The sequence below is a fragment of the Cricetulus griseus genome (assembly GCF_003668045.3).
Source record: "Cricetulus griseus strain 17A/GY chromosome 1 unlocalized genomic scaffold, alternate assembly CriGri-PICRH-1.0 chr1_0, whole genome shotgun sequence".
NCBI lineage: Eukaryota > Metazoa > Chordata > Mammalia > Rodentia > Cricetidae > Cricetulus > Cricetulus griseus.
In genome coordinates, this window is record NW_023276806.1 from 76947667 (window position 1) to 78101099 (window position 1153433).

The following is a 1153433-nucleotide window of genomic DNA, read 5'->3' on the forward strand; positions in this document are numbered from 1 at the left end:
TGTCTGCTTCTGATTCTTTCAGCTACTGGATAAAGGCTCAAGGATGGCATATAAGGTAGTCATCCTTGTTGTCTTTCTTTAAGGAATTAATTCATTTCCTTTTTGTTTGCCACCCTTTTGGGGTGTTTTTAAAGAGATTTATTGCTTTTCTCCAATTGTTTGTTGTTATTTTCTTAGATTTCTTTAAGGTTTTATTTTTTTGTTTACTCTTTATAAACCTCCATCATCTGCATATAAATTGTTTTAAGATCTTTTTCTTGTTCTTCAAGTATGTTAGAATATACAGGGCCTGTTGTTTTAGCATACCTGCTGTAGTGGAGATGTATTGCCTTGGATGCTGTTGATTATGTTTTTATGATGTTATCTTGGCATCTGGATTTTTGATGACTTGAAGTTTAATTAATTGTTTCTGAATTTGTATGTGTTGGATAGATCATTTGGTCCTTGACTTCTGTTTTCTTCTCTGGATTTTTAGTGTGATGTCTCTGTGTTGTCTGTTTTACTGCCTACTCAACTGTGTGTTTATAAGTAATGCCTGCTAGTATTGGAGGTTGGGTGACTTGAGGAGTTGGGAGAAGGAAGTTTAGAGGAGAAGGTCTTTATGACCTTTTGGGGATGGGGTCAGAGAAAAGAAGTTTGTAGTAGTTTTCTACCAATAGAACTAGGAATGAGACTGGGGGATTATATCTCAGGAGCAGTAGGAGAAGTGTTGGTCTGCCTTCAGCCTACTTTCCATGGGTCTGCCAAATCCACCAGAGATATATGGAAGAGTATGGGAAGGCCGAAATTCATATTCTGTTGAAGCACTAGGGACAGGACTAAAGGATTGGGTCTGGAGGAACAGAGAGTTCCTTGCAAGATTTTAAACTATATCCTCACACCCAGAGATAAGTGTAACCACCACCTTTCAACAAAAACTGCTTTTTTTTTTTTACAATAAATGGAAACCATTGCAAAAAAAATTACAACAGTACAGAATGAAAAGTTCAACACATTAACACATTATGCAAATCCCCATCCTATAGAATACATCTAGATCATAGCTCCAGCATTTGTGGCTCAAGAAACATCAACACAAAAGGGGAAGGGAGAGTGCAAGAACTAGAACATCAAGAAGCTGGTTGTAAAACAGCTGTATACATAAGACCAGAACAATGACAATATTAATGGACATACTAACATGAAAGGAGGGAAATTACATGGAGCCATAGCTCTAGACAAAAAAACAGGTAACTAATGGCTACAAGGATGAGACCCCATATTGGTATTTCAGTATGAAATAGTCATCTCTGGAAACATACACACCTAAGCAAAAAATTAGATTTACCAGGGAGGATTTATAATTTCTGCATGCACACACATTTTGTGTGTGTGTGTGTGTGTGTGTGTGTGTGTGTGTGTGTGTGTGTGTGTATCTGTATGCAACAAATGTAATCAAAGAAACAATCTGCTCTCAGTTTGAGAGTGAACAGGCATGAGAGGCTACCTGGGGTTTGGAGAAAGTGAAGGAGAAATTGTAGTGGATGGTGGGTGGAAAGGGGAGAAGATGCAGGGGGGGGAGTTGGAGGATGGGAGAGAGAACTGGGATTGGTATGTAAAATAAGATTGTTTTAAAAATAAAATGAAAATTTCAATGACATCATAGAGTTGCTGATGTTTCTAGAAAAGTAATGTGTGCCGAATTAGCACTCATAATCCTTGTTTTCTTCTTCTCTTCAGTTATTTATTTGATCATTTTGTTTATGTATTTGTGTATGTAACATTTAAAAGGTAGAGCTGTATGTTATATATTTCTGGGGAATCTGCATTAAGGATAGATAGATGTTTATAAATAGCATCAGGTAAAAGTTTAGAAAATTAGAAATGTGTTGTTTCAGAGATTTGCTAGTATTTTTGCAGAAAAACAAGGTTAGATGTATTTGGCATGGCAAATGTTTTTCATTCACCCAATTTAAATCAGTGAAAAATAATTGTAAAAGTAGAGATTAATTTGGATTTCATGTAAATTAATTGTTGATCATAAATTAAATATTTGAATGTTTCTCTTTGCTTTGAAAGGTTTATATTGCTGCAACATAGACTGTTTTTGGAGACAGGGTCTCAGGTAATCCAGACTACCCTGAAACTCATGATGTAGCTAACAATTCACTAAAGATGACCTTGAGCTTCTGATTCCTAAGATCTGGTATCATGTTTGTGCCTACACCCAGGTTCGATTATGTGGTGCTAGAATCTAATCCAGAGTTCTCATATGCTTGGCGATGACTCTATAATTGAAGGTATTTCCTTAGTTTTAGGAAGACTGATACAGTATAGTAAAATGACTTTTTTACATAGAAATAATTTTGAATGTACATTAGGCAATGTCTTCTTTAATATATTTCAAGGTTCAATTTGTTCTAGCCTTTCTTTCTTTCTGCTTCATCTACTTAATCAGTTCCTGCTCCTTTCACTCTTTGACAATTTCCTCTTCTCTGACTTTCTCTTTTTAGTGTTTTTCCCCTCCCTTTTCTTCTTTGTCAGCTGATATCTCTTCTCCATTCCAACTCCATTCCATTTATTAGTGAGTTTCATTATGATCTTTGGACAAAGATTGATGACAAGCTTTCAGAAAGATTTCCAAAGAATACTAATGTATATCTTAAATTCCAAGCTTTTCTTCAATCACCTGTGGACAAATGCAGTAATAAATCGTTTTGAAAACACTACACTGAACTAAAAACAAATAAAAACACAGCTACTAGGATCAGTATCCTGTGGTTCCTGGCTTGTGTAATAATTGACAATTTTATATAACTCCCATTCCATCTAAAATTGCTTACCCAAAGGAAACAAAACAATGACATATTACATATCATTAAAATTTACACAAATCTGTTTGTCAAACCTAAAAAGTGTGTGACACCTACGTTACAAAGTTGGTCACTACTTGAACTCCAACTTGGAAGTTTCACAGGGGTAAAGCAGAGCCAGGAATTGTCTGACAACCTACAATCATCGCTGGGATTCTGTCCTACCTGATTAGCAGAAATAGCTCATTTTTCTCTTTCATTTGGCTTCTGCACACTGATTATTTCTACATTAAAAATTGTGCATTGCTTTTATTTAAATTTATGGATGACTTGTTATTTTAATTTTCACTGGCAGTTTTTTTCATTATACCACAGAATTTCAACATTTACTGGCTACATTTGTTTTCAATCTCATATGACAATAATTGATACTAGTATTATTAACTGATTTCCCCCAAATCATTAAAATTTAATTTTTGTGTTCAGATTTTTGAATATCTATTAAATACTTTCAGAAAGATACATTCTAATAAAAGGATACCATTTAATAAGTTGCTGATATATTATATTATATTACCATAATTGGTAACATAAATGCATATGTCTTTAATCACATATAAAAAACATAATGCTGATACAGTCTGTCAAGTAACAAATAATTACACATTACATACCACTACAAGTACAGAATAAAGGGGCCACGTTATTTGCAGTTCAGAACTGTCTGCTACTTTCTTAATATTATGCCATTTAACTCCCAGAAGAAGCAACTCTCCCAGATTAGCAACCTAACAACAACAACAAAGGTTTATTTTCTTACATTCGAACTTTCATTCTGAGGACCAGGAATGCAATTCAGTGCTAGATTGTTTGCTGAGAATACATAAAGTGTAAGCAGAGACAAGTAAATTGGAAAGAAAAAAGAAAGGAATAGGAAAATTCTGTCAGTGTTGAATAGTAAATATTTGGATATTGCTATAATGACTCCTAAATTTTTAACCATATGACATGTTTAAACCTATTCTAATTCAGACATGTGAAGATCTCTGATGTCCATCTTACTATCACCATTTTAAGTGAGGAAATTAGTTGAGGTAATTAACTGATATCAGAGAAGTGGTATGTTTGTTATAGGCAGAATGATCCTAAACGCATCAATGAGACCTTTCGAAAAATCTCCTTTTAAAAATAGATCACATGTGACTTGTGGTGCAGGAAATAATGTGAGGTGTTAGATAAACAACCAAATGTGGAGCTGAATTGAAGGAAAGCATGGAAAGCCACAGACAGACTAGTGAGAATGTGGAGAGGTCAGTTATGATTAACTCAATGTGCCTAAAGACAAAATGTCCAGTTTCATGTTTCTTTTTTATTTTTAGTCACCAAAAGCACAGGAACTAAGAAGAACAATCAATAACAGGGGAACTACATGATACTGAAAGGTCATCATCATTTAGACAAAATGGCAGGATACAAAATGAAAAGAAATTACCACCACCTTCAGGACTGATAGAGGGTAATATCTAAAATGTATCAAAGAACACACACACACACACACACACACACACACATGCACACACACACACACACACACACACACACACACACACACACACACAAAACTGGAAATTAAGAGAACAAGTAACTAAATTTAAAATGGGGTACAGATCTAAAAGAGGAAATTAATAGTTGAAAATACTTAGAGAACTGTCCAGCATCCTATGTCATTTATGGAATATTGAAATAAAATATCCTTCAGATTTCATCTTATATGATCAGAATGACCAAGATCAATAAACTAAGTAAGAGCTCAGGCTGGCATGGATATGGAGTAAGAGGAAACTTCATATATTGCTAGTGGAAGTACAATCTTGTACAGCCATTATGAAAATTGTGTGTCAGTTCCTCTGGATGCTTGGGACTGAATCTACCTCAACAGCTAGGTACCTCATTCATGAGCTTATACCCTAAAGATTCTACATCATATTACACAAACACTTGCTCAAACTTGTTCATTGCTGCTCTCTCTCTAACAGCCAGAAATTAGAAACAGCCTAGACTCACATCAACGAATGAATGCAGAAAGAAAATATGATACATTTACATTATGGGAAATTGATCAGCTGTTAAAAAAGAAAAATCATGAAATCCATAGGCAAATAGACATAGCTAGATAGTGAGGAGACCTCAGAAATCTATGGGGCCTCCTGTAGTAAATCAATACTTATCCCTAGCATAGGTGTGGATTTTGGGAGTCCATGCCATATAGAGGGATACTCCCTGAGCCAAGACACAAAGGGGTGAGCCTAGGCCCTATCCCAAAGGATATGACAGACCCCAAAGACCCCCTATGGAAGGCCTCATCCTCCCTGGGGAGCAGAAAGGATATGTGATAGGTAGGGTTTTAGTTGGGGAGGGGGTAGGGGAAGAAGGGAGGGAGAAGGACCTGGGATTGTCATGTAAAACAATCTTGTTTCTAATTCAAATTATAAAAAAGAAAAAAATAGAATGCAATAGTCCATTGAGAAATTGGAAAATAATCATCTATAGTGAGGTAAGCAGACATAAAAAGACAAATTTGTTATATACTCACTTAACATGTCAATGTTAGATGTTAAGTCTTTGATAAGCAATCTACAGTTAAGCAATCTGCAGCTCATATAACCACAGATGCTAAATATAGAATAAGTGACAATAGGAAAGGGAAGACTCTTCCTAGGAAGGGGAAGTAGAATAGATAGTTGTGGATGTAGGGGGAGCAGGAGAATACAGGATACAAGGAGCAAATGAAGAGGGGAATTCACCCAGGAATAAGGAAGGGAATACAGTGAAGGACAGCCATTCAAGGGTGAAATTGAAACCTAGTAAAACAGAAGCTTCTTAAAATGTATGTATGAAAGCAATATAAAGTGAATCACCAAGTAACAGAGGATACAAGCCTCAACTACACGTATTAGGTTACATCTAGTTGAGTTGTTAGCCAAAGGAGCTCCATGGAAACACCAAAACAACCCAAGCTATTGTCAAAGCTAGTTGTTGCTCTCCTTAAAATGGTAGCAAGTTCCATTGCTGGAAAAAATTAAAAAACACCTGCATAACTTAGTGAACATGGAGAAGTAAAGCTGATGCCTACTTAGAGCCTACACCCCTACTGACTACTCTTTGTTGTGGAAGGTAATCTGAACACTCCCAAGGTAGTTTGATCTACAGTGATGACATGCCTAGAAGATACCCTGATGTGATACTGGCACAAAAGTTGTAGGTGTAACTAACTACAATCTGATCAGATTTAAGGTCTATTCCATGAGATGCAAACCATGTTCAAAGATGTTCTGAAAATGATAGGTTATTGACCCAAGGTAAAACAAAATACTATTGTTCTACTAAAGGAACATACTAATATAATGTCTCCTACAATGTTGTTATAATCATAGATCATAGTTTTGTACGACCATCAGAGAAGCTTCCTCTTACAGTAGATGGGAACAAATATAAAGACTAACAATTGAACTATATGCCAACTCAGAGACATCATAACACTCAGTCGAAATGAAATGGTCCATCAAATCCCTCTCCTACAGTACCAGGGACTTTACAAAAGATGATGCAGAAAGATTGTAAGAGCCAGTAATAATGGAACACACAAACACACAGACACAGGCACACACAGACACACACAGAAACACACAGAAACACACACACACACACACACACACACACACACACACCAAAAAACAAACAAAAACATAGATGCCATAGGATTGATGTCCATATGAACTCACAACATGCATGGGCACTGTAGAGGTGTAAGCCAGGTGGGGATCCCAGCACTGACAGGTGAAGTAGATACAAGCCCCATTGAAAAACAAGGAGCTGTCTCCAATTGACATCTGCTCACAAAGAAAAAAATTAGCTTTCTCACATGAAGTATCACTGGGAATACAAACAAAAATAAGGGACAGGTACCATGTCCATCAGTAGATGGCCAACACAAAGCAAACTCACCTGTACTTAAGAGAGCTTTATTTTCTCTTAATGCTTTGTCTGAGTATCTTCCTGTCTTCCTTCCTTCCTTATTTCTTTCTTTCCTTCCCTCCTTCCTTCCCTCCTTCCTTCCTTCCCTCCTTCCTTCCTTCTCTCTCTCTCTCTCTCTCATCTGTTGATTATCTATTATGGTTTCAAAATTTCAATTTTTTTTATAGAGTGTGTGTGTGTGTTACTTTTACTCTTTCTTTTTATTTTCTGGTTTGTTTTAGTTTTGTCCTGCTCAAATTAGCTTATATTTTATTTTATTATTATTTCTCATTTGTTAAAGATGCTTGCTTGTTTTCTCATGATTGAGCAGGAAAAGATGTAGATTTGGGTTGGAGGGGAGGTGGGGATGTGGGGAAACAATAAGGTTGGGAATTGAGGAAGAGGGGAGATGGGAAAGATCTGAATGGGGTGGGGAGGGGAAACTGTAATAAGAATCTAGAGTATGAAAAATCTTTATTTTCAGTATGTCAGGAAAGCTGGGAATGAACTACACTACTTAATAACCTAAGGTCAGCATTTCATTTTTTTCAATACATATGTACTTTTCAACACCTCAAATGGGTATATTCAAATAGATGTTATAAGATTAAAATTAGCAAAACATAAAATATGGGAGTAAAGATAAAAATCCTAAATTGCAGTGAGAAATGAAAACAAGAGTATATCCTGATATACAAGAGATAAGATACAACTAATACTTTGATGCACATAGACACTTCAGGACCGAAGCCACCACATTGATAGATGAAACAGACAATACAAACCAGTCATTTTCTTCTTTAAGCTTGTATGAGTACATTTGATCCTTTATATCGGGAATAACAAAGAGTAGAACAAATAGTACTAAGAATTGTGATACAGAAGTTCCCAGGAAGAATGATTGCTAAGTGAGCACTCCCACAGATGGTCAACAGATCAGAGTCACAATCGTGTGGATGTCACATTCCCTGAGAATTTTCTGGTTTCTATTTCACTGTCCAAAACATCTAAGTTTATAACAAAGCTTCAAATTTAAATATTTGCAATGTGTCAGTCCTTAACATTTTTAGGATGTTGCGAATACTTTTAACTCCAGAAAAACACAGAAAGAAAATATGTTTGTGGACAGTTTACAGACCATGATTCCATGGTTTTCTGTGTCAGTGTGTGAAGCAATATCAGTTCTAAGAATGAAGAAGACAAAATCTTGAAAATAAAGTGAAGGCTATTAATGATGAAGGTAAATTTGTCCAAAAGCTTATAGATATCAGAGACAACATCATAAACCTCTACATAGAAGTTATAAACATTCTACTGAAGAATCAATGGTATAAAAATGTATAGCAGAAACCTGTTTTTGATGGATCTGATTAATACTGATTGGATAAAGTAACATAAATCTTTCTCCCAGACTAAGTTTGATGACAGGTTAGCAGGTGGATGTTAGCCATGGTAGCCTGTTTTTATCACAAAACTTTCGAACATTATACACTAACCTGTAAACAGAGTTCTTAATTGGTCTAATTAATAAAAACCCAGAGTCAGATATAAAGGAAAATGCTGAGAGGTCAGAGAGAAGAAGAAAGCCTCAGCCGTATCTTACCTCCTTACCATTTCAGCAGAAAAGAGTGAGACCCTGTTTCTCCCTGCTTATATCCTATTTCCATCCAGCTATCTCATTTCCTGTCTCTTTGTACAGACCTCCAGACCTCTATAGTTAGCTAGTGGTAATCTCCATTCTCTGATCTTCAGACAGGCTCTAGTTATATAAGCAAGATATGACCACACTAACCCACCATTACCTCTGCATGTTGTATATCAGGAATTAAGTTTTGAAATGTTATTTTTTGTTTGTAATATTTTGTAATTCTTAAATATTTCTAATTTTCTCATTTGTGTTGTTCCCTTGATACAGAAAAGGGAATGATATTGATTGGTAACAAAAAATTTTAGAATTGCTGGAATTAAAATACTTTATAATTTATAATTGTGTCATGTGTATAAAATAATAGTTTCAAGAAAAGAGGAGAAAGAAGTAAAGACAGAGGTAGGAAGAATCTCAGCTCATATATTACAGCAATAAATATGTTCCTGATTTGGAAAATTCAACAAATCAATAACTTTAATTTACTTAAGCAGTGTTTATTAGGTGAAAAATAGTGGAGGTCCTTTTTGGCTAAACAGGTGAAGGTACTGAAAATCAGCCCCCACCTCTCCCTGTCTCTTTTTTCCCCCCAACTATTCCTGTATGATAAATTGTATATAGGGGTACATACACATATGTAAAATGCTCAAAATCCTTAAATAAGCAATGTATCAGTCCCATGCTACAGAGGTTATCTATTCCCAACTGATGGCTTTGGGGCTGCGATCAAAGCCAGCCGAATGACTCAGGATCCATCCCTGAGTCGGGGAGTGCTGGATTGGGAAACTCCTAGCTACCCAAAGTGATACAGATGAGACACAGTCATCTTGTCATTTCAGGAGGGCTCTCAGTCCATGCTGGAGTCTGTAGTCTTCGGTTTATTCATGCATCCTCTTAAATAGCTTTCCAAAAGTGGGGGTGATTGCAGAATACATCTACTATCATGTATAAAGCTGATATCAAATATTTCATTTTTTCCTAGAGGTACCTAAACAATCCCTCAGAACAGGTGCATCTGCACCCAACACCTAGTTCTGTTGTTATGGAAATTAGGAGACATTCTCCACTGAGGACAAGACAATGAGAGATTCCAGCTCCGGGGATAGAGTTTGAGGCCTGTATTTGAAATACCATAATTAATAATTTTGGGGCCCAGACATACATAGAAACAAAAAATATGTAGGTACTTACATTTATATTTATGTGAGAGTTTACACATGAATGTGAAAATGTGTGTGTGAGGGGGTGGGGACAGACAGACAGACAGACAGACAGAGTATGTCATTTGTATAAACTTGAGGATAAACTGCAGTGTTGATTTTTATTCAGGTGCAAGTTCCTTATAGCACAATAGTTTGAATGATTGGTAGTAGATTGATTCGGAATGCTTATTTGGCAAAAGGCTTGAAAATATCTGAAAGGTGAGAAACAAAAGAGGAAGAAAGCTTTACATAATTTGAAAGATCAGGTAGAAATATATAAGATAAAACACTTTCAGGGTGGGGGTGGAAATGGGTGAGGCTGAGGTAACAGATAAAGATAAGATTTAAGAACTTGAATTAGCTGGAAGTTGTGAGCAGTGCTAACCAATTATTAATCCACTGGTTTTAAAGTAAGCAATATGTACTTTTGTTTTAATAGTGTTGTTTTTTTATTCATAAAAGAGTGCATAAGATGTCAAGACTTTAAAATTCGAACTCCTGGAATCCAGTTGCAGAGAGGGAGTGGTGATGAACAAATGGGTCAAGACCAGGCTGGAGAAACCCACAGAAACAGCTGACCTGAACTAGAGGTTGCTCATGGATCCCAGACTGATAGCTGGAAAACCATCATAGGACTGACCCAGACCACCTGAAAGTGGGTGTCATTTAGGAGACCTGGGCAGTCTATGTGGTTTCTGGTAGTGGATCAGTATTTATCTCTAGTGTACAAATGGACTTTGGGAGTCCATTACACATAGAAAGATACTCTTTCAGCCTAGACACACAGTGTATTGCCTAGGCCCTGCTGGAAATGATGTGACAGACTTTAAATGTTCTCCATGGAATGCCTCACCCTCCCTGGGGAGGAGAAAGAGGATAGGATAGGGGGTCTTGTGTGGCAGGGGAGAAAGGGAGGGAGAACTAGGACTGACAACTAAATTTAAATAAAAAGAAAGAAAAAATTCAATAAGCTTTATTTAATTGCATTGGCGAAAGTTTTAATGCACTTAAAAATTTATGTCTTCTGGTGGCATTTTGTAAAGAACTATTGCTTCAGTTTATTTGACTGTATTTTCAATGTACTAATATTCTTAGTTTTTCATCAAGTATTGAAGAATTCTATAATTTATTATGTGATTTATTAATTTGTTTACCTCCTTTTTATTTCATGTATTCTAGAGCTCCATTATCAGGTGCTTGCTTATTTAAACTTTGTTTTTTCATAAAATATAATAATATTAAGTTCATGTTTGGTACTACTCTCTGATCTGAAATCTGTCTAACTGATATCAATAAAACCACCTCACTCATTTAATGTTGAAGGTATATTTGGGTCATTTTATTCTGTTTAAAATTTTTGATGACAGTTCCTGGACAATGTCATGCTTGTACATAATGCATTCTGGCTACTTCCCTCCTTAAGTCCATCTTGTCCCCCTAACATCAATTTAAATATCCGTTCTTCCCCACCTGTCCCTTTCTTAAATGCATAACTTTAGATTATGTTTCATGGCCCACTTACAATAAACAGAGACATCTATCTAAGCACTGGACTGGGACTGGAGGCCATGACTTTCTTTCTCCCTGAATTTGTCTATAGAAACTAGTACAGCAGTGAATATTAGGGCCCTTTAGGTCCCTTCTCCATCTTTTCCTGACTAGTCATGGACTTATGCTTGGACAGACCCAGTGCCGTCATCCTTAGTAGCTGAGAGGTTTTTGATGTATGACCCAGAAAGGGTCATTTCACAGATCTTATTTTATCTTCCTGTTTTTTATAGTCTTTCTAAACTGTCTTCTTGAATGTACCTCTAACCAAGTAGAGGATTGTGTATATGTTGTATGTAGGACTAAGTAACTACACATCACATATTGCCATTAGTTTTGGCAATCTTTCATTCAGTGTAGCTCATTAGAAAGAGGCTTCATTGATCAAACCAGAGAGTGCTGATTCTCTCTCTCTCTCTCTCTCTCTCTCTCTCTCTCTCTCTCTCTCTCTGTGTGTGTGTGTGTGTGTGTGTGTGTTGTGTGTGTGTGTGTGTGCACGTGTGTGTGTAGCATTGATGTTGTCTCAATTTACATAAATAATAGTATTAAGTTCCACTCCAGGGCCTATGATTCCCTTCTTGGTGCTTTTGAATGAGGTTACAGTACTAAGTAGGAATTTCTACTTGTGGAGTTGTCCTCAAATCCAATCACTGAGCTGGTGGTAAACAATTAAAACTTGTATGACTTTGTACAGGTGGGAACATCTTAGCTAACAGGTTGATATCATAGTTCATAGAGTTCAGGTTTAAGTAAAACCAGAGTTCTGAATAGCCTGAATAGAGTCTTCTGTTTCCTCTGTGGAAAAAAGTCCATCTAAGTTTAATTTCTCTATATCATGCAAAAAGTTATGTGGTGACTTCACCAGTGAAGTCTATCATACAGTTCTGGTGGACAACCAAAAGAAATACTGAGAACCAAAATTAACTGTTTTTAGTGGCATGTAGAAGCTCCCTGAACAAGAGCACATAGATATTCCACAATGGAAAAGGAGTTTTTGTTAATAACTCATGGCTTCAAGGAGCACTTTTGCCAGTCGTGTGGAATCTCTCCCACTTAGTTTTTAGTTCAGTTTCTGTATGCTTTGTCTTCATACACACTTCATTTTACTTGAATCACTCACAACCTGTTGTTATCTCCATTATACCTGTGCCCTTTCTCTTACATTAGCATTTCTATTCTCATTCTTGTACTCTACTTCATATTATCATCAATACCCATGAACACCTTTTTATACTCCATTCTGTTATGACTGACAACAGAGAACAAATGTCATAGACTATATTTGTTTTGGTGCCTCTTGGCACACATGAATAAGTAATTCATAGGGAGGCATCCTATGCTTGGCAATGAAATTTTCATTTAATTATACATCTTCAGAGAGCAGCACCATTTGTCCATGCTGAGATCACAACATTTCTTGTTTTCTTTTGTTTGTTTGTTTTGTTTTATTGATTTGTTGATTTAGTCATTTCCACTTTCATTTCATTTTAGATTTTTTCAGCATTGCTATCTATTTATTGAATTCAGTTTTCATTTCTTTCATTTTCTTCATTAGTTTGAATACTTAGCCCTTTGGGCTAGGCATCCATCTATGAGGATAGCAAAATATCATTAGGCACTATTATACTGACACTTTTTTCCTCCAGTCATGTTTGGTTCTGTCTTAGGTCTCTGGGCCATGGAAACTCTGGATCCTGACACTCCAGGTAGTGGCACGGGTGGGCTGACACTGGTAGCAGGGTTCTCAGGCTAGACTAGTCATTGCTTTTCCACTCCCACAATCTCCAGCACATTCCATTGACAGGATAGCCTGTACATTGAAGGTTATTTGACCCAGTTGGTGTCCCAATCCATCCCCTGTAAGATTTTCCTGATTACAGGAGAGTAAAACTTCAGGCTACATATCTGCAATTGTTAGCATTCTTAGCCCACTCTTATAGATTACTGGGCACTCCTCTTACTTCATGAATGCCCCCCTTTTTCTAGGTGGATATTTCCTCCCACCCCACCTCTAGTTCTCATGTTCTCACCCCCAACTGCCCCCAGTCCACCAATAATATTTCTTATATTTCCCCTTTACAAGGACATCTGAGTGTTACCATCAGGCCCTCTTTGTTAGTTTACCTCTCTGGGGCTGTGGATTGTAGCATGGTTATCCTTTAATTCACAACTCATATCAACTTATGATTGAGTACATACCTTGTTTGTCTGTCTGGGTCTGGGTTACCTCACTTAAGGTAATGTTTCCTAGTTCCATTCATTTTACTTCAAATTTCCTGACATCATTGTTTTTAACAACTGAGTAATACTCCATTGCATAAAAGTATCACTCATTGTTTGTCCTTCAGTATAGGGATATCTGGACTGTTTCTAGATTATGGTTATTGTGAATAACTCTGCTAGAAACAGTTGAGCAAATGTCCTTGTGGCTTGTGGTATGATTGAGTGTCCTTTGGGTATATGCCCAAGAGTAGTATAGCTGGGTCTTGAGGTAGTTTGACTCCCAATTTTCTGAGAAACTACCTTACTATTTTCCATAGTTGCTGTACAAGTTTGCACTCCCATGATAATTGGAGGAACATTCTCTTTGCTCCACATCCTCTCCTCATGATTTGTCACTCCTGTTTCTAATTTTAGCCATTCTGACAAGTGTAAATTTGAATCTCAGAGTTGTTTTGATTTGCATTTTACTGATGGCAAAGGAAGTTGAACATTTCTTTAAATGTGTCAACCATTTGAAATTCTTCTGTTGAGAATCTTCTGTCTCTATCTGTACCCTATTTTTAAATTGGATTATTTGGTTTTATGATGTTTAGTTTTTTACTTGAGTTCTTTATACATTTTGGAAATTAGCTCTTTATTAGATATGATGTTTGTGAAGACATTTTTCCCATTCCATAGGCTGTAGTTTTGTCTTACCAATGGTGTCTTTTGCTTTACTGAACATTTTCAGGTTCATGAAGTCTCATTTTTAATTGTTGTTCTTAGTGTTTGTGTTATTAGGGTATCACCTGTAGTTGGAAATTTTTATCTCTCCTGCCAGTTCCCAAATAAAAACTCTAAGGATTAACATTAATTACAATTGTTTAGCCAATGGCTCAGGCATATGTCTAACTAGGTCTCACAAATTAAGCCATTTCTAATTTTAAAGAAATTGCCATGAAGCTTTTGGCTTGTTACCTCACATCTTGTTTCCCACGCAGCTACATGGAGTCTCCCTGAGTCTGCCTTCTTTCTTTCACTATCTATGTTTGTATTTCCCACCTAGCTGTATTCTGCCCATTCATAGGCCAAAACAACTTTATTCATCAACCAATAAAAGCAACAAATATACAGAGCATACAGAAGTATATCCCATATCAGTTCTATTTAGGAAGTTGCCCCCTGTGCCAATGTGCTCAAGGCTATTTCCCACTTTCCCTTCTATCAGGTTTGGTGCAATAGAATTTATGTTGAGGTGTTTTATCCACCTGGACTTGAATATTGTTCAGGGTGATACATAGGGATCTATTTGCATTCTTCTATAAAAGCACAATTTGTTGAAAATGCTTTGTTCCATTGTATAATTTTGGATTATTTTTTAAAAATCATGTGTCCATAGGTATATAGATTTATGTCTATGTCTTGAATTCAACTATGTCTTCAATTCAATTCCATTGATTCAATTGTCTGTTTTTATGCCAACACTGTGAAGGTTTTATTAATATAGTCCTGTAGTAGAGCTTGAAATTTGGGATGATGATCCTTCTGGAATTTATTTTATTTTACAGGATTTTTTTTTCTGTCCTGAGTTTCCCACTCCCCACAATCTTTGAGAAAGAATTTGGAAGTTAGTTAATCTTGATGGGTTTTACTTAGTAAATGTTAGGGAGTGGAAAGTCCAACACGAGACTAGCAGGTTAGATTTTCTGACACAGTCAATTCTGTATGTAAATGTTTTCTCAAGACAGAGCTTACTCTTAGACCAAAAATCTAAAGTAGTTTGAACAGATCACTCGGTGGTGTATATTCATTTCATTTTATTTTTAAGTGTTTAACTTATGTACAGAATTGAAAGATTTTTTGTTGACTTTTTAGAAATATAGAGAGGTGTATTTTTCTCTCAGCTATTTAATTCTAATTTTTCCTGTGTTTTCTTTGAATCAATTATATAACTACATCTTAAGTTCAATGGTGTTATCTTCTTTGGCATTTTGTTGATGAGATTATTAAGTTACTCTAAAGTTTCTTTCTTAACATTGCAATTTCTTTTTATAGTTTCACTTGGCTTTGTGAAGTGTCTTTCAAGTCTTTCCTCATATGTTGTCTCTGTTACATTCCTATTCATATTCATAGCTCACTTAAATTCACTAATTCTATCATTTCCATTATGTATTAATTTACTTATAGTCACCATTTGTCATCAAGTAAATTTCCTGCTTCATAGAAGTCTGCAGTATTTTTATTGTATATCAGGCTGAATGAAAGTAAGTGACTTCTTAGATTTTTTCAATTTGTAATTATTTGTCAGTATATTGATTGTATAGAATAAGGACTTTGAACATGACATTTCAGTATATACATAGAGACTTCTTCTTACCCATCCCTCTATTTTCCCTATCTACAGTAATCAGTATGCTATATTTAACTTAATATTTTTTAAACATCTACATATTTGCAATAAGATTCATTGCCTATATTAATTTGAAGATTGTTGTGTGTATTTTATGATTGATTTAAACTATTTTCAGATTGGTTTGATACTCTACTTGGGGTGTATGTGTAGGTTTAACCTATTTCTTATTCTCATGGACATAGCATCTATGTACCTAGGATGTCTATGTATCTACAGCAGCACTGTGAATATCTTAAATGAACTAGTAACAGAATCTGCCCACATTTGCTGAAGATGTTTTTATATCTTCCTAACCTAGATTAAAATATGTTAAATGACACTTATAATATAGCTTCCAAACTGTTTTACCCCAGCATCTTTGTTTTCCCATGCTTGCATGTGAGCTGACATAGCAAAGCAAGAAGTCAGGAGTAGCACACATTTCCTACATTTGTGTCTTATCTCTTTAGCTTGGGAACAAAATGCTGTCATCCTCTTGTTCAGTATCATAACATACATATTTCTGATATCTTTTCTAGTTTTAACTCTATTTTTCATGGGAATATGAGTGTCATTCTGGTTACTGTCTTATTAAAATATGCCACCATTTACAGACCTTCTATATACATTATGTTTTGAGAGATTCCAGTTGTAAAATTTATTAACCTGAAAATAACTTTAACCTTGTGAGTCATAAACATAATATTTCTTCACAGCTTCCATGTTCCTTGATGAATATTAAAACTTGATACTAAAGAAATATGTAAAAATGATCTAATTTAAAGGTCCCCATTTTTAGAGGGGCCTAACTATACCTAGTTGAGACTAAAATCCTTTTATTTAGCATAAATTTAAATACACACATGTGAGAGTATCTGGTACTTAATAATGTTTTTAATAAAAAATAAAGTACATTAATACTAATGCTTAATAAAATGAAGTAATAGATAATGATAGCAACACTAATGTACTGATATAATTTAAACATAAGATAAAGCACAATCAGACTATTTATTCACATAGAAAGTTTTTATATATTTGATGTCTAACAAATAATAAGAAAATTTTTATGCAAATTTAACAGGCAGTCTTTCTTTTCTTCTTCTTTGTCTCCTTTATTTCACCTGTCTCTTTGTGCCTTCTATGTAATTTTTTTCAGGTTAAATCAATCTAACTGAAATAAATTTCAAAATATACTGTTACACTGCAGTGTTCTCTAGAACTGTTGCTTGTCAATGATGCTGATTGCACTGTATCTTGAAAAACATAGCTGAAGAAGGAAATGCCTTAGTTCCAAATAACCCAAGCTTCCTGCTTTAAAATTGATGTTAACAACCTGTCAATCACCACTATTTATATGAATGTGAAATTAAAGTGCTGCTAATGAGGTGAACTCAGCTTGGGCGTTTTTCAGGTTAATGGAGACACATGGAAGAACAATTTTGTGACAAGAGTAGTAGAAATGATTGCCTGAATCAGTGGGGAACAATATAGAACTACACAATGTAGACATATGAACCAGGCAACAGTCAATAGTCAGTTTCATTAGTAAATGTGTTATTATTTCAAGATTTTTCTCTAGCCTGGCTGATCAATATATTCATTATTCTAGTAGGAATGTATGTCAATGAATAAGATATATTGAGCAAACAAATCACTTCAAATATCTGTACAACTAAAGGAGAAGAAGAGACATTCAGGTTATTCAAGAATTTTCAAATTTTATTTCTAATGTTATCAACAAGTAGGCTAGATATTAATTTTTTTAAAAATCCAGAGCTATAACACAGTACTTGAAATATGTCTCAGCAATTAAGAATACTTGCTACTTATTCTTCCAGAGATCAGTGATGGATTCTCAGAACTCAGATGGTGAGTCATAAACATCTCTAACACTAATTGCAAGAGATCTGTCTCTACTGTCCATAAACACCAGGAAGACATAGTGTACATAGATGCATATGCAGGCAATACACTCATACACACAAAATCAAAATATTTTAAACTATCAAAGAAGAACTATACCCAATATATCTTCATAATTGTTCTACTGTATGATATAGTCTTGCTCATCTTCCTTAGTGTGGCAATAGATGTAGACAGACTCTATAAGTTCCTCCAGAGTTTAAATATTCTGGCAATATAGTTTTGAAAAGGATAATAGATTTGATTTTGTCTTCTGTGTGTATGCCACTTCGTTACTGAGCTAGAGGTTTCCATACCCCAAACTATGTTTTCTTTGTTATCATTCCTTCCATACTGTGCTATCTTACTCAGGTTGCCTCCCACTTCTGCTGCTGTGGGGTCACCTGAGTACCTGTTAAACTCAAGTATTGTGCTGAGGAATTTTTGTGATCTCAGAGCTGCTACTGGAAAACACTTTCTTATTCTAGTAAGAAATTCTTAACTTGTGGCTCGCCACCACTTTGGCAAATCTCTTTTGCCAAAAATATTTGCATTATAATTCATAGCAGTAACGAAATTATAGTCATGTGGTTGTAGTGAAAATAATTTTATGGTTGGGGTCACCACTACATAAGGAGGTCATAAAGGTTCACAGCATTATGAAGGTTGAGAATCACTTATGTACATATTTAATTTCCTTCCATTTCCCCTCAGGGTCAACATTAATTCATAAATTTAGTAGAAAAAGTTCAACTTTTAAAAAAGTGCATCTTTTTATAGAGTGACTAAAAGAGCTCCTCTGAATAGATCCCACTAAAGAAGAGTCTAAAAGCATGTTCTGAGCTAGACAAGAAAATTAAAAGACACACTAAACCAAAGTCATGACACAGAAACATCAATGTTGTTTTAGTGAGCAACAGGAATTGGCCTCATTCTTTACCCTGACAAGCATGTTGTATGAAATATTTCCTTCACTAAGCCTCTTAAATCATTAGCTGGTGCACCTTCATACTGTGCACTGTCTGTATATGTATGGGTGATACATTTTTCTACAAAGAATGAAATTTGTGCTTGCCTGAATTAAAATAGCTAAAGTTATGTGAAATGTTTAAATCTGATGAATTACAGTATTCCAGTGCTATAACAGACAGGCCCTGACATCACTGTGTCTTGGGTTCCTTGACTAAGAAAGTTGGCTTAAACTTGTCACACAGGGTTTATTGTGACTACAGTTCTGGTAGAAACAATTAGTCAGATACCCATCCTGAGGGAGCTTCTACTTCTCTTACATTTGACTTCTCATATCACCTCAAATGAGATATAGAGGGAGGGAGAGAAAGAGATAATATATCTGTGTATGCTATTTGGAAACTTAAAACATTTACTAGAGTCATGACCTAGGAGTACTTTTCAAAATTCACACATATGGCCCAATAATTGGAAGAAATATTGATAAATGTTTGCTCAAAACAGGAAGCCAAATTAAAAAAACATCTATGTAATCTCCATGTCATTGAGTCACTTTTGGAATTTCTATTAAAGCACAATTTGGATTTTTCTGAAACTAACAATATTTTTCAAGGTAGAATATGTAATAAACAATTTTATGGGTTCCTCCAGATTTTGTATTTACTATTGAATGCTATTCAATATCTCTATTAGAAAATTTTAAAATAAAATATTTATCCTAAGTAAAATTAAACTGAATATAATTTTATAATTTTAACTGATTAATAGAGCCTATCTTTTGTTATTGTAATCAAGCTTCTTAAATATTGCTGTGTAAGTGTGTCTTTATCAAATTAAATGGAGTGGATGCAATAGCACATATCCCTGACTTTGAAGTTTATCACAACCCTTCTCAGTCATGCTGTGTTTCTATTGGGGGTTACTGGAAACACTCTGCTGCAATAGACACTCAGAGTCTCTGCATCAAATAAAGCTTCTTTGCTCAATAGGTAAAAACAGGTTGCATGTATGTAGACTACATATAATTTGTAGACCTTTTAAAGAGCAAGATAACAGCCCCTGCCCAATCCTAAAGTTCACCCAAAATTAAGTATTTAATGACATACATTTTAAATAACACAGATTTTTAAAAATCCTATATAAAATATTTTTTGTAAAGTTTGACACATAAGGAACATTTAAGAAAATCTTTATATTTAAAATTCATCTGTAAGAAATACCATAGTTCAAGCATTAGACTCTATGAAGACATCTCATAACATTCCTAATTCTCTGCCTATGGCTGTGGAAAATGTACATCCTTCCCATAAAAAACTGGCACCTATGTAAAGCCATTGTACTATTAGAAAGTGGTCAGTTGTAAGATTAAAAGGTTGAGTATTTTACAAAATCTTGAAATTCTGTTTACCTATTCATTCATCATATTCTTTTTTCAGATTTTTTATTTGAATTAGAAACAAGATTGTTTTACATTCCAAACCTAGTTCCCTCTCCCTCTCCTCCCCCCTACCTCGTCCCGCAACTAAAACCATACCTATCACATATCCTTTCTGCTCCCCAGGGAGGGTGAGGCCTTCAATGGGGGGGGTCATCAGAATCTATCATATCCTTTGGGATAGGGCCGAGGCCCATCCCCATGTGCCTTGGCTCAGGGAGTATCCCTCTATGTGGAATGGGCACCCAAAGTCCACACCTAAGCTAGGGATAAGTACTGAACTACTACAGTAGGTTCCATAGATTTCCGAGGTCTCCTCACTGAAACCCACGTTCATGGTGTCTGGATCTGGCCATTGCTGGTATCCCATATCAGTCTGGGGACCAAGAGCTCCCTGTTGTTCAGGTCAGCTGTTTCTGTGAATTTCGCCAGGTTGGTCCGGAACCCTTAGCTCATCACTCCTCCTTCTCTGCAACTGGATTCCAGTTCACTTCATTGATTGGTGTTGGGTGTCAGCTTCTACTTCTACCAGCTGCTGGATGAAGGCTATAGGATGGCATATAAGTCAGTCGTCAATCTCATTATCAGGGGAGGGCATTTAAGGTAGCCTCTCCTCTGTTGCTTAGATTGTAGTTGGTGTCAGCTTTGTAGATCTCCAGACATTTCACTAGTGCCTGATTTCTCTGTAAACCTAAAATGTCTCTCTCTATTATGGTATCTCCTTTCTTGTTTTCTTCTATTCTTCCCCCAACTCAACTTTTCTGCTCTGTCATGTCCTCCTCACCCCTCCTCTTCTCCCCTTCTCATTCTTCTAGCTCCCTCCCCCTCCTCCCTTGCTCCCAATTTTCTCAGGAGATCTTGTCCCTTACCCCTTCTCCAGTGGATCATGTATGTCTCTCTTAGGGTCCTCTTTGTGTACTAGCTTCTCTGAGAGTGTGCATTATGGGCTGGTAATCTTTTGCTCTATGTCTAAAATCCACATATGAGTGAGTACATACCATGTTTGTATTTTTGTGATTGGGTTTCCTCGCTCAGAATTGTTTCTTTCAGTTCTATCCATTTTCCTGCAAATTCCATGTTTCCATTGTTTTTTTACGCTGAGTAGTACTCCATTGTGTAAATGTATCAGATTTTCTCTATCCATTCTTCAGTTGAGGGGCTTCTAGCGTCTTTCCAGGTGCTGGCTATTAAAAATAGTGCTTCTATGAACATCATGGAACATTTGTCCTTGTTGTATGAATGTGCTTCGTTCGGGTATATGCCTAAGAGTGCAATTGCTGGATCTTTTGGTAGACTGATTCCCATTTTCCTGAGCAGTCATCATAGTGATTTCTAAAGTGGCTGTACGAGTTGGCACTCCCACCATCAGTGGAAGATTGTTCTCCTTTCTCCACATCCTCTCCAGCATAAACTGTCATTGGTGTTTTGGATTTTAGCCATTCTGACATGTGTAAGATGGTATATTAGATTTGTTTTTATTTGCATTTCCCTGACTCATCATATTCTTATACGGCTGGATCATCCATTTTTATGTTTTACTATAAGAGTTTAGTAGAAACTGAGTCACTCTTTCTCATTGGTTAAAATTTATATAGCTAAATACTGTTTCATCATTTCCAAGATCTGTCTTTCACAAAACACTAGGACAGCCAGATTTAAGGAGGGCTTTTGTTGTTGTTGTTGCTTTTTGGGGTGGGGCGCTTTTTGTTTGTTTGTTAGTTTGCTACAGGATTTCTCTGTGTAGCCCGGGCTGTTCTGGAACTCACTCTTGTAGTTCAGGCTTTACTAGAACTCACAAAGGGCATCCTGGCTCTGCCTCCTCATTGCTGGTATTAAAGAAATATACTGCCACAACTTAGAGTCTCATTTAAACCACAGTGTTCTTAGGAATATCATCAATTTTGCACTTTTTAATAAAATGTTCATTTTTCTGTGGAACCCCATCAAAACCACCAAATTCCTAATAATATTCATTTGAATACATTTGTTTTTATTAAGAGGTTGATAATTTTCAGGAAAATGGATGGAGCTTGAAGAAACCATTCTGAAAAAGGTAACTCAATCACAAAAAGCCAAACATGATATGTACTCACTCATATGTGGACCTGCTTTATGATACATAGTAGTTACTGTGCTTTATCAGAGCTGTTTTTAATGATGTTGCTCAGAATGGTTTCCTTCCAGATGATAATTGAGAAGCTAATTTAAAATAAATGGTGCCAGGTACCACAAGAGTAACAGAACTGTGCTGTTTTTCTGGGATTTTGTTTTTTACTTTTTTTTTTAAATGGAGAGTGCTGGATGTCTCTACAATTTTGTTCAAATGACTGCAGAACTTAGAAAAGTTGTTGCTGCTATAGATGCATAACATACTGCCATTATTGGTTTTTTATATAAATATAAATATATATATATATATATATATATATATACATATATAATTTGAATTTTTGGAAACTTTAGCTGTGCTGTCAACTTTGGAAAAAAGTATCCCAGTTTACCATTTTGAGTTGGCATTGTACAAAAATTAACAGCCATATTGGTCTAGAAATGTTGAACTTAATTTTTTCCATTTGAGAAGACCCATTAATGAATGTTTGCATTTTTCTGTTATGAATTTCAATTATCATCCAGCTTCTATCCTTTGCCCAATTTCTATGACATTCCACAAACGTAGTTATTTATAAAGGTAATAGATGGGTGACTTTGTTAGTAGGTTTGACTGTTGTAATTATATAACATATATTAAGTGGTTCAAACAAGAGATATATATTCCTCAGAGTTCCAAAGATTGGAAGGAAATTCCATGAGCTAATACTGACAGATATTATGTTTAATGCAGGTTCTATTTCTGACTTAGGGGGAGATTCTCGTGGAAATGAATGAGACGGGTAGTCTAGAGAAATAGAGAAAGGAGTTTGGGGTATGGTAGGATGTGAAGATGTGAAGGACAATAAAAGGAGATGAGAACACATTATGATATATTTCTTATAAGGACGAAACACCTATTTTATGCACATCACAGTCACCTAACTTTAATTATATTCTAAAGGCCACACTTAAAACTGGACAATTTTGATATGGAAGGCTTCAAAACAGGAATTTGAGAAGACACAAATTTTCATTCTATAATATTCAAAAGATAAAGCCCATAAAATGGAATGATATGGAGAGATCAGCTTAAGATTGCTGCAGTTGCTAGGACACAAAGCAATGCAGCACATTCCCAAGAATCCTGAGAAACCATAGGGGTTCCATAGGGGAGACTCAGTATCCCCAGAACAACTATTCCCTGATGAGAAGATGGGAGCACAAAGCTTTGGCACTACTCATAGGCTGCAAGTACAACATTTGTACCGGTTGAGCTTTGGGGCAGCAGGCAGTGAGGGCATGAAGGTGTGCAGTATCCTGATGCTCATGGAGATCCTGCATCTTGATGTTCACCTAGCAGTTGTGGGAGAAGACTGCTGTGGCCAGGAGGGTATGTCAGTGAGGAATAGGTCAACCAAGATGGTGTGTAGCAGCCTGGTCCTCATGCAGGCTCTGCCTCTGAATATGCTGCCCATCTGGGTGTTAGTATTGGTTAAGAGAAATTAGAGGATGTCTGAGATGGAGAATTGTTCATTTTCTTGATTGGGCCTGGTCAAAGACCTCCATGATTCTCTGGCTACTGGAGGCCATATTGATGCCCTTGGTCATTGCTGCAACCTCAGGACAAGTTGATACCTTTGTTCTCTGCTGACTGCTGAAACCATATTGATGTCCATAGGTCATGTTACCACTGAAGAGTATATGAATGTCTGTGGTCCATGCAGTCACCAGAAACCACATGAAAGTTCATGGTGCATGCCTACTTCTTTTGAAGCAATATCAATGGCTATGAGACAAATAGAAGGCTTCTGTGATAACCTTTCTCCCCACAGCTACCATCCCTTGACCTCAAAAAACAACAACAACAACAACAACAACAACAAAACAATCAGGAAAGGAAGCCTTCGAAGAGAACTCTTAAAATTTGTGTTAGGGTTGCTGCAATGTAGCTCTTCACACTTGATAGCTACAGGTGAGGATGGGCAAGACTCAGGCTTTTCTTTTTTGTTTTTTAAGGGACTGGCCACTGGGAGTTTCACTGTGCTCCAGTGAATATATTAGGAACATGAATTGGATTTAATACATATATTTTCTTTCTTTTTTATTGGAGGTCGCAAGGGTGTAGGGATAGACCTGGGAGGAAAAGGAAGTGAGTGTGATAGGAGAGAATTATGAAAAATTCTCAAGTAATCAATAAAGTATTATGCTGGAAGAAAATGAATACTTCAACATTCAGAAAAAAATTTTTACAATCTTAAAAGTCTCTACCCACTGAAAAGTCTCTTTAAAAGTTATGTGGACTATTTAAGACAAAATTCATAGCTTTCTACTAGAAAAATATTTAAATTGAAATTTTCAAATAGATGGAAATGATAGGTGACACACACAGTATTCACAAAAAGGTTGATATAAATAACAAAAGGTGGCAAATATCAAATATTGATTGAAGCTAAGGAAGAAAGTCATATCACAAAACCAAACACCATTATTTAGAAGGTTTTCAGATTTTTCTTTCAACTTTAGTAGCTAGGAATATGTTTGTGTGGCACTGTACACATACTTTCCATACATATACAAAAAGGAGACAGGGTTTCTCTGTGTAGTTTTGGAGCCTATCCTGGCACTTGCTCTGGAGACTAGGCTGGCCTCGAACTCACTGAAATCTGCCTGCCTCTGCCTCTGCTTTCCAAGTGCTGGGATTAAAGGCATGTGCCATCAATGTCCGGCCATAATTCCCATATTTTGAAATAAATATTATAAAATGTATATCATGTCCTTCTTGGAAATTATTGATTGTTATAATTTCAGGTTCTAAGGATAAATATTCTTCAGTAGTTTTGTATATACTTTGGAGAAGTATGAGAGGATGTCTAAGTACAGATACTGATATAGTATAATCAATAAAACTTGAAGGAAGGTACTTTCCTCCAGAAAAAGAATATGTTTAAGGAGCATCCAGAACTGTGGCCTCCCTTTCTTCCCTGTGCATAGGAAGTAATTTGGTGTATATAGAGATCTTCATGGAGTAGCTATACTGGCATGCTATGTTTATAAATTGTCTTGGAAAGAACATATGCAGTCCACATAGCATTTCTTTTGCAAAATGCTAAGCTTATTTTATGATCCAATTGTGAGTGGATTGCCTGTGATCACTATGTGGCTTTACTTGTCTTATTGACAGGATAAAGTACATAGTAATAAGAAAGAAAATAGAATAATTGGCATGAGTTGTTTTTCTCCCAACTCATTGAGTATATCTCACTAGAGTAATTTTGTTTCTTAAATTTGGTTACAGGTTAATTATTTTATGCAGATTAGTATTTGTTTTCATGTATGTATGTGCACTGTATTTATACAGAGAACAGAAGCGGATTTCAGATCCCCTGGAACTGAAGTTACAGATGGGTCATGAATGGCTGTGTGTGTTTTAGGAACAAAACACAGGTCCTCTACAAAACATCAATTTCTATGAACTGCTGAGACCTCTGTTAAGTTCCTAGATTAACATTTTTAATTTAAAGAAAAATGCCACTCTCGAAAACATTTCAAATCTACAAGCAAGGTAGAAACAACTAGTTGTTTTCTGACATTATGTCCAGGAGACACTCAGGCAGTGGTTTCCTCTTTCTTCATGGTGCCATAAATAGTGCTAGTCTGGTTTCCAGTGAAGTGTGAGACATTCTTAGGCAGTATATTTAATTATATTTATTTATAGAAGCTAATGTGCAATTAGCATGTCCACAGGAGATACCCTAGGTGTTGGCTTGAGCCTATTAAGTGTCATCTAGTCAAATTCAAGAATTAATGCTCCCAGAAAGCAGAGTCTCATGAAGATGTATTGGCTAAGGTGTGAAATGGAGAGGCAGACAAATTGAAAATCATTTCCATACCAGATAATAGGCTTTCAGGTTGCTTCTTAGTGTAGATCAGCCTAAAGGTACTTTGTATAATAAAAACTAAAGAAATGGTAAATGCACAGCCTTCTTGATCTGATTTACAAAATCTAATAATGCCCATTTTCACAATTATGACCAGCCTTCAATTGTGTCCCACATGTGGATAATCACATTACTTGATTTTGAAAATTCTATTTATTATGCATGTGATTATTTATTTTGTAACATCTATGATTACTAATCTCTGCCACTAGTCATTGTAACCCTATAAATACAGTTCATCTTTAAGCTTCTGGGAGTATTCTTTCTTAGTTAGACCTGTATAGTGAGGGAATAGTAACATGAAGCATTGCATTGAAAATGTCATTAAATGACGAAATTCATAATCAAGCTTAACTGACTCTATAATAGCATGCCCATGATCACTAAGATCTACTATTAATAGAATAAAACAGAAAATACATAGTTAAAATAAATTGTCCCTTGACTTGGAGCACTGGAACCTTATGAGACTGAAGGTCATTTATTTTTTTCCCTGTCTTACATAATAGCAGGTTAGCTTAGTTTGATCTTCAGTAGAAGCCTTTATTCAGTGAGACAAATTGAGCAGTTAGAAATCTATATGGTAAAAAAAAATCTATATGGTAAAGATAATTACAAACTATAGAGTTTTCAGAAAATTCTAAGACAGGTATTTGTATAAGTTTATGGCAACCACTAATCAAGAATAGAGTTTTCTTCATAATGCTGTTTTTGTTTGAATAGGCAACACCCCATTAGACTCATGTGTTTGAATGCTTTGCCCATGGGGAGTGGCACTATTAGGAATTGTGGCCTTGTTGGACTAGGTGTGGACTTGTTTGGAGGAAGTGTGTCACTGTGGGGGCAGGCTTTGTGGTCTCAGATATGCTAAAGCTATGCCAAGTACACAGTCTCTCCAGATGCCTGCGAATCAAGATCTTGAATTCCAACTCCTTTTCCAACACCATGGCTGCCTGCATGCTGTCATGTCCCATCATGATTACAATGGAATTAAACCTCTAAATCTGTAAGCCAGACTCCATTTAATGGTTTCCTTATAAGAATTGTGGCTATGGTGTCTCTTCACAGCAACAAAAACCCTGACTAAGATGTATGTATAAGAAAATGATATCCATAACTTATAATCAGGGCAAAATTGTTTTTAATGCATTTGAATTTTTTGTACCTAAATGTTAAAGAAGTTAGTAGCAATAACTTCAACCCAGGTAAATGTAGTGTTTTAGTTTGCTTCAATATTTTTCATGCAGTAATTCGTGTGTCTTTATTGTGACTAAACTTACCTGTTCTGGCATTTTAGTGATTATTTTAAATGATACATATGATTATACATCACTGGAACTAGACAATATTATGCATATAAAACTATAACATTCATACTATGTCCTCTGGTAGTATCAGACTTCTCAAGTAAAATCCAGATCCAGGAACATATTACAGGTGTCTGCTCCCATACCTATATTGAAGTGTCATTCTATAAGTTGTTATCATATTTTATATTCCTGTATGAGTTAGAAATATTACACTATAGCTTAATAACTTTCAATTAAAATCTAAGCCTATGGTTTTAAAAATCAAACAAGACTATATGCATCCTCTTTTATCAGTTCGTATTTTCTGTCTCTTCCTCCTAAACATACTTGCTATGTTTGTTTTTATGACATCTTACCATTAAAATATTCATGAGCATTTCTTATGATCCACATTTTCAAACCACTAAATGATTTTTATAGTTTTTCAAAGATAATTTTTCATGAATTTAGAACCTGGAGTTTATAAAACATACTCTTATTTTATCTATATTTGTTTCTACAAGCCCTACAAAATGTCATTTTTATTTCTGGATTCTCCATTATTTTGGGTAAGTAGGTGGAAAGCCATGGTACTGATTCCTGGTATAAAGCATTCTCTTTTCTCAGAATTTTTCAAATTATATTTGATTTCCTGTTGAATTTACTTGAATATGTGTTTTGATTCATTTCTCTCATACTTAGCAAATTATTTTCAATTTACTTCTCAGAATGTTTGTACCTATCCATAGGTTCCTATTCTGGAACTCTTGTTCAACACATACTAAATGGGTTGTTTTATCCCTCAATTGCTAGCTGTTTTGTACATTTTTATTTCAATCTTATTTTTCTCTAGTATTTAGCTAGTATAATTTCTGAAAGCAGAAAAACACAAAATTTTATTTCCGTTATTGTAACTGTCATTTCTAGAAATTTCTGTTTCATAGATGCTATTTCCCTGACAATATTTCATATACTTGTATTTACTATTATCTCCTGTAATAAAATGCACTAGTAATTTTCAAGTGTTGGAAACCCCCTTTATTTCTATGAACTGATAAATAAGCTTAAACTGGTTTTCAGCTATACCTGGATGCAAGCTATTTTTGGTTTTATTTCTACTGATTTTACTTGATTATCTGTAGTCACAGTGTCCAATGTCTTTACACAGATAACCCTTTAAATTATTTTGTGATAAAAATTACTTATGTGTCATTGTAGAGATTTGCTGAATACTGAAGCGCAGACATTTCTTCCTGAAGAGCTTAATTACTGTATGGGTACCTCATCTTCATAGAGACTTTGTTAGCATACTTTGGGATGGATTATGAAAACATAAAATGTGTTTTAGTCTTTATCCCTCCAAATTTTGTTTTGTGGACTTTTCAGGGACTGATTCATGATCTGCTAGGGGTGGAGGAAATAGGGTAGTATGAGTAACTTGTAACTATTACACCGATTTTTTTTCTAGTGTCTCGACTGGTTAAAATACAAGTAAGATGGTATTGATGATATGAATCCACTGTATCTGTGTTTTACTATTTGGATGCTTATATTTCTGCTCCACCCCAAACTCTACTGTCATTGCTGTATGTGAATCTTGCAATTTTGTCTTATGCATGTGAATCTAAATTCATAGACTTGGGGCTCTGAGGTAACCTCACTCTTGTTTCTGTGAGTATCCTGTGTAAAATTCTGTGGTGGCTTTTCCCATAGACTGTAACTGCTTGAGAAATTGCAATTCAGTGTTCCCCTCCATACCCTGCTTCTTCCCTATAGTTCTGCTTAGAAATCAGCTTATGTAGTCAGACTGTTTGTCCTGACAGAGAGATAGGTGTCAGTGGATATCATCATTTCAATTTCCACAAATGTCAAAGTTTAGATTTTTGTTCTGGATAATGGATACTCAGGTCATGTAATGATAATATGTTTTGGCCTCTTATTAGTTATATGGTGTAAATGATGTAAGATACTGTCATTTTATCATTTGTAAAAATGAATCTCAGTGTTGATATGTAATAATATCTCTAATAAAGTACAGGAGCCTCAATTCTGACTATAAAAGAATACAAAATTGTTTCCAACATTGGCAATATATATTTATATCTCACAGAAGAACAGGGAATGAAGAACATATATGCTTGTGCCTGTTTTCATAAAGAAATATATCAATAAATAATGCTTAAATTTGTGTAAAATGGATTATATTAATTCAAACTCATCTGAGGATTTTAAAATGCTATGCTTATTTATCACTGATTAAAATAAAATAAAAATAGACATGAGCACAGTAATGCCAATGAGGTAAATCATCATCTTTTATGACAGAAAGTTTCTAGGTCCTATCTAACACTGAAAAATATCACATTAAATTAGGAATTTAACCCTATACATGAATCAAAAATTGTAGAACACCACCACAGAGGAAAGTGTTGTTCTCCCTTCTAATCTGCTTTCAAATTCCATAAAGATATATGTAAAGTACGTTTTCTGTATACACACACACACACACACACACACACACACACACACACATATATATATATATATGTATATACATACAAGCATATGCAACATAGTATACAATAATATACAATAAATCAGAATATCTTTTCTGTCTTCTACTCATCATTATTATTGATCAATTTTAGATTACCTCTTTAAAATATCCCTTTTTGTTTCTTATTAATGGTTTTATATACTCTTAAATGATTTAAATGAATACCACATTTTTATGTTCATAATGTTAACAAAATCAGAATAACATTTAACAGACTACTTGACTTCTATTTTTATCTGAATTTTGTTCAGTAAATATTTGAAAGGAGTGTGTGTATCAGTTTATGGTCTTCTTCATATTTCTTATGTGGAATTAAGAAACTTGCAAGTCATAGTCCCAGAATTACTCAAGGCATACAACTGATCCACGAGTTGTGAGACAATTTTTTTCCAAAACAACTCTATGTGAAGTAATTAATATTCTACCTTAGAATGATACTCAACATATTTGTAGAGCTACCTATTTTATTTGCTCCAATGCATAATTGGTCATCTTATTAATAGGATCACCGAGGATCTGCACATAATAAATCAAGAGGTTGGTATAATTTTTATTTCATATTGTTCATCACCATGAGGTGGATGTGATACATGAAGCTCAGTGGTCTCCTTGGGGTACTTAGGTTCTCAACTATTGGATGAGGTAGTCTGAGTCTGAAAAGGAAGCAATCAAGGAATCTTAAGAGAAGGTGGCTTATGACATCATTTGTAAGATGGCAAGCTGACACATGCATCAGAATAGTATTCAGAGATAGTGACAAGTGCCCTGAGTATACTTATCCTTCAATGTGCTGTACTTATCTTTATATAGTACATCACTGAATTTTGCCAAAGGTCATTGTGCTTGCTAGTTTTATGTCAACTGAAACAAACTTCAGTCATAGGAATATAAGTAGGCTAAATTGGGGGGGGGAGACCTTCATAATATCAGACTGTGGGCAAGGCTGCAGGACATTTTCTTAAGTAGTAATTGATGTTGGAACGCCTAGCCAATTGTGGATAGCGTCACCCTTTTGGTGGCAGTCATAAGTTTTATAAGAAATCTCTGGGTAACCTGGCGGTAGGGAAAGGGGAATAAAGATGAGGGAATGGGGGACGGGAACATGGCGGAGCAGGATGTTAGACTTGGGGATGGTAGGAGGATATCTTGATAGAGAGGGGCAATGCGGAGTTAGGGAGAAATCTAGTGCCAGGGAAACCCTCAGGAACCTACAAGGATGATCCCAGCTAAGACTCCTTCCAATGGTGGAAAGAGTGCCTGAGCTGGTCTTCCCCTGTAATCAGATTGCTGTCTACCCTAATTGTCATCATAGAACCGTTATCAAGCACCTGATGGAAGCAGACGCAGAGAGCCTCAGCCAAGCACTGGGCGAAACTCTAGGAATCCAGTTGAAGAGAGAGTGGAAGGATTATATGAGCAAGGGGGTGTCAAAATCATGACTGGGAAACCCACAGGGACAGCTGACCTGAGCTTGTGAGAGTTGATGGACTCTGGATGGACAACTAGGGGGCCTCATGGGAATGACCTAGACCCTCTGCAACTGGATGACAATTGTGTAGTTTGGTCCTTTGTGGGGCCTCTAGCAAGGGGCCAGAACCTGTCTGAGATGGCTCTTTGGAACCTACTCCCTATGGAGAAATGTCTTGTTGAGCCTTGATACGGGGGAGGAGGGAGCTTGGTCCTGCCTCAATTTGATACACCATATTTGTTGATTCCCATGGGAGGCATTACCACATCTGAAAGGAAAGGAAGGAGGAATGGATGGGGAGGTATAGAAGGGAGGTGGGAGGAGGGCATGGGAGGAGAGGAGGGACCAGAAACTATGGTTGGTCAGTAAAATAAATTTAAAGGCTAATGACCTAAAAAAAGAAAGACACCAGCTGATCAAGCCATAGGAAGCAAGTCAGTAAGCATCATTCCTCTATGCCCATTGCATCAGCTCCTACCCCAAGGTCCCTGCCCTGCTTGAGTTCCTGACTTCACTGCTCTTGATTGTGACCTGTTTTATGGAACTGAGTGCTATAAACCTTTTCCTGCCAAGTTGCTTTCAGTCATGATATTTTGTCACAGAAATAGTAACTGTAAGACAATCATAAACACTCTATTATAAAAAAAATGAGCCTGTATTTTTAGCATTCTGCTCTTTGCTATGCATTGTGCTTTCTAAAGTTCATCTTTGCAGACTTGCTGATGCTGTATATTATTCATAAAGTTTTAGCATCAAAATTTAAGTAGAAAGGTTCATTTTCCAAAGATGATTCTTGCTTAGCTTTATTTCACACCACTCCACATTTTATGGCACAATATAAAATATCATAGGATGGCAGAATCCATGAATCATTTAGTGTCCTAGAATATACCAACATAATTGTGATCTAAGACAATAGAAAATACATAAAAGAAACTCTCAGAACTCAATGAGCATATCTTAAATCCCCAAAATATTTCTTGCTCATTGAAATCTTTATTATGGAGTAATGAGCAAGAGAATGTCGATTGTGTAATTCAGTAATCATGTGCATAAAAAAGGAAGAACTCACACCAAGGTGGTTACTTAATAGAGGAATAACTCCTATTCTTAATATGCAGAATGCCTTGATATATTATGCAAGTTAGCCCTGTGTATTCCTCTGTGGTAAGATCCATTTTGCTTTAAAATTTGTCTGAGTTCATCTACAAGAGATAGGTAATTAAAAGTAAAGATGCAATGCTTGTTCCAATCATGAATCATAACTCATTGCAATGTACACTTTTACATACATATTTAAAGTGTATCCATCATAAATTTTTATGTTGTACATGAAGAAAAATGGCTAATATTGCAAGTAGGTAATAACTTTACAAATTATATGGAAATGAAAGGCACAAATGCACTGGCATCCTTTTTATTTCAGAAATACACAGCAGTTCAAGTCATCAAACACTCATCAGGTCACAAATCCTCCTCCCCAATTCCTCAGTGACTTTTATTAATAAGTAAAAAGATGGAAAACAATGTCTAACAATTAGGCAGCTTTCTGCATTTTTTAAAGTCTAGAGACAATCCTTATAGCAACTGTTTCTTGTAACAAACAGAACTTCTTTTTCCTTATATTTTGGTCTTTGCATGTTTGCATTTGTTGTTTGTTTTATTGCTTTTCCTCTTCTAGAGTCTTAGTATGTATAGGTTAGCCAGGAATAAGGACTCCACAGGGGGACTACAGAAGAAACTGGGAGTTTGGAGTGTGAAGCACTGTTGTGGGTCAGACTAAATACTACAAGTGTTCATTAACTAATGATCCCTATTTCCAGATACATTTTTTATAAACAGGCTCAAAATGCATCTCACTGGCTTTGAGCAATGCCTAAATGGATTCTTTACCATTCACACTTTCCATCCTCGTGTCTCAGCCATTTCTGAGTATCATATTTACAACACAGGGCTCAATATTTTTCATTTGGAAATTGCTGAAGAGCAACTGGAAATGGATGTGATGACACATTAAAAAATAAAATTTGATCAGTAATTGTTACAGAAAGTTATGAGCATTGCTTTATTTATATGCTTAAATTTAATCCTAGCACTTTAATATGAAGATAAGAAAGGCCATTATCTAAGGTTATAATGAAATTTTAATGATGAACGAATTTTAAATGTCTTTTATTGGCTCTTAAAATAAGTTCAAAATGAATGTTAGTTTTCTTTCTCTTAGATTCACTAACATAACTAAATGAGCCTGATGTAATTGTGGGGGATTACAAACAATAAGACAAACACTGGAAATTACACAGCCAGAAAAGAATTCTTTAGTAAAAACAAAAGAATGAGCACTCTGTCACCTTAAATATAGTGGTTTGGATGAGAATACCTTGCCCCACAGGCTCCTTCATGTAAGTGCTGGGTCCCCACTTGGTGGAACCTTTTTAGAAGTTTTAGGATATGGGACATTGTTGGAGGAGATGCATCATTGGGGTAGAGTTTGAGTCTTCAGAAGCTCACCCCCAGCTCTCTCTCTCTCTCTCTCTCTCTCTCTCTCTCTCTCTCTCTCTCTCTCTCTCTCTCTCTCTCTTTCTCTCTTTTCTCCCCATCTCTCTCTGTCTTTGTCTCTGTCTCTCTCTCCCTGTCTCTCTCTCTCCCTGCTTCTTGCTTATAGATAAGACATCAGCTTTTAGCTTTTGCTACAGCACTATATCTGCTTGCTTGCTATCATTCCTTCAGCAAGATAAGTCCTCTCTAGAAGATTTTATTTTATTTTCTCTTTACTAGAATTAATCTTTCTGCACACAATATAATTAATGGATGTTTCTTCCTGTTTTCACTCAAATGGATACCAGTCACTTGTAAAATCACTAGGTCTGTAAAACCATACATGCTTACAAATAAGCCTTCCCTCTCTTTTCACTCATCCTTTTTTCTTCTTTGCTGAAAGACATTTGGAAAATTTACCTTAGTGTGTTCATTGAAAATCTTCAGGGTGGATTTCTGACTTCAAAGCTTGCTCATCTCCATTTTTCCTATACAACAGTAGTAATACACACTGAAGTGGCTTTGCTGCATGTCATTTCACTGGTTTAATGGAAAATCTTAGAAAAATTAAAATTTTCAGAGTGGGAAAAATATAAGAAGGAAACAGAGATGAATCTAAAAGTTTAGAAGGAAAGTATATTAATCACCAGTCCATAAAGTAGAGTTCATCTATCAATTGGGATATTTTAGGAAATTCCAAGGATGAATAAAGCAAAGAAAACAAGAAAACTCAATGTGTGGGGATTGTTTAAAAATGTCCTACATGTCTGGTATTTGCCATAATTGCCTATGATCAAGACAACTGAATCATAAGTATATTTTAGTAAGTATATTTATACATATTTGCTCAAATAGAGGGAATACTATGTTACTTGTAATCATGTCCACTTTAAAAACAAGATCAAATTATGAAAAACACTAGACATTCATATTCCTGATCCACATAGCACTCAAAAAGTACACTTTTAGCATTGTATTATTGTATTTAAAATAAGTTTCTCTATGGCTGTGACCATTGAATCTAAACTACTTTACCCACCACAGTGTAAAGGTCACAAAGCAACCCTTTTTTGATTTCCCTCCAATTTCTCTAGAATCTAGCAGGATATTTTCATACCAAGGATATATTATGCATCTGTTTGTATACTACAATACACTAGAGAATATAGTATAGTGTTTTATCTAGGACACAATTGTCACAAACAGACAAGTTTCACTCTGTTTGAGGTGATTTCATTCCTTTATTTAAAAATACATGTCTTAAATAAATCCTCTGAAGATAAAGATAATATAATTTCCATGAAGCTGCTCCATAATAATATTACTGTAAATCACTATTTTCTACAAGTAGCTTTTATATGTAATATATAAACTTCACAGCTGCTGATTCAATTTAAATGATTTTACTTTACTGGGATCAGTCAAAAGGCAAATGGGAGGTAGATGTTGAGGAAGGATTAGTTTACAAAAACTTTTCATTAGCACATCAATTTGCATGCTTTTGTAAGAGTGCCCATAATAAAAACAGTTAAATTATCTGAAAAAATACTGTAGTAATAATTAATTCCCCAAAGAAGCTGTTTCTTTGCTTTCATTGTTGTCTCTACTCACATCTGTTTCAATGTATTTAAATATGCCTTTTATGCGATGTAAAGAAAACAGAAATTTCCTGCTCACCCTGGAGAGTCCCTCTGCTTGTCAATAATTTTTTTCTGAGATCTTAATGAGGAGCTTTAAATTTCAGTAAAGAATGTGTTTCCTTTTGGGAGCTCATGAAGAGCTTAGAGCAATTCACTCACAGACAGTATTTCAGAGCACCACTGTGGCAGAATTCCCACTGAGTAATTTTACTAAAGAAGTCTGTAAGGACAAATAGCTGGAAAGTAATATCAGTCTTCAAAGATATTAGCATAATACTACTATATTGTTGAGTCCCAGATGCTACTTTTGATAATTTCACTTTATCAATACTTCCTTAAGTAATTAAGCTAAAAAGCCCATTAATTTTATTTGTAAACAATATCTTGATATACAATTTAATATTTATATTTATTTTTATTGCTACTAATTTAACAAACTTAAAGCCAAATCAATATTGGTGTGAAACATTAACTATCTAGAGCCTAGCTAGATATTTACAAGTATATAACTATTTATCTATCAATGAGACCTTTGCTTTCCCTGTTTAAGCATTTAGATGATTGCATTATGTCTGTATTCCCTTTGTATACAACAAATAATGCTAAAGTAATACAAGAAGACTGACTTGATCCTAAAGTTTTCTCTTTTAATAAGTACATTTGGTATTGCAACTCAAACATAAAGCCTTTGATAAATATTTTGTTGATAAACTTAAGTATATGGAGTTGTAAATAAGTGCACATTCAGCCCAGCACTTATGAACATGAATTCTTGAATAAAGTTACGAAATTCTACTCAGATATATGACGGATGTCCTTGACTCGGCTTTTAACAGTTAGTCACTACTCATTTAGTAACTTTATGCCACCTATCATTTTGTGAGGAAAATTTCAATAGTATTTTCTTCAGAAAGAAGCCCTAGGTTACATAGCATAACTCTAATTATATACACAATAATTTTTTGAGACTTGCTTTTATGCAGTCTAGGCTGGTCTTCAAATTGCTGTGTAAGTGAGAATGTCCACAAATCCTTCTGTACCTTCCACCTCCTGGGATTATATTTGTGCAGTGCTATTTGTCAACTGAGGGCCCTGTTCATGGTAGACAAGCATTCTACAGACTTAGTTACAACAGTAAACTGTTTATATAAGTTTTGAAGTAGAGAAAACAAACACAAACACATGATACACTCAGAATAGATGGCTGTAATGATAATCTCTGCCTCTGAATAAAGAGTTTGAGGTTTCAGTGGTAAATAAACATGTATCTCATATGTTTACAACTGGATCATGATACATAGGTGAGCAATACGGTGTATTCATTAGTAAAAATTCATCACTTTTTCATGATATGTGTTAGTTCTTTATCTGTCAATTTTCAATAAATATTTTTACATATGATGTCAAAATATTCATTTATCTTATTAAGCATAGAGTAAATGTATCATAAAATTCAAGCACTGGAGTAATCATGGTTTGATCTTGACACTCCTCAGTTTGCTGTGTCTGGTGACCACTGGATTTTCTCTCTTTCCTTCATCATAAAGTTCTTCTCCTGCCTTCATTTGCACACAAAAGTGGGGGTCCTGCCTTAGAGGAACTGAAATTAGAGCTCTCAGTGAGCTGGTTTAATTTGCCTTTTCATCTATAAATAGAGAATTAGAATCTGCTAACACCTCCATAAAGATTAGGGTATGTGGGGAATTCATTTTTCCTGACATAGAAACTTAGTGCAGTCTGACTTTAGATACAACTCCATCTGGAGAGTAAAATTGTGACATTTAGAATAATACTTTCCTTTTCCATCTTCCAATTATGTTTTCATTGCATTTTGTTCTTTTTTTTTTTTTCTGCTATCCAGGGGACTCATTTATCATTCGAGGAAAGCAGTCGACAATCTAGTTCCTGGAACATGTATTTATGTTAAAAACAAAAAACTTCACCTGCCCATGCCCAATCACCTGGATATCTGGAGTGGGAAACCTCTATATTCATTTCATTGGCTGATGAGAGAAAATTTTCAGAGAAAGAGTTGAACAAGATCTCAATTACAGGGAACACAGGAGCCTACTCCAGAAAGCAGATGATGAAGGCTATTAATAAGCTTTATATATTCACCATGAAGAAGGGAAGGGGATTTGGCACTGTAAGTATGTTTAACATGATTTAAACACACACACACACACACACACACACACACACACACACACACACACACACACACCAGTTAAATTTCTTAGAAAATTTTCAATCAAATTACACATTTCATTTCTCTGTGGTTTTATAAATCTACTTAATCTTGTGGTGCTTCTGTATTATATTTTATACTTATATGAATATTACAATTAATTACAATAAGTGTTTTTTCATATTTGGCCTAATAGACTATAAACTTTAAACATTTTGAAATCTAGGCTGGGTGGTAGTGGTGCACACCTTTAATCCCAGCACTCGGGAGGAAGAGGCAGGCAGATCTCTGAGTTCGAGACCAGCCTGGTCTACAAGAGCTAGTTCCAGGACAGCCTCCAAAGCCACAGAGAAGCCCTGTCTCAAAAAACAAACAAACAAACAAACAAAAAAAAACATTTTGAAATCTAGAAGTGAATCCTAAAATCACAATATTAAAATATTTCTAAATATCTATCATTTGAAACAAACCTTACTTCTTGGCAGTTTACCTTTTTAATGATATAAAAATAGGATATGATATCCACCTAAAGATGCCAGTTTGAGACTATATATATATATATTATATTCAAACTAAATAATCAAAATCACAGTACACTCTAAATACATACTGTGACCCTATAGATACAAAATAGTTAATTGCTTGTGACTGTCAAAGAGAAAGTCGACCAGTTAAAATTGCAATGATTAAGTTCATCATCTCAAATGTCAGATATTGCATTTTAACTAAAGCTTGCCAGATACAGCCTATCAGGGTTTTAGACTTCTGAGATTTCACTGGAGTCGTTTTCATTCCACTGTAGAGCATGATTACTTATCCAGAACAATTTGAAAATCTAGTGACCACAGTAAAACCCTTTCTCTTTGGTCTCTTTATAAAGTTGCATATAAATACAGAGGCACTGTGGTATTTTGTTTTATGTTGTATTAGCTTTGGATCAAACAGCTGCATCCCACTGAGCTCTTCGATTACATCTTGATAAAAACTAAGAGTTCTTCACCACTACACTTCAGGCCACAGGTAATTTCCTCTGAATCCTTACAGAGTCCAGCAATTTTACACTCTTCACTTGAGGGAGCCACTTCTGTTGTTAAAACAAAACAAAAATAAAGTACTAAAAAAGGATTCAATATCTGCCTTATTTTTCAAAATTACTTCTATCTGCAGCCTGCTCTAATCGAACACAGAGCAGTGGCAAAGTCTAAAGGCAAGGCAGCAACCAAATATTGTCCAAAGTCCTTTTTCAATACTCCTGGGTATTTATCAGAGTTTGTCCTATGTCACTACAAATAGAGAAAAAATAAACAAACAAAAATCAAATTAGATTGACTATATTACTGTAGCTATGAAAGATGGTGTTTATTGAAAAAGAACATGAACAATTGTTTCTATTTGCTTCTAGAAGCATGCTTAAATAATACTCATGCATTTATCTGTGAATGAATCTAAAATGTGTACAGAATACTCTACTTTATTGTGGCATCTTACAATGTGAGGCATGATGGGTAAACATGCTTATTGTAAAATATTGCTTGCTATGTGGCTTTCTTATGATAGAGAAATAACAGTAGCCAAATTGTTGAACAACTGTGCTTTCTTGTCCTCCAGAGGATTTTGCAATTTTTTTCTTGGCTTTTAGGGCCAAGGTCCTTTGTATTCAACAATTGACTTATGACCAGTTAAGATTTAAAACAAACCTATTTGTTTTTATGGAGAAGAAATAATTGCTGTTTAAAGTTTTGCTTTGGATTCATGCCTTTCTTTATGTTTACATACCAGGGTAGTGATTAAAACAATGTTTATCCAACCAAATAGAAATGTTCTATTGTGTATCCTTTTTGCAAAATAATCAAAGATTAATTCTGTTCCAACCAGATCAAGAGAGTTGGTTTCTTATTTCTGAGCAAAAACTTAATCAAAAGGGAAAATTAATAATAATTGATGTTTACCAAATGTTGATCAGACATCAAATATAATATCAAAATATCTGTGGAATGTTCACATAGAGATGTATGTTGGTGTCAGGCAGCACTCAGATAGGATCTAATATGTGTGGTGGCCTTAGGCAAATAACCTCCATTGAGCAATTTATATGAAAACAGCAAATAACATAAGTGACATTGAGTGAGTTTTGTAACAGTAAGTTAAATAAATTTGTAATTGTTAAGCACATTAAATATACTCAGTAAAATACATGCTGTCAATACACTGTTACTTTGTTTACTCTCAAAAAAATTTTTATCATTCAGCCACAGACAATATGCTAGTATTTTGTTTTGTTTTTAATTTTTTATTTATTTAAATTTTTCTCATTTTACATACCAACTACAATTTCCCCCCCACCACTCTTCCCAATCTCCCACCCAACCTGTATTTTGATGATGATGATGAAGATGGTGATGATGATGATGATGATGATGATGATGATGATGATGATGATAAAAACTGTATTCATCCAGGTGATCTTAGTACCAGGGAACTAGATGCCCTCTTTTGCAAGATCTCAGTCTCACAAATAAAAATCACCTCAGAAGGAAGCTTGAGGTCAACTTTTGCTTTAGAGTTTGAGAGACAAACAACAGAATGAGAAAGTTTTAATTTCAAAAACTAACATGACAAGGAATGTGGACAGAGGAGAAGGAAAGCCAGATATTTGGGATTGGACAGCAGGAAAATAGGCAATCTTAGCAACTTCCTCAGCAACTATAGTGAGGAAGGGGCTTCTGGGGTCATGTTGACAAAAAAATTTAGTCATCCCAAAGCAAGTAAGAGATAGTTTATTCTGGAGCCAAATATGAGTGACCATGCCATGGGAACACATATCTAAATTACCGGAATGACATCTTCCAAGGTGGTTTTATTTTCACTAAGGTTTCATACTGAAAGAACTAAAAGGAATCACAAATCAACACACACACACACACACACACACACACACACCATATAAGAGATTTACAGGAAATCATTTTTATAGGGCTCAGACTTTATTTTACTCTATTCTTAGCATTTGAGTTGGTTGAAGCTAGCAGGTGGTCGGTACTTTTACAAGCTAAAGGTTACCAAGAACTTAGGTCAAACATAAGGTGGACAATGAATAGCAATTACATGGAATAAGATAGTCAAGACAAATTGACTTCCAACTTGTAACATTCTCTTTTTCTAAAATCAAAGGAGTTGTGGTAAATTAATTAGTCATGTAAACTGCTTAGCAAAAAACGTGCCTTTTTTCAGATAAATTCAGTTCACACCGAATATGCACATGTCTCTTTTAAGGGGATAGTTATTCCTCCCATCTTCTTCAGCATTTCTTCAGGTAAATCAGATTTCATGAGGGATTTCTGCTATCCCAGTGATTGAAAGGTAAAGTGGCAAATTACCAATATGGAGCCAAGTAGAAATATAAGGGTATTTAATAGGGAAAAGCCTTCCTTACAGAGCGACCTGGCCAGCCGGCGTGGCAGCAGTCTGTACAGCAAGTCAAAAAGGTAAAATGAAAGTGAAAGTCAGCCACCTGAAACTCTTACTCTATGTCAGAAAGGCATATTTAGAATAACTTTTTTTCTTTGTTTTGAGGCTGGATCTCTGAGGCCTAGGGTGTCCTAAAGCCTTCTATTCTTAACTTAAAAACCTTAATCTCACAATGACTTCTGCTTCAGCCTACAGGATTACAGGATCGCAAGCTGGAAACACCCCATGACCACCTTCCATCTGGATTAAGTTGGAGAGTAGGCACAATAATAGGAATTTGTGATTTTTTAAACTCCTTGCTTGGTAGCTTTAAAATGCCATGTTTCCATTCAGAGCTGGAGATACAACTCAAGCCTTATTCTTTTGTCACCAAAGCAAATAACAATCAGACTGAAGATAATTAAAGAAAAAGGTCTACTGTCCTAGAAAGAAATGCTTTCTCTAAGTGGGCTTCAGCACTGCCCTGCTATCTCCACCTTCCTCCAGTTCATATGATTGTGGTCTTAAAGAAAGATGCTGCCTCTTTCCGTCTATATTTCAAATTACTAGGAGAATCATGGTGATATTTTTAATTTCTTGAAGTTACAGAATTATTATTATTAGGGAAATTGGATCTACAATCGATTTTGAGGGCTGGAGGTAAGAGTCAAGTCTATTTCCAATGTTTGGCAAATCTCTGATTTGTGTAACTAGGCACTTGTTTCCTAAAACGCTATTGCCATTGACACTGTAGTCACTTAAGTCTATCTCTGTTTCCTCTCTTTTGATGTGCTTTCATAGATACTAGGACCTTTTGGACTCTATATCTAAAGAAAATATGAATGCTCTGTTACTGCAGCAAGTGTTGGTCAAAATATAAATTAGGAGATGGGGCAAATGACCTAAACAAAGGGATGATGTTTTGAGTGTGAAATAATAAAATGTTTCAAAATGTATTACCTAAACCAGAAGTACCTGGACTCTATTCTAATTGTCAATAGAACCACTGCACACTTGACTATCTCTAGGGCTGAAGGTCCAGAGGGAGAAGAAGCAAGCTCATTCTGGTCTAGCAAGAATAGAACTCAAGGGGCACAGGGTCGTCCTAAAATACCTGTACTCATATCTTTACATGAAAGCAGGTAATCCTGACAATGAAGGAATGAGCTAAGACTATCCAAGGGTCTTTCTACTTTTCTGTATTGAACTCTGTTCTTCTTCCCAATAGTACAAACCTGGGAATAGTCCCAGTAAAGCTAATGACATGCTACCCCAATGTGATACTTTGAATGAAAGTATTCTCTATGATCTCCTGTATTTGGATCTTGGCCCTAGTTGGTGACATTGTTTGGGATAGTTATGGTTGTCTTCAGATATGTAGTTTTGTTTGCTGTAGGAAGTATGTTCATCGAGCAGGCTTTGAGTTTTCATGATCTTGTTCCACTTTCTGTTCTCTCCAGAAGAAAGAAATTTCTGTTTCATTGTCAAATATCATTAGCCATCCTCGTGGATCTGATGCCATGTTTTTCCTGAGTGATAACAGATATTACTTCTATGATAGACTCTATCCATTTGAAACTTTAACATAAAATATGCCATTTTTTAGATTGTTTTATCATAGCAACAGAAAACTAAATACTACATAAATTAGTACTTAGAGTAGAATAATTGCTGTAGTAAATCTATCTTGATTTTCAGTCTTTGTTTGCTTGGAAGAATGTGCATGATTTTTGGACTTTCTAGACTTCAAAAGGCATTAATGAACAATTCTGGTAGAAGCATGGGCTACAGAACTGCAGAGAGAAATTCAAAGTGTGGAGGTCCAGTTCATAAGAGAGGAGTCTATTGGATAAAGGGTAAAAAAAAATTCATGTGATACTTAGTCAAACAAGCTGGTTGCATTCTGCCCATTCTCTGAGAATTTTCCTGAGGTAAAGTTAGAAGGCAATTGAGTAGTTTCTTTGCTGAAAAGACTTTTAAGGGAACATGCCATTGAGTCCATGGCATGACTAACACACTTATGCAGGTCTACTATGAGAAAGAGCAATAAATAGGGCAGAAACAAATAAAAACGTGCAGTTTAGAAAGGAAAAGGGCACTTGGAAATTTAGGATTTCTGTCTAATCATGTGCTAGAAAGAAAGTATCATTGTAAGAGTTTACCTCCATTAAGCCTTCTGCTTTGCACTGGGTCCAAAGGAACCATGAGAAAATAAACCACTCAGCTAAGTCTCTAACTTGCCAAAGGAAAAAGATTAAAGGGTTTTGTTACTATAAAACATCTATCTAGGGAGGTTTTTATTTTGTTCTGTTTTGATTTTCCCAGTAAGAGCACACAGAAGCTGCTAGAACTGTGGTCCAAGATTAACAAACTTCTTATCATGCCAGCTACAGATCTTAGCAGTGTTGTTCAATTGGTAGTGAATTTGGAGATAAAAAAACATGTAAGAGTAGAAGAGTCATGGAATTTTCCTAACAGGTTTCAGAGATACACTGATTCAAGACAGTATCTGACAGTGTCAGAGTCCTTGCAGGAAGACCCTGAGAAGTCATTCTGCAGAGCTCTGAATGAAGGATGTGGTAGAGACCTCAAGATACTATTGATGGCATGGATGTTAGACTGTGCCAGACAGAGATGCTACATACAGATTGTGGAACCCCTTAAGAGAGACTGAAACAAACCAAACAAAACCCCATAAAACAAACAAAGAACAAAGTAAGAAACATTCCAGGCCTGAAAGGAGTGTGGTAAAGAATTCACTGCCCACAAAACTCTTGATTCTTTTTTCTTTCAAAAGAAAGCAGATCTGCCTGGCCACTAAAGTTGAAGGGCAAGAAAAATGAGGTTATGATTTTTGTGAACAGTTCACACACAGGTCCCTCATTAAGTACACAACAGTGTCTTTCTTAAAGCCAATTATCATTTATAACAGAACAGAGGATGTTATTCGTGAAGTTCTGTACTTGCCAATCTAGAATAGCAATGCAAACCATTTTATGAATCCCACAGCGCACCAGTGTGGACAAGTATATAGTGCATGTTACTATGAATAGTCTTTATGATCTTTCAAACAACAATGATTTTCCCTAAATGTGCCTATTTTTAAATGATGTATGATTTGCACTGGAATCATTATTATAGCATAGGGAATTATAAAATTATGAGAAATACAATAATTTGCCTAAAGTTATGCATGTAATTAAAGTAATCTGAACCCAATTCTGTAAAGCAAGTTTTTGTTTTATTGGGGTAATACTCTCACCTACTTTGCGTTTTCTGATGTCTGCTAGATAACAGTTGTTCTTCTCTTGCTATGCATTTCATTTTCTGCATGCAGAATATAGACTTTAAGTTTAACACATATTGTAATAAAATTCTCATTTAATGGTTACTACCAGTACTTGCAGTTTAGAGAATATAAATGAAAAATTATTCCAATTAGTTTTCAGGAAATCTGTAAACACAGTTAGTACTATATTTTTTAAACTAAGAAATACACAGAGGTTAAAGGCTTTATTATGATCAGGCAAGCAATGTGAGGAAATCATTATTCAAAATCATGTCTATCATACTGTAAATCTTTTGATATGAACACCAAGCAATACTGTCTTCCAATTTTGGTCTGATACATATATAATATGTCTTTTTTCTAGACAGGGTTTTTCTGTAACTTTGGATCCTCTCCTGAAACTTGCTCTGTAGACCAGATATCTACCTGCCTCTGCCTCCTGAGTGCTGGGATTAAAGGCATGCACCACTACCATCCAGCTGTTAATTTTGTGTCTTAAAGCATTATTTCTGCAAGGATGAGATGTCACTTACTCAAAAAAATTCCTAGTTATACAACATATAATTATGGCCTCTCATTTTCATAGTTAGATTAGTAACATTAGAGATTTGAGAAGCTGAAAAGGCAAGTCATCTTCTTTTTGTTCTTGTTTCTTCACAATAGCATAGGGTGCTAAAATTGTCTAATTTTTGATAACTTTGAAGTAACATAATCTGATGGTCTAGAAATCTAGGTGGATTTTTAGATTTCTTTCAATTTGATTCATAGAGGCAAAAAGATAGGCACATACTTGAGCATAATGTCATCTACAAAGATGGGACAAAAATTCCTAACCATAAATACTATCCCTATAAATTCTCAATATAATTGGTCATATTTCACAATTTACACATCCTAAAGACTTGAAATAAATCAACATGAAGTTGTACACTTCAGTAATTAATATACTAAATGCTTGTTTGTATAGAACTAGAAGGTGATTTCTTGTCAATAAAATAGTTATTTTTACTCAGTTGAGAAATCATTTTTACTAAAGGATAGAAGATAGTCCTTGCAACTTAGAATACATGTGGTCTGAAATAGTTATTATTTTAACAAGTTAATGGTTAGCACAGCAGTAGGCTTCTAGAGTCATCTTAGTATTGTGATGTTCACGTTTCAACAGTTGGTATTTGAATATTTATTGATTTCTGAATCAGTGAACTTTACCAACAAGGGGCCTGCAAATACAGAGATATTTCATAGTTAAATGCATCAAACCGTGTTCTATTTATATCCTACTTCTTCATTTTATCTCTTTCTACTTGTAGCTTTCAGATAATGTCATCAACACTGTAGGAAGAAACAGAATGGTTCATAAAAATCACTTAGATATAATTTACAGACAAGTGACTATGAAAAATTTTCAGATAACAAACATGGAACATGTTTCATTTTCCTCCTTAGATTTTGTCTTTAGCAAAGCTTACAGGTGAATGTAAGACATATTTTTGATAGGTTTTTTGTCTATTATTTCTTTTTGTAATACACATAAAATGGTATAAATAAGTCGTACATACACAAGCTGTGTTGGTGCATATATTGTGTGACTATCTAATTACATCAGTATACCCACAATTTCTCTATGTTGAATTGGTTTTCTATTTAACTATTTAGCTGTAGTTAATTAGATCAACTTTACAATGATATGGAAACTGATCTCTAAAAAATGAATACCATTGAGCACTGGATATCAGTACCCTTTAACAGGTACTTGGCTTTTTCACATCTGTGACTTGCCAGTGGCTTGCCTTATGAAGGGAACAAATGGGCTTGAAAAGCTATAATCAGAAGGAAAGGATTAATGTAAGTTTCTGGTATGACCTTTCAGTTGGACAGATCCATTTAGGAGACTACTGGTCACCATGGATGTGTGACACTGAGGAAGGAAGAGAATTGTATAGAAAACTGAAAAAAGAGGTAGACATTTTGGAAGACTAGAGCAGATCATTGCAGTAATAGATAGTTTTTATGAGAAGCTGGGCAACCAGAAGGCAGTCCTCTGGGTGGGAATGCCTCCTAAGTTCAAAACTACTAGCTGTCACTTATTTAGTAATGACAGACTTAGCCACACAGATATCCATAAGACAGAATGGTGACTCTTTCATTGTCTCAGAGTGAAAATGACAATACAGGAGTGAGAAATAAATGCTGTCTTCTTTACTTTTCACTTCCAAAGAGTAGCTATTTCACACTAGAATAATGATATAAACATCCACCAAGGAAAGAAATGAATGTTTAAACATCAGCCTCGAAAGAATTAAAACCTAGCAATTTTTGGAAGCAAGAATCTTGAATAAGCCAACCTCCTGCTTTGAATCATTACTGATGCCTATAGGGTCTTTGCTTTTCCCTAGTTGACTCCCTGGTGTTTGGTCTATGGTGCTACATCTAAAAAACTCTTTGTACTTTGCCTTCTGACCTCTTCTCTTTCTCATACCCCTGCAATTATATAAGTTGTCTAATATTTAATGGAAAAGTTAGAGCTTCTCATTCAGTTTCCATCTGAGTGTAGTCATAAGCACACATGCACCTCTTGTGATATTAGCTTAAAATTATCTTGTCTCCAATAACCTTCTATAAATAGATACAACACTAATTCTGTGAATAGGCAATTGTTTTATAACACAATAAAACTCAGGTGAAAATTCCTTTTTATGTATTGAAATAGGCTCACATTGATCATAATTAAAAATATGTATATTTAAAAGAGCTTGTTGTGATTTGTTAATTGCCTGTCCAAACTCCAGGAAATGAGTAACTTAATTACACCTGCAAGTACTTTTCACTCTTTTCTATAAGTAGTTTTCCTCCTGTACATTACTCCATTCACAGCCTGCCTGAAATACAAGAAATAAGCAAAATAAAACACCTATATTTCTTTTGAGTATTTCTGAAGCATCTGAAAGTAATCCAAGTAGATTTTCCTTTCTTCATATTCTAGGATGTTCTGTCCTTTTGGGAACTGATGTTATCATAAACCCCTTTTCTATTATTTTTCTCTTTTTTAATGTCTATTAGCACTCCTGAGTTTAGATTTCTTTTTATTCACCCTGTTTTTAAATTTCAATGAATCCTCTATTTGTCATTTTCAAGAGATTTTAGAAAAATCATTTATTTTAATTGACAAATAATTATGTATATTTTCATAGTGATACCCAAAGATGTTTGCTTTGCTACAGGTGCACATTGTTCAAATTCTGAATCATATAACTAATTTTGCTTGTCACTGCATGTATTATTTGTCTCTCGGTACAATCATTTCAAGTTTATTCTCTTAGCTATTTTTAAATACATTAAATTACCTGTAGTAACTATGCTATCCAAACAGTTTTCAGAGCTTGCTACTTCTGAACACCTGACCCCACTTAACCAGCACTTCATAATGGCTAAGCATCCCTCAGAAAATGTTAGTTACCACTCTGCTTTCAACTTCAAAAAGTTCTACTTTATATTCAACCACTAAATGGGATATGAATATGTTCCTTTCTCCAGCATATATCCCTGGCCCCTCACAAGTTTGAAAATGGAATTTCTTCATCTTTTTTGCCTATCAGTTGCCACTCTTTCAGATGTGATGGGATCGGAGAGAATGAAGCTAACAACTGAGGCTGACTAAAGCCTCATCAATAACAAACTTTATTCAGCCTCAATTTATACTCTGAAGGTTTGAGAAAGTCACATGAGTAAAGTACTCATGCGTTCAACCAAAAAGAAAACACATGGCAAACATATGTTTCCATAGAGGCATGTAAAGAATAGTTTAAAAAGTTAATTGAGTAACAACAGCAAACAATGATGAGTGATCTCAAATGAACTCACTCCTATCTGCTGAACATGGGAGGAGCATGAAAACACAATCCAAGAACAATTCTGTGTTTTGAAGAAACTGAGTTTACTAGTTCTTATTTTTGTGGAGTGTTTCCACAGCACATAGAATTCTCCTCACACAACTTCATTCCTGGGCCATGTTCTGACATCAGTCACAATGGCAGTGGTTTCTGTATCTTGGCTGTCACCACCTAACTCTACAAGGAACTTCAGAGTTCAGCTACCTCCTTAAAATAGTGCACAAACATTCCTTGGAAACATAGTTAGGATTTCTTTACAAATATTCATCATCACAGATTAGATGTTTATATTTAAAATATACTTTTACTCTGGAGCTGTTAGGAGTTATAGTTTATATGTAAAGTTTCCAGTGAATTATTTTATATTGCAGATACATTTTAAACATGTCATGTAAAGAGAAGAAACCTAGACAAGAATCAAAAAAATATCTTTTTAAATGATGTTCATGGATTATTATTTAATATATTTTGTAAGTCAAGTGTTACATTATTCATAGTGAGAGAAGTTTTGGTATCATATTATTAAATAATTTCAAAGCTCAATGTCTTGAGACAGATAAATGCCATTAGTTTGATATTTAGAATAATCAGAGCTCAGTGTATGCAGATTTACAAATAAAAAGGACAAAATAAATGAAAAAATTAGTGTTTGTTCAGAATTGGCGAAAAAGACATAAAGTACAACAAAGAAGGCACAGAGGGGGATATTTCAGTTCCAGTCTATTGTTTCTTATGAGAAAAAATGTTTCTCAGTAAATCATTCATCATGCATTGTCATGCATTGTAATTACACTTCCAACATTTCTAATATAACAGGTTATTAATTATTGCTCGTATTTTATTAGCTACATCTTATACTTTTACTACCATGCACTTAAACCAAGACTTTATAAACCATTTGTTCTTATATATATCCATTTTTTCATTTCATTTAATATTATATATAAGAAAAACATTTGTTGGTAAGACATTGTGATCACAACTAAAAATCTTTCATTCTATATGTCTCTTCAGCCGATTTTATTGCTATTTTCTGATTCAATCTTATGTTGAAATTTGAGAGAAAATAATCTACAAAAAGTTCATGAAATCCATGCCATACAACAATGGCTTTCTGGTAGTGTTTCATTCACCACAATCCCCTTTGATGAATTGATGGCTTCCACAATGAGTTCTGAAGATGCACAGGATATTTCCAAAGGGCCAGATCTAACCTATCACGTGGTTTACAACTATGATATTCCACATAAAATCCATTATTGTTTAACTTTAAGATGAGCCGATTTCCCTTGTAAGACCCCCAAAAAAGTTAAATTGGAAGAAGAATGAATAAAAATGGAAGTGTTTTAACTCTTTCAGAGAGTAGGCTTGACTACAAATCACACAAGTGTGCTCATTCTCACTAATGCACATCAGTTCTCACTCCCTTAACAGCACAGAAAATTCACAGGAATCAGTGAGCATCTTGACTTCAGGAAGTACTAACTTCTGATTAGGGACTCAAGCTCCTGTCAGGATAATCCATTAGCACCTGGAAATGAATAAAGCTAATCTTCTGTGTTCCACAATTTACATATGTCTTTCATGCAAATATGACTTATAGTCTCACACTTCTGCTCTTTTGACTTCATTCAGTTATTCATGATAGCAGCTTTTCACAGAAAATTATCCCCATGCTCTAGTAGATTAAATAAGACATATTCCAGGCAGCCATTGTTTAGATGTGTCAAAAACTACAAAAGAAATACAGTGAGTGATAGTTGTATGAAAAGTTTTGATGCTAAAATGGACCTAAGATATACATTGTCTTTCTTGTTAGAATATGTGGCACATGAAAAAAAATCAAGAAAATACAGAAATTAAAGTTACTTCTATGCTTTTACCATCTCACTCACAAACATGATATAGATGACCCTTTATCATGTTTTTTTAGGTTTATACCTATTTACTGTCATTTTGTTTTGGCCTTAGGTAGAGTGAGAACAAACATGTAATAAGGAGAATGATAGGATTCTTATGGGATTATTTAAGCTATATTTACTACAATGATAATACAGTCAGAAGGTTAGGAGTGGCCAGGTATCTCAAAATAAAACAAAGCATATAAATATTTAAAATTAGACCATTAGGAAGTCCAGAAGTGCAACCCTGTCTGAGAATCTGATGTCTGTAAAGTACTGACAACTGCCTAGGCCAGCATTAGCAATTGGGCCATCCAAAGAGAGACTCAAAGGTGACAACAGGACAACCAACCACAAAGGGCACCCAAGTACAACACAGGAACCTTTAAGCTGGAGAAGTTGCGTGAGAGAGTCTGAATGGCAGGGAACAGTCAAACTTGTCCATATAACCTATCCCTTCTAAACCTCTAGAAATGTACAATGTCATCTTCGCAGTTTAACTATGCCTACCCAGTCATGTTCCATATTGCTTTCTTTATTTAAAAAATATATAATATTGATCTGTTGTGGGTTTGTGCCTTTACCAATGTCAACTACACAAAGAAACTCCTCTGATGAGGTCTGATAGCTTCACTAATCGATAGAAAATCGAATCTAGAGGGCAGGTTTATGCTATCTCCATTTGGAAGATTAATATTAGTAAACTCAACCCTGGGGCTTATGAGTGCACAATTTTTGACAGTTTGTAGTACTAGGCATGTGTTTCCTCCTGCAGTAGAGTAGATTGTGATACTTGAAGATACCATGACCCAACAAACAGCACAAGAACCAGCATTACAGAATAAAATTGGTTAGACATCCCATACTAATGACTAAAATTATATCAATATAGTCCTGTTAATATCACTGATGCTGTAATGCTAAAGCTTTCTGACGAGCTGTGCAAGCCCTACCACCACATGGGCACTTTCCACCAGGCCGCCTGAGTTCTGCCTGCCACCACGTTAAGGTCCCAAGTAACACACAGAGACTTTTTTTTTGTTTTTTTTGAGACAGGGTTGTTCTGAGCCTATCCTGGCACTCACTCTGTAGACCAGGCTGGCCTTTAATTAACAGAGATCTGCCTGCCTCAGCTTCTCAAGTGTTGGGATTAAAGGCATATACTACCAATGCCCAGCTAACACAGAGACTTATATTAGATACAAATGTTGCTTGCTCAATGACTAGGATTTCTCATCTGCTAGCTCAGTCTTAATTATCAACCATAATCATAAACTTCTGGTGGAAGCAGGCAGAATGCATCCTGTCTCCTCCACAGAGAGAAGTAGGAAGAGGAAGAGCAATAGCAAGAGTAAGAAGGATCAACTTCCTGCTCATATATGTGTCTTGCTGCTATGTCACTTCCTGCCTGACTTCTTTTTACTACATTTCCCAGAATCTTCCTCGACTCCTAGTCCCACCTAACTTGTTGCCTCATTGGCCAAAGAGTGTTTTAAAAGTGCTCAGACATAAGTGAGTCATCTATTATCACTCTTCCAGCAAGGCTGAGGGACCATCACAGAAGAGGGGAGAAGACTGTAACATATACAGGTTGAGTAAGACTGGAGTGAAGCAATGTCTTCTGTATACAACAGGACTGCTATACCCAAGAAATGTTCCAAAGTACAGCCAAGTATCACTGAGAATTCATGAAGGCACGAGTTTGAGGACGCTGGTTACAATGAGTTCCCAATCAGAAAGCAGAGACCTCTGTGAAATGTTCTTGGAGTTGAGGAGAGTGGAAAAGATAAAGCTCATAACAAAGATCTGCAGTGCCATTAGTAGAAATGAAAGCTGAATTCCAGGATAATAGTGCAATTTCAAGTGATGATTTGGTGAAGTATGGAGAAAACAGGCATTTAATGGTTGGTGGTGAATGATGTACAAAGACAAATTGATTAGTCATGAAAATGAGAAAAAAAAAGAAGAAACATTGTGGGATCATGTAGTCTAAGAAGAAAAAAATGAGAAAGGAAAGTCAGCGAAGAGGAGAAAATGTTTTCAGAAGGGCATGAAGAATACTTATGGAATTTTATCATTTAGTATCATCATATAACCTGGCAGAAACACAGTCCTCAGCCAGGAAACATGAGACTCCACATATGTTCCATGACCTTGGTGCCTTTGCCTCCCATGAACCACATTGAGACTTTCCTGCAGATGTTTGTCTTTTCTCATTCTCTGTCAAGTACACCTGTACTGTAAACATCCCCTGAAGTCATCAGAGGATTTATTGTTTCCTGTACACTTAATGTCTGCATCCTCGATCAACACGTATCATTGACAGACTAATATTATTATCTTTTTTGTATATACCAAGTCTTCTGGCTCAAAAGTTGAATGCTTTTTGTTCTCCATCTGGCTGCCATTCTAGATTTACTCTTAATATATAAAAGATACCATGCATAGAAGAAACAGCAAATTAAAGAGTATTCAGGGCTGGGCCAACAAGAATAATTGACCTAAACTGCTGGGAGTCCCAGTGCCCTCCAAATCCTTATCTTACTATTGCTTCATTTTGAAACCAGTTTTTGTCCACTGTTGCTCTCCAGGGTCTTTCCTGTTGTATAACAGTACAACCCTCATTTATTCAGTCAGAGAGGTAGTAATATTTAGAAGGCTACAAAAATGAATCTTCAATGCATTCTGCATACTACAAATTGTAATTTATAGTCATGTTTTTGTGTCTACTTCCCATGCTTAAATGTAAGCCCTTGAGGTAAGACCTTATCAATATTAATGTCTTTAAAATTTTTGATACATTTATTTATTAATTTATTTTGAGTATGAACCGGTGTACATGCCAGAGGACATGCTAGAATGTTTGTAAGTCAGATTTCTCCTTGTACTATGTGAGTTTCATGGATTGAAGGCAGATTACCAGCCTTGGTGACAGTGTCATTATCTGTTGAATCATCCTTTCAGGTCCTCAGTATTTGCATTCTTAATACCAGAAGGTTCTTGACATTTGGTAGGCTGTCAACTCATATTGCTTACTGAATGTATAAATGGAAGTGTGAATTCAATAAAAATTATTAGCATATGTTAGTTGTATGAAATAATGGATCCTCTAATAACTTTTATCATTTCAAAATCCTGTTTTGAAAAGGGTGTTCAGATAACCTTTTAGTGAGAACAAAAATATGCTCCCAAATAACTAGAGGACAAATAAAAAATGTATAGGGGCAAAGAACTCATAAAAACATTTTAGGGGTTCCTGAAGAAATGAAATATTCCCCATAGAGGGATGGAGAAAGCTGGGTAGAATATCAAGATTAAAGTGACATTGTTTTTTCCTCAAGGAAAATGTGACTATTTGATATATCAGAAGACTCAGCTTTATTTATAATCATTAACAAGAAACACTAATTTTCCATGTATGTTTAGTTTTTATTTGCCTTCCTGTCTGCAGAGGTTTTATTTCCCCAATTAAAAAATTCTTACAATATGAACAAAAATATCATATTGAGTAGTCAGGGTAGATGGCTTAGAGGATACAACACCTAAATACTGCCAGTAATTTCAGCTTTCAGGGATCCAAGATGTGGGTGTCCATGGACCACTTATAAAGTCAATATCTTTGGAATAACACTGGATTTTTCATGAGAAACTTTCCAAAAACAGAACAATATTTGTTTTGATTGATATAATACAAGTTCTGAAGGACCACAGCTGCCTAAACAAACTACAACACCCAGCAAAACTTCTTATTCAATGGAGAAATTAACGAGTATATTAAAAGTAGATTAAGGGAACAATTAAATAGCTCTTACAGATGATACTCAAATTTTTCGGACTAGAGAGAATGATTAACATTAACAATGGTCTAGAGGGAAATAAAAAATATTAGATCAGTAGTTAAACAAGTAAGATTTAGGAAAAAACTGAGCAAAAACAGAAATCTGAGATATCCTCAGATACCAATTGATGGCCCCCAGAATTTGGCTAGTTAATATGGAATTACTTTGCAAATTACAAAGGATTTATCTAGCAATAACAAAACTGTTTGGTGTGGTTCGGAGGAGGGTAATAAATGGACATTAGTAACTGAAGGTGGCCCATGATAATTTGGCTCTGGATTTCCAACATTCCAACCTCACTACATCATTGAAGTTCTAATCAGACAATCACCTTTTTTTTTTTTACTCAGAGCCTCTTTCCAGGTACTCTTGTTTTCATAACAATTCTATCCCCATTAATAAGTCACAGAAAGCAGAAACACACACACACACACACACACACACACACACACACACACACACAGAGAGAGAGAGAGAGAGAGAGAGAGAGAGAGAGAGAGAGAGAGAGAGAGAGAGGAAGGGAGCAGAGACAGAGAAATACAGAAAGACAGAGAGACAAAAACCAGGACAGAAAGCAGGAAATGAGTGAAGCTAGGCTGTAAAACCTCAAAGCCCACACTCAGGGTCATATTTCTCCAGCAAGGCTCCACCTCCTACAGATTCAATAAACTTCCACCAAATGAGCTTGTGGGCACCATCTATCCTTCAAACCACTAAACTTTGCAAATAATTAAGTAATAAAGCCTGAAGCCAATTGTTTTTTTCAGTCATTTCAATGCACCCTAAATTATGTATTTTATTTTTCTTCTATTTCTAGACATGCCTACTAAAAATATTATCATATGTGGCGAACATGTTTCTTCATGTATATATTAAAACACTACAAGAACCATATTTATAAATTAATGTGAACATACTTTCTCAAGAAATTAACATAGCATCTTTGGTCTATTCAAAGTTACATAAGACCATAAAATATTATTGCTTAACATAAAACTATTGATTGTTTTCATAAGATACAAATGTTATTAACCTATGTAATTTAATATTAATTATGTGGATCTGGGTAACAATTTCAATACAAAACAGAATCTAGAAAAAATTCTGTTTCATTTTTCAAATAGGCATTTGTATAGAGAGCTGTATAGGAGGTGAAATGTTTTATGATAATCAAACACCTACAAGTAATTTACATTAAAATATCTCCTTTTGGACTAATAGATTTCTCAGAAACATTCTTAATATGTGAGTGCCAAATCCAATATTTGTATTAAGGCTATGATACATTTAAATTTATGGCTGTATATGTTTGTCAAAGATTTTTCCATTAAATTTCCTTCAACAATGGTAAACTTAAAGTCTATATAATCTTATTCTGTGTATAATTGAAGAATTTATGTTATAAAATCTTAAGATAATAACTGATTCCTAAAATTTGCAAGATAAATTTTAATGCATTACAAATCTGCTGCCCATCTTCATGCAATTCTCTCTTTCAAAAACAGGTTTTTCAAGGTTGTTTTCTACCTTTATTTAATTGTTGGGTTTAAATATTATTTTAAAACTAATGTTTATATTAGATTAGCCTACCTAAAAGTATACATTAAATCAGGCTAGTCTCTGTGAGTTTGAAATCTACTATCTTCTATTTTGCTTATGTGTAAAGTCATGTATTTGAAAGTAAAGATTTTTAGATTAAGAATCACTGCTATAATAAAGTCAAGCAATCTAAATATAAAGCACTGACAGGCTAATGACATGCATAAATCTATAAAATATTAAGCATATATGACTATTTATTTGAATAACAGGACTATTTATATGAATTCATATGTGTGCATATTCCCCATGTGCTTATAGTAAATGACCACATGTTTTAGTACTGTGAAGCTACCCAACATTCCTTTGAGACAACTATAGAACTAACTAAGTATAGAACAGAAAACAAAACAAAAAGTACACATGATTTAATATCCTTCAGTAGATGTTATTTCATTTAATGTCACCTTAGATATGATTATGAATGTAGTCAGAGCAAATTTGTATTCCTTTGAATATTGCACTGACGATTATGGTTCCTACTTCAGAGTAAAGTAATTGGGGCATGGGCCTCTAAGTGAGCCAGAATCCAAAGACTGTGAGAATTACTTATCTCTGTGCTTTCAGCTTTTCTTGACTAATTAATATGTTTAAAGAACAAAGATTTTATTCTATCAAGACAATTGCTTATAATTTCTGATGAATGTATTAAGCATCTAATTAAAAAATAAGTATAAAGAGAGTCAGAATTCATTTAAAATTCCGTTACTGTGAAGTTTTGTATTATACAAGAGCTAAATTTTAAATCTGATCTTAGTAACTGGGAAATTTATCTTCTGGGTTTTCCTCCCTCTCTGCAACTGGATTCCAGGAGTTCACTTCACTGTTTATATGTGTGTGTCTGCTTCTGCTTCTGCTTCCATCAGCTAATGGATGAAGGCTTTAGGATGGCATATAAGGTAATCATCAATCTCATTATCAGAGAAGGGCATTGAAGGTCGCCTCTCCACTATTGCTTAGATTGATATTTGGTGCTATCATTGTAGATCTCTGGACATTTCCCTAGTGCCAGATTTCTCTTTAAACCTATAAAGGCTCCCTCTATTATGGTAACTCATGACTTGCTCTCCTCTATTCTTCCCCTGATTCAACCTTCCTGCTCCCTCATGTCCATCTTTCACCTCCTCTTCTCCCTTCCTTTTTCTCCTAACTACCTCTCCCTTCTCCCCATGTTCTCAAATTGTTGAGGAGATATTGTCCATTTCCCCATCTCTAGGCTACCATGCATGTCCCACTTAGGTTCCTCCTTGTTTCCTAGCTTCTCTGGCAGTGTGGATTGTAGGCTAGTAATCTGTTGCTCTACATCTAAAATCCATATATGACTGAGTACATACAATGTTTGTCTTTTTGTGACTGGGTTACCTTCCTCAGAATTGTTTCTTCTAGATCCATCCATTTGCCTGTGAATTTCAAGATTCCATTGGTTTTTTTGCTTTTTGTTTTTTTTTCCTTACAGAGTAGTACTACATTGTGTAAATGTACCACATTTTCACAATCATTTCTTCAGTTGAGGGGCATCTAGGTTACTTACAGGTTCTGGATATTACAAATAATGCTGCTATGAACATAGTTGAATAGATGTCCTTGTTGTATGAATGTGCATCTTTGGGTATGTGCCTAAGTATAGAATTGCTGGATCTTGTGGTAGACTGATTTCCAAAGTGGCTGTACAAGTTGGCACTCCCACCAGCAGTGGAGGAGTGTTTGCCCTTCTCCACATCCTCTGCAGCATAAGCTATCATTGATGTTTTTGATTTTAGCCATTCTGACAGTAAGATGGTATCTCAGAGTTGTTTTGATTTGCATTTTCCTGATGGATAAGGATGTTGAGCACTTTCTTAAGTGTCTATCAGGCATTTTAGACTTCTCTATTGAGAATTCTCTATTTAATTCTGCACCCCAATTTTAATTGGATTATTTGGTGTTTTGGAGACTAGCTTCATGAGTTCTTTATAAATTTTATAGATCATGTCTCTGTCAGATGTCAGGTTGGTGCATATCTTTTCCTTTTCTGTGTTCTGCCATTTTGTCTTGTTGACTGTGTCCTTTGCCTTACAGAACCTTCTCTGTTACAACAGGTACCATTCTTAATTGTAGATCTCAGTGTCTGTGCTACTGGTGTTGTGTTCAGGAAGAGGTTTCCTGTACCAATTTGTTCAAGGGTACATCCCACTTTCTCTCCTATGAGGTTCAGTGTAGCTGGTCTTTGATCCACTTGGACTTAAGTTTTATTCATGGCAATAGACAAGGATCTATCTGCAGTCTCCTACATGCTAGCATCCAGTTACACCAGCACCATTTGTTGAAGATGCTTTCCTTTTTCCATTGCATAATTTTAGCTTATTTGTCAAAAATCAGGTGTTCGTATGTATGTGGGTTAATATCAGGGTTTTAATTTCGATTCCATTGGTCTACCTGTCTATTTTTGTGTCAATACCAATCTGTTTTCAGGACTATGGTTCTATAATAGAGCTTGAAGTCAGGAATGGTGATGCCTCTGGAAATTCTCTTATTGTACAGGGTTATTTTGGCTATCCTGGAACTTCTGTTTTTCCATATAATTTTGAGTATTTTTCTTTGAAGGTCTGTGAAGAATTGTGCCGGTATTTTGATGGGGATTGCATTGAATCTGTAGATTGCTTTTTATAAGATTTCCATTTTTACTATGTTAATACTACCTGTCCAAGAGCATGGGAGATCTTTCCATTTTCTGATTATTCTTTAATTTCTTTCCTTAAAGACTCAAAATTCTTGCTATACAGGTCTTTTACCTGTTGGGTTAGCATTACCCCAAGATATTTTTGTTGTTTGGGGCTATTGTAAAGGGTGATATTCCTCTGATTTTTTTCTCAGCACATTTATACTTGGTATATAGTAGGGCTACTGATTTTTTGAGTTAATCTTGTATTCTGCCACTTTGCTGAAGTTGTTTGTCAGCAGTAGGAGTTCCCTCATAGAGGTTTTTGGGTAACTTATGTAAACTATCTTATCATCTGCAAATAGTGAAAGTTTCACTTCTGCCTTTCCAATTTTTATCCCCTTGATCTCCTTTTCTTGTCTTATTGCTCTAGATAGAACACAAGCCCAATTTTGAAGAGACATGGAGAGAGTGGACAGCCTGGTCTTGTTCCCAATTTTAGAGGAATTGCCTTGAGTTTCTCTCCATTTATTTTGATGTTGGCTGTTGGTTTGCTGTATATTGCTTTTATCATGTTTAGGTATGTTCATGTTATCCCTAATCTTCCCATGACCTTTATTATGAAGGGGTATTGGATTTTGTCAAAGGCTTTTTCAGCATCTAGTGAGATGATTATGAGGTTTTTCTTTTGTAGTTTGTTTATAAGGTTGATTACCTTGATAGATTTTTGTATGTTGAACCATCCCTGCATCCCTGGGATGAAGCCCACTTGATCATGCTGGATGATTATTTTGATGTGTTCTTGCTTTAGATTTGCCAGTATTTTATTGAGTATTTTTTGCATCAATGTTCATGAGGGATATTGGTGTGTAGTTCTCTTCCTTAGTTGTGTCTTTTTGTGGGTTGGGTACCATGGTAATTGTAGCCTCAAAACAATAGTTTGGCAATGAATCTTCTGCTTCAATTGAGTGGGACAATTTGAGGAGTATTAGCTCTTCTTTCAATTTCTGGGAAAAATCTGCAATGAAGCCATCTGGCCCTGACCTTTGTTTATTTGGGAGAATTTTGGTGACTGCTTCTATTTCATTAGGTGTGATAAGTCTATTTAAATTGCCTATCTGTTCTTGGCTTAATTTTGGTAAGTGATATCTATTTAGAAAATTGTCCATTTTCATACATTTTTGAATTTTGTGGAGTACAGGTTTTCAAAGTATGACCTGAAGATTCCCTGGATTTCCTTAGTTTCCTTTGTCATATCCCTCTTTTCACTTTTGATTTTGTTAATTTGCATGTTCTCTCTCTGCCTTCTAGTTAGTTTGGATAAAGGATGGTCTATCTTGTTGATTTTCTCAAAGAACCAACTCTTTGTTACATTGATTCTTAATATTGTTTTCTTTGTTTCTTCTTTGTTGATTTCAGCTCTCAGTTTGATTATTTCCTGGAGTCTATTCCTCTGCGGTGAGTTTGCTTTTAGTTGTGTTTTTATTTCTCTAGTGTGACTATTCTCCACTTTTCATGTGGGCGCTTAGTGCTATGAATTTTCCTGTGAGTTCTGCTTTCAAAGTGTCCCATAAATTTGGGTATTTTGTATCTTCATTGTCATTGAATTCTAGGAAGTCTTTAATTTGTTTCTTTATTTCTTTCTTGACCCAGGAATGGTTCAATTACACATTGTTCGATTTCCATGAGTTGGTAGGGTTTCTGCAATTTGTGTTGTTGTTGAATTCTAACTTTAAAGCATGGTGGTCTGATAAGACACAGGGGGTTTTTCCAATTTTTGGATCTGTTAAAATTTAGTATGTTGCCTAGTATGTGGTTGATTTACACTCTAGACACTGGTGGTGTCATATTGGTTTTTCTTTTGTTGAGTGTGTTCTTATATTGTTGTCTTCCCATAGCTATTTCCAGTGGATACAGGTGGGATATCTTCCTATCCTGGTGTGTATGTTTCCAATGTTCTCTTCTGGTGGATGCTAATATGTCCAATACTCTGATGGGTCTCACAGTGTGTGCAGATGGATCTGAGACACTCCCTCTCCTAGTGGGTGAGATTGGGACTAGTACAGCAATGCCAACAAACTCATGGTTGCTTGGTCCTCACGGGGTGAGTTGACCTGCCTGCAGCCCCCAGGCAAGGAGAGCCCCATTTCCACACCTTTTAAACATATTTCTCTTGTTCTAAAATTTTGTGATCTCTCTTTTGAGGTGTGGTCAATGTTCATAGAGCATAAAGTTTTTGAGCAATTAAAAATGTAACAACAAAATATATTTTTAATGTAGATTTTTCTTAAATTGTTGGAATTGATTCAAATTTAGCTTTGACTTTGTTTATATAAATATTTTTGCTATATTCCTTCCAATATATTTTATAGTTATGATCTTATATATTAATAATATTTTGTGTAAAGTTATTTTCTGTTTCTGAATAAATCAACTGAAAAAATTATCTATTATATTTCATGAAATATAATAAGGTATTCCAGAAAATGATTCATCCAATTTCCATGTGTTGATACAACAATAATTATGGTATATTTTAAAAATTAATAAAATTAGATAATATTAATTACTGATACATAACCATTCTAAATCTGTACTGATAGAAAAATTATACCTAAATAAATATATTTAAGCTTGTTCCACCACATAATACATCAGCCAGAATGTAGTTTTAGAACATTTCTAAATGAGTAAAGATGAATTATTCATACATATGACAAAGAATAAGAAAATAATATGAAATATAACCAGCATAGTCTCACATCATTTTTTTAAAGAACATAGAAAGTAAGGCCACTTTTTAAACTAAAAACCCCTAAAATCTCAGATGACAAAGAACTTACTTCATAGCTGTTAGTTGCAGGAAGTAAAGAATGAAAAATGAAAACTTTCTTATCTATCAAAATAATTATGCTCATAATGAAGACAGAATATGAAAGCAAAGATGTTTATAGCATCAACCTTGATACAATGGGTGCACAAAAAGCTTTAAGTAAACATTATCTTCATGCTTTGCACAAATACTGATTTATCCAAACATTGTAGCTCTACAAAAGCAGCACATACTTGAAGGCCACTGTCAATTACAACACAGTGCACTTGAGGAATATGTACAGAATGATCTGTCCTATTTTTAATGCAGCATTAAACCCAAAAGTAAAAATAAATAACCAACAAGGTGATTTTAATGTTGTGTGAATTTTATATGCTTTGTATTAAATGCTTATACAGATAAAATAACCATAAGGTATAACATGTGCTGATAAATGTAAAATATCTTAATGCCGATGGCATACCTAAAATAATGTGTCTTTTATTTGTAGACTCAAAACTATACATATTTATATGTCAGTTTTAATTGGTCATGTGTTTGTGGGTTTTATTTGGGGAGAGGCAATTAAGTAACTTTATTTGATATTTTTCAGTTATTTCTCATCCACATTGACTGTCTATAGATATTTGAATGTAGTAACATGGACATAAGTCACCAAAATATAGCTCCTGTTTGATGAATTCACATTCTTATTAAATTTTCTGGTAAGTGTGCATAGTTAATGTCTGGAGCATTCCTTATTCCTTTGGCACAGATAGCTTTGTTAAGCCTGGTATCAATGTACACACCATGAGTTCTGACCTATTTTATGGAAAATTTATGGATTTCCTTAGGTGCCTGAAGAGCATGCTTCTTAAAGCCCACTCCAGGAAGTGTTTTGGTGGTAGACAGGCCTTGCTTCTCCTAGATGCCATTCTTTGTGCGATTTAATTTGGCTTGGCCCAATTTGGAAAGACTGGTCATATAGAATTAATACTTTGGTTCTAAAGGTAAACAAATAATTGTAAAGAATTATCCCACAGAAAATTGAATTTATTAAATTCTCTATCCTCAGTGAGGCTTTCAATACATTGATGGCTTTTCTGCAACTTTTTCCTTTTAAATTCTAAATCATAAGAAAATTATAAATAATACATAGTATTTGTTTTAAGATACCTATTTTATGACATCTCCTATGCTATTTCAGATACATATGAAGTTAAAGACAGGTGGGCAGTCAGGAGACATAGACAAATTTGTCAATGTTTACAAAAGAACAATATATGCAGGGTCCTGTGAGTTCACACTCTTCTGTGTGTTCAGGAGGGGGGATAGTATAAAGAATGTCAGCCTTTATCAGGGTGTCATAGTAGATGAAATGCTTATACTCAAACTGAAAATGAAATTTGGGTTCCATAAGATGAAGAAAAGGAATGTCAATCTAGCAAAGAAGACATTTGTGATGCCAGATCACATCAGACGGACATATGCATGTTGTAATGAAAAATGTAAAAGAGAAGTAAAGAATGAGTCATGGCACAAAAATTTCTGACACAGGCCTAAATACAAGCTCTAGAAAGTCTGAGGCAAGTGGCCCCTGAGTTCATGGATACCTGGGATTACATAAGTAAAGATAAAAGAAGAAAAGAAAAGGAAAGAAAAGAATGGGTATATGTCAAGTAGACTTGCCCTAGCAATAACAAAAACATCTTTATGCTCTAAGGTAACCACTTTAAGATTGAAGACTACAGATTGCCGTTGGAATATTTATCATGTATTTAGATTTCAGGCAAGGTTGTGTTGCTCTAGGTAGAGTTGATGAACATGCAAGAAGTACAAAATATGAAATATGTCTAGATGTTTAAAAAGGATCAACAAATAAATAAATCAGTATGTCAGAACCAGCCAGGGAGGTGAAGACTGCAGAGAGAAACAGTGAAGAAAATGAGAAATTGGAGGGTTAGGATTCAGAAGATATATAAGAGGGGAACAAGGCTCCTATGTGACTAGGCTAGTTAGTGGGCAGAGGCAGGACACTCATGAACATGGTAAATACAGGAACGGGGGTATTTGGGAAACAGATCATTTGACATGGAAATGCATTCTGTTTTAGTTGTCAACATGACATTTCAGTGCAAAGGCCAGGTGTACTTTTCCCCAAAAGCACAGAGTTGGAATTGAGTTTAGATTTATCAGTTCTTATATCTCTTGATAGTTTGCTTTCTGTGACTAAGACAGATATCTGAGATGACTGAAAATGAAGTAAAACATGTCTTAATTAACCATTTTAGAAGTTTCACTTCATGACTGGTTGGTAGCCTTTGTTGCTTTTGGCCTGAGGTCAAACAAAACTGTTCCTTTTACCCTAACGAAGCAAAAGAGAAGAAAAGGAAGAGGCTGGAGTTTCACTGTCTGCTGGGGTGGCACATGCACTTTTCCTAAGTACCTCCTTCTTAGCCCTAACTTTTCACTCTATAACATTTACTGTGAGTTAGCACTAGCTAGAGACTATGATATAACATTACTTTGAAGACACCAAGGTCCTAAATACAGCAATATCGTAATCAACCACATATAACTCAGCAAGTAATTCTTACTGTACTTCATCCCCACACTGTGGGTATTTGAGATGATGTTATTCTGGGTAGAAATATGAAGAAAGAATAGCTGTGGGAACAATAATAGAGAGGAAACAGATAAAAACAACCATACACATTTTCTGTGATAATTAATAAAAATGAGTTTATATAGCTCCAAATGATACAAACATTCATTACTTGTCATAGGTAAAGCTAAGACATGATTATGTAAAATATAGTAAATATTGATACTGTATAGGAATGAATAGATGATATGTATATAGGTATGTATGTACATATATTTATATATTCCTAAACTAGGTTGTTTCAAGTATATAAAATAGCTATAAGGGAAGACAGTTCTACAAGTCATAAACATATTTGTGTCTATATAATATATAAGAGAATATATTATGAGATTTTAAAATTTACTTATTATGAGTGATAGAAAAATAACTTTAAAAAAAGATAGCATATTTGAATAAATCAGATGGGTATTTCATTTCTTCAGCTCATTTTAAACATTGTTCTATCCTACAGATAGAACTCCAACCTACAGACTAAATTGCTGAATTCTCCTTTTAAAGAAATTCTTTGTTCTCCTGTTGACTTCACCTAATCCATATATCTTTGAAACATACACTGACATAAAATCTCAATCAACTGACACAAGTATCAAACCTCTTGTGAGTTCCTCTTCTAGAAAATAAAGAGGTAACTTACATAAAGAGAAGTTAACGTATTATAATTTACATTTGGCTTATTTTTGTAAAAGGAAATTGTGTTTCTCAGGTGTTACACAATACTTTTTATAATGTATGCAGAATGAATAGAATAAGAGCTCTATACCTCTGTATAAGAGCCTTTCATATGTCCTGAATGAAGATTTGCTCTCTTATAAACAACAGATGATTATTTTATGAACTAATAGCTATAGCCATCTGAACACACAGCTTCATAGCTGATAAAATCAGGCTGTTTGTAGTCTTCAATCAAGAAAAAACTCAGAGTCCTCAGGTCATAAAAAGTGCACTGCAATTAGGGTTTCCACTGGAGAAAATAGCTTAATCTAATTCCATTTACAAATAACAAATTGAACACTGAGAGCAATTTATCATCACTCAATGCTAAGGAAATACATAGAAGGCACTGAGCAGAAATACTAATGCTTGAAGGCTTGTGTGCTGGGCTACTAAACCACTGTCGGTTTAGATCTTCAAATACGCTTGCACTGAGTTTATTATTGAAAAATAAAAAAAATAAAATCCCAGCTTTATTTGTGTGCAACTAATGGAACTACACACATTTGTGATATCTAATTTTTGACATTTGTGTATATTATGAAGCTATATCAATATTCAGCAGGCTACCATATGCAGTGCTTCATCTGTATGCCTACTGTGTACTTGTGTAACTTCTGCCATGGGTCCTATATGTGGGTGCCAGCTAGGAGGGCAGGGCAGTCTATGGGACCTTGACCAGTGGAGACAATGTTTATCACTAGAGCACAAATGGACTTTGGAAGCCCATTCCTTATGGAGGGGTACTATTGCAGCCCAGATACAAGAAAGAGGACCTAGGCCTTTCCCCAGATGATGTGACAGACTTTGATGGTTCCCCATGGATGCCCTCAATATCCTTGGGGAGTGTGTGGGGGTGGATTAGGGGGGTCAGTGGGGAGCATGGAAGGATGGCAGGTCGAGGGAATTGGGGGATTGTTGTGAAAATAAGAGTGCTTCTAAAATAAAATTAAATAAAAAATAAATGAAGTACATAGATGACAAGCTCAATGGCAACCTGCTTAGAACTCATTTGCTTTTTCCATTCTCTTTCCTTGGTTTTTGCTTTTTAAAAAGTTACTTTTAAGCCTCATAACACTGCACAAGGATAAACTTATATTGAGTCAATCAGACAAGTGAAAATCTTGAAGAGAGTTGATATCTTGAAAACCATTCTTTCCCTTGAGGGAGTTTGAAAATTTGGAGACATATAAAAACACAGACAGACATAGAAACAAACAAATAAACAAATACCCCCCAAAAAGAAGAATTTGGCTTGACTTGCGTTGCCCATTCTGGACAGTGTAGATACTGGAGCATTTAGTTGTTGGTTTGACTTCACAAAACAAGATAGTGAAGTTTGTGTCATCAGAGTTATAGGATGATTCCCCTAAGACATGCTGAGATTTAGACTGCACAAGCCAGAACCTCTGGAAAACACACTGAAGAAGGAAAACAGCTAACAAATGAGCATGCACAAATGAATGCCAGCTCATGGAACATATTACAATGATCTCACTACACAGCTTTAGAATGGCCAAAGCCCAGAAAACTGACATTACCAAATTCAACAGGAAGTAAAGCAAAAGGACCTACCTCCTCATTTATGGATAGACCTATTTCAGTCATGTTAAAAGGCCCGCTACTACTTCCTGAAAGGATGTGATTCATGAATCACACTTTTTGTTGACTACCCAACAGATTACAAAATGTTTCTTCACACAAGCCTGTTCACGTACTTACAGACACTTCATTTATAACTGCTAATGTGTTTAAGCAACCAAGATGTCCGTTAGTGGATAAATGACAAAACTGGACACAGTCAATGGTGTGCTATTCAGTGCTTGACACAAATGAGGTATATTGTAAAAGTGATAACAAAAACATAAAACCAGTTATTTTGAACTGAAGCAGGAAGATTAAAACTTCAATACCAGACCAGAGTTCAGTACAAGTTCAGGAAAAGTTTGAGTATTATTAAGACACTGTCTTAAAGAAAATTAAACAATACTAATATATATTATATATATATATATATATATATATATATAGAGAGAGAGAGAGAGAGAGAGAGAGATAGGTGTGTGTGTGTGTGTGTGTTGTGTTCAAAAATATTAAAGTTATCTCTTTTCTTGGTTTCCTTCTCTGTTCTTCCCCCAACTTGACATTCCTGATACCTCATGTTCTCCTCTTCCTCCCTCTCTACCCTCCTCTTTCTCCTGCCTCCGTCCCCCTACATGCTCCCAATTTTCTCAGGAAATCTTGCCTATTTCCCCTTCTTATGGGGGTCCATGGATGTCTCCCTTAGGGTCCTCCTCATTTCCTAGCTGCTCTGGGGTTGTGGATTGTAGGCTAGTTATCCTTTGTTCTATGTCAAATATCCACTTATGAGTGAGCACTTACGATGTTTTTCTTTCTGTGTCTGGGTTACCTCACTCGGGATGGTTTTTCTAGTTCCATTTAGTTGCCTGAGGATTCCAATATTTCATTGTTATTTTTCCACTGAGTAGTACTCCATTGTGTAAATGTACCACATTTTGATTATCTATTCTTCTATTGAGTGGCATCTAGGTTGCTTCAAGTTCTTACTATTACAAGGATTGCTGCTATGAACATAGTTGAACAGATGCTGTTGTGATATGAATGCACATGAATCGAGGAGAGCATGAGGTATCAGGAAGGTTGAGTTGTGTGAAGAACAGAGGAGAGCAGGGAAATGGTTACCTTAATAGGGAGTCATTATGGGCTTAATGAAGAAATCTGGAATTAGAGAAATCTCCAGGGACCCACAAGAATGAACCCAACTAAGAATCTAAACAATAGTGGAGATGAGACCTTAAATGTCCTTCCTCTATAGTGAGATTGACAACTACCTTATATGGAATCCTGGAACCTTCATCCAGTAGCTGATGGAAGCATAAGCAGAGATTCACATGCAAGCACTGAGCTGAAACCCTGGAATCCAGTTGTAAAGAGGGGGGAGTGATGAGCAAAGGGGTCAAGACCATGCTGGGGAAATCCACTGAAACAGCTGACATGAGCAAGTGGGAGCTCATGGACCCCAGTGTGACAGCTGGGGAACTAGCATAGGACCAAACCAGGAACCCCTGAACATGGGTGTTAGTTGGGGGACCTGAAAGATCTATGAAGCCTCTGGCCGCATCATCCCTAGTGCACAAATGGGTTTTGGGGGCACATTCCCTATGGAGGGATACTCTCTCAGCCTAGATACATGGGGTAGGGCCAAGGCCCTGCCCCCAGTGATGTGATGGACTTTGATGTTCCCCCATGGGAGGCCTCACCCTCCCTAGGGAGTAGATAGGGGATGGGAGAGGGTGTTGGTGGGGGCAATGGGAGAATGGGAGGGAGACAGAACTGAGATTGTTATGTAAAATAAGATTTTTATTGTGCATAAATAATATAATCCTGTTTTATTGTGAATGACAAACCCTGTGTGTGAGAAAGATAGGCATTTATCCCTTTGACAAAGTCATGAGGAAAAATCATACAAGAGTAAAGATTTATAAAAAGATTAAACATTTTGTTTGTTTTACTGATTCTTTGAGAAATTCACATCCTGCATCTCAATGTCACTCATCTTCCAGTTCCTCCATATCTACCCCTCACTGTTGTAGTGGCTCGTAAAGGAAAACTCAAAAGCAAATAATAAAACTAATGCAAAGATAAAACTAAAATAAGCCTAGCAGTGTTAGTTCTTGCCTTTAATCCCAGCACTCAAGGAGGTAGAGGCAGGTGGATATCTGTGAATTTGAGACCAGCCTGGTCTACACAGTGAGTTTCAGGACAGCCAGTGACAAAGAAACTCTTTCCAGGACAAAGAAACTCTGTCTTGGAAAAAAATTAAAATAAATGAGAAAATAAAAATAATAAATAATAAAAATACAAATAAGAATATCAGAATCAATTAAAATGTAAAATAAAGCAAAATATCAAACAACAAGCAAATAAAACAACACAAAATCAAGAAATAAAACAAAAGCAAAAAGCAGACAGTTCCCTCCTCTGTCTTTGCTTCCTTTTCTCTCTACCACCTCTTCATTTGTCTTAGTGGCATTGGGAGCTGAGGTGTATTGTCCAGTGTACCCTTTTGTCCAAACAGCTTTACTTGCAAATGTTCATTGCATAAAGTGTTGGTCAGGTTCAAGGACTGTATCTTCTGGTATGCCATTAATACAGGACCCAAAAGAAAACAACTTGGATATATTGCTCTTGCCCTAGTCATGGAGATCATGGACTTCAGCAGGTCATATATGGAGTAGATGTTAGGGTGTGTCAACTAAAGCAAAACAATGAGGTGGAGAGGGCAGCTTGGTTTCTTCCCACCCACCGAGGGCAAACTGCACCAGGTGTGCCTGTGTGAGTCCGTCTTTGACTGGCGGGCCTCTGTTTCATTTATCTTAAGCAGCAATCTCCCAATGTATAATAAAATTCTCTCTAAAATCTCAACCTTATGGAGTTTACATGATGAATCCAGAAGATACTTGTTCACAGTGATTTTGGTGATCTGTGGTTTTCAGGGCCCCCAGTGCCCCAAATCATGGTTCACCAGAGGCACGAAAACCTCTGTCACTATTAAATATCCTCTTTTCCCTCTATATCAGAAGATAATATAGACAGTCTTAGAAGGATTATTTTCCAAACTCTGAAGCACAGTCTGTCTTGAAAGTCACTATGTAGACCAAGCTAGACTTGAACAGATCCTCCAGTCTCAGTGTCCTTAGCGTTGTGCTTAATATAGACAGGAGACATCACTCCAGGAACTAGCCTCTTATTTTAACAATTTTGATACTAACTGGGAAAATCCTTATAGTTAGTTACATGAAAAACTATGACAGATACTAGTATTATTCTTTAAGCAAGTGATAAATATGAGGGTACTTCAAAACCATAACTTTCTGCTACATTTTAAGTAGGGAAATACTTAAAATATTTAAAATATCGAAATGTTACCTAATTCTGTTAATTTATACAAGTGAGAATTTTGCATATATATTATTTGTTTTTTGAAGCCACTTTGCTACTCCTCAGGCAATTATACCCGCCCTTTCTTTTTGACTGTCAAAGTTTGCTAGGAAAGCACATGAGATAAACACAAATACTATCTAGTGCATTTAAATGAAAGAATCTAGGTCATTGAGATGCTTATAATATGCAACTTCACAGAGATAAATGAAATCCTTGCAGCAGTACAAACAGTACGTACTACATGAACCCATGGATGCTAGTTTTAGTATGAAGAATTCACAACCATTCTCTCAAATCATGTATGTAGTTGTCTATCAATCAATCCATACACGTTTTTATCTGGCACATTAGCAAAGCTGAATTACACACACTCTTAGACAGCAAGATACACCCATTCAATCTCTGTCAACATAACAATTGATTCACACAGAGAATAGTTTTTAAATATAATAGTTTTTAAATATCCTGCACCCCATTTCATGCCCACCCCAAAACTATGCATATAATTCTAGTGCCTGGTGCGGTAGATCAGATTGTAAGATGCTTACTCTTTGGGCCCCTTATTTACATACAGGGTGAATCAGCACAGTGGAGAGCAATTACTATAATAAGTATTGTCAGACATATTTGGAATCCTTAAGATGCTTCTATTGCATCAAAAGTAAAAATAAAATATTGAAATTGGAATTTTATAATAAACTGGCAGACTGTAATTAAGAAAATATTGCATTTAAAATTGTTTATTGAAAAACACAAAAAATATCAGTGTATCAAAATTTCCTAGCACCTTTCCTCAGCTTTGGAAGAAACTGGTGAAAACAAACTTGTTTTCCTGCAAATGTATTGTGCCATATGCTGTATATAGTTGGGTCAGAAATTCACTAACTCAAGAGAGAAATTCCTAATGACACAAACAATGTTAAGAATTTCCATTGTTATCTTTGTATAGTGCATAGCAACCTGCAGAGGATTAAAAAAATATGCCATATTTTCCCACTGGTACACTGCAGAGCAAATGATCTTCCTACAACTACAGCTGTTTTGAAATATTAATTAGTAAAATTTCACTTTTCTCATCTGTTTAATTTAGAAGGTTCTGAAGAGGAACATAATGCTATGGAAGCTAAATATTTTAAGTAAAATGTCATTGAAGTATACCAAATAGAAAAGCATTGTAAAAGAGCATTTTCCCCTAACCACCTCTAGGCATAAAGCTGTTTTGTCTGGCATACAGGAATATTGAATGTTCTATTCAGGCACAATGTCAGAGTTGTTGTCTAGCATTAAAAAGACCCTAGTTGTAATCCTCAATAACAATACCCTACCGCTCTCTGTAACCCTGGAAAAGAGGAATAACAGAAACATTACTGGACCAATAAGATGGTCAAGCAGGTAAATATTCTTCCCACAGAGCCTCAGGACCTAAGTTCTTTCCCCAGGACTGACTTAGTGGAAGAGTGTTCTGACTCCCAAAATCTGCCTTTTGCTTTTCCTCCACTCACATATGTTTGCCACTAATCCAAAACTCCCACAATAACTAACTAAATGAATAAATAAATAAATGAATACATAAATAAATTAATTAAAGTTAAAGGATACTATCCAGATTAAATCTTTACTTTTTATATTGTCTTCCATATTTCCTTATTGTAAGAGTTCTGTTCATTTTTCCATCATCTTTCTTTTCTCTGCAATGTTCCACTCCTTTTTTTTTATTTTCTGATCAAAGTGACTCTTCCCTTCATTAACTAGCATTTTAGTGGAACATTATCTCTGTCTGTAGTATTTCCATTTCTCCTTTTAATGTCAAGGAATTTATACCTCTACAATTAGCTCAACTACACTATTACTGCAAATTCATAAAAATAAAGGCCTTGTATGTTAATTCTTATGCCCACATTCTATCTTCCCAGTGGTGTGAAAAATGTCTAGTTCATGATTATTTATTCAACAAAGCAAAACTATATACATTAATAAAAACAGCATGGTTAATTATAACTTTTACCCTCTGTGAATCATTTCTGGGCTACATCTATTCTACAAAATAGTATCTTTTCTCTCTCCCTAACAATTTCTCTAGTTAAATGGGCCAGTTTATACATTTGAAGGTTATTTCTCTGTAATAAAAAAATAATGTACATTCAGTAATTATTTAGTGTTATACACATTATTTTCATTTTTTTTATGGTTTTATCTCAGTAGACTGACCTAGTTATTCTGATTCAGTATTGAATAACCTTAAAAATACTTCTTACTCAGAGTTGTTTGAGTATGAATGAATTATACAGCATGAATGGGAATGCCTGGTTCTCTCATAAATTGTCATAAATCATAAGCACTAGTCATGTTTAATGAAACACTATGACAGAGGCTGCAAGGAGGCTAAATAAGGCCCTGACAGCTTCAGATTTCAGTGACAGGAGACAGAAAACTGGAATGTGATGGAGACAGCCACCCTGTAAAAAACAATAACTGTCTTTTGTTTAGTGAAATGGTAGCTTAGTCTACAGTTAGACATACGCTTTCTTGGAAAGATGCACCATGAAGGAGTAACTGAGAAAGCTAGAGTTAATGATAATCTCTTAAAGGTACTGCAACTATGTGTTGGTTGGTAAGCGTGGTTACAGGAATATTATGAGGATCCCTGTATTTGCAGATATCTAACAACACTGAGTAGTTACTTATACTTTATCTATGATGTCAGAGACTCTGCATGAGCCTGTGTATTTTCCTCTAGCAAATTCTAAATTACAAGTCATACAATAAAATCAAAGATTCATTTAGAATTATTTCTACAGAAATAATGAACAAATTCATGGTTTTATGTATGGTAAATATGGTAAAAATATGTATGGTAAACACATCCTGGTGTTCCTGGATGCCATTTGTTGGATAAAAGTTGTCTTTTATCCGATGTCTGAGCTTGACACTTTGTCAAAAAAGTGGAAGTATCCTTGTGGATTTATTTTTGGGGTATATATTCTGTTCTATTTATCTACACATTTTTTCTCTACCAGTACAATGAAATTCATATTAATATGATTCTATAATGGAATTGAATTTAGATTAGAATTACTTTGGCTATTTAAGGCCTTTATGTGCTTCCCTGGAAATTTTAGACATTTTTTTGTAATTCCCATCAGACTATAATTGAAACGTTGATGTATCTAACTTTTATATCACTTCCAATAATATATTCATTTTGATAATACTAAGTCTGTTCTGATCCATAATAATAGAATGTCTTTCCAACTTCTAGTATCTTCTTGAGTTTCTTTGGAATATGATGTTTTTGTGAAAGAGGCCTTTCCTTTATTTTGTAGATACATTTCTAGAAAGCTTATTGTTGTTGTTGTCTCAAAGTTAATGATAATGAATTTTTGGTTTCTTTCTGAGTAATTTTGTTGTTGGTATGTGTAGAAAAACTATTCTTTTTATGTGGATTCCATGTGCTGCTCATTTTATTGGCACACTCTTCATAACAGTAAGGAAATAGAACCTAGATTTCCATCAACATGTGATTGAGTAGAGAAACTAAGTACACACACTTAGTGGAAATTAATTCATCAATAAAGAAAATTAAATCATTATTCTTTAGAAAAATGGATGGAAGTAGAAATTGTGTTAAATTCAATAATCCAAAATTAGAAAGACAAACACTTCATGTTTTCTCTTGTGAATGAAAGTTCCCAGAAAGAAACTACAGCTTCAGCTGGACCTACTGCATGACTAATTACTGATTAGAACTTAAATGGCTATTGAGAGACTTGAAAGTGGAAGCACCTGAGACTAATTACAATTTATCTTGTGCTATCTTTAGCCACCAAAATAGCCATTCCTTGCTTACCTCTGTGTGGGACCTAACTTCTCTGACTCACACGTAAAACCATTTAAAATGTATTAACAGAACCATATATTCTACCACCCCAATGTCTAATGATACCACTATGTCACATTTGAGACTTCTGGAAGAGTTTTCCTGGGTTTTCTTCAACCTACATACTAACGTTTCCACCACTGTATTTAAAAATTGACTTAATTTATGATTTTCTTTGCTTAGCTACTACAGAAACTTCAAACTGTTACCACGCTAGATCATGGAATATGAGGTAACCAAAATCTGTGCTCCCATGCTAATTTTTACACACAATTGACTCTTGAGTAAATCATCTTTTCACCCTTTTGATGTGGAAGTGGTATTTTCTGCAAAGACATTCTCTAGTATTGCCTCTAGGTAAAGTGGTTCTCTCTCTCTCTCTCTCTCTCTCTCTCTCTCTCTCTCTCTCTCTGTGTGTGTGTGTGTGTGTGTGTGTGTGTGTGTACACAAAAAGGGGACCATGAGAGAAGAAGATGCAATATTGAGGAAAGGACTTGAATAAGAAGATAATGGAATATATAACATATGTAGCCAGAAACAGGATGCATTTGGGCATAGAAAGAGGGATGGGAGATAAAGGGAAGTGAATGCAGGAGGAGATGAATGGGGAATATATATATATATATATATATATATATATGATATCAAAATTAAGCTCATTATTTTGTTCACTAAGTTAAATATTTTATTAAGAAAAGAAAAAGTGATTAGTATTCAGAGTAGGGGAAGTGAAAGCATTAATGATCCATTCAAAACAGATTATTTTTCCTGAGAAGTAATTCAGTCATGGAATCAGTTGGAAATGTTATGTGGAAGATTTATTACTGAGACAAGTGAATAGAAAGTTATGCTGGAAAGAATACCAGAAATTAACATTTGAAAGGTTATAGCCATGCAAAGACTGACAGTCCTTACTTTACCTTAGCTTAATTTAATCAACCAATCAAGCTCTGAAAAATTAGAATGCCTTACAAGAAATTGATATCGGCACATATTATGTTAATGACCATAAGAACTCACTGAAGACCTCTCACCACAGAACTTTTCTCCTCTTTTCTTTCATGGAGATTGGCCAGAGGCAAGCTATGGCACACCTCAGGATTCCTTGTTCTTTCTACAAGAACCAAGTATCTCTATTCCTGTAACTCTCCATATATCCACAGCATTTATTGTGAAAAGGCAGCAGAACATGGTAGCTTTCTGATTTTGCAATCTGAGTTTTGTTCCATGCTGGTTAGATTTTAAAAATGGTGTCAATACAATGAGACCCTATATCAACAGGTTGGCGGTTAATAACTGTACTGGATGACTTTGTGTGTAAACTCTACACAAGCAGGAGACATCAGAGAAGAAGCCCCAGTTGAGGAAATGTCTCCATGAGATCCAGTTATAAGGCATTTTCTCAATTAGTGATCAATAGAGGAGGGAAGGCCCAGCCCATGGTGGGTGGTACTATCTCTGAGCCAGTCTTCCTGTGTTCCATAAGAAAGCAGGCTGAGCAAGCCAAAGGAAGCAAGTCAGTAAACAGCATCCCTCCATGGCCTCTGCATCAGTTCCTATTACCAGTTTCCTGCCCTGCTTGAATTCCTGTCCTGACTTCCTTTGGTTATGTATGGCAATATGAAAAATAAGATGAATAAGCCCTTTACTCCACAACTTCTTTTGTTTATAGTGTTTCATTACAGCAATAGAAACACTAAGGCAATGACTGATAGAGTAGAAAGTCTAGAACAAATCTAAAGGAAACCAAAGTACCATCAGGAAACTTTTATCCAGTGAAAGCAGGATAAAGCATAGTTTATTACTCTAGCTTTGTGTACTATGTGTGTAAATGTCTCTTTTCTGTTTGTGTGCCTCTGTGTGTGTTTCCATGTTTTCTAATTAAAGAGCTCTAGGAAGTTTAGTGGACAAATAAAAAAAAATGTAAGCAATCACATGAATTGGAATAAAAACTGCCATTTAATAATGCTATTTGGAAAAAACTGGTTACAAAAGTGAGCACCCCTCTAACCCAGTTACTTAAATAAATAAGATGCTGGAATAATTATCTTTAATAGATTTTGAATAGTCTGTTATTTGTCACAATGTATGTAGTATGAGGTGATTTCACATGATCATTTGAGTGGGCAAAATGTTATTGAAGGAATTATATGCATAGTATATTTATTCTACTGTGTTTTGTTTCCATGGCCTATGCACAGAGGGCATAGCCTTTGAAATCTATTAAAGGAAATCCATGTTCTTCAAACCTTATTGAACTAATAAGGATTTGTATGAAGAAACCAAGAGTAGGATATAGAGATACCTGGTTTTTTTTTTTTGTTGTTTTTTTTGTTTTGTTTTGTTTTGTTTTGTTTTTCACTAACTGCTTCAGAGTCACTGGTGATGGCGGTAATGACAACAGTGGTAACTAATTTGTGATCCTATAAGTAACTTCTCCCAAAGTGGTTTTATTTCTCTTAATCCTCCTTCACCAGTTTTAATCTATGTATTTACTATGAATTCCTCAAACTGCAAGACTATCACCTCTGTTTCTTTATTTGCTCATCTTATCCTCCCAACATTGCAGTCGCTAATGAATGTTACATAATGCTTTGCTTATGTCTATATTCATCAAATTCATAGCATGAAATTATGAATTTCATTGTGGATGTTTTATTAATGGAGGATAATTCATACAGCAGTAACATTTTCAGATTGCTTTTTGTCATTTGTGAGCCCTTCTTTATTTTATCTTTCCCTTTTATTGAATACAGATTCCCTTGTCATATAATATATTTTGATTATAATTGCCCCTCCATTTACTCTTTCCAGTTCATACCCCCACTCTCCCATCCAGATCCACTCATTTTTTGTCTGTCATTAGAATAAAACAAGCTTCTATGACATAACAAAATAAAACATAACACATTAACTTTGGAGAAGTTAAATCAACAGAAGGAAAAGAGACCAAGAGAAGGCACAAGAAACCAACTTACTCCCAAACTCAGAAATCCCATAAAACTCTAAACTTGAAGCCTTAATGTTTATACACAGGGGATCTGCTGCCCTGCAACACAGGCTCTGTGCTTGCTGTTTCAGCCCTGTGAATTCTTATGAGATTTAGAAAGACTTCCCATGGTGTCCCTCATCACCTCTGGCTCTTACCTATTTCTGCTACCTCTCCCATATAGATCCCTGAGCTCCAAGGGAGTATTTTGGAGGGTGTATAATGGAGATAACTAAGTCACTTTTTAATGATTATAGCAGGATATAATTAAAAATCATTTTATCACTACTGTGATTGTTTGTTTTAGTCTACTGAGATTTGGCTTTATCCTCTGATTCTGAGCTATCTAGTCACCGTGTCTTTGTTACTTAAGCTGTATCAAGTGTGAGTCTCTTCTAGTGGAGTGGGACTTAAGTCAAATCAGACATTAGTTGAATACTCAGACAACTTTTCTGACACCATTAACCAAGCATATTTTTTCAGGTAAGTCAGCATTGTAGATCAAAGGTTTTGTGGCTGGGTTGGTGTATATTATTACAGCACAAATCATACATAAAACCACACACACTTATAGTGAGAGACTTCAATACCCCACTCTCACCACTGGACAGGTACACCAGACAGAATCTTAACAAAGAAACAAAGGAACGAATAGAAGTTATGGCCCAATTAGGCTTAACAGACATCTATAAAACATTCCATCCAAGTTCAAAACAATATACCTTCTGCTAAGCACCACGTAGAACTTTCTCTAAAATTGACCACATAGTTGGCAACATAGTAAATGTCAACAGGTACAAAAAAATTAAAATAACCCCCTGTATCTTATCAGACCACAATGCTTTAAAGTTAGAATTCAACAACAATATGAATTGCAGAAAACCTACAACTGCATGGAAATTAAGTAATGCCCAATTGCACAATTCCTGGGTCGAGGAAGAAATAAAAAAGAAATTAAAGATTTCCTAGAATTCAATGAGAATGCAGACACAACATACCCAAACTTATGAGACACTTTGAAAGCAGTGCTAAGAGGAAAGTTCATAGCTATAAGTGCCCACATGGAGAAACAGGAGAATAATCGCACTAGAGAATTAACTGCACAACTGAAAGCTTTAGAACACAAAGATGCCAATACACCCCAGAGGAGTAGACACCAGGAAATAATCAAATTGAGGGCTGAAATCAATAAAGTGGAAACTAGGAAAACAATACAAAAAATCAATGAAACAAAGAGTTGGTTCTTTGAGAAGATCAACAAGATAGACAAACCTTTATCCAAACTTAGAAAATGGCAGAGAGTTAACATGCAAATTAATAAAATCAGGAATGAAAAGGGGACATAACAACAGATACAGAGGAAATTCAGAGAATCAGCAGGACATACTTCGAAAAGCTGTATTCCTCAAAATTCGAAAATCAAAAGGAAATGGACAATTTTCTGGACAGATTTCAATTACCAAAATTAAATCAAGAACAGATAAGCAACTTAAATAGACCTATAACCCCTAAGAAAATAGAAGAAGTCATCAAAAGTCTCCCAACCAAAAAATCCCAGGACCAGATGGCTTCAGTGAAGAATTCTACTAGAAATTCAAGGAAGAGCTAACACCAATTCTCCACAAAGTATTCCACACAATAGAAGCAATAGTGTCATTGCCAAACTCTTTTTATGAGGCTTCAATAACCTTGATACCCAAGACACACAAAGACACAATGAAGAAAGAGAACTACAGACCACTATCCCTCATGAACTTTGATGCAAAGATAGTCAATAGAATACTGGCAAATAGAATCCAAGAACATATCAGAGAAACCATCCACCATGATCAAGTAGGCTTCATCCCAGGGATGCAAGCAAGGCTCAACATACAAAATCCATCAATGTAATCTACAATATAAACAGACTGAAGAAAAAGAACCACATGATCATCTCACTAGCTGCCAAAAAAGCCTTTGACAAAACCCAACACCACTTCATGATAAAGGTCTTGGAGAGATCATGGATAACAGAAACATACATAATAAAAGCAATATACAGAAGCCCACATCCAACATCAAATTAAATCGAGAGAAACTCAATGCAATTCCTCTAAAATTGGGGACAAGACAATGCTGCCCACTCTCTCCATACCTCTTCAATATTGTCCTTGAATTTCCGATAAAGCAATATGACAACAAAAGGAGATCAAGGGTATACAAATTGCAAAGGAAGAAGTCAAACTTTCACTATTTGCAGATGATATGATAGTCTACATAAATGACTCAAAAAACTCTACCAGGGAACTCCTACATCCGATAAACACCTTCAGCAAAGTGGCAGGATGCAAGATTAACTAAAAAATAATCTGTAGCCCTACTATATACAGATGATAAATGCATGGAGAAAGAAATCAGATAAACATCACACTTTACAATTGCCAAAAACAACATAAAATACCTTGGGGTAATGCTAATCAAAACAGTGAAAGACCTGTACTGTAAGAATATTGAGTCTATAAAGAAAGAAATTAAAGAAGATACTAGAAAATGGAAGGATCTCCCATGTTCTTAGATAGGTAGGATCAACATAGTAAAAATGGCAATCTTGCCAAAAGCAATCTACAGATTCAATGCAGTCCCCATCAAAATCCCAACACAATTCTTCACAGACCTTGAAAGAACAATTCTCAAACACATATGGAAAAACAAAAGACCCAGAATAGCCAAAACAATTTGTACAATAAAGGATCTCCAGGAGGCATCACCATCCCTGACTTCAAGCTGTATTACAGAGCTATAGTCCTGAAACAGCTTGGGATTGCCACAAAAATAGACAGGTAGAAAATGAAAACTGGTTGAAAACCTCAATATTAATCCACACACCTACAAACCAAACACCTGATTTTTGAAAAATAAGCTAAATTTATATGTAGGAATAAAGAAAGCATCTTCAACAATTGGTGCTGGCATAACTGGATGCTGGCATGTAGAAGACTGAATATGGATCCATATCTATCACCATGCACAAAACTTAAGTTCAAGTGGATCAAAGACCTCAAGATAAATCCAGCCACACTGAACCTATTAGAATACAGAAGTGGAAAATACTATTGAATTAATTGGTATATGAGACCACTTCCTGAACATTACACCAATAGCACAGACACTGAGATCAACAACTGATAAATGGCACCTCCTGAAATTGAGAAGCCTATGTAAGTCTAAGGACACAGTCAATAAGACAAAACGGCAGGACACAGACTAGGAAAAGATATTCACCAACCCCACATCTGACAGAGAGCTTATCTCCAAAATATACAAAGAACTCAAGAAGCCAGTCTCCAAAACACAAAACAATCCAATTAAAAAGTGGGGCACAGAACTAAATAGACAATTCTCAATAGAAGAATCTAAAATGGCTGAAAGGCCCATAGAAAGTGTACAACATCCTCAGCCATCAGGGAAATTCAAATCAAAACAACTCTGAGATACCATCTTATACATGTTAAAATGGCTAAAATCAAAATCACCAATGATAGTTTATGCTAGAGAGGATATGGAGAAAGGGAAATACTCCTCCACTGGTGGTGGGATTGCCAACTTGTACAGCCACCTGGAAATCAGTATGGCAACTCCTCAGGAAAATGGGAATGAATCTACCACAAGATCCAGCAATTCCACTTTTAGGCATATACCCAAAAGATGCACATTCCTACAACGAGGACATCTGTTCATCGATGTTCATAGCAGCATTATTTGTTATAGCCAGAACATGGAAGAAACCTGGATTCCCCTCAACTGAAGAATGGATAGAGAAAATGTGGTACATTTACACAATGGAGTACTACTCAGTAGAAAAAACAATGGAATTTTGAAATTTGCAGTAAAATGGATAGAACTAGAAGAAACCATTCTGAGCAAGATAACCCAATGACTAAAAGACAAACATGGTATGTACTCGTTAATATGTGGGTTTTAGACATAGAACAAAGAATTTCAGCCTACAATCTACACTGTCAGAGAAGGTAGTAAACAAGGAGGACACTGAGAGAGACATACATGGTCCCCTGGAGAAGGTAAAAGGGACAAGATCTCCTGAGCAAATTGGGAGCAAGGGGTGAGGAAGGAGTGAACTAGGAGGATGAGAAGGGAAAAAGAAGTGGAATGAGGAGGACAAGAGGGAGCAGAAAGGTTGAGTCGAGGGAAGAACAGAAGAAAACAAGAAAGGAGATACCATAATACAGGGAGACATTTTAGGTTTATAGAGAAATCAGGCACTAGGGAAAGGTCTGGAGAGCCACAAAGATGATACCGACTAACAATCTAAGCAACAGAGGAGAGGCTACCTTAAATGCCCTCCTCTGATAATGAGATCGATGACTGACTTATATGCCATCCTATAGCCTTCATCCAGCAGCTGGTGTAAGTAGAAGCAGACACCCACAGCTAAACACAGAACTGAACTGGAATCCAGTTGCAGAAAAGAATGAGTGATGGGCAAAGAGGTCCAGACCAGGCTGGTAAAACCCACAGAAACAGCTGACCTGAACAACGGGGAGCTCTTGGTCCTTAGACTGATAGCTAGGATACCAGCATGGGACTGATCCAGAAATCAGGAACGTTGGTTTCAGTAAGGAGACCATTGAAATCTTCGGGACCTCCTGTAGTAGTTCAGTACTTATCCCTACCATAAGTTTGGACTTTGGGAGCCCAAATCACATACAAGGATACTCCCTGAGCCAAGACATACAGGGATGGGCCTAGGCCCTATACCAAAGAATATCATAGAGTCTGATGACCCCCTATTGAAGGCCAAACCCTTCCTGCAGAGCAGAAACGATATGTGATAGTTGGGTTTAGTAAGGGGGCTGGTAGGGGAGGAGGGGAGAGAGGGACCTGGGATTGACATGTAAAACAATCTTGGTTCTAATTCAAATTTGAAAAGTTGGAATTTTTATATTGTAATATTGGTATTCCGTATGATCCTAAAGGTCAACAAGAAAGTAAAGATTATGGCTTAATAGTGACATATTTGTGTGTCAAGTTGACAAGGCCTCAATTATGCTGGTTACTTTTATGTCAACTTGACACAAGCTAGATTTATGTAAAGGAGGGAACCTCAACTGTGAAAATGCCTCCATAAGGTAGGACTTCAGGGCATTTTCTTAATTAGTGATTGATGGGGTGGGCCAAGCCCATTATGGGTGGTGCCATACCTGGGCTGGTGGTCCTGGGTTCTATATGAAAATCAGACTAAGCACCCTAGTAAGCAACACCCCTCTGTGGACTCTGAATCCTCTCCTGTCTCCAGGTTCCAGCCCTGCTTGAGTTCTTCTTATCCTGACTTCCTTCAGTGATGGACTGTGATTTTGGAAGGTATTTTTTTTTCTTTTTTAATTTTTTATTAGATCAAATTAGGAACAAGCAATGGAGAAGTGTTCCTTTTTTTCCACATCCTCTCCAGCTTAGATTGTTATTGGCGTTTTTGATTTTAGCTATTCTGGCCAGTATAAGATGGTATCTCAGAGTTGTGTTGCGTTGCATTTCTATGATGGCCAAGGATTTTGAGCACTTTCTTAATTGTCTTTCAGCCATTTCAGATTCCTCTGTTGAGAATTCTCTATTTAGTTCTGCACCCCAATTTTTAATTTCATTGTTTGGTGTTTTGGTGTCTAGCTTCTTGAGTTATTTCTGTATTTTGGAGATCAGCCCTCTGTCAGATGTGGTGTTGATGAAGATCTTTTCCCATTCTGTGGGCTGACATTTTGTCTTACCAACTGTGTCCTTTGCCTTACAGAAGCTTCTCAGTTTCAGGAGGTCCCATTTATTAATTGAAGATCTCAATGTCTGTGCTACTGCCATAATGTTCAGGAAGCCGTCTCCTGTGCCTATTCGTACAAGGGTATCTCCCATTTTCTCTTCTAGAAGATTCAGTGTGGCTGGATTTATGGTGAGAACTTTGATCCATTTGCACTTAAGTTTTGTGCATGGTGACAAATATGGATCTATCTGCAAGCTTCTGCATGTAGAAATCCAGTTGTGATGGCACCGTTTGTTGAAAATGCTATTTCTTCCATTGTATAGATTTAGCACCTTTGTCAAAAACTAAGGTGTTCATAGGTGTGTGGGTTAATATCAGGGTTTTCAATTCGATTCCATTGGTCTGTCTGTCTATTTTTGTGCTAACACCAAGCTTTTTTTCAAAACTCTGGGTCTATAATAGAGCTTGAAGTCAGGCATGGTGATGCCACCAGAAGATACTTTATTGTACAGTGTTGTTTTGTCTATATGGGTTTTTTGTTTTTCCATATAAATTTGAGTATTGTTTTTACAAGGAGTGAGGAACTGTGTTGGGATTTTGATGGGGATTGTGTTGAATCTGTAGATTACTTTTGGCAAGATTGCTATTTTTACTATGTTGATTCTTCCTATCCAAGAGCATGGGAGATCTATCCATTTTCTTGTAACTTCTTTAATTTCAATCTTTAGAGAGTCAAAATTCTTATAGTACAGGTTATTTAATTTCTGATTAGCATTACCACAAGATATTTTATGTTGCCTGTGGATATTGTGAAGGGTGGTGATGTTTCTCTGATTTCTTTCACATTGCATTTATCATCTGTATATAATAGGGCTATTGTTTTTTTTTTTTTAAGTAAATTTGTATCTGACTACTTTGCTGAAGGTGTTTTTCAGCTGTCGGAGTTCCCTGGTAGAGTTTTTGATCACTTATGTAGACTATCATATCATGTGCAAATAGTGAGAGTTTGACTTCTTCCTTTCCAAATTGTATCCCTTTGATCTCCTTTTCTTGTCTTATTGCTCTACCTAGAACTTCAAGTACAATCTTGAAGAGATATGGAGAGAGTGGACAGCCTTGTCTTGTTCATGATTTTAGAGGAATCGCTTTGAGTTTCTCTCCCTTTAGATTGATGTTGTCTGTTGTTTTGGTGTATATTGGTTTTATACTGTTTAGTTATGTTTCTGTTTCTCCTGTTCTCTCCAAGATCTTTATCAGGAAGGGATGTTGGATTTTGTCAAAGGCTTTTTCAGCATCTAGTGAGATGATGATGTGGTTTTGCTATTTCAGTTTGTTTATATGGTGGATTACATTGATGGATTTTCATATGTTGCACCATCCTTGCATTCCTGGAATGAAGCATACTTCATCATAGTGGATGATTTATCTGCTGTGTTCTTGGATTCGATTCGCCAATATTTTGTTGAGTATTTTTGCATGGATGTTCATGAGGGATATTGGTCTGTAGTTCCCTTTTTTAGTTGTATCTTTGTGTGGCTTGGGTATGAATGTTATTGTAGCCTCGTAAAAAGAGTTTGGCAATATCCCTTCTACTTCTATTGTGTGGAACAATTTTTGCAGTACTGGTATTATGTCTTGTTTGAATTTTTGATAGAATTCTGCCATGAAGCCATCTTGCCCTGGGATTTTTTTGGTTGGAAGGCTTTTGATGTCTGCTTCTATTTCATTAGTGTTTATAAATCGATTTAAATTGCTTATGTGTTCTTGGTTTAATTTTGGTAAGTGATATCTATCCAGAAAACTGTCCATTTCCTTTAGATTTTCAAATTTCGTGGAGTACAGGTTTTCAAAGTATGACCTGATGATTCTCTGGATTTCCTTAGTGTCCATTGTTATATCCCCCTTTTCATTTCTAATTTTGTAAATTAGCATGCTCTCTCTCTGCCTTTTGGTTAGTTTGGATAGAGGTTTGTCTATCTTGTTGATCTTCTCAAAAAACCAATGATTTGTTGCATTGATTCTTTGTAATATTTTCCTAGTTTCTACTTTATTGATTTCAGCTCTCAGGTTGATTATTTCCTGGCATCTACTCCTCTGTGTTTAGTTTGCTTCTTTTTGCTCTAAAGCTTTCAGTTGTTCTGTCTATTCTCACATGGGACTATTCTCCAGTTTCTTCATGTTTGCAGTTAGTGCTATGAACTTTCCTCTTAGCACTGCTTTCAAAGTGTCTCATAAGTTTGGGTATGTTGTGTCTACAGTCTCATTAAATTCTAAGAAATCTTTAATTTCTTTTTTATTTCTTCCTTGACCCAGGAATTGTGCAATTGGGCATTACTTAAATTCCATGCAGTTGTAGGTTTTCTGCAATTTGTATTCCTGTTGAATTCTAACTTTAAAGCATAGTAATCTGATAAGATACAGGGGGTTATTTCAATTCTTTTGTATCTGTGGAGGTTTGCTATGTTGCCAACTATGTGGTCAATTTTAGAGAAGGTGCTGAAAGAATGTATATTCTATTGTGTTTGGATGGAATGCTCTAAAGATATCTGTTAAACCCAGTTGGGTTATAACTTCTGTCAGATCCTTTGTTTCTTTGTTAACTTTCTGTCTGGTGGTCTTGTTTAGTTCTGAAATTGGGGTGTTGAAGTCTCCTACTATAAGTGTGTGTGTCATCTTATGTGTGGTTTGAGCTTTAATAATGTTTCTTTTACAAATGTGGGTGCCTTCATATTTGGGGCATAGATGTTCAGGATTGAGACTTCATCTTGATGGACTTTTCCTGTGATGAGTCTGAATGTCCTTCTTCATCTCTTTGGATTTATTTTACTTTGAAGTCTAATTTGTTAGATATTAGGATTGCTATACCAGCTTGTTTCTTGGGCCCATTTGATTGAAAAATCTTTTCCCAACCCTTTACTCTGAGGAAACTCCTGTCTTTGAAGTTGAGGTGTGTTTCTTGTATACAGCAGAAGGATGGATTCTGTCTTTGTATCCATTCTGTTATTCTGTGTGTTTTTATGGGTGAGTTAAGACCATTGACATTGAGGGATATTAATGTCCATTGATTGTTTGATCTTGTTTGTTTTGGATTTATTGGTGGTGGTGTCATTGTGTGTGGTTTTAAACCTCCTGTTTCTTCTCATGTTTGGTAGAATTGGATTACCTATTGCCTATGTTTTTTTGAGTGTAGTTATCTTCATTGCATTGGGGTTTTCCTTCTAGAACTTTCTGTAGTGCTGGATTTGTGGTTATGTATTGTTTAAATCTGTTTTTTGCCATGGAATATCTTGTTTTCTCCATCTATAGTGATTGAAAGTTTTGCTGAGTACAGTAGTCTGGGTTGTCCTCCATGCTCCCTTAGTGTTTGTAGTATATCTATCCAGGACCTTCTGGCTTTCAAAGTTTCCATTGAGAAGTCTGGTATGATTCTGATAACTCTGCCTTTATATGTTACTTGGCCTTTTTCCTTTGCTTCTCTTAATATTTTCTCTTTATTCTGAAGGTTTGGTGTTTTGATTATTATGTTTCCAGGGGACTTCTTTTTGTGGTCCAGTCTGTTTGGTGTTCTGTAAGCTTCTTTTACTTTCATAGGCATGTCCTTCTGTAGGTTGGATAAGTTTTCTTCTATGATTTTGTAAAATATGTTTTCTGTACCATTGAACTGTGTTTCTTCACCTTCTTCTATACCTATTATTCTTAGGTTCGGCCTGTTCACGGTGTCCCATATTTCCTAGATATTTTGTGTTAAGTATTTGTTGGACTTGAGCTTTTCTTTGTTTGATGACTGTATATCTTCTAGAGAGTCTTCAACAGCTGAGATTCTCTCTTCCATCTCTTGAATTCTATTGGTTATATATACTCACATCTTTAGTTCCTGATCATTTATTCAGCCTTTCTATTTCCAGCATCGCCTCATTCTGTGTTTTCTTTATTGTTTCTATTTCAGCTTTCATCATTTGAACCATTTCGAATGCTTCCTTCACTTGTACAGTTGGTTTTTCTTAGCTTTCTTTAGATTCTTTAAGAGGTTTGTTTACTTCTTGAATTCTTTGGTTTCTCTTTTCCCCCGTCTCATGTAATTTTTTGCTTGTTATTTTCTTCTATTTCTTTAAGGGGTTTTCTTGTTTACTCTTTAAAGGACTCTATCATCTTCCTAAGATAATTTTTGAGGTCCTTCTCTTCTTCGTGCTCTGTGTTGGGCTTTTCAGATCTTGCTGGTATGGAGTCCCTAGATTATGGTGGTGTCATATTGTTTTTTCTGTTGTTGAGTGTGTTCTTACTCTGTCTTCTTCCCATTCCTTCTTCCAGTGAGTGAAGATGGGGGTCTCTCCCTCTCTCAGGTGGCTAGTGGAGGTCTCAGCCTCTGGCGGGAGCAGGATGGCAGAGAGTGGTAGATGGACAACGATGTGGTGTGTCCGGACTCAGGGTGGGACTTCCGTCCTGGGCAGGTCCACTCTTGTCTGTGTGGTCTCAGGCAGAAGCAAGAAGGGGTTGATCTGAGGCTAGGCAACTGCCACAGGACAGAAAGCAGAGTGTAGATAGGGGTGAGTTGTGTCCTGGACTCAGGGTGGGCATTCAGGTCTGAGCAGGTCCATTTTTGTCCGGGGGAAGGGGGTTGTTTCAGGCAGAAACAAGCAGGGGTTGATCGGAGAGGTTGGGAAACAGAGCAGCACCCAGACTCACCTGAGGCTAGGGCACCTGTCGCAGGACAGAGGGAAGGGTATAGACCATGATTTGGAAGTTTAAGTCAAATAAATCCCTTCTACCTCCATCCCCAAAAAAAACTTTCTCTGTTGGTAACCTGCAGAGTATCTTCTCATACCAAAGATACTAGTACATAAAAATTAAGGTTCTACATATTGAACTCGAGTTGGAAGAGGCAAGTCTGGTCTCAAAATGGAGGTAAAATTGCAGCCCGCTCACTCCCAGGCTGATTCCACCTGTCACTGCCACCGCGAGGGTGGGGGGGCAGAACCAGAACAGTTGAAGAAGCTGTTTATTGGTGGTCTGAAACCATAGATGATAGCTTAAGAGAACATTTTGAGAAATGGGGCACACTTACAGTGTGTGGTAAAACCCGCAAACAAAACGTTCCAGGTGGCTTTGTGACCTACTCTTGTGTTGAAGAGGTGGATGCTGCAATATGTGCTCGGTCACACAAGGTTGATGGGCGTGTGGTGGAACCAAAGAGAGCTGTTTCCAGAGAGGATTCTGTAAAGCGGACAACCATTTAACAGTGAAGAAAATTTTTTGTTGATGGTATTAAAGAAGATACAGAAGAATATAATCTGAGAAACTACTTTGGAAAGTATGGCAAGATTGAAACCATAGAAGTTATGGAAGACATACAGAGTGGCAAAAAGAGAGGATTTGCTTTTGTAACTTTTGATGATCATGACACCATTGATAAAATTGTTGTTCAGAAATACCACACTATTAGTGGACATAATTATGAAGTGAAAAGGCCCTTTCTAAATAGATGCAATCTGCTGGATCACAGAGAGGTCCTGGAGGTGGATCTGGCAACTTTATGGGTTGTGGAGGAAACTTTGGAGGTGGTGGAGGTAATTTTGGTCCTGGTGGAAACTTTGTTGGATGAGGAGGCTATGATGGTGGAGGTGGTGGCAGCAGTAGTTATGGAGGTGGTAATGGTGGATATAATGGATTTGGAGGTGATGGTGGCAACTATGGTAGTGGTCCTGGTTACAGTAGTAGAGGAGGCTATGGTGGAGGTGGACCATGATATGGAAACCAAGGTGGTAGATATGGTGGTGGTGGAGGAGGATATGATGGTTACTATGAAGGAGGAAATTTTGGTGGAGGTAGCTATGGTGGTGATGGGAATTGTAATGACTTTGGAAATTATAGTGGACAACAGCAATCAAATTATGGACCAATGAAAGGGGGCAGTTTTGCTGGAAGAAGCTCAGACAGTCCCTATGATGGTGGAAGTGGTAGATATGGTAGCAGAAGGTTTTAAAAATACAGCAGAAAAGGGCTACAGTTCTTAGCAGGAGAGAGAGCTAGGAGTTGTCAGGAAAACTGCAGGTTACTTTGAGACAGTCGTCCTAAATGCATTAGAGGAACTGTAAAAATCTGCCACAGGAGGAACGATGATCCATAGTCAGAAAAGTTAATGCAGCTTAAACAGAAAACCCTTCTTGTTCAGGACTGTCATAGCCAAAATTTGCAAAGAGGGCAGCTATAGATTAATGCAATGTAGTGTCAATTAGATGTACATTCCTGAGGTCTTTTATCTGTTGTAGCTTTGTCTTTTTCTTTTTATTTTCATTACATCAGGTATATTGCCCTGTAAATTGTGGTAGTGGTCCCAGGAATAAAAAATTAAGAAATTTTTAACTTCTCAAAAAATAGTGAAGGTTCTGTCTATACACTAACCATTTCCCCTGTATAGTATGAGTCTTAGAAAATATATTCTATGAATACTTTTCTATGTACTTGCTTAGAATGCCTCACTACTGTTTCCACAGGATGGAAGGATATGGTCACCTTTAAAAGTTAAACCTCAAATCCCCAAATTTAATTCAAACAAACTATGCTATCATCAAAATACCAGCCAAAGTGATGGACATCCTTTGTCCCATAGAACTTTAATCTTCTGAACTCTAATCTCTGAAAATGGCATGCTTTGAAGTATGATTATTTACGTTTGTTTCATTAAATTTCACAATCTGTTTATCAGTCAATTTATTATAATTTGTATGTGTGTGAGTCAGCTCTGATATTTTTAATTCAAAGTAAATACATTGCTACCAGAATTCAGTTTTCAATCATAAATATGAATTTGTGATAAGTATTCATCGACCATTACAAATCTCAAAGATCAGTATATGCCAGTACAAAGAAAAGTCATGTCCCAATCCATGATTCCCATTCTCTCTTTAAATATCAACAATGCAGAGTTTATGATGAATGATGTCCTCACCCAGCCTTAACAAAAAAGTATCTCCATGGGTTTTAAACTTAATGTAAAGCAAATTTTCTCTCTCATAAAAAGAATGTGATTGGAAGTTCAAAGGACACTGTGAAAATAAATGTCCATACTTCCTGGAACTTCTATTCCATAGGGAGTAAAGATTTTGTGTAGATAACTATGCCTTCAACTGTCTAACATTAATAAAACGCTGTACATAAAATGATGTGCTAAAGAGCATATAATGGAAATTAGAGGGGGTGTGGGCATTTGTGCTTATTAATCCAAGAAAGAGCATGAGAGAAGAGCAGAGGATGTGAATCAGCTGAAATACAATTTGTGGCATTAGGAGAAAGGAAGAGTAAGTTTTTAAAAAGCTCACAATTCTATTAAGCACTACAAGTAATTATTTCAGGCAATGGATCTTTTACTGGCAAATCTATTCCAAGTTTCTTTTGAAATGCTCACTTTTAAGTATTGTCAAGAATGTATTGAGATACAGGATTCAGTACACACTCATTATTGTCACAGTACCATGACTTTTCCTCAATCATACCTATTAAGGCTCACTATAGTAATAGGAAAAAAGGACAAGATTGAACATTTTCCTGTGCTTTAAAAATGGTCTCTCAGTTATGAGTTTATTTGCATATGAATCTTTCATAGCAGGCTCTAGGGAACTTTAAATGCTTCTGCTCTTTGTCTTTCACAGGTGAGAAGCCTCAACTGTTTCCAAAATAATTTTACTTGAGCCCTTGCTAGTCTTTCAAGCAGGTAAAAGGGATTTGAAGAGCTATTTATCATTTAGCAAGAGTTTAATGTATGTAACATTGGAAAAAACATGCAAAATTAACTCTAGGTTGCTGTAAAAAATCTTAAGAGGTTTTGTCATAGCTCTGCAATTTACCCAATGCAGACTATTTTATTGACAAATTTATTATCCCTTCTTTGATTTCAAGTAATTTTAGTTAAATTCATAGTCATGTGCATTTGGAAAAATTTCCCTAAACTCCGAACAAACAAGAAAAGTAACATCTAAGGAAAAAAAAACAACCAGTATTTTCTCAATTATGAGAAATATACTTTCAATGGCACAAAAAATATCCATAGACTTCTATGACTGAAAAACAACAAAATTTCAATTCCATATAGGGAATGTGGAGAGTCAGCAAGAGTTGCTGAAAGTGTTACTGCACACTGAAGTTTGTCCACACAGTGTATTGATTGCTGCAGTGTAAGCTGAGTGCTTACATGGCAATGGAGGGAAGTCTATTTAAGAATTATTGTTCAAGAAGGGTGGTGGTGCATGCCTTTAATCCCAGCACTTGGAAGTCAGAGGCAGGGTGGATCTCTGTGAGTTTGAAACCAGCCTGGTCTACAGGTTCCAAAGCAATACAGAGAAACCCTGTCTCAAAAACAAAAAATATATTATTGTTCCATTCTGAAGCTCAACCATCATAAATTAACCAGATCTCATCCACAGGTCACATCATCTAATTCCATTAATCTGAGCGTCAAGATTCCAACATGAATTGAAAGTAGACACATTAAAATTGCACACAGCAGGACAGTGATATCAGTGACTCAAACACAATTGCTTTGTATTAGTTACTATCAGTGATGTATAGAATTTATGTCACAAAAAAGACAACACTTAAGCATTACCATTGTGTTTGTATCTATGTAAAAGCACTATGAAAGAATGAGAGATTACTTTGCGTACAGGATTATAGTTATGAAATTTCTGAATTTGGGTGAGATCTGAATCATTTTTACTAAATGGATCTGTGTATTTACTGAACAATTAGTTTCAGGGATTTTCTTAGGGAGCTCAAAAGCTGGTACGCTTTGAATAATCCATTGGCTTTATGTATCAGTCAAATCACTCTTACAGATATTCCTAGACAATAATTAATGTTACTAAATGCATATGCAATGCGACCTATTTACAAGGACAAGGAATAATTTGGTAAACTGTGTTTGCAGAGAAAATCAATCTTTTATTCACCTAACAACATCCTTGAATTTTTTCTGAATTTCAAACAAAAACTTAATATTTTTCTTGTTCAATTACCAAGGCCTCTTTCCTATAATTGCATTTTTAAGATATATTCCATTAATAAGATTGCTAGTTGACAATTTTCAGTGAACATTTTGTCTTTTTATGGGCTCTAGAAATTTTTTATTAAAGAACATCAGCGAAGAGATGGAAGGCTGTTTCAATAGAGAAGAATATACTGTAGAATTGAGAGGGAGTGTTTTGCTTTATAATTATGTATATTTTTCTACCTCCTATTTGCTTATAATTCAAGGTCAAAAAGCTGCAAAGGTCCCATTTAGTACATAAGCATTTATATGACATGTGTTGTCCACTCTATCCAGAGATAAAATGTAAATCCCATCTTGGTGGGCTAAATCCATTACCTATACTAGATGGCACTTTCTGGAGCTTAATTGTCCTTTGGAAGCATTTACTTCCAATCAAGAGATTACACATTTCACTTTGAAATGTTATCTTAACCCTCACTTGAAAGTAAGATTCAAAGAAAAAATTGTTAGGAAATGTTTCCTTACCAAAGGTTTATGTTGCATGGAAGTCACTATACAGGATTCAGCTTAACATGTACCACATTGTATTCAAATTGAAAAATGTCTGGATTATTGATAATTCAGTGTTTATTAAAAATGCAGATTACCATGAGGCTGAAAAATATCTTGAAACTCTGAGCTTCTACATATAAAATTGGAAACTGTTTGACATATGATCAAGCTGAATCTTAAGACAACTGTGTAACAAATACCTAACTTTTAGAATGTCTAGGTTTTAGCCAACCATGATGGGTAAGCAAATCATCATACTGCATCCTAAGGCACCTGTCACTGGATGGCTGGAGTCACATGCTCCTCTACTCTCCCTTTCTCCTTACATTTCAGCTGTGAAAACCCCTGTACCCAAAGTTGAGCAGATTCATCATTCATTGTGTGTGTGTGTGTGTGTGTGTGTGTGTGTGTGTGTGTGTGTGTGTGTGTGTGTGTGTAGTCTCTATCCCTACATCACTATTACAAAGTCACAAGTTAAATATTTCTCTTTTCCTATTTTCTCGCTACCTGTTTAGCATACATGTTCCTTTATCTGGAAGATTTGAACACATACCTGTTCAACAGAATGTTGGGAAAGGAAGGGATTTTCCTCAATCCCCTGTCCCATTGAGAAGAATTCAGGTACAAGCAGAGAAAGACAAAAAAAAGGAAGAGTTATATTAAAGGATTAAAGGGCAAGAGCAATCTTTTCAGGGAAGACCAGCACAGGTGGCTTACTTAGATTTCCACTTTTCCTCTACTCCATTCACTCTTGCCTAGATCACCCTTGTTTGTCCTGATCTCCACATTTAAAATATGCTTCCTCCCTTTGTTTGTATAGATCTGCTCTAAATTAGAAGTTTCTTACTTCTTTCATATGTCATTGGACATCTTCTGGATTACCTAATGATTCCATGTGGCTTAGGAAATATTGTTTTGAAGTCACTGTACACAGCTGTTTTTAAAGTGATGATCCAGTAAAGCTAGAGGGCAGAGTGTTTTAATAACTTTGTCAGGGCACACACACACACAAACACACACACACACACAAACACAAACACACACAAACACACACACACACACACACACACACACACACACACACACACCGCTTAGATTGTCTTGTAGGACTTCTTTCTCCCAGCTCCACCACTCATGTCTGTATTCTACCTAGCAGTAGCAGGGCATATGAGTTTTACAGTGTGTTTCTTCACAAGGTATGATGATTACTGTCCAAATCTGAGAAATTCTGCTTCAAATATTTATTGCCAGCAGTAGCTAAACAAAATTACTTCTGGTTACTATGCCTTAGTGGTTTTTGCTTTTCAGGTAGTGATTTTATATTTTTAGTTATCTTAACAAGCCAACAGTACAGCATGCTAAATCACAAAACACAAATCCAAAGCAGCTACTAAGGTACAATGCTTTGGCAGATAGATACAGTTCTCTTTAATAAAATAAAACTTGACTATTGCTGTGCTGGGCTTGAGCCCCACTTATTGCAAGTATGATTGGGTTATTGTGCACTAACCCTACTCAGAAGGGAGGAGACAGGGCCGAGCAAGGCTGGAACTGGAAGAAAATCCAGAGCAGTGAAGAGTATAACAGGAGAAAACCAGGGAGACTGTGCCAAAGGACAGTTCCTTTTTTAGTGGTGAGGGGAAGGGACAGTTGTACCCTAGGAATAATGGCTGGTTGGATTCATGTGGTGGTGTATCATTGGACAAGAACCCTGACGATTCTTCATTGCATACTCAGAGGCAAAAGAGCCAGGGGAAGGAATTTATAAAGTTATATAGGAAGTCCAGACTGGAAAGTTTAGCCTATCAGATAAGCAGCAACCAGTCCCTGTAGTCCTGGGGATACATGAGTTAATCATGTGCTACCTGTGCTGGGCATGTCTGCCTTCAGAGAAGCCTAACTGCTGGGGTCTGCTGGTATCTGAGCAAGGCCCAGGCAGCAGACAAAGTACTGCCATTCTAAGTATGACAAAATTTGGAGTTTTAGGCATCCTTTGTCCCCCTTCTTAGTTTCTGGCCAGACCCAAATTGTATATCACCTGTGTGCTAATATTCACTACAAAGAAAAATGTTATTTTAAGTAACAAATCCAAGCATTGTCATTTTCAGAATAGCAATTTATTTAAGAGAATTTAAAATAATTTGAAACTATGTGGTTCCCCATTTTAAAGTGAATCCCTCACACACATACACCACTCTGGTTCAAAGACAGACAACTGTGTAGTTCTCATTGGACAAAGAGTGGGTAGTGTTCCAATGTCTGAAGCACTTCAGGAATCTACCTTGGTCAACAGCTGCATGAGTTTCTTCTAAGTAATTAAAAGTAGCCAACTAATAGCAGAAACATCAGATCCTCACAATCAGTCATTTCAAAACTTCAGGTCACTCTTTAGATTTAGAATCCCTGGACCTTTTGTTTTGATCAAACATCACACTCCTTCCAGCTTAAAAAAATTCTATTTAAAATAGTTGTAGTTAAATAGCAAATCACTGGATTATAAGTAACTTGTTCACCTACTGAAACTGTAGTTGTGAATAAAGCATTAATACATTTGAAAACTAGTATCTTCTTGAAAGGATGAGCTAGAGAATGATCTCAGACATGTGTTTTGGTTATTGCCACACAATAAGGCATGTTACATTAAAATGCTGTTCCTACTAGATGCTGAGGAGTTCGTGGCTGTGCAGCTTTCTAGGGGGATCAAGCCATCTATGCTGTCTCTGTAGGCCAACCATTCTTTCATTCATAAGATTTCAATATTCCTACACAGAACCTGTTGTAACCGTTCCCCAGGGTTCTTCAATGCTGTGTTCTGATGCCTAGGTGATCATAGTATGGGGCACCTGCCTACAGTCACATGGTCCACTACAATGAGGCACACAGGTTAAACTACCCAGCACAGTTGCATATGGACACTCATCCTCAAACCACACAGGTGCTATCAGACAGGATCAGGAATATTTGTGAATATATTCTGTGTCTAGGGTACAATTTGAATACCAACGTTGATACTATTTTGTTTTTGAATACATGATCATTAATTTTGTAATGGCAAGCAATTTTTGCATAACATAAAAACACATTAAATAATGTGCCAAATCTTGTAAACTGTAGATTAGCATAGCAAAAAATTAAATAAAAAATAAAATCCTTTGGCTTTAGTTAACCCAACCTAACCAAATTCTCCAAGTTTTATAACCCTATAAAAATCATGAGTGCTTTACACTCTATGTTAATTTATATGAACCAGAACTTCAAAATGTTAAGACATTCATGCATATGATTAGCAGTGTGTACAAAAGGCAGTTTTTGGAAATTTCAGGTTTACATTCTTTTCATGCCAGAAGACAATCATTTCTGCTCTATATTTGAGATTTTAGAGATTTTATGGCAGAAATCTTTTTTCCAATGAATTTCCTGGTATGATTTTCAAATGAGAACTACTGTCCTACATTTATCATGCAGAATTAGTAAGATTTATTTTGTAGTTCAGTTATACATTTCACTCATCTAATTATATTTTTTTGGAAATATGAACATGTTCTTGAATGTAACAAAATAATTACATGGCCAGCAAGTGTAATGAAATATAGTAGGGTACTTAGGAAAAATTTAAATACTGTTGACTTTTGTTTCAGCTAATTTGCAAGCAGGGTCAATGAATATTTATCATTATTTTGTGAAGTGCTAATTTAAGTGTTTTCCCTGAATATGTTTAGTTCATAAGCATCAATAACCATTCTAGTAATAAAGCTTTATCCAATTATAAGTTAGTTAGAAAGCAATCTCATGCAAATAATTGTTTCTTTCCTTTGTGAGTCCTTAGAGTACAATACTCATGGGCAGAATATGAAATGTAAAACATAAAAGGTAATTTCCATATATTCATTAATATAAAAATGTACAAGTGTATTTAGCCATTTATTCTTAGATAATTAATACTGGTTTTTCTCATTCTTGAATTGAACAGTCTATATTCATGATATTTTCAAGTGTAATAAAGAAATATGGGAAGACTTTCAGTAACAGCTGACAGAATTCAATTGCTAGAATGATATAATTTTGGACTAGTTAGCTTCTGTGGATATCAGAGTGAGGAGGGGAGTTCAATATTCTAATGTTGTAAGAATTTCATAATGAAAGAAGTGGTTAACAATAAAGATGCTTGGGTGACTTTTAAGTAGGATAATAATAAACTATGGATATGTATTTAAACAATGAAATGAAATCAAGCTACCAAGATATGAATTGTTGCTAGATATTGCATACAAACCCATGGAATAATTACTGTTTAATCTATTGTCAATTTGCTCCTTTATTTTAAAACATCCCCATAAAAACATATGAAAATTAAGGGAGAGTAAGACAGTAAATGTGTATATATCATTCAATTAAATTTTCTCAATTTAGGGATATCTTATATCCTTAAGGATTTACTCTGCCTTTTCTTTACATATGACCTAATAGATTGTCTTCATAATGAAGAATCAAGACAACCCTGCGATAAATTAGCAGAGGACACACAAAAAATGGCATCAGTGTTAACCGCTGAACATGGAAAGCATTTCCTTTGCAAAAAGTAGACATCCTAATTCTATTGTGCATAGGAAATGTTTACATTCCACGTTTTACCTATTATAACTTTGATTTTATGTTATGATTCCATCAAAATAAACTCATATATTTTCATGTGGTTAGGGTAAAATAGAAAATCGGGTTTTATTGAAAGGTCACAGCTATACAGATCCAGTTAAATATTAACATTCTAATAAAACAGTATGTCTATTCTGTATGTACATGTACATAGTAAAACTGTTTATTGTTCCATATGTATAGATTGTTACCTCATTATAAATGATTGGGTGATTTTTTTTAGTCAAATTGTCGTGCAGCATTGGATGCTGCTGAGAACAGAAACACACAGGATCAGTTTTCTCTCTTTCACTTGTGGTATCCTAAGTTGATCCATGCTAACATGAACACACACAAAACAATAATATCAGCATCATAGAGATATGGCAAAGGCAGCTGACTGGTGACATGATGAGGTGCCTCTTAAGTTGAAATGAACTCATAGAATTGTCAGTGAAACAACTGGATCTTGTCACCATTTAACACATATATTTTTTTGTTCTGAAGATGTTTCTCAATACATGTGTTAATACAGGATGATTTTTCCCTCACCTAAAACTGATTAAGTACTCAGATTCCTGGTCCATGTACTGCTTCTGTAACACTAGACATGAATTTTAAAGTAAGATTACTATTATTGACTGAGTATTATGTTCCAGAATTCCAGAAGTCATCACTATAAATGATTGTTATGAATTCTCATACAGTTTTGGGTTATTTTTCCATTTCAACCTGGTTTGATACAAATCTCATTAGTGCTGTCTACTATGCAAACACCTAATTGAAAGCCAATTGTATTGATCAATTTACACTTGCAAAATTGTGTTGAATTTACATAAAGTTCTTAGTCACATTGAATTAAAATTCATGCTACCTTTCTGACACAGATTTTACTATTAAGTGAGAATATTATAAAAAGTATATCAAAGAAAGAAGACAAAATTTTAGCTGCCTTTCTACTTTCATTTTCTAATTGAAAAGTGGTTAGCAGCCTTGATTTTGGAGGTATTTGTATTCAACATACACTCATATAACAGTCACAGCTAATAATTCCATTATGTAATTTAGCATTTAGTCTGAATTTTATTTTTGTATTATTTTATTATGCATTGTTTTAGGTAAAGTCTTAGAGTTATTTAATACACTAACATTTCTGCTGTTGATGAAACTGTCTCATACATAGTGTTTAAAGCTCAACACTACAACATACAATACTAAGGCCAGAGGTATTCATTGGCATATAACATAATATTTTGATCAGATACTGCTAAATTTATCATGTAGCTTTGCCACATACATTTTGAGTGGGTGTTTGGCTTGCCCATTTTTCCTGCTATAGCAATGAGTACTCTTAGCAGGAGTTAGTGAATGAGACCTTATAAAGCTTTCATGCCTAGTGAAGCCTCCATAGTATTCTCCCTGCTGTCCAAGTAAAATTTCCATAATAGGTTAAATTTTCAAAATCAGTACCATGAAGAACTTATATCCTCCCTTTGACTGACAAATCTCAACATGAAAAATTTGAAGTAGACTGCTTTTACAGACATCTGCCTCTCAGTCGACCTTCTAGCAGGAACTTCCTTTCATCAAATCTTCAGCCCATTAAATTAAATTAAATGGCTAATTGGGATTTTCTTAGCACAGTTCTGCAAATATTAAATTTTTACTTCTATTTTCATGAAGTCCATAACTGTCACTTTAACCTTTTCAAAGTGCCATGATCTTTAAGACACGATATCATTCAATAGTTTATATCTTGTCTACTAGAGAAAACTTCCAGACTAATGGTGAAAGTATAGTCAAGTGAGATACCCAAATAGCTTATCATAGGAAGTAGTGCTTGCTAGGACTTTGCTATAAGAAAGAAAAGGGGGCTGTTTTAAAATGAAATCAAAGGGTACATGAAACTAATTTCTTTGTATATAATGAATTAATTAGCATTAATTAAGACAAATCATATTTTGACAGAAAATGTATCGTGTTTATGCTTTTCTTTTTATGACTAAAAACACAATTGCATGAAATAATAAATCTAAAGCTAAATTGATGATATACAGTAGACAAAGATGAAATTTACATGATACAATTTGCAGAGAATGGTGGTAGGAAAGACATATTCATTAGATGTAATTGTATACTTGCCCCTGTCACTGAAGCACCACACAGAGACCAGGAAAGGATGGTCATGTGGACAGAGACACAGGACGTTCAATCAACTGAAATAAGGGGAAAAGAGCAGCATTTAGTGCAGCACTGGTATCAGCAGGAGATGCCACAAACAAAAACAGCAAAGCAAACAAACACAAAACCCTCTCTTTGTGCCACAGGATGCCATTTCACAAAGAACTAGGTTATAAGGTTGGCAGGCTGTCCCAGTCCCTCTCTGAACATCACTCTCAGGAAACTGAAAATAAGTGTAATGCATGAGACTATTATCGGACTCTTTCTGGAATAAGCACTCAACACCAAGGAAAGTGAAGGCAGAAGATGTTTCCAGTAGACTGAAGCCAGGAGAGGTCCTGCAAGGCTTCAATCCCTTGTCTGTTTTATATTTTCATCTTCTACTCTAAAGCTAAAAGGTGGAGTGTAAAACAGATGAGACTGTACAAAAGCAAATGTGAAAAACAGCGGCTTGTTGACCCATTGTTTCATCTATTTCTCCAGGCCATTCATTGTGTTTCAGGTAGTAAGTGAAGTCATGCTAGGCAAATAGGCAGTACAAGCAGTGTTTTAAGTACAACTAAACAAATTAGTATCTCATAATTGGTGTTTTCTACCTTATTCTACTTCCAGACCACATGCTGAAACATGGTCAGCAGAATAATGTTAGAGTGTGGGAAAAGGTGTAATCAGTGTTCCAAAGACCAGTGAGGTAGAAGCCTGCAGGAGGCAACATGCACAGGAGAGTTTGAATATATAGTAAGGATCAAAGACAGACTCAGAACTGGCAACAGGCACTTTAGGTCTTCTTTTATGGCTTGGTTGGTACTATCTTTATGTCTCTGCTTCCTGAGAATTGCAAATGTGCTCAAATGCATAGTTATATTAATCATATTTCTTTTCATTTTTCTTTCTGTTTTCCCTATAGTTGCCTTCTATATTGTTTCTCTCTTCAACATTTTCTCTGTAATCTATTATTAATTATTAGTGTACCTCCTCTATTTGTCTTTTCCACTTGTATCTACAATAACAAATATATGCTACACACTGTACAATCTGCCCCTTTGCTTCCTAAAATGATTGACACTTGATGGACAGATGTTTCATATCTAGGCATTACTGTATAGTGTTTCTACAGTTAGAAAGTGATTATTGTTGGAAACAATTTCCTACTCTCAAAGGAGTCCTGGGGATGGAACCTACAACTCTGAACACCCTTCTAATATAGGTGTAAGTTTCATAGTTCTTATATCAAACCCAGTAACTGCTCAGTATATGGCAGCCATTTTTACTACTATTATGACTATTTACTCAATAGTGTAGAGACAAGGAAAGTACAGGATCAGAAAAATGAAGTAGAGATGTTTTTCAACTACTTTCAATTGCATTACCAGAGCTTTCTTGCATCTTTTTAATAGTCTTGATTCATGAACTTGCAAATGATCAAAAATTACAAAAGAGTGAGTTTGATGGGGGAAAGAATCAAATACCTGAAAAATCCAAGAGAACAACACTGAACTGATGAAGAATACAAAAAAAAACTGAGATATTTAAATGCTTCTGCATCTTCTATTAATATTTTACACATTTTAGTAGTTTAACAATGAAAGATATCTTGTTCTAATGATAACAAATATTCTAAGGCAAAGCTTGATTTAGCATAATATTTAATTTGACTTAAAAATCTACGATTCCATTGTTTGAGATTGTCTTATGGTAGTTTGAGATCGATCAAAAATAACATTTCCCAATTTTACTTTTTAAATTCATTCACCTGCACAATAAAGGAATTTCCAGAGGCAACATGCTCCCTACTTCAAGCTCTAGTATAGAGCTCTAGTAATGAAAATAGGTTGATATTGGCACAAAAACTGAGAGGTGGACCAAGTGAATTGAATCGAAGACCTGATATTAATCCACACAACTATGACACCTAAGTTTTGACAAAGAAGCTAAATTATATACAATGGAAACAAGAAAGCATCTTCAAAGAATGGTGCTGGCATAACTGGTTGTGTACATGTAGAAGACTGCAGATAGATCCATATCTATTGCCAAGCACAAAATTTAAGTCCAAATGGACCAAAGACCTCAACATAAATCCAGCTACATTGAACCTCTTAGAAGAGAAATTGGGAAGTACCCTTGAATGCATTGGCACCGGAGACCACTTCCTGTACATGCCTCATATAGCACGTACACTGAGATCAACAAATAATATATGAGACCTCCTGAAATTAAGAAGCTTATATAAGTCAAACGAAACATTCAACAAGACAAATTGGCAGTCTACAGAATTGGAAAAGATCTTCTTCAATCCCACATCTGACAGATGACTAATCTCCAAAATATACACACAACTTAAGAAACTAGTCACCAAAACACCAAATAATCCAATTTAAAAGTGGGGTACAGATCCAAAAAGAGAATTCTCAACAGAGGAATTTCAAATGGTCAAAAGATACTTAAGGAATTGCTCAACATCCTTAGTCACTAGGAAAATGCAAATCAAAACAATTCTGAGATACCATCTCACACAGCTGTTGGTATGACTAAAATAAAAAACACCAATGACAGCTTATGCTAGAGAGGATGTGGAGAATGGGGAACATGCCTCCATTACCCATGGGAATAAAATCTTGTACAGCTACTTTGCAAATCAGTATGGTGATTTTTCAGGAAAATTGTAATCATTCTACCTCAAGACCAAGCACTCTTAGGCATATACCCAAAAGATGTACATCCATATGATAAGGATATCTGTTCAACTATGTTCATAGCAGCATTATTTCTAAGAGCAAGAACCTTGAGGCAACTTAGATGTCCCTCAACCAAAGAATGGATAAAGAAAATGTGGTACATATACACAATGGAGTACTACTCAGCAGTAAAAAACAATAACATCTCGAAATTCCAAGGCAAATGGATAGAACTAGAAGAAACCATCCTGAGTGAGGTAACCCAGACACAGAAAGAAAAAAAAAACATAGTATGTATGACTCATAAGTGGATATTAGACATAGAACAAAGGATTACTAGACTGCAATCCACAACCCCCTGAGAAGCTAGGAAACAAGGAGTACCCCAAGAGACACATACATGGACCCCCCCAAAGAAAGAGAAAAGGACAAGATCTTCTGAGTAACTTGGGAACAAGGGGGAGAAGGGGAGCAAGATAGGAGAGAGTGGAGAGGAGAAAGGAAGCGGGGTGGAGAACATGAGGGACCAGGAAGATTGAGTTGGGGAAAGACAGAGAAGGAGAGCAAGGAAAGAGATACCTTGATAGAGGGAAGAATTATAAATGCTTAATGAGAAACCCGGCACCAGGAAAATTTCCAGGAATCTGAAAGTATGACCCAACTAAGATGCTAAGCAATAGTGGACAGGCTACCTTAAATGTTCTTCATAGAGCCTTCATCCAGTACCTGATGGAAGCAGAAGCAGAGATTCACAGCTAACCACTGAGCTGAACATCTGGAATCCAGTTGTAGAGAGGGAAGAGTGATGTGGAAAGAGGTCAAGACCATGTTGGAAAAACCCACAGAAACAGCTGACCTAAGCAAGTGGGAGCTCAGGTACTCCAGACTGACAGCTGAGGAATTTGCATAAGAACTAGCCAGGCCCCATGAACATTTGAGCAAGAGTGTCATATGGGGGACTTGCAAAGTCTATAGGGCCCACTGAAAGGGGAACCAGTATTTATCCCTATTGCATAAACTGGCTTTTTAGAGCCCATTCCCTATGTATGGATACTCTCTCAACTTAGGTACAGCAGGGAGGACCTCAGTCCTGTGCCCAAATAATGTGATAGATTTGATGATTCCCCCATGGGAGGCCTCACCCTCTCTGAGGAGTAGAAAGGGTGTGGGATGGGGAGATAGTAAGGGGAGTGGGAGGGAAGGTGGGTGGGAGGGAGGGAGATAGAACTGGGATTAGTATGTAAAATAAGATTGTTTTTATTTAAATAAAAAATTAAAAATTCATTCATCTTTGCAATTTAAAATATATAGTTTTCAGTATCAAAAAAAAAAAAAAGGGAAAATGATGATATCCATCTGAAACCTCATACAAACTCATACAACATACTTTGTGAAAACTTATGCTTTCAGTACATGGACTCTCAGACATCTGTGAGTCGTGTGTGCTTTGCTGTTTAGCAGGAAAGTTGTGTACAGCCTGATCCAGCTGGAAGACAACAGCGCTATAGTTTATATGCCTGATTCCACTTCATGCTTACATAGAAATCTATTCCACTTCATGCTTACATAGAAATCTCTGCAAAGGCAAAGTGGAGAGAAAAAGGAAAGGAAAAAATGGTAGGAAAGACCTGTAGGGGAAACTGTAGCCATGCCTGCAAGGGGCTGGCTACAGATGTGCCTGACCACGAGGGCATGGTCAGGGTGACATAGGGAAGGTCACTCACGTGGTGGCCCATCTTCTGTTTCTTCAGCTTGCTGTAGTTACTGCTGCCCCACTGGCTGGTTAGGTCAGTCTGTAAGGCTTCTCCCTAATAAATTCCCTTTTATTTTTACCTGATTCAGTATCCGTAATTCCTACAGTAAAGACCCATTTTTCTTAGCACCGTTTTACCAAAATACAAAACAATCTAGTTTCTAATTCAAATAAAAAAAATCTGCAAAAACCAAGATTCAGAATCTATAGTAGCTACCTTTATCCTCACAGACAAAAGTTGAAGAATAAAGTTCCAAAGCTGCTTTTACTATACTATATAGACTCAAGATAAGGGCAAGACTTCCTCCAAATCCTTTCTGAAAAATTAATGATCAGCATGATAATGAGTCCATTTCGTCTGCAAGCCAAGTCAGGAAGTCATTCTCTTTCACAACAGAAGTGTACTAAACCCTCAAAATTCAGATAGAAGTTTTAAATGCCAAACAATGTTATCTTTTTTTTTCACTGTAATTTTGAAACAAACAAAACAACAGAATATTTTCCTCCTTTGATGCATTGACGGACATCTTGCATATTGAATGACACACTTCCATTTTAACTTGGGTCTGGCAGGTTTTTTTTTTAAGGTTTAAATGGAAATAAGATCGTTTTTACATAGAATTTGTAATCAGTGGTGAGAAGCTAAATATTTACATTTCTTAAGATATAATATAATAAATGAGATTGAGTAACATTTACAAAATTTGGCGGGAATTTGGAAATCATCTTCTATTCTTAAATCTGTAAGAATTTGAAATTTGAGAAACCATTTTTTTTGGAATTGCTTCATCAATGAGCAATGTAATACATATTTTCTACTCCAAAACCTTTGTCCGTATATCTCTCAAAAATCATATGATATCTTCCTTATAAATTAGACTGCAGCATTAGTTTCCATTCTATATTTTCCCTTTGCTGTGGCCCATTTCATTAAAATGTTTCTCCTTTAGCTACTTTGGGCATAACAGTGGTCAGGATTAGTAACACCTTTTAATTTGAACAAAATAACAATTCTTTCTATTGTAGTTAAATTCTGATGTGTCTGGTACACATTATTGAGATACATGAGCTTGGAATCTGTGTAAAAATTGACATATAGGTACATACTCATCCTCCCACCTGCAACATATGTGCATTCATGCTACAAGGTAGTCATCAAGGGCCCTCTCCTTTTGTTGTTACTGTCTCTATGCAAGAACAGAAGCTATGCTGTTTGAAATACTTCCTTGATCTTTACATAGTTTTGAAAAACAATTCTCTCTTTAGATCAAATATATGAACATAAAGCTAAATGTAGACTTAATGCCCAAATATTGATTATTGTCAGTGGGCTTTGTTGCATAGAATTCACAAATTTGTTCATATCTGTAAATCAATATAAGATCTACATATAAGTAACATTGACTCATGGTGTTGGCTCTTAAAAACTGTAATAGCAAGAACCTGGAAGCAGCCTAGTTGCCCCTCAACTGAAGAATGGATAGAAAAAAATGTGGTAAATTTACACAATGGAGTAGTACTCAGCAATAATAATAATAATAATAATAATAATAATAATAATAATAATAATAATGGAATCTTGAAATTTGCAGTCAGAATGATGGAACTAGAAGAAACAATCATGAGGTAACCCAGTCACAAAAAAGATAAACAGTGGAGCCAGTGTTTATCTGTAGAGCACAAAAGGACTTTGGAAGCCCATTCCCTATGGAGGGATATTATTGAAGCCCAGATACAACAAGGCGGGCCTAGGCCCTCCCCTGAATGACATGATGGACTTTGAAGGTCCCCCATGGAGGGCCTCACTATCCCTGGGGAAGCGTTTCGAGATGGGTTGAGGGGGTTGGTGGGGAACATGGGAGGGTGGAAAGGTGAAAGAATGGGGGGATGGATCTGTAAATATGAGTAGTAATTTAAAAAGTTAAAAAACACATTTTTAAATCTACAAATATTTTAAATGTGAGATTGCAACCCAGGAACATTAGCTTAGAAGTGATTTAAAAAAAAAAAAAAAACAAAGAAAAGAAAACTGGTTTTGGTAGCTGCATCTGCTACCCTTCTTTTTTCTTTTCCTGTTATTTTTTTTAATGTTTATAACAATCTTATTTTATATACCAATCCCAGTTCCCTCTCTCTCCCCTCATCCGGCCTTTCCCACTCCAATCTGGCCCCCTCCCCCATCCACTCCTCAGAAAGGGTAAAGCCTCCCATGGAGAATCAACAAATTCTGACATCACTTGGGGCAGGAACAAAGCCCTCCCTTCTGTATCTAGACTGAGCAAAATATCTTTCCCTAGGGAATAGACACCAAAAAGACAGTTAATGCACTAGAGATAAATGCTAGTTTCTCTGCTAGGTACCATTCTTAAGTCAGACAAAGATGTTGTCATCTTTGGTCCTATATTCTCTCTCCTGCTTCACATTGTCTTCAATAACAAATGAAGAATAAGATTTGGTTTGATAAAAAGTATCTTAATAATTAGGAAGACAAGAAATTAGGCCAAAAGATATAATTCTCAGCTCCTGTACATCTTGATCTTTATATAGTATATGCTATTTAAAGATTGGACAGAAAGGATAACTCTTTTATTCCTCTGATTTAGACTCTTCTAAGACATTATTCACAGTAGATGATAAAGATAGATGGTGAGAACATACCTTCCTTAACCTCTGTCAGTTGCTTTGCCCTGCACACAAGTCTTCGCAGAATTATGTTGCATCAGTAAGTGAGCATAAACAAAGACTAGCCATTCCATTTTACAGTGGTTGGTGAAACATGTTATAAAATTACAACTTAGGGCTCTGATTTGTTGTTTTCTATTCACTGAGTAGAGAATGAAGTTGGTTGTATGCTTCATTGCAAATTAAATATTACTAAATTCTTGGAAAATAAATCATGGCTGTATCTTTTCTGCTCTTTCTGACTTAGAAAACAGATAATGTCTGGATCAAATGAATCCAGAGGTTGTATTTATTATTAGTATACATGACTGTGTACAACACACATATTGTTAGGACAAAATGAACATAGACATGCATTTGCTCTGTCATTAACAGTGTTTGTTTAGAAAGACTTCAGGCAGTAAGCTTTGGAAGAGCTACATGCTTTTGTTGACAAAACATTCTGGGCCGTGTAAACAACTGCTGGTAAAGTTACATATATAAAGAAATAAAAAGTCCTTTAGTGAGAATTTAATGTGTTCCTATTTATCAAGATACATTCACATGTAATTCTCTCTTTTTTTGGTTCTGCAAGTTTTGGTAATATCTTAGTTATTGCTCTATTGCTGTAAAGATACACCATGATAAAGGCAACTCTTATTAAAGAAAGTATTTAATTAGGGTCATAATTATTGTTTCAAAGGCTTACTCTATTATCATCATGGCAGGAAGCATGGTAGTAGGGAAGTGTGTGCTGGAGAAATAGCTGAGACATTGGTTTGATAAAAATAAGCAAGCACAAAGAGTGTATCTAGGTTTGGGATGGACCTCTGAAACCTCAAAGCCTACCATCAGTGATAGACTTCCTCCAAGGTTACCCCACCTACACCACCTACGCCTCCTAGTACTTCTAATTCTTTCAAAAAATTCCACTCTCAGGTGGCTAATCATTCTAATCATTCTAATGTATGAGCCTAAGGGGGCTGTTATTTTTCAAAAAGGTGGATAAATTTAGGAAAGATGTAAAAGTAAGGCATGGAGGTAAGGAGCAGATAGAAGTGAGAGAGAGAGAGAGAGAGAGAGAGAGAGAGAGAGAGAGAGAGAGAGAGAGAGAGAGAGAGAGAGAGAGAGAGAGAAAACCATAATACATAAGAGACAGGATTTAGTGTTTCCATAGTGACTTTTACTGTTGCACATTTTTTTCCATTTCCATCCACGGCATCAGGATGGGCTGCTTTTTTGAACACTTTAAATCAAAAAATGAAACAGGCCAGTGAGTGATTCTAAGCAACTTATTTTTTTTTTTTTTTTGCAAGACAGCTTATGGAATAGTGGAAATGTGGAATCCTTAGACTGAGTTTTTAAACAGGGATGTATTACTTAGCATAGCATAGGTTAGGTACATGCTTAAGGGAGTTATGGTAAGCCTTTAAAACTTTGTTTTTTTCATCCAGAATTCAATCAGTGCCGGAGAATTATATGGTTTTCTCTTGACAACAGATTTATGGGGCAAGCTTTTTAAACTTATGGGGCAAGCTGAGACAGCAAAGATTCGGAGGGGAATTAGAAGAACAAAATGATACTGTGTTTTCAACTTGAAAAAAAGAAGCATGCCCAGGCCAATTTATAGAGAAGGAGTAAGGCATAGATGAAATGAGCTTTAGGAAGTGGCTGACTCTGATTCGCATTTCTCTAGGTCCATGGTTAAAATGGTACCAGGCCTGCTGTCAGTGGGCTCAACAGCTGGAAGGAGAGCTTTGATTAAGGAATGCTTTTAATATTACACACCTCAAAATGTATTCATTGAAACTTCATTTTTCCCAAATATCACACCCAATGACTTTGACCAAGTAAAATCTCTTATTTACAGAGCAAGGGATTATAGAAAACAGAGTCCAAACTAACTTATACCAGTAAAGCACAAACGTCTAGACACTAAAAATAGTTAACTTACCTAAAATTGCCTGTCAAGTGGAAATCAACCTGACAGAATGAATATATTTTAGGAAACAAGGAAATGAAGAATGACACATGGGTAGTAGAGAAGCACTGCATTTGAACTCAAGTGAAGAGCTTACGCTCCAAAAAAAAACTGAAGAGTTTGTATAGGGATAGCTTTTTATTATGACTTTGAATGACTGCCCCATAAAAACTGACTTTTCAAGAAAAAAAAATCAATGCCAAGAAAAGAAGATAAAAATGATTAAAGAAGAACTTTTACCCTGCACACATGGAGAAGAGCCTTTCACTGAGCATTAAAAACACTTAAACAAGAAAGTAGATGTTATAACAACAACAAAAACTACCCCAAGTGTGGCAAGAGCAATGAAGCTGAAGGAAAGAGGCAGCAACTGGAGGTTAAGGACACCAATAAACAGGCGAACTTGGGCCTGACACAATTTTAAATATCATTGACTAGTATGGGAAACAAGGCAAACTCTATGGGCTGAATAGCAAAACAAAATCCTGGGACAGCAGGGACCCTTGCCCAAAGAGAGTTATTTTTCGCAAACCTTTGAGTAATTGTTGATGAAGAAGTAACAAATAAATAACATGTTGTTTATGAATAGAAAAACAATGTACATATGTGATATATATATTCTTCACCATTTCATTCTTGACCATTTCCTTATTGTGTTGTTATAGACTATTTCAGAACTTGCCCTTATTATCTAAAGTAAATCCATTTGTTGCCAAATTATGAACCCTACTGATACCGTTAGAAACAATTAATAACAATTTGATGTACTTAGCAATGATGAATAGCAGCATTTGTTTATCAATGCATGAACTGGTCACAATGGGTGCCTGTTCTAAAAACAACTTTACATATGGTGCTGTATAAAGTTGGAAGCTGTCATATATTTCCAAATCTTCTATTGCCTTCTTTTACCATCATGGCTGCAAGGTAAAGTGCTGTCTGTACTTATAATTAAAGATCCTCACACATGAGGTTTGAATTCATTTTGAAACTTATAAATAAATATTGCTTTCATGAGGTTCAAACAATTTTTTTGCATTCTCAGTGAGTGCACACAAGATTTCCCTATGTGTGGATATTTCTAGTTAGATATTCACTTTTTAATTTGCCTAAAGTTTCATGGATGTAAGCCTTAAAACAGAGGCACTTACCATATTAGTATTCTGCCTTTCAACCAGTATTACCACCCCTAAACTTCCTTATTAAATTCTTCATTGAAAGAATTGGCATGGATTCTTACACTGGCTTCTTAAGCTATGGCACATATACATGTGCCTCTCGGAATCATTGTATGCTCACACATACACTAACTAAAATCTTAAGAAACAACTATCAAAGAAAGTAAATTATAATGATTTTATATGATCTTTGCTTGGTTGGAGAGGACCTTTCCTAGATAGACATTACACACATACACTTACCCCAGAACAAAATGACCATACCACTTAAATGGAATTTGATGATTGAATTTATTACAGCTAGCTAATGGGGAAAAATTGATTGGTTACTTCCAGGATCAGCAATGACTAAAAAAACTTTGTTATCACTGAAAGGCCCACACCAACATGGGCAAAGTAACACAAGCTGGAACCTGGAGCTAGTTCTCTGCAGCAATTGGAGGCAGCTTTGCAGGTCCAACATTCCCCTTTCAGCAACTTGACAGGTACACTTCTTTCTCAGGAGTTTGTTTCCAGTGACTAGAGAAGAGCTCTTCTGAGTCTTGAAATTTCAACTTTCCCAGAAATGAAGTGTGTTTACTTCTTGAGTCTCAAAAGACTCCTCTCACCTCCTTCCTGGAGGGAACACTATGCAGTAGAGTGATTTATAGTAATACATTTCAAAGTGCTTAGAAACTTAAGAAACTACATACATGGGCTTGCTGAAAACTTTATTTGATTTTGACTCAAATTTCCCAATTCTTATTTGCCTGAATTTACAATGATAAGGCATATGTGTAATTTATGAAACACTGATAAACAATGATTATTGGTTTCACTCAATAATTATGTTTGTAGTTACATAAAGATAATTTCTTGATGACAATGATGCAGATTTTTGACTTCAAAAATTTGAGCAAGGAACAAATTGAGAGAATAGGACTTAATTATGTGTATTTCCCACTCATTATAAATCATTTATGTTTATATTAATGACATAAAAATATCATGTTATTGCTGTAAGTCACCCATATTTCTGTTCAGATGATAGTGTTCACATTTGCCTGCCTTTCCTCGACTAAAACTAACAATGTTTTTCAAGTACACATTCCATCTGCCTTTGTCCTCTACAAAGTAGTGGACACATTAGCAATCTCATAGATAGCAGCTGTATGGTTCTGAGCTAGCCTTGCTGAAACAGCAGTATTCAACATGGATAAAAGACTTTATTATAGAGAAACTGTCTTTTTCTGCTTTCAAACTCCTTTGCCCATTCCAGTACTATACCTACATGTGTGAAAGGAAGATTCAGCTATCCTTGAATTCCTTCCCAGCCTAAATACTGAACTCCAAGCAATAAATTAAAAATGGGAGCTTATAGCATTCCTGCTGTTTACCTCCCTTTTCAGAGGCCTGCCTCCTGATTGTGGCCTGCAGCAGTGGCATCCCACAAGCCAACATTGCTATTACTTGTATGTTTCCAAGAGTTGTTGATCACTGAGCTGTCACTGTCTCACGTCTCACTGGACAGAGTAAGTATTTCAGTCACTGAATGCATGAGGAGCCAAACTAGAAATACACTTGCTTCTTGCAAGAAGATTGCTGTGCCATGCTTTCCTGCAAAGTACATCTTTCTTAGTCCAGTTACCTCTTCGGTCCTTGCACTGTTCCACCACACCTGGTTTCCTTGCTGTTCTCAAAATGGAGCATTCTTATCCCGAGAATTTCGTACAGGCATAACATGAGAAATGATCAATTTTAGTACATCATTTCCTCTCTCCAACTCCTCCCAAGACTGTGATCTTAAAGGAAGGTTTTCCCTTTGGGAACAGACAGGTACAAGCTTTCAGATGTCCTCTTCTGTTAAATCCCATACATCTCCTAAATGTTACTCTCTGGAAACAAGATAAGCGACCTTTTTTTTAGAAACATATTTAAATGTGATGTTGTGAGGTGCATCTTGTTATTTTGAACAATAGGAGGTGGAAGCTTATGGGCAGCTAAAAAATGGTGAGCAGATGGTGTCAGATGATTTCACCTTCTAGAAAGAAAGAAACGCTGATTACAAGGCCTCCTTACACTGCTTCATGCACACACGATTTGAAAGTGTTAATTTCTCATCTAATCTTCCTGACCTGCTATTTCAATCAACACGTTTCTCTGGAAGTTTACACAGATCAAAAATGAGACAGAGATGCGTTTGATGATCTTTTGTGTGTGATACCTGCTTCTTTCATGTGATTTCCTTCTGAAAGAAAAATGCTTTCATGAGGTTTGGAGTGCAATCAATTATAATGAGTATGATTTGTGCTTACATTTTGGCTTGATTTTGCAAGATAGGAACTGGTTCTGTTGGAATAGCAACAGGTAATTTAAAATTTTGAAAAAGAAAACATATGTTTAAGAAGATATGCAAAATAAATGTGTATAGTTAAATAAAAATATTTAATCATCTTACATGTATTTGCATAATTAAAAATAATCAGGTATAAATCCTATTTTCCTGATTCCATTACTATTTTTTAAAATTTGACTACCTTCATCATTAAATTTTGTTGTACATAATGGAAGCATTAAAAAGTTGAGTACAGCACAGCATTCTCTAAGTATGATATGTAATTTTAGGTGGTTACAAACATGTTTTTTTCTGCTTTTTCATATAAAAAGGTTTAGCATCTGTGTTCAAGCATAAGCATTACATCTCTCTTCAGGTATGTTTAGAAGCACACTTTGGGGGACATAGCATTCTTAAATACATTTTCCTACCATTATTATTAAACTCAAAAATGTTTATAAGACCACTGGAAGACATCACATATATAAATCATAGGGTCTAAACATCAAAGTATTGAATGTGACCATTACAGAAAAGAAATGAAAACCTACTATTACAGACCCTAAAACAAGGTCTTTGTTATATCATCACATTTATCGGAAAAATAACTACACCTAAATCTCTCGTAATGAATGCAAACTATCAGGTATAAGATCATTAATTGTAACATACCTTGTGGTCTCCAAAATACTGATGAAGACTCCGTATGTAATTATTTGAAAGAAAAAGAATCTGATAAAGGATATAGTATTATATATAGTACATATTGAGCTAGATATTGAGTAAGGTGTTTTACAATAACACTCTAAAACGTCACACATTTAAAAATTTATGGGCACCACAAATCAGAATTGATAGGTTAAAAGAACAGAGTGTGTGTGTGTGTGTGTGTGTGTGTGTGTGTGTGTGTGTGTGTATTGACTGAGTAGAAAAGGGGTGGTAGATCTCATAGGAATTGGCAGGAATGAGACTGTGATCCAAATCCAGAGAAGAAAATACTCAAGTAACTAAATTTAAAACCCAATAAAGTACTATAGCTCTGGACAACAAAATTTGAGAAATCAATACTTCAGAAATCAGTAGATTTCTAATGGTCATCACTTATGATTTCTCATATAAAAAGGAGCAAAAGAAATACTGTCTTTATCAAAAATTATGGAATATGTAGGTGGAATTGACCACTTTATATGGAAATCGGATATAAAATAGGCAAGCTACCCTAACAAATGTTAAATCATTGTGCTTTGCTACTGTGAAAAATATTGATCTGAAATAAGGCAAAATCATGAAAATTCTTGATCTCCATTTCTAGTTCATAAAAACTGAAATTACAATGATTGAATAAATAAATTACATTTTTACTTTGTATAGCCTATATTTCACTGAGAGGAAAAAACACCCGAGACTGAGAAGAAATATTTGCTCTGGATTAGATAATATAAATGTATCCCACCATCTAATTTGATTTGGCTATATGTGCTTATAAATGTGTAAAATAGGAATTTTGAAAACAAATGTAAATAAAGTAATTCATTAATAAATACATATTTTTAAATTAAAAAATATTTTCATCAGATTGTGAAAATTTATGTGGATTTGCAAAACCTAGCATCCTCTATATCCAAGTGCTATTTTTATTATTTACTCCAAAATAAAACATTTACTGGAAGAAAGGGGAAGCTATAGGATTTAGGATGTGTCAAATATTACAGTGGTCACAGGTTGGCTTATAAAACTTTCCCCAGCAAGTTTTTGGTGATATATCTATCATTGATCATGCATGGTCCTGTAGGTAACCAATCACATATGTTCCTATAAGTGATTCTTCACATAAGCTCCTATAAACAAACATGATGAATTTATTAGGATGAGAAACTAGACATGGGTGAAACTATTCCTTTATGTCATCAGTGCCATATCTTGTGTGAATATATTTTTAATGTAACATGCATTAAAATACATCACTACAAGCCAAGAGTTCATATTCTTAATACTATGTATCTCAATATATCCTGTACAATTGGATTAAAAAGATGATGTTTTTGAACTCAACCATAACAGAAAATTCTCACAGATTTCAAATATGCTAAATTAAATGCCAAATAGCTTAAAGAAAAAATCCTAAAACTAGTTATAATACAGTAATATGTCCTGAAATATATATATTCAGTTATGATAATCATATTTGGAGCCTCAGACATGCGAGGAAATCATTCTATTGCATAGATGAATTCCTGTAGCTATTCTTTCTTTGGACTGCCAACTCTCAAATAATGACAAGGAGACTTTTTATGAATTACTAAAGTTTGGAATTAGCTTAGGCTTGCTCCCCAAATAGCACTTAACTCTTAAATTAACTCATTTATTTTCATCTAAATTCTGCCACACGGCTTCCTACTTCTCCTCTGTACCTTATGTCTGACACCCTCTGCATCTCACTGGCAAATACCCAGCCTCTCAGATTCTTTTTCTAAATTTCTCTCTCTCCCTGGAAGTTCTCCCTATTCTCTTCTCCCTAGTTATAGGTTTTATTAACCCAAACAGAGGGTGCTTTATGCTGATGAGTTAAAACAGACACATCTACTTTAAAGAGAATGATGGATTTTGTTTTCTTTATGGAAAAACCTAGCCATGTGGGCAAAGAAACTGCCGTTGCCTCAATTGCTGAAAGTTACTGTCCATGAAGGACCAGCAAGACATGAAGAAAGGTGATTGGCAAACTTTGGCAATACGAAGTAGGAAAGTCCTTCAAAATTCCCTGCTTCAAAGGATGGTGTCAGATATGTTAGGCCTGGAGGCCAAAGTTGGATGCCCCAACATTACAGAGGAACTTTGGGTGACTGTCCAGGCAGCCTGATGTCCCTGTAATTAAGTAACATTTCATTCTTCTGTGATTTTTTTTTTTAACTGGTGCTGCCAGGAGCAGATATGTCTCACTGTCAAGAGAAGTCTAAGTTCTTACAACATTTTAAATGTCGTAATCTGTAGGTCTTTGAAGTGTTTGAAAATTACCTATCTATCTGAAATATATCTTTGTATGACCTTGAAAACCTAACTAACATGACTATAAGTTTACTGTTACAATTGACTCTTAATCTGTATTTATTAATTATATAGAATATTTTAAAATGAGATACATAAAACTAATATCATAAACAAGAGTAGAAATATGCATACAATATAACAAAATTAACTTTAAATTTGTATCAGTAAACAAAATTCATACCAATGTAAAATATGTAAGATTAATAGTTGTATTTTAGATTAACGTAGCTTCAATAATGTAAAAAGAACAAAAACAGACACATCTTCACAGTGTACAAAACCACTATCCCACCACATATCCTTCCCCCAGAAAAATACGCTTGAACAGGGGTTTTTTACTAAAATTAAACTTAGTTTAAACTTGAATTTTAATCAGGAATGCATGTTTATTTTTAACATGGCATTATGACTAAAGTACTATATAATGTATCTCTTTAATACATCTAAAGTCAAGTAAAGAAAATCTACTGTAAATGTGTTTATATAGTAATTAATGTGGTAAAAATGAAAATGTTACTACAGCATAATCCAAATCTTAATATTAATTATGAACAAGAGAGATTTATTTGGACACATTTGACATGTGGGGAAGTAAGACAGAACTATTATGTGAAATCTGAACACATATATCCCACTGAATATGGGGGTGAATTTAAACATACATTTGTCTTCTTTTTATGTCCCAATCCTAAGTAAGTCTAAGCCCTATAGTGAATTTGTAATGATTTTCTAAACAAAATATTATGGATGTGTGGTCTCAGGATGAAATTCCATACTCACATTTGAAGGAAGTAGTGGAAATGGTTTTGAAATGCTGAATTGATGTGTGTAGGGAAGTGAAAACACTCAGCCTGGAGCACATAGTGTTTTAGCTTCATTTCCCAATCTCCACACACTGGCACTGGAGTGATTTCCTACGGGCTTTCTGATGGAGTGAAGGTACTGCCACATCAATCCTCCATAAAAGACACTGTCAGACTTGTTCCAATTTACATCTACTAGTTCCTAATCTGCCTGACATCATCCTGTTCTTCCATACTGTTATCTAGCTTTGATATTTAGTTTTAAATATCTATGTGAATTTACATTTTACAACAGTCATGCTCCAAGGATAACAGAGTATCGTTTTTGCTGACCAAAATCAGTAGTACTGGGAGATTTGGCTACTAAGAAAGACCCTGGAAGGATACAAAGCACCTGAGCAAAGTAGAAAATTTTGAAATATAACTTGTAGCCACTTTGGGAATATTATTCAAAACAAGCCTTCCTTTCCTTTGCACATACTAAAGCAGTGGAATGAGAATAAGTGGTAGCATAAATGTTTGGAAATGCATGACAAGGACATATTTTTATTATTTTCAAAGACTAGTTGCTCTGATGTACTGTTCCCCATTTTCAACATTTAATCCCCCTTCCACAAACTTGCTTCAAATACAGAAGCTGTATAATGCATCTCCATGATTCATTTACAAATGAGATGCATTGTAACCCAAAAATGACCATGTTTCTAAGGCCCCAGTTTTTGAGCTTGGTGAAGTTGGAAATGTGGCATTCTAGGTATTTGAATCTGATACATAGAAGAAGGCAACAGTTTTATGTGTCAATAGTTCAGACCCTTGTCACAGGCATTCATAAAAGCAAAATGTGGTATTCATATAATGCATAATGATGGGAATAGATTTTGAAAGTACAGTGTGTTTTTGTCATTTTGATTATCATAGGGTCACATTTTTAAAGCATATCATTCACATGGTACCATTGCCAAATGCAGTATGTGTGTTGACTAAGATTTTATGTAGGGCCTCAAGACAATTCAGGCTATTCAATTAATTAAGTTTTTTAAACTATTTTTTTCATGGAAAAAATCATTGCAATAATTTAAGAGATACACCTAGAACAACATTTATATGATACATTATAAATATTATTTTAATTTAAAGAGAATATTGTCTTATCGATGACAATGAAAATAATTTCATGACTATGGAATTGAATGGGATATTGTGTGTAGCAAAGACACAGACCCGACTCCGTAGAAAGTGACGAGACATTTGATTCAAGACTAGAAGGTCATGCAGCCATTTAGCACTACTGAGTTTCATTTGCTGTCAAAATTCACAAAATAAATCACTTCCTCCAAACCATGAATTTTTAACCACTATGTCCATAAAATGGATTAATATAAAGCACACAAAATAAAACTGGTATGATTAATATTCTGAACTCTAAAGCACTTGGACCACAAATATTAGGGAAATAAATATTTTAAAAAGATGATACTAAAGAAGACAAATTACCCCAAAACTTTTATGACAGAGAAAACACTAGGTACAGACTGCTCCTGTGACTCAGGATGGATTAGTAATTTTCTGACAGGAAAACTATTCCAAGCATGGTGCACAGAATTGTGTATCTTAGAAAGAGAATATTTTACTCTGGGTGTCTTTTTCCTATCTACTAGATATCAGTAGTAAAACCTAAAACAATGTGTTAATGTCTGGTCTTCGTACATACAAAGTTAACTATTAGACCAACTCATTTACTATTACTAAGTGACTGCTGTATGAAGCAACCGACAAGACTGGTATGTAAATTCAAATTCAGAGACTTCTTCCACTTATAGATCTATTATAATTAGCTTATTTGTTTTGTTTCACTTTATAATTTTGGAAGTCATGAACAACATAAAGTCTTTTTACAAAATCCCACAGCATAGATTATAGATCACATGCTAATGTAAACATTAAACAATTCAGCCAAATAACACCTACAATTTTAGAACTTTATATGCCTATTAAACACATTTATTTTAAAATTTCAAAAGATTTCATGCTTTAGAATAGCTTTAGACTTGCAAGAATATTGAGGTTTAATATAATGACTCAACTGAGACTGTGAGATATTTCATAAACTCTTAAGATTAGTGTGAGAATAGCATCACTCTAACAATATTGTCTTCCAATCCATGATTATAAAATGTTACTTCATTTGCATACAAGTTTATTTCTTAAATTGTTTTTCTAGTTTTCACTAATGGTTTATTTCCATTTGATGAAATTTTAGGCTTAAATGCTCAAACTTTTCAACTATTATAAACTGATTTTTTTCTCAATAATTGAATTTACATTGTGAAAGTATACAGTAAGCTCCTTTTTTGCACTTGGGTTAATTATTTTTATTTTTTTAATTTATAAACAATCTTATTTTACTTATCATATCAGTTTCCTCTCCCTCGATCCCTAAGTTTGGTTTTTAATTTATTGATTTTGTGTTCCTCAATCTTACTGAAACTTTTATACCAAAATGTTTTGTAGATTTTTGGAATCCTCTGTATATAAGATTATTACTTACAAATATATTCTCACCTTTAATTCCTATGGATATTCCTTTTATTTCTTTTTCTTGCATAATTTCCCTAGTATAAACAAGTCTTATATCTGTCAAGTGTCTCAATTTCCCCTGAGTCTCAGCTGTATAGCAAAGTTTCCATGAGGTTAAGCCTTCTTAAGACAAGTGGAAAACCTGACTATTCGATCTTCAAGCAGAAAGTTATCTTCCCTATAAACACAAATTTGGTTTACACAATACTTGGAAAGTAAACTTTGAAGTAGCCACACCTGCTGGGAATCAATTAGGCAGTGCCACTCTGTGGGTAGTTGCTGAACCTTGTGGTAGACCCATTTTTCCTTACTGCCTGCTAACTCTATCAGTCTTCCCTTTCTAGCTCATCATCATTCCTTCCTGTCCACCCCAAATTCGTAGGAACACGTTTTACCCAGGTCCCAAGCAGCCACACCTGGCAGGAACTCAACCTTTTCTCCTAGAAATCTCTACTCTTCTCTGTCCCCCATGAATGTAGACCATACTTGGAGGAGAAAGAAATAAAGTGGTAAAGGCAGAAATATAGGAGGTATAGCTAAAAGAAAGATTCATTTATCGGGTCCAATAGAAACATATAGTAGAAACATTTAAACGTTTTTAGATATATGATAAAAGATATCTAAATTGAATCACCAAATAACAGAAGAGAGAAAGTACCAACTAAACATCTCTCATCGCCAAATGGGAACTCAAATGCTAGGGATAGGTTATACCTAATTGAGCCAGTGGCCAAACCCATGGAAATCCCCAAATAATCCATACTATTTACAAAGGTTTTAGTTCCTCTTGAGAAAGAGATGATAAAATCCTATTCCTAAAGACAACTTCATAATTTATAGAACATGGAGAAGTTGAGCTGTTCCTTCCTAGAACCATAACCCCACCACCACCACCACCACCACCTAGTGTTCATTGTTCTAGAATCTCTGATGGCTACCAAAGGAGAAATGTAAACACCAAGTTACAAACCCTTCGGTCTACTCTTATGAACTGCCTCTAAGATACACTGGTGAAATAGTTTCACAAATGTTTGTGGAGTAACCCACCACTCAATTGTACTGTTGGTGATTTTTTTTCATACAGCTTTGTTTTAGTATTTTAAAAAAATCTTACTGGCCTTTTGTTTGTATTATTAACATTAACATTTCCTATCTGTTTTCTGATTTTATAGGCTTTGTGTATGAATGCATGTTGTGTTTAACTCTGTATGTTTTTCCTCTTTTCTTCTCTGTTTGATTATGTGCTTTTTTCCTTTTCCTTTTTGCTTATTTGTTTTGTATGGAGAGAATAATCATGTAAAGTTAGGTGGGTTGAAAGCATCTAGAAGGAGATAAGACATGGGAAACTGTGACCAGAATATATTGTTAAAAAAGAAAGAAAATTTATTTTCAATAAAAAATTTGACAAACTAATAAAGTTGTGTGGCCTTACAAATTTAAACATTTTTAAATCAATTTCATAAAAACAAAACAAAAAATGTCAATCTCTTTTAAAATCCAAATTCTCTACAAAACCCCAAAATATCCTTTAAAAATGTTTCAATTGTCTCGATTGTTGGCTCCTAAAGATCAAAATTAAAGTACTTTCTTACTTTGAGAGGAAAGAAGCAGTGCACAATAGCAATCAAACTTCAAAAGTAAACATCACAGTGTTCAACATCTGGAATCTACTTACAATCTGGTCTCCTTTAAAGGGATTGTTGGGTCATTTCTTCTGGGCCGTCCAAAATTTTACTAGCCAGGCCTCCATCATCATTAATGCTCTAAATATTCTTTTCATCAAAGTACTGACATAACATCGCACTGAACTATCAATACTCCATGGCTCATCTAGCCCAAAGTACCAAAGTCCTTCCTTGGTTCTTCCTAAAACATTTTCAGGTTGATCACAGCAATATTCCATCATCATGGTACCAACTTGTATTGCAGTTATTAGTGCTATAATGAAACTCTATGACCTTTGGCATACAGTTCTAGAGGTGTCAGTCTATGATCAAATGATGATTGCTTTGCATGAGAAACATCTGATGGGAGAAGTCCTTCTTTCTATATGTTTCTCTTTGTGGTTAGTGAATAAAACACTGATTGTCTGATTGGCCAGGCAGGAAGTGACACAGCTGGGCAGAATCAGAAGATAAGTAGAGAAAAAGTGGTAATTGTTCTTCTCTTCTCTTTTTTCTTCTCTGCTGAGATGCTGAGCCAGCTACCATCATGTAGCAGGCAAAAGAGGTGCAGGTCTGGTAATCCAAGACCATGTGGAAATACATGGATTAGTAGTTATGGGTTAGTAATTAAGTCAGAGCAAGCCAATAAGAAACCATAGCCAACGGCCAACAGCTTTATAATTAATATAGTGTCTCACTTGTTATTTGGGGGCTGAAGCGTCTGAGGGACCCAAGTGACTGTTGGAAAAGAGCACACATTACAAAATGGCACTCTCAACGTGCAGCAAGAATTTCAGCCTGACAAAAGCTTAAAAGAGATTTTAGAAACAAAAGAATAAAGTCAAACACAGCTTCTTGGTAGCAACATTTTCTGAGGTGGTCTGTTTTTCTAGACAAAAGCAGAGACTTGCACAGCTCCTTTAAAGGAGACTTTCCTGACTCAGCATAAATGGAAAAAACTTCAAAGCTCTTTTGAGAGGCCCAGCTAACAATTGAATGGTGTGTACAAACAGCTGGCAGTGCAGTGACCACATCTCCAAGTTGGCAGCATGCTGCTTGAGGGTGACATAGACCAAGGCAGTGAGAACAGCTCCCAGTACTGGTGGTAAACTTATGCCTACCATGTTGGAAATCCAGAAGCTACAACAGCTGCCACTTTAATTTTAACAATGTTGTTTAGCAGATAAAAACTTGTGGTCAGAAAAAGATAAAGATATACAGTAAAGACAGATTCAGAGGGGAAAAGTATAACCATTAAAGGTTTACAATATGTTTAAAAATACTCATTGGCTTTGCAGAGAAAAAGAAACATTATAGTGTTTATAAAAAGAAAAAGAAGTAGAGTAGTTGGGTGTGGCTGCACATGCTTTTAATCCCAGAGCTTTCACGGCAGAGGCAAGCAGATCTCTGTGATTTCAAAAGAAAAAAAAAACAATAGAGTAATAAAAAGAACCATGTAAAGATGGAAAATATACAGAGAGTCTGTTTTCTGAATGCTATTTTGTTGTCTTTGAATTGTTTGACTGCTGAGGAAATAACAACAACTGCTAAAAAAAATGCTGCCGGATTAATCCAATTTATATATTTTAAGGATACCTTGACTTCAAAATTTATGTATAAAGATATATTAGTTTAGAAAAGATTTCATTTGTGTTTCCACAGAAAATGAAAAGCCATGGATTCCTTCCAGACTAATATAATTTGATCAAGCAAGACCCCCCTGAAGCAGTAGCCCAATTGATCCAACATCCAAAAACAACTGAGATGATGAAGTCACAGACCACTACAGTCAGGATTTCTAGGTCTTCTTGGGATACCCAATACAGTGTCCCCAAACATCAGGAAGCAGTTTGGAGAGAACAATGCCCACATTACAAAATATTGTTTATAAATACTTGTTTTTATTTAAAAGGGGTTGATTATAAATGGCAATGATCACAATTAATCTCTTTAAGGGGAAAAAGAGGAAATGATATAGAAATGAATACTTAGCTTTGATATGGATTTTCATTTATTGATACAAATTTAAGAACAATTTTGTTATGTGTATTTTTCTCCTCTTGTTTAGGTATTGTGTTTATGCAGATATTTTAAAATGTAATGCACAATTAAATACAGATTGTATGTACTCACCTATAATAGTAAAAACTTAGTTAGGTTTTCTAGATCTACAGAGATATACTTGAGATGGATATTCTTCAAACATTTCAAAGCCCTTCAGAATATGACATTTAAAATGCTTTAGAAATTTTTTTTTGACAGTGAGACACAACTGTTCCTGGCAATACCAATTATGCTTGAGAGAAGATAGGCATTGAAGAAACTCGTTATGGAGTTTGCTTTCAATATGTCAAGACAAGCCATTTGGGCAAGAAACTGCTATTGCCTAGACTGTATGACTGTTGCTTTATAAACTAGACATGCAGGACCCACAGGAAAGTGACTTCTGAACTTGCAAAACAAGATGAGCAGTCCTGAAGGGTTGCTTCTTCATGGAAGAGTATGCCAGACATTCTGCAGGACACACACACACACAAAAAATGACTGACAAACTACCAATCCAGGTGGACTGTTTAAAAGTTCCTGCTTTGCTGAGAAGTCTGCCAGGCACAATGTGGCCTCTAGGCTGCAGATGGATGTCACAATGTTACTTTGTGTGACTATCTAGGTAGTGGGATGTCTCTGTCAATTCTAGAGTTTATATATGATCCTCCTGTGGTCTTTGATGGAGTTGAAGATAGATGGTTATGGTTACAATTTTCCTTAGTTAGGGTAAAAGGTAACTTACATATAAGACTTTAGACTCACAAAGATAGGATAGATGATATTTTCTTTGAATCTTGCTAAATGTTAATGGACTAAATATTGTAACTATAGTTCTTATTTGATAACTGTTTTGTTATACATAATTTTACTATGTTAAAGTTAAAACACTTCTTTTTATTTAGACAGAAAAGAGATGATGGGAGAAGTCCTTCTGCATATATGTTTCCTTTATTGGTTAATGAATAAAACACTGAATGTCTGATTGTCCAGGAAGGAAGTGACATAGCTGGGTAGAATCAGAATATAAGCAGGGACAAACAGGAAAGCATTATCTTCCCTGTGGAGACACTGAACAGACTCAATCAAGGCCCTAAAGGAATAAGAGGCCTGGACCTTTTCTCCAGTAATAGAAGGCTACAAGGAAATATATAGATTAGTAGAGTAGTTATTGGTTAAGAATAACAAACCCAAGTCCCCAGCCAACAGATTTATACTAATATAAAGTCTGTGTGTTTTCTATTGGGCAAAGAAGGGAAGTGGGACCTGGCCAGGCCAGAAACATTCATGTTACAAATATCATGGCATGTGTAGTTGCCAACCTCATGACTAGTAAGGGAAAGAAGAGACAACAGCATGTCTAGAATGGCCTAAAAATTACCCACATGTTCCACCTCCTCCTCCAATCACCAACTTAGGGATCAAGCACTATCCCATTTGTTTACAAAAATACAATATTAGCCACATAAGATAATGCCTTTTTAACAGTGTCCAGCTTCCCAGATCATCATTCACTATAACATAGCTAAAAGGAAGCATTATATTAATTATTACAGACCACCCTACATGCATCATGCATGTAGTCTACCTCAATTTTACCACCCTAAAAATGGATATCACCTTTGTTTGAATACCATCCTATCTCCAGCATATTGACACTTCTGTACTTATTTGCTTTAATTTCCCCTTACTTTCCATCCCCTGAATCTTTCAATGTCAGTTGCTTCCTAGGTGTTTTGACTTCTTAAGTCATATACTTTGAAGTATGTGTTTATAACTGTATAACTACACACTTTAAATAAAATTAAAAATATAGCTTTCTATACTAGATTGTTGTGAAAGTAATCAACCTCTGTTCACTAACAAAAAAAAGAAAATTTCATGTTATACTGAGAAAAGTAATTGTGACATATTTGCCAACATAATTGCCTTCAAAATTCCTGTTGTTATACATTTCCAATAATGTTTCTACATTGAGAAGAATAGTTGTCACTTCCAAGCAGGTCCTGTATTATAACGCTCCCTCTTCTCAGACATTGCCATTGTCCTGCTAGTAGATTCATTGCTCCTATGTTTCTTCTTGAGAACACCATTTATTTCTTTTAAAAGTGTGGGATATAATTCCTATTCATTACAAGGTGAGTGAAAGTGATACTCTGTCAAATTCTACCATTATAGATAAGCTACCTTTGTCTAAATTATAATTATAATTTAATTGTAATTCTTTTAAAATAAACATGGCCACTTTGAGACTTCCAGTCAGATCTCCGATAACCCCTCTCCCATTGGCAGAGAATGATCCTGAGTAATTTTCCTCTACTTTATTTTATTATTCATCTGTGTTCATTTAGATTAAGATTTCAAGAACAACTGCAAATATGATCAGATGAAATGTTCAAATGTATGAATTGTGTTTTATAAAATCTTAATACTTTGGTGGTGGCTTTAACATATCACATCAGCTTGAAGATAAAGCCAGTAACCACTGGACAAATATTGAAACTTCAATTTGATTTGCGTTTTTACTGAATTGAATGTTACACATACATTATCACAACATATTGAACGTAAATAAAGTTGAAGTTGCTGAACACAGAAGAAAGTTTGAAGTGTAAAATTTCATGAGATCACATGCAATATTTTTCTTAAATACATTTTCTTAAATATTTCTCAGTTTCAAGGCTAAAACTTCATATTCACAACTATAGATAATATGAGAGCACTCATTAACAGCAGTTCCTTTTGATTCAAACAAGATTTTAATAGAGCAAACGTGATATTAGATTTATGCATTTCTATCATTGTCTCACCCTAAAGATTTTCAACAGCATATTTCTATGTGCAAAATCAACTGATAATTTAAAAATCCATTTCTGTGCTTAAAAGTTAAAGATTATCTATTCATGCTTATTGAATAACAATGTATCATTCTTCATCTGACAAAAATCTATATTCTGTGCATTTTCATGACCCAGGAATTGAATGTAGACATGCATGAAATTGATATATGCATGCATATATACATATATAAACAACCTTTACAAGTATCTGAATGTTATAGTTCACTTATGACTTAAAGTGAGCAATAAAACACTTATAGACAAATTCCATGTGACTGACAATCAACCAGGTGTATAATATCTCCTATTCATCTTCTTCATTTCTGCCTGTTTACCTCAACACTTGCCTTCTTACAAATAGAGTTCCTGCTAAAACTACTCATCCATCTATGAAAATGAAATGTCATTCTTTGCTCTATAATAAAAAGAACAAGTACAAACTTGTTTTTATGTGATACAGAATTAAGAATCTTTCTCAGACAGATACAAAATCATATATAATTATATGAAATTTATACTCTACATATGTCAAGCTATGTGTAGAGCAATTATTTCCTATTAACCTTCCCTCTAAACATTAATGCAACCAAATTATATTCTATAAATTAATATTCTCAGATGTAGTATTTGTTGATTTGGAGCACCTCCGATATAGGTATGCAAACCATAGTAAGTACCATAAAATCTCTAAAAGAAGAGCATCTATTTAAATTTTGCTATCTTAACCACAGGAAGATTTTTAACCTATCATTACACTTCTGAAATTACAAGTAGTTGAAAATTTCTGACTCTGAATCAGGCTTAAGAAAATTTAATCAGCCTAACACTTTCATATTAGGAAGTCTACTGACTCTATCTTTTTAGGTCTTGTCCAGGCACCCACAACTGTTGTGAAATTGTCATTCCTGACATCTGACTCTCACAATCTTTCTGCTCACTCCTCCACAAAGGTTCATGAGCCATGATTGGAGGAGCATCTGAAACCTCTATTCAATGGAACTTGATTTGGTTATACAAAAGATAAAATTATGAAATTTGAAGTCAAAACTGACTGTGACAGAAAACACCATACTGAGTGAGGTAACAGAGATAAAGATATGCAAACACTTCATATCCCCAGTCATGAGTACATTTTGACTGCAAATCTTTTATGGATTTGTTGAACTTTGCATACTTGTAGAATACAGGAAACTAGAAAGAGACCAAGAATTAAGAGAATAAAGAAAAATCTTAAAATAATAGTAGAGCATAGGTGATATAAAAAGGAAATGGGAATAAATGTAATGTCAATGAGAAGTTATATGGGAAAATACTATGTGGAACAACTAATATTAAGCATATTTTAAAAAGATATGCAAACCTGCTATTTTCTGTTTCTTAAATATAGTTAAATACTGGCAATTATGCTCATTCAAGTGACAAAATGTTGATTAAGTAAAAGCCTTTCCATGAAACCATCATAGTCATAGTCCAAAAACATATAAAAGATTCTGCTCAAATAAATGTTACAAAAACATATCCAACAATTCAAGAAAATTATACTACATAGCCAAATAAAGATAGTTCATACATCAATGTTTGGTCCAATGATTGAAAATCTATTAAATCATTATGTCAAAGAATTACAGAAGAAAATAGCCACATGTTTATATGAATAAATGTGAAAACACACTTGAAAACAATTTATAGTCATAATAAAAAAGAACCAGAATTGAGCTTCCTCAATGCTATGGAGATCAGCTGTAAGAAATATGGGTGTGGCAACACATTTACTGCCTAGAAATGTGACAAAAACCAGGAAAGGACAAAGGTGTCCCTCTCACTGCTTACAGCCCCATAACAGTCTTAATTAATGTATTACAAGAGGAAATTAAAAGTCTATTGAAATGAAAAGAAAAACCTAAAATTTTAGATAAAAAACAATCTTGAATTTAGTAAATGATTCCAGTGAATTTGCAGATTACTAGGTTGGCTAATAAACAAAAGCCACTCTTGGGGGTTGGAGATATGCCAAGTTAGCTAAGAATACTCAAGGGTCTTGCAGATATCTGGAGTTCAGTTCCCAAAAACCACAGTAGGCAGTTCAAAAATAAGTGTAACTATATCTCTATGGGAGTCTTCTGAATTTTTATTGACTCTATAATCACTTACAGGCATGTCCTTATAGATACATACATATGTACATCCATCCATATAATAAATTATAAAATAATCTTTACTTATAAAAGTCATTCCCTTACTAATCAACAATTACACTAAAATTCCAAAACCATTTGAAATAGGACCTTCCTCAAAAATTAAACATATATGGTATATATATACACAGACACATGAATAAAATTTAAAAATGTTTAAATAACTCTTTAACATATACTTAGGCATGAGTCTTGTAAATTGATACCTCATCTATAATGGAAAATATAAAAAAATTCTGATGCATGAAATCAACTATATAAATGGGCAATATATTCTACTGCACTCATAGGAAAGCACAACAATTTCAAAATCCCACTCATTACCAATTTATTTATGGCTTCATTGTAATCCCAGTCAAAACATTCACTTAATTTTTTTTATTTATTGCTAAACTTACCTTTAAGTTATACTGCAAGCTTGAAATGCAGCAGTGGTTCTTGATCTTCCTAATGCTAGAACTATATATATATATATATATATATATATATATATATATATCATATATATAAATGAGTTTTTATATATAATATATATATGAATATTTATATTTATAAATAAATATAAATATTTATAAATAAATATATATTTATATATAAATATATATATGATTTTTTATTAATTAAACTAAAATTCATTTTATATTCATTTTATATCCTAACTATGGTTTCCCCTTCTTCCTCTTATCCCATCCTACCATCCTCTCCTCTACCCTCCCCCAACCACTCCTCCTCCCTCTCCACTAATAAAGGGGCAGACCTACCATGGGAGTCAACAAAGCATGAAACATCAAGTTGAGGAGGACCAACTTCCTCCTCCTCCTATATCAAGGCTGGGAGAGTCAACCTATCATAGGTAATAGGCTCCTAAAACCCAATTTAATAGGCTCCTAAAACCCAATTTAAGAGCTGGAGACATCCCATTTCTAGGATCCCCACAAATAGATCAAGCTACACAACTATCACACACACACGCAGAGGGCCTAGGTCAATCCCATGCAGGCTCCCTGAGTGTTAGTCCAGAGTCAGTTAGCTGCTATAAGCTTAGGTCAGCTGTCTCTGTGGGTTTGCCCATCATGACCTTGACCACCCTGGATCATACAAGCCCTCCTCTTGCTTTTCAACAGGACTCCTAGAGCTCAGGTCAGTGATTGGCTATGGCTCTCTATATCTACTACCATTAGTTACTGGATGAAGGTTCTGTGATGACAATTAAGATAGTCACCAATCTGTTTGTAGTAGATGGATAGTTCAGGCATCCTCTCCACTATTGCTAGGACTCTTATCTGGATACATCTTTGTGAATTCCTTTGAGTTTCCTCCCTAACCCCAAAATGCAACCCACTCCCATTAAGGCATCTGTTACATTACTCTTTTCCTCCATCCAGCCACCAATCCACCCAACTCATTCCCTCATATTCCCATACCCCTCATACTTCCCCATCCAGCCCTGGCCCCCAGGTTACCCAGGAGATCTCTTTTCTTTCTCCTTCCTGATGAAATCCATATGTCCCTCTTTGGGCCATCATTGCTATGAAACCTCTCTGGGGCTGGGGCTTGTAGCCTTTACTTTACACCTAATATCTAGGTATGAATGAGGATATATCATGTTTATCTTTCTGGCTCTGGGTTACATCACTCAGGATAATTTTTTCTAAGTCCAGCCATTTGTCAGTAGAGTTTGTAATACTATGGTTTTACAGATGAGTAATACTCTATTCTGTTAATGTGCCACATTTTCTTTAGCCACACTTCCATTGAGGGATATCTAGGTTATTTCTAAGTTCTGACTAATAATATAACACTGCTATGAACAGAGCTGAGCAGGTGTCCTTGTGGTAAGCTTGCCACAAAGTGGTAACTGGGTCTTGAGGTAGATTCATTTAAACTATACTAAGATACTTCCATATCAGTTTTCACAGTGACTGTGCAAGTTTGTACTCCCACCAGCTTTGGAGGAGTGTTCCCCTTACTACACCTTCTCTCCAACATAAACTGTCTTTAGTGTTTTTGATCTTATCTGTTCTGACAGGTGTAAGATGGAATCTCAGTGTCATTTTGATTTGCATTTCCCTGATGACCCAGTATGTTAAACAACTCTTTAAGTGTATCACTGCCATTTGAGATTCTTCCATTGAGAATTATCTGTTCAGATATTTATCCCATTATTTAATTGGATTTTTTAGTATTTTGATGTCTAGTTTCTTGAGTTATTAATATGTTTTGAACATCAGCCCTCTATCAGATGAGGGATTGTTGAAGATCTTTTCCCATTCTGCATGCTGCCATTCTGTCTTAATGACAGTGTCCTTTGCCTTACAGAAGCTTTTCTGTTTCAGGAGATTGCATTTACTAACTCTTGATCTCAGTGTCTGTGCTACTGGTGTTATATTCAGGAACTTGTCTCCAATGTCAAGGAGTTCATCAAGGCTACTTCCCAATTTCTGTTCTATCAGGTTCAGTGTATCAGTGTTTATGTTGAGGTCTTTGATCCACATGGACTTGAGTTTTGTCCGGGGTGATGGATATGGACCTATTTGCATTCTTCTACATGTTGTTATCCAGTTATGCCATTTGTAAAAGATGCTTTCTTCTTTCCTTTGTATAATTTTTTGCTTCTTTGTAAAAAGTCATGTGTTCATAGCTGTGCAGACTTACGTCAGTGTCTTTGCAATTCCATTGATTCACCCTTCTGTTTTACTATGCTCTTCTTATTAGTACATCTCTATAATAGAGCTTGAAGTCAGGGGTGGTAACACCTTTTGAAGTTCCCTTATTTTACAGGATGTTTTAGTTATGTATATACATGATTTAATATTTAGTCATTTGTTATTGGAAATAAGTTATGAATTCATAAAATTGTTGCCTATAGTTCTTTGCCTGCCACCATGAGATTTATTGCTTCCAAGTTGGCATGTCTACAGAGAAGCTTTACAGCAGATTGGGACCATCACAGGAAAATACAAGTGGCCAAAGTATAGAGGAGAACTGATTATAGGATGTTGACCCCAATGGATACATCTTCAGTACAACTCCTATGTTTATGAGGCAGGGTCCATTGAGAATGTGGGGTGGAACAGATTGTATGTGGCAGAGGAAAAGGAAATCTACTATAAGCTCTCCAAGGAGAGACATGGAAGCTGTACCCATGGTATGTCAATGATAGGGCTGCCTAACAAGGCATAAACAAGCACAATACAGTCATGCATTTATTTTTATGAGAGGAAATAAATACTCACCTATGCTTCTGAGGGCACATTCGCAATCTTCTGGCCAACACCAATATTCAGGAAGCTGAGAGGCCTAAGCAAGTCATTTTATGGGGTTTTTGTCTAAAACTAAAACTCAGGAAATGTTTCTAAAAAGTAATTGACCAGCTGGAAGGACTTAAATCAAAATCTAACATGCAAGTGTAGGCTAGTATGATGCTTCATTACTTATAGAATGCTACAATGCATTCAATCAATATGCACATTAATACTGGTGAATTCAAGTAACAGAATATTCTCCTGATTAATCAGGGATATATATAAAGCCTGGAATCCTGGGATTAAAAACATTTAAATGGTTTTTCATTTCCTAAATGGTTTCCTTAAATACTTAGCACATATTCTAGAAGAAAGATCATGTTATGAATCTAAAGCATTTATTTGGGGAACACATTGACACTTTATTCACCAGGGTGTTAAGGTTTCCTGTTTTGTTGCAATTGAATTGTGTATGGGGATGGGGGTGTATATATATATGCTCTGTGAGCGCATGTGTGGCAAATGTAAGACAACTCAAATTCTGCCTTTTCATACTCTACCAAATTCCCTTGAGATAGTCTCTCTCTAAACCAGAAGCTAAACTGGAAGCCAGCACATCTCAGTGATGTTTCTGTCTCCCGCCTCCATGACACTAGGTTTCCAGGTGCATGCTTCCATGCTCTATATGGGCTCTGAGGATTTGAACTCAGGTTCCTCATGCTTTCAAAGCAAATACTCTTAGTTTCTGAGCCATCCTTCCAGACTCTAGAATAAGAAATTTTTAACATTTTAAATTATGTCAATAAAACATTAGAATTGAATGAAACTCACTGCAGTGTTTCATTTGGAGGTTGGGCAGGAGGGGTTGACAACACTGAACAATTGAAAAGATTCAAACACCATTGAAAGCCAGGAGATTTACCAGTGATAAATTTTGACCTTGGATAATCTTATTTCTCTCTGCTGTCATTTTATCAGATATGAGAACAAGACTTTATAATGAGATTAACCTTGAAGTGTGTTGTTTATGCTGAGATGCTTCAGAAGACACTATTAATACTCAGACCTCTAGTGACAGTGTCTCTGTGTGCTGATATACCTACATTTCCATGTTATTTTGACAACTGTGACTTTCATCTTATTTGAGAGAACCTTATTTTATAATAACATAAGCAATAAAGACTGCAGGTCACTATACTGATAATCTACATTGTTTCTTATTTTCTCCATACATGTAAAATAGCATTTTACTATTGTTTTGCAGTTAGCATTATAGCTGAATCCATGAAATTCATTGATATTGATTACAAATATCAATGCTATTATGGAAAAATTAAGAAGCAAATAGGAAAACTATTTAGCATAGATCTCTATAGGTATAGGGCTTTGAATTTGTGTTGCATATAGTCTTGAGACCATTTCCATCACAGCAGAAGTACAAGAAAACATATTAATACAAGCTAACTTTTGACAACAAGCATTTTGTCTGTTCAGTAGTACTCCGTGGATTTGGTACTATTATTTGCAAGAAGAAACACATAGTTTTTGTAGCATGAAGAAGTAGCTATTTTTAAAAGCTTTTTATGAAACAGAGTTGTCTATTGACTTCAATGCTTAGAAAGTATTACTGAAACAAAAACAAAATGCCATACAACCCATTCCATTGAGTAGAAAGACCATCAATCACTGGAACCAGTAAGAATTAGGCATGAGCAAGGAAAGGCAATCTTTCACACAGACTTTAGAATAACAAGAAGCAGCACTCTAAGAAGCCATACTGAGCTCTCCTAAAGGGCTTTTGTCTAGCTCCCCAATAACAGCCCAAAGCAGCATTCCTCTGTTCTATCAGTCAAATTTAATATCACTCTTCCAAAGAAACCTTAAAAGTGAATTTACTGTAGAGCAGAGGATACTAGCATATACTATCAGAACATCCAAAGATTTTCTTGGGTCTTTTCAGTCTTTTGAAGATGGGAGAAATAACATTAACAAACAACAAGGAGAAAAAAATACTAATGAGGACCAGGTGCAAGACCGATGCCTTGATCTATGTTTGTCCAGGAAGAAACTGTGGGAATAAAATATATCTGTGATGTAGGAAATATTACAGTAACCATCATGGAGCAATAGGTGGTTCTTTTAAAGATACACTTGAAATGTTTTCTGAAAAAATATTCTGGAAACTATTTTGATTTTACATTTTATTCCTCAGTGACACAATTTTTAATCTGCCTCTGTATAAGTTTATTTCCTTGTGTTTGGGTTGTACCTGGCCACTAAATGATATAATATTGATAGCATTCAAATAGATTTGGAAAAATATTTTCCATTGAGATTTATGAATTTAGGAGGAAATAAAAACAAATCTGTACTAAATAATTAAATAATAATAAAAGGCATATAATATATATTATATTAGCACACGATTGCATTTAAGTACAAAATGTTTGAAGAGCAAAATTGCATATATAAATTTATGTAAAATTTGAAAGCTACAAAAATTTATAATTATGTTGATTAACATATAATGTTGAAATGTGTTTAAGCAGCCACATTGGTGTATTTCTTTTATCTCATTTTTTCTCCGTTTTTTATTTTAATTAAAAACAAGATTGTTTTACATGTCAATCCCAGTTCTCTCTTCCTCCACTCCTCCCCTGCCGCCCACAAACACCCCACCTATCCCATACCATTTCTGCTCCCCAGGGAGAGTGAAGTGTTCCATGGGAGGTCTTCAAAGTCTGTCATATCCTTTGGGATAGGGCCTAGGCTTTGCCCCGTGTGTCTAGGCTGAGGGAATATTCCTCTATGTGAAATTGGTTCCCAAAATCCATTCTTTGCTAGGGATAAGTACTGATCTACTACAAGAGCCCTGCCCCTAGATTTCCGAGGTCTCCTCACTGACACCCACATTCCTGGGATCTGGATAAGTTACATGCTGGCTTCCCAGTGGTCAGTCTGTTGTTTCTGTGAGTTTCACCAGCCTGGTCTCATCTAATTTGCTCATCACTCCTCCTTCTCTGCAACTGGATTCCAGTTCAGTTCAGTGTTTAGCTGGGGGTATCTGCTTCTACTTCCATCAGATGCTCGATGAAGGCTCTAGGATGGGATATAAGTTAGTCATCCATCTCATTATCAGGGGAGGGAATTTAAGGTAGCCTCTTCTCTGTTGCTTAGATCTTTAGTTGTGTCATCCTTGTAGATCTCTGGACATTTCCCTAGTGCCTGATTTCTCTTTAAACCTATACTGGCTCCCTCTCTGATGCTATCTCTTATTTTGTTCTCTTCTTTTCTTCCCACTACCCAACCTTCCTGCTCCTGTATGTCTTCCTCACCCCTCCTCTTCTCCCCTTCTCATTCTCCTAGTTCCCTCTCCCCTTCCCCCATGCTCCCAAATTGTTCAGGAGATCTTGTCCCTTTCCCCTTCTCCAGGGGACAATATATGTCTCTCTTAGGGTGCTTCGTGTTGCTTAACTTCTCTAGTTATCTCATTTTTATAAGAAAGAAGATGGCTTTGAGGAATAGAGGTTTGAAATGATCATGGTAAAACTGTGTATGACTAACAGCTTCTGAGATTACAGTTTACTATGAGGTAAATGCTTTTCTTTTTGGTGTATTTGTTTTTTAATTTTTTAATTTAAATTAGAAACAAGATTGTTTTACATGTCAATCCGTGTTACCTCTCCCTCCCTTCCTCCCTTGACCCCCACTAATACCCTACCTATCCCATACTATTTCTGCTCCCCTGGGAGAGTGAGGCCTTCCATGGGGGGTTTCAGAGTCTGTCATCCTTTGGGATAGGGCCTTGGCCCCTCCCCATGTGTCTAGGCTGAGGGAATGTCCCTCTATGTGAAATGGAGTACTACTCACCAGAAAAAATAAACAATGGAATATAGAAATTCAGAGGCAAATGGATGGAACTAGAAGAAACCATTCTGAGTGAGGTAACCCAAACACAAAAAGACAAACACGGTATGCACTCACTCATATATGGATTTTACACATAGAGCAAAGTATTACCAGCCTATAATCCCCACCACCAGAGAAGCTAGGCAACAAGGAGGACTCTATAAGAGACATACATTGTCCCTCAGAAAAGGGAAAAGGGACAAGAACTCCTCAGCAAATTGGGAGCAAGGGTGAGGGGAAAGGAAGTTAGGAGAATAAGAAGGGGATAATAGAAGGAGTGTGGAGGACATAAAGGAGCAGGAAGTGTGTGTAGGGTCAAGAATAGAGGAGAGAAAATAAGAGATAGTATCAGAGTGTGAGCCAGTATAGGTTTAAGAGAAATCAGGCACTAGGGAAATGTCCACAGTTCTATAAGGATGACACCACCTAACTATCTAAGCAACAGTGGAGATGCTACTTTAAATGCCCTCCCCTGATAATGAGATTGATGACTGACTTAGATGCCATCCTAGACCCTTCATCAAGCAGCTGATGGAAGCAGAAGCAGTTATCCACAGCTAAACAGTGAACTGAACTGGTAAATACTTTTCTAAATAGTACTTAAAGTGAAAGTAAATTATACAAAAGCACTTAAAAACAGTCGTTGGTGGAATATTCCTTCAATACCAGCTCTTGGGAGGCAGAGGCAGGAGGATCTCTTTGATATCCTGGCCAGCCTGGTCTACAGAGAGAGTGCCAGGATAGGCTCCAAAGCGACACAGAGAAACCCTGTCTCAAAAAAAACCAAAAAAAATTTTACTTATATAAAATGAAGTATTCATGTAAGTCTCTCAGTAACCAAGGAGTTTGCAATGTAAATACCAGCATCTATATAAACTTTGAAATCTCTTGTAGAAATGGACTTGAACATGTAAGACCATTTCCTTCCAGCTTGTTAGCAATGTGTTCTGGACCTCTCCCTGGGTACTTTCATTTATGGCACTGTGGAGCCTGTCCACTTCTATGAGTTACTCAGTAAAGCATAATAGCCCTACTCCCCACCCCATATCCTTTTCTTTCAGATACAGCCCATGCATATTTTGTACATATCTTCCATGGTGCTTTTGGCTTTCTCATATATATTTGGAGCTGCACATACCTTCCCACCGCCACCAAATAACACCATTCTGCATTTGCCTGTTCACCATGTGTGGTTACTGACAAATGCAGCTTTGCATTTTGAAACTCCTTTGCTCTGTTCTTTTTCATTCCTGCTCTAATAAAATTGTTTTTCTTAGTTAGGGTTTCTATTACTGTGAAGTGATACCATAATCAAGGCAACTGTTTTCTTTTTAATTTTTTTATTTGAATTAGTAACAAGATTGTTTTACATGTCAATCCCAGTTCCCTCTCCTGCCCCTACCACCATCCCCCCAACTAAAACATCCTTTCTGCTCCCCAGGGAGGGTGAGGCCTTCCACAGGGGGTAATCAAGAATTTCGTATCCTTTGGGATAGGGCCTAGGCCCACCCCCATGTTTATTGGTTCTGGGAGTATCCCTCTATGTGGAATGGGCTCCCAAAGTCCACACCTATACTATGGATAAGTACTGATTTACTACAGGAGGCCACATATATTTCTGAGGTCTTCTCACTAACACCCACATTCCTGGGGTCTGGATCAGTCCCATGCTGGATTCCCAGTGATCAATCTGGGGACCGAGAGCTCCCTGTTGTTCAGGTCAGCTGTTTCTGTGGATTTCACCAGCCTCGTATGTACCCCCTTGCTCACCACTCCTCCTTCTCTGCAACTGGATTCCAGTTCAGTTCAGTGATTAGTTGTGGGTGTATGCTTCTACTTCCACCAGCTTCTGGATGAAGGCTATAGGATGGCATATAAGTCAGTCATCAATCTCATTAACAGGGTAGGGCATTTAAGGTAGCCTCTCCTCTGTTGCTTAGATGGTTAGTTGGTGTCATCTTTGTAGATCTCTAGACATTTCCCTAGTGCCTGATTTCTCTTTAAATCTAAAATGTCTCCCCCTATTATGGCATCTCCTCTCTTGTTTTCTTCTATTCTTCCTCCAACTCAAACTTTCTACTCCCTCATGTCCTCTTCACCCCTCCTCTTCTCCCCTTCTCATTCTCCTAGCTCCCTCTCCCCTCCCCCATACTCCCAATTTGCTCTTTTCCCTTTCCCTTTCTCCAGGGAACCAAAGAAAGATGTTCACCAACCCAACATCTGACAGAGGGCTGATTTCCAAAATATACAAAGAACTCAAGAAGCTAGTATCCAAAACACCAAACAATCCAATTAAAACGTGGGGTACAGAACTAAATAGACCATTCCCAATAGAGGAATCTATAATGGCTGAAAGACACATAAGAAAGTGTTCAACAACCTTAGCCATCAGGGAAATGCAAATCAAAACAACTTTGAGACACCATCTTATTCCTGTCAGAATGGCTAAAATCAAAAACACCAATGACAGCTTATGCTGGAAAGGATGTGAAGAAAGAGGAACACTCCTCCACTGCTGGTGGGTGTGACAACTTGTACAGCCACTTTGGAAACCAGTAAGGAAACTGGAAACTCCTCAGGAAAATGGGAATCAGTCTACCTCAAGATCCAGAAATTCCACTCTTAGGCATATACCCAAAAGAACCACATTCCTACAACAAGGACATCTTTTCAACAATGTTCATAGCAGCATTATTTATAATAGCCAGAAACTGGAAGCAACCTAGATGCCCCTCAACTGAAGAATGGATACAGAAAATGTGGTACATTTATACAATGGAGTACTACTCAGTCGAGAAAACAATGGAATATTGAAATTTGAAAGCAAATGAATGGAACTAAAAGAAACCATTCTGAGGGAGGTAATCCAGTCACAAAAAGACAAACTCACTTATATGTGAATTTTAGACATAGAGTAAATATGGATTACCAGCCTGCAATCCACACTGCCAGAGAAGCTAGTAAACAAGGAGAACCATAAGAGAGACATACAAGGCAACTCTTAAAAGAAAAACTTCTAATTGTTGCTAGCTTACAGTTTAGAGGTTTAGTCCACTATCATCATGGCAGGTGACATGCGGGCAGACATGGTGATGAAGAAGGAGCAGAGAGGAAACAGGACAGTAACTGTGTGGTACATTTCAAATAGCTTGAGCAAAGGAGATATTGAAGACCCAGTGTCACACTTCCTCTAACAAGGGCACACCTCCTTCAGAAAATCCATACCTCCAAATAGTGCCACTTCCTATGGGGGGCACTTCTTTTAAACCACCACACTGTTCTTAAGTTCCCTTCAAAATCTCTTTCTAAATTCTTTTTATTAAGAAAACAAACAACACAAAAAATGCTAATTCCTCTAGTAAGAAGAACCCTAGGAAAATTTCAATATTTTAAGGTATATCAGTTTAATAGTCTAATAGTCAAAGGGGAAAAAAAGGACAAGTCTGTCTGTACAGATTCTTCATCCCTCAATGATGGTTACAATTTATTCACCATTAATTGAGATGTTAGTTCTGAGAGTTTCAGAGTATAATTTTTTTGTCAGAAACACATCTATGCATCAAATAGATAAAAGAAACAATATATATTTTTGGTGGTGAGTCTTTTTGTTGACACCTATGGGAGGACTGCCCCTTTACAAACAGAAACAGAGGAGTATATTGGGGAGGTTAGGAGAGGGGAGGGGGAAGGGGAGATGGGAGGAATTCAGGGAAGAGAAAATGTGGTTAGAGTGTAAAATAAATGATTAAAATTAACTAATAAAAATAAGTAAGTAAATAAAAAGAAACATTATATATATTGTAGCCAAAGTTTAAAGAAATTCATTAGTATTGGATAACCTTGGCAAAAACAATTTCTCCATAACCTTTTGGGTTTAGTTATTTTTAGAAAGTCTGAGATAAGTGACTCCACTTTTGTTGTAAGCTTTGAAACAGTTTCACTATGAGAATAAAATATTTGGGGGTGTCTTCAGTTTGAAGAATATATTGGTTCTTGGTGAGCTTACGTTGGGTACTAGAATACTGAAAGACATGGTAACCACCAAACTGATTCAAATCAGTAGCTTTCATCTTGTATCACAAAGAATTTGCTCCTCAAATGACCATTGTCTAATCTCTTTTAATTGTGGGGTACACAATGTTAAAGCATGTCCAATTCTCTCATTCATTAAAGAAAATAGCCATGATCCAGTTAGGGACAAATAGACGCAGGTTGGGGCTGGGGAAAGTTAATACAACAAATAGTTTTTATTTCACTGTCAAGTAAGTAAAGTGCTGTTCTAGACTTTGTATCTGAGAGAAAATATATATTACATTTAAAGGAGCAAATGATATTTATTAATTACAAGGAACCACACAAGAGTTCTTCACAAACTAATTTTGCTTAAACTTCTCAATCACAGATTAGAATCTTTGGTTCATTAAGACTTTAGGTCCACAATGCTGGCAAAATAGTCCTTTATATTTTTAAATAATGGTGCTATTGGTCATAAAGAGACTGATGTTTAGATGTAAAAGTGCACCTCATATATAAATAAAAAAATGTTTCCTTCATCAAGGCAAGTCAGTGTAGACCTTATGAAAGGCAAGATTGTACAAGTGACTTTTCTTTTACTATTTTGTCACTTGTATAATAATGATTAAGAATAGCTGAAAGAAAGAAAGAATCCATTGATCATTTTATACATTGACAGTCAATGTATAATACATATTGTAAAAATAAGTAAATTCCAAGATTGGTACACATTTTTAACCCCTGTACTTGAGGCAGTCTCAGGTGGATCTTTTTGATTTGTATATGTTCTAGGTCAACAATGCTGCTAGAGAACCTGTCTCAAAACTAAAAGAAAATATAATATATAACCTATCAGGTACTTTGAATGTATTAAATATGCATGTCTTTAACTGAATATTTTTGAATGATACATAAAATTCAAACACAGATCTATGTGTCTCTATTCACCAAAATATAGGATTTTGGATACATCACCTAAGGTTTTTCTTGTAAGTAGCCATTTAAAAGACATTAATATAAGTACTTTTGGATGTTACATCAATCTTGGAAGGATTTGAGCTCATCTCACAGTTTGAATGAGAGTGTGAAGGATACATGTATGTCAGTCTATCATCACTAATAAGTTGAGTGGATATGACATACTGATCTAAATCAATGATTCTTTGTAGTTTTATCAAAAAACAAAAGATAAACACAGTTGCATTCTTGGTCTACAAATTATGGATATAAGGACATACTCCTGGTTCCATTATCTTGACAAAACTTAGAATGTGAATATAGCCCAAAATTCAAAATATTACAAGCAGGTTTCAGGAGGATGAATGTTGACAAAGTAATTCCTGTGGATAAATGAATAAAATAATAATTCAAGAGAACTTTGAATTTCTTCAGTTCTTCAAGGAATTTTCTGATGAAAACTATAATGATAAAAAATACAAATGACACATCCATTTCCAGACCCGTGCTCCCAAGGCTCAGAGATTACAGAAGTACAGAGTGTGTGTAATTGCTAGACAGCCCAGAAATAGTAAACAACTACAGAGAAACAATTCTGCACAGACAGAACAGGACAGTCATACATAGGAACTCCCATCACTCTACAATTCCCAGACAAGTTTGAAAAACCGAGCAACTCCTTCTCCTGAAGATTGCGGTCTTAATAAGCCAATGAATCCTCTCAGCCCTGCCAGTGCAGAATCATTTCAAAACAGTGAGCTATTGCCATTCCTAGGCATGGCCCAGAAACAGTGAAGAAGAATACTGTTATGGGCAACTGGGCAGCTTAATTGCCACAGCAGGCAAGCACTGAAGCTTGCACATAGGGATTAGAGAAAGAAATTTCTGTTTGGAAAGCTGAATATCATGAAAGGTAAAGCAATCTTATATTGTAGAATATTATATATATTCTATGACACCAATGGGAATATTGTGGTACCTGATGAAGAGGCCCCAAAGGAATAGCAAGAGTATTGATGGGCCTGGACCAGCAGAGCTACATCTGGATTCTTAACATCTAAGTATGTCCTTAACTGTTAAATACTTTCTGTTATTATTCTTAGAGTATTTACTGGTTTCTTTTCATAAGCAAAGTTTAGCTCTTCTTAAATGTGAACTCTGCTAATTGCCATGTACCTCAAACAGAAGCTTCTCTGATAAGGCAAAAAAAGAAAACAGAAAAAAAAAGCCAACATGCACAAATCGTTAATATACATTGAATAAGAGACCATGGAGTGCTCAAGCCTAGATTAGACATCTACAACATCCATGTCATAACCTCTCCTTCCAAGGCACAGCGATCTTTGTAGGAGGTGTGTGTGTGTGTGTGTGTGTGTGTGTGTGTGTGTGTGTGTGTAAGAGACTGATAGCCAGTCATAGTGAAGAGCTGTAGTAAAACAGCTTTTCCCAGATAGAACAGGACAGTCATACACAAAAACTCACAGTAACTATGACTGAATGTACAAGACCTGCAGATGGAGAGTCAGTCTAAATACATTTCTAGCATGGATAGGGGAGGAGATCATGAATTCTGACATCTAGCTGATAAATTATTGGCAATTTTTGGTTACTGGAAGAGGAAGAGTAACTCCTCCTCGGGTATGTGGCCTCTAAGGAACCATGCATGCTCCAGTAGATAGCCCTACACACCTATTACATATACATGCAGCACAAAGTGAACACAGTGGCTTTAAAAGGGCCCCTGGGCCTGAGCTGATGCTGAGGGGCATATCTGGGTCTGGGTTTCTGTGGTTCTGCAGCAGCTGGAGCCTGTGGTGATATCTATGGCAGGGGGTCATTGGAACTATGCTATGCTGAGATGGCCCTGCCCTTCATTGGCTCTGGAATGGCTTCTTCTGCCCCTATTTGTATTCTATAGTAGACAAGAGGGCCCTAAATCTAGCCCTACCCTATTATTTTTTAGTCCTGTTCTTCCACCCTGATGATTCTCTTCTTCTATTTCCTTATGACTTCTTTCTAATTGTATTTTTTCTCTTACAGCTTTATACATCCAAGCAGAAATCTTTCAAGAAATATACAAATTAAAATGTAGTTACATTTTACTTTAAGTGAAAGATTTACAAGTAATGCAAATAAAAAAGCAGCATGTTTTCTATATCCTTCACTTGATTAAATGTTTTGTGTATTATAGGTGAAAAACAAATTATCCCCAAGAACCCACATACATTTATGTCCAAGCAACTTGTTATAGATTAACAAACTGTAAGCTAGCAAGGTATTTTTTTCTCAGCAAGTTCTCTTACTGGCAGTTTGCATTTTACAGTTTCAAAGAAAAGATCAATCATATTATGTAAGTCAAGAGGTAATCTCATAAAAAAATCTTATAAGAATCACAAATCTAACCCTTTATATATCAAAACAATCAGTCATTTCTATTTTAAATCCTCAGGGTGCATACCCACTCATCAACATTTTTTTATTAAATCTAATCAGGAAGCTGAGGTTAGAAATCAGTACAAGGAATTAATCATCACCCTTGATCACCAACCCATCTTAGCAAGAAAGATACCCCAGCCTACAATATATAGGCTGCCATTGTATTTGTTCCCTACACTCAACGAGTCCCGTGCTCAACTATTGTTTCCTTTTAAAATTTAAATTGTTCCCCAAGATTTTTCTACCTTAAAAAAATCTTAAACCAAACTTAAATCATTATTTAAAACTTTTTTTTTAGTTATGATACACACCAAAACTGATGAACACATCTCCTGACATTAAGATTCTGGGACTTTTCATTAACCTAAGGCACAATCCTTAATCATTAACCTAAGCCACAGCCTATATGGCTCCTCAATGGAAACCTGTAAGTCCTAGCTTTGAGATACTTTCTTGTTCCTATTTTCTATCCTTGGTGGCCCCTGCTTTATCAGGGGTGGGAACAACACTATATCTCACTTTTATCTATATGAATTTTCCCACTGAGCTAACTTCTACCATAATCCCTTACTTTAGTTGTGAAATACTTAATCATCAAAATTCTATTTAAACTAGCATTATTATTGTACAGCTTAAAAGGAAATCATCCTCATAATGTTTCACAGGTAAAAATGCCCAGTAGAACAGGATATTTCTATGAGATAATCACACTATTTTAAATGCAGTGGGAATCCCCTCATAGCCATTCAGGTACATGCCAGATACCAGAGTAAAATGGTAGTGGAAAATATGTAAAGACACAGCAGTATCAGGAAACATTCTAGATACCAAGACTTTGGGGTCTTGCTTATCCAAAATTCACTCATTGTGCCTTGCATTTTGGTGGGCCAAACTCCTGACTCAAGTGCCACCTACTGATCCTCTGACATGGCCACTGGCATGCACTCCAACATACACTTAATCTGTGAACTGCAATAGCATGTGAAGGGAAGGAACCTCCAGATCCAAAATAAAAGGATCTCCATGACACAGGAAAGCAACAGGATAACCACAAGCACTCCCATTAAGACTTCCCATGGTATAGCAGAAACCAGAGGCCTTGAGCCAGACCAATGACTTGTAAATAAATGAACACTTGCAAGTAAAGATGCATGGACTGAAGAGTAAAATGTGTGTCTCAGTAGGCTACACTATAGTTTACAGAACAAGATTCTTCTTTCTTTGTTGTTTGTTTGTTTCATTTCTTTGTTTGGTTTGGGGTTTTTCTTTTAAATTGGTTTTGATTTAGAGAATAGGTTGCAATGGCAGAGGTCAGATATGAGGAGATGGGGAGATAGGCAGGATTAGAATGGACGATGTGAAATCCACAAAGAATCAATAAAAGTAAAAGAAAAAAAAGTGAAGGCTAGAAATATTGTCTTGTTTTGTCATTTAGTCAGAAACACCATGGCTTTGTGGGGTAAAGAATAAAAGGAGCAATCGTTGGTTAAAAAATTGAAAACAACACAAACAAAGGAACAAATGTAATTGAAAGAGAACAATGAGCTGGCTTATGGTGGTATACACCTTTAATCCCAGCACTAGGGAGACAAAGGCAGGTCAAGCTCTGTGAGCTTAAGAGCAACTTGAACTAGTTCCAGGACAGGCTCCAAAGCTAGAGAGAAACCCTGTCTTGAAAAAACAAACAAAAAAGTATAAAAATAAAGTGAACAATTGTGTACTAGAGTCTATTTTGTTCACCAGGAAACAAAGAAAATGACTATAAGGTGATTCATGTGGAAGTTGATCAAATTAACTGAGAAGATGTTTTCATGAAAAAAATTAAACATGGGTATGAGAGAGAGAGAGAGAGAGAGAGAGAGAGAGAGAGAGAGAGAGAGAGAGAGTTTATGAACATATAAACTCACTCCTCAATCTCTTCCTGCCTCTACCACCCTAATGCTTGCATTAAAGATGTATGCAACCACCACTGCCTTACTGGTTTATTACTATTTTTTTAGATTTAGTTTATGTGTATGAGTGTTTCATCAAAGATAAATAGCTCAGTGAAAATTTAGCATTATTCTGATGTTTTTTCCTCCCAACTATTGTCAAAATTCTTATGTGATATGCTTTTGGAACAATGAGATTCATACAGTTTTCGTTTGTTTGTTTATATACATGACCTTTTATGGAACTTTTCCATATCTCTGTGATCTGAATGGGTATCAAGTTTCACTTTGATATGTTTTAAATTACACACAATATATCTCTGCTCAAGGCTCTTTAACCTCTGGGTACACTCCTCTGTCATCTTCAATTTTCTGCTGGGAGTTAGAAATACAGCATGAAGGTAACCATGCTGCCATATCATGCTGGACCTCTAGTGAAGGCAGTGATCAATGAAGTCCTGAATTACCTTTAGATCTACAAAGCAGTTCATAGCTCTCCTTTGGTATCTGAATATTTTTCCAGTGTTCTCACCTCCTTGAAGATGAAATGCAGTATTTAAGTGACTGGTTCTTTTTTTTTTTTTTTTTTTTTTTTTTTTTTTGGTTTTTCAAGACAGTGTTTCTCTGTGGCTTTGGAGGCTGTCCTGGAACTAGCTCTTGTAGCCCAGGCTGGTCTCGAACTCACAGAGATCTGACTGCCTCTGCCTCCCGAGTGCTGGGATTAAAGGTGTGGTGTATGCCACCAACACCCAGCTAAGTGGCTGGTTCTTTAAGTCTTCCTAATTTACTTTGCAAAGAACCCATCTATGTTGGTAGAATTCTGCAAAATGTGTTATCCACAAGTGAGATTGCTCAGCACTTGATGTATTTAAATGGATTTGTGTTAAGTGGTAGCTTATAGCATAATGTATGTACAACATAGGTATTTTGTGACAGATGGTTCTGCAGTCATGCTCTTTGTGGAATTCAAAGGAAACCCCACATGAGTGATTAAGAAGCCAAAAGGAAGCAATTTACTAGCCATTGATTATGCATATACATACATTTTAAAATAGAGAAGCTGACAAGAGTAATTATAGCACTCAGTAGTTCAAAAAAGAAATGCAAAATTATATGAAAAGTGCGATGTGTGAGAAACAGCACTACCCACTCTGAAACAACATATTCAAGAGATCAGTAAAAGATGAGGTGGTTTACTTTACCATCCTTCAGAATTTGGAGTAAGCCTAGATAAAGGCAAAATACTAGTAGTATAGGTATGTTTGTGTCACCTGCATGTATTTATGGGGAGCATATGTGTTCCTTTAGCCATGGGGATCAAAAGAGTATGTCAGATCATGGTTGTGAACTAACAGGTGAATGCTGGGAAATGAACCAAGATCATCTACAAGAGCAAAAACTGTTTTTAATTGCTGAGCTGCCCTATGCATGTATATTACAAATATATATATCATCATTATTAATTGTTATTACATACACTCTTAAACAGCAATTTTTATATTCTTGTTTTCAAAATAAACATCCCCTCTTCCCCCTGGGCAAAGTACTTCAGAGACTTACAGTATACAATCGTATACAACTTGTCTCGCGTAGGCTCTACTTCTCAATCCTTATCCTTCCTGAGTGGAGATCCCCTCACTTTCCAGATTAGGCTCAGTCTTGTACCAGAATGTTTTTAACTTTTCAACCTTAAGGTAAACTGAGAGCCCATAAACAAGTAGGCACCCGCTGCCAACAAGGAAGTCAAAAGGCTCATGCCTCTGTGTTACTCTCATTCTCTGATGAATTCTAAACACAATCCATTCAGAAAACAGATAACAATTACTTTTGTCTTATCACTTTTTTATTACTCAGTTATTTTGCAGAACTCTAGAGAAAGATTAAAATTTACACCTCATTGTCTTAGATACTATCATGAAGTTTAATAAACAGAGAGGAACCAGACAAATAGGAAGATAGTACAGAAATAATGTATTCTGGGGTTAAACAAAAAGCATAGTAAAAAAAAGAAAAAGCTGGTATCTGATATTTCAGTATCTTTGTTTCCATGTCAAAAAAACATTCAACAAAATTGCACTGGTTCAAAACCTCAAAAATAAACATATAACCTTCCCTGTCATTCAACAGATGCCCAAATGCTTGAATAAAACAACATACTTGCTCAACAGAGCTTCCAAATTGGCAAAGTCTGAAGATGGCTCAGAGATTCCAAAAGATTAAACCAATCACAAAATGGCAGTTGCCAACTGTCTGATAAAGTCCAAAAATATAAAAAGTGTCCCCCAACGCACAATGCAAAGGCACCAACAGAGAGAAACCCACCAAAGAGAAGAATTTGTTGAGAGCCTGGCACAAAAAAACAAATACTGATTTCCTCATAGGTAAACTATAGTTGATGCTGAGTTAAGTATGAAGATAGAAAATCCTTGGAATGAACTGATTGTAGCAGTTGTATGAGAATGGTAAGGCCCCTCCACCAGTGTCCAACTGCTGCAAGTGGCTGACATCCAAAATGTGTTTTCTTCTGTGCATGCCTTATAAAACCATTCTTTCAGCATGAGATTATTGGGAGAAATTTCAATGTCTTGGGAATCATGGTTTAGATAGCCTGATATTGAAACAGAATGAGTGATTCAGAGAATTGTCTTAATTCATAGGCAGGCTGATTACCAGATCAAGGGATACAATGAAGATACTGTTGGATTGCTGCACAGTGTATCATACTGACTAACTATTAAAAAAGTCTCAGGATGCTTTGGGGCTATGGAGTCATCTGGCTTTACTATTAAATGGCATTTAATTTCGTTGTTGATGTTGTCCTGTGAGTTCTCATTTTAAACAAGGGAGGTGTCTATGAATTTAGGACCCATTCTTGAGAATGATGAGTTAAATGTGATATTTTTAAAAAACAACTGAAACATGTGCCTTTTAATGTAAAATGTTTCCATTCTTCTTGAAGAATAAGATTGTGAACATTTTGACAGGGAATGATGATCTTTATGTAAATAGGGGGTTATTAGCTCAGAAAGACTAACAGTTTATCTAGAAATGACTCCTGTGGATTTCCAGATCTGATATATAGCTGGTGACTGGTATTATTTATAATGGCTTCCAGAAGTTAATATGCTTTAATACGTTTCTGGCCATGTGGTGGTGGCACATGCCTTTAATTCCAGTACTCAGGAGGCAGAGGCAGGCAGATCTCTGTGAGTTCAAGACCAGCCTGGTCTACAAGAGCTAGTTCCAGGACAGCCTCCAGAGCTACAGAGAAACCCTGTCTTGGTAAACAAAAAAAAAAAAATTATGATTCATTCTCAATGAAATTAAATAAGATTGCTACAAAGGTATAGATAGATAAGAAATTTGAATTTTTCTATTTTTCTCAAATTTAATTTTTTTTATTATTTAATTTCTTCAATTACCACTCATATTTATATATCCATCCCTTCATCCTCCCATGTTCCCCACCAAACCCCATCCCATCCCCCAAATCCTCCCCAGGGACAGTGAGGCCCTCCACCAGGACCTTCAATTTTTAAGCAAATTTCCAAATCTGTGTTAATTTCTTATTGATATTATGCAAAGTTCCTGTAAGTTTAGTAGCTGTCTTAGAGACTGTCCTATTGCCATGAAGAAACTGTAGGACCAAGACAACTTTATAAAAGGAAGCATTAAATTGGGGCACTTGCTTACAATTTCAGAGGGCTATTCTGTGATTACAATGTAGGGAATATGGTATCAAGCAGGGAGGTGCTGGATCAGTATCTGAGAGCTTACATCCTGTAGAGTTAGGTTGCATTGGAATGTTCTAAGAAAGTATCCTATTTTTTGTCCAGCTCTCCAAAAGAAGAAGAAAGAAGAAGGAGGAGGAGGAGGAGGAGGAGGAGGAGGAGGAGAAGAAGAAGAAGAAGAAGAAGAAGAAGAAGAAGAAGAAGAAGAAGAAGAAGAAGAAGAAGAATCTACTGCCATAATTAACTGTTAACTGTACCATTTAATTATATTGTTGTCATTTACTCTGAATTTAAATTTTAATTGAGATACTATCTATTGGTGGCAGTTCAGAATTGTCCTCCAACATTGCAAAGTCTGTCTGAAAATGCCAGTGTTTAAGTGTCAATTACTTTATTTATTTGTTTATTTCACCAGGAAAATTTGTTTTGTTTGCATACTTGTTAGATATACATATATACATTTTAAAATACTCCCCACAAGAGTAATTAAATTGGATATCTGAAATAAAAATCAAGAAATGCTTTTCCTATTTGTGGCTCATGTTTACAGAGTTTATTCTTCTATATAGAATCAGTTACTGTTACCTTTGTATTATATTTCCCATGATGCTGTGAAATGATAAAGGGTCATTTTACATTTACACAGAAAACTCTAAGTGTAAATTTCATATAAGCAGCATTTAGAGTAATGCATATAAAGTTTAATGTAAATGTGAAGTGTGTCAAGAAACTACATTTCCATTAATTTGGGTTTCTTAAAATTAGCTATGTGTAACTCACTCTCTTACTCTGTTTGTTTTTCTTCTTGGAATGTGGATTCTTTATTTATAGAATAACAAATTAAATAAATACTGTAATTTTTCTGGGCTTGTTAAAACATGATTTAAAATATAATATTTTATATGGAACTTATTTGTCGTCCATGCATACACAAAGAAGAAGGAAAACAATAAAAGATGTAGAATTTTTGGTGTGAGCTCTTAATCTTTTTGGTGTTGTTGTATTAGGGAGGAAGTAGTTGTTGAAACTTGACAGTCACTGTTGATAATTGACTTCTCAGCATCATTTAGCAGAGATGAAGATATAAGATGTTCTAACTCAAAATTTTACATAGCATCCTCATTTAGATATATTTATCCCTAGAGCACAAATGGAGTTTGGGAGTCCATTCCCTATGGAGGGATACTATTGCAGCCCAAATACAGCAAGGAGGGTCTAGGCCTACCCCCAAACGATATGACAGACATTGAAGGTCCCTGGTGGGAGGCCTCACTATCCCTGGGGAGGAGTTGAGGGGTGGGTTAGGGGGCTTAGTGGGGAACATGGGAGTATGGGAGGGTGAGGGAATGGGGAATGGATATGTGAATACAAGTAGTAATTAAAGAATTTAAATAAAAAAATTAAAAATGGAATTAGAAAAAATTATGGTAACTAATATAGACTCAATAGTGTCATTGAATTCGTACGTGCTAAGAGTGTAGTTGGGTGAATATTGTTTATTGACCTGACCATTCTGAACAATTCAAGAATCAATTCTGATAACAGAAGTTCCCTAAAGAAAATTAGCAACAACAGTCTCTGTAATCTTGCAATATGAGAAACAAAGATATATTGCATTGGATTCTCAAAAATGATAGGAATCACCAGTTATACTGAGCATGTAAAAACCTGTGGAGTGCAAATAGTAGAAACTACATTTTAAAATAAGAATAAAATCTCTGTGGGGAGAGAATAATACATTCCAGGTCAGTTGGTTTTTTGTGCCTAGCTGACAAAATTTGTATTGTTATTGCAAATTTATAAGATTACATTCACTCTACTTATTTCTCTTTAAAAAATAATAAAAGAGTAAGTTTTGGGAAACATGTTTTATATACAAAATTCAACTTAAACTAGTTTTTTTTCCAGTTCACAAAATAGCATGCCATGCCTTTTCAAAATAATTTCAGATTTTCAAATGTAGAATTACTAACATTATTATCTCTAAGGTGACCAATAATTGCATTACACCTTTATGTTTGTAGATTTGTTGGCCTTCAAATCACATGAGTCTTTATAATGGGAATCTCCATGCTCTGTTCTCAGACAACTGTGACCTCTCTTGTTGCCTTCACATGCTCTAGGCTTCATAGGGCTGCATTTATGACTTTAATTTTCACTGTCATGTTCTTTTCAAATGGAATGAAAACTAACCTTTACAGTACAGTAGTAGCAGGAGTCATTGACTATGTTACCTTAATTGGCTTACCCAAAACAGAAATAAACAACTTACCAGTAACTGCTTATTTTTAACACAGCAATAAGAGAAATGGTTATAATACAGGCTTTTGATTACCATTATGCCTCCCATTAAAATTCAAATCATACTTTAATTTCAAATGTGTCTGAAGGGAATTTGAACTTTGAAAACATTAGCTATACAACAATCTTGTTTATTAAAATATAAATTCCCTGGATAAAAATGAATGCAAACTACATGTGAATGTGTGTGTGTGTGTGTGTGTGTGTGTGTGTGTGTGTGTGTGTGTGTGTGTGTGTGTGTTTATTCCATAATATATTTCTAGGGGATTTAAGCAAAGACCATTACCTACTGAGCCATCTTATTAATCCCACTTTTTCTTATTTAAAAAATACCTGTGAAATGATATGATTTGAAAAATAAGAGTAAAGAGAATGTTAAGTAGAATACCTGGAGCATAAAAATATCTAAATTTTATATCCATTCATTCATGACATCTGTGTTCCAGTCTGTTTTATGTTTATGTGATTAAACATTCTGACTAACAGTGTGTTGGTTTATTTCATCTGATAGGTTATAATCCATCATTAAGAAAAGTCCAAATAGGAAATCAAGGCCAGAGCTTGAAGTAGATATTACAGAGCTGCAGAGGAAATTTGTTTACTGGCTTGCTCAGCTACCTTCTTATACTAATCAGAACCACCTAGGCAAGGATGCAAATATCTACAGTATTCTAGGCCCTTCTCTACAAATTATCAGTCAAGAAAATGTCCCACAGATACAACAGGCCAATATGATGGAGGCCATTCCTCAATTTGGGTTCTCTCTCCCCAGTATTTTGAGTTGACAACCAAGATTAGTTATCATGATTACCCAAGTTTAGAATTAGAATATGGAAGGATGTAGCTCAGAAATAAGAGAATATAATTTACTGTCTTTGCTTGGAAAATAATTTTCAAACCCATCCCTCAATGCACACCAAGTGATGTGATCACTGATCTTAGCATTTGGGGCATAGTTGCAGCTGGAAAAGGAATTTTGAAAGCCATTCTGTCCTACATCTTGAGTTTGGGGCCAGCAATCCTTTCTATGTCATGCTACCTTGAATTCTGGACAAATGAGTAAAACTTACATACTTTGCATAATGTTATTAATGCCTGATTTTTATTCAAAATAAAATATAAAAGTTTCTTAGAGAAAAATATACATTCTCTGGAGCTCTTTCTTGCTGAAAGTTGTAATTTGTCCAACATAACATTGCCTATTTCATACTTTCTCCTCAGGCTGAAACACTACATAAATGGATCAATTTTATACATAAAACATATTCCCAAACTCAAGCAGTTGTCCCCAAAATATTTTGGCCTAGAAAAATAGAATTGCCTCCCTGAGGAAATAGAAAATATATTATCAAGAGACTGCATGAACCATGGTTACAACCCCATTTCTTCTCCTTCCTACTTGAACAGAGATCACACTTGAGTGCCAGGCAGGTATAGTCACACACTGTGACTGATCCCCAGAATGTGAGTGGATTCATTGAATGTGACTCTTCAACTTCACTCATGAAACAACAAAAGAGATTTCTTTATGCTGTTACAGTTTGTCAGGAATGATCCATTGCATATGTAAGCATAGGAATTGAAAATTCAGAGGTTCAGCATGAAAAACATACCTACAACAAGAGCATAAAATTACAGGTGTCTAAATGTGTGCCCTTAGTGCCATGGTCAGACAATAAGTAGTAGGACAAGTTGCTTTGCTAGTTGTACATCTGAAGAAAAGTGTTCTTATTTACCTTACAGCTACATGTGCGATGGAGCTGTTATATAGAAAGAAGGAATCTGTGCATCTGATAAACCTGCATTAGGGACAAGAAATAAAACACCGTTGTGTATTAGCTACCATTATCTTCTTTTACTGAGTTACTTAAGAGATTAGATGAGGTAAGAAAGGACTTCTATTTTGTCTTGAAAAAATTCACATTTATTTACTATCAAACCATGTTAAATTTTACACTGGATATTAGTGATCATTTTTTCATTTTTTATTTGAATTACAAACAAGATTGAATTACATGACAATCTGAGTTCCTTCTCCCTCTCTTCCTCCCCTACCACCCCCCAACTAAAACCCTACCTATCACATATCCTTTCTTCTAATCTAACCTGTCTCAAACTTTCTGCTCCCTCATGACCTCTGTATCTTTCCTCTTCTTCCCTTCTCATTCTCATAGCTCCCTCCTCCCTCTTCCCATGCTCTCAATTTACTCAGGGGATCAGGACCCTTTCTCCTTCTCCAGGGGACAAAGTTTGTCTCTGTTAGGGTCCTCCTTGTTACTAGTTTCTCTGGCAGTGTGGATTGTAGGCTGGTACTCCATTACTCTATGTCTAAAATCCACATATGAGTGAGTACATACCATGTTTGTCTTTTTGTGATTGGGTAACCTCACTCAGAATGGTTTCTTAGAGTTCTATCCATTTTCCTGAAAATTTCAACAACTATTGTTTTTTTTTTCTGCTGACTAGAACTCCATTGTTTAAATGTACCACATTTTCTCTATCCATTCTTCAGCTGAGGGGCATCTAGGCTGCTTCCAGTTTCTGGCTATTACAAATAATGCTGCTATGAACATCATTGAACAGATGTCTTTGTTGTATAAGTGTGCTTATTTTGGGTATATGCCTAGGAGTGTAATTGCTGAATCTTGTGGTGGACTGATTCCCATTTTCTTTAAGAGTCACCATACTGATTTCCAAAGTGGTTGTACAAGTGGGCACTCCCACCAGCAGTGAAGAAGTGTTCCCATTTCTCCACATCCTCTCCAGCATAAACTGTCATTGGTGTTTTTGACTTTAGCCATTCTGACAGGAGTAAGATGGTATCTCAGAGTTGTTTTGATTTGCATTTCCCTGATGACTAAGGATGTTGAACAATTTCTTAAGTGTCTTTCAGCCATTTAGATTCCTCTATTGAGAATTGTCTATTTAGTTCTATGCACCATTGTTTAATTGGATTTTTGGTGTTTTGGAGACTAGCTTCTTGAGTTCTTTGTATAATTTGGAGATCAGCCATCTGTCAGAAGTGGGGTTGGTGAATATCTTTTCCCAGTCTGTGGGCTGCTGTTTTGTCTTGCTGACAATGTCCTTTGCCTTACAGAATCTTCTCAGTATTGGGAGGTCCCATTTATTAATTGTTGATCTCAGTGTCTGTGCTACTGGTGTTATGTTCAGGAAGTGGTCTTCTGTACCAATTAATTAAAGGGTATTTCCCACTTTATTTTCTAATAGGTTCAGTGTGTCTGGGCTTACGTTGAGTTCTTTGATCCATTTTGACTTACGTTTTGTGCAGGGCAAAAGGCTTGGGTCTAACTGTGCTCTTCTACATATTTGCAATCCAGTTATGTCATCACCATTTGTTGGAAAAGTTCTCTTTGTTCCAGCATATATATTTGGATTGTTTGTCAAAAAGCAGGTGTTCCTAGGTGTGTGGGTTAATATCAGGGTTTTCAACTCTATTCCATTGGTCTACTTGTCTATTTTTGTGCTAATACCAAGCTGTTTTCAGAACTATAGCTCTTAATAGAGCTTGAACTCAGGAAAGGTGATGTCTCCATAAGTACCTCGATTGTACAGGGTTGTTTTGGCTACCCTAGGTCTTTGGTTTCTCCATAAGAAGTTGAGAATTGTTCTTTCAAGGTCAGTGAAGATTGTGTTGGGATTTTGAGGGGGATTGCATTGAATCTGTAGATTGCTTTTGGCAAGATTGCCATTTTTACTATGTTGACCCTGCCTATCCAAGAGCATGGGAGATCTTTCCATTTTCTGGTATCTTCTTTAATTTCTTTCCTTAGAAACTCAAAATTCTTACAGTACAGGTCTTTCACTTTTTTAGTTAGTGTTAACCCAAGATATTTTATGTTGTTTGTGGCAATTGTAAAGGGTGATGTTTGTCTAGATTCTTTCTCCACCAATGTGTTATTGGTATATAGTAGGGCTACAGATTTTTTTTGAGTTAATCTTGTATCCTGACACTTTGCTGAAGGTATTTATCAGCAAAGTTCCCTGGTAGAGGTTTTCTGGTCACTTATGTGTTCTATCATATCATCTGCAAATAGTGAGAGTTTGACTTCTTCCTTTCTGATTTGTATTCACTTGATCTCCTTTTGTTGTCTTATTGCTCTAGCTAGAACTTCAAAGACGATATTGAAGAGGTATGGAGAGAGTGGACAGTCTTGTCTTGTTCCTGATTTTAGAGGAATTGCATTGAGTTTCTCTCCATTTAATTTCATGTTGGTTGTTGGCTTGCTGTATATTGCTTTTATTATGTTGAGGTATGTTTCTGTTATCCCTGATTTCTCCAAGACCTTTATCATGAAGAGATGTTGAATTTGTCAAAGGCTTTTTTGTCATCTAGTGAGATGATCATGGGGGTTTTTCCTCAGTCTGTTTATATGGTGGATTACATTGATGGATTTTCGTATGTTGAACTATCCTTGCATCCTTGGGATGAAGCCTCCTTGATCATGGTGGATGATTTCTCTAATGTGTTCTTGGATATGATTTGCCAGTATTTTATTGAGAATTTTTGCATCAATGTTCATGAGAGATATTGGTCTTAGTTGTGTCTTTGTTTGGCTTGGGTATCAAGGTTATTGAAACCTCATAAAAAGAGTTTGGTAATGACCCTTCTGCTTCTATTTTGTGGAATAATTTGAGAAGAATTGGTATTAGCTGTACCTTGAATTTCCGGTAGAATTTTGCACTGAAGCCATCTGGCCCTGGGCTTTTTCTTGTTGGGAGACTTCTGATGACTGCTTCAATTTCATTAGCGGTTATAGGTCTATGTAAGTTGCTTGTCTGTTCTTGATTTAATTTTGGTGAGTGAAATCTGTCCAGAAAACTGTCCATTTCCTTTAGATTTTGGAATTTTGCGGAATATACGCTTTTAAAGTATGTCCTGCTGATTCTCTGAATTTCCTCTGTGTCTGTTGTTATGTCCCTGTTTTCATTACTGATTTTATTAATTTGCATGTTCACTCTCTGCCATTTGGTAAGTTTAGATAAAGGTTTGTCTATCTTGTTGCTCTTCTTGAAGAACCAACTCTTTGTTATGTTGATTCTTTGTATTGTTCTCCTAGTTTCCATTTTATTCATTTCAGCCCTCAATTTGATTATTGCCTGATGTCTGCTCCTCCAGGATGTATTAGTTTCTTTGTTTTCTAAAGCTTTCAATTGTGCTGTTAATTCTCTAGTGTGATTATTCTCCTGTTTCTTCATGTGGACACTTAGCGGTATGAACTTTCCTCTTAGCACTGCTTTCAAAGTATCCCATAAGTTTGGATATATTGTGTCCACATTGTCATTGAATTCTAGGAAATCTTTAATTTCTTTTTTTATTTCTTCCTGACCCATGAATTGTGCAATTGGGTGTTACTTAACTTCCATGAGTTTGTAGGTTTTCTGTAATTTGTGTTGATGTTGAATTCTAACTTTAAAGCATTGTGGTCTGATAAGATACAGGGGGTTATTTCAATTTTTTGTACCTGTTGAGGTTTGCTATGTTGCCAACTATGTGGTCTATTTTAGAGAAAGTTCCATGTGGCGCTGAGAAGAAGGTAAATTGTTTTATATTTGGATGGAATGTTCTATAGATATCTGTTAAGTCCAATTGCACCATAACTTCTATTAGTTCTTTTGTTTCTTTGTTAAGTTTCTGTCTGGTGTTCCTGTCCATTGATGAGAGTGGGGTGTTGAAGTCTCCCACTATATGTGTGTGGAATTTTATGTGTGATTTGAGTTTTAGTAATGTTTCTTTTACAAATGTCGATGCCTTTGAATTTGGGGCATAAATGTTCAGAATTGAGCCTTCATCCTGATGGATTTCTCCTGTAATGAGTAGGAAGTGACCTTCTTCATGTCTTTTGATTGATTTTAGTTTAAAGTCCAATTTGTTGGATATTTGGGTTACTACCCCAGCTTGTTTCTTGGGTCCATTTTATTGGAAAATCTTTCCCCAATGTTTAATTCTTAGGTACCATCTGTCTTTGAAGTTGAGGTGTGTTTCTTGTATGCAGCAGAAGGAAGGATTCTGTCTTATCCATTGTGCTCATCTCTGTATTTTTATGAGGGAATTTAGACCATTAATGTTGATGGATATTAATGACCATTGATTGTTCATTCTTGTTTGTTTTTGATTTGGTGATGGTGTTGATATTATGTTTGGAATTCTTTCCCATTTTCCTTTCGGCTGTTGGTAAAGTGGAGTTATCTATTACCTATATTTTTCTGGTTGTAGTTAACTTCCTTGGGTTGAAGTTTTCCTTCCAGATCTTTCTGTAGGGCTGGATTTGTGGATATGTATTGTTTGAATCTGGTTTTGTCATGGAATATCTTGGTTTCTCCATCTATATTGATTGAAAGCTTTGCTGGGTATAGTAGTTTGGGCTGGAATCCATAGTCTCTTAGTGTAAGTAGAATACCTGTCCAGGACCTTCTGGATTTCAGATTTTGTCCATGCAAAAGTCAGGTGTGATTCTGATAGGTTTGCCTTTATAAGTTACTTGGCCTTTTTCCTTTGCTACTCTTAATATTTTCTCTTTGTTCTGTACGTTTTGTGTTTTGATTATTATGTTGCGAGGAGACCTTTTGTTTTTGTCCAGTCTATTTGTTGTTCTGTAGGCTTCTTGTATTTTCGTTGGCATGTCTTTCTTTAGGTTGGGAAAGATTTCTAGTATGATTTTGTTGAATATGTTTTCTGCACCATTGAGTTGGATTTCTTCACCTTCTTCTATACCTATTATTCTTAGATTTGGTCTTTTCACGGTATCCCATATTTCCTGGATATTTTGTGATAGAGATTTGTTGGACTTAAGATTTTCTTTGGTTGATGAATCTATTTCCACTAGTGTGTCTTCAACTCCTGAGACTCTTCCATGTCTTGTACTCTGTTGGTTATGTTTATATCTGTAGTTCCTGATCATTTACCCAGCTTTTCTATTTCCAGCATTCCCTCAGATTGTGCTTTCTTTATTGTCTCTATTTCAGTTTTTAGGTCTTGAACTGTTTCCTTGTGAGATTTATTGATATCTTGTATTTTTTTTGTTTGTTTTTTCTTCCATTTCTTTAAGGGATTTTCTCATGTTTTCTTTGAGGTTCTCTTTGAGGTCCTGTATCATTTTCCTGTAGATGTTTTTAAGGTCATTCTCTTCTGGTTCATCTGCATTGTGATGTTCAGGTCTTGCTGATGTATATGGTTCCTAGTCTCCAGTGGTGTCATCATATTGAGTTTTCTGTTACTGAATGTGCTTTTACCTTGTCTTCTTCTCATCTTTTCTTCTCGTGGCTGTATTGGGGGTTTCTTGCTCTCCTGGTGGGTATGGGACCAAGATTCTCTTATGGTAGATGCAAACAGATCCAATACTCTAATGTTTGCCCTCTTCTTGTGGATGGAGGTTGCACTGTTACCGGGTCCTCGGCAGTGTTCTGGTGTGTTGGGTCCTGCTGGGCCAGTGGATGGAGACATAACTGTCACAGGGGGCTCGGTGTGTTGGATCCTGCTGCAGAATTCGGATCCAGTGAGCAGATCGCTGGTGTCAGATGACTCTCTATTGATCATTATTGACAGGTTTAAACAAAGGGCTGGAGAAAAGAGCAGAGCTCAGCTGAAACAATGTACATGTCATTAGAACTTTAACATAAAATAAATTAATCGCTAAAGGAAGAGTAATAAAGAAATGACTCATTTTTATAAATTAATATTGAAATAAAGAAATCCAAGAATTTTGATAAGTCAACAGTCAATTCTATGAACCAATAAAGGAATAAAGAACTGGAGAAAACTTGATGTTAAATAGTCAACAGCACTTCAAAGTCAAGCAAATACCTTCACGTTGAGATAAGCATCATATGGTCCAAAATTCATGTGGCTTTTTGATGTACAATTCTGATGTGACATTTACATTCATACTGGGTATGTTACATTCCAAAGCAACGTCCAAAATATCCCAGAAAAACAATAAGAATATAACTTACACCCCTAGAATATTTTGAGGAAGAGATAACATTTCAACTACAACTCATGCCGCACATTAATTTTGAATAAATCACTAGAAAAATGTTTTGGTGAAAGGCAGAGTCTTAGTTCCTTCTTTGATGGTGTAACATAATGTCTGAGGCTGGGTCCTTCATTAAAAACAGAAATTTATTGACTTTTCAATTAGAGATGGGAAGTCACAGATCCATAGCCTGAATCTGTGCTGAATCTCGGCTTATTGCACCATGGCAAAGTCCAAGACTGGATTGGCGTGTGTTTGGGGTGCGCAGGCAAATGGGGTTGAGGTTTTTCTCATATTATCTTGCCTCTGTCACAGTTAATTATGTTAATGTGTTCAAGGAGGGGCTCTTGAAGGATTCCCATGATATCTGACTTATCTTCAACAAATAATTGAACAGACATAGGGAAATGTTAATGGATGTATGGATTTATTGGAACTGAAAAGAAAAGTATAACTACATTGTACAAAGGTTGGCTTGAACAGCATTTTGCTCAAAAGCTCAGTTTTTCAGCTCCAACAATTTTAGCTTACACATGGAACAGAGAAGATCTCTACAGGGTGGACCTTTATTTGGCTGTCATAGGTGATTGATTTTTTTATTTGTTTATTGGAAGGTTTGTAAAATCCTTGGGGCAGGCTGGGACTGACCAAAGAGTTTTTTTTTTTTTTTTTTTTTTTTTTTTTTTTTTTTTTTTTTTTGCTCTGGTTACTGTGTTTCACAGTTAACTTTCCAGTGACCCAGTCATGTGTGTCTGACTCTCCCTTCCTGACTCACTTTGACTTTGCCTTCATAGCATACTTGCTCAGTAAGCCCCATCTCCTGCTTTTGTTAAGAATTAAATTTCCAGTGCAGGCTTTTTGACAGACACATTCAAACCTTAGCTTCAATGACTCATGTGGTCTTTATTTGCTTTGCGAGTTCTAAAAATATAGTGTCTAGGCCCATAGGGAAAAGCTTAGAAAGATTTTGTATTTTTTATATTCTTTGTTTGATATGGCAATGATAAGTTTGCAATTCTATATTGAGGTCTAATAAGCTATACCTGAATGCTCACATGTTATCAAGTAATTTTTAACTCAAGAATTTAAAATTAATTTTCCATAGGTTAACTAATTCTGAAGTGGAAGGTTGAACTATTAAAAATTTTCAAATTAAGGAAATCTTTTCTGCAATAGCTTTTCTAAGCCACTATAGATATTTGTTAGAAATGTAGCAACATAATTTTCATTTAAATTTCCTCTTTAAGCACAAGAGTTGTACAAAGATTAACACAGAAGCATGAGAATGATATTTCTTGTGATGTATCCAAATAGGAGATTTTAAACAAGTTTCTGAATTATTATTCAGTACAGAAAAAAAAAAAAAACAAAAACAGTGGAAACTTTGACCTTTCATGCTGATGTTATGCTTGTCTCAGATCTGCCCAGGTGTTTATACCTGATATTGCTTCCTTAGTCTTTTGTTCACCATCTGTATTATTTATATGTGTCCCCAAGGCAAGTAATACCTGTAAATATTAGGGTATGACCATAACAATGTGAGACAATAATGTTTTATGAGGTCCTCCTTTACTTGAATCTTAAATATGATATATACACAGCCTGAAGGTCCGTCTTTGTTGAGGGACAAATTTTTGAAATGAAAGTGTCTATATTGTGAAAGTGTTCCTTACTGAAAGGTGAAGCACTCCAACACAGTAGTCAAACCCCAGTAGCAATCATAGAGGTAACTAATATGAACATAACTTGGAACAAAAGTCATCCTCCATAAAACCTCAGTCTTTAAATCTCACTGCTCAAAGTGTTTATCATGGTTTTCTAGATGTTTCTTATAATGTGTCAAATGTTCTTGGAATGTGCTTTTTGTGGTTACTGTTTCAAAATAGAATCTTAAGGATGCACAGATCTACCTTTGCTAAAGTTAGAAAGGTTTTTTGAGGAACCCCAGTCATATCATGATTAAGTGACATAATGATGACAGTGGAAATAAAATCACTGTAAAGTGCTCAAGCTGAATGAATTATTCGGGTTTCAATAAACACAGAATGAAGAACCAAAGAGGTACAATCCTAATATTTTGAGGTTTATGATGTGATCATCTCTGTAATGTTTCCATGTCCAATAAACATCTAAAAGAATTGGAGGGAATAGGTTTATTTTTTAATCTATAAGAAAACAAACAAACAAACAACAAAGACAGCATAAAGATATCCAGTCGGTTCATATGTTATTAACGCAGTAAACACAAATCCTTTGCTATTCTATGTTCATTTTCTATGTTGTTTTCTCTAGGCTAGATGTGACCATGGGTCTGTTCCATCAGAGAAGCTGGGATTGCCTGCACCAGGGGCCCTGTTATTTCAGATTGTCCTATTAGAATTGTTCATGGGTGCTCATAGATACTCTTCAGTAGGGCTGTTGCCTATATGTTGTACATGGCATTTTCTAGTGGTAAATCTTCCTTTGAATGAACCAAATAACCCAAACAAATTCACTGATTAACCAAAATGGGACATATAGGGAATCCTTTCTTTGGTATGTTGGTAGTCTTTCCATGACAGGTAACATTGGCTGTTTTTGCATCTCTCCAGGGCAAATCCTAACATATTTATGTGTGTGGGAAATATTTTAATGGACTGAAATATATTTAATAGTAGAAGATATCAGATTTGAACTTATTACTAGATTTTTAAATTTTATATTTTTTAGTATTTAAGTTTCTAGTCAGTAATGTAATTATTTTAGGACTCAGATTTCTCTTTTATAAATAGGAAACCATTCCCCTTGAATCTTTTGCTCTCTGAAGGAATAAACTATATGTTATATGAAGAGTTCTGGCACAACAGTTAAATTAAAGAAAAAAAATTCACTGAAAATTAATCCCAATGAGCTTAAAGAACTATTTTTCTTCATCATAATACTTACTGTAATTGGAGCAGCAGAATTTTTTACCAATGAAAATTCATTTAAAAATATACCAGTGGGATGGCGCATGCACTCAGGAGGCAGAGGCAGGGGGATCTCTGTTATTTCGAGGTCAGCCTGGTCTTCAGAGCCAGTGGCAGGATAGGCTCCAAAGCTATGCAGAGAAACCCTGTCTTGAAAGACCAAAGAAATATATATCAGTGGGAGTGGATGCAATAGTCAGGATTCATGGAAGAGTAAAGCATGTAATAATTTCTTTGTTCTGTTTATCACATTAGAGGACATTCCCTATGAAGAAGATTCTATTACATGAAGGATGACAGGTTACATATAACATGGCTTGGTTGGCAGAGAGATGGGACTTACCTGGAGTCTACAAAAGAATTCCATGTCAGCACAGATTGTCATCCATGAATACCTCTGAAATACTGACTTATCTGCCAACTAGAGATTCCAACAGTGGACTCACTATACTTCACCTCTCCTATGAAGGAATGATACTGTGATCACTACATAATTGCAGGTATTACTACACCTCCTTTTCCCTCAGAGTTTCTTGCAACATTACGATATCCTTTATTCTGTCAAAAGTCGAATTCACTATTTTCCTAAAGCCTTTAGTGTGTGGCAGAGGGAAGTAGCAGCAACCTTATGTTGTTTGACCCATTTGTCCACCAGGATCAACAGCTTTGCTGTTGTCAATCAGGTTTCAAATTTAATGTCAGCTTATTTAATTATTCTTTATACATTTAACTTAATCTTTTTAGCCAAATGAGAGGCTGCAACAGGATCACCAGCATACCTAATACCTTTACCCCTATGTGTCCTTCTGCCACATATCCTCTCTTATGTCAACCCTTCCATTAAGGTGAGAATCTAACAGATTCCCTCCTTTATTCTAGCTATCTCCTACTGCATAGGCAATTCAGCTATCACTTATGTGTTTTCACATGGTCTGGCTCAAGGAGCCAAAAACAACAAAACTTCCCTGGAACCAAGAAATATGCCTTTTTCCTAGCCAAGAGCTTTCATTTTCCTGATCTGCATAAGAATAAAATAATTCCTCCTAGCTTCTATTTCAGGATCCTACAATCTTTGCCTCAGGAAGATTTGCTGATCTTCCAGGCTCAAGCTGAATTTCTGTGCTTCACTAGAGGTGACTGCCTCCTCTTCCTCTGTGTTGTTGTCAATGTGTGTGTGTGTGTGTGTGTGTGTGTGTGTGTGTGTGTGTGTGTGTGTGTCTGAGTGTGTGTGTGTGTGTGTGTGTGTGTGTGTGTGTGTGTGTGTGTGTGTGTGCCTCTGTGGCACTTAGGAACCAACACAAGATTTGAGTACGTGCAACTTTTATCCTGGATTTTAAATTGTATTTCTTCTGCCCTGGGCTTCTCAGATTTTCTTAGCTATAGCTAAGAGGTCTGAAACTCAGTTGCTACATAGTAGTTGGGAATAATGAGGACCTGACTGGAAGTTATTGAATTGACAACTTCAGCTTCATGCTAAACAAAAGAAATTGTTTCTCATTATTTTCCTGTATGTGGAAGTTCGGATCGTTTGCTCACTCTTTTCAAAAGCAACCAACCTAGTAGAGTCAGCACTTCTCATGTAGTTAGATACTCAGCAACAGACTTTGCAGTTTGTTTCTTTGGGTCCCTCTGATCTACATCTAATGGAATTAGTGTTCCCTTTGAACTGTTGACTTTTTCTCCCAACAAGGTCTTTATAATTCTGGCTCTTTCAATTTCACAAACATGCTCTATCGGCTATCTCATCATGATGCTTATGAGGTTTGTTCCATTGTACATCTCCTGATTTGGCCAGAATCCTTTGTTCAAACTTAAGAATACCTGTTTAATTACATGGATGTAGAGCTATAAATCTCATATCTTTCATAGCATTTTATGAAACCCACTCCTTCCAGAGACTTCCAGACCTTTTCAACCAAAGTCTTAAGCTTTGGATGTTCTCTGGGCTTTTGTTCCTTAGCTCTTGTATGCAAATTAAATGTCTCTTCATTATTATTTTTAGAACAATCCCATGGAATCTCTTTGTTTTATCAATCTAAATGATAGCAAGATTATATAAATGAAAAAATTACACATACCTCTACCTGTTCCAAATTATCACTTTATTATTAAAATATGCTGTCTAATTATGTGATATCAAAATAAATTTAAAATATTTCATCACAAATTGAAAGGTTTTTTTTTGAAAAATACATTGCATTTGACTTTTCTTTGAGTTTTGAGCATCCCATTATCTTCTTCGTTTATAGGTAATATTTTCCCTTCATTCATTCAAAATAGTCAACAAGCAGAGTTTTGTGTTTAGTAACAATTTTTTCTAAGCATCACATCTACTGAACCTTCTATTAAGTTAGAGTTAATATTTGTCCTCCTAGTAAACATTTCAGATGCAGTTGTAATGTGCAGCTGGCTACCAGACTCCAACATTTTATTTATTTTCTAAGCAGGTAATACATTTTTCTAATGTTTAAATTTTATGTACTGCTTATACTAGTTTTTAACTTGTGCTGTGAATAAAAATCCTCTTATAAACAAATGTGCTACTGTGAAACAGGTTGAATGAGGTGCCTAGAAGGAATATTGTAATATTTATTGACTTTAAATATTTTCATTGTAAAATGTGACCATTAGAGTCACTGTATATATCATCAAGCTTGTCATTATTCTCCTAGTGGAAGTACACATTAGGAGTCAAAGTTTCTGAAGAAATCATTATCTGTCCATATGTGTAACATAACTCATCTCTCAAAATGCTTCTTTTTTGTTTTATTTTAAATGGAAACATGTTTTGTATGTGTGGCTTCCTGCTGTTTAGAATAGACCACTTAAATAAAAAATAGAAGCTATTATAAATATAATGGATAAAAGAACTTGGAACTTCATTCCATCTGCTTTCCTAACCACTGGATATCAATATTCCTGGGTCAGGACTACCCACTCAGAAGCCTGCTTATGGAATCCCTGAGTGTGATTCTGGTTCTGCCCATTTAAGATGTTGGCCATTCTGAAAGACCATATCCACAACATGGAGAAATCAGGAAATGTTTGCTTACAGCAATATTATTCTCTCTGGGAAAGAGTGTTAACAAACTATGTTGTGCAGTGGATTCATGGCACCTAAAAATTCCCTAACTTTCAGAAAACATTGATTGTTAACTTGACAAGATGTAGACTCAGAAAATAGATAAACCTCTTGGAATATCTGTCCAGGATTATCTAGATTTGATTAACAGAGTCCATAAGTTTTATCCTATAAGTGTACAACACAATCTATTGGATGGATTTTGCAGATTATACAGAAAGGAGAAAGCTAGCTCTACCCCAGAATTAACTTGTCTCTGCTTCCCAACTATAAATTCAATGTGACTAGCAGCCTGGAGATCCTGTCACCATGTCTTCTCATGATGCAATGCTCCTTCAGACTGTGAACTCAAGTAGATCATCTCTTTTATGATTGGCCATTGGGTATTTTGCCCTCACAAGACAGGTAACAAATACTACAGCTGAAGACTATTCATTGATTAGGAAAATATAAAATATTTTTACATATGGACTATAAATGAAACAAGATAGCAAACTAAAAATCTATCTTTTGGTGTAAATATTTCTTTTACTGAACAATAACATTGGACCAAGAGTTGCTCATGTCTGTAATCCCACAACTCAAGAAGTACCTCCTACCAACATGAGGCAAAGCAAGGCACAGCCTCTCAAGACAAATAATAATTACAATGGAATTTCCCACATTTTATACTAACTTGAAAATACAATTACACTTAGATAGTAAATGTTTGAAATACATGTGTCCTAATGTGTTTAATGAAAATATTTGACTGATATGGGCATATCATATTTTAGGTTATATCTTAGTCAAAGAAATCTGTTTATTACAATTTTTGGTAGTTGGATAAGATGTTCTGTTTTCTTTTATTTTTCTCTCTTAACTAAGAGGAGACAATTACTGAAAAAAACAACAAAAATATTATTTTCTTAATACTTATGGCAGTTCTTGAAAACAATATTGAGATTAAGCATAAAATTTTTGCCCATATTATGTGTTTTAAATATGTCAGTTCCTATATTTAATGTTTTAAGATACAAGTGTGAGTATGCAGCTGCGTGTAGTTATGTGTATGTGTATGTGAGTACATTTAATGAAAGCAATCAATAGAAAGCATCCGATCCACTGGAGCTACAGTTGCAGGAGCTTGTGAGCTAGTCAACATGAGTACTGGGAAGCTAGCTAAGGTTGTCTGTGACAGCATTTTACCCTCTTAGCTTCTGAGATGTCTCTCCAGCCTCCACTTAAATTTTAATAAACAGGAATATGTAAAGTCTTATGCTGATGTATTACCACTTCTGTACACATTCTTCCTAGAATTTAAGGGGAATCAGTAGTTGCTTAAAGCAATCTCCTCAAAAGAATTCACATTGTGCAATTTGTCTGCCAGCATGGTTCACCACTAATACACAGAAGCTGCCTCATAGCCAATATGGGCATTGTATTTTTTCAGAGTAGCTCTGTGAATTTATTGGAGTTTTAGCATTTATATGATATTCTTCCTATAATTAGAAGATTATCTCCTTTTTACTTTAGAGAGGGAATTTCACTGTATAGCCCTGGCTGTGGGGCAACTTACTCTGTAGACTAGGTTAGCCTTAAACTCATAAATCTTCCTGCCTCATCCTCCTGAATGCTGGAATTTAAGTCCTGTGTCACCACACAGGACTTGATTCTCTTCTTAAAATTTCATACATTTATCTTAGAATCTATAGAAAGAATAAATTTTAGTAGCTTACTTGGATTTCAAGCACATCAACAGCATGACTAAGCCTTAATGTGCTCACAAGCCACTAACCCACTTCCATGATCACAAGTCTACACTGCTGGTTTTTATTTTATGATCCTAGTTTTTGTTTTATGATCCTCAACCACAACCACTGAAGATGGTATTTGTTGGTATATCAGTCTTTTTGCTCTATCTAAACAACAGGATCAATAAAAGAAAGGAAGTCTACAGGGAACACAGCCTTCACGGACTGCTATTGTCATGTATTCAGTAGCAGCTCAGCAGCAGCAGCAGTGGTTGGTTCCAGCTTCTACAAGTATGTTCTCTCCTGGCACCAGCATCACTGAGACCACCTGGTGCCACTAGGCTGCCCCAACCCCACTCCTTGGAGCCTGAGCTCCTTTTCTGGAGGCCAGTTTCAAACTGTTTTCATAACGGTAATTCCAACATTTCCCCATTGTTCCCTGAGGCTTAGAGGATGGGTTCTTCTTGAAGTTGTGTCCTGCAGCTTATTTCACTGCTGTTGTTTTTATTTGTTTTGCTCATTCAGTTACTGTGTAACAACTTTTATGTTCAATTACTTCATTGCAAACACATAACATGATTCCTATTCTCCCTGTCAGGTTTGTCATTTACTAGTTTTAGGATTTTGAATAAGTCTGTATAAATCCCATGCCTGCTTGATCTCCAAATTGGAGACATTAAATGCAATGCAAGTAAAAATCATTGTAAAACCAGCTATTAAAAATAGACTACTTAGTAGTATGGCATTATAATATGGAAATTGCTGTCAGGTAATTCTATAGCTATTATTTGTACTGTTCAGTGGAGTTACACAACGATGATTTTTTATAAGCAAAAATGTATCCTGCAGCATACATATAAAAACCTTATAGAAACTAGAAATAACTACCTGTTAAATTGAAGTATCAATGTTTCTGATGACCTCTCCTTTTGTCTTGGCTTGTTAATTGAATGGCAAGAGCCTATGAATTATCATTTCACACCTCTGGGGAACAGAACACAGGGAAAAGAAACTTGTGAAAATCTTTCAGCTTTATTTCCCTTTTCTCATATGTCCTTATAAAATGTGAAGTTGTATGTTAAAGGGATGCAAGATTTTAATAACACTTCTACAAAGTACCTGGACATTAATTTAAGGTGCTCTTTGTTAAATTTAGACAAAGTTTCTCAATCCCTTAGGAATAAATCCCCATATTTTTTTTTTTCATTTTCAACATCTTTAATAGTGTTTCTGTTTGGCTGAGATTCTGAGGAGGACAGGATGGTGATTAAGTTGAAAACACAAATGCTTATGATTTTTTGGTGTGACCCTAAACATCAAACATTCAACTTTTACCAACTGAGTCAAATTACAAAAAATACTTTCTTAAGCAAAGTATAATTTTAGAAAAAAGTGAATATGCTACATTTTCTATGGATAAAAGTAACTGAAGGAAAACAGGACACACATGGTTAGCAGAACATGAAGAAATGTCCACAATAGAGGTACCTGATTCTTACCATATCCTACAAAACTGTAGGACACAGAAAAAGGAGTAGAATGTATATACATAAGTAGTATGAGAATGTTTTAATATTTGTGTGAGGTATAATTAAATCTTGACTTTTTATCCTGGGTAAAATATAATCCTCACTGGAATCAACGGACCACTCCTCTTTACTGAGAAAGATCAGCTACTATGGTTTAAGCCTTTCTTTGTGATTTTCTCTGTCTATATCATTCACTTTTCTTTCTGGTCCCTTTTTCTACTTATTAAATTGTTATGCTAAGTTCATGAGACCCCCTTAAAAGACCACCAAGGTGCCAACTCACTAAGGCAAATGCATAAGATTTAATCTTAAATTACAAGCCTCAGCAGGGAACCTGACCAGCAAACTGGCACAGCAGCTGAAGGAAAATGATGCCTGTCCTCAATTGTAAGGGGTTTAAAAAAAAAAAAAAAGGGTGGAATGTGCCTTGGCTGTTCAGGATAGGGTAAGAGAAGGTGAATTTTGGATTCATTGACATGGAGGTTGGGGGAATTTCAAAATTGTTACTAACAATTGCATACAAGGATAGTTGTGACAATGTTATTTACCAAAATTAGTCATTGTCTGACCATCAGGATGGGGTCACTTTGACTGGCATGGGCAGTTTTGGTGCTCCTTGCAACTGTTTACTTGGCTGGAGCTGAATCAGCCTTGTGAAATGCAGAGAATTTCTCTAGGTGGTTTTTTCTGAGGATAGAGTTAACTCCATCCTCTCCAGTTTACCTTGCTCTTAAAAAATTAGTCTATTAATTTCTTTATTTATCTATTTTTTGGTAGGCTGGGTCTCTTGAAATTGTCTCTATATTCCTGGAGCTCTACAGAGTGGACTGTTATTGATCTCACAGATATCTGCCTAGCTCTGCTCCCAGAGTTTGGGGATTAAAGGTATATAGTACCACCCAGCTAAATTTTCTATATTTTAAAAAAGATTTTCTTTCAACATGGTGTATACTCACTCATATGTGGATTTTAGACATAGAGTAAAGGATTACCAGCCTACAATCTACACTGCCAGAGAAGACAGTAAACAAGGAGGACTCTAAGAGAGACATACATGGTCCCCTGGACAAGGGGAAAGGGACAAGATCTTCTGAGCAAATTGGGAGCATGGGGTAGGGGAGTGGGAAGTAGGAAAAGAAGAATGGGAGAAGAGGAGGGGTGAGGAAGTCATGACGGGGCAGGGAGTTTGAGTTGGGGGAAAACCAGAAGAGAGCAAGATAAGCTATAATACAGGGAGACATTATAGGTTTAAAGAGAAATCAGGCACCAGTGAATTGTCTGGAGAGTTTCCAAGATGACACCAACTAACAATCTAAGCAACAGAGGGGAGGCAACCTTAAATGCCCTTCCCTAGTAATGATATTAATGACTAATACATATGCCATCATATAGCCTACATCCAGCAGCTTATGGAAGAAGAAGCAGACACCCAAAGCTAAACCTTGAACTGAACTGAAATCCAGTTGCAGAGAAGGAGTACTGATGTTTCATGAAATTTAAATGTATTTAAACTGTCAAAAAATATGCTCTCAAGATATACAGTTTTTAAATAGGTAGGTATTTCCTGACTATGCCCCAAATATAAAGGCACCTACATTTGTAAAAGAAACATTACTAAAGCTCAAATCACAAATAAAACCCCACACACTTATAGTAGGAGACTTCAATACCTACTTTCAATACCCCACTTTCACCACTAGACAGGACCACCAGACAGAAACTTAAGAAAGAAACAAAGGATCTAACCAAAGTTAAGACTCAATTGGGATTAACAGACATCTATAGAACATTCCACCCAAACACAAAAGAATATACTTTCTTCTCAGCACCACATGGAACCTTCTCTGCAACTGACCACATTCTTAGGAACATAGCAAACTTCCACAGATACAAAAAAACTGACATAACCCCCTGTATCTTATCAGACCACCACGCTTTAAAGTTAGGATTCAACAATACAAATCGCATAAAACCTACAAACTCATGGAAATTGAATAATGCACAATTGCACCATTCCAGGGTCAAGGGAAAAATTTTTAAAAAATTATTAAAGACATCTTGGAATTTAATGAGAATGAAGATACAACATAACATAACTTATAGGACACTTTTAAAGCACTGCTAAGAGGAAAGTTCAGAGCACTGTTTCACATGAAGAAACTGGAGAATAGTCAAACAATGGAATTGACAGAACAACTGAAAGCTTTAGAACAAAAATATGAAAACTCAACACGGAGTAGTAGATGCCAAAATAATCAAACTGAGTGCTGAAATCAATAAAGTAAAAACTAGAAAAACATTACAAAGTATCAATGAAACAAAGAGTTTGTTCTTTGAGAAGATCAATATAGACAAATCTCTATCAAAACTAACCAAAAGACAGAGAGAGAGCATGCTAATTAATAAAATCAAAAATAAAAACAGGAAATAAAACAGACACTGGGGAAATCTAGAGAATCATCAGGCCAAGTTTTGAAAACCTATACTCCACAAAATTCAAAGTCCAAAGGAAATGTACAATTTTCTGGATAGATATCACTTACCAAAATTAAATTAAGAACAGATAAGCAGTTTAAATCAACCTATAACCCCTAATCAAATAGAAGCAGTCATCAAAAATCTCCCAACCAAAAAAAGCCCAGGGCCAGAAGGTATCACTGAAGAATTCTACCAGAAATTCAAAGAAGAGCTAATAGCAGTACTCCTCAAATTGTTCCACAAAATGGCAACAGAAGGGACATTGCCAAACTCTTTCTACCAGGAGACAATTACTTTGATAACCAAGCCACACAGAGATACAACTAAAAAAGAAAACTACAGCCCAATAGCCCTCATGAACACTGATGCACAAATACTCAACAAAATATTGGCAAATCAAATCCTGAAGCACATCAGAAAAATCATCTACCAAGATCAGGTAGGCATCATCCCAGGGATGCAAAAATGGTTAAAAATACAAAAATCTATGTAATCCACTATATAAACAAATTGAAAAAGACAAACCACATGATAATCTTGTTAGATGCTGAAAAAGCCTTTGACAAAATCCAACATCACTTCATGATAAAGATCTTGGAGAGAACAAGAATAAAAGGAACATATCTAAACATGATAAAAGCAATATATAGCAAACCAACAGACAACAAAAAACTAAATGGAGAGAAACTCAAAGTGATTCTTCTAAAATCAGGAACAAGACAAGGCTGTCCACTTTCTCCATATCTCTTCAATATTGTACTTGAAGTTCTAGCTAGAGCAATAAGATAAGAAAAGGATATTAAGGGAATACAATTTGGAAAGGAAGAAGTCAAACATTTACTCTTTGCAGATGATTTGATAGTCTACCTGAAAAATTCTACCAGGGATTTCCTACAGCCGATAAACACCTTCAGCAAAGTAGCAGGATACAAAATTAAATAAAAAAAATCAGTAGCTCTACTACAAACAGATGGCAAATGCAATGAGAAAGAAATCAGGGAAACATCAGCTTTCACAATATCCACAAACAACATAAAATATTTTGGAGTAATGTTAACCAAAAAAGTGAAAGACTTGTACAGTAATAACTTTGAGTCTTTAAAGAAAGAAATTAAAGAAGATACCAGAATATGGAACGATTTCCCATAATCCTGGATAGGTAGGATCAATAGAGTAAAAATGGTAGTCTTGCCAAAAGCAGTCTACATATTCAATGCAATCCCCATCAAAATCCCAACACAGTTCTTAATAGACCTTGAAAGAACAATACTCAAGTTTATATGGGATAAAAGGAGGATAGCCAAAAGAAACCTGTACAATAAAGAAACTTCTGGAAGCATCACCATCTCTAACTTCAACTTCTATTATAGAGCCATATTCCTGAAAATAGCTTGGTATTGACACAAAAATAGAGAGATATATCAATGGAATTGAAATGAAAACCATGATCTTAACCCACACACCTATGAATAACTGATTTTTGACAAAGAAGCTAAATCTATACAATGGGAAAAAGAAAGCATCTTCAACAAATGGTGCTGGTAGAACTGGATTCAGACATGCAGACGATTGTAGATAGACACCTATCTATCAACATGCACAAAACTTAAGATCAAATGGATCAAACATCTCAACATAAATCCAGCCACACTGAACCTTCTAGAAGAGAAAGTGGGTGATAACCTTGAACGAGTGGGTACAGGAGACTGCTTCCCGAGCATAACACCAGTAGCACAGACAATGAGATCTACAATTAATAAATGGGACCTCCTGAAACTGAGAAGATTCTGTAAAGCAAGTACACAGCCAGTAAGACAAAATGACAGGACACAGAATGAGAAAACATCTTCACCAACCCCACATCTGACAGACGGCTGATCACCAAAATATAAAATGAACTCAAGAAGCTAGCCACCAAAACACCAATCAATGAAATTAAAAAGTGATGTGCAGAATTAGAGAATTCTCAATAGAGGAATTTAAAATGGCTGAAAGACACTTAAGAAAGTGCTCAAAATTCTTAGCCATCAGAGAAATGCAACTCAAAACAACTCTGAGATACCATCTTACACCTGCCAAAATGTCTAAAATAAAAACAAAACAAAACAAAACAATAACAGTCTATGCTGGAGAGGATGTGGAGAAATAGGAACACTCCTCCATTGCTGGTGGGACTGCAAACTTGGAAGATCACTTTGGAAATCAGTTGCTCAGGAAAATGAGAATCAGTCTACCTCAAGATCCAGCATCTGGTCTCTTGGGCATATACCCAAAAAAATGCACATTCACACAACAAGGACATATGTACAACCATGTTCATAGCAGCATTGTTTTTAATAGCCAGAACCTGGAAGAAACCTAGATGTCCCACAACTGAAGACTGCATAGAGAAAACATGTTACATTTACACAATGGAGTACTCTCAGAAGAAAAAGGCAATGGAATCTTGAAATTCCCAGGCAAATGGATGGAACTAGAAGAAAACATCCTGAGTGAGATAACTCAGTCACAAAAAGACAAACATCGTATGTACTCACTCAGATATGAATTTTAGACATAGAGCAAAGGATTACCAGCCTACAATCCTCATCACCAAATAAACTAGGAAATAAGAAGGACTCTAAGAAAAAAATGCAAGGACCCTGGAGAATGGGAATGGGCAGCATCTCCTGAGATATTTGGGAGCATGGGGGTAGGGGAGAAGGAGCTGGCAGAAAGAGAGGAAGGGAAGAGGAGGAGAGAGGAGGAAATGGAGTAGCAGAAAATTTGAGTCCAGTGAAGAATAGAGGAGAGGAGGAGGAGAGATACCTTATTAGCGGGAGCACTTATAGGTCTGAGGAGAGATCTGGCACTAGGGAAATTTCCAGAGATCTACAAGGATGACACCAATCTAGGAAATGGTGGAGAGGCTACCCTAAATGTCCTTCCCCTATAATGAGACTGGTGACTACTTTATATGCCATCCTAGAGCCCTCATCCAGTGGCTGATGGAAGCAAAGTTAGATACCCACAGCTATACACTGAACTGACCTCTGGAACGCAGTTGCAGAGAGGGAGGAATGAAGATCAAAGGGATAGGGACCAGGCTGTTGAAACCCACAGAAACAGCTGGCCTGAACAAGGAGGAGCATATGGACCCCTGACTGCTGTCTGGGAGGCCAGCAAGGGACTGATCCCTGAAAGTAGATATCAATGAGGAGGCCTTGGCACTCTATGGGGACCTTGGTAGTGGATCAGTAATTTTCCCTGGTGTAAGAAGGGACTTTGAGAGCCCATCCCACGTGAAAGGATGCTCTCTCAGCGTGGAAACTTGGGGGAGGGCCTAAGCCTGGACTAGGATGATGTAGTGGACTTTGGGGAGCCCCATGGAGAGCCTAACTCTCACTGGGGAGTGGAGGGTAATGAGGTTGGGACTTGTGTGGGGTCAGGAAAGAGGGGGAAAGGAAGGAGGGAGTGATATGTGAAACAAGCTTGTCCTAATTTGAACAAAAATAAATAAATAAACCAAAGAACCATTAAGTGTTAAGTCTGTAAAAGTAACAGGAAAAGTTGTCCTGCTTCATTCTACTGTGTTTCTTGTATTTTTTAACCAAAGGTCAATTTATCAATTCGAGAGAGTGAAGAACATAAAAGTAAAGGACGCTGCCATAAAAGTTGGTAATATGTCTTCAATAACAGCTTCTGGGGCCAATCTGCATAGCAAGCTCTTGGGTGTTTATCCTACATAAAAGCTAATAAATCTATTTGTGATAACTCCTAAAAGGAGATCATTTTCAGAAAAACAAATTCAGGCAATTGCTATTGTTTCAACAAATCCAAATGACAAGTGCTGTAATCTGGCAACATTTGCAGTTTGAGGGATATAACGTATTTTGGATTCATAAAAGTTGTGTCACATTCTGTGTGGTAAAACACACTCTTATGAAATCTGTACTGCTGCACTGTGATATTCAGGGCTACGAACAATGTTTTAAGGGGAGGAAGATAACAGATTATAAATGTTCAAAGATCTAGTCATTCTGTAAGGAAATCTGTCTTGTACTGTTTAGCTTTTCATGCACGTGTTTAGGTTATACACACTCTCCACATTCACTTAGGAAATCTGTTGGCAGACAGCTCACTGATGTTTTTCTAGTTTTGTTTTATGGTATGTGTATCAAATGTTTAAATAAAAATTTCTACTCTGTTAATAATTGAAATAAAAGATAGTTCTAATTAAACCACATTTTACTTTTGTTATGTGCAAGGTAATTCTGTATGTTGCCTTGTGATGTGGAAATAATTTAGTATTTTTCTTCAGTTTCTCTTTTGTGCTTGTTTCTGTGATACAGGACTCTGAACAATGTAGAAAATGAGAAGTTGATAGGCTTTCCACTGAAGCTTACCTTCTGAGAATAAAAATCCCAGACAAGCAGATTCAAAAGAGCTGTAGCAAAACAATATTAAGTTCCTTAAAATTTAAGGCAATGTGAAAGGGTAACAGTGTATTGTAAACAGAACCTGTGACAAAGGTTATATCAGTTTGAGACCAGAGAGCTGTGTGCTGATAGATAATCACTAGCAGTTATATAGGTTCAGATTCTTTTCCTGGTGTGGTTGTAGACATAGCTTTTAATCATCCCTGCAATGTCCACCTCAACTCATACTGTACACTATCTAGAGACAAACTCAAATCTTTGAGGCATTCCATCACTGTAACTCATACGTCTGATTTCTATCACATTCCCTAACTCCACAGCCCTATCCTTTCATCAAACTTTTAAGTGCTCTATCACATAATCTACCACAACTTTTCTGCTGAAGCTAAGTTTCCCATGTCCTTCTCCTTGCTTAAGTCATTCATCTTCCTTTCCCTAACTCTAAAAGCTAAAGTCCTAATGAATACTCATCTCTTCCAAGATACTGAACTGGACAATTATTAAGTTACATGAAGTCTGCCTATGAGATCACTATGTCTATTTCTGTTGCTCCCTTAAATTTAGAATTCTCTGAGTGTGGAAATCTAGCTGTATTAAGTAGACTAAATAGTCACCTTTTTCAGACTGCCCTGATTAGAATATACTCATGCTTGATATCCAATATCATTCCACTGAGGTTAAGAAAAAACATAATTATGTTGCTTATACAAGTTTTTCTTTAATACATATGCTATTAACACACTTATTACATTAAGTTAAAAATACTAACACATTTAATGATGCATGGGATGGTTAAGTATGATTAACATTAATACTTTAATTCCTACTTTTTGCTTTTTCTGTTAAATATTAGTATTTTGAGAATTTCATACAATTAATTTTAATCATGTTCACAATTCTCCTCTTAAACCCTTTCAGACATACCCCACATTTCTACTACCCCAATGTCCTGTCCTCTTTATTTTGATTTTGGTTAATATCTCAACAAGTCCAATTTGTGTTTCCTGTATACTCTTGGGAGAGGGGCCACTCATTGGAGTTTACTTTGATTTTGGTTAATATCTCAACAAGTCCAATTTGTGTTTCCTGTATACTCTTGGGAGAGGGGCCACTCATTGGAGTTTACTTTGATTTTGGTTAATATCTCAACAAGTCCAATTTGTGTTTCCTGTATACTCTTGGGAGAGGGGCCACTCATTGGAGTATACGAGATATACTAGGTGCAACATCATTAAATTAAACTGACTTCCTGTCACTCAAAAGCCATCAACTGACCTCTACCCTGAGAAAAATTGGTCCAGAATTGTGAGTTGTAGAGGAGGAGAACTGTGGATGACAAAATAAAAGAAGGCATTGGTTGGGACCAGGATGTGCTACGTAAGTTGATAACTTATGATGAAGGAACCGGCTTCCCTTTTGGCAGCCATAACAGCCGAACACGTGCTTGCCATAAACCTGCCTTGGTCACGTAGAGGTCAGATGCCTGTCTTGTGACAAGGAACCTTAGTCACTTAGAGGTCAGATGCCTGTCTTGTGACAAGGAACCAATCAGAAGTTAGCTGGTGGCGCTATGCTTTACGACCCTGGGTGTGCTTTACGGACAAGCACACGACAATGACGTAGAGAGCATAGCAACCACCCTGGGAGGGCCTAGGGGCCATAACAACCAGCCGACCAATCAACACAGGGCAAGCCCTCCAAGCCTGGAAGCACACCAATCGTAAGCCTGTGCGTACCCCTAGACACTCCCCTTACACTGCCCTATAAGATCTTTTGAGAGCCCATAGGAGCCGTCTTTCTAGCCGTCCGCCATGGCAGGTGGGTGAAAGTCCCGAGCTAACATAGGGTTAGCTCGTTAAATTACAATAAAGCCTCGTGCAGTTTGCAGCAAGCTCTCGAATCCGCCTGGTGATTGGGGTGACCGAGAACGTGGCCTGGGACCCCGAATACTTGAGTTTTCGGGGGTCTAACAATGAAAAGCAAGTTTATTAAGTAATAGGTTTTTATATATTATTTACAGGGTGTTATGGGGCAGAATTGATAGAGATCTAATTAAGCAATGGATTCAAGGAGAACAAAGGATACATCAGACACAGCTGCCTTAAGAAAAATAAATATATTCTATTGGGAAGAATCAGGTCCCCAGAGACAATAACCTTAATTTCTTCAAAACCCTGGCCTCTACCCCAGAACAGATCTTGTTCTGCCCTTTAGAGGGAGACTTTCTTTGTCTATCCCAGTCCTACTGGACAGGTTTCTCTCTAGCCACTCGGTCTGTTCAGCCACTATGAAATAACTTCTCAGTGAATTAATATATATTTATAAGTGTTTGGCTAATGTCTTAGGTTTCTTATTGCCTAGCTAAATCTTAATTATTAACCCATTTCCATTAATCAGTTAATCACCAGCTGGCCTTGGCTTACAGGTGATGTGCAGATCTCTTGACCTCCTGGTGGCTACTGTCATGGCCTGGCTTGTCTCAGCTTTAACCCACGACAGCCATGAGGTTCTACCTGAGTGGGGGTGTGTGAACCTGGAAGCTTCTTGGAACGCAACAACGATAAAGACCAAACACAAGCAGCTTGTCATCTTTAGAGAGCTCTCAGTTCCATGTTTTGGAACTAGAGCTATTTTTTTTTTATTAGCCATCTTTCCTGGTGTCCCTTAACCATCCTGCTAGTACCAGGAGGCAACCATTTCTCCTTTGTTCTCCCTCTCTGCTCGCTCGCAGTCCTAACTCCCATACCACCAGCACCTCCTCCCAGGTGAGGGCCTATTCAGATGCTTAGGCATATACAGATGCAAATAAGAGGCCTATTACCCTCAGGCCAGGTAAACAGTTACAACCTGGTGTTAATTAACAATACAATGGTGACTCAGAGCTCCCTGGTATCACCGATGTTTATGTGGCCAGGGCCTGGAACCCAGAATATTCCATAACAGGGACATTCCTTCCCCCACAGGCTACATGGCATCTCTTTGCTCTGTCTTCCTTCTCCCTGCCTCTTTGTTCAGAATTCCTGCTTAGCTAAATTCTAACTGTCCATTGACTGAAACAGATTTATTCATCAATCAATAAGAGATACATATAGTTACAGCATACAGAGGACATACCCCCATCACTGCCTCTGGAAAAAAAAATGAGTTAATATACCTTTACTCTTTCACCAGGGCTGTTGAGAAAGTTTTGGATTGGCCTGTCTCTCAACAATGAACCATTTATAGTTCCTCATTGACCTGATTGGTCTTGTGTTTGTCATGTGCAGCTGTGCAAATTCACCACTACAGTGCCTGTGTCTGCCATTCAAGTTCTTCCTGATTTCTGGTCTCAATCTTTCCACCCACTTTTCTGAAATGGTCCCTGGGTATGGAGAGAGTCACATTTGTGGTTGGGCACTCCAATAAAATATTTTCTACACTTGACCCTTTGTGTGTTTCTGTATTAATCAACCTCCATTTCACAATGAAACAACTCTGATAAAGGCTGACAGCTAGAAGCTGTACCAATATCTGCATAGAGAAATACAGATTTGGAGAGTAGTTTGCTACAATGTCCATTTAACAAAGTAATAGTAGTAGGTTCATCTTTGATGCCCATGAGTCCCAGAGGTTTCTGTACAGATTTACAAAATAGACATATTTATTTGTATTCTTCACAGGGTTCATGAATGGGTATGATTGCTGATTACTTGTTTCTAACAGAAGCCTGCATAGTATCTTCCAGTACCAGGAAAACAAGATAGGAAGCTTCCTGTACATCGTTAACATGATGATATTTTTTCTAACAGTGATGAAGTATGAGGTTTCTTTAGCAACAGGTTCATATTAACAATAGAAATCTCCTCTATGTTTTGGGGTTCTCTGGGGTAGTTCTGACCAACAATACCAGAGAAGTGTCCAACACCTGGCATTAGACATTTTAATTGCAACCTATTGACTCTGGGACAAGAAAATAGTCCCTTGTACAGGGTAACCTAAAATTAAACTCTTTTATAGAAAATATAGGATGTAAAACACATTGACTTCTTAAACATTCTCAGTGTTATTTATGTATATATCCCAACTATCTATTGAATCTCACCTCCCTATCTCTCTTTCCACATAAACCCTGCACCACATTCTCCTTTTCTCCTTATATCACTTGTGTTCTATTATCTTTCCATGTAAGATCTTTCTTCTCTTTCATAAAAAGTAGTCTTTCTAGTTTCCTGTATTCTACAAATTTTAAAGGTCAGATATGCGTGAGAACATGTGATATTTGCTTTTTGGGATCTGAGTATATTACTCAGTGCATTTTCCAGCTCTATTCTTATTTGAAAATTTTATAATTTCATTTTTCTTTACAGAAAATAAAATGCATTATATACAGGCACCACATTTTCATTATACATTCATCAGTTGATGGGCATCTAGGATCTTCCCATGACTAACTGTAAATAGAGTACATATGAACATTTATGTGCATATGTCTTTGTAGAAGGAATAGAGTTCTTTGGATATATGCTCAAGAGTGGTTATCAGGAAATGCGGCAGACCTATTTTTATTTTCCTAATGAAACACCATATTGATTTCTATAGAAAATGCACCAGTTTGCCCTCATTTCTCTTGATGCAAACAAGCAAACAAACAGAAAACCCTTGATAAACCCCACCATTCCATCATATAAAACTCTCGTGTCAATAGCAATGGATAAAATATGTGTCAACATAGTAAAGTCTTACCTATGAGAAATCCACAGCCATCTTCATGGTATACTGAGAAAAACAGAAGTGTCCTGAGATCAGAAATAAGAAAAAGATGCCCACATTCACCTTTTCTTTTCAATACAGTGCTTGAAGTCCTAGTTCTGGCAGGAATTCATTATAGAGCTTTAAGACTTAGAAGAGAAGGAAATAAAAAGGTATAGATGCAGTAAAAGATAATATAAAAGCAATGCTACCTGCTGGAAACATTACTCTCTGTGAGACACCCTAAGGATTCTACTGAAAAATGCCTAGTGTTTATAAAAAACATTTAACAAAGTGGCGGTTACAAAAGAGACTGGAATTGAAATCAGGGAAATTATCCCACTGACAATATTCATATGATATGAAGTATTTTGGAATAAACCTAACCAAGAAAATGAAAAAGCTACACAGTGAGAACTTTAAAGCATTCAAAAAGCAAGTTGAGTATGACACAGAAGATTGGTAGGTCTCCTCTTTACATAGATTAGTAGGATTAATGTTATGAAAATGGACATCCTATCAAAATCAATCTATAGGTCCAATGCAATCTCATTAAAATCCCAATGTAATTCTTATCAAAAATTGAAAAAAAATTAAAATTCATTTAGAAACATTTAAAATAAGCCAAAAAGTCTTGAAAGTCAAAATAAAAATGCTGGTAGATGTATTACCATTCCAGACTTCAAATTAATACTTACAGAACTACAAAAATTGCCTGATATTGGCAAAGAAACAGCTACTTTCATTAATGGGCTATAATGAAGTGTGTAGACATAACTCTACCTACACACAGCCACCTGAATTTTGGCAAAGAAGCTAAAAACACACCTTGGAGAAAAATCATTATCTTTAACAAATGGTAATGAGAAAAGTGGATAGCTACACGTAGGAGAGTGAATTATTTTTCCTTTTCTCTCAACTTTCACCAAACACTATTCCAAATGAATTCCAAAGCACAGTGTTAGATCTGAAGTTCTAAAGCACCTACAAGAGTAATGTCTCCATATTGCTTCTGGATATAGGCTCAGATTAGGACTTTCTGAATGAAGCATCCAGAAAATAAGACCAACAATCAACAAGTGTGGGTGTACAAAATTTAAAAGATCTGCATTCAAAGGAATCTGATAATGACTGAAGAAGAATCATAGAGAACAAAGTGTCTATTTTTTTAATTATAGATCTGTTCAATCCATTTCCTAAAATAATTGAGCTAGAAATGAAGATTAACTCCTCCAATTTTAACATATGGATGATTGAGACAGTAGTATTGCCATGACTTAAAGGATCAGCCTGAGATAAAACATAATTTCCAGTATTTGTTACCATAACTCTGAAAATAAAATAATAAATAAATTTTGTATTGTTTATTTGGATTTTAGGTGGCTTTTCATTGAAATAGTTTTCCAAATTTCCAAGATTTTATTATTAAGTATTTAAAGAGGGAAGAATGTATTCTTTTTATGATTTCCAGTTGATATGATTGATACAAGGTGGAATACAAACATATCATTTGCCATATTAAGATTAAGATGTTGACCTTGCATAGCACTGTCCACAGCCTTCATTCCTCCCTCCAAGATATTGGCAGGCACCCCACCAAGGGCTGTGTCTGTAAATCTCCAGCTAACAGACTTGCAGGTGGATGGGTTCCTCAATGGGTAGGAGAAGGGAACTGAGTTTATATCATGGTCTGAACCCAAACTCTTCCTCCTGTATGGGAAACAGGAGAACCTTACTGCAGGCTTCTCCTTTAAGAGGAACCTTCACCCGCAGTGGACTATAAAGGCCAAGTAACATATAAAGGCAGACTTATCCAAATTAAACCCAACTTCTCAATGGAAACTTTTTGAAAGCCAGAAAATCCTGGATAGATGTTCTACAAACATTAAGGTAACATGGATTCCAGCCCAGACTATTGTAACCAACAAAATTTCAATCACTATAGATGGATAAAACAAGATATTCCATGACAAAACCAGATTTAAGCAATACATATCCACAAATCCAGCCCTGCAGAAATTACTGGAAGAAAAACTCCAATGCAACCAAGATAACTACACTCAAAAAACCATAGACAATAGATAATCCTATTTACCTAACAGCAAAAAAGTGGGGAAATCCACACACAATAATACCACCACCAACAAATCCAAAACAAGCAAGAATCAACAATCAATGATCATTAATATCCCTCAATGTCACTGGTCTTAGCTTGCCTATAAAAAGATCAGGCAAACAGAATGGATACAAAGATAGAATCTATCCTTCTGCTACAAGAAACACATCTCAATGTCAAAGACAGACTCCCTCAGAGTAAAGGGTGGGGAAAAGATTTTCCAATCAAATGGACCCAAGAAACTAGATGGTGTAGCAATCCTAATATCTAACAAATTAGACTTCAAATTAAAATCAATCAAAAGAGATGAAGAATGGCATTTCATACTTATCACAGGAAAAGTCCATCAAGATGAAGTCTCAATCCTGAATATCTATGCCCCAAATATGAAGTCACCCACATTTGTAAAAGAAACATTACTAAAGCTCAGATCACACATAAAACTCACACACTTATAGCAGAAGACTTCAACACTCCGCTTTCACCACTTGACAGGACCACCAGACAGAAACTTAACAAAGAAACAAAGGATCTAACAGAAGATATGACCCAACTGGATTTAACAGTTATCTATAGTACATTCCTTCCAAACACAAAAGAAGTTCTCTCCTTCTCAGCACCGCATGGAACCTTCTCTAAAATTGACTATATACTCAGCAACATAGCAAACCTAAACAGAGACAAAAAAATTGGAATAACCCCCAGTATCTTATCAGACCACCACACTATAAAGTTAGAATTCAACAACAACACAAATTACAGAAACCCTACAAACTCATGGAAATTGTATAATGAGCAATTGAACCATTCTTGAGTCAAGGATGAAATAAAAAGAAGAAATTAAAGACTTTGTAGAATTTAACTAGAATGAAGACTCTACATACCAAAGCCTTTGGGACACTTTGAAAGCACTGCTAAGAGGAAAGTTCATAGCACTAAATGCCCACATGAAGAAACTGGAGAATAGTCACACTAGAGAATTAACAGAACAACTGAAAGCTCTAGAACAAAAGGAAGCAAACTCTACCCAGAGGAGTATACACCAAGAAATAATCAAACTGAGGACTGAAATCAATATAGTAAAAAGTAGGAAAACACAACAAAGACCCAATGAAACAAAGACTTGGCTCTTCGAGAAAGTCTACAAGATAGACAAACCTTTATCTAAACCAACCAAAAGGCAGAGAGAGAGTATGCTAATTAATAAAATGAATGAAAAGGGGGCATAACAACAGACACTGAGGAAATCCAGAGAATCATCAGGTCATACTTTGAAAACCTGTACTCCACAAAATTCAAAAATCTAAAAGAAATGGGCAATTTTCTGGATAGATATCACTTACCAAAATTAAATCAAGAGCAGATAAGCAAGTTAAACAGACCTATAACCCCTAATGAAATAGAAGCAGTCATCAAAAGTCTACCAACCAAATAAAGCCCAAGGCCAGATGGTTTCAGTACATCATTCTACCAGAAATTCAAAGAAGAGCTAATACCAATTCTCTTCAAATTGTTCCACACATTAGCAGTAGAAGGGACATTGCCAAGCTCTTTCTATGAGGCTACAATTACCTTGGTACCCAAGCCATGCAAACACAAGGAAAAAAAGAGAATTACAGACCAATATCCCTCATGAACATCCTTCATCCAATTGCTGTTTGAAGCAGAAACAGACACACACAGCTAAGCACTGAACCATACTACTAGAATTCAGTTGTGGAAAGGGAGGAGGGATGAGCAAAGGAACCAAGACCGGGCTGGAGACATCTGCAGAAACAGTGAACCTGATCTACTGATAGCATGGAGACCCTAGTCATAAACCTGGGGAAACAGCATTGGACCAAACCAAGTGCTCTGAATGTGGATGCCAGCTAGGAGGCCAAGACAGTCTATGGGACCTCTAGTCTCTATCCCTAGAGCACAAATGTATTTTGGGAGCCCATTCCCTATGGAGGGATACTATTGGAGCCCAGATACTGCAAGAAGGGCCTAGGCCCTCCCCCAAACGATATGACAGATGTTGAAGGTCCCTGGTGAAGGACCTCATCATCCCTTAGAGGATAGTGGGGCTGGGTTGGGATGGGTGGTGGGCAACATGGGAAGATGGATATGTAAATATGAGTAGTAATTAAAGAAATTAAATAAAAAACACCTCCTGTTGCTCCTGATAAGCCTTTTCCAAGCCCCTCCCCTCTTGTCAGTCTCAGGTTCTGGGCTGTGATGCAGACTGATATTTCTTCTTGCCACCATCTTAAAAAAAATGAAACCAAGACTTATTATTAATTATGAAAGCTTGTCTTATAGCTTATGTTTGTTCATAACTACCCCTTTTTTAAACTTTTTAAAAGATTTATTTATTATGTATAGTGTTCTGCCTGCCATAACTACCTCTTATAACTTAAATTGACCCATATATTTTAATCAACATTCTTTTATGAGGCTTGGTTACCTTACTTTGTAGTGTCCATACTGCTTGCTGTGTGACTCCTGGTGTCTCCTCCATTCTTCTCAGAATCCTCTATGCCTGGAAATCCTCGCCAATTATTGGCATTTCAACAATTTTATAAAACCAATCAGAATGACACATCTTCACAGTGTACAAAAGATTATTCCACACCAATCTGAACTTGTTTTAAAACCCCCTTGGAGATTTTAACTGTCTGTTTGTTCCTGATGTTAATAATTATTCTAATATCCTTCTTAGCTATAGCTGTCCATCTTAGTATCCTTCATCCTGGACATTTCAATAGTCATATTTTCTGTGAACTTATACTACTTGAGGAGATTTTCAATTAATTTTGTCTTAAGTGCTGTAATATTTTCCCAGAGTGACTCTCTATTCTTGTCTTCTTGAAAGAAGATAGACAAGAGACACAGTTTGAGCAGAAGTTTATTTAGCAAAGCAAAGCAAATATTCCTAACAGTGATTGAATGGAGCTTTCCCAAAGTGTGGCAGCAGTCCAACGGATCCTATTTTGGGGATTTTTAAGGACTTCTTACATTGATCTAAAGGCTCTATATAGTCTTTGCACCACATCACTGAAATATTCTGCCAAGTCCAAGTCTTGTGTATTTTCAAAAGCAGAAATATTTTCAGTGTCTACTTCACTTTAAATGAGACTACTACTCTTAGTGTCTACCAGGCATTCTCTCCAGTGAACCCTGCTTTGATTATTTCTTATATTATTTCATTAAACCTTTATAACAATAAACACATGCATGCATTCATGCATATAACTTTTTATTAATATTTATATGATGAGTGCCAGATTCTCAAATAACTTGGACCAGATCTTCCTTTAGGGTACTTTTTTCTATGATCCTCCCAAAAAACCCACAGTGGCAGAGGAAACAGAATGAGAGTATAAACAAGTTTATAACAAAATAAAGGCAATTTTAGAATGCATACCATTGGTGTTTCTGTGAGTAAATCCCCTGGCTTCTCATTTTTGTATGCAGTGGGAAAAATCTGCCTAATGCTCAAGGATATTTAGTGACAAAGCGACATTCTGGCCTTCTGGACAAACATGATATAGATGTGGGTTTCCTGCTTCCCTTATACCTAACTCCTTTTGGAGACTTCTTTTGTTCTCATAATTGATTTTATGACTACAAATGAAATCAATTTGAAGTCCTCAGGTTAGGAGACTTTGTTTTTTGTTTTTTTAATTGAAGTTTACATGGAAGGCTGAGGCTAGGGGTTTTGCAGTTAGATTATGAGTACACAAATAGGAAATAAGAATTAAGATGCTTTTAGGAAGCAAATCACCCAGATCTACATTTCATGTATGCCTTTTACAAAGTTGCATGTCTTAGTAAACTACGATATAAATTAGTGATTCACTGAAGTCATTATTACACTAACATCAGTGGCATTACCAACATCAACATTAGTCTTGTAATGCCAAAGGAAAGATCATGCCTTGAGAAAAAGTTTTGTGAAATGAGAATCAAAGCCTGAACTTGCCTCTTATGCACATTTATTTTCTCTACTTTCTCATCTAATCTGACGCTTTCGTGGCTCAGAATGGTAAGGGAGATACATTGGAATATGTAAGAATTTGTACACAAACAAACATATGCAGATCTCTTTTCTTTATAAGACTAGAAGGAAGCTAAACAATGGATAATAATTTTTATCTATGATCAAATTATGGTAAATACATTTTATGTGAGCATATTAAACTTATTCCTATCTGAAATATATTACTATGATAGTTGTCATATTTCACAAAGATAATGCCTCAAATCCTTAGCTGCCTTTTATACTATTTTCCTATTGCCCTGCTTAGGAAACCTGTAATAAACCTTATTCAGTATTTAGCAGTTTAAACTATGACCTGAGCTTTCTTGTCAGTCTCCCCACCTGTGCTCCTGCTGCCTGTGATTCTGGTCATTTTTCGCTTGCCCTCAAGGTTCTTCTTAAGAGGCCCCCATAGAAGCTGCCATGACATACTCCCTTGCTCAATCTGGTTTCCCTCTCTTCATCTGCCCTTTGTAGTGGCACTTCATAGTTATGAGGTGCATCTGAGAGGGACTTTTGTTGTCTCTGTGAGCTAAGAATCAAATGTAGCAGCTGAAAGACAAGGTGCATTCAGATGAACACTGCCACTATTGTTGAAAGCAAAGCTACTTCACATGTTGTAGGAAAAAATAGAGCTCTAGAGTTTGAAAAGCTTCCATTTTCACAAATATGAGCTTGTGAAACATCCTCTGAAATATTTGTGGTGACTAATTGTGGAAGTTTGGAGAAATACAACCTGAACTTAGAACAGCTGCTGTCAGGGAAATCAAAGAAACAAGGAAGTGCTAACTTGCCCTGTGTTGGTGTTTGAGATGTTTATGATTTTTGGTGTCTATGAAATCTTATAGTTCAAGTCTTGTGATGAGATTAATGAACTACTAAGAATACAGAGAGCTCATTCTTTGGGTCATGTGAAAACCTGGACAGGAATGGAGGCGTCATGTGAACCCACCATGAACCCTGAGATAAACAGAGGCCCTATTAGAATCCCTCATGATCCCAGACAGGAATGGAGGCCCTACTAGAACCCCTTTTGTATCCCTATAGGGAAAGAGACTTCAATAGAACCACTGGTGATGATGCCCTGACTTGAATATGGCAGTCAGCAGAACTGTGAGAAAATATATTACTGTGATTGCCATGCATTCTACTATGAGGCACACAGACTGATATGATACCTGCTTTGCCGGGGTGAAATACTCCCATTTCTCCCTATTAACCGAAGCAAGCCCATTCTCTAACATCTGGTTGTAAATATATTTTTCTGCCTGTAAGAATCTTTAAAGAAAAGAAAAAATTGCTGCAATTCTTTCATTTTGGGTCATTGCCACATTACCTCAGTAAAACCCATCCTTCCTGTTTTGTTGCCACATCTGCAACTGAGGCCAAGCATTTTCTGGCATCTAAATCAACTCTGGATTTATTATGCTCCATGTTTTTCATAAAATATATTACATACTAAATATGTTTATTATTGATGAAAAAAGAAATACAAAGGAAAGGAGATCACGGATTACAGGTATTGGAGAGGTGAAAGTTTACTGTAAATAAAAGGGAGAGAGCATAGCCAGAAGAAGAGACATCTGGGAGAGTCCAGAGTAGACAGGACCATACCGATCTGTTCCATGTGAGGAGGATGGGTGGTAAGGGAGATAGGAGAGGGGAACCGGGTGTAGTAGCTGGAAGCCCCAAAGAGAGTAGATCAGGTAACCAAAGTGGTTGGATTATATAGGGAAAAAGAGCCAGGAGAAGGACAGCCTAGTCCCTGGGTTGGAGAATTCAAGGCAGGGGGCAGTGTTTGCCAGCCAGGAGTGCCCTTTAACAGGTAGGGACTGAGGGTTATTGGGAGAACCTGGCAGTCACTTCTGCTTTGATATGTTAAATAGCTACCTCAGCCAATTGTCCCAGGTTTGAAACCTTGCAATTATTTTTCTCTTTATTAATTTAAACTAGAGACACTCTTATTCTATATATCAATCCCAGGTCCCTCTCCCTCCCATTCTCCCATGTCTGTCACCAACTCCCAGCTTATCCCCCTTCTGCTCCATAGACAGGGTGAGGCCTTCTATGGGGGATAATCAAAGTCTGTCACATCATTTGAGGCAGGGCCTAGGCCCTCCCCCATGTGTCTAGGCTGAGAACTCTAGGGGAATGGGTTCCCAATGTCCATTCCTACACTAGAAACCTGACTATTATTATATGTATTACATGATCACTAAATTACAGGCCTCACATGTCAGTTCTTTATATTGTTTCTTCTTTCCTGATGCATCAGAAACACCTATAGGAGAATAATTTCTTTTTCTTAGTAATTAAATAGCAGTTTCTTTTTTTTACTTTAAAAAATTAAATTAGAAACAAGCTTCTTTTACGTGTCAATCCCAGTTCCCTCTCCCTCCTCTGGCCCCCACTAACTGCCTATCCCATCCCCTTTCTGCTTCATAGGGAGGGTGAGGCCTTCCGTAGAAGATCTTCAAAGTCTGTGGTATCATTTGGAGCAGGGCCTAGGCCCTCTTCCATGAGTCTAGGCTGAGAGAGTATCCCTCTATATGGAGTGGGCTCTCAAAGTACATTTGTATAATTGGGATAAATCCTGATCTACTACTAGAGGTCCCATAGATTGCCTAGGCACCTGGTTGGTCCTATGCTGGTTGCCCAGCTATTAGTCTGGGGCCCATAACGTCCCCCTTGTTCAGGTCAGCTGTTTGTGGGTTTCACCAACCTTGTCTTGACCCCTTTGCTCATCACTCCTTCCTCTCTGTAACTGGATTCCAAGAGTTCAGTTCAGTGTTTAGCTGTGGGTGTCTGCTTCTGTTTCCATCAGTAAGTAGCAGTTTCTAAGTTAAGTTTTCTTGAATTGAGAACTATTTTCTTATTATCACAATTTATATTTGGAAAGATTTATAATTTTTTATTTCAATATATTTTTCTCTGATTTCTTTCTTTTCTGACTTTTCATGTTTTTTTATTTTATTTTATTTTTTTGAGTCAAATGTGGAGGTGTGGTTCATTTTATCTTCTTCACTACCAAACCAGGTGGGGGAGGAAGGAGTGATTCAACTTCTGGGTCTTCTTGTTTGTGATGACCATGGTATAAATATATCTCCTTCAGTGAACCATGAAATTCATATTATCTTGTTCCTCTTGATCGTGACAGATTTGACATCCTTCTGCCTGACTGTGAGAAGAAAGAAGGTTCTTGATTTCCTCAGTGTTCCAAGGCATGACAACAGGTACTTAGAACTGGAGACTGCACATTGGCACATCTGGTGGAACACAAAGAACTGAGAAAGCTTTATTTCATTATCTTGAGCATTTTATTTTTATCCCCATTAATGTTAAAATCATGTAAGTGACAAGTTTAATATTTTAAAATTTCCTTTTGCTGTCATAAAATGAAAATTAAATAGATTATTTCTTTCAGAGTATTGCATTTTCTTTGTCCCAACAGGCCTATAGTGTGTGTGTGTGTGTGTGTGTGTGTGTGTGTGTGTGTGTGTGTGTGTGTGTACGTATGTATATATGTATGTATGTATGTGTAAATCTAGAATTGTCATCACAAATCAGTTATGTTACAATTAAATATATCTGAGATATATCTATAATACAAGAAAAGTCCTTATTTGTAGACAGAAATTTCTGTCCTTCCTTCTCCCACAGTTGTTTAGTTCAAAATAAGCACATAAAGGTTGTAATTATAAACTGTTTGGCCAACCATTCAGGTCTCATATTGGCTCTCTCTCTCTCATAATTATTAAACCCTTTCTAGTAATCTGTGTATCTCCACATGGTCTTGGCTTACCGGTGATGCCCAGGCTTCTCTCTTCCTAGACAGATACATGGTGTCTCCTCTGAAGACTCACTCTGTGTTCCTTTTCCCAACATTATCCTAGTCTGGTAGCCCCACCTATACTTCCTGGCTGGCTAATCCTGCATGTCCATTGGCCAAAACAGCTTTATTCATGAACCAATAAGAGAAACATGCATTCAAAGCATAGAGAAGGACTTCCCCAATCACTTATTTTTGTCTTTATTATGGTGCCTATATATTACCTATTCGGTAGCTCAGAATCCTCCAGTTTTCAATCCCAAATACAATTTTTTTCTTTCCTTGTTTATCCAAAGAGAAAGTCCATTTAATGTGTAAAAATGTCTTCTCAAAAATGTTGTTTAAATTATGCACATGCTATCAATCTGTACTCTTAAATGTATAAACATTATCCTTTATTTTTCTTGTTGTGCTAAAAGAATTTTTCAAAAACTTCCATGTGTGTTTCATATAGAACTTTTGCTTTCATTATGTATACCATAAAATGTTTTCTGTCAAGTAAGCTGGCTCATGTAAAATAAAGTAAATTCAGAGAGTGCTTACTCATTCTGCTTTAATATACTCCTAATACACTCTACCTTAATTCTGTTTCATCTGCTTTTGAGAATTATAGCATACTACAAAACTTGCCAACTATTTGTCAGTACATTTTACTCCTTTTATTTCCATTCTTTTGTGCAGACTCATTTTTTCTAAAACCTTCTTTTTATTCCATTATGAAAATGGTTTTAAGAGGTTTTAGCTGCATATGTATTATACTGTGGTCTCAAGTCCCTGCCTGAGTGTGAATTAGGTACTTAGGGAAGAATGAACGCATGTGAAGGACACAGAATGGGGCCTGCATGACTCAGAAGCCTGTCTCCGAAGGGCTTGACTCACTTTAAGGGAAAATAAAAAGTGGGATAAATAAATGGATCCTGAGAGATTATCTGCTTTGTTCTCTGTGTTCAGACTGTCAGTTATCAATGTTCCGGACGACAGATATATTCTTATGATCATTCAAATGTATGATGTTCATAGTTCTTCTCTGTAAACTCACACAACCTATTAGGATGCTACACAGCTCTTGCTCACTGATCCTCCTGGCTATAATGTGTCCCTTGGATGCTTTCTGTTCCTTGTACATGCTCACATGAAGAAATTAAATACTTTTCAATAGTCAACTGTTTCAGTGAGTTTGCTATTCTACTCACTTAAAGAGTAAGGACAATCTAATTCTGGCAACATACAGTATAAGCAAACTCTGTGAGGAATGTGAGATTCTGTCTGCTTTGGGCATTGGAGCCTTGATGTTTGAAATTTATATATTTAAAGTAGCAAGGATTACATATATGCATATATGTATATGTATACATATTATATACATATACTATCTCATTAGTTTACTATAAAGATTAAATGAATAGATGCTTGTGAAAATATTGAAAAACCCTCAGATACAATTCAGTTGTGAGGCCTCTCTTTCCTCCCTTTTTTATGCTGCACACTGAGTTTTGTTTGTGTAGCTATTATTGCAAATTGAGCTTTGAGACTTTGCTTTGTCTGTTTTTCTTCAACTCTGAAAATTTCCTACAGAAATTTGAAGTTAATATTTATGTTTTGAAAAGGATAACTCAGAGCAAAATGTTAAGTTCTAGTTTATCATTTGTGATGATATCTCCTTCAAGTATGAAAGCCCAGTGTGTTACATTCTAGACTACAGAGTAATGAGATGACCTGTACTTCAAATACAGGTCAACTGTATCACAAATGCATCATTTTGGGAATCAGGGACCATCATGATTCCTAAAGGACAAGAATGTATGTCTCCTACTCAAGCTTAAATATTTTGAGTGCTGCCCAGCTTTGTAAACATGATAACCTATTGTTCTAAAGATGTAGCCAAGTTTTGTCTGATACTCCTCAGATCAGATCAAAAATAATTTATCTAATGCTAAAAATTAGAGTTAGATATAGTTAAAAGAAACATTAACATCTAAAATATTTAGATAATTGTTTACTATTATTGGAAGAAGTGTTGATTCATCATATGTTGTCACTATTAAAATACCATTATGTTCAGAAAGTTTGTGGTGTGAAGAATTAAGTCATTCCATTTGAAAAAAGAAAGGAAACTTCTAAGTCTTAGGCCACTTAGAAAGTTACAAGATTCAAAAGGAATTTCTTCAATCAGTCAGTAACAATTGCTGAAGAGACTTTATGTCTTCAGTCTGTCTGACTGTGTGCTGTGTTGTTAGCTTCAGTGAAGCAGTTTTTGGAGTCCTCTCTCATCCTGGAGCAGGATTTTCAGTGACATAGATACTTTTAAGGAGCCCATTCTGAGGTGAATAACCCCACTAAAGCATTAGTTCACTAGGATAGATTTGGGTGAAACCACTTCCGTGGTCTGTTGTCAGTACTTTATTATTATTTTAATTATTTTTATGCTTTCAAAGTTTTGTACATTTGTATAACATATATTGATCATATCTATCTACTACTACTTTTTTCCAAGTCATCTAGTACCTGTTATCCCTTATTGCCCCAACTTTATGGCCTCATTATTATTATTATTAGTAGTAGTATCATTATTATTATTAATTATTCTGTAGTCCAATTATTACTGTCCTTATGTTCCTGTGTGTGTGATAACCAATGTTTATATGAGGAAACTACCATCTAACATAGTCTCAAAGAAAATAACTTTCTGTTCTTCAGCAGCCATTAACTGCTACTGGTTGCTTTTGCCTTGGAATCTGCAGTAGGGGTGGGATCTCATCTCTTTGAACTCTCTGAATTTATTAAGGATTTTTGGTTGGCTTTGTCTTATTTTATGCAGGTCTTGTGCAGGTAACCACAGCTACTATAAGTTTTTTCATGCCAGACACGTCATATCCTGAGGCCAGCATTTCACAGATGTCTTCCACAACCTCCAGTTCTCACATTCTTTCTATACCCTGCTCTGTGACCTCTGTAGGCATTATATAAACATAGCCGAACATTGGGTGTTATTTGTATCAGCATGTTGACCAGTTGTAAGCCCCTATAATAACAACTATTTGCTGTAAAATGACACCTCTCTGACCAATGCTGACTGCATCTCAAACCTATGGGTATGTACATAACTATTTAGAATACAATTTGGCAGTAAGAACAATTAGTGAAATAACAACTAGGTTTCTTGCTCATCAGCAGTCATAGGACTTTTTTCAGGTTTATAGGACTAGGCATAAAACATATCCTATAGAACTAGCCTCATATTCAGTAAGAAATCAGTTGGCTTTTTTCATCACCAGCACACCACTATTGTATCAGTGAGCACATTTTGCCAGCCAGTCAGTAATATTTGATGCAGGATCTGGTGCTAGGTAAGATCATTAATATTGTTGTCCATTAGCAGCCTGAATAGCAACTTCCAACACTATGTAATATAGACAGTGTAAGTTTAACGTTGATTTCTGTATGCAATTTTTCCAAAGTAAATAGTGTTTTAGGCCATAAGATGTTACTACCCAGTTATGACTGGAAACCAAAAGTAGTGGCAATTGATTTGTTATTGTGGGTGCCTCTGAGGTCTTCCTGATCAATAACTCTGAGGGAGGAATTGTGTGCTGGGCACTTCGGTTTACACTAATAAAATATCTTCTAGGAGAACCATCAACCACCTAGACAGCGTTCTTCTGTTCAAACTGTGTGACCCCCGTCTCTTTCTCTCTCTCTCTCTCCCTCTCTCTCTCTCTCTCTCCTCTCTCTCTCTCTCTCTCTCTCTCTCCCTCTCTGTGTGTGTGTGTGTGTGTGTGTGTGCTCATAATCTAGTGGATTTCTAAAAGGTTTCTTCACCTATCTATGGTTTTGATCAAATCACCTATACTTTTTCCTCTTCCAGATCCCAATCTTCTCACTTAAACCTTCAACACTCGGCATTCTCCTACTCACAATTCATGTCAGGAATCCTCTATTATTTGGAGTTTTAATCTTTGATTGGAAGATTACAGTTTGCCACACAGATTTTCATGTACTTTTAATTCTGATGAAGTCTTCCAATAGCACAGAATTTCCCATCTTCTACTCATCTACATGACTGAAACCTTCTGCTCCAAGTAATGTCCTCACTTTCATCTTACCTTCATTTTTCTTTCTTTCTACCTTAAACCATCTGTCCTAATGATGTGTTTCTAGTTCCCTAGCTTCTCCATATCCTCTGGGACAAGCATAGAAATTAAATATGTAAGCTAGAATCATCATATGAGAGGAAAATTAGGTGCTTGTTTTCAGTTTCTGGGGACCAGACTCATGTATACAATTTTAACTTCAGAAAATATTTTGTTTTTCCATTACAAATGGATAATATACTCTCTGATCTATAGTCTAGCAGTTTCTGAGTATCAGGATGTATTTAAAGTTGAATTTTGTGCAAGATGAGTGGCAAGGGTCTACTTATTTTCTTGTATGTGGAAATATAGGTTTCTAAACAACATTCATTTAAAAAGCTGTCTTCTCTCTTATATATTTTTGGTTGTTAAATTTGCGTGGATTAATATCTAGGCCCTCTATTTTTTCTGTTGATCTAAATGTTCCTTTTCATGTCATTATCATAATGCTTTAACAATATGGATCTAGAATGTGACATGAAATAAAGTAACATTCTTAGTTCAGGATGGCAATTTCAACTATTAGTTCCTCCAATTTGGGAATGCAGCATCATAAATATTCTCATCTTCTGATGCCTTCTTCACTGTCTTTCCTTAAAGTCTACATTCTTAAAACTTACATTGCACACCTCTCCCCCTTGTCAGGTTTATTCCTCAGTATTCTATTTATATTGTTGAGTCTGTTGTTAATGTGATTGTTCCCCTGATATCTTTTCTAAAATGTTTGTCATTGGTATAGTGGAAGGCTAATAATTGGTCAGTTTTTATCCTCTCCATGTCATCATAATTAAAATAGACTTAATGACATCAACAAGCCATCCCACACAAACATTAAAGAATACACATTCTTCCCAAAGTCCATGGAACTTTCTCAAAAATTGGGTCATATATTGGGAGACAAAAGCAACAGTCAAGAAATGAAAGAAAATTTCAATGGCTTATTATATTATAGTTGACCACATGGAACAAAGTTAGCTGTTCACAATTATAGAAATCAAGATTCAAATCACTCACAGTAAGATGAGGGACAGCATCTCTTGACTACTGCTTACAACATTGTATGAAATCTTAGCTAGAGCAGTTACACTGGAGGATAAAATTAAATGGATATAAATAGTAAAATTAAAAGTCCCTGTTTGCCATAAATGCAATTTTACATTTGAAATGATGATAATTCCAATATTACTTCACTTGAAGAGTCATACAAAAGGATATACCATAGATAAATTTTCGTAAGTTTCAGCTTGTGTACTTTCAAAACAGGGTTTCTTTTTGTTTTGTTTTTACCTGAAATAAAGTTCATGAGGACTTGTTCTTGAGAAACAAAATTGGACTAAAACTATTTAAAGTATGTGTCACTCTTTCAGTGAGTTTTGGTTTTCAAAAGGATATCAAATTTTTGATATCACTATAAGAAGACACAACATTCTCCTTTTCTCTAGGCGTCTATTTAAATGTGTCAGGTTTGCTTCACCCATCTTACCAAAGAACAAGAAAAAAAATGTGAGCATGTCTTGCAATTCCTGGTGATACAGTTGTCTAATTCTCCTGAAATATGAAGTCTGGTAAACCCAGTTGACTTGAAGAATACTGATACTGATTGTCATAAGACAAAGGAATATGTGACACACTGAGGGATGATTAGCTCTTGTTTGACTACTCACATCTGGTTGTGTCACTAGTTACAAAATTAACAAACACTCTCTTTTCCTTTCACCTATATTTTTAAGGTTGTTTTTTGAGAGCAAATTAAAGTTTTGAAATTTTATTAGTAATTCAGTAGTTTCATGCAGTGTAGGTTTATCATCTCTCTCAACTCCTCCTAGATGAAAACCTATTACATGTCCACTCAACTTTGTGTTCAATCCTGTTCTTTCTTTCTATTTTTCTTTCTTCCGCCTTCACTCCTTCATTTTTTCATTCTTTCTTCCTTCTTCCTTCCTTCCTTTCATTCATTCTTTCTTTCTTATCCATTAAGTCCAATTTGTGATGCCAATATGTTATTGGATATGTAACCTTCCATTGAAGCATGTTCTATATTCCATAAGAACATTTATTTATTTATTTATTTATTTATTTATTTATTTATTGTAATTAGACCAATTGATATTTAGAAACAAGCTTCTTTACATATCAGTCAAAGTTCCCTCTCCCTCCCCTCCTTCCCTATCCCCCAATCCCTATCCCAATCCCTATCCAATCCCTATCCCTGCTCCCCAGGGTGGATGAGAACTTCCATGGGTGATATTCAAAGTCTGTCATATCATTTGGAGCAGGGCCTAACCCTCCCGCATGTGTCTAGGCCGAGAGAGTATCCCTCTATATGGAGTGGGCTATACCTAGTACACACATGGGCTTTGGGAGCCTACTCTAAACAGGGGAATCATTCTGAAGAAAATCCAACTTGCCCTCTCCCAGAAGTCATTCATTTCTTTAGTGGCTGCTTAACTAGAGTTGGGATTTCATGTACAACTTTCCAATGCATTCTGAGTTTTTTCTTGGCTTAAGCTTATAGAGGGTTTGTGCCTGGTATCACAATGATTCTGATTTCATAATTACCACTGCCATGTTGCAACTGAAGGGCACTGGTTTCTTTTATTCATCTATTGTCTCTACTCCAAAAGCCTTTCTACCCCCTTGTCTGCAGTAACATGAGCTTTGGGAAGAAATGATGGCATACAAATTTCTCATTTAAGGCTCAGCATTCAACCATTTCTTATTTTCTATAAGTGGTCCAGAGTGTCTCTTGTGCTAATCATCATTCACTATAAATTGAACCTCTGTTGAGGTCTCAGGTTTAAACAGAGAGTTCTATAAAACAAACAAATGAATAAATAAATAAAATTGTTTATGAAATGTTTAAAAAGTAATCAACATCCTTAGATATCAGGAAATGTAAATTAAAACTACTTTGAGATTTCTTTTACTATAGTCAGAATGGATAAGATCAAAAGCCTAATGACAACTACTGGTATGAATTTAGAGAAAAATGTAATATTCCCTCCTGATAGAAGTGAAAATTGATGCATCTGGAAGTGCTTTAAAATATATATATATATATATATATATATATATATATATATATATATATATCACTATTCAGCTATACTACCAAGACATATACTCAAAGGGATACATATCCTACAATATGGACTTCAGTTCATCCATGCTTGTTGCTGCTCTATTAAGAATTTACAATCAAAGGACACAGTCAGTAAGACAAATCAACAGCCCACAGAATGGGAAAAGATCTTCACCAACCCTGCATCTGACAGAGGGCTGATCTCCAAAATATACAATGAACTCAAGAAGCTACCCACCAAAATAAGAAAAAATGAAATTAAAAAGTGGGGTGCAGACATAAATAGAGAATTCTCATCAGAGGAATCTGAAATGGCTGAAGGACACAAGAAAGTGCTCAAAATCCTTGGCCATCGTAGAAATGTAACTCAAAACAACTCTGAGATACCATCTTAAACTGGCCAGAATGGCTAAAATCAAAAACACCAATGACAATCTATAATGGAGATGTGGAGAAAGGAACACTCCTCCATTGCTGGTGGGAGTGCAAAATTGTAAGACCACTTTGGAAATCAGTATGGCGGTTGCTCAGAAAAATGGGAATCAGTCTACCTCAAGATCCAGCCATTCCTTTCTTGGGCATATACCCAAATAATGCACATTCATACAACAAGGTCATATGTGGAACCTTGTTCATAGCAGCATTGTTTGTAATAGCCAGAACCTAGAAGCAATCTAGATGCCCCTTAACTGAAGAATGGATAGAGAAAATGTGGTACATTTATACAATGGAGTACTACTCAGCAGAAAAAAAAAAGCAATGGAATCTTGAAATTGGCATGCAAATGGATGGAAGTAGAAGAAACCATCCTGAGTGAGGTAATCCAGTCACAAAAAGACAAACATGGTATGTACTCACTCATAAATGAATTTTAGACATAGAGCAAAGTATTACCTTCCTACAATCCTCTTTACCAAAGAAACTAGGAAACAAGAAGGACTCTAAGGGAAAAATGCATGGTCCCCTGAGAATGAGAGGCAGCAGGATCTCATGAGCTAATTGGGAGCATGAGGGTAGGAGAGAGGGAGCTGTCAGGATGAGAGGAGGAGAAGAGGGGAGAGGAGGAAATGGAGGAGAAGAAATGTTGATTTGGTGGAAGAATAGAGGAGAGCAGGAGGAGAGATACCATATCAGAGGGAGTCATTATAGGACCTAGGAGAGATCTGGCACTAGGAAGTTTTCCAGAAATCTACAAGGATCACACAAACTGACAATTTAGGCAATGGTGGTGTCCTTCCCCTATGATGCGACTGTGGCTGATGGAAGCAGAGGCAGACATCCACAGATATACACTGAACTGAACTGTGGAACCTAGTTGGAGAGAGGGAGGAATGAAGATCAAGGGGGTGGGTCCCAGACTGGTGAAACCACAGAAGCAGGTGGACTGAACAAGGCGGAGCACATGGACCCCAGACTGCTGTCTGGGAGGCCAGCACTGGACTGATCCAGACCCCTAAACATGGATGTCAATGTGGAGGCCCCTGCACTCTAACGGACCCCTGGTAGTGGATTAGTATTTTTCCCTGGTGTAAGAAGGGACTTTGAGAGCCCATCCCATGTATAGGCCTGGATAGATGGGACCAGGCCTAGGCATGGCCCAGGATGACGTGGTGGACTTTGGGGAGCCCCCATCGAGGGCCATACCCAGCCTGGGGAGTGGAGGGTGGATGGGGTTGAGGGGAGGTGGGACGTTGGGGGCAAGGGTTTGGGGAGGGGAGGAAGAGGGAGGAGGGATTGACATGTGTAGCAAGCTTGTTCCTAATTTGAACTAATAAAAAATATTACAAAAAGAATATATAACCAATGATTTAATTGTTCATCAGCCAATTACTAATACAAATTCAGTAGTATTACACAATGGATATCATTCAGGGAATAAGAAAAACAAAGTCATAAAATTCACTGAGACAGATAAAATGTTTCCTGTCATTTTCAAATGTTAATGTTGCATCTTCAGATACATATCTTTCATTTGAAATACACATATTGAGTTCATTAAATTTGTAAACTCCTGTTGGGAAAGGGAGCTTTCCAGAGAGATGAGAGGTAGCAATAGTATAAACCTTAAGAGGATTAATGAACAGGAATGGTTGAATTGGGTTAGTGGATATGAGTGAGGGCTGGGCAAAAAGATATCTGGAGGGATAATTACACTACATATCTTTTGGGGAAAGTCATATTAAAAACTACCTATTACGGTAGAAGCTGACTAATATATATGCCTTAGTCACTGTTCTGCTGCTGTGAGGACACATTATTACAAAGACAACTTATAAGAGGAAGTATTAGTTTGGAGGCGTGCTTACAACCTCATAGTGTTAGTCATGGTAGTTAGTATGGCAGCAGGCATACAGGCATGGAACTGTTTTAATAGCTGAAAGTTTACATTTAATCCATAAGTTTCAGGCAGAGGGAAAAAGTGACTAGCCCTGATATGTGCTTTTGAAATCTCAAAGCTCACCCCCTGTGATATACCTCTTCCAACAAGACCATACCTCTAATCCTTCCTAAACAGTCGACCAACAGTGAAGAAAATACTCAAACATATGATCCTATGAGAATCATTCTCATTCAGATCATGAGAATACACACACACACACACACACACACACACACACACACACACACACAAACCCCAAAACAAGCAAATACACACACATAAAAATGAAGAGATCAAAATAAGAGATAATATAATAAAGGGAGACATAGGTTTAAAGAGAAACCAGCAACTAAGAAAATGTCTGAAGAGCTACAAAGATGACACCAACTAACAATCTAAGCAACAGAGGAGAGACTACTTTAAATGTCCTCCCCTGATAATATTGATGGTTAATTCATATGCTATTGTATAGCCTTCATCCAGCAACTAGTGGAAGTAGAAGCAGACATCCACAGCTAAACCTTGAGCTGAACTGAAATCCAGTTGCAGAGGAGGAAGACTGATGAGCAAAGGGGTACATACCAGGCTGGTGAAACTCACAGAAACAGCTGTACTGTACAAGGGAGAGCTTTTGGTCCCCAGACTGATCACTGGGAAACCAGCATGGGATTGATCCAGACCCCGTGAATGTGGGTGTCAGTGGGAGACCTTGGAAATCTATGGGGCCTCTTGTAATGGATCAGTACTTATTTGTAGCATAGGAATGGACTTTGGGAGCCCATCCCACATGGAGGGATACTCCCTGAGCCTAGACACAAGGGGGTTGGCCTAGGCCTTATCCCAAAAAATATGACAGACTTTAAGACCCCCCTATGGAAGGCCTCAACCTCCCTGGGGAGCAGAAAGGGTATGGGATAGGTAGGGTATTAGTTGGGGGTTGGGGGCAGGGCAGGAGAGGAGGGAGAGGAATTTGGGATTGACTTGTAAAATAATTTTCTTTCTAAAAAAATAATTTAAAATGGAGTTACCCTTTAGATGTTTTCAAATGTTCAACCCTAAGACATTTTACATTTGTAGCAAAGTGTTGAAATATTTGCAAATATTCCTTAATATTTTTAATAAAATTTTAAACTGCTTTTATATGGAGGGATGGTTTCATATTTAAAACTGCATTTTAATAAGGAGAGGACATACTATTCACTGGAAATGTGTTGATCTGCCAATGTAAGCAATGAGATAAATTCAAGTAACAATTGAAACAGACATCCAAAAAGCTGACAAATGTCCAGGGTTCAAAAAAGGAATCCTCTCTTCATTTATATTCAAGAGCAATTACTTTCCAAGGTAACAAGTATGAGAGGAAAAACAGTTTCCTAATACTCAAAACAGGATTTGTGCAAATTCTGCTATTGATTTAGCAAGGCTGAGCCCATGCTACAGTCTTTGAATATACAATATTATAGACACCGTGCTTAAGGATGTGGGTTGTAGGCCTTGGAAAAGGCTCAGTAGGTAAGAGCACCCTCTGTAAGATCATTGAATTTAAATCTCCAGCATAAATGTCACATGCCTGGCTGGCACTGCCTCATTCACCTCCAAAAGATGTACTAGGGGAAGGCCAGAGCCAGGTGGATTGCTAGAGCCCAAAGATGGCAGACTCCAACTTTAGTGAGAGATCCTATGTCAAGGAAACAAGAAGAGATCTCCACATAAGCACATGGTTGCACACTCATGGATACACCTGTATGTACAGATGCACATACATACATAAATAAAATGTATTTAAAATGAATGAAATTTTGAGACACAAATACATGAGTTCAAATTTGTTTTCCATGGTGATTTTCAAATAAGTCTTGTGTATTTACAGTTATATAATTTGGAGAAACACATCTCTGTGCCCTGTTTTTTCTTTCCCAAGAGGATCATAACAATGTCAATCCCTCCTAGGAATTTTTGAGCAGCTTATTTAATGTGCACTCTTTGTACACCTCACATAATTTAACATAATAAGGACACAGGAAGTGTATAATAAAGATGTATTAGTTCCTTCCTCATGCTAGACCTAATAATCTGAAACTCGACAGCTGATGACATGAATGAATTCTATTACACATGCAGGATTGAGAAATCTGAAAAGAGATGAGACTGCAGTCTTTCCAGATGCTCTATGCAAAATCTTCGTGTGTCTTACTAAAAGAGTGCCACCCAGCATTCTCTGCTTATACGTACACCCTGAATCTCTAGTCCTTTATAATTTTCTCCTTTTTAGGGTCCTCTGTAAAAATATTTCTATATGTACCTTATTGGGATTTTTTCACAGTATTTAGTGTGCACAAAATGACCTGGCATAAATGTTTCTCATCTCAAGTTTCTTAATTGTTAATCTATTGGCATACTTTTTAAAATACAAAAACAATTATTTTTTATTCTAGAAAGTAGGGCTTGACATGCTTTGGTAACCATTGTTATAGGGACAGCAAAAAATGCATCCCTGCACTTGGTTATTTAAAGAACTTCCTGTTGTTGGCTATGTGTTTTTTATCCCATTATTTCTCAATTAACTCCATTTCAGTGCTGAGCTCTTTAGACCAAGGGATGCTTAAGTGCACTTTCATAGCACCCCACACTGCAGTGGGATTCTCTTCATAGAGTCAAAATGGGGTGAACCTCAATCACTACCAAATATCAGGCTAGTAACTGTTCTTTAAAAGGAGAATAAACGCCAATTGTATAGGATCCTTGTGTCCAAACACTACGACACTGCTAATTAAAGTTGTCCTAACTGCAGTCTATTTTACACCCTGGAGTGTAAGTCTGGCATGCAGTTGCAGCAGTAAGGATGATAAGAGAGAATGACTCAAGGTCAAAAGCAGCCTTGGTTATAGACTGAGACCATTCCAAGAGAAGCTGGGGTTACTGACTAAGACCTGCTCTCAAAATTCTTAGAAAGAAGAGAGTAGAAGTGGTGCTTAGTGACAGAATCCATCTACCAACCACAAGAGCAGAGTGATAAAAGGTGAATTAACCACAGAATAATATGTTCTTCATTACTTCAGGAAAATTTCTATTTTATTTATGCTTTGACATAAGCTTTTCCCAAATTATATACAGTTTGCAGATAAGGTTTCATCAAATTCCAAGAAATTTTCTTCCTTGCTATTTTACCTCAGGAAAACTCTAGACAGAAATTTCCTGATTTTGTATGTATCATCATATGCCATGTATCTATCGCAATCATTTCTATACAGACAAGTACATTAAACCCTCAACACTATTTACCAAGGTACAAGACATGGTTGTCATGATCTTTCTGCAAATTGCACCTTTTCATTTGATATTAATATCATGAGGGGAGAATTTCCTTACTGTTAGACAACACCTTGACCTGTATGGAAGTTTTCTTACGAAAGTGCAGGTTCTTCCAAATTTTCATTTGCTGCACATGGGGAAAAGCTGAGACTGAAATCAATAACAGAACATTGTATAGAGCAGAAATTCTGGAGGTAGACTTCCTGGTTTCACACTATAGCTTTACTTAACATTTGTGAGACTGTGGTTCAGAAATATCTTCCTGATATGTTTCAAAAAGCTAATACTGTTTCAAATTTCACACTTCTTTCTGCATTAGTATAAAAGATCCATGATTTCTAGTCTACTGCCCTCAAAAACTATCAAGGGCAGGCATCCATACATCAGGAAAATTGAACATTAGTCTTAATTTGTGAAACACTGTATTGCAGTAATCACCAGCCACTTTTAATATATTTTTTGTTTAGAGATTTAATCCCTCATCTTTGGTCTTTCATGACTTCCCCCTCACACCTATCCAGGGTGACTACAACTAAGTCTTATAGTTTAGAAGTGAAGGCATAAGCCCCAACCTATAACCAAAGCTTCCTTAGGCTTTCCAAATTAAGCTAACAGAGACAAAGGAAATATATCTTCTTTCTGACATTGTAATGCAGTATAATGACCAGACCACTAATAAGTGAGAGTATTGTTTTCATGCTCCCCTGGGGATACCACTTGTCATGGTTCATCTTCATGCGTATGTCACAGGAGATAATCATTTCAATCCAGCTTTCCATTCCTTTTTTCCACCTTCACTCTTTCATTGCACTGGAATTCTCTTCCACTTAGATATTTCCCTAAATGGATTATAGTTGCCTTTGAGACCCTAATTAACATATATATATAATATATATATATATATATATATATATATATATATATATATCCAGTCCTGTGAAGGTAATTTTGAGAAATAGAAGTGGAGATTTCAGAAAGTTAACAACCCTTTTGTTAACCATCTAATATCCACCTCAATTTTCCAGGATGCTCCCATTGGGCCAGCTGGGCTCTGTCTTACACAGATGTTGTTGTTAAACCAATCATGAGGTATAAATGTCATAAATCAAATGTACATTCATATGTGGCTCTCAACTGTCTTCTACAGACTGTTGAAGTTACAAAGGAGGCTATATTTCTAATAAAATATTTGTTAAACTTGGGATATCACAGCATCACCCAAAAAATCAATGTGTATCTGGAATAAGCAAATTAAGGGCTTACTCTAAAGACTGGCCATGTGTCCTGGCTACACCTCCACTCTATTTATACAAATGAGAATTGAACATATGCTTTATGCTTTATCCTGATATGTTGCTTATACAAATGGGAGACTATAATCAAAAGCACTCTTAAATGGTTAATATTATAAATATGACAGGATTATAGTTCATTAGATCTCACCTACTAAAATGAGGTTTTCTGAGGTCAAATTGTAGCTTGACAGTTCTCACAGAGGCATGCAATCACCACAATGCTGAGTATTGTTCCAACAAAATCATGAAATGCATGTGTGGCTTCCCAATGCCCAAAGGCTAACAGACTCTACCCTGAATCATGTTCACTTATCAGCATCCTTCTTGCAGAGTCACATATTCTTAAGTTCACAGAGCCTAATACTGGATTTTCATAGTTTACAACCATAGTCCACTGAGGATTATCTTGTTCTCCCACTTTATAGTAGAGAACTTCCACTTGCTGTCATTGTCCATAATCATGTGAAGATTATTGCATCTAGAACACCTAAGAAATGTTCAACATTTGAGATTCTGATTATATTTGGTTTATATCTTTTTCATCATGACAAAGTCCAAAAGTTTCAGATGAATGATTAAAGTTGAAAAATGTCTTTATATACAAGGCTAGAGTCATCAGAGCACATGGAAGATCTTCACAGGTTATTGCTCCCCTTCACAACCAGATATTGCTATATCCCACGCTGACAAAGAATAAGGCAACATACTGACCATTGCAGCTTGAAAATGTTCCTCACTTGTTACATGCAGCCCCCTCAGTTTGAGCGGTTGAGTAAACCATGATATTTGAACTCAAATCTACCAAATTATAGAGGCATATCCTCCAGTATTTTTGAACTGGGGTAAGAGTTTCTTAGATAAACTACACAGCTGTGTTTAATACCCAATAACATTTTTGTTTTTTTAATTTTCTTGGGTTTGTTTCATATTCTTGTGGAAATATGTTTTATATAATATATTCTGATTACAGTTTTCCCTCTTCAAACTCCCACAAGATCCTCTATAACCAGATATAAATGGTGACTCAGCAATACATAATCAGACACCTCATTTAGGACTCAGTATTCTAAGGATTCTCACACTTTGTACTGTATCTAGTTATGGGTCTCTATATTTGTTCCTACTAACTGCAGAAGGAAACTTCTCTGATGAAGGCTGAGCAAGAAACTGATCAATGAGTAGAGCATAATGTCTTTAGAAATCATTTTTGCAACATTTCTTAGCAGAGTTTCACATTAGGTCCAAGGATTACCTAGTCTCAGAATCTTGACTACCCAGACAGTGTCTTTCAGTCATGCATTCCCTCTCTTGGAGGAAACTTAAATCCAATCTGATAGTGGTTGGTTACATGCACAACTTTAAATGAATGTGTTAATTACAATGTTTATTAACATATCCTATATCATCAAATGATTTTCAGGTAATATTTTATAGTATCATTTCTTGAAGGACAATTCACAGGGGGAAAACTGTATTATTGTTTAATGATTTCAATGAACTAGGAAATAAAATTTGCTCTTGGGAAATATTCAGTGACCTAAAATTGAATAGACAGTAGGCTTGCTTATAGAGAAATCATTTGTAACTATGAAGAAAACATCCATTTCTCTTTTGAGAAATGCCATACCTCCACCATTCTAGGCATGTTGTCATTGAAAGCTTCAACATTTAGACTGGAAGAAAACTAACAAATTTGTAGAAGGATATAAACATCATAGCACAGAATGGGAAATGGGAGTGAACAGTAGAACATCTTTTGAAATCACTAAGAATGGTGCCAGAGGTGAGGGTAAAGGCTGTCAAATTGACAGAGCTAAGATAGAAGTGACAAAAGTTTTCTTCTTGGATCTTTGGCTTGCCAGTAAAAAAGTGCCAAAAGCTGAGGTCTTTGATCCACTTAGACTTGAGTTTTGTTTATGAGATAGATATGGATCTATTTGCAATCTTTTACTTATTGACATCCAATTATGCCAGCACCATTTTTTAAAATGCTTTCTTTTTTCCACTGTTCCTTTTTTGGCTTCTTTATCAAAAATCAGGTGTTCATAGGTGTCATGGTCTTTGATTTGATTTCATTGATCCATGTGTCTGTATTAATGCTAATACCAAGTTGTTTTATTATATTATAGTTGCTATAATTATATAGTAGAGTTTGAGGTCAGTGATGGTGATGCTTCCAGACTTTCCTTTATAATACAAGATTGGTTTTAGCTATTCTGTGTTTTTGTTTTTCCACATGAGGTTGTGTATTATACTTTCAAGGTCTGTGAAGAACATTTTTTTTTATTTCGATGAGGATAACATAACATAACACAAGGATACTTGCTCAACAAATGTTCATAGCATTATTACTCCTAATAACCAGAACCTGGAAATAATCTAGATACCCCTCAACCTACAAAATGTGCTATATTTCAAAGTGGAGTACTACATGTAGGCAAATGGATTGAACTAGGGAAAAAAACCATCCTGAGTGAGGTAACCCAGACTTAGAAAGACAGTATGTACTTACTCATAAGTGGATACTAGAAAAGTATAACCAGACTGCAATTCACATATCCAGAGAAACTAGGTAAGAGAGAGGACCCTAAGAGGGAAGCATGAATTGCCCATGGAAGGGGAATTATATAAGATCTACTGGATAAACTGGGGGGTGGGAGTAATAGAATGGCGTTTAGTGGGGATGAGAACATGAGAGAATGAGATGGTCAAATTGGAGTGCGATGGAGTGAAAGAGCAATGAAAGAGATACCTTGATAGAGATAGCCATTGTGGGGTTACAGAAATTCCCAAGAATCAACAAGAATGACCCAAGCATTGCAATAGTGAAGAAGGTGCCACAACTGACCTTCCCTTGTAATCAGATTGATGAATCTATCATCATAGAGACTCCAAAAGTAATAATGGTAGCAGATGCAGAGATCCACAACCAAGCACCAGGCCGAGATCATATCCAGTCAAAGAGAAGGAAGAGGGACTATATGAACAAGGGAGGTCAAGATCATGAAGGGGAAATCTAAAGAGACCACTGAACGGAGCTCATGGGAACTCATGAACTCTTAAACCAGCAGCTGTGGAGCCTCCATGGGACCAAATTATGTCCTCTGCATGTGGAAGAAGGTTGTGTAGCTTAGTCTATCTAATGGGACCCTGGCAGTAGGGATCTATCCCTGATACATGTGCTAGCTTATTGGAGACATTCCCTGTGCTCAGCCTTAATGCAGTGGTGAGGTGCATGGTCGTGCCTCAACTTAATGTGCCAGCTTTGTTGACTCCCCAAGGGAGGCTTTACCTTTTGGGAGGAGTGGATGGAGGGTGGGCTGGGAGTAGTTGAAGAGGATACAGAAAGAGGGGTAGGAGGGAGAACTGTGGTTGGAATGTAAAATGATTTTTTTTTTTAAAAAGGGGTGAGTGGCAAAAGCAAGGCATAATTTTTTGTGGTTTTAAATTATTGAAAATAGTTTCTTTCCTCCTACAATATATCCTGATTACAGTTTCATCTCCCTCCACTCCTTGCAGTTCCTCTTCATGCCTTCTCTCATATGTATCCACTCCCTTTCTGCCTGTCATTAGGAAACATCAGGCTTTTATGAGATAATAAGAAACAAGATAAAATAAAATATAATAAGATTAAATCATCACATCAATGTTGGACAAGGCAAATCAACAGAAGGAAAAGAACCCCAACAGAAGATGTAACAGTCAGAAATCCACTTGTTCATACATTCAGGAATCCTATAAAAATACTAAACTTAAAGCTATAATATAAATGCCAAGGACCTGTTTTGGACCAGTTCAGGTCCTGTACTTGCTGATTCTGTATCTGTGAGTTCATATTAACCCTGTCCAGGTGATTAAAAGACCTTGATCTCCTGTTGTCCTCCATCCTTCTGGCTCTTACACTCTTTCTACCTCTCCTTATGTGTGGTTTCCTGAGTTCTGAGGTGAGGGATTGCATGGATACCTCTATTTAGAGATGAATTATAAGGTCTGCCTATTTTCTGTCTGTCTCTGTCTCCATATGCTGTCTCTCTCCCTCTGTAATTTCTGGCTGTGGGTCTCTGGATTTGTTCCCATATCCTGCAGAGGGAAGCTTCTCTGATACTGGCTGATTAGGGCATGGGTCTATGAGTATAGCGGAATGCCATTAAGGATAGTTTTATCACTACATTAAAAAAAAAAACTAATAGTATTTGGTTTTACCATAGGTCTCTGGCCTGTCTAGTTTCTATATTTTGCGGAAACCAAGCAGAATCAGGTATGGGTTCCATACCCACAGAGTATGGCTTCTATTTCACAGAGTAGTATTTCTGTTAACTGATGACCCATATATCCTACACTATGGCCTGCTTTTTGGTGTTGCTGATGGTTTGGGTTTTGGTTTTTTGCTTTTATTTTTCATCTCATGAATAGACAGCACCTTGATAAGAGCCTCACATTAGCTCTTCCAGAAAAATATAATCAAACAAATCAATAAGATGACAAAAAGTACATAGAAAGAATGTTTGGAAGATGAAGCAAGCAAATTAGTCATGGAAGCAAACTCTTCTCTTGACTAAAGTCACCAAAAAGAGTGGCACCAATTTATTTCTAAAGTAAAAGTCATGTCATCAATTTAAAATTATGGTTTTGTTGATTTCTCACTAGATTGATAATTTGAGGGCTGCAACAGTATTTCTACTGCCTATGTTCCTGGTAGTAAATAATTGGCAGCATTTATTAAATTAATTAAATTAAATATCTACAAACTTTTACCATTCCAGATTGAATAGGGATAATCTTGGTCTCTGAAGTAACAATAAAATCTTTTTAAATCTGCTGCAAGACAGGTAACAGTAGGAAGATGTGCCTGTGATTTTAGTACCCTGAGAAAGAAATTAATTTGATCTCTTAAATGTTTTCCTTCATAATCCTATTACTTGGGGCAAGTCTTAAAATTGGTCTCGTCAGACAGCTGTTGCCACCCACTGCTTGTCAACCTCTCAGTTGACGGTGGCTGTGTAGAGAAGGCACCTTGACACTAATAGTTCAAGCAATTAGTTCTGGAAAGTGTCCCTTTTAACAAAGCAGATTCATTAAAATGAGAGTATTTTGCTCTAGTACCTTATGCCACTGTTTGATTTGTTTTGATACAATATTATCAATACAAAAAAAAACTGAGGAAGTGGGTAAACACTCAGCAAGAGAAGCAGACAAACACATCTTAACAACAATACCAGGACTGCGGAGGACATACAACAATGCAGGGTGTTGGCATCAGTGTAGAAGGTAAGAACTCCATAAATGGGAGTTTGTCTTACAATAAATGGAGAATCCAGATTGTCTTTTTTTTATGAATTTAATTCTGTCAGTTTTGGGATAATTGTTGCTAATCATTCCCCAAAAGCCACTAAGAGCTATTTGCCAATATTCACTATCCTTCTACAAGGAGAAAATTTCCTCATTACTTAAAGGTACTACAATTTCTGCTGGATCTTTTCCAGTCAGTTGACAGAGTCTTAATTTGCCCTTTACAATCAAATCAGAAATCTTTTCTATATATGTCTATTGCGTGCTGCATGTGCTCAAAGATGATCCAAGTCCATAAGGCTAAGATTTCTTTATTCAGATAAACACCAGCCCAAACACAAGCCAGAGCATGCCCAGAGGCCACAAGCTAGCGTGGTCAGTGAGAGGGCTATCCACATGTTCGTGGCCTCTTAAGAATTCTCTCCGGGGCCATAATCTTACACCTCCCCTGACGACGCCCTCACGGGAGTGGCCAGGCACACCTTTAGGGGCTACTAGGAGGCGGGGCTACAGTTTCTCCCTACAATTCCTCTTTTAGTCTAAAAGAGGATTAAAATTTAATAGTGTAAAAGATCCAAAATTAACAATCATAAAGGTGAAATACAAGAAGATACAATAATCTGCTATTGCACATACTAACTATGTCTATTCTGGCTAAGCCCTAAAGTCATGTGGAAAAGGTGTCTAACTTGAACACTTCCTTCCAATCCCAACTCTACACAATAAGAAAGTTATTCCTAACTAGGCTTACACTACCCTAATAAACAATAATGGGAAGCGGGGGTGTAGCATCTTCTAAGTTACTTCCTGCTGAAATGGGACAATGGTAGCCTTGTGGGGTCCTGTGGGGGAAAAAATGTTACTATAGGGAAAGTCTCTAATGGGTTATCTCCAGACCATGTTAGATGGGATTTGCTTGATTGAAGATCTAGGTTGAAATCCTCAACTTGATTGAAGTCAGTACTCGAGGCTCTGGTTGGAGAGTCAGTTGAAATGGAGTAAGTTGAATACAGTGGAGTCGAAGAGGTATGGCCCACCTCCTTTTCTGGAGCATCCAGGGATTGTCGTCAGGCAGGTCTTCATTGGCTGTATGGGACTCAAACATAAGTGTCAGCAGAGAAATGTTTGCTTGCACATATATGTATACTGGGAAAGGCAACCAAGGGAAAACGACAATCAGGAGAGGGTGTAGGCCTTGAAAGAAAGAGCCAAGAAAAGACAAAATATAGTCCTCAAATTCTTCATTTATTCCGTATTGCATCAATTGGCTTTTTGATATAATACAGAAACTCTAAAATTTAGTTAAACAACATGCTTGGATTTTAGGGGAGGAAAGCCAAATGCAACTCTAAATCCAGCATTGATTTAATTGAATAGGGACTAGGAAATGAAGAGAAATAGAGTTATTTGAGAGACAGCTGTAAAGGATACTGTATGGCACACTCTTTTTGTTTGATGGTTATAGCTACCCTCTTTCCTTTAAGTATCTACCCATGCAGTGTCCTTTGAGTTCTGGAGGTGAGTTTTTCTGTGAAGATAAAAAGAAACACTTCCCATTCCTTTGGGAGGCTTTCATTTAGTTCATGAGATATACCTCAGTAAATACCTGTCAGTCATCCTTGTTGAGAGGGTTGTCTTTTTCAACTCAAATCTTGATCAATTTTGATGGTATCCAAAGTTTTTCTTCTCCCATGGAAACAAATGCAAAACCCCTCCCCAACGTAACACATATCGGGTTTCCATACCGTGGTCACTACATCTTTGAAGTACACTGGTTGATTCAGTTCAGCAGTTTTTTCCATAGTCCAGTGTCTTTCTGAGGCTGTTTGTCCTTTGTCATTGGCATTAAGAAAGTTTAGTGTCAATAAAGCATTATGCAACCCATGTTTGGGGGGTTTTGACTTACCAGATTGCCTTATGGAACATCTCCTTAAGTGTCATATTAGACCTCTCAACAACTGCTTGTCCTGTAGGATTGTGTGGTATACCTGTGACATGCTTTATGTTATAATATTTGAAGAATTGTTTCATTTCTTTGGAGACATATGCTGGAGCATTGTCACTTTTTATCTGTGCAGGTATGCCCATAATTGCCATTACCTCTAGTAGGTGTGTAATAACGGAATCAGATTTTTTAGAGTTGAGAGCAGTAGCCCATTGGAAACCTGAGAATGTGTCAATGGTATGATGCACATATTTCAAATTTCCAAATTCTGTAAAGTGAAAGACATCCATTTGCCAGATCTCATTCCTCCGAATGCCTTTAGGATTACAGCCTGCTGGCAGCAGAGTTTGCTTGTAAAAGGTACAAGTAGGACAGTTTCTCACTATCTCCTTGGCTTGTTGCCAAGTGATGGAAAAGTCCTTCTTTAAACCTTTGCTATTTACATGATGCTTTTTATGAAATTCTGAGGCCTCTAGCACAGTGCCAATTAATAAATGATCAATCTCGTCATTGCCTTGTGCTAGTGGGCCTGGCAGACGGGTATGGGATCTGATATGAGTAATTTACAGAGAAATACTTCTTTTTCTGATTGTTTCCTGTAATTGTAAAAACAACAAGGTTGGTTATGTATTATCAGGGACGAATTCTGTGGTCTCTATGTGCAAGACGACTCTCTCTGCGTATTGGGAATCAGTAACTAAGTTATGAGGTTCTGTGAAATCCATAAGCACCATGAGAATTCCATGTAATTCTGCCTTCTCTACAGATGTGTACGGATTTTGAACTACTTTACTTACCTCACCTGCTTTATAACCAGCCTTACCTGATTTGTTAGTGTCAGTGTAGAAGGTAAGAACTCCAGAAATGGGAGTTTGTCTTACAATGCGTGGAAGAATCCAGACTGTCTTTTTTATTAATTTAATTCTGTCGTTTTGGGGATAGTTGTTACTAATTGTTCCCAAAAATTCGGTAAGAGCTATTTGCCAATATTCATTATTCTTCCATAAGGAGGAAATTTCATCATTAGTTAAAGGTACTATAATTTCTACTGGTTCTTTTCCAGTCAGCTGACAAAGTCTTAATTTACCCTTTAAAATCAAATCAGAAATCTTTTCTATATATGTCTTTAACTTTTTATTATGTTTATGTGGCAGAAATATCCATCCTAATATAGTGTCTTCCCTCTGCATCAGAAGTCCAGAAGGATATTCTTTGGATGGCAAGATGACCAGAATGCAGTCTAAATCAAGGTTTATCCAATCTACATGTACATCCAATATTCTGTTTTCTACCCATTGTAACTCTTTTTCTGCCTCAGCAGATAATATTTGTGGACTGTTTAGGTCCTTGTCACCTTTTAGCGCCATTTTTAAATGCTTTAAGTCATGTCCTTCTACATCAATAATCGTCTGAAATTGAGAAATTTCTCCTAGTAGTTTCTGAAGACTGTTAAGAGTTTGATAACGGTCCCTTCTAATTTTCACCTTCTGTGGTCTAATTCTTTGTAAGTCTATCTTATATCATAAATAGTTAATAGAATCTCCTCCTTGTATTTTTTCTGGGGCTATTTGTAACCCCCATCTAGGCTGAACTTCCTTTACCATGTCAAACATATGTTCTAAATTTCCTTATTAGAATCCAATAAAAGAATATCATCCTTATAATGATAAACAAGAGATTGTGGAAATTTTTTATGAATTAATTCCAAAGCTTGTTGTACAAAGTGTTGACACAAAGTTGGACTATTTAGCATCCCATGAGATAAAACTTTCCACTGATATCTCTGAACTGGCTGTGAGTTATTAAGAGTTGGTACAGTAAATACAAATTTCTCTCTGTCACTTTCTTGCAATGGTATAGTGAAAAAGCAGTCTTTCAGGTCAATTACTATGATCGGCCATCCTTTAGGTATTAAGGAAGGCAGTGGCATTCCAGGCTGTAGAGAGTCCATAGGATGAATTACCTTATTTATGGCTCTCAGGTCTGTCATCATTCTCCAGTTACCTGACTTCTTCTTGATAACAAATACAGGAGAATTCCAAGGGCTGGTAGATTGCTCTATGTGACCAGCCTCCAGCTGTTCCTGTACTAACTTTTCTACAGCCTCTAGCTTCTCAGAGGTCAAAGGCCATTGACCTATCCATACAGGTTCTTCTGTAAGCCATTTTAATGGCAGGGCCTTTGGTTCCTCTGAAGGCCTATCATTTGTATTTAGTTTCTGTACAGCCTGGATAGTTGGTAACCATTTTCCATAGCATCTTACATGATCCTTCCTACTATCCAGCAATTTTCTAGAATTCGTATCTGACATTGGAGGAATATTAATTTGAGTATTCCATTGCTGTGAGAGATCACAACCCCAGAGATTTATAGCTATATCTGCCATGTATGGTTTCAGTCTCCCTTTCTGTCATTGTGGTCCAATGCAGACCACCGAGTTAACACTCTGTCGAACTCTAGATAGAGTACCAGTTCTTAAAAATTGTACATTTGCCTCTTTAAGAGGTCATTTCTGAGGCCAAGATTTTTGGGTAATAGTAGTCACATCTGCCACAATGTCTACTAAGCCATTGATAACTTTACCATTAATTTTCACTTCTTTTTTTGTTTGTTTTGTTTTGTTTTTCGAGACAGGGTTTCTCTATGTAGCTTTGGAGCCTATCATGGTACTCGCTCTGGAGATCAGGCTGGCCTTGAACTCACAGAGATCCGCCTGCCTCTGCCTCCTGAGTGCTGGGATTAAAGGCATGCGCCACCAACGCCCGGCTAATTTTCACTTCTGAGGCCTTGAATCATTAATAGAAGCTTGCCAAAATATGTGTTTCTCATTTTTTTCCAGTCACATTTGATTCTTCACCACTATTCAAACTACCATCTAGAGCAGTATCATTTTTCACAACAGGCAAAGAACGATCTATTCGTACAGTGAGAGATTGTCTCCCACTGCTACTGGGAATGATCAGACCTTTATCGATGTGGGGGAATGCTGGAGTCCCCCTTCAGAGTTTCCCTGACATTAACAGGTTCCCTTGATGTCCTTAATCGATCTGTATTCATTAGACCAGTGTCTGCCCTTACCACATCTCCTACAGAGTGTGCCAACAAAAGGCATCCTCTACAAGATAAGTCTTCTAAAATATATAGATATATGTTAATTACAGATGAGAAATCCTAGTCATTATCCAAGCAGCTTTGAACCTAATGCAAATCTCTCTGTGTATTAATTTGGGCTCTAACTCGGGTGGGAGGCTGGCATAAAGCACACATGTGGCGGTGGGGCTCAGGTGGCATTTGTCAGAAAGATTTATCGTAACATATGTCTTTAGCTTTTTATTCTGTCCATACCACCCTGAAGGCGCCTGATCTCATCTTGTCTCAGAAGCTAAGCAGGGTTGGGCCTGGTAGGACTTGGACGTGAGACAGCCTGGGAATACCGGGTACAAAAATAGTGCACAGACATACATACAGGCAAAACACTTGTAGACATAAAATTAAAAAATGAAATAAAATGATTGCCCCATATGGAACAGGGAAGGGAAGACTCTGTCCATGAGAAATGTTTGTTCCAGAACTCAGGCTTGAGAGTGCCTGTGTCTGTCTCTTGTTTTAACTCTATCACTAGAGTTCCCACAGGCTCTTTGTCTTAGTGACAGTTCTTCAGGATTCCAAAGGCAGCAGCCAGGTCTGTACTGAGACCTAGGCAGAGTCAGCCAGGGCTGGCATCAGGGCAGGTGAGCTGGTGGCTGACAGGAAAGAGCAGAACCTGCCTTTCTCTGAGACTCCCCTAATGAGAAACTTACCAATATGGAGTCCAGTAAAGATATTAGGGTATTTATTAGGGAGATGTCTTACTTACAGAGCTACCTAGCCAGCCAGTTAGGAATAGAGTAAGTAGACCAAGCCAATAATGAAAGGGAAGAAGGTGTCCCCATGTGTGTGCCCCTCACCCTTAAACCTTCCCGACTTCACCCTGACCACACCCTCACAGGCATAGTCAGGCATACCTGTAGCCAGCCCTGAGCAGGTGTGGTTACAGTGTCCCCTTCAAATATTCTCATTCTTTCATGTTCAAGACATATTTGCATTTCCAAAGGTGAGAGCTAAGTCAGCTTTCCACAGAAGGGCAAGAACAAGACTGGACAGTAGAAATCATACATGTCACAAGTAAACTTTGTGTTTCAGGCTCTCACACTTTTTGGCAACTCAGTGCCTTTTGGTACATTACATGTGTACATAAGCTCAACTGAGTTAAAACTGGAATTCAAATTAATTTTAAAATTCACTTATTAGCTTGGTATGCCAGCACACACACACACACACACACACACACACACACACCTGTTATCTCAGTACACAGAAGCCTAAGGAAGGAAGATCATGAACTCAAGGAAAGTTGCAGTTATAGAAAAAGAACATGATTCTCATGCATAGCAACTCTGATATATAATTACATAAATATCTTCAGCATGAGGAGAATGAGTTCAGTTAAGATTTACTTTCTGTCATTTTTATATTTACACAATTTTTGTCTTATTGTAAAATGTATTAATTTATATATTGGAGAAACCAAAATAAATGCTTATCATTTATAGAGCTACCTTAACTAAGGTAACCATGAATGCAAATTTACATGGATATTTCAGCTCCTGAGATTAAACAATTATGGACTCTGTATTTTGCTTGAGCATTCTTTTCTTTTTAAATACTTATTTTTGTCTTTTTATTGAAAATAGATTTTTCTTATATAACAAATTCTGATTATAGTTTCCCTTCCCTATACTCCTCCCAGTTCTTTCCCTCCTCCCTTTTCATTGAGATGCACACCCTTTCTGCTTCTCATTAGAAAACCAACACAATTCCAAGGGATGATAATAAAATGAAATACACTAAAATAAAACAAAGGCTAGCACATAAAAATAGGAAAAAGTAAATCAAAACAACAAAAAAGTAAAAGAGAGGAAAGAACCCAAGAAAATGCAAAAGGAACAGACATGCAGAGACCCACTCATTAACACAGTAAGGAATAACATAAAAATGATAATCTGGAATCCATAATTTATAGGCAAATGACATGTAGGCAAAAGAGAGAGAATAACAGATTTGTATATATATTAAGATGGAAAACTAACATATATATGGTAAAAGAGAAATACATATTAAGATAAAATTAAAAAAAAGCCTTGATGAGACATGGAACCCCCAGTGATGCCATAGAGTTCATTTTCTGTTGGTTGTCTAATCCTGGTCATACAACCTATCATTGAGAGTAATTTGTTTCACCTGTGAATCACTTGAAAAAAATGAAAATTTTCATTTGCAAGTGGTTATAATTGGAGATAGCTTTCAGGTTAGAGATGGAAGCATGTGTCCATTTCTCCTTTCATTTCTAAAACCACATCTAGTACAGGCCTATGAAGACACTTTGCATGCTGCCTCAGTCTCAGTGAGTTCATATTTATATTTATCTTGTTGATATAGAAGGCATTGTTTTTTGATGTCCTCTACTCATTTGGTTTTTACACTCTGTCTTCCTCTTTGGTGAGATTCCCTGAGCCCTGGTGCAAGGAGAAGAAATCCCATTTAGGGATGAGTATTCTAATATCTCTCTCTCTCTCTCTCTCTATATATATATATATTATATATATATAATATATATATATATTCTGTCTGTGGATCTCTTTATTTGTTTCTGTCTTCTGTAGGAGGAACCTTTGCTAATGATGGGTGAGTAAGTTACTGATCTATAGCAGAATGTCATTAGGAGTTATATTGATGCTGTGTTATTTTAGTAAGAACAGTAATATTTGGCTTTACCATAAGTCCCTGGGCTAATCAAGTTCTTGGTTACCCAAGAATTATTAGGTATGGATACTCATGTTCCATCCTGTGGAATAGACCTTAAGTCAAATCCAACATTAGTTGGCTACTTCCATAAACTTTGCCACAATTACTCTAGTACATTTTGCATGTTTGAATCAATTTGTAAAAGAAACATTACAAAGCTTAAATCACAGATAGAACCCCCCACAATAATAGTGGGAGACTTTAACACCCTAATTTCACCAATGGACAGATCATCTAGACAGAAACTAAACAGAAATAGCACAATTAACAGGCATTATGACTCAACTGAACCTAGTAGGTACTTATAAAACATTTCACCCACCACAAAAAATAAACCTTCTTCTCATCATTACATGGAAACGTCTCAAAAACTGACCACATACTCAGTTGCAAAGTGAGACCCAACAGATTACAAAAAAAAAAAAAAGAATTATCCTACTGTATCTTATCAGAACACCATGGATTAAAGCTGGATTTCAACAACAACAGAAACAACAGAAAGCTTTCAACCTAATGGAAACTGAATAACTGTCTACTGAGTTACAACTGCATCAAGGAAGAAATAACGGGTTAAAAGATTTCCTAGACTCCAATGAAAGTAAATGCACAAGACACCCAAAGTTATGGTACACAATGAAAATGGTGCTAAGTGCCTGCATAAAGATTTTGGAGAAATCTCACACTAGCTACTTAATATCACACCTGAAAGCCCTAGAATAAAATGAAGCAGACACACCTGAGAGGAGTAGACTGCAGGAAATAATCAAACTGAGTGCTGACATCAACAAAATAGCAACAAAGAGAACAATACAAAGAATCAAGGAAATTAGTTGTTCCTTTGAATAAATCAACAAAATAAGTAAACCCTTATTAAAACAAACTAAAAGACAAAAAGAGAATATCAAAATCAACAAAATCAGAAACAAACATGGGACATAACAACAGACACCAAAAAAAAAAAAAAAAAAAATCCAGAGAATCATTAAGTCATACTTCAAAACCCCGTACTCCACAAAATTGGCAAATCTAAAAGAAATGGACAAATTTCTTGATAGATACTCTTTTTTTATTAGTTCTAATTAGGAAAATGCTTGATTCACATTTCAATCCCTTCTCCTTCTCCCTCCACTTCTGCTAATCCCCAACCTCTTCCCCCCTCCACTCCCCAGGGAGGGTAGGGCCAAGGGGACTCCCCAAGTCCACCACATCATCCTGGGCCGGGCCTAGGCCTGCCCCTATGTGTCCAGGCTGAGAGAGCATCCTTTCAAGTGGGATGGTCTCTCAAAGTCCCTTCTTACACTAGGGAAAATAATGATCCACTACCAGGGACCCAAGTAGTGCCAAGGCCTCCTCATTGACATCCACTTTCAGGGGTCTGGATAAGTCCCTTGCTAGCCTCCCAGACAGCAGTCTGGGGTCCATGTGCTCCCACTTATTCAGGCCAGCTATTTCCATGGGTTTCATTAGCCTTTGATCTTCATTCCTCCCTCTATGTAACTGGGTTCCAGAGTTCAGTTCAGTGTATAGCTATAGGCATCTGCCTCTGCTTCCATCAGCCACTGAATGAGGGCTCTAGGATGGCATATAAAGTAGTCATCAGTCTCATTATGGGGGAAGGTCATTTAGGGTAGCCTCTCCACCATTGCCTAGATTGTCAGTTGTTGTCATCCTTGTAGATCACCAGAAATCTCCCTAGTGCCAGATCTCTCCTCTGACCCATAATGGCTCCCTCTGTTATGGTATCTCTCATTCTGCTCTTGAGAGGGGGAAATGGAGGAAGAGAAAGATAGATAGTACTAACAAAGTTAAATTAAGATCAGATAAACAATTTAAGTAGATGGATAACACCTAAGGAAATAGAAGCAGTCTTCGAAAGTCTCCCAATCAAAAAAAGCCCAAGGGCCATACAGTTGTAATGTAAAATTCTACCAGACATTCAAAGAAAAGCTAATATTATTACTCTTCAAATTAATCCACAAAATAAAAACAGAAGGAACACTGCTACATTCTTCCTATGAGATTGCAGTCATCCTGATACCCAAACCACACAAAGACTCAACAAAGAGAATTACAAACCAATTTCATTCCTGGACATTGATCCAGAAAAGGAAAAGCTAATATACTTGCAAACTGAATCCAAGAACACATAAAAGTATCATCCAACATGAAAAGTAGGCTTCATCCCAGAGATGTAGGGATGGTTCACCATACATCAATTTGCCATGCAAAAACACTGAAAGAAAAGAAACACATTATCATCTCCTTAGATGCTCACAAAGTCTTTGACAAAGTCCAACACACCTTCATGATAAATGTTTTAGTGAGAACAGGGATACAAGGGAGATACCTATACATAATAAAAGCATTACAGATCAAGCCAATTGCCAGCATAAAATTAAAAGGAGAAAAATTTAAAGCAATTCCACAAAACCAAGAACAAGACAAGGCTGTCCACTCTCTTCATACCTGTTCAATATAGTACTTGAAGTTCTAGCCAGAGCAATAAGACAACTACAGGAAATCAGGGGGATAAAAATTGGAAAGGAAGAAGTCAAAGCATCATTGTTTTCACGTAATATGATAGTATACATAAGGAACCTCCAAAACTCTACTATTTAATTCCTACAGGTCTTAAACACCTTCAGTCAAGTAATTGGATACATGATTAACTCAAAAACTTCAGTATCTCTGCTACATATAAATAATAAACAGGCTGAGAAAGAAATCAGAGAATCAAGATGCTTTATAATAGCTTCAAATATCTTACAGTAACTATAACCAAGCAAGTGAAAGATCTGTATGACAAGAGCTTCAAGTCATTGAAGAAAGAAACTGAAGAGATATCAGAAGACAGAAAGATTTCCCATGAAATGGATTGGTAAGAATAATATAGTAAAAATAGCTACCTTACCAAAAAATCTACAAAGTCTAGACAATCACCATTAAAATCCGAACACAAATCTTTACAGATCTTGAAAAAAAAAACACACCCAATTTCAAATAGAGAAAAAAAAAAAAGGATAGCTTAAACAGTCCTGGACAAGAAAGTAAATTCTGGAGCTATCACCCTCCCTGATTGAAAGCTCTAGAACAGAGCCAGAGTAATGAAAAACAAACAAGGTATCAGCATAAAAACAAATAAGAATAAAAAACAATGGAATCAAATCAAGGACCCATATGTAAACCCACACATTCATGGATACATGATTTTCAACAAAGAAGCCAAAATTATACAATGGAAAAAAGAAAGCTTCAAAAAAAAAATGGTGCTTGTCTAACTGCATGCTGTCAGGAAGAAGATTCCAAATAGATCCATATCAATCACCCTGCCCAAAACTCAAGTCCATGTGGATCAAAGACTCAAAATAAGTCCAGATGAACTGAACCTAATAGAAGAGAAAGTAGGAAATAATCTGAAATGCATTGGCACAGGAGACATCCTCTTGAACAGAATAGCACAACACTAAAATCAACAATTAATAAAGCAGACCTTGTGAAATTGAAATTTCTGTAAGGCAAAGGACACCCTCAATAGAACAAAATGGCAGCCTAGATAATAGGAAAAGATCTTCGCCAATTCTAAATCTGACAGAGGGCTGATTTCCAAAGTATATAAAGAACTCAAGAAAGTAGATATTGACAAACAATATAATCAAATTAAAAAATGGAGCAGAGATCTAAATAGGGAATTCTCAACAGAAGAATCTCAAGTGTCCATAAAATACTGAAGGAGACGTTCAAAACATTAGCCCTCAGTGAAATAAAAATCAATACTACTCTGAGATTCCATCTTAAGCCTATCAGAATGACTAAGATGAAAAACAAAAGTGACAGTTCATGCTAAATAGTATGTGGAGCAAGATAAACACTCCTCCATTGTTGGTAGAGGTAAAAATTTGTACAGCTACTTAGGAAGTCATTGTGTCATTTTCTAAAAAGCAAACGAACAAACAGAAACAAAAACTTGGGAATCAACCTACCACAAGATCTAGTTAGACTGCTCTTGGACATAGACCCAAAGAATACTCAATAATACCTCAAGGACACTTGCTCTGTAGCAGCTTTATCTGTAACAGCCAGAATCTGGAAACAACCTAAGTGTAGAAGACAACATAAGCAATGATGGTGCTGCACAAAGAGGGAAAAAGTACTGAAAGAGATTACTGGGAGAGGTGAAGCATTTTCCGGTCAAATAAAAACCTGGCACAAATGAATCTCCCAGGATTCTACAAGGAATATCCCAAGTTAGACTTCTATCACTAGGGGATTTGTAGTCTGAATTGACTGTGTCCTTTGACCAGATTGTTGCCCAGCCCAACTGTCATCAGAGAGGTTTCATCCAGCAACTGATAGAAACAATCAGAACCATGCCAAACATTAGGTGGAGTTCAGGGGCCCCTGCAGATGATGAGGAGAAAGCATTGTAGGAGACAGAGGGGTCAAGGTTATTACAAGAAAACTCACAGAATCAACTAACCTAGACACATAGCAGCTCACAGAGACTGAATTGACAACCAGAGAGTCTGTATGGGACTGACCTAGGCACTCTGCATGTATGTTCTTGTTTTGTGGCTTGGTCCTATTGTGGAACTCTTAACAGTGGGAACAGAAACTGTCTCTGACTTTTAACAGGCTTGTGGGACCCCACTCCTCATACCGGCTCTTCTTGTCCAGCCTTAATGCATGGGGAGATGCTTAGTCTTACAGCAACTTGATATGCTCATGGGAAACCATCCTTTCTTTACTAAACAGAAATGGAAGAGGAGTGGATTGGCAGGTAGTAACAGAGATGGCATGGGTAGAGGGACTGGGAGGAGAGGAGGGAGGTGAAATTTTGGCAAGGATGTAAAATAAATAATTCATTTGTTAAAAATGTAAGAGTTGAATATTCTCTTGGTGCATTGTTCCCCCTATTAGTATGCTGTGTCTTTCCTTAGGTCTTCTGATCAGTTTTGAAATCTGTTTTGTTAGTTATAAAATGGCTATGCCAGCTTCTTTGTTAAGTCCATTGATTGCAATATCTTTTCCCATCGTTTTAACCAGAGATGATGCCTATCCTTGATGGTAAAGTGTATTTCTTGAATTCAGCCAAAGAATGCATCTTGTTTTAATCCTATTTGGTTACTCTGTGTCTTTTTCTTGGGGAATTGAGACCGTTGATATTGAGTGGTACTAATCATAAATGTTTGTTTTTTCTTATTATTTTGGTGTGTATGTATGTGTGTATCTATGTATGTTTGTTTTCCAACTTTTGATCTGCTGTTCTGGGATTACTTATTCCTTGTGTTTGCTTGAGTATGATTAATCTCTTTCAGTTTGAGTTTTCCTTTTAGCTCTTCTGTATGGCTGGATTTAGAGAGATATTGCTTAAATTTGGTTTTATTACTGAATGTCTGACATTATTTATTCATTGTGTTTCCGTGGTTATAATAAACCTCTTTAGGTTGTAGTTTTTCTTCTAGCACCTTCTGTATGGCTAGATTTGCAGTCAGATACTGCTTAAATTTGTAATTTTCATGGGATAGCTTATTTTCACCATCTATTGTGATTCAAAGTATTGTTGGGTATTGTAGTCTTGGGTGGTATATTTCTCTTAGAGTCTGCAGTATATCTATCCAAGCCTTTCCAGATTTTAGATTCTTTATTGAGAAGTCACAGGTAATTCTAATAGGTCTGTCTTTATGTTACTTCGTCTTTTCTCTGGTACCTTTTAATAGCCTTTCTTTATTCTATGCATTAATGTTTTGATTATGTACCAAAGGAACTATCTTTTCTGTTCAAGTTTATTTGGTGTTTTATATGCTTCTTGTACCTTTATAAATGTCACCATTTTTTCGGTTATAGATATTTTCTATGATTTTTTTGAAAATGCTTTTTGTGTCTTTGACCTGTTTTTCTTTCCTTTCTCTATTCCCAGTATTCTTAGATTTGGTCTTTTCATGGTGTCACTGATTTGCGCCTGGCTTTTGTTTTGATTCTTTGTTGTTGTTGCTTTTGTTTTGTTTTGTTTTGTTTGTTTTTTGGTTGTTGTTGTTTTATATTATCATGTTCCCAGTAAATTCCATCTGGCTTGGGGGCTGGGATAATGTTTTGAGTTGAGTGAAGGAAGATTTCACAAGATCATAGATACATTGTTGATGGGAGCAAAGAGGAAGCCCCAGCTACAATGTCTGCTACAAAGTTTGGAATGAGACTGAGGGATTCAATTTTTTTTTTCCCATCATGTCTGCAAACAATGCAATTAGCTTTGTTGCTCTGGGCATATCATAACTTTCTTTAGTTTTGAAAGGTATTTATTTTTCCCTATATAAAATCATTTGTTTTTAATTAATTTCTTTTAACAGTTTGAATATGTCTTACCATAGCCTTGGGCCTCCATTACTTTCAACACTATATTTACTACTCACTTATTTGGTTGTCCCGTTTATAATGGAAACCTCATGGCTTTTCAGTGGCTGATTTTTTTCTGTTTCTCTTTTTTTGGAAAGGTATGGGTATATGTGTGTGGTATGCATGTATGCATATGCATGTTTGGTTGTATGTGCACATGTGTGGAGGGCAGAGGTTTACAACAAACATCCTCATTATTTACTCTCTTACTTTATAGAGGCAGTGAATCTGGCTAAACTGGAAGCTTGTTGACTTAGCAAATCTACCTAGCCAACTTGCACTAAGTATCCCTATATCTGCTTCCCAAGGACAGAATTACAACGGAGTTGGTATGCCTGTCCACTATTGGGTATGAAAGTGCTATGATATTGGCTATGACATATTGGGTATGACAAAAAGACTGGTCCTTTTGCTTGAATAAAAAGCACTTTACCCAACTCCATCTTCCCAACCACTGTCATGGTCTCTGAGCAGTCTTATTCTGCTCTGTACAAGCAAGGGCATCTTATTTATACAGTCTGAGATCATCAAAATTTTTGAATATTTAGGTAAATGTTTTCCATTAAATTTGTGACATTTTCAGTTGTTGTTTTTTGCCAAATTTTATTCCTCTTCATTTAATTTCATTATTTATATTTTGCTATTTGAGATTTCCATTCCTTTGATATGGCTTTGTGTTGCTCTTTAAAATGGTCAACAGAAAAAAACAATACTCACGTTAAAAATAGATAAGAAATAGTTTATTCTGAAACCAAATATGAGTGTCCTTGAGATTTATTGAGATCTCCAGAAATAGAGATTTAAGGTACCTAAATTCCTTAAGCAATAACTTTTTTTACTTAAATCTTGTTTTTTCCTTGTTTTAAAAAAGATTTATTTATTTATTATGTATACAGTGTTCTGCCTGCATGTAAGCCTGCGGGCCAGAAGAGAGCTCCAGATCTCATTACAGAGAGGTAAGCAAACATGTGGTTGCTGGGAATTGAACTAAGGACCTCGGAAGAGCAGCTAGTGCTCTTAACCTCTGAGCCATCTCTCTAGCCCAGGTACCTAAATTCCAAGTTTAAATTTGGAAGCAGTTTCCCAAAATTTTGAAAGTAACAGAATGAAGAAAGTCATAAATCCAAGACACTTTTCTAGTACATAGGTGGAAGCCAGCAGATAGTACACACCTTTAATCCCAGCACTGGCCAGACAGAGGCATGCAGTTCTCTGTGAGGTCAGACTGGTCTACAAAGCTACACAGAGAAACCCTGTCTCAAAATGTCAAAAACAAAACAAAAATATAGTAGGCCAAAGCATGATGGGAGAGGTCCTTCTGTGCATATGTTTGTCTTATTGGTGATAAATAAAGCACTGTTGGCCAACAGGAGGTAAGTAGGTGGGACTAGAAGAGAAGGAGGATTCTGGGAAATGGAGGAAAGGGAGAGAGTTGCCATGTGATCCCAGGAAGAGAGGACGCATAAGGCCAGCATACTCGGTAAATTAAGTCCTTATAAAAATATATAGATTAGTAGTTATGTTTGATAATTAAGACTGAGCTAGCAAATAAGAAATCCTAGTCATTGGCCAGCAGCATTGTAACTAATATAAGACTCTGTGTGTTATTTGGGGGCCCTAAAGCAGTGGCAGAACCCAGGCAGCTGGCGGAAAGTGTTATCATTAAAGAAGCAAGAGAGTATCAGGTTAGACCATGTGGAAAGATCTCTGATAGAGGCCTCACATCCTGTCATATAACATTCATAGCCCTTTGATTCACAGAAGGCAAAGGTATTCCTAAATGAACACACTTCAAAAAGATTTTTTTTAATCTTTTAATCATAGGATGTTAGGTAAGTCACAAAGTTATTAAGGAATGGCTATGTAGAAGGCCAAAGATAGCCCAAGATAAATTGAAATTGGTCTCTGGACTTGCAACATCCCAACCGCTCCTAATTACTAAAGTTCCAGTCAGTTAATAAGCTTTGGCTGACATAGATTCATATAAATTCCACCCAAGCACTGAAAAATCACTGTGTCTCCAGTGTACCAGGACAGTCTTGTCCCAACAAGTATCTCCTCTAGTGAGTTATTTTTATTTTTTGTCATTTATTATTTTTAATTTCATTTTACATTCCAACCACAGTTCTCCTTCCCATACCTCATCCCACCCCCACTTGTCTCCTCCTAAAAACAGGTGAATTGTTTTTTTTACAGTTGTGCAAGTTTTGAAGGCAAGTTTCATTTCATTCCCCTTTTCGGCTCCATCATTTTTAGTGATATCTCCATTTGATACAATGTTCTATTATTGGCTTATTTAAACTTTTGTTGCCTCAGCTTCAGAGAGACATGTGCAATGCCTGCTTTGTGCTTTCCAGTTGGTGGCACCTGATCCCCCTCACGGGCATTGCACTGCTCATTTTAACTTTTTACAGTTTTATTTTCTCTTTGTTTACATTTTCATTTTTTTCTTTTGATTAAGGGATATTATACAACACTATGGAAAATCTAGATTCCAACAGAGCATCCTAACGATTGCTTATTTGTTTATAGATACTCAGCTGGACTTCTGATTGAAATCTAGTACCTCCAAACCTTAACGCCTCAGCATTAGAACTCAGTGGGAGCAGGCTTGACATTTTCATAGTCACTATAGAATGAGATTAGCTAGCAGGGTTCTTTTTGGTTATTCCTTTATAAAAAGGCTATGTTAAGCTTCTTTGCCTGTCGGTATGATGCCCAGCTGCTAGGCTACACTGATTGCAGGTTACTTTTGGTATTGTAAGAGTACCCTGGGTGGTAAATTGTTCTATAGTATGTCCAAATTGAATTTCAGCCCCTCTGCAAGGGTAGCTTTTGAGGCTTAGCTTTGCACTTCATTCCGATACTAGGAGTAGCCTTTCCAGCAGACCCTTCATCAGGAGTCACCTGATTCTCCACAGTAACAGTAGCTGGCATGTTGTTTGCATGGATCTATCAGCCTCATTGCTTTGAATAGTGCCATTTGGGTTTCATCACACTCAATTTCCAGCTGATTTTCAAGCTGGTTATTGAATTCTCTGTTGTATGATCCACATCTCCTAGACAAAATATCTGGGCACTGCTAGGAAAGTATGAGTGAGTAGGAATACTCAGTTTTTTTAAAAAAATACTCTCTCTGCAAGAGAAGAACAGCAAACTTGAGTTGTCATAGAACCCAGTATTCTGACTCACCTCCCATGAACCCCCACCTTTCACATAAGTTGATGTTTTCCATCACGATTCCAGTTTTTTCAGCCACCATGAGTATATTTTCTGCCCTGTTAGTTCACTGCCCCATGTCAGGTGATATTGAATCAAGTAGCTTTGTCCAATTTGGTCAATAGTTTGTCCTCTACTAGATACAACAAACTAAAAGTTCCTTTTCATTTAATGAGTCCCAAAATTGCTTCTTGCTTAGCATGGTGGCATTCGGGAAGTAGAGGCAAGAGTATTATGGCAAGGTTAGAACCAGCATGAGCTATTTATAGTGAGATTCCTGTGTCTTAAAAAAGAGAGATATGAATTCCTTCTGGCAGCAGATGACAAAGCTGTGCACCACAAACCTAAGGATAACCCCAACAGTAGACGTCCATTATCACCGTGGCATCAGAGCTGGTAAGAATCAAATAGATCATTTTATATTATCAGTTAATTATTACCTTAGGGTATTATTAACATGGCTTATTTCAATTGTCTTCAGTATTATTGGAAACTAATTAGAAGTTGTCTATCTTATGGTCTCCACTTTTCTCCCTTACATATACCTGAGCATGTGAAGTCTGCCTAACTCCAGAGCTCCTTTGTTCCCACTACTTTCTGCGCTGTGTAACTTTCTTCTATACTTAGCATCATAAATACATTGCTATGTAGTTTTTACAATTTAAAGGGATACGTGAAAGGTGAAAGCAATACTGAATGAGCAAATTAAATGAATAGAGGAGGACATGTCTACTCCTAAAATGCAGAGAAAAATCTTGGTTGTAGATATAAAGGAGAAATCAGGCAGAGATAAGAGTCCAGGCAGAACAGGGCTGGCAGAATAAACCAGACCATAAGAGGAGTGATAGAGAGGGAGGGAATAGTCTGGGAGAAGGGAAGCAGAAGCCCAGTCCCTAGGAGGGGGAGCTTTAGGTTGAGAATAGGGTGAGAAGTGTTGGGAGGAGCTGGCCAGCATCTGCTTTAATATGCAAATAGGTGTCTTAGTAAGCCATTGCCCTGGGTTTCTTTGAGAACTAACAAATATGTCTGAAAATAAAAAATTTCTACATAGTGATAAAAATAGTAACTATTTTAAAAGCAAAGATTACATGCTTTAATTTTCTGTGAAAATGTATCTTAATACTGCAGCTACAATTATCAATACATTTATTTGTTTTTCTATTGTAATTTTTGAAGCACTATTATTTTTCGGGGTGGTGATTTTTAGTCAAACATTTTATACTAATATGATAAAAATAAAAACAAATGAAGAAAATGAGCTACATGTAGAAGGAGAGATTGGGTGCAAATGGATAACACAGTGTGTAGTTTTATGTACTTTAGCAGATGTAAGAAACAGTTATTCATCAAACAATGTTAATGCACTTAAATAACATTAAACACATATTTAGCACTTTAATTAGATGGTTAGTCAAGTGTTTTATAATAATATTATATTGATATAAACAAAAAGGAGAAAATAGCTAGTTATAAAAGGAGAAATTTGATACAGATGGATAGCACAGTGTGCATTTTTAAGCATAATATAAGGCAATGACTGATTTCAAAGATCATAAGAGATATTATGGGAAACAGATCTTTTTCAAACAATGAAAATGAACTTAAGTAACATGAGAAACATCTTTAACACTTAATTCAATTAGTTAGCACAAAAATATAAACAAGCATCCTATAGTATATTAGTATTTCTGTATTTGAAATACTCTGTTCCTTGGAGCATGAGTTCTAATTAGTTTTAATAATAAAATCCCAGAGTCAGATATGGGGTTAATGCTGAAAGATCATAGAAACAGAGCAGCCAGTCACTAGTTCTCACCTCTACTGAATCTTTACAACAAAGGGGCAATCCTGTCTCTACAAAACCTCAGACTGAATGCTGTGAACTCCTGTCTCCTCCCACCTTATATTCTTCTCTCTGCCCAGTCATATCCCTTCTCTCTCCACATCCCTAGTGCTGGGATTAAAGGCATGTGACTCCCTAGTGCTGGGAATCTGGCCTCTATGGCTAGCTAGTGGCTAGCTCCACACTCGTCAGCCAAGTTTTATTTGTTAAAGCACAAACAAAATATCACCATACTTCCTTATAAATGGTCTTCAAGTTAGAAGGCTAATATATCAGACAGATCTGCTTCTGTAGACACCTGAAAGACTGTAAGATCATCTCAGACTTTTATAATACTAAGATAATAATCTTTAACAGAAAAATGTCCTAATGTGTGTCTGTTAATCCCTGTTCTGAATTCAGTACAGCAAACACAAAATAGTCACCTATCATTAAGTAATATTATGTTAAGTATTATTTAACATATTATTAAGTATTATAACATATTATATAACATATAATATAACATATTATATAAGTATTACTTAACATAATATTAAGTAGGATAAATGAGATGATAACATAATAAACTAAATTTTCAATTGTATAGACACCTATATGCCAACAAAACTGGGAAATATGGTCTCAACAAACTTAGTTATATTTTGGAAATTGCAAAGAAATATTAGTAATTTTACATGAGGGAAAAAGAAATATTTATTGGCATGTAGATTTTTAAAGAAGGAAAAATAATTTTAAAAAGGTGGGTCTGGCACAGATACCCCTAAGAAACAAGAAGTGTTAAAGACCAGAGCTGCATTACAGAGCCTTCAAAAATAAGAAAAGTGGCTGAGAAATGGCACATCAGCCGAGCACTTACTATAACCACATAAGGGTAGGGTTCCTTTCCCAAAAGCCAGATGTAACTTGAGCTCCAAGAGATCCAACACCCTTTGGTGGCTCCAGCAGACATTGGCAACATGAGTGTTGTCCACATACAAAGGTGCACATGCATGTACACATAAATAAGAATAAGTTTAAAAATAAATTAAAAATTTTGAAAAGAGAAGGAAAAGAAAGTTACTGGTGCAGAAAGACATGAGCTACAAGAAAGATGGTAACTGAAGAACGGGTGTGCTACTGTATAATTTAGTTCCTGGCAGACAATTTAAGGTTTCAGGCTCAGAGAGGAAAGTCCGAAGGACAAAGACCATTATTTCTCAATGTCCTTGTCATATAAAGGGATTTTCACTTTCAGAATAGACCCCATAGTCTGCAGATCTAAATTTGAGTCTGTCCTTCAGCAGCATGGTGAGCAGCACCACATGAAGAAAATAGCAGTAAAGCCTGTTTGCTCCAAAAGAAATTGAGATTTTCGTAGCAGTCAGTTAAGAGGAGGATGGAAGGTTAAAAGAGCAGCAACATAAATAGGAGGTCAAATCGGTATCAAGAGAGGACCATGGCAAACCATAGCAAGGAAAGTTTGTCTAGTAACCCCTTAAGACTTTAAACTACCCCAATAGAGCAGTTTGATGTTATTGGAGGGTCCAATTTGCTTCCCAAGATTTTTGGAAGCTGCAGAAAGTTGGTAAGAGCTTGAGGTAGATAATATTAAGTAACCAAGATTTCCAGACAAAACAAAGCAATTGCAAATATGTATTCACAGAGATTTTAATAGCACAATGTTGCTTTCTCAGGCAGAGGGACTTGTGCAGGGTGTCAGGCCTGTTTCCTGCCACACATCTCGATAAAAAGAAGCAAGTTATCCTAGTTTCAGAGTGTATCTAATCTTTCTGTGGTTACTTAGTTGGGGGTCTCTAAACTTATTCCCCAAGTCTGAAGCATGAGCCTTCCAAATGGATAAGCCTGTGTAGTCACGGCTTTCACAAACTTGTAGAAGTCCCACATGCATTTCCTTTTCCATGCTATCTCAAGGCCTGGTTATTTCCTTGCCCTCACTGGACCTGCTGTACCTGCAAGTCAAACTCTGAGAAAGGTTCCTTATAATTTTGAAGAATGTGGAGGGGGTTCTTTAATAGTGAGTAGAGAGAAGCATTGCTTGCAATCAAGTAGAAACATTTTATTTTGCATTCTGAGCAATGTGAGACTTGAATTATTTTCTGTAGCTTATTATTTCTATTTCCATAGCAAGTACAGAGAGGTCAGGACGCTCTGCAGGTCTCAACATGATTACTCTAAAATGTAGTCTGTGAATATTATTTTAAAAATAAGTGCTTATTTCTTTCCATGCATAGATCACTTAAGTGATTAGAATGTTTTATTTTTCAGAGTATTTACATTTATATTTTTGCATCATTTTTCTGAGAAGAATTTGTATTTGCATTATCAATGTTAAATATGCATTAGCATTTTGAAGAACAAGCAGGAAGTGATTATACATATATGCATTCATAAATATATATGTATATTTTTTGTTAGAGTTTGGTATTAAATATTTCCCCATATATATGTAGAGGGAGAGATTTTATTTTTCTACTAGTTTATACTTTTATTTGTCTTTATAGGAAGTAGGAGTGAGATTCTGAGATTTGGAATCAGTCTATAAGCTTACACTAAGATCTTATAATTTAATACACATCATGTAAATTCATATTGTGGTTCTTGAAATAATTCTAAAGCATCAAAGATGGATATTTAAATGTTAGAGTTTAATTCTCTAACTTAACAGCTGTGTTCTCATTTCTGAATATACACAAATTAAAACCCAATAGGTTTTCAGTTGATGTAATAAATACATAGTATAAGATGGGTTTGCATAAAAATGAACCAGAAATGTGATTTTGTAATTATAAATAAATTTGATAGTCAATATAAAGTTAGCATGGTATTGAAATAGCTTAAGAAATGTCAGGTTGATCTTCTCCTCTCATTGGGTCCCCTATGAAAAATGTTTTCTTTTTCCTCTTGATAAAGGGCTTTACAATGCCAATGGGTCCCTCTTTTCTGCTGGGAAACCATCCTGATAGGTAAAAGCAGTTTGATTCCTAAGACTGTTTTGTTTGACATTTTTCAGATCAAAGGTTACAAGGTGAAGACCTCATAATCCCCATCAAGTGTGATGTAATTGCAGCTTTTAACTTTGAAAAACCTAACCTCTTTTGTCTTGACACCAAGAGTTCTTCCCAGGCATGAAGCTGCTCTTTGTCAGCTGTCTAGAAGACTTTCTGTAAGCAAAATGTGGTGATCTATAACTTTCTCATGTGGATGAGTTCATTGGAGGCTCCATAAGGATTTCCCATGCTGCCTGGAACCTTCCAGACTAGGGAGAGGTTGAAGGCAAATGTTGGCAAAAGTTCCAGAGTCCTACTCCCATTCTCTGATTTCTGGTAGGTCCAACACTACTGTATTCCCAGACATCCAAACGGATAAGTCTTTCTGACATTCCTAGGAAGTAACTCCACACTGAATTCAGACCTGATTAGAAATGAAGATCAGGCCTCCTTAGGATTCCAAGGCACTATAATGAAGGCCTCTAAGAGGAGCTTTCTTCTTGGGAGAACTCTTTGGGGAGGCCTCTTAGGTGGAAGGATAGACTTTGAGGATCCTTCTTTGGGAAGGAAGGCCAGACTTATTGGAAAGACTCCTTAGAGTTGAAGAGGATAGACCCATTGAGGCGCTTTCTTCTGAAGAAAAGAAATAGGTCTCTTGGGGAACTTCTTTAGAATTGAGGTGATAGACCTTTGGATGAGCCTTGTTTGGGTGTTGGGGAAAAGTCATGTATTGCAGAGGTTCTAATTTCTAGAAAGCTCCCTGTTGCCTCACCTTCCTGCACTGCCACATTTGACTAAGGAAGCCCCTCTGCTTTCCCTCCCCACTTCCTAAAACCCAGGTTCAACTGTCTATTTTCATCTTCCTTTTCTTCTCTAGACTCACCCTGACCAATAGGTGTTTCCATGGTCATGGCAACTGGTCCACATGCTGGGAGACTACATAACTGTGAGAATGCCTTCCTGTTCAAATGCCCTGATTGGGACTCCAGGACTTGAGCTGGTTCTTATGCCTTGGACACCTGTCACCAGTGCCTTATGACTAGGGTTACTAGAACACTTTTAAAACCCACTAAATTGTCACTGAGTTTTTAAAAGAGAAGCATCTGCCCCAATGGACAGAGATCTCCTTTGAAAACTAGGTGCCACCATCACCTTTACTCCCTAAGATACTAAACTTTCCTTTGTGACGGCCCAGAAGCCTAACATAACTGCTGTTGTACCTGAAGAATATCTCTTCACTTGGTCTTTTCTTCCCAACCATTCTTCTTCTGTTTCTCCCAGCTCTCTACCTCTCATCCCTACCACTCAGCTTCCATTTACACCCTAGTCAAGAGTCCAAACATAGTCAACTGCCATCCCTCTTCTAGAAAAGGGTACCCCAGGCCCATGGAGGCAGATATAACATCTAGCCATATAAATTTTTCAAGGTAAGTCCCCAGCTAGGACAGGATGGCCCTTGGGACAGGATGATGGACTGATGCTGCAGGAACCACAGAGCAGGAGATGTTGTGTAAATAGGAATGAAGCAACCTCTCTTTATCCATACAAGAGCCCAGAACTTCCAGCAACCCTGACTACCTGTGAGTCCAGCACCCCACCTCAGAGTGTCCACAAGTCTAAGACTAGTTTTTCTGTCTAGGAAAACCTCTTAGCTATTGCTCAGTTGATAAAGCCAAGATTGTCTACACAGAAAATGTGTTTTCTGGAAAGCATCTCAAATAAGAATACTGAAACACATTCCCTATGCTTATTTAGGGCCAGAAAGCTTATGACCTTGAATTTTATCATATTAACACTCAATGCTCATCACTAGCTTTAAATAATGTACTCTCAAAAAGTCACCTTGCAATTTCACTTACAAAAGAAAATTCTGTAAGACAAATCAGTAAACCATCTCATGTATTTTTAACTTTTAATTTTCTTAAATTTTCTGCTCTGCTTGCTCTTTCAGCCTTGTTGCAAATTTCATCCCTTGAGGAAGGTAACCTAGAAAGTACAGTATTATTCACAGAGCAATTGTAGTCTTGGTTCCGAGCCAAGGCTTTCATGGCTGCTCTATTTCTCCACCCCATAGAGCCATTATAAAGACTCTGCCTGCCACTCTCTAGAGGCCCACATTCATGCCTTAGAGGTTTACCTTATCCTTTTCTTAGGTGTCACTGTGAAAATAATAAACTCACTAATTTTCTTTACTCCTGATCATCCCAAAATCTTTACTTGGTTGGTGGTGGCTAAAGCTGGAAGCTCCTAGGATACTGGCTGGCAGTGGTCCTAGTTCCCCAAATCCTGCTACGTCTCATGCATATTATATGATTTAGTCTTCCAGAAAGAGGTGAACAGCCACCATAACTTGAGGATTCCTGCAATATCATTTTCAGATTATATCTCTCCATGAAATTTATCAGGAGAGATTGTGGTTGGAAGAAACAATAAAACAGACTTTTGAGAAGTGTGACTTTCCTATTACCCTTCCTGCAATGGCTAATGAAACAAATTACTGACTGCTGGTATTAGCATTGTGCTAGCTCTTACAGTTGTGACATTGGATTTCATATTACCCTCTGATATATTAGTATTTGTGAACAGTAAACTTGTTCTTGAATTTTTTCTTATTTTACAAACATGTAATATAATAACTTGTCAGATATATTAAACACGTTGTTTTACTCTGTAAAAACTTAGTGAATATAAAATTCAAGTGAATTAATTTATTTCATAGAAGAAAAGTCTCCCAAGAGTTCTGAAGGTGCATCCACCAGGTGATACAATTCTGAACTGCATTTCAGGTTTTTACGGTTTATCTTTCTCACACAAATGTAATTAATCAGACAGGGATGAGTCTTAGGGATAGCACTGATTTGCTGAGCCTGCTGTCTCTTCTCTTGGTATAGCCATTATTCACTTTGATTCATTTTCTCTTTCATCTGAATCGTTATTCTCTCTACTCAAATTTGCTTCTTTCTTACACCTTCCAGGGTTCTCCGATGACATCCTATGCAATGTCTACCACCAATATCCCCCTTTATGACCCTTGTTTGTTAAGCTGCCAAGTTAGATATGATTCCTTAATACTGCTTACTACAGTGTATATTTCAACTTTATTGTTATATATTAAATGCCAAAACCTGGCATTCTTAAAAATAGCTATCCAATTGATATCTTTCTTCTAATTTTTTTCCAATTAAATTTTATCCTATTAAAACAAAGCTGTTAACTGTTGGTATCACTAGGATTTCTTTCTGTTTATATTATTATTATAGTTTGTGTTGCTATTTATATAGCTACTACTACACATAGAGGCCAAGAGTTCAAACTAAGCTCACCTTCCCATGGTACCATCCAGACATAAACAGTTGAGAAAGAACTGCTCTGGAGAGCAGTAATTAGGATACGCTGGTTGTCTACTTGACAAATTCTTTACACATTTAGCCATAACCCAGCCCTGAATGTATTGCTGAGCCTCTGCTCAGTTGCTTAAAGGGCTTTCAGTCTGTGCTTTGTCTCAGAATCTGCCTGTAAGACCCACTCCCCTGGGAGCCAAGTTGCCTTTCCAGTAGCTGTCTACTTCTTGTGGCTGGCTTTGCTCAGGGTCTTTCCTATGCCATGCCCCAACCCCCTTTCCCTCTGATGATCATATTGCTCTCGTTGTAGTTCTAACTTCATTGCTTCTTCTAATATTAGAGTTCTACTCACTGATGCTGCAGCCTCTTTGTAAGGCAGGTTTCTTCTGATTAGCCAGCTTTTCCTTCATCTTCAGATTCTGCACAATGCTATGGAGATGTCTACATGCAATACAGATTTAGTCATTAATGGCAGAATGATGCTGATGCCTTGTCAGGTATGTCCACACTCTCTCTGAAGAAGTAAGTGTCAACATCAAAATAATTGCAACCTAAGTATAATGTGAGCTCTTTGCTAGCTTTCCAAGTCTGTATTTTAACAATTCTGCTTTTTCAAAAAGTGGTGCAGCTAGAGAGCATAGCTCAGTAAGACATCATTTGGTTAACACAGCAAAGGCCCTGGGTTCCTCAACAATGAAAATGTAGAGCTGAATTTGTGCATGTAACATTTATAGATACAGGGAGAAAAGCATTGCTTTCCAGTTTACTTTTGAGGATCTGCACTGACATAATTACTTTAATGTATGAGACATTCTGAAGAAACAAACATCACAGGAACAGGTTTTGAAACAAATGCTAAATAATGAAGGTGTGACAGAGAAAAACAGTGCAGAGTTTCCTCCATCTGGTATTCTTGCCTGAGGACCTTTTTTGATTGACAAGAATTTAACTTTCCCAACTCTTTTCAGGGACAGGAGGTCAAGACACCCCAGGTAATTTATCTTGACTTCTGTCAACTGCCTGCTTTTGCAAATATCCCCATCCAGCTTACTGCTTATCTTATTGTCTGTTAAGCTTCTTGTTTACACAACCCCCTCCCCAAGCTTCAGAGCAAGATAACAGGATGTAGATTTTTTCTTTTGCTTTCAACACTCAGGCCTACACTTAGTTCCATAATCCCCTAGTGTAGTCCCAATTACCTGGAATAAGGACTTTTGTTTGGCTATAAACTGTGGCTGAGTGGTCTTCTCTGACAGGCTCTCTGTAACAAAAGGATATAGTATAGTTGATATTTTATGAAAAGATGAACTGAAATTTTCCTTGTTAGAACTCCCTTTACTTTTATTCCATGCCCTTCCTCACCACAATGTTTATAATAATACAGGGTACCAAATTATATCTGAAGCCCAGAGAAGCATAAAATGTCATGCACACTAAATAATTTCTGAGTACACAAGCAATAAAACATAAGAGGTTTATTCTTGTATCAAGCAATGACAACAGACAGCATCCACATGTTGTAAGCTTCTAAAGGAGGATGTACATGTACAGGACAGACTTACACCAAATCATTGACACAAAGACACTGCATGACTCGTGTTCACAGGGGAGGAAGGTACTAAAGAGTAAAACATACTTAATCAGTAAAAACATAAGCTGATTTTTGTTGTTTATTAAATCTATCTCCCTTACTGTTTCCTTAAGCTAAGAAGAAATCTATTATCACACAGCCCAGGGTTCTATATACACATAAGAGATTGCACACTATAAAATTCCAGGTCTCTATGCACTTTTACACAATTTAAACTTGAGTAAAATTTGTATTTAAAAAAAGATCTTATTGGATTACCTTCAGCAATTGGACATTATTTCAATAGCTCATTAGGAGTTTTAGCAACAACAATAAGAAGAAAAATAAGTAGAAAAGTTTCTCAAACCATTACTATTTCCTTAAACATGGATAGTTTTCTCCTATTCCAATACCCCAACATATTGGTATTAGTCTATTTCTACTCATCTTCTATTTTCTCCTTTAGTAAAAAGGGAAAAGGCAGTCAGTTTTACTTCTCTACACTACTCAAGAGACTCAGTTGGGTCACAGCTAGAGCACATGGTTAGAGAGAAGGTACTTTAGGATATGAAGGAGTAGAAGTCATTTTGGAAAATGATGAAGGTTGGCTTCCTTGCTAGATACATCTGAATAGCAAAAGCAATGGAGAAGTTCATCCCTGTTCTCCACTGTGTCCTCATCCTGTTTCTGTTTCTTTGCAAAATCATCCATCTTATTTGGACGAAGCAAGGGAATGCTGTAGGCAACTGCACTACAGAGAGTGGTTCCAGTTCTGTCTCATAGTCAGTCTCCCTACCAGTAGTTCTTTTTGTGTAGACACAGTAATGTTCCTTTCCTAGAACAGAGAAAGTTCCTGGTTTCTGCAACACTAGGCTACAAAAAAAGGATCAATCCTGATAGCAAAGAATGTAACCTGTATAAGCAGTTGAATTACTAGATAAACTTGCACCCATGATATAATGCACTCCAGTGTATGAAAGGAAAATGTGTACCCAATACATTGCCAAAGTTTTTGCTGTTCATATTCTTTTCCTACCTGTCCATTTTATGTAGCAGAATGCACATTATACAGTGAGTACTGGATAGTTTCTCAGCTGTATATGGCCCAAGGCCAAATTATGCCTTCACATGACATTTCATTGAAGGTCAAACAAATGCCTGAAGGCAGGATTTGGCGCAAGATATAAACATTTCTTAATGACAGTAGATTCATAGCTATGAGGTTGCCCAATATGCAGAGTTTAGCCTTCCTTTTTCTCCTATGACATTTCCTTCAAGGCACAAAAGATTATTAACAGTGGACAGGACAGAGTATTTTGAATTAATAATTTTAAGGTTCCATCAGACCTTTTATTTTCAGATATAAGCATAGCAAAAGGACAGAGAAAAAATAAAATGCCTTAAAAAATGACATGATGCTTAGGTCATCTGAAATTCCCTGCAGTTTACTTTTCTTAAAGAATTTTAAATCTCCTTTTGTTGGTTTAAAATATAGTTACATGTTTGATTCTTGTGAGTGCTGTAATTTCTAATCAAATATTGTGTGAAATGTTTCTAATTAGCCAATATTATTATAAAAAATCTAGCCTATTTAGACAAACAAAGGGGTTTTGACTAGGATATAAACTTGGAAAAGTTAAGTTGTAATTTAAATAAGGATTAAGTGCAATGTACTGTAAAACTCTTCCTCCATAATTAGGTAACAGGGGTCCTTAGGCATCTCCAACCCAAACAACAGTATTTCCTTTCTGAACTTCAGTGATCTCACAGTTTAACTTATTAAGGCGACCATCCAGAATGAAGAGAGAATCCTTAGAAGGTGTCATCAGGTACTGTCCAAACAGGCCACTGCCTTGGATATGCCTGTTCTTCCGACTCCAGGGCCAGTCCTCTGTCTTGAGAGGTTCTTTGAGGCTTTTGATCATCTTGACCTTCCCAGACGAGAGCTCCACAAAAAGCACATCTGTTTGTTGGCCTGAGCTTCCATAGATGTTATACTGGTGGGCTTCCGTGAAGGATGGCTGGAAGGCCAAGTCAGATATGTGCAGGTTGGTATGAATGTCAAAAGCATCCAGGATTTCTCCTCTGATGGTGATATACTGGACTCTCACAAGACCTTTCACATCATTAACGCTGACAAGATAGTGTCCATCTGGAGAGATGTAAGGGGTGCCTGTCACATCACTGTTGAAGCCGATGACTGAGTCAGTCACACTGTCTACCACGAGCTGTGGTGGAAGGGCTCCAGTGACATCAGGCTTGCAGCTAATGAAGTAGTATCCTCCCAGATGGGTGTATGCCAAGGAGAGAGGAATGCACTTTGAGTCCTTCAGGTTAATTGTTTTGATGTAGGACATGGTTTCAAGATCAATTTTATGTAGTGCTGCTTCATCTTTATGAAGAATAAATCCAAACCTGAAAAGATAAAGCACAAGTTAGAAAGGAAAGTATAAAGTTTGTACCCAAAGACAAACATCACAGACAGAAACAAGGTCCATCCCAACGTATGGCCTTGATTGCTATGATGAAAATCTATAATGGCAGAATTAGTTGCCCTGTTCCAATACTTTCTCAAAATTATTTAATTCTCTTTACATCTAACTAATTATCAATTATACTAAATAAAGGATAATAAAGCAATGGGTCTAGTTAATGTAAACAACCAATTTTACTTTTAACATAGAGGGATAATGAAATGTAGCTTTTATATCGCTAAAGACGATGCTTTATAAAACTGGTTCACTGATACTAAGGCTAGCAAGAATAACAAGTTTGAAAGAGCGAAGGAGGTCAGAGAGACAGGAAGGGAGAGAGAAAGAGAAAGACAGAGAGAGATGGAGGAAGGGAGGGTGAAAACATTTTAAACAAAGTTATAATCTAAGAGTCAGCATTCAGTCAGTTTGGGTGTTAGTAATATTAATGGTATAAATTTTGGATAATTCTAAAACCTAATGAATTAAAAGTCAGAGAAATACTGTTCTCTGTTCACACTGTTCATGTGAAGAAAATAGATGATTGTATTGAATTAAGATGAAATAAAACAATATAAGATATAAAGTGGAGGATTAGGAAAATGAGGAAACAATACAAAAGGAGAAAAGAAAAATCACACTGAGATTTTTTTTTAAAAAGACATAGGGAATAATTATTTTATATTTACCAGAATTTCATACAACACACATTTATATAGACATATACATGCATATTTTTAAAATGAAGTCATGCCACTTGGAATGAAATACTTTCTACAAGACTCATGTACTATCTAACACAACCTGTGTACCAGGCATGATCATCCCCCTTTCATGTATTTGCTCAGGAGAGTCCAACAGAGCACTAAAACAATGTAGTTTATTGCTATTGCACTTGGTTGCCTCTCAGACATTGAAAGAAAGTCCCTATTTATTTAGACACCAACCTTTTTGGGACACTACACTGGGAAGATTTGAGTTATAACAGACCCAAAATATCCTTCACTGATGACTAGCTTTCGTAGAAACAGAAATTGATGTGCTACCAAGGAAGGAAAGCAATAAATAGTCCTATTCAGCTACAGTGTCTATGAAACACACCAACGACCAACATAGCAATATATCCCTAGAAGTGCAATAGTGGCATTTACATCCTTATGGTAACCAGAAGTGTCCTAATTGGGCATAGACCCACTTCACAGGAAGAAAAAAAAAGTCACACATTTACATTATACCTAGTCAAAAATCCATAGCTAGTAAGATCATAGATATTAGAGCATAACCACTTTCTTAAATGAGTATAATTTCTAACTGTATTATAAAGACTTATACCCTCAGATAAATGGCAATCTTATCTCTCATCAAATCACCTTCTTTTTGAAGCACAATAATATCATTACAGAAATGCAGGTCCAGTAAAGCTGCAGACAACTGACCTTAGGGTGTTCCTTCCCTACAACACAACTCCTACATCTAAGGCTCAGAGGACATCTCAAAGGAGGTCCAAGGAAGATTGTTAGAGCTAGAGTATCAGGAATTTTTCTGTGAAATTGTGTCTTCTGGCATTGATAGGGAAGCTACACCCATGAAATCTCAACAGCATGGCTGCCCCCCTAAAAAATTTAACACTCCAACACTAACTGACTAGCACTCCAACACTAGCTGACATCACATCATAAATGGGGAAATATCACTGGGTCCTGTCTCTAGCAGAAGTTCTACAAGCAATTAACAAGTGTTGAGAAAGGAATAATGCACTTTCTCCAGGGATGAGTACCCTGACTGATGATGCAGTAACAAGTGATCAGCCCTAGAAATATACATATGCAGACAATACTCGTTTAACTCAGCAGTTACATTTATGTTTATTTGGTTTCTCTCTCTCTCTCTCTCTCTCTCTCTCTCTCTCTCTCTCTGTGTGTGTGTGTGTGTGTGTGTGTGTGTGTGTGTCTCTCTCCCTGTGTGTGTGTGTGTGTGTGTGTGTGTGTGTGTGTGTGTGTAACCCCAATGATTAATGAATCGGCTGTTAATTTGGGAGGAGCTATTAGGGTGGGAAGTAGTGAATGTGGGAGGGGTAGGGAAATGAGAGAGTAGAAAAATGAAGTAGTTTTATAAATTAAAAATAACTACGTAGATAACCAGTTACAAGAAATGAGTTTAATTTTTAGATGGTAATAATCATGGGAACTTTGTTTACATAAATAAAACTATTTCCACATCTGATAAAAATAATTCCAGCTATATCTTTTTATCAAGACATTAGTATTAATAAATACATAGGTTTACTATAGTAAAAATTTCAGAAAGCAGTATGCATTACTATGGATGAGAAGGCATAATTTAGTACAAAGATTTACTAATTATTCTATTAAATTGTGACTGTTTCTACATTTCTTATATTGCATATAGTTTTAAGTTTTATACTAAAGACTTAAATGTACAGAAAATCATTTCAAGAGCCTTGTAAATTTTTATAGGAGAATGCATTATAAAAATATTGAACATCAAGTCTTCCTGATTTTAATGAGTCTAGAAATTCTAATGCAATAAAAATTTGAAAAGTTTTTAGTGATTAATGCTTAGTCTGCTTACTGCTTCTAACTTAGTAACTAATATCATCTCCCTGTAATTGTAATATTGGAAACAGTGTTTCTAAGGTATTTCTGAATGATAGCCACACTTTCAAGTTTGTTTCTTGGTTCATTATTTCACTGTATGTTAAAACCCATATCTTTAGTCTTTGAATAAACAACTCATGCCAAATCCATAGTAGATAAAAATGGGAGTTCTGAACATGTGAAAGAACATTAACACTAACAGAGTCTCTCTGGCAATGGATGGGGGTGAGATGGAGGAATGAGAAGACAGGAGGGAGACTTAGCATGTAAACTAAGATTGTTTTCAATTTAAATAAAAATAATTAAAAAGTAACATCTAAATATATCACACCCTTTAATTCTTTTCTAAATAATACAAAACAAAATGTCCTTCAATAGCTAGATGATTCACAAAATTTACAACTCAGAATAGATACCATACAATCTTAGTTTTTGCTATCCACATTCAAGTTTGTCTTAATAAACAACTCTGACCCATTGCCAAATAAAACATGCTGTCTTCCCATTAATGAATAATAATTATGAAAACGCTGGTATAAAAGTATACCATTAATGACATTATGAGTTCTAATGGAAGATTTATTTTCAAATATAAATTGTACATTATCTCAAAGGAAAAGCAATAGTGGACTTATTTAATAAAAACAACCAAATCTAGGCATTTAGGTTTTTCCAGTAATATGGAGTACTCTAGTCCCTTTGGACAATGGGTTGTACTTGCTAATGAGAAAGAGTGAGTCTAGCTCATTGTTCACCTGAACTATTTCAACAGTGGTTGTGAAGGATGTACCCACATTTTCTGAGCTATACCTTGGCATCTTTTCCATAACTTAAAAAAAATGGTCCAGTTTAAAATGCAGGAGCCACACAAGGATGATAAAATGGTACTTATTTGGCCCCATACTGTGCTTCAGGATTGAGCACTGAGCCCATAAGCAGATGCAGGAGGTGCCATCAGTTTCCACACTGTTTTATTGGTTAGAAGTGATGTTATTAAATAAAAGTCATCTCTTAAAATAGCTTGGTATTCAAAATGCTCTCCTGTTCATTAAGCTGTGATTATTACTTATGAGACTCAACCTTCATGCATGTTTATCTTCATAAAATCCTGCATGCTGACAGTTTGTCTAGCATTTGTAAAAATATTAGGATAGAAGTTTGAAGCAAATGCATTAGAATTGCTCTCAAACTCATTTTGACCAGAAATTGTTATTATTTGACCTGTATAGCGCCATGTGGGTTGGTCAGATATAGTGTAGTGAATTATTTTTTTTAATTTTTTACTTTGTTTCCTTCCTTGTTTGTTTTCCCAAGGATCTGGTCAATGTAATTTATTTGCTTGTAAAAAAGATGTCCTCACTTCAGTCACTTTCTTTATGTTCAGCTGTGTCCTGCAGTTCTTCGGGCTGTAGTCAATTAGTGGCTTCTTGCCAGGATGGCTTAGTTTCCTGACACAGTTCTCACTATAATAGACTTTATGGAAATATGATCTTCTGTAGAGTCCTTACTTCCATAAGGTTCCATTTCTGCATTGGCAAGAAGAGGACACAGCATGGGAATACTTTAAGGAAGAAAGAAGTATCTGTATCACCAAACACAAAAGCAGCAGCATCGAAAGCTTAAGGAAATTGTTTTCCTGCAGGAGTCGCATATACTATATTTACTCTGTAACTTTATACATTTTGTATCTATTTCCTACTCACCAAACAGGTAAAGGTTTGGGTTTTTGTCATTGTTATGGTTTTTATATTCTTCTTTGTTTAATTTTAACTTCATCATATATACTTATTGTGCCTGGCACTGTTATACATTACACAAGAACCCTTAGATGCAAGTACACCACATATGAGGTACCCCATACTCACACCCTCCAACCTTTCACTTTCTACCCTCTCATCCATTAGTCCCTCTATTCCTCTTGGCAATTCCCTTTCAATTGTAGTGTCACATATACATGCATGATTTATTTGTGACAAAATATCACAAGCCATGATGTGCAAAGAAAAAACAAACTTAGGATCCAACTTTTATTACAGCTATCATCTCCACTCTGTACCAAATCTTCCCAATATGGTTCAGATGCCAGTTGTTCCCCAGGTGTGCATGGTGGGCAGCTGCATTCTCAGTTTGAAGTCTACACCTGGTGGAAGACCTAAGGAGTAGCGACTGTGTACTCAGAAGGAATTGTGGAATTCTCAGCCTCTCGGCTTACTGTTCTGATACTTAACCTTGAATGCCTCCTCTTACTTGATTGCATTGAAATGCTTGGTCCCTCAGGACAAACTGTTTGGACTGCTCAGTGCTGAGCTTTCAGCTTCCCAAACAGTGATTTAAATAGTTTCTTTATTTATAAAATGGGCTGCCTTAAATATTTTGTTATGGCAATGAAAAATGGAATAGTATACAAAGATATATTGTTTCATACTTGAGAGACCCGAGTGACAATATGAATCTTGTGTGTATTTTTGCTCTCTTTGGTATCTGTAGGATGAATACTCAGTTTATCCCTTATGTGGCATTTAAATTCTCCCTCCATGAAGGAGTAAATCATTCACTCTACTTTTTGTTTATATTCAATACAATGTGTTTTTAAGTTGTTGTGTGGTCTCTGATGTCACACGAATAATCATTCTGACAGCCTGTGAAGTAGCTAGTACTATGGTACATGCCTCTACCTGGATAGACTTCTACTGAACTATCTTCTGAAGTTCCTCCTCCAGACTTACTGAGTAGATGACCTACTGGCCACGGTAAGGTAGGTTCTGTACACATCTTCACATCAGAAGTCGATACTGGTATTAATTATGATTTTCCTTTTTTTCTTTTATTGCTAATAACAGCATATGTTATGATTGATATTGGGAACAAGATGTCTAAGGAAAGAGGGGAAATGATTGTCATGTCATGATAATCTAGAATCCCTACAAGGAAACTACAGTGTTTTGGCTACAGTGAGAACAGCAGATGTTCAGAGAGAAGCATGGCTGAGACATTGTGAAGCTTGCCGGAGTACCAATTAAAGATTCCTCAGGGGCAGGCTCACACACTAAAGTGCCATACCAATGCTTTCCTCATTGCCTCTTTCTCAGACAGTGCCCAAAAAGGTCAGTTTACTTAAAGTCTCTCAAAACCATTTTCAGTCATTGTCATACTCAGTAGCTTCCGAGAAGTCCAGATATGTTTAGTCCTGAGATTAATTCCCTGGTATACTGAGAAAGAAATTCTGTGATAGCTATTATTATTCATAAAAGTTTGCCATGGTGGGCACTAAAACATTGCTCTCACTTGTTAGCAGATGCACCAATGTGAATGTGGAAATGAAATCACCACCTGTAAGATTTGAAGATTAAAAATGATTTACTTGATCTTCATGAAGAACTTCCATTCACAGAGCTCTTAGAACAACGAAGCTATTTTCCATGTTACTTACTACTAATGTTTAGCCACATAGGTTTAAAATCCTCATCAGAAGCCTGGAATTCACAAAAGGCCCCTCCACCATTCTGACCTGAGCCTCCATGAACTTGATGTAAATAATCCTTTATATCCTTATTTAGGAGATGTCTACCATTTAATCACTCAGGACAGAAATAGAAATCATCGAGTGAAGCCTGAGTGCATTTAAGCAACAACACACACTGTGTCTTCAGAAAATCATGAGCCTTTAATCCAAAAAAAAAAAAAAAACACAAGAAAGAGAATTTCCTCAACCTTGTCGAATTCTTTTAAATAAAATTCTGAACAAAAACAATTTCAACAGGAAATATTTTTATGGACATGTCTGTGATTAATCCTTTATCCAAAAACATATGATTAAATTATAGACATATCCTAAATAAGGATATACGGGATTATTTACATCAACTTTTCTTAATCAGACTATAAATACTTTTTAGACTGGAAGGTAGGAAATGCTAAATAGATAAGGGATAGAGATGCCAAAGTCCTACTCCAAACAGAAGTAGAACACTTTCCAGCCTGTGGTGGATCACATACTGCCACTGCAAAGATGTCTTCTAGTCTTCATCACTGAAAGTCATCATGGACAGGAGTTATGAATGTGGCAGGAGACATCCATCAGTAGTTGGGAATTAATTTCTCTTAATGCTTTCTATTATCTTAGACTGGCCCACATAAGGAAAACATGAATTCTGTTCCTATCTAAACACTGGATTCAGATTGTATATGAATTTCACATAAATGAGTCAAAACCATATTAGGTGTGGCCATATTTACATTTTGGGGAGTGATACCAAGAACAAGAATTGCCTCATTTACTTATGTTTAAACTGAAACTAGGACAGATTCAGAACAATGTGCTACTTGGTGAAATGATGATTACTTGAAAGAATTTTGGTTTTGAAACATAGGCTAAAAAGTTTAAAATAAACAGTGTCCTCCTACCTCATCTCACTTTACTGAATTCAGTATATTACTGAATTTTCATAGGATAGATTGCATCCATATTATTTCCTTTTTCTCTTTGATTTTTATATTCTTTTCATTAAACAGAAGTAAAATACCATTCTGAATAATAAATTCTCTCTTCTTTGTTTTCTGGTGCTGTTATACAGATATGTTGGCAATCTGGTTCACCCAAGGGACATTAAGAGATAAATGTGTAATTTAATTATAATAAATTGAGAGAGTATGTTTCTTGAATTTTAATAAGTAACTTGAACCTATGTGAAAATCAGCATTAAGAATTCTATGGATGTCATGTATACTATAGACCACTTCTCAAATATTAAAAACCTTTACCTCTTTCCAATTTGTTAAGAGCTAAGAAACATTGAACTGACAAATCTTCAGATGATGTTTTAGAAGACTGGGTGAGCTTGTGTTTGTAAAACACATTAGAAATCTTACCACATTGTCTTTCATGGGACTTTTTTTAATGTAGAAGTTGACGAATGGACAAATGAAGACGTGGAAGAGAATAGAAAGAGGTAATCCATGATACATGAGTAATAACAGAAAAAAAGGAAAGCAAAAGCAAATTGAAGTGTCTATTCCTCATACTAAAAATCTTATCATGGAAAAAAACAACATCAAGGAATCACATTATTAACTATTTACCTAAAAATGTGTAAGATATGTCATTATTTATACAAATATATAACATAGTTTCAGTGGACTGTTTTTTATTGGGTTGATGACTTTTCCTCAAACAGTCAAGACCAACTAACAAAAACTGTAATACCAAATATGAGAAGCCTTATTTTGGGTTGTTGGTCATAGATGTCTAAGAGATGCCCAAAACATATATCCAATTATTGTTGACCTTGGTTAGCTCCATGAGATTAAAAAGTTAAGTTCTTGTTGCTTGAGATATGCACTTCAGAAATAGGACCCAGTAGCCCGTAAACTGGAATTTACCTGAATTTTCCCTCTATGTGGACTTATTTCCATGGCAATAGATGACATCATAAAGCTTTGAAAAGGAGGAAGCATATGACTGTCCTACCCAGCTATGGTACTTATGTATCACATCAATGACCTGTGTCTTGAGATAATCTTATAGGTGCAGTGTGCCAATAAACCTGGTACTAGCCAACTGCTGTCTATTTGGATTTAAGACCAACACATCAAAGGTGATACTATTTCTGTTATAAGAAAAGTAGCCAAATACTCAGTGTTAGTGACATCATGGTTATTGAATGAGACTCTGTAACGACTAATTTTCTAAACCAGCATAATCCTTAATAATTTTTTAATCCTTAATAATTTATAGCCATCTGTCCTTATATCCACAGATATGTGTACTCTTTACCTCTCATTTACAACATGAAGAGACTACTATGTAAAACCACAGCCAATAAATATGCAGAGTTGTGGAACCCAATCCCTATGAATACATGTACGAATCATTCCTACAATGAAGTCTCAGAAAACCTTGTGGAAGAAAAGGGAGAAAGATCTTAAGAGCCAGATGATCAGGGACTTTGTTATGAGATTGGTTTTCCTAGTAACATCAGAAACTATACTCATAAAGTCTCACCAACATGACTATTAAAGCATGAGCTGAACAAGGAGAATACCAATGAACATGACAAGTTGCATGAGGAAAAGGCCATGAGCCTTATCCTTATGCAAAGTATTACAGACAATTGAGTAAAGCTGAGAGTGAGAGAGGAGGCCCTCCTCCTCACCTAAGTGCATGCTGGTTGACTGTTTAATGACAAGTGGTCAGCCTGAAATACATATACAAGTAACACTGTATAGATATAACTGGCCATTTTTATGTACACACACACACACACACACACACACATGTGTATAAGCAATAAAATGAAGGAGAGTTGAAGATATCAACATTTTCCTATATAAAACTCCCATAAATTTTTAAAATAAGTAAATATATGTATGCAAAAGTGCATGTACTACATATCTAAGTATACACATACATTATAATCCACTAATAAAATCTGAAGTACATCAAGATATTTTATCTAAATGGAAAATATTGCTAGAATAAATTGTTCTGAAGTAGATGTATTAAATAAAATATATATTGTATTATTTAACATTAAAGAAAAATATAGGCTCCATGCATACTTTGTTAGACAATCAGCCTAAAATGAAACAAAAATATTTGGATACCTCACTTTTACACAAAATGAAACTTACATGAATGAAATGAGATTAATAGTGATAACAATAAAGAAACAGACAGTGGTCAATATGAGATCTCCTTAGATTAAATACAATATTCTGCAAATAAAATTGATAAGGCTTAATGAGTTGGCTATATGAATAAATCATGTTCAGTGAAACCTGAAAGAATGAGAGAAATTTTGACAGGAAGAGATCATTATTCACCTACATCTTTAATTAGTGGTAACTGGAAAGTAAAGTGAATGAAGTAAACCATTGAGCATTCCCTTCCAGTGAAAGACACTCATGATCTGTAATATCAAGTTTCAAATTCTATCTGTGCAGTGGTGGAGCATGCCTTTAGTCCCTGCACTTGGAAGGTAGACACAGGTAGATCTCTGTGAGTTTGAGGCAAACCTGTTCTACAGAGCAAGGTCCGGGACAAACTTCAAAGCTACAAGGAAACCATCTTAATGTTTCCCAAATTCAAATTTTATAAAGAATTAGGTTAACACCAGTCAATTCCAAAAAAATCCATGAATTTGTTGGCAATAGCAGTAGATGTTAAGTTTGAGAGCCACTGTTGATGTGGATAAAGTGGTGCTCTCAGATACAATTTTTAGAATTATAACCATTTTTAGGCTTTCTAGATAATAATTCAGCATATTCTTGTAAAGGTGAAGTGGGTATTTGCTTTAAAAATGCTATGATTATTCTCATTTCCTTAATAAATGCTCACATACACAAGTATAGTTACACAACAATGGCTTCAAAAAGGATATATTTTTTTTATCTAAAGATTCAAACAATAGAGGAAGGAATGAACTATATACCAGTGAAATTTGATAGTAAAGTTAGAAAAATAATAATGTGTAGGACTGACAGAGGAGTTCACACTTTATTTTAATATTTATCTTTCTTTTTATGTGTGTGTGCCTGCGTATAGGTATGCATATTACATCTGTGTAGAGGCCTGCAGAGATCAGAAGGTGGCATTGGTTCCCTTGATTTGGAGTTACAGGTAACCGTGAGTGCCATGTGGGTGCCATCAGGTGATCCTGGCTCCTCTTCCAGAGCAGTAAGGGCTCTTAAATACAGAACTGTCTCTCCAGATCCAGATGTTGAGTTTTAAATGAATACACTCTCCATTGAAAGGAATATTTTATAATTTGAAGTACTCAGAAAAAGTTTTTTCAATAATTGATCTCAAAGTTCATTCAAAAATTGCTATTTCTCTGAAGATAAAAGTTCTATGTATCCTTCAGAGACATTAAGAAGACATTTTTAATTATTACTCTATACATTTCTGATCGGTTTTGTTACTGCTTATAGGTATCCAAATACATAAAGAAAATGTTTCATGTTTATTAATGTGGCTCACTGTTAAAATGCTTACCTAGCACTCAGGAGGGTCTAAATTCTATACATACCCAATTGATGGGCTTGAAGATGTGTATGTGGTTTTTGTCCATATTTAACTTTATGATCTGTCAGCTGACTACAATTCAATAAACAAGAAACTAATTTGATTTAACAAATTGGGAACGTGTGTTAAAGATTTTAAAAAGTGGAATTTTCTCACGTTGCTAATGACACATTTGCTTGCATGTAAACAATAACTAGTAATTAGCATGAAGGATCTTCGTCATGTTTATGTACCTTATGATGACAACTAATTTCCTCATTACCTTGAAGAGATGATGATAAATGTGTATGAAAATGTTAGTGAAAATACATTCTTTCTTTTCTTTTCTTTTTTTTTTTTTTGATATTTTCGAGACAGGGTTTCTCTGTGTAGCTTTGGAGCCTATCCTGGCACTCACTCTGGAGACCAGGCTGGCCTCGAATTCACAGAGATTGCCTGCCTCTGCCTCCTGAGTGCTGGGATTAAAGGCGTGCGCCACCAACACCCAGCAAAAATACATTCTTAACACCATTATATACAGTTGAATAATTTTCTAAGCAATTTAAAAGCATAAGTTGAAAGGAATATGTACAAAGTGCTGATATAGTCATTCAGTGTTAACATATCAGATAAATTGCTATTAATAAAATGTTCATTTTATTGAACAATGGTTTAAAATTATATAAATATAGAATAATATTGTATGAGTGGTATAATTTAAAGCTTTAGAAATAAAATACAAAGAGAAAATTCTGTTTAATTGTGTCATATTCAGAAACTGTATAAGGCTTGCTTTGGTTATTTGGTTCAATTTTTATAGGGTTTGCCATGAGCGTAGTTCTATAACTTTGATAAGAATATCTATATATAAAAATTACTGATAAATGATTGATATATATGTATATGTATATATAAACAAAAAGATCTCTTTGTTCTAAGTAAAACTTCTGAAGCTTTTGTAATTGGTCACTATCAATTTGAAGGTCAATATTCATTAAAAGTCATGTAGATATAGGTAGGGACTGCTCATGATGCTTTAATAAAATGACTCATATATGCAAAGCCTCACATTCATACATAAGTAGGTTGAATTAATGTTAAGTGTTATGGTATGCTTACATATGAATAAAATGGAAAAGATTTGTATACACAAAAATTATTTGTATAGTCGACAAGCAGGGAGATAGAGTTAACAGTGTAGTTAAAAAGGGAGTAACAGCTAATCCCAGCTGAGGGTCCATACAAAGTGTTTCCATCTGTGATAGCATCAAAGAATTGTCACAGCAGAATTAAACTAAAACATAATCAATGGAAAATTCTTGTGTTTGTGGTTCTCATAGGGATAGGGCACACTAACAAATAACCCTGGTGAAAATGAAAACAAATGCTTTCCTCCTAATGAAATCTTTCAGTAAAGTAACCCAGGGATAGCATTTCATACTTACCTGAAGATCATTTTTTCAAAATTATATATTTGTAATTAAAAAATTAAAACATAATTATATAATTTCTCCCCTTCCCTGTCCTTCCTCTTATCCATGCCCTCAGTGTTTCTCAGATTGGTGACCTCTTTTACTTTGTTATTTTCACATATATATATGTTTAAGTAAAGAAATGTATAACTACAATCTGCTGAATCCATTTAGTGTTGTTTGTATGTACATGATTTCAGGGCATATTATTTGTAATTATATAGTGTTTTAGAGGACAGATTACCATGGAAGACTTATATTCCCTGTCTCTCTAGTCCTTAGTTTCATCTGGGGCTTTGTTTATGCATTGGAATTTAAAATTTTCCTATGTGTATTGTCATTATCTGGCTCCAGTGTAGGTTGCCATCTCATTGAGTTATTATGGAAGTACTTTCTCTGTCATTTCCAAGATACTTCATTTTTGAAAACTTGCCTTTAAGACTATCCTGTTACTAAGTCAAGTTGTGTACTCAAAACTCTACCTATGCTGTTTATCTGGAATTGAATTTTCAAAAGCATTTGAGGAGCTTCCATTGTTTACTCTACTACATTCAATTGGATGACTGAATTCCAAATGTAAAATTCTGTGTTCTTTTATTTTAATCTTGGAAAAGGTAGACCACTGCAGAGACTGAACTGATCAGACAAACTGCAATGGAAGGAAGTGGAACTTTTAACTATGCTTGGAATTGGGCCTTTCTGAATTCAGTAGCCTTTCCCTGGTGACCCCTGCTTTTAATTTCCCCAATGATACAATGGAGAAATGTATGAAGTATTATCAAGGTGATTATAGAATAGAAAACCCAAAATGTTCCTGATATTAATGCTGTAAATCTCCCCAAAGAATATAATCTCATGGATTTAATTTCTGTTTGTATAATGGTTGATTGTGCTAGCTAAGTCCCAGAATACTCTGAGAATAAATTGATTTCAGGAACCTCCATGTTTTAAATAATGACACTTCTATGAAGGGTAAAGAATTGATAGTTAGTGTTAATAACAATGAGCTGAAATTGGTTGTAGTTAACTTGCAATGAAATCTTACTGCTCCTATTCAAAAATTATATAATTCATTAATTCATGCTAATGAATTTAGAATTTAGTAATGACAGCCTTTTTCTTAGCATCTTAAATTGATTTACATTATCTTACTATTATTTAATTTTGGTTGTGAACCTAGCCTTTCATGGCTGAGCCATCTCTCTAGTCCATATTATTTGATTTTATCTTAGATTTTACTTAAAATATTTTGAAGTGACGAAAAATATATTTATATGTTTCTGAAAAGTATGCACCAATTAAGAGCAGATGGAAGATACAAAAGAGTCTGCTTCTGAAGAAATCTAGTTAATAGGATGGAGCTTAAATGAAACTGATCAGGAGATTAAGTAAAGACAGGTACATTCAAACATAGTCTCCAGAAAACAAGGTTCAAAATGAAGATGATAACAAATCATAGGAAAAATCTTGCATATAATATCTTTCTTTTTTTGTTTTTTTGAGACAGGGTTTTTCTGTGTAGCTTTGGAGCCTATCCTGGCACTCACTCTAGAGACCAGGCTTGCCTCAAACTCACAGAGATCTGCCTCCTCTGACTCCCGAATGCTAGGATTAAAGGCATGTGCCATCAACTCCTGGCCAATATCTTTCTTAATGCTCCTTAAAATAAAATTGTTTTAAGGAAGAAAATTAAATGTAAATAATAGTATGAATTGATCATGTTAATTTATTTTACTTTTTAACATGTTTCTAGAAGAATCAAAAGAGCTGAACCTTATTGGCTGTTGATTAAAACATTATTACTGACTTAAGAATGTTCCCATTGCAGAATCAGTCTACCTCAAGATCCAGCCATTCCTCTCTTGGTTATATACCCAAATAGTGCATGTTCATACAACAAGGACATATGTTCAACCATTTTCATAGCAGCATTGTTTGTAATAGCCAGAACCTAGAAGCAACCTAGATGCCCCTCAACTGAAGAATGGATAGAGAAAATGTGGTACATTTATACAATGGAGTACTAATCAGCAGAAAAAAAAGCATGGAATCTTAAAATTCCCAGGCAAATGGATGGAACTAGAAGAAACCATCCTGAGTGAGGTAACCCAGTCACAAAAAGACAAACAAGGTATGTACCCACTCATATATGAATTTTACACATAGAGCAAAGGATTACCAGCCTATAATCCTCTTCACCAAAGAAACTAGGAGACATGAAGGACTCTAAGGGATAAATGGTCCCCAGGAATGGAAGTGGCATGAACTCCTGAGCTAATTGGGAGCATGAGGGGTAGGGGAGAGGGAACTGCCACAATAAGAGCAAGAGAAGAGAAGTAGAGGAGAGGAAATGGAGAAGCAGAAATATTCAGTTGGGGGAAGAATAGAGGAGAGAGAGCAGGATGAGAGATACCATATTAGAGGGAGCCACTATAGGTCCAAGAAGATATCTGGAACTAGGGAGATCTCCAGTAACCTACAAGGATGACACGAACTGACAATCCAGGCAATTGTGGAGAGGATAACCTAAAAGCCCTTCCGCTAAAATGAGATTGATGACTACTCTTTATGCCATCCTAGAGCCCTCATCCAGTGGCTGATGGAAGCAGAGACAGACATCCACAGATATACACTGAGCTGAAATCTGGAATTTAGTTGAAGAGAGGGAGGAATGAAGAGCAAAGGGGTATGTCCCAGGTTGGAGAAACCCACAGAAACAGTTGGCCTGAACAAGGGAGAGCACATCAACCCCAGATGGTGTCTGGGAGGCCAGTACAAGACTGATCCAGACCCCTGAACATGGATGTCAATAAGGAGGCCTCTGCACTCCTGGGAACCTCTGGTAGTGGATTAGTATTTTTCCCTGATGTAAGAAGGGACTTTGAGAGCCCATCCCATGTGAAGGGTTACACTCTGGCCCTGGACACATGGGGAAGGGCCCAGGCCCAGCACAGGAATATTTGGTGGACTTTGCAGAGCCCCCATTGAGGGCCCTACCCTGCCTGTGGAGTGGTGGGTGGATGGAGTGGGGGGGGGGTAAGCTGGGCAGGAGAGAAGGGGTTGAGGGGAGGGAGAGGGAGAAGGGACTTACATGTGAAACAAGCTTGTTCCCTAACTTGAACTAATTTAAAAAAATTAAAAAAAAAGAATGTTCCCATTGCAATAAGGCAATGTTGTGCTTTCTTTTCAGAACACATTCACAGAATCAATGGGTTGTACAGCATCTTTTGCTTTGACTTGGTGGAATTGGTAAGCTTTACTTTACTTATGTTAGGGAAAGTTTTGTTCTCTGGTCTGTTTCTCAGCCTACTGTGCTTGCCCTTGCTATCTCTTTATATTTGATGGACACCTGAAGAATTTGTTCTTTGAGCTGGGGAAAGTCAAGATTTATTTAAGGGCTTCCACCACTATTATTTAAAGGGATTTAAAAACAGACTCAAAATCTTTTTATGCAAAATACTATGCACATTTTCTTGAGCCTCATGTTTTTCTGCAATCTCAAAGTAGTATTTGGAATTTCCAGGAACTAGTAGTAATTGTTGAATATAAATGAATATCAAAACATTGACTCATTGTGACAAGTTTAAACTCTTCACCACTTCGGAAACCATTGTCACTTTGTAATTTCTATACTTTCCTGTTTTCTAAGCATTTGTGGCCCCAGATCGTCTTATTATCTTTATAAAATTAACAGAGTTTGTTTTTGTTTGAAAACAAAGAAGGTTTATTGTAAATTAATGACTATATAAAACTCTTCACATATTAGAAGTTCTACTAATTGTTCCAGCTAGCATATTCTAATTTACCAGTATTAAAATGATTCAGCAGCAGCACTCCAGTTTCCTTTGCTCTCTTCCCTCTCTTCCCAGGAGAACCTCCAGAATCCTCCCTGCCTTTGTTCTAGTACTGATGTGTGTTCAAAATGCATTTCATGTTACTGACTTGCCTCTTCCTGTACAAAACCATTAAGTGTTGATCACAAAGAACTGGATATTGAAAACAACCTTAGTCCATCCTTATATTTAGTCAATAGTCTTTTAAAGAGGGGGGTAACCCTCCCATAGAAGACTGTCAATTTCATAAGGCATTAGCCAGATAAAGGTGACCAATACAATTAGACAGATACTTGTTTGGAAATAGTAAAGAATAACCACATTTAAGTGCATGAATAAAAATCCCCTATGTCTACTCTATCTTTGTGTTACATATATTTTTCAGTGTCTTTTGTCTGATTTTAGTTGTCATTTCAGATGTTATTTATGTATCCTAGGAATACCCACAGGTGACATTATATGTCATAGTTTATAAAAGTAGATATGAGCCAAGTAAAAATTATTGTATAATATTCAGTAATTAAATTCAACAAGCACTGGTAGTCAAGGACAGTTAGACGATGAATGACCTAAGGATAACATATAAGGTAGTAGTCATCAATCAGACACCCACAGCTAAACACTGAACTGAACTACTGGAATCCAGTTGCAGAGATGGAGGAGTGATGAGCAAAGGGGTCCAGACCAGGCTAGTGAAACACACAGAAACAGCTGACCTGAACAAGTGGGAGCTCATGGACCCCAGACTGATAGCTGAGAAATCAGCATAGAACTATTCCAGACCACCGGGAATGAGGATGTGAGTTTGGAGGTCTGGGAAATCTATGAGGCGTCTGGTAGTTATCCCTAGTACTTTGGGAGCCCATTCCTCATAAAGGGATACTCTATCAGCCTAGCCACATGGGGGAGGGCCTAGGCCCTGCTCCAAATGATATGACAGACCTTGAAGATCCCCTATGGAAGGCCTCACAATATCTAGGGATCAGAAAGGGGATGATGAGATAGGGGGCTAGTGAGGGCCAGGGTAAGAGGGGAGGGAGAGGGAACTTGGATTGACATGTAAAACAAACTTGTTTCTAATTTAAATAAAAAACAGAAAAAAAGAAAATTAAAAAAAAAAGAATAACATATAAGCCTGGGAATGGTGCCAGCAACCTTTAATCCCAGCACCAGGAAGCAGAGACAGGCAGATCTCTGTGAGTTAGAGGGCAGCCTGGTCTACAGAGCGAGTGCCAGGACAGCCAGGGCTGTTAATGCAGAGAAACCCTGTCAGGAAAAAAAAAATTAACATATAAATGAAAACAACACTGATGTATCATGAATCCAAGTGGATGGGAGGGAGAAAGAACTGTGGTTGATATGTAAAATAAGATTGTTTCTAATTTAAATTTTAAAAAGTCTAGGGAAAAAAAAAAGATGTGTCAGAACACAGTCCAAAAACGGAGTTCTGTGAGAATTCTGAGTCTTGTGACCTCAGTTTCTTTAAAGCACAGAATTGTGGTTGGAATGTGTTTTCCTGCGCCTTCCAGTTGTAGAAGATAGCATTGAGTTTACTGCTGCTATTGTTGCTCATATGCCTCTATGGAAAAACATCTTTTTTGCCACATGTGTCTGGTCCTGCTGAGTGAACACGTTTCTTATGTGACTCTTCTTAAGTCTTAGAGTATAATTGTCTGAATCTCTGAATAAAGTTGGCTACTGCATGAAAAAAAAATCAAGTGCATTTTAAGTGACAGCTCATTTTGTCCTCCATCTGGATTTATCTTATCAGTGATTTGGTGTTTTAGTCCATTAGAGATATGGGTTTTAAATTTTAAAAAAGACTATTTTGGCCTGGGTTACTGGTACCTGTTTTCTCAGATACTTAAAAATGTGCTTTATTAGCCAGGTGTTGGTGGCACATGCCTGTAATCCCAGCACTGGGGAGGCAGAGGCAGGTGCATCTCTGTGAGTTCAAGGCTAGCCTGGTCTCCAGAGTGAGTGCCAGGACAGCCTCCAAAGCTACACAGAGAAACCCTGTCTCCAAAAACAAACAAACAAACAAAAAAAAACAACAAAAAAATGTGCTTTATTGTCAGGCTGGCTTTGAATTTTGGTCTCTTACCTTGAAAGTTTTACTTCCTTTGAACTTTGTAGCTTTTTTGTTTGTTTTTCTTATGTCTTTCCAAATAATGGTTCTTTGGTTCTTTTGTAATAATGCATAATCAGCAAGAATTAGCAAGTATGCATACAAAGTCTGATGTATTAATGGTATTTAGTAAATTACAGCTATTACCATTAAGAAAAACAGTAAAATGTCAAGAAATGTATTTAAATTACAAAAACCACAAATATCAGTGATAGCTTATTGTTGCCTAGAATTTAGACCATTTTCCTGAGAAAGACAGATGTGCAGAAAGACTTAAGGGCACAACTTTCTCCTTGTTCTATTTTCTTACATAGTTACTTTTATGGCTCATTTAGTATATTTAGAATAATTTTACATCTCTGATTGCACAAAGGAGATATGTAGCAAACTAATGCAGCACACAACACTTCAGAGCACTAGCTGCTAATTACGTTTGACGTTGTTTTTAATTTGTCTCTACAGTGGACAGGAGATGATGGATGACCAGTTTGTGCTTCACTTATTTATTTACAGATATAAGGAAATGTTTCTACTTTACATATTTAAGTATTTGTGGCAGTAGTTACATTAATTATGAGCATATACACATTCAAATTTGTTGATGGGCTTTTCTATACCAGCCCATCAATACCCTTATGTAGAGTAGTAAACGATTTTCTAGAAGTATCATGATCTATTGCAATAAATATCACTATCTTCATGGTGACTATGCTAAAAGAAAACATTTAAAGCCTCACATTATTGTGGGTTATACCACACTGCTCTGATTAGTTGGAAAGGCTTGTTGTGTGGTCTGATTGATGGGTCTGATGTATAAAATACTTCAGAAAAGTAACTAGGCCTCTGATGCTTCATCCAGGTCCTTTAATGTCTTTGTATAGGTACAATTGAACACATATGTTTCCTAAAAACTTTTGCTAGTACTTTTTGGTTTCTTCTTAATATTTTTGTCCTAGTCTTCACTTCTGAAGTCCTATCAGTACACTGGTGACTGGGTCATTTATGAAGGACAGCGCTCAGGAGATGGGGATGTCCAGGATAAATAGCACCACTCTGTTTTGTCTGGTGGCAGTTTTTTTCATGAATCCTCACATGGTGGGAAGTTAGGATAGAGAGCAGCTCACTTCCTCATTTAGTTCTTTTCATGAGGCAGATTGCTCAACCTTAAACTTCCCCAAAGTGCTGCATTGTAGTTCAAATTGCAGTGAAAGTTTTGGAGAGCTGAGCAAAACTCAGTCAGGCCATGGCAGTGCCCAGTGTTTGTCTGCTTAATCTTAAATATTATTGAGATGCTTATCATTTCTCTCAATTTGTGATAGCTTCAGTTATATAAAGAGTGCTGGCTGAGCTTTGGTGGCACACTAGTTTAATCCCAGAACTTGGGAGGCATGGGCAGATGGATCTCTGTGAATTCAAGGCCAGTCTGGTCTACAGAGTGAGTGCCAGGACAGGCAGCAAAAAGAAACCCTGTCTTGAACCTCCCCCCCCAAAGAGTGCTGTTTATGTCTCATTTAAGAACATATCCTTCTTGACGTTTAATTTTCTTTTTAATTGTAATGTATTAAAAAACTGGTCTACTTCCCAGGAATATGGGTTTCTGTGAGGAAACCTTGGAAATCTATGGGACCTCCTGTAGAAGTTCAGTACTTATCCCTAGCATAGGTTTGGACTTTGGGAGCACCTTCAGAGGAATACTCCCTGAGCCAACACACACGGGAGTGGGCCTAGGCCATATCACAAAGGATACAATAGACACTGATGACACCCTATGGAAGGTCTCACCATCCAGGGGAAGCAGAAAGGATATGTGATAGATAGGGTTTTAGTTGGGGGTGGGTGTAGAGGAGGATGGGTGGGAGAAGGGAACTGGGATTGTCATGTAAAACAATCCTGTTTCTAATTCAAATAAAAAAGTTGGAAAAAAAAAACAAAAACTGGTCTACAATCTAGAAATCTGTCACTGAGTACTCCCAAGGATATTACAGATAAAGATTGAGAATATGGGCCTAGAGCTATGCTTGCCTTTTTTCAGATAAACCCACATGCTACAGCTGCATTTCTCATACTCTAATTTTCTCATCTGTTAAATCAAAGCAGCAAGGTGATCTCTCATAGATTTGAAGACTGTATTAATTCAATCAGGCAATAAAGATGTCTTGCTTATACTACAAGTTAATTAAATAAATATGTTAAGATATTCATGAATTCCTTTAATTCTGTGTGCACAATTTTATATTAGGTGCAAACTTCCCCAGGGTGGGAGGATTATTCATACTCTTAGTCTTTGTGAGTTGCTACTGCTATGATGAAGCACCATGATCAAAGCAGCTTAGGGAGGAAAGGGTTTATTTCAGGTTTCACTTCTATATTGCTGTTCATCTTCAAAGCAAGTAAAGACAAGGCAGGAATCTGGAGGAAGTAGCTGATGCAGAGACCTTGTTGGGGGCTCACTGGCCCCCATGGGCCATTTCCTATCATGGCATGCTGATAGGAAATGCCCTTCTGTTTATGCTTATCTTATTGATTGTTGAATAAAGTACTGTTTGGCCAATGAGGCAGCAAGTTAGGCAGGACTAAGACTCGAGGGGAATTCTGGGAAATGTAGTAAAAAGAAGTCTTGTGATACAGGCAGGAAATGACTTAGCAGGCAGACTCATATATAAGCAGGGACAAACAGGAAGTCATCCCTTCTCTCTTGCTCTTCCTCCTGCTCTCTGCCCTGGAGTTGCCATGTAACTGCCAGGAAGACAGGACACTAGACCTACATCCTCCATATGATAAGTCTTATGATTATGGTTGATAATTAAGACTGAGCTAGTAAGTAATAAATCCTAGGGATTGGCCAACAGCATTGTACCTTATATAAATCTCTGTGTGTTATTTGGAGCCCTAATGTGCAGGCAGAACTCGGGCAGCTAGAGGAATGCTTCCACGTGGTGGCAGGACTCGGGCAGCTTTGGCAGAAAGACTTATCATTACAGCTTTCTTCATTTGCATTTTCATAGAACACAGGACCACCAGTCCAGGTAAAGATAGCACTACCCTCCTCCCACACCCATCACCAATTAAGAAAATATGCTACAAGCTTTTCCAGAGCCCAATCTTATTTAAGTATTTTCTCATTTGAGGTTCCCTCCTATCAGGTGACTTTAATTTCTGTCAGGTCAATTTAAAACTATCCAGACACTTTTGAAGTATAACAATAAGTCTTTCAGCTAAGCTGCCTGAGCCGAGATGCCACGTGGGCAGCCAAAATAACACATAGAGACTTATATTAGGTACAATGCTGCTGGTCAACGACAAGGATTTCTTATCTGCAGGATCAGTCTTAATTATCAGCAATAACTATTTATATATTTAATAAGACTTATAGAGGATGCCAGCCTTGTGTCCTGTCTTCCTGGTGGTCACATGGCAACTCTTGTCTCTACTACATTTCCCAGAATCTGTCTCAACTCCTAGTCCTGCATAACTTGCTCCCCTATTGGCCAACAGTGTTTTATTCAACAACCAATAAGATAAACATACAAAGAAGGACTTGCCCCAACATTGAAGAATGTGAAAGTCTTTCTAAGGAAATAAAGAGTTACAAAGCCTGGGTCAGATGGAGAGTGTAAAATAAACACATGAAACAAGACAGGTTGCATGTTCTAACAGCACATGGAGTTCTTGAATTCCACAAGTAAAAGTTGTAATGTAGATCTGTTTACATAAGCTTTTTCTAAGATCTCGAGATGTGAGCCTTGGGCAGGCTTATCTGCAGCACTGAGCTCTGTCAAAGAGACAATCACTAGCATGCATTATTTTTCTAACAGCTTCCAAATGGCCTGAGACACTGTGCTCCATTGCTTTGCAGGGATTTAGGGATAACTTATCATTTTTCAGAAGAGTGGACTTCAGATCATCAGTTGCTGTGGATTACCAGCTGTGTTGGAGACACATCACCCTGTGATCACTCTGTGTGTGTTTCTTGTCTTATGGCCTCTTTGTGCTTTGCATGAAATTCTATATTCTCTGTGAACCATATATATTTATTTTCCTGTACATAGACTACACGTAGGTTTCCTGACAAAGATGTGTCCTTTTTACTCATTATTCTTATATAGAGGTTTTTGAAGTACACTAGGAAAAGGGAAGAGAATACCAGCAAACAAACAAAATACTCACGAAGGCAGGAGGTGAGGTTCTAGTCTCCCAAGAACCCTCTTGAAATTGAAACACTTCCAACAATAATGGCTCTTTGCCAATGAACTTCAGGTTCACTGACAACTCTGCTCTGCACCTGACACTTCACCAAGAATGAAACACTCCTAGTCCCTCAGGACTCTCTAACAGGCCATAGAATTTCAAACATGGAACCACCAGGTATTGCCCTTTTCTCTCTCACTTCCTAAAAACCATTAGATTAAATTCCTAAAGCTAGCCTCCAAGGTCTGTTTCTTATTTGGCCATTTATTCATTCCTGAGACTAAATACATGGTCCAACAATCAAATTCATTATTTGACAATACTGCCTAACACATCTGATCAGGGCTTACCAACTCACCCTAACAAAGAATTCTTACCCCTTTTTTTTCTGCAAAAACCCACTCCTCAAAAAAAAAAAAAGGAAAGATATTGCTGGTGCTACTGTCTGCTGTCTGCCTTTGCCTGACTAGAGGTAGCACCCTCCACCCCCCAGGGTAGTAAATTTCTTTCTGATAAGAATTTGGTGACTACTTGTGTCCTATACTGACTCTGGAGTGATGCCCAAACCCTACATTGGTTCTGGGACTTGGATCATGACTTGAATCAGTTTACAGGACTCCCAACCCAATTATCACACTTTCCATTTCAGCCTGTGTACATTCACTTCATCCAAGGGACATATCAATGAATTTTATCTTACTACCCATCCTAAACATTTACCCAAACATCTGGTGATGATTGTTGAGTATCTGACATCCCTACTCTGACTCATGACCTCTCTTCCTTAATCCAGTGTCTGCTCCTAACCATCTGAAAATCCTGTTGGCACATCCTAAATTTCTCCCCAGAGCAACTGAGTCTGTTTCTTGGTGATGGAGATTGGAGGATGATGCCTGCATCCCATAGACCTCTCTATTGGCCAGTGGAGACCCCTAGGGATACCCAAGGCTCTTGGCCCTGATGCCTGACTGTCACTAACAAAGAACATCACCTTCTCCATTTTGACTGAAAACTCAAACTCATTTCCAACATTATAGCCCACACAACTATTAAGAAAGGAGAAGCCTCTCCCCAATTCTTCCCCTCTCTGAGATGTTCTGTGCCTCTGTCCATCCCTGCTTGCTTCTCAGCCACTACAGTACCTCACATTCATTACACTTAACTCCTGCCAATAAAGCCGCACTGTATGCTTTGAAAGAGACCAATGAGGTGGCACTGCACAGTGGCACAGTTGCAGAAGTTTGTTTCTTTTTCTATGAAATTCTGTTCTGCAGGCCTTGCAGACAGAATAAAATGATGAGAAGAGACAATTATTCCATTGAATTGACTGGAAGTTAAAACTACCAAGGGGACTTTGGGTACTGAAAGTAATTAGCTCTGTCAACAGAATGTAGAGTCTGATGGGGAGAGAGTATCAGTGTAGGAACTCTGGGTGTGCCTGTGGGAGAGTGTCTTAAGTCAGTTGATGTGGGAAGCCCAGCACACTGTGCATGGCAACATTCCCTAGTCTTGGTTTCTAAATTGTGAGACACTGAGCTGAGCACAATTAAGTAGAGGGGCATGTATACATTTATTCTCTCTGCTCTTGGCTGTGCATGAGCTGAGTAGCTGTTTAAACTTCTTATCATGACTCCCTTTCAATAGACCGTAAATTGGAAATTTGAGTTTTTCTCTCCCAAATTTCTTTTTCTCAGGGTAATTTGCCACAACAGCAATGAAACTAAAAGAGCACATCAGTTCTCACAAATGACAGGCAAAAAAAGGGTTCAAAGCTGTGGCTCATCCTAAGTCCATTATAAAGCTGACCAACTTTTATCCAAAGGAGAAAGGAAGAAGTCATCTAGAACATGAGACACTGTTTCTATACATGTCTAGTATTTTAACAATACAGCATGGTCTTGCTATTGATAAAATTCACACTTTGGGTAAACAAGTTACCAAAAAGCAATCACACACACACACACACACACACACACACACACACACACACACACATATCTCAGTGTGTTTTAAATCGTGTGTGTGTTTGAGTGCACACCTGTGAGAGTGTGTGTGTGTGTGCGTGTGTGTGTGTGTGTGTGTGTGTGTGTGTATGCTTGTATTTTGTTTATCTGGTCTGACACATGAGTTATTCTTAGATATATGCACTGGTTTAAGATTCATAATCTATGACTTGGATTCATCTGATAGTGTATCTCTTTGGCTTACATTGACTTGTATGTTCAAAGGAAAACTATACCATTCTATCAAAGGTTAGACTAACCTAGATCCAAACACTTCATGGGTGAGATTTTGAATCATCCCAGGAGTGGTAAATCATAGCCTGATAAAGTAAAAACTGAAGACAAAGGAAATATATACTAGATTGTGGAGGAAGAAAGCTAGAAAAACCAGCAGTGGCCATGGGGCCATGTAGTTATGAAGATTGTAATGTTAGTTTTATCCCCACTTTGTTATGAATATGTATACAGTAAACAATTATCTTTATATAACTCTTCTGTATTTCTTACTTTCTTATCATGTAACAAAATATGTTGCCCCAACATATCTGTTGCCTCAAATTTTGTTACTGACTCTCAAGACTTCAGAATTTCATCAGAGCCAAGCCACTAGCTCTCTGACTCTCACACCTGCAGATGGATCCTGCAGATGGCTTACTTGGATCTATTGAACCTTTACAGTCACATGAGCAAGAAGATTATAATAAATTAAAGCCTGTATCAGTATCTACTGCTGGTTCTTTCTTTGGCATTCTTACCACAACAGCTTTGATATTATATAATTTAGATATTTATTTCTTGATTCATGTTTATAAATTCCTCTTGTGGAGGGTTATTGAAAACAGCCCAAGTGTTATACATAAAATACTCAGTATATTGTCTCACAACAGCTGATGAAAAAGACTAGTGCAAGTAAAGGCATCTGTGGACAGCTTTGCTTGTCTGATTCAATTCTTTGGACCCACATAGTAAATGGAGAGAACCAACCCCATCAAGTTACACCCAAACACCTTGGCATGTGTTAATACACACCAAGCAACAAGGATGACAACAACAATAAAGCATATATGAAAGGTTCAGGCTTTGATGCTGATCAGCTCTACCTCTTTAACAGACAGAACCCACCCCCTGACAACAGTTAGGGCACGCAGAAGAAAACATGCTATGTCATGACACGTCACCCGCCATGCATGAGGACTCTGAGCATTCGTGGAACCTCAGTGCGCATGCACAGTCTTCCCTTTAAAAGCTCCAACATTCCTGCTTCACTCTCTCTCTCTGTTTCCTCTCTCTGCTTCCTCTCTCTATGCTGACCTCTCTCTGCTCACTCCTTCTCTGCTCTGCTCTTCTCCCACCTACAAGCTCTGTCTGCCTCTCTACGGCAACTGGCCATGGCAGTCAGCCATTACCCCTGTTCCTCTTCTCAGTCTCCCTACTCTGCCGGGCCATATAATAAACTAGTCAACATGTCTTATCTTGCAGCTTTCTCTTTTCCTCTTTTTAAATAAAGACATAACAATATACACATATATAGACCTAAGACAATGAATGTAAAAACAATTCCAAAAGACACTGTTTGATCACTTATTTTATTCCTATACAGAGAATGTAATACACATGTGTAAAAAAACAATGCTTACCACTGAGCTACAAACTCAGTCCTTGTCTTTATTATACAAAGCTTCAAAGCTCTGGGTGGTCTTGAAATGGCCCTGTAGCACAAGATGGCTGAAAGTGCACATTCCTACCTCCATCTGCATAGTGATGGTAACAGTTGTGTGCTAACTTAGAAGGACTTAGTATTAGTGCTAATAATAGGGTATGGAAGTTCTTTTGATTCCTGACCATGAATGTGTAGCTTTTCCTTTTGAGTTAATGGGACTCATACATCTGGAGCTATTTATTATTATTATTGATACAACCTGAAAATATTATAAAAGTAAGGTGAGTTGGGGCCATTAAAGGGGGAGGAAAAAAGGATTCTTAGGGTCTGATGTATACACTGGAAATACCAGCACACTTCTGAGTACCTAGGCTTCCACAGAAGGACATAGACCTGTCTGTTTATCTTGCCATTGCTTTCTTCATATAGACTGTGTAATAATATCAACAACAACAAATATGATATTTGAGCATCCCTGAAGGACTCCTAAATGCTACTCTTCAAAGTTCCCTAGAGAATTTGTTTTATTTTTCGGAAATAGGTAATAATACAATGTGCCACATTTCTTGCTTAGGAAAAGAGTACTGAAGAAGCCAGAGCACTGGCTGTGAATGGGCTGGTGGTCTGAAAACATTACAGTGCATTACAACCCGATCACAGCTCCACTTATCTATTTGGAGAGGCATTTATATTGCTCTTATTACCTACTACCTGCTAAAGCTGTTTATGGAAACCACTAGGAAGAAATAATTTTTATGCTCCTTTTAGTTTGCTATAAATTCAGAAACAATTTTGCTTGAACAGCTGATCTGTGAATTAATAATGAAAGACTATAGCTTTTTTTCACTACAGTGTGTCAAGCACTTCCTTTGTGTTTAAAAATTGATGAGGCTCAAAACTCCATTTCTTTACATGAAACAGATTTCAAAAGCATATTGGGTAATCACCACTTCTCTCATATGGAAAGTTCATTCCAAGCTCGTGTCTTGGCTAGTAAAAATGAAATAAAAACAGCATTCAGCTCAATATAAAATGTGATAATCCTCCTTTAAGAACTTCCAGAAAATGCTGTCTTGAAAAATCATTCCAAGAATTACTTCTAGTAAAATTGCCTCATGCTGTGTCTCAGAAACATTGTCTATCTAAACCAACAGTTGAGAATCTTTTTTTTTTTTTTAATTGAAAATAGATTCATCTCCATACAATATGATCTGGCCACAGTTTTCCTGCCCTCTACTCCTCATAGCCACCCCCATCTCTCCCAAATCCACTTCCTCCCTGCTTCTGCTTCAGAAAAAAAAAAAAAAAAAAAGGTCTGCAAGAGATCACAGTCAGCCAGGGAAAAGTAAGATACAGTAAGATAAGGCATTTACTTTCTTCAACTAAGAAGACAGTTTTCAGGCCTGCTGTATGTTCCATTCACTGTGGAAGTGGCAGTAAGCCTTCCATCACAGGACAACAGGACAGATCCCCAATTCTTCTTCTCCCACGATACTGATGTCAGCAGTGTGTAGTCACAGCAGCAGCTGAACCAAGTCAATTTGAAGGTTGCCCAAGGCAGTAGACAGGGCTTGACTCTTTCTGGTATTTTATATTGTGTCTCAGCAATAGAAAGTGAATAGAAACAATATTCAAATAAACCTGAAAACCTATCCAGATCACCCATAAAGGAGTAACTTTTTTTTAATAAAGAACTTTTCAAATTAGTGAACAAATTAGAGGTCTTGGGAGTTCGTATTTTCATGCATACTTTGTTCTGCTGGTCTCCCTCTCTTCTTCCTTAACTCCCCATTCCTACTGTTTCCCACTTACAGATGCTTGTGCTTTGAACCTGGAGTCCTCTCTGTGCTTTTATGTCACATGTAATTCATTACACTCTATTTTCTTCTCTCTCATTATTTAATAGCTACATTTTCTTTCTCATGGTTTCCTTTGTGGTTCAATCACCTATGCCCACTCCAAAATCTACACATATCAAAAAATGAAAATATAGGATCAGTGTATGAAGGAAAGGACACAGTATTTGAAGTTCAGTGTCTGGGTTACTATGTTTAATATAATAATCCAGTTGTATCCATTTCTCAGAAAATGTCACAAAGTTCCATTTTGTATATGTAACACATTTTAGCAACAACAATTATTAAGGTAATGTTACTATATAATTTTTATCTCATGAATTAGATAGTTAATATTTTTCAAAATACTAGCTAAGTGTTTACTTATGATACAGTTCACTGTTTTAAACAGCATAATGTTCTAGCATTAACTAGCCTATGATGCTTGAAATTTTGAATGTCTGGGATAGGAAAAGTTCCCAAAGAAACTTAAGTGAAGTTAACTGACTATAATTGTCTTTAAAGGCAAAGATTATACCTCCTTTTCTTTATACTAATTTTTCAGATTATCACTGTCCCAGTTTTCCACATTAATTTTCTTCTTTTTCTGCTTCTTTCTATTTTCCCCTAGGACTCAATTTGAATGTTTTGAGATTTTGCACCTAAGCTGGTACAATCTAGGGTGAGTCTTTACAGAAAGATACTCTTCAAATATGATTCAATTTTAGGAAGTAAAAATTATAAGAAATTTAATTGTAGTTTGAAGTTTTAGAGGCAAACACAAAATTTGAAAGAAACTAGAAATGGGACCATATTTAGATACCAAAACTGTAATTATATTAATGTCCATGTGTCAATGTATACCCTAGGCAAACATTAGTCATGTCAAGGTACAAAAGACATCAGGAACATGGAACCTTGCCCTGTGAATTTCTAGTAGACCACAGATGAAATAAGTCAAAACTTAGATTTATTTATATTTAAGTGTGTCATTAGGGACTTCGGGGGTATGTGGATCCAGTAGTAATATACTTTCTGCAAAAGAATAAGATTCAAGTTCCAAGACACAGATTAAGAGAAGCCTGACTTAGGGCTTGTTGGCCCACAGGGAAGCCAATCAGCCAGCTCTAGGTCCCAAGATAGGCCTTGTCTCAAAAAATAAGGAGAGGAAATGTTGAAAAAGAAATCCAACTTAACTGTGGCCTTCAAATACCCATACACACATATACACCTACACACACACACACACACACACACACACACACACACACACACACACAGAGGCAGAGAGAGAGAGAGAGAGAGAGGGGCACATAATTGACATCACAGTAAATTCAGTTACATTAGAGATGGTATGGGTCTTTGAAAACTATGTATTGCCTTTTTAATGGTACTCATTGTACAGGGATTCCTGTTCACAGCATGCATGCACATTCTGAGTACATGGCTAATCCTGGTGGTTGTGTGCTGCCAAACCATGTCCTGAGAAGGAGACAGCTGAATATTCCTGGCTGAGGCAAGCATAAGACCTCAGAGTTTGCTCTGCAGCTGGATGGCTTTGGAGATGATCTGTTTCAATCCCTTCATTTTACACAGTAATATCTTGAGACCCAGTGAGATTAAAGGATGTACCCGAGGTCACACAGCCCTATTATTGAATAGCTTGGATTCTACCTCCCGAAATTCTATTCACTCAGGAGTGAGGTGATCAAGTAGGAATTTCAAACTAACTATGGGGAGTTTTCTCAAGGATTCACTTGTTGCGCAGTGAAAAGGAAGATTATTTAGGACTCTTGGAGCTTCTACACTGAGAGGGGATGGTAAGTATAATTGAATTGATATCTTTTCTATGCTAGCAGCCTAGTGTTGTCTTTCTTGTATGACATATAGTTTATATATACATAATCTTCACTACACACAGGGATTGAGTATTAAAATACCAATGCACTCGCCGGGCGTTAGTGGCACTCGCCTTTAATCCCATCGGGAGGCAGAGGCAGTCGCATCTCTATGAGTTCGAGGCCAGACTTGTCTTCAGAGCCAGCGCCAGGATAGGCTCTAAAGCTACACAGAGAAACCCTATCTCAAAAAAAAAAACCAAAAAAATAATAAAATAAAATAACAATGCACTACGTGTGGTGATTTAGTTAATAAAGGATGCTGATCATTGCTCCCCAAGCAAATTTGCATTAATATTGTCACCTTACAACCTTAATATCTGAAAATTCAAATATAAAAGCATTTTAATAGAAAGTACAATAGAGTAAATTCTGCAATGGCATTAGCATAAGCTTTGTGTAAGCACTTCATAATCATTCAGTTGCTGAGATTGTTCTATCTTTTCCATGTAGAGAAAAACAGGTAAATGATATTTTGTAAATGTAAATGGCAGACACAATTTTAAGGGTTTTCAACAAAGAGTAACTTTTAACTTTGGTTTGCAGAAATGAATGATGTTTGTTCAATACCAAATTTATTCTGAGTCAACTTCTGTCACACACCTTCACTCCTCTCTAGGTTGAGGCCATGATTCACAAAACAGGACTGATTTAATTAAGATAAATAAATTAATGTTTTTGAGTTAACTAAAAATGGAGAACTTTTATTTAAGTTTCTGGACAAGTACTCTCTAATACCCTCACATGCATAGCTTTACATTCTGTCATTCATCAAAAATCATGATAGGGTACCTGCTTGTGCCACATCTCTGAATTTTCTACCATAGATGTGCCTTGTCTCACTGACAACAGTTACACTTATGTGATGAATCATGGTATGGGATTATGTAAGGCTCTTTACTAGATTGTGGGGACATGAGGGACAATCAATATTAAAACACATATGTAATTAAGTTTACATTATATATCAAAACACACCACTTAGGAGGATAACCCTTCATATATTTCTTCTGCTTGTCAAAACTGAAGCATTTTAGGGAAGGAGAGAGAGTTTCTCCAGAGAGTATAGTTCGATTCCTAGCAGTCAATGGGGGCTCACAATGGTCTGTAGCTCTAATTCCAGGAGATCTGATGAGCACTTAGGTACACATATTGTATACAGACATAAATGCAGGCAAAATGTACCACTGCATAGACAGTATAATAAGTTGTCATTGAAATATTTGGACTAGTTAGAATAATCACAATTATTAATTCTCATTTTTTTTCTTTTTCTCTTTGTTGCTGTTTCCTTGTCTGGTCCTAGGATTAAAATCTATGTTTGTGTGCATGTTAAGCAAGCATTCTACCCCTAATGTTTACCCAGGCTCTAGCCCTCTTGGTCGTTTCCCTCTATATTATCATCTCAACATTTCTTCCTCTTCCTCTTTCTCCTCCACCATGCACTTTTCCTTCTCCTCCTTTTCTCCCCCCTTTCTCTGTCCTCTTCCTCTATCATCTCATGCTTCTTCCTGGGTATGGGCATATGGTCTGCATGCCTGCATGCCATTCCAAGCCATCTTCAGACCCATAAATCATCAATTCTAGCTTTCCAAAGAGACATTGACTGCCTCAATGAGTTCCTAATATTTTAATTAAGATGGAAAAATAAAAGACAAAACAGCTTGAATAGTGCAGAAAAATTAAAATTGATTTCAAGTAACTATTTAGCATACTTAATCATTTCATTATATTCTGATTTTGTAATATCTGTCAGGCAATAAGCTACATTCCAGGGACAAAACGCCTTTTTAATGGCTGAGCCATTCCTCCAGCCCACCAGGGACAAAATGCAATGATTATTATTCTGTCACTAGAATTTTAATCTTGATTATATATATATATATATATATATATATATCACTGAGATGTCTCAATTGGTAAAGTCCTACTCCAAGTTGTCCTCTTATGTGTACAATTAGACATGTCCCCTCGTGTGTTGGCTTATTGATAAACACACTTATCACCATGGCTGAAAAATGAAGTTCAATCCTTTAATCAACATGATTCGAGGAGAGAAATTATTCCTGAAAATTGACTTCTGACATCCACATAATTGTAATCTATGTATGTGTAGAAACACACCATAACTAAATAATATAAAATTAAATATATATGAATAAGTCATATACATAAAGTAGTAAGCTCCACTGTTATGAGAGCGTATGCAGAATTATACATGAGGTTTGAAATATTTTTGAAAGTTTAAGCTATTCCAGGAGATACATGTCAGTAAGAGACTGACATCAGTTAGTCACAATAAGCACATTTATGGAAGTAGATGAACATAAGAGAAGGAAGTAGCATCTAAATGAGAAAATAATAACAATAACGGATACACAAATGGTATTAAATCAATTGAAAGGATTTTTCCACACCATTCAGTAATTGCTTCAAATTCAAGTTGTCTTTCCCCACCCCCTCCTCACCACAACTGATGCCTTCTGCTCCCATCTGCTCCTGCTCCAAATGCTTCAGCAAAAATCTATGTTATCCTCTTCTGAGTGAAATCCATGTGTTCTCCTTAGAGTTCTTCTCTTTACATGACCTCTTTTGGTCTTCGATTGTAGCCTGATTATCATTTACATAACAGCTATTTAATACATAGTTGACAGTATCTGATACTATTATAAAATCTAAGCTAATAATGTGATTCTAAACCTAATAGTGTGTGATAGAACAAAGAGGAAGCTTTGTCATATATGTTGGTGATGAGAGGAACTGATAATTTGTGGATATTGTGGAAGTGGGAAAATGAATTGGCAGGTAGATTATACACAGGGTAGCAGAAATCACTAAGAAGATTTGACATGGAAGGAATTGTCTCACGGGATGCCATTAGTGTGTGGAGGCAGAGTGACTTAGATAACACTTGGGGAGAAAGGAGAGTGATGGAATTGACGTGAATAATGGAGAGTGTCTAAAGAGGATTCTTCTTGCAACTTTCACAAGATGTTGGTGAAGAATTAGTATCCTTGAAGCACTGTATGCAAGCCTGAGAAAGGGTAAACAAACACCCAGGTTGTCCAGAAGCATCTGAGTACTTCTAAAGGCAAGCATGCATAAAAGAACCAGAAAGTCGGAAAAGTGTGGAGGAATATTTAATTCAAATACTTAGTTGTCTATAAAATATGTATTTTAGTCGCCTGAAATGATTGTCTGTCTGCCTTTTAGCTGCCCTGACCCATTTGAGATTATCTCCGTTTATCTGTAAGTGGGCGAAAGCATAGCAGTACTGTTTTCTACCTTATGCACATACTGTCCTGGAGAGATAATAACAACTGCCACTCAGAAACAGGTGAACATTTCATTATTCTAAAGTCATGAATGGTAGAAATGAAAATCCCACTTTATACAAGACTTTTATGTATTGCCTTTTAATTTACACCTTTATCTCTTGCTGACGATATCTTTAGAAGGCAATCTAATTTACTTCTTACAGAGCTACAGAATGGAGTGTTTGCCATGCCTCCTGATGAAAGTATTTATGAAGTTTAAGGAAACATGAGGGTTGACTTTTTTTAAATTATATAAAACCAAAGTACAAATGAGCACAGTATACTTGAATTAGATTAAAGTATATCTTTAATGTATAAAATAGAATTAATAAACTTAACTTTGTTTAATCATTAAACTTTAGATGCCTAATTATTAGACTAAATATCATATATGGAGTAATATTGTGAAAGAAACTATATATTCTGATAGATGGAAAATAAAAGTCTATGAATTTTGGATTTTCCAGATTCTTGAAGTTAACTTATGTCTTCTCTGAAACTTATGCTCCTATTGGGTCTATGAGAACAAATATAGATGACCACAGCTTTTGTTTTTTTTTTTAATATATTGACATTTTTAAAGGGTGTTCTGAGAAAAGGTCAAAATAATGAATATTAATATTCATGCCTATTGAGTAAGATAAAATATAAAACCCACATATTTTAGTCATGACCCAGCTGTCACATAAAATATACTATAATATATATAGTAGTTATTGCACACTAACAATAAGAATACATCAAAATAAAACAAGTTTCAGGAATGTATCTGATCACAAAATGCCTTCATAAAACAAAACAAGACAAAAACCCACATAATACAAAGTTACCTTCTAAAACAGGAAATGATAGATATCAACAGAAGGTATGGATGTGTGCTTGGGGGGGAAAGAAGAAGAAGAAGAAGAAGAAGAAGAAGAAGAAGAAGAAGAAGAAGAAGAAGAAGAAGAAGAAGAAGAAGAAGAAGAGAGGAGGAGGAGGAGGAGGAGGAGGAGGAGGAGAGAGGAGGAGGAGGAGGAGGAGGAGGAGGAGGAGGAGGAGGAAGAAGAAGAAGAAGAAGAAGAAGAAGAAGAAGAAGAAGAAGAAGAAGAAGAAGAAGAAGAAGAAGAAGAAGAAGAAGGGAGGAAGGGAGAGAAAGAGAGAGATGTGTGGATGAGCTAGGGCCATCTGTCCAGGTGCATAACAGAATCATTTGGAAGATACTCTTTGGTTTCCAACCAGAATACAGACCTTTGTTTTACAGATCCATCATTTAGTCGACATATGACACTGAGTAAACTACTTTAATTTCTTTAAGTGTTTACTTCCTGAAATGAGAAGAGTGTGATGGCTCTGATGAATAAAGACTACAAACACAAAGGGTAAAAAAAATTACATTGCAGATTAGCTCACAACACTAAATAATTAGGGTATCTGACATCTGCTCTCCAAAAGACTCCTGATGATGTCCTACATTTATACATGTGGACATACACAGAAAGGTGTACACACAGTAAAATTTGAAGCAGACTAAAACTTCAATATTTTTATTTCTCAGAAATCAAAGCATTTATGCAGCAATTAACAGCCAAAGTTAGCAGTCTCTGAATTAAGAATTGTTTGGCTCCCTAGGTGAGAACATTTTCTGGGAAAGCAGAGTGAAGATGAATTGTTTCTTCCCTCACAAACAGCAAACCTTTGCACAAGCAGGTAGTGCCAACTCCCACACTATGATCATTGTTGCCATAGAGAACTGTAAAATGATTTGCAGGTCACATGGCAATGCCATGCCCACTATTTATTATTTCTTTATGTGTAGAAAAGAGAATGTCCATAATGCTTCATACCAATGACAATGAACATATTATGTTGGGCATGGAAGGATATTCTAATGAAAACACTGCCAAGATGCGTATTCTCATAAAAACACACTCATGTCTCAGAACTTTCTTGATCTCATATGCTGTGTTACATTCATTTATCCCGAGGGCCCAATGAGAATAACATCACATATCTGTACTTGTTAATCCGTATTTTCCCCCACACCCACAGAATATCTCCAACAACTTTGTTGTCCAGCTGAATGGGGTTCCGCCTTATTCCCTCATGGCATTCTGAGTTTCTGATGAACGTTTACCACACTGCCAAGATGAGAGCTCTCATAAAACACAAGTAAGCCTCGGGACCTTCTAGATATCACATCTCACTGATTATTTTAGAGATTATTATTTTTGACACATTTTCCTTTCAGCCTCAAGGAAACAAAGGTCTCCATCAAAACTATATTTCCACTCACTAATGGCTTTTTACCTCAAAGGCTCTGAGGTGAAGTACTGTAGGACTGGTGTATAGTTTTATAGCAACGGATATATTGTACATTGCAGAAGTAACTGTGAGTGATGATTTTGCATTTTCAGTATCTATTGACACTCTTGTCAAACTGAGTAGTATGTTTTGAGAGGGTTTAAACATTTACATTCATAATCATCATTAATTTATACATATGTGTTTATTATTTGATAACTTTAATGTTGATATTAAGAAAAATAATGCAGCCTTTGCCAGAATTCTCCCATGTCATTACTGTTAACCAAGACTCCATCTAAGTATTTCTGATCAGATATAAGACATTTGGGGAAACTGTGAATTGCTTTCTCTATATACCAATATTAAACTCCTGATTGAAATTAGTGAATGAACAAGGTTCTTCAAGCTTTGTAGATTTGCTCCTATTGTTGCTGCTGTTTATGACAGAACCCAGGCCCTTACATTCTAGAGAGCATCCTGCCTCTGAGCTCAAGCCCATTCCTTTGTACTGATTATGTGACAAAGTTTCCAATGTCAGTTACAGAAGGCATTTCCTTCATCATATGACAACTTTATATATTTCATTTTATGAATATGAACTGCACATTTTGCAAAAGTCCTACCCATCAGCTGCTGGAGTAACTGACTTACTTATAAACTTAATTTATCATTTCTTATTTTTATAAACTGGGTTGATATCAAATAAAAACGAAGAAGCCAATGAAATATTCACTCCAGTATATATTGCTTTGAACAAGGGAAGAAAACTTCACAGAGTAAATATCTCCTAGGGAATTTTTAGAACTGCATGAAAGGCATACATCTCATACATGCAATCTAGAATATTTATTGTGAAGTCATCCTGAGTTTTTTTAAAAAAGAAAGCTTCTCTAAGGTTTGAAGACCAATATCATATTCCTGATGTTCAAGGTTTTGTTCAAGCACAAGCTTCTGTCAAACACTAAGTAAAATAAAAATTTGCCTCTAAATAAAGTCCCCATAGTTCTTTTCTTAATGTTGTTGAATAAAGAGGAGGTAATGTTTGAGAGATCCCTGTAGACAAGGCCAGGTCAGTTCTCCATCTAGGGTACTTTGACCTTGCTTAATTTTCAAATGTAACAGAAACATAATTGAGGCTGTTGGCTAACATAAATGAAAGTTGAGATATTTGTGAAAATGTCATTTGAATGTGAAACAAATCATAAACTCACCAAAAAAGACCACCTTTGCAAAAGGATAGACCAAAAAATTGTTCACATACATGCCATCAAGTGTTTGCTTCCGTTCTTCCTGTCACAATCTCCTCATCTTCTCACAGCAAGACCGGAATAACCTCAGTTAGAGAATCCTGATTCCTTATCCACTGTTTCCCCCAATAAACACTTTGCAGTTTTATTGTCTCTTCATTTCCCTGATAGAATGTGCTTTCTAATTTTCTAACAGAAATTAGAAAAACAGTAATGGATTTTTACAAGCCTTATACATTAGAGACCCACACCAAGAAAACCAGCTGTTTCATAGACATTGCTTATAATTTAAAAGACACTAAGTTCCAGAGATAGCAAGCCTGTATGCATGGTTTATTCTATAGTTAACTCCAGTGACCCAAATATGCTCAGCACTGACTGACACCCTGCAGTGTTACACAGATAATTCCCACTAGCAAATACCTTCCCTTTTTTTGTACTTAAAGCAACAGAGAAATGTACAGTAAACTAACACTGTGGCTTAGCCCACTGTACTACTACTTTCCCTGAAAATCACTGTGCTAGACAGATTTTCAGAAAACTATTTTTTTCAATAAAAATATCCTGAGTGATAATTACCATAACCACTCTGGGACATACTATAATGAACAATTCATTATCCTAATTGTTAGTGACATATTGTATGGCAGGAACTGTGCAAAGATTCTGCAAATTGCAATGTCATGTGCATGCTTTTGACAAAAGAGAACCACATTTTAGATTTCACTTTGAAAAGTGAAACAGTAAAAATAATAAATCCAAATGGTTTTAAAGAAAATCTGGCAATTTCTAGGCAACAAAATTCAATTTAGGGTTGGATCAATGATGGCAGCATTTGGTTCTAGAGTGATATAAGCATAACACATTCTCTTATTAACTTGAAAGTTGTACCTTAGAAAAAACCAATTTGAGCAAGGTAACCTAGTCACAAAAAGGCAAACATGGTATGTACTCAATCATATTTAGATTCTATACATAGAGCAAAGGATTACCAGCCTACAAGCCACACCACCAAAGAAGCTAAGAAACAAGGAATATTCTAAGAGAGACATGCATGGTCTCCATGAGTAAGAGAAAGGGACAAGATCACCTTAGCAAATTGGGAGCATGGGGGAGGGGAGAGGGAGTTAGGAGAATGAGAAGGAGAGAAGAGGAGGGGTGAGGAGGACAGGAGGGAGCAGGAAGGTTGAGTTTGGGGAAGAATAGAGGAGAGCAAGACAAGAGATACCATAACAGAGGGAGCCACTATAGGTTAAAGAGAAATCAGGCACTAGGGAAATGTCTGGAGATCCACAAAGATGACACCAACCAACGATCTAAGCAACAGAGGAGAGGCTACCTTAAATGTCCTTCCCTGATAATGAGATTGAAGACTAACTTTTATGCCATCCTATAGCCTTCATCCAGCAGCTAGTGGAAGCAGAAGCAGACACTCACAGCTAAACACTGAATTGAACTGTAATCCAGTTGCAGAGAAGGAGGAATGATGAGCAAAGCAGTCCAGACATGGCTGGTGCAACCCACAGAAACAGCTGACCTAAACAAGGGAGAGGTCTTGGTCCCCAGACTGATAGCTGGAAAACCAGCATGGGACTGATCCAGACCCCATGAACTTAGGGGTCAGTGAGGAGACCTGGAAAATCTATAGGGCCCCTTGTAGTAGATCAGTACTTATCCCTAGCATAGGAATGGAATTTGGGAGCCCATCCCACATAGAGGGATACTCCTGAGCCTAACACATGGGATGGGCCTATGCCCTATCCCAAAGGATATGATGACCCCTTATGGAAAGCCTCATTCTCCATGGGGAGGAGAAAGGGTATGGGATAGGTAGAGGTAGTTGGGGGGGGACAGGGGAGGAGGACAGGAGGGGAAACTGGAATTGACATGTAAAACAACCTTGTTTGTAATTAAAATATTTTTTTTAAAAAGATGAGCCTGCTACATCTTTCACAGTAGACCCAGACTTTGTGTTAGATAACTATCAGCACATTTCAGATGGCCTTTTCCATCTGGGCTGAACAACCATACCAAACATGCAAAGGACTGTTGCAATATAGGGGTCCTTAGCTCACATGTCTTTTATACCAGTAAATGTTAAGAAGCGTTATCAATACATAAATAAAATTAAAGAAAATGTACATATTTGTCTGAATTAAAAAATATTTTATTTGTGTGTTTTGCCTTTATGAATGTCTGTGTACCACATGTGTACAGTGCCCACAGAGACTAGGAGATGATGTTAGTTTTCCTGGAACTGGAGATGATGATGGTTTTGAGTCAGTGTGTGGGTCCTGGGAATCAAACCTGTGCCCTCTGCAAATGAGACATAACTCTTATGCTCAGCCATATATTCAAACCCTTTCTAAATATCCTTGGTAGACTATTTTTTCTTAAATTCTATAAGAATAGCTCTGAAAATGTTACAGCTACAGGCTTACAACTAAATTAAAATATTTAAAATATTATCTCATTTGAATACCCTATGAATCATTTTACAGATTAAAATAGTTAAAAATGACTACCGTAATCTTCCACTGACTTTGTATTATACTCATTTATAATTTATAGAAAAATCCAACACCCCTTCATGATACAAGTCTTATAAGAGATCAGGGTCACAAGGGAAATACCTAAACATAATAAAAGCAATACACAATTAGCAGACTGCCAACATCAAATTAACTCAAAGCAATTCCAATAAAGCCAGGAACAAGATAAGGTTGTCAACTGTCTCAATGCCTATTAAATATGGTATTTGAAGTCCTAGCTAGAGCAATAAATCAACTAAAAGAAATGAATGGGACAGAAATTGGAATGGAAGAAGCCAAAGTATCATTTTCTCATAGATGATATGATAGTATACATAAGCAACCCCAAAAACTCTATAAGGGAACTCTTATAACTGATAAACACCTTTAATCATGTGGATGAATACAAGATTAGCTAAATAAAAAAATCAGTAGCCCTGCTATATACACATGATAAATGAGAAATTAATCAGAGAATCAACACGCTTTATAATAACCTTAAATTGTATAAAATATCGTGGGATAACTCTCACCAAGCAAGTGAAAGGCCTGTATGACAAGAACTTCAATATTTGAAGAGAGAAATTGAAGATTGCAGAAGATAGGAAAATCTCCCTTGCTCATGTGTTGGTAGGATTTACATAGATAAAATGGCCATCTTACCAAAAGCCATCTATACATTCAGTACAGTCCTCATTAAAATAAAAACATAATTCTTCACAGACCTTCAAAGAAAAATACTCAACTTTGTCTGACAGACAAACTGTGGCCTATAGGCTGAAGATGGATTCTCCAACATTACAGAGGAAATTGGGGTGACTATCCAGCTATCGAGATGTCTCTGTCAGATCTAGAGTTTATATATTATCGTTCTGTGATCTTTGATGGAGTTGAAGACAGATAGTTATGGTTATAGTTTTCTTTAGTTATTATAAGAGATAAGATACATATAAGACCTTAGACTCACAAAGATAGGATAGAGGATAGAATATTTTCTTTAAATCTTGCTGAATGTCAATGAACTAAATACTGTAACTATAGTTCTCCCTTGATAACTGTTTTGTTATATATTTTACTATGTTACTGTTAAAACCCTTCTTTTATCTAGACAGAAAAGAGGAGATGATGAGGGAATTCCTTCTGTGTATGTTTGTCTTATTGGTTGATGAATAAAGCACTGTTGGCCAATAGGAAAGCAAGATAGGTGGGACTATGGTTCTGGGAAATGTAATAGAGGGAGAGTGGCCATGTGATCACCAGGAAGATAGGACACATTCCGCCATTGTCCTCAGTAAGATAAGTCTATAATATATATATATATATATATATATATATATATATATATATATTAATAATTATGGTTGATATGTAAGACAGAGCAGATAAGAAATCCTAGTCATTGGCCAGCATTGTAATTTAAAAATATTCAGTAGCTAAAACAATTGTGTACAATAAAAGAACTTTCCAAGATATCACCATCTCTGATTTCAAGCTGCATTACAGAAATATAGTATTAAAAATCACATGGTATTGGCATAAAAACAGATAGGTAGATCAATGGATTAAAATCAAAGACCCAGATGTAAACGCACCCATCTATAAACAACTGAAGACAAAATTATACAATGGAGAAAAATCACCATTGACAAATGGTGCTAGTCTAACTGGATGTCAGCATATAAAAGATTGCAAATAAATCCATATTCATCACTTGTACAAAACTTAAGTCAAAGTGGGTCAAAAACTTCAACATAAATTCAGGTACACTGAATGTGATAGAAGTGAAAGTTGAAAATAATCTCAATCACATTGACATAGGAGACAACTTCCAGAACAGAACACCAGTAGCACAGTCATTAAGATCAACAACCTCATTAAGCTGAACTGTTTCTTGTAAGGAAAAGGATACTGCCAATAGGACAAAATGGTAGCCTACCAAGTGGGAAATGATCTTCAACAACTCCATATCTGACATAGGGCTGATTTCTGCAATATAAAAAGAACTCAAGAAACAAGATATAAACAAACCAAATAATACAACTAATAAACTGAGTATAGATATAGGCAGAGAATTCTCAACAGAAGAATCTAAAATGGCTGAGAAACACTCAAGGAGATGTTCAATATCCATTGCTATCAGGGAAATGAAAGCCAAAACAACCCTGCTATTCTATCTTATACCTGTCAGAATGGCTAAGATCAAAAACACAAGTGACATCTCATGCTGGAGAGGATGTGGAACAAGGGGAATACTTCACCATTGCTGGTGGAACTTGTGATAGGAATGTTGGACTTGCACATGACTGTCAACAAAACAAAGAAGACTTATTTTAGAAAATAAATAGATGATAGATAGATAGATAGATAGATAGATAGATAGATAGATAGATGATAGACAGACAGATAAAACTTAAGTGTCAGGTTTGCAATGTGGAGTGCTTCTAAACTGTACCTTAGTGCTCTGATATAGTCAGTAAATTACTGCAGAAAATTTCTATTTAGGGTTTGTTAAATCCTAACATTAGAGTCCACTAGTGATACCTGAATAAAACTTATTCTTTAAAAATTTGTACATCTCCAGATTTGAAAACTACCTTGCTTTTAATTTTTTATACACTGTATTCTGATTACAGGATCCTCTCCCCCAAATCTTTTATGTTCTTCCCCACCTCTCCTCTCATGCTGCTGCTCACCCATTCTGTTTTTCATTAGAAATTAAGCATCTAAAGAATAATTAAATATTAAATATAATAAAGCAAAAATATAAATCAGAATAAGAAAAACGGAAGAAAAATAGGCAAAGAAAAAGCACAAGAAACATATATATACTCAAAGACACATGTTAGCAGAAATAGGAATCCCATAATACCATAAGACAGGAAGACATGATGTATACACAAAAGACCTATTAGGTTTAAAAACATATTCTGACAAAACATTATGTGACAAAAGGCCCTAAAAAATGACATTGAGTTCATGCCTCCAAGAGTGGACTGTTTCCCCTGTGAAACCTTGGAGAAAACTAATTTTTCATGTGGAAGTGGTTATCAAATGCTGATAGCTTCTTGGTTAGGAATGGGGGCTTGTGTTCACTTTCTCCATTCAATAACATTGCAATCTTTAAGAAAATATTAATTAAAATTCTTTAAAGGAGTTGCTGGCTGCAACTTCAAATGTTTGGGGCACTGGATGTTGTTTTGTTTACTTTGCTTGGCTTTACTTTAGACAGGGCTAAAGTAGAATTGAAGGAGTCTTTGAAGTATAGGAAATTACTAGGTAGGGAAAAAGCCAGGACTCAAGTAATGAAAACAACAATCTCTCTCTCTCTCTCTCTCTCTCTCTCTCTCTCTCTCTCTCTCTCTCTCTCTCTGTGTGTGTGTGTGTGTGTGTGTTGTGTGTGTTTGTGATCATGGCATTCTGTCTATCTTCCCCACATACAAGCATGCATAAATGCACATAAACAGACACACAGCTTGTCTTAAGCATTCTGATACATAGCATCTCTGTGCTAGAGAAGGTTGAAAGTAGTGTTAAAAAATAAAATTTGATCCAGTGATCGTAAAAGAGGAAGATTAAGATCAGAGATCAAACCCTAAAGGAGAACATGCTTATTCCTTCAGAAATAAGATGGCACTATTATTCAAAAGTGTATAAAAGCTTCCAGAAAAGTACACTAGTTGTGGCTATTATGCCTGTAGGAATCTAAGTCAAATATCCCAGCAATGTTGCACATTATTGCTTATTGCCATACTAATCATATTAAGTAGAAAGTCTGAACAGCATAAGAATTCATCACCCTATTAATGAATAAAGAAAATGTTAAACATATAATAAAAATGAAAATTTTCAATCATGGAGAAAAATGAAACAATAAAATTTTCAATGAATCAAACATTATGTCAAGTAAAATATACCAGATAGAGGAAGACATGGCACATTTTTTTCTCATGTGTAGACTCTGTATATGTGTGTGTGTGGGGGGGATTAAATTATGAGAATAGAAAGGAATGTAGGAACAAAAGGAAGTGATCTTAAGTGGTGGTGGAGATGGTGATGACCTAAGGATGTAAGGGGAACGAATTTGTGTGAAGAATTGATCAAGTAAGAGAGAGTGAGTGGACAGAGGAGGTAGCACAAACACATTACAATAAAGACTAATGGTACCCATGTACAAAATTCCCAGAAGAAAACATAGTTTTGTATGTTAAATTAAGAAGTTAATTTTAAAACGAAGGAAGATAAAGATTTCCAGTATTTTTAAATTCCACACCACACTGCACACGCGCGCGCGCGCGGGCACGCGCACACACACACACACACACACACACACACACACACACACACACACACACACAAATACTATTGAAAGCTTTGCCAAGAGTAACTTGCAGATGTAGATGTGTGTCTATACATGTATTTATCTTGTTTTTTAAACAGTTTATGAACACAACCCGCTTGGCTCTTTGGGTGAAGTGATGCCACTGACAGGTTCTGTCAATTTAAAGCTGACTTCCAGTAGAGTTGCAGAAATAGAATAAAGAAATATTCTGAAATGATAATTCCTCAAGTATTAATTTTGAGAGTGTACAGAGTTTGGTGTCTTGGTATATTCAGGCACTTTTTGTTTATTTTTTCTTATCTTATTTCTGTGTATGAGTTGATATGCTTGTAAGATGAAGGAAATAAGAAAGTTACTGCACTGAATAGAGGTTTTATTATGAGAATTATAATTAGAAATAATTTTGCATTCCTTTCTTTTTTGTTTTTGTTGTTTGTTCATTTTTGAAACATAGTTTCACTATATAGATAAGGTTGGCCTTGTAAACCAGGCTGGCCTAGGTCTCAGAGATCCACTTGCCTCTGCCTCTAGAATGCTGAAATTAAAGGCTACACCACCACTCCTTGAATTGTTGCCCATCATCAAGAGGTGGCACTTTCATTCAGTGCTCTTGAACAACTTATCTTCTCCATTACTTTTGTGAAGAGATTTCAAATGCAGGCTGACACTTTTAGTGGGAACATTGTGCCTCCACACACCTGGTCTGTTTCTGACAAGAATGGAGCTCTATTGATCTATGTCTCAGCCTACACACATACATACATGCATATCTCTCTATATATATAATTTTGCTTCAACATATTTCATAAAAATGAAGGGGAATGATGTACTTTAACTTTCACAGAATGTTTATTTTCCCTGCAGGAGAAATATTTTCTCCTTGGAGGAGTTTTAAGGAAACATATATCAAACCCAATGTCTGCTTTAACCATTCCTTTGTTACAATTTATAACAGGAAAAGTGCATTGTAGACACTCTCAGACATCAGGGAAGTGTCTCCTGCTTCTCCGTTTAGGTTGTTGCTGTGTCAGCTAAGAAGTCCTGGAAATGGGCTGGGCTAGGGATATGACCCATCTGAGAGTTCACAGGTCTTTACTTTAGTGCCTTCCTGCCTGATTGTGCCTCAAACATCCCATACACTCTTACCACACAAAATCATGAAGGAATACCTACCAATTAGCCTTATTCTTTAAAAGCTAAAGGGCCAAGTAGTCTAAGAAATTCAGTCCAGAATGGCATCATACTGGAATACAGGGTGCAAATGGGGGAAACTAGAGAAAAGACGTTCTACATGAGATACTGCGTGTATTTGCTTGCTCTGCTTAGCAAGTCTTCTTCAGAGAAACATAATCATGTGGAAATTGAATTTCCAATATCCCATGGTAATGTGTTTTTTTTTAACATCTCCTTAGTATAACTTGCAGCTATGACCATTGATCAAAGAAACCTACACACAAGCACATGCACAGTAAAACATGCATGAAGACAGAGGGATAGTGGTAATGCTGCTTTCCTCCATCCCCACAGGACATATCTTAGTATTAGATATAGAATTCAAACATTTGCACTTTCTTGTCATTTCAATGAACACTGTGTGTCACATGGCATCAGCATAATCAGACTAGTAGAATTAAAATTTTTTCCACTTGAACTCTAATAAGGAGAACTAAAAAAGAGAAAGGATGACTGAACACAGTGTGTGTGTGTGTGTGTGTGTGTGTGTGTGTGTGTGTGTGTAATAAAAACCCAATAGCATCTGTTCATAATTATCTAAAAACTATTATTACAGTCTGTGAAAACCATAAATAATTGCTGCTGACCACACCATTTGGCTCAAGTATTAACTATGCCCTTGCAACTCAGAAGATACATTTAAAAATAAAGATATGTTTAGTTATATGTGTATGAATGTTTTGCATAATGCACGTCTTTCAGAAACCATTTACTACATTCTCACCTGATTCTTTCAGAAACCAGAACAGGGCATCAGATCACCTGGAACTACAGTTACAAATGGCAATAAGCCACACTGCAGGTACTGAATATAGAAACTGAGTTCAAAAGCAGCAAATGCCATCCCTCCAATCCCCTAGAAGATATTATGCCATGATTGTCTTTCCAAAACAATTCATTCAAGCCTTCTATTTCTTGAAATTGTTATAGATCCCATTGTCTGGCCTTGTTGGAAGCCTTCACTAAGTTTTGACAATAGCTTCTCTCCCTCTCTACTGGACGCATGTTGGAAAGTATTGCTGGAACCATTTATATTTTGAAAAGTGTTATGAACAGAGCATAATCACCTCTTCCTGCTCTTTTTCTCACACCCCCTTCTTTTCTTCTTCCCCTCTGTCCTCATTCTTCTAATTTCAGAAATTAGCAGAAAATGTAATATCATATAGTCTTTGTGTATTTCTAGTAGCACATGTGTGAGAAGCTGCAATGTTGACACATTTCAGCTAGAAATTGACTTTTGGAGATCCTCCTAGGAATAATATCACAAAGAATCAGTGGATGATAGAAAGTATGTACTTCATTGTTGTTTGGGGTTTAGAACAATTAATGTTTGAATATTTTGTGAAAAAAATTTAAATTGATTTCTGATTTCTTGACTAATAATAATTGATTGCCATATCATAAGATACTAAATGTGGTAGAAATATCAAATTGTACAAATACATGTGTATATCTTGTAATTTAAGTTTAATTTGACAATAGGGTTATATTGTTACTTCTCTGCATACAAATTATAAGTGAAATAATGAAATAATTTCCTAATACTTATAGATCACATTTTATTTAAAATTATTGAAAGTTCATTTCAGTGTTTATTACATTAAGTAAACACAATTGATTCCCAGAAAATTATATACTTTCCTTTTAATAGACATTCCTTCAGTTATATCTATAGTTTTATGTCAAAGGTAAACTTTTTAAGAGATTTGTTTTTCAATTTTACTTCTGAATTCTTTGCAAAATATATTACTTTGAGCATATATAAGCTCTTCAACTTTTAAGCTTTATTTAATTTATTAATTTGTTGAAAAATTTAAGGCTTTTAAAAGAAACACTTTCCTTACTACAATTTGAAAATGAAGCTAATTCTGAGGTACAGGATAACAAGTAACATGAAGATATATTATTAAATAATCAATGCATCCTTTTAATACAAACTTCCCGTTCACATTTAAAACATAAAGGCAAATAACAATGCAACCATGTATTGTTTGTATGAATTACTTTCTTGTGTTACATTCTTTTCATTTTATTTATATTATTTTTACATGTATGAACTTTTGCTTGCCTGTATATATTTGCATCAGATGGATGCCTAGTGTCCACATTGGTCCAAAAAAATGGCATCAGATCCCCCCGTAACTTGAGACATTAATGGTTATGAGCCACTGACAGCTCTTGACAGCTAAATGATCTCTCCTGCCCCTAAATATATTTTAGTGAATACCTGAAGGACATATTTCTGATAGTCATGCCGTGTTAAGTTATCTAAAAATTTCTTTGGAAGTTAGAGACTAAATAAATCAACTCAAAACTTGACTTATTAAAGTTAAAGTTTATCAAAAAGTATCTATGTAGTTTCAATAACTCACCAGGTTACAGGAAGACATCAGTATTTGGAGCATACTTCATGCTCTTGTACCCTAGAAAAACTGAATCCAGGGCAATGTCTTTTGGGAAAAGAAAAGGGTGGAAGCCCAGGATTGGTCCTCATACCAGAGCTCAAAAGTTTAAGGAACCTATGATAACAATCAAATATTGTGTAGCATTGCTAATCCCTGCTGGTCGAAACTGAGGGCTTGCATATTTCCCTGATTACTTTAGATAGGAATGAGAAGTTTATTAATATAAAAAGAGTGTTTTCTCTAAGAATTACATATTCTGTGAGATAATGATGAAAGGCAGTTTCAGAAACAGGCTGTATCGTCTCCTGAGGAAACAGAGTTCTCTGAGGCACTGGGGAAGGAGGGCACCTTTCTCTCACTTTCACAAAATCTCACCATGAACAATCCTCTCATGAAAGTCAAATTCCTAAAGCAGTTCAGTAATGGCCTGTGGATTTCAGGAATTTTTGATATGTATAAACTCACCAAATTTTCTGAAGATTAATAACTTTTGTAAACAATATTGATAAAAATCTAGTACAATATAAGACATTGTTATGGTATTTTATTATATACATTTGAAGTTTGTACATGATATACTGTGTTATGAATTGCAAGGTAAGTATTAAGACATATATACCCACACAAATAGTTATGTACATGTGTATATCACATGTGTAGATATGTATCACAAAATAGAAATTTTGATGATCTTTACAGTTCATTAAAATTAAAACCTTTGTGTATGTATTTCACCATAGATATAAAATTAAAAGGAATGAATATATAAAGATGCATGAATACTAAAGCCTTTTTGAAGTCAAATAATCATATCCTTTTTGGTATTTTAAAATCTTCCTACTTTACCTACCTAAGTGACAAGAATAAAGAACCCTAAAATTATAATTACAGAAATAAAATAAGTAATGAATAAATGGGGCAGGGGGCAAATATGTGAATGAAGCCAGACCAAGAAATATATAGATTTTAGCCTAACTAATCCCATCATAATCCAGTTTACCTTTGTTAATTGTGAATTGTCCAGACAGATACCACTGGATAAAGGATCACACAAGCAATATTTCATGTCAGTCTTTAGAAGAAAATGAAGTGAATGCAGTCATACAGTAACAATGGTGTTGCTGGTGAGACAGGAGTTGCCTCTCCATTAGCAGAAAAGCAAAGGCTCATGGTGTACTTATAAACTGGTCACATTAACTTGCTAAGAAAGAAAATATCAGCTAATGTAGGAAACTATCAGCATCTACAGGGATGGTGACTGGCAAGGATAGCCAGTGTTGCACTGGCCAGTATGTGAGCCAATACTAGCAGCTAACAAAGCAAGTTTGAGATAAATATGGGCAAAGAGGCTTCAGCCCCGCTAACTGGGCTGAGCAGTTCATACGCAGCCCATGATCATCTCTTCGACTGGCCCACACTGACTGTGCCCAAGGCATGCATGGAGAATTAACTCCCACAGCATGAGTGTTCTTAGCCTTTATCCAGTTTCAGACGTAAATCCTACAGAAAGCCTCAGAAAAGAAGTTCAATATGAAATCTCTTTCTTGAGATTCTTCCCACTGTCAGAAGTTTCAGTCATTTTTCTCCATTTCCACACCATACATGTGTCCTGGATGTTATATGGCCAGTTGTGTTAGACATGGACAAATCTAGTATGTTTTATTCCTGAAGCCAAATCATAGAAAATGTGACACTTCCCCCCTTCCCTTGAGAAACATAAATTAAGTATATATCATTTTTGACACTAAGAATATAAAGGCCTGACTTGGGCCCAGGTGTGTTCTGGACATTAAGATATCAATTATAAGAATTGAAGATGATGCAGTCTGGGAATAAAGCAGATTAATGGCATGCCAGGTCAAAGGAAGAAGGCCAATATTCATCAAACACATATTATGTGTCAAACTCTCTGCCTGAAGATGTAGAAGTGTCTTTGAAATACAAAAGTGGGGAAGTACTATCAAATGATGAATGTATGGTTCACAGAAATCCAGTCCCAACACATTTCCACACATGGGAAATTCATTTGATAATTTGCTCCACAAAATTGGTATAACAAACCATATTTACTCCCAAGGTGTTTTGAGTGTGGAATAAATTCTATTTGTTTTAAAGAAACACTATATAAATTACAATTTAATTTGGGAAACAGAAGTAGCAATTTTGCTGTTGTTCTCGATCATCATTATTGTGGTAATTGGGACAATTGCTTTGAGCTGAAATATAGGAAATCTGATGATTATCCCTGTTCATTAAAATTAGGCTTTATGTCGAGATAAGATTGTTATGGTTAATGTTTACCATCCATTACTTTAATTACTTATGGAGCACAGTTTAGACAGCCATGTATGCCTTAAAGGAATATAAATGCTAAGAAATTGAAAGATCATCATCCAAAACTTTAAAATCATTCCAACAGTACATAGCAATGAAACAAGATCATGTCTCTGTAGACAATATTTGGTTGTTTTACTAATTATCACCAATTCTCATATATAGCTATGTAGAAATCATTCCCAAGCCTAAAACCACACAACTTTCTGACACTATGTCAACTCTGTGCGATAATCCAGAATTGCACATAAGGCAGAAGGGAATGATGTCTGCATATGCAAGCATCTTAACCACTGCTGTTAGGTCTAGTTTAGGCACTACTCTGTGTGTTAATGTTACACTCACACATTATAAATCATCAGAGAGAGAGAGAGAGAGAGAGAGAGAGAGAGAGAGAGAGAGCACAAGAATACCACATTAGAAAGCTCATGCTTGAAACATTCCATACAACTTACTATATTTCCCAATAGAATTTCCTATTAAGCTCACCATAAGTCAAAACTATAATGGGTATTATCAAACACACTGAAAAGACATCTGAACCTGTGTTTCTTCCTTGTGTCACATTCAAAAGCATAGTCTCTCTATTTAAGAAGTAATTTATTCATCAGAAGTACTTTTTTTTTTCAGGAAATACGAACATTTTATAAGATAGAAGGGAAAAAGCCCTAATAAAAAGTTAGGAAAGTGTTAGAGTTAAATTGACACAAATAATAAAATACACCTTTGTCATTAGAAGTTTTTTCATTAGACATGAAAGGCATGGTGGTAAATTCACCACTAATACTAACCAAACACATAAAGCAGACATGAGAAGCTACAAATTATATGTGACTATTCTTTACATTTTAATAAATATGTTGCTTTTATATTCTATGTCTTTTATTAAGATTAGATAGAAAGTTTATAGATGGACCATTCATCTTAGCACTTACCTCATATGGGTGATAATAAGTGTTGTGGTTGGAATGAAAAAATCATCCACTCGGTCAAACTGTTTCCCAACTGGCTGTGTGTGAATGGTGTGGTGAGGCATATTCCCACTGGCCAGGGTGATCACCTAAACACAATGTGCCAGTATGAGGCTTAGCTTTATTCTAAATAAATACATTTGTATGAATGAACTCTTAATTTCTTTCTGAGAGTTGGTATCTTAGAAGCAAATTGTGATGCACAATAAGTAGCTAATTTTTGACAAGAAAATTTTCTACAAAGTAATCTTGTAGTGTATCATTTTTGAACAAGCCAGACACCATGGTACTTGACATTCTAAGAACAAATCTGATTATTAAAAGATACAGGATTGTACTTGCATCAGAAGAAGCAGACACCCACAGCTAAACATTGAACTGAACTGGATCCCAGTTGCAGAGAGGGAGGAGTAATGAGCAAAGGTGTCAAAACCAGGCTGGTGAAACCCACAGAAACAACTGACCTGAACAAGGAGGAGCTCATGGACACCAGACTGATAGCTGGGAAACCAGCATTGGACTGATCTGGACCCCATGTATGTGGGTGTCAGGGAGGAGGCCTTGGAAATATATGGGGCCTCTTGTAGTAGATCAGTACTTATCCCTAGCATAGGAATGGACTTTGGGAGCCCATTCTACTTAGAAGGATACTCGTGCAGTCTAGACACACAGAGGAGGGCCTAGGCCTTATCTCAAAGGATATGACAGACTCTGAAGATCCCTCATAAAAGGCCTCACTCTCCCTGGGGAGCAGAAAAGGGTATGGGATAGGTAGGGTATTAGTGGGGCGCAGCGGTGTAGGGGAGGGAACTGGGATTGACATATAAAACAATTTCATTTCTAATTTAAATTTAAAAAATGGGGGAAAAGATACATGATTGTAAATACACATGTGCACCATTGCATTGGAGAAGCATCGAAAATAGTAAAACAAACAAAAATAGGGCAATATGAAAATAATATAACATAATTTCTTTATAGAGCAAAGATAGCAATATGGCCCTGAAAACAAAAATAAAACATTCCATCATTTTACCTTTTGAAAATTTTGGAATGAATAAAATCTTATTTAAAAAACTTTTATTAATATTTAATATTTTTTAATAATTTATTTAATAATTTATTTAATAATTTATTTTTGTGTGTGTATGTATGTGTGTTTGGTCATATTCATTTTTGTGTGCAATGACACAAATATGAAAATCAGAGCACAATTTTCAGGAGTCATTTCTAAATAAAATATCATTATATTTAAAATCTTTTATTCCCCATATTCTACAATGTATCAAGTTATGAAAGTTCCCCTTTTATTTCCTGTATCTTCTCAGTGTTGAAATAAAAAGTATTTCATTAAAATTTTGTTCAAAGAATGAGGATACAAGGGGTGAGTAGTGGGTGAGAAAATAAATGTACTCAATATCAAGTCTGATGATCTGTCCAACATTTGAAAACATAGTCCTCAAAAACCATGAAACTGCAGAACACACTCTCACCATGACTTTAGAATAGCAATATTTTTATGATTTTTTAAATTTTAAATTGGAAATAATCTTGTTTTACAGGTCAATCCCAGTTCCCTCTCCCTCTCCTGCTCCCCACTGACCCCCTATGCCATCACATTTCTGAAAAGAGCTATCATAATAGAGGAAGCCATTATAGGTCTAAAGAGAAATCTGGCACTAGGGAAATGTCCAGAGATCTACAAGGGTGACCCCAACTAAGAATCTAGGCTATTACTAGTTGACAAAGTAGCAATTTTTATAATATAAAGGCATCGACATCATTTAAAAAGTAAAATATGAGTATATTACAATTGAAATTCTGTGGAAAATCCTAACTGAAATGATAGCTCATGGGCTTTCTTAATAATAAAAGTTACTAAAAACTAATAAATTTTCCTGAAAATCCTATTTCCTTTACATAAGTTTCCTGATAATCCTGATAATTCTACTGGGTGATAAATTTACATGATTATTGGACATTGCTGCAGAGTCATGATTTTCTTAGCAAAGGACACTGGCAAGCCACTCAAGGGATGGTGGCCTCATACATGTGCTTGCGAGCTTTTAATGGTGAATTGATCCCAAAACAATAGGCAAAGTCTCACAGAATCCAAAATGTGACATTCCAAGTTCTATTTGTCTATCTATCTATCTATCTATCTATCTATCTATCTATCTATCTATCTATCCATCCATTCCCATATCATATATTTAGATATCTACCTAATTATCCATCCATCCATATGGCATCTATCTATATATTTCCATCCATCTATCATCTATCTATCCATACATCTAGACTTCCAGCATCATATATCTTTACATATACATTGTTTTGGAATTGACCTGTCCTCTATCCATGTAACTTTATGCAAAGAATCTTTCTTTTATGAGCTACTCTGATAAAAATTCTTACTTTCTGCTTTTTATTTTTTATTTTCAGATATGATCTAATGCCACTTAAATTTTTTTTTTAAAAATCACTGTGTTAAATAGCTTAAAGATTTATAAGGTATTCAAGAAGCCATATTGAGAAGACTAAACAATGTGAATAAAATTAGGATATCTATAAAGTCTTTGAAAGGGTTATCCTGTATAATATTAAAGAGTTTATCTAGAAATATTTTGTGAAAATTTCAGCAGTTGTTTTAAACCATCTAAGTAGCTTGAACCAAACCAGAAGTGAAGTAATTGATTTAAAAGACAACACTAACAATGGCAAACAAAAAATTAAATTAAAAACACATACTGCTGTTTTTTTAAGAAAATAAAATATTCAAGCTTATAAAACATCTCTTAAGCTTTAAAACCAATTCCGTATGTATGAGTGTTTTGCCAGCACACATGTACATGTTCCAAGTGCCAAAGGGGGCCAAAATAGGGAATCAGATTTACTGGGACTAGAGTTACAGAGTTTTGAGTGGCCATGTTAGTACTGGGGAGAGAACATATATCCTCTTGCATAAAGTCAGAGCTATAAATCATCTCAGAAATACAGAACTTCATAGGATATGTGTAGGATTGTTTTCTGTGTCTTGTCAAGATTAAAATTAGATATGAAATCTCCAATAATTAGGTCTATTTCTTATCTTGCAAATATGTCACTTTTGTAATCTTCTACTGTGAAGGGAGTAGTGGTGTTACCCAGTCTTCCTCACTGTGAAGAGCAGAGAGAATTTTCTGGGCTTAATGAGATGTGGCAAAAGTGACTGTGAATTCTAGTCCTAGATGCTAGGCCCCCTTTACTTTCCACTCTTGTCTTCTAAATGTGCTAGGCTTTGTAGACATGTGGCTTGAAGGCAACAGGTCCTGTAGAGGAGATGCGAGTACTTCAAGGGCACCACTGCCTTGTGATGGAAATGAGCCTCTGGGACACTTGTGAATGAAGCCACATTGGCACATATAGATCTCACTTGGATACAGCTCAAATGGCTACTTCACAGAAGAAGATGACTACTTCAACTTAAGTCTGGGATACTCATGGTTTAAAATATGGAGTTTTAAAATGGTTTGAGTTGTAAAAGAGGTAACTGAGATAATACACTGTGATTCTGACATTTAAAATGTCACTCATTTCTAAATATAAAACAAACTCTCATTAACACAGCTAATTAAAATTATTCATCTTGAGAGCTCTAACATTTGAATAAAATAGTACAGTACTGAAAAATCCTCAGAAATATTTAAAACACTGTTAATGACAAGTAACTGGGAATCAAAATACTGCATCTAACACACCTTATTCAAATATGTGAAAAGTTTGATGACTTAGGACTCTGCATTAGTGGCACACTCCAGGTAATAATGTGTCCACGGATAGTGTGAGGAAGTAGTTCATGATGAATTTCCAGAACTTGTTTCTGAGGCTGTGGCACAACGTCACAGACACTTGATTATTTTCTTTCTCTGTTTCCGTGATGTCATCATATAAATGACCTCAAAAAGAAACAATTGTACCAAGACTATCATGGCACATGTCATGATTAATAGTAGTCCTGTGTTCTTATTACCAAATTCTAGATGCTAAAGACTATGGAACAGCCTTTACCCTTGTGGTCGGATTTCATGGTCTCTACCTCATGGCCCCTGTGAGAGTAATGAGGCTAGGCCACAGTCCAAGTGTGTCCTTACTTGTCTATGGATGGTTGGTGGCTGAGGGTGAGGCTCAGTTAAAGCACTGAACCTTCTCTGGAAAGCATGCTTTGTTGCATCATATGTGGCTCTTGACAGAGGCTGCCAGTATGTTCTTATAATTTCAGTGGTTCTGCTACAGCAAGAGCATAAAGAGGAAGGTAAATTTCACCATTTCTTTTTCTACTGTCATCCATCCTTTTAGCATATGAGTGGAATATTTAATAAATATTATCTGTGATTATCTTAGTCTGAACTAAGTACTTGAGTTTTATATATTGTTTTTCCTTTTGCTATGAATAGACAGTGATTGAATGCACAGGTCCTATAAAGAAGAGTGTCATAGTTAAATGCACGTGAACATCTTCAAGACACCTAAAGGTTTAAAAATCATCACTTCCTAGACTTCCCTGATATCTTACCTGTAGAGTTGGTGATGTCTTCTCCATGCTGCCCCAGCTCAGCACCCAGACTTGGTCATGTGACTTGTCATAATGTAACTTGACTGGAACAGGGTCTGTGCTCACTGCCTGTAATCAAGTACAATTGAAAACAAAAGTTTTACAAACTTGGCATTATTGGAAAAATAGTCTGGAAATGAATGAAGAATCCTGTAATTCATGAATAAGATTAAAGTTATATTTGGCCAGATACTTTTCTAAGCTGTGTTAAATTAACCTAGAATACATTATTCAAACTCATTTATTTCAATATCTAGACAATTTTATATAGTATTGTGCTCAACTCTCTGAATGTGAATTTGGAGTCAAGGAGAGCTGTTTAAAAAATGAAGGTTAATAAAATGTGATAGGCATGTTCACTGCAGTTCAGTAATAATACAGTTTGGCTGTGTTTCTATTATCAGTTTTCACCATCTTCATGAAGGATCTGAGTGAACTGAAATATGCAGGGAAGAAATGCCACATCTGAAGTAAAGGTTTAAGGACAGATTAGTACTCCATGACTTCAATGCTGCAACTCCAAAGATGATGTGACCTGGGTAATTTTAGTAACCTTAATAGACAAGCATTGTTTACCTGTGTTTGAACAAACAGTGTTCCAACCATAAGTTACAACCATGGAGGGTATTAGCAGGCATCAACTTCTTCCAGTCCCTTGTGTCATTGTACAGCATCAATAGCCTACAGCAGAAGCTCTGGTTTCTTGAAACCAACCCAGGTACTTGAAAATTGAATTGAGTTTGACTTTCTATTGTTTTGTGATTACAACCATTTATGCGACTATTTCCACATTGGAACCTATTATTCAAGATAACATGACTCCATGTTCCCAGGCATATACACTCTTGTTTGGCTTAGAATAAACAATTTCCTCTTTTCTTTGATCTGATAACTATATTGCATGGCATGGCCACTCATGAATGGCAACAGTTTGACCATTCAGCTAAAATCTGCTACCTGGTTACATAAATTGATTTCTTTAATCTCACCAATCAATTTCTTTAATGCACAATATCACCAACCACAAACAAATGATATTTTCCAATTTTTGTGACATTGTTGGTACAGTAAGAGTATTTTTCTTATTTATAATATTATAAACTATTTACAATATGTATAATATTGAGCATCTACTTTAAATACAAGTATCAGAAAGCAAATTGTTGCTAGGAAGTCATTTAGTTCTCCCTAATTTCTGCCTGTTTATATTATAAAACTAACAGCTGTAAGGTAATTGACTGTAGTTGTTAGTTATGTGTGCTTTCTAAGTTTATAATATGAAATAAATTATATTTAGCCAAACTTCATCCAATAATGACAGGGTAACTTCCCAAAGCTATTGAATATTAGCAAAATTCCACAAGATGTAACTCACATTAATATGCAGTTCTTGGGTGGTTAGTAAGAGCTAAATTACAATTGTGGTTGGGCATATAAAATTGATATTCCAATTTGCATTAGAAATTAAGGGAATCTCTATGAACATAAAAGATGTTCTGCCTAGGTCCTCCATATATTTGTACCTCAGATACATGAAGATTTGACAGAGACTGTTATACTTCAGAAGATGAACAGAAACTAAAACAGGCTCCAACATCTGTAGCTGTGTGTCTAGACGCAGTATAATCCACAGTGCTGAGCCAGGGAGACAAACACAGAATGTATCATGTTCATGAACAGTCATTCTACAACCCTTCATATAACCTAATAGCAAAACCTTTGGAAGGGATTATGCTTATTCTTTCTTATAAAATAGAAGTAATTATAATTACTTTCAGAAATTCATGTGACTATTAGGATAGGTAATGGATATCTGTACCTGGTGAATATTGAGCAACTACTGTAAGAACTGGGCTGCAGTAGAGCTCCCTCACTTGGTAGAATGCTACACGGCATGCTTTTCAAGAAAGCCCTGGTAGTGTGGAGATGGGGGCACACTAGTCAATGATGAGTTATTTTCATGAGTATGTTATTAAAGTTACAGTTTCTTACTAATCAAATGAAGATATTGGAAAAAATAAAGAAGCAGAGCCTCCATCTTTAAAGAATTTATAGAAGAGAGGGATTGATATGGACTTAAAATAACCTGACATGTTTATAGATGATTAGCTGCTTGGGAAGTTCCTGTATTCATGCTGTTACTGAAAACACGTCTCCTCTCAGCTCTCACCATCCATTTCCCAGAAGGAATAAGTTTCATGTGTTTAATTTTTACAAAACATCTGTAAGTATACTTTTAAAATGTAAATGATCAGAAAACTAGAATATATGCTTTTGAAAACTGGAAATGCAGAACTTGGTGAATGCATTTATTTATTTAACAAGAATAAATCTGTGAACCTGCGATGCATAACCTAATTTAAGAGTGTCTGAACATTTTGTAGGAATGACTTCCAGTATTCCTGTGAGAATAAGCCAGCTGCAAAATTCTACTTCATGCTAAAGTTAATTTCTGTTATTAAGTAAACTAATACTGTTTTATTTACCTAAAACTATTAAACTCTTCACATATTTTTTAAAGAGTATTATAAGTAAGAGCCTTTAAATTTAAACTCTCCTAATGGACTTATGTGGAGGTGGGTTCTATTCTTAGCTCTTATTATAGATCCTTATAGGAAATGGTTTTAAAGTGTAATAGAATTCTTCCATCATATGATACTAACAAGTATAAACAAATACACTGTAGTCATCTCCCCATGGTTTCTCTTCTTTTAACTCAAATAGGACTTCATGCAGTGGATACCACATGGAGTGTCCAAATATTTGACATTGTTACATGATGGCATTTCCAAATGTGTTGGGCCATGTTCATACATAATTGGGACTCATGAGTTCCACAGGGCTGAAGGGGCACAGAGTTGATCTGCCTAGCAGCACACACTGTATTTTGTGTTTATTTGTTTCTAAGTTCAACCTATCTCTTCTTACTTCATGAAAATATTTGTTAGCTGAGTGTTTATGACACATGCCTTTAATTCCAGCACTCAGGAGGCAGAGGCAGGCGGATCTCTGTGAGTTCGAGACCATCCTGGTCTACAAGAGCTAGTACCAGGACAGCCTCCAAAGCCACAGAAAAACCCTGTCTCAAAAAACTAGAAAAAAAAAACAAAGATATTTGTTAAAAGACAGTGATTTAGGATACATTCCTGAAATGTAGTATACTGGCATATGCTTATCTCTCTTCAAGTTCAGCTTGTGGAAAATTCACTTTGTACTTTCCATGGTTTATATTATCCTATAGGTATTGCTTTTCTAGAAAATTTGTTGTCAGACTCTTCCACCAGAGCCTCCAGAAATAAAGACATATCTTATGATTCTGGAGAGGAGCCCTCTTTTAAGAAAAATGAGGGAATGAATCAAAATTGACTTAGTGAATTATTTTGGCTATGATGTTGCAAATATTTTTTTCTTCTTGACAATAAACTAGATTTTATGCACCACTTCTTCTGTGCTTTGTCTGATCCTATAAAGACAATTCTTTTGCAACACAGTTTCTGAAATTCTTCTGAAATATTAACCTTTCCTGGAATAATTTTCAAATAGCATGCATGCTATTGTCCTATACCTGCAGGCTCTAGAATAATTTCTCATGTAAGTACTATAGTTTTGTGGTGAGATAAACACATCCCCTACTTGTTTTGTAAATGTCAATGAAAATATATTTAATATGCAAGAGTAAAACAAAGGATTTCATTTGATGCATTATAGCTTTAAAGAAGCATTGGCAGAATCATTCTTCCAGTATGTTTATATTACATATATAAACAGTTTTGAAAGCCAAATTTCATATGTGCTTTAAGGTTTGATTTAATTCTTATATGTATTTATGTCTTTGGTGACTTATAGACAATAATGTTCATATATAATGGTGATATAATGAATCATAGGTCTTTCTTGGGCAAGTTCAACAAATACAAGAAGCTAAGTGTAAGGTCCACTGCTCCTGGACAAGGTGCATCAGACTCTGAAATGCTTTGCTTTGTTAAGGGAGAAACCATGACAATAGCAGCAAGACACAGAGGAAGGGCTGAGATTTGACAAGAGGGAAGAGTGGAGCACAGCTTGTTTACCCGTCTGACAAGGAGAGTACCAGCTGGCTAATTAAGTGAACCTAATTTAAACTAACGATGTAGATTCTCAAGATAATGTGCTAATGGCTGGAGGAGACTGCTGATGATCCAAGAAGGCTCCAGAGGTGTCACACTAAGTAAGCTACCTCTGCAGCAAGGCAGAACAGAATCTTGCTTCATGGAAAGTGAAATGAGGTCAGTTGTTTACTAGTTAATCATCTATAAAGCAAAACATCATGTGTATGTAAGTCTAGAAAATAATTGTAACAATTTTATATTTAAAACAACACCAAGTTTAGAGATGTTGTTAAAGTATTTTCACTTTATCCTTTTAGATACAGATAAAAATGATATTGACGTGTCTACTGATGTTTCTTAATTGTTATCAACTTAATACCTAAACTGGAAATTTTATATCATGAGAAACGTATTCCTTTTCTACAACTATTGTGTATCAGTACATCTTAAAGTTGGAAAAATCCATAAAGTCAAATAATACAAAGAAAAAGACACATAAGTGGTGTCATAGATAAAATTAGTATAAAATTCTGGGGACTGTGATCATGGTGTGCACATTTACAATCCCAGCACTCCTGGAGAGTCTACAGGAGGAACACCAGTTCCTGCATAGCTTGAGCCACATATCTAGATCTTGTCTCAACACAATGAGGCCTGGATAGTTATCTCTGGAGCAGAGACACTTAGCTTGACCAAGGCCTTGTGTCAACCCCAGCCCCATATATGTTATTGTGTTATACCTGAATGAAAGCAGAGTCTTTGAAGGGCACATTTAATTAAGTGTGCTTTCCTTACTGCTGCTAATTCCAGGAACAATGCATTTGTCTCTGGACTATGCTGTTGCAGTTACAAACAGTATAATGAATTCTTTAGCATTTTCTGTAGTGTTTAAGAGACAGTTAATTTTTATTGTGGTTACTTTTTTTGTGCCCAAGGAAAGGAAAAAAAAGAAATACAAGTAAGAAGGATAAAGTCTGTGAATTTGGGGAAAAGCGGGTTTCAATTTAGAACTTAAGTGTGGTTACATCCTCAAAGGATATATTCTGTAATATTTACTTTCCGCTTCCCCATCCATAATAAAATTTGTTTAGATTTTAATGTGAAGTAATGCTGTCTTTAAATTTGAGATTATCACTTCATCAGCAAAGAAGTTAACAAAAATTTGTGAAATCAGTCTTTTTAGATTTTTATTTAGAAAAAAAACATGGGGGGACTTATCACCCCAAATTTATAGGTTTCAATTCTCCAGGATATACAGAGTTTGTTTTTAAGCATACACATTCGTTCTAATAGTCAAATCCACACATTGAAAAGGTAATTTAAGACAAGTATAAAGATAGATTATTTCATGCATCAGGTAATAGAATTAGGAGACTCATTATCTGAATATATGAATGAGCTAAAATTATATGTGGAGAGTGAACAGGGAGCTTAAATTAATTCAAAATAACCTAGCTTTGTTGTTTTCTAATAAGGAAATACCTGCAATCTAGTATCATGTTTTAAATTGAGATGGTGGTGATTTAATTTATTCTGGCAGTGCCTGCCTAGCAAACTCAAGGCCCTGAGATCCATCTCTGTTTCTAAAGGAAAAACAAGGTGGAGAGGCATAATTTCAAGGTTATTTAGAGAAAACAGGTCTTAATATATAGTAAGAAAGCATAAAATATTTATTACAAAAGGGGGTAGCATTTAAATCCCTATTATACAAACAAGGAGGTAAGAGTTGGTATTCCCCAATCCTGCTTAGCTGTTCGCTAGGTGTCTGTTGCTTAAAATTCCATCCTTGCTAGGCAGAGATAGACTATCACTTTTTAATGCATGAATAAAAACTCCATTTTATAATATGCCACATTTTATTTATGCACCAGTTCACTGAAGGGCATCAGTATTGAGTCTTTACCTCACTTTCAGTGCTGTGTGGATATATGTAGACATGCCAGTGTTGTGTCACATAGTTATACCATTTTAATTTTGACAAGGCTTGGCACTGCCTCCTGTGATAGCTCTTCTGTACATCCCTTTTTATCTTGTGTAAAAGTTCAAGTTTAGGTGCATTGTTGTGTACATGTTCTGCTTGGTTTATGTGGGCATCACTGTAGATTTCATTTTTCTTAAAACTTCATAATAAGGAACATCCTTTGCTATGCTTATGGCCGCTTACATATATTCAATAAGGAAATATGTATTCAAATCCTTGGACTCAATCAAGTCTTTTTGCCTATTTTTCTGTTTAGAATTTTTCTGTAGGTTCTAGATATCAATCCCTATTAGAAATATGAATGATATATTTACTTTATATCATATGCTTGAAATTTTTTAATATCTTTATGCTGTCCATTTTATCTATCATTTTTAATTACCTAAGGTTTTGATTTCTTTTTCTTTTTCTTTTTTCTTTTTTTTTTTTTGGTTTTTGAGACAGGGTTTCTCTGTGGCTTTGGAGGCTGTCCTGGAACTAGATCTTGTAGACCAGGCTGGTCTTGAACTCACAGAGATCCACCTACCTCTGCCTCCCGAGTGCTGGGATTAAAAACATGCGCCACCAATGCCCAGCTTGGCTTTGATTTCTTATTCAAGTTGTCATCAGCAAATCTAGTGTGCTGTAGCTTCATGCTTTGTTTCTTCTAGAAGTTTATACTCCATATTTATGTTTGTATTCCATTTTAGGTAGTACAGTATGTGGTGTTAGATAAGGATACAACTTCATATGAATAACCACTTAATTAAAAGCTTAAAATATTTTCACTCTAACATTGTGATACAATATTTCAAAACATAATTTGTTCATATATTTAGGAATTCTTGAATTCATATTCTAATTCATTCATCTATATGTCTCTTTCTGAGTGTTACTTTGACTATTGTTGATTTGTATAATGTTTATAAATAAGAAAATAGAGGTCCTCCAATTTCATTCTTCTTTATTGAAATTTGATTTGGTTCCTTGGGGTGCCATACAAATGTTAGGATGGTCTTGTCTACGTTTCTTAGCTCCTTCTGTTCAGATTTTGTTTTGAATCCATAGATCATGGTAGTTGCGATTAACACCTAATCAATATGAAGTCTTCCAAACCATGGGCATTAGATATATTTCCATTTACTTCTTTAATTAATTTTGGCAATATGTTATAGCGTTCCTTGTATCTATTTTTAACTCACTTGTTTGTTTTTAGTATTTTATCATTTGGCTCTATGCCAATTAAATTGTTTTAAAATTTCAGATTATTCACTATTGGACAATTTTAGTAATTTGAGACTTTCGCCCTTTTCTTTATCCATTCAAATAAGGGTCGTGCAGTGCTACTTATGTTTTAGATGGCTGAATTTTAGTTTCAACATTTGACTTTTCTTGGTATTAGTAGAATTTTATTTACTTGTACTCTGTTTCTTATCATTACCTATTTTGACCTCTTTGTGATTAAGAGTCACTGATTAAATATTATAAATTACTTTATTCTCTTAACTGATACAAAAACATGAAGCATATTTAGAAAAGAATGTTAACCAATTGGCTTTAAAGTGATTGGCTTTTCAATAAATAATTTATATTGCTTTCAAATCATATAGGAACTTCAAAATCAACTTTGAAAAGGTATAGTCACAAGCTCTTTTTATTACCCATGAATTTATCTATATTGAAATGCTTATTTACTCTGTCTAGTGAGAGTGACTTCATTTCACTAGGATTCTTGGTAGAATTTTTGAAGATGAACACCAGCAGAAATGAGCACTACTGGCTTTTGCTTATCTAGGAAGTCCTTAAATTTTTCTCTCATCTTTACAAGAAAGTTTTTCTGGGTTTAAGATTATTCTTCATGAATTGATCTGTCCCTTCTTCCATTCTTCCTTCCCTGTTTCTACTCTCCATTCTATCTTCTTAAACATTTATTATTTAAACTTTTAGTGGGTGCTTTTGTGTGTGTTTGTGTGAGCATGCACATGTGTCCAGAGTACTCTGTTACATGCATGAAGAGGTGAGAGAACTCTGAGTGTCTTTCCCTAACACTCCCAGTCTACTCTCTTTAGACAGGTTGTGTAACTAAATATGAATCTTGCCATATAGCTAGGCTGTCTGGAAAGGGAGCTGGTGAAATATACTTCTCTCCACATCTCTCCCATCACTGGCCATGTTCAGCTTTTTCATTTCTATGTAGATGCTAGATATTCAAATTCCAGTCTTCATACTTGCACATCAAGTGAGTCTGATTTTGCTTGCCTTTAATATTTTTCATTCTTCCAATTCATTTGACACATTCAAATGATATATCTGTTAACTGATTGTTAAGGAGCCTTTGTCTGCATTTCTCTTACTGTTTCTAAGAACTGTTCAAAATTGAGTAAGCCATCATGGTGTTAGCCACGGTGAACCCATCCTTGGAGATGAATGAACTCCTGGGTATTTGTCTTGGTGGATTTTATTGACTATAAAAATTTTGACACATTATTTTTTAAATGTTCTAAAATTTCTTTTCTGTCTCTTTTGCTTTTGGAATTTTCACAGTCAATATATCTATCAGAATCGTGGTTTCTCTTGAATACTTGAAGTTATATTTATGTGTAGTTTATCTATTTTTTTCTCATCATCACCCTCATCCATTTTCACTTCTTTAAGTTCAAGGAACAGTATTTCCAAAAATGTTATACTTCCCAATGCCTAACAATAGTTGCAGAAATTTTAAAACTTTGATTTGATGTGTGTTTGTGTTTGGACTTAGGAGGACTAATTTGTTGAGTACACACTGTCCTTCCACCAGTGGGTTCTGGTGATCAAACTTAGGCTTGGCAGCAAGGACCTTAATAGGGCATAGTTAAATTTTATTACAGTTCAGCCTTAATCAGAAAGAATATTCTGTTGACAGTTAAATTTTAATATGCCTTCGGTACACCCATTTCTTTTGCTCATTAACACATGAAATTTAAAGTTCAAATAATTATTCTCTTTTCTAATATACACAATTTGAGTTCCAATTTCAATTTCAGTTCACCTTTGTGGCAAAATATATATTCCTGCATAGCAGACAAAGAAACCAAACTTGGCCATGGTTTTACATGTTTTTCCAGTGGATCCGAATAATACCCAAAGATTTGTTTCCTCCTGGTCAGTTTTTCAGGAATTTGGCTTCACTTTCCTCTCATCTGCAGGTCCTCAGGTCTATTGACTTCCTCCACAAAGTGATTCACCAGCTTCTCCCAGCTGGCTTTGTCTTGATGTTGGATATTGTGCCTGAACTAAACTATTATTAATTCAGAACTGCTTTTGTTTCTTTTTTAATTTGCTTAAAGCTATGCTGCCTTATTTAAAATTTATTTAGCATTGTTTTAGTGTTTATTTCAATCCGAATAAATTTTAGGTTATAATGAAGCATTTTTAATTTCAATGTTGATTATAATGCAAAAAATTTTTGACAGATAAAAGTAGTTATTACCAGTTTTAAAATCTCACATTAATGTAAAGTTATGAGAAATAATCCTCCAAAGAAATGTCTTTCTAATCTTACTAGCATATTCATCATTGTGTGAGTTAGAATATTTTTTCTGGAAAATAACCACTAATATAAACACATGCTGTTTTAAAATTTTGAACAGTATGCTTCCAAAATTTGCCTATTAAAATTAGACAGATGCATACAACGTTAGAAACAATGTTGCTTTTCATATCTAACCTTGCATACTGCATGCATATTTATGTATTCACACTTATGTACAAATACTTTTGTATATAACATGCTTATTTATGTTCATTTATATACAATTTTATACATATATGTATGTATTTAGATATACCATGTACACCAAAATAAACCACACAAATGTGTAGCTAGTAGCATTGTTTATACCAGTCAAATTTGAAATGCTTTAATTATGCATTAATTTTAAATAGTTGGAGCATTGTATAATATGTACAAATACTACTAATTTTAATTATTTATGAAAATTATGCCAGGCAGTGGTGGCACACGCCTTTAATCCCAGAACTCGGGAGGCAGAGGCAGGTGGATCTCTGTGAGTTCGAGACCAGCTTGGTCTACAAGAGCTAGTTCCAAGGCAGCCTCCAAAGCCACAGGGAAACCTTGTCTCGAAAAAAAAAAAAAAAAAAAAAAAAAGAAGAAGAAGAAAAGAAAGTTACTGTCACAGAATCAATAACATTAAACTACTCAATTTTGAAATTGTACTTATTGTTATAGAGAAATTAGAAGATCAGGTGTTAGTGGTTCTGGCTGCATTATTTTAGTTATTTGATCAAACCTCCTGTGTGTGTGTGTGTGTGTGTGTGTGTGTGTGTGTGTGTGTGTGTGTTTGACAGAGAGAGAGAGACAGACAGAGAGAGAGAGAGAGATTGAAATCGTCTTACTTAACTTATAATGTTCTATTGTTCATTTGCTAACACTGAGGACATGTACACTACAATTCATCTCTGGAAATATTTTACATATCATAGCCCTTTACTTGAAGCTTAACATCATTCTACACAATTTCTGTATGGAAAAAGTTACCAAGTTATCAATAAGAAACATGCATGTCCACTGACAATTTCTCTGCTAGTCTGTGCCTCCCGAAGACTACAAAATATTTGATCACAGATTTTGAGGTTATACTTGATTTTAAATCGGTAAATTTATGAATAAGACCTCCATAATTAATGAATAATTAATCCTAGTAATTTTTTATGGCAAAACAATAATACAAACCAAATCTACATGAAAACAAAAGTCTGCTATAGTAATAATTACCAGACCTAGTAGCCAGAATCAAGTAATGCACACTATCCTTGCATATAATGTCCAAAATCTGGTAATAAAAATGGTGGCAAAATATATGCAATTATGTATTTGGGTAGGATTGTTATGTAGGGTAATAATGATATTATTGTTTTAACAAAATATTCATGAAGAGAATCCATTTGGACTTATACATAATCCGCTAATCTAAGTGTTAAACTTGAGGCTGAAAATCCTCCACATAGTTGGTTCAGAATATACTTTCTGTGTTTTGGAATTGCATGAGTTCTTATAATTTCCCTACATTTTATAGTTATAACAAGGACTTAGAAAATAATATAATGTATTTGATCATTGCATAGCATTTGGCCATTTTATTATCCATTACTTCTATTAATTTTTAATTTGACATCATTGTCTGAAGGCAAAGTTATATGAATAATAAGTGATGTTGGCATTTCTCCCTTTTGAATATATAGTAGGGAATACATATTCAGTAAGTGTCGGTCTCTACTTAAAATTGAATTTAAAGACCAACTTGATTATTCTCAGATCATGCATTCTGATTTTTAAATTCTGGCAACAGGAGTCCTCATCATTTCAGACCAAATGCCTCTAATTTACACTGGCCTATCTCAGAGTAAATCAAAATAACACTACTCTTGTCAAAATTCAACAGCCTCCAAATCATATGCAAATGAAGTGTAACATACAAGTAATTTGTTCTCACAATAGATAAGGGACCATTAAATTGGATAGCCATGATAAATATGTCAGCCTGGAAGCCTCAGAATGTTCTAGTAGAATACCTGTTCATAATTCTATTCAAGATTTCACTATCCATTCTCACATTAGAATCTGAACCAGTAGACTCAAATCAGCTGAGAAGTTTGATTCTGGCAAGCACCAGAGCCTTGTATTAGAGCCAACTCCATTCCTTTATTTAAAGTCAACATAGCAGCAATCAATCCATGAATGTAACACAAATAGAGGAAAGACTGGATAGATGACTGGATGGATGGAGGACTGGATGGATGGGTGGGTGGGTGGATGGATTCATGTGAAGGTGGTAATAACACAGCTACATTTTTTGTCTTTGTACTTGTTAGCAATTTTTGTTCTTTTAGATAGGAATCAAGATGTGTGGGTTAATTTCATTGCAATATTGGTTATAAACTTATCTTTATGTGTAGGGGGTAGTTTGGTCTCATTGTCTCTAATGTATTTTAATAGTAGAACGGTAGTAGAACGGAATATGAAGTATGTTCTTCATATTCCAAGGTCTGCTGTAATTGCTTTAATTGAATGGATTTATTAATTCAATGTAACATTAAAATGCAAATAGTGATTATTCCCATTTAAAAGTAATACATATCTCATAATGTTAGCTTAAGCTTCATTTTTTCTGTACTGAGGCCAAAGATCTTAACTGTCCAGGTCCAAATTTTGGACACAGATATCGAAGATACAGTACCCTTTGTGTGTTATTTTATGTTTGTATTTAAGCAAATTGCCTCTTGGTAGGAGTAAGAGCTCAAACATGGTGGTTCATAATGGAAACATGAACTAAGCAGGTTGTGAATCCATCATCATGGCAGAGTCTATTAAAGGTGAGTTGCTGTTTCATTGACCTATAGACATGTTTAATTAATTATAATGATCTAATATATTTTAGTAACTTGTGAATTTTACTATTTTCTCAGCTTTTTGTTAAGATAATAACTCAAGATACATTAATTGGCTACCAAAATGATTTTCCTGTGTGGGATAGAATAAGGAAATAAAAAGGCAATTAGTCATGTTAATATTACATGAGTCCAACATTCAAATATTATAAAAGGAAAGATCTTTGAAATTTTTTCCCTTGATTCATTAGATGCAAAGATAAGAGTTTGAAGAAAACTCTTAGAAGACATAAATGTTTTTAGTCATCCGAGTAATGAAAGACATTTGTAATAATCAAATGTCATTAAAGAAGTTAGGTGGTGGAGACTCTAAGATTAATGCAAATACTTCCTTTAAGTTTCATTTTCAAAAGTAGCCGTTAATCATACCTGAACAACTTTTTGGGACTGCACATCAACAATCAAGATTCTATCCAAAGTTGGCTGAGCAACATAAATGAATTTGTCTTTGACATTAACAGCAGAAGCCCACACACATCTCTGTACTTCGTCCTCTTCATCTTTGGGACAGACTTCATCCTTTATTTTAAGAAATAGAAAAACAAATTTACATTCTATATTAAAACATGGTAATGTCAGTACCCTTAGTAAAATTAATGTTTAGTGATTTAGTACATTAAATGTTAAATGTTCAAATGAAAAGGTTGAGGCAATGGAAGGCAGAGCAAATTTAAGTTCATTGCACATGTATAGGAAACAATATAAAAAAGAATCCAGGTACCCAAATTAAGAAAAGTAACAGAAGAGATACCACTATGATGATTTCCTATGATTATGAGGAAGATTTTTAGTTTGGATAAGAAAGAGAAAATATCCAGAGACATGTAGAAGAGACCATAGCATAGAGAAAAAGAATGAGTTTGGACATGGACAGGCTTAGGGAGTGAGAATTGTAGAGGAAAACAAGAAAGAAAATAGTGAGAATAGCCAAGGCATGGGGAAAACCTTGTCATTACACAGAGAATAAATGAAGGCTATCTGGGTTGAGGGAAGTCTGTGAATTCCAATAATCTGTATGTGTGATTAAGGGCTGAAGGAGCCTTGAGGCTAGCATGGACTTTGATATGCTTAAAGGTGCCACAGCTATATGCCAATTTGAGCAATATGCCCTTCTGCCAGAGGCAAGGAGAATGACTTCCTTTAGTAGATAGGAAATCATTACACAATTCCTGAGGAATTCTGGTTTTTACCTACCTGCCAGAAATCCTTCTATAGTCCAGCCTGAGCCAAGATTCCACTCAGTTTTGGACAAAGACAATAGGCTGCCTTTTTGTGAGGGTACTCTTTGGACCTCATACTCAGTTACTGATTTTACTGATGAAATTCATACCTTTTTTATTTTTACCACTTGCTTAGTAACTCCACAGTTTAACAAAAACATAGTCAAACTAATTTTCTCCCAAGATCTCCCAGTGTCAAGTGTCTTTAAGAGACCAAACATCAGGCTGAAATGTATTCAGTTTCTCTATCTCTCCCGCTGGATTTTTCTCTCAAACAATTCATCCCAATACAGGTTCGCCTCCATCCACTCCTCCTAGCTCCATTACACCTTCTATCCCCCCAGATCCAGTCCCCTTCCTTGTCTTCACCAGAAAAGAGTAGGCCTTTAAGAGATGAAAGGCAAACAGGACAAAAACAGATACAGTAAGACAAGGCAAGAGCCCCTCATATGGAGGTTGGACAAGGTAATACATGAGGAGGAAAAGAATCACAAGTGCAGGCAAGAGTCAGTGATACAAACACCCCCAATGTCAGGAGCCCCACAAAAAGCATGAAGCCAACAGAACAAAATTCAGCAACTGCCTCATTACACTACAGTTCCGAGTGCACTCATGCACATGCTGATGGCTTACCATTGCAAAGATTTACATGGGCTTTTTATTTAAGTCTGACAACTGCTAACTAATGTCAACTTTCTTTTTTTGTACATTCTTGCACACAGTATTTGTACACTATCAAATCCCAAACAATTTTAGTGTATCTGCTTTCTTCTCTAATGGATACAAAATAGTGTTCCTTGGATGTTCCATTTAATGTCTTTGTTTAAAAGGATTTAGCAAAACCAATGATATTATCAACATAATAGTGATATCAGACATGTGTGGTTACATTTAATATTCAATAATAATAATAGAGTATAGCTCAGGTAGCATAGCCAATGCACATTCTTAAAATGTGCCATGTCATGGAAATACCAGATCGCTTTGTAATGAGGTAGTTGTGGTCTAATGTTTACATTTTGTGACATCAGGTGTAACTCAAGCAGGACATAGAGCATCTACCAGCTCAAATCAGTTTGGTTTGTAAGGATCAGGAACACCCCACTTCCCTGGTCTTCAAGGCATTCCATTGTTCACAAAACAACTTGTAAATAATCTATAGTTCAAGTCATCATTTTGAATGATATAGATAGCTCTGGGTTAGGAACTGAATGTTGTTTCATAACTTGAAGCACAGTGGTTGTTTAGTAGTGGGGCCATGAAGACTGTCATGGCAGGTTAAAGAGGTTACAGAAACCTGGAGGCAGAACCTGTTTAAAACAGAGTGTAGGATTGAAATTTCATTCTTCTGTTCCCATGAAACACCTGGGTAACTTTTCTTTAGAACTGTACTGAATGTCACTGACAAGATCCTATTTTATTAAGGTATAAACACTGGATAAAATATTTATGGAAGGGCAATGTGGTGGGAGGGAAGTTGGACCTCATGTTAATGTCTGAGGAAAGGCCCCGAATATAAGGAAATTATTTACAAATGTGTTGTTCTTGTGTAAAATCTCCCCACTGAATCTGCCGAAGTAATACAATGTGAATGACCTGACACATACCTGTCAGCCAAACAACTGCCAGACCAGGAGCAATTTCCACAGCGCTGTTGCTTCAGAATGATTCAACAGTAAACTAAATTGCTCAACTTGGGGATGATTTTCTATTTTTTATACCATTCCCAAAAGGCACCATTGGTCAAACTTGTAATCATTTTTAAAAAGCCATTAGAGGCTTCCTCAAAGACACCGTGAATTTCCTTTACTTTGCTTATGTCATTATTTCTGATTGAAGCCCAGTAGGTTCCATTTAATGATAGCATTATTCCTTTTCAGATTAAACATATTAATACTTATATTTGTGGGTGGCAATTATAGAGAAATGTTATTTACATGTATTAAGGATTTAATGGGAAAAGACAAAAACACCAGCAATAAAAATTAATATATGCTAAAATGACAAGAGTCAGGAAGAAAAATACAATTGTAGTTCAAAATTAGAACTTATTCTGGTTGGGTCATTTTCATATTAAGTCCTATATTTCATGTGTATCTGTTATGTTACCCCAAACATTAAAGGTCTATGAGGTTTATGCTGGCTATGATAGAAATTTTAATTTTGTACTTTAATAGCATTGTTGATACCTACTTTGCAGGAGCCTATGAAGTCAAAGAGAAAATTACAGACAAGTTAAAATTGTTTAATTGTTTTAACTTGGGAATTCATCGTTGTAATTTTTATACTGATTACACATTGCAATAATTTGGCTTCAAATGTCTTGTTTACCATCTTAGCTCTTATTCTTTCTATTCCTACCTTCAGCAAACCTTGGATTACTTCCCTTGGGAAAGAAATTTTATTTTTTCATTTGCATTAAATACTTACATATTTCTGTCATCCAACAAATATCTGCTAATACTTTGTCTTCCTTTCTACTGCTTACTTTCCTCCATTCCTTTTCATTTGCTTTTGAAACAAGATCTTGTATATCCCAAGCTGACTTCCAACACTGTATGTAGCAAAAGATAGCTTTGAACTCCTATTCTTCCTGCTTCTATTCCCTGTCAGTATAACTATGAGTCACTATGCTTGATATGTGGGGCTCAAGATTCAACTTCAGGGGTCATGGTTACAAGTCAAGCACTTTACCAATAGAAGTACATGTCCAGGTCCCTAGAGTCTTTCCCCTCTCTCTGATCTTAGAATACCAGCCACAGTTCCTTGTTTTCTTTAATTCTTACAATGTATTTCCTCCTCAAAGTTAAACAAGCTATGAACAATTTAATTGGATTAATATGCTTCTCCACTCCAAAAATACAACTTAATTTTGGGGCCTCTAGTAGTGGATCAGTATTTATCCCTAGTACATAATGGACTTTGAGAGCCCATTGCACGTAGAGGGACACTCTCTCAGTCTAGACACAGGGAAGATGGTCCAGGCCCTGCTCCAAATGATATGACAGACTTTGAAGATTCCCCAATGGAAGGCCTCACCCTCCCTGGGGAGCAGAAAGGGGATGGGATATGGGGATCTGTGGAGGGTAGGGGAGGCAGGGAGGGAGAGGGAACTGGGATTGATATGTAAAACAAACTTGTTTCCAATTTAAATTTTTTAAAAAGAAAACACTATAGAAAAAAAATTACAGATAATTTGAGACCATACTAGATGTAGGGAGAAACTTGATTGGCATGGTCAGAGTTACATAACAAGGGTTTAAGAAGGAGGGAGATGTGTACACGACTCTCTTTCGCCTGGCTGAGCTGACTGGGAAGCATTTCTGGGTCCATCCTGTACAGGTGCAAACCTGGTCACTGGCTCCCTTGCATGAGTACTTTCCCCCGATAAACTACTGGTAATCATCCTACTTCTGACACCACGAAACACAACTGCTCCTGGCACACCAATTACATCTGAGAGGGAGATGGGCATTGAAGAAACTCGTTATTGAGTTTGCTTTCAACGTGGCAAGATTAGCCATTTGGGCAAGAAACTGCTATTGCCTGGTCTGTTTGTTGCTGTATAAACTAGACATGCAAGATGCACACGAAAGTGACTACTGAACTTACAAAACAAGATGGACAGTCCTGAAGGGTTCCTGTTTCATGGAAGAGTCTGCCAGACATTCTGCAGGACACAGGGGAAATTGACTGACAAACTGCCAATGCAGGCAGACAGTTTAATATTTCCTATCTCACTGAGAAGTCTGCCAGACACACTGTGGCCTATGGGCTGAAGATGGATACTTCAACATTACAGAGGAACTTCAGGTGGACTGTCCAGGCAGCGAGATGTCTCTGTCAGGTCTAGAGTTTTATGTTATTCTTCTGTGGTGTTTGATGGAGTTGAAGACAGATAGTTATGGTTATAGTTTTCTTTAGTTATTATAAAAGATAAGCTACATATAAGACTTTAGACTCATGAAGATAGGATAGATGATAGAATATTTTCTAAAAAATCTTGCTAAATTTTAATGAACTAAATATTGTAACTATAGTTCTTTCTTGAAAACTGTTTTATTATATATTTTATTATGTTAATGTTAAAAACCTTTTTATTTAGACAGAATAGAGGAGAAAATGGGGGAGGTCCTTCTGTGTATATGTTTGTCTTATTGATTGATAAATAAAGCACTATTGGTCAATAGGGAAGCAACTTAGGCAGGACTAGGAGAGAAGGAGGATTCTGAGAAATGTAGGAAATGGAGAGAGTCGCCATGTGATCCCAGGAAGAAAGGACATATAAGGCTGGTGTCCTTGGTAAGATAATTTCTTATAAAAATATATAGATCAGTACTTATGGTTGATAATTAAGGCTGAGCTAGCAAATAAGAAATCCTAATCATTGGCCAGCAGCATTGTAACTAATATAAGTCTCTGTGTGTTATTTAAGGGCCCTAAAGTGGTGGTAGACCCCAGGTGGCTGGTAGAAAGAGTGAGCTTTACAACCCGGAATTGTTTATTTTGGACTTTGAAAAACACAGAACAATTGGCAAAACGTGTTCTAATGTTAATTGACTCAATCCCATGTGCACAACCAAGCTTAAGACATGACTACATGGAAACACTCTATAAAATACCAATGACATCTTCCACAATTATAAGTTTTTAAAACAAAACAGATTCAAATTAAATAAGGTACTGAAATGTATCTTTAGGAGGAGAGAACTATAGATAGAGACAAACAAGCTCAAGATAAGGGCATGAGGGTGTCAGTGTATTCTGGCCACACAGATAGTGCAGAGTTCACCAGTCTATTTATTAATCATGTCTCTTCCCAGTCATCCAGGTGGAAAACAGTTATACATCTCTCTCTTTGAATAGAAATGTTTTTCTCTTTTTAACATTTCTGACTCACCTAGTGCTTATCTGTGAACACAAGGACCTCCATGCCTCCTATACTTCATCCCACACCCCCTAATTTAATCATACATAAAGCTGGTACCATTATATTACATTCTGTAAAGGACAGTCTTTCAAAGCTAACAGAGCACTTAGAATTTTAGATATGAGGCTTTGGAGATGCCAGCCATGAAAATGGCTAGTAATTTTTTCCAAATAAGGTCAATGATCATGTAGGGTGACCCACAATATCATATCAAGAAACAGAGACTGTGTTCTCTGAGAGGCATGAAAGGTTGCAACCTTCCACCCTACCCCACCCCAAGTTCTTAGCAGGTGTTCCGGACACTGTCATATTAGAGATGCTTACAAAGTAGAGAGAGAGAGAGACATGTTGGAGAGGAGAAATGAAAAACCATTTCAAAATATCAAAATCCTACTTCAAAGGGAACCAGGAAAAGGAGAAGAAAAAAACTAAACACAAAACACTTTATCCACCAAATGTATTTTTAGATACCATTTTTCTTGTGTAGCTGTCTTGTCTGATTCTTTTGCTTATATAATATATATTCATATGTATATATAAATTCAAATATATATACATATATATGTTAATATATAAGTATGTATTACATATCCATAGTATGTATCATTGGATCTTACACTCCTCTCATCTGGAAATACATTCTGAACACATACATAAACACATATAGTTAAATGAAACAAACCATTAGGAAGTAAAATAGAGAATTTTAGTTCTTTAGCCAGAGAGGCATTGAACTTTCAATCTTCTGCCTCAGGCTCCTAAGTAGCTATCATTATAGAACTTGATCATCAGGCTAATGCCAAACACTAATTTTCAGTTCTTAGCATTAATTGAGTAGCTATTATGTGCCTGATATGGTGCAAAACTATATTTATAATTAAGCATAATTATGAGAGCTTGTTTCACTGAAGTATTGTGTTTTCAAGCTGATTTATGATGTTTTGAACATTTATTTTCTTGTGCAACATTATTTAATTACTATGAAACTGGGTCAGAAAATAAAGGGCCCAGAAGCACATTCATTCTACTCCCTTTTCACCATCATCCAGGAGTTAAAACTGTTTTTATTTTTTAAAGAATAAAATAAAATAAAAATAAGACAATAATTGAATAATGTGTAAAGCGTGCATAAGATTCAGGTTTCTTTAAATAAAGTTGTCTTGAGCTAGAGATATAGTGACTCATTCTTTTAAGAGAAAAATGGCTGCCTTTCTGTGACAGGGGCCATGAGTGCATGGGCTGCAAAGCCAAACAAAAATTTGTCTTCGTAGAAAATTTGCTGATCTACAACTTCATACAATCCCTACACTAGACATAAGGTTAGTTCTCAGTTAAATTCTTTTTGATCTTGATGATTTGTTTTCTAATTGTGGAAAGCTAGAGCTCAAATTTGGTTTCCTTGATCCATTTCCTGTATCCTAGGTACTCATTTATACTGAGGACCTTGTATGATATGATGATACCAGACAGTAATCTCTGGTTATCCCATTCATCAGACCTCCTTCCATTTAACTCCTTCCAGAAAAACTGCAAGGTATATAGCAAAGAGCCAATATTATACAGAAAAAAAGGAATACTTAAAGTTGTGAAAGCTTGAATAAAAACTCAAACTAAGAAAAGGTGAACTATTTTTTTGTGTGTGGGGGTATCTATAGGCAGAGAGATTGAGAGACAAAATAAACATTTATGGTTTATGTTAGGGAAACCTCAAAAATAAATGAAAGAAAGGAAGGAAGAGAGAGAGAGAGAGAGAGAGAGAGAGAGAGAGAGAGAGAGAGAGAGATAAAAGAAGATTGTGGTTCCAGTTCCATAAATTATTAGATGTAAAAATAACCAGAACAGAGCAAAATTGAGAATTAAAGTCATTTCTAATCATACATACATACATGCATACATACATACATGCATACATACATACATACATACATACATACATACATACATATAAATGTAAGAAGAGTTGGTATGTAAAATAGCCTGACAAAAAGCAAAGTGTAAGCTGTAATATGAAAAGACTGGCATATGTAACGGAAAGGGAATCAAGTGTACTGAGTCTAAATAAAAGTCAGGCCAGGTTCTCTAAGCTGTAAGGAGAGGTTATCTGGTGATCTGTATAGTTAGGATAATCACTGTTTTATACAATTTACAGAGCCATGAATGAAAAAGTTGACATTAGCATTATGACCCATAACAGCACATTAGTGGCACATAAGATATTCTAAGATATGCACAAAATATCTTAAACACTGAATTAAGCAGCAGTATTGATTAATCTCAGAGTGTTTTGTAGGCAGCCATAGGTAGAAAGGGACTAACTGAAAAGATGTTGGACCAAGGGGGCCAGGGTCTGACATATTAATAATTAAATGAGTACACGAGAGCACTTAGGTTGAAAGCTTCGAAGCTGCTACACAGTGTTCTTGTTTCTTGTCAGTATTTGGTGAACAGAGATAGGTTTGAACAGCTTTGGCTTACCTCACTTTAGTGTTTTTCCATCAAGCAGCTTCCCTAGCCCCAAGAATTCCCTCCACTGGCAAGAATGAGAAATAGAATTGGGACTGTTTTGCTCACTGCTGACAATTTATGAGTCACCATGCCCCCTGTTGCTGAATGTTACAAACTCTGCACATCACTTCAGAAAATAAAGACTAAGAACCACTGTGTTTCACCATGCACTAATGAGTCTTTCCTAGCACACATATTTTGTAAACCAACACTACTAATTTAGCTACATAATTTTACTAAAATAATTTGATTATAAAGAACTTTCAATTAATAAACAACAGACAGCTGAACTGGTGCAGCCCCCCTCAAGCAAGTAGTTGGCCAGATACAGTCTTTACATCTAGATAAACATCTCTAGAAAAACCACTAATTGTACTGACATTCACAAAACACATATCTCAACTTTTACTCTCTTCAGTAAATTTTCTTACTCTAAGTAGATTTCAATAAAAAATGGAAACAATAATATTCCTCAGATCTTGAAAACACACCACCTATTTTCTTAATCAATGTGTTTTTTATGTAAAGTAGGTCTCTGTAGTCCTATTTTCTACATGTGGGTTTTCTATAGCAATATGTCTTAGGGATCTTCTAGTCTAGACTTCCTCAGAGTTTATATTTGTGCCAAAGTTTGGCAAAACCACATTCTCTTGTACCCAAGTAAAACGATTAGTTTTTGAAACATTTGCTAAATATGATAATGAGACAAGGAATTTGGGACATGAATATGTGTTTAAATATTACTTGTGATAGATAATAAATGGATCAAGAATTATACTTTTCTGTACTGTCTTGTCAGTTACAGTCTGCAAAGTCCAACTCTACAGAAGTACTAACCATAATGTAGTCTGTGCACTGCTGTTTGTTAGACTACCATCAGTTGCTAAGCTAAAAATACCCTACAGTTTAAAACAGTTATTTAGAGCCTCCTGCATTCTTGAACAGAGAAGGCTTGAGTGCCTGTTATTGGAATATCTGGAGGATTTCATTTGGTCAAAACAACTTACTAACCAAAAACAAACCAACAAAATTAGATTGAGCCCCATGTTACAATTTCTCTCTTTTAAAAACAATGTATATGTGTTATATTCACATATATGTACAACCAGGGTAATCACAATTTGATTCCCCTAATGTACATAAAATAATAAAGTTATACTTAGAAAACTGTGTAGTAAGATACAAACCTTTTTTGTTTGGGTGATTTATTCAATTTTTGATAAATAAATAATATAAAATAATCATGATTTTGAAATTGCATAAGAATATTTTGTTCTACATTATAACGAACTCTCTTATAGTCACTTAGAAATATGTGTATATAAAACTCCGTGTACATATGTGTATAATCCATGTGAGCTATTTATAAATACTCAAGTTAAAATTTTTGAAAACTGCTTTGCACAATGATTCCAACTTATATTTAAGTTAAGCCAATAAACAATTTAGAACCAAAGGAAATTTTTTTTACCTCTTTGTTGTTGTGGATAAATCTCAAGGATTTGCTTACATTGGGCAAGGGCTCTATTATTGAGCTATAACTAAGCCTCTGATGATAACATATTCATTGTTCTAAAATACAAAAAGGAACTTAGATAAAAGTATTTTCATCCATCTCTAATTAGCATCATTGCTTATAACCCAAGCAATATATAGCACCCACCCCAAATGTAATACAATGAATTTGTCACATTCCATTAGAGAGTTCCTTATGCCAATGTTAGCCAGAATATTTTTGGACATATAATTTTGGGGCTATTTTTACCTGAATTGAGGCTGCACTAGAATACTAACTTATTAAATGATTTTGATCTTAAAACATCAAAAGCACAAACACTGCACTAGAGAAAGTCTTACTTTCAACCTAATAAGAATACATTGATTTTATTGTCAGTGTAAAAATTAGGCTGAGGGCAGTGTGCAGGCAGAAGCCAGGCAGGAAATAGAAAGCTGAACAATCAGCCAGAGGCTAATGATGCCCAGGTGTAACACACAGGGATACCCTCATATTAGTTATGAAATACTTTTCATAAGCCCTGATTACCTCTTTAGTGAAATGCATATGATAATGTTTTCCATCAGACAGAGTCATTATAAGGATTAAACAAAAATCATGCTTGTATTATTCAAGTAATCAGTAGAACTCACCTCGTATTTTCAGGTAGAGTTTTCTCTGTGGATTGCACTTCATGATATTACACTAGTCTATATATTTCATATAAACTTTGTTTTCATTTCCAACAATTGTTTGCACAGATTTTGCTGTATGCATTTAAGAGTTTCTGAGAGATTTTTAAGTGTGGCAAACACATATTTCTCTATGTCATTGGCTGCTCTGACTGAGCGTAGAGCAATGTTGGTCACTGAATTCAAATTCTACCAACTATTTTTAAATTCATGGATGAAAATCAAAGGTATTTAATGAATCAACTGAATATAAATACAAAATGTTTATCAAACTTTCAATTCTATATGAATAGTTGATATGATAAATAATAGAGTGTTAGATATTAAATACCTATAAAATATGATGAGAAAACTGGAGAGATTATATGTGGGTGCAAGTTATATAACATTCTCTTCTTCCTAGATGTTTCAAGGGATTGAAATTCTGGGTTGGGGCAGAAGCTTTCAGGTGAGAGAATTTTCAGGGACAGAAATTTTCAGTCTATTGTACATGCTTGAGTATGAAACGGTGACAGAAACCAAACTAACTCTCTGTGACAGAAATCTCAAGTTATATCATATAACCGGAAGAGAGTAGTTGGCAAAATGTGGTGAACTGAAAACGAATACCAAAACCCCAGTGAGACATAGTAATTACAGCGATTGTCAATAAGTGTGAATTAGGTAGAAACTGCAGCTTTGCATTCAATCAACTTGATTAAAAACTAGCATGAACATTTGGAATTAAAAGACTCAGTTTAATTTTGCCTCTCAACATAATGAAGGTATTTTATCATAAAGGAGTAATAAATTGTTACAAAGTGAACTTAGTAAGATGGCTAGCAACGAAAAAGTAATAATGAAAAATCTGTGACTACATAACACACACACACATTTTACTGTCCTATTCTCAAAACAATGGCAAGTTAATTATAAGCACAGTGCCCAAGGGAAGCAGTCAATCAGCTTCAAAATACTGATTCCTTACAAATACATTGTATACATTAGTCTCCCTACAAAGAGAATATTAACTTCAAACACACTGTGTGCTTTAGTTTTATTTGTGTTTGCCCAAACACTCCAACTAATTGGCAATATGTGCTTAGGACTACAGATAAAAAAATCATTCCTAATTATATACCACACAGTATGATTATTTTGACTTTGAAAGGTGGACCCTTGGTTATTTGTCAGTGTAGCTTTTAAACACAGTCATGATCTGAACTTCAGTGTTTTCTTCATCTCAATTCTATATTTTTGGCTATTCATTTACCTGATCAATCAGCCCTATAGCATTATTCAAAAAAAAAAAAAAAACCCACCAAACCTGACAGTGGCTTTATAAATGTGGTATGAAATCTTAGCTGTGAAATAGGTTGGAAAGAAAAATCTAGTCTTTTCAAACATTTCAAATGACTCCAAGTTGGTTTTAATCTACATTGAATGCGGCATCCTAATTGAAGTAAATTATTTCTCATCATTATAAATCCTTAAAAGAAAACAGGAACAAACTTTTAAGAAAAATAGTTAAATAATTTGAATGACCTGAAGTGTGAGCTATGGCCTCCTTCCCCCTCAAAGCTCTTCTTTCTTAGCATGGCATTGAGTAATATGCATTTTATAGATTTCTCTTTTCAGTAATTTTAGTGGCGAAATAAGATTCTCCTTCTCGATATGCAGACTAATCTGCATCACTCTTCTATGCATTATCAGTGAGAAGGAGGTATGGATTGAGTTCCTTGTCAGTCTGTTGACTCATCTCCATTACTTAGTCCCTGTAATACCACTTAAGCACCACACTTTGATCCCGTAGTGCACAGTGTCAGAAGCAAATGGTGCCTATCATTGGGATGGGATTCTCCCATCCTCACATATTGTCCACCTAAAAGTGCCTGATGCGGAAGACAGGCTGGCTGCTTACTTTTGTGAAACTGCTACTCTCTGAAAAAAAATATTATTCTGACAAAACAGATTTATCTCCCCAGATTATAAATCTATCTGCAGAAATAATTATATACATTTTTATTTTTAAACCTGACTTCAGTTCACACAGAAATCTGTGACACATAAAAATGCTAATAAGCAGCAACACTGCATCTGATTAACCTTTTTTTTTTTTTTTTTTTTTTTTTTTGTGCCAGCATCAGGGATAGAACCCAGAGCTTCACACATGTGAGGCAAGCCCATTACCACTCAGCCATAGGACAAGATTTAAAATAACTTTATGCTTTTTTCTAATACTTGTTGCTTAATTAATGTTTTAGAAGACTTAAACTTTATGTTTTTAAGATGGAATCTTATTATGCAGCCCTGGCTATCCTGGACTCATAATGTAGACCAAATTTTGCCTTGAAATTGCAACACTCATCCTACTTCAGCCTTCTGCATGCAGAAAATATTGTAGCAAATTTTATTGTGTACAGATTTACAGAGAAAGGGAAATATAAAACATTATACGCAAGTATATTTACTATTTATCAATTAGAGAAAAATATGAAAAAAGGTCTTTTGCATCCTTTTAAAATTATTTTTAAAACACTACATTTGTATAATTATGTCAGTTAATAAGTATATCCAATGTTTTAGATTAAAGAATTACCTATTTAGTGAAAACTGGGCTATACATGTAAAGATTTTTGAGCATGGTCTTATAATTTTCCTCTGTTGTTATCATAAAGTCACATTTTTCATCTTAAAATTCAGTTTAAACTGAAAGCCTTGAGCTTATGGTCATGGCATATAGAGGTGTCCTTGTGGACGAGCAGCCATGTTTCTAGCAACCAAGTTGTGTTGCCCATGATACCACTATCGTCATCCCATTGTCTGTGCAGTGATGGGATGAGACTCAAAATAGAACATATTCTGCATGGATCCATGCCATTTTTTTCCTGCTACTTAGTCTTAGATCTTCATAATAGTGTACTTTCTTGATCTTTGGAAAGATATATCATCCAAGGGAAACTCAGCAGGGTTATATTTCTTCATATTCCTACAATAAGTTGTTCCTATAATAATCTTCCTGCCTGAACTGCTTGGCGGTATACTCTATAAACTGTACATACAGGACATACAAGAAATGGGCCCATGAACTTGTTCTGGTGGGACAGTTCTTCAGGATTCCTGCTTCATGAAAGAGTCTGCTAGATCTTCTACAGGACACAGAGACAAATAACTGACAAACTGTCAATATAAATGGTACAGTTTCAAATTTCCTGCTTCACTGAGAAATCTGGTAGATACTGTATGACTATGGTCCCAGTGTTACAAAAGAACTTTAGGAGACTGTCCTGGCAGCCAGATATTTCTTTCATTTCTAGAGATTTGGAAGTTGCTTTCAATGCAATTTCAATTTTCTTAGGTAATATAGCCTTCTGGGTTCTTTGATGGTGTTGAAGGCTAGATAGTTATAATTATGGTTTTCCTTAGTTATGATAAAAGATAAATTAGATATAAGAATTTAGACTCACATAGATAATAGGGAATTTTCTTTAGTTTTTTTCAAATACAAATAGACTAAATATTGTAACTACAATTCTTTCTTAACACCTGATTTGATATTTGTAATTTCACAATGTTAACACTTTCCTTTTTAATTAAACAGATGATGTGGGATGCCTTTCTGTATGATGTGAATGTGATTTTTATAGCATTGATTAATAAAGAAGCTGATTTGGCCAAAGACAGGCAAAATAACACCAGGTGGGAAATACAAACAGTTATGGAGAGAAAAAGGCTGAGTTAGGGAGATGCCAAGTAGCAACCAGAAAAGCAAGATGTAAGATAATAAGCCACAAGGCTCATAGTAAAATGAAACATAATATAACAGGTTAATTTAAGTTGTAAGGGCTAGTTAATAATATGCCAGATCCACTGGCCAAACAATTATAATTAAAATATAAAATAGAGCAATTGCTGTGTGATTTATAGCTCTTGTATATCTTCGTCTTTTTTCTTCAAAGCACAATTACCACAAAACCTGACACAATGTGAGGTCTCAGTGACATTCTATGGATTAATAATTACACAAAGTTCACTTAAGATGTGCTTGAGTTATAATATAGAACTCAATATTAGAGTTTATGTTAGATCACAACAAATGGGTAAGGAAATGGGGTACAGAACACAATAGAATATTATTTAACTGTAAAAGTCCTAAGAATCTTTTGTTTGTTAGGCAATAGATCTAACTGCTAGTGTACCCATAAAATGTCCAAGGCACCCACATTAGAGGACCTAGTTTGGTCTTAGGCAGGTTTCCTAGTAGTATTTATCCCTAGTACATGAACTGGCTTTTTAGAGCCCATTCCTTATTGAGTTATATATACTCTCTCAGCCTAGATACAGGGAGGAGGGCCTTATTCCTGCCTCAAGTGATGTGGCAGGCCTTATTGATTCCACATGGGAGGACCCATCTCTCCGAGGAGTGGATTGGGGGTGGGATGAGGAGAAGGTGGGAGGAATGGGAGGACAGGAGAGAGAGGGAACTGAGATTGGTATGTAAAATAAGATTGTTTTAATAACAATTAAAAAAGAAATCGCAAAGCAAAAATAGATGTATTGTAATGATGCTATGTTTAGTGAAATAGTCCAAATTGTGACAGAAAGACAAAGCTTGCCTGGCATTGGCAGCGCACACCTTTAATCCCAGGCAGAGGCAGGCAGATCTCTGTGAATTTGAGGCCAGCCTGGTCTCCAGAGTGAGTGCCAGGATAGGCTCCAAAGCTACACAGAGAAACCCTGTCTCGAAAAACCAAAAAAAAAAAAAAAAAAAAAAAAAAAAAAGCTTTACAGATTTCTCTGATATAGAAAAAATGAAATTAAATTCTGATGTCATAGCACTGAAAGAAAAGCGAAGTATTAGAGGATAAGGAGCTAGTGTAGAAGATAGAAAAGAAAAAATTGTAACAATAGATTCAAATTAAAGAGTACGAAGACATTTTGTGGTGCTGTTGAAAAATACAGTGACTATACATAATTTTAAAATGCTGACAGGATTTGGACTGGTTTTTACCACAAAAAGAAAACATTATCTGAAAACATGTATGTATAATATGATACAAACATTATGTGATAACAATGACTACATGTATTAAAACACAATATTTTAATTGAGAATGCATACAATTTTATGTTTTATGTACCTTCTGAAAATAAATTTATATAAAAGTAAGTTTCAATTTCATCTGAAAGCCCCTGGAAGTCCCATCAGGAAGTGCCTGCTGACATCCTTTTGAGTTATTTGCTAGGATAAATTTTCACAAAATAGAACTGAAAGAGAAGGTTGTGTCTCTATAATTGTTACATAGCATGCTGCTTTGTACATGTGCATTTACATATGAGAATAGTGTCTATTGACATTATTTTGCCTTCTAATCTTTAAAAATAAAAGAACAGTGTTGCTGATGGCACAGCTATACTATAACCTAGGAAGCTCTGGGAAATATTGACTACATCATTAACATGTTGAAAAATCCATAATAATCGCTTAAACATGATTAGCAAGAGTTTTAAAATAAATTAATCAACTATCAAAAACTGATTTCTTCTGGGCAATAAGTCCAGGGCTTCTTCAGTAATATCAGTAAATTTTAAATTTCAGTCATTGTCATTTGAATTCTTATTGGGTGATTGTACCTGAATTTCAGTATAGAAATTCAATTGGGAAAATAATTACAAAGCATACAAAAATTTAATTTTCAGTACTTAACAATTGTGAAATATCTACAAATTAAAACATTTAATATAATTAGAACTGCTAATTTGATGATTTATGCTTCCCTCCCTTCCTGAATACTTTGGATGATTTTGTAACCTGATTGAGTTTTCAGTACACTTTAAAATGAAATAGGGATTGTTTAATTAAAATGTTTAATTGTCAAAAACACACCAGCCAAAAATACTGAATAGTGATATTTCAAAGACATTATGTACCAAGGGAAAATGTTTAATTTAATACACAAAGTCGGAATGGACATGAGGATGCAAGGTGGAAAAAACTGTTATTTCTTTTTGGGGGGTTGGTGTTTGAGGCTGGTTTTCTCTGTGGCTGTGGAGACTGTCCTGAAACTAGCTTTTATAGGTAAAGAAAACTGTTATTTCTTAAAAATAAACAACATTACACTCTCTTTTCTTAGCAATAGTCTTCTGAATTGTACCACATTTTAAATTTCAAGGTTTTCTTGTTTTGTTTTGGTTTTGGTTTTGGTTTTTTGGTTTTTTGAGACAGAGTTTCTATGTTGATTTGGAGGCTGTCCTGGAACTAGCTCTTGTAGACCATGCTGGTCTCAAACTCAAAGAGATCTGCTTCCCTCTGCCTCCTGATTGAGGGAATTGAAGACTTGTGCCTTACCGCCCGGGGGGGAAATTGCAACTATTTTTATGCTCAATAATATCTGTATTAATTCTTTTTTCAATCACATAACATTTCTATCCTTAAAGAAAATCTAGTGAAAAATTCAAAAACTTTGAGCATATTAATTATTCTGCTCACAGTCATTAAAAGAACTTGCCTAGTTTTATCAACAGCTCATTGAAGAGGCCTTAATATGGTGTCTCCTAGAACATGGCTGGGCCTAATGCACAACTGAACTGCATGCCTCCATTGGGACACTGCTACATGCTTTAAACCCCATACCCTCCTCCAAAGCCACTGTAGAGGGAGCTTACAAACATATATCTAATCAAAACACAGAGCGAGAATATTACAACGGTGTGGAGTTTTAGAAACATCTGAAGATCTCTTTTTATCTAGCACTTCAAAGAACGGTTTCATAAATGTATTATTTTGAAATCTAGAGAGTAATCTCTGAAGGAATATTTAGAAGTTGTTTAATATTACCCTGTGTAGGAAGTTCTTTGTCTGATATCACTGCACATTCTAAGGAACAAAAACTTAAATGCTTATCACTCTACAGTTATGCAAATTAAGTCCCATTTGAGCAAAGCCCCACAGAGACAGCACTGTGAGGGGGCAAGTCCTAATTGTGTTTCCAGAAGGCACTGCAGTGTGGAATACAGGGGACTGCCCATTGACTATACTTGGGAAGTAAAGTGTCCACACAGCATAAGAGGACTTTTGTTTAAACAGGTATTTAGGGTACCTATTATTGAAAATTTGTAATTGAATTAGAAACAAAACAAAAAGCTAAGGGAATTGCAATTGTCACTAGGATAGTTTATGAGTCAGTTTCTCCCTATGGAGAATCATGGGCTGTTCCTGTATGCTTACTGTGTTAATCTTGTCTCATCCAGGTATTAGGCTAAGGATCTCCTATTCCTGCTTACACTCTGTAGTCTAATAAATTATTCATGTTGATTTCTAAAAGGGAAAATAATTTTTTTATTGGTTTTTTGAGACCGGGTTTCTCTGTGGCTTTAGAGGCTGTCCTGGAACTAGCTCTTGTAGACCAGGTTGGTCTCAAACTCACAGAGATCCACCTGCCTCTGCCTCCCAAGTGCTGGGATTAAAGGTGTGTGCCACCAACGCCCGGTGGGAAAATAATTTTCAAATGAAAAACCTCAAAGGTTAAATTTCAGGAATCATAGAGATTCATGTTATGTGTGAATTTAAAAAAAAGATCAGTTTCAGTTTTGCTTCTCAGAACACTTTCAATTGGCACTGAATGTAGATATAGACCTTATGGGCCATGTTCTAGAATAGGTAAGCATGACAATAGATGGACCATTTTCTCAAATCCTGGCCAATAGTCAGCCAGAGTAATAACCTGGATTTTGTCAAGAGAAGCAGCTGCATCCAAAGACAGCTACACTACAAGCACCGAGGTCAACTGAATTATAAATCTATAAAGGCCTTGTAGGTGGCATATGAGATTGACAGTTCTTGAAATACAAAAGAATGAAAATTTAGTAATCTGAAAAAAATTCAACATTTCCTCAAACGTATTTCAATTTGAATGTAAATTCGTAAGTCTGAAACAGAAATATATTTGCTTGAAGATTGTAGCCTTCCTGACAAGGTAAAATCATATGTAGAGCTAATATAAATAAAGCAAGAGTCCTGTCTATCAGAGAGACAAAACAAAGGGCAAAAATCAAACCAGGAGATGAAGGAGTAACACAGCTCCCTCAAGTAATCCTTGGCAACGCTCTCCCAAATTCTGAAACCTAATGCAAGCTGACATTGCACCAAAATTGAATTTTTATTTAGAGCAAGCAAACAGAACCTTTTGAAGAATTTGATGGAAGATTCTAAGTGTATCAGTCCTTATCTACACTTCACTGATTCACATCCAGTGTGGGGAACTGAACTGTTACTATTTTAATGTTAAAAATGTCTTTGAAAAATATCATATCAATGTTTATTCTTTATTCATGAGGAAAAATGATTCCAAAAGATTTCTCCACTACTGCTTATATCCAAGAGAGTTATCCTCTAAAATCAGATAATACAGATTTAATTTCTCTTCTCCAAAAAATGATGGTTTCACACATCCAAACAGTACTTCAGATCTTATCATGGTAAATTAATAGGTATTAGAGATTTTTTAACCCCTAAAACCTCAGTGGTAAGTTATTCTTGGAATTTTTTTGACAAACAAAAAAAAAAGGAAAACACTGTTTTAGTGAAATTATAAATCAGGGATTGATGTTAAAGGGAGGATGAATTAAGACATATTCCTCTTTAAAGTTAGACAAAACTGAGTAAGTCACCATGGATTAAGGTAATGGGCTGTTTTTGTTGAATGGTTTTACAATTACTCCTTGCCCATGTATTTCACCTCATCACCAACACAAGTGTCATCACACACTAAAGAAAGGACAGGTAAAAGTGGCCACCTATGTCCATCTGACAAGGCTTTGGTGTTCAAATGCTTGCCCAAACCCCATTGTAAATAAGGATAAGGTCTTTATGTAGGTAATGGATAGCAGCACCCACTATGGTGAGCATATCTCAAAACTCATGTGTCCAAACATAGCAAAAATCTATCTCAAGATTGTAATATTGAAACCTATAATTAAGCCTCCAACATTCAGGTTGATTTGAGTTTCTAGTCTAATACCCCACAGCAGTGATAAAAAGACAGATCTACTCTCATCTTTATGTTCTACCATCAGTCAGTCCTATGGACATTGGACTTAACAACTTAGCCGACAATTCTCAGAGTCAATAATACATTTGTGTTGCAGATAGAGAAGAAGGAGGAGAGGGTGGGAGGGAGAGGTAAAAAGGAAAGGAAGGAAGGGAGGGAAGGTGAATGAGGGGAATGTGTGGGAAAGGAGAGAAAGGGAGATGGAGACAGAGAGAAACAGAGAAAAAGATATTGAAACAGAGAAACAGATACAGAGAGACAGATGCACCTAAAGAAATATTATCATCTTATATAATACTCCACTATCTTCCCATAAGCATATTTAACAGTTGGAAACTTGAAGCTGTGGAGTACATTATCCCAGCATGCACACACAGTGGACCAACTGTAATTTCTCTATTTAATCATAGAAAAAAATAAACAATAAATAATTACTTAATTCAATTATTTTTATGTGCTTCCCATTTTATTGCTAAATATATTTGCTTTTCATCTGTGGACATTGCTTTCAGCTTTGAATTTCTGTTTTTATATATAAATATATAGCAGCGCTACTGGCCTCTAATGGGCTGGAGGAAGATATAAAATCAAGGTGTAAATCATGATCTTAAATGTCTTCTTTAGTCCATGTCATAGCCTCATCAATGTTAAATATGGGAATTAGGATTGGATTTTACCTCTAAGTGTGCACATTATATTTTAAATAGTCTCATTTTGAGGGTTTAGTATAAGTCTGAATTTGTGTGGGAGAAAATAGGTAAAAATAAGTTTAATACTAAATATCCAAATACATTCATTCTAAAAATTATCCTGTTTTCTTTTGCTTGGTTAAAGAAAGGGTGTCCTAAAAACCAGGAGATATTCTAAATTAAGTAGTCTGATAAATTTATTGAATGTTGTGCTCATTGTTGAAATTTTATCTCTATCAAATTCATTATAACACAAATAAGTATTAAACTTATAAAATCTGATATTATTTTCCTTCCTAAACCTTCATGAAATCACAGACAGCATCACAAATTTATAACTTTCTTTCCTTAAAAGTTTCACATTGTTATAAGCTTCATTGTCTTTCCAAAATATGATTTTACTTTACAAAAGTTTTTTCATAATACTGAAAAAGAACTTTACAGATACTTGCCTGAAATCCAAGGAGCTTTTCACTGGGCTTAATGTGCCTCTGAAATTCACATTCTGTGGGTTGTATCACTTTGATTCCATCTTCATAAAAAACATAGAACATGTTCCCAATGCCAAGACCTTAGGAATAAAACACATTTCAAAAGTTCAAAATATAATTATCAGAAATCTTTCCAACAAAAACTGAAAATGCAACATCTCCCTTGCAATGCTAAACTGAAGATATTGCATAATGCTAATTAAACAAGCTACAGGAACCTTGGTGCATAAGACACACACAGGCATTCTTCTTGTTCCTGCCCTGCAGTAACATGGATCTCTATGTATAAATCCACGCATATTTCATTTGTCTCCAAAAAAGTACAAATGGAATCATGAACTCACACACAGAGATTATAATGGAATGCATCCTTAACTATTGTGGATATTGGTTAAGGAGGAAAAGTGAATGATGAAGAACAAAATCCATTGTATTATTTACCATAGTTCCACAAGAAAGAAAGAAATTCTGCTGATTTGTGGGGATATTGTGTATACAGATTTTTAGAAACAAAATGACCAAATATTATATTTGGAGATTATATACTGTCAAACATCCTACCTAAAGGTCTTAAATAAGATTTTTTAAAAGTTGACAGCTTTGAAAGTCTCTTTCTTCAGTGTAAAATATTCAATTACACTTTTTTTTACAAGATCTGTTAATCTTTTAAATAAGTATTTTAACTTTTGTCTATTCCAGATCTGAAGGAATTACATATAAAATTTCTGCTCTTTTATAAACGTTTTTGAAATGTGGGTGAGGTTTGCTGAAATCTCAGCCCTGAAGCTCTGACTACATCTTAATTAATCCTTGCCCTTACAGATTGCATACCTATCTGGGTCTCCCACAGCATCTTGCACTCTGTATATATCTGTCTGGAAGTGCTCATGTCCTCATTCATACATGTCCATGGGCATTACACATCTGTCTAGGGATGTGTACTGTGTACTCGTGCACATCATTCTTAGAAACAGAAAACCTGACTGGCAACTCCCACATTTTCATGTCATAAGCCTTGGAGTGTACACATCTGTCAGGGCACCCATGTGCACATCCTTATCTGATATGAAGGACTACCCACAAATTCTAATGACTATAGATTATTTCAACAATGATCTAATTACAGTTCCAGAGAATACCACAATAAGAGAAGATATTCCTGAACAGTAGCAGAAATGACAAGACATGTACAAGTGATATTTGACACAAGAAATTTCATAAGAAAGAATTCATTGGTTGTCAGATTTAAGTTATAAGTATACCTATACATAACAGAATATAAATTTTCTATACATATAGCAAGGCTTAAACAATGGTGAAGACCAGTCTGGGGAAACCCACAGAAACAGCTGACCTGAACAAGGGGGAAGTCATGGACCCCAGAGAGACACTCCGGAAACCAGCAAAGGACAGAACTAGGCCCCCTGTAAGTGGGTGTCAGTTAGGATACCTGGGCAGTCTATGGGGCCTCTGGCAGTGGAACAGTATTTATTCCTAGTGTATGAATGAACACTGGGAGCCTAGTCCCCATAGAGGGATATTCTCTCATCCAAGACACATGGGGGAGGGCCTAAGCCCTTCCCCAAATGATGGAACAGACTTTTATGATACCCCAAGGAAGGCCTCACCCGTTCTGTGGAGCAGAAGAGGGATGGGATGGGGGCCAGTGAGGGGCATGGAATGATGTGGGGGAGAGGGAACTGTGATTGATACATAAAATAATATTGTTTCTCATTTAAATAAAAAAGGGAAAAGCTTGCTACTTTTTATTTCTGTTAGTAAAGCCTACTTGTAAACACTAAATAGATTGATGTGAGTTATTCAATAATAACTATTAATTTGACAATATTAATTCCTGCATTATTGCTTGAACAATAAACAAGCCACACTGTGGTGTCTGTCTGAGCTGTGCAGAAATGTCTGGAGTTCATGTTTCTTACAGTGCTCCTCTCAATTTTAAATGTGTATCCTTCTACCTTGAGCTGCTCCTGGTGACTCACTCCAGATGTGGAACTGGCAACTATTTCATTGAACTATTTTCATTCCTCACTTTTCTGTATACTTGTACTACGGTTCTTTTAACTCTGTTTTTCACACAACATACTCAATAGGATCCCATCCTGAGTGACTGAACTGGTTCAATATCTGAGTTGAAGTGTCCTTTAAAATACCTTATCTATCAAAATCAGAAGCCTATAAATCTGCTTCTTAGTTTAAAATATGAATCCACACAAGTAATTTTATAAATTATAAAATGTATTCTACAATGCCAGTCACATTTGAAATATAAATAAATATCTTTTCTGGGGTTCACTCTTTTTTTTTCTTTTTAATTTTCTCCAGTAGAAAAATAATTCCTTGGTGTTTATGAAATCATTCTGAAAACATTCACTTTTGGTACAGAGTATAATTGTATGATCACTGCCCATATTGGAATTAGAGGTAAGAACTGTACCACACAGCTATTGTGAAAATTAAATGATTTCAAGAGGTACAGAATTGAAAGAATGATTTTTAAGATTTTTAAGATTTTTAAGAAGTCATAACTGCTGAGAATTTAATGATGCTATCTCTTATGGCAAGTTGTGCAATGCAGGTAAGAAGTCATTTCATCACTCTATTCATTTTTTCTTGAACCTAATTTGGTTCCTCATTCAGTGCTAAACTTCTGTCTTTCCTCCACTATCCAACTTTATATCTTCTTTCTCAAGAATTCATGATCCCACTAAAATTTTAATTTGATTTTCTAGTAGAACATTTCTCATACTTTGTCCTTTCAGATTTTCTCAAGACCTTTCTATTCATGTTCATAGTGTAGTAAAATGCCCTTCACATTTTCTAGTTAATTCTTCTACAAAAACAGTGTGTTGTTCTTGGAGGCTACAAGATGTGATGTCACCCACATCTTCAAAAATCAATTCATAAACAGATAACTACATCAGTATCTGCTATTAGGCCCATAATAAAAATATTTGAAAAGTACAAAATAACCAAAGTCTGCTAATTACTTTTGAAAACATAATAGTTAAAACAATACTGTGTTCTTTACATGGCATCCTGGCTTCTTTTTACTACTAGGACTGAACCTAGGGCATTTTTCATACTAAGTTACTGCTCCAAAGCAAAGATGTCCCTGGTTTCACTGGTAACACAAATCAGTTAACCTCTACATACTCAGTTTTTTCAAGTTCTAATATGTACATGCATGTTAGATATAATACACTTAAACAATACATATATAAAGGCAGAAGGGTAATGATTCTCAGAATAAAAAATAATTAGTCCTACAATTTTTAATTCCACTGAGTTTTAATGGGTACCCAATGCTACAGCACATGACAAACACCCTGGAACTCAGTGTAAGCTTCTGCCATGCTAGTCTTAATAGCCCTTTTTGTTTTCTTTTTCATCTCTCATGTCCTTCCCAAATCAATTGTAAATCAACTATTAACCCATGATTATCTTAGTTCCTTTGTATTCTCTTTTCTTTCTATATAGACTATATAGAAGACACAAATAATTAAATGCCCTTTCATGAGTAAACAGTATTTCTAATCAATACTGAACATTTAATACAATATTAATGCAGTAAAGGACATATTGTAGCAGTGTGTACTCATGGCTAACTCCTGCGTAGAGAACACTGATAGAGTGATTTTTGTATCTTGTTATCTTTGCTATTAACTATAAATATTAAATACATGATGAATTTTGTTCCAATAAGATTTAAATCAATTCTGGATGCCAAATGCATATTTAAGCTAAAAAACGATCTACTAGTGATACTTTTTCTGTATTAAACTCTCAAATGTCCTTAGTATATATAACATGGTCAGTAGCAACTTGAAACTCTATGATGATTGGTTAATCAAAGGTGTATCACTGGACTTTAGTTATGAAATATTTTCTTAATACTATCTTTCCATTTTTCAGTGGCTGTAAATATATATTTGCATGCATATGTGTATAGTATATATGCAAAACTCTCAGTATACATTTCCATGTAACAAACAAAATATCCTTTTTACCTAAAAAGTAATGTGGACATTTCTTACCTTGACTAGCGTATTTTGTGTCTTTTGAGTGTTACCATTATTTGTATCATGAAGCAAGCTAAATATGTCTTCAGACATTGAGAACAATCATATTAATATATGAAAATAATGTCTGTATATTATGCTCACTAAAGTAATACTTGTTTATGTATATAGCCCTAGGTACAATCCCAAGAATAAGAGAAGACATGTCTTTCTTAAATTTTAATTTTGCTGTAAAGACTTTTGGGAGTAATGGTGTCCAGTATTTTACAGATAATAGTAGTACAGAAGAGTGGACTACCTCAATACCTGTGCATCAACCAGAGTGATTTATATTAGTGCTCCTTTTCAATGGCCATCTGAGATGAGCCAGTTGGTAGATAATTATGATATAACTATTACATTATCATTGTGCATTGGTTATTATACATTAATTTTGCTAACATTTACACAATTTAATATTTATGGATTTTTTCAAGCATGTCAGGTTGGTTCTCATATCACAGGTTTGAAGAGGCAGTGCCCAGCATGTGTGAAGTGCTTTGCATAGCTAAGAGTTCATTTAATTTTTTTCCAGAAGTCAACTGCTATAACCAGATCTGTGGTCACTGAAATCCTGCTCAGTAGAAGTTGTCCTCTCCATCAGAATGATAGATTGAAATAAATATTTTAAAGTATTTTAAAGTACAAAGAGATAGCTTTTACTCTTCAGATTAAATGTGTTAAGAAACACTAAAAGTCATGTCAATTCAAGTTTCAGCCTCATTGAGCTATGTGCATTCAAAGGGAAATATTCAACTTAAATGAAAGGGTGATGTGGTCACACTAGATCTGCTTCATTAATAAGAAAGTAAAAAAAGATAATGAAGGAGACTTGAAGAGCCTAAGGAAGCAAGTCAGAACACCTTCTCACTGGCAACAGAAGTGAGAAGGCCATTTTCTACAGTTTGTTTGACTCGTGAAGAGGACAACAAAAAATTGTGTTCCTAAGAGTTATTGAATCACATGCTGACTACTGTTCAAAAGTTAAGAACAGCCCTACTGAGTATTGGTAACAGCTGTACTTATTATTATAGAAATAACTTTGTACACTGATGCAAAGGATCAGACCTGGGTTCTGTAATGAAACTATTTGAATTGTGCTTCAACTTAAAGTCTCATTTTATATAAAATATAATCATATCATAGGACAGATACACAATTATTCTTATACTGAATTAATCAAGGTTTACCATGGAAAACATGATAAATCAATTGCTTTTACTATTTTGACCTACTTTTAAACTTTTAAAACCACTTAAAAATATTGTAAAGGAAATTTTTGACTATTATTAGTGAGTCAAAATGAACTATAGTGAAGTAATTGTTACTATGTTTTACATATACTCGTGTGTGTGTGTGTGTGTGTGTGTGTGTATGTGTGTGTGCGCACACGGACGTGTGTGCGTATGTGTGTGACAGTATGCAGAAGAAGGCAAGAGGACAATATATAGAAGTTGGTTCTCTTCTTTCACGCCATGTGTCCCATGATCAAATTCAGGTCTTCAGGTTTGGTTTCAAGTGCCTTCACCCACTTATCTATTTTTGCTATCCTATTCAAATGATAAACATTTTAATAGCATCAGGTTTGTAATAGAAAATAGTATAATCAAATAAAATCTTGAGTCAAAGTGAAAATAAGCCAAATATTGAAATTAATGATAGTCTGCAAATATAATAAAAGTCAACCCAAGAAATCACAATAATATATAATTTAATTCGGTACCTTCTTCTCTCCATAATATGTTAGCTACTGCAGCATGCCAAAAAAAAAAGAGAAGAGAAAAACAAGTCAGGAAAAGTTTGTGACTACTGATATGAATAGCCACTACCAATGTCACTCTAGAAAAGGAAGTGTCTATACATGGTGAAGTGAACTTGAAATGCTTCAGCAGCTCAGCAGTTGGTGAAGTGTGAGCGGTGCACCTTTTTCAAATAGACTAGTTTTTGGAACAAAGACTTTGAAACAGACTAAGAACATTTTTACATCTTTAACAAAGAATAGTTAAACTATTTTTTTTAAATACAAACTTGGAACAAATTTTGGTACTAAAAGCTATTGAACTAGTTGACACTTTAAAGTTACCAATAAAAACGTTATAATTTTTGTGGGGGTTACAATATGTAATATTCTATCACAGTCTGACTCCCTGAAAAGAAGCAGCACTCTAGAAAATAAGGAATCCTTAACACAATTTGCTCATATTTTTATATAGTCCATTCATTCATTGTTTCTAACCAGACATAAGAATAATATATGTAAAAATATTTTTATTTCAGGACATACCACATATATGTGAGGAATAGGTTTGTTAATTATTAATACAGACAAACCAATGGACACTTAAAGTATTAGAACAGGAGTAATGGAAAATGCCATGTACTTTTTAAAATTCAAAGTCAACATTTTATATTTTGTGAAAAAACAATATAAATTTAAAAAGTAGCTAAGTAACAATAATTACATATATAATTATTCTCTAGGTGGTTCATACTCAGTTTTCCTAAATTAAATCAACAGATGTGTGGAGCCAAAACGACACATTTTTGTCTTGTTCATTTGTTTTATTGAACCAGTGTCTCACAGTGTAGCCCTGATTTGCCTGAAACTTTTCAGGTGGTCCAGGCTGGCCACAAATTCTCTGAAGTCTGCCTGCCTTGGATACTTGATATTACAAGTATAAGCCACATTATTCAGCTAGGAAATTGTACATAATATAGGAGTTATGCTAAGTCATAAATATTCAATAAAAATTCACATAAAGTTAGTCGATCAAGGCAGTTATTCAGGAAGATACAAAATAAGTGATGACAAATTCATATTCTTCTTCTGGAAGACTAGAAGACACATTATCAGATGTGGTTCATGCCTGAAGACTATACCATATTGGTAATTTCCTATTGTATAAAATGTGGACACATCAAATACTGTGTATATTAATTCTATATTTGTTTTCAAGACTGGGACAGGGAATATGAGATAGATAGGAAATGTTCAGATATTACAGAATTTTAACAAGTGAATAGCAGGGATTAGAAATCCAGAACACTGACAGAGTGGCCACTTAATATCCACACACTGTGATTGATACCACAATGTGTATAAAAACAAAAATTTAGTCCCTATGACTCTAATTGCTATAGCAATTAATCATGATCCCTCTCTCAACATTTTTACATTGCTTTTTGCCGTCATTTGTAAGAAATATTCATAAGCAAACAATGATGTTTATGATCCATTAACTATATAATATGGAAATAAAAACTTGCAGTGTGCTTATTCATTTACATCAGCATATCTAACCTGGTGTTCAGATAAAACATTTTAGTAGTTTCAGATATGGATTTCTACTATTTAAAATTATTTTTTCACATTTATCAACCTAAATTATTATTAGAGGATAACGCAAAGTAATGGAGCACCACAAACCTCTGATGGCATGAAAATATGTGTGTTACATATGTAAGGTGAGTAAGTTTCCAGTGGCATCTGCATTTTATTTAGCTAATGGTCCTACAAGTGTTGTAGGGATTTTTAAAGCTTCCTTTAACTTTATTTTTAGGTTATAATTACATCATTTTCATGTTCTCCTTCCAAACCCTTCCATATAAATGCTCTTACTCTCATTCAAATTCATGATATATATGTATATACAGCTAATATAACCTGCCCATTCTATATAAAGTTACCAGAGTGTATGACAAGTCAGAGATTCCTGCTTAGTATTGTAAAACTCACTGGTATTCTCTTCTCTGAGGAACTTCTTCTGCCAAGGTACTTCCTGTATGTATTAAGCAACACGAGTAACTGTTTGTGGAATCCCTCACTGAGTTGCTTCAGATAGATGATCACAGTTATGTGACTTTGTGCAAATGAGTGTCAACAAAACTTCTTGAATTGTTAAATATAAAATACATGAATAATACTGAAAATTAGTGGCCTGAACACATAGTTTCAAGTAGCATGAACAAATGTCATATGTATATGCCCACTTCATTAATCAAATAATGATAGCATTATTTATTTATTTATCTGGAAATTTATTTGATAACTATGTATAAGTGTTACTATTTACCCATATGTATGTGTGTATAACATATGGATATGCACATTCAATTGCAGGAAATGTGCCCTCCAAATCTGTGTAAAAAGGTTTAAAATGGTTTGTGTGTGTGTGTGTGTGTGTGTGTGTGTGTGTGTGTGTGCTTTTGTGTATGTGTCATGTGAATGCAAATAAGCCTGCAGACCAAATGGGGCATGAAAACTTTAAGAATTGGAGTTAGACATGGTTGTGTTCTGCTTGATATGGGAATTTTAAAGAGCAGTGGATGGTCTGAGCCACCAATACGGACTCCCAGTATGTACTATTTTTTTTATACCAATTCTTACAACCATTGTTATATCTTCCTGAATATCCTACCAGAGTTCTTTAACTACCATATTCTCAGTGAGTGATTTGTTTGTTTAATTTAATATAATGTATTATATAACTTAGAGCTACTTATATTCACAGAACCTTATGAAAGGCTTAAATTACTCTGTAATATGACATAAAAGAAATCAGTTCTATTCCATTGGACAATAAGCTTTTTGAAATTACAGACCACACAGTTCAATACTTAGTTACTAAATAACTTGAATATAAGATTGTTTCAGAATATAACAAACACATTCTATTGAAAATGAAGATCAATTATACAGTTACCAGATATTAGTAAGTTAGTATTTTATTGTGAATTCTTTTACTGACTTGCCTTACTTTATATATTAGGAGCTTGTGATTCTCTCTAAAGTGGTGGGTTTCATATTGATATGCTCTATGAGGAAGTGCATTTACAGAGTTGGAATATTTTTTTAAAAAACATCAGTAGAAAGACAGTTAATGACATAACACTGTGCTATAGTACAGAACAGCTGTTTCTCTTGTCTATTCCTGTAAAAGCTGTCTGGGTTTCACCTCAGCATGTCTGTTCCTTGCCTTTCTCCTTGTCTGAAAGATTACAGTTTCTATCACTGCAAGAATTTTTTTTGATAAAGTGCATTTGAGTGAACATAACATTTAATCTGACTGTCTTATTGTCTGCTTTCCTTTTAGATGTAAGAAAATGACAACATTTACATTAGTAAGCAAACATAAAACGACAATCTTAAGATAAAACTTTAATGTATCTAAAAATCTATATGGTTAGCATTAGTGGACACAAAATTCCTTTGAATGTACATATGGAAAATGAAACAAGCTGGTTTTACATGCTATTTTTAGGCTAGAAACTATATTAGCTATGTCAAGTTCTCTACCTGCCACATGCATGATTCAAAGACCCATTTAAAGGAAACTAATTTTCTTTTTACCCTGAATGAAGGCAATTCCCCATTAGCTAGAGTTTCAACCTGTGTTTTATAATAGCAGAATAGGCCATGGTGTCCAGTGTCTTTATTAGGGAATGATCATAAAATGGTCAGGAAATGATAGCCCCAGGTTTAAAGTGATGAGATGGGATAATCCATTTATTAGGTTGGGGGATGGTTGTAATAGGCATTAAGAATCTGTGCCAGTAAATGGAAAATACAAAGAACAGACACCTTAGGATTATACAGCAGATGGTGCTGTGTTGTATAGCCTGGACCCTGGAAAAGAAGTATTTAGGCAAGCCAAGAGAGGAGTCCTGGAGAGACTGTAAGTAACTGACTGTCTAATGTAGGCTTTCAGATACTAAATAGGAGACCATCATTGACCACTGCATAATGTCAGTTTAGGGTTCACACAAGTTCTAAAATAAGAAATAATTTAAGCAATTGGAGAAAGTCACTGGCAATTAAGGGCATGTGATTAAATCCAATTAAATTAATTGGATCTGTTGTTTTATGAAAAGCATTGAAAATCATATGATAAACAAAATCATCTCCAAGGAAACATACAAAACACAGAGGCGATAACATGGATGTTTCCAAAAATGTCTAACTGGTTAGAAAAAGAAATGTGTGGCATTTGTATGGCTAGGCAGGTCCTGGTCTGCAGTCTCTTAATGAATTGTGTGGCATTACTGTGGATTAATGGGTCCAAGCCAGCAGCCGATCAAAATATTATCTGCCATCAGCAGGCATGGAAGAATCCTAGACAACATCCTACCCAGTTCCATTGTCACCTGGAAGGCTGAAATGGGCTGTGGAGTTAGATTCTAAGCAGGCTCAATGATAATGGTGGTATCTTGATGCTGGATGATGGCAAGTGATCTGAATTCTTCACTGTACCTCTGCTCAGGGCTATTCAATTGTTTTCCCATTTTGCTAAGGAGCTTCTTCTAGAATGAACTTTCTGATGTTCTCAGGTATAGGTCATAATGTCTCTAGTCTGGTTTAAAAACCATTCTATTTATTACCTAAGCAACTGAGACCTTCCCTGCCTGTGTCACAAGGTAACTCTAAGTTTGGGCACAGCAAAATAGAAGGCATTAGGTAATCAAGAGTTCTTAGTACAAGAAAACAAAAATTAAGAATACTTTTTAACCAAAACCCACCAATCCAGACCATTATCACCCAAACTCCCCAAGACATCCAAATTCTAACTTCACCACTGTCTGGAAGTACTAATGAACTTTCAAAATCTATCACTCAACTAACTGCTTAATGACATGCAATAAGTGATGATATTAGTAAACATATTGGTGATTGGCTATAGGTAGAAGGAGAATGGTGACTTCTAGCTCGACTATGTAGCATGTCATCATGTGCCAGAAGCCAAGCAATTTCATTTTTTTTCTTCCACTCTAGAAAATACACGGCAGTGGTAATCAGAGAAGTAAAATAAAATGGTTATAAAATATCTCCAGTACTTGGCATGTAAATGGCTGTTTAGAAGTTACTGTCCATGAAGACATATCATAGAAAAAATTCAAGATGATCAAATTAATAAAAATATTTCAAAAATAAAATACTGTAGGAAAGTATATTGCAGAACAACAATATGGTCAACTCTATTTCATATCATTGAAGAGATAAAGGTATGAGAAAGAAAAGACCAGTTGGATATTAATTAGCACATCTGCTAATTATGAAAAAATAGAAAATATTTATTTCTCTAAAACTGTTGCATGTACTAGTTGATTTTATAAAAGACTATTTTATTTCTTGTTTGAGAGAGGTTTTCTCTGCATGGCACTGGCTATTCTGGAACTCAATCTGGAGACCAGGTTGTCCTCAAACTGAGGAACTCAGAGATCTGAATCCTTTGCCTCCCAAGTTCTGGCATTAAAGGCATGTGCCATCACTGCCTGGCTATGGAAGACCATTCTTCATAACAGTATTTATTAGTTAACATATATTTCAAGTAACATATTTCTTAATATGCGCTGAACTGTATAATTAATATAGTCATATAATAGTATAATTTTACATACAGGCATAGTTTTATAAAATAGTGGCAAAACAATATCCATTCTTTAAAGTAATCTTCAAAAATTATTTGGATAAATACATATTGTTAGAGTGTTCATGTGGGAAGTTACAAATTCTAATTTCAAAATAAATGAATCAAATATTGAAGTTTGGTCACTCTGGCAAACACAAGTTAGATGTTATAGTAAAATTGGTTTAACATTACAGTTCTAAAACAGCACAGATGTAGAGATACAAGGTCAACAACACGTGAAAAGTATAATCTCTGAAGTAGGTTAGCATTATGGCTTCTAGAATTATTAACAGACACAAGATAATAACAAAAGCACATTTCGTATCACACAGAGTGACCTGTGCTCATATGAAAAAAACAAAACCATTTCTTATAAAAAAGCTGATTCTGAGGCAACCTTAATAAACTTCATCCTAACATATATTTGAAGAAAAATGTATAGCCTGTGAGAGACAAAGAGCTAGCAATGGTTTGAAGAGAATAGAATAAAATAAAATCTTAAAGTGTCTAGAACAATACTTAGCATATATTCAATACATGAGTATGTGAGTGTGGACACCTATAAATACAATTCATTTGCCTGTATACAGATACATACAACATGCATGCTTCTAAGCAAAAACATGTACACAGAAACATCATTATAGACAAACGTTTTGCTTGTGACTGAAATATTTAGAAATTTGCAGCAAAAAAAAATGTATTTTTGCAGTAGCCATGAAAAGGCTCTGGAGCAGGGGACTTGCATAAAATGTGCAAAACCTTAGGTTCCATTAATAACACATGGAACTATTTAAATAGAATCACCTAGATTCTCTAGCTGGTTCACAGCTGCATCCTCAGCACTGAGGAAGCTAAGGCAGAGGGACTTTAGAGATTTCTAAGGCTAGCCTTATCTATTCAGTGTTAACTGCCTCTAAAATGTGAAGACAGCAGTGAAAGTTGGCAATACAGCTCAGTGGCTGACGTCTTACAATCATGCACAAACTCTGAGTTTTGTCGCTAATGAATAACTTGGTAAATCTCTTACCTTTGGGCCATAAGTATACAGAATGTCAGGGTAACATTGACTTCAGCAGAGCCAGAATATATTTGGTTATTTTCCAGCTAATATCATAGAGAGCTCTACCTGGTGTAGAGCTCCACAAACCACTGGATTAAGTTTGCCTATATAAAACCTGCATGAAAAACTATGCAGGGAAATTTGGCCTGAAACAAGGTCAGTCATGGAAATTTTCACACAAGGTGGCCGAGGTCAGGTCAAGGTCTTTTAAAAAAATAATCTACATACATTAATAATTAAATTACACATGAACTTTAGAGGTGACATCCTAAGTATTGAGAACATTAATATCTAAAATTGAATAAAAATATGACCCCTGTCCAATAAATTTAAATAACAATTTAGAGAATGTGGTTTATATTATTATTTGTTGTCTCACTAGAGAATGATTGTTGGAAAGAGCCAAAGAACACCTGCCCTGTTCTTCTATGTATAGTCCTTATTGCATCTCTACACTTCTTTGCATTGTGTGTTCAAAAGCAATGGCATCTGAACTAATAAAAAAGGAACACTAGTTTACTATGTATTCTCAAAACCAGAAAGGGATCAGAATAAGCAAAGGCAGCAGTGATACTGCTGTGGCAGCTGGGGCAGACTGGAAGGGAAGGGGGTCAAAGATGCCTAACAGACGAGATGCAATAAAAGCATTTAAACTCAGTCAACCAACAGCATGAACAAAAGCTTCAAAAAAAAAAAAAAAAGAATGCTGGTGTCTACTGTGAAGGTTTTCAGTGCAACCTCCTGAAAGCACCCAGACTCTAAAAATAAAATATTATCAAGCATTATGGATAAGATGTAAAAGCCTTTATATCTGTGAACATACTTTCCAAAAATAGTGTATTTCTCACACTCACACTATCGGAAGGAAGACTATATTTTAATAAAACCATAAATCTTATGTTCATGAAGTACATTTTAAACTTCAGGAAGAATGTGTTGTATAAATATGAACCACAAAAATGACTTTGAACAGTAATAAAATGTCTAAGTTTTAAAGTTAAATATAATAGTCTCTGTATCTTCTAAAATTGGAGAATGTAATTTATAAAAAAGTTATACTTTAAGTTTTTAAATTAATTTTTATTTACATTAAAAACAATCTTATTTTACATAACAATCCTAGTTCCCTCTCCCTTGTATCCTCCCATTCCCCCGCGCCGATCCCTCATCCCAACCCCATCCACTCCTCAGAGAGGGTAAGGCCTCCCATGGGGGATTATCAAAGTTTGTGGCATCAGTTGAAGGAGGATCTAGGCCCTCCCCCCATGTATCTAGGCTGATAGAATATCCCTCCATAGGGAATGGGCTTCCAAAGCCCATTCATGCACTAGGGATGAATAATGCTTTCCCTTCCAGGGGACTCCATAGACTGCCCAGGCCCCCAGCTCAGACCCACATTCAGCGGTCCTGATTTAGTCTTATCAGCTTCCCCAAGTGTCAGTCTGGAGTTCTTACATTTTTTTGGCTATTAAATATAAAATGACTAAATTGATTTTTTCATTAAGAATCCCATATCTCAAACATATTTCTGACAGTTTTATTCACATAGTGCTTTTTATACATCATACCGAGTAGAGCAATGATGATATTTGCACCTGTGTGAAACATCTGAGCTATTGATTATGAGAGACACTGTCAAGGGTTCACATCACCAGATCCACTAGTCATTCATTTCTACAAATGTCTTCACTGATGCTAACTTGCAGCTCAGTTAATCTAAAAATTTAAAATAATATAATCAACATCTAATGGAGGGAGGAAATAATTAGAATTAAGAAAATGTTATGAAAGGTGTTGCCACTTTTCTTGAGAATTCACAAGACGTTTTCAAGTGAAGTTCTGCAGCCAAAAGTACTGCCTTACAATTTTTGTCCAAATCACATAGTCATATGAGAAGTTTCAAGTAGATGATCTTCTAGGGTTTGTCACATCAGGCTCTTTTATTGTGGGAGAATAGCTTCAAGTTCATAACGAACTAAACAAATATATTAAATCTGAATCAGAGACAATAATTTATCCCTCGTTATTTGTATATGTTTATGTATTATGAAGTACCCTTGTAAAAACACTGATTTTCTTCCTAGAAGCACGAGTAAATTAATAAAGCAATTTATAGTATTTTCTTGAAAAGAGTGTTACATCAAACAATCATTAGAAGATAGCCAAAAGATAACCCAACTGCATACTATTAACCTACATTATTGTATTCCATCAGAAAGGTGTAATGAGTTTCTAATATATAGGTTTCACCTGAGATTAAATAGAAAACAAACAAAAATCTCTCTTACTATGATGAAGATTGAAATTTGGCTAACACCCAGATGATAAAAATAATACACAAGGGCTTGTAATGTATTAAAAATAAATTTCAGCATAGTGAATGAAACATTCCTTATTTTGGCAAATTTTAGAAAAGGCCTCAATAATAAATATATAGAAAAATGGATCACAGTTGCAGAATAACTTATCCATACCTTTATAAATGGAAACCATTACAGTCATACAGTTCAGCAATGCCAAATGTTAGTCTACTTTAATCAAATCTTACAAATTACAGGTGATTATTTTGTGACAATATTATAATGTGACCCAAATGCTACCTAATGCAGAATAGACTTCATGATTCTTCTCTAGCTTGAATCTTCTCTTAGGTCTCTAACACTATGGGGGCATTGTTCAACTCATTACAATGTCTTCTGTTTCAGTGATTTACCACACTTGGCTTATGTTTCTACAATTCATCATGCTATACACTTGTTTATTAAAATACAACCTGAACTAAATTTGAGCTTTTTGAATGTGGAGAAATTATTTATTAAATATTGACTAAATGTCAACAACACATTTGTTGCTAACAGGTAAAACCATGAATAAACAAATGTGTTGTTTTCTGTAGATATTTTATTCTCTTTAAAATGAAAGTTCTTAATGAGATTCTAAATTTTGTGAGTGTCTATTTTTCAGCTGCCAATAAATAGACATAGTGTCATCTGAAATTCAATAATTCATACAATTTGTAAGGTAACCAGTTTCATAGACATTTATAGGGCATTAATTAGTCAGGTATTTCATATATAACAGCGGAAGGATCATGAGTTTGACATTAGATTGTGCTACACTGAGCTCAAACCCTACTCCCTCTCCTCCCATAAGCTTTGTTTGCATCAATCTAATTATTGATATTGTTAAATATCAATAATTTAAATCAATTTGTGGAAATTTGAAAAGGAAATCCAAAGGGAGATATAAAATTACAGCAAGAATTGAGAACATATCATTTTCTTACAATTGTCCAAGACAATCCCAGGACTCTAATGTTTATAACTTTTGAAAGTGATAAGTATGCAAAATCAAATCCAGAATATTTTGCCAATGCTGTTTGCAAAGGGTGGAAACATTAGAGTTGCAGCAGCAGTCTGCACTTACTCCTGCATTCCACGCCCACTGAGATCTTGTTCAGCATTTCAACTTTTGTTACTCTTGTAGGAGTAAAGTGGAACTGCCCTTTGGCTTTAACGCAAGTTTCCTTTATAAGTAAGAGGTATGACAACATGAATAAAGTTAATTGGAAATTCAGACTTTCTCAGCTATGAAATATCTTCTAGAACTACAGGTAAATCTGCATTTTGGTGGTATAGTCATATGTATTATGTATGTATTTATTTAGCAAAATACTTTCCTATGCATTACTTGTTTTATTCTACCCCTTGGTAAAAATTTTTAAAACAATAGCATAGACTTGCAGTATATGCACTACATAGACCAATGGAAGGGTCTGTGTAATGAATATAGGAATTGGAGGCTGGTCTGGACATCAACCCTAACTCAAAGACAAATGCACAAACAACAAAAAGCACAGCATATTGTTAATATATCTACATGGTTTTCTCTGACATTTCATTATTTATTATTGGAGATAACACTGAAATTACATTCTGATATTATTAATAATATAATCATAATTAGTAAATAAATGTTAGTACTATTTACCGATGCATATATGCAGGCCATATTCTTTGCTTGAATGTGATAAATAATTAAAATTACAATGTGCTTTTTTTCTAAAGTATAATTTCAGTCTTGTGTATTAAAACTATAGCTAGGAAACACTTGGCTTTCAATTAATACCCATAAGAGATGGAAACCTCAATATTTCAGCTACTCTTTGTACAGATTTGCTGTTCAAAGTGATAAGAATGAGCATAAATATTCTCCCTAGAGAGACAGTGATCAACAAGGAGAAGGGCCAGCCCACTGAAGACATAATTTATGCATGGATTAGATGTCATTCCAAAACTTTAGTGTTCAACATCTCCTGTGTAATACATATATGAAACCACTGATGTAGTTGGAGAATAAGGATCCAGAGTAATCATCCTGGGTGGCACATCTCCCGCATTCCATCCTGATCTGAATCAGAGATGATAGTAGATAGATAGATAATCTTTGGCTTGTCCACATTTGAAAAGAGATTTCTACTCTGCACAGTCACTGTGTAAAAGTCACAAGCCAAAAGAACAGACATGCACATTCTGAGCTCTCAGCTCATGTTCAAAATAATGTATGCCATGGGTTGACATTTCAAAACTCTGTGGAAGTGTCTCATCCCAGCCTTCTTAGTCTTATCTGGGTTACTTCAAAGACACACATTTTATTTATTCTTATATATTTACATTATTTCCAAACAATTTCTTTTTTGGATAACCAATGGAAAATTATGAAACTATTGTGATTGCACTTTTAAAAATTAAGCACACAGTTCTTTGACAATAGTTCACTAGCTTAATTCAGTATTTGAAATTGCAGAATCTCAAAGGGAATACTACCGTTATATAAACCCCATCAACAAAACATTAATAGATTTTTAAAAATTCTACCTAGGAAAAGTAAATTATTTTCAATTATTGTCATTAGAAAATTTTTAGTAATTTTGAAATACAAATAAATAAACAAACATAAAGTTGGTAGTATCTTCCTAGAATCATTTTGTGAAAATTTTGTTCTCTAACACCTTTTGGATTTTTTAAAATGTAATTTCAGAAATATAGTACATATATTTTTTCCTGTTCATAAACTGTTTATGTCTTTAAGTATAAATGCATGTAGATTTACATCATTTTAGTAATAATAATGTGTCCCCATGTAAAGATTGACACATTTATTTAAGTAATTTCTTATTGATGGATGTTTAGGTACAGTAAAATACACAAACCAGGACTTATTGTCATTGCTCTTATGTATCCTTTTGCTTTTTTTTTTACAAAGTTTACACAGAGATTTTTATATTTAACAATGCCACTATACACAAGGTAATTTGGTTAGCATACCTAAATTTACATGAATAAATTATGTCATTAAATAATAAATGTGTTCCTTGTAATATGGCATTAGAAAGTTTCCATAGTAAACCTCAAATGTATAATACATGCATATAAAATAAGTGAGTACAATGAAATACAACAGGTTCCTTCTTTATTTGTCATATGCAATAGTGATTTCTAATTGTCTCATTTAAGTTGATATAATTGGAAATAGCATTATTTTTTATATGTCTATAGGCTTCAGATACTGAATGAGGAGACTATAATTTCATCATGTACTAGCCAACAGATGAAAAGATTTATTGAACAGTTTACTTCATGGATGTGATAATGTTGGACAAATTAAAAAGCATGAATATTTTAACCTATGATGAAAACATTATATGAAATAATAAAAATTTATAAGCCATTTGTTTCATAGCAAACGTATTAGTGTAGAAATACAAATGACAAGTATAAAATATGTGGTTTTATAAATTTTCCAACTGAACTGTGAATTTTGTATGTCCACCATCAGGTTTTGTACATCCACTTCCAGATAATCCAACTCAGGTTTCAGACTACGGTAGGTGCTTGCACCTGTATCATATTCGTGGACATATCCATGTATAGGAAACACACATACATAGATGGTTTTTAAAGAAAATAAATCTTCAATATTACTAAGAGTTTTTGTACAAATAACTGCATTTTATCACATATTTGACTGATAGAAATAAAATAATGGCTGTTGCAATTTTTTGCAATGATTAAAATATTTTAACATCACATGCTTAAATGATTTATTCATGCAAGCAATCTTACAGTAGAATTCACTGAAAAAAAAACTTACAGTGAGTTTTGATAACATAATCAGGTTCTCTAGCTCAAAATATTGAGGTAGAGGGGTAGTTCAGACTCATTGCCAATCTTATGGTTTTCATGAATTACTCTCACAACAGTATCCCAATGCTAAAAAAAATGAGGAATGCTGAAAACTATGAGGAAACATATTGATACTAATATGAGTTTCCTATTATATAGGAAATAGCTGGATTATTGCTACAGGACTGTTGCTAAATAAAGTATTTATTACCCAATTTACTGAACAATTAATTCTTTCTCCAGTGTTCTACTGTAAACATGAGATTCCATCCAATATTTCATCTTCCATAAAGGAATAAAAAAATGAATATGCTGCCATCTTCATCTTGATTGTCAGTCAGATATGGAGTGGTTGGACTTGAAACTTGGTGGAGTGGAAAGAATCTGACCTTTATTTAAAATAGTTCAATATCCAAACTAAAGGAAAATAGAGAAGAGTTTACTCCTTTTAAATGTGAAAAGAAATATTAAAATATGTTTTCCTATCTATCGACACAATTGTATGGACTCACATCCATCTGTAACTATCTATATTATCAGTTTATATGTGCCATTCTGTGTAGAATCTCTGATTTCTACTAGTCACTGGATTTTCCAGGTTTTTATTTAAAACAAAAAAATTGCTAATGAGAATCCATAAAGTATTTTGAGAGAGTTAGCATGAGTAAGACAGCATAGTGTGCCTCTCAGTCTGATAAGAACATTTTATGTAGTATCTAAACAAACTTTCTAGTTGGCTCATTGCTATCTCCTATTATAGAGGAAGAATGAAAGCTAAAAGTGGACATGTAACAGGCTCAAATCACGGAACTGTCAGGCTACTCAAACACTCTTCTACTACAAAATTTATTATTTTTTTCAGTTATACCTGTGTGTGTGCATGCGTGTGTGTTATCACTTTTAAAAGTAAAAATTGCTTTGAAATAGCTTATCATAGTTTTGGACAGGTTATTATTATTCTCTTAGGTTCTTGCAAGTAGGAAGAGCAAAGCTGTGATGCACAGGTATGAATGATACTTTCGGCTTTGCAAAAGGCAGATGTCCCAATGCAAATGCACATTCTCTAAGTTTCTAGGAAGAAACATATGTAAGCTTTAACAGACTTAACCAAAGTCATACATCTCCCTAGAGTCTAGAGTCATTTATACAACTACAATGTTACTTTATGACACACTTCGAGGACCACAGAGACTAGTCACATTAAGAAGATTATATTTTGGGTTTGTTGAGTACCAGGGCATGTTCACAGGTCTTTACTTTGCAGTTTTCTATAACTATCATAATTAATATAACTTCCATATCTACTTTATAAAATGGTATTTTATATCAACATCATACACATGGCACCAAAACATAGGGTAATAATGTTAAGTGTTATGAATACAATCACAAATTACAAATATAAAGCAAGTTTTCAGTTACTTATAATTAAATTTTAAGAAAAAATTAAGAAATGATAGTCATTAGGAAAAATAAAGGCAATAAAGAAATTATGACTTTGATTAGGTTAGCAAGTTGGCTTTAATTTTTCCTTTTATGCCTTAAAATTCATCTATATAAATATTCACTTATGCCTTTCCCAAAACAACTACACAAGCAGGTATGCTCCTGCTTTTTCAGTCATACCTACCAATGATCATTGATGTAAGGGTGGACAGCAAATCTCTTTTAAGATGTTTCTACATTCATCAACATTAGGATCAGAGAAATAAGGCCCAAATGAGAAGTCCAAAACAGTAGAGAATACCAAAATTTATATTAGTCAAAAGTGATCAATGAACAAAGGTGAAAATCTGTTTAAGTACAGCCAGTCCAAGTCATCATACAGCCACACTTTTGTAAATGTGATCAAGAAAATACCTGTGCCTTTGCTTGGAGTTCACTTAATAAAAAAAACCTTCAGCTGTAACACACATGTGTTGCTTTCATCATTCCCTTTCTGTATCTACTGTCATGACACAACAGGATGAATAAAATTAATTAACAACATTGCATCCCACATTACAGACTATAGATAAGAATTCAAATGTCATCACAAAAAATGATTAAAAAAAAACCTTTAAATTGGTGGATAATCATTCCCCTAGAGTGCTAGTAGTCAAATGTGCATTGAAATGTACAAACGTGTACACATGAAATAAGCTTGAAAGGTTTATGTGTAGTGCATTTTTTCCCTAACTCCAAGGGAGGACCATATGGCTCATGCCATGATGACAAAGGATTTTTATTACTAATGGACACTGGGGCAGGGAGGATTTGCTGCAGGAGAGGTCACAACACAGCTGCTGCTTCAGTGGCTGCTGTGCCACTGACGGATTCAGACAGAGACAGAGTTAAAGCCACACATAAACAGAGTGATCATTATTTGAGGACTTTAAACTTTACAAACTCTTTGGAAAAGGGAATTTACAAGGATTTAAATTCTCACATGAACACACAGGAAGTCAGTGTCTGGAACATCTTATGTACATTGCTGCAATGATGTTGGTGCTGGAGGGAAAACTGCATCAGCTTTCAGACATCTTCAAACCTATTCTGAGTATTTTCAGATTTCTATTCATCAGAAACACAGATTTATCTAATTTTAATTTTCTGTACATGTCACAAACTACAGAGCAGAACACCATAAAATATGTAGTGTGCATGTGTGTATACATGTGGGTGCACATGTGTTGGGGGGATGCTCAATACATACGGGTCTTCCTCGCAGAATCTTCCACAAAAAGAGAAGAGATGTCTTCATCCACACCTGCTTCATTCCTAGCAATGCACGTGTATGCTCCGGTATCTTCATAGCGCACATTGCTTATGTGGACCTCACTGCCATTTGCTGGGAACAGAAGGCAAATGCGACTTGTAAACCACAGTTTCAGCTTTGGCACTGTGCATTCAGATTACACAAACAGCTCACTGAGCTTGTCCTAATTAAACTGTTTTCCTTCCTTCTCCCATACTTTGGAGATGTGCCAAATTGCTCCAGAGGCTCTCAAGTGTTTGTACATTGTGTTGTCACTCCATTGACGAGAGCTCAGCACTAGCAAATGCAAACAATTTACATTTTATATCATTGGCTTTTCCTACATTGTATGTGAAATATTTCTTATTAGCAATGACCGTCTTATTGATATACAAATTTATATCTAAAACCCAATCTGTAAACTAAGTATTTTTTAGAACAAACAACAGCAATCTTGCTCACTTAAAAGAACACACATGAACGCCTTTGTGATAGGTTGAGTGTATTCTATCAGCAAGTCTTTCATCTCATTAAGGAAATTCACTGTTATGAATTAAGTTAATTATAACTGTAAGTCTATTGCCTCATTAAGGAAGTTACAGTGTACCACTGCCCCTTAAGCAACCTTATTAGATATTTGGAAATACTGAAGAAAGAGGACATTCAGTTAATAACATAATTGTCTGAAATTTCCTGCAAAACTTACCTTAAATAAACTGTAACTAAGACATATAATCAATGTAAGTACAAATAAAATTTAAAATCTTGGTGAAAGAATATTTTAATTTAAACCTTGAATAATAAGTTGAATTTTCTAACACCAAAGTCAGGGTGTACATTGGTCATGAATGACATGCTGGAAAAATGCTAGGACCATCATATATCTTATTAGATAAACTACACAAATGATATTTAATTATCAGATGAAGAGTCTGAGATCCATAGAATAAATTCTTATAAGTACTCAGGTACAATGGCTTGATTTTTATGAAAACTATTGTACTGACATACCTGTGTTCCATTACTATAAAGAGTTTTGATCTCCATTCTCCCCTTTTCATTTCTATGCAGATGTCTCCCTGATGTCTGGTATCTATGCTTCATGTTGCTCAGTCACAAATTCAACTTACAGTGGACTGCAACACAACACTATGTGGCAAGTGAATTGCAGGTAAACTGGTGTGGATTAGTTAGAGAAAAACGAGTTGGTTGAGACAGAAAGATTGGTGAGAAGGGTAGAGGGTGTCTTCTCCCACAGAAATCTAACAGAAAATGTGGTTTAAAAGTGAAATGAACCCCATAGGCTCATGTGTTACTGGGTCCCTAGAAGGAGGCACTGTTAGGGAAGTAAGTGGATCCTTAAGGAAATAGACATTCTTTATGGAAAGTGGGTCACTGAGAATGATCCTTGGTGCTTCATAAAACAGATGCATTACCTGTTTGCTCTCCAGTGCCTAACTGTGAGAACAATGTGGACAGCTGGCATCCTGCCATTATGGAAGGTTTCCCTCCAAGTGAAAGCCAGAATAAACCCTTCTTTGCTTAAACTGCTAATGTCAGCTATTTTGTCTCAAAAATGAGGCAAGCAATACTACAGAAGAAAACACCTGACTTCTCTGAATGATTGGGATTAAGAGCACTTCTGCTTGCCTGTAGACTCTCAAAAAAAAGAAAAAATTCCCCAAGGAGGAGTTGATACTAAGGTTTACTTCTGCCACACATTATTAACTAAATTCAATTATCCTTTTCTTATTTTTAGTTTTGTATTTTTACTGTTAAGTTGTTGTGTAGCTGACAATGCATCTGCACAGGCTTTTGAGACTCCCTTTCCTTTCTCTGCCCCCACCCTACACTGTTTTCTCTGGTGTTTCTTATTCATTCACCCTTATTCTTTCACCCTTAATATTTATCCCCAATACCCATCTCCTTCTCATTGGTACTTAATTATTCGCAGTTTAAAAATCTATGCAATCCTCTGAAAATATGTGATACATTTATTAGTTTTTAGATATACTGTAAATATTGTTTGGCTATTATATTGTCCTTGAATTTTAAGGTTCATTATTAAGTTAGTAACTTAAGATCTCCAAGATTTTGTTTTAATGTTTGGTGTATATATGTGTCGGTGTATGTCTCTGTAAACACTGAGAACTGTAATTTTCCTCTCAAAACTTCCTGGTTCTTGTTCTGTCAAATTGACCTATATTTTAATATAATTACAGGATATTTTAAATTTGTTCTCTAGTCTACTCAGTGCCTGAATGATCTTCCAAATAATATTGCTTAATCTCCAACTATATTTATTGTTTTTGTTCTCTTGTTCATGTCATAATTTAATTGTCATAATTTAATCTGATTACTAAGAAAACATTTTTCAATCATATTTTTAAGGCTAGCCTTATGACCTAGAATTTGTTACTAGTGAAGCTTCCATGGGTCACTGAGTACATATTTCATGTTTTGTGGAACACTGTGTAGATAGTTATAAATTCAGTTGACCTATGGGATAGTTAAACTCTGAAGTTTTTTGTGGACATTTTTAAGGAAATATCTGAATGTAAGGGTATTGAAGTCTTCAAATTTTATCTATCATTATAAGCAAATGGTTTTTTTTCTAAATTATGAAATAAATGGAAATCATCAGGAAGTAATATTTAAACTTCCTGTTCCCAATAAATGAGCAATAAGGAAAGGACATTTGGAATAGTTACGGAGAATGGATACTCATGCCCTTCTTTCTCATTGATGTATATGATTCTTTCTGCATCATCACCCCCATCCTGTTTTTACAATACTCCCCTCAAATTATTAACTTTCCACCAAAAATACTGCCTTTTCTTAGTCCTCTCTTTTTCAAAACCTGGGTTGTTTTATATATAATTTTTTATTATCATTTCTCATTGCATCAAAGAGAATTTTATTAATATTTGTTCAAAACAACTTCAGGTCAAGCTGAAGACTCAGCACAGGGATGCACTTCAAGGTTCTTATATAAGTTTTCTATGTGTCTGGCACTGCTGAACATGCCCCTCATTTTAAATGTTCTTTTTCTTCTGTGGTGTCACTGGGTCTCTTGTTCCTTTCTTGAATTTTACTCTTTCTACCATATATCTGCTCTTGTATACTAATAAAATATCTGTGCTATGTGTTATTGTGAGATATTACTTCTCTTAATTAATATATTACTCTATATTGCATAGTCATTTAGTCTATACATATATTTTGACTTAACACAGTAGCATTAAAACATGTATCACGATAAATAAATCTTTAAATAACTGTAGTATCAAACTGTAGTCATGAACTATATTGTCCATAACACACTTACTTTTTTTCTCTTAGGTTGTCCTTCCTACTCCTATATAACATTTATACTTATTCCCTCTTAACTACCTATAAATATTTATAATTTTGTTTGAAAACAACCATTTTGCCCGGGATTCTACCTTTTATGTTTTAGATTGGAATGAAGATCATACATATTTTATTTTCCTGATATTCCTGGAAGTAGACAGATACATGTATTTAATATAGGTAAAGGTTACTGTCACAAATGCATATAGGGCAGGAGTGCGGGATGATTGAACTCTTCTTTATAGTATTTCTGTTAATTTGATTAGACTTTTGTGCTTAGTCTACAAGCACTGAAATATAAGAAGTAAGCATAAATACATAAATGCAACAGTGTGTATTTGTAAGTAAGCAGTTTCTTAAATTCAGCTTTTTAATGTTCAAAAGTTGTTTCATAGATGTATAAATATTGACATGCATCAATAAACCAAACTTTAAAATGCTTTGCATAAAGGATAACTGATTAAAAGTATATACTATGAAAATGGAATAACGGGGAAATCTGTTTATAGAAATAATAAAAATAAAAATGTTTTGATATTTATAAATACCAATTGAACAATTTACAAGCACAATTGAACAAATAATAAGAATGTTTACACTCATCCATTGTCATCTCAACACAGTAAGCTCTTGAGTTTATCAAACAGATAAGATTTATATATGTCTTCAAGGGTGCTACAGTCAACAAATCACAATTAATTGCATTTTCGTTACTTAAATTACTTAACCTTATTAAAAATCTTTAATTTTCATTTTGTTTCTTCTATCTATATAAGAATTGATTCGTCATTTGTGCACACTGTCAGATTAATAACTGAAAAATAGAGCCAAACTTCTTCCTATGTACTTGTTTTAGGGACTGAAAGTAAGGGGTTTACAGACCCTAATAAACCAGCCACACTTCCCTATCTTCCTTAACTCCTGGCACCAAGAGCTAAGACTCCAAGCAGTCAGGCCAAGTTTTAAGGCCCTACCTCCTGGTGCATACAAGTAAGTCTTCCTGAATCCCTAAACACTAGACCCAAACTTCTAGCACCTTCTAGTTCTTGATTCAAGTAGGTAAGGAGTTCCCAGACCTTGACTGATCATTCAGTCCAATCTTCTGATGATGATCCTTAAGTGGCACTGAGTTCCTAACACCATTGTACCACTGTGGACAGATGAACCAAACTCTGTTCCAACCTTCCACTCTACCAACCCTAGATGTAAAAGTGCCAGTGCAGAACTAAAAACAATATGAACATCGAGGATAACATGTGGCATACAAAATTTACTAACCCTGTGACATGGGAACCCAATGACAACTACCTAGATTAACTTACAGACACAAATTCTAAAGAATGATTTTAACTATTTTAAGACAACATCAAGATGACATAACTGCTCCAAGTAAGGTTTTCCACTAAGGTTTTTATCTTGGTATATTCAGGTATTCAATTCCAGCATCAATTTAGCTTTTCTTCAATGATGCTACCTCTCTTATTGAATTATATTCTGATATCTTGTGCTGGAATGCCACAGCTATCAACCTAGACTATTATTCTCAGAAAACCACATATTAAATTAAAACAAAATCAAAACAATAACCATTCTAAGATAAAAGCAGATTGAAGTAATTTTAACCATTAAATAAGTTCTAGCTCCATAGAGAATGTTGAAGTGCTACTTCAATCTGAAGATAATAATAAACACATTCAAGATGTCACAGGGAATAAATAAACAATTGCAGAACAATTAATCAAAAGAGGTGTATAATGAAATATTGTAGCTATCACCAAAATAATGTCATCCTATATTAATCTCTATGACAAGGCTATTATTTACAGCAGTAAACATATTAGAGAACTGTATCAGTTTTTTTCAGATGCAACCATGTTTTAATATTCTCAACAGTTGCTATAAATAACTCTTTGTTTCACATGAATTGTGTATTTTAATTTTTTCTACAATTTATTATAAAAGATCTGCACACTCATTTAAGCAAAATAATGTAATAAACAAGCACCTTGAAGTGTAAGCTGTTTGGAGAGCTTTGGTGTAATATCTATTCCATTCTTCAACCAGCCAAGCTGAGGGTCTGGTATGCCTTCTGCATGGCACCTTAGGCTTGCAGTTACCCCAGGTTCTCTGGCCTGACTCTCTGGATACACCCGGATGACTGGAGGAACTAAATGGTGGAGAAAAATGGATAAGTAATCAGCATTTAGATTTGATCTTGGAAATTATAGAATAATCCCTTATGAATTATAAATCTTCATTAAGTATAACTAATTGTATAATTAGTTTCCTGATATAATTCTCTAATAAAATGTCCCTGGGTTGCTTGGGGAAAGGTAATTCTGGGCCCATACCAGGAAAAATACATTTCAAACAGGGGATATTATGTTTCAGAAACTATAAAAGCTTAAATGCATAATATGGCAATAGGCTCCTACTTTCCTACTACAGGATGACTTATTCATTAAATTAACACTTAAAAAGCATTATAAAGAATTAGAGCCTTATGGATTCAGTTATTTAAATTAATATGTAATTAGAAAGGAATACTTTTCCTTACCACAGAACATATAGAGATTAATAACATTTTATACATAATAGTATACTAAAAACACAGTATTAACAATAAGTTTTGTTAAAAGCATGCACGACTTTATATTAAGTAGTATAAAACATTGTTGAAAGTATTTAAAGCAAATGAAATGTAAGGTATAGTATATTCATGAATAGAAAGAATTAATTGGTGAAATGAAAACAATTATTTATAAATTTTAATATCCCCCAATTGATCTTAAGGTATAAGATGTAACAAATCTGCAAATCTATTTTTGTATAGAATGTAGTAGTTGCTCCTCAGATTCAGGAAGAGTTAAAAAGGGACCACAAGTGACCAAAATAATCTCAAAAAAGTAGGAGGAGTGCTAAAAGAACCACACTTTGGTCATTAGAGTTATGATATAGTGACATGAAGATAAGCACAGAAGAGCTGCAGAGCATGTTGAAATCAAATGAATAACCACATGCTACTATGGTCAACTAGTATTTCGCAAAGTGTCAAGCTATTTATTTTTCAGGAACATCCAGTACAACTGTCAATATGGACAGGAACATGAACTTGAACTACTTCATACTATATACATATTATTTGAATCAAGTTAAATCATGGCTTTAAATGTCCAAATCAAACATGAAAACTCTTAGGAAACAGCATTGAAATCATAGGGACAAGTGACATTACATGGATTTAGGAGTATATATTTATATACATGTACCCTTATCATGATAATCAGTGAAAATGATACACATATATGTGTAAAGAAACATAAACACATTTACCCACTAAAATGACTATTGAAATAAACAACAAAACAGCATGAAAAGATGGGAAATATGAAGAGCCTGGAACACTTTTACTTTTCTGGTTGGGCTAAAGAAGGATTTAGCCATTTGGATACTGTGAAACATAGTTTGAAAGTCTATCAACATGTGAAACATAAAATTTGAATTAAAATGAATTACCATTAGCAGGCATTAACAAGGTATTACTGATATATGTTTTCTTCAGAGACTTGATTCTTGTTTTAAGAATAGTGCAACACAAAAATCCACTTCTCATATTAATGCAAATGAACATTGACTAATGACTGAAAAACATGTGTTTTTTTTTTTCTTTTGTTGAAAGACATACAACAGTTTCAGCAGGGAACCTAAAGTTGTTAGGGTGCTACAGCACAAATATTGAAGATCTGAAACTAAATGAAATCAGACTGACAGAAAAGTACATACACAGTAACAGTCAACTTGTGTGAAACAGCAGCAGAATGGGTAAATGTGTTGAAAAAGATTTACAGTGAACTAGGAGGAAAGAATAGAATGTTCTTCTATTGTACAATGTACTAACTGGATAAGTACAAGGTTTACTTAGGAAGAGGTGTTGTAGGATTAGATAGCAGTGATGTGTAGGGGATGCTGTAGTCATGTCTGCTTAGGGACTGGATACAGGTTTGCCTGACCACACCTGCAAGCGCATGGTCAGGATGATGTAGAGTGAATGACATTTACGTGGTAGGCTGGTTTCACTTTCGGCATGCTGTATAGATTGCTCCTCACCGGCTGGCTAGGTACCTCTGTAAGTAAGGCTTTTCCCTATTAAATTCCCTTATATTTTTAACTGGCTCCATATTGGTAATTTCCCACATTATCTGGTTGTCAGAAGCAGGATATTGTAAACTTAGGCCCCGAGCCCGCAGGTCTCACCAGGATGGCGGCCTAGGCCAGGAAAGCACTCTGTGTCTTCACAGGTGCTCCCAGCTCCCAGCCAACCTGTTGTTCCACAAGCGAGTCCTTGCTGCTACTGAGCCACTCAGAACCTTCTGTCCAGCTAGGAGACTTCCACAGATCTCCCTACGACTACAGTCGCAGTTTCTAGCTGCAGGCAAGGGACCAGCTCAGACTGTGGCCTACCCCTGCCGAGAGGCCTCCTGCCCTTGAGCAGAGTAGGCCTCTGGTGTAGGCCTCAGCTTTCAGCAGGGTCCATGGCTTCCCCTTGCCACAGTGGCCAGAAGGCTGCATTTTTTTTAGTGATTGCCGCCTCAAGGCATAGACTCTCTAAGCTTAGCGCAGTGGCATTTGTGACCTCGCTCCACCCCTGCCACCATCTTGCCTGACGGACCACTGACAAATGTCACATGGACTAACTGAATGCCTTCACCAACTGCTGGTCAAAGATAGTTACTGCATCTGGAGTAGGAGCCACAAGGTAAAATCATGGTGGAATATTTATCATTTGCTAAACTTAGTAATATTTTTACTTATTACATGAATTCAATGTTTGAGGAGGATGCTAATCTGCCAATTACCAGCCTATATGCAGTATTGGCAGTTAGCTTGCTGGTACAAACAACATTACTAGCCAAATCTCCAGGAACAGGGACAAAGATAACCTCACCTCCTACTTATAGGAAATAACGCTTTATGCAATGACATTTTGGAGAACAGATTAGGTCAGGCCATAATTGTGAGGCAAGTGGAACAGAAATTGGATGATAAACGTGTCTCTGTGTCCACTACACTAAAGACAGAACTGTCTGTAACCCAAGATGAGATGCGGCATATTTATGATAAGATAAACATAGAGAGATCCTCCATGTCTGAGGCATTAGAGGCTAGGCTGTTGGAGGACCATGAAGAACTAAAGAATATCTGTAGCCAGCTAGAAACTCAGATAGGCTCTGTGACCCAATGTGACCTAAATGCAAAGGTGCAAAATACCCAGGATAAGGTTGAAGAATTCAACAATGCCATTCAATCAATTATTGAAGCATCTAAGGTGGCAGATCACAAATTTGAGTCTAGATTCGAATGTTTGGAAGATAATTTACAGTACAGGGCTGACAGATTAGGTTCATACGGTCACTTGCTGAGGACTCAAAATCAGCAAATTATGACCTCAAATATAGACTCCAATATGTAGAAGGCAGTTTCCATACCATCCAGATGCTGTCTAAGGACAAGTGTATGGAAGACCTAGAAAAATGTATAGAGGAGCAGTTAGAGTAATTTACAGATTCAGTAACATGCTTGGAATCTTTTATGATGTAGGAAATTGAAACTTTTCATAAGGATAACATTACTAGGCTTAAAGATCATTGGGATGCCTCATAGGAAGAATCACTCCAATCCGAGGCACCTACTCCACCCAGGTATCATGACTATTCCTCTAAGGTTGTTACTCATACACCATTAGTGTACCCAGCTACCATGGTAGAAAATCCAGCTTCTAAGAAACACCCTCACGGACAGATGGCTGGCTTATGTATGTCAACCTATACAGCTAAAGGATCTTAAAAATATTAAAGAATCAGTTGTCTCATATGGTCTCCATAGCCTATACATAAAACAGCTATTACATATATGGGCAACTTTTAACAGGGTGACACCCACAGATTGGGAATGATTGGTAGCAGCTGTACTTGAGAATTCATACCAGTGGAAGGCATTGGCCAGGGAAGAGGCAAAGCTCCTTGAGTGTCAAGACAAAAAGGAAGGTTATGAAGCTCCAATAGATAAGATTCTTGGTGAAGGTACTTATGCCAACCCACAGGCCTAGGCTGAATATGATGATCATATACTGTCCCTATGCAGGAAAGCAGCATTAAACGCCTGGGATAAGGTTCTTGTGCCAGGAGAATGCCTAGGAGCTTATACCAGAATAGAACAGGGACCCATGGAACGGTTCCAGGACTTCTTACAATGGTTAACTAGGGCAGTAGAATTACAGGTAACAGATCCAGAAACAAGACAATCAATTATATATACAATAGCTTATGAAAAATGCAAACCCAATATGCAAAAGAATATTTTTGCCTTTAAAGATCAGATCAGCTCCACTAGAAGAATGGGTTTTGCATGCAGCCAACACTGACTATAATGTGCAAGATACTGGAGCTTGGGTGGGAGAAGCCATCTTGAAAGGTTTAAAAAGGCAACAGGAGATTAAAAGTTCTTGAGGTGAGGACACAAGGGCTCAGGAAAGAGGAGCACCTTACAGAAGCCAAGAGGTTAGAGGTTATTACTACTATGAACCAGAACCTTGGGTAGGAAGAATCTTTCCCAGGAGACCACAAAGGCGCCAGGAAACTAGATGTTTTAGCTGTGGTAGAATGAGACATGTCAATAGAAATTGTAGACAAACAGATTCTAACACTGCCTTCTGGATTATGTAGAAGATGTGGTAAGGGCAGACCCTGGACCAATGAATGTAGATCGACCAGGGACATGCAAGGAAACCCGTTAAGACTGGGAAACCCCAAGGGGGCCTCAAGAAGGCCGCCACATGGAAAAGGTCTTGTCATTCCTGAAAGCAGTGGAAGACAATCTCTCACAGGATGAATAGATAGTTCTTTGCCTATTGTGAAAAATAATACTGCTCTAGATGGTAGTTTGACTAGCGATGAAGAATCAAATGTGAATGGACAAAATGAGAAATGAAATATTTTGGCAAACTTCTATTAATGATAAAAGTTCTCAGTTGAAAGTGAAAATTAATAATAAAGTTATTACTGGCTTAGTAGACACTGGGGCAGATTGACTATTATTACCCAAAAGTCTTTGCCTCAGAAATGGCCCCGTAGAGAGACAAATGGACAATTTTTAGAAATTGGAACTCTATCTAGAGTTCTACAGAGTGTTAACTCTGTGGTCTGCATTGGACCAGAAGGATAGAAAGGGAGATTGAAACCAAACATGACAAATATAGCTATAAATCTCTGGGGTCGTGATCTCTTACAGCAATGGAATACTCAGATTAATATTCCTCCAGTGTCAGATACAAATTATGTACAGTCTTTAGATAGTAGAAAAGATCTGGTAAAATGCTATGGAAAATGGTTACCAACCATCTAGGCTGTACAGAAACTAGGTACAAATGATGGACCTTCAGAGGAGCCAAAGGCCCTGCCATTGAAGTGGCTTACAGATGAACCTGTTTGGGTAGGAGAGTGGCCTATAACCTCTGAGAAGCTAGAGGCTTTAGAAAAGTTATTCATGAAAAGCTAGAGTCTGGACACATAGAGGAATCTACCAGCCCTTGGAATTCTCCTGTTTTTGTTATCAAAAAGAAGTCAGGTAACTGGAGAATGCTGACAGACCTGAGAGACATAAATAAGGTAATTCAACCAATGGGCTCTCTGCAACCTGGAATGCCATTGCCTTCCTTGATACCTAAAGGATGGCCTATCATAGTCATTGATCTAAAAGTCTGTTTTTTTCACAATACTATTACAGGAAAATGATAGAGAAAAATTTGCATTTACTGTACCACTCTTAATAATTCACAGCGAGTTAGGAGATATCAGTGGAGGGTTTTGCCACAAGGAATGCTAAATAGTCCTATTTTGTGTCAGCACTTTGTACAGAAAACTTTGGAAGTAATTTGTAAGAAATTTTCACAATCTCTTGTTTATCATTACATGGATGATGTTCTTTTATCAGATTCCAATAAGGAAACTTTGGAACGTATGTTTGAAATGGTGAAGGATGTTCTGCCTTATTGGGGGTTACTGATTGCCCCAGAAAAATTACAAAGAGAAGATTATATTAACTATTTAGGTTATAAGACAGACTTACAAAGAATCAGGCCCCAGAAGGTTCAAATTAGAAGGGATCGTTATCAAACTCTTAATAGTCTTCAGAAGCTGCTAGGAGAAATTTTTCAATTACAGATGATTATTGGGATAGAAGGACATGACTTAAAGTATTTAAAAATGGCCCTTAAACGTGATAAGGACCTAAACAGTCTGAGAATATTATCCACTGAGGCAGAAAAAGAATTAGAATGGGTAGAAAATAGAATAGTGAATGCACATGTAGATCGATAAACTTTGATTTAGACTGATTATTCTGGTGATCTTGCCATCCAGAGAATACCTTTCTGGGATTCTGATGCAGAGGGAAGATACCATATTGGAGTGGATATTTCTGCCACATAAACAGAATAAAAAGTTAAAGACATATATAGAAAAGATTTCTGATATGATTTTAAAGGGCAAATTAAGACTTCGTCAACTGACTGAAAAAGATCCAGCAGAAATTTTAGTACCTTTAACTAATGACGAAATTTCCTCCTTGTGGAAGTATAATGAATATTGGAAAATAGCACTTATTGAGTTTTTGGGAATGATTAGCATCACTTATCCAAAAACTGACAGAATTAAATTAATAAAAAAAATTAAATTAATAAAAAGACACTCTGGATTCTTCTACATATTGTAAGGCCAACTCCCATTTCTGGAGTTCTTATGTTCTACACTGATGCCAACAAATCAGGTAAGGCAGGTTATAGAGCAGGTGATTTAAGTAAAGTGGTTCAAAATCCATATACATCTGTACAGAATGCAGAATTATATGCAATTCTCATGGTACTTATGGATTTTAGAGAACCTCTTAATATAGTTACTGATTCTCAATAAGCAGAGAGAGTTGTGTTACACATTGAGACTGCAGAATTCCTTCCTGACAATACAGAATTAACTTCTCTGTTTATACAATTACAGGAAACAATCAGAAACAAAGGTAATCCTCTATACATTACACATATCAGATCACGTACGGGTCTGCTAGGCCCTCTAGCACAAGGCAATGATGATATTGATTGTTTATTAATTGGCAGTGTGCTAGAAGCCTGAGAATTTCATAAGAAACATTATGTAAATAGCAAAGGTTTTAAAAAGAACTTCTCCATTACTTGGCAACAAGCCAAGGAGATAATGAGAAACTGTCCTACTTGTTCCTTTTATAATTAAACTTCATTGCCAGTAGGTTGTAATCATAAGGGCATTCAGAGAGATGATGTTTGGTAGATGGATCTTTCAATTTGCAGAATTTGGAAATTTGAAATATGTGCATAATACTATAGACACATTCTCAGGATTCCAATGGGCTACTGCTCTTAACTCTGAAAAGGCTGATTCTGTTATTAAACACCTGCAAGAGGTGATGGCAGTTATGCACAAATAAAAACTGACAATGCTCCAACATATGTCTCCACTAAATTGGAACAGTTTTTCAAATATTATAACATAAAGCATGTCACCAGTATACCACAATCCTATGGGACAAGCAGTGGTTGAGAGATGTAATAGGACACTAAAGGAGATGCTCAATAGATAAGCTTGGAAGACTAAACCTCCCAAACATAGGTTGCATAATGCTTTATTAACTCTAAAATTTCTTAATGCCAATGAGAAAGGACAAACAGCTGCAAGTAACTTGGAGGATGTTATGCCTCCTTTCCCCCATGGTTGTCACTTAGGATAGTGTATATACCTAGTTAGGGATAGCTTCCTATTGTTTATGGCTGGGAATGGAAGGGTGTGTTCAGGCTTGGACACCCCTTTCAGATGACTTTAGGGTTTAGTTAAAATAGACATGGTTAGGATGTGACATAAGCAGATTGTTGTATCTTCTTATATTTCACCTTTATGATTGTTAATTTTGGATACTTTACACTGTCAAGTTTTAATCCTCTTTTAGACTAAAAGGGGAATTGTAGGTGATGCTGTAGCAGACCCTGCTTAGTGGCTGGCTACAGGTGTGCCTGTCCATGCCTGCGAGGGTGTGGTCAGGGTGATGTAGAGTGAGGGACACTTACGTGGTGGGCTGGTTTTGCTTTCATTTTCAGCTTGCTGTACAGATTTCTGCCCATCAGCTGGCTAGGTCACTCTGTAAGTAAGGCTTTTCCCTATTAAATTCCCTTGTATTTTTACCTGGCTCTGTATATTGGTAATTTCCCACATTAGTGATGGCCATACAATGTTGGTCTGACTCTAAGTCACTGAATTTACATCATATCTGGCTTTGTACGAGAATCTACACAAATAGCAGAAGATCTAAAAAGTCTTGTAACATTTACCTAATTTAAATCTACTAGTAAATGCCCTTAAAGATGATCGTATTATTTCACTAAAGATGATGTATGTGGTGGGGTATAGGTCTTTGGGAGCACCAAAATACTTTGACACCATTGTGTTTAAAATGTGAAGACAAATTCTCACCTTTCAGGGTGGGCTGTACTAAATGCTTCACAGTCACATGACAAAAGGTACAAAGTATGGAACAGTAGGCCACAACAATTTAAACAAGTTTTGATTTAGTCTTGGTTGTTTTAACATGGCTTAGTTATATGTATCCATTTGTGGATGAAAAACATGAAAGGGGAAAATGGCAAACATAAATGATTCACAAATTATAAGTGTCATGCTGTTATAAGCACATGGTGAAATCTCACACTATCCCACTTTGTCCTATCCATGGCATGAGTTTTGTTTCTTTCATGCATTCACATGCTACACCTTAAACTTCTATTAGTCACTGAACAGGTGCTCTGGATATCAAACTAACTATGAAAATATGTTGGTGTTTTTTATAAGTGTTATTCTTCTTCACATCTTTAGTTGCAAGGTCTCAAAAGGTATACTCTATGGAGAAGTGGGCTATTGTACTGAGTTATCACCTGATAGCTTGGCTTTGGATAATTTGCCTATTACCTTAGGAAGATGATAAACTTTATGAAGATGTTTATGCATAACTGACATAAGATTGGAGATGAAAAATTTAGAAATTTGCCAGGCGTTGGTGGCACATGCCTTTAATCCCAGCACTCGGGAGGCAGAGGCAGGTGGATCTCTGTGAGTTCAAGGCCAGCCTGTTCTCCAGAGCAGTTCCAGGATAGGCTCCAAAGCTACACAGAGAAACCCTGTTTCGAAAAACAAAACAAAAAAAAAGTAGAAGGTATGATCATGTAATTTCCTGCTCCTGGTGCTTGTTGCCATTATATTATTATTAGCAATGTTACATTGATTCTACATATGTTGCTTTTGGTCACTGTATTTTATTAAAAGAATGAGAAGTAACTAATGCAGAAGTTGATAAGAACATAAAGTGAATTTTTGCTGTGAGGAGCATGGCCATGTTGATTTTTGGAGGACTTTGGAACTTTGCACAAGAAAATCAGTTGAATGCTTTAATAATGAGAGCTGGACATGACATTTTATTAGCGCTTGGAAGAACAATAGTGCTAAGGATAATGCATCCTTGGAGGCACAGCTTAAGGATTTTAGAGACAGGCAAAGACTTTAATAACAACTGGGTTAGAGGTTGTACTTGTTATATTTTGACAAATAATATGGCTGCCAGGCACTTGTGCCCTAAGAATTAGCCCAATGTTAAAATTGAAAGAAATGGATTGCTGAAGGAATTTTCAAGACAGCATAATTTGAGTTTGGGTATGGTCATTACTTTATTCTTATGAATATCTGAAATGAAAAAGAGTAAGCAGAGCAGTAATACAAAATGTACAATCTGTAGATTAAGAAGAGCCATAGGGGCTTCTTAAGAATAGGCGTTAATTGCTAAGATTAGAACCATTTAGGAGAAATTTCCTACTCTGTACTGAAACAATGGAAAGGGTACCCTCAGGACAAAACCCAGACAATCAAGATTCAAACTTATTAAATGAGGAAGACTCGGAGGTTGCTTTCTCAGAGGAATCAATTAGTTCAACACTCAAAAGTTGCTGCTAATGTGGTCTAAGACAAGGCTCCACACCAAGAAGGAAGTTGCAGGTAGCAATTTCTATCATATGATACTAGCTTTGGTTCAGGAGAGATGCAGGAATGAGGCAATCATTGATTCTTCCTTCAAAGTCTCAGGGAGATGCTAAACCAGGCAGATTCACGTAGTTGCTGTGACAAGTCCATGAGAACCAATTGTGTGAAGCTATAGATGTGAATCCTGAGTTATAAAAGAGACCCAAAGATTTTGAAGATGCCAGAGCAGTGAGAAATCTGCCAAGGAATGCTGCATGGATAGAGTGAAACCCAACCATAGATAGAGATTTGAGGCCACATAAGCTCTTAAGAGTCCAACACATTTTGGCCATAGGGCTACTCAATTTGGTGTTTTTCCTCTTGAGTTTTGGTTTTATTTTCTTCCATCCAGTCTTCACTATTCTCTCATGCATCCCTTGTGAAATGGGAATGTATATATTGCGTTATTGTTTGTTAGGTGTATGTAATTTTCTGTTTGTTTTATATTTGCCTACAATAGCTTTGATTATCAAAAGTATTTGGACTTTGGACTTTTGAGTAATGTTGAGTCTGTAACAGATCATGGGAACTTTTAAAATAAATACAGTTTCATTCATGACATGAGCATGAAGTCATTGGGGTCCAGAAGTGGAATGTGCTTATTAGAATGAAAAACATCATAATGTCTTACAAAACCCACAACAGAATGGATATATGGATTTACATATACATATATACATGTAATAACAATTAGTGTAAAAACAATACATGAATTTGAAGGAGACCAGTGTGTGGTATAGAAGAAAGTTTGGAGGAAGGAAAAGGAAGGGAGAAATATTATAATTAAATTATGTTCTCAAAAATAAAACAAAAATAGAGAACTGTCCCCCAGAGGCTCATGCATTTTGACACTTTGTCACAGATGTTGGCATTGCTTGGGATGTCATGGAATCTTTGCCATCTGCAGACTTGCTGGTAAAAGTATATCATCAGAGGTAAACTTTGAGGGATTCTCTCCTCACCTAACTTCCAAGTCACTCTCCCTGGTTTGTGTTTGATGTTGAAGTATGAACTTTCAGCTTCCTGCTCCTGGTAATTTTTGCCCTATCTTCCATTCACTGGACTCTCCTTCTTGTATAATCCAAACAAACAGACAAAGAAAAGAAACAAAAAATCCCCAAACTCTTTCTTCCATGAGTCATTTTCTTAGAATTGATATTTTATCACATCAACAAAAAGTAACTATTACATGAGATATCCTTTGTGTCCAATCAAATGCATTTGTTTTACTGTCAAAAATTCTTAAGATACAACAAATATAAGGTTATCCTTAGTATTTAAAACTTGCCCAAATTTAATTACATGACACCTCTGTTTATTGATCTGTTACTCATTAAAATATGATTTACAAGGAAAATACTGTCTTTCTAGATCTATTGATACTACAATGCCCATGTAAGTGGCAGGCTACTTTGAGTGATAAGGTCTAGATGGTAGCTAACTCTCAAACCAGAATCCTTACTTCTCTTCTAGGTGATGCTCTAGACATATCAAATGAGGCAATCACCAACTGTAACAAAGATAAAACAGAGGAACTAGAGGAGACCTTAGAAAGTGCTGCAGGCTAGGATGTGTTGATACTGCCTTTAGCATTCTTAAAACTGGGACACTCAGCTATCCCAAGTCATAAACACAGGAAGTTGCTACATCCCATCTCCCTCTGCAAATATAATTCAAAAAATATCATATAGGAATGTTGAGGACTTAATGTCTAGTTATAGTTCTTTACCACCAATTATGACTTAGATAATTTGGTTTGATGTATCAGATACAACATTAAAGGCCCTGGTGATAACTTTGGCCCAGGTCTCATGCTCAGACTTAAATTTGTCTTATACATCTACCAGTAAGTAGCTTCTATAGTATCTTATTTTGTTTAAGTTTAAACGAAACAGCTTTAAAAAGAAAATATATGCTGGTAAACCTGGCAAATCCACACGAACATGAACAAAACACTTTTGAAGCACTCACACCCCATCTCTAATCTCCTAACATCCAAGGAGTCTAGAAATGAGCTTTTAGTAAAGACATAAAGAGCCAGAAGGGAAAACAACACTTAATAAATATTTAATAAAAAAGTGTATCTTGCCACAGAATTTATGACCAAAATGAGAATCAATACAATCTACAGCATTTCTTTCAGAACAGTAGATAAGACACAATATAAATATATTAGAGAATTAACTTTAAAGAGTAATCATTGATCAGCTCAACGAGAAAGATAGATTGCACATTATTCATATATAATACATAGATTTAATGTAGGATGCCTATAGTCACACTAATCCTCATTGCCAAAGGAAAGGTTTTAAAAGAGGCTCAGTTTCTTCTGGCATTGCTACTAGCATTTGATTTAGCAAATATTCTGAGTTGAGAGAAAAAAAAAAACTACTGAATACTACATCTTCAATATTGAAGTTTAATACTCAAATCAATTGTGTTTAGAGAAAACAACAGATTCCTGAGGAAATATACATATGATTTATTTAATTGACACTAAGTGTGGTAAGAAACAGAATATAAGAAACATAAAAGTAGAGAGTAGTAAATGGTTGGTATAGCAACTATTGAACCTCAGTCACTAGCTACACATTTAAAAACAGTTCATTCTTGAGATACATCTTTTAAAGAATTAAATGTTTTAAAGGATTAAGGGCAGCACAATTCAAAAGTTGATAATACTCCAAAGAATATTTCAGGTCCTTTGAGGACAGTCATTTTTAGTAAAGAAGTCACTATAAACGGGCCTTTCTCTTTTTACTGTTAGTGCATAAGGAAGAGTTCTTATCTATGTAAAGGGGCTATCATGGCTAGTGATTTATGTAAATTTAACACAAGCTAGATTCATCTGAAAGGAGGGAACCGCAACTGAGAAAGTGCCTCCCTAAGGTCTAGTTGTAGGACATTTCTTTAGTTAGCGATTAATGCGGGAGAGTCCAGCCCATTGTGAGTGATGCCATCCCTGGGTTGGTGGTCCTGGGTTCTATAACAAAGCAGGCTGAGCAAGCCCAGATGAACAAGACAGTAGGCAGCACCTCTCTGTGGTTTCTGCATCAGCTCCTGCCTCCAGGTTCCTGCCCTTCTTGAGTTCCTGTCCTGACTTCTTTCAGTGATGGACTACAATGTAGAAGTGTAAGCCAAATATACCCTTTCCTTCCCAGCCTTTATTTGGTGTTTTTCATCGTAATTATAGAAATCATAACTAAGACAAGGGGTTTCTTTTTTGTTGATGTTTTTCAGATTAGATTGATTAACCTAGTTTCCTCCACAGACATGGAAGTCTTCAATCAAACATCCAATACCATACATAAAAGTAAGTTTCTGAATATTCTCTTTGCTATCCACATTTTAAAATTTCCTATCTGTTCCATTTTTGGAGGAGGGAGGTGTGTCAGGTGTTAAGACTGCATCCTTCTTTGTAGTTTTGCTTGGACTCATAATCCTCCTGTCTCAGTCTCCTGAGCAATGAGATCATTACCATGTGTGGATTCAATGTTTCCTGATGATATTTTATGTCTCACTTAAAAAGGATATATGAATTTTCCCCAACAAGAATATTTTAAACTGCTTGACTTATTTCATACAATATTGCCAAACTATGAGCTGGTCAGATGGCTCAGTAGATAAGGTTTTTGCTATACAATATGAGGACCAGAATCATAGCCACAGAAGCAATCTAAAAGTAGACCAGGTATGTGACAACATATAATCTTACCACTTAGGAGACAGAGATGGGAATCTTCAGGGTAGGCTGGAAAGTTGAACTGCAAGAACTAAACAATTAATTGTTCACAAAGAAAACTTGCTTCAGTAAATTACAGAATTCTCGATGAACACACCTGCTATCAACTTAAGGCCTTCACACACACACATACACACACACATACACACACAAGTTCATGCACATCTGGACACATAGATGTACCCATACAATATGCGTATGTGTAATACACATAAAACACATGCATGAAGAAACAGCCGAATAAAGCAATGCAGAATAATACAATACTATGTGCATATCCAAACTTATTTAAAAGCTGGGTTAATTGTTAAAATAATCCACAAAGCATAACTGAAATTTTCTAAAATAAAAGGGGGCAAAAATGACATGAATGTATGAATTTTACTCTGTAAAATTTTTAATAAAACATGGGATTTATTTGTTTTAAATATTTATGCTAAAAAATGAACAAACTTTACAATAACAAACACTTTTTATTTCCTTTCTTTTCTGTTTTAATATGTTGAAGTGTGCTGAGTCCAAAATTGCCAAATGAAACAAGGAAAAAGTACAGTGTTTCTTACCCCAATGTTTATCATATGAGTCCTAATTGTAAAATATGCCTTTCTCTATGGTTCTATTGAGGCTTAACTAATGGGTATTAAAACTCTAAACTAGACTTTTAGTTGTACTATGTATGATATATGGACAGTATAAAGATATATTACATTTTTTATTTTCAAGTATCATCACAAAAATGAATGTATCTATAGGCGCCTACAATGAATTGCAGAACCAACTTTCAAAGAAATTAGATAATATTTTATTGTTCAGTTTAACTAAATATTAATATATAAATAAATTGGAAAAAATAAAAATTGTCTAAAATTTCACATATATTAAATGCAAATAATATATTCTTAAATGGGTAAATAGCTTCTTTAAGAGTGTGTAAGATAGTTTCATGAGTCTTGCCAACCTTAATGTATAGATGTTTATACTCAAAAAGTACAACTTAAAATATAAGCCAGGTGTTGGTGGTGCACGCCTTTAATCCCAGCACTCCGGAGGCAGAGGCAGGCAGTTCTCTGTGAGTTCCAGGCCAGCCTGGTCTCCAGAGCAAGTACCAGGATGGCTCCAAAGCTACACAGAGAAACCACAGCACTCATTATATTAGTAGAGACAGGTGTTTTACTTTAAGTTAGGAAAGATATAATAGAAGAATTTCATCCTAATAACTTTTCATATCTAACAGTATAAAACATCTAATGAGAAGACTTTATCTTGGTAGCATTAAAGATGCTTCTATCTCAGCCTCCATACATTCAGACTGTAATTTTTCTTAGAAGCTATAGCACTTTGCCTAGGCAGTAGGCAAACAGCAGAGCCTGGATGCTATGCAGCAGGAATTTAACAAGAGACAAGAGATTCAGACCAAAGTGATGACTTCATTCCCACCAAAGGTCCATAGTCAGGTCACTGATTACTTTTCATTTGTTTGATGCCATTATCTTGCACTCTTTTGATGAATTCTATCACAGTTCTCCCACAAATTATTCAAACAGCTGCAACTGTTAGAAAAGAATTCTGAGAAAGCTTGAGGGTAGGAATATAAATGTGTCTGAACTAGTACTGATTCACAGCGGCATCTGGATTGTTCTGTTTGTATTATGACTTTCTTTGTCATTAAAGCAACTTTCCTATGAAAAATTACAGACCGGGTTTAATAAATATTTTAAATGCTACTGAGCCAGTGCAATGCCTTTTGTCTCTGACATTATTAAAGCCATCAATTTCTCTTTAACATTGTCCCAAAGCAGTCTTTTTATATTCATGAGATTCACACTGCCTCTTGTCAATATTACAGAGCACTCTGATCACATTATTGTGGTCTCCGTGAAAGGACAGACTGTAACAAATGTTGAAGGTAAAGTATAAAATTAAGATCAGTATACAAATGGCTATAATCTTCTGTGCGATTTGTTTATTAGGTCTTCCTCTCCTATGCTATGCTGAGAAATCACTCATTTTAAAGCTACTTTGATGGCAACAGTTTATCTCAGTTTTATTAGACTGGATCTTATCTACTCATTCCTAATATTGTGGAAACTTTCACACTCCATCAAAAGGCATTAGTTTCAAAAATTCTACCTGAAACATACATTCACACACACACACACACACACACACACACACACACACACACACACACACACACACAATGCTCTCCCTCTCTCCTCTCCTTCTGTCTCCCCATGAAGACATTTAGACAACCCATAAGATTTTGCTTTTCTGAATCTATAAAAGAAATTATTAATGAAAAAAGAAAGATAATGACATATAGCCTGGTACCGTTTTTATTTTATTTTGATAGCTTCATGTTTAACCGACTTAGATATGTGACTTAAAAGATTCATTAGTGGGTTGGAAATTACTTATTTGATAGTGTCCTAGCTTAGCTTAGTAAAATTTGAAAGATTTTTCTCTCACTCGCTCGTGTGTTTTAAGGAATAAAATGTCCAATTTCTAGAATGAGATTGCAAAGCTGCACCATCAGGCCAGGTTTCATCTACTCTAAATAGAACAGGGTTGTAACTTTCATGACAGAAGTCTGTGAGATCAAGAACAGCCTGGGCTCTATAGAAAGGTTCTGGATCCGTGCTGGTTAGATTTTGTCAACACCACACAAATGTGCGCTATTTGCAAAGAGAAAACATCAGTTGAGAAACCACTGCCATAAATCTAGCCTGTGGGCAAGTTTACAAGGAATTTTCTTGACTAATGATTGTTGTATGGGCAGTTGGCCCTGAGTTACATAAAAATGCAAGTTGAGAAAACCTGGAGGAGCAAGTCAGTAAGCAGCACTCCCCCATGTTCTCTGCTTCAGTGCCTGTCAAGAAGTTCTGGTATTTATCTCCTGCAGTGACTATTTCCTGAAAGTGTAAGATGAAATAAACCCTACCTTTCTGAGCTGTTTTTGGTCAAAGTAGTACCACAGCAAGGTAAATTAAAATAAGACAGTTCTAAAACAAATTAATAAATTGATTATTTAATAAGCTAAAAAATAATCTTATCTTTCACTATTACATTAAGAAGCATGCTGAGATGTATATAATCATGCAAATTTTATTCATCCTTTTCTACAACTTGTGGCCTTGCTGAGTGTATAAGTTACCTTTCTTGGGTCTGTGTCATACACCTGACAGAAACAACTTGATAGGCAGAAGGATTATTTGCCCTTATGTTTAAAAGTGTTGCAGTTTGCTGTTGAGGTGAAGGCATGTACTCCTTTGTTGTCAGTACTGCAGTCTGTCATGGAGGGAAAGGCATGATGAGAAGAGCATGTAGCAGCTTGTTCACATCAAGCACCTGGCTAGCTTTCTCTTTTCTTTTCTTACTCTGTCTTGGACTCAGTGTATGGACAGAACAGACCATACTTTGGGTGGGTCTTCTCCGAGTTACTCATATGTGGAATGTCCTCACAGAGACAGCCAAAGGTATGTGGCATGAATGCTACATGTGTTTCCTAATACAATGAAGTTGACAAATAAAATATCATACTAACTCTGTTCTACAGAAGGAAAAGAACATAATATATATGACTATACAAGCACAAATTCTGAGCATCACACAAAAAAATTTGAGAGGCAGATTTTAGACGCAACCTGTTCCTTCCCAAAGGAACTTGGAGAGACTTGATTTTGCTAATTCAGTGCTTTTTTTTCTTAAAATACAAATATTTTAATGAAATAATGTGTAATATAATGTTAAGATATGAAATCCTATACAGATACCTAGAAATTAAATCATCGCAATATGGTTGGTTATAATGTTATCAGGCATTTTTCAAAAAGAAAAAATGTAAAATATATTAATATTAAATACCTTAGTTTGAATTTTTCAAGGAAACTTGTATAAAAGAACCAAAAATTGAAAACTTCTACTAGTTTAAATTCATCTATAGATATAACCTAATTTATCTAACCTACCACCCCAAGTTAAATGTATGTAGTTTTATGGCAGGTTGAAATCATTATGAGAAAGAAATACTTAAGAAACTACCTACTTTTGAACACTTTTAAATGAGATAATATTTTGAGATTTATACTTTCTCATTTTTGAAGAAATTTTAAATATGAATTATAAATGCTATTCATATAAAAAATAGCTATGATGTTACTTTAGTAAAAAACCTGTATATTCTAAATCATGAAAGATACTCTCCAATAAGACTGTCTAAACCATTGTTGGAACTAATGTTTAGCATATTAACAACACATTTATTTTCAAAGCCAATCTTAATATTACAAAAGTAACGTAATAAAGAGAAGCCTAAAAGTTATAAATGGATATACTAACATAAAATCTGGTTGAGTAAAGAGAAAATAACATTGTATGGCTTTTTAAAACAGCAAGGTATATTTTAATTTCATCTTTTAAAAAACTCAGCAGAGACTGGGGATGTAGCTCAGGCTTAGAGTGCATCAAGCACTCCTATGAGACAAGTGATGTTATTTTAAACTTTTGGAGTATTTTCTTACTAAATGGAGAGTTCTCCATCTCCAAAACAACCTGTTATTTGTTATTTTTATTTTATGAAGATATCAGGTAAAGTAGTATGCCATTCTGCTTCTTTTATACCAAAGGACACTGGCATAAACCACAAGGTGGGGTTTATTCATTCAACAAGTCCATTCAACAAGTGCAATTCAACATGGGAGTCATTTTTGTAAGCTTTCCACATCCCAGTTTTTTTTTTTTTTTTTAAATAATAAAGTCAGTCTAACGATAACAATTACCTCATGGCATTCTTGAAATGTAGTGTTCATAACCAAGTAATTTCAGTGGTGTTTGGAATCATAGCCATTATATTTTCATTTCTAATATTTCTATTTTATGAGTTTCTTGATATACTTAATTTATTTCCTCCTTCCACTTTACTTTTTGTACTTACTAATGTTAACATTTACTATACTTTAATGCTTGATTCTCTCCAAATATAAAACACATATACAAGTTATCATCCAGAATGTGAGCTTTCAAACCTCCACAGCTACAACAAATAAATAACAAATATGTTTAAAAAGTAATTCAATTAGAAAATTGACTAAAACTTGAAGGCCATTTTGCTTAGAAAGTTATACTGATGGTAACTAATTATATGAGAATTATCTGGCATTATTCTCCATTATTTAAATGCAGGATATGATGTCATTAAGATATGATAAAATATTTTAGGCTGTCTAAATGAAAATAGTGACAATGTCAAATGCTGTCATGCCTGTAAATCAACCTAACCACTCACACATTGCTAGTGAGAATACAAAATATTAACATTATTCACTGTTTCTTAATATAACAAAGTAGAAAGTAAAACAAAAACCTAGTATATAACTCATCAGTAAAAATTAAGCATTTATTCCAGAAAATATAATTGTTCCATAGAAATTTGTTTATTATTGTGTTCACATTTATCTGTAGTATGATGTTACTGAAACTAATGTATTTGTCTTTCCAGCAATGAATAGTTAGACAAAATCATGCATATATACCAGGCAGTCACAATAATGACTATGTAGCATGAATGTTACAGGAGTCACCACCTGCCTTCTGATTGGATTTAAGGCCCACACCACTAAAGTAAAGTCATGCTTGTTACTGTTAAAAAGGCCCAGAAACCATAATTGGGAAGCTCACAGGTCCCGGGCCTGAGTTATTATAATGCCAAATAGATGTATTAAACTGCTTTCTAGATTTGTATCTCTGTACCTGTAGATTATTCCACCTTTCAGATTTTTATCAGAGAAATTTGTTAGTGCAGTAGGTGGTTAGTGTGGAAACTCACAACTAGTTAAAGAGCACAGAAAAAGTGTTAATAGTTACTTAGCCTCAAAGACACATCTATCTCAAGCCACCTCCCCAAAGCTGAGGAACCACCACAGAAGAGTAGGAAGAAAGACTATAAGAGCCAAAGTACTGGAAGACCAGAGCGATACAATCTTCTGGATATCATACGACCTCAGCATTCATGAACTCATAGCAGCTGTCCTTGCCAGCACTAGACTTGCATAGCATTAAGACAGGCAGCATTTTAAGATGGGGATGAAATGTATTCACGAGCCCCACCATTAACTGAGGCTATATTAACAGTTGATAACTTCTGAGAGGACATGTCAGTTTTCTTTAAAGATGTGACCTCTGATGGGTCAACCATGCTCACTACGTGGCCCCACACCCTTGATTATTGTGGTAACACAATTTGGAATTAGCTAGATATGAAAAATATAGGCATGAAGTTCAGATGCTAGAAAAGTTCAGGTGTAGATCTTGAAGAAATTAATTGGTGGAAGTGGAGGCAGATGAATATGATCAAAATATATGAAATTTAAAAATTAGTAATCAAAGAATATGTTTATAAGCCAACTACTCACCTAGAACCTTTGATATCTCTAACCAATTTGACTAGAAGGCATACACATTGTTCTTGCCAAATAGTGTGTAGCAAATTTGGAGATGTTAAATTCATAATTCACAGATTTACAAAATTACTTTATGTTCATTCAAAAGAGCCCACCTAATTAAAGAGTTTTCTAGTTCATTAGAAGTTATTAAGGTAAAATTTTAAATAAGAAGCATACAAAGTACTCATACTAGTGTTCTAAAAAAATAAATTTTCTATTCAAACATATTATGGATATGTTCAAACTATAGGATAAAAATAAAACTATGACTTATCCCTCAGTATACAGACATCCATTGCTTATTTTTTAAAGAAAATAAATATTAAATTAACTTATCTGCAGAATGATCACATGAATTATTCAAATTAATATTATTAAAATTAATCATAAGTTGATCAAATTTAAATACCAATTATTCTATTTTATTATAAGCATTCCCATTCTTAGGCATGCATGTGCATAAATAATTATTAATCATACACATTTACATATATGTATGAAAATATGTACACCTGTCTTTCTACATACAAGCAAATTATTTTTAATATTCTCATATTTTGGCCTCCTCTAATAATAATTTAAAATGATAATCATCACAGCAAAGAATACTTAGCTTGGAAAGCCCTCTGTCTGTAAATGTCAAAGTATGAATTGTCCTTATTCAGTGGGAAACTGCAGTTTTCAGTTTTATCAATAGATGGCAGACCATTTACAATAAGTTTTACTAAAAATAAAATATTTATTGAAACATATCAACTAATAAATAACTGATGTAAATAAGTGATATTATAAACTTGATTATGTAGTTTATCTTCCCTGTCAGTAACAAGTTTATCCTGTCTTTGACTTACCTATGCATTATTTTATTCTATATAATATAATTCACTTTCAGAAATAGCACCTGTGTTACACAGTGGTTTAGTAAACATTTTCATCATCCTCAAAATTCCCAATGCTTTGAAAGTATCTTTTTAGTTACTATATTTGTGCATTTTCTTGAAGAATTTTTATAGTATAGATAACCATTGTGGATTTTAGTAGTACTGCTGTCATAAAGATTTGCATATTTATTGTTTATTTTATTTTTCTGTATCTTAGTTTATTGTATTTGATAGGGATCTACATATCCCAGACTGTCCTGGAACTCTCTTTTTAGACCAGGAAACTTTCAAACTCCTGATCTTTCTGCTCATCCTCCTGAGGTTATAAGACCATTTTATTATGAAATAACTTCTCTTCAATCAAAAACTGAATTGTTCAACAGCACTTTAGTTTCATAAATAATCTATTCAGAGTGATGGAGTTATAATGACAGCCACAAATGGCACACATGTTAACCATCGTTTATTCAAAAACATTATGGCAAACATTTATTGATTTTTATAGATTTTAGATTATTTGTATATACATAATGAGATAGCTTAGGTATCTCACCCAACCATAAATATAAAACTCAGTTACATTTACTGTAGCTCATCATGATGCCTGAAAAATAACTTCATGCAAAAATTTTTGGTGTGTCTCACTTTCATCTCTGATTCATCACATGAGGTTTGGTGTGAAGATTTCCAGGTGTGCAGTGTGTCAGTCCTGATAAATTTGCAGAGGCTGGGGAACATGGAATTTTTGGATGGTGTTCTAGCTATGTCAAGCCTCTGTTTTGTCCTGTTAATCACACATGAATGATAGACAAATTGTATTTCATTTTGAAGCATCTTCACTTCACTCTTTGATATGTTCCACAGAAAATTCCCATTTTTCCTCAAGAAAGCTATCTTAAACTATTATATATTAGCTGGTAATTCACCAGAAGCAAAAAAAAGAAAGGTTCATGTATCCTTAATAACAGTAAAAACCAACAGAGTCTCACATCTATACTGGCTTTTCTTGTTACTTTTTCATTTCATGCCTATCAGCATCATCAAATACATCATATTAGCCAGACAAGCAGCAACTTTGTCCCCGGAACAATATGAAATTTTTGGTTGGCACTGAATTGTGCAAGGTTAATTTGTTTGTAGATCTCAACTAAACAGAAGACTCTTTGCACTTGATATAATCCCAATGAATACTAAAATAAACTCACATACAGGAAATCAAAATTCTACAAGGCCAAAATTTCACCCAGATAGCTACTATTATTTATGTTTCTGAGTGGCAATCTTGCTTATTAATAGAAAGATTAAGGAAATCAGGGATATATTCTTCACATTTTGAGACATCTTTCTTTTTCAAATTGTACACTACTTTCTGAAATTTTTGTCTTGTCAAGCTTCAAGAACACTCTTGAGGGGTACATCTTTACTTGTGCCAAGAAAACAAATATGGCTACATGTACATTTTTAAATGTGCTCCAGTGTTGCACAGTGTAGGAAGACAGTGTGTAATTGACTGAGTAACTACTGCAGAGGTTGGGCTATTTCTCATAAGTTTAATTTCTATACCCATCTATTTGACCATAGTATATATATATATATATATATATATATATATATATATATATATTCAAGTCTACTGATAAACATCAATAAAGCATTCTAATCCCATGAGAGCTAATTACATGAGTGTATCTATAAACTGCCATTACTCCATTTATTATACGAAGCTATTGTTTTGACATTTAAAGATATTACTCTATTTTGACTTGAACTAAAATTCAAATAATATACAGAGGAAATAACCACAAATTTTATTCAGTAGACAAAAATATATGAGATCTCTCCACCAATAACAGCAAAGCAAATCCAGGACACAAGATAGATACATTATTAGTTTAAATGAAGTGAAATTTATTTTTAGATCACAGGTTTTAACAAGTGCACATGCAAATTGCAAAGAGTGCTTAAATTCTAATTAAGCTATCTTGTGAATGTCCTCATGTTAAATATTTAAGCTCAAATCGGCATCATTACCACATTAACCTCCTTTGACTCTCTTGTTACACAAGTATCATTACATTAATTAGTCTTTATGCTGTTCTTAAAGTGTTGGCCACCTCATGATTATTTTGGAGTTTTCTCATTACTTCTAAACATAGCAGCAATGTATCCATGAAATGTTCCTGTGGAGTGTTGCATAGTAGCCTAGTAAATCATATCATGTTAATTTAATTATATATCTCTAATTATAATCAGATTGGAGTTTTATGAACAAATATGACACAAAAATATCTAATCAAGACTCAGTACTTTCACTTGCCCCTGTTAAAAATAATTCTGGCCTAGTAAGTCTTAAGGAAAAAAAAAAAAAAAAACCTTAAGTATAAGTTAATCAAAGTCGTGAAAAAGGTAATAGTATCTATGAATGAGTTGCCTGCCTGAGAGACCTTCTTTTAATAACAAGAATGTATGCACCTCTCTGACTTAATGAGAGGACTGTCCTTATCCTGTCCTAAGCAGGCCTCAGAATAGGAGAAAAAAAAAAAAAAACAAAAAAAAAAACAGGTCTCCTTATTTTGCTGCAGAAATAGTTTTGGTGTCCCAACAAGTGACACTGGTACAGCTGTGTCTCTACCATGCAGATCAGCCTTCAACAGCACAGGATTCCACAGAGTACAAAAACTGCTCACTGAATTTACTTTTCTATCTGAGGTAAAACTTAATTCTCTGAAGTCACTACATGGGCAAAACATAACACTCTGGAGCCAGCAAAATAAGGGACACACACACACACACACACCTCCAACAATGTCAGGACCACATCAAGTGTACTGATGAACGATAAGCCTTCAGTCGGTCAGAGAAACTGAAAAGGAGATCCAGAGCAGGAAAACTACTGTCTGGACAAAAACAGACACCGGAGGTCTTTCCCAAGGACCAAAGCTGAGTTGTTCATTTTATCACTCTTTCTGTTGCTTCTTCTACTCTGTTCTTTTTTACTCTATTCCTCTACACTGATGTTTGCATCCTGGCTCTCTTAATGTCTTTCTTCTAGATAACTTTATTTTTTTTCTTTACAGCTTATATACCCCAGCAAAATCTTTCTAGCACTATAAAAATTAAAATGTGGTTATTCTGTTTTATGTGAATTATTACAATAAGTACAAGTAAAAAACAGGATTTTTCCATAACCCTTACATGATTAAACATTGTATGTAGTACAGGTGAAAAAGAAGCTGTCCTAAGAACATGCACTCATACCCAAACAACTCATTATAGATTAACAAAGTATAGCAAGCAAGGTATTTTTTCAGCCAGTTCTTTTGTTGGCAGGGTACATTTTGCTGTTACAGAGTATTAATCACTTTTTTATTTATCTTATAAGAAAACTTTAAAGAATGACAAAACAGTCTAACCCTGAATTCTGATAGCTGTGGGTGTTGTGCTTTCATCTCTGCCTGCTGATTTTCTCGCTGACTTCCAGCTGACTGGAAAGTCAAGGCCTTCAGTGGGCCATTGCACATTCTCAACCACAAAGAATGACAAATCTAAACACGTGGGCACAAGCACGCGCGCGCGCACACACACACACACACACACATACACACAAAGCCATCAGTCATCTTTACTTTAAATGTTCATGGTACACACCCACTGTTTTTTATATATGGAAGATTTTTAAATCAGGAAGTTGAGGGCAGAAATAGATACAAGAAATTAATTGTCACCCTTGATAACCAACCCATCCTACCAAAAAAGGTACTTCAGATTGCCGTATTCTGGCTGCCATTATTCCTGTTCCTTGACCTCAATGAGTCCCTTGTTTAACTATTACAAAAACATCTTAACCTTAGTTTAACTCGTTATTTAAAGTTTGTTTTAGCTATGATATACACTACAACCTGAGAACACATCTCCAGCATTAAGATTAAAAAAACTTGAGCTATTTTAACTTCTCAGGCTCAATTGTTTTTCTTAGTCATTAACCTACACCACAGTCTACACAGCTCCTCAAGAGAAACTCTTAATTTCTAGCTCTTGTCCTTATTTTCTCTCTTCTGCAGTGTCTGCTTTACCAGGGGTAGGGACCACTCCATATCCCCTACCTTTACCTGTATTAATTTTTCCACTAAACTAACATCTATCATAATCAAATACATTACTCTATTTTTAAAATCTCTTAATCATAGAAATTCTATTCAAGCTTACACAGTTGTATAAATTCATTGCTTCACAATTTTTATAGTGCTAGAAAGATTTTGCTGGGGTATATAAGCTGTAAAGAAAATTCACAGCTTAAGAGGAAATCATCTTCATTAAACAATCACACTACATTAAACGCAGTGGGAATCCCCCACACCCATTCACATTATACCAGATACCACAGAAAAAATGTCAGTGGCACACATGTAAAGGCACAGGAGTAGCAAGAGACATTCTAGATCTGAAGCTCTCAGGCCTTGTCTATCCGAGATTCAGCCATCAGTGCTATGCATTCTGGTGGGCCAATTCTGGAAGTTGATTGCCACCTGCTGCTGCTCTGACATGGTCACCAGCTCAGCTACAATAGCCAATGTGTGTTGAAGTTCCTGTGTTGAAGTGAGCAGACATGCCTATGAATCTCCAAGCAGCAGCATCTACAATGCAGGTAATATTTTCCTTTCTATGACTTAATAGTATATTTTTCCCTTAGGAAGTTATTAAGCTAAGACCATGGAGAAAAGAGAATTTTGCTATTTTGTTATCACTGCATACAATGTATTAGATGTTGGGAAAGTGGCAGGCTAAATTGTGGTTGGTAAGATAAAATCAGAAGAATCCGAGAATTTTAAGGTGGACTCAGTGATGGTACATTCATTGTAATTGGTCATTTTTTTTTTTTACTATTCCAGTGCTAATTTCTATATCCTGCAGCCTCAGTAGGTAGCATCAGGCCTTCTTAAATATGAGCTAATTAGATTTGATACCAGTGGGTCACTGATCATCAAAGAGTATCTGTGTTCATGTAGGCAGTGCTGTGTAAATGATACATCACCTTACATCCAGACTGTCATTACTCAGTTTTAAGTTGTACAGATACAGTGTAATCTGTTGTTTTTAATAAGACAGAAGCAGATGAGTTCTTTTAAGATAGTTTTCAGTTTGTTTGTTTTTAATTTTTTTTGTCTTTTCAGTAACTTTTGTTTCAAATGTATCTATAGATATCTGGAGATATTTGTGTTTTTTTTCTTTTCTTCCTTCTTTTTTTTAAAAACTAATTGCACTATATGTGCACTACAAAACACAAAACATAAGATAGTGATTTGAGTTCCTAGTAGCAGCTTTAGGTAGGCAGTACTAAAGTGACTTTCAGTGCTCCATTACATTGGAGGTTCTTTTGTATGTATGTATGTACGACTGTGTGAGGATGCCACATCCCCTGGAATTGGAGTTACAGACAGGTGTGACTACCATGTGGATGTTGGGAATTGAACCAGGGTCCTTTGGAAGATTATCCAGGCCAGTGTTCTTAACTACTGAGCCATATTTTCAGCCTTGTGTAGCAGGTTCTTTTTTTTTACTACATTTCTGTATAGAGGAATGTGTCATGCTTCTTTTTTTAATTTTTTAAATTTAAATTAGAAACAAGATTGTTTTACATGTCAATCCCCTGTTCCTTTTCCCTCCCCTCCTCCCCTGCACCACACTAACACCCTACATATCCAATACCATTTCTGCTCCCCAGAGAGAGTGAGGCCTTCCATAGGGGGTCTTCAGAGTCTGTCACATCCTCTCCCAGGCCCTCCCCCTTGTGTCTAGGCTGAGGGAGCATCCCTCCATGTGAAATGGGATCCCAAAGTCGATTCCTACACTAGGGATAAGTACTGATCTACTACAAGAGGCCTCATATATTTCCCAGACCTCCTCATTGACACCCACATTTATGGAGTCTGGATCAGTTCCATGCTGGTTTCCCAGTGATCAGTCTGGGGGCCAAGAGCTCCCTCTTGTTCAGCTGTTTCGGTAGGTTGCACTAGAGTGGTCTTGACCACTTTGCTCATCACACCTCCTTTTCTGCAACTGGATTGCAATTCAATTCAGTTTTTAGCTGTGGGTATCTGCTTCTACTTCCATTAGCTGCTGGATGAAGGCTCTGGGGTGGTATGTAATTTAGTTGTCAATCTCGTTATCAAGGGTGGGCATTTATGGTAGCCTCTCCACTGTTGCTTAGATGGTTGGTTGGCATCTTCCTTGTAGATCTCTGGACATTTCCCTAGTGCCTGATTTTGCTTTAAACCTATACTGGCTCCCTCTTTGATGGTATCTCTGATTGATCTCCTCTATTCTTCCCCTACGCAACCTTCCTGCTCCCTTATGTCCTCCTCACCCCTCTTCTTCTCCCCTTTTTATTCTCCTAGTTCCCTCTCCCCTCCTTCCATGCTCCCAATTTACTCAGGAGATCTTGTCCCTTTCCCCTTCTCCAGAGGACCATGTATGTCTCTTTTAGAGTCCTTGTTGCCTAGCTTCTCTAGTGGTATGGATTATAGGCTGGCAATTCTTTGCTCTATGTGTAAAATCCACATATGAGTGAGTGCATACCATGTTTGTCTTTTATTTTTTTTTTTGGACTGGTTACCTCCCTCAGAATGGTTTCTTCTACTTCCATCCATTTGCCTGTGAATTTCAAGATTCCATTGTTTTTTTTTTTCCTCTGAGTAGTATTCCTTTGTGTAAATGTACCACATAATAAGTAAGCATAAACAAACATTTGCTCTGAAATATTTTCTATTTCAAAGATCTATTATTAAGCATTTATACAAATTATGGATAAAGTTATACAAAAATATAAAAAGGAAAGTCTAAAATTCTTCAGAAAGTTCTGAATGTATCCCAAAGTGACAGTGAATGTGTGAAATTCTCCTCTAGACCTAAGGGAACATGACTAGGCAGTCTATTGAATTGAGATTCTGAGGTTAGAAACTGCCAATATAAAATAAACACACAAAAAAAGAAATCTGGGGAATAAAATAATGGATTCTGTCTGGGCACAGGTTATACACTGCACTGATGGAAGCAAAGCCCCTGGGTGGGATTAGTCAAATCACTGAGGACAAGGTGGAACTGTTTGTTTGAACTCTGAGTGCTTTTGGCAGACAGATGTAATATTTTCCTATCTCTCACTGTGACAGATCCCACAGGACAAGAAACAGAGACACACACAAAGTCCAAGTCTGTCTGAGCTAAAAAGCAAGGCATCAATAACATGGAGAAGACAAATTTCTTACAAACTTCCTGTCCAAAGAAAAAAAGGTGAGGCACAGATTATAAAGGTGGCTAACCTGCTAGAAAAGACTGATCTCTCCAGAGAAAAAGAATGGAAGAACAAAGAGAAACTGAGCAGTGTAAGCAGTGGAGAAACAACACAGTAAACACAAAACAAAGCCTAGAACATTTATAACTTTAGACAGTACTACATCGCCAGTTGTCAGTGAAGAGGAAGCCTGCAGTCAACCCAGGAGAAATGGTCTTCAGAAACATTAATCACAGGTTTGGTTTTAAAATCAGACAAAGGATGGGTACCAGCTGAGTTTGTATGGGGATTTGCTGTGATTGCTCTGCACCTGACTTCATAAGCAGATGGAATTCTATTATAGCATTAGATACAAAACTGCCTGATCCCAGGTTAAAACCTTGTATTGTCATTCCTCCTTCAGAAAAGCTGGTGAACCCTATGTTCTTGGGAAAACAGCAGGCCACATACATACTAGTGTATCCCCTCTTCTATTATAACCACAACATGCTACCGTTCTCAGAAACCCTGTCTTGGAGTGAAGTGATTGGCAGCCTGGCAAGAGCACAGAAATGCTGCTGATCACCAACAGGTTTACTGTGTTCTGAGTAGAAGTAGTAATCCTCAAGCTCTTCCCTGAGAAAGTGATTTGAAAGCTATCTGTTGCGTGCCACCACCACCCCCACCCCCACCCAGATTCTATTGTCACTAGAAAAGATGTCAGACATTCACAGTTTACTTTTATTTTTACACTTTGCCTGATGGAAAGGTAAAAAGTAGTTCAGAATCTGGAATTCTGATGAGAAGTATCATTGTGCTGGGTGGTACTGCTATGTCTGATAAGAAAGGCTAGGTCACTGAAGACTACTTGAACCTGAACCCTATTACCAAGTTCTGAATCAACTGCTATACAAATGAGAAACAAAGATGATAAGAGAGCTATCATTAGGTGGCAAAAATGAGGAAAACAACCCCAACTAGATAACTCTTGTCACCAAATGGGAACAAATAACAAAGAACTTATATCCATAAAATATGCAGAGAATGAGAAACTTCGGGACACTCAGGTCTTAATGGGATGTCTCTATCAGATCCTTCCCATCAGAGCTTAGGGAACCCTGCAGAAGAGGAAGCAAAGTGTAAGATAAGAGCCAGAGAGGATGGAGGACAACAAGGAAACAAGGCTCTCTAATTCAGCAGGATGGACACACATATGATTTCCAAGACTGAGGCAGCAGCTGTAAGGCCTCAATGGGCTTGCACCATAAAGGATCCTAGAGCTGAAAGTAGAAATGGGCCACACCACCAGCCCTAAACCAGAGCTATCTCAAATTGATAAATATGTGCAAATAAAAAATGAGTTTTGCAAGGGGGAGCACATAGACCCCAGACTGCTGTCTGGAAGGCCAGCACAGGACTGATCCAGACCCCTGAACATGGATGTCAATGAGAAGGCCTTCGCACTCTTGTAGTCGATCAGTATTTTTCACTGATGTAAGAAGGGACTTTGAGAGCCCATCCCATGTGAAGGGATGCTCTCTGGGTCTGGACACATGTGGGATGGCCTAGGCCCAGCCCAGGATGATGTTGTGGATTTGGGGGAGCCCTGGTGGAGTGCCCTACCCTCCATGGGGAGCAGAGGGGAGAGGGAGTGGGGGAATGGTGGAGGGTTAGATGAGGGGAGGGAGAGGGAGAAGGGATTGACATGTGAAGTAAGCTTGTTCCTAATTTGAACAAATAAATACATAAATAAGTAAATAAATAAAAAGTGAGTTTTGTGCTAGGGAGCTTTACTGGAAGAAACAAAATACTCTTAAGTGTAGGCTGCTTGCCCAGTACTAGATGATCAACAGAAAATGAACTCAATGATATCTTTGGAAGATCCTTGTCTCATAATGTGGTGTCAGAGTTTCTTTTTTCATTTTGTTAGCTTTTATTTATTTTTCCATCTATTTTTAAGCCATAGATCCTTTGAGCATATAGTATGGCTTTCAGTTTAGTGTTTTTTCAACATTCCTGAATGTGCAAGTGAGTAGATCTGTGTGTCTATATCTATTTCTTATGACTTATTATTGTTCTTTTCTTTCTGTATGTTTCTGATGTGCTTGTTTTTGTTTTATGTGTTTCATCTTATTAATATCTGTTACATGCCTGTTTTCTAAGGAGAGACAGAAAGGGGGTGAATCTGGGCGGGAGGTCAGGTGGGGAGGAACTAGGAGTAGAATGAAGGCAAAATGTAATCAGGTTATATTAGGTGAGAAAAAAGTCTGTTTTCAATGAAAGGATTAAAGGAAAGATTTAAGCCCTTTGATGTGGTAGTATGTCTTGATGAGCAGGTAACTCATTGTACTACTAACTCCTTTTGAATGCTATAAAAGTATACTCAGGTCGCCGGGCATTGGTGGCGCACGTCTTTAATCCTAGCACTCGGCAGGCAGAGGCAGGCGGATCTCTGTGAGTTCAAGGCCAGCCTGGTCTCCAGAAAGAGTGCCAGGATAGGCTCCAAAGCTACACAGAGAAATCCTGTCTCAGAAAGAAAAAAGTATACTCAGGTAATGATGAGTTCAAATCCACCCAAGGAGGCTACATGAGAGTGAATCAGTCTAAAAGATTAACAGAGTTCACGCCTTTAACCCCAGGGCAAGATAGGCATATGAGGAAGAAACAAAGAGTCTCATGTGGCAATTAGTCTCTAGCTATTTTGAGGAGAGCATCGCAGACTATGATTCTGAGACTTACAGGAGAACAATGCAGTACGGAGATGCAATCGGAGATTCAGTGCATCACCCCTTTGGTATGAGCATTGGTAGAGGTGAGAACTCTCAAGTGGCTGGCTGCTTTGCTTTTCTGATCTTCAGCTTGAACCCCAATATCTGTCTCTGGGTTTTAGTATTCATACTACAAAAATCCATATGCTAAATCATTAAAAACTTTCACAGTTTATTGTCCAAAGCTTGCTGACATGTCTAGGAATGGTAACCAGGGTGGATTGGCAAAGGATAGATAAAATTGAACTGTTATTGCTAAGAATGTAGACCACTATTTGGGAGGTAATAAAGAGCATTTTAATAAAATGTTTTGACAAAATTTACTTATGTATAAGGAGTTATTCAATATAAATTGTTTAATGTTGAACAGTTGATATGTTAAGATCCCTATCTTGCAATAGAAAAAAGCAGTTATTCACTCTATTCTATTTGTTCCTGTTATTCACTTTTCAAAGGAATATATTCTGCTCTCCAGAAACTCCTGAATTTGATGAAAAATTGATATGAGAAATCAAGAAAATGTGTATCATATAGAAGAAAAATATCAATGGAGTGGAACAAATACATAGAAATTTCAGGATCAATGAAATTAGCAAGTGAGACCTATTAAATATTCACTATAAATAGGTCCAAAGATGCAAGGTAAACACACACACACACACACACACACACACACACAACACTGGGAGAAATTAAAAATATGTTTAAAAATGAAATTCTATATTTGAAAGATATAGCATCTGAAAACAACAATGCTTCAGAGAGTAACTACAGACAACAATGCAAAAGGTGAATCTATCACATTGAGTCAGAACAATGGAATATCTATATATGGATATCCTAGAGAACAAATGTAGAAGAGGGAAAAAATAAAACCAAAATAGCACGGTGGCCAGTGGAGGTCAAATATGAAGAAGTCACACTTCTCTATAGTAGTGACCCAGATGGAAAGAGAAAGTAAATCAAATTTTAAAATGCAATTCTCATTTTCAACAAATGTGTTGAAAAATATACAAAAGTTCAGCAGGTAATCTAAATAAAGTAAACAAAAGTAAGATACCAGTAACAAACACCTGAAGCCATATTGGTAAAGATTAAATCTTCAATGAAATAAAAATGGGAAAAGAAGATGAAAGGTCTGGGGGAGAATGGATGAAGGTTAAAGGAGTCGAAGGTATGTGTGACGTGCTGGACCAGGTGTGGAGGGAAGAGGAAGAAGTGGGGTAAGAGGAACAGGAAGAGAGGAAGGAGGAAGAGGAATAAGAGGAGGGGCTAGTGGAGGGGCCGAAGGAAGGAGAGTGGGGAGACAAAGGAACAGGGTAAAGGGAGAGGCAGTAGGAACAGGAGGGAAATATCAGAACTATAGAACTCCCCTTAAGTACAGTCAGTCAGAAGACAGTAGAACAACCATAAACAATAAAACCACAAACACTCTATGTAAAATACAAAACCCAGAAGAAATATTATTCAAGGAAATACAACTAAAACTACATGCTGAGAAACAAGTCTTGGGAGAAGTATATCAGTAGCATGCTTAAACTTCAAATCATTACAGTATGTTGGCTAGTATAGTGGATACTTGGTATCTCTGATTATAACAAAAGCATTTTTTTATAAATTTTATTTAGAATAGAAACAATCTTATTTTATATATCAATGCTAGTTCCCTCTCCCTCACATCCTTCCATGCCCCCTACTGACCCCCCTATCCCATCCCCCATCCACTCCCCAGGGAGGATGAGTCCTTCCATGAGGGATCATCAGAATTTGTCAAGTCATTTGGGGCAGGGCCTACACCCTGCTCCATGTATCTAGGCTAAGAGAGTATCTCTCCATGGGGAATGGGCTCCTGAAGTCCATTCGTGCACTGTGGATAGGAGTAACTTAAATTCTAAGTAAAGTTGTTTTCGGTATTATTTTGTACATAAAAATATCCCTAAAGGTATCTGATATAAAAAATTAAAATACCATATTATTTTGGCTATGACTTACATACAAATAAAATATTTCATAAAAGCATTTCAAATAATAGAAAAAAAATGAGATCAAAGACACGACATTATACATGAAATAGGTAAATACTTCACAATAAGTTAAGTTACATTTTAAAAAATAAATCTCAGCATTGTATCCAACTGAATTACCATGAGGTATGGTTTATATAACTAAAACCAATACAATAAATGGGATTATAAATTATGTAGAGTGAGGTTTGGCAACATGTAACCACAGAATCTGATGGCTGATCTATTAGGATTACAAATTCAAAGCAAAACTGGGCTATATGCCAGACTATCTTTAAAAAGAATTATAAAGGTGAAAGATTTATATGATCTGAAGAGAAACCAGAGCAGGAGAGGAGGAAATGGAGGAGCAGAAATATTGAGTTGGGGGAAGAATAGAGGAGAGCAGGATGAGAGATACCGAATTAGAGGCAGCCATTATAAGTCCAAGGAGAGATCTGGCACTAGGGAGATTTCCAGAGACCAACAAGGATGACACGAACTGACAATCTAGGCAATGATGGACAGAATAACCTAAACACCCTTCCCCTAAAATGAGATTGATGACTACTTTTTATGCCATCCTAGAGCCCTCATCCAGTGGCTGATAGAAGCAGAGGCAGACATCAACAGACATACACTGAACTTAACTCTGGAACTTAGTTGCAGAGAGGGAGGAATGAAGAGCGAAGGGATCAGTACCAGGCTCGTGAATCCCACAGAAACAGCTGGCCTGAACAAGGGGGAACACCTCGACCCCAGATGCTGTCTTCCAGGAGGCCAGTACAGGACAGATTCAGACCCCTGAACATGGATGTCAATGAGGAGGCCTCTGTACTCTAGGGGGCCCCTGGTAGTGGATTAGTATTTTTCCCTTGTGTAAGAAGGGACTTTGAGAGCACATCCCATGTGAAGGGATGCACTCTTGCCCTGGACACATGGGGAAGGACCTAGGCCCAGCCCAGGATGATGTGGTGAACTTTGAGGAGCCCCCATTGAGGTCCCTACCCTGCCTGGGAAGTGGTGGGTGGTTGGGATGGGGGGTAGGTCAGGTGGGGGAGGAGGGGGAGGAGTGAGGGGAGGGAGAGGATGAAGGGATTGACATGTGAAACAAGCTTGTTTGTAATTTGAACTAATAAACAATTTTTTTTAAAAAAAGAGCTAGTTCTAGGACAGCTAAGGCTACATATAGAAACACTGTCTCGAATAAAAACCATATTTTTGGCAAAAAATGAATCATAAAAAAATAAGGAAACAGCTATTCTTTCCAATAGAAGATACTATACAAAGACATAAAGAATAGACACTGCAATTTGGATATGAACATTAAGATGAGCTATGCTTAAAGCCACTTAGGAATGGTTCAGGAAAGAGATGCTTCGGTCATACCCAAGCCTTATGTTTGAGGTTCTGTCTTACTGAAGGGGAAGAAAATAAATAATTTATGCAGTATTTATACTTTAAACTTTGAAGAGCTTTTATAGTTGACAAGGGCAAGCATTTTTAATTTTGGATATTAATTACTTTGAAGTAATTTCTTTACAATTTAACTTTTTAAACCTTAATTTCATAGATAATTAATAATGATCCTGTTTGTGTATTATATTTTGAGAATAGTTACCTTCTTATGAAGAGAAGTTTTCTGAAGAAGTCACAACTAAGTTGATGATCTCAATGCTGTCTGGACCTGACTAGGACATTTATAGTATAGAGAGATGGAATGTTGCAGATAAAGAAGACTATCCATGGGATCTTCAGTACATTTTAAAAGCCATTTGCCATCAGCCATGTGTCTGATCTAACATCCTCAGGACTATTTGGTAAATAATACTTTAATGAGTTCTGAGACTCAGCTGACCTTTAATCTCCACTTATCACAAAGCTAAAATGTCATAGTATCTGAAAACCCTCATACTTATTTACCTGATATCTTCACCAATATGTTGGGTAAATGTATTGGTTTATGTATTTCCCCTTGTTCTATGACTTCAAAATTTCCGTAACCCCTAACAAAGGTAACTTCCATTCTGGTCAACTCTAATCCATGTTTCTTGGTTGTGATTCCTTCCTTGGCTGTGAATAAACTTATAACATATTCCATTTGGAGCAAGGAATGTGTTATATAATTAGAGAATGTAGTTATAATGATATAGAATCTAATCACAGAATAGATATTTAAAGTGTTTAAAGTATTGTTATGCACTACAAGTGGACATAGTGTGTGTAACAAAGGAATTGTGCAATGGGTAATCCCAGGTCTTCCACTAACACACTGTTCTATCATGTTTCAAAACCTTCTAGAGATATGTAAACTCTAGAATCTTCCAGGAGGAGCAAACGAAAGTTGAAAATAAATATCAGATAAGGGACTCTCCTGTCTCTGAGTATGTTAAAAAACATAAAGAAAGAAAGAACTTAATCTCCAATAGTCTATTTGGGAAGAAATAAGACAACAACAAATAAATAAATACAAAAAAGGAGACAGATTCACAAGCACCATTATGGTGGCCCAGAAGAACTCGATTCTAGTGTTCACTTTCTGAAAGTGAACATGTAGAATGTAGTTCATTATGTTCCACATGCAGGAGATGAAAATTGAACTTTCTTCCCAATGACAAGTCCACCCCTGGGGAATGACTGTCCGTGACATGTTGTCTCTGCTTTGAGAGCATCTGGTAGGCATTTAGGAAATGGCACAGACACAGAGTCTTGCAGCAAGCAGCTGCAGATCATGGTTATCCTCCATCATTGTATTGCCTCTGTTGATAAGGAGCCAGTCATGCACAATGCCTTTCCCAGAGCCTTATCAGGGAGAAGAATAAAACATTACATTGTTGATAGCAACTAATGTGGGGTAACCATTCTCCTACTTCACCATAAGTATACACATCCAAGTCAAAGTTCCATTTTCCTAGGAGCAAAATATCTGCAAACTTTATTGCCAAACATAATAGGAATATTTGTTAAGACATAGGTGAAACTTCATTGAGAATGGAATTGCTGATCTAGTGAAAGGAGTCCTGAGATTTGCACTTTTTGATGCTGTTTTGTTGTTTGTGTGTTTTCTTTTCAAAGAGGACCAGAAGAACCTCTCATTGTCTATCCTTTATTAACTCACTATGTGATAAGGACAACGAAGAGGCAGGTAGCCTCTTTCTTCCTGATTTCTGCATCTCAGAGCTTTCAGACATATATTATTAGTCTCTGAACTTGGGCTGTGTAGAAAGCTTATCAAGTCAGGGGTTGCTCCTGAACAGAAGTCCCCATGCTGCCAGTGGTGAAGCAGGATATATGTATATATACACATATATTTCCATAGTACAAGGAGCAAACCCATCATGTCTCATCCTTCAATCACATTCTCCTAATTCCCTGGTCACTAGTGAAGATCAGATTTCAATACCCTGTGTTTGGATTTTCTTTTAGCTCTTTTCCAATTTGCACAGAGAAAGATATAAATGTTCAATATAAATATTTTATAAAACTCATGATTTTATTCAGAAGTTTTTGCCACAAATAGGAAAATGACTCTGTTCAATATTATGTGTGAGGGCTAAGATTTGAATGACAGAGCAGTAGCAACATACATATGAGTCTGTTGTGAATATAGACAAGCATTTTGCCCACAGGGTAGTATAAACACTGATGGCTAAAAATTTCAAACATTTTTGTATTAGACAGTTTGCTTTATGTAAAAAGAAAACATAAAAGCATGAAATGAATTCCGCTGGAGATTGAAAATCCTTTGATAGAAACATAATGCTTTTTCAAACAAGGACACAAAAACATGCTTATATTTCAACAATCTAATTCTACATTGTCAGAAAAGAAACATGACTATTGGTAGATTTTATTCTGTCAAACCCCTGAGATATTTAAATTACTGTTCATTTCAACACACTCACACATTCCAGTAGCTGTGGTAGTTTTCAGGAAGTGTGATAGTAATAAGTCAGATATTTGTTTTCCATTACTAAATGATAGATTGCTGGATGTACTCTTATAAATTCCGCAGATAACCTGATTTCCTAAAGTATTTTTTTGCCTTTTAAAAAACATGATAGAAAATTTAAAGTTTTCTATCTGGAAAACCACACTGGACCAACAAATGCACCAGTTGCTTTACATTCTGCTAAATATTTTTATTGTTTTGCCAATATCTCTCCTTCTGCTCAACTATTCTTTTGCTATTGCCTATACCAACTAAGAGATGTCCATTTTCCTATATTGACTTATGCAAAAAACACATGTATGTTTTGTATGTTTTATGATATTATATCAAATGCCAAATGCCACAAAACCAAAGAAAATAAATGTTTAAAAGTTCATATATACCATTGCATTTAAATGAATGCTATTATTTTATAAATAGATATTATTTAATTACTTTTGTACAAAGTAATCCTACTTACAGAAGCCTTTGGGGGCAATGATGGTTTGTTATTTAATCAATATTTTTTTCATTTTTTCTTAGTAATTAAAATTTTATTGGTAGAATACTAAAAGATCACAGAAATATAATCCCTTTCAATTTAATATTAGTCAATGAAAATTATTTGGGTACCTTTATTAAAACTCCCTTAAGTATATTCTTATTGGTGAGGCACTAGTTCCCTTTCTTCTATCTTTTATTTTTTCTGTGCAAATGCAAAAATAATTTCCATGGCCATTTTGAAAAATATGGGCTGCCTAGAATTTCCACTAGGAAAAACAGTGTGTAAGTCACTATGATGCCCCTCTTTTCACATCTAAGTAAAGTACATCTTTACCTCCTAGGAGTTCTCCTCATTTTTGTGAGCCAAAATCCCTATTGCTGCACTTACATTTTATTTTCTTCTCTATCTTCTCCAAATAGGTTTTTTTTTTGTTTTGTTTTTTGTTTTTTGTTTTTTGTTTTTTTTTTTTTTTTTGGTTTTTCGAGACAGGGTTTCTCTGTGTAGCTTTGTCCAAATAGGTTTTAACATAATTCTTGAAATGTATTTGTTGTTGAAGTTTGTGGCCCACGGTGACTGAATTTGATCAAAATCAGTATTACTTCATACTTAGTTTCTTTTTTTTTATTTTTTTGACTAAGGCTAGAACCACCAAATTTAATTTAAAACACTTGAGCTGCAGAATTTCTTAGGAAACCTGTACTGGCTAGTGTTTTGTCAATTTGGCACAAGCTGGAGTCTTTTGGGAAAAGGGAACTTGTGTTGAGAAAATGCCCCTACAAAACTGATCTTTAGTCAAACCTATGCAGCATTTTCTTGATTAAATATTGATGTTGGAGAGTCCTTCTCACCATGGGTAGTAACAAGGGCCACATTAACGTTACTTCAATATCACATCACATCATTCTAATGACATGTGAGTATTTCTATCACTCCCCTTGCTCAGCAAAATAATTACTTCCTTCTTTACAAACCACTTCACATTCACAAATTTCTATTTAAACTCTTATTTATTATTCTTCATTTCAAGGAGAATTCCCAAGCAGTACTGATGCTCTTCTTTTTCTTTTATAGACATGATTTTTAAAATTTTATTTTAAAAACTATCTAAGCTGACACATTGAACATACTCACCCCAGAGGTCTGCTTTACTTCCAGCTGCATCAGACTGGGTATACCTCCAAAATACCAATCTGCATTTATTTTTTCAGCAGATCACCATTTAAGTGATTTATTGTCCTTTCTCTTAAGAATTGTCTGCTGTCCTGTTAGATTATCCATACAAGCATATTAGATTATACCTATATTTGTAAATCATATTGCTTCCCTTGACCCCAGGCCCTCTCCAGGCACATCTGTTATTTGTTATATAATGCCCATCAGTTATAACTTTGAGGGAATCTCATCACTGTGAAATTGAAAAATATTTCTATGTCTTATAATTCATGATGTACCCATTTAACCATAATTTATGCCCAACAGTAACATAAAAAGAGAGAGAAGGGGACCTGACTGATTGGGTAAAGCATTCACTTGGAAGGTTCTGTTTCAAACAGGACTAAAAGACTAGGTGTAGGCAGCCGTGGGAGCACATATGTGATCTCATTGCATGAAAGGAGTACAGAGGCAGGTGAATTTACAGATCTCTAGGGCAAGTTTAGCCGAGTCAATAGAGATGCTTCTAACTCAGTGAAGTGACCATGCCTCACAATAAATGATTGTATAAATAAATAAATAACCAAGCAGACACATAAATAGAGTGGAGGACTAAGGAGATAGAGCAGTGGATAAAAGATTTGATGTGCATGCCATAAACAAAAGTAGAGAGTTCTACTAACTAAGAGACAACAGATGTCAATGAAGACAATTATACCCACCAAAGCTGTCAAACAAAATACACATAAAAAAATTTATAAAACTATACAGAAATTTAAGTGGCATGTATCTACCTAAGAAAATTTAAGGAATAAATAATCCCAGAGCAGTTACTTTTTAAAATGAGGGGAAACCCACACAATAATAACAGATTAATAGTAATCAATAAACAATATGCATTAATAACTAAATGTTACTGGAATCAATTTCTCCAAATACCAAAACATTCGCTAATACATTGTATTGCAAAAACAAGACCTACCTTTCTGCCAATCCATAAAACACACCTTCCCATGAAGGACAGACATCACCTCAGGACAAAAGGATGGAAAAGCTATTCCAATAAAATGGGCACAAGAAGCAAGCCTCTGTAGCCATTTTAATATATGACAAAATAAACTTCAAAACAAAACTAATCAGAAGAGATAGAGAAGGACACTACATACCCACCAAAGAAAAAATCCACCATGAGGATATTGCAATTTTAAACATTTATGCACCTAACATAAGACGCCCATGTTCATAAAAGTAGCATTACTACAGCTCAAACCACATACTGACCCTTACCTGGTGATAGTGGGTTATTTCAGTACTCAACTCTCACTAATGACAGTTCATTGAAACAGAAACAAAATAGAGAATTGCTGGGTTAAATTACATCAAAAACCAAATGAACCTAACAGATATTTACAGAACATTGCACCCAAACATAAAATAATTCAGCTTCTTCTGAGCATGGCATGGGACATTCTCCAAACTGACCATCTATTCGGACACAGAGCACATCTCAATGGATTACAAAAATATTGAAAAAAGCCATAATGGATTAAAGTTGGACATCAGTAAAAACAGAAACAAAACAAAGTCATGGGAACTGAACAACTCACTTATGAATAAAATATAAATCAGGACAAAATTAAGAAGGAAATTGAAAACTATTTACTTGAATGAAAATGGATTTCTGACTAGGTCATGATAGCACAGGAATTCAGAACAAGCATTAACAAATGGGAGCTTCGTGACACTGAAAACCTCTGTATTTAATATACATAAATAATTTTGACAAAGTGGCAGACAAAAAATGTGAAAAGATTTGTACCAACTATAAATTCATTTCTGGTGGGAATGCAAACTTATAGTGATACTATGAAAAAAGTGAGGCACTTTCCCAGGAAGTTGTGAGTAGATCCACTCAAGATCTAGCTACTTCTCAGACATATACTCAAAGGACTGCATAAGGCTACATATACATATGCTTATCTTAGTTTGTTGTTGCTGTATTATAGCCAGCTGGATAGTAAAAGTTAAACAGCATAGATGTCCACAAACAGATAAATGGATAATTAAATTATGATGCATTATACAATTAAGTATTTTTTCAGTTGTGAAATAATGAATGAATAAACAAATAAATCATGGAATTATCAGGAAAATGGATGGAGCTAAAAAAAGAAAAGAAAATTATTGTGAATGAGGTAACCCAAACACAAAAGACAAATAGTGAAAATATTTGCTTATCTGTGGATTTTTGCTTTAAGCCTTTGATAAAATGCTATAATCCATATAATCACAGAGAGTAAAGGACTAGTCAGGAGGGGATGATCTCTCTAGGAAGGGGAAATAGAATATATTATTGTGGACAAACATTGTGTAGACTGGAACTAAGAATCAAAAAGGGAAGGGAGAGAAGAGGGAAAGGGAAGGTAAAAGAGAGGCAATGCAGGGAGGCACAAGTAACATTAAAGGCCATTTGATGGGTCATATGGGAACCAACTATTAGATAAACTTCTTAAAATAGATACAAACAGGAAATAAATCTAAAGGCAGTCACCAAATAATTGGGGGGGGGGCAGTGTGCCAAATAGACTTCTTTGCCACCAAATGAAACTTCAAGTGCCAGAAATGCATTTTTCTACTTTAGGTGCTGGCAAATGAGACTACATGGAAACTACTCAGAATATTTCCAAGACTATAGGTTGCCCTCCACAAAATATGAAGAGACCACATTGCTGAAGACAATACTTAGTACTTTAACACAGAGAAATTGACTTAGTGCTTAACTAGAGCCTTCACCCTTACTGACTAGTGTTCATGGAATTTGAATATGTTACATTGTATTAGAGGAGAAAGGTAACCACTAACCCAGCTACAAAACCTGAGGTCAACAAAGGTGACCTGCCTACATCCTAAGATGAGTCAGTAGTGACACAAACAATGTGAGAGTCACCAGCCACTATCTGATTGAATTTACGACCCACTCCATCAGATGGAATACAGAGAGCCAAGAACCTGAGACCAGATAGGTCATGAACATAGGAGAAAACAATACTACAAATACTATTATTCTGCAAAAAGAACATAGCAAAGAATGACTCCCAATGACATTTTGGCTGCAACCATGTCTTGCTCAGCCATCATCAGAAGCTTTTCTGATGGGAACACATACAGAGACTCACAACTGGATCATGGGCAGAGAGGGAAAACTGGAACATTCAGTTCTAAAATATAATAACATAATAAGATCTGTACCCTCAACTCTTGGAGAGCAATGTGGGAGAAAAGGTAGAAATATCATAAAAGCTAGAGTTGGTAGATAACATCAAGGAAATCATGTCTTTCAGAAACAGACTCACAGAGACTGCAGCAACATGCACAGGTTCTAACATAAGGGGTTTCTGCACTAAGAGGGTGAATCAGAATCAATCAGAGGGGGAATTAAAAACAATCTTCCATACCTAACTGAGGGACTACCACCAACTGACAAACACTTGGAAAGGAATAATAAGTGCTCTCCAGTGGCATTTCTCTAGGTATATTTACATTACTAAAGGCTACACTTTATGCCCAGAATTAGATGCCCAACATGAAAGAAACTCAATGGTGTTTTTATAGATTTTTCTGTCTCATATTGTTTTATTTTAGCATCTTTTATTTTACTGTTTTTTTCTTTTATATCAGGGTTTCTCATTTTGTGTTTCTTTGTTGTGTGTGTGTGTGTGTGTGTGTGTGTGTGTGTGTGTGTGTGTGTGTGTGTGTGTGTGAATGGGTGTTTCTGTATATCTCTCTGTGTGTTTGAGTGTTTCTTGTCCTTTCTGGTGTTTCGGTTATGATTTTTATATTCTAGTTTGTTTGATTTATTCATTTGCTCATTTGTTTTCTAAACAAAGAGAAATAAATAAGGCATGGATTAGATGAGTGGGGAGATTGGGAGGTTTTGACAGGAGATGGAAAAAGGTAAGCCATGGCCTGAATATATCTTATGAATTTTCAATATAAGAGGAAAAATAATAAATATTTTAAGGCCTAATAATCAATAAGTAATTGACCTCATTGAAGTCACAATGACACTAAACAGACAGACAGATACATAGATAAAGTGGAGAACTGGAGAAACACTTCAGTTAAACAAGTATATTCTGTGCAAATTTTTAAAAAGCGTGATAAAGTACCATGGCCAAAAAGAAATTACATAAGAAATAATTCATTTTATCTGTCTGTGTATATGATTGTGAGTGTGAATGTGTGAGGCAAGGTTGTAAAATCCATAAGCTTTATCCTAATTATGTACTTCATATAGCAAGTAGAGGTGCATATATATACACACACTATATAAACACACAGGAAGTACACTAATTGATTGTCACACACACACACACACACACACACACACATACATACATTTTAATGGTTAAAATCTATGTTTCAGTAAGCAGATCTAACACTTAATGTACATCACCATACTACATTTTCTTTTAGCATAATAGAGTTTTTATATCATAATACACTTTTGATTAAATTATCCCTAATCTATTCAGGAAAACTTTAATGTTGGGAATTCAAGGTGCATTAAATGTAATAGAATAAATGAAATGCTGATTTTATTTCTAATTTGATACTAATTCGAGGATCTATATATTTAGGAAAGGAGAGAGCAAATAGAATCTCATACAGGCAATAACTTTATGTTGAGTTTATTGTAATTCATTCATATGGTTAAGGTAGATGTTGGATGAAGCTTCATGTCTGAGGTCTCTTTTTTCTGTTTCAACCATACTCCATCTCTGAGAAAAACCTGACATCCAAGAAACAGTTCATTCACAGGAGAGAATAAAACAGGAAACATACACTGTGATTGGGCATGAAACCCACAGTTTGGCTGAAGTCTCTGAATTTTGCCGCTAGAGCTCAGTGAGTAGGTGACTTGCAGAATAAACATGCTACAGAAGGGCTCAAGGAGCTGGAACTCTGAAGGCCAGCAGTGTATAGTGAGTGAGTCTCCTGACCTCCCATACACTACAAGCTTCTTGCAGCATATTCTCCAGCCTGTCTAGAAATACCAATTTGAACCAAACTTGCAGAGCAAGTGATGAAACTGTGGTTTTAAAATATAGCTCTAAAGCAGATACAATATGAACTAGGCTCATTAAAGAAGGAACAAGAGGCTAGGCTGAAAGATTGGGACTGAGCCTAACTGTAAGTGATCTTAAAGGTTAAAAATTAGCCACTGTCAAGAGACCTACCCTACCTGCAGAGTGGAGGGTGGATGGGGTGGGGAGAAATGGGGGTTTGGAGGAGTGTTTGGGGAAGGAGGGAAAAGGGATTGACATGTGAAGCAAGCTTGTTCCTAATTTGGACTAATTAAAAATATTTTTTAAAAAAAACTAACAATCTAAGCAATAATGGAGAGACTACCTTAAATGCCCTTCCCCAATAATGAAATTGATGACTACCTTATATGCCATCCTAGAGCCTTCATCCAGTAGCTGATGGAAGCTGAAGCAGACACCCACAGCTAAACACTGTACTGGAATCCAGTTGCAGAGAGGGAGGAGTGAAGAGCAAAGGGGTCAAGACCAGGCTGGTGAAACCCACAGAAGCAGCTGACCTGAACAAGGGGGAGCTCATGGACCCCAGACTGATAGCTGGGAAACTAGCATAGGACTGATCTGTGATCATTGGTGTCACTGAGGAGGCCTCGATAATCTATGTGGCTTCTGGTAGTAGATCAGTATTTATCCCAAGCATAAGAATGGACTTTGTGAGCCCATTCCACATAGGGGGATAATCTCTCAGCCTAGACACTTGGGGGAAGCCCTAGGCCCTGTTCCAATTGATATGACGGGACTTTAAAGATTCCCTATGGAAGGCCTCACCCTCCCTGGGTAGCAGAAAGGGGATGGGATAGGGAGTTAATGGAGGGCAGGGTAGAAGAGGAAGGAGAGAAAAGTGGGATTGACATGTAAGACAAGCTTGTTTATAATTTAAATAAAAAAATAGAAAAAAGAGTTCAAAATTAATTGTTACAACACAGTTTGGTAGAATATCTGTGCTTTAATTATAAAAGAAGGGAGAAATTTCAGGGTGCTGGACTTGTCAGCTAGTTTGAAGCCAATGACTACTGAAAAGGAAATGAAGATGGGTCTCCTTGTGTCAGTTACACTGGGCTTAATGTATTCAGACTGCAAGCAGCCATAACATAGATTCAACTGGAAGACTGGCTGAGATGTTGCTCCAGTTCAAAGCACCTGAACCTCAAACAATGTATACCATTGATTTTTCTTCTCTACTGTTCCCCCTTGGAAGCTGACTTCACACTAGGCCCAGGGCTAGTTTCCTGCTGAGTTTGGCCCAGAAACCACTCCTGGAATTAATGCTGTTGTGTGTCAAGGATCATCAGATTCCTTATGTTTTCCCACTTTATTCTATTTTTTAATGTCTTTTAAAAAATGAATCCTAAGCTAGCTTCCAAATCCCATAGAGCTAAGGAAAAATTGAATTTCAGATGTCACTAACTATATCTCCTGAGTTCTGCATAGATATTCACCACAACACTTAGCTCATTGTATGCTGGGGACTGAACTCATAGCTTCATGGTTGCTACACAGGCACTGTACCAACTGAGCTAGAACCCGACCCCATTTTCTAGAATTTTAAAGCATTTTCTTAATTATGTTCATGGACATTGGTTTCCTCACACTCTGTCCTTTGGCTTCTTTTTCTTCTTTGTAATGTTACTTCCAAGGCTCAGATTTCTGACTTTACATCCAATCTCAAGGTAATCTAATTAAGCTTGAGCTTGATTTGATTAAAACTTTAACTGAAGTACCTAAATATACAACTAGGGCTGTCAGTCTTCTCTTGACTTTTGCATCAATAATTATGTCTAAATTAACATATTAAAAGCTAATCTCACATAGTCTCTCAGTGTGCTCTTTTATTCATTCGAAGCTCTGCCTACTCCTCAATCTCATCTCTAAGACCTGTTTTTACTGTCTCTCACACTTACACTTGATTGTCAGTGACAGTGACAGGTCTACTTTTAAGCATTCTCCAAATCTGACCCCTACTGAATTACTGCATAGTCTGTATCAGGACACAATTATTTATTTCCCAGTGACTATAATATTTTAAGTATTCATTTATTTGAAACAAGTTAAAACATGCCAATTCTCTACAACAAACATTTTCATACTTTTCCAGAACATTAAGAGAAAAAAAAAACCACACAATGTAGATATATATCCACAAGATTATAGGCTAGGTCTCCAAACTCATATCCTGATTTTTCTATTATGAATGCAAGTATGCATACCAGTCACACTGTCTACTCCCCAAATCAGCCTCTGTTTGTTTTTTAGATCACAGAGTAGATAAATAATACATATGATAAAATATGGAACATAGTACTAACAATACAGCATACATAGTAGTCTATGTCAACTCAGGTTAAATCTATGCTAAATAAATGGTTTGGATATGTTTGCTTGATTAACACCCCAAACCACTGAATAAAGCATCACAATGTAAAACATCTTCACATGAATAATTCTGTCCCAAAAAACAAACAAACAAAAACTTAGGCAATCCCTCATTTAAGTCAGTCTAGTCTCAGTTATAGTTAAGGATGGTCTTCAACTTCTAATCTTCTTCCCTCTGCAACACAGATATTGAAATTACAACTGATACCACTATACAGAGATAAATAGGAATTTAATATGTCTAAATTAACATATTAAAAGCTAATCTCACATAGTCTCTCAGTATGCTTTTTTATTCATTCCAAGCTCTGCCTACTCCTCAATCTCATCTCTAAGACCTGTTTTTACTGTCTCTCACACTTACACTTGATTGTCAGTGACAGTGACAGATCTACTTAACAAAAATATTAACAATAATATTGGTAAGAATAATCAAACAGCTGATCTCCTTTAAAATTCTAAAGAGCTAGTCTTATCAGTTTCTAAAATCTGTGTATGTATGATTGATATTTTCAATTAAAACCAATAACTTAAAATTCCTATGCTTTAAAATATTACCTTGTAATTGTTTATAATGACTAAATTGTAACTAATTTATAATTCACTTGAGGACTTAAAAAATAAATGATGCTATATAAATAGTAAGTCTAAAACCTAAAATTAGAACCCTGCTAAAATTAAGGCACTATCAATTCAATTGTGACATTATCAAGTGAAGCATAAAATAGTGACAGCAACATTATTCTTCTTACCATTCACTTGAAAGATGTGTGTCTGATGTACATGTTCATAGCCATCTGCATAGCAGGTATAATTGCCCATGTGTACTGTGGTAACCTTGGTGATATACAAGGACCCATCATCGCCAAAGTCCTACAGAAAGAAAATAAATCACAGAGTTGGCTAATTGAGGAGTCATTTCTATTCAGGAGAAAAACAAAAAATATTAAACATTTTAAAAGGTCTAAAGATGTAAGATGTTGACTTACCTTAATATTTCTTTAATACATTCTTCCCTTAAATATGAACTTTCATTGATAAATATAACTTTCCCATTTTATTTGATATGTATAAATTAACAAAGTATGATAGTATAATTCAATTTTATACTTTGAATTTTAGATGAATAAAAGTCTTTCAAAAACTTTTTTTATCACTAAAAATATATGCTAATTACATTTTAGTCTTATACTTAGCCACCAATTTTTATATCACTTAGAAGTATAAGTATCAAGAAAAATAGCAATCAAATCAATATGTTCTCAGTGAAAGCATTTATAGACATATCCTGAGACATGGTATTTTGTTTTACATTGTTTTGTTTGAAAGCCAGTGGCGATTAAATCATATTCTCACTTATGCTAAGCATGAAATCTAACATAATACTAAACTCTCAAGGAGGATTTAGTTTTAAAGATTGTAATCTACTGGCCATTTGAATAAATAGCCATGCTCTTTGGTATTCTGGAGAAGAAATGCATAGCTATTCCTAGGGAAACATATTAAAGACTCACCTCTTTATCACAACTGAGTCCAAGTATTAGCCTTGCTACTGCAGGGTGCAAACCAGAAAATCTGCAATTTATAAATGAATGTGTGCAATGGGGAAAACTGACAAATCTGTTTTTAGGTTCTTTGGAAAAACTGCTCTTATAGTCTGCAGAGGCTTTACTAAAGCCCAACTGCCTGATCTCTGTAAGATGCCTGTGAGTGGGCATTCTGACCTCTCTTCTTCCTCTCACCTTCTTGCTTCCATGATAACTTCGAATCAATACCTTGTACTCCTGCTCCCTGTGAACTCCACTGTCTTCATGGACTGGAGGGGAGGGAAAGCCTTCAAGCTCAACCACAGGGAAAGGTCTCTGTGGGACTATTCCACAGTCATCAAAATCTTAGGTTTTCATGACTTTGTTTTATTTAAACAAAACAAAGGGAATGCTCTGTTTAACAGTTCTATCCCATAGTCCCCTTGGGAAAAAAGGCACAGAACTTTTAACATGATATTTTTTTTGAACATAGGTACTTATTTGAGATCACAGTAGGCTGAAGAACAATTTGGAAAGCAAACTGGTGAATGGGACAGCCATACACCAAGTGACAAAAGTTTGACAAAGAAGTCAGAACTACACACATAAAAAAGACAGCATCTTCAACAAATGGACATGGTCTAACTAGAAGGGTGCATATTGGGTAATTTGAATCACCATAAACAAAGCACAAACCATAACTCCAAATGATCAATGACATCAACACAAGACAAGATATACTCAATATAAAAGAAGAGAAATTGGGGAATAGCCTTGAATTCATTGGCACAGGAAAATACTCTTTGAACAGAACACTGGAAACAGTGGCTCTAGGAAAATTATTAATAAATTGGACCTCATTTAACATTTTGTAGACCTCCCTCTCACTCTTCCTTGAATGAATAGAACAGCCTCTTCTTCAAGCCTCCAAGAACCTCTATATTCTGTCTGTGTTGAGTCCTTAACTGGACAAAGTACTTCTATGGCAGTAGGCCTAGAGTAGTGAGCACAACCTCCTCTACTTTAGTTGACTTGGATGCTTTATTTCTAATGATTTCCTGGTATACACAACTTTGCAGAAACACTTAATGGATTTAGCACATCTTTTATGAGACAATTTTCCTGGGGAATTGCAACATACATATGCATGTACTCTCACCAAATGATAACTCATGCTCAAATCCCATAGTTCAGTCACAGTCCAATGACCCTCAGTACATTGTGGGCAAATACTGAACATAACTGTGCTATCTTTGTATCCAGTTATACCTTAAAATTCGACTTTACAAGCACCAAGAAACAAATTGAATTTAAGTATGTTTTGTTCAATATTTTACATAATGATAATATAGACAGACCAGAAAAATTTGTCTTGAAATAAAACTCAGTAAAATGTTTTACTAAAGAATTAAAAATAAATAAGTAAATTAAACCTTTTGAAACTGAAAAAAGCTTCTATATGGCAAACGACACCATAATTTGGATACATTGGATGATACATAAAAACTATTTAACATTCCAATGTTGGGTTGATAGCTACAATATACATAACTAAAAGATGGACTTTAAGAAAACAAATAACATAATAAAAATACAGTATAGCACTGAGCAGAAAGTTCACAAAAATGACACACAAATGTGAGAAAAATTTAAATAAATGTTCAACATCTTTAATCATCAGGAAAATACAAATAAAAGTTATTTTTATATTTCATCTTATACCAGTAAGAAAGCCAAAATCAACTTATTAAAATTACAAGTCATCGTGGAGAGGATGTGGGGAAAAAAGGAACACTCTTCCATTTCTGCTGGGACTAAAAACTTCTATGTAGGGATCACTGTAAGCCATTCCTGCTAGAAACTGGCTACAGGTGTGCCCGACCATGACCATCAGGGCATGGTCAAGGTGATGTCAGGGTGACACGGGATAGGGTTTAAAGGGACAGACAAGGCACATGGCAGGCTCTCTCTCTGGACTCCTTTGCTTTGCTGCCTCTGGCATGCTCTGGCTTTTTTATGGCTGGCATTTATGTACTAAAAGATATCTTAACCTCATGGATTATGTATCTTCCTTTAATTCCCTCAGGAAGCTGTGAATAGTCTTATGGCAACTTGATATGCCATGGCTTGTTGATAGACATGGAAGGCTTGCCATTTTCTAAGAGGAAGAAGGATGACTAGATTGCAAGGCAGTGGTGGAGGGATAAGAGAAGAGGGAGGGAAAACTATCATCAGTCCGTAAAAATAAATTAACATACATAATAAAAATAATAAAAGAATTAGGAACCTAACTGTTAGGTTTCTCTTCCTGATGGGTTAAGAGATTATTGTCACTCTCATGGGCTCTCACCACTGTGATCCCACAATGAGGTCCTCAACAGAGTGAAAATGAGTTCATGGTAATGCCCTAGAGTTGTCAAAAATATGAGACACATGCTCTAAAAATTGTGTCCTTAGATACTTCATTATAGTGGTAGCAAATGACCTAGTTGGCTAATGCCATTTCAAGAATTGTTTCTTTCCCCCTTTCATTTTAATATTAGTATGTTAACATTGATCTTCAATTTTCAAATATGCTGCTGAAGTTTTAATTTGTATACAGGATTTATGAATGCAACCTGGGGACTATCTGATTTTGTTAAACTTCATTAACTTTGTCAACACCATAGGTCCAAAGAATACTTTCCCTTAAAATGTGGATTTTATGTATTTATTTTTATTTAAATTAGAAACAAGCTTGTTTTACATGTCAATCACAGTTCCCTCTCCAGCCCCTCCTCCTCTGCCACCCACCAACTCCCTATCCCATTCCCTTTCTGCTCCCCAGGGAGGGGAAGCCTTCCATGGGGATCTTCAAAATCTGTCATATCATTTGAGGCAGGGCCTGGGCCCTTCCCCATGTGTCTAAGCTGAAAGAGTATCCCTCTATGTGGAGTGGGCTCCCAAAGTCCATTAATATACTACGGCTAAATACTGATCCACTACCAGAGCAATCCACACTGCCAGAGAAGCTAGGAAACAAGGAGGATCCTAAGAGATACATACATGGTCCCCAGGAGAAGAGGAAAAGGACAAGATCTCCTGAGCTAATTGGGAGCATGAGAGAGGGGAGGGGGGTTAGAAGAAAGAGAAGGGGAGAAGAGGAGGGGAGAGGAAGACATGAGAGAGCAGGAAGATTGACTCATGAGAAGAAAAGAGGATATGCCATCCTAGAGCCTTCATCCAGTAGCTGATGGAAGCAGACCCAGACACCCCAGCTACACACTGAGCTGAACTTCTGGAATCCAGTTGCAGAGAGGGAGGAGTGATGAGCAAAGGGGTCAAGACCAGGCTGGAGAAACCCACAAAATGCTGATTTAAAAAATAAATCATTCCAACATTGTCATAGCAGTGTCCCAAAGTATTTGTGGTATACTGACAACTTTATCTATATTTGTATTTTCTGTGTTTCTGTTGAAAATAGCTTCACCCAATTACAAATTGATTGAAATAAAGAAAATTACTGGAAGAGTATTGAACATTGGCCTGACAGTGACCAAAAAGGATGTCTAAACTGGGAGGGGGGTAAAAGGGAAGGGATGGGGGATAGAACATGAGGGATCAAGAAGACAGAATTGGGGGAGGGATGTGTAGGAAGAGAGCAATGAAAGAGCTATTGGTAGAGAGAGCCAATATGGGGTTGGTGGGAAACCTGGTTCTAGAGAAATTCTCAGGAATCCACAAGGATGACTCTGGCAGAGACTTCAGTCTGCAACAGTGGAGAGGGTTTCTGAATAGGTCTTTCTCTTTAATTAGATTAGCGACTACCCTAATTGTCATCATAGAACCTACATGCAGTAACTGATAGAAGCAAATACAGTGATCCTGGAGTTCAGATGAAGAGAGGGAGGAGGGATCATATGAACAAAGGGGGTCAAGAACATGAAGGAATAACCACAGAGATAGGTGACTGAAACTAGTGAGAGCTCACATATTAAGGACTGACAGCAGGGGAACCTTCATGGGACCTAAATAGACCCTTTGAATGTGGGTGTTAGTTACGTGGCTTAATCTGTTCAGAACTTTTCTAAATTGTGATATGAGCATGTGTTACCTGCACAGCATGAGATGTTCTCTCTCCCCCCTCTCTCTCTCTCTCTCTCTCTCTCTCTCTCTCATTTCTTAATATCTTTCCAGGTTAATGATGGAGGCTTTAGAAGTATAGTTTTAGGTGAATGTGATCATTTATCCATTTTTATGTAGAAAATGTTTACTTACAGTGTCATTTTGCAATCTCTGTTAATCTTTAGTTTCATTTTGCAAGTTAAAAGGCTGAAATATAATCCTGAGTAACTTTGTGGAAGTCTTCAAACTTGGAAGGTAAACAAACTTGTTCTGGAATTGTTAACATGTTTTACTTTTTGTGTGATAGTTTGTTTATGCTTTGACAAATAAAGCTTGCTTGGAGTTAAAGGCCACAGCTAACCACTAGTTAACCATAGAGGTTAGGAGGACTGTAGACAGAGAGACAGGAAGTATTAAGGCAGGATGGAAAGAGGATTTCAGCATTTTGGATGGAGGAAGGGACAGATAGGAAGCAACTGGAGGCTGTTCCCAGTTCTTTGATCTTCCAGGTTCTTTTCTCCCAGTATTTAACTTCTTATTTTTTTTTTATTGAGATAAGTTAAATTAATGCTTCCTTCTCAGCAGACCACCATTAATTCTCAAGGCTACCTATTGCTATTATACATAGACATCAGAACTATTCCTTGTCTTCTTCCTAATGCCACACCTCTAATCTTTCAAACTAGTACACTCTCAGTACTTTTCTAACCTAAGTAGTTCCCCTGAAGTATTAGATTTTATTGCTCAGCCATGGTTGAGAGCTATAGTCAGAGAACAGGCACTCTGAATTCAGGAACAAAATATAGCCTCATTCTGAATTCCATTTCATCTTCACAGTCTGCCAGCCAATAGACACTCTGTGAGAAGATTAAAACTTTACGTGCCCCTTCACAATTATAAAGTAGCCTCAAGCATGGATGTCTGGAAGAGCTAATAGGAAAAAATTCCAAATCATGTTTTGTGTTGAGATTATGTCCCATATTCTTTTCAGAACAATGCAAGCAGAGAAGAACATATGTAGTACATTTCCAAACTTCAGAGAATATTTATGGATACTCCCCACTGACTACAGTTAATCACGGAAGAGTAATATCAAAATGTGCAAAAGTGAGTGGAAGATCAGCACTGATAAGAGCCTATAAGGAAACAATGTTCCCGTGTAGTTATTTAGAATATAAACCTGTGTTTTTGGCCAGCATTTCTTCACAAGCATTGCTTAGCTAATTATAGTAAAAGAGATAAACACAATCTATTGAAAATCGTTTCTAAATTTAACTTCAGTTTTCTTTTTATATTAGGATTCTCCATGAATTTCTTAATTGGCACTAATATTACTGTATTTTCAAATGTTCTTTTCTATGCCAAATACTTCACTTTGATTATACAAATATTTAAGTAATTCCCTTTTTAATTCTGATTATTATAGTATGTTTTTACCTTGTCAAGTAATGAAAATTACATTCTGTCTACAGCCATACCACCCTAAACATGCCTGATCTAATATGATGAAAAGAAAATTAGATTCTTAGTTTTTCAGATTAAAAAACTTATTTTTATAAAATAACAATAAAATTGAGTAAGTTTATAAAATTAACTAAAGTACTGCTTTTGTTGAAATGGTTGGGTCAAAAGACAGTTCTTTCATGACTCTTTCTTGATGAGATGAATTCTTTTTTTTTTTCCTCTTTTTTTTTTGTTTGAATTAGAAACAAGATTGTTTTACATGTCAATCCCAGTTCCCACTCCCTTCCCACCTCCCCTACCACTACCCTGCAACTAACACCCTACCTATCACATATCTTTATTGCTCCCCTGGGGGGGGTGAGGCCTTCCATTATGAAGAATTCATATCCTGAGGGCTTGAGAGATGGGCTAGCATTTAAAAGTAGAATCCTTGTTTCTCTTTTGGAGGAGCCAGGTTTGACACCAGCTGCCTAGTTGTTCACAATCCTCAGAATCTCCCTTCCAGGAGTCCTGGTATCCCCTTTTCACCTCTGTGAGTGCAGTCACTCACTTTGGGCACAGACACACAGAAAACAACCCATATAATAATAAAAAAAAAAAAAAAAAAAAAAAAACAGAATGCATAGTGTGACTCCTTTACAACATGAATGAAAATACCCTAGGGTTGTGGATAGGAGAAGGATAGATGGGTTATTTATTTATTTATTTATTTATTTATTTATTCACTTGCTTGTTTGTTGCTTGTTTATTTATTTATTTATGAGTCCTTATTTATTTATTTGGACAGGAGCTAACTATATATCCTGGCTGGCTTACACATAAAGAGATTAATGTCTCTCTGTCTCTCTGTCTCTCTGTCTCCTGTTTTTATTTTTTATTTAAATTAAAAACAATTTTATTTTACACACCAAATGCAGTTCCCTCTACCATTCTCCCCACCATTCCCTCATCCCACCTCCCATCCACTCCCCAGGGAGGGTGAGGCCTCCCATGGGGGATCATCAATGTCTGTCACAATTTGCTGCAGGACTTAGGCCCTCCTTCCTGGGTGCTTTCATTTGTGACACACATAATCAATCCCAGCTAAATGGTGATTTAAACAGAGAAATGGAAATAAGTGGAAGTCCAAAGAGACTTAGGAGAAATCATCCATATATGTACACACACTAGCAGAGCTGGGAACAGGCTAGGAAGGTCCACAGTACACATGAAAAATATATGCAAAGAACTTGAAAATAGGACAATAGATACTATGTAAACTGAAAGAGTAGAACAACCTAATGGAAAGCAACATAAATGGCCTGCTTGGCACATGGGATACTCTGGGTCTAATTCCCAGTACCCATACTTAATACATATATGAAGTTCTAATTTCCTTATTTGGAGAGCTTACAAGAGTTAAATTGGAATGATGCAACAGGAAGACTGCATCACAGACCACCTTCACATTAGTGGGGGATTGTTCTAAGTGTTACAAAGTTCCATGACTATCAATTAGGCTACACTTTTGAAAAACTGAAGAGTTCTCTGCTCTGAATCATTCTTTAAATTTGGGGAAAGACCTCTGTGACCTGATGAGAAGTATTTCATTGCCATGAAGCTTATCATATTACATATTTATCACTTAATATTAGGAAGGATTTCACTGGATGCAGCTACGTGATATCACTTTTATTGGATCTGCAATCTATTAAAGTGAAAAGACAGTTGAAAGTTTTGTACTAATTCCAACAAGTACAGACAAACACACATGTTATATTCTAAAACAAGGATTTAAAAGTCATTGTCTCTGTGTTATACACATATATTTACTTAAATATGTGTGTATATGTATATAAATATGTGTATGTACATATATATGGAATATATATATATATATATATATCCAGATTAATGCAAAATTGTAATTAGTGTTTGTGATAGTTTGAATGTAATTGGTTCCCATAATCTCATAGGAGTGGCATTATTTTGAGGTATGATTCTGTTGCAGTGGGTATGACCTTGTTGGAGGAAGTGTGCCACTGTGCTTTGAGGATGCCTATGCTCAGGATATGTCCAGTGTCTCAGTCAATTTCCTGTTGCCTGTAAAATGTTGCACTCTCATCCCCAACACCACATCTGCCAATAAGGTGCCATGACCCCCACCATGATGGACTGAACCTCTGAAACAGTAAGTGAGCCACCAAAATTAAATGTTTTCTTTATAATAGTTCCTGTGGTCATGGTGTCTCTTCACAGCAATAAGAAACCTCACTAAAACAGTGTTCTAATCTGAAATTCTTGTCAATTCTCCAGTTCAATGTATAGTTTTATGCTTTTCACTTAGCTGAAGATATTGAGTATCCTCACTTATCATACTTGAATATTTATCTTTATCCTTTCTGTTTTTTCCTTAATCTGTAACTGGATATTATAATTTCAGCATTATTTTACCATCTAATTTGTCCTCCTAAAGAAGTCATACTGTTTTTGTTGACCTTAGAAAATTCAAACGAAATTGTTTGTTTGGATAACAGTGATTTGAAAACACTGACCTGGATTGAAAGGCAGCTTCACTTCTGAGATTGTCTTTTATTTAAGTTTAATTTCCAAACATATATTACATGGGTATGGTGGTTTGAAAGAAAATTGCCCCCAAAGAGTGTGGCACTTTTAGGAGGTGTGACTTGTTGGAGGAAGTTGTCACTGTTTGGGTGGGATTTGAGGTTTCTTTTCTCAAGCTTCACTCAGTGTGACAGTTGATTGATTTCCTATTACCTAGGAGTCAAGATGTAGGACTCTCAGCTCCAGCACAAAATCTGCCTGTATGCTGCCATTGCTCCCCATCCTGAAAATAATGTACTGAAGCTCTGAAACTGTAAGCCGGCCACCTCAATTAAATGTTTCTATTCATAATAGTTGTCATAGTCATGTTGTCTCTCTAGAACAATAAAAAAAACCCCAAGGCAATGGGGACCAAAACATTTGCTCAATTGATCACATACACAAGACACTTAAGAAAAAATAAAATTGATGAATGGAAAACACTGCGTGAGTTACAACAAACATGCTTCATTACAAAGAAAGATATGAAAACCTGGTACAGTGATCACACCTATCATCCTCAAATAGAGTAGGCTAACACAGGAAGAGTCAAGTACAACATCAGACTTAGTTACAGCTGATTACCAGCCTTAAAAGGACAGACACAGAAAGACAGAAATACAGACAGACAAAATGATATAGACTCCATGTGTTATACTTTACAAATTTTGTATGCAATTCTGAGATCATAAAAATCTGACAGAATCATGACTATGAATCAGTTAAAAATATAAGATTTTTTTCCAACTTTTTTATTTGAATTAGGAACAGGATTGTTTTAAATGGCAATCCCATTTCCCTTCTCCCACCCTCCTCCCCTACCCGTCCCCGCGACTAAAACCTTATCTGTCACATATCTTCTCTGCTCCCCCTGGATGGTGAGGCCTTCCATAGGGTGTCATCAGAGTCTTTCGTTTCCTTTGGGGTAGGGCCTAGGCCCACCCCCATGTGTCTTGGCTCAGGGAGTATTCCTCTATATGGACTGGGCTCCCAAAGTCCACACCTATGCTAGGGATAAATACTGGGCTACTACAGGAGGTCCCATAGATTTCCGAGGTTTCCTCACAAAAACCCATGTTCCTTGTGTCTGGATCAGTCCCATGCTGGTATTCCAGCTATCTGCATCTGGATTCCAGTTCAGATCAGTGATTAGTTATGGGTGTCTGCTTCTACTTCCACCAGCTGCTGGATGAGGGCATATAAGTCTGTCATCAATCTCATAATCAGGAGAGGGCATTTGAGGTAGCCTCTCCTCCGTTGCTGAGAAAGTTAGCTGGTGTCATCTTTGTAGATCTCCAGACATTTCCCTAGTGCCTGATTTCTCTGTAAACCAAAAGTGTCTCCCTCTATTCTACAGTGTATTATTTCTAGTGAATCTGAAGGAGAGTCAGGGTGTATATAGGAGTATTTGGATGGAGAAAGGGAAGAAAAAAATGTAATTGTATTACACTCTCAAAAATGACAAAAATGTGTGATAATGAATAATCAATATCTTTCCTAGTATTTCTTTCTGCACTATTTAATCATCCCCTGTTCTTAATCACATGAGCACTGATCCTGCTCACTTCGCAGTCAGCATGCATTTCAGAGCTTCAAATAGAAGCAGTGTTCAGTGAGCATGCAAATGAATTAATCAATACAGTCATTATAATTACTGTGGTTTAGCTCCTATTCAATTACTTGGAAAAATATTAGTAACAAATAATATTTTAAAAACATGTAGTTAACATGTCAATTTGATTTTTATTTCTGAAGAAGTGAGATAATCATTAATGTTTTTATTTAGAATTTCCAGAATTTTTATGCTAGAGTTTTTAAGGATATCTCTGTCATTATATATATTATCATGTAATCTATATTATTTTTAAAATCAGATAATATATAAAAACATATTATTTCACTGAATAGTGTGTCAACAATTTTATTTAGATATTATAAAATTTAACTTCCATCTCATGGCTCATATACCACTTTGATAAATTAAATCAGTTCAAGTTGATATGAAAAGTCTGATTTTCTAAAGTAAAGAGTCATGGTAGAATGCAGGAGGCTGAAGGATCAGAGATAAAAAACTTGCTTCTTCATTACACAGAAAACAGTGTAAACCTCATGCTGATGTCTTTACCCTTGTCTCCTAGGATGGTGCCAAGTAGCCTAGTTGAATAAACAGAGAGACACACATTTTCCTTTCTTAGATATTTTACCGTATAGACAGCTTCATGACGTGTCCAGAGTGAAAACTCCAATGTCTTTGATGAGGAGTTATGGAAATACAGCAGAACTTTTATGAAAATGCTCTCCCCAAACATTCTTTTCACATTAGTTGCTATGAAGCAGTTTCCTCTGGGATTGAAACATACCAACAAGCAGGGAATCTTCTTACAACAGAAGATAACAAGTCAAAACAGTCAGGAAGTCCCTGAAACTGACCAGAATTACTAGACACCTCTCCTCCAAGAGTAACAAATAAAACTGCTGAGAATTTCACTCAGACAAGACAAGCTGCAAAGAAGACTCCGAGGGCAGATCAGCTGCCTGGAAAAAAAGAAACCAGCCAAACTGCCCTCAAGAGATTTATATCAACTGAGTCACTTGGAAAGAGCACTGTCCAACATGTTGATCAAACTGTAGACTGTGCTGTGGGCTCCAGATTCCCAACTTTTGTAAACTGTCTCCCATGTTGTGGTGAGTTTTGGTGGTAAAGCTATCTTTGTGCCATTCCTTCTCCTATAAGTAGCCTTTCATCTATATTCCTATGAGTAATTCCAATAAGACTCATTCATTCACCAAGATGAACTTCAGTAACACCTGCATTTTGGTCTTCTGATACACTAGCTCAATTGTACAATTTAAATGCTAGAATAAACAGTGTACTTCTATCAGAGAAATATATGTGTATGCAACAGATGATTTCAGTTTCAATAAGGAAAAATGAACTTGATATATACTATGCTGGTGAAATATATACTGGCTTGTTGAAACTTCTTGCATTGAAAAACAGATATGAGATTTTATGGCAATGAATTTGATCTGGGGAGTTAGCTCAGCAATTAAAACACCTGCCATGCAAGGAAGAGGAATGGAGTTCTGTCTCCAGAATTCACACAATTGCTTGCTAGGCATAGGCATACCTGTGATTCCAGACTTGAAAGCAAGAAATGGAAGCAAACCAGCTGGTGATACTAGCTGAATTGTCCACATCTATTTGGATTACGAGAGTTTTCTTTAATTAATGTGATGGAAGACCAATCAGGTAAGATTTTTTTCTATTTTTTTATTAGTTCAAATTAGGAACAAGCTTGTTTCACATGTCAATCCCTTCTCCCTCTCCCTCCCCTCACCCACATCCCTCCTACCCTACCCCTCCTACCCCCCACCCCATCCACCCTCCACACCCCAGGCAGGGTAGGGCCCTCCACAGGGGTTCTGCAAAGTCCACCACATCATCCTGGGTTGGGCCTAGGCAATTCCCCATGTGTCCAGGGCAGGAGTACATCCCTTCACGTGGGATGGGCTCTCAAAGTCCCTTCTTACATCAGGGAAAAATACTAATCCACCTCCAGGGGCTCCCTAGAGTGCATAGGCCTCCTCATTGACATCCATGTTCACCGGTCTGAATCAGTCCTGTACTGGCCTCCCAGACAGCATCTGGGGTCGATGTGTTCCCCCTTGTTCAGGCCAGCTGTTTCTGTGGGTTTCACCAGCCGGTACTGACCCTTTCCTCTTCATTCCTCCCTCTCTGCAACTCGACTTCAGGTCTCTACACACCTGTACACACCCATGTTCCTGCACACACATGTTTATCCACAAGCATAAAAAAAGAATAGAAGCACATGTGTGTGCTTCATGCTCATATACATGAAAAGATGAAAAATAAGTAATGATCACTGTCCTGCTCTATTTCAGATTGCATTTTTACAGTTAACATCACATAACTGTAATACATACTTCTGCATAAGTTAAAGCAAAATATTCTGTAATCACAACACTATAGTACAGAAATTTATGCTGGGTAAATAAAGAAAGATGTCATATTTATAGTGCATACTATCAAAAATACATTGTATACATCTCAGCCCAGACGGTGCTAAAACTCTTAAAAGCTATTTCACCCAATTACAAATCAATGTTCTTTAAATCTGGGTACCCACATGTAGCACTCTAACAGATGTGAATAAACAAACACAACCCATGTCTCCACAACATGATAGTCAGAGCCACTCCCAACAAGAAAGTCAGGGGAGCCCCTCCATGCAGATATGGTGTCTTACACTAAAGGAAGTAAATCCAGGAAAGACATCAAACAAGACAAGCAGAAACAGAAACCCAGCTATCAATGGGGATTTCTTTCGGTAATGATAAAACAACCTGCTGGCCTAACAAACAAGATTTACACACTTAAATCCATTTATTCTAACATGTGTTTCATTTATATTTTATTTGTACAAGGAACATGTCTATATCATGGCTTATAGGTGCTAAATTCAGAAAGTTCAGCTGCATTTGAATTAGGAAGATTGTTCAGAATACCACTTCAAGGGCACACATGAAATTTCAGGCTTGTGGACATAGAAACTGATTAAGTTGTAGAACAATGATACTGATATTGGCAATGAAATAGAAGCAAGAATAGTGAGATGCAGGCAAGTGATGTCAATACTTTTATCTGAATTATCATCTGTAAAATAGGGGCATTAATGCTAGTCACTGGTAATATGGAAATGTAGTGACAGAAAAATCCTACAAATGGGTCTCTATCATTCCCAATGTAATATAGATTAAGTGTTGTATATCTGTAGTCACAAATTACTTTATATTTTACTTTATAATAGATGAACATTGGCATTTAAAGAGCTTGACCACTACAGTCTGATTTGGTTTTATCTACATGATCTTCTGGTGTTGTACTTTTGCTCCTTCTATCCAGTCTTGTAAGTGCTGGGATTGCACAAATTCACATCCATGACTAGCTTTTAAATCAAACCTGACTGGTATTTCTACTGAAACAAAAAACAAAGGTATAAAATATCTTAGCTAGTAGAACTAACACATTAAAGCTCACTGAGTGGGGGTGGGGGATACTTTCTACAACACATACCATGATGGTCTAATCCTATTACAAATATTCAGGAGACCTTGACACTTCTGATAGAGGTAAATAGTCATAAGTTAGAACACATGATTGTAGGTTAAAGTATTACAATATTTTTAAGAAATATATATCATATACATATCACTTTCTATATAACAATTAAAATTGACAATGGAATTGAATTACCCCCATTAGAGTAAATAACTTTTAAAACAAAATTGTACTTGTATACTTAAATTTTACACTGCTGTATATACACTATTATTCTACTGCTGATATACAGTAATAAATACAAGCAAAGCTGGAATTCATCTTGTGCAAAATTTTTTTCAAGAAACTATCATGATATGGACAATTCCTTTATAGATAAAGTGTATGTGAGTTTTTTATTCTTTCTCTTTAATGTTCTCTTTGATCTGATTTAAAATTCACTACTGCTATTGTTTTGTTGCTTTTAGTATAATCTGTGCAATGTTTGTATCAGAATGCCAATGGGTACTCTTTTGCATGTAGATTACTTCCTCTAGCTGGGCTAGTTGTGATGTCTAGAGAGATGACAAAGCAGTGCACTATTAAAAACTTTCTAAGGTGATTTGAATATATATTGATATTTGAGAACAATTCCATGAACCTTTCATCTTTGTCAAAGAGAACATGTCAAAACTCTCCTATTTACAAAAATGAAAAACTTATTTTTCTCCACCAAAGTTCTTCATATTTTCTTCCTCTTAATTTGTTCAAGATGTCCTGTTTTTCCCCAGTATCTTTACCAGCTACATAACTTGTCCCTTTCTGTCTACACAGTCAGTTTTCACACAGTGACAAAACTAAGCTGCACCTGTCTATATTGTCCTGCATCTGAATGCCAGCATTTCTTATGTCTGTTGTAAATAGCTGTGTGGAAATAATACTTTGGCCTGGCACTGTTTTATCAACCATGTTGATGTTTGCCATATTTGTATATTTAAACCTGAACATGCTAATTTTTTTTAGGTAAGGCTCATTTACTTATTTAATCTATACTGAAAAAGAGACATAAAAATCAATCCGAAAATTCAAATTGTTTGAGTCATCTGCACATTGCTTCAATGAGTACTTAAAAACTTCTATGTTGATGTTTTCACCAAGGAATAATTACTTCTTTAGCTTAGCAATCAATCCAACATGGTTACTAGTTGTAAACAACAGAATATATTAGCTCATTAAGAGTGCTTGCAAAGAGCCTCCCATTGTGACATTATCCTTTCTAAACACAGAAGTCATTGTATCCTGGAGAGAAGGTTAAAGCAGATAGGGGAAAATGTAAACAGAGAACATTTTTAAAAAAATTGAACCCACTCATTTCTGCCCTGATATTGCTTTAGACCGACACAGCATTTTTCTTGGAATATTTAATCATTGATTGTTAAATCTCATTTCTAGTAATTCTTTAGTATGTTATCACCACACCCATCCGAGTGTCATTGCCCAACCGGGGGGCCAGCCTATTCTGTCTGATCTTTATATTTTCCATTGTCGTTTACACTATATAAAAGAGACTGCATTACTATTATTCTTATTATCTAGTATTTGTGTAAATATGAACACATTTCTAAGAAAGAACATAAATCTAGAATATATTAAAACTTTTTTATAATTATTTAATGAGGAGATAGAGTTCACATGAAGAAACTAGACAATAGTCACACCAGAGAGTTGACATCACAACTGAAAGTTCTAGAACAAATGGAAGCAAACTCACCACAGAGGAGTAGATGGCAAAAAATAATCAAACTACAGACAGAAATCAATGATGTCAAAACAAAGAAAAAAAACTCAAAGAATCATTGTAACAAAAAGTTGGTTCTTCTAGAAAATCAACAAGATAGACAAACCTTTATCTAAACTAACCAAATGGCAGAGAGAGAATATGCAAATAAAGAAATCAGAAATGAAAAGATGAACATAACAATGGACACTGAAGAAATCCAGAGAATCTTCAGGTCATACTTTGAAAACCTGTACTCCACAAAATTGGAAAATTTAAAGGAAATAGACAATTTTCTGGACAGATATCCCTTACCAAAATTGAATCAAGAAGAGACAAACCACTTAAACAGGCCTATAACCCATGAGGAAATAGAAGCAGTCATCAAAAGTCTCCTAACAAAAAAAGCCCAGGGCCAGATGGCTTGCCTTCACTGCAGAATTCTACCAGACATTCAAAGAAGAGCTAATAGCAACACTCCTTAAATTGTTCCACACAATAGAAACAGAAGGTTCATTGCCAAACTCCTTTTATGAGGTTACAATTACCTTGGTAGCCAAGTCATACAAAGACACAACTAAGAAAGAGAACTACAGAACAATATCCCTCATGAACATTGATGAAAAATACTCAATAAAATACTGGCAAACCGAATCCAAGAACACATCAGAAAAATCATCCACCAAGATCAAGTAGTCTTCATCCTCAGGATGCAGAGTTAGCTCAACATACAAAAATCCATCAATGTAATCCACCATATAAACAAACTGAAAAAGATAAACCATGTGATCATTTCACCAGATGCTTAAAAAAGCCTTTGACCAGATTCAACACCCCTTCATGATAAAGGTCCTTGAGGGATCAGGGATAACAGGAACATACCTGAACATAATAAAAGCAATATACAGTAAACCAACAGCCAAAATCAAACTAAATGGAAAGAAACTCAAAGAGTTTCCTCTAAAATCAGGAACAAGACAAGGCTGTCCACTCACTCCATATCTCTTCAATATCATACTAGCTAGCTAGCTAGAGCAATTAGACAACAAAAGGAGATCAAGGGGATACAAATTGGAAAGGAAGAAGTCAAACTTTCACTGTTTGCAGATGATATAATAGTTTACATAAGTGACCCGAAAAACTCTGCCTGAGAACTCCTACAACTGGTAAACACATTCAGCAAAGGGGCAGGATACAAGATTAACTCAAAAATCAGTAGCCTTACTTTATACAGATGATAAATGCACTAAGAAAGAAATCAGAGAAACATCACCTTTTACAATAGCCACAGACAACATAATATATGTTGGGGTAACACTAACCAAACAGGTGAAAGACCTTTAGAGCAAGAACTTTGATCCTTTAAAGAAAGAAATTAAAGAAGATACCAGAAAATGCTAAGAACTCCCATGTTCTTGGATAGGTAGGATCAACGGCAATCTTGCCAATAGCAATCTACAGACTCAATGCAATCCCCATCAAATTACCAGCACAATTATTCATGGACATTGAAAGAACAATACTCAACTTTATATGGAGAAACAAAAGACCCAGGATAGCCAAGACAAACCTGTACAATAAAGGAACTTCCTGAGGCATCACCATCCCTGACTATATAGAGCTATAATCCTGCAAACAGCTTAGTACTGGAACTAAAATAGACAGACAGACCAATGGAATAGAATTTAAAACCCTGATACTAACCCACATACCTACAAAAACCTGATTTTTTACAAAGAAGCTAAAGATATACAATGGAATAATGAAAGCATCTTCAACAAATGGTGCTAGCATAACTGGATGCTGGCCTGTTATAGACTGCAGATAGATCTGTGTCTATCAACATGCATAAAACTTTATTCCAAATAGATCAAAGACCTCAACATAAATCCAGCCACACTGAATCTCTTAGAAGAGAAAGTGGGAAGTACCCTTGAATGAATTGGTACAGGAGAAAGCTTCCTGGAGATTACACCTGTAGCACACTGAGATCAGCAATTAATAAATGGGACCTACTGAAACTGAGAAGCTTCTGTAAGGCAAAGGACATAGTCAACAAGACAAACCAACAGCCCACAGTTTGGGAAAATATATTCACCAATCCCACATCCGACAGAGTGCTGATAACCAGAATTTATGAAGAACTCAAGAAGCTTGTTTCCAAAACACCTAATAATCCAATTTAAATGTGGGGTACAAAACTAAATAGAGAATTATCAACAGAGGAATCTAAAATGGCTGAAATATGTATAAGAAAGTGCTCAACATCCTTAGCAGTCACAAAAATGCAAATCAAAACAACTCAGGGATATCATCTTACTCTAGTCAGAATGGCTGAAATCAAAAACACCAATGAGACCTTATGCTGGAGAGGATGTGGAGAAAGGAGAATACTCCTCCACTGCTGGTGGGAGTGCAAACTTGTACAGCCACTTTGGAAATCAGTATGTAGATTCCTCAGGAAAATGGGATTCAGCCTACCTCAAGATCCTGCAATTCCTTTCTTAGGCATATACCCCAAAGAAGCACATTCATACAACAAGGACATCTGCTCAACTATGTTCATAGTAGCATTATTTGTAATAGCCAGAAACTAGAAGCCACCTAGATGCCCCTAAACCGGAGAATGGATACAGAAAATGTGGTACATTTACACAATGGAGTACTACTCAGCAGAGGGAAAAACAAAAACAATGGAATCTTGCAATTTGCCCGAAAATGGATGGAACTACATCTTGAGAGAGGTAACCGAGTCACAAAAAGAATACATGGTATGTAATCACTCATATATGGATTTTACATATAGAGCAAAGGATTACCAGCTTATCAACCACACCACCAAAGAAGCTAGGCAACAAGGAGGACAATAAAAGGCACTTACATGGTCACCTAGAGAAGGGGAAAGGGACAAGAGCTGAGCAAATTGGGTGCATGGGGGAGGGGAGAGGGAGCTAGGAGAATGAGAAGGGGATAAGAAAAGGGATGAGGAGGACATAAAGGGGCAGGAAGGTTGTGCAGGGGGAAGAACAGAGGAGAGCAAAATAAGAGATGCCATCAAAGAGGGAGCCAGTATAGGTTGAAAGCAAAATCAGGCACTAGAGATCTACAAGGATGACACCAACTAACAATCTAAGCAACAGTGGAGAGGCTACCTTAAATGCCCTCTCCTGATAATGAGATTGATGACTGACTTATATGCCATCCTATAGCCTTCATCCAGCAGCTGATAGAAATAGAAGCAGATACCCACAGCCAAAAACTGAGCTGAAGTGGAATCCAGTTGCAGAGAAGGAGGAGTGATGAGCAAAGTGGTCAAGACCAGGCTGGTGAAACCCACAGAAACAGCTGACCTGAACAAGAGGGGCGCTTGGCCCCCAGACTGATCAGTGGGAAACCAGCAAGGAACTGATCCAGTCCCCATGAATGTGGGTGTCAGTGAGGAGGCCTTGGAAATATATGGGGCATCCTACAGGATGGCCAGTACTTATCTCTAGCATAGGAATGGATTTTTGGGTCCCATTTCACATTGAGGGAGGCTCCCTCAGCCTAGACACATGAGGGAGGTCCTGTGCCCTGTCCCAGAGGAAATGATAGACTTTGAAGACCTCTGATGAAAGGCCTCACTCTCCCTGGGGAGCAGGAATGTTATTGGATAGGTAGGGTGTTACTGGGAGTCAGAGGAGGAAGGAGGTAGAGGGAATGGAGATTGACATGTAAAATAATCTCATTTCTAATTTAAAGAAAAAAAATTAAAATAAAAAAAGAAAATGTGACCAAACTCAAGAGAAAAGAACAAAATCAAAATCACTATCAATAAAACAGAACATTAGATAATGTATCTATTTTAGTAAGTAAAGTAGGATAGTAGAAAAAAACAGGCATAAAGAGACAATACATAATTCAAATAAATTATGCATTTGAAAAGTCATTAAATTAAACATCTCTGAGATTGTTAGAATAATTTTGGTCACAGCTTAAGGAAATATATACTGGAGGCAAATAGATATCATAAATCAAATAAATTATTTTCTTGAAGATAAAATTCAAAAGGAAATCAAGAACATGGTCTAGCTAGACCAGAGGAGAATGTCAGTACTGAATGAAAGGAACTAAAATGACAATAGTATGATAAAGAAAATATAAATAGAAAAGTAACTATTAACTTCAAATTTGGATGACTGCTTTAGATCATGGGTCAAGAAACTTAACAAATTTATACTGAACAAACCTATGTCTGAATTAACTACAGAAGTTTTCTGCTTTGGCAGCAGATTCCTGGCTTGACCACAACATATGATCATGATGCTGCCTCTACCTTCCAAATACTGAGATTACAGGCCTGTGGCACCATGCAGGCTAAGAAATAGGGAGACCATAAAAGCCTCTTAATATAACTACTTAATAATTATTTCTTCCATATGTTGTATTTCTAATTAAATTGTTCTTCCATAAAACATATTCATATTGAGAAGTTTCAAATGAACATTCAGAATAAATAAATTTCAATCTTATTCTATTTTCATCAAGAAGAAGAGAGCCCATCTCTGAATGTATACATGAGACTAAAAAGGTGCTGATAACATGACTGAAGGCTGCAGAAATTGTGCTATGGGCAGCATGAGGTCCTAAATTTGAATCCCATGAACTAAAATATCTGGGCATGGTACCCTCCTGGTGTCTGCAATCCAGTACTCCTAAAGTGAAATAGGAGGCAGGAAAAAATCACCAGCTTCCTGGCTACACTGTTATGTGCAGTGATAAACAATGAAAGACTTTTTCTAAAGACAGAAGTAAGGGTTGATGCCTGATGATTTTCTCTGACCTTATCAGGGGTGATATGGTAGGTATGAACCTGTACCACTCACACAAACACTTCTACATACCCAGACATAAATATACTAATAAAAAATTAAAAATGACTGAACAGTCACTAAAATAGGAAAAAGTTGAGTTATTATTACTTGTGAATACAGGCAATAAGTGTTTATCTCAGTATTAGAAATTTGAATTGAATTACTATATATATATATATATATATATATATATATATATATATATATAGATGATATGCTTTGATGCTTTGATCAAGTATGGTTATAGTAACATAGTAAGATGCTGTGATAACTCGAAAATCAAGTACTATAATTTACTATCCCGCCATAATTATGTGGCCCCCTTAATTGATGGACAAAGCACTACATAATTTTCTATTCCTGTTAATGGAACCATTTTCTACATCCAGTATAGAAATGGAATAAGTATCTCATTGTGATGTGTCATTTTAGGTATGACTGTACATCATAGAGACTTTGTTTAATCCAGGAAGCTAAGGTCAGTTTATGTCATAAAATAAACTGTCCACAGTATATTATTAAAATAAAAATTGAAAAATTTGTGCATAACTGATTAGAAACCAAGAGTTTTGATAGAAAAGAATCATTCATATATTTTTAACATACTCAGATTCAACTCCACTGTGCATTAATTCCCATGGATATATTGCAAACACACAGTAAACACAGCTGATAGGGTCTATTCCTATCATATTCCTTTTGGTATTTGTTAAAAGGAAAGATAGCCACTAGCATCATCACACCACCATTTGCATAATTTTGAGGAGATGCAATAAGTACAGGGAAGAAAGTATGGGAAGGAGAAAGGAAAGAAGGAAGAAAGGGAGGAAGGGGGAGGAAAGGAGGAGTGAGGGAGGGAGGAAGGGAGGAAGGAAGGAAGGAAGGAAGGAAGGAAGGAAGGAAGGAAGGAAGGAAGAGAAAATGTGGGAACAGAGAAAAAAGAAGGAGGGGGTTAGGAAGGCATGGAAGAAGGGAGGAGAAGGAAGGACCTTCATGTTGTCTGTATTCACATGTAGGGATTTGAACTAGGGCAGTTTCAACAATAAAATCTTTCAACAAAGATAGTTTCAAAATGGATTCAATTAAGAATACATTTAGCCAGTGCAAACATACCTTCTCAATAAAAACATGCTTGATGGTTTACTTTAAATGTGCAAAACTTTGAAACAGAAGGTTTCCTTATACTTGTTAATAATTTACTGGTAAACTCTATAAAATGACAAGATCCACAAGCAGAATAGATACCAATATTATGTTAAAATACAAAGACAAATGTAAATACACACACTTAAAATTGTACTCTGCATTAGAATAATACCCAACAATGAATAGTATCTATCTTAATGTATATTGGCCACTTTATTTTCATGATAAATTATATCCACTCAAACTTATTTATGAACAAATTCCACTGTAATTACATTGTCACATGTACCAGGAAAAAGCCAAATATATTATCAAAAGACTGATTTTGTTTTTAGTACTTTAAAATGATATTTATAGACATGTGTTCATAAATTTTGAATTATACTTAGATATACAAATTTTAATCTCAAAATTTGTGTGGTATTAAGCTGAAAATTTGTCATGTAGTTAAGTATATTAGTATGAAATACATTGTATACCACAGAAGACATGGTGTGATTATTGTTGTTTACTGAAATTATTTACAAGTTACTTCTGAGTTAATGGTATAGAAATTTGTCAGAAGTTTATAACGAATGATGTGCAACAGTGAACCTATTTTTATGTACTTGTGAAATTGTTATTCTCTAAAATAATTTTATGCTAGGTTCATGTCATCTTCAGAAAGTCTTTGCTGATATTGAATAATTTGTGAGTCTCCTCAAATGGTTATTCCTTAATTATATTGGCAAAATTCTTGCATATAACATGATTAAAAACCTTGTTGTCTAAGTAGATAACAACTAGAATAAATTCAACATGATCCTTAGATAATTTTGGAAATTCTAGGGCTCACATGAGAATAATTTCATTTTGCTATTCTTTGTTGTCATTGTCCTCAGGAGAAAGAAGGTCTGCTTGTAATTGATCTATAACTGATTGAGTGTTCTTAGTAGTGGTCTGTTGACCTTTGGTAGTGAACCTCGGTTATCATCTCCTTCATCATCCATTTTAATTCTTCCAACATGCTTTTTATGTTCACAGGTTGTTTGGTAGTTTCTACACTCATCTCAAATTCAACTCTGCAACACAGTTGAAAGTGTAGTGTTTGGACTCTAGCCCCTAGGCCCAAGATAGTGCCCAGGATTGGATCCACACAAGGAGAGAAGAATCACAGAGGACAAGGTATCTCAAGATATGTTGTTATGGGCTGTAGCTATAGCTCAGTAGCAGAGTGTTCACCTAACCTTAGTGAGACCCTATATTAAGTCCCCAGAATACAGAAAAGCTGATTTATATAGTAAGTGAAGAAATGAAGCTGCAGATTTATAGCAATAGATGTGTTATTTCATAAAAGCACATTAAGATCTTTAAATCTTCAGTATAAATATTTTGTATGGTGTTATACTAATATACATAATGCTCTACTTCAAAACAAAACAAAAATATCATGTGATAATTGAGAAAATAGTACATTATTTGCTCCTTTGCAATAAAATAATCCTCAGAAATGGTCTCTAGTGTGCTGCCCAGATGTGGTGAAAGCCAGTGAGGTCATTGTTCCTGACTGAGAGGGTGGCTGCTCTCCTGCTGCAGTATCCTATCAGGGCCAGTACTAGCCATCCCAGTGCCAGTGAGGGGGATGGCCAGCTCAGCACAGCCCTTAGATTTCACCTGCTTGGTTCCTCTGACCCCATGTGAGCCAGCCTGAGACCTTGAGTGCAGCAGAACTGAAAACTCTCCTCCATGCGAGCTATGCAATGGCATTGGTAAGGGAAAGATGCCCCTCTCTTCAGTCTGGTAAATCTATGGGGCCACTAGTAGTGGATCAGTATTTATCCCTAGTACACAAATTGACTTTAGGAGCCCTCTCCACACAGAGGGAAACTCTCTCAGCCTAGACACACAAGGGAGGGTCTAGGCCCTGCTCCAAATGATATGCCAGACATGGAAGATCCCCCATGGAAGGCCTCACCCTCCCTGGGGAGCAGAAAGGGGCTGGAACAGAGGGTTGGTGGGGGGCAGGGTAAGAGGGGAGGAAGAGGGAACTGGGATTGACATGTAAAACAAGCTTGTTTCTAATTTAAATTAAAAAAAGAAAAACAAACAAAAATGATGCCCCTCTCCTCAACAAGCCCTTTATGCATACCTTAGGCAGGCTAGAGAGCTGGCCCTGATATCAAGAGAGTTGGGGAACTATCCCTGTCCCTTTCACTGTTTGCAGCACAGGGAAAACAGGCTCTCTATTCTGCCTGGGCTTTACACTAGAACTGACTCTGTTGGCCCTCATTCAGTCAAGCCTACCCTGCCAGCATGAGAGTAAAAGAGCTGACCCTGTGCCGCCCCCACCCTCACCCTGTCTGCAATGTGGTGGCATGGGTGAGGGAAAGATTTCCTCCTTTTGATACCTCTGGCAGGTGAGAGAGCTGGCATCAGGATCACTAGAGTGGGAAAAGTAGCCCTGCCCCTCGCCAGAGGCAGCACACAGGAGAGCCACCCTACAACCCACCAGGACTCCTACTAGAGCTAACCTTATTGTCAGGGGGCATAGGTGAGTCAGCCCTTAGTTTGTGAGAACAGGAGAACTGACCACGCCCCCTAGGAAGGCCCCACATAGCAATTGTAGGAAGGGCCCTGCACCTAGCCTAAGCAAAATGTAGATCTGGTGGTGTGAGCGTGAGTGAGCTGGAACCCACGGCCCGAGAGCTCCTAAGAGAACAGGCTTCTTGGATGGGCAAAACTAAGCAGAGAGAGAGCTTGCCGGGTAGGGAGGTAGGGGGATTTGAGGACGTGGGGGCATCAGGATCGAGCTGGTAGGGGTGGGTGACAATGGGGAGACAATGTCAAGCTAAGCAGTCCACCCAGGCCCAGGACGGGGACTGTGAGTTTGCCCACCCTAGCATCTATGAACTGTTGGAACATGAGAAGACTACAGATCCCAAACTGCAGGATCTCCAGACAAATAGTGAGAAGACCCAGGGGCAGAAGTGGGGACAGGGAGAGGGAGCCCGAGTGGGGACCCATTGCTGATAGTGAGACAGAATGTTAGAGGCCTCAAACCTAACTGATGACTCATGGCAAGGAACACTTGCAAATGAAGATGAAAGGACTAAAGGATGAAATGCATGTGTGACTCACCAGGCTATACCACAGCTTCCACAAGGCAAGGTTTGTTTGGGTTGGATTTTTGGCTTTTCTTTTAAAATTTGTGTAGCTTTTAGGGAGAAGTTGCAAGGGTGGAGGACAGATTAGGGGTGGGGTGGGCCACATTAAGATGCAGTATGTGAAAACCACAAAAATCAATAAAAGTACAATATATATATATATATATATATATATATATATATATATATATACTACAAATAGGAATAGTGACTTTTAATCCATGTTTGTGCCTTAGTTCATAATTTTATTTTATTTTCATTTATTTTTCTCCTTTTGGTATTTTAAGATAGGCTCTCATTTTGTGTATCAGGCTAGCTTCAAACTCAAAGTCTTCCTGCCTCTACCTCAAGAGCAATGGGAGTGTTGGCTTAAACCCCTGCAAACAGCCTTGGTAAATATTTATTTCATCTTCATACATTAATTTCCTGAGCAGTTGAAACTGTTGTGTGAACAAATTTGTATTCACAAAACTTTGTTTGCAAATGTTTTGCATCGTTGAAGCAGATGTAGCAGTGAACACTGTGAGCTCTGCTGCAGGGCCCCCTTGGCCATCATTAGCAGCAGCTGCAGTTGGAATTGCCTTAGAAAATACTGGATGTAGTTCTGACTTCCTTCTGATGGCCAGTAGCATACAATATTCTCTACTAATGAGAAACCAGAATAACTTACCTTAGAATAGAAACTCAGAGAAACAATAGCCTTCCAGTTTCCCTGCAGAAGCTACAACTATTGATTTCTAAATGGACATGGGAGCAAATGACCTTATAAATACCCATCCTTATGCCTGCAGATCAGTGCAGCTCTCAGCCTTCATCAGAGAAGCTTCTTTGCACAGTGGACAGTGGTTAATGCTGACACCCCCAACTAGTCAAAGTGTAGAGAAGAAATGACTACGGAGTACTTGGTCCTAATCTGGACATGTATAACAGCCCCTCTCCCACCATATATAGGAGACCATTACAAAGAGTGTTCACAATGAATGCAAGAGCCCCAGTTTGAGGAGAAGTACAAACCAGTGGGTTTTGTTTTTGTAATTTGTTTTGGACAGGACACACCAGTTGCATCCATGAACTCACTGTATCTATGGTTACCTACACAATAACATTCTCATCATTGGGCCTATCAATATTTCATCATGTAAGGGCAAAAGGTTTATCAAGTTCCACTCCTTCCTTAGGGACTAGTAAAAGGTAGCTGGGGATGCTACCTTCTTCACTAGTGTAACCATTGGTATCTGCAAAAGATTAAGTATGTACCTCCCACCTATGCTTGTGTATGTAACCTTATTTGAACATAGTTGGTCATACCGTAAAGACCATGGAAGTAGAAAGTAGATATAGGGGAAAAGAAAGGTTGTAGTATAATTAGGGGGAATGAGGCAAAGAAGTAAGAGACATTGGGTACATGCATAAAACTGTCAAAGAAAAAGTAACAGAATAAATTAAAATAAAATATTAAAATAGTAAGTTTATATACTTGGAAAAATATATGATTATATTAGGTCAGTTCCAAATAAAATTTCTCACATAAAAATTCTCTTTAAGCACATTTAAAGTTCTCTATATTGAGAGTTATAATATTAATATTTCAGAAAAATATTAAGAAATGAGTTTTTGATAGAAAACCTGTCAAAAATAAGTAAGTTACTCCATTTCATTTCTGTTTGTGTAGTGCTGGGTTATGGAACTTGTGGTTCTGGGCTTGCTGAGCAATTGAGCTTTAACTGAGTTACGCCTTCAACACAGTACACTAAAACTATATGCTGTTTCTTAATCATTGCTATTTCTGCTATAATTAATTCAAAAAAATATTTTATGACATATCTTAGATTAAATTATAACTCCAAACCTTCTAGTGGCACCTCTTGAGTGATTCGATTAAAAGGCTGGGGCACCAGGCCTATCTTAAATTAATTTTTCTGCTAATTGTTTTCTTTCACCATTTACAATTAAAATGCTTCATATGCTCAACTGCAAAGCTGCATTTGTAGAATAAGACCAATATTCTAGCGGCTAGTTTAATGGGAATAATTTTATAAACTATCATGTCTTTATATTGTGCACTGCTATTGCTGTGTTGTATATGATTAAATTATTTTCTGTATTATAGAGTATTATGCAATAGTACAACTGACTATAAAACAACCAAAATATATGAAAGTTTCTATATATAAATTATATAATTTCATGTCTGATATGTAAAATATAAAGGAGAATTGTGGTTCACGGTTTATGTTGGTATTATTGTAAAGATGTAGACATTGAAACAGACTGATCATACTATATGCAAAAATGATTCATTTTTTAAAATTCAAATCTACTATGAAGAGATGAATAAAGCTAAAATGGAAAATTCCCACAAAAAACAAAGTAAGAACACTTTGGAATCAACAAATCCATCTTATAAATCTAGATGTAAATATATTTATTTTTGACTTTGGTCAGATATATCTTTCACCATCATTTCCTTATTCCTCCTGAAAAAAGAAAGCCTGATGGCTAAGAATGTTGAACACTTTCTTATGTGTCTTTCAGCCATATTAGATTCCTCTACTTAGAATTCTCTATTTAGATCTGCACCCCACTTTTTAATTGGATTATTTGGTGTTTTGGTGACTAGCTTCTTGAGTTCTTTGCATATTTTGGAAATCACCCCTCTATCAGATGTAGATTTAGTGAAGATATTTTCCCATTTTGTGGGCTTCCATTTTGTCTTGTTGAGAATGTCCTTTGCCTTACAGAAGCTTCTCAGTTTCAGGAGGTCCCATTTATTAATTGTGGATCTAAGTGTCTGTGCTACTGGTGTTACATTCAGAAATCAGTCTCCTGTACCAATTCATTCAAGGGTACCTCCCACTATCTCTTTCAAGAGGTTCAGTGTGGCTGGATTTATGTTGAGGTCTTTGATGCATTTAGACTTAAGTTTTGTGCATGGTAATAGATATGGATCTATCAGCAATCTTTTACATCACCATTTGTTGAAGATGCTTTCTTTTTTCCATTGTGTACTTTTTGCATCTTTATCAAAAATTAGGTGTTCATAGGTGTGTGGATTAATATCAGGGCTTTCAATTTGATTCCAGTTTTCTACCTGTCTGTTTTTGTGCCAATACCAAGCTGTATTCTTTACTATAGCTCTATAGTAGAGCTTGAAGTAAGGGATGGTGATGCCTCCAGAAGTTCCTTTATTGTTCAGGGTTGTTTTGGCTATCCTGGGTTTTTTGTTTGTTTGTTTGTTTGTTTGTTTGTTTTCCATATAAAGCTGAGTACTGTCCTTTCAAAGTCTGTGAAGAATTGTGTTGGGATTTTGATGGAGATTGTATTGAATCTCTATATTACTTTTGGTAAGATTGCCCATTTTTATTATGTTGACCCTACCTAAGAGCATGAAAGAGAATGAAAGATCCATTTTTCTGGTTTATTCTTTAATTTCTTTATTTAAAGACTCAATATTCTTGGAATATATGTCTTTCATTTGTGTGGTTAGAGTTATCTAAGATATTTTATTATGTTTGTGGCTATTGCAAACTGATATTTCTCTGATTTCTTTCAGTCAATTTATCAAAATGCAAATCAAAACAACTCTGAGATACCATCTTATACCTGTTAGAAGGGCTAAAATCTAAAACTACAATAGTTTTTATGCTGGAGAGGATGTGGAGAAAGGGGAATTCTCCTTCATTGCTTGTGAAAGTGCAGACTTGTATAGCCTTTTTGCACATCAGTATGGCAGTTTCTCAGGAAAATGGGAATCAGTTTACCTCAAGATCCAGCAATTCTACTTAGGCCCATACCCAAAGAATCCACATTTATACAGCAAGGATTATTTGCAATACCCAGAAACTGGAAGCAACCTAGAAGATCCTCAACTGAAGAATGGATAAAGAAAATGTGGTATATTTGCACAATGGAATACTACTCACCAGAGCAAAACAATGAAATACTGAAATAGAGGGCAATTGGATGGAACTAGAAGAAACAATCCTGATTGAGGTAATCCAGTCACAGAAAGACAAACATGGTATGTACTCACTCATATATGGATATTAGACATAGAGCAAAGGTTTACCAGTCTAGAATCCACACCTCCAGAGAAGCTAGGAAACAAGGAGGACCCGCAGAGAGATACACATGGTCCCCTGAAGAAGGAGAAAGGGACAAGAGCTACTGAACAAATGTGGAGCATAGGGGGGACTGAGAAGAGGGAGGGAGGCCGGAGAAAAATAAGGGGAGAAGAGGAGGGGGGGAGAATATGAGGGATCAGAAGATTGAGTCTGGGGAAACATAGAAGAGAGAAAGAAAAGAGATTCCTTATTAGAGGGAGCCATTATAGGGTTAAAGAGAAATCTTGCAGTCGGGAAATATCTAGAGATACACAAGGGTGATCCCAACTAAGAATCTAAGCAATAGTGGAGAGGCTACCTTAAATGCCCTTCCCCTATAATGTTATTGATGACTACCTTAAATGCCATCCTAGAGCCTTCATCTAGCTGATGGAAGCAGAAGCAGAGATCCACAGCTAAGCACTGAGCTGAATTTCTTGAATCTAGTTGTAGAGAGGGTGGAGTAATGAGCAAAGGGGTCAAGACCATGCTGAGGAAACCCTCAGAAACAGCTGACCTGAACAAAGGAGAGCACATGGACCCCAGCTATCTGTCTGGGGAACCAGCATAGGACAGAACTAGGGGCCCTGAATGTGGGTGTCAATTAGGAGGCCTGGGCAGTCTATGGGGCCTCTGGTAGTGGAAACAGTATTTGTCCCTAGTGTATGAATGTACTTTGGGAGCCCCTTTGCCCATGGAGAGATATTCTCTCAGTCTAGATACATGGGGGAGAACCTAGGTCCTGCCCCAAATGATGTGACACCTTGATGATTCCCTATGGAAGGCCTCACTCTCTCTGTGGAGTTAAAGTTGGGTGGGAAGGGGGTTGCTAAGAGGCAAGAGATTTTGGGAGGGAGCGGGAACTGGGATTGATATATAAAATAAAATGGTTTATAATTTAAGTAAAAATATATATAAAGAAAAAGAAAAAAGAAAGTTTGACACTACTAATGCATATTCCTGTCAACACTATATGCAGAACCTCGCTATCTTATACAATCCCTTCTCCAGTTTTGTTCCAATACTTCATGTGTAAATGCATAATATCAAATTTTGTATTGCTGAAAGCATTTGTTTTGATAAGCAATAACATATTAACAAAGGATTTGTATTTAACAGTGCAGCCCTAACACATCTAAATGTGTATTTATGTGGAAATATTTTATGCTATCCACAAACATAATGGCAGTAATAGAAATCACTCAAGAAAACACACAAAGATCTATTTTAAAAATTAGGCCTAATGACAAATTATTATATAATGAATTATCATGACACAATTATTTCACTTTTTTGGGCTAGCCAAAGATAAATGGCAGTCACAATTTTCTTAATGTTCAAAGAGGTGCCAAAAATGACATCTAAAACCAACTTAGGTCATTAGATGTAACATTAAACTCCAATGAAATTTAACTTTAATTTCACAATGAACATCAATTTGAAATTTCCCTTCCTAGTTAGTAATTCTCCCCTTTTAACTTCCTATCATGTTGGCCTTGCCAAACTTATTCCCTTGATCACACTTTTCACTTACTCATTTCTAGTGTCAAGTGCCAGACTGTTAATGAACAGCCAGACAACGAAGTCCCTGATCTCTAGAAATAATGAATTTCTTATTTAATATTATATTCAGCTCAATAATATTTTCATAGATGTTCTATATAGAAACACTTTTCATAATTTATATAGAGGTCAAGTTAGTAAAGACCTTGGTATTTATCAGAAGAGCTCAAGCAACATGTTTGTGGTTCTGTTTAAAAGAAAGTAGAATTTTCATCAATAGTTAGCAGCCAAATCTCAGGTACTTCAGCTCTAGTACATCCAAGACAGCTATGGCCCATCTGGACTACAAAATCCTATGGCTACCAGCAGAAGTCCAAATGCAAGTGTTTCCAATTTTTTAATTTTGTTTTTTTTCCCTCTCTTTTTGGTTTGGTTTTCTTTTAAAATCTCTTATGATGCATTTTGATCAATATTCTCCACTATATACACCTAACATTGAATCTCATTGTATTTTTTAAACACATTGGTTCCACTTTGTACTGCCCATATACTCTTGAGTGTTTGGTCATTCACCCCCGAGTTTAATGGACCAACTTGGTGTCATATTATTAAAGAAACCTGAGTTTCTTGACCCTAACAGCTACCAATTGGCAATAGTTCCTCAGCTAGGGATATGACTTGTTGGTCAACAACCCCTAACTGCTGTGATTTTTGTCTGATGTTACTATGTACAAGTCTGAAATATGTCGCTACAACTACTTGAATTCATATGTACAACTGCCCTCCTATATTTGGAAGGCATTGTTTTCTTTAACTCCAATACCTCTGGTTCTTAGCTTCCTTCAAATTCCTTTTTCCTGATGTCTGTGCTTTGGGAGGAAAGAGTATGACATATATGTCCCACTTAGTAGTAGGCAGTCCACTGTCTTTGTGTTAATTACCATCTATTACTAATAGGATCTTATTTTAAGAGGGTTGGAAGATGCACCAAGCTACGTGTATAGCAATAAGTCATTAGAAGTTGGTATAAGACCATGTCCATTTAGTAGAAAAATAGTTGTAGATTTTCCTCTAGGGTCTATGACATATCTAGACATGGGTTCTTTATTTTCAAGTGACTTTTGACTCTATTACTGGCTCTGTGTTGTTCAGTAAAGATCATCGGACAAATTTTTCTAGTAGGAATCATAAAACTATGAGATTCTGTGAAATATGTGACAATGATATCATAGTAATTCACACTAACAAATATGATTTTTTGTTACATGAGAAAAAATATTGAAAGAAATGTGATTTTCTACCAAAATAACTCTTGGCAGTTTATGATAAACTTCTTGAGGGGACTAATTCATTGACAAAAACCCTGAGCAAGGTTTTGGCCTGGCCATAACAAGTATAAAACCTAGACCTAGAATCTCTCATGGAGGGAAACACTCATTATCACAGAAGACATGAAGCACTGCCAGTTCATTACTGCCCCATTGGAAGTGTGATGTACAACTCAGGATGCCTTTTTCTTGCATTCCTAATTAGGACCTCCTGGTGTTTTTCTGCTGAGACCTCATAACAGGGAAAAAAGAAGGCCTTGGAGACCGATTTGCCCTTAATCTGTTAGTACTTCTCTTCTCCTAGCCTTTGATTACCAATCTCATGTTAAGTTCTTTTGTTTGGTGTCTCTGGGCACTGATCTGAGTCACTATCTATGCATCAATTCATCTGGTCCTTAATGGTTGCAACTTTTTGTTAGAAATAAACAATGGAGGTCTTTGAATGTTCTGGAATTTAGGCTCTTGATTATTGTTCACAATAAGTCACGGATGTTGTATTCATATCAGCTTGAATTCATCATTTAGCTACTATTTCACACTTTTATACATAAACCTGGTCATGCATGCTTTTATATTCATCTAGTTGTCGTATGTATTCTAACTAGTCTTCTACAGTTATAACTTAGAAATTCTATCTTTCAAATTTATGTCAAGAAAAACATGTTTCTAAATTATTGACTCTGAGATACAAGGAATACTTTCTTAACAACTATTTTTCATTTTGAATAAGAATGAAATCTGATACATTCCTTTCAAATAGTCAATATGTTTATCTAGATTATTCTAATTAATGTAATAGTTGATATTCAGTACTTTGATTAATAAAACATTCAACCACAGTTAAATTTTTTTAGAAGGTACATTTTTCATATGGAAACACACACACACACACACACACACACACACACACACACACACACACACCAACCCCCTCCCCCAAAACAACTACCAAGGAAGCTAATACAATCCTGAACAATAAAAGAGCTGCTGGAACTCTTACCATTCCCTAATTCAAGTTATATTACAGAGATATAGCAATAAAATATCACATGATATTGCCATAATTAAAGACATATTGATCAATGGAGTGGAACTGAAGAACCAAACATAAGTACACACACTTATGAATACCTATTTTTTTTAAAAAAGATGCTGTACAGAAATACTGTAAATGACAGCATCTTAAAAATGATGCTGGTCAAACTGGATGTCTGCATGTAGAATGCAGGTAGATCCACATCTATCATCCTACACAAAACTCAAGTCAAATGGATCAAAACCATCAACATAAAACCAGAAACACTGAAATGGAGAGAATAAAATGCAGGGAATAGCCTGAAACTTCTTGGTCCCTGCAAAGACTTACTGAACAGTACACTAATACCACAGGCACTAAGATCAACAGCTAATAAATGAGACCTCATGAAACCAAAAAGCTCCTAAAAAGAAAAGAGTGTTATTATTCAGATAAACAAGGAGCCTACAGAATAGGAAAATAATTATACCAACTTCATGTGTGATAGGGTACTAATATCTAAATTTATAAAGAACTCAAAAAACTATACACCAAAACAATAACAAATAATCAAATCAAAATTAGGGATACAGAACTAAATATATAATTATCAATAGAGGACTCTTAATGTCTGATAAATACTTCAAGAAAGGTTCAACATTCTCAGCCAACAGGGAGATGAATTTAAAAACTGCTTTGAGATTCCACCTTACACTTGTCAGAATGGCCAAAATCAATAACATAAGTAGCAGTTCATGCTGGTGTTGATGAGGACAAATGGGAAGAGTCTTGGATTGCTGGAGGGAGTGCAAATATCACCAGCCTCTGTGGAAATCAATATGGCAATCCTCAGAAAGTTGGGAATCATCCTACCTCAAGATCCAGCTATACTATTTTTAGGCATAGATGCAAAGGATACATCATCTTACCCCAAGGACACTTGCTTAACCATTTCCCATGCTGCTTAACACTTGTTCAACCATGTCCCATAGCTAGAAACTATTGGGAGCATCTTAGATGGCCCTACCCAGAAAAAATTGATATAGAATTATGGTACATTTGCATAATAGATATTAATCAGCTGTTAATGATATCAAATTTTCAGGCGAACGGATAGAACTAGAAAAAATTACCCTGAGTGAAGTAAACAAGACCATGAAAAATAAATGTTGTGTGTATTCACTTAAATGTGTTTTATTAGCCATTAAGTAAATGATAATCAATCTATAATCCATAGACACATGGAGGTTAGGCTTGGAAGAAGGGACTAGGGAGGGCATATAGGTCTCCCTGGGAATGGGATATAATATAGGTTTTTGAGGATAGATTAGGTGCAGGTAGGAATGGGAATGGGAGGATCAGGTGAGGAGGGAGTGTGTAAATACAGCTGAGAGAGATAATTCAAGTAGAGACATCTGAAACTGAGGGGCATTTGAGGGATGATGTGGAAACAAAGTACAGTGGAAACTTCCTATAATATGTGAAGGCAAGCCTAGTGAGGTCGTCTAATAACAGGGGTTATGGAGTACCAAGTGTCCATCTCTTGTCACTAAATGAGGTTTCTAGTTGCTACACTGGCTTTCATTCAATTGAGTTGTTGGCAAAGAGGGTTCCATGGAAATCCTGAAACAACCCAAGCTGTTGCATAAGGTAATGGATTCCATTCTGCTGATATTGGAACCCATTGCCAAGGACAATATACACACAACCCATTGAACATGGAGAAGTCAAGGTGGTGCCCATGTGGAAACTTCACTCTTATGTTGTAGTGTCTTTGATGTGGGAAGATATTTTGCAGGCTACCAAAAGAGAAACATAAATACCAACCCAGCTATAAAACCTTTGACCTACAATCTGTCTTCCCCACAAGTTATGTTAGGGCAATGGTGGCACAGAACTTGTCTGATTTGACTTAAGTCCCAGAGCCATCAAATATCTCCACACAGAGCTTCTGGAACCACTGTAGAAGAGTGATCAGAAAAAGTAAGTGCCAGAGGGATTGAAGGACAACCGGAGAACATGGTCATCAGAATTACCTAAGCAAAGTTCTATGAATTCACAGACAGAAACAGCAAACACGGAGCCTGAATGGGTATATACCAGGTCCTCTGCATAAGTTTTACAGCTTTCTGCTTAGTATTTTTATGGGACCCATGAGTGTGTGATCCAGGAGGTTTCTTGTACCTGCTCTTGGGTTTTACTCCCTTTTATTGGGTTGCCTTGCCCAGCCTCAATGTGATAGTTTTGCCTTACCTTTTATTTTGTGGTTTGTCATATTTGATTAACTCTTTGAATCCTGCTTTTTTTTTTTTTTTTCTAATGAGAGAGGAAATAGAGTGGATTCAGAGGGCATTGAGGCTTGGAGGAACTGGGGTAATAGAGGAAGGTAAAACTGTAACGAGTATATATTTTATGAGAAAAGAATATATTTTAAGTCCCATGCTGGTATTCCAGCTGTCAGTCTGGGGAGCAAGAGTTCCCCGATGTTCAGGTCAGCTCTTTCCAGGAACATGGGTTTCAGTGAGGAAACCTTGGAAATCTACAAGACCTCCTGTAGTAGTTCAGTACTTATCCCTAGCATAGGTGTGGACTTTGGGAGCCCATTCCATATAGAGGAATACTCCCTGAGCCAAGACACACGGAGGTTGGCCTAGGCCCTATCCCAAAGGATATGAAAGACTCTGATGACACCCTACGGAAGGCCTCACCATCCAGGGGGAGCAGAAAGGGTATGTGATAGGTAGGGTTTTAGTTGGGGGAGGATGGTAGGGGCGGACAGGAGGGAGAAGGGAAATGGGATTGTCATGTAAAACAATCCTGTTTCTAATTCAAATAAAAAATCTGAAAAAGAACCTATTTTCAATAAAAAAAGAAAAATTAAATATTAAAATAATTTCAAAATAACATGATGAACAATTTATGCAATGGAAATTTCAATATCTTTACTACTTCAGATTAGACTTGTGAGGGAGAGTGGTTTTGTCTTGTTTTTTGTTTGTTTTTTGCTGTTTTGTTTTAATTTATGAGACACAGTTTCATATATCCTCTAGTGGTCTTGAGTTAACTATGGAAATAAGAATGACTTAGAACTTCTAATTCCTTTACCTCTACCTCAGTGTTTGGATTGCAGGAATGTCACATTCAGTAAATACCTGATGATTTATAGAGGCAAAAGGTCACTATTTTTATTAAATCACACGTTTTGGTGGTTTCCTGTATTTATATCTCATACTGAAATACTCTGTTTATTTTAAGATAGTAAATGGAAATCTTGTTTTTATTTAATTTTTTTAAAAATTTAATTTATTTAAATAATTTTTATGTTAGTGATATTGATTGGGGCTTTGTTACTAATGACTACCCTAAAATATAAAAATGTCTTTATATATGTGTGTGTATAAAAAGCACTATACAAATCTAGCTATACAAATATTTTTATGTATTATGTAAAAATAAATCTGAATACTATATAGTCTATATCCTTTTATATAATGAGAAAGAGGGTAAAAATTTAAAAATACTTCTTTCTCATTGATCTAAGAATTAAAATTATGTGGCATAATTAGTATATTCTTCAAGTAAAATCCTAACATACAGGTTGTAGATGCTTGATATGCCTGTGTAATTCTATTCATAAATATAAACTAAAGTAGATAATTCTGAAACACTTACAAATAGCAATAATTCTCTCTTATGTATTTAATGGCTTAAAATTCTTGCACAAAATGGTGGTTTTCTTCTTTCTATGTGTCTCTTCCCTAGACTGAACCAGTTGCTGAACGGTTTCTCTCTCTACAACCTAAGAATCTGTTGAACTGCTACAATGATGACTGAATACGCTTTTTCCCTCTACACATGAGAAACTCAATTTTATGTGATCTAACCTGCACTACATTTCAATGGAACATTTTTCTTTAAATGAAAAGCAACTATGCGACAATCACCTTGAACACATTTCAGAAATTGAAATAACTTGAGAGTTATCATGTCTAATCGGAAACATATTCATACCTACATCTGGCATTGAATGGCAGGAGGAGATAGCTCATGCATTCCTGTCCTTTATTTGACTTCTCACCCTGCCTCAGATTGCCTCAGATGTGATGTACACAATGCTGAAACCAGGCATTCTTTTTACTTTTGATCTCACAGGATGATCTATTCATTTTCTCCACTCGGTTGTTGCTGTCAATAAGATATTCATATGTAACCTTTACCATCTAGTTTGTTTTGTTCCTAGTTATTAAATGTTTTAGTTAGGAAAGTATGTTGATTTGGTGAATATTTTTTACAAATTATAAGCAAAATAATAATAGTTATTATTAATTCTATTCATAAATAGAAATAGATAGTAAAAAATCTTTAATAACAATAATATTACAATAATAATAAATAATAATAGTTAAACAAAACTAGGCACAAAAACTATGTAGATATTTTCTTAAGAAAGCATACAAATGCATTAGATATGTACAACGATGCTCACCAACCTTAATAGTTAGGAAACTGTAAACTAGAACCATAAAGAAGGGCCAATGAGATGGATCCTGCATAAAGTCACTTACTGCCCAAAGCAAGAAATCTTAGCTTAATCCTTGCTACCCTTGCAAAAGGTGGAGGGAGAAAACTGACTCCACAATGTTGTTCGTTGTCCTCCACATGAGCCCCATATTTTATGTACCCATTGACACATCCTGTACATATAATAACAACTACAATAGATGCAATAATAAAAGTTAAATCATGATTATTACTTTCTGCATTAGCATTACTATTATGCAGCATATAGATAAATAAAAATAGCAAAATTCAAAAAGGATACAGATAAATGGGAACCCATGGATCCTCACTTGCAACATACAATACTAGTATAAGCTTTTAATGATCTTACAGGTTTACAAAAATTATAAAATAAATTATTATATAGACAATAATAATCATTTGGGAAGTATGTAAAATATTTGTAAACACTATCTCAAAGTATATTTATAAGTTCATGTCCCTTTCAATATATCCAAGGTAAATAAATAAATTAATCAGTAGACTAAAGAGAGAGGACACACCATTTTTTATTCTTGTAATAGCAACATTGGTAAACCTGAAGGTCATTATGCTTAGGGAAATAAGGCAGTCATAAAGAATAATCTCCACATGATCCCATTTTATGAAGAAGCTACAAAAGTCAAGATCATAGAAATATATTGTGGAATGATGGTCTCTGTGGACTGTGGGAGGAAAATGAGTTATTACTAGGGGTCTGTTATGGAAGATAAATAAGTTCTAGGCATGTGCTGTAAAATAGTGTGCTATTGTTAACATGACTTTATTGTGCACTTAAAACTTTAGGAAGATTGATCTCGTACTACATCTCTTCACCACAGTGAAAAAGAGAAAAAAGCAGAAGTCTAATGGAAATTTGCAGCCTTCCATACTTCTTTCCTTACTAATCTTAAAGTCATGTGACTTTAAGAATGGCATCCAATGAATAATAAAGTAGGACAGAGAAATATCTCAGATTTGTAGGAGATGGAGTTTGTGTAATTTCAGTTAATTTCTCCTTAGAAGGCAGCAAACAATGATGAATATATATCCGTAATGGTCCTTCTGAAAGTGTGTGTTGTCTGTGCAGTTGAGACACTCAGTCCAGCATACCTCTGTATTCTCATTATCAGGTACCTCTTCTCAGGCAGAAAGGACATCATTTGTTGATCAGTTGCTATCTAAATTCTAACACACTACATATTTTTCACAGACTAATTGGCTCCTGAATGTGAACATAACAGAATGTGTTACACATAAAGGAGTTAGAAGACAGTGTTTCAGACTACAAAGAAATCTGCCATATCTTGTGAAGAGTTGCAATGGGATCAGAGAAATCAATAGCTCAAGCCAATGAGAGTCATTAAAATATTAGCTACTAAGGTCAGGAAAGAAAATAACTGAATCCCATTGTAGCCTATGTTGACAGGTGACAATCAGTGGAGGACCACAAAACAGATATTGAGTTGCCTAGAGGCACACATTTGATCTGATTTAAATTCTGAAAATCTATCCAGGGAGTGATAAATTGTCAAATCTGCATCTGAGCCTAGTATGCCAGTGGAAAATTAGTACATCTGTATATCACTTTTCTCAAACTAAACACAAAGTGATTTTATACTTTTCTTTTGAAACAGTATAAATACTGGTTAAGGTAGTTTTATTTTATAGATGAATTAAACTCAGAACCAATGTGCATGGAGGAAGTAACCAAGGGAAAAACCAACACCCACAAGGCAATGGGGAGGGGGAAAAGGAGTTTTGAGAAAAGTCCAGTTCAACAAACCAAACATCTCGAAAATGAGTTCTTGTTCAATTTAACATAGTACATAAGTAAATGATGCTATAAATAAATGGTGTTTAGTGCCTCTAAGGATTAAGCCAGATGGATAATCATATTTAGCTAGTGCAGAAAACAAACAAAAAAGATAGTATAAATTAGAATATTATGGGGCCATTTAGATGGCCTTGTTTAGAAGGCTAAAGAGTTCTTGTTTCCAACAATTTCATATCTTCCACTTTGCTTGGTCACCAAAGAGTGCCACTCTTTGAAAGATTAGGAGGTGTGGCCTTGTTGGAGGAAGTCTATCAGTGGGGGTGGGCTTTGACAATTCAAAAGCCCAAGCCAAGCCCTGTTTTTGGTTCTTCCTGCTGCCTGCAAATCTGCATGTAGAACTCTCAACTGCTTCTCTAGTATCATGTCTGTTTTCATGCTACCATGCCCTGTGTCATGATGATAATAAACTAAACTTCTAAAACTGTAAGCAAGCCCCAATTAAATGGTTTCTTTTACAAGATTTACCATAACTATGGTGTCTCTTCATAGCAGTAAAATAGTAACTAAGATAATATTTCTTGTTGCCAATGGATTGTAAAGTTAAACTGTATTTAGTCTCATCTGACTTTTCAAAAGCTTTGGCTGTTACTCAACATTGCAAAGAGTTTAATTACCTAGAGTTAGAGATATTTCAATGAGTCCTTGACATATATGGCTTCCAGACATGTTTAATCAATGCAGGTAGAGTTCACTGGAATTTTTTTATATCTACTTTATTTTTATATTTGTTTGTTTATTTTGCTTGCCCTGATCTATCTATTCCATGAGAAAATACTCAGGTATTGTTCAATATAAAGACTGCTCATCCTATGAGAGACATGTTCTCCCTTTTCCCAGTGAGCATAGAATATTCTGGTAATTCATTTCATCAGAGAAAACCTTGCCATGCCAGACACACAGGCGCATGTTGTTCTATATTGTGTTCCTCTGTATTCCCTAAGTATCTGGTCTTTATTAACAAGTGTGTAACACAATATTATTCAAAGAATTTTCTTCTAAGAATTAATATATGAACAAGTTAGAATTTACAAAGAGTGCAGAGAGATATTTCCTAGATATATATCTGACTTCTATCCCTTATCCTTAGTACCACACCATGCTGGGAATCAATTCAGAGAGAGACTCCAGATACATTCTATAAACAAGATGTGTGTGTGTGTGTGTGTGTGTGTGTGTGTGTGTGTGTGTGTGTCTGAATAGACACATTTTATATCAAGGGAATATGTATTATACAAACACAAAACTCCTATATTTTCAGATAACTAAATATCACTGTTCCTCTGAAACTAATAGCTATGAATGCATACACACACACACACACACACACACACACACACACACACACACACACCATATACTCATGCATATCTTCTTATGGGTGGCAATTTTAACTTTTTGTTCTTGGACTCTTAACATTCACAACTTCATGCATGCAAATTTGAGCTTACATGAATGTGTTCCTGGAATACTTATTAGACGTAAATTTACTAGGGAGACAATTCGCATTTTAAAGCTAAAGAGATATTTATAAAAATGTTGTGCTCATGTATTTTCTGACTAATACACAGCTACATTATCTTACTACACTAATACAAATGATTTGCATAATTACAACTGTTCTTTGGGCACCTACCAATTGGTCGGATGGATGAACAACCTTCTAATAATTCTTTTCTCCTCTATATACAGTATTCATTTAGCTGCCCAGACACATCAGAGCCTGAGGTAACAATGCAAACTACACACATTGTGGAGCATCTTTGTTTCACATACTCACATTGATGTCTTCCAAATCTAAATTATTTAGGACAATATTATTCCTCTTCCATATGATAGGGGGTCTCAGGGCTCCCACAATGGCACAACTCAGGACAGCACTTTGTCCCACGGTGGCTGCAGTGATGCTTACTCTCTGATCTTCTGGCAGACTCAGCTGGATTACCTCTGCAATGATAAAGTGTCAATATATTGGTGAGTAGGTCAATTTTCCAACATTAGTTATTATAAAATTTTGAATATCAGTGATTTTGGCTTTGAATTTGAATAACAGAGGAAAAAAGCTCCCAATGAAATGAAGAAAAGAGTAAATTGTTTCCGATTAAAGGTTAGAATGACATTTCAATTTAATTGATTGACAAGCATCCTCATGTGGTGATGAACTATTAAACATGAAATGAGTGTCAGAAGGAGAGTTACAATAAGCCTGGCAGATTGCACCTGAAAGAGAAATAAATTTTTTAACCACCTATTTGACATGTACTGTGTCATCCTCATTGAAATAAAAATGATGATGTTTATTGTCTGATGGAGTTATAGTGTAGGTGAGGTGAGATCATTTTTAGACAGCTTTCAGAGAATAGTTGCAGAGCTATATGGGCGAAATGCTTCATTAAGCTGGAAAAATATGAATTGACTCTAAGAAAATAGGTTTATTTGGGAAGTTGTAAGAGGAAGGGAAAAGAAAAATATACCCCAGTTTTACCAACCACATAGCAATGAAGTGGCATTATGTCTGCTATCCCTGTCTGGGTGCTGGTACAGTACAGTCCTTTTCAGGTCTTTGAATTTTACACTTAAACCTTTCTTCTATTTAGTGCTTACATGTCTTTCAATGATTATGTAGAGTCATGAGCACATTGTTGGAAATGAGAATGTGGATTTTCTCTTTTAAGTCAATACTTACAAGCTAAGAATTAACATCCAGCCCCTGCTGGGTCACTATTAAGATGACTGAAACAGTGTCTCCATTTCTGAATACAAGTGAATCTGCCCTGTGATTCCTTTCTATTGTTTAGAGACTCTTATTTGGATACACTGTGTTTGAAAATTACATTTTAACCTGCTAAATACCACAATTGGTTTCTTGGGTTTACAGACATTCTATGGGGATTCAGTGACTCCCCTATTGTGTCTTCTAATTTGAACCAGTGTAGTAACTGCAATTACTCCCCAGACACCTGTCATTCAAGGTCTAGTTTTTCTTATACATCTTTTTTTAACCTTATCTGATTGAAGAGAAAGGCAAAGGATTTTATATTCTATAAACATTCAACAAATGACCATTTGTAATTTGTTATCATCATCGGTCTAAATAGCATGTTTTTGCATTCGAAGGCTGGGCTGACATGAGAACTACACCCTACTTATGCACATGGGAAGTGGTCATGTTAAGTAATTTGTGTGTCATTTAACACAGTCCTACACACCAGTAACTGGGGACTTCAGAAAGAGACTAGACTCCTATCCTATTATATAGACTCTTGTCTCCAAGAAAGGGAGAATTATTATTTAGGCTATTACTGTTTTCCATTATTCTAGAAGTGGGCAGGATATTCTTTAAACTAAAAATTCCCATTAGAGAGAAATTCAACACAATATCCTTTGTAAATTGCATCAAAAAGCCTAGAAAAATAGACAATAATTATCTTGTTGAAACATTTGTAGAGAAAAGTTTAATTTTTCTCAATAGCATTGACTGATACTTGCTTTTATTTTGTGAAGCTTCCTGAATAATTGGAATATAGAGAATATTACTTTAATGTACATCTTGTTATGTGTGTACTTATGTATATACCCACACACACACACACATATATATACATATATATATATATATATGTATATATATATCCCATAGGTAAAATTTGTATTTACAGATAAATAGGCACAACTAATTGTTATTATATTGATTAGGAACAGAAATAGTTTGAAATTTAAAAAACTAAAAGCAGAGAACACCATAAACATAATATAGATATCATAAAAGCTATTAATAGTACTCTATGTGAATTCCTAAAATATAGCTTCTAAATTGTCTTTAAATAACAAAAATAAGATAATGAAATCTCTAAACTTAATAGCATAATATTAATGATGGCTAATTTGATACTCAATAAAATTAACCACAATGTTACTATGAAACCATCAACTCTCTCACCTGGAATCGGTATGCTGTTTTAAATAATTGTGCTCTTTATAGTTACATATTACATCTTCATTATATAACACAATCATTTTATAATAAGTGTTGACAATGAGGTAGCCTTCCAAAATGTATTTTAAAGGGAACTTATAATTAGGAACAAGAATTACTGTCCAGACAATATTTTAATTTATCTCAGACACTTTTTAATTACTAACTATAGTTATTTTGAAAAGCAACATGTAGAATTTTAAAAATCCTTAGCTACATTGTAGAAAATTTAATCAACAAAAGCAATAAATTTTCATTAAAAATAAGCAACTCAGATCAACAGGATCTTCCCTAGAAAAACTGAACAAGCCTTCCATCTTGGAGGCCACCATGGCCATCTTTAGACTTTTTAGTAGGATTTACTTTCCATTATTAAAATTTAAGCATCTTTATTTTTAACTTGCAGTGAGAATTCTTTAGTGATGAAACATGTGCTTACACAAACATGTAAAGTATAGGTATCATATCCTATTATAGTATGAATGGACAAAGCTGTCATTCAATTCAAAATCTAAATATCAGGATAAGGTATGTGTCTTCAGTGTGCATGGGTATGCACATGTGTGTGTGTGTGTGTGTGTGGGTGCGTGCATGTGTGTGTGCGTGCGTGCGTGCGTGCGTGCGTGTGTGTGTGTGTGTGTGTGTGTGTGCAGGCATGCTGGCATGCACATGTGTACTTCTATTTTAGTGCTTGGAATTGTAAGCTTATAAAAATTCAAAGAGAAACAATCTTTTACCTATATTTGCTTGAATATGTATGGATCATTGCAATTTTTGTTTTATAGAATTTTAGCCAGAGTCATCTTTGGCTGGTTATGTGTAGAATACTGCTTGTATCAGTATGAGCAGTCATTTAGTTCTCTTCCCTATACCTTTATTCTAGTGACAGAACATTTTAATGAAATGGGCTTTAAGAATAACTGTGTTTAACAAGATGTCAGGTATCCTCTGGGCCTGTTATGCTCAGGCACTTCTGAAAAGCCCATGGTTGAATACTGAAGTAAGAGGAACACAAATATAATTATACCTTGACTTACACAGTGAGCCTGCTTAAGAAAAACAAACAAAATACAAACAAACAAACAAAAAAGCCCCACATAGCACTCTTGTTAAAGGAATACATGGGATACTCAGGAATGTTTCGAAAAACTTGTGTATTGTATTCACTCATGGATGTCTCATATTCCTGACAGCTTCCGGTAGCTTCCTGTAGTATTCAAAGAGAGCAGTTCTGTTGATGCTGTGTCTGGCCTCATATTTTGAAGATTTTGAAGACATGCTACTGTATAACTATATTTTTGTCATTCTGAAAATTTAGCAAAACACAATCATGTAAATTACTTTGCTCACTGTGGGTTACTATCTACTTTTTCTTATCTTCATGCCTAGAATTAGGAGAATTATAAAAATGAATTTTCAGGCCAAGGAGATACTTGTAGTACGATCAACAAAACTTGACTTGGAATCTCAACACATAAAAGTCAATCTAGATGTGGTGACCTGTGCTTGCAACTCCAGAGCAAAGGATGAAGACGGTAGGGTTCTTGCTGTAGGCTAATCTACCAGCTCCACAGTCCAGTGGGAGGAAAATGAGATGGATCGCTCATGCCGTACTTGTCTTCTGTGCATATTATGAGCAAACATGCACACACACACACACACACACACACACACACACACCACTTTCTCACCTTTTCTTTTATTAAAACTGAGTACTTTCCTTAAACAATACATACTGATTGCACTTTCCCTTCCCTCTATGCCTCCCAGTTTCATCCCACATCCCCACCTTCCCTCCCATCTAGATATACTCCTTTTCTGTCTCTCATTAGAAAAAAAACAGATAAACAAACAAAAACCATCAGATTGATGTTGACAAGACATTTCAACAGAAGGAAAAGAAAACCAACATAACTCACAAGAATTAGAGACTTGTAACTTTAACATGTTACATAAAAATACTAAATTGAAAGCTATGATATATAGAGAGCACCTGGTGTAGACCCATGTAGGCCCTGTGCTTCATACGATTTCAAAATAAAATAAAGAATACCAAACTTCCCCAGAAGCAAAAGTTCAAAAGACAAATCTGGTCTAATGCTATTGATATCTAGAATATCTGTGAACTATTCATTCTAATAGTGACTACATGATACATAAAAGAAAGAATGTATGTAAAAATATGTGAATATAGAAGAAAATAAGAACTTAATAATCATGGTATAACTAGAAAGAGAACAATTATAGTACATTTGATTTACTTATTTTTAAATCACAATATCTGGACATCTTTACCAAGACTATATTACCTTAACTATGTGTCTTTTTACCAGTAGCAAAGTATAGATTCTGCTGCATATCTAATTTATTGACACAGTAGTAAATGCAATGGATATGTTTTCAATTCCTATTATAAGAAAGCATAAAAGAAATTAAATTACTGACATATCTAATAAGATATACTTCTCCCTCCTTTACTCTAGCAAAAGGTATCTAATTAAAACAAATACTAATAACATAATAAGTATGAAAAATGTAAAATGACAATTTAGTATACAAGATTGAATAAATAGAATATTTTCATAATAAGAGCTATGATAACTCAATGTCCTGATTTTAAATAATTGTAAAATTTACGTGATATTTTTGTCAAAGAATGAAGTAATAACAAAGAAAATGCTAGTCTGGCTTAGATAGGACAAGTATTACCTTAATTAAGTATAGTGAAATGCATAAAATCGTATATTAAATGTAAATAAAAATTATATGTGTGTGTGTGCTGCCATATAAAACAAAAATAACAAAGCAAAAAAGTAAATAAATAGAAACACATTTTTCTTTGGCTAAAACATGTAAGACTAAACATGTAACTAACACTAGCTCATGTAACTTTACGAATCCACATCAATGAGGACAAATAAACTGTGGTAATACACAAGAAAGTGTGTATGTGAAGGAGTTTGTGCCCACAGAGTCTAGGAACATACATGGGATCTCCTGGGGATGAAGTTATAGGCCATTAGCATTCATTTGATGCTCAGACCTGAACTTCAGTTATCTGCGAGAACAAAAAGGTGATCTTAGTCTTACAGCCACTGACCCTGTACAAAGACAGTTTAGTCTTAAAGACCTTCCTACCCCATGTTCCTGGAGGGAATATTGTCACTCACAAGCAAGAGTGCATCTGGAGCCATATTATACTTAATTGATATCTACATAGCAAAATGGAGAATTAGTAAAGAAGAGGAAAGGTGATAAAACAGAAAGTTTACAATATAAAAATGTATAAAAATTAACATTTGAGAATATACAAAGCTAATGAAAATGAGCTTGTCTCAAATCCTAAAACTAAACAACAAAAATAATAGAGAAAATGAAGTAAAGACAATATTTGAAGTTGAGATTTTTGTAAATGCAAAAAATACCAATGTGTAGATTCAAGCAGCTCCTTTGATCTCAAATAAGGATAACAGAAACTAAAGGAATCTGCATCCATAAAGTTAATAGTAAAATTGAAGAAAATAAGATGAAGAGAAATCTTAAAATCCTGTTAATGCATGAATTACCTATTTGGTAGTGAGGAGAACATGGTAAAAGCTCATAAGCAAAAGCAGAAACAAAACAAGGGCATAGGTCCTTTACAGTGATGATACAGATGAAATCCCATCTCAGCATTTTTGAGAACTACATGAATACTTCTTCCAAGAGAAAAAAAGCGAGGAGGAAAGGAAGGGAGGAAACAAGTGTGTAGGGAAGAAAGGAAAGAAGGGAGGAAGGAAGGAGAAAAGGAAGAAAGAGAAGGGGAAGAAAAGGAAGAGAGAGGGAGGAAGGAAAGGAAGAAGAAGAAAGTGAGAAATGGAAGCTGGGAATGGTTGAGAGGGCTGGGGAAGGAGGGGCAAATGAAGGGAGGAATGAAAGAAAGGAAGGGATGCCTATGGAGCGCTGCAGACAGGCTGGCCTGGCTGAGGAGAAGGTCAACAGAGCCGTCTGCCATGGGATCCTGAAGCTCATCCTCAAGCAGAACATAAATGATTATGACTGGAAGCTCAACCTTGCAAAAAGGAAGTGGTTTTTGTTTTTGTTTTGTAGAAGCCACAGATTTAAGAGGGCACTTGAGACAGATAGCAGTGGGCAGAGAATAAAGAGGGAAATGTTGTAAACACACTATATACATATGAAATAAAAATTATTAAATTTAATAAAAGATTCTGAGAAGAGTTACAGCCAAGCTTTCATACTTCAAGTGTCCTACTTTTGAGTACTTTTGTAATCTTAGTTAAGGAAGAGATTCATTAAGTAAAGCACAGAAGTCTAAATTGTATCCTCATCATTAAATAATTTAAAGACATTATTAAGAGACTAAATCCACAAGTCACTGAGCAGGAAATGCACTGCTAAAAACATCTAACAAAATCACATCTGGAAAATGAATGAAGATCTCCAGCAGATGATTGCAAGCTGTTAAATAATCAATGGGATTCACAAAAGATTTGAACAAATGTTCATGGGGCAAAAAGAATTCTGAATAAAGGTAGTGTTTGGCAGCCCATGGAATCAGGGGAAGAAACTATCAGTCCAGGGCCTACAGGGATGGCTTGTAGTTAAGATTAGCCATAACAGTGGTTAAGAAGTATATGCAGATATGCAAATTTTAAATCCCTTAAACATGTGTGTCATTCATATAAACACTTTATTTCTCCACTCAGAGATGAAGTTGAGGCAAACCTGCCTGTATATGCATGCTTCCCCAAACAAGCCAAGCCCATGTTTTACAGATGCCTTGAGTTGTGAAACTGAGCAGCAAGTTTTGGCCTTAGGATGGAATGGAAAAAACACAATGCATACATACTTCTATATTAAAATAGCCATTCACAGAATTCAATATGACAAGTATAAATCCTATTGACAATGAAGACATGAAGAACAGAATGAAAAATATTATCAACTAGGCAACATGGCATTGCTGCTACCTCTGTTATATTTCTGATGAATGGGGGACTTTCAGCAGATTGCTGTCTGTTTCTCTAAGTCTCCCATTTTTAAAATAAACAAGGTATCTAAACTTTTGAGATTGATGCTAAGATTGAATATGATGTGGAATGCTTATTAAGGTAACTTTTAGGCCTGAAAGGATATATGATAGGCAGTGTTTTAGTTGGGGAGTGGTAAGGGAGGAGGGGATATGTTTTGTCATATCAGGTTATACAATACCTTTTATATTACTGTCAAATTAAAATAATTCTGTTAAGAGATTGCTGTCTGCCTGTGGCTCACTTCTGAGAAACTGGAAATGAGATCAGAGTACTGGCTTTGACAGGGATTTTTGCAGAGTGTCTCTTTAAAAGTTTAGAGCAAATATATGTGAAGGTCCTGGGAACCAAGAGCTGCCTACTCATTTCTGGCCACTCTTCACAGGATCCAAGGATGGCCTTAGCTATGCAAATGCTGAAATAAATTTAACACTTCAACCAGAAATAATTAGGCTATTGAGGGTTAACAGAGCTAATCAAAATGCCAAGTTTATGCTGGAGCATCATGTCCTTTATTGACAATGGGAAAACATCCTGATTAGTCACAAGCATCGGAGTTGATTCTGGGAATCTCCCTTGCAATGCAAAGGTCAAAGGCTTCAAAGGATTGAGGAATAGAAACATACAGTAAAGGGAGTGGACTATTCCTGGACAGTAAAGTCGATCTGCTAGTGATCTGTTCTATGGATTCTAGGACTTCTCTGTCTCAGATCTTTCTTTTTCACTCTCTGGCATTTCATGAAAGGGTGTATGTGTGACAAACCCTTGGTCCTTTGCAAACTTTATTTTTCTGTGTACATTACTGTGTGTATACAACTACATAATTAATTCAGGTACACTATAGAAGAATTGAGGTTTTTGTTTTTGTTTTTACTATTTTTTTGGGGGGGTTCTTCATTTCAGCAAATATTCCTACTATGCTTAGCAAACCAGGCCTAAAGGCCAAATCTGACCTATGAAGCCTCTTTGTAGGGCTGGACCACAGCCTTACAATCCATCCTAGGTTTTCTTGTTGTCTGAAGCTGCTTTGAGTTACACAGGCACCAAACAGATAAACATATGGAAAGCCTAAAACTATGTAATCCCTCAGCAGATGCAGCCTGTACCAGGAACATTTCCTATTCATCTGGACTTTATTAAATAGGGCCCACTGGATTCTGCCCATTCTTTATGACTTAAACACCAACCGGAGCCACCTAGAGAGGACAAAAAGATTATTCATATGACTGTGGGCATGAATTCACAAATCATCTTTTCCAGCCATCAGGCAGGAGAAGCACAGGGTAGACAGCTGTTGCTTCTACCACTCAACGAATAAGGAGAGGGTTTGTCACTCTGCAATGCTTGCCCAGAGTTCACCAACTCTGTCTTTTCTATGCCTGATGAACAGAACAATGACCCTTTCTTCTCTGTCTTGATACCCAGTCAAAATACTATTTTTCAGGAACCATTCTCACCCAAAGAGAAAACAAAAACTTAAGTATTCCAAGCAAATCATTCATAGTACTAATCTCAGAATGGGAACATGACTGTTTCTGCTTAAGAGTATTCACATGTTAATAGGGCTCGTTTTAATTTAAATGTACTCTTAAACCCCAAAATTTCAATAGAATACCTCTAAAGGGAAAAGCTTATCCCGTTCAGTGGCCACTTGCTGGAATGCAGAAGGGCCAAGATCTGACTAAAATGTCCTCAACAAACTCCAAGCCTGCAGACAGAATTAGTCCTGATTCCAGGCCTCAGGTGCCTAGGACATTTTTACTTTACAAAACCTGCAATTGTACACCTTTAAGATAGAAGGCTCTCATCACTTGGCAGATTTTATTATTTGGTACTAACCAACTGACCAAGTTGAAGCTTTGTAATTCATTCCAATGACTCCTGTACCCCAAATAAGTACTATACAACAAAGCAACATCACTGGCTCTGGACAGTTTTAAAATCCAGGGTAGGGGAGAGGGAGCTGCCAGAATTAGAGGAGGAGAAGAGGAGGAGAGAGGAGGAAATGGAGGAGCAGAAATATTGAGTTGGGGGAAGAATAGAGGAGAACAGGATGAGAGATAACATATCAGTGGGAGCCATTATAGGTCCCAGGAGAGATCTGGCACTAGGGAGATTTCCAGAGACCTACAAGGATGACACAATCTAGACAATTGTGGAGAGGATAACCTAAATGCCCTTTCCCTATAATGAGACGGATGACTACTTTTTATGTCATCCTAGAGCCCTCATCCAGTGGCTGATGGAAGCAGAGGCAGACACCCACAGTTATACACTGAACTGAACTCTGGAACCTAGTTGTAGAGAGGGAGGAATGACGATCAAAGGTGTCGGTACCACACTGGTGAAACCCACAGAAACAGTTGGCCTGAACAAGGGAGAGCACATTGACCCAAGACTGCTGTCTGGAGGACCAGCACAGGACTGATCCAGACCCCTGAACATGGATGTCAATTAGGAGGCCTCTTCACTCTAGGGGCCCCTGGTTGTGGATTAGTATTTTTCCCTTGTAAGAAGGAACTTTGAGTGCCCATCCCATGGGAGGGATGCACTCTCGGCCTAGAACATGGGGGAGGGCCTAGGCCTGGCCCAGGATGATGTGGTGGTCTTTGGGGAGCCCCATCCAGGGCCCTATCCTGCCTGGGAAGTGGAGGGTAGATAGGGTGGAGGGTAGGTGGGGAGCTGGTGTGGGGAGGGATGGGGGAACGGGAGGGAGAGGGAGAAGGAATTTACATGTGAAGCAAGCTTGTTCCTAATTTGAACTAATAAATAAAAATTTAAAAAATCCAGGAATATCTTTTTCAAAATGTCCTGTGGCATTCTTTGAAATTCAGTCACCCATAGCAATGATGCCTGCATTTCAGTCTTTGTTGGACAACAAGAGTCCCTCTTTAGTTATCATCCATCGCTAATCATTAGCAACTACAAGTGGCCCAGTATGGTAACCAGTCTCACCTCATCCATAGTGCCCACCAGCACTTGCCACTTGCCAACCACAGTAGTAAACAACCCTTATGCTTTGTCATGCAGCACAGCCTGCAGCACTGATGTGCTCCTCTCACCACAGCATCCTAAGCTTTAGTTCATCTGCTGGGACACTTCTGTGGTAGTAAGGAATTAGGTTCTACTGCTCAAAACTTAACATTTTTTTTTTTGCTTTTGCTCAATTTCTTCACTCATTCTCACTTATGCTTCATAGTTAGTTCAAAAAGAATTAAGGAGAAACCACTAACAGTCATCTTTATCCCATTACTTTTAAAAGGCCCAGGATACAGGGAAAAACAAATGTCAGTTAATTTTACCTCTATAGAATGGAAAAAATTGCCACAAAACAAGTATAGTTTTTATGTCATAGTTTTATGTACATTTCTGCCTATATACACATAGGAGTAGAGGCAAAATTTTTCATACAGATAGGTATAGAGGCCAATAATATTTATGAACACTCATTTCAGAAGTATATATCAAATATGTCTACTTAAATATCCCACAACATTTTAGTAACAGTCAAAAAATAACCAGTGAATATTTAATTTAACCTTGTAACTATAAATATACTATAAAAAAATCAGGTACAGAGCCATAGAGATGTTTCAGTGGGCAAAGAGTCTTTGCCACTCAAGCCAGGCTGAACCTGTGTTCAGTTCTAAAAACTAGACTTTTGGCCCCTATACATGTGCTATGAAATATGTGACTCCAGCACAAGCATCATGTACACATATGCACACACAAACTAGAAATAAATGTCTTTAGAAGTTTAAAAATGTAGATGGTTCTATATTTCATGAAGTAGTAGTTCCCCTTTAGAAACTTCATGAATCTAAACAAATATGTTATTTCTGAAATTGTGTTATGAAAATATCAAGTCATATAACTAAAAACAAGCTATTACTTCCTGTATCTATTATTTGACTTATTCTGAAACAAATAATCTAATAAATGGAGGGTACAACATGTCTGCAGTGTTCCATCTTATCAATTTAGTAAAATCTCACTCATATATTAATCATTCACTGTGCTAAATAGCTATCAGGAACATAACAAAATCCTTAGCCAACCCTCTGGCCCACATGAATATGAAGCTTTATGAGTAACACAGCTGCATAGAAATATTTTATTTTATCTGTTTTCTTTTTTATCAAAATTTTCACTTTTAGAAACAGGGATTAACTGTATTACCACTGAAGCATGAAATTGGATGTATTATTGCCCTAAAAAATTAAAATATTAACATTCTAATTAGATAATGAGTTGTAACTTTTTGTTACACAATCAGATTCTAGTTTGTTGCTTAAAATGTAAATGAGAGAGCTTTAAAGAAACATATTTATTTCAAAACCCAAACCTGACATCAGCCTCTAACTTATGCTAATGGCGTGCCACTGGATAGAAAAATCTTTAAAAGTTGTTACTAGATATGCATGTAAATTATAAATGTGAATGTACTGGGAGAAAGTAACTGTGTTTAAGTTGCATGAATGTATTATTGCTTATGAGTTCATCTTTCCATGTGGCACATTATCTGTATCAATACTGGAGTGTGCTATAATTGCCAGCAATAAATCACTTTAGGTAAATGAAACTGGCTTCTTGTATGATTCTGATTTTTCCCCATTTTTTGGTTTTTGATTTCATTTTACATTCTAACCACAGTTCTCCCTATCACCCCTGTCTCACTTCCTCCCACCCAGAGAGAGAGAAAGAGAGAGAGAGAGAGAGAGAGAGAGAGAGAGAGAGAGAGAGACTGAAAGTGACACACAGACAAAGAATAGCTAAAGAAAGTAAAAACTATAATTAAAAATTATAATTAAATTGTTAAAATTTTTATCTCTGAGAAATACAGAAGCTAGAATCAATTATCATTCGAGAATATGTTGCTTTATTTAAAAACAGCCTTCCACTGACTATCTGGCCATGTGTTTATTGTCTCTCACACATTAAATTAAAAATTATTATTGGCTCTATTGATGAACCTACTAGTGCTATGAAGAATAATAGTGTAGAAATACAGGTTCAAGATTTTAAGCAAGTGAAATACTGAACCCTGGTTCCTGTTGACTCATGAGAGATTTATGTATTCAGTTTGCATAATGAGCAGAAACAGTTGCTACTTAAAGTTTGTCAAGAAGCAACAGGTTTAAAGATTCTCTCAAGTGATTTTTAAGTGTTCATTGGATCTTTTCAATGAAATTCTCTATTTCCTCCATTTATCTTAAATGTATAATCTGATGATATTTCTCCAATGTCATCACAAATATAAACATGTTAATTAATTTGTGTTCCTAGCTTTATTTATTTATTTTTTTTTTTGTGAGGGAACAGGCTAATGCTTAGCAAGCTTTCGTATCAAGCCCTGCACCTTGGAAAGATGGTGCCACGATGGCTGGACTCTCCTGTGTCAGTTAACACTCATGGAGATCACCACAGATGTGTGTACATTCTTGGATGATCAAACAATCCTGCAGTTGAGGCTCTTTCCCATGTGCCTCTAAGCTGTGCAAAGATGATAGACAAAACTAATTGGGACACTTAAAGTTAGCCATTCCCATGTATAGAGATTTCAAGACATCAAGCTGACTGACATGAATTTTTATTTTTCAGCTTAAAAAATAGTGAACATCAAAATTTTATAGTTATAAGAAACTACAAGAAATTAACTAAGGTCTTAAGTCATAAAATTGACTCAATAAATAGACTGATGCCAGACTTTAATATAATATACAAATTTGTTATTAGTAAGTTTATACATTATAACCAATCAAATAAATGGTAGGTTTACATTATGTCCATTTGAATGCACCAGTGAAAAACTTATGTAACCCACCTAAATAGGAATTAATTTCACTAAATGCTTAAATATTGAGTGTGAGTGTGAAGAATGAAGTGCATAGCTGTAAATCCACTCTCTTGCTTTTCTCTCATCATAAACAAACAAAAAAACCAACAAACAATATTGTGAGCCATTTTTTCCCATTTCTCAGTCATTAAGGATTAGAGAAAAGAAAAAGAAAAACAGAAAGCAAAATACACTGACAACAAAAACGTATGCTAAACTGTAGGAATTAAAAAATTAAAATTCCTGACTCTAGGAATTAAAAGATTGTACCACCATTCCTGGAAATTTTCATAATGATTTCTGAGTATACTATGCCTCATATTCTCTTCCAGTATGTGGAGGTACTTTTAAAATTGAAAAGGCATTGCCCTCACTGAGCTTATATTCCAGAAAGTAAAGAAACTATGTTATACCAGGAACAAACATATTTTTATTCCAAATCCCATTTTATTATTTTCCTTGAGTGAAATTTAATTTCAAGATACTAAAAATAACTTATTCATGATGATTCAAAAGAGATTTAGACATATCATTTAACGTTTAAAAACTGTCTTTACCTAAGTATCTATTTGTGGAAATAATAACTTAAAATACAACTCATATTTCAGACTGCTTACCCAGTGCTTTGGAATTCCAACACACAACTTGTCCTGAGGTACAATGCTAGATGCAAAGTCATACTTTACTTCTCATGTCACATGCTGAGATCCAAGTCTCGTCAGGGAGGTCATGATGGGGAATGACTACCTATCCTCAGTGTACACCATCTCAATACAAGCTACTGTGTATCTTTTCAAAAGCACATATGCTTACTCCTTGACTATCTGCATCCTCTATACTATATAAAGTCTATGAATATTAAGATTAAAGAAGTTGAGTGGCTCAGTGATTAAGAGTACCGATTTTTGCAGAGTTTGGTTCCCAGGACCCACAGGGTTGCTCACATTCTACTGGTTCACCATTTCCAGGGAATCTGTAGACTTCTGACATCCCTAGACAGCAAGCATGTCTGTGGCACACATACATATATGTAAACCAAGCTATCATATATATAAAATAAACAAAATCATTGAAGATTAAGACTAGGTATTTAACATGCTTAATAAAAGAGTAATTCCCTAAAAGCACATGTGAAAAGTGGAGGACTTAACATTTGTTTTTATTTTATGTATTTACTTATTTTTTATATTTGTATTTGTATTTTTTATTTTTTCATTAACAAGGATGTGTTATAGATCACCATTTTCTAGGTAATATAAAGTATACTAAGCTTTATTAGAAATCATAATTTATTTTGTTGTTATTGTTCCTTTGTTTTCAAGATAGGGCCTTTTCTCTGTGCAGCCTTGTGTGACCTGGAACTCACTCTATAGACCAGGCTCGCCTTATTTTACAGAGATCCACTGTCTCTGCCTCCCAGGTGCTGGGATGTGAGCCATCATCAGCCAGCTCACTCTATAGACCAGGCTCGCCTTGTTTTTACAGCGATCCAACCTGTCTCTGCCTCCCAGGTGCTGGATGTGAGCCATCATCAGCCAGCTCACAATTTGTTCTTAAGTATTTTCTGTTTACTATATTCTACAATGAGTAATTAAGGGGGGATTTCAGTAAGCTATATGATTTCAAATATATTTCTAAATTTTTCATGGAGAAAATTCCTAAAAACATATTTTGTCAAATAAGACATTTACAAATATGTAACTGAAATTTTGGAAAACAAGAATAATGACACTGTGAAGTACTGAAAGTGTGAAGTATTAAAAGGTCAAAACAGAAAAAACAAGCAAAAAAAATGAAAACAAAATATCACAGCATTTCTGGGTTCACTAGACTGCCTGGAGGTCTCTATCTGGCATTAACAAAATGAAAGCAAAGCACAGTAAATAATCACAGTAATGCATGACAGTACAAATAACAACCATGGGAAGAGGCAGGGTAAAAACCAAACTGAATTATTGCCTCAGCCAAAACTCCATTATTTGAAACTGGGGAAATCAATTAATCAAGTGGCTAAGTCAAGGCCAGAATTAATGAATAAAATAAAAATGGCCATTTTTGTGTTTGCAGCCATATGAACAAATGTGTGTTTAAATTGGAATTACCTTTATATAATAGAAATTATCCCACTCAAATGTCTTAATTCTGGAGTTTGAGATAATAAATACTTAAAGGTCCCATGTATCCTTTATTTTTATTTCATTGTTTGCATTATAAAAAGAAAAGCAGTAACCACAGAACAACATTACTGAATGTGAGAAATATAAATTTTGATGAAGAGATAAATTGACAAACTGCACAGCTCACTGCACATGTCTTTTTACCTTCTTCCTAGGACTGGGTGGATGTTGTTAATGAGTTCTAAACATGTGAAAACCTGTGTTGCAAAATTGGTTGAATAAGTAACAGGAATCTTATTTTAAGCATTCTAATATGGTTGTATCTACATTTATTTTGGATTTAGGATTACTTGATTTCCTCCAGGATGAGAAATAGTTGCATAAAATATTTCTCCTTTCATGTTTGCTTTCTGATAAACTGGAATACTCTGGATAAAGTTATTATATTGTTTATGATAAAATAGAAAACTTAGGAGAAAGCTCAGATGACAGAGCTGTTTTAAACATGAACTCACAGTACTATGATTGAATGTACAAGAACTGACCAAGACTAAGCTAGACAAAACCTTGACTTGGATAGGAAAGTCCATCTCTATCAGACAAGCTATTTGGCAATTGTTAACTTCTATGGCGATAGAGTCAGTATCCTCCAGGAATGCAGTGACCGTTAAGATGTTAGCCATTTTTCACTAGATAATCCCATTCACATATAGACAGCATTATATGATCTTAATGCATTTAATGCATTTATAGAGTTGAGAGGAAATGTGGTAGAAAAACCAGGAAATAGTGAAAACGTCAGAAATAGGGGACATATGGTCAAGTGCATTAAATGCGTATAATATGAAATTCTTAGACAATAAAAAAGGAAAAACTCATCAGAGCATGCTATCTATCTATATATCTAATCTATTTCTATACATAATCTTATGACATGTTTTAAGTCTTGCTGGATGTATGTGAATATGTATGGTGTACATATGCATATATGTGTCCTAAATGTGCATGTGTGTGTGTGTGTGTGTGTGTGTCTGTGTGTGTTAAGTTTGTTTATAGTAAAATGAAATATATTCAATATAAAATGACATGTATTTACCTAAATACATAGCTCCTTGTTCTGTAAAGTAATGTTTTATAGCATCTAATACACAAATATGCTTCACTGTTTGCCTCACTGTTGCACTTCTATACAATTTTTTCTAATTATGATTAAACCTATTTACTATGCTCTAATGTCTCCTGTTCTTTCCTTTATTTCTGAAATAATTCATATTAAATATCTCCTTATATGTGAAATAGAAATATAATAAAATATTCTAACATTTGCATTACTTTGAATTAGTCGTCTGCATAAAACAGTGAGCCAAAGACAGTTTTGTTTTCTCAGAGTCTGAGAAGTATGTAGTGGACTTGGCAGTGTCAACAGATATGTAAGATCTTTCCCTCCTTGCTTCTCATGTTACTCTCACCTGTCTCCTTCTTCCCACTCTTTGTCTGTCTATCTCTCTGTTACACAAGCATACACACAGAAAAACTGACATTTGTAATAATAAAATCATATATTGATTCTAATATACACTAACTATATTAACTAAGCCCTGTATCCTGTGTGCTTTAATTATTAACTTTATTGCTTTGAGTACTTTTGTGATCCTCATGAATTTAATTTTAATTGACAAAATTAGTACATCTTATTTTTAACTCTATTTCCATAATTAAATATGAGGGTTAGTGGCTAAATGTGAGAAACACTGTATTCACTCTGCTTTAGCTCGGATTTCAGTCTCATGTCTCTTAGGCATTATTCTGATCTAGGACCTTCAGGTTCCCTCATGCTGCTTGCAAATACAAAAGTTGTGTTGTGAGAGAGCCAGGGTGGAGCTAAAATGGCCTGGTCATAAGGCATGGACCTCAGGTTCCTCTGCCTCCCCTTGAGGGTAGCTCAGCATCTCTAGGGATTTCAACTTCTTTCATATGATGGAGCTTCATGGAGATAATAATTCTCATAATTAGAAACATGCTTCTATACTTACCATTGCATAGGATATTTACTCACAATGTAAGGAAAATTAATAGAAGATAATTATCTTCTCACTACAGACCTTGCCATCTTTCATAATGTTTTCTAATGTTTATGCTGAACTCAGAAATATATCTCTCATCCACTTTCTGAAAACAACAGTCTTTTCATCATAATCGTTTTACACTGAGATCCTTAGGCTGTGTGGATTAGCAGTTACATCATTTACAAAGAAAAATTGGCTACTTAGGCCCTACACCAGACTTAACATTATTAGTGCTATTGTGGCCAGTTAAGTTCAACTTAGGCAAATAAAGTCATGAACTATTTATTCCAAGAAGTGCTCAGCGTTTTTTTTTTTGTTTTGTTTTGTTTTGTTTTGTGGGGGGGTATTGTACCACTACAAACATCTATGGACACTCTATTCAAACTATAGGGTATATTACAATTTTATAAGTCAATATAATAGGCAAAAACTAGAATTACTTTTAGCAGAAATAATATTGTTTGCCTGAGAAGATTCTTGTAATAAAAATGCTGAGTTCCCTTTCCATGTGTAAAACGTTCCAGACAAAATAAAGTCTGTAGAAAAAAATTGTTCTTTATAACAAGGTGGCTTTTGGAAAGTTCCATAGATTATGCTCTGAGTGTCTATCATGCATTTCAGAACAGGCAAAAGTGCCATACAAATATGAAAAACTTGAAATGAGCCTAGTCTGAGTTGTGATGTGCTATGATTTAAAATATGCATTTGAGTTCATCAGAATTACCAAAACTATATGAATGTAACATATACTAAAATAGTTTCATACTTATTTACATGAAATATATTTAAATTGAGTTTCATATGTTCTATTTTGCAGTTTTATTGGCAAGAAAAGTGGAAAAAACAGACATCCTGAAAGTTCTATACAACAGCATTATATTATGGAACATTTTAAATTTCAGAATCACAATTCATATCCCATAAAGTTTAATATTTTAAAATGTCCAATTCATTACAGTGCATACATTCACATATTGTTCAAGCCCACCTGTATATAGTTTCAGTCCTTAGTTGTTAGCTACTGAGGAATACAAAGAGAGTGGAATTTCTGGCCATATGGTAATGATTGAAGGTTTGGGGAACCATCACACATTTCTTCACTCTATGATTTATTTTACTTTACCACTAGAAAAATACTGGAGCCTCTGTGTCACTGCAGGCTTGCCAAATTATTTTCAATTTTTTTGATTACAGCATCACAGCAGGTGCACAGTACTATAGAATTTGGATTTTGAATTGAACCTCTTTCCAAAATGAATGATTCTTAACTAGTTTTCAGGTGCTTGTCACACTTAACATTTCTCTTTGGATGTCTACTCAAGTCATTGTCTATTTTTCTTTGGGCTGTTTGGCCTGTTTAAATTACACACACACACACACACACACACACACACACACACCCACACACACACACACACACACGTAGTTTGATTACACAATTCTTATCACAGGGCTAAGAATGTAACTCAGTGGCAGAGATGTGTGTTATATATCATGGATGAGACTCAGAGATAATATTAAGCACTGTAAAAATTCCCTAATTCTTTATTTAAAATTAAAGCAAATATTAATCCTAACATGTTGGTCTACATGCTGATATTGGGGCAAGGCCATACTTTTTGACTATTATAATTTTATAGTTTTGAAATGGAAATGGAAGTGTGTTCAAACTCATTTATCTTTCAATTTTGTCCTTGTTGTTAACAAAATGTTAATAATGTATATAAGCTTAAATAATTCAAAGTTTGATAGGGATTGAACTGAGTTTTTATGTTAGGTGGGTTCAATAGTTTACCCCCTAAAATAATGCAAAATTCCCCATTCTGTGACACAATCTTTTCTTTGATAACTACATTAAATTAATTAATCAGTTGCATAACTTTCTGTGCATTACCCAAAATTTCATAAATAGGCAAAGTATGGTTTAGTTCTTCTTTGCCTTCATGTGTGCCTTCCTTACAGTGGCACTAGGAGCACACCCTTGGTTGTGATATGAATATGAAGAGCTTTAATCTTTCATCACTAAACAAAATGTTGACTATGCAATTTCAATGAATACTGATAGTATGTTGAGAAAATTTCATCTATTGGTAGCTTGCTAAATAATTGTAAACATAAAACTGGCTAGTTATTTTCAAATACCTTCTCAATATTTACTGAAATATTACAATGATGTGTGTAGTCACTTCCCTTAATTTTATTGGAATGGTATGTTGCTTTACTATTTTACTCATTCTTAATTAGATATTCTGAAAATCCAAGTGTTAATATCTTAATTCTTCAGTACATCAGAAAATGATTACAGTAAGAAACAGGGTCTTCACAGAGATGGTTTAAAATGTTGAAGAATCTGTAAAGTTCAAGTGACACCATGAGAGTGGGCTCCAATCTAATCTAAATGATATTGTGGGATTAGGTACCTGGGACCAATAGAGAAAAGTCAGGAGTGTTACAGAGGAAAGAACTCTATATCTACAGCTGCACAGCCCTGTGCAAATGATGAAGCAGGTACCACCCAAATCATTATCAACCTGATTTCAGGCCTCCAGAAGGCAGTTATCATCTTTGGATAAATCAACAAGCCCGTGACATTTTCTTTAGGTATCCCATATATACTAATATGTCCATGCATGTACTCTAGAAAGTATAAGTGGTTGTGCATAATAATCATTTTAATATCTGCTAGATTTGTTTTTTCTTATTTTACATAATATGTATATGCTCATTACACATATTAATTTATGGTTATCTCTTCTTTTGTACATATTTAGCTATTAGAAAACAGTAATTCTTTTCCAAAAGAATGTGGTATAGTGATACTTGGAAAGTAATGAGTCAGAGACTTTAAAAAACACAGCAAATGCACCAACACACAGTCACCGTCCATATAAGTTCTCTTTCTGTCTACCCTGCATCACGAAGCCGTGGCAGGAGAGTAGACAGCCATTGGAAATGTAGCACAGAGGAAAAAGGAAACTATCTGAAATGGTAAATTTCTCAAAATTTCCTAACCTTCATTTGTCACAGACCTTGCCACCCACTCACCAAATTGTGTTCACCGTCATTGAAACAAATGTTTCTGAAACACATATCAGCTCAGTAGCTGTTGTGTGAAAGGATAGAGTTCCAGGAGATGCTAACTACAGCACATCTGTAAAATTCTATCTTGTGATACTGAGAGCAATAAAGAAAAATAAAAGTAAATCAATGAGAAAGTCTAGAAATCGATAAACAGAAATGAAAATCTACAGTAAAGTGAATAGTGAGACAAGGTGAACCCAAAGGAGACATGATTTGATGGACAGTTTAAAACTACAGAAAATGATTAAGAAAAGAAAAATATTTACACTTCTTCTTCAAAATAATGGCAGCGTATATATGTAAGCAAATAACTTTTATATATAACAACCATTTATTCTTAGGTGTGATCTATTTTAGGTAGAATTTTTTGTGTAAAAGAAATTTTAGACATCTACTGAAAATAGTGAAATGAGACTTAAAATTCTGTGACATACACTCTAATTTGTGTTGTTTCTGTCTACCTATATACATACATTTTATAATGTATGCAACATTCTGCAAAATTTAGTATCAATAAGACAGAAATAATTTTGATTTCTTGTAATTACAGTATGTCTTAAAAGGGCATAATTTTGAATTTCTTGTTGCCTTTTCAATTTCCAAGTAACAGCTTTTACAATACAACAATGAGTCTCAAAACTCATGAATTAGTCTAATGAAAATACATATATATATCTTAAATATGATTGAATTGAACTAATATTCTTATTGTAAGCTTAAACAAAATATAAACTCACAAAATCCTTTAACCTAAGAACTTGCATATTTAATGAATATGCATCAAGCACACACATAATTTGATACATCCTGCTGTTGGTTTTTATCAGTAAAAGGAAAAGAAATATTTAAATTTTGTTCCAAAGGATTTCAAGTTTTATTTGAGAACTAAGTTCCCAAAAGGGTAGAAAAATCCACACTGTCAAACATCTTTAAGATAGACTGACTGTCAAGAACTTCTTTACCACTGAGAGTTATCAGTCTCTCACAACAAAAGAGAATTCTGACATTTTCAACAACATGGATGACACCAAAGGAATTTATTCCAAGTGAAACAAACAGACATAAAAGGGTAAGAATTGCATGACCTCACTTAGGAAAAGGATTCTAAAAATAGATAAAATCATAGAAGCATCAAGGAGAATTTTGCTTACTAGGGCTTGAGGGATGGACAAAAGAAGAAAGTACTTAGGTAGATATCTGAGCAATGCAAGACAAAAGTCAATCACTGCCCGATACCTGCTATAAAGTACATAGCACGTAGTTAGCCATATTGCAAATGGCTCTATTCCTTCTGTTTGTTTCATTCAATTCTAATGTGTTAGTTTTTGCTTTATATTACTATATTTTGTGTTAATTTTATTATTATCCCTTAGAAGCTTAATTGTCTTCTAATGAGAGATAAAAGGGATGTATCTGATGGAAGGGAATGTGGTGAGGAACTCAGAAGAGTAGTGGATGGGACACACTATTTAGGATACATTATGTGTGATATAACAACTATATTTTCAATAAAACTTTCAGAGAGAGAGAGAGACAGAGACAGAGACAGAGACACACAGAGAGAGACATAGAGAGAGACAGAGAGACAGACAGAGAGAGCAAGAGAGAGCCCAAATTATAGTAAGACTTGGCCTCTGGACCTTCAACATTGTAACATATAATTTATTAAACAAAACATAAAACATCTGGAATGTGGAAGAAAGTTGGTGTGGGGAGTGGAGGAAATCTGGAGTGAACGTGTAAAGAGAAGATAAAAATCGTGAATGACTGTGTACTGATAACATCACTATACACAGTGATGTCAGGCACACCAATGTCTCAGATCCATGGTTAGTAGCAGAACCTCATCCAGTTGAGACTCCGAGTGATGACACAGTCTTTTTCTGGTCTAAGTGGAAACACTGATAGTGTTCCACATCTTTCTCCCCTGGAATGATTGCAGCCTGACACTGATGGCCTGTAAAAAGCTCCTACAAAAGCTAAACCTACTTCCTTATTCATCTATATCCAAAGTCAGCCTCCTCTGAATGGATATCATCAACTCTTTGATGTTCCCGGTTTAAAAAATGCAAAAGCATAGATTATCACCCCTCTTTTAATTGATTAGGATATATATTTTTTAAATATGGGGTTCACCATACAGCCCTTTGCATCATGGAATTAGCTCTACCACTAAGTCATATCATCAGCAAATTTAACAATATGTTTGAGACAGCATCTAACTGAGGTACCCCTAAATTCTAGAATTTACATTTTTTGGTTTTTCAAGACAGGGTTTATCTGTGTAGCTTTGGAGCCTGTCCTGTAACTCTGTCTGTAAACCATAGCGGCCTCAAATTCACAGAGATCCACCTGCCTCTGGCTCCCAAGTCCTAGGATTAAACACATGCATCACAGACCACTACGTGGCTTTCTTTTTATGTGCATTGGTATTTTGCCCACATGAGTGTCTGCGTGATGGTGTTGAATTATCTGAAACTGCAGTTACAGACGGTTGTGAACTGCCATGTGAGTGCAGGGAATTGAACCCAGTGCCTCTGCAAGAGCTGCCAGAGCTCTTAACTGTTAAGCTATCTCACCAGCCCCTTTGAGTTCACTATAGAACACGTAATGATTGTGTTCACCCTGGCTCATTTGGCCTAGTGGATGGGATTCTAGGTTATTATCACTTTTCTGGGTGATTTTTCATTTATTAGCCAATAAAAATTAATAATAATAAGTCTGGGAGGAAACATTCACTTAGGTTGGAAATACTCATGAAATCCATCATGTTCTTAATTCTGAATGTGTGCTAGTCTACAAACTCATTAAGTTGCACATATTAAACACTACAGCATCTTGAATGTCAGTCTATAAAGATAATTAATCTTTTTCAAAATGAAACTGTTCCAGCTGAAACAAGAAACAATGGTTTCATAATCCAAACCAGGTTACTTCTAGTTTCCCAAATATTCTCTCTGTTACTCCAGTAAGATGTTGATTCACATTTTGTAAATTTTGAACTCATAAGTTGGAAAATTTTCTATTATGTCATAGAAAAAGAAGTAAGAAAGAAAAATGAAAAGAATCTTCACATCTGGGCATGCTTTTGTAATAAAGCAAATTAATAAAAATGCTTCTCTCTCTCTCTCTCTCTCTCTCTGTGTGTGTGTGTGTGTGTGTGTGTGTGTGTGTGTGTGTGTTTGTAAAGATTCAAGAAGAAACAGTAAATGTTCCAGTGCTTGCAAAGCTTTATTAGGAAGATCATAGCCAGGTATCATTGGAATGATGAACCGGGGGGTCAAAGTAATCTGGTTTCTAAAAAGACACAAGGATATCTAGCAAATTACATTATAATTATGGAGAGAAAGTATCTTCCTTTTATGTATAATATAGATGCAAATATAAATGAAAAGACTTTAAAATGTATTTCTTTTTTATTTTACTTCTCTTCCTAATGACATGACTAGCTTCTATTTCCTTGCCTTAAGGAGTATGTCAATGTCTGGGATTAGTTCCCAGAAATGTTAATATTACTTTATTTTCATTCTCTCAAAGCTACTAAAACACAGCTGGGAAATTAAATGCAAATGCAAACATTTTCCTCAGCAAAGTTCTTTTTTCTTTAGCAAAAAACCTCTTACATCTATTTGTTTTAATGATGAATCCTATTCAACATTTGTCATTAACTTTAATGAATTCACAACATGGATTTGATTCAAAGTGAATAGTTGGGGCATCTAAATCTTTTCAGACTGCTGATTCAAAGCTGCCTGAGTTATAGTAACTCGAGTTACAAGTACAACCTATTCTACAGATGAATTGCCTTTGATGTTCAACCTACATTTCCTCTATCTCCTTTCCCTTCTTTATTTTAGGTGATGTTCCCTGACTGTAAATCTCTAGCACCCAATATTCTAATTTATGTAAATTTCAATGATATATGTCCTTATAATGACACTGTTGTTCCATCTATATACAGAACTAACCCTGTGGCACATAAAAAGCTTTTTCCTCCATCTAGAGTTCTAGACAATTTCCATTTTAATCATTCTAACTCCTTTTATTTCCTTAAATAGACTGAATTACATTCTTAGCCAAACTATTTTTGAAATGGCATACCTCATAAGGCATGACTGATTACATATTAATACCAGATATGCTAAAAGTCGCTGGATAGACATCAAGGGGGTATGTTAATCCTTCAGGGCCACTAATCTACCATGTTCTATAGCAGTTGGATCTTTACTAGCTGCTGCTAAAACATGTCATTACATAAAGTAAGAAATGCATGGAGCTTTTTATGATGTTAACTGTATATTTGCAAGAACCATCATCATTCCTTCTAAGAAAGTATACAATTTTTAAGAACAGAAATCAGCAATATCTGCCGGGCATTGGTGGTGCACACCTTTAATCCCAGCACTCAGGAGGCAGATGCAAGTGGATCTCTGTGAGTTCAAGACAAGCCTGGTCTACAAGAGCTAGTTCCAGGACAGCCTCCAAAGCCACAGAGAAAACCTATCTCCAAAAACCAAAAAAAGGAAAAGATAGAAGAAATCAGTAATATCCAATTATCAAAAAACCAAGCCAGAATGCATGTTCATACCTAGTGTGTATACTTTAAATGAATTATCATTTAAGTTTGTAAATAAATAAAATACTATGTGTCTATGTCTATAGGAAACTATGTAGTCTAACATAAGTTTGTATACACACATTTTATTGAATGCTTGCTCTTACCACTAAATTAATTGTGAAGGTAAAAAAATCTAAAGCAAAGTTTGGAATGATACATAATGTATCTGGAAAGTGCATGTATTTCCTGCTAACAGTAAAGCTAACTGAACTTAACTAAACTAACCTCAGTGTGTGATATAGGATTTTTCTAAAAAGTAAAAGAATCAGTTATTTTCCTACAATTGTCCTCTAAGTCATCATTGGTCCATATGAAAAAAACCTTTAAGACTGTTTACTGTCCTTGGGATAGTCTAGATGTTTTGATTTTATTTGCTAACTTGTGTTTTTAATATTGTTTCATAAAATGCACTGAAGGATGCTGCTTGACAAAGAACCCTGCTATAGAATTGGGTACAAAGTAATCAGATGAATTACGCTTGGGTATATTGGCTCAATTGTAATTGAAGCACATGAAAGGCAGAGAGAGGTTGTCCCCCTAAGAAAGCTACATTAGCCCACATAGACATCAGGCCTCCATGTAGAAACACACACACACACACACACACACACACACACACACACACACACACACACACCACACCAGATACAATTTAAAAAATAAACAGAATAAAAAGGCAACATCTGAGGTAAGAACATAACTCAATATCAGAGGTCTAGTGTCCAAAATGGCACTGATTAGTACACTTACTCAGTTATGTTCATAGCAGCATTATTTGTAATAGCCAGAACTTGAAAACAACTTAGATGCTCCTCAACTGAAGAATGGATGAAGAAAATGTGGTACATTTATAAACTGGAGTGGTAGTCAGCTGTAAAATGCAATGACATTATGAAATTTACAGGCAAATAAATGGAACTAGAAAAAAATCATTCTGAGTGAAGTAACCCAGACCCATAGAGAAAACATGGGTACTCACACATAAGTGGATATTATGAGTAGAGTGCCAGATACCTAACTTACAATCCACAGCCACAGAGAGTCTAGAAAAGAAAAGAAGGCCCAAAGAGGGATACATGGATTTTCTTGGGAAGGGGAAATACAAGAGATCTCCTGGCTGAACTGGAGGCATGGGTGGGAATATATGGGGGATAAGAACTTGAGGGAGCAGGTTTGGGGCAGGACAGAATGGGAGACTAATGAAAGAGACATCTTGATGGGGGGAGGGTCATATTTTGGGACTAGGGAGAAACCTAGTGCCAGGAAAACTCCTAGGAATCCACAAGGATGACCTCAGCTAAGACTCCTAGCAATGGTGTTTTGTGTTTTTTAGTGGTGAAACAGTGAGAAAAGAAACAAAGGTAACTGGGAACAGTATGCTATTTTAGGGCTGTTCATGAGGATTCTATGCAATGATATCTGAACATGTCAGCAGTTAGGAATCTTGCCTACATTATTGCTACTTACTTTTCTTACTTGTGGGGGCAAACTTATCCCATGCTTTGGAATATGATTTGGTATTGATGTGGAAATATATTGTTTTGATAAATGATATTTTAAAATTCAAAATCAATAGCCAGTGAAACTCAAACATGAAAAACATCATTGTCTGGTCACAAAGCTACTTTATATATGGAACTATCTAATTTTTGAGAATAAAAGTTGTGAGATTTTTATTTACCCTTAGACTATAACATGGATATAATGTAATAGAAATCATTTATAGTAACATAACAAGCTTAATTGTTATTGTAATGATTCTGACTTTAGGCCAAGGTTAAAGATAACATAAATGTCTACACATTCAATATTTGAAAGGTAGGGTTTCAAAGATAGAGAAAAAAGGTACTTATCACTCCAGCATGTTGGCTCACACTTTGCACCCCAAACTCATATTTTAAAGATGAGAAGATCAACACTAAACCATCCTGAGCTATGTATCATGACTCCACCTCAAAACAAATGACAACAATAACTACAAAAACAAGAAAAAAATAGCCCAGAGCTAGATCAAGGGCTATGAAAGCATGAAGACTCCAGTACAGACAGATGCCCAGAGCCCATGTAAACGGGAGAGTGTGGAGATCTGCCTGTAATTCTAGCATGCAGAACCAGGAGACAAGTATCTCAGGGAAAAGCTGAACTGCTCACCTGGACTATTCTAACTGGTAAAGTCTGTATTCAACAAAGTGTCCCCAAGTCAATGAATGAAGTAGAGAATAATTGGGGGAGGTGCCTGATGTCAACCTTTGGTCTCTCCATGTTCTTGCACAAAAGTGCACCCATGTGCACACTACATACATATAAATACAAAAGATAAATGAAGGAAGTACACATTTTAAAATAAAATAATCACAAGAAAATGTATCTGGCAACTCTCCATCATGTAATTAAGTTTTGTTGTTATATAAATGTGAACTATTCAATTCAAATTTTAAAATTATGTTCATATAATTACTTAAGGACACACTTTTCTAAGTAATGATGTAATTTAGGAGTATATTTTAGTTCTTTCTTGGTCTCATGAAGAGTAGCCTTTGCATGGTATCACGGTCTCCATTATTCACCCTCATTTGCAACAGGAATCAAATTATAAATGAAAGAAATTCACTTTTGTGAACTGCATACACTAACAGTGCTGATACAAAACTTATCAGCACTGTGAATTTAAAATGTGTGTCTCTTTCTCCATGTTGTAATTTTTGAAGCTTAGTGGCAAGCTATATATAATGGTATGCATTCTCAATTTAAAACATCTTTAGGTAGGGTAGGGCCCCCAACCAGGGCTCCACCAAGTCCACCAAATCTTCCTGTGCTGGGCCTAGGCTCCTCCCCATGTGTTCAGAGACAGAGCAAATCCCTTCAAGTGGGATGGGCTCTCGAAGTCCCTCCCACCCACCAGGGCAAAATGCCAGTCCACCTCCAGAGGCTCCCAGGAGTGCAGGGGCCTCCCCATTGGCATCCATGATCAGGGGGCTGGATTAGTCCTGTACTGTCCTCCCAAAGAGCATCTGGGGTCGATATGCTTTCCCTTTTTCAGGCCAACTGTTTCTGTGGGTTTCTCCAACCAGGTACAGACCCCTTCGTTCTTCATTCCTCCCTCTCTTCAACTGAGTTCCAGATTTCAGCTCAGTGTATTTCTGTGGATGTCTGTCTCTGCTCTCATGGTGGGGGGTAGGTTGGAGGTGGGGTAGAAGGAATGGGGGTGGGGGGAGGGAGAGGGAGAGGGAAAGTACATGTGAAAATATTAATAATTTAATAAAATAAAAAAAACATCTTTAGGTGTCACAAATACAATTGTATATCAATCATGGGAAGTCCATCTGTTTAAAAAACTATAACAAATGTCTTTTTTATCTAGAGGGATTTGATAGTCAATACAATTTAAAGTCAGACATTTAAAAAGATGATGGGTGTAATGGGAGTAAATGTATAAGCAGCCTTTTATTCACACCTGGGGTATATTACTCCATATAATTTCTAATCCAGTATCTGAGTAAGCTTGCAGAGTTTTTTTGTGAATATGCAGAGCCAGAAACTAAGGCCAGATGTGTACAGAAATATGTACAAGGACAGACAGATTTCTTGAGTTCCAGTTAATCATTCTTTCTGACATAGTATTAAATTAGGTGGGTGAAAGGCAGTTTGTTAGCAAAAAAGGTAAATAATAAAAATAGTGCAACATTAAGTATCATTACAGCACTGTAATGTTATGGTGCCCATTGCAATTTTTTTAAGTTATTTACATTAAAAGCTTTTTTTGCTTTGTAGTTAGGATAAATCATTTTTAGTAATTTCCCAAAAGCACTCCACAGTCAATTGCTCTTATCTTTTTCTCCAGAGAGATTGAAGTACAATACTCAGTGTGAGCATCAGGCTTTCTCTACCGGCTTTGTTTGATCACCAGACTTGGAAAGCTGTTCAATGAGATCCAATAAAGAATCAGCAAAGCCCAGACAGTTTTTCATGTCTGGAGTAAATACTAAGTCTCTTGTCAGGTGATGTGCACCCTTCCCATAGCATTCTGTTGTCTTGAATGCTTCCTGCCAAATATGCACGCCATATGTTCAAAGTTTTCTTTGAGAATTAGAGACGACTAGTATTCAGGCAAAGCAATGTTATGCTTCCCAGATAAAATTAGATAAAATCAGTAAGGTTAAATGTGAATTGGATAAAATTCTACAGCTATGATTGAAGTCTGTAGGGAAATGTAAATTTTAATAATACAGGAAGTTCTATAAACTTTCAGCATTTAATTTTAGAAAGCATGTTCAAGCCAATGTCTAGTTTGTAATTCTAGTTTAACTTTGTGTGTGTGTGTGTGTGTGTGTGTGTGTGTGTGTGTGTGTGTTTGTGTGTGTGTGTGTGTGTGTGTGTGTTTTGTACATTATGTATATGTGTTGCCGGGGAGATGATCAGATGCACCTGTAGATGTGGGAGGTTAGAGGTCAACTTTGTGTAGCTGGTTCTCACCTTCTATATTTACATGCATTCCGGCCGGGGTACAAACTCAGGTTGTCTGTCTTTCATCTTCAAGTGGCAGATGCCTTTACTCTTTAAGCCATCGACCTGGCCCTACTAATTCGGAGAGAGCTCAGAGGTCGCATTTTATATTACCCTTCTTCAGATCAATACAAACATCCTAAATTATATTAGTATTTTAGAATGTTCAACCTCTAAAGTCACAATTAATTAATATTTATTAGTTCAAAATGAGCAGAATGTAAAGAATTCAAATAAATTATGTTTCTTCCAGTGTCAAAAATATGTGTATAGACCATATCCACTATGAAGATAATTACAGATTGTTTAATAACTCTTATGTTTCCTCTTCTTACAATGATAGATTAAATATTCTTAGATACTTAAAATAGTAGACTAGCTACTTAAAAGAATATAAGCATACATGATTATATTCAAAATATATTTTTGTATATGCAAATATACAAAATTGTACTTTACATGAAATGCTTTTTAATAGAATATGGATTTAACAATAATAAATAGGAGAAGAAAATATTTCTTCTAAGAAATTATAATCACTATGTTAAAATATTACTTATCAGAACCATTAAGCAACTAGAGAAGAAAAAAGAATATCATATTAAGCTTTTTGTATGCTAAAGCACTAATTTAGCATGACCTTTACTTTAGAAAAGTCATAGCATCTAGTAAATAGAATTAAAAATATCTCATTAAATGGTAAATGTGATGAGGTCAGGACAAAATAGCAATTGTAGAAGTACCAGAAGAGGTCATGTCTGGAAAATAAATCACAAGCACAACTAGTTTTATTCAAGTGGTGATTATACATACAGTCAGAGGGAGGGAAGATTGAAGGGTAATGGCAGATTTCTAGATTGGGAATGGTGATGTTTGCTGTTGAAGTATAGATCATAGAATAAAATCAAGTTTGGGAAAGCAATGGGATTAAATTCGATATCCATGCATATTTAAAAAGAAGCATCTAATTTAAGAATAATGTATACTAAAGTGAGGGACCCAAGACAGCAAAACAGATCTGGAATCTTCAGGTAGAAACTACATCTCTTATGTTCTTCATTGTGTGTGTGTGTGTGTGTGTGTGTGTGTGTGTGTGTGTGTGTGTGTGTGTAAAAGAGAATTAATGGTGGAATGAAATTAAGGTGGGCTTCCTTATGGAACATCCACAACATACTACAGAGAACAAGATTCATTTCTTTAAAGATTTATTTATTATGTATACAGTTTTCTGCCTGTATGTGTCCCTGCAGGCCAGAGGATGGCACCAGAATACATTGCAGATGGTTGGGAGCCACCATGTGGTTGCTGGTAATTGAACTCAGAACCTCTGGAAGAATGGGCAGTGCTCTTAACCCCTGATCCAGCCATCTCTCCAGCCCACATAAGATTCATTTTATATTAGTTTTTAAATCTGAAAAAATTGTTGAAAAAGCTCCCAATGTATTCAGTGTTTCTCTTTGTAATATTCCTGGAATGCCAGTAAATGTCTACAGGTTTAATGTGCTGTCACAGTTAGAGAGGGGCTATAGTGTTCATTTTATAAAGACACTCATATTGGAATTAATCCTCAATTGTAATGAGCTCTTTATGAATATATTTGCAGTTACCATTTCTTCAGACTTTAGAATTTTCTTTAACTCATTTCTATTGCTGTGACTAATATTTCTAAAAGTAATATAGAGTATGAAATGGTTTGTTTCATTTACATCCTGGTCATAGTCCTTTCCTATAAGGAAGTAAAAAAACAGTATTTAAAGCTTCAAGTCAACAGACAGGAAAGAGCAGAGGCAGAATGAGTACAGTATTCCTTAGTAGTTTGTTTTCTCTACTTTCATACAGTTCAGGAACCAGTGCCTAGGGAATGATGCTACCTACAGTGGGATGTCTTTTAATACCAACTAATTATCAAGATAATCCCCCAAAGACATGTCCACATGACTGCCTGATCTTGACAATTCCTCATTAAAGCTCTTTAAAGATTATTATATATCATGTCAAATGAAGAGGAAAACTCAGGCGTTCAAGCTTCAGCACAGGAGGAGAGGCCACACAATTCATTGTCAGAATGATTTAAAAATGAAAAACACAAAGAAATGTAGAGATTAAAGAAACTAAGTATAACATTTTAATAAGAAATTGACCAACATTTTCCGAGGTTATATCAGAGGCAAGAGTATCTGCATTGCCAGCTACTGCATTAATTCACTGATAACGTTAGTCCTAAAATTTTCCAAAGAGAATCTGGAGTAGAAGCAGATGTAGTAGTGATTGGGAGGGTGGCTAAAGAAACTTGAAAAACAGTAATGTTCATCAGAGAAGATGCACATAAAAGCATGTAGTGAACATGGTTATATTTAGAAAACTTCCTGACAACTAAAGCTTATGTGGGGGTTTTAAACTCACTATGATTGTGGACTCTGAGGGAGAGAAAGTGAGGGTAGACCGCTCTGCACTAAAGGATGCTCCTGTCCTCCATCTCACTCCCCAGTTTCTCATTAGCCTAAACTTATTGTATTGTACTGTTGGATGCTGGTGGTAATATTTCTTCATCTTTGTAGTACTTAGTAATTTCTATTCTGTCTTCACTTTGTGTTCATTTTCTGATTTATGCATTACAGTATGGTTTGTTGTTATAAATTCCTATTGTATTTAAATAAAAAGTCTAGTAAGATTGCTCAATTAGTCTCTGTGATTGACCTAATGAATTATCTATGAAAGATGATTTGTAAATAAATAAACAAAACCATGTACAATTTTAAGTTTACCCTAATTTAGGAGTCACTGTATTATATATTAATTAAAACCCTATAAGCAAATCCTAGACTGAGCTTTATGAAACCATGGAGCAGCCTCAAGGGGCTGACACATTGGAGGATTAATTCTTCTAAGACATAGTTGAACCATAAAATTAGAAACGAACATGTTTATTTATAATCATAACTTAAAGTATTAGCATTTGTGAATATTCCCTTACTGATAATCGCCACTCTCACCATTGCTTCTAAGAGCTTTTCACATCATTTGGCTCCTGTTTCTATGAATTCTTTAGAATTTGAAGGAACAAAATGGTTCACACACACACACACACACACACACACACACACACACACACACACACACTTCAAAGGTTTTCTTCCTTAGAAACAAAATATATCATTTTTAAAAGAGCAGCTATTACCACAAAGGACACAAAAGGAGCAATATTCATGTGAAGTATTATTTAAAATAGAATGGAAATGTGAGGTTCTCTACACTTCAGATGGTGCTGTCTGCCACCTTGCCCTCTAGTTTTATATTTTAAGATGATTTTTAGAAAATCTGTTTGGATGTCCTGCCTCTGAAGATTTCTCTACACTCCTATTTCTGACATCCTCCACTTGGCTAGTCTCACATTACGAAATTGTATCTACTAGTGAAATTTCTATGTATCATTAAAGGCAGACATGATCAGATTTATCAGTTTCTCTTTTATTCAAACTGAAACATTCTTATTTAATTCTTATCACGTTGCCTCTTGATGTTGTACAAATATTGCGAAAGAAAGGCACTTTCTGACTCAGTGAAAGTGAAATAAAAAGGATTATGTGTGAATTGATCAATCATTCCTAATTTATGCACTGTCATGTATCTTGTCAGTCATAAAAATTCTTCTAACTAAAATTACTTCTCATCAATTGCTGTATAATATTCTGGACTGTGCTTCCCTTGAATATATACTCTGCTTTTTATATTATTTATGAAAAATAACTGTTGTTTGTCATTTCTAGACCCATGATCATGATAGCAATTTCTCAGAAACTCTTTGAACTGAGGACTGAGCTGCATTTAGTGTAGTTTGAAACCTTGTATGGATAGCACTTTCTTCATAAAGGCATGGAATTTATATGTTGTATAAGACTATGACAGCTAACTATGCTTCAGTATTCTCCACAACTTTACTTGTTGTTGCTTGAGATGGTGCCATCTGGGGCTTTTTCTAAGGTGGACACTTCTGGGCATTAACAGATGCTGCAGCTTAGCACCAAAATCTTAGCATTATTTTTAATATTTCAAATTGCATCATCATGTAGAGTATAGTAAGTTAATAACTTTATGCAGTGTGTAATCCTCAAATTGTAGTGGTTAATGCTTTACTCTCCTCAGATACATACAAGTTTTGAGATATAGTGATTACTTTTACATAAACAGTAAAACATGATATCTCAGTTGTTATAATCAGTATTTTTCTTCAATCAAATAAGAGTGACTAATATTTCCTTCTCTTTATCATCACTTTGTGTCCATAGCCCTTTTGTCTTCATTGTTCCTAAAACATACAACAGGTAGTGTGGATGTAATCATGTGGCTGTGTTGTAGCACAGTACCACAATCCTAACAATCTGAAATATGGAGTTGAATACATATTTCAGTTGTATATAAATAAATTCAAACTGTATATATTATTGCTAGTATTTTCAGGAAATCAGAAAAAATACGCCAAATATACATGTAATTTCATCCAGGAAACAAAACCTAAGTTAATAACCCTTTCAACAAGTTTTGCTATGACATAGAGAGGAATGTAAATAAACCAGTCATAAATTTTGCTTTGTAAAACATCATATGATAGAGAAGTTCATATTTTACCAGAAAATTTTGTAACTGTTATGGTATGAAACATTTATAAATTTGTCATTATAAAATTATTTTGCACCAATCTTTTATGAGTGTACATACTCTACTGAGGCAAGAATAAACTAAAGTTTTGAAGATTTAAACTAATTTTTCTCATTAAAATTTTAGATTGAAAAAATAGCAAATTCATCTAGGTAAAAACACTGAAGATGAAAACTAGTAATTGTATATAGTGCATGAGTAGATAATAATTATTATTCTTGATTAAATTAATTTTACTGGAATTTTTTGATAAAAAACAAATATCTTTCTCATAATTCCATGATTACTAGAATATGTTAACTGGAAGCATTTTGTCCAGACATTATGTTTATTTTATGACTCTATTCAGTATGATTACAGACACATTTCCTGTATAAGCTATATTTTTTGTAAAATCTTTTTTAAATGTACTGATCTTTCATTTGCACCCTTAGATACTTGATATGCTACTGAAAAGCATAATGAAATGATCCCACACTTGTTCCATATGTTTAAATAGTATGCAGAAGTGTTCTAAACATCACTGCCAAAAAATATTCAGTATTATCTCCCTGCACTGAAACTGAACAATAATATCTTAATAATATATTTGAAAGAAAAATGTTTTATGTTAATGTAACACTCCTTCTTCCTGTGCCCCAAAGTGTGTGAACTGTAGATGTAGAAAGCAGCACCAGAGGCTTAAATGTGAGACCAGATGTCTCCTTAATCAGTGTTTTCAATCTTTTTGGAAACAATCCCCATCAATATAGCAGTTTTTTTTTTCAGCAACTTAAAAGCAGAAAATAAGCCTTTCTGTGGGAAATAGACCTGGATTCAGGTACTTAATGGTATTCTCAATTTCATGTCTTTTAAAGGAGTTAAAAATAATCTATTTACCTTGAAATTCTAAAAGAAAAACCTGTACATTTATAATTCCTTTGATACCATATTTCTAGAGCCAAACTTTACAACAAAGTAATAGGACTTCCTATTTTTGAAAACAACACCACTTTCATCCACAGGAAAGCTCCCCTGAGATGATTAAATACAGGAAACACAATTATACGTGCACTGAAAATGAAGACATGGTTGACATAAACGACTACTGTATATTTTTTTTTAAAAAGAATAAAATGCAACCACAATTGTACCAAAAGGTCACATGATATTATATGCTGAAATCATGTGTTAGTTATTGTTAACACACATGGGATAATCATTTTGTAACTTTATAATAAGACTAGGGAATGACTGGTCTGTCCTGGCTAATATGCTATTGAAGGCTCAGTTAACCTCTAAATCTTTTTTTGTGGTGTCCAAGAACATAGGATGTCCACGCCCATCTCTTTACCATCTGTTTGTCCCTGAAACTCCTTGGGGTTCACTCTCATTCATGATCTGCTGTTATTTCCCTCTTCATTATAAATGCTATGGGCATAAGAGGAATATTTGTGTATAGACAAGTTAAATTTTATTTGCATTTATTTCAAGCTATAAGAAGGTGTGATGTTGTATATGTTTTAATAATTTTCATATTTCTCACTTCCCTTTGCCTAAAATACCTACCTATTCTTCCTTATGAGTTTTTAGATCATTGCAAGTAGTATTTTTAAAGCAAAAATCATTTATCACTGGACATGATGAAATAGAAATTGCTGTATTTTTATGATTGTTCAGCTGGAAAGATCAGGTATAAGGGCAGAGTTATTCATAGCCATGTGCTTACAAATCAGGAAGCCTCAATTCTCACATGCTCAGCATTGTAAAATAATTCCACTCATTCTCTTCTTGCTTTTTATTCCACTACAGAAAAACTGATGTAAAGGGGGGGAGTCAAATGTTTATGTTATGAGCCCTGTTGTTAGATGATAAATAAAAGTGGTGATGAAAGACCAGACTAAGTACTAAGATTTATATCTAAACTTTATAAAAAAAACAATTTGATATCCTTGCATTTTTAGATCTTTGGTTTGCTGGACATGGTAGGAAGAGGCACAGTGTGGGCTTATTTAAATTGTGACAATGGAAAGGGGTGGGGATTTTCTGTGGAGAGCTGAGTATATGCATTCACAGTTCAGACCCCAGTGGTTTGCTTTGGAAGAGAGGCTTTTGAATGTTTTTGTAACCAACTCTTTTGACTTTTGACAATGTTCTCAGATGTGTTCCCAGGAAGTTGGATAAAACACTTGTACATGAGCTACAGTATAACAATGTTGACTGAAGGTAATAATATAACAATTCACATTGTTAGAGAAGAGTTCTAAATCCTATTTTAAATACCTTTAAGGTGTGTGAAAGGGATCAGAAATCCTCGCACACCTGCACCTCTTCACTTATAAAACGTTTCTCATTAAATAATTTTAAATATGGTTAAATTAACTTTACTAGTATTTTGTGGGAAATCACTCACATGGTGTACATTACTGAATCCTGTATAGATGGATGACATTGTTTCCTTTGCCAGCTCAAACACAAAAATGCATATATCTTATGATTATACAATTTGTAAGTTCCTTTGAATGTTTGTATTAAGATTCTAATAAAAATAAATCAATACATGAGCATTATTATTATCCTTCAATATGGTTGTCATTGCCATTGCCTTGTATAGATATTTATATGCAAGAATCAATGAGTCTACTTAATTGAATGTCCGTAAGAATTCAGTTTTATCCACATCTTTAAGTAAGGGATTAGAACTTGTATGTTTCAGATCATGTATATTTTAGTTTAATAAATCTAGCACACTTTTTGTTCTATAAGCTGTGATACAGTGATGACTAAAGTTCAGCATTTTGCTTCTCTCTTGAAAACTTTTCAATGGACCTCTGATATTTTGATCACGAAACTGACTTCCTCTGGAGTAAGCTAATCTTGTGAGTGTCAGTTTTCCCCTCCTTTCTGCCTTAGGATTTTCATCTTCACAGACTTTTGCTCATGACCTGTTGCATTTCCCAATCACTTTTAATCTATTGTTTCAAAAGATGGAGGTTCCTTTCCACAAACACATTTTTTCTATCCTATAGCTAGTCTAATTTGCAAAACTAACTAAACTTACAAAAGAAGCCTTCAATTTCATTTTTGTGTATAGCCATTTCTATATTGTGACTATAAGAGTAAGAGGCTAGTGGTAAAAAATAGTGGGGTGTAAATAATTAACACTAGATTTTAACATCAGTAAACAGTCTGCTTTTTATTATAACAAAATATGCAGCCAATTCTCTCTGGGAAAAAAAAAACAGGATCCAGGGCACAGATTAAAATTGATCAGAGTTTGGAAACTTAAAGTTCTGAAAATATTCATCAGGTTATTCAATCAGGAAAATGAATAGCATGAATAGAAAGATCTTGGGAATTTGTCTGGCTTCACTTAATTAATAATGCATCTCCCTTCCAGTTTAGATGAAAAGGACTCCTGTGTCTATGCACATATGCAGAAATGGAGGTGATTTGCAATTAATCTAATTAAGAAATAGATATGTTAACATATAAATCCTAATTGCTCCCTTTGCCTCTCTCCTTCTCTTTCTCCCCATTTCTTTCACTTTATCTATTTCTATTTCACTTTTTCTATTTCTCACCCTGCAGTGTGTGTGTGTGTGTGTGTGTGTGTGTGTGTGTGTGTGTGTGTGTATGTGTGTGTGCCTTGCTAGATCACTTGTTAGATTAGTATCAATATATTGTTGGTAAAGTCCTTAATGTTGTATATTGTGAATGTCAGTGTCTAGATAATTTTTATTTAGTCACAATCTGGCTACCTATTTATTCTCAAAAAGGACTACTCCAATAATGAAAATTATGTATTATAGTCTTTAATTATAGTGATTTTAAGTAACCATATTCTGATGTCAGCAGATTTAAAAATCTCTGCCATTTTTGTGTGCAGTGTTAATGTAGTTACTTTATAAATAGTTAGATTTCAGGTAATTTATGGAGAATCACAAACCTGCTCAACCCTATCTATCCTTTTTCTATTCCCATGACCCCTTGCTTCCAGTTTACCCATGAGATCTCTTCTATTTCCACTTCCTAGGGAAATCCATGCATCTCTCTTTAGGCTACCTTTGTTTCTTAGCTTCTTTGGGGCTATGGATTGTAAAATGGTTATCTTCTACTTAACAGCTAATATACTTTGAAAGGACAGTACTCAAATACATATGGAAAAAAATCATGGTAGCTAGAACAATCTTGTATGGTAAAGGCATTTCTGGAGGTATCACCATACCTGATTCAAGCTCTACTAAAAATATTTAGCAGTAAATACAACTTGGAATTGGCATAAAACAGACAAGTGGACCTATATAACAGAATCAGAGACCCTGATGTAAATCTACACACCTATGAACACCTGATTTTTGACAAAGAAGCCAAAATTGTATAATGGAAAAAGAAAACATCTTTAAAAAATGGTGCTGGAATAACTTGATGTTGGCACATAGAAGAATGGAAATAGATCCATATCTATTACCCTGCACAAAACTCAAGTCCAAGTGGATGAGAGACGTTGACATAAATCCAGTTACAGTAAACCTGGTAGAAGAGAAAGTGGGAAGTAGCCTTGAATGCATTGGCATAGGAGACAATTTCCTAAATACAACAACTGGTGTCAAAAATTAATAAATGAGGACTCCTGAAATTGAAAGGCTTCCATAAGGCAAAGGACACTGCCAATAGGACAAGATTGAATGGGAAAACATCTTCACCAACCCCACATCTGACAGAGGGTTGATCTCCAAAATATATAAAGAACTCAAGAAACAAGACATCAAAACACCAAATAATCCAATTTTTAAAAATGGGTTACAGATCTAAACAAGGAATTTTCAACAGAAGAATCTCAAATGGCTGAAAGACATTTAAGGAATTGCACAAGGAGTCATCAGGGAATTACAATTAAAAACAACTCTGAGATACCATCTTACACCTGTCAGAATAGCTAAGATCAAAAAACACTAATGGCAGCCCATTCTAGAGAGGATATGGAGAAAGGGGAACACTTCTCCACTGCTAGTGATAGTACAAACACTTACAGTCACTTTGGAAATCAGTATGGTGGTTTCTCAGAAAACTGGCAATCAATCTACCTCAAGACCCAGCTATATCAATCTTGAGCATATACCCAAAGATGCTCCATTATACCACAAAGACATTTGCTCAGCATTGTTCATAGCAGAATTATTCATAATAGCTCGAACCTGGGAACAACCTAGATGCCCCTCAACTGAAGAATGAATAAAGAAAAGTGACACATTTACACAATGGTGTGTTTTTCTATGGTAAAAACAACAATCATGACATTTTCAAGCAAATGGATGGCCTAGAAAAAAATCATTATGAGTAAGGTAACCCAAACACAGAAAGACAAAATTGTATGTACTCACTCATAAGTGTACCCACTTAGCCTATGAGGATTTTAATACCCTTTTAATGGACCAAAAACTTACTGAGTCATCTTGCCTGGTAAATTCCCCTTTCTATTTTAGGAGAATATATAATTTGATTAAATAATAAGAACGTGTTTATAACTTATCTTAAAATCTATAGCCTCCAGTTACTTTTGCAAACTTATGAGTAAGTGCAGTGTCTGTGTGTGAGTATGTATGTATGCAAGTTGTTACAAAAACCAGTGGATCCCATGGTGTCATCTCACACAGGTAGGAGAAACTAAACATAGATTTTCTGTAAAAGCATCAGATGTTCCTAACTGCTGATAGAAATATTATTTTTAAGTAACCTCTCCCAAAGCAGTCACCTATTAGATGGAATCAGTTTAGTTCAAAACATATTGCTTTACATTAAGTGTATAACATATTTCTTTTTTTTGCAAAGTGTATTGGTCTATCTGTAATCCAGCTCTCTGTTTCATGTTTTCTTTCCATTTCCTCTATTTAATGACACATGCTTCTTCAGTGCTTCACAAGCACCCACTTGTTTGTTTTTTTCTTGAGCACAGATCTTTATTTTTTTTTCAGTGCTTTTGTTGTGGCTTCATAGTCCCTTCTCCTTAAAGTTATTTTTAACGAATAGTCTGACAGGGAATTTATGTTGAAATATATATATATATATATATATATATATATATATATATATATATATTCTTTTAAAAGACAGTTCATCATTCTAAAAAACATTTAAGCAACTCAAACAAATATAAATTGTAGTGTAGTACCTTAGCTCAAATACAATATTTTATTCCAATGGAAGAAAGAAAAATTCTAAAGTGCAATAGCTCCTGGAATGTACAGTAACTTATCTGTTAATTCATTTTGGCTTCCCCAATGATATTCTAAATGTCATTGCATAAGTAATTAAATTGTTTTTGATGCATGGTGACTACAGGTCAGTGTTGCTTCTCCTCCAGAGCAAACACAAAGGCAGCTTTGCAAATTGGCTTTCACACAAAAAATCAGCAGGACACAGGATACCCTAGGGAAGAGAGCATGTCCAAAGGGTGGTTCTGGAATCACAAAAGGTCCTAGTTTTGCATATGTTCTGGTGAGCAAAACCTTACATTCTCTTCATTGTGACACTTCTAAGAAACAGCTTGTACTTTGGGATCAGTCTCACAGAACATATTGCATAAAGCAACACACACACAAAAAGAGCAAAATGAAATAAAGATTGACTCTGTACTCACGAAATGTTCTATAGAATTCTTCAAGAGCCAGGTGCTTGTCAGCATTGAAGTCATCATACTTGAGCAGATCATACAAGGTACAGTCAGAAAAGTCCTTGTTCAGTTCTTCCTGTTTAATCACCTGGCAAACAATGCAGTAAAACTGTGATATTTGTCTTATTGTTTCTACATAATTTTATTATTTATTGGTAACAATCACATGATAGATTTCTTTAAATATGAAGAACAGTAAAAAATAAATCAACAATCATAGATCTTTGGTTATTGAACAATTGTTTTAACTAATCTAATGGCAAAGTCATGATACAGCCTTAGAATTTGTCTAATTCACAGAATAACTCAACAAATATGCAGATTTTCTATTTGGCTAGTATTATTTGCTTTATTTACACCAATTTAGGGAGACACCTGCACAGGAAAACCACATTCTGTCCCTCATTGACCTGTGTCAGAAGAAAGCACTGTTCCATCCTCTCATGAAAAGTGCCTCATGCTGTGACTACTTCCTTCTTCATATTATTTGTGAAAAATGAAGTTAGATTTTATTTTCCCCTTATGCCTAACCTCCTTTGTAGCTGGGAGATGAGTCATTTGAGACTGGGCCAGACTCCCTGCTCACAAAAGAACTATTAAGTAAATGACTGTTTCCAGGAGCCAGACAGAATTAATGCACCGATTGATAACAAGTCTACTCAAGCATGGCGAGGCAAACCATCATCACCATTCCTACTCCCATGGACTGAGGTTCAACATTTTTATACTCTGATGATTTCGACTATTGCCTGTCAGAAAGCAGAGCTTGCACAATTTAGCAGACATTCCTACCCATGGTATCTAGTTGCATTGCTTTTTCCACAATTCTCCAGTCCTTAATATTTTACCACATACAAAGAAAGAAATTCCTACTGCTTGTAGATAAGTCTCAGAATGGTTTTCTGTCCTTGTTCTTCGAAAGGTGATACAGTACAAACAGAACATGATCTCTGTGTCATCCAGAGTGTATTTGGGTCCTGCTAAAGCCACTTAGTAGCGTCTAATTTATTGCAAGTCAATTCACATTACTCAATTGAAAATAAATATTACACCTCCATTCATATTGAAGTAGTCAAGTGAAATCAAGCCATGTAGGATTCACTTAGAAATGATCTTTTAACATTAAAGTAATTTCTCTTCATGTAATGTATATCATTAAACAATCTGTTGGGTTTCAGGTACCAGCTTTTGTGTCCTTTGGCTGCACGTTAACAGTTGTTTATCTTCCTTCTTTTAAAATATAGCATTTCACATATATTATGTGAAATAGTGTCAGATGTGATTCCTATTCTCAGGATCTTGTGGTGCTTTTAATCTCTATTTTAACGCTTTGGCGGACACCCATATATTGGAAGTTTGGTGGCCCAAATTAAATTGAGTGTTAATGACTTGTGGGCTATCTCTGAGGATAGGATCCACATTTACATTGTCACCAAAGCAGTAATATGCAGTGACAGTGTATTAGCTGCTAAACAGGACATCCCTAATATATTTCTTTATTTTTATTAAAATTGTCTTACAAATAAATAGCAAATAAAAATATATAGAAAAATTAATCAGAACCACATTCTATGAGTCTCAAGGGACTTCTGTAATGTTAGACAAGCCATTCTGAATCTGTGAGCCTTTACTTCCATCTTACACTTTAACAATAACATATATTCCTGTGGATAGTATTAAATTTTTATTAATTAAGCTGCTATTTGCAAAATTAAGATAGGGAAGGCATGGGATTCTCTGGCTTAACTGTTCTTATAAATAGATGCTGTAGATGGTGAGTATTACACCATATGCTCTACACATTCTAGCTACAGGGATTAACAATACTGCCTAATGGCTGAAGCCATCACTGCTATAAGCCTTTGGGGAAAATAAAGCCTTTCTTTTCCATTTTGTAGCAACAGAACCCTCAGTCATTATCCATCTGTTATTGATTAGACCACATGTAATGATTTTGCTAAGGGCTGGGAGTTGGCAGGGAATCTCATTGTGCCTCACTGTGGTTTTTCCTCAAGATGCACATTGTTGGTGTTATGACAATATTTAGGACACAGTAACACCAAAGCTTATCAGATATTTCAATATTAGTGTCTTTTAAGACACAAATAAATTGTAAATGGACAGATGAAACAAGGACGTTGATTATTTTCTTATTATATGTCTCATTTTTTCTAATCTGTTGCTAAAACTAGATTCATTTTTAGACCTAGAAAATGAGTGTCCAGCTTTTTGCTACTTTTTAGTCTGCATATTTTTGTTTTTTCTCAACTGGATTATGATGATACAGTTCAAGGTCAGCATGCTGTTATAATTAGTGTGTTTGACAATTTGGGACTTTTATCTCCATTAAAAAGTCTACAGAATTTTGTATGTAATGCCATAAATCAGAGATAATGCAATGCTTTGATATTGTATTATTTCAGGTTCAGATTTTTTAAAATTTGCTTTCAATAAACTGTTTTCCCTATCTTTCTTTAGTTCCTTACTCTGACCAACCACTGCTTGTGAGTATAAAATACAGCTTATGATAAGACAGACAAAAATGTTCTTAACTGAGTACAGAGTAAGACTACAGAAAACCTCAACAAGAGATGTACATATGGAGAAATATCAGTTGGAATAACTACTTTGCAAGAAAACATATTTACAAAAATTATGGAAATCAGGCACTTTATGAAACTATGAAAACATAGCAACAGGTTTGCATTATCATAACAAAGCCCATTCAAAGTCAAGAAGGAAAGACTTGCCCATTTTACTATCTCCAAACTCTAAACAGTGCATCATGGGAAACGTGGCTCTTTTGTTAGGGAGAGATTGTGATGTGCTTAACTTGGAACTCAGAAACAGGCCCACCTGGAAAGATGGTGCTTGACAAGTCACTGGAATTTTTCCTCATGCTGACAAATTGAATGAGGCCTCTAGACTAAAAACTGACAGCCAGTAAGGACCTGAATCTATCAGAACTGTTCTAAGTGTGGGTCTCTAGCCGAGGGAAAAATCTCCACGCGGTAGATAGTGAAATAGAGAATGAACCATAGAAGTTTCCTTGAAAGAATGCTGGGTTCTTGGAGTGAAACTTAATACCAGGCAAACTCCAAAGATCTTGAATCTAGGACAGTCCATACAGATGACACTTATAGACCTGCATTGTGTGAAAAGAGATCTGCACCTAGCAGAGTGGAGTTGCAGCCTACCTAAATGACAGTTGAAGTATAGGCCTGAGATATTCCTTAGGAGACAGGACAGATGCCTATAGTTAGAATCTTCAGGTGCTATCCTGGTTAGTGTTCTCCTTAGTAATAAAGGCTCTAAATCCAATGTGTCTCCTCTATCTTTAGCTAGTACAGTTTGGTGGATGACTTTGTCTACCTTGGAGTAGAATAACTGAGTAAATTTTGGAATTGCTGAGCATCTCACAATTAGACCTGTCATAGTAAACTCCAGCAACTATAAGACACAATGACCCTTGACCTCAGGCCAGTGCCTATGGATAAGACTTTGGGATTCTTCCTGGTGCTAAGCTCAGGCTTACAGCCTTGGTAGGAAAGATTTTCAATCTAGCCTACACTGTATCTAGTAGATATCTCAGGCCATGGTTTTTGGTCTTCCTCCTGATTTGTGCTCTTATTAGATTGTTGAGCATTTTAGAAATTACCATTCTATCACCGCATCAACCTCAGAAAGCACATGTTAGTCTCAGAGTCTGCCCAGGAAAAGAATGGATAGGAACTCCTGCTGTGGCAAAACTAGCAGATATTAAAAGCAAAGATTTTAAAGGTTTAAAAATATCTAACATTTCAATGTTTATAAATAAGAACTTTCAAGTAACCATTACATTCCGTAAATGGAGTAAGCCACCAAAACCCAACCATAACATGATTAACAGGCGAGATCTCTGAAAATGTAAAGCAACTATTTTAAGGTACAATTTCAAACACTGAGTAAAACCAGTTGAATAACTTATCATATAACCTTAACAGAGAGATTCCAAAATTCTTTTGAAGCAAACATAAATTCTGGAACTGAAAACTCTAGAAAATTAAATGGAAATCATTCAGAAACAAAAGGAAACCAATATCAGCAAGTTTGAGGCCAAACTATATGCAATGACACATTGAAGGAGAAATATCAGGAAAATAAACAACAAAGAGGGACAGGAAAAGTTTCAAAAGTCAGGATTAGGTATAAATTTTTGATCATTGAGATTCAAGATAGACTTGAATGATTTGAATGGATTTGAAAGATGATTCACTCATACAACCAATGCAGCACCCTACAGAGTGGTAGAAATGCCCTGTAAAAAGAAATCAAAGGATGAACTCAACAAATTCTACCCTAAAACATATTGTAATGAATCGCTCCAAAATTAACAAGGGATTATAAAAATGGAGAGTGAAAGAAATAGCCCAAAAGGGTGTACCAAATTACCTGACTGTGTACTTCTTTGAAAAAACCTTCAAGGAAAAGAGACAAGTGAATAAGATTGTTATAATCCTGAAGGAGGAGGAGGAGCAGGAGGAGTAGGAGGAAGAGATATTTTATGTACCAAGCTTTCAGGCCATAGTCCTAGAATGGTACCATGCACTATACAAAGGAAATATGAGTTCTTGTGAGAAAACTCAATAAATAAATAAATAAATATATAAATAAATAAATAAATAAATAAGTGTCTGGTAACCTCAGGTTTTGGAAAACATGGAACCATACAATGTGCGTTCATGTCTCTCCCAGGAGTAGCAGACAAGACTGACTTACTTCAGATTATTTATTATAATTGGCTGTTGTTATTTGTGTATATATGCCTCTATGGAAAACCCATGCTTTTGCCACATATAGCTTGTCCTTGAGATTATATACAGTTAATTATATATATTAACTCATAAAACTTTTATTCAGGTGTCCTTTCTGACCTGTGAAGGTACACAGTGTCTGATGCTCTGAATCAGATTGGATATTGTATGAGACTTTAATCTATCTCATTTTTAGGCTCTTTTCTCCAAGGTTCCACCACCTTTATGCTGGCTATCAGCAAGCAAAGCCTGTCCTTCTCATATAAAGGAGATCTTGGGCTATAGCTCAGTGGTAGAGTGCCTTTGTAGCATGAGTAAGGCTTTAAAGTCAGTTCTCAGTAAAGCAGACATATCCATACAGAACACACACACACACACACACACACACACACACACACACACACACACACACACACACACACACAGGGGGAGAGAGAAACAGAGAGAGGGACACAGAGAGAGAGACACACACAGAGAGAGACAGGGACAGACAGAGATGGACAAACAGACAGACAGAACAACAGACAGAAAGACAGAAAGACTGGAAATGAGGGAGATAAAGGAGCACAGATATTCCCAAAGAATCAAAAGCTGAACAAATATCACACAGAGATTTATATAAAATGCTAAAATGAGTTCTTTAAGATGGAAGAGACAAGAGTGAGCACATGATAATTAAATAGATATGTTAGGAGAAAGGCAACAAAAGATGTAAAAAGTGATATCAAAAAACAGAAGTCTGGAGAAAATGTTGTGTTCACTTGTAGTTAGTGATTATTTTTTTTCCCTTTTATTCTCTCTTTTAAGATTTTTTTAAAAGTATCTGCTTATAACCAAAGGGTGGTTTTGTGGACTAGTGGAAATAAAAAAGCAAAAATCTAATATTACACTTTTCCAGTTTGCTATCCAGCAACAAAACATTGGCAAAATCAGCTTAAGGAAGGGGTTTATTGGGCTCCCACTTCTAAATGATAGTCCATAATTAAGAGAAATCAATTAAAGAACTCAAGGAAGCACCTGGAGGCTGTAACTGAATCAGAGACCTGGATAATGTTGCTTATGGATTTGCTTTCTTGGGCTTAATCAAGAAAATGGTCCACAGACTTCCCTATAGACCAATCTGATGGAGATAATTACACTCAATTGGGGTTCCCTCTTCTCAAATGTCTGTGGTTTATGTCAAGTTGACAAAAACAATCAGCATATTGAGACAATAAATTTTATGACAAGAGTCAAATCATAACAATGAAGAAAAATTAACTATAAAGGAATGAGAAAAAATGGAGAGAACTGTAACACCCCAGAAAATAGGGAACAAAATGACACTGATAAAACATAGATTAAGTGATGGGCAGAGCATCTAGACAGAAAACTAGGAAACAAGAATTAAATTATGTCTAAACCAAATGGATCTCACATTCATAAGTAATAATATTACATCCAGCAGCAACAGAATCCATTTGATAAATAGGACATGGAAACATTCTGTAGAATGTCTTATATAGCTGCCCACAAAACAGTACTGACAACAGTTTTGAAAACTTAAATTTGTGAGGAATTTATTCAGAAACCACAATAGAGCCAAGGTCAAAATCAGTAGCAAAACCATCTTTTGAAATTTTAGAGATATACTCAAATCAACATTATTGAAAATCCCACACAATTAATTCAAAAGTTAAATAAATTTAAAATTTTAGTGAAACAAACAAAAATGAAAAATAAGATACCCAAACCTAAGGATACAGTAAGGTCAGTAACAAAATAGAAATTTATTGCAGTCACTTGCATGAAAAACTAATAAAGATCTCAAACAATTAGCCTATCATTGTTTTTCAAGAAGCTAGGTAAACAAAAACAAAACTCAAAAATATTAGTGACAAAGTAAGATAGACAATCAGAAGAGAAATAAATAGAATACAAAAAAGAACCATACAAAGATCAATGAAATGACAGTTGGTCTTTGTATAATTTTCTTTAAATAAAATATACACTCTATTAGCTTAATAAGAACAAAGGAAGAAGACAATAATAATAAAAACACAAATGAAATTGGAGATATTATAATTTTCACAAAATAAACACACTGGACATTAAGAGTCTATTAAGAACTACAAGCCCCCAAGATTGACAATACAGAAGAAATGAGTAAATTCCTGAACACAGACATGCATGCTCACAATTTGTCAGGTTGAATCATATATTTCATGAAGAAATAAAAAGTTTCCAAATAACAAGTAAGAAAATAACAATAATAATGTCTTTCATGAAAGGATAAACCAAGGTCTCGGGAAAGCACTGCTGAATTCTCCTACACCTTTAAGAATAACACGAATGCTTTTCACATCAATCACAAAACCTTGAAGAGGATGTCTGTCTTCTATAGCAAATTCTCATAGTTCTGCATTGTGCTGAAATCAGAAGCCAGAAATCAGAAAAAAGAAGAGTTAAAGAGACACAGGAGAGAGGGACAGGAGAGTAGGAGGGATGGAAGCAGTAGGAGGGAGAAAGAGAAAGGCAGACAGCTAGAATCCATAGATCAGAGTCTCTTCTGAGTCTAGAAGCAAAGAATTCAACATTTTGAGCTCATTCCAATAATACATTAAGATTACTCCCAGAATCTACTGAATATCACCTGAAGAATTAAAGGAGCATTCAGATGCATAAATTCATAGATAGCTTTACCAGGTGAACAAAATGAAGAACAAATGCTATAAAATTATCTCATTAGGCAGAAAGTGCTAAAAATTTCAGAATTATTTCATGAGAAAAACTCCAGTCATCTTCATATAGTAATAACATACACCAACATATTGCAAGACACACACTGTGTAATCATAATATTCAGTACGGGGAACGAATGCTAAGTTTTACCTAGGGTAAATGTAATGGGAAAAAGTGCCACTTTCTTCACTAACATAATACTGCAGATTCTATATGAAACAATTAGAATTTCTAAAGGGACAAGGATACTCCAAGAAAGGAATTAAACACTCATTATTAGATTCAACATGATCTTAGAAAAAATCCAACTTTTTAAAGCAAAATTTTCATAGGAAAACTAAGTTCATCATTATTTCAGGAAATATAACCAACATAAAATTTCAGAAAGCAAATGATTATGTTGATTTGGATATTATACTATAAAAATGTGTGTGCCAGGTGGTACCTGCATAAGTAGGTAGAGACACTATGTTTCAATTAAAATTTTAAAAATACATTTAAACCATCCCATTGCTTAATAAAGTTTATTTTCTACTAAAGGAGAAGCAAACACAAACACTCACACATTCTTGAACACTATCTTATGTACACATTCATACATAATCACACTTTCATGCAACCACACACTAACACACTCATGCATATAAACACATACACATACATTAATGGTTTATGGTGATAAGACCATGAGTCTCGAGAGATGTGGAGAGGTATAGGTATAGGTATAAATAGGTATAGGTATAGGTATAGGTATAGGTATAGGTATAGGTATAGGTATAGGTATAGGTATAGGTATAGGTATAGGATAGGTATAGGTGTAGGTATAGGGGATATTCATGTAAGTAAGTGGCTTTTGTTTACTTGCCAGAGAGTACAGAATGCATAAATAGGGTAACAATTATGCCCTGGTAATTTGGGTTCTCCTCTTCCTGCCCAAATTAATTTCCCTGAACAAGTCATGATCAAGCTATAGGCACAATGGTGTTGGCAGAGTTTTAGTTTAATGCTTTTCTATTTTCCCTTCCCTCCCCTCCAACTGCTCCCCTATCCCCCTACTCCAGCCCCATCCATTCCTCAGAATGGGTAAGGCCTCCCATGAGTAGTCAACAAAGCCTTGCACATTCAGTTAAGGCAGGACCAAGTCTCCCAGCCCCCCTGCCATGCATTGAGGCTGTGCAAGACATCCTACCATATGGAATGGGCTCCAATAAGGCAGATCTAGCACCAGGGACAGATCCTGGTCCCACTGTTAGTGGTTGATAAAGTTGAGAAGCAAGGAAAATATGCTAATTTCTGTACCTTGTAAATGTGTAGATTGCATAGAAGACTAAACCTCAGAAAAATGCAGATATGTCTGTCATGAGAATGCACATATTGAGGTATAAGATTCAAACCACATTATCTGCAGAATCCAGCCTTTTGCCATCCTTCTTCTCCCTTAATGCTTCAGTTCCTCCTCCTCTTCTGTCCCTCTCCCCACCCCCCCACCCCCGTGCATTTTTGCCTACTTTTTCTTCTCTTCCGATTTCTGGCTTCTGATGTCAACATAATGCAGGCCCATGAGAATATACTATAGAAGACTGAGATCATCTTCAATGTTTTGTGACTGATCTGAAAAGCATTTGTATTATTCTTAAATGTATGGGAGAATTCAGCAGTTCTGTCACCAGATGTCACACAAGTGCACATCAAATAAATAAAATTTTTACTTAAAAAATAATCAAAACAGTAATTTAAATATTTAAATTGTTGGTTCAAAAGAGCTTTTTATTTATATAGCAGTCTATTTGTCTCATGAGGACTTGCAAAACATGGATATAAACCTTTTAAATAGATTCCAGATTCTAATGAAAAACTGCAAATAATGTTTAAAATAAAATCTCTAAATTATAATATTCCAGTTTCTCTGCATCATATTAGAAACAGCATTTTACAGCACTCACTCACACACACACACACACACACACACACACACACACACACACATACCACATACACATAATCACACACATCAGTTGAGGGCTTTATCTTTCTGTGTTAAGTGTCTATTATTGCTATTATTATTACTCTGAAATCCTTAGCACTGAAGGAATTTCCATTACTTCTAGGCTTTATCTTTTGCCATTCACAATGGTCATAGAGTGCAAACACCTGGTTTTGAACTGAGCCATTTTGAATAAATAATATGATTATGCCCTTTCAATTTGAAAATAATTACAATTTCTCCATTAAAAGTTGATTTGAATGAACTATTTTGTACATTTTACTATTGAGTATTAAATGGGAAAAATTCCCATATAATTCCCAGGTTACCCTCATTTAACCTCTCTCTGTAATCACAGAAGTACTTGTGTGTTTGCTTCTACTTAGTTCCCATGGAAACAAGTTTTTGTACATAAGACAAAACAAGTCTTACTATTCTCACAGTAAATAAGTATGCTGAGTGGCTCAGAATTAAAGAAAAGAGAGAAAAATATAATAGTGTTCATCAATGCAAAATAAGCTTTAATGGTCCCTATATAAATATCTTAATTATTTTAGACAAAGACTTTTTACATGCAAATATTGCAAAATTATTACCATGCCCACCTTGTTAGCTGGAAAATCTTTCTGTTATTTAATTTTACTTTTTATTTAATTTGTAAATGTATTCACATGTGGTTGTCATTGAGCAAATGGCATTGTAAATCAAATTTATATAACAAGATCATCTAAATAATGTAAAGAAGTAGTTTTTCTATAATTATATTCAAAAGTTGGCATTTGTGCCCATTAGGAAAACATTTCATTTTAATGTGTCTTTATAATGTGAATTGGCTTATTAAGATGACAGAATCTAAATGAAGAAAAACTTAAAGCAATGTACTCACTACTGCTAAAGTTTTAAACTCAGTATCACAGGGGGGTTCTATGAGAAAGTCCCTTACCTTGCTATCTATATTCTTACAGATTTATTTTGCTATTTTTATTTGGCATACATACATTTGGCATATATATATATATATATATATATATATATATATATATATATATATATATAGAGAGAGAGAGAGAGAGAGAGAGAGAGAGAGTATGTAACTATACTCATGTGTCTGAGTGTATGCCTGAATACCATGTGCATGCAGGTGCCTGAATAAGTTAGGGAAGACACCAGACTCTGTGAAACTGGAGTTAACAGGTAGTTGGGAGCCACCAAATGTGAGTTGTGTGGCTCCTCCCTGGGTAGGTTGCAAAGGAAGCAAGAGCTCTGCTCATCTGAATCATCTATCTCTACTACCTACTCACGTTAGGAATTACTCTATCAAGTGGGGGAAGACAACACATTTCCAAGTAGGAATCACCATTTTACTCTAAATGTTACAGATTTGCTGCTATCACAATTCTGCAACCTATTCAGAAAAAAAGCAACTTTGTGGAGGAAGGGCTTATTTTGAAAGTTCAGGTCACCAAAGTCTGAAGCAACTTATCACATTATGTCCACAGTCAAAAAGAAGAAAGAGATGAGGTGCTGTTGGATGGCACAGAGGATAAAGGAATTGGGGTGCAAGTGTGAGGATCAGAGTTTGGGTACAGGTACACTGGTACCCATACAAATAAAGAGAAGACCCGCACTACCCTGTTGGGACCCTGCTGGGTGATCTAAGGTGCCGTTGGTGTTATCTGTCCTGCCTAGAGTTCAGGCATTCACTTCCCTCCTTCTGCCTTGGCCTGTATGCAAGAATGCAAATTATCCACCCGTTGCTGGAGGGCTTGGGGGCAAGTACCTTGACCTGAGTAAACTCTCACTGTGGCTGCTGTTGGTATATAAGTCTTCTCCCCTTTGAAAATAGACGGCATTCTCCTTGCAAGAATAGCTTGAAGACTGTCTTGTCTTCATTTAACCCTCAGATTCCCTCGCCCGAGCCCGTGAAATGTTGCAGCCCTGGCCACTACTACACTACCAGTAATCCCAGCATGTGGTAACAGAGACAAGATCCAAAAGTAAACTGACGAGAAAAAATGTGTGGATGAGTCTGAGTTGAGTAAGAGATCTGACATAAATAAAGCATAGAACAGTCAAGAAATCACTTAATATACATTTTCACTCACACCCCTGCACACATGAGTACATGTCATACATACACACAAAGTCCAGCAGGAGGGCAGAGACAGAGAGGAAGTTGGAAGGAGGGAGGGAGAGGAGAAGATATTCTTGCTCAGCTATCTTCTTCTTATGTACTCTATGATTGAGCCCCAGTGAAGGCTGCAGCCATCCTTAGGCTGGGTCTTTTTATATCAGTGTTCTAACCAGATGATCCCTTACCAACATACCCAGAGGTCAACCTAATTTATGCAGTCTTTTCTAAGTCTGCATTGAGTCTTATCACCTACATAGTTGCAGATCCAGATCAACGAAACGGGATACAAATTCAAAAGGAAGAAGTCAAAATTTCACTGTTTGCAGATGATATAATAGTATATATAACTGACCCCAAAATTTCTACCAGGGAACTCCTGCAGCTGATAAACACCTACTGTAATGTGGTGGGGGTAAAAACTTAACTCAAAAAAAAAAAAAACAAATAAAAAAAACAGTATTTCTATTTACAAATGATAAATGGATTGAGAAAGAATTCAGAGGAACAACACTCTTTAAAATAGCCACAAATAATATAAAATAACTCTAATCAAACAAGTGAAAGACCTATATGACAAGAATTTTAAGTCTTTGAAAATGATCATAGGTTTAACATAGTAAAAATGCCAATCTTACCAAAAGACAACACTAATTATTATTGACATTCTACCAGAATGGCTCTCTGTCCTTACATTTGACCAAAATAGTTGTATCCTTATACTTACTTATATAACATTTTGCTTTCCATGATTTTATTTAGCTATGGTCAATGTTATCTCTGTTCGCATGTATGTGTGTGTGTGTTAGTAATGGAAAATTTCAGAATGCTACCTATTTTGTTACTACTGTACATTTCAGTAATTGTTCTATCTTATTATTTGCTTATACTACTTTTTTTTTAATGTGACAAGCTCATAAACTAGATAAAAGCATGAATATACTTGAAATCAGTACATATAAATTTTAGAAATTTTTAACAATTTATGTATTCTTTTAAATTTCATTTTACATTCCAAGCACAGTCCTCCCTCCCACTCCCTACCCCCCCTCCCCACCACCCGGGCCACTCCTCTGTATTCTCACAGACAAGGAAGCTCTACCCTACAGATTACAGTGTAGAAATTAATTATATTTCTTAGAAAGACAATTTGGACATTCCCTGGTTAACCCTTTGGGACTGCAAAAGCATACTAGAAAGACAGAAAATGTTTTAGGGACACAGGAAAGAACAGGACTCCCTTGCTTCCAATGTCAAGTTAAAGCCTGTCAGAAGTAGAGAAATAAGAATTCCAGGACAATTAACAATGTGCTTTATGTAATATAGCATTAATATTTCCTTTTCATACAACTGTTATGCTAAAATGGCAATTACCTATTCCTGAGACCTAAGCCTATACAATGAATAAGTGAAGTCTAACTTTCTTCCAGATATTTTCTAGGAATCTTACAAAGAAAACCATTAACTTTGATTATAATGAAGATACCCTAATTTTCTACATTTATACTTTGACCTTAACAATTACAATTCTGTCATGTGTACCTCAGAGGCCACCATATAATACCATTTAGGTTCTTTGGTAGTTCTTGACAGGTTAGATTCAAAATCTGCCCAATTGGAGTCTGTGTCTATTGTAAAGGCAGTGAAGTTTCTCTCCTTTGAGAAACCCATATCACACCAGAGTACGTCACACTGTGGTACTGTTCCCGATTGACTTTTCTTCTTTGTGTGTCAACTCTATATTATAATCACTTTAAATAAACTCTAACATTGCTTTATACTGTGTTGTGCTGAAATTACTTTGTGAAGTCAAGAATCTTGGGTTTGGCTAAATGGAGGTCCCTATATGAGAAACTGAAAACCTCAGTAACAGTGTGGAACTATCATTTAGTCCCTATTCATGATACTATGAAGTCCCACTCTCCGTTTTAAACCATGCTGTTTCTTCCTTCCCGAGATTAGCTATCATGTTGCTCTGAGGAAATCCAGTTCTCTGAACAGAGAATTATTTTCCCTTCAATTACTTGCACAAAACATTGTATCTCTTGAGTCAGGTATAAGGATTCACACTGTAATCTGTAGCTTGGGATGCTAAGGAATAGATAGTAAGTTTGGGCCACCTCCTGAGATTCTGTCAACAGCAATAACAACAACAACAAAAAGAAGCAAGGGAAGAAACAAATGTAACAGAAATAAAGAGGGAGAGAAAGGAGGAGGAGAAAACAAAACTGGCTATCACTTAAAAATTTACATGGAAGCTATTTTTATCCTACATCATTTTAATGCAGTACAAAGAAGGCAAAAGATACCTTGACATTTTCGATTATTTCTTCCTTCCAAATTAACCTTCTGCAGTCAGGTAAATGGAAACATGAATAGAAGGTAGATATTTGGCTGATCAGTAATAGAAAACCTCACTCCTTTGAGTCTCAGGTAATTCAGATACACAATTATTCTCTCATAATTCAGAAATGCCATTATCTTTGGATTTCTCTTTTTCTCTCCACTCCTATCCTTCAACATTCCTGCTAAGTTCATACCAGGTGTAGTGTTCCATTTCACTGTAAATGATCACGATTCATTTCTTCTCCAATGACTAGTCATTTATGCTATGAAGAAGTCTGTAAATAAAGGCTCAGTTATTTCATTATGAAATCTTCATGTCAAGTATTGCATATTTGTGTCTCTTTTAAGAATGGTATGCATTTTTAAAACCACATATGCAATTCTATATGACCGAGTGTCTGGCCACAGAAGGAGATACAGGCAACACTTAAGAGAAATAACAGTTTATCTTGGTTACTGTTGTGACCACATTCTTTTTTAAATTGTGAATTTGTTAAGATATTGTGGGGAGAAATGATACACACACACTGAAATATTAAGCCAATTTGAAGAATATTGCTTCGAAGACAATATTCTTAGTAGCAAGTGTTATTGAAGTCATATTTCATGACAAATTCAAAGAGAGTGTTAAAAGTTTAGTGTTAGAGAAGAAAATGTAGTGGAAGAGACAGACCCCTTGATAGATATTGTGTTTAGGTTTGGGGAAAGGAAGGAAGCAGGTAACCTCACAACTCCATAGCACAGATCTAAAGCAAAAGGTCACATGACTGTTTCCATATATTGTAAGAGCAGTCACTCAGAATGAGATCCAGACAATAGGGTGACAAGAGAATGAAAGTCACCAGAATGGAGCAAATAATGCATCATTTTAGTCATTTTCAACCAATGATGAGTTTTCAAAGTGAAGAAGCAAAATAATTTAACTGGATTGAAATCTGACCTCTAGCACACGGTATTTGACATATGACTATGAGAGGGGTTTGTTGTAGTTTGGAAGTAATTGGCTTCCATAAGCTCATAGAGAGTAGCTCTTTTAGGAGGTATGGTTTTCCTGGAGTTGTTATGGCCTTATTGTAGGATGTGTGTTACTGGGCTGGCAGGTTTTGAAGTCTCTTGTATGTTTAAGCCACACCCAATGTCTCAAACCACTTCCTGTTGTTGTTGGGTCAAAATATTAGAACTTTTGAGTTCCTTTCCTAACACTATGTCTGCCTGCATGCTGCTTGCTACTCAACATTAAAATAATGGACTAAACCTCTGAACTTCTTAGAGCCATCCCAATTAAACATTTTCCTTTGTAAGAGTTGTAGTTGTGGTGTCTCTTCACAACAAGAGAAAGCCTAAGAGAGAGTTACAGTATGTTCTTGCTAGAATTAAATTTGTTACTTCAACATCCTGCTGTGTATCTTGTGGGATACTGAAACACTTGAGAAAATGTTGGGCAGGACTTATACTTAAGAAAAAGAGATATGAGGATATCATTTCATTCTAAATATAAGCATGGCAGAAGATGTAGGCTATGGATCTCACCAGCTTTTGTCTATAGTTAGGTGAGCCATTTCATGGAAGACTATGGGAAACATTGTCTTTCAATTTCATTGATTTTATATTTTTCAACTTAGTACATAAGGAACTTAGATATTATCAACTATGAAATGATATATATTTGGCTATGGAAATTTACAATGAGATAAGATAGACCTATATTATTCTCAATAGTGATGAAATTGAAACCACCAGAAAAAGTACAGATTTATAGCTGATAATTGTGGAAACCGCATCATGGATGGTTAAACAATAAGAGGCTTCATAATTAGCATGCACCAGCACTGAAATTGTAATGTATTAGTTTTAATGACATCAGAGGTCATATGACACTTTTGCCTACCTGTACTATCCCCTCAGCATCACACAGACTTTGCTCCTGAGGTGAGAGGCTGCATATACCAGTCAAGCTGTAATCACATAAACTAATTCTACCACAAATTATCAATTCCAAGAATCTTACAACTAACTTCAAACACCATCCAACCAAGTCAAGACCAACTTGACTTATTCCTGCTCTTGGTAATCTCTTCTCTTATGAACAATACATTCTACTTTGTCATATTTATAAAAGAATATTACTTCTCACAAGACATCTTCTTTATGTTCTTGCAATGAAAGTGGACTGCACAACTCCACCTTTAATACCATGTCACTAACTAAATCATACTGTTGATGTTTGGCTACCAAGAGCTAATAGCTGAGTGTCTTTTAGAATTGCAATAATCTTTCTTCTCTGAATGTCAATATACAAAAATTGGACTATGGGCAACACAGAAACTGCCTTACATCTCAATTTGAGACATTGGTAAAGAATGCCCTGACTCCCAAGATGCCTTTTGCTTGGCAGAGCCTGCTGCTCTCACTGAACCACAGCTCAGCTTTCCTAGTCCAGCTCCTTTTTTTTAACACTTCTCCAAATGTTGAGCCCAAAGCCACTTCCAGATAAATTTTTTACATGCTAAACTCCATTTTAGAACCTACTTTGTGAAACATGTCTTATTTATGACAAGATCATACTTCCACATAGCTAGAAACCTTTCTCTAAAATTTGAAAAATTTGACAGTTTTATATATCAGTCATAGTAGATTCAATGAAATTTTGTTTCACATTTAAACCTACAGTAAACTGCAACCAGTTAGGGGAGAGACTGTGTGGGAAAGGCCTGGCTCTACCCAATAACTGTGGAATCCACAATGAATTTTAAAACTGAAAATTTATTTCTATAGAACTGAAAAATAAGTATAAAGTTTTCAATAAAATATTGACTCTATGATGATTATTGAATATATACTCACATATAATCTTTTGAAGCTATTAATATAGTTTATTAAATATGTTCATAAATATGTGTTACATTATTAAAAATAGTTTCATTCTTTTTAATATACTACCTTAAATTTAATATTTTACTTATATTTTAACATACTATTTTAAAATTCTTTTAGAATTTTATAAGTATATAAATTGTATTTTGATCAAATATAACTTAATTTGACAGGGAAAAACTACATACTTAAGTGTTTAAATTTATCTTGAACTACTTTAGCACAATGTTTATCAGCATCTAGAAGCTTAATAATGGTTATTTATCTTATGTTGGGTTCAGTTTAACATCCATCTATACAGATATGAACACTACGTATTCTAGGAAACATAGATCTCAGTGTTGGCAGAAGAAAATATTTGTGTCTCTGTATTCCAATCAAATGGACACAAGAAACAAGCTGGGGGAGCTATCCTACTATCTAACAAATAGACTTCAAACTAATATCAATCAAAAGAGACGAAGAAGGTAATTTCATATTCATAACTGGACAAATCCATCAGGAAGAAGCCTCAATTTTAAACTTCTATGCCTCAAATACAAAGGCACCATCATTCATAAAAGAAACATTATTTCAACTCAAATCACAAATAAGACCTCACACAGTTATAGCGGGAGACTTCAACACCCCACTCTCACCACTGGACAGGACCACCAGGCAGAAACTTAACAAAGAGACAAAGGAACTAAAAGAAGTTGTGACCCAATTGGGATTAACACACATCTATAGAACTTTCCATCCAAACACAAAAGAATATACCTTCTTTTCAGCATCACACGGAACCTTCTCTAAAATCAACCACATACTCAGCAACATAGCAAACCTCAACAGGTACAAAAGAAATTGTTATAAACCCCTGTGTCTTATCAGACCACCATGCCTTAAAGTTAGAATTCAAAACAACACAAATTGTAGAAAACTTACCAACTTAAGAAAATTGAATAACACACAATTGCACCATTCCTGGGTCAAGGCAGAAATAAAGAAAGAAATTAAAGACTTCCTAAAATTCAATGAAAATGAAGACACAACATACCCAAACTTATGGGACACTGTGAAAGCATTACTAAGAAAGTTCATAGCTCTAAGTGCTCACATGAAGAAACTAGAGAATAGTCACACCAGAGAGTTGGCATCACAGTTGAAAGTTCTAGAACAAATGGAAGAAAATTCAACACAAAGGAGTAGACTCCAGGAAATAATCAAACTGAGGGCAGAAATCAAGAAAGTTGAAACAAAGAAAACAATTCAAAGAATCAATATAACAAAGAGTTGGTTCTTTGAGAAAATCAACAAGATAGACAAACCTTCATCCAAACTAACCAAAAGGCAGAGAGAGAACATGCAAATTAACAAAATCAGAAATGAAAAGGAGCAAAACAAAGGGCACTGATGAAATCCAGAAAACCTGCAGGTCATACTTTGAAAACCTATACTCCACAAAATTGGAAAGTTTAAAGGAAAGGGACAATTTTCTGGACAGATATCACTTACGAAAATTGAATCAAGAACAGATAAGCAACTTAAACAGACCTATAATCTCTAAAGAAATAGAAGCAGTTGTTAAAAGTCTCCCAAGCAAAAAAAAGCCCAGGGCCAGATGGCTTCAGTGCAGAATTCTACCAGAAATTCAAAAAGAAGCTAATACCAATGCTCCTCAAATTGTATTGTTCCACACAATAGAAGCAGAAGGTTCATTGTCAAACCCTTTTTATGAGGCTACAATTACCTTGGTACCAAGCCACACAAAGATTCAACTAACAAAGAGAACTATAGACCAATATCACTCATGAACATTGATGCAAAAATACTCAATAAAATACTGGCAAACGGAATCCAAGAACATATCACAAAAATCATCCACCATAATCAAGTTGGCTTCATCCCCCGGGATGCAGGGTTGGTTCAACATTCGAAAATCTATCAATGTATTCCACCATATAAAACAACTGAAGAATAAAAACCACATGATCATCTCACTAGATGTTGAAAAAGCCTAGACAAAATCCAACATCCCTTCATGATAAAGGTCCTGGAGAGATAAGGAATAACAGGAACATACCTAACATAATAAAAACAATATACAGTAAGCAAACAGCCAACATCAAACAGAATGGAGAGAAACTCTACGCTATTCCTCAACAATCAGGAACAAGACAAGGTTGTCCACTCTCTTCATATCTCTTCAATATCGTCCTTGAAGTTCTAGCTAGAGAAATAAGACAACAAAAGGAGATCAAGGGCATACAAATTGGAAAGGAAGAAGTCAAGCTTTCACTGTTTGCAGATGATATGATAGTCTACATAAGTGAACCAAAAAACAGTACAAGGGAACTCCTACAGCTAATAAATACCTTCAGCAAAGTGGCAGGATACAAAAGTAAGTAAAAAAAAAAATCAGTAGCCCTAATATATATGGATGATAAATGTGCTGAAAAAGAAATCAGAGAAGGATCACCCTTTACAATTGCCACAAACAACATATAATACCTTTGGTAACTCTAACCCAAAAAGTGAAAGACATGTATCATAAGAATTTTGAGTCTTTAAAGAAAGAAATTAAAGAAGATACTAGAGAATGGAGGGATCTCCCATGTTAGGTAGGATCAACAAAGTAAAAATGGCAATCTTGCCAAAAGCAATCTACAGATTCAATGCAATGCCCATCAAAATCACAGCATAATTTTTCACAGACCTTGAAAAACAATTCTCAACAATTCTCAATATGGAAAACCAAAAGACCCAGGATAGCCAAAACAACCCTGTACAATAACAACTTCTGGAGGCATCACCATACCTGATTTCAAGCTCTATTATAGAGCTATAGTCCTGAAAACAGCTTGGTATTGGCACAAAAATAGACCAATGGAATTGAGTTGAAAAACCCGATATTTACCACACACCTATGAACACCTGATTTTTGACAAAGGAGCTAGAGCTATACAATGGAATAAAGAAAGCATCTTCAACAAATGGTGTTGGCATAACTGGATGTTGGCATGTAGAAGACTGCAGATAGATCCTGGTCCATCGCCATGCACAAAACTTAAGTCCAAGTGGATCAAAGACCTCAACATAAACCCAGCCCCACTGAAATTATTAGAAGAGAAAGTAGGAAATACCCTTGAATGAATTGGTACAGGAGACCGCTTCCTGAACATACCAGTAGCACAGACACTGAGATCAACAATTAATAAATGGGACCTCCTAAAACTGAGAAACTTCTATAAGGCAAAGGACACAGTCAACAAGACAAAACGACAGCCCACAGATTGGGAAAATATATTAACCAGCCCCACATCTGATACAGGGATGATCTCCAAAACTTACAAAGAACTCAAAAAAGCTAGTCTCCAAAACACCAAATAATCCAATTAAAAAGTGAAGTACTGTTATGATAAATCTTTCTGCCAAAAACTGCTGAGCCCCACCGCCACGTGTAAACTTTACACCAGCTGCCTGTCCAAGTTAGGCCCAAATGAATACACAGAAACATGTTTTAGGTTCAAAGCTGCTTGGCCAATGACTAGGATTCTCATCTGCTAGCTCAGTCTTAATTATCATAAATCTATTATGTTATAAGACTTATTGGACGCCTTGTTGGTGTCCCTCCTGGCTGGTGGATCACATCGTGCAGCTGGAGCAGGAGTGGAGGGGTAAAAGGGACCCTTCCTGTTTCTTCTTCGCTTAAATATGAGTCTCCTTGCTATGTCACTTCCTGCCTGGATCAGCACTTATCTACTACATTTCACAGAATCCTCTTTGACCCCTAGTCCCATCTACTTGCTCTCTCATTGGCCAAACAGTATTTTATTTAGCAATCAATAAGATAAACATACTCAGTACATTCCCCATCAGGGTACAGAGCTAAATAGACAGTTCTCTCTAGAGGAATCTACAATGACTGAAAGACATATAAGAAAGTGTTCAACATCCTTAGCCATCAGGGAAATGCAAATCAAAACAACTCTGAGATACCACCTCACACTTGTCAATATGGCTAAAATCAAAAACACCAATGACAGTTTATGTTGGAGAGGATGTGGAGCAAGGGGAACACTCCTCCACTGCTGGTGGGAGTGCCAATTTGTGCAGCCAATTTGGGAATCTGTATGGTGATTTCTCAGGAAAATGGGAATCAGTCTACCACAACATCCAGCAATTCCACTCTTAGGCATGTACCCCAAAGAAGTACATTTATACAACAAGGACATCTGTTGAATGATGTTCATCACAGCATTATTTGTAATAGCCAGAACCTGGAAACAACCTAGCTGCCCCTCAAATGAAGAATGGATAGAGAAAATGTGGTACATTTACACAATGGAGTACTATACAGCAGACAAAAAAAAATGTGATCTTGAAATTCACAAGCAAATGGATGGAACAAGAAGAAACCATTCTGAGCGAGGGAACCCAGTCACAAAAAGACAAACATGGTATGTACTCACTCATATGTGGAATTTAAACATAGAGTAAAGGGTTACCAGCATACAATCCACACTGCCAGAGAAGCTAGCAAACAAGGAGGACCTTTAGAGAGACATAAATGGTCCCCTGGAGAAGCAGAAACGGACAAGATCTCCTGAGTACATTGGAAGCATGGGGATGGGGATGGGGAGAGGGAACTAGGAAATGAGAAGGGAAAAAGAGGAGGGGTGAGGAAGACATGATGGGGCAGGGCGCTTGAGTAGAGGGAAGAACAGATGAGAACAAGATAAGGGATAATATAATAGAGGGAGACATTATAGGTTTAAAGGGAAATCAGACACTAGGGAAATGTCTGGAGAGCTAAATAATGACACCAATTCACAATCTAAGCAACAGAGGAGAGGCTACCTCAAATGCCCTCTCCTGATAATGAGATTGATGACTAATTCATATGACATCATATAGCTTTCATCCAATAGCTGGTGGAAATAGAAGCAGACATTCATATCTAAACCTTGAACTGAACTGTAATCCAGTTGCAGAGAAGGAGGACTGATGAGCAAATGGGTCCACACCAGGCTTGTGAAACCCACGGAAACTGCTGACGTGAACAAGGGAGAGCTCTTGGTCCCCTGACTGATATCTGGGAAACCTGCATGGTACTGCTCCAGACCCCCTGAATGTGGGTGTCAGTGAGGAGATCTTGGAAATCTATGAGAGCTCTTGTAATGGATCAGTACTTATCCCTGGCCTAGGAATGGACCTTGGGAGCCCATCCTGCATGGAGGTATACTCCCTCAGCCTAGACACAAGAGGGTTGGCCTAGGCCCTACCTCAAAGAATAAGACAGACTTTTAAGACCCCCTGTGGAAGGCTTCATCCTCCCTTGGGAGCAGAAAGGGTATGGGATAGGTAGGGTGTTAGTTGGGGGGTGGGGCAGGGGAGAAGGAGAGGGCAGGGGACCTGGGATTGACATGTAAAATAATTTTCTTTCTAATTAAAATAAAAAATGTACAAAAAATAAAGAAAATACAAAAAAAGAAGGAAAATATTTGTGTCTCTGGACTTGACCAAACTATATAATTTAATAGCACACTAATTATATGGGGTGGGTCGATGAGAGCCTTTATGGATGGATAAAGAAGCTATCATACCAACAAACCTCCACTTAAAATGTTTTGCATGTTTGAAGCTAAACAGTTTACTGAGTTACAATAGCTTCCAGTAGTATTTGATTGCTTTTACCCACAACTCATGAAAGATGCCAAGACTAAACATGATGAAAATATTTGTCAATTACTCATCCATGAATTCAAGCAAATGTGTCCTCTTTACCTTCATTATCATCTCACTGTGCCCTCATGAATTTGTCATATTCACCATCATGCTGCTGTGTATTCATAAAGTTTATATAGAGTTTGTATGTACTCAGTCATAACATGTCACATCAAATTAAGGTAGTAATTACTATTGACATTATTAGCCACAGTAGTCATAGACATACATAATTAGCCATAGATAGACAATGTGAGAAACTCAGGATTTAAAGGAGTTTCCAAATATTACACAGCAAATAAGTAACTCTGCATTCAAAGGTGTTGATTGCCATCCTATGATAACAAAAATTGATAACTCAAAATATTTTTACAGATTTTTAACTCTAATTCTTTTACCAAATACTCTGCATAACATTACATTTTAAATTATTCTAGAATTTCAAATGTCAATGACAAATCTTTCAAGTAGTCTAACACCAATTTTATTAATTACATGCAATATCATTTCATTATTTTTTAAGACTTTATATTAAAAATGCATTTTATTTGGCTGTATTCTACATACCCAAACAACATATATGTGTTCATTTTTAACCACATTAAACTGTAATAAAGAAGGGGAATTTGAATGTTCATCTCTCTAGTCAATTCATTGTAGCTAACATTTTTCCTCCAGCTAACAAATTCTTAGCTATGATGCCTTCAAGTTGTTAACTATAATTTTTTCTTCTCTAATTACTGCTTTTTATTATTAATTTTCTCTCAAAAAGACAAGACTATAGCTGTTGATTTGCTTTAAAATATGCATGAGAAGCACTAGAGAATAACTTCATTATGGGCACTAAGGAAAAATAGATACAGACAGATCCAAAGCTGTATTCTTAACATCTCAGGGAGAAGTTATAGACTTTAATTACCACTTGTAACTGGTATAAATTACAATTGCTTGTTATTCATATATATTAAAATAGCATGTCATATAATATTCTGTGAAAATGGCTCATAATTTACCAGCAAACCTTTCATTTTACTTCTTAAAATCAAATATTTTGAATTTTTACATTATTATATAATATCTGTTTTTAAGCCTTTAAGAATATATCATATGTAAATGGGAGTGCTTCTAAAATAAAAGAATTTAAAAAAGCAAAAAGAATATATCATGCATATTAAGTATTCATTGTAACACTTGACATATAGATTGCTTAAGGAAGCATTAAACCCTAAAACAATAGATAAAGCCTGCTAAAATGGATGTATTACATATTTTCCAAGGAGCCCATATACATGATTTATTATTGTCCAAAACAGCTATTGATAGATGAAATATTAACAATTTCACTATATGCTATTTGAAATGGAAGACACTAATGTGTTATGGGAAGATATAAGGGACATCACTAAGGAGCCTGTAAATACTCTACATGGATATTAGCTGTTAAGTAATGATAGTCAAGCTGCAATCCACAGGCCTAGAGAGGTGAGCTGAGAAGGAGGGCTCTATGGGGACACATGGCCCTCTCTGGGAAGGGGAGATAGAAAAGATGTTGTGAGTGGACTGGAAGCAGGTGGTGATGTGAATAGGAAGGATCGGGTTCTGGGGAGCATTCTGGGGGTGGTGTGGATCCCTGATGTGATAGAAAATTCCTGTAATCTATGAGGGTGACCTTAGTGAGGATATCTAGTAATGGAGGATGCAGAGTCTGAACTGACCATCTTTTGTAGCTAGGCAAGTATTCCATTGGTGGGACTGGCTTACATTCAGTTGAGGTGCTGATTGAGGGGATCCTGTAGAGATCCCTAAACAACCCAGGCTAATATTAGACCTGAAGGTCACTCTCTGAAAACTGACAGCAGGTCCGGTTACTGAGAACACCATCCACACTGCTTATTGAACTTAGAGGCAGTCTAGCTGGTGCCTGCATGGAGCCTTGACTCCTAGCTTCTAGTCTCTTTGGCATGAGATAAGATACTCTGCAGGCTACTGAAAGAGAAACCTGGATACCAGCTCAGCCACTATCCCACACCCAGCCCCGCCTCTTTAATTTGTCCTGTTTGCAAGATTTGCTGGGACAATGGTAGCACAGAATTTGTGGGAGTGGCCAACCAGGTTGCTTGAACTTGAAGCCCATGTCACAAGAGGGAGTCCATGTACCATACTGCCTGGATGGACACTAATAGAGACCAAATGGCAAGGAAACCTAGGATAGAACCAAAAACAACTGACAATAACAACAACAAAACAACTAAATGAAATGACTCTTAATGAAATTTTGCTATACTCATAGATCATTGTCTTGTCCCGTTGTCATCATTGAGGCTTCCTCCAGGAGCAGATGGGAGCAGGTACAGAGAAACTAGGTTCAGACAGACATTATTCGGAGAGTCTTAAATAGAGGTTCCCATCGGATCCCTCCCTTGAAGATCATAGAAATGTGGAGAGGAGACGAAAGACTGTAATAGTCAGAGGGAATGGAGGAAAGGAGGAGAACATGACCTACTAAATCAGCTAATCAGGGTTCACATAGGCTCACAGAGAATGAAATGAAAAGCCAGGGCCTGAGCAGTTACACATATATGTTACGGCTATTAGCTTGCTGTTTTTGTGGGACTCCTAACAGTGGGAATAGGTGTTTCTCTGACTCTTTTGCCTGTTCTTGAAACTATTCCTCCTATTGGGTTGCCTTGTCCAGCCTTGATATGAAGGCTTTTGCTTTGTATCATGTTTTGTTCTCTTTGTCTGTTGTCTCTTGGAGGCATGTTTCTTTGTGAAGGGGAAATGGAGGGAGAATGGATCTAGAGAAGAAAGGAGGTTTAGGGAGTAGCTGGGAGAAAGGGAGAGAAGGAAAACTATGATCAAAGTGTATTGTATGAGAGATGAACCTATTTTTATGCAAATTCTTAAAAAGAATGCCAGTAAATATTAAAAAGGGAAATAAATGAGTATTAGGAACAACTTTATGTTCCAAATTTGATGGTCCAGAAACTGAATAAATGCTTGAGTATCATTTAGTAAAGTTGGCATGTTGAAATATAGTTATGTCTATAATGACACCACACCAATTGTTAGCATTCCAAACTAAAAATGACTAGTCTGGGATGTATTCTATGAAAGTCTTGAGATATAATTTATAGCAAACTTATACCCGAAACTATAATTGAGTACTTTCTAACTCACCCAATGCATCCTACATTGCTCAAGTATCAAAGACAGACAAAGGCAACAAGACAAATATCTTTCCTGAACATATATGCAACATTAAAGCAAATGATGATACATTATAATCCAATCCTGGGTCAGTTTGTTCAGAGCTGTACTTCACAACAGTGTACACCATTGCCATCAACAGCATGTGTACACCCTCTGCCTCAAATGACTCCTAAGAAACATTTTATTCATTGGCAGAAATTGAACATTACACATATTCCAGAATATATCAACAGAAATCTTCTAAGTTCCACAACATAGCTTATATTTTGTTTAAGGTACAAAATATGTAATATTTCTTTTAAACTGTAGTAATTTGATAAACCATGCTGACAAATTAGTTAAGCCTTTTTTATTTTCCCCTGTGGTTATGGCGATAGAAGCCTAGCATGCACATACTTAGTGGTATCCTAAGCCCTTGGCTTCCTGAGTTACAATCAAATTATGTATCTGAGACTGGTTTCAATACCACCATCTCACTGCATGTATCAATGCAATCAATTAGGTAGTCAAATATTATCATAAGCATTCATTTCCACTCTTCTGGTACTATGAATTAAATGTATTTTATGAGTAAATTCTATCAAAAATAACACTATCTGCTATACTTAAGCAAGATATTTTATTTAATTGTCGGTCATACCTGAGTTAGTTCATTAATATCTACAAGTCCATTACTGTCTGCATCAAAATGCTTGAACATTTGATCCACCAACAGCTTCTTCCTAGATATGTCATCACCGTTAGAATTCTCATTTTCTTGTGTAATATACTTTTGATTTTGTAAATCTAAAAGCATACTTTTCATCTTGCTGTACTCAGTGGCCAAGCAGTTGTCTCCTGTAACAAAAAATTTGAGTTATTTTTGAAGCAATCTTATTGAGAAGAAATTCTTTTATTAATATTTAAAAATTGATGCTATATGATCAATGTATGCAATAAAAAACATTTATTTCCAATTTTGCATACTATAAAACTTGGGGAAAATGAAGGAACCGTTCAAATGTTATGGGAAACTTTTTGCCAAGGTGACAAAATTTACTGTTTTTTATGAGAAAAACATTAATATTTGAAGAAACAGAAAAGCATGCTACCAACTGGCTGTAGAGTTTAAATTAATTGTCTCAGTTTTTATACTCACATTACAGTTCTACATTGATAAATTCAAATATGCAGAAAATAAGGGGCAAGGTCTGGGGAAATGACTCTGCTTGTAAGTGCACTTTCTCTTCTTGTAGAAGACTAGTGTAGTTATTGTAATCCTTGTCAGTTGGTTCAAAACAGCCTGTTACTCTAGCATCAGAAGTCTACACACTGTTCTGATCACCATAGATAGCCTCATCCAGATGAATATATGCACACACACAAATATATCCACGGATAAATATAAAACAAACCTATTTTTTATTTTAAAAATATGAGGTTCAAAAAAGAAGGCTAAGGGTTACAGTCTGCCTGATTGTGTACTTCAACTCATTTGTACCTTGTTCCACAATAATTGTGCCACTTTATACAAGATTAAATTAAATATATTTAGAATACCTTGATTTGTTTTCAGAAACTACCCTGCATTTCAGCCTGTCTGTCTATATTTAGCATTTTCTATCTTCATCTGAAAATATCCTTAATAGCAGAAAGCTCATATTAGGATCTGCACACATACTTTTTCTTACTGCCATAGTATCAACTATCGTCTTTTAAAGTACTGAGATTATCATATAATCATGTGTTTTTATTTCACACTGTGAAATGTAAACTTTGCAAATCTCATCTCCAAGTTAAAATTAATTGCAATAAAATATTTTCAGTATCTCCTGTGTATAAATCTTAATAACATGGCATTACAATTAATTAAAAGAATTGCATACCTAATGTTTCTTAAAAAACAAAAAATTAGAACTAATACGATTGCTCTGGTGTCTTCATGTAATTTTTTCACAAAGTATTTGCGTTCACATGTCCCTATGATGAGGCCTGTAGAAGTATAATTTTGAGATAATTCAATCTGCTGACAGGAAACACGACATAAAATATATTATAAAATGACACTGAATAGTGCATTTATGAATGAAACAGTAGGTGCTGTATTAGATGGCAGCTTTACAGCATATTTTTAGTTTAAAATGCTAGCTGTATAATAGAGTTTCTTTTGACAATTAGGCTTGACAACATTGACAATTTTAAAAGAAGATTCCTAGGGATGTATAAATATATGCCTGGGAACCCTAATGTTGAAAAACAGTATTTGATGTTCCATTCTCTTTCAAGACAAGATGGAAAACAATCTATTCTAGAAGGAAAAGATGTACTCTTACTTTTTAAAAGGGCAATGAAATGACTACTGTGCAGTGATTTGGGTGTTTAGTTATCCTGTCAGGAAGACCTTTTTTTTTCAAAGAAAAGTGTATGTGGTGCTACACAATAAGTCAATTCTGCATTATTCTGTTCTCACTGAAGAATAATAATATGAATGTTTCCATAATGGCAAAGAATTCACTGACAAAGGAGGGAAGTGATCAAATCTAGTTCAATAGCTGGCAATTTTGGTGTCTGGAAGAACAGCACAAAAACAAAGCTTCAGGCATGCATGTGAGAAAAAAAATCACAAAGCATAGAAAACCATTCCAATAGCTCTGGCTTAGAATTCTGTACAGACTGAAAGGCAGGGCAATTTATTTGAAATGAACCTAAATGTTTAAATGGTATTTCGGTTAGTCTAGGGTACTCTGGAATAATCTTTTGGAGCTTATATAAATGCGTTTTAGTACAAAATTTGCAAAGCCTCCTGCAGGTCAGAGAATGGAAACTATATATTAGGAGGTTGAGTTTATACTACAGACAAGGATTAATCAGAATGCCAATGATTAGTAGAATAGAAGGAAGGGGTAAGCATGACAATTGTTTTAATGAATATTTATGTGCGAAGTATAAATATTTAAAACTTTTTACTTTAATCATCTAATTAAAATAATATGGGAACTGGAGCCATGGCCCAAGGTTAAAATCACTTGCTGCTCTTGCAGAGGACCCAGATTCAGTTACCAGCAATCGCTTCAGTTGGGTCAGAACCACCTATAACACCAGCTCCAGAGGATCAGAAATTCTTTTCTAGCCTCTACAGGCAAACACATTCATGTGTACATACCCAACCTAGATAGACAAACAGACAGAAACACACACACACGCACACACACACACACACACACACACACACACACACACACACACACACACGCAAATAATAAATTTAACCTTTAAAATACAATTTTTAATAAATTAGTGGTTATAGTCTTCCCCAATAACAGTGATTTCACTAGCACTGACCACTTAGCTAGGTTTCCAGTATCAGTCATAGTATCCATTTTATTGAGCAAGTCTTAAATCCAGTTAAAGAGCTATTGGTTACCACCAAGGTATGTATGCCATTACTAATCCTGTAGGGTTATTGTGCCATATTGGTCATTGATGTGGTGATGGAGACCACTACAGAAAACTACAACTGATCAATATGCAAGCTGTGGTGCCCAGTTTAGACATTTTGTGCATGAGCAGTTGACATCTATTCTTTGTACTTGGACAAGTTATTTCTGTGTTATACATGTATGGTGCAAAGACTTCTTCGATAAGGTATGAAAACTGTACTAATCTATGGATAGATGGAGATGAATTCAGAGGGTAGTTTGAAATTGTATCTATTTAACAGAATAACAATAGGTTTACTTCTGGGGTTGATGAGCTCCAAAAACATTGGGTTTTAGTCAAATTTACAGTACGAGACAAGTATTTCCTCCTAAGATCAGTCCTTAAGTCAAATCAGAAAGAAGTTGGTTACTGTCATAACACCTCTGCCACTATTGTAGCCATTGTCAGCATGGCAGACATTTCTCTAAAAGAAGGTGCAATAATGACTAGTTTAATGCAAGAAAGACAATATTTTTCACGTAAAATTATAAAGTCTATTTCTTGAAAAGCAATTACATAGTCTTCAACTATAAAATTTTGGAAGAAAAAGATCCTACCATTTTTGAAAATAAGAAATATTGCATGAAAGCAAGTCAACAATTTGGCATTTTATCATCTGCAAAGAATATGTGTTTTTGTCTGTACATAGAACAAAATTAGTATCTTTATTTAAAAGAATAATACAAGCTCATGTAGTGGTATAGTTCTTTGATGTGATGTTGACTTATGTTCAGAATAAGCCTATGAACTGCATTTGCAAAAATTACTTCAAGATTATTCATAACAGGAAAAACTGCTATTTCATTACCTGGACTTTATTCTTGTCATTTTGTTATACTGTTATTAAGCTAAAATTACAACATACCCACTTAAATACCTTCCTAAGTTGTAAATATTTAATATATATATAATATTTCTAATGTTCTAATTTTATTTCAATTTTCATGTTTTTCTACAGATGAAAATGAACAAGAGACTTTTGAATTTAAAATACATCATATTTATAAGTTTAATGCAGAATCCTTCTGAATACATTTTAAAGAAATGCCTACATTTTAGTTTTGTAAGGATTAAAAAAATAACAAAGATTTTACTACCATGTATACTCCATATTTCTTTTTTCTTTTTGGTTTCTTACTTAAATTACCTGTTTATCACAGGAGAAAATATTCTTTGAAGATTAGATACCACTATTTGTTATTTTATTTATATATGTATGTGCATCTACATTTTAATGTTAAGATATAATCAATCCTGGACATAAATTCTACTTGATTTTCTAGGACTTCATGAAATCAACAAGAGTACTTTTTACAAGTTATGACCAGTCAGTGTTACTGTGTTTGATTTGAATATTTATTGGGCTATGATATCTGATACGATTTGGTAAACATTAAAGAAATTATGCTTAAATAATATTCATTGTTTATAATCTGACCTTCTACATTTTCTCATTATATTCCTTGCTTGACTTTGAGGTATTTTACTTCCCCATATGTCATGAAAAACTTATAATTTATCAGTAATTCTTGCTATAGATATTCAAGTGAATGTTGACTAGCAGATATTTAGCTAACATCTCTCATTAGACGGAAAAAGCAACATTTAAACATACTTGCCAATTTATTTCCATGGTGTGTGTGTGTGTGTGTGTGTGTGTGTGTGTGTGTGTGTGTGTGTGTTACTTTTCATGCATATTCAAGTATGTGTGGGAGTACATATTCATCCATTTGCCTGTGGAAACCAGAGGTCATTATCTTGTGTCTTATTAATCACGATTTACTTACTCTTCTGAGACATATTCTCATACTATAGCCTGTGATCACTGACCTGGCAACAGTGCCTGGCCATCAAGTCTCAAGGATACTCCTATCTTTGCCTCTCAAGCATTGGGATTACATGATGTTGGTACAGGACAAATATTGTTTTGTTTTGCTTTTTATCATAATGGCTAGTGTCAAAACTTGGCTCATCATCTTGAAAAGAAAATTATGGAAGGACTTGTCCAATTCCTTCATAATCCTGAGAGACAAAATAAAATATTAATATGTTCATTTTGTATCTGTATGATAGATATGACTTAACATTTAAAATACTAATTTTAACTCACCAAAATATATTTTGTTTTGTAACAGAGGTCTAATAATTGTTCAAACTGCTCTGATGTCTGTTAACGTAAGTGACATACATGCCTCATGATAGGAGTAAATTCCCACAAATGAAGTTTCATATATGAATTTATGCTTGACCTCAGAGAGAGTAGTGTAAAACATAAGAAGAAAAACAATGTCCAATCTGGGCGTTGGTGGCACATGCCTTTAATCCCAGCACTCGGGAGGCAGAGGCAGGTGGATCTCTGTGAGTTTGAGGCCAGCCTGGTCTCCAGAGTGCCAAGATAGGCTCCAAAGCTACACAGAGAAAGCCTGTCTTAACCCCCCCCCCAAAAAAAACATTGTCCAAAGCAAACAAATATTTTACAGTCTTGAAAGATATATAAAACATTTTTCCCCAAACATACATAGAACTCACTAAGTCAGTCCTTAACCATTTAAAATAGATGCCCTGTGGGAATTGAGAAAGGTAACCCCTCCCCATGACCACAGCTCCATCCTATAATATTGGGTATGCAAAAGCAGTACAGCTTGCAATGCAGACCCACCAGCTACATGCCTTAGAGCCATGTGCAGTGAACCAGCAACCTTGCCTTCATGCTATTACTCAGGCCTAAATGCTCTACTCTAGCTTCCAACAGGAATACATATAACTATTTTATCATAATGTGCATTTTCATTACCATAAAATAAAGTAGCATGCATCTAAAGAGATTATTTTACAAATTATAAAATACTGATGAAGTGTATTGTAAAACGGTGATCTTTTCCTTCTCTTTGTTTTGTCCTATTTGTTTAGGTTGTTTTATTTTATTCCATTTTAAATTTTAATATTATTGTTTAGATGTCTATTTCTAAGGAGCAACAGAAATGCTGTGGATGTAGATGAATGAGGAGGATCTTGGAGGAGTTGAGTGAAAGGAAACTAATCAGAATATATTACATGAAAAAACGCTATTCTAAAGGAAAAAGAAAGACTAACAAGGAAACCAGAACATGGGCTTCACAGAAAACAGTATCTTCTTTGTTCATCACCACAATCTCTGGTGAAGGTACTCTTCACTTCTTTACAGTTTGCTCATTCAGAGTGTGCATTTTGTATTAACACTGGAAACAGGAATCCCTGATTCCATGGATTGCTTCCTGCTGTTTCCCAGAGAACAGACAAGATTTTGGCTGGTAGTCAGGACTTGATTCAGAACCTGACACTCAGAACAAACCCATGTCTGGAAGGTTGCCAGATTAGAAACTAAAAGTGGAGCTATATAAGGCTTGGCCTTCATTTCCATCTCATTTCAAAGATTTTTAAACCTTGAAAAGTTTTTCCCCACTGACATAGACCTGGTGAAGCAAAGAAAAACTTAGTACATGATTTGTGTAAAGTTTAAAAGCATTTGAAAAGTTCAAGGAAATTAAAAAGTAACAATAAATGATGACAACAGCATTCAGACTGTTCATACAGAGGGTCAGACTTGTTTCTTGGAGGAGGAACATATTTCCTTCCACTTCCTTATTAAATTATGAGAATAATTTAAATGACTTGATAATTACTAATTTAAAAAATATTTACCCCGTATTTAAGTCTTACTGATCTAACCTGTCAACCCTGAAACAAAATACAAATACAGGCAAAACTCTGGGAGAAGGGAAAGGAAAGACACACATATCCACCTGGGTACATATTGAAGATTCTCACTGAACTCATGATTCCAGTACAATTAAGATTTTCTCTGGGGTACCCTGCATTTGGTCAATATTCCTTTTATATTGAGATTTAAAATATATTAAAAATAGCCACGAATCTTGCATAATGTTTGTGTATAACTTTATAACTTTCTAAAACATTTTCTGGTTATCTCATAAACAGAAATGTAAACATTCATTAATAGTAAAAAGCAACAAAAAGAAAACACAAAAAATACAAATCCTGCAACCCAGGAGCACTATGCTTTTACTTTAGCAGGTGGAATAATGCCCAGTGTTTATGAGAAACCACCCCATTACCTCATTCACCTAAAGGAGGAATGGAAAATTACATTTCTTAGAAATCTTTGTGATGAAATTTCAAATGCACCAGAATAAAACAATTACATCTATGTTAAAGTTATCTAATTGTGAAATTTTCTTGTAAACTCTACACCTATGCTTTGCTGTGTCAGATCTTTTCTCTTAGTACTTACCCTCTAATAGTTCTTTGCTGCTTAAATGTAAGTTAAAATCCCTTCTTAATAATTTCCCAGTCCACTCCATACTATCCTGGAATTCCTTCTTGTAGGTAAAGACTCTAGATTTATCTGTATCTGAAAGGATCCCTCATGCTTCCATAGATTTCATGTAGAGCTGTGTCATCAGCTCTCACATCAAAGGCAATGACAACCACTTCAGCTCTTGAGGATCGAGTTAAGAGTTGATTTCTAAAGGACAAGAGCAGTTTGGTGTCAGATTCTGTAGCTATGCTCAGGAATTTCATGGTACATCTTTTACTTGAGTCTGTCCTTCTAAGAGATCTCAAGATATTAGAGGCCTGAATTTGCTGTTGAATTTGGACAGGAAACAAAAATCTCAGTGTTAGATGTGTAAAGTAAGATCTCCATATGTCCATCAAATTGTCACAGAATAGATTCACCAACCTTTTATCTGTAGTTAAAAGCTTTACCCACATGCATATCTTGAAAAATACAAATTGTGATTCTTCAAAATAGATATGAATTATTAAAGAATAAAGTTGATTAGAAGATTCTCTATATATTTTCAATGCTTGACTATAGTTTGAGTCTTAGAGCTAAACTAAGCATATAATTTGTTAAGTATTGAAGATGAGGAAGACAAAATGAGTTTACAAACATATAAATTATGTTATTGGAGACTTACTAAAAGTGAATCAAGAGTTTGGGGAAGAATTAAATTGAATATGATCAAAACACTTTATATGAATCCTCAAAGAATTAGTTTAAAACATTTGACCTCTGGTTTTCAAATGCAATAACCATTATGTTATTCAATATCCTCAGGATGATTTTTATTTTGTGCTAGCTATAGAGTTTGTTTTGTATGTGATCTTACTGCATAGTTTAATTTTTATCATATCTGCCTCTGAGGGAGTATCTCATCATTTTCCCCTTAGCTATTCTAAAATTCATGTGTTCTTTGTTCTTTAAAGTATTTGTCCTTTGTTTCTATCACATGGACTTATTGCAAATTTGCTTTTTACTCTTTTCTATCTCTTTGACAAATTTGTATTTGAGTTCTGTTTATTGATGGCTGATATGTTTTATGAAATTGCTACATTACCTTAATTTTATTAGGGCATTAAGAAGAGAGGAAGTCAATTATTAGCCTCATTTAACCTCCTACTCTTCCTTATTTTTATTGTAATTGTCAATATTGAGACTAAATAAGTTAATTTCAGGACATTTTTTAAGGGAAAAGTTTACTTTCTATTAAGACATAATCTTCATTTTGTGGATCCTCATAGTTTGTTTGATCATGGTAAGTATCATGTTCCAAAGAACAATCCAACAAGCTAAAGCCAAAGGCACTCACTCACCAGCCTTCCTCTAACTGAACATGCTCTGAGCACAAGTTCCAGAATTGCTACTTCTTTTTTTTTTAATTTAAATTAGAAACAATCTTATTTTACATATCAATCCCAGTTCCCTCTCCCTCCCATGCCCCCCATTGGACCCACCCATCCCCTCCCTCTTCCTCTCCCCAGGGAGGGTGAGGCCCTCAGGACTGTTTTTTGTTGTTGTTGTTGTTTTGTTTTGTTTTTTAATTCACTTATTTTATTCTAGCAAAACTTTCCTAATCAGTTAAAACTTCTTTTTGTTCTCAGTCTTGCCAAATTTTAATACAGTTTCAACATTACCAATACATTAAGATTTGTGGTATTTTGATGCTTTAAAGCACTGAAAGACTCCATTCCTTACCATATATAAGTAATACTGTTTTTTTTCCCCCATTGGTCTATTGATTATTCATTTTTATTGCAGTTTCTCAGATACTTTGAAATTCCTGGAACTTGATTTTACTTACTGACTGATAAATTGTTTTAAAATATTCCATACTGTCTATTCAGCATAATCATGGTACAAAAGCATAATGAAAATGCATAGTAAGCATTATAATTCACTCACTTTGGTTAAACACACAAATATGTCATGAAAGTATTATGAATTGGATACTTCAGTATCCTGGAAGCCAATTAACTGTATTTCTTTTGATATTTAAATTCACTAAAGTAATTTGTTTTATTAATTTCACTTTACACACTTAAACACTTACTTTTCTGAACATGAATTATTAGCTATTCTTTCAGGAAAAATGACAACTCTTCTCAAAAAATTAAAACCGAACTACATAATACAGTCAAGTAATTGATGAATTCTAACAATAATATTTAATTATAAGGTTCATAGAATCTCTACAAAATTGATTTAAAAACAAAAAGGAGAAACCTTACAGTGTCTCATAAGTATGTTGTGTACTAACAGACTCAAATGGATCTTTGGTGGTTGCAGTACACTGCAAAAGACATGTTTTTGTCAGTAAAAGAAAACTCTCCTTGATAATGCATTGGTATTATGGTCTTGGAGCTCTTTTTAAACATTATACATATTTCAATTAAAGCTACTAGGAATATTATAATAAAATTTCAGAAGTAAAGATATACTTAGGTTGATTTTAACTCCTTTTTATTATTTGAGTTGTCATTCATACACACTTTGATAGAGTCCATTCCAAATTCCTTCCCTTTCAAATCTTCCCATAGTTCCACCACTCAATTTCTCTCTCAATTCCTTGGTCTTCATTTATTTTTTTAAACTCACTGAATCCACCTTGCTTTCAGTGTGTACATGGTTGTAGAACCATCTACCAGAGAACAGAGAGCTTCTCAGGAGCCAAATCACGAAAGCAAAGAAATTTCCTCTTCCTCAGTCAGCATCATCTGCCAATAGCTCTGTCAGCTGAGGGTGGTGCTTCATGAGCCTCAATCTTATCCATGCTGGGCCTTTAGGCTGGATTTATAGTCCACTCTAATGCATTAATGACAGGTAGCTTCAATACTCCAATTTGACCAACTTATGGATCATTCAGACATAAGTGAAAAGATAAATAATAGAGCAAAAGGACATTATATATCTAATGTAGTTCAGTAAAATCTACAATACAATATATATAAGCAATAGGAAGCACATATTTTTCTCAATAGCGTCATTGAAACTTCACTAACATATACCACATATTGGAACATAAAGAATTTCTCAACAAAGAAAAATTAAAAAGTCCTTATATTTTAATGGACTAAATTTATTGGAATAAATCTAGATATTGACAGCAATAGAAAAATGAAGAAAATATAAATGGTTATGGAGATTTAACAAACAATATTGAGTAATGAATGCATCACTGAAAAAATAGAAAAGAAAATTATAAATTTTCTGTAAGTGAATATAAATAAAAATATAGGATACCAAAATCTATGAAACAAAATAAAGTTAGAGTCTCATGAGGAAAGTTTATAGCTCTAATTACTTATATAAAATATAAGTTAAAGAAGATACAAGTAAATAAATTGATGCATCTTAATACTTTGGAAAAACAAAAAACCAACAGCTCTCAAAACAATATACAAACATCAGTAATCAAGGCAAGAACATAAATGAATGGGGTAGAAATTTGAAAAATAATGCAATACAAACAATGAAATAAATAAGTGTTTATTTAGAATGATAACAAGATTGATAGACCTTTAATAACATCAACCAAATGAAAGAGAAAGAGAGAAAAGCACTATTAATTAATTTGATGGAAAAACTGATGGGAGCAGATACAGAGACCTGCCAAACATTAGGTGGAGCTTGGAACATCCTATGGAAGAGGGGCAGGAAAGATTGTAGGAGCCAGAGTGGTCAAGGACACCACAAGAAAAACAACAGAACCAACTAAACTTAGCTCACAGGAGCTCATAGAGACTGAACTGACAAGGAAACCAGCATGGAATTGACCTAGGCCTTCTGCCTATATGTTATAGTTTTGTAACATGGTCTTTTTGTGAAACTACTAAGAGTAAGACCAGGTTCTGTCCCTGACTCTGATGACTGATTTTGGGACCAAATCCTACCTCTAGATTGCCCCACCCAGCCTTAATAGAAGAGGAGGAGCCCTGTCTTACTGAATGTTGATATATCTTGCCTGGCAGATATCCATGGGAGACCTACCCATATCCAAGAGTAACAGGGGAGGAAGAGTAGATGGGTAGTAGAGGGGTGGTGGGTGAGCAATTGGGAGGAGAAAATTTAGTTGGATGCAACAACAAAAAACAAACAGCCAAACAAACAAAGAAACAAATAAATAAATCTGGAGGGGAAAAAAAAGGAATAATTACAAAAGACAGCAGTGGAACCCAGGGAATTGTAAAGACATACTTCAAGAAATACTTTTTCTTTCCAACTGCAAAGTCTAAAGAAAATGTATTAATTGCTTAATGAGAACAACAAGCCAAAGTTAAGCCAAAAACATAGGAAAAAATTAAGCAAAGTCTTCACAAGACACAAAGTTGAAACAACAATCAAAATTCTACCAATCCAACAAATCTAAAAACAGCAGCAAAAACAGGTGGATTTACCACAGACTTTTACCAGAACTTTAAAGAAGAACTAAAACCAAAATCTCTTGTACTTTCTAAAATAGAAAGGAGAAAGATATTTGAAATCCCATGAGAATTACGCCTTTCCCCTCTATTAGCTACAAGGTAGTTTATCTGCTAAACAATATGCAAGTAAAATATTTTATGTTAGACAATGGATAATGCCGCCATTGAGGAACAGTCTAAAACTCCTGGACCATTGTGTATTTTATTTCTAAAACCATATGAAATATATAACAACAATAAACTATCAAATTTGTATCAAGTAATATACCCTCAAAATATGCAGATTCTCCTATATTTTCAATTGAGGCAGAACTGGCTTACCCCTTACATGTTATATTGTGAGGACTTATAAAAGAAAGATTTTGGGATGCAATTTTCTGAACCTTATCAGACAGAGAGATGGTATCTGAGAATTTAGAAAGTTCATTCCTCTTTTTTAAAGATTTATCTGTTTATTTTTGTTATATATACGTTGGTATTTTGCCTGAATGCTTATCGTGTAAGGGCATCTCATCCCCTGGAGGTAGAGTTCAGAGAGTTTTAAACTACCATGTGGGTGCTGGAGAACTGAACCCAGGAAATTAATTTCCTTTAGGGTACAATGACACATTAGTTCTGAAAATGCCAAGAAAATTGTTAGATTAAGAAAACTATAAATATGAACAATTTTCCACAATTACTTGCTGAAATAGATTATTCTTCAGGTGGTAAAAACAATAAGCTCTCAACCTTACGGTTATTGTTTTCATATTTCAAATGAAGAAATGAAGTGCAGAATGTGATGGTTAATGCTGGTTGTCAACTCGGTGAAACTTTGAAATCATTGAGAGGACAAGCTTCTGGGCTTGTCAGTGAGGGATTTTCTTTATGTTACATTTGTGTGACACACTGAACAGAATGAAAATACAGAGTCCTGAGAAGCCACATTCATTTTTTCTGATTCCTGACTTGAATGCAATGTGACCAGCTACCCCAACTTCCTGCTTTCATTCATTTCTCAGCATTGTAGATCATTAATTTAAAACTGAGAGCCCAAATAAACCCCACTCTTTAAGTTTTGTTTGGGTGTTTTGTAATAGCAAAAGGAACTAATATTGAAATGCTAAATATTTTAATATACATATTAGTGTAATATATATGCCCTTAAATTTAAAATGAAATTCAAGAGCTAATCCTCAGAGACTATTGTTGTAACCATCTATAAGAGTATGCTTCAAACAGCTTGAAATAATGGTATTTACAGAGTCATATTGGTAACTGTTATGGAATATTACTTTAAGATGTGTTACATTTGTTTATGCTGTGGTATATTTGTTTAATGATACCAAGCTGTGTTGCATTCTTTTATGTTGCATTTCTTTAACTCTGTGAAGCTGTGTTATGTTGTCTGTTTAAAACACGTGATTAGACTAATAAAGAGCCAAATGATCAAATGCTAGGCAGGAGAGGAATAGGTGGAGCTGGCAGGCAGAGAGAAGAGGGAGGGGTGAGAAAAGGAGAAGGAGAGAACACCAGGGGCTAGCCACAGTGCCACACAGCTAGCCATGGAGTAAGAAGAGAAAAAATATTTACAGAATAGAGAAATGTAGAAGCTCAGAGACAAAAGGTAGACTAGATAATTTTTAAAAAAGCTTGCTAGAAACAAGCCAAGCTAAGGCTGAGCATTCACAAGTAAGAAGTAGTCTCTGTGTATTTTCTTAAAGCTGCTTGGTGGGCTCCCAAAGAGTAAAAAAATCCCAACCACATATAGTCACAATAGCAATTGAAATATTGGCACATCAGGAAGAAATTTGTTCAAATTTTTGAATACTGTTATCATATATAATGGCATTGATGACTAACTGTAAGACTGATTGCTTATTCAAAGAGTGATTGATGTTTTATATGAAGGCATTGATTAAAATCATTACCTATGGCGGGGATACTATTGCAGCCCAGATATAGCAAGGAGGGCCTAGGCCCTCCCCAAAATGATATGACAGACTTTGAAGGTCCCTGGTAGAGGGCCTCACTATCCCTGGGGAGGAGTAGGGGGATAGGTTGGGGGGTTGGTGAGAACATGGGAGAATGGGAGGGTGAGGGAATAGGGGGGGTGGATATGTAAATATGAATAGTAATTAAAGAATTTAAATAAAAATTGTTTTGTCATCAATGAAGTAAAATCTTTTTTCACATTTCAACTTGATTGTGGTTTGGAGAATTACCAAATGTTCTCTCTGAAGATATGAAATAAGTTCTTATTTTTTAAGTACATAGTTGGCAAATAAAATTCTAAGTTATAATTTTTCTCTCTACATGATCAGTTAGGCAGAGGAAGTAAATATAATACTAATGCAGAAAATCTTTCTAAACTATTGTGATATACATCTTGGAGTCCAGTCCAAGAAAAATGTTGCTGGAGAGTTTCCTTCTTCTTTAGAACATAAGACTAGCCCAGAATAAGCCCTTCTAAAAGACTGAGACAGAAATTTAGCAAGTTTATTTTTTGTTTTGTTTTTTGTTAGCTTTTTGTTCTATTTTGTACTTTAAGGTACAGTGATGTATTAATTCAGAAAGTATCATGAAATTTGGTTGATTACAAAATATGGACAATTATCAAATGTACTGGAAGAACTAGGTTGTTCTTCAGGTGATAAAACAATCTAGTATTATGAGCACTTTAATTTTCCACAAGAGCCTACATAAACTTGGATAATATAAATGAATCAGTAATTACTGTACTGCATATTTGGTCATATATTAAGTTGGCTGTCAAAGTTCTTTGAGCTATATTATTTTGCTTTATGTTATAGGACCCTGGAAATTTCCAGAACCCTAATAAAACCATGATAAATCATTAAATATTTCATAAACTAGTTACAGAATTGTATCAGCAAAGAAAAAGTTACATTTTTCAGTCATGAAGACAAACAGTAAATAAGGTTCCAGTTACTATTTCCTGACAAAGATAAAATCTATGGTAAGTACATAAATATTTGCATGATATTTTGGTTGATTTCTTTTGCTTTCTGTAGTTGAGGGAGAAGTGTTTCTAGGGGATAAGAATTGTTTAAGGTGTGGAGAAATGGCTCATCAGGTGATGTGCTTGCATTGCATTCATAAGGATATGAGTTTATTGCCTCAGAATTCATGTAAAACTAGACATGGACAACAAGATGGGATGCAGAAACTAGGGGATACCTAGAAGCACAGAAGCCAGATATTCTGGCACACACAGCAGTGACTGATAGACTCTGTATTGAACAAGGTAGAAGGAAAGGGAAGATCCAACACATGAAGGAATGTTGGACCTTCACATTCAAACACACACACAAAACATACACACACATTATTTGTAATACAAAACTTCACATTTTATGTATAAAATACACCATTGTTAGTCTTTTATGCCTAATAAAACAGAAAGGTAGGGGTTCCATTCTTCCATTCACTCATTTACTCATTCATTCATTGACTGAATATTTATTTTTGTGAAGAAACAATGATTCTCAACTCTGTGGTTTTCTGGGATTTGGAATTGTCTTATAGGAAAATGTCTCCGAAGAAATATGACAAAAGTATCATCCCTGCTATGTAGATAGGTCATTCTTTTTTGTCACTGTAGGTTCTTAATGAGAAAACAAAATCCTGTATTTCTTCCATACAGTGTAGGTTCCAGATTGAAAATCCCTTATTCAGCAGAGTTTAGCTTTAAACTTAGAGTTTTCACAAAGGCTGATATATCCTTGTGAGATTGTGTGGAAAAATATCAATTTTTACTGTGTTGCATATAAATATTTATGAGTATATTACTAGCCAATATGACAATCTTTAAAAAAGCTTTTTGAGAAAAATGTCTCCACCTAGCAGGCATTCCATCAATTTTCTTGAACACCTGATGAGCTGTGAATGAATGTGTGAAGAACAGATTAAAGGGAACTTCCTGTTGGGATTCCCCTACTGATATGCTTGCTTCTCTTTCCTAAGCAGGTAATTTCATTTTCTGGCATTCTTGGAAGACATCTTGCTCTCAATTTACCCAATACTCAGATATTGTTATTATTCACCTTATAACCATTTTGCCATAATAGTGAGTAAATTTGTCAAAGATCTGTTAGCTACATATAGTTAAAAATTTTTCATGATGTGAAACTCTTTTTTAATTAATATCTATTTATTTTCATTTTGTATGTGTGCTTATTAGGTATGTATATAGATCACATGTGTGCCTGGTACCCAGTGAACCAGAATAAGGTATTACGATACGTTACTGATGGTTGTGAGAGATCTTGGGGCAATGGTAATTGAATCCAGGTACTAAACAAGGTCAGAGGTGTGCTTAACTGCTGTGCAATCTCTCCAGCCTGCACTATGTTATACTTTAAGAAACAAGTCTTCAGCAAGACAAAATGGAAGCCCACAGACTGGGAAAAGATACTCACCAATGCCACATCCGATTTCCAAAATATACAATGAACCCAAGAAACTAGTCTCCAAAACACCAAACAAACCAATTAAAAAGTTGGGTACAGAACTAAATAGACAATTCTCAATAGAGGAATCTAAAATGGCTGAAAGGCACATAAGAAAGTTTCCAAACTCCTTATCCATCAGGGAAATGCAAATCAAAACACCTTTGAGACACCATGTTACTCCTGTCAGAATAGCAAAAATCAAAAACATCAATGACAGTTTATGCTGGAGAGGATGCAGAGAAAGAGGAACACTCCTCCACTTCTGTTGGGAGTGCCAACTCATACAGCCACTTTGGCAATCAGTATGGCATGTCGACTCCTCAGGAAAATGATAATCAGTCTACCATAAGATCCAGCAATTCCACTCTTAGGCATATACCTAAAAGAAGCACTTTCATACAACAAGGACATCTGTTCAACGATGTTCATAGCAGCATTATTTGGAATAGCCAGAACCTGGAAGCATCCTAGATGCCCTTGAACTGAAGAATGGATAGAGAAAATGTGGTACATTTACACAATGGAGTACTACTCAGCAGAAAACAAAACAAAACAAAACAAACAAACAAACAAACAAAAAACAATGGAATCTTGAAATTCGCAGGCAAATGGATGGAACTAGAAATAACCATTCTGAGCAAGCCTTCATCCAGCAGCTGGTGAAAGTAGAAGCAAATACCCACAGCTAATCACTGAACTGACTGGAATCCAGTTGCAGAGAAGGATGAGCAATGATCAAAGGGGTCCAAACCAGGCTGGTGAAACCCACAGAAACAGCTTACAAGAGCAATGGGGAGCTCTTGGTCCCCAGACTGATAGCTGGGAAACCAGCATGGGACTTATCCAGACCCTAGGAATGTGGGTGTCAGTGAGACCTCGGAAATCCATGGGGCCTCCTGTAGTAGACCAGTACTTATCCCTAGCATAGGTGTGGACTTTGGGAGCTCATTCCGCATAGAGCGATACTCCCTGAGCCAAGACACTTGGGAATGGGCCCAGGTCCTATCCCAAAGGATATGACAGACTCTGAAGTTCCCTATAGAAGGCCTCACTCTCCCTGGGGAACCTAAAGGGTATGTGGTAAGTAGGGTTTTAGTTGGAGGCTCGTAGGGGAGGAGGAGAGGGAAAGGGAACTGGGATTGACATGTAAAACAATCTTGTTTCTAGTTCAAATATGAAATGAAAAAATGAATTTTCAAAAAAATGAAAAAAGAGAAAGAAGTCTATTGTTACTAATCTTTAGTAGTTTTTGTTAGGAAGAAATGGACTATTTTATCTGGAAATCAATGGCATTTATAATGTTCTACAAATGAATTTTCTAAAATGTAGTTATACTGTCTATAGTGATTCCTAAGACAGTTAACATTTAGTTGCTATGTATGTATGTGGGGAAGGGTATGTCAGACTCAAACTTCAATTTCTTCAGCATATTTATCATTCCACAACCAAGGGTGATCATGATCAAGAAAGTCTGCAAAGCTCTCACTCTTCTCTTCTTCTGAATCTGTCCTACTGGTCCAGAGGAAGAAAGTAAGCACAATACTATGCACTCTGCCTGCTGCATGATACACTCTGGAGATGCTAAGCAAGCAGTCTCTAACAATGACAGGTTAGTAGGGATAGCTGTTGTCAGAGCAGAGAATAAACACAGCATAAAAACTATAGATGAGTAGAATCCCTCCACAAGCATGGAACAAGAAGATAAAATATGAGTATTCTTTAGATCAGTATTAATATTTACAACACAATTAATAGCAATTTTTAACTTACAGAAAGTGCTGAGTAGAATATGTTCTGTGGCAGAAGGCTGAAATACATTTTGAAACTTTATAATTCACAACATTTGCAAATGTTCCCAAGTGTTTTATGATCATACTATATAAACAGGAGTATAGTATTAAGTAAAAGTACCACATTAGAAACCTTATTGGTGTCTTATAATCTAATATTATTTTTACTTTGTTTATGAACTTAGAAATGAATTAATTTGGTATTGTATTCAAAAGAATATTTCATGGCTTCTGCATTAAGCCAAAGTTATTTAAAGCTCCTTAATTGATTAGTATGTAGTATGCAGTATTTATCTCTTGTGTGTGATTTATTAACAGAGTAAAATTTATCTTATAGAAGTATGATTCAAGCTGAAACTAAAAATACATATAAAGTGTTTCATATAAGTAAAATATTAGCATTAAGTATGCCAGCATGTGTGTTTTTAAAAGCTGGTCTACAGAAGACTTCCCGGACAGGCTCCAAAACAGTAGAGAAACCCTGTCTCAAAAAACCAAAAAAAAAAAAAAATTTTTAAATACTAAAAGTTACATGTGATAAAGAACTATTACTACATCAATTAAATTGCATGAGCCGATGATTTTTCTATCTATAAAGATATTAATATATATTTGGCCTTCCAGCTGAGTCTCTATCGAGTTGTCATCAATGTTCCTTTCTCTGCTGACCTCAGCAGGAAAATTTCTCTTGTGTGTTTAGATTACTCCCACTAAGGTAATGCAGTACAGTCTCTATATTAAAAACCCTACATGTACAGTGTTCACTGCCAGATAAAGTAGTACAATGATATAATTTAAAAGTTCAAAAGTAGGTGAATTGACCACAAACAATTTCTGAGTCATTTTGCATTTTTTCTACTGGATTATTTCAATCTAAAGCAATATTCGAAACTTGGATTCAGCAGCTTTTTTTTTTTTTTAAATCAGGTGTATTCTAAACACAAGTTATTTTCTTGAGATATAAAAAACCTGGCATACATTTCCTATTCATATGATACATCTAAAAGTATAAATATAGGTTTTCATCTTTTAAATGAAATTAGTAGATATTGAATAAAATATATTATTCATATTGATTTATTCTGATGGCTACAATCTTCTAAAGAGTTGCATCTAAAATTTACATCATTAAATTCAATTTATTTAAATTTTTAAATTTTAATCTGTGTTCTATTTATTTTCTGGGCGTGGGTGACAAGGGGGAGTCCAGCATCATCCAGCACACATGTTGGAGGTCCAAGAACAATTAAAGGAGTCACTTCTCTATTTCCATCATGTTGGTGCCATGCATGGAGCTCAGGCCACAGGGATAATGACAAGAGCTTTTATTCTCTTAGCCAAATTCCCTTTTGTAATACCAGGTTTTTTAAGAATATGACACAAATATCCTTCTTATTTTGTCTTTTCTTTTTTTCAGAGCTGAGGACCGAACCCATGGCCTTGTACTTGCTGGGCAAGTGTGTAGGGAGCCATCCCTGCATTCTCCATTACAAGATGGCGCCTGCATCCGGCAGGCACTGAATGTAAACAAGTTAATGCGCGGAGGCGCTGGGTAACTTTCCATTCCTTGATCTCTGCCTCGTGGCGTCATATGGTCCGATGAGCTACAGCCAATCATGGGGTAACACGTCCAAGGCGGCGGTTGCCAGCCTTTATTAGGGGACGGGATTCTTGGCTCGGGGTCTCCGCTTTTGTAAGCTTATGCTCTCTCTCTCAAGAGGCATTAAAGCTTTACTGCAGAAGGATCCGAGTGTCCTGTGTTGTTCTTGCTGGCAAGACAATCGCGCGCTCTGCCACTGAGCAAAATCCCTGACCCCCATAAATATTCTTCTTAAACACACAGAAATAATGGTCAGGGTGAAAATAAAAACAGAAACAAATGAGAAACAAGACACTGATAATTACTACTACACTGAAGGAATGAAATGCTTGTTATGTCAGCCTTTACAACATTCTGATCTAGGCTACTCAAAGATAGGTAGTCATTGTCCTAGATGTGAGGTAATATTGGATTCCATTGTTGGGACAGACTTAGAAAAGATCCCTTTACAATGAGATCACTACCAAGCTTGTCCCTTCAAGTGACAAGGACATTTTTTTTTGTCACCATCTTACAGAAATAGAACTGAGATAATCATCAGTAAAGCCCACTTGACTAAATCTTCTGAATTCTCTCTTCCCTCTTCTCCTAGCTCTTCTTCTCTTTAAACCTGTCAGTACCCTGGAGATTGGGGAAATACTTAATTTTCACCTTTCCCCCCAAATGGTCTTTCTGATTGAAATCTTCATTGCCCTTTATCCATTACTTTTGTTTGCTTTTTTATTTTTTTTTTAAGGCAAGCAGTTCCACTTCATGTGAAAGAATTCCCAAGGTTGAGAAGATATATGGCTTAGGACTTCAGTTGGATCATCAAATATTAATCTGAACAAATATGAACAGACTTTATTTAGAATGAATACTTACTTTCCATTGTCTCTCAGGTCTGCATACCTGAACAGTAGCTGGTTACTCTAGAAAAACATTGTTTCGAGAATGTTTTGACTTGACTTCCCTAAGAATATTTGGTGATCCAGGTTGTAGTTCAGAGACAGAATGCTTGTCTGATATGCACATGGCTCTAGGTGTGTTCCCATGTACTGTGTAACTTAGGCATGATACACGAGGAACAGCAACCCTTGTAATGTGGAGACAGGTCCATTCTGCAACTAAGATTAATGAACACACCAAACTGAATAATTAAAGACTTATAAGTGGCTATGAGAGCCCATTGAATTTATTTGAATTTTAATTTGTACTTCAATGTGATGAGGCAAGGTGGGGTTATTTAAAGCAGTCTCTGTGTTGTTCATTGGTCCTTTGCAATGCTCAGGCTTACTTTTCAGAAATAGGACATCTCCAGAAAATTGACTTCTTTACTGAACATACTTTATCTAAATGCTAACCTTAATAATTACTCCTCTCAAGAGTGAAAATAAGAGAGTATATTCTTAATATACTCCAATGGCCCCAACCGATCCCCCCATCTCATCCTCCATCTGCTTCTCAGGGAGGGTGAGGCCTTCCATGGGGGAATCATCAAAGTGTGTCAAATCATTTGGTGCAGGGCTTAGCGCCCCCCCTCAGGTGTATCTAGGGTGAGAGAATATCCCTCCATGGGGAATGGGCTCCCAAAGTCCATTCGTGCACTAGGGATATTTATTTACTTGTCCCACTTCCAGAGGTCCCATAGATGTCAAAGGATATTTGGGTGTACCACCACTTGTAACTGCAATACTGGTAATATGTTGCAGTGTATTCTAAAAGCTCAAAGAATACATTGTTAAGTTTTCATCTTAAAAAATGTTTATGTCCCGTTGGCAGTGGGAACAGAATTTATCCCTAGTGCTTGAATGGGCTGTTTTCAGCCCATTCTCTTTGGAGGGATATCTTGCTCAGCCTAGATATGCCGGGAGGGCCTTTCTTGGTCCTGCCTCAAGGAAGGTGCCCAAGATCATTGACTCTCCATGGGAAGCCTTTCCCTCTCTGAGTAAGGCTTAAGTCCTAAGTCCTAAGAAAATATTTACCAGGATTTAAACATTACAGAAGGTGCCTATGAATTGAAATACCACATGGTTTTCTCTTGGGTATATAAAATTTTGTTTTTTGAATATTGCTGCAAATTAAATTTAAAAGAAAATCTAAAGTACCACCCAGAAGAGAGAAACAGAAGACAGATAGCCAAAGAAAATGAAAATTGTAAGAGAATGATATGGACACAAAGCATCAGAGGAAAGCCTGACTTAACAGGAACAGCTTTGATACTATGATTCTAAGCATGCACACACACAACAAACATGATTTCACCTGATTCCATGAAGTTGCCACTATATGTAGACTTCCAGGTCAATCATAAAACAATTACACATATCATATTGCAGATATTGATATCAAAGAAAGAAACAGAGAAACATCTGAGTTAAATTATGCCATAAGTAATCTAGACCAAGCCAAGTGCATCTGCACTTTCCCTGGAAGTGCATTTTAATCAAGGAAGGTAAGCATCTTCTCTAACCCTTGTAGACTATTGTGTACCCTGATTGACCTGTCTCTCCATATTGGATCTCATTTGAAGCGAAAAAAGTATCATTTCCAAATGGAAATAAACTGACTAAATATTTGTCCTAAAAATTATGCAATATGTATAGTGGACCTAAAGATCACAGATAATATTCAATCCAAAGACAGAGAACACATTCTTATCAACAGCATATAGAATGTCTCTAAAATAGGTTGTCTCAATAAATATAAAAAATTAGATATCTTCTTTTTATCACAATGGAATTAAACTAGAAATTTATAGTAAAAATACTACAGAACTTACAGAAATTTATTGATATGAAACAGCACACTATCAAATGAATGGGTAACAGAAAAAATCATGAACGAAATAAAGAAATTCCTGTAACCAATTGAAATTTAAAACATAACACACTATAACCTATGGGATACAATGAGAGCATCTCTAATGGGGAAATTTAAATTTACAAGTGACTAAAGTATCATAGCAATCTCAAATAAATAACTTAAAGATTAACTTAAGAAATTTGGAAAAACATCAACAGAACAAGCATAAAGAAAAACATAATTATGAAATCTAATAAAATGAAAAAGACAAACACACAAAAGAAATGAAGAAAATTAAAAGAATACTCCATATTGACAATAAAATATATCAATACACAGAGAAAATAGAGAAGAAAAAGCACAGCTTATGTCATATACCAGGGATGTTCATAAAAATCATCAGGATATCCTGTTATATTTTATTAAATTATAAAAACTAAAGGGAACAAATTAATTGTATACATATTTTTAAATGATTTATTTATTATATATACAGTGTTCTGCCTGCATGTATCCCTGCAGTCCAGAAGAGGGAACCAGACTACATTACAGATGGTTGGGAGCCACCATGTGGTTGCTGGGAATTGAAATCAGGACCTCTGGAAGAACGGGCAGTGCTCTTAACCCCTGAGCCATCTCTCCAACCCAATTGTATGCATATTTAACCTGTCAAAATTAAAACATGATGAGACAAATAACTTAAGTAAATATTTCATAATTAATCATATATAAGTAGAAATGAAAAAAAAATCCTAGCCCAAAATAGGTAAGTTCCAGACATATTCATGGTTGAATTTTTCCAGACCATTAAAGAGTCTTACCTGCCATTCCTTAACTATCACATAAAATAGAGAAGGAAGGGACATGTCACATTCTGTTAGGAAGCCAATATAACTTTCAGAAATCAAAATTAGATAAATATTGAACACTATATAAAAGAAGAAAATTATAAACAAATATCGGTTAAATATAGATGTCGACATTCTCAATATAATACTTCCAAAAAATCGAGTACATAAGAAAAGACATTTGAGATATGCAGATGTAGCTCAACATTAATATATCCCACAAGTGGAATCAGTGTCAGAAATCTTAATGAATACAAAAAGGCCATGAACAATACCCAGCAAACATCTCTTCATGTTCAAAACCCTGAAGAACTAAGAAGAGAAGATAGATCTGTAGCTGCCAGTTTGGTAAATGGAGCAGAATTCAAAGCAGTTCTACTCTTTTCAAAGGAGATTAAGTTATTTACTCTTATTCAATATAGTGCTTGAAGACTTAGATAGACTACTAAGTAAAAATAATACACATAATAAAGAAAGGAACCAAGTGCAATGGCTGTTTTGCTTGAGGGATCAGTAGTCTATTTTGTTTGGGGGACTTTTGGGAATTCTCAAAGCAACAACCACTAGAGAGATATCCATGACTGCAACTGAGAATTCTTATAATAATTCATGTCATTTAGAGGAAGCATTGTCCACCCATGCAAGATATCTGAGGTTACTTGTCATTTTAAAACTATATTTTAAAACTATATTTTAACACATCAGATTTCCATAGGAGTTTTTATAACTCTAGTTTTAATTAGCTCTTCTTTCCCTCCTCTCCTCTCTTTTTGTTCCAATAACTATTTAAACTTAGGTTTTTTTAGACATATTCACACTGATTGCCCTAGTGGTTAAATCAACTTACACTAGCACTAACTGTAGATAAGTAGCTCCCCTCACCATCTTTTCATTAGCACTTGTTATTTGTTTTCTTGTAATTGCAATTCTGACTAGAATAAGATAGAAAATCATATTAGTTTTGATTTATATTTGTATTTCCTTGTTGGCTAATGGTGTTGAATACTTTTGAAAATTCATTTTACTGTTTTATAAAACAAATTGTCTCAAAAACCCACTTGTTAGCCAAAATATATCCACTGGTACACGAGTGTCATGCCTGCAATGGAAGCACCAACTACTTTCTGCTTAAATCATATACATGTTCCACAGGAAATAATTCATGACTTGTGCTGTAAACCTGGCCAAAAGCTATGGCCACGTCATGGGCCCTAGAGTGTTACTGTCTACATTTTTTTTCTTTTTTTGCTAAGTCAACATATTTTGAAACTATCTTCTAAATATCTATAGTGTAACCATACATTAATGCTACTCTCATCTTTGACCAGAGAAATCTCTTTATGAAGCAGGCAATAGTTAATGCAAAGACTCATAAATGGGCAAAGTGTTATGAATAATTGACTACAAAACAAACAGACCTAAATGTTACATATATATCACACTTTATCCTCAAGATTAAGGAAACATTTCGGAGGAGGGTTTGAAAGCAAGGAAGGACCATAATATTGGGGGACTGGAAATGAAATGTTCTTCATGATAAGGACAATGCACTCATGATCTCACTACAGCTATGGTTGTCTGTAGAAATCCTATAAAGGGTCAGGACAAGATCCATCAACATTGAAACTGTTAGCAAAAAATGGATATAGAGGGTTATAAAATAGAAAAAAAAATTATGATGGAAGGTTTCTCACCCTCCTTGGGGAGCAGAAAGGGGATGGGATAGGGAGTTGATTCAGGAGGCAGGGGAGGAGGGGAGGGAGAGGGAACTTGGATTGACATGTAAAACAAGCATGTTTCTAATATACATAAAAAAATATGAGAGAGAAAAAACAAAAGGTGGGAGGTTTCTTGCTGGTGATATTCCAAGAGAGTGGTAAGGGGAAGTTTGGGGGGAAATGATCAAGATACATTATACGTATGAAGTTGACAAAGAATCAATATAAAGTGTGTTCTGAAATAAAAAGCAAAGGAAAAAGAATTCAAAATACACTTATTTACAGTGCATGTAATTCTATACATAAAAGACCCCCAAAGGTTCACCAGAATATGCTTCAATCTGAAAAACACATTCAGCAATGTGACAACACATATAATTAACATATAAAAATAAGTAGTCTTCCTATATATACTATTAACAAGCACTATGAGAAAAAAAATCAGAAATATAATCCTATTAAAACTTTTTTCTAGCCAGGTGGTGATAGCCCATGACTTTTATGCCAGAACTCAGGAGACAGAGACAGGCAGATTTCTGTGAAATCAAGACCTATCTGGTCTACAAAGAGAATTCCAGGACAGCAAGGGCTGTTACAAAGAGAAACCCTGTCTCAAATAAAGAAAAAAGAAAGAAAGAAAGAAAGAAAGAAAGAAAGAAAGAAAGAAAGAAAGAAATTAAGAAAAAAAGTCCCTCAAAAATACATTGGGTGATGCCTAACCAATGAAATGAGAACCTCTATTATGAAACTGAAAACACTGAAAAATTATTTGTTTAAGATTCTAAGAAATGGAAAGGTTTTAGAATTAATTGTGAAAATAGCTTTTCCAGATAGCACTCTCTGTGAATTCATGCAATTCCAAGAAAATCACAACACAATTCTTCATAGAATCAGAAAATAAATGTTAAAATTCACACAGAAGCACAAAATTAATTAATTCTCAACATAATACTTTTTCTGACATCAAGTTTAAACTACAGCACTATAAAATTAAAAACAACATGGTGCTGACACTAAAACAGTATCTTAAACCAAAGAGCAAAGGACTAGACCATAAGAACCAGATACACCCAGTGTAACCGCATTCGCTTCATAGACTCCTTCGTCTATATGGAAATGGACTCTGTTTCATTTTTCTTGAGATTTAAATCATTTCCTATTTGCATAAAACATCTTAACATTTGTATACCTATTAAAGGCAAATATAGGCTTAAGTACTATAAAATACCAGAACTGGTTGTCATGTGGGTCTCTTTCAAGCTATTTCATAAAGCTTTCTGATCAGTAAAATAATGTAACCACTAGTACTGGACATGATTTGCATCTCTGTTATTGGTGGCTGAGCATATTTTCACTGACCTAATGTTTTAATTTGTTTGCGTATAGGGTGCTCACACATTAAATGACAATTGGATTTATTGAAAACATCCTAAATCAAAACAACTTTGAATATCCTGCTATTAAAAATAAAAAGGGGGGGCAATTTCAGAGCATATCCCAAAATGGCGTGGTATGAAGTGAATTCTGAGAACTTGTAAGAAAACAGTGCAAGAGTCTTGTGACCTCAGTTTCTTAAAAATCACAGAATTGTTCTTGAATGTGTTTTGTGCCTCCTTCCCAATGGAGCAGATAGGAGTAATTTTTGAGAAAGAACCATGAGCATACATTGAAGAAGAAATGAAGTCTTCAACAAATGATACTATGAAAACTGGATGTTTACATTTAAAAAAATTCTATTTTCACTCTGCCAAAGAAATATAAATGGAATACAGATCTAAATGCAGGACATGAAAATTTAAAACTGTTAGAGGGAAAGGCAAGGATAAGCATAGTAAAAGACTCCTTTTTTTTAAATATAGATGACCTATATTTTAAAATTTATTTTTTAATTTCATTTAAATTTCAACCAAAGTTCTCCATCTTACCTGGCCCCCCATGCCCCTCATCTCTCCCTGCATCCTACCCCATCCAATCCTCCGAACAGGTAAGGGCCACCATGGGTAGTCAACAAAGTTTGGCAAATTATATTTCCTCCATTTTTTATTTAAATTAGAAACAAGATTGTTTTACAAGTCAATCCCAGTTCCCTCTCCCTCCCATCCTCCCTTATCCCCCAATAACACCCTATCTATCCCATAAAATTTCTGCTCCCCAGGGAGAGTGAGGTCTTCCATAGGAGAGTCTTCAGAGTTGTCATATCTTTGGGATAGGGCCTAGACCCTCCCCCATGTGTCCAGACTGAGAAGATTGCCATTTTTACTATGTTGATCCTACCTATCCAAGAACATGGGAAATCTTTCCATTTTCTGGGATTTTTAAAATTTCTTTCTTTAAAGACTCAAAGTTATTGCTATACAGGTCTTTCACTTGTTTGGTTAGTTTTATCCCGGGGTATTTTATGTTGTTTGTGGCTATTGTAAAAGGTGATGTTTCTCTGATTTCTTTATTGGCCCTCTTATTGTCTGCATATAGTAGGGCTACTGATTTTTTGTGAGTTAATCTTGTATCCTGCCACTTTGCTGAATGTGTTTATCAAGTGTAGGAGTTACCTGGTAGAGTTTTTTTGAGTCACTTATGTAAACTTATGGGACACTTTGAAAGCAGTACTAAGAGGAAAGTCCATAGCTCAAAGTACTCACATGAAGCAACTAGCGAATAGTCACACCAGAGAGTTGACATTACAACTGAAAGCTCTAGAAAAAATGGAAACAAATTCACCCCAGAGGATTAGACACCAGCAAATAATCAAATTGAGGGCAGAAATTAATGAAGTGGAAACACAGAAAACAATTAAAGAATCAATGTAACAAAGAGTTGGTTCTTCCAGAAAATCAACAAGATTGACAAGCCTTTATCCAAACTAAGCAAAAGGCAAAAAGAGAACATGCAAATTAACAAAATCAGAAGCGAAAGGGGGCACATAACAACAGACACTGCGGAAATCCAGACCATCTTTATGTCATACTTTAAGAACCTTTACTCCACAAAATTTGAAAATTTAAAGGAAATGGACAACTTTTTGGACAGACATCACTTACCAAAATTGAAATCAAGAACAGACAAGCTTATAAGTTTATACAGAACCCTAAGGAAATAGAAGCATTCATCAAAAATCTCCCAACCAAGAAAAAATCCAGGATCAGCTGGCTTCAGTATAGAATTCTACTAGAAATTCAAAGAACAGCTAAAACCAATACTCCTCAAATTGTTCCACACAATAGAAGCAGAAGGTTCATCACCAAACTCTTTTTACATGACTACCATTATCTTGGTACCTAAGCCACACAAAGACACAACTAAGAAAGAGAACTACAGACAAATATCACTCATGAAGATTGATGCAAAAATACTCAACAAAATATTGGCAAATCGAATCCAAGAGCACATTAGAGAAATCATCCACGATGATCAAATAGACTTCATCCCAGGGATGCAAGGATGGTTCAACATATGAAAATCCATCAATGTAATCCATCATATAAACAAACTGAAAAAGAAAAACCACATGTTCACCTCACTAGATGCTGAAAAAGCCTTTCACAAAAATCCAACATGCCTTCATGATAAAGGTCCTGGAGAGATCAGGGATAACAGGAATATACCTTAACATAATAAAAGCAATATACAGCAAGCTGACAGCCAATGTCAAATTAAATGGAGAAAAATTCAATGTGATTCCTCTGAAATCAGGAACAAGACGAGGCTGTCCACTATCTCCATATCTCTTCAATATTGTCCTTGAAGGTCTAGCTAGAGCAATAAGACAAGAAAAGGAGATCAAGGGGATACAAATTGGAAAGGAAGAAGTCAAGCTTTCACTGTTTGCAGATGATATGGAGTTTACAAAGTCTGCCACATTAAGTTGTGCCAGGAAAAAGTCCCTCTCCCCTGCTTTAATACTAAGCATGGCCTCCCATCATAGGGAATAGGCTTCAACAAGCCTGCTCTTCGACCAGAGATAGAAATTTCTTATTGGTCTCCAAGAAGTCAGTAAATAATGTCAATATTTTACAAATATAAAATATGCTCTACACAGCAAATGAAACTGGAAATTGAGTGAAAGGGCAGATGATTGAATGAGAGGAAAGTTTGCTAAGATCATATCTGACAGAAGAAACTAGAATATACAATGAACTAATAAAACAATAAAAGTATTAACTAGAAATAAAATATCATAGTCAATAAAAGGGCTAGGTAAATGCATACAAATCTCAATATCAACAAATAAATTTAATGTCACCAGCTACTAGAGAAATACCAACCAAGAATATATTCTGGCCCAGACAGAATAACAATCACTATATGATAATTACTTCTGAAGGTATGTAAAAAATGAAGCACATATACACTGTTAGTAGGAATATAAACTAGTTCAGCCACCATATAGTGGTTTCTCAAGAGGGAGAGGGGAATTACATGTGAAACAAGCCTGTTCCCTAACTTGAATTAATAATAATAATAATAATAATAATAATAGAAAAAAACAAAACTAACCAAACAAACAAACAAAAAAACCCTAAAACCATGTCTTACGTATTACTGAGCTATACCACACCTCTTCATTCAGAGGACACAAAGTCAACCATGTCACAGATTTTTGCACCTCAATATTTATTGTACTGCTATTAACAATAATTAGTTGATAGAATCAACATAGATATCATGTATTATTGAAGTAGATAATGAAAATGTGGTGCATAAGCATAATGAAATATTAATTTTCCATAAAGAAGATGGAGTTATTTTGTTTGCATTAAACTTGAGGCAAATGTTAACCATATTTGTGAATTAAACTAACTTCAGACAAATACCTCTCTGGGCTCTCTCTACCCAGGAACTTCAGGCCACACTGGCCTGAGAATAAGACAAGCAATCTCCATTCTCCCTGTGTTGCTGTACTGCAAATTCCTCAGTCTCATCTCAAGTCTGTAGCATACTAGCTACAAGGGCCTGTCCTCACCCTTTGACTTCTCTACACAGGTATTTTCAAATCCTTAAGGAACACCCAACTTTCTTCCATCCTATGGATGGAAGAAACCACTGCTAGTTCACTCCCGTTCCTCTGTGCAAACCACTAATAGCTAGAAACACTTCCTACCCAGGACTCCCAATAGCCACACCTGGCAGGGACTCAGAAACACTTCCTACAAGATAATCAATACATACCACAATGCCATATGGTCCATACAGGTAAGCAGAAACCAAAGAATAGAATATCCACCCAACAAAGATAAGACTATACATTAAAAACCAGAATTAGAATCATTCCAAGCCCAGAAGCCTAGCTAGACACCAGTATCAAAACACAATCAATTACAGTATGTCTCTACCAGAACTCATCAAGCCTATCCATTATACATTATGAGAAAAACAAAATAGCTGAAGCAAAAGATGAGAACTTAAAAATAGCTTTTATGAATATACTCAAGGACCTTAAAATGAATTTAATAATCTAGTAATGAAGCCCCTGAAACACAAACGAAATGAAGGGAAGAAAGGAGTTTAAGACATCAACATGGAAATAGAATCTCAAAAGAAAACCCAAACTGAAGTAAAACTGGAAAAGAAAAATCTAGGATGTCTAATAAAATAGAATTCAAGGAAAAATATAAAGAAGAATAGAATAGAAGCAAGGGAGAATCTCAAGCACTGAAGGAAAGATAGAAAGTATAGATCAATCAAAGAATATGTTAACTATAAGATAGTCAAGGTACAAAATATCCAGGACATCTAGAAAATAAGGAAAAGAACAAATTTATGAATAATAGGAAAAGAAAAAGGACAAGAAATTCAGATCATAGGCACAGAAAATATTTCCAACAAAAACATAGGAAAATTCCATAATCTAAAGAACTATACAGCTATGAAAGTAATACAATATACAGAATATCAAATAGAATATCAAAAAGAAATTCACCACAGCACACAATGATCAAAAAACTAAAGTTTCAGAACAAAGAAAAAATAATAAATGCAGCAAAGGAAAAAGACCAAGTAACACACATAAAACCAGACAGACTCATTAGTAAAACACCTGGTTTCTCACTGGAGACTCTAAAACTGAGAGAGACTTGGAACGGATGTTCTAAAGACTGTAAGAGACCACAGATGCCAGCCTATATTACTCTACCAAGGATAATTATCAATTATAATAGATGAAGTAAAAAATCCATTATAAAATAAGTCCAATCAGTTATCTATAAATTGAGCTCTACAGAATGCAGCAGAAGAAAACTTTAAGCAAGGGAGCTTAACCACAGCCAAGAAAACAAAATAAACAAATATTCTCAGACTAAGCAATAAAAGGAGTGAAAAAAAACCTCTCACATTAAAGATAAGAGGAATTGTAAGTGTTATTTTCTTTTGTCCACCACCCAACTCCCAAATAAAGACACAGATACTTGTTATTAATTATAAATGCTCATCCTTGGTTTAGGTTTGTCCCACTAGCTATTTTAACTTAATTTAACCTGTTTTCATTTATCTATTTTTGGCTCAGGGCTTTTTGCCTTTTTTTCATTGTGTATGTCCTACTTTGCTTCCTCCTTGTCTGGATGACTGGTCCCTGTAATCTTCCTGTAATCTTCTTTTCCTCCCCCCTGTTCTGGAGCCTTAATTACTCCTCTTAAGGATTCTCTCTGCCTGGAAGTTCTACCTGTACCTTCTGCCTCGCTATTTGCTGTTCAACTTATATTAGATCAGTCAGGTACCTTACTTAGTCAGGCAAGGCGAAAAGGCAACACCTCTTTATGTAGCTAAATATTCTTCAGCATAAACAAAGGCAGCACATGTTTACATAGCTAAACAAATTGCAACACATTTTTGAATGTTAGACAAGTACTCTTCAATTTAAAGAGATGTAGGCTGAAAATGATTATCCAGCATGAGATGACCCAGGCCCCAAAAGACAAATGTGGTATGCGTTTTCTTATATGTGGATGTTAGCCATCAATATATGGACTCTAATCCATACAACCACAGAGGTTAGGTGTAGAGTAAGGTAATAGGGTATAGGGAATTATCTCCTTCGGAATGGGTAAATAGGATAGATAATTATAGATTTATAAAGTTGAGGGAGAACACTGGATTGGGAGGATCAAATTGGGAAAAAGAAGGCAGAGAGGGATAAGAAAGGTAATATTGGGAGGGACAACTAAACCAAAGTGCCATTAGAGGGGTCATATGGAAACTTACACTTGTAGAAGCTTCACAAAATGTAGACACATATGATAGAAATGTAAATTGGTATCATCTGAACAAGACATCTCTCACCACCTATAAGCTCTAGTTCCAGCATTGGGTTGCATCTAGTTTAGTTGTTGGATATCGGGGTCCCATGAAACCCAGTCAACTCAGTCTAATAACAAAGCTGCTGGTTGGTCTCCACAAATTAATGGTAAGGCCTTATTGCTAAAGATGACATCTATATAACTCACTCAACAGGTAGAAGTCGAGTTGTGTTTACCTAGAGCCTTCATCACTAATGACTCCTGTTCATATTACCGGAAGACACCATGGACCATATCAAAGGAGAAATATAAATCACAGGGCTTGTAGCTAGGTTTGTGCTAACATTTCTCCTTTCACAGGGCATTTTCATTGACTGATAATTGATACCAAAGGGCCTAACCCATTGTGAGAGGAGCCATTCATAGGCAGTTAGGCATTATGTGTATGAGAATGGTTGCTGAACGTGAGATGAGGGGGTCGAGCATACCTCCAAACTTAATAGAAGATGGACATTTCTCGTCATACAGTGGGGCATGAATGGGTTGCAAGCATGAAACTAGTTTAAAGGAGCAAAGTAGAAAAATGGTGATTACAGTGTTGGACCAGGGGTAGCTTTTTCTAGTGAGTTAGTTTGCTTTGGATTTGTTGCACTTGGACAGAGATACTAAATTCATGGCTCTAAGAAGATGTAGTCAGAGAATACAGGGAACTTGAGTCTGGGGTCATATAACAAGCACTATGGAGAAATGATTTGATTTTCATATGATCAAATAAAAATGTCTATTAAATTAAATTATCACAATGTTTTGTAATGCTTACTTTCTATACTATTGAAAGATTTTAAACCTGATTTTCAAAGAATTTACTACAGTGAATAATGTATAGATTCTGAAATGTTTTGATTATTGTTAATTGAAAAGGGCTGAAATAAAGAACAGCAATTTAATATTTGAAAGATTCAAATTTTTAAAGTATTTTATTTAGAGGGAGGGAATTTTAAATTATAAAAAGGTATCAACTTTCAGGAAGTTATCTAAAAATATTAGAATCTGGGATTTCTCTCAACTCTCTGGAGTTAAACACATATCTCTTTCCTTGTATACCAGGATTTAATTAACTTTAACAAATAATGTATCTCTAATACATTTCAAGACAGGGTGTGTGAATAAATTGTGTATTTTCCATAAATTTTACCATAGTTGGGATATATGTGAAAAGAGAACAACAGAGAGATAAATTATGTGTTAAACAAAGGAAGCAGTTTCTGTAAAGACGCATTTTAGACAAATGTTACAGAATAAAATAAAAATCTCTGTTTTGGATCAAGTCACAGGCTAGAACCAGGACAAATAGGATTCAGCAGTTAGTAGCTGTCAATCATGATTACTTAAACCAATTTAGAAATATTTATTTTCTAAGGAAACAGATAAGTAGCCAACAGAGTAACAGTAATGGATAATGAGTGGCAGAAAGAGAGTGCGGGTCTCTTTCCTGATGGCAATTACTTGTGGATTTAGATTATTTCCAGATGATAAATCTTTTAGTTAGTACATTGATGGAAAGTTTCTTATGGCACCCCTACATTTGAGGCATGTGGACAGATGCCTATGGGTATGTACTCATGGATATTTTTATCTTTAAAGGTATAATCTCACAAAATAATACTATTGAGGAGCAAATCTGCAGAAATATTAAAAGTTTTCATTGTGTGGTGAGGAAACACAGAACAAAAATTAAGCAATTTATTTTAAAGATTCTCAGTGAATAAGAGGAATCATGCCATAACAATGGCAAATCAAAGAATCAACAATGGAAAAAATAAATTTTAAGCACAAAATCAGCACAAAAAAACACTATGAAAAATGCACGACAATTGACTATGACACAATTTACATTAATTCTGATTTTCTTCAAATTTTCTATTTTAAGTGCTTCTCATGAATGAAAACAATTCCTCATCTGTTTTATACCATCAAATAACAAAGACCTTGTAAATGAAGAAAAAAACAGGAATCCGTTTGACTACTGGGCAAAGAAAGACCTTAACAGCAGGTGATGACAATAAAGCTACCTTGTTGTTATATGGTTAACATCTGTGCTATCTAAATGATAAAGTAAATGAACATAATGGATACAGCCTGGGATTCACAATTTGCCACCTGCCTTTGTATAAGTAGCTGCAATATGTCTTTAAATCATATAGACTAAATCTCAAAGGCATTTTGCTAGTTCCCTGTGAATATGCATCCCTGGCTGGGAATAAGCACAGTTGTGCAATTTTAGTCTCAAGGAAAGAACAAATATTTAGATTTATCATAATAAAAGGCAAAATTATCACATCTTTATAAAGACATGCTTTACACATCTGTATAAAGACCACCATGACACTATTTGAAAATTTTGGAAATTTTTATAAAAACAGAAGATACTGCCAAACTGGGAAACCTAAAAGAAATGCAGAGAAACCAAGATCCAATATGCAGCCTAAATAGATCCATAACCTGTAATAAAATAAAGGAGTCAAATAAAGTCTTCCAAAAAAAAAGAGCCCATGATCAGATCATTCATCACCGAATTCTACCAGACTTTCAAAGAAGAATTAACACTGATATTCCCCAAATTATTCTGCTAAATAGAAACTGCAGGTATATTTCTTAATTCTTGTTATCAAAGTACCCTAGCTTCAAAAACATATAAAGACCCAACCAAAAAAAAAAAAGACAATTATAGATCAATATCCCTCATGACCATAGATGCAAGAATTCTCAATAAAATATTTGTAATCCAAATTCAAAGAAAAAATCAAGACATTGTGAATTTATTTAAGAAAATACCAGAATCTGTGGACTTTGGCATTGATATAATGAAACAAATAAGGCTTTTATATTAGGTTAGTTATGTTACATTTTTGCAAATAAAATTATTTTTCTGGGTACCTAAGGTCTTCGGTTATACTGAACAGAAAATCTTGCTCATCCATTCACAATGTTACTTTGTATTTTTAATATATTGAGGAATATTTTTCAGTGGGGATGGATTTATAAATAGAACTGCTGTGTAGTAACTCTGGAGATAATGTTGCTCTTCATGTTGTAACTTGTGAATTCATAAGGGATGAGCAACATTTAAGAGTAAAGGGGAAAAGTGTAGCTAGAGTAGGATTTATTGCTCTTTAATGTTGCAAGCTTATGTGAGCCTATCTAAAGACTTGATTAATAATACAATATTTACTAAAATTTATCTCAGTAGATATTTTCAATAATTTGTGAGTAAAGTCCTAGATTCTGTATTATTTGATGAGGGCTAAAGGAAAATGCACCAAATTTCTTGCCTTAAGATTCTCTTAGCTTCAAAGAGAAGGTTCTGATTTGATAGTACTACAAACACTGCAAATAAAGGTTTTTTTGTTTCAAAGTTGCATAACAAAATGCACAGCATTTCATGAGATGTTTAGAGAGCAATCATTCCACAGACTCTTCATAAAGAATTCACAAACCTAGCTAATACAGTTAAAGTAAATTATAAAATTAAATAAAATAGCATTCACTCAAATTATTTGAAAATAGTGATAGAGCAAGAATGCATTAGCATCTCTGCCCCTGAGGATTCTTTGTTTTTATTTTAATGTAAAGGTCATGTTAAATAACTATGAGTTATTAGGATCAGCAGAAAATTTAATGGAGAAAATATCTGGCACGTTTGGATTTCCTGGCCTGGGGACTGCAGGAAGTTCAACTTGCACCCAGTGTACCAAGCAAACCCAAGTCTGCTGATATCACTTGGCTATGCCTGCCCCCACTCAGGGGAAAGTTGAACTTGGGTCCCTGTCTCAGGCCCTACTTCTGCTTGCCCACTCTGGGATCTCCTGGACTGTAGTCTGTGGACCAAGCAAATATGAGTCTGCTGACATTGCTGTGCTAGTCCCACTCCCACCCACCTGAAGAGAGAAAAACCAATATGACACCATCAAAGTCTAGGGACTCTATGCCAACAAGACCTGAACATCCCAACACAGATGAAGCAGAAGAGAATGACATTAAAAACAATTTCATGAAGATGATGGAGAGCCTAAAAGAGGAAATGAGAAAATCCTTTAAGAAATGGAAGAGAAGACAAACCAAAAATTTCAAGAAACAATTCAAACAGTGCAATGTTTGAAAACTGAAATAGAGGCAATAAAAAATAAACACAGTCTGAGGGAATGCTAGAATTAAAAAGGATGGGTAAACAATCAGAAACTACAGAAGCAAGCATAACCAACAGAAATCAAAAGATGGAAGACAAAATCTCAGGCATTGGAGCTACACTAGGAGAAATAGATTCATTTTAAGTACAACAAATCCCTAACACAATATATCCAGGAAATATGGGACACCATAAAAAGGACAAACCTAAGAATAATAGATATAGAAGAAGGTGAAAAATACAGCTTAAAGGTACAGAAAACTTATTCCACAAAATCATACAAGAAAACTTTCCCAACCTAAAGAAAGACATACCAATGAAAGTACAAGAAGCCTACAAAACACCAAAGAGAGGGGACCACAAAAGAAAGTCCCCTCATCACGTAAAAACTGATAGAAATGGGAAGTTATTTTTGTTTTCATGTCTCCTTATGTGTGCAATATAAATATAATAGATCTTTTTCTTATTTGTAAATTTAACATATGGAAATAAAGAATACCAGACCCTCTCGATACATACGTGCATCATTGAACAGAGAGGTATGAAGATGGCACAGACCTGGAAACTTTACCTCTACTGACTAGTTTCAGAGTGCTGGAAGGTGCTGTGCATGCTACCAGAAGAGAATCATCAGTTTTACCAACTATGAATCCCACAAACTACAACAAAGGACAAATGCATAAACTGCAACTGTGGAGGACAAGTGGAAATTTTTGTTTTCAAGATGCTTGATTGAAATGGGAAGGTTAAATATGCCAAAGAAAAAGAACCCAGTCTAAGCCATATCCCCTGCCTGATCCTTCCTTATCTTAGAAGCTAATTAGGGTCAGGCCTGACTCTTCTTGGAAAAAAGAATTCAGACTTTAGAAAAATTGGATCCAAACTCCTATAGTTTTGGTTATGAGCCTAGCCTTTAGCAGCTGAGTCATCTCTCCAGGAATCCAGTTGCAGAGAAGGAGGACTGATGAGCAAAGGGGTCCATACTAGGCTGGTGAAACCCACAGAAACAGCTGACCTGAACAAGAGAGAGATCTTGGTCCCCAGACTCATAGTTGGGAAACCAGCATGGGACTGATCCAGAACCCCTGAATGTGGGTGTCAGTGAGGAGACCTTGGAAATCTATGGAGCCTCTTGTAGTGGATCAGTACTTATCCCTAGCATAGGAATGGACTGTGGACTCCCTTCCCACATGGAGGGGTACTCCCTGAGCCTAGACACAAGGGGGTTGGCCTAGGCCCTATCCCAAAGAATATGACAGACATTGTAGACCCGCTATCTAAGGCCTCACACTCCTTTGGGAGCAGAAAGGGTATGGGATAGGTAGGGTGTTAGTTGAGGGAGCAGGTGAGGAGGTGAGGGAGAGGGACCTGGGATTGACATGTAAAATAATATTCTTTCTAACAAAAAAGGGACAAAAAGAAAAATTGAATCCTTTGTTAAACATCTCTCTCTGTCTCTGTCTCTCTGTCTCTGTCTCTGTCTCTCTGTGTCTCTGTCGCTGTCTCTGTCTCTGTCTCCTCTCTCTCTCTCTCTCTCTCTCTCTCTCTCTCTCTCTCTCTCTGTGTGTGTGTGTGTGTGTGTGTGTGTGTGTGTGTGTATTTATGAGCAAGAATACATGCATCTCTTCATCTCTATATAGAGGTGAGGATACAGATATGTTCCCAAACAAAGCAGTGTTAATCTCTCATCCTAAATTCTTCAGAAACTAATTTTAGAGTAAGGTAACTGTACTTTGGACAGAGCATATTTAATGCTTTATTACGTGTTCTGTTGGTCTGCTTTTCACTGACCAGTCTTGGGGCTGATGTGGGAGCAGTACAACTTACTCCACAAGCATAAGGATTACTCACATCTGGGCATCTGTTAAGAAAATGGTATGGGTAGGAAATGAATGGGTCACATTAAAAATTGTCTTCTGTAATAAAGTTATGGGTCTTCAAGATGTGAAATGAAGGAGTCCTCTAGTAGAATAGGAATACCTCGTTAAGATAATGTAGCTACAAATTGACAGTTGTTAGCAAGCATTCAAAAACAAGTGACCAAATTTTATTCAATATGTAATGGTTTTGTAATTTGAAGTTTATTCTTATGTGTTATCAAAAAAGATGTTTTCAATATACAATAGACTTGTTTCAAACTACATCTATAATTTTACCAAGGCATCTTCCAGGTTTGCTTTCATAACTACAAACATGTATAATACAGCTTATTTAAATGGTTACAAATAAGCAGTTTTGAGTTTAACATAGTCCTTTAAAACAAATACCAGAAGATAAGTCATTGTTTCCCTCCTCTGTTTAAAAACATTCCAAAATGAAACAGAGTGTCTTAATAAATAAACTGTACAATATTTGTAGCACTTTAAATTTGATAAATTTACCATAGCACATAATCATAATAATCTTTCTTATTTCATGTTTATCATATAATCTCAGCTTCAAGTTCAGTTCTACATAATGACACTAAATTAAATTGCTGACTTTTCTTTAATACTTTTATGTCTCTGTAATCTTAAAGAGTCATCTAGTATTTAAACTGAATGTCCTCGAATCAGAAAAGTATCTGTTGTTGAGATTTTTAACACATATCGACCACTGAATATTAGTGGAATATTAGTAGAATTTCCACCAGTTTGCAAAGAGATATCTTTATTTTAACTAGTAACTTGGCATATACTGAATTCCTGATATCATTGCAATATATAAACATATCTCTTAAGACAGGAAAATCCTTTTTGATATTTGCCTTTTGACTCACAGTGAGGTGTATCCCCCATCAGAATCATGCATGATTGAAATAATTCATTAACATGAAAATAAAGTTAACATTTTCAGCCAACATCTGCTAATGTAATTATGTTGGAACTACTGTATTTTAAGCATTTGTTAATTATTTCATGAGCATTATTTTTTGTTATTATTAAGTTATTGTAAAGATAACCCTATTTTTTCGTGTGAAAAATTTTTTGAAGTCTCTTTCTTGATTGTACTCTGAGCAGTCCCTTTTTGTTCAGAGGCCTCTAGTATACTTCATAAACTTTCAGTTGATTTTCTGGTATATTCTTTGCCTCAGGGTCTTAAAGTTTTTTGTGTCAACGGTGCACCTAGAAAACTCACTATGATCCAAAAGGAAAAGAAAACAGAGCAACAAACAAATAAAAAAACAAGCAAACAAAAAGAAGTAAAACAAAACAAAAAATGCAAAATCAACCCACCCACCACTTTCATGAGTTCAACTAGGCTTCATCGTTGGCATAATGATTTTATATACCAAGCATCTAATCTTCAAATTTTATGCTTAAGAACCCTTCCTACTATAATTTAATGCTACTAACAATATTAATGCACTACCCTCATTATAATTTAAATTGTTTCCAAATTAATGTTAAGAAAAAGGATTGTTTTTCTTTCAGGTTTGTTTGAACATCAGCTATTGTCTTTCTCTTCATGCTGGGCAACAGCCCCTTGTGGGGAGATATCACTTTGTAATGTAGCCTTGGGATTGCATTCAGACCTCAGAGACCTGCATTTCTGTTAGATCACACCTCATTGCCAAATGGAAGACTGGATCTGTGGCTATGGGTGATACTGCCAAGGTTATTTCTTCTTGAATTATCCAAGTAGTAATGGGTCTTCTCTTAAAAATACAGCATCCCAGGCTCATAGGGGCTCACAGAGACTAAACTGACAACAAGGGAACCTCTGTGGGACTGACATGGCCCTCTGCACATATGTGACAGTGTGTAGCTTGGTTTTCCTGTAGGACTCACAGTGGTAGCAGGGTCTGTCTCCAACTCTTTTGCTGGTTTTTGGAGCTCTATTCTTAATACTGAGTTGCCTTGCCCAGCCTTAATACTAGGCAAGGTGCTTAGTCTTACTTCAACTTGATGTGTCTGGTCTCTGGTTCTATCCATGTAGGCCAGCCCTTTTCTGAAGAGAAACCACAGGAGTAGGAGTAGATGGGGTGAAGAGATGGGAGGGAGGACTGAGAGAAAGGAGGGAGGAGAAACTCTGGTGGGGATGCAATACATGAGAGCATCATCACGATGGTTAGAAGGCCCAACATTTAACACTTGTAGCTCATCCCAAGAAAACACTTGTAGCTCTTCCCAATGAAATTGTAAAACTTGTGCACAGCAAGCGAAACAATTCATAAAGTGAAGAAAGAGCCCACAAAATGGAATAAAATCCTTTCAATCTTTATATCTGATGGGATTGATGCCTGGAATACACAAAAAATTAAAAAAAGAAAACTAAACAAACAAACAAAAAATGAGCTAATAAAACAGAGTCAGTACTCAAAAGATGGAATATAAATGGCCAGTAAACAAATGGACAAATGCTCAACCTCACTAGTTATCAGATAAGCACTAACTGAAAAGACACTGAGATTTCATCTTACCTCTATCCCATACCCATGGCCACACAGATGGCTCTAGTTAAAATCAGTAAATGAAAAGCCAAGAGGCACAGATATATGAAAGGGAGGATAAGCAGCAAGGAGGCTATAATAATACCAGTGGGGCTGAAGAATGGGAGGATTGATGGTGAGGTTAAACTACATGAAGATTATGAAATTGTCCAAGAACAAATTTAATCATTGAAAGTAAAAAAGTAACAGCAAACCCTGTTGAAAATGTGATCATTTAGATATTGCCGTGGGAAAAATAGACAAGTCTAGCCTCTAGGGAAATCAATTTGAAGTGTTCTCACTAATCTAAATCAACATCTAACGCAATATGACCAGGATATACCACTCCAGGGTATGTATCCAAAGGTCTCCAAGTCAGATATCCCAGTCCTACAGCACTGTTGATTCCATGACAATACATAGCATTTATGTTGTGGAAGCAACCTACTTCTCAAAATAGAAATGCCTGAAGATAGCATAATGTAGATACAAAATGGAAACTTTTAAAGAGTATATAACAATGAAGTGACTTTTGTTAGTTAATATTTGCAACTGGAGATAATCATTTTAAGTAAACTAAGCTAGGATCTGAAAGACAGTGTTATATGTTTTCTTGTATCATATGTGGCTACCAGATTTTATGCAGATGCATGAAATTATGTATGTAGATGAGACATTAAAGTAAGAGCAAGGCCATATAAATAAACAAAGGGGGCCAAGTGGAGTGGGAAGAGTGGAGGATATGGATGTTCGATAGGATTTACTCAGTGTAGAATATGCACTTATACAAAACGGCCGTTTGCAACACAGCATGTACAATTAATTTATACAGTAAAATTTAAAACAAATAATGAAATAGAAAGGATATTTAGTGGATCATGATACTAATAAGGAGGAAACATATTTCAAAGCTGTAAGCACACTAGTTTACATTACAAGTCCTATGATGACAATCAAACTTTTAATCAATCTGAGTTTGCAGCTTTATCAACAAATTTGGATTAGTAGCATAGTTTTGATGATGGCTTCCCTACTCCCATAGCAACCTTTCCCATTTCTGCATAGAGACTATGGTATTGGCAGTGGTTTTCAAACTATATTGAGAATGCCATCTGAGTAATATGTACTAATTTTGAAAAACATTTCAGCTGATACATCTTTGGAACATTACTGCTGTCTAATAGCTGTGGTCACGAATGAAAATTATGATCTAGAATGAGTGGAGGAAACTCTCCATAACAACAACAAAAAATTGCCACACCCTAAATGTCTGCTGATGCTAACAAACTTTCTAGGAGTCATTCATGAGCATCAGAGGCACTCACTGTGGTAGTTGTAAAACACCACCACACTGCAGTCTTCTATACATTGTTGTTTCTTATACATTGCTCAAGAGAACAGAACTTTAGCTTAAAGGTTCACAAAGTATCTATGTATTCATCTGTCCATCATCTATCTACGTACTATCTATCTATCTATCTATCTATCTATCTATCTATCTATATCTATCTATCTATCTATCTATCTATCTATCTATCTATCTTTACCTGTTTCCCCAAGCTCTCTCCTCTGTTTCTTTTTCTTTCTCTTTTTGTTATTATTTTCTGTTTATATTCTACCACTGAAAATGAAAATTGCATAGGATATCTCTTAGAGAAGATGTCATTGTGAAAGGTGATACAGTGTGTCCTGGATTTAGCTTACACATTTATGTTTCTGTGAGCCATTTTTCACAAATAACACATTAAAATCACAATAAAAAACATCTGCAGAGTACTGAGCACCTACTGCATAATTTAGGTGGAAGAAAAATGGTATTTTTCAATTTTTGCTGTGATTTTTATGTCAGTCTTTCTACAAAAATGAAAACTGCTTCAGAGTGTTCTTCTTTCTATCAAAATTACTAAAGCTTAGTAGTTCCATAATATAGGTATACCATCTAAACACCTATTTTCACAATGTGTCTGTATAAATTTGAAATAAAGAAAAAGAGACACTGTCATGCTATAATGAGATTTCAATATAAAATTCTAATCATGACTCCATTTTATATTATGTCATGGTAACCTTCATTAACACAATAATGTATTTTCTGTTTAGCAATCCAGACTAAGGAGATAACTGCAATATATTTGACACTCAACAATCTCTTAATGAATAAATAGTCATTTGACTTTTTAAACAATTGCTGGTATAAAGAAGGTTGATAATGCTCATCCAATATCTTATTAAAATCTAATTATGTAAAGCAGATTAGTATTAAGTATATTACAGACGTTAAATAAATATTAAATTATTTTCTGCCTTTAATTTCCAATAATGCTCTGTTTAAGAAGTATTTGACACAACTGGATCTCAATCAAGTGAACAAAATGGGTAAAATTTCCACAGAATGTAAAAGCCGAACAGAATGACAGTCATGAAAAAGATAAAAAAGGCTTGTTTATGCAAAATGCCTGAATAATGCACAAATGTATTTCAAGCCAATAATTGCATTTTTAAATTAATTATAACTATGCTTATATTATACAATGTTTCTCTACTATCATAGACTTCTAATTAGCATCACATTTATATTTTTTCTAGTTGACAAAAACATAAAAATATCATTTGAGTATCTAACAAGTTTTGTAGTATAAGTAATACACAATGAGACTTGAAAATATCATGATTTTCTGAACTTATAGTGATAATCATAAGAGCACAATATAATAGAGTTTAAATAATTGGCATTGCCTCTTCAAGATGAATCATGAAGCTCATGTCTTTACCCATCCCTTCATCCTAGATTCCACCAGAGGTGGAATTCCTGAAATTTTTAAATTGTGAATAATGTATCACATAAATTCCCCAATATTTCTTATAGTTTTAAATATATAATTAAATTAATGCATTCTGATTGTGTATTTCAGTCACATTGGCATGTTACAGAGAAATAGTCATAGTGGGGGAACCTTGTTTCACTACTAAATCAATATGTAAGTGTGTTCTGGTAACTGGTAAAATTTTAAATCTGCTTGATTCATTTTACAGGCTTTTATTCTTTCCAATACATGTGTGATATTAAGCTCTTACATTGGCTAACCATTGGTGTGACTACTTTGTCTCTTAATCCATATCTCCTCACTTTGATTCTCTATGTGAAAAATGACTTGTTTTCTTGGATTTGTATTTAATAAGATTCTGTTTTAGTAGGATTATCAGATTCTAACATGACAGTGTGTTGATAAAGAATGTGTTTTTGTTCCTTGCTAGACCCTAATGCCCAGGAGATGCTTTTATGAAAATCCCTCTTTGAAATAAATGCACTGCAGATTGTTTCACAGAGTTCATATAACATGAGTTAGAGCTCAAATCCCTGAAGAATGACTGTAATTACTATCCATAGGAATATTGTCTTCTTATCCTACCTACTACTAAGATTAAGACAATCAATTTTCTTGGCACCTTAAAGAAATGAATTCATTTCTATTTTGAAATCAGGAATCAATCCCACCAGCCACTTGTTTTCACACAAACCTTTGCAAACATAACTGAAACTGTGAAATCTTACTTCACCAAGCTTGGCTAGTACAAGCAGACAAACTGACACTTTCAAATGGTTTTTCCCCACCTTTAGTTCCTATTATCACTTTTCAGTTGATCTAAGAAAATTTTACTTTTTTTTTCTTTTTTTTTTTTACTTTAAATTTTTTTCAATAATTAGCTTATATTTGTGTGTGTGTTTTAGGTGCTTTTACATTTTTCTTTTGGCAATTGTTACTGTATATTAGATTAATGTTTTTCTATTAATGCATTTCTATTTTAATGACTGATATATAGAGTCATGGGAATTATTCTTAAACCTCATAGGTTGACAACTGAGATTAACTTTGCTCAGTACAGTGCCATGGATCTGGGTGTCTCTCTGAGGGTGTTTCCAGAGACAATGTGAATATGAGACTTTCATCCTGCCACATGGACTGAATTGTAGGAGGCTTTCTGAGGACAAGGTGGCCAGAGGTGGCCAGATCATCCCTAATAAAATTTGTTGTGAGAAGGGTGGAGAAGATAAGTTTTAGTATGCATAAATTTAAAAACTTTTAGCCTAAAAACCTGTGGAACAAAAGTTTGTAGAATAACTAAATAATAAAACAAACAAAAAAAACCTTTCATGGGGCGGGGTATGGAAATCACTTAGCAGTTAAGAGCACTGGCTGTTCTTGTAAACCCTGAGGTATGATTTTCAGAAACAAGGTAGTGGCTACAATTAGTTACTCTAATTCCAGGTGATCAATGCTCTCTTCTGGCTTCTGTGGGCATGTCGTACATATAGTGTAAAGACACAATGCAAGACACTCATATGTAAAACAAATTAAATAAATCTTTAAAAATATCAACCAATTCAACAACTTCTTAAAACAAAAAATTAGTCTATAAATCATTCATGTACAACATTAACAACTTGATATTAAAATACTCAGAGATATTGTTAATTATATTTTTTCATAACATTTATTTTATATACCAACCACAGACTCCCCACCTTCCTCTCCTCCAAGTCCCTTCCAACTCTCCTCTGCTCCCCAATCTATTCTTACTACTTCATTTCTTTAGAAAAGGGCAGGCTTCCCATGGATATTGACAAAACATAGCATATCAAGTTGCCTTGTATTAAGGCTGGGCAAGGCAACACAGTATGAGGAATATACATATGCATATTATCTTTTTAACCTTCTGTTTTGGAGAGAGATCAAATTAGATACAACTATTGTTACCAATGAACTTTTGAATATAGGATTCAAGAGTATTGTTGAAACAAGCTGACCTGTCAAACAGCACCTGAAATGGAGTGTGAGGATTAAAGGAAAAAGAAAGAGAGGAGACAAGGAGTTGTGCACAGGAGGGCTGTCAGTGACTATTGCCACCCCATGTTCATTGTCCTCAGTGCTTATATCTGTCTAAGAAGTAGGCAACAATGTTAGAGACTTCTTTATCTGATGGTACCTCAGGTTCAAGGAACAATTAAACCACTTCAAAACATTCTGTTTTCATGGAGTTAACATGTGTGCTGTTCTTCTTTTCAAAACATCCTATTTATCCTATTTAGTAAAGTTGAGCAAAACAAGTATGCACTTTTGAACCATGAGACCAAGAGAGAGTGACTAAAGTTCCCACAGAATGTCTTAGAAATAGACTGTTTTTAATAGAATCCTATAGTAATGACCTGTGTCACTATATAATACACTAAAAATGAATGAGTATCAATTGGGCATATAAACATTTTTCTCATTTTTAAGTTTTATAAATTGCATTTTAATCTGATTCTGAATTTTCGTGTTCTAATATTTGCTACAGTATTATTTCTTGTTGTTTGTTTGATTTCTTCTGGCAGTCAACATTGTCATACTTTTCTAAATACTCCATTGAGAAAGGAGTTCAGGCTGTAACTGTCTGCTCACAGGGGAGCAAATGGGACTGTTTTACTTTTGCTTTAGGAGGGAAAACCATCTTTGCTTTCATGTGCTTGGTGGCAGTCTGTTTACATTATAGGTCCAAGAGGTAAAATTTATGAATAGTAATGAATGGCTATTGAAAAACTACAATCAAAAAAGCTTTTCTTTCTATTTTATTTGCTTCTCTGGTACAATTCCCTCTCTGTTTCTAAGTATAACAACATCTTAACTGGTAGATAACCTTAACCATAAAATGTTAGTAACTGTGCTTGCAAGTAATTATGGGTTTAATATCAAGCCTGAAGGTGACAGATTTAACTTCCTGACTAGGTCACCTCTTTCATCTGATCATTTAAAATTTTCATTTCATCAGCTTGATTGAAGCAGAAATAGTCACTGCCCTCCCAAACGTTCAAAATATAGTTCTGATATTTGATGTGTTTTATGAAATCAATTTTAATTGTGTTAAGGTCTTTCTTATCCATCTCTCTTCTTTCAGCTACTGGCTGAATGTTTTCAGCCACTGGCTGTGGATCATCTGTAATTTTTTTCCTCTTATAAAAACTAAGCCAGTAGTAATGGGCTTTAAGCTGATCACTGTCTTATCTGAAATTGTTTCTCTTTAATTCAGGATTTTCTCAAATCACTGCTGACCTAGTACTTGGAACTCACAAATCTCCAACCAATTCCTGACATGGAGGATTGTTCAGCAACTCCACACACTCAGATAGCTTTGGATGCATCTTTTAACAACATATTTTTTTCTTCCTTGTCTACTTTTATGTCCTGTGTGCATGATTATCCTGAGTATTAATTTAAAGTAAAAAAGAAAACATTAAACTCAATAAATATTATTTGTAAATCCAAACTAAATTCCGTGTTCCTAAAAGGTAAAAATGATAAATGACATATTATAGTGGGAAATTACCAATACGGAGCCAAGTAGAAATATAAGGGTATTTAATAGGGAAAAGCCTTACTTACAGAGCAACCTAGCCAGCCAGCGCAGCAGCAGACTCGGGCGGGCAGCTGGCGTAAAGCTCACACCTGGCAGTGGGGCTCAGGCGGCTTTTGGCAGAAAGAGTTATCATAACAACATATAAGAATATTACATCTATGACATTTATCATTTGAATGTACGAAGAATTAAATTAAAATACTTCTTGAGCATATATGTCTAATCTATATTTTCTTCCTCTCTATTGCATTTTCATTTTCATAACAGTTATCATTTCACAAAATAGTTAACTCTTCTAGGATATTGAAGAGCTGTGGTAGGCAGCCATCATCCTTTCTACTCTTTTCTAGTTATGTGTTGATATGGTTGTTCTTAAAACTAATGTTCATTTACATAAATAATTTTAATTTACATCAAAAGATACTCCAATATGTTCATACATTTCACTTGAACCAGTAGTGAATATTGATCTAGGTGAGGTCACTGACAACTAATAAATATCTAATTTTGTGTAATGTCAACAGAACCTCTTTTTTTCCTGTTTTAAGAACATACTACTCAAAAAAGAATTATTTCTTACGAGGTCACAGGACAACAGCTTGAAAAGGCTAGAAAACAGGAAACTTGGGAAGAGTGTAATAGTACATACCCATCACACTTTCATCTCATTCCATAAACTTTAGCTCTTTGGAGACTGCCATTAAGGGTTTGATTTAAGTAGAATCAAAAACACTTAGTTAAACAGCTCTATCCATTTAACATTCAGTAAGAAAAACGTTATTCAATTGATTGATATAAATAACTTATTTTCAGGTTGCATGAAATTGTCCCCTTTTCCATCGTGCTTCTTAATGGCATACTAACTCCATAACTGTCACTAGCCCTGCTTACCTTCATCACATGTAGCTTTTACAAAATAACTTAAGATTCAAATAGATATCTTACTTGGCACTTACTTTAATGAATAGAGCAAACAAAATCAGCCATCTGAGATTATCAAAGTGCCTCTATGTAAGGAGTCTCATACTCAATAATCACAGCTGCTTTATCATTTATACATTTTAATTTAAATGTATTTTAGCTAGTATATGGCAACATAAAGTTGTACAAACTAATGAGATACTATGTGATGCTTTGTTGTATATATATGCTATGCAATATTTGAATCAGGTAATCAAGAACCTTTCTCAGAAACAGAGCATAAAAGTTATTTCAGTTTATGAATTGAAAGCAGGTATTGCTAGGTAATGGCATGAAGCTCTTATGAGTCAGCTAAAGGAGAATCATGTGTCTACAAATCTTGCCAACTTTTTCTAGTTACAACATCAGTATAGCAGGTAACTGCCTGAAGCTCAGCAACTTTGCTCATAGTCCAGGATGTATTTTTCTGTGTTCAATATAAAAATGCCTTCCTTATTTTTGAACATTTCCTGTGAAATACGTTCAATATTTTCAAAATGAAGTTGCATATGTCTGAATTCAAGTTCAGTGTTTTCACTCAAAATTCTAAGTTAGAGTTGAAAATCTTAAAAATTATTTTAAATTTTAGTCATTAACCCATAATAATCACTGCAGTTGATCATGTGCAACAGAAACAGGTAGAAATATAAGCTGTGGTGTTTTTAACAGGGATGCACTTTCTTAGTATGCATGAGCCCCAGAATTCAACAACTAACAAAGGAAAAATTATTAATTGCAAAAGAAAGAAACACACAGAACATCCTCACAGGGGAAAAAAACATTTGAATTGAAATGTGTGACTAGATGAAGAATTCAGTCAATAGTTTGCCACCTTATTAACACTATTTCCATGTATGCCAGTATAAACATTTGCAGGCATTGATGTGTGTCTTAGTCATGGTCATGTTATGATATTCTAGGAGCAAGCAACTTATAAGTACAAAAATTGTTTTGGCTCATGTTTCTAGACATTTCTGTCAAAACTGAGCTGCCCATTTGCTTTTAGCACATCATGGGAAAAGCATGTGTTATGACAAACTAATAACATCTTGAAATGAAAAAGACATGGTCTTCAGGAGAGGTTATATAATCCAGATCAGGAATTAGGACTCACTGGCCCATGGCCTTACATCTAAGCTTCATCACCTTCACGTTCACTTAGTGCTTTCCTGGGGATCAGGCCTCCAGCATGTGCACTTCTAGAACAAGCTTATCCAAACAAAGTCTGTGAAATAGTTGATGGACTGACAAACAAGAGACATGCATTGAGTCACTATTGCTTTTTTGTCTCTCCCTCTATTATTTTTCTGGTTGCCCCATGGAATGTGGTGATATAATGCAGATCACACTCTGTTGATAGTCAAAGAGCACAGAAACAATTTAAGCAATATAATCTAAAATTCACTGTGAAAAAAAGCATAAATGAAATAAAATTCACTCTTCTTGAAATTGGAACACATTTAATTGAGCCAGGTTTTCATTTGGTTAGGTACTTCTTATGTGATATTTAGTTATTTAGAAAATTAACAAATTTATAAGCAAGAGACATTTTCTATGAAAGATTCATTTAAAAAGTATTTAGATAATGTTGCACTTTTGCTAACCTATTCATTCATCCCAATTATAAACCTCTAGAGCATTCATTACCACACAGCCTGGGGTACTTACTACTATACTATACAGTATTATGAAAATGAGAGCATTTGATAATGAATGGTATCATAAGAGAATTCTGAAAGTGCTAGAATTTTAGAATAACTTCTTCATTATATCCCTTCAGGTTACTCTGTACATTTTTTAAAGAAAAAAATCTTGAAATACATGCTAAATAATTATATATTCAAAAATAATTAAAGTTGTATTTTCCTATAGTTTTTGCTTTTCTGCAAAGTCTTATATAGATTTTTGAAATGCCTTTTGGCTTAAATTTCCATTGTATGTAAATAAACTTTATGCATGAACAATGATGAGATATATGTAGGTACACTCTAAATGAGAAACATCTAATTTAAATTTATAATTAATATGTAGATTTATGTTTAATTCTATTGAACTATAAGAAAGAAAGCAAGAGAAGCTTTATCTCATATAAGTGAGAAGATTAATCAAATTTTAAAGTCTGACACTGATATGCAACTGGGTTTGAGGTCCTAAACATGGCAAAAATCCAATTTATGCCATTAACTAGATAAAAGTCAGGGTACAACTCTAGATGAATCATTTGGGTGATAGACAGTCTTAACTGGAAGACAGCCATGAGAGTTAATGGTTTACATGACCACAAGGTTTTGATGGAGGGCAAAACTCCAAAATTTTAAGCGGAAGGTTATGTTACTAAAAAGATTATTTGCAAATTAGAACTTGAAAAGGTTTATAGCTGTCTAAAAATAAGTTTAAATGTATAAAATAATTTCTATATAATTTTGTTTATTTAACAAATTGAACCACTGATCCATGAAGAAAAGATAACTAAGCATGTGGTTATGTTTTATTCATATCTATAAATATTAGAGAATGAATAAATTAAAAAGAAGAAGATACCTCCATTTTCTCCTCCCACTCTATATGTTGATGATATTGTTGTCTTTTGTAAAACAAACTGTAGGTTTAAATCTGAGTAATTGGTCCTCAAAATAATTATTGCTATAGTGATTTTTTAAATTTTTATTAGTTCAAATTAGAAACAAGCTTGCTTCATTTTTCAGTCCATTTTCTCCCTCCCTCCTCTCTCCCAACTCCCCGCCAGCCCCCACCTCATCTCCCCTCTGCTCCCCAAAGAGGGTAAGGCCCTCCATGGGGGTTTCTCAAAGTCTGTCATATCATCCTGGGCAGGGCCTAGGCCCTCCCCTATGTGTTCAGGCTGAGAGAGCATCCCTCCATGTGGAATGGGCTCTAAAAGTCCCTTCTTACACCAGGGATGAATACTGATCCAATTCCAGTGGCCCCATAGAGTGCCAAGGCCTCCTCATTGACATCCATGTTGAGGGGTCTGGATCAGTCTGAGCTGGCCTCCCAGACATGATTTGTAAAGACCACAAAACAACTCTATTGATTTTGCGTTTGTTTGATTTGTGAATTGTGTATTTGTGTATGTGTTTGTGTATATCCGTTTGGAAGTGGTTTCTCATATTTCTCTGTCAGAGTGGTAACCTTAGTTTTGAATAGATAGAAAGTCAGATATAACCTCACAGTATGAAGGGTATTGAAGCAATGGCATAGTTTTGAACTGAATTTAAGAGTAATATCACTTGATTTACCAACATTCTTCATCACGCCTCACTTTTCTCTTTAAAGGGTACTACTTCTTAAATATGGCCATGGGAAGTCTTGGACAGAACATTTGTGAAATAAACAGTAGAACCTAGCTAGTGTGATAAAAGTGAGAAATGACTGGATCGTACACATCTCTTAGAGAAGCCTCCTTTCACATGCTTACCACAGCAGCCTCAGCTTACCTGAAATTTGGAAAATCAGGGAAACCTTCCTAGAAAAACTGATATCTCAAATAAGATGCAAGAGTCCCATAGAAAAGTAACTAGCAGGCAAAGATATGGGGTATGTGTTGCAGGTAGAATCAAGTTTTATTTGTTTTTGGCTTTCTATCTATGTAACAAATGGGCTGCACTACTTTGCATATAGAGGAATGACATTTTTGAGTGAGGATTCTTGGAAGAATCTGTGACTACAAATGCTGACTGACCGATTGGAACTTAAGTTGAGAGTTTAGATTAAATTGCAAATCCAGAGTGAAATCATCTTAAGGCATCTGTAGCCTCCTCATAATCATTTATTACTCTCTGCTCTATGTGACCTAAGAGCTGTTTTAATGATTATATATAATTTTCAGAATATGTAAACATACATCTAGTCTCCATCAACTCGAGGGCTAAGTATGCTGTCAGATAGCATCTAAGGTTTATAACAGATTTTCATCATTTTGCTGTAACATGTCAACCTGCTATAACCACCAATGGATAGGATAATTGTGTTTTATGATTATCTATTCTATTACTATAATACTTCATGAAAGTGCTGACTCATTGAAACTTGAAATTTTGGTGATGCAAATCTGTGTTGCTATGCCACTGGCCACTCATATTTGGTCTCAGAATAAATTATGTTTTGTCTTCTTTTGTATTTTTTACATGACAGATCAACTTGGCTCATGGCTTAAAATTCCTCCTCTAATTGCTTAGATATGGCTTTTACTCCATGTGCTCTGTCAATGGCAGGTAATATGTGGCAGAGCAAAAATACCATAGCAAGGAAGTGAAAGAGGAAGCTTAATAGGATCTTCAAGGTCATAAATTGAGGTAATCAATTGATTTCCACCAGGTTTCATACCTCAAAATATAACTCTGGACTTCTTGTGGAAATTCACAACTTAAACTATTACAAGTTTACTTAATCTCTCTCTAAATCAGTGATTCTCAACCTTCCTAATTTTGTGACTCTTTAACACAGTTCCTTGTGTTGTGGTAAACTCAAACCATAAAATTACTTTCGTTGCTAATTCATAATTGTAATTTTGCTACTGAGCACTGTCTTAGTTCCTAAGATCACCGGAAATTTGAGTTTTTATGTAAATAGCCAGCCTCCACTTGAGAACTATAGCTCTAAATAGTGATATAAACTAAAGTATGCCCCAGTAACCTAATGAAATTTTTAGACATCAAAACTCCAAAACTCCTACATGCATTCATACTCATAACCATTAAGAGGCATTAAGACAAATCTGTTCTTTGTTCTGCAGTCATGATTATATATATAAGGAAACAGCATTTTTTAAGCTATAAAGAAATTTCCTAGTAGACAACAACAAAGACTACATCTCCATAACATTACCTTTTACAATCTGAAAAAGCCAACATTAGCTATTCATTCATTAGGGAGAGGCTCAGTGTATTTAAAGGTCTGTCACCTTTGCAAAAGTGTTACATTCCCTTATCAGAAGAACAAGGCATGGACTATGTGCTTTAAGCTCAATCATGCTGTTTAATTTAGACAGGTATGTTTATATCAAGAATTTCTAGGTTGGAAATACAAGGAAAATAATTTTGATATTAATCATAGTACTGTATGTTTTAAGGCAATCAGGTAATTGTTTAAGCATATGTAAAATTAATTCAACATTGAGGTTTTTCAGCAAGAAAGAACAGTAAAAGTTACAACAAAAATTTGCGACATTATCAAGCACTCTCAGGCTCAGCTTATCAATATTCAAGCACTTCTGGGCTACATATGATTTATTTCTCTAGTTAACATTTTCAATTATGTTACCTATCCATCTCTATTATCTATTTATCTTCTTTTCTTGTAGTACTGAGCCCACTTACTTAGCTAATTTTAAGTGCTGTGTAGACTTTTCATCTTTTCTCACAATGTCCTGAATAATAGATAATGTAGCTTTCATTTTCTAGATCACTGTCTTTTCATGGTTTATAGGATTTCATATTTAATTTCTCCTGTAGTTATATTCATGTAAGAGGAAACCAAAGATAATTGATATTTTTCATTATTAAATATCATATAGATAGTTGAATATATCAATCCTCCAATTTAATTCACTTTTTCCTTTAAGACAAATCATTGTAAAATTAAATAATATAGAAAATCTATCACATAAAAGATGTTCAGTATATACATAGTACAATCCATATATTTTAAAATTAACTTCTCTTATTTTCTTGAACTATAATTCCATCTCTTCCTCCTTCCTGTTTACTATTCCTAACTACCTATATATCTTTTCTTGCTCTCTTTCAAATCATAGTCTATTTTTACTGATTGATTTTTACAAAATAATCCTTACAATTTACAAGAAGACACTGAAGTCCAGAAAGAATGACATTACACATCACACTTAAAAAAACAATATTAAGGCCAGCAAGACAATTCAGTGATTTAAAAGCTCTTGCTTAGCACTCTAAACATTCTAAGTTTGATCATGAAGTGGTTGTCTGTTAAGGACATGCTATGACATAAACTCATGCACCCACATCACACATATACACCAAGATCTCAAATGAACAAAATGAATACTCATCCATTTCTTGTGTTCTTATTCTCCTGCCAAGTCTCTTTTTCCTTTCCCTTTTCGAAATTTATTAACCAATTTCCTTAAAATCTAATTGAAGGCAGTTGAAGTATTTCTCTAAGAAATAGCCAAAGGTATATGTTGAGTCCAGGAAAGACTGGCATTCATCACAGCATTTGTTTTCTTCCTTTGCTCCCAATGAGGCACACATGCAGTTAGGCACAGCAAGGTGATTGAATGGAATAGTAGTATTGCCATTTTCTGCTTGGTTTTCTAATACCTACCTAGGTTTTCCTTACTATCCTTCTACTACTAAGTAATAGAATATATGACATAAAATATAGCAGAAACCCAAGATGGAACAAACAAATGTCTCTGAATTCAAAAGAGCATGTTTTTTAAGGTTAAAATCAGAGGCTAGAATCTAACAGATTCAAGAATGCACATTTTCATATATCACATTGGATCTAAATATCCTACATTATTTGAAATAAGAATTGGCTCATTTGTAAATAATTTATCAAGGGATTTCAACCTTGGTGATTTTTACAAGCATTTAATTAGAAATTTCATTGGCTTTTCTTACTAATAGGGTGCTTTTATACTAACATAATGAATATTCAAATAAACAATGGATGATACAAACATGATACTGTCTTTGACATTTAGTTAAACTTTTATTATCAGTTTACATTTAAATAGATATAATTAATAATCAGTCATAATTTGATGATGATTCATTGGACATGAAGATGTGGGATGCCTCCTTAATGAACAGGCGGGTTTTTTTGTTGTTGTTGTTTTCCTTGATGCTACTCCCTAAACAGCACTGCTAAACAGCTGCTTACTAACATTTAGAATGTGATAAGTACTGTAAGTAATCTCAATTAAAATTTAATTTAATAATTTAGATTTTAAAGTTATATAATTTTCTCTAAGTGCTATTTTCTAGTTAATAAAATTTATTCATATTTTGAAATATGACCAACAATTATTTTCTACCTACTTTTCCACTCAAGTGTAATTTTGACTTGGTTTTTGGCCTATTTTCTCCTTTCCATTGTTATTTACAAGCAAACTGAATGTTTATTTTGTTATTCAAGTTTAAAAAATTGCCGTTAACATTGTTAGTCAATTAAGAAATCCAAGATTATTTCTCTGTTATAGAATTCACAATACTTCTCTTTGCCTTGACTTCAGAAAACAAGTAAAATAGAGAGAAATCATTGTAAGTGGCCTTATATTTTGGAATTCTCCTTCCATGCAATCACTATATGAATACCACCCAAGTCCGTTTTCAAAAAATATAATAACTTCAGCTTTATCTTCCCATGAAAATGATTGTGGGTTCCAATATATACTGAATACACCAATCCAAATAGTCACAATGGGTAAATGAATTTGAATAATAAAATGCAAATAAGCTTGTGGTGTTATAATAAGCCTTAAAAGGATCAAATAATGTTATATTTATTAATTACAGACATTTACATATATAAGCTATTGCTAATTCTATTGTACATTGCAAATAAAAATTCCCATAAAAATTAATATACCTAGAGCTCTTAACCTAAGAATTTAACAGCTGAAGAACAATCTTGTAAGTGTAAATTTCTAAAAATTTATTTGAAAAACTCGTTATGAACTGCAAACATTATAAAATATTATTTTGCATCTTACTTTCCTTTTCACTAAAAGTATTCAAATTTGGAAGTGCATTTTTCAAAGGTTTGTTTGAATGATATTTAATGGGTACATACATTCATTTCTGTGTCTTACAATAAATGAATAAGTGCTGGCTTTAGGAGGATACAATCTGTGTTTTAGCATCATAGGTAAATTTCTACTTGGTTTTACAGAAAAGAAAATGGATATATTCTTATATATCCATTTACCATCTGGTTAAGCACACACATATCATAATAATACTTCTGCCTATGTGATCATTGACAACCTATTTTTAAGAAAAGGCAGAGGCTGGATCTAGAATGATGAGTGCATAGCTGTACTTGTAACCATTAAGCATGAATAAAATGAATATGTGCCATTTGCATAGCAAGGAACATAATTAAAGAGAAGCTCAAATGACTAAATAAAAAAGAAATGATTCCTTTAGCAGTTGTTTTAAATTGAAGACAGATAATGAAATACCTAGGTCATCACTTAGCTTTTAACATATTGAGATTGTTTGGAAGTTATGTATTACATACTAATGTTAAATTCATTGTTTACATCTCATGTTTCTAACGGCATAATGAATGCAGAATGGTTAGTTGGTGTCACACTTGTAGATATCTGGATATTTCCAGAGTGCCTGATTACTCTTTAAACCTATAGTAGCTCTCTTTCTAATGATATCTCTTATTTTTCTCTCCTCTATTCTTCCTGCTACAAAACTTCCTGTGCCCTTATGTTCTCCTCCCCCCCTCTTGTCCCCTTCTAATTCTCCTAGCTCCCTCTCCCCTCCCCTCATGCTCCCAATTTACTCAGGAGATCTTATGCCTTTTCCCTTCTCTAGGGGACCATGTATGTCTCCTCATTGTTAGCTAGCTTCTCTAGTGGTGTGCATTGTAGGCAGATAATGCTTTGATTTATGTGTAAAATCCAGATATGAGTGAGTGCACACCATGTTTGTCTTTTTGTGACTGGGCTGCCTCACTCAGAATGGTTTCTTTAGTTCCATCCGTTTGCCTGTGAATTTCAAGATTCCATTGATTTTTTTCTGCTGAGTAGTACTCCATTGTGTAAATGTACCAAATTTTCTCCATCTGTTCTTCAGTTGAGTGTCATCTAGGTTGCTTCCAGGTTCTGGCTATTACAAATAATGCTGCTATGAACATAATTGAACAGATGTCCTTGTTGTATGAATGTGCTTCTTTTAGGTATATGCCTAAATGTGGAATTTCTGGATCTTGTGGTAGACTGATTCCCATTTTCCTGAGGAATAGCCATGCTGATTTCCAAAGTGGCTGTTCAAGTTTGCATTCCCACCAGCAGTGGAGGAGTGTTCCCCTTTCTCCACATCTTCTCCAGCATAAGTTATCATTGGTGTTTTTTATTTTAGCCATTCTGGCAGGTGTAAGATGGCATCTCAGAGTTGTTTTGATTTGCATTTCCCTGATGGCTAATGATGTTGAGCACTTTCTTAAGTGTCTTTCAGCCATTTTAGATTCATCTGTTGAGCATTCTCTATTTAGTTCTGTAACCCACTATTTTTTGCAGATTTTTTTATTTGAATTAGAAACATGATTGTTTTACATGACAATCCCAGTTCCCTTCTCCTTCCAGTCTACCACCCCACAACTAAAACCTTACCTATCCCAAATCCTTTCTGCTCCCCATGGATTGTGAGGCCTTCCATAAGGTGTCATCAGAGTCTATTGTAGACCTTGGGATAGGGCCTAGGCCCACCCCAGTCTGTCTTGGCTCAGGTAGTATTCCTTTATGTGGAATGGGCTCCCAAAGTCCACACCTATGATAGGGATAAGTACTGAACTGCTACAGGAGGTCCCGTAGATTTCTGAGGTTTCCTCACTGAAATCCATGTTCCTGGGATCTGAATCAGTCTCATGTTGGTTTCCCAGCTATCAGTCTGGAGATCAAGAGTTCCCTGATGTTCAGGTCAGCTGTTTCTGTGAGTTTCACCAGCCTGGTGTGGACCACTTTGCTCTTCACTCATCCTTCTCTGCAACTGGATTCCAGTTCAGTTCAGTGATTAGTTGTGTGACTCCACTTTTTAATTGGAATTTTTGGTATTTTGGAAACTAGTTTCTTGGGTTCTTGGTAAATTTTGGAGATCAGTACTCTGTCGGATATTGGGGTGGTGAATATCTTTTCCCATTCTGTGGGCTGCTATTTTGTCTTGCTGACTGTGTCCTTTCCTTACAGAAATTTATCAGTTTCAGGATGTCCCATTTATTAATTGTTGATTTTAGCGTCTGAGCTACAGGTTTAATGCTCAGGAATTTGTCTCCTGTACCAATTCATTCAAGGGTACTTCCCACTTTATCATGTAAGAAATTCAGTGTGCTTGATTTATGTTGAGGTCTTTCATCCATATGGACTTTAGTTTTCTGCATAGTGATAGACTTGGATCTATCTGTAGTCTTCTACATGCCAGCATCCAGTTATGCCAGCACCATTTGTTGAAGTTGCTTTCTTTATTCCATTGCTTATCTTTAGCTTCTTTGTCACCAATCAGGTGTTCATAGGTTTATGGGTTAATATCAGGGCTTTCAATTTAATTCTGTTGATCTACCTGTCTGTTTTTTGCCAATACAAAGCTGTTTTCAGGACTATAGCTCTATAACAGAGCTTTAAGTCAGGGATGAAGATGCTCCGGAAGTTCTGTTATTGTACGGGTGTTCTTTGGCTCTCCTGCGTCTTTTGTTTCTCCATATAAAATTGAGAATTATTCTTTCAAAGTCTGTGAAGGATTGTGCCAGTATTTTGATGGGGATTACATTGAATCTTAGATTGTTTTGGCAAGATTGCCATTTTTACTATGTTGATCCTACCTATCCAAGAGCATGGGAGACCTTTCCATTTTCCGGTATCGTCTTTAATTTCTTTCTTTAATGACTCAAAGTTCTTGCTATACAACTCTTTCACTTGTTTGGTTAGTGTTATCCCAAGATATTTTATATTGTTTGTGGATATTGTAAAGAGAGATGTTTCTCTGATTTCTTTCTCAGCCCTCTTATTGTCTATACTGACTTTTTTTGAGTTAATCTTGTATCCTGTGACTTTGCTGAGGTGTTTATTTGCTGAAGGAGCTCCATGGTAGAGGTTTTCGTGTCACTTATGTACACTATCATATCATCTCAAATAGTGAAAGCTTGACTTCTTCCTTTCCAATTTGTATTCTCTTGATCTCCTTTTGTTGTCTTATTGCTCTAGGTAGTACTTCAAGTACAACATTGAAGAGATATGGAGAGACTGGACAGCCTTGTCTTGTTCCTGATTTTAGAGGAATCCCATTGAGTATCTCTCCTTTAGTGTGATGTTAGCTGTTGGTTTACTGTGTATTGATTTTATTATATGCAGGTATGTTCCTGTTATCCCTGATTTCTCCAAGACCTTTATCATGAAGGGGTGTTGGATTTTTCTCAAAGGCTTTTTCAGCTCAGCTCTGCCCTGAGTAGGGGTGTGAGTAGCCCAGCTACCTCAACAGACTCAGGGTTACTTGGTCCTCAGGGGCAGAGTCTACCTGTCTGTAGAACCCAGGACAGGAGATCCCAGAGTGGGCAGGCAGAAGTTGTGCCCAAGACAAGAGCCAAAGCAGCTCACCTCTGCTCTGAGTAACAGAGTAATTTCTAAGTACCTAGCAAGACCTGTAAAGATAGACCTAGTGAAGACAGTGGTGGTGTGCTCATTGTGCTATCAGCAGTAACTAACAATCAGCCTTAAGAATTTCCATGTTCTAAATCATTAACCACAGTTTTATTAATGTACATTTTCTCTATTTGTAAAATTCATTAATCCTGGTATTTTAATTTTTTCCCAGCATCGTAGTTGAAGCCTACTGTTTACATCTCAAAAGTTAATATTACATGTGTCCCAAGAGAATTCCTGGAGTTACAACTATATACATCAGAATAACAATAGATAAATTTTATATGAGTTCTTATGAACTATTTTATAAAGTAACTGGATGTGGAGGCCATTATACAGGACCATCCTTAGACATTCAAGTGTATCAACACCAAATTAAATCAGTGTTATACACATTATCAGGCAATTTAAATCTAGGATAATGCTTCAATAGATTCACACTGACCTAACAAATATGGTTTATTCTCATGTCTGACCTAGAGTTTAATTTCCTGTCTACCATAATATGATGCTGTCAAATGTGACCCAAGAAAACAAAGACAGATGTATGAAGGTTGAATATCATACAATTCTTTTTAATCAATGTTTGTGTCATGTCAGACTTATCACATCATAATGCTCAATATCTTACAGTATTTGAAAAACTTATAAGCACATAAATTATTTTAGGGATAGCCATATATCTGCATTTCAAAAAATTTGAAGATGTATCGTTCATTAATTATTTGTGTAGTTATACACAATGGTAATTGTGTGATGTGAACATGTGTCACATCCCTTATTGAACATGTATCTTCTGTTAGACAAGACATCATGATATAATTTTAAAATATACACAATATTTTTAGTATATCTGTCTTGGTTTTGTCAGCATTTTCTTAATCAAATCATGTGTAGACAAACAATTATATTGAAGCTCACATTTGCCTGGTGGTCACTATATCATAGCAGTGTGCTTTATAATATTTTATTTACATATTCAATGAATTCAATTATTAGGTGGAGCATGTGTCCTAATTATTTCTATTTATCAATTGGAGAATATAGCATTGAACTGAATACTTGCTAATACTAGCAAGGGAGGGAGGACTGTGGAATTCCAACTCCAGGATCCCTGTCTTATATCTCTTTGCCATACTGCTTTTCATCATTTCGTTTCCAGTCATGGAATTGGTTATCCTTCCTACTGTCCAAAAAGAATTAATTTTAAAAGGGTCATGTCCCTTTTACTGGTACAGAGTTGCATGGCAGTGAATCTGATTACAAGTAGTAGTAACACTTGAGCTTCAAAAAACACAAGAAGAATTGATATTCTGTTTCTTTGAGCTGATTTAACAGGGTGTAGAGTTGCCTGCTACGGTTCTATTTGATAATCAGGGCAGAGTACAGAAAACAGTACAAATATTTATTACTGTCAATGCTTCAAAATTACTTTAAAATACTTTTAACTCTAAGATATTTACTGAGATAAAGACACACACAATGTGTGGACATATATATATATATATATATATATATATATATTATATGCACAGATACACATACATATAGAGATAGAAATATTTATTTATGTATACACAGAGAAAGAGAATGAGGGAGAAAAAGAATGTTTTTCAGCATTCTGCTACAGCAGTACCTAAGAAAACCAATTTAAAAAGAAGAAAGCTTTATTTTGGCTCACAGTTTTGTAGGTTTCAGTCCATGTTCAGTTGACTTGTTGCTTTTGGACTGTGGCAAGGCAGTACATCATGGTGGGAGCACATGGCACACCAAGTTTCTTATCTCATTACAGCTGAGAAGTAAAGACAGAGGAAGAGGAGGGACTGGGGTCCCATTATCAAGGACATGCCTCCCAATAACCTAAGTTCCTCCCACTGTGTCCAGGTTTTTAAAACTTCCAACATTTCCCAATACCACTGCATGGGGAAAACAACATCTTCACAAAACACTACTAATGTTATATTTCAAATGACACATGCTTTTTTTATGTACTAGTCATTGACCAGAGGACCAATGACTTTAAGGTCCAGTGAGATCTCACCACCACTGACAAGGTGAGGAAACATTGCTATTATCTTCCTGTATATTATGTTCCTTTACATTGCTTAAGAAAAATCAGTGTCAGTGGTAAAGAAAAGGGATGAATAATATCTTCCTCAATCTAATTAGTGATTAATTATTTAATTCATTAACTAAATTAATAATAATGTATTACATGATATAATGAAAAAAATTTAAAAAATTGTTTCAGGATAGTTAATAAAAGTGGTACATGGGCAACCTAGAACAGGTGGCATGATGGTTAACACAATAATGGATTTATTGAATAAAACTATGCTTCTGTTTCAATAATTTCAGAATATAACTTTTCTTGGTGAACTTAATCCTTCTTAGATTTTATAGTATCCCCTCACATTTGATAACTTGCTAATTTGATAACATTTATAAACAGTTAATGTTTATAATTGGTCTCACCTGGTTGAAGATTGAGGTCTAATTAATCCAAGTGATTATTGGCTATTACTAGAGAGAAAGTTGAAGCTAGACTTTGTCAAGCACCTTTCTAAACTTTTGTGATATTACTTTATTAGATCATTTCCTAACTGTTATCAGATCCCAGTATCTATTTTTTGTTCAAATTCTTCATTCAATATTTCTCCTCATTAGGTCCTCTGGGAATTACTCTCGTCATTTTATATGTCATCACTTTAAATAAGTTTAAAAGATACTGTTGAAGAGACCTGCCCAAAGTGTTCTTCTCAAATATAATTTCCATTTCCTTCCTGCATAAAAAGATAATTTATTTTTTTTACATACAAGAAAAATTCCTATGAAAACCATTACATCTTTTATCTGTAATTGTCAGTAAAATGACAAATGTCTGTTAGCTATTTCTTCATTTTATTACATAACCTATGCTTTCAAAATTTTACTGCTCTGTCATTATTGAAGATATAATTTGTTAAAATGTACTTATTTAAATTCCATTAGAAATTTAATAAAATGCATAGTATAAAAATAACAAGCTTGCAAGTATTTTATTGAAATCCAGATAGCTCAAGGTTGTACATATCATTAGATTTTCACAAAAAAATACACATAAATTTTACTGAGTATACAGAGAATTTGGAAGTTTGCAGTTTCCTACAGTAGTCTCTCTTTGGGAAATAATATGAATTCTCCTAAGGAGTCATAACAGATACTTCTTCTGATTCATAGGAAGAAAGATTACCCACTAACCGAAAATAAACCTCAAGATCTGTAAAATGTCAATCTGTGACTTCTGAATGTTCCATGTCTTCACCTCTTTTATTAGCAGTAATTGTAATCAAATCACAGTTGTGAGAAAGCATCAGATAATACATTTCTTTCTCTGTCCTTCAAGAACATTAAGATAGCCCTGTAAGGGAAAATCTGAATTTTTGTAAAAATTTGAGGCATAAATGTTGAAATTTAAATTTGCTCAGCTTTCATTAGCAGCTTTGGGTATGATATCTTAGAAATGCCCAAGCTCATAAGACTTACTGGATGCTGTGCTACTGTCCTCACTTCAGCCTCTGCTCTTAGTTATCATTGGCGTGTCTCTGGAACCATGGGTGTGGTAATGAATGTGATGAATCCATGTCTAAAAACAGCTGAGTCACAAGTTTCATTTACTAAAATTTTTCACAAGCTCACATCCTCAAATACTTCAGGACTTGATAATTGAAAGAAAGAAGTGCATACTTTAAAAATTTAATCCAAGAACATTAGAAAAATATTCCACTCATTTTTTTCTTAAGACATAATATTTTATTATGAAAGGTATAATCCTTCTCAATAATTAAAAAATCACAGGTACTTTCAGTATACAAGAGAGAGAGAGAGTCATTTTATTTACTTACTTCAGAAGAAAGAGAACATTTCACATTTCCTAGGAACTCAAAAAACAACCCACAAAATTGTGACGTCATACGCATACATATTTACCCAACAAAAATGCTAAACTAATAATTATTTGCAGATTCAAGGAAAACAAATGTACATGGCAATTTATATCAGCTAAATATTAGTGGATCCTCAGCAAACAGCAATGAATGAATACTATCTGGTGTGAATACTTTTCATTCAAAAGAAGTCATTGGATGTGGGTCACATTTGAGAAAACAAAGATTTCCAGTATTGGTGTTCATTCTAAATTTAAATTAAGATTGGTATGCATAAGCATATGTATATGATATATATATATATTTCTGAATTAGTTAAATCTTGCAGACTATCATGAATTCATTGTTAAAATCTATCATAGTAATGGGAAATTGGTACATATTGTTTTAATAAAGCTGATCTATAAAAGTTTACTGAAAGCAAATTATTGTAAGGGAATTGATCGTTTTGTTAAATAATTTTATGTTCCTTTTTTGTTTTTTTTAAGAGGGTTTCTTTGTGTAATCTTGGATGTCCTGGAACTCTCTCTGTAGACAAGTCTATTCCTTGACTGGCAGAGATTGACCTTTCTCTGTCTCCTGAGTGATGAGATTAAGAAAGAGCACCACCATTGTCCGGCTCTCATGTAGCTTCCTTACATATTATTTTAAATTCCATAAGCAAAGTCATTATAAATAGTGCTCGTGTCAGAGTTGACTTTGATTGATGATAGGGCGCATGTGCAGCACAAACTCATGTGTAATTGGTATGATTAGTCAGAAGGAATATGGCCAGCATATGCTCACACAGTGTTGCTGCTAAAGCAGTCATTTTGGTTCCAAAATAAGATGCTCCTAAATGTTTTTTTTTTTTAATTGTGTGGATATAATATGAAGGAAAGACTTCCTTTTGGAAAATTATGGTTAAAATTGATCAGTATGTATTTTGCTTTAAAAAAGTAAGAAATAGTCAAAACACAGCTCCCCTGTTAAAAGAATTGAAGCCTGGGTACAGGGACTCACGGGTACCTAGGAAATACAGGCAAAACTTCAGCCATTGATCCTCAAACCTATGGAAAACCAATGGCTAAATAGACAGTCCTGACTCAGATTGGGAAACAGAAAAGGACACAGATCATTGAAAGCAAAGATGAACAAAAGGGGATGAAAAAAGTACGTGTGTTTTTTACTGTGGCCTCATAAACCACATGTACAAAAATGTTTTAATTGTGAGTATGGATTCTGAAGTTAGACTCCACCATATAGGATCTTCTACCAAGTTCCCAAGTCAATACTCTTAGTCCCTTGTGTGAGCAGAGATGTGAATTTCACATGGGGAGTGGAAAAGAAACCTAAGTGCCCAGAAGATGAGGTACATGTAATTTCAGCCAGAAAATGGCAGGAAAACAGAGTGGGTTCTGTGAAGATATGGTGCCATCAAGAATAACCATGTGTGTGTGTAGGTGAAGGGGAGCAAGTGTGTTGGTGAAGGGGAGCAAGAGCAGTTGAAAGGAAAGGTAACTATTAAGTAGCTTGGGGAAAAGACAGATTTGGAGTAGTTAGACACTTTCTACAACTGATCTTCACATTAGTCTGACTGAAAATATAGTTGGAACATATTTACTTTCTACACACTGATGGGGGAGGTACTTCTGTATGCTGTGAATATATGTTTCTTTTATTAGTTGATAAACAAATGTTGATTGTCTAGTATCCAGGCCAGAAGTATAGGTAGGGCTACCAGAAAAGAAGAATTTTGGGAAGAGAAATGGCAGGGAAGCAGTCACCAGAAGGAGAGATGCCATGTAGCCATAAGGAAGGTAGGTTGCCTGGGCATTCTTGGGTAAGCTGATGCTACATGGAGATAAATAGATTAATAGAAATGGGTTAATATTTAAGAGAGAGGTAGCCAATAAGAAGATGGAGCCATTGGCCAAACAGTTTATAAGCAATATAAGCTTTTGAGTGTTTATTTGTGACTAAACAGCTGCAGGATTGGGTGGAATAGAAACTTCCATCTAAAACACACTTAATGGTTCTTTCATTCTGATCTTTAATAAAACATTATAGTAATGAAATTCAAAGATGGTTTATGCCTTGTCTTTTTTCAAAAAAAAACATAAATGATGAATTTCTATCACATTTCTTTACTTTAGGATCTAAGATATCCCCTAGGCATATGATAAAAACTTAGTACCAGATTTTTACACTATTAGGAGGTCATAGAGAATTTAAAGTTCAAGGAGAAAGGACTTAGGCTACTTGGATTATAATATGTTAATTGTCAGCTTGAGAAAACTTGCATCACTTAGAATACGTGACTCTGGTCATACTATTGGTGGTTTCCTTATTATGTTGAGACAGGAACACCTGGCCACTCTTTTGGCCAGAGTCCCTAGCTGGGTTTCTGGATGCTATAAATGTTGAAACATGAGCATCAACATGTATTTACTGATCTGTTTCTAGATTGTGAATAAAATATTACCAGCTTCAGTCAGGTCACATGACCTTGACTGGCCCATAAATATGAGTTGCATTCTAAATTTGTGAGTCAGAACAAACTCTATTTTATATATAATTTTTATTTAAACTAGAAATAATCCTATTTTAATATTAATCCCAATTCCCTCTCCCTTCCATCCTCCCATGCTCCCACCAAACCCTCTATCTCAACCCCCATTCCAATCCTCAGGATGGGTGAGGCCTTCCATGGGGCATCATCAAAGTATGCCACATCATTTGGGGGAGGTCTTAGGACCTCCCCTATGTATCTAGGCTGAGAGAGTATTCCTCCATGGTGAATGGGCTCCCAAACTCCATTCATGCATTAGGGATAAATACTGGTTCCACTCTTAAAACCAACTTAAGGAAGTTTCTTTAGCCATGGTATTTTATCACAGCAATAGGAAAAGAATAGAAGAAAGTGTTTGCCTTGAAGGTTCTTGGAATCTCTAGGACCTTCATCTTCCTCCTGTCCTTACCTAACAACCTTGAGGCAAGGAGTCTCCACTGTTACATGTTGTATCTATGATGTCTTAGTCCTTAACATGTCCAGATTAACACAATCAATAATAGATTAAGACTTTTAAACTTTTAGTAAAATTAAAGCATTTCCTTAATTTGTGGTTTATATTGTGGTTCAGAAATGACATATTCTCCCATAAGCTATGAGTTAAAAGATCGTTTATCATCTGTTAGGTCTAATCACTGGAAGATGATTGTATCTTGAAGGCTTTTATTTAATCAATGGCTTATTCCATTGATGGATTTATATTTTGATGACATTACGAGATGTGGTAGAAGCTACAAGGTGAGGATTTGAGAATAAGGGTTAATCACAATTTGAAAGGTATATAATATTATCCTGAGCCCTTTCTTTTCTTTGTTTCTTCTTTCCTTCCTTCCTTCCTTCCTTCCTTCCTTCCTTCCTTCCTTCCTTCCTTCCTTTCTTTCTTTCTTTCTTTCTTTCTTTCTTTCTTTCTTTCTTCCTGTCACATTCTGAGATTTATGGGCAGGCCCCTGTATCAAATGCATCAGCCAAACTCATCAGCTTGAGTATCTGATTATCCTCAAGCTCAAAGCAATGGAGCCACAAGAGAATGAGGTTGACCCAACTGAAACAAGGCACTGAAATAAATCATTATTTTAAAATTATGTCAAGTATTTTGTCACACCTTTGAAACATCAACTAACACTGTCAATTTTTTTTTCAGATACTGCTTTCAAACCTCAGGAGACAATGTCTACTCCCTACATGGGACAATGAAAATATCTATAGGGGAAGGAAAAGTGTGTGTGTGTGTAGGGGGAAATAGAGGCCTTGCTTCTGAACTACAAAAACAAGTATATTGGAGATAAATTTGCATTTAATATGGTATGGAGTCAAATACAGATCTATTGTTTTAAAGATAATGCCTTAACTGACAAACAATTAGAATATGGCTGAGGCACTTATTTTTTGTATTTTAAGGAAAACAAATATAATTACATTTAAAGGAGTGACATAATCTTTTTATATATTTATAGATGTTCTTTATGCTGATTTTCCTGTCTGTTGGTGCCAGTAGACATAGACTCAGCAGCCAAACATTTATAGAAGAATTGGTTTGAGTGTTTACTATGGAATCAATGAGCAAAAGCTGTTGCTAAATGTTTCCACTTGTCAAAATTTCTAAAGGCCAAACATGTGTTATATTACTCAGGAATATTTTTCTTCAGGATTTGAAAGAAATTGTGAAATAAATTTAATTAAATTCCCAAATGCTACTGTTAGGCTTTGTAGACTGTCATCACAACTAAATACCATACTTATTATTCTGATTCTAAAATCACAGGGTATCTAGGTTTATACATTCCTTAATGTTCCACACAAAGCCCTATAAATGAAAGCCGGGTATATTTTTCCAAAAGTAGTAAATCTATAATATTTGTTCTATTGGTTGCACATTTGATTTATCTTACATACACAGTTTCCTTTAGAATATTTTTCATGGGAATGCATAAATTAAATATTGGTTTCTGATAAGTCTTGGAATATCTGAAATTTCAGCTCCCTGCCTCCCTGCCTCAACTTTCACTATGTTTGAGTAGAACAACAAGGTGACCTGAAGATTAATAGATCAAGATCTCTCACCCCAAATTGTTAGTATATATATCTACATTACACACACACACACACACACACACACACACACTCACACACACACACACACACACACACACACACACACTCATATATATATTTCTTAAATGTCAGGATGAATAATCAAGATCATTCGTGGTGTCTACATTTATCTTAAAAGTCAGAGATATTTATTAACTTTTAAAGGTTTATTTATTTTTAATCTTATATATATATGTGTGTGTGTTTTGCCTGCATATATGACCATGCACAACATGCATGCAGTGCCTAAGAGGCCAGAAGCGAGTACATAATCCCCATGAACTTGACTTACAAATGATTGTGACCTGCCATGCAGATGCTGGCAGTCAAATCTCAGGACTCGAAAGAGAAATTGCACTGCTGCACCATTTCTCCAGCCCCAAGACATGCATTCTTATTAAACAATACTGTATCCTTATGAAAGCAACACTTCACAACAGTTATAGGTATAGAAAATCCACATATATGGTGAAAGGCACAATTAATTCTCCATCTGTCCCACACTATTTTATTAATTTAATTATTCACAACACACACACACACACACACACACACACACACACACACACACACATATATATATATATATATATATATATATATATATATATTCCCCATCTCTAATTTGGAACATATTCAATAATTACAAGTTGTTACTAAAAAAGGAATGTCTATATATGATGACTGACTCCAATGTAAAACCTGAATACTACAGAAAAATATTTTGGTTAACAAAAAGACAGGTGTCCTTTGACATCAAGTTATTTCAATATTCCTAACAGACATTCATCTGGAAGGGTTTCCTACATTGGGAAATGTAACAGTAAATTAGTTGATTTGTCAAACCACTCATCACCGCAAAGCAGGTTAAAATAAGGACCAGATCATGTCTCCATCTTTGAATACAACATTAAGGTTTTAAGGTAATGAGACCTTTAATAAGCATATGTACTTAATTCACATCTATCAGCATACTAAATGGATTTACATGAAGTCTGTGTTACAAAAAATATGATTATTAAGTCTTTGATGATGAACATGATTTTGACAAAATATTTTTAGTAAGTATTGTTGAATGGCGACTTCCTCCAGATGGAAAAATTCTAACCTGGAGTCAGGCTCATTATGACTTAAGTAAACATCTCACAAACATCAGCAAGCCCATGAGCCTTCCAGATTCACAATGGCTTTCCCTTCCCAATGGAATATATGAAGAATGGGCTGCTAAGGAGAAGAGACACCCAGCTTCTGAGCTGCTTGCAAGTCATGCCAAGAGCTGACACCCATTCTGCTGAGGACTTGTCAGTGATTCAGTTGCCTTAAAGCAGCCCAAGATCCTTTAAGTACTCCTTTTTTCATTCTCCTCCAAGTCACCCTAAAATTCATTTGGTATCAAGTTTCACTTTGATAGATCTATTTAATTGGTCTGTCATTGGTACCTTATCTAGAAGTAACAAACTTTTGTTCTCACCTTCCCAGGAAATATCACACAACATGCTTATATCATTTTGAATAGCTATAAAACTAATTATGTAATATTCATTTCAATGTTTGATATGATTTTCAATTAAATTCATCAAAATCACATGCATTTTTTCATTATTTTCAGAAAGCCTTTTAATCTTTTAATATGTCTTCCTTCTTAAAAAATGACTTATATACAAGTTGTTCTGAAAATGTATGTTATCTAAATCAATCTATATTTCAACATAATTTGAAATAAATGAATTAAACAAGGCACACACACAGAGATCATGTTTAAAAGTCCAGACCAGGCTGGTGAAACCCACAGAAACAGCTTACCTGAATGTCCTGGAACTCTTGCTCCCCAGACATAGCTGGAATACCAGCATGGGACTGATCTAGACCCAGGAACATGGGTTTCGTTAGGAAACCTCAGAAATCTACGGGACCTCCTGTAGAAGTTCAGTACTTATCCCTAGCATAGGTGTGGACCTTGGGAGCCCATTCCATGTGGAGGAAAACTCCCTGAGCCAAGAAACACAGGGTTGGGTCTAGGCCCTATCCCAAAGGATACAATAGACACTGATGACACCCTATGTAAGGCTTCACCATCCAGGGAGAACAGAAAGGATATGTGATACATAGGGTTTTAGTTGTGGGGGGCGGTAGGGGAGGACAGGTGGGAGAAGGGAACTGGGATTGTCATGTAAAACAATCCTGTTTCTAATTGAAATAAAAACAATTTAAAAAATAAAATAAAAAAGTAGAAATTTTAGAAAAAAATTTAGCTACTTGAAACTTCCAAAAACTAACTGCTTTAACTAAGCAACACAATCCATTGCTCAGTGCATGTTCAACTATCCCCAGTTATTCATGTTTTAAAACAAGTTTTCTTAATTATGTTGAATTACATATATGCTGTCTATGTACATATTAACAAAATAATATTGCATTATGTATATTTACAAATTAATTCTACATTTATGCTCCCTTATAGAGAGCTATGTATCAAGAAATATTTCTATCATACCTGGGAATTTTTTAGATAATTTTTTCCTGTACCCTTGTGAGTGCTTGCTAATAGACCAGAAATGGAAGCAGCATCAAGATAATCCAGCCATGTGATACTGCAAGCTTTCCAAAGGACTAAAAAGATGTAGCATGCTTTGCCATCTAAAGAGATTCCATGACTAATTATTTTAACAAAGAAGAACTGATATAAAATGAATGACAGCATTAGGAAATGATGACACAATCTGGAACACAATGTAGAAATTCACTTTGGTCTTCAGTGATCTTTCATATATTCCAAGAATGGCTAAAACTATCATTTTGTAACAATAACGCTTTCTGCCAGCTGTCTGAGTTCTGTTGGCATGTTAGGGCCCCCAAATAACACAGACAGACTTATATTAGGTACAATGCTGCTGGCTAATAACTAAGATTTCTTATATGCTAGGTAAGTCTTAATTATCAACCATAACCATTAATCTATATATTTTATAAAGACATCTTATTGAGGATGCTGGTGGCATGCATCCTCTCTTGCCAGCGATCACTTGGCAACCCCTCTTTACTATGTTTTCCAGAATCCTCCTTCTCTCCTAATTCTGCCTATCTTGCTTCCCTATTGGCCAGTGCTTTATTTATCAGCCAATAAGACAAACATATACAAAGAAGGATTTTCCCCATCATTGTACCATCTTTATTGCTTTTCTATAATATGTATCTTTGAAAAATTATTTTATATATTAAGTACAATATAACATTTGGATAAATTAAAACAATTATGGAAATGCTATTGTGAAAGTCATATTAGCATGCTATATCTTTCTCCTTAACAAAGCTTTACTGAACTGAATGTTCACATTGCCTGTGTATTGACATGAAGTGTGATGAGTGGCATAGACAGTTTCAGTAATTTTTTTATCCTTATTAGAAAAAAAAACATTCTGTTGAAAGGAATCCCCTTGTATCTGTTCTTTCCATGTCTGCAGGGCTAGTATCTATGACTCATAGGCAGTATTAAGTGAAATAAGAGTTGCATGAGCACAGCACTGCAAATAGTTCTAAGGGTGGTGTGATCACCCAGGTGTACACTAAATAATTCACAGATGAATATCAATTTCATTGAAGATGCAAGAAACAGAAAGGCTAATTCATTTCCTAGCCAGGAGAGAGCAAGATGATCCATGACGGGAGATTTACTTATCCTCCTCAATTTGGTAAGCAATTTAAACTAATGTATTTTTTTTCTGGGATTTTCCATTCAAACTGGGGTGGATCATGCATTCTTGAAACTGTTGAAAGAGAGAAAAAAATGTGGATAACAGAGGCCTCTTGTGTGTGCTAAAGACCACTTCAAAAGGCTTTCCAAATTAAGAATATACATAAAGAAGAAAGCATGATATTCCTTCCAGGAGAGAACTGGGGAACATTGCTTTGCACCCTTCCTGTCTCTTGTTAAAATTAGAATCTTTGCTAAAATTCACGTTTTGTCCTTTTGGTGCCTTAATATAAGCAACTATTCCTACTTATATAAGAAATACACAGAATATTCTTGCTCTGAGTTTATAAACTGTGGTATTACAGGATTTTGACAACTGTGGGAAATCCTGCTTTATTTCTTCCTCGCTAGCAGCCTTCCCCCCAAGTGGGAAATGGTACTTGATTGCACCCATACCATGTGAAATCTTACTTTTCTCTAATTGCTTTGTTTATTGTCTGCCAGCATTTCCTCCACTACTCAAAACCTATTCCCCAGATATTTTCAACCCCAAAAAACAAAAAACAAAAAACAAAAATCCCAGATGCACAAAGACACTTTGTAATGGAAAATGTACATAAGTTCATGACCATGAGATCACCTCCTTCCTTTTTCAGGAACTGTGGGTAAGAAATGTTCTTTGCCCCTGTGCCTCAGGTCCTAACTTTGCTGGCCAACACAGACTCTTTCTTCTTCAATTATCTCCAATTTGTTTCCTATTACCCTTCCCTTGACTACTTTAATGTACTACCCACATGCCTCTCTTGGCAGTCACATTGACACATTCCTGTTTTTATTCAAGTAAAGTTATAATTCACTTGCAATTTCATTTCCTCAGGGCTAATTTTCTGTCTCTTTACTCTTTCCCAAGTCACAAATGTCCTAACAATTTCCAAATCAGTGTTCATTTCCCCACTCATAGCCTTACCAACTCAGAAACATTTAATCCAGTTCATGATTCTATCAATTTACAAATTTCCTGTTTAAATTCTATGCCTCAGCACTGCCTTAATGTGTATTCTCTTAATGTATATTTTGTACCAGCATTAAACATCTAGTTATATCTTCTGTTGGACATTGCCCATGCTCTGAAGCATAAGTTGCATCATAATTTTTTTCCTGAGCTCTGTGATCTTCCAAGTTTACTCTCATTTCCAACCATATCTCAGTGACAGAGACACTTAGTTTTGTGCCTCTATCATGTATCTATATTTCCAATTGTTGGCCTACTGCTTCAAGCTTGCCTTCAATAACCTGACTTGCATCCCAATGAAAACCATAGCAATTCTATTAATTTGCCTATAATGTGATGTTGATTAAATATTTGTAATAGTTGTTTAAATGATGAAACCCCCTACTTCTTCACATATATCTACTTGTGCTTCAGGACCGGAGTCTAGTGATGAAATCTTTCATTGAGATTCATCAGTGTTCCACTTAGTTTAGGCTATGAGAAAAATACACTGAAAAAAATGTATTGACAGCCAAGGTCCAGATTTCAGGGGATAACTTTAAAAATCATTATTGAAAACATTTGATATGCATATTATGACTAGAAGCGGTCCATAAGCTGATTATCATGTGGAAAATATATTAGATGTCAATGGTCTGCTTGAATACATGCTACACTAAGTATTGAATCTGATGTAACTGTGTGACTGATAAATCACTACATATAACACTCTGAATCTTGTTCTAAAATTTACTGTACATTATTGATAGTCATTAATCTGAAGTCATTCTTCACTTATTTAATTTTTACATTATTGTTGTTTGTTTAATTTTCTGAACAGGCACTTCTGTAACTAAGACTAGTCTTAAACTGGCTACATAGGTTATGATAACCTTGAACTCCTGAGTCTCCTTCTTCTAACTCTGAGATTTGGGGATTGCAGATATTTTGCAACCATAAGCAAGCTAAATATGTTTTGTTTAAATATTTTCATTAAACACCATCAAAGGAGTAGCACTTCTAATTAATCTTAATATGCTTATAATGTACAGGGACGTACCTAGTTTAATTTATTGAATGCAATTTTGTATAAATATTTTCCTTGCTCATTGCTATCTAGAGGAAAACATACAAAACTATTACCTTTTACATTTGGTTTTAATTTTTATAAATAACAAATTTTCAAATGTTGTCTGAAATAACTGTGCACACATGAAAAATCAATTTTTAAAAAGTATTATAACTCAAATTAATGAAGAACAATTCTCAAACTGATTGTTTAAAAATATTATTGAAGTTTTATATTTGGAATGTGATTAATTATTACTTTCCTTATCTGGAGTTTTAAAAACATATGTCAAGACTGAAAATTAATGGTTTTGTTTTAAAAGTTTTTTAACATTTTAATATTTTGAAGTTATCATTGTTATATTTGGCAACTGAAAACAATATAGTAAGAAAATTAGAGAAATAACATTTCTATTGATCAATAATGACCAACACTGTGCCTAATCAGCCTCAAGTTAGTAGTAGTATTTGGATTACTAAAATGGTCTTGAGTTGTTGCCTTCTTTAATACCATGTTCACAAATATTAATAAAAGTTCATATAGTCATAGAAAATGTAACATGAAAGAGTAAGATGCAATACTTGAAACTGGGAATAAGTTAGAGTTTAAAAATATAACTTACCAATATAAATTGTATAAATATTTGACTTAACTTCTTAACATTTAATATTGACAGAAGATGAAGAAAATGAGAGTAAAATGGTATTTTAACTATCCAATAAATATATTTATGATATAATTTAAACATAATTATTCCATACTTGATCAAAATTACAAAATTATTGTTTTCAAATGTCATTGAATAAAATGTGTATTCCCAAACTCTTTTAATGTGAAGAAATACTGAACTTCTAGTTATAAATTCAGTAATCTTCTACCACTGTTTGGTTCCAATAATCTAGAATTGCTAAATGTATGATATATTCTCTACAAATACCTCTAAAGTCAGAGTGTTTCTAAATGACTGTAAATATGCACATAGAAGTCATTACCAGAGGGGAAATGTGAAATGCAAAATATTATAGTCCAATTATGTACTTAAGATCAACACAGAATTCATTTGTTCCTAATTGAGTTCAAGATTCACTTCCAGGTCTAATCCTGTAGGTCATTTACATTTCCCTGAGCTTGTTGACTTCCTGTCAGTACAAAGATTCAGTATAATGAATTTGTTCCATGACATTGCTGTAAGTTTCTTTAAATGATTGCCTATCAACGGTATACTCCTTGTCTTTCACTGCTGCCTTCTCAAGTTCTAAGTATTTGAAAACTTGCTTTCTAATTTTCTTCTTCTCTTTCCTTCCTTCATTCTTCTTTCTTTCTTGCCTTCCTGCCTGCCTGCCTTCCTGTCTTTCTCTCTTAATTTCTTTCTATTTCATATATATATTTGTGTGTGTGCATATGTGAGTGTGTGTATTATATAATTTTTAATTATTTCCTTCTTTCTCTGTCTTTCTCATCTGGGTGTTGAGCCTTTTTTCTCCCACATGATAAGCAAATGATTTGTTCTTTCATGCATTATGCTATAATGTAACACATTTGTTTAGTGGTCTTCATAAAATCCCCACTGTTTGATTATTTAAGCCTAAATATTATTTTAATCTTAAGATCATTTTCCTTTCATATTAAACATCTATACATAGTGAATCTAATATCTATTTATAAAGGACAAGTAACTCTATAAGCATGTGCACTCCAGAAAGTACATTTCAGATGTCTTTAAAATTATTAGGGGAAACATTGTGTTAAGCTAATGAAAAAAAAGGGAGGCAACTGTTTGTATCAGAAAATTTAGAAATTTTTAACATAAATTCACCAAAAAGTTATGAAATTAAAGTATTTTTGATGAGTGCTAAAAGAATTCAGAGAAACAACAACTTCTGTTGGTCCACTTGAGTTAGTTTGCCAACTTTATTAGTGGCCATGTTATTAAGTTCACCATCAGCCTGCGTTTCTGATGACTAATACACACCAAACAAGTATATAAATAAAAATTTCTGTGTTAGTCCTCCAAGTTTACTTTTTCTGAAATGGTATAAAAGAATTTTTAAACATAAAATAAACATTTTTGAAACTTCACTTAGTAAAAAAAGGCATCATAAATATATATGCAAAGTAGCTCATGATATTCACTGATGTGTTTAAAAATATCACCTTCAGTCATTTTCAACTCTAGCTTCTTTAATTCTCTGATTTAAAAGTCGTATTAAAAACACAAAATGTGATATGAAAATACCTGTTCAGATTATTCAAGGAAAAATGAAACAATAGGAGACTTCACTCAAATAGTGCACAGATAAACATAACAACCAGATGGCCAAGATCTTCTGTTTTTGATGTACATTTAAGGCACAGAACGTTTTATGGCAGTTTTATTCGGAGCACAGCAAATGGCAAAAGGTTTCTGTTCCATTGACTTCCTCATAAAAGGTTTAATTCCTTCTTTGTTTTGGCATTGTTTGTATCTGGATTTTTGTGTGACAGACTGACCCAGTGTCACGAAATGTTACTTGTAGTGCCAGTGTGAGTAGGTACAGTTTAGCAGCCCCTTAATGGATAAATGACTTCCAGGCAAGAGTCTCTTAGCACAAACAAATAGCTAGGAACTGTGTAAAAGTAGAACATTTCAAGTTATGTTGAACATTACTACGAAACAGCTGATGCCAATAAACAGACTTTACTGCTTATATCCAGCTAGAGCCAATATTTCATGATGGAATGAATGTAGATGGAGCCAATTTAGAGAATAAATGTGTTTATGAGATATTGTACCTATAGTTCCACAAGTCATACATCATTAAAGAAAATTTTGGGTAAAATTATTTATACATTTCATTTTCAGTAAATACTACGATAGCTACAGAGACATTCCAATATTTAATAACAATAAATTAGACACAGGTAAAACTGCATAAAATATTTAATAAGAGACAGATATATTAACCTACATTCTAAGCACAACTGAAATCAATCAATTGATAAGCATGGTTATACAAATTAAATCTATTTTGATAATGTAAATACATGTACCAAACGTACTTGGTAAATTTAAGTTATAAAACAAATAGGAATAACTTAAAATCAAACAAGTAATGAATAGTGTATCTGTTACCTTCTTTAAATAGTGACCATTTTCTAGTATTTCTCAATTATGAATTTATGATTTAATATTTTATAATTGTCGATTAACATAAATTTGTATAAAATAATATGTAGATCCATGTGCCTATTATGCAGCTTCTTTCAAAGGACCTGTCTTGCTAATGATGGTACTGCATTACAACAAGGATTCTGACTCTCAACCAATTCCAGCACATGACTCAGATTTATTCACACTTGTGTGTGTGAGTGTTTTACTCTTTTCGACTTAATGACACATGGCAATCCCCTTACTAACCTCAATAGCCAAAATAATACTAATAGTAAAAATCTAATAAAACCTTAAAAGTGGATTTTTAAAGTAAGGACAATATTTTGAAACAACGGTCAAAGAACATATTAGTCTCTGTGCCATAACAGCCAGCCATTGCATGTCCTGCATTCAAATCTCTACTTGTAGAAGGTTACTTGTAGAAGTGGGTATGGCTCTGCCATGTAAATCTTTGGGAAAAATATAGGACTCTGAGAGGAAGAAATGGAGTTTGAATTTCACCCAAACACAATACAACAATGTGTGTAATTTTTAAGCAATAAAAATATTTACTTAAAAAATGACCCAACTGGCTGGTCAATAGATCATTGTTAATTTCTCAACTAAGGTTTTCACAGCTATAATTTTATTCTTAAAATAATATTGTATCTGTGATTTGTTTTGACTTGGCTTGACTTTGCATTTGAACCATCTAATTAATTACAAGGTCTTTCATCTGTGAACTTCATATTTCTAATTGTTTCTTCCAATGTGACATATACCTTGTAAATACCAAGATATATGATTAAAATTCCAGGAAAAATAAGCTCATAATCACAGGATCTATTACAAAACATCATAATAAGGGTAGCTTTTGAGAGTAGAATCTTAATTCACAATTCAAAGTGGCCACATGTACACTGCTAACAGGAGAAGTAGTTTGTTTTGTTATTTACTTACCCTTTCTCTGCTCCAAATAAAGTCATTTAGGAACTAACTATTCCTAAGGCATAATGCTAAAACAAACAAACATAAAATCCTTAACTTCTAGGAGATGCAAATAGGTTAAATATATTTTCTCTAGATAAAATAAATGGGATTTTAATACTCTATGATGGAAATATATTTTAAATCATACAAAGATTTGATTAAAATTCAGGATGAGTCTAAAGGGCAGAAGTTTTTCACATAATCATTGTGTGGTACATTCTAAAGTGATGCAGGCTATTTTGTTCATACATCTCAGGTTGATTTAAATATTTGGTTGGATTGTAAATGAATGCTCCGATATCAGGAAGAACAGTAAATACACTGGTTTATCTTCTAAAATGATATTTGATATTAATTGTTTCTATTTGTTTAATTGTACATGTCAGGTGAACAGAATTTCACTTTAAAAATAGGATTGTATAGTTCAGAGTGCATGATACACTTCCAGAAGTTATAGTTTACTTCCCAACACCCACATTGGGTAATTAACTCATAATCGTCCAGCTCCCATGGATCTGAAAGCCTGGCTTTCATTGACATTGGAGCCATGCACATGTGCATATGTCAATGTGCACACAGACCCACAAACATGTTGTTGAAAAATAGTAAGACTATAACTCAATGTTCTTATTTAATTACATATCATATACTATTCCTTAAGTTTGTGATATCAGTATGGTGGTATAATTTTTATCCTAACATCTTAGATTAAAATGACAAAATACTATTCTTCTCTTTAAAAGTCTGACATAAACAATTAAATATTGACAACATTGATGGAATTGAAAGGACAAAGAAATGAATTTGAATCCATAACATTTCTCATTTAGTAAAGGAGGAGAATCTATTCTGGCAATACTCTTGGCAAAATGTACACAGGTTGCAGTGCATGACTACACTATTTTTGCTCTTTTGCATCAGTAACATATTGTTTCTAGAAAACACATGACCACAACATACCATGTCCTATGCTATCTTAAAAGTGTCCAGTTATCATTTTGTCTCCTTGAAATACACTTTATTGAAAAATTATACTGAAAATTAAACTCTTTAAATCATTATTTTTAATAAATTGACAAATGAAGTGTTGCAATATATTTTAGCCCACATTCAAGAATTAAATGTCCTGTAATATCTATAGTGTGAGCACAGTTATGTAGTATTCTGATTAACTGAGATGCCAGACTTCAAGAAACAACTTGATCATTGACCTGTTAGAAGGATGGATGTTTATATACTTGATTTTTGAATTTAAATAAGAGTCACAACATTTAAAAGAAAATATTTCCTCCAACTTAAATAACCAAGTAATAAAAGGGAGTATAAATAAATAAATGATGCTAAAGCCTTTTGAATATTCATCTATAGAATATGCTAAAGTAGCATATCTAATTACTGATACAGAAGTACTATTCACTAAACCATCAATTCAATTGTGAGTACAAATAATATTTTAAAATGTTAAGCCATCATCACCTCAGATTTGCTAATTGAGTTTCTTATGACTTCACGGTTATTGAAGTGGGTAATTAGAGGTCCCATATAATTTGAGTTGTGTGCTTGCAAACTGAAACTGAAACTATTCTGTAGATCAAGATGAAATGAGAAGCTGTCACAGTGAAGCTTGGCATTCCCCCTGCCTTCAACAGCATTTTAGGTGTTTGGCATTGGGGAGATTTTGCCTGAAGACTAAACTGGCTAGCCTCTGTCCCTATAATAACTCCATGATTGGGAAGCCATATGGTGTAATGTTGAATGCTATATTAAATTGTGAGTCAGATTTTGGCCAGCTTTATTCTCATAAATGAGTATCAGAATTCTATTCATGCAAATATCCATACGCTGCTGCTTCTTGGTTTTGTTAGGCTTATTCTTGCCTTTTCCTTTTTTAGACACTTACAGAGTTAAAATCATACTGTTTGAATCTTAATGGTACTAACAAAGAATAAGAAAGATAGAGGACTATTATACTGTAGGCTTCAACCTGCTCTTACCTTTAAAGAAGCAGTCCTCATTGTGAACAATGGTGATCTTTTGTTTTTTCAGGCAGGCAGCTCTGTGCACTTCACAGTGGTTTTCATAGAATTCCCCATCAGATCCACACACAGGTTTGTAGTGCTGTTTGCATACATCCATGCAGGCACACTCTGCATGCCTTGTCTCTCTGCTGATGACACAGTGCCTCCCCAAGCCACAGAACTTATTTTCACAAGATCCAAAAGGGCTATCCTGAATTAGAAATCCTGGAAACACAAAAAGTTAACAGTTTGGTTATCCTGTTGAAATAGCCAGTTCATTTCAAAGCATCAGGTGAACAATATGTTCAAAGACTATCAGAAATTCAGTGTATCACTACACAACGAAGGAACTTGCAACAAAACCCAATGAGGAACCCTTTCAAATGCTGTCAGATTCTTCTCTGGTTCCTCTCCTCTAGTTCCATCCTCACTTTTCAGAATACTTTGAGATATGACTACTTATTAAGTACAATTTTAGACATTTTTGAAGTTGTTATGCAATGCATATTGACCACTCTCACCATTCTCTTCTTACTTCCTCTTATTACCCAGCCCACTTTTGTATGTCTTTCTCATGTTCATGTCTGTTATTTTCATTTGGTGAGCCACTGAGTTTATATAGATCTGTCTATATGTCTGTAAATTTGGAGTTATTCTTAAGATTCTGAATCTACTTGATGCCATCATAATAATTGCAAGAATAAACTTGTGAGCAGAGTTCAAACTGCGCCTTGACTAATATTAAAGAATTTTAGGTGTATGAAGCTTTATTTCTAGTAATTATTATTGAGCCTTCAAAATGAACTTTCATGGAACATACATATAGTTGAGAAAAGTTTAAATACTACTTTAATATTATAAATTAAGCTTGTATATTGCTTTAATTTTCAACTTTGTCCACTTGTTCCAAGTCAAATTTAAATCTTCTAAATTAAAATTACAGGAAAGCATAGGCAATAGCAATGGCATAGTAATCTAACTTGGGACATTCAAAGACAAAACCCAAATTTTGGGGTATTCTACTTTAACAGGTAGCTGAGTTGCAGACAAGTGGAAACAGCCAGAGTTCCATCACTCAAAGCCTCCAAATCATTGAACCATGTCCAAACTGAATAGCAGTTCATCACACCGTGTCCAAATACCATGGTTGATCATTGGTTGCCAATAAGTTAATTCCTCTAGTTTGTTTCCATTGGGGCTAAAAACCATTCTGATTACATTGCAATGGAATGCTAAGCCCTTTTTGGTTTTGAACGATACAGAGCTCATAAATCATCTAGTAATGTGGTGTTTCTTTCTCTGGGAATAGCATGATCATTCCAGCACCGTGTTTGACTAGATACTACCTTGCTCAGGTACACCAATGTTGGTGTGATAGGTGGCACTATGAGGTACATGAGTTGGTATAAAAACAGGTGGCTATCTGGCACAGTAATGTCAGTGGTAACAGATGGTTCTTTCTGATATACTGTGGTTGATTGTGTCTCCAAGATTCTCTCTTTCTGAATCCTTCCTTTTTATCCTGTTCTGATTCAGAGATTTCAATTAAAATGCTGGCCACTTTGTATACATTAAAAGAGTATTTTACAAGTCTAGTTAGAAGTTGTTTGTTGCCTATTGCTCCTATATTTAAAAGAAATGCAATTAATTTATATAATATCCAGAAGAAAGTTTATTTATATGGAAAAAACACAAGCACATATCATTTGTGACTCACTAATGTCAATTTAAGTTTCAACTGATATTAAGTCAATTAATAGTGATCCACATGTCAAGTATTTTTCGAAGAAAAATCAGGTAACACATTTAATTAATTTCAATTAAGGAATTATGTGTAGCTTGATAAAGTAGCATTTCTTTCTCCAACAACGGACTATACATTTCATCATTTGATCATCTCTGTGTCTTCCTAGGATTACTTAATGTTCAGGTTACTGAATTATTAAAAGTTAAATGTCACAAAAGGTAGAATAATATATTAAAGATATTTTGCTAGATTCCCAATCATATTTTTACTTTTTTAGCAGATTTCTGTATTTATTCACTATTATTTATCAATCTATATCATATATTAATAAAAAGATGTTATTAGATACAATTTTAACATTTGTTAATCTTTTGAAAATGAATGTTTTATGTGTAGGTTGTGATATTACTTGTTCTGGGATGTAAAAACAGAATTGACAATTTATTCAAATGCTTTACAAAGAGAATAATAGTACATTAGAGGCAAAGATTTAGAGGCCTGGTGAGGGGCACAGAAAAGATTAAGAGATACAGCACCAAGGTGGCTGTCACAGTGCACCCAATCACAGCTGAGGTATTTAAATGGTGAGCATTCAGAAAGCTGACAATGATAGGATATGGGAAAAAGATGGAATTAAGATTTAAAATGATATTTGGAGAAGGGAGAAAGCAGATTACGGAGAGCTGAATTAATTATTATCTAGATTATAAACACATCATTTAATTGGTGCCATTATTCCACATGTTGTCTCCTAACATGCATTATGTTAAAATATAAGATATATTTAAAAGCAATTCCAAGTTATTAACAATTTAATTTTAGAACAGGCTCAAATCTTTGTGTTTAAACTATATTTTTGTCTGACCAATAATTCTGGCATTAAAAAAAGAGGTAAATAATCAATAAATATTATTCTCTCAATAACATAAACCCTTCATTTGAAATTGTCTACTAAAGCACATTCTAGTTAAATTTAATGTATATAAAATACACTTAGCTGTCTCTAGAATTAATAAGATGTATTGCTCACCTGTATTGAAAAATCACACAGAGATAATGCTCAATTTACAAATGTTTACATAATCTAAAATATTCTTAACAATAGCCTATATAAACTTATTTTTAATTATATATTTTAAATTGATCTTTTAATCTAAGGATTTAGTGGTTGATTTTGTTTTACATGGCTAAGTGCAACTTTGACTTTCAAATCTAAAATTTTACTACCAATCTGCCCTAAGGAAGATATTAGTCAGTTAAATAAATGCCCAAGCCTCGTTTTTCATCAAATAACTCATAATTAGAATTCAGTATGTATTACTTAAATAAGAGAAAGAAATAGAAGCTAATTTAATAATATTACCATGCTATTGCTTAGAAGATTCAACGCACATGATACTGAAAGATTCTGGTATGGTATATGTGATTAAGAAATGTAGTAATTATGATTAAAATGACAAGTTACTATGAATTTAGCAATAGAATATATGAATCAAATTGTTATAATAAATGTCTTTCTAAACAAACAGTTAAAAACCCTGTTGGAACAGTGTTGGTAGTACATGCCATTATTCTGGGAACTATAGAAAGACATTAAGTTCTAGGCCAACATGGTCTACATAATAAACCCTATTATAAAATAAAGACGCAAGCAAGGTACATCAAGGAAGTGTTAGAACTAGTGTGCTTCAAAATAACACTCCTAAAATTGCCAAGAAATTCTAACATGATATTTTTCTCAAATGCCAAAAAGTTGAAATTTTTTTAAAAATTCAAATGAGGATATAGAGAAACAAGAAATACACAAATTGGGGGAAGATCCAGAAGTTTCCATTTCCATAATTATATATTTTGATTTGGAGTCACAAGCATCCATTTTGTGATAATTTGCCATCCACCTATAGAAAATTGGGAAACCAAAATAAAATTTTATTTTATATAATGTATAGTAATAAATGGTTTCATTTCTCATAGATTTCATGGCTAGTGAAAAGTGCAGCAAACAACCAGAAGACTGCACAGTGTGACCTTTCCGTGATTTTTTATGATTGGCTTCTACATCTCCTGTTGTTGTTTGGGTAGGCTGACTAAATATTGCTCCTGTGTCACTACTGAAGACAACCCACCTGAAGAGAAGGTCATCTCCACCTTGGACTTGTAACTGTCTCCCTATCTTATTTTGAACAACATACCCATCTTCAGCTAATTCTGCCATACTGTATTTTAAAGACAAAATAAGCAGGTGTGTGGAGAAGTCTCATATAGGCTGTCATCATCCCAAACACACAGGCTCCCCAACATTATCATATTGCATTAATATTGTAGCGATTACTGCACCATAAATGGATAGTGCCAAACATTTTTTATTAAGAGTGATTCTATATACATATGAAAAAGAGTGATTCTATGCAACCATTGTTCCCTCTCCCTGGTCTCTGAGCCCCCAACAACCTCTGTTGGCCATGTTATAGTATTCAAGAATGTCCTATAGTTGATATTAAACACTATGCTCCTGAAACCCTCAGGAACCTGAGGCTATGTTGCATCAAGAATACAGGAGAACATTAATGAGTAGCACATCTACATAAACATAATGTTATCAAACTTCCTCTTTAGGTGATAGGTGTGAGGGCAACTGCTATCCAAAGAAAACTCCTTTGTCATGGTGACATTTACAGAGATCCTGTGTGCAAAGATATGAGTTACTGTTATCCTGCCCTGAACATATGAAGAAGTTTTCAGATGAAAGTAGATGCTATCACTTCCTTAGGTCTCTCTTACTTCTTCCTGGTATTAAATGGTGACATTCTTCCTCTCACCTATCTTAGGTAGCATTCCATATTTTTAAGTATGACTAAAACTGCTAAGAGAGAGGGTGAGTGAGTGGGGAGAATTGAAGATAAAACATCACTGCCATACATATTCAAAATATAACAACCAAATGAGGTACAATATTATAATCAAAGTGGCTGAAACATTACATGCTAATAGACAATATGATATACAACTAAGGTGGGAGATGACAGGAAAGGACAAAATCACAGGCGTACATCAAGGGCCTTTCAATACACTGATCAATGGCATGGGTCTGCTGCTTTACCTTACAGCCTTCTTTGACTGTGACTATAGCCCTAGGGTCACACAGGCACAAATACAGGGGGACTTTCTTGTCCTCTCACAGCAGTAGAAGATGCAGGATGATCTCTAAGGGCTCAGCATCTGATAGCACCACAATGAACTCAGACATACCCGTCCTGAGGGTTTTGGTGGCTGAACTGACTCCTTTCTGAAGTGACAGGTTGTTACACAACTGCTGAACAAGGTGGTGAGGTGGGCATCTGCAAGGGGCTAGGCCTTCACATTCTTTCAGTCATGGACGCATCGCATAGGCCTCACTGTGATTCAAGACCAGTCCACCTCAGGAGACTAAAGCATTGCACAGAAATAATTTGTTTTTCTATTCTTTGTTCACCAGTGTCTTTTTTCTTTTGTTTTTATTTACTCTATGTGTCTTTTACATCATGTGTCTTGATCCTATTCATTTACCCATCCCTTCTCACCCATGCCCCATCCCTGTACCCATCCCCAACCAAAACAAAATTTAAGAGAAAAAAGGAAAATATTAAAGGAGGAGTAACTAAAAATCTAGTCATGGAAGCTGCAGTGTAACACAGTGAGTCACAGAGTAAACTCCTTTGTCCATATATATTTACTTACAATTGTCCATTGCAAAGACACATTGGTCTGGTTCCAGGCCTCTGGTTTCTACTACTCTATCGATGCTGGGCCCTCACTAAGACTCTTCTTGGATATCCTTTTGTTGCCCTGTGCCCTGAAGCTACTGCATCTTTGGATCTTTGAGTCAGGTCCCTTTACCTGCTCCAGCAGATCATACATGGTGTGGATATTGGGGTGGGTCGAGTCATAACCCTGGAACTGGGCCTGGACAGTTGTAAGTTTGTCTGTCAGCCAGTTCTCCTGTGTCCTCACCACCAGGGTGAGCTCTCCATCATTGTCCCGGCAAATTCACCTCTTGCAGCTAGGAGTGAGGGGTGCAGCCTGTTCTCCTGCTTTCGGGACCTCAGGGTAGCTGTCCCACACCTGTACCATTAGGGCTTGTCTATTGTGTTTCAGGGGCCACTATCCTGAGTACTGCAGCTGGTCAGGGTTAGGGCAAGCCCTCTGGCTCTTATGATCCCAGGTATTTATCTATTTCTATGTAGTAGCTGAATCTATGTATATTAACTTAAAATTCCTTGATCATGTAAGGTGACGAACATAATTCCATTTGCTTTTCTGTCTTTCTAATGTCATCTTTGGTAAGGTTCCTACTTAGGACTTTTGCATAACCTTAGAAAATCAGTGGTATTGTTTTATTGACAAATTGGAAAACAAATGTTTTATGAAGTACAATGTGATGTTCCTTAAGGCCTTAGAACACAAGAGCAAACAAAATGCTAAGGCAATATACAGTAAGAAATGATAAAGACCAGGGAAGTAACAAAATGTAAGCTCAAAGAAAATGCAAACAATGAATGAAATAAATGGATCTTTGAAATGTATGATTAGGGGGATTCTGCAGGCACCTGCACATCCATGCACATATTCATCTCCACACGCATATACCCACATAATTAGAACAAAACCACTTCTTTATAAAAATATGACTGGCCATCCTTTAGCCAAACCGAGTAAAAGCTTTAGAAGACTTAAAGCAATAAAATTGAAGGTGAAAAAGAAGATACTTTACTGACACTAATGAGATTCTGTGAGTCATTATTATGGGATTTGAAAACTTTCATTCTAACAAATTTGCAAAACTAACAATCAAAAAGTAAATTAATTTCTAGACACATACATCCACCAAAGTTAAAAAAGTGGATATGTAAACAAAATTACACAGATATGTAACAAAGAATAAAATTGCAACAGCAATTTAAAAGCAAAACTCTAGTATAACAACAACAAAATCCCAGCCCAGATGGAATTACAATCAAATACTACCAGATTGAGAAAGAACACCAATGACCCTCAATTTATTCCACAGAATTGAACAAGAAAGATCACTTTTTACAAGTACTACCTTGATGTCAACACTAGAAAACAGACACAAGAAAAAGGAAAAAAAAATGAATGTTCTGGAGGAAACTAGAGGCAAATATTTTTAATCAAAATATCCAAAACTACCAGCAATTCTTCAGTGATGAGTATCCACAATCATCAATCATTCCTGTGAATGTCACACAAGAGTGTCACTTTGGCTACCTACTGATTATCCCTCTCCACCCACTTGTGAGAAAGTGGGTGAATTTCATCCACGTCTATCACAAAATCTTACTTCTCAAACAAATCTAGACACACCATAATATGTTAATTGCTGTTAGGCATTTGGACAAGACTTTTTCAAATTATGTATCAAATCCAACTTCATCTCCAGGGTCTCCATTACATTAATAATTTTGACATTGAGAATTGTAAAACTTTAGAAAATAATGCAGAATTATAGGCTCTATTTTTCTAAATGTATATATATCTGTACACTACTATAGGTGTATTTTTCTTTTCAGCTAACTCCTCATTAATATGGAGTGTCGAATGGACATAAAGACAATTTGCTCCTTTCTAAAAACCCTGAACCCACTATAAAGTAGTGATTTAAGAATATATAGAGAGAGTTCTGGAGAGTACAATAACAAAACACAGACATCCTGTTATATAGTTAATGGGAATTTGTTTAGTGGTTCTGTGAAAGCTGACTCTAAGCTTTTAAGTGAGTAAGCTTTAAGCTTTTCTACTAGGAATTATCTTTGTACATGCATTTCCAGCTACCTTGCAATATGATACAGTCATTCCATTATTAGTTCCCCACCAATGCACAATCATGCAAGGAGTCTGGAAGTGAATACACTCATAACAGTGATGGGAAATGTTTAATTCAGAAGGCAAAGAGCATCCTGTTCTCAGTTGCTTGTCCTCCCCAACCAAACAAAAATTTCCTGCCAAAGCTTTAGCCTCTGTGTTAAGATCCCCCAAGGCTAATCTGAGAGATCTCTTGCACATGGTATTGGGAGTTTACTAAAAAGTAATCACTTGTGTCATCCACAGTGAGGTTTACCATTTACCCAACAATCTGGAATACTAATCCATAATTTCTGTTGTTCCATTTTCCCTCTTCCTCCTCCTCCTCTTCCTCTTCCTCCTCCCTTCTTTATTTCTTCCTTCTTGATAAGCTCTTTCTATGCAGCCCATGCTAGCCTTGAACTATAGTCATCTATTAGTTCTGCCTCCATCATAGCTTCCTGAGTACTGGATTTGAAGTGTGAACTGTCTCTACAAAGTGTGTCCCTCACTTAATCATGAGATGAAAACCTAAATGAACCTGACAGCCGAGAAAATCCTCACAAGGACCATTAGGTCAAAATAAACCTGTAAACAATGTGAAATGGGATTAAACAGTGAGGACAACCACTGTAGAAAAACAAACAGCCCTGTAATTTACTAATTTACACTCATAGAAATGAGATCACAGGTAATTTCTCAAGTAAAACAAAAGTCTTTATAAAAGCTATAGTGATCTACTTAAATTTATTTTAAAAATATGATAAATCAATTATCAAATGGAAACACAGAATTCAAAAGTAAGAAAATTGTATGGAAAATAAATAAGTCAACATAAAAGAAAATGTAGAAAAGAGAAAATGTCAAGCAATATTACTGTCAGTTCCTGAATTTCTAAAGCCAAATAATAGAAGGCCCAGATGGGGCAGGGAAGAAAAACAGATGGTAAGAAATAATTAATAAATTATTAAATATTTCCCAGAACTGAAAAAAAATAGATTGCCAATTTTAGAGTCTTCACTCAGTCCCCAGCATGAATGAATTAATAGTATACACTTATCATGACATACTTTGAATAATGAAAGTTTAAACTGGAATTTTCTACAAGATTCTACAAATCTCATGTTCATTCAGGTCAAATTGAATCCAAATTTGATTGCATTTGATTTTGTAGCAGCAACAGAATCAGACAAACAGACAGTACACAATTTTGAATAGAAAAAGCCCTAGCTCTGAAGTCATTGTCCTAGTCTCTCCATGGGTCTTACTGCTACAGCATGGAGGTCATTTTCTTCTTTCTACAGAGGAACTGAAGCTTTAATATTCCCCTGATATTTGGAGGAAGGAAATAGTAAATACAAAATAAAACTCACAAACTTCTTCCTCCTCATACCTCTATGTATTCTTACAATGTCACTCTTCTAGGCAATACTACAAAATCCTAGATTTTAAGATCTAGGTGACCATCAGCAGGTGAAGGAGTAAATTAAACAGCTGTGTAACAGCTCAACAACACATAAAAATATCATACTATTCAAGAAAGATGGAATCTTTTTGTAGTGCAAAGTTGGTTCAATATATCAATATAAAAAATCATATAAATAGACCTAAGTACAGAAATCTCATGGTGTGCATGATAGATGAAGAAAAAACCTTGATAACACCCCTCCTTAATCCTAAAGTAATTAGTATCAAAAGAAATATACTCCAGAGACTTGTTTTTACTATAAGCAGGAACATGGAGTGAGGAATTGAAGCAGAGACCACCAAGGAAAGCTGCTTACTGGCACACCCAGACGTGCTCAGCTAATTTTCTAACACACCCTGTCCCAACTGGCCATGAATGGCACTGTCCACAGTGGATGGGACCTTATTAATGATTTTCGTAATTAACAAAATGACCACACAGACATTCACACAGTTTAAATTGTTGGCAAAACTTTCTCATCTGAGATTTCCTGTCCTATATGTCAAGGTTTGTGTCAAATTGACAAAAACTAAATAGCACAGAGCAATGAATGAAAATCTGGATAGGGACAAGAAATTGTCCTCGGTTTTAGACACACTATAAGCAGAACTGAACTTCAGTGTAAAATAACTAATCCATTACAAAATCAGAAATAAAAAGCAATACTATATTGTCTTTATCTAAGGTTTCTAAGTATGTCTGAGCCATCCAGTTTGCTTTGATTTAGCTACCTTTCTACTGACTCAAATGGTAGGCATTCATCTCTGTGCTTAACACATTTTGTAGTGAAAGAATGCCACTTGACCCTGAACATCTAGAAAATTTAAAAATCAATGTATTAAATTCATTAATGTATTTAAGAAATCTATAAGGAATGATACCAAACTTCATAATAAAATGGTAATCGGGATATTTTCACATCTTTGGAGATAGAAAACAGAATCCTATTGCTAATCTTGTGGTTAAATACTGTTACAGTACACAATTTATCTATAGTAGGAGAAATAACCGTTAGAACTAGTATATTATTGTTCAGAGAGTAGAGTGATCTTACTAAAGAAATAAATAAAAATAATAATAAATAATAATAAAAATTTAATAATTTAAATTTAAAAATTAATAATAAATAAATAAGAACTAGTATATGAGTGACTTCAGAGATGGCTCATTAAGGAAAGGCACATTTTGTGAAGGACCTGAGTTTATTCCCTGAAATCCAAAAAGTGGAAGGAAAGAACTAACTCCTGAATGATGTACTCTGATGTGCAGACAAGCATAGGCTGGCTACACACACACACACACACACACACACACACACACACACACACACACACAAAAGAGACAGACAGACAGACAGACAGAGAGAGAGACAGACAGAGGCAGAGACAGAATGACCGAGAGAGAGAGTAAATGAATAAATACTTAGGTAAATACCAAAGCAACAATAGATATATCATATTACCTTTTGAGATCATGGAATTAGTAAAAACATTCATTTTGAAAACTTTTGTTGAAAATAGTTTTCTCTACAATACATATGGATCATAGTTTCTGCTCCCTCCACCCCTCCTAGCTCACCCCACAATACTTTCTCCCCGAGGTCCGCTTCCCCTGCATTTCATCTTCAGAAAAGAGCAAGCCTCCAAGAGAGGACAGTCAAAGAGGACAAAACATAATACAAGAAGACAAGGCAAAATCCTTACTGTAGAAGCTGGAAAAGGCAGCTCAATAGGAGGTAAAGTGTTTCAAGAGAAAACAAAACTTAGAGAAACATACTCCCACTGTTAGGAGTTGCACAAAACCACGAATCTAACAGCTCAAACATATATTCAGAGGTCCTGATCCAGATGCACTCAGGTCCTGCACTTGTTTTAGTCTCTGTGAACCCATGTGAGCCCTGATTAATAGATCTCTTGGGCTATATTCTCTGGGTGTTTTCTATCCCTTCTGACTCTCAAAATCATTCTTTTCTTAAAGGGAAAAATGATGAGTTTGGAATGAACTAAGCATACATTGAATTATATAACCATTTGCTGTTGGCCCGAGGGAAGGTTCATTATCTCCACTAACACTAGACATAATTCTTATAAATAATCTCAGATACTTATGAGCCTGAAATCCCTAAAGATTGTTGGATCCAAGGAATGTTTTAACTGCCTTTATCCACTTAACATCATATTTATTGTGGACAGTCAATATACACCCTTAGAATGCATACTTTCAAAACATGGCTGCTCGGTTTCAGTATTAAAGAATTGTATGTTATCCTGAAATGAAGGACTTGAAGGATGGCTCAGAAGTCAAGAGAACGTACTTCTTGCACCCCATCTCTAACTCTAGACCACCTGTTTTCTCTAGCCTCATGCTGACTCAAATGTGGACCTACACCTAAACATAATCAAAAATATAAAATAAAGCTCTGAAGATAATAAGTCCAAATCATGACCCAGGAAGAGTTATTAGAATTGTTTGAAATCTATTTCCAGGGGACAATTTCTTCCTTCAACCGTGACCCAGTTCTCCAAATTTTCTTCTTTCTGAAGGAAATTCCTCAAGGAATTTTCTTTTCTGAGGCCATTATTTCTATAATGTGATAGTCTGATTAAAGGAAACAAGTGTCTTTTTGGAATATCAGCATTTCTTCCAACCCAGTTACAAACTTGTCATTTTCTTTTCCCTCTGGTATTCCTGTCTCCTTTACTGTGAATCATACTCTTCTGTCTTATTCTGTCTTTCTATCCCATTCCCCTCCATACCACGGAGATTAAAAGCACAGAAATAATTAATTGGCCAAACCTTTTGAATCACCTCGGATTCCAGAAACAGAAAGGAATTAAAACTACACCCAGACAAAGATAAGCTTACATGTAATGATAAAAATAATGAGAGGCCATTCAGCATGGGAACATTGGGGAGAAGGCCTCAAACTTTAATCTTCTGAGTATTGACTTGAACTATAGGTTAAAATAGATGAAAGACTGAGGCAAGTTAAAAGGGGTCTGGGTAATTTAGCAATAATGATTAAGATGTAGTCCTACATGTTCTCTGCTGGAGTCCTGCATAGAGTCACATAGATTGTTAATTTCTTAATCATCATCATATCCAGACAGGTGCTTCAGGATGTGACTTAGTCCTCCCAGCTATGTGTTCTCATCCTGGTGGTATCAGCCTGAGAGCTTATCTTTGTCTGGGTGTAGTTTTAATTCCTTTCTGTTTCTGGAACAGAGATTTAGCTGTACATGCTAACACAACATGCACAAGTCTAGCATTTGGGAATGACTATGGAAGCCAGAAAAGGGCATCAGAACTGGAACTGCACTTACAAAGAAGTTGCACTGTGGGAGTTGGGACCAAACTGGATCTTCTACAAGACATGTGAAATATTTAAATTCAACATATTCAACATGTAGGCTTAGGGAATATCACAAAGAGGAGGCAGGAAGAACTTATGAGCCAGAGGACTAAGAAATCTACTGCATGTTTGCATCTACCAGAAATGATTGACAGGGAAGCTCCATCTCTGATACCTCAAAAATATGGCTGCCGAAATAAGACCTAGACAATAGCAACACCAGTAAATATGCTAATTTGACATATACAGATATCACAGGGTCTGACCTTTAGGCAAAGAACTAAAGGCAATTAATTCTCCCTGAAAGTGAGAGAATTAATCTTTTCTAGGGATGAGTACATTAATTAGTAATCTAATACCAAGTGGTCAGCCCTGATATCATACACACACTTATAACAAAAAAGGATTCAGTAGATTATATTTATATATTGATGTGCTTAAACCCAAAAACATTTAACAATGATAACCAAATAAAAAGAGGTAATCATATTTTGATTCATTTTGTAATTACATTTTAATATTTTTTAAATTCCAATAACTCAATTAAATATGTTTGCTCTGTGTAGTTTGCCTACCAATAACGAAAACTCTTTTTCTCACTATTATCTCCTTCGTTGTTTAGTTTTAGACATATTTTGCTCCTAAATATTCAATGTCAGAAACTTCACTTTCTGGTGTGTTATTGCTCCCACTATAATTTTTCTGTTATAGAATGTGTTTTTCAATTTAGAGGTACAATTTGCATTTAGTTCTATGTCTTATATTTCTAATTAACACACTAAATCTTTCTTCTAGTTCTTTGAATGTATGTAATGATTTATGATGTCTATAATATTCATAATTATTGCTTCTATCATTTCTGTCATATAAAGATTTATTTTAAGACATTGCTATTTCTTATTTTTATTCAAACTTCCTGATTCTTTATATGACAGGTGAACTCATTCTTTTCTTTTCTTTCTTTCTTTCTTTCTTTCTTTCTTTCTTTCTTTCTTTCTTTCTTTCTTTCTGTTTTTGTTGTTGTTTCTTTTGTGGGGCAAGTTCTCCTATAGCCCAGGCTAGCTTCAAGCTCATTATATAGTCAATGCTGGAGTCTGCCTGTATAATACTGGGATCATGTGTTTGCCTCTATACACAGCTTATGACTGCTGAATATTGTCTGAATGGAAGCTGTTGTAAAACTGACCTGAGGTGCTTTGTACTTTTTCACTTAAATATTTCTACACAGTTTTTTACAGGAAAGTAAGTTACTTAGAACTTGATCTAGTTTGTATAATACACTTTTAAGCTTTGTCCATGTGGTCTAGAATTGTCATTAAGTCATTACTATATTTAACCGAAAGCAAATCTCATAACTTCTAGCAGTGTTTGCTTCCTAGGTTGTGAAATGTTATCTCTGAATTGCAGGAGAAGTATTATTCCAATTCCTCAGTGGAATCCAAGAACTATACCAGTCAATCTCCCACTTGATTGCTGCCACCCCCACCACAGTGCATTCTCTTATTTCTACTGTGGAATGCAGTGGAAGAGGGATTAATGGTAGACCAGATACAGTAAAGTAAACATTGAAAACCCTGAGGACTCAGATGAAGACTGGAGTAAGGACTACTGCTGATGCCCTCTTTGCCCCTCTGCAGCTCTCTCCAAGTAATGTTTGCTTTGAACTCTCATGGCCTGAGCCTCCAAAGACTCTGTTCAATTTCAGTTCAGAGAAACTGCTGTGTTATCCCTTTGTGATAGTCTACAAACTGTCTAATCCATTCCCCACAGAGCCATATATCTCATATGGGTGATTGCCTTTTCTGAGGGTCACTGCCCCTTTCTTCCCTGATGTCTACATCTTGTAAAAGCTTTCATATATTTGGCCTCTGTTTTTTAGCTGTTTCCTTAGGAGCAGAAATCCTTCACCTAAGCTAGAAACAGAAGTACTGTGAGAAATTGAAGTTTTATTATCATAAACTAACCATGCTATAAACAGTAGCAAACCATGTTATGACCAATAAAATATACCTTGATAAAACTTAAGCACCTGGCAGATTCTAAGATGCATATTTTTAATTGCAGGATTTTATTGTATGATGAGTATGAAAATAAAACCTGACAGCTAATTAAAATCATTCTACAACTTGAATCATTTATTACCTCGAATAATTATAGTTTCCTTATGCAAATTGTTCCAAAATACAATGCATATGTCTACATTTTCATGTTGAAAGATAGACTTCCTTTATAACAGAAGTTATAATAATAATGATGATGATTGATAGTAAATTAATAACAATACAATTATGGTTTAATAGATTACCATTTAGGAAATTCAGGAGTTTCTAACTTTTCTAACATAAATTAAGTATGAAAATATCACATATTTATATTAAAAATGCTTCTTTGTATGCAATTAGCTTGGGGAATTTGTTCCCAACAATGTTTTAGCACTTTCATGAATTGAAATTTATTTCTGTGGAAGTTGTTGTATCCACTTGTATTTCAAGTAGTAATTCATAAACTAGAGTCTCAGTTGCTTCAACTGAAAATCTCAGTTGTTAATTTCCAGTGAAGAATTAAAGGAAGATCAGATCTTGCCTCATGTTTCCTTATAAGAGCTAAGTTGGCATTTTAATGTAGTACAGGTGCCAGGATAAATTATGTTGAAACGTTACTTAGGAACATATGAAGCACATGAGTGACCATGTGTAATCTACTGAGGAGCTGAGAACTGAAGGGTAGACTTAGTTGTTTGATGATTTCTGATATAATATTAAGTATTTATATTACAAAAATAAACAGACTGAAAACTGAAAATACCATAATTCTCTATCATGAAATTCTCACTACATCTTCAAGCATGTTCAAAGAATATCTAGGGTGGGTTATAATATAGGAACATTTGTATTGTGTAATTGATTACACAAATAACATGATCTTCATAGGGCATTTGTTGTTCATGCTTAAACAACTTCCTTCAGATTACTTAAGTGTACAGCTGTTCCTATGTCTCTTGATTCTTGCTTTTATGTTTTTCAATACAGTAGGGAATTGATAATTAAAGTGTATGCTTTTACGTCAAACACAAATGAAAGGAGGCCCAGAAAAGAACTAGAGTAAGAACAAGTTCTGAAGTACCAGAGAGAAATAAAGAAATACAGCTAACAATTGAAGATGAAGATGAGTCAGGAGCCTCTGTGAAAATAAGCCAGGGAAAGTAGGAAATAAACACATAACCAGAATGAAAAAAATTCTGGATTCCATAATAGTTTAATTTTTACTTTTCTTATTTAGTTGAAAAGCAATTGCAGTGTTGTGGCATTTCCACCAATACAAACTTTTGTTGATATCCCTCCTCCATTGCTCTCCCTCTGCCTCACTGCTGTGCAATTCTCTTCCCTAACTATTCACCTTTTCAGTTCAACCTTATATTCATTGTATTAAAATCACCCCCTTTAGTGATTCTGATTTCACTCAGGCCATTTTAGTCATCCTACACCCTTCCATAAACATAAACATTACACATATAAAATTAAAATCTCACATTTGCACATAAAAAGCACAGTAAATGTTTATGAATCAGGGCTACTTCACTGAATACAATAATACTGATTTCTGTTCATTTTCAAGTAAATGTTAAGATTTCATTTTTTATAGATGAATAAACTTCTTTGCCATATATATCATGTTTTTTAAATCTATGTATCTTTGGATGGATATATATTTTTCATGTTTTAGAAATTTTAATAATATAACAAGAAATATGGACTTGCAAGGATTTTCTAGTTCAACTAAGTCCCAAGGAGACTGGGACTTACTGGAAAGAAACTCAGACCTCCAATTGGCTTGAAATTTTAAAGGCAAAAAAATGCAATTGTAACATATACAAAAAGCAAGCATTGTTTCCAGAAGCAGAGAAATAAAAGTTAAATGGTCAGGCAGTTTACATTTAGCTCAGGGTCACATTATATAGGAAGTTAGAGCTGGTCCAGAGACCAGTTTTATCCAAGGGAATTTTAGAATTTAATCCATTCTTAGGAATGCTTTCATAATATGTCAAAACAATTGCTCAGTAGCCTACTATACACTATCATAAGAAATAACCCTGAGTTAACAAATTAAGTTATTTGGAATTTAAAATCTCCTGTAGAGCAAAAGATACTATCAAGAAAATGAAAAAACACTCTAAAGAATGGATGGTAAAATATGGCAAAGGCCAGTTATATTTGGGATGAAGGTTATATATAGAATTATACTAATTGCAAAAATTAACATAAAAATTTCTTCCCAATATCCTAAACCAGAAACAAATCCTCTAATCAACAAATGAACTCATAAATTGAATACAAAGTTCTCATAAGGAAACCAATGGCAAGTAAGTATTTTTGTAAATTTCTCTATTCTTAATCACTAGGTATATGCAATTTTTTTTTTTTTTTTTGCTTTTTCGGAGCCTGTCCTGGATCTCCATCTGTAGACCAGGCTGGCTTCAAACTCACAGAGATCCACCTGCCTCTCCTTCCCAAGTGCTGGGATTAAAGTCATGAGCTACCAATACCCAGCAGTAGAAATTTAAAATTTAAAGAGATTCATTTCTTATCATACTAATCAGAATGATACATGCTAATGATTAAGAAAAAAATTTCAAACGTTAGAGATGTTGTGGACAAAGGGAATCCTACCCCACTCCTAGAAAACTATTCTAGCCACTATGGAAGTCAATAAGGAAGCTTTTCCACAAATAAAAAAAGTGAAGCCATTGTATAACCTTATTAAAAATTTCTCAGACTATTCCAAATACTTCTCCATTGGCAGTAAATATAGACTCCACTCAGCACATTCAGGCTTCTTGGGAGTTCTCTTCAGGTGCCCGATAACAACTGGAGTCATGTTCAGAAGTTAGTATGCAATGAAGGATATTCCCCTATTAGGTTCAATATTTCAGGGATTATATCAAGGTATTTGAACTTTGTGAATTATTTATCTGAAAGAAGACAGACATGGATCCAATGGCACTCCTTTTTTTCATATGGATAATTGTTTTCCCCCAAACTATGTGTGAAGAGGTTTTCATTCAGTTTAGGTTTTTGACCTCTGGAAAAAAAAATTGGGTGGCTGTAGTTGTGAGATTATTTCTAAATCCTCTGTTCAACCTCATCGTTCTATGTATCTGTTTTGGTGTCAAAATGGTTTGTCAGACTAGTATCAGATTCTGAGGTCAGGGTTTGTGTTATCTCTAGCAACATACTTTGTACTCAAGAAGGATTTGACTATTCAGGGTTTTCAGTGTTTTATGTGAGTTTTACTTAGTTCTGAGAATGTCAGATATTTAGAGGAAATTGCAATGACTCTCACACATTCATAGTTTTTGGTAATATACTTAGTTTCCCAAGATTAATTCACCCAGTCTTTGTAGACAGAAGCCTTCATTTCATCCTGTAATGATTTTAGTTATTTTCTTTAGTTATTTGAGGTTTTCACTGTACGGGTTTAATTGCCTTGTTTGGATTCACTTCTAAATGTTCTAGTACTTTTCTAAGCAAATTATAATGAGATATTTTCATAATTTCTCAGATTGTTATTGGTATATAAGGCAGTTAATAGGTTTGTGTGCTGATTTAGCATACCGCAGTTTGCTTAAAGTTCTATGTTATCTAAGTTTTCTGGTGAAGTAATTTTTAAGTATAAAATCATGACGTCAAGTCAAATTTCTATCTTTCCCATTTATTTCTATTTAATTCTGTTTCCAATATCTGTAGCAAAATCTTCAACTACATAGTGAAAGAGAGATTCACAAGCCTCATTCCATATTTTAGAAGAAGTTCTCTCAGTTTCTGCTCACTTACTATCATATTGGCTATAGAATATTGAATATAACATTTAATAGGTTAAAATATGCACTGAAGACCAGTACAACTAATTTACTCAAACAAACAACTATTGTACTAATGACACATATCAACTCTAATACCATAAGAAAGAATTAGTTTAGACTCCAATCTCACAAATATATATGCAACCTAGGTAAAATTTCAAGAAAAACTCTCAAATGTAAATGACTATATAGATCAAAGGAACGACAGAATATTCCATCCAAAAGTTTGTAAACATATCTTTGTTAGCAATGTAACAAATTATATTTTGATATAAACATTAAAAATATAAAAATTGTGGTAACTGTAATTGATCAGATGACAATGACATAAAATATCAACAGAGATAAGGTGGAACGTGACAAAAATTAATTCTATGAACATTTTAAAAACTAAATTTAAAAAGGGATAAATTTCAAAACATATGCAAGTTCATGTAAATTGTTTAATAAACTACATAGAATTCCATGGGTCATCATAGAGATCAGAAGGGCAATTCTTTACATTCCTAGGATCAAACATGAAAAGGCAATATAGTAGAACAACTATCTCCTGAAAGATCCTCTCAGAATTTGATATACTGACTGTGACACAAATTCACATACAAGTATAATTAATATTTACTTTAAAAAGCAAAGGACTCAAATAAACAACTTAATGATGCATCACAAAATCTTTGAAAAACAATGGAAAGCCAAATATTGATAGAAATCAATGATAAAGATCACTGGAGAAATTAATTAAATGAAAACCAAAAGAAAAAACAAAGAGTTGGTGAAACAAATATGTGAATTTTTTATAAAGATACTTTTAGCCAAACTACCCAAAAGAAAAACCCTGAGTATAGATCTGAAGACCTATAAAATCTGTATAAAGTAGAGATTCTTGTAAACCCATGTTTACTAAACTATTTTTCACATTAGCCAAATTTTTGAATGAGCCTAGATATCCCACAACAGGTGAATGAATGAACAACCAAAGTTGCATGTGTATGTGTCTGTGTGTGTGTGTGTGTGTGTGTGTGTGTGTGTGTGTGTGTGTGTAGGTAAAAAGATAAAAGTAAAGAATATACTCTTAAAGGGAATAAGAATAGCATAATAAGAGAAGTATCAAAATACTTTTTTATTGGATTATGGCTTACTTCACAAGATAGAACTCATGCTTAAAATGTTATATGGCTGAAGAAAGTGTAACTTGGTAGATCATAAACCCAAGGGAAGAACCTTCCACTACTTCTCTACTAAAAGGACTTAGTATTAACCACACTACCAATGAAATTTTGCTTGTTACACCCAAAGGTTAGTGTCTCTCACAATGCTCATCAGAGAGCTTCCTTTTGCAGAGATTATAATTAACAAGAGACCTAAATCTGTATAAGATGCATAGAGCAAAATTATTTTTGTTGTTTTGTTTGTTTGTTTTAAATTATGGAACTAATAGGTATTCCCTAAATGGGACAGACATTTACTCAAGATGCCATTCACTAAAATGCTCAGATTTCATCCTAAGAGAAGATGAATAAAGATTGTCAAATGCAGAGACAATGAAAGACTACAATAAAACAGTGTTTTGTGACATTTTGGAGTATTTGTACATATAAACATACAGAAGTTATAATAATATGCACAAGACCTATTAAATCTCAGACCACACAAAAACACAGTAAGATGTGGGAAAATGGACATGAAGTCTCACTTCTAAATGAAAGACATAATTTGTAATGTCTTTTTTCATTCTGATATTGTAAATATTAAAATTGTTTGATGTGTTGTAGACCATTGTATAATAGTGATAGAAATTTGTAGAACATGAATTCTTTTGTTTCTATTTATAACAGTTATACTTTGAAGTAATTTCTTCCTAACTTTATAACACATACATTAATTCCATATAATTACTTTCCTTGGTTTCTAAACAGTATAATAAACTTTTTTTCAATGAATAAGACTTACTTTAATTTTTTCATTATACCATTGCTTTGTTGGATTCTAGAGGGGGATAATGCTACTTTAATTAAAAGGGAAACATTTGCAGTTGATAAAATAAGAAAGCACAATATTCCAAAGCATTAAACACCTGAAAATAAACACAAATTGAACATTCTTTCTAAAGTTCCTTTATTCACTGGAATATTAATGGTTATTGTTTTCGCTAGGCATCCTGTCACTCTTTAGTTGGCCTACTTCCCTTTGTCCTTAAATTAAGTTCCATGTAACAATCCACATTCCTCTCAATTTTATTTTCAGAATCACTGCTGCATGCTTCCTGCCAAGATCTCTTCTAAGAATCCAAATATCCAGCACTATAGAATGCTTAGCCTCTTATAAGACCATCTCAAATCCCACTTGAGGAAAGCTTAAGAGAAGTTACAAGAGCTTCTAAATATTCTGCATGGAATAGTAAATGGATTTTTCCAACAATTCAGAAAGAGGAACTATTACATTACATTCCTTTTCATTCCTACTACATATTCAGATATATCAAAACACGTGGCACCATGGTGTTCCCAGCATATAGGATGAGTTTTTCTTACTACAAGATGTGAGGCTTAGAAGGAACATGACCTTCAGATGGGAGGCCATCATTTTTTTTTATTAATTTGTTACTCTATAGAAAGAATATTGATTAGTAAATATTTTATTAATGAAATTAATGTCAACTAATACATAGATACATGGATTTTTGTGTAATAAGAGAGGACAATATGATATCTCAATGCATATATATTGTAAAATGATTAAGAAAAATTAAGCCTATCTGTTTTTTCAAAACTGTGTTATTTCTTTATGTTGATTATTCACAAGTATAAGCTCATGTTAACAAGGACCAATTGCATACAGCTTGTTGAATTCTGAACACAGTGTTCCTTAAGTTATTCTTTGGTCTTGTAGAGTAAGGGGTGAGACTGGCTGATATTATCAGTACTAGATATTCAAGTTGAAAATACTTTGAGGAATTCATTTCTCACTTACCTATATACAGTAGACTATGTATTATCATTTCTAAAGTTCACAATCCTTTGATTATTAGCTTAGGTTATAAATGTTCAATAGACAGATAAGATTGATGGAATGCAAAATTGAGACCTAATATGTCACAACACACCTGTACATAAATTAAAATGAACCAATTTATATGAATTGTGTGTGTGTGTGTGTGTGTGTGTGTGTGTGTGTGTGTGTGTGTGTGTGAATCTGTAGGTTGTTTGCACTCTAATATGCTCTTGAGGAACAAAACATAGAACTGTACTAAGGATATATTATGCTTGTTCTGACTTCAATCACTCTAATGTTCAGCTTACAGCTCTACAATTAAATCAATCCATTCAGATTTTGCTGGATACATGCTGTTCCTTCTAGATTTAATTATGTCCCTCACTTAAACTAACTAGAACAGAAACTTTAAACAAGTTACTGAAGACATTTTTTAGAGATGCTTTCTCAGCATGTAAGGAAATTCCTAAAAAGATATGATTATCAGGTAATTCCAGTTAAATGTGTGTATGCTGAGATGCACTCTGTGGACTTCAGAGGATGAGTCTATTCAGAGATACGTCTGTGCAAAGTCATTGACTTTAAATGAATTAGTTGAGGTGGACCCAGAAAAGGCAGAAAACAGAAGACAAAATTGATATGTAGGTAGCTTGAAGAAAGTTCTGCATAAGACATGACACAGAGGAAGCGATTATATGGCACATGCTGAACAAAGCCATCTGGGAGCCAAGACTAGCTTGAAACAAAAGTAGCCAACTCTGCTGGCATGAACCCTAATAGAAGTTATTTTGTACATCATATAGATAAACAGATGATAGATAGATAGATAGATAGATAGATAGATAGATAGATGGATGGATGGATAGATAGATAGATAGATAGATAGATAGATAGATAGATAGATAGATGGGATAGATTGACAGACAGGATGGTGGTGATGTATGTTGCCATGAACCTTAAAAGTAAATTTGTATATTCAAATGGAGAGAGAGATGATAGACAGGCAGACAGATAGACGATATAGATATGTGTGTGCATGTTCATATATGTATGCATTTGTGTGCATGTGAATATGTGTGTGTTTGTATGTGTGTGTTGTATATACAGTTTAAGTAAAGTTATGACACACAGGAGATAATTGCTTCATCAAAAAGCCTTAGATTACCTAACAAAAAACCCAGTGACAGGCATAAGAAAACGTTCTTGGAGTGTTTGGTCATGGAGTCCAAGACACTACCCAAACAGTAGAAGCTATTTCCACTGTTGATGGTTGCCTCCCAGAACCTGAAGGTAACCACTGTTACAGAACACACATTCACTTCAGGCAAAGGATGTGTAGGAATTGTCCTAGAAGCTTCCTTGAAGAATCGCTTTCATAGATGATATGTAAACTGCCAAAGATGAAAGACATTTAGTTGTCCTACCCAAATTTAAAATCTATGAACCACAATTATGGCCAACAAGGCAAGAAATTACCAATGATCCAGTAGCAGTTCTTCTACCATCTGGGTAAGCAGCAGCTGTCTAATTGTATTTAAGTTCCACTCAATTGGAAATAATTAATACTTGCTACTGTTAGGATGACCAATTACCTATGGCTAGAGAGGTCATAGGCCATAGAGGAAACTATTTCTGCCATTTTCTCAAACCAATAATATTTCTAACTATATTTCCAATACTTTCCTTATAGTCATAGATAAATATAACTCTGAGTTTTCATTACTAAAAGTTCTTTTGGAAGAAGATGCTTGCTTTTACAAAGAGCCACACCTGGTATAAACATAGAGAATCTGTGACATGTGGAGTATAGCTGTTAAAGAGAAGGACATTTGTTATATCTCTGATTATATTCATTACCATGATAATTCTATAAGCTGTGCAACTTTAATAATTTATTATCTACATATTGATTATCTCAATGTGAAATGCATTTTTCTGGAAGTTAAGTGGCATACAAATTAACTTCAGGGGCTGACAAAAATGATAAAGATATTGATTGAGGATGTACTGTGTCTTCATTATTAGTTAAGTAAAATTAAATGCATTACACATTGCAAATAATTACCTTGAAAACAGTCATCCTTATTCCTTCTTCATGTAAGTGATAGAATTCAAAAAGAGAGATAAAATGCCATGGAAATGAAAAGCAGTACATGTACACCAAAATGCATTACTTTAATCAAGAATGTGAATAGGGAAATAAATAAATAAAAATATTCAATAGCTATGAAGGGCAGATATTTTCCACTAAACAGTTTAATACTGTGGGGCTGGGGAGAGTGCTTGCTTTGCAAGCCTAAAAGACAACCTGAGTTTGATTCCCAGAACCTATGTAAAATAGAAAGAAAGAATTCACTCCACAAGGCAGTCCTCTGATCTTCACACATATGTGGTGGCACATGCAGAGATAATAATAATTACAAACATATAAATTAGTTAAAACTTTAAGAAACATTGAAGTTTAGAAAGAAGATACTATAAAATTTGGGGGACTTAGGAAAATCATCAAAGATATTCTAAGTCACTTATTAATATATTTAATATTTTCATGTTAACAGCAGTCTAATCAAGCCATCCTTCTGTATACATTCACACATGTATTGTGAAGGGGTTACCACAATCAACTCATCTAAACTGTCTCTAGAATCTCCATTATACAAAGCTAGCATTTGTTTTACATGGAGTCAAATGTTTTCAAGTTATTCTCAACTCATTATTTCTGTTAGGCAGGAAAAATAAATGAGAATCCTCCTTTTTTAAAACATTCACAGTGAGTTATCATGTTGTATTCACAGTAATTATCATGCCTCTTACTATCTATCACAACAGGTAGGGCATTGGTGGCACATACCTTTAATTCCAACACTCAGGAGGCAGAGGCAGTGGATCTCTGTGAGTTCGAAACCAGCCTGGTCTACCAAGAGAGCTAATACAGAGAAACCCTGTCTCGAAAAAACAGGACAAAAAAAAACCGTCTATCACAACCACCACATGCATGTGCATATCTCCTAAGAGAATATTTCCAATGTTAATAAACTTATGATTTTGGTGGAATTTGCCATAACATTTGGAGTTATTAGTATAATTGGAGAGGAGACCTATCTGAGAAGTTATTGATTAAATGATTTTTTAAAAAATCCAACATGTTGAGCTAAGTCATCATTTCATCTATTATGCCATGTAACTTATAAAGTATGGACTCTGAGATTTAGCTTAAACTTCCTTCTGTTACTTTTCTTCCATTTCCTTTTCTTCCTGATGAATAACTAGCAAGTTATTCATCAAAAATTGTTCAAAAATAGTCACTTTATTTGAACTTAAGAATAATAAATTATCTGAATATTAGTATACTTAGGGCTACAAAATACCACTCTAGTTTGTTGTATACTGCTATTACCCAGATAATAAATTTTTTCACATTTTGGCAGAGCACTTTCAGGGCAAGGGAAAGGACTTAGACTTGATTATTCACAGCTTAAATATCCAAACACAAAGAGGAAGTGTCATATTTCACCTACTGACATAAGCAGTGGGAGAAACTCATTATGGGATATAGTGACACATCAACACTAGAATGTACTCGATCCCAACTATGATGTAAACCAGTGCTGATCCTAACACAATAACACTAAGACATTTGCTCCAACTACTTACTATATTCTGAAAATCTTATTCAACTCTTCCTTATGTCATCACAGCCAACTTGATTATGTTTTATGATTATCTCAATGATCCATCAGTTTCTTTGCATCATTTGTCAAGTACCAAATCAGAGCTATTTGCGTGAAGATGTAAAGATGGTCCTTCATGGTTTTTGTGTCTGATATTAATTTACTTATGCAATTCTTAAATAAAGTCTTCCAGTCATCTACTTAATTGTGGGAAAGAATTGTCAGCTTCGTCTATGAATATTACATGGCTAATGTAACAGGAATTCAAAATATTTAACATTTTTCTCCCAAAAGAATTTTCCTTCTTTTTAACTTGGCTCAGGAAAGGTTCCATGTCAAAAGTGTTTGAGGAAGCTTTTTTTTTCAAGATAAAGCAAGAACCTATGATCTTCAGTGTAAGAAACCCCATTTTACTTAAGAACTTCACATCAACAACCAGTCACAATGAGCCCATTCCCAGTGAAGTTTTCCATGAGCTACATGGTTGCTCCCTGTCAGGTGAGCGCTCTGAGGGAAGCCTTCATGTCTGTGTGTGTGGGGGGAGGTGTGTGTGTGTGTGTGTGTGTGTGTGTGTGTGTGTGTGTGTGTGTGTGTTCATACACACACACACACACACACACACACATATGTGGGATACACACACATATATATGGGATACACATAATGTCTCCCTGAATAGCCCAGAGTGGCCTCCTACTCTTGATCCTCTATCCTCTGCTCCCATATACTGAGATTACATGACTGGTCTGATTCTTTTCACTCACAGAATCTACTATGTGCAAATTCACTGGGGTTTGTAGTAGTTAGTTCATTACTAAGAATAGAGAATGCAGTCACATCAGTCTCAAGTGTGATGCTATTTTTGATAGCATCTCCTCTGGAGCCCTCTAGCACTGTTTCCCACCTCAAAATCCAAACTTAGTAATAGCACACTATCATTTCTATTGCTAAAATGCTTTCCTTGTGTGGCTTTTCATTTTCCCCATGGCACTCATGGTTTTCTAAGAATCTTGAAATCTTGCACACATAGCCATTCCCTCTCTCTCCAACCTCTCACCATTGTCCCACAATCATTTTTCGCCAGTCTTCTTTCATAGTCACAATGGAGTCATTGGCTATAATTATTGTTTTTCTTGCATTTCCTAATGAAAGTGTATTTCACAAGAGTAATAATTGCAAAGTATTTAGTGCAAAAATAAAATGATCTGAGGGCAGGAGATAAAGGGTCAACATTTAGACTACTTTCTTCTCTATCATGAAGACCCAAAAACTGGGCACCCTGATATACACAAACTTACAAAGACAGATAGATATTTAATAAATAAATAATAAAACGTACTGTGATTTTTGTCAGGGTTTTAAAGTGCTAAGTTTTTCTCTTCTCTCAATTGTCTCTTTATTCATTGTAATTCTCTCTCTCTCTCACTCTCTCTCTCTCTCTCCATTTTTATTTTCTTTCTTATTATTTTACTTTACTCCTGGTGTCTCATTTGTCATCATTTCCAACCAGAAATTATGAAAAATTAAGGGTATTTTTATTTTCTAATGGACACCAGTTCCTGGACTGTGGATATGGTTCAAAGGGCAGATAAGTTTCCTAATGTAAAAGAGACTGTGAAATCCTTCTCCAAAATGAGAAACATAAAAGTAAAATAAAACAATTTTGCCATTTTCTATAAAGATCAAAAGCATAAAAAGAATTTGATATTAAAAATAGAGTCAGGCATTTTATTCAAGATAGTTTTACAGTGTATATAATACACCAGACCTTTGCCTTTTCTGTAAGATGCAGTTTTCAGTTCTAAGATGCACATTTACTGAAAATCTAGCAGGAGAAGATTTAATGAGAAAGCTGACTAGACCACAAATGTAACTCCATAGTAAGATGCAGATATGATATCGGAGCTTCCTCAGCTGAGGGTCACTGCCAAGTGCAGCATATACTTCATACTGCAATGCAGATCCATTAAAAGATATGAACAGGCAATGCTGTTATAATGGCCATCATCAGTTCACAATAAACATTACAGTAAGAATACAGAGTATAGATTTCCTGGGATTATCTCAAGAAGCACTTTGTGTTTTGAAAATTTGCCACCAGAAATTTAAGATGGCTACAATATAATTTCATTGCTCTGTTCAGGGTTACCTTTGTAACTGCAGGTATAGGGCAGTGCTATGAAATCCACATGCATTCAGATTTTATATGCATACTCACCACATTTCTCCTGTGTTTTTCTATATCTCTGCTTTGCATAATGACATATGCATTCTCCACACAAGCACTTCTTAAAAACACTGAGTAGCAAAGGCAGTTTGGAATCTTGTTTCTAATCCTTAAGCCTATTTTTTTTAGTGACTAAGAGAAGTTTTCTTTTTACTCACCAATCCTCATTCTAAATATTACTCTAAATTTTGACATTGAATGAGTTCTTAAAATTAATGTATATTCTACATGGTTAAACTCCACATTTATATGCTAACTGTGAACATGAATGATCAATGTAAAATTTTATGAGTACTATGGTCATCCCTGACAACATACTTGAAGGTTGCATTATATATACTAAATAGATCATATTAGGAATATATATTTATATTAAATGATACATTTCTAAATATACAAATATGTAAATTTATGCACAGAATAGCATTTAGAGAATTAGGAGGCAATGAATTTGAAGAAGGCCTGCTGATTGGCTGTGGAACTCAGCATCTGGTTCCATCAATTACTGGATGAAGGTTCTATGATTTTAGTTGGAGTATTCCCTGATTTGATTACAGGGGAAGGCCAGTCCTGGCACCCTCTCCACTATTGCTTGGAGTCTTAGCTGGGGTCATCCTTGTGGATTCTTTCGAATTTCCCTAGCATGAGCTAACTTGTTGGAGCCCATTCCTTATGAAGGGATGCCATGCTCCTCCTGTTGGGAGGAGTGGATATGGGTGGGCTGGGTTGGAATCCAGTGGGTGGGAAGTGGGGTGGGAGAGAATTTTGGTTGTAATGTAAAATGAAATTGAAAAAAAATAAAAAATAGGAAAAGTTACAAAAAACACAAGATGTTGATTAGAAATAATTGTTTAAAATAAAAAGTTCCAGGTTCATTCTCCAGAGCTAGCCACTCAAGAAGAAGTAAGAGTTTAAAAAGGAACTATAACTTTCTTTATTCATGAATTACAATGTCTCATTGACTACTTGTGAGGATTATAATGCAAAGAACCTTAGTGGTGTTTTCAGTACTCTAATTATATTATAACTATATAAAATGAATTTATTGCCATAAAATGTTGTAACATTCTTTAGTTTTGAAAGCTTTGATGATATTATCTTATTGAAATTCAGTAGGAGAGCTTGTTATTATAATTAAAAAGACATGAAAGATGGAAGAGAATATCATTATAGCAAATGATAAATTAGTTCAATGAAAGGAAGACCATTCTCATTCCTAAACCACTTGTGCTTTCAAATCAGAACAGAAAACATGAAAAAGCACCTAAAAGTTTACATTCACATAAGCTATTCAGAAAAGGTCAATCATTCATGCCACCCAGACATGCTACATTAGAAGTGACTGACTGACTTTCAACCCTATCATGTGCTAAGTCTTTCTCTTCCATATCTATGACTTTTGCTAGACAGGTGTCATGGACTGTGTTTGTTCCAAAGAATTTTTGAGACAAATAAAACACCAACATTGCCGTCAAAAGTCTTTCTTAGCTTTCTATTCTAGTTGTGTGGCAAACTTCTATGAAAATGCCCCTTGCCTTCAGAAACTGAATTTTGGCCACATTTTATAATCAAGTAGATAACACGACTGAAACTTACTTCCTAGATGTGTTCCCTAGCTGTGTATCTAGTCTGTTTATGTGTAAACTTCCTTTAAGAAAAAATGTAAAATGAACCTTAAACAGAAGCAGAAGAAAGAGGAGGAGAGGGAGAGAGAGAAGGAGGAGGAGGAGGAGGAGGAGGAGGAGGAGAAGGAGGAGGAGGAGGAGGAGGAGGAGGAGGAGGAGGAGGAAGAAAAGTAGACCCTGCAACCAGTCTTACTATTCCTTGAATTTCCCTGCTATCAGCTTTTACAGCCTAAAGTGAATGCGTAGCTTTTAGTATTAAATTAATATTCTCCTCTATCACCCCTAACAAGAAGTGTGTGTGTGTGTGTGTGTGTGTGTGTGTGTGTGTGTGTGTGTGTTGTGGTAATCAGTTACTAAAAGCAGCCAAAAGACTGACTGCATCCTTCATTAAAAACAACAAATACCGTCAGGCGTTGGTGGTACACGCCTTTAATCCCAGGACTCGGGAGGCAGAGGCAGGCGGATCTCTGTAAGTTCGCGATCAGCCTGGTCTACAAGAGCTAGTTCCAGGACAGTCTCCAAAGTCACAGAGAAACCCTGTCTCAAAACAAACAAACAAACAAAAAACAAAACAAAACTAAAACAAAACCCAACAACAACAAATACCACATATGTATTGGAAGCAACTTGGAGGTGCAAATTGACAACATCTGTTTCTAGTTTGGAGTGCAATCCTGGGTCTTTTGGGGGTCAGTAAAGTAACTTCTAGCCTTATAAATCTCTGGTAGGTGATTTTTCCCCAGAGAAGATCATAATAATTGGTTGTGTAGCTGTGAGAGATATATGTGATATTTGTAGTGAAGAAAGTGGAGCAAAACTTGTTATAATCTCATACTAAATTTTCTGTGATGTTTAATAACTATAGACCAAAGCCCTTTGATAGGAATAGTCAGACTTCAGATATTATACAACAGAAGAAAATATAACAGTCAGGCCACAGCCGACACTACAGGGAGATAAGAGACACAAGGAGAGAAGTAGCAAATTTGAACCTGAACTTTCTTTTTTAAAATTACTTTAAGCAGAAGATGTTTTCTTTCATTCCTCAATGTCTTTTTAACATAGAGCATATAAAATGCTGAATATTGTTAGGATGTTCAACTGTAAAGGTAGAAGTGGAGCAAGGACTCTTAAAGAAAGTTCCATGATATCTCCAGATAACCTAGTTTAACAATGGTTCTAAGCTATCATTTTGCAAGAATGAGTATTTGAATCATGTCTGTGGCTTCATATCACTTAGCTAAAAACATGAAATATGTGTCTTTGTTTAGAATTCTAAAGACCAAGGTACAATCTAAAGATGACTAACATTGATTAAAACAGAATACAGTGTACTCAAACATCCACAAAATGACACTTTTCCTTCTTTTGTTTGCTTTTTTATTTGAATTACAAAAAAGATTGAATTACATGACAATCCCAGTTCCCTTCTCCCTCCCTTCCTCCCCTACCACCACCCCTAACTAAAACCCTACCAATCACATTATTGACATATATTTTACTATATCATGCCATTCAGCCAGATAGCATGAGGACATGGAAATCAAACTCTCTAAAGCACTATAAAAAAATACATTGTTTTTGTTCCTACAATCATGATCATTACATTCTTTTTTTTACAATCTTATTTTTTCAAATCATGTATAGAATTCTCTTTCAAAAAATCTATACATCACCAGGAGGTGGTGGCACATGCCTTTAAACCCAAAACTCAGGAGGCAGAGGCAGGCAGATCTCTGTAATTTGAAGCCAGTCTGATCTACAGAGTGAGTTCCAGGACAGCCTGTGCTGTTACATATTGAAACCCTGTCTCAAGAAACAAACAAAAGTCTACACATGTTCTTATACTATATTAAATAAGTTGGCCTATAGAAAAATCATTGTACTAAAATGAGTTTATGTAACCTTTCTTACTCTATTATCTTTTCCTTTGACTTAAGATACAGTATCAGCCTAAAATCTTTTAATTATTCTCTTTGTTTCATAAATGTATTTATCCTACCCCTCTTAATGGTGAAGTTTAAATAACTTTTTTACCTTACCATAATATTTGTATTATGGTAATACAAATTGTATACCTTACCATAATATTAAAAATTCACATTTTTCTGTAGATTAAAAACAATTCTATTTTTGGAGCTGATGACATACCTAAGCAGTTAAGAGAACTCACTTCTCTTTAACAGGACCCAGGTTCAATACCCAGAACATGTTGGCTTAATCACAACTGCCTGTAAGTCCACCTCCAGGGGATCTTTGGCCTATTGCTGGCTTGATAGCTTGAGTGGTTACTGCACATATCATACACACACACACACACACACACACACACACACACATAAATCTTTAAAACACAATAAATCTTTAAAAGTCTTAAAATATTATAGTTAGAACTGTCAACATATTTTTCAAAACTAGCAACAGATTTGATGAAAATAATTAGTAGTTGTGTAGGATTATATTTCATCAGTTTTCTGTGCTTCAGACTGTGCTATATTTTTTTTCTGTACCAGGGTTCAATTTGGTTCTATATGGATATTTGGACAATTAGTTCATGCTTCCTTTTTTGCATTGCAAAATATTATCAGTGTCTACAGAATACATGTGGAATATTAAGAAAAGTGTCTCAACTATTATACATAGACTTGATATGAGTGAATAACAGAGCATTCAAAAGTAAATCCCACTAACATTAGAATCTGATTTTTAAAGTGTGTGTGTATGTGTTAGAAGACAACTTTCTCATAATTATTTGCCTTCTTCTATGATGTGATTTCCAAGAATTGACCTTAGATTACCAGGTCTGGTGATATGTGTCTTTATCTGGTTATCCATATTGCTGGCCTTCTAGAAACTGTTTTCAATAATGATTTTCCACTAATCTCAACAAAATGCAGTTCTTCAATCCCCAGAAATCCCCAAAGGATTATAGTATCACTAAAAATCATCAGTGACTATTATTTTTAATATCTATGAATATGACTAGAAACATTAGTGATATGTTCATTATTACTACTGTGTTTCTGCATATCTGAACAAGGACTGTTTTTAGATATCTGTATAATTTAGTTTCACTTTGAACTTCAAATAAAAATACTTAATAATGCTGTGAGTCTCATGTTCCTTAAATGTCTCCTAAAGTGATTTATGATTATTTTGAAACTTTTACATTTTAAAATCAAATATCCCTGAAAATGCCACATTAACTAGATTGTTTCCCAGTCTGTGGCTCTACTGTGTTCTATTAAAATATTAGAAAACTCTAGGAAAAATGAACTCCTCCAATGCATGCATTTTAAAGATTAAATGAACCCCAAATTAGTCAAAAATTTTAGAAATGTATTTACATGCATAATTCAACATTATGAGCAAATAAGCTATTTCTTTAATATTTAAAACTTCTTTTCTAATGATTTTAAATTAAGAAATCTAAAATGTGAAGTCTGTTTAACTTAAAGTTGCAGCAAAACTAATTTTAATAATGAAACAACCCTTTATAGCAAGTCTTTGAATTATTAGAGTATTTTCAGATAATTTCTTGTGAGTGCAAACAAGATAATCATAGAAGTGCATACATCAAGTAGCCCTTTGTTCAAACACTAGTGGTCATGCATATTCAACAAAATGCAAATATTGACTTTTCTGATAGCATTAGGAACAGATTGAAAAGGTGTCTGATGGGAAATTATAACCATTCTGTAGAATATATGGTAATGACCTTCATACCCTCTAAGCCAAGTGTATTCTACTTGAATAATTCCATCAACTTAAAAAATAAACGCCAGCCTACAGAATAGGAAAAGATATTCACCAACCCCACATCTGACAGAGGGCTGATTACCAAAATATACAATGAACTCAAGAAGCTAGCCACCAAAACACCAAACAATACAATTAAATTGGAGTGCAGAACTAAACAGAGAGTTCTCAACAGAGGAATCTAAAATGGCTGAAAGACACTTTTAAAAAAAGTGTTCAACATCCTTAGCCATCATGGAAATGAAACTCAAAACAACTCTGAGATACCATCATAATCCTGTCAGAAAGGCTAAAATCAATAACACCAATGAAAGTCTATGCTGGAGAATGTGGAGAAAGAGAAACACTCCTCCATTGTTGGTGGAGTGCAAACTTGTACAACCAGTTTGGAAAATAGTATGGTGGTTTCTCAGAACAGTTGGAATCAGTCTACCTCAAGATCCAGCAATACCCCACTTGGGCATATACCCAAAGAATGTACATTCATACAATAAGGACACATGTTCAACTATGTTGTTCATAGCAGCATTATACATAATAGCCAGAACCTGGAAGCAACCTAGAAACCCCCTCAACTGAAGAATAGATAGAGAAAATGGTGTACTATTCATTGGGGAAAAAAAACAATGGAATTTTGAAATTAACATACAAATAGATCCAACTAGAAGACTCCATCCTGAGTGAGGTAACCCAGTCACACAAAGACAAACATGGTATGTACTCACTCATACATGATTTTTAGACATAGAGCAAAGGAATACCAGTCTATAACCCACACTGCCAGAGGAGCTAGGACACAAGGAGGACCCCAAGAGAAGATTGCATAGTCCCTCAAAGAAGGGGATGGGGGCAAGAACCCCTGAGCAAAGTGAGAGCATGGGGCAGAGAGAGGAAGGAGGTGGGAAGGGAAGAAGGGGAGGGGAGAGAACAAGAGAACTGAGAGAGGGGAGGAATAGAGGAGGGCAAGAAAGGAGATGCCTTGATAGAGGAAGACAGTACAGGTATGGAGAGAGGTCTGGAACAGGAGAAATGTTATGGGATCCACAGGGAAGACCCCAAATAAGATCTAGGCAGTGGTCAAGAGGATGCCATTTATGTCCTTCCCCTATAATGAAATTGAGGTCTACCTTGGTTAACATTCCTAGAGCCTTCATCCAGTAGCTGTTCCAAGCAGAGACAGGCACCAACAGCTAAGCACTGACCATCCTCCTGGAATCCAGTTGTGTAGAGGGAGGAGCAATGAGCAAATGAGCCAAGACTGTGCTGGAGAAACCCACCAAAACAGTTGACCTGACCTACTGAAAGCAGGAGTCCCTAGTAATAAAGCTGGGGAAACAGCATTGGACCAAACCAAGCCCTCTGAATGTGGGTGCCAGCTAGAAGGCCGAACAGTCTATGGGACCTCTAACAGTGGAGCCAGTCTTTATCCCTAGAGCACAAATGGACTTTGGAGGCCCATTCCCTTTGGAGGGATACTATTGCAGCCCAGATCCAGCAGGGAGGGCCTAGGCCATCCCCCAAATGATATGAGGGACTTTGAAGGTCCTCTGTGAAGGGCCTCACTATCTCTGGGGAGAAGTTGGAGGATGGGTTAGGGGTGGTTGGTGGGGAATATGGGAGGGTGGGGGAATGAGGGAGATGGATATCCCCTCATTTATCTTGAGTGCCTCTAAAATAAAATTAAAAAAAAAAAATTAAGTACATATGTCTAGGCTGAGAGAGTAGCCCTCTATGGGGAATGGGCTACCAAAGTCTATTTGTACACTAGGGATAAATACTGTTCCATTACCAGAGGCCCCATGAACTGCCCAGACCTCCTAACTGACACTCATATTCAGGGTGCCTGGTTCGGTCCTATGCTGGTTTCCCAGCTGTCAGTCTGGAGTCCATGAGCTCCTCCTTGTTCAGGTCATCTATTTTTATGGCATTCCTCAGCCTAGACTTGACCCCTTTACTCATTACTAGATACACAGGGGAGGGCCTAGGCCCTGTACCAAATGATGGGACAGATTCTGATGATTCCCCCATGGGAGGCTTCACATTCCCTGGGGATCAGAAAGGGGGTGGGATGGGAGGTCAGTAGGGAGCATGGGAGGATGGGCGGCAGAGGGAACTGGGATTTATATGTAAAATAATATTGTTTCTAATTTAAGTAAAAAAATGAAAAAAAATAAAGCACATGTCTAGAAAAAGGTAATCTGTACCAGTACAATAAAGGCTTCAGAGAAATAAGTAAGCCCATATGTTCAAAAAATGGTCCTCATGAGGTTTCTGCCACATAGATCCTCAAGTTGTAAGTGGCAAAATGACAAAGCAGTCCAAAAAAAAAAAAAAGCTCACCCCTTACGTACAAAGAGAAGATAATAAGAAACATCAGCAATTGTCCACCAAGCATATGTACACCCCTGAAATACAACACTCAATTTTACTTAAGTATTTATTAGATGTTTTAAGGGACAAAAGTAAAATCTCCAGGGATGATAAAAGGAGATAAGAACTAGTTAGATCCAGCAAGAAACCTAAAGCAGCACATCTGAGAATTCATAGAGCTCTCCCTCTGTGTATATTATTATTTGTTACAGTAACCTAAGGCTGTGCTTTATGGTGAGGGTAAATCCTACAAGAGGCACCTGTACACTTTATGATTGAACCAACTTGTCTGGGCATTCATTATCCTTTCCATACATCACTCACATTTCTTCTTTAATCCCTTAGAAGGTTCAAACATTGGCATCTTTGAGGTACCTATCAAGAGACCTCCACCTTTTAATTCACACTGAAGCAGTGCAGGTGTCTAACCCTCTCAATTCTTCACCTTTAATCAATACTGAAGACAATGCTGGAGCTCTATACCCCACTCAAGTCCTCACCTTTGAGTCAACACTAAAGAAAATGCTGGAGGTCTACACCCCACTCAAACCCCCATCTTTGAATCATTACTGAAGACAATGCTGGAGGTCTACACCTTAAGCTTCCACTTACAAATCAATACTAACCTCTCCAACTCCCATCCTCTGTGAGTCATAAATTTCATTCTTTGATTTGGGGATAAAGAACCCATAGTCAGCCACTGGTTCAATGACTTTTGGTAGTTTGAATTTTATGACCCTAGCTGCCAAACAAATGTTCACCATGAGAAGGGGAAGGGGTTATATTGAACTTGACACACCAAAGTTTACCATATCACTAGAACCATTGATTTTATCTTCACTTTATAAACATAGGCTTATTAAGCTTTAAGCAACAGGCAAAGGCAGAGCTACATTATAATACCAAGAGAACTGGCCTTAACTTTTATGCAGGTTTCTCTGAACATTAAAAATAGATGATACTTATTAAATTAACAAATCAGTAAATACAATAACAGAAGCCAATCTTATTAAAAAGTTCCACATGATAATTATTCTCTCATTATATACTCTGTAAATTTAGGGGACAGAAAATAGATAAGTGGTTTTAAAAGGGTGAGAGGAGGAAGAGCAGTTTTGTCGAAAAAGGATGTACATTTGAAAATATATGTAGGTGATGTATCTTTTTAGCTTCCTGGTAGTCATGTTGATTACAGGAAGTTTAATAGATATTTAAACTCATAGAGCTACTCTCCAAAATGGAATATCTAATAAATGTATGTTCACATGGATATACACACACACAATATGTTTCTATATATTTGTCTATCTCGATGACAGTCGTGTGTGTGAATATATTGCCAAAATTCTCAGAGCCTTCGAACATAATCACATTTTCAAATATTATTCTAACAATTATATAATGTAAGTAAATTTAGATATATGGTAAGTAACTTTGGAGAAATGATTTCCAACAATTCAAATTAAGTTTGATCTGGTGGATTTTATGAAAACTGACAATTCTGCTTTCTTGTTGAGTTAACTCTGATTTAGGAAGGTCAACTTTGCAACTCACTTTAAAGCAGATTCCTATGACTGTCTTCACATGAAATTAATACAATGAGATGTATTAAGAAATTAAGCCAACATGTAAGCAATGTGTATTCTCTATCAAAACATCCTCGAAATAAAAGCTGAGCAACTTTCCATTTGGGTTTGTTTTTCTGTTGCATTTTCAAAAAATTAGAAATGCCATAATTTTATCAATAAAAATTGATTAAGTTCTGGGTCTGCAAGAAGACTCAGGAGGTAAAGTCACATGTGGCTGAAAAATCCTAGATACCTGAACCAATTTCTGAAACCCACATAGAAGTGGAAGAGAGAACTTAGCCCACAAAGATGTCTGCTTTTTTCTCTATTCAAGCCTTCATAACCACAACATAGACACATACATATGCAGAGGAATGAATGCAGAAAATGTTTAATTTACATAGCTTTCAATATAAGTTATTTGAAAACTAAAGGTAATAGTTTTCAATATATGATGGAAATAAATCTATTTTATAGAGGTATTTGTACACCACTAAGGCTACCACTTTAGTGTCACATTGGACCCAACAAACTGAAATTGTTTATGGAATAGCATGCTATTAAAAGAAAATACCTAAAGGCTGGACAAGGCAGAGAGCAAACTTTTCTTTTGGAAATAAATTTACATGTGCTAGCACACTTCATAGAAGACACAATTGAGTCAGTTGTCGGTGGAGAGACTACAGCGTGACCAGTATTACTTAAATACGTTCTGAAGGTAGGCTTGTGTGTGGGGGGGTACTTTGGATCTTTTTGAAACTTTCAATGTGACTGCATTGAATAAATCTTTTCCTGTTTTTCAATGTCACTTTTGTTATTGTGACATACAACAGCTTATGAAGGATGGAAGGTTGAACCTAACAAGTTGGGGCACAGAGTATGACCATTGTTAACACTGAGGCATTACGCTGGCCCACCCTGTCACCTGGCAGGATACATTTGCCAGCACTTCGGCAAATACTTAGTCAGCCTGGGGTCCCTCCAGCCTATACCACATGCCGCATGGCTGCATAAGGCTCTGAATGCATGCACAAAGAGTTCCCCTTAAAGTAAGCTCCAACCAACATGCTGCCTGTGTACTCTTTCCCTTTCCTCATCGGCCATCATGAATCCATCTTTACACCGCTTCCCAATCATGTGCATTTGTTATATTTTGTAATTCATTCTTTCCACCATCGCTAAACTACAACATTGGTGACATGAGAACCCACAGGGCCTCCCAGCACCCTGAGGCACAGGGACTCTGAATGACAGGCCACGTTCCAATTACTCATCCACTGGGTCCATTCTCACAACATAGGCTACAATTGGTGAGTTTCCCTTCTTATAGTTGGTATAAACACTCCCCTGGACTAGTGGCAGTGACTGTTAGGAGTCTGGCAACCCTCTGGTGTCCTTGGAAATGGGGGAAACCCAGGCACCACCTTCAATGGTATGGCTGGCCCCTTTGCCAAAAATCACCTCAGGCCATGCCCCAGGAGTGAGGTCTAATTTCTCATCTCTTGAACCCAAGAGTCCCTTGGACGTAGTCCCTTAGCCTCTGCCCTCACTGGGCAGCTTGCACCCCTCTCATCTCTTGGACTCCGTTCAGGCTTAGTGCCCCAGCACTAGCTCTTTTGACTGAGAAGTCACTGGCTGACTTGAGCCACTATCGTGTGATCCTCGCTTGATAAAAAGCCACTGGATTTCATTTTTCTTTCTTTTCTCTGCCTCACTCATGGAAAACAAAACAAAACAAAAATATGAACCCATCTGCTTCTGTAGGATGTCTTTTAGAAAGCCAAATACCCCTATACTTAATGCCATATTTAATCACTTCTAATTTCATTTGTCTTTGCACTCAGAACCAGCCGAAATACCCCTTAGATAACAACTTAAATTGGCAGACTCATGGCAGTTCAGACCCTGAAAGTTTATAGGACATAACTTCTGCCAGGAAATGGATAAATGTAAGGAGGTGCCATATATACAAGCATCTGTCTATCTCAGCTTCACTCTCTTTGTGCTTCCTCTTCTCCATTGTGTGTGCTTCTAGTTATTTAATCTGAACTAGAGGAACTCCCCAATAACTTAGATCCCACTAATAAACCCCCACCATTTCGTCCTCAACATGTAGTTGCTCCATTGGCTCCTCCAGCCCCTTCTTCCTCTCCAGTAATGGACCCTTCTAGTTCCCAGACTGGCACCTAATGTTGCTCCTCCTGCTACTTGCATTAAAGTCAACGTGGGCCTCCATCTCACCCAAGCCAATTCAGCTACAGTTCTCTCTTCTCAACAGGTAGCTGAAGTAGGTTAAGTTACATGTCCCCTTCTCACTGTCAGAACTCTCTCAATCAAATAGAAAAAAAAAAAAAAAAAAAAAAAAAAAAAAAAAAAAAAAAAAAAAAAAAGACTGGGCCCTTATACCTCTAACTCTACTACTTCCATAAAAAAATCCCAATATATTACCCAGTTTTATCTTCTCACCTTTCATGGTTGTGTGTGTGTGTGTGTGTGTGTGTGTGTGTGTGTGCGTGTGTGCATGCTGCACTCACACATGCTCCTATATGAGTTCCTAACTAACAACCTGCTCCTGAGGAAGGCAGGCCAGTTTGGGAATAGGCTAGAGCCATGCAGATGAGATTTCTTAAACTAATGCAGCATATTTAGTAAGGGCAAAGGCAGTCCCTGACCACAACTCCCAATGGGATTATAATACCCCAGGGTTCCCTCTAGCTAGAAGTCCATTTACAATTTGCCTCCTGATGGCTCTCTGTAAGGCTGCCCTTAAGACAGAAAACTATGAGAAACTGCAGGAAATCATTCAGAACAGTCAAGAAAATCCATCCCAGTTCCTAAAATGCCTCACAAAGGTCTTCTTAGTAGCTTAGATCCTGAAAACCCGGAGGGCAGACAACTCCTTATGATCTATTTCTTTGCTCAGAGCTCCCCCAACATTAGAGCCAAGTTGAAGCATCTAGAAAGAGGGCCTCTAACCCCCAGCTAGGATTCTTAGCACTGGCCTTTAAGGTGTATCATGGCCTCAGTGACTGCCTGGGCTCCCTTGTCCTCTGGGACTGGTGCACAAGCATGTCCTTGCTTCTAGTGTAGTCAGGAAGGTCACTGAGCCAGTTTTACCTTAATTCCCGTGTGTCACATAGGCCATGTCCAAAGTACCATCAAGAGGAACACTGGTCAGTTGACTGCTCCTGTGCACCTCATGGTATGGATACATCAAACAGAGACTATCCAGCTGCCTTTCAAGGTCTGGCCATGGATGACTGAAGGAACCGTGGCTCTATTGACAGCCCATCTCTGACAGGGAACCATGGGTAGAGATCATGCTTTCAGGGCCATCTATCTCCTTCCTCTTGGACACTGGTACCAAATACTTGGTCCTGAGGGAATTTTGGAGACACACCTCTCCTTCTCATCTCCCTATTGTTGGGGTAGTGGGCAACCTTACCTACTTCATTAGCACCCAACACTCAATTGCATTTTCAGGAGTATTTACTCACTCATTCATTTTTGGTTGTGCCAACATGTCCTGTACCTATTCTGGGAAGGGATCTTTTAGCCAAAGTGGGAGCCTGTATTTCTTTTGCTCCCCCTCAACATTCGCCTGACACCAGATTTACCTGAAGTTCCTCTTCTTCCTCTTCCTCCTCCTCCTCCTCTTCAACTACCATACTGGTTCCAACATGTCATTTCCATTACCTGCCTCTCAGGTGGACCCCCAAGTCTGGGACACCCAGAAACCTTCTGTGACTAGACACCATTCCTCCACTTTCATTCAATTACAGGACCCTACCCTGTACATTACCCAAGGCCAGCACCCACTCCCGCTCCAGAGCCTTAGGACTTAAACCTAGCTTCCCTGGCCTCCTAAGAAAAACACTACTTCATCCTGCATCCTCTCCTAAGAAACCTAATGAGAACTACTGCTTAGTTCAAGACCTCCAGCTTATTAATTCTGCAGTAGTTCCTATTATACCCCATGGTACCTAATCCCTACAACCTTCTTTCCACTATATCTTTAGGGACCTCTCATTTCTCAATTCTGTATCTCAAGGATGCTTTTTTCTCTATAGCTCTCAGCTATCAGTCTCAAAATATCTTTATTTTCACCTGAACTGACCATAACACTCACAGCTCCACAGAGCTCACCTGGGCTATCCTACCCCAGGGGTTCTGAGACAGGCCACACCTATTTGGCCACACTTTAGCTTCTGACCTACTCATTGTGTCTCCCCAAAGTATGTGGATGATATTCTCCTTTGTATCATGTCCCTACATTTGCCAAACTAACACCTCTGCTCTTCTAAATTTCTTATCTAGGTGGAGGTATAGAGTCTCCTTCTAAGGTTCAACTGTCAAACTCCTTGGGTCACCAACTTGAGACTAACCATTACCCCAACTCATAAAACTATCACTTAGGTAGCTAACACCTAGACCAGTCTCTCATGGTCCCCTCCACTGAAGAGGAAATTTTATCTTTCCTAGTACTATCTGGCTTCTTATGTTCTTAGATTCCCTCTTTTTCCCTCTTAACTAGCCCCTTATATGAGGCGTCACTTGCCCCTTCACATGAACCTCTCCCTATTCCCATTACCAAGCCATTTTAGAAGCTCCAACAGGCTCTCCTCCATGCTACTGCTCCTCATTTCCCAGATCTAACTCCTCCTTTCTCCTGCTAACAGAAGAAGAGGGATATGTTCTTGGAGTTCCTAGGCTGGGATCTCCCTTTGCACCTCTAGCATACCTGTCAAAAACAAAATAAAACAAAAACAAACAAAAACTTGATGTAATTTCCAGAGGATGGGCATGCTTCATATGTTATCAGCTCCTGGGCTGCTCATTTGTGAATCAAATGAAACTAGCCTTTGGGTCACCCGCCACTATCTTCTCCCCCCACAACCTGTCCCATCTTTTACCTTATAAAGGCTTACAAGCTCTACCTCCTTCCCAGGTTCTTTCTCTCCAGGTGGCACTAGTACAAGATGCCACACTTACTTTCTAATCTTGCCCACCCCTTGATATCACAAATCTTCTTCCTTTGCCCAACACTGACCACTTTCTATATCATTCTTGCATTGAAATCTTAAAAGAACTACTGCCTCATCCTTCACACATACAAGAGGGCACATTGCCTCAGATGACCTGTAACTGGTACACAGATGGTAGCTCCTTTTTACATGAGGGGACCCGAAAAGCAGGTTATGCCACAGTGTCTGATACTGGGGTAATGGAAGCACAGGCCCTCCCTGCTCACACTACCGACCAGCAGGTTGAATTAATATTTCTCACTTGTGCCTTCCAATGGGCACAAGGACAACCCCTAAATGTTTATACAGACTCCAAATATGCTTTTCATATCCTTCCGTCCCACGCTATTATTTGGAAAGAGCATGAGCTACTTACAGCATAAGAAGCATCCATTAAACAACTCCAATCAAATTATGGCCTTGCTAAAAGGCTATCTCCTCAAAGCTATAGGAATTATTCCCTACTGGTCTCATCAGATGGACAACTCTTATCTCTAGGGGAAACAAATGAGTTGAGTAGGCAGCTAGTGCTTCAGCCCCCTGAGGCCCAGACTCACCTCATCCACCACAAGGAATTCATAAACTAAAACCCACATCCCCCCAGTGACCCTCTGACACTAGAAAAATCTGTCCTAACTACACCAGCTCTTTCATCCTAATAGCCTGGCTCTGTTTTGTTTTATCAAGGCTTACGTGTAGCCCACTCCTGAAGACTTGCATTTCTTAAGAATGATTACTGCCTCTTGTAAAACTTGTCAGATGTTAGACGCTAACTCTGGCTATCATGGCCACTCTTTTCCTACCCACCAGGCTAGGTACTCCCTCCCAGGGATTGACTGGCAACTTGACTTTCCCCACATGCCCACAGTCAGATGTGTGAAATATCTTCTGGTCCTAGTAGATTTGTTCTCAGGCTGGATGGAGCATTTCCCACCTCTAACAAGAGGGCTCACACAGTCTCTGACCTCTTTCTCTAGGAGATTATCCCTCAATTTGAAATTCCAGCCTCTCTTCAGTCAGACAACAGTTCTATATTCACCTGTTAGATCTCTCAAACTGTATCTAAATCCCTCAATGTCCTTTGGCATTTTCATATCCCATACCAACTCCATTCCTCAGGAAAGATAGGATGAACTAAACTCTTCTTAAAAAATATTTTTGTTAAAATGTCACAGGATCTTGCCGCTGGTTCTTTTCAGGCTCTGGGCTCTCCCCAAACCACCCACATCTCATCCTTTGAAATCATGCATGGGTGGCTGTTTCTAGCCCCCAGTCTCTTATGTAAACCCTCACCTTTCCCTGATCACCTGCTTTCACCATTACTTTATCACCTCCGTTCCCTCCTATGGAACTTTACTGACTACTCCCTTCCTGCCAGATTGGGAACCCCACATGCTTTCCTTTCTGACCCCTCTTCCTCGTCCCAGGCTGATCCTCATTCTCCTGTTATACTAATCAATCCCTGCTTCATCAACCACGCCTCTATGTATCCCCAATAATGTATTCAAAACTTCTAATCAAACCAATTGGCTGTTGTTCCAGGACTACCAACCATTAGCCACAGAGCTGAAGGTGCAAAGACTATTAAGTGTGTCCAGTTGGTAAGAGACAACAACACTCCAGAGATATCCATAGTCCCAGACTCAGAAAGGAGACTCTCAGAAGAAATTGCAATACAATTCTTTACTATTGACTGCACTTAGCAATCAACCACCTGTGTCTCCTTAGTGTTAAGGTGAGGCCATGATAATGGGGAAGGAACAGGTGGTTTAAGGTTCATTTATATGAAGAAAAGAAAGCTTAATTGGTGATAAGGAGAAAATGATTTGAGATGTTTAAATGAGTGAAAGGTATTCTAGATTTCTCTCTCTTATAATGCTACTGTTATAGTAATACTCAAGAAATTCATAATCTTAACATTAATTGACAAAATCCTGACAAGCCATTCACCTGGCAGAATACTACCACAATGTAAGAAAGTCACCCTTTCCTTAATGTGGATTTCAGTACAGATTATAAACAGTGGGGCTGGGCATTGATGGCGCAGGCCTTTAATCTCAGTACTTGGGAGGCAGACGCAGGCAGATTTCTGTGAGTTCGAGGCCAGCCTGGTCTCCAGAGCAAGTGCCAGGATAGACACCAAAGTTACACAGAAAAACTCTGTCTCAAAAAACCAAAAATAATTAAAAATAAACAGTGGGAATGCTAATGTGACCAAAACATACCTTTTCATAAACACAAATAATTCTTGTAAGTTCCACGAAGTAAATTTGGATTCCCCTTGAACAGGTCAGATGTACCTCTCAATTAAGTACCCCTTAATTACCAGAACCTAAAAAAACTTTCTCCTAAATTTAACTTTATCTTCTGCTCTCCCATTGTCTCCCCAGATCCAAGAGGCACATGCCTTCACAGAGCCTGGACAGCAGTGAAACAACCAACCACCCCAGCTTTCTCAGGTCCCCCCAAATTCCAATGCCCCAGCTCAGCAAGAAGCAGTTTTGAGAACTTGATGCCCTCATCCCTACCCCACCCTCTATATCCTTTAACTCTTCACCATTTTATAACAAACAAAGATAGCAACATTAACATTCAGGCATTATGGTGAATGCTTCACCTGCAGGATATATTCACCACTACTCAGGCAAACACTTAGCCAGCCCAGGAACCTATGGATATACATCATTACAATACATGATTTGTGGCTGCAAAAGCCTCTGTACAAATGCTCAAAGAGCCATTTTTAACGAAAGCTCTGCCCATCACTCCCTCTCTCTGCACAACTTGCTTTTCCCTGTAGGCCTTCATGATAACCTCTTTACCACCCCATCAATAAACTTCCATGTGGATTTGTTGTATCTCATGATTCCTCTCACCACTGCTTCTAAACTACAACAACCATAAGTCCAGCAACACCACTTCTAAAGATAATATATATTGATAAATTTATGACAGTAGCAAAAATGAAAATACAATAAAATTTAGAGGTTATTTTGTAAAAAATATTAACACTTCCAACATAAATTATATTTCCACTAAATGAAGTATTTTTATTGTAAGCCATAAAGTAAGTACAGTGTCTTACACAGTTCAAGACTATCTGGAAGCCACAATGAAGACATTTCAATATTTTACTAAAGGTTCAGATTTTGCTCCTTTTGAGTATTATTTCATCCTACATCCCTATGAAGAACAGATCTAAAAATGAATCAAATGAACACCTACCTCTTGAATTATTTCTTGTAAAAGAAATGTGTTAGAGTCAGTGCACATAGGTGTGAGTTACATGGCACATGCTCACCCTGCCTAGGTGGAAGGCATATATAGCCAAGCTTATATTGCTCCTCATCTAGAGAACAAAGTGCAATACCATCTTCCAAGTTATTAATAGTGAGGTTGCATATCTAAACAAATGGAAATATACCTGAAAAAATGTCTCCAGAAATGGATCAAACTCCAGCTTAATTTCACATCAACATGTATTATAATATTATTGATTCTTAAATATGGTTACAATATAAAATTGAAAGAGCTATTTTGATTTTAATTCCGGAAATGCCATGTTTCAATTTTAAATTATTTTTCATTTCTTTTTAAAGAAAATTAATTCACATATCTCACTGCTTTTTCTATCATCTTGGTAATGTCTGTTGTTATTTGATTTACATCTAATTTGTTATAGCTGGGATAATCATAATTTAAAAATTCAAGACAGAACTTAAATACTGAAGATTTAGTGAAGAAATGCCAGAATCAGGAAATTTCCCTCTCTGTCTCCCTTCTCTCTTGATCACTTTAGAATTTGTGGTGGGAAAATGTGATCCTGGAGAAGTTCATTGTAGATACCGTTTTAAGACAAAATATAATACAAGCATGCACATTATTAATCAAGTAAAATTATACATCCATAATGCAGTATGTACCAAGAAAGATGCCTAAGAAAGGATATGTAGCCTTAACTGAGACACATTTTACCTCTGTCTTCAAGAGACAGCAAGTAGGATAATTTTGTTATAAAGTAAGGCTGTGATGAAAGAAAAAGCAGAGGCAGTGAGTAGGATCCTAAAGAAGAGAAGATTTTATTTATAAGTAGGAGAGTCAGAATACTGCTCTCAAAAAGTTGGTCTTCGGCTTTGAATCTGTAGAATGAATCTGTAGAAAAATCTTTCACTGTGAGGGCAACTCAGGTACATAAGCCACAAGAAATGAACTCATCAGACAAAAGAGACATCTGTAGTTTCTGTTTAACATAGCAGGTTTTGTAAATAGCTAAGATATAGAATTGTCCTAGCTATTCACCAACAGATAAAAAAGAAAATTATATATGTATTACAGTATGTGTCAACCATACATGAAAATTAAATTTTGATATTTGCAGCAAAATGGATGGAATTAGAGGAAACTGTGATATAAAATAAAACAGACACGGATATAAAATTGCATCATAGACTCTTTCAAGTGAAAGGTTTAAGAAATTTGACTTGAAAATAGAAATAGTTTTTGTCCAGAAATGGAGATAATATTAGAGGATGAAGTAAATAGAAAAAGAAAGTTTAATCTATGCATATCACACATCAGAAGCTTTTATGAATACAACACTCTAAGTCCCACTAATATGCACAATTATTGCATGTTAATGAAAGATCCCTCCATACTTAAATCGCTTTACATTTATTGTATTGTTAGAATAGAAATAAAAGCCCATTAAGGAAAACTCTTTCTGGTCGAGAGAATAGAATCTCTGACCTGGGTAAAGACCTAACCTACTACTATATACTAACCTACTACCTATATACTACTGCTTTCTATTTAAAAGCAAGTCATTACAAATGATGAAAAAGTGGTCTCTCCATAAAATATAGTCACACAGGTTTCATGAATGTAGATCTGAGTATAGCTTAATATCTGTGGCACTGTCCACCAATCAAGGTTGCAATAGGGAAGGAGTTCCTGAGACTCCAGATAGTGCCCCCCAAGAAACAGAGTTTGACTGCCATCAATAGGGTTCTATCTAAAGAATTCAACTAGAAAAACTGTCCATTCTGCAATAACAGAGAGAAGAGGATGGTGTGCCTCAGCTTGTCATAATTTAAGACAGACTTTGTCCAGAATAAAGGCTCCTAATTCCCCCTTTAACAACATTTACTTCAGAAATCTTTCAATTACAAATCATTTTAATTTTTTTTGTAATACACATACCCTGTAGAAACACACTTCCCAAGATCCTAACCCTTTGACATGTGATCATCCACAGGAATTAGTTGCCTGACTTTTTTTTCATCAAAATTCTTAAAATATATACATGTATAAAAGGCTTTAGCTGGTTTTATCATAAAATGGAGAATTCACTCTCCATACTAGATGTTTTATGTTACTACATAAAAACCCCAGTTCTATGAATAGGTTACATCTTTCTGTGACATTGGATAAAGAGCTCCAATACACCTCCCAAAATTACATGATAGTGACAAGTCTCAGAGAGATATGCAGAGGAGAGGGCAGAAAGGCTGTAGGAGGAAGAGATGCTAGATGACTTAAATGAAATAGTGTCCAAATAAAACAAGAGTGATGTGCATATGACTCTTAACACAGACTGGGAAAACTTGCACAATATCTGCATATGTTCACATCATACAAAATTCCAGAACAGAGACAAGAAAGTGCTAGCTAAGACTTAGCCATTGCTTCTAAGAGAAAGAAAGTAGTTTTCTTCAATGGAGTGGCATTGTTTATATCAGCCACATTCCAGGGCAAGCCTCAAACTCAGGACTATTCATCAATACAAATGAAACTCCAAGTTTGCTTGGTTTGTGTGTGTGCATTTTCTTGGCCTTCTTTCTCCTTCTTCTTCTGTTTCATCTGTTTATATTCACCATCATTATTATTAAGAGAGTAAATATGAAGCTAGGTTGGTAGGGAGGTGAGACAGATCTGAGAGAAGGAAAAAATACTACCAAGATATATTTTACAAAATTCTCAAAGAATAAATAAAACCATTTTATAAACCTGAAAAAGGAAGATGGAAATCTCCTCTGAAGAACTGACAATGGAAATAAATACTCCTCTGTGCAGATGAAATTTCCAGGCATGCTTAAAATACTGACATAAAATAAATATCAAATAATTCTTTAAGATGAAGTTAAATTTCAAAGAGTAATATTAACATTAGGTTGGTAATACTAATTTAGGTTAATGAAAAAATCATTTTGAATTGTCTCCTTTAGTATATAGTAAATCTCTTTCTAATTATCTCCATATAGTAAATACTTCATGGTCCATTGACAAATATGTATTCACCACCAAACACATTGTCTAAAAATGTCTCAAAAGAAGAAAACTACTCTCTTCTGGGAAAATTATACTAGATTACATATTCACAGGTGATCTGATGAGTAAGACACTTCAATCCAACTGAATTACTACTGTAAGGGTCAGTCAATTTCATTCATGCCTTAATCACATCTCAATTTTAAAAATACAAACCTCCAATAGATTACATGTTCATAAAGATAACAGCATACTGAAAATATGATATAAAAGATCCTCCCAGACATGCTTCCTTCAACAATTCCCACAGAAGCAACCATAGTAAGTTCTACTATAGTTTAAAATTAGAAATTATTTGAGTAATTAACTTTTCTTTTTATTTCCCAACTAACACACAAGCAGATTTCAAAATAAAGTAACTGTGTTTGCTTATTCCACAGACACTTTAAAGTGAGCCTGTACTGGATGACTGAAGATTGAGAATGTGATGAGCTGAAATCATCTATTGTATTTAAACAGTCCCTTTCCTAAGGGTTATAAGGAGAGAGTGTGTCAAGAGCTTTGACATAGAAACATGAGCCACTCTATATTCTTATTATCCTTGCTGGACAAAAAGACACAGATATTTATAATACTGAGTATAATTGCCTTTAAAACTGAAGATTAATAAAAAAAGGAACCATCTAAAGTTTCACAAGACCTTTTAAAGGTCTATTGTATACATGAATGACATTTCTTTGAATTTATGTTAAATGAAATAACAAGTTAGGGTCATATACTTGGGTAATTGTGTAAAATATTCCTGATGATGACCTCTGATTTTAGGGAGTACTGAGAATCTCTATTTCCAAAAGAAATGTCATTATATCCAAGAATATATCCAAGAAGACTGTAACTGTTAAGTCTAATAGAGGGGTTTGGAACATGGGCATAAAATAAGTCAGAGGCCTCGACACAAGTCACAACACTTAGGAAAAACTGAAAGAATAAATTAAAATGGAAATAAACATCAAGTAGTTTCAAAGGGTAAAATGAAACATCAATGATATATAAGCCCTGTAATATTAATTTAGATTATTGAAAGAAGAAATTTTAATTTTCTCAGTATATGGTAAATCTCTTATAATTATCCATACAGTAGATATGGAGAAAACATTGGGACAAGGATTAGATGGAGAAAGGGGAGAACAAGGGACAACAGAAAGAGAGAGATAAGAGGTGGAGAAAGAGAAAGACTGCAAAGGTAGCTGGTGCTTTAGGTGCTTTGAGGAAAATTATGAAAAAAGCACAGTTAGCTGGGGGAGTGTTCTGAGAATAAGTTCATGGTTAGTTAGGCACTGATAATACCAACAGCGTTTACTAATATCACATCAGTCTCCAGTTCAGTAATTTACTAGTGGTGAAATAAATCCCCTCTTTTGAAATCATTTTGAAGCAGTGATTTTGTGTGAGTTGATGGTAAAAGCTATCCATTTGTCTTTTACCAGACATTAAATGTCTATCTGAATACATCTTTGAAATGTGTTCTGTGATCATAAATCTTACATTTTAAATTCAAACCAGTTAAATAATTGTGTCAGTTTTAAGAAACAATAGTCAGTTTCTACCAGGTCTCATAGGCTTACAAAATTTAAGATTATTCTGGGTAAATTAAATTATCCTAAGATAAACTTTAAGTTATCCTGGACAATAACTAGTTTCACTTTTACTTCATTAAATCACCAATGGAGTCCCCTTCTGAGCACTCCTCCACATATTCATAGTTTAACTGCAGAACAACATATGGATAATCCTAGTGACGAAACAAATGCAAAATGGGATTACTACTCCTTTCTTTAGACATATTTTCCTGAACATTAGAATATGAGACATTATTAGCAAGGTCATCCATGATTTTTCCATGCAGTTTATTCATCTGTCATACCCCCACATATATTTACACTTGCTGTGTGCCAGCTATCTTGTCTGCCTTACTTATTCTCATACACAAAATCATTCTTAAGAAGTCATGGGCACTATTACTACAGATGATCACCCAAGACATAGCAGATTCAACAAAGTGTGTTCCATTTGTTTCTGTTACTTGCTCTTTCCTCCAATCCATATCTTGACCCTTAAATGCACAGCAGGATAGATAGATGATAGAGCCATGTCCTTGAATAAGAATATGAAAAAGTTCATTCACTAGATGATCAGTGAGATAAGGAAAGGATACTATATACTTCAGAGCTGAAGAGGCTTGAGAACCTACTGGAGGAAGGAGGGGACTATTACAAGCTTCAGCCCTTTCTTCCTTTGTTAGGAGGAGATTAGTTGTAAATGCCAAGTTTGATTCAAACTCCTTTCCATAAACTGTCACTTGTGGGAAAAACAGAAAGTGGTTAAAATTGGTTTTATACTGAGAAGCTCACACTTTCTCTCGGTGTGTATGGCTTCTCCTGTTTCCATTTACAGATTCTGATTGAATGCACTAGTTATTTTCACATGTTTATTTCAAATAACGTAGACCTGCATGCATTCCCACCAACTTCAGACACTCATGATTAAATGTTGGCAGCTTCACATGCACCCAAAGTGTTAACCAGCATGACTGCATAAGTGAACACAATGCAGTACTTAATATTAGATGTTGTAAATCAGGAATATAAAGGATGATGAGGAGCCAGATTGTGGCTTGAAGAAGACTAAAACTATATTTGCATAGTTTATGTATGGGTGAGATAGATCCTAGAACAAAAAAAAAAAGAAATATGTATTTATTATGTATACAGTGCTCAGTCTGCATGTATGCCTGCAAGCCAGAAGAGGGTAATAGATCTTACTACAGATGGTTGTGAGTCACCACGTGGTTGCTGGGAATTGAACTCGGGAACTGTGGAAGAGAAGCCAGTGCTCTTAATCACTGAGCTATCTCTCAAGATCCAGAGTTTTGAATTTTTAAGTCACGTTCATTTTTATTATTCACAATATTGATAACTTTAATAAGAATCAGAATACTTTCCTTGCATTCTAAGTATTGGTAATGATTTAATTTACTCATCAGTTTTGGAGAAAGAGAAAAAGAGATAATAGATAATTTAAAATAATTTTGCTTTCCATTTGTAAAGTTAAACAAATGAAAATGTAATAATTATGAGAAATAATGTTTAAAATCAGATGTAATATATTAAAATATAATTCTGTGAAATTTTATGTGTTCTTTTTATACAAGTAATATAGATTTCTGATTACTCATCAACTTTCTATGCTAAAATGTGTTTCCCTAAATTAGAAATTTTTTAAATATTTATTCTTATTGTTTTGTGTGTATATGTATCCCCCTCTCTCTCTCTCTCTCTCTCTCTCTCTCTCTCTCTCTCTCTCCCTCTCTCTCTCTCTCTCTCTCTCTCTCTCTCTGTGTGTGTGTGTGTGTGTGTGTGTGTGTGTGTGTGTGTGTGTGCGCCTGTATGTGTCTGCTACATGTGTAAAGGTGGCTGCAGAGGTCATAAGAGAATGTATGAACCTTTGGAGCTAGATTGGCAGGTGATTGTGAGCTGCCTGATGAGAGTGCTAGGAATGGAGCAGTAGAAACTCTTATTTGCTGAGTCATCTCTCCAACCCCAAATATTATTCCTTTATTAACAATAAAGATAGTGCATTACTAAATCCCAGCACTAGCTATTGTTCTGAATAGCTTAGGAAAAAGCAAAATTATTATTATTATTATTATTATTATTATTATTAGTGTGTGTATTGCATTACTTATGAATTGACAACCAATACATTTCTATGGAGTCTATTCAATATCACAAAGGCAATAAGCTGTTTCAAATTTATTAAATCTGTAGTCTACTTTTTTCAGACAACATCAAATCACAAAATCAAGGAAATAATTCTCCTTATGTTGAGCATGGTTTTCTCAGTATTTAAATTCTTCCATCAGTAATGAGACTTTTTAGTTCAATGCCAGGTCACAAGTTTGCTGCTCACAGCTCATGTTACTTATTCTTTGGGTTGTTCTGACTTCCAGACAGATTAGCTAAGCTTTATTACATGGTCAACTACTAGTTGACTCAAGTGGGTAGTTTCATTAATCTATGAAAATCATCAATGCTTGATACCATAAATGTTACTATAAAGAAAATGTAAGAAACGAAGGAATTGCTACTCAGCATACTGAGGCTATTAATTGAGCAGGACAGCAAGGAACTACTACATATCTAGTTGTTGTTTATAGTAAGTCATTTTACAAAACTCAATATCATTTAAAATAAAATACAGAGAAAAATAAAACTAACCCATGTGTGATTCCCACGATTTCCAATGCTGTGGTTGTTGTTGTTACTTTGTTTAAGACTCAGATCTTATTCTGAGTCTGGTGAAATTTACATTGTGGTTACATGTATCAACCTTCCAAATTAATTTTGCAATGCCTGCAATACAATCCATCACATTATCCAATTATAAAACAAGTAGAGTAGGAAGGTTTAATAAATTTGTCAGACACAAAAATAAAAATATGTGCAAAATCCTCAGAATTCAACATTTGTCCTTGACCCATGTCTGTGCAGATATCAGAATCTAGTTTCTAATGTGCAAAATTGACATACACAAACAGCTAGTTTCAAGAAAAACAACTTATGCTGTAAAATTTACTGCTGAACAAAATAATAAAAGGTTCTATTTTCTACTCAAGTACAGAACCTTAAAAACAGCTTATCAAGTACCTTTCTAACAGCTATAAATTTTTTCACTCCCTATCAGTCATAATATCCTTTCTCTGGGATTTTACTTGCTCTTGCCTTGAAGTTTATTTTAATAACTTCACTTTTTGTACCTTTGGTAAATTTTTACAGCCTACATGGCAGAAGTAGTTTAGACTCAAGAGATAAATCCATGAGAAGTAACAAATACTTCTCAACAGTTCAATGGTAAATTATTGTGGCTTATTTATAAAACAGAGCACTACAGAGTAATGAAAATAAAGAAAACACAGCTTACATAAACATCACCAAACTATGAGCATAGAATAATCAGTGTTAAATGATTCCATTTCTACTTATTACAACTAAAACTGGAAATTAAACTAGCATCATGATCCATGAATGTGGTCAATCTTTGGAGTGAGTAATCACCAGACTATGAGTGACATTTAAGTATATGAAAGAATTTCATAAACTCATTGGCATCCCCTTAATAGATTGGCTACACATCATATTGAGGCACTTTATTCATATTTTTATTGAGCTGGTTCATTATATTATATGCTTATAATATATTTTAATAGAAAATATAAAAAAGCTATCCTGGTTAAAATTCTTGTAAACTTAACACAAGCTAGGGTCATGGTCCCTCCAAATGCCTCCAACTAGTTTGTTTCCTTGGCAATTCAGTGAGGCATTTCTTTGCTTAATGACTGATGTAGAAGGACTCAGCCCATAGTGGGTAGTGCCCGGCCTGGACAGGTTGTCCTGGGTTGTATAAGAAAGCAATCTGAGAAAACTATGTGCAGTCAGCCAATAAACAGCATTCCTGCATGTTCTTTGCTTCAGTTCCTTCCTCCAAGTGTCTTCCATAACTTCCTTTCTTGATAGAACTTAACCTGTAAAATGAAATGAACCCTTTCCTATTCAAGTTCCTTTATCACATGATCTTTATCACAACCATACAAAGAAAATCAAATCATAAATAATATTCAAAAGATACAATCAATCTCATTATATATGTATTGAATGTATATTGCTGAAATTTTAAAGACTAAACAGATCATCTTGATTAATTCAATGCCCATAAAAAAACAATTCTTAACTATCCCTTATTTGGCTCCATACAAATATGAAAAATAGTTTAAAAAATAAAGATACTATAAATATGTAATGATAGTAAGAACAAGCCTTCCCCAAAATAAATGATTGAATGACAAGGCTTAGGTTTATTGAAATTAGGATCCAATGATTAAACCCATTGTTTTTAATATTTTTAACTATTGCTCATTTATCTTAAAATGTTTAGAACCCCATCACTTTGGTTTAAAAAATTTATCATTTAATAAAAATGTCTGATTATACATGTTTTGATATAAAAATCATGTTTTTAAGATCTTCAGTCTGGAGACTATGAGTTACTCATGCAGCTTTTCAGAATGTTGTGACAGCCTAACAGCAAGTTTTTCTTCTGTAAAAATAATGGCATAGTTGCTGGGAAGTTTGTTGAGGTGAAACAGGAAAAATATGGAGACATTAATTATAATTTTCATCTGTCAAAGAAACAGACTTTACCTAAAGCACAATAAACTAGGTAGAAAATTGATGATTATTGATGTCCTTTAACACAAATGTCTTTGAGCCATTTTTGTTCTATCAGAAATGAGATGCCAAACTTCAGCTAGAATTGCATAGTTCTTTAAAGATAATAACTTACATCATGTATTTTTATTTAAAATGTTTCATCTCCCAAAGGCAACTGAAATATAATATGTCCCTCCCTATTTAGCTTGCATAAAGATTTATGATTTGAGACATGAGAAATGGCTCATTAGGTAAAGGTGCTCATTTTCAAGTCTAAAGACCTGAGGTTGGTCCTTAGAAATGACTCAGTGAAGAGAGAAAATTCCAAATGAGTGAAGAAGCATGCTAAAACACACACACACACACACACACACACACACACACACACACACACACACACACAATAAATCAATGTAAAAAAGAAAAGAGTTTTTATATATTTTATTGTGTTACCATAGAAAATAATTCTTTCCCATTTATTTTTATAAAGAGAAACATGAAAATTTTGGTTTTGGTTTTAATTGACAGAAACATCTAATTTTTTATAAAACATTTCTATAATTACATATAATTAAACTATTAGTTAATGACAAATGTTTACTTTTATGTCCTCTTATGTATATCATTCCTTCCACAATAATAAGAAGCAATACACACATCCTCCCCTGACACTGATGCCACTTGCAGCCTTGTTAATCTGACCCATTAAAATGGATGAAATATGTACAAGTGTCCAGTGTAATTGTTAGCAGCAGTGTTTTAGTAAGGCTTAATTTAGACTTCACAGGACTATCTCGTCACAAGTCTGATATAATGTTAACCAGAGCTGGCACTTTTAATCATATGCTCAGATTGAGAAGCAAGGCAAAGGAGAACACTCAAAATTAGGGTATGACCTTAATTGTTAATGAAATGCAATGATTTTGTGAGAAGCCAAAAGCACAGCATGAATATGATAATTGTTCCAGCAGAAGTGTACACAATGCAAGAGGTCATGACTATAAAGCATGTCATGTGAAAAGCACACTTAGATTCATATTTCAAGGTTATATAAAAATTGTTCATTATGATACAAGTAGGATTTATTTAATAGGAAGTTATACAACTAAATATAATTAATAAACATTAGAAGAATTAACTCTTGGTTAGTAGTTAACAACTGGCTTGAATAAAACTAACTTGCTACATTCAAGAAAATAGACAATTTTCATTACTACAATGTTTCATCAATATAAAATAGTTTCATTATACTTTTGTATTTTCAGGTTCTTCCTGTGAACATTATACATTAGTTCATCAATTCAATGAATCCAATCCAAGACTCATAGAAAACAAGGGAAATTGGGTTTCAAGAATGTAATGATGTGGAAATATACAGCCTAATTTATTTTCTTTTCATATCATATAAATCATTCACTTTCATTATTTTCATTTTTATTATGCAATAACATACCATTTCATTCATGTTCATAACCATTCACTCGATAGAAATTATGTATCTTTTCCAATTTATCTTATGATAAATGCTCCTATAAAGATTTGTATATAGATTTTGTATGAATATATTTTTTTTATTTCTGTTTGGTCAATATTAAGTGTTTGAAGGGCCACACTATGTGGTAAGTGTGTGTTCAAGATAACTGTATTTTGATATAAATAATACAACATGAAAATAAAGACATAATAACATGACCACTTGATAGACACAAAAAAGTCATCTAATAAAGTTCATCAAGACTTCATGATGAAATTCCTAAATAAAATTAGAATAAAAGGAAAGTATCTTAGGCAAACTAAGTATTTATAGCATCAATTGACTAAATTTGGGGAAAAATTGATAGTATTACCTTTATTTTTTTTCACACATAGTTATGAAGGAATTTGGCTTAGGTTTTAGATAGCTTGATTAGATTTTATGAAAGTTTTATACATTTTAACACCCAATATGTGGTATACTCTCCTATTCTCACTCTTTCTATCTAAATCCGTGTCTCATCAATACCTCATTTTCATTTTCATCTCATCTTTATAATTCCAATAGATAATGAGTCTTTCAAACTGTGGTTATTGAAAATAGCAAAACTACCCCAATTTACTTTTCTCACATTGACTTTTTATTCAGTTGATCTAATACTATTGCCTATTGTGGTATTACCTGTCATTACCTTCAAGTTCTAACACAATTAGCTGATATATAAATAACTCATTGAAACAATGCTGTCAACACAGGATATAACAGAATTCAGTAGAGTTAGAAATAACAAAAAATTCAAATTGAAATACTAGAAATAAAAAGTATATTAAAATAAGAATTTTCAGTTATAGTAAAAAGCAGATCAATGGAAGACAAAATAACAAGCATGGAAGACAAATGGGTTGGTTAGAATATTCAACATTGACAATAATAAAAATGGGAATGTTTGAGTGCACATATGAGATTGTGGGACAAAATGAAAGGCCACATTTATAAATCATGATCAAGATGGAGAAGATATTAAAGTAAATGACTAAATCATAATATATGCCATAATCATGGGCATATAGATTCAGGAGGCACTGAGAATGTAAAATAGACAAGATCAAAACATAATCAGCAATGGCCTATTGCGATTAAAAATCTAAGCATGGAGAAGAAAGAAACAGCACTGAAAATTGTGGAGAAAAACTACATGCAAAGTCAACCCATCAAAATTGCAGCATACATTTCAATAGAAATCCTAAAAGCCAAAAGGGCAAAGAATGATGTATTCCATGTTATTAAAGACAATAACTGTAAATATAGATTTCTTTGTTTAGTGAAACTACTCATTACAATGATGGAGAGAGAAAACTTTCCATTATACAAAGTATACAAATTTGCAACCATTAAGTGACCACTGTAAACAAATACAACTGACAACAACTGCTGTGAAGTGCAAAAAATTAGACTTTAAGCCAAAATAAGTCAGAACACCATTGCTAATTTTCACTTTATTTCTCTTGAAATGGTTTAACAAGGAATAGTGCTTATCATCCAAGTCTGAGAACCTGACTTGTACCTCTGAATGCCACTGCGGAAGGAGAGAATCAAAAATTGAAAACTATACTCTGAACTTCACATGTGTGTATTTGTGTATGTACAGATATACAAAATAATTAGTAATAATAATAATGTAAAATAAAATTGTAAAACTTTAAAATATATAAATTTAAAATAAAAAAGTAAAAAGTGACAAATGGGCTTCCTTCCCCTGCTGCTGGCCCAACCTCTCCTGAACCCTGACATCTGCTGAGGTGAGAGTATCCTCTGCTCCTGCCCAACTCCCACCATCACCCCCTGGATCTCTCTGGGGCTGTACCTGGCATAGAAGGGATCTGCCCAGACAGAGAGGACCTCCCTAAGCACCTCACTCTCAGTTCCCCCTCCTCCCTCACCTCTGCTGAGGGAGGAGACTACCAGGAGAGACAAGACTGTCCAGAGCTGCAGACATTGAAGTCTTGGCCCACAAACACCACTGGGTGACAAGAGGAGATAGAGAGACCCCACCTGCACCCGCTGGAAGAAGAGATGGGAAGATGACAGAATAAGAACACACTCAAGAACAGAAAGACGAATATGACACCACCAGAATATAGGGACTACACAATCAATATCTGAAAGGCACAAAAAAGAGGAAGAAGAGATAGATTTAACAATCTACATTATGAAGATGTTTGAGACCCTTAAATAGGAAACAAGAAAATCTCTTAAAGAAATAGAAGAAAAAAACAACCAAAAAATTCAAGAAATAATTAATTCTCTTAAAGAATCTAAAGAAAGCCAAGAAAAAACAACCAAACAAGTGAATGAAGCACTGGAAACAGTTAAAGGCATGAAAGCTGAAATAGAAAAAAATAAAGAAAACACAGAATGAGGGGATGCTGGAAATACAAAGGCTGAATAAACAATCAGCAACTAAGGATGTGAGTATAACCAATAGAATACAAGAGATGGAAGAGAGAATCTCAGGTGTTGAAGACTCACTAGAGGATATATAGTCATCAACCAAAGAAAATCTGAAGTCCATCAAATCTCTAACACAAAATATCCAGGAAATATGTGACATCATGAAAAGGCTGAACCTAAGAAGAATAGGTACAGAAGAAGGTAAAGAAATACAGCTCAAAGGTACAGAAAACATATTCAACAAAACCATAGAAGAAAACTTCCCCAACCTTCAGAAGGATATGCCTATGAAAATACAAGAAGCTTACAGAACACCAAATAGACTGAACCACAAAAAGAAGATAATAATCATCACACCAAACTTACACAATAAAGAGAAAATATTAAGAGCAGCAAAGGAAAAAGGGCCAAGTAACATATAAAGGCCGCCCTATCCAAATTACACCCAACTTCTCAATGGAAACATTGAAAGCCAGAGATCCTGGATAGATGTCCTACAAATACTAAGGGAACATGGATGCCAACCCAGATTACTGTACCCAGCAAAGCTTTCAATCACTATAGATGGAGAAAACAAGATATCCCGTGACAAAACCAGATTTAAACAACACATATCCACAAATCCAGCCTTACAGAAAGTTCTGGAAGGAAAACTCCAACCCAATAAAGATAACTACACTCAAAAAAAACAGGGGCAATAGAAAATCCAACTTTACCAAACATGAAAACAAACAGAAGTGAAATCCACACACACTGATACCACCAAAAATAAATCTAAAACAAATAAGAACCAGCAATCAATGGACATTAATATCCCTCAATGTCAATAGCCTTAACCTGCCTATAAAAAGATACAGGATAACTGAATGGATACAAAGACAGAATCAATCCTTCTGCTGTATACACAAAACATACCTCAACTTCAAAGACAGGTGTTACCTCAGAGTAAAGTGTTGGGAACAGATTTTCCATTCAAATGGAAACAAGAAACAACTGGTGTAGCAAACCTAATATCTAACAAAATAGACTTCAAAATAAAATCAATCAAAAGAGATGAAAAGGAACATTTCATACTCATCACAGGAAAAGTCCATCAAGATACAAAGATACAAATACAAAGGCACCCACAATTAAAAAAAAAATACTAAAGCACAAATCACACATAAAACCCCATACACTTATAGTAGGAAACTTCAATACTCCACTTTCACCACTAGACAGAATCACCAGACAGAAACTTAAAAAAGAAACAAAGGATCTAACAGAAGTTATGACCCAGTTGGGATTAACATAGATCTATAGAACATTCCATCCAAACACAAAAGAATATATCTTTTCCTCAGCATCACATGGAACCTTCTCTAAAATTGACCACATACTTGGCAACATAACAAACTTCTACAGATACAAAAAAAAAAAAAACAAAACCAACCTGAAATAACCCCCTGTATCTTATCAGACCACCATGCTTTAAAGTTAGAATTTAACACCAATACAAAGTGCAGAAAACCTTCAAACTCATGAAAATTGAATAACATCCAATTGCACCATTCCTGGGACAAGGAAGAAATAAAAAAATTAAAGACTTCTAAGCATTTAATGAGAATTAGGACATAACATAACCAAACTTATGGGACATTTTGAAAGCCCCGCTAAGAGGAAAGTTCACAGCTCTAAGAGCCCACATGAAGAAACTGGAGAATAGTCACACTAGAGAATTGACAGAACAAATGAAAGCTTTAGAACAAAAAGAAGCAAACACACCAGCAGTAGATACCAGGAAATAATCAAATTGAAGGCTGAAATTAATAAAGTAGCAACTAGGAAAATATTACAAAGAATAAATTAAACAAAGAGTTGTTTCTTTTTGAAGATCAACAAGACAGACAAACCTCTATCCAAACTAACCAAAAGGCAGAGAGAGAGAGAGCATGCTAATTAACAAAATCAGAAATGAAAGGGGGAATATAACAAAAGACAATAAGGAAATTCAGAGAAACACCAGGTCGTACTTTGAAAATCTGTATTCCACAAAATAAAAAAAAAATCTAAAGAAAATGGGCAACTTTCTGGATAGATATTGCTTTCCAAAATTTAATCAAGAAAAGAGAAGCAGTTTAAATTGACCTATAACACCTAATGAAATAGAAGCAGTCATCAAATATCTTTCAACCAAGAAAAAGCCCAGGGCCAGATAACTTCACTTCAGAATTCTGGCAGAAATTCAAACAAGAGCTAATACCAGTACTCCTCAAATTGTACCAAACAATAGTTGTAGAAGGGACATTTCCAAACTCATTTTATGAGGCTACAATTACTTCGATACCCAAGCCAGACAAAGATGCAACTAAAAAAGAGAACTACAGACCAATATCACTGATGAACATTGATGTAAAAATACTCAAATAAATACTGGCAAATTGAATCCAAGAACACATCAGGAAAATCATCCACCATGATCAAGTAGGCTTCATCCCAGGGATGCAAGGATGGTACAACATATGATAATCCATCAATATAATCCACCATATAAACAAACTGAAAAAGAAAAATCACATGAACATCTCATTAGATGCTGAAAAGGCCTTTGACAAAATCCAACATCCCTTCAGGATAGAGATATTGAAGAGAACAGAAATAACAGGAACATATCTAAACATGTTAAAAGCAATATACACCAAATCAGCAGCCAACATCAAACTAAATGGAAACTCAAAGCGATTCCTCTAAAATCAGGAATAAGACAAGCCTGTCCACTCTCTCTATATCTCTTCAATCTTGTACATGAAGTTCTAGCTAGAGCAATAAGACAAGAAAAGCAGATCAAAGGGATACAAATTGGAAAGGGAGAAATCAAACTTTAACTATTTGCAGATGATATGATAGTATACATAAGTGACCAGGAAAGCTCTACCAGGGAACTCTTAGAGCTGTAAACACCTTCAACAAAGTAGCAGGATACAAAATTAACTCAAAAAATCAGTAGCCCTACTATATGCAAATGAAAAATGCAATGAGAAAGAAATCAGAGAAACATCATACTTCATAATATCGACACACAACATAAAATATCTTGGGGTAACACTAATCAAAAAAGTGAAAGACCTGTACAGTAAGAACTCGGAGTCTTTAAAGAAAGAAATTAAAAAAGATACCAGAAAATGGAAAGATCTCCCATGCCCTTTGATAGGTAGGATCAGTATAGTAAAAATGGCAATCTTGCCAAAAGCAATCTATAGATTCAATACAATCCCCATCAAAATCCCAACACAATTCTTCTCAGATCTTGAAAGAATAATACTCAAATTTATAAGGAAAAAAACTGGATAGGCAAAACAACACAGTACAATAAAGGAACTTCTGGAGGCATCACCATCCCTGACTTGAAGATCTATTACAGAGCCATAGTCCTGAAAACAACTTGGTATTGACACAAAAATGGAGAGATAGACCAATGGAATTGAATTGAAAACCCTAATATTTACCCACACACTCATGACCACCTGAATTTGACAAACAATCTAAATCTATACAATGGAAAAAAGAAGCTAGCCACCAAAACACCAATCAATGAAATTAATAAGTAGGGTGCAGAACTAAATAGAGAATTCTCATCAGAGGAATCTAAAATGGCTGAAAGGCACTTAAGAAAGGGCTCAAAATCCTTAGCCAGCAGAGAAATGCAACTCAAAACAACTCTGAGATAACATCTTATACTGGCCAGAATTGCTTAAATCAAAAACACCAATGACAATCTATGCTGGGAAGGATGTGGAGAAAAAGGAACACTCCTCCATTGCTGGTGGGAGTGCAAACTTGTAAGACCATTTTGGAAATCAGTATGGCAGTTGCTCAGAAAAATGGGAATCAGTCTACCTCAAGATCCAGCAATTCCTCTCTTGGGCATATACCCAAATAATGCATGTTTATACAACAAGGACATATGTTCAAATATGTTCATAGCAGCATTGTTTGTAATAGCCAGAACCTAGAAGCAAAGTAGATGCCCCTCAACTGAAGAATGGATAGAGAAAATGTGGTACATTTATACAATGGAGTATTATTCAACAGCAAAAGAGCAATGGAATCTTGAAATTGTCAGGCAAATGGATGGAATTACCTCACTCAGAAGCCATTCTGAGTGAGGTAACCCAGTCACATAAAGACAAACATGGTATGTACTCACTCATATCTGAATATGAGTGACATAGAGTAAAGGATTACCACCCTGCAAGCCTCATCACCAAAGGAACTAGAAAACAAGGACTCTAAGAGAAAAATGCATGGACGTTGGAGAATGGAAAGGGTCAGGATCTCCTGTGCTAACTGGGAGCATGAGGATACAGGAGAGGGAGCTGGCAGAATGAGAGGAGGAGAAGAGGAGGCAAAAGGAGGAAAAGAAGGAGCAGAAAGGTTGAGTTGGGGGGAGAATAGAGGAGAGCAGGATGAGAGATACCATATTAGAGGAAGCCATTATAGGTCTTAGGAGAGGTCTGGCTCAAGGGAGATAGCCAGAGATCTACAAGGATGACACCAACTGACAATCTAGGTAATAGTGAAGAGGCTACCCTAAATGCCCTTCCCCTATAATGAGACTGATGACTACTTCATATGTCATCCTAGAGCCCTCAACCAGTGGCTGATGGAAGCAGAGGCAGACACCCACAGCTTTACACTGAACTGCTGGAGTGATGGCAGTGAATCTGGGCAGCATCCCCTGAGCTTTCATTTCTTTTTGTTTCTTTGATGTCACTAGAGAACTTGTGCATTTTGCTGCTAAAGAATCTCCCCCTTCCTCACACTCCTTGCACTGCTGTGTGTTTTTATTTTTTTAAAGAGAAACAGGACAAGATTCCTTTCCTGGCCCTCCAAACATGTATTCTGTGAGATAACTATGCCTGCGACAAAGTGTTTTTCTTAGGATGCTATTTTTATATCATCTTTACATACTTGTTTTTTTAAGTGGTGTTATATGGCATGATCAATAAAAACAGCAAGATATTGCAGAAAAATACTGTGACTAATGGAAGAATACAGAAGAATGTATTCAATATATAATTGCATGAAAGCAAACATTACTTGATAGAAAGACAGATTAATCCTAACACAGGGAATGTGGGTAACTAAGATATCCCACTTTGATCAATAGAGTGGTCATCCTGAAAAAATATAGATAAATATCTGATTTAATCATCATGATAGAATAAGTTTATCTAGCAAGTACCTGTAGAATACTTTATACTACATCTCCAGAATACACATTCTTGCATTCTGCCTATGAAACTCTTTTTATAAAATAGGTTACATATAATAGCACACACCGAGTCTTAGGAAAGCCAGAAAAAAATAAAAAATATCGTGTCACATATGATTATATTAAGATAAAATGAAATTGAACAATAAGGTAAACCAAAGAATATTCACATACTCTTTCTCATTAAATAACACAATGTTAAATGATACATTGAACAAATTAGTAAGAAATTCTTTTGCATGATTAGAGTAAAAGGAAAATTATAGTGAAACATAGCAAGGCCTTTGAGATACAATGACAGTGTTACTGGAGGTGATGTTTAAAGCTACAAGTGCCTTTATTTTAAAAAGGAAAAATCAATCGAAATTCAAGTAAATAACACAATGTCCCTTAGGTATTGAAACACTAATCAAAAACTCTCCCTATTTGTCAGAAGGCAGCCCTGGCGACCCCCCATGCCTAGCTAGCCGCCAGCTAGTCTAGCATCCCACCCCTCAGGTTCCGGGACCTGGCCTGAGAAGCAACTAACATCTATTCCTTACCCCACTTCCTTAACACAGGAGATTCTGGATACCTGCCTGAGAGCAATGGACATTCATTCCTCCCCCCACCTCCTTTTTCTCTGCTTCCTCCTTTCTCTATAAAAACCCCTTGTAATAATCAATAAAGGAGACCTTGACAAAGATCCTGCTTGGTCTGGCTCTTCTTTCCCGCCCATTATTATCAGGCTTGATCCACCTAGGACTCAGGAATTACCAGAGCCCCACAGGCCTGGGCACCTATTGTTAAAGACAGAACCTGCATAACTCACTGGGCATCGAGAAGTCAACATGGTGACTACCCAGAGCCTTTACCCCTCTGACTAGTGTGTATTTATGGTACTGTAAGATTATCTGGAGCTACTAAAGGAGAAAGTTACATAACAACCTGGCTACAAACCCTTAATTCTGTACTGCTGACCTGACTGAAAATGAATAATGAGCCACTATCCAATGGAAATTAAGATCCACTCCACAAAATGGAACCCATCGCTCATATAGCTCTGGTTGTAAAGAATGTGAGACTAGATAGGCCATGGACCCATGGGAAAATACTACTACTGGAACCTAGTAATAAAATGATTCCTAACAATATTTTGGTGTACTCATAGATCAGTAACTTGCTCAGCTATCATCACAGACGCTTCTTCTTGCAGCAGATGGGAAGAAAAAATAAGACCCACAATGGTACAATGCGCAGAAAGTGAGAGCCCTCATTACACTCAGTCCTAAATGGGATGTCTCCATCAAATACCTACCCTCATGTCTCAGAGAGACCTGCAAAAGAGGAGAAAGGATTTTAAGCCAGTGGGGATGCAGGACATGAAGGAAAGAAGACCTTCTAAACATAATAGGACTGACACACATATAAACTCATGGAACGGTGGTAGCATGTGAGGGCCTGCACAGGTCTAAGCCAGATAGGGTCAAAGAATTGAGAGGGAAAGTGGGCACAAACTCCAATTCCTAAGCCAGAAGCTATCTCCAGTTAATAAGCACTTTTAAAGGAAAAAATAGTTTTCTCCAATGGAGTCTCCCTGAGTACACAAACTACACTTAAGGACAGAGAGACTCCCTGGCCAAGAGTACATGGCCAACATAAAACAATCTTAGTGGTATTTTGGTGGTTCTCTGTCCAGGCATCTTTTTTATCATTCTATTTTTCTTCCTTACATGTTTTTGCATACACATATATATGCAGATATATTACAGTTTTGTGTTTCTATGGGATTTCTATATATGAGAATTTTTGTGGCTGTCCTTCTAAATGTGTTTCATCTGCGTTTTGTTTGGCTCTTTTTCTTTTTGTTGGTTTCATCCTATTCCCAATGTTTGTTATTATTTTTTGATGCTTGTTTATATTCTAATAAGAGAGAGAGAAAGAAATGGTATTGATTTGGGTGGGTAGGAAGTTGTTAATTATCTGTGAGAAGTTAGTAATCAGAATATATTGTATTAAAAAGAAAGAAAAAAAGAAAGAAAGAAAGAAAGAAAAAAAGAAAGAAAGAGGGAGGAAGGGATGGAGGGAAGGAGGGAGGGAGAGAAGGAGGGAGGGAGGGATGGAGGGAGGGAGGGAGGGAAAAAGATCTCCCAACTAAAAAGCCCCAAGTACTAATGGAGTCACTACTAAATCCTAATAGACTTAAAAGTTAAACTAACATCAATGATCCTCAATATGATGTTGTATAGCTAAATTGGGCAACAGTGAAATGTTTTGTGATATGCATAGACAAAATAAATGCAACACCAAATACAGTCTGAATCCAGCACATTTGAAGCGGTTTTCTCATGTGGAATCTTCACTGTAGCCTTGTGTCTAAACACACAAAAGTATTTTGTACTGCCCAGCTCATCGCACTATGTAACATCAGGTACTGCTGCATGAAACTCCTCAGCTGAGATTAAAGTCTATGGTTTAATATGAACTGCAGTGTTTTTAGAGTGCATACACAAATGTAATGCCTTAATTGTGAGAAACAACAGTTTTAATACTTTGTTACTGTCAATACTGAACATGTAACTATAAATTAGCATATCTTTGTACCATATTATATTAGAATGTTTTATTTTGAAAACTGCTACATGAAACGGGCTGGTGTTGGTGCATGCTTTTAATTTCAGCACTCAGGAGGCAGAGGAAGATTGATCTCTTTGAAAGCAGTGCTAAGAGGAAAGCAGTGCCCACATGAAGAAACAGGAGAAGTCACACTAGAGAATTTATAGTATAACTGAAATTTCTAGAACTTAAAGAAGCCAGTACACCCTGGCAGAGAATACACCAGGAAATAATCAAATTGAGGTCAGAAATCAACAAAGTGGAAACTAGGAGAACAATACAAAGAATCAATATAACAAAGAGTTGGTTCTTGGAGAAAATCAACAAGATAGACAAACCTTTATCCAAACTTGCCAAACAGTAGAGAATGACCATGCAAATTAGTAAAATCAAGAATGAAAAGGGGTACATATCAACAGACACAGAGGAAATCCAGAGAATCATCAGGTCGTACTTTGAAAACACATATTCCTCAAAATTGGAAAATCTAAAGGAAATGGACAATTTTCAGGACAGATTTCACTGACCAATATTAAATCAAGAAAAGATAAGCAACTTGGATAGACATATAATCCTTAATGAAACAGAAGCAGTCATCAAACGTCTCCCAACCAAAAAAAGTCCAGGGAAAGATGGCTTCTGTGCAGAATTCTACCAGAAATTCAAGGAACGTCTAATACCAATTCTCCTCAAAGTATTCCACACAATAGAAGCAAAAGGGTCATTGCCAAACTCTTTTTACCAGGCTTCAATAACCTTGACACCCAAGCCACACAAAGACACAACTAAGAAGGAGAACTACAAACCAATATCCCTCATGAACATTGATGCAAAAATAGTCAATAAAATACTGGCAAATCAGAGAGTTAAGAGACCCAGGCATCACTGGCAAGCGAAGGCCATGTGGAGATGCACAAATTAATAGAAATGGGTTAATAATTGAGAGAGCTAGCCCATAAGAAGCCTGAGCCATTGGCTATATAATTATAAGTCAAAAAAAAAATACTGGCAAATCAAATCCAAGAACACATCAGAGAAATCATCCACCATGATCAAGTAGGCTTCATCCCAGTGATGCAAGAATGCTTCAACATACGAAAATCCATCAATCTAATCCACCATATAAACAGACTGAGAAAAAAAAAAAAAACATATGATCATCTCACTAGATGCCGAAAAAGCCTTTGACAAAATCCAACATCCATTCATGATAAAGGTCTTGGAGAGATCAGGGATAACAGTAACATACCTTAACATAAAAGCAATATACAGCAAGCTGACAGCCAACATCAAAATAATGGAGAGAAACTGAATGAAATTCCTCTAAAATTGGGGACAAGACAGGGCTGTCCACTCTCTCCATATCTCTTCAATATTGTCCTTGAAGTTCTAGCTAGAGCAATAAGAGAACAAAAGTAGATTAAGGGGATACAAATTGGAAAGGAAGAAGTCAAACTCTCACTATTTGCACATGATATGATAGTCTACATTAGTGACCTGAAAAACTCTGCTAGAGAACTCCTGCAGCTGATAAACACCTTCAGCAAAGTGGCAGGATACAAGATTAACTCTGTAGCCCTACTATATACAGATGATACATTCGAGGAGAAAGAAATCAGAGAAATATCATCCTTCACAATATCCATTCACAACATAAAGTATCTTGGGTTAACGCTAGTCAAAAAAGTAAAAGAGCTGTACCATAAGAATTTTGAGACTCTAAAGAAAGAAATTAAAGAAGATACCAGAAAATGGAAGATCTTCCATGCTCTTGGATAAGTAGGCTCAACATAGTAAAAATGGCAATTATGCCAAAAGCAATCTACAGATTCAATGCAATCCTCATCAAAATCCCAACATTCTTCTTCACAGACCTTGAAAGAACAATACTCAACTTTATACGGATAAACGAAAGACAAAGGATAGCCATAACAACCCCGTATAACAAAGGAAATTCTGGAGGCATCACCATCCCTGACTTTAAGCTCTATTACAGGGCTATTGTCCTTGAAACAGCTTGATAGTGTCATAAAAAATAGACAGACCAATGGAATAGAGTTGAAAACCCTGATATTAACACACACCTACGAACACCTGATTTTTGAAAAAGAAGCTAAATTTATACTATGGTATAAGGAAAGCATATACCCAAAAGAAGCGCATTCATATAACAAGGACATCTGTTCAACCATGTTCATAGCAGCACTGTTTGTAATAGGCAGAGCCTGGAAGCAACTTAAATGCCCCTCAACTGAAGAATAGAGAAAATGTGGTACATTTATACACTGGAGTACTACTCATCAGAAAAAAGTCAATGGAAACTTGAAATTTGCAGGATGGATGGAACTAGAAGAAACCATTGTGAACGAGATAACCCAATCACAAAAAGACAAACATGGTATTTACTCACTCGTACGTGAATTTTAGACATAGAGTGAAGGATTGCCAGCCTACAATCCACACTGCCAGAGAAGCTCGTAAACAAGGAGGAACCTAAGAGAGACATACAGGGTCCCCTGGAGAAGGGGAAAGGGAAAAGATCTCCTGAGCAAATTGGGAGCATGGCAGGAGGGGGAAAGGATCTAGGAGAATGAGAATGGGAGAAGAGGAGGAGTGAAGAGGACATGAGGGAGCAGAAAGTTTGAGTCAGGGGTAGAAAACAGAACAGGCGATACCACAACAGAGGGAGCAATTTTAGATTTAAATAGAAATCAGTCACTAGGGAAATGTCTGTAGATCTACAATGATGACACCAACTGACAATCTAAGCAACAGAAGAGAGGCTACCTTAAATGCCCTCCCCTGATAATGAGATTGATGACTGATTTATATGCCATCCTATAGCCTTAATCCAGCAGCTGGTGGAAGTAGAATCAGGTACTCACAACTAATCACTGAACTGAACTGGATTCCAGCTGCAGAAAAGGACGAGTGATGAGCAAAGGGGTCCAGACCAGCGTGGTTAAACCCGCAGAAACAGACCTGAACAACGGCGAGCTCTTGTGATGGGGAAAGTACTTCTGTGTATGTTTATCTTATTGACTGTTGAATAAAATACTGTTTGGCCAATAAGACAGCAAGTTAGATGGAACTAGGAGTCAAAAAGGATTCTGGGAGATGTAGTAGAGAAGTGGTGGTCCAGGCAGGAAGTGACATAGCAAGGAGACACATATTTGAGCAAGGAGAAATGGGAAGTTCCCTCTTTTCCCCTCCGCTCCTGCACCAGCGGCACAGTGTGATCCACCGGCAAGGAGGGACGCCAATAAGGTGTCCTATAAGATAAGTCTTATAAAATATATAGATTTATGATAGTTAAGACTGAGCTATCAGATGAGAAGTCCTAGTCATTGGCAAAGCAGCATTGTACCTAATACAAGTTTCTGTGTATTAATTTGGGCCTAACTCAGGCAGGCGGCTAGCATAAAGCTCACACGTGGCAGTGGGGCTCAGGCAGCTTTAGGCAGAAAGATTTATCATAACACTCTTGGCCCCCAGACTGATAGCTGAGATACCAGCATGGGACTGATCTAGACCCCAGGAAAGTGGGTTTCAGTGAGGAGACCTCGGAAATCTATGGGGCCTCCTTTAGTAGATCAGTACTTATCCCTAGCATAATTATGGACTTTGGGAGCCTATTCCACACAGAGGGATACATCCTGAGCCAAGACACGCAGGCCTAGGCCTATCCCAAAGGATATGATAGACTTTGATACCTCCTATGGAAGGCCTCACCTTCCCTGGGGAGCAGAAGGATATGTGATGGGTAGGGTTTTAGATGAGGAGGGTGGTAGAAGAGGAGGGGATGGAGAGGGAACTGGGACTGACATGTAAATCCATCTTGTTTCTAACTCAAATAAAAAAATGCAAAAAAAGAAAAAGAAAATGTTTTATTTTCATTCTAGATTTGTAAATGTTGTAATTCACATTTGTAAATGTAAATTTGTAAATGTCACTTTAACAAAATTATTTTACTTAATTTATTTATTCACTTTTATGCAAACCAAATTTCAAGATGAGCAAACTTTAAGAAGCCCTGATCTTAAGTGTGCTGAGTGATTGCAATCTGCCACTTTTTCTTCATTCACTCTAATCCTAATTGACCATGCCTAGAAGCTTACATCTGAATTTGAGAATGCCACGGGATATAAAAGACTTCAAAGTGAATTTTTCTTATGAATATGGATAGTCATTCTCAATAAAATCCTAATATCTCCTTGTTATGGGAGAACCTTGCTTTGGCATTGACTCCCTGATCTCTCCCCCCTGTGGGTGAAGAAAACTGTTCTCATCCTCTGGCCTTGCTTATTTTGGCATTGAACTTATCAAAACCCAAAGTGACTGAGCTCTGTCATAGAACCACTCCAAAATCCCAAACTGCTGAAACTCTACCTAATAGCTGAGACATAAAAATAAGTAAAAGATTTTACTGTGATACATCATTTGATATGTCCACCTTCTATTATAACACACTGAAAATATGATTAATGTTATCTATGCCTATATTATGAGATGGCCCTACGATGTAGAAACTATGTTAGATTTGCAACAAGTTCTATCCAACCCTAGTTTCTATTGACATCTTGAAGAGTAATTTAAATAAGAAAACCAGCAGGAAAATTAAAAAAAAAAAAGGTTTCACTAGGTTTCTTGGCAATTTGTGAGTTTTTCACTTCCATCATGCCTTTCACTGAATCAGCATAACAGCATAATACAGCTAGTAGAGAAGGGGCTTGAGAGCTACAAAATGGTAGGCACTGGAGCAGCAAAATTAATGCATGCCGCATGTCTGAAAAAGGTTATAGCCACTAAGTTTGTCAAAATGTGATTTAACCCATTATGCTAGTAACCAACTCATTTCTGGTTGAAATTAAGGCCAGATATACAAATTAGCAATCACGTATGGTGCCATCAGGGACAAGAAACTGTTGCTAGATAGGTCATAGACCCTAGGGAAGAGCAAGTACAATTACTCTGCCAAATGGGCACAGTATTAAATTATTTCTTGCTATACAGACAGATTAGTGTAACCTTCAACCCTCATTAGAGAAGCTTCTTGTTGCCATCAGTGGTGGCTAGCACAGAGAACTACACCTAGTCAATGTGCAGAAGATAAGAAACTATGGAGGCCTCAGCCCTAAATGGGATGACTATATCATCCACCTTCTCCTAAGGCTCAGGAACCATTTCAGAAGAAGGTGTAGAAAGACTATAGGAGTTACAGGTGGTATTTACCTACAATGAAATAATCTTTTTAGCATTTTAGACCCAAAAGTGAATTTGCACATATTAACTCACAGTGGCTATAACAGAATTCACAACACTTGCAATGGACAAAATCTTATCAAAGAGAAGGAAGAGGAGGAGGAGAAAGAGGAGGATGAGGAGAAAGAGGAAAGAAGGAGGAGGAGGAGGAGGAGAACAACAACAACAACAACAACATAGAACAAGAAGAAGAAGAAGAAGAAGAAGAAGAAGAAGAAGGAGGAGGAGGAGGAGGAGGAGGAGGAGGAGGAGGAGGAGGAGGAGGAGGAAGAAGAACAAGAACAAGAACAACAAGAATAAGAAGAAGAACAAGAAGAACAAGAAGAAGAACTTCCAATCCTTTTCCTACTTGAGGAGCTAGTGGCAATTGGTAGCTTCTTACAGGTACAGCTTAAGTTCAGTGTTTACAGTCAATTCTGTTTATGTCCTTACTATGTCATCAATACTCAAACCAATTATAGTCTCAATGTGTCCCTATCAACATTTCAGAATATTCTAGAAGGTGCTAAAAAAAGAATAACCTGAAATTTATGTTTATCTAACACAATTACAACATGAATTTAAGGTACTAAAGCTGTCTGGAGAAAAAAACAAATTGGTAACATTACATTATGTGAACTAAAAATAAATGACCTAACTTTAAAAGTATCAAAACAGCATTGTTCTTTCCTAAACTACAGTGATAAAACAGAGCAAGACGATTAGAAGTAACCCTACATACCTATCCCCAAATATTGTTTCAAAAATGTGATACAAACACAGATTGTACAACACAGTGTTTTTAAATAAAATGATGCTGAGAATATTGGACATCACATGGGCAAAAATAGTGTCCATTACCACTTAAAAGAAGTTACCTAAAATGCATTAAGTGTATAAATATTAGAATAAAAACTAAGAAACTACCACAGGAAACCACAGGTTATATCCTTTCCTTGTAAGGCTATGAAATGGACATGAAAGATTTTCCTGACGTCTAGGCTTTGCCTTTCATCTCCAGCACCATAAATAAGAAAATGATGACTGCATTAATAAATGTTATTTAGAGAATACATTATAACATATTATTTTTATACAACCAAAATGTATTTTATATTATATATGAGCACTTTATAAAAACAAATGTCTATTACAAAAATATCTATATTCTGGAGAGGATGTGGAGACAGAGGAACACTCCTCCACTGCTGGTGGGAGTGCCATCTCATATAGCCACTTTGGAAATCAGTATGGCAACTCCTCAAGAAAATGGGAATGAGTCTACCACAAGATCCAGCTATTCCACTTGTAGGCATATACCCAAATAATGCATGTTCATAAAACAAGGACATCTGTTCAACCATGTTCATAGCAGCATTACTTGTAATAGCCAGAAACTGGAAGCAGCCTAGATGCCCCTCAACCAAAGAATGGATAGAGAAAATATGGTACATTTACACCATGGAGTACTACTCAGTAGAAAAAAGGAAACAATTGAATCTTGAAATTTTACAGGCAAATGGATTAAACTAGAAGAAACCATCCTGAGTGAGGTAACCCAATCACATAAAGACAAACATGGTATGTATTCACTCAAATATGGATTTTAGATATAGAGCAAATTATTACCAGCCTACAATCCACACTGCCAGAGAACCTAGGAAACAAAGAGAATCCTAAGAGAGACATACATGGTCTCCTAGAGAAGAGAAAAAGGACAAGATATCCTGAGGTAATTGGGAGTATAGGGAGAGGAGAGAGAGGATTAGGAGGAAGAGGGGGTAGAAGAGGACTTGAGAGAGCAGAAAGATTGAGTCTGGAAGAATAGAGAAGAGCAGGAAAAGAGACACCATAATAGAGGAAGCCTTTACAGGTTTAAATAGAAATCTGGCACTAGGGAAATGTCCAGAGATACACAAGGTTGACCCCAACTAGCAATCAATAGTCAAGAGGCTACCTAGAATGCCCTTCTCCAATAATGAGATTGATGACTACTTTATGTGATATCCTAGAGCCTTCATCTAGTAGCTGATAGAAGCAGAAGCAGGCACCACAGCTGAACACTGAGCTGAACTCTGGAATCCAGCTGCAGAAAGGGAGGAGTGATGAACAAAGGGGTCAAGACCAGGCTGGAGAAACCCACAGAAAAAGCTGACCTAAACAAGGGGGAGCTCATGGGCCACAGACTGATAGCTGGGAAGCCAGCATAGGACTTTCCAGACCCCCTGAATGAGGATGTCATTTTGGAAGTCTGGTTAATCTATGGGGTCTCTGATGGTGGATCATTATTTATCCCTAGTGTATAATTGGAAGTTGGGAACCCACTCCACATAGAGGGATACTCTCTCAGCCTAGACAGATGGGGTAGTGTCTAAGCCCTGTTCCAAATGATACTGCAGACTTTGGAGATTCCTCATGGAAGGCCTCACCCTACCTGGGTAGCAGAAAGGGGCTGGGATAGGAGCTGGTGGGGCGCAGTGGAGGAGGTAAGGGAGAGGGAACTGGGATTGACATGTAAAACAAGCTTGTTTGTAATTTAAATAAAAGGGGGGAAGTGGAGATTATTGTGATAAACCAAAACCAATCAAAATGAAGAGTTGCAGAGACCAGTCCCAACAGATTTCTATTTTTATAACAAAATTTTCAATAAAAATCAACTTACAAAGAAGGGATTAGATTCCAGTTGGTGAGTGATAGATAGTTCACAAAGTATTGAGTTAAAGTGAGAGAACATAACATAGCAGGATAGTGGTGGTGAAATATTGACCTAGAGAGGAGAAGACAAATATGAAGTGCTAGAACCCTATAATTCCATTGATGGCATGCCTCTCATTCCCTACATACCCCCCTTCACTAGGTTGAACACCTTAGAGACCACACCCCCTGTTAGGACCAGATTTTAACTCATGGACATCTGGGGAATAATTGACTTTCAAAATATAAGAATATATAAACTATTCTGATTTCACGTATAAAAAATGTCAACAATGGTCAATTTTAGATAGTTACATAGATAGCCAATGAAAGTTACTTGTCAGTGTATAACATTCTTATACATCCCTATAGATATTTTCCTGTCCATTTAAAAGTTGAGCATCCTGACCTAAGTATGGCATAATGGTGAGGCATTGGTTGTCCTGCTTTTCATCACTGTTTAGCTACATCTACTGCAACTGTTATTTTTCTCATAAAAGAACTTCATCTCTACTGCCAGTGTCATAGTTTTGCTTTCTGTTGCTATGAAAAAGTTCCCTGACAAAAGAAACTAAAGAAGAAAAGTGGTTATTTGGCTCACAGTTTTGGTTATTTTTCATGATTTGGTAGGATAGTAAATTGAAGCAGCAAACCCATTACATCCACAGGCAAAGCCAAGAATATTTTATGCATACCAGTGCTTGCCTTCCCTGTCCAAAGAATGGTGTTAGTCACAGTGGGCAGGTCATCCCACCTCATTAATGTATTCAATAATATCCCTCCATAAAATGACAACAGGCCAAATTAATCTTAACAGTTCCTCCTTGAGACTCCCAAAACAAGTGATTCCAAATTGTGTTGAGCAGTCAGTTAAAGCTAACCATCATAGTCAACATGTATAAAACTATTAGGCTAATTTCTTAACTGAGCAGCTATTTCAGACTTTTACATTCATTGGTAAATTCATGACAAAACTTCAAGATTATATAATACAAAGTGATTTGCTACAGACCAGAGCCAAATTATCTTATGCTCTTTTTATTTCCTTTTGAAAGTCTTTCATTTCCCACATCAGTACATGGCTTAAGATCATGTGACTATCAAAATCTAATAACTGATTTTTAGAAGACCATTAGCTGTTCCCAATCCAAAAGCTAAACCTGCCATCAGATATTATTTCAAAAACAAAGCAGAGTTTCCTTCATTTTCTGTGGCACCTTTTAATGAACACTTTGATTTATGTCTTTATTTTATTCTTTAACTAATAAGATCCCATGCAGCCACTTCCACTGTGTAATATGATATTTGTGTAAATATGAATCTATATTGCTGGACCATGGTCATTCATACTTAGGGCCAACTGGAACAAACTATCTCTTATTTCTTTAATGTGATAACTGTGTTTGTGTGTTGACATAAGAATAAAGTTAGTCTAAACAGTCATAGCAGGACACCTCAGGCCCACTCATCATTAGTAGATTAGATCTCTACAAATGTGCAACAAAATAATTAAAATAATGAAAAAAATGAAGGTTACCATGACTTGAACTTTCATTTTTGTGTGTTTATGAATTGACAATTTTGTCATAAGTATGTTTCTACCATTATATATTAAACAGGATTCTCTAAAAATTATAAAGAATTCAAAAACATATAATATAAAAGAAGAGTATTAGATTAGCTAGCATAACAGAGCTGGGTAGTTCACCACAATCATCTGTATGCCAAAGATGTTGAAAATCCAGTAATTGTTCAGCACAAGCAGATGAATACTTCATTAGTCTAGATCCAGCCCTAAAATCCCACATCTGCAAAGATTCACTTCATATTGATTCCATACTATGAGGCTAAAAAGGTGGAGTCTCCTAATAGTGGAAGATGAGACAAAGGCAGACCAATGTACACACCATTTCCCTTTGGCCATATTCTATTTGTGCTGCCCTTTGGAAGGTATTACCCATAGCCAGGCCAACTTCACACTTCACTTACTCTTCTCTCTTCAGTTACATCCACACAGATGTACCACAGTTGTGTTTCCTGGATGTTTCTAAATCTAGTTGACAATCAAGATCAACCATCAAACATGGATATATTAAAATAAGTGTAAATGATACATTTAATAACATGAGTAGCCTCTCCACTATTGCTTAGATTGTTATTTGGGGTCGGTCATCCTTGTAGCTTTCTGGACATTTTCATAGTGCCAGATTTCTCTTTAAACCTATAATGACTCCCTCTATTATGGTATCTCTCTTCTTTTCACCTCTGTTCTTCTCCCGACTCAATTTTCCTGCTAACTCATGTCCTCCTCTCATCTCCTCTTCTCTCTTCTTTTTTCCTAACTCCTTCTCCCCTCATCCCATGCTCCCAATGTGATTGATGACTACCTCATATGCCATCCTAGAGCCTTCATCCAATAGCTGATGGAAGTAGAAGTAGACACCCACAGCTAAACACTGAGCTGAACTCCTGGCATCCAGTTGCAGAGAGTAAGAAACGATGAGCAAAGGAGTCAAGACCAGGTTAGAGAAACCCACAGAAACAGATGACCCGAACAAGAGGGAGCTCATGGACCCCAGACTGATAGCTGGGAAACCAGCATAGGACTTTCCAGACCCCCTGAATGAGGATGTCAGTTTGGAAGTCTGGTTAATCTATGGGTCCTCAGGTAGTGAATCAGTATTCATCCCTAGTACACAAATGGACTTTGGGAGCCCATTCCACATAGAGGGATAGTCTCTCAGCCTAAACACACAGGAGATGCCCTTGGCCTTGCTGGAAATCATGTGACATACTGTGAAGATACCTCATGGAAGGCCTCACCCTCCCTGGGTAGTGGAAAGGGGATGAAGTAGGGGGGTGGATGGTGGGCAGGGAAGGAGGGGAGGGACAGGGAACTAGGATGACATGTAAAACAATCTTGTTTCTAATTTAAATTAAAAAAGGAGAAAAAACTCACATATTAGTAATAACATAATCTAAGAGCATTTCATTTTACTAAAATGGGTCAGCAAGGTAAATGCTTTACCGAATTTCATCCTTTGGCCAGCACACTTTGGTATATTAACATTAACAGTGAGAAGAGATAATACAGAGAGCTTCATGAAAGGATAAATAATTGATTACTCCAGCAGAAATCAGCCCTTCTTAAAATATGAGTCTAATTACTCTAATGCTGTGAAACATGATCGCTATTTCCTGTAAGGCGGGTGATAAGGGAAGGATTCCTTGATTATCTTAAGCACATGAAATATGTAATTAAGCAAAGTTAAGCAACACTATGTGAGTATGGAAAGATCTTGCAATGGTATGATGCATATTGGAACCACATCTGCATTGTCATTTTGAATGAGAATTTATGCAGCAATAATTTTAGAAAGTTATATTTTAGTCTAATATATAAATAAAGTCACTATTCATATTATGTAAGACTTTAAAATTTTCACATGAAATAGGAATGTATCATAATTTCCAAAGGAGAATTATTACATATTTGACAAATTTTATCATAAATGACCTAAATCACCATATTTAATTAGCAGCACAGAAAAAACTAAATATATTACCACCTTTTAATATGACACATAATTCTCTCTATTTAAATCAATGTCAGATACCTAAAAACATTTAAAATTGATGATATTAAATGTTAAGTTCTTGGGAAAGACAGAACAGATACATATTCCAAAATCGCAAGATAATATATTCCTTTTAACTAAGTAAATGTCATACATAATGTGCCTGAAGTATCAAAGAAAAAAATAGGAAATCAAAATAGCTAATGGACCATGACTTTTTTTCTTTGACCTATAAAACAGGGACTCTTGTACAAAACAATATTCAAACACTAGACATGACCATTCCAGAAAATATCCTTTCATGAAATCATTCATTGCAAGAGAAATTATTTCTTCACAATAAACATATAAAACATCAGATATAGTTGAGGTTTCTAATTGAATATTAGCTATGTGAGGAAATTGAAATACAATATACACTTTTTAAAATAATATATCTTCTAGAAGTCAATTTTCTGCTTTTTTAAAAGTTCACAATGAAATATCCTTTTAGGGTAAAAGCCAATATTAATAAGATAGGTATGGTTTAAAATGTACTGAAGCATGAAAATTCTGATTTAAATATCCAAAACTTCAATTTTCTTCATATGAATCATTGAATTTTTAAGAATGTATAATTTGTTATGCAGATTGTTTCCTCAACATCTCCAATCCTATTATGTACTTTTTAAAAATTTTCCATAAGTATCAGTATTTTTCAACTTGAAATGAACTAGAATCACAACTGGGAATGAAATGGAATCTGTGGATTTACACTTCAGTCACCAAACGTTCTTAACCATGGTGGGTTTATTATCCAACTATAAGACAAAACAAACCCTTGAGGTGATTTGGTGAGATATTGTCTTATAACCAAAGAAACAACTAATAGGGAATCTACTAGGAATTACAGTGCATTGGAGAATGGATATTTATCATAATAAAATTATCCAAAGCTCTTCTTGAATTACAAGATTTGAAATTTCAGACATGTTAAGAATTTTATTACCCAAGAGAAGATTGCATAGTTCCTCGAAGAAGGGGATGGGGACAAGACCCCTGACCAAATTGGAGTCGGGGGCAGGGAGAGAAAGGAGAGTCTTCATCCAGTTGCTGTTCTAAGCAGAAACAGACACCCATAGCTAAGCACTGAACCATACTACTGGAATTCAGGTTGTGGAAAGGAAAGAGGGATGAGCAAAGGAGCCAAGACGAGGATGGAGAGACCTGCAGAAACAGTGGGCCTGACCTACTGATAGAATGGAAACCTAGTCATAAAGCTGGGGAAACAGCATTGGACCAAACCAAACACTCTGAATGTGAGAACCGGCTAGGAACCCAAGATGTCTCTGACAGTGGAGCCAGTCTTTATCCCTAGAGCAAAATGGACTTTGGGAGCCCATTCCTTATGGAGGGATACTATTGCAGCCCAGATACAGCAAGGAGAGTCTAGATCCTCCCCTAAACAATATGACAAACTTTGAAGGTCCTTGATAGAGGTCCTCACTGTATCTGGGGAGGAGTCGGGGGTTGGGTTGGAGTGGGTTGGGGTGGGAACATCTGAGATGGGGAGGGTGAGGGAATGGGGGGATGGATATGTATATATGAGTAATTAAAATAATAAAAAATAATTTTGTTACCATGGGGTAAATTGTGCTAAGATTGACCATTAAAAGGAAATTGTACATGGACCAGTTAAATTACTTATCAATGACCTCATGATATGCTTTGTCAACACAGGACCTATACAAAATCTCCAGAAAAGTTTATGCTGCATTACTCTCATTTTTAAAAAGTATTTTTAAATTGTAAATAAATACATCATTTCTGCCTTCCTTTTCATCCCTTCAAATCATTTCAGATATCTTTCCTTCTTCTCTTTCAAATTTATGGCCTATTTATTTACATTAATTACTGTTATATACATATATATGTTTGTGTTTCCAAATATATAAATATAACCTTCTCAGTGTAGATTTTGTTTTCATTCAATAAGTTGTCATGGAGCCAGCAGAATTTAAATGATTTGCAAGTTGGAAAATATTTATAACTGTGATTTTAAGGAAAAATAAGAGAAAACAATAAAATTCATATCTTCAAATGCTTAATATAGAAAAAAAACTTTCCTAGTTAAACATGGCAAATGTCTCAATGTGGAACTAATAATTGCTAAATGAAGTGTGTCATTTTTTGATAGAATATGTATTACAATATCGATATAAATTATTTGCTTTTGGTGTGATTTTTCAATATTTTACCATTTGTAACACTAAACCACATCAAATTATACTTGGTTGAGGATTAAACTGATGTCATATGAAGTAATACTTCATCATAGTGTCTGAAATTTATCAAGAATTTAACAAATAACTACACCCATTAAGAAAGTAACTTATTCAGTGTCTCTTCGCTGTAGAACACTAGATTAACCAAAATATGACTAGTTAAAAATTAAATACACATTTATTTCTATCATATCTCAATAACAATACAGTTGTTTATTTAAAACAAGAAAGAGATCTTGTACTGAGAGCCACAGGCTCACAAGGCAGATGGGTTCTTAATCTTTCATTTACGTAACAAAACCAAAGATGATGTTCAAAGTTTCTCCAATACATGAGTCCTTGCACACTCTCCGTAGACACATCAATATGTGTTTTAAACTATGTGACCAATTTAAAGCTGTGCCAAATTAGTATGAAGGTTAAGTTATTTGTTGTTCAAAATTATTTAAATTTTATTCATAATGTTTCATGGCTATTGTCTATGAAACAATTATAATTTGAAATGAGCAAATTAATAATAAAATTAAGCACTTCTCTGTGAAATAATTGCATATTTTAATTATTTTTTGTTACTTATTTTATAAATAATATTCAAAATGAATTATTTCCTAACAGTAGTTTTACAAAACTAAGTGCATTGAAATGCAATACATGATACGCTAGTACATATTATAACCCTGGGAAAGAATCTTACAGATTATCTGACTGAAGCACAGATTCTTTAAACATACAGCACTACCTTGATTTCCTTACTGCAATTTTTGGTGTAACTTCAAGCAAAAAAGACTATATTAGACATTTGTAAACTTCCAAAACTAGAAATTAAATACAGATTCATCCCTTACTTATTAAAAATAAGAAATTTATAAATTAAAACTTTTTAAATTCAAAGGAATGTGTTTTCTCAGCTAAATTATACACACAATTTTAGAATGTATAAAAATATTAGTTTCCATTGTATTTCAAAGGAAGATCATATTCTAAAAATATTAACCTGTTGCACAATTTTAAGTTTGCAACCATTTCAAAATTTATTTCTATGTACATGAAAAAAATAGAGGTCAAATTTCATCAGAGTACTTTGTAATTTGTTTATTGAAGATCACTTGGAAACATTAAGTTAGAATCATTAAGTTGGGGGATCTTGTTCTGAGCAAAACCAAGCACCATTACAGGAAATTAGATTAAATCCCTCATCTGGACTTAATTCTATATAATAAACTTGTTTGGATAAATGAGATTAGCTGTTAATCAGGAAGTCAATAGAACTAGTGGATAAAAATAAGTTATAAAAATTATTAAAATAAGTTACAATGATTAGTTTATAAGAAACATAAATTATTTATTTTTCAAAATTGTTTAACAGCACTTGAGAAGCTTTAGCATCATGCTGTGCTGTTTGCTCTTGCATTATTTAATATTGACACTATAAAACATATTCTTTGAAAGATGACATTATTCCCATACCCAAGGAAATGACTTCTAGATTAAATAAGCAAATTCTGGTGTCAGAATTCATCTCTCATTTACATGTAAGTCAGTCATTTATAAAACATCCTGTGTGTTAGTTTTGAATAATAATCCAGCTAAGAACAGGGGAAGAGCTGGCAAGCATCATCTCAAAATTTTATTATACTGTTAAAACATGTTCCCAGACAATGCTTGCAAAACATAATTTCTACTTGAGATGGTGTGATTTATATGTCTAGGATAATAAAACATCAAGAAGAATGTTTCACTAAACATATTTCTGCTTCAACAACAGAGTTACAAATATGATTTCATGTTAACCTGATACACTGGAGGGAGGAAGATATGCAATCAGCATGCCAGAAATTCATGCCATTTGAATACATATCAGACAGCACATCTTAGAACAGAAATTCTTGCTTATAACACAAAAGTGTGCACCTTAAAACTAACATTAGTATTTTAAAGCTAAAAATTTAATTAGTTTGGAAACTCCTTAGTTGACAATCTTTTGTAATCCATTTGAACATAATGCATCACACACACACACACACACACACACAACACACACACACACACACACACACAGAGAGAGAGAGAGAGAGAGAGAGAGAGAGAGAGAGAGAGAGAGAGATTTGACTTCTTGTTACTGTATATTTATACAGAAAATATTGTAGGACTAGCAAGTTGTTGAAAAATTTCTAAGTAGAAATGTATTTGGACTTCTTATTTAAAAATAGCAGCTGGGCAGTCTCCAAAACAATACAGAGAAACTCTGTCTCAGAAAAACAAACATGTATATATCAATGGCTTTGAGAGTTGGTTAAGTAGTTAAGAGTATGTGTTAAGTAGTTTGGGAGCCCACTCCACATAGAGGGATACTCTCTCAGCCTAAACACATGGGGGAGAACATAGGCCCTGCCCCAAATGATGTGACAAGACTTTGAAGATTTCCCCATGGAAGGCCTCACCCTCCCTGGGGAGCAGAAAGGGGATGGGATAGGGGGTTGGGGGGGAGGCAGGGGAAGAGGAGAGGGAGAGGAAGAGGGAAATGGGATTGACATGTTAAACCAACTTGTTTCTAATTTAAATTTAAAAAAGGAAAAACATAAAGAAATATCTTCATTATTTTACATATAAATCAAGAAAGAGCAATAGCAATACACTGAGTTCTCTGTAGGATGCATTTTAAAAATTGTCACTTGTCAATTTACAGACAGATGATATACGATGCTAAATAGGTACTATGGTTGGGGCATGGATTTCTTCTGGACCAAATGGAGAAGAAGTAGAAAATTATATTGAGATCATCAGGCCATTCTATGTAATAAAAAGGATTATTTACACAGAGAAGTTAGTAGGCCACACAGTGGTCCCAGATGCTCAAAGAGTTTTAGAATTATGGGGCAAATTGTAAATTATCCTTATTTTAACTGCATTTTCAAAATGGTATCACATCATTTTTTCACCTTTGAAATATTATTTTAAAATAGGTATTTCTTACCTTTGATTCTTGAACTTTCTTGAGTTTTTTCCTGCTGAAATGAAAACAGAAATATGTCAAAATCTTTAAGTATGTTTTTATACTTTGACACAAAAGATTATCATCAACATGAGTCTAATGCTTTTTCTACATACACCCAAAAACATAGGTTTAGAAATTGTGTATCAAATTAATAATAATTCTCTGTGCACAAGTTTCTCTAAGAAATCTGTACACATGCTACAGATAAATAAATGACTATTAATAATAGTTATTCATTCCTATCCAATTCTCATTTCATTTAATCTCATTATATACTCAATAATGTTTTCTGAATTTGCTTTCAGGTCAATACTAACCATAAACTGTAGGGAATGGTAAAATTTTAAGGATAAATATAGAGAAAACTCTCACTAAAATGGTATAAAAGATTGATCAACTATCTTCAGTTCCATTTCAATTAGAATTGGTCTTAATTTAACATTAATATAGACATTTTCTTTTTTTCCCAAAAAGGTGCTCAAGTCAAACTTGTCCATAAATTTGGGACACTCTTTATTAATTATCAAATAACCAGAAAGAAATTAGCTTACTTTCACTATCATACCACAGAGCATTTTCTCAACTATGTTCATAACAGCATTATTTGTAATAGCCAGAACCTGCAAACAACCTAGAAGCACATTGAATGAAGAATGGATAAAGGAGGGATCATATGATCAAGAAAGGTCAGGAGCATGATAGGGAAAACAGCAGAGACAGCTGACCTGAGCTAGTGGAAACTCACAGACTATGGAATCAAAGCTGGGTAACGTGCATGGGACTGAACTAGATCCCTGAATTTGGTTGACAGTAGCAAAATCTGGGTCTGGCAGTGGCACCAGAACCTAACCCACATACATGAACTGGCTGGCTGGAGCCCATTCTATATGTTGTGATACCTTGCTCAGCCTTATTACTGGTCAGGGAAAAGGCTTGATCCTATCTGAACTTGGTATGCCAGACTGTTGACTCCCAGAGGAAAGGCCTTAATTAACCTTTCTCACTAGTGGAAGAGGGTTGGGAAGGGGGAAAGATGGGAGTAGCAGAAGGGAAGGGTGTAACTAGGGTTGATATATAAAATGAAAAATCATTTTAAATAAAAAATTTGCTTACTTTCAAGTTTTAAATTAGATATTGTGTAATCTGTAACATCCCAACATAGATTCACAATTTACAATCTTTAAAAGTTTTCAAGATCCCTCTGTCAGATGTGGGGTCAGTGAAGGCATTTTCCCATTCTGTGGGCTGTCATTTTGTCTTACTGACTGTGTCCTTTGCCTTACAGAAGTTTCTCAGTTTCAGGAGGTCCATTTATTAATTGTAGATCTCAATGACTGTGCTACTGGTGTAATGTTCAGGAAGCAGTCTCCTGTAACAATTCGTTCAAGGGTATCTCATACTTTCTCTTCTACAAGATTCAGTGTGGCTGGATTTATGTTGAGATCTTTGATCCATTTGGACGTCAGTTTTGTGCATGGTGAAAGACATATGACATAGGGCTGATTTCCAAAATATACAATGAACTCAAGAAGCTCCCCACCAAAACACTAAACAATGAAATTAAAAAGTGGGGTGCAGAACTAAATAGAGAATTCTCAACAGAGGAATCTGAAATGGCTGAAAGACACTTAAGAAAATGCTCAATATCCTTAGCCAGCAGAGAAATGCAACTCAAAACAACTCTGAGATTACCATTTTACACTGCCTAGAATGGCTAAAATCAAAAACACCAATGACAATCTATGTTGGGGAGGATTTGGAGAAAAAGGAACACTCCTCCATTGCTGGTGGGAGTGCAAACTTGTAAGACCACTTTGAAACTCAGTATGGTGGTTGCTCAGAAAAAATGGGACTCAGTCTACCTCAAGATCCAGCAACTCTTTCTTGGGCATATACGCAAATAATGCATGGTCATACAACAAGAACATATGTTCAAATATGTTCATAGCACCATTGTTTGTAATAGCCAGAACCTGGAAGCAACCTAGATGCCCCTCCACTGAAGAATGGATACAGAAAATGTAGTACATTTATACAATGGAGCACTACTCAGCGGAAAAAAAGGAATGGAATCTTGAAATTCCAGGCAAATGGATGGAACTAGAAGAAACCATCCTGAGCGAGGTAACCCAGTCACAGAAAGACAAACATGATATGTACTCACTCATATATAAATTTTAGAAATTGAGCAAAGGATTACCAGCCTATAATCCTTTTCACCAAAGAAACTAGGAAACAAGAAGCACTCTAAGAGAAAAATGCATGGACCCCGGAGAATGGGAAGGGCCAGGATCTCCTGACCTAATTGGGAGCATGAGGGTAGGGAAGAGGGAGCTGACAGAATGAGAGGAGGAGAGAGGAGGGGAGAAAAGGAAATGGAGGAGCAGAAATGTTGTGTTGGGGGAAGAATAGAGGAAAGCAGGATGAGAGATACCATAACAGAAGGAGCCATTATAGGTGTGAGGAGAAATCTGGCACTAGGGAGATTTCCAGAGAACTACCAGGATGACAGGAACTGACAACATAAGCAATGGTAGAGAGGACACCCTAAATACCCTTCCCCTATAATGAGACTGATGACTACTTTATGTGCCACCCTAGAGCCCTCATCCAGTGGCTGATGGAAGCAGAGGAAGACACCCACAGATATGCACTGAACTGAGCTCTGGAACCCAGTTCCTGAGAGGGAGGAATGAAAACCAAAGTGGTTGGGACCTGGCTGGTGAAACCCACAGAAGCTGGCTTGAACAAGGGGGAGCACATGGACCCCAGACTGCTTTCTGGGAGGCCAGCATGGGACTGATCCACACCCCTGAATATGGATGTCAATGAGGAGTCCTTGGCACTCTATGGGGCCCCTGGTAGTGGATCAAGTATTTTTCCCTGGTGTAAGAAGGGACTTTGAGTGCTCGTCCCATGTGAAGGGATGCTCTCTTGGCCTGTACACATGGGGAAGGGCCTAGGCCTGGCCCAGGATCATGTGGTAGACTTTGGGCAGCCCCCATGGAGGGCCCTACACTCTCTGGGGAGCGGATTGGGGATGTGGTGTGGAGCAGGTTGAGGGTTGGGGGGAGGGTTGGGGAGAGGTGAGGGAAAGGGAGAAGGGATTGACAAGTGAAGCAAGCTTGTTCCTAATTTGAACTAATAAAAAAAAGAAAGAAAGAAAGAAAAAAGTTTTCAAGATCCCATCTAAATTCTTTTTTAAACCATATCTCAAATAAAATGTCAAATATTAAATATATAAATGTATATACATAGAGAGAATTACATGATTGTCAATCAAATTTTGTTCAAGTAAAAATGAAAGAGAATCATCTGTCATTGCAAACATTAATCCCAAATTTCAAACTCAGTATATTCTCAATAAATTATATACATAGACACATACTTATATACATTTATTTGTAATACATAGTATATTTTATATGGGTTTAGTTGTTTGAATAGGTATGGCTCCCATAGACTAATGTGTTTGAACGCTTGGCCAATAGGGAGTGGCATTATTAGGAGGTGTGACCTTATGGAGTTATTATGGCTTTATTGGAAGTTGTGTGACACTGTGGAGGTGGGCTTTAAGGTTCTTCATGAACAAATTGTGCCCAGTGTGACACAGTTGCTTCTGCTACCTACAAACAAGATGCAGAACTCTCAGCTCCTTCTACTGGACCATGTCTGCCTACTCACCACCAACATGAAGATAACAGACTAAAAAAAAAACTCTGAAACTGAAAGCTATCCCCATTTAAATGGTTTCTTTGTAAGAGTTTCCAAGGTCATGGTGTCTTTTTCCAGAAATAGAAACCCTAAGACAATATATTATAATGTTTGTAATAAAATAACTGATAATAAAAATTATATGTACATTTATATTTATAAAATAGTTGACTAGATGGTATGAATTTGAAAGACTATTATAAGTTAAGCTTCATAAGTCTTTATTGATACATATGTAGTTTTATCATTATGTAGCCATTTCACATGCGGATGGTGTCATAAATATAATTTTATACAAAAGTGTCATGTGCTTTAATCATATTCACCCAACTCCTTCCTCCTCTTTGCTCCTGCTATTTCCATTGTTTCTCCAGTTCAGTCTTGCATCTAAATTTATTTCCCATAAATGATTTCATATATCTATGTAAAATATTGAATCCAAAACTGGAAGAAAAAAGTAGTATTTGTCTTTCTGTATCTGCATCATTACACATAATATTATGCTATCTGGTTGCATCCATCCTCCTGAAAACAGCATAACTATGTTCTCCCTATGACTCTATAAACTCTATTGTATATGTACACAACCCTTGTTTATCACTTCATTTTTATGCTTTATATATTTAACTGTTGTTACATATTTGAGATTTTGAAAATATTGTAATAACCATGGATGAACAAGTATCTCAGTGATATTATGAATTAGTATTCTTGGTACATATACACAGACTATGTGTTTGATTTAATAGTAACTTTTTCAATTTTTCTGATATATATATATATATATATATATATATAATTTTATACAAAAGTGTCATGTGCTTTAATCATATTCACCCAACTCCTTCCTCCTCTTTGCTCCTGCTATTTCCATTGTTTCTCCAGTACAGTCTTGCATCTAGATTTATTTCCCATAAAGGATTTCATATATCTATGTAAAATATTGAATCCAAAACTGGAAGAAAACAAGTAGTTTTTATTTTATTTTATTTTATTTTATTTTATTTATAGGGGAAATATTAGGGGATCCACAGAGATGACCCCAACTAAGAATCCAAGCAGTGGCAGAGAAAATGCCATTGATGCCCTTCCCCTATAATGAGATTCGTGTCTACCTTCGTTACCATTCCTAGAGCCTTCATCCAGTAGCTGTTTGAAGCAAAAACAAGCACCCACAGCTAAGAACCGAACCATACTACTGGAATCCAGTTGTGGAGAGGAAAGAGGGATGAGCAAAGGAGCCAAGATGGGGCTGGAGAGACCTGCAAAACAGTGGACCTGACCTAGTGAGAGCATGGATACCCTAGTCATAAACCTGCGGAAATAGCATTGAACTGAACCAAACCCTCTGAATGTGGGTGCCAGCTAGGAGGCCAGGGCAGTCTATGGGACCTCTAACAGTGGAGCCAGTATTCAACCCTAGAGCACAAATGCACTTTGGGAGCCCATTCCCTATGGAGGGATACTGTTGCAGCCCAGATACAGCAAGGAAGGCCTGGGCCCTCCCCCAAATGATATGACAGACTTTGAAGGTCCCTGATTGAGGGCCTCACTGTCCCTGGGGAGGAGTTGGGCGGATGGGTTGAGGGACTTTGTTGGGAACATGGGAATGGGGGGATGGATATGTAAATATGAGTTGTAATTAAAGAATTTAAATAAAATTAATTAATTAATATTAATACCCAGAAGTCACATATAGAGTTCCTTCTTTCCATGTAATAGTACCAGCATTTATTTTTTTTCTTAATGGACAGCCATTCTGACTAGTGTAAATCAAAATGTGAATGTAATTTTAGTTTAAATTTCTCTGATTATGGTGGATATTATTTTTCATGTTTATTGGCTATTGATATTTCATCTTTTAAAAACAGAATGTGCATTTCATTAACATATTTACTGATTGAACAATTTGAAAAATGTTAATTAACATTGATTTTTATAGTTCCATATTTATATGTATATTTCTGTGTGTTTAAATATAGATAGGTAGATACATAGATACACAGATACATATGCTAGTTATTAACCTCATATGATATATAGCTGCCAAAGACTTGTTTTCCCATTCTAATCTGTATCATTCCTCAGAATAATTTCTTTTTCTGTGCAGAAGTTTTATTTTCATATGATCCCATTAGTAAGTATTTGTGATTATTTTCAGGGATATTGGAAATTTATACAGAAAAATGGTGCTTATTAATACTGGGCTTCTACAGGAGGTCCCATAGATTTCTGAGATTTCTTCAGAGAAATCCTTGTTCCTGGGTTCTGGATCAGTCCCATGCTGGTATAGATGTGGATTTTGGGAGACCATTCCATGTAGAGGAATACTCCCTGAGCCAAGACACACGGGGGTGGGCCTAGGCCCTATCCCAAAGGATACGAAAGGCTCTGATGACACCCTATGGTAGGCCTCACCGTCCAGGGGGAACAGAAAAGATATGTGACAGATAAGGTTTTAGTTGGGGCAGGGTAGGGGAGGATGGGTGGGAGAATGAAACTGGGATTGTCATGTAAAACAATCCTATTTCTAATTGAAATAAAAAAAGTTGGGAAAAATGGTGCTTATTTCTACATCAAGTGTTCTATGTTTTCCCTCTAGATTTTTAAAAAATTCAGTAATTACAAAAATCCTTTATTTGATTTTGTATTTCTTTTTGCCATGGGAGGGATTTGATCTAGTTTCACTCTCTTACACATGGAATGATAGTTTCCCAGAAACTTTTTTTTTTAATCTAATGTTTGTTTTGGTTATCATGGTCAAAATTTACATGGCTGTCTTTAATTCTGAGTTTATTTCTAGGGTGTCTGTTTTATTCTGCTGATCTATGCATCTTTTTCTTGTTGTTTTGTATGCTCTTGCCATGTTATTTTATGTGTCTCAAAAGTATAGCTATATGCTGATGTCTTCATCATTGTTCTTTATAGTCAGAGTTGCCTTAAATTCAAGATCTTTTTGCTTCCATATGAATTCATGATTGTGTTGTCCCATTCATTTTTATTGTGAAGAATGATGCTAGAATACTAATGAGGATTGTCTGTATCTAAAGATATTATTTTATGCTAGAGATGTGTTCACAATATTGAATCTACTGATCCAGGACCAGAGTTTGTCCTTTAATATTGCATCTTTTTTAATTTCTTTCTTTCTTATTTTTTTCACTGCAGTAAGTTTCAAAATTAGTATGTTTTCATAAATGGAAATGCTGAATAGTACAATGGACTTGTTCATTCAACCTATCTGGAATGAAGAGACATCTATTGTGTTCCTCAGTAAAGTTAACATAGAGAGAAAAACAAATGCAAGCATATTAACCATCAAGTCATTGTATTTTCCAAAATCTGAGATTCCTCCATGACTGGACTAGAATGAGTACATAGGATTTAGTAGAAGATGCTATCATTTAGGCCATGAAATATTTATGATTTGATATTTCAGTCTGAGAGTATTAAAATATCGTTAGCATCTCTTCTTAAGCTAGTAATATTATTAGAATGACATTAATATACAACTATTACCATTTTGTTCGTTTATAATAGTTTTAGAAAAGTAAGGGTAAACTTAGTAAGTAAGGGACAAGAAGGTGTTACTGTGGTAACACAGGCAGATATGGTAGCAATGGCATAGAAACATGTGGCACTGGATTTGAAGGATCTTATTAGAACTGGCACAGTGATGACTAGACTAAATATTGGCCATGATAATCAGAGAAGACAAGAATGCTGACAGGAAAATGGGATTGTGGAAGAATCAAGTTATTCTAGCTAGATAAGTTATTGGCTAAATAATAAGCATTTGAAATTCTTCAGTTGTTTTGTTATAAAGCCTCACAGATCTATATTCCCTAGCCAACTGCAATATCAAAATATATTTAATACTTATACCTACAATCTTGACTCCTGTATCTAGATATCTAATAATAAAGCTGACTGATCATGTCCAATGGAAGTTTTGACCTTCCCTTCTTTGACACCATACACTATGTAGAAGTAACAACTAGAACATTCTACTTACTCAGACTTGGAGATTCACCTTTATCATTCTTTCTTTTGAGATTTAATAGACAACAACACTTTTGTAATTTATTTTTAATGTGTATATGTAACTATGATCCTATGCCAAAATCCTGATGGAATAGGATGTTTCCTAATGCATTCCTCTCAGCCATCAAACTCCTGAACACTGGATCACAGAGAATGAAGAGTTTCTCAGAAATATGTGATGTGGGAAGGGAAAGAACTAGTACCCACCAGAGAAGAAAGGTTTTCCCAGGAAAAAAATCACAAAGCTATAGTGACTTGTACATATATTATGTATTAAGATGTTATACATCTTAATCAGACACTTATATATATAAAGTATACATGTACATATAAATATATGCATATAATCTATAAATATATATACAATATATTATATTATCATATATCTTATGTATAAAATATAAATACATATATTTATACATGTTATATGTTATATAATTTCATGAATTTTTTTATTTTTTATAAAATGGTAACACTGCTGTACTAATGATGAAGAGAAAGTAGTAGTCCTTCTCTTGCTTAACCAAACTGCAACTAAATCTATTTTCCCTTACTAATTTCTGCCTCATAACTCAAAATACAGGGAAACAAGGCGAGAGGTTAATGGATTCAAAGAAGACAGATCCTAACATCTAGAATTCATGGGAGACAATTTCTAAAAGATGCACAAATTTTGACAACATTAGCTTCTCTATAAATAGCCACAGTCTTTATGCAGAGAAGTCAGTTAAATAAAATATTCTAGAATTAAGTATTCAAAATTAGAAAAAAAATAAAGTTTAATTATCCAGTGAAAGAGAAGGGAAAGACAGAAAATTATAGGATTAAAAACCCCAAGAGCAAGGAATCATAGACTCTCAGGTAATGAATTATTTATGAAATGAGTTTTCAATTGTATAGATTCTGTTCAGAGGTCAAGTACAATTATCTCTTTAAAGTGCCCATTAGTTATTGAGCTAGGTGGAATCGTTGCCTTCAGATAAAACACTATTTTGTTTCTCTTGTGGGTTTAGAAGTAATCTTGGAATTATTCAAGTAACGAAAGGGATACTATGAAATGTACACATTGATAAAAATTTCATGATAAACTACCTAGTAAATAATGGCTTGAGTTGCATGTTTTTGTTCACAAGGGCACTTATTTCATTTTATTTAGTTGTCATTTAGTTTTGTAATATTATTATTCGTATATTTACAATAGTAGAGTTTGAAAATTTCTAAAGTGGAGAAAATTAATGTAAAAGAAAATGAAAATATTACTGATTTTATATTATTTGACACAGAGAATGACTAGGAAAAACTATGATAGAAGGAAGACCAGTTTCTTTAATATGACATACGGGTTAACAAGAAGAAGTATGCAGGTCTGATGAATTAATTATGCAAGTTCAATATAGTAAGTTTCTTTACATAATGAGAAGAGAAATAGCTCAGCATTGAAGGTTGAATCATTTGCCAAAATTCAAGAATCTGCCAGGGAATTAAATATATTATTTCATGAGAGCAAAAAATCTCACACCCACACCTTGGTATTCTTGAGTCAATCCGAACGATTCAGACAACATAACTTTGTAGTACATGTCATTAACTTTTTGTTGTTGTTGTTGCTGTTCTTTTCTATTCCTATAGATGGTGATTTAGGGTCAGTCAGTAACTCATATGTAACCTCTATATTTAGAGAACAGCTATGTTTAAGTGAATAAATTGAATATTGCTAAAGATAGAATCTTTTGCACATTTCTAGATTCTAATGCAGAGAGCTTTGTGATGTGAAGGAGTAAGAATAAACAAAAATATTGGTGTTCATCAGAGCTAGCTATAGCACAATATTTACAAGACAATGACTAGATTCCTTCATATTGAAATCTGTGAGTACGTCCTTTTCATATCATCATAACTGTGTAATATTTCTGGAGTAATTTTTCAAGCAATGTGTGTCTCTGGATTAGATTCCAAAATAACTTTCTTTCAAACAAACCAAGTCTAGTCACTGACTTCCAATTCGCCTTGGGGATGTATCACTCATTGATGTCTCCTTTGGTTTCCATTCCTAGAGCCTTCATCCAGTAGCTGTTTGAAGCAGAAACAGGCACCCACAGCTAAGCACTGAACCATATTCCTGTAATCCAGTTGTGGAGAGGGAAGAGGGATGAGCAAAGGAGCCAAGATCGTGCTACAGAAACCAACAGAATCAGTTGACCTGACCTACTGAGAGCATGGAGAACCTAGTAATAAATCTGGGGAAACAGCATTGGACTGAACCAAGCCCTCTGAATTTGGGTGCCAGCTAGGAGGCCAAGTCAGTCTATGGGACCTCTAACATTGGAGCCAGTCATATCTTTAACTTACATAAAGACAAATAGGTTAAAATGTCATTGACATAGTATTTTATTGTATACAATATATTAAATCCTGTTTATATAAATAAGTTTGAATATTACTCCAAAATATTTTCTGATATGTTGATCCATTTTTAAAATAAGTATATTTTAATTAACCTATTAAATTTAACAATAGGAACACCATTCACTTTTCACTTTGTCTTACAATATTTCTTGGAGCATTTTCAGAGCATTGTAACCTGATTATGTGTAAGCAGACACCATGAAATCTACCCCAGAGTTTAAGTAGCTAATAGTACTTCTGTCAATTCATCTGTGATGAATCTGCTTTCATGGGCCATTAGCTTTCAGTTTTCATCTTCTATTTTTTCTTCTACCTATCCCTTTGATGATGATATCTTGTCTTACATCTTTGGGAGCATCTGTGTTACAAGAAAAACATACAAAGCAATTTGTACAGAAAGATAGATTCAAAACAAACACAGATATTTTGGTAGTTTGAATGTTACCGTTCCCCCATATGCTCATAGCAATTGGCACTATGCTATGAGGAAGTGTGGCTTTGTTGAAGTAGGTGTGGCATTATTAGAGGAAGTGTGTCTCAGGTCATTTCCTTCTCCCTATGGGTATCAATGTTAAACTCCCAGATTTTTCTGCAGCAGCATGTCTTGTTGGGAAATATCCAATAACACTGTGAACACCAAGTTTGAGTTTGCATCAATTAAATAATAGTTAACCTTGTGTCAGGAGGCTGCATTAGCAGTTAGTTGACAGAGTAATTATATATCTCCAGAGAACATACTGGTGAGATAGAGAGACCCAGAAAGTAATAGGGTGGGGTTTGGAATGGCTCAGCTTTTTTATGTGTTTTGTTTGGTGGAGCAAAAAACAGGTCTTCTGTGGATGCCAGCACTGAGAGAGGGTTAGGTGGCTGGTACTAAGTCTCTGTGAGCTTGCAGGTTTTTACCCCAAGCTTTGAATCTCAAGACATATTCATAATTAGAATGATAGATATTTAGTTAAAGCTAACTTTAGCAGCAGTGACAGGACCAGTGGTTTTGTGGCAGAATTCTCACCAGTAGATAAACAGGCCAGTAACTTCAGAGTTGCAATTGCTGGCTGAGATAGCAATAGATTAAGACATAGCCAACATAGCCACTGTGCCAAAGTTAAAAGAAAAATGTCTGCCTACATGCCACCCACCATGATAATAATTGATGAAACCTATGAAATTGTAATCCAGCCCCAATTAAATGGTTTCCTTTAGAAGAGGTGCCATAGTCATGGTGTCTCCTCATAGCAAACCCTAACCGAAGCAGCAGTTGGTATCATTGACTAACTAGGGAATTGAATGCACATGTTTGGAGGAACCTGGATTTAGGAGTTTAGGATCAGGAAAGCAGTGGGATGCTTGAAGCATAGCTTAGCAGGCCATACTAGAAGGAACATGGAAGACAGTCATACTGAAGGTGATTTGAACTTGTGGGGGAGGGGCAGCTCAAGTGGTTTCAGAGGAGAATTATTTTGGTATGTTGCCTAGAGATTGTTCTTGTGATATTGTGGTGAAGAATGTGACTGCTTTTTGCCCATCTGAACAATCTGCCTGATGGTAAATGGAATGAAAAAAAGTGGTAACCTCAGGGAACGAGCCCACCCAGCAAAGCATCAATCCTTTGAATTGAAATTAAAGAACTGTTTAGGTACAGGCATGGTGGCACATGCCTTTGAGCCAAGAACTCAGGAGACAGAGGCTTTTTGGATCTGTGAATTCAAGGCCACCCTTGTCTACAGAGAAAGTACCACATTGTTAATATTTAGACATCTGTACTGCTCTGTCCTTGGGGTTCTGACAGGATACACTCACCTGTACATATTCATTATGTTCCCTTTTAAAAGGTCCCTGCCCACCTCCCATCCCTCTCTCTCCCTTTCTCTCCCTCTATCTATCATCTATCTATCTATCTATCTATCTATCTATCTATCTATCTATCTCTCCCTCTGTCTCCCCATCTTTATTCTCCCTCCTTCTCTTTCCTCTTTCCTTTCTCCTGCTGTTCCTGTCTCCCCTAGTCCCCTCCTCCTTTTTATGATCCCTTTCCCCAAATAAAAAATCCCCTTTGCTTGAACCCTGTCACATGGTGTCTTTCATGCGCTGCTTTTCTTAAATATCAACACGCATGGTGAGGAAATGGTAAAATGTACCAATCTGTGATGAAACTATATGCGGTCTTAGAACAAATTCATGGAGAATTGTGTCCTTGTAAGTTGCATGGCTTAAGGTAAACAATGAGGAGTGAGAAACTGGAATCCCTAGAAGACATTGTAGTGGAAAGTAGTTTCTTTTCACAGTCAGCCTAGGATATAGCATTATATCATAGACTCAGAAGGATAAACAACATGTTCTCTTTCACAGGTGAACCCTAGCCTCAAATATTCTGTTTTGTGTGTTCAGTCAGGAGTACCTGTAAAAGTAAAAAAATTAGAAATGGACCATTTGGATTGGGGATGTCTTAGGAGATGGTGATAGTCCAACTTCAATGATAAGAAAATAGTGTGGGAATTTGAGGGGTAGAACATTTAAGCAGGAGAGAGAGAGAAGAAAGAAAGGAAGAAGAGAGAGAGAGAGAGAGAGAGAGAGAGAGAGAGAGATTCTGTACATCTGGATGATTGTGCTCCTGAAAGACAAGGTTGTAGCCTCTAGGTAGAAAGTTAATACCACTTAGATAAATTATCCTGGCACCAAGTTGCTAGCTAAATGTCTATGCTTATACCCATAAACAAATACTAATCCCCCTTGGCTCTAATTAGCTGAAGGGAAGTGAAATGCTGTTTTCTTGGCATAAGACAACTTATTTAGTCATGACTAAACAAAAACTGTGGCTACCTGAGTCAGCCCTGTAAAAGACTGGGCTTCTCAGCAGTCAATCATGGACCGGGAGAATTTTACAGGACTCCACCCCTTTCAAATGAAGTGTTACCTCCTGACATATTCAGTGTTCAAAACATGAGAATAAAAGAAATATGCTCAGCTTAATATTTACAAACTATAAATGAATCCATCTACTTAATTTCTTCAACATCCAATAGTATGTGATTATTATTTTATTTCATGTGTTCCAATTTAAATGTTTATCTATTGGTTAGATGTTTCATAGGGTGAAAGTTTCAAATAAAGCCAATGGTAATTATAAAAATACATAATAATGACATGTATGATTGAAATTTGCTTGAACACACAGGGTTGTTTGGTTCTTTTTGGTTGTTGTTGTTTTAGCAAAATTGTATACATTAAAAGGAAGTCTATAACCCATACCTGAACACAATCAGTATGCACTGTGTCAAACATAATAGAACATAATTTTGCAAAGGTGCCACAGAGAACATTTTTTTTTTTGCTTAATGGACTCTGAAATGCATGAACACTCTTGATCTCCAATATCTTATCAGTATTTAATTAACAACATAAAGGAATAGTTGACATCCAGATCAGAAAATTGTTCATATGGACTGAATAAATTAAATGGTGATATAGGTTCAGAGAAAGAGAGGGAATAATTAACATAGTCGATGAACAAAAATGATAATTATTCACTAAAAAACTATACATGTTTTATATGTATACATTCTTCTTCATAATAAGATCCACAATTCTCTGCTATTGCTTCTTTAATTTGAAGATTGAAAGTGTGATGAAAAATTAATATCTGATCTGAGATCAAATTTTAAAATAATGATATTTTTAAATTCCAATAGTAACAATTTTTCACTATTTTATTTTGACCTAAAATATGAGGAGACTGTAAAGGTAAATTCATCTGATGAAATAATTATATTCTATTTTCTAAGGAAAATTCATGTTAAGTATTAGAGTTGAAACTATTTCTAGAGATCCCCAAATTAGATAAGCATAGCAATTTTTATGAATGAGAAACACAGTGTTGATTTTCTAGTATAAATAAGTAATTAAAGAATTCATAGTAAATGAAAATACAAAGAACTAATTAATGAATTTGTCATGGAAATAAGTGCTGTTCGGTGATTTTAAACTCAGACATTCATATTATAATTTCTTCTATATTTTATCTCTGTAAGAACTTGAGTTGGTAATTTGCTGTTTGTAGACAGTTGCTAAGTAGTAATTGTTTTTTTTGGGGGGGGGTTGGTTTTTCGAGACAGGGTCACTCTGTGTAGCTTTGGAGCCTATTCTGACACTAGCTCTGGGGACCAGGCTGGCCTTGAACTCACAAAGATCCACCTGCCTCTGCCTCCCCAGTGCTGGGATTAAAGGAGTGCACCAACGCCCGGCAAGTAGTAATTGTTATAGCAATAACATCATTGTTTTTTTAAGATTCTATAATTGGTGGTACAGCATAGCTTATACAGTAATGTCTTTTTTTTTTTTTTTGCTGTTTTACTTTTTAATTTAAATTAGAAACAAACTTGTTTTACAAGTCAATCCCAGTTCCCTCCCTTGCCTCCTCCTCTGCCCTGAGTCCCTATGTTATCACCATTCTGCTCCCCAGGGAGGGTGAGGCCTTTTTACAGGTTACTAATAAAATATATTATTGAGAATAGGATTTGCAAAAGAAGGAATCTCTACTATGATATATAAAATACAAATTTGCTATTCAGATATCTCTGGCCAGACTAAAACAATGCAATGTAACATGAGAAGTAAAAGGCCCGGAGACTATTATTGGGATTCAAGCTTCAAGCTGAACATCAGAAAAGCAAAGCAGCCAAGCTGGTAGATCTTACTTCTGCATCAGGTCAGACTAAAGGGGTGATCCTCAAACTGTTCCCAACTTCACTGCTCCTAAGATTGCTCTGCTCTCCTCAATGTGGCTAGAGACTCACTCTCAGACTGAATGCTTCTTTCTACCTTTTACACCTATCAAATCCTGTGATTAAAGGCATGAGCTCTGATTCACTATTCAGTAGCCTAGGATGATCTTGGTGTCAGAGATAAGGTCTACCTCTTTGTCCTGAGTCCTGGGATTAAAAGTGTGTACCAACACCACCCAGCTTCTATAGCTAACTAGTGTGGCTGCTTTGTTATTTTGACCTCCAGTGACTTTAATAACTCATAAACAATATATCACCACAATGCAAGATATTCTGGGCATAGTAAATCCAGCTATTTTGAAGTTTACAAATTAATGTTTGTTTCTGAGAAAATGAACATACATAAATAATAAAGAATATTGGAAAAGAACTTGCTATATTGATTTATGATAATTTTATAAATTAGGTATATCTATGATTCAAAGGGAGCCAAAAATTGAAAACCAAAATATTCTGTTAATAAAACTGTAGGCACTTTTAGTACCCAATTTGGAGTAGGGCAAAATGTTTTGGAACAGTTGAAAATTAAAATTTTCAGAAAGTTGACATAATATTAAAACCACTGAAATGGTTTCATGAAAAAAAAAAACAGAGAATGGAATTGAATCATTTAGCAATGTTTAAAATCTACAACAATAGAGGTACAATATGCTAGTGAGAAACTCATAAAAAACTATTATAAAATCCTCAGGGAAATCATAAATTTCATTATTTGTGTAGTTGATCAATGGGAAGGTGTTGGCATGGGGGGGGAGTGGTTGAAAGCTCAAAGGTAAGGTTCCAGTATTAAGATCTAAGGACAAAGGATGATGAATTGATAAAGTGGAGGATAGGTAAGAAGGAAAAAAACACTGAGGGAATTCGAAAAGGCCATATTGAAAACTACTATTTCATAAGCTTCCTAAATGCAAGAATATTTTTTAAAATGTAATTGAGTTACCATATTCAGAGGAATGGATAAAATTCCACCTAAAAGCCATAAACTGTCAAAAATAAACAAAAAACAAAAAAAGAATCCTAGTGCCAGAGTGAGATATCTCCCAGAGACTCACAATAAATAAATACAAAGTAATTAGGATCTATCCACACATCCCTGTCCCCACTCCAGCTCTTCCCAGATCACCTTTCACCCCTCCCAGCTTCTCATGTCTTCATAGGCCCTCAATCTACTGAGTCTAATCAGTGATACCTAGTTGTATTCTCCTCCAAAATACCCCCCAAAATAATTCTCATTACTCTTGTTTACATAATAAAATTTGATGGGAAGACCTTGTTTGTGAAAACATGTTGAACATAGGACACAGAGAAAACAAACTGGTACTGACCTGGAAGCATTTAACCTGCAGACTAGTTTGCATAATGCAAGATGATGTTATGAAGACAGATGGAAGAGGAAAGCCATTGACTGTCTTAATAAACTGTGAACCTTGAGAACTCCAGTAATTATGAGTTTGGCAAGATATGGTACAATAGTAGCAAAAATGGCATGGGGCTAACCTACAGAGTTTTCAGGAAGGAACTCACGGCACAGTAAATCTAGCCAAGAACTTGTTGTTGGGAAGTCATAGGACCTACAAAAATTAACTTTCTTTAAGTCTCTTTAAGCCATAGACTGCCTCAGTTCTCACCCCTTATCAGAAAGCTTCATTTTGTAGCAGATAACAGTTGTGGTCTCACAACTAACCAGAGTGTAGAAAATAAGTGACTTAAAAATGCTTAAGGAGACTTGTGTCACACCCTTTCCACCTACATTTCAAGAAACAGCAAAGAAAAAGGGTAAGAAAGGTTCTAAGAAACAGAAGTTGGGGGAGACTGTTGTGAACTGATGGATTTTAGACATGATAGAGCCATAGAATCACTAAGTCATATCAACTACAGTTACCTGTACAAGAGTTGCTCTATGATAAGCCAATCAACATTCAAGCATGGAGAGGAAAGGTGTTCACAAGGCCCCCACATCATGCCCAGAAGCAAATGGCAGTTGATAGTCACTGGAAGGAGAAGAGCTGGAGGAGAGTCAGATTCCTTCTGTATTATCACCAAACCATAATGCATTGAACATATACAGGTGCCCTGTATATGTGTAAATGAGCCGTGTTATTCAGACTTGGTTGGAAAAAAAAGAAGGCATGAAGCTGGGATTTAGAATAAAGGTGAGTCTAAGAACAACTGAAGTTGAGGAACCAAAATACTAGAATCTAAATATTTTTTGCATAAAATTTCCAAACAATACATAAAATTTTAAAACATTATTTATTCTTCCTTCTATGTGTACCCAAAAGCAAAGTCTTACAAGTGACTCTTTCTTTGACAATACCACATGTCATTTCAATAGGACACTCAAAGGCAGATAATAGTATAAGTTCAGAGCAACCAACTCTCCCCTCATTAGCAAACTAACCATGAAAACTTGTCCTTGCAGTCCTCAAATCAACTTTAGCTATGAATGATAATGATAATTTTAGAGTAAGTCTGATGAACATGCTTAAAAATTAACCTTACAAAATGAATACAATGGAAAACAGAAAAGGTAAGTAAAAACATCAAAGAAAAGCTCAAGCCAAATGAACCTGCTTATCATTAGAAATCTATACATTATTAGAACTGATCCCTAGTGCTTAGATGACTGCTGGAAACCTGTTCCCCAAGCTGGATTGCCTCACCAAGCCTCTCTGCAGGGGCAGAAGCTTGGTCCTACCTCAACTTGATGAAGTATGCATTGTTCAAGCCCATGGGAGGACTGCGCCTTTCTGAATGGAGACTGAGGAGGAGTGGATATGGAAGGGGGTAGATGGGAGGAAAGGGATGGAACAGCAGGAAAGGAGGGAGGAGAAACTGTGGTTGGTATGTAAAATTAATGAAAAAGATGTTAATAAAATAAAATAAATCTGTATATTATACAAAGTACATTTAAAATATATTAGAGAATATGTCATGAAAGGTTAATGGATATGGGCTTTTAAGTCAGAATCATGAAATGTTTCCCAAAGTTCCTGACATAGGGAAATCTAAATTGAGAAAAAAATCAAACAATCAGTAAGTAAATACAGAACTTGTAAGCTTATAATTGAGAGTTACTCTGTATCTCACAGTCCGACTCTCACTCTCCTGTATGCATCTCTGTGGTTTTGAATAGGAGTATGCCCATGAGATTGCCTGCCTATGGATGTCAAAGGACAACCTTGGGTATATTCCTTCTATACTGTGTTTTCAATAAAGGGTGTTATGTTGTTCACTACTTCATACACAAGGCTACCTACCCTACTCTTGTCTTTGCCTTCCATTTTGCTTTGCAAGAGAAGTGTAGTACCAAGTCCCATTTTACATAGGTCATGGGTGTCTGACCTTAACATTAAGCTCTTTATCTCTTGAGTTAACTCTCTAGTCCAAAAAGTGTTGCTTTTATAGATTAGTTTTAGCAAGTTTACAGAAAATGTGTCTTTATGATTTTTCATAATATATACCATTAACTTTTGATAATGTTTTCTCCCTCATAATTCTAGCTTTTCTCTACTGCTCCCTCATAACAGTTCATTTCTCTTCCTTCCACAAATATCTCCACTTTTCATTAAGATTGAATCCATTTATAAGAGTGAACACAAAATGTTTATCTGTATTTTGTTTCTTCCAAGATTCTCTCCTTTCTTGAAATAGATTTTAAGATCAATTTTTACATAAGAAAAAAATATCACTTTAAATAAAACAAGGTTTCAAGAGTTTGGTTATAAAAACATGTATTTATACATTTCCAACAAAAGGTAAATACTAATACAGGCAAAGGAATTATCTATTATCAGACATTCTATAGCTATATACTTAAAATAAGATGGTTGGATATTACTTTGTAAATAGGAAGTAAGTAAAATGATTTTGACTTTTATGTTTGCGTTTATAAAACATATATCTTTAGGTATAGAAGCAATACAACCGAGTTCATTATTTTAAGTCACCTAAATATAAGCATAAGTGTTCTAAGGAGTTAAACATAAGTGAGCTACGATGATAGAGAGAACCCACTGTCACTGAGAACCTTGATTTCATTCCCAGCACCCACTGGGAAGCTCACAAATGACATAACTTGAGCTCCAGGGGGGTCTGATAATATCTGTTCTTATGCAACATCAGCAGGCATGCTTGTGGGACATAGACATGCCAGCAGGCCAAACATCCATATACATAAAAATTAAAATAATTTTTTTAAATTCAGTGTAGTTTTTCACTGTTCTATGTAGCATGTCTTCTATCTCAAAATGTTAAATATTCTTAACATATATATAAAAGAAAAACTGAGAAACTTTGACATGAAAATAACTTCATAACTTCAAATGCATTGTTTCCTAAAACAAGAACAACAAAACAAAAACGGAATAAATAGCTCTAAAATAAGTTGGAATGATGTACACAGCAGCAGTGTGGCAGGTTTGGAACAGAGGGCAGCAGAAGGAAAAGGTCTGAACTTCAATCTCAAAACATTGCCCTTTGGTAGGAAGATATAAATATTAATAATGTTCATAAACCAATAAAGAATAAATAAATGCATGTAGTTAAGCTGAGACATCTGCTGTGAATTTCATTACCACAGAGAAAAATATGTTAGTACATGGAGATATTTGATTTTGTGTGTCTTCAAAAGTGTATGATTAAACGACTGCTACATAGTAAAGGTCCTATGTGCAGCAGGTGGCAAATAGGTCATGAGGGGATGAAGCATCCAGCTGGAGCATGCGGTCCATCTGCCTGCTAAATACTATGGTTGAAGGGAGCTGACAGCAACTTCATTTTTATCTAGCTTTTAAAGTCTGCAAACCTCATTTCACTAAGTCATAGCTTTCTACTCTGACTAGAAAAGTTTTCTCTGTCTTCCTTTTAAATCTAGCTTTTTCTCTAGAGTTCCATGCACGGAAGGCTGCTATGCTGATAAGCTCTCCTATATCCTAGCAACATTTTAAAAAGTAAATCACTTCAGCTAAAATTAAAGTGAAAATGTTTCTAATGGTTAGTTTATGCAGTATTTAGTCTGGTATAATCTATTTTAATAAATTCATAGATTAATATTTCATTTTATCTATTTTGCATTATGCAAAGTATAAAAACAATATGCAAAATTAATATAATTTCAGTTATGTTATTTTGCTTAAAGAGGCAATAAAATGTGACTATGCATGTGTTAAGTATTCTTAACATTGTTCTTTTAAAATATTTGGGGTAACTCTAACCAAACAAGTTCAAGATTTGCATGATAAAAAATTTCAAGACTATGATAAAAAAAATGAAGACTATATCAAGAGATGGAAAGATCTCTCATGCTCATGATTTAGTAGGATTACTATTTTTAAAATGGCCATCTTACCAAAAGAATCTACAGATTCAATGCAATCCCCATCAAAATCCCAACATAATTCTTTAAAAACTTGAAAGGATAGTTCTTACCTTCCACCTTCCGGTGGGAAAACAACAGCCAAAGGAGGATCCTGCAATAATCCTGAACAACAAAAGGACTCCTCTGGTAATACTATTGCTGATTTTTACACTCTACTACAGTGCTTTTGTAATAAAAACAGCATGATATTGGCATAAAAACAGGTGGATCAATGGAATTGAATTGAACACCCTGACATGAATCCACACAGCTATGGAAACCTGATTTTTGACAAATAAGCCAAAATTATACAATTGAAAAAGAGGAAACATTTTCAACAAATGGTACTTGCAAAACTGGATGTCTGCATGAAGAAGAATTCAAATAAATCTGTATGTATCACCCTGTACAAAACTCAAGTTCTATTAGAAAAGTTAACATAAAATCACATACACTGAACCTGATTGAAGAGAATGTGGGGAAAAGGCTTTAATACACAGGAGAAAACTTTCTGAACAGAACACTGATAGCATAGGCACTAAGACTGACAATTAATAAATGGGTTTCATAAAGCTGAATAGCCTCTATAAGGCAACAGACACCATCAATTGGACAAAGAGGCAGTTTAAGGAATAAGGAAAGATTTTGACCAACTACACATTCTAGAGTTCTTATGTCCAAAATATATAAAGAACCCAAGAAACTAAGTACTAAAAAGCCAAATAACCCTAGAGCACAAATGGACTTTGGTAGCTCATTCCCTAAGGAGGGACATTATTGCAGCCCAGATACAGCAAGGAGGGCCTAGGCCCTCCCTCAAATGATATGACAGTCTTTGAAGGTCCCTGGTAGAGGGCCTCACTATCCCTGGGAAGGAGTTGGGGGATGGGTTGGTGGGGTTGCTAGGGAATATGGGAGGGTGGGAGGGCGAGGGGATGGGGAGATGGATATGTAAATATGAGCAGTAATTAAAGAATTTAAATAAAAAATTAACAACCAACTAAGCCTGTATTTTAAAAACATCTCTTGCATTTTTCAACATAAAGTCTCTTGTGTTTTTATTGACATAATGCAAAAAAGATGTTAGTTCTGAAAAAGATTATCAAGTTAGAAAATGTCTCTATCACACTGGGCCAGTCTGGGTGGAAAATTTTCTCAATGATTCTTATACGATGAATTAGCTTTGGCTGGCAGTGCCAACCTGGGAAATTGGCCCTAGGTTGTATTAACAAAATAAATTAAATAGAGATGGGTATTTTAAAAAAAGTCAAATAATCCAATTAAAAATGGATACAGATCTAAACAGAGAATTCTGTGTAGAATAGTGGAGAAATCTGAAATTGTGAGAAACACTTTAAAAGATGCAAAATACCCTTAGTCATTAGGGAGATAAAATTCAAGCTATGAGATTCCACTTTTTCAATTATGTTCATTGAATCTTTATTCATAATAGCAGAAACTGAAAACAACCCAGGTATCTGTTACCTGAAGAATAGATAAAGAATTCATGGAGTATTGCTCAGCAGTTAAAAAAAAAGACATCTTGAAATTTACAGGAATATGAATTCAATTAGAACAAGTCACAGTGAGTGAGGTAACTCAGAAGCAGGATGACAAATATGGTGTGTATTCACTTACAAGTAGATATTGGCTATTAAGTATATTATAATCAAACTACAATCCACAGACCCAGATAGGTTGTGTAGTGGAAAGAAGTATGGATCTCCCTGGGAAGACGAAAAAGAATAGATTCTGAGAATGTAGTGGGACTAGAAGGGATAGCAACAGAAGGGATCAGATTAATGCTGTGTGGATAGAGACAGGGCAGGGAGAAACAGCTGGAACTGGAGGGGAAGTATTTGGGGGGCAATGTGGAAACCTAGTGCAGTGGAAACTTCCTGGAGGGTGACCCATGTGTTTGCATGTGTAACTATACCTTCAATTAATTATAAGGCCAGGACTGAACCTTTATGTTTATGGGATTAGTAATCCATCTAAGCATTTTCAGTGCTTTGCTTTAGTATATTAAGCTACATGAACGTATTTATGCCGGTCACCCACTTGTAGATTTGGACTAGGCTAGGTGTTAATAGGAATTTTAGTCGCTTATGTTAAATTTTACACTTATTGAAATTCAAGTTATGTTTGGTGGATTACTAGAATGGTGGAGAGGCCTGATATTGAAATCTCTGGTTTTGGGGTTTGTCAGAGTTAGTAATTATCAGTGGGGGAGGGGGATTTGACTTGAAAATCTAGTATATATTCAATATATGTCCGAAGAAAGCATTGAATAGTATGTCTTTGGGGATTGTATATGTGGATAAATGACACTTGAATAGAGAAGTCCAGCTACAAGAATAAGTTGACCTTCATGCCTTGACGGCTATGGTGAGTCACAGCATACCGAAAAATAAAAGATACCAAAGGCAGGAGACCACAATTATGTTGGGCATGGGCTGATTAGACCCGTACCATCGAGATGTCTTATTTAAGGGGAATGTATGGACGATGATGCATTTCTATGGCCCTGAAGAAAGAACCAGATGCCTAGTAAAGTTTCAGGTTAGTCACCCCCAAGTTGGAATGGGCCCGGAGCGAGAAGAGGGGCAGAGGTGGGCGGGTTGCTGGTTTCTCAGAGGATGGTAGATGTGTTAGACCAAATGGGGACAGGGATAGACTATGGAAAAGCAGGGTTATGACTAAAATGGTGTATGTAAGATAACGCAGGTATATGGAGTTACATTAATTTGTAGTATACATGAAAATACATGTTGTAAGTAATTTATGTGGATTTTACATAAGATGTCTTAATGCATTAATTTAATAATACATGCTTATATGTTAGGGGAATATAATATAATGCACGATATACATTAATGTATTATGGACTAGATAAATTCATGTACAAGAAGTAGTTTAATAAGAATTTCAGCTTTGGGTGCTGATGGTGGGGGTTAAGCCTTCCTTCTTGACATTGTCCTAAGAAGATTTGATCTCCTAGTGGAATCTGAGCTGGCCATCTTTTGTAGCTGGGCAAGGTTTCCAATGCTGGGACTGGGTTGCATCTGGTTGAATTGTTGACTAACAGGGTCCTTTGGAGATCAAAATAACACAAGCCAATGCTAGGCCAGGAGGTCACTCTCTGAAAACTGACAGTGTGTGTGAGGGGGCAGAGGGAATTACTAAAGACAAATTCCACACAGCTCACTGAATGTAGAAGTAGAAGCTTGTGCAGGCTTGTAGCTTTTACGCCTACATTAGATCTAGTCTCTTCAGAGTGAGAAGGTACTCTGCAGGGTACTGAAATGGAAATCCCAAAACACAAAACCCTCTACCTACACCTGTCCTGCCTGCAAGATGTGCTGGAGCAAGGTTGTTACAGAACACATGGGTAGGGAAAATCAATGTTTGGTTTAAATTAAGATCCACCACACATGAGACGGCCCTTGCCCTACACTGCCTGGATGACCAGCAAGTGGAGACTAGATATTCCAGAAACATAGGGTAGAACAAAAGATGACTGGAAAATATTTTAATGATCCTAATGATATTTTTGCTATACTTAGATTGGTGCCTTGTTCATCCATCATTAGAAGGCTTCATCTAGCAACAGAGAGGAGTGGGTGCAGAGATCCACAGTCAGACATTATGCAGAGAGAGAGGGGGTAGGGAGGGAGAGTAGAATGGAGGTCTCCAACATATCTGTTTCCTCAGAGTTCAGGAAGCACCATGAAAGTTTTAGATGAAAGACTTTAGGAGTCAGAGGAGATGAAAGACACCAGGAGAATATGGCCCACTGAATCAGCTAAGCAAGGCTCACATGGCTCACAGAGACTGAAAAGGCAAACACAGGGCCTGCACCAGGTTCTATGCCATCTCTTATGGATATTAGCTTTGTACTCTTGTGAGACTCCTAACAGTGGGAGCAGGTGTATCTCTGACTGTTTTGCATCTCTTGGTACTCCATTTCTCCTATTGGGTTATCTTGTCCAGGCTTGATATGAGAATTTTCACTTTGTCTTGTTCCATGTTGTATCTTGCTTTGACCCCTTGGAAAATTACTCTTTTATGAAGAGGATAATGGGGAAGATGGGAAGTGAAGAGGAGAGGAGTGGAAGGAGGAGAAACTCTGGTTGGAATGCATGTGTGAGGAAAGAATCATTTTCAATAAAAGGTCACAAAATTTGTCTTTACTTTCACTTTATATCAATGCATTTTTATGTTTTAAAGCTATAATTCTAAGAGTAATGAGCAATGTCTGAATGCACCTTCTGAAAAATAATGTAATAAGGGAATCTTTTAAGACAGTCAACCACTTATGTAGAAATACTGAACTTATTCAATTTGTACAAGAAATTTCAGAATAGTGAAGGTGAGGATGGTAGAAGATGAACCATATACTAGTCATATGATGTATGATAAAACAAGTTCAGTTTTCAAAACAGAGTAGCAAAACTAGAGTGGGAATATGATTTACCTGAGTCATTGATTCATAGGAAAGCAAAGATGGCAGGGAAAAAAGAGCAGACACAGATTTCAGTTTTCTTGAAATGAGAATAAATACCATCCACTTAACCAACTTAAGCTACTGTTTATTTTATAAAAAACATTTGTTTAGGATTATCATTAAATGGAGTCAGTTTTCTGAACTAGTGCAGAGAGGATAGAATTCTTCCATTGAGTGAAAAAATAGAGACTAAAAAATTTGACCATGTTACATTGTTCAAACGGCATGATGGAAAATTGGGTATAAAAGTTATTAGTGATAAAATTCCTCATTGCATCCAAAATGATGTAACCACTATATTAAAAATAAATACATTTTTAATATTTGAGCAGTATCACATTAGTCTATAAGTCAGTGCACAATAACAAAGGTCAGGGAAAATCAAGAGTCACAGTGGAATAAAATTGCTAATATTAGACCTTAAATAGCAAGAACATGGAGGTGTTTGAAAAATGCTGCATTGAGTGAGGAAGCCCATGCCCAGAATGTCAAATGTCTTATTTTCTCTTATATGAGGATCATAGCTTTTAGCTTTATTTTTTTATGTTGGAACAACTATAGTGGATTGGAAACTGGAAATGGCCATATTGTGAAGGAAAATAAGACATTAAAGATGGGTGGGGTGATAGCATTAATGTGATTGTGAAAAACAGAAGAAGGGAGACTGGGGGTGAGAAGTTTAAAAAGAGGTACATCATGAATTGGAGAGGAGGAAAGGTGTGGAAGGTGGGATAACCTAAACTAAGGAGGTATGATGAAGCCACAGTGAAACCTTCTACTTGATAAACTAAATTATTATGCATATAGGGACATGTGTGTGTACATCAGAGCACATGTACATCAGAGCAATTAATGATAAACAAGGCCAGGAGTTGAAAGATAGCAAGGATAGGTGTATACGAGGGATTGAGGGGATGAAAGTAAAAGTGAATGTTGTAATTAGAGTTTAATCTCAAAAAATAGCAAAAATATTTTTAAAGTCACTACGTAAATGATAAGCAGATGGATAGATGACAGATGACAAGTAGTGACAGATGGATAGTTCTAAAAACATAATTAAAAATAATTTGAATTGGTGTATTTCATTGATAGATAATGTCAACCCCAGAAGCCATAGGTTGATAAACAACTCCAGGTATAGGATACCTTCCTAAGAATTACTGGCCAAAGCAGTCCTCAAAATAGAACAGGCTATTGTTAATTCTCTTGACCAGACATCAAAAATGGATTATAATACCTTATGAATTATTACACCATGCACACTGGTTGAAAAAAAAAAAGAATCCATTCTGAACTGGAAGCTTTCTTTGTAATGCCTGGAAGTTGCTATCCAGGCAGCAGAGTGAGAGCTCTGTCTTTGGCTCTAGCATGACACAATAACAATCTGCCTGCTGGTGCAATCATGGCATTATTATCATGGTAGTAACAAATGAATTTTTTGCTTGGATCAGAGACCTGTTCCATATAAGGAATTCATGCCAGGTACTATGGGATTGGTAAAAGGCTCATGGTTTCAGAGGTCATGGATACTATCAGTGAACCGACTATGTTGTTTTGATTAATGGGTATATTTTCAAACTGCCTCCTAACTATTTATACCCACAGACAAATGCTGCCCTCAGCCTTCATCAAAACAGCTACTATTTGAAGGTAACAGCAGTTAATGCAGAGTCATGGCCACCTAGGTTGCTGAGAATAGGGAGTGCTGAATTCTCAGCCTTAACTAGGAAATCCTCTTACCCACTTCAAGGCTCAGAGAACACTGCAGAATTGACAGAAGAATGTCAGAGCCAGACAGTGTGTATGAGGATCATGATGTTATTTTACAAGCTTGTCATGGGTATGTCATTCTTGAACTCACAACTATCTTTGTCTACACAAACATAATCCAGATAGCATTTGAGAGGTAGTGGATCATGGGGCCCCATTCTGCCCAGGGGAGCTAATGACAATTAAAGGCACATGGAGGAGAAAAATTCAGTGTTTTGTGTGATGTATTCACTGATGAGGTTTTTTTTTATTTTTATTCATTTACATACCAACCACAGTTCCCTGTCCTTCCCACTCCCCTCATCTCCCAACCTATTCACTGGTCAGAAAGTGTAGGGCCTCCCAAATGGAGTCAATGAAGCCTGGCACATCAAGTTGAGGCAGAACCATGACCCTCCCTCGGGCATCAAAGTTGAGCAAGGTATCCCATCATAGAGATTTCACAACAGAAGAATCTCAAATGGCTGAAAGACATACAAGTGATCCTTCAACAACCTTATTCATTAGGGAAATGAAAATCATGGGATAGGTGATTGGGGAGAAATTCGATGAGGGGATGGAGAGGGAACTGGGATTGACATGTAAAACAATCTTGTTTCTAATTTAAATAAAAAAGCCATCATCAACAACAAGAAGAAAACTAGAACAACAATGAGACACCTGACAGAATGGCTAAGATAAAAAGCAATGATGGCAACTTATGTTGGAGAAGATGTGGTGTCAGGGGAACATTCCTCCACTGCTGGTGGAAGCACAACCTTTTACAGCCACTTTGGGAATAAGTATGGTGTTTTCTCAGAACATTGGGAATCAATCTAACTCAATACCCAGAAATACTACTTTTCAGCTCTATTATACCACAAAGACACTTTCTTCATTATGTTCATAGCAGCATTATTCATAACAGCCAGAACCTATGAACAACCTAGATACCCTCCAAGTGAAAAATGAGTAAAGAAAATGTAGTATATTTACACAATGGAGTATTATTCAGCAGGAAAAAAAAACAATGGCATCATGAAACTTTCAGACAAACAGAAGGAAGTAGAAAAAAATTATATGGAGTGAGTTAACCCAAACCCAGGAAGACACTGATGAGTTTTTAATAATAAAGCCATGAAAATATAATGAAGATTTTTGGGTGTGTAGATCATTTTAGTATTGTTGTGCAAGAGATTAAGAAAGGGCAGAAGGATAATAATGACAAGAATATATTAAATACATAAGAAATGTCCAATAAAAATAATATTTAATAAGTAAAATGGTAGGTAGGTCTGATGATTAATCTTGGTAGCCAAATTGAATATCTGCCAGTTGCATTTGGAATTTGCTACTTCAAACTGTATGAACTTTCATTAAAGATGTAATAGGTGATGAGTCTTTTGACTGGGCGCTGGTGTGTCTACAGATGTGAATATTCTGTGTTTCTCTGATGGTGCTTTTGAATAAAGCAAATTGCCCTCTCTTACATTGACTTGACATCATAGAAGACCTAGAAGGAGTGAAAAAGGTGCCTCTCACTATTTAAAACTCAGGGAACAGCAAGATATTAGGGAATGGAAACAATAGAATACCCAGTTGATTAGGAGAAATATGAATGCTGACTCTGGGCATGAAAAACCTGTTGTTCACATCAAATATTAGTAGCTGAGATTACCTACACAAGAGGAACAACAATACCACAATTGGAGTATGATGGGAAAGGGACTCTCTAAGCTTCTATCTATACCATGGAGCCAATTACTGTCAAGGGCTTTGAGGATGTGTGCTCTAGTAGGCTCCTCTTGTGCTTGTAGGCAATATTGACAGGACTCAGGAGAGTGTTAACAAAAAAGCACATAAATAGGAAAAATAGCTCAGAGGGATATGGAACATGGAGACTAGAAGGAATTGGAGGGAGGTAGATGTTGATGTAAATGATTATTATACATTTTATAAATATATGTAATTTTCAAAGGATAAAGACAATATTTTGAAAAAAAGAGGAGAATTGGCATAAGAAGCATCACTTTCGGCTTACTGTATGTGACCTCATTTAGATATCTGACTGCTGTAAGTGTTACAGGGAGACATTGTGTTGTGCTGAGTTTCAAACCTGCCAGTTTTCAGGAGAGATCTCCATATCAGTTCCGTAGGTTCTCCAGCTTGCCAACTATAAATATTGATACTTCTAAGATTCCATAATCGAATGACATAACTCCAAAATTTACATGACATAACAGAATATTTTCTGAAGAACTTTGTATAATAGTATATGTAAGAAAAACCCATATCCCTGGAAAAGGTGGTAAATCTTTATGAGAAAAATGATACAAACAGGATCACTACCTAAATTATTTTACTATTTCGAGAGCATAGAATGCTAATAATATTGAAAGGACATTTCTCCACTGTTACTTCTTTGTAATTTTATAAAAATATATTAATAATGTATTCATGATTTCAGATATTTATATCAACATGTTTTCCTATGTGAATTTAAAAATGTATATTTTGCATTTATTCTATACAAAGCTTGCTTTTATGGGGCTATGTAGTTCAAATCTTCTATAGATTTGCTAAATTTTCTCATAACTAAGACTGAGCGATATAAACATTGACTCTAATTGTGGCCTTGTTTATCCTTCTTTCCATCCATAAATTTGTACCTCCTTTATTTGGAAATTCCATTAGTAACTAACCTTGACAGTTAATTTTTAACACTTTACAAATAGTATTTAAAACTTTTAATTGTAGGGCCTTTAATCCCAGTACTCAGGAGGCAGAGGCTGGACGATCTCTGTGAGTTTGAGGCCAGCCTGGTCTACAAAGCTACACAGAGAAACCCTGTCTCAAAAAATCAAAAACCAAAAATCAAAATCATTTAATTGTGGAAAAGATTAAATCTAAGCACGAAATAGAATGTGATGATTTACATATAAATAATTACTACAATTAGATTAATTGATACATTTATGGTAAATTTATAGAACATTTATTCCTTATGAATGTACTTCTGTATATTTGAATAACACATCTTTTCCTTCCACCTCTCCAGAAATCATACTCTGATTTCATTATTTTTGCATGTGTTTAATATGATATATATATATATATATATATATATATATATATATATATATATATTCCTAGACTGAAACTGATAAGCTTCTGTAAGGCAAAGGAGACAGTCAGCAAGACAAAACGGCATTGCACAGACTGGGAAAAGATAGTCACCTACCCCATATCTGACAGAGGGCTGATCTCCAAAATATACAAAGAACTCAAGAAGCTAGTCCCCCAAACACCAAACAACCTAATTAAAAGGTGGGGTACAGAACTAAATAGACAATTCTCAATAGAGGAATCTAAAATGGCTGAAAGACACATGAGAAAGTGTTCAACATCCTTAGTCATCAGGGAAATGCAAATCAAAATAACTCTGAGATACCATCTTACTCCTGTCAGAATGGCTAAAATCAAAAATACCAATGACAGTTTATGCTGGAGAGGATGCGGAGAAAGAGGAACACTCCTCCACTGCTGGTGGGAGTGCCAACTTGTACAGCCACTTTGGAAATCAGTATGGCGACTCCTCAAAAAAAATGGGAATCAGTCTACCACAAGATCCAGCAATTCCACTTGTAGGCATATACCCAAAAGAAGCACATTCGTATTAACAGGAACATCTGTCCAACCCATGTTCATAGCAGCATTATTTGTAATAGCCAGAAACTGGAAGCAGCCTAGATGCCCCTCAACCAAAGAATGGATAGAGAAATTGTGTTACTTTTACATAATGGAGTACTACTCAGCAGAAAATAAAACAATGGAATCTTGAAATTTGCAGGAAAATGGATGGAACTCAAAGAAACCATTCTGAGTGAGGTAACCCAATCACAAAAAGACAAACATGATATGTACTCACTCATATGTGGACCTGCTTTATGATACATAGTAGTGACCATGCTTTATCAGAGCTGTTTTTAATGATGTTGCTCAGAATGGTTTCCTCCCAGATGATGACTGAGAAGCTAATTTAAAAAAAAAAATGGTGCCAAGTACCACAAGAGTAACAGAACTGTGCTGTTTTCTGGGATTTTGTTTATTACTTTTTTTTGTTGTTGTTTGTTTTGTTTTTGTTTTTTGCTTTTTGCTTTTTTAAATGGAGTGTGCAGAATGTCTCTACAATTTTGTTCAAATGACTGCAGAACCTGGAAAACCTTTTGCTGCTATTGATGCATAACATATTGCCATTATTTCTCTCTCTCTCTCTCTCTCTCTCTCTATCTATCTATCTATCTATCTATCTATATATATATGCTAATTGAAACTCAAATATGTGATGAATGCAAGGTGTTTCAGTGAGTGCTCACCTGTGCATGAAAATTTGATTTCATCTTTAGTAAAGTTACATGCTTGTAGTAAGTAGTAAAGTTACATGCTTGCCAAAAAAACAAAATAAGTGACACACTGGAAGACAAATGTCACACAATTTCTATTTTATGTGTAACCTAGAAATGATGAACTTATGGGAGCAGAGAGCAGATTTATGGCTATTAGGCTTCAATCTGGGTATTTTAACAATGGGGAAAAGATTGGTTTAAGGATATAAAACTGCAGTTGTACAAGAGGCATAGACTCTGTGAAGTCTTGATGTCTACTGAGAGCATGATAAATATGGTTGATAACAATATGCTATACTTTAAAATTTGTGAGATAGTATACTTTAAGTGTTCTCAAAACAAAAATGATGAATATGTGTGATATAACATGTTAATTGGTTTAAATTAGCCATGCCATTGTGAACATATTGTATAGTGTATCATAATTGTGCATGACTTTATTTATGAGCTAAATAAATGAATGGAAAAAAAACAACATTATATGTAGAGGTCAACTCCACATTTTTAGAAGAATTTTGCCTTCACATCTAAATAAATATCTCTTTGTTTTACTGTTACACACAATATCAAGTGAATGTACATCAATATAACATTGATAATAAATAACATGTATTAAGGCAGGGGGTGTTGGAACCCAGCCCCCATGGGGTCTCTAAGAGTTGTTTTCCAGCATAACCACAGGTACCTCCTGTTTTCCTGACCTCACCCCACTGAGATCAATATCCTGTTATGAACTCTTTGACCTGGGGTTTTTGTAAGTTTGCATATAAGGCTGCTCCACAATAAAGGTGAGAGACATTCTCTCAGAAAAGGGAAAAAAAGATAGTCTGTATAATGTTACTCATACATATGTTTTAAAGGCTGAAAACTTGGCTTTTGAAGGCTATTTCTCCCTCTCTCAGAATTCTGTAGTTCCATATAGTTCTGCCTAGGTTTGAAGCTTCACAAGCTTTTCCCATCCAATTTAGCATGTCTATTGATGCTGTTCTTGTTTAGCTCATGTTTAGACTGTCATGTTAGAAATATTTTACACAAAAACAAGATAACAATTGGTATTATATTTTCATGGTTACCCTAATTTGTAGATGTCATTGGGAAAATATAACATAAATAGCAACAAAAATTGAGCTGGGAAACTATGTTACAGTAGTTATGTGTTTCATAGTTTTGTTACAAACTCTTAATAGATGGAGATAAAAAGGTCCCCGTTATTTGCACTCACTTGTGGTGAGTGTCAGTTAAATTGACAACAGTTCAGTCAACCAAACAATACATAATTAATAGTGGAACATATCTAACTGAAGTTTTAATGATCAGTCACATCTGAAATGCCAAAGTGCTTATGAAAGCATATCCTTCTTTTTATGCTGCCAGGCATGCACAAGAAAAAAACACTGCCAACAATAATCCAATTAGGGATGTTCTTTAAAAATGTAGAGTTCACGTAAACCATAAGAAAGGAAGAAACTGATGAAAATAGTGTTCTAAAATCTGTTATGAATACTTTAAGCATAATAGAAGATATAACACTTCTAGTAACAAACAATTTTAGAACTAATTATTCTCAGTTTTGTGGATCCCGTCTAATCATTTACAAGCATAACAGCAGAAAAAATACTGACATTCCCCTTTTTAACTACATTCCAACTAGGATAGTGGTTTTCATCTACTCTGGCTTTAGCTGAAGTATAGACTCTTGTTAGGAGTGCAACAACACCTTCAGCCATTTAAATTTAGTGACATATCCTGCTGATACTGGGAAAAAATATTTCAAAATGACTAGTTAAGGAAATATTGGAGTCTTAGTATTCTATTAATATGAAGAGACACCATGACCAATGCAACTTGTTAAACAAATTAGGTGGGGTTTGTTTATTATTTCAGCAAGTTGATCCTGACCATCATGAAAAAGAATGAGGTAGCAGGCAAGCACAGTTCTGAAACATTAGCTGAGAGATTAAATCCAGACCCTCAGATAGGATCGAGAGAGAGAGAGAGAGAGAGAGAGAGAGAGAGAGAGAGAGAGAGAGAGAATAAGAATGGGCTTGACATGGGCTTTTGGAACCTCAAAGCCCACCAATAGTAGCAAACTTCTTCCAGTAAAGCCACTCATGCTCCAAAGGCCACAGTCCCTAATTCTGCCTGAACAGTTTCACTCACAGGAGAGCAAACATCCAAGCATATATATCCTGGATGGGGGAGGGTATTCTCATTCAACCACCATAATTCGTTTCTCTAGTGAGTTGTTATTAGTAAAACAATTATTTAATTGACAAATGTAGATACCTAATGACACAAATAACTATCTAAAGTAAACCCTAGTACATTTTGGGCTTTGTTTACAATTTTTACAAAGATAAGAGAATTTGAAACCAAAGTTCACTTTATAATCAGGAAACAGTAGGAAATGAACAGCTTTCTTTTATTTATTTTTGATAAAACTTACATAGCTGATATTTGATTATAATAGAAAAATTTTTAAAAAATTAATCCCAGTGATCACTCTAGAATTTTTTAAATTTTTTAAATTTTAATTAGAAAGAAGATTGTTTTACATGAAAATCCCAGTTCCATATCCCTCCCTTCGTCCCCTGCCACCCCCCCCAACTAACACCCTACCTGTCCCATAACCTTTCTGCGACCAACAGAGGGTGAGACCTTCCTTAGGGGTTCTTCAGAATCTGATCCCCAACAAGGGGCCCCATAGATTTCCGAGGTCTCCTCACTAACACCCGCATTAAGATGGTCTGGATCAGTCCCATGCTCATTTCCCAGCTATCAGTCTGAGGAACAAGAGCTCTCCCTTGTTCAGGTGAGCTGTTTCTGTGGGTTTCACCAGCCTGGTCTGGACCACTTTGCTCATCACTCCACATTCTCTGCAATGGATTTCAGTACAGTTTAAGGTTTAGCTGTGGGTGTCTGCTTCTACTTCCACCAGCTGCTGGATGAAAGCTATGTGATGTCATATGAATTAGTCATCAATCTCATTATCAGGGAAGGGCATTTAAGGTAGCCTTTCCTCTGTTTCTTAGATTGTTAGTTGGTGTCATCTTTGTAGCTCTCTAGACATTTCCCTAGTGCCTGATCTCTCTTTAAACCTATAATCTATTATAGTATCTCTTATCTTGCAGTCTTCTATTTTTAAATGAAGATAGACATGATGAGAAAACTTGTAAGAAAAGCTCTACCTTTTCTATTCTAAGCAGATATAAAATTAAATACTGCCCCACTGTTTTTCTTTCACAGAAACAAAGTCAGTATTGTTAGGAAAACTTTTACAAGCTTATTTTTTTAATTTCAAGCCAGTGGATTTTCAAAATAAGACCTACATTGTCTATATTACAATTTTTGGCTTAACTTGTGATAGTAATATTGTCTAAAACCCAACTTTACACTTGCCTACCCATCTCTCAATTATTTTCTTGCATATGAAAACATACTCTAGTTTAGAAGTCCATTAAATTAGTGCATCACAATTAGTCATCACACAATCAGATGAAATTATACAACTTCTTTCCAATTATATTTTCAGTGATCAAATAATGCCAAGGCAGAAGTGCTTTGGCCACTATTTAATGTTTTGTAGATTTATCATTTCTCCTTTTCTAAAGAAATTTTAAAATGTATTTTATCAATTACAGTTTTATTTTTATAATGGTGATCATTCAGTTTTCTTGGAATGTTTAATGTTGTTAAATGACATCATTTGTGGTAATGAATACATTTTTTTTTACTTGTTTTGAGACTTTAAATTTTCCTAAATTTATTAGAATTCATTTTCTCTCAATGACCAAAGTGTCTACAGTAGAGACTTTAAGATACAATATAGAATTCAAATGGCATTGATAAATATATTACCATAATAAGTCAATTTCATCTAGCACCAGTAATAGTCTGAAAATAAATTTGAAAGATTTGTTTCACATTTTTAGTTAGTGTTACCCCAAGGTATTTTATGTTGTTTGTGGCAATTGTAAAGGGTGATGTTTCTCAGATTTCTTTCTCCACCAGTGTGTCATCGGTATATAGTAGGACTACAGATTTTTTTGAGTTAATCTTGCATCCTGCCACTTTGCTGAAGGTGTTTATTAGCTGTAGGAGTTCCCTGGTAGAGTTTTTCAGGTCACTAATGTAGACTATCATATCATCTGCAAATAGTGAGAGTTTGACTTCTTCCTTTCCGATTTGTATTCCCTTGATCTCCTTTTGTTGTCTTATTGCTCTAGCTAGGACTTCAAGGACAATATTGAAGAGGTATGGAGAGAGTGGACAGCCTTGTCTTGTCCCTGATTTTAGAGGAATTGCATTGAGTTTCTCTCCATTTAATTTGATGTTGGCTGTTGGCTTGCTGTATATTGCTATTGAGGTATAGTCCTGTTATCCCTGATTTCTCCAAGACGTTTAACATTAAGGGGTGTTGGATTTTGTCAAAGGCTTTTTCGGCATCTAGTGAGGTGATTTTTTTCTTCAGTCTGTTTATATGGTGGATTATTACATTGATGGATTTTCGTGTGTTGAACCATCCTTGCTTCCCTGGGATGAAGCCAACTTGATCACGGTAGATGATTTCTCTGATATGATCTTGTATGCAATTTGCCAGTATTTAATTGAGAAATTTTGCATCAATGTTCATGAGGGATATTGGTCTGTAGTTCTCTTTCTTAGTCGTGTCTTTGTGTGGCTCAGGTAAAAAGGTTATTGTAGCCTCGTAAAAAAAGTTTGGCAATGTCCATTCTGCTTCTATTTTGTGGAACAATATGAGGAGTATTGGTATTAGCACTTCTTTGAATTTCTGGTAGAATTCTGGGTGAATCCTTCTGGCCCCAGGCTTTTTTTTGATTGGGACTTTTGATGACGGCTTCTATTTCCTTAGAGGTTATAGGTCTGTTTAAGTTGCTTATCTGTTCTTGATTCAATTTTGGTAAGTGATAACTCTCCAGAAAATTTTCCATTTGCTTTAAATTTTCAAATTTTGTGGAGTACAGGTTTTCAAAGTATGACCTGAAGATTCTCTGGATTTCCTCAGTGTCCCTTGTTATGTCCCCCTTTTCAATTCTGATTTTATTAATTTGCATGATCTCTCTCTAACTTTTGGTTAGTTTGGATAACAATTTGTCTATCTTGTTGATTTTCTCAAAGAATCAACTCATTGTTATATTAATTCTTTGAATTGTTTTCTTTGTTTCAACTTTATAGATTTCTGCCATCAGTTTGATTATTTCCTTGTGTGTGCTCCTCTGGGGTGAATTTGCTTCTATTTCAGTTGTGATGTCAAATCTCTGGTGTGGCTATTCTCTAGTTTCTTCATGTGGGCACTTAGAGCTATGAACTTTCCCTTTAGTACTGCTTTCAAAGTGTTCCATAAAAATGTGAAAGACCTGTACCATAAGAATTTTGAGTCTCTAAAGAAAGAAATTAAAGAAGATACCAGAAAATGGAAAGATCTCGCATGCTCTTGGATAGATAGGATCAACATAGTAAAAATGGCAATCTTGCCAAAAGCAATCTACAGATTCAATGCAATCCCCATCAAAATCCCAACAAAATTCTTCACAGACATTGAAAGAACAATTCTCAACTTTATATGGAGAAACAAAAGACCCAGGATAGCCAAAATATCCCTATACAATAAAGGAACATCTGGAGGCATCACCATCCCTGACTTCAAGCTCTATTACAGAGCTATAGTACTGAAAACAGCTTGGTATTGGAACAAAAATAGACTGGTAGACCAATGGAATAGAATTGGAAACCCTGATGTTAATCCACACACCTATGATCAATGGATTTTTGACAAACAATCCAAATTTATACGATGGAACAGGGAGAACATCTTCAACAAATGGTACCGGCATAACTGGTTGCAGACATGTAGAAGACTGCAGTTAGACCCAAGCCTATTAACATGCACAAAACTTAAGTCAAAATGGATCAAAGATCTCAACATAAATCCAGCTACACTGAACCTAATAGAAGACAAAGTGGGAAATACCCTTAAATTAATTGGTATAGGAGACCACTTCCAGAACATTACATCAGTAGCACAGACACTGAGGTCAACAATTGATAAATGGGACCTTCTGAAACTGAGAAGCTTCTGTAAAGCAAAGGAGACAGTCAGCAAGGCAAAACGGCATCCCACAGACTTGGAAAAGATATTCACCAATCCCATATCTGACAGAGGGCTGATCTCCAAAATATACAAAGAACTCAAGAAGCTAGTCCCCCAAACACCAAACAACCCAATTAAAAAGTGGGATACAGAACTAAATAGACAATTCTCAATAGAGAAATCTAAAATGGCTGAAAGACACATGAGAAAGTGTTCAACATCCTTAGTCATCAGGGAAATGCAAATCAAAACAACTCTGAGATACCATCTTACTCCTGTCAGAATGGCCAAAATCAAAAATACCAATGACACTTCATGTTGGAGAGGATGTGGAGAAAGGGGAACGCTTCTCCACTGCTGGTGGGAGTGCCAACTTGTACAGCCACTTTGGAAATCAGTATGGAGACTCCTCAAAAAAAATGGGAATCAGTCTACCACAAGATCCAGCAATTAGACTCTTAGGCATATATCCAAAAGAAGCACATTCATACAACAAGGACATATGTTCAACGATGTTCACAGCAGCACTATCTGTAATAGTCAGAAACTGGAAGCAGCCTAGATGCCCCTCAACCAAAGAATGGATAGAGAAAATGTGTTACATTTACACAATGGAGTACTACTCAGATGAAAAAAAAACAATGGAATCTTGAAATTTGCAGGAAAATGGATGGATCTAGAAGAAACCATTCTGAGTGAGGTAACCCAATCACAAAAAGACAAACATGATATGTACTCACTCATATGTGGATTTTAGACATAGAGTAAGGATTACCAGCCTACAATCCTCACTGCCAAAGAAGCTAATAAAAAAGAAGGTCCCTAAGAGAGACATACATGGTGCCCTGGAGAAGGGGAGAGGTTGAAGATCTGCTGAGCAAATTGGGAGCACTCGAAGAGGGGGAGGGAGCTAGGAGAATGAGAAGGGAAGAAGAAGAGGGATGCTGAGGACATGAGGGAGCAGAAAGTATGAGTCAGGGGAAGAATACATGATAACAAGAATGGAGATATGATAATAGAGGGAGACATTTTTGGTTTACAGAGAAATCAGGCACTAGGGAAATGTCTGGAGATCTACCAAGATGACACCAGCTAACTATCTCAGCAAGGGTGGAGAGGCTACCTTAAATGCCCTCCCTTGATTATGAGATTGATGACTGACTTATATGCTTTCATTCATCAGCTGGTGGAAGTAGAAGCAGACACCCATAACTAATCACAGATCTGAACTGGAACCCAAATGCAGAGAAGGACCAGTGAAGAGCACAGAGGTCCAGACCAGGCTTGTGAAACACACAGAAACAGCTGACCTGAACATCCAACAACTCTTGCTCCAAGTCTGATAGCTGGAATACCAGCATGGGACTGATCCAGACCCCAGGAACATGGGTTTCTGTGAGGAAACCTCATAAATCTTTGGGACATCCTGTAGAAGCCCAGTATTTATCCCTAGCATAGGTGTGGACTTTGGGAGTCCAGTCCATATAGAGGAATACTCCCTGAACCAAGACACACTGAGGTGGGCCTAGGCCCTATCCCAAAGGATAGGAAAGACTCTGATGACACCCTATGTAAGGCCCCACCATCCAGGGGGAGCAGAAAAGATATGTGACAGATAAGGTTTTAGTTGGGGGGGGATAGGGGAGGACGGGTGGTAGAAGGGAACTGGGATTGTCATGTAAAACAATCCTGTTTCTAAGTCAAATAAAAAAAGTTGGAAAAAAAAAGAAGAACTTTAAAAAAATTGTTTCAGATATAAAATAGACACCTAGAAGGCAATATTGCAAAGATCATTACATCCTTACTTGGTTCCAGAGTGGATCCAAACCAAAACCACAACAAAAAGATGGCATCTTTTGATGATTTGAATCTGTGTCTGTCATTAGGTGGTCATGTGATTACCTCTACACACATGGCTTGTCAATTAGTCTAGAAGATCAAGGTGACTACACCGGAAACCTTGCATAAATATCATCTGAGTGCTATCTTGATACTCACAATGATAGTAATAAGGGAATTCTTTAAAAACTTAAACAAAAAAACAACCTTTTCAAAGTGATGAACAATGTAGCAAGCTACTTCTTGACCAAGGCTTCTCAATTATGTATACTTTTTAGAATTCTTGCCCCAGTTCTTTCTCCAGAGACAGGGCTAATGTCATTAGCTCAAAAACGGACTTGGATTATTAGACACTTTGTTCCTTTTCCTCATTTAGGCACGCTGATAAATTTGTCCATTTAATTGGCATATTGTATATGGGTGACTACACTGTAGTAGTTTAAGTGTAATTGCCCCCTAAGAGCTCACTGAGAATGACATTAATAGGCATTGTGGCTTTGCTAGAATGGACATGGTCTTGTTTGAGTTTCCCTATGCGGGTGGCTTTGGTGTTTTCTTATGCTCAGGATACCACCCGGTGTCTCAGTCAACTTCTTGTTCCCTGCAAGATGTATGATTCTCAGTTGCTCCAACACTATGTGTGTCTGCATGCTGCAATGCTCACCTCCCCATCATAATGATAATAGACTGGACGTCTGAAACTGTAAGAGAGTCACCCCAATTAAATGTTTACTTCATATGGGTGGCCATGGACATAGTGTCTTTTTACAGCAATAAAATCCTTAACTAAGGCATGAGCCAAGCTTTGTAGACTCTGGACTTTTTCCCTAGAAACTCAAGAAAGAGATAAGCTGAGTGAGCTGTGGCATGAGTATGTTAAGTTAGAATCAGGAGAAGACATGTATGACTCTCTACAATGTCAAAATTTACTAAATATAAATATACTATCAAGGTAAGATGATTGGACTTGTAATAATCTGCCATGTATCACTTTTCTTGGTATTCCTGGGTATATCTTTCCATATTTCTATCAATCCTTCTATACACTGTCTGTCTGTCTGTCTGTCTGTCTGTCTGTGTGAGTGTCTATGTGGGTGTGTGTGTGCATGCATGAGCGCGCATATGTGTGTGTGTGTGACAGAATGACAGTAAATGTTCACATTTAATTCACACTTAGCCAAAGAAAAGCTCAAAAGATTGCAGAGATCTGGTATGGAGGAAACTGACAGAGACAAAAAGAGTGCACCATGGGGTAAAATAAGTTCATAAGCACTGGCTGGGATTGGCTACAGATGGAGAAGTTGCTGAGGCTTCAGTGTCTGGGTTGAGCTGTAGAAGAAAAGTGCCATGTATTTTGGAGGCTTCAGGTACAACCACTGTCAGGAGTTGCACATCCTCCTTCTGGATAAAACAGCAATGTGGCAGCTTTAAATAGCTTTTTAATATCAAGGACTGGAGAAACTGCAAGAATTTTTTTCCTTACATGATAATAAGAGTCTTCCAAACATGCTGGTGGCAGGAGATACAAGTTTCCTGCATCATGAGAAAATGCCTAAACCATTAATGACAGAACAGAAAGTTTAAGATTCAAAAGTTTTGCCATTTATCAATATATCCCACCTCACCCCATGCAGTGAGGAAATGGCCAAATAGATGTTTATTTATTTCTTAAGAAAAGCCACCATGGTGACTAGCTAATAACAGGTTACAAAATCTGTCATCTTTGTACAAAACTAGGCCACCCTAGGACTCCTTTGAGGATAACCAGGACCCAGATTGCAGCCTCACTGTTAATTAACTCCTTCCTCTGCACAGTCCTGCCTGCATTATTGTGTAAGGATGACTTTCTCAGGACATCTGCAACAGAGCGCTTTAAATTTCAATCTTATCAGAAAATCCCAACTATAGATATATTGTATAGCAGACAGAAAACAGGCATGATTGTTAGTAGTACAAGCACTGTACACAAATTTACTGACAATAAGCTGCACCTTCTACTAAGCCTTCTGCAAGGCTGATTAACTAAGTAGAACTGTAGTGGCTGTGGAGTGTGGGATATTTCAGTTACAGAGGCACACTATCTTAGAGCATTTTAAGCCCGCTTAATTGTCACTTGTTTCCCACCTTTATGTTACTTATCATGTTTGTGACCACTAGATACAGCTTTCAGAATTTACAAACAAAATACTTGTTTCCAACCAACAAAAAGCTGATCATGCCACCAGATATTTTCTAGGACCTATAAAAGACATTTTTTTCCAATTTGCTTTAGCCAGTACTGAATGTCTCCACCAATGTAATTGGCAAGTGACTCATTTATGGCGTTCTTGTTTGTTATTACTGAAACTGCTTCTACATTGGAACATGATTTTCCGCTAAACTAAATCTGTGTTCATGGGCCACAATTACTCAAACTGGGCACAAGAATATACTGTCTCTTATTCCGTTGAGATGGGAGTTGTGCTTTTTCATTGGCAGCACAAATACAGATCTTCTTCAATACATGTGGAATTCCATTTCTATAAACTCATAATAACTTTACATTTCATTTTATACACCAAAAATACTACATTTCAGAGATCAAGGACATATTACACTCCAGAGAGCTCATTGTTTCCCATTGTGATAGCACTGCAAGTAGAGAAGCTAGTTACAACAGCTGTACGTTATCAGAGGTGTGCATTGTGCCACATGTCAGTAACAGAGGAAAGATCAAATATCATAATCTGAAGAAGAGTTCTACTGGTTGCATATCACTTTTATTGTATGGCCTGATGCTGTCTGTACAAGCTTGGGTTTGGGATTTCTACACAATATTGGAAAGCTAAACAGATGCAGCACTGGTGTTGGAACTAGAATTCATGGTGCAGAAATATTTATGTATTGAAACATCAGAATCTATGGTGAAGCATAGCTCTTCATAGTTCTGTGGAATTAATACAGATTTCTTAACAAGGAACTAAATTATTTCTTTTTCTGCACTATCTTCTCAAATTTATAAATACATGAGGCCTTAGAAAACAAAGATAACTGTTTGCATTTGTAGTAAGGAATAGTTTATTCCTTGTGTTAATTATTTTAAATTAAAACTTCAACTGGGTTTGCTACCAGCTTGGGGTGTATGAGTGAGAATGTCCTCCATGTGCTCATATGTTTGCCTACTTGGTCCTCAGTTTGTGCAAATGTTTGGAAAATAATAGGAGCTATGGACATGTTGTGGATACAGAGGAGATGTATCACTGGAGGTTGGCTTTGAGATTTCAAAACCCCATGTCACTCTTAATTGTCTCTCTTTCTAGCCTCACACTGTGGATCAATGGCAAGCACTCCACTACTGCTCTAGTGCCATGCCTACCTGCCTGCTTCCATGTTCCCTGCCATTATAGTCATAGAAACTCACCCTCTGGAACCATAAATCCCTATCTAAATATTTTATTTTACAAGATATCTTGATCATGGGTTTTGTTATAGCAATAGCAAAGTAACTATGACAACATATTATAAATGATTTGGGATTGCAAGATGCAAGTACTTTAGCTATGAGATCCTAAATTCTTTAATGGCAAATGTTGACATAAATTAGTCCCTTACATCACACCCATTTATGTGCAAGATGAAGTCAGTCTTTCAATGGGTGAAATGGTTGCCAGTATACAGGATGAGATCAAAATGAAGAATGAAAATATAGGACTGAGGCATTGGCTGCTTTGGTTGCCTGAAACAGAAAATATTCTAAGATATGAGATTATATTCTCAAATGATGTACAACATTATCTTAAATGATACATAATTCCCCAAAGTATCGTTTGTTCCATAGACCGAGTTGATATTGCAAATAAATATTCAGTGTTGGGACCAAATTTTAAAGCAATCTATGCATGCAAATTTTATTGATAGCTTTTCCATATTTTTTAATGAGTTCTGTACCAATAAATAGAAGAGAGTCTTTGAAAACTAAGACTGACCCAACTGGATATCTTGTGATATAGATTCAGACTCTGACAAAAATCAGTCTATCAGTTTTGTGTTTTATAATAGAAAGTCTGAAATGTTGTTTTGCAAGTAAGAATAATGTCAGCTTCTGGATTTGGAGGCTAGGGAAATTCCCCCACCAAAAAAAGAATCCTCTTGCAAGACAATTCTAGTTTCATCATTTCATGGGAAATGAGACAGAATGAGGGAGATCAAGATGTATGCAGCCCTTCTTTTACAATGTAGTCCCTAAGTAGACAATGCCATGTCTTTAAAGAGGCCAGAACCATCATAAGTAAGCAATTAATCACTACTATTTCATTGTGGTTCAAATTTAAAATCCATAAACTTGGAATATACATTCTACTCATAGCAATAGATCAAACTGAGTAATTTCTTCCATACTTAAAGATCCTATAATAATCCTACTTGAGATCACAACCAGAGAATGATATATTTATTATGTATTATTGGCGTCTCTTGAAGACATCATAGATTAGTGGGGAAAAGAAAATACCTGTAAAATAATTTAGAACAACAAAGTCTGACAAACTCTTGTTGGAATATACCATAAGAATAATAGGCAAGAAAATAAAAAAATAAGGATATTATCCATTCATCAATACAGTTGTAATTATAAGTATTCCGTACTTCCTGAATACATTTTAAAATATGACTGCTAATTCTTTTGCTTGATTTATTGACCAAAGCAAGAGTGTGCAACAGAGGTTTAAATTAAATAATGCTGAGTGTCTTAAACATATTTGTTTAGTCCAAAAGACTAAGAAGAAACCCAAGGTGGTAGTAAATTTAGAATAGGTTTCCTTTTAGCTACATACTCAAGATGTTTAATAATATTCCCCTTTAGACCCAACCATAAAAACTTTATGGAGGCATTGGTAAGTGATCACTGGAACCTTTAAAATGCCTCTTAGTTATGCCAAAAGCAAGAAGAACCCCTTGTTCTTGATAGAGAACCTAAGTGTACAAGGAAAAGTGGACTACTTGTGGTATGTTGGTTGTACTGAGCACATGCCCACATGGAGTAAATAGCATTTCCATACTGAAATAGACAATCATCTGGAAATTGATTTGTGGGAGTTTTTGTTGTTGTTGTTAATACTATTTTTGGAGCTGTCACTTTACTTCATATTTACCAAATGACTCATTTAACACTATAGACATCACACAATATAACTGATGGACCAAGTAATTCATTTTCCAGTAAGACAGGTTTTTAGTGTGGCAATAAATGAGTTTATTTTGCTGGGAATTCCAATAAACTAAAATAAGCTAGCTCTACAAATAGGATTAACCACTTATTGAATGCTTGAAGACAGTTCCACCTAAGAGAAACAATCCTTGTAAATTTGCTCTACAAATTTATAGGTGCTATCAATTTATATCTAGAATATTCTACTGTTGCGTATTCTGTAAAATGGGGGTGATAGGGGGAAATGGGGAGAAGTGTTTCTTGCAACCACATGTAATAACCTATTATCAAGTTTAATTCACACTTTTTGAGACATTGAATTATGTTATTTTTTACACAAGAGGATACACAGATATATTACCAAGAATTGGATTTTTAACTCACCACTGGACAATTTTATGCCTTAATGTAATTGAAACACACAAGAACCCAAGGAACCTGGTTAAAATGGAGGAAATTCTCTGCACTAACTCCTATTTCCAGATGCATTACTAAATATTTGTAGAAAGGGAGATATTATGGAAGAAAATCATTTAGACATTTACTGGTCTCAGAAAAATGAAGAGAGAATACAAGAAAACAATGTAATTCTAGTGAGTGATTATTATCTAGGAAAATGTGAGTGTAGGATCAGTTAAATCACATTTACTGTGATTCTTTACCATTCTTATAAAATAGAAATGACCTTCAATTCCTACATTTCTTTATACTCTATACCTGCTGTAAATCTTAGCCAAATTTCTTTCATATTCATTTCTCAATTTTTGCCTTTTTTTCATCTAAATATATCCATAGGATACATAAGTAATCCAAGATGTAGGATAGAGCATAACTAATTGACTTTCCATGGCTAAAATAATACAATGAATATTATCCAGAGAAGCATCAAACTTCCAACATTTATTGTGTCCTTCTGATCATGTTAGAAGGAAGAAATGGTTTTAAAGATGAAGGAGAGAAGCAGAAAGAAGATAAGGTCTTGTCTATATGTACTTTAAATGACTTTAAAATAAAAACAGAGAGATGCCAATGGAAATTGTATTTAAATATTTACGAACACGTAGAATTTGTTTATACTTTTGTATCTGCCATGAGATGTGTAAGATTTTAAAGCCCATAAAATACAGTAAAAGATTAAGAATAGATTTGTGTTTAATATATTTTATACTTCTATATGTAGATATATTGACATGTCAAAAACCATCTTTCATGTGTAGAAATATTACATCTTCAAAGCAGAACAGGACAACATGAAAGCATTTTAATTTTCCAAATACAAAACATTTATGAAGGAGAAAGGCAGAACGATTTGAAATAAAAAGCACGATTATGTTACAGGAGAAAAAACTCTAAGATATTCATTTATGTTTTTTGTTAATAGACTTTGGAATGATCTAAGTAGAGGTGGTTTACCTTTAATGCTAGACTGTACAATGAAGAGCAGGAAGTTACTCTTTATCTTAGGAATACATCACATTGGTAGAGTAAATAAAGTGTATAATGGGACTCCACAAAAGCAAGAAAGGATTTCACATGGTCAAATTTGATAACAATTGATAGAATAGAAGTATATGCATTTACTACTAAAAGTATTACAATATTCAAGCAAGAAAATGAAACCAACTGTAGTAAGGACAGCTAGTAGACTTCTTTTGTTTTCAATCATTTTCCATGTGAACATTGACACACCCAGTTTAGTTCCCATGCACTAAGCAAAATTGTTTAAATCAACATGGTGTTGTGACTTTTTTGTTCAATGGATTCTCTGTGCTATGTAAGATTTGTATCGAACACACTTAATGATACTTGGACTTGCATCTTGATGCTATTTATCTTTCTGTGTAAAACCTTGTACAGATTTGTTCTGATTAATATATTTTAAGTGTGTTCCAACACTGACAGAGATAATTAAAATCTCATCTGCAGGGCATAAGTTCATTGCTAGATGGTTTTAGGAAGAATGCTCTCACATTTCAGAAAATCCTGTAAAGACAGAGAACAGGATCTCTGTGAAAGTCCACTTGGGAGGCAAATTCTTCACACTTATGTAAAGTTTTATGGCATATACTCTGAAAAATTGTACCTGGCATAACTTAGTTGCCTATGTTTCAGTGTTTCATTGTTTTCTCAATGTTTCAATGTTTCATTTCACCTTATCTCTGAAAGGTTGCTTTTATTTTCTATATCAGTAACATGAAATTATATCTGGCCTAACCCCCTATGCTTTGAAATTTGTTCATGTATTATGCTACAGATGAAAGGTTTTAATATAAAATTGACAATTTGTGTAGTAGATGGAGTATTGGGCTTGTTAAATACAATTTCTTTAACAATAAAGTCATAAATACATTTACTAAGCCGACCCTAGTGTAATTGAGTTGTTAAAAATTTAAAAATATATTGTGCACATAACATTATAAACTGTGTGATTTGCACAAAATTTTTCTGTGAATATTATGCTCATGAGATTTTTTTTATTTAATACATGATGAAATGTATGAGACTAAAAGATACTATTTGTTGATGGAGCTTGAAGGTACCTTTATGACAGGTTATTTACCTGGCCTCTGAATAAACTTCATTTTAGGAAACTTTTGAATTATGTAATCACTTCCTATCCATTGCCAAAGTTCATGGACTTGCACCACAGAAGCTTATCCAAAAATGCTCCTGGGTCAAAGATATTGAAAGACCCTTAATCAGACACATTTTCATAACAGAAAATCAAAATGGACAGGATATAATGGATCATGGTGGAACTCAGAGTTCAAGGGGCCATGAGGGTCTCTGCTAATCAGATGGATCAGAGTAAAAGTCAGAAGGATTTAATTCCCCTCATCTCTGGCCTTGAATTTGGCTAGTCAAAGGCCAATTTGCACAGTAATTATCTTTGTTAATAAACAGAAGTAAAATAAACAATATGCAGAACAAACAAATCAAGGTCAATATTTCATTTTTCCCCTTCCAAAAGTAAAATACACATGAGTAATATATAAAATTGATACTTTCTTAGTAGAATCTGGCAGTAGTAGCAGTAAGGTGGTTAAGATATTCTTGTTAGAATAATCTTTTGTTCCTAAGAAGAGTTTTCTAACAGAAATCTCTTTCTTTAAGATCAAAATGTAGTCATGTAATGAACAGAAGCTCGTTTGTAATATGACATTTGTTCACATATATGCTAAGAAATACAAACACAAAATAAAAAAATACATTCAGGAAGAAAATTAATTCTCTCCCCTCCTCCCTCATGATAAAACACCACACATGCCCACACACACACACACACACACACACACACAAACACACACTCATCTTAGTGAAATATATAAAAGTATATATCTCAAAGATCTATAGAATTCTGTAAAAAAAATATTGGTCCGAATAAAATTTCAAATAAGTAGTTATATATTTTTCAAAATTATTTAGAGCTGAAATTCTTTTATAAGTGTTGAATTACTATGTAGAGAGCAGACAGCCTTGTTCCTGATTCTGGTGGAACTGCATTTAATTTGGTGTTGCCTATTGGCTTGAGTACATTGCGTTTATTATGTTTAGGCATGTTGCTTGTATCTCTGATGTCCCCAAGACTTTTAATTTGAAGGGGTGTTGGAATTTGTCAACTTTTTTTTCAGCATCTAATGATGTTATCATGTAGTCTTTTTTCTTTCAGTTTGTGTATATGGTATATTACATATCTGATACTAAACCTACTTGATAATGGTAGATGATTCTTTTGATGTGTCTTTGGATTAGGTTTGTAAGTATTTTAGTGTTTTTTGCATCAATATCCATCCATAATGGAGATTGGTCTTTAGTTTTTTGGGGGGAAAACTTTGTGTAGTCTGGGTGTCAGTATGACTGTGGCCCCATAAAATTAATTTGCAATGTTCCTTCCATTTCTGTTTTGTGGAACAATTTGAGGAGTATTGGTATCAGCTCTTCTTTGAAAGTCCGGTAGAATTTTTCGATAAGACAATCTGGCCCTGGGCTTTTATGGTTGTGAGAATATTAATCATTTCTTCTATTACTGTAGGACTTATAGGTCTATTAAAATTGTTTATATGATCTTGGTTTAACTTTGGTAAGTTGTATCTATCAAGAAATTAGTTCATTTCTTTTCAAATTTCTAATTTTGTGGAATACTTTTTTTTTTGAACTATGACCTAATGATTCTTTGAATTTCCTCAATGGCTGTTGTTACATCTTCCTTTTGTTTTAGATTTTGTTAATTTGGATATTCTCTCTCCACCTTTTAGTTAGTTTGGATAAAAGTTTGTCTATATTGCTGGTTTTCTGAAAGAACCAACTCTTTGCTTCATTGATTCTTTTTATTGATTTCTTACCTGAGTTTGATTATTTCTTTCAGACTATTCCTCTCGGGTGTGTCTGCTCCCCACCCCCTCACGGAGAGCTTTGATTTGTGCTGTTAAGTCACTGGTATTGAATTCTCTAATTTCTCTATGCAGGCACTTAGTGCTATGAACTTTCCTTTTATCAACATTTCATTGTGTCTCATAAGTTTGGGTATGTTTTGTCCTAGGAAGTTTTTAATTTCTTTCTTTTCTTCTTCCTTGACTGAATGATATTTAAGTATAGAATTGTTCAATTTCCACAAGTTTCTAGGCTTTCTGTTGTTTCTGTTGTTGAAACCCAACTTTAATCAACAGAGGTCTGATAGGATACAGGGGGATACTTTCTATCTGTTGAGGCATGTTTTCTTACCAAGTTCGTGGTCAATTTTGGAAAAGTTCCATGAGTGCTGAGAAAAAGTTATATTCTTTTGTATTAGGATGAAATGTTTCATAGATATCTGCTAGGTCCACTTGAGTTGTACATCTGTTATTTTTCTGTTTAGTTTCTGGATGTAGGGGGAGAGTACTGTAAGATAAGTAAAGACTTATTGTTTCACTGCTACACTCATAGATTGGTTCCTACCCCAATTGGCATCAGAGAGGGTTCATCTAGTAAGTGATGGAAACATGCCGAGACCCACAGCCAAATGTTAGGCTGATCTCAGGGAGAGTTCTGCTGAAGAGAGTGAGGAAGGATTGTAGGATCCAGCAGAGTCAAAGACATCAGAAGAAAACCCACAGGATCAACTAACCTGGGCTCATGGGAGCCACAGAATCTGAATGACAGCCAGGTAGCCTGCATGGGACTGACCTAGGCCTTCTACATATAGGTGACAATTGTGTAGTTTGGTCTTCTTGTGGAACTCTGAACGGTTGGAGCACAGACTGTCCCTAAAGTTTAGCTGGCTTTAAGGAACCTATTCCTCATACTGGATCACCTTGCCCTGTTTTAACACAAGGGAAGGTGCTTAGTCTTATAGCAACTGGATATGCCATGTTTTGTTGACATTCATGGCAGGTCTGCCACTTTTTTTTAACAGAAATAGAAGAGGGAATGGGGGAAGGCAGTAGCAGAGGGGAGGTGGGGGAGAGATGGGAGAAAAACAAGGATGGGAAACTGTGGTCAGGAAGTAAAATAGATATGTTTTTTAAACAATTTGAAAAAGCTTTGAAGTAATCCTAAAATTTAAAAATTTAGATATTATATACTAATATGAATGTTTTTGACTTATTTGAAATATGATACTTTAACACCATTAACCTTATCAGAATTTTGAATGTTAGATTCTGTTAAATGTTTATGGTTAGCTTTGAAACTATTTGGTTAGATATCTTGTCAATATTAACCTATGAACTCCTTTCTGTTCTTCTCTGTGAGCTGAAAATGAAATGTCCACATTCATTTGTGTTGCCTTTAATAATTTGCATTTTTACTGAAGTTATCCAGTTTTCTCTACATTTTTCAAATTCCTGGAATTGAGTTTCTTCAAGAACTGCTCATGACTCCTTTTAGTTCTATTGTTATTTCCTATTATTCTTCCTTGATTTGGTTTATGTATTTGATAGTACTTTAAAGGAGTAGCTTTAGAGTTTATGAATTTTTTTACTAAATTAATGATTTGTTTATGTTTTAACTCTTTATTGTTGATTTCATTTTACTTATTGTTTCATATTAAAGTAAAACAATCAAGTATTTTGTAGTGATATAATATTTACGATTTATTAAAGCTTGCCTGAAGAGTCAGAAAAAAAAGTCAGCCACAAACTATAGAAGCTAGGCACACACCTTTAATCCCAGAAACCAGAAGCTTGGAGGTGGTGTTACACATCTTTAATTCTAGGACTCATGAAGAAGAGGTAGACAGATCTCTCTGAGTTCAAGGCCATACAGGGATACATTTTGAATCAGTCTAAAGGAGTAGCATCACACACATTTAATGCCAACACTAGAGGGGTATAAAAGACAGGAGCAAGCAGTCATTATGAGGCATTCATTTTCCAGTCATGCAGAGGAGAGGTTACAATCCCAGGCTTTGTGAGAGCTTGTGGAGACAAGATCAGCCCATTCAGCCTGGGGTAGAGGTAAGAAGCTAGGGCCAGCTGCTTTGCTTTCCTGATCTTCAACTTGAACCCCGATATCTATATCTGGGTCATTTATTAATTCATGTTACAGTATTTTCTCAAATCACTTAATGGTAAAAGCATTTAACACTCAGGCACTTTTAATCTAAGTATCATTGTATCACATAACCTCAATTAATTTATAGGATTTTTGAATGATAGATTCACATGATTTTGCATATTCACTTAAGAGGCTTCATATTTATGGCCATTAAAGGCATAAATATATAACTTAACCATGCCTTTAATGGGTATAAATATATATTCTAATATCAGGATCATATTACATATAAACAATATATACAAAATGGCATGGAATAATTTTTAATATTAATATGCTCACCTATTAACCTCATGTGGCATTCCAAACACACAATTATAAACTAAGAAAAGTATTTTTAATTGCGTTAGTATACACTAACACAATTCTGTAAATCAATACAGAATAAATAAATTCTAATTATGAAACTACCTTATAGTAAAACTTTATAAACTTGCTAAACAGTCCGTGTCAGTCAGAAAAGCTGAAAATTTTTAGTGCTTGCACAAAAACAGTAGTTTGAGAAACATTCATTTGAAAAGATAATAGTCATCACAGAAATAACATGCCATCTTTTCAACATTTTGAACAAACTCTCTAGCTGTAATACTTTACAATATTGATATATTATAGACAAACTAAAATCATGGAGAACATGTGGTTAGCAATTGATCAGTGCCTTGTACTTTAGTGGCTAAGTGAGTATAATAAAAGTCTTTGGAATATTAGATTTATAAAACCCAAAGAACCTTAGGATGTGGTCTAATTCCTATTGGATGAATGTTGTGAACATCAGTTGACTCAAGGCCTGATAAAAATGAGGAAGATCAAGTTGATAGCAAAATGCTTCCTTTTTCTTAAAAGAGTTTGGCATCAGGTAGACATGCTTTCTAATTTAAATAATGAATGTTAAGACTGTAGAGCTTCATTTAAAGAAGATTGTTAAAGAAATAAAGAGAAGTCACATATTTATGCAGACATTTATTCTTTGCAAAATATGATTATAACCTGAAAATACATGAGAATCAATAAGAAAACACCTGAAGTTGAGTACTTATAAAATTAATTTGAAAACCATAGAATATTTTACCTATAAATATTTACCTATAAATAATGATTTCATATTATCAAAAATTAAACTGCAGAACATACAAACACTTAAAATCAAATCTACCTTATGCAACATCAATACTGGAAGAATACAAAACATTATAGAGAGAGGCACAGGAAAAGTTATCTGCTTTATCATGAGAAAAGTTAAATTCATTATAAGAAACCATGCAATTTAGACACACGATATAGAGGACCTTAGCCAGATCTTATCCAAAATCCTCCTGCTGGAGAACAGTTTTCTTTCTGTCGTTATAATAAACCACAATGTGTAATAAAAACAATGTGAGAGATGAATGGGTTTAGTTTGGCTTACATTTTTACTTATTATTTGGATTGTAATTTAATCAGAACATTTCTCCCTTCCCTTTTGTTCTTCCAAACTCTTCCCTAAACCCTTCCCTACTCTTCTTTAAATTTGTAGCCTCTTTTTTTCACTAATTACTACTGAATGCACATATGTATTTGTAGATACATATATATTAGTATTTTTTAATTAGAAACAATCTTCTTTTACATGTCAATCCCAGTTCCCTCTCCCTCCCATACTCCCATGTCCCCCACGAACACCCCATCCCATCCCCTTTCTGTCCCCAGAAAAGGTGAGGCCGTCCATGGGGAATCATCAAAGTCTGTCACATTATTTGGGGCAGGGCCTAGGCCCTCCCTGGTGTGTGTTGGCTGAGAGAGTATCCCTCCATGTGGAATGCCCTCCCAAAGTCCATTTTGTACACTAGGGATGAATACTGTTCCACTACCAGAGGCATTCTTAAATATAACCTGTGCCGATCATATAATGTTACATATATGTATATTTTCAGAGCTGACAGTTTGGCACTAGACAATCAATTGTTGTGCTCTTCCCTAGGGAGGACCAGGTCTCTGGTTCCTAGCTTTACTTTATTGCCTACAGCTCTTTGGCTACACAGTCCATCATTGAGGGAAGTTAGAACAAGAACCTGAAGACAGGAACTGGAGTAATGCTACTTAGTGGCTTTCTTTTCATGACTTTCTTAGTTTGATTTCTTATTTGATCCTGACAACTTGCCTAGAGATGGCACAGCACACAGTAGGCGGGGTCTTCCTACATCAATCTTTAATAAGGAAGATATACCACAGACATTTGAATCTAATGGAAACAGCTCTTAATTGAGGATCCCTATTCCCAAGTGACTAGTTTGTGTCACGCTGTCAAAATGTAGTTTTTCTTCAATGTATTCTGCAAAGTATCCAATTATATAAAGAACTAAGCTAAACTAACAAACAAGGTGCTGAAACAGATTACATAAAGTATATATACTGGTATTTTTTATTACATAGTTCACATCCCATAGTATTTTTACTCTCTGTGAGTCTCTCTATGCCTCTCCCTCATCCCTTACCTCCCTCCTGCCCCTATATGCATGTGGACATATGTGTGTTTCCTTCTACCTTTTGTGTTCACTATTCTTTCTTATATAATGGAAATTATTTACTCAATTATGTCTAATCAGTTAGTATTCCAAATGGGAGTCCAAGCTTTCATCCTCCTGGAAGGAAAGAAGAAACCTAATTATGTGTGCTTCTACCTTTGACTACCAAACTACTGAAACAACAGACCCACAGAATTAAACTTTCCTCCAGGAATCCAGAGTGAAGGAATGGAAAACCTAAAGACCTGTTGTCAATGGGAGAAACAGCATGGCTTCTCTGAAAGAGATCTAGAAAAATTTTGTCAACATACACAGACAAAGCATACACAAACACTAGATAAGAATGAAAACAGTGATGGTCGGTGATAGGGAAGTGTATACATTTACCAGCACTGATTATGTTACTTGCATCTCTTTCAAGGATTTGCTTTTATTATTTCTAACTATGGATAGTTATATGTATTTTCATGTGATTGTAGATGTTCATAGAAGTCAGAGTTGACAAAACCTCTGGACCTGAAGTTACAGAAAGTTGTGAGCTGCCATGTAGGTGCTAAGATTCAACATACAACCTCTGGAAGAGTACTGAGTGCTTTTAACCCTGAGCCATCTTTCCAATACCCTCATATGCACTCTCTGCCTTTATTGAAATCTTAACCTATGTCAATGCCCAAAGATAGATTTTGAACTAGTTTTTCTCATTTCTGGTAGCAGTGACAATATGAACAATTTGTGGGGTATTTCTAAATTCCTCAGTTATGGAATAGTGGATATGTAGTCTATTTTTATTATTTGTAAGCATCAAACCATATGTCCCTGTGGGAGCATTTAGAAAATTGGTAAAGTCTAAAATTATGTTATTCATTACCCTTTTAATAATGAATTTTGGGTAGTTTTTAATGCTTTATTCCAAATGTAATTTGCATGAGGTCCTTCTTTGTGGTTTCCTAACATTTTGTCAATCTGAGGGATATAGATATTTTTTATTCTTTCAAAGTGAAAAAAGCTTCCTTCTTGTGTGTTTAATAAAACTTCTATTGAAGAATATTATCACACTATTTTATATTATAAAATGAAGATATTTTAGTAATGCTCAGTAGTTGAGAAAAAGTAAGTCAACTGTATTTGTTAACTTGATGAAGCTTCAGTAGACAAATGACATTCCAGTATTTACCTTGTGAATGTGGAGATGACTGTTTTAATATTTGAAAGTAATAACTTGTTAATCATGGAAAGATGAGTACTCATATCCACAAAATCTTAATTCATTAATGTACATAATTTGGAGTGAATTTGCAAGTAAATACACGCCACCACAATCATGTTGAAGATATTCAGATTTTGCAAAGCTCTGATGTTTGCATTCATCTCAGTCAGCACTGTTACATTTCAGCATGAAGGAAGCAAACCAAACCAAAATTTGAATAGGAGAATTTTAAAATTGAAAATACATTCAAGTTCAAAGCATGTTCAAATGAAATAAGTTAATGGTTTTAATTAGGACTTATTTGAGTCTCTATAAAAGACTACAAAAATCCACCTCAATTAAAGAAATTAAGTTCTCTCAAAGCCCATTTGGTAACTAATTTGGTTTATAATTTTCTGAGATTGTCCATAAGTATGGAAACTTGAATTGTGATCACCCTGAGTGACAAAAATAGTTTCCCATCATATATAAAGATGAAGTTGTTTTCCATATGAGTAATAAAACTAAAAGCTCAGTGTATGTGACAAAGAAAGAAAAGGTGAGCCTCTTTAACACTGACTAAAGCTAACCATTGCTCCAACCTTATGTCCTTTAGCCACTATAGAAAGCCTGAGATCCATGGGTATTAGGAGACATTTGTAAAAGCATAAATTAATTATGCCATCATTATTCTTCTTTGAGGATCATTGTTAATGTATCTGAAGCAAGCTTCTCAGAGAGTTTTTATTGTTTTAATGTGAAACAAGAAGCCTGTCACACCACATAGTGGTGCATAACTCAGGCTCACAGTACAGCCATACATTATCTCAGTGCACACCAGGGCATTCTCACATGCAGGTGCATGCCTGAACTCTCTCTCTCTCTCTCTCTCTCTCTCTCTCTCTCTCTCTCTCTCTCTCTCTCTCTCTCTCTCTCTCTCTCATACACACTCACACACACACACACACACACACACACACACACACACACACACACTTCTAAGTATATGTATATACTTAGAGGAATCACTGGTGAAATTTCTGTATCACTGAGATGTATTCAGCTCAAGTTGCAATCATATAAGCTCACAGTCAACTATTGTTATGTTACTGTTGATGGTGTTTTTCTTGTGTGCTACCATCCTGTCATTGGTCTAAGACAAATATCACAAGGTATTGCATTATTTTTCACAAATGTTTCAAACATTTGAATAATAGTTTTGGCAAGGATAGAGAAGGACATGGAAATTAAGGAGACAAGAGATGGAAAAGAAACCCCTCACTCTAAAAATCTGGTGCCCATTTCTGACTCAGGTAGTCCTTGAAACACCTAAATTGAATGAATGGTATGAAAGTAGCCTACAAGGACAAAGCTAATTGATTTTCTGTGAGATACATCCCAAAAGAATGTTGAAGCAGCTAGCAAACTATCCTTGAAGCCAGATTGGTGTAACCTCTAAGGTTAACAGTACTGATATTACCTTTCATGAGTAACCCTGAATGGTGAACACCATAAGTCATCTTATCATTTCATTTACAAAGAAAAATATTTAAAACAAGAAATATAAATAAGCCAATTCACATGCATTTTTATTTCATTTCTAAATGCTACTTAATACTGTAGAAATTTCTTCATAAGAGTTTTTAAAAATATTTCTATTTTTACATACTGTGAACAGCAAATTCCTAAGATATATTTCATTATTTGGTACAAAATAGAATTTTGATATAGTAGCTAGTACTTACTTAGGAACTTTGTTTATTTTTTTTCAGTGCTGGGTAAAAGCCCAAGGTTGACCATTGAGCACACATTTATTCTCTTTTAAAAAGCAGAAAACAGATACCCACAGCTAAGCACTGAGATGAACTCCTGGAATTGTAGAGAGGGAGGAGGGATGAGCAAAGTGATCAAGACCATGCTGGGGAAACCCACAGAAATAGCTGACCTGACCAAGTGAGAGCACATGTACCCCAGTGGTAAAGCTGGGGAACCAGCATTGGACAGAACCAAGCCCTCTGAATGTGGGTGCCACTTAGGAGGCCTGGGCAGTCTATGGGACCACTGATAGTGGAACCAGCATTTATCCCTAGTACACAAATGTATTTGGGATCCCATTACTGATGGAGGGATACTCTCTCAGGCCAAATACACAGAAGAGGGCCTAGGCCCTCCCCCAAATGATGTGACTGACTTTGATGAACCCCTTGGAAGGACTCACACTCCCTGGGGAGTGGATGAGGTGGTCGTTGGGAGGGGCATGGGAGGATGGGAGGGAGAGGGAACAGTCATTGACATGTAAAATTAGATTGTTACTAAATTAATTAATTTTTTTAAAAAAGATAATTTAAAATGGCTTTCCACTATTAGTGATTTTTATTGGAATTAGCTTTGATGTGTTTACAGCCATCTAATAGACCAAGTTCGGGACATGTGTGTGAGGCATTATGCAAATTGGATTCATTGAAGTGGGAAGATGCCCCTAATGGTGGGCAACACCGTTTCTGTGCTGGGTGATGACTGAATAGGAAGAGAAAGCAGTGAGCATGGGAAATCATACATCGCTGCTGCTTCCTCGCTGTAGACCTCCTGCTTCCTGCTCTTGCCGCCATCCTATCCACAGAAGCAAACCCTTCCTTCTCAATGTGGTTTTTGTCTGGTCATTTTCTTTCAGGAACAAGACGGCACAACACGTACCGTAATAATTGAGGAAGTTAAAATTTACTGTAGAAAACTATTCTCTCTATTAAACAGACTGTGTGCCCTGATAACATTTTATTTTAGAGAAGTGTTGGAATTTTGTGGAAAACATTTCACATAATTGTTTCTTTGGTTACCCAGATTTCCCTGAGGTAAAAAATAATCTAATAATATAAGAATATTAAAGCAGTTACAAAGCAAAACAAACAAACAAACATACAAAATTAACTTAAGCACTATCATATTAGGAAAGTTTTCATTTGTATTAATTGAGATATCAAGCTCTAAATCTATTGTCAAGTTTTCCCAGCTGTTCCTGTAACTTATTCACCTGTTGAGTGGCACTTGATATTTATTTTGTCAGTTATGTTTATCATAATCTTATTTTCATTGTTATTAGGTACTTAATTAAGGTTACAGTTCATTGGCACTTGCTTAGCTCCTCAGGCCTGAACCCTCACCATTGAAACACATGACTGTTAACAAACAAATACAAAATCTTGGATAAAGAAACTCAAGTAATACTCTGATGGTGCACAGAGATAAAGCATTAAATCTGGAATCTACACACACTAAGGTTATAGAATCTAGGCTCAGACATCAAGTCTTTCAAAAAAATGCTTCAAAAACCTGAAAATAGACCTTTACAAAAGAAATCACTTTAAAAACTTCACAAAAATAGATGATAACGCTAAACATAAAAAATGAGCTAGTGCATTATTAAAATGTATAGCATTCACCAAATAAAAGACACTGTTAAGGGAAAGAAGTCAAATTATCTGAGAAACTTCTATAAACGGCACCTAAAAATGTTATCCAAAGGACTTCTTTACATTCACAGAAAGAAAGCACTTACAAAATACTCAAAAATCTGGTTGTATATCATCATCAAACAAGACCCATGGGAAAAACTGGCCTGAGGAAAGACTTTAAATGTTTGTTGTTATGGAAATAAACATTAAACAAAGTAACAAAATAAAACTGTAGAATAAGTGAATTCCCAAACAATGGGAAAGGTGGGGAACAGCAGAACTATACTACACTGTAGATAGTACTTTGAAATATAGTTTGACAATTTCTTTCAAGGTAAATGCATACATATGATCCAGCAATCATGCTGAAAATTTATACCCACAGGCAAATGTAAACATACAGACTGATATTCACAGAAGCTTTCTTCAAAAACTATGCAAGGAGCAAACAAAGTGTCCCTCAGCAAGTGAATATATACATAAAACATGTGCAAACAGGCCATGGGACATTATTTAGTTCTAAAGCAGAAATATACCATGAAGTCATAAAAATTTATTCAGGAACCTTGAATGCATGGCACTATAGGATAGAAGCCAATATGTATAACCCAGTTGCTGTGTGGTTCCATTTATATAGAAGGCAAAAATATGAAAAGAAAAGTTATCTTGTAAAAGGGGTGAATAGGCAGAATGCAGAAAATTAGGCTATGGAAATATGCTATTTATGATACCTCATACTCATCAATGCTTCATATGGTTTCAAAGCAAGGCCACAAATGAATTTTTCTGCACACTGTGAGTTTTGGATAACAAACAAACATCATTGGATGAGTGTAAGAAATTCACCTCTCAGCTCTTCAGCCTGAATATCAGACAAAGGCTCTCTATGCAGAAATGTGAACACATGGGAGTCTATGTACTGTCTTATCATTTTTGCTATTAACCTACAAAGACCCATATAATTAAAATCAATTACTAATGAAAACTTGTGATCAAATGAAAAAAGAAACAAATAATACATCCAAGATTTCTGAGCACACTTTGCACCGACTGCCTATTAAAATAGACACTTGGCCTGCCAGACCCAGTTCCACGGTGGCAGGTTACAAACACCGAACACCCAGAGGCAGCCTGGCCTCCATCTGCCGGCCCAGGTAGGCAAGGAACTGTTTCCGGTTCCAGTTCATCATTGTTGCTCAGAGTCATCTGACACAAGCGACCATACGGAGTTAGACACCCTGAGGCCCGGTGACAGCTCTGCCTCCTACTGCCGGTCTGGCCGGAACCCACATGCCCGGACATTGCCGACACCCGGGTAACAGTGACACCTCCATCCACGAGAAGAGGAACGTCATCAGTGTATTGGATCTGTTTGCATCTACCAGAAGGGAACCGTGGTCCCACACACACCAGGAGAACAAGAAACACTTGCTACACCCACCAGAAGAAAGGATGAGAAGAGGACAAGGTAAATGCACATCCTACAACAGAAAACCCAGAATGACACCACAGGAGACTAGGAACCATACACCAGTAAGAACTCAGCATCACGATGCAGATGAACCAGAAGAGAATGACCTTAAAAACATCTTCAGGAAAATGATAGAGGACCTCAAAGAGGACATGAGAAAATCCCTTAAAGAAATTGAATACAAAGCAAACCAAAAAATACAAGAAACAGTTCAAGACCTAAAAACTGAAATAGAGACAATAAAGAAAGCACAATCTGAGGCAATGCTGGAAATAGAAAAGCTGGGTAAATGATCAGGAACTACAGTTGTAAGCATAACCAAAAGAATACAAGAGATAGAAGAGAGAATCTCAGGAGGTGAAGACACACTAGCAGAAATAGATTCATCAACCAAAGAAAATCTTAAGTCCAACAAATCCCTAACACAAAATATCCAAGAAATATGGGATACTGTGGAAAGGCCAAACCTAAGAATAATAGGTATAGAAGAAGATGAAGTAATCCAACTCAAAGGTGCAGAAAACATATTCAACAAAATCATAGAAGAAAACTTTCCCAACCTAAAGAAAGACATGCCAATGAAAATGCAAGAAGCCTACAGAATGCCAAATAGACTGGTCCAAAAAAAAAGGTCATCTCGACACATAATAATCAAAACACCAAGCATACACAACAAAGAGAAAATATTAAGAGCAGCAAAGGAAAAAGGTCAAGTAACATATAAAGGCAAACCTATCAGAATCACACCTGACTTTTCCTTTGAAACTCTGAAAGCCATAAGGTCCTGGATCAATATTCTACCTAAGAGACCATGGATGCCAGCCCAGACTACTATACCCAGCAAAGCTTTCAATCATTATAGATGGAGAAAGATATTCCATGATAAAACCAGATTCAAAAAATATGTATCCACCAAGCTAGCCCTGCAGAAAGTACTGGAAGGTAAACCACAACCCAGGGAAGTTAACTACAACCAGAAAAACATAGGCAATAGATAACCCCAACTTATCAACGGTTAAAAGAAAAAAGGGATAGAATCCCACACATAATCTTGCCACCATCACCAAATCAAAAACAAAGAAGAATGAACAATAATCAATGGTCATTAATATCCATCAACATTAATGGTCTTAACTCCCCTATAAAAAGACATAGATTAGCAGAATGGATAAGAAGACAGAATCCCTCCTTCTGCTGCATACAAGAAACTCACCTCAACCTCAAAGACAGACGATACCTAAGAATTAAAGGTTGGGGAAAGATCATCCAATCAAATGGACATAAGAAACAAGCAGGGGTAGCAATCCTAATATCCAACAAATTGGACTTTAAACTAAAATCAGTCAAAAGAGATGAAGAAGGTCATTTCCTACACATCACAGGAGAAATCCATCTGGATGAAGTCTCTATTCTGAACATTTATGCCACAAATACAAAGGCATCCACGTTTGTAAAAGAAACTTTACTAAAACTCAAATCACACATAAAACAGCACACACTTATAGTGGGAGATTTCAACACCCCACTCTCACCACTGGACAGGAACACCAGACAGAAACTTAACAAAGAAACAAAAGAACTAATAGAAGTTATGGCACAATTGGACTTAACAGATATCTATAGAACATTCCACCCAAATACAAAACAATTTACCTTCTTCTCATCGACACATGGAACCGTCTCTAAAATCAACCACATACTTGGCAACATAGCAAACCTCAACAAGTACAAAAAAATTGAAATAACCCCCTGTGTTTTATCAGACCACCATGCTTTAAAATTAGAATTCAACAACAACAATAATTAGAGAAAACCTACAAACACATGGAAATTAAGTAACACCCAATTGCTCAATTCAGGGGTCCAGGAAGAAATAAAAAAAGAAATTAAAGATTTCCTATAATTCAATGAGAATGCGGACACAAAATATCCAAACCTATGGGATACTCTGAAAGCAGTGCTAAGAGGAAAGTTCATAGTGCTAAATGCCCACATGAAGAAACAGGAGAATAATCACACTAGAGAATTAACAGCACAACTGAAAGCTTTAGAAAACAAAGAAGCCAATACACCCTGGAGGAGCAGATGCCAGGAAATAATCAAATTGAGGACTGAAATCAATAAAATGGAAACTAGGAGAACAATACAAAGAATCAACATACATAACAAAAAGTTGGTTCTTCTAGAAAATCAACAAGATAGACAAAACTTTATCCCAACTTACCAAACAACAAAGAGTGAACATGCAAATTAATAAAATCAGGAATGAAAAGGGGGTCATAACAACAGACACAGAGGAAATCCAGAGAATCATCAGGTCATATTTTGAAAACCTATATTCCTCAAAATTTGAAAATCTAAAGGAAATGGATAATTTTCTGGACAGATTTCACTTTCCAAAATTAAATCAAGAACAGATAAGCAACTTAAATAGACCTATAACCTCTAATGATATTGAAGCAGTCATTAGAAGTCTCCCAACCAAAAAAAGCCCAGGGCCAGATGGCTTCAGTGCAGCATTCTACCAGAAATTCAAAGTACAGCTAATACCAGTTCTCCTCAAAGTATTCCACACAATACAAGCAGAAGGGTCATTACCAAACTTTTTTATGAGGCCACAGTAACCTTGATACCAGAGTCACACAAAGACACAACTAAGAAAGAGTACTACAGACCAATATCCCTCATGAACATTGACTCAAAAATTCTCAATAAAATATTGGCAAATCAAATCCAAGAACACATCAGAGAAATCATGCATCCCAACCAAGTAGGCTTCATCCCAGGGAAGCAAGGATGGTTCAACATACAAAAATGCATCAATGTAATACACCATATAAACAGACTGAGGAAAAAAATCACATGATCATCTCACTAGATGCTGAAAAATCCTTTGACAAAATCCAACATCCCTTCATGAAAAATGTCCTGGAGAAATCAGGGATAACAGGAACATACCTCAACATAATAAAAGCAATATACAGCAAGCCAACAGCCAACATCAAATTAAATGGAGAGAAACTCAATCCAATTCCTCTAAAATCAGTGTCAAGACAAGGCTGTCCACTCTCTCCATACCTCTTCAATATTGTCCTTGAAGTTCTAGCTAGAGAAATAAGACAACAAAAGGAGATCAAGGGAATACAAATCAGAAAGGAACAAGTCAAACTCTCACTATTTGCAGTTGATATGATAGTCTACATAAATGACCCAAAAAACTCAACCAGGAAACTCCTACAGCTGATAAACACCTTCAGCAAAGTGGCAGGATACAAGATAAACTCAAAAAAATCTGTAGCCCTACTATATATGGATGACACATTGGTGGAGAAAGAAATCAGAGAAGTATCACCCTTTACAATTGCCACAAACAACATAAAATACCTTGGAGTAACACTAACCAAAAATGTGAAAGATCTGTACCATAGGAATTTTGAGTCTCTGAAGAAAGAAATTAAAGAAGATACAGAAAATGGGAAGATCTCCCATGCTCTTGGATAGGCAGGATCAACATAGTAAAAATGGCAATCTTGCCGAAAGCAATCTACAGATTCAATGCAATCCCCATCAAAATCCCAACACATTTCTTCACTGACCTTGAAAGAACAATTCTCAACTTTATATGGAGAAACAAAAGACCCAGGATAGCCAAAACAACCCTGTACAATAGAGGAACTTCTGGAGGCATCCCCATCCATAACTTTAAGCTCTATTACAGAGCTATAGTCCTGAAAACAGATTGGTATTGGCACAAAAATAGACAGGTAGACCCATGGAATAGAGTTGAAAACCCTGAAATTAACCCACACATCTACGAACACCTGATTTTGACAAACAATCCAAATATATACGCTGGAACAAAGAGAACATCTTCAGCAAATGGTATTGGCATAACTGGATGCAAACATGTAGAAGACTACAGATAGACCCAAGCCTTTTGCCCTGAACAAAAACCCAGCCACACTGAACACACTAGAAGATAAAGTGGGAAATACCCTTGAATTAATTGGATAGGAGACTGCTTCCTTAACATAACACCAGTAGCACAGACACTGAAATCAACAATTAATAAATGGGACCTCCTGAAACTGAGAAGCTTCTGTAAGGCAAAGGACATAGTCAGCAAGACAAAACAACAGCCCACAGACTGGGAAAAGATATTCACCAACCCCACATCTGACAAAGGGCTGATCTCCAAAATATAAAAAGAACTCAGGAAGCTATTCTTGAAAACACCAAACAATCCAATTAAAAAATGGGGTACAGAACTAAATAGACAATTCTCAGTAGAGGAATCTAAAATGGCTGAAAGTCATCTAAGAAAGTGTTCAATATCCTTGGCCATCAGGGAAATGCAAATCAAAACAGCTCTGAGATACCATCTTACTCCTGTTAGAATGGCTAAAATCAAAAATAACAATGACAGTTTATGCTGGAGAAGATGCAGAGAAAGAGGAACACTCCTCCACTGCTGGTGGGAGTACCAACTTGTACAGCCACTTTGGAAATCAGTATGGTGACTCCTCAAGAAAATGACAATGAGTCTACCACAAGATCCAGCAATTCCACTTCTAGACATATACCCAAATGAAGCACATTCATATAACAAGGACATCTGTTCAACCATGATCATAGCACCATTATTTGTAATATCCAGAAACTAGAAGCAGCCTAGATGCCCCTCAGGTGAAGAATGGATACAGAAAATGTGGTACATTTACACAATGGAGTACTACTCAGCAGAAAAAAACAATGGAATCTTGAAATTTGCAGGAAAATGGATGGAACTCAAAGAAACCATTCTGAGTGAGGTAACCCAATCACAAAAAGACAAACATGATATGGACTCACTCATATGTGGACCTGCTTTATGATAGATACATAGTAGTGACCACACTTTATCAGAGCTGTTTTTAATGATATTGCTCAGAATAGTTTCCTTCCAGATAATGATTGAGAAGCTAATTTAAAAAACAATGGTGCCAGGTACCACAAGAGTAACAGAACTGTGCTGTTTTTCTGGGATTTTGTTTTTTACTTTTTTTTTTTAATGGAGAGTGCTAGATGTCTCTACAATTTTGTTTAAATGACTGCAGAACCTGGAAAAGCTGTTCCTGCTATTGATGCATAACATACTGCCATTATTGGTCTTTTTATATAAATATAAATGTGTATATATTTATATTTATATAAATATAAATGTGTATATATGTATATATATATATGGTAGTCATTGTTGGCTTTTTAAATTTGTACTGGAACATTCTCTTACTTTGTTTTAAGTGTATGCTTCTCAAGTAAACAATTTAGGTATATTTCCATACCTTTTTCTTTCTGATGTAGACTTCAGGTTAATTAATATTTTACTGCATCTAGAAATGTATTCTGTGTTTGAAGCCTAGTGACTTTTCATTTTGATGTTCTTGTGATTTCATATGCTGTATTCTCCAAGCGATAAAATTCTGATGTATTTTATAAAAAAATAAATAAATTTCCATTTAAAAATATAGACATTATTAGACATCTCTATCATAATGGCTCACAGCTCCATCTGTGTAGAGGGTCCTGTGGTTAATCCAACTAGCTGATAAATACATTCTCAGTCTGAATCCTTAAACTCAACACCTTTAATCTAAGCCTGTTTACACAGTTAATTGCCTCATTTATTTTCCTGTAGACAGCTTACTTTTAAGCAAACTTTGTCCTAGCTCTCCCTAAGAGACACTTGCCTTATTATATATTTCAATACATATTGAATCATAATTTCATTGAATCATGTTTTCAGTCAATTCATGTGAGATGCTAATTTCACTAACAGTCATATGATGAATTATGGTGTATTCCAGAGAATTCAATATGGAATCTTCTATTCAATGCTATTCATATACAAGGCACTTAATAAATGTGTTGCACTAATAAGAAAATGCGCTTTTCATTGGTAAAAGAATGCATGAAAGTATTTTCTTGAGGCTAGAGTACTGGGCACAACAGGAAGGTGAGAAGCAGGAGTTTCATGTTACAGTAGCGCCCTGTGTCACTTTCAACAAAGAGTGTGAGTGCTCAGTCCTCACATGCTATCTGCAGTGTGTCACTGTTTGTGTGTGTAAATATGTATATATGCTTATGTTTGTAGACAACATGCTTTCTAAATATTATTATAGCTCTCTAAACAGAAAAGCTCAACCCTAAAGAATAGCAGTAAGTAAAAATAACACTGTTTTTTTTAATTATTTATATGCTACAAAGTTTTTAATCACTTAATCATACTGAATATCAAGCTCTTAAGTTGAAATTTCTCCTCATTTGTAACATAGAACTTTCCTAATTGAATTGACAATGAAAATTTTTAAGAAATAAAGATGCTGGAAATAATATATAGTTCATTTGCATATTAATGACTGCAAATGCCAACTTGAAACTATATTAATTTTAAATATCAGATGAGTGTATCTCTACTTGTTCCACATCATGAACCTTCTTTCATATATTATGTATACACACACACACACACACACACACACACACACTTAAAATATCTGCATGGAAATTGGCTAACTAAAAACACATCTCTCTTTTGCTTTCTACACATGTATTGCTAAAATGTGATCAATCAATATAGATTCAGATGAGTCAGAACCAATATGATATTGCACTATTTTTCCCACATGCAAAAACATTACAATTAGCTCTGATGATAAAACAATAATATTAAGAAAAAAAGAAAACAATGATACTGTATTTTACAACACTCATGTCTTAATACACTGGTGATCTTTGGTCAATGAGTGTTCTCAAAGGAGAAAAAAGGTAATAAAATGTGCACACTAATACACACCTACACACACACACAGTCAATGTGTGTGTGTGTAAGAAATAGCATTGTGACTCAGGTCTTTAGAAAACTACATATTTGTGTGGAACAAGATTATATGTGCCCAAACTTATATATAATGGAATATGTGGAATCCTGACGAGCAAGTTTAATTTTAATGTGCACATACTTGATTTTCTCTGGCTGTATTTTTAGCTTAGTACTAATCGGAAATAAATAGCATGATAATTCATCACAACTTTTTTATTTTTAATTGTTGAATGCCAAGATGAATAACACACATTTTCAAGTCAATAGATATTTTTAAAGCTTTGAGAAACATATTCTGAGTGAGATCACAGAGGTAGGAGGAGCATCACTCTGCAAACCATTTACTGCCTTGAGAGTTCATTCCCAAGGAACAACACGCAATCTTCTGTCAGAGAGCCTTTGCTTGAGCATTTCATACTCCAGACATGTTTGTCTGTTTGTGCTTGTTTTGGCTAAGCAAATTGATTTTGGCCATTAAATGCCAAACAATTTTCTCTGGAGGAACAGCTAACCTTTGGTTAGAAATAATAAACATCATTTCTAAAACTTAATACAGCATTATTTTCTTAAAGATTTAGAGGATTTTCACTGGGTATAAGGAGGAATGAAGCTGTAGGCACTCATCTGGTTTTTCAGTCTACTTTGCCCACACTGTACTTAAGTTTAAATAGATGTACTTAGTGTTAGTTTTTGGCTTGCTGTGTGTTGCAATATATGTTGGAAAACAATCCAAACATGACTTGGAACTTAGCAACTGAACCATGGACTGACCATTATTTAATCCAGGCTACCTGTTCAGGTATGTTCTTGATTAGAAGATATTCCCAGTAAATAACCATAGCTATTTTGAAGATACTACAATGCTAACTGATTGAAACTTCATGACTGTGTTGAAGAACTTGATGAGTGGCACGAGTTTCCTTTAACATTATCCTTAATAATCATTCATTTCCCATTCTGGATCTGACATAACATCACTGTGGGTATCTGTTAAAAGCCTTGAAATGTTTCTTAGGAGAACATTACCTTTTACCAAGTTCAAGCAACCTAATCATCATACAGTCCAAATGTTGACACTCTGCCTATTGCTGTGAACATAAGCATGTTCTTTGTCTCAAAAGAATTCTACTTTGTCAGCAGTTACACCATTATAACATACCTTTTAGTCTTTTAACATGAGAATAACCAAATTCAGAAAGTGTCTAAATCTATCAGTAATCCAAGCACAACACATTTCTGAAAGGGTTTCTATTTCTTATGTTCTTTTTCATTTTTATTGACATGTTTGACAAACCTTTTGTACACTTGAGGACCACAACTAGATATCCCAACAAACATACATAAGCTAGTAAAGATACTGTTTCTCACATATTTATTATTTTTCTGTGTATACGTGTATGGTGAGAATTCTTTAGATCTATCCTCTCAAAAATAAATAGAAATGCATTACTGTTGGCTGTATCCAGCATATCATACATCAATTCTCCAGAAGTATTCATCTTGCATGACTAAAACTTTTGCAAAACTCTTAGCTCAGCAAGTGTTGGCACAGTCTCTTAAATTAAGGGAAAATGTTTTTTTTTTTTTTGTTTTTGAATTTAAGAAAGGTTATCACACTGCAACTTAAGGTGGCCTGAAAATCACTTTATACCCCAGGCTGGCCTAGAACTCATGACAACCTTCTTGTTCTGTGTAAAAAAAAAAATTGAAATCCCATAGTATTTCTTAGACTTACTGTTTCTATCAGTAAATATTGTTGAATTATTGCTCTACATTGGGTGTATAGCTCAAGACACAATTCTTGCCCAACCAGAAGATTGAGTAGGGGAGGCACTAGTTGAAACTGGGATGCTATTTGTAAAGATTGTTGAATTATTGCTCTTCTTTGGTTGTATAACCCAAAACAATTCTTGCACAACCAGAAAACTGAGTAGGGGAGGCACTAGGTGAAACTGGGACTGATTTCCAAGGGGCAGGGAAGCAATGATAAAAACTTTATTTTGCAAATGCAAGGTGTTTATCTGAAACAAATGTAAGATTTAATAATATTCACCCTTAGTCCACTCGTATGCTAGGGATAAATACTAATCTACTACCAGAGGTCCCATAGATTGCCAAGGCCTCCTCACTGACACCAACATTCAGGGGGTCTGTATCAGTCCTATGCTGGTTCCCAGATGTCAGTCCAGGGTCCCTGAGCTCCCCTTTGTTCAGGTTTGCTGTTTCGGTGGGTTTCACCAGCCTGGTCTTTACCCCTTTGCTCATCATTCATCCTTCTCTAAAACTTGATTGCAGGAGTTCAGTTCAGTGTTTAGCTGTGGATGTCTGCTTCTGCTTCTATCAACTACTGGATGATGGCTCTAGGATGGCATAAAAGGTAGTCATCAATCTCGTTATTGGGGAAGAGCATTTTTAGCCTCTCCACTACCGCTTAGATTCTTAGTTGGTGTCATCCTTGTAGATCTCTGGATATTTCCCTAGTGCCAGATTTCTCTTTAAACCTATGATGGCTACCTCTATTATGGTATCTCTTACCTTGCTCTCCTCTATTCTTCCCCCAACTCAACCTTCCTGCTCCCTCATGTCCTCCTCTCCCTCCCTCTTCTCCCCTTTCTTCTAGCTCCCACTCTCTTCCCCCCATGCTCCCAATTTTCTCAGGAGATCTTGTCCCTTTCTCCTTTTCAAGGAGCCCATTCCACATAGAGGGATACTCTCTCAGCCTAGACACACAGGGGAGGGCCTAGGCCCTGCTCCAAATGATATGACAGACTTTGAAGATCCCCATGGAAGGCCTCACCCTCCTTGGGTGGTTAGTGGGAGGCGGGGGAGGAGGAGAGGGAGAGGGAACTAGGATTGACATGTAAAACAAGCTTGTTTCTAATTTAAATTCAAAAACAGAAAAAATAATATTTACCCATTTTGACATGCATTGAATAAATTTACCTATACATTTTGACTAATAGACACCTTAACTTTCATTAACTAATTCTTCACAGTATATTTTTCACTCCTCTCAGCCCTGTCCCCAGATTTTCTATAAAGGTTTGGTCTAAATTGTTTCCTGACCTCACAAAAACTCTATTATCATCTTAGTAATCTCTGTGAGCTGCAAGGTAATTGCTAAGACTTGCCTCCAGTCTGTTAGGAAATACTGGTCTTGGTTTGTTTAGAGGTCCATGCTTTTCAGCAGTGGGATTCTGAGGTCTGTTCCTTAGTGTTTATCTTTTTCCCCTTTACTTCTCTCCTGCTACTTTCAATCAGGGTCACATCTATCAGTGTTAGCACAAAAGCAAAAGAAAAATATCATAGCTCACAAATCAGCTCTTTGAATGACACAGTATCATTGTGAACAGTGACACTCTCAAGAATGATTAAATTTCACACACTTTACTTCATTATCTGTGATTCTCACAATGAAGCACTTTGACTTCAGGGGGAAAAATAAAATATAGATCAACTTCAATTTGCCAGGTTAACTGGACAAGACACTCTGGTCAAGGAGAGATACAGACACTTAAAAGACTTTAAGTGGTCCCATTAGAGACACTCAAAAAATACTACTGTCTTCATACAGTCTTCCATCAGCCAATAGAGGGGCAGTGCTGTTAGCACTATAGGTAGAGAAGAGGCAACACAAATGTTGATTCAAGGATGATTTACAGTCAGACAAGCAAAGTGCCTGTTAATATCTGGAAATGCCAGTACAATAAGTACTACAGGATATACAAAGAAGAAGATAACTTGTTCAGAGATATTATATCTAAGCAATTGGTAATGTGGGGGAGAAATAAAGAAAAAGTGGAGATGAGAAAAAGTCAAAAATGAAAATGAAACAAGGAGCCAAATAAACAGGAAAAAAAATGGATAGGGAGGAGTGCTATGTTTGTCTTTATCTGTGGAAAGAAACTATGAGCTCAGTAAAATAACAAACAAACCCCAAATTTAACAATTTAACATAATAAAAAGCTTGCCTCCATTCCTTGTTCTATGATACCCTAAACTATCAGAACATATTATTCATCATTTTTTGGACAAACTGGAAATTTAAATGGTTAACATTTATCATGCTATAGGGGAAAGGGAAACTCTGGGAGATTTTTCAGGTATTACAAAGTATTCAGATAATTATGTTTCATGTACCTCTGTTCCTAACTCACTGTTAGGAAACACAGTCTTCCATCAGCCAATACAGGGGCAGTGTTGTTAGCACTATAGGTAGAGAAGAGGCAAGACAGGTGTTTCTCTATTTTCTCACAATGTTTCTCTATTTTCTCCATGACAAGTTTCTTTCTTTAACATGCTAGAAGAGGTTATGTGGTCACAGAGAGGATATTAAGCAAGGAGATAAGACTTTATTCAGTGGTTGAAAAAAGAACAGAACTGGGAGTTCTTTCCTGCACACTACCAGAAGGTTAAAGAGTCATATGCTTTCATGAGATGGAAAGACCAAAGGATTGTTAAGTGTTGAATATTTCTAACATTTCTAGGAGAGGACCAATGTGTCTCCAATGATTCTGTCCTCCTCTTCCTGCTGGATTGTTTAGAAAGTTTCAAGGTTGTTGTGGAAATTGTAAACTATCATGACACTGAAAATGAGAAATTTACTAAGGAGATTAGTTTAAAGAAGTAGTAATGAAACTGGAGGCCAACCAGAGGCCCAGAAGACATTCAAATGTATTTGAAGCAGTCTTCAGCTGCATCTAGCATCTCAACATTATCATACAGCTAGACATTGTAATGCAGATGCTGACCATGCAAGGAGACTTGGGCAGTGTGAGGAAAGAAAAGCAAGGAAAAAATGAAGAGGTAGAGGAATGAATTACCTAGTAAAGAAGGGAAAAGACAGCAAAATACCTAACCACAAAGAGATCATCTATTCGGGGGCTGTAGAGACATTTCAGGAGATAAAGTGGCTAGTTTCTCTCATGGAAAACTCAGATTTTATTCCCAGTGCCTACAAAGTGACTTATAACAATCTGTGATTCCAGTTCTGGGGGTTTCAATGCCCTCTTCTGACCTCTACAGACACACAGGCAAGTGATAAACATACATGCAGCCAAAACACTTACACATTAAAAAGGAATAAACATACAAAACTTTAATTCCACTTTTTCAAGGACCACAAGGACAATAAATTATAATCACATAGCACAGAATTCAAATGCCTATGAAAACACTAATGTTTAAAATCTATATCAAATCATTTAGACTCTATCTTGAATCCTAATATGTAATTTAGGGTGACATTACAATAAACAGATTCGAAACATCCATGAAATCATATTCCCTTATCTATAAAATAGCAATGATTCCATTTCTTCCCTGCAAAGGTCCATTAATTTGAAGGATCAAACATATAGAATTACATTAATAATATGAAATAAAGAATAGAGGTAATAAGAAAATTAAAGGATCTAACACAGAGAATCAAGTGGAGTGGCAGCTATGTATTGATAAATATCTGGTGACACAGTTAAACCTGTATAGTACTCCAACTTCACTAATTCTCAAATGATACCAGTGTCTCAAAATTTAGAAATTCTTCACAATGCACATGGTAGTCTATCATTATTTAACTCTGCCTATGGTGCAGATTTTTGATAACAAAGCCATATCCCAGGTTATTTCTATTTCTCCTAGTGAGACTCTGCTGGAAAGCTGCCCTAGAACTAGGTTACCACCACCATGTGTACACAGTCACTTCAGAAAACAATGTGAAATTACAGTTATTTGTTTGTGGGGGAGCAGGGACAACAGTCTAAAAATCAGACATTTCTCCCAGGTCAGTGTCATGCTGATTTATGATCATTGTCTTTAATTTTAGGGTCCATCCACCCATCCTCTATCCTAACTTCTGACTTTTCCTTCTAACTTGATGATGGCTGCTGCATTACCTTGCTCTCAGAAAATCTCCTTCAATTCACCTCTCTGAATTATAATAATATGACTGATAAAAGCAGGAAGTGCAGTCCTGTGTCCCAGACTATACCATGATTAAATGAAAATGTGTAGGAATGTGGCTTGTGCAAGAGTACACCATGTCAAAGTTTTAAAACATAAAAAAATAAAATCACAACTTTGTGGGGTTTGGATTTAGTGATTGCGTTTTATAGTTCCTGAGTGCTAATGAATTGCCTCAGATGATGTTACATAAATGTAGTGGGATAAACACATTAGTAAAAGACACAATCAGCTCTCCCTAAGACATATATTTGTAGAGTATAACTAAGATTTTTATAATTAGTATGGCAAGTTTATTGTTACTCATTTTAACTTCAAGATACAGACATGAATTTTAATCACATTTTTGATACATACAGCTGGAGATGATGAAATATGTATGCATTTGTTTATATCTGTAACATTTAAATATGATCTGACAAATTAGTCCATTTATTGTTTGTTTCAAAATGTCCTGAATGCATAGGTTGTTTTAGTTTGCGTTCTTTACTATGATAAACAACAAGACCAAGATCAATTGTACATTGCAAATTGTGGAGACTCAGGATGGGAATCCAGGACTGGAACCTAGAGGCAGGCACTGAAGTAGACTCCATGAAAACATGTTAACTGCTGTCTTACTTCCCAGTTTGCCTGTTGATCACTTCACTTTTTCTCACTCTTTTAAATAACCACTTACACACACACACACACCTCAAATGAGCACATACAGGTTTACACATATAAAAACCCTCACTAGGTACCTTTTATATCTAGCTTAATCTTAGAGCTGAACAAAACTGCTTAAAAGTGATGTCTTTTCATGACAATGTATGCCCTGTTTTTAATACCAATAATCAAATATCATTTCTACCGATGTATAAATAGACATACAATAAAAATATTAAAATGTAAAAATGCTTGGAGCATGTATGTTCTTCTCAAGCTTATTTAATTCAATTATATATTTTCTTTTAAAGTAGGTTAAGTTGTATAGATAAGAATGTTGATATTTTAACATGTAAATTTAACTGAAAAACATTCTCATACATGTTAACACTGATGCACAATTCTGTTATCTTGTATTTTGCAGAAAACAAACAAGATATAATTAATCACCTTATCCATCAATTCTCTACCAAATATTTACTATAACAATGTCTCATGTGCACACAATACCAGGAAAGGCATGTATATGGTTTCTGTCCTCAAAACATACATTTTAAAGGAAAGAAACAGCACAGAATTGATATTTACTAGATATGTGACATCATAAGATAAACTTGTATATTTTGATCTTGAAGAAGTTGAACATGAAAAAGTATTTGCCCCAAAACATTTCTCTTTTTATGTTAAGGAACCTAAAATGATTATGAAAATGTCCGTACTTTCTATTCAAACTGAATTTTGATATATATATATATATATAGAGAGAGAGAGAGAGAGATTTATAGAGATTTATAGAAAGTAATACTTTGTTTTCACTTTAAGACACTTTAAGTTATGTATGAAGATAATAGAAATTAACTGTCTGACTCAGACTTAACTCTTTGTGCAACTGCCATAGAATACAGAAGAGGATGCTAGATCCCCTGGAGCTGGAGTGAAAAGTGGCTGTGAGATGCCAGATAAACTGTGAACCAAACTCCTGTTCTTTGCAGCAACCATATATACTCATAACCATTACTCTCTCTCCCCAGCTCCTACCTATTGCAGTATGTTTTATAACCATACTACATCTATTCATCATCAAGACAGTATTTCACTCACCAAACTGTAATTTTTTAGTTGCTGATATTTCTCATTTTTAAAGCTTCATTATTTTATAAAATAAACATTATTGAAAGCATGTTTGGAAACAAATATCCCTAAATAAATAGTAAACTCATGTCTAATCTCAGTTCACAGAGACTAGATGGCACTTAAATAGACTAACAACTCAACCATACCTTGTGTCGTAATCTCGTAAGAGGTTGATAGGATTTAATGCCATATCCTGATTCTTTTGTTGGTCTCCCTTCAGACTCCAGGAAGATGAATCCAAGAATAAAAACAGCAGACCAGGACTTAAACATCCTTATTTATTTCACCTGTCAGAGGTAGAATTTTGAAAATAAGAGAAAACACAATACGATAAAGAAATATATCAAAAATTTAATACCATTAAGAAATTCTTATACATTAAATCAGAGCTCTTTGGTGTGTGGATATTTAACAGTTGGACACCTCCCAATCAACAATACACTCTGTCATTAACAAAACACTGTTACTTTTTAAAATCAGTCTCATAAAAAAAGATAAAAGAGTAGGGCTTGCATAAAAAAAATGTCTCTGGGAATATTCAATAAAAGGTCAACTAAAAAAAGGAAAATAAACAATGACTACTACTCTAAATATTTGCTCACAATACAATTGTAAATATACTTACAACCTTTAAATCTCCTTTAAGAATAAATCACTACAACCTATACAATTTCAGCTCTCTGTTAAGGACTTGTTAGAAGTTCATAAAATACTCATCTGTGGCACAAACTAAATATAGTTCAGCAGAACTTAAGCAGATGAGGCATATTGAGGTACTAATAATTGTCTCAGTATTATTTAAAATGCCTTATCTTTGATCACTGATGTACAGAGGACTTTCATTAAAGTCCTTTGATATTTATATTATTCTATATTTTGGATGTAGCAAAGAAGAAACAAAATGGCATTCAGTTGTCACAAAAACATCAACACCTTTCAAGCATACAGTAAACCTATGTTTTGAGTAAAACTTCATTTCAGGACACTTCTTTCCTTATTAACAGAGAGAAGTGTTTTCTTTTTATATGTAAACCATTGTTATTAATAAATGCTTGAAAACTTAAATCAATTAATTAACCCCAAGCAGTCGTGTATTTTCTCAACAAGTTTTCTACCATCTATCAACAACTCTTAAAATATATATTTTCCCTAACTCTCCAAATTCTTCAAGTCTTTGAAGAAACACATTGGAAATGATATCAGAAATGGAAAGATCTCCCATTATCACTGATCCGTAGGGTTAACATAGTAAAAATAGCAATCTTACCAAGGCAATCTACAAATGGAATGTAATACCCACCAAAATTCTAGAGCAATTTTTTACAGACCTTGAAAGAACAATACACAACTTCATATGGAAAAACAAAAAACTCAAGATAGCTAAAACAATCCTACAATAAAATAACTTCCAGAGGTAGTATATCACCAAGCTCTACTATAGAACTATAGTAATAAAAACAGCTTGGTATCAACATAAAAACAGACTAGCAGATGAATAGAATAGAATCAAAGATTCACATGTAAATCCACACACCTATGAACGCCTGATTTTTGACAAAGAAGCCAAAATTATGTAATGGGAAAAAGTAAACATCTTCAGCAAATGGTGCTGGTATAACAGGACATTTGCCTGTAGAAGAATGCAAACAAATCCAAACCCCATATTTATCACCCTGCTCAAAACCCAAGTTGAAATGCATCAAAGACCTCAACCTAGATACAGTAAATCATACCACAAGGACACTTCATCAATTATGCTCACAGCAGTTATTGGCATAAAGCCAGAACCTGAAGACAATAAGATGTCCCTCAATTGAAGAAAAGATAAGGAAAATAAGATATTTGCACAATATTATTCATCTGTTAAAAAATGATATGAAATTTGAGAACAAATGGATGGAACTAGAAAAATTCAATCTGAGTGAAGTAACTCAGACCCAGAAAGACAACCATGACTACCCTAATTGTCATCAGAGAGCCTACATTCAATAACTGATTGAAACAGATGCAGAGACACAGAGCAAAACATTAGGCCAAGCACATTAGGGGAGCACTCTTCCCCCTCCAAAGAGAAGGAAGAAGGAATTTGCAAGTTAGAATAGTTAAAGACATCACAAGACAACACACAAAGACAACTGGCCTGGAGTCATGGAGGATCATAGAGTCTGAGTTGACAAGGTGGCTTGCATGATAACAATGTGGGTCCCCTGATATATCTGACAGTTGTGTAGTTTTGTCTACTTATGGGGACTCCTAGAAGTGGGATCAGGGTCTGTCTCTAATGCTTTGGCTGGTTTGGGGACCCTATTCCTCATATTGAGTTGCCTTGTCTATCCTTGCTGCAGGTAGAGTTTCTTAGTCTTACAGCAATTTGATGTGTCATGCTTCGTCGATAAACATAGGAGGCTGCCCCTTCTGAACAGAAACAGAGGAGGAGTGGATGGAGGAGGCAGGGAGGAAGTGAGCGAATGAAATTCGAGGTGAGGAGGGAGGGGAAGCTGCAGTCAGAATGTAAAATAAATAAATAAATCTAGTTTAAAAAAAGAAATATGAACATAATTAATCCACTGTATGTTTCTGCCACTTAATCCATGATTCCCGTCCATCTCTCCATCAAGATAACTTTTAACTCTCTCATGCATAACAAGTACCATCCATGTTATAAATAACATTAAATACTCATAACACATTTTTTACAAGACAGGGTTTCTCTGTAGCTTTGGAGCATGTCCTGGAACTTGCTGTGTAGACCAGGCTAGCCTCAAACGTACAGAGATCCACCAGTCTTTGCCTCCAAAGTGCTGAAAATAAAGGTGTGCACCACCACTGCCAAGCTGCATAACATTCTTTTACAAAGCATCTGCACCCATTCTCCTGTGAAGAAACTCCTCAACTATGGTCTCAAATGAACCCCAATAAATTAATCAGGTAAGCATGCTAAGCTTGGGTAGAATGTTTTTGGTTCATCATTAGTACCCTATTTGGGATGAATAGGCATTTGTTCATGTCTCTGCAAGACAAGTCACACAACACCCCACAATATTGCTCTCAAATTATTATTCATTCTTAAATGTCAATTTCCTTTAATTTGAAAGCATTTGCTTATAATTATATGTCACTATTATGATTCTTGAAAAGCACTAATTATTTCCAATAGATTATGTGTCTGTCTTCTGCTCTCTCTCTCTCTCTCTCTCTCTCTCTCTCTCTCTCTCTCTCTCACACACACACACACACACACACACACACACATTCATCAGTTAATTTGTTTATCTTTTCACATTTTCAGTAATATATCACCCAAACCTAGCAAAGACCTGGCATCTAGTAAGTACTCAAGAAACTAATAAAAAACTGATTGACTCTTCTTGCATTCAGAGGATAAGGAAAGATTGTGTATCTTTGTTGTCAGACAATTTGAACTGCAACTTCACTTTTCAATGCTGTTACAAGTCATGTGAGAACCTGAGAAAACTGTATCTTTTCTTTTACATTTATCTCTTTTCTCTCATTTTGTTGCATACCCTAATGAGTAATCTTCCATACAGAATGCAATTTTAAATACATGGTTTATAGACAATTTTAAACTCTTCAGTTTGATATACAGTTTATTCATTCTTTCAGGATAAATATTTGTTCATGGAACACTGGATGGAATATTCTAAATGTGAGAACAGATGATAAAAACAGATCAGCTGAGTAGGTATCCATTGTGTAAATGTACCACATTTTCTGTATCCATTCTTCAGTTGAGGGGCATCTAGATTGCTTCCATGCTCTTGCTATTACAAATAATGCTGCTAAGAGAGGAATTGCTGGATCTTGTGGTAGACTGATTCCCATTTTCCCAAGAAACCTCCATACTGACATCCAAAGTGGCTATATGGAAGGCTTCATTCTCCTGGGCAGCAGAAAAGGTATGGGATATATAGTGTGTTAGTGGGGGACAGGGGAGGAGGAGAGGGAGAGGAAACTGGGATTGACATGTAAAACAATCTTGTTTCTAATTTAAATAAAAAATGGAGAAAAAAGGAAATCAACAAGATAGACAAACCTTTATCCAAACTAAGCAAAAAACAAAAAAACAAAACAAAACATAAAACAAAACAGATCAGCTGAGGTATAGAGCTAATTTCCACAATACTTATTCTGTCTATGTACTTAACCAAGAGGGGGAAGGAGAAGAGTGCAAAAGTCTTGTCCCATAATGACTAGGCATTTTGAGGACAGACACTGCCTACAGGAGCCTAGTCAAGGTCACACTCCTCTGTCCTCTCCCAGTCTCCCCAATGGCATTACTTTCCTCTCTTCTTTGTATGTATATCTACAAACACACACACACACACACACACACACACACACACACACACACACCTATAATTCATTTTAATATAATGCCCAAACATCATTTACATTCATTATGTAAAATTCTACACACTTATGATTAAATAATATTATCCTCTAATCTTTGTGTCAAAGGCAATAAATAAAAAAAATGTTTCTTTAAATATCCCTCAAAGCCTTTATCATTATGTCAGCATGTACATCTTGAGTCAAGAACACTCATGTGCAAAAACATTTCAGCCAATCACAGGCAACATTCATGAGAGTTGTCACATAAGATAATAATGAACCTAGAAGACCATTATATCCAATTCTGTCATTTTTCCTATTCTTGAGATTATATATACATATATCTGTGTATATGTATATATAATATATTGTTCTGTCAATAAGAGCAAAGAATAACACAGTTGATCTGAGCATCCCAGTTGATACTGTTCATCAGTGAGTATATCTCTGGTACATATTTAATGTACATATTTTTACCATTATTTTAGAAAATGTTTAACAATTGTACAGCATGCATGTGGTTTCAACAAGCTAATTATATGGAAATTCTATAAATTAAAGCACCACACTATACTCAGGTCACCATATGGTTGAAGAAAGATCCCTCCAAAATGACACTAAGAAAAGAAAAAGTATGCAATGTTTACAAAGTTTACAATCATATTCAGGAACACCCAATGTCTTTGTGTTTGCTCGGTGACTCACCCAGACAACTTCTACTTTTGCAAGGCCATTTCATAGTGAGTTCAATATAAAAGTGGTATGCTTTCCAATCTGGTGTGTAGTTTTTAGCTAGATTTTCCATATTCAGATGTGTTTAACTATATAAATATTTATCATTGTGTTATAAGAGCTTCCATCATTCAGTACTGTAAACTGTATCCTACTATATAGATTTGCAGCTTATAATATAGCTGCATATACTTTGTAGCAATGCATTACAGGTTAAAGAATGATCTAAGATATTATCCCAAATAAAACATGATTTAATGATGTATAACCCTCATCACTAATTAGCATATTACTTTGCAACCTCTTTTTCCTATCTAGTCTATAGGTTTCATAAAATTTATGATTATTATTTTCATTGATAGTCCTATGATTTTCAAGTCAAAAAATCCTTAAAAGGAGCTATGAAAAAATGAAAAACACATATGTTTCATCTTAGCAAATTTACATTGATGGAATTTTTCACTCAGCATCATGGAAAGATTTAATATTAAAAGTGAAATTACTTCCTTCTTGGTAGAACTAGAATTTTTATTAACTTAAACATTTAATCTTATCAACAAATATTGAACCATCAGAACATAAAACAAACCTTATTTTTGTGTTAATCTTTTGTATGTAGGAATGGTGCATATTTGCCACAGGTATATCACTAAAAAAATGATTGAATGAAATAACAGCAATAAACAGCCAAGTAAATTGATTGTTCCATTGTGCTGGTCAATCTGCATTGTCAGGTTGGTTGTACAAATCTCTGGGCAGTTTTATGAGTGTGTTTCCAGCAATGTTTAAGTGAAGAGGGATGGCCCTGCCTGAACCTGGGCAGCATCACACCAGGGTATAGGGTACCAGAATGAATGAAAAGGATAAAGTGTATTGAGAACCATCCTCGTCTCTCACTGCTTCCTGACTGCATGTGACCAGGTACCTCATGCACCTGCCACCTCAGTGACAGCTTCACTAGCCAGGCCTCTATCATCATGATGAAGGAAGGAAGCAAAGAAAGAGAGAGAGAGAGAGAGAGAGAGAGAGAAAGAAAGAAAGGAGGGAAGGAGGGAGGGAGGGGGAGGGAGGGAGGGAGGGAGGGAAAGGGAAGTAAAGAAAAGAAAAAATGAAATGAAGTCATTACTATGAGAGGGCTGACCATAGATTCATGGACCATTTGAACTAGTTTGGAAGAAATGTAGAAGAGTTTAGAGCCTTAGGCCAAAAAGCTTCTAGACAACTGTAAACAGATCTTAATAGAACTGAAGACAATAATTTTTTCATGTTTCAGAAAGGAACAAGAACATTTTTTGGAAATATGGATTGAGGCCATTTGTGTTATGTTCTGGCAAAGAATCTGGGTGCATTCAGCTTATGCTTTGAAAATTTCAGTGGCTTTGAACACAAGACACAATGTGATCAGATGTCCCATGTTCCTTATGATCTATCAATAGCTGTTGCTATTGCCATGACTTCCATGCCATGATGGATTGTACCTTAAACCATGATTCATTATACTCTTCTCTTTCCTTAAGTTGCTTTTGTTAGAAATTTTTGTCACAATGACCAGAAGAAATAATTAGTGTATCTCCTTAATGGGAACTGAAAAAGCAATTAGGATCATCTCATTGCTCTTTTGGGTGTTATCATATCTTCCAAAGATAATTCATCCCCACAAGGAGTACTAGAGACTGTAAATGAGCAGAAATCAGTCCCTTGATTGAACTTTTTTTTACATTAATACCTTCTGACAACCTGTTAAATTTAACAGTTAATTGACACTTGTTAGACAGCACATTGGGATCATTAAAAAGCATGTGAGTAAAATATGAGCCAGAACATATGATACAATGATACATAGCCCTGTGACTTTCAGTAACCTCTTCATTTATGCATAAGCATAAAAACAGATTATTATTAACTGACAGAAAACACAAATGTATCTAAAAATGGTCAGTCTAATTACATTTAGTAAAATTATATCTTGCAATGGTAAAGAAGCCTGATATCCCAAGCATTCAGAAAGTAGAGGCTGAAGGATTGACATAATTAGAGGTAAGTATAGACAACATAGGGATTTCTAGGCAAGAAAGGGCTACACAATTAAGTTCCTATGTTTGAAAAAAGAAGACACATATAGCCTTCTGAAAGTTGGGTTTAAATGAGTTCACCAAGAGAAATAATGAATAAATATTTATTAGGAGAGTGCTTAAACAGATAAGAGTAAATATCCGAAGTGGTCTTCAATCTTCAGAAGATGCTGTCTCTGCCCTTCTGATACTCTCCACAACCCAAGAAAGCATGAGCCAGTCCCTCCTCTACCTTATAATGGGTCATGTCTGCACCTGAAACCATGCCCAAAGAGTGTGGCCCCCACTACAAGTTCATTAGCAAGGCAAGATGCCACTACAGCCTCATGTGGTTAAACCCCTTGAACACACCTGCCTCTGCCTCTGGCTCTGCCCCAGGAAACAGCCCAAGAGTGGTACACAGAACTACCAGTGAAAAAAAAAACCTCTATCTCATCCTGATCTGCTCTGAGACCAAACCTTAACATCCCCCAAAAAATGATTCCCGATTTTCTTAGAAACCGCCATACTGATTTCTAAAATGGCTGTACAAATTTGCACTCCCACCAGGAATGGAGAAATGTTCCCCTGATGCCACATACACTCCAAGTCCTCAGTATTTTTTATCTTAGTCATTCTGACAGGTATAAGATGATATCTCAGAGTCGTTTGAATTTGCATTTCCCTGATGATTAAGAATGTTGAGCACTTCCATAAATGTCTTCACCATTTGAGATTCTTTTGGTGAGAATTCTCTGTTTATCTCAGTATCCCATTTTTCAATTGGGTTATTTTGTATTTTGATGTCTAGTTCCTTGGGCATTTATCCAAATGATGCTCAATCATACCACACAGACATTTGCTCAACAATGTTCATGGCAGCATCATTCATAATAGCCAGAACCTGGTAGCAACCTAGATGCCCCTCAGCTGAAGAATGGATAAGGAAAATATGGAACATTTACACAATGGAGTACTACTCAGTGCTTTAAAAAACAGTGATTACCTCATGAAATTTTCAGGCAAATGACAGAACTAGAAAGAACATCCTGAGTAAGGTAACACAGACTCAGAAAGATTAATATGGTGTATATTCACTCATAAGTGGATATTAGATGTAAAGCAAAGGATAACCTAGCTAAAATCCACAGCTCCAGAGAAGATAAGTAATAAAAAGAACCCTAAGAGAGACACATGGATAATCCTGGAAAAGGAAATTAGAAGACATCTATGGGGCAAACTGGGAAAAAGAAGGGTGGTAAGAGTGAAGGGAGGGGTGGATGAGAACAGAAGGGAATGACATGGCTTAGTTGAGGAGTGATACAGCAGAAAAACAATGAAAGATATATTTCAATAAAGAGAGCTACTATGGTCTTAGGGAGAAACCTGTTGCTAGGGATACTCCCAAGAATACAAAAGAAGGAACCGTGCTAAGACTTCTAACAAGGGGGAGAGGAATCGTGAACTGGCCTACCCTTGTAATCAGATTGGTGGATATCCCAACTGTCATCATAGATTCTGTATCAAGTAATTGATGGAACAACCATGCTCAAAGTTGCCAATCCCATCAAAAAATAAAAATAAATAAGGTGAAAAGTATTCCCTCTTCAACATTATCAATCAATCTTATAGTAAGGTTCTGAAAGGAAATCTAATTATATGAATCTCAAAATGCACAACTTAAATAACAGAGACATTTGAAGAGTCCACAGAGTTCAAAGAAGATACCAACAAGTATCTGAAGGAACTTGAATAAACTTCTGATTGAAGCTGAGACATAAAAACAAATGGCTAACTGAAATAATGAAGACAATTTAGGACATGAAAAAAATCAATAAAGAGATACACTGAAAAACCTGAATAAAATGAATTTGAATTTGTATATAAAAATCATAATTTACCAAATAAAAGAACTGAGTTTAAATTCTAATCAACAAAATAGATTTTGTAAAAGACAGAATAGCAAGACATGAAGAGAGATTAGAATTAGTTCTTTCATTGAAAAATCATAGATATTTCAAAAGAAAACTCAAGAATGTAATATTCAAAACTGTGGAAAATAAAAATTCCATATCCATGGGCATGAAAAGAGAATAATTTTAGGTCCACAATGCAGAATACTTTCTTGGAATAAAGGTGTTGCCTTTATCGGAGAAGTTTCTCATGACAGCAGATAGAGGTTAATTCAAAACCCATAATTTGCCAAAATTCTGAGAATAAATGGTAGTTGTTTGCTCTGTTCCAAATGGGAAGATGTGATATAGCTGATCTATTTCTTAAAGAACATTATGAAAGAGGGGATAGAAAGAATGCAAAACCTAGATGATAGAAGAGTTATGGAATGGCATCTTCTTGGAATGATACAGGCATTTCAAAAGTGATCTCAGTGCAACTGCACTCAAGGAACAAAACAAAAGACAAGGTGGGAGATTATAAGAATGAAAGATGGGAAGACATACAACACTAAGGTGTCTTTGAGAAGTAACATGGCATTGCACTCTTGACCTCATTCTAGCCATTGTTATCTACATAAGACAAACACGGTTTGGCCAACCAACATTTCATCATGGAAGAGACTATTATTATTATAGACATTACTTACTTCAGTAGTATAGCCACAGGGACAGTCTTTCTTCCACTGAATAAATCCCCACCTATACTCATGGAAGTAACTCCAATTAAACTCACTGGGCTATACATAAAAAGATGATGACATGAAGGTAGGAGATGTACTTTTTGAAAAGAACGGTTGTGGTGATATCATGCTTGTAGAAATAACGCTTGTCTGAAGATCATAGGAGGGAGCTTGCCACTAGCTAACCAGAGATGTCTGGAGGTCTGCACAGATAGACAGGAAGTGAGATGGCTAGGTAGAAACAGGAATTGAGATGGTTGGGTAGGAAGAGGATATAAACAGGAAAAAGCAGGAACTCATTATCTTGTCTGGTGGGAAGCTAAAGAAATAAAAATGGATTTGGCTTGTTATTCTCTCTGATCTCCCATTATCAAATCTAACAAATGTCAAATAATTTAAAATGGCAAAATACAAAAATTTCGTGGGGAAAATGTTTCCTTTCCAGTATACAACTCAGCAGACCATGGTTTTAATGGTGGTCAGTTACATTGCCTCCAAATTCAAATTTGTGTGATTGGGATTTATTTATATTTCTCAATAATTTCTACCTTATGTGTAAAACAAAAATATCTTCTAAAGAATAGAAACAGCAATATAGAATTTAAGATGTTAAAGGAATTATTGTGTAATACTTATGATTGGGAAAAAAAAGCTCACAAATGATAGAACATTGTCGATCTCATCGAATGTGAGCAACAGGAAAAGTGGTTTTCAGGCTTCAACTTTGGTTACTTCAGCTGCATCTCACTCCATCATAGTACCTCTTAACAAAGTCTTGGGATGCCTTCAGTACCTTTATTTGTCCACTTACAATGTTACACCAGCTTTGCTGACCTCTGTTGACTTTTTCCATACCTCCCTTAAATGACATTTCATTGTGGTTGTTTGTTCCAGACAGGTTCTCATTCCCATCCAGGTAAAAATGAAAATTGATTGCTAGTACTGGCAGTGTACAGAAATTGTTCATTTTAGGCCAAATCTTTGCTCTGTTCTGTAACAGGAGGGAAGAATGTTTGATCACTAAAACACTTTACCATACTGGTTTATAGAATTCTATGCAAAAGTGGAATTGACTGGGTCTCAGTGAGTAACATAAGTAGAGACATTAGACTAATCATCCATGATGACTCATCACTTCTGAGTGGAGTCAAAGCCATAGATATGTGGAAGTACCTATTAGAGAACATGTTATAACCTCTTTTTATAATCTTTATCCTAAGGTGCCTTGTAATTTCCAGTCCAAGTTAAAATGGGGATAGTCAAGTAGGTTTCAGGATTCACAAAACTGGAATGCATCAAGCACATACTGAAAAGTGATAATAATAAATGTTCCTGGTATTTATAGTCCATCTAATCTAGATATAAGATGGGAAAGAATATGTTTGAAGAAGAAAGTTCAGAAAAATTTTCAAGTAGGTTTAATCAAATAGAAGGTTAAATGGTTCTAAAAGTTAAAAAAAAAATAGTAGAATGAAATGGGTATTTTGGAAAAATGATATGTGAGAATTTTACTACAATAGAGTATCTGGAAAGCACAACCCTTGTCACAGTTTGATACTCTATGTATTAGTTGGTTTGTTTTTCATCTGTATTTAAATGAAAAATGAGCTCCAAGTCAGGGGGTTTTATTTATTTCTGTGATTTAGAGCAGAAGATAACACAGGATATATGTTAATGAATATATTTGGATAAATAAATGAATGGTGATTAATAATTAATTTGAAATCCATTAAAAGTATTAATATTCTTCAATTCATTGAAAATACTTGTTTATATCAACTGTGAATCCAACCAAGAACTGAGTTGCTGAACTCATAAGTATTTTTTCTTTGCCTTGAGCAAAGCACGACTTTCTCTTAGAGGTTCCTTTGAAGGCCTCCCTACCTAGGGCAAACAGGGTTTCTTCTTTCACCCATTTGAAATGTATTTCTGTGTGTCAACCAGAAGTGCATTAGAAGGAACCAGAGAAACATTCCTTGCATATGTTAGGAAAGCTGGTATTGTAATATTCTCATCTTTCTGCCCATTTTAATTTCACATTAATATGCTGAAATTTATATAGTACTGCAATTTAGTACCTATCTAAAAAGTGCTTGAACAGTCTTCAAAGAATCAAGTCTCATGAAGTAAAATAGTTTCGACCTTTAGGCAGTGGAGTCCCATCAAAAAGGTATGTGGTCTCCAGCATCTCACCTGCTTCAGATGTTCAGATTATTCAAAATCATCAAAAGCAAAAGCAACTTAGAAAGGTATGAATCTATTCCTTTCTTGTGATAAGCAACAAGAACAAGGGGAAATTAGACTATATCTGTCCAACTAGATATATATCAATGATACTGCACAGTATTATTTCTAAAAATAAATTTTGCATAATTTGATATTATTTCTTATATATGTAAAATATAAAGAAGTTTACAAGTGATAAAATGAACAAGTTATGAAAGTTATTTTTCAAGGGTGTATGACCCAAGTTAAACCCAATCAAGTTTCAGTCAGGCTCTGTTCTATGGTTCTACGTTTTAGTCATGTGATAATGGTTCTTAAAAAAGCTCCTACTCAAAAGAAAAATGTAATCATCATTAAAGAACACTTTGGAACAGAGGTTTTCTTTTATACTAGCAGTTGATCTAGGTAATGACAACATGGAACCCATAATTCTATGATGTCACAAGGACAATAGCTTTGGGATTATGTCCAAATAGGGTTGGGGTTTGCTTTTGAGTCCATATTAACAAAGCATTTCTTAGTTCTGAATTCCATCTTATTTCACATGATAGGATAGTCCAAATGCTTTTCTTTGTAGTTTGAGTAGAAAAATTATAAGCTGTTCACTATATCCTTTTTCAGCATGTGAGAAAAGAAAAGAATTTTAAGTTTTGAGAAAAAAATATAACTATTATTTTAATTCCACTTTTCAAAACAGGAATTTTTACTTCCGTGACGCCTTAGTCATTAAGTATAACAAAACTGTCCAAATTCTAGTTGATTATACCTTTCAATAAACAGCTTCATTAGAAACTGAAAAGAAGTATCTAAATTTAGGTTAAAATATTCATTGCTGTTTTAAAGTGGACTGCATCGTAAATGCATAGTCATTTAACTTTGCACTAAGAAAAAGCATTTTTGCTGAATTATGTTAAAATATGTTTGCAAAAGAATGTGCACTCTGATTTAAACACATGTTTTCTCAAAACAGTTAACAAATTTTGAAGGGCCAGAGAAATGGTACAGAGGGGAGAAACAACTAATTCACAAAACTGACAAACTATGTTTGGTTCCTGGAACACAAAAGGACAGAAGGAAAGAACTGACTCCACAGAGTTGTCCTGTGACCTCCACATGTGTACCATGGCACATGCACCCACACACATCATGGAAACACATAAATAAATAATTGATTATAGATAAATGACAGATAGGTAGATAGATAGATAGATAGATGTTAGATCACAGATTGATAGATAATAGATTGAAAGATGATAGATGGATAGATAGATATAAATATGAAGCTAGAATACTTCAAAATATTAAAATCAAGTGAAATTGTGAGTTAAGAAAAAATCAAAATTTAATCAAGAACAGCATAGTTTAAAACAGAACACAAGATGAAATAACAGAAATGGCAAGCAACTCTCACTTCCACATATAGGGAAATGACATTTGGCAAGGTGAGTATATGTATCCATTATAAATGGTGGGTCTAGTGGGCCCAGATGTTCTGATTTTGGTATTGCATTATTCAAATGCACCAATATTACTAACTAGAAACCATTCACTTTATAAAAACCCAAAGAAAATCTCAAAATGCCTATTCAGGTCATTGCTTAAAATCTGTACAGCTTTGCCGTCATATATGCTTCTAAAGTCACAAGCTTATATCAGTTTTATTTATAAATTAAATGTCTGCGCATACTGCATGTTTTCTAAACAATGTTTTAACAAATTGAAGTAACAAAGCAAAAACTTCACAGAATCAAACTGACCAGTTTTAAATTTTGTAATTGTTTTTGTTCCATTGATAGATGGACAATGAGAATAAGAAGAAGATATAGGTAGATGATAGACAGACAGATAGATGATCGATAGATAGACAGACAGATAGATAGATAGATAGATAGATAGATAGATAGATAGATAATACATAGTTATAGTGAGATTATATAAATGCTTATACCTATAAATATGTGTAATACATACATGTGTTATCACATAGAATCTTACTAAGTTACACATGTTCAAATTCAAATTTTAAGGCCTCATAGATGACTATAAAACAAAATAAAAATTTGAACTTAACTAAATTAATAAATAAATTCTTGAATCTGTATAATTTGGTACATACTGCAGCTTCATATTATATGTAGTAATAAGTCAACTTAAATTGTTTTATACAAAACACCTGACAGTGGCTCATTAACTATTTCTCAGAAGAGGTCCTCAGGCTTTTCTTTGATTTCAACCATAACTGGATCATTAAAATATGTATTTAACCTCAAATGAAATTAATTCTAGTAACAGAGCAGGCCTGAATTTGGTCAACAGTACTGAAATTAACTGTGTATGTCTAGTTTTTTTAATGATTTACTATTGACAATCTTAAAAATAAGCTTCATTCAAGTTGTTGTATACCTCATTAAATCAACTGTAATTTTTTTCCTCACAATAAACAAAGATGGTTATTTTTCAAAAGTGGTTTAAACTTGAAATACTTGATTTAAGTTCTGTTATATGATATAAAATGACCAAATAAAGCACACGTCAAAATATGTCCAGGAAAAGTTACCAACATATCAGGGTGCTGCCAGTACACCTTATCCTTGGATATTGACTGATTTACATGCAACAGTGGAAAGAAGAAACTATTCAGATTTTGTAAGAAATTTATCTTATGTATTTAAATTTCTGGATTCTAATTTAGTTTTACAACAGTTTGACATTGAGACATTTCTTCTTACTGTAGACAAACTGGCAAGTATGTTCCCATTCTGGACCAATATCCACACTGCTTAACAGCAAACTGTTGACAGTGGAAAGAACAGTAGGGCAATAGTCAAGAGATCTGATCTTAAGCAGCTCATCTAGCACTTGTCTTGCTAACCTCACTGAGCTGCTATTTCACCCACTAACCCACATGCTTGTATCTGAACTATTGTTAGCTTCAGTTACATTGTATCCTCATGGTTCCCGTGTCCATGCTAAGCCTCTTCGTGTAGTCCTCTTGGGCACTTTTCCTCTATTCATCTCAATTAAAAAAAAATAGAGAATAGGATCTCATGTGAAACAGATGCAAACACAGCACAGTCAGAACATTTGTCAATATTTTCCTCTCATGTTTTATTATTAATAGAAAATTATGAGAAATGAAGTGGAAGTAGTGAGAAAGACCTTGTTTCTTTGCAGAATAAATCCAAAGCAGACATTATCATGCAAATTAGAACTACCCATTCAAATGATCTCTGCTATATATTTTCTCCAGCACACTGTGGTTATACCTCATTGAACATCTCACATGTACTCTGTGTGAAAGAGTTATTACCCTACTTTGTATCTGAGCTGCATGCAGATGTACTTGATATAGTATGAAAAATGATGTTTTAAGAGTTTTAAAATAATATGTTATATGACCTTGAAAATCTTGCTCTGATTGAAGAAATGAAAGAAATCATTACATTCTTTCTCTTGTGGATCTATGATTCTTGATCATGATTATCACTTACGATGTAAATTAAGGAGGAATACAGCTCTTAGGACTGACTTTGCTTGAAATCCCAAAGGCACTATGTTACACGTTTTATTTGCTATTAAAGAATTTCTGCAGTTCTGTCAATGTCAGATTTGAAAAAAAGCCTCCTACAACCTGTGTCCCTTAAATCTATGACAGTGTTTATTATAAAAAGTCAGGAGTTTTACAATAAAGTGCTACACAGGGAACTACTTCATTTTCTCTCTACTTAAAACTAAATGTCATGGGGGAAATGGCCTAATCATGGGCATTAACTGAGTTTCAGAGGCATTTGAGTTTATTCTTGAGAAAATGTGGAGAATATAAGAAGGGAGTCGATGGTTAGTGAAGGTCATTACCACCCAAAGGATTACCCAGAAGATTTCCTAAAGACACTGGTCTGCCAGGTGTCCAAGGCAAAGAAAGAGTGTGATTATTTTGTTCCTCAGTGAGGTGCCTTACAGAGGAATATGGAAAATGGAGAAGAAACCAGGCCCCTTGAGGTGAACCAGGCTAGTTGGCAGACAATTTGAGTGAACTCTTAAATCTCTGAATAGAGCAGGCAAGAGTAACTGAAAATGTCAAATCTAAAGGACAAAAGTCGATACCAAACTCTAAAGCTATTGTCATAATGCCAAGTATTCCTGTGACCAGCTGCAGCCAGTGGTGAAGAGCAAGTCATGAATAACCATCTCAGCAGTAGGTGATTTGTCTTCAACAAACAAATTTACTTTATTTCATACCACTTTTTCTACTTGATATAAATCACATGGAAAATTATGTCAAATTTTAAAGGAAAAAAACTAAAATGGGGGGCTGGAAAGATGGCTGTGTGCTTGAGAATACTGGCTGCTATTCCACAGGACCCAGGTTCAATTCTCAGCACCCACATAACAGTTCACAAATCTCTGTAACTTCAATTCCAGTGGATTTGACACCCTCCCTCAGACATACATACAAATGAAAACACTCAAGCACATAAAATAAAATAAAACGGATAATAACTCAGGAGACATGAGTTTGATTTCCTGTACCCACATCGGGTCACCCACAACTGCCTGTAAGTGCAAAACCAGATTTGCCTCCTTCTGTCCTCCATGGGTATCCATATAAATGCCACATACACACACAGACACTCAGACATGCAGAAAATAATTCATGTATGTTCATTCAATATCCAATAACTTGTTTCTTTTTTTTTTTTTTTTTTGGTTTTTCGAGACAGGGTTTTTTTTGTGGTTTTTGGAGGCTGTCCTGGAACTAGCTCTTGTAGACCAGGCTGGTCTCGAACTCACAGAGATCCACCTGCCTCTGCCTCCCAAGGGCTGGGATTAAAGGCATGTGCCACCAAATCCCAGCCCAATAACTTGTTTCTATGTGGCACATGATTAGGACAAATGCCCCCTACACAAGATTCCATATTAGAGGTTTAAGCAAACATTCCTGGGAAGAAGTCACACCTTATACCAAAACCCCTGCAAGGCTGAAAAAAAGTGAGTAGAACTTTAATAATTTTGGAGAACTTAGAATGTTCCAGGTCCAAAACCTAATAGTATCCATCTTGGGCTATCTTTCATTTCCCAAATAGCCACCGCTTGCCCAGTTCTGGTTTTTTTTTTTTTTTTCAGAATAAACTATCACTTACCCCATTGAGATGAAAGCTGTCATTTTTTGCAACATGGGATTGGCTCAATAGGCATAGTATCAGAATGTGTTCTGTACTTTTAACATGTGAGACCTATTGAAGGTGCTTAGGCCATGGAGATTTTCCTCAATAGGAACTAGGGGTCCTCTTTAACTGGCAATCCTAGTACACACATTATCACTATTACCGTGCTCCACCAACAGGGAGGGTTTTTATTAAATAAATGTATTTATTTATTATATAAGTTTTTATTTCTATTAAGCTAGTGGCCACAGGTATTGTAGTAATGCAAAGCTGACTAATAACGTTCCCAGCAATGTGTCTGAAAAGTGCTATGATTTATGACTTTCTTTGTTCTGTTACTAGAAAAAAAATGTCAAACTGTTACTATATTAGAATTTGGGGTAACCTAAATCTGTTTTGAGGACATGGTCATTCATATTTGGTTTCAGAATAAGCTCTTACCTTCCCCCTTGGGGTGAGATCTGTGAATTCACTACATATCAAAAGATGACCTTGATCTTCTGATCCTTCAGCCTCTGCCCCTTTGTAAAGATTAAAGGCATGTGCACAAGAACTGGCTTCAAGAATTTTACTTTTAATGGATTTCTCAAGCAGTTTTTTTCTTATTTCATTATTTTTCTTTGTTGTATATAATATAATGTATTATCTTTTAAATTTGCTTAAATGTCTATACCTATTCTTGTAAAGACTTCAATTTGTTTGTCTTTTGAGGGTACCAATTATTTTTGGTTTATATATTCTGACATTCTTGGGTAAATTTTTATTATTTTCAAACCGTACTCCTTTACAAAACAATTTGGGATATATCTATTTTTTGTATTTCCTTACTTTTCTTGAATTCTCTTTCGGTGCTATGAAATTTATTCATTTATTTGTCTGGAAAATTGTGGAATATCCATGTGCATGTGTGCCTGACAGACAGGTGCATTTCTATATTTGCCTTCCTCTCCACCTGGAGTTTCTAGGATGTGGCCACACTGAGCATATTGGCTCCAGGTGAGGAGTTTGTGTTCAGCCTGCCTGTTTAAATAATCTTTCTTTCCTTTATCAATCTTGTTTCACAAATATGCCATCTATTTGAGTAGCTACCTTTCTCCTTAGCTAAAATGAACAAAGTCTCAGGGCTTGGGTTTGAACAGTTTCATTATAACATCTTCCAAGAAAGGCATAAAAAGTTTCATTCTCATTATCTCAGTGACTGTCACTTTGCCCGTTGCTACACCTACCTCCCTGTAAATCCTCAGCTTTTGTCAGGAGCTCTTTCTTGCTTCCTCAGAAATTATGCCCCTGCCATTCCTTTTCTAAGATTTATCTACTATTATCTTTATCTTTTATATTTTGCTATAGCCTCAAAGGTAAACAAAATTATTAGAATTTGTTCTTTAAAGTTATACTTGTACTCTACCAGATCATACTGTAATTTGATTGACAAAATATAAAATCTTTCAAGCAAATGAAAAGCCAAGGTGTGAAAATCTCAAAGAAATTCAGTCTCACAGAAACATTTAAAATGCATACTTATATCTTGGAATGGTTTGCTTCTTTAAATGTTCTTAGATAAATCAATAGCATTTTTGACAACTCTTTCATGCTAAAAATTAATGGTACGTTTTTATATATGTACTTATGAACACAAACACTAATTTGAATAAATACACACACATTCATATATGTGTTTATATACATAGTTAGGGTCCACTTCTAAGATTTGTATATAAAAAGAAAATCTAGAAGATAAAGAATATGCCAACCTAAATCCTGGCAAGTTCTATTTCTAAATTGAACAAGCATGCTTTGGTGAAGAAAATTGGTGACATTTGTACATCAATTCATTGTATCTACAATATTATAAATAAATCCAATTATGGACTGAGAAGGTTATTATAAAAGAAATTTCTATTCAAAAAATTTCTACAGTTTTACCATTTAAAAATCTACCACATAAGTAATTATCATAATAACTTTATCTTCATGTTAAATTATTCTAATTTGTTAAATATGCAACATTAAAATTTTATCTTTGAAGGACATCATAGTACTGAATAATTTGTATTGGTACCTAAATGTGGTTATTTGCCTAGCACATGTAGAAAAAAATATATATATATATGTGTGTGTGTGTGTGTGTGTGTGTGTGTGTGTGTGTGTGTGTGTGTGTGTGGTTTCCTAATTCTCAGATTTTTAAAAAAAATTTAATTGAAGATTCTTCTTTGTGACAAAAGTTTATACTATTCACAAATATCTATGATGAAATGAGAAGTGTAGAGATGCCATTAGGAGCAGGCTCCTAGGGGAGGTAGTTAGGTTACAAAATGGCAGTCTGCAGAATGAGATTGATGCCCTTATAAGACAAAAGAAACCTGCCTTCCCTCTTCACCAAGACATAGTATGAGTATACCTTCTGTGAACCAGGAAGTAAGATAACACAGAAACTTGATTGGCCTTTATACTCACACCAATATTTCTGCCATCTCTAATTACCCATTTTAGAAGCTCTAATATACTGAGATAGTCTAACTAAACAATACACATGGTGCAATAAGAGCTGTAGAGAATTTACGGAATAAGAAGGTAGACAGATTTGCTGGCATTTTCTGAATCCTGATCTTCCTAACAATATGTTCCATTATTGCTTATGCAGTATTAACAAATTACAACATTTTAAAAAGTGGCATGCACAATTAAACTTATACAAAAGGATAGTCACATTTGGCACAATACTGTCTCAAATTTAGTTTTACTATAGTCTTTCATTCTTCAAGATTACATACTTTTAGGCTTACTTAACACACATGTTTGTTAAGGGGAACATCTTACTTGAAGTTTGACCTTATGCACGGTGGTAATTTACTGGATATCATTTGTGCTTCAAGATTTAGCAATCTTTCCATGTTTGGAATAAGTCTCTGTAAGCTACTATTTACAAAATAACATGGAAAACAAAAACCTTTGATTTATACTTTCACAGCAAGTTCCTAAGGTATAAAAATATCAACCAACCACTAACCAAAATTATCAAATGAATACTACTTTCAGTCTGCCCCCAGAAAAAGAAATAAGCATTGTTGTGTATTAGAACAATTTATGCTGCTAATAATACAATAGCAAAGACTAGGTTAGTTACAGGGGAAAGAAAGTAATTTTACTCCATTATTCTGGGACACATCAGAGGGTTACATCTCAGGATGGCCTCTTTGCTGCCTAAGCCCTTCAGTAGCTCAACATCATATTGTAAGGGGAAAGGGGGACATGTTTTCATCCTAGGTCTCTGTCTTCTTTTAATCATGTCAGTATGCAATAGGGCTCTACTCTCATGACCTTATCAAACTTAATCACTCCTCAAAGCTCCCCATTCCACCTCTATAGCAAACATAGTTGAATTATGTTTCTAACCTTTAACAACTCGAAATGGGAACAAAACTCCAACATGACTTTCAGAGGGCACAAACCATGTTCAAACCATATAGCTCTGAAATCTTTCAAAATCATCATGAGTATGCTTTAATAAGAAAACCCCTCAACTGATTTGTATTTTAAGAGAATAAAATAGCAAAAATACTCTCATATTTGTCTTGACAATCCATATGAACCAAATTATCCATTTTATAAATATATAATGCAAATTCTAACTAAAACTATGTAATAAAAGGTAAATTTCAGATTCTATGATATTGTACATAAGACTCAGAAATGTACATTATGAAGGCTAGAGGAGGTGCTAGTCAAATAAAATCAGCTAATACTGTTACACACATGAACCACAATATTGAAAATGTGCCCTGTTTTTAAGAAACCAGCATGTTAGAACCGTAAGGAAGGAACTATAAGGAAGACATAAAAAGTAAGGGCACATACAGAATGCAGGTATTCCAAAAAAGCCTCAGCCTACCCAGGATTGAACAATTGTCCCTTCTTAAATGACACCATTTTCAGTAAGGAGCTGAAAGTCCCACGTGATGATTGTGTTCTTCTCTTGTGAAGCACTTAGCAAAGACTACATGAGGAAACAAATCAGTATTTGATAGTTGAACGTTTTATGCTTTTTTCATTAGTTTTATCTGCCTGCATAGTTTTGTTTTTAGAAAAGACTATTGATAAATTCACCACAAGTTGCATCATTGATAGAACTATGTGTCTGAGAGTATTACTCCACACAGTTGAGTACTCTGTGTAACTGACAAAGATTGTGTGTGCACTAAATACCCATGGCCTTTGCAAACAGAAGCTTACCCTGACAGCACCCTTTTCCCCCAAATAACTGGAAGTTACTATTAAATAAGAGAAAAGGTCTAGTGAATAGAGTTTTTAACATTCTTGCCTTTTAGGTTTATATGCACTCTATGCATCAACAAGACCTATTAAAAAGTATTTCCTCAATATAGCAAGATTTACAGAGCTAAAGTAATATAATAATTTTTTAAATAAATGAATGATTATGTTAGACTACATACTAAGTGACTCATATAGATAAATAAATTTAATTCTTGGCAAGGAAAACCCATAAGATTGTGAAATATGCAGTTGGTTAGCCAAGTTAAATGTGATAACCAAAGAGGTGAAGACATTACTTGTAATAACCAAAATTAGAGATTTTTGTAATGATAAATTCACTGTGAATTTCTAAATATTTGCAGTATCATAATTTCTGGAATATAAATTCAGACTAAAATATTTAAACTAGCCAATGATTATGCACTAGTTATGTGTGCTACTAATTTGCATGTCTTGTGATACTCTTTGTTAGTACATTTATTTTATTTTATACTTGGGAGATGTTAAAGCTGAAGATCAGAGAAGCAAAGCAGCCAGCCACTGGCTCTTACCTCTACCTCAGACCTGGGAGTGGAGGTGTGATCCTGGCTGGGGAATAAATGCCTTCCTATCTTCAATGTGGTTGGTGACTAATTGCCCTGAAACTGAATACTGAATGTCCTGTCCTATCTTATATACCTCGCTAGTGCTGGGATTAAGTTATGAGCTCTTTTTTCTTTTAGACTGATTCACTCTCAGGTAGCCCTGGGTGGCCAGTACATTCATTTTAATCCCAGAAATAACATCCTTAAAGCACACTAATCATTAATTACATAAATACCATTGAAATAAATCCCTTCTATATATGCTATTTTATACCCATAAATTCTAACTCAAAGTTCTATAGTTCATATAAATATAATATTGAATCAGAGTACAATTTGAATTATGTTCTTGACAAATGTGTCCATATAGTGGATTTATATACAATTGTCTACTGTTCAAACCATAACATAATCCAAGCGAATGCATTAAAATTAATATAAGCAATATAAGCATATTTCAATACAGTTGTTCCTTGAGTAGAGTGAGGATCTCAGATATCATTGAAACCATTTGAACTATTATAGCACAGGATTCCTCATTGGAGAAATAAGGGGATGTCCTGTTACTTGTGTCAAAATAATAAATCTCTGGGGATATCTAATAAATTGTTTATTTCTAATCATAAACACTGAAAAATACAGGTAGTAACAATTACAATGTCAAAACTATTCAACATTGGTACCTAAGAGATGGCTTTATAGGAAGAGGTGCTTACCACATTGCTTGACAACCTGAGTTAAATACCCAGACCCCATGTGACAGAAGAACAGAACTGAGTCCTACAAGTTCTCTGATCTTGTGCACCTCCCGACATATACACATACATATACAACAAATACCTAAATAAAATAATAGCATCTGTCAAATATTTTTAAGTGAATTTAAGAGCGCAGGAATAACTGGGGCATGTCAGAATAAGTTCCAGGGGTTCTCAAAATTGGACTATCTGGTAGCATCTTTTCAAAGTGCTGTCACATTCCAAAAGCACACTTTGGTTCTCTTGAAAAACATGGCCAAACAATTGAAATCGATTCACAGTATTACAATAATTAAATGTCACAACTGTGCATAATTGTTCCATTGACAATACCTTAAAGAAGTCATGGGCTTCTTACTGAGAAAAAAACCTAGGCCAGAAATTCAAAAGAAAGAAAAAGGTACCCAGTGTAAACCAAGGGACTGCTGGTGTTCGTGCCCACACTGGAATGTTCTGTGACAGGTTTCCATTCCCAGTTGCTCCAAACTGTATTATTCTTTCTCTGTGCTCAGACATGTATACTAAGTCAAAATTAAGGCTTTGGTGAACAAACTAATTAACAATGGACAATGCTTGTTAAAATTACCTATACTCCAGAAATAAAGTTTGATTCCAGGGACCATAAATGAAATAACAAATGTGTATTTTTAACAGTGGTTAGAAAAAGTTATTAACAGATTTGAAGCAAATCCCACTTAAACCCCTACTCTGTAGTATCTTTGTAACGTTGAAGAAATTGATTTACTTCAAATTATAACAGTTAAAAATTGGGCATGAAGTCTGGAGGATAGTTGTGGGGTCTGAATACTGTTTTTGTTTTCTACCTAAGCAGACAGAATTACTGATAAAGAGAGTTCATATTGATAAGGCTAATGGTCAAAAACAAAAATATGGTGATGTATGTAAATTGTATTTATATATGTATGCATGTATATATGTATGTATCCAAAACCTCCATCACTGAAAAAAAATGTCAAACCCTTTAGAATCTTTAAAATACAGTCTGTGTAATCTCACAGGAAACTCTTGGTGGCATTGAAAATAGACGTTCTATATGTTCTTAAGGCAATAGGTCAGTTTTGCTAAAGGTGAGATTGGGAATCTTCATGGCGTACATGGGAAGATGTACCCAGGAAATCACAGCATGTAAATTTCTGTTCACATTTTCCATTGACTCTTTGAGGAGTTTTCTCCATCTCATAGGCATGAAGATTTGCTCCCAAGATTGTAAACTTATAAACTCTTGCTAATCACCAAGTTATTACAGATATTATAGTCCGAATTTTTTAGAAGTACATGGCACATGCCTTTAATCCCAGCACTCAGAAGGCTGAAGCAGGTGGATCTTTGTGAGTTTGAGGTCATCCTCGTCTATACAGTGAGTTCCAGGATAGCCAGGGCCACAAAGAGAAATCCTGTCTCAAAATTAATAGATAAATAAAAGTACTTCTAAATTGTACTGCATTATGACTGTAACTCGTACATTTAAGAGGTTTTAATAGGAGGATTGCTGCAAGTTTGAGCCCAGTCTGGTATGAATAATGAGTTCCAAGCAGTCATGAGGTACATGTTGGTGAGATACATGAGGGTGAACCACATCTCAAAAACAAACAAAAGAACACACTTCAAAACTTAATCAAACAAGCAAACAAAAAACAAGAAAAACTAAACAAGTAGAACAGAGAATTTGTGGTCATGGGATTCTAACTTCTATATAGAAGTGTATCATGCTGGACCATTTTCAAATGCAGTTGAGTTTTTTATTGCATTGTGAGTCTATAATTGACCTTTTTAAAGGATGGAGTATCTGTTCTTCAGAATACAGTTGAACAAGTGTAGCTGAGGGGGCCAGATCTTCTTTAGGTCATACAGTAAATTTCAAGGTTACCATAGAAATTAATGTCTTACAGTCTTTTGGTGGTGTTCAATAGCATACCTTATAGGAAAGGCACATAGAAAATATCCATTGTTCCCTGGGGACTTTTTCTCAGTTCCTTATGCTTCCTTCTCTTTTCCTCTCACCCTAATATTTATTTTATTTTTTAGAGGCAGTAGACACTATATGCATCATTTAAAATATAAAATAAAATATATTTATAAGTGCTGCTGATAACATATGCTTTTAAATGCCCTTATTTCAGACCAGTTCAATGTTAACAGTCATGTGGTAAAACATTGATAGGAGACTTATTCTTAGCATTGTTAGGCTCCTTTCAAATAATAAAAATTCCTATATTTGGCAACTGGTGCTATAAAATCATGCGTAATTTCTTCTGCTTCTATGAAAGATGCTTTCAAATGGTAAAGGACAAAAGTAATGCCAAGTATAGATGGAAAGCTTCACCATTTTGCTCTTTCAAGGAAAGGCAGAGCAAGCCAGAGGTTCTCTGAGTGTCTTTGAGTTTTATCCCACCTTCAGTAGAAAGTAGATTTGGTGTTGGCACTAGAAAAAAAATGACTAATCCTGAAAACCAGGAATCTGTGATGAGGTCTGATATTGAGCTGTATTGGGTAGATCAGTAAAATGTCTTTGGTACATTAAGGTTAACTAAGGACCAAGAATGGAAGGTTGTCATATTTCTTAAGACCTAGAATTCTTATCACTAATATACACTTCCCAATAGTCCCAATTCTTTTAGTCATATATTATTTATGTTGTATTAAAGTTTGCCCAAGGATTCAAAAAGCAAACTGAGCCACAAGCCACAGAAAGCAGGGACACATCTTTATGTAGGAATGTAGCAAGTAGTAGTATACACCTTTAATCCTAGTACTCGGGATTAAGAGGTAGATGGATCTCTGTGAGTCCAAGGCTTCCCAGATCTACACAAGATTGAATCTGTCTAAACAAGAATTATAGCTCACACCTTTAATCCCAGGACTCATGAGAGGTAAGACAGGAGCAAACACTCGGTTTCAGGACTCTGTATCAGGCATTCATTCTTCATCCATGTTGAGAACAAGAACATTCCAGCCCTTTTAGAGCTCTCTGGTAGCTTGACTGCTTTGCATCCCTGATCTTCAGGTTGAACTCCAATATCTCTCTCTGGGTCTGTTCATTATCATGTTACACGTCTTTGTTATAGAGTTTATTTCTCCCCTGTATCCAGGTGGTTGTATTGGAAAATTCTGACAAATGAGAATTATTTGTGGCATTTCAGAATACACGGTTTTATGTAACTTTTAGAAAGTGAGACATAGACAGAGATGTACTCAGTACCACAAAGTAATCAACTTTTGAAGTATGTGAGTTCACTGTTCCCAGAGTCTCACATCTTAGAGGTTATCAATCTGAAACTGTTTGATGGCTTGCAATTATGGAATATTTTTTGACTAAAGGACATGAAATATGTTTTGAAGTATTAATTTAATTAATAATTAGTAATTAAATTAATTAATTTCAAGGTAAAAGACACCTTGAAAAGAATCTTAATAGCTTATGGTTTTCTGGAGTGCTTTTAATAATGTGATGCCATTGGAAGAAATGAATTTAACCTTTTCTCATTTAGCTCTTGCAGACTGGGATCCAATGGTCCCACTTAAAGGCCCTAGAATTGGAGAATAAAGGTATTAGCCTATGTAGTACCCTAAGGAGTTATTTTAATAGAACAGAATCATGGCTGATGAAGTCATTTTCCCATAATTGTTCACAGCACACTTTCATAGAATGGCCATGTTTACCATCACCATTGCTTCTAATGTTTATAATCAGTGTTAACACAGGAAACTTGTAGAGTGAGCCAGGCAGTGCTTTTCTTCTGTTGTTAACTAGGCTTGTTATTACAGTTTCCTCAATTTCCTAGAGGATTCATGTACATAATCATGCCGCCGCTAAGCTGCTGGGAATTGAAGCTATTCTACATTTGACAACATTAGCATCTGCCAGCGTAAGAACTACACAAATTAGTGCCTGACTCCCCACTCTTTGAAAACTTCTTTGAGCACTTAGCTTCATGGATGTGTATTGTCAGATCGAGAGGATTTGGGCAATTACCTTCTTAACTAGAACATTATAGCAACAATTGGAGCAACGAAGGCCTCAAAGTGGGTTGGTTCAGTTTCTGTTAATTTTCGATGTTTGAATAATTTTGTTTGATTTCTTACACTTATCACACTACTAATCTATAAACAGTATTCCTCCATCTCATACAATAAAACCCAATTGAACAACACATATTGTAATTTACATTTTTTCTTTTAAGAAGTCTAGCAATCAATGTAGACATTTATTCAAATATGTATGAGTAAAATTCATAGTTGAGGAATGGTATAATTGCAGATCAGTTGTAGTCCAACTGCCTGGGGGTAATGATGTTGAATATTTTGACTAATCCTCCTTCCTACTCCACAGAATTCTATTTCTATGGGTCCTTTATATATTTATTGCTGTTAAATTTAATAAATAACTAAATGCATTCCCATGTGTCTTGACTTTTTAAATATGTAAGTACTGTTGAACATTTCTACCATCATGATGTCAGAAATTAAACTTATTTATTTATCATTGTAGCACTCTAGTGATTTAGTACCTAGTACCCAACACATGGTGCAGGCATATGCATTAAATAATTTGTATCAATTCAGTTTCAATCTGAATTTCTATTTGTATCAGTAAATTAGACTTTCAAGACTAACAGAGGGGGCTTCAAAATCACTTTCATAATTTTGGAGTTTCTATGGCCAGGAACTTTTTGTTTTAGGTCTCCCTTATTCATTGTTCACCAGAGCATTAATGTACTCTTATATCCTCCATTTGTATATTCATGGTTATCTTCCATAAAGCAAAATACAATACACTGTGATTCCAAGATGTAGGTTTCATCACTGTGCATCAGTTTCCACACTGTTATGACATCTCAGGAATACAAGTTAAGTCCAAAAATTCACTCTTTCCCTCTCTATGTCCCCTATAAATTATCTCTGTGGGATGTGCAGTAATCATGTTAAAACAAGCTTGTCTATGAAGACTTGTGAGATTCTATTTACCAAAGAAAAGGGAACAAATTGAAACTATGTCTGAAAGACTGAGAAAAAAAGACATGATTTTTTACAATTGTTGAAAATGTACCAGGGAAACAAACATACAGATTAGAAACAGAGCAGATCTGGGCAACAAAGAAGGGTAGATTAGTGAGAGTAATAACAAGCACAGACAGCACTCAACAGTGACAGATTGGACCAATGTTTAGATAAGCTGGAAAAGTACATAATTCAACATAAGAAAGCTCAACTTGTATACATGCAGACACTCATGTAAAGCAAAATCATATATTTCTTTCCCCCAACTATGTTTTTTTCAAAAATATTTTAGAATTCTGGATAAAATTTTAAATTCATAAGAGAAGGAAAGAGACTAATATTAACAAATAAAAATTAAGAAAATCAAATGTTTTTCTCCAGTAAAGAAATGTCCAGACAAACCAAAACCAAAAAGATGCCATTGTATTCAGAGTATCTTGGGTATATTTAAAAAAAGTTTCTATTTTAAAAAATGCCCATGTTAAAACTTACATTCTTGATTGTTTTAAGTCTGAATGTTTATACTTGTTAATTAAGTATTATTCTAAAGCTTCTTCATACTACTGGTGTATATTTGTCATAGTAACAGCATACATGATTAAATTCATGGGTAATAGATATTAATGTCCTAGATATTCAATATGTTGTTTTCACATTTTATTTATAATAACTTTATTAGGAGATGCTGAAGATAAATTAAAAATATATTTCTCCTAAAAATGCCCATGTTAAAAACAAACCAGGCTTATGATTTCCCTACATGTTTGCATTAGTTAATTTTTGTAGCTGAGATAAAGCATCATTGTGAAAAAGTTTGTTTTGACTTGCAATTATAGCACCTCCCACAGAAGACCAAATCTTTAAACTAAACAACATTCTATCATGGAACAGGAAGGGGTTTGTGAGCTCTACCCCAAAGGAGATGTAGAGAGGTGATGACACCTTGAAAACAGAGAATCAGCATTCTTTAGGCCCCAACATTGATATGGTAAATGGTCCACACCTAGAAGTGTATGGATACCATTAGAGTGGATTGCTTACTATAACAAAAATGAAAAGGGAAGATAAAGCGGGTGACAAGATAGGTGAAAATGGGTCAAAGTGAGGACTGGAAGGGAATATTATCAAAATACATTGCAGAAAATTTCTGGGAAATTAACAAAAATATAAACCAATCAGTCAAACAAAAGACATAATTGAATTAGAAATATGAAATAGAAATGGAAACAGCCACATATATTAAGCACTAACTAAAGCTAAGAAATACACTGTTCTAAACAAGAAAAGAGATATGCTTCAAATATATCAAACATTTTCACAGAAATTATCACAAAAATTACTTGTGTGTTCCAAAAAATTCTAGATTTATATTTATTTGGTACTGAATGGCAAACTTATCAAAAATTATTTCCATTACAAAAAACAAATTCCAATATTCAAAACTATAGTACACAATAACTAACATGTAATAAATATTTTTTAAAGAAATAAATTGTAGTAAACATGTGACTATAATCAAGGAGTGGTATTCATGATACAAAATGTCCTTTAAGCCTAGGTCATTTGGGGAATGCAATCAGCTCAGGAAAAGGGTAACCACATGATCTAATAAATTCAGAATCTGAAAGAACTGATCTCACAGAAGTGTGGGATATATGGTGGTTAGCATAGGCAGTCAGGGAAGGGTGGGCACTGATCAGAGAACCCTAAATTACAAGAGTTGCAGGATGAAACTCTGGTGTAATTCTGTATAGTAGGGTTACTTGATAACAAGCAGGTACTGTATTTTCCAAAACTAGGAAGCCCAAAGAGTACTGCTATAAGGAATATATAAATATTTGGTATGGGAGAACTGATAAAACTATTTCACTTGGTATCAGTATAATGAGGCATCACTGGTACTATGTACCAGTTTTCACATAGAAGGCAAGAATTTTGCTGATGCTTTGAAAGCCATGGAGCAACATTATGAGGGTAGAAGTGAAAAGAAAGTTGAATAGATCACTCATCCACATATACTGACAAAGCACATAAATCTAAGTGTGAGTCTTACAATTTTTTCAATGGAATGATAGATGAAGAAAATAAAAGCTACCTCTAATCTGAGTTGAAAGCAGTTTTCTGAGAGAGGTTGGTAATATAAAAGAGGTCTTCAGAGTTATATAACTTTAATTAGGCACTTAGCTGGATTCATAACCTCAGTGAGCATTCATTGTAATATAACCCATTGGCAATTAAAGGAGAGTGACTCTGATACTGGAGGTCATGCATGTACAGTTAGCAAAGTAGTAAAACAAGGAGTACCTGACCAAAGAAAGTACATCTAGTTCTAAAACTCATGAAAAAAATGAAGAATGGTCATTTTTATTGATATATCTTTTATGTAAAATAAGCATTTTGAAAGACATCTGCTATTCTATTTTGTATTAGAATGTTTTGTAGTCCTAGTTAGTGTCATGAACTGAGTATTTCAAAGGCACAGATTAAACTCCTTGTTTTTAATAAACTGATTTTTATATACACAAAATCCATTTTTTTATTTTTATTAAAATAAATTAGGATGAGAAAAAACTCAACATTAGAAACATATTGTATATTTTAGGGTAAAATACTTAAATTTTTGTCAGCAGATCAATAAAATCACACCAATATCTTTTATGATAATGGAATAATTAAAAGTAAAAGAGATACTGATCGTGTTTTCGACTCCAACATAATTTATTATAGAATCAATGTTACTTCAACTAAAATTCCGAAGAGGGATTTTTTAAATTGTAGCTTGTTGTTTTTCAGCTTTGAATCAAAGTCCTTGCATATATTATGTAATTGTTCTAAAATTAAATTCTATCTCCAGCTACTTTTCCTTTAAAAGTAAAGTATCTTAAATTGGGGTTTCTTTGAACTGTATAGCCCAAGTAGGCCTTGAAGAGGTGATTCTCTGCCTCAATCTTCTGCTACAATTGCAGGTTTCTGCCATGAAGCTTGCTCTAAATGAGATATTACATGAAATTAATAAAACGACTTTGAGTTACATATGAAGAAAGAAATCACCGAAGAAAATATCACTGCTTTAACAAATGGTGATGGAAAGTGGAGAGTTCCAGGGTGTTGAATGAACCTAGACCTTTATCTTTCAAATTGCATAAAATCATCTCCAAATGAATCGAGACCTTAACAAGACTTGAACTCTGAAACTGACAGAAGAAAGAGTAGAGAATAATCTCCAAGATATAGATCAAGGTAAAGACTCCAGTTCCTAAGAAAACAAGTCCAGTAATTGAAAAGTAAGAGGGGGTGTTCTCCATCAAAATCCCACCACAATACACAGACCTTGAAAGAACAATACTCTATATGGAAAAAAAAAAACAAAAACAAATGATAGCCAAAGCTACCCTGGACAATAAAGGAAATTCTGGAGGCATCAACATCCCTGACTTCAAGCTCTACTATCGAGTTACAGTAATGAAAACAGCTTGGTGTTGGCACAAAAACAGACAGGTAGAAAAATGGAATCTAACTGAAGACCCTGATATCAACCCAAACACCTATGAATGTCTGATTTTTGACAAAGAAGCTAAAACTATACAATGGAAAAAGAAAGCATCTTCAACAAATGGTGCTAGCATAACTGGATGCTTACATGTAGAAAATTGCAGATAGATCCATATCTATCACCATGCACAAAACTTAAGTCCAAATGGATCAAAGACCTCAACATAAATCCAGTCACACTGATACTCTTAGAAGAGAAAGTGAGAGGTGTTCTTTAATTAATTGGCACAGGAGAACAATTCCTGAACATAATGCCAGTAGCACTGAGATTGGCAGTTCATAAAAGGTACCTCCTGAAACTGAGAAGCTTCTCTAAGGCAAAAGACAGAGTCAACAAGACAAAACGACAGCCCACAGAATAGGAAAAGATATTCATCAACTGCACATTTGACAAAGGGCTGATTTCCAAAATATACAAAGAACTCAAGAACCTAGTCCCCAAAACACTAAATAACTCAATAAAAAGTGGAATACAGAATTAAATGGAGAATTATCAATAGAGGAATCTGAAATTGCTGAAAGACACTTAAGAAATTGCTCAACATCCTGAGCCATCAGGGAAATGCAAATCAAAGCAACTCTCAGACACCATCTTACACCCATCAGAATGGCTAAAATCAAAAACACCAATGACAGTTTATATGGAGAGGATGTGGAGAAAGGAGAACAGTCTTCCATTGCCGATGAGAATGCAAACTTGTATAGCCACTTTGGAAATCATTATGGAAGTTTCTCTGGAAAATAGGAATCAGTCTACCTCAAGATTCAGGATTCCACTCTTAGGCATATACCCAAAAGAAGCACATTCATACAACAAGGATATCTGTTCCACTATGTTCATAGCAGCACTATTTGTAATAGCCAGAACCTGGAAGCAACCTAGATGCCCCTCAACAGAAGAATGGATAAAGGAAATGCGGTACATTTACACAATGTAGTACTACTCAGTGGGAAAAAAAAAATGGAATTTTGAAATTCACAGGCAAATGGATGGAACTAGAAGAAACCATCCTAAGTGAGTTTAAATCAGTCACAGAAAGACAAACATGGTATATACTCACTCATATATCGATATTAGACATAGAGTAAAGGATTACCAGACTACAATCCACGCCTCTAGACAAGCTAGAAAACAAGAGAGACATACATGTTCCCCCTGGTGAATAGGAAAGGGACAAGACCTCCTGAACAAATTGGGAGCAGGGTGGGGGGATAGAGGTAGGAGAAGGAGTAGAGGAGAAATAGGGAAAACATAAGGGATCAGGAAGATTGAGTTAGGAGATTAATAGAGAAGAACAAGGAAAGAGACACAGTAGAGGGAGCCATTATAGGTTTAAAGAGAAATCAGGCACTAGAGAATTGTACAGAGATCCACAAGGATGACCCCAACTCTGAATCTAAGCAATAGTGGAGAGGCTACCTTAAATGTCCTTCCCCTATAATGATAATAATGACTACATTAAATGCTATCTTAGAGCCTTCATCCAGTAGCTGATGGAAGCAGAAGCAAAGATCCACAGCTGAGCACTGAGCAGAACTCCTGGAATCCAATATCAGAGAAGGAGGAGTGGGGAACAAAGGGATCAAGACCATGCTGGGAAAAGCCACAGAAACAGCTGACCTGAGCAAGTGGGAACTTATGAATCCCAGTCTAACAGCTGGGGAACCAAAATAGGACCAAACCAGGCCCCCTGAACATGGGTGTCAGCTAGTAGAACTGGGCTTTCTATGGGGCCTCTGGCAGTGGAACCAGGATATATCGCTAGTGCAGGAAAAGACTTTGGAAGCCCATTCCCCATGGAGCGATACTCTTCTAGCCTAGATGCACCAGGGAGGGCCTAGGCCCTGCCCCAAATGACTTGACAGATTTTTAATGTTTCCTCATGGAAGGCCTCACCCTCTATGGAGTGATGGGGGATGGGATGGAGGTGTTGGTGGGAGTCATGGGAGGATGGGAGGGAGAGGGAACTGGGATTGATATGTAAAATAAGATTGTTTCCAATATAAATAAAATTTATTTTTAAAAAAATGCATAAACCTAATCATAAACTTTAACATCATCAGCCTTCATTTAACAAATTCTAAAGATGTGTTATGCCTTGGGTTTGTACACACACACACACACACACACACACACACACACACACACACACACACACACACACACACACACACACACACACACACACACACACACACACACACACACACACACACACCACTGTGAAGGAGGGAGAAAGAAAGATATCCTGTTTCAGTTTTGGTAGAATCACACACATGGCTTTTTCTAGAAAGCTCTCTCTAATGCCCTCTTCCATGTGAAAACCTGAATTTCTCCCAAATATACATACAGCAACCCTGTACTTCACCCTGGACACGCAATCATCTCAGGGGAAACTGTCTGTTCCTCCCACAAAAAAAAAAAAAAAACAGTGGTAGTCTCATGAAATAAAAAACTTTCTGAACAGAAAATGAAACAGCATACAGAAGGCAACAAAATCTTGATAACTATGTATCTCACAGGAATTACTATCTAGAATATATAAAGAAATATAAATAAAAAATAAAATGATAATTAAGTAGCACAAAACAAACAACCCAGAAAAAAATGGGCTAAGCTTCTGCAAGGAGAATTCTCACAGGAAGAACAAACATACAAGGAGAACAACTTTTTTAAAATCTTCAAAACCATTAGTCATTATGAAACTGCAAATTAAAACTGTTTTGCAGTTGCATTTCACATGAATTATATTGACTATCTTCACAAAAACAAATGACAATAAATAGCACGGAAGATATGGTTAGAAGGGAGACCTTACTCCCTTTGGGTGTGATTACAAACTAGTATAGTTACTATGAAAGTCAATTCAGAAGCTTCTCAAAGAATTAACATAGAACTACCATAGACCCAGCTATAGCTATTCTGGTCATATTCCCAAAGGCCTTTATGTACCTCTTACTTCTTACTCATCTTTATTGCAACTCTACGACAACAAGTGCATAGAATCTGTCTAGCTGCTTATCCATTGATAAATTGATAATGAATGTGTCACATAGATCCAAAGAAATTTTGTTCAGGCATAAAGAAAAATGAAACTATGGAATCTGCTTAAAAGAAAGACAAAACTAGAAAATATATTAAGTGAAATGGTACAATTCACAAAAGAAAAAGTAAATTTTCTCATATGTGGCTCCTAGATTCTAATTTTTTTGTAAGGGGTTTATTTGGAAGTCAGTGGCTATAGGAACAAAATAAAAATGAAGAGAAGCCCATGAGAAGAGGGAAAGGAGATATAAGCAGAGGGGGGTAGGACACATATTATATGAAAATTGAAGATGGAGTTACTAAGTATGAAAATGTGGGGCAAGATGTGGGGAAAGGGAAGAAGTCAGACAAGCATATGATGCATTAAAAGGCCAGAGTCAATCTTATCCTTTTGTAAAACTCACTTAAACCCAAAGCTCCATCGAGAAACCATACTTGCCCGGTTTAACTGTTTGATAGTTTTTTAGGTTTACAGAACAAAGTTCAGGGGTTTTTATCACACATCCTGCATTGTCATCATTCCTTTCTCCCTGAAATCCTCTTCCTAATAAATCCCTTCCTATCCCCATACCTTCACTTTATCTGTGACTTACTGAGTTTAATTAGATTTTCTTGCCAGAGCATGGATGGGACATGATTTACTGGAGCAAGCACAAGTTATCAAGGGCTACCTTAATGAATACATAAATACTGGGAATTGATCACTATACAATAAGCAGCTGGTATTTTTTTTTATTTAAATTAGAAACAAGCTTTTCTTTACTCTAAAACCCCATTACTCTCTCCCTCCCTTTCTCCCCTGGACCCCACTTATCCTCTATCATATCCCATTTCTGCTCTCCAGGGAGGGTGAGGCCTTCCACTGGGGACCTTAAAAGTCTGTCATATCATTTGAAGTAGGGCATAGGTCCTCCTGCACATATCTAGGCTGAGAGAGTATCCCTCTATGTGGAACAATAAGCAGCTGATATCTTTAAAGAACCAATAATTAGATACAATAAACATCCAGAAAACCTAAACACAAAGAGAAGCTTAGAAGAAAATATGACCATAGAAGGTAGAATGGCCACAGGACATTGAAGTATTTGAAACATCAAAGATATCTGCAGGGAAAGTAGAACAATGACCATTATAGTAAGAATATGTGAAATATCACCATCTGAGCCACAATAAGTTCAGGAGGCTTATTGTACATAGGACAAGGAAACAATGCCATGGAGACCTATGAGATGGTATGATGTTCTCCTAAGAGTTGATATCATCTAGTGCTTGTTAAAATGTAAAACATGAAAGTGTAAGCATCACCTCTTCAGTATGTGTGAATGCATTTGTGAAAAGTGTTTGGATTCTGCCATTTACTAGCTAGATTTTAGTCCTGTTATTTAATCTTTCTTTGCTTCAGCTTTTATCTAGTATGATCAGTAATTCCTTTGAAACTCTTTTAGAACTAAATAAAATTGTACACTTATAGTAGCTAACATGTTGCTTTAACATATATCAAATAGTGAGGGCTAGAATATTAGAAGAGTATAATGCAAAAACTGGAGTTCCCAGAGTGGACAGGAGGAAGTTGGGCCCAAGGCAGAGGCACAAGCGCTCCTCTCAGCCCTGAGTGGAGACAAGAGTAGCAGAGACACTGAGATCGAAAATTAATAATCCTCCTGAAACTGAGAAGCTTCTGTAAGGCAAAGGACACAGTCATCAACACAAAACAGCAGCCCAGAGAATGGGAAAAGATATTCACCAACCCCACATCCCACAGAGGGTTGATTTCCAAAATTTACATCGAACTCAAGAAGCTAGTCCCCAAAATAACAAACCATCCAATTAAAAAGTGTGGTACATAATTAAATAGACAATTCTCAATAGAGGAATCTAAAATGGCTGAAAGAGCCGGGTGTTGGTGGTGAATGCCTTAAGTCCCAGCACTCAGGAGGCAGAGGCAGGCAGATCTCTGTGAGTTCAAGGCCAGCCTGGTCTCTAGAGTGAGTGCCAGGATAGACTCCAAAGCTACACAGAGAAACCCTGTCTCAAAAAACAAAAAAGAAATAAACAATTAATTAATTAATTAATTAATTAATTAAATGGCCGAAAGACACATAAGTGTTCAACATCCTTAGCCATCAGGGAAATGCAAATCAAGACAATTCTAAGATACCATCTTACTCATGTCAGAATGGCTAAAATCAAAACCACCAATGACAGTTTAGGCTGGAGAGAATGTGGAGAAAGGGGAACACTCCTCCACTGTTGGTGGGAGTGCCAACTCATACAGTAACTTTGGAAATCAGTATGGCAGTTCCTTAGGAAGATGGGAATCATTCTACCAAAAGATCCAGCAATTCCACTCTTCAGCATATGCCCAAAAGAAACAAATTCATACAACAAGGACTTATGTTCCACTGTGCTCATATCAGCATTATTTGTAGTAGCCAGAACCTGGAAGCAACCTAGATGCCCCTCCACTGAAGAATGGATACAGAAAATGTGGTAGATTAACACAATAGAGTACTACTCAGAAGAAAAAACAATGGAAATTGAAATTCACAAGAAAATGGATGGAACTAGAAGAAACCATTCTGAGTGAGGTAACCCTGTCACAAAAAGACAAACATGGTATGTACTCACTCATATATGGATTTTAGACATAGAGTAAAGGTTTACCACACTATAATCCACACCACCAGATAAGCTAGGAAACAAGGAGGACTCTAAGGGAGACATACCATGGTCCCCCAGAGAAAGGGAAAGGGACAAGATCTCCTGAGCAACTTGGAAGCATGGGGCCTAGGAGAATGGGGAGAACAGATTGGGTGAGGAGAACATGAGGAAGCAGGAAGGTTGAGTAGAGGGAAGAATAGAGGAGAGCAAGATAAGAGATACCATAATAGAGGGAGCCATTATGGGTTTAAAGAGAAATCAGGCACTAGGGAAATGTCCAGTGATCTACAAGGCTGACACAAACTAACAATCTAAGCAACAGAGGAGAGGTTACCTTAAATGTCCTCCCCTGATAATGAGATTGATGACTAACTTATTTGCCATCCTAGAGCCTTCATCCAGCAGCTGAGGAAGTAGAAGCAGACACCCACAACTAAACACTGAACTGAACAGGAATCCAGTTCCAGAGAAGGAGGAGTGATGAGCAAAGGTGTCCAGACCTGGCTGGTGAAACCCACAGAAACAGCTGACCTGAACAAGGGGGAGCTCTTGGTCCCCAGAATGATAGCTGGGAAACCAGCATGGGACTGATCCAGAACCCATGAATGTGGGTGTCAGTGAGAAGGCCTCAGAAACTATGGGGCCTCTTATAGTAGATCAGTACTTATCCCTAGCATTGAAATGGACTTTGGGTGCCCATTCCACATAGAGGGAACACAAGGAGAAGGGCCTAAGTCCTATTCTAAAGGATATGACAGACTCTAAAGAACCCCATGGAAGGCCTCACCCTCCCTGGGGAGCAGAAAGGGTATAGGATAGGTAAGGTGTTAGTGGGAGGCAGGGGAGGAAGTGAGGGAGAGGGAACTGGAATTGGCATGTAAAACAATCTTGTTTCTAATTTAAATAAAAAATGAAAAATAAATAAATGAGGAAATAAATAAATAAATAAATAAATAAATACAAAGACTGTGTCAATCATTCCCTTATCTCAGGACCCATTCCCAACGGGCATTCCCTGAGAATAATATGCTTCTACATATAGACCAGGGAAGCATGTAGGTTAAATGCAGCTGTTCACCTCCCCCCTCCTCCAAATCCAACCCCATAATCCCCTCCTCCCATTTCTATAGTGAACCATTTCATGCAGCTTCCCCTTCCTGATGCCCCTTTCCAGTGGATAACACAGATATCTTTCTTCAACTTTCCTCCATACTCATCCATTTTCCAGTCTACAACTCTCTTAGGCAATCCCTGGAAACCCCCAATCAGATCGGCCAGAGCAACAAGTAAGGCAGTAAGGCATGTAGGCTAGCTTCAAATTGTCACTCTCCCTCCCCTCCTCCAAATCCAGTCAGTCAGTCCTGCCCCCTGCTCTGTAGTACTCTACTTGCTGTAGCCTTTCCTCATTCTCTGCTCCTATTGCTGGAGAACACACTGTTTTCTTCCCCCAGGTGAACCACTTCAAACACACCACACCTTTTAGCGCATACCCATTCCTATGTATCAACTCCCAATATCTACAATCCTGCTGTACAGAGAAAACCCAGGACTATCCACTTTGTCCATTCACTTTTAATATAGTACTTGAAGTCTCGATTAAGATAAGACAACTGAAGGGGCTCAAGGGGATAAAAATAAGAAAAGAAGAAATCAGAGTATCTTTATTTGCATAAAATAAAATCGTATATACATAAATGACCCTAAAAATTTCACCAAGACACTCCTACAGATGATAAACACTTTTAGCAAAGTCACAGAACACAAAATTGACTTGAAAAAAATCAGTAGCCTTTCTGTACACAAGTGTCAGATGGACTGAGAAAGAAATCAAGAAAGCAAAACCCTTTTTAAAAGCCTCAAAAAAAAATGTCAGCAGGGAGGTAGAGGTGGTGGAACACACTTTTACTACCAGCACTCAGTAGGCTCATCTCTGTAAGTTTGAAGCCCTCCTGTTATACAGAGTGAGTTCCAGGCTCCAAAGCTGCACAAAGAAACTATGTTTCAAAAAAAAATGCACACAAAAACACACTATCCAATGTAAGCTCTGCATATACAGTGTTTCTAAGTTGAAGAACTTTTTTCTTTTTTTATAAATTTTATTTAAAATAGAACCAATCTTATTTTACATATCAATCCAAGTTCTTCCTCCCATCCTCCCATCCCTCCCCACAGACCCCCCCATCATCTAAAGCTTTTTGTGTTTTGTCAAAACTGAGTAACACTACTTTTCTCATGGTATCTTACTTTTTGTCATCCAAATTTCTTCATAGGAAAACTTAAAATATTGGTGTTCCTAGGGTACTGTCACAATTTATACAATTCTATAATTGTATCTGAAACAAAAGCAGCAGATTTTAAAGTTTCAGTTGTTGTTAGGTAATTGCAAGCAAAGTCTCTGTGGGGTCAGTAAGAAGGAATTGCCTAACCACTGGTCTGTGGGAGATAAACAAAGTGTATTCTAATGTGCTCCAAAATTAATGAACTTTAAGGCATGCAGAAAAGGGTCAAAACTCAAATGCACACATCAGTGATTTATATGGTTATAACTTAATTATTTGGGAAGAATTTCCATTTGTGTTATAAGTTCTATTATCGATGTAACTCAATTGGATTGCCTTTTATATTTGCATTTTAATGGACTAAGAGGATTTAATTTGATCTTTCCTCATTCAAAGCTATTCCAAATGGAAATTTATTTCTAAGCTACTATTTGAGCTATATTATATTTATCACAATCAAACATGCCAGAGTAGCTATGTCACACAATATTTTCAGTAAAAGAGCATGAGATTAGGATGAATCAAATTCAACTTAAAATGTTAGACATCCTTGTTGGCTCTGGAGGACGACACAAAGGTACATTCTTCATGATGGGATTATAAATCATTGTTCATCATTCTTTTGAAAGAAAAATAATTTAGTACAAAGCTTAAGTTAAGAGAAGTAAATTTGGTATTTTTATGTAAGTTGTATAGCATGCTGAGTCACCAATAAATTTCTAGAGTTCTTGTAAGAAAAATTAGATGTGATGAATATGCTAATTTAGTTTAATCTTTAAACACCGTATGTTCAAACTCACAGAAACACTTTTTATCCCATAAATATATACAAACTTAATTTGTGAAGACATAATAAAAATTAAAAGAACAAATGGGAAAATCCATAAGAAGAAGAAGGAATGACTCTCTCACCTTATTCCTTCATTTCACCCACCAACCACCAAGGCAGGCAATCTCTGGGAACCCATTATCTATTCAGTATAGGGAATCAGAAAGGCAATCTTTACTGTCCTTCCTGTCCTCCAAATCCAATTCCAGGTCTCATCTCTAGCTCTGTGGCAGATCACATACAGGGGGCTTTTTTCCTTCCCATTCTCCATTCCTTGGGGACTCCCAAAATCTCCCTGTTAAACTCAGATTCTTTTCCTCATATGAACCCTCTCAGTCTCCCTCATTCTAGCTAACCCATGTTCCTGCATGTGGCTCCCAATACTAGAAACAAGTTCTACCTGGGACCCCAGATTGTTTCAGTGCAGTATTTTACCAAAGAATTTCAAAATTATTCCACAAAATAGAAATAGAAGGAATGCTTTGCAATTCATTATATTAGGCCAGATAACTAATACACATAAAGATCCAACAAGGACAGAAAATTATACACATATATACTTTGCTTTATGAATATGGATGCAAATTTCTCAATAAAATACTTGAAAACTGAGTACAAGAACACAGGAAAAAGATCATCCACAATGATCAAGTATGTTTTATCCTAGAAGTTCAGGGATGACTAAACATATATAATTTGATAAATATAATCCACAATATAACCAGAGTGATGAATTAAATCCACAATCTCATCTCATCAATCCAGGAAAGGACTTTGTCAAACCCAACAAGCCTTTCTTATAAAAGTCCTGAAGAGACTAGAGATTCAAGAGACATACCTCAATAAAGTAAAGGCAATTTGCAGCAAGCCCACAGCAAACATCAGCCTAAATAGAGAGAAATGAAAAGCATTTCCAGTAAAATAAGGAATCAGACAAAAGTGTCCACTCTGTCCATACCTACTAAATGTAGCACTTGAAATATTAACTAGAGTAACAAGAAAAGTGAAGGAGACCAGGAGAATACAAATTGAAATGGAAAAAAATCAAAGTATCTGTTTCTCAATTGTACAATAGTATACATGATTGACCTTAAAAATTCCACCATGAAACTCCTACAGCTGATCAACACTTCCAACAAATTAGAAGGATGTACAATTAATTCACAAAAATTAGTAGCATTCTTATGTACAAAGGACAAACAGACAGAGAAAGAAATCAGAAAATAATACCTTTCAAATTAGCATCAACATAAAAAAAACCTAATAAATTGAGCTTACTCTACCCAAACAAATGAAAATATGTTACAATAAAAATTTTAAGACATTAAAAAAGAAACTGAGAAAATATCAAAAGATGGGAAGATCTCCTATGTATATGGAATAATAGGATTAATATAGTAAAAATAAATAGCCATGCTACAAAAAGCAATCTACAAATTCAATGCAATCCCCATCCAAATTCAACAACAGTTCTTCACAGTACTTGAAAGGACAATTTTCAGCTTCCTATGGGTCCTATGGAAACACACACACACACACACACACACACACACACACACACAATAGTTAAAACAATCCTTAAAATTAAATGAAATGTAGGCGATGTCACCATCTCTGACTTTGAACTGTACTATAGAACTATATTAATAAAAAGCAGCATGGTATTGGCATGAAAAGAGACACACTGATCAATGGTATTTAACTGAAGACCAAGACATAAATCCACACATATGTGGACATCTGATTTTTTTTATAAAGAAGCTAGAAGTATACAATGGAAAAAGAAACAGCCTCATCAGATAACGGTGCTGGTCAAACTGGATGGCTACACATAAAAAATATACATAGATCCATACGTATCATCCAACACAAAACTAACTCCAAATGGATCAAGGACCTCAACATATGTCCAGATTCACCTAATCTGATAGAAAAAATATGAGTAATAGACTTTTAATCATTGGCACAGGAAAAGATTTCCTGAACAGAATATTGATAGTTCAAGCACTATGATCAACAATTAATAAATGGAACCTTATTAAATAGAAAAGCTTATGTATGGAAAATGACACCATAATTTGGACAACATGGAAAACTATAGATGGGGAAAAGAATTTTACCAAATACACATCTGATTCAGAATTAATACCTAAACTACATAAATCAAAACTCAACATCAAAAACCAAGTAACCCAATTTAAAAAAAATAAATAAATAAAGTCAGGTCTAAACAGATTGTTCTCAAAGTAAGAAAGACAAATGCTGAGAAGCATGAAAGAAATGTTGGACAGTCTTTATTATCAAAGAAATGCAAATCAAAATTACTTTGAGATTTCATCTTACATCATAATGGTCAGTATCAATAAAACAAATATAGCTCATCCTGATAAGCATTTGTGGAAAGGGAAAATTCCATCCACTGCTGGTGGGAATGTAAACTTCTACAGCCACTATAGACATCAGTGGGTCATTCCCTCAGGAAGCTGGGAATAGAAACAACTACCTCAACTAATTCTTGGGTACATAAGCAAACAAAGAATTTGGAAACAGTTGATCAACTATGTTCATTTCTCCTCTATTCATAATAGCCAGAAATTAGACCCAAATGTCCATTAACAGATGAATGAACAAAGAAGTCTGTAATTTATAGTAAGAAAATTTACACAACTGTTAAAAATAATTCTGAGAGTCACAGACAAATAGAGAAAAATTAATCTTGAGTGAAATATCCAGACCAAAAAACTACAAATGTATGTTTTCACATTATATATGGAGGCCAGCTGTTAAACCTTTGATAAGGAAACTAAAATCCATATAAACACAGAGATTTTTACTGTAAGGGACAACAGTGGAAGCTTGGATTGACTTAAGAAAATAGAATAGGTAGTTATGTGGAAGGGATGAAGACTGGAATAGAAGAATTGAAAGGAGGGGTGTGGAAGAAGGTTGTTAGGGAGGAAGCACAGAGAAGAACAGTTAAAACAAAAGGCCATTGTTACGATAAATCTTTCTGCCAAAAGCCTCCGAGCCCTACTGCCATGTGTGTGCTTTACGCCAGATGCCCACCCGAGTTAGAACCCAAATTAATACACAGAAACTTGTATTAGGTAAAAATGCTGCTTGGCCAATGACTAGGATTCTCATCTGTTAGCTCAGTCTTAACTATAATAAGTCTATGTATTTTGTAAGACTTATCTTATAGAGGATGCCTTCTGCTGGCACCCTCTCTTGTTGGTGGCTCACATGGTGCCACTGGAGGAGGTGAAGAAAAAAGGGGACGTTCCCGTTTCTCCTTTCTTAAATATGAGTCTCCTTGCTATGTCACTTCCTGCCTGGAACACCACTTCTCTATTACATTTCCCTGAATCCTCTTTGACTCCTAGTCCTGCCTAAGTTGCTGCCTCATTGGCCAAACAGTATTTTATTTATCATCCAGTAAGATGAACACACAGAAGCACTTCCCCCATCAGGCCATTTGAGAGGTTGTGTGGAAATCTAATAGAATAGAATATTCCAAAATACATAGGTATATGAAGGTGATTTAAATGGAACTGCTAAGTAATCAGGGATATGGAGCATTAACTGGACATCTCTCATTACCAAATAAAGCCTTGTGTTCCAAGAATGAGTTACATCTAACTGAGTTATTGGACAAAAGGCCCTATTGGTAATCCCCGCAAAAAAAAAAAAAAAAAAAAAAACTAGTTCCCTACTAAGGTTATTGGATGCTCTCCAAAATATAAGGCCCTTTTGCTTAAGACATCACTCATCTCCCACCCCAAACACTGAACATAGAGAAGTTGAAATGGTGCCTTCCTTGAGCTTTCATTCCTACTGAATAGTGTTCATGGTCCTGGAAAGTACTATGTAAACTACTATAGGGGAAGGGTAAATACTAACCCAGACACTAATCCTTTGATCTACTATAGTGACCTGCCTATAAGATGTGCTAGTAGTGCAAGAGTGACACAAAACTTATAGACTAAGCAACCAATATCTGATAGGATTTAAGACCCACTCCAGGAGTTGGAATCCATTTCCAACAAAGAGCCAAGAACCTGAGACTAGATAGCCCAGGGACCTGGGAGCAAATCAAATACTGCTGTTTTGCTAGGGAAATGTATCAAGAAAATGACTCTTAATAACATTCTGCTATACTCAGAGATTAGTGTCTCTCTCACTCATCCTTTTCCTGCAGCTCAAAAAAAAAAAAAAATGCTGATACCCAGAGCTGGAAAATACACAGAGGTGGAGAGACCTTGGATTATTTGCTTCTTAACAGTATCTCTCCATCCACTCGCTCCCTTCACAGCTCAGAGAACACTGCAGAAGAAGGGGAGGAAAGACTGTAAGAGCCAGATGTGATGGGGACACCAAAGACACAAAATAAAGCCTTCTAAGTGCAGGAGGGCAACTCACATATGAACTCACAGAGTCTGTGGCAGCATGCACAAAGCCCATACATGTCTGGACCTGATGCAGCCTAGATCTGAGATGTTGAATGTAGAAGTAGACATAAGCCCACATTCCTATCTCAGAAGCTGTCTCAAATTGATAACTACTCCCAAATGAAAATAAAAAATTAGCTTTTTCCAAAGGAGACTCACTAGGTATACAAACCACTCCCCAGTAGATTGAGGAATTTTTTTTGTTTTATTTGTTTTTTAATCTCATAATTCTCTGTCTTCCATTTTTTGTCTTTCTTTCTTATCCTGCAATTTTTTATTTCTTATATTTTCAAATTTTGTGTTTTTCAGAGATTTCTGTTTATGTCACTGTGTGTGTCGCTATGTGTGTCTCTATGTATGTATTTCCTATGTTTTTTGTTTGTCTTAATGAATTTCTTCTTACCTGTTTGTTCATGTTTGTTTGTTTTTAACTTATTTTATTATTTTTAGGTGCCTGTTTGTTTTCTAATGAAAGAGAGAAAAAATAAATGTTGCCTTAGGTGTCTGGAGAGGTGGGGAGGATATGAGAGGAGTAGGGAAAAGGAAACTGCAATCACAATATTTTGTATAAAAAATTCTATTTTCAAAGAAAAAGAACAACTGGTGAGTGTCTGTGATAATAAGGAATCAACACAAAGAAGCAAAAAGAGTTGAGAGATTATGGATGTATTATTGTGATATATTTCATTGAATAATTTCTTAAATCTACTTTTATTTTCAGATTTTTTTATCTAATGATTGATTTTTTCTTAGCAGGTCCAATAATAAGGGCTGTATTATTTCTTCACAGTGCAGAATTATACATTACTACCAATGCCTAAGAAAATAGGAGACACAGTGATAAGTCCAAATTAGAAACACATTTTTATTACCATCTAAGTTAGAGTTATCTCTTTATCCTGTCTTGCAATAGTCCTGTATAGTTTAATAAAATATTTCAACTGTATTTCTGTCTTCCTCCAACTATTTTTCATTGATCTATATGTATAAAATTAATGTGTGAAGTATGGACTACTTAAGCTAATGAATAGCTTGTTTCCAGTTGGTTTACCTAGTCAATTAGCATAACTTTGTTATATGAGATGAAGTTTGATGAGTTACCTTGAACCTAGTAAATTTCTAAGCAATTTTAAAATAAACTTTATAAGTAAAAACTTATAAATACTTACAAACTAGCTCACTACAATTACAGAAAACATTTAAATATAACCAAATAAGATTCACATTTTAAATTTTAGCATGATTATTTTTGGTGCACTGAAGCTCTTCTCTGTCCTGCTTTCGGTTCAGTCAACATAGCCTAAATGCACACAATTCCGGGATTCCAGCATATTCTGAAAGCTTTATAAATCAATACACAGCAATATAAAAACATGTTTAGTTTCACAATAATTATGTGAATTCCAACTGATTTGATAGTTTCAGAGGCTATCTGTACATTATAACATATTATAAAGCTAGAATATTACACATTTCAGGCTAAGCATAGTTAAGTTAGTGCCTATTGACAAAAAAGAATGGTTATTTATATGGTTGGCAATTCCACAAACTATATTTGTGTTCATTTTAACATGTAGAAGTGTTTTACAGTTCCACTCAAAACAACAACATATGAAACTTCTCCAAGTTTAAGTGATTTATGACTATACCTGAGTCAGGCATTATTAACTTGCATTTCACAAAGAAATGATCTGTCAAACCATTTTAAAAAGGAATGAAGCTTATTTCATCTGAAATGAATTTAAAGTGCTGTAATGATTGCATGGTACAAACTTGGGGAAAAAACACATTTGTAGGCCACCTAAAAAAAATGTGCATAGAAGAAGACTGTAAACAAACAAAACAGCCTTTAAGGTTACTTTTCCTAGCTTATTTGAGGAAAAATAGTATAAAGTCAGAAGCAGAACCTCTCATTTGTAGCATGCACCATTCGTTACCCACCCTTGTACAAAGTAACCACACAAAAGTAATTCTGAGCTGGGCATGAGGTCAGCTTGCTCTATAGAGCAAGTTGCAGGCCAGCCAGAGCAGTTACACAGGCAAGCCCTGTCTCAAAAAACAAACAAACAAACAAATGTAATTATGAAAACATCTCTTCCAAAGTGAAACGGCTGAATGTATCTGATTAGAATTACCCATAAATCTGAAAGTGTGAAAAAATTAAAGTGAGATGCATACATTACTAACACTACTCCCTCCTGAAGTGAAATGAATAGCAATCTCATTAACAGGTTATATGATAACTAGAAATCATGAGAGTTGAAGTCTATGTAGGTTTAGCCAGTTTTCCTTCATATTTGTATCATCTACACAGTATAGTAGATATATACTCATATATGTCTACATAAACAAAATGAACTTTTAAATTTGTAGAAATGCTACCTTCTGGTATTAACATATAAGGCAATTTAAGTATCATGTTGTCTTTAACTATTGTCATTGAGATAAAATATTTGCAATATGCCAAAAATATAAGTTCCAATATTTTATTCATTTGGTAATAAGACTTGCACAACACAGTACCATAGGCTGAGTGGGGTTCAAAATAATTTAGTATGTTTCCTTTAAAGAAGAAATTTGAAGCTTCCCAATTAAAGAAATAAAGCATGTTTAAGAAATAGGAATGTAGGTGTGGACTTTGGGAGCCCATTGCATATAGAGGGATACTCCCTGAGCCAAGGCACATGGGGGTGGGCCTAGGCCCTATCCCAAAGGATACAATAGACACTGATGACACCCTATGGAAGGTCTCACCATCCAGGGGGAGCAGAAAAGATATGTGACAAATGGGGTTTTAGTTGGGGGGTGGTAGGAGAGGATGGGTGAGAGAAGGGAAGTGGGATTGTCATGTAAAACAATCCTGTTTCTAATTCAAATAAAAAAGCTGGAAAAAACTAAAACTTAATATATAGAAAAAAAGAAAAGAAATAGGAATGTGAGATGGGAGAGATGAGTGAAGAGTGCATCCCAGGTCACAAACACTGTCCACTGACTTCCACAGGCACCAGGAACACAGGTGTCCACATAAAATAAATAGGTGAGTCTAAACAAAGGTTTATTTAAAAACAGGTGGATATAGGTGGATCTTTTCTGACTTTTCTTGGAGACAACATCTCACCACAAACTTCCTGGGCCTCTGGTTCTCACAATCTTTCCATCACTCCCTCCTCTTCAAGAATCCCCAAGACTTAGATAGCAATAGTTGTGTTGTAAAGGAGAATGGGCTCCACAACTCCATATTTGTGGGGGGCAGGGTGCAATGGCCATTCTGTTGCAAAGAGAAGTTTCCTTGAGGAGAAATGAAGATGTGGCTTGCCTAAACATGACCTCAATGAGGATGATACCAGTAGACATGCACATGTAGAACTGGAAAGCCCAACAGACCTCAACACTATACAATTACAGGCAACTAAGGAATTGGGAGGTTGGAAGAGCTAGTTTTAGCCAGGGAAGAGCACACCAATTTGTTGTCCAATACTGAAGGATCAGCTCTGAAACTATTTACAGACAAACAGTCTACAGACCTAGCTGGTTGTAATTATATATTTAGGAACACACACACACACACACAGAGAGAGAGAGAGAGAGAGAGAGAGAGAGAGAGAGAGAGAGAGAGAGAGAGAGAGAACAGCAATTTTAAAAAAGGAGGCCATGAATTTGAAAGAAAGTAGGGGATGAGAACGTAGAAGGATTTGGTGGCAAAAAAGGAGGGAGAAACTGATGTATTTACATTATAATCTCAAAAAATAAAAATATAATTAAAATTAATTAATTAAAAATGAGACAAATAATAATCACCCTGATCATGAACTGGATATGGACCTCACATGAATGGAAGGTACACACATGATCATAACAAAAACACATTGGAGATAATTGTTCAATAAGAACACAAATAAGGAGGAAGGAAGGGAGAAGGAAACTGGGATTGTCATGTAATTCAATCTTGTTTGTAATTCAAATAATAAAAAATAAAAACCAAAAAAACACAAATAAATAACAAAGACCTTTATTTTTAGGTAACACTTAGGTACTTTGTAATTAAACAATATTTGATAGAATGATGTCAGAAAAATATATTTTATTTAGACTCATTTTATATATGTTACTTTGAAGAAATATCTGTACCCTTGAGAAATCCAAGTGCTTTATAAACAGACAGAGCAAGATGATTTTTAGTGAAACTGGTATATACTAAAAAAGAAAATTCATCTTAAGTGGGAAGTTTAAAGGTGAAATATAATGAGCCATCTGTGATCCTGTATGTTTCCTATCTGCTGTTATGAGCCCTAATTTTCCAGGTATTCTGGTCTCTACCTGTGCTTCCTAAGCTTTTACAGATCTCTATGAGGTAGCCTATGTCTCTCAAATACCTCAGTGTGATCAGCTGACACACTCTGTAATCATTTCACAGATTCTACACAAGCCAGCTCTATTTCTCTTGAACTGACCAAGAAGTGGTCAAGAAACAAAGGGAAATGGTTCAAATTCTAAGAAGAATAACAAAACATCATTTTCACTAAAGAGCAGATATAGGTAAAACTCCAGAAGCTCATTTTCCCTATCAATAAAATCACAACAAGAAACTGTGATAATACCATAACCCCAAGCTTACATCTGTGAAGTTATCACAGAAATAGTGCAACACAGCTTTTCTCAGTATTTAAAGGTGACCAGGTTGAAGTCATATAGAAAAAGTCAATTAATTTAAAAAGTAACACACCAAAATGAAATCTAATAAAATGATAAATAAGGAGTTCAAAACTAAACTATGTAAATAAATTACTAAAAATAAGCAGAGGTATTATGATATTCTCTTGTAAACTCAGCAACCAGGAGGCTGAGGAAAGAGGATTATAAGGTGCAGGACAGCCTGACTTTACTGTAAGCATGAGGTCAGTCTGTACCCTTTCTCCAACAAACAAACGAAGCACTTAATACATATGTATAGGCTCTGTTTTTTCTTCATTGAAGCATGCTATACACTAGGTAATTGTGCAGCATTGTAGGTTTTCAATTGAACTCTGAGAATATATTTAATACTTTCTGATAGAAATAAATATTAAAATGAAAAGTCTTTAAATTGAAAATGTTTTTTTTTTTTATTTTAAGAAAGACTTTTGAAACACATGCAGGAAACCCCCAATAAAGCATAACCTGAGATATTTGCTACCTTGAGGTTCCTTGTTATGAATGCCTCAAGCACATTTTAAAGTTTCAGAAGATTTATATGGCTTTGTGCCATATTTTTAAAGTTAGGAAGTTGTGTGATAAACATTAATTAGTGTTTATCTCCAGCCTAGTTGAGCTAAGCAACAAAATTTGAGAACTGAGCCTGAAATATTCTTCTGACAATCCCAGTATTTAATTTCATCTGTTGATGTTTCTTCAAGTTCTCTTAAACATTTTTAAATCAACGGCCCAGTGGAGAGAGCTATCTACTGCAACAGTAAAAAGCTGCTGTCCTACACTGGGTTTGTCGTAGTTTAAGTACATAGAGCCCATGTACAGGTGACAACAAACAGGGTACAGCCATTCCAAGAGAAATGCTATAGCTAAAACAGATGTTTAAGTGGTGGTGGATTTCCTAAATCCATAAGGGTTATTTTGCATTTGAAAGCAACTTTTTTTCTATACCTGAAGACTATTTTTGAATAAAAACACAGTGGTACTAGAAAGCTCGTAACAAAATACCCTTATTGCCTTCCTCAGCTGTCTCCACTGATTTAGAGGCAGTACTTAAACGAGATGTTCTGCAAAACATATATAATTAACAGAATGGCCAGGAGAGTGCTAGCCTGGAGAGCAGTTCTTACAGCTGGCACACAGTTGTCTCCAGATTTCATCAGCTACGTTGTGCTATTCGTGTACAGACAATGTGCCTTTCACCTTCTTCCAGCCTCAGGAAACAAAGAAACAGGGCACTTGTCAAAAGAAAATTAATGGTTTCAGAAAGGGTTTATTTCCAACTGTTTTTGAGAAATGTAAAGGCATATACTTAAGTAAAAAAAGTTTCCAGAATTTGTTTTCTGTTTTTTATTAAAGGTTTTAAGCTCAGGGAATTATAGCATTATGAGAGCTCTCACCAGAGGAAATAGCTCAAGCAAAACTTTGGCACAATTTTGGGAAGTTCTTTCTAGCTAATTTTTTTTTTACAGAAGCACTAAAGTTTGGTGCGTTGCCAAGGAAGAGAAAATAAATGTGCATTTAATAATGACATTTATTTTGCAAAGTTATGGTTTTTTAATTTAATATTATTTCCTTGTGTTTTTGTCTTTATGAGGTTGCCTGGTGTAATATTCTCCAGGAATAGGATTGCATAGTAACTTCAACATAAACACTGGTTCAAAATCATGTGCACAATCCCCAAACATTCTAGGTAACTTATTTCCCTCATAATTCCAGATAATCTGGAACACTAGATTATTTGAAATAAATTCTGGGTCTGAATAAACATAGGTATCAGAATATGTAACCTTTCTCTTAAAATGTCAAATTCTGAACAAGTGCACCACATAATTCAGAAGAACTCAAATTTATCTTCAGATGTTCATTTAAAGCCACAGAAATTCACTGTGACAGGGACAGAACATCTGGGAAATGCCCCAGGCATGGGGAGAAGAATTTGTTTGGGTTCAATGTTTCTGGCGAAGTCCACAGACCTTTGTGCTGTTTATTCCTAGTTCATGGTGAGTTAGAACATGATCAGAACATGATCAAAATGTCATGGCTGTGGGCAGCAGACAGCTGAAGCTGCTCACTCTACTGGGCCAGAGAGGAGTATATACAAGTGAGAGGAAGTCAGGAAAAGATACTGCCCCGTGAATAGCCCCAGTGACCCCACAGGCTGTAGCTAAACTCTGTCTTAGAACATTTACAACCCCTTCAAAATAACACCACCAAAGAAGAAACATGCTGCCAATACCTGAGCCTGTGTGTAGCATTTCATTTAAATTTAAATAGAATTTAAATTTTAAAATTTTGTCCTTGCCCCCACCACTCCTAACAAAGGCTAATAATGACCAGTTCATATTGCAAAATAAATACATTAGTTGCAATGAGTCCCTAGAGTATTAAGAACTTCAGTATTGTTCCAGCATAGAAGTCTGAATGCTCATCTGAGAAAATGAAAGCTCTGTGCATATTCATGTTACAAAGGCATAAAGTAAACACCCCTTGTACAAAAGAGAGACTTAAGAAGATAACCAGAAATAACTGAACAAAACAAAACATTAAGCCAAGAAAAACACTACACTATGTATCTCCATGTCCAACATCCAGGGCACATGGTATCATGATGTAAGCTCCAAAAGGCCTGGGCAGCTCCACACCTGTGGCTTTGCTACTTGAAGCTTGCATGGACTGTTTCCACTTTCAGATAGTGATTTTGTCTTCTGAGTGCCTGGAGACCTGAGAAATGCAAACAGATCCTGGAGAAACAATCTCTCAGAGATATTTATGTGCAGAGAACCCAGGAAATGCCTTTAAGAATGTTGCAAATGACTTCTTTCTTTTACATCCTTGATCTTATCCTTAGAAATCTAGCCAACTTCTAAGATACGCTCAAGGCATCTTACCTATTGGCCCAGTGCAAAATACCTGGTTTCTTTCCTTTTCTTTAGAAACAGTGCCTTCCTTCAACTTCCCCAACTTTATAGAGACTTTCCAAACAAATCACAAATGCATCAAATCTTTCTTCTCTGGTGTCTGTTCCTGATTTCCTCTGTGGAGCTAAATAAAAGCAGCCAGAAAAACAAAAGCTAAGGCATGAATACCATGACATTTCCTCTGCCATAATAACTAGTCTATTATTTTAAATTCAGCCTGACACAAAGTCTGGGGACATGAATAAGGTGGAGATGAATTCTTTCTCAGAATGGAACATAATATGTATAGTCTTTGCTCTCAATAAATGCTTGTTCCCACTGCTCCCCATGAGCAGTTTTTTGTCATGTGAGTCTTCTGAGCTTCCCCTCAGAACCTTGATTAAGCACAGTAGCTTAATTAGTATTCTCAGGCTTCTTTAGCCTGCATATCTTCAAACACTTAAAAATAATATCTGTATATGTCTGATCATTTTTTAAAATGACTTGCAGAGTTTATATAAAATACATTTATTTTACTTTTCCTACTTAACAATATATGTGTCATTTAACCCTGATCATCTTTATATGTTAATATATCATTTCACCTCGATATATATATATATATATATATATATATATATATATATTCCTGATTTATGTGCAAAGAATAATGTATTAATGAAACATGCTTTGTGATATTTGCAGTTAGCAACTGAAGACCAGAATAAGAAAATGAGAGGTCAAATCTTAAAAACATTAACACACTATCCATCAACACAATTTTTCCATAGTCTTACACACAAAAAACAAACACTTGGCAAATTTATTACAGTTTCCATGAGCAAAACTCACCAGTGAAGACAATTATAAATAGCATAAACACCATTGAGCAAAAACTATAAATATGTAATTCTTTTGTATGTATGATATATATGAGTATTTATATATCTGTGTGTGTAACAAATACGTGTGTGTGCATGAATAGGCATTTATGCAGAAGCCAGAGGTTTATATCAGGTACATTCTTTAATTTCTCTCCACATTAATCTTTGATCCAAGGTCTTTGATGAGCATGAGCTCATCAATTCAGCTAGCATGGCAGACCAACATGCCCCGTGGATCTAGGTTTCTCCTCAGTACTGCTGTTGTAGATATGCAATGCCACACTCAACATTTCTTAGGTACTGGGGATATGAACTCCGGTCTTCATGTTTGCATGCCAAGCAATTTACTGATGTAGACATCTCTCGGGACCATAACTATACAACAATTTTAATTTGCCAGGGTTTTACATATTTTAAAAAACCCTAGGCTCCCTCTTATGAAAGAAATAGTTTGGAATAATAGCATAAAGCATATCTAAAATACAAAGTCAATTTTGGACTCTCCTCTGCACAACTTGTGTCACAAATTTTAGACTGAAAAAGAGAAACTTGTGTATCACAACACTGAATGGCATTCCACAATTCAGGAAGAAGACTAGTCAAAAACATTAGGTTGGATTTTATTTCAAATCTTTAGGCCCATACACTTATATGCAGAGAACTTATTTTTAAATAGTTTGGATCCATGACATTCTTTTAAATAACACAGTAAAATGAACAATGACTGATAGCATCTTGGTGGATAAATACAAAGAGAAGGGGATCACAAAGTTACAAAATCTCAAGTTAGGTGACTTTGTTTACCAGAGGATTGCTATATTAGGTGGACCTGACCTAATGAATTAGTTCTGAACTAATGAAATGAGTCCTTTCAGTATTTTTATGAGCCTTCCAAAACAGACTGCTGTGAGTTTTGAACTACAAATAAATGAATCATGAGAACAATTGGATAATATTGATAAAGAATTAGCCTCAAATAAGAACCCAGCCATAGCTGAATAATTGGAAAATTATAAACTGAGAACCCAGTAACCTTTACGAAAACTTGGTATTCATAAGCCCAAGATATAGAAAGATTAAATTAAATATCCTTATGTTTTTTACTTTTATCAAAGAGTAAAAGACAAAAAGATAAGCTTATTCAAAAGCATATATTTTGTGATGGCAATGATACATCCATTGCAATAGAACCATAAAGATTGGGAGAAGCACATATGAGCACAGTATTCTTTTTTTTCTTATAAAGGGAAACATTTAATTGGAGCTGGCTTACAGTTCAGAAGTTTAGCCCATTATCATCGTGGTGGGACATGGTGGCATGCAGGCAGACATGTCCAGGATTGAACTTCTTTTATTTTATTTTATTTTATTTTATTTTATTTTATTTTTTTCCATTCATTTATTTAGCTCATAAATAAAGTCATGCACAATTATGATACATAATACAGTATGTTCATAATGGCATGGCTAAATTAAACCAATTAACATGTTATATCACACATATTCATCATTTTTGCTTTGATAACACTTAAAGTATACTATCTCACAACTTTTAGAGTATAGCATATTGTTATCAACCATATTTGTCATGTTCTCAGTAGACCTCATGACATCACAGAGTCCATGCCTCTTGTCCAACTGCAGTTTTATATCCTTAAACCATTTACCCATTGTTAAAAGACCCACATTGAAGCCTAATAGCCACAATTCTGCTCTCTGCTTCCATAAGTTCATCATTTCTAGATTACACATAAAATAGAAATTGTGTGACATTTGTCTTCCAGTGTGTCACTTATTATTATTATTATTTGGCAAGCATATAACTTTACTACTTACTAAAGATGAAATCAAATTTGCATGCACAGGTGAGCACTCACTGAAACACCTTGGATTCATCACATATTTGAGTTTCAAATATATATATATATATATATATATATATATATATATATATATAATGGCAGTATGTTATGCATCAATAGCAGCAACAACTTTTCCAGGTTCTGCAGTCATTTGATCAAAATAGACAATTCTCAATAGAGGAACCTAAAGTGGCTGAAAGACACATGTGAAAGTGTTCAACATCCTTAGTCATCAGGGAAATGCAAATCAAAACAATTCTGAGATACCATCTTACTCCTGTCAGAATGGCTAAAATCAAAAATACCAATGACAGTTTATGCTAGAGGATGCGGAGAAAGAGCAGCATTCCTCCACTGCTGGTGGGAGTGCCAACTTGTACAGCCACTGTGGAAATCAGTATGGCGACTCCTCAAGAAAATGGGAATGAGTCTACCCCAAGACCCAGCAATTCCACTCCTAGGCATATACCCAAAAGAAGCACATTCATATAACAAGGACATATGTTCAACCATGTTCACAGCAGCATTATTTGTAATAGCCAGAAACTGGAAGCAGCCTAGATGCCCCTCAACCGAAGAATGGATAGAGAATTTGTGGTACATTTACACAATGGAGTACTACTCAGCAGAAAAAATCAATGGAATCTTGAAATTTGCAGGATAATCGATGGAACTCTAAGAAACCATTCTGAGTGAGGCAACCCAATCACAAAAAGACAAACATGATATGTACTCACTCATATGTGGACCTGCTTTATGATACATAGTAGTGACCATGCTTTATCAGACCTGTTTTTAATGATGTTGCTCATAATGCTTTCCTCCCTGATGATGATTGAGAAGCTAATTAAAAAAAAAAAATGGCGCCAAGTACCACAAGAGTAACAGAACTGTGCTGTTTTCTGGGATTTTGCTTTTACTTTTTGTTGTTGTTGTTTGTTTTTTGTTTGTTTTTGTTTTTTGTTTTTTTTAAATGGGGTGTGCTGGATGTCTCTACAATTTTGTTCAAATGAGCACAGTATTCTTAGAGGTACAAAATGATGACTTAATACAAAGGAGTTACTGGTTGAAAAGCTGGAATTCTTAAAACTACAACAGTGCTTCAAAATAATTGCTTATTTTGAAGAAAGGACTCGTTCTTTTGTTGCTTCCCTTTGTTCACATAGACTAAGTGAATGCATGAAACAATTGAAGGTCAGACTGACGCAATATTTAGAATCAATTAGCAGGAACAGAAATGAAAAACAGGCAGAGAATTTTTGCTTGACATCATAAAAATTAGCGATACATGGATGACTCCAGAGCAATACCCCATTTAAAATACAATTCTAAGCAAAGAAAACCTTGAAGAAGTCTAGAGAATATGCTAGCAGAGTTCAATCACTGTCATCCATTCATCCAGCTTCTTCCAGTGAGAAAAAATTAGCACCAGTCTCAACTCCATAGTCAATGAAATTCTTTAAGGTTTGATCTCTATCTACACCTGATGGTTTTAAGTACATGAAATGAAACCATGTTTAAAAATCATTGACAATGTGTGTTGTATAATATGTGTCATCAAATAATTTAGCTGTTATAGATATTATTGTTACAGCAGAAAATGAGATCACTACAGAATATCAAAGTATTACTGCATGAGTGAGCAGTCTGGGTCAGAGCAAAGTGACAAAAGGACAAAAGCAAAGAATACAGAATGGAAACTAAGTAAAACTACATTAAAGTTTGGATGGAACTGTTTCAAAAACAGTGTATGGAAAAAATGTGTAGTTAACTAAAAGGCTATGGAATTAGAAAGAAAGTATATGTTAAGGTTGGTGATATGTTGAATTTGTGACATTTGCGCTATTACTTTCTCCACATCTCCACACAAACAACCAAGCAAACTTTTCTTAAAATGTCCTTTGGGATCCATGTGATAAGACAAGCATGAACTTGTATAATGGCGATGCACTTGGGAACATGATGCAAGTCTGGGGCTCACCTGGGAGCTGGGCTAGAGTTATACCAATAGGGTACCATGTCCACCTCAGCCTTCTGACCTTTGGGAAACAAAGAGCCCCAGCTAGTGGTCAGTATGTACCTTTACCTCCTACAGAACTAAAAGCAACATAGTATGATGTGAAGCAGTATAGCACCCACCTAAGACCTCCCTTTTTGGAATTGGACTTCAAGGCTGGGAAGTTTATGTTATTTATTTTATTTGACCTTGCAGACTATAAAAATTTTGGCAAATTACTGACCTCAAGGTTTGAATATGAGTAGCAGTCTGCAAACACAGATTGCTTAAGTGGGCTGAACTTCCTGTTACATTTGTACTTGAATTGTTTACCTAGTTAGGAAAAAATAGTGGATTCTTAAGAAATGAATTGTTCTGTTCCGCTATATGTAAAATGGAAAACATTTGCCATTTCTAATACATAGTCTATGAGATCTGACAATGCAGCATTCTTTTATTTTTGTTTTCTTTTCTTTTGTTTTGTTTTTCCACACAGGATTTTTCTGTGTAGAATCAGAGCCTGTCCTGGAACTCTCTGTGTAAACAAGGCTGGCCTTGAATTCAGAGAACTGCCTGCCTCTGCCTCTGCCTCTGCCTCTGCCTCTGCCTCTGCCTCTGCCTCTGCCTCTGCCTCTGCCTCTGCCTCTGCCTCTGCCTCTGCCTCTGCCTCTGCCTCTGCCTCTGCCTCTGCCTCTGCCTCTGCCTCTGCCTCTGCCTCTGCCTCTGCCTCTGCCTCTGCCTCTGCCTCTGCCTCTGCCTCTGCCTCTGCCTCTGCCTCTGCCTCTGCCTCTGCCTCTGCCTCTGCCTCTGCCTCTGCCTCTGCCTCTGCCTCAAGTGATGAGATTAAAGGCATGCACCACCATCACGAAGCATAGTCTTAATAACTTTAAGTATGGAGGAAAATTTCTGCTAGACCTTTGGGTCATGCACTGAAAATTGTGTATAATCAACAATAGTGTTTCTAATAATTCCAATACAATTTAGCATTTGAAAAGACATCTTAAGGAAGCAATGAGAGTCATTCACTGTATGCAGTAAAAAGTGTAAAGCAGGAACAAACGTGCCAGCTGAACAAGGGAACACAGCTGACAGCTAGACATGTATAGTGGTCTGGGAAGCCTGGTTTGTTTGGAAAATCCTAGCACAGGGAAAAGTTCTCATCTTCCCAAAATTTAGCATATCTGTACATAATAATAGTCATAAACAGGAGCAAATATATTTCATGTAGGTAGAAATCCATACACATGAAGTTTATAGCTCATTACCAGATGATGTGGAGAAAACTTTGTCTCTCCTATAGGTATTTCTTTTACATGAAGTAATTCTCTAACATTTTATCAAAACGATCTTGGAAATGTTTTATATGACTGTCTGGGTTTTATATGTAAAGCAACAATAGTACCAACCTTTACAAGATTAAATAAAATGTTGAGTGATGAGTAAAAATTGTCTAAGAAAAATAAAAAAGAAAAACAGTATGTATCAGTTGGGTGGTGGTGGCGGTGGCGCATGACTTTAATCCCAGGACTGGGGAGGCAGAGGCAGGTGGATCTCTGTGAGTTCCAGACCAGCCTGGTCTTCAGCCTGTCTTGAACCACACCCCTCTAAAAAGGATGGTTTCTTGTGTGTGTGTGTGTGTGTGTGTGTGTGTGTGTGTGTGTGTGTGTGTGTGTGTGTGTTCTTTTCAGATCTGAATAAGTAAATCATGCCTCAAAATCCGTTTTAAATATCAACGGGCAGGCATGTTGATGCAGCCAATGAAGCTACCATTAGCATCTCTGTGACATTTCCTTAGAAACATGGAGGGCTGTCCTTATTTCCCAGTGAGATAGCTTGGGCCCTAACTGAAACTGGCTTGTGGCATAAGACTACAGATATCACAGGAAATTAGAATACAAGATCAAAAGGAACAGGCATGGGTCTTTTGTGTAAATAAAGAAATTATAGGATTTACAGATTTTAAAAGGTCTTTATGGTTTTTAAAACAATATTGAATGTGCTGGAAATGATCCAGCTCTGAAAGCAAAGGTAAAGTGTTTTCATTTTAGCATCTATAAAGAAAGTGGTTTGTGCTTATGTTTTAATTTCTACCTTGGCACTACTTAGTGAGGAACATACATCTGTGAAGTATGTTTGCATTAACTGTCAATTATAATGAGCACATTGAATTAAAACTCAGTGACAAAGTGCTTCTAAGTCTTTTGCATTATGTTTTAAAATCATTGCCAATTCTGTGAGCCAGTTGTGAGTTAGAATAATATTCTCTTTATTGACATGCAAATGTCCCACCAAGCAACATCTTTACATATAGATTTATGGAGTTGGAAACCAGCAGCTAATTTGAAGTAATATTAATTTGTTGGTTTTAAAGAAAGTGAAGAGTTAAGATCGGTTTTTTCCCCAGAATAATAAATAAGAAAAAATCACATACAAGAAGTAAAAATAGTTCATATTTTACAATGTACAGGCTATTTTCCTTTAGAAATATATTACTTATAATCAGAAGATAAAGAAATCCATCTATTTTTATAACTATCTTACATACAGTAATTTTAAAATTATTTATCAGAAGTATAATTTTCAGACATCTGTATAACTTCTTCATTGTGCATACAGCTTTGTTTTCTTCTTTCTACTATATTTAATTTTCAGTTGCAATTTACTCTAAGAGCCTCTGAAGAACATTTTCATCCAAGTCAAAGTAAGGGAACAATCCCCCTCCAAAAGCCAATATGTCCTCAGGTAACCCACTCTAAATAAAAACTGATAGAAATTAGAAGAAAATTTGCCAGGCAAAGGCATACATTCTATTAAGGCCCATTATTTTCATTACTTTTGTAATAAGCAGCATTTCTTGAATTAACATCTTTCACATTATCTTCTTAGCATGTTTATTGTAATCCAGCAAAGTTGTAAACACACACACACACACACACACACACACACACACACACACACACACAAACACAAACACACAGTGACTCTCATTAAACCAACCCCAATGACATTGTTTAATTCTTTCTCTTTCAAAAGACTCACAGGAACTCTGAGATTATCAAAACACTACTCCAAACCCTTATAATAACATTAATTGGTAAATGCAAGATGATTTGAAACACAAAGGGATCAATTACTTGGTTGTTTATTACTAGCCTGTGTCCACAAGGGACCATACAGCTCACCTTAAGGAAACTATACTCAAAGGACATTGATCACCCCTTAGTCAGAGGGTGATTAAGATTGTTTGGAAGGGATAATTGGCCACCTGGCTATTAAACTATAGAAAGTGCCTTTGCTTGCCTATTACTTCACAATGCACTTTTGAGCTTTATATTGTTATATGTGCTTGCATTAGTACAGTAATTTGACCAAATATGAAGGGCTAACAGTACATATGATTTAATACTTTGTGGTCTCATTGATAATCCTTATGAATTCTTATGTTCACTATCAAAAATATACACAGAAGTTTGTTGTATCTGTATAAAAATTGAAAGTAAATCCATGTAGCAATTTCCTTTTTAATTTTTGCCTCAGTGTGCTTTAAAATATTGAAAACAACTTAGACAAGTGATATGATGTGTAATTAAGTTATCACAATAATTTACACAGTTGCCAAAGGCCTTCACTTTAAAGCAAGCAGTGATGCATTTGCATAGTTTCCATAATGACATAAGTTATTATTTTAATAATGTATCTAGTGTTTTGGTTTTAAATATTGCTGTTTTATTTTCATGAATAAATTAAAATTCATTGTATGATTGGTTTTTTCTGAAAGAGCAACTAATGAATTACCAAATTTAACTATCTTCTCAGTGTCTTTAAATCTGATAATTTTATTAGTTTACAGTGTGTATATCTTACTGTCCATTGAAATGAGATTTTCCAGAGGCAAACTTTGGACTCACTATGGGAACCCAATTATCTTACCTCATAACTAAGATACAAAGAAGAATGTGTATAAAACTAAGGGAGACATTAATTTGTCCTTCTCAATTAACTTCTCAGTGCCCTAGAAACCTGCAATTATTATTAACACATTTAGCTTACATTCAAATATCTCATTGTGACAATAACTTCATCTGTAAGAACACTAGATATTGATGACTATCTACATCTGAATAAGGACAGAAAACTTTCTGCAGAGAAAAACCAATGGTATCTCAAAAACATTGAAATGAATGTATGACTGCTTTTCAAGCAAGTTTTAGAATTAAAGTATGCATGACAGTCTCAAGATTAATAAATTTTAAATTAACTGCCATTCTACTTGAAATTCCAAAGTCTGGGTATGTATTTCACTATAATTAATTTTTAAAAGAAAATATTATGATGAATAATAATGAACAATTATATAAAACAAAGTCATGTTTATCAAAACATCCTACTTCATGTGCCTTATTTGTTATCTATTGTGTATATGTATTCAAATTTTTCTTATGCATATTTAAATACAGGATCACATAACTAACATGAATCCTACAAAAAACATTTGTTAAGGGAGAAACTTTTTCTTTAGGAGAATCTGCAACAACATACATTTCTGATAGCAATCCCTCCCTTAGAAGCTTTGATGTAAATAAAATGAAAAATCTCTATTCAGATGAATGAGTTGTAATCATATGTACCAAAACTTCATTCCAATATCTCTAATGTAACTACGGTGCAAATGTCTCAGACATTGTAAAATCCAAATAAGTGAACTTAACTCACTACACCCTGTTATTCTGCACAGCATACCCTTAGTGAGTTCAGACAGTTGAGCATGAAGGAGCAATACAGCTCACCTATTGCAATTAAAACAAGACATCTACTTGCAACCTGAACTCTCTCTGAAATGTAAAGAAGCAAGCTCTGCCTTTTTCCAGGAATTATTTCTCCTTCGTCTAATTTCACTGAATGGCATAAATGGAAGATCACAGTACCCTTTCTAGGACAAACCTCACACCTATATAATACATGCATGAACAATAGCAAGAGCTATGGGCACACCAAGTAACTTCCACCATTTAGTAGTTGCTCACTATGAATAGTCTTGTTCAGTGTTTATCCACACTGAGTTCTCCTTTCAAAACACACTCCGATCACACTGCCAAATGACAAAAGGAACATAGCTTCAAATGAAAATCTAAGTAGAGAAATGCTCTCTGTTAAGCATGCAAGAGGTTAAAAATTGATGAAACAGCAAGACGACCTCTCAACACCAAACTTACCTGCTCCGTTCAATCACCAAAGCAGTCAAGACTTTATAATGTAAGCTAATACTATATTATTAAATCAGTAAATCTCATTTACATTCACCTCTGAACTGAGGGGGGTGGGGAGAGATGACATCTACTATTCAGTAGCCGAATAAACAGTCCCCAACTTGGAAATTCACACGACCTTGTATATGAAATTCTTACAGATCTGAGTTTCACTAGTTTTATTTGCATCCACAGCACAACATATGTAAATGAAGTCAGCATGGCAGAAATATTGCTACCCCTTCTGTCTCCCCTCCAAAACATGTTAACAAGCTCAGCACTTTGCAGTCCATTTTTTGGACATGGGAAATATTATTTATTAACCAGATAGTATGTCATTCAAATGTGCTCTTTAATTACATACATTTTAAAGAGAATTTTATGGCATCTTAACACATATCTGGGGGTTTGATACTGAACGTTTACTAATCCAAGCCACACTAGAAGTATTCATCTAAAATACTCATATTGATAAAGAGAGATGTATCATAACATTAACTTCGCAAAAACAAACAGCTCTCAACTTCCTTAATACTTTAATAATCACTGTCCAGTATAATTAGAAGAACATCTTGTATTGTATAAATTATTAATTTTTTATAATTATTGCCAAAGTACTGTCTTAAATTATAGAAATCAACATAACTTATTTTTAATTTTTTTCATGGCTGTCTGCATTTCTCACCCACTTGCAATCATTTATAACAATATTTTATTCTTACCTTATTTTAAGTAAAACAAGTTCCCCCAAAAGATTCCTGAACGGTGCGGAAATATGAGTCACAGTTTTAAAAATAAAAAAAGAAGAAGAAAATAATGATGAAAAGATCGTCTTAGGTTGGAAAAAAAATCAAAATACTTCCAGCAAAAACTACAGAAATCTCCAAAGTCACGCCTGAGTGGGCGCCCAGGTTGCAAACATAGGAGTCTCTCCCACGTCCGAGTCGCACTCCTTTGTCAAGTTAAATTGGGTCCTGCTGGTGAAGCGGGTCCCACCAGGCACAGAGGGTTCCAGTGGGCGTTGCCTCCAGGTGCCCCAGCTGGCGATCTGCTCACACCCCAGGTTCAGCACCGACACACTGTGGACAGCACCAGCTCTGCTCACGTCCAGTTTGTCTCAGTCACTGAACCAGGATGATTCTCGCGCCTCCTCCCTTGGCAAGAGCCAGGCTGCCTGTCAACCCCGGTGCGCCCCGCCCCCACATCTGACGTAACTGTTTTGCATATCAACTCCCCAGGAGGTGAGGGGCCGCCCCTTGACTGGGCTTCTGCTGGGTTCAGTCACCGCTATCCAGAGGACCAGATCCAGGCTTAAAATCAGCATTGGAACTGGCATTGTTGGACTTCACGCTCCGTTCGGCGAGCCCAGTTGAAACTAGAGGCTGTGGCAGGGTCTGCGCCTCCGCCTTCTTTGGGACCGTGGCTCCCGGGACTCTGAAACCGCAGAGCAGGCTAGGGAGACTAGTCAGCCTAAATCAGGGACTGTGAGGGATAGGGACTGAGCACCAGGAAGCCATCCAGCCTTGCCGGGTACAGTAGACCCTTTTGATCTTCCAGACCAAACTTTGCTTTCTCATTTGGTTGCCGAAAGGCGCCTGATTCAGAGTTCTGCTCCTCCGTTCTCAGGACTGTTGCAGGGAGTCCTTGCAGCAGAAACTTGTTTGGAAAAAAAATTAAAAATATCTGAGCGCAGGAAGAATATTTGAAAGCTTGTAATGCTCATCATCACTCTGAAACAGATTTTTTTAAAGTCATGTGACTGTTCCCTATTTAGTTTATGATAAGCTTTGTGGAGTTGGAGATCCGAGGATTTTAAAAATCATTTTAATTATGTTTTGTTTTAAAGCTCTCGGCTTCAACTCCCATCGCCAAACCTAGAAACTTGTGCAATATCTATTGCCCGATACATCACCTGCTCTATAAAAATGAGACAGGCTGGAAGCGATGCCATGGTTTTTAGAAGTTCTCTGTGGAGACCATCTTTCTTGTCCCAGCGACGCTCCAAAGAGGACTTCGTCAACGGAAAGAGACCTGTCATGTCAAATTGACAGCAAAGTCCAACTTGTAAACAAAAACTCCCGAATCATTCACCTACACATAATGCTAATTGCACAAAAAGAACAGAGTGTATAAAACTAAGCCAGAGATTTTTTAATTGCTTAAAGCTTTTCATAAAGCTGTGTATCATTTTAAAAATCCATGCTATGAAATGTGCTGTTTTCCATCAGATTGCACAAGTGTGTCATCGTTTTCCAGGAATCTAAGCTAACTTAACACTGGGCCCACTCCTGTGTTCTCAGCAACATTAATTAGATGATCAAAATGAGTTTCCTGGGAAAACATCTTTAACACACAAAGACAATAATTTTTCCATTCAGAGCAATCTGCCATGCTTTATTCTCCTCTAGCAGCTACCAATTCTATGTTAATATATAAATGACAAATGTTACTTTGGAGTGCTCATTATGTGTATACACACACACACACACACACACACACACACACACACACACACACTTGTTGTCTCGGTTCCCACTGTACTTCTAATAACAATTTCAGACACCATGCAGGAAATAAAAGGTAATACATGGGAGCAGGTGGGTATTGTCAACTATAGTTACAATAGAGCCAGCTGAATAGCCTGCCCTTAGGCTACTTTTGGAAAGGGAAATAACCCAGGCTTTACTTTGATGTCCGTTTATGCTATCCTGTCAGAGAATATTTGAGAGTTTATTGCACAAATGCATAGAATAGCTTATATATTCCTGTAAAAGTACAAGAAAACTTAAGTCAATTACTTAATCGGCATCAATTTTCAATTTACTCCAGTAATGAGACTTTTTTATGAATCCAAAGGCAGCAATCATAAAATTATTCAAACACTAAAGAGAGTAAATCTGGGAACCTTCCAAACATAAAGGGGAAAGCTCATTTTTCTTCTCATTGTCTCTAAAGAGAATGGAAAAGAGCAAAGCAGAGAAAGAAAAAAAGAAAACCAGCAATGGGACATAGAACAACACTGGCAAGCACGCACAGAGATGCAAACACAGAGCAAAGCATTACACACTGCAATGCATCCTCCTCTAGAGCGCCCCAGGTTTCTTTTATGTCCTTATGAAATGTGGTGACTTCCAAATTATTCTGAAACTTTCATGACTTTCTGTATTTGTGAGTTGAGTGTTGTTATAGATCTGTTGTTTTGTTCATCTGTGGACAAAAAAAAAATACTTGAGAAATTTCTCTTTGACATCCATAGTTCTTTAAAATACAAAACTTCATGAAGTTTCCGCTGAGTAGGCTAAACTTGCATCTGTCTACTATGTTTATAAAAGTAGACCTCAGCATAAACAGGCTGGAAAATGAGAAGAGGGGAGGGGAAAATTGAAGCAAGTAGGATATGAAAGGGGGAAGATGTTTCATCTACCCAGGGATAAGGAAGATAATATAGAATGAGGTCTTCTGAATCGTCATTTATTGTGCAAGCATATTAATATGATGTATTCTCACATGTGGTCATAAGAAAACTCAATGTATAATGGCATATAGGTTCGCCAAACTTTAGACTCCTGGCATGTCCTATTATTAACAAACCATTTTCAAATTATAATTATTTAATGAACATAATATACCAAAATTCTCAATACTCAAATGAAAGCAATGATTTATTAATTGTTTATGTTTTATTTTTGAGTCACATGATGCCTAGGTATTTTGGTCTAACTTGACATAAGCTAGGGTCACCTGGTAATATGGAACTGCAATTGTGAAAATGTTTCCATCTCCATTGTTGTTGGACAAGCCTGTGATGCATTTCTTAGGAATGATTGATATGAGAGGGTCTAGTCACCTAGGATAATGCCACCCCTGGGCAGGTAGTCATGGGCGAACAAGAAAGCATGATGAGCAAGCCTGAAGAGCAAGCCAGGTCCCTGTAATGCCTCTGCAATTGACTGTAGTCTCCAGGTACCAGCCTTGTGGTTTTACCCTGAGTCTCTGATGGACTACAACTATCAGCTGAAATAAACCCTTTCCACTGAAGGTGCTTTTGGTCATGGAATTGATCACAGCCTGAGAAGGCAGACTAAGCCAAGCCTTTCATGTCATCTGCTATCAATGAAGAGAATGCTTGCTGTGACAAGTGGAAGAGTAGCTCTCCTTACCCTGTGATCTCTCTTAGTCCAGGGGATGAGACTAGAACAAAGCAAAGAGAATATGAGGATAGCCATAAATAATCAAAACATCTTTAGAGAATTAAGAGAATTGTGAGATTCCGGCATAGCATGAATGTTTCAGAATCCCCACATGCTTACAGTGGTGCTGTCTCCTAACAGCGTAAGAGTGCATGTTTTCAAAAAGTAGATGCTATACCTACCCGTTAATTTTGTTAAGAAAGAATTTTAAAATTATGTCTTTGTGTTGTGGCCTGTCTTTTTTAAACAGCAATCCTATTTGTTAAATACAACATACAAATGATTTTACAATCCCACTTTTAAATACAACATACAAATGATCTCATAACTGGCATTTGAAAATTTATACTTTCTTCTGATTTTTCTATTGTTACTTCTTTTTCTCCTTGCTTTTTACTTATTCTTTCAAAAAAAGTTTAAGGTTTTTTATTTAAGTGTTATTATATTCTGATTCACTATTATGATAGTGAATATCATAGAAATAGTTCACTAGTTATGTTTGTGGTGCCAATAGGATTCTTAAACACACAGTCATGTGACTGAAGAGAAGATGGATTTAGTTCAGTGTGTGTGTGTGTGTGTGTGTGTGTGTGTGTGTGTAGTAAATGTCTTTAGCCAACCCCAAATTGAAACCATAAAGGTATTTTGCATATTTTATGTAAAATAGGTTGTTATAAACAGACTTTCAAGAGTGTTTTATTTAAAATACAGACATAGAATTTTAGATATAAGAATAGGACATTCAGGGATGAGGAGAAAACTAAGCAGGCAAAGGTGTATGCTGCCAAGCCTGAGGACCTGAGTTCAATCCCATACCAGTCAGAGAGAACCAGCTTCCATATAGTGCCTTCTTTTTCATCTCCACCAGTGCCATTGATTGTACCCCTAAATAAAGAACTAGATGAATGTAATAACAATAAGTTTCATGTTGATTAAGCCTCAGTGCTGAAGTTGCACATTGGAAGCTAGTAGTTCACCACGCACATATATCTATTATTTTTAAACATAGTTTGCAGCTACTACTCCCGTTATCATGCTATCACAGAGACTGCCAAAATATATTACAAGTGGAAGTCACATTTTTAACAAAATTGTCTGTCCTATCTACCACAGTATACAATTTTCATTGGTTTTGGGTAATAGATTGCAAACTGTGTAGTGATGAAATTGTTTTATTTCTTAAATATTTGCTTTTTGCAACTGCACCTATTTTCATTTTTATTTTATGAATATTTTGCCTTCAGGTCTGTCTGCTTGTCACATGTATGACTGGTCTCTGTAGTGGTCAGAAGAGAAGTCAGAGGACACCTTGCTGCAGTTGGTACTGGGGATCTAACCCAGATGCTTAGGCTTAGCAGCAACCAACTGTATTCATTACCTCTTTAGTTGGCTTTAAAATTATTTTCTAACTAATATTTTCACTAACACACAGAGACTTACATTACTCTCTTTTTGTTTGTAATCATGAATTTATCACCATTGCAATAACTTTCATCAAGGACTAAAGGTCACTTTTAGAAATACTATGTTAAAACTTGTGTAGATTGTTGGGCGGTGGTAGTGCATGCCTTTAATACAGCACTTGGGAGGCAGAGGCAGTTGGATCTCTGTGTGTTCGAGACCAGCCTGGTCTACAAGAACTAGTTCCAACACAGGCTCTAAAGCTACATAGAGGAAACCCTGTGTAGAAAAAAAAAAATGTTGTGTAGATCAGTGCAAGTATCAACTTTAATTCCGGGTGTGTAAAGAAGCCTTTTCAAATTTCACAATAACAAAAGCAAATGTAAAGTTTAAATAAAATTATGAGTGCAGAAACTCAACTGTCCTCAATTTTCACTCAGGTATTATTAAACAGATAGGGAAATTGCATATGACAAGGAGAGTTGCCTTATTGGAAACCTTTAATGAGATATTTAGATTTAGCTTTAAGTAACACATTTTTCATGCTCATCAATAATTTGGGGATAGAGAAAACCCAGAATTAAACCCTATGGGAGCCATTCAAAAGACTAGGGAGGACTGCAGTCAAAGGCTTGCACTCTGGATTAACAGGAGGAAATACACATACTTGTGTTTTCCTGATGATAAGCATTAATTGCATGCATTGATCTTATGATACTCCACCTAGCTTCCAAATGAAGTAATTCTGAGCTTCCCCAGGGCTCCAGGGATCTTGTTTGAGCATGGTAAACAGTTCTTGCTTTTTGCAAACCTTGTGGTAACAATGGAAACAAGTGTGTAATGGCAGTTGATTTCTATCAATATGACCATAATTCTCAAGCACCAACATATAGTTTCAAAATACATTGCTCTGTTAAATGGAATATGTCATTTGACATGATTAATTAGGGAAATATTTCATAGCAAGTACAATAAAAATAACAATTTAAATTATCTTTCTGTCTGTATAGCTTTTAATTTTGAGATTGCCTTATTAACAGAATTCTGCATATGGACATGGGCATAGACACACATCGTTTAGCCATTTCTTGTAATACCAGCTGTTTTTTAAGTAAAGAAACTAAAGGTGGAGGAAGAAAAGCATAGTTTTATTTTGCTAGATGTACATGTATGCAAATATACATGAATAGTAATTATGTAACATGCTTAATGTTATCTATAAATTAGAAGCTATAATTAAGATCTCATGTTTCTTTGTAAATTCTAATAGTTACACTTTTAAAAGCTGAGATAATAGTAAATTCAGAAATACAAAAACAAAGCAGCTAATTCAATAAATATTGTACAATTCAGCCTCATCTGTTTCCATAAACTTACTCCTACAATCATGTTTATGCAACACAATAACAACACTGTTGGGCGTATTTATGAAATTAGAAGTAATCAGATGAATTGCTGCCTTTATTTGTTTTGAAAATCAATTTTGCAAATGTTTCATTTTCTTTCTTGTTGACTTTAATAAGCACAATTTCTAGAAATAATTCAGAATTTGTTTAAACCATAAGAGTCTTTATCGTGTAAAAATGCAGTACTAAATTTCCATTCCACAAGTATAATTGAAACTATGAAAACAGCGAATAAGAACTTGATGTTCGGACACAAGTTCCAGTTGTAGACTTCCCATGTTTGGAGCTCTTCTCCCATCTAGCGGCCAAATTTACTATTGCAAGAGTGGATTTACATTCATACATTACATATTTCTAAACAATTGCCAAAAGGTGTGTTCATGCTGCACAAGTTGAAGCCAGATGCGGTCCCAGCATTGAGAAGCCGAAGTTGAAAGGGTTTTCCACTCCTGTTCCCCCCAAATTCTATCTGCAATTTATAGCTGCAGGAAAAGAAAAAATTAGTTTTCCCAATGACTTTCATTGGTTTTAATTAACCACAACTTCAGTGGTGATTGACCAATGTAAAGAGAGAACACGATGGATGGTTCTTTGCTAAACTTTTGTCTCACTTTGCTTTGTTTAGACTTTTTTTCTTATCAGTCTTCTGTTGTTGTTGTTGTTTTGATTTCCATTTGAGCCCTTACATTGCTTTGTCTATCACGGTGACTATTGCTTAAAATTAGAGAGAAGCAAGTAGCAAAGGACCCAGAGCCTACCTTGCAAGTTTTATAGCATTATGTAGAATACTATGTAGTAAGTAATATATTAATAAATTGAAAAATGACATCCTACTATAAATTCATGTAAGTGTAAATGGGAAGTATTAGAAATACAAAGAAAATATTATAGGTAAAAATTAGTTATATATTATGCCCCAAGCTAGGAATCATAAAATAAAAAAGTAATTAGTTGACAAACTGGGCAAATACTGTGATTTTTCCATGTTCTTACCAGTTTTCCATATACAGAATATCCTTCTAGAGCATATAGCAGAATCTTTAAGCCAAAATGTCTCAAGGACTGTCTAGGAGATGCAGAGACATACCTGATGAAAACAGCAAAATTTGTAAAGCCAGCACAGCTACTTGGCAAAGATCCAGCAAAGCTGAGCCACAGGACAACGGCTGCTATTCCACTTTTGGTTTTGGTCTCCACATGTTGCATATTTTGGGGGTTTTTAATATTTGTAAAATTTGGGGACATTGGATTGATGAAAATTTTCCTATGAATCATTTAAGTCTTCTCCCAGTAGTACTGCTTCCAAGCTTCCCCAGGAAAGTCCTGAACCCACTAACCCTCCTGCTTTTAGGGAGATATTCTTATCTATGTGAAGGTCTTCCTTATGCACTGGAGGTTGTGACACACATAAAGAAGCCAGTGGTCTCTTGATAGGGCTCTGAGATATTCTTAAAATATCTCCCCTGTACTTACTCATGAGCAAGATAATGAAAACAAAATTTGATAGGCTAGAGTAGTTAGCCACAGATGAAATCACAAGCCTTTTCCCACTACACACTCAGCAATTATATGGCATATACAGCAACAACGTTAGATTAGCTGACGTTACCTCTGCCCTACACAGAGACTTATATTGATGGAAAGAATGATGTAGAAAGATGGTAAAAGAATAAGGTGTCAGGATCTTGCTTTCTTAGAAAAGTTAGCTCATCTAGAGACACTGTGATATCGTAAGACCAAAGAACAAATGAATTCCAGGATTAGACAAACAAATACTATAAAGATATAAAATGTATACATTGTATTATGCCGCAATTTGATTAATAATTACAGTAACTTCGTTCTGAGGATTTTTCTTGGACACTGAGACCATTAAGAGTTAATAATACACTGCTTGGGAAATGGCAACCTTCCCCAGGCTGGCTTGATGATTTGGTATTTGTCTAGTGTCCTTGAAACCACAAAAGCTAGTAGCCTGAGAACAGGCTGTCATATGCCTCTGGATTCTTAAAAATTGGGTTAGGGGGTTGATGAGTATAAATGGTTATAAAAGACAACTGTTTATTAATGATGATTAAACTTGAGGGAAACTGATTGCAAAAAAAGAGCTCTGTTCTGTCACAGTTTATAATGATACCTAAAGGATATGCAAGAGGAAGGGAAACACATGTCCAAAAACAAAAATGCTATGATATATGTTTTGGAACAACATGAATCTATTCTTGCTTACTGAATTCTGTAAAAATGAACACTGTGACTGCTGGTCAGTAAGGCTGCAAGTTTCTCCCAACTGCCTTGCCTGACTCACTTCTTGCCTTGCTGGTACATTACATTCTCTCTGGACGTGTGAACTCTTGATGCTGGCCCTTGGCATAAGAAATAATGTGCTGAAGGATAGATGAAGATGCTTCTGTGACTTTTCAAACTCCATTCTCCTTACAATATAGCTTTCTCATTTGCTGACATTGATTTGAACAACAACCAAAGGAAAACAGTGCCACCACAAGCCTTCTCAATTGCAAAGTAATAGACTGGGCTTTCATATGGTGTTTGATTTCTTTTTTTTTATCTGCTACTTTTACTCCCCTCATAAGCCTAGTCTCCATCCTGAGAACAAATTCAAATACGATATTGGCTTTAGGGGTGAAATGTCATATATAACAAAATTTGGAAAGCCTAGTCTAGGGAGCTGTGAGGTTGCTTCTACTGGAGACTAGAGTTCTATTGTAAAACTTATCCTAAAGTATTGATTGCTACTTTCCATGGAGCTGAGTTCTAGACATCAAATAACCAATTGCCAAGCTTGTAAGTCATGTGGCCTGTCCTCTGCCTCAATACTGTTCAGGTGATTTACAGCAGCTAGTTGGACATACGGCACGTCCTACCATGCATCTAAGAATGACCCCAGAGTATTTGTTCCTCTGAGCAATGTCATTTGCTCAGTTGCATAAATTTCAGCAATTATTCTCCATTTCTGCTGTGTGTGTGCATGTGTCTACATAAATGCCCACACCTGCATGCATGTGCATGGCCAAAGATCCTGAGGTTGAGGTTGTACGCTGTCCTCATTTTCTACCTTAAGTTTGGAGTGAAGGTCTCTCACTAAACCTGGAGCTCACTGCTTCTGTGGATGTTAAGACTGAACACCACTGTGCATGAGTTTCCACACAGGTGTGGAATGCTTCAGGCAGGTCCTTATGCTTGTACAAGAAACTCCCCTAAGTAAGCAGTCCCCCAACCCCCAGCCTTCTGTGTCGCTTCTTAAAACACCGAGTTTGTTCACATTTACTTCACATTCTTCTACTATATTCCCAAACCCATTCAAGCACAAATTCTAAAGATTGACTAAATATCCATTCCAGTGACTTTTCTCATTTCATGACAAAATACTTGAAAAACGCATCTTGAAGCAATATGTTTATTTTGCCTCAGTCTGAGGTGATACAGACCATCAGGATAGAGAATCCATGGTAACAGAAGTGTGAGGCAGCTGCTCACATTACATCCTTAGTAAGGAGGAAGAAAGAGATCACTGAGATAGCTCAGCCGTAGAAGGACCTGCCTCAACAGGCCTCAGTTCATTCCTTGGAACTCACAGTGGAAGAGAGAACCTAGTCTCCCAAGTTGTCCTCTGTGGGATGCATGTGCCCACACTCAGTCATTCATAGTAACAAGTTTTAAAAAAAAATGGAAAAGGAAAAAGAAAAAAATAAATAATAGTCTTGTGATCCCCTCCCCCAACACACACACACACACACACACACACACACACACACACACACACACACACACACACACTTCATTCAGTACAGGACAGTATCCTGTGGACTTGTGCCTGCCAAATTCAGGATGGGCCCTCTCTTTTCCATAAACCTCTCCTAAAACTCCTTTATAGACACACAGAGATGTGTTTCCATGGTGAATCTAATTCAGGGAAGTCGATGATAAAGGCTAGCCATGGCAATATCTAAGAAATTTCATTCAGAATTCTATGACAAAGTATAGAGAAGGAAAACAGCTTTAAATGAGACAATGTTTCCTAAGCACAGCTATCTATTTCTTCTGTAGCTAGTTATTTAGACTATTGATTTACAGTGGAGGACAAAAGTTAAATTTTCCAATACTGAAAGTTAATCAGGTTCAATACACCAGAATTAACACAAAACTGACTAAAACATCATACCACTTGCCACAATACTAAATCTCCACAACCTCCACATTTCAAAGTGTTTTTGTTCGGGCAGGCAAAAGGAGTATTATTCAAGAAATTCCTGAGACAATAAATTTAAAAGAAGAATGATTTCAGAGGTTCAGTCCATGGTCCACATATTTCACTGCTTTGGGCTTTGGCAAGATAACACATCATGGGAGAAGCTTATGGCAAAGAAAGATATTAGAGAATGGAGGGGCTAGGAAACAGTTTGGGGCTCAAATGTCCCTGTAAAGGGCACACTTTCAGTGACCTGATTACTTCCTGCTAGGCTTCACCTTTAATACATTCCATTGTTTCCTAAGAACACTACACACAGGGCCTAAGACTTCAACATGAGGCCTGTAGGCACACTTAACCAAGCCACAAGAAGGAGTAAGAATATGATCAATTCTCTTTAAAGAAAGCAATGATTACTTCACAGAGAAGAAAAAGACATTTCATATGGAAGAAAAAAATAAGAAATTGGGGCTTAAAAATACTATTGTTTAATGATTTATGAATCAATACAGTCTAGAAAAGAATGGCTTCATTAGATTTAAGGAAGATAGTATAACAAGACAGATAGAATTTCATTTAAGAACCCATTTCCAATGATAATCTGTACTTTCATATCTTCCATCCATTTCTCCATATACTATTTGCTTTACTGAATCTGCTCCAAATACTCTTCAGGAGTTGTTGTAGTCAGGACTAAAATGATCTGTTGATTATCTCAAGGCTGTCTTTATGTATCAGAATCTCTTAATGCTGTTGCACATTTACACCTGGAAACATTCTCCATTTGGTCTAGAGAAACTATGAACTACTCTTTTAATCAAATGTGAGACTACTTTCATGGAACCTCTTCCAGATGCCCTGCCAAGCCAGCCACAAGATCACCCTGACTCTGGGTGACAGCAGGGTATCTGAGACCAGTCTCAGCATCAGTCCATAATATATGGTACTTCAGAAATCAGAAATCTTGAACAAGGTCAAAAACTTATTGGAATGAATATGTGCATGTAAAGCTATTTGAGCAATATGGAGTGTGTGTGTGTGTGTGTGTGTGTGTGTGTGTGTGTGTGTGTGTGTGTGTGTGTGCACGTGCGTGCTATGTGAAACACTGCAGCTTCCAATCCACTAGAATGAATATTCAGTGGAAGGGAGGGAAAGACAAAGGAAGGAAGTTGTGAGTGACAGGTGGAAAGAAACAGAACTAGAGGCACTATAGCAGGGTCAGGTGTGAGAGAAGATTGTGGTGCATGGGGGAACATGTCCTTACTGAGTAGAGCTGACAGTGTGGTGTGCACCAGCCTGGAACTTGTGCAGACTCAACCCCATACTTGCAAAAATTCTTCCCAGCAGCATGATTGCCCTGGTTCTGAACAATGACTGTGTGTCCTAGATGAAGATTGGACCTCCAAGAAAAACCTCTATAGTCCACACTGCTCCCGGAGGCCATGTTGGTATCTGTGGTTCACTGCCTCAGACCATGTTGAAGCCTGAGGTTCATGTGGCCATCCATGGGCTTATTCCAGCCCAGGACTGTGTTGATGTCCATGACCCATGTTGCCACTGAAGGTCATACAGATATCCGTTGCCTGTGCTGCTGCCTGAAGCCATGTTCATACATATGAGCTGTGCTGCAGCCAGGGCCATGTAGGTGTGAGTGACCCTCACTACAACCTTAGGTCATGTTGATATCCAAGGTTCATGATTCAGTCCATGGCTATGTCTGGGTCTGTAGTCCTATTGTAGCCCAGGGCTATGCTGACATGAATGTCCTGTGCAGCCACTTGGGTCCATATTGATGTCCATGGTCCTTACTGCCACCAGGTACTAATGTAGCTGGGAACTTTTTTGATATCTGTGTCCTTTGTTGCCAACAGAGGCCATGCAGATACTCATGGTCTGTACTCCCACTGAAGGTAAAGGGCAAGGAATGGCTTTTTTCATGGTATTGATGACTGTAGACCTTCACCTGGGAAAGAGGGACAGAGAAGGCTTCTGCAACAACACCTACCTCCATCCCACCTCTACCCCACCCCACCAAAAAGTAACAGCCTAGAAAGAAAGTCATTAAAGATAATTGTCAAAACTTGTGATAAAGATGCTGAAGTGTAGTTCTCCATAGCTGATGCCTTCTGGCAGGTGTTTGTGTTGGAAAGGACTCAGTGTTCTTTTAGGACCTGGCCACTGTGAGTTTGACCATGCTCTGGTGAGCATATAAGCAACACAAATTAAACATGGGTTTGTTTCTTCTTATTTGGGTGGGGATGAAGATCACAAAGTGAGGTGGGGGGCTGACATGGGAGGACTGGGAAGTGAATGTGATCAAGGTTCATTTTGTAAAATTCCCAAATAATCACTAAAAGTATTATGTAAAAAATTAGATAACATAGGACACACCATAAGAAATATAGCAAACAATGTGACTCCAATAAGTATATGCAAATAATAGGTAGCTCAAAAAATATCAACATCCATCCAGAAGAACTAATCAAATAACTTAGAATCAAATTTCAATAAGCTATCAGTTAGGTTTCGCAGAAAAAAAACTCTTTGAAAGATCACATATCACTGCATTGACTACTATGTATGGCATGTTTTCCATTTTTTGAGAATTTCACATATGAGTATGTATTTACATGATTTTTACTCCACCCACTCCTCCTCTCAACTCTTCTCATGCTCCCCCATATTTTTGCTTCAGTTCATGAATTCTCTTACACACACACACACACACACACACACACACACACACACACACACACACACAAAACTCACTGAGTCCACTTAGTGTTGGTTTTATGTACATGTGTTTAGGGATGGAACCTATTAGGGATATCAATATTGGAAGAAACTAATTCTTCCTCTTTCAAACCATTGCTTGGTTAAAGCTCTTCATCTAGGGGTGAGACCTTGTGAAATGTTCACATTCATGTTGACATGTTGACTGATGTCCTCATTTTTCAATCAAAATCTCCATGATATCCCTCAAAGAAATAGAAAAAGAGTCTTCAGGTTTTTTTATAATGCCCATGTATTTGTTGTTACTATTGTTATTTCTTGAATTACAATCTTATTACCATTAATGACAGTTTGATTAGCATTTAAGAGAACAGTACAATGCAGGTTAGGTGAAAATTCTGGAAGCTAATAGAAAGAGCAATGGAGAAAATGGCATGCATTTTAAGTTAGGCATGGAATAAAAATCAACAGGTTATTAATGAATGTAAAGGTGTTCCCAAGAATGGAAGTGGGCTTATGAGCTAAGGAAAAAGAAACAAAACAAAGAATAAAACTGTTGTTTAAACTCATGATGAAATTACTGTATTAAGTGAGAGAAGGATAGAAAAAAATCAGAAGTGTTGGGGAAGCCTAGAACCTCTTGTCTGTTCCAAAGTTGTATGTATGACTTCCCATTAGTGCAAAGAAAATAGCACTAAAGACATCTGTGGCAGAGCTAAGATTAAAAATGGGAGGCTTTAATATGCAAAGATTCCTTAAAATTAGTGACATTTAATATTATTGTATAAAGTAAAATCACCTGCACAAACAGTCATAATTAGGAAGTTAAACCATAAATTGTTTAGACTTTTTAGTAAAATAAACGAAACAGTACATGAACTCCATCCATAATATTTAAAAAGAATGTTCAAAATATAGGAAAGAAAATTATCTTTCAAGTTTCATGCTCCAAAATAGAAGGCACATTTTAAACTAAAATTCTAAAAATCATTTAGAATTATGTTAATGGTGGAAATGATAGAATTTAAAAAATAAAAAGTTTTAAGTTTTTCCTTAAGAGATAAATTATGTATAAGATACAATAGTAATTTGAGACTAGTAGGCATGGGCACAAATAAGGTGCAATGTGTAATTAAGAAGACAAGCCAAGAACAACTGCCTGAGATGATAGAGAGATACAGTTAATAATAAGGTTTTGGAACAAAGAATTTTAAACTTCAAATTTCTACAACTCAAAACCTTGTCTTTATATTGAACAAAGAAGTCAAATATAAATATGAAACCATCCTGAGCAAGGTAACCCAGTCACAAAAAGACAAAGATGGTATGTATTCACTCATGTATGGATTTTAGACATAGAGCAAAGGATTACCAGTCTACAATACACACTGCCAGAGAAGCTAGGAAACAAGGAGGACCCTAAGAGAGATATACATTCCCCAGGAGAAAGGGAAAGGGATAAGATCTCCCGAGAAAATTGGAAGCATGCAGGTAGGGGAGAGGGAGCTAGGAGAATGAGAAGGGGAGAAGAGGAGGGGAGAAGAGGAGGACATGAGGGAGCAGGAAGGTTGAGTCAGAAGAATAGAAGAGAGCACGATAAGAGATACCATAATAGAGGGAGCCATTAAAGGCTTAAAAGGAAATCTGGCACTAGGGAAATGCCCAGAGATCTACAAGGATGACACAAATAACAATCTAAGCAATAGTGGAGAGGCTACCTTAAATGAATGCCCTTCCCTGATAATGAGATTGATCACTACCTTATATGCCATCCTAGAGCTTTCATCCAGTAGCTGATGGAAGCAGAAGCAGACACCCACAGCTAAACAATAAACTGAACTCCTGGAATCCAGTTACAGAGAGGGAGGAGTGATGAGCAAATGGGTCAATACCAGGCTTGAGAAACCCACAGAAACAGCTGAACTGAACAAGGGGGAGCTCATGGACCCCAGACTGATAGTTGGGCAACCAGTGTAGGACTGATCCAGATATGCTGAATGTGGGTGTCAGTGAGGAGGCCTCAGCAATGCATATGGCCTCTGGTAGTGGATCACTATTTATTCCTAGTATGAGAATGGACTTTGGGACCCCATTCACATAGAGGGATACTCTCTCAGCCTAGACACATGGGGGAGGGCCTAGGCCCTGCTCTAAATGATATGATAGACTTTGAAGATTCCCCCATGGAATGTCTGCTTCACTCTCCCTAGGGAGCAGAAAGGGGATGGGATAGGGGGTTAGTGGAGGGTTGGGGAGGAGGGGAGGGGGAGGGAACTGGGATTAACATGTAAAACAAGCTTGTTTCTAATTTAAATAAGAATAGAAGAAAAAAACAAAACAATTCCAAGAATAGTTATAATCTTTATTTTTAATTAAATTTACTTCAATGACTACATAAAACCTACATATTAGTGAAAGTCACATATTATATTCTAATATATGTGTATAGCAATGTAATGGTTAAATCAGAATTTGCATGTGTATATTCTCAAATACCATTTCTTTATGCTGAAATTTTCAAATACCTTCTTCAAACTCTTCAAACCCTTCAAAACATGCAGTACCTTCCTGTTATCTATCACCAAGCTATGTCCTTTGGCACAAAAGGAGTCCTTGCTTCTTTCTAATTGTAACACTCTACTCTTTGATTAACTTCCCTCCATCTCACTTTGCCACCCAAAATCATTGAATGGCCTGGATTAAGAGAAACAGAAGGGGAATGGGAGGGACTATGGAAGATTGACAGGGAGATGGGGGATCTAATGAGAAGGGAAACATAGGTGATGATGAGATGACTGGGAAGGAAAAACAGAGGGAGAAATAGGAGAAAAGAAGGAAGAGAAATAAAGAATAAGAAGAAGCTTCCAGGAGAAGGAAGAAGTAGAGAGAGAAATAAAATTGAAAAAATTAAATAATTTCTCTTTAAGAAGGCACACATCCTAGGCAATGGCATTTGAGAAATATACGAGCTGTCTATAGGGAGAACATGTCGAAAAAGGATAAATATTTCTGCGCTACAGAATTTAAATATTATGCACATTCTACTTATTTTACATCAAACAAAAATTAAAGTAGGCAACCATTTGCAGAAAGAAAAATGTAGAACAAATGCAGTATAGGTGTCATACATAAACATAATCATACTTAAATTATCCTCAATGGTGCATAGCAATTACGGATAAAAACACTGTATTATGAAATTATTTCATAAAACGTTAGCCCAAAGAATTTTATAGCATCACAGATTTTATCAAATGCTGCTTAAATTATTGAAAATAGTTCTGTGAGGACATTTTACACTGAATAAATAAGAGCGTTCTGTTAGCCAACAAAATATAGGAAATTAAAAGTTATAAACAAAGAGAAATGTATATTTTAAATTGGGTCCTGAAGATTAATATAACCTACTTGCTAGATATATTATTTGAAGATTAAAATATCAAAAAAATACTGTATAGAGGGTTTGTGAAGAAACGTTAATCAATACGCTAGACTCTAGCTGCTAGCTCTGCAGCACACGGGCGTTCGATGTTTTGCCTGGTTATTCACATGTACTTTATTTCAAAGAGGGCCATCTCCTGGAACACTATTTTTATAACATGGCTCTGAGTAAGTAATGGGGTCTCCCAAAATGATTGTAGATGATGCCATAAAATTATTTCTGTTTAAGTTCACAGACTTCTTGTCTTTTTAACCTATCTTGGTGTCAGCTAAGGGCTCCTGATCTCTTGCTTCATTTGCATATGAATATTTACAATCCTAAATAAACTTGAAATTAGGTTTCTCTAGGTATTAAGTTCATCTATTATATAAATTAAAAGTATTTTTCCTACATATATCCATTAAATTTGCTACAAATTCTCATTGTCTTAAATTACTTGGATGAAAAGCTTTCTTTTTTATTTTTTTTTATTTTAATTAGAAAGAAGATTATTTTACAAGTCAATTCCAGGTCCCTGCCCCACCCCCATCCCCAACTAATACCCTACCTATCCCATACCCTTTCAGCTCCCCAAGGAGGGTGAGGCCTTCTTGGGGGAGTCTTCAGAGTCTGTCATATCCTTTGAGATAGGGCGTAGGCCCACCCCCTTGTGTCTAGGCTCAGGGAGTATCCCTCCATGTAGGATGGGCTCTTGATAAGTCAATTTTAATCATGTTTCAAGTCCATTTTCTAAATTTGAAAATGAATAGCTTATGAGTAAATAGAAATTTGATTCCAAATTGTTTCACATATCTACTGTCTTACACACAAATACATTTAGCTAATATCACCATACAATTAAAGTAAGCAGTTACAGAGATTGAAGAAGATCCTGAAGTAAACTATGAGAAAGGAATTTTATCATTTAATTTGTTTATAACTCATTACGGAAATACTTAATGTCTTTTTTGGATAGGTACTGTAATAGACATTAGGAAAAGAATAAATCAATTTTTCCAAAAGTTTGAAGTATTGACTGATACATATTGTTCAGAATATAAAATATTACAGTAGTTATAGTAAACACTATAAGGATTCCTAAAAATATAAAACGGAGTTGTCATGTGACCTAGTAATTCTATTTCTGAGAATATTCTCAAAAGTATTGGTGAATTTTCTTGCATCTTTTGAGAACTGCTTTTTGTCCAAATATGAAGAAAATTCCATGAGCTGATGAGAAGGTATATTCTTTTGTGTTTGGGTGAAATTTTCTTTAAAAATCTGCTATGTCCATTTGGTTTATCATGTTATTTAACTCCAGCATTTCTCTGGCTGTTTTTGTCTGTGTAAGCGTCAATATGTTATTCAAACTTTAGTAGTGTTTCTCTTATTAACTTAGGTGACTTTGTATTTGGTACATAGATGTTTGTAATTACGATATCCTCTTCATGAATTTTCATTTAATGAATATGTAGTGCTCTTCCCTATCTCTTCTAATTAGTTTTTGTTTGAAGTCTATTTTGTCAGACATTAAAGATTCATACAATATATTCTTATTATGGTTTCTCCTCCTTCAGGTTCTCCCAGCTCCTCCCGCTTCTCTATACACCCAAATCCACACATTGTGAGACAAAGACACTTCAGAAAATATCATTGAGTTTCTTTTGTGTTAGCCATCTACTGATGGGCACACTGCCTTTAAGGATGTGTGTACCCAGTGAGACTCCATTGAAAAAGGTAATTTTTGTTTTCTGAGCAATTATCAAGTGGATAAACCTTATGAGTTAGGGATTAGGCCTTATAACTGCTTCCCATGTCGGCACTGTGACCACCACTGGCTTAGATCCATTCAGGCCCTGTGCATGGTGCCCAGTTTCTGAGTTAATGTGTGTCAGTACTGTTCTGTCTAGAAAGCCTTGTTTTCTTGGTGTCTTCTACTCCCACTGGCTCTAATCTTCTGTCTCTTATTCTGGAGTTCCCTGAGCCCCGAGGGGAGGGATTTTACAGAGACAACCCATTTTGGACTGAGTGTTCCAAGTTTTCCTCACTCTCTGCACATTGTCCAATTGTGGGTCTCTGTATTTGTTCACTTATCCTACAGGAGGCAGCTTCTCTGTTGATGGCTGAGCAAGATACTCTATGAGTATAGCAGAATGTCATTAGGATTCATTTTATTGCTATGTTCCTTAAGCAGAAAAGTGTTACCCTAGTTGCCTGGCCTATCTAATCTTAGGTTTGAAAGACCCCCGAAGAGGTACTTTCGTAGAAGGAGACCCGCACCCAGGAATCAGCGAGACCACGAACTTGGATGCAAAACCGCAAGAGGCTTTATTGGAGATACAGGTACCCGGGAGACTTAGCTTCTGTGAGGCCAAGCGCGCCGAGCCAAGGGAAAGGGGTCCTTATATAGGGAAAAAGGCGAAAGCTAGGAGCAGGGATTCTATTGGATAATTCTAATGAGGCATTGTACAGAGCTATTCCCATTGGTCAATGTAAATGAGGCGCTATACAGGGTTATTCAAATGAGGCGAAGTACAGAGTTATTCAAATGAGGTGAAACACAGAGTCTTTCAAATGAGGCGAAATACAGAATCATTTCTATTGGATGGTTCAAATAAGACACAGAGCCATTCCAGATCAGCATATTCTCAAGGTCTGGTGTCTGGTGTCTGGTACAACAGACTCAATTCCCCCCTCTGCTTCCTGATGGCTGACCTTGGGGGCGGAGACCTTGGGACGGAGTGTTTCTCATCGGGCGGGGGCTCAGGGGCAGGGCTCCAGGCCGGCTCACTTGGTGTTTGTTCTCGTGCCGGCCCACCTGGTGCTCGCCCTCATGCCGGCCCACCTGGTGCTCGCCCTCGTGCTGGGCGGGCTAAGGGGCAGTGGGGGAAGTGGAGGCCGGCGGGGGGTGGGGATCGGGGAAGCCGCCGACAGGAGGAGGAGGAGACAAACTTGAGAAAGAAAGGGCTAAGGGGCAGGGGTCTTTCAGGTTCTTGGTCTCCTAGACAGTATCTGGGATGGGTCCTGTCTCAGAGTGGGCCTTAATTCCAATCAGATAGTAGTTTGTTACCCCCACAACTTTTGTGCCACCATCGTATTTTTTAGGCAGGTCACCCTTGTATATAGAAGGGTTTGTAGCTGAGTTGTTGTTCACCTTTCTCTTTTAGTAGCATGCAGAGTACCTTCTAGTACCATGAGTACTAGTCTGTAGGGTTAAGGCTGTAGGTAGGCACAAGCTCAACTTCTCAGTGTCCAGTGAGTCATGTAGAATGGATGTTGTCTTCAGAAATTGTTCCTTACCATCAGTTTGTAAGGAGCGGCCAAGAGTCTTGGCAATAGCTTGGTTTATTTGGGTTTTTCCATTGGTCCCCTTAGCCAACATCTCCATGACACATAAGCCATTCCTGGGTCTGGAACCTACATTTGGTAATGAGTGATATACATTTGGGGCTCCATTGCTCTCATTTATTGGTGATTTCATGCAGATCACACACACTCACACACACATATTTATTATTATGTTTCCATAATAGGTTTATAAGGTTTATTTATTAGGTTTCCATAATACCCTTCAAGTTCCCCTTAATTCTAGCTTCCCTCCCTTAGTCCCTCTTCCTTATCCCTACCTACTTGATCCCCCAATTCCAGTACCCTTCGTCTCTGTCCATCCACAACTATGTATTCTATTTTACCTTCTTAGGGAACCCCCAAATCCCTCACTCTGTATGCAACTTTTATAATTATATGGATTTTAGCATGCATTTTGAATACTTAAAAGCTAACATCATAAAATAATGAGTATATCTACCATATTTGTCTTATGGGGTTTGGCCTTCCCTCTCTTCCTCCATATCCCAGGGATCTGCAGAATAGACCTGGTCTTCCTCCCTCACCTCATCCCTTTGTTTCAGCTGTCTACACCTGCAGACACTCTCCTGACTGTGGGCATTTCCATGGGAGCAGTTTCTTAATTGTTTATTGATACAGAGCTCAACACACTGTACCTTCCCAGAGCAGGTGGCCTGGGCTCTATAAGAAAAATAGCTGAGTGTTGCTTGGACACCCCTGGGGGTAGAGGGAGAGAAGATGCGGCACCAATGACTCAGGCACTAGGAGTCAGTGAGTAGCAGAGCATGCTGAAGACTCATTTATTAAGAAAGTCAAGGACTACCAGCCCTTGAAGAATGACATCTGTGGGAAGCTGGCCCTGGTGGAAGGAATACCTTTTAAACTGATGCCTCAGGAATTTCTGTGAGCCAGTCCTAAGAGAACTCTCCCAAGGAGAGCCACCTTCTGGTTGTTGAAGTGCAATGAGAACCTGGAGTGTGGAAATACACTGTAGGAAACACTTAAAGAGAATGATTAGTAATAAGACAATACCCAAATCAAAGCATGAGAAAAAAGGGGGTCATTCCTGAGCTACAGTTTGGGGAAAGAAAGAGCCCAGGCATCCAGAGATCAGGCTCCCACATGTTTTCTGCAGAAATGCAAGTGGCCAACACCATGAGCTCAACCCCCAAATCATCCAGATCATCAGTCTTCACCTTAAGACACCTGGTAACCAATATTGAATTTTAATTTCCTCAACTGAGGCTCCTTCACTGGGATGGTAAATTACCCATTCTCTTAATGCCAGGAGATGTAGACAAGAACAAAGTCTGAATCAGAAAAAGACAGACTTAAACAAACACAGCATGTATGTGGGACCTAAGTGTAGTAGCTGTTCCTGCCTAATACACCAGTGGTACTAGACCCACACAAAGGAAAAGAGAGAAAAGATGGTTGGTTCCCACACTCACCTTCACAAGGACAATGGCATAACGCATTCAGTGGCCAAGTAACCAAACAAGTCACTGAAGAGGGGGCACTGAAATGTGCTGCAAGCTTGAAGAGGAATATGAAAGGGTGAAAGTCACATTGCACCTACATAGGATCCATCAACTGATGCACCACCAAAAGCAAATGGCAAAATCAAGGCCCCCAAATCAGCCACAGCAATGGAAAAAAGAATAAACCCTGATTCAAGAGGAGTTAAGGCTGATGTCAGCACGGAATCCAGGAGCCACACATCTAGGCACCAGATGTTGCAGGTTACCCTGCTTGGACACCCCTTGGGGGAGGGGGTGAGAAGGTGCATTACCAACAACTCGGGCACTGGGAGTCAGTGAATAGAAAAGCATGCTGCAGACTCCTTTATTAAGAAAGTTAGACCTCCTGAGCTAATTCGGAGCATGAGGAGAGGGGAGGGGGAGCTGCCAGAATGAGAGCAGGAGAAGAGGAGAGGAGAGGAGGAAATGGAGGAGCAGAAATATTGAGTTGAGGGAAGAATAGAGGAGAGCAGGATGAGAGATACCATATTAGAGGGAGCCATTATATGTCCGAGGAGAGATCTGACACTAGGGAGACTTCCAGAGATCTACAAGGATGACACAAACTGACAATCCAGGCAATGGTGGAGAGGATAACCTAAACGCCCTTCCCCTAAAATGAGATTGATGACTACTTTTTATGCCATCCTAGACCCCTCATCCAGTGGCTGATGGAAGCAGAGGCAGACACCCACAGATACACGCTGAAATGAACTCTGGAACTTAGTTGCAGAGAGGGAGGAATGAAGATCAAAGGGTCAGTAACAGGTTGGAGAATCCCACAGAAACAGCTGGCCTGAACAAGGGACTGATCCAGACCCCTGAACTTGAATGTCAATGAGGAGGCCTCTGCACTCTAGGAGACCCCTGGTAGTGGATTAGTATTTTTCCCAGGCGTAAGAAGGGACTTTGAGAGCCCATCCCACATGAAGGGATGCACTCTTGCCCTGGACACATGGGGAAGGGCCTAGGCCCAGCCCAGGATGATGTGGTAGACTTTGTGGAGGCCCCGTTGAGGGCCCTACCCTGCCTGGGGAGTGGAGGATGGATGGGGTGGGGTTAGGTCAGGGTGGGGTAGAATGGGTGAGGGTGAGGGGAGGGAGAGGGAGGATTGACATGTGAAACAAGCTTGTTTCTAATTTGAATTAATAAAAACAATAAATAAAAAAAAGAAAGTTAGACCTGCTTTTATACTCCTTCCCAAGGTCCTATTGGCTCAGGTGGCTGACTCTGCTGCATTGTCCTTTCCTCATTGGTGTATCTGTGTCTGGTGTCTCTTCATCAGCAGTCTCTGAGCATAGAGGCAGGTTTGGCTCAGGGAGGAAGTGCCTCGAATGCTCATGTAGGCTGGCCTGGGCATCTGTGGCTTGGGTAGGCTGGCTGCAGTTTCTCACACAGTTGAGTAAACCATGAAAAGGAAGCCAGTAAGCATTATTCCTGATGGTCTCTGCATAAGTTTCTGCCTCAGAGTTCCTTCGTTGGCTTTGCTGAATGATGGACTGTAACTTATGAGCCAAATAAACCAGTTCCTTACACAAGTTACCCTTGGCTGTGGGGCTTATCACATCAAGAAAGAAGTAAACTAGGGCATCATTATTGGTACTTAGTTTTATTACAAAAGTGATACTTTGACTTGAATAATGTGGTCCCAGTAGGGTATAGATTTCTTTATAGTAGGAGATAGTTCTTGAGGGATACATAGATGCTTATTAATAATATTTTAGTTCATACACTAAAAGGAAGCAAAACATTTTAACCTTATCAGTAGAAGAGGATAATACACATAATACAACCTTTATTTTAGTGAAGACAGTTCCTAGAAGCAAGTAAATACAAGGCCAATGAGTTCTTATGTTCATATTTAGGAAAAATACAATAATAGAAAAGTCGTGAATGCCCATTTATTTACAATGAGATCAAGATTTGTGGCTTAGATTCTTTATGGTTACAAAATATTGCCTGAATGAATAGGTAATTCTAGCATTTGTAATGTTTCCCATCTATAGCATGGTATCTAATCAACCTCGACTACAAGACCATAACAAACTTCTGCTTTGAATTATTTGGCAATAAAAGTCACTTGTTTAAGCAAGAGGAATGGCATAATTGACAAAGTGCCCAATGTTCTGGCACCTGAGTTCAGATCCATAGTACCCAGGGCCTGCATCAATATCCCTGGTGCTGGTTGGGATTTGGAGCAGAAATAGTTGAGTCCAAGAATTCATTCTCCAGCAATACTAGCCAAATGGATGGGCTTAATGACCTTGGAGAAACCATGTCTCCACATTTGGGTTAGTAAGTTAATGGACTAGAGGACTTATCATCAAGTCTCATAACCCAAGCTTGCTCCCCAGTAAGCATAGAGTGGAAGTAGAGAAGCAACTTCCAAACTTGGCCTCTGACTTCTACATGTATGCCACGGATTGTATATGTCCCCTTCACAAACTCACATGCTTAAACACAAAAAAGTAAATAAACAAATGTAACAAAAACATGAAACAAAATAAGGCAGAGATTGATTAATCAAGGTATCTAATTTCAACCTCTGCCCTCTACACATAGACACATATTTGCACTCTACCCTCATGGGAATACATATATGCCACTCATAGTATACACACACAGAAAAAGTCACACTTTCTTAGTATTTCATTGTTTTCTTCATTGACACTTAGTTCTTTCCATTGAAATTCATTCCTTTCATTAAATATTTCTCAACTTCTAATACCCTAAAATTTTTATGTTCCTTTTCTTTACCTTCATAACTTTAAAGTTATACTTCTCCTTTCCTATAAGACAGAGAATTCCCCCTTCTCATAGTGACACATGACTTCAGGAAAACCTGATCCTAATCCCATAATCCTTATTCAGACACACCCCCCACACCCCCCCACACATATATAAATATATTATTTGAAATATGATTAATTTCCTCTCATATGTTATTTATTACTTATAAAAATAAAAACAAGAACCTTATGTCTCTAGGCATAAAGTACATGGATATAAAGGGGGTCATGAAAGTAGAAGGGGCTATCTGAGAGAAGGGAGGAGTTAATGGGGATGGGAGGGAAAACAGCTGGTGATGGGTGACTGACTGGAAAAAATGATGCACACTATGAATATATCATATGGACACAATTATTTTAGATAAAAGTGTAACCTAATAAAACATTTTAAAAGAAAGATTAATTTCACATCATAACAAATTAAACTTGTTGTGCTCATAGATATGAATTAAAATACACATTTTGGCTTCTAAGATAATGGGGAAATGCAAAATGTAATTCTCCAATTTGAGTGTCCTCTCAGTCTCTCTGTCTTGTCTCTCTCACAGACACATAAATACACAATGTTAGAAAATTTATAGTTTTTTTTTGTGTTTGCTTGTTTGTGCATGAGGGTATGTTTTGAATAAAGAACATGACATGAACTGGACAATTGTCAGAGACTGGACAATTGGCATTTTATCAACTGGACATAGAAGCACAGTAAGGAAACAAAAATTATTTTTTAATTTCACTTTACATTCCAACCACAGTTCTTCCTCTCACACCTCCTCTCCCCCCCCCCAGCCACCCTTGCCTCCCTTCCTGCCCACCCTCAGTCCACACCTCCTCATGAGTAAGGGCTCCTTATGAGGAGTCAACATAGTCTGACACAATCAGTTGTGTCAGGGACAGGCCCCTCTCCCATGCATTAAGGTTGAGCATGGCACACCACCATAGGAAGTGGGCTCCAACAAACTAGTTCATGTACCAGGTTTGTATCATGGTCCTACTGCCAGGGGACCCCTCTGATAGTCCAAGCATCACAACTATTTCCTACATATGGAGGGCCAAGATCAGTCCCCTGGAGTCTTCACAGTTATAGTTCTAGAGTCCATAAGTTTCCACAAGCTTGGTTTAGCTATCTCTGTAGATTTCTCCATCATGATCTTGACTTCCCTTGCTCATTTATTTCCTCCTCCCTCTCTTTGACTGGTTTCCTGGGGCTCGGACTGGTTCTTGGTTGTGGATCTGTGTGTCTGGTTCCATCAATTACTGGATAAGGACTATATGATGAAAGTTGGGGTATTCACCCATCTGATTACAGGGGTAGGTCAGTTCAGGTATCCACTCCCCCACTGCTAGGTGTCTTAGCTGGGGTCCTTCTTGTGGATTCTTGGGAGCTACCCCAGCACCAAGTTTCTTCCTAAGCCCGTAGTAGCTCTCTCTGTTAAGATATCGCTTTCATTGCTCTTCCATTGCATCCCTCCAACCATCCCATTCCCTCATGATCTCATTCCCCCTCCTATCCCCCTTACCTCCCACTACCCCAGGTTTACCCCACAGATCCCATTTAATATCCTATCCATATGTCCCTCTTAGGGTCCTCCCTATTACCTGGCTTCTCTGGATCTTTGGAATGTAGTCTTGTTATCCTTTGCTTTACAACTAATATCCAAATATGAGTGAATAAATACCACGTTTGCCTTTCTGAGTCTGGGTTACCTCACTTCAAATGTTTTTTTTTTCTTTCTAGTTCCAGTTCCATCCATTTGCTTGCAAATTTCATGAGGTCATCATTTTATTACAGATGAGTAGCACTCCATTTTGTAAATGTACACATTTTCCTTATCCATTCTTTGGTAGAGGTGCATACAGCTTTTGGCTATTATGAATAATGATGCTATGAACATTGTTGATAAAGTGTCCTTGAGGTATGATTGAGCATCCCTTGGGTAAATTCCCAAGAGTGGTATCACTGGCTCTTGAGATAGATTGATTCCTAATTTTCTTAGAAACTGCCATACTGATTTCCAAAATGGCTGTACAAGTTTGTACTCCCACCAGAAGTAGAGGAGTGTTCCCCTGACTCCACATCCTCTCCCATATCAGCTGTCCTCAGTATTTTTTATCTTAGCTATTCTGTCAGCTCTAAGATGGTATCTCAGAGTCATTTTAATTTGCATTTCCCTGATGATTAAAGATGTTGAGCACTTCCTTAAATGTCTTTTGCCATTTGAGTTTCTTCTGGTGAGAATTATCTGTGTACCCCATTTTTCAATTGGGATATTTTGTATTTTGCTGTCTAGTTTCTTGTATTCTTTTTTCCAACTTTTTTATTTGAATTAGAACAGAATTGTTTTTCATGATAATCCCAGTTCCCTTCTCCCACCCGTCCTCCCCTATCCTCCCCCCCAACTAAAGCCTTATATGTCACATATCTTTTCTGCTCCCCCTGGATGATGGGGCCTTCCAATTCTTTACATATTTTGCAGGTCAGTTCTCTGTCAGATGTGGGGTTGGTGAAGATCTTTTCCCTTTCTGTAGACTGTTGTTTTGTCTTACCACCGACATTGTCCTTTGCCTTCCAGAAGCTTTTCAGTTTCAGGAGGTCCCATTTGTTGATTGTTGCTCTCAGAGTCTGGGCAACTTGTGTTGTATATAGGAAGTTGTCTCCTGTGCCAATGTGCTCAAGTTAACTTCCCACTTTGTCTTCTATCAGGTTCAGTGTAGCTAGACTTAAGTTAAGGTCCTTGATTCACTTGAATTAGAGTTTTGTGCATGGTGATATACATGGATCTATTTAAAACTTTATACATGTTGACATCTAGTTACACTAGTACCCTTTGTTAAAGATGTTTTCCTTCTTCCATTGTACCATTTTGTCTTCTTTGTCACAAAGCAGGTGTTCATAGGTGTATGGATTAATGTTAGGGTCTTCTATTGAAAGACCCCCGAAGAGGTACTTTCGTAGAAGGAGACCCGCACCCAGGAATCAGCGAGGCCACGAACTTGGATGCAAAAGCAAGAGGCTTTATTGGAGACGCGGGTACCCGGGGCGACTTAGCTTCTGTGTGGCTGAGCGCCGAGCCAAGGGAAAGGGGTCCTTATATAGGGAAAAAGGCGCAAGCTAGGAGCAGGGATTCTATTGGATAATTCTAATGAGGCATTGTACAGAGCTATTCCCATTGGTCAATGTATATGAGGTGCTATACAGGGTTATTCAAATGAGGCAAAGTACAGAGTTATTCAAATGAGGTGAAACATAGAGTCTTTCAAATGAGGCGAAATACAGAATCATTTCCATTGGATGGTTCAAATGAGACACAGAGCCATTCCAGATCAGCATATTCTCAAGGTCTGGTGTCTGGTACAACAGACTCAATTCCCCCTCCCTCCACGTCCAGATGGCTGACCTTGGGGGCGGAGACCTTGGGACGGAGTGTTTCTCATCGGGCGGGGGCTCAGGGGCCGGGCTCCAGGCCGGCTCACTTGGTGTTTGTTCTCGTGCCGGCCCACCTGGTGCTCGCCCTCGTGCCGGCCCACCTGGTGCTCGTTCTCGGGCCTGCCCACCTGGTGCTCGTTGCTCGGCCCCAGCCCCGAGGCGCGGTGCCAGGCGGGGCGGGCCGGGGGCACGAGCCCTGCCGGGGTGAAGGCTTGGGAGGCCCCGGCAGCTTCAGGGCAGGGGGCTCAGGGGCATTTCGAGCGGGTCTTTCACTATTCAATTCCATTGCTTCATCTGTCTGTTTTTATGCTAATGCAAGACTGTTTTTATTACTATTGCTATATAGTAGAGTTTGAAGTCAGGGATGGTGATGTCTCCAGCAGTTCCTTTATTGTATATGATTGTTGTAGCTATTCTACTTTTTTTGTTTTGTTTTGTTTTTCCATATGAAGTTGACTATTGTTCTTTCAAGGTCTGTGAAGAGTTGTGTTGGAATTTTGATGGGGATTGCATTGAATCTGTAGATTGCCTTTGATAAGATTGTCATTGTTATGATGTTGATCCTACCTATCCAAGAGCATGGGAGATCTTTCCATTTTCTGATATCCTCTTCAATTTCCTTCTTTAGGGACATAAAGTTCTTTTCACACAGGTCTTTCATGTGTTTTGTTAGAGTTACTCAAAAATATTATATATTTGTAAAGAGTGATGTTTCTCTGATTTCTTTCTCAGCCTAATTATCATTTTTATATAAGAAGGTTAATGATGGTTTTGAGTTTACCTTGTATCCTGCCTCATTGCTGAAGGTGTTTATCAGCTGTAGGAATTCCATGGAAGAGTTTTTTGTGTTATTTATGCTATCATGTCACCTGTGAATAGTGGTAGTTTGACTTCTTCCTTTCCATTTGGTATCCCCTTGATCTCCTTTAGTTGTCTTATTGCTATAACTAGAACTTCAAGTACTAAATGAGATAGATATGTAGACAGTGGACAGTCTTGTCTTGTTCCTGATTTCAGGGGAATCACTTTGAGTTTCTCTCCATTTAATTTGATGTTGGCTGTCTGCTTGCTGTATATTGCTTTTAATATTTTTAGATATATTCCTTGAATCTTGATCTCTCTAATACCTTTATCATGGTGAGAGTAGGTGTTGAAGTCTCCCATTATTAGTGTGTGGGGTTTTATGTGTGATTTATGTTTTAGTAATGTTTCTTTATGAATGTGGGTGCCCTTGTATTTGGGGCATATATGTTCAGGATTGGTACTTCTTCTTGATGGATTTTTTTCTATTATGAATATGTAATGTCCTTCATCTCTTTTGATTACCTTTAGTTTAAAGTTTGTTTTGTTGCTTCTTATGTCCATTTAAAAGTCTTTCCCCAACCCTTTACTCTGAGGAAATGTCTCTATTTGAAGCTAGGTGGGTTTCTTGTATGCAGCAGAATGGGTCCTGTTTTCACATTGATTCTGTTAGCCTGTGTCTTTTTCATGGAAGTTGAGTCCATTGACATTAATGGATATCAATGACCAGTGATTTTTTGATTTCTGTTATTTTTTTTGGTGGTGGTACTGGTGGTGGTGTGTGTGTGATTCCTTGTTTGTTTGGTTTGTTTTGTTGTTGTATTTTTTTTTGATTTGCTGGTTTAGGATTACTTATTTCCTAGGTTTTCCTGGGTACCTTTAACCTCCTTAGGTTGAAATTTCTCTTCTAGTGCTTTCTGTAGGGCTGGATTTGTGGATAGGTATTGTCATGGGATATCTTGTTTTCTCCATCTATCCTGATTGAACGTTTTGCTAGGTATGGTAGTCTGGATTGACATCCACAGTGTCTTAGAGTCTGCATAATTTTTCAACCTTTCTTGGTTAGCATAGTGGTGCTGACTCTGCTGGAGGGGCATGGGTGGCCTGCCCTGAATCCATAAGAGTGTGAGAGCTAGCCCTGCACCCCTCACTGCAATGTAGTGGTGAGTGTGAGAAAAAGATGCCCTCCCCTTCACCCCTTGCCACCCACAGCAGGCAAGAGAACAACAGGTCTGCTCCTTAACATATGCTGCACTCAGGAGAGTGGGCCCTGCACCTTGTCTGGGCAACACTATAGAGCTGATCCCCATTTACAGGCAGGAAGCTGACCTTCCGGCCTCACCCCTCATCTGCCATATGGTGGTGTGGATGAGGGAGGGATGCACCCCTGCCGCCACTCGAAGCCTTAGAGCTGGCCAAGGTCATCTGAGTGAGAGAGCTGTCCACACCTCTAACCAGATGTAGCATTTGGCAGATGGCCCCTCCCGGGCAACACAGTAGAGCTGGCTGGTCCTGGGAGTATAGGTGAGGGAGAACCATCCTGAGGACATAAGAGCAGGAGAATCTGCCCTGCCCCTTGCTGCTTACTGCATAAGGTGAACTAGATGGAGCAGTGCTGGAGAGTTTTCCCTGGTGGTGAAAATGAAGGAGAGTTGAACGAGAAGGCTGACCAATCTAGCAACCACCCAGACCCAGAGCCAGGGCTATGAGTTGGCCCATCCCAGCATCCACCCGATCTAGAATCTGCTGGAGGACATGAATGGACTTGTCTAACAGACGCAACATTTCAGGATCTCCATGACACAAAAGAACAGAATGTCCAATATGATCCCTAGTCAGGGCCCAGTATTGATGATGCAGCAAAAACATGAGGCCTTGAACCAGACCAGTGACTCATTGGAGTGAACACTTGTAAGTAATGATATATTAAGTAAAGAGTATATATACCGTGTGACTCACTGTGTCACAGGGTAGTTTCCATGATGAATTTTTTCTTTTCTTTTAAATTTTATTTTGTTTTATCCTACAAGGAAAATTACAAGGATAGAAAACAGATAGGAATAGACAGGGGGATGAGTGGAATGAAGATATATGATGTGAAATCCACAAAGAATCAATTAACTGCCAGGCAGTAGTGGTGTATGCCTTAATCCCATCACTTGGGAGACAGAGGCAGGCAGATCTATGTGAGTTCAAGACAAGCCTGGTCTCCAAGAGCTAGTTCCAGGACAACATCCAGAGCCACAGAGAAACCCTGTCTCCTCAAAAAAACAATCAATTAAAAAAAAAACTCAATTGGATTTTTTTTTTAAAAAATGAGATTTTAGAGTTTAGAGTTACTCCCAAGATATTTTATATTGCTTGAGGCTATTGTGAAAGGTGTTGTTTCCTTGATTTCTTTCTCAGTCCTTTTGTCATCTGCATAAATGATGGAAATCAAAGTATGGAAGCCATCTTAGACTACTGGCCATATATATATGGTTGGTTTTTCGAGACAGGGTTTCTCTGTATAGCTTTGGAGCCTGTCCTGGCACTCGCTCTGGAGAACAGGCTGGCCTCGAACTCACAGAGATCAGCCTGTCTCTGCCTCCCGATTGCTGGGATTAAAGGCATGCACCACCAACATCTGGGGCCTTCTGTATATTTAGCATTGGCCACACACACACACAATTTCTGATACCTAACTGAGAAGCATCCAGACTATCCTTTCAGCAACTGATTCAATCGAAATCTGAATAAGACATCACCCTGAGATGTGTATTGTAACTTTAAAGATGCAACATTTCATGTTTAATTGTCACAGTTTTTCTTTCAAACACTATTGAATCTAATTTTAGTGTACTGGTAGTTGTTAGAGAACAGAAGGAAAACGGAAGTCTGATGTGGGAAATCAGTTCCACAGCACAGGCAGGGGTGCTTGGGAAAACTAGAAAAGGGCTCACACTATGCAAATAATGAGAGCACTTCTCCTACTGATGCTGTACCTTTCATTTGATAAGGAGGAAGGAGGGGTACTTTGGGGGTAAGCAGGTGGCCACTTTTATCAGTCTTTTTAGAATAGGGTTGGCTTTATGCTTTGGATCTTTTTCAAGTTTCCTGGATGCTTGAATAACATTCTGCACTGTTCTTGCAATGACATTCTCAGGTTAACATGGAGACAGTATCTAAAGTGGCTGCACAGGTGTTCTATAAGTAGCAACATACCAAACAAGATAACTGTTTTAGGTAAAAAATCATGCCTTGTTCTATTCTTTATGTGTTATAGTAATAAGTATTTTATTTAATTTAACTTCTATAGTTATGCAACACTCTAAAATGTAAGATATTAATGGGTATGGATTGTTTTATTCAAAATATTAATCCATAAAACTATATAATACATGCAAGTTCAGGGGAATGAGATGTGAACTTATTCATTAAGTTATATGAATATACATTATTTTACTCCTTTAAATCCATGAATATTATTCTTTATAAAATTATCAGTGAATGTTTTAAGATAATAGAAACTAGCAAGTCAATTTAGTTTGCTCTTGTTTGTTCATGTGTGTGATTTGAAAGAAAGTTTTCTCATTTTTTCATTTTATTTTGGAACCTCAAATAAAATTTTAATCCAGGGTCACATTTGCAAAAGTCTACTATATTAAATTCACTTAGTGCTCTAGGTTTTGTTTTGTACATTTTTGTTTGTATTTTAATGAGCTAATTTGTACACCAAATTTGAAAGTGTTATTTTTGTTCAAAACAGACAAAGCACATAATACTTCCTATTTTAATTTTCTTCCCTGTGATTTCTAGATAAAACTCATTACTTATGAACTTGCAAATGCTGAATACAAAATGCCAAGTGAATATGCACACCCCACAAACACATCTACATTATAAGTGCTGTTAAATTATTCGACCAAAAATAAAGCAGAAAATGAGAATGGAGAAGGGTGAGGATTATTATTTATGCAGAATTACAAAGAACTCTCAAAAGCAGAGCATTTAGGCAGATACATACAAGTTGTGAGAAAGCCTTCACTTATCCACTCAAGGAATCTAGGCTGTGAAAAATAACAAATTGTGAAACCTAAAGCAAGTCTGAGCAGTAAGTTCCAGAAGTAGAAGAGGCCAGAGTGATTGGAGTAGGGTGAATATGGACATAGAGCAAACATTAGACTATAAAGCTGAGAGATCTTATGGAGGCTGAGGATGGTTCAAAGGAAAGAAACAATTTTAGCAAGTTACCGAATTCAGTTGAGCTGCTACTGGTTCTCATAGCAATAAGATCATAAAAAAATTAGTGAGTGACTATTTATTTGCCTGGCTTCCTCTTTTCACTGTAATGCTAAGATCACACCATGATCAAAGTCTATGACTAATTATTTCTTCATAAGTTGCATTTGGTTGTGGCTCCCACAGAAGCTTGTTTTCCACCAGTTTTGTTTACTACTGTTCTTTACTGTTCTCTTTTTGTTCACTCTCATGAAGAAAATGAAATTACATCCATCCCAAGTAGGTTTGTTAATACACAGTATTTTTCTTGGTTGAGAGGTACATTTGTTTACTAGTGCCATGGGCATAGGACAACCTAGCTGGCTTAAGAATATAGGATTCTATCATCCCATGGTTGTAGTTCGACAAGTCTGGAACCAGAGTGCTGCCAGCATGGCTCTGCTCTCTAGGTTGGTCTCCTCCTAACTTACTCCTGTGGATTTCAGGAAATTCTGGATTTGCAATAACATGGCTCATAAGGTGTATCTTCTGTGTCTTTATCTTCACATCTTCTCAAAGTATCAACAACTATGCCTGTTTACCGATGTACCCACGGATTGATTTAACTCATTACCTATAGAGAAGCAGCATGTTCAAAGCCAGTGAAACACTGATGCCTTGAGGCTTAGAAACTTAACATATCTACTAGAAAATTGAATCACTGACTGACAGAGAGGGTGTTTGAATGTACTACTTCACATGACCAATCAAACTCTTTGACTTCTCGCTCTCTCTCACAAAAATGAATGAGAGTTATAGCTTCCCAAAGCTGTTCTACAACTGTGAACAAATAATCTTGGATATTTGTCATTTTCTGATGGATATTTTATTTTCTTTCTTCCCTTTAAGTTTTAAATATAAAATTATACATGAATCAATAAATTTTTGCAAAGTAGAGATGTTTCCCAATGATGTATAAATGTTGCTTTTATTATATTTTCTTTTTTCAAATGCTTACTTAAAATATGTAAAGTTATAAGTGAATTCTTTTACTAACAGTGTACTAACAACTTGATAAATCATCATCTAATGTTGCAGATATAACATGGTTGGTAGAGTGATTGCCTCAAATATACACAATCCTGCCTTTGATCCCTAGCACCTCATAAACCAGGTATGATGCTGCACACCAGTCATTCAAAAGCTTGAAAAATGGAGGCAGAATGATGAAAAGTTTAAGTTAATCCTCAGCTATGTATTGAAGCTCAAAGCCAACTCCTGGGATACATGAGAATATATGTCAATGAAATAAATTAAATTTACTTTTTAAATTGTAACAAATTGGTGCACAAGTTTAGAATTTTCCACAGCACCACTGTCTCCTTGTACTTTCTGGTTATTATGATTAAATTTTCTTCATTGAGTTACTACTGATAAGCCATTGGAAAACATAGGGGGATAAGCATGTGCTCTGATGTCAAAAGCAATTGCACCATTAACACACTTTTAGATGTAGAAATTTTGTAGGTGTCTTCTGGAAAGTTAATGTAGTTATCTTCTATTCCTGCTTTGCTTAAAACTTTAGTAGATGTAGACTAGTGTGGAATTTCTTTACAAGATTTTTGTGCACTTACTAAGTGGATTGTATAATTTGATTCATATTCCGTTACTGTGTTGAAATATTTTAATTGATTATGCAAGTTTGCTTTGCCAATCAAATGAATAAATCCAACTTTACACCATCATTCCACAGTTTTGTGTATGTCTAAATCTGATTTGTTACTACATGGTAAAACCACTTTTATACTTGTATTCATGAAAGATATCTGCCCTTAGCAGCTTTGAAAGATGAAGAACTGGTTTCATAATGAACTTCATAATGCTATGGTTCAGTTTGTCAATAAATATTTTTGTCATCTTAACAATTATGCAAAAGTCAGTGTGGCATCCATTTTAGTCTAATGTCTTCATTGTAAGCATATTTAGTATCTACCTAAAAATATAATCCTAGCAATATTATTTATGCTTAGTTCTAATTATATTTTTCTGTCAGCTTTCTCTTTCATTTGCAGCCCTTCTTATTGCCCCATTATCATAAAGTATTTTAATTTGTCCTTCTTCTTCTGATATTTAAAATTAAGCTCAAGCTGATGCATTTGGCCCATTGGATAACTTTAAGGCTCACTATGCAGGTTTTAATAATGTTGAAGTATGCTTGGGTTTTATCAGTGTGTTCCTCCCAATGAAATTATTTCGTCATGGCTGGAAATTCTTGCCTTTCTTCAGAATGAAGCATTCCTGTCATGACTATACTTCACTGGAAACACAAACTACACTTAATATGCTTTAATAAAAGTCACTTACAAATCGTAACAGTAATATCAGGTTTTTTTTTTTTTACTTGATTTGAACTGTTGTTCATTTTATCCCAGGAAATTTGTGATTTCTCCCATTTCAGTTGTACCACACAGTGTAGAACAGCAAGTATCTTTATTCATTTGGTCATGAGGAGCCAAATATACCACAGCTTTGATCACTTCCATGTTTGATTTTTTTCTCAAATCTTGTAGAATGCTGTGACTTTTGTCAGGGAAAGGTGGGAGGAGAGAATGGAATTACAGACCTTGCTTAAGCAGCATTGGTTTACTGTGTCAAATGGATACTCTAACTACTGTTTCCAAGCCTTGTTAAGAAGTGATTAAGTTTCTATGTCAATGCAAACAATAATACATTCTTTTTTGAAGTAAATTATGTGACACTGTGACACACTGTATGTAGTTACAACATACACATCACTTGGTTGGTGTAAAAACAATTCATCTTGAATGCAGAACTCTATCCTTGTTGCTTCATGGATAACACTGTGCAATAGAAGTCTTCATGCTGTTAGATTGGCCATGGTTATGAGTTCACTTTTGTAGCCTGGCAGTTGATTTTTCTCTTGCTTTGGGCATTTTATATATGTAATTTTATCAATTTTAAGTATGTTCTCCAAAATAATGTGAAAGGCAGAATAGGAATGTGAGAGGAATAAGATTTATAAATTTAGCATCATATTATCTACCTTAGGTGAAGAGAGTTTGCTGTGAATTGATTTTCTGAATTGGTGTTTTAATTTTGTTTTTATATTTATTAAAATATAGCAGTGTTCATTTTCCTTTAGTTTTTAATTTAATAATCTAGTTAATAATTTAATAAGGCTTTTTTAAAAACATAGTTCTACCCTTCTCTTTATAAAAACATCCCAGCAGCATTTGCTCCCGCATTGACATCTGGCACTATGGTAACAATGTCAGAGTTTCCAAAGATGCTTATGTTGTTATGTGTTGAATTTCTCTAAATCTCAGATTGCTGTTGTTTCTTACTTTTCCTTTTCACAGCTGAATACTTAAACCATCATAATCATCAAGCTATATATGCATTCACCTGAGATCCCACTTTCACAGTATATTTTGAGTACATATTTGATTAGGCTGACATTCAGTGATCAACTTAGTGTTTTAATGCTGTAAAGAAACATCATGACCAAAGCAACTCTTATAAAGACAAAATTTAACTGGGGACTGGCTTACAGTTCTGTAGTTTAGTCTATTATCATTATGACAGTAAGCATGGAAACATGCAGGCAGACATGGTACTAGAGAGGCAGCTGAGAATTCTATATTTGGATCATCAGGTAGCAGGACTATGAGCCACTGGTCCCAGTTTAAGCTTCTGAGACTGCAAAGCCTAACCTCTATCTGTGAACTTCCTCCAACAAAGCCACACCTCCTCCAAGACCACAGCTCCTAATAGTGCCACTCCCTATGGGCCTATGGGAGCCATTTTCATTCAAACCACCACATTCCTTTCCTTGGAACAAATAGACTTATAGCAATATTTTAATGCAAGTTTTCTTTAGTCCTTCAAAATTCCACGTAGTCTATCACAGTACTAACACTATTTAAAAGTACAAAGTTCAATGTCTTTTCTGATATTCATGCAATCTCCTAACTTAAATGCAATATAAAATGCAGGTCATATACCTCCAACATACAATGACACAAGTTATACATTCCATTCCAAAAGGGAGCATAGTGAGAAAACACTGGACCAAAACAAGACCAAAAATCAGCTGGACAAACTTTAAACTCTGCATCTCCATGTTTGATGTCAAAATGCTCCTTAGTTCTCCAGCACCTCCTTTCAGCTTTGTTGGCTGCAACACATTTTTTCCTTTGGCTGGCTCCACTCCCTGTTAGCAGCTCTCCTTGGCAGGTATCCCACAGCTCTGGCATCTCTAAATTTTTAGGGTCTCAAAGGCAATCCAGGATTCAACTTCACAGCTTCATGCAATGGTCTTTACAGGCCTATACAGAGACACTCTCACATATGCCTAGCTGCAGAAGCTTCCCTTAATTATAGAAGGAGATCCCATAATGCCTTTATTCTATCCTTAAAACTAAAGCTACAACTACATGGTCAAAACCGTCAAGATCTGCTGCTTTATGGGGCTGGAACATAACCTCTTTCTTCAATAACATTCTCGATAGCTTTCTGTAAGGCAAAAGAGAAGCTTCTCAGTTTCAGGAGGTCCCATTTATTCATTGTCGATCTCTGTGTCTGTGCTGCTGGTGTTATATTCAGGAAATGGTCTCCTGTACCAATTTGTTCAAGGGTACCTCCCACTTTCTCTTTTAAGAGGTTCAGTGTGGCTAGATTTATGTTGAGGTCTTTGATCCATTTGGACTTAAGTTTTGTGCCCGTCAACAGATATGGATCTATCTGCAATCTTCTATAAGCCAGCATCCAGTTTTGCCAGCACCATTTGTTGAAGATGCTTTCTTTTTTCCATTGTATAATTTTAGCTTCTTTGTCAAAAATCAGTTGTTTGTAGGTGTGTGGGGTTAATATCAGGGTTTTCAATTCAATTGCATTGGGCTACCTGTCTGTTTTTGTGCCAAAATGGAGCTGTTTTCAGGATTTTAGCTCTATAATAGAGCTTGAAGTCAGGGATGGTGATACCTCTGGAAGTTCCTTTATTGTACATGATTGTTTTGGCTATTCTGGGTCTTTAAAGTCTTTAAAGTCCATATAAAGTTGAGTATTTTTTTTCAAGGTCTGTGAAGAATTGTGCTGGGATTTGATGGGGATTACATTGAATATGTAGATTACTTTTGGTAAGATTACCATTTTTAACTACGTTGATCCTACCTATTCAAGAGCATGGAACAATTTCCATTTTCTGGTATCTTCTTTAAGTTCTTTCTTTAAAGACTCAAAGTTATTGTTATACAGTTCTTTCACATGTTTGGTTAGAGTTACACCAAGATATTTTATGTTGTTTTCAGCTATTGGAAGACCAAGTCAGGGAAAAATAGAGGAGAGCAAGAAAAGAGATACCTTAATAGAGGGAGCCATTATATGTTTAAGGAGAAATCTGTCACTAGGGAAATGTCCAGAATTAAGGAAGACACAAGAATCTAAGCAATAGTTTAGAGGCTACCTTAAAGACCCTTTCCCTATAATGAGACTGATGACTACCTTAAATATCATCCTAGAGCCTTCATGCAATAGCTGATGGAAGCAGAAGCAGACACCCACAGCTAAGCACTGAACCAAACTCCTGGAAGCCAGTTATAGAGAGGGAGGAGAGATGAGCAAAGGGGTCAAGACTGTGCTGGAGAAATCCACAGAAATGGCTGACCTGACCAAGTGAGAGCACACGGACCTCAGTCCTAAAGCTGGGGAACCACCATTGGGCAGAACTAAGCCTGCTGAATGTGGAGGCCCGTGCAATCTACAGGACCTCTGACAGTGGAACCAGTATTTATCCATTTGTGAATGGACTTTAGGAGCCCATTCCCCATGGAAGGATACTCTCTCAGCCCAGATACATGGAGGAGGGCCTAGGTCCTCCCCCAAATGATGTGACAGACTTTGATGATTCCCCCATGGAAGGCCTCACCCTCCCTGGGGAGTAAATGGGGGTGGGATACGGGGTCTGTGGGAGATATGGGAAGATGGAAGAGAGAGGGGACTGGGATTGATATGTAAAATAAGATTGTTTCTAAATTAAACAAATAAATTTAAAAACAAAACAAAAAGTCACTTGACTAAATATAGCATGCCTTCAGCGTAAAAGCATTAAATAAAGTAGGAATTAAAGAGATCTTCCACAACCTTATAAAAAAGTTCTATTAAAATTAAAGAGAGGGACAGAGTGGTTAAGAGCATTGACTGCTCTTCTAGACAACCCTCGTTTGATTCCCAGCTCCTACATAGCAGCTAATAAACATCTGTAACTCTAGTTCCATATGATCTGTTGACTTATTACAGCTTCTGTTGATGCTGCACACATATAGATACAAGCCAAACACTCGTGTGCATAAAAATAAAACTTAAATACATGTCAAAAACTTAAAATTTAAAAAGACCAGCTGAAGACACAGTGCACTGTGTACAGTGCTTGCCATTCAAGTGTGAGGATCTGAGTATAAATCCCCAGAGCTCACATGAAGCCCAGTGTGCTGGGATGCATCTATAATTCCAGTGTTATGTGGGAGGATGAGAGGCAGAGATAGGATAATCCTGGAAGCTGACCCACAGGCCAAATACTTGATGTATGTAGCAGCACAAAACAACCATGTTTAACATTAAGGAATAAACATCTTTCTGCCAGCATAAGCTGGGGAAACTTCAAAAATTCAAAAATATCGCCTCTATGAAATATTGTATTGGAAGTCCAACTCCATGAAATCTGGAGGTATAAAGAAGGGCAATTAGGCCCAAATAAGAAAGCAATAAAAATAGGAAAGAGGCACGCAAATTAAAAGATGGAAAAGAGAAACTTTCCCCATGTGTAGATAGCAATAATATGATAATATGCTGATATATCTCAACACAGTTTTACAATTAATCACCCAAACAATTTTGTTCTACAGATTACAGAATACTAGACAATGTCAGTGATGACTTTAGCTAGATGAAATGGCATCCAATGCTTGAAGATAAAAGCATAATGCTGCTTAAATTACTGTATTTCTTAAATCCATGGACATAACCATCATAGTCATCAACTGTGAAACAAAACCAGCCAATCTCAAAGTCCAGGTAAATTAGAATGAAAATCAAGGTTAAAGTAGACAAAATGAGTGAATTCAGGGATCCTGATATTGAAAGTTACTATAAAGCTGAAATCAGACAGTTGGGTTCTTAATAGAATTTAGAATACAGATCAATAGAACAGGACTGAGAGTCAAGGACTAAATTCTTACAATTAATGTCAATTGATTTTTCAACTAGGTAGCAAGGCTGTTCAGAATGGAAAGGCTATTTAGTAAATAGTGCTAGACAACTACAGATCAATCGGTAAGCAAATGAAGCTGGATTCATATTTTCTAAAATGTGAATAAATGATTTCAATGCACATAATGCACCTAAATGTGGAAGTTAAAACTATCATATTTTAGAAGAAAATAGAAACAAATCTTCATGAGTTGGCTGAGGCATTTATTTTGGATGTTTTAGACATATTGCAGAATGTACAAATAACAAACAGGGAAGTCAACCAAATTCCATCAAATTAAGCAACAAAGTGATTTGCCTTTAGAGAACAATAGACATTATAATTATAATAAGTAAAACTGCAAAAAGTCCAGAAATCTTATGAGATTCTTTAACAGCTACAAACCAATCAAAAAATGGGCAAGATACTTAAAAAGAACTTTCTAAAAAAAAGCATGCAAATAATATACACAAAAAACCATCTGATATAGTTACCAGTAAAATGAACATGAGACCCTCAGAAACATACTTTACAATACTAAAATGGGTTAGATTTTTAAGATAGACTGAGATTATGTTAATATGAAGAAATCAAAATCCCCAATTACTTTTAAAAATATGTTGGCAGTTACTCGTGCATAGCTTTGTCCCACTCATACTTCTTAAATATATAACCAAGAGAATTAAGAACACATCATCAGGCCAACATTTGTATTTAATTGTTTAAATGAAACTTTTTAGAGTGGAATAGAAGTAGTACTAAAGTTGATAGCTGATGGACTGATAAGACATAATACATAAATACATATATACATAGGATAAAATATTACCAGACAATAAAATGCATCAACATTATCCAGGTGGTGGTAGTGCACTTGAGATACCAGCCCTTGGGAGGCAGAGACAGATAGATCTCTGTGAGCTCAAGGTCAGCCTGGTCTACAGAGCTATTTCCAGGATAGCCATAGCTACATAAAGAAATCCTGTCTCAAAAAAAAAGTATCAAAAAATTTATATCAAGCTACAAGAAAAAACTTTGAAAATGTTAGCCTAAATGAAAGAAATAGTAAAATATCATAGGGTATGCAATTATATGAGCCCTAAATTATGGAAATCTATGTGGTTACAAAAATATATTAGTAGTTGTTTAATGGCTGAGAAAAGGAAAGCAGAGAGGCTAGCTCTTTTCCAAAAATTAGCTCTTTGAGAAGTTCTTTTCTATAAATTTTATTTAAATTAAAAACAAACTTATTTTACATATCAATCCCAGGTCCCTCTCCCTCCCATCCTCCCATGCCCCCACCATCCAATCCCCCATCTGCTCCCCGGTAAGAGTGAGGCCTTCCACTGGGAAACATAAAAATCTGTCAAGTCATTTGGGGCAGGGCCTAGGCCCTCACCTGTGTATCTAGCCTAAGACAAAATTCCTCCATGGTAAATGGGCGCCCAAAGTCCATTCATGCACTAGGGAGACATCCTGTTCCATTGCCAGAGGCTCCATAGACTGTCTAGTGCTCCTATCTGACACCATGTCCAGGGGACCTGATTTGATCCTATGTTGGTTCCCCAACTGGGTGCATGAGTCCCCCCTTGCTCAGGTCAGCTGTCTCTAACAGGCAAAATCTGGAAGCAACCTAGATGCCCCTCAGCTGAAGAATGGATACAGAAAATTACACAATGGAGTACTACTCAGCGGAAAAAAACAATGGAATCTTGAAATTTGCAGGCAAATGGATGGAACTAGAAGAAACCATCCTAAGTCATGTAATCCATTCACAGAAAGACAAACATGGTATGTACTCACTCATATATGGATATTATACACAGAGCAAAGGATTACCAGCCTACAATCCACACCTCCAGAGAAGCTAGGAAACAAGGAGGACCTTAAGAGAAATATACATGGTCCCCCAGTGAAGAGGAAAGAGACAAGAGCCCTGAACAAATTAGGAGCGTGGGGGAAAAGGGAGGGAAGAAGAGGATGGGGGAGGAGAACATGAGGGATCAGGAGGAGAGCAAGAAAAGAGACACATTAATAGAGGGAGCCACTATAGGTTTAAAGAGAAATCTGGCACTAGGGAATTGTACAGAGATCCATAATGATGACCCCAACTAGGAATCTAAGCAATAGTTTAGAGGCAACCTTAAATGCCCTTCCCCTATAAAAAGAATGATGTCCACCTTAAATGCCATCCTAGAGCCTTCATCCAATAGCCGATGGAAACAGAAGCAGAGATTCACAGCTAAGCACTGAGGCAAACCCCTGGAATCCAGTTTCAGAGAAGGAGTAGTGAGGAACAAAGGGGTCAAGTCCGTGCTGAGAATTTCTTACAAGGTGTTTTGATTGTATTTGCCCTCTCTCCAAACTCCTCCAAGATACATCCTTTTCCCCATCCAACCAAATTTGTACACATGATTTTTGATTCATTATTCAAGTTCAATTTGTACTAGTCATACATTCCTGTTTTTTTTTGCAAGAGACTCACTCAGTTAAATATACTGACAAATAATAAATTCATACAGGATTCTACAGTTTGAGGGAAAATATGCTTCAGAATTACATGCACAAATTCTGGAAATGCCTATACATTCTTGCATGTGTAGTCTTCCCATGGAGTACTGCCAACCTGACAGGTCAACACTCTAGAAGAAAACTTACTCCCCTTTGCCAGAAGCTATCAAAGTTAATAGGTCCTTTACTGAAGTGAGATTTTAAGTCTACTTCCCCTCTCCATGCTGAGATTTGGTCTGCTTAGAGCTTCAATGGAGTCAAACATGCTTTCACAATTTCTGAGTTTGTGGGAGCACCTCCCTATTGTGTCTGGAGAGTGCTGTTTACTCATCCTCTGCCTCTGGCTCTTACAATTTTTCTGACCCCTCTCATGGAAAGCTCCCTTGCCTTATGAGAAAGGAAGTAAATACAGATGTCCCTTTCAGGACTGAGTATTCTGCAGTCTCTTATTTTTGGCTCCTTTACTAGTTGTAGTTTTCTGTGTTAACCATCATCTACCACAACTTCCCAAATGAGAACTAAGGTCTGCATTAATCTATGGATATTATAACCATAGGTATGTCATTAGGTGTCATTTTAAAGCTATCATTTTTACAGATTTTTTTTCACTTTTTATTATTTTTAATTACTCATATTTACATATCCACCCCCATTCCCTCACCCTACCCTCCTCACATGTTCCCAATCCAACCCACCCCAACCCACACCCGACTCCTCTCCAGGGATAGTGAGGCTCTCTACCAAGGACCTACAAAGTCTGTCATATTGTTTGGGGGAGGGTCTAGACCCTCCTTGCTGTATCTGGGCTGCAATAGTATCCCTCCATAGGGAATGAGCTCCCAAAGTTCATTTGTGCTCTAGGGATAAAGACTGGCTCCTCTGTCAGAGGAGCCATAAACTGTCTTGGGCTCCTAGCTGGTACCCACATTCAGAGGGTTTAGTTTGGTCCAATGCTGATTCCCTGGCTTTATGATTAGTGGTCAGGTCCACTGTTTCTGCAGGTCTCTCCGTCCCTTTCTTGGCTCATTTGCTCAACCTTCCTCACTCTCCACAACTGAATTCCATTAGTATGGTTCAGTGCTTAGCTATGGGTGTCTGTTTCTGCTTCAAACAGCACCTGGATGAAGACTCTCCTTTTTTCTCCCTGCCCCCAGCTCCAATTTGGTCAGGGGTTTTTGTCCCCATCCCCTTCTTCAAGGGACTATGAAATCTTCTCTTGGGGTCTTCCTTATTGCCTAGCTCCTCTGGCAGTGTGGAATGTAGGCTAGTGATCCTTTGATCTATGTCTAAAAATCAAAAATGAGTGAGTACATAACATGTTTAATTTTTGTGATTGGGTTACCTCACTAAGTATGGTTTGTTCTAGTTCCATCCATTTGCCTGTGAATTTCAAGGTTCCATTGTTCTTTTCCACTCAGTGGTACTCCATTGTGTAAATATACCATATTTTCTCTATCCATTCTTCAGTTGAGGGACATCTAGGTTGTCTAGATTCTGGCTATTAGAAATAATGCTGCTATGAACATAGTGGAACAGTCCTTATTGTATGAGAGTGCATTATTTGGGTATATGAACAAGAGAGGGATTGCTGGGTCTTGAGGTAGACTGATTCTCATTTTCCTGAGAAATAGCCATACTGATTTCCAAAGTGGTTGTACAAGTTTGCACTCCCACCAGCAATGGAGGTGAGTTCCTCTTTCTCCACATCCCTTCTCCAGCATAGATTATCATTGGTGTTATTGATTTTAGCCATTCTGACAGGAGTAAGATGATATCTCAGAGTGGTTTGGAGTTGCATTTCCCTGATGGCTAAGGATGTTGAGCACTTTCTCAAGTGTCTTTCAGCCATTTTGAATTCCTCTATTGAGAATTCTCTATTTAGTTCTGCACTCCATCTTTTAATTCCATTGCTTGGTGTTTTGGTAGCTAGCTTCTGGAGTTCATTGTATATTTTGGTGATCAGCCTCTGTCAGATGTGGGGTTGGTGAATATCTTTTCCCATTCTGTGGGCTGGGGTTTTGTGTTACTGACTGTGTCCTTTGCTTTACAGAAGATTCTCAAGTTCAGGAGGTCCCATTTATTAATTGTCTATCTCAATATTTGAGCTACTGGAGTTATGTTCAGAAAGTGGTGTCCTGTTCCAATTTGTTCAAGGGTGCTACCTACCTTATCTTCTAGGATGTTCAGTGTGGCTGAATTTATGTTGAGGTCTTTGATCCATTTGGATTTAAGTTTAGTGCATGGCGATAGATATAGATCAATCTGCAATCTTCTACATGTCTGAATCCAGTTATGTCAGCACCATTTGTTAAAGATGCTTTCTTTTTTCCATTGTATAAATTTAGTTTCTTTGTCAAAAATCAGATGATCATAGGTGTGTGGGTTAATATCAGGGTTTTCAATTCAATTCCATTGGTCAACCTGTCTATTTTTGTGCCAATACCAAGCTATTATATGGCTCTATAATAGAGCTTGAAGTCAGGGATGGCGATGCCTCCGGAAGTTTCTCTATTGTACAGGGTTGTTTTGGCTATCCTTTGTTTGTTTGTTTGTTTTTGTTTTTGTTTGTTTTCCATATGAAGTTGAGTACTGTTCTTTCAAGGTCTGTGAAGACATGTGTTTGGATTTTGATGGGAATTGCATTGAATCTGTAGATTGCTTTTGGCAAGATTGCCACTTTTACTATGTTTGATCCTACCTATCCAAGAGCATGGAAGACCTTTCCATTTTCTGGTATATTCTTTAATTTCTTTCTTTAAAGACTCAATGTTCTTACTATATAGGTCTTTCTCATTTTTTGGTTAGTGTTACCCCAAGATATTTTGTTAGTTGCTATTGTAAATGGTGATGTTTCTCTGATTTCTTTCTCAGCACATTTATCTTCTGTATATAGTAGGGCTACTGATTTTTTTAATTACTCTTGTATCCTGCCACAATGCTGAATGTGTTTATCAGCTATAGTAGTTCCCTGGTAGAGTTTTTTTGGGTCACTTATGTAAACTATCATATCATCTGCAAATAGTGAAAGTTTGACTTCTTCCATTCCAATTTGTATCCCCTTGATATCTTTTTGTTGTCTTATTGCTATAGTTAGGACTTCAAGGACAATATTGAAGAGATATGGAGAGAGTAGGGCAGCCTTGTCTTGTTCCTGATTTTAGAGGAATAGAGTTGAGATGCTCTCCATTTAATTTGATGTTGGCTGTTGGTTTACTGTATATTGCTTATTACCATGTTTAGTTATGTTCCTATTATTCCTGATCTCTCCAAGACCTTTATTATGAAGGGATGTTGGATTTTGTCAAAGGCTTTTTCAGCATCTATGTAGATGATCATGTGGTTTTTCTTCTTCAGTTGGTTTATATGGTGGATTACATTGATGAATTTTCTTATGTTCAACCATACCTGCATTCCTGGGATAAAGCCAAGTTGATCATGGTGGATGATTTCTCTGATGTGTTTTTGGATTCCATTTGTCAGTATTTTGATGAATATCTTTGTGTCGATGTTCATGAGGGATATTGGTCTGTAATTCTCTTTTTTCCTTTCGTCTTTGTGTAGCTTGGGTACCAAGGTAATTGTAACCTCATAGGAAGAGCTTGGCAATGTTGCATCTGCTTCTATTGTGTAGAACAATTTGAGGAGTACTGGTATTATCTCGTCTTTGAATTTCTGGTAGAATTCTGCTGGGCCTGGGCTTTTTTTTTTTTTTTTTGGTAGATTTTTGATGACTGCTTCTATTTCATTAGGGGTATACGTCTGTTTAACTTGCTTATCTGCTCTTTATTTAATTTTGGGAAGTGATATATCTATGCAGAAAATTGTCCATTTCCTTTAGATTTTCGAATTTTGTGGAGTACAGATTTTCAAATTATAACCTGAGGATTCTCATGATTTCATCAGTGTCCATTGTTATGTCTCCCTTTTTATTTCTGATTTTGTTAATTAGCATGCCCTCTCTCTGCCTTTTGGTTAGCTTGGATATAGGTTTGTCTATCTTGTTGATTTTCTCAAAGAACCAACTCTTTGTTTCATTGAGTCTTTGTAGTGTCTTACTAGTTTCTACTTTATTGATTTCAGCCCTCACTTTGATTATTTCCTGGCGTCTACTCCTCCGGGGAGTGTTTGCTTCCTTTTGTTCTAGAGCTTTCAGTTGATCTGTTAATTCTCTAGTGTGACTATTCTGAAGTTTCTTCATGTGGGAATCTAGAGCTATGAACTTCCTCTTAGCACTGCTTTCAAAGTGTCCCATAGGTTTGGATATGTTGTGTCTTCATTCTCATTGAATTCTAGGAAGTCTTTAATTTCTTTTTTTATTTCTTCCTTGACCAAGGAATGGTTCAATTGCACATTATTTAATTTCCATGAGTTTGTAGGGTTTTTGCCATTTGTGATGTTGTTGAATTCTAACTTTTAAGTATGGTGGTCTGATAAAATACAGGGGGTTATTCCAATTATTTTGTATCTGTGTAGGTTTGCTTCGTTGCCAAGTATGTGGTCAATTTTAGAGAAGGTTCCATTGTGGTGCTGAGAAGAAGGTATATTCTTTTGTGTTCTGGTGGAATGTTCTATAGATATCTATAAACCCAATTGGGTATTAACATCTGTTAGTTCTTTTGTTTCTTTGTTAATTTTCTGTCTGGTGGTCCTGTCTAGTGTTGAGAGCAGTGTGTTGAAGTCTCCTACTATAAGTGTGTGAGGTTTTATGTGTGATTTGAGCTTTAGTAATGTTTCTTTTACAAATGTGGGTGCCTTTGTATTTGGAGCATAGATGTTCAGGATTAAGACTTCATCTTGATGGACTTTTCCTGTGATAAGTATGACATGCCCTTCTTCATCTCTTTTGATTGATTTTAGTTTGAAGTCTAATTTGTTAGATACTAGGATTGCAACACCAACTTGTTTCTTGGGTCCATTTGATTGGAAAATCTTTTCCCAACCCTTTATTCTGAGGTACCGTCTGTCTCTGAAGTTGAAATGTGTCTCTTGCATGCAGCAGAAGGAAGGATTCTGTCCTCATATCCATTCTGTTAGCCTGTATCTTTTTATAGGCAAGTTAAGACCATTGACATTGAGGGATATTAATGACCATTGATTGTTGATTCATGTTTGTTTTGGATTTGGTGGTGGTGGTGGTGATATTGTGTGTGATTTCCCCACATTTTTTGGTGTTTGGTAAAATAGGATTATCTATTGTCTATGGCTTTTTTAGTGTAGTTATCTTCATTACATTGGACTTTTCCTTCCATTAATTTCTGTAGGGCTGGATTTGTGGATATGTATTGCTTAAATCTGGTTTTGTCATGGAATATCTTGTTTTCTCCATCTATAGTGATTGAAAGCTTTTCTGGATACAGTAGTCTAGGCTGACATTCATGTACCCTTAGAGTTTGTAGAACATCTATCCATGATCGTCTGGCTTTCAAAGTTTCCTTTGAGAAGTCGGGTTTAATTCAGATAGGTCTGCCTTTGTATGTTACTTGGCCTTTTTCTTTTGCTGCTCTTAATATTTTTTCTTTATTCTGTAAGTTTGGTGTTTTGATTATTATGTGATGAGGGGACTTCTTTTTGTGATCCAATCTATTTGGTGTTCTGTAAGCTTCTTGTACTTTCATAGGCATATCCTTCTTAAGATTGAGGAAGTTTTCTTCAATGATTTTGTTGAATAAGTTTTCTGTACCTTTGAGCTGAATTTCTTTGCCTTCTTCTATACATATTATTCTTAGGTTTGGTCTTTTCATGGTGTCTCATATTTCCTGGATATTTTGTGTTAGGGATTTGTTGGACTTGAGATTTTCTTTGGTTGATGACTGTATATCCTCTAATAAGTCTTCAACACCTGGGATTCTCTCTTTCATCCCTTGTATTCTATTGGTTATGCTTACATCAGTGGTTCCTGATTGTTTACCCAGCTTTTCTATTTCCAGCATTCCCTCATTCTGTGTTTTCTTTATTGTTTCTAATTATGCTTTCAAACCTTGAACTGTTTAAATTGTTTCCTTGTCTTGTTTGGTTGTTTTTTTCTTGGTTTTCTTTAGATTCTTTAAAGGATTTGTTCATTTCTTGAATTTTTTGGTTTGTCTTTTCCTCCATTTCATGTACTTTTTTTGCTTGTTTTTTTCTTCTATTTCTTTAAGGGATTTTCTTGTTTCCTCTTTATTAGTCTCTATCATCTTCATAAGAAAATTTTTAAGGTCTATCTCTTCTTCATTCTCTATGTTGGGCTGTTCAGTTCTTGCTAGTGTGGAGTCCCTAGATTCTGGTGGTGCCATATTGGTCTTTCTGTTTTTGAGTTTGTTCTTACTCTGTCTTCTTCCCATCCCTTCTTCCAGTGCATGTAGGTGGGGTTTCTCTCAGGCTCAGGGGCCAGCCAGATGACAGAGGGCAGTGGGTGGACAGGGTTGTGGTATGTCCAGACTCAGGGTGGGCTTTCCAGTCTGGGCAGGTCCACTCTTGTCTGGTGGTGTTCAGGCAGAAGCAATCGGGGATTGATGGGAGAGGTTGGGGAGCAGAGCAGCGCCCAGACTCACCTGAGGCTTGTGTACCCGCCACAGGACAGAGGGTGGAGTGTCTTAAAGCTATCTTAATTTAGCAGAAGAGTAGTAAGTTCTTCCTTAGGGCCTATGATCTGTCTATCTTCAGGTTCCAGGGCTGACAATGTTGCCCAGTATAAGTTTCATCTAGTGGATCAGCCTTAAATACAATCAGAAAGTATTTGGTTATTCCCACATCTCTGCTACTATTCCACAAGTGGGCATGTCTTTTCAGTCCAGACATGATTATGCTAATTGAGTTCACATCTGGGTAAGATTGATGATTATATTTTTCCTCCAGGTAGCAAGCATAGCATCTTCTAAAACTATGACTGCTTGCCAGTAGAGATAAAGCTTCCAGATCAGTACCAATCTTAGAGCCACATGCTCCAACTGCTGTACATACAAAATTTATTTTCTGGAGTGAACAATACCACATAGTTTTGGATGCTCATTCAAATCCACATAATTAAAAACTTAGAAAGGGTGAGGTCCAACGTGTGCAAATTGTATGTTAAGAAAAAGATAAAAATTATAATCAAGTATCTATTAACTTGGATATGAAGTGGATTTGGAAAATGGGGAATGTTTTAATTATCAATAGAATTTTCAAATAGTAGCAAAAGGCAAGTTGAGACTCATTTCCTCATTTTGGGCCACAGGGAATTTGAATCCTGGTGACCTATTCAGGAAGGGGCTGAGCTTTCTTTGCTTTGCTCTTTGAGGCCCTTCACAGTTTTATTTAAAGCTGTTTACCCAAGGACTTTCCCGCTGCTAATGAGTGGTTTGCTCATATTGATCTTTTTGAGATGGTGTTTTATCTGATGTATTAAAGACCTTATTTTTCAACTCCTTGTGCTCCCAGGGTTATTGTAATGCAAATTTGAAGCTAAGACATCCTTTATGAACCTATTGTTTTCCTTTACTCTCTAGCTGATATAAAGTTTTTAGTGAATACTATACATACATTGTTATTCAAAAAACTTTAGCCCTAAGAATTAAAGATTAAAAATGAAGTAATTCTGCTATAAAAGCACAAGCATTTATATAGTAATTGTGAAGGAATAAAATCAATAGCACAAATGTATGTATATATCACTCTACTCTATAATTAAAAGTTTTTGTAGATATTTAAGTTTTTAATGTATTTTAATGGGCTATTCAATACTTGGGTGGAGATTTTGCTTCGGTGCAGAGCAGAAAACAATGTAAAATATCTGGTACTAACCTATGTAATTAAATACTCATAAATAGAAATATCTTAAGAGACAATTTAAAACATAACTCCATTCCTTGCTAACTTTCAATATTCATTATCCATTTCATTAGATCAGTAGGAACATTAACCTTTAATGAAAAGATAACCACCTATAGACACACATGCATGTGCACACACATATACAAAATTTTTAAAACTTAAAAGTTCAAAATAGAATCTTTCCTTTCAAGTCAGTGTGAAAATTAGTTTTTTTGGTTTTTTGTTTTGCTATGTGTTTTTGTCAAATAGACACAAGCCAGGGTCATTTGAGAAGAGGGAATTTCAACTGAGAAAATGACCTGTAGGCAGAACTGGTTCATTTTCTTGATTAATCTTTGATGTGGGAGGGCCCAGACCACTGTGGTTGGTGCCACCCCTGGACAGCTGGTCATGAATTGTATAACAAAGCAAAGTGGGCAAGTCATTTAGAGAAGGCAGTAAGAAATGTCCCTTGACAATTTCTGCTTCATTTCTTGTATCCAGATTCCAGGCCTACTTGAATTTCTGCCTTAGTATTCCTTAATGATAGACTATGATCTGTGATTTGGGGGTGTATTATAAATAAAATGTTTTCTTCTAAGTTGTTTTTAGTCATGGTCTCTTTTTTTAACTGAAAAATTTATTGGATTATACTTTTCTAATTAATTTTACATTTAAAACAATCTTATTTTACATACCAATCCCACTTCCCTCTCCCTCCTGTTCTCCCACTCTCCACAGCATCTCCTCATCCCACCCCTCCAGACCCTTCTCAGAGAGTGTGAGCCCTTCCATGAGGGATCATCAAAGTTTGTCACATCGTTTGGGGCACAACATAGGCCCTCTCCTGTGTATCTAGGCTGAGAGAGTATCCATCCATAGTGAATGGGCTCCCACAACCCATTCATGCACTACAGATAAATACCGGTTCCACTGACAGAGGCACCATAGACTTCCCAAGTCCTCCAAAACTGACAACCACATTCAAGGAGCCTTGTTTGGTCTTATGCAAGTTTCCCACTTGTTCATGTCAGCTGTTTCTGTGGGTTTCTGTAAGACCCCCAGAAGTTCAGGTCTCCAGGATCTCAGCCCAGGACCACGGTCACCCCAATCACCAGGCAGATTTGAAAGCTTGATACAAACTGCACGAGGCTTTATTATAGTTGTTTAACTAGCTAACCCCACGTTAGCTCAGGTCTTTCATCCACCCGCCATGGTGGATGGCTAGAAAAGACAGCTGGAAGCGGCTGCATAGAGATCTTGTAGGGCAGCATAAGGGGAGTGTCTAGGGGTATGTACAGGCTCAGGATTGGTGTGGCTCCAGGCTTGAAGGGCTTGCCCTGTGTTGATTGGTCAACTGGTTGTTATGGCCCATAGGCCCTACCAGGGTGGTTGCTATGCTCTTCACTTCATTGCTGTGCACTTGTCCGTAAAGCACACGCAGAGCCATAAAGCATAGCGCCTCCATCTATCTTCTGATTGGTTCCTTGCCATGAGGCAAGCATCTGACCTCTTAGTGACCAAGGCAAGATCATGGCAAGCACGTGTTCGGCTGTTATAGCTGCTGAAAGGGGCAGGCATCTGACCTTAGTGACTAAGACAAGGTCAGACAAGCGTGTGTTCAGCTGTATGGCTGCCGAAATGGGGAGCTGGTCCCTTCATTCCCCATCATGGTCTTGACCCCTTTGGTCATCACTCCTCCCTCTCTACAAATGGATTCTACGAGTACAGCTCAGTGCTTAGCTGTGAATATCTGCTTCTGCTTCAGCTACTGGGTAAAGGCTCTATTATTGCATTTAAAGTAGTCATCAGTCTCATTATAGGGGAAGGGCATTTAAGGAAGCCCCTGCACTATTGCTTAGATTCTTAGGAGGTGTCATCCTTGTGGATTCCTGGGCATTTTCCTAGTGCCAGGTTTCTCATTAAGCCCATAAGGGCTGCCTCTTTCAAAGTATCTATTTCCTTGCCCTCCTTCTCTGTCCTTCCCCCAAATCAACCTTCCAGATTCCTCATGTTCTCTTCCCCTTTCTCCTTCTCCCATTGGTCCTCTCTCTCCTACCTCCCTCCCCCCATGCTCCCAGTTTTCTCACGTGATCTTGTTCCTTTCTCATGGTCTTTATCACATGAATGGAAATAAAAATAGGATAGAAATAGGCACCAGGAGCATGGGATATTGCTTTGATGGGTTTTTGTACCTTTTGACTTTTGTACCTTGGAACATTTTGTAAGAGAAAGGTGAAGGTTTTTTTTTATATTTGAGTCCAGAAAAGTCACTGAGTGACTTTAGAATTAATGTGATATTGGGAGAATTTACCAATAATGCTAAGAGCAATTTGACAATGAAGCCCTGTATTGTGACATTTCAAAGGATAGATTGGGAGCCACTCAAAAACTCCATAGGGACTGTTTATGTGATGTATCTGAATTAAGAATCTGTAGGTTCTAGTCATCAAGATCTGAAGATTTAGCCAAGATTATCAATAAACCAGAACTATGGATGCAAAAGCTTTTCCTTACTGGGACAGCTAATGCTGGCTGCTGGTACTGAAAAGTCAGCCATGAGGAACAAGAGACCAGAATTGCTGAGGCAAAATCTTATGGTAAGCATTTCTTTAGTGCCCATAGGGAGCCAAGGCTGAATCTCAAACTGGTGGCTAAACTTCATAATGTGTAAGAGATTACCACATGTTATTAGTTTTGAAGGCATGAAAGGGTCATGGAAAGTAGCATTATATTCAATAAAAATATAGAGTGAAGACATCTTGTCTTCTTACCTTTAACATAAATGTTTGAGTATTTCCTCCCTTTGTGTATTTGTCATGTATAACATTTATTGTGTTTTATGTATTCCTTCAATTTTTAGTTAGTGAGGGTTTATACCATGAATGGATCTTGTATTGTGTGAGGTAAAAAAAAAAAGTCTTAATAAATTGCATGTTTGAGATGACAATACGATTTCTACTATTGACTCCATTTATGAGATACATTGCAATTCTTGATTTATATATATTGAATCCCCTTGTATACAAGAAATAAAATTAACTTGATCATGGTGAATGATCTATTTCATGTGATGTGTACTTGTTCATGGTATACAAAAATTTTACCTAAACAGTTTTCATCTATTTCATCAAGGAGATTAACCTACACCTTTCTTTTCTGTGCCTTCATGTTTTTTTATGAGGGTAATTCTCGCCGAATAAGAATTATATACATAATATATTAAATAATAAGTTAAATAGTAATTAAGTAATAATATATACTGAAGTATTTTAAGATTATGTGACATAGTCTGATTAGCATTGGCACTGATTCTTCTGAGTCCATCTGGAACTTAATGCTTGCTAATTAGTTACAGGAGATATGTAACTGCATCATTACATTTATTTTGATAACTATTGTTAGAGCTATGAACTTTCCCTTAAAAAGTGCCTTCAGTCTATCCCACATATTTTGATGTACTGTACTATAGATTTTACTATATTTTAGGAATTTCTATTTCCTTATTTCCCATAATTTTGATTGGAACGTATTTTTTCATTTTAATTACCCCCAGCTTCTACCAGAATCACCCCCACTTTGTCATCCACTTAAATTTCATATACAGTTTCTTTTCCTCTATCATTAAAATAAAAATAGTCTTCTAAAACATTAATAATAGTAAGACAAAAATTAAAAAATACATAATGGTACAAAGCAAACAGTAGAAAAATATCCAGAGAAAACTATAAGAAGCACACATAGATAAGGAGACACACACATTATCACACAGAGAAACTCCATAAAAATGCAACCATCATACACTGGCTGGAATAGCTAAGATCAAAAACACCAATGACAATCTATGCTGGAGAGAATGTGGAGAAAGAGGAACAATTCTCCATTGCTGGTGGGAGTGCAAACTTGTAAGACCACTTAGGAAATCAGTATGGTGGTTGCTCAGAAAAATGGGAGTCAGTCTACCACAAGATCCAGCAATTCCTCTCTTGGGCATATACCCAGATAATGCACATCCATACAACAAGGACATATGTTCAACCATGTTCATAGCAGCATTGTTTGTAATAGCCAGAACCTGGAAGCAACCTAGATGCCCCTCAACTGAAGAATGGATAGAGAAAATGTGGTACATTTATACAATGCAGTACTACTCAGCAGAAAAAAACAATGGAATCTTGAAATTCGCAGGCAAATGGATGGAACTAAAAGAAACCATCCTGAGCGAGGTAACACAGTCACAAAAAGAAAAACATGGTATGTACTAACTCATATATGAATTTTAGACATAAAGCAAAGGATTACCAGCCTATAATCCTCTTCACCAAAGAAACTAGGAAACAAGAAATATTCTAAGAGAAAAATGCATGGACCCCAGAGAATGGGAAGGATCAGTAATTCTGCCACTCAAATATCAATCAATATGCAATAACACTTTGAATCTATTGGATGTAGGTATTACATACACAGAGCTTCTTGGGTGTGCTTTTTATCTATTTAGAAAGCACAGATCCTTTATCACAGCTTTTCTTTGCATCCCTTTTATATCTGTCTGTGTTGTCTATTCATTTTGGCTGATTGTATATATATTGAGTCTGGGGCTTGACTAGTTTCTCAATATAAGGAAACACTGAGGAATGACACCTGCAATCTGCAGGGGAAGAATCTTTTCTTCCAGGAAGAGATAAAGGAAACAAATTACTGTCCTTCACAAAAGACATGATGGCTTATGGACTCTCTGTAAGATCAAACCCTATAGATCAGTCAGCTCTCCAGCAGAAGTAGAGAGAGAGAGGCAGAGAGAAAGAATGGACAGATACCATGCATAAAGGGTGAGAAGTGGGAATGATCAAGATACATTGTGTGTATGTATGAAATTGTCAAGACCAAGTACAAGAGAAAATAAATAGATGTTCTGAAACTGAAAAAAGAGAGAGAGAGTAAAGTAGTAGAAAAGAGACATAAGAATTGGAAATATTTTAACACGGAGTTTGGACCTTACATGGTGCCTTGTTAATTTTAAATTTTTTAAATGCTAATGAACAGAGAATGGCATCTGCTGAGAGACATTGGATTACACAAGAGACTGCTGAATTAATCCATTTTATATACTTTAGAGATGTCTTGGCTTCAAAATGGAAGTCAAGAAATGCACTGCATTGAGGGAGAGGTTGTGCTTTTGTTTCCATTGGAAACAAAAAGGTATGAATTCCTTCAAAATTAATAAAGATAAGAGTTGATTGTGGGGGACCTCCCGTGGGTCTTGGTTGCAGACATGAGAGAGGATGCCAGGAAAGACCACAGGACAAACAACATGTGTGCTGATTGAAAGACCCCAGAAGAGGTACTTTCGCAGAAGGAGACCCGTACCCAGGAATCAGCGAGACCACGGACTTGGATGCAAACCGCAAGAGGCTTTATTGGATACACAGATACCCGGGGCGACTTAGCTTCTGTGAGGCCAAACGCGCGCCGAGCCAAGGGAGAGGGGTCCTTATATAGCAAAAAGCACAGTGCAGAAGCGAAAAGCATAGTTACAGGGATTCTATTGGACAATTTAATGAGGTACAGAGCATTTTCTCAAGGTCTGGTAATCAGGCGAAGCGGCCTTGGCTCTATCTCATCTCCCTCCGCGTCCAGATGGCTGACCTTGGGACGGAGCGTTCCCCATCAGGCGGGGGAGCTGGGGGGGGCACCCTCTCGCCGCCTCGTGGGCTCCTCGCTCGGCCCCAGCCCCGGGGCGCGGTGCCAGGCAGGCGTGTGGGTGCGCGCGCATGCGGGAGTGTCACTGAGTGTGTGAAAGCGAGAGAGAGAGAGAGAGAGAGAGAGAGAGAGAGAGAGAGAGAGAGAGAAAGCTAAGGGGCGGGGTCTTTCAAGGGGTGCCCCCCAACATCTGCAATCGCAGCTGCAGCAGGGACAGCGGGATGAGGGGAAGCAGGGCGGCGGGAGCGCCCCGTTTCCTCCTCGGCCAACTCTCCTCCCGCCCCCACCCGATCCCCATCCCCCATCCTCCCCAGCCCATCCTGCCTGCTCCAGAGAGAACACCCAGCACCGGCACAGGCGGGGAAGACAAAGAGGCAGCGGGCAGGGGACTTGCAGAAGCATGCCGAGCGGGTCTTTCATTCCCCCATTTCTCTTGTAACTGAATGGAATCTTTCATTCAGAGGTCTCTGGATATTCTGGGTCTATTAGAATGTAGGGACCAAATATAAGGATTAAAAATAGAATAACCAGGGGTCCCATGAGAGTGAATATAAGGGTAGTGAACCAGGGGGACTTAGTGAACCATCCTTTGAACCATCCCTGTTGAGACTCAAATAGCTGTTGCCTCTGCTTAAGTCTTTCTCTAAGTTTGGCCATGCTGTCTCTAACTATTCCTGTGTGGTCTGCATAAAAGCAGCATTCTTCCTTGAGGGCAGCACATAGTCCCCCTTCTTGTAGAAATAATAAATCTAACCCTCGTCTGTTCTGCAGGACTACCTCAGAGAGTGATGTTAAGGATTTCTCGAGTGTACTGACTGACTCTTCTAGGACCTGGATATCTGTGTTCATGGCTTGTTGTAGAAGCTTAAAATGATTAATTCCCTGTAAGGCAACTGTACAGGTCCCTATGCCGGCTGCTATGCCCCCCACTGTTATCCCTCCTAATAATAGGGCCACGGTAAAGGATATTGGCTCCCTCTTATATCGGGTTGATTTTCCTAGTATGCTGTAAACATACTCAGGTTGGTGGTATGTGACTTTGGGCCAAAGTTCTATCAATATACAAAAGTCAATGGTAGTATTGAGGACAGTAGTAGAGACACAGGGAGTCAAACCAGTACTGCAAGCCCAATAAGTTCCATAAGGGGCAACAAGGTATCGGCTGCCCTGAGATAATGGCTCTACTTGGTTACATAATTCTTGATATGAGGGAGGAACCCTGCCTATGCATAGCCCCTTTCCTGAGACCTCAGATATTGTGAGCTTGTGCTGCATGGCAGCTCCACAACTGGTAGGCGCTGAGGTCTGGTGACGCCGGACCCAGACGGTGTCCCCGATCTGGTAGGAATGGGGAATGGTAGGATGGTCCCTCTGGTCTTTATAAGCTTGAGCAAGGGGTTTCCAGACCTCCCGTTGTACTATTTGGAGGGCCTGTAAATGAGCTTGGAGAGAAGGGGAGTTAGCAAAATCTGAGACATCTTGATCAAGGAAGTTAATGATAGGAGTAGGTATCCCATGCAGGATTTCAAAAGGTGTGAGCCCATATGGCCCAGGGGTATTGCGAGCGCGGTAGAGTGCTAGTGGGAGTAGGAGGACCCAGTCTCTAGTGTCCCCATCAGGGAGTGATAGGTACTGGCATCCCCATGCAAGGGAGTTCCCTTTGACTTAGCATTTCAACCAGGGAAAATGGACGGCGAAATTCTTTTCCAAACTGCTTCCTGCTGACTTTGGGACGAAGTTAGGGACCCCAGAAGGTTGAAATGCTAGTCAAAAGCAAAAAGGAATTTAGGCAATGGGGAATCCATCAGGGGCTTCTGGTTAGCAGACACTGTTGCAGAGATAGGGGGTGTCCACATCAGCAGACTGGTTCACATCCATAGCAAGTCCAGGGCTCGCAGTCTACTTAGAACAGCCTGTAGTCAGCAACTGATACTCAGATGTCTGTCAGAAGCAGAAACCTGTTTAAGACATATTTAAACTAGGAACAGAGGTTAAAACTTATTTACTGAAGAAAAAGCAGATATCTGGATATCTGTTCAAACAGCAAGAACATATTTATAACTTTGAGTCCTAGCAAAAACTACAGATTTGGGCTATAAGCATGTACATTTCTCCTCTGTCCAGAGAGCCAGGTATGGATTGGACAGAGGTGCCTTTGGCCTGATGAAAAGCCCTTTAAGTTTGTACTTAGATGACAACCAAAATAAACTTAAAAATTTTGAGCTCATGCCTGAACAGTATATAGTCATTATTTTATCAGTTAACATACTGACTAGTCTATAGTGGATCTGACTGACTGATGCTGTCAAGCTGACAACCAGTAATATTTCAGAGATCTGAGAAGGGTATGTTTTGTCCGAATCTACTAAAAAGGTGACAGAAGCCAGTCTATATACAGTTAGCCATACCCAAGTTTCTCCATTACCGTTGGAGGCAGCTGTCTCAAAGAACAGCAATCTTCGCCAGGCCTATATTGTGAGAGGTTTTTTTTTTTTTTCTCTCTGTGGAAGAGGGACATGGAAAAGACTGACCTTGTTTTGTCTAGGCAAAGGGGTACAATCAATTTTCCAGTGTCCAGCAGCTTTGTCCACAGTCTCGGCCAGGTTCTGGCAGGCGGCAGGTTTCACATCTGAGCATCTCGCTCACTGGTCCAGGTGCGGGAACTGAGGTGCCTCGTAATCTTCTTTGGAGACTTTGGGTCACTGTCAGGATCTGGCAGTCTGTCTGACATTATAAACTTTAAAGATAACAATTTAAATGCCATATTCTGAAGATCTCTGAAGCATTAGAGGTCTGTTTGTCTGTTTTAATTACTTGCCTTAAGCACACATTAAGTATACAGGTGGCTAGGTAAGGTCTTATTTCTGTAAATAATTTTTAGTCTGACTGTAACTGGTTTTAACTTAGTAAGATGTTTGAAACAGCACAGCTGAACTTAAAACTGCATAGAGCTACCTTATATTCCTTAAACAGTAGCTTAACTTCTTTCTGAGGCAGGGTTTTTCTGTGACTTTGGAGCCTGTCCTGGAATTCGATCTGCCGGACCAGGCAGGCCTTGAACTCATAAAGATCCATCTGCCTCTTACTCCCGAGTGGTGGGATTAAAGGCGTGTGTCACCAATGTTCTAAACTTAAGGCGTGTGCTACCTACACCCTGAGCTTAAAGGTGTGTATTACCAACATCCTAAACTTACTTCTAAAACATAAACTGTAATATCTTATAATAGATCAGCATCTTTCATAAAACAAAAACTTTACATTGTCAGGCTTTGCTCAAAAATAATTCTAAATTGAAGCTCTTTAAGTACAAACATTAATAAAAACAAACATTAAAAAACTGGTTTTAAAAAGAAATTTAAATTCCCTTAAGGTCTTTCTGTAATATATAGAAGCATTAACATTTTAAATCTTAATTGAAAAACTTGTTTCTAAGATGGTACCTCTAATTTCCATGCGGTCACCTTTAGTCAAGATGGTGGTTTAAGTATTCTTTTTTAACTTTAGCAAAATGGCGACCAGTCAAGTCATGTGACCATTTTCCCATGTGCTGGCTACCGGGAAACAGAACATTTTAAAACAAGTATATATAATTTACTTGAGAAATAAACAGGACTTTTTAAAACAGAATTAGCTTAATATGGTTAAAATTTTAGCTTATATTATCATTTTTAAAAATTTATTATTTGTAGACATGAGAAACCATAGCACAGTTTACATTTTTCTCTGACTTATAACAACCTTTTTTTCTGACTTTTAACAACTTTCCTCTGACCTTTTACGACTTGCTTTAACCCTCTATAACTTTCTGTAACAATCTTCTCTGCTATGACTTGCTTTAACTCTCTATAACCTTTTAGTTCATTTCTCTGACTCTCTTAGACATTTTTAGACAAGTTTTCTTTTTTTCCTTTCCCTCTTTATTATTTAAGTTTCTTATATTTTTTTCTCATTTCTCAGTCAACATAAAAATTTTATTAAAGTCTTTTTACAGTTCTTAATAACTTTAAGGCCGTTTAGATGTCCGGATCAGGCCAGATAAGTTTATACGCTCAAGCTCCATGTGCTCAAGGCAGAGAGACCTGGGGTAGGGGTGCTGCTGGTAACCCCAGACCCTTGGCCAATCCAGGGGTGGGAAAAAGACTCCTGCGGCCCCCCTGCATACCATGTGTGTGGAGCACAGAAAGATGGGTAGCAGATGGTGGCCTTGTAGCCATGTTCCCTACGACCTCTTAGTCGGTGAGCCATTGGTGAAGGGTCAGGTGGGGGAGCCAGGGCCGCCTCTGCCGAGGCGGCGGGGGCGGCGGTGCCAGATATGGCGGGGGCTCCTCAGTCAATTCTCCCGGGGGGAGTACCTCAGGTGTCTTCTTTTCTTCAGCCTTAGTGTCTTTTACTGCTGTAGGGTAAAGGCTGGAATGGGGAGGGGGAGGAGTGGGTGTCAAGGGATTGGGAAGTGCAGGGGCCGAGGGAGTGGGTTGGCTGGAGCGGTTAGAGGGGGAAAGGAGAGAGGGACCCTTGGGGTGTAAGAAAGGACGTACCCAAGGGGGGGTCCTGAACCAAGGCCTCCCAAGTGACTATGTATGCCATTTGGTCGGGATGCCCATGTGGTCCAGGATCCATAGTCTTCTCTTTTACCTGAAATATAGTTTGGGGGTTAAAGGTACCATCCCGCGGCCAGCCCACGTCAAAGGCTGGCCATTCTGAGGAACAAAGAGTAATCCATTTGCGTTTATGCACATCAACTACAAAACAAAGACCGAACAACACAGAACAGGCTTTCGCAGCGCGGTTTCGACGCAAGGTCGAAAGTAAAACTTCAGAAAACAGATGAGCCCACTGAGGCTCCAGACGCTAAGGCATCTACCCTAGCCAGAAAACAGATGAGCCCACTGAGGCTCCAGACGCTACCAGGGGACTTGCAGAAGCATGCCGAGCGGGTCTTTCACTGATACCTCTGCATGGGAACATCTCTGAGACTGGATGAGACATGGTAGGTCTTGTTGGCAACAGAGTCCTCATGACTTAAAATTACATGGCATCCTTTCATATGGATGAATAGAGGTTTATATTACAGTTTACTTTTACAGTCTAAATGGACTTATAAAGTTGACAGATGCCTTTTACCTGTTCAAACATAAAACAAAAAAAAATATCTTTAGCTGACTTGTGCATACTGCACATTCCATACTTTTGTTAATGAAGATAATTATGTTAGTTTTAAAAGTTCGTGTTTTCAGAAAAAAAAAAAAAAAACAGACAGCAATGAAGACAAGTAGCCCAGGTGATCAAGTTTCTAAAAATGCCTCTGTTGAAGTTTACTCAAAATTCTGCATCCATAACAACTTCAAAGCTGCTAGCTGAGATGGTCCAGCCTCACAGACCACTCCAGGCAGGACTTCAGATAAGCTCTATATTTGCCATCACATAAAAGACTAAAAAAATAAATAATAATAATATAGCTAGCTTTCCTAGGTCTTGAGCATGATCCCATTTTCTTAGGGTCCCTTAAAGATGTCATCACCCCCAGAAAACAGGAAGCAGTCTAGAAAACATGACTCCCCATTCCCAAGAGGCAGAGTGGGTGGTTTTTCATCATTCAGTGGGTTATGTGTGTTTATGATTATTAAGCGGGGTTTGCAAGCTGTTACTTATCATGGTCAGGAAAGGCACTAAGCAAATCAGATTAGATTCAGAAAAAAGGGAAGATATGGAAATGATGATAAAAGGATAGATTATTGAATCTACTTTTATTTTATTTTTATTTTTTTGGTTTTTCAAGACAGGGTTTCTCTGTGTAGCTTTGGAACCTATCCTGGCACTTGCTCTGGAGACCAGGCTGGCCTCGAACTCACAGAGATCCGCCTGTCTCTGCTTCCTGAGTGCTGGAATTAAAGGTGTGTGCCACCAATGCCTGGCATGTTTTTATTCTTGTTTAAGCTGTTTTCTAGGTCAAGCAATGGTGGCACACACCTTTAATCTTAGCACTCCTCAGGAGCCAGAAGCAGGTGGACCTTTTTAGTTTGAGGCCAGCCTGGTCTACAGAAGTAGTTCCAGAACAACTAGGGCTGTTACACAGAAAAATAAATATATATATTTAATGTTATTTTGTTATGCTGTGTATCTGTTTCATTCTTGTTTAAAGTACTGTACCTATGCAGCTCATTTAAGAATGTAACATAAAGTTTTAGTTCTTGAAAAGTATTCCAGATAATAAAGAAAGACAGATTGGTAGTCATCTTAGGTATGTTTTCAAAGTCAAACAGATATATTTTAAATAGATGAACTCCAGTGGAGTTGAATACAAGATAGTCAAAGTTGCAGTTTTCCTTGTTAAAAAATTCAGAAAAGAAACTAACAAATGATGTATAAAGAGTATAAGGGAACCCTAGCATTGGAATAACACTAAAGGTCACTGGTTGAAGTTCATAAGTCTTTACTAGCTGGAGAGTGTATGGGGATTGAGCTGACCAGCCAGTTTTCATCCCAGGAGCCTTGCTGTCTTAGTCATGGTCTCAGTATAGCTTTAACACAAAAGAGATAAAGAACAACCACATTGAAGAGCAAAGGGGTCCAGACCAGGCTGGTGAAACCAACAGAAACAGCAGACCTGAACATCAGGGAACTTTTGCTCCCAAGACTGATAGCTGGGATACCAGCATTGAATTAATCCAGACCCCAGAAACATGGCTTTCAGTGAGGAAATCTACGGGACCTCCTTTAGTAGTTCAGTACTTATCCCTAGCATAGGTGTGGACTTTAGGAGCCCATTCCACATAGAGGAATAATCCCTGAGCCAAGACACACAGGGTTGGGCCTGGGCCCTATCCCAAAGGATACGACATACTCTGATGACATCCTATGGAAGGCCTCACCATCCAGAGGGAGCAGAAAGGATATGTGATAGGTAGGGTTTTAGTTGGGGGGGGGGGTGGAAGGAAGAACGGGAGGGAGAAGGGAACTGGGATTGTCATGTAAAACAATCTTGTTTCTAATTCAAATAAAAATATCTGAGACAAAAAAAGAACAACCTCATTAATACAGAAACTTGTCACTTTCAAGGGTCTTTTTGTCTTTAAAATGATATAGACAATTTCTTATATCTTCCCTTTTTATCATTAGTCCCAACCTCCAACCCCCAGCCACTGACCCCCAGCTCTATTGCTGCAACACAGGCCAACTTTCTCTTGAGCCAGCTTTCTATTCTTGAAGTTTTTATAACTTCACAATGAAGTTTCCAATTTGTTGACACAGTCTCCTTTCCCATAATCCATAATAAGGTTAGGTTCACAAGAAAAAAAATTAACTCTCAAATGAGAAACACTATACGAAACATTTTTGTTAGTGGCCAAGGACATCAGAAAAAATATTTAAGAAACAGCCACAGTTTATCAGAAACCATGAATATAACTATTAAATAGAATTTGGTATCCTAAAAGACATGCTGGCAAAGGAGAAAAGGTTATCTTTAGGAAAATAAGGAAATGTTGAAATTTTATGAACTTATTTATTAACATGGGTTACAGAATTCATAAAACTCATTAATGTAAGGTTTTATCATTAGCCATACTGAACAGAAAGAAAAAAAAAAACAGAGATTGTACTAGCCCCACATGCACTCCCCTTATCCTAAGACATTTTAAAAGAACAAGTTTTAGAGGATTTTATCAGTGCTAGAACACTTGCCTGGCATGCATTAGACTCTGGATTCAGTCTTCAAACACCATTAAAAATATACCATGTTTGTGGCAAAGCTGGATGGTTCAGAGATACTGCCCACCTCCACCCCCAACCTCTACCCCATCCACTAGTCTTGATATTCTGCTATACTCATAGATCAGTACCTAACCCAATTGTAATCAAAGAGGCTTCCTCCAGCAACTGAAAGGAGCAGATGCAGAGACCCGAAGCCAAGCATTAGGTGTGAAGGGACCAGCTCCCCATTTCGGCAGCCATAACAGCCAAAAACGTGCTTGTCTGACCTTGCCTTGGTCACTAAGAGGCCAGATGCCTGACTCATGGCAATCAGAAGTTAACTGGTGGTGCTATGCTTTACGGCTCTGGGTGTGCTTTAAGGACAAGTGCACAGCAATGATTCGAAGAGCATAGCAAGCACCCTGGGTGGGCCTATGGGCCATAACAACCAGTTGACCAATAAACACAGGGCAAGCCCTCCAAGCCTGGAGGCATACAAATCCTGAGGCTGTGTGTACCCCTAGACACTCCCCTTTCGCTGCCCTATAAGGTATCTATGCAGCTGCTTCAAGCTGTCTTTTCTAGCCATCCCCATGGCAGGTGGATGAAAGACCTGAGCTAACATGGGGTTAGCTCGTTAAACAACAATAAAGCCTCATGCTGTTTGCATTAAGCTTTTGAATCTGCCTGGTGATTGGGGTGACCGAGGTCCTGGGCTGAGATCCTGGAGGCCAGAGCTTCTAGGGGTCTTACAGGTGGAGCTCAGGGAACCCTGCAGAAGAGGGAGAGAAAGGCTTGTAAGAGCCAGATGGGCCCAGGACACCGAGAGAACAAGGCCCATGGAATAAATTAAGCAGGGCTCACAGGGGCACACTGAGACTGAAACAGAGCATGCAGAGCATGCAGAGCATGCAGAAGTATGAGCTAGGTCCTCTGCATATAAATTATGGTTATTACATTGGTATTTTTGTGGAACTCCTAACAGTGTGAGTGGGGGTGCCGCTGTCTCTTTTGCCTGTTATTGGGACAATTTTACTCCTACTGGGTTATCTTATTTAGCCTTGGTATAAGGATTTTATGTACAGTCTTCTTTGCATCTTGTTATACCATATTCAGTTGATAACCCAACAAGGCCCCACTTTTCTGAAGGGAAACTGAGGAGCGGTGGATCTGGGAGACAGGAGAGAGATGAGGGGTATTGGGAAGAGTGGAGAGAGAGGAAGCTATGGCTTGGACATAATATATGAAAGAAGAATAAAAATACAATGTTTACTAAATGTGTTATGTTCTAAAACAGCAATTCTCTCAGAGACTTATAAAAAGCAAGCACTTTTCATCTGAGCAAAAATAATATTGATGATAAGGTTGATAGGAAACATTTATTGAGACTTTTTTTCAGTTGGGCTTTAAGTGATTTAAGTGCTTGAATATAGTTTAAATAGGCTAAGTTATAAAGCAATTTCCTTGTTTATATATCATAATTATTGTAATGCCTGTATTAGTTATTCCCCCCTCACTGCTTTGAGAAAATTCCTTGACAAAAACAGCCTCAGGAAGGGAGAGTTTGCTTTGGCTTGTCCTTGACAGTCCACCATGGCAGGAAAAGCCTGGAGGCAATGGTGAGAGGTCACAGTGCATCCACGGTGAGAAAAAGCAGAGCAATGAATTCTGAAGTTTACCTAGCTACCTCTTTTATATGCAGTCCCAGACCTCAGACTGTGGGATGATTCTACCCATGTTATGGTCAGTCTGTTCATCCTGAGATTCATGAGAGAAAAACCATTGAGCCAATGGTTTTTGAGCTCAAAAAAATATTGAGCCAAATTTGAGGAAAACTTTACTAAATACTGACCAGGATGAATGAACTCTAGTCAGGTCCACTCTCTTGGATTCCAAATGGTGATAAGTCACATATTGCAGTGTCTTTTTAAGGACAAACCACATGGCTGCCATATTTCCCATGTGGCTCTGTTATTTTCTAAGAACTACAATTCCCAGCTTTCCAGGAAGTTACCTTGTCCTTGGGTAGGTGGGGCTTACAGGTTGACTTTGTCTTTTACAAATCTTCCCATATCAAGTAATCAAATCTAAAATATCCCTCACACACATACTCTGATCGGATTTATTTGTGGAAAATTAAAACTAGCTCCTTCTTCCTTTCTTTCTTTCTTTCTTTCTTTCTTTCTTTCTTTCTTTCTTTCTTTCTTTCTGCCTTCCTTCCTTCCTTTCTTCTATCTATCTTCCTGTCTTTCTTGTTTAACTCTTATAATCCTGCCCTTATTTTCTGGAACTTAATTCTTCAATGTATAAACTTTTACATTGTTTCCTTCTTCCCTCTTTCCATATAATCTGCATCTTTCAAGTCCTTGATGGTGACACAGATTTCTGCAATTCCTCTAGAAATGCAATACTTGTTTTCATTCACTATTTTCTTGGGCAGAGGCATCTCTAAAGGCATTTCAGCTGTAATAGCCCTAACTTCCCAGGTCAGGGAACCAATGTGAGAATTCTGCCAACTTCTATCTATCCCAATTGCACATTTTGAACCTGAAAAAAAATAACCACTGGATGAGTTTGGGGACCTACTAGACCCACTGTGAATCAGACATCAACCAAAACTCCATTAATCACCCAGCCTCCATAATCTCCTACTTTAATGGGAGAGCCACAATATTTCTTTGGATATTCTGGAATCAGAGTCAGTTCAGACCAGTATTCAACAGACTTCAAGAAAATCTGATTATTTCCTTTTCTCGAGTGTGCAGTTACCCTTGTATAGTGCCATTCGTCACTTTGGGGAAGAACTGGAAAAAGGATAACTGTAAAAGTTTTAGGTGTTTTATCATGATCCTTCCTCAGGGGAACCTGGCCATCCTTCATTCAAAAGGGTCTGGGTCTGCAAACTGGCTCAAGTCTGGAAATTGATTCACTGGCCAGATTGTCTTTTGCCACAATCCAATGCATCCTATCTTCCATTTGTTTGAGAATTTTTCTGCTTATATAGATCAAATTGAAATGCCATAGGCTTCTTACCCATTTTATACTTAGAAATACCATGATCGATTAGGCAGTACCAAAGGTCTATAAGAGTCATGAATATAATATTCACCTTCCCTGTGCTGACCATTATTGGTTAGGCCAGTAAGGACATTGTTTTGCCTACACTGCCCATTATGGCATCTGTGATCATCTTGCCTCCATGCTGTAACCTGCCCATTGCTACAATGGGGCACAATTAAACCCATTGCATTTAACTGAGCAGCAGAATCTTCAACCCTGAGATCTGGCACAAATCTCAGGGTTGAAGACTTGGCATAAAGAGAGATAACACCACTCTTCATATGAGCTTGTGCTCCTCTCACCCTTTTGCATCTTACAGGATTCATGAAGGACATGTCTTCCAGACCTTCTCATTGTGGAGGATTGGGTTTTACACAGTACATCTCCATTCTAGCATTGCAATTTCCCTAAGCCTTAAAATCCCTTCATCACCATTAAGCTAAGGGAAACAAGCATCTCCAACTCCTTTTTGTAGGCCATCTTCTGACAAATGTTTCAACTAACAATTCAAACAAACATTTGACACCTATTTTAAGTGTGTAAGCTTCCATATTAAACCTAGAATCTCCATTCAGTGTGTCCATACCAGTAAACTCAAGTGTGATCTAATTTTAAGTTCCTTCCACCATTATCCCCCACCCTTAAAATTCATTCCCATACATATTCCCCAGACTTTTTCCTGAACAAAATTAGCAAAATCACTAAGTTCCTTAGTAGTGCAACATACTTCCTCATGTAACACACTTGCTACCTTCCGTCTGGGACCCTTTGCCTTGAATCTGGTTATAGGTTTAGAGCCAACTATGGGTGGGTCTTGAAGGACATGAATATTGTCTTGGCTAAATTTCTTTCAGAAAAAAGTCACTGGTGGTTTAGCAGACACTAAATGATTAATTTGTTCATGAAAAGGTGAAAACAGTAGTATTTCAAGAGATTGGGCTGATAGTACTACTTCCTCAGGTGAGCTAAACCCTTAAAAATCTGGGGTTAAAGTCCTCAGCTTTAAGAAGTTCCATCCCTATATATCACCATTGCAAATTACGGGATTCCACTCTTTCCCATTAATATCCTTACTTTAACTGTTCTTATGCTGAGATTTGAATCTTTGCTGTAATTCAGCCAACCTTATTATGTGGGCTTACATTCTATTTCTGCAACTTGAGCTTTGTGACTGCTGGAGAGAAGAATCTCTGCCAGGGCACATTTAGAAATCTTCAGACTTTATTTGCATCTAGAACCTGTCAGTTTTATCAATAAGTTCATTGTTTTCCTTCACCATATTCTGAAGTCGGCTAGTTTTATCATGGAGCTTATTACTATCCTTTATCATATTATCCAGAGATATTAAAATCAACCAACCATCAGAAATTTTTTCTTATTTTCCCCCAAACTGTCAAAAGTTTCACTGATTCCATTGCTACTCACTATTGATGAATCAAGATAATCAAATGCATTTATCTCTTTAAGTTTGTAATATAGTTTATAGCATGGGCTTTCAGTACTTTCCAAGCTCCCAGGAAAGAAAGAGAGACTTCAGTAGGTGAAGGTGCTTCTGAATTTGAAGGTTCTAGCAAATTAAAAAGCCTATTCCAGATACTTAAAATATTTATTTTTTTTCTTTTGGTTTTTTTTTCAAGACACGGTTTCTCTGTGTAGCTTTGGAGCCTATCCTGGCACCCGCTCTGGAGACTAGGCTGGCCTCGAACTCACAGAGATCTGCCTGCCTCTGCCTCCTGAATGCTGGGATTAAAGGTGTACACCACCAAAGCCCAGCAAAATATTTATTTTTATACTTCTGTTTCTCTAGAACAACTTCTGATACCAAAATCTGTATTAGTCAGTGTTCTCTAGAGTCACAGAATTTATAGCATGAACACACACACACACACACACACACACACACACACACACACACACACATTTATCTGTTTGTTTGTTTGTTTGTTTATTGGAATGACTTGCAGGCTGCAGCCCAACAACAGCTGGCTGTAAATGTGAAGTCCAAGAATCTAGTAGTTGCTTAGTCTATCTAGCTGGATGTCTCAGCTGGTCTTCAGTATATTCTGGAATCTTGAAGAAGTAGACTCCAATGCCAGTGAAGGAATGAATGTGTTGGCAAGCAGGCAAAGATCAAACAATCCCCTCCTTTTTCCATTGTCCCTATATAGGCTTCCAACAGAAGGTGTGGCATGGATTAAAGGTGTGCCTCACAACTGAAATCAAAAGCCTGCATCTTCCTGCCTCAAAATCCAGATCACAGGTGTGTCCTCCATTTCTGGACTGTGGCTCATTTCGCATATACTCAAGTTGACAACCAGGAATAGCCATCATAGATGCTTTAACCCAGAACAATTTTTGGTCAATATGCTTTTACTATGACTCAAAGGTGTGAGTCTACTGTCTTTTCTACAATGTGGATCTTAGTACTGATTACAAACAGTGGTAATACTGATATATCTAAAACTTTTATTTATTTTTATAAATGTAAAATATTGTAAACTTTGGGGAGTCTACTTGGATCTACCTCTTACAGGTCAAATGGACTCCAGATAAGTACTTCAACCAATGACCTAAGTTTTCCTGCCTACTGCCTCTTTCTGAGGATAGGATCTTTCCTCCTTTCCCTGGTCTTGGGACTCCTCTACCCCAACTACCAGAACCATGGGCCTGGAAATTTCTAATGTACACCCAAGATAAAAAATTTTCCCCTAACTCCTTAACTTTACCTTCTGTCACTAATCTATATCTGTTCCAGAAGATTTCCAACCAACTAAAGAATGGAAACTGCTCCAAACTCAAGCCCTAGGTGCTTTTGATGAAATTTCCCACCAACCTGAGCCTCTGCATCCTAGGCAACTCCAAAGTGGCTACCTCAGGTGCTCCAGCAGACTGCTACAATGTGACCTGCACTTCTGTAGTTCCAGATGGTCCCACAAAGCCTGTGCAGCGAGTGAAACAGCTTTCTCTAACTGTTCTGGGCCATAATTCCTGCTTTCTTGGGTCCCCAACATCCATGCCTCCTTCCACAAGCTTCTTCTTTCAAATCACAAACATTTATTACCCTGTTCTTTGTTGTTGAAAAAAGAGACTTTCATGCTGAATGGCTATATTAGCACAAAACTGTAAACAGATAAGAATAGGCACAAAGTTAATTATAATTCATTACCAACTTAGCTATCTTTGGTTCTCTAATTAAAAGAGGAAGGAAATGACTCCCTGAGGAACATAACAAAATATTAATAGTGAAATGATGAAATAGCACTGTTTGCACAGAAGCATAAAGCACACATGTCCAAGCATTTAACAATTATGATCATTACAATTATTAAGCTGAACCTATATTTAGGAAAGTGACATCTGAAAGAGAAGGTACTTCTCACTATTGATATCAAGAAGGAGAAAGCAAAAGAAGAATAAACAATATACAAATTTTAACATACATCTTGCTTCTAATCTAAATACAAAATAAGAGGACAGTGAAATAAAGAAAGAAAAGACACAAGTTAGCAAATATTTTATGAATAAGGATAGATACAAGGACATCTTAAGATAATCAGTTAGATGTCTGAGATGGTCGGAACATTGCCAGTCTCATTGCTCCAGTGCATACTTGATTGGCCAAGACTATAAAGGAAAAACACAAATAGAATTGTCCATAGTTCAGACATGGATGAGTTGAGTTCCTCTCTCACAAGAAGAAATAAAGTGAATTTGAGAATATCGTTAAGTCCGATGTTTCATTCTGTGTCCAGCAAAGAATTCTTAGCAGTCAGAGAAATTAAATTATATGAAAGAAGGGTCGATCGGTAGGAATACAACTTAAATGCCAAAAGAGCCCTCAAAATACTGCCTGGTATGCATATGAATTGCCCAAATTCTTGGAAAATAGACCGCAATTGAAAGAAGATGAAGAATGAAGAATTCTAATGTGAGTCTGATGTTTATAGTTCCTGTTTGTTTTGTGTCATGTGCCTAGTCCAAGAGTTGGATGCTTGTGGAACAGACCCATAAAAAATAATTGGCACTTTGGTGTGGGCTGTGCTTTTCAATTGAGGAAGCTATAAGAAAAAATATTAGGGAACATATTTCATGCAGTGATTGTATTGGCTCATTAAACAACAATACGGAGCCAAAACTTGTGTGATCTGGATGCTTGGGCTCCTACGATCTCACACAGCAGCCTACCTTTGTGACTTTACCACTGGCATCCACTTATCTTTAATGAAGTGTTGTTTCTCTCAATGTTAATATTAGCAAACTGGACTTAAGTCCTTTCTACCAAACCTGAACGTAGTTTTGACAATTCTGAACATAATCCCTCCATATATGATATAAGATAGAAGAAGAAAAACTATTTTGATTAGACTAATATTCAAACACTAACTCCCTTATTTACTGGTTGTGGGACTCACCATTTCTCCTTACTTTGTGAAAGTCAGTGTCTTAATTTATGAAATAAGGGTGATAAAGTCTTGCCATACACCTGTCTTCACATGAAATAGAATTTTAAAGGACAGCCCATGCCTGCTTATTACTATTTCTAAATGTCTGCCCATCCATCTATCGTCTTTCTGACTGACATCAGTCCCTCAATCTGTCATCTAAAAGGTCAGGATTATAAAATATGCCCAGCCAAAAATGAATTGCTGATGTTTTCAGTGTTTAAAATCTATTTTAAATTTAACAATTATTTATTACATTTTGTTATATTCAATGATCATTAGAAAATATAATGCATATGCTTGTGCACATTAAACATATGTCGTGTGTGTGTGTGTGTGTGTGTGTGTGTGTGTGTGTGTGTGTGTAGTATAGTATAGTACCACATATATAGTATATAGCATAAATTCCATATATCCACATCATATTTATCTGGTAGGGGGAGAAGCCTACACAAAACCAATGAGAGTAGTTTTGAAGTCATGAAGCCAGGCAGAAGGAAAGTTTCAGTAAGTATGGTGCAGCTTGAACACTATAAAACTGTGATATTTTAATCACCATAAATAGTAGTTCATTTTACAGATTTACCAGTTTCCTTCAAATTTTATAATTGATTCAGATTAAAACTTTGCTTCAATACTCACCAAGTATAAGAAGTTGTCATTTAACAGAGTTCATTTAAGGATTAAGGAATTAAACATGTAAATGCGTAAATTAAATGTAAATAATGCTAAAAAAATCAAACTCACTGTTGCAGGATTTATCACTCATATATTTATAGTATCAATTACAATGAACACTATCTAACCAATCTTGACAATTGCATTTCCCTGTAATCTGTTTTGTTAAATATTTCTGTACTTCTTGTGCCCATCTCTAGTGTAAGCTGGGGAAACCTTCATTTATTTTGGTGAAGTGTTTTACAAATGAGAATTTAAAATTATTAACTATAATTATCCTTACTTTAAAGCTCGTATTAGCTACTTTATCTTCATTACAATAGTACCTACCCTGAAGCAATTTTTCCATTTCATCCATAGTATTGTAATTTTTCACAATAATCAGTTAGTACATCCTTTAAAAATCATTCTCAATACAATTTGCTTATGAGTTTCCATAAGTTCATAAATCCCATGTATTGCTGTATCATTATATTATTTCTTAATTTTATACTTTTCATTTTTAATGCTTTTTATCTGGCTGTTATATAAAAGATTGCTTTTATATGTTTTTATCATTATCTTTTTAAAATTAAAGGATGCTTAGAGAAAAATATGAAAATACTAGATAATAGTATATAAAGTAAAAATGCTCTAGATGTAGTTCATGTTACTTTTTTAAGAAAAAGAGGAAGTATGAAATAAATAAACAATCCTCAAAATATCATAGAAACTAAAAGTAAGAATTCATCTTCATCTTTTTCTTTTCATTTTATATAGCTTTCATTAAAAAAAAAAAAAAACTACTTGTAGGATTTCTATGTTTCACCCTAGGCATTGCACTTTGATATTAAGATGATTCTTCATTTTGCATCTTAATCCAGTCTGAAGTTTTGTGTAGTCTAATTTTTAAAATTATTCAATAAATACAGCCTGCCAGAAAGGCTAAGTAACAAGGAGAGCTCAAGCGGGGGATACTTAGACCTTCCTGGAAAAGGAAAATGGAATGAGTTTCACAGAAGACTTGGTGCTAGTGGTGGAGGAAACAGGAGGGATCAGGTGGGGGCATGGAGGGAGAGAGTACTGAGATAGATGACTTGACTTGGGGGAATTTCACAGAAAGTAAGAAATCTACTGCAGCTGGGCGTTGGTGGCGCACTCCTTTAATCCCAGCACTCGGGAGGCAGAGGCAGGCAGATCTCTGAGTTCAAGGCCAGCCTGGTCTCCAGAGCGAGTGCCAGGATAGGCTCCAAAGCTACACAAAGAAACCCTGTCTCGAAAACCAAAAAAAAAAAAAAAAAAAATCTACTGCAATGGAAACTCACTGGACTCTACAAGGGTGACTCTAGCAAAGTCTCCTAGCAATGGGGTTATGGAACCTAAACCAGCCATCTTCTGTAACCAGGCAAGGCTTCCAGGGGAATTGGGACACCCAGTTGATCTACAATTTGTCCTGCATGCAAGATGTGCATGGCGGGTAAGTAGGTGGAAGTTTTAGATGGCACAAATCCTGTGGAAGTGGCCAACTAATGACTCATCCAAAGAGAGAGCCCATGCCTGATACTGTTTGGATGTTCAGGACCCAGCGTCCTGTTAGCCCAGAGACCTGGAATAAAAACAAGCATAAACAGAGAAGGGGGGGTCAATGGAATGATTCCTAAAATATTCTGCTGTGCTTGTAGATAATTACAGAGCCTAGCATAACTGTTGTCAGAGCAGCTCCATCCAGCCACTGATAGGAGCAGACACAAAAGCCCACAGCCAAACATTAGGAGGAGCTGGGGAAACCTGAAAAAGACTGCAGGAGGGATTACAGGATACCAGAAGAACATGGCTCACAGAATCAACTAAGCAAGCATCATAGGAGCTCACTGAGAGTGAAGGGACAGTCGGGGAGCCAGTATGGGTCTGACCTAGATACTCTGCATACATATTAGAGTTGTGCAGCTTGGTATTGTTGTGGAACTATTACCAGTGGGAGTGAGGTTTTCTCTGACTCTTTTGCCTGCTTGGGGGACCCTTTTCTTCCTACTGGGTATCACTGTCCAGCCTTGATATGAGGAGGTATACCTAGCCTTATTGCGAGTTGATATGCAATGCTTTATTGATATCCTTGGGAGGCCTGCTCTTTTCTGAAGAACAGAGAAGTGTATCTGAAGGAGGGGGAAGGTGGGAGAAGGACTGAGAGGAGAGGAGGGAAGGGGAAACTGACATCAGGATGTAATATATGAGAAAAGAAAAATAAATAAAATTTTAAAAATACAGTCTGACTTTTCATTAATAGGACATATTTATTGAAAGTTTTAGCCACTGCCACATGATCCTGGTGGCATAAAAATTATTTTCCTAGAAGACCTAAATGTGATGAATAGGAGTAAATGGGAGTCAACACTTCTGGGTTTCCTTTAGCTCTGTAAGCTTATCATGTACATTACATTCACTATGATCATTTGGTTACCAGACAACTGGCATGATATATGGAAACTGACTGGCCTGATTGCTGGATTCTCTCTGGCTGCAGTCTCTCAGTTGCTTCTCTAGATTCTGGAAGCCTGTCTCACACCTGGGAGTTCCTGTCTCAAGGGCCAGCCTGTTCTCCCCTGTAGACTTACATTTGTGTGACTGGATCACTGGTGTAGTCACACTCAAAGGAATTGCTGCCACACACACTGGTAACAAATGTCAAGCGATGAAAGAGCTGCTAGGGTCATCACTTGCAAACCTGACTCTTACCCATCTCCAATTTCCATCAGTGTAGAGCAAAATGACACCCCAAGGAACTGTTCTTGCTAAGACTCATCTCAAATCATGTGTCAGTTTAAAAGCACAGTAAAACAACAGCTAGACTTCTTACAAATGACATTTGTTCATAGATCTGCTTCCCCTTAATCAGAAAGGCCTCTTCTTTCCCTCTGTTATACTGTTTTCTGTTACTGTAACAAATGCCCAATATAATCTATTTGCAGATAGAAAATACTTATTTTGGCTTTGTCTTGAAGATTATTGTCCATGATCCATTCATCCCATTGTTTGAGGGAGCAAAGAGAAATAACACTTCATGCCCAAAGTGTGTGGCAAAGCAAAACCATTCACTGAATGGCTGGGAAGCAAAGCCTAGAGGGTAAAAGTGACTAGAGTCCCAAAATACCCCTCAGAGTCACACCTTCAATGACCATCCTAAAGGTTCCATTGCTTCTCAAATAGCACCACACAGGAGAACACATGTTCAGTGCCTGAGCTGAGTAACATTTAAGGTTCAAAGTAGAAAACACTTATTCCTATACCACATGTCCTCCTGGATTGGCTGATTCTCCATGTTATTACAGTGATGTGATGTCTTATATGTGAAGGGCTACTGATGACTCACTTTCTTCATATTGGGTCACATCCCTCCATCTCTGACTCTTAACAGATGTCCTATTATAGAGAAATGATCTTTTAAAGTTAGTAATTTCCTTATATAACAAAAGATTATGGCTTATTCATAGATGCTCACTTTTTTCTTTTTTCTTTAAATTAGAACCAAGCTTCCTTCACATGTCAATCTCAGTTCCCTCTCCCTTCCCTCCTCCCCTGTCCCCCACCGACATCCTATCCAGACCCCTTTCTGCTCTCCAGGGAGGGTGAAGCCTTCCATGGGGTATCTTCAAAATCTGTCATAATAGGTGCTCACATCTAAACCATTGAGTTCAGTAAATAATACAAATGCATGGTGTTACTGTGGTTTATCTAGGATTGGCACAGACAAGTAAAGACTTATGTAGCAAAAAGCTACCATGGAGAGGAGTTAAAAATTGTCCTGTGATAATTTTTATCATTACATTTCTGATTATATGGTATGCTTTTCTTTCATTGCAGATTAATTTTATTACCAAAGAAGGCCATTCAAAGGAATATATTTGCTTATTATAAATCTTGGAATATTTTTAATTTTTCCTTTGTTGTTAAAAGGATCTGTGAGACTTTATCCTGCATATGGATCTCAGATGATTGACATAATGTCTTACTGTATACATCCCTTCCTGTTATGAACATTGCAATGTGAATGCATATAAGTACAGCAAGCATGTGCTTACTTGAGGAATGATGATAATAATAATTGAAAATTGGGTTTTCAGTTGTTAGTGCTCTTTCAGCAATTTAATACCTTTAGAATTTTATTTGGACTGGGGCCACTTGTCAAAAGTCAGAAGTACTTTATTTACCTACTGAAAAAATCAAATTGTCTATCCCTGGACTCATCTCTAAACCTCATTAATTTGGTGACCTTGACCAATGTGAAACGTGTTGAGTACATCACAAATTGGTATTAGAGTTAGATACCAAAAAAAAAAAAATGGATTGTAGACAGCAGGTCATTGAAGCTGATAGGAATAATTTATCTTAACAGCGTGGTAGGATGATCACATCCTGATAACGTGTATGAAATGCTCAAAGATGAATTTGAAGACAAAGACCACGGAAACTAACAGTTTACAAACTCAGAGATGCTTCCATATTTGTATACATTTTCTCTAATCAACTAATACTGTTCATATGGAAAATTGCAAACAACTGACTAAAATTAGAGACTGTTTCCAGAAGTTTCTTCTGAGTTAAATAATGTGGAGTACGTGATCTCTCTCTATTTACAGTTTCTATTTTGTCATAAAAATCTAAAAAACTCCATTATTATCCTTTCTTCCTGTTGTTTCACCCCTTCCTTTATTCTCTTTTTTTATGTTTGTGCTATTTTTCTATAAGGAATTATAATTACCATTGCAACATGGTCACTGCAGTAAGGAGAAGCACATTAATAAAATTGTGCATGATATAATTTAACATGGCATTTCAAATACAAATTTATTTCATTATATTTTCACAAGTTATTTTTACCTGTTCATAAAAAATGTCAGAGCAATCTTGTTAAGAGGAGCAAGTTTTGTTTTTAGAAACTGACAGGCACAAAGAAGGGCATGATAGTGTATGACTGCAAGCAGGAGGCAGAGATAGCAGTTTGCCACAAGTTTGAGATTGACATGGTCTTCATAGTAAGGACTAGACCAGCAAGGAAATATAGAAAGAAGAACGTACATAATTATTTTATATTTGAATGTATTCATTGTACACAGTGATGGACTTTATAAAGACATTTGACTGAAGAATATCATGTACTATGACCATTTTCACCCCCAGTGCCCTATGCTCTCTCTCCCCTCCTATATCCTGATAGTTTCCTTCCTCACTTACATCTCACTTTCTCCCTTGATATGTGTGTATGTGATTTTATGAATTTATGACATCTATGATCCATAAATGAGAAGGCATACGCTATTTTTCTCTCTGTATATAGCTTGTTTTTCTTAACATGATGATTTCCAGTTGCATCTGTTCCACTAAAAATAGCATGATTTCATACTTCCTTGTTCCTAAATAAAATATCCCATATTTTCTTTATTGGTTCATCCATTGACAGACACATAGACCGATTCCCTAGCCTGCTGACATAGAGCTCTATGGCATGATTATTTAGAGTCCTTTTGGTATATGTGCAGGAGTAATAGTCTTAGGTCACAGAGTAAAATTACTTTAATCTTTTTGAGGAATGTCCCTCACATCTGCACTAATTTATCTGTCCCTTACACAGGCTAATGTTTTCTTTAGATCCATTAACCTGTCCCTCAAACTCCAACCTCATCAGGATTTCTTCTCTTTATTTAATGGTAGCAGTGATGACTGATATGAGATGGAATTCTAAGAAAATTTTAATTTCTATTTCTCTGATGACCTGTGATGTTGAAAAAGTTTTTGTTAGATCATGAGTCTGCCCCTTTAAAATGTTGGTCACAGAATTTGGCCAAATCTCACTGCCTAAAGAAATTAGGCCATGACCAGCAACTACTACTACAACTACACTACTACCTCCCCACATGTGTTTGTTTGTGTGTGTGTGTGTGTGTGTGTGTGTGTGTGTGTGTGTGTGTGTGTGCGCGCGCGCACGCGTGCACGCGCGCATCCATGTTTGTGACAGTTAAGAAGTTCTACTGAACTGTGGCCTAACAGTTCCTAAGTCATGGTCCTTTCCATGCCATTTGTCATGTAGGCTATATTGAACTAAATCACATGGTGTGTAACATCCCACTACTCCTGACAATATAAAATGTTAAATATTTAAAGTGTTTGCCAACCTTGACTATGAAGGAATTACAAATTAAAACTAATTTGAGCTTTAGTCTTCCCCCAGTCAGACAGTAAAGATCAAGAAAACAATTCTCAACAAATACTGACAAGGATGTGATGAAAAAGGTGTCCTTATTTATAATGAACTCATACACAATGAAAGTTAACTCATGAAGAAAAATAAAATAATAACGTTGTCAGGTATAAGTATGAAACTGGAAAATAATACAGTAAGCAGGGTAACTCATTGTAGAAAGTAAACATAGACTGTTCTTTCTTATTTATAGAGCTTAGCACCAAGTCCTTAAATCTGAACATATAGCCTATAGTACCTTCAGAAACCAAGAAGGTACAAGGGACAATGGGTATACAGGAAGAAAGAAGAGAAACAAGGGAGAACTTATCTGGAGAGGAGAGTAAGAATAATTCAGAAGTATAGGAAGAAAGGAGAAATAGATAATACTATGGATTTTTGAAAAAGACACCACAGAATATTATTGGACATTCTAATTAAAAGTATATATTCAGCTATATCTGGGGCTATAGAAATGGCTCATTGGTTAAGAGCTCTTTCTGGTCTTGTAGGAGACCATAGTTTAGTCCCAAGGACTCCCTGCTGAGGAATAAATCCCAAGGACTCCCTGCTGAGGAAGAAACTGATCAATAGCCATATCCAGCTATTAAACATGGGAACCACAATGACCTTGACAGATCCTGTGGCATTCTTTATTCTCAGTTCCTGAAAGGATTCCAGTATACTCTGTTCTCCTTGTGGATCTTTATTTTGTCTGTCTCACTATTCTCCTTCACTGACCATATTGAACCTACAAGCCAATGTTTATCTAAGTATTGAAAAATATGCAATAATTACTTGTAAAATAATTTTATTTTATCAGTTATTTTACATTATTTTTTTCTACTTCATTTATCTAGATAAATGAATCAGTTAAATGACCAAAAACTTATGGGAAGAAAGTAGAGGATACAGGGTCCTTGTACTCAGAGATAAGCATTAGGGAATTTAATCAATCATGCACAGGTGTCTCCTCAATGGGGGAGATGTATACCTGAATTCCACCCAGAAAGATGGGAGTGGATGCTGTTAACAACCTGGTGACCTTTGCTATCTGTACAGCCAGACCTCACCCAAATCCCCCAGAAGGCTTATATGAGACTCTCCATCATTAGAGCTTTGTCTTTCATTCCCAGTTTAGAGAACCCATCCTTAGCAGAGATGTCACATGCACATGCTCTACTAACCTCTATGCTATGTCAGTCAGAGATCACACCAGATCCTAGTCCTGTAGGCTAACCAACTTCATGGTCACATGTACTCTGCAAAGGAGTTCTGATACAGTCATGCCTGAAACTTTATTGTATTCCTGGAATTGGAGTGATTGTTGCCTTTTATCTTTTTTTCAGATTGAAGTGTGTATAAATATGTTCACAGTAAACCACTTGGCATCAGACTCTCTAGAAGTTTGATTCAGCCTAAGTTAGGCTGAACTAAGTTTTCATTCTCACCTCTTTTTGGGTCATTTCACTACCAACCATGACACCTGCAGGAATCCCCACAGAAGAGAAAATATTGAGAGACCTTAGACCATCTAATATTTCTATTTGTTATACATTCCTTCTTTGTCAGATGGATGATTTTATGACAATCTTCAAGCCTGCTGAAAACTCACTGTGTCTATTTTTCTCTTCCACTCAGGCCCAACTATTAATTCTATTGCAGAGACAAGAGTTTCTGTTTAATTTTTTCTCATTTGTGAGATTTTCATTACTTTGATGAATTATTTTATTATTTATTTATTTATATTTATTTATTATTTATTTATTATTAAATCATTTCATATTTGTCTGGAGCCCTTCAGTGCCAAGTATTCAACTTCTTCTCTAATAATGTCAACATTGGGGTCACTTTAGTTCTTTGCTTTTCTTTTGCTTATAATGACTCTATTTATATGACTTTTCATATGCTAAATAACATGGGGTTGTTTCCTAGAATTTATGAATGTTCAATTGTGGGATCTGAATTCTTTTGCATTTTTGTTCTGAAAGGAGATGGTATTCTTATGCAGTAAAAGCTAATTCAAACACAAAATTTCCTAACTTTGGTCAATAGGTTCTCAATTTTGTAAGCCAGAATAATTTTTAATGAGTCATACTTATGCATCAGACATTGGATCACATGTTCAAAGTTTGACTTTTATTCCCTGGCTCTCTCTCTTTTTGGAGAACTTCTAGACACTGATAGCTGATTCAGACTCCTTGAGCATTTCTCTTGGGTCTTACAACCTGAAATACAGCTGGACTTTTGATTATTTTAGCCCCACTTATACTCTAATATAAAACATGTATGACATTTCTTTCTATAAGGTTCAACTCTCTTAATTGGCCTATATGTATTTATTCTTCAGAGTCAATCATCTAAAATTACCATAATATGTATCAAAATAATTTGTGTTCATTTTAGACACTTGTCCAGTTACCAGTGAAAATTAGTAATAAGTGACTATTGGTGTAAAAAAATCTGATAAAAAACTATCTACTTAAAAATAATCTTTTTTATAATATTAGTGGCCTAAGGAATGTTGGCAATGATAAAATCTTAGGTGTAGAATGCTTACTTGATTTGTCTCTATTTAGTTATATATATACATACATATATTCATACATATAGATAGATAGATAGATAGATAGATAGATAGATAGATATTCTTTTAAGGTTTCTATTGCTGTGAAGAGACACCATGACCATGACAACTCTAATAAAGGAAAATATTTAATTAGGGATGGCTCACAGTTAAGAGGTTTAGTACATTATCATCATGGCAGGAAGCATGGTGGCATGCAGGCAGACATGTCCTTGAAAGGTAGCTGAGAGTTCTAAATCCAAGGGGCAGGCAGCAGAAAGATAGAGTGACACTGGGTCTGGTTTGAGTTTCTGAAACCTCAAAGCCCCACAGTGACACACTTTCTCCCATGAGGCCACAACTGCTCCTACAAGGCTGCTACTAACACCACTCACTATGAGTCTAAAGGGGACATTTTCGTCCAAACCACCACATACATTCAAGGCCTGAAACACTTTATACACTCAGACACAAAGTGTTCATCAAATACTTTCAGACAGTCACATTAGCATATATTTCTGTGGCCAAACTTTTAGTTTTTGAGGGAAAATGCCTTATTGCTCTTGATTATATTGCCTTTATTTGATTTTGTAAATATTTTTGAAAGAAGTTCATGTGTAAATTAAATATTTGTCTACCTTAGAGATCTCTAACTTCATACCTCTATAAAGGTTTAATACAATGTATAATATATACCAAATATGTATACCAATTGGTATCCTTATAAGCATTCTTTACTACCAGACTTCATTCTGAAAGCACATAATATGAAACTACTTCATTTCATATTTATTGTAGTTTAAAACAGCCTTTAACATGCTTCTAAATATTACACTCATTCTCATAATTTTGTTTTTATTGAAACTCTAAAAGATATAATCTTTCTTAAATACCAGATTCAGTTAAATATCTTTCACCAATAATACCAAATTATTTTCATTCTCCTTAGCAACACTGATATCCATATCATCTTGCTCCTTGCACCTGTTGGTAATTTGAAGCATTCTGGTGTCAGGTGGTTGGGACTGCTAGCTGAAAGAGCTTTTCATCTTGCTGTGGATAATGTTTGGCCATTATAAGGCGCAGGGGTTTTGTTGTTGTTTTAATGGGCATGATAATGACATTCATTAGAAGCTTTCTGCCTGAGAACCAGGTTGAATACCATAGCAAATCAGCATCACACTGTTCTGTCCCCCCTTTCAATATGTGAGGTAGGACACAGATTTAATGACATTTATGACTTTTGCATGCATTCCATGTACAATAATGGCTTAGCACTCTTTTTTTACAATAAGTTCTCTTTTTTCCTATGGTCCTGGAGAGAAAGCTCAACAGTTAAGAATACATACCACTATACTGAGGACCTGAGTTTGTTTCCACAACTCTAATCTTGTAGTATCCAATGCCTCTGATATTCAAGGGCATTCATACTTCCTTGCCCAGAGCATCGATGCTCTCACACACACCCTCATACAGACTGACTTAAAATAAAATAAATCTTAAGTCCATTTTGGAAAGTAAATAGATGAAATGGTTTAGTTCTTAGAATGTCACCTGTACAAGCATATACACCAGCTCTATGTTGACATAAAGAATGATAAACCAGTTGTTCTAGGAAGAGGGAATCTGGGACAAAATCATTTGATTACATTCAAGCCTGGTAGACTCACCAGAGAGTAAACAGGGAATGATCATTTTTTGGACTTCCCACACCGAGCATTAGAAGCAAGGTCATTTAATTTCATGCATATCATGATATAGTAGTAGTTGTGAAAAGTACTGAACTGGGACATTTTTCTCCTTGCAAAATGCTTATCAATAAACATGCTTGTTGATATCTGGGCAATTAAATGGATCAAAAACTTCTAAAGTAAAATAAAAAAATAGGGATGATTTCAGGCCACATGAAACTTATTGTTATATGTAGTATACAGAGTAATTGGATATTGAGTTGTAAATTGTAGGAGGAGTGCTGTGATGGAAAGGTGTAGAGAATTATGTAGTCACATAACTAGAGCATCTGGTTTAGTCTTAGCTTTAATGTGTGAACTGAAAGACAAACAGGAATTATCCCTGGACAAGGGCTAAATTTTCAGCCTGTCAGTGAAAGGATATAGAGGTTTTGTAAGGGTAAATGTGGCATTCTTGAGAAACTGTCATGAGTTATCTTTGTAACAAGAGAACACATGGACAAAAACCTAAATGATGCACCGGGCATTGGTGGTGCATACCTTTAATCCCAGCACTCGGGAGGCAGAGGCAGGTGGATCTCTGTGAGTTCTATGCCAGCCCAGTCTACAGAGAGAGTGCCAGGACAGGCTCCCAAGCTACACAGAGAAACCCTGTCTCAAAAAACCAAAAATAAATAAATAAATAAAAACCGAAATGATGACCATATTTATGTCTGGTCTTCATTTATTAAGTTTAATAATATATGAAAAGCTTTGAGTTTTCATAAAAGGGGGAGGTGGCATGGAGCTACTTTCACACTTTGCAATCTCCTTCTGTCCCTCCATTGTCACCACAGTCTCCATGGAAAGAATTCAGTCAAAGCATACAGTCTTCCTGTTCTCCATAAAAAGAATTCAGATGAAGCATACAGACATAATACAGGGGTGGGGGGAAGACAAGTGTACTTTATTACAAGGTAAAGTGGTGCTCATTCAAGAATTAAGTCAGGCAGAAGTCAGGTGGATCATTGTCACAATTTCCTTAACAATCTGTTTCTTGGCATCCCTGAAATAGATGGCTGTCTCAAGGTTCATTTTCCTACTCAATTTGCAGGCCCATTTCTTTCTTTTAACCAGGAAAAATGTAACACCATAGCAGATTATAAGGAATAAAAAACAAAGATAAAATGAAGTTATAAAAGTAGACACCCTGAAAATGCCCTTCCCCCACACCATGCAGCTGGGTTGGGCAGAACTCAAGCAAGCAAGGGCCAGGCATTCTAATCCTGGCGGGCTACCAGATTCCAGCAAAACCTCCACCCCACCTAATGTGGCCAGGCGGGCAGAACTCAGTCAAATGCACCATCCTATGGTGGCAGGCGGCTGGACACTATAATGATCTCATTGTAAGGAGGAAGCATGTCCCAACCCAGCATCATGGCAACCTGAGTGGGACTCACATGCAAGCCTGCGGCTGTCATGTCAGTCCCAGGCTCCAAGGAGAAAACACCGGCCCACCTGGTACCTTACAACACCAGAGAGATGGGCACTATTACAGTGAGCAGGGGTATGGTCTGGTGTGGTATGGGAGAGAGAATGGTTCAGGTCCTGTGAACGGAGGCATATCTGAAGAGAGAAGAGAGGACAGGAGTAGACTGAGATGGTGAGGGGGCTGACCCCTTGACCAGCTGCAACCAATGGGAAAGTGAGCCTTGCACTTTGTCTGGGCAGCACAGCAGAGATGAGCCTGTTGATAAGAGCACAGGTGAGTCAACCCTGAGAATGTGAACATGGAGACCTAGCCCCACAACTCATTTGCCTGTGGCAAGGGCTGAGGAGAGTTGCCCTTAACCCACCCCGGACAATCAATGGCTAAGGCAGGTTGCAGAGTTGATCCTGAGGAATTAAGAGTGGGAGAGCTGTCCCTGCCTCCACCAGCTGCAACACTAGGGAGAGTAGGCCTTTCCCCTTGTCAGGGTAGCACAATAGAGCTAAATCTGTTTGCAGGGTATGGCTGAGCCAGCCCTGAATTTGAGAGCATGGAAGACCTGTCCCCATTTCCCATCTGTCTTGTGGCATCGTTGGAGAGAGAAAGAACCTCTCCTACCCATCAATGACTGTCCCTGCCCCTCACCAGCTGCAACACTCGAGACAGCAGGCCCTGCACGTTCCGTGGGTAACCCAATACAGCCACGTGTCCTCTGAAATCATAAACAGGGAAAAGTTGCCCACCTGCCCTCCTGCACCTATCAATGCCCGAGGCAGGTATGAGAAATGACCCTGAGGTCACAAGATCAGGAGAGCTGTCCCTGCCTCTCACAGCTACAACACCTGGAAGAATGGGCCCTGTACCTCACCTGGGTAACCCAATACAGGCAACATTGTTGGAAGATGTGTGGCTGATCCAGCCCTGATGCAATCGCTGGAGACCTTTCAGAATTACTTGTCTGTCATGTGATTGTGTGGGAGGTTGAGAGATGTCCCCCGTCCCTTGCTCCTCACCCTGTACCACCAGCAACAGGTAAGATAACTGGCCTTCTCCCTTACAAGCTACAGCACCCAGAAAATGAGCCCTGACCCTCACCTAGCAGACAGGCAAACAGCAGAGCTGTCGGGTGGTTGGAGGTGAGGTGACCTAGCCCTGATGATATGAGCAAAGGAGAGGTGTCCCGATTACTCATCAGACATGTGGTAGCATGGGCAAAAGACATCCCCCGCGCGCCAACTCCTGCCCATCAATGCATGGGGCAGGTGGAGGATCTAGCCCTGGGGTCATAAAAGCAAGAGAGCTGTCCCTACTCCTAGATACCAGCTATTGTGCTTGGAAGAATAGCCGCTGTACCTCACCTGGGCAACACAATAGGTCTGACCCAAATAACACAGGTGTGGGAGAGCCGACTCTGAGGGTATGAGAGCAGGAGAACCTCCCCACCCCCACACTCATTGCTGCCAGAGGTCAATTAGCCAGGGCAATGCTGGAGAGCTCACCCAGTGGTGAAGACCGGGAGAACTGGCTGGCAGACCAATCTACAGCTGCCCAGGCCAAGGAACCAGGGTTTATGACTTGGCCTGCCACAACATCCACCTCATCTATGATCATCTGCTGGAGCACGTGAGGGATCTGATCCACAGACCCATAGCTGCAGGATCTCTTCAACACAGGGCAGCAATAGGATATCCATGAAGAGACCAAAGATGCTGGGAAGGCCCAGCATCAATAGTGTATTAGAAAAACAGAGGCCTCAAGCCACACCAATGACTCTTTGCCATGAATACTTAAAATATGTATGGACAAAGGTGTTTATTGAGTGTCACACTGTGTCACACTGAAGCTTCCTTAATGAGATTTTTAATTTTTCCCTTTTTCTCTTTAATTTTGTTTTATTTCTTGTGGGGGTGCAGGGGCAGATGGAAGATGGAGAAATGAGTAGGATCAAAATACATGATGTAAAAGACCCACAGAATAAATGAAAAAGAAAAAAGGAAAAAATAGATATCCCTTGATAGACCTCAAAAAAAGCGCTCAGTGCTAATTGCTAAGTCATCGTCTTTTTTCCTCATCTAACTAGACTTTTCGTGTAGTGCTTCAAATTTTAAGAAGGTGAAATTGTGGTATTTTTTAAAATTATTATGTGTATGTTTGTGTGTGTGCACATGAACGCCTGTGGTGTGTACATGTGTATATGTAGACATATTTATCCATAAAAGTGTGTGTGAACCCCAGAGGATGAAGTCAGGAGGTTTTCTTTCACTTTTCCAACTTGTTTTTCTGTGATGGGTTCTCTCATCAAGCCTGTAGTTATTGATTTAGCTGGACTTACCTGGTCAGGAATCTGAGGGGCCTGCCTGTCTGGCTGGAAGCACTGGAATTTTATATATTCACTGCCATGCCTAGTTTATTTGAGCTCCAAGGATACAAACTTGGATCCTTGTTCTTGTCAATTTACCCACTGAGTCATTTCTCCATCCTCAAATACATATTTTCCCTTCCTTTGCCTATGACTGTTTCTTTTTTTCTAGCAAAATTAGTATGTGAACAGAGTTACAAAAGTGATCCAAATCTTATTTTCAGTGGAACTACAGAGCATATCTCTGCTCTATAAAATTTTCCAGTCAAAGAAGACTGGAAAATTTAGTGTCTAGAGACAAAAAGCACTTCCTTTCTCGGAAATCTTGTATTCACAGCTGCAAAACCCCTTGAGATCCTTCCCTTTGGAAAATGAGGAGCACTGTTCTCTTTTAGAATAACAGTACTTACCCCATTTCCCATGTTCTCACTGAAGTAAATCTCTTTTCTAAATCCATGTGCTAGATAATTTCAGCTATGGAGGTTATTAGGACCTCCAGGGCTCAATACAAATCAGAGTCTTGCATATTTTGTTCTTCATTTTATCAGCTGATGATGACTCAGAAGACAAAGAGTTAGGAGTCTGTTACTACTTATCTCCCACCTTTCCAATGTAACCTCATTTAATGCACATCATGACCACAGTGAATAAAACAGATGTAGATATAATGGAAACTCATTAGGAGGCCGTTCCCATCAAAAGAATTGCCTTAAACACAGTCAACAAGACAAAATGGAAGCCCATAGAATGGGAAAATATATTCACCAACCCCATATCTGACAGAGGGCTGATCTCCAAAATTTAAAATGAACTCAAAAACACCAAATAATCCAATTAAAAAGTGAGGTACAGAACCAAATAGATAATTCTCAATAGAGGAGTCTAAAATGGCTGATAGACACTTAAGAAAGTGCTCAACATCCTTAGCCATCGGGGAAATGCAAATCAAAACAATTCTGAGATACCATTTTACTCCTGTCAGAATGGCTAAAATCAAAAACACCAATGACAGTTTATGCTGGAGAAGATGTGGAAAAGGGGGAACACTTCTCCACTGCTGGTGGGAGTGCAAACTAGTACTCTGGAAATCTGTATGGAGGTTCCTCAGGAAAATGGGAATCAGTCTACCACAAGACACTGCAATTCCACTTGTAGGCATGTACCCAAAAGAAGCACATTCATACAATGACATCTGTTCCACTATGTTCATAGCAGCATTATTTGTAATAGCCAGAACCTGGAAGCAACCTAGATGCCCTTCAACTGAAGAATGGATAGAGAAAATGTGATACATTTACACAACTATTCAACAGAAAAAAAAAAAAAAACAGTGGCATCTTGAAATTTGCAAGCAAATGGATGACACTAGAAGAAACCATCCTGAGTGAATTAACCCAGTCACAGTAAGAAAAACATGGTATGTATTCACTCATATATGGATTTTAGACATGGAACAGGGTATTGCCAGCCTAGAATCCCACCACCAGAAAGTCTGGAAGACAGGGTGGACCCTCAGAGAGACATGCATGGTACCCCAGAGAAGGGGAATGGGACAGGATCTGCTGAGCAAATTGGGAGCATGGGGAGAAGGGAGAGGGAGCTGGGAGAAAGATTGGGGAGAGGGAAGGAGAGGAGGACATGGGGGAGGAGGAAGGTTGAGTTGGGGTGGGGAATAGAGAAGAGCAGGATGAGAGATACCATAATAGTGAGATGTCCAGAGATCTACAAGGATGACACCAACTGGCAATCTAAGCAATAGTGAAGAGGCTACATTAAATGTCCTTCTTCAATAATGAGATTTATGACTACCTTATATGCCATCCTAGAGCCTTCATCCAGTCGCTGATGGAAGCAGAGGCAGACACCCACAACTAAACACTGAACTGAACTCCTGGAACTCAGTTGCAGAGAGGGAGGAGTGATGAGCAAAGGGGTCAAAACCAGGCTGGTGAAATCCAGGGAAACAGCTGACCAGAACAAGGGGAGCTCATGGACCTCAGTCTCATGGCTGAGAGGTTAGCATGGGACTGATCCAGACCCCTTGAATGTAGGGCTAAATGTAGATGGAAGTTTCTGTCTCACCTAATCCAGCAGACATTTAGTCCCAAATGAACACACAGAGGCTTATATTAGTTATAAATTGTTTGGCCAATGACTCAGGCCTCTTATTGGCTAGCTCTCTCTTAATCATTTAGCAATTTCAATTAATCTGAATATCCCCACGTGGTCCTGGCTTACCGGTGATGCCTGGGGCATCTTGCTTCCTGGGCAGCTAAATAGCATTTCCTCGACTCTGCCTACCATTTGGATTTCCTGCCTGGCTAAATCCTTCCTGTCCATTGGCCAAATCAGCTTTATTCATTAACCATTAAAGGAAACACATATTCACAGCATGCAGAAGGACATCCTCCACCATCTCCTCTTTTCTGTCTATATAAAAAAGTTTTAACTTTAATGTAGTAAAATTATATATAATAAAACAGTTATACAGCAAGAACTAGAGTTAACAATATTTAATTCATTTATATTTGTCAAAATTTAAAGAAAATATTTTATCATCTATCCTATCATTGTAAGTCTAAAGTTTTATAAGCAACTTATCCTTTATCATAACTAAGGAAAACCATAACCATAGCTATCTGTCTTCAACTCCATCAAAAACCCCAGAAGGATAATACATAAACTCTAGAGTTGACAAAGACATATCTCTGCCTGGACAGTCACCTAAAGTTCCTGTGTAGCATTGGTGCATCCCTCTTCATCCTATAGGCCCAGAATGTCTACCACACTTTTTGATGAAGCAGGCACATTTGAAGGACCATCCTGTCCCTTGGAAAGTTCAGCAGTCACTTTTCTTCTTAACCTGTTTTTCCAGTTTGGACAGCATGGTGTCAAACAGTCCAGGCAAGAGCAGTTTCTTATCCAAATGGCTATCCCTGACATGTTGAAGGCAAACTCCATAATGACTTTCTTTCATGGCCATCTTCTTCTCTGATGTAATTGTGTGTTTCCAGGAGAAGTTGTGTCTCCTTCTCATGAAAACTTCTAAAAAAAAAAAAAAAACATTCTAAATGCCATCTTATGTAGATCTTTGAAAGGTTTTGAAGAAAACCTATTCATTTGAAATTTATCTCTGTATATGTAGAAAACCTAACTAACATGACTATAAGTTTTGACTATTATAGGTGACTATCCATTAATTTGTATTTTAATTATACATTACATTTTAATAAGCTTTATAAACACAATATGTAAACAAGAGTAGCAATATACATATAACAAAACTAACCTTAAATTTGTATCAATAAAACCAAAATCCATACCAATGCAAAATATTTCTATAACATTTCCACTTTTTTCTTTAGAAAGATATTGACTATGATCATTAACCATTTGTAACCAACCCCATTTAAATGAAAACACACACATTTATAAACTATATTTTGGAATTTGGTTGTAGTTCTCTCCAAACTGCTTCCTGCCTTATGGGGACACTGTCAATCCAGGGGGGGGGCTAAGAAAACCCAGAACCCTATCCAAATCCTGGCTGTAGTGGTCTCTGAGGCTTCATGGTCTCAGCTGTTTTGCATATTGGATCACCTGGGCCACTGCTTCAGGGAGTCTTGCTTCATCAAACCATATTAGTCTGGAAGAAATCCACAGCCCTTCATTGTCTGTGGAAACAAAAGCAAAATGTCTCTTCCAAAGTTAAATGTCCTTAGACTTCAATTTTGAAGTCAAGGAGTTTTCAAAATAGGGTGGATTAATCCAGCAGCATTTTTAACTAAATGTCTTTTAGTAGCTGTTGCTCCTTTCTCAGTAGTCAAGCAATTCTAAGACAGCACAATAACATACAGTATCTAGACTCTCTGTGTATTTTCCATCTTTACATGGCTTTTTTGTTACCATATATATTTTTAATTTAATTTATTTTTTGAGACAGAGTTTCTCTGTGTATTTTTGGCTGTATTGGAACTCACTCTGTAGACCAGGCTGGCCTTGAAATCATAGAGATCCACCTGCTTCTGTCTCTGAAGTGCTGGGATTAAAGGAATGTGCCACCATGCCCATCTACTCTATTTCATTTTAAGGACTTCCTCTATCCTTTTTCTTTTCTCTTCTAAGCCTACGTAGGATATCAGGTATGGCATGGCAACTCACCTAATACTATATGATAAACTTCTGGAACTAAAAAGAGGATTTATCAAACCCATTAACTATAGTTTAAGGAAAATATGCAGAAAGTGTATAAAGTCTTTCAAATTTTATACTCTAAATGAGCTGGAACTATGCTGACGAATCCAGATTGCCAAACCATCCTTGATGTATATTTTATATGAAAAGCCTCTTTAAGACATTAGAAATCTAGCTGGCAGGAAAGAGTACACATAACAGAAACTGCACAAGGAACCACAGATTTACTTCTCTATTCTATTAAAGATTACATTCACAGCTTTTAATAACCGGGAGGAGACCTTGTGAGACAGAAACTACAAGCTGGAGGAAGAAACAGACAAGCAGCACCTGTAACTACTAGTAGTTTGAGGCCTCCCAGCCAATCTCAGGAAATCCTAGGGCTCCATCTAGTGGCCACTCAGAGCAGTTTAAGGGAATTAACCAAGCCTTACACAAAAGGAGGCCTGTTATCATGTAGGTGGAGAGCAAGAAACTTCAACAAAGAGTACCCAAGACCACCAGACCACAGGCATCGCTTTGGGCCATGCTTAATTTACAGAGTGGAGGCATACTAAGGCAGAATGTCCCTTTATGACAGGAGGTCAGCCTCATCCAGTGACCCCAAGCTCCGGTAAAACCCGTAAAGGGACAAATTCCCTTGACTTTATTTCTATACAATAAGGACCCCAACAAGGAAGGTGGTCCCCATCCCCTTATAGACTGTTGTGGCCATAATGCTGTATAAACTCACTCATTCTCTGACATTATGGATGAGCTCAGATAATTCTAGATGTGACAATGTGGTGAAGTTAACTATGTTGTGGACACTGGGGATAATTTTTGACTCCTGATCAACTTCTCCAGTTTGACTGCTTGTTCTCTGATTCTCCCCTCTGATATTGATGGCAATGTCAAACCAACCTGGTTAGTACTCCTTTTCAACTCTGTAGTAGCCAAATATCTTCTCCTCCTTTCTTTTCTGGTCCTAAATTTTCCCAATTTCCTCTTAGATGCTGATGTAATTCTAAATTTTAAGTCCGTTTAAGACTCTTTGAGATTCCACAAGATACTTGTGACATTCCTAACACGGAGTCTCCTGTCTCATAATGGACCACAGTTGCCTGTGGCCTCAAAGTTCTGTCCTGCAATAAATATTTTCCTCATCAACAAGTTTCTCCTAAAGTATGGGATAGCTACTTACCATTCACTAACAAACACATCTACCACAATTTCTCCAAAGGGCTCTGACATCTTTTTCTCAAGGCAAAGATTTTGCAGCCTCTCATTGGTGCGTTTCTCACTGTTACAAACCATAACTAACTCTCTTGCAACAACACTGTCCTTTAAAATGAGTTAGATGGGTCCTACAGAATGGCCCAGAACCTAAGGATCACAAATTAAGCAGTTGTTCCAATCTATACCATAATTCATAATATTTGCACATCTAGTCACACCTGGTTCACCACATTCGATTTTAAGGATTTGTATTCTTCTTCATGCCTGTATACCAGGATTTACAGTTCCTACTTGCCTTTGAATGATAGTAACCTCTAGCCAAGTCACTTGACAACTCACCTGGAATGACTTGCCTGTGGAATTTTGAAATCACTCTCACACTTTTGGACAAGTTATAGGCAGTTAAAGATCTACAATCTACTAAATTCTCCAGAGAGCAGTCTTCTCTGTATGTAGATGACTTATTAAGACACAGACTAGACAAACCTTCTTCAGATGAACTACTTGTCTAATTCTTCCAAAGTTGGCCTCCTGTGGGTGTAAAGTTACTTGTTAAAATAACCAAATACCCTAACAAGAGATCCAATTAATAGTTGCAGGTGAAAGAAGCCTTTCCCATAATCTTGAGGAGCTTACTTTCTGTTATGGGGAATCCCCCCCCCACCCCCCAACAAAAAACAGCTGGGTGCATCATGATACAAAGGCTACTGCAGAATTCGGGTATTAAAGCTGAAGTTTTGGCTAACCTCCTTTGTGAGACCTAGAAAGGCAGAGGAAGAACTGTTAAATCGAACTCTTGTCACTGGTCTAACTGGACTTAGACCTCTTCAATCAGGAACCTACCTCTTCCCTAATCTTGCTAGACCCTTTTCTCTCTATGTATTTGAGCAAAAATGAATAGCGCTGTTGTGTATTAACCTGAACTTTGGAGCCTCTCAAGTGTCAAGTTATGTATCACTCTCTACAAATTATTAGAGCTGATAGCATGGAATTCACTCTTTGCCTGGGGGAACAAGCAGCTGTGCTATTGTGATTGAACAACTATCTGCAGGAATGTTAATCCTTTGACAGAGTAGGATGGATCTCATGATTCACTAGTTCCTTGAAAGTTTATTCCAGGTCTTTCCATGGGATATTAGATTGCAGAATCAGCAAGTATCAGCCTCCTCTTTCAAACTTCAGAGATATCAAGGAAACCTCACCAAGCTAAAAATTGCGAGATTCTAAGCCCATGGCATCTCAACAACATTTCTATGAAGAGACAATTGATCTCACCTGAAGTCCTAGACCAGATTTCCACAAACTGAGGCTGCCTGGTTCTGAAATGGAAGTGACTTAATGTGGCAGCACAGAAGTTTTCAGAGAATCTGACAGTTTTGATAACAGAGGTCACAGGCTGAGGTTCTTCCAAATAATTCCACATCAGTCCCAAAGCAGAAGTAATTATTTTCCCTAGGGCTGTCTAACCGGGGGCTGGAATGAGTCTTGGTGCATTTTTACACAGATTCTATACATAGCCAATCAGCCATCTAGAAAGAAAGAGGGCTTCTCTTCTTTGTCCATAATATTCCAAATAAACCTTTCTGAGATTTGGACCCTAGTTAAAGCCCTTTAGATTTCAAATTATGTCACCAAAAGGGCCACTCTGATATTTCTTTGGATAACAACCAAGCTTATCAATAGGCCAAGTAGGCAGCTTGGCTTCTGCTGTAGGCTGCCTTAGTTCTCAACTTCAGTCTCTGTTGTTCCAAATATACTCCCCAGGAAATCCAGGGACTTTAGAACAATGCTGTATAGCCTCCATACAGAGGCTGGGCCATGCAGAAAGCAAGTTGTTACTCCCTGGATACATTGTTTTAAAAAGTATCACCTGAAATAATCAATTTAACAAGAAGGGTTTATTATGACTCACACTTTTAGCCCCATTGCTTTAATATTAGGCTACACCATGACTGGTGCACATGGTGGAGGAGTCCATAATCTTATGTCTGGGAACACAGTAAAGAGAGGAACAGATAATCTTATCCCATATTCTTATTCAAGGAAGCACACACTCAATAATCAAAGTCCCCACTATGGCCCAGCTAATGAAAGCTCTACCTTCCAACAGCATCATAATCACGAGGCAAATGTCTTTAATATGTAGACTTTCAGGAAGCATTTCATATCCAAATATGTATCATTTTAGTTAATTCTCTGAAAATGCATCTGTTATTCCATGGGGCTAACTAACCAAGTAATCAGACATGTAGAAATACCTACATATGTCTCTTGTTAATTTCCCCATGAGTAAGCCTGAAAGAGATCTTCCATGCCTAGCAAATTTTTCAGTGGACTACACCCTTACTCAACTACTCAGCTGAGACCAAATGTCAACAGGGTCAAAATAACTCATTTAAGCTTCTTCTGAAATGTGATCTTCAGAAACCTCAGATAGCAAACACGTTGTGTTTCTAGTTACTATTTTCTAAGATTTTTTTTACACAGCTATAGATTATTGCTGTATATCAGTTCTGGAGTGTTCGAAACTTTGGGAGGGGATAGAAACTTTAATGATTGGAACAGGGTTCAGGGAGGGGAATAGGTCACTAGAGGTGAAACCTCAAAGGAATTTTATGAAATCCTGTATCATTAATTTTTCTCTTTTGTGTTCCTTCACTATGAGGTGAACTGTTCTGTTTGATCACATATATCTGTCCTTCCATGAACCTGAAGGTACATAGGTACACAATTGCTCATTGCCTAAAAACTCTAAAATTACCAGCAAAATTAACCTTTTAGTTTTATAAGTTGATTATGTCAGAAATTTGTTATATGCTTGTAAAAATATAATGAACAAGTTAACTAATTCTTAGTTTGGTTCTGGGAATAGGCATTAAAACTTTAAAACAAACTGTTGAAGTAGAGGTAGAAGCTGAAAAATATTTAAGGAAAGTATTTGAAAATGAACCATAACATTTGAAGACTTGACGATTTTTTAAAGATATATCAAAGCTTCAGATCAAGATTTTTTTATTTTAGAAGCACTCTTATTTACATATCCATCCTCCCATTCCCTCACACACCCCCCATCCTCCTATGCTCCCCAGAACAAGATTTAAATGAAGTGACTTAAAATACCACTGGAAACTAGAAGTAGGAAGATCTTTGCTAGGACATAGAAAGGCATTTGTAAACAATGTCACTAGTGATCATTGAGATATCACAAAAAAAAAAAAAAATACCTCCTCAAATGAGCGGGTCTAACCATTGAGACTGTTGAGTTAAATGAGAAATGTTCTTGTACTCACTTGATCACCAGTTTGCAGCACTGTTTTAGGAGTTTTGGGTGGTGCTGCCTTGCTGGCTGAAGGATGTCACTGGAGGGGAGGGTTTTAGGTGCTTATAGCCATTCCCTTGCCCTCTTTGCTTTGTGGTAATGCTTAGAGATATGAGCTCTCAACTTCCTGTCTGTCACTAGCTGGGATACTTCACAGTCAGGATGGAATAACTCATTTAAGCTTCTTCTGAAACGTGATCTTCAGAAACCTCAGATAGCAAATACGTTGTATTTCTAGTTACTATTTTCTAAGATTTTTTTTACACAGCTATAGATTATTGCTGTATATCAGTTCTGGAGTGTTCCAAACCTTGGGAGGGGATAGAAACTTTAATGATTGGAACAGGGCTCAGGGAAGGGAATAATAAGCTCAAATAGACTCTTTCCTCTATAAGTTGCTTTTGGTCATGGTACTTTATCAAGGCAATAGAAAGGTAACTAGTAAATGAGCTTCATGACAAAGTACTAAAATGCCACTAAAATGATAAAAGAGATAAAAAGAATGGAAACTTTAGACTACAGACACTGAATCATTCACATGATGCAACATGCAAATATTTGCATTGAAATAATATTAAATTGCACCCCAGTATGATAAAAGAACTAAACATCTTTGTAAGTTCTGGTTAGGCAAATAGTCTTTGAATTCAATGCACATGAATTGCAAAATAAAACTTGACGAGTTGAACCTTAACAAGTTTAACTTTTATCAAAAATTAATATATAGTTGAAATCACATTAAATTGCCCTAACAGAATTATTTAAATTTTATGTTAAGAACTTTCAAAATGTTTATTTCCAGTTTTGTCAAATCCTGTGGAATGTCCTGGTTGCAACAATTACTGTGTGTGCTTCATCTATGTATGTTCTCACATAATTAATGCATGTTTGCTTTCTTCATGTGAAGAAAGAATATTCTATTTTTAAAAGTATTTTATTAGTTCTTTGAGAATTTTATACAATGTATTTTGATTATATTTTTGTTATTTGATAGTAAAGTGTTTGAGGTTACCACATATACTGTACCCTTTGAATGTTCGGTAAGTCTATTTGTTTGTTTAGTTTCTTTGGCTATTTTAACACATCCTGGAAAAAGTATTAGATTTACTTAGTGTTTTTCTCCCATTTATCTTTATGTAACCCTTAGATTTTACAACAAAAATTACTCTATTGCTTGTTACTCTGTTACATGATAGTTTTTATACTTGCTAGATTATAAGTGTTAGTCATTTAACGCAAGAATGCAGCCATTTCTTTTTTCAATTTTTACTGTGTTAAGTTTGTTTTACAATTTTATATGTGTTAAGTAAATTTTTACCTCCCACTAACTTCTCTCATTCCCTTCCCTCTACCATTGATTCTGTTCTTCTCAATAAGCTCTTCCCATATTTTGATGTCTTCTTTTGTGAATCACTGAGTTTAGTTGCGGTTGTTTGCATGAGCATGAGTGCATGCCTGGAGGAGTGTCTGGAGCATAGGCAACTTGTCAGTGGCTACACTAGTAAAGAAGATAATATCCTTTGCCTTAGCAAAGTTTAACTTTCTGAACCTGCAGCAAAGGTGGAACCCCATGAAAACCTTTCCCGTGCTTCATGGTATATTGATGGTCTCTGTCATAGCTGTAGTGAATTAGTGAGTACACTAGTATCATGTCCAGAAGACACTTACTCCCACCACTGGTTCCTGTGTTTCCATTTTAATTTTTTCTAACACCTCTTCCTTCTTTCCTGGGCCTTGGGAGAGAGGTAATGTAAATGTCTCCTTTAGGAGCACAATATTTCTCTTTTTAACATAATAAGGTCTCAGTCTTCCCTTATTGGTATAACATGAAACTGGCTTAATCATATTTTCATTTGCCTAATACTATTTTGAACAACACATACATTTAATTTTCTATTTGTTATTAATCATTGAGTTAATAATGTTACACTAATAGATATAAATGTAATAGGATTCTTGGATACATTTGAAAGGGGATCTTAATTTTATATAATTAAATACATTGCACCATTGTTATGGAATGTTATGTTAACTGGGCAAAGATGTGTTGCACTTCTTAATGCTGCATTTGTTTAATGATATAAGGATGTATTGCATTTGTTTCACCTTGCCTGCATAAAGTACCTGATTGGTCTAATAAAACCCTGGATGGCCAATAGCTAGGCCGAAGAGGGATAACAGATTAATTTAAGTTAAAGGAAAAAAAAAGCTAGCTGGAAACAAGCATGAGCTAAGGATGAGCGTTTATAATCTCTGTGTCATGATTTAGGAGCTAGTAGGTTGCTCATAACAAAAAGCCTGGTACATATCATTGCCCCCTCACACTTTTCCCTTAAACATCTTTCTTTCATATTCCACCCACTCCAGCTCCCTTTCTTCCTTTTATTTATTTTGTTTGTTTGTTTTTTGAGATAGGGTTTCTCTGTAGCTTCCTTTCAATTTCATAGCCTCTTATTCTTTATCTTTGCTACATCTCTCCATATAAGAAAATATGTAGATGGATCTGCTGAGTTTGTTTAGTGTTGTTCATATGTATATTTTTAAGGTCTCAGCACATAGTGTTGGATAACCAATAACGGGGCTCATTCATGAGGAAGAATTATTCTCCCTCTCTAAGCAGTCTTCTATTGCCTGTAGCTTTTCCATTTAAGCCCCATAAGATTTCCGTAGTTTAGGCTGACATGTCACCTGGTATTTTCACTGTTACGGTCTTGTTTATATAACTATATTATTGAAATGTCATGGATTTAGCTTCCCCGTCATGTTCTAGATGACACACTCTCATGGCAGATTTTGCTGCTTTCTGGATCTTAGAATCTTCTTGCTCTCTCTTCCATAATATTCATAAGGTGGAGGGATTGGTGGATGTATGAACTGGGACAGGTACTCTACAATCAGTAGTTTTCTTCAGTTTTACTAGTTGGTGCTTTCTGTCATTGGTCTGTATTTTCTGTGAAAAGCAAAGAAGATGAAGTCAGAAACAAAGGAGCAAAGTCAGAGCAGAAATTTTCTGTGAGTGTAAGAAAAGGTACTTAAAAGTATACTGGTTTAAGCAATTGGCATCTGTAGCCATCTTCTGAGATTTATGACCTTATAGCACAGGTAACTGACTATGTTTACCATACCAGGCATGATTTTCCTCATGGTGAGTAGGCCTGAGATCCAATTAGACAACTGTTAGTTAATGCCAAGATTTGAGTGCCGCTGTTCATTTTACAGGTATCTTGTCATGCTGGTCATTGTCATGGTTCATAAGCATCACGGTGGTCAACACTACACAGTGTTTTCTTTCCTTAGCAGCTTGCATCACATCTTCCAGTATTATGAAAGATGGTCCTCCAGAAGGGGGCTTTGGATTAGATGCAGCTTGATTCTTCTTTTCTTCTCAGTGCATAATGTCTTCAGAAACAGGGATTTACCTCCCACTTCTGGGAGACAACCCAGGGGGACAGCAGCAGCAGCTACTAATTTTTAATAAGAAGCCTTAATTTCTTTTTGCACATAAACACATTACTGTCAAAGTGAAAGGAGTCCTATGGCAGCCATTGAAGAAACAAATAGAAAGAATGTGAAACATATTTCCTTCTTTTCCATATTGAAAGAGGTAAAATTTTTAAATATTCTTCAGGTTCTTGCATGTGAGTTTTTTATTCTTTTTTAACACTTTTTAAAAATTTTTGAAGTTACAGTATGATTACATTTCTTCTTCCCCATTTCTTCCTCTAAACATTCCAATATATCCCTATCCACCCTCCTCAAATTTATTTCCTCTTTTTTTTTTCACTAATTGTTATTGCAAGCACTTTTTTGCTAGACATGTATGTATGTGTAACTTGTGCATTCACAGCCTGCAGAGGGCAGAAGAGGGCAACAAATCATGAGGAAATACACGTACAGGTTTGGTCATCCTGGAAACCAAACCTCATTCTGAGCTACAGCAGCAACTGCTAACATGTGTGTCCTCTCTCCGGCCTCCAGAAATAGGTTTAGTAAGCTTATGGGATGTGTTTTATACTGTGTCTTTGTCAGAATTCTTCATGCGTTGTTCACTGTGTTACCACTTAAAAAAGACAATCTCAGAAGCCTGAGACAGAGTTTGTTACTTGCACTTCCAAAGAGAAGTTAAATGTACAAAACTATAACATCAACACAAAAGCCATCTGAAAAATGAGACTCCATCCTTTTTCCCAGGAAAGGGATATTGTCAAAGGGAAAACAAACCTATTTTGGTCTATGGACAACCAAAGATTTAGAAAGTAAGTGAAAGTGTGTCTTCCTTTGGTTCCTTGAGATAAGTAGGTTTGTCTAGTCATGTTCTTGAACACACCTTACTGACTGAGTTAAACCATTTAACCATGGATTGGTAACTATTGGTAGAGGCATGTAATACCACTTCTAAAGGCAAAACTCCCAGAAACATGAGAGTGGGTGTGCTAGCTTCACTCCAGAAGAGAAGAGAATTGTCTAAGCTGGGGTTTCTATTGCTGGGCTAACACACCATTGCCAAAAGCAACTCAGGGAGGAAAGGGTTTATTTTAGCTTACAGTTAATGTTCCATTATCCAGTGAAGTCAGGGAAGCAACTCAAAGCTAAAACCTGGAAACAGGACACATTTCTTTGTGCTGAGGTCATAAAGGAATTCTGCTTACTGTTTTACTCAGCCTGTTTTGTAATAGTACCCAGGACCACCAAACAGAGGTAGCACCAACCACAATGGGCTACATCCTCCCACATCTATCACTAACTCAGAAAACACACTACAGACATGGCTGCAGGCCAGTCTTATGAAGGTATTTACTCAATTGTGAGTCATTCTTTTTAAATTACCCTAGCTTGTTTACATAAAACTAGCTAGCATAGTAATAAAAGCACCAAATCTTTGCACAAATATTTTTGAGATAACAAGCCATAATTTCTTGTGGCATATGAATACAGTTTTGTCAACAGCAAAGAAGTCTATTTGAAGGCTTTGAAAAAATCTGGGTTAAGAATCAAGTGACTGAGATTTACTTATTGACATTTTGGCATAATAAGTTCTTGGATGTTTCTCAATGGTTGACTATTCTATATAAGTATTATTTCCATCCGATTCATCACACATGTTCACTGCAGTAAAGAGGCCTAGATTCCTACTTCAAAATGCATTTCTCCCAGAGCATAAGACTAATTTATCTAGATTTATTAATAGAGAGAAATGGAAAAACTTTCAAAGTTAACACAAACACTCCCTAAGGAGCAACCCATCATTTTCCTTTTCTTTCTTTCTTTCTTTCTTTTTTTTCTGCATGTGAACATGTTACTGTCAAACACCAAAGAACCACGTGTGGTGGTTATTCTTGGTTGTCAACTTGACTATTTATCAGGAATGCACTATAATCCAGAAATGGAGGACACACCTATGATCTGGATCTTGAGGCAGAAAGACAACATGCCTTTGTTCCAGACCTTGAGGCTAGAAGACATGAGCTTTTGATCTGGATCTTGAGGCCCAAGGCACACCTTTAGTCTGGGCCTCGCCTCTGCTGGAATCCTATATAAGGACAATGGAAAAAGAAGGGTTGTTCATTCTCTGCCTGCTTGCCCTCACCTTGCCAGCATATCTATTCCTTTACTGACATTAAAGCCTACTTCTTCAGAATTCCAGCATATATAGAAGACCAACTGGGAAACTCAGTCTTGGGGGACTGAGCAACTAATGGATTGAGCTAGCTATTATTGGATTAGTTGGACTGCAGACCATGTCATTCCAATAAATTCCCTTTATTTATCTATACATATATCTATATCATATATTCCAGATACCCTATAAGTTCTATGACTCTAGAAAACCTTGACTAATACACAGTGGAACTGGAGTTATAAGTATTTGTGAGCCACCATGTGTGCACTGAGAACTGAATTTGGACACTTGGCAAGAGCAGCAAATTTTCCTACCTGTCAACCCATTTCTCCTATCCAAAGAAAAATAACTTTAATAAGTTTTTTAATGTATCTCAAAAACTGATTGTTTTATAGTCTTTCTTTCTGATTCATGATACATTCTTTACCATACTACCTCCTCAAGAAGAAACAGTCTTGATATTCTAAGACTGAGTTTGTTACATGAAGTCTCAAAGAGAAGGTCAGAAATAAAGCTGTATGTCTGTACTGGCTAATAAAGCTTTATTTCTGACCTTCTCTTTGAGACTTCAAATAAGAGCCAGTACAGACGTCTCTGAGTAATAAGCTTCCATTTCTTATTGCATCTGAACGTGCTGTAATCATATAGCCTTTAAAAAAAGAAAACAGACAGGAAATGAGTGAAAGGGTGCCCTTCTTTGACTCTTCTGTGTGTGTGTGTGTGTCTGTGTGTGTGTGTGTGTGAGAGAGAGAGAGAGAGAGAGAGAGAGAGAGAGAGAAAGAGAGAGAGAGTATACATATATGTAACAAATATAAAATAAGCTACGAACTTCAGAATGTAGGAAGCATGGGAAGGATTTGAGGGAGCATAACTAGGAAGGATTGGAAGGAAGAAAGGGAGAGGAGCCATGATATATTTAATTCCACTTAAAAACATTAAAAAAAAAAACAGAGTCCTGGACAAGAGCAATGAACAATCTTAGCTGCTGAGCCATTTCTCCAGCCCCTAATGGAAGTCAGTTTAATTAGTTCATTTGATGCATGTTTTACAAGCAGTTTTTCTTATAATTCATCATTTTGTTAGCTCCTCTCTGAAAGAGAAATGGACGTATCTTCTTACAAGTAACACAAATACTTTCCAAGTAACAGCCTTCGTTTCTTGTTCCATGTGAATAAGTTACACAAAGGGAAATGAAACCTGACTATGATTAGCAGACAACTGAACATCATTCTTTCCTTGACTCCTGGAAAGGAGTAAGTCTGATAAAATTCTTGGATACTGAGAGGTTAAGTGTATTATAAGAAATCTCTCCTTCCAATTCTTCTTGTATTGTTCACCACTGGTAAAGATGCTGACATTATCACTTCAAAAAACAATTCCCTGAAACTTGAGATTGACTTTGTTAGATGCACTTCAAAGAGAAGTTAAATGGAGATAGCTACAACACGCCACACAAACAATTTCTGAGTAATAAGCATTCTTTTCTTGTTGAATATGAACACATCATTGTCTCTGGGAAAAGCAGTCTACTAGTGTAGCCTTTTCAAAAACAAACAGGAAGGAAGTTATCATGTTCACTTCTTTGACTCCTTAATAGAAAAAAATTAAAGCATTTATTGAATGTATAACAAAGGGTGGCTGTATTATCACCAGTCTAACTTCCTAACCCACCACACATTTTTGCTCTAGGTAATGAAGTCTATACTCATAATTCAAAACTCAACATTTGTGTAAGCCTAAGAATGATATTGTTAGTTGCAACCCAAAAGAGTTAAGTGGACAAAGCTCTAACCCCTAGCACAAGTGTTATCTCAGTGTTGGGACTTTGATTCTTGCTACTTATGAATAAATTATTGACAAAGGTACAAGAAGCCTATTGTAGCATTTGTAAAAGCAAGCAGTTGGGAATTAAGTGGACATGCTGCCTTGTTTGAGTCCTCGTGAGATATAGAGTTAATAAGTTTCCAGGATGTGTATCAAATGGTGTTTGTGTTATAAGCAGTGTTTCTTCTGGTTCATCATGTATTATTTAGAGTAGATCAAGAGAACATTACCATTTCAAAAAGCAATACTCCTAGATGCCTAAGACTGATTTCTTCAGTTGCATTTCAACATAGAAGTTTCAATTTTGGCACTGTGAGAGAAGTAAAGGCACAAGTTTTTTTTTTTTTTTTTTGGAGAAATAACCATTCATTTCTTGTTGCATATGGGCATGTTACTGTCAGAGGGAAAGGGAATTTTAAGTAGCCTTTGAAAAGCAAGCAGGATGCAATCAAATGTGTTTCCTTCTTTGTCTTGTTGACAAAAGCAATCTTAATATGTATCCAGGATGTATTCTATGGGTGAGTCTATTATAAGTTATCTTTTCTTCCTATTCACCAAGCAGAATAGACTACAGGAAAATAGCCCTATATTTCCACTTAAAAGAGAAACACTTACCGAAAATGCAGACTGATTTTATTAATTTCACTACAAAAAGAAATAAGTACTAAAGCAGTCATCACAAAAACCCTCTGAGGGAGAAGCCTTCATATCTTACTTCACATTGTCATGGAGAAAAGATGCTTATTATAGCCTTTGTAAAGGAAAGTGTTGGAAAGCCAAAGAAAAAGATGTCCCTCTTTGATTGCTTGACAGATATAAGTTTTGTAAGAAAATTCAATGCATCTTAAGGTGTGGGTGTGTTAGAATTCAATCTTCCTTCCTATACAATATGCACTGTTCACTATAGGGTTACAAGAAAAGAAGGCCTATATTACAACTAGAAAAAATAAAAGTTCCAGAAACCTAAGATTGATTTTGTTAGTTACATTTCAAAAGAAGTTATATACAGACAACTCACATAGCCTGCACAAATATTTTCTGAGTAATAAGCATTCACTTCTTGTTTCATATTAATGTATTATTGCCAATGAAAAGCTACATAATGTAGCCTTTAAAAAGTAAATCATTTGCCTGCTTACCTATTGAGCCACTCTTGAGCCACATGGAGTCGAATCTGTAACTATAGGTAGAGAGCTGCCCCATAGATGAGCCACCCATCTACCAGTGACCTCACCTGCTATGCCACTCTGGACCCTCATGCAGTCGAGAAACCTAGAACACCAGTTAGGGATCTCTAGAGTCAATCCACTTTTCCTGCCTGTCAGTAAGTGCACCTATCATGCCACTCCAGTCCCACATGGCTTCCTGTGAACCTGACTTTATCCACCCCCAGAACATCCACCAAACCTCATAGAACTGAAGACCAACATATAAGTTTATTCACTGTGGCTGCCTCAAAATATTACAGGCTATTGCCATCACTCTTTGCCCTGAAGAACTTGACTGTAAGACCCTATTCCTTAAGCCACCACATAATTGAGTCGTAAAGCATAGGAAGATCAGACAGATACTAATCAGAAAGTTTCATCTCTACTGTTAGCCTTCATAGTGATGAATGGTATCATGCATTTTACAGGAGGAGAAAAATAGTCATTGATAGCATCCATCTGTGAATATTGGGAGGTACAATAGTAACTAGGCTGGCGAAATATGCCCTAAGGCAATAATGGTAGAAATGTTTTAGGAGAAACACTACTTCCTTTCTTTCTTTTTCCCTCTTTTTTATTTAAATTAGAAACAAGCTTCACTTACATGTCAATCCCAGTTCCCTCACCTTCCCCTCCTCCCCTGGCCCTCACTAACCTTCTATCCCACGCCCTTTCTGTGCCCAAGGGAGAGTGAGGCCTTCCATGGGGGATCTTCAGAGTCTGTCATATCATTTGGAGCAGGGCCTAGACCCTCCCCTTGTGTCTAGACTGAGGGATTATCCCTCTATGTTGACTGGGTTCCCAAAGTCCATTCATGTACTAGGGATAAATAGTGATTTACTACCAGAGGCCCCATAGATTAACCAGACCTCCAAACTGGCATCCTCCTTCAGGAAGTCTGGAACAGTCATATGCTGGTTTCTCAGCTATCAGTCTAGGGTACACAAGCAACCCCTTGTTCAGGTCAGCTGCTTCTGTGGGTTTCTCCAGCCTGCTCTTAACCCAGAGAAACACTGCTTTCTGTTTGGATCTAAGATATACTCCCCAAGATGGAACCCATACCTGCAACAATTAACAGGGCCAAGAACATGTAGCTAGATAGGTCTTCATATCTTAGGAGAAATCTAATACATCTTGTGTTCTCTTCTGCCATGTTCAGTTAATATCCTTGGGATCCCTGTTCTTCTCTGAAGAGAAATTGAGGATAGGAAGGAGGGAAGGCCATGCTTGGAATGTATTGTATGAGAGAAATACAATTTTTAAAATGAGAAAGAGAAAATTTAATTAGTAAAAAATGAAAGAAAAGAAAAAATTCAGCAATAGTTTTGCAAAATGGACATAGTATTAAAATGACTCCCCATGACTTCTTGGGGATAAATATACCCATTTATCAGTGCATCCTTCAACTCTGGATGAGAACCTTTTTTCTGCAGTGGGTGACAATAACAGTGGGAACCACAACTGATAAATGTTCAGAGAATAGGAACCTTTGGAGTTCTCAGCCTAAGTGGGATGATTTCATTATACATGTGCTGGTCATTATGTGAACTTGATACAAGCTAGTATAATTTAGGGAGAGGGTCTCTCACATGAAAAAATACCTCCATAAGGCAAAATAGTTGATTCTTCACTGATGATTGATGTGGGAGGGCCAAGTACACTGTGAGCAGTGCCACCATTGCGCTGGTGGTCCTGGAAGCCATAAGGAAGCAGATTGAGCAAGTCATGAGGAGGAAGCCAACACAACAGTGTTCCTCCATGGCCTCTGCATCAACTCCTCCCTGCCTTTAGGTTCCAGCTTTGAGTTCCTGCCCTGATTTCCCTGGATGACAGAATACAAACTATAAGCTTAAAAAAATTATTTCCTCCCCAAGTTCCTTTTGGTCATGTTTCATAACCAGAACAGAAACTCTAAGATATCCCTCCTTCTAAAACTTAAGGATCTTCATAGAAGACAGCTTGGGAAAATTATAAGAGTCAGAGATGGTATATAACTGCATGATAACAGTATTTTTCAGACACATTAAAGTTGCACATGTGACCGAGTGTTGGTGGCACATGCCTTTAATCCCAGCACTCGGGAGGCAGAGGCAAGCAGATCTCTGTGAGTTTGAGGCCACCCTGGTCTCCAGAGCAAGTGCCAGGATAGGCTCCAAAGCTACACAGAGAAACCCTGTCACGGAAAAAAAAAAAAAAGTTGCATATGTGATCTTACAGTGAGTGTGATAATATTCATAAGACCTGCAAACACTCAACCCAGACAAAATCTCAGCACAAAGAGGGGAGCTGAGCATGTAATCCATGCTTGTCTTACGAGACATTGCCATTTTATAGTTTCTGGGAAAAGAAGAGCTAGTTTTCTTTATTAGTGTGACCCCTGTAGTTTTAACACACTACAACACAGGTCCACACCCAAGAGTGCTTGGACAATTCAAATTGGAGTTGATGGGTTAACAAACAAGAAAATGAGGACTTGAAATTGAGTTGGTAGGTGGATGAGGGTGGATATGTGACGAATTGAGGGAGATGGGTATATATGACCAAAATAGGTTAAATGCACTTAGAAAAGAACTAGTAAAATATCATTTTTATTTTTTTTAAAAAAAAGGCAAATTAGAAGCAAGTAGATATGTTCCCTTTAGTTACTTATGTATGGAAGTTTAGTATGATTTTTAGACATATGTCAAAGATAAGCTATATCTTAAGCAGTCCTTCTTGTAACTAACCATCGTATGACCACTTCAAAATCAAATGTCCCAGAAGCCAAAGACTGATTTATTAGTTGTACTTCAAAAGAGATTTTAGGTGTACAAAGTTCTAAGCTATAAAATAAATTCTGAGTTATAATCCCTCATTTTCACTGCATATATGAAGAAACCTATTGTAGCCTTAGAGAAAATAAACGGGAAGAAAAGTGAATACTTCTCCCTCTTTGAATCCCATGATAGAAGTAAGTTATGTTTCTAGGATGTACCTCAGTGCATATGCAGATATGGTATTTGCAGTCTTTCCTTCCAGTGCACCTTGCATTTTCATTGTTGGTAAAGGAGCATTAGCATTACAAACAGCATTCTGAGAAGCCTAAGACTAGCTACACTTGTTTGCATTCAGAAGATAAGTGGACAAAGCTCTAACAGTTACCAAAAACAGCTTCTGAGTAAAACGCCTTGATTTCCTGTTGCATATGATCACATTCTCTTCAAAGAGAAAAGAAACCTGTTTTGAAAAAAAATCAGTTAGAAATCAATTAAGTATGTTCTGTTTTTTGACTAATTGGAAGAATTAAGTTTAGTGAGTATTTTGGATGTGTATCAAACAGTGTTATAAGCAGCCTAGACTTCTTGTCCACCCTGCATTTGCACAGTATATAAAGAGGCCTGTGTGAGCGTTTCGGAAAGCAACTCTACTGGAAGCCCAAGAATGAGTTTTAGTTGCCCTCCAAAGAATAAATTAAATGGATGGAACTTTAACTGCAAACAGTAATACTTTTTGAGTACTAAGCCTTCATTTAGCATTATTGTTAAATGTTACAGAAGCCTACTGAGCCTTTGAAATCTTAACAGGAAGCAAGGTAATATATTGCCTTCTTAACTTCAGGAAAACACTGAATTTAAATAGTTTTGAAGAATCTCTCAAAGAGTGGCTGTGTTGCAAGCTGTTTTTATTCCAATTTGCCATTCATTGTTCACTAAAGGTAAAGAACCTTTATCACTCCTTAATAAAGCAACATTTCCAGAAGCCTAAAACAAGTTTTTGTTGCATGTATTCCAAAAGACCAGTAAGTGGTGTCTTAATTAATGTTCTATCCCTGTGAGGAGGAACCATGACCACCATGACAACTCTTACAAAAGGAAGGATTTAATTGGATCTTGCTTACAGTTTCAGAAGTTAGTTCATTACCATCATGGTGAGGAGCACATTTTCACATAGGCAAGGATGATAATGGAGAAGTATCTGAGAGCTACATCCTGATCTGTGGGCAGCAGTCAGGGTGAAAGAGAAAGCCACTGGGACTTTTGAAACCTCAAAGCCCACCCCTAGTGAACACTTGCTTCAATAAGGCCACACCTGCTAATCTTTCTCACAGTTGCACTCTCTGGTTGCTAATCATTCAAATATCGGAGCCTATGTGGTCATTGTCATTAAAACTGCCACAGGTAAAGAAAGCTCTATCAACTAGCACAAACAGTTTCTGTGTAATAAGTTCTCCTGCTTATAAACACATATGGTCAAAGAGTAAGAAGCATACTGTAGCCTTTGAAAAACCTCTGACTTCTCAGAAGAGACTCTGAAAAGACAGAAAGGCCTGGAAGGATGTCTTGCAGACTCTAAGAGTCCACCAATGCCAGGCAAGACTGCTATATCCAGCAAAATTTTCAAACACCATAGAAGGAGAAAACAAAGTATTCCATGACAAAGTCTAATTTAAAAATATCTATCCACAAATCCATCCCTAATGAAGATACTACAAGAAAAACTTCACCCCAAGGAGGTGCCTTAGCAGGTCAGGAAGGATAGAGACACTATTTACATAGTATACAAAAAGATTATCCCAACACCACTATTCATTCAAGTGCCTAAGATAGAAAAAAGAAAATTAATCTTTATTTCTTTTCTTTTCTTTTCTTTTTGTTATGGCCAAGCCATCCTGAACATGCTGGATCCTGTTATTTTCTGTATCCTGTATGTGATAATTAATTGTCTGTGCCTATTTATCTAGGCCACTAGAGCCCTTTTATTTGACTACTTTTCTGGGTATGCCAAAGAGGAACATACCATCTTGGTATTAGATTTAAATTTGAATTAGTAGGCTGAGAGGGCTCATCTAATGTAAGAGAAGTCTGAATTGACTAAAATGCTGAGTAGGAAATATTTTCTTCTGTACCCCCATTGTCTTCAAAGACCTCTATCTTCTCTCTCAGATTTGTACTCAGTTGGGAATTTGCCCTTTGGCCTTTCTCATCCTCAAGCCTTTGGCTGGAACAATATCATTAGTGCCCTTAGTTTTCCACCTTTGAGACTTCACTTTTCAGCCTCCATAACCACAGAAATGCATACCCTCTCACTATTTTTTCTCCTGGAGAAATGTGTTGTCTTTGAGGTGTAGGTAATGGTTCTTGCTTTGGTCAAAATGTGTTCATCCAGCATTCCCATATTTAAAGTTAATTGTAATGTGAAAAATTAATAGATGAGGCTTTGTGCTGGGCGATTAAGTCATGAGGATTCTGATGATACATATTACTGGCACTATTCTAAAAAGAAAATTAAGTAAGCATTTTGGCTTTCCCCCAATATGAGGATGTAACAGGAAAATGCATACTTCAAAGCAAAGAACAAGGAATTTAATTTCTTGGTGCTGTGATTTTGTATTTTCCCATTTCCAAAAAATGTGAGAAATGTTTCTACTGTTTATAAATTGTTCAGTATGAAATATTTCCATTACAGAAGCCTGAATGGTCTAGGACAACACTTGGATACAATTAAACATGAAGATACTAATTGCTCTAATTCTATTAATAAATCGGTGATGACAATCTATCAAATGATCGTGAAACAGAAGTGTGCAAAGTATCATAAATAATTATCACCAATCATCAAGCTAAGGAAGTTGTTTCCATGCTGGCTGGGATCATTGCTCCTACCCACTAAGAGGTAATTAAATTCTATTACACAAGAATAAAGGCAAGGAAGAATGAGCTTGGAAGTTTCTTAAGAATTTTTTTATTGCTCTTACTATGTCCTATGATAAAGATAAGAAGAAGATTAAAAATATAACCTAGGAAGGTCTAGAAATGACCCAGTTTCTCTGTGAAGAAATGCTTGTATCACTGCACCAGGTAAAGTAACATGTATAGCTTCAATGTGTGCTGAAGACAAAGGAAATACAGATTAGATAATTGAATAAAGAAAGTTATACACAGAGCCTACAGACACATGACCAGTTACTGGAATGTTAACCTGGATTATCATAAGTATCACTTCTTGTTTTGTAGCAAATATCTCTCTACCTATGTATCTTCTATCTATTATGTAATCTATCATCAGTATCTCTATATCTATGTATCTCTATTTATCATCTATGTATAATCTATCATCTATCTGTAACTACCTATCTGTATTTATCTGTCATTTATCTATCTATACTTATCTGTATCTATTTTTCATCTATGTGTCTATCATCATCTATCAACTATCTATCATTGATCTACTATCTATGGTTTATCTAGCAATTGATTGATCTATCATCTATTTATCTATCTGTATATATTATAGATAGGTGATAATCTATCTATATATTTATTTATCATCTGACTATTAGGAATTAACCACTTGGTTCTCATATTCTTTTTTGTTTTTGTTTTTGATTTTGTTTTTTCGAGACAGAGTTTCTCTGTGTAGCTTTTGAGCCTAACCTGGCACTTGCTATGGAGACCAGGCTGGCCTCGAACTCACAGAGATCTGCCTGCCTCTGCCTCCTGAGTGCTGGGATTAAAGGCCTGTGCCACCAATGCCTGGCGGTTCGAATACTCTACAGAAGCTAATTGTATTGCTTTCTTTTTTATTAGTGTAATAAAATAATCGAGGCAGGAAAATTCCCAAGGAAAGAAGACTTACTGAGTTCATAAATTGTTGAGACTGAAAGTGCAGATATCATCATGCCAGAACTTGTGAGAGCCTTGTATCACATCACAGTAAATGGCAGTTTAGACACATGCATATCTGAGAGGAAGAAAGTACATCATGAGAGAATGTATAAACAGTGAGGGGAAGGCTCAGACCTGCTGTACTTTTGACTATTCAAAAGAACTAACTGAAGTTCCCATGAGAAAAACCCTGATTTCTTCTGATAAAAACTCACATTAGGTTCAGCTGACTCTTATATCACTACTTTGAAGACAAATTTTCCAAAGAAATTTAAGGAGTAAGCCATACCCAAAGATCAGCACTTACTTTGCAATGATAATCTTGCCATGCAGATTGCTTATTTGAAATTATGTTTGTGAGTATATTGTGTTTAATGGGTAGATTTCTGGAAGAGAAATTCATAAATCAAAAGAGATGAATATTTTATGGTGCTTGAGCTACACTGCCAACTTGCTCTCTGGGAAATGTGTCCTCATTTAGAGTTCCATTTGAACTATTGCCTTTTTCAAATACTTTGCAATGTTAAGCCATATTTAATGTAAACTTTAAAATATGATTGGTAATAGAAGGATTAATAGTATTTTTTCATTTCTTTGATTACTAAGGAGATTGAGAAAATGAGTATTTCCCTGTTGTTTCTCTTTTATCAATTATAAATTTATGAATTTTGTAACTTTTATTAACTTGGTGTTTTTCCAACATATGTGATATTATATAAGGTTGTTAAGCCTAAGTGTATTTTCTCTTCACAAATGTTTTCTTTTTTAAAGATGTGTGTGTGTGTGTGTGTGTGTGTGTGTGTGTGTGTGTGTGTGTGTGTGTGTGTGTGTGTTTATGCCACATGTGTGCCTGGTGCCACAGAGAACAAAGTAGGGATGTTGGATCCCCTAAAACTGGAGTTATATAGGCAGTTGTAAGTCACCACATGGCTCTTTATTTGGAAGAGCAACAAGTGCTCTTAACCAACTGAACTCCAGCCCCATAAACGTTTCATTATGATTTATTTTCATTTGAACTGTATCAGCACTGTTTGAAATGAAATAGCTTGGGTGGAGAGATGGTTCAGTGCTTCAGAGGACTTGATGCTCTTGCAGTTTCTTGCAACCAAACCTGTGGCTCACAACCACCTGTAACTCCAGCTCAAGAGGATTGAACACCTTCTTCTGGCTTCTGCAGGCATCTATATGCACATGTACATATAGAAGCACACACATATACATATAGACACAGACACATGTCTACGTACACATAAACATAATAAAATAAAACAATTAAAGAATTTGAAGTGCAACAACTTAGTTGTCAAACATTCTAATCCATAATTCGCCTCCTTTCTTACTCTTTCAAATGTGTCTCCTTACTAAGCTGCACTAAATGTGAAAACCATATTTCTCCCCATTTCTCTGAAGAACTTTAATATTTGTTCTTTGTTTCCTTCTCATTTTAATATTTATTTTTAATTGTTATGTTTTTGTGCTTAAGATTTTAATGTTCAGCATGGGTAGAAAACAGACTCTCCCTCATTGGCAAAGTCTCTTTACTGAGCAAAAATTGTTCATTGTGTGTTACAAGGCTAGATATGACTACTCAAGGCAGATGCTGGAATATGTATTAAATTACATTTAAAATTATCTGAAAAGTGCACTTGACTGAATATTAGGATGGATATTGTGGCTAGAATTTAAAATGCTCCTCCACAGGTTTGTATTCTAAACACCTTGTCCCCAGTTGGAGTTTGTGGAGGCTCTGTAATCTAAATGATCCCAGGATAGTAAAGGCAGATCAATCACTAGGGTTGGGTATTTGAAGACCACAGCCAGGCAGGAGGCTCCAGTTATGTTTTGCTTCCTGATCCACTTCCATTTGAACATGTGCTGCCACCATGTACTGAGACATTCTGTCAAGTCTCATCACTCTGAAGAACTGGGATCCTCTGAAACAGCACACTGAATTATATCCTTTTTTATTGGCTTCTGTTAGCCACTTTTGCCTTCCAACCAGGAAAATAACTAATACAATGATAAAGGGAAAGAGGACATTGTGTGAAATAGTAACCTAGGTGCTAGGAACCTTGTCTGTTTTTTATGTGCTCTGATATCAACTCATTCTTTATAGAAAATAGAACTTATAATAAAGGGTATGGTCAATAATGTTAAAACTGCAAATGAGATTAATCCATTATTATTTTGGATGGAGTGAATTTGCATAGGTTACTGATAATATTAAAAAGTTTATTTTTATAGAATTGTCTAAATGTCTTAAGATTAAGAAAATAATTTTCTACAATATTAATCATATTGTTCTTATAAATATGCATTGCAGTTTTTCCATTTAGCATGATGAAACATTTGCATATATTGCACATTGAATAAGAAGTCTCACCTGAAGATTTTAAGAGCCCAATCACTGTTTCAAAGTAGACTTTGTTTCTCTTCTTTAATGAAAATGTTGGGCAGATTCTGTCTTTGTGATACTAGCACTCACTTATGTCCAAAACTGGGTAAATATATGTATATTTTTATATATGTATAAGTATATATGTATATATGTAATGAAACTGAATAAATACAATTGCCCAAGACTTTAAGGCATCAAACATTTTATTTCATTTTTTGCAGGATATATCTTCAATTTCTTCTTGTTAATAGTCTTGAAATAACTTCTTGTACAGCTTCTAGTGTAAAACAAAAACTAAGCTATATCAGAATGGTCCATCAGCCAGCTTTTCTGGGTATAGTAGTCTATTTCTCCTAGTGTATTTCAACTCTTGAGATTCTCTCTTCCACCTCTTGTATTCTGTTGGTTATGCTTGCATCTGTGGTTCCTGATTGTTTACTTAGCTTTTCTATTTCTAGCATTCCTCAGTTTGTGTTTTTTCTTTATTGTCTCCATTTCAGTTTTCAGGTCTTAAACTGTCTGAATTGTTTCCTTCATCTGTTTGATTGTTTTTTTCCTTGGCTTTCTTTAAGAGATTTTTTGATTTGCATTTTTGGTTTTGTTTTTCTTCCGTATCTTTAAAGGATCTTCTCGTATCCTCTTTGAGAGCCTCTATCATTTTCATGAGGTTGTTTTTAAGGTGCTTCTCTTCTGTTTCATCTGTGTTGGGATGTTCAGGTCTTGCTGGTGTAGAGTCCCTAGACTCTGGTGGTATCATATAAGCATTTCCGTTGTTGGATGTGTTCTAATGCTGATGTCTTCCCATCTCTTCTTCCAACTGGTATAGGTGGGGTCTCTCCTTCTCCTCTCAACTGGAGGGTGGATGGGCAAGAGCAGAAGGGCTGAAGATGAAACTCGTTGCTTTGTTATGCCTCCAGGTCCCTCTGCAGGGTCCAGTCATAAATGGAGTTCTTAATTGGTCTAAATAATAAAAAGCCACAGTCAGATATAGAGGGAAATGCTGAGAGATCAGAGAGAAGGAGCAAGTCATGGCTTCTTGGTAGCAGCATTTCCATGGGTGAGCTTTGTTTGCTAGAGACAAGCAGAGGCTCAAGGCTCCTTTAAGGGAGGCTTCCTGACAGCATTAGTAGCCAAAAGCACAGGCCTCTTTTAAGAAGCCCTGCTACCAAACAATTAAGTGGTATTTAGGAGCAGCAGGTAGCATGCTTCTTGGTGGTATCATGGAACTAGAAAGTCCACAGAGTTGTGGCAATACATATGAAGCTAGACTCTCAGAAATCCAAGGAATGGAAAGGAATAAGCTTCAGCATTAATTTTAGCCATGCTCTTTAGCAGATAAGACTCATGTGATCAGAAAAAGATAGGGATATACAGTAAAAAATAGATTCAGAGAAACAAAACCTCTGAATGTTATATAGTGGTTTATAAATATATGTTGGCTTGGGAGAGAAAAAAAAGAATAGAGAAATTCCTTAATAACAAAATAAAAAAATAGAGTAGCTGGGTGTGGTGGCACATGCCTTTAATTCCAGCACTTCGGAGGCAGAGGCAGGCAGATATCTGTGATTTCAAGGCCAGCCTGGTCTACAGAGTGAGTTCCAGGATAGGCAAAATACACAGAGAAACCCTGTCTCAAAAAACAACAAAAAAATAGAAGTAAAAGAAATAGAGTTTAAAAAAAAAACACCATTAAAGATGGAAAATACACAGAAAGTCTGGATACTGTATGTTACTGTGTTGTCTTTGAATTGTTTGATTGCTAAGGACAAAGCAACAGCTGCTAACAGACATTTGATATAAATGCTGCTGGATGAATCCAACCTATATATTTTGAAAATGCCTTGACTTCAAAATTTAAGTCTAAGGACATGTTACCTTGGAAGAAAAGTTCTGTTTTTGTTTCTACCAAATAAGAAAAGCTGTGAATTCCTTTTAGACTAATATGGTTTGATCAAGCAAGAACCCCTGATGCAATGGCCCAGGTGATTCAACATCAAAACACCAAAGATCATGCAGCCTCATTGATCCCTACAGCAAGGATTTAGCCATGATTCTAGGGTTTCTCACGATCCCCTTGGTATGGACAGTGCCACCAAACAGCAGAAAGCAGTTTAGAGAGAAAAAACGCCCAAATTCCCAAATATTGTTTATAAATGTTTGTTTTCATTTAAACAGGGTTGATTATAAATGGTTAATGTTCATAGTCAATCTCCTAATTTAAAAAAAGGGAATTTAATATAGAAATGAATGCTTTGTTTTGGTGTGGATTTTGATTTATTGCTACAAATTTAAGGTCAATTGTGTTATAGGAATATTTCTATTCTTGTTTAGATATTGTGTTTATACAGCTCACTTAAAAATATAATGTAAAATTAAATACAGATTATAGATAGTCATCTATTATATTCAAAACTTACAGTTATGTTAGGTTTTCTAGATATACAGAGATATACTTGAGATGGATAGATATTATTTAAAACCTTTCAAAGATCTTAAGAATATGGCATTTAAAATGGTTTATTAGGGTTTTTAATAACAAAGAGGCACAACTGTTCCTGGCAACACCAATTACATCAGAGAGGAAGATGGGTATCAAAGAAACTTGTTATGGAGTTTCTCTTCAACATTGCAAGGCTAGCCATTTGAGCAAGAAACTGCTCTTGCCTAGAATGTTTGACTATATGTTATATAAACCGAACATGAAGGACCCACAATAAAGTGACTGCTGAACTTACCACAACAAGATGGGACAGTCCTGCAGGGTTCCTACAGTATGGAAGAGTCTTCCAGACATTCTGCAGGGCACAGAGAAAAATGACTGACAAACTGCCAATACAGGCAGGACAGTTTCAAATTTCTTTATTCACTGAGAAGTCTGACAGATACACTAGGCCTGTAGGCTGAAGATGGATGCTGCAATGTTACAGAGGAACTTTGGGTGACTGTTCAGGCAGCTAGATGTCTCTGCCAATTCTGGAGTTTATATATTATCCTTCTGAGGTCTTTGATAGAATCAAAGACCGTTAAAGTTATGGATTTCCTTAATTATTATAACAGATAAGTTACACATAAAACTTTAGACTCGCAAAAATAGAATAGAGCATAGAGTATTTTCTTTAAATTTTGATAAGTGTTAATGAACTAAATATTGTAACTATATTTCTAGCTTGAGAATGTTTGTTATATATAATTTCAAGCCAGGTAGGAAGTACAGGCAGGGCTATCAGACAAGGAGAATTCTAGGGAGAGGAGACAGAAGCCTGGAGGGAGGTGCCATGTAGCTACCGGGAAGATAGGATGTGTCAGTGTTATCTGGTAAGATAAAGCCATGTAGAAAACATAAATTAGTAGTTATGGGTGAGTAATTAAGAAAGAGATAGCCAATAAGAAGTGTGAGCCATTGGGCAAACAGTTTATAATTAATATAAGCATCAGTGTGTTTATTTGGGGCTGAAGGGCAATGGGACCAGGCTGGACAGAAACTCTCTCTACACAAAATATCCAAACAAAGCAATATGAGATTTTTTTAAAAATCTAATACCATTGAGTTGTTTAGTGTTGTCTATCCACAGCTGGGCATGGAGTGTGTCCATAAATGTGGTTTTGATATGTACTGTCACTCCTTTGGAGAAACTAATTTTTCCCTTGTAAACACTTGTCAGTTGAACATAGTTTTTTGTTTAGGGATGAGTGCTTGAGTCTAATTCCCCATCTCAGCACAGAGAACAAATCTTGTTTGTCCTTTGCAGGCCCAATCCATGCTGTCATAGTCTCTATGAATTCATATGTGGTTTAGTCTTGTTGCATCTAGCAAACACTGTTTCCTTGGAAACATCTATCTCTTGTGGCTATTACATCATTTCTGCCTCTATTTAGGCATAGTTCCTTAGACCTGAGGGGAGGGGTGTGAAGATGACATCCCACATAGAAGTGGTCTCTCACTCTCTTCACATTGTGGCTCTCTGTGTTTGTTCTCATCTACTGTAGAAAGAAGTTTCTGGGATGATGGCTGAGTAAGATAAGGATCTATTAGTATAGCACAATGCCATTACAATTGATTTAATTGCTACATTCTTTTGGCAGAATAGTATTTGCTTTTACCCTAGATCCTTGGTCTATCTAGTCTCAGGTTCTTGGCTGCCCAGTCAATGTCAGGAAATGGGTTTCATCTCATGGAATGGGACTTAAACCCAGTAACATGGTGGCTGGTTATTCCCATAATGCATATGTCATTATTTCACCATCATATCATGCAAGGGACTCACCATTATAGATGCAAGAGTTTATAGCTGGGTTGGTGGTTAACTTCCTCCTCTATTAGTGTGAAGACCTTTTATTGTCATAAAAACTAGCCATAGTAGAAGGCCCTAGAAAGGTCCAAGTAGATGTCTACATATTCAATGAGATATGTAAGTATTGTCAGTGGTGATAGGGCCTTCCAATCAGTTTGTAGAGAGCAACCAATAGCCTTGGTATTCGGCATGGGTTATTTAGAAGTTTTCACTGGGTACCTTTGGTAAACAACCTATTAGACTGAACATATTTCTTCCACTGGAGGTTTCACTTGGTGGATAGTGTTGTCTACAAGGCCCTTTGTCTCCCCAGCTATTTGGTGACTTTATTTAGATTTATTTCATATATGTACACATTTGAAGAAACTTCTATGTAGTAGGTTTTTATGTGATCCTTCAAATGGCCCTGCATGTTATCTATTCCTCCACACATTGCCTCCCTTATCTCCCTCTTCCCTCCCCTTTGAATTTAACACTGCCATAGCAATCTCCCTCTGTCTCTAACAATTTATTCACTTTTCTTTCCCTTAGAGATCATCCCCTTGATCATAGTTCTTTACTCCATGCCTGACCTCTGTGGTTTACTGATAATAGCACATTTAGTGAAGGCTAACATCCACATATAGGGGGATACATACAATATTTGTCTTTTGAGGTCCAGGTTACTTCACTTAGAATGATTTTTTTCTAGCTCCATTAATTTTCCAAAGAATGTCAGGAAATGATTTCATTTTTAACTTCTTAATAACATGCCACTGTGTAAATGCACTACATTTTCATTATCTATACATCTCTTAATGGATATTTAAGCTTTTTCTAACTTCTGGCTATTATGAATAGAGAGTAGCAATGAACATGGATGAACAAGTGTCTCTGTAGTAACATGTAGTGTCCTTTGGGTACATGCTCAAAAGTGATATAGATAGATAATGAGTCTAATTTATTCCCAGTTTCCCGAATGAACACCACACTGACAAGTGTTCCTCTTACCCCATATCCTTGACAACATGGATTATATTGTTTTATTGATATTGGGCATTTTGACTGTTGTATGATAAAATATCAAAGTAATTCTGATTTGTATTTCCCTATTGACTGAGGATGCTGAGAATTTCTATAAGTATTTCTCACTTATCTGTGCTCCATATTTAGAACTCTTTGTTCTCTGTACCCATTTTATATTAACTTAACTGTTTTCTTTATGTCCAGCTTTTTTAGTTCTTTATATACTTTAGATATTAACCACCTACTAGATATGTGATTATAAAAATTTTTACCTGTAGTTGCCGCTTTGTCCAGATGCTTTTTTTAGGCCGTGCAAAAGCTTTTCGGTTTTATGAGACCCCGTTTATCAATTGTTGGTCTTAATGTTTGTGTTTTCAATGTCATGTTTGGAAAGTCGTTTCCTGTGCCACTGAATTCAAGATTAGTCTCCCTTTGTCCTCTATCAGATTCTGGGTATCTGGCCTTATGTTGAGGTCCTTGATCCATTTGGAGCTGAGTATTACACAGGGTGAGAATAAGTAACTATTTGCATTCTTCTACATGCAATGATGCAGTTTGACTAACACCAATTATTAAAGATATTATCATTCTTCCAGTGTGTATTTCTGGCTTCTTTATAAAATTTCAGTTGTCCATCATTTTGTAGATTTATATCTGGCTCTTCAGTTTGGTTCCATTGATCAATATGTCTGATTTTATCCCAACACTATGCTAATTTTATTACTACAGCTTTGTAGCACAACTTGGGTTGGAGATGGTAATTTTTAGAAGTTGTTTTATTATTCAGGATTCTTTCATCTATCCTATTTTTGGGGGGTTCTTTTGGTGTGTGTGTGTGTGTGTGTGTGTGTGTGTGATGCATTTTCATATGTAACTGAGAACTGTCATTTCAAGATCTCTAAAGAATTGTGCTGGAGTTTTGAAGGGGATTGCACTGAATCTATAGATTGTTTTTGGTAGGAGCACTGTTTTCAGTATGTTAATCCTACCATTCAAAAGCATGGGGAATATTCCATCTTCTGATATTGTCTTCATTTTCTTTCTTCAATGTCTTAAAGTTTTTATCATATAAGACTTTGACTTGCTTGGTTGGAGTTGCTCAAATTATTTTATATTTTTGATGCTATTGTGAGAGGTGTTGTTTCTACAATTTCTTTCTAAGTCTATTTGATATTTGTATATAGGAAATCTACTGATTCTTTTTTTTTTAGTTAGTTTTGTCTCTTGTTACATTGCTGAAAGGGTTTATCAGCTCAAGGAGTTCCTTGGTGGAATTTTTACAGTCTTTTATGTAAAACTTGATACCACAAATATCTGATAAAGATATTTTGACTTCTTCCTTTCCAGTTTGTATATCCTTGATCTCCTTTAATTGTCTTATTTCTCCAGCACAGACTTCAAGTACCATATTAAATATGTATAAGGAGAATAGACATTCTTGTTTTCTTCCTGATTTCAGTACAAATATTTTGTATTTCTCTCCATTCACAATGGTGTTGTCTGTGGACTTGCTGTTAATTGCCTGTATTAACATTGAGGTATGTTCCTTGTATTCTCTCTAGGAAATTGATCATGGAGAGACCTTTTCTGTATCTAATGAGATTATCATGTGATTTTTGTCTTTCAGCCTTATGTAGTGAATTGCTTTTATCAATTTATATAAGTCAAACCATTCTTGCATCTCTGGAATGAAGCTTACTTCATCCTGGTGGAACATCTTTTTGATGTATTATTGGATTCAGTTTGTCAGTATTTTATTAAGAATTTTTCAATCTGTCTTCATTAGAGAAATTGTACTTTTCTTGCTTTGTTGGGTCTTTGGGCTGTTTCAGTATGAGGTTAAATGTGGCCTCATAAAAAGAATTGTGACAGGCTCCTTCTGTTTCTATTTTTGGGCAATAATTTAAGGGTATTTTTGAAGGTCTGGTAGAATTTTGTGCTAAATCAAAACTGGGCCTGGACTTACTCTGTTTAGGTAACTTTTAATTACTGTTTCTACTTAACTAGGAGTTATAGGACTGTTTAAATTGTTTATCTTGTCTTGATTTAACTTTGTTACATTGTATATATCAAGAAATATATTAATTTCTTTTAGATTTTACAATTTGATACAGTATAAAATTTTAAGTGTGTCCCCTGAATTTCCTTGATGTCTGCTGTTGTGTTCCTCTTCTTGTTTCTAATGTTTATTGATTTGGATCTTATTTCTCTATCTTTTAGTTAATTTGGCTAAAGGTTATCTATCTTATTGATATTTTCAAAAAAGAATTTTTCATTGTATTGATTCTTGTGCTGATTTTTGGCTACATTTTATTTATTTCATTTCTCAGTTTGACTATTTCTTCCTGTATACTTCTCTCGGGTGTTAATTCTTTTTCTACATTGCCTTCAGCTGTGCACTGCATCTTCTTCATTGCACCCCATAGGTTTGGGTACATTTTACTTCCATTCAATTCTAAAAAGTTTTAATTTTATTTCTTTTTAAATTTAATTTGGAAACAATCTTGTTTTTACATGACAATCCCAGTTCCCTCGCTTGCCTCCTTCCCAGACCCCATCAACCCCCTATCCCATCCCATTTCTACTCCCCAGGGAGGGTGAAGCCTTCCATGGCAGATCTTCAAAGTCTGCCATATCATTGGGAGTAGGGCCTGGACCTTTCCCCACGTGTCCAGGCTGAGAGAGTATCCCTCCATGTTGAATGGGCTCCCAACGTCCATTCATATACTAGGGATAAATAATGACCCACTCCCCGAGGTCCCATAGATTGTCCAGGCCTCCTAACTGACACCCATGTTCAGGGAGTCTGGGTCAGCCCTATGCTGTTTTCCTAGCTATCAGTCTGTGGTTCATAAGATACCCATTGTTCGTGTCAGCTGTTTCTGTGGGTTTCTCCAACCTGGTCTTGACCCCTTTTCTTATCACTCCTGTCTGTCTCTGCTGTATTCCAGGAGTTCAGCTCAGTGTTTATCTATGGATGTCTGCTTCTGCTTCCATCAGCTAATGGGTGAAGGCTCTAGGATGGCATATAAGGTAGTCATCAATCTCATTATTGGAGAAGAGCATTTAAGGTAGCCTCTTGACTATTGATTAGTATTAGTTGGGGGTCAACCTTGTAGATCTCTGGACATTTCCCTAGTGCCAGATTTCTCTTTAAACCTATAATTGCTCCCTCTTTTATAGTATCTCTTTTCTTGCTCTCCTCTATTCTTCCCACAACTTAATCTTCCCGCTCCCTTATGTCCTCCTTTCCCTTCCTCTTCTCCCCTACTCTTTCCCCTAAACACCTCTCCCCTATCCCCTATGTTTCCAGTTTGCTCAGGAGATCTTGTCCCTTTCCCCTTCTCCATGTATGTCTCTCTTAGGGTCCTCCTTGTTTCCTAGCTTCTCTGGAAGTGTGGATTGTAGGCTGGCAATCCTTTGCTCTGTGTTTAATATCCATATATGAGTGAGTACATACCATGTTTGTCTTTATGTGACTGGCTTACCTCACTCAGGATAGTTTCTTCTACTTTCATCCATTTGTCTGTGAATTTCAAGATTCTATTTTTTTCCCCTGCTGGGTAGTACTCCATTGTGTAAATGTACCACATTTTCTCTATCCATTCTTCAGTTGAGGGGCATCTAGGCTGCTTCCAGGTTCTGGCTATTACAAATAATGCTTCTATGAACATAGTTGAACAGATGTCCATGTTGTATGAATGTGCATCTTTTGAGTATATGCCTAAGAGTAGAATTGTTGGATCTTGTGATAGACTGATTCCCATTTTCCCGAGGAACTGCCATACTGATTTGCAAAGTGGCTGCACAAGTTTGCACTCATTATGTCTTGACCCATTTTTAATTCAGTAGTCAGTTGCTTAAGTTTTTATGAATTTGGAAGCTCTCTGTTATTGTTGGCCTCCAGTTTTAATTCAAAGTGATTAGAAAAACATATGATATAATTTCAGTATTGTTGTATCTGTTGAGACTTGGTATGTGTCCAAGTATGTGGTCAATTTTGGAGAAAGTTCTATGAACTCCTGAGAAGAAGGAATATTCTTTTATGTTTGAGTAAAATGCTCTGTAAATATCTGCTAGGACCATTTGATTTATAACATCATTGATCTCTGACATTTCTCTGTTTTAGATTTTATCTGGAAAATATGTCAACTGGAAAGAATTGGGTATTGAAATCACCCACTATAACTGTATGGGAAAACATGTAATTTCATCTGTAGAAATGTTTCTTCTATGAACTTGGGTGCCCATGTGTTTGGATATATATATATATATATATATATATATATATATATATATATATATATGCAATATTCTCTTGGTAGATTTTTCCATTGATGAATATGTAATGTTTCTCCCTATCTCTTTTGGCTAGTTTTGTTTGCAGTTTTTTTTCTCATACATTAAAATGGCTTCAGTGGTTTGTTTCTTGGGTTCATTTGCTTGGAATATTTTCTTCCACCATCTCTTTATCCCGAGGTTATATCTCTGCTTGATGATAAAGCATGTTTCTTGGATGCATCAAAAGGGATGGGACTAGTTTTGTAAAATCAATCTGATAGTCTGTGTCTTTTGTTGACTATTTTCTGTACTCTGACCTGGGTTTCTTCTTCCTTGATTCCTATTATTGGTAGATTTAGTCTTTTCATAGTTTCCCAGATTTCATCAATGTTTTGTCCTTGGAACTTTTATATTTAAATTTCACTGTGATTAACATATCTACTTTTATTACCTTGTCTTTAACTCCTGAGATTCTTTCTTCCATGTCCTACACTCTGTTGACAAGACTTACCTTTGAGATTTTTGTTTGACTTCCTGAATATTTCATTTCCAGTTTTATTTATGTTTGTGGTATATTTAGTGATTCTTTTTCTTTGTTAAATTATACTTTTATGTTTTGCATTATTTTCATTATTTCATTCTCCTGTTCTGTTGTGTTTTCATATACTTAATTTAGGGATTTATTTATATTGTCTTTAACATCCTAGAAGACATTCATAATAGCTATTTGAAGTCATTGTCTTGGGCTTCAGCTATATTGCATTTCTCAGTCTCTCAGTTACTGAGGGTTACTGAGTTCTGTGGAGCCATATTGTCTTGGCTGGTAATGCTTGGGGGGGAGAAAAGGCTTTTTTGGCTTACACTTTCATCACCAAAGGAAATCAGGGTAGGAATTTAAACAGGCAGGAGCTGATGCAGAGGCCATGAAGGGTGCTACTTACTGGCTTGCTCCTCATGGCTTGCTCAGCCTGATTTCTTTCTTTTTTTTTTTAGCTTTTTATTTTTTATATATTTGAATTACAAACAAGATTGAATTACATGACGATACCAGTTCCCTTCTCCCTCCCTTCCTCCTCTAGCATCCCCACAACTAAAATCCTACCTATCATATGTCCTTTCTTCTAATCTACACCTGACTCAAAATTTCTGCTTCCTTATGACCTCTGCATCCTTCCTTTTCTTCCCTTCCCACTCTCATAGCTTCCTCCCCTCCTCTTCCCATGTTCTCAATTTGCTCAGGGGATGGTGACCCTTTCCCCTTCTCCAGGGGACAAAGTTTGTCTCTTTTAGGGTCTTCCTTGTTTACTAGTTTCTCTGGCAGTGTGGATTGTAGGATGGTAATCTCTTAGTCTATGTCTAAAATCCACATATGATTGAGTACATATCATGTTTGTCTTTTTGTGATTGGGTTACCTCACTCAGAATGGTTTCTTAGAGTTCCATTGATTATCCTGCAAATTTCAAGATTCCATTGATTTTTTTCTGCTGAGTAGTACTCCATTGTGTAAATGTACCAGATTTTCTCCATCCATTCTTCGGTTGAGGGGCATATAGGCTGCTTCCAGTTTCTGGCTATTACAGATAGTGCTGCTAAGAACATTGTTGAACAGATGTCCTTGTTGTATGAATGTGCTTCTTTTGGGTATATGCCTAGGAATGGAATTGCTGGGTCTTGTGGTAGACTCATTCCCATTTTCTTGAGGAGTCGCCATACTGATTTCCACAGTGGCTGTACAAGTTGGCACTCCCACCAGCAGTGGAGGAGTGTTCCTCTTTCTCCACATCCTCTCCAGCATAAACTGTCATTGGTGTTTTTGATTTTAGCCATTCTGACAGGAGTAAGATGGTATCTCAGAGTTGTTTTGATTTACATTTTCCTGATGGCTAAGGGTGTTGAACACTTTCTTATGTATCTTTCAGCCATTTTAGATTCCTCTATTGAGAATTGTCTGTTTAGTTCTGTACCCCATTTTTAATTGGATTGTTTGGTGTTTTGGAGAATAACTTCTTGAGTTCTTTGTATATTTTGGAGATCAGCCCTCTGTCAGATGTGGGGTTGGTGAATATCTTTTCCCAGTCTGTGGGCCGTCATTTTGTCTTGCTGACTGTGTCCTTTTTGGCTAGTAATGTTTTTGCTTTGTGCTGTTGTCAAGGCATACGAGATTGGGATGGTTATGGCAATTTTAGGTATTGGTAACTCATCATATCTTTGTTGGGTGAGTGCTACATTTCTTTGTTTCTGCTGCTCTCTCTGGATCTTAAGAAAGTATGATAGCTGTGGTTTACATGGTAGGCAGTGCTTCTGCAGGTCAGTGGGTAATAGAGAGAAATAGAAGTGGCCTGGGAGAAAAGGCTGAGTGGAGCTTCTAAAAGAGCTAAGGGGACCCTGTTTCCTTCTAGAGGTAGGATCTCTAGATATGGAGGTGCATTGGAAAGAGGGGATCTTGCATGTAGATTGTGGTAAGACAAAGAATTGTCCAGAAAGAGAAGGATGAAAGAACCAGGGGGATACCGGGTCTCAACCAAAAGTTGGAGTCTCTAGTGGATGGAGCTAAAGTGGGAGGAAGGGCTGCTGTAAGAAGGACGTGCACTAGGTTGAGCATGATAATGGAGAGATCGTGAAGGAGGACAACAGGTATAGTGAGATTGATCTACCTGAGTCCCTGACAGTCGTGGATACTGGAAATCTTGAATAGAAAGAGTTTCTAGGTATGGGGGCTAATACAAAGACTTTCTAGGTATGTGGGCTAATAGAAAAGAATGCAGATGAGCTAGAAGTGATTGGAGTGGGACTAAGAGACTGCACTGTGATTAGGAAAGCTGATTGCTCACCAAGGTTTAGTGGAGTCCCTAGGGAATTGACGTAGGGATAGAGGAGAGGCCACTGCAAGCAGTCTGCTATAGAGCTAGGGAGACACCGAGAGATTGTAAGGGAGGACAGGCAGGAGAATCGAAATCATCTACCTGAGTCCAGGTTCACAGTCATCCACCACAGATATGAAGTAGAAGATGTTTCTAGGAATAGGCAGCTGACACAAATGAACAGGGACACCTTAGAATGTATGCATGCAATACGTGACATCATTAATCAGTCCAACTATACTTACTACTTCTTTCTTTCTCCCAAATCATCAAGCATGTCCTATCTACGAGCTAAAGAAAAATGAAAAGCAAATCTCATTATGAAAACCCTAAACTTTCCCTTAAGATAGTTTCTTCCTGAATCCACACCCAGTTTTCATGGCTTTCGGTCAAAATCCTGAAAGGTAGAGCCTCCACTACCCCTGGACGCATATTAGCTTACATATCTTTCACCCTTCTAGTCCTCAGCCCATTTCAATTGTCTATGTCACCCACAAACTTAGATTTGTGACTCTGTTTTAAAAGGCTTTACTTTTCTGTAGTTGGAAGTTTTTCTCTGTCTCACCTGGGTCCACTCAACCAGTCTCTGTCCTGCTCACCAGGTTCCCCTGCTACATATGAAACAATTACTCAGAGGCTACTACTAAAATTATAATTGCTTTGCCAATGGCTTGGGCTTCTGATAGGCTAGCTCTACCTATAGATTAACCTGTTTCTAATATTCTACATTTTACCATGAGGCTCATGGCTTGTTAGCTCACATCTTGCTTCCTCGGTGGCTACATGGTATCTCCTGACTCTGACTTCTCTCTGCATCCTTCTTTAGATCTCCCACCTAGCTATATTTTTCCCGGCCATTGGACCAAACATCTGTATTCATTAACCAATAAAAGCAATGCATATTTGGAACATAGAGTAAGCTATCCCACACTACTTTTTTTTCATGTCAGCAATGCACCCACCTCTTTCCCCAGAAGGGTTCTCTTTGAAGTCCCTTTGTATTTGTACCTACTTCTTTCTCTCTTCCTTTCTTTATACATCTTATATACTGTGGGCATTTACATGAATGTGCCATGGTGAATATGTGGTCACAGAGGACAGTTATTGGGAGTGAATTCTTTCTTTCCACCATGTAAGTCTTGAAGATCAAACTCATCTTGTTGATCTCCCTTTTTTCTTCATGTCTGATTCATCCTTTTGCCTCACTAGCTTGTTATGTGAATGAATAATTGCAGGATATAATTCCAACAAATCAAGTCACTGTTTTAAAGGATGTTCTTCACTGCTAGGTATATGTGCATATGAATCCTGTGCAGAAGACCACTGTCACCCACACCAAAACCTTCAACACCTGTACTTTACTGCTGAGCTGGGTGGAGACCAATGATGCTCTGATAACTGATTATGTAATTTCACTCGCTGTTTCATTGTGTAATATGATTCAGTATTATGTAAAGTAAGAAATTTGGGGGTAAAACAGTTAGTTGTTTGTATAGAAATTCAGATGGATGCGTTGAAAGCTCTACAGAACTGGTAACATGGAGAAAAATCACAGTCAAATTGAGTAAAAAATAAGACCAAAAAAACATAATGCTTGAAATCTGGCTTCATTTTTACACTGAAATCATCTTTCCAGGGACTACTCAAGGAAGCAACAGCTAGGATTTATGAGTGAAACACTATAGCTGAAAGGGCTAAGCTGAGTTTAAGCTAATGATGAATTCAGACCTGCAAGCAAAGGCTTGGCCTCACATTAAAGGAAAACTTAATGAAAGTACACATATATGTTTTAAGGTGTCTGAATATCACTTTAATGATCCTTGGCTTTCACTGACTCTAATTAACCAACTGTTTGTACTAATTGCCATGCTGAAGAGGCTGCCTTCTCCATGAGTCCTGACTGCACCATGAGGCCACTTCTGTTTCTGTTCTTTTTCTTTGAACAATTAAAGTTCCAAGATCTTCAAAACAGCATTAAAGTTATAATCTCCAGACCTGAAATCTGCATGCAATAAGAGTCCCACTTCGTGCTGTCACTGCATCTACTTCCCTTCTGTCCTTCTTCCACATCCTCCACACAAGACTATTTTATATGATTTTATTTAATTTAGAAACAATCCTATTTGCATATCAATCCTAGTTCCCTCTCCCTCCCATCCTTCCATGCTCCCCATCCATCCCCCATACCACTCCCCAAGGAGGGTGAGGTCTTCCTCGGGAGATCATCAAAGTCTGTCACATCATTTGGGGCAGGGCCTAGGCCTTCCCCAGTGTGTCTAGGCTGAGAGAGTATCCCTCCATGGGGAATGGGCTCCCAAAGTCCATTCGTGCACTAGGGATAAATACTGGTTCTACAAGTGGCCTCGTAGACTGCCCAGGCTTCCTCACTGTCATCCACCTTCAGGGGGTCTGGCTGGTGTCCCAACTGTCTGATTGGGGTGTATGAGCTCCCACTTGCTCAGGTCAGCTGTTTCTGTGGGTTTCCCCAGCATGGTCTTGACACTTTTGTTCATCTCTCTTCCCTCTCTAGACCTGGATTCCAGGAGTTCAACTCAGTGCTTAGCTGTGGATTCTGCTTTTGCTTCCATCAGCACAGTAGCTATTTTTAAAAAGTTGAAATGTAATGTTTACTGAAAATATCAGTCCATTTATTGCACCAAAGAAATAGAAGTCCAGCTTTACTGACTATAAGTCACATGTAAATCACCATGTTATGAAATCACACTTTCACCAGTGAAGAAAACATGTTCAGAGGGAGTAACATTATCATGTTAGTTGGCAAGTTGAGTTTAATTTTGAAAATATCAAATATGGATTTCTAGGACAATCTAGATATGGATAGATGTCCCTATAGTTTTTAGTTAGATCTCAAGTCAGAAGATTTGCTTCCATCTTGATTTTTGTAGGTTTTCTGCAGAGCGCATAGGAATATTCTTTTTATTTTGTAAACTCGGGAACTAATTTTCTTAATAGTTACGGACAGAGAATGTGTGACTGAATGAGCCTTGAACCTGGCACTGTGTGTCTCAAGCCACCTGTGAAATGTTCCCAAGCATCTTTACAACCAGCAAGGAACATTTTCAGGGACTCAGTATGCAACAGTCGAGTCCTGTGATACAAAATTGTCAATTGTCTATTCTCTGTCTATTCTTAGTCATAGTAGTAGAGTTTAGCTTTTTACACATTTTCCACAATGCTCTTTTTTTCTGTGGTGGTGTGGGGTGGGCTCTATGCATTTGAGTTCGATAGTTTACATGAAGAGGTCAGAGGACAATCCTAAGTGTAGGTCCTCCTCTTTTGCCATTTTTGAAACAGGCTCTCAATTTTGTACCTGCCTAATCCAGATTAAGCCTATGAGCTGGACACTTTCCTGTATCCACATCCCAACTCAATGTATGGGGGGGGATAAGAAATTATAGATGTATGCTACTTATTCTGGACATCAGAAATCAGGACCTAATGCCTACATGGCAGGTGCTATGCCTGCATGATAAGTGCTTTACCAACTGTGCAATCTTACCAGTCCAGTTTGCCATTGAAAAGGATTTGACATATAAGAACTGATTATCCATTTACTCATTTGCCCTCTTTTAAGTCCAACCCATGGTTGAAAATTACAGAGATAGCCATTTAGTAAATAGACTCAATAAAGTTATCGGGATATGCTGTGTGGGGTAAATTTCTCAGTTATGCCCACAGTCCCATGCCTATCTTCTTGCTTCAATAATCTACTGACAGTTACTTCCAAGTCATTAACAAAACCTCCAGAAAAAGGAGTTTCAATATATTTCTCATGGAACCCTCAGAATGGCAAAATGTCCTTAGTCCTAGAACAGATCTTAGAGGTGACAAGAGGTGAGTTGAATGTACTAATTTGATATCAACAAATGGGTGAAGTAGAAAAACAGCAAGGAGACACAGAGTGGAAGTTCTTGTAAGGAATAGAGGAGAGTTATTTCTGTAATTGTTACACCACACAGTTCAAAGAACTCAAAGTTATGAGTTATTGACATAAAAAGCCATTTTACATTTTGTTAATTGAGCTACCAGTTATTTATTTACTGTTCTAGGATGCTTTATCTTGCTGGTATAAAGCACTCCGGCCAAAAGCAACTTGGGGGAAAAGGGGACTTATATTTCTAGGTCACAGCCCATCACTGAGGAGATTCAGGGTAAGAACTTAAAGCAACACCCGGAAAGGGGCACTGCTTGCTGCTTTGCCCATTGGCTCATGCTAGCTGCCTTGCACAGCACAATCTCTGTAGGGATGTTAAGTCAACATTGGCTGTGCTGCTGTGCTACATCAATTAGCAATAAAGAAAATCCTCCACAAACCTGTCCACAGAGCAATCTGAACTAGGTTTTCTTCTCAGATGTCAGGTTTACATTTAAAACTGCAAATTTAGATGCCAGAAATTGATCCCCCAGATTTGCACATGCTAGACAAGCATCCTAACACCAGCACATAGCCTGAGCTCATCATTTTAATGTTGAATACTCAGCACTCATTTTGGGTGTTGCCTGTTTCTCCAACAATTTAATGTTACTAACATTATTAGATTGTTCCAAATTATGCATTACAATTTATTTTTCACCTCCCCTCTTTAAACAAAAACATATTGGAACATCACTCATTTAAGCTAGAGAACATGCTAATGATCTCTTAATTCTTAAAACTATCTTAATTCTTCTAGGATGTCGGGTTCTGGTTGTTTTTTGCTGGACCTAGAAACAAAATACTAAATGGGGAAAATTCCTAGGTGTTTGTAATTTCCAAATTATTTGCATGTACTGTAAAAATATATGGTGTATGGATATTTAATCATGAAGAGTTGTTTTTAAAATACTAAAGAAACAAACTAACAGCAGATCTTCCAAGACCAGTGTAAATAGTTCATATATTATAAAGTCTACCCTAAGGCAGTGCTATGTAAATTTAATTTGTAGGCCCTGGATGTCTCCCATGTTAGTTGCTCAAAAGCACTGTACTTGTATATTCAAGCATCCAGAGGCATTGCTCACCTGGAAAATGTAATATTATAAAGACCCTGCCATTAGTAATTTTATGTTCTTCTGCAAACCCTTCTTGAATTTGAAATAATGAATAAGTTCAGGTAATAACTTCTTCTCTTTCAAATTTCATGACTAAAATATTGAGTTGTGTTTTATAGCCTCCATTTATTATATTCTGTAGAATGAGTTGTCCGCTTTAGGCAAAGAAGTCCTGAAGAAACTGAAATGAAACCAATGCTAAGAAATCAGAGGTTTAAAATGAGTGATCATGAATTCAGGAAGCACAATATTTAACAAAGGTTGGAAATACAACTGACTATAATGTGCTGGGTAATAATCTCATATTCAAGTACAGGCTATGATTATTGCTGAAAAATTTATTTCCTTTAGATAAGTGTACACAGAGATTTCCCACAGCTTATGGGCAAATTTAGTTCTGAGGAATTCTAAAGGAATCCTACTAATTACTCTCAATTTCCATGAGTAAAAGAGGAAGAGGAAACGTTAAACAGTGGTAGATTCCATAAGACTTGTGACTATGAGAGTTACACCATTACCATGGAACAAAAAACTAAGCTTCTTTAGTCTTCTTTCTTTTTAAATTGGGCATTCTTTCCTCCCCCCCCCCCCCGTTACTGGGGATTGAACAATCAGTGTCTATTACCTGCTAAGTAAGTGTCCTAACACTAAGCTACCATGCCTATGTCTTTTTTTTTTTTTTTTTTCACTTTTGATTTGAAACAAAGTCTTTCTAAATTGGTGGGACTGCCCTGGGAATCCTGTTGCCTTGATGTCTCCAGTAGTGATTACAGGCTTGTACCACCAGGCCTGGCGTAGGTTCACATTTTAACAGAATTCAGTTCTTGATTATATCTTTAAATGGAAAGACAATTTGGTTTCTATAGAAAGCAATGAATGGAAAAGGGATAAGATTCTGACACATTCTCCTATTATGAGCAATTAACTTTTTTATAAGACCTAGAGGGTCCTAGAACTATTGACAGACATCTTGGTCAAATTTCGTTTCCTTGTTTCTAACTTGTAAATCGAATTTCCTGGCTAAGTATCAGTGTAAGAGCAGTTTGAGCAAGGCGATGTGATGTTTATTAGCTAAGTGCACATACCAACCCTGCTTAGTTTTCACGGTGAGATAAATGCCCCAGTCTGCCTGTGTGGCTCTTGTTAACCTATGATTTCAGAGTTGACTTAAAAACATTCAGGACAGGAACTGTCTTTAAAATGAATCTGGCTTAAGCAGATCTTCTTTCATCTTAAGCATTTCGCTCCCCATAATTGATGGTAATGACTCAAACCAACCCAGTCAGAATACCACAAAAAATATGCAGAATGTAATAAGTGCAACTGCACTACTGATACTTTTCAGAAATAATGCATCTCCCTTAGAATTCAGGTCAAAAGGAGAAACAAAATTATCATTTGTGCATAACCACAATGCTACAGCCCCTCTCATTACATGGAAGAAACAAACGCCCCATGCATTTCTTTGAAGTGGTTTGCAGTTACTATGCTTGTCTAACTTTTTTAGCTAGGGTTATTTGTTGGCCTTGAAAATGCTATTTTAAAATGTAACTGATGTCTTTCTGCCACCATTACAAGAAGTACACATCGCAAAATGAATGCATACTCATTTCAGCCTGTAAGATTTGTTTTTAAATTATCACATTTGAAGCCAGAGCAAACCTATGAGATCATTTCTTTCCCTCTGCCAACAAAGTGATTTCCCCACCCCAAGTGGACAGTCAAGTGAGCTTCAGGGTTCCAGCTCGCTTCCTACCATCTATGAATACAGGCTCCTGTCCTTGATGGGAGAAGACCGGGTAGGCAGCCCTTGAGAGGTTGTGCCTACTGTGCAAAGAACACAGTGTCTGTGACCTGAGCCCAGTCTGTAGGATAAGAAGTGAGCAAGGCTTAGACTGCATGCCTGCCGCTTTGCCGTCCTCGGCGTGTGTATGCGCTATACTCTTTCTCCACGTGCATTTCAAGTGACAGGGACACACATGAACCCACATATGCAATGATCATCCCCAATCCTCAGGCCAGGACAAGTCCCCAGCACTCCCAGCCCGGCTCCTCCGCCCATCCCCACCCACCCGGGCTCCACGTGGGCGCACCCAGGCGCCAGGCAGCCGCGCGGCCCACGGAGCCCAGGGCCTGCCCGGAGCTGAGAGGGAAGGCGCGGCCCGGGGCGGGACAGACAAAGCTGGCGTCCAATGGAGCCCAGCATTGGCTCCCCGAAAGGAGGGAGCGGCGGCTCGCGGGGGCCCAATGAGCTGGGAGCCCGAGTGGGACTTCCTCCCGGAATCCCGTTGGCCATGATAGCGGGGCCGTGGGTGACACGTAAGTTGGGTGGGAGGTGGCGGACCGCTGGAACTGCCAGATCAGTGACACCGGTCCATCAACACCCCCAACCCGATCAGAGCAACCTGTCCCCATCTCTCCACCATCCGAGGTGGACCGTGCACGGGGACGCCGCTGGGAGCCCGGTCCCTTTGTTGGGCGCTCGTCCCCTAACAGTGGTAGCGACAAAGTCCAGCAGCCAGAGACGGCTCAAGGGGCGGGGACAGCCGGTGGGGACCGCGAGGCCAAAAAGTGAGGAGGAAGGAAAGCCGGGCAGGCTGCGCGTGGGGACCGGCACCAAGAGCAGCGGGCTCTGAAGTATGCGAAGGGACCCCACACGGGCCCAGCCACTCGGGGAGATTCAACGTCAGAGAAGTTTAGTGGCCTCTGCCCGGGTGGCGTCGATGGCCTGGCGCCCCGCCGCGCGCGGGGGCTGAGCGGCCGCCTCTTCCCCTCTGGCCCGGCTTTTGTGTCTGTCGTCCTCTGCTCATGCCGCGTCCGGCTACTTCCCGCGGTGGCCGCTGCTGAGCCGCCCGACTGAGCCGAGGACCGAGGACACGACGGCGCCCACCGCCACAGCGCGGGGCGCAGGAGGGACTATGGGAAACGGGATGTGCTCGCGAAAGCAGAAGCGGATCTTCCAGACGCTGCTGTTACTCACGGTGGTCTTCGGTTTCCTCTATGGCGCGATGCTCTACTTGGAACTGCAGACCCAGCTGCGCAAAGCCGAGGCGGTGGCGCTCAAGTACCAGCAGCATCAGGACTCGCTCTCTGCCCAGTTGCAAGGTACAGTTAAGGGGACGCGTGTGGCCAACTTCGCTCAGAGCTAGTGCTGGGGCTGGGAAAGTAGCTTGGTGTGCAGTTGGCTTTGCAGGTACCACCCATTGACCTTCTGGACAGCAGCCCGGACTGTTGGCCTCAGTGTGTGTGGAGAAGTAACATCCCGGTTTTCCTTTTTCCTCTGAGGAGTTGTCTTTGAAATTTACAGCACCAACCCATCCGTGGTCCTGCCTGGCTTTGGGGGCAAGGGCTGGTGGTGCATATAACATGGGGTGTTTTACCTGAAGTACTAGTCAAAGGCCCAGCTGCAATCTAGGCAAACAGCCCTTGTGCCACATCTGCCAACACTTTCCCAAGAGACATGCCCTGGTTTGTAGATATGGAGAGTTAAGCAGACATTTCCTAATTGGTTCTCCTTTTCAAGGGGGGGAAAAATAGGCTATACACTACTGGCGCGTGAATGGAACCAGCTAGCTTGTGTTGTTATTATTATGCTGGTTTAATAGGGAACTTGAGAAATGTTTGGTATGATGGAAAAGTCCACACTACTTGACTGCTTATTATCCAACAGATGATTGCTTTTTAAAAGGCTTGTCTTCCTGAGAAGGCCTTTAACTGATCACAGAGCCCTGTGCATGCATATTCATGAATGCATATGCATGTTTTACAGTTAGCTTTGGGAAATCAAAAACCAGAAACATAAAATTTCACTTTGCCAGCCACAGAAGACAGTACTTGTGCAAGACGTTCGAAGCTTGTGTTCTTCTATTTTAAAACAATTACACTGACTGTGAATTTCTAAAGTCCAAATGATTCATGAGTGAGTGCATGTAAACACTTTGTGGTTCTGTTATAGACATACTTATTGAAAAAAAAAAGACATGCTTATTGTATATGGTTTTTGTTTTGTTTTTTATAAATGCTTTTACCTGTTCTGCTGGTTTGTTTTCAACACTCATGCAACTCTTTCCAGCACAAAAGAAGTGAGAAATAAAAAGCTGTAGCTAAACAGTCATATGGATAACCGTCCATGTTGATAATGCAAATATGGCTTATTGAATCTTCCTGGGTGGACATAAGCTGAAGGAGTATTCCTGACAGTGGGTGTGTAGACAAATATAAAACAGATGCTGTTCTACTTGATCCAGCTATACGGAGCATTTTCTAGTAAGACTTTTAAGATAGGAGAAAACGATATGCAGCTATTTGCTTGGTCTGATTTGTTCTTCCAAACTTAGAAGAAAAGAAAGTATTTTTAGCTTTTTCAGGCTGCTCTGCCCCAGGCAATGAAAATATGTGGCTGGGCTTCTTTCAAAAGAAAAGCCTGTTTTGATAGTCTCTTAGATTTAAAAAAAAATATAGATATGGGAATTTACTAGTGAGTTGTTGGTGTGAGAAGAGTGGATACTTGGCTTATTTACTTACAAAGTATCATGGATTCCCCATGAGATTCAGTGTGAGTATACATGTGTAGACTTGCCATTTGCATGTAAGGGGTGGAGGTTGATATCAAGATATCTTCTTTAATCCAGTGTCTCTACTTTATTTTTCTGACACATGGTCCCTAACTCCTAAGTGAATCCTGAGTACCATTTTGGCTAGATTGAGTAGCCAGCTGACATCTGGGATAGTGTGTGTGTGTGTGTGTGTGTGTGTGTGTGTGTGTGTGTGTGTGCACCCATGCATGTGCACATGCACTCATCAGCATATATATTTATGTTCCTGTGTGGAGTCCAGAAGTCCAGTGTGTTTGTTTTCCATTCTCCACCTTATTTCTTGAGACAGTCTGGCCACTGAGCCCCAAGGGTCCTTTGTTTTTAACACCCCTCCCCAGCACCTAGATCACAGGCATATGCCACCATATCTGGGTTTTTTAATGGGTCATAGGGACCACACTGAGGTCTCAGATTGCACAGGAAGCAACTGAGTGACTGGCTGAGCTGTGCACCCAGCCCCTGACATCTTTCTTAATTGATGCTTTTTGCCATTTCCTTTTGGCTGGCAGTGTAATAGTCATAATGATTGTGTATGAAGAAATTAGTTCACAAGCTGGCTAAAGTTTCTCCTTTTTTCAGACTTAACTTCAGCAACATCAATTTTCATATCTGCAGGCTATTTAGAATGAGCACTTTCTGATCGCATACAGCTTTTGTTTTCCCTTTCCCAGGACAAGTGACATTTTATCTAGTGGTGCTACATACTACCTTCATACACAAATCTTTAGAGCATCTAACTCCTTCCTTCCTTCCTTCTTTCTTTCTTTCTTTCTTTCTTTCTTTCTTTTTTTCTTTCTTTCTTGATGTATATGTATGTCTACATGTGGATGTGCATGAGTCTGGAGGCCATAGATTGATGCCAGATGTCTTTTCCCATTTGCTTTCCACCTTTACTTTTTGATATGGGGTCTTTTCCTGAACCTGATAATTATTGACTCAACTAGGTTGGCTAGCTTTAGAGATCTGCTTGTCTCTCCTGAACAGTCTGGGTTACAGAGCAAAATGTAGGTCTCCAGGCAAAATGTAGGTCTCCAGGTCTTACTGACTGAGCCATCTCACGACACCCAGTCCCTCTCTCCCTCCCTCCCTCCATCCCTCCCACCTTTGTTTCTTAAGATTTTCTTAGTTAAGTGAGATCTCTTTATTTGGCTCAGATAAAGGTCAAGGTTAATTTTGAGTGGTCTTTTAAGACATGACTCTTGACAATGTTGAAGTAAGTGTTTCTGAGCATACTTGGGTTATCTTCAATTGAAGAACAGGGTATACTCCAGGGTCTTTTGAACAGAAATTAATCTTTTGTATAATAATCCCATAATTGGAACTAGAGGATGACAGGAAAGTCTCAGAGACCAACCAGATGATGGTTCCCACAAAAATTCATTATAATATCTTCTGCATTTATCTATCTGTTGACGATATCTATCTATCTATCATCTATCTATCCATCTATCTCCTGTCATTCATCTATCATCTATCTATAACCTATGTATCTTTCTATCATCTATGTATCTAGCTCCCATATTAGTACCTTAATTATACCAAAGAACAGGGCAGAGGTCACATACTGGGGCAGAGGTAGTAGCAACCTTTGTTCAGCACACTGTTTACTTAACATTTGAAAGTTTCCTCTTGCTGCTTTCAAGTGAGTCACATGCCATCCTCTTCTGGGCACAGTCTGCCTCTGGCTAGACTGCCCATTTAGAGTACCTTGCAGCTCTCACATCAATTAAATCACATCTGTGGGGGTGAAACCAGGCTTCAACCAACAGCCTTTAAGGCTCCCTAGGTGATTCCAGAGACAGCCATGGTTAATGGCTCTCTAATCTGAAAGCTAAGCCACTTCAAACATCCTCTCTACTTGCTTGCCCCCAAGGGTGTTTTCAACACTTATCATGGGCATGTGATTAAAAGCAGACTGGTTTCTGGACTGTGTTCCAATTCTAGTTCTGCAACTTTTTTGTGAAGTTGGGCCTAATTTTTCTTATTTATTAAGTGGCTATTAGGGTGACTCATTTTATCAAGGCTATTGTGAGGATTAACCAACATAATTTCCACGGAACCATTAGCAAAAACCTGGAATACAGTAGGACTAACTGTGTAGACAATCCGTTTCTTTTTCTCTTCTCAGATTGGTCCTGGGCTCAGTTTGGAGATTGGCTAAGTTATCTGTACAGTTATTTACTCTCCTTTGTTTCTAAGCAAGCATCAAAAAAGTAGATAAACTGACATAAGCCAGTGCACTTTATCCTGGAGAAGGATGGCTCTTCCTTGACAACTTAAACACAGAATTAGGGTTTGGTTACTGATTAACCTCTGTATCACATTAGATTAGGAGAGGTGTGCAGCTTTGGAGGTAATAACTGTGTGTAGTAAGGTCTGGAATAAGATGTAACTAACACACATTTAAGAATAGTAAGTGTATTTCCCTGTAACATTGGGCCACAATAAGACAATGATGACCAGATACCACTGAAGAAAATTTATACAATGTTTCACTTACTCTAAATTCAGACAAGTATATTGTAATTATTTAGAAGAAAAGCATTTGAGAGTTTGGTGCTTCTAAGCATCCCATTTTTACTTAAGTTTGCTGCAACACCCTAGCCTGACAGATATCACACTGTGCTATGGCCTTTTTGTTTTGCATAGCTCCTACACTTGCTTTAAAACAAAAGCCCTTCAGTTCAAGCTTAGGCACTTTACAGTCCTTCCTGGATCCTCCTGGTGCCTGGCATATAATTGGTACTCAGTAAACAGCAGGTGTATAACAATAGATGTTCTTAATAACAGTGGGTGGAGTAATGTTACTTGATACTGGCTAGTGAGGCAGAGGACACCAACTTGTTATGCTTCCTCCTAGCTGTGTGATCTTGGACAAGTAAGTTAACCTCTCCATGGCACTGTTTCTTCTCATATAGTTATCAAGATAACTGTCTTATAAGCTTCCATATGGTCCAATACCTAGTGTGCTAGGCTGGATGAGTGGAGCTACCATTTGAACTACCATTGAAGGCTTCTGGGCAACAGAGTCCTTCACAGACTTTTTAATTCCATCTTTAGGTATGCAAGTATGGATGGTGTTTGGAAGGTATGATCATCTCCATGTGCAGAGTTAAGGCTTGTAACATCAATTAAATAATGCTTTTAAATAACCATCTGTATTAAAATATATCTACCACTTAAAAAGACATGTTTTCCTTAAAAATACTGATGTGGTTGAAATGTCAAATGTGCCTCTTGGACTTAGGTGTCTGAATAGTTGATTGTCTGGTGGCTGGGCTGGTAGTAGGCTGTGAAACTTTAGGAAGTGGAGCTTACTAGAAGTGGGTCATTGTGTGGAGAGAATGAAGTTTATAGCCTCCTCTGATTTCAGGGTAGATCTCCATGTTTTATGGTTTATGGGATATAAGGGGTCCCAGTCTCACTACCCCATCACCATGTTTCCCTGAACATGTTCCGCCATGTTCTTGCTAACTGTGAGGCAAATAAATCCTTCCTTCTTTAAGTTGCTTCTGTTAGGGCTTTTGTCACAGCAACAAAGAAGGCAATTAATAGATGTTGATATTTTAACATAAACATTCATTCCCTACTTATAAGATAAAACTTTTAAATACTTCATGCAACTCCAAGTAAAGCATTCTTTCTCATGTAAATGATGGATCCAAGAATATACAACCACATGTAATGCTTGCATCAGCCATCTCTGTGAAGGGGGGTGTGCCTACTCTATGATAAGGGAAACACTGGTTAAGTATATCAGAACTGAGCATGACACAGAGGCCTCTAGTGTGAGTTCCAGAGAGATTGAAATCCTCACCTTGACTTTACTTAGTTTCCCTGTCTTTGCAAAGAACATTGTCCCCTAGACACTATCTGAAAGACTACAAAGGCTGGAGTTAGGGACATGAGGACCAGAGATGATGTGGACCAAAAATCAGAGCATTGGAGAAGAACCAGACTAGGGGAGAGAGTGGGAAAGGGATTAGTAGCAGCTGGCGAGTGTTCAAGGCATTATGATTCTTCCTTAAAACTTGATGTTCTTTAAACAGGAAAGAAAGAAAGAAAGAAAGAGAGAGAGAGAGAGAGAGAGAGAGAGAGAGAGAGAGAGAGAGAGAAAGAAAGAAAGGAGAGAAAGAGAAAGAGAGAGGGAGGGAGGGAAGAAGAGAGGAAGGGGAGGGGAGGGAAGGAAAGGGAAGGGGAGGGAAGGGAAGGGAAAGGAAGGGAAAGGGAGGGAAGGGAAGTCATAGGGAAGGGAAGGGAAGCCATAGGGAATGGTGCAGGGAGAGTGCGCTTCAAGGTCAGAGGGTACATGAATGCCACTTTCTTTTTCTTTCTTCATTTTTTGACCCTATTTTGGGGAAGAAAAACATGTGAAAGCATTTTATACAATAGTGACTAAGAACTATTGCTTTTCATTCTGACCAAAATTTGATTGTGTTCTTTCTATCATGGAAGACAAAATGTATTTGTGACTTCTATTTCTAGGTAGTTTGTGGGACTCATAGCCTCATTTAGAAGTGAAAGTTCCATGTGTCTATCATAAGGTCAGAGAAGAATGGAAAACTGCTTTGTTTCTGAGCATAAATTTGTTCTGGTAGAATTTCAGAGTCTATTTACACATCAAATATATTTAATAACCTTTATTAAGTGCCCACCATGGCAAGGTACTCTGTCATGTACCACTTCAGACTGTAGGAAAAGTCTGGGGTTTGGAGGGGGAAGTACCTTACCCTGTCAAGATGGGGTCTAATGAAAACAAGTGTGTGCAACCCCAGTGTCACTTCCTGTCTAGGTTGCTTCTTCCATAATATTAGTACTTCTTGTGATGAAATAACAGTAGAAAGTCATTCCTATGAAGATTCAAATAAAATTTAGACTAAGAAGTAAGGGGTTTAGGACATGGACTGCCACATGACTTTAGTTGTTGCCAGAGTTGATTTTAGATGAAGCAGATGCTACCTGAAGTAACACTGGACCACATGTTACAAAATTTGCTATTCCTACTCATTTTCTTGACAAGTCATGGAGAAACTCTAGGTTTGATGTTAGATACTCTCTCCAGGACTCAGAATCTCCTGTTTCATAAAAGGAAGACTACTTCAGGCAAATACAACCTGGGAGCCTGAATTTGTTTTATGATATATAATCTTTTGATTAAACGGTCCATTAATTTCCCATCATTAATGCCTTGTACATCACACTTTTCATTTACAAGGCAGTGGGTCAAGTTTTCTTTTCAGAAGTCTGTTGTAGGGGAAGACAAACACTTGGCAAGTCTATTCACTTGGCGGGTGTTGACTGGCCTGCAGAGGATGCATGTGTGGAGGCCCGCATGCTTGAGGTTTAGGAATGCAACTATCTGATCATATCTGATAGGAACACAGAATTTTGCAATTCTCTAAATTTGGAGCTGGATAAAGCTCACTCACCTTATGGTTCAAGCTGAGCCTAGAGCCAAATACTATGACATCTAGTTGAAGGCAGCATTGTCTATTGCCCTGTGCTCTCGGAGGACCACCAACATCCCCTTCTCAGTTTCAGTTCTCATGGCATTGCTATTTTTAAACAACGCTGTGAGTTTCTGAATGGAATGTTTATGCTCTTTGTTTTCATTGGCCCATGAATGCTTATGCTGAAAACATGTTTGTCAGTTATTGCCGTTGACTAATAAGCCTTTACTAAATGGCCTCATAGCCTAGAGGGACAAGGCGATGGGATAAATCGCTCTGTGACTGTCTGACATTTAGAAAATATTTCTGTAACTATTTTTCACACATGAAATGCCACAGTGTGCAGAATTCTAAAAGATGTGGTGTCATTGTGAAGGATGGGCACTGTGACACATTTGAATGACATAATTTGCTTTCCTTTGAGGATAAGTGAATCAACAAATTAGAATCACTTTAGTTGAGTCAAATACTCCATCTTCTAGGTTTCACTTCATTTAACATGCACTTTTTAATTGAGGTTTTTGTTACAAACCGAAGAATCTTTTATAAATAATGACCTTCAAGAGAGTTTTGATGTTGCTTATGAGCTCTCTTAAATATAGGTACAATGCTAAAAATAAATATAAGCAAATTATAGTTGGGCAGAGGATAATTATTTGGTTACTTAACTTCCAATACAACAATTTATCATGTTTATATTAGGGTGATTTTATGTTATAAATCCAGTATCTGTGACTCTGTTTCAACTGCTCAGCCATTTTGTGTGTATGTCTTTCTGCGTGTTGGGAGGGAAAATGGGCATGGTATGTGCCTGTCTGTGGAGGTCAGATGTCTCTGTAGGGTACAGTAAGCCACGCCTGTTAGAGGCTGGTTACAGGTGTGCCTGACCACGCCTGTGAAGGCATAGTCAAGGTGAGGTCAGGATGACGAGGCATGGGCTCTTAAGAGACCACAGAGTGCATGGAAGCTCCTTCTCCTTCTCCCTGGCCTTCCTGCTCGGCTGCCCCTGGCATGCTCTGGCTTGCGTTTACTTGGTATTTATCTGAATAAAGGTATCTTGAATCTACAAGCTTTTTCCATCATGTCACCACTGTACCCAACTGAAAAAAAAGTGTGTGTGTGTGTGTGTGTGTGTGTGTGTGTGTGTGTGTGTGTGTACATGTGTGTGCTATATGGGTCTGATGTGTGTCTATGTGTATGTTCATTGGAGAGTGCAGGTGTACACATGATACAGCATGCAAGTAGAGGTGATAAGACAACCCTGGGTATTGGTCTGTAATTTCTATGTTGTTGAGACGGTTTCTTTGGTTTTACCTCTGTATTATACTATGCTTGCTGGCTGCCAGACTTGTTTCTGTCTTCTGTTTCTGTCTCCCTTCTCACCACAGCAGTACTGGATTACCAATGTGATCTACTGCATCTGGCTGCATGTGGGTTCTGTGGAGTTCAATTCAGGTAGTTATGCTTGTGTGCCCAGCGTTTCCACTCGCTGAGTCTGCTAGTCCTTGCCTGGTTTCCTTACATTGGTTTTGGGGAATCAAACTCTGGTCTTCATGAATGTTGTCAACTGAGTCATATATCTAGCTCTGTTGGCTTAAGCTTTTCATCAACGCCAAGAGGGATTTTTAAATATACTACAAGTTCTATTTAGAGGTCTTGATGATGGTGTAAGACAAATTAAGTAATATTGATGTCAAGTATCACTTTTATCCAGGCCAGTGTGCCACCTATGCGCAACTTCCAAAAAAAAGCAATCCTTATTGTATAAATGAGTAATGGCTTAAAATTTAAAAATCATCCAAGTTCAGTAGCTGTGGATGGGGCTCATTGGGTGTCCTTTGATTCTTTAGTATAACTCTTCAAGTTTACTCCCCCTTTCCTTTGGAGGATCAGAAACAAGGGGAAATGGTCAATTCTTAACACCATCAACATTCAGAAAATAGGCAGGAAACACTCAGATATTTGCATTCTGAAGCATTAGTGGAAGTGAGGAACAAGGAAGTCACAGCAACTCTGAACACTCAGTTAGGTCCCCAGGCCTGCCAATCACTCTCCCAGTATTTAGTACCCTGAGGCTCCTGGTTGTTCTCTTGAAGTTATGCATCCTGTTCATGCTTGCAGCTCTGACTTTGCACAGCATTTTCTGTCTGGGAAATGTGTGGGGGTCTATAGTCTCTGCCCATTTAATCCCCTCTCTTTCCTCTTTGACCTAAGCTGGCTGTATTTCCCCTGATAGAATCTTCTCAAAGAGTTTATTCGTTTTTTGAGACACTTTGTAAAGTTTTGTCCTTTGGAGCCTGTCCCATCCACACAGCCTCTACACTGGATTCCTCGGCTTTGTGCTCATGCTGGAACAGGTGAGAGGCAGCTCTTTTAAAGGTCTGCCTTTCTTTCTTTGTACTCATCCATAGTACACAATACTTGTTTACATCCACATGTCTGTGAAAAATGTGATCTGTGACACTCTTGGGAGGTCATGTGGCATGGTATTGACATTAACAGAAGGGTTTTGTAGCTACAAGCTGAGCTTGTATCTAATGTCATAGTTTTCTTGTACTGCAGTGGTATGACCTTTTTTTCTGCTCTGTCCTTCAAAAATATGTATTCATTTCAGTGTGTGTGTGTGTGTGTGTGTGTGTTCCAGAGTATGTGTATATACACCACATGTGTGCAGAATCTGTGGAGAGGGGCCCATCGGTGTGCCAGATCCCCTGGTACTGGATCTAGAGATGGTTGTGAGATGCCATATGGCTACGAGGATCCAAAACCGAGTCTTCATCAAGAGCAAAAAGTGTTCTTAACTACTGAGCCATGTCTCCAACTCTGTGTTGTTTTTTTAACTTTACAACTATTTGCCTGTCTAGAGAGACTGGGAATCTTCAATTCATCAAGTCATGGAATTTTCTTATTAACAATCCTTCCATAGATTTGCCTTTTTCCTACATTTTATTATAACACAATAAAAAGAAACCTAGTGACATTTCAATATTTTTTCCAGGAAATCTCTTTAATTGTATGATTCAATTCATTTGACAGGTTTTACTCCCAATGTACTTGCAAATGACTGGATCACATGATTTCATGGAAGTGTGAGCATTGCTGAAAATTCTGTGCTGCATCATTTCTAATATCCAGTGAACTTTTTCTTACATTAAAAAATGGCCGTCCATCCATCCATCCATCCATCCATCCATCCATCCATCCATCCATATATCATCTTAAATCTCAAACTTCACTGAACTATATGACCCAAGTGAGCACTTTGATTAGCATGCATAATTCTAAGCTTATCTCACATTTATATTCATTTATTTTTGTGGCAGTGTCTTAGTATGTAGCCCTGGCTAACCTGGAAATCATAGGTATTTGCCTGCCTGTGCTTCCCAAGTGCTGGGATCAAAGGCATGCACCATCAGGTCCCATCTCCTACATTTAGGTTTTTATGGTGGTACCCTACTCTAAATCCTGCATTAATTATCTTTTTGCAAAGCACATTATCCCCAAACTAAATTGGTTCCAAAAGATAATCATTGCCCCAGGGTTTCTGGAGGAAGTGAGTGAGTCCCTCTCGGCTACATTGTTTAGCAGGACTTGAGTCATCTCAGAATTTCACTGGAATTGCTGGTGCTTCCCTCACTTGTTGGAAGGCCTTGGTAGATTTGCTTGCTATCTTGAGCTCATCTGGGCCCTTTCAGAGTGCACTTCAGAACATACTAGCCATAAAGAAATCCTAGAAAGCCAGAACAAGTGAGGCACAGTAAAAAGACAGGCAAAATTAAGGCTACATGGAAGAAAAGAAATCTCTTCACCTTGGTTTGTGTTTCCTGCTGGTCGAGGGTCAGAAACTTCAACACAACAAACAGAGTCAAGCTTGCTTAGGAGACCAACATTCCCTTTTCCAAGAGATACCTCCAACCAGGGTGTCATAAACAACAGAAGAACTATGCTTGTCTAGAACTAGAATGCTTGTGACCTGTAAGTGTAACTATACCCCCTCACCTCCTTCATCCCTCCTTCTAAACAATTGTCTCATTAAGCCACATTTACACAGAGGTAACAAATTAGGAGAAATAAGCAAACTTGCTCATACCTTTGTACCTAATTTCTGAATTAACTTAATCTTTAAACCATAGTGGGATTTACATCCCTTGAGTGATGCAACTTAAGCCCCAGAATCACATATATTGTTCTTATAAAGATGTCTACATGTGACACTTGTAAGAAGCCTGCAACCACACTGGAATGAATACTATCTCTTCTTGTGTGAATCAGTTGCTCAGTGCTGGCTCTTAAGTCTAATTCATGCACTATCCCTTGTTTCTGCTTGAAAAGCAATCTAGCATCACTCATGTGTCTTTCTGATTTGTCCTGAAATTCTTTCCTGTGACATATTCAAAGCTTTGTCTTTACCTGAACAGAGTCCCTGTAGGCAGAGCACCTCAGGCTGCCTGCAGTAGTGCTGGCTGTTTATCCAGGTACCAGAGATGAAAGGTAAGGTATTTTAATAACTGGAGATTGGAAGTCATTTCTCATCATTTTGCCATATTCTGTTAGTTTGAAATAGACTGTTAAGTTCTGCTTACAATCAAGGGAATATGACTAAAGGGTGAGGATAATAGAAAGTGAGGGCCAATGGGAGCTAGCATAATGTGAGAGTTATTTTAATTAGTGATTGTTGTTATTGGGCAGTATCATTAAAGCCTAAGCCATCATAAGATGGTATTTATGGAGCTCTGCCTGGGTACCAGGCCTGTTCTAAATTATTTTCCTGGATTATCTGACAGTTTATTGGAAAAATATTTTAATAATGCACTACAGTGTGACTTTTAATTAAAATTGAAGCATAATAGCAATAAGTGGATACTGAAATTTCACTGTAGAGGGCAAGTGTTTGATGTTTAAACCATTCAGCCCGAGACAGTTAAAATTTGGTGTGATTGCTTGAAGTGTTAACACAGATTATAGACTTTTACAGTAAATATTAAAGGGGAAGGAATCACATACCTGGAAATTTCCAAAGTTTCTTGGTAACACCTATGTGAATATTTGCCATATTGCTGGATTACTTTGGCAATAGAATGTCTTGTGTGTTCATTGATTATGATTTTATCTGCTTCTGGCCTGTGGACTACAGTGCTTGGTGAAGATCTGGTTAGTAGAAACTCTTTACTTTATAGAGTTTACTTGTCTTAGAAAGGTATTTTTTACTTAAATAAATAGCATTAGTTATATGACTGGTAATTTCAGTTTGTTCCTTTACCCCTACTTTGAAAGTCAAGTTTAAGATTTTGTTATAATCAGTCTTATATAATATTAATAAAATCCAAAGTTCAGTGTAAAAGCATATTAAAGGAAAGCTTATTCGATGTTTTCTGAGTAGTTATAATTCTAAGTTCATAGTTTTCACATTATTCTAAACACATTTTGATAGTTAAGAATCTGTGAGAAACGTGATTCTCCTTTCCATTTGACCTCTACTGAACTTTCTAATATATTTTATTCTGTCTCTGCCTGTTGGCTGTGCTAAAATGTATCATCTGTTCTTACCACGTTATTATCTGATGTGTCCTGTATCTAAAAGTATTCTTTTACTAATTTCTAAGTCATCATACAAGGTAATGTATTTTAGTATAGCATTTTAATAAACATTACGGTATATTTCAGGTCTGAGGAGACAGCTGAAAGGGTAAAGTGCTTGCTGTGTGTAAGTCTAATGGCCTGGAGTTTAGATCTCCAGGACTCACTTTAAAAAATCAGATGCAGTGAAACATGACTGTAATCCCATCCCTGAATATCTGTCTCTGACCTGCACGTGTACACACACACACACACATACACACTCTCTCTCTCTCTCTCTCTCTCTCTCTCTCTCTCTCTCTCTCTCTCTCTCTCTCTCTCTCTCTTTCTCTCCTGTGAGGTTTGAGAGGTGAGTAGATGGTATTTTGTTAAGAGTTGTATGGTGCCACATCTTCCATTCAAAACTCAAGGAGACTTGTACTCTCACCAGTGAGAAGCTGATGTTGATTTTGTGTAGAATCTCCCATTCTATTCCCACCAGATAGCACTGTATGTGTCAAATTGTTGCTACAATACCAGCTGACACTGGTCTTTGACTTGTTGTGGTATTGACATGGATAACTTAGGTTCCTCTAGGTATGGAATCTTTCTTCTGTTCTGTGTTCCAGAAGTCAAAGTTGGGAAAAATTCTCTGCATGTTCTGAAATATTGTATTACATTATGTGCCGTGGCTTTTAGAGAGACTGACATATTTTTCTTCTTAGCTCTGTATTCGGCTAGGGTACACCTGGCTTAAGCTCCAGGATGCTTGGTTTTGTTGAAACTGTCCAAGAAAGAAGTAGCAATTAGCTAGCTGAGTTGATGGTATTTATGAGTGCATGTGAGATCTTGTATGTAAATTCCAAGAAGTCAAGACACCCGAGGACTCCACAAGAATGGTGCTGCAATCAGGGCTTTTGGGGCAGGGCTGAGTCTTTATAAAGAAAGTCTCTCTTGTTCTTACACTTGGCTTCCAGATGTTCTCAAAACACCTCCTATTTCAAAACAACTGTTGCATAAGACCACTATGAGCATCTGACCTTGTAACCTTCTCTCCCTTAAAGATGACATTCCCACTGTGGGATATGTGAGAGTCCTTGAGCCATCTAAAAATATGTGTCGGTTCTCTATAGGTGCCCTTGTCTAAGACAGAAATGGATGTTTCAGTCAAATCCTAAAAGCATCAGTGACCAGAAGAAGGTGAAAACCTGCTGCTTTAGGGCAAATTCCTCCTTTTCAGGTTTTTCAAGTGCATCTTAGAATTTTACCTTCTATGTGTCCAGGCCATAAACACGTTAGACATGGCTTCGGAGAGCCTGAATTTGTGATGGATGGTTAGTGTTTTCTGTTATTCATTAACTCAGAGTCCCCATTCCTGTCCCCAATTAAATAAGAATCTTGATGAGAAATTTGCATGGCATTTAATGAACTGACTGCCTAGAATTGATAAATAGCTGCTTAGTAATTTAATAACAATAAAAATAATAATGAAAGAATTGAAATTTCATGAAAAACATATTCTTTCAAGTGATGTTATTTGGCTTGAAAACAAGCCCCTATGTTATTACTATTTTAAATTTAGAACACCTGCAAACACACAGCAAGATACTGTCAAAGTTAAAATGGATGTCCTGTCTGCCTATTTTATAACACAGGTTTCTTACTAGTAGAACAATCTTCAGTTTCCAACACTTCCTCTTCCTGAACTAAAAATGAACTTGTGTTCTTCTCACAAAATGGGATGGCTTCCTAGCTTTGACCTTACTGAGAGCATATTAAATTTCTCAGAATCTTACACAGAGTGATGTATAACAGAACACACCTGTCTATAACCCCAGCATTTAAAAGACTAAGGAAGGAGGGTTATTCGTTACAAGTTACATGGCGATAGCATGGAATGCATGATGAGGTAACTCATCTGGAGTTAGGTTAAGAGCTAGTCTCCTTGGAGACCCCTTTCCATTTCTATTAGCTGAATTCTTGGACAGTGCTGATGGTAACTCTAGATACCAAAAAGGACACACTGCTGGGGCTTTTCACTTCTCATTTCGTCTATGTATGGCTATTCTGGAGATCCCACATGCCCTCTAAGATACAAGCATGCTTTCTAGGGACCAGGTCTTAGGACAGGAAGCCTGAGAGTCCCTGTGGTGAACTCTGCTTCACCATCCTTTCCCTCTACTTCCAGCACATTCTTGATCCAGGATTTATAGGCTTAGATTATTCTTTAATAATAATTCCCTTTCAAACACCTGTCTGCCCTGTCATGTAGACAGGTCTTCAGCTCCTCCTTGTAGACAGCATAGACTTCCATGTGGACAGGCCTTCAGCTCCTCCTTGTAGACAGAATAGACTTCCATGTGGGCAGGTCTTCAGCTCCTTCTTGTAGACAGTATAGACTGTCATGTGGACAGGCATTCTGCTCCTTGTTGACAACATAGACTCTCTTGTGGACAGGCCTTCAGTTCCTCCTTATAGACAACATCTACTTCCAAGTACCTTGACCTTGGCACTGAATTCACAAGGTTGCTCTTAAAGCTCACCTTGAACCGAGTGTCCTGCTTATGCTCCTTAACTTCCAGAGTGGGAAAGCCCTATCACTTAAATCAATCAGATTAGAAGAACAAGAATATTTCTTAGAGCCCAGATTGCAAATACTAACTCATATGGGTAGATTTGGGTTTGGTCTCTAGAATGCTCTGAAAATTTCACATATCATCTTGTTGGGAAAAAAGATTTTAAAACACAAACATATGGCTTTCCAATTCAATGCAAAAAAGCCTTGATAATCTTGTAGCATTGGATCTGCATTCCTGTGACTGTTTTTATGTCTTCAATAACTGCTTTATCAGTGGAGAAAGTTAGCCTGATAGAGATGGAATGACTTAACAACTGGTTTTATATTTTAAATACAACTAAATGACATGTGCTTCAAGCCTGTCTCATCTCTCTTATATTGAGATCCATCCCAAATCATCAGTAACTGCAGATGCATCTTTGGGGATGCCACTGTGTGAATCTGTCAGATCCCGTCTGTTTTATCCATTGATGATGTCTGGACAATGTCACCTAGTGTGAATTTGAATGCCGTTGTTCTTTTAAAGGCTAACAGCTTCTTTATATGCAACAATTTTGTAAAGATACTGCAGCTTAAGGAGTGCCTTTGCAAATTCTCTTAGTGTTCCCCTGCTAGTAATGCAACCCCATCCATTATGTATATAGGTCCAGATCTGTTTATTAGTACAAGCTTTTAAATCTAATAAAAAATACAACCAATCAGAACGGAAACCTCCAAACAAGCAATTATTGTTCTTTTAAGCCAACCAACAAGATGCCCTTGTGATTGCCTGGATATGAGTAGCTCATCTGTTCACTATTTACCATTGAGCATACTTATTTTATATACAGATTTTCAACTTGTGTGTAGCTAAGGGGTCATTTAAAAATTACTTATAGTATTTATAAAATTATTTATATTACAGACTTAAAGAGCTGGGAAAAGGCTTAGCTGCTAAAGAGTACCTGAGTTGCAACATGTAACAGAAAGCTGAATGTGTTGGAGCAGGATTGTAATTCCTAAACTGAGGAGGAAGATCCTTTAGGCTTGCTGTCAAGTTCCAGTCCAGGGAGAACCCTGTGTCCATTAGTCTGTCTGTATGCCCATGTCTGTCTGTCTGTCTGTCTGTCTGTCTCTGTCTTTCTTTCTGTCTGTATGTCTCTCTCTCTTTCTCTCACCAAAAAAGGCTTAAAAATGGAACCATTCTTAAGGAATAGCACCCAGGCTGTGCTCTGGCCTCCATATTCACAAACAAGCATGTGTACAATCACTGGACCACACACACACTCAATACGCAATAGTGCTACAACAGATTCAGCTACTTTCTTTCACTAGTATCCTGAAACAAATCCTCAGTGGAAATGTTGATTATAGCAGGAAGGGTTTTGGGTGTAACTGAGCATTTGAAGTTCTGAAGTTCCGCCAAAATAGGTGTAACATGCTAAAATTTATGAATAAAGTAAGTTTCCCTTGTAAGTTTAACTGCGTAGTAAAGGGATGAGAATGGCCTGCAGCAACTCATGATTGGCAGATTATTATTGCATGTTAAGGTTTTGTGGCCTGCTTTTGCTTCATGATATACAATAGGCACAAAGGACAATGATGTTCCTAAAACTGACCCGTAGAGATCTCACTCTATTTTTGTGACCTGTGATTATTGAATTGTATTAGGCTAAAGCTTAAATTTTGATAGGAAAAATTATGTGACTGTATTTGTGGAAGCAAAACATCCAATTTAACTTCTTAAAGGAATGAACTTTTACTAAGGAATATCATCTGGAAAGATCACCTTAAATCTGAAGGGTCGGTGAAGACTATTTGGAAGAGATCCCTATTGTTGTTTAACATACTAATCAGCACTCTCTGTGGTGCACGTGTGTAGTGTGTATACCTTGTGTTCAGGTATGCAAATGTGTGCATGTACAGAGGCCAGAGGAGTATACTGAGTGGCCTGCTCTATCACTTAGCCTTGCTTCTCTGAGTTCAGTGCCATTCACTGAACCTGGAGTGAGGCAACCCTAGCGATTCTCCTTTCTCCACTCTCCACAGAGCAGTGCTTACACTCAAGTGTGGGGCCATATATGGCTTTTCACATGGGTGCTGGGATCCAAACTCAGTTCCTCATGCTGGCATAGAAAGCACTCTTACCCCCTTAGCCATCACTCCATTCCCTAAATACAATAATCTGTAATTTTAAAATCACAATTTTTACTCATTTATGTTGAGTATGCTTTCAACCTGTAACAGTTAATTATTTATGTGAGGCTTTGGGAAGATCCTCACAGAAACAGCTTGAAATTTGAGGGAGAGCCTATTAGAGAATAGCAGATGTTTCTAGAGGTGTTACCTTCAGTTCACTTGGAGGACTCTTTGCTAAGCTGTGGAAATTTTCAGGGTTACAAAGTCAGGACTTGGACTTTTGTTTTTGTACACTTTACTCAGTATATTAAGTTAATTTAAATTTTGTCATATAATAGTGGCTCACAATGATAAAATACCAAACCTAAATTTTGTCACAGTCTTTAGTTTGGCTGTGATTTTGGTCATTATAAGACTCATCTGCTACCGGGATCACAGACTTGAGGTGATGGCAGTGGTAGGCTGATTCCCCAAATCTGAAGTATCTAACTGGAGCTGCAAGGATTGTGACCTGCAGATGGTCTTCCTGGGAAAGTGACAGTAACACCGGACAGCAAGCGCTAACATCTTGAGTGTGGCACGTTGTCACCTTTGTCACATTGTGTTGGGCCAAAGCATCATATAAACAAGCCTAGAAACTATGGGATGGTGATGAATGCTGAGCAGGATGAGTCTGGACTAATGTAACTACACCCAGAGAGGTAGCCACATCCCATTTACCACAGTCACAGTCAAAGCACCTGGGATTTGAAATCATGGGAAAAAGTGCCTGTATTTGAAGAATCTCTTTGCAGTTACTAGATAGAAATTCAATAAAGAGTAATGTCAAGTATCATAGTTTAATCATTTCTGTATATATGTAGGTAGAAGTTGCAAATTTAGAATGAGCAAACCCTGGCAGAAATTCTAAACAAAAGAAAATAAGCCAGGTTGTTTTCTAAAACACCGTAGGTCATGTGGGCATATAAACTTGCTAAATCAAGAATAGAGTAGGATCCAGAAAGTCTCATCAAACTTGCAGTGGAACTAAGTTTGAGTCATAGAACCCACATCAGATGGCTCATGACTACCAGTATAACTCCATATCCAGGGGATCTAATGATGGCTTCTGCCTTCAGAGAGTACACACACACACACACACACACACACACACACACACACACACAGAGAGAGAGAGAGAGAGAGAGAGAGAGAGAGAGAGAGAGAGAGAGAGAGACCCACACAAAGACAAATAAATACAAATAATAGAGTAATTATTAGAAAACCAGAAATAGAGTATAAACCAGCCCTTGTGGTGCATGACTGTAATCCTAGCTACTGGAAAGCTGAAACAGGATGACTGTGAGTTAGTTTAAGGATGGCTTGAGCTACAGAGTGAGTTCAAGTAAAGCCTGACCAAGTTAGTGAGACTCTGACAAAATTTAAAAAGTATAAAAAATGCTGGAGTTATCACTCAGTGACAGAATGCTCACCTAGTACAACTGAGGTCCTGGACTCAATCCTAGAATGAAGAAAAAAAAGTAGCCAGTTCAATGATTTCCCATTGGATTTTATGACACTTCTTTTAGTGATATAGAGTAAGTGGAATATCTTTTCCCGATTATTCTGTCAATTAGTAATCTGATTTTATCAGCATAAGATGTTCCAAGGCTTTACCTTATATGATAATGCGCACAAGATAAAACAACGTAGAGAAAGTTAAAGCATGTATCTACAGACAGGTTTGGACATTTGAAAGTTATGCAAGATTCTGTTGGGCAAATGTTCTGCTTTCTTTTTCTTTTTTCTGTTCTTTTTTTTTCTTTTTTCTCTTTTCTCTCTCTCTCTCTCTTTTTTTTTTTTTTTTTTTGAGTTTTGAGACAGAGTTTCTCCGTATAGCTTTGTAGACCAGGCTGGCCTAACTCATAGATCGTCCTACCTCTGCCTCCAAGTTCTGGGATTAAAGGCATGTGCCACCACCACCTGCCCTGCTTTCCTTTAAAAACAAATATTCACTTGAATTATTTTGTGAACCAAATTAAACAACAAAATGATTTCACTTTGTTTCTTTACAGTTTCAGCACTTACCATGGCAACTGTGTCTGCTTATATGAAGAGACTTGGGGAAGGATTGTGGGAAATTCACAGAGGGAGAGGCCTTGCCTTTAAAAGAACTCCTAGGATTTTGAGCATTTCTGCTTTTCAAGTTGTATATTTATTAGTCCTATTTTCTGTGAGGGTTCTTAGTGTATACATATAATGTATGTGTACACCAATATGTGGGTATCATTTTTGTATGTTTATGGTGGTTATTCAACATCACATAGTTAGATAACTGTAATAGCAGTTTGTTTGCCTTTTCCTTGTAAACTTCAATTCTCTATGTCACAGCCTAAGAATGTCAGAGGTTCACTGCAGCTCTCAGTAGACAAATACAGACTTGATTTATAATGGATATTTCCTGTTAGTCATAGTCACATGATTTATGTATATGCAATAAGAAACTGTCTCTTCAATGTACTTTTTGTGAATACTGTCTTCTAATAATGCTTTCAGAGTGGGAACATGCCTGTTCTTGTTAAGCCCTACTGAATGGAATGCTAAGTCCTTTATCAAACCAGCAGTGACTCCCCCAGGACTCACAGTACTGAACTCTACCTGTCTTTAATTCAGTTCATTAGAAATATGCTGCTGTGAAAAGAGAAATCAAGCTTCACCTTTTGTATGCTTCATCTCTTTTATTAACTTAAGTTTATTTTTCCTCCCTTTGCTAGTTATTGATTAAAACTTTACTCATCAGCCTGGTTGGCACCAATTAGAACATACTCCAAAGAGCCACTTCTCTTTAATCCTTTTATATAAAGAGGACTTTCTATGTCCCGAAGCATTTTTAATTGCAAGAGATAATTTTCCACTGGCATGCCTACAACTTTTTTTGCTTGTTTGTGTGTCTCACCAAGTGACATCTAATCCTAACCTTATCTAGGCTTATCTTGTTGACTGAGCCACTGCAAAACCAGAAGCTGTTGACTGGATAGAGGCTACTGAATAAGATCTTCATATAATTATATTTGTTCTTCTTTTACAATACAGATGGATCATATGAATACAAGGAAATGTCTAAATAAACCCATTGTTTTAGGGAATTAACATAAGCTAATAAAAATAGAGGGGTATGATTCATGTTACCAACCTGTAATATTTTATTTATAAGATTTTCTGCATTGGTGTGGGAGAGACTGGCATGTGGATGCCAAATGACAATCTCAGGGGTCCTTTCTCAGGCCCGTCCATCTCGTGTTATGAGATGGTGTATTTCTCTAGCCTGGAATTTGCTAAGTAAGCCAGGCAGGCTGGTCACTGAACCTCAGCAACATGCATGTCTCTGCCTCCCCTTCACTGAAATAGGACAGAAGCATTGGCACACCTGGCTTCCCCCTCCCAATATATACGTGAAATTGAAATATAATTACATCATTTCCCCATCCTTTTCCTACCTACAACTCATCCAATGTACCCCTCTTGCTTTCTTTCATATCCGTGGCCTTTTTGCCTTTAATTAAGCATATATATATATATATATATATATATAATATATATTATATATATCCTAAATATATAAATACAATCTTTATAGTCTTGCTTATATACATATGATTTCAAGATTAACCACTCAGTATTGGATAACCAATCTATGTGACTTTTCCCTAGGGAGGACTATTTCTCTTGCTCTCTGTATTTTGTTACCTGTAGTTCTTTCTTTAGTGTTGGAGACCCATGAGATTCCCTCTTCCAGATTATCTATTAGTCTAGAAATATCAGGGAAGCTACACCCATGAAATCCCACTAAAATGGTCGCCCCAACAAGACCTGAACAACGATGCCTAGATTGTTTTCACCTAGGTTTACAGGACTTAATCCAGGTCTTCAGGCTTGGAAGGAAAGGCACTTTATGTCTGCTCCCCAGCCTATTTTTAAGATTTTGTTCTAAGTTAATGAGAGACGAGAATGATAATCTCTTGACTAGACTAAGCAAATAGGTGTCCACATGGGTGTGTTTGTTTCCATTACTTCCCACATAGTAGCCCAGACTTTATAACAATTGGCTACAAATATAAAATAGGTATGCAACTTTTCATTCTCTTTGAAATTTCAGTTTATTCTACTTTTACTCTATTGTTTTCTTTAAACAACATAATTCCCTCAATGTAAGTCTGTCAGCTGTTTCAGGGACTTTCAGAGCTCATGCCCTTCTCTGTATCTTAAGACCTACTATTTGGTCTGTCTAGAGTGTTAACCACTGGTTATTTAGCCCTCTGCTCAGATTTCTACCACATGGGCAGGGCCTTTCCTTGAAAAGGAAGCTTGAATGTTCCATTACTGAGTAACAATTACTCCAAAACATAGTTCTTTCAAACAACAACAACAAAAATGCTACATTTGTTATTTCATGCACTGTTTTTTTTCCCCCATAAATCCAAAAGTAGCTTTTCTGAGTGGTCCTAACTCAGGGATTGTCATGAGGTCATCTTATTTGTTTCACATCTTGTTTACTTTCATGGCATTGTAAAGACTGTCAGGACAGAGGACTGATATCTCATCTCAATATTCCAGGGGTCAAATTTAGTATAATGTCTAAAATATAACAGGCAATTAATATATATATATATATGTGTGTGTGTGTGTGTGTGTGTGTGTGTGTGTATACATATATATGCTTATATTTTAGCCCAATTTTATTTTTGATTTCTAAATTTCTCTTTTTTATTTTATTGAAAACAGTTTTTTTTTCATATAGTACATTCTAAATATTTTCCCTGCCCCCTCCCTCTTTACAGTTCCTTCCCATCAAGATCCACCACTTTTTTGTCTCTCATTAATAAGAAAACAGGATCATAGTAAAATGATATATAATAAGACAAAAAAACGAAGCCAAATGGAATAGGTCAAAACAAACAGAAAAAAAGTTGGGGGGCGGGGCAAAGAAAAAGCATTACATACACATACAGACATTTAGACACTCATGGCCTCAGCCAGTGGAATCCCATAAACACACAAATCTGGAAGCCATAATATAAACACAAAGGACCTTTAAGGTTTAAAAACATGCCAATACAATATTGTGAGAAAAAGACCCTCCATAGATGTCATTGAGTTTGTTTTCTGTTGACCAGACTGTGCTGGGCTTGGGGACTACCATTAAGAGTAGTTTGTTTCCACAGTAAAACTCCCTTGTAGAAATTCTTTTGATCTGCAAGTGGAGATATCTTCTCAGAGACCGTTAGGGATAGTGGCATGTGAGCTTTTCACCTTTTATCTACAGACTCTTGCTGGGCTTCGGTCCTGCTGCATTTAGGCCTTGTTTCCTTGGTGTTTTCAACCTCCTCTTGCTCTGACATTCTTTCCACCACTTTTTTCAGTAGGATATCCTGAGTCCAGAGGGGAGGAATTTGATGGAGACATTCCATTTAGGCCTGAGTGTTACAAAGTCTCTCACTCTCTGCATATTATCTGACTGTAGATGTTTGTATTTGTTCCATCTACTGTAGGAAAAAGCTTCTCTGATGATGGCTAGGCAAGGCACTTATTTATGAGTATAACAGAATGTCATTAAGAGTCTTTTCCTTTAAAAAAAAGTCTTTTTCTTGCAGAATTCCTTTAGTAGAATAGTATTTGGTTTTTCCCTAGGTCCCTGGACTATCTAATCACAGGTTTGGGATCACCCAAGCAGCAACAGGTATGGCTACAATCTCTTGGGGTGGCCTGAAATCAAATCCTTAATTGATTGGTTAATCCCACAAGCTTTGTACCATCATTGCACTATACTGTATAGTTCAAGTGAGACATCACTGTGCAACAAAAGGGCTGTAGCTTGCTTTTTATGTTTCTTCTTTGATAGCTTGCAGAGTACCTTCTGTTACCAAGAAGTCTAGCCAAGTAGTGGGGAAGTCTCTATGCAAGCCCCAGTATTACTTCTCCGTTTTGAATGAGTATGTAGGTGTTGTCTTCAGCCATAGGGCCATACGTTCTGTTTGTGGAGAGTAACCTATAGTCTTCACAACAACCTGGGTTTTGGTGGCTTCCTAAGGAAAGCCTTTGGGCACAAACTCAATTAGATGTAACAGGAAGATTCTCAGTACTGGAAGATTCATTTGGTGACAAGAGAAGTCCAGTTGGGGAATCTGTCTCCCCTATTATTTCTCTTTTAATACAGTGTTTTTATTTCTTAATGACCTAGTGGGAGATCACTGACTCTAGACTGACAATAGGGGAACCTGAATAGGACCAAGCTAGGCCCTCTGAATATGGGTGACAGTTGTATAGTTAAGGCAGTCTGGGGAGCTGCTGGCAGTGGGACCAGAATTTATCCTTATTGCTTGAACTGGCTTTTTGGAGCCCATTTTCTTTGGTGGGATACCTTGTTCAGCATAGATATAGTGGGGGAGGGCCTTGGTCCATCACATCAAAGGAGGGCCTTGGCACATCAAAGAGATGTGCCAGAGTTCATTGTCTCCCCATGGGAAGCCTTATCCTCTCTGAGGAGTGGATTGGGGGGTAAGGTGGGGGGAGCAAGAGGAGGGGAGGTAGTTGGAACTTGGATTGGTATGTAAAATGAGAAGAGATTCTTCTAAAATAATAATAAAAAAGAATTTTATACATTCATAAAGCACAGTTTGGTCATATCTCCTCTACCCCACCCATTTCCAACAGCTCACAGATCCACCTCCATCATACACCCCTCCCAATTTTGTGTCTTCTTCTTTTTTTTTTTTTTTTTAAAAAAAACCAGTCCAGTGCCTGTTTGCGTATGGATGTAGGGTCTACTTTTCTCCTATTTTTAAAAACATCATTTAGCAGACAGCTGTAGGAGGCACAGAGGTCCTTGTGTTCTCAGACAAGCACTGGGGAAACCAGGAATATTAAACACATGAGGGTTGTCTCTTCAAAGGGAGAGATGATATATAACCTGTTTTTTGCCCAGAAGGCTGGGAGTAGAGGTAATTTATAGTCTAATGACATTTGTATTATCTGTGTGACCAGGTCCTCCCACAGACCTTCATCATAATGTTTTTTCTGAGCCACTCTATATAACCCAACTTTATGGAAGCTGCCACATGTACTTTGAGAGTTACATGTCTTAAGCTTATTGTAACCAAGGATTGAGTTACTTATCATCATGAACTTTTTTCCAAACTGTGTTGTACTTAATTACACCTAAAATAAACTACCTGGTGTCAGACTCTCAGAGATTGAACTAACACAACACCAGATCTGAGTCATGCTGAACCAAATTTTCTTGTTGCCTCCCCTGAGTTGACTTCTACCCATGATGTTTGTAGAGACTCCCATAGACAAGATATTATCCTACTGAAGTTTTCTGTTTTACCTTTTGTCTCCGACCAATAGCATAGCTTTGGAGTACAACAACCTCATAGTTCCACCATATTCAGTTGTCTGTCCTAAGCAACCGTTGAATCTTTCTGACCTTCATGTAAAAATACCCAGTGTTTCTCACTGTGTTGGTATAAATAGTAAATGAGTAAGGACAGCATTCTTCTTGGCAATTTATTTCCTTCCCCAGTAGTTCCCTACCAGTGTGAAATGGATTTTGTCCTCTAACCTGGATGACTAGTGAAATGCCTTACGAATCAGAATCCAAAATGCTTGCTTCCTTGGCTTGCAGGGATGCTCTGCTTTGTATCTTGCAATGTATGGCTGGGCCAGAATACTAGTCTTTAAGGCAGCTTTCTTTCCACAGATTGTGAAGGGCTATGGTGGTTAATGTTGATCATCAACTTGACAGGATCTGGACTCATTTGGTCCTGTCTGTGAGATGTTATCTAGCATGGGTTAATTGAAGTGTGACCATCCTATGGGCAAGTACAGCCCCAGCATTTGTCCTTCCATTCTCTCTTGCTGACTGCACATACAGTGTGAGCATCTGTGTTGCAATACTGTTGTCTCCACTTCTGTGCCAGACACTGAGCCACATTAAACCTTTTCTTTTTTGAATTGAACTTCTCCGGTATTTTTCTAGCATAAGGAGAAAAGTAACAAAACAGAAGCCACTTCAGCTGAATTTCAGGGTAATAGTAGTAGGAGCCTTACCCTGTGTAGAATTCCAAGTTCACAGCTGACCATGACATTGGGCTTATTCTTTCCCTGACCTTCAGAGAGTAGAAGCTTGTTTAACAGCTACATTGTACTTTAGCCTCTCGCTGGCGATTATAACAATGGCATTGTACAGGCATCCCAGGCTCTGAAAATAAAGCCATGAGTGTTTTTGTAGGAGGATCTACTGGTCACAGCAGGTCCACAAAGTCAACAAAACATTCAGAGGAAGGAATTTTTTAATTAAATTTCTACACCATCCATTAATTACCTACATTTCTCCACTCCTTCACATATTTTCTCAGGCTTTCTACTCTCTTGACTCATTTGGGAGTAAAATAAAATGAAGTCGGCATTTTCTTTTGGTCATCAAGCTGTACCAGGTCATCTGTCTGGGTTACTAGATTGGCCTGTCTGCCCCAGAGACTCATCTCAGGGTAGTCCTCTTCCTGCTGCCATTTGCCTTGGTTTCCCTTTGGTCCAGTTTCATCACCTGTCAGAATGTGTCACAATGACTACCCGTCCCTAAGAATGTGGTGTTTCTTATTCTTTTGCCCCCCCCCGCCCCCACCCCCGTGTCCTAGGAACAGTGTTGAGACTCTGCTCTTGTCTTACTCTAAATTCAGCTGAAACTCATTGTCTATCTATTGTGACTTGCACAATGAATTAGAATGAATTAGAGCCTTACATCTAACATGAGGGTTTTTTTTTTTTTTTTTTTTTTTTTTTTTTTTTTTTTTTTTTTGCAAAAGCTCAGAAAGTCTATGCCCAAAATTACATGCTTCAAGTACTAAATTACAAAAGGCACTTTGGCAAGGAGGTGTACATACAGCTGGATTCTTCACACAGGAATTTTCTTGTGGCAGAAGATTGTGAATGTGAGGACAGTTTGGGCTACATATGAATATCCATCCTCAAAACTGTAACAAAACCAACTCTAGCATGAGATTTCTCCTAGGGGAACAGGTCACAGGCATGTCCTAGTCACTACAGATGGGAAAAACAGCAGACCAAATTAATGATTCTACGTCCACTCTATATGCCAATGAGCTTCCTGGAGATACATACAGAACCTGTGCATGAGGAACAACCCAGGCAACTACATCAGGGAAAGCCTGCGCCAAGGCTAGCAATGATTCAGAAAAGCTTCTGCCTTGACATTCTCTACCCAGTTTTCAGGTAGGAAGCTAGACAGGGCAGAGAGTGTCTTCCAGGTGGCTAGGCTTTCCTCTAGCACCTGAGGTAGCCAGGGATTCCTCTGCCTGTTGCATACTACGTCCATCACCTTGGGAAGGGACCCTTGTGAATATTACGTTTCTACCAGCTTAAGGTAGTTTCCACGGGTGGAAAGTTGACAAGTTGGTTAACTGAGTTATTGGAAGAGAATAGTAATGATAATATATTACTCTGATGTTCTTCATGTATGTTTTTTAGTTCATCTTTGAGTCTGTATTTGGCAAAACATATTGCTTCAGAGATGTTACTGAAGCCATGGTGTGAATACCCAGCTAAGGAAGGCAAAGAAACTGCATGCTTTCCCAAGGTTTGAAATTCATGTGAACCTGAGTTAAGCTTTGTACTCTATCACATAAGTATGTGTGCATATATATTTATATAATAAAACCTTTGGCAAGCTTCATATGCACTGAGCCTGTACCACTGTCTACTAAGAGAAAGACTGTGCTTGATTTTCTAGAGTTTTGGATATTATTAAAACACCAACATTGCACATACCACATAATAGACAGAAATGTCATTCAGCCCTCCCACCCACCACTTACAGTTGATTAAGTACAACTGAGGAAAAACCAAACCAACAGGCATCTACCTTAGAAATGCCCACTGTATTGATAACCTCATCTTTATATTCTGAACTTTATATCTGATCTGCCCTTGAATAGCTGAACACTAAGCATTAGATGGAATGAGTTTAAGTGAGAGTGGTTTAGGACGTAAACTAGAGATGCCATAGAGCTCTAATGATGCCTTAAGATCTCCCTTAAGGAAAATCAGTTTAATATATTCTAATAAACAGTGTCTCTAGCTGCATATTTTGAGTGCCTGCTGTTCCTGTCATTAATTTACTTTACTCGGGGATTCTGAACATCAAAGCAACAAAACTCAATTAAATAGCGTACTGAGGAAATGGAATATTCTGATGAATGTAGGCTTCTGTGTTAAATAATAAACATACTGCGATCTGTTCCTGGATGGTTTCTGGTCTCAGTGTTTAAATAATTCTATTGCATTTGATTTTATATTAAAAGTTCTATGACATCCTTTTTTTTTTCAAGTCTTAGTGAAAATCCTTAGAAGCTGTATCATTGCAAGTAAGAAAGACTGTTATCAGAAGCACTGGTTTTCATGTTGTGTTAATATAGGTTGGTGGGAAGTTTCAATACAAGGTGGATTTTCCCCTGGGTATAAGACTTAACTGGCCTTGTTAATAGATCAACACTGGTGTTTCTCTTTGTTCAAAAAATTATACGTAAAAAATAAATTAAAGCCAATCAGCTGTAGCAAAGTTAGAATCACAATAATTAACATTACAGTTGAAGCACTAGGTCTTGATTCCTCCTAAATTTAAAAGGTTCAGGGAGTTGTAAGAAGTAAATGGTTGTCAATGTATCTTCAAAGAGCTGGAACTTCTGTTAGATTTTAGGGTTTTACTTTTTATTTACAGAGAAAAGTGAATAAATAGATCTTATTCTCATCCCAAGTTGCTGTTTTGACTTGTGTGTCTTATTTCCAGTTTAAACTGTAGCAAAATTATGATGAGAGTTAGAGGACAACAAACATAGTGTCTCTATGGTTTAATGTCTACACTTAGTGAGCATTGCAGTGCATTGTTCAGCGTGGAGAGAAAAGAACAAATAACAAATCAGTTGTGAACACTTTTATCCTACACTAAGTTGATATATTAAAAAATGGCATTTGTTTCCAGAATTCCAAAGATAGCCACTCTGAAAGTGGCGACATTAAAAAGCCATATTTTAATAAATTTTCTGTTTTCTTTACGGGGAGTGTTAAGTATGCAATTTTTTTGTTGGGTGGTTCAAGACAGGGTTTCCATGTGTAGCTTTGGAGGCTGTCCTGGAACTAGCTCTTGTAGACCAGGCTGGTCTTGAACTCACTGGGATTAAAGGCATGTGCCACTACTCCCTGGCTAAGTGTGCAATTTTCATCATAACTTTGTGTTGGTTCTCTCTCACGCTCATCATGGCAAATGACACAAACTTTGCAGGAAAATTATTTCACATTATTGATATTTAGAGAAAGCTGTTTTAATTTTTTGGTGCAGTATTAAATATATGCATTTCTACTTGATAGTAATATTTTGTGAACATATTTAAATTAAGAGTGAAAACTTAAATTGATTGCATCCTCTACTTTTTAGCTCTGAAGCTAGAAGAACTAAAAATACTTTGTGTATTCTTAATGAAACACCAGGATAGAATATATAAATATATTTTGTTCGATTTCATGTCTCTTTTTTTAGAGTCATGAAACTTTGGACATTTGATAGAAATATTGCCCTCTGCACCATCCATAAATGCCGTATCTATTCTGAATATTGATAATGTGGAACTGTCCTTTCTTTCTTAGAGGAATTCTTTGTGAGCACTGGCCTCATTTTTTTATTTCTCATATGTCTGTCATATCCTTTGATAGGTTAAGTATCAGTATGATTTACTGCCTTCTGTTAGTATTTTGACAACTACTTTAGATCAAAAGTTGTCTTCATCTTTGTGTGTGTCTGTGTGTGCTGCAATAGGCATACCCGAGGATGGATAATTTATAAGGTACGCAGAATTATTGCTTACAGTTTTGGAGGCTGAGAAGTCTTGAGGGGTCTGCATATGGTGTGGAACTTCATTCTATAGCCCACCACAGTGGAAGGCAGAGGAGAGGGAGAGAAGAAAAGGGTCAGGAGGAGGGAGTTAAGGGTGAGGAGATAGAGAGGACATAAACAAACAAAAGCCAGAGACTGAATCTGAAGCTTCCATCCCTTTTATACTTACCGAAACTGTATGCATGATAGTGGACCACTTAGGACCCATCTCTATCAAATAGTACTTCTTAGTATTATAGAATTCATGACTAATTGTCCAGTGCATGCTTTGAGGGAAAATTAAAATAATGCAATTCTGCCCTGTGCACTTCAATCTCATGTCCTCTCACAGGCAAAACTCATTCATACCATTGTGCCAATCTCCAGTGCCTTTGGAATTTTCTTGCATCAATTCAAAAGCTCACACCTCATGCTCTCATCTAAATTAGGAACAGCTGAGACTCTCTATGCACAATTTATCCTGGGAAATGTTTCTGTCCAGCTGTGAGCTTCTGACATTAAGCTAGTTACCTGCTTACAGAATACAATGGTAGATAGACATTCCTACACCTGAAGGGAAAATCAGGCAAGTACACTCAGTCCAACTTAAATTCAAAGCGTGAAGCAGAGGAAACAACATGGAATTAAAGTTGCAGCTTAATCTCCTTTGATGTCATTCATAACTAGCATGCTGAGCACACTGGCAAGAGGTTCAGACCCACAAGGCATCCTGTGACCTCGTCCTTATGACTTAACAGGGCATACCCACAGTTCATGGAAGAGCTCATGTGATTGGAATCTTGTGGCACAGCTTTGTAGGCTAGATTAGTGTACTGTAGCTCTATACTAATGGAGACTCTTGGGATGTTCCACTCTTGGACTTCACTGGGCACTTTCCTAGTGGGGGCTCTCAGTTCTGACTGTGCCTTTGGAGCAGGTTTGTAACAGGTCTTTCTATAAGGCTCTTGAAATCTATGAGTCACTGTGATGGATCCATAGCTCTTAAATTCTGCACTCCTGTCTTCTGGGGCTGAATCTGGGCCCATTTGAGCCTCAGCTGCAGGTCTGAGGATTACAGGTGGACCTGGGAAGGGAATGCTTTGCATGACTAAAGTTCCTAGAACTTCTGTCTTAAGTTTTTTTATATTATACCCATTGTATTGGGAATTGACTTCCTAACATATATCCAGAGGAAACAGGCCAACCATTACTGAAAAGACTTATTTATACTTCCTAACATTATTAAATTGGGTGACTGTATTTCTTTCTGAAGAAAAGCTAACTTTCCAGATTTTTTGTCTATATATATATAGACACAGATATAATGCTGTGTCTTCATTTAGATACTTGCTTAATGTGTGTTCCCAGGCTCATTGCTTTGATTCAGCGTAGGGGGATTCTTGGATTATAAATTTATAGTAATGAAGGATTGAACTACTTGCAAGCACAGTAATTTTCATTTTATCATCAAATGAGAAATAAGGAGTCACAAACTTATCTTTACTAAAATTAGCAATCAAAAATAGGTCATTTACAATGTCAAACAGAAATTTATTGAGTGCATTCTCAACATTTTAAAGCAGTGATGCAAGAGGCAAACATGAATATTAACTGCATATTGTCCTGTCTTTCTTACTTGCATTAATGCAGCTTTATCATCTGGGTGACATGGTGCATAAATGATTTAAGGGTAAATTGGAGGGCAATTTACCCTGTCTTCTTCATGTTCTCAATGACTCAAATTTGCCATAAGAAGTATTTTAAGCAGAAATGGAGAGCAAGAAAAAAGACCTAAACCATATTTATTCACTGCCCCCAAATATAATGATTTTTAAATAATTATGTTTTAAGTACTGTAAATATAAGATGAGCTAATAGCTCAAGATTGACCCTAGATCCTCTAATGAGCAGATAGTTGTAATTTCTAATTATCACCTTCCTTGTTCCCCTCTTAATTAGAGGGGATTGGACATACAATTCTCTGTATACACACTGAAATGGACCGTGAAAGTATAATTTATTGTGATTACCACTGAAGTGTGTTTTAAAGGATATTTTTCTCCTGAATACATGGACACTCGTATGCAAATACATTTACCCACTTAGGGACAGTTTGTCTACAAGGTGATGAAGAACCAGAGAAATGTTTAGTAGATAATGGTTATCTCTCCCTGAGAAATTCTAACCTACCTTTTGTCCATGGAAAAATAATGTAAAATAAAGGTGAAATGTCGAGTGTGCTAATGAGCCTTTGCTTAAAGATTTTGGCTATAATTAGGCTGACTGTGAATTGCTTGAAAATGAAAATGAATGTCAGCTACTCCAAAGGGATGTTGAACTGGCAGAATCTGGGACCACTGAGCTAATTTTCTGCAGAAGCCTTCCTGTTTTCACCTTCTTTGCAATTTTTTGGAGCTGTTAAAATAATACTTTGTAGAAGAAAGGAAGCCCCAAGTCATGTAGCTCTCATCATGGGCCTTGAACTGTCAGCTAAGGCGATGTTGCTTTTCCTATGCTTGACTTTCTGGGCCCCTGATTCTTCTCAGGACATCATTCTTTCTGAGCTTCACTATTAGAAAATCAAATCACTTATCCAAGTCCTTCAATAATTCTGGTGTCTGCATCTTCACCTGCTAAGCCTTCTCAAAGAATAAGAGGGTGGCAGAGCAAGAGGAAGCCTTAGAAGTCATTTGATAGGGCTTTCTATTTTGTCAATGATGTAATTTGAGGCATTAAATGCTCTAATACCAGAATTACACGCAAATTAAACATTAAAGCAAATCTCTGGACTTCTTGATTTCAGCACATCTTGCTATGCCACATGGCTCTCAAAAGTGTGTCACTTGACATGGGAGGATCTCTGCTCGCCCCATGGAGCAGCACTTGTCATTGTTCTCTGTCTGGGCAATCGGCCTCACATACTTGGCCATTTCTCAACATGTGATGGCTAGCTTTAATGACACTACTGAGAGTGACATGGGAAGACACTCTCAATGAAAGATTGTCTGCATTGTGTTGATTGTGTTGGCTTTTGGAAATGTCACTGCGGCAGGGGTGGGGGGTAATAAATTGATATGAGAATACACAGCCAAGTGTGGCAAACACCAGTCTTTAGGCAAGGAGTCCTGAACTGTGTGGGTGTGTAGAATTGAGCTGAGCATAAGCAAGCAATCCAGAATGTATGGATTAGGTTTTTGTTTTGTTTTTGTTTTTTGTTTTGTTTTTTGCTACTGTTGACAGTAAATGTGATATAACTGTTTGGAGTTCCTGTCTTGACCTACTCACAATAATGCAATTATAAGATGAAATAAACACATTTATTCCCAAGGCTGCTTTTTTTTGAAGGGATAATGATATTTTTAATTTGACATTGTCTTTTTTAATTCTTTAATTACTACTCATATTTACATATCCATCCCTCCCATTTCCTTACCCTCCCAACCTCCCATGTTTCCCACCAACCCCCCACAACCACCCTCTAACTCCTCCCAAGGAATAGTGTGGCCCTCCATGGGGGACCTTCAAAGTATGTCATACCACTTAGGGGAGGGCCTAGGCCCTCCTTCCTGTATCTGGGCCGCAGTAGTATCCCTCCATAGGGAATGGGCTCCCAAAGTCCATTTGTGCTCTAGGGATAAAGACGGCTCCACTGTTAGAGGTCCCATAGACTGCCTTAGCCTCCTAGCTGGCACCCACATTCAGAGGGCCTGGTTTGGTCCAATGCTGTTTCCCCAGCTTTATGAGAAGGGTCTCCATGCTATTAGTAGTCAGGTCCACTGTTTCTGTAGGTTTCTCCAGGCCCGTCTTGGCTCCTTTGCTCATCCCCCCTCCCTCTCCACAACTGGATTCCAGTAGTATGGTTCAGTACTTAGCTGTGGGTGTGTGTTTCTGCTTCAAACAGCTATTGGATGAAGGCTCTAGGAATGGTAACCAAGTTAGACATCCACCTTATTATAGGAGAAGGGCATCAATGGCATCTTCTCCACCATTGCTGGCTTCTTAGTTGGGGTCATCCCTGTGAATCCCCTAACATTCCTCCTGTGTCAGACCTCTCTCCAAACCTGTACTGTCTCCCTCTATCAAAGCATCTCCTTTCTTGCCCTCCTCTATTCCTCCCCTGTCTCAGTCCGAGGCTGCTTTTTGTCAGGGTGTTTTGCTACAGCAACAGAAATTAAATGAGGATACAACATGTAAAAGTTTTCATGAGAAGAGTAAATGCAAACATAAGTAAAAAAAGGAAACCCATTCAGTCTACTTTCAATTGGAGCAGTTATATTTGTATGCATCTATCATTTTATTATTTCTTGTCATAAAAAGAATGTGTTTATATACATATATGTGTATATATAAAACACAAATATAAAGTATTAAATATATATGCTAACCATAGAGGACTGGAGGTCTGTACAGACAGACAGGAAGTGAGATGGTTAGGCAGAGAGGAGATATAAGCTGGAAGAAATAGGAATTCACTCTCTTTTCCGCTGGGAAGCTAATGAGGTAATGGGGACTTTGGCTTGCTCCTTCTCTCTGAGTTCTCAGCTTTTTCCTCTATATCTGACTCTGGGTTTTTATTATTAAGACCAATTAAGAACTCCATTTACAACTCTGTTCATCATGCTCTGTGACAAGAACCCTTACCCAAGCTGAGCCATCTTGTTGACTCTGCAAATATACTGCAGAAAATTACATTGTTCTACACTTCAGGATACCCAGTAGCACAGATTTATAGAGACTGGTATTTTCTTAAGTAATCCCACTGGAAATGACCAGTACATGCATGAAGTACTAAAACAAAAAGGTTCATGACAAAGATGTTTGGGGCCCTAAGGGGATTGAGGAAGGGAAATCTGTTGCCCCTCAAAGCCTGGGTGAACTCTAGTAAAGCTTGTAACAAGCTTTCTTGTCAAACTATCTTTGTAACCCCAGCCCCCAAATAATGACAGGGAGGCTTATTATTAACTAAGAAAGTTTAGGGCCTAGATTCCTCCTCCTCTTCCTCTCTTTCCCTGGAAATCCCACCAATCCTCTCCTACTCAGCTATCAGCCTTTCAGCTCTTTGTTAAACCAATCAGAAGGTTCCTTAGGCAGAGACACGTCTTTACAGTGTACACACAGATTCTGCAACCAAAGCTGACACAGATCTTGCATCTGCAGTCACTGGCAGTTCACTTTGTGTATGCCAGCATGAAGGAAGTACTCAAGCCTGCTCAGAGAAAGCTTTCCAGAAATCCTCCAAATCCTCAGATCATCGTGGAGAATCTACTATAATCCTCTCTAAAACCCACACCTCCTAAAAAGACTATGTGCTTTCTTAAAGAAAGAAAAAGAGAACTCTTGTGTTTGACCTTGAGAGATGTCACCAAGTGATCTCAGCCATCTGCACCATAGGACTTTTACCAGCAGTGTGAGGATTAGTGACTGATGTGTGCCCTTTCCCTTAACCAAGGTCTGCCAGGAATCTCAGTGTAGAAGTCAATCCTGTTCATAGGCCATGTGTCCTAAGAGAACCATGAAGAAAATACCCATTTTCTCTAGTAATTTAAGAAAAGGAAAGAATGGAACAGAGATTTGTAGGAGAGCACTGTGCCTTCCATTAAGTTTTATTATGTGAACCTAAACATTCTCTTTCAAAAGTCTTAGAAAACTTTTGCTTGATCATCTTGCTATCCCACAGGAGAGTTTACATTAAAAAAAAAAAAATGAGCCAAGAGTGAATGATATTACTGGGAATTCTAGTCAAGCTGTTGAAATGAACTTTGGGTATCAACTGCCAATTTGGGCCTCCCTGTGTTTACTTTTTCTTCTGATTAGCAGGATTTTAAGACTTCACTAGTAAACATTAGTAGCCACAAAGAATAAGCAGTGGCTGTGGGGGTAGAGACAGAACTTGAGTTCAGAGACTTCTGTGCAAGGCCTTAGAGATGCAATGTGACAAGGAAATGGAACCTGAGAGTTAAAATACTCTGTATTGACACTCCCAGCAAACATGAAATATGACTAAAACCGAGTGTATGATGTGTCCTCATTTCTGGTTATAAAAGTTCATTCGGTAGCTAGACAATAAATAGTAGTCCCATTATTGGATCTATTTTCTTTCCTAAAAAATTATTTCTTGAAGTTCCTGTGCATTTCTGTATTGTACATTGAGAAACCATCCCTCCCCTCCTGTACCTCTAGAGAATTATACTGATTTTCATGTCACTTGGATAAATAGGTAGGTAACTGGGTAGGTAGATGATAGACAGACAGATTTATAAAGAGACTTGTTTTTAAATCTATGCGACATGCGACAAGGTCTCCAGATCGAAGACCATGAACTCGCTGTGTATATGGCCAAGAATGACCTTGAACTCCTGATTCTCCTTCCTCCACTGTCCGTCCTCCCAGAGGGCTCTACCTCCCAGTGCTTCCTGCATGCTAAGCAAGTTCTTTGCAACCCCAGCCACATTGGACTTATTTTTATAGTGGGGTTCTAATCATTATCTCAGGTACTTTGATTTGTTTGGGTAAGATATTTTACTTCTCTATAATACTCTCTTTATCAGTAGTTGTCATCCATGCTCACATACTAGATCAGGTTCTCTTCTTGCAAAGTTAGTCCTCTGAAAAGAATTCATTTCACACTAGATTTAGGACAGTGCCTCTGCAATCCCTAGGTACTGTCTCCACTGCTTCATCCCAAGCAGCCTGGGAAGAGCTGGGCAGGGAAGACATCTGAGCTCAAGATGACCTCATTTAATGTACTTAGATATTTATGGAAGGTACCTGACAGAATCTTTTTTTGAAGCCCGCAGGAACATTTAAAAAACAGTGGGTTTTTATTCTCAGGAATGTGTCCTCACAATTGCAAATCCAAAATGCCTTTGAAAACAAAGCTTTCCACAAAAATAAAACAAAATCAATCCATCTAGGAGTTGTCCAAACAGAAAGCATGACTGTGCTCTTACAGGACAAATGGAGGTGACAGTCATCCTAATTTTTGTCAGGTCATCCAGAGATTTGGGGCAAAGTTTCCATTAAGGCACCTGGCATAAATCCCCCTATGTTAGTATCAAGAGAAGATGTGTGTCCTCCAGAAACTGAGAGTACTAAACACTTGGCTTATGTTGATATTGATGTCACTCATGTATAAGACAAGTTTAAATCTAATTATGTTTAGAGGTATAGGAAAAACGGCCTTTTAACTATATTTTAACTATTAATTTTACTTACATAATTGCAATAGCATGTGCCATAATTTTACAGCTATTTCATGCCGAAGTTATTTTGTTTTTGTAGAGATAATTTTATTCTATTTTAAGGGTATGAGTCTTTTTTGTTTGTCTGTCCTTGATAATTCCTTTGTTTTTCTGTCATTAAAATGAAGTCTTGACGCTACAGTTTGTGTAAGTAGGGAAGGTAAGATCCAAATGACAGAGCTGAATCATATTATCTATGTTTGAAAAAGCACTTTCATAAATTGGGGTAATGATGACTTCGATGCCAACAAATGCTTTGTTTGAATAATCATTTGTTTGGTTGGTTATTAGTTTAAAATTTTGTTGCACATATTCATTATATACAGCATATATTACATACAACTATATATTGTATGCTTACCATATCTTCCCATAACTCACCTATCCCCGGGCTCCCACTTATATTTGTTCCTATAGATAGATTCACTCCCACCTTCATATATATGTATATGCCTAATTTTATGTATAGGCAACTAGAACACCATATTAAATCAATTAAGCCAATCTCAGAAAGGTAAAATACTGTATTTTCTCCTAAATGTGATATATATATATATATATATATATATATATATATATGATCTAAATTTTTGATAAACTAACAAATTACATACTTATCATACTTGAATTATGAAAACAGAGCATAATGAATGGCTTTTTGGAAAAACAACTGGCAGTTCCATTGAGGATCCAAACCTCCCCACATTCCTCCTGGTCACCTCACACAGCCTACCACATAAACAGTAGCCCATGACCATTAGTTGCTTGCTCTTGAACTTTTTGTAAATAGAAATATTTGGTAATTACCTACTTGCCGCCTGGATTGATTTCTTTTTTAAAAATTATTTTATTATTTTTGATAACTTTATAAATGTGTTTTGATCATATTCATTCTCACTTCTCCACTTAACTCCTCTCAGCTCCATCCTAAACTTATATCTTTTTTTTTTCTTTTAAGTTACCAACCAACTCAAGTTTATGCTACCCATATATTCATAGCTACAGGACTGTCCTCTTGAGTGTACCTGATCTACCAAGAGCTGCAGACATTAAGAAAACTCACTGTCCCTCCCATAGAAGCCACCAACTGTTCCTCAGTAGTGAGCACTCACGAACCCCTTCCCTCTGTGTGCTAGAATGTTTACTGTCTTGGTTTAGTTCAGTGGTCCAGTGAGATAATTGGAACTACTTGCAGGAACATGGATGAAAGGTCACACTGATGCGTCTGGGCAACCAAAGGGCAGTTATATCAGCCAACAGCCTATGCTCACAAGCATTAACTCACAAAAGCTGTGCTCCTGGTCCACCCTGCATGTCTGACAAGCAGTTCAATGAAGAGGGTCTCCTCTCTGAAACATTGTTACTGTTCTCCCTGGGGAGGAGCAGTATGGATTTTGCAACCCAATGAGCTCCCAAGCCCTGATCCTTCCTCCAGGAGGTCATACTTCAACTTGGAAAACGTAGCTACATTGGATCTTATACCCCATGTAGTCTCATTAATATAAAGTTCTCATCGCATTTCTGTTCAGAACAACCCAACAATTCCCCATATCCCTGTGAGTAAAATCCCAAGTTAGAGACCTATGGAAAGTGTCCCCTTCACTTTCCCCAAGCCTTTGCCCTCCAGGCTGGCCATGATCAGGTATCCTGACCTCTGACCTTCTGTGGTTTAGTATATTCATGTTTGTGAGCCTCTTTGTCTATCTGTAACTCTCTCTCTCTCTCTCTCTCTCTCTCTCTCTCTCTCTCTGTGTGTGTGTGTGTGTGTGTGTGTGTGTGTGTGTGTGTGTCCATCTCTGTAAACCTGGCAAACTTGGCTTCCAGTGGGTCCTTCATGAAGAGTCCATAAGTCACCATAAGTCACCTTGCACTTAGAAGAGAAACCTGCCTAACCACTCTCTCCCTCCCTCCCTCTCTCCCTCCCTCCCTTCCTCTCTCCCTTCCCGCTCTCTTTCTCCAAACTTTCAATATCGCTGTCTCTTTTTTATATTGCTCTTTCGATTACCATTTAATATAGTACTTATCATTTGTATGTCTCCTACAAGACAGATTTTTAAAAAGACACAAACAACAAAAAACTATTTTGTTCATGACATAGTCCCAGATGTCAGAACAATGCCTGGCACGTAGTATGTACTCAATAAATATTTGTTTGAAACATAGAAACCACTAAAGATCTGGTATTTGAATACTGAACATTAGACTTTCCATGTTTGGTAGAATTACTTGATCTACCAATTGGCAAATTCTCATGAAAAAAAAAGTCAGATGGCTTGTGAAAATTGACTTTTATGCTTTCTTCAAGCCCATCAGTTGTGAAGAATATAGATCCATTTTTTTCATTACAAAATCCCTGTGCCCTTAACACTACATCTTGTTGATGTAACCAAATACCTGAAAACAAACAACTTAAAAGTTAAGAATTTAGTTTGGTTGATAGTTCAAGGAGATAACACCCATCATGCTAGAGAAGGCTTGTTGACAGTAATTTTAGGCAGTAAGGCACATTGTACATGCAGTAAGGAAGCATGGAGCAATCAGCAAGTAGGGCTGAGATGTGAAGATTTACCTGCTTCTATAGACTTCCAGTGTGTCACCATTAGCTCGAGACCAAGTGAACAAACACATGAGCCAGTTAGGGCATTTTACATTCAAACCACACGGTATGTTTAGCCCATCCTAAGAGAGTTCGTATGCATCTCTGCATTGATTTGAAGGACTAGAAACAACCCCTCTCTCCCCTCCTTCATTTGCCTATTTCCTTCTTTTTCTCTTCTTCAACTATTTACTGAAATATGTTGAAGTGATCTGGCTGAAATCCTACTGTTAGATAAGAAGTTTCCTGTATGAAGTATATATACACTAAATCTTTCTTTGGAGTAGCATTGTGTCCACCACCACAGCTCCTCAGCGTCTAACCCCTATGCCTGTACAGCCATGCCTGTCCTTGAAAATGTAGCTTTGCTCCTTACAGTGCAAGACTCCCATGGGGCAGATGGCAGAACATTTTCCTTCCACTTCTGAAAACTTTCCATAAAGACCCTCTGTTCCTTTAAGGGAATTTACAGCTAGGTCCTCCTGCTTGTCTAGTACATACCCCTGCCTAAAGAACTGTCTTCCGAACCTTGAGGGGGTGAAGGGTTTGCAGACGCTATTTATGCAAATACCTGAGGAAAAAGCAGCTAGTCCACAAGAAAAGGTTAGGAAGCTGCTGAGTTAAATGTGTACCTTGTGTGTTCAGGAAGCAGCAAGAAAGCTGTGGGCTTGGAAGATGAACAATAAGGGGAAGCCTAGTGAGGGGCTTGGGTGTCCTTCAGCATGAGACTGGAAGACACGAGAAGGCACTACCCCAAAGTCTGGATCTGAAGTATGCAGGGGAGTTAGAATATAACTAAATTAAAGTATAAATGATAAAGCAAACAGGAAAGGTGGTAATGGGAGATAAGTATGTTAGCTTCCTGCCACCATGATGAACACCTGAGACAATTATCCAGAGTAAAGGTTTATTTTGGCTAAAGTCTTGGAAGTTTCAGTCTGTAATGCTTGGCCCTGGTTTTTGTTGTCATGAAGTACAAAAATCTGCTTTCTGATAGCCAACAACATAGAAATCACTTTCACAGGACACTCAGTGACCAAGGGATGCCCCTCACCGGGCCTAACCTACAAAAAGTTCCCCTTCCTCCATGTGGACCGAACCTTTAGCACGTGGATGTTGGAACACACTCAAAATCCAAACTAAAGCAGTATGAACTGGAATGCACTGAGAGAAAAATGCTTGACATAACAGGGTAGGGTTGTCTAAAAGGGAAACTGGAAGAATGGACCTTACCATGTGATTTAGTGGTTCCTTCTCCCTCTCCTGGGAGCCGGAAGGAAGGTCCAGTGTAAGGACCATATGGTAGCAGTTATTATGTCCTCTGTTGTTCCTATATTGTCTGCTGTGAATTTTCTAAGATTTTCTATATTCATCATCAGATTTTGGGTGAATTAAATTACTAAAGCAAGAAGAAAATATAACAGAAAAATACATCTATAATGCTATTTTCATATTGAATCACCATCTGTGCTCCACAGAGAAAGGAGGGCTCGGGAGCTGGCCTCCACCCCATTTACAGTGAATTAATTCTACAGGTCCAAGTGGTTCTTACAGACTGTCATCACTGGGCTGGGGAAAGAACTCAGTTGGTGAAGTGCCTGCTGCACAAACATGACGACTTACGTTCAGTCCCCAGCACCCACAGAAAGAGCTAGGGGTAGCAGAGCACATCTGTAATTCTGACACTGGGACCATCCCAGGTGGATCCTCTGGTGTTCATTGACCAGCCAGACCAGGTCCTATCTTAAGAAACAAGACAGGGAGCTATCCAGGAAGATGCCCGATGTCTTTCTTGTCTCTATGTGCTCATGTACACTCAAACACATCCATAGAAAGGTGTGTAAAACACACACACACACACTCACATACAGATTATCACAAAAGCCTGATTTTAGTCCTAAAATTACCCAGAAGCCTTTTAAACATTCTGTTCTGAGAACTATGTGTACTGCTTTGAATCTATTTACCCAATTCTTTTTTGTTACCTGGCTGTCTTTTCTATAGCCACAATTTTTTAACTAACAAATTTGTTCTTTTAAAATTTGATAACTGACTAACCTTAATTATTCCACCAGTTGAACTGTCTGACTCTTAACCAAGTTTTGGTAAATTAGGTTATACTATAGTAAGATCTGAAGGGGTTGGGGTTGGGGCAGGAAAAAAAAAAAAAACTCATGGGCTATTGTGGGTTCTGCTAAAGAAGCATTTTCCCTCCCTTGGTTTGAGAAGGCAAGACATCTAGTAGTGCTTTCTGAAGGGTTTTTAACGATTGCATTCTTTGAAAATTTTTGAATATTTATCTATTTTCTGTATCTGAGTGTTTTGAGTGCATGAGTGTCTTTGAGCCACCTGAAGGTCGAAGGGGCCTTCTGATCCCTGGAACTGGTGTTACTGATGACTGTGAACCATCCTATGGGTGCTGGTGGCCAAAACTGTGTCCTCTGTAAGAGCAACAGGAGCTCTTAACCCCTAAACTATCTCTCCCATCCTGGCAGGAGGTGCTTCTCAATTCTGAGTTGGAGCTTTTTACCCTGAACTGATAATAGCCTTTCACCCAGAGCCAATGCACACAGCATTTCTTTTGTGACTTGTAGATGAAAGACAGTGTTTAAATGCCAAATGGCTACGGAAGCTTGCATGTTTTTTTAAACCCCTAAAAAGTTTTCCTTTCCTTTTTTTTTTTTTTTTAAGTGGAAATGAGCACTGTTTCCATTCTTTGCTGCACGGAAAATATTACATCCTCCTTCAACAAACCTGGGAGGAGATGATTATTGCAGGGTTTTATTTATTTATTTATTTATTTATTTATTTATTTATGCATTTTTCATGAGTTCTGATCTTTCAAATCTTATTTCTGTGTAGGCTTGCATCAGATTAAAGAGCCTGAATGCCAGGTTTGAACCATTGTTTTAAACTTCTCCCACTATACATGGCTTGATACTGTGAAAATATCCATTGTATGCCATTGTGTAGCTTTAGTTCATCTTGACTGATGCCCTTGACTTCAAAGTATAAATAGAAAAATAGAGACAGGTGACAAGGATTGATTAGCAATCTTTCTTCTAACAGAAACAATAAAGCCACTAGATAAATGGCTGACTCAAAAGCCTGAAAAATACATGATGAAAAATGTGTGTGTGTGTGTGTGTGTGTGTGTGTGTGTGTGTGTGTGTGTGTGTGTGTGTGTGTGTGTTTATAAGTATGTATGTGTATAATAGTGATTGCATTTTCTAGAAGGACTTGAAGATTCTATCTGGTCTGTCTTTACTACCTACAAATTTTTATGGAAAAAATAGGCTTCCAGATTCTAATGAACTGAAAATGCTTTCTTGCCATCTTTTCCAGGAGATTTTTTTTTTCAGGCAGAAATAAGCCAATGTCATTACCAATGGATAAACAATATGCATATCATAATTACTACTATGGTATTTACCTTTTCATGCCTTTCTGGTTCCAGAAACCATTCAGACTGTATTTTAGTATAAATCGAGGCCACAAAGGAAGGAGAGCAGCAGCCTCAGTCACTCAGTCACTCAGTCACTCAGTCACAGAACAGGAAGCTGTGACTGAGAGGGGGCCGAGGAGCAAGCAGTCCCATCAGCAGCAAAGGGTCATGTCAGGAGAAAGTGGAGGGGAGTTGCTGGGATCCTGACAACTTTGGCAGTAGCCATTTGTGTGTGGACAGTTCTTGTGTTGTATATAGATAGCCATTGACCAAAATGATGGAATTATATATAGCCAGGGGGTGTTGGGTCTGATCAAAGAATGGAATAAAGGAATTGGCTTAGCTTGCCGGAGAATGAGATCATAGTTGACATAATACTGGGCAAACAGGAGTTGCAGGGTACATTTGAAATTGAATTTATCCTTTTCTCAGCCCTCACTGCCTGTTCAAACCACTCTGCAGCTGAGGCTTCTGTTTCCAGATAAAGTCTGAGACACATTTGGTGGTTTCTCACTTTCCTCTGTGAATTCAAACAAAATCAAATGTTCCTGAAATTTTCAAAAGCTCATACCTATACACATGACATTAGTTTGTTGGTTGTTATGTCTGATCTAGTCTAGTCTAATATATCATATTTCATTCCAAGGCAAAGTGTCTTTCACGTGCAGCTTCTGCTTGCTACAGATGTGTATACATCAGTGTAGCAAGAGCTGTGGTGAGCATTGTTCCCTCCACGAGTCTGTCTTCCTCCATACTCTCCTAGCGCCTCTTACTTCTTCATAGTATATGAATAAGCAGAGAGCAGAGAAGGCAGGAAGACCTTCCAGAATGGACACTGATTTGCTGTCATGGATAGTGAACCAGACTCTTTCGTTGTGGACACTTTCATGGGGTCTTCGGGGAGATTCTCCATCCTCTTTCACTGTGTTGCTTTTATGTGTTGGTTCCAGCATGAAGGAAGTGGAAAGACTCTCCTGTTAGTGGAATCATAGTGGTGTGCTGATTTCCATGGCAGCTGCTTTTGGTTGAGATGCAGGGCACACTGACTTTGCAGATAAGGGATACCTGGAGGGAAATGCTCTTCATTTGCAGATAAGGGATACACAGAGGGAAGTGATAGCTGGGGATTTGTATGAGGGTGGACTGTTGTGTGGACTGTGCCTGAAGTGGACACAGTTGCCTGGGAAGAGATGTGGTTGGCCTCTTAGAGACACAATGACAGAGTTAAGAGGCAGCAGAGGAAAAAATACTGGCTAACTGACATATCACCATTTGCTAGGGAGTCCTCCCAGAATGGGGCTCAATAAATAGCCTGTGTGTTTCTTGTGCAAATTACTTGCACAGAATCTGGAACTTTTACCTGTTTATTCTTTACCCCAGATGGGAAGCTTTATGTATTTACCCTAATTGAATGTGGGCCTCATGTCTTTAAAACTGCTATTAATTTTACTCTGAACCTTTCAGGTGTCTAACAAATTTAACTCTTTCTTTTCTAGTTGTATATGAACACAGATCAAGATTAGAGAAGTCTTTGCAAAAAGAAAGGCTTGAACACAAGAAAGCAAAGGAAGGTAAGACAATGTGAGCTTGTGCCCTCTGGTTTCCTCCTACCCTTATTTGATGTAATATGTACATGCCCTATGATGCTTTTTCGTTTTGTTCTTTTTTTTATAAGTTGTTTTTCAAATCAACTTGAAGCCAATGCCATTGGTGGGCAGAGAAAGAGCTGTCAATCAATGTGTTAGGCATGGTGCTGATATTTTATATAGGCTCAGTGACCTGGAAGTAGCCCTTTCGTCTCCTTTGGGAGTTCAAGTCAGATAGTAAGTGGTAATATGTGTGAGCTTTATCATCTCAAAAGTCTTTACTTCCTTCAGTCCCATAGAGAACCCTCTGCAATAGAGGCTCAAGGGGGGATTTAGGAGCATTCATTCTGTTTCTGCAACCTTCAAGAAGGTCATACATTGGCATACAACTTCCCTTCTTTATGACACTGGTATATTTCTAACTTGTCAAACCTCTGCCCACAGTTGGGGTTTGAGAGAACATACATTGTTCAGAACATGACATTTTTCATACACTCCATCTTAGATCTGTAACATAGTAAGTTGACCCACTACCTGCACTCTTTTGAATGAAGCAGTTGTTATTATGTCATGAAATATTTTACTGGCACAGTTGTTCAGTCAGAAATTAGGTTAACACTGGCATTACTGTTGAATTTTATCATAGCTTTTCAAAGAAAACATACAGTCCAGTATCTAGCTCCTGGACATTGTCTGCATTCTTATTTGTTTTACTTATTCACGTTTTGTGATGAATCTGGGAATTTAAGCTCTTGGCTCCCTTGGTGGACTAGAAGGACAGGTGCAGTGGTAGGTGCTGGATACCATGCAACACTGTCCTGAATCTTGGGTTGAACAGACTTTAGAATTCTGAGAAATGCTTTAAGACTTATCTTTGCCCTGGCTTCCACTGCAGAGTGATTTTATAGAGCCATCTAGTGGATAATAAAGTTTTCAGAGCATTGAAGATGGCTTAGATGGCTTGATTGTCTTTTCAGTTCCTGACAGAATTTAGTGTGCCCTCTAGTGGGCAGAGATAAATCACCCTTGTCAAAAATGCAGCCTCGCCTCTGGGTTTCAAAGGCCATTTTTCACAGAGGCACTGTGCTCTTCGGCACATGATTAAAACAAGAACTCTGGTGATGCACGAGTCACAGATAGAAGGGGAAAAGTGGAAGATGCCATGCATTGTCATCTGTTTGTCAAAGTTTGAGAAGGAAAGGGAGGTACAGAAACCGTCAAATAGATTGATTTCAACTGAAAACATCTGTGCAAGTCTGAGTGAAGCATAACGTCTTTTCTGAGATGTTTAAAGGTTTTAAAATGGAGTAACTTACTACTTTTCTGCATTTTTTTATCTCTCCTAGATTTCCTTGTTTACAAGTTAGAAGCACAAGAGACACTAAACAAAGGAAGGGTAAGACTTTGCCCTGTTTTGACTTTTCATTTGTTTTCATGAACCTTGAGAGAGACAAAAATATTAGTGAGAAGTTTTATTCTATCGATCACTAGCATTGTAGGTTGAACATACATTTTTGTTACCAAAAAAGAAAAAAAAATCCCAAAAGGGAAACTTTAAGCATTGTTCATTAAAGACTTATTTCTTCTTGCATCTTGACACACTGATGGTGGTTAGTGAGGAATTGAGATAACCTCAGTATGTCATATGAAGTGAAGGCTTTGTTTGGTTGCTTGGTTTGCTTCTGGAGTTTGGAGATAGGTTCTCTTATCTGATTCTGAAGAGGCCTTCGGAATCACTGGGTAACTGAGTATAGCTTTGGACTCCTGATCCTCCTGCCTCTACTTCCTTAGGGCTGGGATTACAGGAATGTGCTGCTATGTATGTCCAGCAGGAAGGGTCATTTTTATTCACTCCTTCTCTTGCTCGTGGTGTCCCTTTTCTTATGACATGCAAAGACTTCCATTTGCCTTTACAAAATACTATCAAACAGGAGACCTGCCTTAGAGTTGACATTTGCAGGTATCTGAAGAATGGATTATAGACAGAATGAATGATGTTGGCATTTAAAATATTTTAATGTTGATATTCACTGGAGAAAAGCCAATTTTTCTCTTACACTAGAAAAATGTATGAGTGTTTGTTGAATAAAACATTAGTGTTTAGGGATTTCAAAACAGAGAAAAGTCAGTTCATTGAATTGCCTGGGAGAGGCTTTCAGCTTTCAACCCTTACTTGCATTTAGAAGCCCCAGCCAAACCTGTGGGCAAACGATTGTATATTTTGTAATGTAATTTCCTTACAGACTAAAAAGAAGAAAGAAAGATAAGGTCAGTGGATGAGATGATAAAGAAAAAATGTAGTTTATTTTAGGAACTATGAAAGGAAAACACAGGTGTGCCCCTTTGTGGTTCAATGCACCACAGGGTTGTTCTGTACAAAGTTAAATCAGCCTAGGGAATGAAGGCAGACAGGACACTCCAGGTGTCTTCAGTATATTGACTGGGAGTGGCAGCCTAGAGTGTTGGAACTGCAAGGCTATGTGGACAGCTGCTTCCTTAGTCTGCAGGGATTATCTGGAACATGGGAGCTCAAGCTCCGTTCCTCCCTATGCGGCTGTGCAGAGGACTTGCTCCAGCTCTAGTTTTTCACCCTGTGGTAAAACGAAGATTATGTGAATGCACACAAAAGCTGAGGGAAGAAAGGTCCTTCTATTCCTCCCTTAAGGCATGCTGAGTTCGTGAGGCCTGCCCCACCGGTCTTACCCATCCCAGGTGTGAAACTCTGTATTAGCCATGCACAGTAGCCTTCAGAAGTTCATTGTGTATCTGGGCCTCTAGGCTTGTTTAGATTATGAGAAACAGACCCAAATTATTTCTAAGAGCCGTGTCAACTTATTGTGTTATGATTCTCTTCTCATTCTTTTCATTACTAGAATCTAACAAACCCAGGAAATAATTGAAACCTCATTTCTGCTGTTAAATAAAGAAATAGGAGTTCTTAGGGGTTGGCCCAGTGGTACAGTGATTGCCTAGTATGTGCAAGGCCCTGAGTTCAATCTCTAATACTGCTAAATAAATAAATAAATACAAGAGATGGCCCTAAAGATGTACTGTCTCTGGCATGGAATTTATGTTAGCTTACAAAGCAAAACTGAAAACATTTATTAAGCAACTGAAGCTGTCCTCGGCAAAAGACCCAGATCAGCTATCTTTGTTGATTTCATTTTCTTTTATTTTCAGCAAGATTCCAATAGCAGATACAGTGCATTGAATGTCCAGCATCAGATGCTGAAAGTGAGTACCAAAAATGTCCTATATGAACAAAGGACGGAGAATGTAATATTTGAACTAATTAACCATCTTTAATGTAACAAAAGAGAAGTTTTGTAGAAAGTTGACTTAGTATGTATAGTCATAGTTGGTTAAAAATTGTCTCTAGTTTTAGTGCCTCAGCGTGACTTTTACCTTTATATATAAAAAACTAGTTACTGTATTGCCCATTTTCCTAAGTAATAATTGGTCTCTATGGTTACCTACTTTGTAAAGGTTGTTCTCTTTGGTATCTTTTGAGTTCTTTGTTTGCTTGGTCTCCCATGGTGGATTTTCTCTTATCTTACACAGATTGGAGTGGGTAGAACTCCAGAGCTTCCTCTGAGTTGCTGATGTTTAAGAGATGTACTTTTGTCTACTCCAAGAACACAGTGTATTAATTAAGGATCTTCCTTCCTGGAGCCTTGGGTAAAACTCACTATCAAATGCTGGGAAGCTCAAAACAACAAACAATAAATTGAGAGAGTCATTGATTCTGTCATGCTGGGAGAGAGGACCTGCAGAGCATCTAGTGCCATGTCCAAATCCTGCCACGGCTCTGCCCCACAGCAACCCTGTGTATTAGTGTTTCCTGTACCTTCACATCAGTGGAGCACACACTTCCTATTGAAACCAGATCTTCTCCCATAGTCGAGAGTGCTTAGGGCATCCTTCTGCATCACCATTTGGAGAATGTAGAATTTAAATAACGTAATGGTAGTATAGAATTATAAAGTAAATAAATAAAAAATAATTCTTGAAACAAATCTTTACTTTCTTCAATGAGAAGAGAGTGAGTATCCTCTCCCTCTCCTCCTCTACACCCACCATTCTCTTTCAAACTGAAAACCAAAGAGATATTGACTAAGGTGGTCCTTTGGGGTCAAAAGTCTGCCTGTGTGTGTTTCTAAGATACCTAGAAGAGAATTGAGTGCATGGTGAACATATTCAGACCTTTTCTTGCCATTATTTCTTTGGCATTGCTGTCAATAGTATTTATAGTGAACTAGGTAGGTAGCACAAGCAATCTTGAAATGATTGAAAGCATGGTGGTGGATATGTATAAATACTATAGCATAAAGAGTCTTGGGCACTTTCACATTTGGGTAATGTAGCTTAGAGTTGCCCTCAATCCTCTCATGAATACTGTGGAGCTTTGATCTTGCTTGTTAAGTAGAAAAAATACACGAAGTGGCTAAAGTTAAGTTTACTATCACCTTTACCTTGTTTTTACAGTAATTTGAATACAGGGAATACCTTCAGATCCCCTCCCCGCAACATACCCTTTCCCATCTCTTATGCTAGCTTCTTACTTTTAGTCATGTTTAAAACTAAGGGGATACAAGAGATAGATAAGCATGCAGCCAAGAGACAGACTATGCGATTTAGAGAACATGCCCTTGCTCAAGTATTCATCTTGCAGAGTCAGCATGAGGAGCTGAAGAAACAGCACAGTGACTTGGAAGAGGAGCATCGCAGGCAAGGGGAAGACTTCAGTAGAACATTTAATGACCACAAACAGAGATACCTGCAGCTCCAGCAAGAAAAGGAACAAGAACTTTCTAAGCTGAAAGGTATTTGATAGAGATGGAGATGTCTTTGTCCACTGTTTCAACAAGAGCCCACACAGGTGCTGGGCTGCTTTAAGATCTTTTACATTATGTAGTGCAGTTAACTTTAGCAGTCACACTGAATAGCAGCCTCTCTTACTCATAATCCATTGGGTTTGTCTTACTGTTTCAGTTTTTGTTTTACTTATGTGTTGTTTTGCCTGAACGTATGTATGTACACCATGAGCACATAAGGGCCTCATGTCTCTGAAGGCCCTTAAGGAACATTAGATCCCCCAGAAGTGGAGTTACAGATGGTTGTGAGCTGCCCTATGGGTGCTGGGAATTGAACCAGGATCCTCTGGAAGAGCAGTAAGTGTCCTCAAACTCTGAACCATCTCTCCATCCTCTTTCTCATTGTTTCTAAAGCAAGATTCATACATAGTAAAATTTTAGTAGTCCATATAGAAAAAATCAGAGCTACAGAAAACAGGAAAATAAATATATGTGATTCTGACTACTAAGGTATTTCAGCCTCAGAACTTTGCACCCAGGACAAAAGTGGAAAGACGGGAAGCCTTAGGGAGCTTGTCATCAATAAGAAAAGACATTACACACACACAGGCACGCATATACGCACATGCCAGTTAGGGGAGCTAGAAAGCAAAAGACCACACTTAATAGAATCAAATTTTGGAAGAAGTTTCTCAAAAGGATCTGAAAGAAAGTATAGAAAGAACCTTTGACACTTGGATGGATACTTTACACATCTATACTTATGTTTGATTATAATAATTGTGTTACTGTAATGATTGCTGTTAATCGTCTACTGGAAACAATCTAAAATCACCTAGGAAGATCTCAGTGGAGTATTGTCTAGATTAGGTTGGCCTGTGACTGTGCCTGTGAAGGTTTTTCTTACTTGGGTTAGTTGAGAGGGGATGGTTCAACCTGAGTGTGGACAGCATTATTTCATGGGTTAAGTCCTGGACTGAATGAAAATGATCAGGAGAACTGAGTATAAGGTCTCCTTTCCTCTCTACTTCTTGACTATGGTTACAATGTGACCAGATGTCTCAAGCTCCTGCCTCTGTGACTTCCCACAGGGATGGACCATAACCTGGCTCTGTGAAGTAAAGTAAACCTTTTCTCCCCCAAGTTGCTTTATTTGGGGTATTTTGTTTATTTGATTGATTGATTGTCTGAGGATTTTTTTATTTAGAAATTATCTTATCTTGCATATCAATCCCAGTTCCCCCTCTCTCCCATCCTCCTATGCCCCCACCAACCCCCCATATCACCCCCCATCCACTCCCCAGGGAGGGTGAGGCCTTCCATGGGTAGTCAGCGTATTTTATTACAGCAACAGAAGTGGAGATAAGATGTGGCTCTGGGTAAAAGGCTTAGGCAATAAAGGTAAAGCATTTTGTGATCAATGAAGGGCAGCGGGTGGCTAGGGGCCACAGGTGCAGGCAATTTGGGGTAGCTTAATGTGATACAAGGAGAGTATCTAGACCTCCCCCTTTCTCTCCCCAGGAAGGCTGACAGCAAGGAAACTTAGGTAATTGCTCTTGATGGTTGTGAATATAATAGCTGATAATGTATTAGGACCAGGTGAAATCCTTCCAGTGGGTGGTTTTACTGAATTCTCATCACAAACCTGGAGGCAGGCAGCCAGGTGCCTTGTTTTACTTAACATATGAAGAACTGGAGGCTGCTGAGCAAACCTTTTCAGTGGAAGCCCAGTGAAGGCATGAAGCCTGTATGTAGTACACTAAAGGTCCTTGGAGATGGCCAGTGGTGTCCTGTTTAGACTTCTGGGAAAATCTGCTATGACTTGAAGGCTGGATCCTACTTTGTTCTTAATTGTTTTCCCCCAAATGTAGTCATGAAACCTGTGCCTAGGAGTCAAGAAGGGGCAGTAAGAAAGTAAAACTGTACCAGCTGTGGTGAGAGAAGGAGACTGAAACTCTCCCTTAAACCTTAGCATGCTCTGCAGAAATGGAGCCTTGTCTGTAGCAGAGGCATCCCTTGGAAGGGGACAGCTTGTCTTGGGCAGTCCAGATTTATTTAATGCCTATTGTCCAGACTCATGTATTAGTCACACCCCCTTTCTTTTTCACAGCCGTCGTCTCTTCCAAAATAAGTTATGTAATCACCCTGACAGCATTCAGCTTCCTTTGTATTATTTGTGTATTGCCAAGCAATCATTGGCCTAATATAGTCATATCCATTTTAAACTCTGATGAGTACTCAAATGTGAAAAAGATTATATAGGCAAAATTTTCAAAAAGATGACTGAGTTGGTACGTTTGAATAGCATTTAACTTATAAAACACATGTAATGATAGAATGTCTAAAACTAAAGAGGTAGATCTAGAATTTGCAAGAAGAAACTGATAACTCAACAGGGCTTGGAGGGAAGGTTTTGGCAGCTCTCTCGCATTTTAGCTTCAAAAAGACCTCATCAGAGTCAAAGTTAGATTAACTAAGAACTCAGTGATAGGGGTAAGAAAAATTAGAGGTCATCATCAGTTAAATAGGGTTTCTATTGTCTCGAGTTGAAGTGCCTTGTGAGGGGATGTGAAAAGTATTCATGCTATGAGAAATAAAGTCTGTTCTGTTCATAGCTACTTTTATTTGTGAAGATCCTCAAATCAGAGAGTACCTGCCCATTACATTTAGTCCTGAGGACTCATTCATTAACAGAAGTGTTTCTTTTCCAACATCTGTCTGAATAAAATTGTTGACTTAATATATAATGCATTGCCTGTTTCCAGAGGCTTCAGCCAGTGAGCCAGGTCATTTTGCAATGAGCCTTTGAACCCATGCTGTGTGCCAATATAATACAGTCTTTTGTTGATTTGGGGTATTTTACCTGTAAAGGTTATGACATATCCTTAAATACATTTTCAGGTCTCAAGTAATGGCATATAAAACTAGAGAGTTCCCAATATTTATGTATGATTGTTCTTCTTATCAAACAGAAACTGTATATAATTTGAGAGAAGAGAATAAACAGCTAAGAAAAGCACACCAAGACATTCACACGCAGCTTCAAGATGTCAAGGTAAGGTGAAACCAGATATTTGGCTCTGAGGAATCTTTCTCGTATTTTGCAGAATGGCTTCAAAGGTCATTCCTGGAAACTGGAAAGATGACTCAGAGATTATGAGTGCTTGGTGCTCTTGCAGAGGAACCACGTTTGGCTCCCAGTACCACAGCTCACAACCATCTATATCTCCAGTTCCAAGGAATCCAGTGTCCTTCTCTGTTCTCTGTGAACACTACACTCGCATGCATACCCCATGACCACAACAACAATAACAACACACACACACACACACAGAGAGAGAGAGAGAGAGAGAGAGAGAGAGAGAGAGAGAGAGAGAGAGAATGAAAATATAAAGTTTTTTTTTTCTTTTTTTAAAATTTATTCCCTAATTGACCTGCTTTGCAAACCCAGATTACTGTCATGGGCTTTGTATCCCTGGAGTATACCTGATACTTTTGCTACTTCGGCATCACAAACTAAAGGTGGCCTAGGACCTCTGATTATTTTCATCAATACTGAACTCATTCTTTTGGTGGATGATTACACTTTAAGATGGTTTTTATTTACCAAAGCTGACTACTAATGAAAGGTTTATCTGGGTAGCACTTTTGATAGATTTTAGAATAGCCCATAAGTCATACTTCTCTCCAGGAATTTTTAAACCTAACAAATGCTTCCACAACAGCAAGCAAATAACATTTGGGTGGCCACACCAAAGAATTTTGTTTTGTGACATTAATTTAGCTCAACATGTAAACTTCTTCTTTGTGTAGCAACAGCATAAGAATTTACTCTCCGAGCACGAACGGCTTGTAGTGACTTTGGAAGACCACAAGAGTGCACTGGCTGCTGCACAGGTTAGAAGGGAAGCAGCCTCTGTTGGGTCCTGTTAAGATCTGCTTACTATTTCTGAATTCCTTCATGCATGGAGTTTTTCACAACACAGTCTTCAGAGTTACTTCTGACAGCACTCCGAATCTCGGGGACAATGCATGCTTTTGAAAGTCACTGAAGAGACTACTAAATAAACTTTTCATTGCTTTTTCTACATGACTGTTTCTGCCTCTCCCACATCCTACATTGAAAAGTCCTGATACTTAATTCACAGCATGGCCTGTGAATGTGGCTTTTGCACCTCTCTGGCCTGTGTCACATCTTAGTAAAGATCCCAGATCTAGGGTTGTGTGATGGCAACTACCTAATAAACCATTCCCAGATCTTGTCTTTGCTCCTGGCCTTATTCCCAGTATCCCAGCCTATATGTGAACACACCTCTTGGGACAAGAGTTAGATAGGGCTGTTTATATTACAGAAGGGCCAGTGGAAAAGGAAAAGCAAGAGTCATGATCTCCATGTGTTCAGAGACCAGAGTAGCCCCTGGCATAAGCCATGTTCCTGGTATATGTCTATGAAATGAATAAACAATCAAATATGAGCTACGGAGAACTTGTTAGGTGATTTCTAAATGAAGACTTTGCAGCTTGAGATCCAAAGCAGCAGGAGTGGTTGGCCTAGTCATTCGCTTTTGCCTTCATAAAATTATTAAAACCTATACTTAACACATTGGGCTCAGACTTATTTCAAAGACTCGCCTTTTGTATTTAGAGGACCAGGGACTCTTTTTAAACATAAAAAGGATTCATTTTGTTTTATAATTTTCCAAGTATGCTCTCACATTATTTTTTTCTTTAAAACTTTTAGTGATAATTTCATAAATATATACAATGTATGATGATATTTGCCCAACATTTCCCCCTCAAATTCCCTTGAGCCCCCAACCCATCCCCTTCCCTATATGTGCACAGGTGGAAGCCTAACTGTGGCCACACTCCCAGACAAAAATGATTATCTTCCTCCTGGCTGCCATCAGCTGCCCATAGCTTCCTCAGCTAAGGGTAGGGCCTTGTGAGCCGCCCCTCCTTGGGACCTTTGTCATCTGGGTGTCTCTGTACTACTCTATTGCCCATGATGATTTTTATCTGTATATGAACCAGTTGGCTCTAGACACTTGCATTCCAAGTCTTCTTCATAAAACTTGTCAACTATTATTTTATAGGAAACTCACAGAGCAAAAAGGGGTAAGCTGATTTGAACACTGTACTGTACTCAAGTGTCATTCCTCAGGATATCCTCCACTTTGAGACATTCTCTCACTGTTCTGGAACTCAATGATTCCAGTCACCCTCAAGAATCCATCTAGCTCCCTACCCTAGCTGAGAAATAAATTTCAATAAAAAAGTAATTTCATGCATAATAAATAAATAAATATAGTTTTGTGTAATTATATAATATGTTTAACTGCTTTTGTAACTTCAAGTATTTTAATTGGAATGTGACCAAAGTTATGACTTTTCAGGGGGTTTTTTGTTTGTTTGTTTGTTTGTTTGTTTGTTTTTCTGTTTCTTTCCTTGTCTGTCTCAATACTTACACTGTAACTGTTGCCATCACTAAAGAGACTAAACTTCACATATACACATTTTAGAGGGCATACACATTCAGTAAATAACATCATATCACAACTTACCCAAATCTCCAAGGGAGAGACAATTGCTGTTTCTGGCTTCTACATCTCTTATGCAAAATCCTCTTGAGAGATTCTTTCTTGACAGGGTGATCTTTAAATATGGTTGAAAATTTTATTTAATCTTCATAATCTAGGGCTTAAGGTTGGTTTGTTGGATAAAATCATTGCCCACACAAGCCTTTTAACGAGAATTTGATCCCCAGAATCCACTAGATGTGGAAGGAATGTCCACTGACACCCACAGACAGACATGCTGTGACATGCAGTCACACACACACACATGCACACCTGAGAGAGAGTTCGGGCAGAGGCTGAGACAGAGAGACACACTCATATATATCAAACATAAAATTAATTAAAAAAATTTTCATAATCTAGTATATACCTTGCATTCCTTTATAACTAAGTAAACTAGTAAACTGAGGGCAAAAGGAAGTTAAGGAGTTAGCCTGAGAAAAGTGCCATCCCCCCCAAAAAAAATGTCACCCCAGTACCTTGTACCAAAGTCACATTTTTGGGTGTGTTTATGAGACTTTTTCAGTAGCACAGGTGTGTAGACCATTCCCAGACCTTGTGAACTATAATTGCTTGGACTTGGGGAGATGGCTCAACAGCCAAGAGCGGATATCACTCTTACAAAGAACCTAAGTTTATTTCTCAGCACTCACATCTGTAGACTTACACCACTTTAGCTCCAGGGGATCCCATACCCTCTGCTGGCCACTAGGCTTTTGCATCCATGCATTCACTGTACACATATCTGCATACACACACACACACACATACACACACACACACACACACACACACACACACACACACAAACACACACAATTTAAAAATAAAACAAAACATTTTTAAAAAATATAATTTCTGGATTGGAGGCCACAGTCTCTACTTATTTTAATGTGATCTAGTATACACTGATATCAAAACCACAACTTGACTACCATCATCGATTGCACACCTTAGAACAGTGTTTCTCAGCCTTCCTAATGCTTCCCTTAATACAGATCCTCATGTTGTGATGACCCCAACCATAAAATTATTTCCATTGTTTCTTCATAAATGCATTGTTGCTACTGTTATGAATCATAATGTAAATATCTGATATGAAGATGATTTTAGGTGACCCCTGTGAAAGTGTTATTCAACCCTCAAAGGGGCCACAACCCTCAGGTTGAGAACTACTACCTTAGAGGAAGAAAAAAAGAATGCATCGAATTGATTTTTTTATATCGTTCCACATAAGTGAATGTCATTTGTTTTGCTTTGTTTCTTCTCCAAAGTTGATTCCTAAATGCTCTGATTGATTTTGAGGTAAAGACCACTGCCAATTACCTGTTATACTTTTGTACAAATTGTAGGAGAGTACTCCCTTGATGCATATTTAGCCATCTAAAAATCTTCATGTTTTGAAAACTAAAAGAGACAAAACAGAGCTGGGGAAGATGGCTCCATCAGTATAGTGCTTGCCATGCAATCGTGAGGACCTGAGTTTGGATCCCCAAACCCCACAGAGAAAGGCAAGATGTGGAAACATAAACTTCTAATTCCAACCATGAGGCATTGAAGGCATTGGTCAGCCATCCTAATGGAATCAGTGAGCTTCAGGTTTATGAGAGGCCTTGTCTTAAAACACTAAAGACAAATAGCAATAGAGGAAAACCACCTGGTGTTGACCTTGGGCCTTGGCACATGTGTATGCACACTTGTATGCATATCTGTACATACCCAGCTGTATGCATATCATATATGTATCCAACACACACACACACACACACACACACACACACACACACACACAAAGAGGTAAAACAGTTCTTCTCCATAAGCATGGAAGAACAAGAGTTCTATGTTAGTGTTTATTTATGCAGTAATTCTGGTTTTAGGATAAGAGTGATAGTGTCCATGAAATGTGAATATCCTGTATCAACTAGTTTTGTTAAAGTTATTGACTTATTTTCTATGGATTAATTCCTAGTTCCTTGTTAAAAAAAAATCATACACTTCTGTACCTCCCACATTAAACGCACATAGATGCTTCTGCTTCAGATCATTCCAGTCCTACACTCCTCCTAGGCTCACACACTGCCTTTTGTCACTTTAAGCCAAAAGACATTCAGAATTGATGACTAAAAACCCAGCTTCATTTCCCCCCTATTTCCCTGTTCTCTGCCACTGCAGAGCATGGTATAAATGGTAGCAAGTAAAGGACCTGATTTGAACACAAATCAACTGAGGAGAAGTTGGTAAACATAGATAGATAGATAGATAGATAGATAGATAGATAGATAGATAGATAATAGATAGATAGATAGATGATAGATACACACATATATACGTACATACATATATACATACAAATTCCATTGAAAGTTATAACTCAAGAGTACTATTAATGCATCTCAATTTGAATAAATATGTAAGTCATTTTCTGATACAATAAAACATTGATTACATAGCTGTCCTTTATTAGTGATATTTATAATAGAATGATTGACAAAGTTCTTATTTTGACTTACCTAGCCTGGGAAACTAACATGTCTTGGATATTTTTCAGTCTCTTAATTCTGATTCTAATTTGCATGTGCTCAGAAATGGTCAAGCATAACCAAAGAGGAAGACCTAGTGCATGAAGGCATCCTGCAACTTTGCTAACAAACTTAGGTTTCATGGTTTTCTAGTTCCCCAGTGAACTTAAAAGCTCATCTAATGGATTAATCTATGAATGTTGTCTCATTTTTCTTGTCACATTGTGCAATTTTCTTTCAACTGTGCCATTTATATGCAGACTCAAGTTGCAGAATATAAACAACTGAAAGATACTCTGAACAGGATTCCGAGCTTTCGAAATCCTGACACAGAAGAACATCGAAATGTCACCTTTCCTCGTGGGATTCCACAAGGTTCCAACATAAGAGTGAAACCAACAGGAGAGCTAAGGGAGGTGAGGCATGTGACCTGGGGGTCCCTGGTAGGTGACGTTCCCTGTGGAGCTGTCCTGAGGAGAAATGCTCCCTGAACAGCTGGCTTTTCTTATCAAGCATATTCCTAGATTCCTTATACATAAGTATCCCCAATGGAGTAGGTTTAAACAGGCTTCTCAGCCACAGCTCCACTTCACAATTCAGTTCATTTGAGGTTTGGCCTGGGGATTTGGCCTGAATAACCAATCAGCTAGTCTGAGGAAAAAAAAAATTACTGATAATTAAAGCTGTAGCATTTACTAGGACTTTTCTGGCTTTATCTTTATCTATGTAAATTTACATGTATTAAAGGAGCTTTGGCATGTGAAGATTTGAAGGTGAGGTGATTTTTCTTTTCTTTGAATATGTGAAAAGGTTTTGAATAGCGTAAATGGCAGCCCACTTTGTTATTAACGGTAATAAATGGAACTTGCTACATTGCTGGGTCTATATAGAGTATGCCAAAACCATATTAAAATTACCCATGTAACCGGATCATGATCCACTTTATACTTGTTCCTCGTGAAAATGAAGATTTGTTTGAGTATGTTTCAGAAGTGGACCATCACTAGTGTGGTTTTGTGTAGCACTAACTCTTCCAAATTATTTGTATGGGCTAGCCAAGTGGCTCAGTGGCACTCAGGATTAATGACCTGAATTTAATTCACAGGTCTCAGATGGAGGGAGGCAGAGGGGTGTTCTCTGACCTCCACATGCAGGCTGTGATGTGCTTGCTGTAAATGTTTGAGCAATCTTGTTTCCAAGTGGCCATCTTATGGCTATAATGAAGTCAACACCAATGGAGTTCTCCTATGAATGTTTTTAGCATCATGAGAGCATTCCTTCACAAACAGACTCTAGGTCTTTGCAATCAGTTCTTTCTTGGGGATTTATAATCCAAAGTTTAAGACAGCTTGATGGGATCATATGCCTGTCATTTAACTCTGTGCTCTGCTAGTCTTACTTCCAACTCATCCGAGTCTCCATCTGATGATTCAGAGTTTGCTTTGTTCCAACTGTGAGTGGGAGATAGCAGTTATCTGCCCTCACATTCCTCATGGGGACAGATGGCAGGTGTTTGAAAGTAGTTAGAGCCCCTGAGAGAATATTTTCTACAAGGCAGTTTTATGGCAAACTTGCCAGAAGACTCTGTCAAAATGTACACCTGTAGATGTTCCCAGATATTCAAGGAAGAGCTTTTCTCCAGACTTCATGATTTACACACTTGAATTTCTCAAGAGTGATAATTATATCCCTGCTAGCTTCAGACTCAGGCTTCCCATTTCCTTTTGCTCATGGTGTGGGCCCCTAGGTGTCTAATTATAAGAAATTAATCTGACCAAGGAAGTAACTTTTTTATTTTTTGATGAAGAAGAGGGAAAAGGCACTACAGATTTTCCTATCAGTATTTTTATCTTCTTAATTAATGTAGGTCAAAGAAAAGTTGGGAACTTATGGAAAATATGGATATGACTCAACAGATTTTTAGCGAAGACATTTTCTGAAGTAGTTATTTTTTCTTGGTTTAGTTTCCTGTATTGACAGTGTAAAATAAATACACAGACTTTGGTTTACAGAAGATGTAGTAAGATACATTAATATTTTATTGGGGTTGGGAAAAATAACTCAGCAAAATTCTTGCCACATGCCTGAGTTCAATGCCTGGCCCCCATTTAAAAAGCCAAACATTGGCGCCTGTGCTTTGAATACTAGAGCAGAGACAAGATGGTCTGTGGGGCTCATGGACCAGACAATCTAGTCTACTTTGTGAGCCCGATAATCCTAAGGAGGGACCCTGTCTCAACATACAAGATGGATAGCTCCTCAGGTCAACCTGAGGTTGACTCCAAGCTTCCACATGCTCTGCCAGCAGGAACAGCTGTGCATCTGTACACTTACAAACACTGGTACAAATTGAACTATTGTAACAGACTATTTTGTGTCTTGTTTAGCTGAAACTATTTTAAGTTAACATGGATATCTATTAGTAATGCAAGTCCCTCTAATTACTAGTTAATGGAGCTAATGAGAAACCAACTTATTCCTTCTTCAACTGAATCTTTAATCTTTTATCTTAGCCTTTTCAAATGTCTGTTGAGAAGAAAGTTGACCTTGAAGAAACTTTCATAAGCCATGAACGAGATGTTTCTGGTTTTCATTGCTTTACTTGTTTATTTCCTTTCTGTTCTAAGGAAGCTGGAGTAGACTGCTTTTGAAGGAAATGGGCTTTTTTGATACATGGTTGCTGGTGGGCTTCACTTTCCTGGTAACTTACCATTCTCACAAATAGAATTTTGCCTAGATTAGTTCTGCCTTAGGATGAAATGACACAGGGAGAATTAAATAGCTCCATCACACCTATGTTTTTAAAGTCATGGTTGTCATTTCTGAACTCTAGGATTTTGCTTATGCCGTATCCCTTTAACTGTGGTAACAAAACAATAATGTCACTACTTTTGAAATAGCGAAGTGTCATTCTTTGTGCCATGCCTATCTTAGGTCTCTCTACATAACGACGTGTGGCAGAACCAGGAAGCAGTGCCTAGAAGAACAGAAGAGAAAACTTTCTCTTCCGTACAGAAGGAAGCAGGATTTCAGGCGGCAGCAGAGCCGAACCAAGTGGAACCCAGGGAGCCAGAGGAGCATCAGGTGGAAGAGGAGCACAGGAAGGCGCTGGAAGAGGAGGAAATGGAACAGGTGGGGCAGGCAGAGCATCTAGAGGAAGAACACGATCCATCACCAGAGGAACAGGATCGGGAGTGGCGCAATCAGCAGGGACAGGATGCAGCCCACCTTCTGGATGGCCGCCCTCAAGCTGAGGTGCATGGGTACTCACTGCAAGTTCTCTCTGATGGGGAAGCTGGCTTTGGCTTTAGATACTGATGAAAACATGAGTCTGTGGACATGTTCAGTCAGTTACCTGCAAGCATGAGGACCTTAGTTCTATCCCCAAAGTCTGTGTAAAAAGCTGGATGTAGTCTTGTAGTCCTACACTAGAGAAGCAGACAGATGCGTCCCTGGGACTCACTAGCCATCCTCCCTAGCCTGACTAGAAAGTCCAGGTTGCAGAGAGAGATCGTATTTAAGGTGAGCAGCACTTAAAGGACACTTGGGGTATACACACACACACACACACACACACACACACACACACACACACAATAAAGGGATAGAAACCCTCTTATGAATCACAGTCTCTACAAATGTTTTTGAAATATTTCACTGAATGTTCTTTTATTGGATTGAAATTTTCTGTTGTCAGACTAATGGCACAGTATAGCTCAGAAAGGTGGTTGGTGATCAGAGCAATGGCTGATTGTAGACCTATATTACCCCATTGTCAGTGTTGGATAAGAGACTTGTCCTCATATCTCCGACAGAGCAGCAGGTGAGCTCCTAACTGGGAGCCTTCCCAGAAGACGACCAAGTCACACCTGGAGTATCTTAATGTGGAAATATGTCTGATTTTCTGTGACAGAGTCCTACTTCTTCTGGTCATTCACTTCCAGTTACAGGGCTAGCTTTTGCCCAATTTCTCTCAAAGATGAATCAAAAGCTCCCGCTACCTTACCAGGTGTACACATGCCCTTGAGTGAGTGTCTTTAGCCAGTCAGAAGCAAGCAGGGCATGAGGAAGTCCAGCAGCACCCAGAGCAGCTACGGTAGCCTGCCCCTCAGATACTGCCTCCTCAGCTCATCCGTGACATCTGAGACCCATCCCTACCTTCAAAACAAGCAAAAGCCGCCAGTGTCTGTAGAGGAACTTAGTGCCAGCCAACACTGAGTGAAGCCAGGGACTTTTCTTCACTGCCTCCAAACTCATACCCAATGATAATGCACATGGATTCTGATGATTTCTTTGTAACTCTGTCTCTGTTTGTCTTCCTATTTTCAGAGATTTAAAGCTGTCTGAAACTTCACCCTTAGTAGGTGTGAAGACCTCTCCTGTTGCCCCTCACATCCTTGCAAACTTTATATCCAAATGACACTACCCTCCTCTGCTTAGGCTTTTGGCCCTCAATTCTGCCCTCCTCCTTTGACTGATATTTAAACATGTGTATTTTAATTGGGGAGGTAATGGAAGGAAGATATTTAACTCATTGGGGAGCAGAATTTTAAGAACTGCTGTTTGGTTTTCCTCTAATTGGAATGTATTATCTCTGCATTCATGCATAGTTTATTTAAATAAAATCTCTTCTCTGAGGCTGGCCTGATAGCTCAATCAGTGAAGTGCCCACCTTGCAAGCTTGAGGTCCCAGGTTCAATGTCCAAGAACCCAGATACAAAACAAGTTGTAATTCAATCCTAGTTCTGGGGTGGCAGAGATTGGCAGAACCCTGGGGCTCACATGCCCTCCCTTAACTCAGCAAGTCCCAGACCAATGGGAGACCCTGTCTTAAACAAAAACAAAACAAGCATCCACAAGGTGGCATCTAAGGAATGACAACTTAGTTTCTCCTCTGGGTTCCATCCACACTCTCACCTGAACAGCACAAACAAACAGACACATTTTTATTCTCTCTCTCTCTCTCTCTCTCTCTCTCTCTCTCTCTCTCTCTCTCTCTCTCTCTCTCTCTCTTGCTTCCCCAGTATAAGCTGAGATTTGACACTTTGTTTAGCCTGAGACTGACATATCCATTGTTGGAGTTAATTAGCATCCTTGGGTCTTCAACTATTCCTAGACAAAGCATTAGCCTCACAAGTTGTGCAATTAGTGTGGGGTTATGAAGTGCAAGATTTAGAACATAAGAGCCTACATTCAATTAAGGGTGGAACTGATTTCTTCTGTTGTGCTGTATTCCATTTGAGCTGGAACTCACAGAAAGATGGCCTTCCAGCTGTCAGGTCTGCTATCAGAAGGCCAAGGCCATTCAGAGAAAGATGGAGATTGTGACATACTGGATGTTATGTGTAATTGGAGTTTCCCTGCAGTGAAGTGTTAAGAAGCTCATCCTTCCTCCTGAGCTTGTCCTGACAAGGAAATGAAGGTTATTCCCAGAGGGTCCAACTCCTCTGGTTCAGTATCAACTCCTTTTATTCCAGGTGGACCATTACACCAAGGCAGTCACGAAATTCCGATCCCCATATGAGGAGCAGCTAGACCAGCAGAGGCTGGCAGCGAGGAGGGATGAGGAAGCCCAGAGGCTCAGAGAACACCAGGAAGCTTTGCACCAACAGAGGTTACACGGACACTTGCTACGGCAACAGCAGCAGCAACAGCTCCTGGCCAGAGAGATGGCTCAACAGAAGCAAGCAGGGCATGAGGAAGTCCAGCAGCACCCAGAGCAGCTACGGTAGCCTGCCCCTTCCCTTGGGTGTAGACAGTCCTTCTTCTGCTGTCAAATCAGGGCACGCCGCTCATAGTGCTGGCATAGATAAAGTAGAAAACAACTGGGGAATTAAATGCTAGAGACTTAATTCACCATAATTTTTTTTTTCTTCCTAAATGTGATAGTTATGGACTGAGAAGGTGGCTTGTTGATAAAGGGCTTGCCATACAAACATTAGGGCCTAAGTTAAAATCCCCAGAATCTATGCAAATCTAAGTACAGTGGCGCACAACCTATAATCCCAGGGCTGGTACATCAAGATGGGAGATGGAGACAGGAGATTCTCTGGATTCTCTGGAGGCTTGTAGCCCAAAAGCCTGGAGTATGTAGAGGCAAACAACAAAAAGGGGATTTTGTTTCAAACAAGGTTGATGTCAAGGACAATATGCAAGGTTTTCTTCTGACCACTTGGCATGTGGTGTAGCATGTTGGTGCACCTCTCATGAAACACACACACACACACACACACACACACACACACACACACACACACACACACACCATGAAATAATAAGCAAACATAATAGACCTCAGAATAGACTAGCAGACTTAGTTCTAACTTTATTTTGTCATGGAATGATGTTTATTTTCCCTCTTATAGGTGTGCTTTGAAAGCATATCTGCTGTCACTGTTAGATTTTATTGTGTTTCGAAACCTCAGAAACAAGTTATGGCTTATGTTTAAAGTTGAAAATCCTTATTTATTCCCGTCTTGAAAGATAAATGACCTGTTTCAAGCTTTGCCTGATAATTTTACTTCTGAATTTATGTCCCCTGCAGGCAGCAAGTTAATTACAATGCTGTAGAGAATGGCATTGTGCAGGGAGCTGAGGACCAGGGAATCCATGAAGAAGAGGGAGGAGGTAAGACTCCTTAGATGGTGACCCCTCAGTCAGGTGATTTGGTCACATCACACGGTATGGAGCATCAACAGGCAGAGTGCACACCTGAGTAAATGCAGAGAGTAGCTGGGATTCACACTTATGTTGTTGTTACATGTGGGCCGAGTCCTGGTAACAACAATATTTAGCACTTCTGCAAACTGGTGGAGAATGTGGCTTTTTCTTGAAAAACTCTCCCCTCTGTTGAATCTCATTGTTTACTTAATAGTTGTTTCTGACAAACATCATAGGATTGAGATTCTTTAGGAAATTTCTCTGTTTTCTACTTAGCTTGGAAATACTGTGCCCTTGCTTGTATTTATGGCAAACCTCTAGTATGAAATTTGTCAAATTCTGCTTCCTGTGGAGACGGAGCTGAAGTTAACTCGGCTTGGTACCACTGACTCTTACAAGTGTTTTATTTTTTTCTAGAAAGTGTCTAATGAAAAGCTCAGACATGCACTCAATCAGCAGCCTATTGTGCTACTTTATAACCCCAAGAGTCAAGAAATTGTTGCCTTTACGTTCCCCGTGGGTCACTTTAACTTCTTCCATTTGTTATTCATAAGACTAAAGGCTATTTGCTCCCCTCTTGTTTAATAAGTCCCCCTGCACCTTTGCAGCTTGCCAGCAGGCTCACTGGTTCTTTTGTGTGTCCAGACTAAATAACTACATCCTTAACCTTCCCTCTTATGTCTTACTTTTGAAGTGATTTACACTTTTGGAAAACTCTTTTTCTGACAGTAACCACAAAAATTTAATCATGTATAACTTCTTTTATTATGAAAATTGTGATTTTTGTTTTCATGTCTGGTGGGGAAACACCTGCCTCTGCTATAAATATCCCTTGAGAAGGGTAGAATGGTACATTCACCCATCCATTTGGCATGCAGCCTGTAAAAAAAAAAAAAAAGGACTAAACTGCTCAAAAAACAAAAGAGAGACGTGCCACTACCAAAGAAAGAGGTGAGATAGAGTGGTAATGGGAAGCCACTGCAGGCTGCTGTTTGAGAGAAAAATCCTGCCTGATCCACTCTGGGCTGATTATAGTTTCTTTGCCTTGTTAGCCTATGAAAGAGATAACCAACACCAAGATGAAGCTGAAGGAGACCCGGGCAACAGAGCAGAAAGTCATGAACCAGGACACCAAGAAGCTGACACAGAAGCTGAGGCAGATGTAAGTTTCCTCCGCTGATCCCAAGAATTAGTAAGTCACAAGGCAGGCAGGAAGAAAATGTGAACATGTGTCTGGCTCAGGCTCTAGCTCCAGATGTGTTTCTCATCAGCCAGAGAAGGACCTCTTACATAACTGTGTAGGATCAAAACGGAAGTGTTTAACTGCCAACCATGAGATAGGGTGATGCAGGGGTCCCTGCAGGATCACAGACAGCAGGGACATGAACCGCAAAGAGGTGAGAATGAAAATTCAGTACGGCCGGACTTGGTCAGTCAGACTGTTGAAAAACATCCAGAGTCTGATCCGTGTTCCGTGTTTTAATTGTCTTACACATTTAAACACCGTAGAACTATGGTGCGAAAGTCTCCATGTGACAGTTCTTATAACGGAGCTTCAGGTATGGCTACATAGAAATTCCCTTGCAAAATACACCACTATAGCAAAGTAACTGAGACCTTGATCATAAGAATGAGTCCTATTGACTGGCAAACAGGGCTCAAGGCTAGGATCTAGAGAGGAAAACTTTGTTTTAGCCTCTAGAGAGGCTAAACCCAGGATTAGGTCCAAAGAATTCTGGAGATTTGGGGGAAACTCAGTTGAAGGCTGGCTGCTAAAGGAATAGCAAAGGATCACCAGGTGGCTTGACCACTTTCACTCCAGCATTCCAAGGGAACAGGTGTCAGTCTTCCTTCCATTGAAGGAAGCAGGCCTGCATGCTTAACAATTCAGATTTCTCCAAGCTGTGCTTCCTGCAGTGGGGATGTGAAGAGATGGTCTGGAGGTTGCTCTGGAGATTTAAAAAAAATCACTTTGCCACCTTTTAGTTTGTTTAACTTAAACCTAGAAGAGCAAAAGTGAAAGGCATTGAAAAATACAGTGACTCTTAAAGACTGAGAGGAGGGTGCAAGTCAGTGTAGACATCAGAAAGAGGACCAAAAAAAGGACTTCACGTTTGCTGAGGATGTTGTGTGGTCTGTTGGGATGTCTCCAGTGACCCAGTTCCTACCCATCTGTCCAGTGGCCATTTTAATAACAATGAATAAAGATGTATGGCTTCAGATTTGGAAAGAGGTAGTCAGGTGCCAATATATTATACATAATTGAAGAAGGCAATTATGTAGATGCCTGGTTAGGGTTTGGGTTGACTGAAAATGAGACCCTCCTCACCTTTCATCTTGTACAGTCCAGGTCCTTAGCCCTAATAAAGAGCAATGCAAGCAATTGTGGAGTGATTCCAATCTTGTGTTTTGTGTAGATAATATTTGCAGTCTACAGTCGCTATCTTATTTTATATACATGCTCGCACACACACACACACACACACACACAGCTAATAAATCAATACATTGGGGTGACATTCAAACCCTGATGTTTTAAGGAATTTTTCTAAATTGAGTCTGAGAACTGGAAGCAAGAGCCAGGGCCTTCGTGATTATCACTGCTGAAGTCTTTCTGGTCATTGCTTGGAGCCCTTTGATGCAGATGGCTTTTCTACTTGCCTTACACTAAGGTGGGGCACAATACTTTCTCTTCCCCTCTTCTGCAATAGCATTCAGGAAAATATGCAGCTGGAAACCTAGCTCTGAACTTTTTCCAGTAATTGAAGCAGGAACCCATGAGGGAGTGAGACAATATCCCTTGAGTGTAAGAAAGCCAGAGCACAAAAGCCTGCCAGTGCGTAAGAGGAGAGCAAGGCTGCCATGAGGAAGGGGTAGCTATGACAGACACTTACATTTAGGATCTCCTGTGGATCCCTGGATGATGGGATCTGATCCTTTACTCTCCTGACATTTTTTTGTTTGTTCTAGACAATGCACTGGAAGAGATAGGCCTTTTAACATGTCTTCTTTTAACTAGACATGAGTTACTTCTTGTCCCATTTTGCATTCGTTATTTTATGTGATGTAACGTTTTTCCCTGTAACCCCCTCAACTGTTGTTTGGTTGGAGTTACAACTAAAATTTGAATTTTTATAAAGTTCTTTTTGTAAGAAAGGTACTTTGTGTTTTTCTGTGGGGGAATAGGTTACAGTTTCTTCTTTATCCCTCATGCAAATGACCAATAATTCATACAAGAAAGCCTATAAGGCAAGAGATTGCAAAGTAATTGGACTTGGGTTTGAAGGTGATGACTTCTCATTTCTGTTGAGAGCCGTGTCATTTGCACTTGACGCTTCCTGCCAGGGCTGTGCGGTAATAAACCATCTGCCCCTGCAGGGAGCTCTTGACCATGCTCAAGTAGCCCAGTGAACAGACGGAAGAGCCCCTTGTCTGCACAACGCTGACAGACTGAGTCCCACTCTGTGGCTTCAGGGTCTTATGGAGAGTAATTCCCACTTCAGTAAGTGTCCCGTGACTTACAGAAGAAAGGGGGATGCCCATCTTAGGATCATTGTGAGGATGGATGTCATTTAACAGGTGTGCTAGGGGCTTAAATGGATAACTGAAGTAATTACTATGTCAATTCATTGGAAAGGCATTTGGGGGACATAATTACTCAGAACTGCCATGGAAACACCTTTGATGGTGCATTGTCTGATTTCTCCTATCCCTTTCTAAAGCAATATTATTCTGCTTCGTGGTAGCCCCAGTTGATAAAGACACTTGGCATGCTACAAATAGACTGTTTACTGTCAAGTTCTTTCTCTTTCCTGTCTTTGTTAGGTCTTCCTCTGTAGTCCTTCCTGTATGGATCTTCCTTTCCCATTGGCTATGTTACCTATTTACATGTTAAAATTTTCTTGCAGGGGGCTGCAGAGGTACCTCAGTAAGTAAAGTGCTGGCTGCTTCACCTCCAGCATCCACATAGAAAGTCAGATGTGTTGGCACACCTTATAATACCAGGGCTGGAGAGCTGAAACTGCATACCCAGGGCTCCATTCCAAGCCAGTCTAGTTTAGTGAATGGCCCCATGTCTCACTGTAAAACATCTAAAAATGGAATGTGAACTGCTCCTGAGGAGTGACACCTGAAATTAACCTCTGGTCTCCACACTCATGTGCACTCCTGGGCAGATACAGATAGGTGCACATGCGCACACAATTGTACACACACTCCACGCCCACAAATTTCTCTCAGAAGGAAGTTTTTGTGAAAGTTAATGTAGCGGTAAAAGGAGTTATTGCCCCCTAACTCTCCCATCTTGATTATTATTGATCTATTTTGATTCCACTTCACTCTGTGACTTTTGGGAGCACTGTTGTCTGTGTCGTGGAGCCTTACACTCCTAGTAGAGTGTTGGGGAATCACTTGTACAAATGAAGTCCTATTTGCACCTCCTCAATTGATCTAATTCCTCCTACTGAAAAAGCAAGATGAGCTCCATCTTGGACACTGAGATGTTTAATACTCTGCAAGTCTCAGGGACAATTTGATTTGAACAGTCCAGCGAAGGACAATTTCATTTTCTGCCAGTGTGTGACCTTTCCAATGAAATTAAACTTGAGCCTCAGTTTTGAAGCAGTGGTTGCTTTTCATGAACATTTTCCAGAGGGCAGCTGTGGAGGACATAAACCCAGCAGATGACCCCAACAATCAAGGGGAAGATGAATTTGAGGAAGCTGAGCAAGTGAGAGAAGAAAATTTGCCCGAGGAAAGTGAAGAGCAAAAACAAGGTGAAGCGAAGCAAGAGAATGCAGAAATTGATGAGCACTTGGTGGTAAGATGATGCCTGTGATGAAGAGGGGGTTCGGCCTGAGCATTTTAGTCAATGCCTCGTTTATGGGAACAGCAAGTGCTTGTGTGGGTTGAGAGACAATTTGCCCCGTCGGCACATCATCGGGTTTTGGACACTGGAGTAAGATGATATGGGTTTTGGACACTAGAGTAAGATGATATGCCTGTACTCCAAGAGTGAGGTAAGGGGTAACACACACTTCTTTGGAGAAATGAACCTTCAGCATTTTCTGGCTACTGATGCATTTGCAAGGATGCTTTTCATCATGGTGTACTCATTCTCTGACCCAGCATCTTGTGAGATGCTTTTCCATAGTACAGTAACATGAGCCTCTCCTTTTTTTCAACAGATGGCAGGGAATCCAGACCAGCAGGAGGATAATGTTGATGAACAGTACCAGGAAGAAGGAGAGGAGGAGGTATAAGATGGGGTGCATGGAATCGGGCACACAGAGTACATTACTGTCAAACAAGTCTCAACTCTGTTGACTTTGACATTCAGACTTAAGTCACATGAGAAAGGGGTGGGAGCTTGAAGAAGAAGTGGATTACAGCAACTGAAGCACTTAGAAGATAACAAACCAGGCTAATTTTAAATGACTAGAAATTTGTAATCCACAAGACCTCTGGCAGATTCATGGGATCTTTTTGAGAGTATCCATGCATGCATTTTCTTGCATTAAAGAGAGAAGAACGAATCTCTGCAAATCCTGACCCCTGTACCTTTCTCTGAGGACTCATCCCCATGCTGTCTCAGGGAGACCCCACAGAGTAAACTGAGACCCACTTAATGCACTCCAAGTATTTCTAGAGATTCCCCAATCTTTCCTTCTGACCTCTTCCCTTAATAATGAGGCTGGCTCACCTGGCAAGTGACAGGCCTTGAGTTCAGTCTCTAGCACAGCCCCTCCACCAAAAGAGAAAAGAAAAGAGAAAGAAAGGAGGAGGGAAAATATGGAAATGGTTGAAATTCATTTGAATTAAAGTGCATTTTGATGGAATTTCTTAGTATTAAATTTTAATTTGCTTTCCATTGTAGATTTCTGGCATATTGACACTAATGAGTCTTCTATAAAACCCTCTCCAGTATCTTATTCCCTGATTAATCAGCTTGTGGATGCAGTGTGTGTCTCTTTAGTGAACTGTATGTGGAAGTGTCTTAGGGTTTTATTGCTGTGAAGGGATGCCATGACCACAGCAACTCTTATAAAGGAAAACATTTCATGCAGGCTGCCTTACAGTTCAGAGGTTTAGTCTGTTATTGTCACAGTGGGAAGCATGACAGCACACAGACAGGCATAGTCCTAAAGAGGCCGCTGAGAGTCCTACATCCAGATGGGCAAGTAGCTGGAACCGAGTGAGCCACTGGGCCTCCCTTGAGCTTCTGAAACCTCAAAGCCCACCCCCAGTGACACACTTCCTCAAGTAAGGCCACACCTACTCCAACAAGGCTACAAGTCCTAATCCTTTCAAATAATGATACTACCTATGAGCCTGTGGGGGTTATTTTCATTCAAACTACCACAGGATGTATGGTTTGCATCAGGTCCAAACCCACATTTACTCTCTCCCTCTATCCCTCCCTCCCTCTCCCTTCCTCCCTCCTTCCCTCCCTCCCTTCTTCTCTCTCTCTCTCTCTCTCTCTCTCTCTCTCTCTCTCTCTCTCTCTCTCAACAAGTCAGTACTTCCCAAGTTAAAGCACTGGTTAGAGCCACTTCATAACCAATGTCTTGCAAACAGAAGGCTTTGTCCCTGGGTGGAAGTGGCAAGCGGCATAAATGGCAAGTGAGATAGTAGATAGCCCCCTAGGAAGAAAGCAAGCTCAGAGAGTTTGTTTTCTGCACTCGTATCCTCAGCTGCCTTCATGAATCACTGCCTCATTCTTGCTTGCCTCTGTCAGCTTTTTTAGAGGCATTGCTAATATATGTGCTTATCCCAAGAAAAAGAGAAAATCACGTTGCCCTTTATGACCGCAGCCCAGTTCTCTGTAACAGTCTTCATCTTTGCCTTCTCCTGTGTTTCCCCTCGTGCTGTTCATCTTCATGAAGTCCCAGGGATTGTCTTTTTGGAAAGAGCATTGGAGAAAGTAGCAACCTTGAATATTAAGACATTTGCAGGAGAAAGCTATTCATCAGGACTCCTCTAGTAACAGGATGTCTAGACCAATAGTCCTTTGTTTCCTTAAGTCAGATAAGGGGAAGTTCTGAGGGATTAAGAGACAAAGGGTTCACCTTGGCTTCCTTTTAAAAATTCAGCAGGGTAAACATAAAAGTTTAATCAGTGTTTGCTGATTCCTTCTCTGCTCTGTAGGATGATCAGTTACAGGAAGGAGAGAAAGCCTGAGATGTGAGAGGGAACAAGGCAGAGGCTTGAGCTATTCCACTGCAGCCTGCATGGAGCGGCAGTCCTTCCCTCCTTTGTTCCAGTGTTCCTCTCCCTGGCTCTGCTAGGCTGCTAGCACTGTCTGGAGGCCATATAACAACGTCAATGTCTATACTTTCTAACCCCCTGTTGCATTGGCTCTGGACTGACTCTCTCTCTCTCTTTCTCTCTCTCTCTCTGTCTCCACCCCCTCTCTCTCTCTTACACACGCCTGTCATTTACAAAGCTTTTCTTTCCAGGATTAACTGCCTCCCTGTCCACTCAGCATCCCTTGTACAGGCTATGTTGAATTTGACCCGTTCTTTCCATTTATTCCAAGGCCTTCTGTAGAGATGGGGAGAAGAGCAGATGCCACATTTCTTTCAAATACTAATGACAGAGATGAGGTGCTGAGCAACCTGCAGGAAAACGAGCGGTGAAGTGGAAGCATGGATGTATGGCATTTAGTGTGTGTGTATGGGGAGGGCAGCATTCATGGACACACTATAAAAACAATGAAATTCCAGGTGGCTTCATCCTGCTCATCTCTTCTTTGCTTGAGTATTCCAGCTGTTCTACAACAGCTGGGTTGTAGACTTGTAATAGCACCCAGTTTCCTTTCCTTCCAGGCAAAACTCAGATGTGCTGAGATTAGTATATTACTGTAGTAGTCATCATTGGTATTACTCCTGTCAGAGCTGCAGTCGTCACATTTACCACCTTGAGCTTGGGGAGCAAACATCAGCCTGAGTAGAGGAAGTCTATACTCTCCTTACCTTCTTTGCCTTCTTTCAGAGACAAAGCAAGGAGGGGGGAGGGAAAGGGGAAAGAGAGGGAAGAGGGGAAAAGAGAAAGTGTATTGTGTATATGTGTACATGTGTATGTTCCAATGTGTGGGTACACATATGTGATGAGGGTCCACATTCATGTGCGTGCACATGAGTGTAGTGGCCAGAGGGCAACCTCAGATGTCATCCCTCATGTGACATCCTCCTTTGTTTGTTGTTGATGTTATCGTTTTTTTAATAAGATCTGTCATTTGACCTGGCAGTCACTAAGTAGGCAGGCTGGCTAGCCAGACAACCCCAGCAATCTGCCTGTCCCTGCCTCACCAGAGCTGGGGTTATATGTATGCCACATAGGCTCTGAGGATTGAGTTGGGGTCCAGTTGCTTACCCGGCAAACACTTCAGTGACTACTCTGTGGCCCCAGCTTTCCACCACCTTCATTTATCCCAGCAGCCAGGTTATCTTTCTAAGACATAAACATGATTGCTGACCAGCACTCCTTCTTTATTTGTTTATGACTTCTAGAGTGAAAATACTTTTAAAAATATTTCTCTTATATTGCTATCATTCCACATGTTTTATCTGTTTTTCAGTGAAGAGACATATTATGACATACCTAAAACGGTTTATGTATTTTAAAGTAGTTAAATGTTAAAACAGATTAAATGATGGCATGAAAAACATGGATATTTCAGTGTCTCTAGTACAACCAAAAAGCAGATTAATAAGAACCTTCAAGAGAGAGAAGTAAAAGGGTACCTGCCCACCTTCTGTAGACAGAGGGGCACACACCTGATAGCAGATGTGACCTGAGAATCAACATGTCAAGAAACTTTCCCAGCACCGGGGGTATGGCTCAGCTGATAGAGTTCTTGCCCACCATGCAGGAAGGTTCCTTCTCTAATGAGAGAATTACCAATATGGAGTCAGGTAAAAATATAAGGGTATTTATTAGGGAGATGCCTTACTTACAGAGCAACCTAACCAGCCAGAAGGGCATGGAGCAAGTCAATGATGAAAAGGAAGTAGGGGCTTCCACATGTGTACCCCTCACTCTTCAACCTTCCCTATGTCACCCTGACCACGCCCTTTTAGGCGTGGTCAGGCATACCTGTAGCCAGCCCAGCCTGTAGCAGGTGTGGTTTCGGTGTCCCCAACATGTCTCAGACAACACAAGCACTGGCTGTGGTGGTGCACACCTAAAATCCCAGCACTTTGGAAGTGAGTGGCGGTAGGAAGCTCAGAAGTTCAGGGTTGCTTTCAGCTTCACAGCAAGTTTGAAGCCATCCAGGGACATAAGGTCCTGCTAGGGAGGGAGGAGGGGAGGCCTTTTGAATGGGCACAGATTCTTTTAAACCTTGCAGATCAGCCATTGCAACTCATGCTGTTGAAGGCCTTTGACTATCTCTCATGCCACCATCTCTGCACCCTCCCATGCTCGGCCTCTTAAGGGGAAGCTTCCAGTTCCCAGCTAGGTGCACAGTTTCTCTCATATGTAGAAGAAAAGTGTTCCGACATCTGCTAGCACAGGACGGCTGCTAGTCAACACCAACTTCAGCTGCAGGGACCTGCTTTGCTTTGTTTAACCCCTAAGCAAGGTTTGCCCCATTTGGTAAGATTCTTTTCTGCAATTTCTAAAGCACAGTTTGCAGGGCTGCAAATGAGAAATAGCGGTGTTGAGATGTGTTTGATAAAGCATGGTGCCAGCTTTAGCAGGATATTAAGGCAGACTGCTGTGGAAGATGGAAATGATCAAAGGTGAACTTTTGACCTGGGGCTATCGCTTAAGCATATTGTAAACCTCAGGAGTACATTATCATCTGTTCTTCTTTAGTAGTGCGCTTAAGATGAGCTTTGGTTACTTTTGTCTCAAATGTGATGAGTGAATTAATATTAGATATATTACAACCAATTTTCTCTATGGCTAGAATATTACAGAATATCTTTTTTTTTTTTTGGTTAATCAAAGAGCCATTTAAATCATCAGTTCACAACTATAATTATAATGAAAATTGGGTCAAAAGCTAAAATTTTTACAGTAGAAAAAGGGAGAAACATTCTTAGAAAGTTTATTTCCCTAGCCAGACATTCTTAGCCAGCACCCATTGTACCCAAACATGTAATGTCTTGTCTCTGCTGTGACCAAAAGTCACCTTGAGAAGTTCATGAAAAATACAAATCCCTAGACAGACACTACCATTTAGTATTTGGATCTTATCTTTCAATGGTCCTAGAAATCAGAGCCAGCAGATACTGCTATTTTGGGAACCTCTGTTTAGATAACTAGTACTAGGGAAAGAAGCTATAGATAGACTTTGCAAAGTGTAACCTCTTGAACTTACAGAAATGGTTATAACCATTTGCTCAACATTTTCTCACTAAATACTTAACAGGGCTGACAGCTCTTAGACCACTCCTCCCCCAACAAACACAATAAACACAAAGGGTCATGGATTTTGATTCAGCACTTTTATTTCATGTATTAGGAATTGAGCTTTAAAGAGATCAGTTAAGTTTTTTTTTTTTAGAATCACACAATCTGTTATTTATTGTTACACAGCTTACCCAGGGCCAGTGTAAGGTTGATATTATTAAGAATATCAAGAACTGAAAGTTAATGTGAAGGAGGTCTTGGTGGAAATTAATATAAAAAGAATGATAGAACCAGAAAGTCACCATATTGTAACCTCCAAATCAAACAATCGACTGTAGACATATTCATCAATGAATGATGTCACTACATGAACAGAGGTCAGAGGACTTTCCATGGAGTATGGAGTGACTGGGCTGTCAACATCTGATGTCGCTGACCAAGGACCACCTTACTGTTATTAGGAAAAACACACACTGGTTGCATGCTGATGCGATGAAAATAGCAAGTTTCAGCACTGCTTCTGAAATGCCCTTGGCTCTTACGTTGATTCTGAATTTGATCATATTTTGTGTTAGCTTTACTCACAGGAAGTATAAGGACCTAGAGGGATGGTTGCAGATGTTGTTGAAGGCATACCAAACAGAACTGAACCTAGAATTTTTTATGAAAAAAGGATGAAAGGAAGTCCATGTTATCCATTATCTTTGTTTAGATTGTGATTAGGACAAAGTGACTGTACATACATTTTTCATGACAATTAGCAGCCAAGTGTGGTGAGAGACAGTTGTAGTCTCTGTACTCAAAAGACTGTTGGACAGAAGGACCAGGTTGGGTCACTTAGTGAGTTCCATATCAGCTTGTGTGGTGGTGTAAGACCTTATCTCAAAACAAAACTAAAACAGAGGAGGCAGAGGCAGGTGGATCTCTCTGAGTTTGAGACCAGCCTGGTCTACAAGAGCTAGTTCCAGGACAGCCTCCAAAGCCACAGAAAAACCCTATCTCAAAAAACCAAAAAAAAACCCAAACAAACAAACAAACAAAAAACCAAAAAACTAACAAACATGATAACACATACTTGTAATTCTAGCACTGGAAAGACAGAGATAGGTGGGTCCCTGGGGCTCACTGGCCAGCGTAAGCAAATTGATGAATTTCAGGATCAATGAAAGACTGAGTTTAAAAAGATAAGTTGAAAGACTAAAGAAAACACGTGACATTGACTTCTGACCTCCCATTTCTGGTGCACCTGCACACACACACACACACACACACACACACACACACACACACACACACACACACACACATTCATGCAAATGCACACAGAGACATACAAATAATTCATTCGAAAAGGTAGGCATATCATAAATGATACAAGTTGGCCATGTTGAGATTTATGCTTATAAGAGTCTTTGTGATTTTCTTTATTGGCGTGCACTTGAAGGTTTTCATAATGAAAACTATTTTCCTAGTATGCTGACACAGGTCTCTAATCACAGCACTCCAGGAGCTGATGCAAGAGGATTGTGAGTTTGAGGTGAGACCCTGTCTGAAACCGGAGCAAAACAACAAATTTGACCTCACTGTTTATATTGAAAGAAATATTCAGAGACAAGCCTTTGGTTCCAATTTGTCTATCCACCCAGTATATGTTAAAAGGTGGCAAACTCCAATAAGCACAGTCTGTTTTGCAAATAAGGTTTTATAAGAACAGAGCCAGGCCTATTTGTTTGAATGTAGTGTACAGCAGTTTTGTTCTACATTGGTAGAGTTGTGTTGTGTGAGAGACAGAATGGTTGAGGAAGCCTGAGCAGTTACTAGTCTTCACTTGACACAAAAGATTTCCAGCCTCTGATTTAGGGATTTTTCTCACTGTGCTGTACAGTTTCTAAGCATTTCTTCTATTCCCAGCCAACTCACATTTAGACAAGTAATGCTTGCTTCATTAAAGTTATATAAAAGTTGTCTTTGTTTATCAAAATTAACAGAACATTTGAGCAATTTAATAAATAATGCTACGTTTGTCAGCCCTGAATATAATCGGGAATATATGTTCCACTGCCCTCGTCCCAACATCTTGTGGAATGTCACTGTGAGATCCTATGACTAATGGCAGAAGAGATGTCATGGATGGTTGATAAAGCCATAAAGTGAGACAGGGTATCCTTATTACCCTCCCAGCAATTGTGAATACAGAGGATATTCTATGCCTCAGACCTAATTATTTGGAATGAATACAGTTTAGGGGCTCTAGGTCCAGCCGACAGCAGAATGACTAGAGTAGACTCATGAAGCCTTCCCTCAGGTCTGAATATCTTGGAAGAGGCATCCTTGCAGGCTACAGACAAGCTAGCATCTATCCACAACTCATCAGGAGGCTGAACCATTCTCATTTCCCTCATCTTGTTTGGATGTTTTGAGGCAGTGCCTGCTCTTCTTCTACTTGATTATAGCACCTCTCCCATTTTGCACAGTGGCAACAGCCACTCCTCCAGCTTTTCTTCCCCCAAATCTCTACTGCCATGTGTCATTCAAGAGGACTTAAACATACACTATGAATCTAGAAGAGACTGGCTTCATACCAGCACAATCCTTTACCCCAAACTGGGGTTCTGAGAATCATTGTAATACATGCAAATGACTTCCATCTTCTGGCACACATATGGTTTCAGAAGTTAACAAGTTGGAAACTATGTTATCACCTAGTTCTATAAGATGTGATCATTAGAGGTTATTTAGTAAATATATTTGGATGCTTCCTTTGATTCACATTTTGAGATAAATACTTGCGACCAATGAAACAGTGATAATAGTGTACACAAAACAAAACAATTTCAAACAGAAATGTGCTAGCACATTAGAAACAGGAATGTGGGAACTGTTTGTAATAGAACATTTCATGAAGAATTTAAAAGTATTTTGTCATATTTTCTATACATTTTAGCTAGATAAATTTATTCTTAGTTACATCAGTTTTCTACCTCATTTTACACAGACAATGTACCTATAGAGAAGAGATATTTTGCACTTATTTATTCATCTACCTCATTACTCAGTATTTAAAAATCCGACTTGCCTGAAGCATACTGGTTATTGGTGACAGCAAATAAGACAGGCTGTTTTGCCTTCCTAGAACTTCTCTCCCATCAGCCTTGTAGAATTCTGGAGTTCTCCCTATTTGGAAGTGGAAATACAACAGTTTGTAAAGAGAACTGAATCTCTTTATCTATTGACTTTGTAGAGTTCACCCATATCCAAACAAACCAGAAATTGAATCCAGGGGTCCTTCTTGAGAATCACATTGATTTTTTAAATTTTTGTTCTTCACAGTTGCATATATTTATATAAAGAATTTTAGCCATTTTCTTCTCCATACCCTTTTCCATCCTCTTCCCACATCCACTCTCTTCTCCTCTGGGATGCTTCTTTCCAACAAGTCTTCCTAAGTTCATATCTTCCATTTGGGAGTGGTCCACTGAGTCTACTTACACTTTCTTGCCAAAGTGGGAGTGGGAGGTAGTTGACAGGAGCAAGTGCACCTTCTCAGTGCTACACCACTGAAGAAAATGGCACCTGTTCTTCAAAGACCATTAACCACCAACTATTTCTCCAGAGGTATAGAACACACTTCTGTGCACCTACTAGACAGGACAAACTTTGATTTTATCATGTTTCAACTTAAATTTTAGTTCATCTTTTGGAAAGATGTGAAATTTTGAATGAATGTCTTAGAAACTGGAATATTTTGTCACAAGTGTTTTTACATGGGAAAGCATCACTCAGTGTTTGTGATTGGGTTTTAGGTTCAGGAAGATTTGACTGAAGAGAAGAAAAGGGAATTGGAGCATAATGCTGAAGAGACCTATGGTGAAAACGTATGTTGGTTTCTTTGAATAGGTGCATGAGTATGTATGTATGCCTACATGTATGCGTATGTGTGTGATGTGCAATGTTTGTGTGTATGCAGGAGTGTGTGTTTGTGTTTGCCTACACTGCTCTGGAATGCCACATTTACACATATAAATCACACACAAGCACACAGATAGAGACCAACGGTACATTTCCTGCACCTCTAAGGCAATGATAAATTTAGCAAGCCCACCTAGAATTAAGAAAACTTATGATAACTGGAAAAGTAAGATAATGTAATGGTGTAGTTCTTGAGAACATTTTCTTCACAACTTCTCTTCCTCCAAAATGAATTACTTTGCATCCTTTGTGGGAGAGAATTATCAATCACAAACTCTCCATCCTCTCTTCTTTTTCTTTTATCTTTTAGGCTGATGATAAAAATAATGATGGCGAAGAACAAGGAGCTCGAGATGATGCCCATCCCAAAGGAAGAGAGGAACATTATGAGGAGGAGGAAGAGGAGGAAGAAGATGGGGCAGCTGTTGCCGAGAAATCACATCGTAGAGCCGAAATGTAGCTGGACACATTTCTAGACTGTGCTCAGCCAACCATTTTTTCTTTTTTTTTTGTCAAGCTGCTCTAAAACAAATCCCACCTACTGAACTCTAGAATATTTAATGATATACAAAAGTAAGGGTTTAGACTTTTTTAACTTTTATATTAGAAATGCTATACATTTATATGAATATATTTTGATAACTTAGCTTAGAACTTCTTTTATAGTCAAGTTAAACATGGACAGGAAGACAAACAATAAGACATGCCTTCAGGTCTGAATCTCATTCCTCAGAGATGCTGTGATGTTGTAAAGTGCTTGGCTTTTGTGCATGGCTCAGATCATTACTTTTTGTCTTCTGCCTTCCAGGTAGTCTACCATTTATAGTGGATAAAAAGGCAGGATTGGATTTAGAAACCAGGCATACTGAAAAACACTGTGTGAAAACATCAAGGGAATGACTGGTAGCCTAGTATCTGTTTTGGCAGGTTCTTATGTACAGCTTTGATAGGCTGTCACTACTCCAGTTTGTCTAGAAATGAGATCCATCTGCACAGTTGATGTACAACTGGAAAGCCTTTATTTGTAGCAGAGCAAAGACATTATTTTACGACATTTAGGTCAGATAGAAGAATATTTAGCAATGCTTAAATTCACAGAAGTCATGCTTGAGAGGAAGCAAGTATGAAAGCTGAATAATATTAGTACTCCTATGAAGGTATCTTGGACTTAGTCTTTTGTTACAGAGGCCAAACAGGGCCTGACACACTAAGAAACTGATGTGGTATGTGTGTTAGTGCCTCCTGGGTGAACTCCCAGGCTCCATCAGTTCTTATCTTAAGTCTCTTTGTTATATTATCATTGGTATACAGTTTCTACCACATATGTTTCTCCTTTAAGCTCTGTGCCTTGTTATGTAACCATTTGGATCACAGTTGTTGATATGGAAACAGGCAATGCTATCGTTTAATAAGATTATTTCTCAGAACTATATAGTGAAATATCTATAGCAATATGATAGAAACTCCACCCTCAGTGGTTTTACTATTTACCCAGAATTGACCTGCCTTTGCCTATATATAAGGCATTTAATGGCTTTTGAATAATAATACATCCCTTAGGGGAAAATTCAAAGTGGAAATTTTTCCCTGAAATGAGCACATATTTTAGTTTGGATCATCAATATTGTTGAACATGTAGAACTGGGCCACAATTCATCTGTGTGTGGTTTTTAAATACTACTTTCAAAATAATAAAAATGAATTGCATTTTTTGCTATTATTGTATGAATATAATTTTAGTTTTTAATAACCACACTCATATATGGTTTTGATTTTCCCAGCTGAGCAATTGTGTATGTGTGTGTGTGCATAAAAATGTTCTGTTCGAATGTGTTGTGGATTACCAGTAACCATAAATCAAATTTTATCTTTATGTATAAAAGCCCCTTATGTGATGTAAAATGTATAATATTGTACATAATACTCAAAATACAATTATTTTGGTAAATTAGTTTGTATTTTAATGTCCCAGTTGCAGTATTTAATTATTTGAAACATATTGAAACTTGGGTAATAATCAATAAAGCTATAAAGAGTGAAGGGTAAGTCTTTTGAACCATATAATTTCTTAGTGGTTTGTGATCTACAGTTTTTCTTTATAAGAAGAATATAAATTAATGAATTATTAAATGCCTTTCCCAAACTGCTTCACTTCTTTCTTTTTCTAATTTGATTGGCACTTGACTTCTCATCCCCCATCCTTTCAGCTAAAGAAGGCATTAAGGACTTTCATTGTCATTAAGCTAACTTTGGGTGCCAGAAATAAGAAACTGGTCTATAAAAATATGAGAAAGCATGAGTGTTGTGTTCAAAGTCCACGTGTAAATCTCTCCATTAAACCACCAATCACAAGCTGCTCTGGAACATTTCTAACTCCATGTGAGAACTAAATCAGACCTGATCCCCATTAATGAACATAACAGATGTAAATTATCACTTAAGTTCATCTTGCCAATTAGTCTATAACTTTTGCTTGACCAAGAGACAGAGGAGGGCTGAGGAGATGATTCAGTTGGTTCAATAGTTGCTCTCAAAGTGTGAGGACTTGCGTTATATCCCTAGCACCTAGACAAAGAAGCCAGATCACATGTCATCTTAGCATTGCGAACAAGGAGAGAATCTCTGGGGCTTGCAGGCCAGCCAATGTAGCCGAATCAGTGAGTTCCAAGTTCAGAGAAAGATCCTGCCTCAAAAAAACATGATAAATGAAGATACCAAATGTGGATTGCTGGATTCCACATTCACATATTCATAGAAGTCAAAGTAGTTCATGCCTGTGAATTTATTAGAATGAAAAGAGAGCACTCAATTAGACATGTGTGCAAAATAGCACAAAGAGCACAGATGTAATGATGGGTTATTTGCAAGAGTGATCAGAGAAGATTGAGCAATATAGAGTATAACCTTAGCCACAGTCTCCAGTGACTCTTCTTACCAAGGGAAAGGACTGGCATTTATTGAATGCCTTCACCGTGTGAAAAGTAGGTGACCTGGACTTTCTTCAGTTCCCAATGCTGCACTATACTGAGGGCATTTCCCTTAAGGTTGACAGGATGGCCATTGGAACATTTGACATGGTTTACCTTCTCTGAGTTTATCCTCTTGTGTGTTTGGCTATTTGGACACTTTGTGATCCATTCATAATAAGGCGGGTTGCACAGGAGTGGGTTATGCCGCTTCCATTCAGATATCCTCCTGCAGCTGTCTGTCCTTTCCCTGTTTCCTTCATGTGGACTTCCTGGCTGCTTCTTACACCTCCCCTTAAGTGCTGGTGCTTTTCAAGTTTATTTCTAGAGATCCTATCTATGTTTGACCCTCTTCTCAGATTTTATTCATTTTCTCCATCTGAATCTTCTACATCCCATTCTATCCCCAAAGTCATAACTTCTCAAAACCGCATTTGCTTATACTTTATAAAGCCTACTTCTCTTTCTAAATTTTGTCTCCTTTCACCAACTTTCACCAAATAGCATAAGTTCATCATGAAGTTCATCTTCAACTTCAGCATGAAGTTCATCCCAAATTCTGTCTTCCCACCCCACAGGCTATTACCAACAGACCTTCCATGTGCCCACTCTCCTGTTCCAGGTCCCACTTATCAATATTTACCTGGAGAGTTTCCTTGCTTCATCACTTCCTTCTTCCTAATCCCTAAAGCCTGAGCCAGTAGGACTTTAAAGATAAACTTACCACTGCAGTATCGTGCAATCATTTAAGAAATTCCCATTGCATGTGAAAAAAAACCCAAACCTGTTAACATGAACTATATAATTCTTCGTGATCTAGCCCCACCTTAATTCTTCAGCCTAGTAAATTACTTTTTAATCTGAACTACAATAAGTAGCCCTGGTCTCTAGATGGAAAATTGGCTAGCAGCGCTGATGCTACTACCTCTTCTATTTGCAAAAAGCATATGATCCAGGCAGGACAAATAATTGACTCAACACATTATCAGTTTGATTTCCTCTCTGGGACGTTATTGTTGGAAGGCAATTTCAATACAGTATCCCCCCAGCACTGTTAAACAGTGTTTATCATGCACTGTCTTTTCAAGGATATTAGCAGAAAAAAGCAGCCTTCAAAGCTAAAGATATATAATCCTGGGCCATAGGGTGGGTTTGTTTTCTGTTTTGCCTCCAGTCCAAGATTTGGACACATTTTCTAAAGGAACCTTTATAAAATGAGAGTTCTCTAAGATAGGAAATCATACATTATGTCCGGAGTTTACAAGGATACAATATGCACTCATCCCATGACATTTGGAAGGGAGGGGACCAGGGTGAAGGTGAAAAGGTGAAGCCAGTGTGCTGCCTCTGATCTAGCTGTGCAGCGTTCTCTCCTTTTTTAGATGATTTCTTTGAGCCTCACTTAGCTACCACTTCCTTCGGGAACTGACTTTTAAATTGGAATATAGTTAATGAACATTTGTGACTCACACAGACCTGCAATGAGGAGTCACTGGCACATAGTGAGAATTGCTAGACACAGTACAAAGAAGTTTCAGCATGGATGTGTTCTCCTAAAACTTTATATAAACAAAGCAGGATACCTCTACAACTACAGAATGTTGATTTACATGGCCCAAATATTTAATGGTGAAAAAAGTATTTCAATAGAAACCAAGATTTTGAGGTCTTCAAGTATTATGGATTTCTATTCTTTGCTGTTATCCCTTTCATTTTTTAGTTGGCAAGCATTCAACAGTGCTACATCTGTATGCCATTGTAAGTAATTGAAAATGAAATATTTTTGTCCTTTACCATCTTGGCTGACCTTGTTCTCCCTGTTCCCTGTATGTTACTAATGGAGCTTGAAATTAAATGTCATTTCTGTTTATCTGTTAACACATTTCTGTTTTTATATTAACATATATTCAGCATTGCCCTGAAAGTACATGTCTCCTAAAGAACTAGTTCTTTGGACAATGTGGGCTTGAACAAGATGAGATGATGGCTTTTGAGCTGGTGTGTCCTGTCTTGAAGATATGAGTACCAATTATATTGGGTGGTGCATTTTCTCACTACAGCTTTGTGAGTTTGGGGGTTCTGTGGGTATTAGACTTTTATTCAGTTCATGTCCAGTACTAGAATGAATCATTAAAATTATTATTTATTTATTTTAATTTTGACATGTGGTCTTGCTAAGTTGCTCAGACTGGACTTGAAGTTTCAAATCTCCTAGCTTTAGTAGCCGCAATTAATGGTCTGCAAACTATGGGTCTGGCTTAGGTGAATGTGTGTGAGAGCGTGCACAGTGCACATGTTCGTGTGTAGGTCCATGTCAGTAGGGGGGTATAAGCACATGTATGCACATGCTGTGGTGTTCAGAGGGCAACCTCGGATGCCATTGCTCATGAGCAAAAGGGTCTTTGTTTTCATTTGCCTGGAACTTGCTAAGTAGGCTAGGTTGGCTACTAGTCCCATAGACTTGCCTGTGTCCATCTCCTTAACACTAGGATTACTGGTGAGTACCACTATTCCTGGCAATTTTAGAATATGAGGTCTAATCATCAAACTCAGGTGTTCATAAATGTGTAGCATGCATGTAGCCAACTGAGCTATCCCTCTAGCCCTGCCTTAAACATTTCAATAAATGCAGTCAAAATATCTTTTATGACCCTCAATCCTAGCCAGTTACTTTCTGGGATGATTTCAAAATTTGTTAAGGAATTCTTCTGGAGTCTAGATTGCCTTCTCTTGAGTGTGTAAAAGATTTATTTATTGACTTAAGAAAAATGAGATTTAAGGGCAGTAACCATGTAGGACTGAGAGGTCAGTTCATTAAAGATAATGTATCCTTGCTCTGGCTTTTGGATCAGTCACTATGAAAGTGCCAGCCACCATATCTAGAGGGCTATTCAAACAGAAGCCCCACATCCATACAGAATGGAACTGATGTTTCCTGGCAATGACAACACAAGAGAATTTAAAATCGAGTGAACCCTCAAAATCCTGTCAAGCCTTCGGATAATGCAGTTTCATTGAATGTCATGAGAAAGTTGGGCAAAGCAACCCAGAAAAGTCATCCCAGACTCCCTTCGACTTTGAAGAATTGGGTAAACAGCATTAGTAAGGCATCCATCTTCTGAGCACTTTATAAGTCAAAAGGGAGAGGGGCAATGCTAACTGTAGTGTACAGCTACACTACCAGTGTCCCTGGCCATCTAGCCAGGTGCCCCAGTGTGTTAGTGTGGAAGGTAGAGTTCAATCCAGTGAACCGAACAAGTTTAAGCCATTATACTTGTTGAATATTATTTGATGATTTAATAGATATTGATAGTCTCTCAAGTTGCCTATACACAGCAATTTTTTTCGTTTTATTTTTGTTTTTCTGGTTTTTTTTTTTCTTTTTTGTCCAAGAGATTCCCAGCCTTTTCTAAATATAATGAGATCAAGATCTCTGAGAGAGAAGCCTAGACACCAGTTTCTTTTGTTTTTTACTTTTCGAGACAGGGTTTCTCTGTGTAGCTTTGGAGCCTGTCCTAGCACTTGCTCTGTAGACCAGGCTGGCCTCAAACCCACAGAGATCCACCTGTGCTGCCTCCCAAGTGCTGGGATTAAAGGCGTGCACCACCAATGCCCAGCCCAGTATTTTTTTTTTTTTAATCATCACAACAAATTGTCCCTGCACTATGATTCTAGATGGATAAAGCATGCAAGGCAGCTTCATGGAAATCTAAATTCTGACTGTAGATGTAGTTATACAGATCTATATGTGTATTAAAATTCATAGAATTGCCCACAACAAAGAAAATAAAAGGTTGATTTTACTGAATGGTAATTGAAAATGAAAATGTAGCCTGTACATAGTTTTGGAGATACCAGTTGACTATTGTTCTGTCAGGGTGATGTGCCTGGATCTGTGCTTTTAAAGAGTGATCAACCATCTCTGGTGTAAGCATTCATAACTGCTCAAGACCTGTGCTAACATCCACAGATCTAAACACATACACAAAACATCCTGGATATATGCATCAAATTGTCTTTGCTGCAGTATTTTACAGTAAATTACAAAAGCTGCAAACTTGAGCTGTAGCTGTATCTTTTACATTCACATTGGGGAATTTCAGAATACTGCATGGACGAGTTTATTTGAGCCAAAAATCCTGTTAGTTTTCCTCTTAGAGGAAAAACACAAAATGGAAAACCTCATCACATAATTGCTTTGCCTCTAAACATTGCTTTGCAAGCCTGTAAACTGTGGCTTTTAAAGAACAGCAAAGAATTCCCAAAGAAGATTAAGTTAGACGTTTAATTTTGTTTCTGACTATAAAAAACTGTGTTATATGTTTGAGATGCAAACTTCACAAACAATATTCTGGCCTTCAGCATTTCATTCAAGGTCACCATCTTGTAGTGTGGAGGTGGGAGAAGGTGAGGATGTAATGACTTCACTAGACCCAAGATAAATGATAAATGGATGTTTATTGGGGAACACTTACATAGAAAAATACAAAGAACTGCAGGAGCGTTTTTCTGCTCTTCCTACAAGATCATCTGACCCGCCAGAAAGACCTCACAAAGGAAGCAGTCCTCAAGCTTTCCTCTTTCCACTTCTGACTACCTGAGGCCTCGCCTAAGGGGGTGTGGCCACCATTATAAGTTCACTGCAAGACCACTACTGTTGGAAAAGCAGCTCTTTGTCACAGGTGGTTGCTTAAGAACATTACACAAACTCCTTGGACCCGTTGGGCTTGCCTTATCAAATATAATACTGGCATAATTCAAGCATCCTTCAGATCTGGGTTAAGGGCTACTAAATCATCTGACCCACTCACTCAATTCTGTCATTTCCTCCTTCTTTTCACATTCTCACTGAGCAAGAAGCTGGAAATCAAAAGTGAATTCTTCTTTTTAAAGGCCCCCAAGCTGGGTTGTCTTCTTCTTTTGGGTAAGTAAATGTGGTTGTTAAAGCCTCATTAGCACTTTCAATGTATAAAATACTGAAAGATTTCAAACCAAGTAACAGTTCTTTTTACTCTCATGATTTGAGGTATTCTCTTTGAAAAATAAGGCAAGACCAGGTAGTGTGTTTGCCAAGAGAAAGCTGAAGAGTAATCCATGCAAACCTGCCTTATTCACACCCTTAAACTTTAAATGACCAGGCAAGTTTTGCTTTTATAATTTTGACTTGTGACAAACTAACAGCATATACTAGGGAGAATGAAATGACTATCTGGACTAAACTAAAATCATACAATTTCTGTAGAAGGATAACATGCTGCAATAGCAATGGCTACTTTACTGATCCTTCATTCTCTATCCAGGCTTCTGGAGCAAATTTGGAGTTAGCAAAATCAGTTTATTTGGATTATCTACTAGGGAACTTCAAAAACTTCAAAGGCATACAAAAATACTCTCTGCACACATGAAAATAAATCACTGAAAATGTAGGTAAATATCAAAAAGTAAAATTGCAAGTCACTAGCAGCTGTGTTTTTTGGCCTCTTGATTCTGTTATTTCTGGCGAGAGTAATGAAGGCATTTTTCCCAGCAGCCATTGCTGCCACTTGTTCACACATTAACAGCAGGTCAAATTAGCAAGCATATACTCTCAGTCCAACATCTGTCTGATAAGCTCGAACCAGAAACTATTTTTGACAAGGAAGAAAACATTCTGGTTTTAATGCAAAGGATGTAGATCTGGGAGGAGTTGGGGGAGTGGAAAACACAATCAGAATATATTGTTTGAAAAAAAGGGGGGAGGGATGAGAGTAAGTTTCTGTTTTAGTAAGTGAAACCCCCATGACAGTTTTTAGGTTGTAAAAGTACATGCAGAAGTTGAAATATTAAGGTAGCCCAAAGCACAATGCCTGTCAAATACAAATTAGAGTAAAAAAGCCTGGGAAAATGGTTATGTTATACATTTGTGAAAAGAAGTGATGCCAGCTTTTAACTTGAAATCAGTCAAATTTAACAGTTTGGGGTAATGGATAGGACTGCAAAATAACATCTTGTCTTCTGCCTTAGAATGTACATTTTATTTAATATATACAATTTATTAAAGTTTTGACCTTTGTATAATAGAAATTAGTTACATCACAAGATGATCAGGGTCAGGTTCATCTACATCTAAATGCCCTGGGAACATTATCCTGCCCTTATGAGTAACACCACAGATTACTGCAAATGTCAGTGAACCACAATGACCTATATTCCCTTTTTTTCACTTTTCCCCTTTTGCTAATGAGCTTACTGAGATTTAGAATTTTCTTGACTGGTCACTAAGATTAGAAGACTTAGAGCTATCAATTGGGGTCAAGCTGGTTGGCCTAGGGCCTCTATCTGGATGAGGCAGGTTCTCCATCTCCACAGCCTCTACAACAACTAAGCTAAGATTGCTTTACTGAATGCTGGTGGTGCTGGGCTAGGATCCTACTGAGTGAAGATCCAGAGGGTGCAGATTGTCTAGAGATGAGGAATGAAGTAGAGTAGCACCCAGTCTAAAATCTAGCCAACCTGTTTGTCGTGAGCAATGATGAGTTACAAAGCTACCTTGTGCTGAAGTTCAAAGACTATAGGCCTTTGCAAATGCTGGTTAATTCCATGCATCCCATCTGGTTACATGATCTCAAATTCGATGTTTAACCATTTCAGTAATGTTATTCTACATTCCTACTTCACAGTAGGTATTCACAGTCCTGGAAACTTCTGTCCTCCTTCTTTGTAGCCTTTTAGTTTCCATTTCTACATTACTATCAAAAGTCACAGAGGCACAGGCAGACCAAAGGAAGGGAGACCAGGATACCAATCATTGTCCCCACTTCAGCTCCATGTCTTAAATGTCCTTGATTTTTTTCTTACAATAGACCCTCTGAATTAACAAATATCTGTATCTGTACACAATCAGGTTACACATGTGGAGATTTTCCTTCTGGCACCCCCTTTGCATATTCTTAGCACTTGAGTTGACATATGATCTGTAGTTTCCAGCAATACTGGCTATAGCCCACTGCTGCCTACCTTCCTCTCATTCTGCTAGACTGTTTTACTAGGTAAAGGGTTCCTGCTAAAATGGAGAGGTGTTCCAGACACGCTGTAGCCTATAGGTTGAAGATGGATGGCAGAAATATTTATTGTTACAATTAAGTCTTTACTCAAAAAGCTGTGCATACCATAGATTCCTGAATATGTTCATTTTTAGATGTTTTAATTTTGCCTACATGTATGTCCTGTGAACCACTTACATTCTTGGTGCCCATGGATGCTAGAAGAAGACATTAGATCCCCAGGAACTAGAGTCATAAATAGTTGGGAAGAATCTTGTGGGTGCTAGGAATCAATCCAGGCCCTCTGGAAGAGTAGTCAGTGTTCTTAATCATTGAGTCATCCCTCCAGTTCTTTTTCAAATTTTTATGATTAGATCTTTTTATATACTTTATTTTCTGTCATATATTACATACCGAATGCAGTTTTCCCTCCCTCTTCCTCTCTCAGCCCATCCCCCCTCCACTCCTCCTCTACATCACAAGAGTAACAATAAAAAGTGTGCAGTAAGACATAATTTACCTTTTGTCTATTTTTACTCAACTTAGGAAAGAAAATGTTCTATAGCTTGATATCAATAATTTTTATATAATATCATTACAGTGAAATTACTTGTTTATAAGAGTTCTTAGCCGGGCGTTGGTGGCACTTGCCTTTAATCCCAGCACTCGGGAGGCAGAGGCAGGCGGATCTCTGTGAGTTCGAGACCAGCCTGGTCTACAAGAGCTAGTTCCAAGACAGCCTCCAAAGCCACAGAGAAACCCTGTCTCGAAAAACCAAAAAAAAAAAAAAAAAGAGTTCTTGGCAGTCACTAAGGACCATCACATTGTTAAATTGGTTCCATGAGAACTTCATCATGCAATGTCACTGTGACATGAAGTTGAGAACAAAATAGACCCCATCTGTATATGGGATGGATGAAGATGATTTTGTTTGCATATAGCTCTTTGCCTGAAATTTGAAGAGGAATTCATTTTATCATTATACTGCATTACGGAGTACTTTTTTGCTGCTGAGAAGTTATAGTCAGACCATTATCTTACATCTGAAAAATTAATGAAATATCATATATATTTAAATTTTTATTGTAATGATCTCACATATAAAAAATTTATATTTCATAGCTAAAAAGAGAACCATTGCGAATCTTTATCTCATATTCTCCTTCCCATTCTTTCTCTGTTATTTTACATCAGGGACACAGTTCCAGAATATCTTCAGTTCTGTAGATGATACCATTAACAGTCAAACTTTTCCAGGAATTTTACCTTATGCCATCTCAAATGCATTTGCAAAATATACTCAAATAATAAATATTATTTTTATACTAATTGGAAAATGACTTATTTCTCCCTGTTACTTGGGAATACATTTAGTCTCTCAAGTAATATTTCTCAAAAAAAATATCAAGGAAAATCTGAATAACAGAAAGTGATAGTTAAATTTGTCATTGTGTTTAGTGTCTTTAGATTACATTTTTATAATTTAATGAGGTTGTCAAGTTATATTAAAAGCAAAATAAAGCTATGAATATAATTTTTTTATTAGTTCAAGTTAGGGAACAAGCTTGTTTCACATGTAAGTCCCTTCTCCTTCTCTGTCCCTTCACCCCCATCCCTCCTCCCCCAAACCCAACCTACCCCCACCCCATCCACCCACTACTCCCCAGACAGGGTAGGGCCCTCAATGGGGGCTCTGCAAAGTCCACCAAATCTTCCTGTGCTGGGCCTGGGCCCTTCCCCATGTGTCCAGGGCCAGAGTGTATCCCTTCACGTGGGATGAGTTCTCAATGTCCCTTCTTACACCAGGGGAAAATGCTAATCCACTTCCAGAGGCTCCCTGGAGTGCAGAGGCCTCCTTATTGATATCCATGTTCAGGGGGCTGGATCAGTCTTGTACTGGCCTCCCAGATATTCAGGCCAACTGTTTCTGTGGGTTTCTCCAACCTGGTACAGACCCTTTCGATCTTCATTCCTCCCTCTCTTCAACTAAATTCCAGATTTCAGCTCAGTGTATTTCTGTGGATGTCTGTTTCTCCTTCCATCAGCCACTGGATGAGGGCTCTAGGATGGCATAAAGAGTAGCCATCAATCTCATTTTAGGGGAAGGGCTTTTAGGTTATCCTCTCCACCATTGCCTGGATTGTCAGATTGTGTCATCCTTGTAGGTCTCTGGAGATCTCCCTAGTTCCAGATCTCTTCTCAGACCTATAGTGGCTCCCTCTAATATGGTATCTCTCATCCTGCTCTCTCTCCTCTATTCTTCCCCCCAATTAGCTCAGAAGTTCATGCCACTTCCCATTCCTGGGGTCTATTTATCCCTCAGAGTCCTTCATGTTTCCTAGTTTCTTTGGTGAAGAGGATTATAGGTTGGTAAACCTTTGCTCTATGTCTAAAATTCAAATACGAGTGAGTACATACCATGCTTGTCTTTTTGTGACTGGGTTACCTCACTCAGGATGGTTTCTTCTAGTTCCATCCATTTGCCTACGAATTTCAAGATTCCATTGTTTTTTTTTCTGCTGAGTAGTACTCCATTGTATAAATGTACCACATTTTCTGAATCCATTCTTCAGTTGAGGGGGATTTAGTTTGCTTCCAGGTTCTGGCTATTACAAACAATGCTGCTATGAACATGGTTGAACATATGTCCTTGTTGTATGAACATGCAGTATTTGGGTATATACCCAAGAGAGGAATGGCTGGATCTTGAGGTAGACTGGTATGATTTTTAGCCTTTCATTTCAGAGTAAAAATTTTTAGAGCAAAAAGGAGGGACATATGTTAGAAAATTCAATGTTTGTGTGTAGATACTAATGGCCTCATGTGATCACGACTGATTTAGCAATTTCTTTTGTTTCCTTAATAAAACAACTGATGAAGTCATTGTCCAATAATTTCATATTTAATTGATGGTTGGATTAAACTCAGCTGTAGAAATTGTGAACAAGCTGTTCTATGATCTTGAATGAACAATGGAGAAAGCAAAGTCATTGTTTGGGACAGTCACTGTGCTGGTCTGCCATGCCCTTCATCAAGGGCTCTATAAAATTAATTGTGAGGTATGAGAAGCCTAAAGCATGTTTCTGCCAGTGAGACAGGAAGCAACACAGCAATCCATCATTAATGCTGGTGGAGAAATTATAATTGCATACCATTGTGTATAAATAATTCATTGAAGGAATTCTTTACTTAAAAGCCTAAAGAAGATATTTAAGTAGTGTTTTGACCAAACTCCTTTTAAGTAAATTAAGATCACATATGTATAAAACAAAGACAGTGACACTTCACAACTTTGTGTTTTGCTAATGTTTAAACAATTGATGTCTCAGAAGATCCCTACCCACAAATGACAAGGATTGAAAACTGACATTAGTAGCTATGCCTGCTTCCTAGCATTTCCATAGCTACAGAAAGACATAGTGACTTCAAACAATACAAAATTAGTTCCTTACAGTTTTGGAAGTGAGACATATAAGAATCAGGCACCTGCAAGATGAAGTCCTCTGCCCTGCATTCCAGGGGATGTGGCCACACTTCCTGTGTGCTTTTTTTTTTTTCCAGATGCCTCCCTGAAATCTCAGTCAGTGGATTCCATTATAGCTTAGTCTTAGCCAGATATGTTTGCAAATAGTCCTTCCAAAGAAAATCACATATCAAGAATCTGGCTGAAAAAAAAAATCTGGCTGAACACTAAGTCAGAGAAACAATGCTAAACCTAACATGTTTTTTTTCCTCTCCAGCTGTGTGTTTTAACTTTTACAATGAAAAATGAAGAAAACGTGTGGAATCTTATTTAGCTGAAATGAGAAACAAGTCACATAATTTGCAGAGAAATCTATGAATTTGGAAAGCATATCAAGTGAGGTGACCAGAGATCAGAAAGACAAAAACCACGTTTTCTCTCACATGTGTGCCCGAGTCTGTAATATATGGGCATACAGAAAGTGGGTATAAATGGAGGCAAAACAAAAAAAAAATAGAAAGGAAACAAAGAGAGGGTAAGAACGAGTGATAATGAGGATGGAGTGGACAAAAGGACACATAAGATATGAAAGAGGAAGAGACTTTGGTATAGATTGGGGGTAGCCAGGAGGTGAGAAGAAGGAGATCCTACTAAAACATACTTTGTTCAAAAATCCATAAAAATAGAGAAAAGGGATTTTACAACAACAAAAAGAAAAAGTAAAATAAAGCAGTCCCTGTGAGTGGCTAGTGGTGACCCTAATGTGGAAACCACTGGAAAGTTCTTGAGGAAACAAAATTGACTTCCAAGTGTCTTCCAGGGACACTAAGAAATTAGATAGTTACAAATCTTTTGGAAACTGCAATTGATTCTCTTTTCTTTTCTTTTCTTTTCTTTTCTTTTCTTTCCAAAGAAGGTTTTATTGAAAAAGACAAATGTTCTGTACCTATATGTTTTCCTCTGTGTAAGTCTGTGTACAAAGTGTCTATAGGGCCTATGGAGACCAGTGCAGGTCATCAGATCCCTTGGAACTGGAGTTACAGTAGGTTGTGAGCCACCAAGTGGGAGCTGGGAACTGAAATCAGGTTCTCTAGAAGAATAGAAAATGTTTTTAATCAGAGGCATTTCCCCAGCCCTGCAACTGGTTTTCTCTTTGGCAGGAATCATGTTCCAATGTTCTGAGCAGTTTTGTTTTGTTTAGTTTTTTGCTTGGCTAGTATAATGATGTGTTTTCTTACTGTCTTTGGTTTTAAAGTTAATCACTTTTGGCAAGTACAGACGGAAGGATCACAAGTTTGAAGCTTGCTTGCCCTACTTAGTCTGGGTTACAGGGTGTGTTCTAGGCCAGCCTGGATTCCAGAATAAGGTCCTGGGTCACATGTGTTTGAAGCCAGCCTAGACTCCAGAGTAAGATCCCATTTCAACAAAAGAAGAAAGAGTAAGCATAAAGCAAATACTTGAAATATTGGATGTTAATTGTATTGTTATGGTTTTGTCATGTGTGGGTTTACACAGTTCCCTACATGAAGTCCTGTGATACTGGTCATAACAACTGTCTGATTAGAACTCCTCAAAGTGATACTGTCCCAAGAAAATGTGACAGTTACCTTGAACACACCTCACTATAGATTTCTGTTTCTTAAGAGGACTCCTCTTCTACTGTTGGCTGTACTCCTCAGCCATCTGCAGCAACAGCCAAAAATTTACTTCCTTAACCTAGACAAAGCTGGTATACACAATGGACAGAGGGTGGGTGCTGGAAAATTCCCCATGGTTCTGACTCCACCATTCAATGGCACTCAATGCCTTGCTGTGAATGCTGATTAGCAGTGTACTGGTGATGAAGAGGAGGAGAGGGCTGAGTAAATTTGGATAATTTCCAAAGGAAAGGAAGGAACTGCCTCCATTGCAGTGCTCATCTGTAATCCAGCTAGTGTGTCTGTTGTCATGCAGCTGTCCTGGTTGTGGCTTCCACTCTTCACTACAGCAAGGTGGACCAGATGGTCCTTAACTCCAATTTAACAGTGTCCTCATCCTGGGCAAGGCCACACACTCACATTCCTTTCCCACGTAAAGCAAAATGTCAACTTTCTTCTATCACATCTGCAGTCTTCTATAAGTGAGTTTTATAGTTACTGCCAAAAGGATATCAATAAATTCTCCTAAAAATTAAGAGTCATGAAAGATGTTATCTTACATACTAATTAGGAAAGCTATAAAGGGCACATCTTCGGGAGGTGGGTGAGTGCTGAGAGCAGTGTGGTTTCCCTGGTGAAAAAACCATGCTACTGAAATTACTTGGGTAGCCAAGAAACTAAGGGTGTAAATGAGGATACTTGTTGGAGATAAAGGAGATAAGGGAGATAATGATGCCAGAAGAGAGATAAACATATGATAACGCAGGGCTGTCCCAGCTGAATTCACTGTACTTTGCATTGCTGTAACCAAATAAGTGAGAAGAAGAAATCTAAAGGAAGCAGTTTTGTCTGGCTTAGGGTCCAGGGCATGGGCCTTGACCACTCCCACTGAATTCCAAGTCAGGAATCAGAGAGGACACAGAATGGAGTACAGCCATAAAATCATACTGCCATGCCCGAGTCACTCACTTCCTCCAGCAAGACTCAACTCCTAAAAGTTACACAACTTTCTCAAATAACACCATCATTTGGGGACAAAGTGTCCAAACATGTGAGACTATGAGGGATAGCTCTCATTTAAGCCACTATATTGGCAATTACTAAAGTAGTATAAAAGAGGCCACAATCGTGTTGAAGATTCTGCAAGGTTGCTTTACTGACTGAACTTCGGTCATTGTGGAGAGTTGAAATGTTGCAGATCTGGAATCAAATTATCTTCTGTTATCTTAGTAGCTACTCATTACCCACATATTTCTGACATAGTATCTTTGATACTATCATGTGAAATATATTGTTTTTGGATATGTCTTAGTGTTTCAATTGCTGTGAAGAGACACCATGACCATGGCAGCTTTTATAAAGGAAACCATTTGATTGAGGCTATCTTACAGTTTCAGAAGTTTAGTCCATTATCATCATGGTGGGAGACATGGTGGTGTGTGGACAGACATGGTGCTGGAGGAGGAGCTGAGAGCTCTACATAAGCAGGCAACCAGAAGTGAACTGTGTACCACACTCCGCACAACTTGAGCAAAGGAGACCTCAAAGCCCACCTCCACAGTGATACACTTCCTCCACAAGGCCACACCTACTCCAACAAAGCCACACCTCTTAGTAGTGTCACTCCCTTTGGGGGCCATTCCTTTCAACCACTACAATGTATTAAAGTAAAACACCACTAGCTTCTACCAACCCCAAATCTAAGAATGTCATAAGTAGATTTCCTCATTTAACTATAACCCAACTACCTGATGTTTCCACCAAAAAGTATATGAAATGTGTCATTAGTTCTGTACTGACAAAAGTTTCTTGATGCTGTTAGGAATTTGGAGTGATCTGAATCTGGGTCCCTGGGCACAGTCACACATAGTGGCTCCTGAATGATCCATCACTTATTCCCATTGGAGTGCAATCCACTTTGCGTGGATGTGTTTATTCATTGCACATCCAGTTTATTTTGTATCCTCTTAGAATCTTTTAGGAGATAATAAATTCTTGCTTGCCAAATAAATAGTGGACAGTGTTTCACCATAGCATGTTTGCAGTGTGTCAAGTGTCCTGATTGAACTGAGTGAGCACAGCTTTAAAATATGGACCTACAACACAAAGCTCTGTGTTCATAGTCTTGGCTCAACTGTGGAAGGAAACTTTATAAAAACCAAAAGGGGAATTGTCATTTCTCTATAAATTTTAACGCCTATGGATGATGCTACATTCTCTAATGAGGAGTATAATTATGTAATATAAATCCTTGGGAATTAAGGTTTTTTATGATGGCTGATATCATTAACATTTTAATAACTCTGACAGGAACATCAGGCCTGCGTTGTCTACATTTTCCTCATAGTGACTTTTGATTCTAAGAATCTTAAATGTTTTTTTTTTTTTTTTTGGAAAATGCTTTATTGAGTGTCCTCTCCAGGGGTGGACATAAGACCATCTGAATGTAGACTCCCTAGCTGCCCCCTTCTAATTCTAGTAAGTGTTTTCAACTCTACAAAATGAGAATGTGAGCTTAATAGCTCTCCTCACCCTCAAGGAAAAATGCTTTCTAGTACATTAGAGATTCTAAGATGGCTTTCCTCAGAAAATAAAGAACAAAATTGACCCCAGTTTTCAAGCTCTTGTTATCCAGTAGAAAATAGGTCATTATTTCTTAGCCTGTTTCAATCTGTTTCGAGAGAGCCCGAACTCACTAATTAAAATTTCTCAGGGAGAAGAGGGCAGAATCATGATTCAAACGAAATAGTGAATAAAGGAGGACACTAGTTCATAAGAGAATGGATAATCTTTCAAGTGATGCAGTGCTGTAGACAGACTGTTGTCTCCTCTATTTAGGACACTGGGTTAAGCCAATGAGGATACAGGAAGTTTCAGAGTGGTAGATGGTAGAAGGATGCAAAAAGGTCCTGATGGTGGGAGTGGAAGAAACAGGCAAAGCTCAGCCCACCCAAGGATAGCAGCTGAGCTCTGGCAAGTCCTCACAGTCCATCGAGAACAGGTGGCTCACAGTCCATTGAGAATAGGATAAGACAGTGACAGGCTCACATCAATTAGCCCTTCCTTATTATTCTGCTAATACTTACACATTGAGCAGGAAATGTTATCTGAATGTGGAGAAAGGATAGACTGGTTTACTTTTTCTCAAATCATAAAACTGTGAAGAAAAAGTGTACACAGCCATCCATTTCCCTTTAAGCCAACCATCAAGATTCAGATTCTTCCCAATTTTAGACAATTGAATTTTGTTTACCTTTCTCAGCCAACTGGGGATCAAATGATATAGTTCACTTATATATATTGTGCAAGCATCTTGAATTATTATTCCTTAAGGGAATATCAGTGATTTTCTTTACAAACCTGATTCTTATTGAGCAATTAATGAAATACCTATTTATGAAGGAGCCACTGCCTTTGTGAGATGCATATGTGTAGGCTCATAAGATAGTCCCATGAGGCGGGAGATTCTGAACTTTTCAGTGAATTTCAGGGTAGCTTGAATAGCATTTGTGTTTGTCTATGACTTCTTTCAAGAAATTGATTTAGCTAGTAGGGATAGGCTCAAAGCTTTGGTATGTTTTGAAAGCCCCCTGTTCCTGGTGGTTGAATGTAAAATTTCTTCTAGATGATTCAATTATTGAGAATCATTATAGGCCAAAGATTGAGTGGAAAGACTATGAAAAGGCCCTTATTAACTTGTCAGGTATCTGCTAAGTATCTAAAAAACTAATGTTCTAGCCACTGGAATGGGTCACATTGATAAATAATACACACAAATGCTTTGTCTTTCCTGACCTTACATTCTCCTATTAAAGGTGGTAAAGAAATAAAACTTTTGTTGTTTTTTTAAAATGTTTGTTAAGATATGATCGGAAAATAAAATATATATGCTTACTGTTCACAATGTGATACTCTGATATATGTTTACACTACAAATGATTAAACTGACTACTACCACATTCTCATCATCATTTCTGTGTGACAGACACATTTGTGATCTATACCCAGAAGTCTTTAACTTATAACACATTCATATTATTTATAGTTGTCATACTATAAAATACTCCTTCTGTCTGATTAAAATGTTGTGGCCTTTGCCCAACACCTCCTCATTACCTGAAACCTCCTTTGTAGTATCTGCCCTTATAATCCTGACATTGTTTAGGCCACACGTGTAAGAAAAACTGTCATTCCATTCTTGGCTTACTGCACTTAGCATAATGTTACCGAGATTCATCTATGTTTATGCAAGTGACAGAATTTCATTCTTGTTTAAGAGGAACAGTACATACATGTTTCACATTGTCGTTGCCTGCTCATTTGTTAATGGAATCTCAGTTGATGCTACAACCAGGCTGTTGTAAATAATGGTGCAGTGAGTGTGTGAAAGCAAGTGCCTCTTTGATATACCAATCTCATTTCCTTAGACTAAGTATCCAAAAGTGGGATCACTGTATTATACTGTGGTTCCATACTTTAAGCAACTTCCAGGCTATTTTCAATTGTGAATATAACTTCTAAACCTACCTGCAGTGCACAAAAATTCTATCTTCCATAATCTAAACAACACTTGTTAGGGGATATTTCATCATGGCTTCAGCTGCAGTTTTCTGATGATTAGTGGTTGTGGTGGTTTCAATGAGAATAGCCCCATAAGCTATGTTTTAATGTTTCATCACTAGGGAGTAGAACTGTTTGAGAAGGCTCAGAAAGGTGTGCCTCCTTGAAGGAAGTCTGTCACTGTAGGTGGGTTTTGAGGTTTCAAAGGTATTCTCCAAGTCCCATCTCTCTCTCTCTCTCTCTCTCTCTCTCTCTCTCTCTCTCTCTCTCTCTCTCTCTCTCTCTTTCCCCACTGCCTAGGGATCAGATATAAATGAATCAGCACCATGCCTGTCTGCTTCCTTCCATGATGATTCTGGACTAACCATCTAAGCTAGCCCCCAATAAATTGCTTTGTTGTGAAAGAGTTGCCTTGGTTGTTGTGTTACAATTGAACAGTAATTAAGACCTTTTGGCAATTTGCACAACTTTTTATATTTCATTAAGATACACATTTCCAAAGCCATTCAGTTTTCATTAGGATTGATATGAAAGTATTATGGCATACAGTCAACACACACCCACATGCATACATGCACATGTAAACACACATCATCACTCTCCATAATGGTAAACTGCATAATGGTGCAGCTTATGTTTTTGAAATCTTAGAATTAATGAAGGGTAAAAATATCATTTCATGTTGAATCAAGGAAATCAACTTCTTTTCAGTAAGAAAAAAAAGCCCTTCACATTGTCCTGAACATCCCAATTTACTATGTAGATATTAACAAGTATATGTACCATGGCGTGGAAATGGAAGAGAAATAAGTCCCTTCCTCGCCAAGTTGCTTTTGGTCACAATGTTTAATCTCAGCAACAGAAAGAAAACAAAGACAATCAACATTATCAATCTCATGACAACAAAAACTGTTAACTATTTCTTCATTCTAATAGTTTATTGAGATCACATTGCTAGAAGACTAATTTTCAACATTCTTAAAATTTTAATATTCTAAAAATCACAAAGATCCCTTCACATATTTTAAGTTCTCTGTAGATATTTATTAAATGTTTTCATTCAAATATCTAACAGTATATATTATAACTTAATTATCTTTAATCTTCAAAATATTTTATCATAGAAATAATATTAATATATTAGTTTTTGTAACCTAATGGCATTTAGTAAAGTAAATCAGTCAAGTATTCTAATGAAGTATACCTATTCCAGCAGTGATTAGTTTATAAATTTAAAATGAAATCAGTAATCCAGTTTCCTGATCTATACCAATGTTTCAGATTTCTCTGTGTGATTTTTCACTCAGGAGTTCATTAATTAACATAAGAAATACCCAAAAGTCATTTCACATTGATAGAATGAAGAACATTTCAAATATGTTGATTGAGGAAGTATAGCCCAAAATCACTTGAAAACTTGCCTGAATGTTATATGTGAATCTGGAAAGCCCAGTAGGATGGCAGAACAATATCATAACATCAGAGTTCACCATCTGTTTCAGCTACAAGAAAACCAGTCTTTCAGAATAATTACAAACGTTTGATCTGAGTGAAAATAACCAAGGAAATTCCTATAACATTAGTGATAAGTGTCATTCTGACTGCCGAGGAATGGAGTGTCCCAAAGGATGACAGAAACCAGTCTGAGTTCTACCATCACCTGCTACAGATACACAGAGAGAGGCCAAGTGTGGGAGGAGTGCTAGGTCCAGAGAGCTACCAATATCCCCTTTACAGAACCCAAGAGGGTCAGCTAAAGCTACAGTAGAAAACTATAGTATTTTTCCTATTTTGTATATGAGCAATCTAAGTCTTAGAGAAAACAGTAATTTATCTAGATGCCAAAAGAAAAAAAAGATGAGCTGGGACAAAATTTTGAGTGTCCTAGTAGCTGTCACCTTGCATGTGAAACAGGATATCAAAATATATTACTATAGCCTTAGGAGACAAATATCACCAAATAAATTTCTATGCATTTAGAACATCTAAAAGACAACATACTAAACTTTGATTCCTCTTTGAAATCATTTTTGGCTGAGACAATCTGTTTTTCCAGTGTTCCTCAAGATAGACAACACTCTTGGGCCAAATCACTCTTGTATCCTAATTTTAACAAGGTTTGATGTTATGAACACAAACATTTTGGAATGCAGAGAATCCCAGCCAATGCATTACTATTCTGTTACTGTGCATTTTTAATTTTTTATAGTTCATTCTTTTAAAAAAGGATATTGGTTTTATTGACTAAAATAAAGTGTTACTATTATTTCAGTGCTGCATCAGAAGAAATGTTGAAAAAGAACAGAAATAAATCAAATTGTTGTGTTCTACTTTAAATTTCCTTGGAATATTTTCTGTGAACGCAATAATAAAATGCATTACAAATCTTGCTAAGCACACCCTGGGTGGAAGAGGAGGTTATATTTATGTTTTCTTGTTGCTGTTAATAATGGAAATGTTCCAGTATGTTTCACTTATATGCTGTCTGGGTTTTTTAAACTGATGAATCTGTACGTGATAAATATGTAAATGACTGACATTATGAAAAACAACTCTGGTATAGTGGTGCTCATTTTCTGAAATTGACTTCAGTAAAGCAGTTCTTCACTCTACTTTGTCTTGAGTTACTGTTTGTTGCGAGATACTTTAAATTATGTTGGCTTTTGGTTATGTTAGGAGGGAAAAAAAAACAATGTTTATGAGGGGTGGAATAAAAATCTCTCTGTGTCCATTTACACATATGAAAATCAATTGCATTCACATATGAGTGAGCTATATTTGTGTTGAACAAGCATTATATCACAATGCATACTGGGGCCAACTTCATGAAATCAGCTATGCTTTCTTACAAGAGTACATCACAACCATGCCTGTGGGCTACTGATAGTTCCTCACAAGAGGAGATGGGAAGGGACACGAGACCCTCATCTGAGTCAGCCTCTCCTCCAGGAGATGTTTATGTTCTGTAAACTTCCTTATTAGTAGTATTTTAAGAGCTGCAGATAAAACACTCTAGGTTCAGTACAGAAGTTAGGCTTGGCTTTTACGCTTCCTCTTGAACTTTTTTCTGTTTTTTTTTTTTTTTTTTCAGTTAACATCCACAAAAAGCTGATTTTAAATTTGTTCTTACCTCAAGCAGGGTTACTTTGACAGATGTTCGACAATCTAGAAAAATGAAACTTAACAATGACTCAGAATTATGAAGGGTAGTACAAACCCTAAATTCAGATACCCAACCTGTTACACATCTTAATAAGTGCTTTTCACTTTATAGTTAATTTAGGAAAATTATTTTATTGAGAAGCAAACATTCTTGTGTCTTAATTGCATGTGTATCCTGGCTTCCACCATTGTGTGTATCCTGATTTGTCTCTCTGACTAGATGGTCAGCTGGGATACCATCTGCTCTCCTTCACGATGACATGGTACTCGACAATTTCCCATCACTCTAGAAGCAATTGTTTATAATTACTAGTCATGAGAACAGAAAAAAAAATTAATTAAAAAAACTCCCACAAAATTCCTTTTGTGGTTTACTTCCTTACAGATATAGGCTTTCTTCTACAGAAATGTAAAATATGCATGCTTACTATTGTGAAATAAACAGTTGAAAGAACCAAGCCACATCTGTCAAAATCCTTGAGCTATGAAAAACATCCATATGTATGTAGTCTCACTTGTAAAGCCATGGATTCCTAGACACTTAGCTTTTTTTTTTTTTTAGAATACCATATCCCCTGCGATTGACATACTCTAAAAAGATGTTATTTATTTGTTTGTTTGTAAGATTTTATTTTTTACCTAAGTTTCTGGAACTTATTATGCAGCATGAGTAACGAGATTTGTTTCAGATAAGTATACATGCACTGTCTGCTCTGAAATTATCTTTCCTTCTCTTTACACATTAGTCTATAGCTAGCACTATCAACTGAGTGTGTGGTAAGACAGTATGCAATGTGGAGGGGTGTTTAACCAGAGATTGGTACTATCACATTTTAAATTAAGATTTAGAATCCCCTCTTTATCTGTTTGGGAGGTCATGCCATCATTATCCATGTAAAACTGTTAATGTTACTAAAGATTTTCCTATGGTTAGGTTTGCATTCCTTACCACCCCTCTGGCTCTATGGATAAATGTTGCATTTTTTGGATGAACTAACATTTTAAAGGGTAAAAGGTATTTAAGAGCACTTGTTAAGGATTTGGGTTATTCTGTTTGAATGTAGACAAGGCATCTACTTACATATGTGACTCATTACAGTCCTTGCACCTCCCAGGACAAGAGGACCTGCCTTACAGCAAAGGGAAACTAGAACTATCAGTCACATCAGCCTGACAGACACCAAAGTCCTCCAGCTGGCCAAAACCAAGTTCCATCCAGAAGTCAACAGAGCTGGAAAGTGGCTATTGAAAATGTCTGTGACAATGTGTGATTCCTCACAGTAGAACTTTCCCTGATGCCCTCTACAGAAGAGTCCAGACATGTTTAAGTGTGCTTTTTCTTCAACCAAGGCTTGTGCATCCCGACATTCTTCTGTGAGCACCTGCTCAGCAGTGAGTAGCCATGGGAGTAGAAAGAATCTCCCCAACACACACACACACACACACACACACAGTCACACACACAGACACACCACACACACAGTCACACACATAGACACACCACACACACACAACCACATACATCATGCACACACAGACACAGACACAAGCACACACCACAGACACAGACACAAGCACACCACACACACACACACACACAGCATGAAAACACACCATTAACACATATACACATGCCACACTGACAGACATATACAAACACAGACAAACACACATAACTTCACCAAATATACTCTCCTTTTTTGGTAATTAACTCTTGACATGTGTTTTGATGAAATACTTTCTAGCAGCACAGAAGCAGCAAAAGCTCCTGATCTATGTTGAACAAAGACGGCTTTGGTCACCAGGCCAGCATTTCTATAGCACCAAGCACAGTTATATTATTGTTTCCAAACAATATTGTTTCACATGTATCTTAAATGCCTGTTTACATATATTGGCAACATTGATGCGGTAAGTCAATCTCCATCAGTAAATAAAATATCTGATTTAGTTTGTTCTCTGAATCTATTTAATAGAATAAATTTAACAAGATATTTCCTGACAAAATTATAAATTACAAATATTATGCCTGAGAAGTGTCTGTAATGAGAAATAGATTCTGATGCTACAATATAATTTGCAAGAGCCTGGTGTGGAAGAACTTTACTGACTTGTGCTTGGTACCTCTTGGCCTTTCTGGTCCAAGCAAGTCTTAATCCCAAAGATCTAATCATGCTTCCAAAGCCTGCTTGTTTCTTTCCCAATCCTACTTCTTATTGCTCAACTTGTCAGTTTGTCCCACCAGTTCCTGAAAGTCCTCTACATCAAGAGATGCTCTGGCAAATGTAAAAAAGTGAGATACATTTCAGAAGAGTGGGTCAAGAGCAGGAGGGATTCCTGCATTGCTCTGTGAGGCTTCATCACTTCCTTAAATGGATTCTTTATTTAAAGAGGAAGCAGCCACAAGCTGCAGGCCACTCTCTTACATTTGTATGTAACTTTGCCCTAATTTTACTTGGTTGCCAAATGGCTTTCATGCAAAGCTGAAGACTTTCTGGGACACCTGTTTTGGGGATGACCCATACATCTGTGAACAAACCTTTACCCATGCTCTGTATTTAGGCTCATAAACTTACTGTTTCCACAGGGCAAAGTGTGGTGGGATCTTAAGTTGGTTTGTCATTAAGACCTTAGGCAAAGGAGATAGACAGTGTTCACACCTCCACGGAAAGAAATTGAGCAACAATTGGGGGTGTTTAAGATGTATGCTGTCCTTCTTCATCTGTTTTAAGCTCAATGATAATGTTATCTTGCCAGTTGCTAGAATTACTTTGTGCTACCTAGATAACGCCATCTGGACTGTTTTATTTCTCCATTGTAGACACAAATTATAAAATAGTTGGTGGTGTGTGGCTGGAGAGGTAGTGTTATTTCTGAAATTCACTAGAAAAAATCTAATTCCACCATTTTGAGCCAAATTTGAAACAAGCTTTATTAAATATTAAATAGATGGGATCTGGCCACTCCCTGGAATTCCCAGCTGAGTGGCCCAGAGACAAGTTCTATAAGACTTTGTACAAAACAAACCCACAGGGCCATCGTATTTTCCCATGTGGCTTGGCTATTATTTTCCAAGAACTGTAACTCCCAGCATCCCAGGAAGCTACCTTGTCCTTGGACAGGTGGGGGCTTACAGTTTAACTTCCGGTCTTACATTCTTCCCTTGAGTTGTATCCTTTACCCTTGATGAGTACTGGCTCACATTTGGATTTAATAACCATGAGTTTAATGGACCCAGATAGGCATTATCATAGCAGCAAGGCAAGAGCTAACAGTAATTAGCAGAGCAGAAAGGCCAAAGGCCCTGGGATAGCTGACATCAGAGTAACTGTTTAGAAGGAACCTGGAAACAGATGGGGCTTCAGTTGTTTATTGTATCTCAGGTCTACTTTTTATAATTTCTTCGAGTATGGCCAGATTATAATCCCATAATGTTTTTCTGGAAACAACTTTATTTTATTTTATTTTATTTTTGTTTTTTTGAGACAGGGTTTCTCTCTGTGGCTTTGGAGCCTATACTGGCACTCTCTCTGGAGACCAGGCTGGCCTCGAACTCACAGAGATCTGCCTGCTTCTGCCTCCCGAGTGCTGGGATTAAAGGCGTGTGCCACCAACACTCGGCTTCAAAACAATTTTAAAGCCATATAATATGCCTTTGTTCTGCATAAAGCAGTTCAAGTGCCCTATCATATTACAGAACTATTTTAGTTAATGAATAGTTGATAAATCTGGGCCCACGTTCCTGCTATGTCATTGCATTATAGGTAGCCATTTTGTTCCCTGTGTTGGGGAGTTTCCTTTGACTTAACATTCAGCCTGTTAGGGGGGGCAAGGTATGATGTATTCTCTTCTGTAACTACTTCCAGCTGAAACTAGAGCATTGTTGTCAGGGCCTAAGAAGGCTGAAAGGTGAGTCAAAGGCTGGGCATTGAGGCATCCATCAGAAGCATCTGATTAGCTGAGCCAGCTGGAGAGGGAGTAAGCACACTGACAGTTGTGGTTCACATCAGCCTTCAGCAAGTACAGAGCCCAGCAGTTTGCAGTCTGCAGGTGATGCCTGGATGGTGTCTGTCAGCCAAGAGAAAATATGCTGAGAGAGATACATACAGACTAAGGAAGAAGTTAAAATTTAGGAATTAAAAAAAAAAAAAACAAACCCTTGGAAAAACATTTGGAAATTTCAGGCCCATAGTCCTAGTAGTTGGGAAAGGAAGGACTTCCAAGCCCAGGGGAGAGAGAGAGAGAGAGAGAGAGAGAGAGAGAGAGAGAGAGAGAGAGAGAGAGAGAGAGAGAGAGAGAGAGACCCCCATCCTCAGGAATAGACATGTTAGGTACTTATCTGGGAACCATTTGGCCTGTGACAGTGAATCCAAGTCTCATGACTTCTTTATCTCAATGAAGTTTATATAATACTTTTTTTTAGTTTACAGAAAGAGATAAAAGTTCTAGATATATTAGCATTACCATTGTACTGAAGTAGAAAGGGCAGCTAATTGGTGTCTGTAAAACAGCTGGAGTAGATTCACACCTTGGAGTTATATATATAGCAAAATCTATGGCTTTGTGTTAAAAAAATGAACATTTTTCCTCTGTCCAAACAGCTGGATATATTATTTTAGCCTTATGATAATCACCTTTACATCTATACTTAAAAGACAAACAAAGGAGATTTAAAATCTTGAGCTTGTGAATGAATAGTAAGTAGTCTGTGCTCTACTCACTTCTTGGAACTCCACCAATCAGGGTTAAAACTCTGACCCTTCAAAATCTCAGTGAGATAATATAGAAAGCGAAAGAGGGTTTAATTTAGCCATGCCATACTGTATTATGTACCATAATTGCACATGACTTTATTTATGAGCTAAATAAATGAATGGAAAAAAATAAAAAAATAAAAAGAAACAGAAAGAGAAACCTAAAATATCTTCCATTATTTCTATACCTTAAATTTTATTTTATTATTTTCATATACCTTTACAACTTGTATTTATGTATCTTAAATAAATTTTCTGAGACCCTCAGAACTTATTTAAGCTTTTACATCCTCAGGTATGGACTTTGGCACTTGGTTTTTCATCTAATCATTTACCAGAGACATAAGTGGTTATTACTGAGTACAACCATTACAAAGTGTGTTCCTTTAGTGCAGAGTTACACCTGAAACCTATTTATACTTTAATATGAAGCCTGTAGCACTGCATACTTGCCTGCCTTTCTTTTAAAACAGGAAACCTAGCAGCTTTAACTAACTAACAAACTTGACTAATGAACTAACAAGGTGGTTGCAGCCTTTGGGAAGGAGCTGATGGTCTGCTGCTGCTTAGCTGTCAAAGCTAGAGTTGGACTAGCCATCAATGTCATCAGAGATCTGAGCAGGATAATTTATTGCATAAAGTATAATCCATGTAGGTCATGTATCTACTAAAATAACAGAAATCAGTCCATTCCACTATCTAGACAGTCATTCCAGGCTCCTGTGGTGTCTATGGTATTGGTGCAGAGGTACCAGGACAATATCAGTCTTTTTCATGATTTTGGTGAATATGTTTTCTGTACCTTTTAGCTGGACTTCTTCACTTCACTATCTTTATTATTCTTAGGTTTGTTCTTTTCATGGTGTCCCAGATTTTTCTGGATGTCTTTTGTTAAGAATTTGTTGGATTTAACATTTTCTTTGATTGATGACCCTATTTCCTCTATTGTATCTTCAACACCTGAGATTCTCGCTTCCATCTCTAGTATTCTGTTGATTATGCTTGCATCTGTAGTTCCTGACTGTTTATCCATATATTCTATTTCTGGCATTCCCTCAGTTTGTGTTTTCTTTATTGCCTCTATTTCAGTTTTCAAGTCTTGAACTGCTTGAATTGTTTCTTTCACCTGTAGATTGTTTGTTCTTGGGTTTCCTTGCTTTGTTCTCTTTTTTTGTTTGTTTGTCTTTTCCTCCATTTCTATAGGATACTTTTTCATTTCCTCTTTAAGGCCCTCTATCAACTTCATAAAGTTATTTTGAGTTTTTTTTTTCATCTGCTTCTTCTGCATTGGGATGCTCAGGTTTTGCTGGGTGTGGAACTCCTAGTTTCAGGTGGTATCATACTGCTCATTATATTGTTGAATATATTCTTACACTGTCTTCTACCCATCTCTTCCTCGAGTGGATGCAGGTGGGTTCTGTGCTTCAGGTGGTATCTCTTCCTCCCGTTGGTGTAGGTGGAGCCTGTGGCTTAGGGGGTTGCTCTTCCTACAGGTGAAGGTGGTATGGGTCTCTGCAGGATACTCTTCTGTTTGAGGCAGGGCCAAAGCTCTGGTGGTCTTAGATGCTGTGGGGGGTGGCCTGGGGTGTGGAGAGGCTGTTTCCAGGTCTCTGGAGCTTTGGTGGGTGGGGTAGGGTGTGGGATGTGCTATGGTGATTAGGGCCTAGAGGGTAGCATTCTCCAGCCCAGGAGGACCCAGACATCCCTCCAAGTCCCTTGTTATGAGGTTTTTAAAATGAAAATTTATTTGAATTAAAAAATCTTATTTTACATACCAATCCCAGTTTCCTCTCCTTCTCATCCTCCCATTCCCCCACCAACCTCACATCCCACCTCCCATCTGCTCCTCAGGGCAGGTGAGGCCTCCCATGGGGGATCATGAAAGTCTGTCACATCATTTTGGGAGTGACCTAGGTCCTCCCCCATGTATCTAGGCTGAGAGAGTATCCCTCCATAGGGAATGGGCTCCCAAAGCCCATTCATTACATCCTAGAGCCTTCATCCAGTAGCTGATGGAAGCAGAAGCAGAGATTCACAGCTAAGCACTGAGCTGAACTCCTGGAATCCAGTTGTAGAGGGGGAGGAGTGATGAGCAAAGAGCTCAAGGCCAGGCTGGTGAAACCCACAGAAACAGATGACTTGAGTAAGTGGGAGCTCACAGACCACAGTCTGACATCTGGGGAACCAGCATAGGACCGAACCAGGTCCCCTGAACATGGGTGTCAACTGGGGGTCTTGGGCAATCTGTGGGGCCTCTAGCGATGGAACCAGTATTTATCCCACATTATGAGTTTTAAGTTAAATTTCTGTTACAAATATTGAGACTTTTAGAAAGTTTATATAATGACTTTAGGCAATTAAATTAAACCAATAATCCCTTTGGCTGTTTTGCTTTGCTCTTTCTCCCGTCTCAACTCTTGACTCCAGACATAGAGACATTAAAAGCATTGCCCTGACAAAAGGGCAAGTCATAATCCAATTCAGAGCCAGCATTTCAATAAAGTAGACCAGCATAAAACAGCTCTAATATTAGCCATGCCCAAGTGACATTTGAATGACTGTTACTTTAGATTCAATGGCCAGAAGGCCCAAGGGTAAACTCTGAGCCCAGGAGGCTGGCTGCAACAATAATGGCTGAGCTATAACCAAGACACACAATAAACTCACATATTCAAGAGAGACCAGTCAAAAACATATGCAGTAATTTCCCTGGCAGGAGTGGGGTGGGGGACATATCAGAGAGACATCTCAGGAAGAGTCTGCAGAGCCTGTTGTGCACAGACCTGCCACATCATCACATGTCCCCAAAACTGCATAACCACACTTGGTCTGCTGGGAGTTCAAAAGTGATGCCTCATCACCATCTAGACCCAGGCAGTAGGAGGCCTGGTGAGGATGGCACCCAACTTAAAGAGCCTTGTTTGTGGGTCTCTACATGACTCTTTCTGGCCCTCCAAGAGCAGTACGAGATCATCAGTCTAGTTGTTCATTCAACTTAGTTGCCCCAAGTCATAATACTCAAAACCAGAATAGACACAAGACAAGACACAAAGCCAAAACAACAACAGAGAACATAGGCCAAATGACAACAAAACAATGGTAACAACTGCTGTTGCACAGAGGTTTCACCAGTTTGAACAAGAAATAATTTTTATAGCCTTGTACAATCCAGACTCTAACAGCCATCAAAAGCTGGGCCTCTCCCAGTTTTTCCTGGCTCCCAAATCCACACAGATCCTATCCAAATCCTCAGTCTTGGGGTCTCCGTGTGGTAGAATTCCCTATTGCTCCTTAGGTATGAGGTGCAGGTTAGGCACTGGAATCTTGTTGACCAGGGAAGTACCAGGTCTCTCAGAGTAGGAAACTTAATACTTCAGCTCCCAGTCTCACTAGGTGGTCCTTGGGATTCAAAGGTCAGGAGAGTATAAATCTGGTGGCTCTGGCTGAACTCCCCAGTTAACCAGAAATAACCAGTGGGCAATATGACATCTCTCTTTGCACGAAATTGGGTGCACAGACCTTGTCAGGTCCTCCCCATGCCCAGATAGGGTACCCCATAACCAGAATCCAGAAACCAGACTATGACTTACCAGAAGGAGGTCTTTATAAGAATGCTTGCTGTCTCCTTTTTTGAGACTGTCCAGGGAGCTGGAGTAAAAAGCCTACCTCTAGAATTTGGGGTGGAAGGGTCTTTCTTATCTCACTGCAGGGCTCCAAATGTTAATACTGAGACCCACAAGAGAAAAACCAATTTCACCATTTTGAGCCAAATTTGAAGCAAGCTTCATTAAATATAAATTCTGGACAGGTAGATGAAGGCTAGCCAGTTCCACTCTCTGGAATTCCCAATTGAATGGCCACCAGCCATGTTTTGTAGAGCATTTTAAAGGCAGACCTATAGGGCCACTGTATTTTCCCATGTAACTTGGCTGCTTTTTTCCAAGAACTACAACTCCCAGCATTCCAGGAAATTACCTGGTTCTTGGGGAGGTGAAGCTTACAGGTTAACTTTGGGTCTCACAACTGCTCAGCAGTTAAGAGATTTGGGAAACCTTCTAGCCTCCAATGGCATAGGCATTCACATGGTATACATGCACACAAGTAGGCAAAACACCCATACACACAGATGAAATAAATAAGTCTCTAAAACATTGATGGTGGGATTAACTATTCTAGTAACAGGCATAGGAGTACCTATAATAATTGTGGTGGCTATAAGATACAAAGCCACTTATTTAAGACTGACAGTATTTGGGAGGTGGCTACCAAAGAAAGCTGGCGTGGCTGCAGTAGCAGAAAACAAATCAGGAGGGCAGATCTGAAAAACATGATTCTAATTCATCACTATAATGAAGAACCCAGTATGTTAAGACCACTTGATGTAGAACATAAGAATGGAAGGTAGGAGAAACACAATCCCTGGGCTGTTTCAGCAAAAAAAAAAAAAATGTGTACTGGGGCTCCCAGAATAATAAGTACCTTCCCATTATCTGAGGAGGCCATTTGAAAGTTTTCCCTATGTCACTGTCACTTATGAAGTAAACTTGGCTTGGAACATTTGAAGTTCATTTGGTGCTGCTTAATATATGTCCAGCAACCTAAAACATAAAAGGAAATTTTGTTCTATAATTACTATTTGGCTAATTATTTATTATTTATTAAGTAACTGTAAAATGTCTGTTGTTCACTTAGACACATTTAAATTGGATTAGCTTTCATGATGGCAGCATCAGTGTCCCACGTCTCAGTTAATTACACTTGGAAGAACTTTCAAATTATAATTAATTTTCATCTTGAGTTTCCAATTAAAATTAATAATGTTTTTAAAATGCATGATAACTTTGTGAGTTTGATATCAGGAAGCATTTTGCATGTGCATCATATCATTTGTCTTAAATGAAGATTTATCTCCCATTCCCCAAGCACTTCTTAAATTTTTACTTTGCTACAATTAGTTGTTACATATTTCTGTCTGAATAGTTTATGAATTCCCTGAGAGGACAAAAATAATTTAACTCTCATAAAACCCATGATAGACTCCTGTACATAGCTGTACTTCAAAATAACTTGTTCAGTTGAAGTGATTTTATTTATAAAGAAAGAAGATGGAGTAAAATATATACACATAGTTCTCAGAGACAGAAAACAACCAAATTAATAAAGAGGGTAGGATGTGCCCTTAGAGCAAGCTCAAGTGTCCACAAGTGTGGGTGGAGACCTGTCATCCCAGCACTCAAGAAGTGGAAGGGCAAATTAGAGCATTGGGATTGTTCTTGCCTACAAAGTGACTTTGAAGTTAGTCCAGGCTCTGTGAGACAGACTAGAAATTTTTCTATGAAGCAAAGTGGATAGATTAGTTTGTGGTAAGTCTAAAGGAGAGATCAGGAATAACAGGGAGATACCTAAACATAATAAAAGCAATATACAGCAAACTATTCACAACATCAAACTAAATGTGGAGAAACTCAAGGTGATTCCTCTAAAACCAGGAACAAGACAAGGCTGTCCACTCTCTCCATATCTTTTCAATATTGTACTTGAAGTTCTAGCTAGAGGAATAAGACAACACAAGGAGATCAAGGGGATACAAATTGGAAAGGAAGAACTCAAACTTTCACCACTTGCAGATGATATGATAGTTTACATAAGTGAACCAAAAAAACTCTACCAGGGAACTCCTACAGCTGATAAACACCTTCAGCAAAGTGGCAGGATACAAGATTAACTAAAAAATAATCAGTAGCCCTACTATATATGGACAATAAATGGACTGAGAAAGAAATCAAGGAAACATCACCCTTTACAATAGCCACAAACAACATAAAATATCTTAAGGTAACACTAACCAAACAAGTGAAAGACTTGTATAGCAATAACTTTGAGTCTCTAAAGAAAGAAATTAAAGAAGATACCAGAAAATGGAAAGATCTCCATGCTTTTGGATAGGTAGGATCATCATAGTAAAAATGGCAATCTTGCCAAAAGCAATCTACAGATTCAATGCAATTCCCATCAAATCCCAGCACAATTCTTCACAGACCTTGAAAGGACAATATTCAACTTTATATGGAAAAACAAAAAACCTGTGAAAGCCAAAAAATCATGTACAATAAAGCAACTTCTGGAGGCATCACCATCCCTGACTTCAAGCTCTATTATAGAGCCATAGTCCTGAAAACAGCTTGGTATTGGCACAAAAATAGGCAGGTAGAAAAATGGAATCAAATTGAAAATCCTGATATTAGCCCATACACCTAGGAACAACTGATTTTTGACAAAGAAGCTAAAATTATACAATGAAAAAAGAAATCATCTTCAACAAATAATGTTGGCATAACTGGACACTGCCATGTAGAAGATTGCAGATAGATCCATGTCTATCGCCATGCACAAAACTTAAGTCAAATGGATCAAAGACCTCAACATAAATGCAGACCCACTGAACCTCTTAGAAGAGAAAGTAGGAAATACCCTTGAACTAATTGATACAGGAGACAGCTTCCTGAGCTTAAACACCAGTAGCACAAACATTGAGATCAACAATTAATAAATGAGACCTCCTGAAACTGAGAAGCTTCTGTAAGACAAAGGACACTGTCAGCAAGACAAAATGGTAGCCCACAGAATGGGAAGATATTCACCAACCCCACATCTGACAGAGGGCTGATTTCCAAAATATACAATGAACTGAAGAACCTAGCCACCAAAACACCAAACAATCCAATTAAAAAGTGGGGTGTAGAACTAAACAGAGAATTCTCAATAGAGGAATCTGAAGTGGCTGAAAGACACTTAAGAAAGTGTTCAACATCCTTATCCATCACAGAAATGTAACTCAAAACAACTCTGAGATGCCATCTTACTCTTGTCAAAATGGCTAAAAACAAAAAACAGGTTTTTTTGACAGTCTGTGCTGGAGATGATGTGAAGAAAGAACACTCTTCCATTGCTCCTGGGAGTGCAAATTTGTATGACCACTTTTGAAATCAGTATGGTGGTTTCTCAGGAAAATGGGAATCAATCTACCTCAAGATCCAGCAATTTCTCTCTTGGGCATATACCCAAAGAATGCACGTTCATATAACAAGGACATATGTTCAACTATGTTCATAACAGCATTGTTTGTAATAGCCAGAATCTGGAGGCAACCTAGATGCCCCTCAACCAAAGAATGGATGGAGAAAATATGGTACATTTACACAATGGAGTATTACTCAGTGGGAAAAAAAATGAAATCTGGAAATCCTCAGGCAAATGGTTGGAACTGGAAGAAAACATCCTGAGTGAGGTAACCCAGTCACAGAAAGACAAACAGGGTATTACTCACTCATATATATACTAGACATAGAGCAAAGGATTACCAGCCTATAATCAACACCACCTTTAAAACTAGGAAACAAGGAGAACCCCAAGAGAAGAATGCATGGTCCCCGAAGAAAGAGAGGGGGACAAGAACCTCTGAGCAAACTGGGAGCATATGGGGAGAGAGAAGGGAGGTGGGAAGGGGAAATGGGGGAAGGGAAGGGGAGAGAACAGCAGAGATCAAGAGGACTGAGACAGGGAGGAACAGAGGAATAGAGGAATAGAGGAATAGAGAGATGCCTTGATAGATGGAGCCAGTATAGGTTTGGAGAAAGGTCTGGCACTGGGGAAATATTTGGGGATCACAGGGATGACCCCAACTGAGGATCTAGGCAGTGGTAGAGAGGCTGCCTTTGAGGCCCTTCCTCTATAATGAGATTGATGACTACCTTGCTTGCCATTCCTAAAGCCTTCATCCAGTAACTGATCGAAGCAGAAACAGGCACCCACAGCTAAACACTGAGCCATATTCCTGAAATCCAGTTGTGGAGAGGGAGGAGGGATGAGCAAAGGAGCTAAGACTGTGCAGGAGAAATGCACAGAAACAATTGACGTGACCTAGTGAGAGCACGGATACCCTACTTGTAAAGCTGGGGAACAGCATCGGATGGAACCAAGCCCTCTGAATGTGGGTGCTAGCTAGGAGGCCTGGGTAGTCTACAGAACCTTTAACAGTGGAGTAAGTCTTTATCCCTAGTGCACAAATGGACTTTGGGAGCTCATCCCCTATGGAGGGATACTATTGCAGCACAGATACACGAAAGAGGGCCTAGGCCTTTCCCCAAATAATGTGAAGGACTTTAATGATCCTCCATGGAGGGCCTCACTATCCTTGGGGAGTGAGTGGGATGTGGATTGGGGAGGTCGGCCGGGGTCCTGGGAGGATGGGATGGAGAGGGAATGGGGGATTGATATGTAAAATGAGAGTGCTTCTAAAACAAAAATAATAAGAAGTCTAAAGAATAAACAAAAAATATTCTGTCTCAGAGTAGGAGAAATCTTTAACTTTAGATAATGAAGAAATTCTTAGAATGATGATACAAGTATAAGAAGAGGAAAGAAAAGATGAAAAAGCAACTAAAGTTTAACTTTGAGTATCTGTGCCTGGCATGAAAATGAGGAAGAAAAGGCATAGGAACTTGTGCAGGGGCAAAGGTACAGTGTAGATGACTTATATGACACAGGTCAACCAGGGCTGCCTCTGAACCCAGGTCTAGCAGAATGCTGCTACTTTCTTCTGGACCTTAAAAACCTTATCTGTGATGGAGTTTCCCTACAACTTGTAGAGTTGGAATGTGAAGACAAACAAGACATTTCTCTGTGAAGAATTTCTGTACGGAGAAAAAGAACACAATGGGAATGTTGATGGAGAATCTTGCCAGTTTCAACTGTCTTTAGGGACAGCTACTCTCCTTCATTTTTGACTACTGTGTCAACTAAAGTTCAGGGAGATTAACACCTTCATCAGGACAAATCACTAGACAGTGACAGAGCCAAGTGCATACCCTTATCTTCTCTTTTATGACCCAGTAATCTTTCCTGGGGGGAACAAACAAATAAACAAAAAACAGGACAAAACAAACAAACAAAAAAAAACCAAAAAAACTGTGTCATGAGAGGATCCCAGAGAACCTTCTTCATCACTCCTAGTAGGAAAACTAGAGGAGTAATCTGAGCTAGAGATACTTCTGTACATAGATGATTTTTTTCTCCTTAGTTTGTTGTGATCATGAAATATTACAGGTGGCTAATAACATGGCAAACTTGTTTTGGATAGTGGGGTGTGTGTGTGTGTGTGTGTGTGTGTGTGTGTGTGTGTGTGTAAAACTTCAAGGCCTTACCCTACCACTGAGTTTCTCCTATAGCATTTATGATTTTTTTCAGAAAACAAAAACATTTTTATGTTACTCCATACTTCTAGTACAAGCAAACAAATTGCTTTCTTTCATTACAGAATATCAGAAATTCATTCTCTCCAACAGCTAAGCACTTATCTTTATTTAGTCCTCCAAGGATGGTTGTGCAGCAGAGCATCTAGAGTAAACAAATATTTCTTCATATCTCTCCAGAAAAATGACACAATATTTGACTTTAAAACTTAGCTTGTAAATTTAGAAAGATCTAGGTAGCACACCAATGGCATTTCACTCAAATACAATAACCAGTGGGATGTGCCTTTGCCTGACATTTCCTTTAAAAAATGACAAGACTCCAGAGTCCCTGTGGTTACAAATGTCATTGTGCCAGGGACACGGTACAACCCCATGGCTGCTCAAGCTCTGTTAGAAAGAAGACTCACTGGGTTGGGTCAAGGCCTCATAAAATTTGAAAATGCTGAGAGGTGCAACAGAAAAGGACTGTGTGTGGACCCCTCTAGTCAAGAGGAGGGAACTTGTAATCAGCGGGAGAGCCAGATCTGCTGTCAATAATGGTAACCCACACCTCAAGAACAGATGAAACCAGACAAGGTGTTGTGCAGAATATATGCTGAGCAAGGAAGTCAGAAAGTATAGCAGAGCCGGGCGTTGGTGGTGCATTCCTTTAATCTCAGCATTCTGGAGGCAGAGGCAGGCGGATCTCTGTGAGTTCGAGGCCAGCCTGGTCTCCAGAGCAAGTTCCAGGATAGGCTCAAAAGCTACACAGAGATACCCTGTCTCAAAACAACAACAACAACAACAACAACAACAACAAAAAGACAGTGTAGCAGAATGAGATCACCATTAAGAGAGTAGCTAAGCTGTACTCCCATCTCCTCCCTAATCCCAGGAAAGCAGATCAACTTGTATCATCCTTGTGTGGTAGGAAAAAGATGTTGTGTTCTCCTTCAGGTCTCTTCTCAAGACAAATTTTTCCCATTTTGCCTAATACCTTTACTTGGAATCTCATATTTTTGCTATTTCTATCTTCAGATCATGCCATCTACTCCAACTAGTCAACACAGAGATTCTTGAATCACTACAGGAAAACTCACAGTCACTGTGAGGTTGTTGGCACTAGACTAATATGTAACCTAGCAGCCAGCAGAGAGCTCGGTGGAAATGTGTCTGTCTGATAAGCTCTGGGATCATGGCACTAGGGAAGGAAGGGGGAGTGTGCACAGCTTCACCACTGCTGTCTCAGCATTTGCCTGCCTTCCCAGTCTAGCAGCTATCTCTTATTGCTCATGTTCATGTCCACAGCTTGTTAGAACCCAGCCTCTGGAAAGCCCCAGCTTGTATTCCTATCTGCTGTTCTTCTGTCCTTCTGGGTGCATGCAAGAGGATGAGCCTCGTTGCATCCTGTAACTGTGAATATTAGTTTACACTCCCACATTAGTACGTATCTAAGTCTCAGTTGTACAATTTTCAAGTCCTGATTTCAATGTTGTTTTGGTGGCGCAGCTGCTCCAAATTAATTTTTACACATACATTTTCACAGGCAAAGGGAAGAAAATGAACTTGTGCTTGGAGCTTAGTAACACAGGAGAGCTAAAGTGAGCGGGACCCAGTGGTGGTGAGCACATTTCCAGAGTCAGTGGGCCACAGAGGACAGTTAATATTGGACTTTCTCAGAAGCACATTCAGATTTAAGGGATACCAGAGCTTGTGCTAGCCACAGCCTTCTGTATCCAATTTTTTTAATGATAGTAGATCCAGAAATCTGTGAAGAAACCACAAAGGTGGGGAGTTCACAAACAAGGTTACTAAGTATGAGACTTGGGGTGCTGGGGTGTGGAAGAAGTTGAATTCCTCCTTTTTGAATTTCATGTTCATTTTCTTTAAAGAAAACATTGCCCACCTTTTCTTCCACATCTTGCCTTTGCCTTTGGAAAAGCCGTGTCTATCTGACAACCCCATTGGCATTTTTCTTGCTTCAAGTCCTCACTTAAACTGCTACAGGGGACTTTAAAACCTTGTCTACAGTGTGTCTTTTCTTTTGCATTAGTAAATTCCATAAGGGATTGTGTAAGACTGTGTGGCCGTAAGGGTAGCACTCATCATTTCATTTTTATGAAACAAATCTCAAAGAAAGGACCCCAAGTGGTTTCTACTCTTGTTTTCTGAAGCTTCTGTAGAAATGGTCTTTTTCCTTGGGGCTGGAAGCCCATTGTTTAAAACTAAGCAGATGAATAATTTTATTTTACTATGGGATTGTTCCTGCGAAGCCACATATTGATTTTTTTTGAAATAGTAATGACATTTTAAAAATTCTGTTTGCTCTTTTCCCTTAAGAATAAATATTTTAGATGAATGTGCCTGCTCTTTTCGGTCAATCATTACCTAACTTAAATTCCCCAAATAATTTCATTTATAATTTTTTCTGTCTATGGAAAAAGAAAAATAATTTGGAAAAGTGAAATATGTGTGTATGTGTGTGTGAGTGTGTGTGTGTGTGTGTGTGTGTGTGTGTGTGTGTGTGTGTGTGTGTGTATTCTCTACTGTCTCCAATCTCATGATTCTTGTGGGCACTGAGAGTTTTGAGCTAAGCAATTTTGCAGAAGTGTACATGAGAATAAAACTGCAGAAAAGATTCAGCTGATGAAAGCTTGATGGAACACTTGCTTTCTGTGCCTGTTTAGTGTTTGCTGGGCAATAACAGATACTATTTCTCTTTGACACAGAACTTCATATTGATTATTTGACAAAACAGTTATGAATTTAATCATAAATGTTTTCTTCACACACCACTGAAGGGACTGCAAACAGGAATATTTATGGAGAAAAACTTGCCTCTTTTTGTCATTGTAAAAGACCTCCCCTGCTTTAGATATACTGGTTTCACTACGAGGAAACTTTTCTTCAAATACAGTGTTTCACATGCAAAATGATCCATGTACAGGTTAATTGCCCCCACCCAAGTTGAAAAATAATGAATATGAGCAATGATGGGTCAAATAAAAAGTGTAGTACATCTACATAATGAACAACTGTATAGGTATTAATATTTCAGACCTGAGTGAGGAAATGTTGCATGTACCAATTATGAAATGATATATAGAAGAAATCAAGCATCAGACCAATACACCTAAAAAGACACTATCTGTCATAGGAGAAACAGATAAACATTTGCATATCAATTACAAGTGTCATAAGTTTGTCTGTAAAGATGCTAAATAATTCCAAATAACACTAGATGTAAGCAAGAAGAAAAGTAATTTCATCAAAAAGCTGCAAATGGGGTAGGACCATCCACTGAGTCCTGGTAAAAGCCTTTTACTTGAAATAGCTGATAATTTCAGTGCTTTAGATGCTCCCAGTGTCCATTTTAAAGATGTCCATGTGGTATCACTGATTACATGTGTGAAGAGCTGTGTACAGTGGCTCTTGTGAGACAGTATAAACTGCTCTTAACCCAGCACTCTCACTGTTGACTATGTTGTAGCTTTTGAATTATGAACTGTGGGAATTTCAAACTTACTCAAATATAAGAAAAACAAAAAAGCGTGTTCATGATGATCTATTTTTTAATTCAGCAACCAGATATTTTAAGCACAAAACAGAGGCCTTGTTAGAGTAATGAGAATATGAACCTAAGGAAAGTATGTATTTTTAACCAAAATTTCAGGTTCTAATGTTTCTGTTTTCAAAATATTGGTCATCAATATATTTATTTAAGGGTCTACATATTTCCCAGTGTCTTTAACAATCTTAACTGTCTTCTAACATGAAGAGAAAATTCTTAGGCTATACAGTAAGAAATCTTTTTATGTGGTTTTAGTTTATGCTGATTTTTCTGACTTTTTCATGTGAATTCTGAAGATTCAAATTCCAGTTCACACTGAATTATCAGGTACCCACTGAATTATCTCCCCAGCCAGCAGAGCACATGTTTTATGAAAATGGTATGCCATAATGCATGTGTTAGTTCCTAAGTTGTAAGCAATGATAAGGAAGATTTTCCCACCTTGAAAAATATTTCTCCAGAACAATTTTCCTTTCCTGCTTTGTGTGTGTGTTTGTGTGTGTATGTGTGTGTGTGTGTGTGTGTGTGTGTGTGTCTGTGTGTGTGTGTGTGTCTGTGTGTGTGTGCATGTATTCATATGTGTGTTTGCATGTACAGGAAGAACCAGGGTTAATATTGGGGTCTTCCTTGATCACTCTTCCACCTTATTTTTTGAGCAAGGATCTCCTAATCAAGCACAATTTTCTCTGAATTGGATAGTTCCACTAACCAGATTGTGTGGGGATCCCTGTTCCCCACCTTTTGAGACTTTCACACTTACGAATCTCGGTACATTGAAAGTACTTTACCCACTGAGCATCATCTCCCACTTCTCAAGGCCATTCCAGATTTTTCTTCATACTATCATTCCATTCTTTACTTTTCCCCACACTAATGACTAATGGACTCACAGTGTAACCCTACACTGGTGTATGTTTGAAGAGCCCCAAACAAACAAACAAACAAACAAACAAAATGATAGAGCTTTTATGAAATGAAATAAACAGGAATTTGAGATCAAACATGTCAGGGTCAAAACACACAAATCCAACTCTATAAACCTAAATTAGAGCCATAAGATGAGCCTATGTGAGGCTTGCAAAGATTATTGTAGACCTTTCATGAAGAATAAACCACAATAAGAAGAAATGAAAGTATAGGTCAGCAAAGTTGCTATGGAAATAGAGTACAATACAAAAGATAATTTTTTTGCTGTTGCTTTGGTTTCATTTAGTTTTTTTTTCAGGAAATAATTTTGATCACATTATTTCCCTCCCCCAAATCTTCCATGATCCTTTCCACTTCCCTACATGCCCAATTTCATGTTCTGTCATTTTTCTTTCTTAAAAACTAGAAGAAATGAAAATAAAAACAAACAAAAACCCAATAAAACAAAAATACCTAAATAAAACAAAAAGCCTCCACCCCTAAAAAGGATTTTGTTTTGTGAAGCCAGCTACTCCTGGGCCTGCTCTGGAGTGTTACTGATATACCCAGTGGCACTCTATTAGAGAAAAATGATTTTTCTTTTCTCAGTAGCTATTAATGGCAAATAACTTCTTAATTTGGGATGGGACTTTGTCCACTTTCCCTTCTCAGTTCTTGATTTTTATTCTTGTTTAAACCTGTGCACACCTTGTACATGTGACAGTCTATGTGAGTTCATACTTGAGTTACTCCTGTTGTGTTCAGATGCTGTTTCCTTGGAGTCACCAACCACCTATAGCACTGAAAACCTTTCTGCTGTCTTATAGTCCTCCCTGCCATAGATCCCCAAACATTGAAGAACAGTGTTTGATAAAAATAAATAAATAAGCAAATAAAACCTTCAATTTAAGGATGAGTGGATCTTTGTGTTAATTTCCATCTACTGCAAGAAGAAGCTTCTCTAGTATATGTTGAGGAAGACACTAATCTATAGGTATAACAATATATTATTAGGAATTATTGTATTGCTATAGTCTTTTAACAGACAAATAGTAGTAGGTTTCCTTCAAGGCTTATGACTTATCTAGTCTAAGGCGCTTGGATACTTTAGCAGTGTCAGATATAGCTTTCATCTCATGGAGTGGATCTTAAATCCAATTCGATAATGGTTGGTTAATCCCACAATGCTTGTCACTATTGTACCAGTTTCTCTTGCAGGCCGGTTGTTACTGTAGCTCATAGGTTTTGTAGCTAGGTGATACTTTTCTTCTCCTGTAAGATGCCACCAGCACTATGAATGTTAGTCAGCAGAAAAAAAAGCTTCTAGTTGTGCACTAGATCTGATTCTCCATGTCTACATTTACATGATGCTATAACCTCACCACTAGGGCCTTACTATCAGGTTGTGGGAGTAACCAGTAGCCTTGGCATTGACTTGTGCTATTTATTAGGCAGCCCACTCATTGTTGGGAATATATAAGTAAAGAAGCTGAGATTTCCAGACTGAGCTTATCATAAAAGTAGATAGGAAGAGATACAGTGTGAGAAGAAAGCTGGTGAGGGAATTTTGGAGCACAATTGGTGAGCTTAAAGAATACTTAAGAAACCAAACACAACAAAACAAAATACAAGATGGAGGAGGGAATGGAAAGGGAAGGTGTGAGAAGAGTGGAAGGAGGCAAATCAGTGGTCAGGATGTATTGTATGAGAGAAGACTCTATTTTCAATTAAAAATACTTAAGATATTAAGAAACGTGTGTGTGTGTGTGTGTGTGTGTGTGTGTGTGTGTGTGTGTGTGTGTGTGTGTGTGTGTCTTCAGTGTTGTGGAGAGAATGTGGAAGATATAAATCCGGAGACCATTGCCCTCAATGTTTGTTTTTCTATGGAATCAGTGAGGTAGGATAAGTAAAATAATAAAGATACAAAAGAGAAAGACCTTCCAACATCTGCTTGCAGATATTTTACAGCAATTATAAATGGAAATTTCTGTGCATTTCTTCTTCTATGTGTAACTGATAATGTCTGGATATTTGTTTTCCAGTTTTCTAACTTGAGCAGAGAGAATAAGTGACTGAATTATGGTTCTTGCAACATGACTATAAATAAAATATTATATTTATGAGACATGGATCTTTTGTTTTGAGAAATGTAGAAAACTGATTAGATAGAATAAATATTGCTATAAATAAGTAAATACAATAGCCAACCCAAAAGTATCCTGATTTTGAAAATCAGGCCATCAACTATCTAAGAATTTTAGCAACTAGAGGAGAGGCTGCAGCCAAATGAAAATTACAAAGAAGAGATGGCTGTCCTTAGGTGACAAATATTTAACATGAGATATGGATAGAATTTCTCAATAATATCTTAACGATCTAAAATTCATTTGTCTGTGCTTCAGTAAAAGGGATCATCTACACCCTAGGCCCTTCAGGCAGTCAATTGGCCTTGATAAAACACAGACAAGACATATTGTCAAGGGAGAAGGCTCCAAGGCAGAGGTTACTAAACTTTCTCCATTTTTGGGTCTCTCAGTATTTTAGTCATATGATGCATTTTGTTTTTTACTCTATAGTACCCTAGGGCCAAAAGAAATATCTGACCATTGTTACATTAAGCTTTTCTGATTTGGAGATTCTAACTGCACTGAGGCTCACTGGAGGGAGCTCCAGGAATCCTCCTATCTCTGCGTCCCCAGAGCTAGGATTATAAATTTGAACCACCATACCCAGCATTTCTACATGAATTCTGGAAATTGAAGGAAGGTACTTGATGCTTAACTCACTGATCATCCCTTCACCTATAATCCTTGATTTTTACAACAGCAACTGTTGAACACTCAGCTCCTAAGAGACATCATTCAAGAGAATTTTATAAATCTGTGAATGACCTTGATCTTGCCACGAATTCTCATTTTAACTAATCAATCTTAGGTATCACTCTGATTACCTTAAAAATATAAGATAACTCATCATCCTTTCTATAAATATGCTGTATCACCTTAAAATGTCTTAGCACACATCTGGAGAAATAATGATTTAGTGAATTGGGGTATTGAGTCAAATTGGATCAGGGAACAAACGAACCTTCAAGAGATTATAGCTTCGCTTGATCATTCTGCTTCCCCACTGTAACAAGATAAAATATGTTGAATCCATTTATACATTGTTACCATTTATACATTGATATGAGTTTGGATAACTTCCTTTCTAAAGGTTATAATTACTTTCTAGATAAAGCAATAGCCTTTTAGCCTAAGATCCTGGCAGAATTCTCACATAAAATGGAAAGGTCAGGCGATGTCATTACTTCAGTGGCAGAATTCAGGAGTCATGTAGTTCTGACAGCTGTGATTTGTTTTGCTCTTGGAATGTACTGAGCTGTTTCTTTGGCACTTTGTTAAAGGACACAGTGTCAGAACTGTTATCTATTAGAGAGGACAGGAAATGATCCCATGTCTAATCACTAGCAAGCGCAGAGATGTTTTATTGATGAATGAAATACTATGCTCCTATATCACCTTAATTGGCTTCTAAACTAGGTCTTAAAATTGGATCCTTGTTTCCTGTCTCCAGTTGCTTAACTTGCTTTATTTTGTTGTGCCATGACAACATATTCATTTAACTCATAATTTATCATCAGTCTAATGTAATCATTAGGTAGACAACAACCTCTAACTAACAGGGCAGCTGTAGAGAACACACTTTCTCCTCTCCCATTTCACATGGGTAAACTTGATTCTAGAATATATTACCAATAAATAGAGCAGAAATGAGAACAATCTCTTTGTACACCCATTCTGTACTTGTTCACATTTCTTGGATTAACAAATATAAAACAAACAAAAAAATACTCTCAGGCTAAAACAGCCCATATTTACTGATTAAACATTTCTAAGAATTGGTGTTAATATGTAAATTCAAGCATTAACATCTATGTCTTCTTAACTATTTACTTGGACACATACACCAAGAAAAAACTGAAAAATCCACACATGATTTGTGTCCCTCATTCTGGTATCACAAAATGAGAATTAAGCAAAGTTATGGTTATAATAGGGTCACATGTTGAGAAGGTTTGAACATCCAATACATGGAGAAAATTTATGGTGTGCTGCCTTAGATTCCCAACTTAACATCAAGAGAGCACCTAGAACTTTATCCAAAAGTCCAAATAAAAAGACAATCAAAGAAGATTCCATTTGTGCCTGGAAGAAACATTAGGAACATAATTATCCCAATGAGATGAGAAAACAGGGACCAGAGTAGTTAGGCCTCTTATCAAATTAAAGGCAGCTGAGTTAAGAAAAAAGTCTCACGTTATACTATGCCATCATGACATTGTTACTCATGCTTTACTTGTTTATTTGTATGTATGTGTGTACCTGCTTGAATTTATATGCACCATGTGTGCGCAGGTGGATACAGAGGCCTAACCAAAAGGGCCTTGGATCCCATGGAACTGGACTTAGAAGCAGCTCTGAGTTACTCAACATAGACTTCTGCAAGAACAGTAAATATTCTTAACCACTGAGCCATCTCTCTAGTCCTAGATTTTAGAAATGAATTGACTGGTGTTATGCGTATGTCCATGACATATGTGGAAGCATGTGTCAGACAATAAGCATGTAGACATCAGCATTTCTTCAGAGTCTATTTCCTCTTTCTTTCAGGAATTCTGGGCATTGAACTCAAGCTTTCAGACTTGCCTGGCAAACACCCTTAGTGGCTAAGCCATCTTGCTGGCCATGACTTTTTTATTTTATTTTTTTAGGTAGAAAAATCTTCTTAAATTCATTTACACATTCACATTCTGTGTATTTTCTCATGGTCAAAAAACTGATTCAAATAGTTTAAGTTATCCCACCATTTAAAGAAAAAAGTGTCTACAGTAATTTTAAACCATGGAGTTTACTTAACTTCACCACTGGCTGATTTCTTCACAACTTCTTTGACTTCCTTTGATACATAGCAATAGCTTTTAATCTCATTTGGATCGGATTGAAGGTTACATTCTTCTTCAGAAACAAAATATAATGAATTTCTTGTTCACATCAGATACAATCAGATTGGGTCTTGTAGTAAATTTGTGTTAGATAATGCCTTTCATTTGGATCAACCTCTTCTAAGGGTATTCCCAATTCAGCTTTTAAGCACCTCTGTAAAGCTTGTTTTACACCAATGGCATTGTTTTCTTCAAGCTCTCCTGGATTACTTAATGGATGACTACAGCAACTATTGGTGAAACAACCTGGAAAGGTAATTTTAGCATCTGATCTCTGCTGTAACAGGAACTTATTTTAAGTATTAAACAAGAAGACATTAAAAGCTCAATGTAATAATCCTTTGTCAATATTTTTATTCAGGTGACAATTTTTCTTGGTGTCAGCCCCAATTTTACTGTCATCTTCATCAATAAAAATACACATCTCTGCCAGAAGTTGAACTTGTTGTTCATCAAGATGGCTGGTATTTATTTCAGGCATCCTGACAGGATGTTTGGTCTGACCTAGAACACAGAAATTCCAGCAAGAAATCCTGACTTTTTTATTTTTAAATAACAATGTATGTTCTTTCTAGAAGCTTCTCATAAAGACTTCATTCCTATGCACATATACATATCTTATAATATAATGCTATTATGTATCATAATTAGCAATCATTATAGCTAATAGTTTATAAATCCCCTTCTTGTAAATGATTATACCCATACCACAAGATTTGATATAACAGCATGATATATCACACAAATTTTGTTATAGGTATTTATATTTCCTAAGTTATTGGCTCTGGGTTGTATAAGAAAGCATGAGCAAGCAATGAAAAGGAAAACAGGAAGCAATGTTTCTCTGAGGTCTGTGCTTCAGTTCTTGCTTCCAGGTTCCTGACCTGACTTCCCTCAAAGATGGTCTGTGACTGGGAAATATAAACAAGGCAAACCCTTTCCACTCCAATTTGCTTTTAGGCAGAGTCACAGCAGCATAAATCAAACTAAAAAATTAATCATATAATTTTTTCTGTCAAGAATCATGGTATTACTGTTCCCCACATGGTATAGAAACTTGTGTTATAAAATCTTCATTTCATTGCTGTACATAAGCGAATATTTTTATTTTCTGAATGGTTCTTTTCATATAAAAGGTGAGTATCCAAAAAATTTAAATTCTGAGAATTCTGTATTTATAATTTATAAAAACACTGTAATTCAGAACATTGTAAGGTACATCAGCATCATGTACATTTTTGGAATCTAAAACAGCTATAACCTTTACCAAAGACAGACCATAATTAATACATGTTGTGCTGAATTATCTAAGTTCTGTGATTCCATTTTGAAGGGCTGATGCTTCTTAATAATTTGAAAACATCATACATAGCACTGTTGTATGGATGCATCCATGAACCTTTGGGTAACTGGACCACATCACTTTCCTGGTATTCTGCTGACCAATTTAGAAAGGAAACCAAGGAACCAGATTTCATGACATAGCCATTCCACCTTTGTGTTTTTTATAGAGTGGATGTGATCCTGTCTTTCTTATGTATCCTATGACTTCACCTGCTTCCAGTTATTCATAGATGTGCATCCTGGCAGAATCAATATGTTTGCTTATTATTATACAGCACTGTCACATAAGCATAGTAATAAGCAGTTTGAATATTCTTAACCAAAGAAAACATAGCACCAAGATTTGTACTTAGTATGTTCAATAATCAACAAAAGTCACAAAAAAGAAATGAAGTTGTTAGAAGGAAGCTTGGTTCGCAGAATAATTGATTTCTCCCAAAGATTTTCAGTTTATAAAAATCTAGGCTTTATCTTTCTCCCTTCTAGCTTTTGTTCAAGCTTTCTGTGTTATAATTCTGGCCCCATTTGTACTACCACTTGAATAGTTCACACTGAGCTCTATGTAATCTGCCAAGACACAGAATATATTCCCAAAAGTTGCACATTGAGAATGTCAACATTTTCTTTCCTTCTCTTAAACTTAGTAGTGCTGATGACACTCAATTATCTACCAGTAGTTCAGTGTCTTGCTCAGCCACTATCAGAGGAGCTTTTTCTGATAGCACATGGTAGCAAATACAGAGACTCACAACTAGACAAGTGAAAGACCTTGAAACACTCAAAATTCCTTTGGGTTCAGGGCAATCTGTTGAATAGGAAACAAAAAGATTTTTTTTTTGGTCCAATGAGATGGAAGATACCAAGGAAAAAAGGCCTTCTAATCATAGAAGAACTGGTACAAATTGACATCAGAGAGAGTGTGAGTAGCATTCATAGGGCCTGCACAGGTCTAAACTAGATGTGGTCCTAGTGTTGAGAAGAGAAATGGATACTAGCTCCCATCCCTAACATAGAAGCCACCTTCAACTGATAACTGCTTGCAAAGAAAACCCTAGTTTTCTTCACAACCCCCAAAGACCTAGAGGCAGACAGAGAGACATTCAGCATCTGTTGCCATCACCAACCCAGTCTTGGACCAGCACCCACTGAAAGAGGTGAGTTCAGGGCATTTCCTGACTGGCTTTCCCTGTTTGAGTCTCCTGAAATGTGGCTTCCAGTCCTGTCCTACAACAGAATCCCCTAAAGAGACCAGGAGGCAGACCCAGCCATCCAGCATTTGCCACCATTCCTATCTTGGACCAACACCCACTGGAACAGAGCGGCATCTAAAATCTGCTGCCATTTGAGTCTTGGACCCACCTGCACCCACCTAGAGAGAGCCTTGGGCCCATACCCACCAGAAGAGGGAGAGAGCCCACCTCCACTCACTGGAAGAAGCAATGGAAAGACAACAGTATAAGAACACACTCAATAGAAAGACTAAAATGACACCACAAGTGTCTAGGGATTCTACAGAAGCAAGACCTGAACATCCCAACATAGATGAAGCAGAAAATAATGACCTTAAAAACAACTTTATGAAGATGACAGAGACTCTCAAAGAGGAAATGAGAAAATCCCTTAAAGAAATGGAAAAATATCGAAGAAATGGAGGAAAAGACAAGCCAAAACATGCAAGAAATCAACAAATGTCTTAAAGAAAGCAAGGAAAGTCAGGAAAAAATCAATCAAATAGATGAAGGAAACAATTCAAACAGTTCAAGACATGAAAACTGAAATGGAAACAATAAAGAAAACACAAACTGAGGGAATGCTGGAAATAGAAAATCTTGGTAAATGATCAGGAACTACAGATGCAAGTATAACCAACAGAATACAAGAGATGGAAGAGAGAATCTCGGGTGCTGGAGATAAACTAGAGGAAATAGATTCATCAAGCAAAGAAAATCTTAAGTCCAATAAATCCTTAACACAAAATATCCAGGAAATATGGGACACCATAAAAAGGCCAAACATAAGAATAATAGGTATAGAAGAAAGTGAAGAAACACAGCACAGAGGTGCAGAAAACATATTCAACTAAATCATAGAAGAAAATTTTCCCAACCAAAAGAAGGGCATGCCTATGAAAGTACAAGCTTACAGAACACCAAATAGACTTGACCAAAAAAAAAGTTCCCTCACCACATAGTAATCAAAACATCAAACATTCATAATAAAGAAAGAATATTAAGGGCAGCAAAGGGAAAGGCTAAGTAACATATAAAGGCAGACTTATCAAAATTGTAACTGACTTCTCAATGGAAACTCTAAAAGCCAGAAGATCCTGGATAGATGATCTACAAACACTAATGAAGTGCACACAAGCTAGTCAAAGATGGCACCAAGGCAAAGTCACGAGGGGGAGTCCGGAGATGTTTACAAAAAAGGGTGAATGGTTACCAAGATGGAACCAGATGAGGTCACTGCACGAACGGTTCATATTCACTAGGTAAAGCATAGGGTGCCTAGGCATATGATAATCTGACCTTTAAAACCATTGGCTGGCTGTTTTCCTGCTCTGCATTTTTTTGCTTTAAAAGATGCTTGCTATGGGGCAATAAACAAGTTCCTGCTTAACCAGAACCCTCTGGTGCATTTGGTTGTATATAGGATCATGGGAAGCTGAGGAATAGGCGAGCTGCACACTCCCCCTTCCTCAGACCAAGCTCAGCCTTTAGTGTTTGGGTTAGGACCCTGCAACGAAGAGAACATGGATGTCAGCCCAGACTGCTATACCCAGAAAAGCTTTCAATCACTGTAGATGGAGAAAACAAGATTTCCTATGACAGAGCAACATTTAAACAATACATATCCACAAATCCAGCCATACAGAAACTACTGGAAGAAAAACTCTAACTCAAGGAAGGTAACTACACTCACAAAAACATAGGAAACAGATGATCCCACATTACCAAAAGTCAAAAACCAAAAAAGGAGAAATCTACACACAGTGACACCACCAAAAACAAACAAAAAAAGAAACTAGAATAAACAATCAATGGTCATTAATATCCCTCAATATCAATGGTCTTAACTCACCTAAAAAAGACACAGGCTAACAGAATGGATATGAAGACAGAATCCATTCTTCTGTTACATACAAGAAACACACCTCAACTTCAGAGACAGGTGTTACCTCAGAGTAAAGGGATGTGAAAAGATTTTCCAATCAAATGGTCCTAAGAAACAAGCTGGTATAGCTATTTTAATATCTAACAAATTAGACTTCAAACTAAAATTAATCAAAAGGGATGAAGAAGGTCATTTCATATTCATCACAGAAAAAAAATCCATGAAGATGAAGTCTTAATTCTGAACATCTATGCCCCCAATACTAAGGCATCCACTTTCATAAAAGAAACATTACTAAATCTCAAATCACACATAAAACCCCACACACTTATAGTGAGATAATTCAACACCTCACTCTCAACACTAGACAGGAACACCAGACAGAAACTTAACAAAGAACAAAGTAAATAACAGAAGTTATGACCCAATTGGATGTAACAGACATCTACAGATCATTCCAACCAAACACAAAAGAATATATGTTCTTCTCAGTGCTACATGGAACCTTCTTTAAATAGCTTTGCATTGGCACAAAAGTAGACAGACTGACCAATGGAATCAAATTGAAAACACTGATATTATATTAACCAACACACTTACGAACACCTGATTTTTGACAAAGAAGCTAAAGTTATACAATGGAAAAAGGAAAGCAACTTCAACAAATGGTGCTGGCATAACTGGATATGGACATGTAGAAGACTGCAGATACATCTGTATCTATCGCCATGCACAAAACTTAAGTCCAAATGGATTGTTTGGTGTTTTGGAGACTAACTTCTTGAGTTCTTTGTATATTTTGGAGATCAACCCTCTGTCAGATGTGGGGTTGGCGAATATCTTTTTCCAGTCTGTGGGCTGCTGTTTTGTCTTGCTGACTGTGTCCTTTGCCTTACAGAAGCTTCTCAGTTTCAGGAGGTCCCATATATCAATTGTTGATCTCAGTGTCTGTGCTACTGGTGTTATGTTCAGGAAGCGGTCTCCAGTACCAATTAATTCAAGGGTATTTCCCACTTTATCTTCTAGTAGGTTCAGTGTGGCTGGGTTTATGTTGAGGTCTTTGATCCATTTTGACTTAAGTTTTGTGCAGGGTGAAAGGCTTGGGTCTATCTGTAGTCTTCTACATATCCACATCCAGTTATGCCAGCACTATTTGTTGAAGATGTTATCTTTGTTCCATAGTATGAATTTGGATTGTTTGTCAAAAATCAGGTGTTCATAGGTGTATGGGTTAATATCAGGGTTTTCAACCTATTCCATTTGTCTACCTGTCTATTTTTGTGCCAATACCAAGCTGTTTTCAGGACTATAGCTCCGTAATAGAGCTTGAAGTTAGGGATGGTGATGCCTCCAGAAGTTCCTCTAATGTACAGGGTTGTTTTGGCTATCCTGGGTCTTTTGTTTCTCCATATTAAGTTGCGAATTGTTCTTTCAAGGTCTGTGAAGAATTGTGTTGGGATTCTGATCAGGATTGCATTGAATCTGTAGATTGCTTTTGGCAACATTGCCATTTTTACTATGTTGATCCTACCTATCCAAGAGCATGGGAGATCTTTCCATTTTCTGGTATCTTCCTTAATTTCTTTATTTAGAGACTCAAAATTCTTACGGACAGGTCTTTCACTTTTTGGGTTAGTGTTACCCATGGAGACCTCAACATAAATCTAGCCACACTGAACCTCCTAGAAGAGAAGTTAGGTGGTACCCTAGAATGAATTGGTACAGAAGACTGCTTCCTGAACATAACACTAGTAGCATAGACATTGAGATCAACAATTAATAAATGGGACCTCCTGAAGCTGAGAAGCTTCTGTAAGGCAAAGGACACAGTCAGCAAGACAAAAACAGCAGCCCACAGAATGGGAAATATTCACCAACCCCACATCTGACAGAGGGCTGATTACCAAAACATACAATGAACTCAAGAAGCTAGTCACCAAAACACCAAACAATGCATTTAGAAAGTGGAGTACAGAACAAAGTAGAGAATTCTCTATTTAATTCCTCTAAATTGATGAACCTAAAATGGCTGAAAGACACATAAGAAAGTGTTCAACATCCTTAGCCATCAGGGAAATGCAAATCCAAACAACTCTGAAATATCATCATGCTCCTGTCAGAATGGCTAAAATAAAAAACATGACAGTTTATTCTGGAGAGTATGTGAAGAAAGGGGAACACTCCTCCTGCTGGTGGGAGTGCCAACTCATACAGCCACCTTGGAAATCAGTATGGCGATCCCTTAGGGAAATGGGAATCAGTCTATCTCAAGATCGAGCAATTCTACTCTTAGACATATACTCAAAGGATGCACATCCATACAACAAGGACATATGTTTCACTATGTTCATAGTAGCATTATTTGTAATAGCCAGAACCTGGAAGCAACCTAGATGCCCCTTAACTGAAGAAGGGATAAAGAAAATGTGTTGTATTGACACAATGGAGTACTACTCAGTGGGGAAAAAAATGGAATCTTGAAATTCACAGGCAAATGGATGGATCTAGAATAAACCATCCTGAGTGAATTAACCCCATCACAGAAAGACAAATATGATATGTACTCACTCACTTATGCATTTTACACTTAGAGCAAAGGATAACCAGCTACAACACACACCTCCAGAGATGCTAAGAAACAAGGAGGATCCTAAGTGAGACACACATAGTCCCCTGGAGAAGGGGAAAGTGACAAGAGCTCCTGAACAAATTGGAAGCACAGAGGAGGAGGAAGGAGGGAGGTAGAAGAAAGGGGAGGAGGAAAAAGGAGGGGAGAGAAGGAGGGGAGAGAAAACCATGAGCGATCAGGAAGATTGAGTTCTGTGATGAATAGAGGAGAGAAGAAAAGAGATATCATAATAGAGGGAGCCATTATAGTTTTAAAGAGAAATCAGGCACTAGGGAAATGTCCAGAAATCCACAAGGATGACCCCAGTTAAAAATCTAAGCAATAGTGGAGGGACTGCCTTAAATGTCCTTACCCTATAATGAGATTGATGACTACCTTATATGCTGTCCTAGTGACTTCATCCAGTAGCTGATGGAAGCAGAACAGATAACCACAACTAAGAACTGAGCCAAACTCCAGGAATCCCGTTGTAGGTAGGGAGGAGCGATGAGCAAAAGGGTGAAGACCATGCTGGGCAAACCCACAGAAACAGCTGGCATGAGCAAGTGGGAGATCATAGACCCCAACAAGATAGATAGGTGACCATCTTAGGACCAAACTAGGCCTCCTGAACTTGGTTGACAGTTAGGAGGCCTGGGCAGTCTATTGGCCTTCTTGCAGTGGAACCAGTATTTATTCCTAGTTCACAAGTGGACTTTGGGAGCCTATTCCTCCATGGAGGGATATCTCTCATCCTAAATACACAGGGGAGGGCCTAGGCCACTCCCTAAATGATGTGACAGATTTTGATAATCCCCATGGAAGGCCTCACTCTCCCTGGGGCGTGATTAGGGAGTGGGATGCTGGAAAGGGGGTTAGTTGGAGGCATGGGAGGATGGGAGGGAGAGGGAACTGGGATTGATATGTAAAATAAGATTGTTTCTAATTAAGCAAAAAATATCAAAAGGAAAAAAAGAAAATCTTAGTTTTCTCTCAGTCTAACTGTATATAATCTATACTTAAATGCAGTCCCTATGCCTAGTAGTAGATAGCCAACACAAAAGAAATTCAATGGCATTTTATAGGATTTTCTGGTCTTATAATGCTTTGTGTGGATATTTTCCCCCTTTCACCTTCTAGGTCTTTTGCTTGTATAGTATGGCTTATTATTTTGTGTCTTTATATGATTTCTGTCCATGCAAATGCATGTGTCTGCGCATCTAGATTTGTTTCTTGTGCTTTCTCTTTGTTCTTTTTGTTTCTTTGTTTTTGTCTTATTCAGGTTTGTGTTTATTTGTTATTTCCTCCTGTTTGATTTCTTTTTTAAAAACTTACTTTGTGTCTTTTTCTTTATTCTTTGTGTCTTTCATACCATGCATCTTGATGCCATTCATTTCCCTGTCCTTTCATATCCACCCTCTGCCCTTGCAACCGCCCTTATGAATAAAATAAAAATTAAGAGAAAAAAATAAAGAAAAAAGTCTTGTCATAAATCTCATCATGGAATCTGTAGCGTGACACAATGAGTCAACCAAATGCCTTTACTCGTAAGTGTTCATTGGAAAGTCATTGGTCTGGTTTAAGGTCTCTGATTTCAGCTACACTATTGATGTTGGGCCCTTCCTGGAACTCCTCCACTGTCCTGTTGTTGCCCTGTGTCATGGAGATCCTGCATCTTTGGATCTGTAGAACATTCCCAGTCCCATGCTTCATCTGATGATAGATGGGATGGATATCGGGTGGTGTTATGATAAATCTTTCTGCCAAAAGTCCGATAAGTCTTATAAAATATATAGATGTATAATAATTGAGACTGAGATAACAGATGAGAATCCTAGTCATTGGCCAAGCAGCTTTGAACCTAATACAAGTTTCTGTGTATTCATTTGGGCCTAATTCAGGCGGGGGGCTGGCATAAAGCTCACACATGGCGGTGGGGCTTGGCGGCTTTTGACAGAAAGATTTATCATAACAGGGTGGGCCAACGTAAAACCCTGGTTCTGGGCCTGGAGAGTTGCCAGGTTGGTTATCCCGCCAGCTCTCCCCATTCTCACCACTGGCTGAACTCTCTAGCATTACCCTGACTAGTTCACCCTGTGCAATGGTGAGCAAGAGGTGGAATCACTTCTGCTTTCATTCCCTCAGGATTGGCCCACTCATACCTGTACCATCAGGTGACATGCGGGGAGCATTCTACCAAGTGCTGCAGCTAGAACAGAGACAGCTCTCCCTCTCTTTATGAACTCAGAGCCAGCTCTCCCACTCACCACAGGCAGCAAAGGACTGGAGTGAAGGTATCTCTCCCCTGTCCATGCCACCATATGGCTGGTGAGGAGCAGGACCAGGTCTCCCACATTCAACTCCTCAGGGCCAGTTCCCCAGTCAATAGAGTCAGCTCTACCATCATGCCTGGGTGAGGTTCAGGACCTGCTTTCCCCAGTGCTGTGGCTGGTAAGAGGGAGCTTCATCTCCATAGCCAGTACTGTTCGTTTTCTAATGAGAGAGAGCAAGAAAGTTTGTAGGTTTGGTGGGTGGGAACAATCAGGGAGGAGTTGGGGGAGGGGAAACTATAATCAAAATATATTGCATGAAAAATGTAGGCTCAATAAAATAAGTATTGATGAAAGTGGAGGGATATTCTCTAACAGTAAGTGTAAATTCTCTAGTAAATACCAATTAAAAGTATATACACTTCTCTCTATGGAGTTAAGCTGCTAACATTTTATTTTAGGTGTCACAAATTTTGTATCTCATTGTTTACTTGTACAGTACTGTACACATGGGAGGCCATAACTAACAGTAACAGCAGTGCATGTATTGTTGATAGATCTAGTAAATTCTTAAGTAGGAAAGCTACTGAGTTTTATTGCTCTGGATACATGTGGTTATGTAAATTTTACACAATTATAAAATAGAAAGTTTCTCTAAAGATTGTATATCCTGGCTCTTGTTGTCTCAGCTTCTAACTCAGACACCACATGGTATGTGTTGTCACTATCCCTCCTTCTGGATTGTAAACTCCAGGAGAATCGGGACTGTGATTGTCTCCTTTGCACTTTCCCCATCAGCTACTGTCTTTGCACATAGAGGTCTTCAGTTTCTCTACAACTGAGTCAGCAAGCATTAGCTGATGATACACCAAGTTTGGCAACACAAAGACACATTTCCAACAAAGAAAATGTGTATTAGTATAAAGAATGGGACAGAAATGTGCAGGGAGAATGGAGAAATATAATAACATATCTTTAAAGAAGTTGATTCAAAATTTCAGTCAGATGGGCAAAGAGATGTTAAGTTCATGGCTTCTGAGGTTCCAAACTCTGGGAGTCAGTATTGCACCCCAGGCACTTGTCCCTCTGAGCCTTCTCTGCAGCCCAGATCCTGTTGTCATCAGTTGTTTTATATAGCCAGTTTTACAGGAATGAGGTGATATTTCCTTGTAGTTCTGCTTTGCAGTTCCCTGGGGACAAAGGGTACTTAACATTTTTCATTTCTACTGGGCATTGATTACATCAACTGCCCTTTCCTTAAATATCAGCCCATTAGGAGCATGGACATTTTTCCCTGTTGTTCTTTGAGTTCTTAGTATAATCTCAGTACCAACCCTTGTTAAATAAATTACAAACTATTCTCTCTTCTGCATTCTGTTGACTTTTCCTCTGCTTGTTTGCTATAATCCCATTTTTCTATTTTTGCCTCATATCCTACGACTTTTGAATCAAACCCAAAAATATCTCTGACAATGACAATGTTCCCAAACTCCCTCCTATGCTTCATCTAGATTTGTTTTACAGTCAGCCCTGTAATCCATTTCTTTTTCAATTTTTGGAACTGATGATAAACCTGTTGTATTGATTGGTATGTCTATTTCTATGCCAGACCATGTAGTTTATTGACTACAGCTTTGGATAATAGTCTGATGCCAGATGGTATGGTGTCTCAGTTTCATTTGCTTTGGCTTTCTGCTAAGGGTTATTTTTGTTTGTTTGTTTGCTTGCTTGTTTTCAACATATGGTTTCTCTGTGATGCCTTGGCTCTCCTAGAGCTCCCTCTGCAGACCAGGCTGGCCTCGAACTCAAAGAGATTTACCTGCTCTGCCTACTGAGTTCTGGTACCATCACCCAGCAAGATTTTTGTTTTAGGATATAGATTTTAGGATTACTTTTCATATTTTCCAAACCTTGAAAAAGTATATTTACCTATTTATTTGTGTATTTCTTGATTTCATTCAATCTTTTGAAAAAAACCTAGAGTGACTTTAGTTATGCATCTCTAGGAGGCCCTATGTAATGCTTGCTATATTATATAACCTGTAATTACCAAATGGGAGTGATTTACTAACTCTTTCAATATGTTTTAATATTTCTGCTTCACACATAGAAGTTTATGTGAAACAGTCGAAAACCCTGATATTAACCCACACACCTAAAAACACCTGATTTTTAACAAACAAATTTATAAGATGGAATAAAGATAGCATCTTCAACAAATGGTGCTGGCATAACTGAATGTAGAAGACTGCAGATAGATCCATGTCTATCACCATGACAAAACTTAAGTCCAAATGGATCAAACACCTCAACATAAATCCAGCCACACTGAACCTCTTAGAAGAAAAGGTAGGTGGCACCCTGGAACAAATTGGTACAGGAGGCTGCTTCCTGAACATAACACCAGTAACACAGACAATTAATGAATGCGACCTCCTGAAACTGAGAAGCTGCTGTAAGGCAAAGGACACAGTCAGCAAGACAAAATGACAGCCCACGGATTGGGAAAATATATTCACCAACCCCACATCCGACAGAAGGCTGATCTCCAAAATTACAAAGAACTCAAGAAGCTAGTCTCCAAAACACCAAATAACCCAATTAAAAAGTGGGGTACACAACTAAATAGACAATTCTCAATAGAGGAATCTAAAATGGCTGAAAGACACATAAGAAATTGTTCAAGATCCTTAGCAATCAGGGAAATGCAAATCAAAACAACTCTGAGATACCATCTTACTCCTGTCAGAATGTCCAAAATCATAAACACCAATGACAGTTTATGCTGGAGAGGATGCGGAGAAAGGGGAACACTCCTCCACTGCTGGTGGGCATGCCAACTTGTACAGCCACTTTGGGAATCATTATGGCGATTTCTCAGGAAAATGGGAATGAGTCTACCACAAGATCCAGCAATTCCACTCTTAGGCATATACCCAAAAGAAGCACATTCCTACAACAAGTACATCTGTTCAACTATGTTCATAGCAGCATCATTTGCAATAGCCAGAACCTGGAAACAACCTAGATGCCTCTCGACTGAAGAATGGATAGAGAAAATGTGGTACATTTACACAATGGAGTACTACTCAATGGGAAAAAAAAAAGCAATGGAATCTTGAAATTCACAGGCAAATGGATGGAACTAGAAGAAACCATTCTGAGCTAGGTAACCCACTCACAAAAAGACAGGCATTGAATGTGCTCACTCATATGTGGATTTTAGACATAGAGTAAAGGAATGTTAGCCTGTATCCCAGGCTGCTGGAGAGGCTGGTAAACAAGGAGGACCCTAAGAGAGACATACATGGTCTCCTGGAGAAGGGGAAAGGGATAAGATCTCCTGAGCAAATTGGAAGCATGGGGGAGGGGAGAGGGAACTAGGAGAATGAGAAGGGAAGAAGAGGAGGAGTGAGGAAGACATGATGGGACAGGGAGGTTGAGCTAGGGGAAGAACAGAAGAGAGCAAGATAAGAGATAATATAATAGAGTATGACATTATAAGTTCAAAGAGAAATCAGGCACTAGGGAAATGTCTAAAGAACTACAAAGATGACATCAACTAACAACCTAAGCAACAGATGAGAGGCTACCTTAAATGCCCTCCCCTGATAATGAGATTGATGACTAATTCATATGCCATCATATAGCCTTCATCCAGCAGCTGGTGGAAGTAGAAGCAGACACCCTCAGCTAACCCTTGAAATGAACTGGAATCCAGAAGCAGAGAAGGAGGACTGATGAGCAAAGGGGTCCAAACCAGGCTGGTGAAACCTACAGAAACAGCTGACCTGAACAAGAGAAAACTCTTGGTCCCCAGACTGATAGTTGGGAAACCAGCATGGGACTGTTCCAGATCCCAGGAATGTGGGTGTCAGTGAGCAGACCTTGGAAATCTACGGGGCCTCTTGTAGTGGATCAGTACTTATCGCTACTTTAGGAATGGACTTTAGGAGCCCATCCCACATGAAGGGATACTACCCAAGCCTAGACACAAGGGGGTTGGCCTAGGCCCTATCCCAAAGACTATGACAGACTTTTAAGACCCCCTATGGAAGGCCTCACCCTCCCTGGGGAGCAGAAAGGGTATGGGGTAGGTAGGGTATTAGTTGTGGGGACAGGAGAGGAGGGGAGGGAGAGGGACCTGGGATTGACATGTAAAATAATTTTCTTTCTAATAAAAAAGGAAACAATTAAAAAATAAATTATGAAATAATGACCATATTTTTTAAAAAGTTATGTGCATATACAATATACTGTGATCTTTCTGAATGTTTATACAATATGTATCTGTCAAACCAGAATACATAATGTTTTTGTCCTTATTATTATTTTAGCTTTGGAGTGTCTTCAATCACTTTTTACTTACTCATAAAATATGCAATTATTGTGAACTATGGTTCTCCTAATATCCTATAAAACAATATAATATAGAACTTCCTCCTAACCCTTACTTATCATCCAACATTCCTTTACCTTCCCTCTCTAATAGCCTTCCAAGCCCTGAGAAACCACTAAGTCATATTGAGATTAATATTTGTGAGGTTTGTTAATAGAGTTCTTGCCTACCATGTGTGAAGACTTGGCTTTAATCCCCAGCATCCCATAAAGATGACATGGTGGCTCCTTTCTAAAATCTCAGCACTTAGAAGGAGACAGAAAGATTATCAGTTCTGTGTGATAACATGCTTTATAAGGAGACAGAGGCCACTACGGCTCATAAGATTAGTGTTTTGTGTTTGTTTTTGGCTTCCACACATGAAAAAGAACACTCAGTATGTGTCTTTCTGTGTTTCACTTACTTTGCTAACTATGCATTTCCCATTTCTATCTACTTTTCTATAAACTGTACAGATATTTTGCCTTCTTTATACTTAAGTACTTTACTTCTTCTATCTATGATAAATAATGAGACTATTCTCTTGGTCTGTTCTATGGATAACTTGTTGGAATAAAAATATGTTTTTATGTCAATTTTGTATCCTACTATTTTAATTTATTTATTACTTTTAATACAAGCTATGGGAGCCTTACATATATAATTTTATTATCAATAAACAATGGCAATCTTAATTCTTCAATTATGATGTCTTTTTAACAGCGTTTTCATTGAAAACATATTACTCTATTGTTTAGGAGAGCATTCTCTATGTTTTTGTTAGGTGCATCGGTTTAAAGCATTCTTTTACCCCAATTTTGTCTTACCTTCATTGGAAATTGGGCATCAAAATATTTAACTTTCATTGTATTACAGTGTTTCTACTTTTAGAGCTTGTTTTACTTTAGTACTCTAATTGGCCATATGTACATATGGTTATGTAGAGATGTGTATGCCTACAGATAATATCTCTGATGATTTGACCATTTTACCATTATATTATGATCTTCACTCTACCTTTTAAAACTGTTTTCTGCTATAAAGTCAGCTGCTCCTATTGTATTGATTTCCATCTGTATAAAATATTTTTCATGTTTTCACTTTCGGTGTGTGAAATTACTCCATGAATAATGGAGTAAGTTCCTGTTACAGGAACGTAGATCAATTCCAATTTTTCAATTCATACTCTATGTTTTTAATTGAGAAGTTATTTTATTCAATTCAAGTATAGGTAGAACTTGGAACTGACATTATGTTCCTTGTTTCTGATTATTTCCAAGGTATTTTGTTTCTACCTCTATTGCTGTATCCCTCTGTATTCCATGGCTTTATACATGGGAAAGTTTTGAATAATTCTATTTGTGTTTTGTGTATCTGCTGTAGACTTTTGATTTTTGGTTACATGCCATACTGTTATTTCCTGTGATTTCTAAACACTGATGTATTTTAAATTGGATTTCAAAGGATCATGTTGTAAATGAGGCCCTCAGGGTATAATTAGTAGAAATAATCCATGGCAATTTGGTAATACTGTGGAATATAAGCCACAATTATGGAGGTAAAGCAAGTCTCCTCAGGATCATGAGGGATAGCAGTTCCTGTCTCATAGCTCAAGATGAATGCTGGCCAGGAATATACGACACTCTGCTTCATGTATGCACAAGTGTACACTTATAATCTGTCAGTGTCAGGGTATGAGGTCTAGCACTGCTGAATGTCAACCTGAGTCATAATGAGTTGACATAACTCTTCAAACTGATATGGGGACTGTATTCCAAGTAATCTCATTTGTCTATCTCATGAATCACACTTGGGCTCTGTTAGTTGGCGGAAGCACTTCCATTTTATAATTAACATATAAAAATTTAAGTGCCATGTTTAGTGGACAGTTGTAAGAGAGTTCCTTGCTGGATATATCAACTTCTCCCCACCATCCAAACTTGAAAGGTGGGTTTGTGATAAGTTCTTCCAAAGACCAGGGATGTTATCTTTCATTGAGAAATGCCATCATCAAAGCAAATCATATTTCTAATAAAAGCCAAAGATTTACCTATTTACATCTGGCTGTGTCAAGGTAACCTCCTAAGCATATTAATGAATAAATCATCCCTAGTATGGATTTGTTGTGAACCATTCCAATTTCCCTTAGAACTTTTGCTTCATCTCAGTAATAATAGTAGTAGTAATGAGAATTAATCTAAATTAAGTATGTACTGTAGAAAAGACTACTAAGTGTTTCATTTGGTCATTTTGCTTGGTAAGAATATAATCTTTCTTAATTGCTTTTTTAATTTTGAATTTTTTTCAGATTAATATAATTACATCATCCCCCCTTTCTTTTCTCTTTACAAAACCTCCTTGTTCTTTTCTGAATTCATAGAGGATACTGTTTTCTTAATTAAACAACAGTATTGTTTATGTGTTAGGAACATGACACTCTCTTAGTTTTATTTTTATTCATTAAAAAAGGACCACAGAGTTTCCAGATTAAATGACAGTCATGTAATAACTCACCATCTGCTTCCCATATAATCAGGCTTTGTTCTCAAGATCTGCAGTGCTGAAGTCAAGGTGTCAGGAAGGCTGCACTCTCATGTACCCTACTTTCTAGAACATGTGGTTATTGGTAGGGTCTTTTTGCTTGAATTCCCTTACTAGTTCTCATTGCAAAAACACCCTAAGCTCCTAGCTGCCACAATGTCTTTCCATCTCTGAAAAAGACAATGGCCCCTCCTCAAATCTCTGACTCATTTGCTTCAGATTGTTAGATCCAGATTTTAAGGCTTTTTAGTCTTGGTCAAGTCATCTATTTTTAAGACAAGTAGTCATGTCTACAAAGTACAGAGCATTGTACTAGAGCTAGTTAATCTTTGAAATCGACCTTAAAATATTGTCCTGTACTCCTGAATAGCATAAACTGCTTCCAAGGTAACACCTGAAAACTGACTTCCAAAGCACCAAAACCCTTTGATTAGATTTACAGCTTTGACCAAAAGGCATGTCTTTTTGCTAAATTTAAAGCTGTAGAATAAGTACTTTCTTGGGCCATCATGCTGCCATTTATTCTTCAAGGAATACTGGAGTTTGAACAGAGTATTTCAGCTTTGTCTTTTTATAAGATCAGATATATTTTATGTGTGTGATCTGTGTATATGTTCACATGCATGCATAGATGCATGTGCATGTGTGTGTGTGTGTGTGCATGAGTGTAGAGACCAGAAGAAGATGCTGGGTATCGGGTATAGGGTTGTCTTAGTTAGGATTTTACTGTTGTGATGAGATGACATTACCAGGACAGCTCTTATAAAAGAAACCATTTAATTGTGGCTTGCTTACATTCAGAAGTTTAGTTCATTATCATGGTGGGAAGCAGGGTGGCATGCAGGCAGTGATGGTTCTGGAGAGTTAGCTGAGAGTCTACATCTTGATCCTAAGGGAGCAGGAAGGGACAATGAACCATTGGGCCTGGCTTGAGCTTCTGAAACCTCTAATCCCACTCCTGGTGAAACACTTCCTCTAATAAGGCCATTCGAAAAAGCCCACATTCGTAATACTTTTAAACAATGCCACTCCCTATGTGCCTATTCGGGCTATTTTCATTCAAGCCACCCAAAGGGTCTCTCTCTGTGCCTGGAGCTCTGCAATTTGGCTAGGCTGGCTGGACCCTGAGCTTCAAGAATCTTCCTTTCTAAGCCTCTCTACCTCATGAATGGCAAGCAAACCACCATGAATAGCTTTTTCAGTGGTCACTAGCAATCCACACTGAGGTTCTTATGTCTGCACAGTAAGCACGATCCCAACAGAGCCATATCTTCAGCCCATTTCACATCATGATGGACACTTTCAGTTCAAAATCCACTAAGAAGCAAGCTTACTTTTGATGTTGACTCTAAATGTAAAAATGAAAGCACTGGAATAATACAATGGAACTAGGGATTAATACATCTGACTAAAAATGCATGCATTTAAGGGAATCATTATCCCACAGAAAGAAGGTATCCAAAATGGAGCAGTTAGAAGTGATTTTAAATATTAAAAACAAACAACAAAAATCAAGCATATAATGTTTATATATCATCAAACTGAAAAAAAGTAGGTTATATAGCAAAACCAGCAGCTATAGAGTACATACCTATTCTGATCAAGAAAAGAGGATGCATTGTAAGGTCAAAAGTACTTGGGCCAGGAATCAAGTGATTTAGACTTGGTCTAACCAGTTACATAGGAATGAATGGTAGGAAGAGATGGCATGTCCCCATGCATACACTAGAATTACCACTCCATGAACTGCTGAGAGATGGTTCTGTGAGAAGGAAGAACATAGTATGGGAAGGCATCCCAAAAGTGTGCTGCCACCCAACTCACAAAAGTTAGGTGGCCATCATGCCATCATAGTCATGGGTTGTATCCAACTGAAAGAATGCAAGTAACAGTGAAACCAATCGATTTCCTATGCTGTTTCAAAATACTTCTGCTGTAGAATATTATTTAACTATGTAAAGTTATGTTTTATTTGTTTATGTTACATTTAACAAGAAAAGATGTGTTACATTTGTTTATGCTGCATTTATTTAACTATGTAAAGATGTGTTGCCATCAGGGAGGGAGCCAGCATAGGATTAAAGAGAAATCAGGTACTAGGGACATGTCCAGAGACCTACAAGGATGGCACCAACTAACCATCTAAGTGACAGTGAAGAGGCTACCTTAAATGCCCTCCCCTGATTAGAGATTGACAACTAACATATATACCACCCCAGAGCCTTCATCCAGCAGCTGATGGAAGTAGAAGCAGGTACCCACAGCTAAAAACTGAACTGAACAGGAATCCAGTTGCAGATAAGGAGGAGTGATGAGCAAAGGGGTCAAGACCAGGCCGGTGAACCCCACAGAAACAGCTGATCTAACAAGTGGGAACTCTTGGCCCCCAGACTGATCACTGAGAAACCAGCATGGAACTGATCCAGACCCCCTGAATGTGGGTGACAATGAGGAGACCTCGGAAATCTATGGGTCCTCTTGTAGTAGATCAGTACTTATCCCTAACATAGGAATGGACTTTGGGAGCCCATTTCACATAGAGGGATACTCCTTCAGCCTAGACACATGGAGAAGGGCCTAGGCCCTATCTCAAAGGATATGACAGACTCTGAAGAACCCCTCCATGGAAGACCTCACTCTCCCTGGGGAGCAGAAATGGTATGGGATAGGTAGGGTGTTAGTGGGGGGCAGGGGAGGAGGGGAGGGAGAGGGAACTGGGATTGACATGAAAAGCAATCTTGTTTCTAATTTAAATAAAAATGGAGGAAAAAAGAAATCTAGGTATTATTAATTAAAAATAAAGGATGTTGCTTTGCATGCCTAAGGCACCTGATTGGTGTAATAAAAAGTTGAATGTCTGATAGCTAGATGATAAAGGAATAGGCAAGACTGGTGGGCAGAGAACAAGTAGTAGGAGGAATCTAGGCTCTCGAATAAGGAGGAAACAATGAGAAAGAGAGGGAGACACCCACGGCCAGGCAATGAGGCACAACCCCCCCACCCCCCCCCACCCCCCCCCGCAACCAGCCAGATGTGGAGAAAGCAGTGAAATCAGGACATACAGAAAGAAAGGTAAAGAAAACTCCTAGGCAAAACATAGATGGAAAGAAATAGGCTGAATTAAGTTATAAGAACTATTGGGATAAGCATGAATATTTTGATTGATCTCTGTTTCTTGATTTGGGAGCTGGTTGGTCTCCCAAAAGAAAGACTGTTACATACTCCTCCAATTAAACAATATAGTTTAGATACATATGTTCTAGGAAATAATTGCTAGTGCTAGGTCAAGAACTAAACCAGCAAATTTGCACAAGAACCTGCATGGAAGTTGGTTTTCAAATATTATTTACAGAGCACTAACCAAACAACATAATCTCCTACACTATTTTTAACTATAGTTGTTAGAACATCATCTGTGATTGCCTTAATTGTTACTAACACAAGGGCATCATGACTTATTTACTATAAATTCTTTTAAAATTTCAATTCATGTGTTCTGTCTGTATGACCTTGAACAAGTGAGTAAAGTTATTTTTTAACCTACTTTCAGCTCTATTTTGATACAAAAAGAGTAGTATGGGCATTTTAGGTTGTTATGGATATTACAGAAATGTCTTTGAAGTGTACCTTCATCTCAGCAAGTCCTAATTGCTAATAACGTCAATATAAAACAAAAAACAAAGTCAAATATGAAAGTCTAAAGATGCTATGATAGGTCACTTTACTTGCAAGTCAAAGTCGTAAGTTTGAGAATGTATTACATACCCAGAAATGCTGAACTGGCTTTTCACTAAAAGAACATCTGTAATCAAAAATAAAAACTGCTCTGTTCACAATAGTTAAGAAATGGAGTCACCAATATACATGGATAATGAAAATGCCATATATATACAATGGAGTTTTATTGTCATAAAGAAAAGTGAAGTCATTGCATTTTCAGGGAAATTGATGGAAATGGAGAGCATTGTGTTAAGTGAAGAGGCCTATATGCATGAAAAAGTGATGAGGAATCCCATTGCTATGCATGGTGTAGCTACTGGTAAGTTGCTCATGCTTTTGTAATAACAACCCTGATTATGCATATTGGGTCTCACACACACATACACACAAAAGGGCATGAAAATAGAAGGAGAACTTGGTGGGAAGACAAAGATCAGGCATAGAAGGAACACAGGAGGGTAATGGAAGTCAGTATGATCAAAACTCATTTTATAATGTGCAAAAATTTATTTAAAATTCATTATTATGTATAAGTACTGTATTTTCATGAAAAAAATAAAATTTTGAAAATTAAAAAATTTAAAAAAAAGATTCTGACTGTTTGTTCACTCAAGCCAGTGAGGTAGCTGGTACACCACATTTCTTTTGCTACATTTGCTTTCGATTAGTTTATGCTGTGACCTGAGTCAGGTTTTACCTCCTGTCAAAGAAAAGGAGATAATAAGTTTATATTTTTTTCTCTCTGGGGTTTTAATATTACCAGGTAATGTCACGTGAGAAGATGTCTTAGCAAAGTCCAGAAATAAAATTTAGAATTTTACTCACCTATTAGGAATTTGTTTGAGAGATTTTTCAGGTAAAGTTTTTCAAATCAAGGACTTGTTAAAATTTTACTCATCTAAAAGCAGCAATTTACCTGAGCCTTCATGAGTCACATGATTGAATTCTCTACTGATTAGACACCTAACACACTTCAAACCTAAGGGAATGAAAGAAAACAAGTCCATTATTGATCTGTTCCAGGAGTACACTTTTGGAGCCAGCACATGACTAGACATACTAAGTATAGCTTGCTCAGTTTGGGTCTATTTACAGAAGGATGTAGCATCTCCTAGGAGATGAATAGTTAGGGGCCACTTGGATCCGTACACTAATAGGGTTACTAAGCAAACTGACGGATAATTTTGAGTGCAACACAGTTATGTTCTCAACTTCCTTCCAATTTTCTAACATTTCAAAAGATTTAAGAAAATAAACTTTGGAGACATAATCTTGGTTAAGAGATACCAAGATACCAACTTGTAAAACATTTCTGGATATCTGCGGTGTGTTTTCAGACTAACATTAGAATTAATGATCAGGCAGGTTCACCATCTGACCTATTGAACAGTCTGAACAAGGGATATTTTCTCTACTTTCTGTCTCTCTCTCTTTCTCACGCATGTGCACACACCACACACACACACACACACACACACACACACACACACACACACACACACTCCACCTTCCTATGACTAAAATACCCATAATCTCCTCTTCTTAAATTTTATTACTTGCACAATAATAAATGTTGATGCCACCATTGTAAATAAAAGGAAAGTAACCAGCAGTAACTACTCAGATTAAGGAGTTTCATCAAATATAAATTAATCCACCAATTCCAACATTGATAAAATTTTGCTTCAGATGGGGAAAATCAACTGAATTGATGAGGTAAGTGGCAGAAATTGTCATTTGTATGGAGTCGTGCACATCATTCCAATATTCTTCGGAACTTTATGATGTGATAAGAAGCTGATAATAAACAGCTGGCATGCATGTCCACTTCTTGGCAAACTGGTCAAGAAACGTTTGAGTTACAAAACCTCTCATCACATTTCTACAATGCTAGGAGTCAATTTGGTTAAAGATTTTAAAGATCTATAAAGATGCTAGAGGTTAATCCCTTTTCTTTCACATTTGTAGCATTTCTGGTGGTCTCTAAATTAAGTATAGAAGGAATACAACATGTTTTCTAAATGATGATAAGAATGAAGGGCAAAATAGATCTTATTTGCAGGAATACTCTCTCTGTCCCTCTCTGTCTCTGTCTCTGTGTCTGTCTCTGTGTCTGTCTCTGTTTCTCTCCCTCCCTCCCTCCCTCCCTCTCTCCCTCCCTCTCTCTCCCTCTCTCTCTCTCTCTCTGTCTCTCTCCCTCCCTCCCTCCCTCCCCTCCCCTCCCTCCTCCCCCCCTCCCTCCCTCCCTCTCTTCCTCCCCTCTCTCTCTCTCTCTCTCTCTCTCTCTCTCTCTCTCTCTGCCTCTCTCTCTCTCTCTGCCTCTCTCTTTCTCTCTCCCTCCCCCTCTCTCTCCTGCCCACAGTTGACAAGTATGAATGAATCTTACCACACTAGTGGATGAAACTTCCATTAGTTGCTTTTGGAGGTAGACAGTGTGGCATGATTGCCTCGGGCTCGAAGATACAGTGATCTCTCACAGAAGCTATTGCTGTGTTTCCTCCTCACCTTGGCTTACCTTTTTACTTGTCCTCCTCTTTACTTATCCCCACTATTTAACTTCCTAAAAGATTAAGAAGTTAAAAAGCATGTGTACTTAACATTAACATTTTTCTTAACTAAAAGAATTTGTGATTTGTCTTTTGCTAAATAATTGCCTTCCATTGTACTAGATAACTGCTAATGGTGAAGATGATTGTTAATATGTGCACTTTAAGCCTCTGATAATTAACAGAATCTAAAGTATGTGTCTCTTTTGTCCTCTTCCTGGAAAAGCACACATTACAAAACACAAATTCACCTTTGACTACCATTGAAAGTGATGCATTAAATCTTTTGAGATTCTTGGCATGATGCCACAAAAGCTTTTAAAATGACATTTTAGGGGGAAAGGTGTTCTGGCCATCACAGCCCACTGCTGTAATCAAATTATGCCTTCAAATTCCATGCTTTTCTTTTCTTACACTCCATTCAAGACCCTGTGAGAAACAGTCTGATCCTTTCAGTGATTTATCAAACTCAAGGAAGGTTATACACAATTATGTCACCAACAATTATACTTCTCTCTGGTAGCTAGTCTCTGCAGCCAAAAGGCAGCAGCAACTGGTTATAACTGGTACTAGCATGGAGTGCCATATTTTATGTTAGTAATCTGTGCTAGACACAGCAGAAATAGTGATGGCAAGAGAGTTTGAAAGTAGGAGTAACTATAAGAATGTGTTTTCCACCTTAACTGTTATTTTTAGATTTCGTTGTCTCCTTTTACTGAAAATAGAGTTTTTCCTTACATAATATATCACCATTATGATGTCTACTCACTCTGTTCCTCCAAGTTCAGCCCACCTTCCCTCCTGTCTGGTCCACTCCTATCTGTTCCCCATTTGAAAAAAAATGTTTTCTAAGGGATAATAATAAAATATAATAAGGAAATAAAAGCTAATACATCAGAATAGGACAAAACTACAGAAGGAGGAGAGTCAAGAAAAGGCACAAAAAACAGATATAGACACAGAGACTGATTCGTTTGCATACTCAGGAATCCCATAAAATCACTAAACTGGGAGCCATAACATATACCCAAAGGACCTGTATGGTTTAAAGAGGGCAGAGCAAATTCCTACACATGACATTTTAGACAAGGAACCTCCAAAGATGACTTTGAGTTTCCTATCTATTGGCTATCTACTGTTGGGCATGCAGCCAACCCTTAAGAGTACTTTGTTTCCCCAGTGAGACTTCCTTAGAGAAAACTAAAATTCCATCTGTGAGTGGCTGTCAATTGGAAATAGCTTCCAGGTTAGGGGTGGGAGCATGAGTCCAATTCTTTTAGCTCTAAGACCCCATCTGGTGCTGGACCTGCATTGGCCCTGTGCATGCTGCCACAATCTTTATGAGTTTATATATTCATCCATCCTGTTGACCTACAGGTCCTTGTGTCCTTGGTGTCCTCCATTCCCTCTGGCTCTTTCACTCTTTCTACCTCGTCTTCCACAGGGTTCTCTGAGCTCTGAGGGGAGGGATTTGATGGAGGCATCCCATGTAGGACTGAATGTTCCCTTGGCTCTCGAATCTTTATTTTGTCTGGCTATAGATCTCTGTATTACTTTGCATATGTAAAGGGAGGTAACTTCTTTGATTATGGTTTAGCAAGGTACTGATCTATGAGTATGGCAGATTGTTATTAGGAGTCATTTTATTGATACATTTATTAGCATAACAGTAGCATTTGATTTTATCCTAGAACCAAGGGCTACCTTTGGTTCTTTCTGCACAAGGAACGGTAGAATATGGGTTCCATTTATACAGTGTACCTTAATTCCAATCAGATACTGATTGGTTAATTCTGTAAATTTTTGCCACCACTGCACTTGCATATCTTGCAGGCTAGACACTATTGTAGATCAAAGGGTTGGTAGCTGTGCCAGTGTTTAGATTTACCATTTGGTGACCTACAGAATACCTCCTATAAGGAGTGTTTTCTGTCCCTCCAGCTAGCTCCCAAATAACAACACAGAGACTTAATTATGACAGCTTGGCATTAACTTAGGCCTGTTTTTAACTAGATCTTATAATTTAACCCTTTTCTATTAATCTACATTCTGTTGCATGACTGGTTACCTCATCTCTCTGTACTGCTCATGCTGCTTCCTTTGCATCTGGCTGAGAACCCCACCTTCTTCCTAGGGTTCTCTCACTACCCTGAAGTCCCTCCTATACCACTTGCCTAGCTATTGGCTGTTCAGATTTTATTATACCAATCACAGCAATGTATTTTCACACAGTGTATGAATATCCCACAATACCTTTCTGTACCAAAGATGCTAGCACATAGGGATGAAGGTTCTAGGTAGCAAGCAGCTTGACTTCTTGGTGTTCAATGAGTTATGTAGATGTTGTCTTCAGCAATAAGGCTGTCAGTTTGTGGAAAGTAACCTATAGTCTTGGCAGCAGCCTTGGTAATCGGGGAGTTTCACTCGGGCCCTTTTGTCAACATCTCAGATGTAACACACTCCTGGTTGATGACAAGATATGTCAAGGTAAGGCTCTATATATCCCATTTTTGTGATTTTATTTAGATAACTATATATATATATATATATTAGGAAGCTTCTACAGTATTAATCTTCCATATTACCCCTCAAATGGCCACTAACAGTAACTGTCTCTCTCCTGAATTCTTTCCCTCATTTCCTTCTTTCCTCCCCTAGCCACTTGATCCTCCCATTACAGCCCACTTCTCCATCCATCTATAACCATATATTCTATTTCTATTTCCTAGAGAGGTTTATCTGCCACCACCCTGCCCATCCCTCAATCTATACCTAACCTTTAGATTGGTTCTACAGATTGGTTATAATTAACTTAATAACTAATATTCAAATATAAACAATTACATACTTATTTGTCTTTCTAGGTTTGGGTTCATCACTCAGGGTGATGTTTTCTACTTGCATTCATTTACCTATAAATTTAATAATTTCACTTTTTTAATGACAGAGTAATACTCAAGTGTGTGAATGTACAGCATTTTGTTAATACATTAATCTGTTGATGGGCATTTAGGTTGTTTCCAATTTCTGGCTAATAGGAATAGAATACCAATGAATGTGGCTGAGCAAGTGTCTCTGTGGTTAGATGAAGTAACCTTTGGATATATGCCCAAGAGGAATATAGCTATATCCTGAGGTACGTCAATTCCTAACTTTCTGAGGAATGTCCACACTTTTTAGTGGCTTTCAAGTTTGCACTTCCACCAGCAAAGGATCAGTGTTCTTATTCCATATCCTCACCAGCATATACTGTCATTTGTTCTATTAATCTTAGCCCTTCAGACAGGTGAAGCATGAAATCTCTGATTAGTTTTGGTTTGCATTTTGCTGGTGGATAAGGATGTAGAACATGTCTTTAAATGCTTCTCAGACTTTTGAAATTCTTGTTCTGAGAATTCTGTTTAGATCTGTATAACGTTTTCAACTGGGTTGTTTTCTTGATAATTTTTTTAGTTCTTTATGTATTTTAGATATTAACCCTATATCAGATGTGTAGTGGGTAAAAATCTTTTCCCATTCTATAGCTGTCCAATTTATAGCTAGCCATTTGAGAGATGGTGCCCTTTGCCATTCAGAAGCTTTTTAGTATCATGAAATCCAATATATTAGTTGTTGATCTTAGTGCCTATGCTAAAAGCATTCTGTAAAAAATGTCTTTTGTCCATCAATAAATTCAAGACAATTCTCCCACTTTCTTTTTACTGGGTTCAGTGTGTCTGGTTTATTTTGAGGTTTTTATCCATTTATAGTTGAGTTTTGTGCAGGGAGATTAATATGGAGCTATTTCTATTTTTTTCCATATGCAGAGTGGTTTCCTTATAAAAAAATTCTGGTGTGCATAGATGCGTAGATTTGTGTCTGGGTCTTCAATTAGAGTTCATTGACCAACGTGTCTATTTTAATGCCAATTATAAGCTGTTTTATTACTATAGTTCTGTAGAATTATTCGAGTTCTGCATGATGTTATCTCCAGCACTTCTTTTGTTGTTCAAGATTATGTTAGGGTTTTTATAGTTCCATAAAGAAACAAAAATTGTCCTAACAATATCTGTAAAGATCTGTGTTGGAATTTTGATGGGAATTACATTGAATCTGTATATTGTTTTTTATCTTTTGTATATTAAGAAAGGTACTGATTTTTGTGAGTTAATTATTTCCAGCTATGTTGCTGAAAGTACTGATTAGCTGTAGGAGTTTCTCAGGGAAATTTTTAGGGTGCCTTTGTATAGTATGATAGTGTCTGCAAATGATACTTTGACTTCTTCCTTTCCAATTTGAATCCTCTTGATTTGTTTCAGTTGTCTTATTGCTCTATCTAAGACTTCAAGTCCTATAATGAGTAGGTATGAAGGGAGTGGGTAGCCTTGTCTTGTTTCCGATTTTAGTGGAATTGCTTTGAGTTCTTCTCCATTTAAGTTGATATTAGCTATTGGCTTTCAGTAAGCCTTCTTTATCATAAGGGGATGTTGGATTTTGTCAAAGGCTTTTTTGTCATCTATTAATATTATCATGTCACTTTTTATTTCAGTTAATTCATATGGTATATCACATTTATTTATCTCATGCATTTATATTGAAGTGGTTATAACTTTCCAGAAGTTTCTTGACATTTCTAGAGTTTTCTTTAATTTCTCTTTTGGGTTCTCTGAAGACAATCATTTTACAATTATTTTGAGCAATTTCCAGGAACCCTGCTCTTCCTCAAGCCTCAAGACCATCAAAAGACTTAATCCTCATTCTAATCCTTTGAGATCCATGATTTTATTACTGCTTGAAAGTCTCATCTCCTAATATTTTTACATGGGAATGAAGTTCCTAAACATGATGTTTGAGCAACATTCGTACCTCAGTCTGCTCTACCAGAGATAGCTCACTAATTTTTCCACTCATTTTGGAGACATAATTTCAAAAATGAAGTCATTAAATTGTATCTCCTTGACCTTAGCTAGCATCTGAGGGAGTGGGATTTTGTGTAGCACTACTTTTAAGTTAATGTTGGTGTCAGATCAACCTGCCCAAGGAAAATTCATCACACAAAAAGACTTGTTGGGTTCTTATAGTAATGCTACACCAGCACAGCATACGGTAGGTGCCTTATTTATTTGATTAAACTGACTTTCTCTTGCTCCATGTGTATAGTCTATATATTCTAATCAGCCACTCCTCAAGTATCTCCTTTAGTTCTCACAGTAATTAATTTCCAGAGTCTTAGTGGTGGAAAGTCCACTGAAGATGTTGAAACTTGCATCCCTGTTCTTCATATAAGCAAGATGAAACTAGAGGTGAAGTCTGGAACTCACAGCTACTTTAGGTGGCAGCAGACAAGACAGCCTGTTGCTTTCATGTCAAGGAATCCCAGTGTCTAGGCCTCTTCTTTGCTAGGATCAACTGAGTTGCTTAGCAAAATAGCAAAAATAATATTACCTGAACCTTATACCAATCAAATAAGACTGCCTTTAGCGTTAGGTTCAACTTTTGTTAATTTTTAAGATCCAGATGATTCTATTCCAAACCAAAACTGATAATACTGTTTTATGATAATATTGGTTTATGGTGCTATCTTGCAGAATGGCAATATTTACATATATTATCTGAATTTTAATACTTTCTCTCATGATTACTTTTGCCCCTAGCTCTCTAAGTATAAGACACACAAATATCCATTGATTTTTAAAATAAGGAAGATAAACACCAAAATAAAAAAGCCATTTTCTGGCTTTGACTTTGACTTTCTAAGCATAGATACACAAAAATCCATTTATTTTAAAGAAAGGAAGACAAAAACCAAAAAAAAAAGTCGTCAACCAGCTTTACTTTCAAAATAACTTTTAAAAGAACACAGCAAAAAGATTTGAAAAGCTAAGCTTTCAATGAAAAGGATGGGAAACATGAGAGCTTTTTTTTTCTGAATTAGATCTTTTAAGTTTCAAAAGTCAGAAGTGGATGGACCGTGACATGAAGGATAAGTGAATCACAGAAGAAAGATGAAGGATATGCTGGAAGAGTCAGAGACATGAAATAAAAACCCTAAGTAATGATGAGCACTTTTTTTGGATAGAGCTTGTAAAGAGCAGAAGCCAAAACTGAGAGAGAGAGAGAGAGAGAGAGAGAGAGAGAGAGATTGAGATACACCTTGGGCTGATTACCTTGTGTCTTGTGTATTAGTCAAGGTTATCCTGAAAGTAAGAACCAAAATGACAGAAAGGGGAAGGGAGGAAGGGAAAGGAGAGGGGAGCGAAGGGGAGGGGAAGGAAGAGGAGGGAAGAGAAGGGGAGGGGAGGAAAAAGGAGCCTCAATAAAGAGAAGAATATGCAGAGCAATTCCAGATAGGAGTCTGTCTGTGGGTAAAATTCCTTCCTAAGTAGCCATGCAGAAAGCTAATATTATTCTGTTCAAACCTTCACCTTACTGGATGAAACAAAATATTCAAAACAGAGTATTTGCTTCTAGGTGGACCTGAGGACCAGAATGTAAAAGGAGTCCCTGGGGACAACTTTGTAGACAAGGACAGTATGAAGGCCTTCACATCCCAAAGCATTGTTTAGTTTTAGAACAACAACAACAAAAGACTAGGAGAGAAGTTTTGTGTATGACAGCCACAGATCTACAAAGGATCAAATACTGCAGCTGCTAAATCAATGTCAGTTATACTCAGAACATTCCAGAGCATCTGAGTCATCTGTAGGGACTTGCCTCCACATCTGGATGCGATCTGAGTTTCACAGCTCTTAGTGAGAGTTAGTTTACATGGTCTCATTTTGTGCGGATGACAGATCTGGAGAGAATTACATATAGAAAGATCAGAGACAGAGATGTACAGATACCTTCCTTAGGAACATTATGGCATGCTGGAAATTATTCTTTCTTTATGAATGCATTTCCTTTCACACAGTAATGGTAATTTGCTAAGGGAAGAGGGTACAAAGACTTTTTTATAATGTGTTTTGCAAAGACAATGGTTTTAAAGGTGAAGAAAATATATCTAGTCATTGAACAGGTATATGCTTTAGAAACAGAAACTAAAAAATTTTAAACATTTTTTCTCCAATATGGGTTTCACTTCTAAAAGGTTGTGGAGTGATATGCTGTATGAATATATGCATTCTTATAAATTCATGTGAAAGGCACCTTAGATCTTTTTACTTGGTAGTTAATGGATTTGTCACTATTTTTATTTAGGAGGTATGGGGCTATAGTCCCTCTGAATAGACAGACTAATAAGGGGCTATTTGCTTGAATTTGATAGCTCCATGTGAGAATAAACATAAATTCATATCTGTTCCTTTTGTCATTAGTTAATTAAGCAACAAGTGTCTCCTATGTTATTAGCTATTACATTATATAGTATATGAAGTATTCCTAATATGAATAGGGAGTATCTTTTACCTAAATGTGAACAACAGATTGAACAGCTATATGCTTGATACCTGTAAGACTTGAGGTATTTCTTTAGTGTTTGCAGTAGAGTTTGAGATAAGTAAGCTATTAATATGTAATATGTATTTATAAGGACATTTGTGTTTTATTTGAAAGCACAAACCCTTTTGAGACTGAGTGTTATTAGCATGATATCAAAATAACACTTGACCAGAGTACTTTTCTAGAAAAAATATCTATCAATGCTCTGAATAGAGATAAATCATGATGATAATAACTAGGTACACAAAATAATATCTTGGGCCTCTGCCTCCAAGAGCCTTGACAAAATTAATAAATTGTACTGAGATTTAATAGAACTCATAGACAGAAAAGATATGTTTCTGTCATTATACTAAACTATTCCTGATATTTAGAAATTACCACCTTTACTAAACAAAAAAAAAAAACATGCTTTCTAAGCTCAGGAAAACATTTAAGTAAGAAAAGAAGCAAGGAGATCTCTCCTCCATTGCTGGTGAGAATGCAAACTTGTATATCTACTTTGGAAATCAATATGTCAATTTTTCATAAAATTGGAAATCAATCTATCTCAAAATCTAGTTGTGACACTCTTGGGCATATACCCAAGGGATGCTCAACCATACCAGAAGGACACTTACTCAACTATGTTCATAGCAGCTTTATTTATAATAACCACCTGGAAGCAGCCTAGATGTTCCTCAACTGAAGAATGGATGAAGAAAATGTGAAACATCTACACAATGGAGTATTATTCAGCTGAAAAAAAAACAACAATGACAGGAAATGTCAATGATTTGGAAACAATGATTAGGAAATTTGAAGCCAAATAGATGGAACTTGGGAAAATCTTGAGTAAGATAACCCAGACCCAGAAAGACAAACATGGCATGTACTCACTCATAAGGGATATTAGCTGCAAAGTAAAGGATAACCATAGTCCAATCCACTGATCCAGAGAGGCTAAGTAACAAGGAGGACCCGAGGAGGAAAAGCACGAATTTCCCTGGGAAGGGGAAAAAAAGATATGTTCTAGGTGGACTGGAAGAAGATGGGGATGGGAACATGAGGGACCGGGTTGTGGGGATAGATGGAGGGGACGAGTACTAAAAGAGATCACTGGAAATGGGGGCGGGCATTTTGGGTCAGGTAGAAACCTGATGCAAGGGAAACTTGCACGAATCTACAAGGATGACCCCAGTAAGACTCGTCAAAATAGTAACTATGTAGCCTGAACTGGCTATATCCTGCCATCAAATTGGTGACTACCCCAATTGTCTTTATCTAGTAACGGTTGGAAACAGATGCAGAGAACCACAGCCAAACATTAGGCCAAGCTCAGACAATTCTGATAAAGAGAGGGAGAAAGGATTGTGTGAGCCAGAGGGGTCAAGAACATCACAAGAAAACCCACAGAAACAATTAACCTGGGCTCATAGGAGCTCACAGAGATAGAACCAACAACTAGAGAGCCTTAATGGAACCAACCTAGGCCCTCTACATATATGTGACAGATGAGAGGCTTGGTCTGCTTGTAGGACTCCTAACAATGGGAGCAGGGGCTGTCTCTAATGCTTTGGTTGTCTCTTGGGAACCAATGCCTCATAGTGGATTGCCTTGCTCAGCCTTAATACAAGGGAAGGTGCTTAATCTTACTGCAACTTGACATGCCTGCCTTTTTCTGAACAGTAACAGAGGAGGAGTGGATGGAGGAGTAGTGCAGGGAAGGTGAGGAGAGGGAATGGGAGGAGAGGAGAGAAGGGAAACTATGGTCAGGATGAAAAAGAAATAAATAAATGTAAATAAATAAATACATACACGAACACACATAAAGCACAAAGCAAGTAGAAAGGTTTGTGTTCAATTTGTCAAGCTTTCAACCAAGACCACCGGTCACAGACAACACTCCTGTGTGTTTGTGCTGTATGTATACATCAGACAGAAGGACTGGAAGAGAGAGGGCCTGGTCCTAAAGGGGACAAGGGGGAGGAGAGGGACTGGCCAAGAAACAGACAAATAAAGCAGTTCTTTGGACTTTTTTCAATGAGTGAAAGGGGGGATTAGGAAAAGACAACTCTTTGAAGCCCTCTTCAAAGTTCCAACTATAAATTCCTCAACTGTGTTGTTAATTAGAATCCAAGCTGTACATCCCTGTCCTCAGTCAGAGGGAAAGGAATCATGAGGGCAGAACTGCTTGTCTGATTTGGTCATGGGAAAAAAGTGAAAAGCAGCTCAGAGCAAGCCCAAGATTAGTATCTTCTGCCACATATAAAAGTTGGAGATTCTGAGATTTTTGACTTTCCAAAAAAAAAAAAAAAAAAAAAAAAAAAAAAAAAAACTAGCTTTTAAACCCTCTAACTTTTATTGCTTTAGACATTTAAAATGTGATTGGTGTTCTTCCAGCAGTAGAAATCTAATCTTTATGAAGACAGAATTCAATGTTACTTGTCTCTATCACACTCATTGAGATTCCCACTTAGTTTTTTAGCAATATGAAGAGGCGTGAACATGAGTGAGGCTTTGAAGATGGCTCAGTGGGTAGAGCACTTATGACACAACACAAAGACCTGAGTTCAGATCTCCAAATCAGTGCACAGTCAGACAAGGTAATCCCCATGCTCCTCTGACAAGATGGGAAGCTGAATATTCATTTATGGATGAGGCACCTTGTCTCATATAGATGGAAGATAGACTCAACATCCAAGCTTATTCTCTGACTATTTCCAAATGTGCACCATGGCACACTCACTCCTCAAAGTACACAAGTACACACACATATACATGCAAATCATATGAGCACATCTAATAAATACAGATAGTCATATGTATTATACACATATACTCAAATCATAGACACATCATAAACATATCACACATATAATATACATACCATATACAATATCATACAAATACTAGTCAGACAAATCATATGCATAACATATACATACATACATCATCAGATATCATATACACAAACTTTTTTCAAGAACATGTATTTTGTGATATATTGTTAAAAGTGATTAGATAGGAAATATAAAGGAAAATAAGACATAGACGATGTTCAAGGACATTGAAAAACAACAGAAGTAAAGATTTTATTAGCCACAGGTTTTACAAGGTATTTTTATAAAGTAGTGTGAATGGCTTGATTTGATCTTTCAGAAATTCTAAAGAAAAACCAAGGACTATTTCTTCTTTCGAGATACAACAAACAAGAGAGAAGCAAACATACACTTGCAGTGATTCACATATTGGTTTCTTTGCTCCAGAACACTAAAATTAATCAGAAACTTCTTTCGTGGCTGTGATTTTTCCTGGGCTGGGTCTAGGCCCTTCCCCATGTGTCCAGGGCAAGAGTGCATAGGATGGGCTCTCAAAGTATCTTCTTACACCAGGGATTTAAAATACTAATCCACTACCAGTGGCCTCCTAGAGTGCAGAGGCCTCCTCGTTGACATCCATGTTCAGGGGTCTGGATCAGTCCTGTGCTGGCCTCCCAGACAGAATCTGGGGTCGATGTGCTCCCCCTTGTTCAGGCCAGCTGTTTCTGTGGGTTTCTCCAAGCTGGTACCGACCCCTTTGATCTTCATTCCTCCCTCTCTGCAACTAAGTTCCAGAGTTCAGTTCAGTGTGCATCTGTGGATGTCTGTCATGGCTGTGATTTTAAAAGCTGCCAATTTGTTAATGTTATTTAGTAGTATAATAATAAGAAATAAGTTACTTTTTCTTTTGTAGAAAGAAATAACTGAAATCAGTTGACATCTACGAGAACCAAAAATAAGTTTACTATCACTTTTAAAAATTCCATACAGGAGATTTATTTGGGGAATCTACCTTTTTTATTTTCTTTGCCTAGATTATTTCAAGAAAATCAGTGTTTATATTGGCAATTTTCTATTGTTGTGAGAAAATATCTTAACAAGGGAACCTATAGAAGAAAAAGTTTATTCGGAACTATGTTTCCAAAAGGATAAGAGTTCACCATGGCAGGGAACCATGGCAGCAAGCATCAGTCATGTTGGCAATAATAGCTGAGAGATCACATCTTGAACTGCAAGCAAGAAGCAGAGAACACACTAGGAATGGCACGTGGATTTGAAACATCAAAACTCTCCCCAATGACATACTTCCCCCAGAAAGGCTATGCTTCCTAATCCTACCGGAAACAACTCCATCAACTAGAGACCAAGTATCCAATTGCCAGAAACTCCCAGGATGTCTATTTTATGAAACCCTCCTCTATAGTCTATTTCTTGCCTTGGTTCTTTTCAGTTCACTTCACCCTGCTCTTCCCCCGAACTCATGGAATTCCAGTGTTACTATTTCTGTTTTCATTATAATAAAAGATAAAATGTCACGATGGCTTCAAGAACCTGGGAGCTGAGTAAAATTCTAAGATGCAGTTGAGTATAACAATTAATACATTTAAGTAAGAAGTTGGAGGTAGCAGGAGGCATGCATCAACCTAAAACAACGAAGAACTTCCAAAAACTAAGATAGACCCAAAATAGTTATGAAAATGCTATGGGTTTACATATGAACTGGAAAATACTTGATTGAAAAGTGGAGGCTGGACATAAATGTTCATGGGAACAAGTAGACAAACATCCAGGGTTTCATAAGTAGTGAGTGAGTTCCAGTCACTAAATTGTGTTCTATCAGAGGAGCTGCTTGCATCACACTTCTCTTTTAGAGTACTATACCATCAACAGTGCTATACTATACCTATACTATGCCATGTTATTTAACCCCGACAGCATTTTAAAGCAAACTATGAGGATAATCATGAATCTGCCCACGTGCCTTTGGGGGAAGAGTGAAATTGGAACACAAAATTCTATGGAAGAAGAGACGTAACATTAGTGTATCCTTGTGGTTAGAGAAACACTAAGCATTTCAGCAGACTGACATAACCAAAACTTTCATGGAGAGCTGTTTTTCTGTAGTATTACACTAAAGCCAGAAGTTGGATGCTTTCATTTGGTGTGCATAAATTTACATAATTGCAGATTCATTGATGATTTGAAGATCCCATGTGTATTTCTTAACGTAGTATGACTAAAGGTAATGCTAAGACCTAAGAGTGAGTCAGGTCTCCGTGCAACTGACAAGATACAAAGAAAGCCATAAGCATAGATATAATTGAAATGTCATTATTGATGTGTAAACCATGGAAACTGCTAGAGCTGGTGAGCAGAGAGACCAAATGTTAGGCCAGCTGTAGTCAGTTCATGTACTTCATTCTTTCTCCTCGAGCACAGGCAACAGCTACTTAAACCAATCTTCTTTGGCCATCCTGGCCATAGAAGATTGACTTGTTAAGATTAGAAACTGGAACAGCAGACACCCACAGCTAAACACTGAGCTGAACTCTGGAATCCAGTTGCAGAGAGGAAAGAGTGATGAGCAAAGGGGTCAAGACCAGGCTGGAGAAACCCACAGAAACAACTGGCCCAAACAAGGGGTTGCTCATGGACCCTAGAATGGTAGCTGGGAAACCAGCATAGGAGGTCAGTTTGGATGTCTGGACAATCTATGGGGCCACTGGTAGTGGATCAGTATTTGCCTGTAGGAAACAAATGGACTTTGGGAGCCCTCTCCACATAGAGGGATACTCTCTCAGCCTTGACACACTGGGAAGTGTCTAGGCCCCATTCCAAATGATATAACAGCCTTTTAAGATTCCCCATGGAAGGCCTCACCCTCCCTGGGGAGTAGAGAGGGATTGGGACAGGGGGTCAGTGGGGGGTAGGGGAGGAGGAGAGGCAGAGGAAACTGAGATTGACATGTAAAAGCAGCTTGTTTCTAATTTAAATAATAGAAAGAAAGGAAAGAAGAAAGGAAGGAAGGGAAGGAGGGAGGGAGGGAGAGAGGGAGGAGGAAGGAAGGAAGGAGAGAAGGAAGGAAGGAAGGAAGATAAAAAAGATTAAAAACTGCAATTACAAGTCAAACATAGGCTATGTCTTTGGGATTTTTGTTGTGTACATATTGAGCTCCCTAACTATAAGTCTACCCATTGTTTCTAACAGCAAGCTTGCACCTCTTAATTTCCATGTATGAAACCCATGGTTTTCTTGCCATTTTTAATGTTTTCCCTATAGACATTTTCTTCATTTTCTCAGAAAACCCAAATCAAATTAGTGTAATCAATGAAATATTATTCCAACATCATGCTTAATTTCTAGTATTCTCATAACAGTTTTAAAGTTTCCAACATTTATTACCTCAAATGAAGTTTTTAAATTAATTTCACCAAAACTCCTAAAATTGTGTTCTACCTGGTAGTTCTGTCAGGCAAGAATGGTTCCCTGCAGTGGCCACATGCATTCACATAACTTATTGTTCTGTTTTGGGGGTGGAAGGAAACACATCATTTGTATGGTATGAGTCAGCCCCTAGTTTATAGAGATATTAGTTGATAATGGTGAGTGTATAGGAAAACATCATGAAATTTTTTTTTATATATACATCTTCCCTAGGAATGACAATGGCCCTGTCCCTGACCACAGTCATGTCAGACCCTGTGAAGGAACTTTTAACTGGCTACTTGTTCACTGGTCTCATTCCATTTTTTTTTTTGTAACAAAACACAATTGTGTTCCTCAAATGTCTGCCTGTAAGTGATCTTTAATACAATCCCTTTATCTCACTGGTGGAAGAAAATTCATTGACATCAGGAGGAGGAGAAATAGATGCCTCTTCCAGAGAAGAAGGTGAATATGGTAACCAGTTATGCAATCAACACTGAGACATCAAAATATTGAGCAGAAATCAATAAGATGCATGATGCTATGGTTTGGAAGACAAGTTTTCCAGGGACATTGTCACACTCATAATCTATATTGTCTATGGCTGAGTTTTCTCGACAGGGCTGACGTGAGCAAGTGCAACAAAAATGAAACTAACACTCCATAAAACGATTCTTCATTTCTGCAGTGCTGAGAAATTGAACCTAGGGCTTCATGGTAGCTTATATACCTGTCCATGAAATCGTCTGTTAAGGAAATATTCTCCTACCATCACTAGAGTTAGAATATGGATGTGTATATTACACATGTATATATTGTATAAATATACATTCAGATAGTGTTTAATCATGCATTACCTTTATTTTTTGCTATTTATCAGCAACAGTGCCTGTTTTCTTTCTATGCAGAATGTATTATGATAAAATACATAATTTTGAAAAAATATTATCTTCTGGTGGTGAGCAATCTTCTGGTAACTTCAAAATCCCATCCAGAATCTTTAAGTTTGGCAAACAGAAGAACACTCTAAAACAAAACAAAATGTAAGTTTAGTCAGTGAATTGAACACAGCATTTTATTTCACTTCCTTTTTATGAATAAATGCATTTTCCTATTCAAATAAGAAAGGATTATGGCTATCACTTTGTTCTACTTATCCTTGCAGAGGGGTTAAAACAAGCCATTGTTCATATCTGTTGAGCTAATAATATTCTGGGCGTAGATCTGTTGGTTATAACAGATCTTTCAGAAGATGTAAATATTGACCAGAGAAGTAAAAGAGCATACATTCTCTTTTTTATAAGAGAACCCCATTCCAGTTTTCATAAAGTCCTTTAAGGCAAAAATTCAGTGAGCAGATTCAACCAATATTCCATAAGGGAAAGAATGAGACTATGACAGTAAATATACCTGTTATGAAGTTAAAAGTTGAGTAAAGGGTTTAGGGAAAGCAGTGTTATTTATTGAGAGCTGAGGGGCATAAAAGGGGGTGAGAAATATATTCTGTAAGATCTTTCATTTTGACAGAAAATGCTGCTGAGGGTCAAATTTCAAATTTAGGAAGTCAGTGACAAGGTCAGAAGAGATTCTTCTGATCAATACATTTAAACATTGATCATATGTAGAAAACTGTTAGAAGACAGCATCTTCTTTCAAGTGGACAGATGTCCTGTTGAGAGCCAAATCTCAGGGCTGGGAATGAGATCCTAGGCCATTCTTGGCCAGCCACATTGTTGTATATTAACCTTTACATAGGAGCTCCTTCAAACCTCAGCTCAAGAAAAAGACCCAGTCCTCCACCCACAGGCTCAGTCACCTAGGCAACCCTTCCTGGACCTCTTACTCATAAACTCTTTACCCTGCCAAACATCCTCTTTGTGCCTTCCTAACATTCTGCCTACACTAACACCTGGCTCACAAACAACCCATTCTACCCCTCCCCATATCCTGTTCTGCTGACTATATAAGCTAGCCTGAGAAAAAAGTAAAGTTTGCCACTTGATCAGAATCCTGTTTGCATCTCTTATCCCCATTCCCTATCCCTGAGTCTCTTGTCCCAGGTTAATATCCTGCAGGTCGGGACAATGTCCTATATTTGGGATCTCTTAGACTTCAAGCAAATGCAATTTATGGCCCTCAGGTAGAAAACAAAGGAACCTACACCTGTTATCAGATGTGCTGGGTCATCCAATGGTGGCACTGACCTACTTAAGACTTCCTGTTGTCCCTGCTTTTCTTGGAGTGAAAATCCATTCTGCATGTTATTTCATTCAATCCTCACAGCAGCTCTATCAAGCTGACTCTGACTCCCTATTTTAGTTATTTTATTCAGAATCTCAGTCTTGGCCAGAGAAAAAAAACTAAAATCTAAATCCTCTGGGGCCAATGTTCAGACTTAGGTCATGAGATTCCCTCACTACTCAAGCATTGGAAACACAAATCTGTGATGAAAGTAATATCACATTGATTTCTGAAAAAAAAATGGTAGATAATTTAGCTTGTGGTAAGTTAGTGTGTCCTGAAAGTGGGGTTCCCTGCCATCCTGGACATATATTATTAGCTATCTCATTTGGTCTTTTCTCTTTAGAATCATGCTGTCTTCTGTTTGTGATCTGAACACAGGAGGAAAAAGAATCATAATTTCAGGTGACAATAACCCAGACAAGCTACACCTAAAATAATTTTGAACATGGTCTCAAGGATCTTGAGTCTGACCCAAATCCTGGGTATGAACACCTACTGACAAAATAAATGTGGCTATAATCTTCAAAGTGTGATTACTGGTTCGGTAACTGAACTCAAATTTAGATGAACTCTGAACTTCATCTTAGCTTCTCAGAATGAGTGGAAGCTTAAATCCTCTCTTCATATCTTAAAACTACCTCATCTTTGTCTTCAGAGTAACCCTGAAGAGATATAACCTGCTTTTTGTAGCTTAAAAGGCAGTGTACATTCATTTTGGACCAAGTCTAATGGAGTTAATAGTGGAAAAACAGGAGAGACTTATTCTCATAATTGTATACCACATCATAAATTCTGCAATTATAGTGAAACTGCAGGACGTATCAGGATTCAGATGATCTTAATGGTTCTATTCTAGGGTATTTTTTGGAGGAAGGCAAGTGACTGAGTTGGCACCAAAATACTTGATAAAATGCTACATGTTTAAAAAAAACTGAAATATCATACTGTTAAATTATCCTTATGACTGGGAATGTGCCTTCTTATGAATGATGTTGAAATGTCCAGCTAAACCTCCTCTGAATACAGGAAATATAATTTTAAGCTTCAAAACTTTATTATGATTAAATATTAGCTCAATATTAAAGTCACTATAATGACAGTTTCCACTGTTTTATAAAAGCAATTTGATTATTTATGATCACCAACATGAAATTTTGCTTTCCAACTATAGTCATAGGGGAGACAACTGCCATAATGAGATTTATGTAGTAACAACAGAGATTAGAATTCATATTTTGGCAATTTTTCACTGTACACCAGGAGTTGAACAATTTAATATTACATAAAGCTATTTTGCTATTATGGGAAAACTTGCAGCATGAGAAGTAAAAACAAGAAGAACTACATCTGTTATTGAAGCTGGATGTCTGTTAAGGGCTTCCATCATAGAATGGATTACTGTCCCCAAAGATGATTCAACCCTAAGTAGAACAAATCTAGCTGAGAGATAAGATGATCTCTGTTCATATGGGATCAAGTATGAGATTACAATTCAGTTGCTTGCTCTTACTTTTCAATTCCTTCAAGAATACCAACAGTACACAAAGAATTCACTAGAGGTGTTTATTTATTTTCATCTATATCTATCTATACATGTATCATCTATCTATCCTCTGTCTTTCTACCCACCTATCATCTATATTTCTACATGAGCATTTTGCTTAGTGCACAATTCAAGTTAAATTCCATTAGCATCATTAGCAGGGTTCCCAACAGTGACAAAATAATAACATGGTTTCTTCCTGGCAGATTTTATCTTATTTCAATCACTGCAGTAGACTAATCAATTACTTGTTGGAATGTGGTGCTCATCGACCATCATGAAAATGAAATAAGAGAACAGAGAACATAAAAGATAACCTCATAAAAAATTTTAGTAACCTATATTTAGAAAAATAAAGATGTAGTATCTCTGAAACCTGAGAGAAAATATATTAAATTTTGAAGCAAATTGAAATGTCTTTGTGTATCTAGAAAGTCATATTACAGAGATCTAATGAAGATGATGAATATGGACAAACAATAGTCCCATATGACTGTAGAAAACTCAAAGAGGAATTCTGATCTGTAACTCCAAAAGGAAGAAGAGGCACTTGGAAAGGCAAGGTTGTCTCACATTAAACAATAGACTCAATAAAATATAGAAATATGGAATATTTGGTTTATAAAGGAATCAGCAGGTTCTAACCCAGAGCTCATAAAGTAGAAGAGGGGAGAAAAGCCCTTTAATGGTGCCTTCACTGTGGACCCACAAACAAGTGGAAAGGAAAGTCTTCATAAACAAAAACATTAAAGACAGAAAGTTGTGATGATAGAGCCATAAACCATGTGATGCAGATACTGGGAAATAACCCAGTGCCAACTCTCTGATGTCAGTCTCTTACACTGCTGCAATTCTTAAAAGAGATTGTAATCAAAGTACTCTTCTAGGAAATGTAGAAGACTGAGCACAAGCACATGTACATGCCCCAAAGGTTTTCCTCAGTGCATTGAGATCATGAGACCTAGAGAATCACAGAGCCACAGTTGAGCTGACTTGAACTAAAACTTAGAGGAGCAATAGATGGTGGACCCCAAAAGAAATGCAGAAAAGACCTGGCAAGATGAGATCATCAAGATACAACAGCTTCTCCACTAGGTGTGGTTGCTTCTGTAGTTAGTGTTCTACTCTTAAGTGGTATTAGAGGTGGTGGCCAGTTCTCTGAACACATGTGCATGAATACATTTCTTTCTGAGCCCCACCTCCATTGCAACAGAGAGGAATATCAACAGAATTCAAGAAAAACCTAGTCAAATTCTTCAATGAGCAAAAATTGCTGATTAAAATAATGTAACCAATGATATCAGTGCAAAAATCATAAAACCCAACACAAAAATGTAAGAAATCCTATAGTGGGAAATTACCAATACGGAGTCAGGTAGAAATATAAGGGTATTTAATAGGGAAAAGCCTTACTTACAGAGCGGCCTAGCCGACCAGCGTGGCAGCAGTCTGTACAGCAAGTACAAAAGTGAAACCGAAAGAGAAAACACAGTCCCCTTTAAAAAAAAAAAAAAAAAACTCAAGGCAACAAGGTTTCTTGGAACTTACTAATTCAATAATACTGAATTCCAACGAGAGACAGAATTTCAAATAATGGTTATAAGACTATAACACAGAATGACAAATGAAAGATCTGGAGAGATTGTCAGTGGTTAAGATTGCTTGGTACTATTATGAAGAATCAGATTTCAGTTTCCAGTACCCACTTTAGGAGGCCCACAACTACCTGTAACTCCAGTGCTAAGAGATTTGATACTCTATTCTGGCCTTTGCACGAATGAAGTATGCATGTATGTAGTACATATACATACATACATACATACATACATACATACATACATACATACATACATGTTAACATTATCATACATCATTCTTTATTTCTAAGGAAAGGGACATAATCACACTCCTGAATTACTTCAAAGGGAACACAGACAAATGAAAGAAAGAGTTCAATTTAGAATATGGAAAAATGCAATAAAAAGATTTAAAAATACTGAAAAATAGTCAAAGTAAATTTTGGAAATGAAATTTACAATAAGACTAATAAAAACCTCGGTGGGAAGCTTTGCCAAAAGCAGAAATCAAATAGAAGATAAAAATATCAGGGATTCAAGAAAAGGCAGGTAAATTAGGACATTCAGACAGCAGTAATGATAAAACAATAAGAAAGTACAAACATTGAAAGAGGTAAGTAATACCATTAGAAGACCAACTTGGGTACAGAAAGAGGAAAAAAAGTATAAGATAACAACACAATTCAATAAAACCATTATAAAATAGTCCCCAAATCTAGAGGGAAGAGTGGCCAACCAGACACAGGAGGCATTAGGAGTAATAAACAAGACCATGAAAGATGCACCTACATCAACTTAGTGATAAAACGATGAGTATACTGAGCACAGGATATCACACCGCAAGAAAGAATCATTATGTCACATATAAAGACAAAGCCATCAGATCAATGGCATTTGGGGTTTACCCTAATGCCATTTGAAATAATTTACTTCCTTTGAAGGGAATTTAAGGGTTCCAAAGAGTGGTATAATACATTTTGATCTCTGAAAAGCAGTAACTACCCATCTTCATTTGTATTCTATGTAACAATACCCTTCATAATTAAAGGAAATATTGCCTCATGACTAACACAAACTAAAGAAATACATTATCACTAAGGAAGTCCTTCAGACAATAATTGAAGGGATCCAACATACTGAAGGCAAGACTAGACATATCTGTGAGGTCACAGGAAAGAACTAGCCACACTAGAGAATAGGAGAAAAAAACAAAAGCAAAAGAAAACAAAAAAAGGATTATCATATTATACCAAATGTTATAAAAACAAAGAAATGGAAAGTTTTAGTATATGCTTAAAATATTACAAATGTTCATGGCGTCAATTCTCTAATCAAAAGAAAAAGTCCAGGATATTCATTTAAAAGACAGAAGCCATCTATTAGCCACCTACAGAAAAACAGCTCATTGACTAAGACAAGCAAAACTATAGGGTGGAGATAGAAAGCAAGCAAGCATACCCACACTACTACCTACCTGACAATGTAGACGTCATTCCAAAATTATTCATAAAACATATATGTCACTTCATATTAAGTGAACTATCCATCAGAATGATATAATAATTCTAAACATGTGTACACTGGGTACTTGCATGTCCTACTTCAAAAACAAACACTATTGGAGGTAAAGGCACAGACTGCACTCAACACAAAAACAGTGGTTGGATTTATTGTAATTATTATAGCACTCTCCACAAAAGCCATTATGAAATCAGTTTTCGTATGCATCAACATATAAATGAATTAACAATGTGGTTTTATTCTGACACAAAGATGACAAAGATTACTTTATTTGCTAGAAATAGATAAAACTAAGAATCATAATTTAACCAAAATAATAATAATTTTCAAAAAGGCAAATATTGGTTTATTTCATTATTAGATCCTTTTTTATATATAGAATGAAATCAAAATGTGTGTGAGAGAGAGAGAGAGAAAGAAAGAAAGAAAGAAAGAAAGAAAGAAAGAAAGAAAGAAAGAAAGAAAGAGAAACAAGCCTGTGTGGGGAAGGAAGGGCACTGTGGAGTAGGGAAATGAAATGGAAGTGCTATCAGGAAGCGGTATGAGGTAAACATGGTCAAAGATCACAACATGATTATATGAAAAACCTGTATGGAATACATCATTATATAAATGAATATATGCCAACAATATTAAATTTGTGCTATGCTAAGTGCCTGTCATCTATGGTACTACCATAAGGTTAGCTAAGAAAGTAATTTTTTAAGTCAGAAAAAACTTGCATACTGGTTCATTGCTTCTGCTATTTTAGAATCATGAAGGGTTCAATACAGAGGAAATATGATGAGTATTTTTGGAGATATAGAGATGTCTAAGTTCCTGGCACCCCACATAGTGGCTTACACAGTTGATAACTTAGGGTTTCAGGAGATCTGACATCCTATCTGGTCTCCACAGGCACCTACATGCACTTGGCATATATACATATACACATAAAAGAAAAAAAACAAACTTTTGGTACATGAGTGTAAACAACAGAAAAACAACATGCTATATGGCTATAACAGTACACTACTCAACAAAATAGGGATAAAAGTACACTACACAACAAAAGATAACCTAGGCATTTGAGCCTTACTGTTTCCTGTAGTTTTGGTGAAATTCACAGGGGTTCCTTTTCAGGGTGAGGGATTCCAGTGGTGTGTGCCGTAAACTGGAAAGGCCAGCCAGTGTCTCAATGCAGTTTTCAGCCAACGATAAGTGTTGTATTTGGGGTATCTTTGGTAGTTGCTTGAAAGATGTGAAATAGTTTTTGCTCATATTTAAAACTCTGCAGCTGGAGACAATGTGAAAGTCTTGTCATTTGCTTTCTAAAGTGGGTAGTGAACTACTAAATCTCACACTACCTTCCAGTCCTGCTAAGACCATGGCCACACCAGAGAGTGACAGTGAGAAGAACCACAAAGGAAGTTAAATTATAAAGAGCTCTGTTAAGCACGGGAGTGAACTGGATGAGTAGATCATAAGCCTGCTGTGCACAGGCACCTCTTCCTGTGTGTTCAACGGGTATTGAATTCCCCGTTTACCTTGACAGGATGACTAGCTCCATACCATTTCCTCAGCATAAAAGAATATACAAAGTATGTCAACTTGTGAAGAATGTTGTCTCTAAGAAAGGAAGTAATTGTTTCTCCTGATTTTGTGTACTTAAGAAATTCTATAATGAGAAAATGGCATTTTAAATGAGAAGTAACCTTTGTTTTATATAAAAAAGAAATCTACAAAGTACCCTTAAGAGAATAAAAGCATATTGGGCACTTAAGTTTAATACATTTTCTGATATATAATGTTTTTCAACATTTTTGCCTTAAAACCATAATTGTATGAGAGCATGATAATGGAAGAAATAATTCAAAATCTATCTCCAGAACACTGCCTTAATACATGAATAAACATGTATTCAACACTCCAAGTGAAAATTTTCTAGTTCAATGTTCTAAATACGTTCTGAACCTATGTGACCACCAAATAGCCTTTGTTGCATGTTTATTTCTGTAAGCATTGGCAAAACATAACTGATGTATTCCTCCTACCTTAATCAATCAAGTTGGTTCCAAGTGATCAAGTGATACAGGAATTATGTGTGTGTGTGTGTGTGTGTGTGTGTGTGTGTGTGTGTGTGTGAGTGAGTGAGTGAGAGAGAGAGAGAGAGAGAGAGAGAGAGAGAGAGAGAGAGAGAGAGAACATGCATGTGTGTGTTTTGGTATAATAAAGTTTCTTTGAATATTTTGTGTTCTTTTAAACTCATTTTTAATAATGAACAGAAGTACATTAAGTTCATTTAAATGTCAATTAAGCAGTCCAAGGTTTCACACAGACTTTGAAAATAACTGAAGGTGGTGATGGATACATGGACACTTTGTATATGCTGATGTATTTTACAACTGCTGATATGTTTGTGTAGTGTTGTCAACCAAGCGTCAGAGACACATCTCAATTGCTCTGGAATTCACTTTCCTTGTGTGTATAGTTTCTGCGTCCTTCTCACTTGATTCCTGCTAATGTGCTAGATGCCATAACAAAAGCAATTTTGGGAGGAAAGGGTTTATTTAGCTTACAGGTTACAGTCCATCACCAGGGAAAAAACAAGGCAAGGGCTTGGAGCAGAAACCATGGAAGAATGATGTTTTCTGGATTGTCCTCAGGTTTATATTCAGCTAGATTTTATGTAGCCCAGACTACCCTACCTAGGGATGGTATTGCTCACAGTCAGCTGGACCCTTACACATCAATCAGTAATCAAGAAAATGCCCAGACAGTCATGCCAACAGACCAATGTGATAGAGGCAATGATTTCATGAATTTTGCTTTTCCTGGGCTTGTCAAAGTAACAACAAAAATAACAATGACAATCTTCTAATGAACTTCTGAGGACTTCATATGCCTCTTGGGGTTTTTAGTGCTCATCCCACCTACCCATTCTGCTAGATGGAGCTGAATGCAGCTCTCTGGAAAGAGTATTCTTACACAACCCTGACTGAAGACACAGAGTGGCTTCCACAACAGGAATTTGGAATCTTTTGAGTGATGAAGGGTTCCACGAGAAATTTTTCTTATAAAATATTTTTATTAATCTTGTATTTACTTTTGTCCTTAGGATACCAACCTTAACATCTATATTATGCAACCTGGAAGATAATTCTCATATTAACTACTTTGCAGAATTTCTTCACATAAGTGTTCAATAAGTGCAGATCAGAAAAAATTACTTACAACTGTAATGTTTAAGTGGTGGGATTGTATGTTCCAGCTCACAACACAAGGAAAGTGACAATATTTTCTGCTCACCAAGTCCATGATTCCAATTACTGTGCTAAAAATTGGTTAAAAAACAAAAGTATCCATTTGGATGATATTTTGACATAAAACATTTTGCTGTTGTTGCCAAATATGCACTTTAGTATAACTGATCAGTTCTAAGATGTGACATCATAAATTAAGATGTTCTATGCATACATATGTGTCACATATGTCCAAGAATCAAATATTAAATTCTGAATGATGACTCATACCTTGGTAATCTTATGGCATTTAAATCTACCAGTGAATTATCCACCAACCATAGGATTTCGACTCGAATCAATCTTCTAAGAATCCTTTTAAAATTTTCCACTTGGTAAGGGTCCCCCAAATCCTGAAATGAAATGTTCAATTTCTGAAGGAAAAACAAAAGTAGTAAGTTATAAATTTTAATGTACTTATTGTTCAACATTTGATAATTTATCTCTTATTAAACCTTTCTTAAATCATCTCTGCCTTCATCTTCAATAATGTCCATCCTCCGAAACAACCACAATCACCTTGCCTGGGTTCTTAGAGGAAGCAGAGAGATAATGTAGAAATGACTACTTGCTTAAAAGCTCTAGAAAAATTCCTCTTGAAATCAATTTCTTAAAATAATGTTTCTCTTTGTTCTGCATTGAATATTAGTTTGAAAATCTTTCCAGCATGATGGAGCATATTTTACCTCCTTTGTTTTCCTTTCTCAATGTTTACTGAAATCTCTAAAGCCTAGAGCAAGGACCCAATTGAAGGAGAATACCTAGCCAAGCTCCTTTCATCAGAAGATGCCAGTGTGATTGTCAACAAGAGTGATGGATGGAGGCTGGTACAGAGACTGAAGGAGGTGTCCTGGGCAGGTCTAGTGGTGTCAACACTAAAACACTGCCTTGGAAAACACAATCCATAAGGCATGTTCCTTTTTGAGACTCAGCTTCTACCATACTTTTGGTTAACCATGCCTTCTTCACACCTAGTTCCCCACCCATCTTAGAGATCAGACAACACTACAGACCTAACTTTCATAATTCTATACTGTGACCCATTACAACTAGATGAAAATCTTGTAATATAGTTCAACATATGTTCTTTTTATCACCCAGGAGTGATAAAATGCTCCCATGGCTCCCAGTGACAAACAACTAGACCCAATAACAGGAAACAGAACTGAGATCTAGAGCCAGACCTTCTCATCTAAAATTTCCTCCTTTGAGGCAGATGGTTTCAATTCCAAATAAATGAACTTTCTCATAACATGTATATCTGGATTATATATGTTTTAGACTACTAAAAACAAATTTAGTGTTAACATACATTTCTGAGATATAAGAGAAAATGGACTTTTTTCTTTCTACAATTATCCTTTTTACTTTCAAAAGAATATTATTGGCATTAAATAAAAGTATATATGAAAAACTTTAAAAAAAAGAAAGATTAATGTCTGAGGTCGGAGAATTGTCTCAGTGGATAAAATGTCTACGACTCAATAGTGAGGATCTAAATTTGAACATCCAGAACCCATTTAAAAAGTAGATATGATAGCAAGCATCTCTAATCTTAGTCCTATCATGAGATGAGGGGTGAAGAAAAAGGAAATCCAAAGCTCCCAGGCCAGATCGCCTGGAATATGTAGAATGGTCAACAAACATATCCCTATCTGAAAGAAGAATGACAATGACTAACAACTAAGATCATCCTCTGATCACCATGTGTTCTACATGGTATGTGCACATCCACAAAAATGTGCACAAGCACACACACACATATACGCACATGCATATGTGGGCAGATTAAGGAAGTCCACAAATGCCTGAATAGAAGAATAACAAATATTTATTCATTTATGGAACACTCACACAATGAAGGTAAATAGCCACCATGGTCTTCTGTCCCTGGAGGCACAGGATGTTATGATGCAGGATGCTCAGACCACCACCCAAGAGTGAGAGCAAGATCCCTCCTCTTCCTTATAAGGAATCATGTCCGAACACCGAAGCCACTCCCTAAGACCCCGAAACTATTTGCAGTAATGTAGCCCCACTAAGTACATATATATCATATACACAGGAAAAAGAAGGTTCAATAAATAAAATTGAGGTCTTGATACTCTAGACACTAAACACTGTAAAGAGTCACACTTAAAGCTCTGTTTTATATAAGAATAAAAAACTCTTACCTAACAATAAAACATAAGGAATGAGAAAAGATCATACCTATCTCCTACACATCAATGTCACTGGTCAGTTTTCTAGTTACTGTTATTTTGTGGTTAAGTCTTCCTTGGTAGTTTAGAGTTTATTAAGTCAGATTTTTATAACCCTAAGGTTGATTATATGTCTTAACTTTCTATTTTGTATTTATTCTTTGTGTCTTTTACATCATGATACTGGATAGCATCTATCTCCTGTCCTCTCTCATCTGCCCTGTGGCCCTGCAACCACCGTCACCCTAAATAAAACAAAATAAAATTTAAGATAAAAAGGAAAAAAGTAAGAAAGAGAAAATCTCCTCACCGAAGTTGCAGTGTGACACTAGTCAGGCAGTAAAACCTTTAACCATACATCTTTACATCTTACTGAACTTCTTCTGAAAGGAAGAATTTAAAACAGACCCTCTATGAAATTCCTTCCCATGCACTGCTAAATCTCTGACATACAAATTCGGCTTGTAAAGTAAAGGAAGAATCAGGGGACCCCTACAGGAAGCTTTGGAACTCACGTTCACTGCTAGGAAATGTCCTAAAACCACCAAGTGTTATTTTTTTCATTTCCACAGAGTTGCAAACAGGATGATTTTCTCTTTTATTGATATCAATGCTCCAGACCGTATTGCCAAATAAAAATGCAATATTTTGCCTATACGTGATTTTTAAGGGAACTAAATTAGAAGGTAAGTGATCAAAGCCACAGTCACCTATGGAGTGAACTGGATGACTAATCAAAGGGCTGTTTTCAGTGCCATCAACTCACTCACTGAGCCTCACCATGTGAAATCACAGCTCCTACCTTTCCTGGTGAAAAACATCATTGCATAGGTTCCATGCAGACAGGACTGGCCACCTTATCTGTCCAAATCTTTTACCATGACCCATTAACTGAGAAATTCCTGACACCATCATAAACTTTTTGATACAAATTACACTAAATTTGGCAGTCTGACAAATACCTTTGTTTTTCTTTCATGTGTGTGAATGTTTTGTATGTATGTAGTGATGCAGTGATCACCAAGGACAAAAGGCCACTGGATCTTCTAGGCCTAGATTTACAGACAATGTTTGCTACAGTGGGGGGACTAGGAACTGAACTTGGTACCTCTGGAAGAGCAGCCACTAATATGTCAATCTTGATATAATCTTTGTAGGGGAGTAGGAAGTCATTACTGACTTTCTCTCTTAACCATAGAACCATCTCTCCTGCCATAAATTTGCCTTTTTTTAAAGAAAGGGGACAATTTCATTTTCAATTATTTTCCACTTTTCCAATATTTTCCAATACAAACATACAGGTAGAAAATACATAGCATAGTCAGGATGAAGAGAAAGTGGGAAGAAAGATGAAGGAAACATGGGTTTTTAGATGAAAATCTGGAGATGCCAGGCGTTTTGGTTCTTACACTGACAATTGTCCCTTAGGAAAGATACATTTACAATATTTTTAAATGAGTACTACTGTAACTGATCAGCAGGGAGTGTGGGCTTTACCAGAGCTCACCTTGCAATCTTCCCAGTTTTCCTGCAACCACATTTCCCATTTGTTTTTCTCGAGTACTCTTTTCTTTGGAGCCAAGGTATATCCCACTTGTCTGGAGAGTAAGCATTCTTCATAGGGTCCTAAATCAAAATCCCAATGTGAAACCTCAGAAGACAGTAGGGAGACCAGGATTGCTATTTTCTCTTGATTGTTTTTGTTTGTTTGTTTGTTTGTTTGTTTTGGTTTTTTGTCAAGTGTTTGAAAATTCGCTCTCTACCTGGATGAGAAAGAACATGATTTTATTTAAAAGATCTTATTATTCCCATCTGATGTGGGCTCTACCCATTACCACGCCTAATCCAGGTAAAAGGAAGCTGGATCACTTGACAACATCACATAATTTCTCTACATTTTTCTCTAATTATCTCCAGAAATGTTGTTCTTAGTATTTGCCCAGTGGGCTTCCTCTCTTATCTTGCTAAGTGCAGCCCAGTCTCTGCATCTACAGGTTCTCTGACATTGGTTCAAATTATGGATGTAGAACCCATGGTAGAAGGTCAACTGGAAGGCTAAGGCCCTGATTTCGAAACAGGGAATCAGATTCATAGATATGGCTACAGCACATATTTGAGCCCCTGACTCTGGTTTCCTTGTTCCTCCATCTGCTGAAGAAGCCCTGTCTTTCAGCTTGTTCTCTTAATACTCCTATCACAGGATGAGTTACACACGAAGAAAAGTGGCAAAAGATTTTATTTCTTGTTCAACTATCTATCAATCTTAATTTTCATTAGAATTTACAGAAAAGATTGTATTGTTACTAAGAGAAAAAAGACAGTTGCAGATTATGTAACTTTACATATATGTGAACTATTAGTAATACATGTATATATGTATATACATATACATTGGTATATGTATAATACCAATGAAGCATATAATCAATGCTTCACATTTCTAAAGATAATTAAGAGTAAAAATTTTACCTGTTTGAGTTGAGTGTGAATCAGTGAGTATTAGAACAATTAATTGCATGACATATGGAAGACTGTGGTTTGACTGGCAGTAACCATACACATAGAGATACAGATACAGAAACACACAAACACACAAATACACACACAAATTCACATGTGATTCCTTTTAAAGTTTGAAATAGAATATTACTAAAAAATGATATTTAAGCCATATATCATCTGTCATTTTATTGGACCACCCTAAATTCTGGGCATAGGTTTTAAAGCTCAAATATAATTTAATATTTTTTCTACAACTAATAAAAAGTAAAAAGAGTTACTTTAACTAATGGAGAAAAAATCAGATGTAGAATTAACCTTTAACCCTATGCAAATTATAACTGGCACAATAAAATGAAGAGAGCCACTAGTATATCCAATCTTGATATAATCTGTGTAGGGGACAGTGAAGTCATTACTGATTTTCTCTCTTTGGTATCTCAATTTGGTGAGTTCTTTTTTTATCTGATCACTTTTCACCATCCCTTCCTTCTCAATGTCTGGATACTCACATATTTCCATTAAATTGCAGCTGCTTTCTCAGGAACCTCCTTGTAAGTTGCTACCAAGCCTTCCAGCAGCATCTACCATAGAGCATACCCATTTGAAACATGACAGGAATGTCTTCCTGCCTGGCTACAAACCCAATCTTGTCAACAGAGTTGCCCATATCTTTATCTAATTTGCATTTCCAAAGCAATTTTCTACTATTTTCCAATATTTTCCCCCAAATAAGATTTGTTCACGGTTCTCAAGGTCAAGAAAGATTGTTCCGTTTCTGATCTTGAGGTGAGTGGAAAGTGGCCCCAGGACTCCAGATAATGGATTTTCAGGTATCTACCTTCACTCAGTGCTTTGCATATCTAAAAATACCAAAAAAGGTCAAGGACCCTGCATGAGCTGAGTTCAGACTGAAAACGTACTTGTTTGGCATTCCTAATTATTCATAAAATATTTATTTCTAAAAATAATTGGCCGGCATATGCTTTCTTATTTCCATAATCTGCTGCACTGTTTATTGAGCTACCCTAAGCAAAGCTAATTCTTCTATCATCCAGATCCCCTGAAACAACTTGGTGGTGAGCTTCCAAGGCAGCCTCCTAGCTCTAATACATTGTAATTATATAAGCTGTACCTGTGCCCTTTGTACTTATTTCTATTTTTCTGGAATTCATGGTTCTGCTCTTTTCAAAGATAAAGATAATAGAAAGGGGAACACTGGAGATACCACAAGATTTCTCTTGTGGCATGTTTGTCTAGATGATGACAAGACATAATGATTCCTTTTCTGAAGAATTTGTGGAAACAGTAAGAAATAACCCAGTGTTTCATTATTCTGACACAAGCGTTAGTCTTTCTCACCAGGCAGAGGTATATATGTAGGTCAAGGTGTCATCTGGCTTATTTCTGTCACAATGAACTGTACTTTGATAACCCAGGAAATCCTTTGACCCTGAGTGTGGTAGGGTCAACAAATTTGCAAATAAGATAGCCTCAGCTGGGAGAAGTTCTTCATCGGTGAAGATGATTGAAGATAAAATCTATAATGTACAAAGCTTTAAAAATCTACCTAATTGACCTTAGATACCTTCAAACAGTGTTTTCTTGAACCCTCTCCAAATTTGGTAATGCTGACTACCCCAGAGTTCTGAAGCTCTGCCCTGTACTGTTGGTTTGAATGCTATTGATTTTTCTGGTCTTTTAATTATTTCTCTTTAGAGTAGCTTCCAAAGATTTGTTTGATATAGGAGACCAAAGGTCATTTCCTCTGTGAGAAGTTATATTAAATTGGTGTTTTTCACTCCTACTGGGTTAATAATTGAAGACATATCTTAGCAGCTAAGACTATATAGACTGGAGTATCTGACAGCCCAGGTGTGTTGGCTTTCACTTGCTATCTCTCAGCTCATTCTTTGTCCCCTTGCTGCATAGATAGCTAAAAATGGCAGTCAAAGAATCACTTTGCTGGGAGATTTTCAAAAGGAATAAATCTATCCCTCAGACGGATTCTTTCAACAATGGGCTCTTTCGCTTTATTTAATTGGCACAGGCTTAGTCACTCTTGATCCAGCAATCAAAGTCTCAGGAAATTGCTGTTTATTTCACACCAGATAACCTTGCTTTCCTTATCAATTCTTTGGGAATGGACAATTGGGACAGTTGAGACCATCTAAAATAGTTTTGATAAATGGTTGAGGATCTATTCTCAATGGAGGATAATTCTTATCAGCATGCTCTGGAAAGCCTTTGTTTTCCATCTCACAAAACAAATCTTAACTAAATTAAGGGCATTGTAGAAAGGGCATCTATTTTCTCTATAGTTTAAGGTGACGGGATTTTGTCCAGTGTTTTCCTTCCCATAGGCAATGCTCTGTTTCTTTCAAGACTAGTCACTTAGCAAAGACTGGTGCTGTTAATGATCTAAGGAAGGGAAATGCGTCTTTATCTCAGAAGAGCAATGCTGTCCTCTACATGAATGGTTACTATTGTCATGGAGTGGGATTGGTTTTGCTGATTGATGATCTTAACACTTGACCTGGCCCTTTAAATCATGGAGGAAAGGGTGGCGGCTCTGAACCAAACATGCTCACGTTCAGTTTCCTCGAAGATGTACTACTCTTTTGATGTCTTTATGTTTCCTCAGTTCTGCAGTTCTTGCCACACCCCAGCCCTACACTTGTGCTCAAAATACAGCTTCTATTTGCATCACCATGGCTGACAAAATCATCGAGAATCACCCAAGCATGTGTGTACATACACACACACACACACACACACACACACACACACACACCAGTGTTCTTCCTTTATTGCTGCCTCACTGCCTATCAAATGTCTCTTTTCAAAACACTCAGCACATTGCACAGCAAGGCCTTCAGATGATCTTCAGCAGAATTTGCTGCCATCATTTAACAAATGCAGGCAGGTTCCAGAAGCCCATCCCACAGGAACAATATCACATTGTGGTGTAAAGGGCCCGGAAATATGATTTCTTTTCACATGATACACTTAAAAGACCTAAGATGACTCCTGTTCATCTCATCCAGTGTCATGGCTCCCTTTCCTATTCAATGGCAAACTCCTCACTCTATACTTGGTCTCATCTTCAGACCTCCTTCATTCACGATTTTCTAAAATTTCTCTATCCTTCAAAAAAATAGTCTAATGTTTCTAAAGGGCATCTATAATTTATGTGTTATAATGTTACTTACTGGTAATTTTTAAATGAGGTAATGCTTAGCTGCCTACTGAGTTAATAGCACAAAAGTATGTGGACATGTTTTGTAGCAGATTTAAGAAAACTTGGACATTCCTTGTTTTTTTTTTTTTTTTCCTTTAATGGTCATTTTTGCTTTAGCTTTGTTAATATGAAAAGTCCAAAGTACATTAGTCTTTGAGACATAGAATATAAAATTGTACAGATTATATGTTGACTGACTCAGACAACTTGGTTTCCAAAACAGATTTAAAATTCTGAATTAATTAATATGGCTTTAGACTCATTTATTTAATATAAAAGTGGGTAGAGTTGCCCTTCTACAATGCATTGTCTATAACATTATTACTATCATTAGTAAAGTTTTTAGTTTATATTCTTCTCAGAATGTAACTCTAACTGAGCATGGTGGTACATGCCATGTGCTGGTCCTCCTGCCTCTGGCTCTTCAGGGCTGGGACTACAGGCATATACCATCATGCCTGTTCTGTCTTTACTTTCTTTCTTTTTTTTTGAAAACTTTTTAAAATTTAAATTCTTTAATTACCACTCATATTTACATATCCATCCCCCCTCCCCCCGCCTCACCCTCCCATCCTCCCATGTTCGCCACCAACCCCCTCAGGGACAATGAGGCCTTCTGCCAGGGACCTTCAAAGTCTGTCATATCGTTTGGGGGAGGGCCCGGGCCCTCATTGCTGTATCTGGGCTGCAACAGTATCCCTCCATAGGGAATGGGTTCCCAAAGTGCATTTGTGTTCTAGGGTTGAAAACTGGCTCCACTGTTAGAGATCCCATAGACTGCCCTGGCCACCTAGCTGGCACCCACATTCAGAGGGCTTGGTTCGTTCCAATGCTATTTCCACAGCTTTATGATTAGGGTATCCATGCTCTCACTATGTCAGGCCCACTGTTTCTGCAGGTCTCTCCAGCCCCATCTTGGCTCCTTTGCTCATCCCTCCTCCCTCTCCACAACTGAATTCCAGTAGTATGGTTCAGTGCTTAGCTGTGGGTGCCTGTTTCTGCTGGATGGAACTAGAAGAAACCATCCTGAGTGAGGTAACCCAGTCACAAAAAGATAAACATGGTATGTACTCACTCATATATGATTTTTAGACATAGAGCAAAGGGTTACCAGTCTACAATCCACACTGCCAGAGGAGCTAGGAAAGAAGGAGGACCCAAAGAGAAGATTGCATAGTCCCTCGAAGAAGGGGAGGGGAGCAAGAACTCCTGAACAAAGTGGGAGCACAGGGTGTGAGTGGAGAGGAAAGAGGTGGGAAGGGAATAAAGGGAGGGGAAGGAGAACAAGAGGACTGAGACAGGGGAGGAATAGAGGAGGGCAAGAAAGGAGATGTCTTGATAGAGGGAGACAGTATGGAGAGAGGTCTGGCACAGGAATGACCCCAACTAAGAATCCAAGCGGTGGTGGAGAAAATGCCATTGATGCCCTTCCCGTATAATGAGACTGGTGTCTACCATGGTTACCATTCCTAGAGTCTTCCTTTGTTAACTGAGTTTGAGTAAAAGATGGGTATGATGTGGTAAAATAGTGCCACTTGGAGAAAGAAATAAACAAGTTAGCATCTCTAAAGACACTCATCCAAAGCCAATCATTCAACTATGTAATATACAGCATTACTGCAATATTTCAATAAAGATGAGAAGAATGACAAAATATTTGAAGTTTCATAAAGACTAGAGTTTCATGAAACAGACAGGAATTGCATAGTATTGTTTTTACTAGTTTAAGGAGGATAAATACATAAAGACATGAGAAAAACATAGCCCCCTTTTACAGTTCTAATCTATTAATGTACAAGTCCTGAGAAATTGAGATTCTGATGTCCAAAAGCAGGAGAAGATGAGTGGTCCTTCCCAAGAAGAGAGATAAGATTCACCTTCTCTCTGCTTCTTCATTCTGTCATGGTCCTCAAACAATTGCATGGTTCCTACCTGTGCTAGATAAATGTAAATCTTCCTTACTCAGTTTGCTAATTGAAATGATACTTTTTCAACAGTATCCTCACAGGCAAAACCTGATATAAGACTCTGTCATCTATTTATACATCCCTTATTCCAGATAGGATGACAATTAAATTTATCATCAATAGAGGGTGTCTCAATACAAATACATAGGCTTACATATTCATTTTCCTGGGCTGGTACCACTCAATCATTGAGACATAGAGAGAACTACAAGGTAGAAGGAAGATGGATTCACTCTCACTTCTAGAGCTGGGACAAATCAGAATTCCACATGCCCTGGCCTTTAGACTCTAGGCTTTACACAAGACTTCTCCCATTAGACCATCAGCTTCCCTGAGGTGTTTAGACTCAGTCTCCAATCCACTACCAGCTTTCCTGATTCTTCAGACTTGTTGACATATTTTGGGACTTCACAGCTTTCAAAACCATGTAAGCCAATTATTATAATCAATATCTTACAATTTATAGACAGAAAAAAAAATATTTCTCTAGACAACCCTAGCACATTGAATATTATCTTCTGTTGATATTAATATATATTTACACTAAATTAAAGCAGCATTAGCTAATCAATTGAACTATTATTCATGATCATAAAAATAACTTAATTTCTAAAAATGATCATTGATTAAATACACTTAAAGTACACATATAACACAAATGTATGCAAGCTTAAAATTCATGTTTTAACTGATAGCGTGTTAAAGAAAAACTGCAGAAAATACAAATACATATATATATATGTACTTCGTGTGTGTGTGTGTGTGTGTGTGTGTGTGTGTGTGTGTGTGTGTGTGAAAATCTGTTTATTTTAGATGGTTGGTTACAGGAACCTCTTCATCTTCCTATTCAGCATTTAATTCTAAGTATTATTATTTTTATAATGCTTTAAGATGAAGTCACTATGTAAACAATCCTTTGCCATTACGAAAGAAAAAAATCAATCCACAATATACTTCCCCATCCCAAGGAATACAGGAATATATTTTAATATACACTACAGAGGTTTGAATGAGAATGGGCCCCATAGGTTCATATGTTTGAAGGTTTGGTCCTAATGGAACTCTTTGGAAATGATTAGGAAGTGTGGCCTTGTTGGAGGATATGTGTCAATAAGGATGGGCTTTAAAGGTTTATAAACACATACCAGGTCCAGTCTCTCTCTCTCTCTCTCTCTCTCTCTCTCTCTCTCTCTCTCTCTCTCTCTCTGTGTGTGTGTGTGTGTGTGTGTGTGTGTGTGTGTGTGTGTGTGTGTGTGTGCTGTTTATAGATAAGCAAGCTCTTAATTAAATTCTTTTATAAGAGTTGCCTCAGTCATGATATCTCTTCATAAGAATAGGACAATAACTAAGACATACATATACACAATAAAATCTACTCAGACAGCATGAAAAGAATATTCTTTTTTTTTTACCTTTTCTTATTCTTGGGCAGTGTAGCTGACTTCCTTGAATGTCATGCTGTTCTATATTGCACCAAGTGAGGTATTTATAAGAATCTGATGGAAGCTTAAAATAAGAGAGAAGAGAAGCATCAACTACTGTACGTATACATCACACAATGTATTTAGTTTACTTGTATGCATCAAATATTCAGTCAAATTGAACTACAGATATCCTGTGTTGAAAGTCACCTTAGTGCATTCTACATTATGTATCTTCATGTCCTGTGTTCCAACAGTTGCAAATTTTCTATATTTGATGGTCAACAAGAGAGTGAATAAATATGCATATACATATTCATGTTCATATACAAACGTACATAAAAATCATATATATACATTTATATGTGTACAAGCATTGAATCTACTTTAAGCAATGCTAACACCCTTATATGTTTACTATTTCTTGAGGATTAATTGATTATAGAATAGTACTAGCTGGTAAGACTGCTTCATTAAATGGACCCTCTTCATTATATAACTCCTGTAAAATGTTCCATGTGTGAATGTTCCATGCCCTTGTGAATCTACATAAAAGATTCTCTCTGCCTGTGATTACTGTATTAAATGTGTGATAGTATTGATCATTTTTCTAAGCAATTGCACACACAGATCTTGATTTATAAACTATTAAGCATCCTGGTGACTTCTCTTGTGAAGCATTCCAGTTTATTAAAACTAACTTTAAAATGTATAGCTGATATTGAATGAAATACTTCAGATAGGTTATCTTCTTTTTTGTGGTCAGATTAGTACTGAACAAAACCTGTGCTGATACTATATCTGATGCAATCTTGCCTACTACTTCCTTATGTTCTAGAAGAGCTGGGACCAGTTTCTAGGACAAAGTGTTTCACAACTACCTATAATTCTGGCTCCAGGGGATTACAGTGCCTCTGGTTTCTCCTAGCGATCAGTTGCAAAGATTATCACCAATCAGAATTCCCAGTATTTTGTATCTCTAATGATGTTTCTGAGGTTTACATGAACAAATGAATACAATTTATATTACTGGGGAAATGCTATGCTAAATACACACACACACACACACACACACACACACACACACACACACACACACACACACACCATAAATTCATTCTTCTGTTACCCCTAGTACACACATATATAGAACAGATCAACTCAAAGTAAGGGCTTAACAAAATGTCTTCAAAGCACTAAGAACAACTTCATTAATCTCACTAAGCCACTCACATAGCTTATGGTTTACTTAGGTATAAATTTGTACAACTAACATAAAAAAATATTTCAACTGCTAGATAAATTTACCCTTCAGGTGGTAAATATAAATTAAATATGAGGGTTTCTTTCTACAGGATTCTGGCATTTAGTTAGCTAATATGTATGTGAGTCTATACTGTGAATTGTTTACAGAACTTTTAAGTCATAAAGCCTTTCATTCTTGGCCCAACACATGGGAAAACTGAAAAAAAGGCTGCCACAAATTAAATTAGGAAAGGGTAGCTTTAACCCATGGATTTTGAGGCTGGAAGAAGTACCAGCATTTAAAAGAACTTCCTTCTCTTATAGGAAACTTGAGTTCAGTTTCCAGGACAGGGGTAAGTGTTTCACAGCTGCCTATGACTTGACTCCAGGGGATTATAGAACCTCTGGCTTTCATCAGCAACTGTACTAATAGCACACACATGCAGAGTGACATACACTCATACATATAATTAAAAATAATAGAGAAAATAAATTTTTAAAGCTTGATCTTTTTATTTCATTAATTAGTCCCTCAATCATCTGGCTTCTTTAATATATAAAACATATCTTCATTGCAAAAAGAAACTATCACTAAAAATCTGGTTAACAGACGCTAAAAAATGTTACCCTTCACAGTGCTAGTGTGTTTGTTGAAATAATGTTCCCTAATGAATTTTCTAGTAATCAAGTTTCTTTTATGAACTATCTCTAAAACAACTAATAAACACAACTAGATCTTAGATTGGTAAACTATAGTGATTAACTTATTCTCGGTTGTATGGTTTATATGTTCATAGAAACTTAGCTTCAAAATTTTATAAATTTTCAGAATGTGTCCTCTCTTGCCTCTGTTGTGGAATCTAGATGAATCTTCTACATAGGAAAACTTTCTGCAATTTCAGTTCCTTGGGGATGCCATGCCCCACTGCCTCTTTGTACTTCTTTATGAGACTAATTAATAGTGGAAGTAGAAGGGATTTCAAGCTAACCTGCATTTGATTTTTAAAAAACAAGATGAAAACCAAGCAACTTCTATCTTTTCATTTGAAATCCATTCTATTTATCAGTTACGTGGTTTCATTTGTGGCTTCTGTTCTCACAAGCAAAGAAGCTTGGCATGTCTTGCTTACTGTTGTGTGAAATTGCTGGTGTGGTATGGCATGTGATCAGTTTTTTCTCTACAAGATGATAGTGAATATTCATGCCTTGCCTTATGGCTTTTTCCAATTGTGATTGATTTATCGAGAGTCTCTTGATTCTAGGTTTCTTTAAATATATTCTTCATCTGTTTCTAGATTGACATAACAATGGCTCCTTGTGTGCTTTGTTATCTTTGTTTATATAAATGAATGAATATTATCTTATACACATTTGTAAACATACATAAATCATCCTCTGTTGGTGGACAAGCTGCTGTCAGACATTGGGTATACAAAATTGAATAAAATACAGCAATGTGTTTGAAAGCCTTATTTTCTGTAATTTGAGAGCAGACATATAAAAACTCATGTGACTCCTCTGGGCTAAGTAGAACAATTTCACTGAAAGGGGAGGAAGGAAAAACACTCCAGGTCCATGTTAAATATAAGGTCATGAATTTGCTGAGACATAATACAAGTTAAATTGCCAATGGAAAAATATTTACCAAGGATGATATTCCAGAATCTGAATGTGGAGGACATATTCTCTTCCTTGAAAAAGCTGAATGGGTATGGGACTCCCTGGGATCAGAGCAGCATGATGTGCGGCAGATCTCCTCTCTGCTACTTGTACTTTCATCTGAGGAGCTGAAAGAAAGAATGAGTTTAAAGTGTTTTTATGTGTCTTTTACTGTCTTAAAAATAAATACCTCCATTTAAAATAACAGCAAATTATAATCATAAACTTCCATTTAGAGAAGATGTAAATTATGAGCTTATGAAAAAAGACTTTTATACCTTTTTATCATATATATATATATATGATATATATATATATATATATATCATATATATATATATGGGTTTGTACCCAATTAAAACAAATGGCTCCTATCCCCCAAATAAGGACACCTGCATGAATTGCCTGTCTTTGAAAAAAAAGAAATACCATATGCCCAAGTTTATAAGACGCCAAGGTACTCAGGTCATGCACTAGAATATCATTCCCCATGGAGCTGACTTGGCTCCTTCCAGCATCCCCCAACCCCACTCCTGCTCTCTCTCACATAACACCTCACAAATCTGGGCCATAAATATTCCCTGAGATTTACCAAACAAACTAAAAAGGAAATTTCTGTAAACAATTTCACTCACTTTGAAATGCTGCCCGGCCATTCCATTTGTCTAGTTTCTTTCTTCTACCTTCTTGCCTGTTTTTAGACCGAAATGTAAAGTCCCTTTATTTTGTTGTTGTTGTTGTTTTATACCCATCCACTGCTCTATTATTCATTCCTAGGCTTTTCTCAACAACTGTTGTCAGTTCATCTTCCTGTAACTGCTACTGTACATTATTTAAATGTCAATAATTTTAACAAAAAATAACATTATTTGTGTTAAGAAGCTGTTTTTGTTTGTTTGCTTGCTTGCTTATTTGTTTGATTGTTTGAGACATTGTTTACCTGTGTAACAGTCCTTGTTGTGTAACTCACTTTATAGACCGGTCTGACCTCAAAGTCATTGCCTGCCTCTGCCTCCCAATTGCTGTGCTAGAATTAAAGGCATGTGCCACCATCCCTGGCCTTGGGAAGTAAGTTTCAATAAAGGATTGCCAATACTAGAAAAATAAAATAAAATAAAAATAAATTAAAAGAAGAAGGTGTCCCTCTATTTTGAGGCTCATTTCTCTCCCAGTGGGTTATGTTTCAAACTCTAAGAATCTGTTCTTGTTTTCCACATGCATGCTCTCTTACAAAGTTTAAAAAGTCAGGATGCATAGCTTTATTCCTCGTGCACCTTAACAGTTTCCATCCTATTCTAGGAGTTCCCAGAGAGTACTGGGTTATGGAAGCAAATTTAGAGGTATTTGAGGAACAATACTACAGTCTATGAACTTGATAATTACAAATGCAGCCAAATCTTGATGTCCACAAACACACTTTGAGTTAATAATAGCGAGGGGAAAACTAAAGGAAAATAAAATAACACACTTAGGGATTAACCTGGGCTACATGTTTGACTTTTTAATTTAATTTTTTAAAAAATAAAATGCACTACTGTGAATAAAACGAGAATGTAGGTAGTGTTTCTCAACTCTAGTAATGTTCACAGAATGACAGATTGAGTTAACAACAAAAAATCCTCTGCATCACTCTCTTGGTTCTTAGACATTCGGTTCTTTTTTCTCTTGTATAATTTCCCTGAAATACAGCAGAGAGGAAAATGATCACACAATCAGAAGATCTGACAGAACGAGCTATTCACTGTGTGTGTGTGTGTGTGTGTGTGTGTGTGTGTGTGTGTGTGTGTGTGTGTGTTGGGGACAGAGGATGCAAAGTGAAAGAAGTCTAAAAGCAGGTGAAAGCCATCTCATTTTCTGGTTCGTTTATTTATTTGTTGTGTTGGGATCAAAGCCAGGGCCTTGCCCTTTTGAAGTTTACACTTTGTCTCTGAGACACATCTTTAGCCCTACACTTTTCTGATTTAAAGGGAAACCTCTTTGTGACATTTCCCTAATAACAATGAGCCATTTATTAGTATAAATGGGTATTGAAAACATTAGTAAGAGTGGATAAGTATCCAATACCTCCCTCCTCTCTCCCAACCATTTCCACCCCTCTATTCCCCTGTCTTCCTCTTAGTACAGGAAAGGAGATCAGAAGATTAGGGGCTATAGATGACTACTCTGACCATCTTGAGTGTGACCTTCCTGTTCTCTGCTCTCACCTTCTGCTGTCACTCCTGGGCAGCACAGTAGTAAGCAATGACCTAGGATGGCATTATGATAAACCCTTCTGGAACTCTAAAAATCATCAGGGATTTCACTCCATCCCAAATACAACATGAAATATGGATTTTTTCTTCATCCTGCTCTTTGTTTGCTTTGTTTTATTGAGAAATCTCAAGAAAACAGAAAACTCTAAAGTGTCTTCTAGGTCATATACCACTTCCCTCCACAATTGTCCTAATGTACACAACGCTGGAGTCAACATTGCAAGACGTGTGAGTCCTAGCCATCTAGGCCATGGTGACTGCTGTGACTCAGACAAGACACTGAAGGGATTTTGTCCCTGGGGGTAGAACAAAAGATTATATACTCTCTGATTCCTGCTTGAAGTGGAGCACCTGATCTGTCAGCTTCCTGCCCCATAGCCATGCCAACCTGCTGCCACCCCTCCCCATGACAGACTCCTCTCCCTCTGATACATAAGGACAGGTAATCTCTTCCTTCTGGAAGTTGCCCTGGCCATGGTACTTTATCATAACAACATAAATGGAACTAAGACAGAGAGAGTAGTTTTCCAAAGTGCCCCCCATAAATGTCTACTAATTAACCACTAGGATTCAAATGAGATGCAAGTATCAGATAAGTAATGCACCACTTTAAGGAATTACAAAGCTGTCATTATTATGTTACACTTGATAAGGAAAATCATTACTATGGAATTTTCTTATTCTGAGTGTTCCACTTGGCCATATACAAATTATTTCATTATTGAATAGACCTTGCAATTGTGAACAGTTCTCATTCTCTGAAAACAATAGTTAAACTTTCAAACATGAAACCAGATGACAACATCCCTCTAGACAGCAGCATTCTTTTTGCCTACAAAACCCTTTCCTCACTCCCCTCACTTCCGAATAAACCAGACATATGCAGTTTACATGGTATATTGGTTTGCTCAGTTTTAATCTTTCTGCCAGCAGTGAACATCAATCATAAATTACAATTCCCAAACCCTATAACAGTGGAATTAGTATTATTAATGCTGTGGCATAAAGCTGTCCTGGAGAAAGTGCCATGGCTGAAACTGCACAGCAGCCATCCGGCTTGATTTATAGTGTCTTTAAACACAGGTGGCATTGTCTGAACTGGTCATCTTTTCTTGTTTCTTAAACATGTAGAATGACCAACAAGAAGTAATCAGGTGAGCTGAGAAGACGGGATGACAAACAACAAGAAGGACTTATCAGTTCCCAAGCACCTGCCATCAGAGGACTGCGGTGTCCTTTATAGCCATGAATTTATAAGCCTCATAACATGTCTGCAGGAATTGGAGCTATCAGTTTAATTAAAATGTCTAGTTGGCAGTTACATAACTTGTAAGGTGATTAAAAGAGGAAAGAGCAGTTAGCCCACCTCTCATGGTGAAGCTGAGCTCCTTGGCTAGAAGAAGTGACACTAGGCACACATGAAGGCCAGGGGTGTGTTCTCTGTGACACACAGGGTGAACAAAAGAGCATTCGGTACAACTCAATTTCTGAAACTGCCATTTCTATTTGTGGGATTTCCCATGAAGGCTTTCTCTTTAGGGAGGGGGGATGAAGGTTCAATTTATTTTTCAGTTAGCAATTAGCACTCTTCCCAAATCTTCAAGCTCCTCCTTCACTCAATTAAAAAATAGATTGAAAGACTGAGTGACTAAGTTTGTTTATATCCTGTGCTTCAGTCTGAGTTAAATTTTATCATATTTACTTTTGTTATTTTTATTAGCTCATGAGCTGGATCTTAATGTTATGTGAACAATATTTTATTTCTATTAATTTGCTTGCTTTCATTGCTGCACCTCCTTGCCTGGCCTTATAAACATCATGAGTCCCAAATCTGCGTACAATAAAAGTTAGAAAGCAAAGAAGAACCTCCCACAGAGAAGGAGATTCTAAGTTGCAGAGGGCATTAGTGAATCCACCGTTAGTTATAAGAGCAAAGGATGTGCTCAAATGCTTGAACCAAGGAAGATAGAAGTACTTATATCCTCTCTCTTAAAGTCATATTTAGAAATTGGAGACCTTTGTTGTCCTGGCACACATAGTTCTGCTTAAGCTTCGACTCTGTCCTTTCTATAAATTGTTACAATTCTGAAAATGTAACCAGGTTCCTTTTTACTGCAGAGAATAGATATTGATGGGCATGTGATAAAAAAGTAAAAGTACCTAACCCTGAATGAAGTGGACTCCTTTAGGAAAGTCCTATGAATACAGTGTGCAGATACTGTGACTAGCAAAATACCAAAGCTACGCAAACAGAAGATGGTTCCTCTTCCCTGCCCTCCCTCCTGCTCTCCTCCCCTTGTCCTCCTTTCTTTTCCCTTCCCTTTTCCTTCCTTTTCTCCCTCCTCCCTATTATCATCTATTCATCCTTTTCTCTTTTAAATTTTGATTAATGAAAGATAAGTTGTATCCCACAGTCACTTGTTTTACAGTGTCTTTAAAATTGTTTCATAAATGCAGGTTGAAAATGACATTGCTGGTGGTAAATACCAGCATACATAGAGCTCACAAATTTCCTTCCAGTGCAGGTCAAAATGAAGTCCATATCACAGTACCGAATCTCTACTCCATTGAAAAGGACAATTTTGCCTGTCAATTCTCCAAATTATGAATCTTTTATATTTTAATAATAAAATATACTCTGACACTGCGTGAGGTGTACACAGTTGGCTTTCCAGACTCAGAACAGTTTGGCATTTCACCAATTCCACACCCAAGAATTTTTCTCTTGACTACAGACGGTAAGTGGAAGCCACAACTAATTCCTGTATTTTATGAAGTCATGGTGTACTTAAGATTGAAGGCAGAAAGTACAAATCCCATGCTTTTAAAGATAGGAACCAGGCTATACAGCAATGAATATTTGAAAAAAAATTGTAACACAGAACACAACAAAAAAACTACAATCCTCCAAAATGCACATTGTTCAATTATTTACAAGATCTGTGACACTCAGGAGACAGTGACTAGATGCAGAACCAGGAAGAAAGGAGTTAGCTTTTCCTGTAACTGATTTATAGTCTCCTATTGTCAATAAACCGACATATTTAAATCTACCTAGTTAGTATTAATAGACATTCCCTTTTAGCTGTCCTGTTTATTTCCATGAAATTCACACCTACTTCTTAATGAGTACTGCAGATGTATTTACTGAACAGCAACCCACCTCCCTTTGATAAGGCACAAGTTCCATTTGTGTTTACTGCATGTGTTGAGCAGTTTATGGTGACTGAGTTTGTTTTATTCTGGAAGCAAGCTTCATCAGCCACCAGGTCAGCACTTTACATCTTTAACTGCAATATAACCTGGTAACGATATCTATGCTTGCTGGACTTTTGTGTTCTCTCTCAAGTAATAATGGTTACTTTTAATTCTATTTTCTTACCTTTTGAACATGTCTGGCAGGTGAAAAAAAAAGCCCCCCCCCCTTGCTTCATAAAAGCTATTTTTCAGAAGATAATCTTTCACACCTTTCCAAGGATATGAGAACTGTCCACCAAGAATCTGTTGCCACTTTGGGGACAGGAGTCTTCTATGGACTCACTGTGACCAAGGAAACAAGCTGTTGCCTAGCAACGTGGCCATCTAGGAGGTCTTGTTACCACTCTCTGGGAGCTTGTCAAAGGAGCTCCTGTGCTCCTAGCACAGGTTAACAGTGAACATTGCTCACAGAATTGTCAAAACTGTCCTGTAACTTGAATTTTCAATACAGAAATTAAAGAGACAGCAGGAGGGGGACTGAACATCTGCAGGCAGATGCTAATGTTTGCTGTCTTCATTATCACTCTTTTAACTGAAAACACATTTTTTCATACAATATATTTTGATTACTGTCTCTCCACCCCAACTCCTCCCAGTTCCTTCCCACAGCCACTCTCATCCAGATCCACATCCTTTGTGTCTTTCATTAGAAACAACAGGCATTTATGATATAATAAAATAAGGTAAGATAAAAAAACAAATCAAAATAGGACCAAAAGAACAAACAGAAGAAAAATTGCCAAAGAAGATGTACAAAAAATACATGCTCACTCGTATGGGAATCAAACAAAAATATAAAACTGCAATCGATATATATGCAAAGGATTTCTGAGGTTTAAAAAGCAAAAAACAAAAAACTTTAGGAGACTAAAAACCTCCAAAGGTATTCTTAAGTTAGTTTTCTGTTGGGCCATCTACTACTAGGTCCGAGGGCCTGCACTTAGAAGTACCTTGTTTCCCCATAGATACTCACTTGGAAATAAACATTTGCAAGTGGTTATCAGTTGGAGCTATCTCTATGTTAGAAATGTGATCTTGTGTCCACCTCTTAGAGTTTTTGGACCCCACCTGGTATAGATCTGTGCAGGCTGTGTACATTGCCTCAGCCTCTGGGAGTTCCGATATGTGTCAATCCTGCTGGGTTTAGAAGGTCTTGTTTCTTTGGTGTCCTCCATCCTCTCTGACTCTTACAATTCTGCCAGCTCTTCAGCAGAGTTGCCTGAGTCCTAAGGGAGGGATTTGATGGAGACATCTCATTTAGGGCTCTCTGCCTAGGGTATGGATGAGAATCCCTGTATATGTTCCCATCTACTGCAGGAGGAAGCTTCTCTGATGTTGACTGAGAAGGGCCTGGATCTGTGAATGTGGCAGAATGTGAGTAGGAGCCATATTATTGTTATTGTCATTTAGCAGAAAAGTAGTATTTGGTTTTCCACTAGGTCCAGGGCCTCTCCAGTCTCAGTGTTCTGTGTGGGTTCCATCTCATGGAGTGAGTCTTAAGTCCATTAAGATCTTGGTAAGCTCCTCCCACAAGCTTTATGCCACCATTGTACCAGCATATCTTGCAGGCACATCACCATTGTAGATCGAAGGGTTTGTAGCTGGGTTAGTATCTACATGTCTCCTTTGGTAGCATGTTAATGCATAAGAGTGAAGGCTCTAGAAAAGAACAAGCTCAACTTCTTGGTGTTCAATGAGTTTTATAAGTGGTGTCTTCAGCAATAGGGCCTTACTGTCAATATTTTGAGAGGAACAAATAGCTGTGGCAATAGTCTGGGTTTTGAGTGGTTTCCATGGGACACCTTTGACCAACAACTAGATTAGATATAACCTGTTCTTAGTACTTGAAGATTCATTTGATGACAAGAGATGTCTAGTTGGGGTTCTGTCTCCCCCAGACAGAGGGGAGATTTGGTGATTTGTTACTTGGTGATTTCCTTTAGATTGACTTCATATGTGTATATATTTTAGGAAGAGTCTACTGAATTAGGTTTCCATAGAGCCCTTCAAATGATCCTTAATTCTAGCTGTCCCTCTACTTTGTTACCCTTTTCCATTTGATTCTCCTATGTAAGTATCCCATCTCATCCATCCATAACTATTTGTTCTATTTCTGCTTTCTAGGGAGATCCATGCCCCCCAGGTTGTCCCTTACTCTGTAACTATTCTCTGTGGTTATATGGATGATGTCCTGCTTATCAATGACTTAGCAGCAAACATTTACATAAAAGTGAATACATACCATATTTTTCTTTCTGGGTTATATTGTTCTCACTCCACTCATTTAATCACAAAGCTCATTTTTAACAGCTAAGTGACATTCCATTGTGCAAATATACCACATTTTCTTTACACATTAATCTGTTGATGGACATTATTAGATTATTTCCAATTTCTGTCTATACTGAGTAGAGCAGCAATAACACAGATGTACTAATATCTCTGTGGTGGCATGTGGAGTCATTTGGGTAGCACAGCTGAATCTTGTGGTAGATCAATTGCCAGATTTCTGAGGAACAGCCATCCTGATTTCCTATCCAAGTTTGCATTGCATCAGTAATGGATGAGTGTTCCCATTATGTCATGCCTTCTCCACATGAGCTATATTTGTTTTATTGATCTTGGCCAGTCTGACTCATGTGAGAGGAAATCTCAATGTAGTTTTGATTTGCACTTCCCTGATGACTAAAGATACTGACCATTTCTTTAAGTACTTCTCAGCCATTTGAATTTACTTTTTTGAGAATTCTGTTTAAATCTGTACCCCATTTTTAATTGGGTTATTTGCTTTCTTGATGTCTGGTTTTGTGACTTCTTTATATATTTTGGATATTAGCCCTCTATCAGATATGTAGTTGGTAAAACAATTTCCAGTTCTGTAGCCTGACACTTTGTCAGAATGATGGTGTTCTTTGCCATATAGAAGCTTTTCCACTTCATGAGGTCCCACTTGTTATTTGTTGTTCTTACTGCCTATGGTATTGGTATTCTGTTCAGAAACTCCTTTCCTGTGACAATTAGTTCAAGGTTATATCCCACTTTCTCTTCTATCAGATTCTACCTATACGGCCTTATGTTGAAGTCCATGACTGATTTGGAGTTGAGTTTTGAGCAGGGTGAATAACAGAGAGGATATTGTAGTTTTGATAGGGATTGCATTAAGTCTATTACTTGCTTTTGACAGAATGGCCATTTTCACTATCTCAATCCTGCTGATCCTTGAACATGAGAGATCTTTCCACCTTCTGATATTTTATTTAATTTCTTAAAGTTTTTATCATATAAAGCTCTCACTTGCTTGGAGTCACCCCCAAGATGTCTTACATCATTTGGAGCTATTATGAAAGGTGTTGTTTCCCAGATATCTTTCTTATTCCCTTTGTCTTTTGTACACAGGAAATTACTGAGTTATGCACATTAATTCCTTTTTTCCTCATCTATTTTGATCAAAGGTTTTGCTGGGTATAATAGTCTGGGGTGGTATCTCTGATCTCTTAGAGGTTTTACAACACCTGTCTAGCCATTTCTGGCTTTTAGAATCTCCTTTGTATATTGTTATATGAATAAGTCTGCCTTTAAATGTTAATGGTGTTTTTCCATGAACACTTGAAGTGTTTAATATTCATTTTGTTCTCCACATTTAGTGATTTGATTGTTATGTCCTGGAGGTTATTTATTTATTTATTTTTGTCCATGCTTCTTCTACTTTGATAGACATCTCCTTCTTTGGGTTAGGGAAATTTTCTATAATTTTATTGAGAATATTTTCTGTTTCCTTGACTGACCCTTCTTCTCTTTCTTCTATTCCTATTCTTCTTATACAGTGTCCTAGATTTCCTAGATAGTTTTTGGCAGACTTTTTTCAGATTTAATTTTTTCTTTGACTGAGGTATCCAATTTTTCTGTATTGTCTTCCATGCCTGAGATTTTCTCTTTCATCTCTTATACTCTGTTCATGAGGCTTACCTCTGTCTGAATTTCCTGTTCCAGTTCTTGAACTGTTTTCTTCATTTCATTCATTGTTTGCATTTTCATAGATTTCATTTATGAATATACTCATATCCTCTTTGAGGACCTCTAAAATATTCATAAAGGCTATTTTGAAGTCCTTGTATTGTACTTCAGCTTTACCCCATTTCTCAGGGCCTATTGTAGTAGTGTTGTTCGGCTCTAGTGGAGAAATGTCTTGGCTGTTATTGATTCTGTTTCCATGCTTGGGTCTAGGCATCTGGAACTGGGATGATTGTAATTGTTGTTGCTCTTATTTGGTCTTGTCTTTTCTGGGTGGCTGTTCTGTTAGTTGGTTTCTATTCCCCTCTCTGGTTCTTATGAGAGCGTGATGGCTGTGAATTGCCTGGTAGGGAGCGCTCCTGTCCTAGGGGTCCTTGATAGAACCTGTTTCTGGGTATTGGGGGTTTACATTTAGGAAGAGGGGTCTGTAGGGTCCACGGGAGGGAAGAAAGCAGAGTCTGCCTCCAAGATCTGCATAGTCTCCTGGGAATGGTGACAAAGAGGGCAAAGAGGCCACAGCAGGTGGTCTACTGCAAAGATGGGGTGGGTGATGGGGGATTGGATTTGGAAGAGAGGAGGGAGAGTGAAGATGGCCTACTTGATTCCCTGGCCAGCATGGCTGGCAGATTCCCAGCTGTGAGAGCTGATAGCTGAAATAAAGGAATTGGGTGGTAAGGAGCTCTTCCCATTATTGAAATACTTGAGTGTTTGCATTTGTTGAAGTGTGACCCTTGTACAAAATATCTCCTGGTATTTAGTTTCTTGCTTCTCTTCTATGAGTTTAGAATTAAATGGAATAAAATGAATGATAGATTATTCCTGATTGAACTTTGTGCAAATAAAACTCCTTTGAAGACAAGGGGTTCTTTTTTGCTCATAACAAGAAAGAAATATACTTTATTTCAATGCAAACATTTTACCTCTTTGCACAGAAAAAAGCAGTAAGTATCACATTTTATTTGTGAGATTATTTATTGACCCAACAAGTTGGCTCAGAATATCTACTATATACATAGATTATATATTTTTAACTTCATCAACCAATAAAATGCAAGTTCTATAAGCCTATAATTTGCATCTCATTCTCCAAAAATATAAACCTTCACTATTTTTATAGTCTGTGACAGTTTCATGCATGTATATAATAAATTTTAGTTGGTTTCACTCCCATATTTTCCTTTCTAAACTCTTTCCCTCTCCTGCTGAAACTCTTCTCCTTCACAAGTCTGCCTCCCATTTTCACGTTTTGTGTGCATGTGGCCCACAGAGTTCAATTTGTGTTTCCTTAATGAGTGGGAGTGGGAGTTTATCTACTAAAGCATGGGCAACTTATTAGTAGCTACCCCAATGAAGAAAATGATGCTCCCTCTGCTAACAAACATTAACTGCTTAAAGACCCTCAGGGAGGGATGAGATTCATTTGTTCCTCCGCATCAGTGCTTCTGGGGCTGAGAAATTGCTGTTTGCCAAAAGCATAAGAAACTCTCCTGTAGGCTTTTCTGCTTCTGAGAAGTAGACATTAGGGAAATTATTTGACTCAAATCTAACTTCAAAACATGGAATTTGTTATATATTTAAAACTGCCATTCTTGCTGGTCACAGCAGTGCACATTTTTGTCCCAGCTACTTGGGAAGCTGAGGCAGGAGGATCACTGGGTCTGAGACTTCTGAGCTGTAGTGCACTATGACAGATAGGTTGTTTACACTAAGTTCAGCACCATTATGGTGACTCCCCAGGAGGAGGGTACCACCAGGTTGCTTAAAGAGGAGTGAACCTCCCAGTTCTGTAAAATACAATGGTTTCCAGTCTTTCTTTTCTACACTGTGGTTTCTCAGATCAATTCTCATTCTATGAGTCTTTAAATAATTTTCTAACTCCTTTCCTCTCACACCTCCCCCATCTCTTTTTCATTCTTACTCTCACCGGACCAGTCAGACAAGTATCTCCATAGAGACTCATCATCCATTTATGTTCTTGAGCATTTCTCCGGTCCTTTCCCTCCTCTTCTCATCTGTAACAAGTATGCTTTTTCAATGTGTCTCTCCATTGAGAAACTCAATTCCAGACTTCCATCTCTAACTGGTGGTCTAGAAATTTGCCACCCTCTATATCACCCATGTCATTTTTATTTCCTGGACCATTCCCACATATATAAGCATGAGTGCTTTTTCTCACTTAAAAAAATTAGAAAAAGAAAGCTCTCTGACCTACTTCTCTCTTCAGCTTCTATCTCAACAGGTTACTTAACAGGTTACTTAATATCTGCTGCAGAATATAAGACAAGATGAAAAGTGGTTGCCACGCCAGCTGCCTCCAATTTTCTTCCCAGACTCCCTTGAATTAACCCAAATGTTTTACTTCACTGTTCTACTAACCTACTTTTGACAAAGTCATGGATGGTTGTCAGGCTACTTGATTCAATAGTCGATTTCAAATCCTCAGAGGAATCCAGGCATTTTCTTCTTCCAGCTGACTTTGTTTGACGTATAAGGTTCCACATGTAATAATTATTTTACTGATTTTATAGTCTTTTCTACTATTTTAATACTTATCACCCAAACTCTAACATTTATGTGTTCAAACCTCAGTATTTAGACTCCCCTTTCTCTGTCTTTCTTTCATCTCTCTTTCTGTCTCAACTGCATTAATGACTAAAGATTTATAAGCAAATATGCTACATGCTAATGATTCTACCATGTGTAACTGACTGTGTAAACCTAGGAATCCACCCCTCTTTCCATGTCACCTTTCCCCCTTCCTCTACCTATTCGTCTTTCCCTCCCCAGACACATATGGATGTCTTACATGCATCTCAACATAACATCCCTGAAGTAAACTTTTACAAAGCCCATTCATGTGCTACCAATTCTTGAAATGAACTACAAGACACCAATTATCTTTTTAAAAAGATAATATTTTAAAATTATGCTCCTTTTGAAGTAATAAAGCAACCAAGGCTTAGATTTCCTAACATTCTGGAAAAAAGTAAATCTTTGTTTCTCTTAAACTTCAATGTCAGTTATAAAAGGAGAATCTCAAATCTGGAATACAACCTATGAAAAATAGGCTTCATTTATGAGTATTTCTCAAAGTAATAGATAATTTTCTTAATACTACAGAATCAAAACATAAAGTTTATAAGCAGCTTACGATAATTGTAGTTGCCTATACATAGGCCTTATATATTCTTCAGAACTGATATGAACCACACTTGAGAACAGAGACCAGGGCCTGAAGATGTAGATCAGTGGTAGTGCTGAACACCTAACATACACAAAGCCCTTATATTCGATGTCTAATGAGACGGGGAGAGAGAGAGAGAGAGAGAGAGAGAGAGAGAGAGAGAGAGAGAGAGAGAGAGTAAAACAGCAAACACAAGCAAAACTTTAAAACAACTGTGTAGGGGTCACCCTGACCACACCTCCTGGGGCTGGCTACAGGTATACCTGCCCATGCCCCCTAGGGCAAGAACAGGATGATGTGAATGTAGCTTCAGAATCAGGGATGCACTGGGAAAGCTCTTCTCACTGTTGCTTAGACTTGCTCTGCTTTCCTGCCGGTTGGCTAGGTGCACTGTAAGTAAGGCATATTTCCCCAATAAATATACCTGTACCCTATCTGCTTACATATTGGCGAATCACCGCTTATACAACTGAATCAACAAGTTTACTGAGCTTCTCTTAAAAAGCTCTGGCCTCACCATACAGCAAGACTAGATATCAATCTAGATAAAATCCTAGCAGGATGAGAAAACACAAAGAACCTGAAGTTGATTTGGAACAATCTTAACCACTAAAAATATTAAATGAATCAAAAATATTATAATATACTCAGGCAGTTAGAACTACAGGGAAATGTCTTCAAAGTATGCAAGACATAAAATCACAAGTGGCATGTGGAGAATCCTTTTTCTGAAGCTTGTATCTTTCGAGAAAGATAAAACAGACAAAAAAGGGGAGGGATTGAAAAGTGCCCTCTGTCACCTGGCCTGTGAAAAGGAAAAGAAACGACTATCTAAAAACCTTACAAGGCAAAGTATAATAGACCAAATGATGAAAATGTGAATGTGGTAATTTGAATAAAAATAGCCCCATAAGCTCGTAGGGACTGGCACTAAAAGGAGGTCTGTCCTTGTTGGAGTGGGTGTGGCATTGTTGGAGAAAATGTGTCACTGGAGACAGACTTTGTGGTCAGTCCTAGTGTGTCTCAGTCTCTTCCTCCTGTCTGTGGCTACAGATGTAGAAATCTCATCTCCTTTTCAAGCACTATGTCTGTCTGCATGCCACCACATTGCTCCCCATAATGGACTAAACTGCTAAACTGTAAGCCAGCCCCACTTAAATGTTTTCTTTTATAAGAGTTACTGAGGTCATGGTGTCTCTTCTCAGTTACAGAAACTCTAACTAAGACAGAACATAAACTGACGATGTTTCCAAGGTAATGTTCAGAACATGTCAATACATTACCTTACACAGCAAAAGGCATTAAGGTTGAAAATTGAACCAGGATTGCTGCTCTTTGTGTCTTAAATATCCCCCAGTATTTCATGTGTTGAAATTAATGAGGTCATTGACCTTGGACTGAAACCTCTACAACAGGAACTATTGGTTAAAATTTTCTATATTTTCCAACTTTTCTGCAATTTACCTACTGCTTTCATAATACATTCAAACTAAGGTGGTTTCCCAGGATAGAGACAAATCTAGTTTAGTGGTGCCTGGATAAATCAGACAATAGTTGAAGATTACTAGGGACGGGGCCCACCAAATATAAGCAAAGTTCAGTTCCATTGTGTCTCCTTATCACAATTGTTAATCTGTTTCATAGCTCTGGTAGTAATAAAACAATTGGTAGTTGCCATGACTGTATGCATTCTCTTCCTTTCGATTTCTAGTTTTAGTCCATTGTGATCAAATAGAATACAATGTTTAATTTTTTAATATTCATTATGATTCTCTCTCTGTTCCCCAATTTTTTAGAGGATGATAACGGCTCTAAACTTTTCTCTAATTCCTTCGTTTCCATAAGTTGGAAACTTAGCTTTTTTTTTTTCTTCAATATAGTCTCACTGGTATATAAACCACACTGATGGGTGGCCATCATGCCCAGTAGTAGATGGTCAACACAAAATAAACTTAATAGTATTTTTAGAGGTGTATTTGTCTCATAATGCTTTGTCTGGGTATTTCTGAGCGAGGTAACCAAATCACAAAAAGACAAACATGGTATGTATCACTCAAATGTGGATTTTAGACATAGAATAAAGGAATACCAGCCTACAACCCACACTGCCAGAGAGGCTAGTAAACAAGGAGGACCCTAAGAAAAACATACATGGTCCCCTGGAGAAGGGGAAAGGGTCAAGATCTCCTGAGCAAATTGGGAGCAAGGGAGAAGGGGGGAGTGATCTAGGAGAATGAGAAGGGGAGAAGAGGAGGGGTGAGGGGGACATGAGGGAGCAGAAAGGTTGAGTGGGGGAAGAATAGAAGAAAACAAGAAAGGGGATACCATAATAGAGGGAGACATTTTAGGTTTACAGAGAAATCAGGCACTAGGGAAAGGTCTGGAGATCTACAAAGATGACAACAACTAACAATCTAAGCACAGAGAAGAGGCTACCTTAAATGTCTTCCCCTGATAATGAGATTGGTGACTGACTTATGTGTCATCTTATAGCCTTCATCCAGCAGCTAATGGAAATAGAAGCAGACACCTACAACTATCACTGAAATAAACCGGAATCCAGTTGCAGAGAAGAACGAGTGATGGGCAAAGGAGTCCAGACCAAGCTGGTGAAATCCACAGACACAAAAGCTGACCTGAACAACGGGGAGCTCTTGGTCCCCAGACGGATAGCTGGGATACCAGGATGGGACTGATCCAGACCCCAGGAACGTGGGTTTCAGTGAGGAGACCTCGGAAATCTACAGGACATCTTGTAGTAGTTCAGTACTTATCCCTAGCATAGGTGTGGACTTTGGGAGCCCTAATCCACATACAGGGATACTCCCTGAACCAAGACACACAGGGGTGGGCCTAGGCTCTATCCCAAAGGATATAATAGACTCTGATGACCCCCTATGGAAGGCCTCACCCTCCCTGGGGAGCAGAAAGGATATGTGATTGGTAGGGTTTTAGGTGGGGGGAGCGGGGTTGGGAAGGGAGGAGGGGAGGGAGTGGGAACTGGGATTGACATGTAAAACAATCTTGTTTCTAATTCAAATAAAAAAACATTAGATGCCAAAAAAAAAAACTCTCAAGTCTTTTACATGCAAATTATTTTCTGATTTTTGTGTTTTTATAGGATTTTGATGTGTGCAAATGTATGTGTGCTTGAGTCTGTATGTGGTTTTTTTCCCTTTGGTTATTATTTTCCTATTTTTTGGCTATTTGGCTAATTTTTGGTCCTATTCTGGTTTGTTTGTATTTATTTTGTCTTATTTTATTATTTTTGTTTTTGTTTATATTATTGTTTTTGAAATGTCTGGTTGTTTTCAAATGAGAAAGAAAGGGTACAGATGTGGGTGGGTGGGAGGTAGGCAGGACCTGGGAAGATTTGGGTAGACAAGAACCATACTCAGAATATATTGTTTGAAAAATATTTTAATATAAAATTATGTCATATGTGCTAAGAATCTCACTATGTTTTGCTAAAAAGCACCAATATTTACTGTTGTTTATCTATGTGTTTTGCTTCTTTAGGTAGAGAGAGATTTATAAGTCTGACCTCTTAATACACTATAATTTTTTTTTGCACACACACACACACACACACACACACACACTTACAATATACACACATACATAGTTACTCATACACATACATACTCATGTATCTATGGGAGCCTACTTATATGACTGGCATTATATATCATATTATTTCACGTATTTTTAATTTTTATTTTAATTTTTTCATTTTACACACCAATCACAGTTCCCCCTCCCTCTCCTACTCATCCTCCTCTTCCCTCCCACTCCTATCTCTAACCCCTATCCACTCCTCAGGCAGGGTAAGTCTTCACATGGGGAATCAACTAACCCTATCATAGCAAGTTGAGGCAGGACAAAGTCCCTCCCTCTGGATCAAGGTTGAGCAAGGTACCACACCATAGGAAATGGGCTCCAAAAAGCCAGTTCATGCATCAGAGATAAATTCTGGTCCTACAGCCAGGATTCCCACAAACAAACCAAGCCACACAGCTATGAGCCATATTCAGACTGCCTAGTTCACTCCCATGCAGGCTTCCCAGCTCTTAGTTCAGAGTCCATGAGCTCCTACTACCTTGATTCAGCTGTCTCTGTGGGGTTCCCCATCATGATCTTAACCCCCTCTTGCTCATATAATCCCTCCCCCTCTCTTCAACTAGATTGAATGTGCTCAGCCCAGAGCTTAGATGTGGATCTTTGCATCTATTTCCATTAGTTACTAGGTAAAGATTCTATGATGACAATTAGGGTAGTCACCTTTCTGTTTCCAGGAGACCACATCAGGTACCCTCTTAATTATTGCTAGGAGTCTTAGATGGGTTCATCCTTGTGTATTGATGGGAATTTCCCTGACACTAGATTTCTCCTTAACCCCATAATGGCTCCTTCTATCAATATGTCTCTTTCAGTGCTCTCCCTCTCCATTCCTTCCCAGAACTGATCATCCAGTTCCCTCATCCCTCAACTCCTCCTCTCTTCCCTCCTGCCATCCCCAGTTTACCATGGAGATCTTATTTATGTCCCCTTCCTAGGGCCATCCATGCTTATCCCTCTTAGGGTCCTTCTTGTTACCTAGTTTCTCTGGGTCTGTGAATTGTAGCCTGGTTATCCTTTATTTTACATCCAATACCCACTTATGAGTGAGTACATACCGTGTTTTTGTGTGTGGGGTTGGTTTACCTCACTCAGGATGATTTTTTTTTTGTAGTTCCATCCATTTGCCTGCAAATTTCATGATGTCATTGTTTGTTTGTTTGTTTTCAGTACTCCACTGTATAAAAGTATCACATTTTCTTTATTCATTCTTCTGTTGAGAGGTGTCAAGGTTGTTTCATATTCTGGCATTTACAAATAATACTACTATGAACCAGTTGAGCAAGTGTCCTTGTGATGTGATTGAACATCCTTTGGGTATATGCCCAAGAGTGGTGTTGCTGCATCTTGAGGTAGATGATTCCCAGTTTTCTGGGAGACCACCATATTGATTTCCAAAATGACTGTAAAAATTTGCACTCCCACCAACAGTGGAGGGATGTTCTCCTTACTCCATATTGTCTCCAACAAAAGCTGTCATCAGTGTTTTTTATCTTAACCATTTTGACAGGTGTAAGTTGGCATCACAGAGTTGTTTTGATTTGCATTTCCCTCATGGCTAAGGATGTTGAGCAATTCCTTAAATGTCTTTCAGCCATTTTAGACTCCTCTATTGAGAATTCTCTGTTTAGATATGTACCCTATTTTTATTGGAATACTTGGTATTTTGATGTCTAGTTTCTTGAGTTCTTCATATATTCTGAAGATCAGTCCTCTGTTAGATTGTGGGGTTGTAGGGGGAAATGCTGATCACTCCCACTTGGGGGCTGGCACCGGTGACACTGACCACCCACACTTGGGCATGATCAGAGTGACGTAGAAATGCTTTAAATATCAGGGATGCACACATGTGGCTCTCTCTCTCTCTCTCTCTCTCTCTCTCTCTCTCTCTCTCTCTCTCTCTCTCTCTCTCGCATGCGTGTGCACGCCTTGATGAACAGGACTGGTTTTGTCACATGAGTACTTTTCTGATAAACCATCTGTTTTCAACTAGTTCTGACTCCTTGCGTTCCCCATTATGGAGTTAGTGATGATCTTTTTCCCATTGTATAGACTGCCCTATTGTCTTAATTTACCATGTCCTTTGCCTTACAGAAGCTTCTCAGTTTCAGCAGGTCCCATTTATTGATTGTTGTTATCAGAGGCTGGGGCTGGGCTACTGGAGTAATAGTGAAGAAGTGGTCTCCTATGCCAATGCACTGAAAGCTACTTCCCACTTTCTCTTCTATAAGGTTCAGTGTAACCGAACTTATGTTGAGGTCTTTGATCCACTTGGACTTGAGTTTTGTGTATGGCAATAGATACAAATCTATTTACATTCTTCTACATGTCAGCATACAGTTATTCCAGCACCACTTGTTGAAGATGCTTTCTTCTTTCCATTGGACAACTAGTTCTTGTTTTTTGTCAAAAATCAGGTGTTCCTAGGAGTGAAGATTAATGTCCAATTTGACTCCATTGGACCACCTGTCTGTTTTTATGTCAACACCAAGCTATTTTCATTACTATAACTCTATAGTGATCCCTTGAAGTCAGGGATGATGATGCCTCCAGAAGTTTCTTTATTGTACAGGATTGTTTTGGCTATCCTTGTTTTTTTCTTTTTCCATATGAAGTTGAGTATTATTCTTTTGAGTTCTGTGAAAAATTGTGTTGGGTGTTTGAAGGGGATTGCACTGAATCTGGAGATTGCTTTTGGCAAGTTTGTCATTTTGATCCTACCTATCCAAGAGCTTTCAGCTGGAAATAGCAAAAGTTTGACTTCTTCCTTTCCAATTTGTATCCCCTGGATCTCCCTTTGTTGTCTTATTGATATAGCTAGAACTTCGAGTACTATATTAATTACATATGCAGAGAGCAGACAGCTTTGCCTTGTTCCTGATTTTAGTGGAGTTGCTTTGAGGTTCGCTCCATTTAGTTTGATGTTGAATGTTGCTGTATATTGCCTTTATTATGTTTAGGTATGTTCCTTGTATCCCTGCTCTCTCCAAAACCACTATAATTCTATTATTGCATTCTTGTTGAATAATATGAGAATGTGTGTGTGTGTGTGTGTGTGTGTGTGTGTGTGTGTGTGTGTGTGTGTGTTGTGCCTGAAGCATATCATCACTCCAGAAAATAAAAGTTTATTCATAATATTTTATAGTAGTTTTCTTGCTTTCTATTTGAGGTCATTCAACTTCTTATTACTAATAAATCCTTGTTAAGTATCTTAATTAAAATCTCTGGCAAATGAAGCCCCAATTTTCTGATTTTATTATATACTGACTATTGCTTAGTCTAGTAACCTTCTTTTGTTTAAGTGTTGTCTTTCTAAATGAGTATATGCCAAGTAATCTTAGTATATCTAAAGTCATTTTTATTAACAGAAGCCAACATATTGGTAGTTTTTAGAGCAGCTTTATAAAAGTTTCATTAAAATAAGCATTAAAGGTAAATGCAAAATTTTATTAATTTTTTAACATTGTTTTCTTCAAAGACATACAGGTTTGAGGAAGGCAAAGAAAGGTCAACATACGAAGAAGGCTGGAGCTGAAAAGCTGATTGTAGTATGGAGCTTTGAGGATCAGGTTGGTTGGTCTCTAAATGAAAGTGAATAACAATTCATAATAAGTCTTTAGACACAAACTAAAATCTGATCAGAAAGGCAAGGAAAGGGCTTTAATATATAAGTTATCATCTGGAAAGATTCTATTGAAACATATTTGATTTCAGAAGCACCACTAGATAGGGCCTTGTGGCTCTAAGTGTCAACCCAACTGTGTAAAGCAAATAGAGATATACTCTCACTTCACCTCATGAAAGAGTTTTACATGATTATATGAGAGAACCACTAAGGCATTTTAATAAAGAGAATGATATGATAAAATCAGGGCTTTAACAAGATCATCTGACTATATTGTAGAGGTAGACTTAACAGAGAAAACTGGAAAGCAAAGACAGCATAGGAGGGCCTTGAAGAGATCCAATATAAGCTTGATGGATTTGAGCAATCCCTTAGAAGTTGACAAGGGTGGTTGAAAGAAAGAATGAGGAGAAGAAAAACTGGCATCTATGATTTCTGACATTGCCAACTAAGAGAATGGCAGTACTACATGGTAAAGTGGTAGTTCAGTTACTCAAAATCATTCAGATAGAAGCACCAGGAAGACGCACCTTAGTACACCCTTAGAACTCAGAAGTGGTGTAAATGAGGAACACATGATTGATGATGTAACTCACAGCACTGTGCCAGATTGCTGGACGAAATGTGAAGAGTAAGTAAAGAATAAAAGTCAGGAGCCACGGTAAAGGGTGGAAACCTCTTGTGGATACTGCAGAGCTATGCTGCTCCAGCCCAGAAGAGAACAAAGAGTTGTGGATAGAACAATTAATGCTGTGTGCGATCCAAGGAGATTAGAATGGGAAGAACACAGAAATCAGTGGCAGAATATTGAAAGATTCAGCCCCCCAATGAAGCACCTGTTTTTTGGTTTTGTTTTTGTTTTCAAAAAAGTAAAAACGTAGTTGGGGAGAGTGTGCATGCAGAAAATATTTGCCTGGCAAAGGAAGGCATCTTTATTAATTGTCAATTTGTGATTCTCATGTAGACTTAAAAATGGAGAGAAATATATGTGATTTCAGAATTATTGTGAAACCAATTATTTTAATTTATTGAAGAACATTAAATTTTATAAATATTAGAAATCAAGCATGTTCCCTAGACAGGTTCTAATAGATTGGATGAGTGTACATGTGTTTCTTGAAACATATTAATTTGAAAATATAATAAATATTGAATTTCATCACAGTCTAGTTTTTAATCATTTATTTTCCTAAAAAGAGGTAATAACACTCCTGTCTGAGAACACCAGTATTTGGTCCTATACCCATATACAAACATGCAGCATACAGTAGATACAGTTCATTAGATAAAAGAGCATATGAAGTTGGTACTAAGGGTAAGAAGGGTAATAGAAAACAAATTGCATGGAACTGAATGAAGGGTGGATTTGACAGAAACACATTGTATGTATATATGGAATTACTGAACAAAAAAATTTAAAACGTTTTTCCCTTGGAAATATTAAACTTGTAATAAATAATCTACAGATCTGTTGGCCAAAACTTTTAGTGAATGATAGCTCTAATACCTGAATACGGATGTTCATATTGTGTTTTGGATTTGACTTGTTTTGGGATTTTGTTTCTGTTTTTGTTATTAAGAGTTATATTAAAGTACCATTTTAAAATGGTACCTTTCATTTTCCTTTTGATATTTTTGCTTATTTAATTCATCTTTTTCCTCTCACAATTTCCATGATTTTTTGATATTTTTACTTCTTCAATCATTTGTGTTTCAAAGAGCCATAAGAATGTAATTAAAATATCTTAGGAATAATTTAATGACCTAATTTATTTTCTATTTAAATGTAAAATGTATTTTTTCATTCTAACAATAATGAATTCCCTAAAGTTAATCAGGAATAAATTTCACTACATCACAAACATGAGCCTTTCCTTAATAATCTTTAAGTGAACAAAGGCTCCTAACTGTGAGAAGAGAAAGGGTGGGTTAGTCCTTATCCCCACCTCAGGATAAACAAGAAACAGTTTTCACATTTCATAATACTGAAAGAAATGATTCCTGGAATCTCTGAATGGTTCTCTTACTCTTGTGTGGGTAAAGCAATGTTATGAGACAACTGACTACCTAAAGTTCAATGTCAGCTTTCTTAAACACACCTGTGGACTATGGTAAGAGCAATTGTAACATTATAACCTAAGTATAAACTACAAGACTGAAACCTTTTAAACGATGATATCCCTACAATAGTCTCCTTTCTTTGCAAAGATATTTACAGGGAAATATCTTTTATAATTTTCTGCATCTTGTGCTTTGCTCCTTCATTTTCTATTAATTAAGTAGCTAATTAATTGTACTCTACATTACTACATGTCATTTCCCTCAGGATGTAACCTACTATCCTTTTTCTACTCTCTGTCTCAGAACAGTCTTCCATTTATAACCGCCAGCTAGTGATTGCTAGTCTGGAATATCAACTGAGTTCTAGCTAGAGCTGTAAATGTCACCTGCATATACATATAGGTCATAAATTAAAGTGACATCTCCCATTTGATGACACAGCTTCTCCCTGTCCACCACATAAACTTCCCTTTCTATATTGCTTATCAATCATAAACTTTATAATAATCGACTCTCAGTAGATTTTCATTCTTGATTTTTTTCATTGAGAAGGGTACTTAAGTTTACCATTTGCTTATTTTAAAATACATTCAAAAATAAAATAAACAGATGAGTTGGTATAGTAGAGATGAGATGAATAGATATCCAATAAAGCAAGTATAAGAATTTGTCAATTGTTGAATTTAGGTGATAGTTATGTGGGTATTCACCTTGAGTCTTTAAACATTTTTGTTTACCATTATTTTTCACTAAAAATATTGAGAAAATGAGCAAGTTTTTAAAATGTGTTTCCCAAATGTGGTAGTTTGAATGTAATTGGTCGCCATAAGCTCACTATTAGGAGATATGGCTTTGTTGGAAAAGGTAAGGCCTTGTTGGAGGAAGTGTGTCACTGTGTGGATAAGCTCTGAGGTCTTATATATGCTCAAGTCAAGCCCAGTGTCTCATTTCACTTCCTGTTACCTTCTGATCAAGATATAGAATTCCCATCTCTGTCTCCAGCACTATGTCTGCCTGCATGCCACCATGTTATATCATGATAATAATGGATTAAACCTTTGAATCAATAAGCCATCCCAATTAAATGTTTTTCTTTTATCAGACTTGCCATGCTCATGGTAGCTCTTCACAGCAACAGAAATCCTAACTAAGACAGTGTTATGATATGGCTGCAAGCACTTGGGTGCCAGGGAGTAGAATGTGGTAGTTTGAGTATAATTGGCTTCATAAGCACATAGGGAGTGGCACTATTAAGAGGTGTGGTTTTATTTGAGGAAGTGTGTCAATGTGGAGGCAGGCTGAGGTCTCACATGCTCAAGTCATGCCCAGTGTCTTGTTTCACTTCCTGTTGGCTACAGGTCAAGATGTAGAACTCTCAGCTCTGGTTTCAGCACCTTGTCTGCCTGCCTGCCACTGTGTCACACCATGATGATATTGGACTAAATCTCTGAACATGTAAGCCACTCCAATTAATTTTTTCCTTTATAAGAATTGCTGTGGTCATGTATCTCTTCATAGCAACAGGAACCCTAAGATAGAAGTTGTTACCAGGGACTGAGGTATTATTGTTATAGGTCAGGCCATGTTTTTTTGTCTGAAAGATTATAGACCATGGGACTGTGGATTAGAAAAGAAGTGGAAAATTTTAAGTGCTTCTTAAAGGGCATATTAGTAGAAGCATGGAAGACAGTGGTGCTGAGTGTTATGTCTGTGTCATGAGCTCCCCAGATATCACCCAGGAGTCTAAGTTCATATGAAAAAGCAAAGAGCCTTTATTGCAAGCTCAAGCTTGGGTCCTCCATCTGTTCTGACACAGCAGTTGGATCAAGGAGAACATTGAGCTCAGCTATGGCAGGGTTTTTAAGGAGTAAAGGATAGGGGGAGGATAAAGCTGGATTCAGATGAGAATTGAACAACTGATTGGGCAGGAGTGAGGTAACAGAAGTCTTGTCAAACAGGGATTGGTACTGGTGTTGCTGCTAGGAAATTGGCAACTTATAAACAAATTAGGTAAGCAGGAGCATCTAGAGTTTGTTCATCTCAATTCTGATTGGTCCCCCACAGGATAGAGTCTGTGGCTTTTCTTAGTTATTGTAATGGCAAGACCTACTCTTAGTCTTGTCAGTTTGCAGCCTGTCATGGCTGCACTAATGCTAGGTTAAGCCTCTTCACTGAGTATTATTTGATGAACTGTGGGTGTCTGGCTCAAGAGGTTTCAGAGGAAAACAATATTAAAATGTGGCCTATAGAGCATTCTTGTGGTATTTTGATGAAGAATGTGGCAGCTTTTGCCCTTGTCTAAAGAGTCTTCCAGGGGCTAAACCGAAGAGTTTTAGGTTATTTCCATTGGCAGAGGAAATCTCAAAACAGTCTAGTATAGACTCTTTCATGTGGTTGTTAGTGTTAAGTCTAATGAGATTTATAATGAAAAGAAGAAATCTGAGAAAGGAAAAGTACAAACTGTACAATTTGAGGAGAAAAGTAGCACCCGGAAGTAGAATGGAACTAAGTCCTGTGTTCAAGGAGATAAACAGATTAAGAAATGGAATAAAGGGTGTGGTGACCTGAGGGCAAGATCCCACCCAGCTATGTTTCAAACTTGTGAAAAGATATTAAATAAGAGCTTAGTACTTAGCTGATACATGCTTTTAATCCCAGCACTCAGAAGGCAGAGGCTAGCAGATATCTAAATTTGAGGCAAGTCTGGTATATAGAACTGTTGTAGAATATTATGTTAAGACATGTTACATTTGATTATGGCGTGAGACATTTGGTTAATGATGCAAAGATGTGTTGCATTCTTTTATGTGTATAAATTTGAAGCTGGGCCAGGCATTGGTGGCACACGCCTTTAATCCCAGCACTCGGGAGGCAGAGGCAGGTGGATCTCTGTGAGTTCGAGGCCAGCCTGGACTCCATAGTAAGTGCCAGGATAGGCTCCAAAGCTACACAGGGAAACCCTGTCTTGAAAAACCAAAAATAAATAAATAAATAAATTTGAAGCTGGGTTACTTTGCCTGTCTAAAATATCTGATTGGTCTAATAAAGAGCTGCATGACCAATAGCAGCACAGGAGAAAGGATAGGTGAGACAGGCAGACAGAAAGAAAAAATAGGAGGAGAAATCTTGGAGGAGAAGATTGGGGAGCAAAAGAGAAGAAAGAGGAGAACTCCAGGGGCCAGCCACCCAGCTACATAGCAAGCCACAAAGTAAGAAGTAAAGAAAGATATAGAGAAATATATAAAGGTAAAATCCCAGAGGCAAAAGGTAGTCCAGATGATTTAATTCAAGAAAATTTGGCTAGAAACAAGCCAGCCTAAGGCCAGGCATTCATAAGAAAGAATAAGATTCATGTGTGATTATTTGGAAAATGGGTGGCAGGCCCCACAAAAGAGTAAAGAGAAGAAAAGCCAAAGAGTAAAAGCAACCAACAACATGGCGCAGCCATGCTTAGACAGTGAAGATAACCATCAAAAAAAGAAAGTTGGTGAAGATGTGATTGAAGATCTCTTAGTTCAAGGCCAGGCTGGTCTACAGATCCAGTTTTGATAGCCAAGCTTAGGCAGTGAAGGAAACCATAAAAAACAGGACTGTGTTCCATCCCTGGAAAGCAGCAGAACTTGACAGCTTTGGCCACATGGTTCTGGCTTTAGAGTCAAGGAGCTATAAGGAAAGTTGATGAGGCCAGGCATATATCAGTGATGTTCCTGAATAGTGATCTACAGAGGCCATTGTGTGAAGCTGTGAAGTTTAAGCCTGGATTGCCTTGAAGACCCTAGGATGTTGGAGATTCCAGAGCTGTGGTTTACTGAATGATGAAAGCTGCTAATAGGGAGTGGAACCAGCCCAAGAGAAAGAAGTGTGTTGCAGTCAACAAAGCTGAAAGAAGTTGAAGATCTGAAGAGCTTTTTGACATTTGACATGAAGATGCAGAGTTTGGAGTTTGCTCAGCTGGTTTTCAGTCCTGCTTTGGTTAAGCATTTCCTCACTATGCTCAATTCCCTATGTTTTGAAATAGTAATGTATATATAGTATCATTTTTATGTTGAAGTATGTGAATTGCTTTTTGATTTTGGTTTTACTAGGGGATTACGGTTAAAACATTACATGAATCTCAAAAGAGACTTTAAACTTTGGACCCTTAAAAGCTGTTGAGATTGTGATAGGCTGTGAGAACTTTCAAATTTGGACTAAATGCATTTTGCATTATGATATTTTTACAAGTTTATGGGTGCCAGGGAATGGAATATGATAGTTTGAATGTAATTGTCCCCCTTAAGCTCATAGGGAGTGGCACTATTAGGAGGTGTGGCTTTGTTGGAGTAGGTATGGCCTTGTTGGGGGAAGTGTGTCACTGTGAGGGTAGGCTTTGAGGTCTCATATATGCTCAAGTCATACCCAGTGTCTCATTCACTTCCTGTTGCTTCTGATCAAGATGTAGAATTCTTAGCCCCTTTTCCAGCACCATGTCTGCCTGTGTGCCACCATGTTGCACCATGATTACAATGGACTAAACCTCTGAAAATATAAGCTACTCCAATTAAGTGTTTTTCCTTCCTAAGAGTTTCCATGGTCATGGTGTCTCTTCACAGAAATAAAAACTCTAACTAAAACACCAAACATGTTCATTTACTGCCATGGCTTTGATCTGGTCCCTCAAAACTTTTCATCTGATATGCTACAACTATCAAATTATCTCAGAAGAAAACTCCCTAAAATGTTGCTGCTTAGTGTGTCTACCACCCAGTAAATATAGCTTCACTTGGAACTTTGATAACACCACAAACCTTCAAGGGATACACTGAATCAGAATTCATAGTATAAAGGATTCTGCAAGTAATTTACATGAAGAAAGTTTTGAGAATTTCACCTCATATAGCATCTGTATCCTAGATTACTTGCTTCCATCCTTCTGATGACTCTGTTGCTGACAGATTTGTGTCTAAATATGAAACATCAAGGTCAATTCAATATAACTTCTTTGCTGTCTTCATTAAGAAACTCATTTTTTTTCTTTTCAAGACAAGGTTTCTCTGTATTGCTTTGGAGCCTGTCCTGGAACTTGCTCTGTAAAGATCCACATGGCTCTGCATCCTGAGTGCTGGAATTAAAGGCATGAGCCACCAACACCCAGGCAAGAAGCTTATTTCTTTTTTTTTCCTCATGCAAGAAATTTATTTGGAAGGCAGAATCCAGGAGGGTAACCGTTGTAGGGTGAGAAGCAGCAGCACACTGAACAGGACACAGAGCTCATATAGGGTTCCAGGGTGAGGGTGGGGAGAATTTCCAGAGTGTCTTGAGATTGGTGAATTTTTGTAGTGTGAAGAACCTTATTTCTTAATGCAAGTCTGTCTCTCCCTACTCCCATAGCAGCATACCCACTTGGCTGTCTCTCTTTAAATTATGTCTTTTATTATTTTGAGATTATAATATAATTATATCATTTCTTCCATCCCTTTCCTCCCTCTAGCCCCCTCCATATACCCCTCCTTGCTCTCTAAATTCGTGACTTCCTTTTCTATTAATTGTTGCTATGTATAGAAACACATATATATTTATGTCCATAAATACACCCTGCTCAGTCTGCATGATGTTATTTGTATGTATGTCTTCAGAACATGTGTCTCATCCATTTTTCCCTATAACATTCCCCACAATCTAACCCTTGACCTAATTCAGTCCTATTTCTCCAAGATACTTTATCCACATTATCCCTTTATATTGTGCATATTTTTACTGTATTATAGTTTTTGAAATAATAACTACTTACTTTGTTAGGGCTCCCTCTAGATTCTGAGCCTCTAAAGGCAGGAAAGATATCAAAAGGAAGAACCATTCCTAAGGCACTTAATTTAATGAGAAATATTAGGTCCAATATTGCTCTACTAAAAACAAATAAGACACACATGCTGATCTGTATTTGGCTCTTATAAGTTCTTCCTGTTCTTTAAATTTATGTATTGCAAAAGCTATTTCATCCCACATACTTGTTCTGAATTGAAAGTAAAATATTCTTGCAAATTCATTGAGCATGTATTTACTGTGCATCTTATAGAACAGGGCTCATCTTATTGAGATATAATATTATTTTGTTACACTTAAACATTATAGATTATCAGATTTCACCTATTTTCATGTATGATAGACAAAAGACAATGTCATGTTTATCAACAAAAGCAATGAAATGCCATTTAGATTTTTATACAGCAATCAGTGAGCCATCAACAAAGCATAATTAGAATTTGTTTGGTTTTTCCTTCTAAGGTTATTACCAGAGAAAATTAAATATTTACTTGTATATGTACCTTTCTAGCCAAGTAGATCAAAGCTAAGAGTTAAAGAAGTTGGAGATTGTGGAACACACCTGTAAACTCACCAACTGAGAGGCCAAAGTAGGACAATGATCTTCAGGCCAGCTTGAGGTACATACTGAGACCCTGTCTTAGAAAAAATTGATTTATATTTTAAAATTTTAAAAAGCATAATAAGAAATATTGTTTTGTTATTTAAGTTCTGTTCATCCACAATTAAAAGTAATTTTCAGTCTTATAGGAAAATAAGATATGTTTAAAAGTCATGTATAGACTACATGTACTTAAAGATTCCATCTGCCCTTACCATAACATTTCAGATGCTGATTATTAAACATAAGTGATTACTGATAGAGTCTTACATCTACCACAGCTATACACTTCCTTTCATAATAAACAGTGGGAAGCCTGGAGCTTGAACAGAAGATCAGGGGTGGATGCTATCTGTCCAGACAGCAGACAGGTTAACACAAATACTAAAATGAAGCTGAGGGCAATGTTTCTTGCAAAGAAGAAAGCAGTGTGACCTGGAGTTAGGGACAGTAGCTTGCCTGTGGTCTGGGATTCCGGGAGGATATAAGAAAGATCTTTTTTTCTGAAAGATTTCCACACCATGGTGACAAGCCTGGACTCTATTCATTATGCTCTAAGAAGACATTAAAGAGAGTTACACAGACATCTGTGCAATTTTCTCATCTTTCATCAGTGTTGTGACTAGAATAAGAATGTTTCCCATAGGCTCATGTGTTTGAGAACTTGGTCCCCAGCTGGTGGTGCTGTTTGGGAAGGCTATGTATGGAACCCCTAGGATGTGGAGCCTTGCTGGAGGAAGACTGATGTCACTTGGAG

The 1153433-nt window shown here is 36.6% G+C and overlaps 2 protein-coding genes and 4 pseudogenes across 4 annotated transcripts; 2 read left to right on the plus strand and 4 right to left on the minus strand.

The window, feature by feature from the left end:
- Window positions 1-87077: 87077 nt before the first annotated feature.
- Window positions 87078-88281, plus strand: LOC100752347 (annotated as a pseudogene).
- Window positions 88282-186842: 98561 nt separating this feature from the next.
- On the minus strand, window positions 186843-187060 carry LOC103161124 (annotated as a pseudogene).
- Window positions 187061-236006: 48946 nt separating this feature from the next.
- Window positions 236007-743747, minus strand: Fstl5 (follistatin like 5). Of its 3 annotated transcripts, none has more exons than XM_035451279.1 (15): window positions 743622-743747; window positions 669607-669637; window positions 587025-587273; window positions 507263-507459; window positions 480822-480942; window positions 440100-440266; window positions 399092-399212; window positions 352035-352196; window positions 346634-346768; window positions 331008-331034; window positions 325167-325285; window positions 304524-304673; window positions 291621-291728; window positions 287030-287154; window positions 236007-236709 (listed from the first exon to the last, which is right to left on the minus strand). In XM_035451279.1, the coding sequence occupies exons 1-15, from the start codon at window positions 743745-743747 to the stop codon at window positions 236007-236009; spliced, it is 2541 nt and encodes an 846-aa protein (XP_035307170.1). The 3 variants fall into 3 exon arrangements, with proteins under 3 accessions (XP_035307170.1, XP_035307168.1, XP_035307171.1); XM_035451277.1 differs by having other exon boundaries at window positions 669607-669640; XM_035451280.1 differs by lacking the exon at window positions 331008-331034.
- On the minus strand, window positions 591803-627192 carry LOC113832878 (annotated as a pseudogene).
- Window positions 743748-939314: 195567 nt separating the features above from the next.
- Window positions 939315-1019562, plus strand: Golim4 (golgi integral membrane protein 4). Its single transcript, XM_027391803.2, has 16 exons — window positions 939315-939536; window positions 983430-983504; window positions 984866-984915; window positions 986700-986753; window positions 988192-988342; window positions 991306-991388; window positions 992147-992230; window positions 996692-996847; window positions 999366-999686; window positions 1001909-1002159; window positions 1002976-1003058; window positions 1004144-1004253; window positions 1007743-1007910; window positions 1008278-1008346; window positions 1017254-1017325; window positions 1017730-1019562. Exons 1-16 carry the CDS (start codon window positions 939350-939352, stop codon window positions 1017877-1017879), a joined length of 2064 nt encoding a protein of 687 aa, XP_027247604.1. The 5' UTR covers window positions 939315-939349; the 3' UTR covers window positions 1017880-1019562.
- Window positions 1019563-1063499: 43937 nt separating this feature from the next.
- LOC100760015 lies at window positions 1063500-1064206 on the minus strand (annotated as a pseudogene).
- Window positions 1064207-1153433: the final 89227 nt, after the last annotated feature.

Bases quoted from the DNA above. Each gene is read 5' to 3' on its own strand.
- Golim4 (XM_027391803.2), top strand. From the start codon at position 939,350: ATGGGAAACGGGATGTGCTCGCGAAAGCAGAAGCGGATCTTCCAGACG. The intron at 939,537-983,429 runs GTACAGTTAAGG...TTTCTTTTCTAG, and splicing joins GCTCTCTGCCCAGTTGCAAG to TTGTATATGAACACAGATCA. The intron at 1,017,326-1,017,729 runs GTATGTTGGTTT...TTTATCTTTTAG, and splicing joins AAGAGACCTATGGTGAAAAC to GCTGATGATAAAAATAATGA.
- Fstl5 (XM_035451277.1), bottom strand. From the start codon at position 743,747: ATGTTTAAGTCCTGGTCTGCTGTTTTTATTCTTGGATTCATCTTCCTG. The intron at 331,035-346,633 runs GTATGTATTGAG...GGCATGCTGCAG, and splicing joins AGATTCTGCGAGGAAGACCC to TAGCTAACATATTATGGAGA. The intron at 304,674-325,166 runs GCAAGTATCTGT...CTTAAAATAAAG, and splicing joins AAAAGCTCCTTGGATTTCAG to GATGAAGTCTGTCCCAAAGA.